General features: G+C 36.1%; 4 protein-coding genes, 1 non-coding gene and 3 pseudogenes across 8 annotated transcripts; 4 read left to right on the plus strand and 4 right to left on the minus strand.

Annotated features, from left to right (window-relative positions):
* Positions 1-13,153: 13,153 nt before the first annotated feature.
* On the plus strand, positions 13,154-130,573 carry RGS22 (regulator of G protein signaling 22). Its single transcript, XM_069465602.1, has 26 exons — positions 13,154-13,159; positions 23,847-23,909; positions 35,983-36,204; positions 41,458-41,543; positions 42,406-42,574; positions 45,676-45,805; positions 47,533-48,163; positions 49,646-49,807; positions 53,524-53,698; positions 56,814-56,947; positions 64,286-64,397; positions 65,801-65,926; positions 66,880-66,981; positions 89,247-89,441; positions 92,141-92,233; positions 94,567-94,739; positions 95,831-95,993; positions 98,660-98,818; positions 101,079-101,147; positions 111,736-111,897; positions 117,695-117,874; positions 121,387-121,545; positions 124,950-125,048; positions 127,016-127,109; positions 127,217-127,297; positions 130,455-130,573. Exons 1-26 carry the CDS (start codon positions 13,154-13,156, stop codon positions 130,571-130,573), a joined length of 3,864 nt encoding a protein of 1,287 aa, XP_069321703.1.
* Positions 94,021-94,084, minus strand: LOC138382287 (small nucleolar RNA SNORD77). The gene has a single exon (XR_011233376.1). It is a non-coding gene; the product is annotated as a small nucleolar RNA SNORD77 (small nucleolar RNA).
* Positions 130,574-154,016: 23,443 nt separating the features above from the next.
* On the plus strand, positions 154,017-154,115 carry LOC138382098 (U6 spliceosomal RNA; annotated as a pseudogene).
* A 6,649-nt stretch (positions 154,116-160,764) lies between these two features.
* COX6C (cytochrome c oxidase subunit 6C) lies at positions 160,765-175,154 on the plus strand. Of its 2 annotated transcripts, none has more exons than XM_069466178.1 (4): positions 160,765-160,821; positions 162,628-162,772; positions 168,209-168,338; positions 175,056-175,154. In XM_069466178.1, the coding sequence occupies exons 2-3, from the start codon at positions 162,659-162,661 to the stop codon at positions 168,320-168,322; spliced, it is 228 nt and encodes a 75-aa protein (XP_069322279.1). In that variant the 5' UTR covers positions 160,765-160,821; positions 162,628-162,658; the 3' UTR covers positions 168,323-168,338; positions 175,056-175,154. The 2 variants fall into 2 exon arrangements, with proteins under 2 accessions (XP_069322279.1, XP_069322280.1); XM_069466179.1 differs by lacking the exon at positions 160,765-160,821 and adding an exon at positions 161,016-161,133.
* A 1,155-nt stretch (positions 175,155-176,309) lies between these two features.
* VPS13B (vacuolar protein sorting 13 homolog B) lies at positions 176,310-930,580 on the minus strand. Its single transcript, XM_069465462.1, has 62 exons — positions 930,547-930,580; positions 929,948-930,122; positions 920,509-920,652; positions 890,828-890,948; positions 881,081-881,248; positions 877,257-877,438; positions 873,513-873,687; positions 867,451-867,719; positions 853,403-853,498; positions 852,820-852,942; positions 852,208-852,345; positions 851,175-851,262; positions 844,818-845,009; positions 837,447-837,616; positions 830,727-830,921; positions 817,161-817,285; positions 789,946-790,127; positions 713,763-713,897; positions 712,841-713,014; positions 618,309-618,418; positions 612,184-612,331; positions 585,030-585,157; positions 574,505-574,739; positions 539,942-540,162; positions 528,176-528,379; positions 512,868-513,039; positions 512,192-512,306; positions 508,050-508,116; positions 503,552-503,960; positions 496,223-496,334; positions 457,271-457,474; positions 445,767-445,893; positions 442,793-442,936; positions 389,962-390,649; positions 373,995-374,132; positions 349,408-349,815; positions 328,873-329,075; positions 326,257-326,464; positions 325,778-325,962; positions 290,350-290,546; positions 280,715-280,896; positions 279,260-279,609; positions 273,837-273,998; positions 245,494-245,649; positions 230,828-231,091; positions 230,074-230,157; positions 229,720-229,895; positions 229,039-229,209; positions 228,023-228,224; positions 226,419-226,607; positions 223,883-224,029; positions 219,620-219,903; positions 217,257-217,384; positions 216,840-217,039; positions 202,523-202,641; positions 197,986-198,791; positions 193,672-193,848; positions 191,439-191,609; positions 184,018-184,194; positions 182,021-182,123; positions 181,195-181,444; positions 176,310-177,538 (listed from the first exon to the last, which is right to left on the minus strand). Exons 2-62 carry the CDS (start codon positions 930,092-930,094, stop codon positions 177,293-177,295), a joined length of 11,991 nt encoding a protein of 3,996 aa, XP_069321563.1. The 5' UTR covers positions 930,095-930,122; positions 930,547-930,580; the 3' UTR covers positions 176,310-177,292.
* Positions 210,096-210,211, plus strand: LOC138382294 (U6atac minor spliceosomal RNA; annotated as a pseudogene).
* On the minus strand, positions 533,307-536,128 carry LOC138381884 (zinc finger CCHC domain-containing protein 9 pseudogene; annotated as a pseudogene).
* A 61,029-nt stretch (positions 930,581-991,609) lies between the features above and the next one.
* OSR2 (odd-skipped related transciption factor 2) lies at positions 991,610-999,276 on the minus strand. 3 transcript variants are annotated; one of them, XM_069466182.1, is made up of 4 exons: positions 998,895-999,276; positions 994,113-994,693; positions 992,962-993,061; positions 991,610-992,100 (listed from the first exon to the last, which is right to left on the minus strand). In XM_069466182.1, exons 2-4 carry the CDS (start codon positions 994,622-994,624, stop codon positions 992,026-992,028), a joined length of 687 nt encoding a protein of 228 aa, XP_069322283.1. In that variant the 5' UTR covers positions 994,625-994,693; positions 998,895-999,276; the 3' UTR covers positions 991,610-992,025. The 3 variants fall into 3 exon arrangements, with proteins under 3 accessions (XP_069322283.1, XP_069322282.1, XP_069322281.1); XM_069466181.1 differs by having other exon boundaries at positions 994,113-994,881; XM_069466180.1 differs by having other exon boundaries at positions 991,610-992,182; positions 994,113-994,881.
* Between the last annotated feature and the right edge of the window lie 113,981 nt (positions 999,277-1,113,257).

Here is a 1,113,257-nt window from a genome sequence, read left to right on the forward strand (position 1 = left end):
TTTCATACCCTTGATTTCTGCCTGAGCTAAAAGTCATTCCTGAAGTTGACTTTTCAGATCTTAAAAATCACAGATTCAATTCCTTGGTATGTTTTTAAAAAATGAAATGCAATGTTGTCTATTCTGTATAATTTTTAATGTTCATATTTCCCAATATCTTATGAATTTTTATTTTATTACAGAATAATGGGAAAGGAAATATAAGTGTTGTTTTGTTTGTTTTTACCGCTTTACACATGAAATTGCCAGTAGTGCAATTAAGGAATCTGGAATCCTATTTCTAGTCCATTATTAGGCAATCTGTTGTCTTGTATATTGCAGTCATACTGTTCTCTCAGTGTGAACACATTTGTCATCTTGTGGTTACCCAGCCTATTAGAATGTAATATTTTATTTCATTTTGTTGATGAAAGAGATTTTATCACATTTAATTTTAGAAAACAACAATAAGCGAGTGGTTCTCTCTACTACAGGTACTGTTAAAACAATGGAAGTTGAAGTTTTTTATATTTCTGGTTGTACTTGGGAATTTAAATATTACGATCAAGTGGATATGAATGAAATAGTGTAAAGACTTAATACCACATATTTTAATGATTTTATAATAAAACTTTCTGAAGAAAAAAGATCAGAGTAGGAATTCAAAAGGCAAGTTTCTTTTTGGTAGGTTTTTGTGATGCGGTCTAGAGGTAGGTAGGCTAACTGTAAGAAAATCATATGATATTTATGTACAACTTTATTAAACAGAGGCTCTAGCCAGGCATGTAATCCCAGCTACTTGGTGAGGCAGGAGGATCCCTTGATGCTAGGAGTTTGAGACCAGTTTGGTCAACATAGTGAGACCCTCTCTAAAAATATTAGCCAGGTGTGGTGGTGCCCACCTGTATTTGCAGATACTCAAGAGGTAGGAGGATCCCCTTGGGCCAAGGAGTTCGAGGTTGCAGTAAGCTATGATTGTACCACTGCACTCCAGCCTGAGTGACAGAGTGAGACCCTGTCTCTTAAAATAAATAAACAGAGGCTCCAGCTACTCAGAAAAAAAAATCAAATTACAAATTATTGTTATTGTCATAACTGACTGGAGTTACCCCAGCTGGGCACTTACATAGCATCTTGTACATCCTCTGTCATGGCACTTGATTCACTTTATTTAAATCACTTGTTAATTTTCTTTTCCTGTAAGCTCTGTGATATCCTAGACCATATCATATTTGATTTAAATACTATTGTGTCCCTAGCACCTAGTATAGTGCCAGGCAAATAAAAGGTGCTGATAAATATTTAATGAATGAGTAGATTATTTTAGTGCTATAATAACTTTCATCCAAGTAAGCCATTATAAAATAATAGCTAAACAATTTTATCCTAATAATTTGTTAATATTGTAATATTTTATTTCAGTGATTAATGTGTCAATACACAAAACAGTGGGGTCTAAATGATGTTTTAAATTCCATGTAAACATACAGTCATTAAATTTGTTTGGTCTACTCATTCTTTTGGCTGATTTTTCTTAGGGCCACATAGGGTGTAATGGAAGGAACACTCGGCTAAGAGTAAAAAAGCTTGGGCTGGTATCCTGAACTACTTACCAGTTATGCCTTATGCAAGTCACTTATTGATTCTAAGCCTATTTCCTTTATAAATGAGGGAAATTTGAAAGACATGCTGTATTGTGAAATCACTCTGGAAACTACTGTTATGCTAATTTGTGTTACTAAACATTTGGCTGAATGCTAACAGAATAAAATGAAATAGCATTTGTAGGAACAGAACATATAACTTGGGTATCATTAGCATCATGCTGAATGAAACTATAATGTCAACTTCTAACCTGCTTGCAAAAAATGGCCGAGAAAATTTTTAGCATACCATTAATTGACCATTTAGTATGTACAGGCACTGTTCTAAGCCCTTTATATGTGTTAACTCATTTGTTCCTCACAATGATTCTATAAGAAAGCTATTTGGAAATTGAGGATCAGGAAGGTTAAACAATTTGTTTAAGATCACACAGACAGAAAGTGGGGGCCAGGCTCTAGCAGAGGCAGACTACCATTAGTACATGGCAAAACTCTTTGCAGAGCTCCTGTTGGTAAACTCAATGCTTATAATTACAGTATCTTACTTGGAAAATTGTTTTGCTATTTTAAGGAAATCAGTTTTGAGTACCAAGGAAAAAAACAATTCTAATTGAGAATAATTCCGTTTTACTAGAGTAGTTCCTTAGCTCATGACCAACTTAATTTTATTACTTGAAAAACTAAATGAATTAAATATACTATTATCTGAGCTCAATTCAAGAGAAAGACAACTACTGTGGTCTCAAGGTCTTTATAATTTAAAAACATAGGGCATGAAAACAAGAATAAGTATTACAACATTCTAGTTATTCCTACATTCTTATCAGTTTTTGATTATTGGATAAGGAAAAATAATAATAAAAATTGCTTATTTACAGCATCAGTAAGTATTTGCATCCATCAGACATTTATTGATTAATGTACGCTGTGTTCCCAAGGCAGTTTCAAAACATGAGGAATAATTAAATTTGTTTTATATTTTGTTTTACTTCTTAATAAGGACATAAGGAAAAGTATGAATATTAATTCAGAATAAAACCAATAAATGCTTTACTTTCTACTGATTTCAGATAATAACCTCTCAGTCTTTTCCTCCTGTGGCCAGTTTCCTTGCCAGTTTTGCTAGCTAATGGGTAGGAATATTCTTTCTATTTGACTTCTACTTAGTTCCAGAAAGGACAGGTACTTCTTATTCCTGACCCCCTAATTTAGAAAAAAATGGCTAGAAACTTGTGGCAAATAATATAAAGAGAAACAACATTTTAAGAGCTACCTGATAATTTTGTATTAGCATTTCTATGGGTAGAAATATGGATGTTTAAATTTATTCTAGCTATTTAAAGACTGAAGTCTTATTATGGGCTTCTTAGCAATAATTAAAGGGTTGAATTGCTGTTTAGAAAACATTTTTTATACTTAGAACTGTGTAAAGCTAAGTTTTTCCATTACCTTTGCTTAGATTATGACACAAAGCAAAATTGCAATAAATTTATGACAAAAATTTACTGAACCATTTTAGCATTTAATCTGTTATGTTCCTGTTTGCACTAAGCCATTTATTATGGCTCTATTTTAAACTGTTTCTGTAAAAAATAGTGTAACATATATAGAAAATGCTTTAAGTGTTTTAGAAAATGGAAATAACCCATTATTTCTGTATGAAGGAGGGTAAATATGTCAAAGATTGCACTAAATTTTCCACAAGGGGGCACCAAAGACTCATTTATGATGATTTTGGCTTTTCTTCAAAAAAGTAAATGTAGCTTTTATATATTTGATGTTGATGTGCTGTGACGTTGCCAAATAGGGGAAATGTTCCTTGACTTAATTTTTAAAAGTGTATATAGAATAAATTTTGGTAATAGTTATTACTCAGAGTTAGTAATTAAAATATTTTAGTTGGCTTGCAAGAGTGTACTGTTTTCCCAAATGCCTTCTAACAGAACACCTTGTTGGCGGGCTCTGGTTTGTGCTTTGGCCATCTGTGTTTACTTGCCCAACAGCTCGGCACTCCTGGCTCCCTCAGTGTGGACTGTGGAGCCAGAGGAGTGGAAGGAGCAGTGGAAATGTGGCAGGTGAGTGGTGGTTATGAATGGTGGCGGTGTACTACCAAAGTTTTCCTTTGGCATTCTCATTCCTGCGGAAAGGTAGTGCTCAGTTCAGGTCCTAATCGCATCCTGCCTAGATTACTGGAAATAAATGCCTCCTAACACATCTCTGCTTCTACTTCCTCCCCATTTGAATCTCTCCTGAATGTTCATTGCCAGGTTATTTGTACTAAAAAGTGGCCCCAATCACTTTGTTTCCTATTAAAAATGTAGCAGAATGTAGGATCTCCTAACGGTCCTAACTTTCTAGCAATCTCTCCCACCATTCCACTCTGTACACTTTGTTCCAGACAAACTAGATTCCTTGTTTTCTCCCACTTCCTTCCTTTTTTGCCATATTAAATCCCATCAAAATCCAGCTAATCCTTAGTTTCTTTCCATGAATCATTTTGTGTTCTCTCCAACAAGATGAAATTTTTACCTTCTTTGAATTTTGTGATTATTTATACCTTTCGTATGGTATTTCTAGCATGTCTTATCTACGTGAAATTCTTTGTCTTCTACCATTGGCAAGTTCCTTACAGGTAAAACTGTTTTATCTTTCTTTCTCCGTTAGCATAGTGTCTTGTGCCTGACAAAATATGCAGCAAGTGTTAATTGAATTGCTGAAGTAATAATGACTGGTTGTCATGTGATATGAGAAATTTTATCCAGATCTCAATTTTCTTTACTTTTTCAGCTGGCATCAGAGGGAACTTCAAATATAGTTGTTTTTGAGAGAACTAAAATTGAGACACCACCCTCTTCACACTCCCTTTGCTGCAACACTCCAACTACTTGGAGTTGGCGCTATGTTCCATTTTCCCATTCCTCCTTGCCTTTGCCAATGCTATTTTTTCCCTTGGATTGTCATTCTCTCCCTTCCCCTTGTGCCTTGCTCCACTTGCCTTTTAAGACTTTGCTAAGGGGTCACTCAAGCTAATCACCTCCCTTCCACCCCCAGGCTGGTTGTAACACTCTCCTCAGCACAGCTGGAGCCCCTTTGCACAGTGTTATCACAGCATTTATCAGAACTTGAAGTTTTCCTCATTAGATAGTGAGTTCCTATGACTTGTGTCTGTGTTCTCAGCACTTGGTCTATATGCCTCAGCACTGAACAGAAATTGAGTGTTTTGCAAAAGCCTTCCCTGCCACCTCTTCTGTATATATCTAGGTGAGATATACACACAGTCCTATAGGGCAGAGAGAGGGAACTCCTAAGTCAATTCTGAAGAAATGAAGCAGTGTCAAGGCTGCTGACATGAAAGGCCTCTTCTTCTTTTCGGCTTCTCTGCTGCTAGGGATATGCATGCTGCTGCCTGCCTACTTATCTACTGATGCCAAGTATAATTTTCACTCATTTTCAAGTGACTTTGTAAGTGCTCTTGAATTATTTCATGCTACGTGTAACTATCCCAAGGGCAGGGGCTACTCTTTCCTTCCTCCCTCTAGTTTTCTAGTGTCCACTACAGGTACTACAGTCACACAGAGACACAACAAATGTTGAATAATGGGGCTGTGGAATTCTAAGACAATGACCCCAATTTAAAATATTTATACATCTTTATTTTTGGTGGCTAATTTTTAATTTGGCCTGGCAGTAAGCTATATGCTTCACAGACATTATCTCAGATTAAGAGCAATCCTATGAGGGCAGTGCCATTATCATCTGCAATTTTTTTCCTAGATAAGCAAACTAAGGATTAGAGGGGTTTAAAAATAATATTCATCCACATTAGTGAATTTGGAGCTGGGGTTTCCAAATATTTAGTCTTGGCTTCTGCCTGCTCATGCTCATCTGAATAGTACCCTTCTCCTGCATCAGCAGAGCCTTGGTTCTGCTTCCTACTTTACTAGAGAATCACTTACTGTTGGTTTGGCCTCAGGTAAAGAGAGCAGAAATTCAAGCTATCGGACTTTTTTCTTTCCTTTTCTTTTTTTCTGGCCATTCATACTTGGTTGGGGGATTAAAAACTGAGATCTTTTATTCTGAACAATCTAAAGTTATTTTATAACTTCTAATATCTTTTTTCTTCATTAATTATGGTCTCTTCATTTAACACATATTTATTGAGCATTTACTGCATCATGCCAGACTTTGTTTTAGGTGTTGGAGCTGTAGGAGAGACCAACACAGGTCAAAAAATCCCTTAAAGTTCAAATTCATTTTTAAAAAGGGGACTCTTGTGGGAGAAAGAAAAAAAGAAGGGGAAGGAGAATAGAAAAAGAAAAAAGAAAGTATTCTCTACTTGTAAATATTATAACATCTTAAAACAATATTAGAGTTTTCAAACTTTAACTAGGAAAGGATTAAAAATTGAATTATCTCATCAGTCTGTGCAACAAACAAAGTAATGTAATGGAATATATTGACAATTAGAATAAATCTAAACCAGCAGGTCCAGATGGTAGTTATCTTGGATAAGTTAAGAAATTGCCTAATGAATATATTAAACTGATTATGTTCCTTCTTCAAAAAGTTATGAACTGTTAAGTTAGGAAATGGGGAAAAAAGCCATTTTCCAGTTAAATGTAATACGGATGTGTAGGTAGTTATTACCCAATTGGACAAGATACATAATTTAACAAAAAGGAAAGATAAGGATTATCAAAAAGAGAGTGGAAATAAAACAATATATAAATTTTATAACCCATGTTTCTAAATCTCTTTGCCACACCTGCAGTTACTTTAGGGACTGTATCATACATCATAAGATGTTACATTGCTGGCCAACTCCTAGGAAAAACACTCAAAGGCACTGTACTGTCATTCTGATCCATTTATGTATAAAAATTAAAAATATAGTTTAGATATGTGGAAATAAATGAAGGCAACCCAAATGAAAACAAACAGAAGCTGTTTATTCAGAGCTTGCTATAGCAATGAAGTCAGCCCCCATCACTTGCATTTTGCAGACTCAGACAGGCAAGGAATGGGAAAGCTTTATAGTGAAAAAAGAGAAGGCTTCAGGTATACTGTCATTGGAGGTTGTTAGCATAGGAAGCTGGAAGTGAGTTAACTATAATAGAATCTAGTGGGCATCCTATGTGATTGGTTTGAGGAGCATATTTGACTTTCTGTGGTTGGTCCTGAGTTGGAAGTGGGGACAAAATTAGGGAAGCTGGTAATTACTGACCAAGTTCTGACCATTCTGAGCCTATTGCTGAAAAAGTTGTGGTTTGGCGTCCAAGGCTGGTTGCTGCAGAGGTTAAGAGTCAGAGTTTTATAGTCTGGCCATTGTCCATTTGTATATCCAGACTCTCAGCCATATAAAATATCCCCTTACCATCAAAAATTAAAATCATAGTGATAACTAATAGGAAGTTCATCTCTTAGTGCTATTCTTGTTTGCACTCCGAAAAAGGCTTAAGTTGGACCTTATCACACCAAACTCAAGAAAGGAATGGTACTTTTCTTTTAAATCATTAAACAAGTAGGATGCCTGAAAATAAGCTCTTGATTTTTGAAGGAGATATTTACACATAGACATATTAGCCAGTTTTTTCAGCAGTATTTGGGAGAATCATTAAGTAAATCTCTGCAGTTTTTCACCCTGAGCAGGCTACGTAAAATACACCTAATACAAATTAATCCTTGCAATTCTGAAGGTTAGCCCTTGTGGTGTTTGGTTTGGGGCTCATATTTGAAACCGTATCATTTTTCTTGCTAGCTGTTTAACTGTCCTAGTTCACAGTTACATTGGCTCCTCATATTATAGTTCTAGTTGTTTTGAGGGATGACTATCTGAGATGATCTCCAGGATTCCCCAAGTTGAATTCTAGGTGTACAAAAATTCTCTATGTAAGGCCATCCCAAACAAACCCTTCAAATTTGCTGACTATATGTCCAGAATGAGAAGAAAATAAACAGAAACTTAATTCCATTTATGTAGATATATTTCCTATTAGAGCCTTTGGTTTTTAATGGTCTTTGTTTCAACAATAAGGACTGGTTGTAGAAAAAAGGCCTTTTTGGAAAAACTGTTTAGGGTTTATCATTTGGGGGGCAAAGACAGAATACAGTATGCTAAAAGTAAATAGAATTTAGTCATCAGGGAAATGTAAATCAAAACCACAAGGAAATTCCACTTCACACCCAATAGAATACTATAATCAAAAAGTCAGATGATAATTGTTGGCTAGGATGTAGAGAAATCAGAACCCTCACCCACATCTGGTGGAAATGTAAAATGGTACAGCCAACTTGGAAAATAGGCTGTCAGTTCCTCAAAAAGTTGAACACAGAGTTCCCATTTGACCCAGCAATGCTGCTCCTACATACATACCTAAGAGAAATGAAAACATATTGTACACACAAAAGCTTGTACTTATTGTTCATAGCAGCATTACTGTTAATAGCCAAAAAGTGAAAACAACCTAAATTTCCATTAATAGATGAATGAACAAAATGTGATACAGCCATACAATGGAATACTATTCAGTTATAAAAAGGGACGAAGTACTGATACATGCCACAACATGGATGAACCTTGAAAACATTATGCCAAGTGAAAGAAGCCAGTCACAAAAGACTACATATGGAATAATTCTGTTTATGTGAAATGTCCAGAATAAGTAAATATATAGAGACAGAGAGTAGATGAGTGGTTGCTTAGGGATGGGGGATGAATGGGGACTGATACCTAGAGGGTAGGGGGTTTCTCTGAGGTGATGAAAATGTTCTAAATTTCATTGCGGTGATGGTTGCACAACACTGAACATAGTAAAACACTGAGTTGTGTATTTTAAATGGATGAATTTATGATTATGATATATGAATTATATCTCAACAAAGGTGTTACCAAAAAAAAATAACCAAAACATTAGAACAGTTTATAACCTAGGCATTTGAGTTCAAATTGCTGTCTTTGTGGTTCTCATGCTTTTTAATCTCGTGAGATTACTTTGAGAGAGAAAGGCTACATAACATAGTGGTCAAAGAGCAAGGGCTTTGAAATCAGACAGACCTGGATCAACTTGTGGCTTCAACACTTTGAAGCTATGTATCTTTGAGCAAATTATCTCACCTCTCTAAATTTCTTAAACTATAAATTGAGGAGAATAATAACAATCTCTTCAAGTTATTGTTAGGGCCCACAGTAAATATATCAGTCTGAGCTATCTAAAACAGGGATTAACAAATCTTGCCTGTGAGCAGAGCACCGAGCAAGATGATTGCAATGGAGAGGAACTCCAGAAGTTCATTTCAACAATTATCTGAGTGGTGGGCACTTGGTTGTGCATGTGGTGGGGAGAGGGGAGAGGTTAAAATAAGAGTTAGCTCCCTCCGCTCCCAGGAATTTACTGTCTGGTGGATGGCACTGGGGGTGAGGTGCACTTCTTTGTACTGAGGGTTTTAACATGAATACGGCCAGCCCAGGCAAGAGCAAGACCCATCTCTACAAAAATAGAAAAATGAGCTGGGTGTGGTGGTATGTACCTGTAGTCCCAGCTACTAGGGAAACTGAGGCAGGAAGATCACTTGAGCCCAGGAGTTCAAGGCTGCAGTGAGCTATGATCATGCCATTGCACTTTAGTCTGGGTGACAGAGCGAGACCACATCTTTAAAAAAAAAAAAAAAGAAAAGAAAACATAAGAGTTTGCACCAAGTATACGAGGGCAAGAGGAGAGGCCGTGATTATAGGAAGGTATACTGTAGGCAATCACACCCATGCTGAGTCTTGAAGAATGAGAAAATTTAGCCTGATAAAGAAAGGCCAGAAGGGTTTCTCCTGCTGGCAGTGGAGACAGCACAAGCAAACGTCTGAAAAACCCCTTTAAGTGCTGACTTTCAAATATTTATTTCCCAAATTCTGGGTTCCTATGTCAAATACAAGCTCAAAATCTTAATTTGTATGGCTAATAGACTAATAGACTTCTTTACACACTTCTTAACACAATGACTGCCATGTGAGTTGTATTTAACTCACACTAGTTTTGAGCCCAGGGCCTCATGAAGTGTGTGTGTAACTTACACGTCTCTTTACCTTGGGAGCTGCGTGAACTATTTTTCAAGTTGCATATAATTCACACACAGAAAACAATAAAAAATACCAAATTTCTCATTAAATTAAAATGGATCATTTTGTTTTTGAAGTTTTTATTCTATTTTTGTAATAAAACACCATGGCCCCAAGGAAAAATATTTTTTTCTAGTGTGGCAGTCAATGTGTTAAACTTCCCTCCTCAATGTGGTCCACTCAGCTTTCTCCATCTCTGTTGATGGCAACTCCACCCCTCTGCCTGTTCAGGCCAAATCCTTGAGTCATTCTCAACTATTTTGTTTCATTCCCACATTCAACTTGTCAGGAAATCCCCTTGGCTCTACCTTTAAAATGTGTGCAGAATCTGAGTCCCTCAAGCCTGTACTCCTCAGTCTGAGCCACCATCAGCTCTTGCCTGCTTCCCCTAGTGCTAACTAAGTTCTTTAGACAGCACCCAGAGTGATCCTTTTCAAATGAAAGTGAAATCACTATGTTTTCAGTTCAAACTCTGCTGTGGTTCGCATTTCAATCAGAATCAAAGCTGGAGTCCTTACAAGGGCCACCAAAGCCCTCTGTGATTTGTTCTCCCATGCCTCTCCTTACCTCTCTGTTCTCTTCTGCCACTCTCCCTTGACTTCATTTGGCCCTTTGAGTTTGTTTGGCTGACGTGGTGGTTTATTTTATTTTTGTCTTCTTCTATGTAATACTGAAAGGGCAATAAATACAACTAGCCAGGTGTTAGGCTTCCTTACAATACAAGCACCCACTATCTTACCCCTTGCTTGCTTAAGCATCCACATACCTGTGGGGCCCTGGCCAGCCTTGGAGTGTCTCCCACAATGTAGGAGGCAAATGTGGAGCCACTGAAGTCCAGATTTTTATTTAGATAGATGATTTTGCTTTCGGCAGGGAAAATGGATTTAAGGGGAATTCCACTAGAAGCAAAAACTGGGAAAGAGACAAGTTAGGAAGTTTTTGCAACAGTGCAGATGGGAGCCTGTACTCAGGCTGTGGCTGCTAGTGGGAACAGAGAGGAGATTTGATTTCAGATATACTTTAAAGTAGAATAGGCAGGACCCAGTCTTGACTGAATATGGGGTGTGGGGAAAAGTTTTAGGGAAACCTCCTAGGTGTCTGGCTTGAGTCACTTAGTAGATGAAGGTACCAGTAATGTTAGAAGATGAAGTCTGAACATAAGGGATGGGGAAGATGTGTGTTTCCTTTTGGACATTGGAGTTGGAAGCACCCAAGCAAGAGGCATCACTGAATACAGCAAGCAATTGGATTTGAGGTTCTTAGGCTCGGGGAGAGGCCTGGGCTGGAAATTTGAGTTACCCACCACTATTCTAAATATGTTACTTTTTTCTAATTAGAATTATCGTGGTTTTCAAATTTCACTTTTTGTACTTAAACTCATCATAACTTTTTCCTGAACACACCCTATAGGCAACCTCAATTTTTTTTATCACTTCTCCAACAGCCTCCTTGGGTAATTTTTAAAGCTTAGCAGTCCTTCAAATGCAGCAGTCCTAACAGATTGGAGCAAACGTGTGAGCAAAGATCTGGTTCCCAAAGGCCACGAATATTTAACTTTTCATACAACTGTGAAGGAATCAAAAGCTCAAGTGTGTTGAGCTCCTCTTCTGTAACAAGAAAACTCCCGGGGCGCTTCCCTTTCTTCCTCCTCTTCTCTGGGTCAGCCCGCCAGGCCTCCTCGCCCGCGCCCACGTGCCGGCCGGGCCCTTCTGACTGGAACACCAGATGCCCCCGGACAGTGCGGGCGGGATCTTGCGGAGCTGGAACACGCCTGAGCCGCGGTCACCACAGTAACGAGTCCCGGGCTAGTTCGGTCTTTCAGGGCCACAGGCGTCTCCAGGGTGCCCCTCCCGGGGTGGCTGCGCAGGGGTGCGGGCGCGAGTCCCTGCCCCGGGGAAAGAGGAACGCAGGGCTGGCGCGGGCTGGCGTGTCCCGGAGCCCCGAAAGGCATGTGACGGCCTGGCCTCCGGCCTCTGGCGGCCGCATTGTCTAAACTCCATAGCAACTCGGGCGAGGCGGGGGCCCCGCGCGCCGCCACCGCGTCGGCTCCCGGGAGAGACGGGCTCTGTCCGGCGCTGGGCCCGCGCGGACGGGGCCTTGACGGCCCGCGCGGTCGCCGGGCGCGGGCAACGGCGACGGCATGCCCGTGAAGCGGCTCACCGCCGGTAGGTGGGGCGGGCCCGGGCTGCGCGGGGCAGTCGCGCTTGCCGACAGGGTCCAAGCAAGGACAGTGCCCGTGGCTGCCCCTCTTCCAAACACTGGAAAAACTGGCTTCACTGCCCTCTCATTGCATTTTATTACGAATTTCATGTCGTCTCCGTTTACATTGGCACCGTGTTGTTTTATCTTGCCTAATTCTCCATTATTTTGTTGCTGGAATAATGGAGGCCTCCATCTCTTAAGGTTAACTCCAGGGTCACAGTGAATTAGTGACCACGCTGGATTCCAGAGGCCTTTCCTTCCCACTTCCACCTTGAATTCCAACTTAAAATTCAATCCATGTGCAGAGAGTGAATAGAGGGCCAAAAATTTACTGAGCTTTCCCAGGTATAATGTAGGGCTAGGTGCTGTCTCTAATTATTTTTTATTCTAAAAGGAAATCAGATTTGAGTGAGATAATGTAATATTTTATCGTTTCAGAGCCACCAGCTCTTACAGAAGAAGAATTTGTAAGTACGATTTAGGGGCTACTTGTTTTTTTCCTTGGCTTTTTTTTTTTTTTTTAATAGCAAATACTAGATCATGGAGAACTCTCTTTTCTTTCCTCCTTTTTGCCTTATTAGTACAGTAGAAGCTTTGGTTTAGTAACAGTGGTGATAACTGTGCTCAAGACCTCTTTATATTCTCTAACAGGTACCTTTTTAAGATGGAGACAATTGATTTGTATTAAATACATTGCGTGCTATTTATCGTTAAAGTTCTTTCACATAAATGACCTCATTTAATTCCTCTAAACTCTAAATGACTCCATGAGAGGTAGGTTTTGTCTCCATGGCTTTATTGTGTTGTGGCTGTGCACTTCCTGGTTGCAGTAAACATAAGTAGGTGGCATTGATTGATAATGAGTGGTCAATTTATATTTATAATTCTTTTAAAAATGTACTAAATATTGTTCTCAGTTCAGACTTCTGGAGAAATTGAGTAATAATAAGTACTTTGCCAAATATATCCTATAGTTGTCATTTAGATGAGTGCTATATTAAATATTTAGGGTGGGTTCTATTGTAGTTCCTATTGCATACTGTATTTAAGGAACTTGCCCAAGTTTACACACATGGGAAGTGGCAGAGTCTAATTCTTACTAAGATCTGAGTCTGATTTCAAGAGCTCTAACCAGATCTCTCTATTATTTACTTACATCCTCCGGCACTTATTTCTCTTGTTGGCTAAATTATCTTATTTGCTTTTGGCTTTTTATTCAACAAGCATGAGTGATTGTATATTCATAGTGCAGTCTGAAAGGATGACGGTAAGTCTCAAGAAGTTCAGTCCAGCAGGGGCTAAGAGATAAGAGAGGCCAAGGCTGGTGTGGTGGCCAAGGCTGGTGGCTGGTCAGCTTTCCAACCCTTTGGTCCACTGCTGAGAGAGAGAGAGAGAGAGAGAGAGAGACACACACACACACACACACACACAGTGAGGCTCGGAGCATGTCAGATATTCCTGCCATCTTCTGGCCATGTTGGCAGAGCTCTGCTTTTAGTGGGAGATTTCTTTAAGCTGTTCCAGGCCTTGCTGAACTGTTCTTTATTCCAGCAGGAGGTGAGCATTTCTGGAGCTAGCTAATCCTTTCCTGTAGTGCTGAAAAGCACTGAGCAACATACCACTTAACCTGTGAACAGTTTGCTAACCATTTCAGGTGCTTGGCCCCATCTGGGAACTCATAATAGCCTGAAGACTCTATTGGACACTTCCCTTCTCTTGGTTTCTTTGACACTACTATGTCCCAGTTTTCTCATGTCTCATTCTTATTTCCCCTTAATGACTCCTCTTTTTATTTTCTTATAAAAGTATTGACCTTCTTCAGAATTCTGTTCTACAGGCTTTCTCTGACTGAGCTCCTTTTCTCCTGTAGCTTCAGCCACCACTATTTCATGGGACTTGGGAATCTGCACACCTCCAGCCAGATACCACTTTTGATGCCAGCTCTGTATGTCCAGTTTATTGGGCATCTTCCTCATCTGGATGTCCCTGCATCACCTCAATAGTCTAAACTGAACTTATCCCCTCCCTTTTCCCATTCTGTTTTTCCTCCACCTTTTCTTATTTTGGTTAATGGTGCCACTGGCCATTCAGTCACTCAAACTGGAGCCTTTCTTCCCTCTTCTACATACCCTGCCAGCAATCATTTACCAAATTCCTTTAATAGCCAGATTTCCTTTTCTCCGTCCTTACAGCTACTCTCTTATTTTAGGCCCTCATCCCTGGGCCTGGACTTTGGCAGTAATCCTAACTGATATCACTGCCTCAAATACTCCCTCTGCCAACTCCAGTTTTTCTTTGTCTAAAGCATAAAATGCAAATTCCTGTGCATCAACTCTACTGGATTACTTCCTGTTGCTTTGTTCTCTGTGTCTACCTTTAGATTTTTATTTCTCCTATTACTCTCCCCCCTGGCTTATAAGATTGCTGTTAACTCTTTAAAACATTACCATGTTACTCACTTGCTCAGAGCTTTTATTAATAGCTAGTATTTATTGAATGCTGGCTACATGCTAGTATTATATTTAACCTCAAAACAACCCTATTAGGTAGTTACTATTATACACATTTCACAGGTGGGGAAGTTGAAGTTAATAGAGGTTAACTAACTGGACCTGAGGCCACGTGTGTAGCAACTGTTAAAGCCAAAATGTCAAACACTTTGCTTTAGCATTCAAAACCTTTTCTGTAACTTTTCAGCCTTCTTTAGCCTTATCTCCCAATACTTTTCTCTGTGATAAAGAGAACATTCTTAATGTTTTTGGTTTATAAAGTACTTCCACATGCCCTCTGCTGCAGCCAAACTATACCCTACTTGCCTTTGCTGTCAAGTTTTGTCTCAGCTGCCCTTCCCCATCTATTTCACAATCCTGCACATTCTCCAAGGCCCAGCTAATCTCTTCCATGAAACCTTTCCAACCTAACATCATCCAGACTGCCATTGAGCTCTGGGCAGCTTTCAGTTGAGACCAGTTTGTGACTAGATGCTCAAATTCATATGCTCAACCAAGCATTTGACTATAGATTAATGTATTGCCCCACTAGAAAAAAATTTTTCCTTGGGGCCACAGTGTTTTATTATGAAAATGGAATAAAAACTTTGAAAACTAAAGGACCCTTTCTAATTTAATGAAAAATATGTTATTTTTTATTGTTTTCTCTCATAAGCTATATGCAACTTGAAAAATAGTTCTTACGGCTCCCAAAGTGAAGAGACGTATGAGTTACATATGCTTCATGAGGCCCCGGGCTCAAACCTAGCGTGAGTTAAATACAACTCACATGGCAGTTACTGTGTTAAATAATTAACATGTATTGCACATGTATTTATCTCTGTTTTTCAAGTGTGAAAGTATTTTTCTCACTAATAAAGTACATATTCTTAGAAAAAATGTTTGTTAGAGACCTGAGGTTACCCAGAACTCCATTCTCTCCTTTCCATAATAGATACTAGATACATTGCTATCCATAATAAAGACTCTATTTTCTGGCCTCCCTTACAGCCAGATGTGGTCACTTAACCAAATTCTGGCCAGTAGGATGTAAGCAGAAGCGTTCTGTCCTCCTTCTAGAAAGCTGATGTTTACAGAGATGAAAATAACTGATTCCTAGGTCACACAGCTAGTAACTAGTTGAGCCACAATTACATGTTAAGGTATTTTGACTCTAATGTTCATATAAGTGTAGAGGGAGAGAACAAGCTCCTTTTCTTTTTTTCTGCTGGCTGTAAGGAGGATATGATCATCTTGGATCATGAGGTGGAAATGGCATCTTGGGGATGGCAGAGTCACAAGATCAAAGGGGCCTGCGCTCCTGATATTTGGGAAGCCACCATGCCAGCCTTGAGCTGCTTATCATTACATGAGAGAAATAAACTTCTATTTTATTTAAATAGTGTTTTTTTGGTTTTGGCGTTGACTAACTTTTTTGATATGTTTGCTCAATCAGTGGCTCTGAAGGTGCAATGCTATTATGGGTATCTGCAAAATATTTTAACTTTAACATGAAATCTTCATCCTTAAAGGATAGAAAACTCATTTAGAATAAATGATTTGTTTGTCAGAGACATACTACCTTGTGTTTATTTTAACTTTTTAATATGCAAATTTTATAATTTCTCTATCAAATTGTGAATTCCTATAGAGTTGGTACTATGTCTCAACACACATTAATATTCCCCATAGTGTGTAGCAATGTCCAGAATATGCCATTTGATGATTAATAAACTTTGGTTGATGGATATTTTTATATATAATAATCAGTGTTGTTTCACTTTTTCTTTTTTTGCAAAGTTTCATTTGATATGTATTCCACGTTTCTTAAGCACCTGTCTCCTGGTATTTTTCTACTTTAGCATCTTTATTAACTGTGCTTGATTGGTCTTTGATAATTTTCTTAGGGGAACCATATACAAAAATTTAACATATTCAGTTCTCTCATTAGTTTCTTTGGGGGATGTATTTTTAATTACAAAAGTAATATATGAATATATTCTTATAAATAATTCAAATAATATAAAGTGAATGCTTCATTAATTCTCACTGTCTCAGCCTCTCTAATTGCTTTCATATTACATAAAAACAAATATAAATCTACCACAGCAAAAAGGCTAGAGTTTAGATTGCTTTATGATACATTGGGATTTGATTATGTGTAAAGTACACACTGAAAAAAGTTTAAAGCAAGAGTGACTCCTAAAATTTTTTTAACATTACATTAACATTAAAGATTTGAGGTTTAATGACTTATAACTCCAAAATAATATCACTTTCTTGTGCCTTAAAAATAGTTCGTTTGTAGCTATGCAAGTAGATGTGTCATGCTTCAAAAAAAAGTCTTTATGGAATAAAAATGTTGTTGTGTAATGATCTATTTTGTTGAAGGCTTTCTAATATATAAAACCCACAGTTTCATTAACTTTAAAAGCAGATTTCAAGCTGTTTTAAAAAGAAAAAGTTAAAAAAAGATGATTCCTTTTAATCTTACCATCAAATTAAGAGGGACTTTAGTTTCAAGCAGTATTTACTATATTTTACTTGTTAAAAATGATATTGTTCCCTTTCAGCTAATCTTTTGTCTGCTCAAATTCATATTCTATTATTTTTATAGGTTGAATGAAATTATAATAAACACGGAGCATTTCCCAAACATTTGGATATTATCATTATTTTAACGTACAATAATATAGTCAGCTCTCTGCATCCACAAGTTGTGCATCTGTGAATTTAACCAACCTTGGATCAAAAATATTCAGGAAAAAAACCAATACAAATTTAAAAAATATAGTGTAACAACTACTTACATAGCATTTACATTGTATTATGTATTAAAAGTAATTCAGAGATGATTTAAAGTATATGGGAGGATGTGTGTAGGTTATATGCAAATATTTCATCATTTGTAGTAGAGACTTGACCATCTGCAAATTTTAGTATCCCTGGATGGGTCCTGGAACCAATCCCCCATGGATACAAGGGACAACTATATACAAAAAAGGCCCATCATTCCAGTCTTCATGAATGAGAATATTATTAAGTGACAATTAATGACCACTTGGTGTTTATTTTTTCAAATTAAACATGGTAGATTATGCATAAATTGGGTTGGATGAACTGTGAGAGCCTACTCAGGCTGACACACTAGGTGGCTTTTTATGGACGTGGTGGAAGGCAGGGGTAGGTAGCTGTAGATACCACTTCTGCTCTCTCCCTATTCCCTTTCTTTCCTTAAGAGGAGCTAGGAGCCAGAAGTGTTGTGAACAAGTCTTTTGGAAACTAAGATGGCTCCCAAGGGTCCTTTGGAAAGTGTTAGCCTATCGAGAATTCTTTTGTCTCTATGGAGTCATGTACTCTGGATAATCAAATTCTATGATGCTTTTTTGGAACTGCAGAAACTGTGTTATAGGTTCCATCGATAAGTTAGTCAATAAGTATAACATTAAATGACTACTTGCACTTACGGCTGCATTAGACACTTTGAGGACAAACATTGTCAGTCACTAGTCTCAAAGAGCATACCTTCTGATTGGAGAGATGACATTTAATATAAAAGAATAAGAGTATGAAAAGTTTATATTTAAGTGTTAAGTGTGAGGTTTGAACCACAAGTGCATTAGGATTTAGAGAAGCTTGCCACATCCTCTTTTTACCCACAGGTAAGGTGTATAATGGGAAAAAAGGTGATAAAAGGTGTGAGATACCCTCTCTTTTAAATTAGAATATAAGATAAAGGACAAGTCAGATATTAAACTGTTGAAAACAGGTAAGGACCTTTGTAAAGGGGAAAGCCTTAGGGTATTTGGACTAAAGGATTGACTGAAGCCTAGTAGGTATAATTGGAGAGTATGATTGGATAAAAGGGAGAGAGTGGAGAGCTTCTCTAGGTATTGGGGTGTTTGTTCCAGGATAGAGAGAGGAACAGAAACCCAATGGAAAAGTAATTCTGGGTAGATGCTGATGTAATATGTGATGATAACCCTTGGGAATAAAAGGAGAGTCCATTTGCACTTCATTGCATGAGCCACGTTTACTTTCTTCCTCTTTCATAGACTTCATTTATAAGAAAATATAATTTTGCAAACCAGTGGGTATCTGATAAATGGGCTTTTGGTTCTTAAACTTCAAAAATGCCTTTCAACAAGCCACTCTGTGGAGCTTGTTTCACCTTGCATTCTCTTTTTCTGATTGTTTCCTCTTTTGACCAACATCTATTTTATTAGTGTCTTTGTTAGCTTATCAGTCTTTTCTCTTCAGGTTTCATGTCCTCAGTGTCATCATTCAACAAAAATGTTGTAAGCATCTACTATCTAAAGGCATTGGGAATTTTAAAAAATGAATAAGAAATAGTCCTTTTCCTCCAAAAGTTCACAACCAGTGGGTGAGCCATGTAAACAATTATAGTATGAAGTGAAAAAGGTTTTTATAGGGGAAACACAAATGACTTCTACTGTAGACTTTTGGAGAAGAATAAGGATAGGTAGGTGAATAAAGGGAGAAAAAATTTTCTAGGCAGAATAATCAGCATGCACAAAGGTGCAGAACTATAAAAAAATTATAGGCCGGGCACGGTGGCTCACCCCTGTAATCCCAGAACTTTGGGAGGCTGGGGTAGAAGGATTGCTTGAGGCCAGGAGTTCAAGACCAGCTTGGACAACATAGTGAGACCCTGTCTCTACAAAAGAATAAGTTAAAAAAATTAGTGGTGCACGGTGGCACGCACTTGTAGTCCCAGCTACTTAGGAGGCTGAGGTGGGAGAATCACCTTAGCCCAGGTGTTTGAGGTTGCAGTGAGGTATTATGATGCCACTGCACTCTAGGTGGGTGACAGAGTGAGACCCTGTCTCTTAAAAAAAAAAAATTGGCATAACTAGAGCATGGTAGTATGAGACCAGGGCTGGAAAGGTGGGCAGGAGCCAAATTGCATTCATCATAAGCCCTTTTTATGATATAAAAGGATTGGAGATTGGAAGATGAATGGATCCCTTGTATTAAATGAGTTGTGGTTAGGGAGACTGACCCATAGGGTGGTATGGGTAAAAAGGGTAGGAAAGATGAGGTTTGGCATACTGTGGATAGGAGGGTGAACCAGAGGTCTCAGAGGTTTGACCCTTAGTGCATAGGATTTCAGGGTAGTGGTCAGAAGATGATCAGAAATTTATTCTAGCAACAATGATGGTGATTTGGGATCTATCATTTAGTACTCAGAAAGCTAAGAAGGTTGTGCATAGGTGCAGAGAAACTTGGTCTTGTTTCCTTGTACATGAGGCTCCTCTCCCAACATTTTATTACAAAAAAATTTAGACATATAAGAATTAAAATAATTGTATAGTGAACACTGATATACCCACCACTAATATTTCACAGTTATTATTTTCCTATTTTTGCTTTTTCTCATTTCTATCCTTCTGTCTAGCCCACCATCCATCAGTCCCTCTTTTTGTGCATTTCAAAGTAAGTTACAGACATCGATAAACTTCACCCTTAAACACTTCAGCATGAATATCATGAACTATTGTTTAATATTAGTTTATGGTTCTTTTGTTGATGTAAAATTTATACACGTGAAATGCAAATTTTTAAAAAGTGATAATTTGATAAATTTTGACAAGTGCATACACTTGTGTAATCCAAGCCCTAATTGATATATAGAACATTTTCTTAATCCTGGGAAGTTCTTTCAGGCTCCTTCCCAGTTGATTCTTGCCTCCATTCCCCAGAGACAGCTACTGTCCTCTGTTTTGCTTTCTGATCTCTCTGCTCATGCATTTCTCTCTGCATTCATATTTATGCTTCTAAATATAGAATTTGAAGTTATTTGAAATGCATTTCAAATGCCACTTTTCCCATTTGAGTCTTATGATTCTTCCTACTAGATAACATCTTTCTCTCCTTTGGAGGAAACAATTTATATTGTAATTCTCATATGGCGTGTGTTATATTCTTTCTTGGATTATGGTTTTTGTCAGTATTTATTTTATTTCCTCTTTCTTGTTCATAAGTTCTTTGTGGATTTTGTATCTTTTGGACTCGTGAAGAAATTGTGGTTCTTCTGATTTGAGGGTACAGCAAAATAATTTTAAGCAAAAAATTTTACCTACCATAATTAGCAAGTACACATAAACTATTTTACTTAACACTCTTTCAGTAAGAAATTGGAGAAGTTTGGGCTAAAAATGGAAAAGCTGACTTCACTTTCACAGATGGCACACCTGTAATACATGAAAAAACAGGTTTCAAGAGTATATTCAATTTTTAAGGAGTGTTCCTACTTTCCATTGCATCATTCACAGAGAATCTGTGTTACAAATTTTGCAGCCAGGTTTATGGAATGATGTAATGGAGGAATTGATTGTAGCTCAGTTTTCTTCCTGATTGTACCATTAACCATCACCAGTTTATTGATTACTTGGAAGATAGTAAAGCTGAGAATGGAGACTTTTTTTTTTTTTTGAGACAGGGTGTCATTCTGTCACCCAGGCTAGAGTGTGGTAGCATGATCATAGCTCACTGTAACCTAGAACTCCTGACCTCAAGCTATCCTCCTACCTCAGCCTCCTGAGTAGTTTGGACTATAGGCACACACCACCACGCCTGGCTAATTTTTAAATTTTTTGTAGAGACATTGTCTTGCTATGTTGCCCAGGCTGGTCTTGAACTCCTGGCTTGAAGTGATCCTTCCACCTTGGCCTCCCAAAGTTCTGGGATTATAGGCATGAGCCACTGAGCCTTGCCAAGTATGAAGACTTAGATCATTTTAATATGGCTAAGTAACTGGACTGTGGAATTTTATTGAGAGTAATGGAACTCCTAACAGCTCAAGGCCTTAAAAAAAAATTTTTTTTTTAATTAAAGAGTTTGGAGCCTAAAGGGTTTATAAGGTACTCATTGATTTACATGACTGTTTACTGATGTGACAAGATATTTGAACACATTGAACTAGAAACTGCAGTGGTAAAATATGCTCATTTATTTAGAGAAGTACAGGCCTTCCCCCTCAAGTGCCACACAAGGATTGAGCAGATGGCACTTGGAGGCTGCCCTTGTTTCCTTTTGTGGAGCTGCCTCATATCAACAGAATTGCTAATATTTAATACTGATAGAAATTCAGATACAATTTTAGAAAATAAATACAGATTTTGATGTATTTGAATAACACTTTAAGTATCCATGGTTGTCTGTAAGTGCATACCTGAGGATGTGACTGAATGGTGAGTCACCAAGGGCTTAGGGCAGTGCTACTGGTGCCATCTGAGAATGCTTATCAGTCCATAGTGAGATGAGCTTGGAAATTAAGAGTAAATGTTTAGAAACTTTCTGGCAATTCAAGAGTATGTTTATATCTATTGAATTTAATAAAAATATTGGGATTACAATGTATGTCTTTTGTTTCATTTTCTAGTAATTCATTCTTACTGCATTTGTTTTACAAAAGTTATCTGTTTAAAGTGGATTAAGGAAAAAACCAAAAACAAATCAGGTACCTCATCACACATAGTTCATTAAGTTAGAATCTCTTAGAAGTGTGAGGCATCTGGAAATGAATATATGGATCTGAAGATTATCTATTAATAGAAATTTCTGGCCACATGGCTGGTCAAATTCTAGATAGTGTTTAGGTCTGCTTGGCTCTATGAAATACATATTCTGTATTATGGCTAAATATTAAAAATAAAAGGTATATTTTAGAAAAGTCAAGGGATTGTACTGTATTACTCTTTTTTTTTTTTTTTTTTTGAGACAGAGTCTCACTTTGTTGCCCAGGCTAGAGTGAGTGCCGTGGCGTCAGCCTAGCTCACAGCAACCTCAGACTCCTGGGCTCAAGCGATCCTCCTGCCTCAGCCTCCCGAGTAGCTGGGACTACAGGCATGCGCCACTATGCCCGGCTAATTTTTCTATATATATTTTTAGTTGTCCGTATAATTTCTTTCTATTTTTAGTAGAGACGGGGTCTCACTCTTGCTCAGGCTGGTCTCGAACTCCTGACCTTGAGCGATCCACCCGCCTCGGCCTCCCAGAGTGCTAGGATTACAGGCGTGAGCCACCGCGCCCGGCCTGTATTACTCTTATTAATTAAAAATACATAACGTTCACATCCATGGATTTTTGCTCATATGATCCAGTACTGTAAAATTTGGCCACCCTGTTACAGCACAATACCTTCTACCTAGTAGATACTAAAAAATATTTGTTGAATCAGATGTTTTCTCTTAAGAGTTAGCAAAAACTAGGTAGTTCACTAAATACAGTCCATAAAATTGAAGTAACTTTGAAAGGTAAAGTCTGAAAAGTTAATAGCCTTATAGCTTCCCCCCAAATGATATCTGCCTTGTTCTGCTTTGTCAGACCTTTGCCGGTCAGAAATTTATTTGAGCATAATTATTAAGGTACCACTACTAAGGTTGTGCATTTATTAAATCCTTGTTTTTGTTGTTTTAATCAGTTGAGATTTTTAGTAAGTTCCTTGATATAAATTCTATAGGTGATAGCTTATAATTAATTCTCTTCTGACATTGCACTTACTTAAATTACCCTGAAAATCTATTTTCCAAAGTAGGTGTAAATATAGTATAGTGTCTTCCTTATAGCACTATACTTCAATAAAGTTTTTAAAATTGCCCAGTATGAGAAGAAAGTAATCAGCCATATGGAAATAATAGCATTGTGTCATATTGTCAACTTTCATGTTAGATTTGCAAAATTGAAATATAATTATGCATAACAAAATAAACACATGTACTATACAACAGTGTGCCATGATGTGCTTTTGATACAATGGAAACAATTACTAATAAAATAAGGTGTTTTATGATTTGGAAGAGAGATTTTGTTCTTGGCAGTGGCTTTTCAATTTTGCCAATTTGAAAAGTGGCTCTGTTGGTGGATGAGATAGTTATGGAAAAAATGTATACAATCTTTATGCTTAGAACACATGCATCGTCAAAGTTTACTCATGCACAAGTGAAGCAGGATCCAGATTAAGAAAACTATATCTCATTCTGAGGGGGAAGGCAGTAGAACATTTTCTTCACTTACCACTTCGTTGGGTAATTTAAGAAATTTACATTCTCAATTTCATTTTAAGCCCAGACACTGCTCTGTCCTTTTTGTCTCTGCCTTTATTTTTATGAAATATGTATAGTTTTAATAAATCTGTGGGAAATTCACCATGTGGGTATATGATTTTATATTCATTGATGTTGCATTTAAGTGTTCTGCTTTATTTTTCATGTGTTCTGTTTTCCAAATACAGTAGCAAGGTCTTTTAAGAGTATGCTCCATCCTGTTTTATTATTTCTTCCTTGCAAAGATTGTAGCATCGTTCTGTTTATAGTGAGGGTTCACTGTTGACAGACTAAAAAAGACTTAAAGATCTACACTATAATGAATTGATAGCAGAATTAAGGAATAACACAGGCAGGTTTTAAAACATCTTAATATTGTGTTTTTATGTTTTTGCAGGAAGATTCTTTGGCAACAGATAACTTCCTTGTGGACTACTTTAATGAATTTCTAAGCCTTCCAGTGAGTGTATTATTATGTTCTGTTGAATATATTATCAAAGAAAAATATTTATATCACTGGATTATGTTGTGAGACAAATTTATCAGGCATATTTTATTAAAATATTAAAGCATTTAGGTAAAGTTTATATTTTTTATAGATATAATCATTTGGATTTGAATCATATTTAGAAATTATCCTTATTGAAGAAAGCTGGAATCAAAAACCATCAAAAAGCATTCTTCAGCCTGAGCAAGAGCGAGACCCCATCTCTACTAAAAATAGAAAGAAATTAGCCAACTAAAAATATATAGAAAAAATTAGCCGGGCATGGTGGCGCATGCCTGTAGTCCCAGCTACTCGAGAGGCTGAGGGAGAAGGATTGCTTGAGCCCAGGAGTTTGAGGTTGCTGTGAGCTAGGCTGATGCCACGGCACTCTAGCCCGGGCAACAGAGCGAGACCCGGGCTAGACCCTCTGTCTCAAAAAAAAAAAGCATTCTGGAAAATATCTAATATTTGGCACCGTGTTAGGCTTTGAACAGAGGTGATAAGGACAAAATATCAAAAAAATCAAGAAACTAAATTTTATGCCTCTAAGCAATTCTTATCCTCTTGGATAGATATTAAATTGGAATTTATATTTAAGGCAACTAGAGTTTCATATCAATAGTAAATAAGACTTGGGACACGGTTGTTTTTGTAACATCAGTGGATATCAATTAATAGCATTTCAGCCTTAGTAGTGACTGATGGAGTAACTATTAAGGGGTGTCTTAGTCCATTTTGTGCTGCTATAACAGAATAGCTGAGATTGGGTAATTTATAAAAAACAGAAACTGATTTGGCTTATGGTTCTGGAAGTTGAGAAGTCTAAGGTGGAGCGGCTGAATCTGGGAAGGGCCTTCTTGCGGCATCATCCCATGGCAGAAGGGTAAAGAGAGAGGGCAAGAGAACAAGAGAGCCAGAGAGGCCTGAACTCATTTTTATAACAAGCCCACTCTCGAGATAACTAACCCACTCTTGCTTTATGGACATTAATCCATTCGTGAAGGCAGAGCCCTAATGCCCTAATCACCTCTTATTAGGCCCCACCCCCCAACATGGTTGCATTGGGGATTAAGTTTACAACACGTGAATTTTGGGGGACATATTCAAAAACCATAGCAAGAAATTTGGAGAAAGTAGAATGAGAGTTCATGAAAAGACTTATATTGTTATATGGAAATAAAGTTAATCAGGAATGGCAGTTAAAAGAAAGATAAGAAAAGGCCTTATTATTGCATTATGAAAACATGGAAACATTTTTTATTAAATTTTTTACCAGGGAAAATTTGAAATATAAAAAAAGTCACAAGTAATTTTAAAGGGAATGGACCATAAAATATGAAATCTCTTAAAATCTAACCACTGACAATATGTTTTGAAGGGTACTTTCTTGCCTAGATTAGTTTTGTATATAAGTATGTATCTATGCATGCATGCATGTTTGTTTTGTGATTTTTTTTTTTCTTAGAAAAATTTTGTACTCTATCCTCCATTTGGCAGAGCTGGATCTCTGGATCCATTATGGGAGTTAGACTGAGACACCACGCCACCCTCTCCCTTTCTAGGAATAGGCCTGAGTGACACTATGATACTCAGGAGATTCTTGTTTGGTCTGACCATTTAACTTTCATTGACCAGTTGTACATGATACAAAACCCAACAACATTACAAAATTGCCACAATTTTACTCTTCCAGATTATGTAGTCTTTCCCCTGGGCTCTGCAATCTCCATTCTTCCTCCAAAAAAGAGTACATTTTTGTAAAATTTCAAACAGAAAAATCTCTATATAGGTCTAATTTCAGTTTCTCAGCATTTAAATTTCAGTATAAGATTTCAGAATAAGATTTGTGCTTATCTTGACTTTTACTTGTTCTGGAAAATAAATAAATTCCCCTGCCTAACTTTCTTTTCCAGAAAATCTGTTTTAAAGTATAGAAATAATATGACAATGGTATAGAAAAATGTGAGAAAAATTCAGCCATCTTCTTGCTATCTGGTCAGAATAGACATTGCCATTTTTGTAGGTTTTCTTTCAGACTCCAGGTGAACTGACAGAGTGTGCTTTCTGTTGAGCTCTGTGTAGTCATGTTTTTTTAGCGCTCTCCAGCAGGTACCCTTCATATGTCCCATGCACCCACCTGGCCTGCCTCTTCCTTTTTTCCTCTCTCCAAATCCTTCTGTTTTTACTCCCTCTTTTTTTTTTTTTTTTTTAGTTCCTTTTGCATCTACATTTAGGATCACACAGTCTACCTATTGTCTATTCTGTACACCAAAAGCAAGAGAAGGGAAAATATTGTCACAGGTTTCCAAAAGAATTAGGGGGAAGGGAGGAGAAGGAATGATGTATTCTTAAACCAAGTACCTGGCAAAATTCTTGAGCAGATTAGTAATGTTTGGTTTATGAGCACCTAGCTAAGAATTAGAAACCAGCATGGGTTTACTGAGAATAAGTATGCCAAACTAACTCTCTCTTTTTGGATAGTTATGGACTGGTATTTTAGGGAACTATAAATTTAATGTATTATGATTTCAATAAGGTATTATAAAAAATAATAAGTTGAATCATGTTACATCCTGCTCTGCTCACAACCCTGTCTGGTGGCTTCTCATACACGAAGAATAAAATCCAGAATCCTGTATGATTTGGCCCTTTTTATCTCTCAATCTTTATTTCCTTCTCTTTTCCTCTTGTAAATTCTTTTCCAGTTTGACTGACCTTCATGTTTCTCAAACAGGAATATGCCAAGCATACTGAGGCTCTTTCAACCTGGAATGCTCTTCCCTGAAGTATCTGTATCACTTTCTCCCTGACTTCAGTCACCTCTGTTCAGAAAGCTTTCCCTACCAACCCTATCTAAAATAATATCCCCAATTCATGCTCCACTTACATTGCTTTATTTATTTCCAAAACCCTTTTCATTATCTGTGAAATTAGTTTTCAAATATTTGAACTGGTTCACTAACCATAACCAGTAGGGGTTGATTTTTAATAATCTACAGAACTCCAAATTCTTTACTACGGAATTCAAGACCCTTTGCAGTTTGGCCTCAATCTTTCTAGCTTCATCTCAGGCTTCACACTACTGGTGCCACCCTGCACACTCTCTTCTGCCTCCCCTAACCCACCAGCCCATCTTGACCACGCCTATTCTTCGAGGGAGACAGAACTGTGTTTGATTCCAGCTCTTCCACTCACTGCTAGTGTGATCTTAGAAACATTACTTACTTAATTCCTAGATTTCTTTCTCTGTGAAAACAACACAACTATCTTATAAGATTATTGCGAAATGAGGTAATGTATAGTAAGTGCCTGGCACAGAGTTAGTGCTTCTCTTTCTGTTTCCTTCAGTAACTAGACCATCTCATCTTTTCATTCCTGAAACATAACGGGCAATCACTCTTTAATTAGATTGGTGGATCATTGTCAATCACAGAAGAGGGTAATCTGCTGTGTCACACAAATCTGTCATTGGCTTTGCCTTTTTAAAATCATTTTTATCAGAGAGACTTGGAAGAAAAGTTGCAAGAGAACCAGTGTTTTTCCAGTTTAAGGTCACTCAGCTAGTAAGTGACAGGGAGGCTGAGAAATTTTGATTGTCCCAGGTCCACATGGCTCAAAAACTTTTGATTATCCCAGTACACTAAGATGTCTACAGAACTGGCAGCAGAGGAATAAACTGATCATTTGCATAACAAAATCTTTCTAATTTTTATCCTGATAATATGAAATGGACTAAAACAAACAAGGCTAATGTATTCTTAGGGTACATTAATAGAAGTATAGTCAAGATCAAGAAAAATATTAGTCTGGAGCATAGAAAGCACTCAATAAATGTTTTTTTGAATAGGGTTGAATTGTCAGACCACATTTGGAATATTGTGTTCCATTTTTGGTGCCATATGTTAAGAGTTGCTGTGCCAAACCAGACTCAGGGAGACTCAGCCAATGAACACTTTGGAAATCACGTCAGATGAGGAAGGGTTGAAAGAAGTGTGGGTGTTTAACCTGGCTTGGGAATGGGTGGTAGGCATGGAATGGAGCAGCCCTTTTCAAATATGTGAGGATCAGTTGAGGAAGAGGGGTTAACATATTCTGTGAAACTAGAGGGCAGAACCAGGGCCAGCATTTATAAGGGAAATTGATTTTGATTTTCACTCACAAGACAGAACTTTAAAGTTTCTTTTTTTCTTTTTTTTTTTTTTTTTGAGACAGGGTCTCTTCTCATTCTTTTGCCCAGGCTAGAGTGTAGTGGCATAATCATAGCTCACTGCAACCTCAAACTCCTGGCCTCAAGCTATCTACCTGCCTCAGCCTCCTAAGTAGCTGGCACTACTGGTGTGTGCCACCATGTCCAGCTAATTTTTAAAAATTTCTTTATTTTTTTGGACGAGATGAGGACTCCCCAGGCTGGTCTTGAACTCCTGGCCTCAAGTGATCCTCCTGACTTGGCCTCCCAAAGTGCAGGGCTTACAGGTGTGAGCCACCATGCCTAGCTTAAAGTTTGTTTCCTAACAACAAAATGAGCTAGTTTGTGAAGGAGTAAACGATGTATGATTGGCAGTATTCAGGTAGAGGTTAGGAAACCATCTTACGGGAATATTGTGTGCATATGTGTGTATATCTATATGGTGGGAGACTTGACTTTCCCAACCAAAGAAACTTTGATTAATTCCTTCTTCTCTGTTTATTTTATCTTAGGAGCTACATTGTAAATGTCCTAGGGGCAAAGATAGGTCTATTCGGTACCTCCCAAAGCTTCCTAAGGATGATTCTGTTTTTTATTTCCACATCTTCCATTGTAAGATCCTTGAAATAAACAAACACACCTTCTAACCTTTTCTTCTGCTTCCCTCCACCCAACCCTCCACCAAAAACAATATTCTAAGCCTGAGAATGTAGATAAAGATTATACGGCCCTTAAGTCATCTAGATTTCTGAGACTTTTCCCACATCTGTAGCAACATGCTCAAGGTCCCAGAACTGGATTGTGACAGAAATGGACCTAGAAATCAGGCTTTCTGGCTTCTACACTGATTCTTTCCATTACACCATTGCACCCTTGGGACACATTGTAAGATCCAGAAATTGATGGCTGGTAGCCTGCCCCCATGTTATTTTTTGATGAGGGGAATCCAGGACAGTTGCCGCTATTATAAATGATTATGGCACTTTCCAAATCTTAGCTTTCATAACTTCATTCTGTTTGTTCTTGTGCCAAGTTCACATTCAGATATTGTTTTCATTTGGTGTCTGGGAGGTTTTTTGCTGTCAACTCTTTATGGACAAGTGTTTGCTTATTAAGTTTTCTTCTGTGTTATAGTGTGAAAACATTTTTTTCCTTTTGATTTTGTTTTGTGTGTTTTATGCTCAGTGACTGTTGTGGGATTGAGTAGATGAGCCCACATAGATTTAGGTTGGTCCTGTGTGGGTGGTTTCAAATGTTTGTGACATTTATGGTTTGCAGAAGCTGAAGGGGTGGCCTGTTCTATACCCTCCTTGCAAGGATAGGTATGTCATATGTTTGCCAGACCATGCTTAGCTATGTGCTGTTGGAATTTTACCATAACTTCTTTTTTTGGACTGATTCTCTACACTTTTTTAAAAATCTGTAAACCATTATAATTTCTTACAGCTTTATGAAGGAGTTATATACTAGATGGATTGTTGTGTGGGGTATGGGGGTGGAAAGACAGAATATAGATTTGAGGAATGAGTGGGATGAAGGGGGATGAAGGGTTTTTGGGTCTTCCCTTGCCAAAATTTAAATACTCACAGACTGATTTTTAAAGGTGTTGATAGAGCTCTAGGTAACTGCTTAGTTCAGCGTTTATACCTATGGGTGTTTTGATAAGCTTTGTAGCTCAAACATAAAGCGCTCAAATTACCTAATGTAACTCATTTTATTAACTCAGGATATTTTCTATACATTTTATGTGGCACAAAATTCCTTCTATCCCATTGGTGAATATGGCTAGTAAACAGTTTATGGTTAAACATCTAAAATGACAATAAAATTTAGATTAAAAGAAGTTGTTATTTGTAACTGACTTGTTATACTCAAGTAGTCAGATGTTTTTCATTCATGGACTAGGGATGCATGTTTAAAATATAGCTTTGGAGCTCAATTAGTATAGACAGAGTTGGAGCAGAGATGAACATGTATTAAATTAACCTAGTCATTAGTTTTTAATTTAAATACTGTTCAGCTAAATAATTTGGCACTCGGTGAGTTTCATTGGTGCTGGACTGGCAGTTTAAGTACATCGCTAATTATTCGCAGGTTTTTTTTCCCTTCCCTTTTCAAAGAAATGTGGAACCAGCAATTTATTGTGGTAAAAATATTTTCATGCACTTGCTTTTTCTGTGAAAATATTTTTCGCACATGGATGACTAGTACTACAAAGTTAGCTTTCACCACCTTCACATCAACTCATTTTAGAACATTTGGAAAGTGATACCCTTGAAATGAGAAAATTAAGTAAGGAAAAGAGCAGTCTGTAACAACTTGTGGAGGATTGGGTTTGAGGCTCAAACTGAAGATTTTTCCTGTCATATGATTAAAAGCTGAGCATTCTTTAAATCAGCCAACTCAGCTTTTTGAGGAACAGACTTCCTCTATCACTCATTTCTATCTCCCCTTCCCTATGAGTCTTTTATTGTCACATACTAAACTAACTTTATGAATTTTGTAGATAAGCTTAGAAATGGTAAAAACAAAGGACTTGATGGGTGAGAGAGAGTCTTTTTAAGCAGACAACAGGAATTTGGGTAATATTGAAGGGCCAGGGCTCGCTCTTCTAGGTATGGCATATAGATGGTTGGCATCATCACATAGAGGAATACACATGAGAGTCAGCATGAAGTAATGGACACAGTGTGGGCTTTGAAGTTTGTGTGAACCTGGATCCGGCATCTCCTCTGTTAAAACTTCTTTACAACCCAAATGCCCATCAATTCATGAATGGATTAGCAAAATGTGGTATATGTATACCATGGAATATTACTCAATTATAAGAAATAATGGCAATATGGCATCCCTTTGGTTCTCCTGGAGAGAGTTGGAACCCATTCTAGTAAGTGAAGTATCCCAAGAATGGAAAAATAAGCACCACATGTACTCACCAGCAAACTGGTTTCCCTGATCATCACCTAAGTGCACATTTGGGAATAACACCAATTAGGTATCGGACAGAGGTGGGGGCTGGGGGGAAGGGATGGGTGTATACTTACTTGATGAGTGCGATGCGCACTGCCTGGGGAATGGACATGCTTGAAGTTCTGACTGGGGGGGATGGGGTGGGGGAAGGGGATGCGTGCATACCTACATGATGAGTGTGATGTGCACTGTCTAGGGAATGGACACGCTTGAAGCTCAGACTCGGGAGGATGGGGGGGCATGGGCAATATATGTAACCTGAACTTTTGTACCCCCATAATGAACTGGAAAAAAAAACTTCTTTAGTTGCTCCCCAGGATTCTAAAGCAAGAATGATCAGAGGGTTTGTTAAAACTTGGAATGCTGGCCCCCTCCCCCAGAGTTTCTGATTCTAGGGAGGAGCTTGAAAATTTGCATTTCTAACAGGTTCCTGGATGATGCTGATGTTTTCAGGGAACACACTCTGAGAACCACTGATTCTTGATTCGAGAGAATAAGTTGACAGTTATAGAGTATAATAGAAGGTCTATTCCTTTCTCCCCAGGCTATGTCCTGTTATTCTCCCCTCAAATATTAAACTTTAGCCATGTCTCATTGTTTGCAGTTCACCAAAAGTGCCCTTTTATTTTGTGCTCCTGTATCTGATGCATTGGCTATTTCTTTTGCTGACTTCCCAATTCCCTTCCTTGTCTACCTAATGAATGCCTGTTCATTCTTCAAGATCCAACTGTAGCATCCTACTTTCTCGATATATCTGCCTTAATTTCTGGAGATAGTTAATGAATCTTTCGGTACCATCACGATGCTTTGTATATACTTCTATTGTGCCTATTATGTGTTACAGTGAAGTTGCAATATATATGCATTATTATTCAAATTGAACTATTCATGTTCTGCAGAGAGAGTGAGAATGATTTAAAGAGTGGGGATTGATTTTGTTGTGCCAATCCATGAATATGTGCCCTGGAGAGGGTGTGAAACGGAAGATGAGAATCTGCCATTCCCTTGGTAGGTCTCATCCTTCCTGCCTCTTGTAGTGTGTAGTCATTTCCTTACACTAAGCTCGCTTTTTGTACAACGTGAGCTTTAAACACAAGCCCACCCCTTCATCTGATCCCTAACTGAAGAATCAGTGGCCCATTTCAATGCTGGAGGAAAAACTGTGGTCAACTTTTTGAGAACATTGTTATAGATAACATTGTACTTTATGGGTGCTTTCAAGGATTTCAAGGGATAATTTTGACTAAATATGATTTCATTTATGTGCTGACTTTTAGGGTCCATTCCCCTTGTAGGATGGGTTTTTATCATGTATGTATATTTACTTGTCTTTCTTTGTGTGCTAGATTATGCGTACTCTGAGGCAGGATTCGTGCCTTGTTCATTTCAGTTACGGCTTTATGGAGGATGCTCTGTGTTGGCACATTCCATACTTATGAATAAATGAATGAACTAATAAACAAAAAGTAGATCTGGGCAATCTTACTAGAGAGCAGAAGATGTAGATTCTTTTTTCCTGGAGAGACAATCATGGACTGATGGAGTATCAAACATGGAAGGCGGTTTGGGATTATCTAGTCAAAACCCCTTTTTACTGATAGGTCTCAGAAAGGCAGTGATTTGCCCAACATTTTTTCCATTTAATCATTCTGCTTATCCTTCCCTGGATAGTCACCAGTTTAGCCAAATCCCTTTTAAAGTATGATAACTAGATCAGACATAATATTCTGGTATTATTACCCTTGTCTCTGTGAACATATTTCCCGTTTGGCATTTGCATTTACACTAATTTTCATTTATTTTCAGTATTTTGTTGACTCTTTTCATCATAGAGAAAAATGAATGATTAGGTACTTGTTCCTTCAACAAGGGCAGAAACAATGTTTTATTCATCTTTGTCTCTTCTATGCTTGGGGCAATGATTGGCACTTGGGCATTTAAAAATTTTGCTATTGTTGAAATGAATTGACTGGGAGAAGCTTCAAATCAGTTATTTGGCCCCTTTTTAATCTTAGAATCACAGTGCTATTATGGACCTTTGGAAATCTAAGCTAACTCATGGCTTTTTAAGTAAGAAAACATTTATTTATCTTTGGCAAGATCTCTGTCCCATTTCAATTAGTTTCACAGAGAGAAATTCTACAGTTTAAAAATTACGAACATTTTAACATATCATACATTTACTTTTTTTATAAGTAGGAATATTTTGTATCATTTTATCATAAACACAAATAATTCTAATTTTCCTTTTGTTGTTCTTCCTATGCTTTTCTGTAAAGTACTTCTTTTTGACTGGGTCCTCTCTTCACTTTCATGAACTTACATCCTTCAGCTTTTCTTCCTCAGAATGGATACACTCTGTCCCTTTACCCATTAACTCCATTCAGAATTTAAGTATTTTTGTGAGTGCATATGAGTAGCAGAACCTAAATCACACATGAAGCTGTAGCTATAGGTAGTCTTGGAAATACAGTTTTTAGTTTTCCAGGCTTTGCATTTCAGGAGGTTGGAATGGATCCTGAGTGAGCCCGTCCACAGCATGTACAGCAAGCCTTAACTAATATTATGTGTCAATCCTAGGTTTAAAGCAGTTTCATAGTCATAAATCCCAGGGCTCTGTTGTAAGCTCATTAGGGGACTTGCTATAAAGCCATGAAGAGATCATTTAACCTTTCTTGGCTGCAGTTTTGCTTTGTAAGTTAACTATAAAAGTAATTTCTAACTGCCTGTCTTAAAACCTGCCCCGGTTCTTATGCATGATGGGGACAGTATCCCCTCCAGAAAGCTAATAATTACTACACTAAACCTGGTTGTGATAGCAACAGCTCTGAGATAACAGCCTCTCCAGAGTGTGGTGATGGTTCTGTTCGTGGGATGTGAACAGTCTGCCTCATCAGCTACCAAGAGACTCTTCCTAAAACACAAATTGGAAGTAACTATGTTATTCCCCTCCTTAGGATTTTTTTCATGCCTCCCTGTTTCCCAGAGGATTAAGATATAAACTATACTTTTTATGATGGCATGCAAAGCCTTCTGTGATCTGGTTCTCTCTACCTTATCTACTCTAAATCTTTCTTCTCTGTTCCTTAAACTATGCCAACTGTAGCTAGTCTAGTTCTAGTCCAATTGCATTAAACTGCTTCGAGTTACCCTCATACGACATGTTGCTTCTTGCCTCTTTGCCTTTACTAGTAAAACCAGAGTAAATAAGAGCATAGGCTTTGGGATCAAAACACCTTGGGTTTGAATTCTAGCTACCCTAACTTCATAGGGTTTTTACTTAGCAAAGTACTTGGCATAGAGAAAGTGGTCTAAGTACATGCTAGTTTTATTAAAGAAACTTAATACATAATTTACTGCTAATTATTCTCACTTTTCATTGAGCTCTACTTGTCATTTTGGGGAAAAATTTTAGCCCTGAGGCTTTTTGGACTGTGGGCTGATATTCATCTTGAACTCTATTGTCTACTTTAAATTCCTTAGAAGATGGTAATCCTAACACTCTGGGATGCCGAGGCGGGAGGATCGCTGGAGGTCAGGAGTTTAAGACCAGCCTGAACAAGAGTGAGACCCCATATCTACCAAAAAAATAGAAAGAAAGAAATTATATGGACAACTAAAAGTATATATAGAAAAAAATTTGCTGGGCATGGTGGTGCATGCCTGTAGTCCCAGCTACTCAGGAGGCTGAGACAGTAGGATCGCTTGAGCCCAGGAGTTTGAGGTTGCTGTGAGCTAGGTTGACGCCACAGCACTCTAGCCAGGGCAACAGAGTGAGACTCTGTCTCAAAAAAAAAAAAAAAAAAATCCTTAGAAGAGGAAACAGACACACTTTAGAGCTGTGATATTATATGACATTAAAATAAAAAATATATATCTATACATATAAACATATTTCTAGCTCCAATTTTACTATGAAATTCTGCCATTTATTAAATTATAACTGTAGTATATCTAGCAGTCCCTTAGTAGAACTTGAAAGAATTAATGTTGTACTTAGGACACTTACTGATCCAAGGGGAAGGGTTTAACGTCTTCTACCACCTGGCTAAATATGTATATATTAGTCTACATGAATAATCAGTTCACTGAAGGTACCTAAAATAAGTGAACATTCAGAAAAAGGGACTTGATTTTAGATTTGGAGGGCAAATGGGACAGGACATGGCCAGTCTACCATTTACTTCTTGTGGAGATAGAGGCTCCAAACATGTCCAGTGATTTACCTAGAATCACAGAGCTGCTTATTCACACGCTGACATTCAAACTCAAGACTCCTGACCTGTTGTATATTAACTGGCTGGCTTTAAATAAAGGTTGGCAGCATTTAGAATTACTGAGAAAAGCTCAGAAATGTTATTCTTTTTTACTCTTTTTTTTTTTTTTTGGTCACAGTGCGAGGAATGGTGTTGAAATAGTCTTAAATGAAGAACACATTGTACTTAGTTTTCTCCTTTTGGGCAAGGGAGATTGTTGGCTTTCATGGTTCCTTGGCATGAAAGATATACTGGGAGCATTATTTCTTCTTCCTTTACCCATTCTTCCCTAATAATCCACCCGCTTCTAAGAGGGTAACATTGCTTCATAGAGACCAGGTGTGTATCTCTTTCCAGTTTCAAATCATAGAGGTAAGGTGTTTATACAAAAGGAATTTCTCCATAGTGTACCCTGACACTTATTCATGGCATAAGTACTTTGGTAAGAAAGGGTTCAGTGGATTCCCTTACTTCTAGCCAAGGGGTTTCCTAGCTCCTAAAATGGAAGAGGGAATGATAAAAATGCAAATCTCTGTGAGGGGTATACATGTGCATATATAAATACAAAGTTGTCTTAGAGACAGTGAGTTTTGGGTTTAAAAAATGTTTTAATTTCTATACATTTATATTATAGACCTTTTCAGAGGCAATTAGATTTAATGGGGATTATGGAGTTTTTGAAGTAATTAACGATGCTCCACAACTTCTGGAAAAGCAACTGAAAAAAATTCTACAAAACCAGCAACCTCGAAATCCCATCTATGATGTTGTAAGGCAAGGAAAGTATGATGTTAAACCTGTTCAAATCAATGCCCCCCATGAAGATGAGACCATCAATGTCAACTACAATATTATGGTAAGAAAGTATAATTATGTGTATATCTTGTTAGATTGAGAAAGCATTTGGTGAAATTAACATGAGTTTCCTTAGGCTTCCTTTTTGAAATGTTGCTATATTTATTAAACTGTTTTGTACTTATGCATAGTATTTTGTTGTTGTTGTTATTGTTTTAATATATATATATTTCGGAGATAGAGTCTTGCTCTGTTGCCCAGGCTAGAGTGCAGTGGCATCATCATAGCTCACTACAACCTCAAACTCCTGGGCTCAAGTAATTCTCCTTCTTTAGCCTCCTGAGTAGCTGAGACTACAGGCTTATGCCACCACTGGCTAATTTTTTTAATTTTTTGTTGACGGGGTCTGGCTGTGTTGCCGGGGCTGGTCCCAAACCCCTGGCCTCCCACTTAGGCCTCCCAAAGTGCTAAGACTATGGGCATAAGCCACTGTGCCTGTCCTACACATAATATTTATTAAGCACTATATTGTATTTTCAAATCTAATGACTAGTTTAGTCTAGCAGTTTTGTTGATGTTCTGTTATCAATATGAGAAGAGTCACTTAATTTACCTCGAATATTTAGAATATTAGGTTAGTTTTGGGCTATATAAACATATGTATCTTTTATTTCATAGTTTAGATGCATTGTAGAAAATGTGGGTATACAGAGAATTTATTTCACTTGGGTTTTAAACCAACCCTATCAGGCAGTTGGGAATTGAGACTTCTGACCCTCAGGTTACACCATGGGGCTTTGACCTCCTTGGCCTTAAATTCTATTTTCAGCTTCTAGATTTTGTCTCTTTGGCATGAGGCTAGAACACCTGGGTTCTAATATTGGCTCTTCAGCTTACTGGCTCTGTGTTCTTGGATAAGTCACTTTGATAAATCTCATTTCTTCATCTGTCAAATGATGCCTTTACTACCTACTACTTAGGCTTGTTGTGTGGATCAAATGAAAATGATAATTCATTTTCCATTGATTTAAAATGTCTGATAGAAATAGGCTAAAATATGCCTAACACTTAAGACATAGATCTACTTCAGCCTCTTTAGTGCTTCAAATATATTAATATTTAATATCTTTCCTGTTAATTCCCATAAAATTAAATGGTAATAATGATAACTATGTTACAGCATTGTTTTGAAGCCAAAACAAGGAAAAATATTCTGAACTATATAGCATTATATAATTGTTAGTTAAAAACATTTTTACTGGGTGTGACCATGATATTTATTGGTTTATTCACTTCCTTCAGTGAATAGAAATCAAAAAGATCCACTGAGTAATCTTAAATAATACACTTCTAAATAACCCATAGTTCAAAGAGTAAGTCCCAAGGGAAATTAAAAATTATGTTGAATTGAATAAAAATTAAAGCATAATATGTCAAAATTTGGGGGATGCAACTAAATTAGTCCTTGGAGGGAAATTTATAGCATTATGTCCTTATAATAGAAAAGACTAAATATCTCAAATCTATGATCTGCTTTTCACTATAGTAAACTAGAAAATTAAAGTTAAATTAAACTAAACAGAATCTATGAAATTGAAAACATAAAACAAAAGAGAAACATCAATGAAAATAAAGGCTTGTTTTTCATTTTTTGCTATGAAAACATTAATAGAATTGGTAAGTTTTTAGCTGTACTAATGAAGAAAAAAAGAGAGAAGATATAAATGACCAATATCAGAGATGAAAGAGGGAATGTCATTACAGATCCTACAGATATTCAGTAAAAAATAAGGGAATTTTGTCTACAAACTCAATAAATTTAAATGAAGTAGACATATTCCTTGAAAGACACAAATTACCAATGCTTACTCAAGGGGATATAAATAATCTGAATAATCCTATACCTATTGAAGACATTGGATTTATAGTTTAAAGTCTTCCCACAAAGACAACTCCAGGCCCAGATGGCCTCACTGGTAAATTCTATCAAACAAGTGAAGTAATCCCAAATTTATGAAAACTTTTCCAAAAAACAAGAGGGATCAATTTCCAACTTACTTTATGAGGCTAGCATTATCCTAATGCTAACAATAAAGAAATTTCAAGGAAAAGAAAAACCTATAAATTAATATCCCTCATGACCACAGGTACAAAAATTTTCAAAAGTAAGCAAATTGAAACCAGCATTGCAAAAAAAATACATCATGTTTTAAAAGATAACAGGTATAATCTTCATAACCTTGAATTAGGCATTGTTTTTTAATTATAGATATGACACCAAAAGCACAAGCAAAAAAGGAAAAATATAGATAAATTAAAATGTAAAACTTTTATGCTTCAAAGGACAGTACCAAGAAAGTAAAAAGATACCCACAAAATGGAAAAAAATATTAATATTAGCAAATCATATATTTGATAAGGACTGATATCTAAACCATATAAAGAACTCTTACAACGCAATAATAGACAAATAACCCAATTAAAAATGTACAAAGGATCTGAATAGACATTTCTCCAAAGAAGATATATAAATGAGTATAATAAGCATATGAAAAGGTAGATGTTCAATATCTTTAATCATAAGGGAAGTGCAATCAAATGCAGAGCAACTGGAACTCTTACATTGTTGATGAGAATTCCATTTTGGAAAACAGTTCTTTCTAACTTAAACATATAATGCTACCCATCTGTCCTACTCCTGTGTATTACGTCAAAGCATGAAATTATATTCACACAGAAACCTGTATGTGAGGGTCTGTAGTTGCTTTATTCATAATCATAAATTCTGGAAGTTATCCAAATTCTACTAACTGGGGAATGGATAAACAAACTGTGATACATATCCATACAGTGGAATATTAATACTTGGCAATGAAGAGGAATGAACTAGTGATGCACAGAAGAACATAGATCAATCCCTAATGCTTTATGCCAAATGAAAGACACCAGAATCAAAGGCTGCATATTATATTGATTCCATTTATATGATATTCTGGAAAAGGCAAAACTGTAGAACAGATCAGTGGTTGCCAGAGCCTGAAGTTAGAGGGAATTGTTGACTACAGAGTGGCATGAGGAAAGTTGGGGGATGTTGGAATTATTCTATATCTTGACTGTATTCCTTGTTACATGATTATATGCATTTGTCAAAACTTGTAGACCTGTATACTAAGAAGGATGGATTTCACTGTATGTAATTTATATGTCAATAAATCCGACTAAACAAAAAGATCTGTTGGCTGATAATCATGCTTTATTTGGTTTCCTTGCACATCTAAATATAATTTTTGTCAATCTAATCCTATAGGTATTTTAGACAGTTTGTGTATGACTACTTGGAAATAGTTCTGGAATGATTTACCTAAAGCCAGTTTCCCCTAACTTTTTGATCATCTCTTTTTCTTTCTTAACCAACTTAAAAAAATATTTAAGGTTTAAATAATTTCATTTTAGGTAAATTATTGTTGTGTTTCTTATAAGTACTTATTAAGTTATTTTATGGTTGATCAGGATTGTTTGTAAGTTTTTGGTCTTTATTAATAGTTACTTTTTAAAAAACCTTGAAGGCTTGAAGGAATTTTTTTTTTTTTTTTTTTTTTTTGCAGTTTGGCTAAAGAATTTGTTCTATTTTTGATTTTATTCTTTTTAAAGTTTTCATTTTATTTCATTCTTAGGTCAAATAGGTGAAAAAACAGTTAAAAGAGGATGAATTGTAGGTAAACTTCATTAGGTAAATGCTAGGCAAATTGATTTTTGATGAACTAACTAGTAGTCTGACAACCTTGTAGAATTCCTCAAGGGTTTATACAGATCTTTATATATAATTTGATATAATTCTGTGATACATTGAATGTAGTGCTAATGAGAATTCAAGAGTCCTGCATGGTTGTCAGTATGTAGCATATGTGGAGTCTTTTAACTTCAAGATCCAAATGTCCTTCAGATCTCACCAAGAAGCATTAAGATGGTCAACAAGATGCTGCTGATTAGGCACTGGCTGTTTCCGTAGTTTTCTTTTTTCGTTACAAAAAGATAGTGTTTGGTAAAGGCAAATGGATGTTTTTTGAAGAGCAGGAGAAAACCATTGTGTGCCCATTTTTCCAATCCTGGGAGCCTAATGTCTTTGTGCCACATACCAGCAGTGTTCAGCACATGTGTGCTCTCACGACCATCAGCTGATCAGATGTTGGCAGCACCACTGTGGGGCATTCAGTTTCCCCGCGGGAGTTAGTCACGGTCTGTACATTGACTCTGATGCTAGTATCATACCAAAACTCTTGGTTTACCAGATAGTCTATGGAAGCCACGTAAATGCAGACACATCTACCTCACTAAGATATATATTTTATTGATTGTTTTATTCATTAGTAGCATTTGTTTTGTGTCCAAGGTACTGGTATTCTTTAGAATTCTGAAAAAAGTGAATATAAGAAAAAATATAATCAATAGTCAGTAAATATTTTAGGATGAGTAACGGTAATGCTTCAGTAATTTTGTATTGCTCTCACAACTTCAAGATAAAATCTGAACTCCTTAATGCTATTTAAAAGACTATTCACTATCAGGCCCCTGCCTCCTTCTCCAATTTTCCTCCCTCCATCCCTCAAATCTCATCCTGTGACCTAGTACTACTAAACTTACTGTTTGTGTCATCTCCTGCTCTCCTACTCAGCCTAGCTAGTCTTGTTTCAGGTCGATGAGTGAAGGCCATGTTTCCTAGGAAAACTTCCCTGGTTTAGTGCCCATGTGGGGTCCCATAGAAGCCTCTGTACCATGGCACTTGTAACACTGCGATAGTTGTTAATCTTGACATCTCCAGGAGAGTGCCTGAGGATGTTAAATATATAACCACAACAAAAAAATTTGCTAACTTGAGGAACCAGGGGCCTGCAATGACTTTGGTGGCCTTACTAAGTTTTCTTGGTTTTTTGTTTGTGATTTTTTGTTTGTTTTTTATGTGTGTTTGTGATTATTTTTAACCAATTTTTTGACTGTGAAAATACTGAGATCAATTGGCTTTTTTCTCATTCCTCCTCCTTCAGTAAGTTACTTTTCTGGATTCAATTTGCTAATCTGTAAAAATGGAGATAATAGTTGACACAGTTGTTAAGAGAATTAAAGAGGTACCAGAGGCAAGAAGTGACCTCACATTTGTGGCTCAAGGTTATTGATCTTTTTTGTGCAAATAAAAGGTGTAGGAGTAGGGCTTGTAGTGATAGCTAGATGCCATTATTGCTCCCATGCTTAGGGCTTAATTGTCTTAAAAGTGATTTTCTTTAACATTTTTTTTCTTCTTTTCACTTTCTTCCAATAGTGTCTCAGTCATGAACAAGGTATTAAATGGATCAAAAAAGAAAGACTCCCAGCATTTCTGGAAAGTGATTGCTATTTTGAATACAGGTATTACAGTCCCATCAATATACATATTTTTAAAATGTCTATTTTTTTCACCAAAACTCATTTTTCTGGGATATCTTAATAAAATTATATATATACCTTTTAACCCATCAGAGTTTGGATCTCATCTGCTATAGAATAAGAGTGATAGAACATTGGTAAAAAAATCACTTAACTTTTGTGAAGAGATTTTAGAGGAGATAGCATCTAATAATTGGTCTTCAGTTGTACTTCTCTGGTCATTATATGTTTTATTTTGTTTTATTTTATTTTTTAAAAACTTTTATTATTTTTATTTCAATAGATTTAGGGAGTACAAATGGTTTTTTGTTTCATGGATGAATTGTATAGTGGTGAAGTCTGGGCTTATAGTGTACGTTTCACCTGAATAGTGTCCATTGTACCCAATAGGTGATTTTTCATCCTTCACCTCCCTCTCACCCTCCCCTTTTTGAGTCTCCAGTGTCCATTATGTCACTTTTTATGGCTATTATATTTTTAAAATTATTTATTGGTGATAATGGTACTTATGTTCAGGGTATTTAAAAATGAATATTAGTATGACATGAAAAAGACAGTATTTGATAGTGCAGGGTCAAGATTTTCCTTTATGTTTCCTGACTTTTAAAGTGTGAGTACCTAAAATTTGGCCTTTCCTCAGAGTAACCATTTTTAAGTTAAAGTAAATTAAAACAGAATAATTATTAACTAATGAGTAGTGTTGTGAATAAGCCTAAGAGAATCATCCTGCAGAGTTAGGAAGGGAGATTGGCTTGAATTCATAAAATAAAATTTTAGTATTTTTTTTCCTGAATTCTACCATATTTGAAACTTATTTCAAAACCGTATGATTTCTAAAATACAGGTTAGCCAAATTGGTCTCACAAGTTCGATGGAGCAAGTCAGGTGTGAATTTCACACTAGGTACAAATTTTTCTCCCTGGATCCTGAACAAACCACCCAGTCCGCCACTGCCTGCCACTGAAGAAGATAATCTTATAATTATGAAAAAGTTCTACGTTTCTCTTGGCGAGGTAAAAGTATGAGGTTTGTTTTCATGACTTGGCACTTCAGTGAAACTTCTCATTTTAGGGGCACGAATTTCATTTGTACTTCATGATTTCAAATACTTCTAAAACAGATTTAGCAATAATTCTTGTGGATTTATGTCGATTCATTTGCTCTGCACATTTTCACCTGAAAGGTAATTAGAAATATTATCCTCATGTGTCTAAAGTAACAAAAGCAGGGAAGAATATGCTGTACCACCTGAGAATCAAGGGTAACTTGAATTATATCCATGGTTTCATTGTCCATTCCAAAATTTTTATTATTTGAATTCTGTTACTTTTGTACAAAAAGATGATAATTTGAGTCTTCTTCTTCCTATTGTCTAGATTATTCCTTAGTAGTAAAATGCATTACTATGTAACAGCTATCAAATAAATTTGTCCTCCATGATTGGAGAAATGTGGGGTTGTAGAAGTGCATTTGAAAAGATATAACCTAGAATCAAATGTCTTTTTGGAGAGTCACAGTGTAGTGAAAACTATTGTTTAATCTTTGGCCTCTAATTATCAAATCTTATCTCTGGAAACACACTTATATACAAAATCAAGAATGGCAAATATGTAGGCCGTGTGCTGTCACTCTTCTAGTCTCCCTCCATGACAGACATTGTTAATCAATTGTGGAAATTTTTCTGCTGAGCTAAGACTTGGCCCCAAATTTTTTTCAACACAGTATTCTGGGCAGGCACTTCCAATTGATCAGAGATGTCATACGAGAGGAATCCTCTTTGCCATTTGTGTTGGAATGGATGGACTTATCTTACGTTACTTGAACTTTTTTTTTTTTTTTTTTATGTGTGGCTCCTCTTAATTTTGTAGTATGGCATTTCTATCAGCAATATTTGTCAAAAATGTTTAAAATTATGCCAGTTCCATTATTTCCACTGAATAATGCTTAGTGATGTACTAAAGGGATGTTTTTCTTCTCTCTTATACTTATTTTTTTCTCCTAACTGTTTTATTTTTTTCTCCTAACTTAAATATTTTAGAAATGTCAGGAATGTCATAAAAATAAAAATAGGTACTGATAGTTGAGGCCACTAAACACACAAATGAAAGAATCAATCCAGGGGAATAAGTTTTGATTCCTTACATGTGAATTTAATGAAAGATAAGGGAGTAAAAATCTAAGCTAGTTTACTTTTGCTATTTTTCTGGGATGAAAGAACTGTTTCTGTTCACTTGATTAATTCTTTAACTATGTCATTTTTCAATAGCCTTTGAGCTTTGAGGATTCAAAGTTCTTTGGGTCCTTAAATTATTTAAGCCATGACTATAGATAGGGACTAATCTTTATGATAATTGGTAATATTTGTTTGAGTCTTCAGTTATACAATCTAAAAACAGTTGACCCATCTCTTAAAAGTATAAAGTGGAATAATTAACTACTTTTATGTTTGACTGTTGATTTCTTTCTCCCCTGTCCTCTCTCATCCTTTTTGTACAGTTGAAATAGCAAGGACACTTGTATATTGGTCTCTCTCAATTCCTTGAATGTTCTTTAATTATTTTGCCCTCCTGTCAGTGCTTAGGCTATTACTTGGAATAAAGTAGTCACTCAATAAATATATGTTGAATGAACATATAGTTAATAATAAATAACTTGATTTTAAAGGAAAGAGGAAACAAAAGTGAATTAGAGGCTGGGCGCGGTGGCTCACGCCTGTAATCCTAGCACTCTGGGAGGCCGAGGCGGGTGGATCGCTCGAGGTCAGGAGTTCGAGACCAGCCTGAGCAAGAATGAGACCCCCGTCTCTACTAAAAATAGAAAGAAATTATATGGACAACTAAAATATATATATACAAAAAATTAGCCAGGCATGGTGGCGCATGCCTGTAGTCCCAGCTACTCGGGAGGCTGAGGCAGTAGGATCGCTTAAGCCCAGGAGTTTGAGGTTGCTGTGAGCTAGACTGACGCCACGGCACTCACTCTAGCCCGGGCAACAGAGTGAGACTCTGTCTCAAAAAAAAAAAAAAAGTGAATTAGAGTCTTTCAAAGCTTTTATGGACCCAGGAAACTTTACCTCTAAGAGGGGAAGTAACTATTCAGATGCCACCTCTCATTTCTCTCTCTCACTTTGGTCTCATGTAGCCTGACTTGCTCTGTTAATTCTGCATAGTAGATAGGAAATAATATCTCTTCCATTTGGGCCTCCTCTTCTGCTAGTGTTCCTTAACCTAAGTGCCGACTAGCCAGCTGACTCAGTTGGAGAAAGGAGAAATGAAAAATGACAGGAATGCTGGACATTCTCTTTTCTGCTCCTGTTGAACAACTTGGATTCTCTGGGAAACACAGAAGAGGTTATCACTGAAAGGGGCAGGCAGAGGAATTTTCCCAGGAAGTCTGGGTTAGGAGCTTCTTAGGGATGGGGTCTAGACGCTAAGGATCAGCTTGGGAATTAGGTTGGCTGGTTCAGGGGTACACAAAGCAAAGGAAAAATGAAGGTAGCATCCAGGGGCAGATGGAGTTAAGAATCAGTTTGCAGGAAGTATCCAATCCAAGCAAAGTTGTGAAAACTAAATCTGAGACAAAGAGGTGGCTGAACTTGGAGAGTTTTCCAGTAGTGTTAAGAGTGGAGTCTCTGCCATAATGGGGGAGGAGTTGTTAAACACACTGATCCAGGTCAGATGGAAACGGGGACATGAATTAATTGGGTAAGTTGTAAATATGAGCAGCTAGCAAAAATGCTTCAAAGGATTGATGAGCTATGGTGACTGCCAAGTTGAAGTCATATGGCATGAATTTGTAGTGAATCTAGGAAGCAGGGTTTCATGCCTTTGGTCAGCAATAGCCTGAGAGTGAGAGTAGAGAATTTGATGAGTATTGGACTCATTTTTTTCCTTTGGTTGTCTACTATGAAAAATATCTGTAGAGAAATTTCCTTCCCATTATTCTCTTATCTAATGAGTTTTTCTGAGTACAATTTTCTTTTCTTTCATGGGATAATTTTTCCTTTACATATTGTACTACACAAATTGAATGTTATTATAGTTATTTGTCCAGGTTTGTGATTGGAGGAATACTACTAATCTTATGTTAAACAAATATGCTCTTTTCTTCCTAGGCCTCTTATACTCAAACAAAAGATTGGTTTACACTAGCAAAACAAAGTCAGCAAACAGTACCAACCTTTTCATTACTCACTCCTGTACCACACAGAAAAATCGAGTCACCAGTTATTTCATCTGTTTCTGGTAAGCAGGAAAGGACAAGAATGACTTCAGAACTCCTCTTTAAGTTTTTGTTTATTTCTTCTAGTCTTATAGTACAGCACTTGGTAGTTGGGGAGAAAAAAAATTATCCACATCCCCCGGGCCCCACTCGACTTCCTACTGGTTTTTTGAAAGGCCATTTGGTATAATGAAGAGGATGGGTTTAGAAGCCAACTCTGATACTTATTAGTTGTGTGACCTTTGATGAGTTATTTGCTCCTGGGAGTCTTGCTTTTCTTATCTGGAAGATTGGAATAATGAAACATACTAAATATATAGAAAATGCCTGGCCTAGTGCTTGGTACCTAATATGCAGTCAATAAATGTTTGTCTTATCATTGTTTCCTATCACAGTTTACAAATTTTTGTTAAGTTTTTGCAATAAAGTTTGTACAGCATTTCTCTGTCCTTGAGTTTCCCTTCTGTTCTTAAGTTCAGACTATTTTTCACCTTGAAAAGCAGATAAATTTCTACTCTGAGCTTTTGTGCATAATATAAACTCATAAAAATAGAATGAACCTTCCAGAAATGGGAGTCATTATGATATTGCTAGAGAAAAAAATCTAGGTGTGATTCAGGAGAGGAACTCAGGAATTCACTAACAGTACTTAACTGATCTCTTTGAAAGTATAAGCAACCTCTGGGGAAGATAAATCTGGATTTTCTAGAATTGAACTTATGTCTAGCTAAAGAGGAAAAGAATGTTTGTAATTGAACATAGCTGGATTTATAGGTTTCTTGCTGTTTCCCCAAAATATTAAAGTAGAAAATTAGAGAGTAAAGATAGTAAACAGGAAGAAGGATGGCAGGAGAGTGGGGAGCAGAAATGCCTGCCTCGCCCTTTGCCACAGCCTCCCTTCAATTGCGTGGGATTGAGTGTGTGCCCAGTATCCTTTCACAGGTTTACAAATCTAATCTCTCAATATCTGGAAAATTTGGTATATTTCAACTTGTTGTTTCCAGTTCATTGAGACTTGAAATCTGGTAACTGAGGAAATGGTCATTGACAGTGGGACACAGATTACAACAGTCACTTGATCTGTGGCAATTCAAGGGGTGGATTTACCATGTGAAATAAGCACTAACATCTGATATTTGAAAGAAAGAGAAAGAGAAGCTAAATACTATCTCTTTATAAAAAGCATAACAATAATTCATTATAAGCCTTCATAAATACCTTATGCCATTTTGTAACTTTAATGAAAGGCTATAAGTATGATAGAAATTGAATCTTTCTGATGAAACAGCGAATTTTTAAAAAATTGCTGATATTGAGTCCAGTTCTGGTGTGTTCATCTATGATCTCATCATTTATAGAAGATAATTTTCCTTTGTCATGCAACATGAAATATTAAAGCACATATTATTGTTTAATTCCTTAATAGATTTGGCCCTTATGTATTGACATTCTATATCAGTCTGAAATATCACATTTTAAAAGTATATAATAGTGTTTTTAAATATCCCCTGTGTTAGGAATGTCAAATATTTAGTCCGTCTGCTACCATTCTCCCTTTCTATGTCCAGGGAATACAAGATTGATCCCTGTTGGCAGTTTGTTTTTCTGGCTTCAGAATCCTTCTTAAGACACTGGCCCATGCAGTCAGTGGGATAAACTCATTTGTCATCCTGGCCCTATAGCATCTATTTAATAATTAAAAAATTTTGTATTCATATCTAATCTAATAACCTTTTATGATTTAATACAGAGAGTTTTATCTTTAATGATGGAGTTCACCCCAGGACAAAAAAGGACCCATCTAAAACTACTAAATTAATTTCTGAATTTGAAGAAGAAGAAGAAGAAGGTTCTGTATCTCTACAAGATACTCCTTCTCACGCTCTTCTGAGAATGTACCTTGAAAAGCAACAAGTTGATGAAAGCCAGACATTGCATTTCTCAACATGTGAAGAATTTTTAAACTCCTATGTGTACTTCATTTTGACATCAGCAATTCAGCAAATGATTGGAGAGCCATTTGCAGAAATCCCAGGCTATATAGACTTCAGCAGTATCACACAGGTGTCATTTGATGATCAGTTTGACGATCGGTTTGAATGTTTCTCTGGCATGAATTTTTTAAGAGAATCAATTCAAACCCCAAAGGAAAAGTCAGAAGAAATATTAGAACAAACAAGTTTAAGTTCGAAGAGTGAGAGCTCTGGACCAGAGAGCAGGGCTGACTGGCGTATTTCTCATAAAATGTATGACATTGGCAATAGAAAAGAGTTTGAAAGATTTAAGAAATTTGTAAAAGGTACCTTAGGAGAGAGATATTGGTGGCTATGGATGGATATTGAGAGGTTAAAAGTTCTTAAGGACCCTGGAAGACTTCAAAGGTATTTCTATTTTTTATTTTTAAATGGTTTTAAAAACAAATTATAGATTATTAGTTTGGGTTATTTAAGCACAGGGAGAAAGCCTAAAGTAAATGTAAAAATGTAATTATACTCTTTGTAAATATTTATGATAGTAAATATTGATTTTACTAGTTTTTTGATTTCATAGTTTTCAGATAATAATGATACCAATTATTTGGTTTGCATAATGTTTCTTCCCATAAATTCTAGAACTTCTCTCAAATTCATTCTGTTTTTGTTTTAACAACAGTCCAGTTGTATAGAATTTTTATAGAAAAAAATAATTTATAAGTTATACAACCACACTAGCCTATAAGAGCTTATGCTAGTGTGAGAGCCTGTTGTTCCTAGCAGCCTGCTCGGTTAACAAATTCCATGATCTTAGTTAGATGCCACACAGCTGGATATTTGGATGAGTCTCTCTGCTGGAGATCCTCTTGGAGGTCTGATGGGGCTCAGGTCTTCATTTGGTTAGCTCCATATGTTTTAGATTGCCGTAAGTTAAGAATCTTAAGAGGACCCTGTTTTAGGAAAGTCCTTAACTCGTCTGTAGTCTCCTGATCTGCGCTGAAGCAGGTCAACTATAGTAGATTGCAGTTGCCATTAAGGGTTTGACTGAGTGTGTGCTAGTGACTGGGTTATTCCAGTTATTTTAATGGCATTCAGATCATAGAGTTCATTGTTCTACATAGTTAGAAAAGCAGGGGTCACCGAATGGTTGATTATGAAGCATGACCTGATTGATCATGGGATGGAAGGTCCCATCACCACCTACCACTTTTCAAAACATATCAGAGAAGTTATATCTAAGTAACATACATAGGTTTTTCAGGATCAACACTGTAGTAGTTCCCATTGTTGCTGTAATAAATTACCACAAATGTAGTAGCATAAAATAACTAAGTTTTATTTATTCTTCTATAGTTCTGGAGGTCAGAAGGCTCTAGGGAGGAATCCATTTCTTGCCTTTTCCACCTTATGAAGGCTACCCACCATCCTTGGCTCATGGCCACTTCCCCCATCTTTAAAGCCAGTAGGATGGCATCTTCTCATCTTTCTGACCTCTGTTCTGTCCTCACATCTTTTCTCTATGACTCTGACCCTCCTGCCTCCCTCTTAGAAGGACCCTTGTGATTACATTGGTACCACCAGATAATCCAGGATGATCTCCTTAAAGTCCTCAACTGAATCACATTTGCAGAGTCCTTTTTATCATGTAAGGTAACATATTCACAAATTCTGGAGATTAGAATGTGAACAGCTTTGCAAGGCCATTATTCAGGCCATCACAAATACTCTTCCCATACCCCTAACTGTGAGAAATACTATCTCCACAAAAATGTTTGGTACTCCCAGACACTCAGTATTGGTTGTTTGTTTTACTTATTGTCTGAAACATTTTAGAGGTGAAAACATTTTGGTAGTTGAATATTCTGTGTGTGGATATGTGTTTTCTTTCAGACATCTTGAGAAGATGAAAAGATGCTATCTAGTGAGCAGTGGAGAATACTACCTTTCTGCAGAAATCTTATCAAAATTTAAACTGTTAGATGGATCTCAGTGGACTGAAGAGCATTTAAAAAATATTCAGTCTGAAGTTGTAAAACCTTTACTTCTTTATTGGTAAGAAAAAGAACATGAATCAAAGCTATGTACTTTCACTTTTCTCAGGCTAGTTATGAGTTATACTTTTTTTGTCTTATGGATATATAACTTATGAAAATCTAAAATGACAAGATTATTTTATCTTTAGCTTTCCTTAAGGTAGTCATCTTTTAGATAATCTGGATGTTTGGGTTACTGTAAATCCATAATAATGCTGGACAGTACTTCAGTTCCCTTTTAACTTTGACCTTTTTATGATATGTATCCCATAAAATTGGGGTGTGTGTGTGTGTGTGTGTGTGTGTGGATACACATAGCTAGAGTTACAGATTTATCATCTCGATAAGTATTTTTTGAACACCTGCTATAGGCCAAGTGCTGTGCTAAGGATACAAGGGTGAGACATGGCCAAGTCTAGCGGTCATAGTATAATGGGAAAAACATAACGTGAATATTTTAGTATATAATAAAAGAAAGTGTGGTAAATGCACAGGATTATAGAGAAGAGGTCATATTTCACCTGGAACTCTGGGGACTTGACACAAGGAAAAGAGAACGGGCATAGTGGAAGAAATGTGTGACGTTTGAAGATCAGTGAGTTGTCCATTGTGACTGGGATGGATCTGATTGTGTCACTTCTCTGCTTTAAATCTCTCACTGTTTACCCCAGAGCTTTCAGTGTAAAGCTCAGATTCCTTAAATTAGCAAATAAGGTGAGCATGATTTATTCCTTGCTCACTTCTCTGGCATCATCTTCCATCTAGGTATTCCAGATTTCTTATATGCTTTGTACTTTTCTATATGTAGGGAGAGTGCTGTTCTCTTTCTTTCTTTAAAGCATTTTATCCTTAAATATTTAAGACATAGAGAAAGGTATAAATTATACAATAGTGGGTACCTATGTACACACCCACCCAACTTAATAAAACATTAAGTTTAATAAAACATTACCAATACAGTGTTTCCTTTTTTAATTGAACTTTTTGTTTTGAGATAATTGTAGATTTATATGCAGTTGTAAGAAATAATACAAAGAGATACTGTGTACCTTTCATACAATTTCCCTCAGTGGTAACATGTTTCATAACTGTAACTATAGTACAATATGACAATGAGGAAATCAACATTGATACAATTTACTGATCTTTTCATATTTCACTAGTTTAACATACACTCATTTGTGTGTGCTTGTATATTTAGTTCTCTGTCGTTTTACCACCTTATAATTCAGGCATTTACCACCTCAGTCAAGATACAGAGCAGTTACATTACCACAAGTGTCCCTTGTACTGCCCTCTTACAACCACATCCACCTCCCTCTTTCCCACCCTGGCCCCTCCATCCTAACTACTGGAAACTGCTAATACATGAAATTATACAATATGTAATCTTTTGGCATTAGCTTTTTAAAATTCAGCATAATTTCCTTGAGATCCATCCAGGCTATTGTGTGTATCAATAGCTTGTTCCTTTTTATTGCTAAGTAGAATTCCATTGTATGGATGTGCTATATTCATTCACCCATTGAAGGACATTAAGGTTGTTTCCAGTTTTTGTCTATTACCATTGAATACACACATACACATACACACACACACACACACACACACACACGTATTGGATATAAGTCCTTGGTGGTTATGTGGCAAATATCTTCTCCTACTTGCTAGAGTTGAGAATTAAGATGTGTATAATCAGTGTACATGAGACATTGTATAATAGCATCAAAAATAATACAATGCCAATTTAAGATTCACTATGATATATTCCATAATATTTGATGAATTCATGTAGTGACTAATCAAATATGCTATCTGAATGAAATAAGAGTATAAAATTAAAATGGTAAGAGCATCAGGGACTTATGGAGTCATATGAATATACTCAAATGATGTAAATCAGAAAATTGAGGCACCTAGATATCCTGGCCATCACATGTTGTTTAATTTGATAAGGGTCCTTTTTTTTTCTTAAGAAATGAGGTCTCGGCCGGGCGCGGTGGCTCACGCCTGTAATCCTAGCACTCTGGGAGGCCGAGGTGGGCGGATCGTTTGAGCTCAGGAGTTCAAGACCAGCCTGAGCAAGAGCGAGACCCCATCTCTACTAAAAATAGAAAGAAATTATATGGACAGCTAAAAATATATATAGAAAAAATTAGCCGGGCATGGTGGTGCATGCCTGTAGTCCCAGCTACTCGGGAGGCTGAGACAGGAGGATCGCTTGAGCTCAGGAGTTTGAGGTTGCTGTGAGCTAGGCTGACGCCACGGCACTCACTCTAGCCTGGGCAACAGAGTGAGACTCTGTCTCAAAAAAAAAAAAAAAAAAAGAAATGAGGTCTCATTATGTTGCCCAGGCTGATGTCAAACTCCTAGCCTTAGGAGATCCTCCTGCTTCAGCCTCCCAAAGTGCTGGGATTATAGGCATGAGCCACTATGCCTGGCTGATAAGGGTCTTGTAGATATGCCCACTACATGCAAATAAGTAATTTTGGATATTTCCAAGTCTGCAAGTAAAGCTTCTGAAATATAGTATAGAATGACAATGGAGAGCTATACAGAATGCTTTCTGATCCTAAACTAATTATGGACTTTGGGTTCTCTTCTACTTCCATCTGTGTTCATATCAGGAAAGATATCTATCTTCTTCCTTATTTAAAGGGAAATTTTCTACCAGGCCTTGGAATATGGAATAGGAATTAGTCTTTGGTGTGTGGCATCAGGGAGAAAAACCTGGTCCAAGAAGCAATTAGTGGCAGGCCTTGACATCTGGAGTTAACCCCATATCCAATAAAGAGTTAGTCCATATACTGAATAATAGGATATCCATCCAATTAAGTGTGGCCTTGATATTGTGCCAGACATTCTTTTTTCCTAGTTTCTGGCAGTAGTATTGGTCTTTCACTTACATAAATTATTGTAAAATTCTTACCTTCAAATTTAAAGGCTTGAAAATAAATAATATGAATCATAACTTACTTTATTAGCATACTTAAGCATTATAAAAACATTTATATGTTAATTTCATTCTACCAATTTTTATTTGGTACTATATAGATAAATACTAAACTGCCTTAAAATTATCAAAAGTAAATTTGATGTTTATTTTACAAGAAACATGAGTTACTTTTAAAATTCATTCATTGATAGATATACAGGTTTTTCTTATCAAGCCGATTATAATTTGAACATAATGCTACTTAGGATTTTACCCTAATGTATGTTGCCTTTTTATATGAGTGAATTGGATTGCATGAAGTAACATATCATAGAAAAATATTTTTAAGGCTAGGCAGCAGAAAAAGAAGTAGACATCCAAAAAAGGGTATAGTGGCTGGGTGTGGTGGCTCATGCTTGTAATCCTAGCACTCTGAGAGGTGGAGGTTGAAGGATTGCTTGAGCTCAGGAGTTCGAGACAAGCCTGAGCAAGAGTGAGACCCTGTCTCTACAAAAAATAGAAAAATTAGCTGAGTGTCATGGTGCATGCCTGTAGACAGAGCTACTGGGGAGACTGAGGCAAGAGGATCACTGGAGCCCAGGAGTTTGAGGTTGCAATGAGCTACAATGACGCCACTGCACTCTACCCAGTTTGACAGAGCACGACTCTGTCTCAAAAAAGGGGGGGGGGGTAATAGCAAAATGGATAATTGCAAGCACAGCTATTATATATTTTATAGGCTTTTGATTTTTGAGGCTTATTGTCTAGTTCAGTCTTAAATTTATTTTTCCAATAAACAGGGCACCAAGATTCTGTGTTACTCATTCAGCCTCAACAAAACATGCTAGTGCTGAACTGAAATTCTGGCACCTCCGTCAAGAGAAACCAAGGAAGGATATTGACCCTTTTCCACAAATGGCAACCCTCTTGCCGCTAAGACCTAAATCTTGCATTCCACAGATATCTGAGATCCAGGTAGGGTACACATTGATGCTTTGATCTCTATTAAGTTTATAGTAAAATATCTATGCGTGAGTGTTTGGACACTGAATCTTAAGTTTCATCATAAGCTTTTTTGTTACTATTGTTGTTATTGCTAATGTAGCTGCTGCAACAATTAGGAAATAAGAAAACCTACAGACTGTTCTCAGTCATTTTTCAAAAGAAGATATACAAATGGCCAGAAAACATATGAAAAAATGCTTACCATCACTAATCATCAGAGAAATGCAAATTAAAACCACAATGAGATGCCATCTTACTCCAGTTAGAATGGCCATTATTAAAAAGTCAAAAAACACATATATTGGCATGGGTGCAGTGAAAAGGGAACGCTATAAGCTGTTGGTGGGAATGTAAATTAGTACAGCCTATATGGAGATACCAGTATGGAGATTTCTCAAAGCTCCTGCAATCCCACTACTAGGTGCCTACCCAAAGGAAAAGAAATCATTATATCAAAAAGATACCTGCACTTGTATGTATGTTTATCGCAGCACAGCTCACAATTGCAAAGGTATGGAATCAACCTAATGCTCATCACCTGATGAGTGGATAAAGAAAATGTGGTGTGTGTGTATATATATAAATATATATGTGTGTGTATATGTGTGTGTGTGTGCGTGTGTGTGTGTGTGTGTGTGTATATGCACACATACTGTGGAGTACTACACAACCATAAGAAAGAATTAAATAATGTCTTTTGCAGCGAATGGATGAAACTGGAGGCCATTATTCTAAGTGAAGTAACTCAGGAACAGAAAAATAGTTGCCACATGTTCTCACTTATAAGCGGGAGCTAAACTATGGCTATGCAAGGACACACAGAGTGGTATAATGGATGTTGGATACTCAAATGGGGGGAGGCTGGGAGGAAGTGAGGGGTGCAAAATTACCTGTGGGATATAGTGTACACTTCACCACTACACTATATATACATGTAATGGAATTCAACTTGTATGCCCTAAATCTATTAACATTAAAAAAAAAAAAAAAAAAAAAAGAAAACCTACAGTCAGTCTATTCTCTATCAAGCAGCCACAGTGATCCTTTAAAAATTTATGATCATGTCATTCATCTGCTCAAAATTCTCCTGTGGCCTCTGCTCTAACTCAGAACAAAATCCTAAGTCATTACACAGTTTGTGAAAGCCCCTGGTAACCTCCTGACCTCATTTCCCACCATTCTCTAACTTACTCCACTCCATGCACTCTGGTCTCTTTGCTCGTCTTTGAAGACACCAAGCATAACCCCCAGGTTTTTTGCTTCCTGTTTGCCTTGCTTGGAGCACTCTTCCTCCAGATGTCTACATGACTTGCCCCCTCACTTCCTTTAGGTGGTTCAGTAGTGTTAAGTATATTCACAATTTTGTGAAACAGATCTCCAGAACTTTTTCATGTTGCAGATCTGACTCTACACCTATTAAAAAACAACTCCCCTTTTCTCCTTCCCCCCAAGCCCCTGATAATCTCCATTGTACTTTTTCTTTCTTTGAATTTGATGACTTTTGTATGATATACCAAACCTCAGCCTCCTGTGCTAATTGTTATTTACTGAGTGGCATTTAATTCTTGCTGTGTTCTAAATTATTAAAACAGATGTGAGCCCTGATACCTGGGAAGTTATATGTAGAATACACTTAAGTTATTCATTTTGTTTATAGAATTCTTAAAAAATCTTAGTAGTTATTGGCTACATGGACTATATGTAAGATTTTATTGTTTGTTCTAGATAATAAAACATCATAAATATATTCCTTGCTTTCCAGCAACATATATTATATTCTAATGAAAGCTGACATATTAGAAAAGTTTTTTTATGTTTGTTTTTCAAATTACAAAAATAATAAAACTACTGTAAATTTGAAAACTGGAGAAAGAGACAAATCTTTTCTGATCTCACCTACTATTAGACAACTACTAACTTATTTTCTCTTAGGTTTCTTGTGAATTTTTTGTTTTCATGCACTTATAGTTTTATATTCTGATTATTTCTTTTATCATAAGTATTTTTCCATGTGTTGTCATGTTTATAACCACTATTTTTAAGTATTGTATAATTTTACATTTATGTATATCCTATACTCAGGTAATTGTTTCTTTCTCCTCCATTTGGACATTTAGTTGTTTATAGTTTTCTTGATTCGTGTGTGTAGATCTCATATTCTGGATTTAAATTAATTTTTACCATAAAGAAATTTTAAGAATGGCCCCATGGGGGGCAAGAAAGAATGGGAAAAAATAATCATGAAAATAAAATGTCCAAATATGGAAGGTAATAGTGCTGAGAAGATATAGATCCATCCCCTCTAATGGACAATGGATATCTTTGTTTCATTTCCCTGCTTTGTGACCCCCCTCACATACACACGTTAGCTGTATATGTTTATATCAGTTATAGAATAAAGAAAAGTTTTTGCAAAGTTCTTCCTCCAGGAAAGAGTCTTCTTTCACATCGGTAGAAGTATGGATATACAAGCCTTTAGCTCTTTTCTTATCGTCTAAATTGCTGTTGGATTTCACTTTGCTGGTTGCACAAAAGTGGTAGTTAGGCCGGGTGCGGTGGCTCACGCCTGTAATCCTAGCACTCTGGGAGGCCGAGGCGGGTGGATCGCTTGAGGTCAGGAGTTCGAGACCAGCCTGAGCAAGAGCGAGACCCCCATCTCTACTAAAAATAGAAAGAAATTATATGGACAACTAAAATATATATACAAAAAATTAGCCGGGCATGGTGGCACATGCCTGTAGTCCCAGCCACTCGGGAGGCTGAGGCAGTAGGATCGCTTAAGCCCAGGAGTTTGAGGTTGCTGTGAGCTGGGCTGACGCCACGGCACTCACTCTAGCCCAGGCAACAAAGCAAGACTCTGTCTAAAATAAATAAATAAATAAATAAAATAAAAAGTGGTAATTGGAGAAGGAGAAAATTTCTATTCTATTGGGAAGCATGGCAGGAGGTAGAGGGAGGGAAAAAGTCCTCCAGTGAGCTGAACAAATTTGAGGTATGTGTGCAGAGCTATATACTTTATTCTCTCTCCTTTTTTTCCCCCCTTTTGCTCATTTTTCATTTTGTTCATTATCTTACTACCTTTTAGAAAGAGGAATTCAGCGTATTACAACCTCCTAAATCTCCCAAGAAAACACCTAGAGTAAAAACAGCAACTCAAAAACCTGGGAAGAGTGAGTCTTTGTATCCAATTTCTTCTAAGAATGATGTGATTGAGAAAGGGTAGGTGCAGCTTTTTGTGTTATCAGTTGCTTTTCTGCAATGGTATGATTTTTGCATAGTTTAAAAACTAAATAGAAATTGAAGACTAGTACATTGATTTTTTACATGGTTTCTTATATTTAAATGTTATATATTAGAGGCTTATACTTTCCATGCATACTTTAAATTAGGAGTAGAATTCCAGATATTAGTAATTTTGGAGAGATGGTGCCTCTGCTTTCCAGCCTGTCATGAGCTGTACAATCAATAATTTTCTGGGAAGATTGCCTTCTAATTCTTATTTGGCTCTATTCAATAATTCAGTATTTCTCAAATTTGAGAACTCGTTTAAGACTGTCAACAATATTATCTTGTTTAATATGGTATATTATTTTATTCATTTAGATTTACTCACATATTTACCCTTTTCATTGTTCTTTATTTCCAATGGGATTATTTTCGTTTAGCCTGAAGAATACTCTTTGGTATTAACTTTGAATTATTTTATTATATGACCAGGGAATGAATAATTTTTATTTAATAATTTATTCTTTCATTTTCATTCTTTTTTTTATTGAGATAAAATTCACTTGACATAAAATTCACCATTTTAATCGTACTCAGGTGTAATCAATTATTTTTAGTATATTCCCAAAGTTGTGCAACCATTACTACTATATAATTCCAGAACATTTCATTATACCCAAAATAAGCCACATATCTATTAGCAGTGGTTCTGTATTCCTCCTCCCCCAGCCCCTGGCCGTTATTCTTCTATACCCATGGATTTGCCTATTCTGGACATTTCATATAAATGGAATGTATACATACACATGTGTGGCCTTTTGTGTGTGTCTTATTTAGCATAATGTCTTCAGGATTCATTATTGTGGTCACTTTCACTCTTAAATATTTTTTGTTGGGTTTAAAATTATAGATCGGTAGTTATTTTCTTTTAGCACGTTGAAGATCCTATATTGTTTTCTGGCTATCAGTGTTTCTGCTGAGATACTAGTTGTCAGGCTAATTGTTGATCTTTTGAAGATAATATATCTTTTTCTCCTTTAAAGATTAAAGGGTACGAAATGAAATGAAACAAAGATATCTGCTTTAGGAGTATCTTTGTTTGTTTGTTTTTTGTTTGTTTATTTTTGTTTTTTTGCAGTTTTACTCTGATGTGTTTAGGTGTAGGTTTCATTTTATGTAGCCAACCTGGAGTTATTAGATCTGTGGCTTTGATATATTTCATCAGTTTTAGAAAATTCTCAGTTGTTATCTCTTCTAATACTGCTTCTAACCCACTTTTCTCTCCTCTTACTCTAGAATTGTAATTACATGTAAGTTAGACCATCATGATTTATCCTCTAATATCCTGTCTTCTGTATTTCATCCTGTCAACTCATCATGCTTTATTACAGGTAATTTTGTTATCGTCCACTTCACTGTTTCTCTCTTTAACTATATCTCATCTGCCCTTAATTATATCTATTGAGTTTCTTTAACTGTAGTTATTGTATTTCTTATTTCTATAATTTCTTTGGTTCTTTTATAGATATGTCATGTTTTAGAGGTTCCAGTTCTCTGCTGAGATAAAGTTCTTCTGTTTTATCTCCTTGATCATAGTTGTTTAAAGTCTGTGTCTGATATTTTTAATATCTGGAGCTCCTGTGACTCCTTTCCATTGTTCTGTTTTTAGCTGTTTTTTGTTCTTGTTGTCTTGTCTGATCTTGTGTCTTGTTTTTGTTAATTTTATACTATACATTTTCTTTGAAAAATTGTGTGCAGAATTTATTTGAACCTTAGGTCTTACATTATATTTTTCTAGAAGGGATTTTTTTTTCTTTTGCCAGACAATTCAAGCACTAGTAACCTGTGATCATCTTAATCCAATTCCAGGGATTTTTCTGAGCCAACAAAACAACTCAAAATTATGCTGCAGTATATGCAAGGATTGGTTTACTTCTAGTATACTCTTACTACTAGGGTGCAGCCCTTGGAGTTCCCAACCAAAAGTATGAATGAAGAATTTATCGGTGCCTGTGACTCTGTTAAACATGCTACTAAGTTTACTAAGTGCCTTTCATTATTAGCAAACCCTCAGGATAAAGCAACCTCAAATGCTAAAGTCACCTCCATGGATTTGTATTCTTTGGGTTTTGACTCAATAATTCTTGACTACATTGTTAGCAGTTAGATGCCTTCAAGCAGATTTATTTTTATATTTTTTTCAGCTTACTTGTCTTCAATGTGAGGTTGATCCAAATCAACTTGCTTGCTATATCCAAATGTAGCAGATAATGAGCTTTTATGGTGTTGACACTTTATTTGCATTTTATCAGTTAATTCTTACTGCATCCCATGAAGAAGGCATGATCTTCAGTTTTCAGGTGATGAAACAAGTGAAAAGACATATAGGCATGAGTTGAGAGAAAAGTTAACTTTTGAAAACTGTACTATACATTGTTATGGCTAGAGTATAGAGTATTACAGTGAAAAAGCAGGAGATAGGCTAATGAGATAAATGAGGCTCAGAATGTGAAATTTCTTATCTGTCACATTAAGGAATTTGGAGATTATTTTCTATGCACTGGTGAAGAACTGGAGAGTTTTTTGTGTCATTTATTAAAATTAAATTATTTTACTTATAAAAATTGGATATGCATACATAGGTCAAAAATAGTGGCAAGCAACAAACATATGAAAAAAATGCTGAACATCTCTAATCATCAGGGAAATGCAAATCAAAACCACAATGAGATATCACTTATCTCCAGTGAGAATGGCCTTTATCAAAAAGTCTCAAAACAATAAATGTTGGCATGGATGTGGAGAGACAGGAACACTCATACACTGCTGGTGGGACTGCAAACTAGTACAACCTCTGTGGAAAGCAATATTGAGATACCTTAAACAGATACAAGTAGACTTACCATTTGATCCAGCAATCCCATTATTGGGCATCTACCCAAAAGAACAAAAGACATGCTATAAAAAAGACATCTGCACTCGAATGTTTATAGCAGCACAATTCACAATTGCAAAGATGTAGAAACAACCCAAGTGCCCATCAATACATGAGTGGATTAATAAAATGTGGTATACCATGGAGTATTACTCAGCTATAAGAAACAATGGTGATCTAGAACCCCTTGTATTATCCTGGATGGAGCTGGAGCCCATTATACTCAGTGAAGTATCACAAGAATGGAAAAATAAGCACCACGTGTACTCACCATCAAATTGGTTTCACTGATTGTTACCTAAGAGCACATTTGTGATGTTGGGCAGATGGGGGGGGGGGAGGGGACAGGTGTATACATACATAATGAGTGCGATGCGCACCGTCTAGGGGATGGACATGCTTGAAGCTCTGATTCGGGGCGGGGGCAGGGGGGAAAGGGCAATATACATAACCTAAACTTTTGTACATGCATAATATGCTGAAATAAAAAAATTATCTATGGCAAAAAAATAAATAAATAAAATAAAATAATAAAAAAATAGTAGCAAGCTATATACACTGATTCTGTGCCTTTTTGTTTTTTAATTTTTTATTAATGTATCTTGGAAGTGTTCTCCCAAGATATATTAGATATAATCTATTTTGATTCTTGTTCTCATTCTTGTCATTTTGTTTCCTCTTATGTCTGGTTCTTTCATTTTATACCAAACAATTTATTTGTACTGTATTGATGGACATGACATTGTTTCCTGTATTTTTTGCCATTACAAATAATGTTACAGTAGATATTGTTGTACATTTCTATGTTTCTCACAGACATACATATGTATATATGCGCATACATATCTATAGGATAAATTCTTAAAAGTAGAATTCTTGAGTCACAGTTCATGTGCTTTTTAAATTTTGCTAGATATTGATTGCCAAATTGTCTTTCATAGGAGTTGTAACAATTTATATAATACTCCCATCAACATGTGTGAAATTGCCTTTTTTTTTTTACTATACCATCACCAACACAGTATGTATTACTTTTGCTAACCAGAAAGGTTTTAAAATGGTATTTATTATTTTGACTGAAGTTGAACATTTTTTCATATGTTTAAGAACTATTTTACATTATTTCCTGTGAACCTGCTATCCTCAGAAGGAGGAAAAGTAGGATTGGAGGAGGCAGATGATGAGTTCAGTTTGGGGTGCTCCCTAGGTGAGTGCCCCAGCGTGTACTACAGTGTCTGGCACGTAGTATGTGTTCAACGAACATTTGTTGAATGAGTGAATGTAGAGCCCAAGGTACTCTTAAAGGCTGATATAAGACTACATTGGGTTCCAATTTCTCCACATCCTTGCTTACACAAATTTTTTTGTGTTGAAAATGTGAATTATGTCTCAGTAAAAAATTTAAAAGTCTATTAGGATATATTATACATTGGGATACACATGTCCAAAAGAGTTGAAATACAGCTCTGGAGCCCAGGAGAGAGATCAACTATATGTAAAAAAAAATTTGAGAAGCTTTACACTTTAGGGGATAGTTGAAGCCATGGGAATGGATGAGATGATCATGAGAGAGAGAGTAATGTATAATGAGAAGAACTAAGTTATCAAGCTTTACAGTAAAGGCAGAGAATAGGAGCCAGAAGAGAAGACCAAGAAGGAGTAATCTGAGAAATGGTAGATGCAGCTACAGGAAAGAGTGATGTCATGGAAGCCAAAAGAAGAAAGAATTTTAAGAGGATGTTAAATGTTGTAAAGTAGTCAAGATAATAGCAGTAAGTGTTCATTGTGTTTTATTAATGATGAAGTTATTGATAAGGTTACAAAGATAGCTTTCAAGAGTCAAAAGCCAGATGACAGTAGCTGGAAGAATATATTGAAAGTGAAGAGGAACTAATTGATATAGATCATTCTTCTTCTAACTTTTAATTATGAGATGATTTTAGATTTATATGTAGTTGTAAGAAATGATGTAGAAAGGTCCTGTATGCCCTTCATTCAGTGTCCCCAGTGGCAATAGCTTGCATAACTATAGTACAGTATCAGATCCAGGAAAGTGGCATTTATAAAAATCCATCTCCCTTATCATATTTTACCAGTTTTTTATGCACTTGTGTGTGTATGTTTAGTTTTATATAATTTGATCACAGGTGTGCTTTTGTGACTATTACCACAGTTGATATACCAAACAGTTTCATCATAAGGATCTCTTGTGCCACTGTTTTATGGCCACAGGTATTTATTTCCTTCCCTTCCTATTCCTCTAGTCACTGGCAACTACTAATCTGTTCCCCATCTCTATAATTATTTTTTTTTTTTTTGGTATTTTTTTGTAGAGATGGGGGGGCGTCTCACTATGTTGCTCAGTCTGGTCTCAAACTCCCGGCCTCATGCAATCCTCCCACCTCAGCCTTCCAAAGTGCTAGTATTACAGGTGTGACCCACCATGCCTGTCCTCCATCTCTATATTTTTGTCATTTCAAGAATGTTATATAAATGGAATCATGAAATATGCAACCTTTTGAGAGATTGTTTTTTTTTTACTCAACATAATTCCCTTGACATTTATCCAAGTTGTTGCATGTATCCATAGTTTGTTCCTTTTATTGCTAAATAGTATTAGACTACTCTTTTTTATAAATTGGATTTAAAAATTTGAAATGAGTGAGAATAAAAACTAAAAGTAACTGGATTTAGGGGAGAGCATTTTTGTTAAAGTTATTCCTAAGTATTTTGTTCTTTTTGAAGCTATCGTGAATGGAAATGTTTTCTTAATTTCATTGTTGGACTGTTCATTGCTAGTGCATAGAAATTCAGTTTTTTAAATGTTTATCTTGTACCTTGTGACCTTACTGAACTTATTTATTAGTTCTAGTTGTTTTTAAATAGAGTTCTTAGGATTTTCCATATACAAGAGCATATCATCTAAGAACAAAGACAGTTTTGAATTCTTTCTTCTTGATCGTAATGTCTTTTACTTCCTATTCCTGCCTAATTACCTCAGTCAGCACCTGCAGTACAATGCTGAATAGAAGTGGTAAGAGCAAACACCCTTGTTTTGTTCCAAGTTTTAGGGTGAATTCAACCTTTTGCCATTAAGTATGATGTTAGCTATTTTTCATAGATTCTCTATTATGTTAAGGAAGTTCTTTATTGAAGTTTTTAAATCATGAATGTGTGTTGGATTTTGTCAAATGCTTTTTCTGTATCTACTAAAATGATCATGTGGGTTTTGTTCTTTATTGATATGGTGTATTGCATTAATTGATTTTTAGATGTTAAACCAATTTTATATTTCTGAGATAAGCCGCACTGGTTCATGGTATATAATCCTTTTAGTATTTTTCTGGATTTAGTTTGCTAGTATTTTGTTGAGGATATTAGTTTCTATATGTATAAGGGATATTGGTCTGTAGGTTTTTTTTTTTTTTAAGATATTTTTGGCTTTAGTATAGGGCAATTCTGCTTTATAGAATACATTGGGAAGTATCCCATCCTTTTCTAATTTTGGAAGTATTTGGGAAGCACTGATGTTGGTTCTTCTTCAAGTATTTGATAGAATTTGTCAGTGAAGCCTTTTGGACCTAGGCTTTTCTTTGTAGGAAGATTTAGTTTAGTTCTTCTATTTCTAATATCTTAAGGGTGAAGGTTAGGTTATTGATTTGAGATCTTTTTCTTTTCTAATATAGGCCTTTACAGCTATAAAATTGGGGCATGGGAGAGGGAGTCAGATAGGAAAATGTAAAAATATAATGTCCAAAGTAATTAGTGTAATTCCAGAGCCTTCCATTATCTCACTCCAAACTGATCTATATAATTCCCTATGGATCTTAACCTGTATTGAGGATTAAATATTCTAATATGAATTATATCTAGCACAGTGTTTGGTATGTAGTATATAGTGTTCACTTAACTGTTAATGTCTTCTTGCCCTAAGGAAATTGTTTATCTTTGCTGCCTTTTAAACAAGGATTTCCCTACATTCCTTCATTTATTGCTCACTATTCTTCCTATCTAAAGAACCCCTCTAACACACATACACATACACACACACACTCAGGTATATACACAAAATATATTTCTACTAATTTTTAAGGAAAAATTTCATTTCTTTAATATAGGTTGAAGGAATTTCTCATTCTTACACTCCCGTATTCATTATCCATCCCAGTCATTTGGCATCTATAATATACTCTCTCAAATGGAGTCAACCAGAAGTTATTTTGAGAGTTGTCTTTCTATGCCTCATTTTCTCAACTCACTTCTTTAGGGTGGAACTGATGTTATGCTATTTTTCTGATTCTCTCACATTGTTCAGAAGCACTCCTAAGATTTGGTGCCATACATACCAAAAGTAATCAAAATTTGTTTATCAATTAGATCTCATCCCTATCATTTAGGTCAAGGCACATGTCAGAAAGCAAAATTATTCATTTAACGTCTTTTACTGACATTTCTGAATGTCTGAAGCCCCAGCTGGATCAAAAGTATACTTACACAGAAGAACCCAAGGTAAGTATTTTGAGGACTGAATAAACTGATTTCTCATTTAACTGATCAATGTTCCCTGATTTTAGAAAATTTTTATTGATTTATCATAGTATTTTTTTCTTTACTAAGAAAAACGGTTGATTTTTTTTTCCTTGCCAGAGAATTTTTACACAAAAATTTCCCGTGTTTCTTTTGTAGTACCAAGGTGCTATATTCTTCATTGATTACTATTTTCAAAAATGATTGTGTTCTGGTTTTCGTATGATGATACCTCAAACATAAAATAAGACCCTCTAGTATTTTTATTAACTTTTTAACACTTGATAAAAAATAGTATTTGATGTTATGTTTTGAAGGTCTAGAATTTTAAAATGCAGGGTATCTCCAGAATGCAGGTACTCTGATAACATGTATTAAAAGTACAGGTTTTAGATGAAAATTTCATATTCCCTAAGGATTATATGTTAGGTAGAAACCTTAGCAGTCCCAATACAGTCTAAATACTTCGCTATAATTTTGTGTGACTATTTATTTTATTCTAAGACAATAGTTTTCCTTTTCTTCTGATTGGAATTTTTTTCCTGCTGAACAATGATTTTTTAGTTTGGAATTCTGATAGTTAAACATCATAAAAACATTAAATTTTCACCTCAGAATTTCTTTAGCAGGCAGATAAAGAGGGAAGTAGATAGACAGTATGACAAAGAATAAGAACCTCACTTAACCCTAAATTATTCATACCACACTTGTATTATGATTACAAAGACAAAACAAATAGCAAAGAGTTAAAGTGAGTAGTAGATACCTTTTCATATTCTGGAGTCACTCTTGTGCTTGGAGAAATAGCCAGCTTTCTGTGTTTCAAAAATTGTATTAGGGTTGCCAGCATTATTGGCAGAGAAGCCCATAAACAGCAAAGTTTTATGAGAACTTACACTGCCATTTTCACTGTGCAGGCCATGACCTGTACAGGGCAAGACTGTCCAAAGAGGGAACCCCTAAGAACAGTTAATGAGCAGCACTGAGAGGCCTTGAAGATAGTTCTTTTTATAACTCTCTTGTAGCTATAATAGCAGCACCTCAAGGCTAAAATAACAGTAAATATGTAGGAAAGAGGCCACCAACAAAGATTTGGAAGACACCTAAAATTATGAAAATAATTGAGGTTGGGAAGTTGCTTCAACTTTATGTTTGAAATCAGATTGGTTAATAATAGAATGAATTCTGCTGCTATAGTTGGGCTCCGTAAATGAATCTTATATGACAGATGCAAACATACTGCATTAATTACAAATATGATACAAAAATAAAATAGTCTAGTGGGAAAATGACAGCCTGGCAGAATTTATGAAGCCCTCTTATGCAATGCCATAAAAAATCACAATGTATTTGGGTGGATAATGGACTTCTGTTTTGTTATCTAGGTTAAAACCATGTTAGATGTTGGAACTTTGGTAGGATTTGACATGGAAAACTTGTTGCAATCTTTGTATGTAGAAAGTAGAGCTGGATTCTTCTTTACTAAATTCTGTGAGCGTTCAGGGAACAAGGTAAAAAAATTATTTAAAATCTAATTTTATAATTTTACTTCACTTAAAAATAAGAGGTGTTGAAATAATTCAGTGCTCAAAAAATTATATTTGATGTTAAAATTCCCATCTCTGGCAAGAAAATTTATACTTAATATTTAGTAAAAATTTAAACATCTTAATTATAATTATCTTTGGTTCATTATCCTACTAAAATTACAAAGAAAAGTAAAATAGAGATAGACAAGGATTGACTTGCATGACTAACAATAGTTTATTTTCATATGATTGTATTTCAGTATAATATATTTTAGATTGAGTTGATTTCTATCAATCCTTTAATTTTTTAATAATTCTAATAATTACAAGTTACAACACATAATAGCAAAATTATTTTCTGTTTTTCAATTTTTTTTCTTTAAAGAAATGGAGTCTCACTCTGGCAGCCACACGGGCTGCTGGAGTGCAGTGATCGTAGTTCACTGTAACCTCGAACCCCTGGGCTCAAGTGATCCTCCCACCTCAGCCTCCTATCAAATATTCTTTTTTAATCACAAAAAGTCTTTATTTTGCTCAAATGTAAAGTATTTAAATGTAAAGTATTTAACATTATTAGAATAATGTTTGGTTCTGCTATGATACACATTTGCCTATGTATATCAAAATACCTTCAGATTTTGTTTTCATACCAAAAATATGTGGTTACTCTTTAACCATTAACTATTAATAGAATGCTTACTACTTTAATGGCCAATTATGTGAGGGGCATACATGCAAAAATATAATGTTCTAGCAACAATACCAATAAATATTTTGTATATTGCCAGTTTGTGGTAGAAGATTAAAACCGTCTTAAATTGAGCCTGATTTATGGTAACAGCAAAGAGCTAAACAGTTATTTGTATTTGACATTAGAAACTTGTAGAGCTTTAATAATTGGGTGGTAATAATTTATGTACTTTTTCCATCTGCAGTTGTGGAAGAACAGTGTGTACTTTTGGTTTGACCTACAAGCTTATCATCAGCTTTTCTATCAGGAAACACTTCAGCCTTTTAAAGTATGCAAGCAAGCACAAGTAAGTAGTAAATAATGTTGGTTCAGTGTGAAGCTCTGAGTACACAGAGAAATAAAAATTGTGTCTAGTCCCAAACAAGAGAAATCGGGGACTGCAGGCAAAAAGGCAGCAGTTAAATTGTTGCCATGGGATTACTTTATTTAAATGTCAACAGAATATTGTTTTATAATCTGATTTGTGGGTTTTCAGTTTTATCTGTTTTATTTGGTTTGCTTTATTTTCTCTTTGCTGCCAACTACTTGTTCTTCCAATAAAGAACATCTCATCTTTTTTTCTAATTTATGCCTTTTTGGTTTGGTTGTGAGTGATTTAAAAGAGAACCCTGAGAGTGGACTTGTAATGAATCATTGAAGTGATTGGGAGTGGAGACATTGACCAGTGTCTTCTCTGAGCTTCCTGCAGACATCCCCTGGTGAGCGTACTAGGCTGTTGGCCTGTTTAAAGAGCAGGAAAGGATGTTGACTGACTCTGTGGTGCTGGCCTCATGTTGTTGCCTGGGCTTCTGTGCTGCACACCACATAAGACAGACACTCAGTGGAGGAAAGAATATTTCAAGACCACTTTGAAGCAAAATAGAGGATCATGGAATAAAAAATAGAGAAGGAAGAACAGAGGATTCCTACAGGGAGAGGAGGGGAAGAGAGTAACCTCTTTTAGGGGGAGGAAGGAAAGAGTATAGAATTATGACTCAAACTGACTTTTCAGTTTTTTATTCTTAGGCTCTTCTGATGTTTTCTAGAGAGATCTCCAAGCTTAGAAAGCTGATAATCTATATCTGTTGCCACTTAAGTGATTTTATAATCCAGAATAACCCCATTCCAGAGGACCTCCCCCTGAACAATGCTAAGAAAACTAGCTTCATCATTTTATTTATTATCTTATAATCTTCTTCAGGATATCAGAGCACACTGGTGGATGTTTTTTATTACTTCCACCACCCTGATTCTGGCATTAATGACTATGCTTTGTAAATCAGCTGACAGAACTTTGTACTTTTTACTGTGAGAAATAAGGGCTTCAGCTCCTACATAGCCCAGATCTGTCTCCATGAAATCATGAAATTATATCTCTAATTTAACAGTGCTATTTTCTGAGACCACACAGTTGACTGTTCTGCTTATTAATCCTTTACCTGGAATTCTCTATTTATCCGTATTCTCCTAACCTATTGCCCCTGTCTGCTAAAAGTACCATCCATTATTTTTATTATGTTTTCACTACTACAAAGAGTACTCCTTCAGAAATCTTCAGCTGCTCAATTAAGTGGAGTTTTTTTGTTAATAATCACCATATTTCCATGTGCTTGTAAAAAAGGAAATTCTATTTGAGCTTGGTAGACTTTTAAATTCTTAGCAATAGTATCATTCAACTGGCAATAAATTGTTATAAAACAGGACACAGATTTGGTTATTCAGAGTTGGATTGCCCTGTTTTGGGATTATCAAGGCCTATAAACTTTTTATCCTTTTCTAGGTACTCTTTTGAGGAATCAAAGCAGGGTGAGAGAAGGAGAACAATGGAGACATTTGCTTTCAGGGATCAACAGGGAGAAATAAAAGGAGCAAATCCATGTGATTTTTTTTAGATGTATTTGCTTCTTACGTCTATGGTTACTTTGTTTTATTTTTTGGTTAGAGAAGCAATTGCCTGAATTGGTTTAGGTTTTAATTATTCAAGGTTTCTGTGACTTCAGATACAAGAATTGCCTGTAATACCATAATCCTATTGATTTATTTCAAAGTGTGAAATACCATTTATTTCTTTATAATAGAAATATTATATTGCTTTATTCAAGGGTGCATTTACAATATAGATCTTTGGATTGATAATGCCAAGGGCAGAATATAATCAACTGGCATTATGTTAAAGTTGCTATGAACTTGATTTTATATTGTTTTAATATATCCACCAAGTTGCATGCTAGGAGACTAAGAGTTGATTTCAGGGGACTGACATGATACTGTATACAAATACACTGAAGTTTTATTGCCCCATGAAATACTGTAGAAATATCTGTAGGCAGACTAGATGTAGGAGTAGGGATGTTAGTAACAGTGATTTTGTGTGACTAAGGAGTCCAAGAGTTTGAACTCCTATCTTGGGCACATCCTGAAGATTTCATTGCATGGCTTCAAGATAGAATAGTACACAGTTAGAAACCAATTTAAATGGTCTTGGCAAGGAGAAAGGGAATCACCACCATAGGGTAGAGACAAAATCTTTGACGTTAACATTAGCTTGCCAGGGGATCATATCCCCTTGCTAAGATTTGGAGGCTAGATTGTTACCAAAGATAGTTCTACAGCTTTTTTGACATTACATACTTGCTTCAGTGAGAGTACTACAATAGAATCAAACAGACCTGGGTACCACTGCCTGGTAACTTGTGGAATCTTTCAAAGAAACTGTATCCCAACAAAAGCTATGCATTTAGAATCTACCAGTCTGTATAGCACACATATTGAGAATTAAATTAAGTGAACATGTATAATACATAAATATAATTATATACACGTTTACAAATATATACATACAAAATTTAATAAAAAATGAGAAAGAGGAAGAGAGAAAAAATAGTAAAAATTAGAATCTAGGAGAAGAATTATATGGAAAAATGTAAGAATTAGTGAGTGAAGAGGTAGGTAAGAATGAAATGGAAATGAGAAGTAAGAGAATTGCTAGGTAAATTCACAGCACTTTTACCAGAAAGTACTGTGTAATATAATGACGTTCTTGCAGCTGTGTGAGATTTTTGCCTTATTGAATTGGACATCAGGGCAACACTATTATTTTAGTGTATCACCTAGATCAGAGGCTATATGACATAGAAGGAAAAAAAATCACAGAACTTGGGAGTTGAAAGACATGGATTTGTCACATTCTACTAGTTACTAGCTGGGTAAACTTTGTCATGTCAGTCAGTTTTAATAAGCCTTGGTTTCATGTTCTGTAAAATGTAGGTAGTGATAATGTTTTACATTTTATTTTCCTCTACTGATTTATAAATTATACATTCTATTTCTATTTTTACCCTTATAATTTTAACATGCATACTGAAATTAGTAAAGTCTAAAATTAATCATTATCTTTATCCTCCTACAAAACAATTCAAGGATCTTAGAACACTTTAATTTTACCATACTTTGCCCATTTTACATATAATTTTTGTATAGTATTTTTGTTAATTTTGTTTTGTACCCTCCAAGTAGCCATCTTTTTTTAAGTACTGTCAATATTCATTTCAATTTATTCACAAACAAATTTTTTGCTTACTGCTGCTTTTTGCATCTCCTTCCTTTGGGAAGAATATCCTTTAGTATTTTTTTCATTAGCGTCTACTAGTGGTAAAATGATCTCAGCTTTTATTTGTCTAAAAATGTCTATTATATTCTCTTATTGATGATTTAGCTGCATATAAAACTTTAGGTTGACAGTTTTCTCTCAGCACTTTGAAGATATTTTTTTTATTGTCTTCTGGCTTCTTTACTGTTACTGAAGAGTATGTTGTTGCTCCTTTGTGGGAAGATGCTTTTTCTCACTGTTTGTTTTTATAATCTTCTCTTTGATTTTGGTGTTCTGTATTTCACTTCAATGTGTCTACTACAATTATCTTTCTTGGGTTTAAGTTGCTTCTAGAATCTGAAGAATCATGCCTTTCATCAATTCTGGAAAATCCTCAGCTGTTATTTCTTTCAGTCTTTCTACTTCTCCATTTTCTGTATTCTATCATTCTGGATTCCCTGTCTGATCAACGTTGGTGCTTTTCAATATAGTTATATATTGCTTAATGACAGAAATACATTCTGAGAAATGTGTCATTAGGTGGCTTTGTCATTGTGTGAACATCATGGAGTGTACTTATGCAAAGGTAGATGGTCTAGCCTGCTACACACCTAGGTTATGTGGCATAACCTGTTGCTCCTGGCTATAAACCTGTACATCGTGTCACTGTGCTGAATACCATGGGCAGTCAGAACACAGTGGCAAATATTTGTATATCTAAACAGAGAAAAGATACAATAAAAAATATGGTATAAAAGATTAAAAATGATACATATTATAGGGCACTTGCCCTGAATGAAGCTTGCAAGACTGCAAGTTGCTCTGGGTAAGTCAGTCAACGAGTGATGACTGAATATGAAGGCCTAGGACACTACTGTACACTACTGTAGACTTTATAAATGCTATGTACTTATGCTACACTAAATTTATTAAAAATATTTTTCTTCAATAATTAACCTTAGCTTACTGTAACTTTTTTACTTTATAATTTTTTAAAACTTTTAAATTCTTTTGTAATAACCCTTAGCCTCTTCGCCTAAGCACAAACACATTATACAGCTGTACAAAAATATTTTTTCTTTATGTCTTTATTGTATAAGCTTTTTTATATTTAAAATTTTTTTTTACTTTTTAAACTTTTGTTGAAAACTAAGACACAAGCACACACATTAGCCTAGGCCTGCACAGGGTCAGGATCATCAGTATCACTGTCTTCCACCTCCACATCTCGACCCACCGGAAGGTTTTCAGGGGCAATAACATACATGAAGCTGTCATATCCTATGATAACAATATCGTCTTCTGGAATACCTCCTGAAGGACATTCTGAGGCTGTTTTACAGTTAACTTTTTTATATAAGTAAAAGGAGTATACTCTAAAATAACGATAAAAAGTATAGCATAGTAAATATATAAACCAGTAACATAGTTGCTTGTTATTTTTGGCATACTGTACATAATTGTATGTGCCACACTTCTATATGACTGACAGTACAGTAAGTTTGTTTGCACCAGTGTCACTACAAACATGTGAATAAAGTGTGCACTACAATGTTATGACAGCAACAGTGTCACTAGGCAATAGGGATTTTTCAGTTTCATTACAGTCTCATGGGACCACCATTGTTTATACAATCTGTCATTGAACAAAACATTTTTTTATGCAGCACATGACTATATACTACATCTCTCTAACCTTTCCAGCTTTTTCATCTTTTCATCTTTTAATTTCTGTCTTGTATGCTGTAAATTGAAATAAGTCAGTTTCCTTTGATCTGTTTTCTTCAGTTCATATATTATTTCTTCAGCATATTTTATTCTGCTATTTAACTCATCCATTCAGTTAAATCATTTTAGGAATTATGTTTTTTATAATTAAACATTATATTTGTGTTTTACGTATCTTCCTGGTGTTTTCCTTTTTGTATTTTTTTCTCATGTTTTTTATTTCCTCTTTTATGTCTTTAATTATTCTAAACATATAGTTTGTAGCTGTGTTATCTATTCTTGTATAACAGTATTATCACAAACTTTGTGGCTTAAAACAACACACATTTATTATCTAATAGTTTATATGAGTCAGGATTCTGGGCACAGGTTTGCTGGGTTCTTTGCAAGATGGCAGCCAGGGCTGATTTCTCATCTGGGGCTCATCTGGGGAAGGATATGATTCAGTGTTCACATGGTTGTTAGCAACATTCAGTTCCTGGCAAACTGCCAGACTGAGAGCCTCAGCTTTTTGCTGATTGTCAACTAGAGGCCACTCTCAGCCGTGTGCCAAGTGGCCCGATCCATATGTCAGCTCACATTGTGGCAGCTTGCTTCCCCAAGCCAGCAAAGGGAGAGTTTCTTAGCAAGATAGGCATTACCATCTTATGATTGCATGTAATCACATACATATCATCCCCACTGCTGTATTTCTTGGTTAGAAGCAAGCCATATGTTATGTCCACACCTGGGGGGAGATGATTATGAAAGGGCATGAATGCCAGGAGACCCTGTTTTCATGGGGGCCACCTAGAGTCTGGCTGTGATAATATTCAATAATTCTATGATTTATAGTTCTTGGAAGAACTAAGTCTGCTATTTATTAATTCTGCTGGCATAGTGAGTTCTTGTATGTTTTGTAATTTTGAATTATGAGCTCTTTAGTGGGGTTTTTATCCATGCCGCTTCTGCTAGGCACATTTCTCACCAAGATGAGAAATTAGCCAAGTGTAAACCTGAAAACCAAACCTGTATATGATAAACTAACTATATTGGATTCTCAGGAGATTTTTTTTTTCTTTTTCAAATAGTCCAGGCTAATAGCTATTTATTCCAGTGAGTGCTCTATACTATACTACAAAATACTTCCACCTACATTATGTGTGGGGGTGTGTGTGTGTGAGAGAGAGAGAGAGAGAGAGAAACAGGGTCTTACTCTGTTGCCTGGGCTAGAGTACAATATGGACATCACCATAGCTCACTGCCACCTCAAACTCCTAGGCTCAAGCAATCCTCCTGCCTCAGCAACCTGAGTAGCTGTGACTACAGGCAAGCACCATCATGCCAATTCTCAGCACCACCAGCTAATTTATTACAATTTTTTGTAGAGATGGGGTCTTGCTATGTTGCCCAGGCTGGTCTCAAACTCCTGGCCGCAAGCAATCCTCCTGTCTTGGCCTACCAAAGTGCTGAGATTACAGGTATGAGCCACCATATCTGGCCACCTGCATTATCTTGTGCAATCCTTATAACAATCCTATGTGGCGGACATGAGAACTTTCATATAGTAGAGAAGGCAGAGTATAGCACTGAAGTCAGGTTCTGCATCTTGAGATTGAGCTTAGTTTTGTCCCTAGCTATGTAACCTTGACAAGATTAATGTCTCAGAGATCTAGTTTCCTTTCATCTATAAAAAATTAGAATAAAATACCTCATATGCTTACTATGGGTTATATACAAAGTGAGATGTGGAGTGGAAAAAAAATATTTTATAAATTAAAATGCATATTATATTTTTTTTCTACTCCAAGTTTCACTTTGTGTACAACCCTTCACGGACCTTGGCACATGTGCGGGTCTTAGTGTAACTTTTTCACCTCATGAGGGTCCTGGGTCATGTATCCTGTACTCCATGGCCTTCATAACCCAAACCCTTGGTTTACCCCATGGCAGTCCCAGTGTCAGCTCATGCTTGTCATCCTGGCTTTCAGGATACTCCTTAACTTTGGTCCCTGGTGATTTCCCTTACTATCTCAGTCAGGCATTTAAAAGGATATTTGTTATATTTTATCCAGTATTCTTAAGTATTTTATAGAGGAAGGGTTTTCAAATAATCTAGACTGCCAAAATAACAAAAAAAGTATCTGCAAGAAGCAGTTACGTGTTTTCTTATTTAATACCCACAGGAAGCACCAGAAAAGCAAGCTTCTTTATACCTACCAAACGTGGGAGACAAAAAAAAAGAAAAAGACCAGAAGAAACCATATAGCCCTTTCCCCATAGAATTTGCATTGTCTTGACAACGTTTTCCAATGAAGTCTGAGATAACTTTATTTATTTATTTATTTATTTATTTATTTTTAACCAAAACCTTGGGTGTTACCACAGATTCCTTTGGAAAAACTTATTTTTCTTTTTTTTTAAATTAGAATATTATGAGGGTACAAACATTTTGGTTACATGTTATGACTTTGCCTCACCAGAGCCAGGATTAGAGACGTGCCCTTCCCCCATACAATGCTGACGGCATCCATTAGTTGTGAGTTTACGCACCACCAACCCCCGGTGAATATTACTACCATGTGAGCACCTTAGTGTTGATCAGTCAGTGCCAATTTGATGGCGAGTACAGGTGGTGCTTATTCTTCCGATCATGTGATACCTCACTTCAGAGGATGGGCTCAAGCTCTATCCAGGATAGTATAAGAGGTGCTAGGTCACCATTGTTTTTTGTAATTGAGTAGTATTCCATTGTGTACATATACCACATTTTATTAATCCACTCATGGATTGATGGGCACTTGGGTTGTTTCCACATCCTTGCAATAGTGAATTGTACTGCCATAAACATCCGAGTGCTGATGTCTTTATTATAGAATGTCTAAACTTTTTATGGCATAAGAGGGGCAATGTTGAAGATTTTTCTCTAATAATCAGCTTAGTTTTTCCTTTGCTCACTGTCATCCATTACCTTAATTGTTTAGCTTCTCTCTTGGCATTTATAGGACCTAAATACTTCAGGGTGGTCCTGACATTTTCATTAAAGTGCCATGATCTGCGTACTCCTTCTCTAGACTGATGGTGTATTTTCAGGTGCACTAGCAGAACTCGTTATTTCTTTACTCAGCAGCAGCATTAAGAATCAAGCTATGTCTCCTAAAAGATGAATGGGCATGGGTGAGGGGCAAGGTGGGTGGTGATTGAATGTGGAAAATCACATCCCTCCTTAAAGTTTTATAGTAAATTTTGGTGTCTTCGTAATTACGTTGTTTCTTAAGTGCTGCGCAATTACTATTAAGGCTTTGTTACATTATTTGTTTTTGTTACCAGAGAGATGGTGTCCCAAGTAGCAGTCAGGCTTGGATTCCTGAGCACTATGAATCATGAGCACAGATGAGAATCAGCAGGGTTCTCATCTTGCATCCCATTTTGTTGTGTTTGCTAGTGAAGTGGATTCGGGAAGAACGCATACAGCAGCCAGCTTGCTGGCTTACAGTTACCCGTTCATTTCTCCTATTCCTGGTGTTTTTACCAGTTACCCACACTCAGTCTTAAGATTTTTGAATACTGTAGGATTATGGACCAAAAAAGGATCTCCAAAGATCCTCTTTTAACTTTTCTTATTTATAGACAGGCCAATACCTGAACTTCTCTGAACCATAATTATCATTACACCTGACATGTATTTAATGTTTACTATCTGTTACATTCTGTGATAATAACTTTACATGGATAATTGTATTTAATTCTTGACAATCCTAAGAGGTAGATATTGTTATCCCTGTTCTAATAAATTTAGAGAAGATGAATACTTCCCTAAGGCCACTCATTTAACAATTGGTAAACTTGAAATTAGTACCAAGTGTTCTGACTCCAGACCCTATACTCTTTAACCTCTAAGCCATTGCTTTCTTATTATTGTCTCTAGAAAAAGGAGTATCTGTTTATCACCTAATTAAATCTTTCACTTTAATATCTTAAAATATCTTTATGAACATTAAATGTCAAATTTCACCCTTAATATTTTTTCCAACTAGACTGAAGACAGTTTACTTTATTTACCGTGTATGTTCAGGACGGGAGATGGCATATAAAAGCTGCTCTGATAGTTGTTGAATAAATGAACTAACTCATTGGCCTGCTTATATATTAAGCAACATATTATAAACCTAATTACAAATAGCCATTGATTATTTGGGTATGATTTCCAGCCAAGTATAGTTTTTTAAAATCTTTTATGTGAAAATAACTTAAAGAGCCACCCTATACCATCACCGAGCTTCAACAATTATCAGCATTCTGTCTTTCCAGTTTGTTCCAATTTGCTCTAAATAAAAAGCTTGTGGTAAATTGCGCTGGAGCAACAGTGAAATCTCCGTGTCCTCTCCTACTTCACCCAAAATACCTAAAAATACAGTTACTTGTTGAAGCTTAGATTATGAAATCAATGTGTAGTAATCTAAAACAGATATGAGCAGTTATCTAGAGACAGAAAGGCTTCACAGGCCTGAAAGATTTCTAATGAAGATATCAGCACATAAAGTACATATCTTGCTTTTTTCAGTTAAAGGTTTCTTTAAAAAAAAAAATCCAAAAATTGATAAAATTTTTATTTCTTCCTTAGGTTGCCTTAAACTGCTTAGTAATAACTCATTTTTGTATTTGCTTATTTTATTTCATCATGTACTTAATCAATTTTGCTTAAAATGTCTTAAGCAATGACCCAAATCCATCTTAAAAACCTAGTCTCTTTTGTCCCTTGAGTTTATGGTTTGTTTTTAGCTTTACTTAACATGTTCTGTTTTCCCCTTCTGATTTTTCATTCTGTCCAAAATGATTTAAGTTTGTTTTATTCTTTTATCCTATTGGCATTTTCTTAGGTTCTCTTTTGCTTTGAGTTCTTCTTAGTAGAGTCTGAGCAATTGCCAGAAATTCTTGGTTTGACTGTTATCATTACTGTTTTTTGTACAGCTCCATCTTATATTGATCTCTGCAGTAGTTTGCCTCTCAGTATCAGGATGTTGCGATCCCTAGATCTGATCTTTAAGATTCCTAATTGAAAAACCCAAGATCCTTCACATGAAACTCCATTTGTAGAAAGCCCCATCTGTAATTTATTCCCTCTCGGCATAACTCCTCAGTAATGTTTTTGACCTCCTAGTGGGATATGAGAGGTCATTAAAAATCATCATTTTTTCCTCCTTTTACAGGGGGAAAAAAAAGGTTGAATTGCTTGAACTTGCTTGTTATTTTCTTTTTCTGCCTCATATGAACTCATATAATAGTGTTCTATGCCCACTAGAGCTGTGAATGGTTATGAAAACAGACTTCTCTTTCTGCTGAAGTAAATATTTCATGACTTCTGAAGTATCCTGTATCAGGGCATTTATATTCCTTTTGTAAACACCTCCAGGGACCTTTTTTTTTTTTTTGCCTTTAGCTTTTTTGGAGCACAGTTCATCTCATTGTTTTATATAAATTCCAAGGGTAGAGTTATTGAGCCTAGTTGAGAAGATCCCATGTCACTTTGCCGTTTGCCTTCAAGTACAGCAATATGTTTTTCTGTTGTTGTTACAGTTTAGTGGACATCTGTTCTGTTGTGTTTAAGATTATCTGTGAAGTGATTTTAGTCTCTTTGGGATCCAGACACTGAATTAAGATCCATTAGTACCAATTTTATTTCTCATAATGCTTTAATGTTTCTTCTTCAAAGCTGCTTCCTTGTACTTTCTCATGAGGACAAGTTAACAAGTTTTCCCCTACTAAACTCTTTCTTCTGATTACTTTGTCATACTGAAGTTAAATTTGACATTTGAGCTTAGTTTTGCCCTTTTCTGAATAAAGAACTATTAAGAATATAAACAAACAATTTTAAAGAAAAGCTTATTGACCGTTTTCTTGTGGTTCAGCTTTATTCTAATTTAACTATTAGAAGGGACTTTTCTGTATCTATATTTTTAAGAATAGATGTCAGTTAAACAGAGTATGTAAGTAAACTGTGTTACAAATTGGTGTATTCTGGTGTGAACTGGTATACTTTGGTATTTGGCTTTGCCTCTAGCAAATATTTGAATTAGCTGGTGTCATTTGCTTTTTGCCTACTTTATTTCTCTTTTTTTAGTAATCATGATAGGAAAAAAGAAGTATATTTGCCTTATAATCAGTGGTGTGATGATAAATTTTTAACAACCAGCTCTCCAGGGGAAAAAAGCAGCCCTGATTTGTGGCATTTCTGATCTCTGGGTATAAATACACTCACTATGGATGATTTCAAGCTGCCAGCATGACATCACTGAATGCAGAGTTGGGAAGAGTTGTGCAGTAGCACACCACCACCATATAGTATTTCCACCGTACAGGAACAACAGAGGTAAATGACCTCAACAGCATGGATAATAGTAAAACAGTAAAATAATTAGGAAATAATGAGTTTTGAGTGGTTATTATCTTTGTTTTTAATAACATTTCTTCAATTGTAATTTCATGTAATTTAATTTTTAGTAATGACTAAATTTTTAATATGACTAAAATAATGTTGATTTTTTTTAACAACTGACTCACAGAATCCCTGTAAATTTATGAATTGGCTCTTGCAAGCTGGTATAACCTGGCCCCAGTATACCATTGCTTATAATGGAGGAAGAGAATGACAAGAGAATTATCACTCTGGTCCTCTGCATTTTAAGTTCCTCTAATGTTACAGCTGGATACCCTGACCCTTCACCTTTAAAATTTTCTCTCACCCTTGGGAGACTGCTTGTGAACCACTTGCTTACACCTACCAAAGAAAACGCATCACCTTTCCTCCAGAATCACCAGCTCTTGCACAGTTTACTATGGACTTAAAGAAGGAGCTCCTTATGAAAGCTTTGTATAAAGCCTTTTTTCCTGTAAGTTCCTTGTGAAAAAGCTTTGTATCTTTCAGTAGCCAAAAGTTTTTTCTTCTTTTTTCTTTAGAATATATGAAATAGTGTCATGGGTTTGTGGGATATCTCTTCTTCCCAGGGGCCTGGCTAGGTCTTCACTGATACCATCCTGTCAGTCCATCTGGCAGGACCCTAATGCTACCTGCCCATAAATAGAAGAGAATAGCAGCAGTAGACAGCTTTATATTTCCTATACTCTCTTGGTGGGAATCTTGGAAAATTATTAGAAGAATGTGAAATATACATATTAAAATGCCTTCTGCTGCCTTACTAATTAAGTGATTAGAATTCTGTCTTTTACTGTTGTAGTCGAGTAACGAGTTTAAGAAAAATGGACTTGTTAGTGATACCAAATGCTGAAGCATGAATGTTTTCTCCTAATCTCTGGAGTACTTTAATAAGTTATGTTGAAAAACTACTTTTTAAATTTTACTAACTTTAGTTAACCTGGTGATATATTCTGCAAGATGTCCTACAAGCTAGTATTAAGATCTCATAACATATAGTTTTTGACACATCTTATCCTTATTATACTGAGGGACTCATTTTAAATCAGACAGTTCCAAAATTTTACATTTCTCTTTCTCACTTCCAATCCTGGCCTGGTGGTGACAGCAGAACATCATGCAATCAGTGTTACCATGCAATCATAGAAAGATTCATACACATTAAAATAAATACATCAAAACAAAGTATGTGAAACTGTTCCATTAACATAACTTCCAGCTGAAATGTAACATAACAAATCAACACATGTGCTACAACATTTGGTATTATTCTTGACTTTGCTTTATAAGGCTACAGAGAAATTGTTCTTGTTTTCATTGGAACAAAGACGAGTGTCAAGCTGTAGCTCATCAAATGGCCCCTACTTATGGAAAAGATGCCTTCCCCAAAGATTGTGCTCACATTTGGCACACCAAGAATACTTTTCTAGGTGCTTCTACAGTATGATAATTGTAATCTAACCATAGCTCTCATCATTTAGTCTTTGGTATAAAGAGAAATCCAAATAGCACAGACGGTTGTGGAAAATATTTCATTTTTTTTGCTTTTGACATTGATAAAAACAAGAATAAGTTCAATAAGCCCATAATTCTCATTTCTCAGGTATTTTTAGGCTTTCGGATGCAATAAAAAAGCACTAATGTGGGAAAAAATAAGCCTGGAATGTATTGTGATACATTTGAAAGGAGATTGGAATCCACTTCTATCCAAGAATATGCTCATTAACATACACTTTCATGGAGCAGAACAGAAAATCCAAATATAAAACCATCCTTATATAGCCATCTAATCTTTGACAAAGCAGACAAAAACATACTCTGGGGAAAAGATTCCTTATTTAATAAATGGTGCTGGGAAAACTGGATAGGCACATGTAGAAGACTAAAACAGGATGCACAGCTTTCACCTCTCACAAAAATCAAATCACGGGGGATAACAGACTTAAACCTTAGGTGGGAAACTATTAGAATTCTAGAAGAAAATGTGGGAAAGACTCTTACAGACATTGGCCTAGGCAAAGAATTTATGAAGGAGACCCCTACGGCAATCACAGCAACAACAAAAATAAATAAATGGGACCTGATCAAATTAAAAAGCTTCTGCACAGCCAAAGAAACAGTCATGAGAGTAAACAGACCACCTATAGAATGGGAAAAAATTTTCGCATACTACACATCAGATAAAGGACTGATAACAAGAATCTATTTAGAACTCAGGAAAATCAGTAAGAAAAAATCGAACAACCCTATCAAAAAGTGGGAAAAGGACATGAATAGAAATTTTTCAAAAGAAGATGTAAAAATGGCTAACAAACATATGAAAAAACGTTCAACATCTCTAATCATCAGGGAAATGCAAATCAAAACCACAATGAGATATCACTTAACTCCAGTGAGAATGGCCTTTATCAAAAAGTCCCAAAACAATACATGTTGGCGTGGATGCGGAGAGAAAGGAACACTCATACACTGCTGGTGGGACTGCAACACTAGTGCAACCCCTGTGGAAAACAATATGGAGATACCTTAAACAGATTCAAGTCGACCTACCATTCGATCCAGCAATCCCATTATTGGGCATCTACCCAGAAGAACAAAAGTCATTCTATAAAAAAGACACCTGCACCCGAATGTTTATAGCAGCACAATTCACAATTGCAAAGATGTGGAAACAACCCAAATGCCCATCAATTCATGAATGGATTAGCAAAATGTGGTATATGTATACCATGGAATATTACTCAGCTATAAGAAATAATGGCGATATGGCATCTCTTTGGTTCTCCTGGAGAGAGTTAGAACCCATTCTATTAAGTGAAGTATCCCAAGAATGGAAAAATAAGCACCACATGTACTCACCAGCAAACTGGTTTCCCTTATCATTACCTAAATGCACATTTGGGAATAACACCTATTGGGTATCGGACAGAGGTGGGGGCTGGGGGGAAGGGATGGGTGTATACCTACTTGATGAGTGCGATGCGCACTATCTGGGGAATGGACACACTTGAAGTTCTGACTGGGGGGGATGGGGGTGGGGGGAGGGGATGGGTCCATACCTACGTGATGAGTGTGATGTGCACTGTCTAGGAAATGGACACGCTTGAAGCTCAGACTCGGGGGGGATGGGGGGGCGTGGGCAGTATATATAACCTGAACTTTTGTACCCCCATAATGAGCTGAAATACAAAAAAAAAACCATACACTTTCAAAATGTTTTTGAAAATTAATAAGTGGTGATGCTTAAATCTTGCATGAAAAATATCATCGGATTGGAAAAAATATAAATTGCAATAAGAAATGTCATATTTTTGTTTGAGCCATCTCCTATGTAGTACAATTTGGCTGTTGTGCACAGGCTATTGTCTCTAATTAATGAAGCAGCTCAGATTTCCTTGAAGAGCCAAACATAGAGATAGTTTTGTTCATTTTTCCCCCAATAATGCCAACAAACTAATATGTACTAAAATAATTTAAATGTCGTTGTTTATTTTTACATCCTATAGAAAGCAAAAAGTTTATCAAACTATTGATCCGCTTTTTGTGGGGGTCTCCATTTCTCCCAATTTTTTTCTCCATTCTTTTTTCTGCTCTCCAATCCAGCTCTTCCTCCTGTCTCCATAATATCTGATATCCATCATACGTCTTTTTCTCTTGCTAGTCTTGTTAACTCTCAGTCTCGAGAGTTTAGTTAAATAAGAAAATTAACTCCCAGAATTTCAAGACTGTAAAAGATGTTTTAGGGACAGACATTCCTTTTTTTTTTTTTTCCTCCTGTTTTATACAGACGCCAAGAAAGTGAGTCACAGGCACAGGTGTAGAGAGGTGCAGGGCAAGCTGCCCATTGTGCGTTTCCTGATTACATAACCTTTGAGTGTCTCCAGGAGAGATGGGATTTAGAGCCGTGTTGTGTGCAGTGCCAGGCAGTCTGATCACAGACAGGCAGTGCTTGTATTCCTTCCCAAAAACTTTCCTGCTGGGTTGTTAAAGCATCATAGGTTAATGTTTAAATTGGAATCATGTCGGCCACAGCTGTGTGTGAGTGAATCTCTGCTTGAATGTGAATCAGAGTAGCTGACTGGAATATGAAGGGAATGTTTTTTTCTCCACCATGAGCTACATTGCTATTTATTCTGTGGCTAGAAAGGAAGAGCTGGGTGGCCAATAAAAAGGCAAATGACCCAGGATATTTAAACAATGTTTCTAACCCATAATTGGACTATATATTATTTAGGTATCATATAGTACCATCTTTATATTTCATCTTAAAGTCATTTTATATCAACTTAAAAATGATTTTCATCATCTTTATAAAGATTTTAAGATTTTAAAGGTGTTGAGCTTTTTAATTTTGGTCTATGTATGTATGATTACATCTCTTGTGTTTGCTATATATAGTCAGTTGTCAGCTGTCTATTTATAGATTGCTCTGGATTGTTAGAAAGACATATTCAGATTTTAATGCCATACTTCAGTTTGAATTACTATAAACTTACTGTGCAGCCTAACAAAGGATTGACAACTGAATTCAGTTTTCTAATCCTTATTCCCTGAACAATCTTTGCCACTACCACCCTGGGAAGGTGAAGAGGAGCAGAGACAGCCTCAACAAAAAATAATGTGTATGATGTAGGTTTGGGATGCTACAGGTTAGATGACCTCTCAAGCGCCTTTCTAATGCTTTCAGTTCTTTGATTTTTTTAATAAGACTGGTAAAGAATCAGGGGAAAGAGGGAGTATACCACTTTTAAGGATTATGCAGATTATCATATTGGGGGTTGATACTTGAGCAAAAAATTTACTTAGGTGATAATGAACAATGTTCTGATAAACTGGCAGTGAGGAAGCAAAAAAAAAAAAAGTAGGAGGGCAAATGAATACCTATATTAGGTTTAATCATTTAGTGCATTTATTTTTAACAGGAAAGTCTGGGAAGCTTCAACCCAAATTCTAAATTAAATATTCCTGGTTTGAGATTTTGGCATTTGAGAAGAGATACTCAATTCATGTGACTGAAAATTACACAAATGTCTGTCTCTTAGCTAGGAACATACTCTGCCTTTCTTTCCTTTATTTTCATCTTTAAATAGGTGTCGAATATTTCTAAGAGTTCTGTTTTAGAGAAACTGCAGGATTTCATCTGATGGCAATTAAATATAGGGAAACCATATAATTTAGCATTTAAACCTATATGTTTTTGAGAGTGAAAATGGAACTATTAATAATTACACCAAGACGGTAGGCTTAGATCAGAATAGGGACATATGACTATCTCAAATTATAGCTCCTTAAGACTATAGATTATGCAGCTAAGAAATGTGCATGGACCCCTGTGGCTATATAGAGCAAACTAAGAGCATAGAGTCAGGAAGATAGTAGCCTGGGAAAGGTTTGGCCCAACTTAGTCAGAAAACTGAGTTTTATGATGTTTCTTGTTGGGTTGGAAGTGGTGCTGTTTATTTCCTCCTCATATTTTTATATTCTTGTAAATGTCTCTTTGTTTCACTGAAGAGATTAAATTCATGGGATTTGCATTTGAGAATGAAGGAGGAGAGGGTAAAAAGAGTCCAGAGATTGCGATGTGAATGGTATGTTATTAATAAAAACTAGAAACAGGAGGAAGGGAGAGGTTAGGAAAAGATAACTTGTTATTAATATTAGTCATTGAGGGTCTATAAGACATTCATATAGCCATAACAAGGAGGCAGCTAGAAGCAAAGGTTTTGAGTTCAGGAAAGAAATTGGGTCTAAAGCTATTAATATATGTGTATGTGTGTATATATATATGTATGTATATATGTATATATGCATTTGGGTTCCTTCCACATTAATTCACTGTTAAATCTTTGGGAATGGACAAAGTCTTTCATTCATTCATAGATCCATCCATTCATTCTAAATTTAGCATTGTGCTAGATGGTAGGGATACAGTAATAAAGTAGACCCAATCTCTGTCTTCACAGAGCTTATGGTCCAGTGGGAAAACATAAAAGTACAGGGCCCATGGGAGAACATAGGAAAGATACTGAAACCCTAGACTTCAGGAGTCAAGGAAGCTGAGTCCTGTAGGATGAATAGAAGCTCAGTGAACAGGGAAAAGAGAATGAAGGTAGATGGCATAGAGGGAATAGTACAAAAGTCATGAGAGAGTGCATAGCACATGTGAGACATTGTGGGAATGGGAACTGAGAAGAAAATATAGTTGAGCATGGAACTTTAATGAATGCCTTCTTTTAGGCTAGGGATAGAGGAAAAGGAGTCAACAAAGGAGCCTGAGAAGGAATGAAAATAGGCAGAGAATCAAGAGAACGTGTTGGAGAAGTCAGAGGAAAAGCGAGTCAAGGAGAGAGGAGATAATCAGCAGTATCAAAGCTGCATAAGGGATCATGTAGAATGAAGATTAAGGAGAGACGCTATTGATTTGGCAATCATGTGGTTGGTAGTGATCTTACAGATCGGTGTCATTGACATGGAAGCCAGATTGCAGTAGATTGAGGAGTGAGTGAGTATGAAGATTTTTAGAGAAAGGGAGGAGAGAGGTAGGGTAATGGTTTGAGAGCAAAATAGAGTTAGGAAAAATATTTTATAATGAGAGAGGCACATCACTTCAACAACTTTGTAGCATAAGGGAAGACATGGAATCAGTGAAGAGATAGATTAAGGAAACAAGGTACTAAGGAAATAATTGGTGCTGTGGCTTTGGAAGAATATAGTTGAGCACGTATGAATGTATAGACTTGCAAAGCATCTTTCTTTAAGACATCAGAGAAACAAAAAGAGTTAGAAGACAGCTCTTGAGGAGAAAGTTGAGGGCATTCATACCAGTGGTTTTTCCCAGTTAAGCGGGAAATAAAGTCTACTGAAAGTGAAGAAGTGTAAGGGTATATACAGTTGCAAGCTTTAAAGAGGATGGCTAAGTTTTAAAATGGGGAAATGGAGCTGATTAGAAATAAGCAAAAACTTAAGCTTTGCGATTACAGCTGAGGGTTTTTTTTTTAAAAAAAAGTATTTATAAACAACTATTAACAACTTTAGAAATTTTGAAATTTGCCCCAACTGCTAATTTTCCCTCTCCCAAACTTCATCAATGGTATCTAAAGACTTGTTAAGTATTCTTTATCTTCCTAAAAAATTTCAATGCATGACTTTGAAATTTCTCCCTACGTATTCTCCTTTATCATCTTGAAGCTTTCCAATATCTACCCTAATGATCCTTATAAAATATATGCTGCAATGTTTCTTAACTTACCCAACTCCAATGTCTTTTATCTCCATTTCTCCTCAGTTATCTACGGGGATGACCATATGTTAGAATCCATCATAATTTGGAACTACTTCAGCTTTAAATTCTTGAACTCTTAAATTTCCCTTTCAGATAACCTTTTTGCTTTAAGCCACTAATCTCCCATTTGTCCATTCCACAAATATTTATTGAATGCCTATTGTATGCTGAACTTTAGTGTTCCCTTTAACTACTCTGCATGCCCTTCTCCCTTATCTCCTCTAGTTCTCTGATATTCTACCCTGCGTGTACCCTGCATTACTACCCTGATTTTAACCTGATATTCTTTCTTACCTGTCATGGACCTCATAGTAGATCATTTCAATTGCACTTTAACCTGTACCTTCAGTTCTTTTCTTGCTTTAACTCCACTTAACCATATAACCACATATATATACATACACACACATACACACATATACATACACACACACACACCCCCCACACACATATATTTAGTATATTCTTAGCATTGTTTATTACTGTTTCTGTCTTTAACCTAACTCTTCCTTTGGCTTCTGCTGCGTTACTCTAACTTGGTTTACTTCCTATCTCTGACTTCTCTTTCTCAGACTCTTTTACTATTTCCTCTGACTTTATTCATTTTTATTATATTTTACAATCAATATTTATTAATATTTACCTGTATATTATGCTTTCCATTTTTTCCTACTCCACCCTGCTTTTGTCTAGGGCCTCCCTTTAATATTTCATTTAGTATAGGTCTGCTGGTGATGAATTCTGTTTTTGTCTGTTTATTTATGACATCTTTATTTTGTTTTCATTTTTGGAACAGTATTTTTACTGAACATAGAATTACAGATTGGCAGTTATTTTCTTTTGGCACTTTAAAGACTTAAGGCTGGAGTCTGTATCTAGACCATTCCTACTCTCGGTGTTTTGAGAGTCTAGCGTGTTTACAGGGGCTTCCCTACTGACAGGTCCTGAACTATAATCTTTGTCTCCTCAGCATTGGAAAACTTCCAAACACTTCATTTATAGCTAATTATAAGGACTTTGGCTTTTATTCTGTGTGAGAGGGGAAGTCACTGGAGAGTTTGAACAGAGGAGTGATGCACAAAAGGATTTATCTGTTGGCTGTGGTAAGAAGACTTCAAGAAAACAAAGAAACAGCTGGAAAGACCAGTTAAGAGGTGACTGTAAAAAAGCAAGAAGAGGGGAAAGTGGCATATAATTTCTTGTCTGGCTATTGAAATAATTTCCAAACTGCCTTGAATACTGGTATTACTCAAACTGTTTTTCCTTTCTGATACTGTAGAGATTTATTTCTAAAATTTATATTCAGTAATGTCACTCCTCAGTAAAACCCTTTAGAGATTCCCTATATCTTTAGGTAAAAATTCAAATTCCATAACAAAGGATAAAAGTTCATATCCATGCTCTGGTCCCTGATTCCCTTTATAGATTTTGTCTTATTCTACATCTTTTCTTTGGCCAGTGCTGTCTACTTGGAGCCCAGAATATGTCCATAGGTTATAAAACCCCCTTGGGCCTCCAGACATTGGTCTATGTTTTGCTTCTTCTTGGACCATCTATCTTATCAACTCTTCTTTCTTGTCTGATTGACTCCAACTCATCTTTAAAGATTCAGCTTAAAAATGATCTTCTCATCACTTCACAGCGCTTTGGCAAAGATCAAGTGTAAAAATTATCTTCTCTTAGCAAGACTCCATCTCTACAAAACTTTTTAAACATTAGCTGGGCGTGGTGGCATGCAGCTGTAGTCCTAGCTACTTGGGAGGCTGATGCAGGAGGATTGCTTGAGCCCAGGAGTTCGAAGTTGCAGTGAGCTATGATCAGTCACCACTCTAGCTTGAGTAACAGAGTGAGATCCTGTCTCTGGAAAAAAAAAAAAATTCCTTCCAAAGAGTTTCCAGAACCTTTCCCTTCCCCATTCCAATACCTGTATGAGTCTTTTCTGTGGATTCAGTACAATTCAATAAATAGCAGATATTCTCTACCAAGAACAATGTTATTTCATTTGTGGAATTGAGTTGTAAAATCTAAAAAAATAAATAAATAAAAAAAAAAAGAACAATGTTAGTAATTGGAGATTCATGGATGACTAAGTTACAGTCTTTGGCCTCAAGGATCTCAGTCTAGAAGAGAAGAGACACACATACATACATAATTGCATTAGAGTGTGATAGGTGTAGCAGCAGAAAGTATGATCATGGGAGGAGAGTGAGTGAAAGATTCCTAGAGAAGAAGAAATCCATGTTGGTTTTAAAAAAATAAATTAGAGTTTACCAAACAGAGAAGATGTGTGGAGTAAACATCCAAGATTGAAGGAGCAATGTGTGCGATGGTATGGAATGGCAAAACAGGAAGAGTTAGGGAAATTACAGAAAATTTGGTATTTGAGTATAAAATTTGAAAGGTGATTAATGAGAGATGAGCTTAAAAGAATGTACAGGCAATCCTTGACAATGTTATTTGTAATACATACCTTTATTATTGCACTTATACTGTAACCATTGGTTTTCATCTCCATGTGACCACCAAGTGGGCTCCTAAATGGGAGGCATTGGCTCTTGTTCATTAATCTTTGCATACATTGCACCTAGCCACGTGTCTGTGATGCAGTAGTCAGTAAATGGTTATGTTATTAATGTGGACCCTTTAAAACTTTTAAAAGGTTATTTAAAATAAGACTATAATTTGCTCTTTGGGATATATATGTCCAACTCAGAGTCTTCTGAGTTGAGTCTAGACATTGCCAGGCCCAAAATCTAAGTATATGAAATAAAACTGAAATAAAGTACAATTAATTAGAGATTCTTAGTAGAACTATATGTAAATCCAATGTTCAGGGTATGATATATCCAGCATGTAAAAAATTTTAAAATAAAATGTTATTAAATTGCTTCTCAGATATAAATAGCTATTATTAAGAGACAAGACAAGTGAGTAGAATGGAACAGATATTTGTGGTAGGTTTGCTGGAAGTTCTGTGTATATCTTTCCATTCACTCTTATTTTTTTCCTGTATTTATTCCACAGCCTTGGACACAAGATGGGGAGATTTTATGGCAGAAAGGAGAAATTAGCAACAGGCTTAAGAACTCTGTAACTCAGTTAGGTAGGGTAGGTAGTCTGTTTGGTCTCTGGACCAGAAGACTGATAGCCAGGTTGGCAGTCCAAGTGTATTCTTGCCTGTTGTTTCCAAAAGAGCATTTCAAACCACTTTGGAAAGTAACACAAATGTGTTAGAAATGTCATGAGCATAAGGAAAAAAGGAGGTATATAACCTCAAGTCAATTATAATTATACATAGTACATCCTCAGAATTTTTGTAATTTAAGAAAAATTGGCTAATTACTGATGAAGAAATAGAAAAAAGAAAAGGAAAAAGTCTTTTGAATAGATGCATTGCTTTGTCTTAGGTAGTTTTACCCATATTTTCAAATTTTCAAGAAAAATATCTCTGGGACTTGTTTGCTTTCTCTTAGTTTTTTAAAAATGCCTTTACTGAGGGGGCTGCTAACCGTTGTGATTTCTCCCGACATCCTCTCCCTGTTCCTCCCTCTTTTCCCTTAGTATCTTTTTGCTACGTACATTGCTCCTTCGGCCACTCTTGACATTGGACTCCAACAGGAAAAGAAAAGAGAAATTTATTTGAAAATACACCCACCATTTGAAGACCTTTTTGACACAGCAGAAGAATATATCCTTCTCCTCCTTCTTGAGCCGTGGACAAAGATGGTAAAATCAGACCAAGTTGCTTATAGAAAGGTATTGTGTTTTGATGTAAATGATTCAAAGTAAAAAAAGTAAAAAAAAAAAAAAAGAAAAGAAAAGAAAAGAAAAAAGAAAGAAAGGTATTGTGGCACTGATAAATTATACATGAATAATTCAGATTTACTATAAAACTGACGATAGGCAGAGTTATTAACTCACCAGACAAGAACTGAAAAAGGTCTCACATGGGCCAGGGATTTAGAGTTAAGATTTAGGCAGCCTCAAAATTTGGGCAGGGCAAGTGTTTATTAACTTTATTTTTTGCCAATTTTCCTATTGTCTCCTAAGAAAAACCTTAAATCTATGTCATTTTTCATTCTCTATACAAGTATGTCAGGAGAGAGAAATCTAAGTTTTGGTTTCCTATGAATGAATAAAATATGCCATGATAATATACTGGCTTTGTCCTTTCTTGTCATTTCTCAGCAGTAGCCTTAATTTTGAGTAATGGAAAAAGCCCATGTCATGTTGTGCTGGATGAATTACAATAAATATTACACCCATGGAAAATATAAACATTTCATATATGTTGTGAAAAGCACACCCTCTGACCCGAGTGCTTCTATTTTAAGGTACCCCCAGATGTTCATCAGGTCAGACTGCTGGATTGGATAAAAATTTCAACACATTTTTTCATTCTGAAAGAAGTCATTTTGAGCCTCAATGCTTGAATATTTTCACTATTCTTCTTGATGGGTAGAGGAAATTTTTTTAAAAAATTTATTTCCGGCCGGGCGCGGTGGCTCACGCCTGTAATCCTAGCACTCTGGGAGGCCGAGGCGGGTGGATCGCTCGAGGTCAGGAGTTCGAGACCAGCCTGAGCAAGAGTGAGACCCCCGTCTCTACTAAAAATAGAAAGAAATTATATGGACAACTAAAATATATATATACAAAAAATTAGCCGGGCATGGTGGTGCATGCCTGTAGTCCCAGCTACTCGGGAGGCTGAGGCAGGAGGATCGCTTAAGCCCAGGAGTTTGAGGTTGCTGTGAGCTAGGCTGAAGCCACGGCACTCACTCTAGCCCGGGCAACAGAGTGAGACTCTGTCTCAAAAAAAATAAAAATAAAAAAATAAATAAATAAAATTTATTTCCAACCACAAATTGAAACGATCCGTGGATATTTTTTACATTAAGTTAATACATGTAACCTGTACATGAGGTCATTTCAGGCAGAACTCTGCTATCTTAGTATTGCTATTCTGTGTTAATATCTCCTCAGCAACTTTTTAGATAGTCATGTCTTCTACCAGGAAGGATACATTAGGTGATTAAGATAAAATTAATAGCAAAACACCTTGGAGGGAGTTACCTTATTGGATTGTGACTGAAACAACTCTTATGGCTTATTAAATTTAATGACCAAAATAATTAAATTTTTATTCCTGATTTTTCTTTGTCCTGAAAATTAGCATAGCATCCTTTTTACTATAAAAATGCATGTATTACATTAGGAAAATTAGGACATCATATGAAATTTAAAAAATTTCTCTCCAGCCATTGTTTTAAACTAGCTTATGGCATACAGGAAACGATCTTGCAATAGTTAAAAAAAATTTGTATCATACCTAACTTCCCTAAACCAAAAGGTTTTGACCTTAGTAATGATTCTTATAAAATACATGGTACATGGGACTTTTTTTTTTTTTTTTTTGTATAGTATCTTGCTCTGTCACCCGGGCTAGGGTGCCATGGCATTAACCTAACTCACAGCAACCTCAAACTCCTGGGCTTAAGTGATCCTCCTGCCTCAGCCTCCTGAGTAACTGGGACTACAGGCACGTGTCACCACATCCCACTAATTTTTTCTATTTTTAGACAGAGTCTCACTTTTGCTCAGGCTGGTCTCTAACTCCTGAGCTTAAGTGATCCTCCTGCCTTGGCCTCCCAGAGTACTAGGATTACAGGCATGAGCCACTGCGCCCAGCTAGGACATATTTTTAATAAGAGGAAAAATAAATCTCTTTCTTTAGTTCTAGAAACTTGTTAATTTCAGCCCAGAGTACTCCTCTAAAAGCCCAGCTGACTATATTATGTAGACTTTTCCCCAAAAAGGACAACCAGGCAGACTACCAAAGCTAGCTATTAAATACAGAAAGTTATCAGGCAGCTAGTCAGCCCAACTGGTGTTTCCCTGGAATAGAGAAATAGAGAATGGTCTTGTTTTCCCAGTTACATAAAATAGTGCATTACACGCTGTGAAGAGTAAGACCTGCTGTGAGGTTTAATTTGGTGATTGACTGTCTTCTCTCTTACTACAGCTGGAAAGCCTTTGTTCACAGACTAGCAACACTTCAGAGTCTGGTCATTTCTTGTTGTATGAATTATTTGGTCCCTAAAGCTAGCAGTGTCTGCCTTTATAAGTATTATCTTGTTGTATTGAATAGCAACTGGGAATGTGACCAGCATATTTGCATTGTTTGTAAGTTTACATGCTGGGTTTAGATAGGAGGAGTGATCTTTGGTGGCACTACATCATTACATAGAAATGTATGCATTTTTTATCACATACATGTGAAGTGTGACCTTGCTATAGCAAATATTTTTGACTATGTTGGTCTTCCTGCTTTTGCCTTCAAAATACTTTGTTTTGTTGGCAACTGTATTTGTTTTTTAGGCCACTGTTATTGGCAAATTGTGCATTCTATTGATGTTACAAGCTTTATTATTATTATTATTATTTTTTTTTTTTAGGTGGAGCTAGTGGAAGAAACTCGACAGCTAGATTCCACATACTTCAGAAAGCTACAGGCTTTGCATAAAGAGACATTTTCTAAGAAAGCTGAGGTAAAACAACTTTTTACTTAGAAAAACAAACTTTTTATCCTGGAGAAGGTTACCTCTTTATATGTTGGAGGGGAGGAGATTGTATATTGAGGAGATGATGTATTGATAAACTAGAGAATAGGCTATTCCATTTTTCTGCTATTTCATTGCCTAGAATGCTGCATTTGACAAAGTGTTACATTTTACTGACACAGTTAACAACAGAACCAGAAAAACAAAGCAGATGAGATAGTATAGGTACTCAAGCCACTCATTTGCCTTAGCTAAGACCAGAAACTCAAGCCTTCAAGCCATATTATACTGAATGTTATCAGTTATTTTCTGTATGGCAGCTGCTCTTTCTATAATATTTGTTGTTAGGTCACAAAAGAGTTAAGATGCATTTTCTAAACAGAAAAGACACTTCTGTGACAGTAATAGGCAAAAACAATAAAGAAAAATATGGAAAGGAGTTGGTAAATTTATTAAAAAGATCATAAGATTGACTAGGACATTAAAGTGTTTTTTTGATTTATAAATTTGCATCTTTCGAATTGTCTAAACCATGATAGATCCAAAAACCCATAAGTTTAAATGTGTACATCTACATAAAAATGACAGTTAATTGACCCACAAATGTTTATGACATATTATTATATAAAAATGTATGGAACAAAAAGACTGGTGTGGGCCGGGCGTGGTGGCTCACGCCTGTAATCCTAGCACTCTGGGAGGCCGAGGCGGGTGGATCGCTCGAGGTCAGGAGTTCGAGACCAGCCTGAGCAAAAGCGAGACCCCGTCTCTACTAAAAATAGAAATTATATGGACAACTAAAATATATATACACAAAAAATTAGCCGGGCATGGTGGCGCATGCCTGTAGTCCCAGCTACTCGGGAGGCTGAGGCAGTAGGATCGCTTAAGCCCAGGAGTTTGAGGTTGCTGTGAGCTAGGCTGAAGCCACGGCACTCACTCTAGCCCGGGCAACAGAGTGAGACTCTGTCTCAAAAAAAAAAAAAAAAAAAAAAAAAAAAAAAAGACTGGTGTGATATCCTATTTATGTAAAATTAAATATGTATTTCTACATGTATCCATATATACAAAAAGAGATAATCTGGAAAGATATTCACCAAAATGTTAAAGATAGTTAGCTCTGAATGGTGAGGTTTCAGTTGATTTTTTTACTTTCTTCTTTGTACCTCTCTGAAATTGTTATTCTTATGTAATAAAGTTTTACAAAAACAGTATCTTTTAAAATGTAACTTTTATGATAGTTGCCTTATTAACACAGAAGTTCTCTATTTGAGACAGTACTAATTAATATCCTGGAAAAAATACATAAAAATTTATAGAGGTAGTACAAGATAAGGTTGTATTTTAACTTTATGAACTAAAATTTATAACACTCTCCATAGTCCTTCTACATAAGGAAAATTGGTTTTTAAAATATTGGCAGGTTATTGGCAGCTAACTGTAAGATAAGTTGTCAAAACAAAAACAAATAGGAAGATGAATGAATTATATAAGGAAGAGCCTTTCAAAGAATGAGCCTCTCTACCTCTTTGCTCTTTAGGGCTTGTACATTATTCACAAAACATCAGAGGTCTTAAAATTACTTAAAAATTAATGTTTATATGAAAGAAATTACATTTGAAGAATATATTATTAGATAAGTATCTTGTATCAGTCTATAACTTTTAAAAATTGTTATAGAAGAATATTTTATGTTTATGATATATTGTTAAGAAAAAGAAGCAGATTCCCAAAGCATATATACATGGGTACATAATCCTGTCTTCATTTTTTAAAAATTAAATCAGACATGGGGAATTTCTTCATGATTCAGTCTGCTGAACTATGCAACCATCCTATGTTCATTTTTAATAAACTACTTGTACATGTACAAAAAAGACTGAAAGGCTATATACAAAAATGTTAATGGTGATTATCTCTGGTAGTATTATGTATGATTTTTATTTTCTTCTTTTTTTATTACAAAAGACGTTACTTCTATACTAAGAAAAATAATAAAATTAATATTTTACAAAGAAGTGATTTATGTATAGTAAATGTTTACTAAATGTTCTTGAAAATGGAATGGAATGGGAAGGAACAGAACAGAATTTGATATAAGTTAGAATCTGAGCCACCTAGAGTCCTTATTCAGTTCTACCACTGAATTATTTTTTTTTTTTTTTTTTTTTTTTTTTTAATTCTTATTCCTTTTATTTATTTATTACCACTGAATTATTAAATGGCCTTGGCCTGATAATTTTTCTTTCAATTTCTCTATTTAAAATTGTACAGAATTTGTTGTATTTAAGAGATTTTTATAAAAAGTATCCTTTCACTAGGACACCACTGATGAAATTGGAACTAGTATTTTGTCACTCTCTAACGTCTCTAAACGAACAGAATATTGGAATAATGTTCCTGAAGAATACAAACATTTCACTTTTAACGATCTGCTTAACAACAAACTGGAGTTTGAACATTTCCGTCAGTTTCTTGAGGCTCATTCTTCAAGGTGAGAAATATAACCATTTTTAAGCATATTTCTCATTTAAAACAGAATTTTTCTAAGCTACTGGTTTTGATTCAACATTTTATAATAGTGATTTGGTGCTAGATTTTACTCATGTCAGAAAAAACTATTGAACATGATTACATGAAATCTGTATGGATAACTTTGTTTTGATGGGGTTTCACTATGTTGCCCAGGCTGATCTTGAACAGCTGGTCTCAAGCAATCTTCCCGCCTCAGCCTCCTAAGTATCTGGAATTACAGCACACCAACACACCTGGCTATAAGGTTAACTTTTTGTTGGAGTGCATTTTGATTGTTGCAACCTCCAAATTGTTATTTTAAGTGGTTACACAATATATGTTGATGTTTTTAGCATTGGCTAACTTAAAACACCAGTGTGCTTTACTTTTTTCTCCTTTTTGCTGTTTCTTTCTTTTACATTTCTCTAGACAGGTACTTTAATTACTATTTCTGGAAAGTGTCTTTTTTATTTCACTAAGATATTGAAATTATTGTAATATTGTATAATTTTTTATTAATGGATATGTAAATGAAACATTGTAGTTTTGCCCAGAATCTTGAACCTTATAACATATTTATCTAATATCAACTGATGTATTGATTATATATTTTTCATATTAATTTTCTACCAAGTTAACAGAAACGGGTTAGATGTAGGAGCCAAATTTCACTGCATATAGTTTCCCTTCATTGTGATGAACATTATCTTAAATTTGGCCTGTTGTCAAATGGACATGCCATATGTGTACATTTTCTCACATTTGAAATTGGTGATACTCGTTCATCATTAATGGAAGAACTCTGAGACCCCACCAATAATGATGAATAGATTATTTTCTGATCCCGATACTTCTTTGTCATTCATATATTTAGCCAGGATTAGGAGTATAATAGAGTCAACCTAACTGGCCTAGAAAAGGATCAGAGATACTTTATTGTTCTCATTAGTTCTGTGACCTAATCAGTTGTGCTAATTAGTCAAGATAGCCACTTTATAAGTCCTGTCAAAACAAACTGTTTGGTGTTTAGTAGAATTTAGAGAAATAAATAAGATTTTGTTTTCATTTTAGCATGGACCTTATGTGCTGGACAGACATTGAGCAGTTCCAAAGAATAATTTATAGAGATCGAAATCAAAGGGAGGCAAAATCTATATACATTAAAAACAAATACCTTAATAAAAAATATTTCTTTGGACCCAACAGTCCAGCTTCTGTACATCAGCAAGACCAGGTATTGACATGCACACCTATTTTTTATATTGATGTATGAAAAGCAATAATTTATTTCTGTATGCTAACAACTTGAAAATCTCTTTTTTCTTTTGCTTTTATGACTTATATGTTAGATACTTTTGATATTTATTTAGATATTCATAAGTATCTCTAAATTAAATGTCTTTAAAATCCCCTCTAGTATTGCATGGTATAAAAATGTGTTACTTTGAAAAGTAATTTATAGAATAAAATAACTTTTATTCATCCACAGATTCATTCGTTCAACAAATATGAGTTCCTATGATATGTCAGACACTGTTCCAGGTGCTCAGGATAATGTGAACAAGATGGACAAGGTCCCTGCACCTTTCAACAAGTAGAAAACAGCCATTATCAACTTTTAAACCTAATCTCTCTTTTCTGTTTTTCTCTTAACAGATATTACTCCAAACATAATCGATCTTTGAAAGTCCTGTTTACAATTGTATTGTCCCCCGAAACTATTTTCACTGGCTAGGAACATAGGTTTGGCCATTTTGTTGGGCTACAGTCCTATGGCCTTAATCACAGCTTATTAATAACTGCAGTGTCATTAGATTGGGATTCAGCAGTGGATTTGTGTTCATGTAAAACTTCTCATAAAATTTTATACTTTTGAAATATAAAGAAATATTATAATTTATTTGTTTAAAGTTTGTTAGTACTACATTAATACCTAAAGATCAAGTGTATAGTGTATGTTTTTGTTTGTTTGTTTGTTTTTGAGACAGAGTCTCACTCTGTCACCTGGGCTAGAGTACAGTGGCATGATCATAGCTCACTGCAACCTCAAACTCCTGGGCTCAAGTGATCTTTATGCCTCAGCCTCCCAAGTAGCTGGGACTACAGGGACATGCCACCAGACCTGGCTAATTTTTCTATTTTTTATAGAGACGGGGTCTCACTCTTGCCCAGGCTGGTCTAGAATTCCTGACCTCAAGTGATCCTCCCACCTCGGCCTCCCAAAGTGCTGGGATTACAGCTGTGAGCCACCATGCCTGGCCTAATTTTCTATTTTGGTAGTTTACAAGAATGCATATTCTAATGGCATACATTTATAAAATAAAAATTTCATATTAATGCTTAATTCAGTTAATTAAAGAAAAGTTCAGAGCGGTTTGCAAGCAGGACACACCAAATTAAAAAGCTAAATTTTTTGGTGCTGGGGCGGGGTGGGGGGTGGGTGGCGTGGGGGCAGATAGAATAATAAGCAAAAGCTTTTGGGAGTAAGAGGGAACAGAAATTCTAGAATTGAGCAACTTTAACAAAAATGCCTTGCCATTAGTTCCCTGTGATACAAATCTGGGACACATTAGCAAAATTGGTTGGGTATCTCAATAAGCACAAGTATGAAATAAACACATGGAAAGCATTTGTTTTCTATTTGGCTTGTGCTACATTGCGTGAGGTTTCATGGTATCTGATGCTACTGTGTGAACCCTCCATAGTACATACAACATGCTGAGAATTTAAGTCAGTGAAAAAAGTCACCCATTACTATCATTGCAAATGGATGTGCTTACAACTGACGCATTTTTCCTGTGATCCCTCTTCATCTTTGGCATTACTTTTTTACTTATTAATATTTTATACTTAAGGAGGTCTATATCACATTAAGTTTTATAAAGATCATGCTAGTCCTAATTTCAGTTGTGCAGCTAATTTGCTCTTTGATTAGCAAGGTAGTCGGTTTTTTTTCTTCTTTTTCTTTTTTTGTTTTTATGCAAAAACAATATTATCAAAAGAGAGCTAAGAACAGGATTTCTCTTTTATACAAAACAACATTATTAGTAGTGCTATTTTGTTAATATTATTAATTGAAAGAGAGCTAAGAGGAGAGCAGTTATGCCAGTCAGCAGTCCAGAAATTTTGGCAGTGTGTACACAGAAATAGGTAGAAAACAGAATGAGTTATAGCAGGAAATATCCACTAGTAGCTTGTTGATGTTAACAATTAAGCAGAAGGAAGATTTGGGCCACAAAGAAATTGTGTTTTATAAATGGTGCTACTGGTACAAATCAGTGACTTTTATCTATAAAACATGACCTTCGTCTGCTTTCTGCTGCCTCTGTTTTATTTTTAGAAGCTGTTGGAACAGCCCTTCATTGCTACCACTACCATCATCCTGCCATCTCCAAACCAACATTTGTTGGTAATACACATATTTACAATACCTAAGTCAAGATTGTCTCTTAACCAGTTAATCCTCATTTTCCTCATCCACAAAAGAAAATTCTTTCTCACATGGGTCAATTTGACTAGAATCACAGACTCATAGAATATTAGACCTAGAAGAGAGCTTAGAAAACGAATAGACTAATGTCCTCATTTTATGGTTGAAGATACTGAGTCCATGGAGGAAAAAAATGCCATTGCTTACGGTCACACAGAATAAAAATCCCACTTCTTTGTTCTTTTTAATGTATCACAAGTAAGCAAAATCATGCATCTAAAACAACCACTACATAAACTGCAATTGTCAGTACACAATATAGCCAGGAGATATTATACAGAAAATGAAAATTGTGACACCTATCAGGTGTGCAGCAAATAATTTTGGAGTGAATGAATGATTTAATGACTATTAGTGTTTCTTTAATAAAGCATAAGTTTGTAGTTTATGTTTCATTTTTATTTTCTTAGATAATGCATTTAAGTGGTGGCTGGGGGAAGATTCTCCATGAGCAGCTTGATGCATCTGTTCTAATTGAAGTTCAGAAGCTTGTGCTAAATAGGCTAGAAAAGGTATGGTTGCCATTGTTTCTTGCAAGTGAACAATTTGCAGCACGTCAAAAGATAAAGGTATGTAAATTAATATAATCTTTGGATAGCAATTGGCAGTACCTATCAAAACCTCAAATGTGCACACCTGTTGACCTAGCTATTGTACTTCTGTTGATAGCGATTAAAAGCATGGAGTCAGGTTTCCCAAGGTTGTGGGGGTTTAGTTTCTTTTTCCTCTTTTTATTAGAGACAGGGTTTCACTCTGTTGCCCAGGCTGGAGTGCAGTGGCATGATCATAGCTCACTGCAGCATCAAACTCCTGGGCTCAAGGCATCCTCCTGCCTCAGCCTCCCAACTAGCTGGAATTACAGGTGCACACCACCACACCTAGCTCAGACTCCAAGTTTTAATCTCAACACTGCCACGCATTAATCGTACCACTTTTAAGTTTCATAAATTAGTTTCACCATTTGAAAGATGGAGCTAATAATAGCTATTGCTTTGTAAGGTCATTGTGAAATGAAATGAAATTAATGTGTGTTTAGTTTCTTAGTATGGTCCTTGGCACATGGAAAACACTCAAATGTTATCTATTAATATGGTTGTTATTTTTAATATTATTAAGTCTTCACACAAATGGACAAGGATATGCAAGGACATTCACTGCAATAACATGTGGGGGAAGAATTGAGTGAATTATGATAATTCCATACTATGGAAACCTATGCAGATTCCCACATAAAATGAGATTATAAAAATGAGTTTAAAATATAAAAATGGGATTTCCACATGTGCTGATATGAAAGGTGCTATTTATTGAATGAAACAAACAAGATGCAGAACACTATATAGAAGATAATACCATTATATCTATTTACAGCGCTACATTTGTCTATCTGTGCATTTCTATTCATCCATCCATCCGTTTGTTTAACTATCAGTTGTTATGCTTTTGGAAAAAGATTTAAAAGGATTTCCCTCCTGGGAATGGGTTTGGGGAGTGAGAAGGATTTTTACTTTTTACTTTATAAAGTGGGTTTGTTTTTGCTTTGCTTTGTTTTTATTTTAAATGAAGTATTACTTTGATAATTTAAAATGTCATTAGCATACCTAAAAAAAGACAAACCTAGTTTTTACAAAAATAACACAAGCGTCAGAAAGCATGTCATTTTGGACTTTAGTATGCAAAGCCACATGCTATTAATACTGATCGGGAAGAACCTGAAAAAATTTTCCTCTATTCAGTTTCTCAAACACTTTCAGGCCTATTTATCTGGAATCATTCTTAGTCATTTGAGCAATGTATGTTATGGAAAACACAGTATAGCTGGGAACACAGAATTTTTAGTGTGGAGAAGAAGAGCTGACTTGTTTTAGGCAAAAAGTTCCTGGAAATGAGCTTTGGAAAAACTCAAATTTCCTCATTTCCTTTCTTCAGGCTAACTCCAATTCTCTATCCAACACCAAGTAAAAACACATTTGGCTTACTAATATTATTTACCACATTTTCTCATTTTGTTTACCACAGTAATTTTATTGTAACTCATAGTCATTCCTGACTTACCATTTTTTGGGTGGCCAGCAAAATAAACTGATTCTGGCAACCTTAAGCCAAAAACAAAAAGGAAGGGTGAGAATTTATTCTAAAATGGTGCTGGGCATCTCACACACTTAAGGGAAGAGTTAATGCCCAAGCTTTGGAAAAGATGTCAGCCATGATAGCCCTGGGAACCTAGAAAGAATTCTCAGATCTTTTCTCCTGGCCATGGCCATCAAAAAGACTCAGTCCCAGTGAATCCAGTCCTTGTCTCTCCAGATCAGTTTCTAGATTTATTCTGCTATGGACAGGGAGGGAGAGTCAATAGCGCAGATGTGGCAAGAGTGGTTCCCAAGAAAAGGGAAATATTATGAATAGGCAATAACTCCAAGAAGTTATCTACTGTATTTCCCTCTGTGTTGAGTAACTTTTGTACTCTAGTTGTGGAAGTATATGGTAGAAAATAGAACAAACATCTGAGAAGTCTTAATTGTCTCTCCAGCTTTTGTTCCCACTTGAGCCAAAGTGAAACTGTCACCTACATTTGAGACAGTACAGTTAGGTATTACTATCTGTATTTTGCAGATGAGGAAATTGTGTTCAGAGAATTTGAGTGATTCACCCAAGGACCTAGCTGCAGGGCTTCTATTTCTAAGTTTGATCTTCTTTCTCCTGAACTGCACTATCTCTTTTCAAGCTGACCTTTACCTCATTTTTTAATTTAGCTATTAAATTAGTAAATGATTTCAAAACTTTAGAGATTCTGAATAACTAGGATAAAATAATTGGTTTTGCGTTTAGGTGCAGATGAAAGATATAGCAGAAGAGCTCTTACTACAGAAGCATGAAAGGAAAATTGGGGTCTGGAAGGTAAGTAATGCTTGTTATATTCTTCCTCTTGTAAGTTTTGCTTTGTCAAAATATTGTTTTCCCTTCCTGTTCTGTTTAAAGACCCTTACTGTAGACACTGCTACATTTGGTCTAAACCACCAAATTATGGCTGATACAGTTGTTAATTGGTGAATGGAATTTGGAAGAAAGTGTGACTCTACCAGAGCTCTGTTCTTAGAGAGATCCTTGACCAGCGCAGCCTTAGAAGTGTTTGATTGCCTTTAAATGTGTATTTTCCTTTACTCTGCTTGTGATGGATTTATTGAGATAAGCTGTTCATTCTAGCGTATGGGAGTTTATTATTAAGAGTAGATTACATACAAAAAGAATGAATAATATGCAGTGGAATCAGCAGGTTAAATCAACTTACATTCCCCCTTTATTTAGAATTATAGTTTGGCTTTAAAAGAATTAAGATAACTATCATTTTGGTGATTATCAAAACCACTATAATATGATTCTATAAGGTGCTAGAAATTGCCTATTTTGCTTTGCAAAAGCATGATAAACATAGTCTTATTTTTGAACCTACAAGTTTATATGTATTTATCCTTCTGTAGGTCATGATAGAATGTCCAACTAGACCTAGGTGACCCTCTGCAAACTAACAAAGATAAAAATTTATCTGAATGTTAGAGAAATGTATGTATGTTAGTATGCTCTTTTCTGTGTTTTCCTCTTGAAAGGAAGTAAATTTTGTTTTCTGCTGTATTTTTGATTGAAAATCTAAGTAGAATGGGTTTACATTTTATATTTTTGTACATTATATAATATTTTCTGTTTAGTTAAATTGCAGGTTTTAGTTAGATTTCTAAGTTTTAGTATCTTAAGAAGCAGATCTTAAAACATTATTTGCTGAGTGGATTTTAAATAAACATCCCTGTCTAATACATAGTTGTTCCTATTTATGGGGCTGTAATTTTAATATGGACCATATGGTGAGGCTCTTAACTTTTTTGTTCAGAGAACATGACATGCACCTCACTAAAACAGTGATAGACATCTATTCACTTTGGGTTAACAGCACCACCATTCATCTAGACTGCCTGAAGTTGCCTTCACTTTTCAGTTTCCAACTCAGAGGTCATCCTCAAGGCCCTTCTCTGTAAAGGTTTTACTCCCTCAGATAGCATTAGTTACTCCTTTCTTTGTGTTCCCATAGCACTTTTTCACATAACTCTCTAAACAGTTATATTGATGGTCACATATAATTTGTGTCAAGGAATTTATTTTATGCATTGTCAGTAATGGCTATTTTTCATGTATTTTAATTAATATAATGCCTAAGTACATCTAAAACGTTGCCTTTGGAATGATGCTGCCTTGCATGGTTGTACACTAAAATCAGATTTGGGGAACTTCAGTAAAATTCAGATCTATTCAATAAATTCAATAAAATCTCTTTCTTATATTTTTGAATGTGAGAAACCAAAGGGGGTTGAATATGCAATTTTGAATGATCGAAATAAAAAAAAGTAGACATGTTAAAATTGCAAAGATATAAAGTAAATGTAGACAAAAATATCTTTATGACACCATTAGTGCTTCTGGATTTTATGTTATATAAAGTAAATCCTCAGGGGAATTTTATTATTAAAAATACTTTATTAGTAATTATCATTATTCTTAATTATTAGTGATAATTTATTATTAAAATAATATAAAGATATCTCACCTAAAAACATAATCTTTCCAGGATAAAATTATAGTGAGGCTCAGCAAGTTTTCTATTGAAATTATAGAATTAATTGATAATTTTTTTTTTTATCATTAATAACAATTTAATTTTACAGAATCAAAGAGTCTAACAGTATATCTTGTTAGATACAGTATGTCCTCATAATGTATGCATTATTTCTTGTACAATGATATGAAATAATATGGGAAATATTCATGATAAATTATTAAGTGAACAGTGCAAGTTAAAAACAACAGTTTCATATTTTTTTCCCCACCCCCCCTTTCCCAAGTCAGCACCTTCAAGTGTTACCACTCCCCAAACGGTGCGCAATGCACTCATTGTGTAGGCATACCCCCATCCCCTCCCCCACCCCCCACCTCAGTCTGATGTCCAATTGGTGTCGTTCCCAGATTTGTATTTAGGTGGTGATCAGGGAAACCAATTTTCTGGTGAATACATGTGATGCTTGTTTTTCCATTCTTGGGATACTTCACTTAATATAATGGGTTCCAACTCTCTCCAGGAGAACCATAGAGATGTCGTATCTTCATCATTCCTTATAGCTGAGTAATATTCCATGGTATACATATACCACAGTTTACTAATCCAATCATGTATTGATGGGCATTTGAGTTGTTTCCACTTCTTTGCTATTGTGAATTGTGCTGCTATAAACATTCGGGTACATGTGTCTTTGTTACAGAATGACCTTTTTTCCTTTGGGTATATGCCCAGTAATGGGATTGCTGGGTCAAACGGCAGGTATACTTGAATCTGTTTAAGATACCTCCATAATGCTTTCCACAGGGGTTGCACTAGTTTGCAGTCCCACCAGCAGTGTATGAGTGTTCCTGTCTCTCCACACCCACGCCAACATGTGTTGTTGTGGGTTTTTTTGATAAAGGCCATTCTCACTGGGGTTAAGTGATATCTCATTGTGGTTTTGATTTGCATTTCTCTGATGATTAGAGATGTTAAACACTTTTTCATATGTTTGTTAGCCATTTTTATATCTTCTTTTGAAAAATTTCTATTCATGTCCTTTGCCCACTTTTTGATAGGGTTGCTTGATTTTTTCTTGCTGATTTTCCTGAGTTCTAAATAGATTCTTGTTATCAGTCCTTTATCTGATGTGTAGTATGCAAAAATTTTTTCCCATTCTGTAGGTGGTCTGTTTATTCTCTGGACTGTTTCTTTGGCTGTGCAGAAGCTTTTTAATTTAATCATGTCCCATTCATTTATTTTTGTTGCTGCTGTGATTGCCTTGGGGGTCTTCTTCATAAATTCTTTGCCTAGGCCAATGTCTGTAAGAGTCTTTCCTACATTTTCTTCAAGAATTCTGATTGTATCACGCCTAAGGTTTAAGTCTGTTATCCACCGTGATTTGATTTTTGTGAGAGGTGAAAGCTGTGGGTCCTGTTTCAGTCTTCTACAAGTGGCTAACCAATTCTCCCAGCACCATTTATTGAATAGGGATTCTTGTCCCCAAAGTATATTCTTTCCCGCTTTGTCAAAAATTAGGTGACTATATGAGGATGGTTCTATATTTGGATTTTCTGTTATGTTCCACTGGTCTGTGTCCCTGCACTTGTGCCAATACCAGGCTGTTTTAAGAACCACGGCCTTGTAGTAGTGTTTGAGGTCTGGCAAATTAATACCTCCCATTTTGTTTTTGTTGCTTAAAATTGCTTTTGCTATACGGGGTCTTCTTTGATTCCATACAAAGTGTATAATTATTTTCTCTATGTCTGTAAAGAATGATGTTGGTAATTTAATAGGGATTGCATTGAATCTGTAGATCACTTTGGGTAGTATAGACATTTTAACAATGTTGATTCTTCCGATCCACGAGCATGGTATATTTTTCCATCTATTTGCAAGTTCTGCTATTTCTTTTCTCAGTGTTTCATAGTTTTCCTTATAGAGGTCCTGTACCTCTTTAGTTAGATATATACCTAGATATTTTATTTTCTTTGTTGCTATTTTGAAGGGTATTGAGTCTTTAATTTGGTTTTCCGATTGACTGTATTGGCATATATAAATGCCTCTGATTTGTGTATATTAATTTTGTAGCCTAAGACTTTGCTATATTCGTTAATCAATTCCAGAAGTCTCATGGTTGAATCCTGGGGGTTTTCCAGATATAACATCATATCATCAGCAAAAAGTGAGAGTTTGATCTCTTCCTTCCCTATTTGGACTCCCTTGATTTTCCTCTCTTGCCTGATAGCTCTCGCAAGGACTTCCAATACTATGTTGAAAAGTAATGGAGACAATGGGCAGCCCTGTCTGGTTCCAGTTCTAAGTGGGAGTGCTTTCAGTTTTTCCCCATTCAGTATGATGTTGGCTGTGGGTTTGTCATATATGGCTTGTATCATTTTTAGGTAGGTTCCATCAATGCCTATTTTGTTAAGCGTTTTTATCATAAAAGGGTGTTGAATTTTGTCAAATGCTTTTTCTGCATCTAATGAGAGTATCATATGGTTTTTGTTTTTGCTTCTATTTATGTGGTGAATTACATTTATAGATTTACGTATGTTGAACCACCCCTGCATCTCGGGGATGAAGCCCACTTGGTCGTGGTGGATTACTTTTTTGATAAGTACTTGGATTCGATTTGCTAGTATTTTATTGAAAATTTTTGCATCTATATTCATGAGGGAAATTGGTCTGTAGTTCTCTATTTTTGTTGTGTCCTTTCCAGGTTTTGGTATCAATGTTATATTGGCTTGGTAGAACGTGTTGGGGAGAATTCCATCCTTCTCAATATTGGAGAATAGTTTATGTAGGATGGGCACCAGTTCTTCTTTGTATGTATGGTAAAATTCAGGTGTGAACCCATCTGGACCAGGGCTTTTCTTTTTGGGAAGGTTTTTTATTGCTGTTTCGATTTCGGTTCTTGATATTGGTCTGTTCAGGTACTCTATTTCTTCCTGGTTGAGCCTGGGAAGACTATGTGTTTCTAAAAATTTGTCCATTTCCTCCACGTTCTCCAGTTTGTGTGCATAAAGATTTTTGTAGAATTCATAGATGATATCTTGTATCTCTGTAGCGTCGGTTGTGATTTCTCCTTTCATGTTCCTAATGGAGGTTATTAGAGATTTTAATTTTGTTCTCTTGGTTAGTCTAGCCAGGGGTGTGTCTATTTTGTTTATCTTTTCAAAGAACCAACTTTTTGTTTTATTAATTTCCCTTATAGTTTCTTTGTTGTCCTTTTCATTTAGTTCTGATTTGATCTTAGTAATTTCTCACCTTCTGCTGGGTTTGGGATCGTTCTGTTCTTCTTTCTCCAGCTCTTTGAGTCTATTCGTTAGGTTGTGTATTTGCATGTTTTCTGTCTTTTTGATATAGGCATTTATGGATATGAATTTTCCTCTCAGGACTGCTTTAGCTGCATCCCATAGATTTTGATAAGTTGTATCTCCATTGTCATTTAATTCAAAGAAATTTTTCATTTCCATCTTGATTTCTTCTTTTATAGAATAATTATTCAGGAGAAGGTTATTTAGCTTCCATGACTTTGAGTAAGAGTGAGGGTTTCTGTTTGTGATCATTGTTACTTTTATTCCGCTGTGATCTGAGAAGATGCATGGTATAATTTCTATTTTTTTGAATTTTTTTTTTTTTTTTTTTTTTTTTTTTTTTGAGACAGAGTCTCACTCTGTTGCCCAGGCTAGAGTGAGTGCCGTGGCGTTAGCCTAGCTCACAGCAACCTCAAACTCCTGAGCTCAAGCGATCCTCCTGTCTCAGCCTCCCGAGTAGCTGGGACTACAGGCATGCACCACCATGCCCGGCTAATTTTTTCTATATATATTTTTAGCTGTCCATATAATTTCTTTCTATTTTTAGTAGAGATGGGGTCTCGCTCTTGCTCAGGCTGGTCTCGAACTCCTGAGCTCAAACGATCCGCCCACCTCGGCCTCCCAGAGTGCTAGGATTACAGGCGTGAGCCACCGCGCCCGGCCTTATTTTTTTGAATTTTTTAAGACATGATTTATGTCCTAGGACATGGTCAATCTTAGAGAATGTCCCGTGAGCTGATGAGAAGAATGTATATTCTGTGGACCTTGGGTAGAATGTCCTATAGATGTCAGCCATGCCCATTTGTTCTAGCATTCTATTTAGGTCCATTATGTCTTTGTTTATTTTCTGTTTAGAGGATCTGTCCTGTACTGTCAGTGGGGTGTTAAAGTCTCCAGCTATTACAGTATTGTTATCTATCATTTGGTTCAGATCTACTAGGGTTTGCTTTATGAATCTAGGTGCACCTAGGTTGGGTGCATATATATTGAGTATAGTCATGGCTTCTTGATGAATTGTGCCTTTAATCAGTATGTAGTAGCCATCTTTGTCTTTTATTATTTTTGTTGGTTTGAAAGCTAAGTTATTGGAAATTAAGATTGCCACACCAGCTTTCTTTTGGTTACCATTTGCTTGAAATATCAATTTCCATCCTTTTATTTTCAGTCTAAATGCATCTTTGCAGGTTAGGTGAGTTTCTTGAAGACAGCAGATACTTGGATTGTGTTTTTTTAATCCATTGGGCCAGTCTATGTCTCTTGAGCGGGGAGTTCAAGCCATTCACATTTATTGAGAAAACTGATAAGTGAGACAGTTTTTTGTTCAGCTTGTTGGGTAGAACTTCATTGTGATGTTTTCTCTCCTGGGCCATTGTGGTATCTGGAATTTGATCTTTAGCTCTTGAGTAGTTTTACATTTGTGGATCTTTCTTGTGCTGATCCGTGTGTAATTCTCTTTTGAGTACTTCTTGGAGGGCTGGTCTTGTCTTGGTGAATTCCCTCAACCTTTGTTTATCTGAGAATGTCTTGATTTCTCCTTCATATAGAAAACTTAGCTTAGCTGGGTACAAGATTCTAGGCTGGGCATTATTCTGTTTCAGAAGCGTGAAAATGGGGCCCCAACCTCTTCTTGCTTGTAAGGTTTCAGCTGAGAAATCTGGCGTAATTCTGATGGGTTTTCCTTTGTAAGTTACTTGTTTCTTTCTCCTTACAGCTTGGAGAAGTGACTCTTTAGTGGATATTTTGGTCAGCCTGATGACTACGTGGCGTGGTGTTTTCCTATTTGCTATGAATCTCCCAGGGGTCCTTTGAGCTTCTTGAATCTGTATGTCTAGAGTATTGGCAAGGCCTGGAAAATTTTCCTCGATTATGTTTTCAAATAGCTTGTCCAACCCTTGCTTATTATCTTCTTCACCCTCAGGAATGCCAATAACTCTCAAGTTAGGTTTCTTCACATAATCCCACATTTCTTGAAGACTCAGATCATTTCTCTTACTTTTTCGATCTATCTCTGTGACTGACTTATTTAGTTGGAAGGAGTTATCTTCAATTTCTGAGATTCTTTCCTCTGTTTGATCTACCCTGCTCTTGAGACTTTCCACAGTGTTTTGTAGCTCTCTGAGTGAATTCTTCACTTCTAGGAGTTCAGTTTGGTTTTTCTTCAATATTTCAATTTCTTTAGTGAATTTTTCCTCCAAATCCTGCATTTTTTTTGTGTTTTCCTTGTGTTGTTTATCCATTGATTCTTGTATATTATTCAGCTTGTTTATAATCCATAATTGGAATTCTTCCTGTGACATGTTGGTGTTTTGAGTCTGGTTTGTGTCAAATGGTTGGGAGCTGGTATTTCTCTTTGGGGATGAGCTTTCCATTTGATTCTTTGTGCTCTCCGTGTTTTTTCGCTGGGCCCTTCCCATCTAGATTTATCGTTGGATCTTTACTTATAGATTTAGTCTGGTTAACAGGACTCTTTGTGCTCTATTCTTAGGCTGTGAAACAGTCTAGGTATGTTGCTTCTTTCGGCAAGAGGGGGAGACTGTTGTGTATTGTTTAGAGATTTTTCTGTTTCCGTTGGGGGACTGCTTCTGATGGGTCCAATCCTAGAGGATTGGAGTGATCCAAGACCGCTTTGGTGAGTTAGGACACTGTGTTGTGGTCTTTCAGAAGGCAGGCAGGGTCCACACTAATAGTAGACCGAAATTCTCTTTGTTTGTTTGTTTATTTGTTTCCCTTTGGTTCTTCCCCTATAGGGGAGGTTTCTGACTCTATCTCCAGGCAAGATACTAGCTATGGGGAGAGGACGGTGACCTCGCTTGCTCAGCGCCCCAGTTGCTGTAGCTCCCAAGGGCAAAAGTCTGTCTTGGCCCAATGTCCCCAGGGATCAGGTTCCACACTCTCGCTTCTGGAGAAGTATTCAGTGTTTACACTTGGGCGGGGACCCTATATAAGGTCCGTGGACCAGGGGAGAGGGCCGTCCAGGGAGCCTCTTGGTACCCTATTGCTCCGCAGTGACTTGGCTGTGGGCCCTAGAATGGCGATTGCGTGCCCGCAGATCGCCGGCCCTGGGGGTGACTGCTCAGGATCCGGTGTGTACCAGAGCCAGGGACCTGGCCCGTTCCGAAGCTCACCGTGGGTCCCCAGTTAGAAGGTGAAAAGAGAGGAGAAAGAAAAAAAAAAAAAAAAAAAGGAAAGAAAGAAAAGAAAGAGGAGAAAACGAAAGAGAAAAGAAAAAAAAAGAAGAAAAAGAAAGAAAGAAAAAAAGGAAAAAAAAAAAAAAGAAAAAAAAAGAAAAGAAACGCAAAAAGCCAAACCAAAAAACACCAAAAACGCCAACAAAAATGAACAAAAAGAAACTACATAGCACCTCACCACACCGCAAGGCAGTAAGATACACAAATCTGAAGTATATAATTCAGTGACTCAATATTTTTTGTTTGTTTGTTTGTTTTACGCCTTAGCACAGCTCCGCCCCTTCACTTCCGCTCGGCTGGGTCCGGAGCGGCCATTAGATGTTTTTGTTTTTACGCCTTAGCGCAGCTCCGCCCCTTCACGCCCGCCCGGCTGGGTCCCGGGCGGTTTCGCAGTGGATTTCAAGATGGCGTCTGCGCGCCCGCACAGCTCCGAGGGTGGTGGGGATCCAACCTCCGCGCTCAAAAAGGCGCGGCAGCCAGAGGCCCAGAGGGCAAAGGTGCCCACCAAGGCTGTCCGGCTCGTGAGCCGCCAGAAAAAAAAAAGAAAAAGAAAAGAAAAGAAAAAAAAAAAAAACAAAAAAAAAAACCAAAAAAAACCAAAAACAAACACAAACACAAACAAACAAAACCCAGAAGAAATTTACCAAGAATAAAATATACCGTTCGGGGAGCCTATTCTTCTTGTTTTGTTTTTGTTTGGTGTTTTGTTTTGTTTTGTTTTGTTTTTGCCTTAGCGCAGCTCTGCCCCTTCACCCCGAGCGCGGCCCCGGCATATCCCGCACTCCTGGCGTTGGTTCAGAGACCAGCGGAGGGCGCCGGGCACTTTATGGCTCCCGAGCGGTTTCACCCTTGCTTTCAAGATGGCGCCTGCAGAGCTCCGGGGCTGGAGGAGACCGGCTCCCCGGCAGGCAGAGATCGCCACTGCCCGGGGGCTGGCGAGCAAGGACGCGCACTGGGGGTCACCAGCTGGAGAACCGCCGAAAAAGGCAGCACGGGCAGAAAGAGCCGCTGGGCACTTTTTGGCTCCCGAGCGGTTTTGCCTTTGCTTTCAAGATGGCGCCTGCCGAGCTCCAGGGCTGGAGGGGACCGGCTCCCCGGCAGGCAGAGACCGCCACTGCCCGGGGGCTGGCGAGCAAGAACACGCACCGGGGGTGACCGGCTGGAGAACCGCCAAAAAAGGCAGCACGGGCAGAAAGAGCCGCTGGGCACTTTTTGGCTCCCGAGCTGTTTTGCCCTCGCTTTCAAGATGGCGCCTGCCGAGCTCCGGGGCTAGAGGGGACCGGCTCCCCGGCAGGCAGAGACCGCCACTGCCCAGGGGCTGGCCAGCAAGGACATGCACCGGGGGTGACCGGCTGGAGAACTGCCGAAAAAGGCAGCACGGGGTACAACGCTATTTGCTGTCCGGGAGTCTTTTGTGTTTTTCTGCCCTGGTGCAGATCCGTCCCTCCTCGCCAAGCGCTGTCTCAGCTGAGATCACCCAGGTTCTAAGGTAATTTCGCAAAAAAGCCTCCTGTCTGCAATGCGCCACGTATCCCTCAGTGATTCTGCGCTGGCCTGGGTCAGGGCTCTATTCAATTGGGAGCGGAGGACAAGCCGCTTTCCCGAGAGGCTGCACCCACCCCAGCTGGGGGCGGGTGTATCCGACCCGCGCTCCGCTGGCTAGTGTCTGTCCCGCGTTCCTAATATTCGTTCACCTCAGACCTCACTCGCTCTGTTTGTCCCACGCTGATTCTCCGTGGATTCACACCGCTGTTCCTGTGTGGGAGCGGTCTTCTAGCGTTGTGGCAGGTCCGGATCGATGCCTTCCTTCCCGGGAGCGCAGATTCAGGCCGTCACCACCACTCCGCCATCCTAGAACTTCTCCGATAATTTTTTCTTAAAAAATTATAAAAATCTTTTTTTATCCCAAATGTGATAATATGAAAAAAATATTAAATGTTCAACTGCTTTTTTGAAAAGTCAGGAGAATTATATATTAATATATAACATATATGTAATAATAAAATAAGTAATAATATTAATATATAATCATAACATTATGATTACTTTGTTCCGTTTAAGCATAGAACTCATACTATTCACTATAAAGTAGTTTTTCACCATAGTCTCAAACTGTAGTTAACTGTTAACGTTCTTAAACAATGTTCTAAATCATCCAGTAATGTTCTAAATTATCTAGTCATTTCTTTTTCGCTCTTCCTCTTAAAAAATGATGCCATAAAAATATGAGAGACAAAAGAGACAGGAACAGAGGGTAAAGAAAGTTGCCAAATTCTACTGTATCCATGCCACAAATTTCAACAGCCAAAATTAAAGGAAACAGAAGCTTGTAATTAATGACTTTATTATTACTTTTTACCACACAGCTAATTTTCTGTATCCTCTGTTTTGGACAGCCTGTGGAGAGTAAGTGGATATCTTCATCTTGTGAAATCATTGCTTTTCGTAAAGCTTTATTGAATCCAGTTACTGCAAGACAATTTCAACATTTTGTGGCTCTAAAAGGAGATTTATTGGAAAATGGGGTGCTTTTTTGGCAAGAAGTACAAAAATATAAGGTATTGTATTGGAAGCTGGTGAAGACTACCTCTTTTTGAGCAGGAAATGCATTAATATATTATATTTTTAACTGTAACTTTATTAATAGGTAAGATCTGTATAAGATATCCCAGTTTTGTCATCATCTTCTTACCAGAGTATAAATATTGAGGTGTTTATTGTAAACTCTAGATACATTTAGTATTATACAGTGAAGAGTAAGAGTGAGCCCTGGAATCACTCTTGGAACAAGTTGAGCATCTCAAATCCTAAAGTCTGAAACCTGAAGTGCTCCAAATCCAAAACTTTTTAAACACTGACATGGCACTCAAAGGAAATGCTTGTTGGAGTATTTCAGATTTCAGATTTTTGGATTTGGGATACTTACCTGGTAGCTATGATACAAATATTCCAAAATCCAAAAAAAAAAAAAAATCCAAAATCTGAAACACTTCTGGTCCCAAGCATTTTGGATAAGGTATATTCAACCTATATTTGGTTTTTCAAGGTGTTAACATATAGTATGATTTAATGAGAACCTTCCCAAAGAGAGTGTTAACTATATTTTTATATATCATTAATCCATAAGTGACTTACATATTTTTCCTGAAGATATCCATATTCGATATATCTATGTAACCAAGACTTTGTTATAAGAATTCTTCCCAACCATATTTATAACAATAGTAACGAAAGATGTTGGATTATAGATGAATAAACCAACAGTGATGAGAAGGACTCTTCTATTAGAAAGAATGACCAAATTCGTAACAAAATAAGAAAAAAACCCAAGTGGTTAGGTGCAAAGGCAGTTTATTTTCAGGTTAAGTGTTTAATGGAATCATATAGAATCTTTACATTGAAGGGGAGAAAGGGACTTTCTATGTTATGTTGTCTAGACTTGAATAAAGAAATATTGTCTAGAAATACCTAAGAGGTATCTAGTCTCTGCTTAAATGCCCCCAGAGGTAGCAGGCATATTTCCTTATAAGTAGCCTATTCTATCCCATTGCAAAAGTGGAAAATAAAAATAAAACCAAATATAAGAGTATAATGCTTTCAAATGACCTATAATCTAACTATCTTTTATGTAACACTAATGCGGTTGCTCAATATATAGTTACTCATTGCTCAATAAAATCTACTTCTAAGCTTTTTCAAATATACCATGAAACTGTTTTCTACTCTTTTCTGTTATCAACAGTTTTGGGACAATTCTCCGCTTAGGCGGTAACATAAAATTTTTTTTTTCCCTATCACATTTTTTTTATTTCAGCTCATTATGGGGGTACAAAAGTTCAGGATGGGGAGGCATGGACAAAAAAATTTTTTTGAGAGAAGTTTTTTTCACTACCTTTCACAAGAGTAATATTAAAATAATTTTTTTGGAAATTAGAAAGGAGGTAGAGTCTGTTTTCTACAGTAGGCAATTTTTTAATGAGATAAACTTTATAAAATAGGTACTTAAAAAAAAATACCTAGACTCACACATAGTCAACCCTTGGTTTTGTGACCTTCTCCTTCAAGGCTGCCCTTGGTCTCTATTTTAATATCTTTCCTACAGTATAGCATGAAGGACTTACCATAGTAAGTAGCCATTAAAAATCATGCTATAGGAGTAAATTTGTTCATCCAACAAACATTAAGTATCTACTGTGCCAGGCATTATGCTGGATTGTAGGAATAAAAAGGTGAATACCATATATTTCCCTCCCTCAGGGTGGAAGACGTCCATGAAAACAAATATGAGATAGTGTTGATTCTGATCCATGTTCTGACTAGTGTAATTTTAGCTCAGAGGAAGGAATGAGGGGGCTGAGGGGATGGTAGGTCAGGGAGGTCTCAGCAAAAGTGACAATACTTGAATTGGGTCTTGAGGGAGTTTGCCAGTTGGAAAGCATTCCACATGGCAAAGTCTTACTGAGATAACTCTCATATGGCTTAATCTTATTAAATGTTACTAGATACTAGATACTGTCTTAATGCTTTTTGTATAACAATGAATTTATTGTTATAGTATGGTAATAATGAATTTATTCTTCATAAGAATCCTATGAAGTCAAGGATGTTATTCTCACCATTTTACAGATGAAGCTAATGTTTGGAAAAGTTAAGACACTCTCAACATTATACAGCTAATTAAGTGTTAGAGCTAGAATTTAAGCAAGTCATTATATTGCCAAAGCCATGCCCTCAACCACTAAGTTATGCTGCCTCCCGGTAATGACTGTGGTAATATGCAAAGAGATAGCTAGAGTAGTTTTAATTGTTGTTCTGGATTGGGAAAAATTGGAAAGAACCCTGTTGTACAAGAAGACATTGATTACTTAATTATGGTATATCCATACAATAAAATACTCCGCTGCCATTAAAAACTGTGGTCTCCAACCTCCTTGGGCCACAGACTGGTACCAGTAGGTGGCCTGTTAGGACAGGAGCAGCACAGTGGGAGCCAAGCTGCTGGCAAGCAAGGGAAGCTCCATCTGTATTTACAGCCACTTCCCATGGCTTGCACTTCCATGTGAGCTCAGCTTCCTGTCAGATCAGCGCAGCATTACATTCTCATAGGAATGTGAACCCTACTGTAAACTGCACATGCGAGGGATCTAGATTGTGCACTGCTTATGAGAATCCAATGTCTGATGATCTGAGATGAAGCTGAGGCGGTGTTGCTAGCATGGAGGAGCAGCTTCAAATATAGATTATCGTTAGCAGAGAGGTTTGACTACACAATAAATGTAATGTACTTGAATCATCCTGAAACCATCTGCCTCCCAACCCCCTACCAGTCTGCGGAAAAATTGTCTTTTAGGAAACCAGTCCCTGGTGCCAAAAAGGTTGGGGACTGCTGGTTTAAAATGTTGTGGGAGCCAGGCACAGTGGCTCATGCCTGTAATCTTAGCACTTTGGAAGGCTGAGGTAGAATGATCGATCGCTTGAGACAAGGAGTTTGAGACCAGCCTGAACAACATAGCAAGACCTCGTCTCTACAAAAAATAAAAATTTAGCTGGGTGTGGTGGTGTGCACCTGTAGTCCCAGCTAGTCGGGAGGCTGAGGCACGAGGATTGCTTGAACCCGGGAGGTTGAGGTTTTACAGTGAGCTATGATGATGCCACTGCACTCTAGCCTGGACAACCGAGCAAGATCCTCCCTGTCTCAAAAAAAAAAGTTGTGGGAGAACAATCAATAATGGGAGAAGGTGTTCTTATGATTGATTTCTTTAAACTTAGCTACTAAAAAAAAGTATGATTTAATCTGAAGTGTGTGTGTGTGTGTGTGTAGAGAAAAAGAGTAGAAGGATCTGATTAAAATAACAATGACAACAACAATAATAAATGTTTAACCTGGAAAAAATTAAAAGATAAAAATAAATAAAAATAAAAATAAATAAATATTTATTGAGCACCTACCAAGGACCAGGCTAAATCCTGGATAGAACTGTGAATCAAAACAGTCTTCCTCTTAAAGTTTACAATGTCATGGGAGGGACAGGTGAGTGGTGGACAAAACAATTATAAGGGTGTGCTTAGTATAATACAATGATGGAGGAATCACAGTATGCTAGGGGAGTCCCCAAGATGGACATCTCTCCTGGACTGAGGGAGTCACAGAAAGCTAAATAGAGGAAAGTGTGCTTAAACTGAGACCTTAGCAATGGGTAAGAGTTAACTAGGCTAATGGCACAGTAGGGCAGAACAATGAGAAAAAAAATATCAGTTCTATAATGATTCTGTGTAAATTCTCTCCCTTTACTCAACATTAGAACTGTGTAACTTCACAAATTAATTTTTTTATTTTACAAGCCTTATATTAATATTCCAACATTATGAGGCTCACCAAATAATTATATATGATAATCCCAAAATTAACAAACAAACATATGTGGTATAAATAGGCTTTTTCTGAGGCGATACTAAATTGAGTAAGAAGTACTGTTGTTTCAATGTGACATTTATATTAAGCTTTTTTCACACATAACTTATGCCAAACTCTAATATATGTAAAGTTTTACGTGACAGGCACCAGAATTTTTCTTTCTTTCATAATGTCCGTAAGACAGCTGTTACAATGCCAAGTATGCACAGGGTACTTAATAAATGTTGGCTCATTTCTGGTCCAGAATTGTAAGTTTCCAAATTTGTTTGCTTTCTGTGATTTAGAAAATGATGTCTTTGACAGAGAAATGCCATAATTCAAGCAAAGCTACCTCTTTATTCTTTTAATTTTTTATTTCTTCATTTTTTAATCTCAAAGCTTTTTATTTTTTATTTTAAATTTTATATTAATGCATAACTCCTTTTTTTTTTTTTTTTTTTTGAGACAGAGTCTCACTTTGTTGCCCAGGCTAGAGTGAGTGCCGTGGTGTCAGCCTAGCTCACAGCAACCTCAAACTCCTGGGCTCAAGCGATCCTCCTGCCTCAGCTCCCGAGTAGCTGGGACTACAGGCATGCGCCACTATGCCCGGCTAATTTTTCTATATATATATTTTTAGTTGTCCATATAATTTCTTTATATTTTTAGTAGAGATGGGGTCTCGCTCTTGCTCAGGCTGGTCTCGAACTCCTGACCTTGAGCGATCCACCCGCCTCGGCCTCCCAGAGTGCTAGGATTACAGGCGTGAGCCACCGCGCCCGGCCTCATAACTCCTTTTTTATTTTAGCATATTATGGGGGTACAAATGTTTAGGTTACTTTATTTAAGAAAGAATGATAGCACTACTATCTGTGACTTTAAAACTGGGTCTTTTAAACATACAATCATTTTTTTTAGTTATTTATCTATAAAGAAGATAATGGATTTAGGCCTATGTCAGCCTAAATCACCTTGGTATAAAAGCAGGTCTGGATGGGGAAGCTTTCACATCCACCTGCAGGCTGAGTTAGGTGCCTTTTCTCGGTGCTCTCCTAGGACCCCGTGTGTACCTCTGTCATGACATTTATTAACTATACAAAATTGGAGTAATGTGTTTTCACACTTTTCCTCCTGTGGAGATTGAGCCCTTAAAGGGCAGGGACTATGTCTTGAGACTCAGCTCAATGTCTGACATATAGCAGGCTCTCAATATATAGTTGTTAAATGAGTCAAAGTAGACACAAAAGCTATTCCTTTGCCTAGGGAAACGAGTGATCAGGATTAAATGAAATCTGTGTTTAAAGGTCTATGCATCCACACCTAATGGGTGCGGTATGCACTGTCTGGGGATGGGCATGTTTGTAGCTATGACTCGAATGGTGCAAAAGCAATATATGTAATGTCAACATTTGTATCCGCATAATATTTTGAAATAAAAAAATAAAGGTATATGTATCAAATTCTTAAATTCCTCAAATCCAAGATAAAGAAAAGCTGTGGTTTTTTTAAGATAGCTTTGACATGTCTCAGTACTCTCTTTACCTAAAGTTAAAATGTATATATATCTAAAGTTAAAATATATGTAATTGGAACATATATTAACATGGTTCTACAAAGTGTTCTAGTAATGCATTAAATTTTTTTGTTTTTTAACAGAGGCTTGCTCTGTCACCCAGGCTAGAGTGCAGTGGTGCAATCATAGCTCACTGTAGCCTCGAAATCCTGGGCCCAAGCAATCCCCCTGCCTCAGCCTCCCATGTAGCTAAGACTACAGGAACATACCATCATGGCTGGCTAATTTTTTTTTTTTTTTTGGAGACAGGGTCTCACTATGTTGCCTGGGCTGGTATCAAACTCCTGGCCTCAAGCAGTCCTTCTGAAATGCTGGGATTATAGGCATGAGCCACCACACGTAGCTAATGCATTAGTTATATATTGTTTTATCTTTCCTCCTCCTTGTTCAGGACTTGTGCCATTCTCATTGTGATGCATCTGTCATCCAGAAGAAGATCACCACTATTATCAACTGCTTCATTAATTCCAGTATTCCACCAGCTTTACAAATTGACATTCCAGTAGAGCAAGCTCAGAAGATTATTGAACACAGAAAGGAGTTAGGACCGTATGTATTTAGAGAGGCACAGGTAAGAGATCAGGGCATGTGGCTAAGCATATTTTAAAATAGATTGACAATCTAGATATTCTTTTAAAGCTTTTGCATTATTCATATTTGGCAAGGTTCCAGTCCTCCCAATACTGGGGTTTATTCTATTTAAATAATCTTTGCATATGCCATGGCAATAGAAGAATCTAGTAACTTACATACTATTTTGTTGATGATAATATGCAGCAAATAAAATTAAATACTACACTTTGTCTTTCCATGGTTACCAATTTTGTTTCTAACTTACAAAACTCCAGCTAATTCCTCTTTCCTTTCCCACCATTCATATTTCCTTTTAAAACATCTGCTACCATAAAAATGTGTAAAATATGTGTGTCCCAAGATTTGTGTATTTTTAAAAATTGGAATAGTCACATAGCTCATAAAATAAGTGAGAGGAGATCTAAGTACCCTACCAACATAAAGTACACAAATTCATGAAAGGAAAGTCATGCCTGTTAACCTGCTCAAGTTACTTCTTTTTAAGATAAATAATAGAAAACAGTGACTTGGTGAACATAATTTATTTGCATTTTGAAAAGCCTTTTAGTGATGTTGTTCCTTAAAAAATGATTAAGAAAAATAAATTATAATAGGGGTAATAGGGAAGGCCATGTCATGAATTAAGTGATATAAAACAGATTTAGGGTATGACTGCCCATGAGCATGGAAAGAAGCCATTATTCCTTAACATTCATTTGTGAGCCAGCTGTGTCCTAAGTCCTAAGGAACTGAAAGTGGACTCCTATTCTAAATTATGCATCAAAATAGGCAGAAATATAGAGGAATGATTGAAGATGTGCTCGAGAGAAATAGAGAAAGCATAGTGTCAGAATTGTAGCAGCTGTTAATGAAAAGATCTTAGAGATAACTTAGCCTAGCCTAGATCTCCTGATAACCAGGACTTGCCCATCTATATCAGAGACCTTGAGTCTGATGGTAAATGTCTGAAGCTGCTGACATTGGTTCTGGCACACTCTTCAGGGGTTGCAGCCAAAGAATTTTACTGGTGTCCTCTAACCTATGACTTCTACCTGATTTCCTAAAATGGAGTCTTAGATATATCCTAAACATGGACTTTGGAGCATCTGAAAGTAGAGAATCTTTATTTAGGGGCCTCACCCCACAGAATCTGTTATTCTTCCTGTTTTCCTAAGGAAGCTCAGAGAATGGCGTCCCCTCCTACTGGTATATACAATCCAGAGATCTGGTGGTCATCTTCATGTCTTCCCTCTCCTTCGTTCCCTTATCCCCATTCTAATCAGGCCCTAAAACTCATTCGTCTCCTTGCTATCTGTCATTGCATCCACTTTTCTCCAACTCCACACCACTAGTTCACTTTGGATCTGCAACATATCTCATGTCCATTACCAGAACTCCCTGACTCTGGGCTCTCTCCAAACCGTTCAACTCACAGCAGACAGAAAAATCTTTTTCAAAATATATATCTGATCATGTCACTTCTCTGCTTCAAATATTTAAATTGCTTCCCACCGCCCTCAGAATGAAATCCATACTCCTACGTAACTCTCTAGCTACTTCTTTTTCCGCTCCCTGCCATCTCTGCCCTCATCTCAGTGAAATACATGTAGTTCCATAAATGACCCTTACTGTTTGCCCTCCTGAGCTTTTTGCAGTGTCGTTCTATCTCCCTTTTGTCCCTGTCATAACACTTACTGCGCTAAATTGAAAGTGACTGTTTTCATGTCTGACTTTCCCGTTAGATTGTAACCTCTTTGAAGGCAGGGAATGTTTCTTATTTTGTGGCCCAGATGCCTGGCATAGAGTAGGCCTTTTTTGGACACATGAATGAATGATGTGAGAAGAGATCTGTCATGACAGAAGGGAGCAAGATCAAATTGGAAATGAGAGCAAAGTTGAGCAAAAGGGCTGAATAGTAAATAAAAACCCGCTGATGGTTTCAGCATTGTTGTCAGTGTAGCCTCTGCCTACCCCCTACTCCCACTCCCAGCGGCCTGGAAATTTTCATCACTCAGCTGCGTTTTCACTGACCCCTTTCACCCATACTAAAGCCATGGATTGCTCACCTGCTGGCAGTGAGCAAAGTAGCTCTTTATTAAAATGTTTTCTTACAATTTGGTTATCTTTTAAGGTTCTGGAGGTACAGGGTAATTTTCATTAATGATAGATATTAACCTAAAATCTCAATTGCAACTTTTAAGAACAGAGCAGTGTTGTGCTTTTCATTGAAAAATTGTATCCTAATTGGGTGACTTTTAATGGAAAGCCTTCTAGATAGAAATATATATATTTGAGAGCTGGGAATGACTTAGGTTTTGAGAGATAACTGAGAAGTACAGTCAATAGTTAGTAAATAGAAAAGGAATGGTATTTAAGCCTAGGAAGTTTATAATAAAAACTACCATGATCCCTTAACATTGGAACAGGGTGTTACTTAATTAAATGAATGACCAGTAAATGTAAATGAAAATTTCTTAAAAGCTTGCATTTCACCAAATAAAGTATCTCTAGATTTTAGGTTTATACTCCCAACAACAGGCTATAGAATTAAATTTAAAACTATATTTTAAAAGCAGTGAATAATTTTAGAATTACTAATAACATTCATGTATGGAAAAGAGAAGTGATGAAATATGCCAATTCAGGACTGTTGATCACTGCAGCATTTACTTTTTAAAGATTACTCTTTTCCCCTAAGAGTTGGCTTGGAGCCTAATGGGATGGTTCATTTTTCTCCAGGACATTAGGTAAAGGCCGCTCCTGGCAGTGATGTTGGACTTGATCTGATGTGGCAAGTCCTACCTTCTTGGAAGTAATGTATGCCTCTGGAACTAATGGAAAAAGTTGGCATGAGAATTAGAGCGGCTATTCTTATCTCTATAAATATCACAATTAATCACTTAATGTAAAGTGTCTTCATAGAAAGCATTTGTTCAGGATGCCATTCTGCTTTTTAATGTTACTTTTCTTACTCTCACATAAAAGAGAGATTATATCATTTAAAATTTACTCAAGATTTATTCTTAGATCTGCAGCTTTGTTTAAGAGCTTTTCCAGAGGCAAAATGGTATTTCCTTTCTCTAAAAGAAAGAAAAAGGGGGCGGAGGGAGTTTTCCTTGAATATTTGGAATACTTGCATAAAACAGCAGAGTGTGTGGCAGATCAACTAGTATATGTTTTAAAAGAAAACATAAATTTCTTATTTTAAAAGACCTAATGGATTCTTTATTAATACAATCAATTGGTTAGGGAAACATAAAGAATAAAGTGACTTTTAAGTGTATTTAGTGTATTTTTTTTTAAAGAAAGACTTCTTATTGGTAATAAAAACCATTGATGATAAGCATGTGCTGAGCTAAACCATACCAAGATGTCTGGAGACAATAATTTGGAGGAAACATGGTGTATATTAAAGACAGAATAGTTAATCCATTATTATGGCGAATTATAGTTTAAATTGGTACATTTTTATAAAATTGTAATCTGATACATACTTTGTTTTTTATACAGATGACAATTTTTGGGGTTCTGTTTAAATTCTGGCCTCAGTTTTGTGAGTTTAGGAAGAACTTAACTGATGAAAGAATTATGAGTGTTTTAGAGAGAAGACAAGACTATCATAAGCAGAAAAAGAAATTGGCAATCACAGAAGATGAAAAATTTGGAAAGGTAAGACAAGACTCATTTTGGGTTTAATCAGACTTTTAAAAGGTATGTGATATGTGTGAACTGTAGAAGAATTTGTTCTGAGGCCATGTACAAAAAAGGTATAGAATACAGATATTAGTGGCTTTTTAACCTTTAGTCAGAGGTTTCAGACTTGTTTTTGAATTCCTCAAAATTCATCTTTAATGTCATCTCTTCTATGTGAAATCTTCCTTGACTCTCTTTGGCACTGCAAGCAGCTTGCACCCACTGCAGTAGTGTTTCCCTCTCATACAGCATGCTGTATATTGTCCTATGATGAAGCTTTTGTGTGTCATCTTCACTGGACTAAGGTCCTAAAAATTAGCATCTGCCTTATTCATCCGTGTTTCTTAAGCACTTATACTAGTGTCTAGCATATGCTCAATTATTAATCATTGTTTATTGAATAAATCAGGGAATGAATGAATGAATGAACAAGTATGTACTGGAGGGCAGAATTTTCAATATTAAAATTACAGAATGATACATTGACTGTGAAAGTGAGTTGCAAATTGGCCACCCTGCATATATGTCTGTTAGCCTGTCCATTCATTCATCCATTTGTCTCTTTCTCCTGACATTTATCTGTTTTCTTTTAATTGAGAAGGGGTAATCGCTCCCACGTAATGTATTTCATCTTATTTATAAGCATATGCTCTTCTATTTTTTTAAAGAAATGTAAAAGATACCAAAAGATACAAAAGTAACTAATGAATACTCATATTCGTAAAGGTCAAAATAGCATTTTGCCTCATTTGCTTCTTTTTCCCCTGTAAGAAATAAAATATCGCAAATAGAGTAAAATCTCTTACCTCCATTCCTGGAGTTATGTTATCCACCCCCTACCTAAGAACAATCATTAAGTTTGGGATTATGCTTCCAGCTCTTTTTAAAGATAGTGTGTTATGCATGTGTATGTATTCATAAACAATACAGAGCACTATTGTATATATATTTTAACTTACATAAATGATACCCTATTGTTTTGGTCTACTCAGGCTGCCATAACAAAATACCACATAGACTGGGTAGCTTAAACAATAGAAATTTATTTCCTCACAGTTCTGGAGTCTAAAAGTCCCAGCTAATTCAGTTCCCTGGGGTCACAGTGGCTCACGCCTATAATCCTAGCACTCTGGGAGGCCAAGGCGGGAGGATCACTTGAGGTCAGGAGTTCAAGACCAGCCTGAGCAAGAGTGAGAGCCCTGTCTTTACTAAAAATAGAAAAAATAGCCGGGTGTGTTGGCGCATGCCTATAGTCCCAGGTACTTGGGAGGCTAAGGTTGGAGGATCACTTGAGCACAGAAGTCTGAGGTTGCTGTGAGCTAGGCTGACGCCATGTCACTCTAGCCCTGGTGACAGAGTGAGACAATGTCTAAAAAAAACAAAACAAAAAAAAACAATTCAGTTCTTGGTAAGGGCTTTCTTCCTGGCTTGTGAACAGCTACCTTCTTGCTGTGTTCTCTCATGGCAAGGAGAGAGAAAGAGATCTCACTCTCTTCCTGTTCTTATAAGACCACAGTCCTATTGCATTAGGGTTCTGCTGTTATGGCCTCATATAACCTTACCATTTATTAATTCTGTTATCTTTGTCAAACCACGTCACATCCCAAAACCTCATTTTTTTTCAGTAAAATGGAGGTAGTAATGGAACCCACATCATGGGATAGAATTAAATAAGATATGTGAGTCGGATGCCTTGGTTAGCACCTGTAATCACAGCTACTCCAGAGGCTTGAGGTGGAAGGATCACTTGAGGCCAGGAGACCAAAATCAACCTAAGCAGTATAGTGAGACTCTATCTCTAAAAAAAAAAAAATTTAAAAAATTAGCCAGGCATGGTGGCACGTGACTGTAGTCCCAGCTACTCAGGAGGCTGAGGCAGGAGGATTGCTTGAATTCAGGAGTTTGAGGCTGCAGTGAGCTATGATCATGCTCTCTTAAAAAAAAAAAGATATATGAAGCATAATACATGTCAAAAAGTAAATTGTTAGTTATTAATAGTATAGCAGTAATCGTCCTTCTTTATAATAAAAATAACAGTATCAAATATACCATTTTTTATTCTAATTATATCAAGGAATCAAATGGAGCCAGGTAATCTGAAGAAAGTTATGATAGGAATATCTCATGAAAAAAGTTTCATCTAGTTTAATATCAGGTACTTAAAATGAACAGTGACAAATTCATTAACAAAAGATTAGTGATTTAAATAAAAAATTTAAACTTTTAAATCTCAAAAATATACAAGGTTAAAAGACAAATTGAGAAACATTATGCTGTAAGTTGTAAAAATAAATCAGATAAAGGATAAATACTCTTAACAGAAAATTGGACAAAGAACATGAACAGGCAATTCACAAAAGAAATACAAATTAGTAAAAGAATTAAAAGATGTACAACCTTGCTGGTAACCAAACACATGAAGACTGGAAAAGAAGAAAATATTGGAAATACCCAATGTTGGTTAAGAGTATGAGAAAAAGGCATACAAGCTCATACATTATTGGAGAAAATGTAAGATGGTGCTTTCTTTATGAAGGGTAGTTTGGCAATATATGTTGTTTATAATGTTCATTCTTTTTAATCAGAAAATACACTTCTAGACATTTATTCTAAAGAAGAAAATTGTAAAAATGCACAGATGTGTGTACACAGCATCGTTTATAACAGTAAAAAGTTGAAAATGATTTAAATTTCTAATAGGAAGCATTGATTAAATTGTCTATGGCACATCCCTTTACTAGAATATTACCTATTGAAAATGATATAGTTTATTCATTTTATCATTCAACAAATCTTTGAGTGCATAAGACCACTCATATATTGAAAATAGTGATTAATTTATTCATTTCATCATCCAACAAATATGTGAGTGCATTTTATACTTATACAGTAGATATACAATGGTAAATAATATGAAGACCCAGCTTACATTCCAGTTCTATATTTGTTCACATAGAAACATTTTCACAAATATTTTATATGAAAAAGATCTTAAAAGAGCACATATAGTTAAATTCCATTTGTATAAAATTCATATAATAAAATATTAAAATTATAGAGTTATGCATTTTCTCTAGGGAGAAATCTAGATGGATGTTCATGACAATGTTTATAGAGGTTTTTCTTGAATTCTAGAATTTGGGAGTGATTTTTATGTTCAACTTAGTAATTTCTCTCATTTAAGCATTTTTATATTTGTGTAAAATAAAATTAAAGGTCAAGACAGGAGATTCTGTCACATTAGTGATATTGACTTGATTCATCAAGTGGGCACTCACCATGAAATATTATGTCATATGATGTTATGACTCCTAAACTATGAGTTATATTAACATAGCATTATCCCTTTTTTGGAATAATTTAATTTAATATAATTACAGGATGGAATCAAACAATACTCAAGTACTTCAGGATCTGCTACCAAAACAACTGCTGTAGTCACTGATTCCTTCCTAGGCCTGCAAGCATACGGCCGACAGGTAAGCAGGCAAGATGATGCAGGTCTCTCTTCCTCTTTAGAGCATTGGATAATGGAATTTAGTAACTCAGTCATTGTACAGTACTAGAGATCTGTTTGTTTGAAAATAAGGCAAAAATTATAATACTAGGAGAGATTGGAAGGGGATCTCCTTGAGCCTTCAAGAACATTAAAATTTTAGCTAATCCTGGACAATATAATCAAGGAAAATAGCTTCTTGGTACACATGAAAAAGATTTAAATTGCAGAAGTTGAAATGACAATCTTATTGAAAAAGAAAATAAAGACAGATACAGTTTAATAGAACAAGATAGAATAGAGCTTGTCATATTCTTGGGTTAAGAGTTGACAGAAGAGTGTCAAATGCTTAGTCTCAGTTTTTTAAATTCTTTGTGCTTGTCGTAAAATTGACCATAGTGACCACCAACTAATACATTTACAGTTTCTATGTTTACATTTACATTTATAACTAGCACATTATCAGTTTTCTGAAATTTCATGAGTTTAATTTATATCTATCTTTGCTGACTTGTATTGAAAGCATTTGCATCTTAGGATAATACTAACTCAAGAAACAATCTTCTTGGCATTTAGGAATAACTGGTAGACTATGAAGCTATTATTGAGAGAAGAGAAATATCCAATTTTGTGGAACCATACACAAAAATTTTGTGGAAAGAGGTATCCAAAAGTGTATGATACCTAACAAATAATACCATTCGGAAATACATTCATTAGCAAACGACTAACATTACATTTCAGAAACAAAGTGTAAAAATAAAGGGGAGAAGGTAGAATTAGAGATACCAGCCTTCTAGTTTTTGCTCTGTCACAAGTCAGTATTACCTTGAACCCTGAAAATAACCACATAATTTCCTTTGAGACTGTTTCCTTACCTGTTAGAAAGAGACAAAGGAATTAGATGATGATGATGGTGATGTCCTGTCATATATCTCAAGATTTTTGTAAGAAACTGAAGAGCTTTTGGAAACCAAAGATATTTTATAAATGTAAATATAGATTATTATTATAGCTATTTAAAGTATACATGTTCAATTACTTTAGCAATTTATAAAATAGTAATACACTGCCGTTTTGCAAATGTGGATGCCCTGTACAGTCATCCTTCAGAATCCGCTCACTCCCTTCAGATACCAAAATCCAAGCATGTTCAAGTCCCTGATTTAAAATGGCATAGTATTTGCATATAACCTACACACATCCTCCCATATAACTTAAATTATCTCTAGATTACTTATAATACCTGATACAATGTAAATGCTTCATAAGTAGTTGTTTAATGTGTATTGTTTATTAATTTGTATTATTTTTTACTGTTGTATTGTTGGGTTTTTTTTTCCCCCACTATTTTTGATCCACAGTTGGTTGACTCTGCAGATGTGGAAACTGCAGATGCAGAGGGCCTACTGGATATGCATTTGTGTCAGATAGATTTTGTACATTGAAGAATTGTAATTAACCCAAATGCAAAATTACCTTCTTTGTAAAACTTGGATCTTTCCTAAGCATCTAAATTCATAATCAAATTGAACATCTGAAGGTGACTGATTATGAAGATATCTATAAAGCTCTTGTTGACCTCGATTCACAGAGAAATAGCATATCGCCACCCTCCTGTTTCCACCCCACCTCCTTCCCAATCAGGAAATTGAAAAGTTTTTTCAAGACTATGGAAAAGAATACCTTCAATTCCTCATAAATATTCTTATGAAAATGGACTAAGGTGGATCATTAATAATTTGTAGTACCCAGTTAAAAGATTCCATGGATAAGTTCATTTGTGAAAATTCATATCATTATAAACTTATGACACGTGCACTTTCCTTTACGTGTGTTATACTTTAATAAAAAGTTTAAATGAAGAGGCTGATAGAAACCATCTTACCTTCAGTTTGTTTCCTGAGGCAAAAATTTCCAGAATTAACTTTGGGAAAATTGCTTTTTTAGCCCACCTGGTGCTACTCGAAGTACATAGAAGCCTTAGAACAGGAGAGAATTCTTCTTAAAGTCCAAGAAGAACTGGAAAAAAAATTGATTACAGGTAATTTTTTTGTTTATAGGGTTACTTTGTTATCTTCTATCACAGATTAATTTTAGAGGAGTTTGCAAATGATTACTGTCTTTCTTATTTCTCTTATTTTTGTGCAGGTACAACATCTCTCACAGGTTTTAAGACTACTACTGCTTCAGTCATGTCTTTGAAAAGGAATATGGCTGTCCTAAGCCCAAGTGAGTTTCCACCAAGTCTGTGTTCAGTTCATGCTTATTGTTGGGGTTGTGCCTCTCACCTGGCCTAGAGTATATAGGGAGGAAGGGATGAGGACTGGCTCGCCCACACTGTTTTGAGCCCCAAATTAGGAGAATTTCTCTGTGTGTGTGTGTGTGTGTTTCCTGCCTCTCTGTCTCTGTCTTCTCTCGTCGACTGAGGAGAAAAGACTAAGATCTATACCTAAAACTTCATCTCTTTTCCAGAATGACAGCATTCATGTGAGTGTTTACATCTTGCCGCTGATAAATGCAAGGTAGGTCACAGTCTGAGAGTTGGTCAGTCCCACCCGTGTCCCTTTAACACACACACTCACGTACACTCACGCACATAAACCATATGCACATACATGCCCCACTAACAAATCGGTGGGTGGGAGAGCCTTGCCTCCCTTTTGAATGGCAGTCTCCTAAAAAGTAAGGCCTCTAAAGAGTGATCATTTATTGCTTCTATTTACCCCTTATCTACTTTTCTCTTCCGCAGAGAACATGTATGTAAGATATTTTCCCAAGTTTTCCTAAGTTGGGAAACTTATAAGAAGGAACTGAAAATTTAAAAAGTAACTAAAAATCGAGCCAGGGCCCTTCTCCTGTACAGATACTGATGTGATTATACAGTTTTGATTGGATATTAAATGTTAGAGTTTAACATGCCTTACAAAGTAGTCTAGAAGTATAATATAGTATATTTGTAACCCTTTGACCCAATGCTTGAAGAACCCAGTTAAAAGTCCCCTTTCTCTTATCTTTTGCCTTGCAGATTAGCTTTTAGGTTTCTCAGCGTCCTTAGTTTACTGGTTCTTGAGAGGGTTTGATGAGTAAGTAGGCCTTGATGCTCTTAGCGTCTTCATTCTTGTCTCTTCTGGTTTCCCCTTGCCCTGTACCCTTCTGCTAGTTCCTCCACCCCTCAGGTCAGCCTCATAGTGCCCCTAACATTTGAGGGTGTGCTGACACAGCTGTTCACTTTTTCATCATTAGGACAACTCTATGTACATTTTCATTGTTGTTGTTTTGGCTTTATATTTTCTGTAGATGCTTACATTTTCATCCATTTATTTTTCTTTTGCAGGAATTCTTTAACCCAAATTTAACTGACATGAGAAGCTCAAGTGATTTTTTTTTTTTTGATGGTCTGTATTACAGCAAGCCTAACATCTAAATAATGTTTGGCTTGTCTTACTCCTACAGTTTTCAAAGTACAGCTATCCTGTATACATGACATATAAGACTGTAAAACACTTTTAAACATTTGGAATAAAATCACTACTATCTAGGTTAGAAGAATCAAAATGTTTTGCTTATTACCATCCTTAAGGAAGTATAATGCTATGCTCCTCAAGTAATCTTTCAACAAATATTCCTTAAGCATTTACTATATTTTGTTAGCAGATATATTCAGCAGGTAATTAAAGGATAAATATTTCCAGCAATAAATTAACCCAAAACATAAAGGGAAGAGCCTTCCCCACCCCATCCCCAACTCTAAAAGAACTGTATATTAAAGTGATGGTTCCAATACTTTAGTGTGCTTAAGACTTACTTGTGACATTTGCTAGCAATGCAGGTTCCTGGGCCCACTCCCTGAGTGTCTGATTCAGTAGTTCTTGGGCAGGACCCAGGAATCTTCCTCTTTAACAGACACCCTAGGTGATTCTGATGCAGGTTTTCCACAAATGACTCTTTGAGATAAACTATTAGGGTAGAAGAGCCTCAAAAGCTAAAAGCCCTCTTATTAACTGGAGCTACACCTGTGGCAAAGAGAACCCAAACATACATCCTCCTATTCTTTCAGGAGAGAATGTGTAAGAAATGACCTGGCAGGATCATCTGTGGGCCTCATGATTTAGGAGCTTGACCTGGATTACCAGATTGGAAGCATTGGACTTCCAGTCTTATATTATACCAGAAAGTATTTTCAAAGTAGAAACTGCCATTCCAAATTCTCTAAAAAGATAGACATTTTAAATGGGGAAAGAGATCATCTTTCTTCTAAAGGAGTAGTTTTTGGATGCTTTTTTTAAAATCATTGGAGGCTTGTTGTTCCCTGTGCTCTCACAGTGTCCCATACCCTACAGTGGCCATGAAGTTTGTTAACCGCTTTCCATTCATTGCCCTTGGCCTTTCTTTTTTTGTCTTCCATTCTTGTTTTGCTTTCTATGGTTTTAATCGAGCATTTTATGTAATTCCATTTTCTCTCCTCTCTTAGCATATCATTTATACTTTTTAAAAGTATAAATGATAATTTTTCTCATTGATTGCCCTAGAGTTTGCAGCATACATTTACAACTTTCAACTTCATGGGTACTACAAGTACCTTATAATAGGATATTCCCAATGCCCCCTCCTGTCCCTTAGCACATTGCAGTCATTCATTTCACTTATCCATAAACCATGATCATTGAATATATTGTTGTTGTTATCATTTGGAACAAACTGTTAACTGTTAGATCAATTAATAAGAAAAATAAAATATACTAATTTACCTTTATTCCTTCTCTAATGCTTTTTCTTTCTTTATGTAGATTTGAGTTTCTGATCTATATAATTTTCATTCTCTCTAAAGAACTTTTCAACATTCCATGCAAGGCAGTTCTTCTGGAGATAGATTCTTTCAATTTTTGTTTGCTTTAGAAAGTCTTTATTTCTCCTTCACTTTCGAAGGATAATATCAGAGGATATAGAATTTTAGGTTAGTGATTTTGTTCTTTCAACACTTAAAATATTTTACTCCACTCTCTTCTTGCTTGCATGGTTTCTGAAGAAAGATGTCAGGATGTAATTCTCATCTTTATTCCTGTATAGGTAAGTTGTTCCTCCCCTACCCTCTGGCTTCTTTCAAGATTTTTTCTTTGTTTTCAGTTTTCTGCAGTTTGAATATGCTATGCCTAGGTTTAGATTTTTTTGGAATTTATCCTGCTTGGTATTCTCTGAACTTCCTGGATCTGTGGTTTGGTGTCTATCATTAATTTTATAAAATTCTCAGTCATGATTATTTCAAATATTTCTTCTGTTCCTTGCTTTTCCTTCTGGTATTCCCATTACACATATTTATATCTTTTTTCATTGTCCCACAGTTCTAGATATTCTGTACTTTTCATTCTTTTTTTTCTTTGCATTTCAGTTTTGGAAGTTTCTATTGATCTCTTCAAGGTCACTGATTCTTTCCTTAGCTGTTTCTGGTCTGTTGATGGGCCCATCAAGGGCATTCTTCATTTCTGTTACGGTGTTTTTAACTTCTAGCATTTGCTTTTCATATTTTTTTAATTTCCATCTCTATGCTTACACTGCTCATCCACTGCTTGTTCACTTTTTAATTAGCTCTCTTACCATGTTGATCATAGTCAATTTAAATTTCTGGTCCAAAAATTCCAACATGTCTGCTTTATCTGAGTCTGGTTCTGATGCTTTCTTTGTCTTTTCAGACTAGGTTTTTTGTCTTTTTGCATGACTTGTCATTTTTTGTTGAAAGCAAGACATATATCAGGTAAAAGAAACTGTAGTAGATAGTCCTTTAGTGTGAAGTCTTATGTTTATCTGGCTAGGAGTTAGGCTGTATTTACTGTTTGTTATTGCTGTGGTATTAGAGGCTGAAATTTTCTCTGTGCCCTAGTTTTTGTCTCCCCTGTTCTTGGGTTTTCGTAGAGACTCTTTAATAGTGCCTGAGGCATGAAGTTCTCTTAGCTTTAATCCCTGTTATTGTACAGGAAACCTATTGATATGGTGGTGGGCTATGGGGGGAGGAGAAGCATTTTATAATCCTATGATTAGGTCTCAGTATTTTATTGAGCCTGAGTTGGATATTTCCTTTTCTCAGGTTGTTTGGGCTTTAGTAAAACCCTCCTTTGTTAGGTTTTGGTAAGGGTTTCCCTTGAGGGCAGGCCTTGTTAAGAACAGAGAACTCTGGATGTATTTTAAAATGGTTACTTTTCCTCCCTATGCCAGAAACAGGAGGGGATTTTTCTCTGGTCTTCACAGGAGAAACTGGTAGTCCTCCTGGAGGTAAAGCTCAAGAAAGTTTGGGGGCTCCCTTAAGACTGGGCCCCTCGGAGTTTTAAACTCTCAAGCTTGTATACATTAAGCCTCCAGCAATTGGTCAAATACAAGTTTCAAGTGTTCCTACAGATAATGGCTCCAGCTACAGCCTTTTGCTCCCACTAAGGTATGATTTTCTGTATCTGCCTATCTGTCTCTCCAGTTTCAGTGGCTGCAGTTTCCTCTGTTACCACAGTTCTTTGATGGATCCAAGAAAAGTTGTTGATTTTCAGTTTGTTCAGCATTTTTCTTGTGATGAGAATGGTAGTGATGACTTCCACATTCTTTACATGTTGGACTGGGGCCCTGAAGTTTGGCACTTTTATTTTAAAGTATTCCGTAGTCAGTTTTCTTCTTAAGATAAAATTAAGAAAGTTTAATTTATTAAAGTTTTTATTGTGTTATATATATTAAATTGGTGATCATTTTTATTTTTATTTTTTGTATTTTTGTGACTCCCCAGTTTATTTTGAAAACAATTTTTTCTGACATATTCATATGAATTTGAGATTATCTCAAAGAACATAGAAATTACTTCTATTTGTGTAAAAATTTATTAAATACTGGTGAATGCTTATTGACATACCAATATTTAAGCATGCCAACATAAGAGAACTTTTTAAGCATTTTTTCCCACCTAAGCCAATTTGTATTTGACATTTGGATTACCTGTGCATAAAAAACAGATATATTCCTCAATTGACCCTAGATAAACCAGCATACAGGTATCCTTCTTTCTGGATATAATTAAGTTTTCAGAGACAGAGTGGTTCAGATGGGAGCAAATGAGCTGACTTTCTCATTGAAATAAACTAGACAAAAATCAAGAAGTATTAAAGGTGCTGGTGGGCACTGTGGCTCATGCCTATAATCCTAGCACTCTGGGAGGCCGAGGCAGGAGGATCACTCAAGGTCAGGAGTTCGAGACTTTGAGACCAGCCCGAGCAAGAGCAAGACCCAATCTCTACTAAAAATAAACAGAAATTAGCTGGACAACTAAAAATACATAGAAAATATTAGCCGGGCATGGTGGTGCATGTCTGTAGTCCTAGCTACTCAGGAGGCTGAGGCAGGAAGATTGCTTGAGCCCAAGAGTTTGAGGTTGCTGTGAGCTAGGCTGATGTCATGGCACTCACTCTAGCCTGGGCAACAAAGCAAGGCTCTGTCTCAAAAAACAAACAAACAAACAAACAAACAAACAAAAAAACTAATGTATATACTAATGTCTATTTCATAGGTAGATAAGACTATGTGACCAAGTACAGGCTAAGGGGATGTGACTAAAAGTGTACAATATCCATTCAGGTCTTTTAACAATGAAAATGTATGCCAGCTGTTTTCTCTCTTTCCCCTTCCTGTAAGCTGGATCACAGCTGTGGTGCTGGCATTCAAGCTTTCATCATGTAGATGGAATAGCTAAGAAATTATGGAGCCTGGGTCTCTGGATGACCTCATGAGGGAGAGCTGCCTTGCTTTGGACTGTTATGTGAGATAAAAACAAACTCCTATCCTGTCCGAGTCATTTTATTTTCATGCCTTTTTGTTACAGCAGCTTATCTTATACTTTAACTAATACAAAAATTGCTACCAGGAGTGGAGTACCACCATAACAAAAATCTGAAATATGTGGCATTAATTAAGCAATCAGTCAGCAGGCAGCAAGGAAACAGACAATTGCAGGCTAGAAAGCTGGCAACCTTTGTAATATCATGGCAGAATATTTGGTAAAACCATTATTTCTGATAACTTGGAAGGCAGACCATGTGTCTACTGTGCCCATAGCTTGTAAAAGGAAGCGGTAAAACAAGATAAGAATGTTGGTGTGTGTTTATGTGTTAGTTACTTATTGCTGCTTTTAGCAAGGTACCATTAAAGTTAGACCAGGCAAGAATTAACTAGTTTACAAGTATAAATGGAAGAGAACACTGCTTAACTAAAGGGATATGCACATTCGGGCTGTGGCTTGCAGTTAAAAATTGATGTAAAATCTAATAACTGGGAGCCTGAAAGTTGAGAAAGTCAATTACAACTATTCCCCATAAACTAGAGCTTTTGGTCACTTTCCTTTCCAAAGGTTTCTCAGTAAGACTTTTCATCTGGACAGTGGTAACCCTGTAACAAAGGTCAAAGTAAAGGTGTTGTCATCCTAATCTACCTATTATTTTAGATGATCTTAAAATAGCCACCATTAGAATAATAGAGAGGGAAATGAGCTAAGCATAAAAGCAAATAAATAAAATAAGAAAGTTGGCAGGAAGAACTATGACCAGAAGAGATTTAGACATGGAACTGACTGGTAGTAAATAGACTGAAAGCTTACTAAAATTTTAATGGAATTGTATTCTTAGAGCAAAACCATAAACCTGGCAAGAAAGTGCCTGTAATTTTTCAATCTCTAAAATAACCACTAGGCCCCCAAATTTGCATCACCAGAAAGCAGGCTGTGAAAATTGTACAGCCCCCAAAGAGGTCCACTTTCCAACATCAATTTCAGATGTGGCTTAAGGATAATAGAGAAAAATTTTCCCAGAGGCAAAGCCAAGGGCCCCAGAGGACTATGGACAAGGGAATTTTCCCCATGAAGTAGGTTCTGTATCTAACAAGATATCTTCACAATCCCTGCCTAGAAGATGAATTGTGACTACTATGCGTTGCCCATTCTTCCTTTTCTAAACCATTGTAATCATATTATTTCTGTTCTCTGCTCTGGTTTATGTAAATATCATCTGTCTTAGTCTGTTTTGTGTTTATATAACAGAATACCATGGACTGGGTAATTTATGATGACAGAAATGTATTTGGCTCACAATTCTGGAGGCCGGGAAGTACAAGGTCTAGGGACTGCATCTTGTGAGGGTTGTCCTGTTGCAATATAACATGACAGAAGGCATCATATGACAAGAGAACACACGTGTCAGAGAGAAAAAAGGGAGCCAAACTCATTATTTTATTAGGAACCCATTCTCACAATAACCCACTCCCACAATGACAGCACTGATCTATTCCTATGGACAGAGCCCTCATGACCTAATCACTTCTTAAAGGTCCCACCTCTCAGCATTGTTGCATTGGGGATTAAGTTTCCAACACATGAACTCTGTGAGGCATTTTGAAACCATAGCATCATCTCATCAGCTTTCTACTTTATAAGTATTGTCAAAATCTCTGCCCACTGATGATTTCCTCTCCCATCTTTAATAGTGTTATAAGTTCATTCTTTTTGTGTTTCTTTATTACCATGCCTGTGGGATGTTCAGAGGGAGGTGTTATAAGGAATATACTTAGTTTGAAATACCAAATTTGAAGTCTTTAGCAACTTTGAAAAGGTTGCTGAATTTCTAAATAGATTGGGACTACTAGAATGGCCAAGTGAGGACTTCAGCAAATCATCTCACCAAAAAGAAATAATGAAACTGGACAAAATTGTTAAAACAGCCACTTCAGAATTGTAGAAATTGAAAAAAGGCATACAACAAATTGAGAAGCCTTTATTCGAGAAAAACTACTGAACCTCAGGAGGAATATTTGGCAGTTTGTGGCATTTTGTTCTAAGTCTGCTTCCACTTCCCTCATCCCGCTCCAGGCTATGTTAGTTGTACCAAGATAAAGCAGGCCTGAGGCCCAGCAACATTGCTGCTAGAGGGGCTGATCTGATTTCTATTGGAATTTGGAAAAGCTCATGCTCAGGAGTTTTGTTAAAACACTGGGACAATCCAGGAACAATAGCAAACAATCCGTGAAGGCCAGTCTCACAGCTATGTCATGCCACTGGTTGGGCAAGCAACAGACTAGCAGACCAGCCAGAAATACAATAGAAATCTGGGATAAGACAGCCACAGTGGTCGTTGATAAACTTCCACATATCCAGTGGGCTTGCACAAGGTCACACACATGCTCAAGAGAGATCGGAGAGAGCCCTAACTATCCACTCATCTCTCCTTGAATATGAGGCCCATGTACTCAGAAAGTAAAAGTTGGAGCAAACTTAGAGACTGCATGAACTTTGAATGCATTTCCCAAACCACATGTTGATTCATCAGCAGAATAGAAACCTTACTAGCTCAAGGTGTTTGTTTATTACATTTTATTTTAAAGGATATAACTCAGGAACAACCAAATGGAAGAGATGCACAGGGCAAGGGCCATGGAGCTTCCATGCCTTTTCAGGCCATACCACCCTCCCAGCACCTCCATGTGTTCACCAACCCGGAGGCTTTTTGAACTCCACCATTCAGGGTTTTTATGGAGGTCTGCATTGTGTAGGCATGATGGGCTACTTTATTAGCCATTGGTGATTGAGCTCAACCTCCAGTCCCTCTCCCCTCCCCAGACGTCAGGGGGTGGGGCTAAAAGTTCCAACCCTCTGATCACTCTATTTCTCTGATAACCCCATCCTGAAGCTATCTAGGGGCTTTCAGCCACCAGTCAGCCACCAGTCATCTCATCAATATACAAAAATACACCCTTTTTAAAAAATTTCAAAATACTAAGAGGGTACAAATGTTTTTGTTACATGGCTTGATTCAGGGCTATAAATGTACCCATCACCCAAATAGTGTTCATTGTACCCATTACGTGGGTTTTTGCTGCTCTCCTCCACCCCTGACCCCCTTCTTGATTCCCAGTGACTTTTACTTCCCTCTGTGCACTTGTGTGCCCATTGGTTAGTTCTGATTTATTAGCAAGTACACACGGTGTTTGTTTTTCCATTCTTGAGATACTTTGCTTAGGATAATGGTCTCCAATTCCTTCCAAATTGCTGCAGAAGGTATCAATTCATCCTTTTTTATGGCTGAGTCGTACTCCATGGTACACATATACCATATTTTGTTAATCCATCCATGAATTGATGGGTACTTGGGTTGATTCCACATCTTTGCAATTGTGAATTGTGCTGCTATAAACATTAAAGTACAGGTGTCTTTTTGATAAAATGACTTCTTTTCCTTTGGGTGGATACCCAGTAGTGGGATTGCTGGATCGAATGGTAGGTCTACTTTTAGTTCTTTGAGGAATCTCCATACTGTTTTCTATAGAGGTTGTACTAACTTGCAGTCCCACCAACAGTGTATAAGCATTCTTTTCTCTCTGCATCAATGCCAGCATCTATTGTTTTTGGACTTTTTAATAAAAGCCATTCTAATATGAATAAGGTGATACCTCATTGTGGTTTTAATTTGCATTTCCCTGATGATTAGTGACATTGAGCATTTTTTCATGTTTTTTGGCCATTTGTCTATCACGAGAAGTTTCTGTTCATGTCTTTTGCCTACTTTTTAATGAGGCTTGTTTTTTTCTTGCAGGTTTGTTTGAGTTCTTTGTAGATTCTGCTTATTAGCCCTTTATCAGATGTGTAGATTGTGAATATTTTATGTCATTGTATTTCTCCCATTGGTTGTCTATTTGCTCAATTGATTATTTCCTTAGGTGTGCAGGGGCTTTTTAGTTTAATCAAGTTCCATTTTCCCATATGTTTTCTTCTTGGAATTTTTTTTAAGAGACAGGGTCTTGTTCTGTCACCCAGACTAGAGCATGGTGGCATGATTATGGCTCACTCTAACCTCAAACTCCTGGGTTGAAGCGATCCTCCCACCTTAGCCTACCAGGTAGCTGAGACTACAGGTGCTCACAACACTTGGCTAAGTTTTTCCATTTTTTTTAGAGATGGGGTCTCACTATGTTGCCCAAGCTAGTCTCAAACTCCTGGACTCAAGTGATCCTTCCATCTTGGACTCTCAAAGTGCTGGGATTACAGGTGTAAGCCACCATGCCCAGCCTCTTTTACGAATTTTACAGTTTCAGGTCTTATGTTTATGTCTTTAATCCACTTTGAGTTTGTTTTTGTATATGGTGTAAGATGGGGGTCTAATTTATTCTTCTGCATAAGGATATCGAGTTTTCCCAGCACCATTTATTGAAGAGACTGTTCTTTCCTCAGTTTGTATTCTTGGCACCATTGTTAAAGATCATATTGTTGACCATATATGTGTGTGTGTGTGTGTGTGTGTGTGTGTGTGTGTTTCTGGGCTCTCTAGTCTGATCCTTTGTTCGATATGTCTGTCTTTATGCCAGTAAGATACTGTTTTAATTTCTGTAGCTTTGTAATATATTTTGAAATCAAGAAGTGTGATGCCTCCAGCTTTGTTCTTCTCTCTCAAAATTGCTTTGCCTATTCTGGGTCTTTTGTGGTTTCACATGAATTTTAGGTGACATTACAACTGATGCCACAGAAATATAAATGATTATGAGAGACTACTATGAACAATTATACACCAACAAATTGGACAACCTAGCAGAAATGGATTAATTTCTAGAAATTTACAACCTAATAAGCCTGAATCATAACGATATAGAAAATCAGAACAGACCAATAACATGGAGATTGAATTAATAATCAAAACCTCCCTATAATAACAACAAAAAGCCCAAGACCTGATGGCTTCACTGGTGAATTCTACCAAAATTTTAAAGGAGAATTAGTGCCATCTCTTCTCAAACTCTTCCAAAAAACTGAAGAGGAGGAAACACTTCCAAATTCATTTTATGAGGCCAACATTACCCTGATACCAAAGACACCACAAGAAAATAAACCCACAGGCCAATATCCTTGATGAACATAGATGCAGAAATGCTCAAAAAAGACTAGCAAACCGGATTTAACAGCACACTAAAAGCATCATACCCCATGTTCAAGTGGAATGTGTTCCTGGGATGCAAGGATGGTTCAACATATGCAAATCAATAGATGTGATACATTAACTGAATGAAGGATAAAAATCATATGATCATCTCAACAGAAACAGAAAAAGCATTTGACAAAATTCAATGCCTTTGATGATTAAAAAAAAAAAACATTCAGCAAACTAGGTATGGAAGAATTGTACCTCAACAAAATAACATCATGTATGACAAGCCTACAGCTAACATTATGCTCTATGGTGAAAAACTGAAAGCTTTTCTTCAAAGATCTGGAACAAAGATACCCACTCTTGCCACTTCTGTTCAATGTAGTACTAGAAGATCTAGCCAGAACAATTAGGCCAGAAAAACAAATAAAAAGCATCCAAAAAGGAAAGGAAGAAATAAAATTATCTCTGTAGATGACATAATCTTACACATAGAAAACCCTAAAGATGCCACAAAAACATGGTTAGGGCTAAAAAATGAATTCAAGAAAGTTGCAGGATACAAAATCAACAGACAAAAATCAGTTGTGTCTCTATACAGTGACAACAAACTATCCACAAAGGAAATTAGGAAGACAATCCTATTTACAAAAGCATCAAAAATAACAAAATACATAGAAATAAACTTAACCAAGAAGGTTAAAGACCTGGACCCTGAAAATTACAAAACACTGATGAAAGGCATTAAAACAGACACAAATGGAAAGACATCCTGTGTTTATGGATTAGAAAAATTAACATTGTTAAAATGTCCATACTATCCCAAGTGATCTACAGATGCATGGTTATCCTCATCAAAATCCCAATGACTTTTCTTTCTTTTTGTTATTTATTCTTTTCCTCATTCTGGTGCCACTACCTTGATACATATAAAGGGTTCCAGCAGTTTTACACACCATTGCGTTAGCATCATCAGTACAAATGTCAACAGAGTGAAAAAGGCAAATAATATTTTAGTATTATTATGAAAATAGTTTTGGTCTCATTGACCCCCTGAAAAAGGGGTTCTACCACTACACACATGGTTCCTCTGCCTGGGAATTCCTTCCTTCTTCAACCTGCAGAACTCCTAAACATTTTCCAAAGGCCCGATTCAAAAATTCTTTCTCTTTTAAAGCTGTCCCTGACTCTTTCCTCCCCGCAACTAAATTTATCTTCTACTCCTTTGTCTCACCATGGTACATTACACATATCTCTGCTATTGTATTTAACAATAATGTTGCACTTTTTGTTTACATGTCTTATTTATAACCTCAGCACTTATTGGACACTCAATAATTTAATGAGGCTGAAATTTTATAATTATGTACCAGAAAATCATGGCAATAACTGTTTCTTGTTACTCCTGTGGGCTATTTTCTAGGGTTCAAACACAATAGTACAGCTACTGAGTCACTCGGCACTGTATGGTATTCTCTATTCCTATATAATTGTAGCTCTTAGTTGAATCCCCTACTTGTTAATTATTTACATATACATCCTATAAATATTAGCCCACTTATTCAATTCCTATCATAAGTATACTGAGATTATGTATAGTATTTTCAATCAAATCTGTTTTATCTTTTTTTATGTTTTCTTTTTCCCAATTAAATTAAATTAAATTTTTTATTTTTAGAGACAAGGTCTCACTCTGCTGCCCAGGCTGGAATGCAGTGGTGCAATCATAGCTCACAGCACCCTCTTAATTCCTACACTCAAGCAATTTTTTGCCTCAGCCTCCCAAATAGCTGGGACTACTGGTGTTCACCACCACATTCTTGTCTTATGTTTTATGTATCCTTATGTTTAAGTTAAAGTAATATTTATTCATTAAACTTTTTCATTTATCCTCAAAAGAAGAAAATAACTTAAATTTCTTTAAAAGAATAATTGGCCCATAAGAGAAATAACTTTATAACATAGTGGTAACACTTATTTCATCTGATGATTTTAATGGATTGTTACCAAAAAATGAGTATGCATTTTTTATTTTGTGTACTGTTCATTTTTAAGGCTTGTTGGCAGAAAAGGAAAATGCACTTAAAAGATTGTGATTTTAATTGAGAGTTTTTTTTGTCCATTAAGACTATTATGAGCATGGTCCTTATAAAGCCATATGTGTTTATAGTTCCCACCCTACCAGAAATGTAATTTTTTTCAAATCAAGAGAATTATCTCTTCTCAGAAAAATATTCTTGCACACAGAAAAGCAATCATCTCATTAACTAGAATGTGAAATGAGACAAATGACAGGACAAACAAGGAACAAACACATTGTCATACAGGAAGAATGTGCTAGCGTGCAAGAGCTTATGCATTACTGCTGTTAAGACAAATAATTTGATATATCAACAAATGTAATATACTGTGTAAAAACTTTTATAAGTGTGTGTGTGGAGGTATATGTGTTTGGAGAATGGCTATTCTTGTTGATAAGTCTTCGTTGTTATATTTCAGCCTAAGGAGAAAATGACTGTTTTAATTCAGATATAATTCAGCAAAGACCACTGTGTAATCATTATAGCCATCAACAAACTGATTCATCTGCAGTTGGTCCAAAAGTTACAAAAGCTGTTTCTGAGTTCTTGTTTGTACCCACCATTTTAAGATTACATCAGAATTAAAGCATGCAGGACTTGAACTGACTTCAAAGACTAGCTTTAGACTTCTAGCTAGTTTAGCTTTTTTCTTTTATTGGTTCATGTTTTCCATTTGGCTTCCATATCCTGTTCTAGCTTGATGCCCCTTCTAGAATTTCATTTACAAATCTTACAGCCCTGGTTGGTGAAACATACTAATTAATACTGTGGTGGAGGCTGAGGGTTTTAGCAATCTCATGCCTCCTGCTTGGAAAAATATCTGCCGTTTTTCCACCCATGTCTAGCACCATATTGAACATGGCAAAATGCATCTAAGTGAAACTTTAAATGCATTCAATCAAAATGCGTTTAGGGAGGACTGTTTACACTGTTATCTGTTGCCAATACTATTAATCATGAAGCTCAAACCTTTCAATGCAACAGAAATGTGAGATCTACTTTTTTCCTAATTAGATTTTTCTCAAGCAAAACAATAAAGTAAAAACAGGCCATTTTATGATGCTTAAAAGTCCCAAGTAATTGTTAAGCCAACAGCATTCCAGCTTTAAAAATAGGCAATTCCATGGGATTTGGAAATCCCTTATGACTACATTAAGCAATACTAATTTAGGGGACAAATTCCAGTACCATAGGTCTTTGGCCTGCCTGGGAACTCTATGCAGGCAACCAAGCTCAGATTTGCAGCTTGAATAAGTTGTGAACAACTTCTCAATAAATTTTGATAGTGCTGTGGTACATCCATTATAATTTAATGGGAATTGAATAAATCTAAAATTATTTGCATTATTTGCCTACCAAACTTGTAGCAGATCCAGAATGCACCATATATTTTTGATTGATTCTCAGGTTGCTATATCCTCATGCTGTCTTGTGATGATGTCGGTACACATCAATTCAGCATTTTTTGAGTAGTGTGTAGGGCCCAGCCTTTTAGTAGGTTTAAATCTTTGAAAAAATGGTTGGGTGGTTTTATAAGCACTGTACTTTTTAGATTATGACATTCTAGTTAAATCTTCAACTCTTGGATTTCTCCAATCCTAGCTAAGTGATGAAGAGGAAAGAAGGACCAACCACCCTTGCAATTCAAATTCATTGAGCCTGGAACTTCTAATACTCTTGTTTAGTAGGCCGGCTTGGCTCTATTAGTTGGATGTCCACAAAGCAAGGGAGATGGAAAGGATGCTTTGTGAATTTGTGCTGTAAATGAAGGAATCTACACTGCCAAGTTAAAAGCTCTACTTGCCAGGTTCTCTTATTGTCCAAATTCTCATGTATTTGAAAGGTTTATGTGTCCCTTGAGATCTTCTGATGAATGTGATTGCACCATACTTCCAAGAACCTGGAGATCTAGGATTAGCTAGTGAAAAGATAATTTATAATACATTTATCTTGAGCTCTGATTGGCAGTGTTTGTGTTAATATAGTCCCTGTGTTCTGTCTAATGTGTGTGTGCGCAAACACAAAGGAATGACAAGTTGGTTCCAAAACAACAATTTTTAAAAGTATGGGGGGAAAACCTGTATGTGGCTTACTTAAGGCTGTATTTCCTCATAATTTTAAACTACCTTTTGCAAGATGATATGCTCTAATTTTTCTAACATTTAATTGAAAGTTTCTTTTGAAACATAGAGAAATTTAATTCAGAAATGTATTCCCTTCCTCACTTGTATAGTGGTAACAAAAAAAAAAGGAAAAAAGAAAAGAAAAGAACAGAAAAAAATATACAGACATAGTCAGACTAGTCAGACTATAAAAAAAGTTTTAAATTTTAGAAAGAAGGGTGAGGGGGCAAGATGGCTGACTGGAGACCATCCCAAAAAGAAGAAAAGGTTTCAGGTGGAAAAGGACAGGCCCAGGTGAAATACTGAGGGAAAGGTACCAGAAGTTACCCTTACCAGAAATACCACAGGAACAAGTTGAGCAGAACAAGAAGGAACAAGATTTTGGCAGAGACCAACCCCTGAGGGATTGGGAGTCTGGAGGGAAGGGTAGGTGAGAGTGTTTACTTTTCCTCCCCTCACACCTGTGGCAGTCTTCCAGCTCTGGATCTGTCAGAGAGCCCTTCTACCCTGATGAATCCAGGCTCTGCTGCCATTGGCGAACTGAGAGCTTCTTAGGAGCATAGCACCAAGCTCTAGGCCTGCACAGAGTCACATCCTCTCACCACAGACCTCAGCTGAGACCTCAGGGTGCCAAATTGCCCACGCACATGCTAGGCACCTCTATCCAGGTGGAGAATTCACAGCCCCTTAGTCTCCCTGTCACTGGATCCCACATGAACATTCCCTAGCACCCACTTGGACTGAGCCAACCACTAAGGAACAGGGATACACAGGAAAGCAGCAGTATTTCTGGAGTTGTGACCCATAGGGCAGGCTGCCCCAAGGGGACTGGGAAGTGCTACAATGCTTTTCAGGACACAGGAGGGGGGAACGTGCACTTTTGTGCACCTGAGAGCTCCTGGCTCATGATCCAAAGTTGTCTGCACCCCTCCCAATGGAGATGGAATGCAGAAAGGGGTCCTTAGGGTAGGAGAGTGTCCCCATCCCTGAGCAGAAGCAGCACCAGAGCCTGGGGAGGGACATGAAGATGGGGACCTCCCATCCTCCAACCACACAACACTCTGGACTTAGGCACTTCTGCTCCCAAGCACAATCTTTTGAGTGTGAGTATGCTGTGTGATTGCCAGCTCTAAGCTTGCAGGGGGCGGGTACACCCCCAATAGTACTCTGCTCACCATGCCCAGGCTCTGCACAGAGGTTGCAGCTCATTTTCTTCCTGTCATGGACAGGCAGCATTTTTGCAGCTGTCCTGACCTGGAATCTCAGTCCCTAGGTCTCTACATCACTTGATCCACAGCCAACATTCCCCAGCACCCACTTGGACCACAGCAGTCTTGGGGAACTGTGGGTCTCCTGGAGCTTGGGCACTCAGGATGGGCTGCTTCCATCTGAGTGGTTTCTATTGGGACCAGAGAGGGTCCCACAGGATGATTAAGCCAGAGCACTTGGGAGCAGCTGCCCCACCTCTGATAGAGCACCTATCATACCCAGGGTTCCACGAAGCTTGAGCTCACTCCTTTCCCTCTAAAAAGCCATCGCAAGTGCTTTTATGTATCCCAAAGACAAAACCACCTCTACTGAGGGAGGGCAAGGCTAGCAGTCCTCTCTCCGAGCTGCCTTTTTCTTCTGGGAGGAGCCTACACTCCCTGGAGGCAAGTCCCTGGTGCAACCACACCTCCCCCACTGGAGCATGTCAGCCTCAGCACACAGCTGATCTGGTAGCCCTGCACACAAAGGGTTGAGCTGCCTCACCACCTCTGCTTCAGCTGGGTCAGGGTGGGAGCTGTGAATCTGGGCACTTTTGTGGCCCCACAGGACAGAGACCACTGTCATTGCCAAGAGAGAGGGAGGTGTGAGTGGCTTGTGTGCCCCACAGCTGCCTGCCTCTGCTAATATCATTAAAAGGGGCCCACCCCTCTGTCATAGGCTCACAGTGTATTTGCTCTTCTCTTGCTTAAGCATTCTTCTGGAGTAGGAGATCACCCCACCGCTCACTATCATAGCCAGCACCTGAACTCAGGGAGGCTTAAGGCAAGTTTGGCAACCTAGTCTGAGTCTCCTAGCCCCGCCTCTGCCCCCCGCTGCCCCTGCCCCCAGGACTCTAGCTTGCCATCCAGGGGCCTGGGATATGAGGATGAGGTAACCTATTATACCACTGCTAGCACCTGAACACTCCCTCAGGGGTCTGAGGTCCAACCCACCCAAATTGCCATCAACATCCCAGTAGGTAACTACCTTCACAAGCCAAAAGGCAGTGTATCTCTTCCTCTCTATACTGAGTAACAGAGTTCCTAGCAGAGGAGAACAGGTGAACAGCAAAGATATCTGTTTTAAACTGAGGGAAGAGTTTCCAGATGAGGTGGAACCAGTATAAGAATTCTGGAACTATCAAAAAACAGACTGCTTCAACAACTCTAAAGGGTCAAAGCTTTCCAGCAATGGACTCTAACCAAAAGGAAATTTTTGAAATGTCAGATATGGAATTCAAAATATAGATTGCACGTAAGCTCAATAGGATTGATGAGAAAGTTGAAAACCACCATAGAGAAAAAAAAAATAATTGAGGATGTGAATGAAAAATTCACTAAAGAGATAGATTTAAAAGAACAAAAAACAGAACTTCTGGAAATGGAAGAGTCATTTAGGGAATTTCAAAACACAGTGGAAAGTTTTAACAACAGACTAGACCAAGCAGAATAAAGAATTTCAGAGCTGAAGACTAGGCTCTTGAATTAACCCAGTCAGTCAAAAATAAAGGAAAAAGAACCAAGAGAAATGAACAAAGTCTCTAAAAAATATGAGATTATGTAAAATGGCTTAACATAAGGATCATAGGTGTCCCTGAGGGAAGAGAAGAAAAAAAAGCAAAAAGTATGGAAAACTTATCTGAGGGAATAATGGAGGAAAACTTCCCTGGTTTTGCTAAATATTTGATATCCAGATACAAGAAGGTCACTGAATTCCTGGAAGATTCATTGCAAATAGAACATCACCAAGGCACATAGTCATCAGTATGGCCAAAGTCCAAGTGAAGGAGAAAATCCCACAAGCTGCAAGGTGAAAGCATCAAGTAACTTACAAAGGGAAACCCATCAGACTAAGAGCAGTCTTCTCATTAGAAACTTTACAAGCCTGAGGACATTGGGGTTCCACCTATAGTATTCTTAAACAGAATAACTGTTAGCCAAGAATTTTGTATCCTGCAAAACTAAGTTTCATAAATGAAGGAAAAATAAAATCTTTCCCAAACAAACACTAAGGGAATTTGTCACCACTAGACCTGCACAACAAGAAATGCTCAATAGTATTCTAAGCTCCAAAAAGAATGGTTGATACCAGTGTAAAAACACTCAAAAGTAAAAACTCACAGCTCTTATACAACAGTAATACAAGGAAGAATCCAAAGTGACTAGGTAACAATAAACATGATGAGAGAAACAGTATCTCATATATCAATATTAACATTGTATCTAAATGATGTAGATGCCCCACTTAAAAGATATAGATTGACAGAATGGATAAAAAAACTAACCCAAATATCTGTTGTTTCTAAGAAACCCATTTAACTCCTAAATAATCTCATAGACTTAAAGTAAAGGGATGGAAAGGCATATTCCATGAAACCAAAAGCAAGAAGGAGTAGCTATTCTTAAATCAGATAAAAGACTTTAAATCAACAACAGGGGGGAAAAAAAGGACAAAGATGGCCATTATATAATGATAAAGGGATAAATTCAACAAGAAGATAAAGAATCCTAAATATGTATATACTTAACACTGAAGCTCCCAGATTCATAAAACAAATACTACTAGACCTAAGAATTGAAGAATAATAATAGTGGGGGACTTCAACACACACCACTAACAGAACTAGACAGATCATCAAGACAGAACATCAACAAAGAAACACTGCACTTACATGGGATGCTAGAATAAATGGACCTAGCAGAATTTACAGAATATTCTATTCAAAAACTGCACAATATACATTCTTCTCATCAGCACATGGAACATTTTCCAAGATAGACCATATATTAGACTACAAAACAAGTCTCAGCAAATTTTTAAAAACTGAAATCATACCATGTATTTTATCAGACCACAGTGGAATAAAACTAGAAATCAATTCCAAGAGGAACTCTCAAAGCTATACAAGTACATGGAAATTAAACAACCTGCTGTTGGCTGGGCATGGTGGCTCATGCCTGTAATCCTAGCACTCTGGGAGTCCAAGAGTGGGAAGATTGCTTGAGTTCAGGAGTTCGAGACCAGCCTGAGCAAGAGTGACACCCCATCTCTGCAAAAACATAGAAAAATTTGCCGGGCATGGTGGTGCACAATTGTAGGCCCAGGTACTCGGGAGGCTGAGACAAGAGAATGGTTTGAGCCCACGAGTTTGAGGTTGCCATGAGCTGTGATGACACCACTGCACCCTAGCAAGGGTGACAGAGCGATACTCTGTATATCTGCAATTTACTTTTAAATGGTTCAAAAATTATGTGTGTGTGGGGGGGGGCGGTGTATCTACATGTATTCACATATACAGAGAGACAGAACAATTAAGCAAATGTGGCAAAATGTTAACAAATGTTAGCAGTTAAAAAGGGTACTTAGGAGTTTTTGGTACTCTTCTTGCAGTTTTTATATCAGCTTAAAACTAATTCAAAGTAAAAAGTTTTAAAAACTAGAGAAATCATGGCCAATAAGAAACATATGAAAAAATGTTCAATATAGCTAATCATCAGGGAAATGCAAATCAAAACCACAATGAGATATCACTTAATTCCAGTGAGAATGGCTTTTATCAAAAAGTCCCAAAACAAAAAATGTTGGTGTGGATGCGGAGAGATAGGAATATTCATACGCTGCTGGTGGGACTGCAGACTAGTACAACCTCTATGGAAAGTAATATGGACATACCTCAAAGAACTAAAAGTAGAACTACCATGTGATCCAGCAATCCCACTACTGGGCATCTACCCGAAGGAAAAAAAGACATTCTATAATAAAGACATCTCCACTAGAATGTTTATAGCAGCACAATTCACAATTGCAAAGATGTGGAAACAACCCAAGTGCCATCAATACATGAGTGGATTAATAAAATGTGGTATATGTATACCATGGAGTTCTACTCAGCCACAAAAAACAATGGTGATCTAGCACCCCTTGTATTATCCTAGATGGAGCTGGAGCCCATTCTACTCAGTGAAGTGTCACAAGAATGGAGGAAAAAGCACCATATGTACTCAACATCAAATTGGCACCAATTGATCAACACTTATGTGCACATATGGAAGTAACATTCATCGGTTATCAGGCAGGTGGAAGGGGGCAGGAGGGGATGGGTAAATTCATACCTAATGAGTGCAGTTTGCATGGTCTGGGATGGGCATGCTTGTAGCTCCAACTCAGGCAGTGCAAATGCAATATATGTAACCTAAACGTTTGTACCCCCATAAAAATTTTGAAATATACATACTTATATACATACATACACAAATAAATGACAAAGAAAAGCTGTGGGAATGTTTCAGATCAAAAGAGAAATGATAAGAAAATGCAATACCTGACCCTAAACTGCATCCTGTACTGGAGGGAAAAAAATACCATCAAGGACATTATTGGGTCAACTGACAAAATTTGAACATGAATCATAAAGTGTTGTATCTCTGTTAAATCTAAAAAAAAAAAAAGAAAAAAAAAGGCCAAATATGGCCATTTTCAGACAAACAAAAGCTGAGAGAATTTGTTGGCACCAGGCCTATCCTGCAGAAAATACGAAGGAAGTTCCCAGGGTTGAATAGAAATGATCCCAGATGGGAGCCTGCATCTGCAGGAAGGAAGAAGAGCACTGGAAATGGTAAGATTTCTAAACTGCACTTTTAGATTTGTAATTCAATATGGTGGCTTAACCACATTTGTTTAGCTCCTTTCCCTCCCAACCCCTAAAAATTACTGTCAAAGCTAAAGTTACAAATTCACAAAAATAAAGAGGGCATCAGTTGGTCAGAGATTTCAACAAATTTCTAGAGACTGAAAGGGGGTGATGGAGTAAGTGTTGAATGAGGAAGCAGAGAGAAGGAAACTCACTTAAAAGAATGCCTGGTGGCCATTGTAGCTGAGGGAAATGTACAGCTACCCCTCAGAAGTCTAGAGAGGCTTAGGACTCAGAAATGCCAGGTCCTGCAGAGATGACAAAATATGGGGCTGAAAAAAGAGTAGTTACTGGAAAGCCTGTAGGCAGAATATTCAACCCATACACATCTCTGCAGAGAATGCCTCACTCTCCCCAACCTGAGAGAAAAAGAGAGAGCGAGACAGAGTGAGAGTGAGAAAGGGGGAGAGATTGATTGATCTATTGATTTAGTTTCAAAAGAAATGTCAAACAGTGTCTGGTGAGAGACCGGGCAGTAAGCTTGTGAGTTAGTGCCCTGGTCAGTGCACAGCCCTCCTCAATCTGTTTTATAAGGTCCCAAGACTAATGGCTGCTCCCTGTGTGCTCACCTGAAGTAACACCTGCCTAGTGACAAGCTCTGCCATGACACATAGCTGATGCTGAGCTTTTATATTGCCTCATTCTTAAATGTGGGTGGACAACTGAAAATCTGCACACAAAAAGTGTGCAATGTTAAATAAAAAGACATATATATGCAAACAAAAATTACTCCCTGGGAAACAGTTGATTCATGGAAAAAACAACTTTTAAAAATGTATAATTAGTGTCCTCATATCTATGAATATATATAGACAGATAGATAGGTAAAGATCTATACAGATATCCCAGAAAACAAAAACATAATGAGAAAAGACTTAGAAAAAGAAAGTGCATTTGAGAATTAAAAATAAGATTACCAAAATAAAGGATCCATTAGAAGAGTTGGAACATACTCCCCCACAAAGTAGAACAAGAAGAGACAGGTGAAAGACCAAGAGGATGTTTCCAGGAGGTCCAATATAAAATTAATAGGATTTCTAGAAAAGAACAGAGGTAATAGATAGGAAATGATTGAGGAAATAATGCAAGATAATGAGGGAAGTGAGACATCAAACTGAAAGAGTTCACTGAGTGTCCGTCACAGTAAATTTTAAAAAGATGCATTCTCAGATTCATCATTCTGAAATTTTAGAATAGCAAGAATACAGGTAAAATATAGAGGGGGGAAAAAGCAGGTAGGCAACAAAGGAATGAATTCTGAGGCGAATAGTAGACTGACTTCTCATCAGCAATAGATAAGAAGTATATGAAGAAATGTCTTCAGACTTCTGAAGGAAAGTGATTCAATGTAGAATTCTCTAGCCAGCTGATCTCTTAATCATTTGTGTAGGCAGAATAAAGATATTTTCAAACTTGGAAGAACTCAGATATTTACCTTCTAAGCACTGTGTTTCTTTAAAAAGTGTATCCAGGCCGGTCGCGGTGGCTCGCGCCTGTAATCCTAGCACTCTGGGAGGCCGAGGCCGGCGGATCATTTGAGCTCAGGAGTTCGAGACCAGCCTGAGCAAGAGCGAGACCCCATCTCCACTAAAAAATAGAAAGAAATTAGCTGGACAACTAAAAATATATAGAAAAAATTAGCCGGGCATCGTGGTGCATGCCTGTAGTCCCAGCTACTCAGGAGGCTGAGGCAGACAGATTGCTTGAGCCCAGGAGTTTGAGGTTGCTGTGAGTTAGGCTGACGCCATGGCACTCTAGCCCGGGCAACAGAGTAAGACTCTGTCTCAAAAAAAAAAAAAAGAATTGAAATCAGGAACTCACATAGATATTTGTACACTCGTATTTATAGCAGCACTATTCACAATATCCAAAAGGAGAGTGCAACCTTACTGTCCATTGACAAATAAACAAAAGCAAAATGTGATATATACACATTGCTGTGGTTTGGGTATGGTTTTTGCCTCCTCCAAAACTCATGTTGAAATTTGATCCCCAATGTAGCAGTGCTGGGAGGTGGGGCCTAATGGGAGGTGTTTGGGTGATGGGGTGAACCCCTCATGAATGGCTTGGTGCCATTCTCATAGTAGTTAATGGATTAGTTCTTGCTGGAATGGATTAGTTCCCACAAGAGTGGGTTATTATGAAGCCAGGACACCCTGGGGTTTTGCCTCTTCACTCATGTCTGCTTCCCCTTTGACCTGCTGCCATATTGTGACACGGCACCAGAAGATGAGCAGCTGCTGGTACTGTGCCCCTTGAACTTTCTGGCCTGCAGAACTGTGAACTAAATAAACCTCTTTTCTTTATAAATTACCCAGCCACAGGTATTCTTTTACAGAAAGACAATACAGACTAAGACACATACAAAGGAATATTATTCAGCCTTAAAAAGGAAGGCAATTCTGACATATGCTATTACATGGTTGACCTTGAAGACATTATGCTGAGTGAAGTAAGCCAATTACAAAAAGGCAAATACTGTACGATTCTACTTATGTGAAGTCCCTACAGTGGTCAATTGCATAGAGATGGAAAGTAGAATGGTGGTTGCCAGGGTCTGGGGGATGGGGTAATGAGGAGTTGTTTAATGGGTATAAAGTTTCAGTTTTGCATAAGTTCTGGAGATTGGTTGCGCAACAATGTGAACATACTTAATATTACTGAACTGTACACTTGAAAACAGCTAAGATAATATGTTATATTATGTGCATTTTACCACAATTTTAAAAAATAACTTTAGGCCGGGCTCGGTGGCTCACGCCTGTAATCCTAGCACTCTGGGAGGCCGAGGTGGGCAGATCGTTTGAGCTCAGGAGTTCGAGACCAGCCTGAGCAAGAGCGAGACCCCATCTCTACTAAAAATAGAAAGAAATCATATGGACAGCTAAAAATATATATATCGAAAAAATTAGCCGGGCATGGTGGTGCATGCCTGTAGTCTCAACTACTCGGGAGGCTGAGACAGGAGGATCCCTTGAGCTCAGGAGTTTGAGGTTGCTGTGAGCTAGGCTGACGCCACGGCACTCACTCTAGCCTGGGCAACAAAGTGAGACTCTGTCTCAAAAAAAAAAAAAAAAAAAAAAAAAAAACTTTAAAAGAGGACCCTTGGGCCGGGCGTGGTGGCTCACACCTGTAATCCTAGCACTCTGGGAGGCCGAGGTGGGCGGATCGTTTGAGCTCAGGAGTTCGAGACCAGCCTGAGCAAGAGCGAGACCCCATCTCTACTAAAAATAGAAAGAAATTATATGGACAGCTAAAAATATATATAGAAAAAATTAGCCGGGCATGGTGGTGCATGCCTGTAATTCCAGCTACTCGGGAGGCTGAGACAGGAGGATCCCTTGAGCTCAGGAGTTTGAGGTTGCTGTGAGCTAGGCTAACGCCACGGCACTCACTCTAGCCTGGGCAACAGAGTGAGACTCTGTCTCAAAAAAAAAAAAAAAAAGAGGACCCTTGAACCCAAAGTCCAGGCCTACCCCCCAAAAGACCCTGGTACCCCGGGGTAACCTCCACAGATGCAGGCCATGGGACTACCGCTGTGGTCCAGGCCAGCCCCCATGGGTTGGCACCAAGAAGCTATTGATGACCCTGATGTGGGGAGAAAATGGTCAGTTGTTCAGGGACGGTGAACAAGGAGTCACTGGTGAGCTCTCCCTCAGCCTGGGGCTGTTACCCTCTTGCTCTTGCTTCTTCCCAACCCTCCCTCCATTCTTCTTTTTCCTTTCTTTCCTTCAACAAATATTTATGAGTGCCCCTTATGTTCCAGGAACTTCAATTTGCTACTATAGACCAGAGGTCATACCTCAAGGTACCATACAATTTTCTCTGCAATATGACTTTGAGTGGTACATGGCCACTGCATTTTTTTTTAAATCACATAAATTGCAAGGGGGAAAAATGATATAGCGGGAGAACCTATAAATTAAAAGAGATGTAAAAGACATATCAACCAATGACAATGTGTGGGCTTTATTTGGGTCCTGATCTAAGCAGTTAAAAAATATATTTAGAAATTTGAACATTGGATATTTGATGATAGTGAGAGATTATTGTTTCAGGTATGATAATGATACTGTAATTATATTATAAAATAGACATTATCTTTTAGAGATATATAAGGAAATATTTACAGATGAAATTATATAATATCCAGGATGTGCTTCAAAGTAATCAGTGAGGGAAGGGGATGGGGGGTTGAGATGAAAAAACAGTGCCTTATGGTTTGACCATTGTCAGTGCAGAGTGACAGGGCCTTTCATTTCACTGTTCTGTCAACTTCATATGTGTTTGAAATTTTCCACACTTAAAGTTTTAAAAAATATTGAATGATACAGTGAGAAAGCTAATCCCTTTTTGTTACTCCTTCAATCCATCTGACTAACTAGGCTAAGTGGAAAGTCTCATCTTTTTCATAAGGTCAAGCTCAGAGTCTGCAACTACATATTCATAAAATTCTTAGGATTTTAAGTGATCCTGGCTTAAGTTCTGTCATGATAGAAAATTTATATAAAATTTGCATTTATTTTTAAATGTATATGTAGAATTTATTGTATATAATTTATGTATTATAAAATTGTCAAACAAAAGTTTTAGCAGGTATGAATTTTACATAGTGTGCTCTCATGGGCAAAAGCTGTAATTTTATTTTTCTATAACTAAACTCAAGTTAATTCTTGTGCCCTATTTCTTCCTCAGCAACAGAAAGTATGACTAAATTCAGTCAATCCCGATGTAAAATTCAGTCTTTTCTGGGGTCAGCTTAAAATTCTTCTTAGCATTATGCCCCTCCTCTTCTCTCCTCTCTGAAGTGACTTTTATCTGGTATCAGAGCAGAATGGGGTACCAGGACTGCTCTGCTCCTTCACGGGGTGCCAAATAATTTCCTGAGTCTTCCACACTGTGCCAAGGCACTGGCTCTTAAAGTCTACTTTTTGTCCTTCTCACCTGCTTTCTGGCACCTTGGGGTCCACAGCTCAATTGCTACTCAAAATATAGTTTGTGGGCCAGCAACATTAGCGTTACCGAGGAGCTTATTAGAAATGCAGACTCTCAGGCCCCACCTCAGGCCAAGTGGGTCAGAATCTGTATGACACGAGAGTTTAAGAAGCCCTGCTCTATAGCACCTGTTAGAATTCACCTGAACCTCATCTCTGCCACCAATGAAGCATCCAAGCTCCAGAAACCTTTTCCCTGATTCTTCTCCTCCCATCTAATTGTTTCCCTTTGAGTAGGAAATCATGTATATTTGGTTGTGTTTTTTTTGTTGTTGTTGTTTTGTTTTTGTTTTTGAGACAGGGTCTCACTCTGTCACCCAGACTAGAGTGCAGCGGCATCATCATAGCTCGCTGCAACCTCAGACTCCTGGGCTCAAGCAATCCTCCTGCCTCAGCCTCCTGAGGACTAGGACTACAGGCATGTGCCACCACACCAAGCTAATTAAAAAAAATTTTTTTTTTGCAGAGACAGGGTCTAACTATGTTGCTAAGGCTAGTCTCAAACTCCTGGGCTCAACCATCCTCCTGCCTCAGCCTTCCAAAGTGTTAAGATTATAGGCGTGAGCCACTGCACCCAACCAGGAATGAGGTCTATTTTGGACATATTGCTTATCCACTCTTTATAACCCTGCTTCCTAATGGACTTAATTGTTGATACTCTAAAATTTTCTCTTTCCGTAAAAAGATAAATCAAAAACTGTGGTTTGATGACTATTTGCCTACTATGAGATTTAAATCATTTCAACAAGTTGATCGCCCTTGAGGACAGTGTGTGTAGAAAGCTCTTCCTGCCAGGTGAATAGTGGAAGCATGGACAATGGGAAAGCCCAAGTTAGCATCTCGAAATATTAAGGGCTATATTGGTTTTTTAAAAATGAGTCAATCTATTGCTCTCTTAGGCAGCACTTATAATTGTACAAGACAGAAAAGGTTAGCCTGGCCCATGTGCAAGGATGACACACAAATTCATGAAGTGTTTCATAAAAAAAAAGAATCTAGAGAAAAATATTAAGTACATAAGAGTATAAGCGTGTGCAAATAATTGAAGCTTGGAAAACTCTAGGACTCTCTCTTCTGGGGCTGCACCTGTCTGTGCTCGTCCTGAGTCTATCTCTCTAGAAGGCACAGGGAAAAGCTCAAGTAATTGACGCATTGAGCTACAATAATGAGACTAGCTGGTGATATAAAAGAAATGGGAGGCTTGGAGGATGTGTTTTGGTGTTCAGATGGAAAACAGGGATCTGCAGGACTCTGGGAGCTCCCTAAGGTTTGGAACTAAAGCATGTTCATATCTGCTTCCACAGAAACTACCACAGTCTGGTGCACAACTGCCTCTGTAATATTTGTAGAATGTGTGCCTTAGACTGAGAGAAAACAAAATTTTATTTGTTAAATTATTTAGTTACTATGGCACTGTTTTTTTGGGTTTTGGGGTTTTTTTTTTTTTTTTTTGAGACAGAGTCTCTCTTTGTTGCCCGGGCTAGAGTGAGTGCTGTGGCGTCAACCTAGCTCACAGCAACCTCAAACTTCTGGGCTTAAGCGATCCTACTGCCTCAGCCTCCCCAGTAGCTGGGACTACAGGCAGGTGCCACCATGCCCGGCTAATTTTTTCTATATATATTTTAGTTGGCCAGATAATTTCTTTCTATTTTTAGTAGAGACGGGGGTCTCCCTTTTGCTCAGGCTGGTCTCGAACTTCTGACCTTGAGTGATCCACCCGCCTCGGCCTCCCAGAGTGCTAGGATTACAGGCGTGAGCCACCGGGCCCGGCCCTTTTTTTTTTTTTTTTTTTTTTTGGACAAAGTCTCACTCTGTTGCCTGGGCTAGAGTGCCGTGGCGTCAGCCTAGCTCACAGAAACCTCAAACTCCTGGGCTCAAGCGATCCTCCTGCCTCAGCCTCCCGAGTAGCTGGGACTACAGGCGTGTACCACCATGCCCAGCTAATTTTTCTATATATATATATTTTTAGCTGTCCATATAATTTCTTTCTCTTTTTAGTAGAGACGGGGTCTCACTCTTGCTCAGGGTGGTCTTGAACTCCTGAGCTCAAACAATCCGCCCACCTCAGCTTCCCAGAGTGCTAGGATTACAGGTGTGAGCCACCGTGCCTGGCCCTATGGCACTGATTTTTGAGGAAAAAAAAAAAAAAAAAAAAAGAATCATCATCCACCTAATTTTATTATAAGCCCTCATGCCACGAGGTGATGGTAATTTAACCAATCAGCTGGAATTCACTCCCCGGTCTGCTCACTCTGATAAAATAATCCTATTTCAAATCTCACCTTCTGAGGGAAGTCTGCAGGGCGAGGTCTGACCTGTTCCCATGCTTCCTTGGCACCAGTCTCATTAGCCTTTTTGCTGTTTCTGGAACACAGCAACCTCTTGCCACCCCACTTGCTGTTCCCTTTGTGGGGACACTTTTCTCTCAGATCTTTAGCGGGGTCACTTCCTCCTATCACCACCCTGCTTCATTTCTTCATAGAACTTAACCACTGTCAGAAGTTATAGGATGTATTTATTTGTTTACTTGTTTGTTCTATGCATCTCATATGAGAACACAGACTCCCTGAGGGCGATAACTTTATCTTTTTCACATATCTCTAGTGTATAGAACAATGCTTAGCATGTGGCTGGTGTTTGGTAAATATTCGTTGAATGGATGAATGATCTCACACTGCTCTCCCATCTTTTAAACCTTCTTCTGTATTATTTCCACCTCATTTGAGTCCTGAACTCTATTCTCTGATACTGGATTTCATGACTCATCTCCTTAACAAAATTACCAGCTTAGTAGAGCCCAGGCACTGGGTTTCACAATTCCTTACCCTCTCTCATAATGGCTGGCCACAGATCAGGGAACATAGTAAGTGCTCAGTAAATCCTTTTTGAATTATAGTGACAGAATTTGGTTTAGCTTATTCTTTAAAATGAAGTTTGAAACATCACATAGAGATTTGTTTTATCCTTCATATGCTACAATTTGTAATTCAGGCTGGGTGCAGTGGCTCACACCTGTAATCCCAGCATTTTGGGAGGCTGAGATGGGAGGATCACTTGAGCCCAGGAGTTGGAGGCTGCAGTGGGCAATGATTGTAGGATTGCACTCTAGCATCAGTGACACAGCAAGACCCTTCTCTAAATAAATAAATAATTAAAACAAAAAAATGTAATTCAGAGAAGGATAAAGGTAAATATGAAGAGGGAGGTTGTACAAAAGCGGCCCATTCTTCAAGTAGTAATGGGTGAAGCGGTCCTTTCTGAAAGGTTTGCTGAAGCCCTAGATTGAAATATGGCACAGTGTCAGAGTGACCATGCAGTCTTCTAATGACTGTATCCTGCTATCACATGATGACTATCTGCCCAGAAAAGCATCTGGAAGCTAAAGATTTCCATGTGTATTGGATTCGATTAGTTCACTACATCTATAAATTAAAATAAACATAAGTTCAAAGTGGGATTCTGAAGTAACTACTAAGACATTCTTTTTTTTCAAATCAATTAAAAAGTCATTATCAAGTATCTTATCTTAGAATGATAATTTATATCTTTTGGCTTCGTTGTATCCTCTTAGAAGTTAAAGCATGGTATTTCCCCCTCCTCTTGATTTTTTTTCCCCATCTAATAAACTTTGATTTTTTTTTCTCTCTCTCTGTATTCTTAATGCAGCTGAGTTTCACATGACTCTTTCATTTAACAGCTTCATTTCATAAAGGCTGTTATCAGGCCAGGTCATCTCTATACATAGCTTCTGTGATTGATATCAGCCCAGTTCTGGGAAAATTGTTTTAATTACTACTGGCTCTGAAATGCCCTGAGGAACACCAATATTTGGTACTTAGTTATTACGCAGACCTTCTCATCTGAATAAATAAGCTCTTAGATTTTCTAAGAAGGACTTAGGTGGATATATCAATTCAACTAAAAGAAATTGAAGGCTATGAAATAATCTACTGATTTGGGGAGTGTTCTCAGTGGCTGTTTGGGACTATCCTCTCGGCCATTAGGGGAACAACACAGAGCACAGTAGGTGCTCAGTGAATCATGAGAGGCTAAAGAATGGAGTCCATTTGTTTAGATAGATTTGTTTCTCTGGAGGTGTTCTCCACAGCCCTGGTGTAGGAAGAAATCCCTGGATACTCACACTCTAGATCCTATCCCAGTTCTGTTATTTTTATACCACTATGACCCTCAGTTTGTTTATCTAAAAACCAGGAATCCATGCTTATTTCATGGGATTATTGAGAGGACCAAATGAAAACATGTGAACATGTTTTACAAACTACTAGGTGCTACACAGGGATTACAAATACAGTGAGGCAGCAAATCAGCCCTTGGGGTGTCCAGCAAACATTGTCCCTGATCTACATGCAAGCTTCAGGGAGTCCAGGGTCCCCTAGAATACAGTACCCCATCAGAAGTCTCGAGGGGCTGATGCCTCAGGCACTCAACTCCTGAAAAGGGCCAAACATCCAGAGTTTCCCTAGCTCAGCAGCTGGAGGACTCTTAAGCAAAAGACAGGTTCTATTTCAAAACTCAGGGCCTCTTTGCAGCTTCTCTGGATGTCAGGGCTGGGCCCAGGGATACCCCTAACCTGGAAGAGTTGAACTCCACATTTCCACTTTGTTTTCACCTTAGAAGAAATTGCGATGATCAACACAGCTTATTTCCAGTGCCATCTTAATGTCCCCATTTCCTTTGAAGTCTCAGCATTCATGCATACACACCCCTAACTAAAACAGATACATTTTTCTTACCTCCTGTACCAGTCAGGATGAGCTAAATTTGTCTGTAGAGCCAAACAATCCCTGAATCTCAGTGGAGTAACACACCAGTATACCACTTACTTCTCATTCGCCATACCTGGCCAGCACAGGTTTAGTAGGAGCGCTCTGCTCCTTCTGGTCTCTCACAGACCCAGGTAACATAAGTTTCATCTCAATCAATACTTTCATCATAACAAAGGCAGGGCAAAGAGAACATGGCAAACCATATGCTGGCTTGTAAAGTTTCTGTCCTGAAGAGGCACATGCCACTTCTACTCATATTGCATTTACTAAAGCAAGTCAGGTGGTTGTTCCTAACTTTTTTCTTTTCTTTTCTTTTCTTTTTTTTTTTTTTTGAGACAGGGTCTTGCTCTGTCACCCAGGCTGGAGTGCAGTGCCCTCATCGTAACTCACTGCAGCCTCTGCTTTTCCTAACTTTAAAGGGAGCCGAGAAGTATAACTCTAATCTCTGTCTGAAAAGAGAATAGAAATATTTGCTTTTATTATTATTATTAGAGACAAGATCTCACTATATCACCCAGGCTGGTTTCAAACTCCAGGCCTCAAGCAATGCTGCCAGATAGCTGAGTGTACGAGTCCACATGAGCAGACCTCAGTTTGGTTCTGTAATGGGAGGAAACTGGAATACCTGGAGATGCAGACATGAAGAAAAGGTACAAACTACACAAGACTCTGGCCATGAAGTGATTTTTTTTCCTTATCAAAGTTACAACAAAGGACATTGAATGAAAGAATGTTATTAAAGGATATGCTATACTATAAGTGAAAAATGCATACCAGATTTTGAAGACTTAGTATAAAAAAAGAATGTAAAATATCTAATAATTTTTTATATTGATTACATGTTGAAAAAATACTTTGGCCAAATTGGGTTAAATATATTATTAAAATTAATTTCACTTGTCTCTTTTTACTTTTGTAATGTGGCTACTTGAAAATTTAACATTGTCCACATGGCTACCTTTATATTTATATTGGACATCACTGTTCTAACGCATAAGATTTTAAAAGCAAATGCTTGTTCAGAATAGCACAGCTGTTTTAATAACTTATTTGGAACTTTCACCATGTCTTTCTTACTTAGGGTGATGTGTGGGACCATCTTTGAGAAAAGAACGAGATTTCCTCAGAATTGTCCCTCTTGTTTGTCATAGCTGCAGTGAACTCCATTTAGATATGGGACACAGCTGCAGCTGCACAGCTAAGAACCTTCTTAAACCACACTGTGTCCTCCTGAGCCTCCCAAGCTCTGTGCCAGACAGCATCAGTGACATTGAAGGATCTCTCTGGTAGAAGCTGCCTTTCTGGGTATGTGCAGAGCCAGCAAGCCTCAAGTCACTTGGAACTATGTTGAATGTCGTCAGTCTCTAATGGCAGGAGATCGTTTTCAGATCATCACTCACAATATTTGCTTAGTCAATAACACGGTCACTGAGAAGAAACCACAGTATTGTTTTATCAGCCCCTAAGAGTTCCCTTGAATCCTTACCTATGTGTGTACAAGGCCAGGTTTAAAAAAGTACCCCAGACCCAAGGTTCATGATAGTCCATATTCTCAGCTGGATCCTTAGAATACAATTCTGGGGGAAAGACTATGCCTCCTTTTCCCTGTCCACTCCAAGGTCAGATGGCTCTTCCTGCTGAGCCTAGCTGGTGATTTATTTTTTGATCAGTGAGCATGCAGAGCAGGAAGTCTAGCTACTTTCTCTGGGGCTGCATCCCTGAAATCCTACGTTGTCTCGATAATGACAATGAAAAATCTCTCCTTCATCTCTTAACTCTATGATCTAACTCTGACTCAGCAATCTTTTATTATTTGTTAAATTTGGAAGTAGAAATAAATTATGTGGTCAGGTTTAAAAAAGTACCCCAGACCCAAGCTGGACAAATCCCATGTAAAGGTTTTCAGCTGGGTAAGACCCTTGCTAAGAGGCCTGAAAAACTGTTGCTGGAATGAAACCTACTTCTGAGCCTCAATTAGCACCTTTTGGTGTGGCTGAAAGGTTTCACTCCCTAGCATTTGTTAACAAGTTGAGGACAGACTCCCTGACAAGAATGCATCTCCTTGAAGATCTGTCCTCTTGTATAGCAGAGCCTGGCACATAGTAGGTGCTCAATCATATATGTTGAGTCAATATCATGTACTTTTTGTGTCTCAGCTATCTTCCACATTGCTTGCTGAGTTGACTTAAATAATGCCTTGCAAATCCAGGTTATTTCAATAAAAACTAAACCTGGCCATTAAGGCACAAGGTCCTTACCCTTCTACACCACTTTCCACGAACTTCCAGTTGCCTTCCTTCAAAATACTGTCTTTTCTTAAGAACCCCACACAAACACTACCCCTTCCATCAAAGCGTGCTCAGGTTTGCCAGGTGGGTGATTGCTTCTGCAGTTGCTGGGTCTGTGTGGTAGCGCCTACTGCAAGGGATCGGTATAAATCTGTTTATATTTGTCTCATCTGCTGGGCTCTGAGCTGTAGAAGTCAGCTTTTAGACTCTTTACCAAAACCAAGCAGTTATTCACGGGTAGTTATAATGAAAATGCCGGTTTGTGCACATCGTTTGGGGCTCAGGATGATTTGCACTGCATTTGTAGGGTAAAGTTTTTCTCACATTAAATATCTTTGAATTCTCCAATAAGTTCATAACAACTCTGTGTATGAGTAAGATTAATATCTTCAATTTACTAAGGAAACTCTCAGGAAGTAAAGTCTTATTTTCCAAGGTCACATAGGGAAGAAACTGACCACAAAAATGAACTTCAGCTGTGAACGGCTATGGGCGCGCCGGAGGCCTTTTGAACTCCTTCGGCTACCGTCGCCGCGTCTTCTGGGCGTACTCTTATTGCGCGCCTGCGCGCTGCTAGAGTGCAGTTCGTTTCTCCCTCAGGTAGGAAGGACGTGCTGAGGTGAGTGTGGGTCGTTTTGGCGTCTTCTGTTCGGTATCTCAGAAGTGCCCCTTCCTGCTGTCTGCCTCCGAGTTGAGTCGGACACCGCATTTCAGGCGTGGTGGAGCCTTGGGCCTCTCGCCCTCATCGACCTCCGCACGCCCCCGCTGTGGCCTTAGGAGCGCGGCGGGCGGGCCGCGGGGGCCGAGTGGGCTGCGGCGGCCCCACGGAAGCCGGGTTGGATGCGGGGGCCTGAAGGAGCCAGCGGACTTCGGCATCGGCCCGCTGGGGCCCGGTTCCCGCTGTGTTTTTTGGCTAGTCCGTGTGACCTTGGTGAGGTCATTTGATTTATCCGGCCCCTGTATTTCACCCGTAAAAAGGAGTAGTGGTTTTCTCAGCTGCTCGTGAGGCGTAAGGGTCAACGTAGGTGAAGCAGCCAGCAACGTGGCTCGCTGTGTGGCAGCGTTTGAGGTTAGAGTTAGGAAACTGGAGGAGGATCACCATGTTTGTCGCAGGAGGGAAGGGGTGGACTTCCTGCAGTCTTCCTCCATGCGCCCACAGTCCTACCCTAACCCCCTGAGCCAGGACGGTCCATGAGCGCTGGTCTCTAAGTCCCCAGGTGAGGCCAGGCAGAGTAGCTGTTCCGGAGCTTGGGCCTTGCAGGCAACTGCTGGGTTCCCGTCTACGTTTTAATCGTATGCCGTGTAACCACGGAAAACACGCATCTCACTGCTTGATACGGTTGTCGCGAAGTTAATGAGTTGATAGTAGATTTTTAGAAGAGTATGCGTTTGCACTTGTTTTTAGCAATGTAGAGCTAGCTAGTGTTTACTTTTCCTGTAGTTGGGAGAGATTTTTGTTTTCACTTTTTGCTCACTGGTTGCTGGGGTTGTCCTGCAGCTAATCGCGTTTATTTAGGGAAGTCATTCAGCAATGGGGGCAAGGGGAGATGAAGCCGGCTAAGCCACTAAACACCGTAGGCTTTTTTTTTTTTTTTGAGACAGAGTCTCACTCTTGCCCGAGCTAGAGTGCCCATCAGCCCAGCTCACAGCAACCTCAAGCTCCTGGGCTTAAGCGATCCTTCTGCCTCAGCCTCCCAAGCAGCTGGGCCTACAGGCATGTGCCACCATGTCCGGCTAATTTTTTATATATATATTTTTTAGTTGTCCAGCTAATTTTTTTTCTATTTTTTTTAGTAGAGATGGGATCTCCCTGTTGCTCAGGCTGGTCTTGAACTCAAGGATCTGCCCACCTCGGCCTCCCAGAGTGCTAGGATTACAGGCGTGAGCCACTACCCCTGTCTGCACCTTAGGCTTTGTGGCAGGAGTTCATCCACTTTCCTGTGCCTTTCTAGGTACTAAAATGCATTATGCGTAAGAAAGAGTTCCTTAGATCTTATTCTGTTTTAAGGATTTTTTAAAAATTATTTTACTTGAGAAAAATAACAGTCTGAGGTATGTGAACTATGCCAAATTTATCAGGCCCAGAGAGACAGGGGTGTGAAACTTCAGTCACACCCTCATACTCACCCATGCTGGGACAATTGCTACAGGCATATTGTCCCCAACTAGCTGCCTCACCCATGATCTTCTTGTTCCTGGATTTGTGATACAAATAACAATCAATAGCGTGTGTTATTTTAGTGTAAATTCTTGGAAAACAACTTAGGAACTGCCTCATTTTTCCCTAAAAGCCCACTTGTAACTGCTGCTAATCGGAGTGTATGTTCAGGGTAACTTGAGTCTGTGCTTCCTGGTGGCCATTCCCAGGCTTTGAGCTTGAATAAACTACATGCTGAATCATGTTTTCTGAATCTTGTTATTTAAGGTTGGCATACCCATCAAGGACAGTAACTACCATGGCGTCCAGCGCTTTGGCGAAACCTCAGATGCGTGGCCTCCTGGCCAGGCGTCTGCGCATTCATATTGTTGCAGCAGTCTTTGTATCCCTGGGGGCTGCAGCTTTGTATAAGGTACGTGTGTTTGTTTTTTACTTTATGCTTAAGGTCATAAACTGTTTTTCGTTTAAAAATGTATTTTATTTTTATAACTAGGTAAGAATCTTTCAAAGAAAATGCTCCTTTTAATGTGTTTACTGCGCCAACCCTTGCACTCATCTCAGTGTGACAGGAACTACTTCACAGTCCCCAAACAGCTTGTCCTCCATCTTTAAATGAAGCTATGTTAGTTTGCTAGGGCTACTATAATAGAGCCACAGAGTGGGTGGCTTAGTCTACAGAAATGTTCTTGAAGTTCTGTTGGCAGCATTATCTGTCTTTGGAGGCTTCTCTCCTTGGCTTCTAGATGGCTGCCTTCTGTCTTCACAAGGTGTACATGAGCTCGTATTTGTGGCCAAATTGTTTCTTACAAGGACATCATTCATTGGATTAGGATCTATGCTAAAGGCCTCATTTTAACTCAGTTACCTCTTTAAAAACAGTTATGTTCTGAGGTACTGGGAGTTAGAATTCAATACATGAATTTTGGAAGGACACAGTTCAGCCTCTAACAAGCTAAATATGCAGGGGGGTGGGGAAGGCAGTACAGTCACCTCTCGGTGTCTGAGGGGGATTAGTTTCAGGACCCCTGAGGTTCAAGTCCCTGATATAAAATGGTATAGTATTTGCATATAATCTACACTCATTCTCCCCTGTACTTTAAATCATCTCTAGATTACTTATAATATCTAATGTAATGTAAATGCTATGACATGAGTTACACTGTATTTTTTATTTGTATTATTTTTATTTATTTTTTTATTTTTCTAAATGTTTTCAATCTGAAGTTGGCTGAATCTGGATGCAGAACCCGCTGATGTGGAGGATCAGCTATACTTCCACTTGACACTTTGAAGAATTGTCACAGAACTACATTTTAATACTGCCTTCTGTGTATTTTAGTGTTATGCTCTTTGTTTTTAAGTGAAGGCTGCATATTATATTTACAACCTTTTTTCACAAAAAGGTTTATGATAATGTTTATCACTATGTTGACATAATAGGCCATGAGAGAATTCAGAGCTTTACTTTTATAACTCTCTGAACTTTTAATTTTTGTTTGATGTTTGTATTCTTCACTAGGCTGAGCCCTCATTAAGGCAGTTGCCATGTTTTCGCTTTACCATGACATCCCATTGTTGGGTGCCAGACAGACAAATAGGTGCTTAAAAGTAGCTGTAGAATAAGAGGGAGTGTCTAAATTTCAATATATTGTTAGGTAATGCATATTCCCAGGTGTTTTGGAGGTCACAAAAGGTGTATGAGTAAATCTCTGTCCATAAAAACTTAAGGCCAGGTGCAGTGGCTCACTCCTGTAATCCTAGCACTCTGGGAGGCTGAGGCGGGAGGATCGCTCAAGGTCAGGAGTTCGAGACCAGCCTGAGCAAGAGCGAGACCCCGTCTCTACTAAAAAATAGAAAGAAATTAACTGGACAACTAAAAATATATAGAAGAAATTAGCCGGGCATGGTGGCGCATGCCTGTAGTCCCAGCTACTCGGGAGGCTGAGGCAGAATGATTGCTTAAGCCCAGGAATTTGAGGTTGCTGTGAGCTAGGCTGATAACATGGCACTCTAGCCAGGGCAACAGAGTGAGACTCTGTCTCCAAAAAAAAAAAAAAAATCAAGTTGGGGAGGTGAAAAAAATTAGAAGATATTGCAAGATAGAACATAAAAGAAAGAATAGTTTTTTGTGGGGCATAGCTCTTTTGAGAGAGGAGGTAGTGTTTGAGCTTTCAAAGTTAGGGAGAACAAAGAGGAGGGGCAAAAGTACTAAGTGGGCCTGTGCTTTGGGACCCTTAGAAAGAGACAAGCACAAAAAAGTAAATCCTTTGCTTGGTCCTTTAGATTCCTGCTTCCTGGCACGTGGCAAGCACAAAATAAATGTGGAAGGGATGAAGGGATGAGTAAATGAAGTGGAAGTAAGGACAGCAATATGATGAACTCATTTCTTGACTCTGTCCTCATTGTCACTATCAAAGTTCAAGCTTTTGTAACATACATATTCTTGTTACTTCTAACTGGTAACTCCCAGAATAGATCTATGTATGTCATTGGGCTCCTCAGGGTCTAGTGTGCCGTGGGCTTTAAACTTTTTACTTACAGTAAAAAATACATTTTTGCATTGTGATTCGTATATTGATGTGTGTAGAGTTTGTAATATATGTACATACAACTGAAACAGTTTGATGCAATGAAATTGTGTGTGGTATGCTCTTAATATAATTTTTTATTTTTTTAAGTTCTGGCTGCAACCTTCTAAATTGGTTTCATGACCTACTAATGGATTGTGTGTGACTTGAAAAACACTCATTACAGGCTAATGCTAAACTTACTGTTGATTCTAAGACCTTTCTGATTTACCCTCCCTACCTTTCCATTGTCATCCTCACCACTCCTCCTCCCCCCCTCCCCCAGTTTTTCCTTTGCGCCTTCAGGAGTTTTGACACTCTATCACTCCTAATACACCCAACTCTACAGGCCCTCAGAACTATTTCCTGTTACCCAATTCTGCTTTCTCCCAGGCTATGTACATGTCAGGAATATCGCATCTCACTGTCTGGCAAATTCCGTTTTTCAAGGCTCACTCAAGTATTTTTTTCTGTGGAGCAGTACATAGCCTATTCCCCCAGTGGGTTGGTTGTACTCGCCTGGGTTTTCAGGCACTTTGTACCAGACTGTTGTATAGCATTAGGCACATTGTATTATTTTTATTTATTTATTTTTTTGAGACAGAATCTTACTCTGTTGCCCGGGCTAGAGTGAGTGCCGTGGCGTCAGCCTAGCTCATAGCTACCTCAAACTCCTGGGCTCAAGCCATCCTACTGCCTCAGCCTCCTGAGTAGCTGGGACTACAGGCATGCGCCACCATGCCCGGCTAATTTTTTTCTATATATATATTTTAGTTGGCCAGGTAATTTCTTTCTATTTTTAGTAGAGACGGGGTCTCGCTCTTGCTCAGGCTGATCTCGAACTCCTGCCCTCGAGCGATCCACCCGCCTTGGCTTCCCAGAGTGCTAGGATTACAGGCGTGAGCCACCGCGCCCGGCCACATTGTATTTTAAGTAACATTTTTATTAGTTTGATTGGAAGGAAGGTTCCTAAAATATTGAGGAACCCAGATTCTTATTAAAGAATAAGGCAGCAGTCAATTTTGGTTCTTAGTAGGTGCTTACCTCCTTCATTTCCCCTACCCACTTAGTGTTAAGTGCTTTTGAAAACTTGGCTTTCCCTTTTTTAAAAATTCCTGGTTTGGGCTTATTGTCATAATTTCAATCAAGTTCTGTGTTCCTTACCTGAAGGAGCAATCCAGTAGATCATTTTTGGTTAAGTTAGTCTGCTGTTAGCCTAAATTCACGAATATGGGTTAGGTTTTAAGAGGCAAATGAACAGTGCTTACACCAAATTGGGAATTTTTCCCTGGGTTCACTAATTACTATCATATGAGATGGGCTTGTTCTAAATCTTCAAGTGTAGAGTATTTTATGGCTTTCAAGTTACTGATGATCTGGAGGACCTGAGTAGAGAATTTATAAAATTTATAAATTTCTGATTTTCTTGCCAAAGTCCAAATTTTTCAGACTTTTAAAAACTCCCATGTAAAGTGTAACAGCTGGGTGCGGTGGCTCACGCCTGTAATCCTAGCACTCTGGGAGACTGAGGCAGATGGATCACTTGAGCTCAGGAGTTTGAGGTTGCTGTGAGTTAGGCTGATACCATGGCACTCTAGCCCAGGGAACAGAGTGAGACTCTGTCTCAGAAAAAAAAAATAAAAATAATAAAGTGTAACAGACAAAATACTTTAGATCAGTTTATAAAATCACTTTGGTTTTATTTTTTGGGTTCACTAAACTGAGCCTTTTACTGTAAAATAAAAAAATGTTTTTCTTTGTTCTAACAAAATGCATACAGTTGCTTTGTGTAGGGTTCTTCTGACTGGTAGAGGGAAGAGAGGGAGGAATTTGCTATCTGTAGGACGAGGAACCAGGAAAATTGCTGATGTAACTCTCAGTACTAATCCAAAGGCAGGAAGTGGGTGGGGGAGCAGATGGCACCACTGGGTATAGGTCTCAGAGTTATAAGGCTTAAAAACCAGGAGTTCTCTCATATCTGAGGACAAAAGAAGATGGATATCCCAGCTCAAGAAGAGAGAATTTGCCCTTCTGCCTTCAGAAACACCCTCAGACTCCTTCAGACACACCCAGAAATAATGTTTACCAACTGTCTGGGCATCCTTTAGTCCAGTCAGGTTGACACATAAAAGTAACTACCACATGTAGTGATGGGCCCCAGCAGACCTCAGTTCAAAGAGTGGCACTTGGGCTTCTGCTTCTTGGTCTATTACTGGAAGAAACTGGGACTTAGAGTAGGAAGTGAAATAGTAAAACTAGCCAGGTAGAGGGCTCTTACTGTGCGACTCCATCACGTAGCATGAATCCGTGTATTTCTGCAGCACCTTCACTGATGTGGATTGGCAGTTGAATTTTTACTAGTTTTTATGTGCAGGGTGAGATTTTAATTTGGATTATAATCCACATATTGAAATCCACCAAACAGTGTTTTATGGAGAGTAAAACCTTTGCCATATGACAGACATGGGTTTTAATCCTGCTTGAGCCACCTGCCAGCTAGTGCCTCTTCCTAGATCTTGATCAAGTCACTTAAACTATGTTCTCTTGAATCTTCATTTGTTCTTTCTCCATTGACTCCCTCCCATTTTGTGTGCAGAAACCTCAAACAAAACAAAAATGAACACTCCTCCCCCATTTGTTTCTTTGATGCTACAAATTTAGCAATTTCAAGACTTTATTTCTCTCAAGGTGATCAGTAGCCATCATCTTAGGTCCATTCCTTCATTTGTAAAATGGGCCAATGTCTATCTTAGGGCTTACTATATTAAATATGTTGAAGTGTAAATCACTCTGAACTGTTCTTGCCAGATGGTTTCCTGTGCCTTTCAGAGGTGGATGGTTACCAGATTAGTCCCATAATTCCATATTATGTCTTAAGTTGAATATTTTAGTATGTCTCAGCTGTGGGGATATTTAGACTTTTAGACTTTGTTGGAGAGAAGGTTGCTGTCTTCTCCCTAACACCTTTCAGCTTTTTGGGTATCATTCTCTAGCTCCTGCCAGTTTGCACCCACATACCACTAAAAACACACACACGCACACACATAGCTCACCCAGTAAAAGGTATAGTTTGTCCCTAGGCAAGGAGCATCCCCGCTTGTTACATAGTTTCTATGAGGCTACTTTCTCTTCCTTCTATCTGGCTCACCTCCTTCACCGCTTGTCTTAGGATATGTAGGTTTAAATTAAAGAGTGAACAAAAACATTCTGATTTACCTTGTGTTTAGATAATAAATTTCTAATCTCAAAAATAAACCCTAATGGGCTGTGTTACTTTTTAGTTTGGTGTGGCTGAACCAAGAAAGAAGGCATATGCAGATTTCTACAGAAATTATGATCCTATGAAAGATTTTGAGGAGATGAGGAAGGCTGGCATCTTTCAGAGTGCAAAGTGATTTTGGAACATAACAGGTAATAATAGTTACTTGAAGTTATTCTTAAAAAATTCTGATTGTAGTAAAATGCAAATATGGATGGTCCCTGTCTTAATGATGTTTGTACTTAGAATATTTTGACTTTATTGTGGTGCGAAAGTGATGCACATTCAGTAGAAACCGTACTTTGTATTTTGAATTTTGATCTTTCCCCAGAGTAGTGGTATGTGGCTTGATACTCTCATGATGTTAGGCAGTTGCAGCTCCCAATCAGCCATGCAATCTCAAGGGTAAACAATTGATACTGTACTCTATGGTGTGTTACATTCCATAAATTGCATGAGATAGTCAATGTTTTATTATAGGCGCTATGTTAGGTGATTTCACCCAACTAATGTAAGTGTTCCAAGCACATTTAAGGTAGGCTAGGCTAAGCTATGATGTTCAGTAGGTTATGCATATTAAATGCATTTTTAACTTATGATGGCTATATTGGGATGAAACCCCATTGTAAGTCAAGGAACATCTGTAACATAAAATTCATTATCTTAACTTTTTTTTTTTTTTTTTTAAAGAGACAAGGTCTTGCTCTGTCACCCAGGCTGGAGTGCAGCAGCGCAATTAGTAGCTCACTGAACCTTGAATTCCTGGGCTTGAGGAATCCTCTAACCTCAGCCTCCCGAGTAGCTGAGACACTCTAGGCATGCACCACCGCACCCGGCTATTTATTTCTTGTAGAGACGGGATCTTGCTCTTGCAAAGACTGGTCTTGAACTCCTAACCTCAAGCAATCCTCCCACCTCAGCCTCCCAGAGAACTAGGATCACATGTGTCAGCCACCATGCACAGCTTCAATTCTTTTGGGTATATACTCAAGTGGAATTGCTGGGTCATGTGATAGTTCTATTTTTAATTTTTTTAAGAAACTGCCATGCCATTTTCTGTGGTGCTGCTCCATTTTACACTCTCACCAACAGAGCACAAAGGTTCCAGTTTCTCCATATCCTCACCAACACTTGTTACTTTTTAAGTTTTTTTTAAAGTAGCCATCCTAATAGGTGTGAGGTGGTATCTTTTGGTTTTGATTTGAATTTCCCTAATGATTTATAATGCTGAGCATTTTTTTGAGGTGCTTATTGGCATTTGTATATCCTCTTTGGAGAAAATGTTTATTCAAGCCTGCCCATTTTTGAATTGGGTAGTTTTTTTTGGTTCAGTTGTAGGAGTTCTTTGTATTCTGGATATTAACTCCTTATCAGATGTGATTTGCAAATATTTTTCCCATTCTCATTCCATAGGTTGCCATTTTATCACTCTTGTGTTCTTTGATGTGCACAAATTTTAAATTTTGATGTCCAGTTTATTTTTACATTGATTGTATGTGTTTTTGGTGTCATATCCAAGAAGTCATTGCCAAATCCAATGTAATGAACCTTTTGTTATGTGTTCTAGGACTTTTATGGTTTTAGCTCTTATGTTGATCTTTGGTCCATTTTAATTTTTGTATATGGTTTAATGTAAAGACCTAACTTCACTCATTCTTTTGCATGTGGATATCTAGTTTTCCCCAAACCAATTGTTAAGATTGTCTTCTCCCCATTGAATGGTTTTGGCAATCTTGGTGAAATCATATGACTGCACATGCAAGTGTCTAGGCTTTCTATTCTATTCCATTGGTCTACTTAGTACTACACTGTTTTGATTACATTAGTCCCTCTACAGGGGATGTGTTTGAAGACCTCCAGTGGATGCCTGAAATGGTGGATAGTACTAAACCCTATACACACACACACACACACACACACACACAGATACACACAGTTTTTTCCTATACATAAATACCTATGATAAAGTTTAGTTTACAAATTAGGCACAATAAGAGATTAGTGACAGTAATAACAAAATAGAACAATTATAACAATATATGGTAGTAAAACATAGGTGAATGTGGTCTCTCTCAAAATATCTTGCTGTACCATATTCACTCATTTTTGGACTGCAGCTGAAACAACCAGAAAAGGGGAGACAACTTCGCTGTAGTTTTGTGGTAAGCTTTAAAATTGGGAAATGTGAGTCTAACTTTATTTTTTTAAGATCATTTTGGCTATTTGGGGTTCCTTGAGTCTGTATGAGTTTTGAGATAGATTTTTTTTATTTCTGTAAAAAATGCCATTGAAATTTTGATGGAGATTGCAATAAATCTGTAGATGGCTTAGGTAGTATGGATATCTCAACAATGATTATTATTCCAATACATGAGCACAAGATGTCTTTCCTTTTATTTGTATCTTTCTTTTAGGAATGTTTTGTAGTTTTTTATTTGTATCTTTAATTTCTTTTAGGAATATTTTGTAGTTTCCAGTGTATTAAGTCTTTAATGTTCTTTGTTAAGTATATTCCTAAGTTGTTTGTTTGTTTGTTTGTTTGTTTTTGAGACAGAGTCTCACTCTGTTGTCTGGGCTGAAGTGCCCTGGCGTCAGCCTAGCTCATAGCAACCTCAAACTCCTGGGCTCAAGCCATCCTACTGCCTTAGCCTCCCGAGTAGCTGGGACACAATGCCCAGCTAATTTTTTATGTATATATTTTTAGTTATCCATATAATTTCTTTCTATTCTTAGTAGAGACGGTGTCTTGCTCTTGCTGAGGCTGGTCTTGAACTTCACATTTATTGAGAGAATTGATAAATGGGGAAGATTTCTGTTCATCCTGTTGAGTTGGACTTTGTTGCTTTGTTTTCTTTCTTGAACTGTTGTGGTATCTGGCCTTTGACCTTTAGCTTTTTGATGATTTTACATTGGTGAGTGTTTACTGTGCTGATCTGTGTGTAATATGTAACACTGCTTTCAGTACTTCTTGGAGGGCAGGTCTTGTCTTGATGAATTCCCTCAGTCTTTGCTTGTCTGAGGTCTTTATTTCTTCTTCATATATGAAACTTAGTTTTGCAGGGTACAAGATTCTAGGCTGGGCATTATGATGTTTGAGAAGAGTGAGAATGAGGCCCCAGTCTCTTCTTGCTTGTAAGGTCTTAGTTGAGAAGCATGCTGTTATTCTGATGGGTTTTCTTTTGTAGGTTACCTGCTTCTTTCACCTTAGCTCGTAGGAGGGCCTCTTTGGTGTTTAGGTCAGTCGGATGACTGTGTGTTGTATCTTCCTGTTTGCTATGAATCTCCCAGGAGTCCTTTGAGCTTCTTGTACCTGGATATCTAGATTTTTACCAAGGCCTGGGAAATTTTCCTCTATTCTGTCCTCAAATAGCTTATCCAATCCTTGTGTATTTTCTTCCTCACCCTCAGGGATGCCTATGATTGTCAAGTTAGGCCTCTTCACATAATACCACATTTCTTGTATGCTTTGCTCTTTTATTTCTCTACTCTCTCTTCAACTGACTTATTTAATTGAAAGGTGTTATCTTCAATCCCTGAAATTCTTTGTGTTTGATCTACCCTGTTCTTGAGGCTTTTGACTGTCTTTTGTAATTCCTTGAATAAATCTTCATTTCCAGAAGTTCTGTTTGACTTTTATTTAATGTTTCAATTTTAGTAAAATTTTCTTCCAAGTCCTGGATATTTTTGTTTGTTTCTTTGTGTTGGTTATCCATTTTCTCATGCATAGCATTGAGTTTTCTTACAATCCATGTTTGAAATTCCTCTGTCATTTTAGTGTTCTGAATTTGGTTGATGTCCATTACTAGAGAGATGGTGTTTCCCTTTGGGGGTGTGCTTTCTGTTTGATTCTTCATACTTCTAGAGTTCTTTTGCTGATTCTGATTCCTTTCCATCTGGATCAGCTGTGGCTTCTTACCTTTAGATTTTTGTTTGGATTTTTTTTTTTGAGACAGGGTCTTGCTCTATTACTGAGGCTGAAGTGCAGTGGCCTCATCATAGCTCACTGCACCCTTGTACTCATGGGCTCAAGCGATCCTCCTGCCTCAGCCTCTTGAGTAGCTGGGACTATAGGCATGAACCACCATGCCCAGCTAATTTTTCTGTTTTGTGTAGGGGGGCATCTTACTTTTGCTTGGGTTGGTCTTGAGCGCCTGGCCTCAAGTGATCCTCCTGCCTCAGCCTCCTAAAGTGCCAGGATTACAGGCATGAGCCACTGTGCCTGGACAACTTCATTTTTTTTTTTTTTCCCCACTCTTCAGACATATTAACTTCAAATGACATGTCTTCAAACTTATTTGTTTTTCTGCCTGAGTCTGCTGTTAAACCCATCTAGTGATTTTTTTTTAAAAATCAGTTCAGCTCCAGAATATGTTTGGTTTTTTAAAATTTCTCTTTGTTGATATCCTTTTTTGTTTATACTATTTTCCTGATTTTATTTAGTTGTCCATGTTCTCCTTTAGCTTGTTGCACATATTTCAGACAATTGTTTTAAAGTTTTTATCAAGTTAAGTCAGAGGCCTGGTTCTTTAGGGTTGGTTTGTGGAGATTTATTTTGTTCCTTCGAATGGGCCATGTTTCCCTGTTTTGTGATCTTTTTTTGGAATTTGGGCGTTTTTGAGAAACAACCACCTTTCTGTCTTTGCAGACTGACTCTGTGCAGGAAAAGATATTTACTAATCAGCCCAGCATAAAGACTCAAATTTTTTCTAGGAATGCATCTTCCCTGAGTCTGTGCATGTGCTTTTCAGGTTTCCCCACATAGAGTTGCTTTAAGTTTTTCTCAATATTCCTAAGACTTTCACTCTTGAAGCTTAGCTGTTCTGTTGTATTCCTTTAATCTCTTGCCTACAGGTTCCTGCAGGTCTGTGTTCACCCTGCAGCTCTCATGGCATGGCACCCATCATTGCTTTCAGCTGTTTCTATTCTGATATGCAAACTGCCATCATTCCCATGAGCACTCTGAGTCAGGCAGTACAGAAACCAGGCCCTTGGGCAGCTGGTCCAAACAACCCAGAGCAAGTTACATTCTTTGTCTTCTGTCCTGAGGAGCAGTTTTCTCCTTATTACACTGCACTGTACTCAAGAGGGCATGGGGCAAGGGTAAGCAAAAATGCCACAAAGTTTCCTGCTTGAGTGTGGCATGTTAGTTTGTTGTAGCTGCTTAACTGGTTTCTAGAATTTTCACAAAGGTACTTTGATCCATGTTTATTCCTGGTTTCTGTGGGGGATTTAGGGGGTCTGGAGCTTTGTAGTCCACCATCTCTTTGACATACGAAGTTCGTTTTTATATTCAAAGTCATTTCTTATGCCATTATTGCTAGGTTGGCATTATGAAAATCATCCTTTTAGTAATGACTTTTAAAAAGTTTTGATACCATTTATAGTTAGGTGGGTGTCCAGAAGTGATTTGCTGGCTTTCCATAGATTTTGGTTTGGTCTGTCATATCCACAATGTCCTTACGCCTCATGGACAGTGTGAATTAAGGTTTTATGTCTAGAAAAGGAGTTTATAGATTGTGTATCCATCAATGAAAGGTCATCACCTAGATTGATCTGAAAGCATGTATCAAGTTCTTGATGAGACGTCATACTCTGGAATCTTATGCGAGTATTTAACTTTATTTAAACTTGACAAAACAAGAATAGTTTAAATAAAGTTTCTACCTGCCATTCTAGTTTGGATTTATGTTCTGTAAATGAGTTTACTGTGACACAGAGAATGATAATCTGATATTTTGTCAGGCAGACTGATCCTGATTAAGATTTCATTTGAACTAAAAAAAAATGTATGTATTAATATATCTTTCCCACGATCTGGCATGGGGGAAGACCTGTTGCACAGGACTTAGATCAGTTTTCCAAAAGACTCAACGGCAATGTAGACTAAGTGACTTTTGCCTAATACAAGATTTGATTCTACAACATTCTGTTTATAGTTTATCTTAAGGAAATACTTGAAATGCTGAGAGATGCATGGACTAAGTATCCATAGTATTATTTATAATAGTAGAACTTTATTTTCAGTGATTAGAAGATAAGGAAATTTATTGACAAAGTGACACGAAGAAATTGTGTAATAGAAATTTAGGCCAGGTGCAGTGGTTCCACAGCTATAATCCCAGCACTTAGAGAGGCTGAGGCTGGAGGATTGCTTGAGGCCAGGAGTTCAAGGTCAGTCTGGGCAATATAGACTCCCCCCATCTCTACAAAAAATTAAATTATGCAGATACTCCTCAAATTCCATCATATCTTGATTGTGAGTCAAGTGTATTAATATTATAACATTAAATGATAAGCCCCTTATAAAGTTGGAAAATTGTAAGTCATACCATCATAAGTTGGGGACCATTCGTATTAATGGAAAAAGACTTAAAGGAGAAAAGATTAAGAAGATACTAATGGTTGTGTTTATAATCTTAACAGCACTGTTTTTTTTTTTAACTTTGAAATTTTCCATAATCATGTATTTCATAATCAGGAGTTAACAAGCTAATTTCTATATAGATTTTATTTTTAATAAGTTGTGTTTATAAACCTGTAAGAAAGAAGAAAAACACATTTGGAGACAGGAATAGAAATATTGTTTGGAACAGATGAGCTTTTGTTAAAAACAGTATATTGGATGTGAGTGAGAATGGAATTTGCAAAATGAAAAGCAAGAAATGAGAGTAAGGTGTGGTATGCCCCAAATGGAAAAGCAGCTAGCCAGGGAGCTTGGATCTGGAGCCCAGGCAGCCTGAACTGTGCTTTTCCTGGGGCTAACTGTGAATGATCAGAATGTGGCATCCCCTAGTAGGAATAGATCTCTGTTGATATCAAGGATAGCATTAAGAATGTTTGTCATTAAATTTTGTGTTTCCTTTCCACAGAATTACATAGAAGTTTGTCACAACCTGTGTTCCTGAGCTATGAATATGTGGGCTGGAATAGTTTCTCTTGGTAAATAAACCATTAACAAATACTGTGAATAGTCTTTGCTCTGTTCTTCTTAATAATTCAGGGAACTTAAAAGCATCAGACTTGGTTGGGGGTTTTAATGGTATTAATGAACTTTATGATGATAACTTGATTTCTGTATGTCTTTAAAATGTTACTGTTTCAGTATATCTTTAATTATTTTGATAGTGTCCATTTCATTGAGATGCTCATAGGTGCAGTTGCTTGGACCTATACCATGGATTGAAGGGGTCTCCATGAGCCTGTATCTTACCCTTTTTAAGTTGTACAAAATTCTTGAGTCCCAGTGATGGGAGCTGTATTTAAACCCAGGTATCATTGAAAAACTGCATGGTAAAAAACCCTGGTAACCATAGACATCTATATGTGGTCAGCAATTCAAGGATACCTTTTATTTTAAACAATTTTATATAATAGTTCTTAGAAGCAGTATGCAAAATTACCATAAAAGATACAAGAATTAATACGTCTTTACATTCTTAAAAATAGTTACTCTTGTTGACAAAACTCACTTTCCTAAATAAGCATAACACAAACTAATAGAGGAGCCATTTTTCATACTGAGCTTGACAAATTGTCCATTATTGTCTTGCTTTCCAGTAACAGGTAGGGACTTCTCATACCCAAGAACATGTGAGTTAAGTCAAAGATCAGTGGGCATTTGAAATTGCATTCTCTTAGCATCTCACAATTGTAGGTAACCAGCTGTAGGCCCCCAAATTTGTATCTAATCAGTAAACATATGCTTTAATTTGACTATGAGATATTTACTGAATATTTTAAGATACCCGGGCCGGGCGCGGTGGCTCACGCCTGTAATCCTAGCACTCTGGGAGGCCGAGGCGGGTGGATCGCTCGAGGTCAGGAGTTCGAGACCAGCCTGAGCAAGAGTGAGACCCCGTCTCTACTAAAAATAGAAAGAAATTATATGGACAACTAAAATATATATATACAAAAAATTAGCCGATCATGGTGGTGCATGCCTGTAGTCCCAGCTACTCGGGAGGCTGAGGCAGGAGGATCGCTTGAGCCCAGGAGTTTGAGGTTGCTGTGAGCTAGGCTGACGCCACGGCACTCACTCTAGCCCGGGCAACAGAGTGAGACTCTGTCTCAAAAAAAAAAAAAAAAAAAAAGATATCTGGTGGCCTGGGATATTGATTCAAACCCATTCTGAGATGCTAAATATTATCACTCACTAGGAATATCTTCATGCTTTGTCAAGTCAATTCAGAATAAACTATCTATCTGGACTGTTGTCATCGTTAGCATCAGTGTTGGGGTTCTTGACTCTCCTCCAGGACATCTGGGGTTTCCCAGTATGGTTTTATGGTACTAAGGAAACCCACCTGAGCACTTTGGGACTGTTCTTCATTGGTGGAAGATTTACTGTAAGCTTGCCTAGTAAAACACAAACTGGAAAAAAAGACTTTTTTGAAATGCATCTGGACAGCAGTCAATCAGATTGTTTTGTAAATTTCAGTAAAATGCAGACTTCAGAGGGAATATACATAGCAGCTTTCACTGAAAGAACAGCACTGCAGTTAAGTAACAAATGTAACAAATTAAACCACAAAGTCTAAGCATTTCAACAATCAAAACCTTTGCAGACAAAGGGGGTATAAGGCAAAGGTGGTGTCTCAGCCCCTAAACAGATGCTACTGGGGATGAATTTAACTCTGGCTCTCCATTCTACATCCTGGCCACATTTTGTATTTGAGCAGACAGTTAATTTTTGCAACTGTCACAGAGCAAAAAGGAATGCATCTTCTATGTGTGGTAGGAATACAACATAGGATTCTGTTAATCATTGTCTCTACATGGGAAAGGAACAAATATTTTGTCACTCCACTCTAATCTTTGTTTTAGGGAGATGCTAAGAATCTGAATTTTAGAAGTGGCTAGAAATACTATAGGAAAGTGTTGGCCGTGTGTATGTTGGATGTTAAGTTAATTAGGTTTCTCTTTTTAAAAAATAAATTACAGCCTGGCATGGTGGTGTGTACCTGTAGTCTCTGAAGGCTAAGCCAGGAGGATTGCTTGAGGCCAGGACGGAGTTCAAGGCCAGCCTGGGCAACATAGAGAGGCCCTGTCTCAAAAAAAAAAAAAAAAAACAAATTGCACAAGCAGGAATTGACACCTCAGAGGGGTTTCAAGGGAACCCTTTCCTTAGGGCTTTATTTTTCACCATGGTAAATTTACTAATGAAGACCTGGGCAAAATGTGGATTGGCCACATAATGGTATGTTTTACCAGTGGAGGGGGGAGGTTCCACAGCCACCACAGGGCATGGTGTTTGTGTGGAAGAGCAGTTGGGTGCCAGGTGACAAGTCTTTGTGATGTAGTCCACAAGTCTGTTATACTGTTGTTCTGACAATCTCTCTCGGACTCCATCCACCTGGGATCCAAAAATAGAGATTCATTAGTTGCCAGGCCCTTATAATGGGATTTCCATAACAAAATTATTTCTTATATTTTGCCTTAATGTACATCATGCCATTTAGGCCAACTAATAAAGCTATTTAATCCAAAACCATGTGCTTCCTTTTATTTTTCATCTGAGCTGTGGCAATGATAACACTGCAATTTTAGTGATACAACCAGCTATATCCATGAGAATATTAAGACAACCTCCTTTGAATAAGCATTTGGTGTTGCATAAAATTCTCATGTTCGAAGTTGATGATTTGATAACATTTTACTCGTATTAAAACATTTGTCACTGCTTTTTACCACCTAGCCAAGGAAAAAAGGAGAAAAATGTTCTTCCTCTGTGCAAATCTAATCAACATTAAACTCGACACCCTGAAATAAAAGCTCTGTTAACCTGACTCCCAAACCCCTTCACACAGAACTTCAATTTGACAGAAAGAAAAGTGGAGAGCACCTCTTTCAAACCAGTGGCTTTGGACAAAGCATTAAAAAAATAAATACCTTTTGAACTGTAACATTTTCTGTTTTTACAAATACTAGGATTTAAAGCCAGAGAAAACAGAAAAACTGGGCAGAGGAAGGGGAAATTTTTATGGAAAAAAGGGAGGATGCAAAGTACATTTATGGTTCATAAAAGTCTGGCTCTTCTTCAGTGGAACTCAAATAGGAGAACTGAGATATACTACCTAAGTTCTTAAGTGAGAGTTTCTGAGAAAGCGCCCATCAAAGGCAGCTGGAGCTATAAATTCCTCCCACCCTGAAGCCCTGTAGCTGTCTAGCGTGTAGAGCGACTGGAGTGGGAACACTGCAGCTGTATGTAGGCCAGTGATCTGTGAGAATCAGGTAGCCACTGACCTCTCGGTGGTTTTTACCTACCAAATGTTGGCAAGACCACTCTGGAAGAATTAAAACCGTTTTTAGTGAGGGCTTTTTAGTTTCAGAATAGTGGTAGTGTACAAAATGTATATTTCTGTGTAGAGTTCAGAAGAAAGCCAGGTTGATGGTAAAAAGTAAAGGGGCCTGCCAGAGGAATACGTAGGGCATCCCTTACTTTGGGTCTCATGTTTTTAAACCTGTGGGGAGGGGGGAAAAGGCCCCCAAAGATTCACTAACAGATGAAAGCTCTGCACCACCAGGCAAAAACCAGAGCTCTGATGATATCATTGATGGGGCCAGAATTCAGCTGGAAAGCTTTGGATACACACGGTCTTAATTGCTCCTCCTGAACAGCAGCACAGGAAAACCTGTGTTGTGAAAGGAACCCAGCCAAGGAATAAATTGACCTTCTGACTCATTTTGAGCCTCTCATAAGGGATTTCAATAATGTGCCAGGCATATTAAGTAATTATTACCCCTAAAAATGGCTGCATTTAACTAAGAAAAGCAAATGCTGATTTTTAAAAATCAGACTCCTGCCATATTTGAATGTACTGAATGATGTCATGTACAAATTAATTCCTTCCAAAATTCAAAGGAGCTGTGTTTCCTAGCATCTATGGCAAAAGGCAAAAAACCAGAAAAGCCATTTTATACAAAGATCTTAAAATGCTGCTCTCAGTCTTTACTGCAAGTGTTCACAGCAGGTAGGTTTCCCTATGTCTGAATTACGCTGGGATGCTCAGGGTAGCAGAGCAAAGTTAGGATTGCAGCACCGAGTGAAGCAAAAATGCTCTGCAGCTGGGTTTTTTTTCAGGGTCAGTGGGGTAGGTTAGGGTTATGGACACAGGATTAAGGGGGTATTCTTATTTCTTAATGATTTGAGGGGAAAGGTAAAGTGAAATAGACACTGAGAAAGCAGCATGTGGAGGTGGAAGGCACCGACCTCCCACCATCTGTCCAGCACCAGGTGCTGCTGCGGGTACAGTGCTGCTCTCTCTTCCCGCCTCTGTGTCAGCCATCCTTAATCCCCAGCCTGCTTTGATCCCTGGACACCAATGGAAAGCCACTGTTGGGAATGGTGTCCAGAGCTTCAGTGCTTCTGCCTCTAACTGATTTCCATGGTCCCGAATAGCCTTGGCAACTTCTAGCTGGGGTCACCACCCCTATCATCTCAATAACCTCCAGAGAAACAGATCTGTTCCCCTCCAGCTACAACAGTTCCCCACAGTACTAGCCTCAAACAGAAAAGCAGAAGGATCACAACTGAAGACAGTAGAGACGGTTTAACAGTAAAAGACAACTCTCTTGTCTCAACAGTTTAAGCTTTGAAATATTTCCCAAGCAGCTAAGGAATAACGATGGTCACAAATGCTCCTTAGGGCCTTGGAGGTTTCTTGTTAAGGACCAAGGACTTCAAGATAATGATATTATCCCCTGCCAAATCCTGCTGCTTTATTGTCAACTGATCAGAAGATTTTGGCAGATCTAATAAAGTCAGGCTGGACATCTGACCTCTGTTTATTCCCAGAAAGTCATCAACTTGAAGCAGCAATGTAGTCCTGGTGCCAAGCCCCAGCTTAAAGCCTGACTGATTATGATCCAAGAAACTAGAGAAAGCTTAGAGTTGTTGTGGTTGGCTTGTTTCCATCTCCTCAGATAATTTTACCGAAACAATGGTGTGAGTGAGACACAGGCTCCCACACCAGGAAGAAAAATGAAATAAGGAGTCAGGACCTGCTGGAAGTAGGTTTGCTATCTTTTCCTGGAGCCTCCTAGTTCCCAGGTTAGGACCAGCAGGCTCCTGTTTGCCAATAACCCACCCCCATCTTGCTGTGTGGAAAAAGATGTCTGTTTCTTAGGTAAACAATTAGGGTCCCATGGATCAGGCCATCACCTGGGAAGGAGGGGCACAGAGCAGTTTTCCAGTGGGTGCACCTGCTTACCCTGGGCTGGACTGCAGGAAGCTGGGGTCATTCTGGTCAGGGTTCACCTCTGACCCCTGACCCCAATACCTGCCTGAGCACCCATCTACATCAACTTATGTGTGCCAACAGCCAGCACATCTCAGGAGCTGTGGGGCCGAAGAGCCTAAGCATCATTCCCAGGTTGCACCCTGTGGTACTTATGGGATGGCAAACTATCCTATGGGAAAGGAAACAGCCACAAAATACAAAGCAGTGGACAGGAGAGTGATATGTATTCACAACATTTTGACCCCTGGTTTCTAGGGTTGAGAGTGGGTGAGGGAGCAGAGGGAGTGTCTTATTTCATTCATGATGCCCCTTAACTGCTGTAGCTGTCCTCTCCTGTACCCACAAACCTGCTACGGTTATTCCCAGGCTGCGGGCAGCCTAGGACCTGCAATCAGACGTTCAGATCAGGGGCCCTCCTGGCATTGCTAATCTGACCCTGGCCCTTCTCTCAACCCACTGATTTTGGAATTCCATGGTCCTGTCCACTCTAGAGCCAGCCCCATGACAATCAAGCCAGATCAGCCTTGTTTAGTTCACCTGGGTGAACTCTGGCTACCTGCTGGGCTCTCCTGGACAGGGCTCGTGCACATGGTGGCAGCTTCCCAGTGCCCTTTTGCAGTGGCTCTCCCACCTCCACTCCCACCTCCTTCCTCTGTCCAGCAGCTCTCCTGCTCTACGGCAGCCACTCCAGAGGCTGCCTGGGTACCAGTCATTGGCTCCTCACCCTCCCTGGCGGCTAGCTTCAGTCACCCTGTTTTCTGAAATGTACCTCCACATCACAGGCCACTCTAGGCTGCTTGAGCTGCACGGTGAGCAGGTTGTTTTGCTTGCTGTCCTGGGCACAGTCAATCTCTGTGACGGGGAAGGCCTGCTGCTGTGTGTCCTCGCTGATGCTCACCACGAAGAGCACTTCTGATGTCAGCAGCAAGCACCCTTCATGCTCCTGGCCTGAGCCCCTCACCAGAACCACATCTAGGGCCATGTGGACTTCTGGTCTGCCCAGAGACTGAAGCATTTTCCTGTTTAAAGGGAGGAAAGTGAGGCTAGGAGTCAGCTCTGGAAAGGGTCACTTATCAGTGCTCATTATTTACCAAGGGTTGGCATGATCCCACCCAAAGCTCCCCAAGGGCAAAAGGCCCTCACCAATCCATTTATTAATTTTAACTTGAAATGTAATTGCCAGTTTATTCTCAAATTCATTCTGGTCAAGAGAACCTGGTTCCTCCTGGGGGAAAAGATTCCCCTTGGCCCGGCTTAGCTCCTTGTCTTCTCATTAGAAATGGCACCCTTAATCAGAACGCTGGTTCCACAGGGGATCTCAGGGCTTCTCACAGGCCTGGTCTCTGCGCACATGCATGTTCCTCCTTGGGTGGTAGGCGTGGAGCAGAGGAGTTGTGCAGCCAGCCCCAAACCTGGGAACAGCAGCCTTTTCCTGGCCCTCTCCTGTGCCCTTGTGCTGCCCCAGATGCCAGTGTCAAAAACGGCTGGTCCGCTCGGGCTCCCCTGCAAGCATGACTCTTCAGCTTGAGAGCAAGCCAGGGGCTGTTACTGTACAATGTGGATGTAAAGCTCAGCACGTGTCTCAATAATCTTACCAGACATATTTGACATGGCTATTTGGAGCCCGGTCAGCATGTAGATCACTTGGCTGATAGCGTTGTTTTGGAAGCTGAGAAAGTCCAGCTCCGTGTAAAATACCTGTGGCAAGAGAAGTAAGGGAGTTTTATTAGTTGTTTTCTGGAAAACAGTTCCATGCTACAGTGATGTCATCTGCTTAGAGCCATCCATAAAATGTTACAGATCCAAAATGATGTCACATCTTTGGAAGCAAGCGTATAGATAATCATTAAACATTACAATGCTCTTAACCCAGGTGATCTTGCATTAGTAACAAACTATGAGTGTGCTACAGTCCAAGCATAGACTAGCAATTAGAGGAAGCATAGTGCTCCTGAGAGTAACTGGTCATGAACAATGGCTTACACATCATTTACAATTTATGTGTTAAAAAAGTCTAAAGTGTTAGTTGACTTCCTTAATATAACAATACTTCTGTATCTGCACTATGGCAAGTCAAAGAATAAAAAAACAGCACATACATAGATACACACAAAGGCACACCCTTTGCCTAGATACAGTATTTAAATGTTAAGCGGCTTAATCCAGCTGTTAAGCACGAATCCATATACATTTATGAGCGCTCGTGGGGCCTCTGGTTTATTACCTGCTCTCCCTGGTGCCAGTACCAAATGAGGGCACCCAGCAGCGGCCACACAGGCCTCTAAAGAGACTCCAGAACCAAAGATGGTACAGCATGTGTGCTTTCTGAGGGCTTGTAAATGTTTATAAACGAGGCATAGTCATTAGACTAAGAGTTAGTGGTTTGTAAAACCTTCAGCTTGGTAATAAAACTTTTACAAGAGTGATGGAAACCAAAAAGGCCATGTGAAGCTCTGCTGTGAGATACTCTTACATAAGGAAGAGTTCCACAGCCCTGGGAAACACAGTGAGGGACAGTGGCATTTTCAAAACCAAAGGAATTTGTGAAGTATGAGTTGATTTTACCTCACTGAAGTCAAGAGCAAAAGGAATACCATTTTTATTAATGTATAAACATTTGCAAAGGGCGAGTTTAACTTTTTCCACCCATAAGTTGTAGCAGTTCTTATTGTCAGTTTCCCTGTGAGTGCAAATGTCATCCACAGAGAGAATGAGAGCAGGGAGGGAAAAGCGAGGAGGAACACATGCGTGCGTCTGTGTGGTCTCCTAAAGGATGCTTTCGGGTGGCTGCACCAAGTGTGGCCATTCATCTCCCACCCCCTTCCTTTCAGACGCTGCTTTTACTCTCAGGTCTGGCTGTCTCTTATCGAGACCGGCTGAGGTGCGGGGTGCCTGCAGTGAAGCGTCCCGCAGACTGGATGGCCAGACGCAGGCTGCTTATGTGTCTGACAAACGGAAGAATGCTCCTGTGGCTTGTGATACTAGCTGGACAGCCTGCTTGGTGACCAAAATGATGATGCTAATTTTAGGTTAGAAGGTAACAATTCTAGTCACATTATTTATGGAAAGTTATTTTAATGTGCTCTGCCAAGAATGCAGAAAATAAGCAAGGGAGGAGGTGCTTCCTTTCACACACACGCATTACTCGCGTGTGCACACTCGTGCGCGGGCAGGGGCCCTGGCTCGCCACCCTCCAAGTGCAAGCAGTGCCACAAGCCCAAGTCGGCCCCAGCTGTCTGCCAGGGGAAGGGCTTTCAGCTGCAGACCACGCGCCTCTGCTGCCGTTGGCCAGGAGACTCGGCCCGGCCCCAGGGAGCAGGATGGCGCCTGCAGGTAAGAAGGCCACCGCCAAGCCCCAAGAAATTACTAACCGATTTCCTGGTTCAACAATTTTATTATTTTTTATTAGTAGTACAATTCTACTCTGTTTAAGCATAAAGAGAAGAGAATGATAGCTACTTTTTTTTTTTTTTATAAGTTTTTAACGCCTTTGCCATGTGAAAGGTTAGATTATTTCAGGGAATCCTTGGTATAATAATGCAAATTAATCAGTAATGTCTCAGTTGGCCTGACCCACTTTCCACCGACTTACCGTAGCCAGTCTGTGACACGAGCTCCGCAGCTCCTCCGATGGGCTTCGTGAACACGCCCATGATTCCTTTCCCCACACCAGAGATAACACCTTTGGCCTTGTGTCCTGCTGAAGCCTGAGCCTCGGATGTTTTCTGGAAGTTCTGCATTGGCTGATCCACTATCCCAGCAATCGCACCTGAAACAACAAAAGCCCTCAGTAAGGACACATGCTTGAAATCCTCAGAAAATGAAAACCTCAATCTGGAACACAGTTTTATTTGGATTGGAAACGAATCCCCACCCTCATTATAAAGTTCTTTACTACACATTTATTTACCAATTATCTAAGTACATTGAGGGCTGTTTACGTTAGACATTTATTATCTTCATGAAAACACAATGTTCAGGCTAGGTTTGGTCCACACAGTCAGGATCTGTGAAGTTTATTTCAAGATTTAACAAACATGTCAGACTATTCAAAGTGTCACCCATATGCCTTTCCCCAGAAACCAGGCAACACAGTTTAGAGAGAAGAGCTAACAGTTACTCAGGAGGAGAGAAAGCCTGCTCAAACTAGCATATTTTCACTGAATCAGGAGGATGAAAAAACTGGAAGGAGCCAGCCCCTTTCTGAGTCCTCACTATTAACAGTAATCATTTAATAATAACTTAATATGCTAATTTAATAATTATTTAATAGGGGAAATTGCTGATATAGTAATTATTATTTCCATTATAGGTAATCTATACTGAGTGCTTCCTAGCTGCTGGGGACTGTGCTAAGAGCTTTATCTGTATGAGACCATTTAATCTTCATATTTCTAGGAGTCAGGCATTGTTTTATTTATTTTTTGTAGAGACAGGGTCTTGCTATTGCTCAGGCTGGTCTCGAACTCCTGGCCTCAAGTGATCTTGCCTCAGCCTCCCAGAGTGCTGGGATTACAGGTGTGAGCCACCACGCCCAGCCTTCAGACATTGTTTTTATCCAAATTTGAACACTGAGGCACAGAGAGGTTAAGGAGTTTTTCCCAAGGTCACAGTGCTGTTAAGTAGTTGAACCTGGGTTTGAATCCAGGGTGTGTGAGTCATAGCCCAGCTCTTTATGGCCAACCTATTTTTTTTTTTTTTTTTTTGAGACAGAGTCTCACTCTGTTGCCCAGGCTAGAGTGAGTGCCATGGCGTTAGCCTAGCTCACAGCAACCTCAGACTCCTGAGCTCAAGCGATCCTCCTGTCTCAGCCTCCCGAGTAGCTGGGACTACAGGCATGCGCCACCATGCCCGGCTAATTTTTTCTATATATATTTTTAGCTGTCCATATAATTTCTTTCTATTTTTAGTAGAGGTGGGGTCTCGCTCTTGCTCAGGCTGGTCTCGAACTCCTGAGCTCAAACGATCCGCCCACCTCGGCCTCCCAGAGTGCTAGGATTACAGGCGTGAGCCACCGCGCCCGGCCTTATGGCCAACCTATTGATACTCACTTATCCTGTTTATAAAATAGGCTCTTCCTCTGCGCCAATCTTGGAAAAACTTCCTTCTTTCTCACTTCAACTGAGGTTTGGCCACTTTACCTTCAGTTTAGAATAGCTACCAAAACCCAGCTTCACTACTCTGCTTTCAAGGCAACACTTTTCTACACTGAGCTTGATGGTGCTGACAAACGGAAGGAAGCCCTCACGCACTCTCCTCTTCTGAGGATGCATCCTCCTAGCTCCTCCCGAAGGAAAGGCCTCACCAGCCCTGATTTTTCTCATGATGGTGTACAGAGCATTCCCTAACTCAGAAAGAAGTGAAAATTTCTTTACAATTCTTGACAGAATGCTGTTTTCGACTCAAACCTACTAGGACTGATGAAAATGCACAGTCCAATCAGCCGGGCATGGTGGCGCATGCCTGTAGTCCCAGCTACTCAGGAGGCTGAGGCGGGAGGATCGCTTGAGCCCAGGAGTCTGAGGTTGCTGTGAGCTAGGCTGACGCCACGGCACTCTAGCCAGGGCAACAGAGTGAGACTCTGTCTCAAAAAAAAAAAAAAAAAACCAACAACAACAAACCAAACAGCACAGTCCTCCTGGTAGAAATTCTAGTACATGTCAAATCCCATTATTCCAAATGCCACTAATTCAAAGTCTCTTGGGTAAACAGAGATTTCCAGGTCTCAGTTAATGACCTGCTAATTTCAAGCAATATTCCATTGAACAAAATCCAGTAAAATAAAAGGCCAGTTCCTGCAGGTCAATTATAAAGGGAATGTTCTTCATGGATTCCATTCCTCTAGGTTTTGACAGAGACATTTAAATTTATGCACTGACAGATTAAGAATGACCTGAGGCGACAGGTCTGTTTCCCAGCCTAGAATAATACTGCCCAAACCTCCTAAAGAAATGACAGGTAGGCGGAGGAAGCTGCTCCCAGCCACCCAGGCCACTCTGGCTATCAGGGGCAGGGGGAGGGGGAGGTGTCCCTTTCTCAGTGCCCTAGATGGCCAGGCCTGGCACTTGGGCTGGGAGCTCTCCCCCATCCCCTTTTCTGGAATCTGAGACATCAGATGCTCTGCTCTCCATCTGTAAGATCAGCAGCCAGAGTGGTCACACAGGGAGAAGCAGGAACCCTGGGTATCCTCTTCAAATCACTGCGTAGCACATAGTGCAAAGTGAACAGCATCAAACCAAAGCACACAGCTTTTGTGATTCCATTATCTGATTTCTCTGAAAGGTCTCCATCTTAAGAGTAAAAAACTGGAGTAAATATGTATAAATTGACCAATAAATTAAATTATCACCTGTATTTCTGGTGGAAATGTCTTTTCTCAAGTGCAGCTTTCCATTATGATTATTACTTTTTTATTTTTTGTAGAGACACAGTCTTACTATGTTGCCCAGGCTGGTCTCGAACTCCTGACCTCAAGCCATCCTCCTCCTGCGTTGGCCTCCCAAAGTGCTGGGATTACAGGCATGAGCCACCACGTCCGGCCCATCATGACTGTTAACATTGGGCTGGGTGGCAGGTGGTTACTTCATTCAGAATCTCCCATTCTCTTTAATGTGGCAGCCCTAACCTCTCCAGGAACACAGAGCCGGGGCCAGCTGTGAGCACCCACACAGGTGCTGACGTCTGTCTGCTCACGCGCACACAGGTATCGCCGTGAGACTGCCCTTTGATCTTCGGTTTCTCCTGCCACTGGCCACAGTGCAGGCTCCAGTTACTGTGGCTTTGATAGATAGACTATCTGGGCATCCCCGAAAGCAGAAAGCCCGAGCCCCATGACAAGGTGTTACAGATTCTAAGAGTTAGAGAAGGAGCTGTCACATCACCCTCAGCTCAGCACCAGAACCCTTTACTGGTCTGTCACACACACCAGCACCTCACTGGTCACCAGGTGCTGCTGTCTCCCTCGCTGTGCTAACGAGCTGGAGAAGAGAGAGGCCGTGAGCGACTAGCAGCCGCTCCATGGTCTCTGCATCTGCTCCTTGAAAGAGGCAGCTTCTCTCAGGGCTTCAGAAGGCTCTCTTCTTAAGTATAATCCAGCTAAATCCCACAACTGGTAAATTATTTACTGTCATATACTCAAACTCCGCTCTAAGGCTTTAAGTGGTGGAAATTGATCCCAAGACTCGTCTGTTGGCATCAGGCCCACGGGGTGGGCGGCCACATGGAGACGGCTGTGATGTGACGAGAGTGCAAGGAAGGACAGGCCGGAGGGGGCTTCCGAGACTGCGAGGCCGCAGGGCACCGGGAGCTGTTGCCTTTTGTATCTCGGGCTGGAGGGGGAGGACTTTCTTTGTGGAACGAGGAAACAACTGGGGCCTTCCCTCACCTCTTCTGTGACTTGTTCCCCAGCCTCAGGCAAAAAACACTTGGTCACTGAGCCAAGACAGTTCTGGCCTATGTGGCTATTTTGATGCTGCCCCTTACCACATGGTGCAATTTTATTTCAGACACTTTTTTGTCACAGTAGCAGAAGCACAGGCCTAAGCTGGGACACCAGCTCACTGTTCCAGAGAGAAAGGAGACCCACAGAGTGTAGTGGACATTCTGCTGGTTTTGACCAGAATAGATTAGCAAACTGAGAAATTCCCAGCTAACTGCAGACCAGCCTGTGGTGCAGACTGTGGGATCCAGGGGCGACTTCTGGGGACGCACAGCTCCTCAGTCACTCACTCAGAAGGGAACCTTTCTGATTCACATGGTCATGGCCTATTTTGCTAGGATTCCAAATGGCATAGCCAAGAGTGCCCATGAAGACAGAGTGTGGCCTCTGGGGACCCGGCAATGCCACACAGACCAGGCAGCAGCCGGAAAGCAGCACGGGTCAGAGAAGCGATTTCCAGCACCTGCCTTTGTACTCCTGAGAAGGAATCAGGTCTGAAGGGCGTGAGCACAACCTTTCTCAGCGCAGGCTCCAGGGCATGGTAGAAAATGTGGGTATTTGGGGAACAGATCTGGTAAATGTGGGCAAGGCTGATGCCAATTCTGCAGGCTAAACTGTTTTTCCAAAAGCCATTGCTTCTGGAAAACTGCTGTGGAGCTCATCCAAAAGCCTTAGTGGCATCGCTCGGCCAGCAGACACTTACCCCTGCTGACCGGGGGCAAGGGCACGGCAGCTGAGACTTCCTGTGATTTTCAAGTGCCTCAAAACACTCCACAGTGTCCCTGCGAGGGCCAAGCAGAGCCGAGAAGGCCCCCCGAACCCATAAACATTTGGGGGAAATGTGTGTCTTTCCTATCCTGGAACTTTTAATGTTCAATCTCCCCCCAAGCTGGTATCTCCAGGCCTGGAGCCCTCCGGGGGTAGGTAAAAGGGCAGAAGGCCCAGGTTCTTGTCCTTGCTGCAGGTTTGACCTGGGCAAGTCCTTTACCCTCATCTATGCCTAGGGTTGTGACAATCAAGTAAGATGACACATAGAAAAGTACTTTGTCAACACTAAAATATTCTTTAAATGTGTTTTTATTAATCGGGTCCTTAATGTTTCTGTCTTATAAAGGAAGAAACTGAGCAACTAGAATTTCCATTTTACCAGCATGGGTTTCAAACTATTACGTGATAATGGCTCTAATGTCAATTAGGCACTGCATTGTATATTGCAATTTCCAACACCATTTCTGGGAATGGATTAAATGGTGACAAATCTATAATTTCCAAACTGAGGTGACTCGGCTGGTCCTATTCCCCCTCTCTTCTTCCTGCCACACATCTGGTAGTTCTAGGACCAGGCATTTTGAGACAACCCAGAGATTATAGGGGACACAGACAGACTCTTGAATTCTTAGAGGAAAGGAAACTGGTTTGGGCCAAGCTTGAGATCCTCACTGTGAACCCTGTGGAGTCCAGAAACAGACACACTGCTCGAGGTGTGTGCTGGGCTAGGCCTGGAGCTCCAGTGGGCCCGGCAGCAGGCCAGTGTTGGCAGATGCAGCCGGTATACAATACACGGAGGAGGGATTTATGTCACCCCCAGAACTTATAGGCTTCTGGAAATTACCAGAGATGCAGAAAGACTCCATGAGCCCACTGCAGTTTTCACAGACAAAAGGATTGCCTTGCACGGAGGAGGATAGACAGGATACAGTGATTATAGCAAAGATCAGAGCTTTATGGCTTCCTACCCTGTCCGCCATGCTCTAAAGGGTGACATCATCAGGGCAGATTCGTGACTCCTCACAGAGCTGATTTCTACCACCAGGCACAGTCTTATACAGTGGAACCTGAGTAGTGGCTGGGGCACCCTGGTTTCTCTGGAGCAGGACGAAAACAGAACCCTCAAGCAGGAAGGCAGTCAGGGAGTCAGGGTAGAGACAGCCACGTGCCAGACAGCTCAGGTCTCTCTGATCACCTGTAAGCTCCAAGAAAAGCTGGGATGGAGGGAAGGAAGCTCTCAAGATCAGAGCAGACGCACTTAAGCCTACAATTAGCATAAATAGGTCCCAAAGTCCCAAAACAATGACCTTGAGGCCCCCAATATAACTTCATTGTCAGTTCCTCTGGTTACAGCCACTTAATCTATTAGACTAAAGTGAAAATGCTCTTGTCATTGCTCAAATGCCTCTTTTTGCTGGGACATTCTTGGAAACCAGGCAACTCTTATAGTTCCCTTGCTACCATAATACAGTGACTCTAGGTGCTGTTTACCAAACATGAACTCGTGCCTGCCACTATTAATGCTGTTTCCAGCCCAATGAACAAAAGAGGAGCCCAGTTTCAGAAAAGGGAAGAACTTGCCTGAGATCACAAAGAAAGGACTTGGACACTCTAGCCTGGGGTCTGGGGCTCCTGAGGGATGTGTCCACCCACCACACCACCTTCCCGAAAGGTGACACCATTGCCTTCGGGTTGCCGAGGCAAGCCAGTGGGCTGCTCCTCTACCCACATGTTCACCCCGGGTCACTAGCGCCCCCGTTTCCAGGCACTATCGAATGACAGTGCCCCACCCCACTGAATGTTATTACTTAAATAATTTCTAGCAACTTAACCTGAACTTGTAACATTTTACTACTTCCTCCCAGAGCCTCAGCTGGCTGTGGTTGCAAGTTGAGGAGTTGTGTATAGAACTGAAGATTGGAGAGAGGACAAATCCTTTCAAGCTCATCTTTTCTATCCTTTGGTTTGAGCTGCTTTTGGTCACTTTGATCTCTGCGAGGCGCACACTCCCTCAGATGCACAGAAGGCATATTGCCAAGCAATACAGTTTTAAATTCCTTTGCAAACAAATAAACAAAAAATACCCTTGAAAATCCTGCTCTGCAAACTCTCAGCTCTGAAGCTTCCTTTTTATAGATTTTTCCAAAGCAACTTATTTTCAAACATTTGTAATATTTTGAAATATCCATAGTGATCTTCACCTCTAACTATACCATCTGGCTGCTCGACAAATAGTAATTGCTCTGAGGCAGGCAGACCTTAAAAAAATTAAAATTAAATAAAAGGAAAAAGTAGGCTCCTCACTGAAGTTTACATGACATTCGCACATTGCTCAAGTGCTTCTCAAACAAAGCCAGCACCGGCTTTGGGGGTGCGGGAGCTGGTGCTTCAGAAGGGTGGGCTATTACTCACTTCAAAGCAAACAGCTGAATGCCGCCGTCCTTGTGTGGACACCCCTATGCTCAGGGGCCTCTGATGGAATTATTATTTCCTATGAAGAACTGCACCGAGGCCCAAGAGACACCTCACACAGAGGCAAAGGCAGGCACAGCACGTGTGTGTGCAGGTGAGCCTCCCAGGCAACCGGGCAGGTTGTGGGATGGCCCCTGTCTGGGAGGTGGGGTCCTGTTCCAGTGTCTCACAGGTACATGGGAGGGACCAGGGCGAGTGCCTCATCCTCTGTGAGCACTTCACAGCCACCTCCAGGGAGAAGGTGAAGCTGCCAAGTCCTGGGAGACCCTGCACCGCAGGCCGCCTGCGGGAGTGCAGCCAGGTGGGAGTCCCCATGGCCTCTGCCAGATCCTTACCGAGCAGGCTGATGCCCAGCCGGGACAGGCCCTGGCGCAGCCCCTCACCCAGGCTTTCCGGGAGCTGCCGCCGCCACTCCTCCTGCCGGTTATAGTGCTCCTCGTCCAGTGAGAGCCGGTCCATGTTCCGGGCCAAGCTCGTGGCCAGGTTGGTGATGGATGTGAGGGTACCTGAGGGCACAAGAGCACAGGGTTGGCTTCCTCATTACAGACATGGGGGACCCCAGGGCAGTGGCCCCAGAGGGCTGGGGGCAGTGGGGAGAAGTGGCCGTAGGAGCATTTGTGGCCCCTCCAGGACATGCCTAGTGGTGGGTGACAGTGGCTCCCTCTTGGGCAACCTGAGCAAGAGCCTTAAGAAAATGAGCTGAAGATTAACATTTGCCCACAAGGGTGATGGTACTCCTCAAAAGGGTAAGGTAACAATCTAGGTTGCCAGAACCAGGCCTAGAGTTTTACATCAAACTATCCTTCATTATCATTTAATTGTCAAGGCTTGGTTAAAACTGCTAGTTTTTCTGCAGGCTTAGATCTGGGAAAAACAAACTAAGAAACCAATAAAAAAACCAGTTAGTTTTGACATCCTCATTGAGGCCCAATTTTGAAGGTTAAAATGTGCCTGCTCTGATTTTAAAGGGTAAGCTCATGTTGCTGAATTTTAGATTGTAAAGAAATGTTTCCACTTTAGGAATAAACATTATTTCCTCCATATTACTTCAGCCATAAAAAAGGGAGACACTAAATTTTATCATTTGACATTCTGAGGAAATAGTTATTATGCCATGGAGAATATGTGCAATTTTGATATTTAGGATCTTAACTGAAAAAAGCAATAAAGGGAGTGGATCACATGAAAGCCATGATTCGATCTGGTTTTCCTAAGAAAGGCTATTTCAGCATCTTGCTTAAAATAGTCATGGTCCCTTCTAGCAGGTCTGCATCTATCTCAGTGAGCAAAACTGAGTGAACATCCATGGACAGATCTGGACGCTAACCAACTAGCTCGTTTGTTACCGAACATCTAGTTTCAAGAAGAAATAGCAGTGTCATTTTCATGCTGCATCTTTACCATAATCTGAAAAGAAAATCCACACACAAGCACGCGTGCACACACACACGGATACCAACAAACCAAAGAGATTTTGCTAAGAGAAGGAGAGAACAAGTGTAAAAACATTCAGTGAGTCAGCATGCTAAAGAACCACTGAAGTTCAGTTTAGCAGGTGTTGGCTGTTTTATTTTAAAATGCAAACAACAGAACCACAAAGATTCCAGTGTCAAGAGTGAGAAATCTGCCAGTGACTCATCTGGTGAGTTTCTGCAGCTCAGCCCCAGTCTCCAGGATGACTTGGGGCCTGGGAGGGTGTCCTTTCCATTGTCCGTGGAATTTGTTTGTATTGTTCTCTTGCCAACCCCCCACCTATAGTATCCCACTCCCTCTATGGATCACAGATACTCATATTTCAAGCTTGAGTCTTCTTTTGAGGCCTTCTAGAGACTTCCACAACCTCCCCACTCATAACGGAGTTGCAGCACTGTCTATGGTAAAATGCCCTTCGTGGGGAAGAAGCCCTTTGCCCTGTTTTCCCTGTCTCCTGCTGAGAAGTCAAAGGGACTCAGATGGCCCTTGTTAGTTCCCGAGTCACTGCCAACCTGACCAAAATATCATCAAGCAAACACACAGAGATAAAACTAAAACATTCTCCTTGTGGGAAGCACTTGGGCCTCGGTGCCCGATGACTGTCTTGGCCACAAGATGGCACTGTTTACGTGTCATGCTGGAGAAAAGCTGGCGGCTTCACCTCCAAATCAGCTTCCATGTCAAAATGTATCCATATCCTTAAGAAAGTTATGACAACTGTATCTACATTCAAAAAAATATGATGAGGCAACACAGTGTAGGATTTCTGATGTTTAACAGAAATCCTGAACACCTTTACTATTTCTGTATTTATCACATGGAATAACAGTTGAGCCAGCGCTTGTTTTCCCAGTGGGAGGTTTAAAATTCTGAAACATTTTCACACACTACAGGCAAGGAGTGATCTGTTTAAAACATAAGACGTTATATATGAGCTTTGTTACAAATCCAAGCTTTCACTGCAAGCTAACAAGCCAAACAAAGCTACAGGCAATCTGAATGCATTTCAAACTTTAACACATTCTTTAAAAAATAAAGAACAAGACAGGGAAGGAATGAAATTAAGGCATGATTACAAGGAACTGAAATAGCTACCTTTGGAAATGTGCCTCACAAATGATGTCGTCCCTCTGGAGACTCCGCTCACGAAGGCTCCGGGGCCCCGGGTCAGCCCCTCGTACGGCAGCTTGAAGAAGTCAGCGATGCCGTTCCCGATGCTCCTCACCAGGCTCGCAGGGCTGCCGAGGATCTCCAGGGACCCAACCACCCAGCCTGCAGCGGGCCAAAGGGGAGCGGTTAGAGAAACCTTAAATGCAGCACTTTCAACATTTGTGACAAAGTGACCTATTTTCCCTGCAATCCATTTTGCACACTAGAATTGAGAATGTACTATGCATGCTTATTTGGAGCAAAATAAGGGAAATAACTCATTCACTGTGAATTCATAAATGGCAAACTTTCATACTTTATAAATCAAAGTGATCCTCTGGTGGCCCCACAAATGGCTTTAATATGACTTCCTTGCTGGAGCCCCCTGTACTCCTGCTAACTGGGATCCATGTGCAGGGGGTGCACCCCCACCCTAGCCCGAGGAAGGCGCTTTCTTGGGCTGCAGGTGTCTGCAGGCCAGGACTTCTCAAAAGCTCCCTGGGCAGTGGAGGCACGGGGATGAGGAGGAGATGCCTGGTTAGGGGAGGACGCCAGATGCTAAATGGGGTGTTGCAAAGGGGATGCAAACTTCTGACAAGGACGGAGGAGTTATTTTTAAGCATTCCCAATCCTACCAAGTTGAGTGCTTCCCTTTGGAGCAGAGCTAGAGCCAGACAAATGTCTCCCCTTCAACCCCAGCTTTGGTTGTGTAAACATCAGTGACAGGGACATACTGATTAGGTTAGCAAGAGGGGCGTGTTCCCTGTGAATGTCCCAGGAGGGTGGCCTGGATCTGGTTTTCTGTTCAAGCTCGGGCTTGCCAGGAGCTGGCCTGCTCTGTGGCCTGAGTGTCCCGTGGGAACATGGCTGTGGTGTGGGGTCCAGCAGAGGCGGCTGGTCGCCTGCCCCCTGGGGTGGGGATTTGGGGCTGTAGGCCTAGGAGACTGGAGGGGCAGGCAAGGGCCAGGGGCTAAGGAGAGGAGGAGTCCAAAAAGACAACTTCCTCCAGGAATCCACTGACCACCCCCAGCCTGGCGCTCAGAGCCCATAATGGCAAGGCTGTGGGGACAGGACTGTGCCAGAGCCATCCCTCCCTCACCAGCAGGCTCTTGGAGGACAGTCCTGTGACAGAGATCCTCAGTCCAGTCACCAGTCTCAGAGGATCAGGAAGGTGTGGGTGCAGGAGCCCAGCCTGTGTACAGAGGGACATTTTTAAATTCTGAGTTCCCTTCTCTTCTCTGGAAAATTAGGACGGTTAACACTAGGGTTTAGGTTAAAAGAGAGAATAATTTCCAGAAGATAATGATTACAAATGCCTATGGGTGCCAGGCATTCAACTCATTTAATTCTCACGCAATTGTGCAAGAGAATTATTATCATCACACTGCAAGTAAGTTCAGACTAGCTGATGACCAAGCTGTTCTGTGGGTCAAGAAAGGGACTAGGCACAGGAGGCAGAGAAAAATCCAACATGGTGTTACTTTGTTTCCACGGTCTCATAGTCAGACCAAAAGGAGGAAACCAAGGCTCAGAGATTAAGACAATTTCTCTCGGTCTCCCGGCTGATGACACACGTGGGCTGGGTTTCCGACCCAGGTTTACCTGATTCCAAAGCCCTCTCCACCCTTCCGTGAGCTGCAAAGAGCAGGCAGGGTACCATGGGAGGTTATGGAATATTATTCTCTGGAGGGCCCTTTCTGGAGGTAAAGGAACACCAGATCCCCTTTAGGCTAGAAAGGCCATAAATTTCCACCTAAGGCAGAAGATTGTTCTAGACACATCTCAATTCCCCTTCTCTCCAAAGATGCCACATATTAAGAAAGAGTAACTCCTGCTAAGCAAAGCCCACTCTACGACAGGCCTGTGCAGGTCAGTGCGGGGCTCATGGAGTGAGCAGGAACGCCCAGCCTCACCAGCCCGCTCCCACCCAGCCACTGGGGGCCTTCCCTTCTCCTCCGGGCCACGCAGAGGGTGGGGCTGCAATCCCCTGGGTCAGGACCACTGAAGACTGAAACCACTGCCTGACCGGAGAGCTAGATGTGGACCAGAGCTACATCTCAGCAGCATCTGAGCTGGCCCGAAAATATCCAAGGGTACTCCTTTATTTTCCTCCAAAAGTAAATATATCTTTTGCTTACTCGTTTGGAAATTTTGTTGAAAAAGGAAGTCTGCCTGGCTTCCCATCGAATTGAGACTTGGGGGTGAAGAGGGACCTCAGGAAGTTAGAAGCCCACATTCTTTCTTCAAATAGGGTCACTGATTTTAATTCCTTTTTCCTTATTCTTTAAAACCTCTTCCAGGTTGACTCCACAACTTCTCTAGAAATGAGGTCAGAGTCTTTTTGACCCCCGCAGGCAGGAAACTTCTACCCAAGTCCAATGGGTGAATGCTCACTCCCAGGCCGGCCCTCTCCCTTCCTCTACAAGGATGCTAGTCCACTCTCTCAGGGATCTCTCTCTGCCTGGGAGGTGGTAGCCTCTGGCCATCTCCCCATGTCCCACTCCTTCAATCACTGCTTTCCTTCAGATAATCTTCAGACTGTCCCCAAATTTTTAGTGACAGAAAAAAACTTGGCCCTCTGTATCAGAATTCCTTGTCTCAGTATACAGTGAGATGGGGGCAACAGCTTAGAGGATCTTTAGGTGAATTACCAAAAAAAAAAAAAAAAAAAAAAAAAAATCCAAATCGAATATTCTCGTGAAAGCTCATTAAAAATGTAAAACAAAACAGAGATCATCTGGAGCACATAGGCTGCAGCGACACGGTCACTTGGTGCCACAGGTAGAGCCAGCTCAGTACACAGATGAGCAGGCCCCACACCCCAGCAGGACGCAGAGACTGAACGGCAGCCTCGCTCCTTCCCGGGCCTCAGACTAGACCTGGTAACCTCTGCGCCCGCTGCTCATGATAAAAGCAAAAGCTGCCTGAAAGGAAAAGTTTCTGGAATTGTTTATAAGCATACTCGCCCATTAAATTTGAAATGTTAACTGCTTATTTTTAAATGATTTCTTAGCAAGAGGGAAACATTTCCTTCACTGTCGTGCAGGCTATCAAAACAACAGGTCTGGCAGGGCCCCCTCCCTGATCCTGTCAGAGAGCCCTGTTAACTCTATGAATTTCGTTATGGAGAAAATGCAATCTTACCATTATGGCAATAACACAGGTCATTTACTGCTACAATCTTAATCTCATATGGGAATGCATTCACCAAGTGCAATGTTACAAAGAGCGTAGAACAAAGGTTCTCTCCTTTGTCACTTTCAGAAAGTAAGATTTCCATGTTTTCTACTGGAAAGTGTTGACAAGGTCAACTCTGGATGCTGTTCCTTGCTTGAATTCTTGGGAGCCAGATTATTAAACTAAAACTGCTTTAGAGTGAGCTTAGCTCAGGAAAACATGCTTTGATGCTGATTACCATAAAGTATTCCAAGACCACACAGCCCCCAACACTCAGTCTTTATCATACAGTTTTTCCCATTCAAAATTTTATATGCAGATTCAAAGCACCCCTTGCAGACTCTTCCAGCCACACTGAAAATGGAAGCCTTACCTCTCGTGCTAAGCACCTTGGCCTGCAGGACGGCTATCTGCTTGGCGCTAGGGAGTGGCAGGGCCAGAGCAAGGGCCATGCTTTCTCTTTGGGCTCAGCTCTGTGGAGAGGCCGAGACACCAGCGGCCTTCTCTTTGTGGTCTGTCTGGACAGGAGTGCAGCACTGCCTATTAAGAGGACCCCTGATGCATCTTGTGAGCACAGAAATCCTCTGAAGTTCTCACGTACCGTTGTTTAGAAAACTCACACCCTAGAACTGGCTTTCTTATAGGACTGAGGCCTGGGCTAGTGTTTTTGGTTGCACTAGTGTGCTAAGAAAGGGCCTTGTGCCTGCAAGTGCTAAAAAAGTATTTTCTAAATTGAATTAAAATTGTAAGTTATATAACAGCTACTACTGCTTCAGTGTCTATTAAGTGCCAAGCAAAATGCTGGGTACCTTACACTTTCATCTGATCCTCTCAAAAATCTTAAAATTCGTTTTATAGATGAGGAAACTGAGACTCAGGGAGATTCAATAACTTGCCCAAGGTCTTATTAATATATCTAACAGTGGCAGAGTCTGGCTTTAGATCCAGTCCTGTTTCCCTGTGAAGCCGTGTGTCACCTCTCACCGACTGCTTCCTATCTATGTCTTCAGTGAGGCACTAACCCAAAGCGTGTCATTTTTGACCAGGCTCATCACACCCCCCCCACCCACCTTGTGTGCTCACCTGCTCTAAAAAGAGCCCCGGTGGCATAGTGCATCGCCAGGGCATGCACAAGCTGCCTCGCCGTGGTGAAGATGGGTCCTCTCTCAAACACGGAGAAGGAGAGCGGAGTGTGGTCGGAGGCTATGTACAGCTTGAGGGAAGCGTGGATGCTGACAAGCAAATTCACCGGCTGGATCACCAGTTTCCGTAACTTCACGGGGTTCACCAAGGCCCTGGCGTGCTGTCTGACCTGCATGGGCAGCACCTGTTTACCCCCAGAGAGGTGTGTAGAGTGACAAGCCAGCTTGCTGTTAGGAAGGTAAGTGTCAAACAAAGTTTTGATGTAGTATACAAATGTATCTTCCACATATAACCGGGCAGGTTTTAATTCAAAACTGAACTCATTGATATCAAATAAGAAGCTGTTGCCCTCAGATAAGGTGATGCAAACTTTGATAAAACAGTTTTCTTTGTATTCTTCCAAATCTTTGCTGGATACCAGGAGACTCTGCATTTTGGAACACTGAATGGGTTCTGTCTTTTCTTCCTGGCAGACCAAGACAGCGAAGTGGAAATTGGACTTGTTATAAAGCTGGTTGTCCAGCTGCAGGTCCCCACAGTAGATTTCCAGGTGGTAAAGCTCAAAGAGGGTGGCTGCAGGCTCTTCCCCAGAGAGGGGACCAGCCTCTGGGGCCACGTGGAGAAAAACATTGTCCAGTGTGAGTCTCAGGAGCTCAGCTGATGCTTTGTGGTGGGTGAGGTCATCAAACACTGCCAGGCTCAACTGAGTGATGAACAGTTTAAATGTAACAATCTTTTCCAGAGTTCTAGAGGAGAAAAGGAAGAGAACATTAGTCTCCCCACCCCCGGCTTTTCCTTCTTTCTTCTTTCTTATATAACAACCGAGCCTTATTTAACATCTCCTGATGGGACATCAGATTCTCATGAGAAACAAATAAGAATTCAACTTTTAGTACATCGTGTCTGGACAGAGCCAGTCACAGTATTGGGAAACGTCCCCGACAAGTTCCTGTCGTGTTTCTGCATGTGTTTCCCTTATCAACATCAGATTTTTACTCCCAAATTCCTCTAGTCTTTGTGCACTAATTCTCTATCCTGATGATCGCAAGGTAGAGGGATAATAAAATAACTGAGACTCCTTAAATCGAGAAAGTGAAGTGAGCAGAAGAAAACTTAGCAGGAACTCCTGCCACAACTGCCCACCTGTGGCACTTGAGTCTGTGCTCTGTTCTCCCCTGACCACGTTTCTAGGGCAACTCATCTCTTTCCTACACTATCTTTTTCTTCATTACTAGCAGCTTATGCACATGCAGTCATTTCTCTTATCTTCAACCTCCCCCAAGCCCGTAGCTCCACTTCCTCCTCTAGCTCCCTCTCGTTTTTCTGATCCCCTTTCTGTAGACTTCCTGTCCCTCTCCTTCCTACTCTCTGGAGCTTGTTCCAAATAGGCTTTTGTGCCCTCATGCCTGGTCTAAGAAAACAACTCTTGTCAAAGTCACCGGTGATTTCCATTTTCCCAAATCCAATGATGAATTTTCAGTTTTTTGTTTACTTGCTACCAATGGCATTTGGCATTGTTGGTAAGTCCCTCCTGGAAACACTTTCTGCACATGTCTTCTCTCAGCTCTTCTATCTCCCTGGTCTCCCATGCTCAGTTTCCCATGCAGAACCCTCCTTCTCTCCCGGGCCTCTTTATTTATTTATTTAAATTTTCTTCTTCCCAGCTCTTCCATGCAATCTCTCAGGCCTCTTAAACTCAAGGTGCCCAAGGCTCAGCCCCGGTCCTCTTCTCGTCCCCTCTGCACCGACCTCCTTGGGGATCACGCAGTCTCGGGACTCATAGTACCATCTGTATGCTGATGACTTTCCAAAGTATGTATTTAGCCTAAAACTCCCCCTGAACTCCAATCCTGTGTATCTAAGTGCCTAAACACACACTTAGGTGTCTAAATGACATTCAGTAAAATGTCTATCATCAAACTCTTGATCTTACCCCCTAAAGCTATAGTCTTTCCCATCTCGGTTAACGGCAACCACATCCTACTAGTTGTTCAGACCAAAAATTTTGGAGTTGTCCTTAATGCTTCTATTTTTAGCCGTTATCCAATGTACCAGGGAAATCCCATTGGCTTTTCCTTAGGAGCACACCCAGAACCTGTTTCTTACCTTTTCCACTGATACCACTGTCATCTAAGCCAACAGTGTCTCTAGCAATAACTGCAGTAATCTCCTAACTAGTCTCTCTGCCTGCTTCCACCCTTATTTCTCTATAGCTACTTCCACAAAGCAGGCACTGATCTTCTAGAAATTTAAATCACAGTGTGTCACTTTGTTCAAAATGCTCCAATGACTTTCTTGTTTCACTCAGAATTAAAGCTAAGCCCTTACAATGGCCCACAGTGCCCTAAACATCACATCTCCCTCCTTCTAGCCCTTACCTCCCTGACTCACGCACTGCTGCTTTCGCTTCCACCTGCCCCACCAACAACAGCTCCCCCGCTGCTCCTCCTGTACGCCAGGCACACTGCTTCAGACCTTTCCCTTGGCTGTGCCCTCTGTCTGGAAAGCTCTTCCCTCAGATAATCACGTTATACCACCTTGCTGCTTTCAAGTCCTTGCTCGAATGTCAATTTCTCAGTGAGGCTTATCTACAATGATTTGTTTAAAACTCTACTCTCTTGGTCTGTAGGACCTCGTGCCCCCTGGGCCCTCTCACCCCTCATATTTATTTGTATGTATAGATAAATACAGAAATTTATTAAATAATCACTTATAACCCCATATCCATTAACAATTGATTGTTTCTTTTCCTTTCAGTCTTATTTCTAGAAATGTTTTCTCTGTGTATATGCATATATATGTATTTATGTGTATATATGTACAGATAACATAACAAGGATCATATTTATATATTCAATATTACATTTTGCTTGCTTTATTTTAGATTATATCATGTGAATTTCTCTATTTCATTAAAATTCTTTAAGACCTGTTTTTTTTTTTATGGGTGTAACATTTATGGTACATTTATGTATCATCCATTTCCCTACTGATGGATATTTGTACTCTGAGTATTTTGCCATTATAATTAACAGTGTGATAAATATCTCTGTGTATGCTGGGCACGGTGGCTCACGCCGGTAATCCTAGCACTCTGGGAGGCCGAGGCGGGTGGATTGCTTGAGCTCAGGAGTTCAAGACCAGCCTGAGCAAGAGCGAGACCCCGTCTCTACTAAAAAAATAGAAAGGAATTATGTGGACAGCTAAAAATATATATAGAAAAAAATTAGCCGGGCATTGTGGCACATGCCTGTAGTCCTAGCTACTCAGGAGGCTGAGGCAGCAGGATTGCTTGAGCCCAGGAGTTTGAGGTTGCTGTGAGCTAGGCTGATGCCACGGCACTCTAGCCCAGGCAACAGAGTGAGACTCTGTCTCAAAATAAATAAATAAATAAATATCTCTGTGTATATCTTTGCCTACTTCTCTAATTATTTCCTTAGCTCTTAAACTGTTACAAGTAGAATTTCTAAGCCAAAGATATTTTAAAGCTCTTAATGAATATTGCTAAAGTGCTTTCCAGAAAATTATACCAATTTACACTTCCACCAGGACCATATATGATGAAACATCATTGTTAATTTCATAAATAATATCTTATTTGAGTGTGCATTTTTTTGATTACTTGTATTTCTTCTTTTGTTCATGCCTTTTGCCTTTATTTTTGCTTTTGGAAGGAGGGGATATCTTTATATTTTTCCTGTTGAATTATATGAGTTCTTTTAAATTTTAAGGATATTAATTCTTTGTCTGTTTTTTTTTTTTTTTTTCCCCTGAGACAGGGTCTCACTCTGTTGCCCAGGCTGGAGTGCAGTGGCGTGATCATAGCTCACTGCAGTCTCAAACTCCTGGGCTCAAGCAATCTTCCTGCCTCAGCTTCCTGAGTAGCTGGGACTACAGGTGCACACCACCTCACCTGGCTAATTTTTTTCTAGAGAAGAGGTCTCACTGTGTTGCCCAGGTTGGTCTTGAACTCCTGGCCTCAAGTGATCCTCCTGCCTCAGCCTCCCAAAGTGCTGGGATTACAGGCGTGAGCCACTGCACCCAGCCCTCATGTTTTCAAAATCTGATGGCAATGCTCAGGTCAAAGGGGGGAAATACGGCTCTAAGAGGTGTATGTATATTTGATGTAGCTCTAATTGCTAAATTTTATTACTAATTATTAGGTTGTGTGGATACAGAGGTATTACCTTGCATTTTATGCTAATAATAATAGTATAATTCTAAGATGCATAGTTTGTAAACCAGTTTGTCAAACTTATCGCAGAAGTTGAAGGGGTACCCAAGAAAGATGATATATTGCTATCTATTGTAGGTATGATTTAATGCTAATAACCAAATCCTTACTTATGGATTATACAATAACTAACCAAAAGCTTTGATACGTATATAGAAATGACAAAGAATGGTAAGTAGTAGCCTTATAACTTTATAATAGGAAAGCTTAATATATTTTTACTGGGAAAATAATTAAACCTACCTGTTGGTATTGGATAAAAGAGATCCTGCTTTTCCTTCTGGGGCCACAGTGATGAGGACTGTGCCACACTGATGGACAATGTCCACATACACATAGCCAAACCCAGTCAGAAATACAACCTGCAAAAAGAATATTCAAAATCTGATTAAAAAGAAATAAAAAACACTACTGAAGTGGCTCACTTCAAACGTCTCAAGTTCTGATTCCATACCACAAACAACTTCCTGGTTACATTTCGTTATAACCATGTGTACAGGCTATTCAGTTGACTTGAATTGAAAAAAAAAAAATCAAATCCAGATTTTTCAATATCCAGCTGTAAGGTTCATAGAAAAAAAATGATGGATGACGGGGCATGAGTGTCTTCATTCTCTGTGTCTTTGGAATTGGCAAGTAACTCTGTATGGGCTGGAGTCCAGCCATGGGGCCCGCTTTATGTGTGCATATGAATCTTGGTGGAAAAAAACCCCTAAAACTCAGGACTTGAAGTGCAGTGTGCAAAGAACTTTCTGGCTCTTGAGTATTGACTTACATACATGAGGAACCTTGGAGGGATTATAACATGTCTTCTTGGGGGGTTTGGGAGTATGTTTTTGTGTCTTTGGCATGGAAGGACATTCTGGGGGTGTCCTTCCATGCCGAAGACACAAAAACATACTCCCAAACCTCCCAAGAAGACATGTTATAATCCCTCCAAGGTTCCTCATGTATGTAACAAGAATGTTAGATAAGTTAATTTACTTGGTGTTGAAATTAATTTTTCTACCATGAGAAAGTGGATAAGCCCTAAAAAAAAATTCTATCTCAGAAGCCAGGTGCCAGGCCAGCAGAACAAATGTCCTTTCAACATTAAATACTGATGTTGCTTAAATGGATAAATATTTGAAAACAGAACTATTTGCAAAACAACTCCAAGAACATCATGTTCACAGCCAGGATTACCTGAGGGTAGGGGCAAGAACCTCTTATCCTTGGGAATGCTGATTCTCATGATTTGCAGTATCAATTCAGTCCAAGTCTGGGCCCTTTATTATTGTTAGGACAGCAAATAAAAGAAGACAGACCGGAAATTCCTGGATGAAAGAACAAACCTAGGTGCTCGCTTGACAAATAACGAATGTATTCTAACTGTGACTGCATGAAGAGGTACCAGACAGAGTATATACAGAACCATAGGAGAGACTGACAGACTCATAGCTGAAGCAACTTCAAGGTCACTGGACTTCTTTCTTGTGCAGTGGTTCCTCCTCCAGAATTTCTGACCACCCTCAGCATCCAGGGCACCTGGATGCCATCTCTGCCTCCTCCCTCTTCTCCTCCCCGGCAGCCCAGCTGTCATCAACTCTCCAGCTCTGCCCAGTTCCTCCACTGCTGCCATCTTTTTCATTCATTCTACAGCCGCTGTGCTAGCTTAGCCCCTTGTCTGCCACATTCTACTCCTTGTACCTAGAATATATTTTTCCCCCCACACAAGACTTTCTTTTTGTTTTGATAGTTAAACTTATTTATTTTTAATTTTTTTATTTCAGCATATTTTGAGGGTACAAATGTTTAGGTTACATATATTGCCTTTGCCCCACCTGAGTCAGAGCTTCATGCGTGTCCACCCAACAGACGGTGCATACCGCACCCATTAGGTGTGAATATATCCACACCCAGTGGGATATAGGTGCCCCTCCCACCTGCCTGACACCTGATGAATGTTACTACCATGTGTATACTTAAGTGTTGGTCAATTAAGTCAGTTAATACCAATTTGATGGTGAGTACATGTGGTGCTTGTTTTTCCATTCTTGGGATACTTCACTGAATAGAATGGGCTTCAGGTCTATCCAGGATAATACAAGAGGTGCTAGATCACCATTGTTTTTTGTAGCTGAGTAGAACTCCATGGTTTACATATACCACATATTATTAATCCACTCATGTATTTTTGGGCACTTGGGTTGTTTCCACATCTTTGCAATTGTGAATTGTGCTGCTATAAACATTCTAGTGCACGTGTCTTTTTTATAGAATGTCTTTTGTTCTTCTGGGTAGATACTCAGTAATGGGATTGCTGGATCAAATGGTAGTTCTACTTGTAGCTCTTTGAGGTCTCTCCATATTACTTTCCACAGAGGTTGTACTAGTTTGCAGTCCCAACAAGACTTTCAAAGTCCTGTGTATCTTTACACACGCAACTTAAAGGATATCTTATTCCATGAAGCTATTCTTTAATTTTTCTATTCCCTTCCAGCTCAACACCTATTCCTACATTCTAAAAGCATTTTAACCATTTTTTTCTATTTGACCACAAATTTTATTGTTTGTGTTGCAGTTACCTGTTTATACCTCTGACTCAATTACTAGATTGTAAACTTCTTGAGGGCAGGAATGGAGTCAATGTGTTATATGTATATTCTCTATGACGATGTTTTCCAAATGAATTATTTTGCAAAAGACTCTGTATTTTGAATTTGTCATATTTGTTCTAAGATAAGAATTGAACTTGACTATCATAAAATTTGAAATTAAAACTTAATTAATAGCTTAAAAAATGGCTGAGCTCATGAATCTAAAATCTGAGAAATATTACCATTTATAAGAGCCATCTCTTTGTATGATATACACGGTAAGTCAACTGCTTTTGTACTAGGCTGAGAGATATAGAATTATTCACTTGGTACAAACCTTTTTCAGGTCTTGTGCTCTCATCTTTATTTCCTTTTCTAAATGACTGTCCATAACTTAAGTGTACAACCCAAGACTGTATTAAAAGGATTTGTTCTGTAAAATTTGGATTCAGTCAAAAGGCAGCAATCAAGGATCCAGAAGGCCACAGGTTCCCCACCCCTGCCCCAGGTTTTTATCAGAGAGTACTAAAACCAGAACTTTCAAAGGAGGGAAGGAGGGGATGCAAATAGGGAAATGTTTATTTTTCTGCTCATTCCCTAAGTAATCTTCAGGCATTATGAAATGAGGATACTTGTATTCTCTAAGCTAATAAAGATAAGGTAAGCTGAAGGTTTCTGTTAACTGCCCAGAGGACTTTAGAAAGCAAGCAAATTAACCTTAACTTTCACAATACTTCTTCTGGCCAAAAACCTAGACTCCAGAAAGAAATTTTTGTTGGGTGTCCTTTTCATTCACCACTGAGAATGGAAAAGACATAGGCTTTAATCCTTTGAGCCTATCCTTGTCTCTTTTCACATTTAGAGAAACAACTCACAACTCTAAGCCTTTTGTATAGTGGTAGCTCTAAGGATTAGAGAGTTAGGTCCCTGAATGACACAGAAATTAGGCACCTATATGCAGGTTCCCCATAAGTTTACAGTAAATCCTTATCTTGGTCTGATGGCTTGAATATTCAATTATTCAACAAACACTTAGAGAGTACCTACAAAGAATTAGCCACTGTATCAGGTATAGGGAAAATATAATCCTACCCTCGTGTTGCTCATAGCGTAGTGGTGAAAAAGCCAAGTATACAAATAATGAGAGGATAACTAACAATTCCAGAGCAGAGGTGTATAAAATGCTTCTTCCTCTTAGTGCATTAACCATCATGGTCTCTGTGGAAGCTCCATGGGAACAATGGTTTTATGTCTGTTTTCTTCAGTACTTATAACCATTGCCTGGTACTCAAAAAAAGATAAGGCTGATGAGCTGAATGGACATCTTCTCAATGTGGCTCCTGCTGTACACACTTCTAGTGTCTATCCATGTCTAGCTCTTTTCTACTTCTGGGCACAGAGCAGGATTATACCCCATCTACTCCTGGAGTTAGGTGTGGCCCCGCGACTAGTTTTGGCCAATGGGCTAAAGGTAGAATTGACATGTGTTACTTATGAGCCAAAGCATAAAGAGCCAGCTTTCTTCTCCCACTGCAGAGACTGAATAAAAGCTTTATATTCCAGATCGGTGGTGGACCACATCCAGTCTACTGTCTATTATTGTGGATAAAGTTTTATTGGAACATGGGGCTGGGAGTAGTGGCTCACACCTGTATTCCTAGCACTTTGGGAGGCCGAGGCAGGAGGATCACTTGAGCCCAGGTGTTTGAGGTTGCAGTGAGCTATGATGATGCCTCTGCATTCCACCCAGAGCAACAGAGGGAGACTCTGTCTTAAAAACAAAACCAAAACCAAAAAGAGCTATGCTCACTTATTTACATATACATATTGTCTCTGTCTAATAGCAGAGTTGAAAAGTTGTGACACAGAATGCATGGCCTGTAGAGCCTAAAATATTTATAATCTAGACCTCAAAGACGTCTGATTCTTGCTTTAGACAGCTGTGGTAGATTGTTACACAACCAATGAACTGCACATCCCAGAATCCATGCCCTTGTGTAGTCCCTTCCCATACTGACATTGAGCTTGGCTATGTGACTATGAGAAGTCATTAATTACTGTTCTCTTAAACCACTAGGTTTTGGGATGGTTTGTTACAATGGGGTAGATACAAGATGATGGAGCCCTCATCAACCTGGGTCCCTGAGTGACCATGTAAAACAGAGCCCCTGATGATAAACACTTGGCACGTAGCATGAAGTAGTAAATTCTAGGATTATGGTAGGCAGTATAACCTAGCTTATACTAATACAGATATTGGTGATGGAAGTAGGGTTCTAGCAAAAACCAAACACCTAAAATATGAGACCCTGGCTGAATGGTCAGGCAGTAGAAATTGATATTGAAAGCTATAAGAATTGGCGTCCATGTTTGGAAGTGGCATGACATTTGGCAAAACTGTTGCCTGAGACTAACTGGGAGGTATATCATAAACTTAATAAATCTGTAGCTCTAGAGGATGAGGTTTGAAAACAAAACATCAGTAGTATGTGTTGGCTACCATTGCCTGTGTCTGGCACACTACTGATGTTTTGTATTATGAAAAAGGTGAGCTCAGGAAAGAGTTGAAGAATTAAAATTGAAGAATTAAAAACAAGAGAGAATAGAGATATTCTAGAAATTCAGAGCCTTACAAAGTTAGAAATATTTTAAGACCTGCTATGGTCTGAATGTTGTGCTCCCCCACAATGTTCTAACCCCTTAGGTGATGATATCAGGAGGTGGGGCCTTTGGCAAGTGATTAGTGCCCTTATAAAAGAGGCTTGAGAAGGCCCCTCATCCCTTCTGCCACGTGCAGTTACAGTGAGAAGATGACCATCTATGAACCTGGAAGGGGGCAAGAGCCTTTGAACATGAAGGAAGATTAATATTCAGCCTTAGGACTATAGGCATCACACTCACTGTTAAAACTTCTTAACTCTTAAAGTGACTTAGAAAAAAATTTAGATCAAGGGTGCAACTTTCCCACAGAAGCTCTCTTAAATCTAGAGAGAAGGAAGCAAGATAGCGAAGAAGTATGTCTTAAAAAGGACCATGGGTGTGGTTACTGGCACATGGAATTCTCTGGAATCAAATAGGTAAGAATTCTACTGAGTTTTCGAGAAATTACCACCACCTAATACACTCATGAACCTGGACTAAAAGAGATTGTGATGATTAGAGACTCAATATAAGCTTCAGGTGGCCAAGGTCACCTGTCAGAGGGTGGATCCAGGAACCTGAAGGAACACTGGTAAGAGAGCTCCTCTAAGAGCAGAAACAGCTCAGTCAGAGGCTATTTCTTGCTTCCAAGGTACAGACCCCACAATATGTGCCCAGAAAAATTTTGGAACTGCCATATGTCTCTCATTCTTCCCTTTCCAAATTGGAGGGGTTATTACTGTTACCTTGTCCTATAAAATGGTAGGGAGAAGGGGAGCAGATCTGTTCATAGGTCTTCAGAGCAAAGGGAGTCTTACCTAGACTAAGCTTCACTCAGAAGTGCTGGATTTCAAGTGTCATGTAGTCACTGGTTAGATGCTATCCAGTCTAACCTTGGGGGGAAGAGTTGTTTGTTCAGTATGTGGAAAAAAGAATGAATTAAACGATTGATGGCCAAGGGGATTTTTTTATTTTTTAGTTGTCTGTTTTCACAGAATAACGTGGCCAGTCCTGATCAATGCCATCATTTGGTTCTTTTTTACTTTCTTCACTTCACACTAGTAGTGCAGAGAGTATGTAGAAGGCCGCAGGCAACATATGGCAAGAGACTTGCTTTGCTGTTTTGCCATTTGAATCCGTGTTAGAACACTTTGATCAGTAAGACTGTGTCTTACATACTGTGGGTCTAAGAATACCTTTGACCCTAAGTCCTGCCTTCTACTTAGTACACAATTACAAATAAGAAGTACTTGAATATGATTTGTGCTTTTCTATGTACTCAGTTATCTTTATTAAAATGATTATTAATATCTAACAAACAATACTTTAAAAATTATACCAATTTAATTTTTCTTTCTTTCTTTTTTTTTTTTTTTGAGAGAGAGTCTCACTCCGTTGCCCGGGCTAGAGTGCCGTGGCGTCAGCCTAGCTCACAGCAACCTCAAACTCCTAGGCTTAAGCAATCCGTCTGCCTCAGCCTCCCAAGTAGCTGGGACTACAGGCATGTGCCACCATGCCTGGCTAATTTTTTTCTATATATATTTTTAGCTGTCCAGATCATTTCTTTCGATTTTTAGTAGAAACGAGGTCTCGCTCTTGCTCAGGCTGGTCTCGAACTCCTGACCTTGAGCAATCCTCCCACCTCGGCCTCCCAGAGTGCTAGGATTACAGGGGTGAGCCACTGCACCCGGCCCCAATTTAATTTTTCTAAGTAAATAAGTTACAAGGTAACATATAGGAAATAATGAAAAGTATTCCTAAAAGTCTCTCTCTCTCCTTTCCTCTTATTTCTACTTCTTTTTTCCCCCAATAGGCCATACATGAAGATCCAAGGATAATCAAGAGGGAGCTATAAAGTATACCAGTGCTGAGTCAAGTTAAACTTAAATAATAGCCCTGTTATTAAAAGTCCTTAAGCTGTCCCCTCCTTCAATTTTCATTGATTCCCTCTTCACATGGGCTCCAATTCCCATTATGGTACATCTTGCTGGGCTCCTCCCTCTCCTTCAGCTCTCTCTGTTCTACTTGATTCATTCTGCCCCACTTCAAATTTTCACTTCCTTTCTCAGGTGGAAAAGTCTAGAAAAGTCTAGCCATCACTTTTTCTCACTCCTAGCCTATCCTGGCTACTTTTCCATGACCAAAATTATTCATCCAACTGTTTTCCTGAAGATAATTTTCTTCCCTCAGAAGAATTCTATCTACTCTTAAAAATGATAGTTTTCTCTCCTACTTTGGAAGCTTTTTCAGAAAATTTATTTTCTTTTCTTTTAGAGATAGGGCCCAGGCTAGTCTCGAACTCCTGTCCTCAAGCAATCCTCCTGCCTCAGCCTCCCAAGCAGCTGGGATTATAGGCATGAGTCACTGTGTCCGGCCTACTTTTGAATCTTTAAGTTGAAGATATCTTGTCCTGAGAATTGATGTGATGTCTATATTGATTTGAAGATATATTAATTAGTCATTTTATTTGCTTAGCTGACTTCTGGCTAAAAGTCATTTTTCATAAAAAATTTCACCCCCTATTTTAGGAAGAAATACATTTAAAATTTACTACTTATATCTCTATATAAGTAGTTTGTAAAAGAGTATCTTAAGTAGTGTTGTATGAAAGGAAAGAAGGTTAGCACTACCCTTGACAAAGATGGAAGAGGCCCTTGGGCCTGACAACATGCATATGGATTAAAAAAAAAAAAAAGAGTATCTTAAGTATAAAAACCATGATATGGAAGAATTCTAGACTTAGACTTTGAAGGGAGGGAAGAAGGGAGTACGGGGAGTACTCTTGTACGCCCTGCCTAACCTGTACTGTGAGCACAGGAGTAAGATGTAGCCGGCTTGGTCTCAGCAGTGGACTGTTCTAAGTGGTCTGGTGGACTGGCTAGCTATCTCTGGCCTGGACTTTGTGCTTTAGTGATCATTTTGGTGGTAGCTGTGGAGACACCTGAGGATGGAGAGGCTGATAACAGAGAGACCGTTAAGGGGCTATCACTAAAATCTGGGAGAGAGATAGTAAACCAAAGCCCTGAAGTAGACCTGGGTCACAGAGACAATGGACAGGTTCCAGAGACATTTCTGAGGTACTTCTAACAGAAACTGGTAACTTACAAGTTGTGTGGGGGAACAGAGAGAAAAAGGAATACACTGGAATGCAGTTAAGTAGATAGGCTTAGAAGCCAGACAGGCCTGGATTTGAATCCCAGGACCATTTATCCTGAGCTTCAGGTAGCATCTACCTTTAAGGGATGTGATAGAGACTAACAACAATACCTTTGGAGTGCTTGAGATAAAACGGGCATTCGATACAAATTTACCTCAATATTATTTAAGGTTTTTGTATTGAGAAAATAGTGATGACATAACAGAAGCAGAGATTACAGAAGAAGCTGGTTTGGGGTAATGTAAAATGATCATCTTGGTTTCAGACATGTTGAATTTGAGGAACCTGTAAGATTTTCAGGTCAAGATGTCCAGTGGGTAACTGGAAACACACATGTGGAGATTGGAAGGATGTGGAGGCCAGAGATCAATATCTGGGTGTGATTGGATGACAGACAGTGGCTAAAGCTATAAGATGAATTAGATCTCCCAGAGAGAAAAGAAGGAAGATGAATTTCTAAGTTGATCAAGGTAAAAAAGGTTGGATAGGGATGAAAAGAAAATAGCAGCAATTCTGGACGTAATTTTTCCCTCTGTATACTTTTTGAAAAACATTTTAGGGGAATCCTTACTCCTGAGTATATTTGGAAACAGTTGTGACTCAGCCAGAACAAACTGTAAACACATAGGAGACTCTTGACCAGGACACTTGGCAGACATTCAAAAGTAGGTGCCAACTTGTTGATATCTATTCTGGCCCTGATCCGGGGTGTAGGGAAGGTGAGTGAAGTAAGCAAGAAGCAAAATACCTGCACTACACATTGTATAAAATCAGATACTCACTTGGATTGGCAACAATTTTTTCTATATAAAAAGTCCTGAATGGAGGCTAGAGATATCTCTGAAAATTACTAGCTGCTGCTTTAAGCATTAGTACTCAGGGTTACCTCCGTGTGATCTGCGCCAAATGGATTGATTACACATTTGAGTCCTGAGTTCATGGAGTCACTTAATGAAGCACCTCTTCATATTCTTGTAGGTGAGAACTATCTTATACAGTAGAGTTTAATAGTGCTTTCAGATGCATTTTCTTATTTAAGAAATGTGGGCTAGATGACAGTACGGTTTGGTGCGTTACTGGTTGACTGAACCCAAGCATTAGGAAAATGTCTAGTGATTCACTACAGTATGTAGACCATGGACTTGTCTTGTTCAACATATTTATTAATGTCTTGGACGAACATGTAGAATGCATGCTCACCACATCTATAGATGACATAAAGCTACCAGGGATATTTAATATGTTAGATGACAGCATCTGAATTTTCTTTAAAAAAGTGATTTCAACAAGCTGGACTAAGCCAATAGCAACAAGACTTAATTTATTGGGGATAAACGTAAAGTCTTATTATTGGGTTCAAAAAGTCAACTGTACAGCAAGTCATATGATAAAGACCTAGGGGATGTGGTTGACCACAAGTTCAATAATAACAAACAGTCTGAACTCATTAATAAAAAGCTAACTCAATCTTCTACTTTATTAATGGAAGCATAGGGAGGTAATAGATGGTTAGACCACATTTGGAATACTGTGTATAATTCCGGCTGCCAGATTTTTGAAATGGAACATAACACACTAGTGTGTTCAAACAAGGGTAACTGTGGTGATGGGTCTGGAAATTGCATTTACTGAAGGAATGATTCAAGGAACCAGAAATGTTTGGCCTGGACAAGGGAACACTTAGAGAAGATGTTGAAGCTGCCTTGAAATAATTCTAGTGTTGCTGTATTGAAGGGGAAGTAAATCTGTGATGTCTCAGAGGGCAAAACAAGGATGAATGAATGGATGCTACAGATGAACAGTTTTCAAGTTATATAAGAAGAAACTTTCTCATAGTCTCTGGAATAAGACATGACTGTTATACTAGGAGCTTCCTGAGATGACATGTCACGGAAGAGATTCTTGCATTAGGTAAAAGTCAGCAGTATTTGTAGCCAGAGCAGGATTTCAGAGGACAGACAATGACCTCAGCCTGGTGTAGGAAAAGCAAGACTGGGCCACATGTGAGCAGATCCAGGTTCCAGTCTGATCCTGCTTAGTTGTAAGTCACCGAGCTGATTACTCTTTAAGCCTCAAGCCTCTCATCTGTAAATAAACATAAAAATTATTGCCCTATCTTAGAATTTTTGTGGTGATCAAAGGCTCTATCTACACTTTACTGCATTTATTACTCAAGTCCTAGAAGGTAGGAATTATGCCTTATCTAGGGAAAACTGTTTGGCACCTGATAGGTCCTCAATAAAAGTCTGTTGAACAAACGAATGAAAGAATGGGGATTGTGTATGTGAAAGCACTTTGTAAATGGTCGAGAGCTGTGTAAACATGAGGGACTGTCATCCTCCTCTCTCCTCCAAAAAACCAAACAGTTTGGGAAGAGACAGTAGTGTCGCTGATCTCACCAAACACTGCAGCTGAGCATGAAAGATCATGAGAATTTACCGGATCTTTTTAGAAGGGAATTCACCCACAAAGGGCTCATTTTAATTCACTTTTTGAGGTACAAACTGCTAGTTCTTTTTTGCTATTTCAATGGCTCAGAAATTACTTTTCATAAGCAATTCAGTGACTTCCTATGACTCTTAAGATAAAACCCAAAATCCTTGATGGGACATACAGGATCTTGCCAGGTTTGGTCTCTAACTGCCTCACTAGCCTCCTCGCCCACCCCCTTTTCCTGCTTCTGGCACTACGACCACAATGGCCTTTAGTTCCCTGAAAGGACCACTGCCTCTCTGAGCACCAAACCTCCAAATATGTTGCTCTTTCTGCCTAGAAAAATCTCCTACTCTCTTGTTTAGTTAATGGCTGTTCATCTGTACAGGAATAGATGCAAGGTCTCTTGCAGACACACACTCAGGGGCCCCTCAAACTAGTCTGCTGTATACTCTTACAGCACAACTGTACCTTTCCTTCATAGCTCTTATCAGCATTTATAATAATACAACTATCTATGGGATTGCTTACTATCTACCTCCTCTACATGTAAACTCCTTGAGGGCGAGGGTTGTGTTCCATTTTTGTTCAGAATATTTTAGGTAGTCCTAGTACCAAGTTATAATGTCTGACACAATCAGAAACTCCATAAGTATTTGGTGATCGAATGAGTGAAGCAGGCATCATAATGTTGTTAGTTAAATGATAACTACCATGTTTTTATTTTGTCATTTTCAAAATAATGCTGCCTAACTCTGTCAAAAATAAGGTTTCTGGACGGGTGTGGTGGCTCACGCCTGTAATCCTGGCACTCTGGGAGGCCGAGGCGGGAGGATCGCTCGAGGTCAGGAGTTCGAGACCAGCCTGAGCAAGAGCGAGACCCCATCTCTACTAAAAATAGAAAGAAATTATATGGACGACTAAAAATATATACAGAAAAAATTAGCTGGGCATGGTGGCGCATGCCTGTAATCCCAGCTACTCGGGAGGCTGAGGCAGTAGGATTGCTTGAGCCCAGGAGTTTGAGGTTGCTGTGGGCTAGGCTGACACCATGGCACTCTAGCCTGGGCAACAGAGTGAGACTCTGTTTCAAAAATAAAATAAAATAAAATAAATAAGGTTTCTGAGTATCAGAAATTGAAATGTCAGACATTATGGCAGGAGTCTAAACTATTTCCCTGATAGGATCAAAATTATGACCCTAAATTACCAGTGTAAACTTATTTTTTCTGTCTTTATTTATTATTGAGAAACTAAAGATTTTTCTCCACCTAAAGTCAGCCTACCACCCACTCTCAAATTATGGATATGAGTGCCAGTCACCAGGTTCAGGCCTCTGGTTGCATAACCATGAGATGTCTGACCAGTTGTGAGCCAGGGACCAGTACCAGAAAACCCATGCCAACTTTACAATCAGAATGCTGTAGACTACATGCTATCAGGTCTTCTTGATAACTGTTGGTCCAAAGAATACTTTGTGAGATTATAAAACTATTTTGTGCATATTCCCTCACATAATCCATTTCAAAATCATACAACATGTGATTGCCCTATTTATAAAACTGAGGCAGGGGGTGTATCTGTGACAGATAAAAGCTAAAGGAGTTTTCTTCCTTCCAGCATGATGGGAATTTTATGGTGTTTTAATTTTGCTTGTTTAGGTCAGCTTTGAAATTTACATCCCATCCCTCAGCCCAGGTTCCTGGAAGACAAACTCCCTCCTACAGAAGGACACAGCTCCCTTTGCTTCCCAGTGATTTATATGCCCTGGAGTATTACTGAAGAGATTGTCAGTGAGGGTCTGAAACAAATCTCCCTCCAGAGTAGGAAGTAAACCACAGTCTGCAGGACATATGGCACACAGCTCCTAAAAGATTAATGGGAACATGAGACTTCTGGGTGCTCAGACCACGGATGGTAAGGGTGTTGGAAAGAGCACCTCCTTTTAGCTTTGAAGTATCCCCAACTACAAAGGTCTGAGGAAATTTAGAGTGAATGGGAATCCCCAAAATAAGGTTTGGCAGGCAGAATGCCTATTGTAAAGCATTCCCTGGTCATATATAAGCAAGATTTCAAAAATCTTCAAACTGATGCAGGGAAGTTCAGGGACTCTTGAGAAGCATGCAATATTTACTTTGTAAACTGAGGAGACTGGGAACGTCTCCTGAGGCTGCACAGATCCAGCGGTTTTCAATGTTCACTAAGTGAGCACTGCCGACGGAAAGCACACTCCTGGGTAGTGTGGGGCCACTAAAAATGTAGGCCTCCAGGGTGAGAGTGGCCCTCCAGGCTGCTCAGCCATTCTTTCACCTGTCCTTGGCCAGACCCTTCACCGTTTCCATAGCTACTACTTTTCTTCTTTCTCTTAGCAGATCATTCATTCCACACGTCACAGAAAAACTTCATAGGGGCTTTAACTAAATCTTGAGAGATGAGAAAGAAAGTGCCAGGAGGACTGGGAAAGAGGGGAGTCAAGAAATTCCAGGTAAGGGAGTAGCATGCATAGCATAGTGCTTCACAGCCCTGGCTTTGGAGCCAGGCTGACCTGGATAAAATCCCACACCCTTCTCTGGTAATAGACGCAAACTGGACCAAGGTACTTATGGAGGTCTCACTTTCCACCTCTGTAACATGAAGAGGATGGTCCCTAAATGGTGTGGCTGTTGAAAGGGTAGATGTGATTGAATGTAAAGTGCTGAAAACAACGCCTGGCATAGAGTAAGTGATTATTAAATGATAACCATTATTATTACTGTAAACATATTTATAACTTTAACATGTGTTTTGTAACCATTATAATAGAACCTACTTCGCAAGCTTGTTGTGAAGACCAAATGAACTAATAAATGTGAAAGAACTTTAAAAAAGTATAGCACAATATGATTCAGTCATAAAAAGGCATGAAGTTCTGATACATGCTATGACATGAACAAACCTTGAAAACACTATGCTAAGTGACACAAGCCAGACACAAAAGGACAAATACTTTATGATTCCACTTATCTGAGGTACTCAAAGTAGGCAAATTCACAGAGACAGAAAGTAGAATAGGGTTGGAGGAAGGGGAGAATGGGGAGTTACTGCTTAGTGGAACAGAGTTTTTGCTTGGAATGACAAGAAAGTTCTAGAAATAGACAGTAGTGATGGTTGCATAACAATGTAAGTACATTTAATACCACTGAACTGTACACTTACAAATGGTAAATTTTAAATCCAGCAAAAAGCAAATGCTATTTTCAACAAAAACAATACCACCAACATTCAGAGTAAGACAGAAACAAATGAGGACATTTTATCTGCTCTGCTTATTTAAACTGTAATTATATTTGCAGAACTTTATATATTAACAGGAGAAATATGTGTATTTTAAAATCAGTAAATTTTCAAAAGAGGGAATTAATCTTGGGTTGGTATTATGATTGTCCTAAAATCTGGAATTTGGACAGCTGGACTACTTTCTATAAAAAGAAGTCTAACAATTATATTTCATTTTTGACCTTAGATTAGATCCAAGATGGGTCTGCTTTTACCAAGTGTCCCTCTCAAGTAAATCATTGTCTACTTTGGAGAAACAGACTTGTGTTTGAGAACAATAACCCAATAAGCATGTAAAAATGGATACATAAGCTCCTTCACATAGAGACAAAAGTTCAGCATTTAGAAAATTATGTTTAAAAATAGACAACCAACAAAATCATAGAAGAGAGAATTTTTCTGTGGGCCTTGGCAGGAACACACGTGGCTCACTGACCTGTGTTCCTTGACTGTTGATGTCGATGGCATCACTCCACTCAGTTGTTATTTCATCCAGCAATTCTACTTTCAAAAAGAGGCTTGGAAGTAAGTCTTTGGTCTTGCAGTCTGGATAACTGGAAATCTGATGATACAGCTCATGATGAATTGAGCACTCAGAAGGAATTTTTCTGCAATAAACCTCAAACCTTGGAATATCTGAAATTTAACAGAAGGCATATGCAGACTTAGGTCTTGAAGACAAAGACTTACGGATATTGAACATAATGTGGCAAAACAAACTTCTCAAGGAGGGATGAATAATACTTTTATTTAAACATTATTCACATGATTACAGGTAATGACTAAATCAAAAAACCTTCAGAAAAAGTGTAAGTTTTCTATTATTTAAATTCAATAGTATAAAATATAATACCTTTAATATTTTCCTTTATAAGCATTGTTACTGGACATCTATTGTGGAAAATTACTCGAGGACTAGGGTCTTCTGAGAGGGTTAAATAAGTCACTCCAAAGTGTTCTTGATATGTCAGTGCTATAGCCCTGGAATAGAATCAGACCAAATGACAGAAATGGTTTTAAAAAAAAATTGAATGCTTTGTCTTCTGGAACATGTTTATTTAGATTTGCAATATTCAGAACTCTAAAACATCTTCTCTTTTATAACTCAGGGGGATATTTTCCATAAAAAGGAGTCCATCCTCTCATTTATTAACTGCCATACACTAATTTTAGACTTACTGATTTTTTTCTTGTACTTACAGTAACATATATGTATCATAAAATATTCAAAAAATGTGAAAGGAAAAAAACCCGTAAGTCTACTACCCAAAGACAACTATAGCTAATCTTGTGCTAACCTTTACTGTTGTTCTTTTTTCCCCCCTCTATGCATATGTGCCTTAAACTCTTTAGACAGGGTACCTTCCTCAAAGGTGCTTGGCAAATTTTGGTAAAAGGGGAGCTAACCTGCTTTTAGAAAGACTACTAGAGAATGTGGGTGCTTGCTCCTCTTATTCTAAAGATAGGCAGGCTCATAATGTTTGTTGTCAGTTTCTACAAGATCATCATACATTATAGGATCTACTGTTTTGACTGTTTTGACTACCAGGAATAAAGCTGTGTAATTTGGAATTAGAAAAACAGCTGTGTAAGCGTAAGTTGCCCTCTAAGATGAAGAGAGAGAAGTTTTCCTATTTAGATCTATAGACTACCAAACGGTTTTTCACATCAAAGCAGGAAAAAAAATTCACTCCCAAAGTCCACATTACATGGACTGATTGTCGAAATTAATCAAGGAAATCAGATAATTAGCCAAATGTGGCCCTTAGTTTATGCTGATTAAAAGGGGTTTATAATACACTAAAGAGTTTCCCATTTGCCATCTATCCCACTTGCCAGGGTGAGTCTTCCCAAAGACTGTATTCATCTGAAATGCCAAAGTGAATTGTCCATTAGCATTTGGTAAAAGTGCATTAATACACCATCAAATGTACACTGTTGGATTGAGGGAAGGAAAGAGATGAGAAAATGGGAGAGCAGGAAGTAAATTCATCTTCATAGGACGTTCTTGGATTAACAGCAAAGTTTTTTTTTCCCAGCCTAATTTTGAAAGAGCTGGTCAAGCCAACCTCAGAGAATTTCTTTTTTGACAGCCAAGAAAGCTGGAGGCCAGATCTGGAGTATAGTACTTTCTATCTAATATTTACCTTAGTATTTATAGGTAAGATTAAATTATACTATAACTCTCAAAATTTTAAACTTAATTTCCAAATAAAGTTTTATTTCAAATTTTGTTCCGTTTTAAAAATAGGTTTTGTTTTACAGATGTAAGTTCACATAGCTTTCAAAAAACTTCCTTAAACTTGCCACACTTAACCAGAATATAAGGAATAACTACTCCACAGCATTAGGGACGAAACATGTAAAATCAAGATGCTTATGAATATTGTGAAAGAAGGAGGGATGTGTGTAGAGAACAGAACCTTACGATTATGAATAACTCAAGTTAGGCTGCTATCTTTTAAAATATCACTATTAAAAAATCTCTGTATACATGAAAAAAGTTAGGATGGCTAAAATCTCAAATAGAGTTTATAAATTCACAACCATAAAAATAATGTACCTCTCATAAGGTCACAGTATGTTTTCTTTTGTAGTTGTTCTATATACTCTAAGTTATTCCCGACAGCTGCAGAAAGGACATATTGCATGCAAAACAACCACAAAATAGAAGTCCAGTATGAATAAACCCTTACATGTCTCTGGCTTGATTCTGTGGTTATTCTTTGCATAATTGGTAATCGGTAATTGGAGCAACTTGCGTGCAAGAACAACCACAGAAAATAGTCTTTTGTGACTTGTGTTTATCTAAGTTATCTCTCTTAATGGCTTTTTGAGGAAAATTCCATTCTGAAGTAAAAGTAAAATATGGAAAAATAAAAAGGTTTTCCAACGTGAATTTCTTATATTTTAACTCTTATGTCTCATTACTTTATGGAGGCTAATTCATAAAAGAAGACGATCTTTTCATTAATGACATATTGTTGCTATTTTATGGTACAAACACCATCATTTTTCCCCCAGTATCACTGGGAACCCCATATGTGATCATGACATTTGCCCACTTGTATACAATGTTTAGAAGTCATTAAAAATAAAAGTGAAGCCTAGTATTACATGTGAGGAGTACTGCAACGATTCTGTCTCACTTGGCATCTTGATGAACAGCCACACTGACAAACAACAGGGAAAGGCATTTACATATATGTAAAATACCTGGTACAGAATCCATTTTCCCTAAAATTCCCAAAGGGCACTGCCACACTCTGTCTGGGAAACTCTTGTGCAACTATAGCTGGCAGGCTCCAGCACTGTGAGCTGTCGGCACCTGCCGCAGGAAAAAAGCCCAGCAAGATCTGTTTCTGAAGCAAGGATGCATCCAACACTGACAGACTGATGTCAGGCATTAAGTCCCAGCAAGGAAGGGAACTGGATTTCATAGCAGGTTGCTCTCCACCTGGGCAAATGCTAAAAGTAGCACTGTCTGGAACATGAAAATACTGAAAAAAGAAAAGACAATGCAGAGAAAGCACATTAACTGCAGTAATACAGCAAAGTAAGCTTTTTAAAGCACATCTTCTAAGATACCATCCATAACCATGTATTCTCAGAAAGTGGCCGGGTTGGAGATATGGGAATATTAGGAATCCTGTTCCCACAAGAAAGCCCTAATGAGACTATTACAAGCAGTGAGAGCAGGGTCTGCTTTTCTGGGCATATGAAACATTACAGAGCTGGGGCAATTTAAAACGTGATGCAAAGTTCACATGATGCATTGTCCTCCAGGTATTGCAAAAATCCCAATGCCATAGAGGAAGAAATGCCAGGTGCTAGGAAGGACTCCTCTTGGATAGGATGGAGACGCTGAAAGAGTATGGCATGCTGGGGGCTACTGGGAGAGGATCTGAATGAGACAGAACAGTGAACTGGGAGCTCAGAAAACAAATTGACGTTAAGGCTCATCCTGAGGAAGGAGCACACTCTGATCCCAACCCTCAGGAGGAATCCCACATGGCTTCTGATACATTAGAGAGTCTCAGAATTTTATAATGAAAAAGGACATTTAGAGATAATCTATTTGAATCTCCTCTTTCACAGCTTAGGAAAACTGCTTTCCAGAAAGCTGATAACTAGTCCAATATCACCAAGCCAACAACTGGCATAGCCCAGGACGAGCCAAGTTTTCTTCTTCCAAGTCTGGTGTCTTCCCCACTGTCTCACAGTCTCCTTGAGTGGGTAGGGATTATCATGCCTTTTTTAAAAATCCCAAACCTGCCTGAAGCAGGGTCAAGGTTGAAAAGGGGGACAGTCCTCAGCTGCAGGGAAGAAATGAGGCCATTCCCTTTTCTGCAGTAAGCTGAGGCAATCAGGAGTTCTGTGTGATGTTGGTATTTCAGTTGCTGCTGGCTACTATCTTTTACTGAGTGCCTATCCCTTTTACTCATATTACCTCATTTAATCCTCACAAGAAATCTTGCAATGAATGCAAAATCATTCCTATTTTACAGATGAGAAAATGTCAGTATGGAAAAGCTTGACTCAATCAATGTCTCAGGAAACCCTGGTGACGGTGGGGAGAAGCAGGAAAATTATTAGGACACATGTGGATTCTCTTGCCACATCCTCACCTACAATGCAAATATCATTGACCTTTGTTTCCCAACTGGGTACTTCTGGTCACCTATTTATTCTATCAGTACTTCAATGAACCAGGATGAAATTCTACTGTTCGGACATATCTGTAAATACAGTTGTCCCTTGGTATCCGTGGAAGATTGGTTCCAGGACACCCCCCCAATACCAAAATCAAGGATGCTCAAGTCCCTGACATAAAATGGCATAATATTTGTATATAACCTATGTACATTCTCCAATATATATTTTTTACTCTTTTATTTTTAATTATTGTGGGTATATAATATTTGTTTGTATTAATATTTATAGGGTACACGTAACGTTTCCATACACGCATACAATGTGAATTAATCAAATCATGGTAATTGGGGTATCCATCACCTCAGGCATTTAAGATTTCTTTGTATTAGGAACATTACAATTCTACTCTTTTAGTTAAAGTATACACTAACTTATGGATTATAGTCACTCTGTTGTGCTATCAAATATTGTTCATTGTATATAACTAAATTTTTGTACTCATTAACCATCTCCACTTTATCCCCGAATCCTTGGTACCCTTCCTAGCCTCTGGTAACTGTCATTCTACTCTCTGTCTCCATAAGATTAATTGTTTTTAATTTAATTTAATTTATTTTATTTTTTTTATTTATTTATTTTTTTTTTTGAGACAGAGTCTCACTCTGTTGCCCAGGCTAGAGTGAGTGCCGTGGCGTCAGCTTAGCTCACAGCAACCTCAAACTCCTAGGCTCAAGGGATCCTCCTGTCTCAGCCTCCCAAGTAGCTGGGACTACAGGCATGCACCACCATGCCCGGCTAATTTTTTCTATATATATTTTTAGCTGTCCATATAATTTCTTTCTATTTTTAGTAGAGATGGGGTCTCGCTCTTGCTCAGGCTGGTCTCGAACTCCTGAGCTCAAACGATCCGCCCACCTCGGCCTCCCAGAGTGCTAGGATTACAGGCGTGAGCCACCGCGCCCGGCCTAATTGTTTTTAATATTTAGCTACCACATATGAGAACATACAAGATTTGTCTTTCTGTGTTTGGTGTATTTCACTTAACATAATGTTCTCCAGTTCCATCCCTGTTGTTGCAAATGGCAGCATTTCATTCTTTTTGTGGCTATCCAATATTCCATTGTGTATACGTACCACAATTTCTTTATCCATTCATCCATTGATGGACACTTAGGTTGATTCCAAATCTTGGCTATTGTGAATAGTGCTGCAATAAACATGAGAGTGCAGGTATCTTTTCCATATACTGAATTACCCTCCTTTGGATATATCTAGCAGTGGGATTGCTGGGTCATATGGTAGTTCTCTTTTTAGTTTCTTGAGGAACCTATACACTGTTCTCCATAGTGGCTGTCCTAATTTACATTCCCACCAACAGTGTACGAGGGTTCCCCTTTTCTCCACATCCTCGCCAGCATTTATGATTACCTGTCTTTTTGATTGAAGCCATTTTAACTGAGGTGAGATGTTATCTCATTGTAGCTTTGATTTGCATGTCTCTGATGACTAATGATACTGAACATTTTTTCATATACCTGTTAGCCATTTGTATGTCTTCTTTTGAGAAATGTCTATTCAGACACTTGGCCCATTTTTAATTGGATTACTTGATTTTTTCCTATTGAGTTGTTGGAGCTCCTTTAATATTGTAGGAATTAATCCCTTGTCAGATGGGTAGCTGGTAAATATTTTCTCTCATTCTATCGGTTGTCTCTTCACTTTGTTGATTGTTTCCTTTGCTGTGCAGAAGCTTTCTAGCTTGATGTGATCCCATTTGTCCAATTTTGCTCTGGTTGCCTGTGCTTTGCCTCCCATATACATTAACTCATCTCCAGATTACTTATAATACCTGACACAATGTAAATTCTATGTAAACAGTTGTTATATTGTATTGCTTTTTTATTGTATGATTTTTATTGTTATTTTTATTTTTTTTCCTGAATATTTTTGATTTGTGGTTGGTTGAATCCATGGATGTGGAACTCGAGGAAACAGAACACTGACTGCACCACTACACACTGTAAGCTTAGGAAGTACAAGATTTTCATCCTATTTGATTATTCTAATATAGTTTTTAGGAGCTGAAAGTAAGGAGTAATAATAAGTGCAGACAAAGGTAAAGAAAGATAATACTTTCCTATACAATAATTTCAATAGCATATTAATAAAACAATAACATACCATTTAGCCCATTCTGTTTTTAAGTTCTTTAAAAATCTCTCCTTACTCTCTTAAAACATAACTGTTCATTCCAATTGTACAAAGAACTGAATCAAAAATCCCATAGAACATTCTTGGATTTCTTTTCTGCATATTCTGCCACTGAGATATTAACATAAATGAGCTGGTATGTTTTCACATTTACTCTCCTCGTAGATACAGAGCTCATTTCTCCCAGATTTGTGGCCCAGTTTGGGTCCTAGTCTTCTGCCCATTTGGCTCCTCCACACACTGCAGCCTGTGAGGCAGATGTGCTTTTTCATGCCACCCGGGAGCAGGTCCTCGGGACTACTTCTCTGCTAGTAGGGGCTTAGCGAGCATGTTAGAGGACCGGGCCAGAGCCTCTGAGCAGATGGGGTGCAGGCAGGATTCATCCAGCAGTGTGTCAGGATCTGCTCCTTTGCAGGATTTCTGCTCATTAATTACCTTGAAAGCAGTGACCATGACATCCTGGTTTTAATTACAGATTAGTAAGTGAATTTCTCTTTACCTATGTTCAGTGTTAGCTTCTTATTTGCTCCATGTTAAAAAAAAAAAAGTCAATACTATTTATTGTTACTTTAGCAAAATGTAGACAAAACAATCATCTTATGAATTGCTTACCTCCTTTCCAGAATTGGGACTGGAGACAGATAACTGTGGTTTATAAAATATCTGATATGGTGTATTATTGATTATTGTAGTCTTGTCTTCAATCTGAATAATTTGTATACCTTGCTGTACCATGGAGGAAATGCAGAACTGACATAACTGCAAGATGATTGAGAAAAGAGCAATTTTGACAACATTATAAGGCATATAAAAATCTCTTGAGTCTTCCTAAAAGGTTACTTTATCTATTGGTCTGCCCAGGACAGTACCAATTTTACTTTTTTCCAGAGTATTTAATAGCAATCCCTTTTAGTCTCACAAATGTGCTGGTCCCTGTCGGTCTTTACACCATAGCCTACTTTAGCAAGCCAGTTACTTTTGCTGCTGTTGTGCAATGACAGGTAAGAAACTTGTTTTCAGGTTATTTCACAAATTACCCCATGAAATATGTACTTATAAAGCACTTATATGTAAACAAATGCCACTCATCTTACTAGACAGAATTCCGTCCAGCCTTCCTCCTCCTCCTCCTCATGCTTGTCATAGCAGCTATCTCACTGAGTGCCTTTTATGAACCACGGACAGTTCTGGGAACTTTAATAATGATGATGATGATGATGAAGAAAACAATGATTGACCTTCATATATTGCAATAATGTGTACCACCTGTTTTAAGTACTACTTCATGCTTATTAACTCACAATATCTACACAGGATAGTTACAATTATCTCCATTTTACAGAAGAGGAAAGTGAAGCAATAAAGAGGTTAAGTAACTTGCCCAAGGTCACAAAGATAGTCCATCTGGGGTTGGAACCCATGCAGTCTGGTTCTACGGTGTTGCTTTTAACCACTGCATGGATTGTCTCGTTACCCCACCACCTTATAGGAAGAACCGATGCTCAAAGATGCTACTTGCTTAAAGATATCCATCTCGTAAGTGGTAAGGTCAGAACATCGGTTCTCAAAGGGTGGTCTAAGGACTCATAGGAAGTCTCTGGGCATGGGGTTTCAAGGTCAAAACTATTTTAATAATAATGCTAAGATGCCATTTATCCTTTCCACTCCAATCTCTCATGAGTGTATAGTAGAGTTTTCCAGAGGCTATATGACATGTGATGTCATTACTCTGATGGCTAATGGAATATATGTTTATATATTCTTTTTTTCCCCTAATTCAAAATATATATTCTTATATTTTAAAAATTTCTGTTTTATTTCTAATTTGACAAATAGGGATATAATCCACAGAAACAAAAGGTCTTTGGGGGTCCTCAATACTTTTTAAGATTGTATAGGGGTCCTGAGACTAAAGAGTTACTAACAAAGAATAATGAGACATCAGTATATTTTCTGAGAGTTCATTCACTCATTCACAAACATTTATTCAGCACTTGCTGTGGCCACTTTGTGAAGTGCTAGAAGTATTGGGTGTTGACTGAATATTATAACATTTTTTCCAGGTTTTGATGGTAGTTCTCAACTTACAACTATTTGACTTTGGGTGATTCATGCTTACAGCCCTTTGCCATTTACACCCATGTTACAGTGCTTTGGCCAGCAGAGCATAAACATGTGTTGCCCAGACAACCGAGGAAATGGATACCAGCCTTGAATACTGAAGACCAACTTCTTTGTATCAGAGAAATTTATTTTTTAAAAAAGTCACCAAATGACCGTAACTTTCCTCAAAAGCCTCTTGAAAGATGCCTGTCAAAAATCTAACTTCTCTCCAGTAAAAGGCCATTCTGAATTCTACTACTCTGATGAAGTATCCCTTCTTTTTCTGATTTGGGACACCTAAAATGATGAAGATATATAAGTACAGAATGAAACTTTTACATGGTACACTATGATATTACACGTTCACACATATAACTTAATGTGTTTCGTTATTATATTATTTGGCTAATTGCTAATAATATAAACTAGCTAACAGCTAATTTTCATACGCCAGATTTATGCTGAAAAGCCCAAACCATTTATATTTAGTTAAATAATTAAGTATGTTTTTTGTATCTGTATTTCTAAAAACACAGGCACCAGCCCCCTGTTCAAGAATACAACTCCTTCTTATAACATTGCTTCCATGGGAAAGTCAGAATTGACCCCCATCATTTTGTTCAGGACGCCCCTTCAGCAATAGAACCTTGGCTACAGGAGCCTCTGTCCTTTCACTCCATGCTCAGAATGTTCAACTCTTCTTCCTGCTCTAAAAAAGGAGGCCAAGTATAATTTGTGGATATTTTGGAATACATGCATTCTCCACCCCCAGCCCCCAAATACTATAAGTCAAGTGACTACTGAGTGTGCCAAAATAGAACAATTATTGGATAAATTACGTGACACAGTTTTTATCACTGGTAAAGAAAAAAAAAAAACACTGTAAAACAGAGAGGTCTAAGAAGAAATCAAATGTTTCACTGTTATAAATTGTTTAGAACAAGTAATACCAAAAAGGGATTAAAAAGAAAAGGGCAGATTCATTTTAAACAGGTTGAGGGGGTGGCATGCCATCTCCTCCGAGCCACACAGACTTTGATCTTACCTTCTGATGTCCTGGGAAAGCACCAAGTCTTATTTCAGCATCTACAAACCCTTCTTCGTCCAAAGTCACAACTTCACCATTACCTCCATCTTTCCACCTTGGAGATGTCAGGTTGTGGACCAGTTTAATTGCTACTGACTTGTGCACAGTGTTTGTATTTGCCCAGTATATTCCAATTTGAAAAGCTTCCTGGAAAAATAATGCTTCAATTATAAAGTATTTTTCTTAACTTTGATTTTTTTTACTTCAATTCTCATGAATTTTTTTTAATATTATATAATAAGTCTACTAAGGCAGCCAAATATCCCTCCTTTTTTTTGTTTGAGACAGGGTCTTGCTCTACTGCCTGGGCTAGAGTGCAGTGGTGTTATCATAGCTCACTGTAACCTCAAACTCCTTGGCTCAAGCGATCTTCCTGCCTCAGCCTCCTGAGTAGGTAGCACTACAGGCATGAGCCACTGTGCCCAGCTAATTTTTATACTTTTTGTAGAGATGGGATAGTGCTGTGTTGCTCAGGTTGGTCTTGAACTGTCTTCTAAGCGATCCTCCTGCCTCTGTCTCCTGAAGTGCTAGGATTACAGGCATGAGCCACTGTGCCTGGCCCATTTTTTTTGGTAATGACAACATAAATTTTATTTTGGTTCCCAATATCCTTTTTGATTCACAATGGAATTCATATTTATGGAAGGGAGGAAAAACGAATCCAAACTGTGATTACCCTGTAAATACCAAAGGCCTAAAAACTGAAGGCTTCATCTCATTTGACAAGAGAATAATATGCAACATTAGGTCAATATAGGTTAACATTCCAATTCCATAAGGTAACATCATCTGATTACTTAAAAAAAGAAAGAAAAAAAATGCAATTGAATAAAGATGTTTATGGACTGGAGCTCAAAAAAGGACTCTGAAATTATTCTCTATCAGAAAAACATTTTATTTAAGAGTTCCTTTTACTCTATTTTCTTATATTATTAGATTTATGTGTCTTCTTGAAATAGACTAGCCTTATGAAGAAAGTTATTTTGTGACAGAATATAACATTTTCCTGTGATAGTTTGTTTTGCAATTAGGTTTTTCTCCCTGTGTCAAGAATGACTCTATGTTGTTATAATCAACAACTGGGGGGACATCTGTAATTATGCGCATCCAAATCCACTTACGAAGGAAAAGGGGCCCTGATAAAAATAGTTGCCCAGAAATCCTCAACACCTTACAGATCTCAGAGAATTTCCAGAAGAACAGCAAAGAAAATCTAGGGGTGGGTTAGCATATAATATGGCTTTATGTCCTTAACATATATTGGGTAGACCAACCCTAATGCTTGTCAAATATCCTGTACACAAGGAAAAGAGAATGTAACTAGTACAAGTTATCAAATTTAATGATAACTCAAGCATGAACAGTGCTGATGGTAAAAAAAAAAAAAAAAGACATCGGAAAAGTCTTTGAATATCAAAGAACATTCCACATCCTTTACATATGCATCTAAGAGGACAGTTTTCCACAACTGATTCATTCTGTTAAGATCATACACGAAACCTCAGAATAAAGTCTAGTTGTTGAGAGAAAAGAATTCATATTAGTTTAAAAAGCTATAATACCTGAAAATTAGGAGGAATAATAATTTTTCCAGCAGGAATCTGTAGAACAATCTTCTCTCCTTCAAATAGCCAGAGGTCCCATTTGGATTGATTGATAAGCAAGGCCCAGGGTAGAAGTTCTATCAACAAGGTTTTAACATATGGCTTCCAGATTGACAGCTTTACTCTCATTGGGCTATCCCACTGATTCAGCTGTTCATTCCTGTTCCAAATACCACATCCAAGAGACTCAATGAAATATGATGACTTCAGTATTCATGAACTATGTTTAAGGATTCCAGACACACAATGCTCCTGTATGATACCTCTTCACACTAGAATCATCCAATGCTGAATTTGAATGCAGGAGAAAGCAACTTTTCATGAAATTATGTTCTAAATTATAAGTAAAGAAATCTACAAAATGCACCAACTAGATAATAAAAAGTAAGAATCTGACAGATATATGCACATACCTTTACTTTTTCTTTTTTTCTTTTGAGACAGAGTCTCAGTCTGCTGCCCTGGGTAGAGTGCAGTGGCGTCATAATAGCTCACTGCAACTTCAAACTCCTTGACTCAAGCAACCCTCCTGCCTCAGCCTCCCAAGTAGCTGGGACTACAGGCACACAACACAACATCCAGCTAATTTTTTTTATTTTTAGTAGGGATGAGGTCTCACTCTTGCTCAGGTTGGTCTCCAACTCCTGAACTCAAGCAATCTTCCTGCCTCAGCCTCCTGGAGTGCTAGGATTACAGGTGTGAGCCACCGTGCCTGGCACGTATACCTGTCTTTACACCGCTTATGGTATCCGATATTTTTGTGAACATTTTTTTTTAATTTAAAAAATTTTTTTTAGATACAAGGTCTCACTCCAGCCCATGCTGGATTATAGTGGCAGGATCATAGCTCACTGTAACCTCAAACTCCTGGCCTCAAGCAATCCTCCTACCTCGGCTTCCCAAAGTGCTAGGATTATAGCCAATTTCTTAATGTTGAGAAATGTTCATAGAAAAAGATTGCAGAAGAGCGTTACCTGTCACAGTCCTTCTTATTATAGGGCCACATGGGTTGAAGGGACCTTTCTGGCCCATAGAATTCGTCTAGGATTTGATTAACTGTGCCTCCAGGGTGTAGCTTAGTGGCTATTTGCTTAATGAGGGATGTTGAGATGGGAACAGCACAATCTGAAGGATCATACTCTTCTCTAGGAAATACACACACAAAAGAAACAATAAATGTCAGATTTCTAAAGTGGTCTACAATTTACTGGGGAAAAAAATCTAACTAACAATGTATAATATTACAGGCCAATGCTTTTTTTGTGAGATTGAGTCCATTTTTTTGTCCATTTATGGCACAGTTTTTGGATGATCTGGGCCCTGGCTTTTCCTCTTTCTTCCCTCTACCCCTTAATTCTGGGTTGAGATCTCTAGTCATCTTTTCTTCTACTAGAGAAATGGTGTGTTAACAAAATCTAACTTAAATTTTCTGATGATCCCTCAGTCATTTCTAAGCTTAATAAGAAATGCTGAATTTTATCTAAAACTATAAAAGAGAATAAGAGAACACAAGGCATGGCAATTTTAAAAATAACATTCTCATAGGATAAGAAATCATACAAAAAACTTCATCCACGCTCCCCCTACCTCCCAACAGTATAAAGTTACTTTTCTACTGATTTTCTCTTAGGAAAATATAAGGATTTCTCTAGTACCTTGCTTGAAATGTTAGGTGATGTATAAGGTCAGGTTCTATGTTTTGCAGTGGTTTTTCCTGTCCTTTTCCTGGAATAATTTGTGTCTCGCTCAATCCCAGACTCCTTTTCTCCAAATGTATGATAATGGGGTCTGGAAGATGACTCCTCATGATAAAAAGAGGGCTGAACACAATCTATAAAAATAAAAGGACAGAACAACTTTCATATTTGCTTTGTTGCAGTATTCCAGCTGTTTGATGCTGAAACAAACTTGTAATAAATCTCTTCCCTGAGTCACTCTGACCTTAATTTATTTCAGAACAGGAAAGGTCGGAGTCATATACCATATTTTAGGATTGAGAAAACACTCACCATTCGCTGTTGCACTTGAGAGTTGGGTTCTAAAGTCAAAACTGTGCACCAGACATAAATAATAGAACTGTTTGAAGATGGCACCTGCACATGAGATAGAAAAGGGTCCTATTAAATACCAAATAGTTTACTAATTAATTGAAATAAGGCACGGCTATAATATCAGTTTGGAAGATAAAAAGGTTTAAAGTTATAGGAAAAAAGCCATTAAAAAAAGGAACAACTAAGCAAAAACAGACTTCATTATGGCATAAAGTGAATGTGCAGTGAGTTGACGGAGCTAATTCTTTCCACAAAGATGAAGGGATTTGTATAAGGAGAGACTGATATAAGACTGAGTGGCAGAATGGAAGAGAGAATTTGTCCTTCAGGGAATAAAAGTGATGATGGTGAAGATTGAGGAAGAGATAAAAAAGTAACGGACCATCATAAAGATCCTCAAGGGAGGACACCACCCCACAGCACCCCACCCACCCCCGATGCATCAGAGTATTTTTCAGGATATAACTCACTTCCATCTGGAAAGGACAGAGTCTTGGCTACAAGAACTATAAGGAACTAATACAAATGTGTTATGGGAAGGGGAGGAAACAGTTTGAGAAGTATCATTCAAGGCCTTTCTATATTATTTCACATCTCCTCCATTTTGTATGTATCACTTTTTAATAAATTAAGTGCTGTATCAAATAAAGAGCATACTGAGAAAATTTTGATTTTAAAGCTGCTCTCTTCTAGATTGTACCACTTCTCATACCTGAATGACAATGCTATACTCATGGGCTTTGGATTCTAGGCATACATCTCTTGACCAATCTTCATCTCCTTTGGCCTTCACACATAACTCTGTCAGTTCATTGTTTTCTAGTATGTATGAAGGCAATTTCTGTTTGGCTGTGAGGCAGTCAAAATGTTCTCGAACCACAGCTTGTCCATCTTGACCAATGTAATGCTGAACGACTTTTAGTTCTATGCTTTGAGATAAGTAACTACAGATGATCTGTCTTCCACAGATGATAATCTAAAAGACAATAAATAAATAAGGGTTCATCAATTCAGATTTCATTAATCAGAAATACATAATCATTCAGAGTAAACTATGTTGATGGTACTGGAAAGAAAACGAAGCTGTTATCTTAGATAGTACAAGAAGGAAACAAGACCCGAAGTAAAGAATAAATTTTGCTTTAGTCATGTTGAGTTTGTAGTATTCAAAGGACAGACATGTAAGCAGAATTCAGTGTCCAGCTAGAAATACCGGTCAGGTGCTTGACAGAGAGGGTGGAGCTGGAGATAAAGATTTAGGAAGGAAAAAGTATGCAGAGAGAAGATATGCAGAGAGAATGTGGTTTGCCTGCAAGAGAATGTGGAACCTCAAACCCAGAAATCGAACAATACTTTAGGGGCAAACTCAGGGTGAGAAGCCAGAGAAAGGGCCAGAGAGGGTAGATTTGCTAAAACCATGATAGAAATGACTGCCCAGGAGGTGGTGGTTAATCCTCTCAAATAATGTAGATGTTGAAAAGGTTGAGAATTGAAAACAGGTATTTAGCTCTAGTAACTGAGAGGGCAATTATGATCAATCTGTTCCTTGAAGCTCATTTCCAAGGGTTTATTGCACTCTTACCCAGTAAGAAATATCTGTATAAACTATTAATACAAATACTCTTTAACTCAGATACTTATTTATATTTTATTTTATTCAGGTTTTTCTACACTGTAAAGTTGTATCTTTATAAACACAGAGAATTATCCACTAAACCCATGGATCATTCAACTTCGAGCCCAGCTAATAGTATAGGTCATAGTAGCTAGCAAGAAATGTTTTCTAAGTCAGGCATGGTAGCCCATGCCTGTAATCCTAGCACTTTGAGAGGCTGAGGTGGGAGGAGTGCCTGAGGCCAGGAGTTCAAGACCAGCCTGAGCAAGAGCGAGACCCCATCTTTACAAAAAACAGAAAAATTAGCCAGGCATGGTGGTGTGTGCCTGTAGTCCCAGCTACTTGGAAGGCTGAGACAGGAGGATTGCCTAAGCCCAGGAGATCGAGGTTGCAGGTTATAGTGAGCTATGATGAGGCTACTGCACTCCAGCCTGGGTGACAGAGCAAGCCCCTGTCTCAAAAAAAAAAAAAAAAAAAGATTTTCTTCAATTGGTTAAAATTGAAAATGCAAAATTTACTCTTCTGTAATTAATACTTTTAGAAGGCAAATCTTTCTGTAATATGAATATTCACCATGATTGTGGAAAATAGGATTTTCACTTATTAGATTTCTTATTTCTAATGTTTTTCCAGATTATGAAATAATGACAATTTAATATACATATATAGTATTCTTCCAGGTCTAAGCATGTGATGGTTAATTTCAACGTGTCAACTTGACTGGGTCATGGTATGCCCAGACATTTAGTCAAACATTCTGAGTGTGTCTGTGAGAATGTTTCTTGTTAAGAATAACATTTGAATTGGTAGACTGAGTAAAGCAGATTGCCCTCCTCAAAGTGAGTAGGCATCATCCAGTCAAATCAAGACCAAATAGAACACAAAGGCTGAGTAAGAGGGAACTCATTCTGCCTGAATGCTCGAGCAGGGACATTGGTCTTTTCCGGCCTTTGGACTCAGACTGAAACATTGGCTCTACTTGGGTCTTGAACTTATATTTTTTAGATGGGAATTTATAAACTAATCCTGGCAATTCCATTTTCCTTTTGCCAATGATTACTTTAGGTAAACATGGGACTGTATTTGGCTAATAACATGAAAAGGGAAGACTGGCAGAAGTCTCTGGGAAAGAATTTTACTCCTTGATAATGAGGGAGACAATTTGAGAAGAGAAAGCCCTCTTTTTCTGCTACACAAGATGTTATGAGGTGATGTATGTAGCTTTTATTGCCATCTTGGGACCAGGAAGGCAAATCCAAGAGGTTGACAGAGAAGCAGATACAGCACTGGGTTTCTTAGTTAACCAACACTGAACCAGCCTTCCTCCTTCTTATTGTATGAGACAATAAATGTAAAATAGGAATAATAATATTATCTGCCTCATTAACTTGCTATGAATATTAAAAAGCATACTTTATAACTTCAGGCTGAAAGCCTCCTAATTGATACATTTTTCTGTCATTAAGAGTATTCTGTAACCACCACTTTTAATGACTATATTTATGCAGATAATTATGAATAACTATTTATGAATGATTATTTAACCAAAATAAATCTGCTAGACTGACAGACCAAAAATTAAATGTCATTGTTATTTTAACTTGCATTATTTGAATAGTGAGGTTTAGCATTTTCTTAAATTTTTATTTTCCACCTATTCATCTGAATTTTCTTTAGAAGGAGCACATCTATAAAACCAAGCTATGCTTAACTGTTATATTTCCTGTAGATACTCCAGCCATTGTAATCTTTTAAAACTATGCTTTCACAATAACAAACCATAAAAGTCAACTGAACTACAGTCCTAAATGAGCAAGCAAAGTTTTCTTTAGCATATGCTAGGGGTTACTAGACACTCATGATAAGTCTTATGATGCCATAGCATCGCCTAACTTTAAATAAACATTTGAAATCTTTGAAGCAGTATGCCCATCAATTCATGAATGGATTAGCAAAATGTGGTATATGTATACCATGGAATATTATTCAGCTATTAGAAATAATGGCGATATGGCATCTCTTTGGTTCTCCTGGAGAGAGCTGGAACCCATTCTATTAAGTGAAGTATCCGAAGAATGGAAAAATAAACACCACATGTACTCACCAGCAAACTGGTTTCCCTGAGTGCACACTTGGTAATAACACCAACTGGGTATCGGACAGAGGTGGGGGCTGGGGGGAAGGGATGGTTGTATACCTACTTGATGAGTACGATGCGCACTGCCTGGGGAATGGACACGCTTGAAACTCTGTTCTTATTCTTGATGTGCCCAGGACTGGAAATATATGCACATGGCTCTTGCTTCAGAACCTTTGGACCCCAGGAGATTTAGAAGAGAATTTTGCTGTCTTTCACAGAAACCACAGAATCTCGGCAACCATCTGGGACTCACTTTGTTTAAAGACAAAAATTCTCTTGGTGGGTTTTTATTGTTTCATTTTCAACTAAAAAGCCTGTTAAATAGGCTTTCAAATTTGATAAAAAGAAAATCCTTAAAAGTGGCCAGAAAGGAAAGGCTACTTAGATGAAGGAAAATCCACAATGGCCATCACTGGAGTGGTGTCTTTCACGGCTGCTCCAGTGCAGAGTTCAGGAGAGCTATGTCTGCTTTTCTTCAAAGTGGCAAAACTTACAAGGCCTTTATTTTGAAAATTATGGTTAGAATTTCAAGATTAATTTATCAGTTGAAGACAGCCACTTAATTTTTTTAAATGTGGGGTTTCTCTTTAATACACATTTCCAGGTTTCACACTAATTCCCCTCCTTCCCCAAAGCCACAAAGATGTGTATTGAAGATTTCCACATGTGATTTTACTTAGCAGGTTTCAGAACTCTTATTAGATCAGTGCCAAGAAGAATGGTGATATTAAAGAATAACTCCAGAGCACCAGATGCACTGGAAAATGATATCTTAACTATGATTAAAAGTGTATGTATAAAGATAGAAATATACATACATACATACATACATTTGAGTTTTTAGAGTCATAAAGGTTTCTTCAATGAAGGGATGGGAAACATGGAAGCAAATATGTGTACATAAGTAGCTATACAACGTGCAAAGTTCCTGAGAAATTTTATATGTGGTCAGTTTTCATTCAGTTGGGGAAATGAGAGGGGCACAGGAAAGGCAGAATGCAGATAATTCACCATCAACATTAAAAGGAATGTTGGCTGAAAAAGATAATATTGAAAGCATCTCAGTAACAAGGAGAAGTTTCAGATGAAACAGAAAAAAAGCAAACAGACAAACATAGATCAGGCATGGATCTGAAGGAAGGGTGCCAGAGCCTTCAGGAGACCGCACGGGAAGAAGTTGTGGTGCAGAACAAGAAGGAGCAAGGAATCAGCAAATATCAACTCCCCAGAGGCTTGCTAGTCAAGCAAGAAGGTAGCTGGAATAGTTTGTTTCTCCCTCCCTCACATCTCTGACAGTGGGTTCCTGAGCTGCTGGAGTGACCTTCTGTGCACATGATCCCAGGGGCTGCTGCCACCAGTGGGCTGGGAACTTCCTGTGGACAGGGCACCAGGCTTCCAGCCCCCCTGGGGCACTGCCCACCCCCACAGACCTGAGCTGAAACAGCAGGTGCCATATTGCTTCTCCACCCACTGTGCACCTTTGTCCTCCCCAGGGGGCCTCAACTCCTCAGGTCTCATCTTGCTTGTTCCCACACAGACATTTTCCTAACCTGGTCCAGACCGTAGGAGCCACAGTGGGTCCTGGGTGATCTGCGTGACTCCAGAGCCCAGACATTCTGGGCAGACTGCCTCCCAGAGGGTTGGAGATGACCAAAGTGCAAACCTTCCTCCAAAGACTCTTTTCCTCCCCTTCCCCTCCCCCACCCATGGCTGCCAAGAGAGACAACTGAGCCACCACATGGAGGCTTCCATGGAGAGTGGAGCTCAGGCCCTTCCTCTTAGCGTCCTACAGTGGACGGAGGGGTGCTCACACTGTGAGCTTCCTGTTCACACTGTGAGCTTCCTGTTCACACTGTGAGCTTCCTGTTCACACTGTGAGCTTCCTGATCACAGTGCCCCCCCCACCCCGGTGCTGCTTGTCTGGTAGCCCCACCAGAGCAGGACACCCCCTGGGGCAGAGGGCCGTCGATCCTGCTTGGGTACCCCGTGGGTGACTCGGGATTAATGTGCTTCTCCCTGGCACGGTCAGGGATTGATCTTGGTCTCAGGAGGCGAGGGAGCCTCTGTGGGCAAATCTTGGGTCCTAGCTGCAGAGTGCTTGCAGGGCACCCTTTCCCCCACAGGAGGGCTACACCCTCAGCTCAGGCCAGGATCCTGGGCAGGGAACCCACAGCACAGTCATGGGGGAGGCTTGGCTGGCTTGGGCTCCTGCTCGCTGGCAGATGCTGGGAACAGACTGCGGAACAGAGGAGGAGGGAGAAGAGTGAGGCCCACAGCAGACTACCAGTTTGGAAACTCAGACAGACCTGCCTTCACAAGCAGACTTTCTGGTTGGGCGGGGCCACTTCAGCCTCTCCCTGGTGGCTCTGCCCAGAAGCTGGGAGCAGACCTTTGACCCCTACCAATAAAGCTACCTTGCCAGCTCTTGTGGAGCCTGAGGGCAGGCTCACCCAACCCAGCCCTGCCCAGTTGCACTCCCCCAACCTGCCAGTGCTGTGGCAGAGAATAAGGACTGACTTGGAAGTTCCTGGGCCCCACCCACCACCTGGGGCATTTGAGTGCTTCTCCTGAGTGACTAGAGCTGGTCACAGCACCCAAAACCAACATCGCAGCTCGTTCCTTCTGGCAAGAACCAACTACTGACAGAGAGGTCAATTTGTACTCCCTTTACAGTATTTTCTGACTCAATTTTACAGGGTGTGTGTGGGTCCAAGGAGTAGCCATTTGGGGGAGCACCTACCCCTCCCCACATAAAAACTGCACTACTGGATAAGCACAGAAAGAACCCAGCCCGTGGCCTTAGCATACAAGCATTTAGGCCCCTTCCCAGTGAACAGCTCTCCAGCTTTGGAGAGCTTGTCCTGACACTCCTACCAGTGGCTCCCTCTAGTGCCCAGAAAAGCAACTTCTGTGCTCTGCCCAGGCTCCCACAACATAGCCACCAACTGCTCAGTGCTGGTAGAGATCAAGAAACCCCCTGGAAGTTACACGGTCCCTCCTAAAGCTTGGGACACTCAAGTACTCCACCTGAGGGACCAGAGTCTACCATGGACACAAAAGAACATCTCAGCAGCTGGCTCTGTCCCACAAACATCAACCAATGACAAGGAGTACAACGATACTGCTCATCATAGTGTTTTCCAACTCAAGCAAACAGGGTGTGGCTCATTAACACTCACAAGTACCACCCACTATCACCAAGAGTAAGTTGGGGGACTTAACTCACTACACACTGTTGGGAAGAGGTGAAGACAGAAGGCCAGAGGTAACCTGAGAGGTATGCTGAACCTGCTAGAACACTCCAAAGACAACTCAGGACCAGCACTCCTCTCCCTGGCATGCTCAGGGATTGATCTTTGGGGGATCCAGAAATAGGCCCATAAGCCAGGCCTAGCACCCCCGGGTCTAAGCAAGGGGCTAGATGAGAAGGAATCAGTGAAAGAACTCCAGAAACATGAAAAAATCAGAGTGAAAGGCCACCCCCAAAAGAAAACAATAACTCTTTATCAATGGATACCAACCAAAATGAAAAGATTGAAATGACAGAGAAGAATTCCAAATATGGATTGTAAGGAAGCTCAATGAGATACAAGATAAAATAGAAACACAACACAAAGAAACCATAAAAACATTGCAGGAAATGAATGAAGAATTTACTAAGGAAATTGAATTATTAAAAAAGAAAATGAAACAGAACTTTTGGAAATGGAAAAATTCATTCAGTGAAATACAAAACACAGTAGAAAGCCTAAAGAACAGGCTAGATCAGGCAGAAGAAAGAATCTCAGAGCTTGAAGACAACACCTTTGAGTTAAACAAGTCAGTCAAAGAGAAAGACGAATCAACAAAAGCTACAAGAAATAAGGGATTATGTAAAGAGGACTAACATAAGAATCATAGGCATCCCTAAGGGCGAAGAAGAAAATACACAAGGGTTGGAAAACCTATTTGAGGGAATAACTGACAAGAATTTCCCTGGCCTTGGTAGAAATCTAGATATCCAGGTATAAGAAGCTCAAAGGACCTCTGGGAAATTCATCATAAAGAGGCAATCACCAGGACATGTAGTCATCAGACAGGTCAAAGTAAACAGGAAAGAGGTGCTCCTATAAGTCATAAGGTGAAAGCAGCAAGTAACTTACAAAGGAGAACCCATCAGACTAATTGCAGACTTCTCAACTGAGACCTTACAAACCAGAAGGGATTAGGGGCCCATTCTCAGTCTTCTCAAACAGAATAATGGTCAGCCTAGAGTTTTGTATACTGAAAAACTAAGTTGCTTACATGAGGAAGAAATAAAGACTTTTTCAGACAGGCAAACACTGAGGGAATTTGTCAAGACCAGACTTGCTCTGTAGGAAGTACACAGACCTGCATTATACACAGATCAGCACAGTAGACACCTACCAGTGTAAAATCACCCAAAAGTTAAAGGTCAGAGCCCAGATACCACAATGGCTCAAGAGGTAAAGCAAAGCAATAAAGTTCTACTCAATAGGATGAACAAAAATCTACCCCACTTATCAATTCTTTCAATAAATGTGGATGGCTTAAACTCCCCACTGAAGAGACACAGGCTGGCTTAATAGGAAAAAAAATACAAACCAAGTATATGCTGTCTCCAGGAAACACATCTAACCCACAAGGACTCATTCAGACTCAAGGTAAAGTGATGGAAAACAATATTCCATGAAAATGGAGACCAAAAGAAAGCTGGGATGTAGCCATTCTCATATCAGATTACACAGACTTCAAATCAGCAAAAGTAAAGAAAGACAAAGATGGTCATTATATAATGGTGAAGGGAACAATTCAACAAGAAGACATGACAATCCTAAATATTTATGCACCCAACACAGGTGCACCTAGATTCATAAAGCAACCCCCACTTGATCTAAACAAAATAATAAACAGCAGCACCATAATAGCTGGGGACTTCCACACCCCACTGACAGAATGGGATGGATCCTCCAAGCAAAAAATAAGCAAAGAAACAATGGACTTAAACAGAAATCTAGAACAAATGGGTCTAACAGACATTTACAGAATATTCTACCCTAAAACCACTGAATATATGTTCTTCTCATCAGCTCATGGGACATTCTCTAAGACTGATCACATCCTAGGCCACAAAACATGTCTCAACAAATTAAAAAAAAATAGAAATTATTCTATGTATCTTCTCAGACCATAGTGGAATAAAATTAGAAATCAATTCCAACAGAAACACTCAACTCTACACAAAGTCATGGAAATTAAACAACCTACTGCTCAATGATTATTGGGTCAAGGAAGGAAATTAAGATGGAAATCAAAAGATTCTTTGAACTAAATGACGGGGGGCGGGGGACACAAGTTATCAAAATCTGTGGGATTCAGCAAAAGCAGTCCTAAGGGGAAAATTCATAGCCATAAATGCCTAGATCCAAAGGACAGATAGATCACAAATCAATCTAACGAATTGTCTCCAGGAACTGGAAAAAGAAGAGCACATCAATTCCAAACTCAGCAGAAAAGAAAAGAAATAACTAAGGTCAGAGCAGAACTAAATGATATAGATAATAAAGGAATTATAAAGAAGATTAATGAAACAAAAAGTTGGTTCTTTGAAAAGGTGAACAAAATTGACAGGATTCTTGTCAGGTTAACCAGAAACAGAAAAGAAAGGACCCTAATAAGCTCAATCAGATGTGAAAAAGGAGATATTTTAACTGATGGAAACACAAAATATCATCTCTGAATCCTATAAAAATCTCTATGTACATAAACTTGAAAATGTTGAGGAAATGGACAAATTCTTGGAAACACACAACCTCCCTGGGCTCAATCAGGAAGAAATAGAACTGCTGTACAGATCAATATCAAGTAACAAAATTGAAGCAGCAATAAAAAATCTGTCCCCAAAAAAGTCCCTGACCAGATGGTTTCACAGCTGAATTTTAGCAGACCTACAAAGAAGAACTGGTAGCTATACTACAGAAATTATTTCATAACAGAGAAAGAAGGATTCCTCCCCAACTCATTCTATGAAGCCAATATCACCTTGATACCAAGGCCAGGAAAGGACACAACAAAAAAAGAAATCTATAGACCAATATCCCTTATGAATACAGATGTAAGAATTCTCAATAAAATCCTAGTAAACTGAATTCAGCTGCACATCAAAAAAAAAATCCACCATGATCAAGTGGGTTTCATCCCAGAGATGTAAGGATGGTTCAACATATGCAAACCTGTAAATGTGATTCACCACATAAATAGAAGCAAAAACAAAGACCATATGATCCTCTCGATAGATGCAGAAAAAGCATTTGACAAAATTCAGCACATTTTTATGATAAGTACTCTTAACAAAATAGGTATAGATGGAACATACATCAATATTATAAAACTTATATATGACAAACTCATAGCCAACATCATACTAAACGGGGAACAACTGAAAGTATTACCACTTAGAAGTGGAACCAGACAACGTTGCTCACTGTGACCACTCCTGTTCAACATAGTGTTGGAAGTCCTAGCTGGAACAATCAGGCAGGAGAAGAAAATCAAGGGTATCCACATGGAGAAAGAAGAAATCAAACTATCACTCTTTGATGATAATATGATCCTTTATCTAGAAAACCCCAAAGATTCTGTGAAGAGACTCTTGGAATTGATAAATAAATTCAGCAAAGTTTCAGGTTATAAAATCAATGTGCACAAATCAGTAGCATTACTATACACCAACAGTCAAGCTGAGAATCAATCAAAGACTCAATATCTTTCACAATAGCAACAAAGAAAATAAAATACGTAGGAATATATTTAACCAAGGAGGGAAAAGACCTCTTCAAGGAATACTACAAAACACTGAGGAATAAAATCACAGAGGATATAAGCAAATGGAAAAACATATCATGCTCATGAATCAACATTCTTAAAATGTCTGTACTTCTCAAAGTGATTTACAGATTCAATGCAATCCCTATTAAAATATCAATGCCATTTTTTGCAGATCTAGAAAAAATAATTCTACGCTTCGTGTGAAACCAGAAAAGAACCCAAGTAGCCAAAGCAATCTTAAGCAAAAAGAACAAATCAGGAGGCATCACTTTACCAGACTTTAAGCTATATGACGCAAGGCTATAGTATAACCAAAACAGCATGGTATTGGCACAAGAACAGAGAGCTAGACCAATGGATCAGAACAGAGAACTCAGATATAAAACCATCCTCATATTACCATCTGATCTTTGACAAAGCAGACAAAAACATACAATGGGGAAAAGAATCCCTATACAATAAGTTGTGCTGGGAAAATTAGATAGCCACATGTAGAAGACTGAAACAGGATCTGCATCTCTCGCCACTCACAAAAATTAATTCATGATGGATAACAGACTTAAACCTAAGGCATGCAACTATAAGAATTCTAGAAGAAGAGATTGGAAAAACTCTTACAGATATCAGCCTAGGCAAAGAATTTATGAATAAGACCCCAAAGGCAATCACAGCAACAGCAAAAATTAATAAATCGGATTTGATTAAATTAAAAAGCTTCAGCACAGTTAAGGAAACACTCAATAGAGCAAACAGACAATCTACAGAATGGGAAAAAATATTTGTATGCTATACATCCGATAAAGGGCTAATAACCAGAATCTACAAAGAACTTAAGCGAATCAGCAAGAAAATATCAAACAACCCCATTAAAAAGTGGACAAAAGACATGAACAGAAGCTTTCAAAAGAAGATATACACTAATGGCCAATAAACATGAAAAAAATATTCAAATGTCTCTAATCATCAGGGAAATGCAAATCAAAACCACAGTGAGATATCATCTAACCCCAGTGAGAATGGCTTTTATCAAAAAGTCCCACAACAACAGATGCTGGCATGGATGCAGAGAAAAAGGAACCCTTATGCACTGTTGGTGGGTCTGGGAACTAGTTCAACCTCTATGGAAAGTAGTATGGAGATACCTCAAAGAATTAAAAGTAGACCTACCATTTGATCCAGCAATCCCACTACTGGGTATTTACCCAAAGGAAAAAAAGGCATTTTATTAAAAAGACACTGCACTTGAATGTTTATAGCAGCACAATTCACAATCACAAAGATATGGAAACAACCCAAGTGCCCATCAATATATGAGTGGATTAATAAAAATGTGGTATGTGTATACCACGGAGTATTACTCAGCCATAAAAAATGGTGAACTAATACCTTTTGTAACAACCTAGATGGAACTGGAGACCATCCTTCTAAGTGAAGTATCGCAAAAATGGAAAAAAATACCACATGTACTACTATTAAATGATCAACTCACTAAATGATCAACACTCATGTATACATATGGTAGTAAAATTCAACAGAAATCAAGCAGGTGGGATGGGGGAGGAGGGAATGGGTAAATTCACACCTAACTGCACACTATCTGGGTGATGGACATACTTATAACTTTGACTCAAAATGTACAAATGTGATTCATGTAACCAAAACGTTTGTATCCCCATAATATTCTGAAAAATTTTAAAAAGAGCGTTAGCCAATTCTCCATTATCCAGGGGCATATTAATATGGTTAGGGTACATCAGGGATCTGCATACACTCACCTCCCCGAATGGGCCTTGGTAATTAGGCAGCTGCACTTTATTGCAAACTTCCAGGCCCAGGTGGGGGTTAAGGAAAGAAGCCAAGATGTGAAGGAGGCAAGAACCCACGAAGCTCTTCTGAAGCTTGGTTCCTTTCCTCCTAACGTCGCCAAGTGAGGAAATCCTATGTCTCTGACGTACTTTAACTAGATCTAATCTGAATGCCAGTTAAACTACCCTGACAATAAATATTAAATCCAATTGAAAAAGACATTTAAAATTTGTGTGTGTCCGTGTGTCTGTCAGTGAATAGGGGATGGGGAGGGAGAAGGAGAGAAGGTAAAACTTTGTAGAATTTTTCAGAAATGTATTTTTCAAGTGAACAACTTTTTTGATGTTTGATATACTATTGTAATGTATAATCCCCGTGCAGGAACATTGTATGTATTAATTTATCCCTGAAATTTAACATCATTCTTTGAAAATACATAATATCTATGCAAGAATGGTGCATTATGGTAGTAACACAAAAAACTCCAACTAGTGTTACTCATGCCTGAGAATATTTTATTACAATAATTGTAACTGAAGTATATTGGTTTATGGCAGTGGAGCAGGCATGTTGTAAGCACTTTACGTACACACATTCATTCAGTCCTCACACTGACTTCCTGAGGAAGGTACTATTAGTATTTTTCTTTTACAGATATGGAAATTGATTCACAAAGAAGTTAAATAACTTCCTGAAAAATCACACAGCTAGCAAGGGGATCCAGCCAACTTGTCTATGATCTTGTCTTGTCTATGATAACCACCAGGACATATCATTACAACTATTTCTCCAAGGAGGGACCTTGCCATGTTACTAACTGGGAAATGTTCTAGCAACCACACACCAGAGTTGAGTGAACTGGGAAAGTTTAGACTGGAACTATAGTTGTCACAGTTGATACCTGGACAAACAGCATCAGCATCACCAGGGAACTTGTCAGAAATGCAAATTTTAGGCCACACCCAATCTGAAATTCCAGGGCTTGGGCCTAGCAATCTATGTTTTAACAAGCCCTCCAGGGGATACTGATGCACACTCAATGGTTTGAGAACCACTGGCCTAGAGAGAAGGAAGTTAACAGGAAACATCACAGCTCCCCTCATGTTTTTGAAGGGTTATCATATACAGGAGATATATGATATATGACTCGTGGAATCCTCACAAGTTGTTGTATGCTTGTTGTATATGTCTCACAGTTCTAAGAAATGGGAAAAGCTGGTGGAATGGTGAAAGATTTTGGTTCAAAATTAGGAAAAAACTTAGCTGGCAGTTAGTCAACAACAGAAAGGACTGCTGTGTGAAGGAATAAGCCTCTTGTCATCTGAACTATTCAAACAGAGGCTGCATGAGTATTTCTCAGATATGCTAGTGAATAGGAAGGTAGATAAGGAATTCTTGAAAGACCATGAGTGACAGAATCAAAAAAGCAGCATGTATTTATTACGTAGATATTCATTAAGACCAAATTCAAGTGAGAGAATTTTGAGGGTAGGTGGGAATCAGTGACACTTCTTGGTCTTATAGACTCTTGGTTCAAAGCTCACACTAGTAGGCTGGTCCCCTAATGAGTCCTTCATAAGGAGACTCAATAAGTCTCATTTGTCCCACAGTTGTCTCTTTGCTTACGCTATACTGTCTACTTGGAATGCACTCTCTTAATCCAATTCTTCATATTTTCCAAAGCCTTGCTCAAGTCATACCTTCTTAGTGAAACCTCTAAATTCCCTTCACACTTACTGTCAGTTGTGTACATTGTCGGGTTTGTACAAATTTACAATTTAAAAGCAAAGACTGTGTCGCATTCTTGGTGTCTTCCATTTTATCATGTCTCACTGCAGGCAACCAATAAATATTCTGAGGAATGATCAGTTAATTGGGAAGACTCTTCCATGCTTCTTTTCTAAGACTCCTCTGCTAGAGTTTTCATTTCTGTGGCCCACAATAATAATATCCAGTCTAGCTCCCTGATTAGGTGCAGACCAAGATGTGTGTATATGGTACGGGTACTACTGTTCGTCTCACCAGTTGCTTCCTGCTTACCCCTTGGCATACAGCAATAGAACAGCCTCTGTTGCTCACTGGGGGAGGCTCCCCTTTACCAGGAACTGAGCGCTGTTTCTGAGTGCTGTCCTCCGTTCACATAAGCTCTGGATAGACCGTTACAATCCAGATGCAGATGTATATGTTAAAACTCTTATGACAAATCCAGTTATTATGTGTGCAGTGAAGCCAGTTTTCAGATTTTAATACTTCCTTTTTTTCTTTCTACTCTTGTCATATGCTCCATGCTTGAAAAACATCTTTTAGAAACCACATTTTCACATCTTAAGAACACAAAAAAAGTGTCAGATACTTTTTTTCCCTTTGCAGTCTTAGAACTTCAAAAACAGCCAAAAGGAAGTTTTATAAAATACGTAAAAATATGTGCTGAGAGCTGAGGTTTTATATGCCAAGAGTTAGGCTGCAGTGAATTTTTACTGCAGTTAATATTAACTCCTAGGAAAAGAGAAGCCTGCTGGAGACCCAGGCCCACTTTGTCATGGGAGAGCCTCGCAACCCTTCCTCACAGATCATTCTCACAGGCCTGAGAACCAACTCCTGGTCATCCACTGGTGGATTATCCAGAGTCCCCACCAACCCTTGCTTCTTTTCCCTCTCAATAAAGGCCTTTTGGCTATTTCACAGCTCATTAGCACCTCCACCAGAAGGTAGGTGGTGACAGGGAGAAGAGGTGAAACTAAAATCAGTAAATTTTACTGCTCGTTAGCAGCTCTTGTAAAAGATGTGGGACAAAGGGTTTGAAGCCATCATCATCACCAGGATCATCAGCAAGTACTTATTAAGTGCTTGCATGCATGGTAGTAGTAGGTATAACTAGGCACAACCACTGTGACTTTTTATTATTAATTATTTTCATTTATTTTAAGTTTCATCTCTATTACATCAAATAATTAAGAGTTACCTAGGTCATGAACACAAAGAAACTTACCTGTTTTTGTACTCCATTGAGTTGCTGAACCTTGATGATGAGTGAAGCGGTTCGACCCTTGTACTGAATTGTTCTAATAAAAGTCCCGGCATGGTCCACACTGAAAGGCTCTGACCAACGCCAATTGCCCCAACCTTCAATACAGATGTGTAACAGCTGGAGAGAAAAACAATAATCGTCATAATGCCAAACGTGCCAACAAAAATCTAGTCCTAAAATGAAAGTCTCATTGCTGGAAAACCTTCCTATTTGTAATATTTAGCATCTGTTTTCTCTCTAACCTGCATTATTCATCCACTTCCAGCTTATTCCACCAGGCTAAGAATAGCAAATATGCCACATAGAGTCAATGTGGTTTTCCAGATCACATTTTAAACCTTCTTAAAAATAACTGTTCTATCAAATGGTAAAAGGCCTGCTAAACATTTGAGAAAAGACCATTTCATTCATCTGGAGGACAAGAAGGTTGAAATATGAGATCAAAGAACTTTGCTTTTGGCTGATAGTTTATTTCTTCTTAAGGCTAGACAGTAATTAAAGCTGAATTTGGTTTGCGGTATTATTTTTTACCCTAAATTGCCATTACTTAATTTTTTTTTTGATAAAGAACAAAACAACAATTTGAAGATGCATTTCATTTAATATGCTTTCTTTATGAGATCTCATATATCAAATTAGAAATACCTTCAACATTTTAAATGTAGGATAAAATGTCTTTGTTCTATTTTTTCATTGTGTATTTATTATAACTTTTACCAATTGAGTTTCCTGATACATATTTATATTTATTCTTACAGTATTGCCACTTGTGGCCCTATTTGGATTTGTTTTGTCGTCATTCAAATATTTCCTATTTCCATTCCTATCCACTTAAATGCAGCTAAGAAAATCAGTTTAACTACATGGGCATTCCAAGAAAACCACAATAATTAGTACTTCTTTAGGATGCAGGCTTAAATGAAAATATATAATATTATATGATCTATAAGTATAAGGAAAGAAAACTGACATTTTAAGAAAAATATTTATGATACACAAATATAATTTAAATTTTTCCTTCACAGCATATATAATTGTTTTAACAGAACCAACGGTGAATCTTGTGAAACAATCCCAATTAATGGATTGAATAAAGCTTTGAAAACAAATCATAATAGGCTCTTACAATAAATACACTAAGGATTTACATGGGAATTGCTATAATAATAAAAGTCTTAATGGAAATAGATTATTTTTTAGTTCCAGCCTCATGAGGAACCCTGATAACATGCTTAGGTTTAAAAATTTCCCAAGGTCATTGGTCATCACAGCATAAGTTTTGATGGATGATTAAGGTAGGCCTTTCTTTGTTTGTTTTTAAATATCGGAATAAAGTACTTTTAAAAATCTCCTAAATCATCTCCCTGCTTTTAATATGGCCCCACTCCAGTTCTTCCTCCATACAACTGCCAGTGATTCCTGCAGAATCAAAAGGCTACCCATCGGATGAGTTCTTAAAAAGAAGGCTAACAGCTAAGAAAAAAAAATCTTGGACAGCAAGTATGTTTAGGGAAAATATGGTCTTATATACACTCGACAGCATAAAAGTACCAGAATTATCTTTGATGTTTAAATATTAGTTACAGGAAAAAAAAACAATAGCAGTGTTTGGAACCATTTTAGTTTTTTATAGCAGCAATTGGGAATAAAGCTCAGGGCACACACAAAACTAAAAGAAACAAGAAAGTTGTTTTCTTTGGAGAGACTAGTAGCTGGAAGTGACAAAAAAATAATGAGGCAAGGTACGTAAGGTCAAGCCCAGCTATATTTTTCCTGAACGTTCCATAGACTTTAGAGAAAGTTTTAATATACACAATGTAATTTTAAGTGTGAAGTGTTCACATTTGCATATGAGCTCAGTTTTAGATAGCTGCTCGCTCTTGTGTACACAGCTTTTAATGACTGAATGTCACCAAGGGATACGCTGTTAGGTTTTGCTTGGCAGTTATTTGTTCTCAGAAAGTTGGCAAAGATATTTTCTTTGAATTATGAAAATTCAGACACATTTGGATTTAGTTCACACAGAAAAGTTAAGTGAGAGAAAAACATTTATAACACTTCTTCCCACATGTATCAGCAACTGAATATCTGTATTGGTCTACTGTTAAAAAACATCTAAATAACACTGGCAAGTAGATATATATAATGTATCAGGAAAGGAATTACATTCTTAAGAGAGAAATCCACAAGAAGGAATTCAGGAGGCCCTGCAGAACTGCAGTTCTCCTTCCTATGGTATAATCACCATTACCTGGGGAGCTATGGCACTGGATTTGGGCCCTGGACGGCAGTGCTCAGATACACACAGACACCAAGCCAGGGTGGGAGGTTTTGTTTTTGTTAGACCCACCAACTAAATTTCACTGCTACAGGTACTGAAAGTCCCCACTTAGTAACAAATATTTGTGTATCTATTTTTCTTTCTACACAGAAGGAAGGTTGTGAGATTTGTGTTAGACTACCTGATTCTAATGAGATTTCTTTCTATCACTCATCCAGTACATTTTCATTGCTCAGTTACTATAAGGAAGGCAATATGCTAGAGACACTATGGGGGAAATAAGGAGGAAGAGCTGTGTTCTTGGCCCCACAGGGAGCTTATGATCTTACTGGAAAAATAAGGTGAGAGCAAATAACTAATAAGAGGGAGAAGGAGAGGTTCAAAGTGCCACAGTAGTCCAGATAAGGAAGGGTCTGTTTCAGGCTGCCATGGTTAAGAAAACTTCATGAAACAGCTGCATCTCTGAGTTTGGGTAGCATTTCAATTGGTAAAGATGACAGTTCATTCCCCGTCCAAAGAGACAATTTGAGATGTTAAAAGAAGAAGGCACATCTGGGGCAAAGTTAGTCTCAATTGGCCAAGGAAAAAGGAATATGAAAAAAGGAGTGGGGATAAGGTCAGACAAGTAGATCTGATATTTATTCAGGAACTAGCAGGTTGTTAGTGGCGCCTTCTGCGTAGGTGAGCAGTGTGCTGATAAAAGATGGGGGTGGCGTGAAGAGGTAGGGAAACTGCAATAGTGGGGATGAGAGGCAACTTGGGCCAGAAATACGGGGCAAGGGAAAGCAATGGACTTTGTAAAAAATAGCCATCCCCTTTGCCTGGAGCTCAAGGTATTTTTATGTTCTCTTATCAATTTGGAAATTTTCGTTCACCTATTTTCTATTAAGAGTTTTCCTTACTGACTCACTTCCTCTACCATCTTTCCATCTATCCAGGCTTTTCGTTCTTTTTGGCCTACTTAACTAGTGTCTAATATTTTCCCTTGGGGGGAAAAAATCAAACAGGAACCACTTTTGTTGGACGTTTTCAATGACAACTGAAACTAAGCAATAAGGCAGTGGCCACACTCATTGGAAGGTCCCAAGGGGCTACATTTTCTTTTTTTTTCCGACAGACCCCCAGTGCTGTGCTGGCAGCCAGACTAAATTCATAGTTTTTCCACTGAAGACCTCAGATGGGAGCATATACAGCTTTCAACTCATTTTTTTCTATACAAAATAAAACAGAATTACTGATCAGGGAGTTGGGGATCAGCTCTGAGGACCACCCACAGTGATGTCCAAAGGGAGAATTCCTGAATTGATATATTTAGGCAGAAAGAAAAATAAGATGAAATCTAGGAAAATAGAGTACACCAAGGAAGAGGAAGAAAAAGGGGATGATTAAGTAAAAAATTTTAGATTACATCCTAAAACATAAATGATAGTACCAAATACTTTGTGAACTTATGTATTTCACCATTCATTTAAAAACTGTTATCAAGATTTTCTCCACCTCAATAATCACAAATTAAAAATTTGTCTTCAGACTCATTTATGTATTTTTTTTGCATTTTATAAAAATTTACCCTACAGTAATATATACTGTTCTAAAAAGAAACTGAAGATCTAAACAACTTCAAAAATTTTCCCAATCCCAAAAAATTAATATGTAATCTAAGTGAAATAAACTACTGAATATATATATTATAGAAATATATCTTTTTGTATTGTATTTGTATATTTTATATATATGAAAAATATATATATTAAAACAGGCACCATTTATTTTTTTAAACTTCTAAACTCATCACTATATTCCAAGAGCCTAGTCCATAGTAGGCATTCAATAAATATTTGTTGAATAATCAAAGATTAATTAAAAAAATAACCAAAAGTAAATATTCAAAAATTTTAGTGGAGTTATTTAAACATAAAATGATATCATAAAATGAATATTAAATCTAAGTATTTAGAAAAGCTTTCTGTTTTGAATGACACAGGAGATCTGTCTTACAGGGATAACAATATTAGACTAAGCTACAAATCAATGTAATCCTTCAGATCCATAATTCAGACACTGCAATACTGATATTAAAACATCAAGCAGCTCCAAAATGATATAATAGGTGAGCATCATGAATAAAAATTGAGTTAAATAGACCAAAATTCTGGTCTATCCAAAATAATATCTGGAAAGCAAATTAAACAGATCAAAGTTAAGTTGCATGTTTGAAATACATGACTGTAAGTGGAGCTGACAGAACATTTCACACTACTGAAGTAGCATACAAATGAAATGAGATATGGAGCTCATTATTGCTTTTTCAAGACAGTTGAATTTGAGGATGTTCCGAGATCTGAAATAATGATAAAAACCAAGTATTAATAGAAAACTGTCTAGATAACGGCTAATGCTTGGTGTCACCATGACTCAATACTGAAACTCTTAGGACTCTATACAACCGTTTACATTTATAGAGTACAGTCTCAAGCTAAGAGAATAATTAAGTAGAAATAAATAAAATTGAATTATTCTTAAACACTCTGATGTAGTTTATTTTGGTAGGGAAAAGAAAAAGAGAAATAAAGCTAAATTATGAAAGCCTTCCCAAACGAATCTTTCAGGAGGTGATATGATGGAGGTTCATTGCTATGATACAACTGTTTGGTAGTTTACTCTTCCACAAAATAGGGATGCTGTAGGTTTTCTCTCAAGATTGTTTGAACTCATTGAAGGCCACAAATACTGTGCAATTAGCATGAAACCACCTCTTACAAAAATGGGAAACCTGACATATTCACAAAATGTTGGCTGGAATAAAAATTGTAGCTGGAGGGTAATCCTTGTACCAAAAATCTTACTTTTAATACTTACTGACCTATCAATTCTATGGAAGAATTTATCCTAAGGTAATAATTATAGATGTGTGCAGGATTAATATAGATATATGTTTATTCCAGCACTGTTTTAATAATAAAAATTAGGCAGTACTAGGAAATTGGTTAAATAAAATATAGTAAAAATAATAACAGCTGTCCTTTATTAGACACTTACTATGTGCCATGCACTGGGCTAAGTGCATATGTTGTCTTATTTATTCCTTAAAACAATCTTGTAAGGTAGATACTTTTGCTCCTTTTTACAGACGAAAAAAGAAATGGCGGTATAGAGAGGTTGAGTGATTTCCTCAGAGCCACAGTGCTGGGGAGGAGAAGGTATACGATTTGAACTGAGGTGGTGCTTACTCAGAGCCTCTATTCCTAACCATACTTACACAGTAGGGTCCTTCCTCTCAAGCTACTGAAAACAATCATAACATGCAAAAATAACACCATCTCACAAAAGGTGGTCAGATAAAGTCAGTCTCACAGAGAAAAAAAAAAAAAGAGCACCTGCGACTTCTTTTATGCCACTTCTGCTACCACACTACTGAAGCAGAGGGGAAAAAAAGCCTTTTTTTACCCTTTAAAAACACCGTGCAACTTTCCTCAGCTACCTGGCACTATCCTCTACCTTTTCTTCAGTGCTGTGGCCTTTCTCTCCCTCTCCCTCTCTCTCTCTCTCTCTCTCTCTCTCCCCCCATCTCTTTCTTAGGAAAATAAATAAACTTTGTACTTCTTTCTAATCACTGTGTGAGAAATTCTCAGCCTGCCTATGAATTCCCCACCCTAACATTTGGTGGACTGTATGGGGAGGAGAAACTGAGTCACAGTTATTTCTCTACCTCTGTATGAAGAGCTCACTTTTCTGCCTCTGTCTGGAGACTGCTCCCTCCTCTGCAGTACGGCTCCCAGAATTCATTCTCAGTGCCCTCATTCAGAATTTGGTAAGTCTCCAGGGCTTTGGAAATGGTCATCTACTCGAAAGAGAGTCGGCAGCTATGTGGTTAAAATTCCAGTGTCAGTCTGCCACTCTCGCAAAGATGCCTGTGAAGGACAATTTCTAGCCACCTCTTCCTGGACTGCACCCAGACCCAGTGACACCTGGCTTTGGGGAAGCTCCTCTCTAGGTTTCAGGTCTGCACCAGGACGTGGGGGTGTCTGCCTTCTGCTCAGCACCTTATGCGGTGTTTCAGGTCTGACTCAGAACCTGGGCATGCCTGATGTCCGATAAGCACTTCAAAGGTCGTCTAGTGGGGGATGCCCCACTCAGGTTCTCAGTGTTGGTGTCTTGACGTATGACTATCCCTGAAGTCCTTCACCTTTTTCTTTCTATGGACAATATTTAGGAAATCTGGCCTGAGAATGGATCTCTTAATCACGATGCTATTCTGCCACTCAACCCTCTATTGCTGCTGCCATGGCATAGGGGTCTAAAGTTCCCTACACTCAGGCTTTCTTTAAACTTGCTATACATCCTGATTTTCACTTTGCCTGCTGCATGTTACTTCTTACTGCTGCATCTCTCTCTCTGTCTTCACTTTCCAGATAAAGTTTCTCTTCTGGCTCCCTCTTCTTCTTCTTATTTTCTGTCTCCACCACTCTCGCCCGGCCACACTCACCCAGGCTAGCCATTTCAAACTCCCTTCCCACCTGTACACCAGCTTCCTCTCTGGGAGGCTGCTAGGTCAAAAGGTATCATAAATTACTCAGAGCCAAGAGTAAAATCCAGTCTTTTTCCTTTCACAACTGTCTGAAGCCTTTCGCCCTTTTACTATTTAGATCCTGACACCAGGGAGGGACAATCCATCCTAGCAATGTACTTCATCTCCCAGTCAGTCTCAATATTTGGCATAAACTCCAAAAACTTAGGAAGAGGCCGCAGACTCCGTAAGTGGAACTTTACACATGGCCTTAAGGTCTTTGATAACTGAGGCGAGGAGAAGAGAGAGAAAAAAGAAAAAAAGAGACCAGCAACGGGTCTTAGAATAGAAGGAAGTTTTTCTTTTTTTTTTTTTTTTTTTTTTTTTTTTTTTTGAGACAGAGTCTCACTTTGTTGCCCGGGCTAGAGTGAGTGCCATGGCGTCAGTCTAGCTCACAGCAACCTCAAACTCCTGGGCTTAAGCGATCCTACTGCCTCAGCCTCCCGAGTAGCTGGGACTACAGGCATGCGCCACCATGCCCGGCTAATTTTTTCTATATATATATTTTAGTTGTCCATATAATTTCTTTCTATTTTTAGTAGAGACGGGGTCTCGATCTTGCTCAGGCTGGTCTCGAACTCCTGACCTCGAGCGATCCACCCGCCTCGGCCTCCCAGAGTGCTAGGATTACAGGCGTGAGCCACCACGCCCGGCCAAGAAGGAAGTTTTTCAAATAGTGGCTATCACTATAAGAGAAACTTTTCAGAGATAGAGTTACCCTGGAGGCTCTAACAATAAGACACCAGGACTGCACCCTGATCCGGGAACTACATCATTTTAACTGTCACCAATTGGGTCACTAGAGTAAGGAGTGCCCTAGGAAGTGGGATCCACTGGGACTGTACCCTCACTATAAACAGAAAGGGCACTGGAAGTGAGAAGGCCCTCTTCCTAAAGTGAGAAATCACACTCGTGTTCTAGGACCAGAGGAGCCCCCCTGAGCTGACATCGTCCATACCCATGGACCCCTTAGGACTACTTCAGTCTGATGGACAGACCCCAGCTTCGGAACAAGCTCAACTTCATCACATCAGGATAACTGAGCCTAGGCTAACTCTCTCTGTCACAAGTAAACAAACTGACTTAATTGACATCAGAGCTACTTACTCTGCTATCCCTGAATTTTTGAAACCTCTGTTTCCCTCTCCTATCTCTATCGTCGGAATGGAAAGTAAAATACAACCCTCCCCTGCCTCCCATGTACTCCACAGCCCCTTGGCTTGCTGGGAGGTCAAGTCTTTGCTCATTCCTTTTAGTACTTCCCCATTGCCCTACTCCCTACTGGGAAAGATCTTATGGTTAAATTAAACATGTAACTCCCTCAATATCACAGGCTTCCTTTCTCAGGCTCGTAGAAAAGACTTAACATTTTCACTAACTCTAAGTGTATGTATATATACACTGTAATGCTCTGTCTCTGCCATTTGGGCTTTTAGCCATTTGGACCTAGAACAGGTCATTTACAGTATTGGTTATTTTGAAATAAAATTCTTGAAAACTCTGATATAATGTCCCTAGACTTATGTTTGAAACCTTTTAAATTTCTTGTACATATGTTTAAACTAATAGACAAAGTACATCAAAAAAATTCAAAACTCAAAGGGTGAATCTGCCACCATAGAGTTAAAATATAGAATCAGTTAAACTCTCGAAGCTGCAGTTGCTAAGTTACTGGTGCTAAGATAAAGCTCTCTGTCTATGTTATCATAAATTCAAGGTTATCTGGAACAGCCAGTTCTGGCAGCAGTGTGAACATGAAAACTCATTTGAAACTGAAAGAATAAGGTAAAAAGATGGTTTTCCTCTAATGTGATTCCTGTCCTGCCTCTACTCTCACTTCTAAAACATCCGTTTTCAACCCCTCTCCCTTTGTGACTCTCAAGTAAACTCTCCCAGGTAGAAACGATGCTTTGGCCCTGTCTAGCAGGAAGCAACTCCAGAAGATGAGACCTTCACTTCAAACCCCCAATTTCCAAGTTCATTAAATGGAAATTTAAAATTTAACTGAAGGGGGGAATGAAAGGTGATCTTACTAATAACCTATCTAACAGAGGAAAATAAACTATCAAACAGAAAGTCAGAGACATAAACTCACACCACATAATTGCCCCTTTGAAAAGGAAACGCACAACTATTCCCTTTGTTTTGTTTTAAATAAAACACCTGTGGCCTAGCTTGTTATCTCTAGGAGTTCTTTCTCAGCCTTGAAGAGCCCTAAGTGGACAGCAGAGATACAAACTTCCCACTTCAGTTCTTGCCAGCACCAGATTCCAAGAACTCAGACAAAGTCAGCCTTACAGAGAAAAAAAATAAAGAGCACCTGCAACTGCTTTGCTGCCGCTTCTGTTATCAGTCTGCTGAAGCGGGGGGGGGGGGGGGGGGGGGGAGCCATTTTTACCCTTTAAAAGTACCGAGCAACTTTCCTTAGCTGCCTGGCTCTACCTTTTCTTCTGTGCCATGCCACTCCCCCTTTCTTTTTCTTTGTTTCTCAGGAAAATAAACTTTGTACATCTTTGTATCCTAATCATTGTGTGAAAAATCTTTTTCAGCCTGCATATGAATTCCCAACCCTAACATTGCAATTAATAGATAACTGGAAAAGCACATTCCAAAAAGGTATGTACAGTACATCTCATTTTTATAAGATATGAATTAAAAGTATATATGCCTATTCATAAGGAAGAAAAAGGCTGTAAATATGCCTGAATGCTCACAGTGGTTGTCTTGGGATTGGAGGATTATGCATTTTAAGTTTCCTTTTTACATGTGTTTTGTGTGCTTTTATGTAATTTCTAAATTTTATACTATAAAAGTCTTATTTTGGAATAAGACAAAAAGTAACATTATTAAAATTTAAAATGTCTAATGGAATACATACAGAGCCGGCATATCAGATAAGAAGAAATTAAACATTTCTATTTTAAAAACTCAGCCTCTTGCAGGATGTCTCCCCATATGTCCTAATCAAAGTCAACGCTTCTTTATTTGCACTCTTGGCACTCTGTAAAGGGGGTGACATGACCTTCCATTCAACCTTGTAGCCTCCATAGCTCCTAGCACAAAGTCTGGTTTGCTATACTGCTATATTACATATTCAATATAGCAAGCAGTTTCTTAGAGTAGTTTAATGTGATTATGTGAGGTTTTTTCCCCGAGGGCAATGTTTTTTTTTTTTTTTCAATTTAGCAAATATTTGTAAGGATCTATAGCTACCTAAATGTTTACCATAAGCCAACTAACTGTACTACATATGGTGGATATAGAAAAGAATGAGACACTTTACTTGGGCTGAAAATGCTTATAATATTGTGGGAGAAACAGATACTCAACAAGAATATTTATACTGCAAATTTTTCTTTATAGAGTAAGAAAAAAAATGTTACAGGACTCCAGAGGTGTTCTGTTTGGGGAAGTTAACAGTTTGACTAGAGGACATATTTTACACACCCAAAAAACATGAAAAAAGACACGTTGAAATAGAATAAAAGATGACAATATTGTCATGTCTGATAAACAAAAGCAGGCGAAAGCTTAACTTGTCCTGTGACAACCAGGGAGGGAGGTATAGAAAGGAAGGGTAAAGAGGCAGTGAACTCTTAGGTCAGTAACTGTTATTCCCCCCTGGAGTATCAATCATCAATAAACACCAAGGATTGGTGCACAAAAGACAACAAAACCAAGTAACTGATAAGAAAGTTGTTGTTTGGCTGTTGAAATAATGTTATTCATATATTATAGCTATATTCTTTTTTTTTTTTTGAGACAGAGTCTCACTCTGTTGCCCGGGCTAGAGTGCCGTGGCGTCAGCCTAGCTCACAGCAACCTCAAACTCCTGGGCTCAAGCAATCCTTCTCCCTCAGCCTCCCGAGTAGCTGGGACTACAGGCATGCGCCACCATGCCCGGCTAATTTTTTCTATATATATTTTTAGCTGTCCATATCATTTCTTTCTATTTTTAGTAGAGACGGGGTCTCGCTTTTTCTCAGGCTGGTCTCGAACTCCTGAGCTCAAACGATCTGGCCACCTCAGCCTCCCAGGGTGCTAGGATTACAGGCGTGAGCCATTGCGTCCGGCCTATATCTATATTCTTCATAGCCTTAAACAGTGCATGGATCTTTCATCATATACTTTATAATAGTCATTTGAATTTCCAGGTGTAAGTTAGGATATCAAATATTACACATTCCTAGCAAACATTATGGCTTAATCAATGTTTCAGCATATCTATAATCAAGCCATAGAATCTTAGTATTTTTCACAAATAACTATAAACAGAACTTTAAAGAGTTTATTTATGGTTTTATATTGTTCAGACATTTAGTCTCTGTTAATAACAGAGAAATATAACTTTAAAAAAAGAAGAGTAGGGTGAATAGTAGTGGCTCAGAATTGTGTGACAGTTTTTGAGACTTTACCCTTGGTACCACCACAAAGGGTTGAAAAGTGAAAATTCAAAGAACTGTGATATGTATGTGTATGTGTGTATATAGAAGAGGATGGTCTGTCTATAAAATATGAAATAATTAGAATTTTCTTTTTAAATAAATAAGTAAAATAATTAAGAAAATTTCTCTGATTGCTTAGTTGAATCATATGAACAGCCAGGAAATTTTATTTATTTTTATTATATTACTATTTTTGAGATGGGGTCTCATTCTGTCACCCTGGCTGGAGTGCAGTGGTGTGAACATAGCTCACTGTAACCTCAAACTCCTGGGCTTCAGTGATCCTCCTTCCTCAGCCTCCTGAGTAGCTAGGACTACAGGCACATGCCACCATGCCTGGCTGATTTTTTCAATTTTTTGTAGAGCCAGGGTCTCACTATGTTGCCCAGGCTGGTCTTGAACTCCTAGCCTCAAGCTATCCTCCTGCCTCAGCCTCTCAAAGTGCTGGGATTACAGATGTGAGCCACCATGACTGGCCCTTCCAGGAGATTTTAGTGCTGTGTAGACACACTGTCTTGACAGAATGATAGTCAATGGTCGTCATGCACTTGATTGGACCCAATTCTTTAGTGAAAGAGTTAGGAGTATGTTGGACAGAAGTAATAAAAAACAATTTAGGTGAGCTGAGAAATGGAAGCTAACAAGGGAAGAAACTGTAAAAAGACTATCTGATAGCCATTCAGATTTTCGATAAATACTCTGAGTTTGTGAAGCAAACTGTAGGTTTTGTTTATTGGTTTGAAAATCAATTTTGGCTAAATACAAACAATAGAGAAACTCACCTAAAGTTTGAATAAAAACTTTCTTTTACATTGTTCTGAAATGTAACATTCACCATTCAGCAAAATTTAGTTTAATATAAAACAGAAGACAGGCCAACATGTGTCCTAAGAAAAGATCAAGTAATTTTATGTGCTCTTTAATTTATTTTCGTCATCATAGCAATTTAGACAATTATAATTGTTATCTCTAATTTTTAATTAGAAAAAATAACAAATAAATATAAAAGAAATCCAAAATTTTTATACTTATTTATTTTCATTTAACTAAACTGCCTTGCCATACTAAGAAAACATTTTTGTAAAGGTTAAATAAAGTATTTCATGGCAACCGCTGCTTCTTAGTGCCTGTATAACAAGAAATATGAGCCAGCCAAAGTTGTGCAAGTTGGTTTTCTTTCCCAGTAAGGGAATGTGGTATCTAAGACCTTGTCCTAACTTATTTTATCCCCAAGTGTAAGTCAAGCAAGTCAAGTATGAACTAATGCCTGAAGGGAAGTCCCTGACTCCAAAAGTATGGATTATTTCACATTTATCTTAAAATCTGCTCTCAGAGTTCTTAAAATTCACTAACTTGGCAAGTCAGGAATTATCATGAGAAATGAAATAATTTCATAACTATGAAGTCATCCAGCATTCCATGCATCTGACACTCACTGGGCTTGGCCATGTCTTGGGCATTATTCTGACCTTTAATCAGCCCTTCAATATTCTGGAAGTAATTAAAAAGCATGGAAATAGTAAGTGCCACAATATAATAGATATGCCATTGTCTTTGAGTTAATGCTTTTGTTACACACACTCATGGTAATAGGTTATGATTAAAGACAACCACGTTATGTAAGCTGAAATCTTTATAACATGCTCAATCAGTATTTCCCATTACTTAAAAATGGCAAAATACCATGCTTTAATGGTCCAGCTGCATTCCCTTTCTCCAAGTACTCTGTATTAAAATTCACATTTAAAATTAGTTCAGTAAAGGACCTTTATGTTTAGACATCAAGAATTCACATTTGCAGAGCACTGGCTTGTGAAAAGGCTTTGAGTGTCTTGTAAAAAGCTTAAGGAATCTTCAGTATACTTTTCTCCAAAGCTATATTTCAATATCTAAAATTTATTGCCAGGGAAGGACAGAGAGACCATTAGCAGCAGTCATTCCTCTGGGCACTTCGAAGCTGAAGTAACCTCTGGTCATGCTTGTAGGAAACTCCAGAGATCAGCCCTGGGACTTGATAAAGTAACCTATCTCTGCCATTTCTTAGGAAAGACTTTAAAAGTCTTGAAATAGGTCATACTGTAAACTACTTTTACAAAGAAGCTTTGAAATATACAAGAAAATAAAAACTCAGTCTCAAACTTCTGCCTCTGATTTAAGTAGAATAAATGTATATCCCAACAGAAAATGAAGACATTCCTACTATGCTCTGTCCATTAAATACTTAATGACCCAAACTGCTACGGCCCCATTTACTTCTACTGGTGACTTCAAAGGGCACTGTAAGCTCCCTCAGAGAACGTAAGTTTCCTGGAATCTCCAATGAAACTAAAAATATTTTAAGAGAGAAAAGTGAAGAGACTGAGTCTACAGACTACTTTTTTGCTGTTTCAATTAGTGCTTAAAACTGAAATAAAAATGCAGTTCATGGCAACCGGACAGTAGTTCCTGGGTACTCAAATGGAGTCAGTGTTTACAGAACATTTTGGATTAAAATTCTTGCCAGATGGTCCCAAGAAGTGTTTACCTCACTGTTGATTTTAGCTATCTTAATGTCAGCAACAATAAAAAGAAGCTTGTTATTGCCACTGGGGACCAAAGACATAAAATCCTTCCTCCCCAAATGGAATTGCTAGTTGCACACAGCTGTGCCCTACACAATAAGGGTGATATTGTAGATTTCCGGGCAACTATTTCCACGATTAGAGAAAGAGACAATATGTGGCAAATTTAACTTGTAATGAAGCCTATTTTAAATACATAATATTTAATGATTACACTACTTTTTCTTTCTTTTAAGACAAGGTCTCGCTCTGCTGCCCAGGCTGGAGTGCAGTGATGCCATCATAGGTTACTGTGGCCTTGAACTCCTAGCCTCAGGCAATCCTCCTGCCTCAGCCTCCCAAAGTGCTGGGATTATAGGTATAGGTGTGAGCCACCATGCTTGGCCTATACTATATACATTTTTTTTTTTTTTTGGAGACAGAGTCTCACTCTGTCACTTGGGCTATAGAGTGCAGAGATATCATCATAGCTCACTGCAACCTCAAATTCCTGGGCTCAAGTGATCCTCCCACCTCAGCCTCCTAAGTGGCTGGGACTACAGGCACATGCCACCATGCTTGGCTAATTTTTCTATTTTTTGTAGAGATAGGGTCTTGCTCATGCTCAGGCTGGTCTCGAACTCCTGGTCTCAAGTGATCCTCCTGCCTTGACCTCCCAAGGTATTAGGATTACAGGTGTGAGCCTATACTATATACTTTTAATTTATGATAAACAATAAGAATGTTCATAGAATAAACACAAAGCGTTAAATAAAAGTGTGAAGAGTTGGGTATGCATGTGGGCCTAAAAGTTTGCTCCATCTGAAGTATATTGTTAATCCCCTCCTATAGCATTTTCCTATTTTATAAGTTTTCATTAGAGGCCATAGGGAGGACAAAAGGGTAGGGGTCAGGGACCAGGAGCTACTCTTAATTAAGAGTCCAATTGTACTCACAGCATACTGAGGCATACATGTTGTGTGTATAGTATACACAAAAGCATCCAACATGATGCAAAGAATAATGTTTCCAATTTTAATATTGCTAAAATAATTAAGATTTTAAATCTGTTCTTGAGAAATGTCAGTAAAATTATGAGAAATCCCAACATTTATTTATTCTGTGAATATTTATTGAATGTCTATTATAAGCAAGATATAGGATTAGATATTGTGGAAACAACACTTTAAGCAGTAGTCCCCAACCTTTTTGGCACCAAGGACCAGTTTCCTGGAAGACAATTTTTACATCGATCGGGGTGGGGTGGGGGAAATGGTTTTAGGATGATTCAAGAACATTACATTTATTGCGTACTTTATTTCCATTATTATTTATTACATTGTCACTTGCCACTCACTGATAGGGTTTTGATATGAGTCTGCAAGCAATTGATTTATTATGGTCTCTGTGCAGTCAAATCTCTCTGCTAACAATAATCTGTATTTGTAGCCACTCCCTAGCGCTAGCATCACCACCTCAGATCATCAGGCATTAGATTCTCATAAGCAGCACACAACCTAGATCTCTCACCTGCATAGTTTACAGTAAGGTTCATGTTCCTATGAGAATCTAATGCAGCTGCTGATCTGACAGGAGGCGGAGCTAAGGCAGGGATGCAAATGATGGGGAGGGGCTGTAAATACAGATGAAGCTTTGCTTGCTTGCTGCCCCTTACCTCCTGCTGTGTGTGCATCCTGGTTCCTAAAAGGCCACGGACTGGTACTGGTACCATGTCCATGGCCCAGGGATTGGGGACAACAGACTTAAAGCCTGGTAATCCTTTTTTTCCCCCTTTCATTCTCAGCAAACATTCACTACAAACTCATCTACATTCACACCCATCCTCATTCTCTCCCTCCTATCTCAGAGTAGCAGGACGATCTTGAGGTAAATTGTAAATGGCCACAAACTTTCCACAGCAACCCTCATCAAGATCTAGTTCCTTACCCTTGGATCTGGTCTAACCTTGTGACTTGCTCTGCCCAATAGAATGTGGCAGAGTAATGCTGCCTGAGTTCCAAGCCTAGGTTCAAGAAGCCTTGCTGTCTCTGTTCTTATTCTCCTGTGATACTGCTGCCATGTGAATAAGTGTGGCTAGCCTGCTAGTCAACTGACAGGGATGGAAACCAAAACACCTGGTCAAGAGCCTACTGACTACCAAATATGCAGGTGAGGCCATCCTAGACCACCTAGCTGCAGCTGACCTCCCAGTTGATGTCAACCTCCTAAGTGAGCCCAGGTAAGACCAGCAGAAGACTTTCCAAATGGAGTGCACCTAGATTTCTGACCAATAGATTCATTAGCTAATAAATGGTTTTTAAGCCACTAAGTTTTGGGATGGTTTATTAAACAGCAATAAATATCTGGTATAAACCTCTTCCCAACCAAGGTCAATCCTTCCCTGTGATCTGAATTCTGTCCTTTTCTCCCCTTCCGAAACCTTATGCCATTAATCATTTTTTTCTCTCTTCTGTATCATCAATCTGTCTGCTATTTCTTTCTTGTCCCATATCAACATGCCTAAATCTCTTCCATTTATAACCATCCCTTGACCCTGCAAGCTTTCTGTAGCTAATACCTAATTAAGATTTTAAAAACTTTTATGCTCATACTCACCACTTTCTCATTTCCCATTTATTTCTCAACCCACTGTACTCTGGCTTCTGTTCCTGTCTCTCTACTGAAAGTGCTTTCCTTGAGCTATCAATGATGTCCCCATTGCCAAATACAATGGTCTCCTCTTTTCGGTTCTTGCTTCACTCATTATCCTTAGGACAGATATCCGACAACACTGTTCCTCTAGATATTTCCCTTTCTTGGCTTTTAAAACATTATGTCCTGGTTTTCCTGTGACATCTTGGTTTTCCTTATACTATCATTTCCATTCAGTAGATCCCATTCCCCAGCCCAACCCTCAAATTCTGCTATTGGTATTAACACTTACGCAAGCTCACCTCCAAGGTAGCCCCAATGATCCCTGCTTCTTGTTGTCTGTGCTTTGTGGAGTCCTGCTCACATTGAATAGGGATGACCTGTGTAACCACTAGGATATTAAAAATATGACAATGAATGACTTCTGCGGCTAGGTCATAAAAGACACTGTGGCTTCTGCCTTGTTCAGTATTGACTCACTTGATCTGGAGGGCAGCAGCTACCATGTCATAAGACAGCTCAAGCAATTCTATGGAGAAGTCCTTGTAATGAGGAGCTGAGGCCAGGAGTCAAGAGCCATGTGAGTGAGCTATTTTGGAAACGAATCCTCCAGTCCAATCAGCCTTCAGACAACTGCAGGTCCAGCTGATGTCTTGACTACAACCTTATCAGAAATTCTGAGCTAGAATCACCCAGTTAAACCACTCCCAAAATACCTAACAGACTTTGAGGGTAAATGTTTGTTGTTTTAGCTACTCAAGTTTTGGGGTAGTTTGTTACACAGCAAATAGGCGATTAACATGGATTTTGGTATCTGTAAATAGGATGCTACGGTAACAAAAGCCTAAAATGTGGGAGGAGCTTTGGAGCTGGGGAGTGAGTAAAAACTGGAAGGACTTGAGGAGAGTGTGAATGAATATCTAAGGTACTTCAAAGAGATTATTAATAGAAATCTGATGGCCTTAGAGGAGGCTGCCAGTGAAGAATGAGAGAAATGTTATTGAAAACGGGTGGAAAGGGGATCCTTGCTATGTGGTGGCAGAAAGTTTTGCAACACTACCACCTGCAGTAACATGGAAAGTAGAAAATGTGCCTAATAAACTACATGAACTAGCTAAGGAGATTTCCAGGCAATGTTGAAGTGCCTCCTGGCTTCTATCTGCTGCTTTTATTAAAATCCTTGAGGGGACATATAAGCCTAAGGAAAGGCTGTTATATAAAAAGGAGCCAAGACCTGCTAGTTTTGAAAGTTCCTAGCTTTATCAGATGGCAAATGATGCTAAAATCAAGAAAAAGGCTTCCAGGCAAAGATCAAATTCCAAGACATGGCTGGGAAAGCGAGGTCTAAAGATGAATCAAAGGGTATGCCTGTAAAATCCTTTGTTAAGACCTTAGAAAGATCTAAATTAGTGCCTCAGAGAACTATTCAAACAAAAGGGATTCTAAGGCACTTAAGCCTGATGTACCTCAGCAGTGTCAGCAGAATTCTGCAGTAGAGAAGGGATTATCTAAAAGAGATACATGGGTGTGATTTTGTAGGATATAGCAGTGAAGCTAAATAAGATTAACAAAAGACTCACAAAGTTGCTTAAAGAATTTTATTGGCAGAAACTTGCCAACTTAGACTAACAGGGACAAAGACAGTACAAAATGAAAAGACGCCTTTGAACCTTCAAAATTTTACTAGCAGAAGACAGGCTGAGAAAACTGGAAGGTGTCAAAAAGGCTACTTTTCATGGAAAAGGAAGGATAATTTAGAGGCTGGAACCAAGAACCCAAAGCTATGAGCCATGGAGAATTATTCTCAAGTAGTAGTAGTACTGGGTACTAATTGAGAAACTTCCAACATTCATCTGATTGGATTTCAGAATTTCTATGGACCAGCTACTCCTATGTATCTCTTGTTTTCTCTTTTTTATGAATGGGAGTATCTTATCCTATGCCTGTACCACCACTGTACATTGTTCTGCAGCAACAGATAACTTACATAGCCCTCTTAGCACTCTTTCTCTGAGCGTTCTTACTTATTCCCACTGCTAGCTAGGCACTGATAACATGCCAAATTTATATCTCCAGGCCAGAACATTCTTTTGAACTTCAGACTCTTACATCCAATTTACTTACTCTTCATGTCCACCTGGATGTCTTGTTAGAAAAGGAAAAGGGGAAAAAAAGGAACCTTTGGTTATAGAGAGCTGGTTTCTTTACTAGGCACTTTATAATTTTTTTCATGGAATATTCACAATAATCTCTTAATTTTGCAGAAGAGGAAATTGAAGCTCCAAGAAATTAAGAAACCGTCCAATCTTACACACACAGCTACCAAAACTTAGGAGTATTTATGGCTTCAAATTTGTACTTTTACTAATGTATCATCCTTCCTGCCTTCCAAAGCAATCTAATACTCAATGTGTCCAAAGTGGATTTTAGGATTACTCTGGTGTGTTCTCACACCCTGCCCAATTCTCTGCTTCTAAAATATTGTCCTTCTCCTCAGTTTCCTGTCTTGGCCACTAGCAGCACTATCAAAATGTCACCTAAGTTTGAAACCTCAGAGTCAAATGAGATCCATCTCTTCTATGATCAATAACCAAATCCTGGTTGGTGATTTTAACCTCCCACGTATTTTCTAAACAGACCTCAACCAATGTAAACCCTCTCTCACACTTTAAAGATGTTGTTCGACTATCTTCTAGCCTCCAAGGTATCTGAAGAAAAGTCCACAGTAATTTGAATCATTGTTCCCCTATCGGTAATATATTGTTTTCCTCTGGCTGCTTTCAAGATGTTCTCTTTATCTTTGGTTTTAGGTTGTTTCATAATAATGTGCCTGGGTGTGAATTTCTTTGTATTTATCCTGTTTGGAGTTTTCCAAGTTTCTACCTTTCATAAAATTTGGAAACTTTTCTGAGATTATTTCTTCAATTTTTTTGACCCATTTTTCTCTCCTCTCACATTCTAGAATTGCAAATACTCCTATATTAGATCTTTTGAAATTTTCCGAGAGGTCCCCAAGGTTCTATTTATTTTGAATCTTTTTTCTCTTTCTTCTTCAGATTGGATGATTTCTACCAATCTATGTTTAAGTTTACTGATTTTTTTTTCTCTCATGTGGTATTATGTTTCTATTGCTGCATAACGAATTACCACAAATTTAGCAGCTTAAAACAACACACATTTACTCTCTCACAGTGTCAGTTGGTCAAATTTCATGCATACCTTAGCTGGGTCCTTTGTTCAGGGTCTAACAAGACTGCAAATGAGGTGTCAGCTGGCTGCATTCTTATCTGGAGGCTTGACTTGGGAAGAATCTACTCAAGCCTGCTTAAGCTGTTGGCAGAATTTATTTCCTGTGGCTTTATGATGAAGGCCTTAACTTCTTACTGCCTAGTGCTGGCAGCCACCTTCAGGTTCTAGAGGCTTCCCACAGCTCCCTGCCTCACGGCCCTCTTCATAGGCAGCCACAACATAACAGTTTGTGTCTTCAAGGCCAACAGGAGCGTATGTGTCTCTCTCTCCTCACAAAAGGGTCTGATCCCTCTTTTAGGGATTTTATCAGATTAAATCAGGGCTAGGCTCATCTAGGATTATCTCTCTTTTGTTAACCAAAAATCAGCTAAGTTAGGACTTTCATTACATCTGCAAAATTGCTTCACCTTTGACACAGATACTTTAGAGCTGTGGTCCCCAAGCCATGACTGGTACCTGTCTGTGGTCTGTTAGCAACCAAGCTGCACAGTAGGAGGTGAGTGGCAGGTAAGCCAGCAAAGCTTCACCTGTATTTATAGCTGCTCCCCATCGCTCACATCAGTGCCTGAACTCTCCCTCCTGCCAGATCAGCAGTGGCATTAGATTCTCATAGGAGTGTGAGCCTTACAGTAAACTGCACATGTGAGTGATCTAGGTGGCACACTCCTTATGAGAATCTAATGCCTGATGATCTGAGGTGGAGCTGAGATGGTGATGCTAGTGCTGGGGAGCAGCTGCAAATACAGATTATCATTAGCAGAGAGGTTTGACTGCACAATAAATGTAATGTGCTTGAATCATCCCAAAACTACCCCCCTTTCCCTGGTCCGTGGAAAAATTGTCTTCCATGAAACCAGTCCTTGCTGCTAAAAAGGTTGGGGAATGCTGCTTTAGAGTACATGTCTGATAATGCCAACATCTGGGTCATCTCTGGATTGGCATCTTTTAAGTGTCTTTCCCTTGAAATTGAGTAACTTTTTTTCTGACTCTTATCTGTCAAGTAATTTTGGGTTAAATTATGGACACTGTAAATGTTATGCTGTGGAGACTGGATTCTCCCATGACTACTCCAAAGAGTACTGGTGTTTTTATTTAACAAAGAATTAACTTTTTTAGACCCAAACTCCCAAACTGAACATTCTCACACCTGGATGAATGGAAGCTCAGATTAGTTTAGTTCTTTAAGCCTTGGGTATAAGCTGCACATTCAGTTTGCCCATGCATGTGTGTGATTCTGCAGTCAGCTGAACAGTTGGGCCAAATTTGAACATACTACGTTCCCATTTTGTGGCTCTTCCCTTCCAGGGTTTTCTCTTCACTCTCTAGCATCCCTGGTTGCCTGGGCTTTTCCCCCTGGAACGTTGGGCCAGAAAGATGATAGCCACCCCTGCACTGCCATGACTGCAGTAGCCCTCAAAGCAAAGCCACAAAAAATGGGAAAATCACTCTGCAGATTACTTGCTCAAAGTTTTGACTCCCCTCCCAAATCTGCCTGCTTTTGTTTAGTCTCCAGAGCCTTCAGGTAGGTTTTTTTTTTTTTTTTGGTAAGCTCTGTTCAGAATTTAGAGCTGTTATTCACAGAAATACCAATTTCTTAAGACATTCATACCAATTTATGCCCTCTATTTTGTCTTAGCTTAGTTACTATCATCTCTGTCACTCCTAGACTATGCAACAGTGCCCTTACTACTCTCTGCTTGTGTTCTCAATATTCTCTAGACTATCTTCTCAACTTCACTGGAAGAATCTTTTCAAAATGTAGCTGTGATTCTGGCATTCCTCTACTTAAAACCCTTCAGTAGCCACCAGCTGCCCACCACATATAGGTATACCTTCTTGAAATGGATTGCCAGGCTTTTCAGAATATAACTCTTCCAAATAGTAGTGTGCTGGAACTGGCTCAGACTTGCTTATAAAAAGCAATCATTAAATATTCAGAAATTTAGCAAACGATTGGTAGCTTGAAATCAGTTCTGGTGAAGTATTTACACCATTAAGATTTGCTGACACTACAAATCAGGGCTTCCCCATCATTACCACCCTCAGAGCCAGTGTACCAGCACACATCTCTCCAGCATGGCATGTAATTTTTATGCTTGAGTTATACTGAGCAAAACCTGAATTCCTATGTCCATGACCTGATTCCTGCTTATATTTAATACCTATCTTCCTGGTTCTGCTTCGTGTACTCTCTCCACTATTGTCCACTGGGCCAAGCTGTAGTCATCTTTCAAACCCAGCTTCTGTGGAAATCTAACTCTGACCTCTCTGGGTACATAGATTATCCTGCCTTCATGCTACTGCAGCCTCAAGGTAGCATTAAAACTTCTTAGTACAGAGCCAGGTACAGTGGCACATGCCTGTAATCTCAGCTACTCGGGGAGAGGGGGGCTGAGGCAGAACGATTGCTTGAAGCCAGGAGTTCAAGGCTGTAGTGTGCCACAGTCTTGCCTGTGAACAGCCACTGTACTCCAGCCTGGGCGGTGCTGCGAAACCCCATCTCTTAAAAAAAAAACCAAAAACAACAATAACCCAAAAAACCACAAATAAATAAACAAATAACCCCCCCCAAACTAAAAAACAAAACTGCTTAGCACAGTGAATAAAAACTCTTATGGCCTTCACCTATTTTTCTCTTTTACAGCTCTACACATGTACTCTACATTGTAGCCAAATTAGTCAAACTCCCAATCCATGCCATATTATTTCATGCCTCTATGGCTTTCACACATGTTGGTCCCTTTATCTGGAATGTCACCTCCACCCTCACATCATTGGCCTACCTAATTCTTATTTAAACATTACAATTTAATACAAATATCCCCTCTGCCAGGAAGCCTTGCCAGATTCCCATATCCTCATGTTGGATTTGGAAACATTTTCTTTGGGTTCCCATTAAGACCTTGTCCATATCCAGAGGCAATTGATATTGCTTCCTGATTTTCTGGTTTTTCTTCCCTAGGCCTAGTTTTTTCACTAGTCACCCCTCATTTCTCTCTGTCCTGAACTATTGCCATGCTATCCTGATAGATACCGGCTCCTTCAAAGACAGTAAGTTCCTTAGAAGAATGTACATAGTTACACACAGTAGGTCATAATAAACTAACACTTACTGATTAAGATATGAATGGGAGGGAGGAAATAAGTAGCTAGAGAGCAATAATGACAGACCAGAGGGCTTGTGGACTGAGTTAGACCCTGGATGCCAGAAAATTTGGATATTATTTGATAAATCATGGGGGAGCCTGGGAAGGTTTTTGGATAGGAAAGTGTAAGAATGAAAGTATTTAGGAAAATTACTTGAGCTGTAGTCTGTGAGATAGATTGGAGTGGGGCAAAACTTTAATTAAGAGAATAATTGAGAAAAACAACTGCAATACTTCATATGAGAAGTAATAAAGATAATTATTCTTTAATCTATCATCACATTTGCCACTGTTCCAGTTAGCATTTGAAATTCCTGTCTTCTGTATATGAATTTTTTTGGGGGCGGTTTACTTCTAATTTAATAATCTTTGTTCCTTATTAAAAAGTTTAAAAGTAGATAAAAATGTAATAAAATGGAAAAATATCACCTTAACTCACCATTCAGAGGCAACTACTGATAACATTTTGACATATCTCTTTCCAGTATTTTTCTGTGCATTTGCCCTCATGCTGTTAAGATAACATAGAATATATAGAATTTTATATTCCGCTTTTCTGTCTCACATAATGGTAGCACCTCCCCATTCTATATAAAAATTTAAAGGTTACATAATAGATAATATGCCAGATTTTTACTTAACTGTTTCTGTAAAGTGAACATTTTGGCATTTTAAATATTTTGCATTGTGATAAACACTTTTGTGTATAAATCTTTGTTTTAATTTGCATTCTTTCCTGAGGGCAGATTACTAATAGATTTCCTAGGTCAAATCTATGATCATTTGAATAGCTTTGAAGTTTCTTACCCAATTGCTTCTAGAAAGAAAATACCAATTCCATGTGCAACTTCAGTGTGTAAGAGTGTCTAGTCATTTGGCCTTCTAAATGAACTTTAATGTGCATACATGCATGGGAGAATATTGAAAAACTTACCAGTTTTGCCAACACAGAATATTTCCTTGTTCCCCAAGTCTGCTTTTTAAGTTTTTTTTTATTGTGATTATGGCAACAAGGAATGTGCTTTCTTTAGATGTATGTGTACACATGCATTATATAAGTGGATTTAGAAAGAACAGTAATTGAGTAAGAATTACCAATCTGGTTAATGAAATTGACAACAGGCTGGAATTACTATAAGACAAGCAGATACTCAAAATCTTTTCCTTTCCCTTTTAGACGAATGGAAAAATGATCAGATCTCATTTTAAAATAGTTTACATACAAAAAGAGAACTGGAGATCTTTCTGTTATACAGTGGCCTAGAACAAGTTACAATAAAAATATTGTACTGTTATTTGGTGAATATAGGTTGATTACATAAGAGTTAGATTTAAACTATTATCTGTCATTTCTCAATTTCTGAAACTTTGTACCAAGCTTTCAAGTGATAGGAATACCATTTAAGTCAGAGTGGAAACAATTTTAAACCAAACTTTTAGTTTATTGAATTTTATCAACTGAGAGACCTTAAAGGAAGGGTTGGCAAATGTGGGCTCATAGGCCAAATTTGGCAGGTTGCCTATTTTTTGATAGGCAACCTGTGAGCTAAGAATCGTTTTTACATTTTTAAATGGTTAAAAAAATCAAAGGAGTATTTCATGATGTGTGAAAATTATATGAAATTTAAATTTTTTTGCCCAAATACAGTTTTATTGGAACATAGCCACAATCATTCATTTCTGTATCACCTATGGCTGCTTTACACAGAGTTGAGTAGCTGTGACAGAGACTGTAAGATCCTGAAAGCTTAAAATATTTACTATCTGGCCCTTTACAGAAAAAGTTTGCCAACGTCTGTCTTGCAGTAATATGGGATTTATATTTTTGTCACTGTGTTTGTTTAGTATTTCCAAGATGCTCTGCTGCTCATCAAAATTAATTCTTACCTTATTACATTTTGAATTTTTAAATATCTGCCATTTTTATGAGCTTATGAAAACTTCTTTTATATTAATTTTGAAAAGAATATTTTATTATTTTCTATAGCTCTGTCTAGAGCCCATTTCCACCTGCTTGATGGTTTCATTACTAAAATTAAGTCATTGGTAATTGGAATTCTACAATTCTGAAGAAAAAAACCAGAATAATCCATAAATTGTGCATGTTTGAGGCTAAAAGCAGTGTAAATCCTTACATACAAGATAGAGGAATTGCTATCCCAACGGTGTTCACTATTAACCAGAAAAGGAAGCTAACTTGAAGAGTCTGTATACAAGTCCTACTAGATGGTGGAGATGTCACTATGTTTGGTTTGACTAAATTAAATAAAGCTTCCCTTGACTCCGAGCTGCACATACTGCCTATATTCTGGAGAAAGATTCCATAAACGCACATTTCTAGTCCTTAAATTCAACTTAGCATAATGTGAAGCACTTCTTTTGGAGCCAATCCCTTGTTGGTTATTGTTCTCATCTAGCCCGATCTGAAGTCTACTGATTTGGGATATTTAAAGGGTCCTTTGTGGTGGCATCTATGATTCTGTGCAGCTGAATATGCTCGATTATTCCCCAGGAAATAGTTTTGTTCTTCCTTTGTTTGTTTAGGCAAGAAATTATTGCGGGATATCCAGCATGTTAAGTGATTTTGCCCCAGAGCATGTGTTAGACACTATAAGGAGAGTTTATGACTTTCAATTCTAAAAGGTTTCTCAGTTTTGAATTTCTAGAATTGGTTATATCCATGTTTCTTCCCATCCTTTTGGGACTTACTGTTGTTAGCAACCTCCTGTGTGGTTCTAAGATATCTTGACCTCTTTGAAATCTTTCCAGGTGTCATTGCCACTTTCTTGATCTCTGCAATGTAAGCTACATTGTTCAGTGGAGTTAAGTTCCATGAACTTTAGAAATCCTCCCTGAGACTATGAATTGACTAACACCCAAGGTAGCATAAACATGCAGACACAAATGTTCCTAAAACCATGCTTGCTGGGCAATGCAGGATATGACTTGGGAGTCTGGGAAAAGGAACATTTTGCTCACTTGTGCTTCTATGACTAGCTCCAGGTGCAGTTTGAAACTAAGTGGCTAGTTTTTCTGATCCTCAGATGTAACCTCTCATTAGAACAGAGCAGAATTTGCAATTGTGAATGTAAGGAATTCCACAAAAACCCTCTGGGCCCATTAAGGCCTCTGGCTTCAGAGGGTCCTAAAACACACTTCAGCATGGAGAGATGTAGTAAAGAGACACTGGTTTTTACAAATTTCATCTAGGTTTTAGCCTAAAGAAGATTGTAATGATTGCAGTTCATCTTAAAATTTGCATCCAAAAGATACAGTTACAAATTTAAAAGAAAAAACAAAGTTATTATTTTTGGTGATACAGTTAAGACTTTGCAAGGGTTTGTACTTGAACTAAGAATCCCATGTTAGTCTAGCTTTAGATGTGACTTACTATACCAGTGATTTCTCAGCTCTTTTCTTAAAACCTGATAGCTTGGCTATTCTAACAGAGGAATCATGCTGCCAAAACCTATGGGAGTGAGACCAAGTTGTGGAAATAACACTACACCGAGAATCAAAAGATAAAGGATTCAGTCCCAACCCTATCACTACCTAATTAACAACTTCACTTGTCTCAATAGCTATAAAATATGCAAAACAAATTACACAAAAGATGCTGTGAAAACAAAACTAGTAATAAACACAAAAAGGCCTTGAAATAGTGCCAAAGAGTATAAATATGCTTGTCCATTCTTTCCTGTTTATCTCCTCCCCACCTAGAAACTGTCCATAACAAGATTGTTGTCCCTCACACTCCTGAGCCATCTGTTGTTAGGATCACCCCTTTCCACCCTGGCTCCAGTGTCCAGGGAATCCTGGAGGTGACTGAGGGCTATGCTAGCTATGCATCTTCAAATGACTGTGAGGAGAGTTAGGCTTCCTCTGCTTTGCTTTCTGTTGGATAAGGCCTGCGGCTTGCTGTGTGCACGTGGTGAAGTGGCTACAGGTATAGTGTACAGTTACACATTACTGCAGCTTCTCAGAGGCTTCTTTCCTGCCATTAATAGTTCATTCCTGGGAATGCAATTACCATGGAAACTTCTATAAGTTCTAAAAGGCTATACACCAAGTGTTAACACATATTATCTCTGAGTGGTTGGGACCATAGGTATTTTTATTTTGTTTTGTCAATACATCTGTATGTTCTCACTTTGGCAATCCGTAAGAAAAAATTTCAAAAAGAAACTTAATTATGAAACAAACAAAATGTCCTTTAACTTGTTATAAGGGGCAAACAACTTAAAAACTCTGAAATTTCTCAATAGGATAATCAGAAAATAAAGGTGTGTGATTCACCCTAAAAATATGAGAACAATATCACATCATGTGAGAAATTTTTGGAAGAACTTTTATGAAAAAAATTTATGTAGTTTTAATGTTCTGTCAGATTAATATGAACTAAATAAATATATTTAAATAAGAAATGCCACACTATACTACTTTCCCAAATTTTATACCGGTAGTGTGGCAATCTGATGAAAAAACAAGAAATCAGTATCTACCTATCCTCGGAGCCTGAAGGTATAATATATTCTGAAGCTGGTCTATAGACCAAAGGGGAAAACTTGTTTTCTAATCTAATGACTTTCTTTTAATCACAAGCAGACAGTAGTTTCCTTATTACCCAGAGTTTTAGAAATACATTATTCTTGAGAGTACTTCCTAGGATTTCTTTTACTCATTTAAGACCACATCTTTGTATTTAATTCATGCTCATATTATCCCTGCAGGGCACATCTCTCTAATTATTCCCATCTAAAGTGACAGGAAAACAGAATTATACTACTGGGAAAACAGACATCCTTTGGTATGTCTTTTTTCAGTGCTCCCTTGGGCATAGTTTGTCATTGTCTTCATTGTGTCACAGATTGTGAGCTGTCCTTGGAGGGTAAGAACCGTTACTTACCTGTCTTTGAATTCCCAGTGCCTAGCATGGGCCTGGTACAGAGTATGTATACAGAAAAAATCAGAATAAATGAACAATAATACCCAACACATAATGATTATAGTATATCAAGCAGCAGTCTAGTGCCTTATAAGTTTAATGCATTTAGTCCTCACAATCTCATGAAATAAGTACTATTTTTATCCCCATTTTACTTATGAGAAAACTGAAGACCAGAAAGTAAAGCAGTTTACACAGAGCCAGGATCCAAACGTGGCTCTACAGTCAACCTCTTAATCTGCACACCCTGCTGTCCCCCAGCACGGGTGCTAATCAGGAAAACGCCCCACTCCAAGAGAAGCATGGGTGCACTGGGCTGCCATCCCTAAACACCTCCTGGTTTCTGTCAGTTGTAGTTACCACTGTGTGGTTCCTTGGGAGACTTAAAAAGGGAAACAACTGGACACAGGCACACAAACGCAGAATAAACGAATCCCCAACGTTAACAATTGCTGTTTGTAAGGCTGTTCCTCAAGTACCTGTGGGGATTTGTGAGAGCGCCAGCTGTACTGGTGACTGTGGAGACTCGCCAGCAGGATATTTTCATCAGTGTCCACCTGGCCAAACCGCAGTGTCTCCTGTGTGTCATTACAGATCACAAAATGGCTGAAGACCAATTCTTCTACCTCAGGGCATTTGTTCTGAAAGAAAAAGAATACGAAAGCCAACGTGTATCAGATTAATTGCAAGATGTTTGGCAGCTGTCTGCCCGGTGGCCATTGTTACAACACAGAAACCCTAAAAGATCTGTTGTCATTAGCTCTGGTATACAAAGTATTCTATACTTCCAGGATAAGCACACAAAAAAAATACCTTAAAGAGGTCTTAAATGTTCCAAGAATGTGTTTTGATTTATACTCCTACAAAATAAATCATACTAACAGAAGAGTAAAAGAACAGTGAGATCCCTCAAACTTTTTAACATTTCTTAAAGTGAATTAACATGCTACAAAGAGTGCTGTATAGGGTAGTGCACGTTTTTGAACAGAGTACTGGAGGCTAGAATTACCATGTTCCCGGCCTTCTAAACTCAACAATCAAGACCAATTACCAAAGCCACAGTTTGTACCCTACAGAAAGTAAGGATCATTTAGGTAAAACATCCCCAGATCCCTTAAGGGGGAGGGAGGGAGGGAGAGAGAGAGGGAGTGTGTGTGTGTGTGTGTGTGTGTGTGTGTGTGTGTAAATCTGCTCAGGGAGAGATGTAAATAAAACCATAACTTTCCCTCTATTGTTAAGAGGCTGAACATACAAAACAGATCAACTCCAAACTCAGAGAAAGCCAAGTTTTCAAGAGAAATAATGTTAATTGAAAAACAGTTTTCAGTATCTGTTTCAGCTAATAGCCATCAATCAGCTAATATCCTTCATTAATCAGCTAAGGCTCAGCATATCAGAAATATGTTCTTGTGCTGATACGTCCTTTTTCAATTTAATGGTGTCTCCACTGATTGCTGTTACATCAAAATGCTGGCAAAGTGATAAAATATTTCTGTGCTTACTCTTTTATCACTCTGGTTAGGTTATGGCTTAAAAACAATAAACATAGTTCTGGTAAATAAAACAATAGCAAAATAAATATCTCGAGAATATAAGAAAAATCATAATTAGCTAATCAATTTGCAGATGATGGGCAATAATATGTAACTGATGCTTCTCCAGTTGGCTTCTATTACCTGGCTATGGATCTAAATAATGTCAAAATGCCACACTCCATCACTCACCACTTTACCGAGGGAAGGGAGAGTAGACAGGGATACCACTCAGAAGCACAGAGATTCAAGAGATTAGGAGGCAGGGAGACAGAGTCTACGGATAAAAGTACCTGGAATCCAGCTTGGACCAAAATCAGACCTAGAACTTTATCAGGCTACAGACTCTTCTTGGGAAACCGAACCCACTCCTAGTCATCCTGAATGCCCCGGGGGGAAGGTGGACAGTGCTCTATGCTGCAGGTGGTGCAATGGCCCTGACGTATCTCATTCTTCCAGAGGCCCTTGAGGACTTCTAAATCTCTATTATCCGTCTATTCTCACTGAACCGAACCTTGCTTGACAGCCTCACTCATCACCAAGAGTTTCTGGCTAAGTGAGACCAAAGCACTTATAACCAACAATTACCTGTTTTCTACCCTAATATTCCCTGCTGTGGCTTTTAATCACTAGCCATGATTTCAAAACTTGCCTGCTGCTGGGTTTTAGGTGTCCTGCCTTACCTGGCCCCTTCCCACAGCTCCAGCTACACCTCGAGCTACACTCCATTTGCTGATGACATTTGCTCATGCCACTCCAGCTCAACCAGCTCGACTTAGCCATTTTCAGCTCCTCCAACACTACACTGGCCTCCTTTCAATTCATTCAACATGTAGAACTACTTCCTGCCTCAGTGCCTTCCCTCTGCTTGGATTTTCCTCTTGCTTGACTAACTTGTTTCTATTCAGCTTTCAGCTGCCATTTTTAAAGTCACTTCAGAGTACCCTTTGGAGATCCTCCCCAGATCAAGTTAGGCTCCCCTATTTTAAGCTCACATAACACTCTGTTTTCATCTTCAGAGCACTTGTTAATTTGTACCATTATGGGTTTGGTATTGTCTCCATCATTAGACTCTATGCTACATAAAGGCAGCAACTAGGTCTGTATTATTTACAATTTTATTGCCAGTACCCAGCATAATGCCTGCTATGTAAGTACTCAATAAACACTTAGGAAACAAACAAAAGCTGGGTAGATTTAGTTTCTAAAATTATAATTGTAATATATGTTCACTGTACAAAAGCTAGAAAATACAGAAAGTATGGATTTAAAAAAATCTCTAATCTTATACTCAGTGATAACTGCTATTAACAGTTTGTTGCATTTTTTTTTCAAGCAATTTTTCTCTTCTGGATATCCTGCCTGTTACTATTCTAGTCTATTCTATCCAATCCTATCTTATATATTTATCTACAAACCTTTAATCAAACTGGAATCATAGTGTGTAATTAGTTTTGATGAGATTTTTCCATTTAGCATTATATAATCAACACAAACTGCTTTCCTTGTAAACACTTTTCTCTCCTTTCAGTCTAAGAGTACAGACATGAAGAAAGGGATATGATTCCAATCTCCCACTTAGTTACACATCCTGAGATTAAAACTCAGTTTTCATAATGAATTGGGATCAATCTGCTGGTAACACAGAGGTTAAGTTACCAGATGGGGCTTAAGTAGAAAAAAAAAAATCATATTGCTTTCCTCATATCTAAAAACTGACCTGTAATAAATGATGAGGGTTTTAGGAAAAAATGTAAATTAAAGAACACAAGGGGGTTGTTTACATTTTTCTAAAGAATACGCAAGTCCTCAGGGAACTGTTTCTCTACTGCTGCTTCATCTGTGGAGTTCATTATAACTGTAATAAGTTTAAGCATTTCTTGGAATGTTTTAAGTCCTGGTATAGTATAAAAAAGTTCCTATACATTTTACGTGACATCATATATGTTGAGCCGCAGAATGCTCACTTGGGTTTGTGATTAAAAGATGGCTAATTCACATTTAAGTTTCATGGAGTGTCACAATTAAATTTGCAATTAAACAGAGATACCATTTTGGTGTAAGAGAAGGTTATACGTGAGTATAGCCTTAATTAAACAAAACAAAACAAAAACCCTTTAAATGCTATTTTGTCCAAATCTGGGAAAGTGACATAGAAACATAAAGCAAACTGCAAGTGGCATTTTGGGTCCTTAATCTGTTTCACAAAACAGTCACCATTTATAAAAGAGAAAAAAAATCTACAGCCAGAGAAATCAGACACTGATGAAGGCTTCTGTTAATCTTGAACTCATGACCTAAAGGTGGAAGGCCAAATTGTTTCATGCTTCAACTGACTGGTCCATCCACACTGGATAAAAATGACTTGTCTCTGATATGGATCCAATAAAAGGTATGTAGAGAACTCAAATCACTTAGCCTGCTTATTACATTCAAATTTTTCACTGGCAATAATTATACTGTATGTGAGTATTATACACACAATAAAATCCAAGTCTGGGAAACTAAACTTCCTCTTCTAAAGGGGACAAACCACATTCAGAATATCTTCGAAACAAAGAACTTAATAAACCTCTATAAACCCATTTCAATGTCAAATGTCCCATAATTTCAAAGTAGTACACTTTTGTATTTACTTTAGAACACACAGGGTTAGGTGCCTACCACATTAAAACTTGGTGGCAAGTACCCTTGACATGGGAGGAAACAAGAAAATTACAGCAACAATTACAGAAGTATATCCTCTTGTGGCTCATGTTAACATTGCCAAATCCCTGTATAAATCAGAATCAACTATTCATAGAATGTACCTGTCAGCAATATGCTATGTGACATATGGCTCTACTTAATCAAATATACAATTCCATTTTTTAAAAAAACTCAGAATATTCCTTCAAGGCACTGTGTTAGCCAGTCAGTCATTCACACTCTGATGTGGTTTAAAACATTTAAATATTTATGCACCATATTTTATTTATATGTATAGCTCTAAGAGACTATTTTTACCCTAGCAGGAAACTGATATTTCTGAAGGCCATTTTGCAGTAGTTGCTGTACATGAGTCTTCTTATGATGTCTCTGATACCAAGACAAAAAAATCTGAGTTTAAATGCTCTATCAATGACTCTTTTATATTTTCTAGGTTTGTTTTTTATTAAATGCATTGTTCAAAATATGACAAAAAAACAGAAATTGGAGCCATGGAGGTTTTTTTCACATGGCTATTTGAACCAGCTGCAAAGATTTAGATCACACTAGCTCTTATTTTACGCATGTCCTTTGCAACAAGAAAACCATGGAATGCCCTTAAAAAAGATTTTTAAAATATAAAACAGATGTGTTATCTTCTTTCCCTTTGCTATTGTAGTGCCATGTTAGGTAATTAATTCCTTAGTCTTGTATAGGTCTTCATGCATATAAAGAAAACAGTTTATTCCCATAAAAATTCTTAAGTTAGAGAACAAAAGCCCCTCCCCACCTTAACTGCCCGTCCCCAAAAAAGGTCAGTGAGGGATGAAGGGCCATTTCTCTTGGCGAGCTGGCTTCACACAAATATACGTAACATATACAAAATGTGGGGAAATGTCTCAGCTTAAATAGTAACTCAAACTTGACGGAAACACAACACTGAAAATCAGTAATAGAAGCAGAAGAGATTTGTTCTTAAATGGCTAAATGTAGTAGCATTCAAACATTCTGTGACATTACTTTCATATTAGTAGGTATGTATAGGTTTCCCATTTTAAATATGACATTTATCATAGATTTATACTTCTCCTTTTTTTGATATGGCTAATTTCTGATAAGAGATAAAGTAAAAATTATTAAAGTAATCAAGAGTCTCTAATCTAAAAATCTATTATCTATGCTTTTAAGTGAATCAAAAAGGCAGAATGATCGTAAAGATTAAGACTATATTGTGCTCACATATTTCATCTCACTGCATTTTTTGTTTGAAAAGATGGAATGCTTATTATCAAAAAGGCTCACACAGGTTTTTCATTTCTGCAATGGACACTTAGACAATTTGATACATAGCTAAGTTGAAGGTTTGGCAAACTAAAGCCACAATACTTGGAAAAAATTTCTGGGAATATGTTACTTTCCACACAGATGTGGTACATTAGTCACAAAAATGTGGGCATGATCTCTGATGCATGTGTAGAGAACCCATATATTCCAAAGTTTTTCAAAAAGAACATGCATCACTTTGCCAAAACAGAGAAGGTTCAAATATTATGGTGTCCATCAAATTCTTCATTCTCTCACATTTTTGTTTGAATTTAACTTATTATTAGAAGTGATAACATACAGTACCTAATAAAAGATCCTATGTGGCCAAACTATAAACTGTTCTGGAATGTGCATACCTGTTGCCAAGCTTGTATTGCAGTGTTTAGAGAATGAACTACATGCTGTCCAAAGTTTACAAATACAGAGTCAACCATCATGGTGCAGTCAAGCAGCTTTTCTATGGCATCACTGGAAACTGCAATCTGTCCAGAGACACTGACGGGTTTCACCACGCTTTGCATAGTAACGTTTCTGCACTCCAGAAGTTTACAGTCTGCTTGAGCTGAGAACTGGATCTCCTGACAGACAGAACCATTATTCCACTGTCGAAGATAAATGTGTGGTTCTCTGAAGGAAACAATCATGTATTCTAGTTCAGATGGTACATTTTTATCAGAAATGAATGGCTGTAGGTACTGCGGTGGAGCTGTCAAGAAAACAAACAAGAAAAATACCAATTAAGATAAGCCAATCCTTTCTGAAAATAAAGAGCGAGATGACATTTAAATTATTCACAAAAAGATCACTCAATTTAGTATTTGGTGTTTAATAAATTCAAATATTCTCTTGAAGACATTATAATCTTTGAATTATCATCTGATATTTGCAAACAAAACTATCCAATCAGGTCTCTTAAGTATATACTGTCCAACGGTTACTTTCACTTTCATAGACAAAAAATTGATCACAGCAGACAACAAATAAAATGAAGAGGAGGTAACTATCTAAGGAGAGTTTTATAAAACCGCTCTGTATCTACTAACCAAATCTCAAAAACAAAAACATGACTCAAAGAGAGTTAGAAAAAGCGGATTAAACTACATTTTTGCTGAAAAGGCAAGATGCTTAACAGCAGCTATGTTTGGTTTTAATCTGATTCTCCCCCCTTTTCCATTACATGTAGGCTGAAAACCTAATACCTGAATCCAAATGTATTAACTAGAAAAGGTTTGGTACGGAATATAATGCATTAGAAATAATTATTCAAGTAACATGAGCAAATTTATAAAAGGCTACTTTTGGTGTGTGGTAAAATGTAAACTTCTTTCTTCTAAACTTGTAAAAATGAGACTCCTTTAAATTAATTGGAGAATGTGCCCATCTTTGGTAGAAGGTATTCATGCTTTTGAAATCAGGCAATATCAAGTACTTTTGGAAACTATTTGCTACCAATATAATGGCTCAGAATACAGAACAAAAGCAGATATACTTCTTTCAAAGACATCATAATTGGAATAATACTAAAATCTACAATTTCTGTCGCTTCTTTGAAAATTCTCATTAGGAAGTATGCAGAAACATGTCAGCTCAATACCAGTGGTAACTTATATAACAGGTCCATAAGCTGGTTCAAAAGTAAGGAGCACACCTGTTGTACCAAATCAACTTCAGAATAATTTTGCCACTGTTCACTTTATACTTCCTGAAAATAAATTACGTGAGTAAAAATTTATGATTTTTGTCTTGAGAACACTAAAGAAAAAACAGTTAGTAATAAGTGGATGTTTATTTGATGCTAAGGGAAAGAGTACCTGTGCCTAGTTGATCAAGGTGATGACAAAGGTGGAACTCCAGGTGAGCGAACTGGAAGGAAATGCAAAGAGAAGGCACAAACCATGGGGAAAAGCAGGAGTCGACTCTGGTACAGGCAGCAAGGGCTGTTGGAGTTACCAGTGGATCACAAGTGCTTTGAGAACCAGATTCACTTGCAGAGCTATGGGAAATAAGTAATAAAACAAGTTCAATAACTTAAATTTCCCAAGATCATGTAAGTCAAATGCCTTTCAGTAAGACTTTTTCAAGCTAATAGCCCAAATCCTAGTCAATATGTTATCAACTCTTTTGTATTTACTCACATAAACTAGCTATTTTTAAAAAGTAAGTTAAGTTCATGTCGATTATTCTCTATGAATTGTTGGCAGGAAACTTTCAAAGGATTCCTTGACCCCCAGGTCATGTTGATCTAACTCCAACTCAATTTTCTTCCATCCACATCTCACATAACTTATGTGCAATTTGTTCTCATACTAGTTTAAGACCAACACAGTTCAGAGTATAACTCTGCTGCTCAAAAAACCCAACACATTCAGTGTCACCATAAATGTTTCACTTTTGTTTTACTTTTCCAGATTGTCCATATCCATATTCCCTTCTGAGTCAGTCAATACTCTTATTGAACACCCCCTGAATACTGTACCAGGTGCCGTAAAAGTTATGACCATGTCCAGAAGAACTAGGGTCCCATGGACAATTACACTGTGTGGGTCCTCAAATTCATTTGCCCATCCTCTTAACATCATTTTATACAGTTAAATCTGATTGAAATGAATAGCAAAGGCATCCATAGGAAGGAAGATGTTTGTGCATGGTGGCTCCTGGTGTGCATGGGAAGCATGCTGCTTAGATTGCATTAGTGCTAATGAAAGCATGAGAGTTGGGAATTTGGGGGTTTTGGCGGGGGTGGGGAAGGAGAAAAAGGTGCATCCTATTATTTGCAGATCACTAAGTAGATGCTCCCCTTTTCCCCTCACCATCCTCCACCCTCTTCTCTCCAATCTGAAATTTGCTCTGCAGTTACAGTAGCCTGGCTCCCAAATCCATGAGGAGCCTGGACAACAAACACTGTGATTTACAGTATCCCAGGGAGAACTATGACAGAAAAAACTAAAGAAATAAGCCCCTGATTTTCAAAGAACTCACAGCCTAACTGGTGATACTCAATATGTAGACATTTACAAACATTACAAAACAGAACCACCACCCAGGAGTAGGAAAGTTGGAAATGCTGCCAGAGTGGAAACATAAGAGGAACTCAGAATGGTGTGGGGTGAATCATGTGGGATTCTCAGAGGTGTGAATCTTCAGCTGAGTTTTGAAAGAGGTTGTGAAACGGAATGGTGGAAATGAAAGCTAGGAGCATTCCAACATGTTTACTGAGTTGTTTAACCTCAAAGAGTTTACAGTAATGTGGTGGTATTTACTGCAATGCTAGTAAATCTCCACTGCATACCAAAAAAAAAAAAAAAAAAAAAAAAATCAAAAAAACCAGACTATGGGGCACTAGGTTATTCACTAAATGCTATGCACAAAATGCAGCTAAGTATATTCTAAAAACATCTATAAATGGGTACACTAATCCAAGCAACTTTCTAGGAATTTATCTGTGCAGTTACAAATAAAAGATTTCATCAGCAAAGTAAAATTAAAACTGGTATTTATTCAAAAAGAACAAAATATATCAGTTATATATGTGTTTTACACATTTGAACTCTTTTCCTTATTATACTACTTAAAGAAGTTGTTGGAAATAGGGTACAATGTTAAAATATTAAAAATCCAAGTGAGAGTTCTATGAGATCAATTTTAAAACAGTGCATGCACAATTGAGGTGTTTATCTGAAGCATTTTTCTTGCCAACTATAGTTTTTTTTTTTTTTTTTTTTTTTGAGATAGAGTCTTGCTCTGTCACCTGGGCTAGAGTGCCATGGCATCAGCCTAGCTCACAGCAACCTCAAACTCCTAGGTTCAAGCGATCCTCCTGCCTCAGCCTCCTGAGTAGCTGGTACTACAGGCACTTGCCACCATGCCTGGCTAATTTTTTCTATTTTTAGTAGAGACAGGGTCTCGCTCTTGCTCAGGCTGATCTCGAACTCCTGACCTCAAGCAATCCTCCCACCTTGGCCTCCCAGAGTGCTAGGATTACAAGCATGAGCCACCGCGCCTGGCCCCAACTATAGTTTTTGATACTCAGATTTTCCAAGATTTATTTTTCTGTCTCTTGAGAATGGCAGATATTATTACATAACATATTAGAAAAGGTTGCCAAAACATCATGAGAATCTGATACAATCTTTACTTATAACAAATTGATTAATTCCTCATTTTTCCTAAATTAAACACACAAATCAATGGTTAGAGATTTTTTTAGGTATATAGAAAAAAATCACAAAATCATACTCAGGTGGTCAGCAATACTCTTTCAATCTTGAAATCCTGACTAAAGTAATTACTAGGTTAATCTGGATTCAAACAATTATAGTTTTATTTATTAAAAATTTGAGTCATCAAAATCAAACATTTCTTAAATACAAAATATAATATAATCTGAATATATTTTATATTTTGAATCAGCACATTTATAGTTTTTTGATACTCAACTTGATCACCATTATCTACTATGAAAGTAGCATATATGTGCCTACCTTTTACATAAGGATTAAAAAGACCTAAGGGTTAAAAAGAACTAAATAGTCATAAATATGAGTGATGACCCTGATAGAGACTAAAGTAGCTATATTTGTATAATTTCCTTAATTAGATATAACAATGGACTTTGATCTGATTTAGATATCAAAAGGAAAAACATAATTTATGAGATGTATAATAGGTAGAAATAGAAAATTAAAAAAAAAAAACCCTACAATCTATAATATTTATATTTCAACACTTCCCTTTTTCCCAAAAGATTTTCAAAATAGGTTAAATTCATGGGCAATGACAGTGTATACAGATTTCTCTGGTGCTCTTCACTTCTAACATGCTGGAAAATGGCTCCTAGAAGCAAGACCTCTCAAATAGTAATAAGCAGAACTCAAGATTCAGTGTTTGTTCAAATTATCTGTAAGTTCAGGTATAAACTCAAATTTTTAGAATAGTGGAAATATTCTAAATAGTGGAAACTATGGCAGGAGCTTTACATATCTATACCTTCATTTTAGCCAAATGGTTACTTATCAACTGTCCTAGGTGACCTATAGAAGGGTATCAATTCTTTAAACAAGGAGTGTCCCCTATGTCTAGATGTAGATTGATTCTATCTTAATGGCACTGTAGGGACTCAGGTATAACACATCCCTAAAGATTCACCCATGAGTATCATTCTGGGGTAAACCCCTCCAGCACAGTGGTACCAAACAATGATTTGACTTGAATGATGAAGACTTGAGCTTCTGTCTGGATCCCTCTGTGGTAATAAGGGTTTTGTAATATAGGAAAATATAGTGTAGAGATTAAGCAGAGAATGACTGGGGTAGGAGAACCTAGATTAAAATGTGTACACTGCTATCATTTAGACTGTAATGTTGGACAAGTTATTTCATCTGGCTATATCTCAGTTTTCTCATTTATAAAATAAGTATGGCAAGTAGACTTACTTTTTGAGTACTACATGAGATACTGCATACGAACTACTTAGCACGATGTCTACCATTCAATAACAGGAAAAAAGCCATTCCTCATTTTCTTGTTGGCAAAACAAGGTATCATACTGGTTACTTAGCTTAACATTAAATATCTTTAGCTACCCAAGAGTGACCTCATGAAATCACATGGGCGTTCATCTCAATGTGGCACTGCCTCTCATTGGTTCACGTAAACCCTCTCCTGCCCACTGGACTAACACTGCTCTGTCCATCCTGACAGACGGCTGAACGGACCAGAGCGGACACAGGAAGATATATGTGCCTGCCACACCACATTCTCTCTACTCCTTAGAGCTGTCATTTTTCAAACGTCTTAACTAATCCCAAATAACAAATACACTTTTATTGTAACCCAATATACATATATAAATCAGGGGGAAAAAGGTTTCCTGAAAATATGATACACACTGATATTTTTTATTGTGATCAGATACAGATAACATAAAATTGATCATTTTAACCATTTTAAAGTGTACACTTTTTAAAATGACATTAATTAAGTACATTCACACTGTTGCGTAACCATTACCACCATTCATCTCCAGAACTTTTTTTTCCCCCAAACTGAAACTCCATACCCATTAAACACTAATTCCTCACTATCTCCTCCACCCAGGGTCTGGCAACCACTACTATACTTGCTGTCTCTATGAGTTTGACTACTCTTGTTATGTCATATAAATGGAATCACACAACAGTTTTCTTTTTCATACTGATATTTTCTGTTTTATTTTATTTAAAAAATTCCAGTTGCAACCTGCTAAGTTATTTCATGACCCAGCAATGGGCTGCAGTTTGTAGTGTGAATGAGGGCCTTAAATGAGCCCTCCAGTAAAGGACTCCTTTAACTCTAAGAAAAAAAGGGAAGACAGAGTCATTTCCCAAGATTCATAGAATAAGCAACATGACACACAGAGCTCGTCAGTACCATTGGCCTAGAACTTTAAGTGAGACCTGAAGAACACTTGAGTACTTTGGGGAATATATGTGGGAGAAGGGCTAGATGGCAAAAGATCTACTCCTTGGAGGGTTTCTTACATAGAGTTCAATCACCACCTAAAAGGAAACAGCAAAAGACCTCAAAAGCAGACTTGGGGAAAAAATGTAAGTATTCCTTCACCCAAGGAAGAGAAGGTAATGCTCAGGTTTAGCCGTAAGAAAAAAATAAGGAGAGAATTTTCTGGATAAGTCCTGGATTTTACGTGTGTGTGACTAAGGTGAAAAAGCAGTTCCAATGTCAAGATTTATGTCTGAATGGCTTATAAAACTAAAAAAAAAAAAAACCAGTTATCCAAAAAATCTAGGTATATCTAAAAATGCAGACCCAAGTAGCCAAATGGAGAGGAACAATATTAGTGCCGGGGGCGGTGGGGGAGGGGGGCACAGTTACCTTCTGGTAGGAGAGAGTTCAACCAGTAGAGGGAAAAGAAACTATTCAGTGACTTACCTACCAGCGTTCTTTCTCTGATTATTCCACTGTCTACATACGGAAGAATCGAGGCTTTGGGAAATGAAAAGCAGTTCCTCCCGTGTGTGTGTCTCTCTCTCTCTCTCTCTCTCTCTCTCTCTCGTGCGCGCGCGCGCACACACACACACACACACACACACACAGAGCTGTGGATCACTGTCTCAAAGATGACCAAATATGAGTGGACAGTGATTTCTTTTATGGGATCTCAGGGGAGTAGGAAGAAAAAAATACACGCACACACACACACCCTTGCACACATGGGGAGAGAGAAAGAGAGAGAGAGAAAGAGAAAACTTCAAAAAACTCATCAGAGGTTCAGTTTTCATCACATAAGGGAAGAGCCACACACCCTTAGGCCATTTCTCTTTCCAGGATGCCTCCCATCATGAATTGGCATTTTGGGGATGGGGATAAAAAGTTCTCGTAAGCAATCTGCTCTCACATGTTTTAATGTTAAGAAAGGACCATGCAATATGGACAAAAAAGCGCCAAAGACTTGGCACAGATCAACAGAGTTCAATGTTACCATCAAACAACTTAAAACAAAGTTAACTGGCGATATATATGAAGATCTACTGTTATTACTGTGTTATGATACATGCCTGTAATTTGTGTGATTTCACATAGCCAAAATGAGTACTTCTGGAATTACGCCTTTGGAGGTAAAGGTAAGAGGGGAAAATTAAAGCAAAAAGTTATTCTGGTCCATCAGAAGACATCTGATTGATATCAAACCCAGGGAATCTGGTAGGGTGGCCCATAGCCTGACAGAAGGGCCCTTGACTCCTTTTCTCTTTTGTTCCTCCCAGGGCCAGTCATTGGGTAAGAAACTGCAAATTACAAATAAGACTGTGTGCTTGCTGGATATTTTCTGTTTGCTCTCTAGATCCACCGTCTACCTTTCCCCACCTTCCTGGACTACATCAACAAGCTGCTTTGTCCTTTGGCTTGTCCTTGGGTTCAGTCAATGTGAGGTACCCACAGGAGATTAGAAGGCAGAAGGGGAATGAAGTAAGGGCATGTATTTTCCTTGCTCCTTCTCAGCCAGGTCTCTATATATCAGTGTGTCAAGCTATCAAAAACAGCTACAAATACTACTCTGAGTTAGAGTTGTGGCTCTCTTGCTTAGCTCCTTTATACCTAATAATGGGACAGTTTCCTAGGGTTCATAGCCACAGGGTACTGCACCATCTCTTAACCCTGCTCATTCTTTTTTTTTTTTTTTTTTTAAGAGACAGGGTATTGTTATATCGTCCAGGCCAGCCTTGAACTATAGGCATGAGCCACCACACTGGCTATCTTATCCATACTTTTGTAGTCCTTTCATTAAACTTACGTCAATCATTGTCTGAGTTGCCATCTGTTTCCTATCAGAATGTGACTGATAAAGGAGGTTTACTCAGGCTTTAACAATGGACAAATACATACTGATGGAACTAAAGATAAATAGCTGAAGCGGAGAGCCTGACCAAGGCTCCAGAGGCTGCATCTCTTGCCTCCCATCTAGTACACAGCAACTAGAAGGGGAAGGCTCCCAAAAGGTCAATACTACTATGAAAACTAAGTCTGAAGGTCAACATCTACTCTACTTCAAAAGCTCCCTACAAAAAATCATAATCATTACCACCCATATGAGCAAGCAAACCATTATTTAAAGATAGTAGGATGTGATTATTGACTCTTTTGTCTGCAGTCATTTGCACTAAAGGCTCCCTGCCATCCCTTGAACTGGTTAGCTCCTATTCATTCCTTAAAGGTTCAGTTTAGATATCAGTATCTCAAGGCCAAACAGCACTTGCTAATGGGGCCAGGACTTAAACCCAGGTCTTCTAACTTGAAATTCTCTATGAAATACTACCGCTGTTTTCATATGTACAGCGATGCCATTACACTGTAGCAACTTCGTCTCAATTGCAGGCAAGAGACTCTTCTTTTTTAAATACAAAACTTAACGAGACTTATTTTTGTGAACTTTCTTCCAGTAATGTCCAATAGTTTGATGTGTATTCTCAAACCACTGAAGACTATTACTTATGATAAGACAATCTCCAATCATAAAAGTGCCAGGTTTTTGTTCAGACTTAAATTATTCGTGTGACAGAATATACTGAAGCTAACTGTAAAAGCTTTCTGTCTGCATGAATTGTTGATATATTATCAAAGCATTGATGTTTTCTTTCTAGAAATTGGATGAAATTTATTTACTGTCCCTTTTGAAAAATATCTTAATAGTGTTATATTATGTTGACTTTTAAACCAACTCTTCTAATTTAATTTCATTAATATTAATTTCTACCTGAAAAATGATTAATCCCAAACAATTTAAAGTGAAGTAAGTTGCGAAACATTAGCTGAAAAATTCCTGGTGAGGACAAAAGATCTGTGATTACAATGTCAAAAACTTGGTGAAAATTGCCTGAATTTGATTGCCTACATAAATTTCTATTCCCTAAAGGCTCTGCATTTCTACAGTGTTAAGCCTATCACAAAAGTGATTTTTATAAACATTTCAAATTCATAGAAATTAGCCTTGTCTAAAATGCTCTTTCAATGATGAAAACACATTCTTTCATAATTAGAATCAAGAAATCACCAGCATACTATTAATAAAATTCGAAGTTTTAAAAATCAGTTTGATCATCCATAGCTCTATTTTCTGAGATTTCCTGGTATCTGACCAGGTAACCTAAACTTAGAAATGGCAGTCTTTCTATCTATCTGCTAATTCCACACAGGATGGGTGTCCTTTTGATTGCTGCATTATATGCAAGTAGAATCAAGACCTTACTTCTCTAATATATTTTCACTAATTCTATATTACTAACTAATATTCTAGGAACGTAACAACTTTTAAAGAGCCCAAATGACCTAGAAATAGAATATATGAAATATAAAACACATTATTATTATCAAGCATGCAAGGTCATCAGTGAAAAAAGACTGTGAGTCTACAAACCTAAATGTTAACAGAGGTTACCTCAGTGTGCCTCAGATTATGGGTGGTGTTATTTTATTTTCCAAATGTTCTTCAATGAACATATATTATTGTTGACAAATAATAAACACTTCCAAAGAAAAAGCATTCACAATTATTTGTAATATAAAGTAAAAATCAGGATACACAATGATATGGTATGATTATAACCTTGTAAAAGCATGTATATGTACGGGCAAAAATAAAGGTAATGTAGAAAAGGAGAAAGCTGTTGATTTGCAGGGTATTAGAATGGTGGATGTTTTTCTCTCTGTTAGTGTCAGAATGTTGTTGGTGGGTGGGGTTGAAGGAGGGATTATATGAAAGGAATAAGATGACACTAGAGCCAACCCTTCAGAACTGCAATGAAGGGCGTTGACAGCAATGAACAGCACAGCCTCACAGGACACATTATAGAATATAACCTGAGAGAACTGTTTCACTTATTGTGGTTTACTGTCTTTTTCTTGTCTTTTATGGGAGCATGTGCAAAAAGGCTTAGGGATGTGTAAGCTAGAAATGCTGAAGAACCGTTGCTGAAGCCATTTTTCTCTACCATAAGTCAATGAATATGTTATGCAGGCAAACACTGAGATGGGGATAATCTGGCCCTTTCTACCACTCACCACATATCCTGTAGGAGGTGTAGGACAGAAAGTTCTGGGGATATGATTTAGAACTGAAGTCCCCAATCCCCTGGCCACTGCCAGGTACTGTCCTAGGCCTGTTAGGAAAATAGAACCACGCCTGAGCTCTGCCTACCCACCTTTCCCTGCCCCCCAGGCTCCCCCTTTCCTCCCCTGCCCCGACTTTCCCCCTGTACCCCACCCCCATCCATGGAAAAATTGTCTTCCATGAAACCGGTCCCTGATGCTAAAAAGGTTGGGGACTGCTTATTTAGAATACCTGTTCTATAGCTCTAGAAATTCATTATGGCCAAAGAGATCTTATAGCTAGATAAAAAACTTCAGCTATCTGAAATCCTTTGAGTATAAATTTTTTTGGTTAGTAAGCCAAGTTTCCCTAATGTCTGGAGGCGTGTCTTTTAAAGTTTCCAAAAACCATTTAAGATAGAAATATTTCTAATATTTGCCTTTTAGAAGGCGACAATTCATTAATCGTTTTTTTAATGCCCCGGGTTTTTCATTACACATATTGATTACAGAGTCAATAAATGTCTATTGAGGGGTGTGTATGGCTCTTTTCTTCTATATTTTTGGGTTCAGGATAACTGGTGAGGATTTTTTCTTTTAGTTTTTTTTTTTGCATTTTTGTTTTATATAAGGAACAGGTTCTTAGTGAGGGCTCATAGAGTTGTCTTATTAAGTAAAACACGGGATTTTTAGTATACAGATTTTGAAACATCAGATTTTGTTTTCCCTCCTGGTTCTCATCTGTAGTTCAGACAGATGTAGCTGCTAGACAGCTGAGATACAGCTAAGTGAGGGTGTCACTAGATAAGAAATGACTTGATTATTCTTTCCTAGCATAATGTCACTATCTCATCTTTCACTGAATTACCTTTGGTCATCAGCTCCATTTTGACTGCTGTTCAAGACAATTCTCCAAAGATCTGAGGATACTAGTTTCTTCTGGTCATTCACAAGATTGATATCTGGCAATTGCAATTCACAAACTCTGCTTTCAGACAAACTAAATTCTCGAAATGCGACAAAAATCTTCTGGAGTTCATCCCAGTATTCCAAACTACAAGGAACCTATGTTAAAACAAAATAAAATAAATTAGAAGTTGCAAATAGGGATTATGCTTCTATATTTGCTGAAATTCAAACTAAACCTTCATAAAAGTTACAACATTAAGACTTTTAAAGGAAGACAAGGTTATAAAAGATAGTTCAGAATTTCTTTTCATAATTACTGTATATTCATATGGTTTATTTTAAAAGACTCACTCAAGAATAATATGTGAAAACAGCCACAGTTTTTTAAATAAAAAAGAAATAATGAGTAACAAATTCTACAAGTTGTCAAATGTATTGTAAACCAATAGTAATTAAAAGATAAGGTTGGAGTAATAACATACAGATAGATTAAAAGAACAGAATTAAAAACAGAAAAAGAGGTAAGTAGAGACTAAATTTTAGTATGTAATGAAGATTTCAAATAAGTAGGGGGAAGATAGAAAATGAGGTTTCAAGACCTGGCTAGTCATTTGGTAAAATCAAAGTGGGTTCCTATATCAATCTTTACACAAAAGTAAATTCCAAAAGGATCAAAATGTTAAAAGATAAAAAGTGAACGCATAAGAGAAAAAAAATTTGTTAATATTTTTAAAAATTTTATAATAGGGCAGCCTTTTTTATGTATGACATGGAATCTATGATAAAAATAAATTTTAAAAAGCAAACTAGGATAAGACAGGTAATAATGGCAGATCAAAGGATATTTGTTCTGATAGCAGAGAGCTCTAATAAATCAATGAGAAATGATATGTAAGCATATATCAGTACAAAAAAGCAGATTTGCTCTAAAATGGAAAGAGGTGGATTTAACAACTTTCATATTCCTCCGCTGTGCCAAATATCTACTGCAAGCAAAGCACCTCCCTGGGGACCTTTTGCATTGCCCTTGTGGGACTTAGGGGGAAGGAGAACCAATGCAAACATGATACTCATGCTGCTTGTTATGCCACATGCAATAAAGTTCTTTGTTTCTGACCCAAGAGTCTTACGTCTCTTGCCAGAATCCATGAAACACTAATAGGATACCTTGTTATCTTGCATAGGGTAAAATCCCAGAACCTGACAGCAATTAGTTCACAGAAGAAATATACTCAACCAGTAAACATGAAAAAATATTCAACTTTATTAATACTCAAAGAAATTCAAATTAAAGCAATAATGTAATATTTTTACTTTTTAATCTGGCAGTTTAAAAAGATTGACAGCTCTAATTTTTGTACAGATATGGGAAAAAAATTCTCACACAGTATTTTTGGAGGGTAATTTGGCAATATCTATTAAAAATGCTTATATTTTTTTACCTAGGAAATATACTTCTAAGAATTGGTTTTAAAGAGAATGCAAGAGTATGTGTGTGTGTACGTATGTGGGCATGCACATATATATGTATGTATACATATGTGTGTATTTACTTCAGTCCTGTGTGTACTGGTAAGAAAAGTGAAAACAACTCAAATATCTATCAATAGAAGATTGGTTAAATGTAACATGCAGATCTATAGAATAGATTCCTATACAACTATTAAAATAAATAAGGAATATCTACATATATTAACACAAAAGACATCCAGGATATATTACTGAATTAAAAATATTTAGTTTTAAAATAAGAACATGTGGGTTGGTCCTATTTGTCTAGACTGGGCTCAGATGTGTTTCCTCTTTTGGAAGCATTCCCTAATTACCATCCTCAGAGACAATCACTGCCTCTCTTGTGTCATCTCTAGACCTAGTACACTACTCCATCATAGAACTCATACTTTGCAATTATTTATTTACATGTTTGTCTCCTTTAATAGACTCTGAGATCCTTGAGGGCAGAAATGGCACTCAATTTTCAAAAATATTCTTAGCATCTAAAATTTTGGGGGACATAATAGGATCTCAAAAAAGCTCCTGGAATGAATAGATTTCTCCTGAACCTTTCTTTCCTAAATAAGTGATTCTTAACCTTTCAATAGTAATAAATGTTACCTCCACCTGTAACGAAGTTTCTTTTCTCTCCTTTAGTGACTTGAGCATCCATGTGTGGGGATATGTTGGATGAAAGAAAGGAGAACAAAATGGATATGAAGAAGAGGCTAAGTATAATGAAGCAGAGGCACCTGTTCTGGTCAGTGATAAGTAACATGTCCATGGCATTTCACTTTTAGCCACCACTTCTTGAAATTCTCTTCCTGCTTTCCATGACATAATTTTCTCTAACTTCCCTTCTCTGGGTCATTGTTCCTGTATTTTCTCTCAACCTGAAATACCTGTATGCTCCCTACTTTCTCCCTGTCTCATGTCTAAATCCTTCCCATCCATCAAGGACCAAATCAAATGCCACCTTTCTGTGAGCCTTTTCACCTCCCCACATGGAAAAATTCTTTCCCTTTTCTGAATACCAATAACTTTTTAAAATGGGAATCTGTTTCATAGCTCTTATCACGGTATACCTCATGTTGTAGTTATTTCTCTACATGATGTCTTCTCTGGTGGCAACATTCCTTGAGGGAATGATTTCCATTTGGTTAAGTTTTGGATTTTTACAGCACCTGGCATAGTGTATACAGCAAATGTTCAAAAAGAGTTGATGAATGAATGAATGAATATACACATACTGGGTGAGTCAGCCCATCCCTGACACATTAAAGATTCTCTCCAAAGAAGATGGAAAGAAGATGAAAGTATGAACCTTGGAGTCAGACCTATTGAGTCTGAGACAAAGCCTTTTATTTAATACAACATGGTAAGAGCTTATGAAATGTTAGGTATTTAATTATTTACCCTTCTCAAGCAGGATGTGGAAAGTGGGGTCTAAACCCCTAGAGAGACATAAAAATCTCAGTGGAAGAGGGCAAATGAATTTAGAAAAAGCATATTAATATACCTACTGTTTTTTGTAATACAAATAATGGAATGTAAAGTTCAACATAATTTTCTTGGTGAAGAGTTTATACAGAAAATAAGGTGAAAAAATTACTTGTTTCTGGCATTATCTCCAGAAGTTCTACATTAAAATTAATATATAATAGCTTATGAAAATTAGCTGTCACGCTGGAAAGCAGAGTAAGGCCTTAAGGAAAAAGTACTAATAAGTTTTGAAGTACAAGTCAAGAGTTGGAGCAGGTCCATAATTTAAGCTGTCCAATCTGGGAATCATTGTGGGAAGCCATTAGGCAGTTTAGGGACAATGAAAGTGGAATGTACCAACAGTAGGGCTTAGAGAAGGAGGAATTGTGGTAGTTCAAAATAAAAGATGTGGAAGAATGCCAAAGACAGACTTTATTTAATTCTCAACTTGTGTGAAGCTGGTTCTGTGGTTACATACTTCAATTAGAACATTCTCAGCTACTCTGAAAATTTAGAAAACAATAGAAAACTACTATAGAAATATATCCCAAAATAGGTCAGTGATGCGTTTGTCAGGATTTTCCTTTATATACCCTATTTTCTTCAGTTAATAAAAGGGTATTAATGAATTCACACCAAATAAAACCCCTTAAGAATAAAATTGTGTGCTTATAAACCCATTTACAAAAGTCACATACTTTTCCTTTTTTTCCCATCATAAGAATAAACAGTCATCCCTTGGTATACTTGGGGGATTGGTTTCAGGATCTCCTGTAGAGACCAAATCTGTGTATGCTCAAGTCTCTGATATAAAATGGCATCGTATTTTCATATAACCTATGCACATCCTCCTATAGCCTTTAAATCATCTCTAGATTACTCATACCTAATATGATGTAAATGCTATTTAAATAATTGTTATACTATATTGTTTAGGGAATAATGACAAGAAAAAGAAGTCTATACATGTTAAGTACAGATGCAATTTTTTTTCTTGAATATTTCAATCCATGGTTGGTTGAATCCACAGATGCAGAACCCACAGATATGAAAGGCCAACTGTATATGTCTTCAATACTTCAAAACAAAAGCTAATAACAACACTGAGTATAATTAGCATTTTAAAGGTAATTTTATTCAAATATATATTGAGCCATACATTTATAAAAGGAAAACTATATAGATATATAATCCTTATCTTATTTCTCCATCCTAAAAAAAAAGTCTCATTGATGTCATACTTGGAATAAAATCCTGGCCCTGCCATTTAAGTCACTACTCTATGACCTGGGGGAACTTATTTAATGATTCTGAGCTTCAGTTCCCTCATTTGTGAAGTGAGGATAATAAAACCTATATTGTTTTTAGGCCACGTTAGGGATTTTGGACTTTATCTTAATGTCAATGGAATATCTTTGAAGAGTTTTAAGCAAAGAAGTAATGTAATCAAATTTATTTTTTTCAAAGATTCTGGCTACTACAGAGAATAGATCGAAGCATGGATGCAATAAGACAAATTAGGAGGTGTAAGCTAGAAATGTTGGTATTAAGAGCTTAGGTATAGTTGGTGGCACTGGAGTGGTATGTGGGAGGTTCTTGGGACTTAACAACTAATAAGTCTTACTGATTGACTATATATGAGAAGTGAGAGGAGAGTGTCAAGGAGAACTCACAGGTTGCTGGCCTAAGCAATCAAGTGGAGACTGATGTCATTTCCTGGGACAGGTAAGAATGATTTGGGTATATGTGGGTATAGGAGAGGAGATCACAAGTTCATTTTCAGACAAGCCAACCTGGAGGCACCAATGAACCATGCCAGTGAACATACTGGCTATTCTGGAGAGTGGAAGAGGGTGCTAACGGTGCTGATGAGCTAGTTATGGGGTCATCCAGCATTAGCCTTTTGTCAGGAGCATATAACAGAAAGACAGAGGGCAGTGAAGTTCAGGGTATTTATTTACACAAGGGTCTTTTAAATGATGAACTAAGTATGTAAACTGGTTAAAAGAGGATATGATCCAGCTACTCAGGAGGCTGAGGCAAAAGGCTCACTTGAGGCTGGGTGTGAGACCAGCCTGGGCAATATGATGAGGTCCTTTTCTCTACCAAAAAAAAAAAAAAAAAAAAAAAAAATTAGCCAGGTACAGCGGCACATGCCTGTAGTCCCATACTTGTGAGGCTTGAGCCCAAGAGTTCAGGGGTGCAGTGAGCTATAATTGTGACACTGCACTCCAGCCTGGGCAACAGAGTGAGACCCCATCTCTACCTAAAAAAAAAAAAAAAAAAGAACATAAAAAGAGTGAGCTGATGGATAGGGAGAAATCAGAGAACTATAGGTTAACATATAGTTTAATGAGATCCCTAGTGAGACAAGATCATGAATGCTGATGACAGTGAAGAAAAAGGCTGGAAGCCATGGGCCAAGGACTTGTGAGAGAATAAGAGAGTGACCACAAAGTAGCTGGCAACAACAAAGAGGGGTGAGGATGATATAATTAGTTAGAGTTAGTCTTAAGGAAGACTGGCATTTTATATGAGGGTAGGAGAGTAAAGGCAGGTGACACTGGTGAGCAAGAACACTTCCCCTCCTGGCCTTGAGGTAAAAGGATGTGAGGGAATAAACAGCCTCCACTTCAGAGGGTTGCAGTGGTGAATAGCATCCCAGGAGACAGCAAGATTTCATTGAAGGCAATGGGGTAGAAGAAATGCTTGAAGAAGAGGCTGAGGTTTAGGGGATTTTACTAATCACAGAGCAGGTGTTCCAGAGGGCTCAGCGAAAGGGAGTGGGAGGTAGAGGAAGACAGAGGTTGGTACGAGTAGGAAAAAGAGATACAAATGAGTATCTAGATAGGAAAGGATAAATCTTACAGTTTGGGTAGTGACTAGAAAAGAGAGAAGTGAGGCATGTGTTGGAATAGAGTCCTGATCTAGGATGGACAGGGACAATGACTGTGGTTCTAGAAGTAGCCTACTGCTACTTTTTGAGGCCTGGCTTGCATGCCATGTGTTCTTGCACCAATAGTCTTAAAGAACTCTAGCTATTTCTCCAATAAACTCATAACACAGGGTCTAGTACATGGTATATGCTTAATAAGTAGTATGTAAATTAATGAATGAAGATGCTTGCTGAAAAGATAACAGTGTTACCTTCTATAACAGTCTTTTATTCTAGAAAGGTCTTGTTTTATGTACTGGTTCTTTCATTCAAATTATGTTCCTATCACACTCATTTTTTAACAAATTTTGCATTTACTCACTAATTTTCCTTTGTCTTTCAGTTAGAAGTTGACATTGCCCAACTAGTCTTCAGGTTAGTAGTGACATAATTAAACTAAAAATCTAATGTGGTCATATTGTGCTTATAGCTTCATATGGTAGCAATTAATTATTCTGAAGGAATAATTCTGGGCTCTATTTTGTATGATCTATTTAAAATAACTTTATTATATGCTTTTAGGTTTGAAAGAGATGACGTGAATGATCTTTAGTTACATATCTATAACTGAGGATTTATTATTAATGTTTGTACTGAATAACCTGAAGGAAAGATGACTATTCCAAGAAAGTTTGGTTGCCAAAAAATAGTTTAGAAAGCCTGAATATCTAGTACTGAGTCATGAGAAGTGGGAACAAGTAAATTGGTTTCACTGGAAAACATTCCACATGTAACACATGGTACATTTCAAATGACTGTCAAGATTATATATTTTTTTTATTACATTTTGTTTTCCTATCCATTATTTGACAGGACCTAAAAAATTAGCCAGCCATACATAATAAACTGTACTCTAAGCATATGTGGGCTTTGCATATGAATATATTTTAGGTTGTATATTTGCCAGTTGGTAAGAGCACATGTATTTTTGCATTTAAAATGTTATTCCACAATTTGTTTCCATTTGATGGCTAATTTGGGAAGATCTGCATGTGTGTTGGCCATTTAAAAATATTTTTGGTACAAAGAATATTTTGGCACTTAATTTGTTTTTATTACTTAATAGTACTGCCAAGACTATTAGCAAGGTTACAACTGCCCATCTGTCCTCCTGGATGAATAGCTCCGATTTCTTTGTGCAGGAGCTGCTGAAGCTAGGCCATTACCCCTTTGCCCATCAGTCCTACTAATCAAGCTAGGCAAAGGATACAGAGGCAGTGTCTTCTCTGTATGTATGTGCACAATATTAATAAACAGTGAAAGAGAGGGGAGGTCTAGTAACTGATGTATCCTATCAGTCTGCTTCAATTGTCCTTTCCTTTGTATTTTAACAAAATAGAGTCAGGGTAGCTGACTGTGTAGTGAATACTAAGCCACAGCTTCCATCCTGGAGTCAGTTATTAAAGCCTGGTTACAGTAGAGGACACTGTCTTCATCATTCCTCCCACTGCATTTCTAGATTTCCCAGGATGCCAAGTCACCAGGTGATCAAAGCACGGGAAAGAACAGCTGCTTCGCCATCATCTGTGTTTTTGGTAGTAGCAGTAATAGTAATAGTGATGTCAGCTTTGGTAGAAGAAACTGACTTTTGAACAGCCCTTTACAATTTACAGATTTACAGATTTTCATTATGCGTTATCTTAGTGAGGAAAATATTCCTATTTTACAGATAATTGTGACTTAGAGAAGTTACGCAACCTGCTCAAGTTACACATTTAGTAAGTGGCAGATCTTTGAGCTGTAAATCTTGCTCTTTAATTATCTTTAGATTAAAGAAGAAAAATAGACCTAATAATGTGTCATTTTATAATTTGCAGTTCCAGTTTCTTTACAATGGATTCTTAGGAAGCAATCTAAATGGAGAATATGTTTTAATTTTTGCCATTTATCCCAGTCATTTATAAGTTACTTTATTTGGCAGGTTTTTTCTCATTAGCAGTCTTTTTCCTTCAGTACTTTGAATACATCATCTCATTGCCTTCTGGCTTCTTGAATTTTGATAAGAAATCAGCTGTTAATCTTACTGAATATCCCTTATGTGTGACAAATTACTTCTCTCTTTTTGCTTTCAATACTTTATCTTTTGACAGTTTGTGTCTAGATATGGATATCTTTGAGTTTATTCTACTCAGAGTTCATTGAATTTCTCAGATGTATTGATTAATGTTTGTCAACAAATTTGGGACGTGGTCAATCATTATTTCTTCAAATAGTCTTTCTTCCCCTTTCTCCTCTCATTTTGGGATTCCCTTTATGCATATATTGGTAGGTATACCTGGAGTTATACCACATGTCTCTGAGGCTTTGTTCACTTTTCATCATTCTTTTTTCTTTCTATTCTTCAGAATTGATAATCTCAGTTGACCCATTTTAGGATTTTTTCTTCTGCCTGCTCAAATCCATTGTTGAGCCTCTCTAGTAAATTTTTCATTTCAGCTACTATACTTTTCAACTGTGGGATTTCTATTTGTTTTTTAAAATTATTTCTCTTTATTAATATTCTCTATTTGGTAAAACATTATTCTCATACTTCCCTTTAGTTCTTTAGACATGGCTTTCTTTAGTTCTTTGAATATATTTAAAATAGGTGACTTAAGCATGTTTATAAGTCCAACATCTGGGTTTTCTCAGGGACAATTTCTATTGATTGCTTTTTTCCTATACATAGGCCATGCATATCTTATAATTTTCTATTGACGACTTGACATTTTAAATGATATACAATTTTATATTAATACATAACATTAATTATATTATTATCAATAAACAATGGCAACTGTAAAAATAAGATTCTCTCCCTTCCACAGGGATTACTGGCATTGCCATATGTTTTAATTATTTGTTTAGTGATATTTATGAACTAATTTTGTAAAGTTTCTAATCTTTATTGTGTGCCCAATGAAGTCTCTACTTGGTTAGCTTAGTGGTCAATTAATGATTAGACAGAGATTACTTGAAAAATGTGGAACCAATAACAGGTGTGATGACTGGAAGAAAGTAAGTAGATAGTTAAAAAATGCAAAGTGATGTCTGAGCATAAAATAGACTGACTGAAAAAGACAGTGCATATGTAGAAATAGGGATGAATGGACAGCAATGTAAACATTAAAACCTTAATAAGCTAAAAAAAAAATAACCAGCTTTGACCCTACACAATAAGAGATTTCTTATGAATGTGTTAGAAGTTAACTATCTTTTTAAACATAAAGAACATTTCTTACAATCAGTTATTTACAATTTATAATAGGAGACACATTCATCACACAGAATAAATTCAAACTGAGTAGGGATACTTTTCAATAGTTAATAATTTAAAAAAATGTATTATGGTAATGGAATTTGGTTTTTATGTTTCTCTTCATTGTAAAAACTCCACCAATAATTAGATAAAAGACAAATATGCTTGCAAGCTCAAACGTTTTAGCCTATAATATAATATTATTTCTTTTTGTATGTGTCTGCTTTTTAGTTGATTTTGAAGAAGGAAAAGCAAAGCTTCTATACATCTTCAACTAATAGAAGTCATACAAAAAAATCCAAAACCCTTATAATATTGGAACCAGTTGAGAAACCACAAGTATTCAAATGCAGGAAATCATGATTTTATAACATTTTAATGTGATCTACTCTTGGGAAACAAAGTTAACCAAACCCTATTTCTGTACAGGAAATATTCCAGCATACAGTTGTAATACATTGCGGTGAAGGGGTACAGCTGCAGACTTTTCACCTGTAATGCCCCACTGGTATTGTGGCTTACTGCATTGCATCAAGACTGCCTTCCTGTCCGGAAAACCCTCTAAGTACAAACAAGACTCTAAGTCCAGATTTTATTTTCCCTTGGTATCAGAATATGGTAATTTAAGAGCCCTGAGAAATACTTTTTAGACTTAAAAAGGAAATGTGTAACATTCTTTTATTAGGATCTATGTTTGGGTTGGTTTTTCAAAAAACTTAACATATGACCCATTTATCTTATCAATTTATCAAGCTACCAAGTTTCAAGCAAATGCAGGTGTGTAATACATCTTTCAAGATAATATTTTTCCTTAAAGAGAAATAACAAAAATATATTAAGAACTTCTGAGTTAAAACTCAGAGCAGAGGCAGTTGTACAAATCTATGGTTTCTTTCAATAAAACTACAAACCCTAAACTCATACTGTGTTTTAGTCTCATCTCTGTTAGGTATTTTACACATTTGTATCAAACACAGTCAAGTACATAGTATACTATAAAGACAATAACTGGGTATCAGACAGAGCTTACTTCTAATCTAAATTTAGTTGTTAAATAGTTTTGTCACCTTGGGCTAAAGTCACCTAACCAATCTGAGCCTCAGTTTCCTCATCCATAAAAAATTTGAAAGATGGGATGAGATTACTCTAGCTCTTTCCAACTCTAAAAAGATACATAAATATAAGATTTACTTTCTAAAGCTTATATTTTAGAAAGAGAAATAATATTTTAAAGTGCCCACTATGTGTGAAGATTTACATTATTATATTCAATTTTAATGATAATTCTATAAATTTTAATCAGAGTAAAAATCCATTTTACAGATCAGGAAAATAAAGCTCAGGAGAGTTAAACAACTTGCCAAGGATATCAATGAGAGTAAATTGTAGAGCTGGGCCTCCTGGATTCTTGAACCCAGGAAGCGCTTTTTACCTCATTATAATGACTCTCATATTTTTGTAGGTTTTCAAAAATATGAAACCCAACAAATAAGCAATACTTACAATGTGATAACTTGTTATATGATTATTTTTAAAGCTAAAAAGTTAAAAATATGCTAATCATTGATAATAGCTTCTTAATAACCCTTGACAATGAGAGAACTATAGTATAGATAGGTAACCCTCACTAATTGGGAAGAAGTCAATAAGGATCAGAGAATAACTTTTAAAAATCTTAAAATATTTTAGAACAAAAACCAGGCTTAGCATATTTATAAAGCTTTGTCATAATGTCAAATGTTTAGACTAGATCAGTGGTCAGTAAACTTTTTCTGTAAAGGCCTATACAGCAAATACTTTAGACTTTATTTGTCATATGGTCTCTGTTGCAACTACTTCACTTTGACTATTGTAGCACATAAACAATATGTAAATGAGTGGGTCTATGTTTTAATAAAATTTTATTTACAAAAATAGGTGTTGGGCTGGATCTGGCCTGCAGCCTGGAGTTTATGGATCCCTTGATTAGATGAAGGGCATTGCTCTCACAGAGGCCTTTTAGAGCTTATGTCTATTAGGAGATAATTCTCCATGGGTCTATCATGTTTCCATATATCTTATAGGTAAAGTCATCAACTCTCTTTTTCCTAGACTATGTTTTCAAGGATATATGTATAGCACACAGCCATGGAAGACAGAGATTGTGTCTCCCTACAGAGAAAATGGCAGGCAGGCTTACTATCCATTACAAAAGATTCAAGTTCCCCAAATTCGGGGTTCCTCTCTTTTAATAAAACTGTGTGTGCAGGTGTCAACTGGTCTTGTTCATGTCACTCTAAGCAAATTAAGCCTTGGGGAACCGGCACATTTGCAGATGCTTTGTTGCAAGTAACAAACTGTTTTTCATTTCTGATTGAACACTCTCATATTTTCTAGCATCATCCATTAAACTGTGGCAGGCTAACTTGTTAACCTGCAAATAGGGTAAATTCAGACTTTTCACAATTCTTAACAATGTCTACACTTTATTGAATAGGTATTTTTATAGGTACCACATATCATATGTATTTATAAATGTATGTTCAAGGATGTGCTTTAATTAGTCTATCTGTAAGGCAGCCTTGCAAAAATAACAGGAAAATACCTAATCCCACCATTTCCCCAGTAACGGTTAAAGATCAATCCTATGAGTTCTCTCACTAACAGGTACCCTGCAGGGGTTCTGTTTTGCACAACTTCTGAAGAGAGCTGAATGGAGGGAAAAGAGATGTAAATCTCTGTCTTTCAAAATTGTTTTTGGGAATCTGCTTTTACAGAGTTCCTGAGTAAACAGCAGCAGAACCAGCTACAGCCTCAACCATGTCTCCAGGACAGAGTCACATCTTCTGTGATAATCCCTTCTCCAAGGAAAGGCAGGAAACCAAGTCTTGGACTTTGAGACCCTCATAGTTTTTGTTATCTACCTGCTGCTGCTTTTGTTATCAACTGACAGCCATCACTATTTTTCTTCTCTTCGTTCCCCTTAAAATCAGAGAGCCACTTGGCCTCCCTGCTGGCATCTCCCTTCTCTTTCTTTGGGATGCCACGCTGTCTCCCTGTTCACTCCCCCTTCTCTCTCTCTCTCTCTCTCATTCTCTCTGTCCTTCTAAAGGATAAAATAAATTTTACTTTTATATATCTTAATCTCTGTGTGAGAAATCTTTCTCCATCCATGCCGTGAGCACCTACTAGCCTTTCCACCCTAACACTATCAACTATACTTAATTTATTTACCAAGTATTTATTAAATATTTCTATGGTAAGAGCAAATTAGGGATACAATGGTCAGCAAGACAGACAGACATGTTTCCTGACTTCATGGAACATATAAACAAATAATAAATAGTCAAGTACCTGGGGAGTGCCACAAATGATTCAAAGTGTGTTTTAAAAATTTACATTTTCTTCACCAATATACTTACTCTTTACATACTTTTCTGCTAAATTTGATTCTGTCTTTATAAGCCAAATTACATTAATTAACTGTTTATCAGTGGAAGAGATGATCTTCTCATATAATAAGTCCATAGTTTCATACTGTCTTTTCACCAGATCTTCTATAGAGCTGCTGAAAAGTAGGCAAGAGAGACTCAAGTGATTTTGATTCTGATGGAGGTGCTGATGAAAAGAAAAATTATTTGTAGGCAGATAACAGGAAGGAGAAAAAAGAAAAAATATGAAAAACTAAACAATTAAGTCTGCATAATCAGCTCTTGAGTAAGGGGCAGAGTCTACAGTATAGTTTTGAAAATAGTAACCTTGGTTGACCTCTGGTATTCTGGCTAAGTGTCCTAGGGGAATAAAACTCAGTGTGGTCAAAACTGGATTGTGTGCAAATTCCATTAACATTCCTAAGGAATTAGGCCCAAATTCTAGACCCCACCTCTCTCCCCAGACTAATCTCCCACTTTTATACCACATAGACCTTTAGTTGTCATCAGTTTGTCTCCATCAGTTTCTTGAGATCTCATCCATCTTTCAAAACTACTCACTACACCTCCCACCAAAAAAGAAAAACAAAAACCAAAAAGCCCTTCCCAATCATCCAGATTAGAAATAATTTCTCTTCTGAACTCCCATACATGCATGGTTTAAACTTTTATGGCACTTAGTAACACTATCTTATGTTATCTGTGTATATCTGTGTATATGGAATTCCAAGCTTATGGACCTCTGTAACTTCCTGCCTCTCCTCAACAGTACCCTCCCAGTTGCTATGTCTTTGTTCGATCCTCTCACCAGAAATACTGCAAGGGTCTCCATGTCTTCAGCTTGCTCATTCAACAGGCTTTACAGATTCCCCAAAACAGATCATGACCACAGACTATAGTGAATATGCAGACAGGGCCTTACTTTGGCAATTACCTTTAGGAGACAGTCTCCATATATTAAGCCAATTTTATTCTATTTTGTTTTAAGATTTCACTCAGTCACAGTCAACACCTACTAAGTACTATGTTAAGGCACTGGAGATCAAAGATAAGTATCATATAAACTCCTCAAGAAGCCCAAAGTGGAGGATGGAATCGGTACTATAAATAGGCCCAGAGTAATGTAAGTGTTCTAAAGAGGGGCAACTTTCCCACCCTGGATGGAGAGAGAAGATACCAGGGAATGCTTTCTACAGGAAGGGTCAAGAAATAAACATATAAAAATAACAAATTCACACATGTACAAGATATGTTTGATATTTTCAGAGTTCAACGTAAGGCCTTTCCTACCTTAGACATATTTCATCATGAATAAATACAAAATATATACCATTAAACTAAATATGAGTTGTCACATTTCAAATACACAAATCTAATTGACAAGAAATGAAAATGGAATTGGTGTAAAACATTGTGGAGCATCTTTAAAAAATGGATAAGATATATTTGAATATAAACTTAAAAAGCAGGAAGTATTTGTCATTATATATATAAAAAATTTTGTTCAAATCTGATAAAGTAAACATGATTATATTGTACAGTTCCCTAAGATTTAAGATATTCTTAAATGACATTTAAGATATTCTTAAATGAGCACCTCAACACTGTATCCCCAAAGAGGAATGCAAAAAAAGTAGTCAGGCACATGTATGATGTATACTATTACAAGGAAATATGAATGTCTTGATAGTGATCATGATTCTTTTCCTATTGTCTGTCATGTCAAATGTGCCTCAAATAATGACTTAAAATAGTTTAGTGCCAATCACTCTTAACCTTATACATATCTGATTTACCACAGCACTGCCAGATGGTGTTAGAAAATATGTGTATTTACACATCAACCAAATATATCAAACCATAGCTCTGTTCACTTAGTTTGTTTTCAGGTTTCAGGTAGCTAAGGGAACAAAGAAGGCTCTCATAGGATCTATAATTTTCTAAGTCTTGCAAAATCATCCCTTAGAAAATCTTCAGAGAGGCAAATTTCTTGGGTTGGAATGACTGGCTCTTTATTCATGAATTTGCAGATAAAATTTCTGGCTGTACTGACCACTATTATTTGGTGGTGACCTATGTCCTGTTAAGCAAATCATCATGTAGAAAGAATGTAATGTGGAAAAGACGAGTTTTGGGAGTGCTTTTTAGACAATTTAGTTAAATTCATAACATATCGTAGGCTAGAATAAAAGCCACAGACACCTAATTTGCTGTTTAGGAGTACATTACAGGTTATGGGTGGCAAATTTTTCTCTTGAGATTCATGGAAAGGAAAAAAATAAAAATGTAAAATAGAAAACTAACACATAGCATAGACAGGTATAAAAAAAAATTTAAGAAACTGGTGGTGCCCATAGTCTAGTTCTTACATTCATACAGAATAATCAATCAGGAACCTTCTTGGTTGTTTCCCACTCTGATCCTCTTCTCCTGACTCTGCTGTTCAAGGGAAAAAAGTATTCTTGGAACAAGATACTCTCAAAAAAGTAAAAACAAAAAAATCCCACAAAGAACAAATTCTCCCTCATATAATCAATGCTTAAAAGTTTAGTATGCAATTAAAGTAAGTGACATTAATTTTAGAGACTTTTCCCTCATTAAAACAATGAACAACAAAACAATAAAAAAGAATGGCTTACATTTTGGGTTAAAAAAATAAAACCATTTTTGCCATATCTTACATAATTACACAATTTTAGGGGTTTTGAGGTCCATTTATAATTGATATGCAAAAATTGATAATTCCAAAGAGCATCAGAATGATTTTAGTCCTGAATGGAAAATATAGGATTATGGATTCTCTAAAAGGTACAACATGGCACAGGTCTGAAGAACTGAGAGCTGGTCTGCATTCACTTGAATGTAATGAACTATGATTTTTTTTCAACTATATATCCTCAACCACAGGACTTTATTTTACCTCAACTGTATGTTATAGCTTAATAGTTTGATCTGAGTAGTAAAAAAAATTCTTCTGGCTAAAAGCCAAATTCGAAACTTTTTTTTGGTACAATAACATATCTATTTCTAACTTTTGGCCTGCTTTCTCTTTGGATCCCATCCCCGACAGACATCTGTATTTTGTAACTTTTCCTACATTCTGGCTCTGAAGATACTCCAAGTTCTGGACCAATAATCCTTTTCTGTTTGAATTCATTACTGTGAGAACTGCAGGACTGAAAAGGACTTTGGGAGGTCATATAGACATCAACTTGCTGCTCTGGACAAGACTAACTACAAACCATCAAAACAAATGATGTTTAAAGACTTGTGGAAATCTCTGTGATACAGTTTTTCATCTTATAAAAATGTTATCTGGTGGATGTCATGGCTTTCTATAAAATGAACTACCACAGACCTTCATTTTTAGTTTATTAAAGAAATATTTAACACTGAAATAAATTATTTGCTGGGCTCCAGTGGTCCAGATTTGGGGCAAGGGTAATACTTAGCTCACATAACATTAGCACTACTTAGTGATAGTAATACAAATGCCATGAATGTTGTTGTTCTCATTCTGTTTTGGTCTTCAGTTTAATCTGTCTTATCTACTACATATGAATGAGAATTAATATTTTCTTGGTTAATTTTTCATAAAAACAACTCCCAAAACCTAAATAACTGGGTTCACTTACTAGCTACATGATCTTGAGCAAATTAATCCTTCCATTCATAGTTCCCTTTTCTATTAAACTGCAATGATGTATGGAACATACAAGATTTGGGGAAGAACAAAGCAAAGAATGTAGGTAAGCTGCTAAGCAGAACTTTTGGCACTTGGAAATTGCTCAATACATGTAGGATGCCTCTTCCCTCTTAGTGAAGAATATATCACTGAATTTAATTTCTGTGGGTTGAGAAAATTGCTAATAAGCTACAGTACACATCAATGGATGCTAAAACCATGTGTAAAAGGTGGATGGGTGAATTTACAGGTCAGACTAATACTACCTGATCAATTTTAACATTGCTAAAAGTGAAATAAGCAAACATCTCTTGCCACCTGTTGTGATGCAAGAGGAAGAACAGTGTGTCACCTGGGAAGTATTCTTTAAAAAAAAAAAAATCCAATTCAAATCTAATCAAGTTTCTATAATAACTACTAGAGGCCAGAAAATATGAGGAATAGAGGAACATGTTAGACAATATTATAAGGACACAGAGAGCCACAATCCAGAATGTGGGCAATTTTATAGGTCAAATGATCCAATTTCTTCAACAAATAAATGGCATAAGGAAAAAGAGAGAGGGAACTGTTATATATTAGGAAAGACTTAAACATATCAATGTGTGGACATCAGTGGGATCCTGATTCAAACAAGCTAACTCGAAAAACACACTTGTGAAATAATAGGGGATAATTAAATATAGAATGAGTATTATATGATATTAAGAAATTATTTTTAATTTTGTTGGCTCTGATAATATGGGTGAAATAATATCTTAGACTTCCTTTAAAATACTCCATAAAAATAACAAGATCAATAAAAAATTGTGAAGGGAACAGATGTAATAAGGGCAACAGGATATTGATAATTACTAAAGATGAGTGAGAGACACAGCGAGTTTATACACTGATCTCTCTGCTTTTGTATACAGTAGTACCCCCCTTATCCATGGAGGATACCTTTCAAGACTCCCAGTGGGTGCCTGAAACAGCAGATAGTACTCAACTCTATTAATCCTATATTTTTTCCTATACAGACATACCTATGATAACATAAATTAGGCATATTAAGAGATAAATAACATACAACATAATAAAATAGCACAATTATAACAAAATACTATAATAAAATTTATGTGAATATGGTCTCTCTCAAAATATCTTATATCTCTCAAAATATCAAAATATCTCTCTCTCAAAATAGGTACTGTATTCACCTATTTTTGGACCACAGGTAATTTAAACATGGAAAGTGAAACTGCAGATAAGGGGGGACTACTGTATTTGAAATTTTTCATGATAGAAACTTAAAAGTTTTTTTAAAGAGAAATCATCATAATTTTTTTCACCTAAAATTGATCACATGATAGAAGTCTTGGTTAGGAGTAATAAAACACATTTCAAGCAAGAAAATTTAAAAAAATTTCTGGAAGTTTCCTTCAAGATCAGTTTATGAATTGCTTTAGAAGGTGGAACGCACATAACAGAAATAATTTTGATGAAACCATACTGACATACCTTAGAAAAGGCCAAATTTGTATTGAATCCAAAAAACAGAGGACAAAAAGAGCCTAAAAGCTGGTACCATCCCTAATAGATACCATCAAATGATATGTTTTAATGTACTCAAAATAAATACTTGAAACTTGATACAGGTTCTTTAACTTACTACCAGATGATAGTGCTGACATTGGTAATTTGGTTATTTTATTGGTCTATGTTGATTATATTAATATGATGACACCTATGAAGATATATTTTGTACTCAATGGTAAAATAACTGGCGATAATTTTCAACATGGTATATAAATTTTAAAGAGATCAAGGTTTTGCTTAAAAAAAAAAAAAAAGTAAGGTTTGTGTATAGAAGAAGCCAAATCTATAATAGGATAAACTATGAAAAAGTTGATTCCTCAAAACCATTTTTTGTTTTGAATATATTATGATATACTACAAAAATCACTAAGAGTAGATTATGTCAAAATTTAGCTCTAAATATTTAAATTTTTTAAAATTGTATAGCTCCATCTACATCTAAATTTTCTTAATGTGTTCAAAAGAGTGCTTTAAATAAGAGAGAAATTTCAGTAATTTGAGTACTCTTCTTTTTAGATAATTTTTTAATGAAATAGGAAGGCACTCTGAAAACAGATATACCATAATTTAGCTAAAGAGAAAAAGATACTGGTCAATATTTGAAATTCAGGGTTGAAATGACTTTGCCTCATGGAAAATTAAAAAAGAAAAGATGTCATGATAAAGGGTAAAAAATATGGCTAAGATTAATGAAATCATTGTTTATGTTTGAGGAATGGTTTAAAGTTGACTTAGAAAATATTTCCACAAGATGAATATTTTTCAATCAGCAAATACAAAACTGTGAACATAGTTTATGTATGTTTCAAGATCACTATAATAAAATGAAGTTTGAGAGTGCTGTTAAGAGAGCTGGTTGTGGTACTAAGTCCTTTAAAACTTTTGGTTCAGCTTATATACAGTAAGATTCACAAAAGTTAAGAACAATCACAACAATTCTCTCTCTTCACTGAAAATGCCCTTTTCCTGAATATTTCCTTGAGATAGTTAAAAGAGGCTGTCTCCTATACTGTATGTTGGATAAGTAACCATTCCAGTCCAATATATCATATAAGAGAACAGTTAACAAGAAAACACACTTATCAAAATTCCTTCCAATAGTAGCCTAAAACCAGCACATGATTTAGCTGCTTTGGCAGCATTCTTTTCTCAGTGACTCACCACTATGTGGCTGATAAAGCAGTGAAAAAAATGGCTGCCATCTGTAGTTACTCATTATGTAAGCCTAGGCTTTCAAAACAGTGTGACACCAAGATAGAGAAAACTGTCTGATACATGCTTTTAGTTTAGATTAATTTTATAAAATGCAAGAGGATCTCTCCATTAACTAATAGTATAGGTAATGAGATAGAAATCAGAACTACTACAAATGCATTATAGAGTAGAATACAGAAGTTGGGTGGAAAAGAAGAGGTGATTTCAAAAAAATGTGTTTGGGGAAGGGAGGCTGCTGCTTTGGGACCCTATCTACAAACCGGCAAAATTTAAAAAAACACTGATCATATCCTTAAAGTGTATTTTAAGAAGGACATCTTCTTCAAATGATGCCCTGAAATACTTCAAATTCAATAGGGCAGTTTTTCATGAATTTACAAATACATATCTAAGAATGCAGGTTCTTAGAACGCATGACAGAATCCTGGCTTTGCTATTTATCAATGGTATGCCCTTGGGAAAGTTATTTAACCTCTATGAGACTTAGTTTCCTCATCTGTGAGATAAGAATGATAACAGTTTTTATAAAATAAGATGTTAAGTTTTTATATCATGAAGATTACATTAGATAATTCGAAAACAATAAAAAGAAGCAAAAAAAAAAAAAATAAGTAAAAATTACCTCTTCCAGTCCTGAAACCTTAGCGTCTTTTTCCAAGTTTGTTTTTTGTCCTTAGTATATTATCGCTTGTCAAGGTTTGTTCACTACAAAACAACTGCACATGGATACAGCCCAAACTCTCATTTAGCCCTTATCATCTCATGGCTTTTTCTCTTTTTTAAAACTGATATCTTACTTCTAATTTCTTCTCTCTCTAAAGAGAGAATCTTATCACTCAACTCTCTACTTATAAGCCATCCTACCAACAACTCGCTCTATGTCCTAGAATCAAATGTACAATTCATAACTTCTAGTTCCTAACTTCTTCCTTCCATCCTTCAATCCCTTCCACAAATACTGAGCAACTACTATATTCCAGTTTCTAGAAAATAAGGAAACATCAGTAAACAAGGGATACGGCCTCTATTCTCATGGAACTTATAGTCTATTGAGAATGTTAAAAAATTAAAGAAGCCCACCGTGACCCTGGCATAGAATACAAGGAGATGGGCTATTTTAAGAAAAAGGCTCTACCATTGGGCCCTGGAAACTAAAACTGTCCTCTTCAAGTCAACAGTGATCTCAAAGTTGTCGAATTCACAGCTTCCCCCCCCCCCAAGTCCACAATGAACTCTGTCTATATGTGATACTACTGAGTTTTCCAAACTTCCTGAAATTTTCACTATGTCTGGGCTTGCCTGACACTATAGTCTTCTAGGCCTTCTTCTCTGACCAGTCCTTTGTTCCATAACAAATTACCACACACTCAGTGGCTTAAAACAACAGAAATTTATTCTCTTGATGTTCTGGAGGCCAGAAGTCCATTAAGGTGTCATCATGCTCCCTCCGAAGGTGCTGGAGAAGAATCTTTCCTTGCCTCTTTCTAGTTTCTGGTGCTTCCCAGCAATCCTTGGTTTTCCTTGGCTTGCAGTGGTATCATTGCAATCTCTGCCTGTCTGCACATGGTCTTTTCCTCTGTGTGTCTGTGTCTCTGTCCAAATTTCCTTTGTCTTGTAAGGACACTAGTCATTTTGGCCCACTCTAATCCAGTATGACCTCATCATATCTTAATGACATCTGCAAAGATATTTCCAAGTAAAGCCACATTCTGAGGTTCCAGGCAGAAACGAACTGGGGGAGGAGGACACTATTCATTTCACCACAATTCCTCATCTACAATTTACTTACTAGTTGTAGTGAGCTTTCTCATGGTTCTGTCCTCAGTTCTCTCTCTTATCTTTGAACTCTTCACTTTCTCTGAGTGTGACTTCTCTTTATTTACTTTCATTGCTTCAATTTTTACTTCTATGAGAATGACTCCCAAAACCATTTCTTAAGTAACTCTGCTCTTGTCTGAATTGTCAGCCCACATTTTCAAGCTTGTGGTAGGCATTTTTACTGTAATTATTCCTCTAAAACCTTAAATTATAAGTGTTTGGTATAGAACTTATTATCTTGTCCACACTCTCCACTGCCCCATTTTCCTCTGACAGTTCCAGTCCCCATTAATGGTGTTCCATCCATTTAGTCACCTAGAATAGACCTACAGAGTCATCTTTAGTTTCCCCTTCTCATTACGGTCCATGTCCAGGCATCAAAACCTGCTTATTCTGCCTCCAGATCTCTCTATCTTACATTCATTTCCTCCTTCCCATTCCAACTGTCATTCTTATTATTTCTGAGTAATTGCAATGTGCTCCAAACAGTCTCCATGCATCCAATCTGTAGCATCCTCTAATTCATCGTTTCGTCTGTAATTGGCCATGGTCATTGCTGAGCTCAATAACCTTAATGATTACCCACACAGAATGAAGTGCTTATAGAATAAAGCCCAAATATCTCAGCATAGCATTTAAAACCCTCCACTAATGTGTTTTAAGCCTATTTTTCACACTCATCTCCTACTATATTAACTTCCTTCTCTGGACTTCAATTATAACACTTATTGTATTCTGCTTGGGAACTGTAGCTAATGTACTTGTTTCATGAAGCTTATATTGTAAGCTTTTTGAGATAATGTATGTAAGGGACACCCTGTAAATATTATTAATCATCGTTACCTTTTGGTCTTCTCAAGTTTGTAGGACAGAACAGAATCTAAGTAAAGTGGAAAAAGATTCAAAAAGTACAAATACCCAAATGTCCATCAACTGAAGAATGGATAAATGTGGTATATCCATAAAAAGAAATATTATTTGGCAACAAAAAAGAATGAAATACTGATACATGATACAACATAAACTGTGAAAATACTATACTAAATGACAGAAGCCAGTCATGAAAGACCACATTTATATAATTCTATTTATATGAAATGTTCAGAGTAGGCAGATATGTAGAGACAGATTAGTGGCTGCTTAGTGCTGGGGGACAGGGAGACTGGAGGGTGATAGCTAAGGGGGTCCTAGGTTTCTTTTGGAGGTGATAACAATGTTCTAAAATAGATTATGGTGATTACTGAACAACTCCATGAATATATTAAAAACCATTGAATTGCACCCTTTAAATGAGTGAATCGTATGGCAGGTGAATTGTATCTCAACAAGGCTACTAAAGAAAAAGTGCCAATAGCATAAGAGAACCAATATCCTTAATTTTGATGTTGCATTTGAAAATGCTGCTACAAAATGCGTAAGGTAATACGATTTGATTTTTTTTTTTTTTTTTTTTTTTTTTTTTTTTTTAAGAGATAGGGCCTTGCTATGTTGCCCAGGCTGGACTTGAACTCTTGGGCTCAAGCAATCCTCCCGTCTCAGTATCCCAAGTAGCTGGGATTACAGGTGCATACCACATTGGCTTGGTTTTTTTTTTTTTTTTTTTTTAAACTAGGAGTTAAATTAAAAAATTGAAAGGCATGAGTGTTTGAAAATACATGACACAAATGAATTTTCTTCAGGCCAATGTCTTTTTGAGAACAATAAAGAATTTGTAGTTTGCAATCAAAACTCAGTTTTCCTCCAACATTTAAAATCTAGGGCAGAACAAGAGGCAAATTGGCACCTGGAGATGGTAAGCCCTTAGCAAAATGTAATAATTGCTAAGACTTATCTAAGACTTATACAGGACTTACTATATGCTAGATACTGTTCCAAGTGCTTTTTATATCCAGCAATCATTTATTCCTCCCAACAACTGAAGTATGAGCTGCTATTATTCCCAATTTGTAGATGAGAAAGCTGAAGTACAGAAAAATTACATAACTTGCCGAAGGTTACCAGCTGACCCTGGATTTGAACTCAGAGACTTTAGCTCTAGAATCTGTGCTCTTAACAACCAGGCTATGTTGCCTTTCCTTCTGTTTATTGTTCTCTTCAACAATGTAGCTTCCAAGAAATAATCTATATTTAATAAATAATGGTTTTTATTGTGAATATTATAGGGAGAAATACTACTTGGCAGAGAGGGATTCATAAAAAAATGATCATAGATCATCAATTCATATTTACTACACTTTCATTTTTTTACACCCCAAACATTTTTAATACTGAGTAGTAAACATCAAACACACTCTAATTGCTAAGCATAGTTCTTCATTTCCAGAAAGAAATGTTCTCCTCCCTTTAAATGTGAGGATATTTAATAGGAAAAGAGAAATAGGCTAATAAAATTTCTACCACCAAATAAAGTGACAGGACAAAAATGACTTCAGTATTCTTCCAGTTTGCAAATGTTTTCCATTTACTTTAAAAGCACATCTTACTGACAGATTCCTTCCCCACCTCTTACTTTTGTGAAGGGCAAGGAATGCTAGCATTTCAAACTATTTATTATTTTTTCATTTCAAAAATCTTATTTGCTTAAGTGTTCTCTACAGATTCTGCCTCAGCAGACCTTTCATTAAGGAGCTAGAAAACGAGTTTTCTTACTACACCATAGGCTAACTGAATCTCACAGTTGGGCAAGAGGAAAAGCAGGTTACAGTGCTGGCGGGCACAACAGACTGTGGACATGGTTCCTCAGACTGCTGTTGTCTTCCAATATCTCTTCTTTCCTCCTTCCTCAGCAAATGAGCCCCAATTTCCCTTTTAAGTATGGTACAAGTCCCATGTGACACAATTCTGGACTCTGGGATGCTGGCAGAACAGCAGTGCAGGGTGTGGGTTCCAAGAAATACCAGTAAAGGGAGATGGTATGCTATTTTTTGGTTCTTTCCTCTTCCTATGGCTGCAGTAGGGACAAGATGCTTGAAGCCTTTGCAGCCTTCAGGAAAACCAAGTGCGGAGGACAGCAGAGAAGCAAGCAGCAGAAAGACGCCTGGGCCCTCATGACTATACAGAGATACTCATGGTCTCAGATCGCCAACCTTCAGACTGTTCCCACGTGTTAGAGGAAATAAACTTCTATGTTGCTTAAGCTACTGGTATTTTGTATTTTCTGTCTCTCATATCTGAACCTAATCCTAGTTGATATAGAGCTAAAAAGTCCCAGCACCTTCTTGTGTTCTTGTGATTCTTCATCAAAGACTCATACATAGCTTATAGGGGTCTACAAACTTCCTTCAGTTGTATGTTAAATGTCACGTGCATTCATGCACTTTTTCAGGCAGAAGAGTCCCATGGCAACTCATTTAACTTTTCAGATCCTCAGCTTCCTCATCTGTAATAGGATAACAACATCCCCTCTGCAGGGTTGATTTCAGGCTTAGAAAGAAGCTGTGTAAAGCATCTCACAAAGAGAATAGTGCCTAGCATAGTAGGCATTCCTCTTTATTTCCAAAACTGCATAAATACTTTCACCATACTTCCCATTCAGCTTAAATATTGTGGTCATCTTTGACTTTTCTTACTCTCTCATTAGATTACCATATTAGTTGTGAAGAACAGAGATTACTTCTCTACATCATCTCCTGCATTCTTTTTCTCTGTCCCCACTATTTCTATCAGGTTATGGCCATTGTGATCACTCTGAGACCCCTACCAGGTCTTCTCATTTCTGGTCTCTTCTTCCTCCATTTCACCTCTGCCAGACTACTAGATTAATTTACCCAAAGTCCTAGACTGCAATGGTTCTCCAACACCTATCGAATGAAATATAAACTTCATACTGTAAATGTAGTCAAGGTAGCATAACACAGAAGAAAGAATTATGGATTCATACACACCTAGATTTGTGTGCTAATTTTACCCCCTTACTTGCTTTATGGTCTTGGGAAATTTATTTAACTTCCTATAACCTGATTTACCTTAGCTCTAAAGTGGAGATAATAGTACATACCATAGAGGGTTATAGAGAAGACAGATGAGACCTGACATATGAAATGACAAGTTTGGTGCCTAGTACCTACTAGGTGCTCAATAATGTGTCAGCTTCTCCTTTCCCTTCATGGAATGGATATAGATTAAGCAGCCAAGTCTGCAGCTTATCACTCTTCCGCTAATCCCATACTTGTCTAACCTGTGCTAGTCAAACCAGATTATCTGTGACTTCCCAGAAATACTATGTTCTGCCTTCTCTATTCAATTCTAAAGTTTTGATCATACTGAGTTTTTCTTTATATACCCTTTTGTCCCATTTTATCTGTTTAAACCTACTCATCCTTCACACCTCAATAATCATCTCCTCCATGAAGCCTTGTCCTGATGTCTCCAGTCAGATGTAAACTTTCTTTGTTCAAAAAGGCACATTCTCTGTGCCTTTTCTATGGCACTTCACGGGGTCTGCCTTGCCTTGCTTTGTGTACTTGTCCCTCCTATAGAGAGCTAGAACCCTCTCCACTTTTGTATCTCTCTCAGCATCTAGCCCAGGTCCTTTTTATCTGTATTTACTGAGCTAACCTCAAAATTCTCAGGCGGGGCTCTTTTCAATCTAGTCCTAGATCCTTTTTTCATACTTTCACAACACAATGAAGACAGAATGATTAAAAGTGTATTTGGGGAATACTCTATTTTAGATTTTTCTTTGTCCAAAAAAGGAGGCAACAGCTTCTGGATGCAAAACACTTAGTAGTTCATCTAGCACTGTTACCCATCATTCAAAAACATTTATTATTGTGTCCATTGCATACACAGAACTTTTTGCTTTCCTTTATTTCCTAAGAATCTGGCTTAGCCTCTTACTTCCCCAAGGCCCTAAGAGTTTTTTTTTCTTTTCTGCATTTCAGCAACAATGAGTCTCATATCTGGCTTTGAGCACCCCTCCTAAAGATCATGGATAGGAGCAAAGCCTTCTGGGACACATTATTAGTACAGCTGCCAGTGGGCAGGAGGTGCTTATAAAATAAAAAGGCTCAGGATTCTGGGAACATATGTGCAGCTATAAGTGAACCACCCAACACAGCTTGAAAAGAAACACCCAAGAACACCTCCTTTTATTCTTTCTAAGCTGTGTGTGGAAGAGGCAAATCATATTAGATTGCAAATAACTCTCAGAAGGATTCTCTTTCGATAGTGTCACCATGTGCTCATATCATAACCTTTGCCTATTAGGTCCATGTGCTTTAGAATTACAGGAAGCTTGTAAAGTCAAGTTTAAAGCAGCAAAAGTCTAGTTTCTAATTTATTGGATAATATCAAGTATTATTATCTGACTTAGAACATTTTCCATGTAATTGTGAAAAAGAAAAAAAATCCCACACAACTATAAGATTTAATGAAGCTTTAGTTCAGTCTGTGGAAAAGTAGTTGATAAAATGTTATTAGAAAACTAAACACAATAAAATCACCACTAAGCTACAGACATTAAACATCACATTGTAAACTCAATTTGAAAAATAGAAAATTACTTTCTATGTAAAATTCTCAGACCTCATTAGAACTGGGAGAGTATTCATAGAATTTTTGAATTTGCCAATGTATTACATAGTCGTATCATTAAAAAGAAAGCACTGGCCAAGAAACGTATTGATTTTAGGCATACTGGGGACAAGAAACTATCTCATGTGTGTCTGTACGACAAAGGACTTTGCCTAACCTACATTTGGGGAGGATACTAAGGGAGGACAATGAGAGGATTTAAAAAGTGTATGAGGCTTTTCTCCAGATGCAGATAGCCTTTGATGTGCAGAGAGAAACAGCTTTGCCAGATATTTTCAAAGGGAAAAGCTGGAAAAACCATAACAAAAAGGAGTCAATTTTTTTTAGAGAGGCAGTCTTTCTAGACACCCTCTGCTAGTGGTGATTTTTTTCCTCAAAACCATAGACCATATTTGAAAGGCTTAATTCTGAGAAGAGCAGAAACAGCCATTGCAGACTGTTAGAGTCAGTCGGACCAGAAAAAAGCAGCTGACAGTGTGAGGCCAGTACTGACCTTGAGTTTGGCCAGGGTGGGAAACGAGAGCAGTAAGAGAGATGTGACATAGGATAGATCCTTTGGTGGGTTTCTGCAAAGCTCACAATGACCCCCAATTCACAGCTATGTTGCTAAAATGTTAGCCCACCTCATGGCCATATTTGATTGGGCCAACCTGATAGCAAACTGTGTCAATTAGGAATGTGGATCGGAACAGAGGCTGGACTTGTAAATGTGACCTTGGAAGCTCTCGGAGCTGTAGGGAAACTACCAGACAGCCTGAAAGTGGGGGGTAAAAAGTCTCTTGAAAGGGAAGAATAAAACAAATACAGAGAAAGAAGCAGAGAGAAGGGATAGTGAGCGAATACTCCCTGGGGTTCGTATCGTTCATTCCTGGCCCCAGTCCTACCAGAGGCGCAGCTGCATTTTGCCCTTGGCCTCCAGGACTTCTACCTCATCTTGATATTTAGCCCCTCTATTTTCTTGCTTAAGCTAGCTTCAGTGGGGTATCTGCTACCTGCAACCGAGAGAACTGTAGCAGGCATACTACTGCAGAGGCCACTGACTGTGTAGCTGTGGGAAAGGTAGTGTCTCTTGTAGCGGTTACTCTCAATGAAAGCATTCCATTCGCTAATCACATGCAGAGCCAACATTCCTAACAATTATTACAACATTAACAGACTATAAACACAAGAACATCCTTCTCAGAAAACAGGGATTTCCTGGCCTAACACAGTAGAATCTGGGGGCTTTGATCAGTTGTCAGGATGATGACGATGATGATGATAACAGCTACCATTTACTGAGTGTCATAATAATAATTTATTGAGTCTTTAACTATGTAAGGCATGATGCTAGATGCTTTACACACGTTATCCCTATTCCTCATACTTGGAGGTGGAAGTTTGAAAAGGTTTATGACATAATGAACAACAGAGATGTCATCTGGGAAAGGCCAGCCTGCTGTGCCTGCTGGGAAGGCAGGTAGACACAAGAGGGCATTTAATGTGATAGATTCACCATGATTCAAGATCTGGCTGTTGGTCCTGTAGTCTCAGAAAATTTCAGTGGTGTTCTAGCACTGACTAGACTTAGCAATGCTGACTCATGCTAACAGATTTCACTAGAGACTGATATATAAACCAGATGCCAAGTTACTAATTTACCATGAGATGTATAACTGCCAAGTAGCCTGGATACTGATGCTGGCTGGACCAGTGTATGATACTTTCTTTGTAGACAGACTACACTGGGAGCCAAACTATTAGAATGTTGTTTAGGTGGTTACATGATTTGAATGTTAGACACAGAGATTTGACAGCTGCTACATTCATCTCCATAAAGCGGATTTAGCTACCAGGTAAAGCAGACACTTGGGCACCATTTCTTTGGATGCTGCCAGGAAGGCCTCAGCCAACAAATGCTTCTGTGACCCTCCTAGATTCCAGAGCTGACTAGTCCTTCTTCTGAAGAAAACATTCTTTCTTTAGAAATCTTAATGCCCAATCCATCTTGTGTGTTTGGGAGTCCTTTTGTTGATTTAAAGTTACTTTGCATAATTTTAATCTGATTCATTATTTGATGATTTAACAGTTTAAAGTAAAAGGATAATTTTATTTTCCTTCTTTCCACATTTCTCAGTAGGGTGGCTATTATCCTAGTGTATCATCTACAATATTGTTCCCCTAATTTTTTACATATAGGAGAAACAACATAAGTTTTGGAGTAAGACCAGGGATTAAATTCTGGCACCCCCACTTTATAAGTTTCCTGATTAGAGACCAGTTAATTAACTTTTCTTGGCCTCAGTTTTGCCACTTGTAAAATGAGGATGATACCTACCTCACAAAATAAAGTGAAATTGAATGAGGTTATTCATGTCAAGTACCTGGCACAGTGCTGGGTGTAAAACACATAATCATAAATACACATTGGAGCAAAAATAATACAGATCTCTACCATTTAGGTTCTCCTTGTGTCTTAAGAATGTTTGTGCTATAACAAAATACCCCAGATTGGGTAATTTATAAATAACAGAATTTTATTTCTCACAATTCTGGAGCCTAGGAAGTCCAAATCAAGGCAGGTTCAATATCTTTGAACATTGAAGGTGAGGGTTGCTCTCTTCTTCCAAGACGATGCCTTGCTGCTGCATCGTCCAGAGCAGGGAGGGACACTGTGTCCTCACATGGTAGAAGGGATGGAAGGGAATAAACCCACTGCCTTGAGTCCCTTTAAAAGGGCCCTAATCTCATACATGAAGGCTATGCTTTCCTGACTAAATCACCTCCCAATGTCCCTACCTCTTTTTTTTTTTTTTTTTTAACTTTTTTTTTTTTTTTTGAGACAGAGTCTCACTCTGTTGCCCAGGCTAGAGTGAGTGCCGTGGCGTCAGCCTAGCTCACAGCAACCTCAAACTCCTGAGCTCAAGCGATCCTCCTGTCTCAGCCTCCCGAGTAGCTGGGACTACAGGCATGCGCCACCATGCCCGGCTAATTTTTTTCTATATATATTTTTAGCTGTCCATATAATTTTTTTCTATTTTTTTAGTAGAGATGGGGCCTCGCTCTTGCTCAGGCTGGACTCGAACTCCTGAGCTCAAACGATCCGCCCACCTCGGCCTCCCAGAGTGCTAGGATTACAGGCGTGAGCCACCGCGCCCGGCCCCTACCTCTTAAGATTATCACACTGGCAATTAAACACATGAATTTTAGGGAACATTCATGTCATAGAAACTTAATTTCTAAGTATGAAATTTTTTTATTCAATATTCTTCCAGTGTGGTTTCACTTTGATTTTTATAATCATATTAGCATTACTTTAAAAACTATTTTTCTCTGACTTTTGAATTGGATAAACAAAAGTGAACTGGGCACAAGCACACTGATTTCTCTGGCTTACTGTTCTCCTTCTCCACCAGAAATAAACAAATGACACAGCTTGCTTTTTTCTTTTCTCTTCCTGTTACCCTTGTGAAGATATCTTTTTAGGACTCTAGTCATGATTTTTTCATATAAGAATTTTGTACTAAATTCTGAAGCTTTTGTATAGGAGGAATCATGCACTTTGGGAAAATCTGACGTCTGAAGGATAAATTGAATTCATTGGAAAAAAAGAATAAATTTGTTACTAATGCTGCACAATTTCATAATACTTTCTCAATGAAAAAGGCATTTTCAACCTTCAGAATTTGCTCTTGTTCTGTCAGTACTGTATTCTTATTTTCATATTTATTTTCATTTATATGCTGCACTAAACTTTTAGATATCTTCATTTGGAATGTGACAATGGGCCAAACTAAATATCATTTTTCCTCAAGAGGAACAAGGACAAGCACCATGACAGATCTGTATGCGAGTTAAAAATATCCATTATCAGTTTTACTACAAAGAATGGATTAAATATTTACAAACTGGGATTATGGGTGTTTTCAAAATGGAATCCTCAATAGGCAGTGGATACCACAGGATTGGGAGAAAGGAAAACCCGGTATGCGCCATATACAGTGCCAGAAATTTCTTATATCCAGACTCACTTAAACTGCACAACACTCCTTCTAGGTTGGTGGCATTACTTTACCATTTAGATGCTAATTACCAAATTAGATGCTGCTTTTATTGACATGTAAATATACTATTAACACTTAAAATTTAACATGATAAAATTATAAACTAACTACAAAATTTTATTCAGAATCTATAGTTTGATTTAATATTATGGACATATTTTCTACATTTTTAATTATTAAAATTATAAAATACATTCCATAAGGTGATATGGAGAGTTTGTTTATGAATTTCATTAAGAATCATGAAATGATGGAATATAAACAAACAAATTTGAGGGTTCTGTATTAAACTCAACTCTATAAGGTCAATTTTTCTTATGAACTAAATGTTCCTGAAGGAGAAAGTCACCCAAACTTTAATTCTGTTTTTAGGACTAAAGCCAAGGAGATTAATCTATTTTTGTATTTAAGAACTAGCCTCTGTTTAAGCGGGCAAGTGGGCTTGGCACAATATTCAATGATCTCACCAAGAGCCTGAGTAACGTAATGACATTACATAGTGTGTTTACAGCAGATGATACCACTGAAGATTAACACAATGCATCCTGATATATAGTTCAGGGTGGAAAACCAAAACACATTCATTAGCCCCATAAAAGAGTGATAAATAATGTAATACTTTTGAATAATATGAAATAGGAACATGGAAATTCATGCATTCATTCATCCATTCAATACATTTATTGAGCACCTCTACTGCAATGGATATTGTAAGGGACATAATAATGAATTAGATGTGATCCCTTCCTTTAGAAACATACAATCTAGGAGGAAGACAAGATATGGGCACATATGTTCAAATGTGAGGACTAAGGTAAAAAGTAGCATAAAAGTGGCACCATGAAGTTCTATAGGATGTCAGGGGAGGATGATAGCATGTTTGAACACAGTTTCCAGGAAAAGCTTCATGGAATATATGGCATTGTAGCTGTTCTGGAAGTGTGGGTAGGACTTCAATTGGTATAGATGGCAGGGATTCAAACGAAGAAGTGGTGGGACATTACATGCTGGTTTGGGGAATGCCAAATAGACCAGTTTGACTAGAGCACAGATTGTGCCTAAGGGACTGCAAAGCAAAGCTGGGGAAGGGGTAGGTTATACAGAGTTCTCAAGGTCAGTTTAGCAGGGTGATTGAGATACTGAAGGTTTCCTTCAAGGAATTATTCAGTCTACCTGTTCTTTTAAGAACTTAGTAGGATCGGTTGGAAGGAAGAGAGATTGAAGGCTGGAATTCCATTTGGAAGTCACTTTTAGTGGTCCAGGCATTTGTATGTGGAGGAGTGAAAAGAAAGAAATAAATATTTATTAAGAGCTCATTATGTGTAAAGCATTCACTTAAGTGTATTACTTATAATATCCCATTTGATACAATATCCCACAATAATCATGACAGGTAAATAACATACATTAACTCCAATGTTCAACTGAGGAAATTGAAGCTCCAAGAGATCAGTAGTTTGCCTAAGGTCACTGAGTTAGTTAAAAAAGGGCCAAGAATTGAGACTTCAAAGCCCATATTATTTGCATTATACCAGGTTGATAAAGGGCCTTCCTTTTATAAGCTCCCTACAATTGAAGATCAGCTGTACAGTATTTTAGCTGTGCCTCTAACATAGAACTAGAGATAATTACATACAGTAGGAGAATGATTCTGACAATAGACAGATTCTCCTTGAAAGCCAAAATTAGGGAGAATCTTTTACCCTAAACAACCACAGAAACACCCCTGCTAGACTGAGCTTTTAATGAGTGGGAAGTATCTTACCTGGATCCCCAGGAGCAGGTCCAGGGTCTGGTACCATAGGTGCTCAAGGAAAAAGCTGTTTTATTGAATCAAAACTGTGGTTCACACTATGTGTTTTCTGTTCTTAACAGAAGCTCCAAGGAAACAAAATAATTTGCATGGTCATAAGATTACAATTCAGTGTTGTTCCCACAGGTAAGACCCACACCAAGTCCTGGGATAAATCCTGCTCCTAGTCAGGAGAATATGAGGAATGACCTAAGAGCTCAGCAGCATGGCAGCAGTCAGCCTTGCTGCCAGTCCTGCTCTGTTCCACCCCCCAAGCTGTAGATTTTGAGCATCCCTTCTCACCAGCAGGATTTACCTCTCCCTTTGAACTTCCAGTAAATGCAACCTTGTTGTGCTCCCTAGGCCTGCATCCCTGTCTTTGAACTTTGTCCACATTTAGGTTCCTTACTTCTTCAACAAAATATGAAACATGGCAAGACCTTTTTGATACCAACTATTTGCTGGCTGAAACTTTCCAGGCTTCCTTTATGCAGTGTTTTGCTTATGTGCCAAGCCCACTGCCTGGGTCCCTTGGACTGTCTCAGATCTCCTGGACTACTCCAGCTGGTCTGCAGAGTCATCTGTCAGAATCTGGCTCTCCTTGGTCTAGCCTGTGTGTATGCCTGATGAAAAGAGTTTTGACAATAATTGTCATTGTACAGGTTGAGTATTCCTTATCCAAAACGCTCTGAACCAGAAGTGTTCTGGATTTGGGATTTTTTTCAGATTTTGGAACATTTGCATACACATACCAGTTGAGTATCCCTAACAAAAAAAATCCAAAATCTGAACTGCTCTGATGAGCATTTCCTTTGAGTGTCACATTGGCACTCAGAAAGTCTTGGATTTTGGAGTATTTCAGATTTCAGATTTTTTGTATTAGGATGCTCAACCTGTAATATTGGCAATACCCATATTTACAAAACTCTTGCTATGTGCCCAGCACTCCTCTATGCATTTTACAAACATTAATTCTTATAATCATCACATTATTAGCAGTCTCATTTTTTGATTAGGAAAAAAAGCAAAACAAAAAGCCCTAGGCTAGGAGGTTAAGTTACTTGTCTAATGCGACATTGTTTGCAATGGCAGAGCAAGAATTTGAACTCATGCATTTTGGTTATAGTTCCTCTTCTTAACCACTATGCTCTCCTGTCCCTCTAACAGCAGTGAAAATATAGAGAACATGCTATTAGTGGATGTACTGACTACATCAGATGCCCTATTTAATACAGTTGACATAATAATACCACTAATAATTAGTTATTAGACTTATGTTAATAAATGTATTAATATTTAGCTATAAGACTGAACCCCAAAATCTGTTGGGAAGATTTCAGCCTTTACATGATGTTGAAACTTTAATATATATTTTCATTTTGATCAAAAATCTACAGATATTCTGTATTTAGGCAAGTCTAATAAGAAAGTATAATTTACAGATATTGCTATTTAGCATAAATAATCCAAGAATACTAACAGAGAACATAATCATGACTGTGACCTTGATAGGGAGAGAAAAAAAATCTGAGGATTTAAGAATCATCGTGGAAATTGCTGACATCTTGGTAATCTGGATCATTCTGTGTACTCTAGTTCACTTGACAAAATGATTTTGTGTTTCATTGTTACCAACCAAGTCATAAGATGAACGTCTGACTAAATACATCATAACCAGGAATTTAAATAACAAATAAGACTATAATAATACCTATATTAATATGTATCTTGGACTATGACTTGCATTACTACTCTAATTTGGTAAGAACAGAGCACTCATTAAAAAAATTTGGTGAGTGTCTCTATGTACTAGGGACTTGAAATATGCGATCAAGACATACAACAAGGAGCTTATTTTCTAACAATAGAGAGAAAAAGACAACAAGAAAGTAAACACATAAATGCATAAGATAATTGTGAATAGCAATATGAGCTATGGAGTAATGGTAGTAGGCTAGCCAGGATGACATTTGAGCTGGTACTTAATAGATGAAGACAGAGAGTGGTGATGTTCAAAGGTGAGGGAAGAGCAAGAGAAACGACTGGGGTGGTGTGCTCAAGGAGGAAAAGGAGGTCAGCGTGGCTGGAGCAGCGTGAGAAAGGGGGAGACTGACAGGAATTTCAACCAGAGGGAAACAGATCCCAGATCACAGGTCCTTGTAGTTCAGAGCAAGAGATTTGAGTTTTGTTCTAAGCGTTAGAGGAATTCACCACAGGGTTTTAGGTTAGGGAAGTGATATAATATGACTTAGATTTTAAGAACATCACTTTAGCTGCTGTTTGGAGAATGCATTACAAGTAATCAAGGATGGAAATATAGAGACCAATTAAGAAGCCATTGTAGTAGGGAACAGATGATAGTGGCTTAGACTCAAGTTGTACCAGTAGAAACAGAGAGAAGTAGATAGAACAGGGACATATACTGGAGGTAGAACTGACAGGCTTGTTGATGGGTTAGAGGTAGGGAGTTAGGGAAAAAGCAATCAGGAATGACTCCTAGGTTTTGAGTGGATGGTTGTGTGATCTAGTAAAAGGTGGAAGACTAAGGGAGAAATGGATTTTAGGAGAAACTCAGATCAGTAGAATATTAATAGGTACAATAATAACATGGTGATAGCCACAATGACATTTACATTAAACTCAAGGAAATGATAAGCAACAAACTTTCTCTAAACCATGAGGAATATGAACATTGTTTAGATAGAAAACCAGCCTACCTCAAGCCCCAAGATCAATTTCAGTTCTGAAAATGAAAATTACAGTCAGCCAGTTCTGGCCTTATATGGGCATATTTTATTTCACAGAGCAGTTCTTAGAAACTCTCAAGAGTGTGGGACACATGGTAGGCACTCGATAGAGGTGCAGTGAACTGAATGATACCTGTTTGTCCCATTATATTTAGAGGCCAAGTAACCTACCCACAAAAGAATGAGTAGAATTGGGAACTCTTGAAATTGCCACAAATCATGAATCTGAATTACGTTATTCCCTTATTTAAAAAATTTCTATCTGTGTATATATATATACATACATGTATACACACACACATATGTACTTCTCTGATACTATTAACGTAGAAAACAAGCATGCTCCATTTTTCCTAATACATGATCAGCACATTCCTACAATGTTTTTATTTTAAAATGAATAGTCATTACATACCTGTAGCACATCACCAAGGTCTGCTGTGCTAATATCTGGATCCTCTGTGGTGTTGAAAGGCACAGGAGTTATTCGTACAAGGGTGAGCACTCTAGGTTCTGGATATCTCCATAACATCATCCCTGGGCTATCTTCGGTTTCATTATAAAATAAGACTTCATAGATACCAGGCAGTTTCAAAGATTCTGTCAAATATAAGTATAATTAATTACATGGCTTTAAAGGGAAACACGTTGTTTATTAAAACAAGAAAAAAATATGAGAATAAAAGAACATAAAGAAGCTAGCTGATCATTTTTATATGGTTTGAGACAGAAAGAAATTAAGAATTTCCCCCAATAGAGACTGAATGGTAATGTACTATTTTTGTATTACAAGTATTAATGCACTTTCCAAGTGATCTTGATGTGTTATTAGTCAATGTGCATTTAAAACACACCACACTCACATATTCTCATACTGAAGCTGTTGCTACTTACCAGCATCTTGTATATACTGAAATTGACCTGTCCGTAAGTCATCTGAACTTTGTTCACTTTTAAATGTCTGATTCTTTTCCGTAGGAGATGGCATTTGAGGTACTGGTTCAGAAACTTGCACTTCAAAATTTCCCTCCTCATAAAGGTATCCACTGAGTAATTCATGTAGAAGAACTAAACAATTCAAATGTTCTTGACCCCAGAAGACCTTTAAAATCATATGAAAAATTCTAGTGGCTTTTAAATACAAACATTTCTTGAGAATAATTATGTATAATCATATCTGAATTAATATAAGTCTATAATTATGCTCAATTTAATTACCAATAACAAATTATAATTTCTAAGAAGTAACTGACCTACAGGATGAAATTCTATTACTTGAGTAAACATATAACAATAAGAAAATAAACCACATCATATATTATGTGAATAACAATAAATTTTAAATGCTAGATTAATGTAATTATGTTGATGTGAAATAATATTTATGAATTAATTTAGCTAAGAGGGAAAAGAACACCTATTATGGTCTGAGAGAAGGCAATAAAGATAACCTAGGCCAAAATTTTAATAAAATAATAAATTTGTGAAATAGCTTCCAACATTTTGTCATAAGATTAAATAAACAATCCTTATTATAGAGTTCCTTTCTTTGCACTTTTATTCTTCAGAGAAAAAGAGAGGCAACCTGCTCAACGAACCCGAACTTACAGGGCTCCCAACTTCTGTGTTTAGTGAGAATACTCCAACATATAGGATTCCATAACCCCTGAGAATCAACTGTACTTCTGGGAGCTACGGTAGAGTTTCAAAACAAAAGGACTTGGTGTTTCCTCTAATGGAGAAGATTTAAGTTTTCTATTTCTGCATGTGAATAATATTAATCTACAATAGAAGTATGATCAGTAGGTTATAATAATTAATGTCTGGGGATTGAAAATTTCAATAATTTCTCTCTATATATTGGATAAAGGCAATAAATACAACTATAAATTCTAAATAAAACCAGGTAACACAGAAAAGACAAAAGAATACACAGTGGTAGAAAAGAACAGCCCTAGACCTCGTGGGTAGGTTTTAAATCCTAGGCTTAGGTTCTGCTCTCTGGAATTAAGGCATCTCATAAATGAAAGTAAGAGATATAATACTAGGTCTACTTTTGTTCTCATCAATCTTATTTTTGTTCTCATCAATCTTATTTTTATTCGATGCTGAAAAATAGAGAAAGGTGAAAAGTCAAGCCGGGGAGTAGAACACTGTGTTCTACACTTTAAATTGTCAAAAGATAGTCAGTGACTATAATCTAGAGATGATACATTGTATTTTGGTTTTGTTCTTACTGTTCTTAACGTGAAGTTACTTTGCTGCCTTGGGAAAAAGCTGATATAATCAATATTCTCAATAAAGTAGAATAAAACCACATGCTTATTGCTAAATATGTGAAGATTTCTGATAGATGCTAAAAATCTCCAAAGCAACACACACACAAAAATAAGTTATTAGGATCTCCCCAAATCTTGCTGTGTCATTAAAAAAACTAGTGAAAAGTTAAGGCAATACAACAAAAATAAGAAATTTATGTTTAGTATGCCTCCATTACTGACAAACTAGTCATTACAATTTTCTATCATTGTGAATCTCTTGAGCTTTTTGGATTTGTTCCAAGTTTGGGGGTGTATCAAATCACATAAAGATTAGATTAAAATCTAACCAAATAAACGATTATCAAGAAATAAGTTGGATAGCCTCACACATTCCATACTTGGCTGTAAGACAAATGCATAAAAGGTCGCAATGTGACTTATATATGAAATGTTGGTAACCCAGACATCATAGTATGTAAGAAACTGCTATTAGGAAATGGTTCTTATATATTGCCAGTGACTCTGTGCTTGAGACAAGTTGACTACTTTAATTACAAAAGTCAACCATTATTAAAAAAAAAAAGTTTGACCCAGCAATTCTACTCCTAGTTATATGCCCTACAGAAATGAAAATATATGTCCACAGAAAAAACCTGTACACAAATCTTCATGGTGGCATTTTACATAATAGCCAAAAGTAGAAAGGACCCAAATGTCCACCAACTGATGAAAGGATAAATAAAATGTGGTATATATCAATATAACGGAATACTGACATCTGCTAAAACATGGAAGAACCTTGAAAGCATTATGCTAAGTTGAAGAAGTCAGTCACAAAAGACCACATATTATATGATAACATTTATATGAAATGTCCAGAATAGGCAAATCTGTAGAGGCAGAAAGTATATTAGCGGTTTCCTAGGCCTGGAAAGACGGTTAGAGAGTTACTGCTAATGGGCATGGTGTTTTTTAGGGGTGGTAATGAAAATGTTCTAAAATTAACTGTGGTTATGATTGCACAATTCTGTAAATATACTAAAAAACCACTGTCTCATACACTTTAATTGTATGAATTGTATGATATGTGAATTATATCTCAATAAAGCTGTTAAAAATTTAATAAGATAGCAATGTGACAATACCCCTTTTCTCACCACACATAGATTTAAAATTTAGTGAAACAGCTGAAAAATGAACAAAGGCCAGTTAAAAACTTATGGAAAAAATATGGCCAATCCCCACAGACCTGTAGCAGACCTCCTCTTAAATCAATGGATATTTTTGGTATGGACTGTTCTGGGCCTGGATTGCCACTGTGTTTACACCATTTAGCTTCCAGATTGGCAGTAGCACAACATGGTCCTATCAGAATCCGACTTCTTTCTTTGAGACTTGTTTTAAGCAGAAAATCATTTATGCTGAGTAGAAACGATGACCCAAGAATTATGCCTGGAAAAAGAAAAAGAAATGGAGAAGGTATATATTATAATTCTTCCTTGTCAAAATATGTTTGGGTAAGAACTATCTGTATTTTTAAAGAGTGTTAATTCACCACTTATCGGAGTCTTCTTTTTCAATTGGCTTTCCATCACAGCTTCATGCCATTTATATAGAATTCTAGTTATTAAGCAGGTATACCTCATTCACATTCCTAACAAAGTAATATTTGCCAAAACATTATGACTTTTTCCATGTGTGAGTATTTTAAGTTTTATGAGTAGAGACGTTTCATTAAATTGCGCAAGTTTTTCAAACAACTACATTAAGAATAAGAACAGCTGCTTCATTTGTCTATCATTAACATGATGGGAAAGGGGAATTTTCTGTGATTTCCTACAGTAACAGAGTACAGTATATTACTTTGCTAGACACTCAAGTGCTTGACTGGCCCATGTTAAAATTCAAAACAATCAAAATATATAACATGTGTTTTCTAAAAATTTTAGTTTAATCCAAACTTCACACATCATAACCACTTGAAGTTTACAAAGTCTTAAAAACAGATAGTGGCAGGTTAGATTTATGAGAAAAACTATATGCTATAGTTCAAAGTAAATATACCCAGAAAAGGAATACACTTTAAAATGTAGGTTTTCTTTTGAACTTAAACTAGGAGTGTAGATCAAAACCTTTTCATAAAACCAACGGCACACTTTAAGATATTTAGATGCAAAGTTAGAGTGGTGAGTTAACTTTTCTCCCAAGGAGCTCATATTCTAAATTGTCATTGTGAATATTGAATTTCACCAGACCACGTTTGTAATGCTCATGGCTTATTTTTCTAATGATATTTGATCCTAAAAAAAGATGAAAGATTAAAAAACACCTTAGGCCCACAGTATACACATGTTTCAAAGTACAGTACCCACACTGACTTTTCAATTCTGTAGAGACTTGAAAACTTCATGTATGTCTTATGTTCCTACTGCAGAAATAAGATATAAAACCTCTAATCCTCCACAGAAGGCATCACATCCACAAAAACGTTAGAGCTTAGACTTCTGTTAAAAAATTATCATGGTGAAAATAAATTTCTTACATTTTTTCATCAACTATATTGTGGCACTGAAACTTCCATTTCATTTAAAGGGAAAAAATAGAACAGAAAATTAAAAAATAGAAATGATCCCCAGAATACCTAAAAATCAAAAACCATCTTTATTAATGTTGTTTATAACTTCAGTCATAACTTCCTGACTTAACTGCATTATATTTTCTGAAATATTTGAAACTTCTCAACAGTAAATACCTGCTAAGTGAAACGCATCAATTCATCATCCAGAAATTTGCCAAAATGGGATTATAGAAGTATAGGCTTACTTTGGTACAATGATCTAGAAAATGAGCATTAAAGCAATGTCAGGATTACATTACCCTTCATTCTCAAACACACGTATCTTGGTACTACCCTACATTGACATACCTAATTATCCTGTGGTAAACTTAATGTGAATGTCCTATTGGTCCCTTGTACATAAAGTGCTTTAATACCAAAGGCCTCCTCAAGGTTGCTTATCTTATTTAATGGTTATCATGATCTCTTCTGGCACTCAGATTGAAAAATCCTGGGGTTTTATTTCCTTGGGTACATTTGCAAGACTTAACAATTTCTATCTCATTCTCTCCAACTCCATTACTGCATTTCAAAACATCAAGGGAAAGACACCTCAGTTATATAAGCAATTGAAAGGGAAGACCGCATCATCTTCGAGCTCTAGTATTAACAGAATGACCGACCATGCTGGAGGCAAGGACCATCTTATTCAGTGCAATATCGGGTACAACAAGACATATCCTATTCACGACATGTTCCACTGAACTGAACTGGCAATTTAGAATGTGATCCTATTTTCAGCTGCCTCAAAATGTTTCTTAACTGGCAGACAGGAAGTAAAAGTATCTTTGATATTCTTCATTTTGTATCACTGTTACATAAGGCTGGATGGAAGAAATCTTAGAAATCATTTACTCCCAGTCCCCTTCCTTCAAATAAACATAAAAAACTTTCTATTCTGAAATAACTCTGAAATAATTTTAGACCTACATAACAGTTGCAAAAACATACTGTACAAAGTTCCCATATACTCTTCACCCAACTATGTAACTATAGTACAAATACTGAAATCGGGAAATCCACATTGATATGATACAATTGATTTACAGATCTTATTTAAATTTTGCCATGTATTCCTATTAATTTCCTTTTTCTGGTCTAGTATTCAACCTAGGATCGTCACTGAAATTAGTTGTCAAGTTTCCTTATAGCCTTCTTTAATCTGTGACAGATCCTCTAGCTTTGTCTTTCATGACCCTGACACTTTTGAATAGTCCAGGACAATTATTTTGCAGAGTATCTGTCAGTTTGGGTTTATCTGATGTCTTCTTATGATAAGAATAGGTTATACATTTTTGGCAAGAATATCATAGAAGTGATACTCTTAGTGCATCATACGGGGGTATGTGATACTCATGTTTTATTACTTGTAATATGGTCTCTGATCACATGGCTAAAGTGGTGTCTGCCTGATTTTGCCACTGTAAAATGACCATTTTCCTCTTTGTAAATAATAAATAACCTTGAAGGGACATACTTGGAGATCATGCAAAAAGAGATATGCTCTTTTTCATCGAACTTTTACCCACTCCTGTGAGCACCCACCAATAGTTCTTACCTGCAAAGATTTTCTGCAGAGTGTGATAATGGTGGTTTCCCAGTTCCCCCATTTAGAGCTGTCCCTTCTAATGCTCTCTTCAGCAGCATGTATACGAGAGCTATCCCTTCTACTCCACTTACTAGTTCAATTATTTATTTATATCAGTACGGACTCACAAATATTCATTTTATTTTATGGGTTATAATAGTATTATTGTTTACTTTGTTGCTTCAATTGAACCAGCTTTGGCCATCGGGAGCCCCTTTAAGTTGGGTCCTATATCTCTATCATTTTTCAGAACTTCTTTACTTCCTGGCCACAAAATGTTTCAGGCTCATCTTGTATTTTCCCCATTCTATCTCTCCAAGGAGCCTTGGTTTCTTTTGTTGAAGAATGGTATCTAGAACCCAAAATCTGGGCGATACGTATGCTCATTGCTACTGGGGTGTCACTGCTTCTAGGCCCTTTCAGAAGACAGAGCTAAGAAGTATATGTATGTACACTAGCCACGTATACATGTATATCTTTGTCTCTGTATCGATCCATCTGTAAATATATTAAAAACCATGAATTCATACTGATACCTCTGGTTCTGATCCAACACCACAGAGTGGTTTCTAGCCTCTTCCCTCTCCTTATTTGTAACCTCTTTCTATGACAGTGAGAAACCTTCTGACTATCCCTTCTGATGTGTTTATTTCTAATCCACCCTAAAACATCACTTGGAGTGTCAAAATTAAAGCAGAATAACAAAGACAAACATATAGGATAACTTTATTGAAGTAAAGGTAATTATCTATTAAAGAAAAGTCAGAAAGGGCTGATATTTAAGAATGAGCTTGACTCTGTAGTTTTCTGGAGCACATTGATGAATGAGATTACTTTTCTCACTCTATAGTGGTTTTCTTTTATGCAAGAATATTTGTAAACATATAATAAAATCTTATATTTGTAGAGATAAATACATACAGAATTTGGATCTTCTTAGATATTTCTACTATGCAGGAACTACTTCAAAATACTGATATTGTACTAGTTTCTCAGATTTTATCTAAAAAAAACTAGTACTGAAATGTCTAAATTTGTATAATTATACCTTATATATATTACTCAGAAAGTTATATATCTCTTCTTAAAGAAGAACTTGAGTTGATGGAAGGTTCTTTTTAACCCCCAAGTTAAACAATTATAAGTATTTATTGACTGAGGTAAGTAGAGAAAAAAGATAAAGGTAGGCTCTGAAACCTCAGGAAAATGGCACAGAATTAGAAAGCCAAAGGTCAGGCAAATATTTGGGAGTCCAGAACAAGAAGAAGAAAGAAAGTGGGCCAGACTCAGATGAACACTGATAGGAGAGGAACAATGTGCCTGAAATACAGAGACCTTGCAAGTGAAGTAGGAACTTACCCAGCTATGGCTGTATTTCAGTGACAGCAGAATCCAATGACCAGTGTTCCAGGAAATAGTCTAGCAGGAAGGGGAACTTGCCACATTTTATAAAAATTTGTGTCTGATATTCTCTGGAGTTTGATTTGGTTGAGGGATGAGCATGAGATCTAGTGAAAACCAATGAGATGTAATAATACTTTTGGGAAAGTGACACTTCCTCTTGCTTTCTGGTCGGAAGTTAGGCAAATGAAGGCCCTGGAGCTCCAGGTGCCCATTATGTAAAGCCTGAGGCTGAAACTGTGTAATACAGAAGGAAGAAACCTAATGGTCTCAGCCATGCCTAAGAGCAGCACTGGTCTGGAGCTTTTCACCTATGGGATACCGCTTAAACCAGTTTAGGTTGGATTTTCTGCTACTTGCAACCCTAAGTGTTCCAGCTGATACATATCTCCTAACCAACAGGATTTTGAAGGGTAATCCTGTCTTCTGTTCTCCCTTGATCTGGTATTTCAGTAAATTGTGCTACTCTCATGGCTTCAATGATAATTTCTGTCCTTATGACAGAGTACCCATAACCAGGTCTAATTTCTTAAACAAGTGATATTCCCATTTTTCTATTAATTTAATAACAGTTTTCAGGGAAGTTGGATATCCTGGGTAACCTTCAATCTGATATTTATGCATGCATGTATCCACTGTTCAACCAACATTTATTGGTTATCTACCATATACAAGGTACACAAAGATAAAGTAAATAATTAGCAATTTTCTTTCACATTGGATTATCCTTTGGCAATTTGTTAGCCTCAAGTTCTAAGATCTCAGTATGTCACACGGGGGAAAAAGACATCTCACATTTACAATACTGACTCTGAACTGTTGAAGAGCCTGAATGCTTCCCCGCTATCATACAAACTTTATTATTTGTGGCTTTCTTTTTATTCACTTTACATGCTATCAATTTTTTCACTCATTGATTATTTGAGTGCCTATGTGTAAGGTGCTGTTCATTTTTTCTGTTCCTTTAACTCTTTTCCCCAATAACCCACCCTCACTGTATTCTTAGTTTTTCTAATCCTTTCACAGTTTGTATTTGCCTGTATGTTAGTCCTACCGGCATTGACCATGAGTTTGTTTAAACACACAAATGACACTGAGAATCTAAGAAGATGCTAATATTTGTATCAAGGACATAGGAACAGGCATTGCCTAAAGGCATTAACAAAATACATGATATATGGATATATTAATAAATGTGCCCTGCCTGGTCCCTTATGTCCCCTTTCTTTTGTTTCTTGCCATATACCTATAAGGAAATTAGGTGTGGTTCAATTTTGACATTTACACAACTAATTCAACTCATCCCTATGTGTCTTCATTGCCCCACTATACGTGCCAACCTGCTATGACTCTGCTCTTCCATGAGGTGACCCAGTTACCTGTGGCACCACAGAAAGGCTCACCCACAAGTATCAGCTTTTAAATTTAAAACAGAACCTTAGTTTTATTTGGAATATTTCCTGCTACATTTTTAAAAAGCTGCAACAGTGTTTTTTTTTTCAGCATATCATGGGGGTACAAATGTTTAGGTTACGTATATTGCCCTTCCTCCTTCCCCCCGGAGTCAGAGCTTCAAGCGGGTCCATCCCCCAGATGGTACGCATCGCACTCATTATATACCCATCCCCTACTCCCCCCTCCCATCTGCCTGACACCTGATTAATGTTATTCAAACCAATTTGATGGTGAGTACATATGGTGTTTATTTTTCCATTCTTGGGATACTTCACTTAGTAGTAGAATGGGTTCCAGCTCTATCCAGGAAAATACAAGAGGTGCTAGATGACCATTGTTTCTTGTAGTTGAATAGTATTCCATGGTATACATATACCACATTTTATTAATCCACTCATGTATTGATGGGCACTTGGGTTGTTTCCACATCTTTGCAGTTGTGAATTGTGCTGCTATAAACATCCGAGTGCAGATGTCTTTTTTATAGAATGTCTTTTGTTCTTGTGGGTAGATGCCCAGTAACAGGATTGCTGGATCAAATGGTAGATCTACTTGTATCTCTTTGAGGTATCTCCATATTGCTTTCCATAGAGGTTGCACTAGTTTGCAGTTCTGCCAGGAGTGTATGAGTGTTCCTATCTCTTGGCATCCACACCAACATTTATTGTGTTGGGACTTTTTGATAAAGGCCATTCTCACTGGAGATAAGTGATATCTCATTGTGGTTTTGATTTGCATTTCCCTGATGATTAGAGATGTTGAGCATTTTTTCATATGTTTGTTGGCCATTCTTCTGTTTTCTTTTGAAAAGTTTCTGTTCATGTCCTTTGCCCACTTTTTGATAGGGTTGTTTGATTTCTTCTTGCTGATTTTCCTGAGTTCTAAATAGATTCTAGTTATCAGCCCTTTATCGGATGTGTAGCATGCAAATATTTTCTCCCATTCTGTAGGTTGTCTGTTTGCTCTTGTGACAGTTTTTTTGGCTGTGCAGAAGCTTTTTAATTTGATCAGGTCCTATTTATTTATTTTTGTTGTTGCTGTGATTGAGTTCAAGTGGTTTTAATCTTGGTGTAAGTGACCAGTATTAAGAGACTGTGGTGATCACTTAATAATAAAAAAATGGTGATGAATTTCAAAAAGGGTCATTTATAGATGGTAAACCAAACTTAACATCTTTACCACAAATTATAAAAATAATCCCTGGGACTCAAGACAGAGTTATTAATTCTCCTTTTCCCTTTCTTTCCTGAGAAGCTAGCCTATGAGACATCATCCCTTCCTTTTCATTTTTTTCATCAGGAAACATACTAAGTATCTTCCTTGGGATAATATGAATCTTACTTTATACATCACCACACACATAAACCCAGGCCAGAGAGAATACTCAGAGGTCATGTAAATTGGATACTTACACATTCACAATCCGGTATAAATGGCAACAGAAAGTTAGTTAAGGCATGTGTTATACTTCTTCCTAGTGGACTAATGCACTGTTGGACAAAATGCCTACAGGTAAAAATTACAAAAAGCTATCTTCTTAACAATGGAACACTGGAAAAGGCTAGATAATTTTTCAAAGTTCTCTCTGCATGTTTATAGCAAATATGACAAAGTGTTTATATTTGTTCTAGCTAGTGAACACACAGGTGCTTGATGTGTTATCCTTTGTATTTTCAGTACTTTTAATTTTTTCCCCTAAATTTCCAAAAATAGGAAGGAGGGAAGAAAAGAAAGAAAAAAATTAAAGAAATATGCTGCTAAAGTTTAGAACTTAAAATTATCACTTAAACTTCGAAAGCATGAATATTATTAAAGTGACTTATCTAATTACTGATCAGGTCATTTTTTAAAACTTTAAATGCTGAAATAATTTTAGGCTTTCAGCAAAGTTGATATCCTTCACCTACCTTACCTTAATGCTAACAACTTACATAAAACCAGAATATGATTCTTAAAAACTGGTAAATGAACAGTGACACAATACTACTAATTTATAGACCTTCTTTGAATCTCACCAGTTTCTCCTCTAATGTCCTTTTTCTGTTCCGGATCCAACCCAGGATCCCATGTTGCATTTAGCAATTGTGTGATCAGGTCATTTTGACCAAGCATACAGTATAACTTCTTCCCTCTACCTTCTTTCCTTCAACAAAATGCTTTTCTGCTGAATTTTCCTGTTGATCTCTTTCAAAAATCTGTGTTTATCTTTTTAATTTCAGTCTTAGCAAACTAATGGCAGATATTTAATTAAACTAAATGAGGTGTAGCAACATAGAGAAGTAATTTCTGAAACGACTGGTATGATAAACAGAACTACACTTGCTTTGTTTGCATATTGACATACTTTTCATTGAGTATAAAAATTTAGTTCAAGGAACAAATAGTTTCATGACCTTTAAAGCACCTTTAAAGCAAACCATTTGTTTCGGAAAATGTTTACAAAATGCTGCCAGCCCTATATGGTCAGTATCAACCAGACCCTTAGTAAGGATCCTACTTTCCACATGCTGACTGAGCAAAATGCACTCTAAATCAAGCTTCTGTATATCATAAGAAAGAGTACTTGATGATGACATGTGCTAGCAAAGCACATCCAGGTAATTTTTTTTTTATCCAGCTGGAAGTAATCTAAGGCTACTAGAAAATCAGCAAGCATGTGTTAGATACATCCAGAAGCTGATTTGCATAACAGTGAAGCATTGGCATACATCAAAATGTGAAAAGGAAAAAATTTTTGTAAGTATGGTCCATAAAGACATAACTAAAGCCTCAAAAAAATAAAATCTTCCATTTCTAGTTTCTTCTGCTAATTATGTTAAAGCGCATGAAAAATGGCACTTGGCTGTTCTAACCATGAAAAAACTTTGCCTCTCCCTCCTTGATCAGAATATGTAAGTTGATCAGATCTTATTTAATTACATTCAACCTTGCAATAAACTTATATGTATTGTGTCTATTAATACAGTAAACTAAAATATAGAATAAAATTGATATATGATATATATAAAACATAACAAAACAGAATTACATGGACATTAATGTTTAAGCTGTAAGGGATGCCAGTGCTCCCTAACAATAAGGTTAGTCATCAAAATGAGAGCCCAAAGGGGTGGCCCACCTATTAACATACATGTATACCATTTCAAAGCACCTAAGAATTTCTCATAGACTGGATTTCCAGTCCCCAGGGACTCTCACCTGGTCCGCACTGGTGAGTAAAAGCTGGGACCCCTCATCTAATCTAAACCTCTTCTTTTGGACATAGGAAAATGGCAAAACAAGTAGCTGGAAGAGGAATTTTTTCTTTCACATAAAGAAAGGAAAAATTTCTTATGAAAGATGAAATGTCTACAGAGTTGGCTACTCACATGGCCACTTTTCAGGAAAGGTATTTTTTATGAAATGCTTTAAAACTCTAGGATCCTAGAAAAACTAAAACTTTTACCAAAGGATGATGGAGGATATGCTTTGCTTCTTTCTTCCCCTTCAATCTGCCACTATGCTCACTGTTTTTGCAGTTGTGTCAGTTTATTAGAAAAATAAAACTTGATTGGATCATGTGGCTATGGGTTTTTTTTTTTTTTTTTTTCCAGCAGACTGGCAGATCTGACTGCATATTGGAAAGTGTATGACACCCTTTTTACAGAGGAAAGAACAACAGTGAACACATGCTTGCAAAGTTTCTGGGATGAACATGGTACCTGGTTAATTGAATTATGTGAGGAAACTGCTGTTAAATTGATTTTTTTAAAAAAGTCAGTCACATGGATGGAAAAACTGGTATAAACTACTCAAGTAATGTTGAAAGCAAAATGACTTGCTAAGTAATTTACTGCAATGGCTTAGAAACTGGTCTTGATCTACATAATCAGGGTTTTTAAAGACTGCTGTAACAGAAAGGCCAAGAGCCAGGGGATGCATGTTACAGTCACCACTCTACCTCACAGTATGCCCGCGCAAATTGCTTAGCCTTTCCATTCTTTACTCAATGGGGAGTTAAGACTAGGCTGAGTGGGCTTTAACCCCAGGTTCCTTGACACTTAGTGGATCCCACAGAGTAACGGTGGTCCATGAGGTATTTTTAGTATTTCAAAGAGCTTAAAAGAAATCACGGATTTGTCTGAGAAAGGGTTGTGGAAGTGTACTGAAGTTTTTCTTTTTGGTTACAATTATATAAAATTGGTATAGGTAGCTATCTAATCCTAAATGCAGTGTGTTTGGACCATGAGGTCCATGGGAGAAAAAGATAAAAAAGATTATTAATAAAGAAAAGGATGAGCTTTAAAGTAATTTTCAGCTCTAAAATTTAATGATCTATGACCTCAGCATTCATGTGGTATGATTGAGTTGACAGGGGGAGAGGAGGATGATATAAAAAGACCAATATTTAATGAGCACTTAATTTGTGCTCACAATATGCAGGGTACTCTGCATACATTATGTTACCTGATCCTCTCAACAGCCCTGTGAATTAAATATTTTTGCCTGCATTTTGGAGACATGCTGTGAAGTAACTTGCCACAGTCAATTGGCCAGGGAGTATCAGGGCCAGGATGAAGATTCTGCCTGCCTCCTTCTAGGACCATGTTGCTTTATAAAAACTGAATGCTGTCACAAATTTAGTAGAATGGGGGATAGAGATTTACTTCTAACCTTTTGGAAACTTTCTTCTCCAATATCATTTTGCACAGTGAGAGATCTTCATGTTAATCGATGGCATTTTTGTTGTTTCATGGGCCCTTTTTTCTCCTTTTTAAAAAACATTGTTTTAATATGTGTATATGTTAAATTTGTATCAGCTGTTGTTTTTTCCCAAATGTATCTAAATCAAGAGAAATGATTCTTTATCATATCTTTGTTAAAACTAGGAGAACAATCTGAAAAAGAAATCAAGAAAGTAATCCCACTTATAATAGCTACAAATAAAATAATATACCTAGGAATAAACTTAACCAAAGAAGTGAAAGATCTCTATAATGAAAACTGTAAAAAATTGATGAAAGAAGTTAAAGAGGACACCAAAAAATGGAAAGATATTCCATGCTTATGGACTGGAAGAATCAACATTGTTAAAATGGCCAGACCACTCAAAGCAATCTACAGATTCAATGCAATCCCCATCAAAATACCAATGACATTCTTCACAGAAATAGAAAAAATAATCCTAAAATTTATATGGAACCGCAAAAGATCCAATTAGCATACCTGACTTCAAATTATACAACAGAGCTGTAGTAACCAAAACAGCATGGTACTGACATAAAAATAGACACATGGACCAATGGAACAGAAAAGAGAACCTAGAAATAAATCCACACGTATATAGTGAACTTATCTTCAATAAAAATGCCAAGAATGTACAGTGGGGAAAGGACAGTCTCTTCAATAAACGGTACTGGGAAAATTGGCTAACTATGTGCAGAAGAATGAAACTAGATTCTTATCTCTCACTAATAAAAAATCAAATAAAAATGGATTAAACACTTAAAGCTAAGTCCTGAAACTATGAAACTACTAAAAGGAAATATTGGGGAAATGTTTCAGGGGATTGGTCTTGGCAAGGATTTCTTGAGTGATACCCCCAAAGCACAGGCAACCAAAGCAAAATTGGACAAATGGGATCATTCGAGCTTAAAACCTTCTGCACAGCAAAGGAAACAATCAACAAACAGAAGAGACAACCCACAGAATGAGAGAAAATATTTGTAAACTATGACAAGGGATTAATAACTAGAATATATACGGAGTTTCAACAACTTGATAGGAAAATATCAAATAATCTGATTTAAAAAATGGGTAAGGGATCTGAATAGACATTTCTCAAAAGAAGACATACAAATGGTCAAGAAATATATGAAAAAATGCTCAACATCATTAGTCATCAGAGAAATGCAAATAAAAACTACAATGTGATATCATCTTACCCAAGTTAAAATGGCTTTAATCAAAAAGACAGGCAATCACGAATGCTGGTGAGGATATAAAGAAAGGCGAACCCTTGTACAGTGTTGTTGGGAATGTAAATTAGTGCAACCACTATAGAGAATAATATGGATGTTCCTCAAAATACTAAAAATAGAACTACCATATGATCCAGTAATCCCTTTGCTGGGTATATATCCAAAGGATGGGAATTCAGTATATGGAAAAGATACCTGCACTCCCATGTTTATTGTAGCACTATTCATAACAGCCAAGATATGGAATCAATCTAAGTGTCCAATGGTGGATGAATGGATAAAGAAATTGTGGTATATATACACAATGGAATATTATACAGCCACAAAAAAAGAATGGAATGCTGCCATTTGCATCAACATGGATGGAACTGGAGAACACTATGTTAAGTAAAATACGCCAAGCACAGAAAGACAAATCTTGCTTGTTCTCACTCAGATGTGGGAACTAAATATTAAAAACAATTGATCTCATGGAGATAGAGAGTAGAATGATGGTTACCAGAGGCTGGGAAGGGTAGTGAGGAGTGGGGGATAAAGTTGGGATGTTTAATGGGTACAAAAATATAGTTAGATAGTTAGAAAGAATGAACAATATTTGATAGCACAACAAAGTGATTATAATCAATAATAAGTTAGGGTATACTTTAGAATAACTAACAGAGTGGAATTGGAATGTTCCTAACACAAAGAAATATTAATATCAAAGGCCTGAGATGATGGGTACCCCAATTACTCTGATTTGATTAATTCACATTGTATGCCTATATCAAAACATCACATGTATCATATAAAGATATACAACTGTTATGTACTCATAATAATTAAAAATTTTAAAAAAATTAGAAGAAGAAACCAAAAGCATTTTTTTTTCTGTAGTATATAGGACACACAAGGTCCAATGTAATGGGATGCAATTCTGTAATATATACCCTGAGGCCAACAGCTTTCTAGCAAAGAGTCCAGATTAAGTTTGGAATTTAGTAACTAAAACTGATAGCAAGAAACAGACTAATTTAGCTAGAGACAAGATTTGAAGGTGGATTTATGTGGAAGACTATAATGACTGCACTGGATTTCTCATTAGAAGGGAGCTGAGTCTTATGAAGACTTCATATTCCCCAAGAGAACCGTATTTACACAATTAACAATTCTTTTGTTGGAAAAAAAGCTTTTCATTATTGCATGTGGACACATGTGGGCTGTGTAAAAATACAAGAGATGTGTAACACACGGTAAACAGAAAGTAATGATCTTAAACAGGCCAAATCCTTGAACTCGTCATTAATAAATGTCTCTCTTGCATTCAGCTACCCGGGCTGCTGGGAGCCTGTTTTCTTCAAGTACTTCAAACACTGAAATCCAGGAACATTTATTATTTTAATCCATTACAGGCAGTGCTTGATTTAACTTTATTGGTTGTGGTGGTGGTAGTGGTTATAAGTGGGGGTACAGCAATGTTCTTTTACACATCATTTCAAAAGGGCTTAATTATATTTTATAGTTTGGGCCAGGAATTCTGCTTGTTTTTTGTCTAACAAGGTTCAAACGGAGTTCAGGTCAGTGATGAATCAGAAGAAAAAGTCAGAGATGGTTATCTCTCTGAAATGAGCTCATCTCCCTCTACGAAAGGCTGGGCAGGTACATCATGTTCACTACACCACAGCACATGAGATCGCTCTGATAGCCTAAGTTTTCTGCTTATTAGATAGCTTTTATTTTTCATGCAGCCTTGAAATTAATACATCAGAAATTCAACCCAGTGGTTATCTTCTGTATCTCTGAAGTTATTATCCTATGTATTTTAAAGACTTCCTGTTAGAATCCAAAAACAGCTATAGTCATGAACACAGCAGCAAAACAAAAAAAGTACAAGAAGCACATTTTAAGAAATGCATAAGCTCTTTACCACAGGACAATGTCTGTGTGTATATGTGTGTGTGTGTGTACACATATCCCAAAATAGAAGATGTAGAATAGTATAATAACATAATTTGGTTAAACAATAAGTAACTAGATAAACATGGCTGAGCAGCATGTATCTACTAGTGTTTTTGTTGTTGTTACTGTTTTGAGAAAGGGTCTCACTATGTTGGCTGGTCTCAAGCTCCTGGGCTCAGTTGATCCTCCCACCTCTGCCTCCCATGTAGCTGGGATTACAGAATTAGTGTTCTTAATCGATCAACACTTATATGCACATATGGAAGTAAAACTCAACAGAAATCAAGCAGGTGGGAGCGGGGAGAAGGGGTTGGGTAAATTCACACCTAATAGGTACAATGCACACTATCTGGGTGATGGGCACATTTATAACACTGACTCAAACTGTACAAAAGCAATACTTGTAACCAAAATGTTTTTACTCCTGTAATATTTTGAAATAAATAAAGAAAAAAGAATACTAGTGTTCTTTTTTTTAAATGGCAAACAAACATCCATAATTCTTTGTCCTTTTTTTGGGAGTATGAAAAAGATCTTTTCTAAGGGAGTGCTATTAAAATTGCTTATTATTGCCCAAAAGTCTATCTAATCATATGGTATAAGAATTACAGCAAGAATAAAACTTGTATGTTGAGATTTCTTCTCCAGTACATATGATTTCTAAGAAGAGGAGAGGAGAATCACATTTATGGTTTTTATTTCCCACCATATTAGAGAAACAATATATTATTTTGAAAAAAGTTAAAATAATTTTACTTGTTCTATTTTTTTCCCATCCAATTTTTAGAAATTTCTATTTACTTTTTTTTTGAATGCCTCAATAGTTTATCAGAATGTACAGAAATATATAACTGTCAAAAAAAAATCAGCAATCTACAGGTAATTTAAGGGTAAAAAAAAGAGGTACATGCCAGTTCATCAGTAGCAACTTTGAACCTTGTTATAAAGTAATAGGAGGGAATCTGACCAGGATTAATAGTGGTACTCAGTTCTGGGATGAGGGGGTCTCATGTTTCACAGACTCTAGGCCATCTGTTCTGCCCGCCTACATTTTACTTCTGCAAAACTATAAATGCACCTCTACCTTAGGGACTATAGAAGGAATTAGAATTCTTCTGCTTTTCATTATCACAAGATTCAGTAACTCATTTCATTGTCAAGATAATCCCCTTTTACTCTTTCTTTTGTGCTTGCGGGGTATGCCAAAATGACAAATAAAATCCCAGATGTTACAGACCCAGTGAGGTCTCCACCTTTTCTTGAGTGTTGGGTTTAAGCTACTTGGAACATAGTGTCAAAAATGACAGGATTCTGATGCCCACACCCAATATTCATTAAGGTTTGTTAGTGATTTGTATGGCTGTCTACAAGCTATACTTCCACTTCAATTCTCAGTGGCTGCTTGAAGGTTAAGTTTGTCCTCTGGCTTTAACTGTCAAAGAATTCATTTCCTATTGTTCAGGCATTTGTAAGAGATGTTATTTCTTTCTAAAAGTAACCGAAGTCTTTGGGGTGTTGTAAATGGCTTGTTATTGCAACATATTATTTTAGGTAGTCATATCTAATTTAATGCTTTATTTCCCCTTAGGCTAACATATCTCTGCAGCATCCAAAAGCTATGACAATGCCTTATAAGATTTTCCTCAGGAGATCCAGATAACTATGGAATGAAAAGCTGGAGCTCCCCTTTGTATCAATTAATGACCTAGTTTTACTTTTCAATACATGTACAGGAACTTTAGGTCCTTTACATTTTATTGGTCCTGAATTTGGTGAACATGAGAAGAGATATTTTGTGTACGTGAAAAATAATGTGGCTACACTTTCTTTCTCTCTGCTTTTGTTTATTCACAAAGATAAGTACATCTGGATGGCAGAGGCTAGGGTAGTGAAAGTTATTTAAACCACAACTCTTTGACTACAAGGAGTTCAACTCTCTGCTTTCTGCATGGGTAAAAAGTCCCCAATGTCCCTATGGATAGGGGATCCTTCCAACTTTTTCCCAGTTATGACTAAAATGCCAGCCAAGATAGTCTCATTTAGGCACTTCCCCCAACCTTTTGTGCCATCTAACTTGCTTATATCCTAGTTTCCTTTTCCTTATCTACGTACATGGAAGTTGCCAATCTAAGTGCCCTTGAAAAAGAAGGCAGCAGCCTCAAGTACAGCTATTTCATAGCTCTGAATTGTGTAGTCTTCATTGCTGAAATCCAAGGAGTGCCGCCCTAATAGAGCCATAATTTACCCTGACAAGGGGGGCTAAAGTCTCAGCTCACTCCCCACCCTGCCTGTGGAAAGACTACACTGCCAGTTCAGAATTTATAGCTACTTACTTACGGTTTCTCCAAAACAACATACTCCAAATGGCAAAAAAGATTGTGTTGTGTGTGTATGTGGGGGGAAGGAATTGTTTTTTTAAAGAGCATACTATAGAATAGGATGGATTTACTCGATAGTAAAAGAAATATTATCTGCCTTGAAATATTTCAAAATATAAGATGTATTTTCAAAATGAAATTCATTTTGTTATTGGTAATATAATCATAGCATTTTCTGCAATATTCTATATCAACTTTAAAAATGCAAAATCTGAATACTAAAATCTGAACTTTAGGGCCATTTTACCAACGACACATGGGAGAACATAAGTATTCTAACAGAAATACGAGTTAGGTTATTATAAGTCACTTCTACACCAGCATCTGTAGAGTGAAATTTTTAAAAAAATCAAATCCCTTGAAATTCTCATAGTTTAGGGTCACAGAATAATACAGGAGGCTAAGAAGAAGCAGTAGACTTATTTTGTAAAGTAGAAAATATTTATCCATTTCATTTTGTTCTAAATGATGAAAATAGGAATCTCTTTAACCGCTTTAGTGAATAATTTATAAATACTTAGTTTTAAAAATGAGTAAATGAATATGAAAGCATTTCAGATTATTTAAATGTATTAACAATGTTTTGAAGAGAAAATTAAGTTTCCTCTTTCACTTTTATTATTCCCTTTTTAAATACAATTTCCATAAGTTTATGACAGTTTAGATGATAAAAATATATTAGGTGAACTCAAATACTTTTTATCCTTTTGACAAATGAGGAAAGATGCCTACAACATATTCCCAATGGTGTTTCTCTGAATATTACTTAGCACATAAGATTCCTGTAGGATTACAAATCTATTTCAGCTCCTAAATTAAAGCTCATCTGGAAAGGACCGTTTTACCCTGTTTATATAACATTGTCACATAAAGAGTGTTAAAAAAATATTTCACTAAAAATAGCTTGCGTAAGTTAGGGATTAGAGTAGTTTCTGCTGCTATAATTGTTCCTTTGTAGTTTTTTCCATGATGTTTTTGCACAGTGTTTTTGACTGTGTTTATTAAAGTCAGCACATCAAAAAGGATCAAAGAGAAAGTGAGTGAGAACCAAAGAAACCCCAAGTGTGTTGTCTCATTGGGGAGTTATGCAGATTCGCATAAACAAGTGCAAATTGTTGAGGTTTTAATGAAAATTTTCTACAATTATTTTATCTTAAGTCATTCTATACAATAACATCTGTACAGCAGATGGCTATACTGTACCAAGGCAATGCTCCTTTTTCTTTCTCTGTTTAATAGTACATCTGAGATGACTACTTTTGTCACTGTGCTCAATTTGGTTCAGCAAATAATTTGAAAAGTACAGCTGCTGCAGATGGTCACAATAGTTATATAAACTGTAAAATCAAAGACACAGTTAAGTATTTCTGTATTAGATTCAAACTATAAAAATCTGACATTAACCCCACTGAGCTCAAAGATATACTACAGTATAAAAATTTTTGATTGAATGTACAACGATGCCACTTGAAAAATACAAAAAGAAATATGACTACTGGTAGGAGGTTTTGTGCACATGTGTGTGTACATGTGTGTTTTGGTGGTAGATACTTTTTACCACTTATCAAAACTATACTTTTAATAGATGTTTGTATATATTTCATCCAAAATGCAAAGCATGAATTTTTAACATATTCAACTGTGCAATGAAATTACTGTTCAAAGCTTGTTATGTTTTATTTTTAAAAAATATAATAAAAATTAATTTTCTGAAAAAATATGTAGTAATCTCTCAATTGCCATTTTCCTAGAAATCGCTCTTTAACAATAACTAAAACTTAACAAAACCTTGTTTTACTTAGTTACAAGTTATTATTTTGCTGACCATGTTGTCATCTTAAATTGTTTGAAAAACTTTGTACTCCTTAATATTTTGAAATAATAAAAAAAAGAAAGGCAAGAAAGGCAAAAAAGCAAAACAAAACAACAACAAAAAAATAAACCTGTTTGAGCATGCTGTTATATAAAGCAGAAACATAGAAAAATATTTTGGTGTGTGTTACGGTCTCATAATAAAATTGTTCCTATTAAATGGCTAATTTTGATTTGATTTGACACTAAAATAACTATTTTAGAACATTTGATAGACACTACACATCATAGTAGTATAAAGTACGTCTTATAATTTCTATATTTGTCTAAGTAGATTTAAGAACACAATTGTAAAAGGAGTAAGGCATGTAGTTTTTCTAGCATAAAGGAGAAAAAACAAGATATAAAAGCAGAATGAGTCTACTAACTTGTATAGCTCAGTGAAAGAAGGATTTTAATTATATTTTAAAGATATTTTCCAAGAACAGATGCCATTAAAAGTAGATAAAAAACAAGTAGCAAATGAATAAAAAAAGCAATGAGGATGAAAAAAGAAAAGGACCTAGAGTTGAGTACAGTATGTTTAAATTCTTCCACTCTGTTCGGGTCCTATCCTTTCCCTGCTATGATTAAGGTACAACTGGAAAGGCGTGGGAACAGGACCAGTGTTGTCTGGATTGCAATTTATTTGTGGATAAATCAGACATTGTAGCCTCCAGTGTTTCATAGTCTTTCATGTCCCATGAATCTTACATTTTTCATTTCTAACTTTGAAGACAATATAAAAAAATACAGAGCTTTTAGCTGGCTTGGTCACAAATATTTCTAGTGAGAAAGAAATAAATCATCTATGTTTTGGCCCAAAATTCATACTTCTCAACTATAAAACTTTTTCTTTATCTCTTAAACTACTGTGCCCAAACTGGCCAGATGGAATTAAGTTAGGGTTAGTCTACTGCTGTCACTTACTTTTTGGTAAGCAACTAAGTTACATGGAGTTTAAGGATTTGCTCTTTATCCCTCGACCCTGCAGTCACCAACTCTTGGTTAGGAACTGGGCCGCACAGCAGGAGGTGAGTGGAGGGAAGCTTCATCTATATTTACAGCCACTCCCCATTGCTTGCATCACCACCTGAGTTCCAGCTCCTGTCACATCAGTCACTGGTCTCCCATCACCCCAAGATGGGACTGTCTAGTTGTGGGAAAACAAGCTCAGGGCTCCCACTGATTCTGCATTATGGTGAGTTGCATAATTATTTCATTATATATTACAATGTAATCATAATAGAAATAAAGTGCCCAATAAATGTAATGCACTTGAATCATCCTGAAACCATTCCCCTTCTCCCCGCCCCTGGCTTCCCATTGGGGACTAACTCCCCTTTTCCCCCTGCAAATTAAAATGGAAAGAAAGATGGTTCCCTTTTGCTATTTTTAGAGAAAAATTTCTGGCATTGTGCCCTGAACTTTTACAGTAGCAGTTTCTGTGATTGAAAACTGCTATTTCCCACCTGTGTCTTGCCTTGTCTCTTCCCCCCTCACATTCCTTCTGCCCACTCATTTTGATTCAGTGTGAAAAAGCACATAACAACTTAGTCATGGTAACAGAAAAGGAAAATGGAGATGTCACTGCTAGTTAATTTCTCACCTCTCCACCCATCAATGACATTCAGTTTGCAGGGTCCCTGCCTCTCTTTGCTAGGCTAGGCTAGGCACAGAAGCACAGCCTTTCCTTGCCAGGTGTTGCTGCCTGATAAAACACCTCAATGGCATTCTTGCAAAGTTGAATCTTGGCTTCTATTACACTTTGTGTAGCATGTCTGCCACCACAGCAATTTTTCCTTTTTAAATAAATTGTTACCAGTGACTTAATGCAGTGCATAAAAATCACCTGTAGGGCTTATTGAAGTACAGATTGCTGGGCTCCATGCCCAGAATTTCTGATTCAGTAGGTCAGAGGTGGGGTCTGAGAATTTGCATTTCTAACAAGTTCCAAGGTGATGCTGATGCTGCTAGTTCTGAGATCTCATGCTCTTTTTTTTTTTTGAAGACAGGGTCTCACTCTGTTGCCCAGGCAGTGCAGTGGCATCATCTTAGCTCACTGCAACCTCAAACTCCTGGGCTCAAGCAATCCAATCACCCAGCTAATTTTTAAACATAGATCTCACTATGTTGCTCAGGCTGGTCTCGAACTGCTGGCCTCAAGTGATTCTCCCACCTCAGACTCTCAACGTGCTAGGATTATAGGCGTGAGTCACCGTGCCTGGCCTGGAGATCACAATTTGAGAATCACTATTCTAATGGTTCACAAAAGTTGAACCACTATTGTTCCACTACAGCTATTTTAGGTAAAAAGAAATTTAGGAATTAACAATTGCAAAGACATCTGTAGGAACAAGCCTCAAGAAGTGGATAGAAGCAGTTCAGTTTAGACATTAAAGTACCGAGGCTCAAAGGATTTATTCTAAAATTATCACTAAAATAAGGTCACAAGCCAGAAATGTCCCCATCTCTAATGGCCTTTAAAACTTTTAACTTCTGCATAATATAAATCTTTAAAATGATGCATTTTCAGATGTCAACAAATTATATTCATTGCTCTCTCTCTCTCCCCCTCCCCTTTTCTGTGACTTACCGGGTACTTTTTGCGCTGCTTTCACACTCAGGCTTCCACTGAGGTTTGATAGAGATGCTAACAGGCATGGTTTGCTAGGATGGGGGACAGTTTCCATGGAGATCACAATCTGAGTAGTATGGACAGAAATTTTCTGAAAGCAGGAAACAGCTCTCCACATGTTTTCTTGAACTGAAATCTTTTGTACTCCATCAGCATGAACTTTAGGTTTAGACAACTTTCCACGGTAACATTTGGAGGCCAGAAGCTCATCCTTACTCAACATGGCTTCCAACAGGGCTGAAGTCTCTTTGCTATATGCCAAGCCATGTGCACTTTTTATCTTCTTTAAAAAATGGTTTATCTGATCCAGTTTGGTAAAACTCAGGTTTGCTTTTAAAGGCTTTGATATATCCAAATTGATGTCCGCTATAGAAGTGAAAAAGATAAGAAAATTATTAAAGTTCTCCTATTGAACTTCTCCATCAAACTCCTATTTAAGTGTCCTAAGACTTACATTATGAACTCATTAGGATGCCAGAACATTATATTTCTTTCAATCATCAGTGACTTTCCGTGACATTACATGAAAGAACACTCTCCCTGGACTACTTATATGCCTACATTCCTGGCCAGTCAATATGACTGTTCGTGACATAGCAAGGGCCACATGTGGATATCAAGGCCATCCATTTCCACTTCTGCCCTTACACTTAAAGGCAAAACGAAGCAGGCCTTCCAGTTTGTTAATTATTTGAAAACTGGCCTTCTTTCTTCCAAGCATAAAGGACTTCCCTTACTACCCAGAACCATGTTTGACACAAATACTGGTATTAATAAATATTTATCCAACTAACTGACTGAAGTAGCCTCCTCTACCATTCTCTAATCATGTTTATGTGGAAAACGTTTGTTTTCCCTTTGTGACTTGTTGCAAACCAGAAGAGTCCCTGCACCTTTCTCTACACTCTACATTAATAAAAGTTCAAATACCTTACCCAAACCTTACCCAATGTAACATAGTTAGACTGAGATCTCTTAAAATCTATCATCCATTTTATATGTTGTCCTTATTTGTCTCTTATTCACCTAACATAAAAACTAGCTTTATTATTTCTGTTTTTACCTTCTTTATTTCACCTTTCTATTTTTATTGTCAATAACACATAAGACTATAAGCATCACGAAGGCAGAGCATGTCATACATCTTTATGACCCAGTACCTGGCATGGTGTGTCTCACATATGTATGTGTTCAATAAATGTTTGAGCTTAACTAACCCTTACAAGTGTTTGTTTCATTGGAGCCTGAGAACGTAACTGAAGACAGGATCCCAAATGAAGCTAGGAATAACAGTTATTAAGTATATTATTATATTATGAAGCATATGGAACAGTCTATATCTGTCTTCCTAAGGAGGACCCCTTTCACCTTCAGCCATCAGCTCCTTTGGGTTTCCCCCTGGATATCCAGGCTCCCTCAGGGTACTAACGCTTCTAAGTGTGTCTTCCTTTGTGCTCGGTCGTTGTGTTTCCTTGTCAGGCCTAGGAAAACTCTGACAGTCTTGCTTCCAGCTAGTTGCCCATTGGAAAGGGTCAGACACCTGAGTTACCCTTATACAATATTAAAACATTCCCTGCTCCCCATATTTTTTGAATAGGAAAAAATACACCAACTTAAAGGAATTATTTTTTAAAACATCTTATTGATATATAACTCACAAACTACAAAATGTACCTATTAAAAGTATACAATTCAATGGTTTTTAGTATACATACAAGGTTGTGCAACCATCACCACTGTCTAATTCCAGAACATTATCATCACTACATGCACACAATCCCATATCACTCAGCAGTTACTCCTCACTTCTGCCCACCTCTAGCCCTAGGCAACCATGAATAACATGAAAACTTAAAACTAAGGGTCAAAAATGCTCATTCTATAGCCATAAAAACAGCTGAGTAACCAACTCAGGAAGGTGTCCAAATATCCACCAAAACAACTGTTGAACCTAAGGGATCTCTTTTCCCTGACTGTAGACTGGCAAAGCATCCGTGGCAATGTAAATACAACAGTTGCTGACTACTACCCTCATATCTCAGGTACCACTGTGGTCCCAGGAACACAGAAAAAAAGTGTTTATAACTCTGGCTACTTGCCTTTTTTCAAAAAAAGGAAGGAGAAAAAAAAAAAAAAAAAAGAGAGATGGGGTCAGGCTGGTCCTATACTCAAGTGATCCTCCTGCCTCAGTCTCCCAAGTAGCTGGGACTATAGGCATGCATCACCGCTCCCCGCTCTAACTTGTCTTTGGAGACTGAGCCTTTGAGTCACTTTTTCTAGGAAATCCTTCTTGACCTCTGTTGCTGAGAGAGGTCATCATGCTTTCAGAATATCCTGTGCATTTTGCCATCACCGGGCACCTATTTATATTACTTTTGCAGTTATCTGCTTAGGTACCTCTCATAGTTCAGTGAACTGTAAGCTCCTTGACTGTCCTACTTCTTTTTTTTTTTTTTTTTTTTTTTTTTTTTGAGACAGAGTCTCACTTTGTTGCCCAGGCTAGAGTGAGTGCCGTGGCGTCAGCCTAGCTCACAGCAACCTCAAACTCCTGAGCTCAAGGGATCCTCCTGTCTCAGCCTCCCGAGTAGTTGGGACTACAGGCATGCACCACCATGCCCGGCTAATTTTTTCGATATATATATTTTTAGCTGTCCATATGATTTCTTTCTATTTTTAGTAGAGGTGGGGTCTCGCTCTTGCTCAGGCTGGTCTCGAACTCCTGAGCTCAAACGATCCGCCCACCTCGGCCTCCCAGAGTGCTAGGATTACAGGCGTGAGCCACCGCGCCCGGCCCTACTTCTTAATATTCTAAGTACCTAAACTACTCTTTGGTCTACAGGAAGTACTAAATGAATGTTTAATGATATAATGAAGAAAAAAATGAATAAATACAAAAGGCTGTTACCCCTTTCTACTGAACTCCCACAGGCTCATCCAATCAATTCATCCAAAACAATCCATTAACTCCTCTCAAACATGCTATATTCCCTGCCTCACTTAATGGCTGCCAGTGGCTCAAGTCAGAAATCTGACCTTTTGATTCCTTATTTCACTCTCTTTCTCTGGTCCCAATCCAATAACTGATTACGTTCTGTCAATTTAATTCCCAAGCATTGGTTGAATCCAATCCCCTTCTCTCCAACATTCTAGTCACTCCCCATTTTCCTCTACCATGTCTTTGATAGTGTTCAGTTATTATAAAGCCTCCTAAATTGTTCCCCTGTCTAGACCAATTCCTTTTAATGCAGTCTCCACAGAGTAATTTCCAAATGATTTGTTTTAAATGCTATCCTGATTGGCTCACTCCTGCTTAAAACTCTTTACTAGTTCCTCCTTACCTACAAAATAAAAGACCAAACTCCTCAGAATGGAAAAAAAGATCTTGCCTTTTCTTATCTGTAGCTATTGCCTCCCTTATACTTTAAAGTTTCAGAAATATCGGAGTTTATAGAGCCCACATTCCCCAACCCCGAACCCATGCTATGTCATAACACTAGGTCTTTGCCTACATTGCTCCCTTTAATTTACCCTTTCTTTGCCTAACTTCTAATCTTCAAGATACTGCTCAGCATTTTCTCCAAGAAGTTGATGTACAAGACTAGGCCAAGTGGCCCTCCTGGAGATTCTATAGAACCCTGCACAAGTATCTTTATATGAGATTACATGTTCCACTGGCCAAGAAGATTCTTGAGTGCACATTTTCCATCCTTAATACTTAGCACTGGGCCTCAGACTCCGCAGAAGGTACATGTTTGGTAGCATCATGCTGGAGCACTCCAGAGAATTCAAACCTGACTCTGTGGTAAGCAGAATTCTAAGATGACCCTTCTCACCAAGATTTCTGCCCCGATTACTGAATCAAACACTAATCTAGGTACTGCTGTGCTGTGAAGGGATTTTGTGGTTGTGATTAAAGTCCCAGATCAATTTAATTTAAGATAAAGAGATTATCTAGTGGGCCTGATCTCATTTTATGAGTCCTTTAAAAGGCAAATAAGACCCTGTGTAGCAAAAGCAATTTTAAGCAATAAAAACAAAATGGGAGGTATTAATTTGCCAGACTTCAAACTATACTACAAGGCTGTGGTTCTTAAAACTGCTTGGTATTGGCACAAGTGCAGGGACACAGACCAGTGGAACAGAACAGAAAATCCAAATATAAAACCATCCTCGTATAGCCATCTAATCTTTGACAAAGCAGACAAAAACATACTCTGGGGACAAGAATCCTTATTCAATAAATGGTGCTGGGAAAACTGGATAGCCACATGCAGAAGACTGAAACAGGACCCACAGCTTTCACCTCTCACAACAATCAAACCACGGTGGATAACAGACTTAAACCTTAGGTGTGAAACGATTAGAATTCTAGAAAAGAATGTAGGAAAGACTCTTACAGACATTGGCCTAAGCAAAGAATTTATGAAGAAGACCCCTAAGGCAATCACAGCAACAACAAAAATAAATGAATGGGACCTGATTAAATTAAAAAGCTTCTGCACAGCCAAAGAAACAGTCACGAGAATAAACAGACCACCTACAGAATGGGAAAAAATTTTCACATACTACACATCTGATAAAGGACTGATAACAAGAATCTATTTAGAACTCAGGAAAATCAGTAAGAAAAAGTCAAACAACCCTATCAAAAAGTGGGCAAACGATATGAACAGAAATTTTTCAAAAGAAGATATAAGAATGGCTAACAAACGTATGAAAAGATGCTCAACATCCCTAATCATCAGGGAAATGCAAATCAAAACCACAATGAGATATCACTTAACTCCAGTGAGAATGGCCTTTGATCAAAAAGTCCCAAAACAACACATGTTGGCGTGGATGCGCAGAGACAGGAACATTCAGACACTGCTGGTGAGACTGCAAACTAGTGCAACCCCTGTGGAAAGCATTATGGAGATACCTTAAACAGATTCAAGTAGACCTACCATTCGATCCAGCAATCCCATTATTGGGCATCTACCCAAAGGAACAAAAATCATTCTATAAAAAAGACACTTGCACCTGAATGTTTATAGCAGCACAATTCACAATTGCAAAGATGTGGAAACAACTCAAATGCCCATCAATTCATGAATGGATTAGTAAATTGTGGTATATGTATACCATGGAGTATTACTCAGCTATAAGAAATAACGGTGATATAGAATCCCTTTTGTTCTCCTGGATAGAGTTGGCACCCATTCTATTAAGTGAAGTATCCCAAGAATGAAAAAACAAGCACCACATGTACTCACCAGCAAATTGGTTTCCCTGATCATCACCTAAGTGCACATTTGGGAATAACACCAATTGGGTATCGGACTGACGTGGGGGGTGGGGAGAGGGGATGGGTGTATACTTACCTGATCAGTGCGTTGCGCACTGACTGGGGAATGGACACACTTGAATGTTCCGGCTGGGGGGAGGGGATTGGGCTATAACTACACGATGAGTGCAATGCACACTGTCTGGGGAATGGACACGTTTGAAGTTCTGACTTGGGGGGATGGGCGGGACATGGGCAATATATATAACCTGAACTTTTGTACCCCCATAATAAGCTGAAATAAAAAAAAAAAAGGCAAATGAAGGAGGCAAAAGGGGAAGTCAGAGAGATTTGATGTATGAGAAGGGCTCTATTATATGTCATTGCTGCTTTGAGGACAGTGGGGGAGGGGTTAATGTGAGAAGGAATGGGTGGCCTCTAGAGCTGAGGGCAACCCCTGGATAACAGCTAACAAGGAATTGGGGACCTCAATCCTATGACCACAAGGAACTAGGTTATGGAAACAAATGGAATGAGTCTGGAAGTAGATTCTTTCCAGGAGCCTCCAGATTAAAGCCCAGCCCAACTGATACCTCGGTTTTGGCCTAGTGAGACCCTGAGCAGAGAACGAGCTGAACCCACCTGGACTTACGACCTATATGATTGTGAGGTAATAAATTTGTGTTGCTGTAAGCCACTAAATTTGTTGTTATTTGTTATGCATCAAGAGAAAACTAACACAAATTTCATGAGCACATTTACCCACACAACATTTCCAGTTTTTATTGCAAGCAAAATGAAGTCTGCTTGGAATATTTGCCTTGGTTTCTTTTATCTTTTCCCTCAGAGCAAAAATATCTAATGTCTTTAAAACATCTAATATATTCCTCACTTTGTTAGTTGCCTATGCTCTCTTTAAAAATTATTTCAGTCTGTACATCATAATGTGACCTGTGAATAAAGGCAGTTTTACCTCTTTCAAAAAAAAAAAAAATTATTTCAGGGTTCTAGAAAAGGTAGAACCCTGTCTCTTCCACTGAATGCAGCTATAAAATCTGGAGAGAATTCTGGTAGATTGGGGAACAAGACTAGAATTCAAAATACCACCAAAATGGTGGTGAGTTTCTCATTTTTCCTCCCTTAACCCCTAACCTGGACTAAGTGTAGCCCCAAACCTAGAAGTAGGTATCATGCACGTATAGAGGGAGTACAAGGAAAAGCCCTCTATTCTGGCTTCAAGGAGTGTGACGAGAACTCCTGATGCTCAGAGGGACTATGGAAGTTCCCTGTTTGTTTCCTCCTTCCTTTTCTTCATTCTCTTGTGTGCCAGAAAATAGGAGAGAATACTTCTCAATTCATTTTATGAGGCCATCATATTGGTACCAAAGCCAGACAAAGATAGTATAAAAGAGCTACATACCAATATCCCTCAGGCACAGACATAAAAATCCTCAAAAAAAAAAAAAAATCAGAAAATCAAGTTCATCAGCACATAAAACTAATAATGTACTGCAACAAAACAGGGATGGTCCTAGGACTACAAGGTTGGATCAATCAATGTAATGATATTAACAGTTTACAACAACAAAAAAGATAATATTAGTTGATGCAGAAAAAAATTTGAAAAATTCAGTATCCATTCATGATAAAAAATCTTAGCAAACAGAGTCCACAGAGGGGAACTTCCTTAACCTGATAAAAGCCATATATGAAAAACCTATAGGTAACATCATAATTATGAAGGATTGAGTGCTTTTCTCCTAAACAAGGAGACAAGGCAAGGATGTCCATTCTCACTACTCATACACAACATAGCACTGGAAATCATAGCCAGTACAATAAGGCAAGCAAAAGAAATAAAAGGCACACAGAAAAGAAAAGAAAAAAGAAAAGAAAAGAAAAAAATAAGAAATAAAACAATGCCTATATGCAGATGACATGATTGTCCATATATAAAACCCAATAGGAATCTATAGAGAAGCTCTTAGAATTAATAAATGAATTTGCCACAGTTTTAGAATACAAGATCACTACACAAAATCAACTGAATTTCTAGAATCGAACAATGTGTAGTTGGAATAAAAACCTTAAAACAAAAAAAATAGCATGTATAGCTCCAATAAAAGAAATATTTGGGTCTAAATCTAAGCAAATATATACAAGATCTATATGCCGGAAACTACAAAATGCTGATAATAAATTTTAAAAGACCTAACCAAATGGACAGACATATCATACACATACCATATATTCATGAGCTGGAAGACTCAATATAGTAAAGAAATCAATTCTCCCCAAATTGATCTATAGATTTAACATAATTCTAATAAAAATCTCAGAAGTATTTATTTTAGATAGAGAGAAGCTGATTCTAAAATTTACACAGTAAAGCAAAGAACTAGAATAGCTAAAACATTTTTGAGAAAGACGAATAACATTGGAGGACTCAAACTACATGATTTCAAGACTTGATATAAGCCACCATGATCAAGACAGTATAGTCCTGGAGAAGGAATATAAACATACATATCTGCGGAAGAGAACAGACAGTATAGAAATAGAAAGTCCAAATAAATACTGTCAAATGATTTTTGAAACAGGTGCAAAGACAATTCAGTGGAGAAAAGTAGTCTATGAATGATGTTGGACATCTATCTATATGTTAAAAAAAAAAAGTACCTTGAACTCAACTTCATATCTTATACAAAAATTAACTCAAAATGGATCATGGATTTAAATATATACAATTATAAAACTTTTTTTTAGAGGAAAACATAGGAGAAAAATCTTCAAGTTCTGGAGTCAGGCAGAGTTCTTATACATGATACCAAAAAAGTATAATTCATTTTTAAAAATTTGTAATTTGGACTTCATCAAAATTAAAAACTTTTGCCCTGCAAAAAGAAGTGTTAAGAGAATGAAAAAATAAGCTAAGCATTGGGAGAAAATATTTGCAAATCACGTATCTGATAAAAGACTTGTATCTAAAAAAAAAAAAAAAAAAAAAGGAGTCCTTAAAGCTCACCAATAAGAAAAGAACCTAATCTTAAAATTGGCAAAAGACTTAGACACTTAATCAGAAAGGATATATGAACAGTACATAAGCATAGACTGTACAAAGATGTTTAATATCATTAGTCATTAGAGAAGTACAAATTAAAATGACAATGAGATAAATATTAGAATGGTTAAAATAAAAAATACTAACAATACAAAGTGCCAGAGAGGATACAGAGCTACCAGGACTCTTACATGTCACTGTTGAGAGTGCGAAAAGATACAGCCACTCTGGAAAACATTTTAGCAGTTTCTTATGTGACTTATATGACTCAGCAATCCCACATCTAGTTATTTTACTTTAGAGGAGCAAAAACTTAAGTTCACACAACTTACATACAAATGTTTAAAGTAGTTCTATTCATAATCACCACAATTGGAAACAGCTTAGTTGTCCTTCAATGGATGAATTGTTAAAGGGTGGCATATCCACATAATGGAACACTACTCAGCAACAAAAGAAAAAAGGACTACTGATACATGCAACAACTTAGATAAATCTCAAAGGCAGCATGTGAGTGAAAAAACCCCCTCGCAAAAGGTTACTTGCTATATGATTCTATTTGTATGACATTCTCAACAAGGCAAAACAAACAAAAAAACCCTAAAGTGATAGAGAACAATGTTTATCAGGGGTCAGGGTTTGGGGGAGGGTGTGACTATGAAGGAGTAGAAGGAAGGAGGTTTTGGGATGATTGAACTGTTCTATATCCTTGCTGTGGTTTAGATATGGTTTGTCCCCACCAAATCTCACATTGAGATTTAATCCCCAGTGTGGCAGTATTGCAAGCTGGGGCCTAGTAGGGAGGTGTTCGGGTCATGGGGGCAGATCCCTCATGAATAGATTGATGCTCTCCCTCAGGGGTGAACTCTATTAGTTCCCAGGAGAGCTAACTGTTAAAAAGAGCTTGGCACCTCGCCCTTCTCATTTCCTCTCTCACCATATGATCTCTGCAAACACCAGCTTCCCTTTACCTTCTGCCATGAGTAGAAGGAACCTAAAGGCCTCAACAGATGCAAATGCCCAATCTTTAACTTTCCAGCCATCTGGAATTGTGAGCCAAATAAACCTTTTTTGCTTATAAATTACTCAGCCTCAGGAATTCCTCTGTAGCAACACGAGATGGACTAAGACAATTCTGACTGGAGTAGTGGTTATATGAACCTATACATGTGTTAAAATTCATGTAACTGTATACCAAAAGTTAATTTTATTGGATACGAATTAAAAAATTATTAATTTAAAAGATTAGTTTAACGACTTTGTCATATGGGTGACAGAATAATTTTTCCGACTCTATTTCATTATTTTTTTACCCATATATGTGTTTCTCAAAAAGCTAAAGGTCTTGAATGTGCCCATGGCTCTTATACGTAGGGGAAGCTCATAAGTTTTTGTTTACTTTCCACTCTCCACAGGCCCTCCAACAAAAAGTATAACATTTATACTGAGCCCTTTAACTGTGGGATCAGGGTGGCCCTTCTGCAGAAGGTGAGAAATAGGAATGCTCTTCCTAAATGTTAGGAAAGCCATAGACCAGTCCTGATCTTACTAATTTCAAAGCTTGTGCAGATGAAAATTAGGAACTTTAATCTAACACCTAGAGTCAGTGCCAGTAAAACTCAAAAGCACGGGTCAATTTGGCAGGATCCAAAGTAGTTTAATCAAGAGAATTAATATATTGTTATAAATAGCTTTGCTCATAATAATTTTTAAAAGAAAATTCCTTTTTATCATTAGAGTTCAAATTATGATAATACAGAAAAAAAATGCATACTAACCATCAACCATACTGGTGAATTTCAGCTGTGAATCTATTTGAATTACATTATTGACCTTATTCTAGCAAATATAACTTCTCTGACTCGTCTGAAATCAAAAAGATCCATTTCCCAAGGCAACATAAAAGGACAACTTACAATATTTATTCAATACAAAGATGATACCTCAAAATGGAGCTGGCAAATACATAATTACTACAGTTGCCTGTCTTGTTTTATTTTGTAAGAGTCATAAATCTCTATCAGATCACCAGTGCACAAGTAACAATTAATCCGGACTCAAAATACCTTGGGAACAAGAAAATCTGAAGCAATATCTTGGATCTCCATCTCTCATAGTTTGTCCTAAAAGTCTCAGTGTGGTTTTAAACTTTAATGAATGACTTCACCAGTATAAATGCCACAGAATGATTTAAAAATCATTTAAAAGTTTAATTATTTAAATTTCTTATACATTTGTTTTGTTTTGTGAGTTTAAGCAGTGAATTTTTAATGTTAACTTTTTGTGGTGCTGGTTACTAGATGACTCTTTCTCAGACCAGTGTTTTGGTAGAAGAGGGTTACTTATTCAGACACTCTGGACACTTGGTGTATTTTTCCTGTAAGGTCATGTCAAAACTGCTATTTATGTATCAAAACTTCATTCTTTAGATGGTCTTAAATTTAGGATTACCAATGCTCACTGAGCAGCAGCTGATGAAATTTTTTAGAAAGTTTGAAAATTGAGCAGAGCTATTTATAGTCCAAATGGATGCAATGTTAACTTTTAATGAGAAATAGTTATTTAAGACATTTAAATATTTCACTTTTCAAATTTTTTTTTGATATTTGTTTGCATACAGTGTAACTGCTGCACCAGGGCCGTTCAGTGGGCCACAGAGTCCCTCACTCCAGCCTCCTCTATAAAGAGAGAGTGCTGAGCCACATTCCTTGGAAAACACATTCTGTTCTATGTGTGAGGGAAGTCCCATTTGGACAAGTCAGACAGGACAAAAGGCCAAGAGCCAAAAAAGCAGAGTTTAAATGAGGCCATATTGTAATATTAGGTATTCCTTTCAAAAGTACCAGGGCCACCAAGAGACAAGAAGTACACACCAGAATGAGAAGCACCACAAATGAAATAGCTCCCTTTATTATATGCATAAAGTTCATCAGCATGTGTGTTGTGTCTCTAGACTTTCACTTCCTTGAACTAGCTAGATACTTTTTTGTGGTAGAACATTAGTGCTTTCATTGGAAATACTTTCAGTCTCATAATGACAGGAAGGTTATTTTTACAAATGGGAAAAATTATGCAACAAAATTAGCATTTTTAAACATAAAAAATAAAAAAAAAATTGAACAATCAACTTTTTCTGTTTTTTTTATACTTTTTAAAAATTGTTACAAATATTAACCTCATTAAGATAAAAACATTGAAGAAATGGACTAGAAAAGTTTTATTTAACAGAAACACAGCAGGAGCTATATAGAATAATGTGTTACAGGAACTGAAAATACAGCCTGATAAAGAACCAGGCAGAGATCGTTAATGTAAATTTCATTCTAATTATTATCAGATTCTTATGTATAAGAGATTAGAATTTTTTCATACTTCTCATTGAACTTTAATGGATTATTTTCAATGTTTTGATTTTAGGAATATGCAGCTATAGAGAATCTCTCAGCTGAGTCATCTACTTCTCTGCCAGATCTATTTTCTCACCATCCCCAGAACATATTTTGTATCTTTAAGTTACCAAGTAAACTCATGCCTGTCAATTATTAGATTCTAATTACCCTTCAAAACTTTCTGAACAGCTACCAGGAAACAGGATAACAGAATGACTATTGAGTTAAAAGATTTGACAAATACAAATAAATTACACTTATTTTATGCTCCTATCACCCTAGAAGATGACTTAATAGTTAAAGGAAAAGAATCATATTGTAATAATGAAATCATAGAGGGAATTCAAGTCCCAGAGGTGATTCCCCTAAGTTTATGTTAATGCACACCTAGTGGGGGACCAAACATCAACTGAAAAAGTTTCCTGAAAAGTGTTCCAGCTCTTTTCTCATTTAAAATGTTCCAACTTTACTTGACCCATTAGTCATCATATTACTTACATTTATGATGTATTATGAAATCTATTACAAAAACCCAATGGATTCAATATGGCTTGTTATATTCAAATCATAACATTTCTGAAAAAAAAAAACTTCTTTGTTAAGTGTTTCTTCCTTTGGAATTTTATTTGCAAAAGACAAAAATTTTTTTAGACAAGCAAGGCTTACTAGGAAAACATTCAGCATATACAGGGGATGGCTATGTACAGACACAGGAATGATGATGTTTTTATTCCACACCTTAGAGAGGTAAATGCAAAACACAAAACGAATACATCTATAATCAAGCTTGACTTTGTGGACTATCATAACTCGAGTAAGAAATATTTTTATTACTAGGTCATTGTAACTTTTTTTCCTCGTATTTAGCAATTCAAATTCACATTTTTGTTACAGTGTCCAAGTAAAGGTATTCATGATGACAGTGGACAGTGGAGATGAAGTATTCACAGGTATTAGAGCTAGAAAACCGGGAAAGCTGCCCATGACAATGAGATCGTGTTTTCACTCAAAATGTAAAGTGTAAAGACCTCAGTAGTGGCATACATGAGTGCTTTAATTAATGATGGTATACCAAGTAGAAGTGGGTATATGCTGTCTTATGTACTAAGAGCAGGCTCAGAGACTGACACAGGTCTTTGACCTAGGTAAACCAGCAGAAGTTCATGATCCTTATTATTGGGATCTGGGCATCATCACTACTGGCAAAATTACTCAGGCACATATTTTTATGATTAAGTATTGACTTGTTGACTTCTAATTATAGAGTAATTGTACCGGTTTTCTCTCAGCTAATGCCCCCACCATGGCAGCTGGCAGTACTCGTCAGTCAACAGCTAGTCTCCATGTAGTCTCAATCTCTCTTCTACATCTCTACTGGTAAATGACTCAGGCCAAGAAACATGTACTTCCCTATCTTCTAAACCCGATCCAAATGGTATGTAGCAGTCCAATGTGACAAGGAAAACAGGTCTTTATTAAATCTAGTAATTCCACATCTTCTTTTATTGACACAGAAAATGTTGAGAATCCCAAATTTGATTGGTTTGAAGAAGATGTGAAGGGTTTGACTAGATGATGAATGCCAATATTAAATCTTCTGGAATTTCATGTACAAGATGAAGAGAGGCAACATCCAAAATTAGTCAAGATATAACTTCCTTGAATGTGGCTTAAGAAATATGAATACTTAAAACTATCTTGAAAATAAGGATAGATTTTATCTCGTCTAGAAATAAAGGATGTGATGTAGAATAGAGATTCAGTTTTCATTTCATTCATTAATTCTATAAGGCCATAAAATAGGTAATATAAAAAGCTTTCATGATTCTATTTATATGTACATTATAAGGAACTTCCAGTTGTTAGTGTAAATCTTTAATGTATTGTTTTAGCAATACTAATTTAATTGCAATATACTCTAGATGAAGTTTTACGTTGTAAACTATCACTGTTCTCTTGGAAACTGAACTCTTTTTTTCTTTTTTTTTTTCCTTTGAGACTTATCCTTACAGAGTCAAATAGTAGGCATTTCCCAAAACCAATATTCATTCAACAGAGCACTAGGTTAATTTAGCTAAATTGATTCCAAAGAGCAGAATGGCACTGACCTGGATTAATTTCAAAGTGCCTTTTATTTCTGCATATGTTGAGTACTTTTTACAACTTAAAAAATGATCTGTTTTGAAGGTAAAATTACAAATCTTGAAATTAAAAAGGCAAAAATGTGAAGGAGCTAAAACTGTAAATCAAGATTGTGGAAAGTGAAGACTGGAAACTAACTTGCATTGAATCCACAAAGACTCTTATACTCTTTCCGTAAATACTTAAAAAAAAAAAAACCCCAAAACTATGGATCAGAATAGCCACATTTGGAACACTTTTTGTTACTAGTCAATATTTTTAGATAGTTAGAACCTGTTCCTAAGCCTAAAAGTGGGTTTGATTCTGCAATAAATCCTTTATAACTACCTCAACATACAGAAAACCCTGTAAAAATAGACACTCCCTGAAGTCTTTTGTTCACACAGTCACACACTGATGCTTTGATGTTCTAGTATCTAATATGGCCACAGTAGTTTTGATGACCAAAGTCAATTTTTCCCCATCTTAGAAACCTACACAGGAACAACCAAATCAAACAGGTATGAAACTACTGTGTGTGAATTCCCTTTTGCGTTATACCTGAATACCATACATCCATTTTGGATTATACTGTATTTCTGTATCTATGCTTTGACTCATAGTAACCTCTCAAATTATGGAATTAATTTGCATTGAACATAAACTGTAATTAAGAAGAAATAAATGGATGAAAAAAAAGAGCTGTTTGCATGCAGAAAGTTGGAAAGTTAGAATTAGACGAAGACTGATAATGTTCTTTTTCTCTTCAACTTTAGCCTATTCCATGTTCTTAGAAAGATATCCTCCAATTACTCTTATTCTCTTCTGTAGAGGAAAGAATCTCAACAAAATTAGACCACATAAAGAAATAAAAAAATCTAAATAGTCCAGGTGCTGTGGCTCACACTGCTAATCCCAGCACTTTGGAAGGCTGAGACAGGAGGAGTGCTTGAGGCTAGGAGTTTGAGATCTGTCTCAACATAGTGAGACCCCATCTCTACAAAAATAAAATAAAATTAGCTGGGCGTGGTGGTACATGCCTGTAGTCCCAGCTATTTGGGAAGCTGAGCTGGAAGGATCACTTGAGTTAAGGATCACAGGAGTTAAAAAGGTCGCAGTGGCCAGGCGCGGTGGCTCACGCCTGTAATCCTAGCACTCTGGGAGGCCCAGGCGGGTGGATCGCTCGAGGTCAGGAGTTCGAGACCAGCCTGAGCAAGAGCGAGACCCTGTCTCTACTAAAAATAGAAAGAAATTATATGTACAACTAAAAATCTATATAGAAAAAATTAGCCGGGCATAGTGGCACATGCCTGTAGTCCCAGCTACTCGGGAGGCTGAGGCAGTAGGATCGCTTAAGCCGAGGAGTCTGAGGTTGCTGTGAGCTAGGCTGACGCCACGGCACTCACTCCAGCCTGGGCAACAAAATGAGACTCTGTCTCAACAACAACAACAACAAAAAAAAGGTTGCAGTGAGCTATGATCATACCACTGCACGTCAGCCTGGGTGACAGAGCAAGACCTCATCTCTAAAATAAAATAAAATAAATTTTAAACATTTAAATAACTGCCACTCCACTAACTTCCCTTTGCAAGAGCTGGTACTGGTCCCGTATCACTTTGCCATCCCCACAACCAGTTTCTGTAACTCTTTGGGTCCTGTTACTTAGTCAAGTAGCTGAGAAGTGTAGTCCTCTGTAGGCACCACTGTCAGCTAGACCTTCAAAGATTTAAAGTCCCTTCATTCTACAGTGCTAGAAAGTAAATAATGTGGCTTATTGATTCTGTGGTGAAACATTGTATAATTAAAATCAGACTGTTATTTGAATAAAATAAAAAAGCTTATTAAAAAAATTAATTTGGGTCTGGGTATGGTGGCTCGCATCTGTAATCCTAGCACTTTTGGAGGCTAAGGCAGGAGGATTGCTTGAGGCCAGGAGTTCGAGATCAGCCTGAGCAACAGCAAGGCCCTACCTCTACAAAAAATAAAAAAATTAGCTGGGTGTGGTGGTATGTGCCTGTAGTCCCAGCTACTCAGGAGGCTGAGGCAGGAGGATTGCTTGAGCCAACCAGTTTGAGGTTGCAGTGAGCTATGATGATGCCACTGCACTCTAGCCTGGGCAACAGAGTGTGACTCTGTCTCATAAAACAAACAAACAAACAAACAAACAAACAAAGAATAGTCTGGCCTACCAAACACTTAAAAGAACTTATGCCAATGCTTCTCGAACTCTTCCAAAAACCTGAAGAGAACACTTGCAAACTCATTTTATGAGGCTAGCATTACCCTGATCCTCAAACCTGACAAAAATATAACAAAGAAAATGTCAGGTCAATATCCCTAAAGCAGATAAATACAAAATCCTCAACAAAATTCTAGCAAACCAAATTCAACAGTACATTAAAAAGATCACTCACCATGATCAAGTGGGATTCATCCCAGGCATGCAAGAATGGTTCAACATATGCAAATCAATAAACGTGACACATCATAACAGAATGAAGGACAAAAACCATATGATCATTTTGATAGATGAATGCAGAAAAAGCATTTGACAAAATTCAATAAGTCTTCATGATAAAAACTCTCAACAAATTAGGCATACAAGGAACGTACCTCAACATAATAAAGGCCATATATGACAAACCCACAGCTAATATCATATGGAGCAGAAAAAGTTGAAAGCTTTTCCTTTAAGATCTAGAAGAAGATAAGGATGTCCATTCTTACCACTCTTATTCAACATAGTACTATTGGAAGTCTTAGGCAGAGCAATTATGCAAGAGAAAGAAATAAAAGGCATCCATTGTCCCTGTTTGCAGAGGACATGATCTTGTATACAAAAAAACTTAAAAGCTTTACCAAAAGACCGTTAGAACTAATAAATGAATTCACTAAAGTCATAGGATTCAAATTCAACATATAAAAATCAGTAGTGTTTCTTTATACTAACAGTGAACTATCTGAAAAAGAAATCAAGAAAACAGTCTGGGTGCAGTGGCTCATGCCTGTAATCCCAGCTCTTTGGGAGGGTGAGGCAGGAGAATAACAAGACCCTGTTTCTACAAAAAGTAAGAAAAATTAGCCAGGTTGCTGGTGGTGGTGCATACTTGGAGTTCTAGCTACTACTCAGGAGGCTGAGGCATAAGGATTGCTTGAGAAGTTCAAGGCTGCATTGAGCTATAATTACATCACTGAACTCCAGCCTGGGTAACAGAGTGAGACCCTGTTGACAAAAAAAAAAAAAAAAAAAAAAAAAAAGAAAGAAAGAAAAGAAATACGAATAAACTTAGGAGTAAATGAATATATTTAACCAAAGAAGTGAAAGAGCTCTACACTGAAAACTATAAAACACTGATGAGAGAAATTAAAGAAATCATAAATAAATGGAAAGATATCCCATGTTCATGAATTAGAAGAGTATTATTAAAATGTCTGTACTAGCCAAATGTCCATGCTATTGATCTACAGATTCAATGCAATTCCTATCAAAATACCAAGGACATGCTTCACAGAAATAGAAAAAATAATTCTAAAATTCATATGGAACTATAAAAGATCTTGAATAGCCAAAGCAATCTTGAGCAAAAGGAACAAAGCTAGCAACATCACACTATCTGACTTCAAAATATACTACAAAGATATAATTACCAAAGCAGCATAGTACTGGCATAAAAACAGACATACAGACCAATAGTACAGAATAGACAGCACAGAAATAAATCCACATATTAATAGCCAATTGGTTTTCAACAAAGATGACAAGAACACACAATGGGGAAAAGACAATCTCTTCAATAAATACTGTTGGGAAAATTGGACAGCCAGCCACCTGCAGAAGAATGAAATTAGACCCTTATCTTTCACCATACAGAAAAATCAACTCAAAATGGATTGAAGACTTAAATGTAAGCCCCAAAACTATGAAACCACTAGAAGAAAACATAGGGAAAAAGCTTCATGACATTGGTCTAGGCAATAATTTTCTGGATGTGACATCAAAAGCACAAGCAACAAAAGCAAAAATTGACAAATGGTACTATAACAAGCTAACAAGCTTCTACTAGCAAAGGAAACAACAGAATGAAGGTTTATAGAATGGGAGAAACTATTTGCAAACTATACATCTGATAAGAGGTTACTATCTAAGATTTAGATACTATAGTATCTAAAATATGTAAGAAACTCAAACAACTCAATACCAAGAAAAGCACCCAATTAAAAAATGGCAAAAGACTTAAATAGACATTTTTCAAAAGAAGACATACAAATGGCCAACAGGTATATGAAGAAGTGCTCAGCATAACTAGTCATCAGGGAAACACAAATCAAAACCATGAAATATCACCGTATTTCTGTTAGAATGGCTACTATCAAAAAGTGAAAAGATAGTAAGTATTGGAAAAGGTGGAAAAAAGGGAACTCCTGCATACTGTTGGTAGGAATGTAAATTTGGATAGCCATTATGGAAGACAGTATGGACAGTCCTCAATAAATTAAAAGTAGAACTACCATATGATCCAGCAATCCCACTACTGGGTATAGATCCAAAGGAAATGAAATCAGTATGTCAAAGAGATAGATGGAACTCCATGTTTATTGCACTATAATTCACAATACCCAAGAGATAGAATCAACCTCAGTGTTCATCAACAGATGGATAAAGAAATGTGATATATGGCCGGGCGCGGTGGCTCATGCCTGTAATCCTAGCACTCTGGGAGGCCCAGGCGGGTGGATCTCTCGAGGTCAGGAATTCGAGACCAGCCTGAGCAAGAATGAGACCCTGTCTCTACTAAAAATAGAAAGAAATTATCTGGCCAACTAAAATATATATAGAAAAAATTAGCCGGGCATGGTGGTGCATGCCTGTAGTCCCAGCTACTTGGGAGGCTGAGGCAGTAGGATCGCTTAAGCCCAGGAGTTTGAGGTTGCTGTGAGCTAGGCTGATGCCACGGCACTCACTATAGCCAGGGCAACAAAGCGACACTCTGTCTCAAAAAAAAAAAAGAAATGTGATATATAAACACAATGGAATACTATTCAGCTTTAAAAAAAATGGAATTCCTTCCATCTTCAACAACATGGATGAACCTGGAAGACATTATTCTAAGTGAAATAAGCCAGACAAAAAAAAAAAAAAAAACAAATTAGCTGGGCATGGTGGCTCACACATGTAATCCCAGCACTTTGGGAAGCTGACAGGAGGACTGCTTGAGGCCTGGAGTTTGAGGCCAGCCTGACCAAGAATGAGATCCTGTCTCTACAAAAAAATAGAAAAATTAACCAGGAGTGGTTGTATGCACCTGTAGTCCTAGCTGTTTGGGAGGCTGAGGCAGGAAGATCACTCAAGCCCAGGAGTTTGAAGTTGCAGTGAGCTATGATAATGCTAATGCACTCTAGCCCCGGCAACAGAGTGAGACCATGTCTCAAAAAAAGAAAGAAAAAGACAAAAAATGATACTGTATGAGCTCATTTATATGAGGAATCTACAAAAGTCAAACTCATAAAAGCAGACATTAGAGTGGTGGTTGCCAAGGGCGGCGGGGTGGGAGAAATAGGAAGTCAGAGAGTACAAAGTTTCAGTTATTCAAAATGAATAAGCTCTAGCAATCTAATGTACAGCATTATGATTATAGTTAATAATACTGTATTATATACTTGAAATTTGCTAGAGTAGATCTTACGTGTTTTACTACAAATAAAAACCTGTAACTATGTGAGGTAATAGATATGTTAATTAGCTTGATTATGGTAATCATTTCACAATGATACATATATTAAAACATCACATTGTATACTTTAAATTTATATAATTTTTATTTGTCAATTATACCTCAATAAAGCTAGAAATAAATAAAAATCCATTTGAAATTTGCAATAGAAAAACATTTTTAACAAAAAAATCATAGTACTTATTTTTCATTTTCTACTCCAGAAAATGTCAGACTATTTGTTTCATCTTTTTCAGATATCTTACTCCCCCCGAATCAGTCACCTTCAAGATATGTCTGAATTAACCCCCACTGAATAATGAATTCAATAATAACAGAAACGTAGAGTTCACCAAGAAAGGTAGAAACATTTCAAAAATACTTATATTTTATACTTAAAAGTTCTACTTTATATTCATATAAATAAACCTATTTGAATGGTGTGTTATGGTACCTGAGAACTCTTTTAATATTTCACAGCACTGAAGTATACACTTTCATTCAAATCAAAGAGGTTTGTGGAAATGCAATAGTTTAGGATGTTTACTAATTATTTTAAAGTAAAAATGAAATCACTGTAATCTCTAAAACACTAATTAACCCATAAAATATAAGAAGAAACTACATTCAAAATAGGATTATAACTGCTTCAAGTCAAACAGAGTTTTTAAACAAAAATCAGAAAAACCAGAGATGAGACCAATCCAAAGCTAGAATGAAATCAGAAAAACTGAAAACTACATAGATAAATTAATGAATTTATTAATTTATTAACCTAAACAGGATGAGACTAAAGAAGTGATTTTGTTAGGAGAAAGACATCAGTAGCTATGTGTTTATACCATGTATATACTAAACTAAAAGAAATGTGAAATTGCATTCATAACTTTGTGTTTGATATAACCATGTTATTTAAATTATATGATGAACGTGGCATGCTAACCAATAATTTAAAATAAAATATAAATGAATTGGGAATGTTCTTCCAATTTGGTACTTCTGTTTTTTGTTGTCATTTAAATGTCATTTCATGGCTACAGTGACAGTGGTTCAAAAATTTGCCTAAAAAAGAAAAATGAAAAAAATACCAGGAAGCTCAAATGTTTTTGCAAATGACCCTGAGTTAATTAGAAAAATCTGCACCCTCACCAGTCCTTCTCACGTGTCAGCTCTCATTAAATTAAAAAAAAAAATCTCATTTCAAAGTTAAGAAATCTTATGGTTAACAAAACTTTTAAAATGGGATCAAGTGGGCACATTCCTACATTTCTGTATGATGTCATACCAAACACTTCACAGCTGAATTTGAATTGCAAGAAGTATGAATGATTTTTCAATATAAGAAGTATCTGATCTAATGCTAGTTTTTTCTCTATAGGCTAACTGTGCTGGGAACAGGTGGCCCTGCTTTCAATTATGGAGGGCTAGCATGCCAGTGTGAGGCCTGGATTAGTTCACCTTCTCACGAGGAATTTTCCTCGGTTGGGAATGGATTTATTATGGCTTCACACATGGAATAGAGCTCATGTCAGCTGAGGGCAGTGACACATCATATGATTCAAATTAACCTGCTGTGGACTGTTCCGCAGGGCTTAGATTGTGTATTAAAATGACGACATTTTAAAAACAGCTTGAAAGAAACCAGGATTGCTGAACTGCAATGGTTCCAATTTGTTCCAACTAATCTATCACCTGCTGGAGATATTATTCTAGTGGGTTTCTGGTAGCTGCTGTTTTCCAGGTTTCTCCAAGCCACTGACCTTGCTAATGGGTACAATTGCTGCCTCTGAAGGAAAAAGGTGGGGGTTGGAAAGCTTTGAAGGAGGTTTTTGATGTAGAAGTTGGGACCTACCATTTGCTCTAAGGTACTATTACGTGAACAGAGGGAATAAGGTAATACTCAAGAACTCTGAATTATTTTTCCAAAAAAAAATGTGAAAGAGCAACATTTGTATCACTTTGTTTAGTGAAAATAAAACCTGAAAAATAAATCTGAAAGGCTAAATTCAAAAGTTGTGATAACAAAATAACATTACATAAAAATTAGAAGTATTATTTTTAATACTTTTATTATTATTTTTAATGCTCATTTTTATTTTTCAAGAATGGGAATGGTAATGGGAAACATAAAGCTGAAATTTGTTTCCTCAGTCTCAGCATAAATGATATTCCTCTTAGCATCCTATTATTCAAAGTGTGGAAAAAATATAATTTTTTTGAGTTGCCAAAAATCTATAAAATAATACATTCATATGGCAAAAGATGTTTTAATGTGTCCTGTTATTCCCATTTAATTAGTGGTGTACAAGTCTTACTCTTTGCTATAGCTTTTTGATTTCTAAATTAATGTAACTTGGCAATCTCACTGTGTAGCGAGAGAATATACTCACTCTATAGAATAACATCTACTTATTTACTTAAATGACAACTGATCACAGTAAGAAAATTTTTTTCTAAGATAAATTCTGGAGCAGTTCCAGGCTGTTAGGTTATTGTTTAAACAGAAATTCCATACAGTTGATATCTTATTCAAACTAAACTTCCCTCAAATAAAAAGAAAAGAAAAGTACCTTTGGTTAAAAAGTTTTAGACTTTGAAGAACTTATTTATTGGATATTACATTTGATTTTTCATAATAAAAGCACCATTCTAAAAACCAGTCATCTTTCTTTGTTATCATTCCCTTCTCCTGTGTACCAAATATCTGCAGTTTGACCTTCAAAAACTGTGACTAAAGGCTTTCAAAAATTCATATATAAAACTATCATATATATAATTTTTAAAAGGAATTTTATTCAGAGTCATATAAAACTTACTACAAAAAGTATAGTACCTAGACAAAAAGCATCCACTTCTCCTGGGAAATTGTTAGACATGTAGACTTTCAAGCCCTACCTTCTAGAATTATTAAATCACTATTTGCATTTTAACAAACTCCCCAGAAAGTCTTCAAATGCAGACTCAAGTTTAAGAATCATTGCTATAAAATAACTATTTCATTTCATTTACTTTAAAGTTCAAATCTCCAAATGTATTATCACTATTATCATATGGACATAAAATCAAAAATAGTATGTGTCTAATTTCCAATTTTAAAAGAATCTTAAGAAATACAAAAGTACAACTATTTATATCATTTATAAATCATATTTCTACCACATAGTCACATTAAATGCTAGGATTAAAAATATCCAATTTCTCATTCATTGGCATTTCTCTTAAAATTCAATTTATTTAGTTGCCTTGAAAATATGGTACACAATTTACCATCAACTAGCAAATCCTATCCCTTTTACAAACAAATCAATCAAATGTAAACTATAAGAGAACTTTCTAGTCAAAGTGAGCGAAAGTGCCTAAAATCAAAAGAAACCTCAAACTAAAACTGAAAAATAAGAGGTAAATCCAAGTTTCCTTGTCATGCCTCCATGAATTAATCATATGTTCTTACCCTATTCTATCATGTTCAGACTTTCACAAATGAACAACTCTGCAATCAGGGAAGTGCCCTGCAACTGATGTAATAAGAAAACACTGTATCATACTGTAAATGGCAAATGTTTTTCTTTTTTCTTGGTGTACATAGAATGTTTTTTCTTACCATTGATGGTGGCTTGGATTTAATGAAAGATGGTACCTCACACTCACTAATGAAATGCTAGGACTCACACTTCTCTAATCCATCTATGAACTCACTCCAAAGGCTTCTTTCAACACTTGAGTGACTCCTATATTGTTCACCATCAGTTTCTTGCTTTCCTTCAAGTCTTTAAAACCATATCTAGATATTTGTCATGATTAGAAGTAGTTCTTCATACTTCTACACATTTATAATCCCAGCAATGGAGAAATACACTGAAGAAGAACTGAGTCCCAGTGAAAGTTAAAAGGCTCAGCTTACTCCAGACATGACTAGTCTTCTCCATCTGTAGTTATGGATCGTAAGTGCATTGGCATGCCACAACACACATACTCAACGAGGTCTACATATGGATATTTTTCCTTCATTAAAATTCATGCCTTGCAGAGTATTGCTAGAGATCCTAAAACAGTACAACATTGTTTTAAATTCTTAATGAAGAAACTAATATTTAATGACTAACATTATGAAGCACTGTAAGTATAAAACAAAAGGAAAACTGAAATGTATTAATAGTAATTTCTGTTAAATAATAGCTAAGACCACACTCAGGTGAGGAAAGAATAACATGAGATGAAGGAAGAAGAAAAATAGCAGGAAAAAGGAGGAGGAGGAGGAAGATAAGAAGAGAGGAAAAATCCTTAGTTGTGCTAAAAGTAGCATAGTACAGAAGTTAAGATCTAGTCTTTGAGATCATAAAGACCTAAGTTTGAATGGCTCCTATGTTACTAAGACCTCAGGCAATTCACTTTACTTTTCTAAGTCTTAGCTTCCTTATCCATAACATAAGGATAAGTACAGTGCCTACTCCTTGGGTTTATATTAGTATGTAAAGTGCTTAGTACCCGGGACATAGTAAGCACTCAATAGATTTTGATATATGCATCAATCTAAAACTGAATACTGTGTCTGAAGCACTTTCCTAAGCATTTAAGATAGGCCTACTTAACCACTGAACTGAATCTATTTTATGTATGTATAGCATGTGTCCTATCCTATCCATCCGTCCATTTTATTCTCTTCATATACAGGTAAGAAAACTAAGGTATAGAAGATTAGATCAAATCTCTAAGATCATACAATTAAAAGAAAAGATAGTAATAAAATATTGGGACTTTGCCTTCCAGTCAACTATTCTTTAATTGATAAGTTCTTTTGTCAGGCTAATGATAATTTTTAATGCATATTTATATTTGCCTTTTGATCTCTAGAAAGGGCAGCCTGAAAAAAGTATACTTCTGGTAAACAAATGAACTATTCATTTTTTGCAAGAAAGGTCAAGATTACTAACAGATACTACATACATGTTAATATATTCACATGAAAAAAATGTACACACACTTATGACTTTCTTACCTGGTCCATTAAGAAAGTCTTTAATTTGTAGTGTTACAAGGGAAGGTGGAATACCACTTTTGCTGTCTATTTCTCCAGGCACTGTCTGCAGCCAAACAGTGCAGTAATCCAGGACTTCAGGCAAAGTCTTCCCAGGATCTAAAGTGACAAAATTGGAATTAAAAACATCAATTACATCACAGACATGTCATTTTGGAGTATGAGTTTGAGTTGATAAATAAGAGGAAAAAATGGTTAATTATATGCAACCTTTATTGTTTCATTTGTACACATACACTACACATATACTTGTATCAAAAAAGATGAACTATCTCTGTACACGGTGAGATGACAAAACCATGTTTTCCACAATCAGGCCAAAGAGAAAAAAAAAATCTCAAATCTTAACTCATATCATCTTTGAGTGAAGGCAAAGTTTCTGAACTCTGAGCTACTGTTAACAGTTTAATGGCTGGATATTTTTTAAAATGTGATGTTGGAAACAAATTTTAAATAAAGACCAATCTTGCCATCTTAAAAAAAGGCACATACATGCTCAAAGATACAGTGGATTAGTACTACTTATGGCTATTTGATCTATTTCAGAGTTTTACTGATATTACAATCACTTTTTACTGCTAGGCCTTTGAAGTTAACTTCAGTAGCTTTCCTATAACTTTTAATGATAAAAATTGGTCAATCTTTTAATAGTCCCAATTATGACGAAAACTTGAGCTTTTTCTGTTTTGACTTTTTAATGTTTAATACTATGTTTTGTTTTTTTTTTTTACCTTTTATGGTTAATATTTGTATTTTTTAAAAAGTATTTTTGGCTATTGGTGATGGCAAACTGAATTTGCTTTTTAATGCTTAGAAATCCACTGTTTTTATTGAAATAGCTTTTTAAATAAAAACAACTGTTGTATCTTGGCATACAGTGTAGTAAGCTTTTTAAAAACTTCTAAATATTCAGTTTTTCTTTAGTTTCATGATTGTTTTACTCTGTTTTAATGGCCTCTGAATGTCAATTTTATAGGGATGTTCTTGCCATAGAGTCCATATATTCCATTTTCAGTCTATTTGAAATGTGTTATTAAAGTGTTATTTATTTTGGGTTTTATTGACTGGATGGCTTTCAAGAATAGCATTTACATATAGTGTATTATATTCAACATATGGTTATTTAGTATTACTGTCATATGTGAAGTGGGCATATAAATTCTGCCTTGGAATTTGTATTTCTTGACCTTATCATGTGATCCTTATGAAATTTGGCACATATGAACCTTATGTGATTTCAAAGAAAATACTGAAAGCAATTGATCATGACATTAGATCTACATGGTAAAGATCAAACATTAGGCTAGTTCATTCTTCTCTTTTTATATGATCAGTGAATTTAAAGCAGTGAGAATATGCATAGTAGATCCATTACATAGTAACATTATACTATTCTCTTTTAAATATAATGGTTAAGTCTGGTGAAAGGATGACAAAAGTCTGTTGCATCTGATAGGAGGTATAATCAGTTTGTAGAAGCCACGTAACCTGCCAGGATCTGAGTATCTATTTCTAGGGTCTCATCTAGGTAACCGTCATCAAAAGTAGTTATTATCAAGTAAGTGGTACTGTGCTAGATCTATATAAAGAGACATAATTCTTTATTTTGAAGAGAATACAATTGAAAGAGAGAACAATGATCTAACAGAAAACACAGATAAAAGCACTATTTATATTGCTTTAATTTGTCTCTGTTCATTACGTTATTTACAAAATAAGTAATGAACAGAGATGAATTGATGAATTAAATTGATGTAGAAATATTAACATGATGCATTAAAAAACTGGTAAGCAAAACAGGATAATATGTAAAACAAGTTAAAGGAACTGCATATTCAAACTTGTATGTGTTGGAAGAATTGTTATCCTTGTGGCACTTAAAATACACAATCTATTTTCCACATTTTTCTAGGGATAAGGATTCCAAGTAACAGAATAATGTATACTGAGGTAATATAAGTACATTAACTATCATATTGTACGTTAACAACAATAACAATAAAGCATCAAAACTAAAAAACATAATAAAAGACTGACATCTTTTATATGGTTATGTAACCATATAAAACTTTTGACAAAGAACATGATGAGTAAAAAGTCAAATAACAAAAAAGATGAAATTGCAACATATGTGACAGAGACAGAAAAAGGATACCATTAATACACAAAGAATTCACACAATCAACATAGATACCAATATAAAAATTAGTGAAGGACAGAATAAGCAATTAATAAATGAAGAAATAAAACAATTAACAAAAAATAAATGGCATATAAACATTTAATAATATGAGCATTAAAAGCTACTAAATCTTAGCAATAATCAAAGAAATAATTTTTTTTAAAATAAGGAAGAGTTTTTCACCTACCAGATAGGCTAAGACTAAAAAAAGATAATGCCTGTGTCTGTGGTTCTTGATGAGAGGTCCACTCTCATCTAACAGTGGCAGGCCTTTCTGGAGGGGAATTTTATAATACATAACAAACTTTAAATGTGTCATTTGGTCTAGCAAATTAACTTGTAAGAATTTAATCCAAAGAAGAAATCAGGTGAGTGTGAAACATACACACACTCACTGGAGAATTGTTTCTCATAGCAAAAAAAGAAAAAAAAGGAAAACAACCCAGATGTCCATTAACAGATTAATGTCCAAATAAATAAGGTAATCCATATAATTGTGTAAGAGAATCAATAAAATCTATATGTACTGACATAATAAGACAGCCATTTTATATTGTTAATAGGAAAAAAAAAAAAAAAAACCCCAAGCAGGTTAAGCATTTTCATTCATCAGCTATTGAGGATTCCTCTTATACCAAGTATTTATTTACATATTTTTCTATAGGGTTCTTTTTCTTACTGATTTGTAGGAGATCTTCATATATTCTGAGTATTAATGTTTTATTTGTCATATCTAGCAAATACTTTCTCATATTTTTAAAAAGAGGTTGTCTTTTAGTTGTATCCTGATGCTTTTTGCAAGCATCTTTTTTTTTTTCAGATGTGGTATAAAAATCTATTAACTTTTACTTTATGAATTTATTCCTACGTGATTATATATTTTTCTATAGTTTCTTAAAGTACTTTTAAGGTTTTGTTTTTAGTTTTAGCTGTTGAATCCTTCTGGAGAGCACTGCTTTATGAAAAATGGGAAAAATCTGCTCAGCTTCACTCTTAATCAGGGACATACAAATGAAAACAAGAAATACAATTTTTCATTCATCAGGTTATCATAAATTAAAAAGATTTATAATATCTTGTGTCGGGGAGAAGGAAAAGAAACGGATTCTCCCATGGATGGTGGATAAGAGTGTACATGCAGTATTTTTGCATTGGCAGGGGAGAAGGCTGACAGTGAGTGTCCATCTAAATTCCAAATGTCCATGTCCTTAGAATCAGAAAGGCATCTGTAGGACTTGATCTTAAAGAAATACTTAAGAATACACAGACGTCCAAATAAATTGACCATAGCATCATTTGAAATATTACAAATCTGAAGAAAATAAAACTAAATATCCATCTATAGAGAAATGGCAAAATAACTTATGAGTATACTATGAATACTGCATAGAATATTATGCTGCTGATAAAAACAGAGTCAATCTCATGTACCGATATAGAAGAGCTTCAAATGGTATTGTTCAGTGAATAAAACAAAGAAATAGGACACAGATTTAGTAAACTACAGTGTAAAAAACCTCTTTATACATACACACACACACACACACACACACACACATATATAGACTTTTTTTTAAATACTAGAGGTTGATCATCTCTAGGATGATCCTAAATATATGCTGACATATAGACCTTTAAGTTATTCACAACTGAAGACAAAATAGGACTATTTAACAAGCATTTATAAAAAATTAACATAAAGGGAAAAATAATAAGCATTTCAATGGATATTTGATGTCTTTCCCTCATCAAAGTATAAACTGGGGCAACAGTAAATCCTGTTAATGTAAATAACAGTTTTCCAGGTAAGTGAGGTAAGGTTTTGTGTAGGTGCCCCTTTTTTGAGTTGAAGTTAGAGGGCCTGGCCATCTGGCACCTAGCCTAGGAGCCTGCCCTGAAGCAATTACAGGGGGAGATGACTTAATGGGAGATAAAATAAACCAACTGGCAATAGTTGAAAGCAGAACAGAAATTAGAAATTAAAGCAACTGTAAAAGTCTAGGAAATATATCCAAGGAAGCCAAAATGGACTATTTCCCAACAAAGTATTAGTACACCTGGTTTTAAAAGTATGCTTAAATTTACAGGTTTAATAAAACAGAAAAACTGAAATTAGGAATATCCAGAAAAATACAGGTTGCATGGTTGATGAATATTGAATGCATGACAGGGCTGGTGGCTCCTCTCCCAGTTTGGCTAAAACCTCTACTTTGGATACGCCTGTAGTCATTGCGTTTAGATGAGGCAGCAGTAGCAGAGGAAGGGTATGTCAGAGTCACAGAGAAATGACTCAAGTTTGAAAAATCACCCTTTTTGGTCCCTTACACTCTAATGACTAATGAAGAGCGGCATGACTCTTATATTCTTCCTGTACGGTCTTCAATTTAACATCTCCTTAATTCCATCATCAGATCTAGAAAATATGATTCATATTATACCAATTCTAAATTGCTCTGGATGCAAGGTAAGTGCCACCATTTCCTTGTGGATATCCAGGCATTTATTCGTAAGCATTTCCCCCCCTGCTCTGCTATTCTGTACCTGCTCTGTACCTCATAAGATGTGATGGGAAGGACAAGAAGAAATGTCGTGGTTTGAAACCCAAGGCTGGCGGCCCACAGGAACAGGAAGAGGAAGGGATTAAAGTGATGTTTGATCATCAGTGTCCACTGGCTCTTACTTTTAGAACCAAGTCTTCCATACCTTGCTAGAAGGAAGTGTGTTCTTTCTACTTAATGATGTTAACCAACAGATAATATGTGAAATATCATTCAGTGAACTTTTAATTTATTTTCTGTGCTGTTCTATGGTGTTCTTGATCTCTTTCCCTTTTGGTTGTTGTCATGTTAAATTCTAATGTGAGTTTCAGATATTTTATTTTTATTTTTTCTGACACTTAGGAGTCACATGTCATGGATTCTTCACAGGACATTTGGTAAAAAAAAAACCATGTAGTCACACATCCAAGGAAGACCACCTCAATCCCATCTGTAAACCTCTTCTCTGCTCTAACCAAAGTCTGTGTCATGTAACATTAAAGCCAATCTAGTGCCTTTAAATGATTCCTCCATCCCCATTTTTCATTTGTTTTAAGTAAATGTTGATAATTAAAGTGGGTGTCACAAAGGCCAGGGCACTAATCTTTTCCTCATGCCCCAAAATGAAGGTCTATTGAAGCTCTCCCTTCACTGCTAATAATTATAGAAGTTCCAACTTATAGTTGAATAGTACTTCATATTTTCAAGGCATTTCATAAATATCTCATTTGAAGTTCAGATTAAACCATTAAAGTACTAACATCAGATATTATATTATATCTATTTTAGAGATAAGGAAACTAAAGCACCAAGAAATTCAGTTATTTGCCTCAAAGAGCTCTGGCATTAGAACCAAGATTAAAAGTCAAGTTTTCTGATTTCTATTCTAATACCTTTTCCAATATAATATTAATTCCCCCCACTGGCTGGGTCATTTCTTATTTACCCTTCTTACCAACTTTCTCCCTGAGTGAGGTACTACACTGCCTCTCATTTAAGAGATCTACCTACTTGCTGATTCCTGTAAAAGTAATAATTCCATTTCACATTACTGGCCAGCAAGACTAAATTTTCAGATAAATGCTCAAGTTGTGATCATTCTGACATTAAAGTCATAGGTTAATTCTAAGTCTTTCCAAGGACATTAATAAAACCTTTAATTCTAAAGAGACATGTAATTTAATCCTTTTCTTAAAGTCACAATAACTAAATGAAGTCAAGATATGATTTATGAGGTGTAAGAAGCTATTTTATGACTTTTCAACTGTTGGTTTATTCAAATGTCTTTGGCACATTTTCTGTAGTCCTATTCATGAGAGGGTAAAAAAGCCAATTACTATAACTAAAATTTTTCAAACTACATAATGGCCATAATTACACTGAAATGATGTGAATTTTTTGAGGGCCAATTACAACCACTATTTAAAAATAGAATTAAAGACATTAACAGTGTGATAAAAGAAACAACAATAATATTAACATTCATTGAGCATCGTGCCACACACTTAGCTAAGAACTTTACACATATTATTTAATCCTCATAGGCACCCTAGGAGGTTACTACCAGTATTATCTCCATATTATAAATAAGGAAACCAAGGTTTAGAGAGATTAAATAACTTGCCCAAGGTCATACAGCTGTAAGGAACAGAGCCGGGATTAGAACTCAGGACTAAAAAACTCTAAATCTAGAGCTCTCATTGGACTCTGTATTTCAAGTTTGACTCTTAATTGGACTTTAAGCTATACTTGCAGCATTTATAAAACTTCAAATTGCAGAGAGTGTCCCATATTAGTGATATCATTTCTTGGATGTTACACTGTCCTACACAGAAGTGTGTTAATAGCTGCTTTTTCAGTGTGATACACTCTAATAAACTTTAAGTTCTGTATTTTAGTCTAGCTGATGTCTGAAAAGTTATAATCAGGTAAATAAGTTGCAAGAGGGTAGAGGCAACTGTTTTCAATTGGTTTCTTTTTTAGTTCCTAGCACACATTTATGAGTAACAAGATACTGGACTAACTGTGTACTAAGGAAGTATGAGAGTTAGTTAAATTCCCTCAGAATGGTTCAACTCCTTCACAATTGACCAGATGGCACAGTCATTTCTTCAAAAACAAACAAAAAAGCCTGAAACAAACAAGAAGAAAAATGACTTTTTGAGGCTGCCTTGGGCCGCATAGTCAAGATATGAGGCAATTTCAAATCTGGACTCCATTACCTTAAACAAAACAAATACCAATTTTTAAATATTTATAAACACAACTAATACGATTATGTTAAAAACAACTACATACATCTTTATTTAAACGAGAACTGCCAATAATACAGCTGCTACATATAAAGGTGCTGGCAGAAGATCTCATTTCTCTTAGAGGTTGCTCCAGGTAGGAAGGGCATGGGAAAGCCCATTGCCACATTATTTTAATAAATTATAAAGAAACCTGTTAACTCACAGATGTATTATCTACTTGAACTAGATGAAAAATCATTTGAAGTAGATTATTAGTATTGACAGTCATGCAAGAAATTCAAGTAGATAATTTAGTCTTTAAATAGTCTTCCTAGTTTTATATCAAGGAAGTAAAACACAGCACTATATATAGCTTAAAGATATAGTTAACATAATTATTGCATAATTTAGTATTACTAAATTATGCAGATTGGGGATTATACTTCATCAATAATACTTTCAAAACCATAAGTAATTTCATCATTTTTACTCACTTTAGCTTTCTAAAATATATTATAGGTATAGATATAGATTCTATTTATCATCTATTCTGGGTAGCACCTCATATAGAATTTAGGATATATATATAAAAACGTATATATGTGTGTATATATACATTAGCCTCTTGGTATCTGTGGGGGATTGGTTCCAGGACCTCCCACAGATATCAAAATCCATGGATGCTCAAGTCCCTGATATAAAATGGCCTAGTATTTGCATTACAACCTATGTATATTCTCCTATATACTTTAAATCTGTGCTCCCCAACACCTGCCCACCCACCCGCAGCCCAGTACCAGTCTGTGGCCTGTATCCTGGCTGCATGGCAGGAGGTGATCAGTGGGCAGGCAAGCAAAGCTTCATCTGTTTTTACAGCTGCTCCCCACCCCTCACATCACTGCCTGAGCTCCACACAGTGCCCCTCCACCCCGCCGCCTGTCCATGGAAAAGTTTTCTTCCATGGAAAAATTGTCTTCCATGAAACTGGTCTCTGATGCCAAAAAGGTTGGGGACTGCTGCTTTAAATCATCTCCAGATGACTTATAATAACTAATACAATGTAAGTGCTAAGTCAATAGTTGTTATGTTGTATTGTTTAGGGAATAATAACAAGAAAAAAAATCTGTACATGTTCAGTATAGACACAATGTTTTAAAAAATATTTTTGATCCATAGTTGCTTGAATCCATGGATGTGGACTCCATGGATACTGAGGGCTGATTGTATACAATAAGCCTCCCTTATCTGCGGTTTCAGTTACCTGTGGTCAACTGTGGTACAAAAATATCATATTTTGAGAGAAAGAGAGAGAGAGAGAGAGAGACCACATTCACATAAATTTTATTGCAGTATCTTGTTATAATTGTTTTATTTTATTATTGTTGTTAATCTCTTACTGTGCCTAATTTATAAATTAAACTTTATCATAGGTATGTACGTACAGGAAAAAGCATAGTATATATAGGGTTCACTACTATCCACGGTTTCAGGCAACCAATGAGGGTCTTGGATATATACCCTAAGGATAAAGGGTATCATGCACATATATTTAACTATATAATTTTATATATACATCAGTCACATGTACTAGGAAAGGCAGGTTGACAAGGGGGAATTGAATTTCACAGCACTTTCTCTTCTAACTCGATTTTGTAATATATGAAAGCAGAGTCCTAAGGAAAACATGGAGAAAACACCATTGCTGCCCTTTGAGTATTTGCTTAATGGTGACACCAGAAGAATCAAGTTAATGCTGATGACTCCCTAGGAGCAGTAATTATTGATTATAATATTTTTAACTGATCTGTATTCAGAGAGGTAAAGATATAAAAGTATCACTTTTGGAGGAAATTCTGTATTAAGTCTCTTAGAAAGCCATTTTCTAATGGACTAGAAAATATTATTATTATTTTTAAATTGCAGGATTTCTGGTGGCAGCCCAAACTAGAATAAGCTCACTACAGCCTAACTCTCTTGCTGCTTAAAATTAAAATGCTTGTAAAAAATACAATAAGCAAATAAATACATGAGGATTCTGAAAAGTAAATAAAAACAATGCAGATAGGGAAGGGAAGTCCAATTTGTGGCTATGACCTATATGGTGGTAATTTCCCAGTTTGTTTTGTTTTTGTTTTATTGTTGTTGTTTTTGCTCTTTTCTCTTACAGCTTTGACTTGAGAATGAGTCCTACATTGTGGTCTACAGTATGGCAAGGACACAACGAAAACGGCAACAGACATACTGTCTGGGAATTAAGGACCCCGTGGCCTTTTTTTCTTTTTGGTGTCAACATTTTACTAGTTTTTTTTCTTTTTTAATTTTTTTCTTTATTTCAGCATATCACGGGGGTACAAACGTTTAGGTTACATATATTGCCCTTGCCCCACCTGAGTCAGAGTTTCAAGAGGCCCCTGTGGTTTTAAGAGTATGGGAGAAATCCTGTTGCTTTTTCTTTTTTACTCTTTCTCCTGGCTTTGCCCCAGGGGTTGGGGAGGGTTGGGGGGTGTGTGTGTGTGTAGGGGAGTGTGATGGTTGTGCAGTGGTGGTAGTGACACAGGCATTTAAGACTTTAAGCAGCTGTTACAACTATATTTCATGAGGTAAAAGTAAACACACCTGAAATGAATGGAAATATAGAAGTTCTCAACAGAGAAACAGAAACTACAAAAAAAATAGAAATTTTAGAACTGAAAAATTTAATAGAAATTACCCTATCTAAATAACAAAGAGGGGGAAAAAAGAAAAAAAAATGAGAGTCTCAGGAATTTATGGGACATTAAAAAGCTAAGCAGGAATCCCAGAAGGAGATTGGTGCAGAAAGACTATCTGAATAAATAATGGCCAAAAAGTTCTCAAATTTGGTAAACAAAACTAAACAAAACCCCATAAATTTAGAGAGTGGATAAGTTCAGAGAACCACAAACAGGATAAATTTAAAGAAACAATCCCAGATACATAATAATCAACCTATAGAAAACCTAAGATAAAGAAAAAAATCTTAAAAACAGCTAGACTATCTGGGGAACAGACACGTCTGGAGCTCTGACTTGGGGGGAAAGGCGGTACATGGGCAATGTATGTAACCTGCAATTCTGTATCCCCCATAACAATAAGATGAAATAAAAAAAAAAAACAGCTAGAGAAAAACAATACATTGCATATATGGAAACAATGATTGGAATGGACATGGATTCCTTATCAGAAACTACAGAGGACAGAAGACAGTGGAACAATAACTTTAAAATGCTGAAAGAAATGTCAACCGATAATCTTACAGCTAGCAAAAATATCCTTCATTTTTTTTTTTTCAATTCAGAAAAAAAGAGATACTCTCAGATGAAGGAGAACTAAGAGAATTCATTGCTAGCAGCTCTGCTCTAAAACAAATGCAAAAGGAAGTTTTTAAAACTGAAGGAAAATGTACCACAGGGAAATGTGGACGTTTGGGAATGGAGGAGAAACACTGGGCACGGTAAACACCTGGGATTATAAAAGAATACTTTTTTCCTCTTCAGTTTTTTAAAATATGTAAGATAACTGAAATGAAGATCAAAATCGTATCTGGTAAGTTTTTCAATAAATGTATATGTAATATATTTGATAATTATAGCACAAATGGAGACAGTAAAGGAACTATATGGTTGTAAGGCTCCTACATTTTCCTTGAAAGGATAAAATGTTACCTCTAAGTAGATAATCTGTGAAATATTAGGCATGTCTACAGGAAACCCCAGAGCAAACAATAAAATATATTACAAAGCAGTACAGCCAAAAAACAAGTAGATTAAATACGATATTAGAAAATAATTTGAATTGCAGCTAGAGCTGAATCTACTACAAATAAAAAAAACAAATTTCAAGAGTAGTTCTCTATATGCAAACAGTTTCCCTTAAACTATCCTATACAACTGATACTAGCTTTTCTAAATTGCTTCTCTGGAAGTATAAGTCATAGCTCTTTACTCATTTAGGTGTTTCATAACCCTCCATATCATGAAGATCTATATTCTGCTAAACTTTCATAATTAATCATAATAAGTATGGTTATTAAATAAAGAGAGGTGCTCGAAGGCAGAAACTGAGTCTTATTTATTATCAGTTTCTCATATCTTGCACATGTCTGATAAACAGCAGGTGTTCAAATTGAATGAATGAATGAACATTCCCAAAGATTGTCTGAATATTGAAATGAAAGCACAATAGGGGTAAGTGGTTCTTTGTAAAGTAATAAGTCAAGTTGACTATCTAAGATAGGAAGGAAGATGTGATTTTAAAAACCACATTAATTTAAAGTAATCACCTTAAGATATCACACCATATCTCAACAATGCTCAAAGGATTTTTAGTATTTGCTTTCAGGGTCTTCATTACATTTTCCAGTCTATGTCAAATGAAACCACATCTTCATAATTTAATAAAAATATTTCCATCTTTCTAGGATCACCCATGGCCATGCTTTAACAATGAATGTCAATGATCAGGTGGCTCTTATAATTTTTAGAACCCTTATGAATTCTAGAATCAAAATCTCTGAGATGTCCAGGGCCTTAGGGGTCTTCTGTGTATGAACTCTTTTGTAACATTCTTACAAATTAATGAGTAAAATGAATTACTCCTTAATTAACAAGTTAAATGAAAATTTTCACATATAATCATTTTATATTTATGCAAGAACTAAGATTTTACCTTTTTGAAAATTATTAAACCTTTTTAAAGGGTGAAACAAAATCCTTTGTATTCTTTTTGTTCCATATGATTTCCATATAAAGGAATACAAGCACATGTAATAATGGTTTATGACTTGCATAGAAAATAATAAACAATTACAAGCCACATTGTGCTAGAAACCAATATCTCCATAAAAATCTCAGGCATGTCTGAAATGTTGAAATGGGACAATCATTGAGATGCACATATATGCTAAAATTGCTGTTGGCTGGCGGCCACTTGAATTACCTTATAGAAAAGAATTAATATCCAGAGAGAAAGCACCAACACTGTATAAAGACATGTTACTTTTTTCATTTTTAACTTACGATGTCTTTAACTTTTCCTTGACCTTTCTTAGAACATTAGCTTTATGGTGATATACTCTTTTAACTCTCCAACTAAAAGATGCTACAATGACTCCTTCACTTTATAATTCAAAAGTGGAGCTGGCACCCCACCTTACTGCTTCCCTTCTTTCCCTCCTCATGAATGCTAACATTGTAGTCATTTACATTTTTCTCTTTTTTCTTATCCATGAGGTTACTGTGTCAGGGTTTCCAAAGAATACTGGACACTGGAACAGTGCTTTCTTCAGGAAACACCTCCACATGAAGTGTTTCTAGATAATTAAATTGGTAATAGGACTTAGACAATTAATTAGAGTGGCCCAATTTAAAACAAATTTCCAGAGCAGTTTTTTAAAAATAATTTCATTAACATTTAATAAAACTTATGTATTTGATTACATAAATATTCCAGCAATTAGGCATGTAAACAGGAAACCAAAGAGCGAACACTACAATGTATCATAAAGAAATATAGCCAAAAAAACAAGTAAATTAAATAGAATATTAAAAAATAAGCTGAAATGCAGCTAGAGCTGAATCTACTACTAATAAAAAAATATATTCCAGCTCCACTGGAATATCAAAGGAAATTTGTATCTTCAAAACAAGTCAAAATAAGTTTGCCTGATATAGTAGTGCCTTACAGACATCCAACTCCCTGAGGCCAAAGCAGTATAGTTGAAGTATTTTTGGAAAAGTAAGGGTGGGGAGATGAATTCCAAATTACAGAATGATAAAAACTTTAGAATTGGAATGGACTGTGTTGATATCTATTATAATCATCACATTTTACAGATAAGGAAACAGAAACCCAAAGAAGTGAAGGGCCTGGCTAAGATCACGTTGCTATTTAATAATTAATGGCAGGGCCAGTAATAAAATCCCCAGGTTTTCTGCTTCCTAGTTTTATAATCTTTCTACTACATAATAATAACAGCTAAAAGCAGTACCAACAAATATTTATGAGGGCATACTACTTGCTAAGGCTCAATGCTAAGTATTTTAGAATTATTCATGAATTATCTCTTTTCATTTTCACAATTGCCCTGTGAGATAGGTATACATCTTGTAAGTGGCAGAGTTAGAACCAGAATCCAGGTTTTTAATATTAGCAAAGACTGTACTGTATAGGCACATCATGGATACATTTAATATAATGTATCCATTATATTAAATATACTGGTGAATGTATTAATTCACCAGTTAAAACTTGGAGAGGAATCATTTGCACAGTCTGAAGTGGGACAACAGAGGCTGGCTGACAGAACTGTGGATTCACATCTTTCTCTCCAGGGATTCATAGAGGTTGAGAATTCAGACTCAGCAGTCCAACAAATCTTGGTTTTGAATTATAGCTCTGTTTATTGCTAGGTCTGTGACCTTGGGCAACTTACTGCTCTAAGCTTTAGTTTTTCTAGTTTCCTTATCTGTAAGATAGAATATAACATTTCCCATAGAGTTGTCAATGGGATGAAATGAGATAATGCAATTAAAGCAGTTAGTACAATGCCAGGCACACAGTGAATACTCAATAAATGCTAATTATATTTTACTTTTAGCCATTGTATTTTAATTATTTGCCTATTTGGCTTTCTGACAAATTTCCTCAGATGACTAAATTCATTTTTAAGAAACATGATCATGCATATTGATCATGCTTGATTGAGAGTTACTGTATTGGGATAACGTAAGTGTTCAAGTAGATGCGTTTTATGTAAGGAAAAGCATCCACAATAATATTATGCAGAAGATGCTCCTTAGAAGATATGTAAGCCTCTTCCTCCCACATGGATCCCCATATTAAATCTGCCCTATAATGTTCACTCTTGCTTCCTCTCCTGAAATTGAGTTCCATGTTGGTTTATATACAAGAGTTTTTCCCTTTAAACAAGAAGTACTTTTTTATTTCAACCTAAGAACTGATTATAATTCAAATGCATACCTTTGGTATGAGCCCTGACAACAACTTTGCTGAACACAGACTTAGATAAAAATATATAAATGTATGATTTGAGAGTACACAAATAAAATGGATTGAAGCAGACCTACTCTCATAATTTAGGAAAATGGAAACAAGCCCATCATTGGCAGTTTTCCTCTATTACTGTAGACCCTGGTTTGCCTTAGTTTAACAATCAGTTTCAAAGGGTGAGGGTAGATACAGAGTATATCCTTAGGGGTTGCACTTGAAGTAAGCAAAATGAGTCTTCTGTGATTTCTGCACATCGACAAATACAAATTTGAAAAGAGATAATGGCCCCTTGCCCCGTCCTACTTTCCTCTGCCTTTCCCAATATCTTTTAGTGGAGGTCACTGAAGCCACTCACCTATAAAACGACTGCAGCTGAGTGAACTGAAGGACGAGTGGAGAATTAAGAATTATTCTCCTAATTCTGCAACTAGTTTTGGCTAATTCTAAACAGACCCCCAAACAGGTATTAGATATGCAGGCATAGTTTTTGAATCAGCTAACGTGTTCCACTACCCCAGCGCTACCCCAATGTCCAGTGCCCCTGCAGTACACATTACATCACAGGCAGTCATTAAATGAGAACATGTTTGAGAAAGAGAGGCAGTGTTGCCGGTAAATGTTTAACAAATGGCTCTCAGAGTAAGAGAGCTGATTGATAGCATTTGCCAGTATCTATGGCATAAATACTCTCACCACAGCCAATTTAAGCTACCAGTGGTTTAACAACTGTCTTGCAAAGTTTCTGAAAGTCTAACAATCAGCTCTTTCAAGCCAGTATGAGCTAGCCAGCTCCAGCACACCACTGGAGAGAGGGCCAGTAAGCAGTCTAAGGGGTAACCCTCTTTAGCAACTGGTCAGTTACCCCTTTCTAAAGCAGGGGATTTGCACTAAACCTTGGCAAGAGCCTAGAGCTCCTCTGATTCCACTTTCTTGGGCTGAATCCTGATCCCTATACCTGCCATCTACTATTCAGGATCCTGCTCCATAAAATGGTTCTTCTTAATGCCAAGAATGAACCAGCCTGGCTTCCAGATTAGACGAATTCTCCAAATGCCTCATTGCTGGCTTCCACCTACTAGATGGGACCACCTGCTAGCAAAAAAATGTCTGAACCATACCTGACCTTGCTAGGGCCCTCTTCGAATACTGAGTCTTAGGTGACCCAGCTACCCTTTCTAGTCTTTTTGACCAAATCTTTAAATCTACAGTAACACAGGGAAAAGGTTTCTCATTATACCTTGCTTGACCTCATTGGCCCTTGTTACTTAACAGCTTGCATATCTTAAATATGAATCTCTGCTCATGTTCCTAGTCTCAACAGGCAATAAGCTTCAAAAGTTCTATATATTACTACAATATAGGACACTCTATTTATAAGGAAGATATGGATGAGGCAGCAAGAGCCAGTTAGCCAACACCATTAATACATGTTTTTGTTGTAGATATATAAAAATCTTTAAATCATCTTACTTTATTAATAAACATCAATTACATTTAACATCATGCTTGTTGTAGCAAAATGATTAGATCAAAAGAATACCAAAACAATGAACTTCATCTTCTAAAGCTTTTCTTTTTTATCTAAACAGCTGCATTAACATGGAAAGCATAACGATGGGCCATTAATATGAAAAAAATCTATGCTTCCCATACACTGGAAATTGTTAAGCACCTCTATAGTCAAGAAAGAGTCCCTGTTTCATTCACCTCCTTAAAAAACATTGAATATTCAGAGGCACAGTAAGAAAACTAAAGCTAAACCTCGAAACATTTCAAACATTTTTAAACATGACTCAGCTGTGGAACATGAACTTTACATATTCTGTAGAGAAAAGAAGGCTTGTCTGGTCTGCTAGCTGTTTACTATTTCATCAATCTTGAATCTATGGGAATAAAACTTACATAGTAGTAATTATTAGCACTCCAGTAAGTTTGAAGGTTCTTACCTGAACATTTGTAATCAGAGGCTACCCCTTTAAGCACAGCATCGAAAATGGATATTTCCACTCGCTGCTTTCTGTGGTGACAACTCAGAAGCAAGGAAGGCTGGGATACAATAAAGTACAGAAAAGGCTCTAGCTGTAAGTCACTGGTTCCTCTTCGACCAGGCTGCCGAACAATAGTTATACCCAGTGCTTGTCTAGCAGATGACCTTGTGGATGCATGAAGACTTTCAAGAGAGAGGACCCCTATTTTTTTCCCTGAAGGAAAAGAAATGCTGCTGCTTAACAGATCTTCTGCTGTCACCGTGGAAATACATGCCTGGTTGGGCTTAGCAACATCTGAATCAACTTCTGAGAGATTTAATGAACTCTTGCCTGTTTTTTCATTATCCTTCTGTTCTTGTGATGTCGATTTGGGTAAGGCCATACAGGAATAGGTCATTAGTGAGATTCTACTTGCAGTAATAAATATGTCAAAGGGAATAAAATTTAGATTTTTCACAATTGACGACTGGCGTGAGGGACGGGCAATGCGATGCTGACTGGCACCGCTATGTTGCTCTATTTGTACTATTCTGATTTTAACACTGTCACTGCCAATTCCACTATCCTGAGCACCACTGTACCGAGATGAAGTTTCAGCCATGCCTCCATCAAATGTATCCATTTTTTTCTGTTCTTGTTTAGAGATCTGTAAGGAAAAACAATAAAATATTCCAAACTAGTTATATGCCATGTGATATTATATAAACAATGTCACATAAACATGTTAAAAAGTAAATTTTGAAAATGGGTCTAGTATAACTTAAAACATAGAATAATAAAAACAGATTAGGTGCCCATTCCCTACCCCTGGAAAAACAAAAATCACCCTAAAATGCCAAGGAAATACTTGAGAAAAAGCATTTAATGTGCATTTCCATCATTAAAATATACTTGTGTCAGACTTTCTTTGGATTAATACAAAGCAGCATATATCTTTAAAAATGTCTCTTTGAGGAATTATTTTAATAAGTATTCTTTACAGTGATTTTTCCAAGTAATATAATAAACTTTCCAAATCATGATTACTGGTAATTGCAATTATATTTTATATAGGAGTAGGTTATATTATATTGTTTGCCCTTGTTATAAAATTGATTTATCTGTTTTTGGATAGTAGGAAAGAGAGGGAAAAATTAGTAGTCCTAAATTATGAAGGATAAAGAAAACTAAAATAAATGCGTGCCATTCTAAAAGATGATTATTTTCCTCTACTACAATAGAATCTGAAACAAGGGTAAGATAAGTAATCAAGTAAAATTGAGCCAGTAAGAAAGTAATTAAAGCCCTTGAAGGTGGATTTTTTTCTTTGTGCAATATGGGGCTACTAGTTTTCAAGATTTTCTACCAATGACTCCCTAGAGAACAAAGAACAACTTGGTGGCAGCAGTAGTTATAATCACCTTAGGAACACTACTCCAAGACCTTTAGTTCGCCTTTCTTAGATTACCCAACCATCAGTTTGCAACTTGCTATTTCACTTTCTTTTTCCACAGAATCAATTAAAGTAACCATAAAAAATCCTTTAGAAAGAAAAAAACTCCAAATCCTCCCCACCTCCATCTTAGCACCGAACAAAGCCAACAGTAATATTTTAGTGCACTTCCTTTCAGTCCTTTTTCCCTACCTATGCATATGTTCCCCCCACTGGCACTCCTTTTGTAACCAGCCCCCCACTGAACAAATTTCAATGATCCCTATATAATCCTCTCCGTTAACTAACTACTTGACCTTTTGAGCTGTCTCCCAGAAATGGTGGATATCCTGCAAGACAAAGGAGTTGAGATTCTGAAGCCTTCTGCCCCTGTGCAAGATTCCCGTGCCAAGAATCACCAAATCACCATCCCTGATGACCTGCCCCAAGGCACATGGCCCCTCCTTTAAAAGCCCATGATAGGCCGGGGCGTGGTGGCTCACACCTGTAACCCTAGCTCTCTGGGAGGCCAAGGCAGGTGGATAGTCTGAGCTCAGGAGTTCGAGACCGGATTGAGCAAGAGCAAGACCCCGTCTCTACTAAAAAAATAGAAAAAAACTAGCTGAACAATTAAAAATATATAGAAAAATTAGCTGGGCATTGGTGGCGCATGCCTGTAGTCCCAGCTACTTGGGAGGCTGAGGCAGGAGGATTGCTTGAGCCCAGAAGTTTGAGGTTGCTGTGAGCTAGGCTGACGCCATGGCACTCTAGCCCAAGCAACAGAGTGAGACTCCGCCCCCCCCAAAAACAAAAAAAGCCCATGATATCCCTTAGTTGGAAACTGATTTGAGGCCGCTTCTCCTGTTCTCCCAACAAGACATCTGTTGTATTAAAAATTCCTTTCTTCCTTGGCAAACCTTGCTGTCTTGATTATTGGAATTTTGTGCAACAAACAACTGGACCTAGACCAAAACCCCCTTGAGGTTTCGACAACACTTTGTGATTATAATCAAACTGTAGAGATGAACTGATAACCCAATTTTTTGACATGGTAATATATTTTTCATAAACATAATTTTTAAAAGCTGTATAATATTTCATTTAGTGTTCGGAACAATTTGTTCAACTATTCCCATATAACTGGATATTCAAGTTTTCAATTTTTACTGACAAACATCTAGTAGTATTTCCTTGGGACAGGATCCTAGAAGTGGAATTACTAGGTAAATGGTCCAAAAAAGTTTAAAGTTATTGAATATTGTCAAATATCTTTCCAAAAATGCTCCACTAATTTACATTACAATTAGCAATGGAAAAATGTTCCCCAAAGTACTGCGTAACTGGGTATTGGTTATTATTTTTTAGACTTTCCTTAATTTGGTAAAAAAAAAAAAGTATCATTTTGCCACATGCTACAAATTATTATAAGCTGCTTGTCATGGGTACATTGTGAAAATGTTAAAGAACTAATAAACAATACAAGAAAGTGATATAATAGTCTTTAAAAATTTTCAAATAATATTTCTTATTAATTGGTTTTATAGTTGCTGAGGAAGATATGTTAGAAAAATCTAGCATTAGTTATTTGAAATAAAAACAACTTGCCTGTGTCCTTTTAAGATACCATGTTCTTTTAAACCATTCAATCTGTAATATGCTCTTTCCCTGCCTGGAGCAGAGCTTGTGGTAGCTAACATACATTTAGTTATTCATCAAGACAAATGCCATTTGTCTGACAACTGATCTCTTACTCTTTTTCTTTTTGGTGATCTTAGTACTTCACTTATACTTCTATTATAGGGTACATTATATTCTACTAAAATGTTGTGTGGTGACAGTATCAGTCAGTGTTAAAACAATATGTAGCCTTTGGAGTCACACCGACATGGGCTCAAGTCCAGCACTAATTGCATGACTGAACAAATTACAAATCTCTCTAAGGCTACATAATCTTATCTATAAAATGAGGATAACAATTCCTACCCCAGGGAGTTACTATGAGGAGTCAATGAATTAGTGTATCCAGAGAGGTCAGCACAGTGCCTGGCATACAGTAAATACCCGATAATGAGCAGCTGTTGTATGTTTGTTTCTTTTACCAGGTGGAGGGAATGGACCAAATCATTCTGCTTCTGTGTATCACTAAGAAGCAGTGCAGTCCCTGGGACACTGAAGAGGATTCATAAATGTTTGATGGTATGTTTGTTTTTGATACAATATTATATGAAAAAAATTGCCCTGTGGACTAGAATTACATAATTTTTAAGATGTAAATATATGTTGAAGAAGACTTCTCAATACTGTACTCTTTAAGGACTTTCCCAGACATATTCATGGGGTCTTTCATGATCTGCATCCTCTACCTTGTGGGTTGATCACACTTCCAGCAATCTTCTTAGTCTCTGCTGTGTCCTTGTCCTCACATTAGGACATTAATACCCAATTCACAGGGTTGTTGCAGCATTAAATGAGTTAACACATTGAATATACATAGTAGAAACTCATTCAAAGGTAAATTTTAAAAAATTCACCTTTTTTGTGAAGACTTCCACAACCCTTCCAGGTGGTACTAGTCTTTCCCACTTCCATAATTTTGTAACAAACTAATATTATTATAGCACTTTCACACTATATTCTGTCTCAGAGTTGTGAGCAGCTGAAGATAAGAAAAAATACGATACCACTGAGCATGTTTATTATTTGCCAGGCATTGTTAGCACATTACATACATTTTCTTTACTAAGTATTATAACCTTTTGAAGAGGAGTACTATTATCCCAATTTTATAGCTGAGAAAAATGAGGCATAAAGATATTAATCAATAGTTCTAAGGTGAGACAGCTAACAGGCTTTGGGTAAGAGGAAATACCACATTAGTATTCCTAGAACATATCACACTGTTCATCACATAGCAAAGCTTAATAACTGCGTGCAAACTGAATAAATGAATGAGTAGATTTAACTTTAAAATTTAGTAAAATAAAAATAAAGGCAATTGTTATCAAAATAACAGTTTAATTTTAAAACTTTTAGTTATCCTTATTATGAAAATTTCAAATATATCTCCAAATCCATTATCAATTAGGAATTCTCAAATAACATGTGAAAAGTAGTAAAATCAAGTGCTTAGGTAGTCTAGATTTACTGTCCACATTTTGAGGCATTACAAACTAGATATCTGTATACAGTATAACTAAAAATCCTTTAGGTTGAGTTCTATGACAAACTCAAATCAATAACTCAAGCTTTATAAACTATTTTTATTCTCTCAGTCAGGAAAGTCAACCACAGTTAACCACATGAGACTATTGTTTCTACGCATAAAGCATTTTCTTCTGATTTACAGATTTCTATTTAAAATCTAGTCTCTCTTTCTTTAAAGTGAATTAAGTGTGAACATAAAAAAACAAACCACCTGTAGGGAAAGGTAAAGAAATTTAGTGTCCAGCAGTATTATGTGTTGAGACTGCCACATTAGACTCTAGTAAATGTCAAGTGTCATGACCTTGAGATACACCTAATCAGCAGGGGTGGGATGGCAGCTATCAGCTTGGGTCACACAGGTTACTGAACAGAAGTCAGATGGTAACTAATTCTAATCACTACTGAGCAGAATGGAATTTGAACCAATGACCCAGAGATGAAAGACTCTGACTCTTACTGGAGGAAAAAAAAGTACAACTTAACCAGTAACTAGAAAACTAAACTCTTAAATGGCGTCAAAAGCCAAGATTTCCTCCATTTTTCTAAACTTCCAAACTGTATGTAGCACTGAAATAAACAAGCTGATGATTTTGAGACATATTTAAAAATCCACTGGTTTGTCACCAGTCCACTGCAGATAAGTTTTATAATTAATTATGTGTGCTGGGCTCTAAACTTGGGCATCAATTTACTATTCCTTTGTGGAAAACAAAAAGTTCACAATGTAATAACTCTGAAAATAACTTTTGCTTTATTATTATCCAAGGGGACTAATAATTTTAAGTTGTCAAAAATAGCAGTATCTCCTTGCTGTCAGTATAGCAGAAACATGTACCTCTGCAGTGCTGTTACACTCTTTACCTAACTTATTTAAAATGAACAATAAAAGTTTTCTTTAATTAGCTACTGGTGTGCATTAACATGATCATGATTAAACCATAAAAACCAACTGTACATTACTCTGGTCCTCTGTTCCATATGTTTTGAATTATTCTGTTTGAAAATGTACTTTGCGTCCCTTTTAAAAGTTCGACCTTCTGCTTTCAGAGAATTAAATGCATATTACTGTAGTGAAGAAGATAATGTTTCAGACCTCCAGGCATATATTAAACACACTGGCAGCACTTGAGACAAAATGCTTTACTTATTAGATACTTCCTATTCTAAACAGTGTCATCAAAGGCTAAAAACAAAATCCATATAAAAGCTGCACAATGCTTCCACACAGAACCTGTGCCAAAATCCCTGTACTTTCCAACTAATGAGGAAAGGATGTGTACTCTTAACATATGAATGTAAGATTTTCCAAGCATTCACTTTAGGAAACCAGGCTATTGATTCCATATGGGTTGTGTTAAATGAAATTGTATTGGTAAAATAACCTTTAAGATATCTGGCATGATAATGATAATTAAACAATATTCCAAAGACTAAAACAAAAGGGAATTTAGTTCCACAATGACTAATTAAAATAAAATGAAAAAACACAGCATGCCATCTATCAAGATAAATTGTTATTGTTTAAGAACGATTTAAATACTGTTAAAATATACTTTTAGATAAAATCTGAAAGAGCTGGAAAAATATTTGTGGCTTAAAACTGGATAGTTTGGTGAAGAAAAAAGTATAGGACTCTGAAGTTTTATGTGGAGATAACAGCTTTAAAGCCTTGAGCACAACCAGATGGTACTTAAATCAGAGGAATTCTACAGTTTCACTATCAATGGGTTTCAATATGAGATAGTTTTCAATAGCTAGGAAAACACGTCAAGTTGATAGTTTACTTCTTAGATAATTTCAGCCCATTTTCCCATCTTTTCACAGCTATATATGGTACAGATATTAGCCACCACGAGGAAGGTGCTGAAAGCTGTACTAGTAGCTAGGGAACTGTAGCTAATTCTTCTTTTTAACATATTGAGATGGGTAAGTTTACTAGTATACCCTGCGGTCTGGTAAGAGCGATAGTATCCCAGGAGTAGTGGATAAAACCACAGTTGAGTAATGTGACAATACCAGACAATGCATTAAAATAACCTGAGATTACATTAATTAGATGCTCTTCAGTAGCATTTTGGAGTGGGGAAAAGATAAGCTCGACTGAAACTTCTTGTTCAGTCATATCAACATTTTTATGAGCACATTTAAAAGTTAGCCTCATTCATAAAAATACTGCAAATAAAAATGGATGTTTAAATTTTTAAAGAAAAATCCGTGGAAACCAACCTCTTGAGAATTAATAAGGACTAAAACAAATAAATTTTTGTTTTGATGGTTGACAAGAAAGAAAAATTCAGCATCTATTCCAGTATTTCAATTCATATTATTTCGTTTAATCTTTTTGTCATTTAAGGAAAACTTACTGTTTTGGTATGTACCAAACATAAGCATATCCACAAATATTTCCACCTTCTTATCATAATTATGGTTACATAACAGCAATGCTGAAGTAATATTTTCAACAGGCAACAGTCACACTTTAACCTTGATCAAAATATCTTTTGCCAATTACAAGGTCATTTTTCACAATTTATAAAAAAGTGTAAAACCACAGAATCAAAGTGACAATCACATCTGTATATAACAGTGACATTTATCCTAATTTGACTGCCCTTACTATAATGTAGTAGTGTTTTCAAAGAAGTAAACATCTTGTCTTACAAAATCAAATACAGTTAAAAAAATTGATTACAGTATTTTAATGCTTTCACATACTGAAATTTCAAAGAATTTTTACAAACTTGAAAAAATTATGTACTTGCTGTCTAAACATTTGTAAACATTCTTTTTCTAGCTGTATCATTTAGAAGTCTGTTTGTGGGATGTGGGGTGGCATGATTGGGAGATGTTATCGTATGCCTTCAACAGAGATAGTCTACACTGGAAGCTTCACAGAAATAGCAAATTGTATTGATTTACTCAAAGAAACAATAAGAGTATACTTCTAAGTTTCAAACTTTCAATGATGTCAGCACTACAGTTCATAAATCTAGCTGGGTATGGTGGCCTGTACCTACAGCCCCACCTCCTTGGGAAGCTGAGGCAGGAGGATTGGTTAAGCCCAGGAGTTCCAAGCTGCAGTGAGCTATGAACATGCCATTGCACTCCAGCCTATGTGACAGAGCGGGACTCTGTCTCTAAAAAATTTTTAAAACATCAAAAAAAATACAGTTCATAAACCTTTATGATTTTGTTAATGAATCTCAACTCAGTGATGTGCTAGGTGAAATTTATTCTGGCACATTAAATAAAAAAATATTAAAAAGAACAAATTGATTTCACTATGAAATGTCTTTTTCAGTGTCATCAATAATGTTATTTTTTATTTAAAAACCAAACTTGAACAAACACTACACATACTACAGACACTGAGTGCTAGAAAACAACGGCTTTTTTGTATTTTATTTTTCTAAAGTCAAATGTTATACAAGATCCCACAGAGTATAATTATTCCCAGTTGGATGGCAAAAAAAGTTTTCACAATACTACAGTAATTATGCAAAAGAGCAGAACTAATGATACCCATCACTGCTTAACAGATAGAATGGTAAAGAGTACTATAGTTTCAAATTTTCCCTTTCATGAAGTTACTTTTCCGGCTCTTTGAAGTAACAGTATGAGGCCACTACTGCCTGCTAAGTGCTAACTGCAATAAAAGCAGCATGGAGATGGTTGAATCAAGGCTGTGTTTTACTGCAGTCTGTGTTTGGTCTATTGTTCCAATTTAAGTTGTAAATTATGAAAAGGGACTAAGACTAGTACTACACTGACTGATCATTATCAGTGTCTGTTTCAATATGATAACCCTCCACCCCCACCAAAGTAAGTATTCACACCAATCTACCCATATGGGCATATAGGTAAATTCAAATCTTACCTACTGAGATTGCATCTGCAGTGTTACCTTTATATTTTTGTATCTGTCTATCCCTTTATACATATATCACAGCATAAGATTATTTTCATGAGCTTCTAAATTCACGAGAAAAAAATCAGTTCCAGGCAAAACTTTCTATACAGGGTTTTAACTCAGAAACAGTTTTCATTCTCTCTCCCTTTCTTTCTCTATGTTGCTCACATATATAATGAATAGGAATAGGTTGGTCATTTTGTTCAGGAGACTAGATCTAATTGATTTATACTAGGTTTTGTGTTTAAGTTTGACTTGTTTTGTTTTTGTAATGAATTCAGTTTTTAAAAAATAAAACTTGACACATTCTGGGAACTTGGACCTTGATTGAAACAGATGCTTCTACATCAGAAACAACAACCTGCTTTGAAATGGCCATGATGGTAATTCTTAAAAAGTGGCTACTGTGTGTATAAGGTAACAACTCTTCATACTGATGAAATCCAAGGTTCATTCCACTGATGTCAATGTGGAAACCATTTTGTCTCATGGCTGCTTAAAGATTTTCAATAGGATTAAATCAGCTGCAAGTCCTCATTATATCACGGTTTACAATTGTGTCTGAGTTGGAGTCTGTTTCTCATAGAAATTTACTCAGAGACTGACTTAGATTGGCTCCTTAGAGCTAGTCTGATTTTACTAGAAACAACTGTATCACATCAGCCACTCTCATAAACTTGCTTTAAGATTGAATCAGCCCTGACCCTGAAGGAGATGAAAGTTTACCAAGCCTATACGTTATGAGAGTCGCAGAAAAATTTGCATTTAGTTTCTGTAGCAATACAGAAATAGACTATGCTTATTAACTATTTCAGTGGGTCTCTGTCTTGCAACTATTCTGAACTTAATTTTCTGATAAGAAAACTATAGTTGGAGAAATTTCTAGTGATAAAATACATACAAATCCTTATTTGATTACTTTATCCCCTAAATCACACATATCCCTTTAAAGAAATTATGTAGGGTTTATGGAAATGAATCAAGAAAAGAACATGCTTTCAAAATTAATTTTTCCCCAATATTCAGTGCAAGTTGAAAAATGATTAAAATGGTCAAGCATATCCATAATTAACTTTATCTAGTAGCTGGTTTTCATTGCCAAATAGGATATAGTTATTTAACAAAAATATTGACCTGATTTTCATTATTATATATTTTACTACTAAACAAACCTGATTCAGTTAACTCTAGATTCTCTTCAAAGTAAACCCAAATCTCAGTATTCTCTATTAACTGATTTTATTGAAATCTATCAAGACATTACAGAATAGAGGGTGATGTGCAAACTTTTATTGGCCACCCTTTAACTTCATGGTAGCAGGTCAAACCAAACTGAACTAAAGGCACATATTGATTCTCTCTGTCACGTTATCAATATCTTAAAAAGTAATGATGCAAGAGGCTTGAAATGCAAAGTGGCCAAGATATTAGAAACGTTTGTTTATACCCTGCAGCCAATTCTTTTCCATTAGAAAAACTCTGCTCTTTTCTGCTACTCCATAAAAATCATCACTACACCAAAATGACCTTCCACACAAATGCTTTGATCATATCAACTCTTCCTTCAATCCTTGGAAATTTGAAGTATTCTCTAAATCAGGTAAAAATTCCTAATAGCTCTAGTCAGCTAGCCCCACAGCACCAGTAAATTTTCATATGCTAATATATCTCAAGTAATTGCTGCTGTTTTAAGAAAGCAACTTTCTGTATATGAATGAAGGTAATCTAACCTGTACCTTAAGCTTGGATATTTCTGGGCATACGGGAGATATTGCTTGAATAAAAGTTTAAAGTTAAAAAGAAGATGTAGATTTCCTCTTTCCAAATATCAAGCATCATCTTTACAAACATTACATTAGCAATGAAGTCTGGAAATTCCTAAGAAGACTTTATCAAAAAACTATGAATTAAAAATAAATTTTAATCATATCTGGTATACAATTACCAGCAGATCTTAACAGAATGCCTTTTGTTAGGCTAAATTTTAGAAGATCACATTCACAACAGTATTACCAAATCAGCACCATTAAATAGGACTGCTCTTAACCTTTAAAACTTGCTGACATTTCTTGAAACTACTTAAGAAATAAATAGTTTCTATTTTTTATTATATTATTTTAAGGGAATATTATTTGGCTAATAATATTACCAAATAATATTGGGTTATTTGTTCTGTAGCCATAATAATTTTCTGGGATAAAATATTTCCTGACCTTCTTGAAGATAGAGCCAATGTCAAAAGTAATAAGCAAAATGTGGAATGAAATTTAATTTCACATTATTCATTCATTCATGCAACAAATTGTTATTGAGCATCTCCTATGTTCTAGACACTGGCTGGAGAGACAGCAGAAGCAAAGCTCTTGCCTTCATGAAGTTTACAATCTAGGGTGAAGTCAGAAAATAAAATACATATATGTATTTATAACACACACACACACACACACACACACACACCCCATATTTGCTGATGGATTGGATGTTTGGTATTATGAAAGAAAGGAGTTAGGAACGATTTGAATTTTTTAGTCTGAGCAACTACAAGAATGGAAAAGATAATTTTCCAGGATATTGTAAGCAGCTTTATAACCTGTCTTTGTGTTATGCCAAGGCTTTTACAATCTGCCTCTCCAAACTTTGCCTGTTTTGCTAAGAATCACAAACGACCAGTGTTCTTCACATAGGTACATGACACTCACTATTGTATCCAATTTTAAAGGACTCTCTAGTTCAATTATGTCAACTTCCTAGTTCCTCCAACAAGCCAAATTCTTAATTAGCTAAGAACCATTCAAGAGAAGGTTGTGATTAGAGATAGTTTTCTAGGGTTGGGCCTAGGTTTCATTATAGAGAAACACTTGAAGATCAGAGAAAAGGGGCTATGACATGGAGTGATGTCACAATCCCCAGAAAAATCAATTGAATGAGACATAAAATATTTTGGGGGAAGAAATTTTGAACTTGCAACAGCAAGACAGACAAAATATTTTTCAGGTAAGTTGAAGAAGAAGAAAAGGAGAGTAGCCAGGGCTCTTATAAGACCTCCATATTTCTAATTGCTACTGAGCATTTCTACTTGGATGTCCCATTATCAGCACCACAACATATCTAAAAAAAATAATGATAACATTTTTAAATGTCTTTTCCCCAAAATACCGCCTCTTCATTTTAACTTTTTTTTTTCTGCTCAAAAGGATTAGCTATTAAATATATCTTTGTGGCCCCCATTAAGTAATGTTGGTCATTCTTTCATTTCATTAATTACTCTTGCTATTTCCTTTGTATTTTCTGTTCTCACTGGCCTTTCCCACTGTACAAAGGCCACTTGCAAGAGTTTCTTAACTAATTTCACTGGTCTCTCCTTTTCCTAATATATACCGAACAGCACTGCCAGATTACTCTTCCCAAAACACTTTCACTATCTACTTTCATTTGTCCATGAAAATAGTTTTGGAGTGTTTTTTCTTTCTCCAACGTTTTTACTAGCACCTAGAACAGTGCACTGGTACACAGTGGGCACTCAATAAATATTTAATGAATGAATTAAGGAAGGAACAAATGAACCAAATCATTTGTAAGGTGCTCAATTAGGTCCCTGGGTGGGGGAGTAGATATAAGGATCAGTTAAACTTGGAGCCTGCCTTCTAGGTTAGAGACATACTCATTTACTAAAGATGTTTTCTGGACATATCTGAGCCAAGGCAGAAAGAAGCCAGGATTTGGACTTGCAATGGCAGTAAGACAATGAGGCTGAGAGAAACACATAAAAAAAAAAGGGAGACAAAAGACAAAGAGCATCGGGAAGCATATGGAAAAGAAAATGTTCCATTTGGCTAAAAGTGTGTATTAATGGGAGTAGTGGAAGATAGGCAGGATAAAGCAAGATTCTACGTGGCAGGTTAAATGACTTTATCTCTTTGTTTTATGCCAGTCTTCCTCAAAACAATGCCCCTTGAGCACCTAAATCAGAATCACCCACGGAACTTGTTAAAACAGAGTTTCTCCAGCTCTGTGCCAGAAGCATCTGACCTGAAGGTAAGACCTAGTGATCTGCATTTATAACAAACTCCCAATAATTCTTATGCACACTAATGTTTGAGAAACACTTTTCTGTATAATGGAGACCTATAAGAACTTTCTAAGGAAATCAATAAAAAAACGGTGCTTGAGAAAAATTAACATGATAAAAATGTGCAGAGGGGAGTAGAAAGTTGGAGATTACAAGTAGCAGTTAGCACCACCAGTTAGAAAGTAATCAGCTAGATGACAATTATGGGAATCTGAAATAAGGCAATATGTGAAGTAGTAGGCCTCAGATGAATGAGAGAAATCTTATTTGACTACTCCAGCCCAGAATCTGGTCATGGCAGACCATTGCCTATTGAATAATTTAACTAGTATTCTAGGGCCTCCTCTTTAACCCACCCCTCACTCTTCCTCTATTTACATTCTTCATTCTGGAACTTCACATATACCTTCCTGCCTCCATATCTTCATTTATGCTGTTCTTCCAGCCTGGAAAGGCCTTCCACTTAAGGGTCCATTTTCCTTTGTGAAGCTTTCCCTTTATGAGCCCACAATAATTGCTGTCTTTCCTACAGTCCTGTAGGACACACTATCTCTATTGCTTATCTGGTACTTAGCATATGCTACCTTCTACTGTAATTTTTTTTTTTTTTTTTTTTTTTTTTGAGACAGAGTCTCGCTCTGTTGCCCAGGCTAGAGTGCCGTGGCGTCAGCCTGGCTCACAGCAACCTCAAAATCCTGGGCTCAAGCAATCCTTCTGCCTCAGCCTCCTGAGTAGCTGGACTACAGACATGCGCCACCATGCCTGGCTAATTTTTTCTATATAAAGTTGTCCAGCTAATTTCTTTCTATTTTTAGTAGAGACGGAGTCTCACTCTTGCTCAGCCTGGCCTCGAACTCCTGAGCTCAAACGATCTGCCTGCCTCAACCTCCCAGAGTGCTAGGATTACAGGCATGAGCCACCGCGCCGGGCCTGCAATTTTCTTTTAATCTTTCTCTTAACTAGAGTGTAGGCTTCTTGAGTCCAGGAAGATACTACATTCATTTTTGTAAATCTTGTGCACAAAGCATGTATATGTGGTAAGATAAGTATATGTAGATGGCAATGACAATGGTGATTAAGACAGTAATAATGCTAGTTTAACTAGTGGATTCTCTGATATTCTCTAAGCAACAACATAGCAACAATGCATAGATATCACATGCTTAGTGTATGCCAGGGACTTTTCCATGTGCACCACATATATCAACTCATTTAATCCTCAGAATGATTCTATAAAGTAAGTACTATTATTACTCCTATTTCATGCCTATAATCCTAGCACTTTGGGAGGCTGAGGCAGGAAAATTGCTTGAGGCCAGGAGTTCAAGACCAGCCTGAGCAAGAAGATCCTGTCTCTACAAAAAATGGAAAAATTAGCCAGGTATGGTGTGGCATGCACCTACAGTCCCAGCTACTCAGGGGGTTGAGATAGGAGGGTTGCTTGCGCCCAGGAAAAGAAAAGAAAAGAAAAGAAAAGAAAAGAAAAGAAAAGAAAAGAAAAGAAAAAAGAGAAGAGAAGCGAAGCGAAGCGAAACTAAGCGAAACGAAGGCCCAGATAAGTAACTTACTCAAAATCACATAGCTAGTGAATGGTGAAGCTAGGATTTGAACGTTGGCAATAGGACTCTAGAGTTCATATTTAAATCACATCCTATGTAGTCTGTCTTTCAGGACCTTATTTGCCTCTTGCATGGCTCCTAGCCAAACTAAAAAATCTTTAAACTTTTTGTTGTTGTTGTCAGTATATGTCTTTCTACTAGATGACATAATCCATAATTGTAGGGACTAATTAATCTTGTTCACTGCTATATACTTAGTGCTGGGCACATAGTAGATGCTCCATAAATATATGCTTTGTAAAACAAATGAATGAAAAAATAAGGAAAATGGATCAGGACAGAGTAGTAGAGAAGTGAAGCAACAGATACCATTATGAGTATTTAAAGAAGCTAGTGAATTTTCCCTTTTATTGCTGCAGATTTCAGACAGATGGCTTTCCAGGGAAAGCCTTCATCAATATATGAATGTATTTTGAAATGCTGAAAGGAAAAATGCATTTGTAAGGTGCTGGGACCAGGTGTCTTTATTTTAGGAAATTACTTAATTCAAGATGGGAAGGAGGGCTTGCAGATAGAGCACTGCACTAGGGAGCTGAAGACCTGACTGAGTTCATAGTTTCCACTAAGTCACACCTGTGTGCAGCTACGTGGGAACAAACTGACTTTGTTCACAGCTTTCCTTCCTTTTGTCAACATGTAGTTAAAATGGAGTCATCTAGGCCAAATTTAAATTTTCAGTTCAAGGCATCAAAAACATGACTTGTTAGAGCTGGAAGATGTTCTGGAGCTCATTGTTTCCAGAGATTTTTCAAATTACTTTTTTTGCCACAATATCCTTTCTTCAAAGAAAATCTTATGGGGTAATGGGTTAGTGGTTGACGGGTACAGGGGAGAGGGGATGCACAATATGTAAAATAGATAAAAGCGAAGTTGCCACAGGATGTTCGCATAATGCATATGTGTGCATGTGATTGAGGGCAACAAAGCCCATGCTACAGGTCAACTACTCCTTGATATAATGTTAAATTAATATTATTTTTGATTGACAAATCATAAGTATATACATTTATAGACTACAGCAGTGTGATGCTTTGATATATGTATACAATGTGACATGATACAATCAAACTAATTGACATATCCATCCCCTTGTTTACCCATCATTTTTAATGGTGAGATATTTGAAATGTATTTTGAAATATATAATACATTATTATTCACTATAGTCACCCTGCTGTGCAACAGATCTCAAAACTTATGCTCCTATCTGTCACTTTCTACCCTTTAATCAACAATTTCTCATTCCCTTTTTCCTCCTGCCTCCTACCTCCACCTATAGTAACCATCAACTCTCTACCTTCTAAGTTTTTTTAGATTTTACATAAAAGTGAGGTCATGCAGTATGTGTCTTTCTGTGTCTGGCTTCTTTCACTTAGCATAATGTCCTCCAAGTTCATCCATGTTGTCCCAAGACAGGATTTCCCCCCTTTTTAAGGCTGTACAGTATTCCACTGTGTGTATATACCACAATTTCTTTATCCATTCATCCACTGATAAACATTTGGGTTGATTCCATATCTTGGCTATTGTGAATAATGCTGCAATGAACATGGGAGCACAGATATCCCTTCCACATACTGATTTCAGTTCCTTTGGATATATATCCGAAAGTGGGATTACTGGATCATATGGTAGTTCATTTTTAGTTTCTTGAGGAACCTCCATATTGTTTTCCATAATGGCTATACTAATTTACATTCCCACCAACAGTGTACAACAGTCCTCTTTTCTCTGCATCCTCACCAACACTTGTTATCTTTAATTTTTTATATATATGCTTTATTGAGATAATTCACATAATAATTCCTCTATTTAAAGTGTACAAATGGTTTTTAGTATATTCTCAGAGTTTTGCAACCATCACGACAATCAATTTTAGAACATTTTTATCACTCTCTCAAAGAAATCTCATACCCATTAGCAGTCTCTTCCTCTACTACCCCATCTACCCACTCCCTGTGGCCCTAAGAAAACCAGAAATCTATTTTTTGTCTCTATGCCTTTGCTTATTCTAGACAATGCAAATAAATGGAATCATATAATATGTGGTCTTTCGACTGAATTCTTTCCTTTTGCACAACGTTTACAAGGTTCATCCACGTTATAATATGTACCTCATTCCTTTTTAATGGCTAAATAATATTTCATTTTATGGATGCACTTTTATTTATCCATTCATTAACTGATACACATAGTTGCTTCTACTTTTTAGCTATTATAAATAATGTTTCCATGAATATTGATGTACAAGTCATTGTGTGGACATATATTTTCATTTCTTAGGCTATATATCTAGGAGTGGAATGGCTGAGCTATATAGTAACTTTATATTTAACCTTTCAGGTAATGCCACACTGTTCTCCAAAACAGCTGTACCATTTACATTCCCATCAAGGGTATGAAAGTTCCAATTTCTCCACATCCTCATTAACATTTATCATCTATCTTTATAATCATAGCTATCCTAGTGGGTGCAAAATGGTATTTCATGGTGGTACTGATTTGCATTCCCTGATGGCTGATGATATTGACCTTTTTTCATGTGTTTATAAGTTATTTGTGTATCTTCTCTGGAGAAATGTTTATTCAGATCCTTTGTCCTTTATAAAAATTGGATTATCTTTTTATTATTGAGATGTTAGGATTCTTTATATATTCCGCACATAAGACCCTTACCAGATATGTGATTTGCAAATATTCTCATCCATTCTATAGGTTGTCTTTTCATCTTCTTAATTTTGATGAACTCTTTTTTTTTTTTTTTTTTTGAGACAGAGTCTCACTCTGTTGCCCGGGCTAGAGTGAGTGCCGTGGCTTCAGCCTAGCTCACAGCAACCTCAAACTCCTGGGCTCAAGCGATCCTCATGCCACAGCCTCCCGAGTAGCTGGGACTACAGGCATGCACCACCATGCCCGGCTAATTTTTTTTTTTTGTATATATATATTTTAGTTGTCCATATAATTTCTTTCTATTTTTAGTAGAGACGAGGTCTCACTCTTGCTCAGGCTGGTCTCGAACTCCTGACCTCGAGCGATCCACCCGCCTCGGCCTCCCAGAGTGCTAGGATTACAGGCGTGAGCCACCGCGCCCAGCCTGATGAACTCTTTTTTTTTTTTTTTTTTTTTTTTTGAGACAGAGTCTCACTCTGTTGCCCGGGCTAGAGTGAGTGCCGTGGCTTCAGCCTAGCTCACAGCAACCTCAAACTCCTGGGCTCAAGCGATCCTCATGCCACAGCCTCCCGAGTAGCTGGGACTACAGGCATGCACCACCATGCCCGGCTAATTTTTTTTTTTTGTATATATATATTTTAGTTGTCCATATAATTTCTTTCTATTTTTAGTAGAGACGAGGTCTCACTCTTGCTCAGGCTGGTCTCGAACTCCTGACCTCGAGCGATCCACCCGCCTCGGCCTCCCAGAGTGCTAGGATTACAGGCGTGAGCCACCGCGCCCGGCCTGATGAACTCTTTATTTATTTATTTATTTGGATGGCCTGTACTTTTGATGTCATATGTAAGAAATCACTGGCTAATTTAAGGTCACAAAAAATTTACTATGTTTTCGTCTAAGAATTTTACAATTTTAGCTCTTACATTTAGTCTTGATTCATTTTGTGTTAATTTTTATTTTTGGTATGCGATTTCTTTTAATTCTTTTTATTTTGCTAAAAAAATTTTATTAATTTGGTATTAATGTCCCCTCTTTCATCCAGATTTTGGTAACTTAAGTCTTCTTTTTCTTGATCAGTCTAGCAAAGGTTTGCCAATTTTGCTGATCTTTTTGAAGGATTAAGTTTGGGTTCTGTTCATTTTCTCTGTTTTTCTATTGCCCTTTGATATTTTAGAGTGGACTTAGAGAAAGTGAAGAGTTTGAGGCTGAGGCAATAGCAGCTTCCTACCATCTCACCATTGAAATGATCACATGTCTGGGATGGCCTAAGATAGTTCTGTTTCACGTGGATTGTCTTGACTTTTTTAGTAATAGCATCTACTTTTATTCTTAAATTTTTCCTGATAAGGCCAGGCATGGTGGCTCACGCCTGTAATCCTAGCACTCTGGGAGGCCGAGGCGGGAGGATCGTTTGAGCTCAGGAGTTTAAGACCAGCCTGAGCAAGAGTGAGACCCCGTCTCTACTAAAAAATAGAAAGAAATTAGCTGGACAACTACAAATATATATATAAATTAGCCAGGCATGGTGGTGCATGCCTGTAGTCCCAGCTACTCGGGAGGCTGAGGCAGAAGGATTGCTTGAGCCCAAGAGTTTGAGGTTGCTGTGAGCCAGGCTGATGCTACAGCACTCTATCCCAGGCAACAAAGTGAGACTCTGTCTCAAAAAAAAAAAAAAAAAAATTTCCTGATAAGTTATTATCTGGTCTAAAACTGCTGCTCTCCTGAGTGTCCTATCTAGCTTCTCCCCCACCCCTTCTGCCTGTGTGTTCTCAGGCTTGAGTTTTGGATACAGGCACAAAATAAAATAAAAATATAAAATAAAGACAACACAAATAATCAGTTCAAAGCACACTTGCAGTAAGAATACTGGAAAAGAAAGAGGTTTTTGAGAATGCTCATCAACCCATGAAAAAGTAAAGGGTTACTCTTCATTTCTCTCTCTCTCTCTCTCTCTCTCTGTACTTTTAATTCTTTTATATACAAGTGCCAACTATGGTTGAGGTTGAAGAACTGCTGTGGATGAAGCAGCTTGTGTTCACAGGTTACTGACTTTCCCTTGGGGCAAAGCCCTGTATTCTATTTTCCAACTGTGCCTATGTATATACTCTTCCTCAAAGAAGATGCCCCAGTAATATGCCACCTCTTTGAAGGAGGTATGCCCCACTTCCCTTGAAAGAGAGTGTATGGATCTAAAGGCTTCAGAAAACATAGGGATTACACTCATACCTTCTGCCATGTCCCAATCACTGTACCCAAATCTATCAGGGGCCAATAATTCACTTTCCATTCTGTCTGTTTGTTCCCCACTCTGCCCCAGGACCATATTCTCCAAGGAGCTGAAGAGAGTTCTGTGATTCTACCTTCAGCGCCTATCCTCCTAGCACAGGTGAAGGCATACTACAAGCAAACAACTACATTTTATCAGTTTGGGGGCTATATTTCACTCACAACAGGCGACAGGGAACTGCGCATTCAATATTTCTGTAAGTATCCTGCACTAATCAAGGAGAATTAAACATTTTAATACACTTTGTTTGAATCCTAAAATCTTTTGCATGCACTTTACTAATCTAGAAATCTGATCTGTTGTGTTGACCTGATTATTGCATATTACTCAAAAACTTTGTTTTATTTTGACCAAATAACGCTTATTTTTTTTTCATGCTATACTGGCCTTTAGACTTCATTTAAAAGAAAATATTGGCCGGGCGCGGTGGCTCACGCCTGTAATCCTAGCACTCTGGGAGGCCGAGGCGGGTGGATCGCTCAAGGTCAGGAGTTCGAGACCAGCCTGAGCAAGAGCGAGACCCCGTCTCTACTAAAAATAGAAAGAAATTATATGGACAACTAAAAATATATATATAGAAAAATTAGCTGGGCATAGTGGCGCATGCCTGTAGTCCCAGCTACTCGGGAGGCTGAGGCATGAGGATCGCTTGAGCCCAGGAGTTTGAGGTTGCTGTGAGCTAGGCTGACGCCACGGCACTCACTCTAGCCTGGGCAACAAAGTGAGACTCTGTCTCAAAAAAAAAAAAAAAAATATTTTAGAAGCTGAAGTTTTAAAACACTTTCAAGAACTTGTTTGTTTATAAGAATCTGTTTGATATCAAAGGTACGGGTATGTTCAAGATTTTCACTGGAACAAAAATGCTCATTAAAAGTGGAGGACCAATATTACCGCTGTTTTTGGCAATAAAACACAATGATGGAAAAAACTTCCTTAACAATGTTAAAGACAATGCAACAGTGATTCAAGGCACTGGCAGATATTTTATTTTGATACTTAATGTAGTTCACAGAATACCATTTGACTTTATTCTCAGGAACACATTTTATAAATGGCATTGATGGATTTTTTAGGCCTGACTACACCTACCAGGAAAATGACGCAACCATTATTCACCTCTTCCAACTATGGTTTTTACTGGCATCTCCTATGAGTTACACTTTGGCATTCTTCTAAAAATCATCAAGCCACAAGCTCAGTCTAAATCAAATATTTTTACAAACTAAACAATTCAGTGCTAAAAACTACCTAAGTTACAAAGACCTAATGCTATTTTCATTCCAAGGAATGGCCTATTTTTTAGGGAAAAATATTCTTACTACATTAAAAGAGAAATAATACTTTAAAACAAAAGAACTGGGCTGCTCAGAGCATTAGAAAAATCAGATCTGTACTAGCCACCAACTGGCAGACATAACCCATTAGTGACCTTCTCCAATTTCTGTATTTCATGTGCCCACATAATGAACTGCCTAGGCAAGTTACTTCATTTGACATAGGGTCAGTTAAGCTAGATTCACACAGAAAAAAAATTTCGTGTCATACACACGGTAGCCTGACTCTGGCTAACACTCCTGCAAATGTGACCCTCTATTCACATTATTATTGCAAAAGAACAAGAGCATGTCCTGCTGATGACAGGTGAGCAGTATTATCTCTGCATGTGGAAAGCATCTGGTTTTCAAAAAACTAAGGGAATGCATATAAGCAATGCTGAAAAACTAATCTCATAAACCAATGAAACATTCATTTTCTTACCTTAAATACAGATATAACAAAGTACACCCCTTCATAGCTGCTCCATGTATCTCCTACTTCTATCACCTCTATCTGTAGTCTTGACTACATAGGACTTTATACTGGTCAACTGCTGCCAGAACCAGTGTAGTATTAACTCCTCAATAAATCTGTAACTTCTTTGCTTAGAGACATTAATTAATTATATCCATCATTTATTCACTTAACAAATCAGTATTGAGCCCCTACCACATCCCCTGTAATTTAAGGCACTGGGGATATATCAGTGAAAAACAAAAAACCTCTCCTGTGGAGCCTGTATTAGAGAAGGTGGGAAGAAGTCATAAACATAATAAGTAATTATATAGTATGTTAGTAGATCATACGTGGTATGAGAAAGACAAGAACAGGTTAAAGGAGATCAGGAGTTCTAAGGAAGGAGTTTCATTTTAAATAGGATAATCATGGTAGGCCTCATTAAGAAGGAAACATTTGAGTAAAGACTTGAGCTGCTGACAGAGAGTCCTTGCAAAGGTCTGGTTGCAGGAATCATGTCAGGCATGTTCAAGGAATAGTAAAGAGGCTAGTGTAACTAGAGGAGAGTAAGCAACCGGGAATACAGCAGGAAAAGAGGTCAAATAGTGAAGGAGGGGCTAGATCTCATAGGGCCTTGAAAGCTATCATTGGAAAGACTGGCTTTTCTCTAAGAGAAACAGGATTTCCCTGAAGAAATCTTTTGAAAGGACAACAGAATCATTTGACTCAGGTTTTAAAAGAATCACCTGGCAGCTGTATTGAGAATAGGGTGGAAAAAGGAGATGAAGTGGGAGGCTACCATGGTAATCTAGGTGAGAGATGATGGTGGCTTAGACCAGGGCAAAACAGTGAAGGTAGTAAGAAGGAGTCAAATTCTGGATATATTTTGAAGGTAGAGTCAACAGGATTTTTTGACAGATTAGATGTGATGTATAAAAGAGAAAGAGGAGGTGAGTATGAGATCATAAATTTTGCCCTTAGCAATTAGAAAAATGGAGTTATCAATGACTGATATGAGAAAGACTATGGATGGAATATGTTTGGAGAAAGGAAAAGATCAGGAGTTCCATTTTGAACACGTTAACCTCATACAATGAAATGCCATAATCCTTACATTACAATTTTCAGTTCATTCTCTTCACCATAAAATTATTTATAGATTAAAAATAAATATTTGCCCTTTTTAAGCAAGGCATTCCAGCTAGACTTCTATTGGATATCTCACATAAAATAGCTTGTATCCATTAGAGGGTACTACTTTTCTCACCATGTTAGCTAGAAATTCTAGCCCACTAATTAAGAATTAAGGAAAGTTCCTGCTTGCCTTTCACGTACCAAAAATAAATGTGCTTAGAGCTTCTTGTCCCCTAGATTCAGGAATAACTTGGGCAGGATGAAATGGCTCTGTCCAAGAGGTTAAACCTTGGCTCTTACACTTACCTGTGATGGGAGCTCACTGGGTTTTTGGGTCTCACCGATGACAACATAAAATGGAGAAAATACCTACTTCACAGGGATGGTATGAGATTAAATTAAATGATGTAAGTGAAAATGTTTCATGGATTATAAAAAGTTATATCAATGTTAGCAGCTATTGAGTATAACCTTGCAAAAAAACTTGCACAGCTTTTTGTTTTTGCTCATTCATTCATATATCCCACCATCTGACAAAAAAGAATGAATAAGAGTCCCATGAGTAATCTCTTAAGAAACTGGTGGAAGACTTCTGATAAGCTTTTCTCAGGTTTCTTAAGTCTTTTCTGCTTTTCTAAGAGCTGCCTAGACAATGGGTGCAAAAATGACTTATCTTACATAGATCAGATTCCATTATAATGAATTCTGCAACAAGACAATCACTAAAATAAAAGGACAAAAAAGCCCCGGTAAAGTAATAGGAATCAGCATGGTAAAGCAATAAAACAATGAAGAGTGGGCCATGTTACATGTTACTAAAAGAGTCAACTGGAGTGATTCCAAAGTGTTGGGGTCAGAGCAGAGCAGAGATAACCTATGGGAGATGAGAAGATGATATATGGCAGGGAAGGGAAAAGAGAGGGCAACGGGGATTAATGTCAAGGTCTTGGCCCTAACTATTGTCAACTTACTTTGTAAAAACTTTGGCCTGGCTTTGATGGCTCTTAATTCTTATTTATGGAGGAGAGAAGGGTATGCAGGGAGCCTCTCTCAACCACATCTCCATATACAGAGACACTGGGGATTCCTGCTGAAAAAGGAAGGCAGGTACTCAGTTTTTGGAGGTGGAGTCTAGGTTTCTTGTCTAATCTTAGTGAGTTAGCAGCAGAATAGGCGCCTGTGTTCTTAAACAAACAACAAAACTCAGTCAGAAATAATGTCAAGCTTTAATGACTTCTTTCCTAACTCTAACTAAAGGAGTGTGGAAGACTTATGAAGATCCTCTATTTCTTTTTTTTTCTCCAGTATGTTCTCAGACACATGGCACTTCTTATAGAGTGCCACATTTACTGAAAGGGTATCTTCTGATCTAAGGTATGAGCTCTCTCAAGGATGGGAAGGTATTAACCTCAGACCCTGTGGCACATATATAAGAGAGACTCAATAAAGATTATTTCCCTGATTCCCCTTCTATGTCTAGCTTCCTCTCCTCCCCCTTTATTCCTGAGTGACTAACCCCAGACCTCTTTCAGTGAGATCTCATGTATATTTCATTATCCTTTTGTGCCACAGGCTGTTTACAAAAAATAGTCAATGCCAAGCAATTTCAAGGCAGGAAATTCAGGATTTTAGACCATGTATTTCCTCATAAACAAACAAAATGTTTGAGACATAAAAGGACAGTATCATCCCAGCAATTCACCTGAACTGTCATTTGGGTTAAACTTACTGCTGTCTTAAGAAGAATTTTGGCTTCTTGTTCTTTTGAGTCACCCTCAGTGGTTTTTATTGCAACACTTTCATTCTTGTAAACTCATTTTTTTCAATACATCACTTTGAAACTTTTAAAACACAAAAAGTTAAAGGAATTTTATAGTAAGTGTCTATATACCTACCACCTAGATTCTCTAATGAACATTTTCTTGTCCATTTGTTTTAATAATAACTATCTAGGATGGCATGGGCCTCAGCAGGAGAAAAAGGTACTTTCATGTATTATTTATGATTCCAAAAGTCAAGAAACCTTTTAATAACAACTATATTTACTGAGTACTTATGTGCAAAGTCCCTTACCTGTATCATTTTTAGTCCTTACAAAATTCTTGTGGAGAAACCAAGGCACAGAGGAAGAGTTAAGGAACCTGGCCAAATGCCAGAGCAGGTCTCTGAAAGCTAGTGTTACACCAAAACTTACACTCTTTTAATTATTCCATACTGATTCTAAAAGCAAGATGAGGAAAAACCAAAACAAGAAATTTGATACAGGCATTATTAATTATCTCCTTAACATAAATTCCCCCTTCATCCTAAGAGAAGTCTAATTTTTCACAACATCCTCCATCACAGCCCATGTGTCTCAGGGAAAGATAAACTCACCTTCAGGATCCAGGGATAGAACAGGTCTAAGGGTAATCTTCCTTTCCCGTGACTGGTTCAGAAACTCAGGCCTAAGCCAATCAGATACAGCACTGCTTAAATCATAGGGCTTGGTTCAGGAATGGGCTTGATAACAATTAGGTCTAATAATTCACGGGTAGAGGTGATCTCAGGGCTTGTAGGGAGGAAGCTTCTTCATCCCTTATCCAAGATACCTTTGGAAAACAACTCTGGATACCATGAAGTACAAACATGTAGCTAGGAACTATTATAGCCATGGTGCTACCATGAGGAAAGCAATCTAAGGATAAAAAGAACATATCGAGAAGAGCGTAGCAGAGAGTTCAGAGAAAAGATTCTGTGCTAGATTGAGATAACTCTAAAGTCTCTCCTAACTCTGAACTTCAAGTTATGAGAGCCAAGAGTTTTCATTACTGTATAATACTCCCTGGGTTTTCTGTTATTTGTAGCCATAGGTATCATAGCTGGTAAGAAAAACCAATCAAAAGATTAATACTTTAAAAAAATAGCTAAAAGAGATGTCAACGATTATATTCACGGAGCCATATGAAGGGTCCATTGAGTTGAGTAGGCTGCAGTGAATAGAAGATGTTCTGTGGAATTTAATTCCCAGAGTTGGGTTTAGCAGCACTAGCCGTTTTCTGAGGTTGCTCATGGACAAAACTGTTAGCCTTTTCCTTGAAGAACAGTTCTAACATTTCCATCAAAGATTATAAAGGAAAGAATTCTAGTCAGGCTTTAAAAAGTCTAGATGAGTTGTTGCCAATAGCCCCACATGCTATTGGCAAGACAACCACTTTCTTAGCCAATCCCAACAGTTTTCCTTGTGCTTTTGAGAATGCAATTAACTAGGAGTCAACAGACCTAGGTTCTAGTTCAGACTCTACCCAATTACCCTTGCCATTTCAACTTTCTGGGACTGTTTCCAAACCCAAACATCTCTAGGATTGCTCAGAGGAACAAGTGATAGAATGTTTGTGAAACATGAACATGAGGAATTATTGTTAAGGAAATATAGTATATTAGCTACTGCTCGTTGGTATAGAGCTTTTTATCAGTCACTATTATATAAGAAACGTGCTAAGAAAATTATCAAAATATCACACAGAGGAAAAAGTAGATAGATCATTTACCCTTTCTCTCTTGTCCTTCCCAGCATGGGGTTGATAGAGCAAATTACCATCTCCAATAGAGCTATAATGTTATTGTCAATATTTATCACATTAGAATGCAAAGTGCAGCTTACCAAGATGGGTATATTTTTCTGGGAATAGAGTATCAGAATAAAACAATGCAATAGCTGAGAAATCATGGGTCAGCTGCCAGGGCTGGGTATGAGGTTGATAACCAACAAAAGAAGGAGTGGGAGGGAATGGACAACACATTTCTTCTGTTTAACAATTTTACCTGAGTTGGGACTAGCACTATTTATTCACATTGTCTTCTTAAAACAACAAAGCCTAGCAAAAATTATGGTAGACACATTGTTTAGAAATCTTTCAGTGTGATGGATGTCTAAGTACAGGCTCATATAGGAGTTATACCTAACTCTCTTCAAAGTAAGTTATGTGTTTAAAAAAAATCTAGGTTTTACTATTTCAAAGCAATATTACCTGTATGTGTTTCATACAACCAACCCTCATTTTTAGGCTTAAAATAGATAAACAAATATGTGAGAAATTATTTTTGAGGTATAGAAGAGATGCAGTTTTTAACTCCCAAATTTTTCCAGCTAGGTTGTCAAATCTTATGATTTTTCAATTGCTCTGTGTGTGTGTATCTGGGTTGAAATTTTTTAAAATTTAATTTATAATCTGCCTTTAATAATATTATACCACTTTGCACATAGTCTAAGAACCTTAAACAGTATCCTTAAATTCCTCCTCTCTCAGCTTTTATACTATTGCCATACATTTTACTTTCATGTTATAAATCCCCAAATATATGGTTGTTATTTTAGCTTCACACACTCAATTGTGGTTTTTTGAATCTAGAACCTTTTTTTTTTAATTTTTAATTTTATTTCAGAATATTATGGGATACAAATGCTTTGGTTATATATATTGTCTTTGCACTGCCCAAGTCAGAACTACAAGTGTGCCAATCCCCAAGAAAGTGTACACTGCACCCTTTAGGTGTGAATTTACTCATACTCTCCTCCCCCATACACCTGCCCAACACCCAATGAATGTTACTTCCATATGTGCATATAAGTATTGATCAATTAATACCAATTTAATGGTGAATACATGTGGTGTTTGTTTTTCCATTCTTATGATATTTCACTTAGAAGAATGGGCTCCACCTCCATCCAGGATAATATAAGAGGTATTAGTTAACCATTTTTTTATGGCTGAACAGTACTCCATGGTACACAGATACTACATTTTATTAATCCACTCATGTATTAATGGGCACTTGGGTTGTTTCCACATCTTTGTGATTGTGAATTGTGCTGCTATAAACATTGGAGTGCAGATGTCTTTATTACAGAATGTCTTTTTTTCCTTTGGGTAGATGCCCAGTAGTGGGATTGATGGATCAAATGGTAGTTCTACTTTTAGTTCTTTGAGGTATCTCCATATTACTTTCCATAGAGGTTGTACTAGTTTGTAGAAATCCTGTATGTAAATAAATAAACCAGATAAAAATCTGCCTCTGTGTAAAAGAATGAAGAAAACTGAGGATAGTGACTGTAAAGGACGTTTTTACCCTTTGACTAGTTGCAAACTAGTCAACTGTCTTTTAAAAAGATTTAAAAAGTGAGGGTAAAAACATCCTTTACAGTCACCATCCCTAGTTTTCTTTACTCTTTTACTCAGAGGCAGATTTTTATCTGGTTTATTTATTTGCATACAGGATTTCTGGTTTTCCTTTAGTGTTAGGTTTGTGAGTTAGAGAAGAATGCTCCTTGGACTCAGAAGACCTAGACTTTGGATCTGCAACTTTCACACAGTGAAAATAATTTGTAATTTGTAATATCTCTGAATGTCAATTTCTTCACCTGTTAAACAGAGCATTCAATTAAATGATATCTAAGGGTTCTTCCAGTTCTAAGATTCTAAGAGTTTAAAGATAACAGTAACTATCAGGGTGAATTTTTTTCTTTTTCTTTTGAGTCAGTCTCACTCTGTCACTCAGGCTGGAGTGCAGTGGCACAATCATAGCTCACTGCAACCCTGACCACCCGAGCTCAAGTAATCCTCCTGGTTCAGTCTCCCAAGTAGCTAGGACTACAGGCGAGCGCCACCATGCCTGGCTAATTTTTTATTTTTTTATTTTTTTTTTTTTGAGACAGAGTCTCACTCTGTTGCCCAGGCTAGAGTGAGTGCCGTGGCATCAGCCTAGCTCACAGCAACCTCAAACTCCTGAGCTCAAGCGATCCTCCTGTCTCAGCCTCCCGAGTAGCTGGGACTACAGGCATGCGCCACCATGCCCGGCTAATTTTTTTTATATATATTTTTAGCTGTCCATATAATTTCTTTCTATTTTTAGTAGAGGTGAGGTCTCGCTCTTGCTCAGGCTGGTCTCGAACTCCTGAGCTCAAACGATCCGCCCACCTCGGCCTCCCAGAGTGCTAGGATTACAGGCGTGAGCCACCGCGCCCGGCCTGGCTAATTTTTAAAATTATTTTTTGTAGAGACCAGGTCTTGCTATGTTGCCCGGGCTGGTCTTGAACTTCTGGCCTCAGGTGAGCTTCCCACCCAGGCCTCCCAAAGTGCTGGGATTACAGGCATTAGCCACCATACCTGGCCCTGAGGGTGATTTTAATAATCAGTCTAAGAAATTTTCTCTGAAACAGATTGTGATCAATGATGCAGCAGTGATTATATGCAGCACTGGGCTCAAGAGCTTACATGTCTGTTTATGAAATATCACTTTTGACCAATCACTGGAGACATGCTAAATGGTATCCAGTCATTCAAACTAAAAAACCTGGTAAACTTTTTTGATTCATCTCTATCAATCCTCATGTATTTAAAATAGCATCAAATCCTTGAAAATTTCTTCTATTTTATTTTTATTTCTTCTCCTTTCTTATAAACTCTAGTCTAATCATGGACCTTACAATCTTAAATAAGTAATAGCAACAACAATAATAACTGTAGCACCTAACATTGATCAAATGCTTATAAGCAACATTTCCAGTACTTTAAATATATTATTTCATTTTATCCTCAACAAATCTAGGTGACAAATAATACAATTACATCCCAGGTTATAGATGAGAAAATTTAGAAATCTGCTAGTATGTGTTAGAACTGGAATTCAAGGCCAGGCAGCCTGATTCCAGTGGTTGGGCCCTTCTTAATAATACTGCTTTCTAGCAGAGACTATAGTTGCCTTCTAACTGGGCCCTGCTTGTAGCCACTCCCCAAATGTACTGTTTATGCCTGGACAGAGCAAACTTTAGAAAACATAAATTCCTATGTGCCTCTCCATTCCTTCCACCCACTGTCCTCAGAATGAAGTCCAGCCTTTTCAGCGTTATATTAACAGCTCTTCCCACTCCGATGGCTAACTTCCCTCCATCCTATCTCTCCTTTCCCATCTGCCATGCTACCTCAGAAACTCTGTTGCTCAAAGTTGTCCAGCTATATCTGGCATTCTTATACTTTCTGGTTCACATCAGTTCCCTCTCCTCTCATTTTCTTCTGGGGTAATGCCTATTTATCTTTCAAAGTTCACCCTAAATGTTACCTCCTTTTACATATTTTCCCTGACCTCTCCTCCACCCCTGCAGGCACAACTGATCCCGTCCTTCTCTGTGCTCCTCAGCCCTTTTTTCTTACTTCTATTACTCACTATTCTCTCTCTCTTTTTTTTAAATTCTCTAACTAGTTAGCAAATTCCTTTATTATCTGGCACTGTAAATGTACAGTCAATATTTGTTGAATGAAATAAATGTCCATAGACTGGATCTCGGCATTTCAAGATATAGACTCTTCCTCTCTCTCTCCTCTCCTTATGAGAGTAAGGAAGTCCAAATTAACTTTCAGAGAAAACACAGTAAAAGAATACAGAAGTTTTAAACTTTGTTGATGATCATAATCATCTGCGATGCTTATTAAACTATGAATTCCTGGGGCCTTCTCCAGCCCTACTAAATCAGAATCTCCAGAGGGGATCAACTTGTTTTAATGAACACTGCTGGTGATTATCATTGTCACCAAGGTTTAGAAAATACCCATTTATGTAATATATGCATATATATTACATATAACGTACATATATATTAGCCTCAAATAGCAGTTGAAAGTTAGACTTTTAGAATAAATTATCAGAATGATAATATTCTTCAATAATCACTGAATTCTAGAATTGGAAGAGACTTTAGGATTCATGTATCACAACTCTCCTTGCCTGCCAGAAAAAGGCCCAGAGAGGTAAAGTGATTTGATCAAGATTCTATCATTAGTGGCAAATCAAATTCTACAGCAAATTGTCTGATTCTTAGTTTAGATTTATTTCCATAATATGTTTCCATAATATGTGTTACAGTTCCAATTTAGTTTAGATTTATGGAAAATCTAAAGCAAATTTAGAAAATAATCCATTATAAACTGCCAAAACATATTTAAGTACACAGCTTTCCTTTTCAAAGGAATAAACATTTTTTAAAAACTTATAAATTAATCTCTGATAGCAAATTCCAGCAATGATAACTACCATAACTTTTAAGGGGTGTCTAATAAGTGTGAAGACAAGTGAAACATATAGTTTCATGTTTTTTTCAAAGCCAGTACTTTGTAGTACCAAGCTTTTCTGACCATAATATGCTTTTGTACTATATTGTATTATTTCTTTTAGAAGATAAATAACAAAATAATATTATACATAACAACAATGAGTAATTATTAATGCTACATTGAAACAAAGGCAAATTTTAATAGATCTGAAAACTTCCTGACATTGATTATGGTAAGCAAATTTTTAACATGAAACTTGGTAAAGCCATCTGCTTCTTTTCCTAAATTATCAACTTTAGTATGAGACAAAATAAAAGAAGTTTATATTTAATACAAATAATGAAAGCATAAAGTTCTGTTTTAAATAACCAAATAATGTAGAACTGTATTTAAATGATCTGGATCAAGCCTAGATACCCATACAACACTCGGTTAAAATCATCCCAGCCCATGAGACTTCCTTCTCACATTGAAACACTTTTCAAAGAATAATAATTTAAAAAAAGATAAAAGATTTTTTATAAAGCTACTTTTCTCTAGTGAAATCACATCAGCCTACATAGACTGCAAGTAATCTCGAAGCGTTAAGTTGACATTCTCCCTTGAATTTGTCATTCAATTTCTTCTTATTTGAGGAAAAGAAGTTAAGTATAGGCAGTCCTCAGGTTACAGATGATACATTCCTAAGAATGTCTTTAGGTCGGATATGTATATAACTTGGTTCCCTGAGGAACAGTGCATATATGGTAGTAATAATGATACTATAATGGCTCATACGTGGTAACAATAATACAGTGTAATACTGTTGTAATAATAATAATGGCTCTGTACTATAATAAGTTATAGAAACTATTGTGCTTTCTTTTAATTCAAACAAACACAACATAAAAACAAACTCATACTAAAAGTTTAGACAGGAGATAGGATAAATTTCAAAAAGAATGTTAAAGGTTAACACTCACCTAATGTTGCATCAATGCTAGGCTAATAGGAATGTTACGTTTATTTTGATCTAACCAAATCAATAGTACCTTTTTGTTTCAATAATCAGTTCACTATGCTGCTTAGTAATAATTGATGCTTTCATTGGAGCACTACCTTTCACATGTTCCACTATTCTCACTTTATCCTTTGTAATTGTTCCAATAGTCGAGCGACTAAAGCCTAATGCTTTCCCATTGAATGATGGGTGTCTGGCCTTTCTCCAAATGCTTAATTATTTCTACTCTCATTTCTGTTGTGATCACCTCTTTCTTTGCTGCAGGGTCACCTGGACTTGCAGTGGACTTTCACTCTGAAGGCAGGGTCACAAAATTGAATAAAAAAGTTAAGACAAAAGTGATGCTGTGCGTAAGTGACTGTATAAACAAGTTGCTTGTATATACACTAGAAATCAGCTGCGAGTGTAAAGATGCTGCACCAACAAACCGCTCACACAATGCGAGTTTGTTTACATGCAAGAAAGAAACTGGTTCCAGAATTATTAATTTAATTATTTAATTATAAATTATCCCTAAGGGGCACCTTGGGAGCCCATTTATAAGTAGGGAACACCATAAGTAGGGTTGTCTGTAACCTGGAGACTGCTCATACTAAGAAGATCCTATATACATCATAACAAAGCCAGTATTTTCTTGGGTCTTTTTTCTAGGATAAAAAATGGGTTTGTTCAGTGTACATATTTTTGATAGCATAACATGTTAAAATAATCTATACAGTTTTGCATTTACATAACCTATCATTAAGGTCCTGAGGTGCTTTGACATCTATGATACTTTACCACCAAATGATATGAAGACATGAAAACATTTTCACCTTTCTTTTATGCTCTGGGGTACTAACAAATCCATGCAACAAAACATATTGAGCACCTAGTATATAAAAGGAATCATGTTATTGTTCGATATAGTGAGTGAAGTAAAGATGCTGCTCCTGCCACCTCTTTCATGGCCTTTTGAATGAAGCAAGAATAGGTGAATGGATAGGCAAATAAGAATAAGTAAACAAACAAATAATAAATATTTCTTTAATTGCCCTAAAATAACTTTTAGTCTACTAAAAGGAATTGATTTAGAATACATGAATTTATCACTGATTATAGGCCTGGCACTTCACGAGGCACCTGCAGTGCTGAGATATTAATACATGATGCAGAGTATTTATGCCCACCAAATTTAAAATAGGGTCTCTACCCTCCAGAAATACCTGAAAGGTATAACACATATTTACATTTCCGGACGCACAAAGATGAATCAGACTTTGAGCCTGTTTTCCAAGAAAGTGTCAGGGTAGTAAATTATCTTCTTTGTGAAAAATAACTATAGACAGGTTTAAAGCATAAAGCTAAGAGGTAAACAACAACAAGAAAGTACAAAGGTGGTTCAGAAAGAAACTGGAGGGACCTGGAGATACAAGTGACAATGTAAGTTTTGCCTTGAAGACTAGATGACAACAGCCATAGATTTAGAAGGGAAGGTAGAAATATTCAGATAAATAGCAGGAATAAAAGAATGATAATAGGAAAATAGGGAGGATGTTCAGGAATTAGGAGGTAGAACAAGTTGACTACCCACATTTGGTCAAGACAATACATATGTGAGACTATCATGCTCAAGGAAGAACTTGGAGTTTCCCTGGCCCTAACCCTCTAAATGCTGGTTGTAGATCTTTAGTAATGCTGACAATCTAAAACATTTCCAAACAACTCTATCCCCACTTCAAATGAGAACTATGCAGGTTTCTGTGCAGGAAAGATAAAATAGGAAAGATATAGTTTTCTATCTTTCAAAGCTAATAAGTGGTAGTGCCAGGACTAGAACTCAACTTTTCTAACCATTCTATGCTTCTTGTATTACTTCATTTAGAAGATGACTAATAATGCTGCTCATAATAATAATATATGAGCAATTATTACATTGACACAAAGGCAAATTTCAATAGATTCTGGAAACTTCCTGATACTGATTTTTGCAAACAAATTTTTTCACATGAAAAATAAATTGGTGCCTTTAGTAGCAGGCTGAGTTCTTATTTAGCTCAGTAGGCAAAGGTAAAGCATTGAAGGTTTTTGAACAAAGGACTGATATGACCCTAAATAAACTTTAGGATATTACTCTGGCCGCTGTGTATATTGAACTGGCTTAAAATGAGATAGAAGGCAGAGAGTCAGTTAGGAGGATATTAGTATTGCTGCATAGTAGTAAGGGCCATGTGTCTGGATATGAGGCTCTCAATAAGAGAGAATTTATTTCATTATTATCACTGCCATAGACATTTCCATTTACTGAGCACTTCTGTGTACCAAGAATTGTGCTGAATATTGTACTTTGTTATTTATCCTCACAACAAGCCCCATAGGGATCTCCGATGCTCAAAATATTTAAAAAAAAAAAAAGGTAATAACTGCTACTTCTTATTCCCATTTTATAGATGAGGAGACTGAACATTAAAGAGTTTAAGAAAGTTGCACAAGGACATAGTCAGTAAGTGGTAAAAGCCAGGATTAGGAATCCAGGTTGCCAGTCCAATGGCAAAAGCACAGAAAGTACTTGAGACATATAATCTGAGTTTGAAATCATGGCTGCAGCATTTGCCAATTATATAGATTTGGGAAAATAACTTAAATCTCTCTACACCTCAGTTCCCCCTTTTGAAAAATGGGATTAAGAATAGTACCTATATTTTATGGGGTTATAGAGAGAACCAAGATAATCGCTCATATAGTACTCACCATACTTAGCTAATACTAAGTATATAATTGTCATTATCATCAATTTTATCATTTTGAGTCCTCATAATAGCAAAATTTTTAGACATCATATGTTATCCATCATCTATAGCTTTTATAGAAAAATTCAATCAAACCCATTCTATGAGAACACTATTTCTGGAAAGCAGAAAATGTTTTAAAACAGACAGAAAGACTATGAGACTTTCTTGTCTATTTTACTAGTGTTAAAAAAATTAAAGTTAGATTGTACTAAGAAACTGATATACAAAGTAAAAAACAAAACATACACTACAAAACAATCTCTGCCATCAAACAGAAGACCGCTTAGAAGGCAAAAAATGCTGTTTTAAGGTAGTGAACTTACTCCTATGACACATGAGTATGTCAGCAATCACCACACCCAAAGCTCTGAGTTTTTTTTTTTTTTTTTTTAATTTTTTGGTCTACTTGTTCTTAGTAAGATCAGTTCTTTCTAACATAGCTATTTGAGAATTAAATGAGAGTGCAGATAGTATTTGGCACATGGTAAACAGTCAATGAATTTTATCTATTGCTATCCTCCCTCTTCACACTATTGATAATATATGATTCTTGAGAATTTTAAGTTATATAAATATGTACTTTAAAAGTCTTCCCAATAGTATCATTCTTGCCAAAACTATATCACAAAGCACTGATAAAACTGAATTCAATTTCAACCAGCTAAATATCTACATATAATTTTATGTTTATATTTTCTATAGAAAGTTTACTTGCAAATATTTATATAACTAATTCATTTGACATATTGCAAAAGTCTTACATACACTGTAGCAATAAGAGATTTTAAAACCAAAGGCACATCTCATTCTTAAAATATTTCTTTAAGCTGCTCAAATGAATTCATTTCCCAGAGAACATTGCTTAGGGGAATTTAACTTGAAACTGTTAGAATGTCAGCATAATTCATATCCAATTTCTCAAACCTAACAGTTTTTCTATAATCATTTTTGAAGCCTAAAAGAAGATTATTTGAAGATTATTCAGTGTGACAGATAAGCCTATACTTTGGACTTCCTCTAAGTTATCATGGTATTTCACATAGATTTTCTAGTAAAGTAGCCTATAAAAGACTTGGTTTCCAATTTAGAATGGATAACAAATGTACTGCTCAACATTAGATAAACAAATTTTAATTTCCAGTGTTTCTTCATCTAAAAAATGAGGGTGGGGATTATTTATTTACTTTCTGCATTTCTTTAGATTATGAAACTATTAAAGGTACTTCAAATAGGTGGAATAAGATCAAAACTTGTATATTTCAAAATAACAAAAATATATTTGTTTCTACTCAAAGTGACAAATGACTTTTCATTAATCTTAACATTTCTGGAAAATATTATTTTTTGAGAAAGAGAAACAGGGACAGAAAGTTTAGTGTCCGAGAGTAGCATTTCTCAAAGCTCAGTATACAGGCTCCCTGAAGTCCCAGGGACCTTATCAAGGACTCCTTAAGACCAAAACTAATTTCATTATAATAATAAGACATTACTTGTCTCTTTCACTATGTTGACATCTGCACTGATGGGACAACAGCAATGGTGAGTGCCTTAGCAGTAGTACCAAAAGGAGCTATTTCTTGCTGTATCCCCTCCAAGCACACACTTGTAGCAAAAACCAAATCAAATAACAGTTTCATTTAAGAAGGTTCTTGATGAAATGGTAAAAACCATACATTTTATTAAATCCTGACCCTTGAATAAACATTTTTTTAATATTCAGCATGAAGAAATGTGAAGTATATATAAAACGCTTTTTGCTGCATACCAAAAACTGATAGCTGTCTTGAGGAAAAGCAGATGTGCAACCGAACTGCAAGCTGTACTAGCTCATTTCTTCATGGAAAACCGTTTTTATTTGAAAAAGTGACTAACAAAACTATGGGTCTTCTGAATTGGGTATTTCACAGTTTTCTCTGTAACAAACAAAGTAAGGCTGTTACTTCAAGGAAAACAATAGAGATACAGTATTTGTTGCCGATGATAAAATTGAAGATTTCAAGCAAAAATTAGCATTTTTGAAAACTTGTGTTTGTCACTGTGAACCTGATATAACTTCCCAATATTTAGACTTTTCTGATGAGATTCATATTAACAAATGTGAATTTTGATATTATGTTATAAAATATGTCAACTTTTAGAAGATATGCATAACTAAGTAAAACAAATATTTTCCAAATGAGCAATGTATGATGTTACAAAATCATGTATGGGTAAAAGATCCATTTAAAGTCAAGACAAACCAATGAACTGTAACACAATAGAATAAGAAAAGCCCACTGTCATGGTTTCAGATTCCATAATGCAACTAAGCTTTAAGAAACTACCATGGTTAAACATACAGTGACCATGTGATCCAGCAATTCCATTCCTAACTATATTCCCAAAACAAATGAAAACATGTTTCACATAGGAACATGCCCATGAATGTTCATAGCAGCACTATTAGTAATACTAAAAAAGGGGAAACAATTCAAAGGTCTCTCAACTGATGAATGGATGAAAACACTGAGGTATATATCTACACGATGAAATATTATTCAATAACAGAAATAAAATACTGATTCAGGCTAGAACAGGGGAATAATATAAATATTATGCTAAGTGAAAGAAACCGGCCCTAAAAGACCATATATTATATGATTCCATTTATAGGAAATGTCCACAATAGGCAAATAGATAGAGAAGCAAGGTATATTAGTGCTTGCCTTACCACTGGAGGGGTGGGAAATTGGGACGTGATGGCTATGGAGGGTGGGGTTTCTTTTTGGGGTGACAAAAATATCCTAAAATTGAGTGTGGTGATGAAAATATTCTAAAATTGCTTGTGGTGGTGTCTACATAACTTTGAATATAGTAGGAGCCACAGAATTATATTTTAAGTGTGTGAATTATATGTCAACAAAGCTGTTTAAAAAATATAGTCAATAAAGTAGATTAAAAGAGATACTACCACCAGGGCCTCCAGAAACACAGTCCTGCTGACACCCTGATTTTAGTCCAGCGAGACATCTGTGTCAGACTTCTGACTTAAAGAAATAAAAAATAATAAAACTTGTGTTGTTTTAAGGCACTAAGTTTGTAGTAATTTGTTACAGCAGTAATAGAACACTAATACAGTGGTAATGTTAGTTTTTACCTGAGACTGGCTGAGGAAGATTTACCAATAACATTAAAGAAGTTTTAGCTTCAAAGCCTCTTACTTGCACAGGCAATTTTTCAAGGCCCTGAATCTAATCTTTTATTTATAATTTGTATTCTTTTTAAAAAGGACCAACTTTAGACCCTCAATAACCTAGATCTACCCCCTAGAGAATGCTAAAAATGATATAAAAGAATTATCTTGAATAGGGATACACCCAAATTCTATAGGTTCACAAGTATCTTCTGAAATCATTGAGAGGGAAATCTCTTAGAATTTATGTGAATGTGGTTCCATGAGGAGAGAGGTGCCTGAGAAAAAAACTAAAAAGATGGGAAGTTAACTTAAGAAAATGTTTTAGAACAACTAAAATTATTGACTGCCAAAAACTCTACTAAAATATTGAAAGCAAATCACTTAAGCAGAAGAAACATTTATGAAATGATTATGTCCAGAACTACATTTATCTACAGATTGAAGAAGAGATTGGACTTAATTTTTCCCAAATGGCACAAATTTCAGAAAAGTAGAAGAAACAGACATTTTTAGGTTACTTCTAGAAGGAAAATTCTCTAGTCATATCCTAGAGAAGTTCAGACTTTTCATTAACTACCAGTAAATGATAAATAAATTAGAAACTATCTGTGACTGTTACTTTTTCTTAATTACATGGTTGCCCCAACTCATCTCAAGTCAACAAACAGGCATTTATTTATTGGAGCACAGCATGGATTGCCACTGGGCTTTTTCTCAGGTCATCAAAGTCACAAGCGGAAGACTAGTAGGGGAGGTGAAGGCCAACTAGCACAGTCCAAATCTCTCATTTTGCAGATGAAGATACTAAAGCTCTGAGAGATTTAGAAATGTCTGGCATAGAAGGAATTAACTACAGTTGCAATCTGTACTATTAACTGATTTTTCAAATTTTTGAGAATTAAAGACCGTTCTTTTAGAAAATATTTTATTTATAATATATATCTTAAATTAAGGAGAATAGACAAATCTGAACACAAAAATTCCACATGATTTATGTAGAATCCCTCAACATCAGATAAATCCAAATCCAAATCCCTTCTCTCTCAATATCAGATAAATCCAAATTAAAGGACGTTCTATAAAATATCTGAGCAGTACTACTCAAAACTGTCAAGATCATCAAAAACAAAGAAAGTATGAGGAATGCTCATAGTCTAGAGGAGCCTATGTAGACATAATTGAATGCAATGCGGTGTCCTGGATGGGATCCTGAAACAGAAGAAGGACATTAGTATAATGTTCTTAGCAAAAGCTGAGGAAATCTGAATAATGTATGGATGTTAGTTGACAATAATATATCAATATTGGTTCATTAGTTATGAAAATGTACCATACTAATAAGAGGGGAAACCAGCTGCAGGGTATAAGGGAACTTGCTACACTATGTTCACAACTTTTCTGTTAATCTCAAACCATTCTAAAATTTAAAAAATTATTTAAAAAGATATACATTCTAAAAATTCGTAAAACTTTTAAGCAATTTATTAGTGTCTGAATCTCTCTCTTCTTTGGGCTGCCAAAGAGTTTAGGGCCAAATCTGAGGCTAAGTCCTTGTGGCCACAATATATTTTGTGTTCTTATTCCTTTGGTCTTAAAATTTAGACATCTTTATATTTTACCATTATTTGTATAAATCTTTGTAGATTCTGATCTGTATTTACAAGGTAAAAAGTTAAAAAGTTTAAATAGAAAAGCAGGTTCCTCCCTCCCATCTCAAACCTGTAAGCCCTGATTACCATTCCTTAATAGATGACCTTACATCCTAGTTCACAGAGTTAAAAAAAGAAAAAAATCAAATGGGAATCTCCTCAACTTCCTATTAACCAAACTCATGAATCTACAGTAGTCCTCCGTTATCCGTGGTTTCACTTTCTGTAGTTTCAGTTACCTGAGGTCATTGCAGTTTGAAAATGGCAAATTCTAGAAATAAACAATTCATAAGTTTTAAATTGCATGCCATTCTATGTGATGAAATCTCTCACTTTCCCGCTCCATCCCACCCAGGGCATGAATTAGCCCTTTGTCCAGCATATCCACACTGCATAAACTACCTGCCCATTAGTCACTTAGTAGCCATCCTGATTTTCAGATCACCTGTTGCTGTACACCAGTGCTTATATTCAAGTAACTCTTATTTTAATAATGACCCTAAAGTGCAAGAGTAGTGATGCTGGCATATTATTGTAACTGTTCTATTTTATTATTAGTCTCATACTGTGCCTAATTTATAGATTGAACTTTATCATAGGTTTGTATGTACAGGGAAAAATAGTATATATAGGGTTCAGTACTATCTGCAGTTTCAGGCATCCACTGTGGGTCTTGGAACATATCCTCCACAGAGAAGGGGGTACTAAATGTTAACCCCTCTGATTTTGTGGGGGATACTATTTCTCTCACTAATTTAGGAAAGCCACACTATCAATTTTTCTTTCTCAATCCAATAGTTCAATCTCTCTTTCAAATGAATCCTTCCCATTGACATTTCAACATGCTTGTCTTTTCCATATTTATAAACAAAAATAACCAAATAAATAATAAACCTCTCTTGAAACTTTAAGAAGACAACAGTCCAGTCTAATATTCTTATTTTGGGACATAAAGGAAATACTGAGTTCAAGAAGAAGTGTGAACTACAGGAAGATGCCAATCAATTTGGGAACAGTTGATGCCTATAAGCAAACGTGTAAGCAGAAGAGTCATTACCCTTTGTCATCCAGTTTAGAACAGCTGGAGAAAGAATGCTCTCCAGCACTTCCTCTCCTTCAACACGTGCTGAGACATCTCCTCACCGGCAAATACAGAGTTACCCCATTACTGGTTTTTGTCCTCTCCTTCCCTAAATGAGTGTTTCAGTTCAGGCTCTTGTTACTGGATTACTACAGAAGCTTACAGTGTTGGATTTCCCTGCCTAACCCACCTGCCACTATTTCAAATGTGAATCTGATCATGTCATGCTCTTGTTTTTGACCCTTCAATGGCTTACCACTGCAATACAATAAAAGGCAAATTATACATAAGGACAATTAGGCCCTCTAAAACCTCATTTTTGCTTACTCCCCCTGTGAACACCCATATCCATACCAGTTAGGTCACTAAACTATAGTGCTTCTAACCAATATATTCTCAGTGGGGGGTGTGGGGAAGGGTGGTGTGTGTGTGTGCGTGTGTGTGTCAGAAAGAATGAGAGAGAGTGCGTGGATGTGAGTGTACCTGGCTTTGATACTTCTTATTAGCTATGCAAACTTGGGCAAGTTATGGGACTTTTTGGAGACTCAGTTTCCATGTCTGTTTAATCTGAAAAAGTAGCCCCAAACATAGAGAGTGATTGTGAAGATTAAAGGAGTTGAGCTAAATAAAATAGAGTATTGCTTCACACATGGTGAGTACCCAACAAATGTTAGTCGGTATTATAGATTCTGGGTAGTCACCTAAGTGATAGACACTCTTGACAAAAGCTGCACTGAGTGTTCTGACATTTTAAAAGCTAGGTTTATTAAAGTATATCTTGTAAATGATAAAATTCACCCTTAAAAATGTACAGTTGGATGGGCTTTGACAAATGTATACAGTTGGGTAACTACCACCATCATCAAATATTTACATCTCCCCCATGTGCTTTGTGTTTTTCAAAGGCCAATCTTTAAAAAGAATAGTGGGGGGCCACCTATGGCATATTTGCTGAAGTCCAGGAATCTTAAAAAACGTAGAAGAAGATTATTGGGTTTAGGCCACAGTGTTTATTTTATATATCTCTATATGCTGAGAGGATTTTAAGACATTTGCTGCAGAAAACCTTTGATGAAGAGCCAAAGTTCTAGAAATAAGCAATCGAACAATGTATGAAATCTTAGATGATAATTATATACATTCCCAAGGCTCTGATGTTAATATTTTTTTAACAGACATTTCTTTTATGCAGTAGTAACCAAAAGCCCAGAAGCTGCTTGTGAGAAAAGTACAAACTGTCAGAAAACCAAACAAAGCATGGACCCTTGATTATTCTGAACAGTCAGCTCAATTATTACATCTTTACTCAGAAAAGATAATAACAAATTAATTATAACCTATTTTCACAGGGCTTTCCTCCATCTACGCAAGTATTTTTAAGTCACAAAAACACAGTATTAAAAGAAGGTGAGGAAGGAGCAATTATTGAAGAGACAGAATTCACAGTCAGAGAGAAGACTTAGAATGCAGCACAAATGGCAAGAGATATAAACTACAGCATAACAGGGAGAGGCCTGGGGTGGGAGGAGGGCAGACAGTAGCCTTGAGAGGACATGGGCTGACTGGAGATGGAGATGTAGCTGAAGCAAAGGGGATTTGGCCTATTCTGACCAGCCTGACTATAATATTTTTTAAAAAATGTAACTTTATCATGCTTCAGAGACAGTTGAGTATAGCACTTTATTTAGTTCTTTATTCTTTATATAGTTGTAGAGAAGCCAAACACAATAAATAATAGCAAAAAGTCTGGGGAAATAGAAACCTTACTTTGGACAGAAATAACCATTACTTTAGAAATACTGAAGAAACATAGACTAGGTACTGTATATTTTATGATGGCTCAAGTAAATTTTTTTTGCAAATGAGATTTTACTTAAAAAACATAATTCTTAATTATCAAAGCGAGTATAAGAATAGGCACCAAGCATGCATGGGACAAGTTACCAAGAGAATAATCAGTACTGTAGACTCAAGGGAAGGGAAAGCCAAGGAAGTGCCTGAAACCAAGTGGTTAAGTGGAGGAGGAGGAGGAAGGAGAGAAGGCAAAGGAAGGAACGCTCAATTAGTGCTACAAGTGGCCTTCACTCTTCTCCAGGATATGTTGTGTGTGGATCAAAGAACTCCCACATCAGATCGCCAATGATGTGGTTCTAGTCTTTGCCCCTAGAAACATGTTTTATATTTTGCTACAAAAGTTTTATTTATTCTAAAACATTGATTTGAAAATGAGCATTGTTACTCTTTACATATACTACCTTCTGTAAGTAGGCTTAATAAGATGATTACTTGCTATTGAAGAATAAAAGAGTAATTATTGCAGCCAAATGAACATAACCCAGGGCAATCTCAGCTCTGCTAGTGTTCTACTTAGGTCAATTTTAAAAGTGTGTTCATTGTTTAAAAAATGAAACAACTGTAACTTCTTTTTTTTTTTTTTTTTTTTTTTTGAGACAGAGTCTCACTTTGTTGCCCGGGCTAGAGTGAGTGCCGTGGCGTCAGCCTAGCTCACAGCAACCTCAAACTCCTGGGCTCAAGCGATCCTACTGCCTCAGCCTCCCGAGTAGCTGGGACTACAGGCATGCACCACCATGCCCGGCTAATTTTTTCTCTATATATTTTTAGTTGTCCATATAATTTCTTTCTATTTTTAGTAGAGACGGGGTCTCGCTCTTGCTCAGGCTGGTCTCGAACTCCTGACCTCGAGCGATCCACCCGCCTCGGCCTCCCAGAGTGCTAGGATTACAGGCGTGAGCCACCGCGCCCGGCCTACAACTGTAACTTCTGAAAACAATGGGTGATATGACATAGTACAGATATTTCCTTACTGAAATAATTGGATAATATGTTCTCATTTTTATTACAATAGGGGAAACCATAACTATAATATTTATTTTTGAAGATACATATAGATAACTACTATAAATGTAAAACTGAGAAGTTCAGCCTAAAATGGATCTGAGCTTTGATACACACATGCTTAAGTCATTCTCTAGCTGAACAAACTTCAACTCTTCTCTATTGCCTACTGACTTAAACATATTTCAATCTAGTATTCAAAGCACTCCACAGTATGTACTCCATCTATCAGTCTCCATCAAACATACAGTTGATTATCAATTTCTTCTAATTTTTTGAAGTGTATGTTGTATACATCTTATCTTTTCTATTTCTAGGAACAGAAATAGGAATTCCTATAAATTAAGGAATCCAATGATTAATTCTTACAGCAAGTATTCATTCAGCATCAAATTCCACTGTGTGCTTAGTGCTTTCCCAGAGTTTTATCATCTCAGACTTAGAACACTGTAATGGTATCTGTATCAGTGAAGACTGTGTTTGGCTTTATGTAATAGTAAGCCAAATATTAGTGGCTTAATAATTTAGGTCTGTTTTTCTCACATAACCTAAAGCCAGGACTGGTGGAAAAGCTGAATGATGTCACTCATATCTCAGGACCATTTTATCTACCTACTTTGCTATCTTTAGGTGTGGCTTTTGTTCTCATGTTTGTTATATGGTCACAAGTGGCCAGTCACTTCCATTGTTGTTATTCCAAGGAGGAGAAGAAAGAAAATAAAGACATTCCCCAAAATCCGTAGAACATTTCTCTTTATACCTCACTGACCTGAACTGTGTCAAGGGAGTCAGATGTCATCAAGAATTTCTCCCTCAACTTTGCTCATTTCTGTGCATTTGCCTCCTTCTCTCTCTCACACACATAGACAGGTTTTCTTTGTATGACAGTGGTAAGTAAAGAAGGGTGGAGCATGGTCAATGAAAGTTTCAGTATTACAAGTGAACTTATTTATCCACAGGAAAGAGAGTTTATCTTTCTCATCATCGTCACATGAAACACTTCCCTTCCTTGAGTCTACATGTCTCAGCATCACTTGCAGCTGGGTGAGACCACATGGCTATGTGCTGACCAGTGGAATGCGAGCATAACTGATGTATACAATTTCAGGGTTTGTCCTTACAGGGAGAGGTGTGCTCCCTCCTTCCTCTTTCATTTCCCCCTTGCTCTGACCTGCTGCTTAGAACACAGACATGGTAAGCCATCTTGGACCAAGCAAGTGAAATAACTTAGAGATGATAAATTAACAGTAGGAGAGGAGACTGGGTCTCTGAATGACCTTAGGAAGTAGAGCCATCATCCTAGTCTTAGACCTAAGGGCTGTTACCTGAGAAATAAATGAACTTCTATCTATTTTTGACTTTCTGTGACATGCAGCTGAAACAGTCACTGAGTGAAAGGTTATAACCATTTTTGCCATAATAGACTTCTCTATTATCCATTGTCATCTTGTTTCCTAAGTGTATGTGTCTGTCCTTAATCAGAAGTACCACATCTTAGCTACTCTAGGCTCCAGTTAGAGAGTTACATAACCCAAAACATGACAGTTTGCTTTTGTTTTTGCTTTTTTCTTTTCTAAAGTACAGCAAAATTCTTTTCAGAGAAGATATCTTAGGGCAGCAGTTTAACTCTTATCTACTCAACCCTCAGAATTTTGCAAAGGTGTCCAAAGTGTCACTGTAGCAGTAGATTATATAGGTGAATATTCTGGTCCAGTGTAAGAAGGTTCTGATTCCTCCACATTCTAGCCAAAAATTACTATTATTTGACTTTTTATTATAGCCATACTAGTGGGTGTGGTATTTCCTTGTAGTTTTGATTTGCATTTCCTAGATGAGTAATGATATTGAGCAACTTTTTATGTGCTTATTGGTCTTTTTCTACATCATCTTCGGAGATATGTTTATTCAGTTTCTTTGAGCCCATTTTTTAATTGGGCTATCTTTTTATTATTGAGCTGTAGGCATTCTTTATATATTCTAGATAGTCCTTTATCAGATTTATGATTTGCAAATATTTTCTCCCATTCTGTGGTTATCTTTTCACTTTCTTGGTGCTGATGTTTGAGACACAAAACTTTTAAAGTTCTATAAAGTCCAATTTATTTATTTATTTTTTTTGGTTTCTTGTGATTTGATGTCATTTCTAAAACACCATTGCCTAATCAAAGATAATGAAGATTTATACCTATAGTTTCTTCAAAGAGTTTTTATAGTTTTAGCTCTTATACTTAGGTCTTTGATCTATTTTGAATTATACATGGTATGAGTTAGGCATCGTCTTTTACTCTTTTGCATGTGAATATGCAGTTGTTCGAGCATCGTTCCTTGAAAAGACTATTCTTTTCTCCATTGAATGATCTAAACTAACTTGTCAAAAATCAATTGACTATATGGGAAGGTCAGCAGCTGGACTCTCAGTTCTATTTCATTGATCTGTATGTCTACCCTTATGCCAGTACCACACTGTCTTGGTTACCGTTGCTTTTTCATAAGTTCTTACACCAAGACGTCTAAGGCCTCCAACTTTGTTCTTCTTTTTCAAAACTGTTCTGGCTATTTTGGGTCTTGTGCACTTCATTATGAATTTTAGAATCAGTATGTTAATTTATACAAAGAGGTCAGCTGGATTCTGTTGGTATTTGACTAAGTTTGTTATAAGGGAAAATGTATTTGTATAGGCAACAGGTTTCTTAGGCCAAGCTAAGATGACTGCCACAGTGTTTCTTCCAGCCTAGCCCCTTCTGGCTAGCTGGCCTTCCGGGAAGGCATGCATCAGCATACTTATGTTAACCAAGGTGTTATCTCCTATGTGAACCCATGTGATCAAACTTTCCCATGGCATGTTGCCACTATTGTTCGGAGCCATATATAAGCACTTGCTATGTTCTCGGCCATGCTTTTCACCGCTGCTGTATTCCCCTGACAATAAAGAGACTGTCTCACCTGCCTGCTGCGACTTGCCTTTTCTTCCAATTTCCAAAGCCTGCGCTGGAGTGCTTGCTAGCCACAGAGCATCCTCCTCACATTTGTAGATCAATTTTTGGGGTATTGCCATCCTGACAATATTAAGTCTTCTGACCCATGAATGTCTTTCCATTTATTTAGATCTTTTAAATTTTCTCTCAACAATGTTCTGTAGTTTTCAGAGTGTAAATTTTACACCTCATTTGTTAAATTGTATTCCTCAGTATTTTATCCTTTTGATGCTATTGTAAATGGAATTGTTAATTTCACTTATGAATTGTTCAAGTGTACACAAATACAACTGCTTTCTGTACATTCATCTTGTATCCTGCAACCCTGCTGAGCTCACTTATTAGTTCTAAAAGTTTTTTAGTGGATTCCTTTGGATTTTCTAAATATAAAGCCATGTTCTCTGCAAATATAGTTTTACTTCTTCTTTTCCAACTTGAATGTCTTTTAGTTCTTTTTCTTGCCTAACTGCTCTGGCTAGAACTTCCAGTACAATGTTAAACAGAAGTGATAAAAGCAGACATCCTGGTCTTGTTCTTGATTGTAGGGGCAAAGAATCCAGTCTTTTATCAGACTGTAGCCCATATATCTGGTATACAGTAACCTCTCTATGAAAACTGCTGAATAAGAGTGGGGTAGACAGTTTACTAGAGCCTTAAAACAATGTATTCACTGACTTCTGATCAAGAAATCTATGAGGGATAAACATCATTATGGCTGAAAATTTAAAAATTTTATTGTCTTCTTGATGTTTTGCACCTACCTTGATAAAACTATGGTGGATTTCTGTCTGGGCAGGAGCTTATTTATCAGGAGAAAATTGCTATTTGTAACATTTACAAGGCCTAACTAAAATCACAACAGGTGTGAGAATTCAATGTACCTAAGAAATACTTCCCCTGGAGAGGATGGGCAATAAAATACTTAATATCTTTTCCAGGTCTAGATTTTAAGAAATTCAGGGTATTCTGTCATAGCCCCTATTGTCCATTTAAGGCTCTGCTTGAATCCATATTTTATTGAAGCCTGTGTTTATTGCCTGGTTACAAGTAGTCTATCCATGTTCCTCTGAAAGAAAACAAAATACTCATAGCAACAGCAACAGGAGGTCACCACATGCACATCGTCCAAAAGTCCCATCTCCTTTCCTAAATACAGAAATATGTAACTTCTGATCTGGTCTTTTCCGTTGATGCCTACCTCAAGATAGATGAGAACATCAACATATTCAGTCCAGTCTCAGGTGCCCCTTTCAAACCCCATCTCTACCCACATATGTTCTCAGGGTATTCCTTTTCTCTACATTCCTCACCTCACATAAAATTCTACTCCAAAAAACATCTGTTACTATACCACTGCACACCAAAAGTCCTTTTCTCTCTTCCTTATCTTCAAGTTCTATTTCCAATTATTTCTAGCAATCCTTAGGTTTGTCAGGAATGTCCTGCAAGATTTTTTCACCTTTTACTAAAAAGTAACAATTTCCATTCCTAAAATGAAGCACAACTCCAAAGCAAATGATTGTAAGTTAAAACAGTAATAATATCACTAAAAACCACCTCTACTACCACTCCATATAGCATATACTCAATCACAGTTCATAGCAAAAAAAAAGCCCAATGAATTATATTCTATTTTATAACAAATTTAAAAAATATCCAAGTAAATTATATTAGCTGGACATAGCAAATCCTATTATAATATTTTTATACTATTATAATTTTTATCTAGTAATTCAAAATACTTAATATTTTAGAATGATAGAATAAAGATATTGGCCAATTTATTAATTTATATTCATAGAAGAACACTACCTTCTTGACACCCTATTTTTCTCTGATACTCTTTACATCAATCTCAAAAGTCATAAACTTTTCTCATCTGGCTCTTTTGTGCCAAGTGTACAGCAGGTCTAGAGAACTAATGGTCCAAAATGGAGAAGGCAGCAAAAGGACTTTAGGGAAAATGACACTGGGAGGAAAACAGAGGTGATGTTATTTTATAAGTTTCACAGTGTGAAAAATTAAACTGCTAGGCATTATGTAGAGCCTCTGGTGGGAATGGGGTGTGGGGTAGGAACGTAAGAAGACACAGAGATTATTTTTAACAAACTGAGCAAATAATAAATGTGGCAATTATTAACTCAAGAAAAAACAAAAAAGTATAAACACAGGAAATATAAATACACAAAATTACTTCACTAAGCAATGAACAATATTTACATAATCTTTATAATGAAAACAATTCTACTGACAAAAAATACGATATAAGAATACTGGGAAGATGAATGCATAGAAGGGAAGTACAAAAGAGATGAAACCCTTACTGACAACAAATAGCAAGTGAATAAAGTAATAGTGAATCCATAGATGGTAGTCTATTCCAGTTATTCAGATACATGGAGGTAAATACCAGATGAAACATCTCATAGAGTTGAAAGTGGCTGACTATGGGGCAGGATGAGATGAGGGTATAGGGGACTGATGCTATTTTGATTTATTTCATTAGCAATAGTTGATTGTTAAAATACATGTATTAATTTGATAAAAACACATTATAAAAATAAACTAATACCTATGTTTATATTATTGGGCTTTTATGGGACCAAGACCAGATTGTAAGAAGGTAAAGAATCTTCTGAAGGGTAAACCAATTGTGTCAATCACCACAGCCCTGCTAAACATTGGGAAAGAAATCAAGGCTGAGGAGTAGAGCTGTATTTGGGGAGAAAACTTTGAATTACACATTTGGCTTTCACTGTTAAGGTATCTAGGATGTTGATTCTCACCTATGTAAATGGAAGAGAACTAAGATGTAACAATCTCAAATGATGTACCTGTCGTATTAGTCCTAAAGAGCCACATGCTGTCATGGAGATATGAACTATAGAATGGGAAGGCAAACTATGGCATCAATATAGCGTCAGATTGTGGGCTTAGAACAGATGTGACATTTACTGGTAATTCATAAGGTCCCTTCTAGAGTCCTAATAAATGGAATTCTCATTAGTTATCCATCATTCTTATGAAATAGTAGTTATTTATAATGTCAGGATACATATTTTTAACACATATTCCTTCCTCTATTTCCCCAATAACTCAGCCAGGTTCAATTTCCCTATGTTGGTTAAATTAAAAAGCTTCTGCACAGCCAAGGGAATAATTAACAGAGCAAATAGACAACCTATACAATGGGAGAAAATATTTGCAAGCTGTACATCTGAAAAAGGACTAATAACCAGAATCTACAAAGAACTCAAGCAAATCAGCAAGAACAAAATCAAACAACCTCATTAAAAAGTGGGCAAAAGATATGAACAGAGGCTTCTTATAAGAAGATAGACAAATGGCCAATAAACATGTGAAAAAATGCTCAATGTCACTAATTATCAGAGAAATGCAAATCAAAACCACAATGAGATATCACCTTACCCCAGTTAGAACTGTCTTTATTAAAAAGTCCAAAAACAATAGATGCTGGTGTGGATGCAGAGAGAAAGGAACACTTATACACTGTTGGTGGGACTGCAAATTAGTATAACCCCTATGGAAAAAACAGTATAGAGAGTCCTCAAAGAACTAAAAAGTAGACCTACCATTTGATCTAGCAATCCCACTACTGAGTATTTACCCAAAGGAAAAGAAGTCATTTCATCAAACACACACCTGTACCCGAATGTTTATTGCAGCACAATTCACAATTGCAAAGATGTGGAATCAACCCAAATGCCCATAAATTCATGAATGGATTAACAAAATGTGGTGTATGTATACCATAGGATACTACTCAGCCATGAAGAAGGATGACTTAATGCCTTTTGCAACAATTGGGTAGAACTCGAGACCATTATCCTAAGTGAAGTATCCAAAGAATGGGCAAAAAAAAAAAAATACCACATGTACTCACTATTAAATTGGAACTAACTGATGAGCACACATATGCACAGAGGAAAGTATAACTCAATGGAAATCAACCGGGGGGCATGGCGGGGGGAAGAGGGGACAGGGAAAAACCTACCTAACAGGTACAATGAACACTATCTAAGTAACAGGCACGCTTATAAACATGACTCAAGCATAATAAAAGTGATCCATGTAACCAAAACTATTTGTACTCCAGTAATACTTTGAAATAAAAAAATAATTATATTAAAAAATGACATAAATTTGAGGAAGGATATTTAAAATTAAAATATACAATCCCAACAAAGACCACAAATATTCCTTGCTTTACCCTTGGGCAACCAAGAAACATTAAAGTCTATTTTATATCCCCCAAATAAAAAAGAGACATGCTGGAAATAAGAGTGCTCAGTGCTTACAACCCAAGTCAGTTTATACTCTTGTTAGATCAGTCCAAATTCTGAAGGCTACAAAAATTCACTTGTTAGAGCAAGGAAAAACGAAAATCCACTTCAGGACAAAGTTATTCAAGATGAAAGGAAGGTTTATTTTCAGTGAAAGAATTGCCTGCTGTCAGATGATTCCTTGCTAATGTTTTTAATTCTCAAAAAGAATTTTTAAAGAAATTGTGGTAATGTGCTTGTTAAGACCACACTAATCAATTACCCCTTTCAAAATAAAACCCAGCTTACTGCAGAGTATTCTATGTAACTAAAATGTCATTATATTCTTAGACTATCAGATGTGAGTTCTTCTAGTGCATTGAAGGTCTTTTCTAAAATACTGAAATTTTCAGATACATCACACCAGGGTTGGGGATAGGCCCGGACTATCCTCCCCATTATAGTCTGTATTTTTCTTTTAACTGTGGTAAATACACATAACATAAAATTTACGATTTTAGCCATTTTAAAATGTATATACAGTGTGTAGTGTTACTACGATCTCTTTTTTTGTTTTGAGACAGAGTCTCGCTCTGTTGCCCTGGCTAGAGTGCCATGGGGTCAGCCTAGCTCACAGCAACCTCAAACTCCTGGGCTTAAGCGATCCTTCTGTCTCAGCCTCCCAAGTAGCTGGGACTACAGGCATGCGCCACCATGCCCGGCTAATTTTTTTTCTATATATATTTTTAGCTGTCCAGATCATTTCTTTCTATTTTTGATAGAGATGGGGTCTCACTCTTGCTCAGGCTGGCCTCGAACTCCTGACCTCGAGCGATCCACCCGCCTCGGCCTCCCAGAGTGCAAGGATTACAGGCGTGAGCCATCGCACCCATCCCTGTTACTACAATCTCTAAGAAGAAACAAAGAGCCACAGATACGTTTTAAAACAGCAAAAATCCAAAGCCTAGCTAGTTTATGGAACTGTGAGTAATGACTCAACATTCAGGGAAGAGTTGTTGGTAATCTGAGTATTCTTCTATTTACTAAAATCTGATCCTACTGATAGGTATTAAAAGTATTTAGGTAAATAATTAACAACCAATGCTAAACTGTATGAATTCCTAAGACAATCAGGAATCTATGAGTTAGATTTCTTTAATATGAGAGATTCATAAAATAGGCACAAATAATACAGAAATGTAAAATACTCTTCCAACTGAAGTTGCTTCATGGACTTCATTGAAAATGCATGGGGAAATATTTTTTAATCTGCTTATTTTCATTTCATATAATTATATTTTCATGGATCACCTAAAGTATATCGGGAAAAAGTCAGTATTTTGAAGAATATACAGCTAAAGTCCTTTTAAAATATTAATAGATACTGAATAAACAGATATCATGGGTAGTAAACGACAATCAAGTTAGAACATCTCCATTTATAAAAGTTAAAAGCTTTATCATATTTAAATAATTTTTTAAAAATAAAGAAGATAGAATAATATGTTACATTACACAATCTCTGGCAAAATGGAAAGACCACTAACTTGAAAGACCTAAATTCAAATCTCAGATGCATCATTTTTTAGTTATGTGTGCATGATGATTTCAGGAAGGTAAATTACCCTCAAGCCCCAACATCCCCATCTGTGAAATGAACATAATGCCTATATCTACTTCACAGGGTTATAATAACATGCTTTAAGATATGTGAGTTAACTCATGTGAAAATGCCTGGCCACACTGCCTGGCATTAAGTGGCTCTCAGTGAATATCATTTTTTCTTTTTTGAGACAGAGTCTCGCTCTTTTGCCCTGGCTAGAGTGCTGTGGCATCAGCCTAGCTCACAGCAACCTCAAACTCCTGGGCTTAAGCAAGCCTTCTGCCTCAGCCTCCCGAGTAGCTGGGACTACAAGCATGTGCCACCATGCCCGGCTAATTTTTTTTTCTATATATATTTTTAGCTGTCCAAATCATTTCTTTCTATTTTTGGTAGAGACGGGGTCTCGCTCTTGCTCAGGCTGGCCTCGAACTCCTGACCTCAAGTGATCCTCCCGCCTCGGCCTCCCAGAGTGCTAGCATTACAGGTGTGAGCCACCACGTCCGGCCCGCTTCTTTATCTATTTTCTTAATAAATAGAACTTAGAGCCTTCTGTATAAATCATGGCAAAAACAAAACAACATCTTTTTCATACACAGTTTCTTCACCTGAATTTTTATAAAGGATTTATTCTAAGTACAGATATGATTAGAGATATGTGGAAACAAAAAGCAAAGAAAATATATCTTGAGAAGAATCTAACAAGCAGCTTTGTTTCATGCTGTGGTTACAATACAGGCTTTCCAATGAACACTGGATCAAAATTAAAATTCTAGGCAGGCATTTAACTTTTATGATTGTGTTCATTCTTCACTGAGCATGGGAAACAAATGCTTTACCAGTTATTTATTGAAGCTATTCCCATAGTACTATTACAAAGCTCACTTCCTAAAGAGGCCCTATCATTGTAATGTATCTGAGTAAATGAAAGCTATACCAGGATTCTCATATCATACTTTAGAAATTTCAGCACAATAATAAAATCAGGTTGTTAACAGAGGCTTTTCTGAGGTCAGTAAGCAATTTTGCAAAGGTGCATGATAAAAAAGAGGAACAGAGACCAAAAAAATTTCAAAAATAAAAAATATCAATCCAAAATGATTTGTGACCATAATTTCAATAAACTTAAACAGAGTAATTCACAGAAAGCATTTAGTTTAACTATAGTTTTCCTATTTGAGAATATAAAGTTGGCACAAATGCAGTATGCCTAATCAAAATCAGGTAATAGTTACCTCTGTGGCCTTGGTTGACGGTTCCAGTCCAGTCATATTTGCTACTATTAACTGATGTAAGAGTTGAACTTGAGCCACACTTAGGAAGAAGTCCAGGTTTGTGGTTATATTCACTTCCAAGGAATGGCCACACACTAAAATCTCCTGAAGGAAAAAATGGTTAACTATAGATAAAGAAACATAATAGCCTTCAGATGATAATTTATCATTCTTACTTATTTGACCTTTACTACTTTAAGTCTCCTGGGATTCAAGTTCATACATTAATGAGAATAGCAAAAATGGGCACTGCCAGTTGACATAGTTTAATGGATAAATTTAATAAATATTTATCAGTGTCTGCTATATGTAAGGCCTCATGGTAAACACAGGGCAACTAACTAATAAGAATTTTTTATCTTCTTATATCCATTTGATTTTTTCATACCTTAAACTATTACTGTTTTAATATGTAAGCAAAGATGTAATTCGGTAGCATAATCTTACTCATTAATTCAAACCAACAAATATTTACTGAACATCTTCTAAGTACCAGGCACTAAAGTAGAGTACTAAGAATATCACAAAGAATAAGGCTGGCCTTGAATTCAGGGCAACCTGCTCTTGAGGAGGTTATTATCTAGTGGGGCATTCAGATGTAAACAGGCAATTGTAGGCAGGCAATTATAATCACCAAGTACTACAGTATAAGTATTTTCCAAAGGATACACTCAAAATGATTTATAACAAAACACAGTGCTAAAGCCAAAGATAGCTAGACTAATTAATTTCACTTCTTCAAACTGCTAAAATCTTGGCAGCATTAGGTAGATGTCCACTACATAACTGGTGCTGTTCTGCATAACTGAGTCACTTGAACATTTATCATTCAAAAACCATTCAAAGGAAAACAAAACACAAAAAACCAATCCAGAAACTTCTCTTAATAAGTAGAAGTCCTGCCTCTTGTCATGAAGTTCATGTGGACAACGTTCAAATGCTTGGAAATGTTCAACAGACCTTCTCCTTATTAGTGTCATCCAGTGGAATGGATTTAAGGAGACTATGACTGGTCCAAATTCAAACTAGACAGCTTAAAGCAGCTTTTAATGAAGCCATCAAGAATATCATGTCTGAGTTGATTATCCTTTTTTTTGTTAAATAATTGTTTCCTTCCCAAGTTCCCTGTATCCATTCATTATAGTTCGAATTCTTATTTTGTTCTTCAAGTAATAATGAGAAAGAAAAAAAGTGTATCAGAAGTTTTTTTTTTTTTAAATGGTCACTATAACATTACCCAAGGGGATAAAAATTTGTACTAAAAATATCTTAGTTCTATTAGTGGCATATATCCTGTGAAAACTTGCAAATTAATGATCCTGTATTAGGTTAAATAGTATGAATTCAATTGGTAGAATCAAGCAGCATTGGCTGTATTAACTATAAAAATAAGCCGTATTAACTATAAAATAAGAACAATTTCAATTTTCACAGAATTTTAGTTTTTCAGATTCCTCTTATAATTGTTATCAATTTAAACCTTAAAACAATCTGGAGGGTAACTAGGGTACTCTATATGAAGCAACTAAGGTATGTATAAGGAAACTGATGGAACAAAGAATTTAAGTGAATGGCTTAAGATGACATCCTTTAGTACAAAGCAGAGCTTGGCCTTGAACTATGTTTTCTGATCTCCAGCTTCATGACTCTTTCTTTCACCTGAGATTGGGGAACTTTCTAATAATGCTTTCAAATTAGAAGATGAGTTAATTAAAAAAGGATAATATTTTATTAACACTTTAATATATTCTTACTTTTATTTCTGATTTTTATGATGATAAGTATTTGGGAATCCAAGTAAATAGTATTTCCAGAAAAAAAAAACCCTTAATAATTCAAATGATCATGCTATTCCATTTCTGTGAGCTAAATACACATAGGAAATAGAAGCAATTCTATTTGTAAGCCTTAATATTGTCATGGTATCATCAGTATGAAAAAAGGGTATCTTATAAGGAGTTTCATGTATTCTAAACCTATTGTATTACTAAGTAACTGTAAGATATTAGATTTACTTAACCTTTATATACCTTTTGTGGATATATAAGAAACTTCCCCTAACCTCACATTCCATAGATTATTATAAACATCAAATTAGATAATATATATAAAAATATTGCTTTTTAAAAATTCAGAGAAGGAATTAAGATTTTATGAGCTTGGATTAATATACTAATCTATACCTAATTTTTCTGAACTTTTCATATCAACTGGCTATAATTCTGTGAATGAACAAAAAGTTTATAATGCATTTAGTATAAAAAATTTCTATGAAGAATTTTTAAATCATGTTAAATCACATTATTACCACATTTCTATCCTAGGCATGGAGGCAGCACGCCATAGCGATCAGAATGGAAACGTGGATACACCAATTAACATGGTCAAGTTCCTTAACATCTTTTGATCCCAATTTCCTCATCTAATAAAATACGGATACTAACAGTATCTATCACATAAGGATATTGTGAAGACTACATAAGTTAATCTGTGTAGAACTCAGTCTGTATGGTAATCTATGTGAGAACTCTTTATTATCACAGTATGATTGTTATTTTCATTAGAGGTTGTAGAAATTAGGAATATAGAGGCTGGCCAACAGACCAGTTGGTTTTATACCCTGCTCTGCTACTTACTACTTGTGAAAATTTGGGTCATTTAGCCCAAATTAGCCCCTGTATGCCTCAGTTTCCTTATCTATAAAACGGGAATAGTAGGAGTAGCTAATAGGATTATTATTAAGATTAAAGAAGTTACTACACAGAAAGCAATAACTTAACAGTACTAGAAAGTGCTCAATAAATATTAGCTATGATAGTAAATATTGTTATTAATGAGCTAATCTGATGTCCTATGAAATCGTGAAAATCCCTAATATACAAGGAGGAGCTACTCCATTATGTAGACTAAAATGAAATCTAAATTATGTTCTAACCTCAGTATGCGTATTTTCTGGAGAAATTATTTTGGTGAAAATGATGGCAGGTGCTCCAGTTATTCGAACAGAAAAATCCGTCAAAATGGGAGTCAAAATTGCTCTCCTTTCTTGATGCCGTCTAATGCTAAAAGATAAAGTAAATAATTATTAGCCATTACACTTTTTTCAAGGATAATTTTCATTAAATTTGTGTAAGTCTTTGTACGATAAACATGTATGACAAAATTACACTATTTTGAGAGTGTCTATTTGTATATTTTATAGTCATAGTTTCATAACTTCAGTTGGTAAGATTTATAAAAGATAAAAAAAATCCTGAGAAATTCAGATATAATTAAGCAATTTCATATTAGTATCATTCTAGGACCTTTCAACATAATACCTTTTCTGTTTTTAATTTTTTTTGTTCTTTCAAACAGTTTTATATCTCTTTTGTTACCAGCAATAATCTTACTATTTTTGGAATAATTTTTAATTTCCTATTTTTAATATTTCTGACCTTCTATTTGACAATTACCATCTTTCCAATCTCATTAGGTTCACAAGTATATCCTCTAAATCTTTGAACTCTTTTTTTAAGGTCTGAGAACCATGTGAATTCATGAATTACTACTGCCTTTACGCTCTGTTAAATGGCTTTTGTGTCTGATACAAAATGCTTCCTCCAAACAACCCTGTGTGAGCAGTAAAGACCATTACTAGTCCCACATTACCAATAAGGAAATGAAGTTCAAGGACTGGGCAAGGCCATTCAATGGAAATGAAGATTCCAGAATTAGATCTGGAGGGCAAGTTGACACCAAAACACCTTTTCGCCTCAATTTTAATTCTTCTTTACACATTCTCACCTTTGATCAGTTATTTAGCACAATATTTTTACTTGACATTCAAAATTGCTAATAATTTCAAGGGAAGTACTGTATACATGGTAAAACATGAAACTGGAAAACATTATCGAGAAACCAAAGCTGTGCTGGTACAGATCTTCAAGTCTACTGTCTATATTCTTAGTTTTCATTTTACAAAATAATCCATTTATATGTTTTGCTAGCAAGCCAGACCTCAATTTTTCCTTCAAAACATTAACTTAATATTCCTTATAAAATATCCTTATTATTCCCATATATTATAAAATGATAAAGTTGAAATGAGAGAACTGGCATAAATTCTCTCATGAAAAAGCCTACTTAAAATTGAAGTCTTTCTACATCCTTTTTTTATCAGAGTAGTCTGGAGACTACTGTTATAATATCTTTTGTTAAACTTGTACCGGGCAGAGCTTTATATGGTGTCTGCCAAAAAAGCAAATTGGATCATCTGGTTCTATAATACATAAGTATTGAATTTCAAGAAAGTCAATTTTAAAGAATTAAGAGATCTGGTGAGTAGAGAGCAACAGGAAGAAGTATTAAAATCTGTGAATATAGAGGAAGGGTTGAGATCCTGAGAGACACCATAATTATAGCCTAATAGCTCAAATTCCATAAAAGGACCAATGCGAGAAACAATGTAACATCTGATGTGCTCTCACAGGGGAGTGTTAAAATATATGATGTATTAAAAATACCTTAAAATGGAAAAGATGGCAGGGAACCAAATAAAAGCAAACATTAAATAAGTACTGATGAGGCAAAAAAAGAGCTTATGTATATCATATATTTTTCCCCATTATGTGAAAATCTATAACTATAGAAGTTAAAAAAAAAAATTAAGTCAATAGTTCTACAAAACTATATTTTTCTGGTATACAGTACTAACTTTTCTTTTGTGATATCTCTGATAAATATCTGAGATAATGGTAAACATTTTTTTTTTAAAACATTAAAAGTTTTTATATTAACAGATTCAAATATTTTCAAGCATGAATTCAAAAGAAAGAAAGAAAACAAATACTGAAGAAATGACTACAATCAAGAATTAAATTCTGCCAATATTTTACTAGATAATAGTCTCTGGTTCAAAATTAAAAAGAGGGAACTAAAACCCAAAGTATTAACTGAGGTTGTTAATGACCTCAGGATCTTAGCACTTTAAATATATCGAGGAAATAGATTTTTAATAGCTATATTGAGACAAGGCAAGGATTTTTAAATGAGTTGCCTACCTAGATCTGGGGCCCCTGAAGGGCCAAAAAAGCCCATCAGAAACAGGGAAGAACAAGGAAGTTTACCTGTCTTGGAAAGAGAACTTACTGAAAAAAAAAAAAAAACAGAGATCTCCCTGGAAACTTAAAAATAATGGGAAATCTTCCATGTGTGTTAGGTGGCTCTAATTTATATTACCTATGTGAACCAGGAATACCCATTCTGAGTTATTTACATAAAAGTAACATCAGAACTTTGATAACCCTGGGGTATCTGTCAAAAACAGATACAAAACCTCTCTAGAAAAAAATGTCCTCAATGACAAAAAGAATTTCCAGGGACAAAGACTATTGAAGATAAACTCCTAATTATAGACTGTTTCATATACCCTCCCCCAACATTTTTTATTAGCTAGAAGAGAATTAGACCCCATTTTCAAATGTACTATCAAGAACTTTTGATAATGGAATTACCACATGTGAACAATAAAATACATTTGCCTAATATTATTAAAGACATATAGGGTGTAATAAAAAACATGAGAAAAAAAGCAAGGCACTATCAGAAAAGGCAAAACAGGCTTGAAGAACAACCAAATAGGCCCGGCACGGTGGCTCACATCTGTAGTCCTAGCACTCTAGGAGGCCGAGGAGGGTGGAGTGCTCGAGGTCAGGAGTTCGAGACCAGCCTGAGCAAGAGTGAGACCCCCCCCGTCTCTACTAAAAAATAGAAAGAAATGATCTGGACAGCTAAAAAAAATATACAGAAAAAATTAGCCGGGGATGGTGGTGCATGCCTGTAGTCCCAGCTGCTCGGGAGGCTGAGGCAGGAGGATTGCTTGAGGCCAGGAGTTTGAGGTTGCTGCGAGCTAGGCTGACGCCACAGCACTCTAGCCCGGGCAATAGAGTGAGACTCTGTCTCAAAAAACAAAAAAAATTAAAAAAAATAAAAATAAGAGGAATCTCTAGGAACAGATTTATATAATAATTTTCCAAATAGCATATTTTTTATAATGAATATTTGTGAATATTACTGTTTTCATACTCAGGAATAATCACTATAAGGGATTACCTCAGTTGATTACCACAAGTCTTAAGTGTCTTCTGCTCTATTATCTTCCATCTGAAGTTCAGCTGTAATACCATACCAAAAAAGTCTTTATGTTGTGTAAGACTTGGTCTGTGCATGCAGACTACGTAAAATTTTTTATTCTTTCTTTTTTGGTGGAATATTTTTGAAATTTTGGTACTACTTTTTCTACTTCTGGTCTTTTATAATATGCAGTTTTTGAAGTATGGTTCTTAAGCTCCTTTAATATTTCCCACAAAGGGATACCAAAATGTATGGCAGATGGGCAGGAAAACCTTAGCGTAAATATACTGAGCCCAAGAAAGATGACCACAGCCTTCCTGAACATGTGTTTTCTTGAGTGCATGTGGCATACACCTGTGCCTTCTTGCTTAATAACAATTTCAGAGAACCATACTTTTCTTTGTTTACAATCTGCTCCCCGCAAAGCTTAATAGAAGAGCTTTTGCTAACACATATGATCATTTTCCTGTTATTAGCCTAGAACTTTATGGTAGTCAATAGTTTGTTATTTTTAACAAGTATAGGTTTCTGTCCACATCAGCCTCTGTATTACATAAGTACAAATAATTGTACCACTTCTTTGTTTATATGGACAATGTAGAGATATATTAAATCATTGTTATATTAGAGTACATCAGAGAAATATTTCTTCCACAGCTCTCCTAACTCCATGTGCCTTAGCACACTATAGGTAATCTGTTTTCTATAGGTGAATTTAAAATCTTTTCTTCATCATGAGTGATCAGCTATTTCACAAAGATATGTCTAATTGTAGATTTTATTGTATTTATCTGGACCAGGACTCACTGTGCTTCCTGAATCTGTGGATTCCTATATTTCATCAGTTCTGGAAAAATTCTCAGCCATTATCTCTTTCATATTTTCCCTTTTCCTTTCTTTCTGTTTTCTCACTTTTAAATGTTAATTAAATATGTCAGACTCATTCCTCCATGTCTCTTAATTTTTCTTTAAAACTTTCGTTTTAAAATTTATTTTAGCATATTCTGAAATTTTCTCATCTATATTCTAGTTCACTATTTCTTTCTTAAACTATATCTAAAATGCTATTTATCTCTCCTGTTATGTATTTAATTTTAGTAACTATATTTTTAATTTCTGAAAATTCTATTTGGTTGTTTTTTTTTTTGTTCAGGTGCAATGAACACTATGCGGGTGACAGGCACACTAACAGCCCTGACTTAAGCATCATAAAAGCCATCTATGTAACAAAAACATTGGAACCCCCTTAATATTTTGAAATTAAAAAAAAAATGTGTCTTGAGGGTATAAATAGGAATCCACCAAGGGACAGAGAGAGTCAGGAGATTTGTTTCATTTTATTTTTTGGAATGTGTCTTTTGTGGAATTTTTTTCCTTCTTGGGTTATTTCATTTTTAAAGCTATAATAACATGTAAAGTCATGGTAAGGTTTTAGGAAATAATTATAAAATCATATAATTTAAGTAGGTTTAAATCACTTTCGGCATTAATCTACGAGGTATGAGAATTAGACCAACTTCCAAATTTTGCTTAGACATTAGCTTGACATCCTCTCAAATTAATAAGATAAAAGTGATGGCTTTCAGGTTGAAGATTTCAAACAAAGAAAACTACTTTCCTTCCACATTCCTATTTATGATTTCAGGTGCAATTCTGGAAAAAAAATCTCATGTTTGATTAATCACTAATCAAACTATGGAAGGGCTCCTTTGAAGTGTAAACATTTGGGTAACTATCTAAAAAATAAAAGAGATCTAAAGACACATGGAATAATCATAATCTCTCAGAAATAAAGACCAGTAATATATGGTTTAGAGATTTTAATGTCTACACGTAGCCATAGTTCCCCATATTCAATGTTATCAATACTGTGAAATATAAGACTAATCATTTTAGAAATTTGTCAAATTCAAATTCAGCTTGCTAAGCAAACATAGTAACAACAACCTTTGAAAATTCTATGTGTGCAAAAAAGGCCCACATAATATAGTATGTAATTTGATATGTGCATATTAAAATATTTAAACAAATAAGTATGCTGTAACTATTTCTCTGACAATGAAGTTTAAAAGATAATTTACCCGAGGAAATCAAACACAGATAGTTGGTGACAGGAACAAATAAACATAGTGTGATAGAAATCAAACTATTTATCTTTAAGTGTAGTTTTCAAAAGTTTATTCAAATTATATCTTTAAACATTATATACAAGAAAATTATATTAATATTAATTTGGAGAATTAAGGCATAGTGGTACATTCAGGAAATCATAAGACAAACTTTCCACACATATCCCACCCCCAAGCACTAATAACCATATAAAATAGCAACAGTGATTTGAATGTGCAACCTTGCACATGGCAGACATCAGTACAGGTACTTTAGTTCTTGGCACTTCATTTCCTCAGATTATAAAATAAACCCAGATGTAGCAAAAATGATTGCTAAGAGAAAAAGAAAAACAAATGACTAGCTAACAATGCACTTTAGCATAAGCCTGAGGGGTCACATCCTTAAATAGAAAAGTAACTGACTAAGAGTAAGAAAACCAAGGTTCTAGACTTAGCTCTATTGTCTAGTGACATTGGACAAGCCAAGGAACCTCCTCAAATTTAGTTTCCTGTAGTGGTTTTGTTTTACAATGACTTGCTAAGAATGGTTCAGTTTAGAGTTTGTCCAGAGAGAAACCTGCACAAGATTTGGAGGTATTAATAAATAGTAGCCAATAGTCTCTGAAAATTATCATGGTTTTAAATGCAGTGAAAGACCAATTGGAAAAGTGCTGGCAGATTCTAGCCTGTCCTCACTCTACATGGCTCTGTGACTACCTTTTCCTCCTGACCACTGGCACTGCTGACTGACCAACAGCAACTCCAGGCCACCCCAGATGCAGAGCTGACAACCTCTTGTGGTCCCACTCTAGCAGCTGTACATTCCTGGTTTCCCAGGTTTCTTTGAAAGCTCTGACATTTTCACCCAAGTCAAGAGCTTCAACAGGGTTGGTTGTGACTGATCCTCCAACTCTATCTTTCAGACTCTTACTTCTTAGCATCCTCTACAAGTGGGTTAAGATTTTATTCCTAAAATAAATCCCTTACTCTCTAATACTCAAAATGGTTCTGCTGGTCTTGATTGAACCATGATATATACCTTCAGCTGAAAAAAAAAAATCAAGATTTTGGAAGCAGAAGATCTGTAAGTTTTAAAATCTCATGATTCTCCATACTTAACTTCCCTAATCCCCTGCCCCCAACATACAAATACAAACACACCACAATTAAAGACAAAATTTGAGTAATGTACCTAGGAGGAATGAATGAAAATCACTACAAAGATTGTCATTCAGAAGACCTTGGAACCAATTCCACAAGTGGCATAATAAGAAGGCGAAAAGTGCTGCACTTATAATAGGCAACTTACGCAACTGAGACACAAGCACCAATGTCTAAAATCCACCTTAAGGAGTTGGGTCTGTTTAAAAGCCAGTTGTGGCACTGTGACTATTTAGAGCTGGGGACTAAAAAGCTTTTTCCAGCTGTTTGTCCAGATGTCATGAGACTATTTCATAGCAAACTCTCCCACCTATGGTACAGTGGGATGGTTAAACCTAAAAAGGCAAATTTGATCTTGGAAGATACATTATGTTTCTACTTCTCTATCTTTCTAGAAGACTGTTGGCTATCAGCATAGATATTTGTCAATAAAATGTACTTTCTCATTCTAAAAAAAAAAGATTGCCATTTATTATGATATTGGTCAGGAGAGGGAGCAAATTATTTCTTATTGTGTCTCTTTTTATATTTTTTGAATTGTATCTCAAATATCTATTCAAAAACAAAATGGAATTATTTTAAGGTCTTATTTATACTTCTGTTAGGATTAATCATCAGCTACATCAGATCTAAAATTTCCTGTCTTCATTTGAATCAACATCTCTCAGAAATATTCAAATTCATCACTTGATTTGTTAGCTCTACCAAATCATGTAATCATTCAATCTTTCATTAATTCACTCAACCCTTCATTAAGACCTACCATGTGCCAAGCACACTGTTACATGCTGGGTAATCAGAATCAAATAAAACATGTCACACTTTCATACTTCTAGCCCCTGCATCTACTGCTTCTTTAGTTCAGAATGCTCTCTCCATCTCCTGCTACTCATACTCTTTGGAAACAAATTCAAAAGCAATGTACTTGAAGCCTTCTCTGAAACCCCAACTCATAGAATTAATCATTTATTTATCTTTTTAAATTTTCTATTTTGTACCTATGTCAATTTTGCATTAATTTATTATTTTGTTTATGTCTGTGCCTGAGATCTCCTATGTGCATGGAATGTGTTTATCCTGATTTGGATATGGTTCTTCTGTAAGTCTAAGTATCCCATGTTTGTCTATTATAGCATTTTCCACATTGCACTCTAATGGTTAATTAACTATTCTGTCTCTCTGGTTGGATGCTAAACTCTTTAAAGGATAGGAACACATTAGAAATTATTTCATTTTGTTTCTCCAGTGTAAAAGATCTTCAATTGTATAGACTGGACATTTAAGAGTCTTTGTTAATTTCTGACAAGGGTAACAAGATCATCCAATGGGTAAAGAAAAGCCTCTTCGACAAATGATTCCAGGACAACTGGATATTCATATGTAAAAGAATCAAGTTGGACCTTTACTTCATACCATATACAAAAAAACTCCATTAAAAAAACCCAAAAAAAACTCAAAATGCATCAATGACCTAAATATAAGAGCTAAAACCACAAAACTCTTAGAATAAAAATTCAGGGTTAAATCTTTATGTCTTTGGATTTGGCAATGGATTCTTAGATATAAGAAACACCAAAAGCATGGGCAACCAAAGAAAAAATAGATCAATTAAACTTCATCAAAATTAAAAACTGGTGCATCAAAAGACATCAATAAAATGAAAAGATCATTTCTAAATCATACATCTGATAAGGGTACAGTATCCAGAATAAAGAACTCTTACAACTCATCAACAAAAGGACAAACAACCCAATTACAAAAGGGCCAAAAGACTTAAGTAAACATTTCACCAAAGCAAATGTACAAACAACCAACAAGTACATGAAAGCTGCTCAATATCATTTCTTACTATGGGAATGTAAATCAAAACCACAAAAAGGCACCATTTCATACACAGTAGGGTGGTGTTACTTTAAAAAAAGTAAAAAAGGAGAATAAGCATTGGCAAGAATGGGGAGAAACTAGAACCCTCAAACATTGCTGGTGGGGATATAAAATGGTTCGGTCACTGTGGAAAAGAGTTTGGCAGTTCCTCAAAAAGTTGAACATAAAATTATCATATGATCCTGTAATTCTACTCCTGGGTGTATATCCAAATACTTGAAAACAGGTACTTGAACAGGTACACCAATATCCACAGCAACATTATTCACAATACCAAAAGGTAAAAGCAGACCAAATGTCTATCAATAGATGAATAAATTGTGGCACAGAGATGCTCCTTGGCTTGCAATGGGATTATGTCCTGATAAACCCATCATAAGTTGAAAATATCGTAAGTCAAAAATGCATTTAATAAAACTAACCTTCCGAACATCAAAGCTTATCTAGTCTATCTTAAACGTGATCAGAACACTTATGTTAGCCTACGCTTGAGGAAAATTATTGAACACAAAGCCATTTTATAATAAAGTGTTGAATATCTCATGTGATTTACTGTATACTGTACTGAAAGCAAAAAGCTTTCACAACCACCATAATGTTGAAAAATATTAAGTTGAACCATCATAAGTAAGGGACCATCTATATACATACAGTGGAATGAGTATTGTTTGGCCATAAAAAAGAATGAAGTACTGATACATGCTACAACGTGGATGAACCTACAAAACATGCTAAGTGAAGGAAGTCAGATATAAAAGATCACATCTCGTATGATTCTATTTATATCAAATATCCATAATAGATAAATCCATAAAGACAGGATGCAGATTGGTCATTGCCTTGAGCTGGGAGGAGGGAGAATGATAGAGAAAAATTACTTAACAGATAAGAAGTTTTACTTTGAAGTGAAGATAGTGTTTTGGAACTAGATAGAGGTGGTAGTTGTGCAATAATGTGAATGTAATAAATGTTCATCTTAAATGGTATAACACAATTTTATGGTATGTGAATTTTATTTTAATCAATTATTAAAACACACACAATGTGTTTGTTAAACGAATGAAAGAATGAATACAACAGATATAATTAAGGCTAGGTGGCCATAAAGTTTCCTAGGAAAATAAGGGTCATCTTCTTTGAATACAGAATTTGTGATTATTTTTTAAAGACATGATAAGCTGAAAGTTTCATAAGCAAGCACCTCCTAGATCTGAAAACTGTGTGAAGAAGAGGAATGAGGGGACTTGATGCTGTCTGACGTAATATTTGGAGATTATGATTGGTGTAGCTGATGCTGTGGTTTTCCACCTAGATCCTCTTTCATGACAAAAATACTCACTCCCCAGCTGCCGGGCAAGTTACCTTGGCTGACTGTGCTGCTTCTTCACCCAAATTTATACCCCTCTTCAGGGGCACATTCGATTACTTTTCAGTGAAGGACTACAATAATATATTTTGTATTATGGTAGTGCTATGTCTGGGGATAAATCAATGAACAGGATGGTAAGGATCTCTGCCTCAGGACTCAGACAAGTATATAGATAATTAGAATAAAATAAGCTAAGTGACATGATAAGAACACACAATTGAGACCTAATTTGGTTTTGTGACAGGCTCAGGGAACTCTGAGACTTGATAAATGACAGGAATTAGGCAAGTGAAAAGGGTGGGTTAAGACAGTTCCAGGTAAAGAGAAGATCATATGCAAAGGCCTCTGAGGAAGAAGAGTCTTATAAGCCATGCTTAGTAGTACAAACTACGTTTTATTTGTTGGTTTTAGGTAAATTGTTTATCTTGTTTAGGTTTGTTTCTTCATGAATAATCAGGGAAAATAACAGTTCTTACTTAGTAGCATTACTGTGAAAGTTATGTCAAATAAGGAAGGTTAAGTGATAAACATTGTATAATCTATTATTAATGCTGACATTATTATTACTGTCAAGCCATGGACAAACACAGCATTGGTGGTAAAGGGGCAGAACCAAAGCTATCAGCATTACAGAAGACAGGCAATAAAGTCTGCACAAGATGTTTTCCAGAAATTCAATCAACAAACCACCATGGTGTGTTATAAGCAACAGATGTTACTGATTCAATCTTATAAGTAGAAAAGCAGATGAAAAATAATTAACACTGTCTCAAAATCATAAAGACCTCCAGTTTTCCAATATACAAAGTAGCTTTAATGCCTAGTACCTTGTTTCTATTAATGGCAAATAATTCTACCTCTCTCTCTGTTGAGAACCATGAATAGTCTGGCAGTGGCTCTCTATAAATCTTAACAGTTCACATTCAGGAGTAATTCCTCTAAAAATGCTCTCTGTAAACATAGGATGCTTTTAGATAAACTGGATGGAAAAAATTCCAGAGCCAGAAACTGGTTTTTCCTTGCACTCTAACTTAAATAAAACTTCACACAGTATTTGTTACTTTTCTCTTCTTATTATTAATAAGATAATAAGTTAAATAATAATAAGCTAAAGCTAAATAAGTAGGCCAGGCATGATGGCTCATGCCTGTAATACCAGCACTTTGGGAGACCCAGGCGGAAGGATCACTTGAGGCGAAGAGTATGAGACTAGCCTGGGAACATACAAGACCTTGTCTCCACAGAAAATTTAAAAATTTAGCTGGGTGTGGTGGTGCATGTCTGTAGTCCCAGCTACTGAGGGGGCTGAGGCAGGAGGATGGCTTGAGCCCAGGAGTTTGAGGCTGCAGTGAGCTATAATTGCGCCACTGAGCTCCAGCCTGAGCAACAGAGTAAGACCGACATTGTCTCAAAAAAAAAAAAAAAAAAAAAAAAAAAGAAAGAAAGAAAAAGAAAAGAAGAGAAAAGAAAAAGATAAATAAGTAAAATAATTGACCCCCAAAACAATAGATTTCAAGAGAAAATGTGAATGTATCCTGTAGCCTGAAGTGGATTCTTTCATCAAATAAGCAAGATGTTAAAAAAATGCTTACACAATCCTAAATTTGTAATAATTACAGTGTAACACCAGTAGGACTAGCAGGTTTCCAAACAAAATCATCAGCTACAATTACACAATATATTTTATGTTTGTAATGAAAAGCAGAAGTAATATCAAAACACTTAGGTTGGATATGCTAAAGATTATATCACCAACTATTCTTCTGGCAATGAAGTATTAGCAAATCAATCATTTCCTACCTGCTGGCCATATTCCACTCAAGGGCTGGATTTTGAGAATTCCTTTCACTTTCTGTTAGCACCCCTCCTGTGCCACTTTCCTTCTCTGGTTTTAGTTGACTCCATTGTGCAGTACCAATATTGATAGATTGTAGATCTATTTGGTATTGTCTATCTTCAATTTCTGATCCAGGATCTCGAAGAATTCCTAAGTTCAAGGCTCTTCTGTAAAGGCAGTGAAAGAAAGGAAACAGACGATATAAACATTCTATGTATTTTCTGTTCACTGATATAGTACCATAACCATTTTTTTTTTTTTTTTTGGACTACTGATGAATAAACTAGGTTAATCACATCTATGATACAGGTTTTAGAAAGCTACCATACATTATGATTTGAAAATTTATCAAAAACTTATCACTTATGGTAATCCACACTGCAATGATTTCTACATTATTCCTGGTACTGTACTCTTTTTCTAAGTAGTTTCACATACATGATTTCAGTCCCAGAGATGCTGTTAGGTTCTACTAATATTATTATGTCCCTTTTTACCAGAGAATACAATTCAGAGAGACTGAAAGATAGTCCAAGTTACAAAGCTAGTATGTGACAAAACTACAACTTAAATTCAGTTCCCCCCCCCCCAAAAAAAACTCTTTCTAATGTTCATCTATTAGCAGGCATCTATGGTTTTGGGACTTTTTGATAAAAGCCATTCTCACTAGGGTTAGGTGATATCTCATTGTTGTTTTGCTTTGCATTTCTCTGATAATTAGTGACATTAGTGAGCATTTTTTCATATGTTTATTGGCCATTAGTCTATCTTCTTTTGAAAAGCTTCTGCTCATGTCTTTTGCCCACTTTTTAATGGGGTGGTTTGATTTTTTTCTTGCTGATTTGCTTGAGTTCTTTGTAGATTCTGATTATCAGGTATATAGCATGGGAATATTTTCTCCCATCCTGTAGGTTGTGTATTTGCTTTGATTGTTTCCTTGGCTGTGCAGAAGCTTTTAATTTAATCAAGTCCCATTTATTATTTTTGTTGTTGCTATGATTACCCTTCGGGTCGTCCTCATCAATTCTTTGCGTAGGCCAATATCTAGAAGAGTTTTTCCAATATTTTCTTCTAGAATTCTTATGGTTTCATGTCTTAGATTTAAGTCTGTTATCCATCTTGAATTAATTTTTGTGAGTGGTGAGAGATATGGATCCTGTTTCAATCTTCTACATGTGGCCATTCAATTTTTCCAGCACCATTTACTGAATAGGGATTCTTTTCCCCAGTATATATTGCTGGCTACTTTGTCAAAGGTCAGAATGGCAATATGTGGATGGTTTTATACCTGGGCTCTTTGTTCTGTTCCATTGGTCTATGTCTCTATTTCTGTAGCAATACCATGCTGTTTTGGTACAATAGCCTTATAGTATAGCTTAAAGTCTGGTGAAGTGATGCCTCCAGATTTGTTCTCTTTGCTTAAGGTTGCTTTGGCTATTTGGGCTCTTTTCTGGTTCCAAACGAAGCATGGAATTATTTTTTCTAGATCTACAAAGAATGATGTTGGTATTTTGATAGGGATTGCATTTAATCCGTAAATCACTTTGGGTAGTATGTATATTTTAACAATGCTGATTCTGCTGATCCATGAGCATTATATGGATTTTTATTTTTCCATTTGTTTACATCATCTGCAATTTCCTTCCTCAGTGATTTGTAGTTCACCTTGTAGAGATTTTTTACCTCCTTGGTTAAATATATTCCTAGGTATTTTATTTTCTTTGTAGCTACTGTGAAAGGTATTGAGTTTTTGATTTGATTCTCAGCTTGACTTTTGTTGTACAGGAATGTTACTGATTTGTATACATTGGTTTTGTAGCCTGAGACTTTGCTGAATTTATTTATCAACTCCAAGACTCCTTGGCAAAATCTTTGGGGTTTTCTAGACATAAGATCACATCTTCAGCAAAGAGCAATAGTTTGACCTCCTCTTTCCCTATTTGGATACCCTTAATTTCCTTCTCTTGCCTCATTGCTTTGGCTAGGACTTCCAGCACTACGTTGAATAGAAGAAGTGACAGTGGCAACCTTGTTTTCTTCCGGTTCTGAGTGGGAATGCTTTCAACTTTTCCCCATTCATTATGCTGTTGGCTGTGGGTTTGTCATATATGGCTTTTATAATTTTAAGGTATGTTCTATCTATGCCTATTTTGTTAAGACTTTTTATCATAAAAAGGTGCTAAATTTTGTTGAATGCTTTTTCTGCATCTATTGAGATGATCATATGATCACTGTTTTTGCTCCTGTTTAATAATGTGGTGAATCACATTTATGGATTTACATATGTTGAACCATCCTTGCATCTCTGGGATGAAGCCCACCCACTTGGTCATAGTGGATTATTTTTTTTATGTGCTGCTGAGTTTGTTTTGCTAGAATTTTATTGAGGATTTTTATATCTATATTCATAAGGAATATTGGTTTATAGTTTTCTTTTTTGGTTGTGTCCTTCTGGCTTCTTAAGCACACAGGAATATTTATAAAAACTGACTATCTGCTAGGCAAAAAAGGTAGCCTCAACACATTTCAGTGAATTAATATCATATAGACTGTATCCTCTGAACAAATTACAATTCCATTAGATATTTTACTAAAGAAGAAAACTCAAAAAACTGCCTTTGGAAATTTAAAAACAAATTTCTAAATTAGTCACTTATTGGTCAAAAAAATTGTAATAAAAATTAAGAAATACTTAAAAGCAAAATGTTATGCATGAGGTTGTGGGATGTAGATAAAGTAGCACTTAGAGCAAAATTCATTGGCTAAAATGCTAGTTTTAGCAAAGAAAAAAGGCTGAAAATTAATAAGCTAAACATAAAAGGTAGAATAAACAACAACAACAACAACAAAAAAAAAAAAACAGAGGGAAGCATATAGAGCAGAAATTAATGAAATAAAAAAGAGAGATCAACAAAGCCAAACTTAGATAAACTTCCAGCATTCAAGAAAAAACAAAGATCAAAGGCCAAATAAACTATATTTACCATAAAAAAGGAAACATAACTATGATGTTGTAGAGATCAAACAGATCCACAGTAAAATCTTTATGAAGATTTTACAACTTACTATGAAAAAAATCTCTCCTAATCAGCACTGTCCATAGACAATATTTCTTATCCTTTCACCGTGGGACTAATATAAAGGTTGTCCTCTTATTTCTTCCACCAATATACCATTATTTCTCCTTATACAGTTCTTTTTTCTACATAAAAATGATGACTCTATTTTAAAACTATACCCTGACAGTATAAAGCTTCTGGTAATTTAACAAGTAGTGGAAAGCAACCAAGTTCTTCCTTATGACTAGCCTTAGTCAGGAAAGTCAAAACGATACCCTCTTCTCAAAGCAGTCCTTTCTCCAAACCTAACTTACATTCATTTGTTTAACAGATAAATATGGCACTGTATGCTAAGTCTTTTGATAGGCCCTAAAAATACTAGGTCCCTGCCCTCATACAGCTTACAGTCTAGTGGACGATTTAGAAGCAATTATGAAACAGCTAATGCTACAAAAGGTTAGGTATAGAATGCAACTGGAAGCACACAGAAGGGACACTTGACCTAGACTTGGGAAGCTGAAGCAAGAGAAGGCAATGTTTCAATGAGTTCAAAAAAACCCGGTCATCTTATTTTATACAATAAAGAACATATCTCAGACAAATGGAACAGCAGGATCAAAGGCCCAATGGTGTGAGAGAATAACACATCCAGAAATTTTGAAGAGGCTCTAAATGGTGGGCATGGAGAAAGGCAGGGAAGGAAGCAATGCCATAAGGCAATGGAGGCTTCAAGCCAAACGTAGAGTGTCCCCTACAAGGTCCAGCCTTTGGGAGTGAAGAGGCACAGACCACAGCTTGGGCTCACCTTCGCAAACTAGCATTTTCTCCGCTGCCAAATAGGTTACATAAATTATATAGTAGCACAGTAGTCAGGAGCAGAGAAAAACCTGGATTTGAGTCGTAATTATGAAAATTAAGTGAGATAATACATAAAGAGTCTGGCACAGAAGTCATCGTATCATAAACATTTCAGTGTGTTAGAAAAAATATCATCGTATTTTGAATCTTTCCTCAGCCTCTGTATAAAATGTTAAACAGAAGTAAAAATGACACCTGGCATGGCGGTTCATGCCTGTAATCCTAGCACTTTGGGAGGCTAAGCCAGGAGGATCACTTGAGGCTCAGGAGTTCGAGACCAGCCTGAGCAAGAGCGAGACCCTGTCTCTATAAAAAACAGAAAAATTAGCCAGGCGTGGTGGTGTGCTCTTGTAGTCCCAGCTACTCAGGAACCTGAGGCAGGAGGATCATTCAAGCCCAGAAACTTGAGGTTGCAGTGAGCCACTACTACACTCTAGCCTTGGAAACACAGCAAGACACAAAACAAACAAAAAAATACCACCAACAAAAAAACCCCAGAAGTAAAATGAATAGAAAGTGAGAGAAAGACAGACTTAGCTAAACAAAGCATATATTAGGGTTCTGAAAAAAAGCAAAAGCTTAGCAGAGAATACCACTGACCCTCAATTTACTAATAATAAATCAAACTCAATGAATTCTACTCACATTTTCTAATTTGATCTGTTTCATCAACCTAAAAACATTTTAATACGATGCTGGTTAATATGCAATAAACCGCTTCCTTTCTAAGCCAAGAAAAAGTTTACTGTGGAAAATTTAGGCCGATTAAAAATATACTTTCATCTTTAAAAAACACAGTTTGTTCAACAGTTTCTTAGCCTCCTGAGATTCCAAAACCAGGAAACATCAATGTATTTCTTATGTAGGCAGTTTCCCAAGTATAAAATTAAAGTTCGTATTATAAATTGTAAAGGTAGGCCATTTGCCTTATTAGTTTTGGTTAACATAACAATTATATTTTAAGGAATTAGCAAATATGCATAAACATTACAAGTTTTGTTTGATTTTTCTCTGATAAAAATAAATACAGGATAGTTTTTTTCAGACTTAGAAAACAAAAATCTAACTTTTCTTCCTTATCACATAATCCCCATGACTTATTTTCAATTCTTTATAGTTAGAGAAAAATGTGCTAGTATTATAATACAGCGACTTACTTTATTTTCTGAAAAATAGTTGAGGCTTTTTTTCCTCAAGTTGAAATAGTAGCTAATCTTTATTCTTTATTCTTTAAAAGTATATAAAATATGCTCCTATTTTGTTGTATACATACTCAAAACAAGTTGTCATTATTATAGAATATTTGAATCATTTTGCTTTGGTTATCAATACTAAATTAAGAAAACATTCAAAATGTTTTCAAATACCATACATTAACTTTTAAAAATTATTTTTGATTGACAAATCATAATTATATACATTTATAAGGTATATCAACTTTTATTAAGCACTATTAGAGCAAGATGTCTTCTGATATATTTCATATCTCATGGTACATTAGATTTTTTTAAAGATATAAATACATAAATAGTTATGGGCATAACATCCAAAAATAATTTATTTTTATTTTTTTAAAGGTTGGACATCATTTTACAATTTTAGAACTTTTAAAACACTATTTTCCCTAAGCAAAAAACTTTCTAACTTAAAAACAGAGTGGCAGGAGTGAAAAACAATCTGGTTACAATGCCAAAAACAAAAGTATATTTTATTCAAGAGAGCTTTGATTTAGTGCCTCAAGTTTTCACAGCACAAGAAACAACTGCAGGATAATTACAGCAAAGAATTCTAATAGAATGATACTTTACTGGGGAACTAACTCAGTGAGAACCAGAATACCTAATATTAACAATGCATGCCTCAAAAAAATACCATGTAAATACCTTATAATAAAAAAGTCTTATTGTTTCATTTCCTAATTATATTTTTCCTAGAAATGTTTGCTATCATAAATAGGAATTATATTTTCTTGTCTCAGATTCACATACTTCTATATATGCTCTATGAACTTTGTTCCCTCTCCTTATTGTAGCCTTTAAAACCTTTTAGCAATTCAAATCAGGAAAGGGGGTGAGTTAAGATGCCCATAACTTCCTTACCCTTAACACAAAAAGCTGCTTTATTGGCTAAAATGTAGGAGTTATAATTGTAATTGCTTTGCCCTTCCGAAACTCTTCTCCCATACCATTTGAACCATTCGGCAGGTGGTGTAGGAGGATAAACTAAAGTCTGCAATAGTTGGTCAATAATGTAATCATAGGAACCAAAGACGACTTTAAGTATATAACAGGAAACATAGCTTTAATGTTTTCCTTTTTAAATTGATTTAGTCTGGGTCAGGCCTTTTGTATGTTTACATAAGGAACAGTTCATGTTGAACCATTTACTACTCACTGCTGAATAGGCATATCTCGGGAATTCACTGTAAAGAAGTAAAATTCATTCACTTATAGCTCAACTGAGATCTACAAAATGTTAAATAAGCCAGAAAATAGGAATGTAAAAAGAAGTAAAACTTTATGTCTTGATTAAATTAAATGGCTACATATTTATCTGTAAGCGACAGTAATTTTCAGAGTAAAACAGGGAATATCACGGTTGACTGTCAGGCTGAAACCAATGCTGAGTTCCATGACTTAGGGCAGGGGTTCTCATCTTGAGGGTGGAAGAATCACCTAGGGAACTTGTTAAAAATGTTAAGTTCCCACCTCTAGAGATTATGAATCAGCAGGTTTGAACTGGGGTTGAGGAATATGCCCTTTCCCTTCTCTCTTTTTTTACCTAAACTAGCATCCCTATTGATTCCAAAAACCCCACTCTGATACTTGGAGCATCACATCTCTTTGACTTCAACATTACATCTCTGCTCTCAGAACTGACATGAGCAGGGAAAGGGACCAATAAATCTGCGGCTATTTCATTTATAAAACAGACAATATTTGCCCTGCCTCCTTCACTGAGCTATTCAGAGGAAACATCTCTTCTCTTCTTCAAGGCTAAGGTTTCTGTTAATTCACTCTTTGAAGGCTGGGACATGTCCTTTTTTCTCACCCTCATAGTACACAGCACTTAGAACAGGGTTTGGCACATGGTAGGCTTTTAATACATGAAAGTTGAATGAGTAACAAATATTCTTTTTTACTCCCTTTACTTCCCGTGGGGATTTTACTCAATTACTTTTTCCTTTTCTCTCTTGTACCTTTTACCCTTCTGGCTAAAAACATGCTCAAGTTATTCTCTTTGTAAAAGAGAAAGACAAACTCTCTCCCTGAGACTCTACATCCCCCCAGCTACTACCACTCTTTCTCTCACATTACCCTTTAGCCAGAAACTTATTTTTCTCTCAGTATTTCCATTTTCTCACCATTTATTTTCTCCTCTAACCAAGAACAATCAGATATCAGCCCTACCTTCCTATATTTCTCTGAAATTTTCCTGGAAGAGACCCCAACTGATTTTCTAATTACTGGATCCATGGGCAATTTTCAGTCATTAACTCAGCAGACTTTTCTGGACATGCGATAATTCAAAATGGCAGTGTAGCATACTGGTGAGGAGCATAAACTGAAAATTTAGCCTTCCTGTATCTATAATCCTAACTCTGCCACCTACCATGGATGGGCTGCCTTTGGACAAATTGAAGTTTCAGTGCTTCATTTTACTCATGTAAAAAGTAAAGTCACTGGAGGAGTTAAATGAGTTAACCCATGCAAGGCAGCATCTGACATAGAGTAAGCTAATAACGTATCAACTAAACTTCCTTAATCTCCTTTGCTAGATTCCTTTTTTCTGTTTGTCCCTTTTGATACTGGTGTTCTCTGGGGCTTCATCTTCGGTTTTATTTTATGCTTTGTATGCAATCATTTGTGGCACAATTCATTTACAAATGCCAGTACATGTACTTCCCAATTGTAATTACAATGACAACTTCTGGCCCAGTCAATTTTAGGATGAATAGCACACTTCTGTAAGACAGTTGGCTAATGTTAAGTTTCCATGGTCAAGGAGGGTACACTATAATACTGTATTAAAGGCAAAAATTTTAAAGTCACAATTACATTCAAATTCTGCTTCTACCACTTAACAAGCTATGTATCCTTGGGAAAGTCACCTAACCTCACTTAATATCAGTTTCTCCCAAAGGGGATAAGGATATCTACCCATATATATAGGTTTCTTCTGGGATTTAATGTGGTAACTTTAATTAATATCCTTAGTATCTAACAAATGACACCTAGTTATTGCTGTTACTACAGTGGGTAAGAAAGAAGCTGACTGGCCTGCATTGAGACTGAATCCGTATAATTGGTCTTACTCTGCACTACAAAATGCAAAAGAACATTGATTATACAGAGGCAGTTTAATAAACAAAACGACCCTTTAAATAATTTCTTAAGTTGAAACAGAACATTATATAAAAAAATGGTTTCCCTACATTTCTAGGCAACTTCACCACAGTATAAATATTCATCTCTTTCTACTTGAAGATTCTCAAAATATTCTTACTAGTTAAGCAAATAAACTAAATTTTCACAATTTATCTTCAAGAAAATATGAGCTTTGAATTTTTTTTCAATTAGTCACAAACTTGGGCTGATAAATTCTCATTTGCTCACTAATGTTATCAATGGGTTATATTGGCATGATGATTTAAGAAGCTATATGGTCAATGTGAAAAGTATACCAAACTAGACCAAACAACTTTCATCTTGTTATAGATGTATTCCAAGGAAATGCACTAACTGATCATGACTGCATGGAAAAATCTGTTGATGTTATTAAAGAACCTATATGTGATCTCAGAAATTACAGAGAAAGGAAGCTACTAGAATATATAGAAAAGGAAATGTTATTTTAATTTTATAAACAATTTAATTATGTTGATCTTCAACAAAATTGATTGTCTATCAGAAGGTTTTTGAGCACTTATAATAAAAAGTGTTCTATGTTAGTAGTTATGTAAGTTAACTAAGAACAAATTAAGCCAAATCAGACACATTTCTTTTTCGGTTGTATGACAAGGATAACAAATGGGAAAACAGCATCAGTGTTAAGAAACTTGATGTTATAAAGTGTGTAAGTGACTCTGTTAAGACACTTTTATTAACACAATAGAGAAATATGGACTTGAGGAAAACATAGCAAAATAAACTTAGAGCTGATTTAATACTACATCCAAACAATATCTACATGGAGTCAGGTCTCTAGTAACATGCCAGAGACCTTGGCTCAATTAAATGGTTTTTGTCATTAATTTTAATGAAATCATATAGATTGGTCATCAAATTTTCAGATGACAAAGGTGGGAAGTATAGCTAAGACAGTAAATGAGAGAATCCAGATTCTATATTATCTCAAAATACTGGAAACAGTGAATCAAAACTAATATGATGAAATTTAACAATAACAAATGCAAAATTCTGTATGTAGGTTTAAACTACTAACATATAGGATGTGGATAAGATGGCCTGAAACACTTCAAATTAAAAAAAATAACAATAAAAACAGCAAAGTAATGTCTAGGAAAGTTAAGGCTAGTTTATGAAAAAATAGTAAAAGCATTGTCACATGTGATTCTAGCCTTTTAATTTTTAAATAGTATATATAACACATATCACACTCCCACTATAAAGTTTCACAAGATTAAGCGATATCTTCCTTATTGTACTAATAAAAGAGTACAATTCCTAAATACTATTCTTTCATTAATATTCAAACAAATTTTAGAATGAGTGCATTTTATTTTCATAGTTTGAATTTAAGCAATAATATATAATAATTCATTATTACACCAGGAATCAAAGAGTTTTTTGAGAATGTTAGAATAATATATTACAGGTGTGTTTATATAAAATCCTCATAGATTTCTAAAACATGAAGTACTTGGCATAAAAGTTAACTTCATATATATTAAAGCCCAGAATGGTCTTTCTTAGCAGTGAAGTTTACTGCAATTCCCACATAGGTGACTTTGAAAGACTAACTGTAAATTTAGTAAAACCCCTACATTCTTTAGGTTTCTTTTCTGTAGGTTTCTAAAGATGGTAATAAAATAAGCACATCAAATTTATAATGTGTCCTTATTAGAGATAGTCAGACTTCCTACTTGCTTCTAATGTTTCTACAACATAACTCTGGCAACACTTCTGTTTTAGGACTCTCCTATAAAATCTGCCATGGCTGCAAGTCAACTTCTATTTTATAAACCTTGAATCACCCAGACTTTATTCCAACTGTATGTGCATCCTTTCTCATTCAGATATTTTCCTCCTATCTTTATCCAATTTTTTTCATTTCATTTACTCAAAATAAATGATTTGTCATTAACAGATTTCCTACTTCCAAATCCAATCTGAGTATACTATTTGAAAATTTCTATGAAATTCTATTGTTTGTAACATTCTCTCTTTCTCTACTAATCAATCATTACCCATCATCTCCTACACATAAAATTACATTAACATAGAAGACTTCTTTTCAAACATTATAATTTAAGTTAGGATTCATAATTGACTCCCTTTTATTCATAATATCAGCTAAAGATGGTCAGCAATAATAATGATATTTAAATTCACAGCTGACTCACTAAAAATAAAATTTTAAAATATCTAATGACAGAAATGTTCATAGTACATTATTTAAAAAGGAAGTCAGGTTCTTCTTAATTTTTTGAATAATTTCTATAAGAAAAAAATCCTATAAAAGTATTTATAAAAAGTAAATTGAAGATAAATTAGTTAGACTATATGTAAACCAGTCCTAATTTCAAATTGCTTGGAAAATCTCTGATAAAAATGTTAACAAAGATATCTCCCTTTATATCTCACCAAAATCATTTTTATTACTATGTTTCTATCATTTAAACTTTTTTCTTCAATTATATTCTTTCCACATCATTTAGATTCTACTACCAAACTATAAAGTGGTTTGTAATTCCAACTACATACATACACATAAATCACAGCAATAATACCAACAATATCACTGTACATTTGCTTACAGTTTTGGTTTGCAAAGGAGTTTCAATATATTGGTAAATCACCACTCACAGAGTGCTATAGGTAGATTGCATTTTACAGATGCTGATGTTTTAGGTAAGAAGGCTAAGAAATAGCATAGTCTAAATGGAAATTACACCTTCTGACTACAAGTTCAGTCCCCTCTTGTTGCCTACTTTGTATACATAACAATATGAGAACTGGCTTTCAAAATAAAACGTAAGATTATGCTTTATTAAAATGTATTTGCGGCCGAGCGCAGTGGCTCAACGCCTGTAATCCTAACACTCTGGGAGGCCGAAGTGGGTGGATCGCTCGAGATCAGGAGTTCGAGACCAGCCTGAGCAAGAGCGAGACCCCGTCTCTACTAAAAAAAATAGAAAGAAATTATATGGCCAACTAAAAATATATATAGAAAAAATTAGCCGGGCATGGTGGCATATGCCTGTAGCCCCAGCTACTCGGGAGGCTGAGGCAGGAGGATCCCTTAAGCCGAGGAGTTTGAGGTTGCTGGCTGATGCCACAGCACTCACTCTAGCCTGGGCAACAAAGCGAGACTCTGTCTCAAAAATAAATAAATAAATAAATAAATAAAAATAATAAAATAAAATGTATTTGCGTGATATGTAGTTGGGTGAAAAACTGTGACACTTCCAATTAAAGTTAATAATGCTAGTATTTCCAAGGCTACAGATTAGAACTGATTTAAAACAGGAAATATGGAGAGGAAAAAAACTCTTTAGATTTGGTATATAATAAACAAACTCCTTTAAAAAAAATCTTGCTACATAACTTTACATATAACTGATAATGTATGGAGTCATTTCAAACCCACAAATAATACAAAGTTGGTCAGGAATAGGTACCAGCAGTCAATGTTAGCAAACTTACATACAGTAAACATTAAGCAATTCTCTGTTTATTTGTAAAGAAAAATATTAGTTTTTTAAAAATGCAGCAATAGTTCAGAAAATCTCTTAATATATAATGTTGAAAATATGAATATCTTAATGTGCAAATTGATCAGAATAAATTTTTTTTAAAGGAAAAATACCAATCAAGAATCTTCTAGACAGCAACAAGTACTTTGTAGTCCAACATATGATTAGAAAATTTGACATATTTTCCCTAAGTTCCCTTCTATCACTATACATCAGAGGGCACATATCTATAGTAATCACAGTAGGGCATCATTCATTAAAGTATCACTTCCAGTTGACATTTCCCTAAATGTCATCCAGTAAACATCCAGTCCTAAGACAATCCTAAGTGTGTAGTGTATAGTGCAACAGTATTAACGCTAAGTGTTTGCCAGAATGTAGAGAGCAATGCACTCTTCCCAATACTCAGCTATTGGAATGTAAATCTGACACAACCACTTTAAAGAATAATTAGGTGATATGTAGCAGCACTGAAGCTATGCATAAACTATGACCTAATAATTAAACTTCTAGATACATAGGCTAGAGCTGTGCTCCCCGATAAAATAACCACTAGCTTTATGTGGCTATTTAAGTTAATTAAAATTAAATACAATTTTAAAATTTTAGCACAAGTCACAGGTTTAAGTTTTCAGTATCTACATGTACCTAAATGGTTACTGTATTGGACAGCACCAATATAGAAATTTCCACTATCGTGGGAAGTTCTATTAGAAAGTGCTGCCCTAGAGAAAGTAGTATTAATATAAACGTGTATAAGGAGAATAATGAAGAATATTCATTTTAATACCATATGTGATAAAGAAAAACTAAAAACTTAAATGTCCATCAATAGAAGGAATGACTAATAATAACCTGGTATACTCATGCAATAGAATATTATATGACAATAAAAAAATCTATGAATGAAATTGTAAATATTCAAGTGAAGAGTCTTATATGCACACAGCAAGTTGCAGAACAGAGGTAGGTGGTGGATATAGAAGACACATTTTCTTGTTCTTTGTATTGTTGTGATAGAGTTGTTTCAATAAAAAGGCCAAATGAAATTAATGGTGTAGTGGTTAACAGCACAAGCTAGCCATGTGATCGATCCTGGGCTTCATTTTCTCCACTGCAAATATGAATTATATTACTGAGCAGTACCTAAGGCTGTGGTGAAAACTAAAGGAGGTGATATACATGAAAGTACTCTGTGAACTGTGAAATGCTATCCAAATGCTAGCTATTAATATGACCTACTATTAGGTAGGGCTTGAAACTATAAGTTGAAAATTATCTGGGAATTTTTAACTGATATAAACCTCTTGTGTAGGTGGGATAAGGATACTTATAAGGTTTTTTTTTGTGGTACATACATAATTTCTTAGTTCATTAGTGATATTTTACTTTTGCATAAGCAAAAAGGGATAGAATCCTTTCCCCAATTCAATCAAAATACTACACTTAGGTTAAGCAATTGTTTAAAAAATATTCAACAATTATAATTATGAATAAATTATAAAATACAGAAAATATTTCTGAATATTTAATATGTACCAGACAAGGTGTAAATGTTTTACATGCATTAATTTATATAAAATTATAAGGATTACATAAATCTCATACTCAACTATTGGGAATGTAAATCTGACATAATCACTTTAAAGAACAATTAGGCGATATCTACCAAGTGACTACTTGTCTAGAGAATGGAAAGGCTGGAACTCAAATTTATTCAGTCACGTGTGAGAATTTGTGCTCTTTAAGCACCTATCATGTGCTTGGCACTGTATTTAATCCTCCAAAAATAGTGCAAACTTGATCAAAAATATTCAGGGGGTCCCCATGCACCTAGATAATGAAGTACGATTTCCTTAACCAGGAATTCAAAGCTTCCACAATCTGATCTCAATCACTTTCCCCCACCTCTGTCTCTCATTATACCACTATAACAAATCCTCTGATATAAAACAAGTCTGCTCACATCTCTAAATGCACCATGCTTTATTTCTGCTTCTATTCTTTGATGCCCTTCTTTTCCTCTATCTGGCATATGTGCTACAACTCAACATATTCTTCAAGATCCCAGCTAGCTCCAATTCTGCCACTGAGTTTTGCTCTGATATCTACAGCCCCAAAAAACTTCCTTCTGAGAAAATAACCCTTATTTAACATCTATAATCAAGATGTGATTAATTACACGGATATGAATTAGGACACTCTATGATTCTAAATGGCAATGATGTGACAAGGAAATTCTGTAAATGTACATACTGTCAAGGGATGTGCTTGCTGTTTTCCAAGGTTTGGCATTAGAATTTGTTTCTTCTGAAAACTTTTTCCTATAGAAACTTAATAGTTGAGGTACTACAGAAAAACCTCCATTATATATAGGATTAAATGCTATCTAGATATCCAGGAATAATTAAGTTTAAAATATTATATATTAATATTACTACAGAAAAGAACTCCAAGTACTATATTTTACTTGCACATTAAGGAACTAATGACGATGAAAACAGATCACTTAGGATGCGAAACACCATTCTGTCATTCCTAATATAAAGATATATTTTTTTCTTCAGGGAAAATCACAACGTAAAAAATCTTTTTCTCCATCTTATCCCCCAAAGTATGGAGATATATTTATTATTTGGGCATCAATGTTTTAACATGGCAGAGTTAAAAAATGTGGCAACAATAAATGTGATATGCTTATGCTTATATCGAAAGAGTTGATTTAGTAGTATATCAAAAGCTTTAGCCACATAATGTTGACTTTATTCAGCAAAATATGAACTATTTGACCAAAATATTTAAGCTACACTATCTATTCTGTCAATAAATCTTTATATAAGCTTTAATTGATACCAGAGAGCAATATTCTTTTATAAAAGTAAAATCAGGTAAGTAATACTAATATACAGTATAATTAAGAAATACATTACCCCTGGAGTTTTTCTAAGCCATAAACATAAAACAGAAAAGGCATATGGAGAATTAAGGCAATATATAAACAACATAATAATGTATATTTGGCAGTTTTTACAAAAATAATGACTACAAAAATATTTAGTATTTGTGCTTCTATACCATGACCCTACACATTTTAAGAAAATAACCCTGTAATAGAAAAGAAAACGTCAAGCAATAGCAAAGACAAACATTTAAAACATGAAAGTGCAGCTATTCGAAATAGGGACTCAAAACCACAGTAGAAATCCAGAGAACAATTATGTAGTTTTTAGATTTTGGTTACAAAAGAAATACAAAAACTTTTTGTTTTTGTATTTCTTAAAAGGAATACAAAAGAAACTGCCTTAGGTAAGATGGAATATTACCTATAAATTCTTGAAATTCAAAAATTTAGTTCTAAAAATGACATGGTTAAAAGTGGGGAAACAGCTAGGAAATATTCTACCAATAAAATTGAGACATTAAAGTGGTGAAAAAGGATATTTTTCACACCTTAGCATGTGTTTTGAGGCAAAAGCATTTAAAATAAAATTTATGAACTGAGAAACAATGAGGTCAAACAGCTGTTAAAGAGATGCTACAAAACTGACTCCCAATTTAGCTGGTGATGAATTTTAAATCTCTTTTCTTTTCAGTAACACTGTAAAATATTCCTTAAAAATATAATCATTTATAGAAGTAAATATGTCCTTTCTGTTTTAAGGTACTGAAAAAAGAAAAAGGAAAAGAATATACTTCAATAAGAGGAACCATTATCATACTTACTTCTAAACATATTTTCCATTACCAATTTCTTTAAATGCATTTATTCATTATATCATTTAAATTTTATTATACATCAATACTTTCTTCTCCAAATACTCAAAGTATCTGCAGTTCATATTTTATTTGCATTAATAAAATCACATTTATATTAAAATGCCATCATACATAACTGTCATTCAACAATAACATGCTTTTGAGATATACATGTTGTATATCTATATCTTAACATGCTGCAAAATAATGCAATAGAATGTGCAGAAAATTATTGAACCTATTTGTTAAAGGCCAATTAAATAATTGTTTACAAATTAATAATAAAATTTCTCATTTGTAAAAAAGAAATTTTTACCTTGTATTTCATTATGCTTACAATGCAATCATGACTATTAAGATCTTAAATATTAACATTATAAACCATGACATGAAAATGAGTTAAGCTACACTGACAATAGCTTAATTTACTTCTCATGAAATATCTTCTCATGGGATGAAATAAACGCAGATACTACATTAGTACACTCAGGATATAAAAAAATTCTGGTAATCCTAGCACTCTGGGAGGCCAAGGTGGGCAGATCGTTTGAACTCAGGAGTTCTAGACCAGCCTGAGCAAGAGAGAGATCCCGTCTCTACTAAAATAAATAAATAAATTAATTAATTCTGTGAGTTTTTTAAACGTACCATATATTTCTTTGCCTAGAGATAATGATGTTTAAAAAAATCAGTCAAATAATATACTTTAAGTATAATGATAAAGATGATTAAACTATGTTCCATGAAAGTAAAACTATGAATATTTTTATCACCAATGTAGCTTTACATCTTGCAAATAGCTGGCATAAGGTAGGCATTAACAAGTTATTTTAAAGAACTAAATAAACAACATAGCAAAACTGATTCACTATGAATGGAAGAATGACAACTTATTTCATTATAGAAAGAGCCTTTTTGGCATCTGGTGCTTGCCTGTAGTCTTGTTCACATTAATGTATTAATGATGTATCCAACACTAGCACTGAAAGAGAGACAAAAGATAAATACCAAAAATATCTGGATACTCATATAAGGAGAAAAGATGAAACTGGTTCCTCAAATAACTAACCTTCAAACACTCCCCTACCCCCCAGAATAGAGCACATATTCCATAGTCAGCTTGTCAAGTGCTGAATGACTACTGGGTAAGCAAATGATATTATACTAAAAGTAAAATTTAAAAGGATCCAAAACCAAATTTAAAGATCACAGAAAAGATGAATATGAAAGAATACAGGATCTGTTTTCATATACTTTAAACTGAATACAAATTAAAAAAAAACCTTAAAAATTTAAAATAAATACCTAAAGCCTCAAAGATCTAATGGTTATAAAACTGCCATTTTCTTTCTGCTTTTTAAAACTGAAATTACAGAATTCAAATTAGTCTAAAAAAACTAGGAAATATCCATAAAAACAACCAACTAACCCAACTTCTCATAGACCCATCATCACAGGCAACTACCTTTGACAATTTGGTGTGCAACCATACAGGCTATTTCACATTCACACATAAACATGTAAATGGATGAGATCATACTATACATGCAGTTTTAAAAATACTTTTGTTCACTTAACAAATACTTAAATACCATTTTATGCTAATAAAGAGGCATACATATCATTCTTTGTGATGGCTGCTTAGAATTTCATTGCATGGATAGTCCCTTATTAACCAATCCTCTACAGCTGAGCATTCACCTTATTATCAAATCTTTACCATTATATATAATCAGCCACTGTTGCTCATTTACATTGTTTAAAAAACAGCCTAAACCAATAGCAGTTTAGCACTTTACTGCTTTACAGTATGTGATCTTAGAATAATTAAGAACATCAGTGATAATCACACTTTGTTCCATTAATGGCATATAATATTGCTGAAAGCAATTTCGTCAATACTTATTTGCCCATAAGACTCACACACCAAGGAAAACTACACTGTAAAGGCAGTTTCCATCTTGAACTTTATATTCCAATAAGAGTTTGTGGAAAGAAAATGCTGATTTAAAAACCAGGTCTACAGGTAGAGCTAGCAAACCTAAAGAGCATCTGTCTACAGTAATGTTAGTACTGGCAGTCTTTAATGTTGAATCATCTCTTTCATGAGAATCACAGTTACTAGGATGATTATCCACTTATAAGAAATAAATATTTTAATGAAAATGAGAGGTGGTTATTTAAAAGAAAATAGTATCCTTAATTATAATAATGCTGCTGCTAGGTATAGTTAATGACCCTATATATTAAGGAAGGTTGAACTTTAATGACCTGGACCACACTATGGTCACAATTGGTAGCAGAACATTGATCATCATATAAAAGCCACCAAACACATGAAAAGAATTACAGTACATCACACATCAAACATTTTGGCCTGGTGCTTCCTTCCTCTAATTCTACTGGCAGGAAATGCTCTACATATCCTTTGAGGTGACCAGACACATTTAAAAGTAGTCCCTTGTTAAAAAAGCTCTTGGATACTGCAATTTTCTCCAAAGAGGAGAACAGCTTCTGCTCGGCACTGTTGCACTACATTTCCGTTTGCAGCACAGAAGTGGAGCTCCACTGATAAGGTATTGTAACTGCATAATGTAATTCTTCTTCGAAGGGTTAAAAAAGTATGGGTCATAAATCTGGAAAAATGTGTTTTCACATTGTGTATGATATGAGGCAAATTCACTCATAACTGTTATAGATTTAACTATTTTACTGTAGATAAGTGTAAATGAAGTTAAATATTATTATAAGTAAACATGTTTTAGACCTATATCACCTTATAAGTTAGCTTTTCATCTGAATATATTTATAGCACTGTAATAAACTTTTAAAAATATCTCTCAGACATGCCCATACTTTAACCTGAATAATGTACAAATGATTCTGGTATACTATTCCAAAAAAAAAAAAAAAAAAGCTGCCAAATATTTAAGAATGAACATTTTCAAATAAAATAAAGTTGGAAAAAGAATAGTGAGAGATTCAAACTGAAGGATTTCTGATATCTGTTGTGATATGAAGTAGGATTTAAAAAGATCAAAATGTATTTGATTTTATTGTTTTATTCTACGGTATAAATATATTTACAACATAACTTGACACTGTTTATCAGAATGACAGGCTATTAAATGATTACTTTTAATGTATGTTCTGTCATCAAACTGAACAAATGACACTACAACTCTGTAACTCTATGCATGTTATTTTTTTCTCTAGTTTTTGGAAAATTCTTGAAGTTTAGTGGTACTATACCTCAGTTTTATCAGGTGTTCTTTAAAAATCACCTGGAAATACTGAGGTTGTGTTTCACTAAACATAAGCTTCGTGACTTCTATTTAGAACTAAATGACTGGGAATGTGTTCAGTGCCAAAGGCATGCTGTCCACAGTGTGTTTGATAAGCTGACATGGGACAGGGATTCTTTTCACTGTTGTGTCAGTTTATCAAACCCATACCTGGACGACAGTCAATTCAGTTAAAGGACAAAGAAGTCCCAGAATACAAAGCACAATTTCCTTTAAAGAAGCTATGCAATTTATGATGTACAAATGCCACAAACATATGTATATGACAGTTTTCGCTAATTAGCTGTAGCAGTAAATGAAATTGATAGAAACTGGTTTAAAAGCTCATGTCATAATCATGGTTATTAATAACTATATTTAAAAATTTATTGAATGAAGATGTTTATAAATAAAAATGTTTAATCTTTATATATTGCGTTTTAATTTTTTCCTTATGGTTGCAGTCAGAGATTTACACAGAAAATGTCATAGTAGAAAAATATATTATTTGATATTAAGATATGACCAACTAAAGTTAAAAATTGTGCTTTAATTCTGATTAATATCATTTCTGTTTTCAATTGTATGATTTGAAATTGGCTCAGAAAATATGTCAAATAGATTAATTTATAGACGACAACTATTGTGAAATTTTTCACAACTGAAAACTTGACATAATATTTAGTTATGTCAAAGTAATCTACAGTTTTAGAGGTCGGAATGGTGGTTATCTTTGGAGTACAGGATCCTGGCTGGGATGTGAATAAGAAAGCTTTCTGAGGTGGATGGGTTGTGGTAATGTGAATACATACATATGTAAAACTTCATCAAATTGTATATAAATGAGTAATATACTTTCTTGTAAGTTGTAACTCAATAAAAAAGAAAAAAATATGAAAAAAGTATAAACCAGAAAAAATTATCTATGTACTAACTTAATTTGTACCTATTTTTACAATCATGTTTGTATTTTGTATTACTTTTGTCAATGTGGAATGCTTTTCAGATATCTGGTTTTTGCTCAATGTTCAATGTTAGAAATGATGCAAAAGAAAAGTGTTTCAGATTGAGGAACTCTCTGTCTTCGCCACAGAGGATGCCAGGTCTCCAACAGAGGATAAGTATTTCTAGTACAAAAACAGTCAGTCATAATTATAATGTTTACTTTAGTACAGTGACCTCAGTGGACATAGAATAAAATATAAAGTTAAGCATGTGTATTTAAGAGCTATTGTTTAAATTGGTGCTTGAGAAAATAATTGTTTACTTGTTTTCATGCAAAAATTACAGAGATTTTATGGTTTAGAAGCAGCATTTTTTTTTGCTTTTTAGAGACAAGGTCTCAATCTGTTGTCCAGGCTGGAGGGCTGTGGCACAATCAAAGCTCACCATAGCCTCAAACTCCTGGGCTCAAGCAATCCTCTTGCCTCAGCCTCCCAAGTGGCTAGGATTACAAGTACGAACCACCACACCCAGCTAATTTTTCTAATTTTTGTAGAGATGAGGTCTTGCTATGTTGCCTGGGCTGGTCTTAAACTCCTCTTAAGCAATCCTCCCAACATGGCCTCCCAAAGTGCTGGGATTACAGGCATGAGCCACCGCACCTGGCCGGTAGCAACATTTTTAACTTATCTATGGTTAGCAAGTGCTCTGGTAATTTATTATTAATCGTACATATTCAATGAATTTATAGATGCTTGCTTCCTGATTTTCTTTCTAATTAGCTTTTATTTTGGTGGAGGGGATAAAAGGGACTTGGCTCAAAATGGACACCAGTCAATAAAGGGTAAAATGGATCTTTCTCAAATTGTAACTACAAAGGCAAGAACATTTCACATTTACAAGTGTCTTAAACTTGATGTTGGTCAAAGATTTTTTAAAAAATCAATCTAGCTATTTATCAATCCATCCATCCTATTTAATCCTTTTCTGATTATGAACAGGTTACGCTATGTGAATAACAATACAAATAAACACGGAGGTTACTCTTCAGTTACAATATTTGATCTTTCTTATTAATGAAAAAAATCTAATTCTCCATTTACATCAAACACTTAGAAGGCAGCACAATGTTTTATTATTTTTTTTAAAAATTGTTTTGTATGACAGTGGTTATGGTGAACACCCACCATATTCCAGAAGCCCTGAAGATGTAAAGGTACACTATACATCATCTCACTTGCCTTTAAGCCCAGAGATGTTTAGATAGTAATTTCATGTGATAATGTTAGTGCCTCAATGAAAGTACATAATCAGGAATGGATATAAGATACTATATATCCAGTGTGCTTAATATAACCACAGGAATATTGTATTTCACAGGAATGTAAGACAAATTTTCCAAGTAAATTTCCATAATAAAAACTGTTTTGATGGGAACCCAAACATATTCTATAATTCTGTAGCTTTTTTCCAACATGAACACCTAGGAGAAAGTATAAAAAATATCAATAAAAAGGGTCAAATAGTTTTAAAAAATTTATGACAGTAGAACTCATAGTCATTTTCAACACTGTTATTGAGGTAGCTTTTGGCAGTAAATAGAAACATATTCATGGAAACCTATATCCTGCTACAGGAAGCCACAAAAGACGTAGCTACTTTGGTGAGGGCCAAATGTAAATCCAAAGCCTTCAACTAGATCAGCTGAAGAACACGACAGGGACTAAAACTCTGCCAATAATATTTTCAAACAAAGCTTTTAGGCAAGTTACTTTAAATACCTACTATCCCAATCTCTGACTTACTAAAAGGAGGTTACTTGAAACCAACCCTGAGCATTATAGGATTAGGGTGCTAACATCACGAGATATGAAATATATCTTGCCAAAACCCAACACAATGGTTGAGAACATTTTTACATAAAAAGAATTAGAAATTAAAGGTTGGGAAGAGGGAGGGTACATAGTTTTGTGGGGATTTGTAGAATTTAATCTTAACATTGCATCTGGAAACTATAGCTCAGTGTTAAAAGTTTATGATAAGTTAGGTTTTAGGAGAAACCATAAAAACATATAAAGGAGAAATGCCATACCTTGAGCTACATTCTCAGGAATAAAGAAGGGCTATTAACATTTCCAGAGAAAAGAATAATTTTTCTATTTTTAAATAAACATAATTTGTTGAAGCATACATGTATTTTTAAATTTTTTTTATTTCAGCATATTATGGGGGTACAAATGTTTACGTTACATATATTGCCTTTGCCCCACCCGAGTCAGAGCTTCAAGCATGCATACACGCATTTTTAATTTTTAATGATGTCAAGTTCATCTATGAAAGGATGTTAATCTCATCTATGAATTTCTATTGTTCATATGCTTCAATTCTCAATTGCTAAAGTACATATGTAAAACAATGTAAAAAAATTAATCTCAGGCCAGGCATGGTGGCTCACGAGTTTAAAACCAGCCTGAGCAATGTAGTGAACCACATCTCTACAAAAAACAAAAATATTAGCCAGCCATGGTGGCACATGCCTGTAGTCCCAGCTACTTAAGAGGTTTAGGCAGGAGGATCACTTGAGCCCAGGAGGTGAAGGCTGCAATGAGTTTTGACGATGCCACATTCTGTTGCCCGGGCAACAGAATGAGACTGTCTCAAAAAATAAATATTAATAAATAAGTAATTAAGTAAATCAATAAAAATTACGTTAATCTCAACCATTAATTTCACTGGTCACATCAATCTAACGGTACTTCATACTGGGAACTTAAACCCTTTGAAAAGTCAGGATGACCATTATAAAATTTGGAGAGTGTGTGTATGACAGGAGACATGAACTTAGAGGTTAAAATTTTTTTTAAAGATACTGTCAATATTTTAATGTATGAAACAATTGTTTTGCCTGCAAATGTCTAGACAGTGGAGCACCTAGTAGTTCATCAAGGTCAATTTATTTAAAACCTTGAGTGAGATACTTAATTCCTAATTTTAGTAAACTAAGATTTAAAAAAAAAAATCTCAGTAAACTGATTATACATCAAAAAATTAAAAGACATTTTATAGTAGCTTTAAAAAAATTTCTAAGTTTAGGCCAGGCGCGGTGGCTCACGCCTGTAATCCTAGCACTCTGGGAGGCCGAGGTGGGCGGATCGTTTGAGCTCAGGAGTTCGAGACCAGCTTGAGCAAGAGCGAGACCCCATCTCTACTAAAAATAGAAAGAAATTATATGGACAGCTAAAAATATATACAGAAAAAATTAGCTGGGCATGGTGGCGCATGCCTGTAGTCCCACCTACTCGGGAGGCTGAGACAGGAGAATTGCTTGAGCTCAGGAGTTTGAGGTTGCTGTGAGCTAGGCTGACGCCACGGCACTCACTCTAGCCTGGGCAACAGAGTGAGACTCTGTCTCAAAAAAAAAAAAAAAAAAAAAAAAAAAAAAAAAATTCTAAGTTTAATAATAAAGTTTCTATTGAGGAAATGTGTGTTTTTGTGTTGAACATTTATGTTACTGTAATATTAGTCATAAAGTGAATTTTTGTAATGAAAGTTAAATTTCTTCATTGACTATATAAGAATAAGACACATTTTTCTATTCTTCCTGTTACACAGGAAGAATGTGGTGTCACATGAGACTCACAGTGAGAAATAGAGAGCAACCACTTTTGCAAAAGTTGTCCATAAAAAAGCAATAAGCATATGGAAAACAAATTTTACATACATTCCTTAAAGAATTCTACTAAAGCAAATCCTCTAAGAGTGAAAAGTAAATCAGTTTCCCCATCTCTTATAATTCTTTAAAGGTAAAACTCCATAGATTAAACTGCCACAGAACAGGGTACACCTGTCAGAAGCCTCACATTAAAAGGATATCTTAAAAAAGTTTGCCAAAATTACCATGGATTTTCAGAAAATGCTTGTAGACATTTTTCTAAGGGAATGAAATTCTCTATGAAGAAAAACTGGAAACTCAATACCAGAATCAAATCTATTAAGTACTGAACGCACTAAAAAGGATTAGCGAATGTCTGTAAAAAAGAAATGGCTGAAAAATCTAACAGTTGACAAAGTTTTTAAAGAGCAATGGAATAAATTAGTCACAGATAAATTCCCAGAAGGGATGTCAGAAGACCCACAAATATTTATGGCATGAATGAAAAGCTGTATGGAGAAATTCACAAACATCAATGACAAGAAGGATATAGTTCTCTCAAGTAAAAGATGAAAGTTAAGAAACTTTCTAATTAAAAATACTACAAAAAAGTTCTGCCTTGAATATTTTAAAATTGTTTTAACAAATATTTTGAAAAAAATATGAGTTGAATTATGTTATAATCACAAGTTTATTTTAAAAATCAGAGTACGTATTAAAAGCTTTTGCTACCTTTTTATACAATTTAACAGAGCAATGATATAGGTAGTCAATATATAATCTTAAATGGCTTCTAAATATATATATAATTCTATAAGCCCTATTTTCAGATATGTAGCTTGAACATAGTATTTCTCAATTGTATAGATTATGGAGGAAAAAAATCCCAAGTTAATAGAAACTTTCAAAACATACTTATTCAACTTTAATATAATTTTGGTGTACAAAAAGTATATGTGAACAAATAGTATACAGCTGTTTTAAAATGCTAAAATCAATATTTTCTTCAACACAATTTATAAAATACTGACATGTAAGAATATTCAGGGACAAAGAAGAGAGAAATATAAAAAAAAGTTTTAAAACTTATCTCATTTTAATTCATAATTTTGAGACAGAACTAGACTAATATCTAAATTTTACTAAGGAAAAAGATTTATAAATCATGTTTTATGATGATTCAAAAATATCTCTTATGAAATAAGAATCACAAAATATATTGACCTTATTAATCACATAAATCTATGTTAATATTTATCTGGTTGCTACTCCTTTCAGAGCTCATAAGAGATGTGAGAAAAAACCTTGATGACAACCAAAATCATTAGCTTGGGAGCTATTTTTTGTAGATCAAATGCAGTATTAAGCACATTCTGATGAAAATTCTCTTAAAAAGGACAGTATGTTCAAGTACCTTCAAGGACAAAGAAATTCAAACACTTGGATTATAAGAGTTTTTACCATAAATTACTGCTTTAAGGCAATAATATTAAGTCTGTCCCAGCTCAGAATATTTTAAGCAACCCAAGAAAAATGTACTAAAAATGGCACCTAATGAGTTTTTTCATTATACTCACTATTCACAAGAATGTTGTTAGAAAGAAAACAAACTAATACTGAACAATAATAAAACATCATGAAATGTAAATGTGAAACTTCAAAAAAATTGTTTCAAATTTAATGCTATATATTGGTTATCTATAAGTTAGTTAAAATAAAGCCAGTCTGTCTTGAAAGAAACTCAGATATAGGCAGCAAGATGTAGTGGTAAAGAGCATGGGCCATAGAACTGACAATCCTGGTTCTGTCACTTATTTTATGTGTGGCCCAGGAGAAATTATTCAATGTTTATAGACTCTGTTATTTTCACTTTTGTTTTGAGACAGAGTCTTGCTCTGTCACCCAGGCTGGAGCACAGTGGGGTGATCATACCTCACTATAACTTCAAACTCCTGAGCTCAGGTGATCTTCTTGCCTGAGCCTCCTTAGTAGCTGGGGCTACAGGCATGCACCACCACGCCTGGTTGATTTTTTAAAATTGTTTTTAGAGATAAGGTCTCACTATGTTGTCCAGGCTGGTCTTGAATTCCTGGCCTCAAGCGATCCTCCTGCCTCAGTCTCTCATGATCCTCCTGCCTTGGCCTCCCAAAGTGCTGGGATTACAGTTGTGAGCCACCAAGCTACCACACCTGCCCTAGACTCAGTTCTTCATGTATAAAATACAGACAATCATAATACCTGACTCATGAGGTTACTGTGAGGATCAACTGAGATGTAAGCATTGCATCGAAAGCATTGAGCAGGATTTTTAACACAAAGGAAGTACTCAATAGAGTTGAAGAACAGTAAAAGTTAGCTATTACTGCTGCTTCTACTATTACTACTGTTATAACTGCACAAAAGTAGGTCAGCCCTTGCTATAGAAGGCCAAAGAAATGGGACATTATTTCTTAGTAAAATGATTATGAAAGATTTCAAAAGGGGGAAGGATGTAAGTGAGACATTAAAAGACAGATGTGATTCTTAAGAATTTTTAAAAATTAAAAATAGAGTTAAAGACCAAAAGAAATAAAATTAAAGCATTTATAACCTCATCAATGTTAAGTTCTTCATAACAAAAAATCTAAAAGTCTGAACTAGAAGCCAGCTGTATTTCAAGAAAGTTGAAAATGCATACATAAATAAGAGTCAGAAAGGAACATATTAAGCATTATTGGGGATAACAAAATATTTAACTTGAACAAGTGTCTTATGTAAGGAAGTAATTAGTAATAAGATTTAAAGTACAGGATGAGATCAGATCAGGGAGGAAGATGCATACTGGGTTAAAAGACAGGGATTTTATCATATAAAAAAATTGAGCATTATGACGGGTGTTGAGCAGAGAGTTGATATTGTCAAGCAATGTTTCAGAGTGGCATATTAAAGCCCACAGGCCTATGATATTTTAATTCACACAGTAGTGTTGAATGGTGAATTACTTGACCTTTGTGATTCAAATGGTAACAAAGAACACTCTAGCTCTAATAATTTAATATCCTATTTGTGCTTATATAATTGTTTTCCAGGGACTGCCTAGTAGCTATTTCACAGAAGGAAACAACTCATTTTTCTTTTTACATTTTATCATGTATAACAATGTTTTTAGGTCTGGGAAGTCTTGATCACAATACATTATACAAGAGTTTTTAAGTTTTAACAAAGCTTTTCAATAGTGGAGAGTATTTTGTTGATTTAAAACAAAAAGCAGTGTTTAGTTTTTTGATCTATGCTATCTAAACAGTTCAAAAACAGGCAAGTACTTCTGAATATGACACTGGAGGATCAACACAATATATTAATCAATTAAAATAAAAGCAAGTTGCAAAACACTATGTATTAACAGAATACAATCCCACTGTGTAAGATAGACAGACACACAACACAGAAAAATGTTTTAAAAGAATACTGATTAACAGTGGCCATAGAGTAAGGAAATGGCTACGATTCCGAATAAGGCAGGGTAAGGAGGGGAACTGCATTTTCTAGTGGATATACTTTGGTATTATTTAATTTTTTAAAAATAAGTGTGATTATCCTTTTATTTAGAAAATTTGAAAATATCTTAGTTATGTAGGTTTATTAATAGATTAAAATAAAGGTAGATTTACTTTAAAAAATATCATTCTACCAATTTATAAATTTTTAAAATGTTATTAACTTTTCTTAATTTGATAGAAGACTAAATAGGCTAAATTTTAAAAAATCATTTTTTAAAAAATTTTGGATATAAACAATATGAAAAAAAGACCATCAAATTGTACTGAAAAAGGGATATATTTACTTAAATATACTCATGAATAATTAATGCCAATGTTCCTATTCTCTACAATATTTCTAAAAAGAAAAAAATTGAATGGAATTTTAAGAACACTTTTCTCTATTCCTTTCTGTAAAAATTGCAAATCTAGATGGAACTTCTAGAATGATTCTTTCCGCTTATAATTTTCAGAAGATATAGGACAGAATGCTGTAAGGACACTTAAAAATGGGACCATGAAAAAAGTTTAAGGTGTAAGTTCATAACTTCTGATTTTGCTTACTTCATTAAACTAGGCATTGTGGGAAGTACTGTAGACAAAGCATGCAATATTATGATATGGAATCTATCAGAGCTTCACAATTTAATTTCATTGACTCAGAATGAGGTAGTTGAGGTTTTGAGTTCTACGAAGGGAGATAACCATATGTTCTAGTCAAAACTGTATGTACCATTAGTGCCTAGTAGTTCATCGTAAGCACTCAATAAATGCGTTGAATAACTAAAAGAATTGATCAGTATATATTAAATAAATGAATTAAAGTAATACTTGACTGAATACATGCATGAATGCAAAGGAATGGTATAAATGTCTCAAAAATTCCTAGTGTTTTAATAACTGATATAAGGCTATTTATTCTATAATATTTCCCATATTAAAAGCTATTTTTAGAATATCATTTAAAACAATGAAAATCAAGTCAAACTACCTACAGATAGTATTCAGGATCATAGACAATGAGTTTTCAGAAAATACATAGGAAGTAAAAATAATATAAATCCAGTGTATTTTTCCTATGGCAATTATAGCATAAAATGGCTCAAGGTTCTAAGACCCATTTCCATTATTTAATAGAAATAACCATAAACACTATAGCTAATGAACTACAGATGATATACCAGCACACTGTATAACAAAGTTTCTAAGAAATATTTAATCATTTATATAATAGAAATATAACCACATTTATTAAATTTATCTTGCTTGTTTGTAATCTCTAATCAGCAATTTCAGCATAGGTAATTTTTAAAAATCTGCCTTTATAACTTATCATTAACCGTTTCCCTGCTTCTCTTTTAGCTTGAGATAAGAACCTGAACAATATCTCAGGAAAAGGGGTTTGTAAGATAAAGAGAAAACTAACAGGTCAGACTGTGTTTCAGAACTACGGTATAAATCAGGGAAGTGGTTGAACACATCATAGAACAGAAGATTCTCAGAGTTTAAAGGAAACAGAGATCATCCTGTCCAGGAGTTGGCAGTTGTAAACCGGGTAGATTAGAAGGCAAGAAAGAGGCAAGCAAAGAAAGTAGAGGGTTAAGGGAGGAGTTGATGATAATACATTTCTGGGCTAAGCACTGCATGAAGACTGAATAAGTAATACATTATATATGTTATGGTGTTTTCTGGTAGATTAGATGATTTTGAAAGTTAAAAGTACAGATTCACATAAGGTATTAGCAAAGTTAATGAAATTGTTTTATTATCTTACATTTTATAAATCATATATTCCAAAAGTAACAACCAGTATCAACTGAAAATTTTGATATTAAAATAATCTACTGAGGGCTACCTTGTTAGGGAGTAGGAAAGCCTGGGAATGGAGGATACTCAATTTTTCCTCATAGAACCTTTCACAATGCTTGGATTTTTAGTATTAAAAATCATTGGCATTCATTAAAAGTGCATTTTTTAAAAATCTTCTGTTTCAAAGGTTTGGAAACCACTGATCTAATTGTTTGCCTCTTAAGGTATAGTCTCTGAAGCAGCGTAAGTGTATTACTCACTATCATACCCAAATCACCCAAGATCCTGTTAGAAATATAGAATTTCAGGCATCATTCCAGACCTCCTAAATCAAAATCTGCATTTTATCAAGATCCTCAGGTGATTTGTATACATATTAAATTTAAGAACAACTGTTTTAATTAAACATAAATCATAACCCTGCCTTCTACATGGCTGATCAGCCTCTGCTACATCAGTGATGGGGAGCTCAATACACCCTGATAGTCAACTTGTTCACAAATAATCTGATCATCACCTGCCCGACCCCCAAACCAAATCTTCCTGTAATTTTCCTTCTTCAGTTAATCTCATCCTACCAATTGTTTAGGCCATACAACTGAACTACTCTAGTCTCCAACTCCATGTGCAAATTTTCCTGGCTCTACCTCTAAAATATCTCCAGAAGCTGCCCATTTCTCACCACCTCCACAGCCACTACCTTGGGCCAAGCCTTCATCATCTTCTTCCAAGATTACTGCAATAGTACAAACCCTTGCTTTGCCCTGTCACAGTCTATTCCTCACATGTCAGCCTGAGTAATATGCTTAAATATAAATTGGATCATGGTACTTCTCTGCTAAAACCTTCCGAGGGCTTCCCATTTGATGAGGAAATCAATAATAATCAAATAATAAAAAAGACCTCAATAATCAAAAGGACTTCACATATTCAGTTAATTCAAATAGCAGAAAGTTCTTTTTTTTTTTTTTTATTTCAGCTTATTATGGGGGTACAAATGGTTAGGTTACGTATATTCCCCTTGCCCACACACCCCAGAATCAGAGCTTCAAGCATATCCATCCCCCAGACGGTGCACATCGCACTTATTATGTATGTATACACACATCACCTCCCCCCACACATCTGCCTGACACCTGATTAATGTTATTTCTAAATGTGCTCTTAGGTGATGATCAGTGAAACCAATTTGATGGTGAGTACATGTGGTGCTTGTTTTTCCATTCTTGGGATACTTCACTTAGTAGAATGGGTTCCAGCTCTATCCAGGAAAATACAAGAGGTGCTATATCAACATTGTTTCTCATAGCTGAGTAGTACTCCATGGTATACATATAACACATTTTATTAATCCACTCATGTATTGATGGGCACTTGGGTTGCTTCCACATCTTTGCAATTGTGAATTGTGTTGCTATAAACATTATAGTGCAGATGTCTTTTTTATAGAATGTCTGTTGTTATTGCGAGTAGATGCCCAATAATGGGATTGCTGGATCAAATGGTAGGTCTACTTGTATCTGTTTCAGGTATCTCCATATTGCTTTCCACAGAGGTTGCACTAGTTTGCAGTCCCACCAGCAGTGTATGAATGTTCCTGTCTCTCTGCATCCATGCTAACATTTATTGTTTTGGGACTTTTTGATAAAGGCCACAGAAATAGTTCTTAACATGACTCCTTTAGAGTTGAATGTCATATTCCATTTGTTCTTTGAACTGTGACTCCTTTGGTTTTTAAATGTATATTTAACCTCTTTTAAATGTATCTCTAGTTCCTGCTGGGTGATTCTCTCATTTCTTTCTGTAGGCAGATGTTCAGTAAACAACAAAAGCATTACAGATTTCAAAATCCAGCATGTGTGGATAATTTTTTCCCTCACAACCATGTCTCATACTAATAGCCAAAGTCCACACAATAGCCTATATGCCTCCATCCATAAGTCTCTCACCTCACAGCCTACTAAATTCCCCTGGCACACATTTCTTCAGCTACCACTGGCTTCTTTTATACACTCCTGCTTCAGGATCTTTGCACTTTTCTCAGTGAAGTGTCTTCTAACTAACCATGCTGTCCACCTTTAACTCCCCATTTCGTATTCCCTTTCTTGCTTTGTTGCCTCCATGGCACTCAATAATTCTAATATATCATACAATTTATTTATTAATTTGTAATTGTCTCTCTTTTAGAGTGTAAGTTCTATGAGAGCAGGAATTTTTCTTTGTCTTATTCACTGATGTACACGAAATATCTAGAACAGTGTCTGATGTATAGGAGGTTCCCAATGAATAATTATCAAATGAGTGAATAATGAATAAATAGTCCCATTTATGACTTTTCTAATTTCTAAGATCTTCAATCTATTGAGCTGCAATTAGTGTCTTTGTAATATCCACTGATTTAACTTGGGAAGGAATGAAACTACCCCCTATGACACATGATAGGTCAAGTATTCAAAGAACGGTGCCATGTCCCCTAGGAGTTTTCTCTTCTTCAAATTTAAGATCTTCAGTTATTATAGTCTTACTATTATACATTCAAAGCTAATAAGTTTCTTTTTTAATGGTTGCATCTCAGATTTTTCTCTTTTTTAAAATAGTAAAAATGTCAAAATTTACCAAAGATAAAAGCTTCCCTCTTCTAAGTACTGCCCTGGGTCTTGAATCCTGTGTTGGAATAGGCAGATGTGGTTGTATTCTCTCTCTTCCCTCAGCTCATCAGGGAGGAGTCTTTCTTTGACTTTCAGCAATTTGACCATGTTATGCTTGGATATAGTTTTCTTTGCATTTATTTTGCTTGGGTTGAGGATATGGTAATAGGTTTTTTTTTTTTTAAGTCCACTGAATAATCATTTTTGTTAATTTTGGAAAAGTCTCAAGAATTCTCTCTTTAATTATTCATTTTCTTCCATTTTTCTTCTACTTATTGTACTCTGATGACATATGTTAGACCTTCTGAGAGTACCCCACACTTTTCAGTTTGTTCTCTTTTCTTTTTTCCTTTTTCTCTCTGTGCTTCAGTTTGGGTAATTTCTATTCATGTACCTCAAAATTCACTAATCCTACCTTCTCTACTGTGTCCATCTGCAGTTAAGGCACTTCAATGAGTCCTTAATTTCAAATATTGTATTTTTCAGTTTCCAAAATTTTTAAAGAGTTTTATATGTCTGAAATCCTCAGTTTTTGACATTTTTCTTTATAATATGAGTAACAGTTATTTCAAACTCCTGTCTACTAACTCCACTATCTTAGTCATCTGTGGGTCTTTTTCTATTGGCTAATTTTTCTTCTGATAGTGGGTTGCATTTTCCTGTTTGTTTGATATCTTACAATTTCTGATTATATAACAAATATCATGTACAAAATGACTAAAGACACTAGAGCCAGTATTATTTCTCCCCAGAGAAAACCAATCTCAGATAAAGAGTGCATCAGCTTAATCCAATCAGGAATTGAGCTGGGTTGGGGTTGATTTGCAACTTTAGTAATACTCAACTTTTGGTTTCAAATGTCTCTAGGGTGAGACTTATCCTGTGTTTGTTCAGGCCTCTCCCTATAGTGTACCACTGTTCAATGGAAATACAATGCAAACTATATATGTGAGCCACTTATATAAATTAGAATTTCCAAATAATTATATAAAAATGTTTTTTAAAGTAGAAAATAGTTGTAATAATATATTGCTTAATTCAATATACCTACAATATTGTCACTGCAACATATAATTAATATAAAGAATATTAATAAGCAGATTACCACATGTAGCTAGTGGCTACTGCATTGGACGGTATATCTGTAGCATGGCTTTGTCTTTTAAAGAATGTGAAACTTCGAGAAACTCAATTTCTTCTTGCCAGCATTCCCTCCCAGAAAAAGTACTGTGTGGGACTCCTCCAGATTCCAATTTGTCACTAGAGCCTACATAACTGAGAAATGTCTTCTGCTTTCTCTTTCCCATAACAAAATCCCTCCACATCCAGACAAGGCAAATATGTCTGAAGTTGAAAAGAGCATCCAGCTTCCACTCACCTAGGAAGGGCATTTCCCTCTTTGGAATTTAATTCTCCTAGATCTCTTCGTGACATCAATCTCTGATATTTTTCTAAAATCAATTTATTGAGATTAAATTGATATCCCATAAAACTTACCTTTTTGAGGTGTATGAGTCAGTGTTTTTTTCCTGTATTGTCACTGTGTTCACTGTACATCACATCACTCACTGTAAAACTCATTTTACATGACTAATTCCAAAATATTTTCCTAACCTCCAAAAGAAATCCCATACCCATTAGGAGTCATTCTCCTCTCCCCTCCATCCCCTACCAAGCACTATTCTATTTTTTGTTTCTATGGTTTTGTCTATTCTGGATATTTCCTATAGATGAAATCATATAACACGTGTCCTTTTGAGTTTGGCTTCTTTTACTTTGCATAATGATTCCAAGGTTGATCCATGCTATAGCATATTTATCATTCCTTCTATGACAGAATAATATGCTATTATATGACTACACCACATTTTGTTTATCCATTCATCAGTTGATGGACCTTTGAGTTGTTTCCACTTTTTGGCCATTATGAATAGCACTGCTATGAACATTTGTGTGTATGCTTTTGTGTGGACATATGTTTTCAATTCTCTTGGGTATATGGTAACTCTATGTTTAACCTTATGAAAAACTGCCAGTTTTCCATAGCAGCTGCACCATTTTACATTCTCACCAGTAAAATATAAGGGTTTTTGTGATATTGCTAAATATATATTTGGTCTTCTTCCCAGTTTCCTGGCACACAGCTTCTAAAACCCTTGGAATCTCCAAAGAGATAAGAGTATCTACAGTATGCTAATGATATGACTGGTGGCTCTTAGACAGCTTCAGGATGACTGTGGTCACTGGAAAGAAAAAGGCATGCTCAAAGTTGGGACTTTCACCCCCACTCCTTGACCTCCGGGGGGGGAGAAGGGCTGAAGAATGAGATGATCACCAATGGCCAATGATCTAATCAATCATGTCTATACAATGAAGCCTCCATAAAGACCCAAAAGGACAGCATTTGGATGAGCTTCTGGATTGCTGAACACATGGAGGGGCCTGGAGGGTGGCATGTCCTTTTTTTACATACTTTGCCCTGTGTAGCTCTTCCATCTGGCTGTCCATCTGTATCTGTTGTCATATCTTTTATAATAAATGAATAAAGGTAAGTAAAGTGTTTCCCTGAGTCCTATGAGTGGCTCTAGCAAATTAACTGACCCTGAGGAGGGGGTTATAGGAATTCTGATTTATAGCCAATCAGAAGCACAGGTCACAACCTGGGGCTTGCAATTAAAATCTGAAGTGTGTGTGTAGGGGGGAAGTCTTGTGGAACTGAGCCCTTAATCTGTGGGATTTGATGCTATGTCCAGGTAGATGCTGTTAGAATTGAATGATATTATTAACACCCGGTTGGTGTCCACTTGGTGTGTAGGGGTCTGGTATCAAAAGTGTTGGGTTGGGTGTTGTATTGAATGTGTGAGAGTAGGAAAAAGATTTTGGGTTCTTCCTATATCCTCTATAGTTCCAATATCCACATCTGTTGTCCTTTTTTATTATAGCTTCCTAATGGGCGTGGGGTTTTTTTATGCTTTGTCTTATTTTCTTAAGAGCCAAGTCTCGCTCTGTTGCTTAGGCTGAAGTGTAGTGGCACGATTATAGCTCACTGCAGCCTCAAATTCCTGTGCACAAACAATCCTCCTGCCTCAGCCTCCCGAGTAGCTGCAAGTACAGGTGTGTACCTACCTAATAATGTGTGGTTTTGACTTACATTTCCAGAATGACTAATGACTAACAATGTTGAACATCTTTCCATGTGCTTATTGGCCATTTTTATATCTTGGATATGTATCTATTCAAATCCTTCACCCATTTTTAAATTGGGTTTTCTTTTTTATTATTGTTAGAGTTCTTTACATATTCTGGACAGAAGTCTATTATCAAATATATAAATATTTTCTCCCATTCTTTGCAATTTCACTTTCTTTATGGAGTCTTTTGCAGCACAAAAGTTTGTAATTTTGATAAAGTCCAATTTATCTAGTTTTTCTTTTGTCTCTTATGTTTTTGGTGTCATTTTTAAGAAACCGTTACCTAACCTAAGGTCAAGATTTACTCCTATTTATTTTATAAGTTTCAGGATTTTAGCTCTTACATGAAGATCTCTGATTCGTTTTGAGCTAGTTTTCGTGTATATGAGGTAGGGGTTGAACTTCATGAGGAATATTCACCAGTCTAAGCACCATTTGTTGAAAAGACCATTTACCATTGACTTATCTTGGCACCTTTATCAAATTGATAAACCAATTGATATGAAGGTTTATTTCTGAACTCTCAATTGTATTCATTAATCTATATTTTTATGCCAGTACCACACTGTCTTGATTCCTGTTGCTTTGTCACAAGTGTAAAATCAGAAAGTATGAGTCTTCCAACTTCATTCCTCTTTTTCAAGAATATTTTTGTCCATTATGGATTCTTTGAGTTTTCAAATGAATTTTAGAATCAGCTTGCCAATTTCTGCAAAGAAGAATGCTAGAATTTTGATAGGTATTATGTGAAATCTATAGATCAGTTAGGGGAATAGTAACTTCTAACAATACAAAGTCTTCTGATCTATGAACATGATATATATTTCCATGTATTTAGGTCTTTTAAAATTTCTTTCAACAATGTTTTGTACTTTTTTGATAAATTTATTCGTAAGTATTTTACTCTTTTTGGTGCTACTATAAATGGAACTGTTTTCTTAATTTTGTTCATTTGACATCATTAATGTTACTGATTTTTATATATTGATCTTGTATCCTGCAACTTGGTTAAACTGGTTTGTTTGCCCAATAGTTTTTCAATGGATTTATGATTTTCTAAGGATGTAAAAGATCATGTCATCTGCAGAAAGACATAATTTTATTTTTCCTTAAAACCTAGATGCCTTTTATTTCATTTTCTTGCCTAATTTCCCTTGCTAAAGCCTCTAGTATAATGCTGAATAGAAGTGTTGCGAGTAGACATCCTTTTCTAGCTTCTTTTTAGGAATTCACAGGTGTATATAGTCTTTTAAGAGCTCTGAAAAGCCACTGTAATAAAGTGTTTTCAACTTTGGATAATCAAGCATTTGCCAAACTTATTTGGATATGTATTAATATTCCACAAAGCTTCTATTTTGTGCAACACATTTTTGGAAACATTATTTGATGGACCACAAAAAGAGGGAAATTACCTTTCACAGAGAATAAAAATAAAGTTCATAAGGACTCAAAAAATATGAGAGAACACAAACTGCACACAAACTAAAGTCATTAAATTCCCTATTAAAAAAAAAAGATTTTGGAGATTAAGAATGCTAATCCATTTAAGTAGTCAAAAAGTCAAGTTATCACATAACTAGCTAAAACAATTCAGGCCTGGCTAACATTCTTCTCCATTGTGATCTTAAAAAATTGAGATATAAATCACATTACATAAAACTCAGTCTTTTGAAGTATAGTAGTACCCCCTTCTCTTATTGGAATACATTCCCAGACCCTGCAGTAGATGCCCAAAAGCTTGGATAGTACCAAACCCCATTTATGCTATTTTTTTCCTATACATATGGACCTACAATAATGCTTAATTTACAAATTAGACATGGTAAGAGATTAACAATAATAAAATAAAATAATTATAACAATATACGGTTATAAAAGTTATGTAAACATGGTCTCTTGCTTTCAAAATTATCTTACTGTACTGTGCTCACCTAATTTTGGACCACGGTTGACTGTGGGTAACTGAAACTGCAGAAAGCAAAAACTGCAGATAAGGGGGAACTGCTGTACATAACTCAGTAGTTTTTAATATATTCATACAGTTATGGAACCATCACCATTATCTAATTCCAGAACATTTTCATCACCCCAATATGAACCCCATCCTCATTAGCATCACTCTCATTTTCCCTCACCCCAGCCCCTGGCAACCACTAATACACCGTTCTCTATGAATTTGTCCATTCTGTACATTTCATATAAATGGAATCATGTAATAAGTGGCCTTTTGCATATGGATCATTGAGATTTTATGGTTAACATAATCACAGGAATTATAAAAGCAGGCCTAGGATGTAGGGTCTTTTGCTTTGTGTATACATTTTTATTCTAACTAGGCCACTCCCACTCTGATTACTTCATTCCAATGTGGTTTCTACTTCTGCTATTCTTCCTTTGATATTGACAATACAGAATTTTAATGAGATATTGAAATATCTGTGATAAATGCCTATGTAAATATCTTTTGTTAGTTTATTTTCTTAGCAATGACTTTGGAATGTGAGCTTTCAGGGAAAAACTATTAGGTTGAGCTTGCCATCCAGGATCCAGAATTTTAAGCTTGATATTCTAATATATATTACTGACTTTGGGCTAGAGGGGCACCACAAAAATATTATAAATGCTTGAAATTCAGGTTCTCCTGAGCTGAAACAGCAGACGGACTCACCCAAGAAGAGCTGGGTAAAAAGGAATAAAAGGAAGACCCTAACAAATATTAATATTAAAGAGATTGCTTAGGAGGAAGACCAGTAAATAAGACCAAAAAGAAGTTGCCAGAGAGATACAAGGAAAACCTAAAGGCACCTTCTCACAGAATACAAACTGGGTTCTAAGCAAGTAAAAATACAACTCATGTAAGAGCCAGAAAGTGGAAAGGGTAGGGGAGGAAAGGAAGTATTTCGGTGGTTCACTTTATTGATGTTGTTAGGATTTTTAATATAAAATAGATTTCTTCCACCAAAAGTAAAGTAGGACCCTACTTGAGGACTACTAACTTCTGAAGTAGAAAAGAAAATATACTTGAAAGAATTTCCAAAAGTTAGAAAATTAAAGTATTTTCATTCAGAATTTATGTACTGCAATTATTTCCCTAGATTCTAAGGGAATCAAAAGACATGAGTTGTAACCTTGGCTCTATCACTATTTGACTAGAGAAAACTATAATATTCTTTTGGGTCTTCAATTTCCTAATCTGTAAAATAAGGAAGTGTATTAGGTAATTCCTAAGGCCTCCTTCAATTCTGATTTCCTAAGATTTTATATAAGGTAGCTAAATAAAAACTTATTTAAAGGATGAATACTATAAGATATCAAAAAAATTAATACAAGGAAGAGAACTCGATAAGTCAAAGGAAAAAAATTATCAACTCAAATAAATAGAAATTAGAGAAATAAAATTCCTGTATCCATTTAAAGTAAAAATAACTGTAAGTCTCTAGTTGGTAAATGCATTATCAAAATTAGAATTTTTTCCTAGCATTAACATTTACAGGGGAATAGTAGGAATTTACTTTTTAGAAGAGTAGACTATAACATCTGAAAAACAGACCAACGGGAAGAATAAGACACTTGTTCATCTGTATTTTTGTGACTTTTCTCACTTGGTATTATTTGCAACTGTACTTTTATGTCTGGCAGCAGTGCCAACTTCAGTATGAATCATATATTATTTTTATCATGTTGATTACATATGTTCACCAGTTTAGTTGTCCATATATGCTTGGTGTGGTTTGCAAATATTCAGTGACAAAATCCAGAGCACAGCATTTTCACAGAAAGTGTTTACTGTGAAATTTCTCTTTAGAAGTTTGTTTTTCTTTACCGCTTTGATCCATATGACATCCACATTCCTACATTTCAAATAATGGCTTACACTTAAATTAATAAAATGCTTCACTTTGATACAACATGACTACAGTAGGATGTAGTGGGTCTAGAGAGGACCTCGTTTTCTTACGTGATTAGAGATTTGGTCAAATTTGAAGTCTGCTAAAATTTTCCAAACTATGCTTCTTCAGTTTTATGGTGACTTGGTGCTTACATTCTGTTATTCATCAACACTTCACAGAAATACTTGATTTGTCTGAATGAATTTAAAAACCCACAACTGAAGAAAATCAGAAAAGCTTGGTTTTAAATATCAAAAGAGCCTGAATGAAAAATATTTCTACAGGCCACACTAAGTAAGTTTTATTGATCACTGTATTTCTTTGCAGGATGAAATTGTTGCAAGATTGAATATAAGAAAATAAACCTACTGGTAAATATCTTTCCTGAGGACAGATCTGCCAAGCGGATTGTCAGCTTGGGGAGCCATGGCAACAGATCCAATCTTCAAAACCATAGTGTCTTCTGTTGCTGCCTGATTAACTGTAACAAAAGAGAGAGATTTATGAATACACTGTGGATCTGTGCATAACTTTAAGCATATGAAGAAATCTTTGAGGGGCTGTAATAGAGACATGTTAAGATAAGACCAATAAATGAGGAAAAGCAAAAGGAAAAAATATGTTTAAAATAAGAAGGTCTGATGCTTTTCTTAACTCTCTATTTCCTTCATATCCCATTAAGTGGTTTTCTGTTAAAACACAATTAAAACAACAATGAAAAACAATTATTCCACTCCCAACATTAAAACATATGATATTAAATCTATATAAGTAATACTGAAGCCATATGTTTATCTAATTTCACAATCTGTATCTTTCTCCCAAGTGATTTTCAGCCTTGGGTTTTTAATACTCCATTGTTATCTACAAATATATTTAAGGATATTATAGTAACAAATTCTGAAAGCCATTTAAATTTACACGATTAATAGTAATTAAACACACACACACACACACACACACACAAACACACAGTATACTTTAAGCCCTAAAATGTAAGAAAAATCCCAAAGACACATGATGGCCACAATGTTGAAGATGGAAAAGACCAACTATTTAATATGAGAGAACAAACCAACTTTTTATCCTAGGCACTTTTTAATTTTAATAATTTCTACTGTGAATTTCCTTAGAAATTCACACTTGTTTAAAAGCCTATCACTTTTTTTAATTTTTTTTTTATTTCAGCATATTACGGGGGTACAAATGTGTAGGTTACATATATTGCCTTTGCACCACCCAAGTCAGAGCTTCAAGCATGTCTATCCCCCAGACGGTGTACACTGCACCCATTAGGTGTGTATATACCCATCCCCTCCACTCCCCTCCCATCTGCCCGACCTCGTAATGAAGTATAAAATTAAGGTAAGTAATCACAGAAAACAAAAAAAGATAAAAAGATATATCAGTTCTAATTCTTTTCTTTGCATTGAATAAGACAATATTTAACCATATGTTCTCATCTTATGAAGTTCAACACTTTTTCTATAACTCACTGGCTAATTCAACATCTTTTCTAAGGACTATTTGGGATGGATAGACGTTCTTAATGACCCCATTCATTAAATTTTACTCTCTAGTTTCCAACAGATGATTCTACTATAAGAGCTGTGTAAATAGTGTTTAAAATTGTTTAAAAATTGTTAACAAGATACAACTTTCTGGGTTTTGAAGTAAACATATATTAAAACTCATAATTTCTCTCAAAGAACTATCATCTGCCACAAATAGAAGAGAAAAGGACTGGCTGCAAGTGTTCAGGAATATCCTGAACAGAACATGCCTACAAAGGCATACAATCCATATTTCCCAAACTGTGGTGCCCAAAGAATGCAAAAGCTATGAGATTATTTCCAGCTGCTTTAGCAGTACACTTGGTATGGTCTGATTTAGATTAGTCTAAAAAAGGAAAGTCAGAATTAAGAAAATCAGAAGTAAGAAGAAGATATTTAGTGAGGGAAAGAAGGAACCAGAATAAGATGACCATAAAGGGAGTGGAGGAAGACGAAATCGTAGAGAGGTAGGAGGAGGGAAGATAGCAAAGAGGGAAAAAAAGGAACTATTATCCTAAATATTAGCATGTAGATGCCACAGTGAAGACAATACTTTTAAATGTCCACAACAAAAAAGATCAAATAGAAAACTACTTCTTATGCAGCTGCTCTATTTTCAAATGACTAGAGGTCTGGCTTGATTATAGGTCCTTATACTATGAACATGTTTACATTTCACAGATCTTGCATTTTATGCCAAGCTTATCAAATAGTTCCATGTGGGTAAAACCTTTGATTAAGCAGCAGGCATCAATTAAATCAATAAATAGTAAGCCTGGAGAATAGACTATACCACAAAAGTGCAATTAGTGTACTTGCTAACTGTTCTTCCAGGCTACAGATACTACCCAGCATATGAAAGTCTGAAATGTAATAGAAGCACTGCAATAAATGAGGTACATATGGAAGAAAAATGACGTACTTGGTGTTATATACAAAGCCAGACCCAAGAACAGAATTCTGCTTCTGTTACAGCCAAAAGTGCTCTTGGTAGATTATACTACGAAGTTATAATTAAAAAAAGCACTTAATGTAGATCATTCATAAACTAGATTAAAACAATTAATTTTATTATAAAAAGTATTTAGTTTATCAAAATATATCATTGAGATGTAAGAAAAAGAATAAAAATATGTTCCTATACAAGAAAGTGCCTTGAGTCATTTCTTCAGTTACTTTATAGCTGGAAAAAAAAAAATCTTCCCTTTTTTGGTTTACTTCACCTGCATTTAATAGTTGGACCATATGAGGAAATGTTCCCTCTAGAAGCATTTTCAACATGAAAATGAATGCCTTCCTTCTTTGCCTTGACTCTATTTTTAAAAATTGAGCCTCATGAGGAACTACTCATTCTAGAAGACTTACACTAGATCCAAAAAACAGTCCTCTTTTCTGAAATAAAAAGCTTAAGCTGGAAGTCAAACACCTGTAGATTCAGAATCTTGATAATTGCACATAATGTAAACAATATTCAGATTGAAAATCAGACTTTTAATATTGCTTCCCCAAATAAAATATTAGAATGTTAAATATATTTTTTCTTATCATTAACTGAATTTTAGACATGATTAAAAAGTTTTACATTAATATAACATGAATTATAAGTCTGAAAGACTTTGTCTTTTCTTGGGGCAAGAGAGTGTGTATACGTGTGTATGCAGATGCACAAATGTGCATTTGTGTATGGCATATGAAAAGGCTATAAAACAACTCTGAAATCATGAGCTTGTATCCGTAACCAAAAGCTTAAATAAAGTGCAGAATTTTCATGCACCTGTCAAATAATGTAAGACTGTTGTTTACGATTACATTTTCTTAAGTCCAGCATATGAAATAAAAGTGTTTTGAAGACTTCAACTTCCTTTAATATTCTCAATATAAAGTCAATATAGTAAAACATCTAAAGTCTCAAGAGTATTTGAAATTGCTACTGTTTAATGTTATACTTTTATAAAAACAAAACTGTTGTGACAGCCCTACACAAAGCCATCAACAAAGGGTTTTAATTAGTTATTGCCATAATGGCACTTGAAGACAGAAAGAAGTTTCAATGAATGTGTACCCTAATGACCACTGTGCACATTAATACAAAGTTTAGTTGCATCTGGTTTATGAATTATCTTTAACACAGATTGCTCTGTGATAGGCATATATTGCTATAGGCATAGATTGCTCATTCAAGAGCAAATTTTGAATACAGATCAAATGCCCACTTTAAGAGGCAGCTATGTCTGATTCATGAAGATATACCAGTGTAAACACTATTTGATACCTATTTTAAAAGTCTTAGCCTGGCTGGCTTATGCTGAAAAATCAACATACTGATACCGCTTTATATTCTTGGTCAAGTTCTAAAACTTAACAAATGGGCAATTGAAGCATATACCTTGGTTATTTTTAAAATTTATATTCTTGACCAATATTGATTATTTTATGGTGTGAAATGGGTTTTAAAGAAGGAAACTCTAAATTAAAATAGTGTAGGGAATATTACAGGAAAAAGGACTCAGTTTAGGGTCATGAAACATGCAATTTTTATTTTGAAATCAATCAGGTCACAAAATTTGAGGATCATTTGTAAATCATGGACATTTCCCTATTACTACAAAGGTATCAAATTCAGATACATTGCTTTACTTCCTTTTCTGTCTCTGCAGCCTCTATTTTCTCAGCTTTTTTAATAAAACATTCTCCTTGTATATCTTTCCATCCCATCCCACCCTCTCACCTCTAATATCACTTTTTTCTTATATTTCAATGAAATATTGGCATTACCAATTATTTACATTAAACTGAAAATAAGACAATTAAGGAATGAAGAACATAAAATATATGCTGCAAGGAATTTTCAGGAAATCACAAAAGCTTACTAACATATCTTATTTTAAAATGAAATATAGGAACACACTCAAGGTAGGAAAATGAATGTTTTATACCAGATAGATATTTACGGAAAATAATATACTTAATCACTATAAAACCTATATTTAAATTTTTAATAATATAGATAGCATAAAACTTTCTTCTTGTTTTTATCTAGATACAAAATTTCTGTGACTATTTTTAATGAAAGATAGCTACAGATATCGCAAAATGATACCATATTAAAAATGTAAGGGACTGCCCCAGATTCTTTTCTTAAAATACCGAGGAGTTTTCTGTAATAAAGCCAAACTACTTCTGTTTCCATGGTGTTTTCCTCCTATTGTCAGTTGTAAAATAAAAAAGAGGATTTGATAATCTCAGTGGTGTTTTATGTCTATGCCTCTTCTATGGTTATAAGAAAATGTTATTATAACTCTTAACCTGTGGTCCTCAGAGATTTATCTTGTATAAATATGTAGATTTCTAAACAACACCATCAAAAAGTGGGCAAAAGACATGAACAGAAGTTTTTCAAAAGAAGATAGACAAATGGCCAAAAAAAAAAAAAAATATGAAAAAATGTTCCACAATACTAATCATCAGGGAAATGCAAATTAAAACCACAATGAGATACTATCTTACCCCTGCTCAAATGGCCATAATTGAAAAGTCAAAAAACAATAGATGCTGGCATGGATGCAGAAAAAAAGGAACATTTATGCAATGTTGGTGGGACTGCAAATTAGTACAATCTTTACAGAAAACAGTATGGAGATTCTTCAAAGAAATAAAAGTAGACTTACCATTTGATCCAGCAATCCAAGTACTGGGTATATGCCCAAAGCAAAAGAAGTCATTTTATCAAAAAGACACCTGCACTCAAATGTTTACTGCAGCTCAATTCACAATTGCAAAGATAGAGAATCAACCTAAGTGTCCATCAATTCATGAGTGGATAAAGAAAATGTAGCATGTGTGTATATAGGTATATACTATGTGTATATATACCCACACCCACACACCCATATACACACACACCAAGGAGTACTACTCAGCCATAAAAAGGAATGAAATAATGTCTTTTGTAGCAACTTGGATGGAGCTGGAGACCATTATCCTAAGTGAACTATCTCAGGAATGAAAAAACAAATACCACACGTACTGTCTAATAACTGGGAGCTAAACGATGGGCACACACAGGCACAAAGAGATGTAAAGGACATTGGAAACAAAGGAGTAAGGGTAGGAGGGGGGTAAGGGATAAAAACTTACCTATCGGGTACAATGAACACTATTCTGGCGACAGGTGTACTAAAAGACCTGACTTCAGCATTATACAATATTTTCATGTAACAAAAACATTTTATCCACTTAATTTTTTAAAAAATTATGTGAAATTTAAAAAAATGTAGGTTTCTCTGTTTACCTAAGTAACTTTAAGATACACTGTCTAAAAATTCATTAGATATTCATATATAGAAGATAATAAAAAGGATAAAGCATAATGGTCATTACCTTTGTAATGAATATGCAGCTTCTTATTTTTCTGGTTAGCGGCTTGTCTCTCATATCACTTGTAATTACTCAATAAACACTAATTCTTTTTTCTTTACCATTCATGTGTTTCTACAAACTATCTGAATACATGAAAACACTGTACACTACTGTCAGAATATAGCATATTCAGAGAATAATAACTTTACATCTCAAAGTAATCAATTTTAAGATGGTCTGTAGCAAAAATTAGACATAAAATGTAGGAACTGGTTTGTATTAAGAATCCATAAGTATAGTACATTGAATTTAGCAAAAGACACCTTGGTAATTAAGGACTATAGCGATCTACAAATATTTTTTATTACAAAAATGAAAAAAAAACCATTACTTTTAATAAACCTTAAATATTGATGTTAATATTAGGCAGACTACCTTCCTTAATTAAGATCATCTGCAGACAGAATAAGAAACAGAACTAGACGCTGAGATGAAAGAGAATGGAGCCAAGTGATTTTCCATTGTTATTTCTCATCACCGACCATTCAAGGTCTTCCTTCTCCACATAGTAACTATTAATAAAAGAAAAAGACCTTTGCTATTTCTGTTGGCACACTATTATCTATCCCTCAAATATCCATTTCTCTCTTCTCTCTCAAATTCAAAGGGCCCTATTATTCACTGGGCATATGCTATGGCTTGACTATCCTTCCACCAAGGTGAGAGTATTAAGAGGTGAGGTCTTTGTGAGGTGATTTGGCCATGAGGGCTTCCTGCTCATGGAGGGGATTAGTGCCCTTATAAAAGGGCTTGAAGGAGTGAGTTCGTCCCTTTTTGTCCTTTGGCCTTTCTGTCCTGTGAGGACAGAGCAACAAGGAGTCATCTTGCAAGCAGCAACCATCACCAGACACTGAATCTGATGGCACCTTGATCTGGAACTTCTAAGCCTCCAAAACTGTGGGAAATACATTTCTATTATTTATAAATTACCCAGTCTAAGGTATTCTGTTATAGTATCGGGAAGGGACTAAGATAGCATACTACCACGCCACCTAGGTAAAAGATTGTATCTCAGCCTTTATTGCAGCTGGGTATAGTCACATGATTAAGTTTTCGCCAATGAAGTATCAGCGGTAATGAAATGTGGAACATCTGGAATTCCACCATAAAAGAAAGGACACAACATTCTCAGGATAATACTCTCGTTTACTGAGAGTTTACTATGAGACTGGCACTATGCATAGTTTTGGGTCACTATTTGAAAGTAAGCTATCAATACAGCTTATTATCAAGTTAGGTACTACTATTACTATTTTACACATGAGGATCTTAGATTAACTTGCTCAAAATTTCATAGTTTATAACCAGTAAAGTTGGTATTTCAACTAAGGTCTGTGTAACTTCAAAGTCCATACCACTAACCATGGTGCCAGAATACCACCCAAAATGCTTAAAGTTCTCCATTCTTTTATAGCATGGGGGCAAGTAAAATTTTAAAAATCACTCTGTGAGTGGAGGCAGTGGAATTATCAATTCAATTCAGTTTAAGACATAGAATAATTTTACAAGGCACTGAGAAGCTTGGACAAGCCACAGGAACCTTGATGCATTGACTAATTTTTTTTGCTTACGCTTGGTCATCATGTGAATATTTAAATCATAGAATTTTTATATTTCATTATTATAAAACTTATTTTGTTTTTAAAAACAAACAAAACCCCAGAAAACTAAGGTCTCTACAATAAAATTATTTAAAATCAGACAAAAAAAAATCAGAAGACAATACCTTCAACTGTTGGCTGTATATCTTCTGTTTTGGGAACAAAAATTCTGATTACACTTGTGTTGATATAAATCAAAGGTAAATTGCGTGATGTGAGTGTATGGGTCCTCATGGGCTGACCGGGAGATTTTCTTTTCTCTTTTTCGGTTCTTGGTAGTTTTGCTTGAAATATACTTGCAATGGCATTAAGCAAAGGAAAACAAAGGACAATATCAAAGGCTTGTGCTGAAAGAAGAATTTCATGAAGAAAATGAGGGGAACCATCCGTTAAACCTTCAGATAATTTATGAAAACTTCTTCGCTCATTTCTTGATGTTAACTTGTGGCGGACATTTTTTGTTACAGCTTTTGTATATGTCAGAGAGAGAAATCCATGCTGCTGATGAGAGCCATCTAGAAGTTTTGTAGTTGTCTGTTCCAGGAAAAGGAAATCACAGTACACATATCATTAAAAAAAAAAAAGAAATATTATTTGAAAGAAGAAAATGACCTCAGTTAGTATTTTGACCTTTTTGTCTTATCTACCCTGTATCTCTTAATAAACAGATGACTGATCAATTCTACAGATAGGACAAAAGCTTCTAAGACAGTTAGAATAACTGAACTAAAACATAGGAATCCTCAGTTCCAGTTCTAGATAGTGAGAGAGATAATTAGCATCTTTGTGCTTACTTCCAAGATTTGTACATTTTCTGTAACACTGAGAATTTGAAAAAGACTGTCTCTTGATTCTGTGTTTTCATTTCTTAATACTTCATTCTGAGCACCAATAGGCTATCATCAAACAGGTCACAGAAGGATTATTTATTCAGGTGAAATTGAAATAACCATGTTATATACTTTTATGTGGATCAAACCTGAATAGGCCAGATGATTGCCTATACTAGATGGGACATAACATTTGTAAGAACAGTTTTTCCTTCAATAATTTGGCTAATTTATATGAAGACAGAGCCCATAAAAGATGCCTCATTGATACCATCATTCCATAACTGAACTAACCAGTTAGTTCGTCTTTAAAGGAATTAGTAATGTGACACAAAAATATAACATTTGTCTTTTAGAACTTGCCTATTTTCAGTAGTTATCACATTTTTTAAAAAACCTATCAGCTATTCTATAACTCATAATCTTTGTTATACTACTATGCTAGTAAACATATAACATTTGATTGAGATTATAAAATATACCATAACTGCAATATTTCTGATAAAACTAGCCCAATCAACTCTCATGTTCAAATTGCATACTGTGAACAAATTATAATAAAATAGCATACTTTAAAAGCGTGAAGTAAAATATATGCTTTTGTATTCCTCAACATACAAAAAGAACACCTACTGAAAAAAATTTTCTTGAATGAATATATATAAAATCCAGTTTTGCAAATTACTCCCCAAAACTGAAAGAGTTTTTAAGTTATTACAGCCCAAAGAGGGGATTGTTAAGAAGTGAAGTGAACACAGGAGGAAAAGAGAAGGAAATGTATTCACTTAAAGAGAAGAAAGTAAGAAACACGAAAGCAGTGGTGTGTCTGAGCCTCTGTCATCCCATCACTCCTAAACCTCTTTTACTTCCACTTTCCTCCTCTCTTGTTGTTGCCTAACATCCAGTGACATGGTAAGAGGGGAAAAAAAGTATGCAATTCAGCTATAACTGCTAATTTTGCTTTTAATCTGGATTTTATAATGAAGGATGGAAGGAAGGAAATTATCTTTGTACATGCTGTTTTTCCCAATTGATCATTTTTTAAAAACTTGGAAAGTAAGCATTAAATGGTTGTGCAATATAATCATTTTTCCCCCTAATTGTCTGCCCTCAAATCATTTTTTACTGTTCCTAACATTTTCACTGGTTCTCCTACCCGATTTCCCTTTCTTTTTTATTTCTATACTCAAAATAAAAGATGCATAGTAAATCAGAAAACTGCTACCAGTCTTGTCACCATGTTTCTAGACAGCAGACAATAACGGATGGAGTAGGGTAGCTGTGGTATAGCCCCAGTGGAAGAGGTCACAGCAACGCTGTCTGTTCTAGGTGTCTTAAATTGGGGAATGGGGTAGTACTGACCACTAATCTAAATACCCAACTCATAATAAATATTAATAGCAACATTTGAATAATGTAAATAGTATAAAAGGTATTTAATTGTATGAATGCTTTGATTTGGAAAAATATTTTTAACCATATTCAAATGTAAGCATTATTGAGAGGTAAGCTACAGGAAGTAAGAGGGTTTGTTTGTTTTTTAAACTGCTGCATTCCTAATTTCCTTAATGTAAGGAAAAAAATAAATACTAGTTAAAGTTCAGGTAATATAAATATCATTTTCATACAATAATATTTTATACTATTTAAAATGAAAAATGAGAAAACACTGATAAAGAAATTTTAATAAAAGGCATTGAATTTAAAAATTTTAGAAAAAATGATAAAGAAATTTTAAAAGCATATTAATAATAAATTTAGGGTTTTTCATCAATACGTGTTAAAATTATTAAGAATATTTCTCATAGACACTAATGAACATTCAAAGAGAGTAAAATAAATCTAAATAGAGGCCAGGTGCAGTAGCTCACATCTGTAATCCTGGTGCTTTGGGAGGCCAAGGTGGAAGGATCACTTGAACCCATTTGTTCGACACCAGCCTGAGCAATAGTGAGACCTTGTCTTTGCAAAAAATAAAAAAAAATTAGCCAGGCAGTGCCAGCTACTCGGTCGGGCTGAGGCTGGAGGATCGCTTGAGCCCAGGATTGGAGGCTACAGTGAGCTACGATGACGCCACTGCACTCTAGCCTAGGCAATAGAGCAAGACCCTGTCTCAGAAACAAAAACAAACAAAAACCCCCAAATAGAACTTCCACTGATATAAAAGCCACATTTTAGATACATCTTTTTCTAGCACTAAAGAGAGACTATGCTAGAAAAGTTCAACATCAAATTGGAAAATAGGATTTGCTGTGCAAATAATTAAACATTAAATTTAGAAATATATTATTTAAAATATTTTTGTAATGGTAAAGATATATGTCTTAAACCTCTTTTCACTTGCAAAAAGGGAAAAGAAATAGATAGTTTACATATGCTGAGAAAATTTCTAGTAATGTCTACAGTGATTTAATAAATTCTTCAAAGAATGGTTATTGCCATTGTGATAATTTGCTTTTAGTATTTAAAAATTACATGCATTTTTCATAACTTTAATAATATCACTTAAAAGAAGTTAGCTTAAGAACATACTAAGGTGTCTCGTACTATTTAGAAAAACAAGGTTCTAAACTTCTAAAAGTCACTGGTATATAGTCTAGTGTGCATCTTCTATCCAATCAATGAAAGAAGTACAATCTTATTCAGATTCAAGAGGGCACCAAATAATGTACTTCAAATTAGTTATGAGAAGACAAGGGCTTAATAATAGAAAAAAAAATAACAAAAAGCAATCTCAGTAAGAATCATAAACAGAATGACAAATGCAGCATTGGTCAACTCTTGATCATTCAATACATGCACAATTAAAAAAACATATTTAATGTCCTACTTCGATTTTCTTATATTGATGGTAAAATCAGTTTCTATTCACAAAACCAGAGTGACAATAGCATGTGCAAGTGATGCAGAAACAGATTATAGTGGAAAATCAGTCTATGATTTAAAATTGCATTATAGTTCATTTACAAAGTGGACGACAGAGGGGGAAATGAAAATCAAGAGTTGACTTTATGGCTAGTTCAGTTCCTTCTCTGTGTTCCTGTTAATGGGAGTTCTGTAGCATAAATTTAAAAATAATTTCTTACAGAAGGAAAGAAGCCAGAGCAATTACTGAAAGGGTCCTGCTTGCTGATGGGTCGAACCAACAAGGTGCGTCTGTTCAGCTTGTCAGTACAGGAAAGGAAGACACCTCCACATTGCCCCAAAGACCAACACTCTTCCCCAAGGCTTGAGGTGATGGACAGGAGCAAAGAAGGTGAAAAGACAAAAAAAGCAATAAAAGCCATAAGCAAAAAAAAAAGTCTGGATAGTTTTTAATTCTGCTCACGTTTGCATAGGTTTAGGTTTGAGCCACTGCTAGGCATGGCCTCTGCCTGGACCATCTTCTGCAAAAGCATTGTTAATGGAAGTAAACAAAAAGAATTACTTCTAGTGCAAAATTACTATGTTAGCTTATGGTAAAGAACAATCCAGCACGAACTCACTTATGAAATAGAAAAAATTTCCAAAAAGTCAACATAATGCACATTAAAGATAAAGTATACTAATAAAAGCAATCCTACCTTTGCCTTTTTGATAAATTTACTTGTTATGACAGGAAGATGGTTACAAAATATGAGCAGTTTAAAAGAACAGATAGTTTTAAATTTATAAGGTAATTTTGGAGGAATAGGTCTAAAAGAATTTACTCTGAGCTCTAATTCTTGTAACCATTAGTCCTATTGCATGAAAGAACAAAGATAAACAGTTTAAAATATATTTTCAAAAATCATAAAAACTAAATGAGTCTCACCAAAGGTTTTTCTTTGCACTGTAGAAACACTCCTTCAAAATGTCCTGACTGCCAACCTTCCCCTGGCCTGGAAAACATAAGTTCACCTTATCTGTTCTCTTTAAATTTTCTGAGTTAAAAAATAGAGTATACATAACTATTTCAAATAGTTCTAAAGTAAACAATACTGCACTGAACTAAATTGGATCTGACGATGCAATCAAAAGAACAATTGACGTAAGTGTCGCACTATGACAGTTCTGCACAGGAACATTTGTTCTAATGGTAAAATTGTACATCTCTTTGGTTGGATGTTAACTTCTATCTTATCCATGAGACTGTAAGGTCTGTAAGAGTAGGATCTATGTTTATTTTTGTTGAACACTACATCCCCAGTGCTTAGCATAGCACTTAGCACATAATACACAACTCAAACAACATTTGAGTTAAATGAATGAATTACCTAAATACTTAAAATTTATATCCATTTAACAGTAAAGTCAGGGATAAACTATAACATAGAATATTCACATCATTAAAAATTATTTCAGCTATGACATTATGTTGATGTATTGCTACAAACATCATTTTGATATAAATACATATTTCAAAGGAACTAAAGAGCTAAACATTCCCATATCAAAAGCTAATTAATGATTCACTGTTAATATGGTGAAAATAATTATCATATGATTGGTAAGATAATACTATTATAACAGTTCCTAATATATATCCAAAAATATTTTGTTATCCCATAATTATGACACACTTTTTTAGTTGTGACAGATTAGTTATTAACATAAACAATGATATATGAAATAATGGATAAAAATTAAAATACTTTTAATACAGAATTAGACACTTGATAAATTGAAAAAATGCTTTTTAGGGCAAGTAACACATCAACATATGTACAGAAACCACGTATGTGCTTCCGCAGGCACAAAATAAAATATTATTGAATGAATAAATGTTATGAATTCAGAAAGAAATAAATTTTAAGGCTGTTTCTAAGCCAAAAGCTATGAAATTGAAAATATGTTATTTAAAAAATATTTTAAAAAAGCATTTGTGAATTTTATGGTATGTGAATTATATGTCAATTAAAAAAATAAAATATTAGCGTACTACTATAAAGTCATAAAAAAAGAACTTGTTTTTTAATTTGGGAAAAATTATTGACAAAACTGCTATATAGCTTTGTGAAAATATCTAAAACCTAACTTTTTTTTTTACTATTATTTATTATTACAAACAAATCATATTTGCACATAATCATACTTTTGATTGAAATTTGTTAGGGAAGAAACAATGGTTCTAGGAACATCCATCACATCTATATTAAATCATCTGTGAGATAAGAAAAGAATCATCAAAGTGCTAAGGGACTTTCCATCTCAAAGTATAATTATATCGATATAGGCAGTAGATGGGAAGTATACAGCAAAAACTAGACCCATCAACTGTGTTCCAGGCATCTTAGCAAATACACAACATACAAAATAAATTGTGTTTGATTAGCAAAATTTATTTATTTCATTTAATAAGGCAATATGGATATTTATGAAAAGATTTATCATGCTATAAAACAAAATTTTATTATACTCCATATATAAATGAATACTAAGTAAAATTAACCAAGTTATTTGCTAAGAACCCTCTTCGAGAATAAGTACAGGCATACCTCGTTTTGTGGGCTTCGTTTTATTACACTTTGCTGATATTGAGTTTTCCCAATTGAAGGTTTATGATAACCCTGCATTGAGCAATTCTAGTGACACCATTTTTCCAGCAGCATGTGCTCAATTCATGTCTCTGTATCACATTTTCACAGTTTTTGCAATATTCCAAAGTTTTTCATTGTCATTATATCTGTTATGGTGATGTGTGATCAGTGGTCTTTGATGTTATTATTGTAATTGTTTGGAGCACCATGAACCATGCCAAGATAAGACGGCAAACTTAATTGACAAACGTGTGTGTTCTGACTGCTCCCTGTTTCTCATCTCTTTCCTTCTCCTGAAGCCTCCCTATTCCTGGAGATATAATTTTGAAATTTGGCCAATTATTTATATAATAATAACCCCCATAATGGCCTCTTAGTGTTCAAGTGAAAGGAAGAGTGGCAAATCTCTCACTTTAATTCCAAAGCTAGAAATGATTAAGCTTAGTGAGGAAGGTAGCCAAGGTGGAAAGCCAAGATAAACCAAAAGCTAGGCCTCTTGTACCAGTTAGCCAAGTTGTGAAGGCAAAAAAGTGTTCCTGAAAAAATTAAAAGTGCTACTCCAGTGAACACAGGAATGATCAGAAAGCAAAATAGCCTTACTGCTGGTATAGAGAAAGTTTTATTGGTCTGGATAGAAGATCAAACCAGCCACAACAATCCCTTAAGCAAAGCCCTAACTCTTCAATTCTATAAAGGCAGAGAGAGGTGAGGAAACTAAAGAAGAAAATTTGAAGCTAGAAGTTCATTCATGAGGTTTAAGGAAAGAAGCTGCCTCCATAATTTAAAAATGCAAGGTGAAGCAGCAAGTACTAATCTAGAAGCTGCTGTAAGTTATCCAAAAGATCTAGATAAGATCATTGCTGAAGGTGGCTACACCAAACAACAGATTTTCAATGTAGACGAAACTGTTTTCTATTGGAAGAAGATGCCATCTAGGACTATCATAGCTAGAGAGAAGAAGTTAATACCTGGCTTCAAAGCCTCAAAGGATAGGCTAAATCTCTTGTTAGGAACGAATGCAGCTGGTGACTGCTCATTTACCATTTTCAAAATCCTAGGGCTCTTAAGAAATATGTTAAATACACCCTGTTTGTGCTCTATGAACCAAAGAACAAACCCTGAATGACAATACATTTGTTTACAGCATGGTCTGCTGAATATTTTAAGCCTATTGTGGAGAGCTATTGCTCAGAAAAACTGATTCCTTTCAAAATATGAATGCTCTTCAACAATGCATCTGGGCACCCAAGAGCTCTGATGGAGATGTACAAGGAGATGAATGTTTTTTCATGCCTGCTAACACAAATTTAATTCTGTAGCCCATGGATCAAGGAGTAAGTTTGACTTTCAAGTCTTATTATTTAAGAAATACATTCCATAAGGCTATAGCTGCCATAGATAGTGATTCCTCTGATGGATCCTGGACAAAGTAAACTGAAAACTTTTTAAAAAGGATTCACTTTAGATGCCATTAAGAACATTCATGATTCATGGGAGGAAGTCAAAATATCAACATTAACAGAAATTTTGAAGAAGTTGATTCCAACCCTCACGGATGACTTCAAGAGGTTCAAGACACCAGTAGAGGAAGTAACTTCAGATATGGTGGAAACAGCAAGAGAACTAGAATTAGAAGTGGAGCATGAAGATACCAAGTAAGTAAATTGCTGCAATCTCCTAAGAAAACCTGAACCGATGAGGAGTTGATTCTTATGGATGAGCAAAAAGTGTAGTTTCTCAAGATGGAAACTAGTCCTGGGGAAGATGTTGGGAACATTGTTGAAATGACAACAAAAGATCTGGAATATTTCATAAATTCAGTTAATAAAGCAGTGGCACACTTTGAGAAGACTGACTTTCAATTTTGAAACAAGTTCTACCGGGTGTACAATGCTATCAAACAGAATCATATGGTACAGAGAAATCTTTCATGACAGGGAGAGTCAATCAATGTGGCAAAATTAATTGTTGTCTGATCTTAAGAAATTGCCACAGCTGCCCCAGCCTTCAACAACTACCACCACCCTGATCAGTCTGCAGCCATCAACATGGAGGCAAGACACTTCAACTGCAAAAAGAGTATGACTTGCTGAAGGTTCAGATAATCATTATCACTTTTTAGAAATAAAGCATTTTAAATTAAGGTATGCACACTGTTTATTTTTTTTTAGACATAATGCTATCATACACTTAATAGACTACAGTATAGTATAAACATAATTTTTATATGCAATGGGAAACCAAAAAATTTGCGTGACTTGATTTACTGCAATATTTGCTTCATTACAGTGGTCTGGAACCAAACCCACAATATGAACGAGGTATGTCTGTATAGTAATTTTTAAACATAACTAGCCAAATTAAAATAGAAAAATTCTTATAGTGACTTTGTTGAAAGAAAATATAGCTCTTCCTATATTCATTATTCATTATTTACCTGCTTCTATAGTGATCAATATTGAAACTCTCTATTTTACATTTCACTTTGGTATATACATCCTGGACATCTACGGAAGCACTGAGATCTTCTAGTTCACTGACCATACAAACTTCTGCAATAAGAAGCAAACATTAATATCAATACAGTCCTAAAAATCAGTATTAAAATTTTGTATTTTACATTTCACATTGGCATATACACCCTAGACATGTATAGAGGCACTGAGACCACACAAGCTTCTACAATAGTAAGCAAAATTAATAGGCCTTAAAATTAAGATAAGAAATCTATTTTAAGATAGGGGTAATCCCAGTTCAAGTCTGAAGTGTTATATCTAATACCAGTCAAGGATCTTTGCAATACTTTAGTGACAATGATATAATGTATCAATATGATCAATTTCAAAATTTTCTCATGGTCTTTGGGATGAATTTTAATATAAACAAGATAAAATTTAGTTATTACAAAGTCAAAGAGAATATGTACACATGAAGACATAAATTTTAAATATTGACAAAATTCAACATTTTAGCATTGCTAAAAGAAATCACTTGGATTAGAACTAATAATATTCATTTAATTATAAATGAAAATAAATAAAATTAAGTCTCATATTTCTTCTAAAAATAGTAGTTAATGTTTGATTTTTCACAGAAGAAAAGTAATGCTGTACCTGTGCCTTTATTTTCAGGATCTGGAGCAAAGAGCTTTATAGTAATTTTGGGGAGCACCCACTGCATCCATAGACTAATACGTCCACTCGAGCCACCAATATTACTTGTAGTTTGTTCCAAGGTAACGGAATCTGAGAATGGTGAGTCATCACCTGCTTGGATAGAATCTCCCTGGGGTAATGAGGAAAAAACACTTTGTTTTTTTGTGAAAAAACACAAAAAAATGATAACTAAATACAATTTATAGTTTAAAATCAGCAATTATTATTTGTAGCTTTTCCATATCGTATATGCTAATGATAATCACACAAATACTAATACATAATGTAATCATATAACCATATACCACTCAGTTTTTATAGTTAAAATGTACATGCCTATCATTCCAGTTTCCTCTAAAAGTCATATATGATCCAGAACAAGTCAGGATTATACCAATGAGTATTTCCTTGTAGAGTAGGGTCTGCAAGCTATAGTGACTGGCTTAAATCCAGTCACTGGCTTAAATCCTGTTTTGAGGAATAAAGTTTTACTATTATAGATCATAGCCACATCCATTTGTTTAACTACTGTTTATGGCTCCTTTTCAGTGGGGTTTAAATAGTTGCTACAGAGATGCTATGGTCCACAGAGTCTAAACGTATTTACTATCTAGGCCTTTACGGAAAAAAATTTGTCAACCCCTGCTATAGAGCATTTATAAATGAATCCAGAATAACCATAGCAAAGTGATTAGCACAGTTTAAGAAACAACAAAACTTTCATCATACCTCGCCTATGTTAATATAAGGAGACATTAAAAATTAGATTTGACAACAGGTTTTTAAAATGTTCTATATGGTTAAAAGTCTCTTAACGGAATAGAGCATGTGCTTATTCAATTCAACAAATACATACTGAACTCTAGATAGGTGTAAGGTCTTAAATTCAGTGCTACCAAAGGTTTGCTGTGAAAGGTTTGTTGGTTTGTTTTTGGTCTTTTCAGCAGCCTTTAGTAGCCCAGAGTAAAATAAACTCTTTTATTTGAAGGATTTGAATAGCTTTAGTCTCAAATGCCAAAGAGATGGTGCTAAAGATAGTAATCACCCATTGACATGTTCAGTTCTTTTAAGATTAGCTACTAAGTATTTGGGCTTTTAAAATCCCAAACTGCTGTCCATTTAAAACTTGCAAACAAAACTTCAGAGCCTAAACCCATATACTCTAAGAACTGATCAAATACAATATGACATGCTTATTTGTTTAAAAGATGTATTTAAATATTAGTTATATACTTAAGCTTAGTATGTATGGCAGGCAGTATGATGTATTAGGTTAAGGACTTCAGATGCCTGTCAGGTGATTTTAGGCAAGTAGTTTAACTTTTCAGAGTATGTTTGCCCCTCTGTAAAATGGTTACTATAATGATATTTATCTCTTAGAGTTGTTAAGATTAAATAAGAACATGAATGTGAATGAAGTATTTACACACACAGCAAACATTTCATAAATGGTAGGTATAATCATCACCATCAAGTTGAACCAATGTTTAAGAAATTCGTATTTTTCTAGAATTTGGTATCCCTCTTGCCTTTCTCATTTTGTCAACTTTCTTACTTCAGACACATTTTCATTTGCTGTACATCCTCAACCTCTAATACAAAGAAGGTTTGATTTGATTTGAAATGATCATTGAATCCATTGTTGATTTGAATGTCTCAAACGAAATGTTCATTTCCTATGCTAAGGAGACATGACCAGTAGTCAATAGACAAAAAAAAAAAAAAGTCCTTAAAATTTAAGTGAAGGCAATAGAACATGTCAATATGCCATTTTCCATGGGTAGTTTGTCAGAGCAGAAGCTACTAATCTCTCTCAAGCCATTAGCCTTACACTTAAAAGCAGGAAAGATAAGTAAAACCCCATACAAAATAAACCAAAACCCCTGCTCTCATTATCACAGACAGGCAATCTAGACAAAGGTATATTCAGTTCCCATATGAAGCTTTTACCTTGACTTCAGTGTTTTATCATCTTTCAATCAGAAGAAAATTCAATATTCCTGAAATCCCAGAAGGAGACCAAATGGGGAATATTTTCATAGAACAACAGGCAAGTGTTTATTATAGGAACACTTAGCCACCAAGCAGAGCAAAGCAAGTGTCCCAGGATTTACTGTGACAGAAAATTACAGAGTTAAATCTGAAGACAGTATAGTCACTCTTTGTCCCAATTACACCAAGCAAAGCAAACAGCTCACTGTTTGTGGATTTTCAGATAAATGCTTCTCCAAAATATGTAGTTCTAAATTTGCTACAATTGAAATTCCTAGAACTTGAGAAGCTATTTTAAAAAATCAGGTTTTTGGTTAGCTGTGTAACATAACACAACATCTAATGAAAAGGACGTTCCAGAAAAAGATGCTTTATACAAAGTCAAATTAAATAAAAGACAACATAATGTGGTCAGTATGCCTTTCTTTATGGATAGGTTTTTAGAGCAGAAATATGCTTAAATTAAATCTTTCTCCAATACTTAGAAGAACATCATATGCCAAGAATGGAAAACTTCAGAGAAAATAGCATCTCAAATCAATAAGACCTCAATTTTTAAACTACTGGGTAAGAATGCTACGGAAACTGTGGCTTCAAATTGAGTAAGCTTTGCTTTACCTTCCTCACGCAGTTTTAATTTTCATTTTGGATTCACAACATTTGTTGTGTATTGTTGTACACGTTTATGCATTAATTTTCTGCTCTGTTTCCAAATCTATAGTGAAAATCAGACCAGAAACGGAGATGCTGAACTATTTTCCCACACCTCTTTAAGACAAATTTTAAAATAAACAGTTCAATTCTTTTACCATTTTGTTGCAAATTGACCAAAATACTGAGTTTGTTTTCCTAGGTGAATTTATCTTTGTTCATCTGCAAGAGCAAACCCTTCAACTCTTAATCCTTGGCCTGCTTTAGAGCTTAGGGATGATCATAGTTTTGGCCACGTTGCTTTTTTCTCTTATCAAAATAACTCCAGCATTCTCGTTCAATCACAAAACTTCCCAAAGGGCTAAACACTTCCACCACTGTTTGTATTTAAGTCACCAGTAACAAGTGGCCTGCTGTGGTCTCCACTACCTTTGCTCTCAGTATTTCAATGCAAGGATGGAAAAAAATGATTAAGTGTTTTTAAGCTCAGTACTTAAGCATCGAACTCATATTTCCTACTCTACCATGACCCAGACTGAAATATACAGGAAGCTAGAGCTATATTTGCACAAAAGGACAGTGCTCCCTTTCAACATGTCAGCATGAAAAGAATTACTCATAGTTTAAAGTATAAATCATCTAAGGATCATATAAACAAATACTTCTATTTAATACTAACAATTGTTAGAATGTGATTTCTTAAACTAGATTCATTTATAGTAGTTTTCTATATTCAAAAGAGTTTTAAAATACTAGTTTTGACCCAACTAAACAAGAAAAATATTTTTAAAGAGTAAAATGTTTAAAAAATTTTATTAAGTTTATTTGAATACAAATTTTAATTAAAAACAATTAAAACTACAATTTCAAATTTGTTCCCAGATACATAATTCATATAAATAAGCACAACAAATATAAAGCAACCTCAGATTATTAGGTTATATTTATACAACAAATCTACCTGAATTAGAAAAACAAAATGGAGTAGCAAAGAATTGAGAGACATTTTCTGATATGATTATTTTGAAATATGAAAAACATTATATACAAAATATTTCATTGAATGGTATGTGTGGCTAAACAAGGACCTTCATTTTTCTAATCTGCTTTAATATATTATCTTTGTTTTTGTCCATAGCTATTCAAATAATAAGATGGTAATCTAAACACTATGATTTCCACATTTTGACTAAAGTATCTCTCTAAATGTTAAGGATAAAACCATTAAAGAAAATATTAAATGAAATAAACATTTTCAGGAGAAGCTTTAAAACAATTATGAGATTTTTAAAATAGCAATGGAATAAAATGTTCAAACTAAGTAACTAAAGGGTTGTTTGAATAATAATTTGAGATAGATTACTGCTTAGATTAATTATACTTGAATAATTGAAAAACTGACAACAGTGTAACTACAGTAGTTGATGCCAAACAACTTCTCAGTCCAATATTCATTTTTTATTTAACTGAAAATCAATGCATTTTTAAATAATTACTAGACACTGAAAAAAAGGAACCACTTCATGCTGAATTTTTTTTGAAAACTAGGATGATGATAAAGCCATTTTATTAATAATTATTGGATCAATAAACAATGCTGGTCAAGTTTTGCCATGAAACTAAGCTTCCAAACATTAGATGGTTGATACATCAATTTTTACTTTAGATGGAGCCATAAATCAATATTCTAGTATTCACTCAGCATTTTAGATTTTCCTAAAGTTTTGAAATTATTTCTTACACCACTGCTGTAAAGAAGGATGACATTATGAAAAACATTATACATACAAACAAAAAGCTAAAATGAAAAACACTAAACGGTTTGCCTAAAATCACAACTGAGTTGGAGGGATCTAATTTCATCAACACACGACATAACTGTCCATCATAACTATCCTTTTAAATCACCTTTATTGAACCTACTGAAAATCTAGAGGTTGAACTATCATTTTATGTAGTTACAACAGTTTCCAAAAGACCTATAGATTATGAATTCCTGTAAGGGAAGTATGTGAATGTGTATATATTTTTGTATATGGGCATATGTTTGTTCTGTTTACTTGTCTCGAAAAGTAATAATCAAAATGTTAGTGCTTTTAATACTAGTTTTTATTGTTGGGCTGCTCTGTAAGCAAATGGCATAAAAATTTTAATGAATTATATAATGGTCCACTTTCCTGACTATATACCTGAACACAAATTCATCTAGCTGAAGTACAGTGGAGTATGTCATTTGAGTGTTACCAGTAAAGCTTTAGTTAGTTATCTTTGGATCCATGAAACAGTTAGTGTGGCAGGAACAGCTGCCTACATAAGAAAATTTTTGCTTCCCCTTCCGTAATACAGAATTGTCTCTCAGAAGCAGTAATCCAGCTACAGGCTAAGTTTTCCAGCCACCTTTTTATTATATGTATACACATACCCATACCCCATTCCAAATATTATAAATTCCTCTAAGGATAAAGGACTATGTTTTAAATACTCACAGTTTTTTTTTTTTTAAGGCTGAATATTAATAACCTAAGTATCTAACCTAAATTCTTTTTTTTTCTTTTGAGACAGAGTCTCGCTCTTTTGCCCTGGCTAGAGTGCCGTGGCATCAGCCTCGCTCACAGCAACCTCAAACTCCTGGGCTTCAGCAATCTTTCTGCCTCAGCCTCCCGAGTAGCTGGGACTACAGGCATGTGCCACCATGCCTGGCTAATTTTTTTCTATATATATTTTTAGCTGTCCATATAATTTCTTTCTATTTTTAGTAGAGACAGGGTCTCGCTCTTGCTCAGGCTGGTCTCGAACTCCTGACCTCAAGAATCCTCCCACCTCGGCCTCCCAGAGTGCTAGGATTACAGGCGTGAGCCACCATGCCCAGCCTAACCTAAATTCTAAATCTAAAAAAACAGAAAAACAACAGAAAAAAACCCAAGAAAAAAGCAATATCTATCTCAGCCTACGTAGGGGAATAAAGTTACCCCTGAGAATTTTTAACAACTCTGGGGTACATGTAGGTTTAAGGGATTTTTTTATACTGCCCAAATGTTTCAAAAAATTTCTAGTTATGAAATTAATCATAAAGGAGTCCCAGACTAGTGATAGCCCCTAAAATTCCTTAGAGCAGTGGTTCCCAACCTTTTTGGCACCAAGGACCAGTTTCATGGAAGATAATTTTTCCATGGACTGGGGGGTGGGTGTGGCGGTGAGGGATGGTTTGGGGATGATTCAAGCACATTACATTTATTGTGCACTCAAACTTCTCTGCTAATGATAACGTGTATTTCCAGCTGCTAGCACTGTCATCACTGCCTCAGCTCCCCCTCAGATCATCAGGCATTAGATTCTCATAAAAGAGTATGCAACACAGATCCCTCACATGTGCAGTTTACTGCAGGGGTCTCGCTCCTATGAGAAACTGAACTGACAGAACTTATGTGGTGATGCGAGCCATAGGGAGTAGCTGTAAATAGAGATGAAGCTTTGCTAGCTCACCTCCTGCTGTGTGACCTGGTTCCTAACAGGCCATGAACCTGTATCCCTCCATGGCCTTGTGGTTGGGGACCACAGCCTTAGAGAAGAAAACACATAAAATCCCTTTTGGGGGACAGGCCCTCAACCACTATGTTAAAGCCACATAGATAAAGTCCCATTGATGAAGAACACCCAACACAAAACTACATTAATACACGAAGAAACAAATGACTATGAACAAGAATTAAGAAACAACAAATAGATTAAACTCTAAATTCAGATATCATATCTGACCAAAAAAAATTATGTTTAAAAAGATATAGAAAACCTGAAATTATAAACTCATATCATATATATAAATTTATTTTACATAAAAATATTTATAGTGATTTAATGAACATATGAATATCTATACCATGTACACCGAAGAATGAGATTTAAATTAATCATAATATAAGTTGATATCCCATAATCACTTAACATCCATATGCTGAAGAACAGTATGTTTAGAATCTATTCTGTACCAAGCTTAAAATAAACTGTGGTTATCTTTTGATAAAAAAGATAATGGGTGATGGATGGTAGTGGAGAGTTATTATTCCACATCTAGTATGGCATTGAAACAGTATAATCAATATTTGACACCTGTACTTCTGAGCCAATGGTAACTTCCCAATCTGAATCATCTTACTTATAATTTATCATGTTTCACTTAACACTTATTTCATATAAAAAAAGACAGCATAAAAAGTACAATTTGGAAATAGAAAAGACAACAAAGGGCCAATTTGTCCATCTGTCTTTTGTTGTTTGTACAGAATCTAATTAGGGCCAAAATAAAGTTAGAGATATCCCTTCACAATAAAGCAAATTATCAAAAAAGAAAATTACGTTAAACTTTAAAATATTGCCTAATATTTTAAAACTAAACTGGAAAATTTATTTAACATAGTGTTGGAAGTCCCAGCCAGAGCAATTAGGCAACAAAAGAAATAAAGGTATCCAAATTGGAAACGAAGAAGCAAAATTACCTCTTTTCACAGAAGACATCATCTTTTATGTAAAAAACTCTAAAGATTCCACCAAGAAAACTTTTAGTATAAATGGATTCAGCAAAGTTGCAGGATATAAAACCAACACACACAAATCAGTCAGTTGTGTTTCTATGCACTAACAGTCAACAATAAGAAAAGAAAATAAATAATTTCATTTACAATAGCATCTAAAAGAATATAATACTAAAAAATAACCCAAATCAAAGAAGTGAAAGACTTGTACAATGAAAACTACAAAACGTTGCTAAAAGAAATTAAAGATGACACAAATAATTGGAAAGACATCCAGTGTACATACATTGGAAGATTTACTATTAAGTTGGTGAGTTACTGTTTAATGGACACAGTTTCAGTTGAGGAAGATGAAAAAGTTCTGGAGACAGATGGTTGTGACAGCTGTGCAACAATGTAAACGTACTTAATGCTACAGAATTCTATACTTAAGATAAAAATGTTAACTGTCATATAAAATCATATCTGTACAGCAATAAAAATACATTACATGTGTTTAGCATCTATAAGAGATATGCTCATTAGTTTTATTTGACGTAAGTTGGGCCACTGGAGTGTATTCAATCTCTATTTTATGATTAAGTATTATTTTATCAGCAAGTAGTATAAAATTCAATTTCTAGAAATGTAGCAATATCAATATTGGAGCTGGGAGAAGGATTAAGATGCTTGCCTGTGTTCCCTTTATAACAATGAAATTAGTGTCCTTTGTCCATCTTGTTCTCATCATTTCATTCACCCTCTCTTCTGATAATCATCTAAGTTAAAAGTTCTTCTATATCCAAGTAACACCTAAACTAAGACCCTCCAATATAGATGAGATATATGTTATAGCCAAGTGCCTTTTAAATTAGGATTACTTTGTTAATCATCATGGGTATGTATAGTGATTATAGGAATTTTCACATGAAAAACATACTTTTCTAAAGAGTAGAACAAGAGAAACTACTTCCCAACTCATTTTACGAAGACAATACAATCTTGATATCAAAATATGAGAAGGCTACTTTAAGAAGGAAAAATTAAAGGCCAGTATCACTCATGACTACAGATACCAAAATCCTAAACAATTAGCAAACTCAATCTAGTGATATATTAATATAAAAAGGAAAATATGTCAGAACCAAGTTGGGTTTGTTGCAGAAATGCAAGGTCAGTTTAACATATGAAAATAAATCAATTTAATTAGTCACATTAACAGAATAAAGGAGATAAATCAAGTAAATAACAATCTCCATTGAATAAAAAATTTCCAATAGGAAATAAATCTATTAGAAAAGCAGCAAGTGGTGGGACTGTAAACTAGTGCAACCCCTGTGGAAAACAATATGGAGATACCTTAAACAGATTCAAGTTGACCTACCATTCGATCCAGCAATCCCATTATTGGGCATCTACGCAGAAGAACAATAGTCATTCTATAAAAAAGACACCTGCACCCAAATGTTTATAGCAGCACAATTCACAATCGCAAAGATGTGGAAACAACCCAAATGCCCATCAATTCATGAATGGATTAGCAAAATGTGGTATATGTATACCATGGAATATTACTCAGCTATTAGAAATAATGGCGATATGGCATCTCTTTGGTTCTCCTGGAGAGAGCTGGAACCCATTCTATTAAGTGAAGTATCCCAAGAATGGAAAAATAAGCACCACATGTACTCACCAGCAAACTGGTTTCCTTGAGTGCACATTTGGGAATAACACCAATTGGGTATCGGACAGAGGTCAGGGCTGGGTGGAAGGGATGGGTGTATACCTACGTGATGAGTGCGATGCGCACTGCCTGGGGAATGGACACGCTTGAAGTTCTGACTGGGGGGGGATGGGGTGGGGGGAGGGGATGGGTGCATACCTACATGATGAGTGCGATGTGCACTGTCTAGGGAATGGACACAACTGAAGCTCAGACTCGGGGGGATGGGGAGGCATGGGCAATATATGTAACCTGAACTTTTGTACCCCCATAATGAGCTGAAAAACAAAAAAATTTAAAAAAATTAAAAAAAAAAGAAAGAAAAGGAGCAAGACCTTTGCCAAGAAAATAAAAATCTTACTGAAATTAAAGAAGACAAAAGTAAATAGAGGGAAATATCACAGAGTTTTTGAACAAACTGTACATAAAGTCACTTAGTTAATGGTAGTGCTAACATGTTGAGATGGTTATTAATATTATCCCCATTTTAAAGATGATGAAGTTAAGGCATAGAGATTAAATAATATCATCATAAGTTACAGAGATAAAATTTCAAGTTGTCTGACTCTAAGGTCTCTTCCATAGATCCCATTACCTTAGAATCATGTTAATATGAGTTGGCCCAGTCCCTACCTTGTGTGACACTAATTTTAATTCACTGTGTTTCAATTTTATAGTACATAAAATGAAAATGCTGGTCTAAATGACCTTGTTGACAATCTCTCCAACAATACACCTATAAGTTGACAGAATTGAGAGAAAGATCTTTGCTTACTTGTCAAGCTCTGCAAAAGAAAACAGAGTCTACAGCAAAGAACAGGAAAGTAGCAGATACTTTAGCTAGTTTTTCCCAGGAGTAAAAAGAATATACCTTAGGGAAAACAAATTACTAACATTCTATTTTTTGTTTGAAAAGTTACTATAGAAACTAAACACACTACTTGAATTTTCCCTGTTTTTACTCTTTGATACCTACATTTTCTGCCAAAATTTTGAAATATGCTTGAACACATTCAGGGATCCTATCACTTGTTAATTAGCACTATTTGGAAACTAAGGCAAATTCTTGTTAATAAATGAAACTAAAAACTGCCCTAGATTCTATAACATAGGGCTCAGAGGAGTCCCATAGATAAATTAAGCTTTTGAAAATAAGCTCATACTAAAAAAGTATAAACCACATAAGAAAATGAATCATGCTAAGGGAGATTCAGCAGATTTAACTAACAAAAACATAGCATCCCCAATAAATGGAGTTAAGAAAATCTGAAAGGACTATAACTAAGCATCTTAAAAGGGAAAGAAATAAAAGAATGAATAAATATATCGGGACAGTGTGAAAAAAATAGAACAGGTAGTGTATCAGGAACCAAACAGTTAACAGAATTCAATGGATATGGTTCAAATGAAGAGACTTTAATATTAAACTAACTATTCACAAAGGTATGGGCAGGGTAAAAGGAATAGCTAGCGATGTGGAGGCATCCAGAGACTAGCAACATTAAGAAGCCAAAACCATCTTTAGGCCTTAATAGGCAAAAGGAGGACGCAGTATTACCTAAGTCTCATGAGAAGTAGAACCACAGAAGAGAGTTTCCCTGGCAGGACCTGTCCTCTTGGAAGGACCCAGTTGGTGCCACACAAACATGCACCAAAACAGGGAAGGAACAAGAACGAAAAACACCAACCTCTCTCTCTTCTTATTCTTCAATCTCCTGATCGTATCAACCACTGACTGAAACCAAATGGATTCGAATAGCTAAAAGAAGAATTAGTAAACTGGAAAAAAAGAGAGATTTGAGTAAACAATCTAGAAAGAAAAAAAAAAAGAGCTAACAAGACAGCAAAAAGAAGGGGGGAAAAGTTGAGACACATGGAGAAAGAAAATGAGAAGCTACATAAAGAGAGAAATATCTTTATGACCTTGAGCAAATCACTGAACCTCTGTAGGCACAAATTCTTCACTGTAAAATAGAAATATAATATTACCCACCTCATAATATTGGTTTGAGAACTTAAAGAGATAAAGCTTGTAAAGTGCTTAGTTCAGTGAGTACTCCAAAATGGAAAGCTAACGCAAATCTTCTTGATAAAATTTTTGCTATTAGGCCCTGAGTACAGGCAAATTGCTATATACAAATGGTGTAATTTAAACATTTTCAATTTAGTAGGCCTTCGTTTCATGTTCCTAGCTCTTGTAAAAAAAGAACAACACTGGGATTTACTCAGAAGAGAATAGACCAATAGTCAGTGACATGCTCCCTGTACTGTTAATAGGTTATTTCAAGCCTTAGGGTTTTAAAATAAAAATATTAGAGTTAAACAATTATGTCATTTCAATTTGACTTTTAATTTACTTCTTAGCCCTGGGTACAAGAAGATTCTGCCATACTAATAAATGGTGTATCATAGTAGCTCTATGCTGTTATTTGCTACAATATTATTTTAACAAAGGAGGAAGGAACTATAATTATAAAACAATTTTAATATAACAATTTTATTTACATTAATACTTAGTTAATTTGGCAATAATAAAAAGATTAAGAATGTATTTATCAAACAGGAACTATAATCCAGAGCTTGCTAACTAGTATGCTGAGACACATGGGATGTGTCACAGGTATGTTGAGACATGGATTCCCTTGGCCCTTAGCGTCTTTGCATGGGCCTTAGGGTAAATGGAGCTTTCACTGTCTTAGAGCTTTGTCTGCTTACTGCAGATATAAATATCATTTTCTATATATGCAATGACATGAAAAAGGTTGGGAAGTACTACTGCTATGACTAATCACAGCATATATACTGTATATTTAAATCTGTAAACAGACTCATTGCTTACATGATGGTGTTTCTAACAGAAAGTCTTCCTATAATCAAAACATTATTAGGGCCAGATGTGGTGGCTCACACTTGTAATCCTAGCACTTAGGGAGGCCAAGGCAGGAGGATAGTTTGAGGCCAGTAGTTTGAGACTAACCTGTGCAACATAGTGAGACCCTGTTTCTACATAAAATTAAAAAATTAGCCAGGTGTGGTGGCATGCGCCTGTAGTCCCAGCTACTCAGGAGGCTAAGGCAGGAGGATTGCTCGAACCTGGGAGTTTGAGGTTGCAGTGAGCTATGATGATGGCTCTGTACTCTAACATGGGGGAGAGAGCAAGACTCTGTCTTAAAAATCAAAACAAAAATAAATGAATAAATAAATAAAAAGATTATTAGAATAATGATTACCAAGAAGAGCAAAGAACTGCTAGAGCTTTCCAGAAATGCTATGTCCAAGGAAGTATAAAGTCTTTTGAATGAAATAAAAAAATATATATTTATATAATCTCTCCTTTTATAGGTTCTCTATAGTGTCATTCATTCAGTAGCTTTTTTAATGAGAGAGCAAGGTTTTATTTCCACTCAGCAGGTAATCCATTTAAATATACATGCAAATTCATCAAAATTACAAAAACAGCTTTTACATGGGAATTCAAAGGATCACAATAACATAATCTACCATGTTAGAACCCAAATAAAAGGAACAAAAATTACAAAAGTCATTAAGGACAGCTCTAGCAGCATTATACACAAAGGGAAATGAGAAATGAAAGCTTGGGCACAAATTTTGAATCCTAAATGAATTAAACAACTACAGGACAAGTTTTAGATAAACAAGGAACCATACACACTGGGGGATACAATGACTATATTTTCTGATGTCATCATTTACTGGCTATTTTTTTTTTTTTTTTTTTTTTTTTGAGATAGGGTCTCACTCTGTTGCTTAGGCTAAAGTACAGTGGTGTGATCCATCACAGATAGCTCACTGCAGCCTCAAACTCCTGGGCTCAAATGAGCCTCCCACCTCAGCCTCCCGAGTAGCTGGGACTACATGTGCATGTCACCATTGCCCAGCTAATTTCTTAAATTTTTTTATTTATTTTTTGAAGAGATGAGGTCTCACTATGCAGTCCAACCTGGTCTCAAACTCCTGATCTCAAGTTATCCTCCTGCCTTGGCCTACCAAAGTACTGGGGTTACAGGTGTGAGCCACTGCACCCAACCTACTGGCTAATTCTTAAAGAGGTAAATTTAAACTCAGATGCACATAGTTAATCTTGATTCCCATATAAATATTTTCTTGAGAGCAAGAAGAGAAATTAAATGTGAAATATTCAATAGACATATACCTCCTTCTAAGTTGTAAGGTAAAGTTAAATCAAAGCCTTAACACTGATCATATCATAACCGTCTTCATAAAAATCTTCCTGCTGTTTATGGAAAACAAATTAGCTAAATTATTTTAAGATACTTCTCACAGAACAAGCTTCCCTAGTGACTGTGGGTTTCTAATTGATATTGGACTAGTAGTAATTACCTATCTCTTTTCGTGACCACACTATATAAACAAGAGAAGAGGGCACATTTTGAAAAACTTGCCACATCTCCATCTATCCCCCATATACCCATTAACTTGTGTTACCTTCACTGTGAACTGATTTACCTGGTCTTTCTTAAATATTAATTTATGAATCTTTGCATTAACATTCTTTCATTTTCAGATTTTTGTCATACAGATCAAATCCATAGCTAGCACAAAACTAACAAATCTACCATAAGCATTTTCATTATTTACCTTTATAAGCCAGTGAGAAAAAAATCCTTAACTTTCTAATTTGAAGTAAATTGTAGTCATACAAAAAAATTATTAAAATCAGAATTTGTTTTTAAGTGATTGAGCAAAATCTCTCCCTTTCTTAGTCTCTCAATTTCCTCACTTTGACTAATGAAGATACCATTCTTTTATTCTATCATATTTATTATAAACCTACTAAAACAAAATTGCTACTCATGTCGTATTCATTTTTTAAGATCCATCTCAAATATTACTTCCTCCACAAAACATCCACAGATCTTTTAGAATAAATTATTAACAAATTTATTCTAACATTAATTATTAACACCTTCCTCTATAAACTGAAGGGCATGTTTCTATTTTATCTCTCACATCAGGGCCACTATGTCCTTCGTGTAGGTTGTATACTATACAATTCTAGAGTACACCATTAACACTATATCTTGTATGAATGACAGTCTCTAGATGTATGACCAATAGCTGTGACCATTTTATGTTAGCCCTGTCCTTCCTGCACTTATAATGTTTTTTAAATGTCTCTTTACAAAAAAACTCTTCCAAAATAGGATGTCATGTTCCTCTTGACATCACAGTGAATACAGTACACAACCTAGATCCCTTACATGTGCAGTTTACTCCACGGTTCTTGCTCCTATGAGAATCTAATGCTGCATTGATCTGACAGGAGGCAAAGCTTTGCTCCACCCCCCTCACCTCCTGCTTTGTAGCCTGGTTCCTAACAGACCTGTATCCTTCTGTGACCCAGAGGTTGGGGACTACAGTTGAAAAGGACAGTCCTGCAAAATGAAGATTGTCTAGCAGACATTCATGTAGGTGAAAATCCTGTTTACATAATCTGTTCTAAATCTAAACACAATGTTTTTTTATTTATGCATGATTTTAATATACACTAAGAGTTCTAGAAACACAACCACTATAATGGACGATTGAACTATATTTTGTTCAAAACTTTACCATGAATTTGTCACTATTTCAGAAAATCATGCCACCAACAGCAATATCATCTATGGTAATTAATACAGACCTGTACAATTCTATTTGTAGTCATCATATTCACAGTTATTACATATATCTGAGTACTCCATTATGTAATCAAGCCCAGGCATTTATATACTGGAATACATATCATTGTATTTTAACCTAATTTAATTTTATTTATCCTTTATATTTTGTTTATGGTATTATATATTTTTGAAATTACATGTATATGTAGGTTACATTCTTTTTCATTTTCATTTCAGGATGGTAAAGGAAGCAAATAAAATATTTGTTACATTAAAAGAGGCACTGGCATGCTGGGTGAGCTTAGGATATAAAAAATGAAAGTCTTTTGTGACTGGGGGGAAGAAGGAGAGGGCATTGGGTCTAGCAGGGTTGAAAACCACCAATCTAAAGATTATAATACACCCTGGTTGAAAAAAGAGGTAGAGGCATAGAAGTAGGGAGAGGGAAACATGAGTTTCTTTTTCACTTAGCTTCTAAGTTTCCATACTTCTGAGGAAACATGTCTTACTGTGTCTCAGTTTTTATTATTTCATAGATCATGTAGTTTCTTGAACTATCTCATAACCTACTGAAAGTGATAAAAACACTCAGACGTAAAAGAAATAGTAATACACGGTCATTGCTGCCACAGCTTCCCATGATTCTTTGGAATCTGTCAGGTTCCACAGTGGTAAGGTTATCATCATTCTTAACCATAGTACGGAACTCTGTGTTATTTCGTAACAGAATCTTTCAAATACACTTACCTCAGTAGTAGTTCCAATGTCGGCAGATGGGCTGCATGTGCTAGTATCTGGAGGAGCTGTGCCTACACTGCTTCTAACTGGAGAAGGAGGGACAGGCCCTGCCATGGTGTCTGTATAGGCTGAAGATGGACTGAGATTGCCTCTCTTCTGAATCTTATTCCAGACCTTATTCATGGTATCAGTTATCTCAAAGAAGAGCTGGACCTGAGCATAAGGAAAAAAAAAAAAAAAAGGGAAAACTAGTCTTTCAACTTCAAGTCACAATTCACTAAAATATTAAATATGAATAAATTAACCAGTCTGGAGAAACAAGAATCTGCAAAACAAAAGTCTACTAATGTATCACTGATCATGATTTATTCACACCTGAAATTTGCTTCGTACTCATACTGTGATATTTTATAATCTGGCATTTTCTGTGGATTAAAAACATAGTAATAAATTATTGAACAGATTTATTTTAACATATAGATAATTAATACAAATGCCTAAGCCTCTTAACCAGAGGACAGGATCAAAATCAGAAAACAAATACATGTTAGTAAATGTAATTATTTAGTGAAATATGAAATAACTACCATCTTTATTTTTAAATAATTTCCACATCTAAATTTCCTCTATTTTTCCTAAGAATAAATGTGAAACTAAATTTCTTGCCTAGCAAAATAAATTTTAAAAAAGAATGATATAATATAGAATAGTAAAAGAGAAATGTTACATATGAGACTTTTCCATAGATAAAGAACATATCCAACCTACTATTCCCATGGGATATGTCATTCCACTACTCAGAGAAAAAAAACTGTTTAACTTGCACATTGTTTGACTGAGTTCTAAGATATTTACACAAGATTTCATAAATAAGCATTAATCATGGAATTTTTATGACAACATATTGCCATATACTGTATAAAACAAGCCCAGGAAATAAATGCAAATATAATATATAAGCAAATCCACAGCTGGATACCATATTCTGCTTGCCATTTTTTCAAAAAAAGTATAATTCTCATATTTATAAAAAGTTTCAGCCCCAGGACAAATCCAGATGATGAAGCTGGCTTCTTATGTGGGCAGAACAGATGCATAAAAACACTGTTGTCAATCCTTATTTGATATAAAACAGCACTTGAGTGTGCAGTTTTCTCCTGCTTTTTGTGTAATAAAGTTTCAAATCTCGGGTTATAGCTATTTTGTTCAAAAATAATCTAATGACTAACGATATTACAAAAAGCTTCTTAGAAAAATGTCAGCTCAAATTCTTTTGTCCTTCATAATCATGAATAAGTTTCTAAAAAGAAACAATTTTGTTACAAACAAAATTTTTTAAAAGGATTCTTTTGCATTTTTCTAAACAATTAGAACTGACAAATGAGAGCATAAACCATAAAAGTCAGGTTCTAAATATTTCTAAGGGCATAGGCTTATTTATTTAAGACAAATGACGCTTTTATTGTTACTACTTCTGATTCCTTTTACTGTTACCACTTAAAAATTATGTATGAATGTCAACAAGTACATTGTGTATTTAAAGTGCCAAGCAAAGACATAAACTTTAAACATATTTTTATTTTCAAAGAAGAAAGCTGCTAACACAGAACTCAAAACTTCCCAAATTCAGAAGTTTAAAAAACAGGCAAAAAAATGGATAAATATTCAACTTTTATCCTTTAAGTCATACTGAAACACTATGCCAATTAAAGCCACAATGAACTATCACATGCCACCTATTAGAATGTCTAAAATTAAAAAGCCTAACCATACAAAGTATTAGTGAGGATGTATAGCAACTGAAACTCTTCATTTTCTGCTAGTGAAAACATAAAAACAGTTTGACGGATTTTGAAAAAGGCACACACTTACCATGTGGTCCAGCCATTCCGCTCCTAAGTATAATTAAAAGCCTATGTCCATACAAAGATGTGTACATAAATGTTCATAGCAGCATTATTTGTAATATCAAAAAATTGGAAAAAATGGCAAATGTTCATTAACAGGTAGTAAACAAACTGAAGTACATTCATGACAGAATAGTTTATTTCTTTTTATTGCTAAACAAATAATAAATAATTCATGTTGATGCAAGCAACATGAATTAACCTCAAGATAATTAAGCAGAACGAAAGAAGTGAGGCTCAAAAAGAATAAAACGGTAATTTCATTATACAGAATCCTAAAAAACAAAAATTAATTTATAGTGACAGGATCAGTGGTTGCCTGTGATAGAGGAGGAATGGGAGAGGAGATTCCAAAGCTGCATAAAGAAATTGAAGATGTTGGATTTATTCATTATCTTGATTGTGGGGATAATTTGATGTGTGTATGTAAGCCAAATCTTACCAAATTGGATAATATAAACATGCAGTTTATTGTATGTTAAGTATATATCAATAAAACTTTTAAAAAAAAAATCTCTAAAAAATGAGTACCACATGAGGAAGCTTTACATCAGTTATGTATGAAGGTGACTCAATATTGATAATATTGTGAGTATCAAATGTTGATTGAATAGAAAAAACATAACATTTATTTTTTAAAAATTATTTTCACATATATTTTCTCATTTAATATGGAGACTTTCAGAAAAGAGACTTAATTGGACCGGAGAGGCTGTGAAAAGCCTCAAGGAGATATTTTCCTGAAGGGGAGATAGGATTTAGGTGGGTACAAATTCATTCTAGTCAGAGGTAAAGAATGAGCACAAACCAAGTGTAGGGACGATCAAGACAAGATATAGGGGCAATGGAGAGTCCTATACGGTTAGAGAAGAAGGGCTTATCCTGCAGGGTATTAAGAGATAATAGAGTCAGATAAAATAGAATCATAAAGGTAGAGAGGAAGAAGAAAAACCATGGATATACAATGTGAATGGAAAACAAGGCAAAATGGAAATTCACCAAGCAATTTAGTGATTTGTGTTGAATAATGCAGAGAGCTGTGAGTGAATATAAATTTAGAAAAACTACTTCATTTGGCATATAGGTTGTTACCAACCATTAAAAATCAGTTTCAAAAAGAGTTTTTTTTTAAATACCCAACTTCTCATATAAAACATCATACTTAGTTTTGTTTACAAGATAAAAATCAGGAGGCTCAGAGAAATTAAAAATGAGTGAGTGGTACAAGGATATAAATCCAATTTTGTCTGAATTCAAAGTTTGTGTTCTTATACAATAATGCCAAATTCCATTGCCTTGGTAAAAATTGATCAACATAACTTACAGCAATAAAAACCATGAATAAAAGAATAGGAAAGGAACATAAAATCTGTTCTTTCTCTAATCCCATGCACTTAAAACCCCAAAATGCAAAGATAGTCTTGTATTCTTGAGAATGCCTAAATGAAGACAATATATCAAATTATTGGCCAAAGGAAAATTAAAGTTTTATTATGTTAAAGAAAGAATTCTATAGGCTCCTATACTTTTTCAATGAACACAATTTTAGGGTCTGTGAGATTAGTATATGAAGATATTAAGGCAAATTGGGTGATTTTGGTAAAACAGATAAGATGAAGCGAAGGGTGAGAAACCACTTGTAAAGACACAAAAGCACCAGGATAAATATGTGTAATGTCTAAGAACCCTGAATAGCAATGAGAGTTTCAGGACTAATATAGACAATAACAACTGACATGACAATGAATTTGCTCTGGGCCTACTTTACATATAAGAGCTTGAACTATTTTAAAAGTACATAAACTACATAAGGGCTCTATATCTGAGCAACAATGACACATGCAATAATGTACAAGGGTCATACTTCTAATGTCATCCTACTGGATAAACCAAAGAAAGGTATTTTAAGTAGGAATTATTTCAGTTACATGTAATCAATAAACTTACATATTGGCTATAATCAAAAGCCATATTTGCATATTCTGACAGCATATCCAAAATTTAGTGGGTCTATACATTGTTCTGAGAAAAAGCCTCAGTTTTTATCACATTCTCAAAGTAATCAACAAAATAAAAAGGGACAAGAAGTACTGATCTGCACCTCTTCCTTACAACATATATATTTTAAAAATAAAAAACAGAGGAATTAGTGAGCAAGCATTCACAAGAAACAGATTTATTTGGAGTTGTTAATTTTAAAAGAAGAAATAAAAATAGTTAAATTACAAGATCCTATGTGCATGTGTACATCTGTGTGTTTTTTATAGGTTCATGATACTCTTTTTATTAAGACAGGATACTCAGAAAATTAAAAAGAGAAATATAGATATATTTGACAATGAAAGATTAAGCATTTTTGGCAAAAGATGCCATAAAGTTTTTTTTTAATTTTTAAAAAATAGCAAATGTGGCCGGGCGTGGTGGCTCACGCCTGTAATCCTAGCACTCTGGGAGGCCGAGGTGGGCGGATCGTTTGAGCTCAGGAGTTCGAGACCAGCCTGAGCAAGAGCGAGACCCCATCTCTACTAAAAACAGAAAGAAATTATATGGACAGCTAAATATATATATAGAAAAAATTAGCCGGGCATGGTGGTGCATGCCTGTAGTCCCAGCTACTTGGGAGGCTGAGACAGGAGGATCGCTTGAGCTCAGGAGTTTGAGGTTGCTGTGAGCTAGGCTGACGCCACGGCACTCACTCTAGCCTGGGCAACAGAGTGAGACTCTGTCTCAAAAAAAAAAAAAAAAAATAGCAAATGTACTTTTATTCAATATTTTAAAAACGCAGACTTTGTGGCAACTCATAAATAAATTTCTACTATAATAATATATTGTACTTTGAACTAAGAAAACAATATAACCAAAAATTTATTTCCCAGTACAAAGCAGTACCCTTTGTTTCGGGGTAGTTAACATTTACGCATAATTTTGCTTTTAAAAAAGATGACTGTTACAATCAACTATACAACCACTTAATTATGTCTAAATTCTGTCTGTTAAAAATGTTATTTTAGAGAATACAATTTAATCATCTTATTCTTTTCTTCAATGATCTTTTTCTAAATAGTGGTAGAAGTACTCTTTGATGGATAGAATGCAGAAAATTGTTTTTGACCACATCCAGATCACACCAACATTTATAACAGAGGCTCGGCTCCAAGGGAGCCCAGCTCTAACTGCAGAAGTAGGCCCAATTTAGAAAGTAACAATGAGGTGGCAACTAACAATAGTAATACTCATAAAAAATTAACAATTTTAGATATCTTTGTTTGGAGTTTCTGTGGTTTAAGTGTACCCAAAATTTTTTCATGGTCTGCATTCATTCCCTTTGCCCAGAGACCAACTGTGACCGTTAGCTCTGAATTCTGACTTTCAGAGATACCTTTCTTTAAATGTTCCACAGAGCCACAAAGTTTGCATCCACCAACATCAGCACAGAGTCCTTTGGGATTATCAGGATAAGATCTAAACAAGTGCTCCATTTTCCCACAAACAAAACATTTTGTAAAAGGAAATTCACCAAGACCTAGGTCTGCTTTAGCCTTACACTTGGTTATTTTGTGCTCTGTGTGCTCACATAGGTAACATATTGCCAGTGCCCATGTCTCGATTTTCAAGGACAGCTGGGCATTCTGCAGTTCCATGACCAGGTTTTCTGCACTAGGAGCATACTCTTGCATATTTCTTTGCTGCTTGTCTTTATAATCATCTTCCTTCCCACTGACTGCCTTTCATTGAAGCAACTGCATTTCTTCCTTTACTTCCTGACTGACTGTTGCTATACCCTCCCCATTATGAAACCATCTGTGAGTTCTATCTTAGGTATCTAAGAATCCATTTGCATCACCATTTAATTACTATTTTCTTTTTGTTCCTTTTATGTTTTGCTTGGGGTGTATCATTTTTAAGGTATAGTCTATTGGTTTCAAGTTGTTTATGCTTCAGTAGGTTTTGGCTTATTCCTTTTCCTTCAAAGGACCCCTTCTTCAAGTCTTCCCATGGTGTTGTAGGCAAGGGTCTCTTGTTATGTGTGGTAGATAACTCATGTCCATCCAGTCATAGTTTTAACAGAAGCACCTTATCAATTGCACATGAATCCTCTAGAGCAGCTCAATTGGAGAGTGAGAGAAGCCTGCCAGATGCCATAAAGTTTAAAGGCAAATTAACTGCATTACAAAAAAAATGTTTGTATTTATAGAGTATAAAGGAAGCCCTTTCAAATTGCTAAGAAAGGAAAACTAATTTATTAGAAGACTGGGTAAATGATGTGAATTATCAATTCACAAAAAAGCAAATCCACTGGTCAATAAACATTAGAAAAAATGCTCAACTTTATAAATCAAGAAAATACAAATTAATGTAAACAATATAAATTGTCAATTCACAAAAGAGCCAACTCAACGGCCAATAAACATTTGAAGAAATGCTCAACCATCTGGTGTCATTTCCCTTCAGCATGAAGAATATTTTTTAGCACTTCATGTAGTACAGTTCTACTGGTGATAGATTCTTTTATCTGAAAATATCTTTCTTTAGTTTTCATGTATAAATGTTACTTGTGCTTGATTTAGACTTCTGGATGGAGCAGCTTTATTTTTTATTTTCATAATTTAAAGATGTTCTTCTGGCCTCCATGGTTTCTTATGAGAATTAAGCTGTTAATCAAATCTTGGTTCTCCTGTAATGTGTCATACATGCATTTTCTCATGATATTTTCAAGATTTGCTATTTATGGATTTCAACAGTTGGATTATGATGTATGTAGACATGGCCTTCTTCACGTGTTTGTCTTATTCACCTTTGTTTCCCTTATGTCTGCCTTACACGTAGGACTCAGTAAGTATTTGCTTAATTCATTTGGGGGACGGGGGAGAAGCAACCAAGCTGTCCTCTGGAATTTTGAAAGACTTCAGAGAGGGTCTAGAAGCATAAGTTAAAGCAACCACTCAAAAGAAAGAGGTCTATATGGAGTCTCAAGTTTTATCATTAAAATTCAGGTTAATCTGTCATGCTCTTTCTTCCTTTCTTTTTTTTTTTTTTTTTTTTTTTTTTTGAGACAGAGTCTCACTCTGTTGCCCAGGCTAGAGTGAGTGCCGTGGCGTCAGCCTAGCTCACAGCAACCTCAAACTCCTGAGCTCAAGCGATCCTCCTGTCTCAGCCTCCCGAGTAGCTGGGACTACAGGCATGAGCCACCATGCCCGGCTAATTTTTTTCTATATATATTTTTAGCTGTCCATATAATTTCTTTCTATTTTTAGTAGAGATGGGGTCTCGCTCTTGCTCAGGCTGGTCTCGAACTCCTGAGCTCAAACGATCCGCCCACCTCGGCCTCCCAGAGTGCTAGGATTACAGGCGTGAGCCACCACGCCCGGCCCTTTCTTCCTTTCTAATGTAATAGAGAGAATGGCCTGAAAAAAATGGTAAAAATGTTTTTGGTCTCTTTAAAACCTCCCCCATTCCTTATGGAGAACTAAAACCTGCATTGATGTGGGGGGGGGGAGGGGATGGGTATATACTACATAATGAGTGCGATGTGCACGGTCTAGGGGATGGACACACTTGAAGCTCTGACTCGGGGGCGGGGGCAAGGACAATATACGTAACCTAAACCTCTGTACCCCCACAATATGCTGAAATAAATTTAAAGTTATAAAAAAAAATAAATAAAATAAAACCTGCATCCCTGCCTCAGGCCAGTGGTCAGGAGGGGGAGGGGAGTGTCCTTTGTTCTTTGAGCTACAGGACCTTCAACGGAAGGTCCTGGGTAGAGGTCATGGAGTTGCCTTCCCTGGAGATGGGAGGATCAGAATCTTCAACTGTAGTTGAACAACAATAGCATAGAACTGAAAATCCTCCCTTTTAAAGCTCTGTATTTCTGCTTATGATTAGGAATTGGTACTTTATGATGGAAGTCTGACATTTTTCTCATTTGCTGTTAATAAATCTCTCTTTCGTTTTCCTCAACCACTTGTCCTCCTTCTTCTAATGCAGCCTCGGGGACAAGAGCTGAACTTTTGGTAACCTTTTTAAAGATAGGTTTCCCTCTAAACACTGCCATAAGCTATATCCACTTTTTTTTTTTCATTGTCATTCAATAAAAATATTTTCTAATTTCCCAAGTGATTTCCTTTTTATCCCATAAATTATTTAGAAACATGTTAAGGTCCAGATATTTGAAGCTTCTCTTAAAGATATTTTATTATTAATTTCTAATTTAATTTGACTGTGGCCAATATACTTTTGTATGATTTTAGTCCTCTTAAATATGAGACCATGTATTATATAACTGAAAAAAGGTGCATTCCACAGTTGTTGGATATACTGTTCGATAAATACCAATTAGATCAAGGCGAGTTCATAGTATTTTTCATCTCTTCTATATCTCCACTTATTTATCTATCTAGTTGTTTTATCCATTGCTTAGAGAGGTATTGTAAAAATTTCCTACCGTGGTTGTAGAATTATCTACTTTTCCTCTTTATTCTGTCAATTTTTGTTTCATGTCACTCTTTATCCAGGTAATACTATTTTATTTTATCTGACACTAAAATAAGTCCAGCCTTCTTATGCTATTTGTATGATATATCTTTTCCTGTGCATGTACTTATAATCTATTTCTTTATATTTCATGTGTTTCACTTTTAGGCAGTATATAGTAGAGTCTTGCTTCCCCCCCCCCCCCAAACTGTGTAAATCTTTGCCTTTTAATTGGAGTATTTAGACCAAGAGTTTGCAAACTTTGTCCCACCCCTAGGCTTTGTGAGGTACATTGTTCTGTTATTGCTCTCCAACTCCTGGCCTCAAGCAAGCTTCTTGCCTCAGCCTCCCAGAGGGCTAGGATTACTGTGTGAGCCACCATGCCCACCCCAAGTTCTGTTATTGCTACTCAATTCTGCAGCTGTACCATGATTACAACATGAAAAATATGAGTGTGGCCAAATTTGCCCGTAGGCATTTAATTTGCTGATGCCTAGTTGAGATCATTAACATTTAATATAATCATTGATATAGTTGGCTTAGCGCTACCATTTTGTTTTTTGTATTGTTTCTACCCCCACCTTTCGTTCCTCTGTTACTCTTTCCTGATTTCTTTTGGCTTATTTGAATATTTTTTAGTATTTAATTTTAATTCCTCTACCGGCTTTTTGGCTCTATCCCTTTACATTTTTGCATTTGCTTAGTGGGCTGTTCTAAAAGATTATAATATACATACCAAAATTTTCACAGTCTACTTAAGAGTTAATGCTATTACATGATATGTAAAAACTTGGCTCTTTTCCTCATCTTCCTTAATGTTACAGTTGCCTTGTATATCTTGTATGTCTTATATATTACATCTACATGCACTGAAACACCCAGTAGACAATGTCATGCTTTTTGCAATAGTCATACATATTTTTAATAGATTTTCCAAAAAATATTTTCCCAGCTATTTACCATTTCTGTTGGTTTTCTTTCATTCCCGAAGATCCAAGTTTTCATCTGGTATCATTTTCCTTCACGCTGAAGGACATCCTTTAGCATTTCTTGTAGAACAGGGCAGGTGGTGACAAATTTTTTGTTTCCTTTATCTAAAAATGTGTTTATTTCACTTTCATTTCTGTGGGGTATCTTCATTGGGTTAACAGTTCCTTCATGTTAGCACTTTAAAGATAGTGTTCTAATATCTTCTGTCTCCCTATGGCTTTTAATGAGAAATTTACACTCATTCAAATCACTGCTTACTTATATGCAAGATGTTTTTTCCTGTAACTGCTTTCAAGATTTAAAAAAATTATAATAGCTGCCTTAAAGTCTTTTTGCAATTTAATCATTTTAAAATATCATTTTAAAATCATTTACATGGCAGTTAATTGTTGGTTTTTACATTGTTCCCAGAGTATAAAGGAATAATCAATGGGAAAAGTAGGCTGAGGGGGCTTATGTTGACATGCTAGGAATAGATCTCCTATGCTTTCCTTTTTATCAGGTTCTGTAATAAAGGATCTAAAGAAGTTGAATCTGTTCCTCTATATTCTATTTGGTAGAGCTGCCATAACAAAGCACCATAAACTGAGTGGCTTAAAACAACAGAAATTTATCTTCTCATACTTCTAGTGGCTAGAGTCCAAAATCAAGGTATCAGCAGGGCCATGCACCTTCTGAGACTAAGACTGAGTAGAATTGTTCCTTGGCTTTCTTCCTAGCTTCTGGAGGTGGTCGGCAATCTTTGGTGTTCCTTAGCTTTCAGCTTCATTGCTTCAATCTCTACTTCCATGTTTACGTGGCACTTTCCCCGTATGTCTTCACATCATCTTTCTTCTATATATGTCTATATCTAAATTTCCCCATTTATAAGGATACCGGTCACACAGGATTGCGATTCACCCTAATTACCTAATTTTAACTTGATTTCTTCTGTAATAAACCTATTACTAAATAAGGTCATATTCTGAGATACAGGGGGTTATGACTTTAATATTATCTTTCTGCTAGAACACAATTCAACCCCTAACAGCTTCCCTTCCTCTTTGGAACATTTTTAAAGCAACCATTAGCAGCAGTATTCAAAGAGTAATCTCAGAGAGGGTAAGTCATTTCATAAATATTCTCTTCTATATCACTATTGGTTATAACAGAAAGGCCAATCGCCATTAAACTGGAATGTTTAGTATCATTCAAAAGCATTTATTACTGATTCAAAAAGAAATGACTTTTATAATGGAGGATGAGCTCTTACATTTTTATGACAGTGTTCTTTTAATATAACTGCCTTGTCATAATTGCAATTATATGCATTTTTATAAGGCTTTCATCAATATATTAGCAGATCTAATCTTTTCAATGTGTACAAATGTATTAAAAAAGTCATACCAATCTGTTTATGGTAGGTGAAGAGAGGCAGGGAGGAGAGAAGAAAGGAGGAGGATGGTATCAATAAGGTGCTCTATAAAATACAGAATGACACTTGAATCTATTTTATAAAAAAAACTTGAATCTAATTGTTTTTTAGGAGATAGTATCTCATTTTATTGCTCAGGCTAGAGTGCAGTGGCTATTCACAGGCATGATCATAGCATACTACAGTCCTAAATTCCCGTGCTCAAGTGATCTTCCTGCCTCAGCCTCCTGAGCAGCTGGGACTGAATCCAACTAACTTAATGTACTTTTAAAAAACATCCTTTAAAAACTGGCTTATAGTTAATGTTGGGATAAACATAGATTTCCTGATATTGATATATAAGATCCAATAATATTCTAAAAAGGATTATTTTAAAATATAACTTTAGATAATATTCAGTATACATAATATGTAGAAAATACAGTACAGTCTACTTGAGGTTAAAGAAACAAGTATAAATTATATGCAATTAATAATGTGTGCAAATCCTGTTTATTTGAATTCAAATGAAATTATAAAATTGCAAGATATAACATGGTTAGCCTATGACAACTGAAATCTTATGGGATTAATAAGATGCCTTTTTTAATAGCAAACAGTGCTATTCTTTTCTTTTTAAAAATATTGCATTATAAGCGAAGTTCTGAGTGAGAATCTGATTGAAAATCACATTTGATCCGTTCAACAGACTGATCCAGTCTAACAGTAAAGTAGTTCTTCAGTGTTTAAAAACATTACATCTGCAACTGATTTCATTCCATCAGCCAAAAAATGCATTTGTGCTACGACCATTACATTTTCAAAAGAGTTTAAATTACAAAACTTGAGAGAGCTTCAAAGCAATTCTTAATCTAACCACCCTGATCTTGATGGCCCAGTTAAAAATAATTTAGGATACTTAATAGAATAGAGACCCTTCAATAAAATGAATAACAATTGTTTTAAAATCACATTACTTTAAATTTCCGTTCATAAATCAAATGTACCAACCTGAGGATTAGAGCATTTTATCTCTAGTGACTCTAGGTCAACATGGAGACAGACAACAAATGAATGTCGCGTATCAGGTCCTGTAGCAAGTAGCTTCTGAGATGTGACAGCTAGAGTAGAGGTACAACCCATAGGTTCCACTAAGCAAAGTGTCACTTGTTTTCCAAGAAGTGTATATATGCTGAAATGATGTAAGCTGATAGTCCAAGGAAAAGCATCACCTGATAAAAGGGACAAAAGGGAGTATGGAAGCACACAAACAAATATACAGTTAATTGCCAGTGGATAGTAAATAGTGTATTGTGTACATACTTTCTTGAGTCGAGGGTCTCACTCTGTTGCCCAGGTGATCACAGCTCACTGCAGCTTCAAACTCCTAGGTTTAAGTGATCCTCCTGCCTTAGCCTCCCGGGTAGCTAGGACTACAGGCATCCATCACCACACCCAGCTAATTTTTTTCCGAGACAGAGTCTCACTCTCTTGCCCGGGCTAGAGTGCCGTGGCATCAGACTATCTCACAGCAACCTCAAACTCCTGGACTCAAGCAATCCTCCTGCCTCAGCCTCCTGAGCAGCTAGGACTATAGGCATGTGCCACCATGCCTGGCTAATTTTTAGTTGTCCAGCTAATTTCTTTCTTTTTTTTTTTTTTTTTTAATGGAGATGGGGTCTGGCTCTAGCTCAGGTTGGTCTCAAACTCCTGAGCTCAAACTATCCACCCGCCTCGGCCTCTCAGAGTGCTAGACCAGCTAATTTTTTATTTTTTTGTAGAGATGAGGTTTGGCTATGTTGCCCAGGCTGGTGTTGTACTCCTGGCCTCAGGTGATACTCCCGTCTTGGCTTCCCAAAGCGTTGCAATTACAGGGGTAAGCCACCATGCCCTGCCTGTTTATATTTGAAATGAAAAACATTTAACATTTAGGATTAATACTACATCATTAAAAAACACCACTTTAGTCTGGGCAACAGAGTGAGACCCTATAAAAAATAAATAAAAGAAAAAAGCAAACATAGTATCCCAAAGTAGCTAAACAATTTACAAGTTACTTAAAAGTTATCTTTTAAACATGTATTAATTATAACATATTATGTCAATAATTAAGTACATTATAAAACACATATGAATAGAAATTAAAGAAATGAGATAAAAATATAAATTGAACTTATAACTTCCTTTTCCCTTACCCTAGTGAATTGTATTGTGCAACTGTTGGGGATGTATGTACCATACCTTGGAGAATACAGAAAATGGATTAAATTAGGAAAGGGCAATAATTTTTCTATGGACTGAAAATGGCCATAGATCTGGCCATGGAATGAGGAAGGAAAAGAATAAACAATCTACTACGGCCTATCGAGCCACCTTGCATCAGAATCACGTGGGCTACTTATTTGAAACAGAGGTTCCTAGGTTCTACTTCAGACCTACTTGATCAGAATTGGTGGTGGTAAGACCCAGCATGCATTGGATATGTTTCCTGGATGACTTATGAGTTACTTTTAAATAAAATGTACTTGATAAAAAATTAGCATTCATAAATTTCAGGACTAAAAGCAAAATACCTTTTATACTTTTATCTTTTACTAACTTACCTCAGATGAGATTAATTTATTAGTATAAATTTCTGAGACAAAACCATCTTTTTATTACAGTTATGTGAAAGTATTTTTTGAAATAATTTTTAAAAGTCCACTCATTAGAATGTAAACATTTATTATGTTAGCAATTTGATGGACAATATGTTCCTATCACTTATATTTTGGACTTCACATTCTACTATACTGTCAGTACAGACAATATAGTACAGACTTCTTTTTAAGTAGCTCAGTTATTTTAAAACAAATTGAGAACATTTATTTATTTTTAAAATAGTACCTAGTACCTCACTACAGTCACTACAGATAATTTAGAAAGTATAATATATAAAGAAGAAAATATCAAAACCAGTCATAATTCACCTTTCACTCTGCCACCTCCAATAATACGTAATATTTTTTTTTTTTGAGACAGAGTCTCACTGTGTCACCCAGGCTGGAGTGCAGTGTTGTGATCATATATCTCACTGCATCCTCAAACTCCTGGCCTCAAACAATCCTCCCATCTTGGCTTCCTAAAGTGCTGGGATTACAGGTGTCAGCCATTGCACCCAACCTCTATTAACACTTAGTTATATTTCCTTCATATATATTTTTCCCCGATGGGTAATAGACATGCCCAGACAGAGTTAGGACCATGGATCACAATGTACTTATAATTTCACATTATTTTTTCATTAAAGGAAAAATAACAAGTGAATTATTAAGTGGATCATATTATAAATATGTTAGAAGAGTCTAAATATGCATTTGATATTCAGTAGGTACCACAAAGTAGATTCCTACAAGTTTGAACATTCAAAATGTCTTGACCAAATATAGTAAATAAAACTAAAAAAATCAGAAACTCTGAAATGGAGATTTGCATAATAGAATAAATCTAGCAACAGTAGTTCACAATAACTTGATTGGAAACAATGTTAAGTGCATAATAATATGTGGTCAGCACTGTGGTACTTTGTCTGTCTTAGGATTTAAAATATTTTACCCCCAAGAAAGAATTACAAACTCTAAATCATCTGTAACTAATTCTAAAATTATTTAAAAGCCTACATCAAATTCCATGCTATTTACAAAATAAAGGCTCTGCCAAATTTGTCTTAAAATATTTTGGAATGATTTCAGATTACATATTTTAAAACTGGTACTGAGTTATACATATTTTTTTCAAACCTTATTTTATCCAAGAAATGCTAAACGGTGGTCATGTTGGAAGAGCAGCACATTTAAATCTGTCAAATCTAAAAAAAGTCAGAAATGACATTGGTACTATCTCATATATATGTTTCTGTTTCTTCTTTGGAATTAGACCAATAAATTGAAATTGGGTATATCATACCCTAAATCATACAAAGAACCTTTTAAAGCAGTGGTCCCCAACCTTTTGGGCACCAGGGACCATTCTCATGGAAGACAATTTTTCCACAGACCAGGGAAGGTGAGATAGTTTCAGAATGATTCAAGCACATCACTTTTATTGTGCACTTTATTTCTATTATTTATTACATTGTAATATATAATTAAATAATTACAGAACTCACTTTAGGTTGGGGACTCCTGTTTAAAGGTACTACTACTTCATGTCTATTTAGCATGCAGATTGCCTGTTTTAAAAAGCATACTATACCTAAAATATGTTAACACGTAATGACAAAAATTCTATAATTAATCACTTTCACAAAAATCCACAAAACACATTATCTGCACACACACAAACATACTCCAAAATAAAAATGCCTTATCTACTTATAATACTGGCAAAACAGTGTTCTGGTTACTCCCTAGAGTATGTTCAGACATCCATGACAGGGCAGACCTGCTTCTATTCTGAGAACTTCATGTAGGTATCTATCAATCTGGGGTGACCTTCAAGATTAGGATTTTTATTTTACTTGGAAAGTTCTAATACTATAATCCGGGTCTCTTATTTTAGAAAAAAAAGTATTTCTGGCAGAAATCAGAAATTTTCAAACAAAATGCCTAAAGAACAAGGAAAAAAAAAAAAGCAGAAAGACTGAGAATCCCATTTGTGTGTGAATTTGTGACCCCTCCATGGTATCAACAGAGAAAGAATACAAACAAAACAATTCTCAAGAAAGTGATTACCAAACACTGATGTAATTCAGACAAAATAATGTGAAAGGAAGTGCATATGACAGAGGCTTTGGGAGAAAATGAATAAAGAAAGAACAATAGTGAGATTATGTACTACATGTGTCAACACCAAAGGGTGGAGCGCAGAGAAGGACCCTAAAGGAACATATTAACTTATAACTGAATGAAACTTAGACATTACTGTGGATTTCCTTACATTATATTACATGTTGCTGATTTTATACCACACTAAAATCAGAAGATTATGGTTTAGATGACACAAAAATAATTTTAATTATATATATATGAACATATATATACACACACATACACCCTTATCATAGACATCTAATTTATGAGCCTGAATCTTGTCAGTATAGAGATATACCCAACCAGATAATATTCTGGATAGAGAATCATTCTTTACATTTCAAAAGATACTCTATTATGCTACAGGAAAAAGTATGTACTTGGGGTCAATGTGAATCACCTTACAAACATCTACTTCACAAATGAGGAAAGAATGTTGGTCAATATTGGAGATCCTTTCCTCAGTTTTCTTTGCTTTCATAGCCTTAGTCATTGAATGATTAATTTGCCATTAGAAACAAAAAAAAGCCATCCTCTTTCCCAAATTTTTTTCCCTTATGTTCAACAAACCAGTATGACTCAGGCATATTTGTATATGAACCAGTGTAAACAGGAGTATGCTATCACATATTGTGAGGGTAACACTTTAGAGACAGATATACTGCAAATATAAATGAGCCAAAATTGCTGACATTGTTTCCCCAAACCAGTTAGCACTTAACTGATTTAAAGACAGTTAAGATAAAGTATTTTTTAATTCTAAGCAATATTAATTTAAGTTATTGGTTACTTTGAAGGAATCAAGGCATTAAAAATCATATAAAGTATAATCAATCCTCCTAGAAGAAAATAGCTAAAAAGCCTAGAAAAAAGGAAATAAAAATTAGCAATCTATAATTTTATTTCCTCTGTAAACAAAATTCTACATTTGGAATACTGTTTTATACCAGGAAATGTGAAATGTACTACATGTACAAAATATAATAATAATGATAATAACATTAAGAGATAATTGATTTCAAATTTGTGATTTTCTTCACATCTAGAAACCTAAGAAATCATTCCTGAAACTACTTATTTCTGGTTTAATCATGACTTAATCATCAAAATTTCATTATTCACAAACAAATTTAAAACTGCCTTTAAAGATTCTCTAAAACTTACGATTTCAACTATAAACAATGCAAAACTAGAATAATCATTGCTTTTAAAAGAAGAAGGGACTGAAAAGAATAGCATTGTCCTTTAGGCAATTAAGGTATTAGTAACTCTCTACAGTTTTGAAAGAAATGTGACTATTACAATAATGTGTGACTTACCTAGGGTCAATTTTTGGTAAGGAAGATTTCTACTACTCTCTAAGACCAGATTCTCTCACTAATATCAGGGTCATGGGATGAACAGCTGTCTTAGTCAGTTTAGACTGCTATAACAAATTACCACTGGCTTAAACAACAGACATTTATGTCTAATAGTTCTGGAGCTGGGAATTCTGAGATCAAGGTGGTAGCAGATTTGGTGCTTGGTGAGAGCCCTCTTTGAAGCTGGTTTGTACAGAGCTCCTTTCTTGCTGTGTTCTCACATGGCCAAGAGAGAAGCAGCTCTGGTGATTCTTCCTCTTCTTAAAAAAAACACCAATCCCATCACAGAGGCTCCAACCTCATGATGTCATATAAACCTAATTACCTCCTAAAGGCCCCACCTCCTAATACCATCACATTAGGGGTTGGGGTTAGGGGCTTCAACATATGAATTTTGGAGGAACACAAATATTCAGTCCATAACAGTAGTATAGGCAAAACTGAAACCTGGGCTTATATAAGAAAGGAACAAAGAAGCCAGAATCTAACAGATTTGTAAACCATCAGTTAAAAGATGATAGCTAAAGTGCAGGTATAGACAGCAATACCCAGGAAAGCTGTAAATATGAAAGACATTTATATTTAAGAGAAGGGCAAAGGAAAAGGGAAAAGAGCCCATGAAGAACATTCAAAAGGAGTGGCCAAGATCCATCAAAAACAAACCAAAAGAGAGTGGTTACCTAGAAGTTAGGAAAGAATTTGAAGAAGTAATCAACCAACATTGTCAAGAATAAAAAAGTTTCCATTAGATTGGGCAACCAAGAGGTTTGTTTTGTTGATTTAATAAAGTGAAAAGATATTTCAACATTGTTGTAGGCCAACATGAGGAAAATAAAGGGTTTATAATTGATGAAGCAAATTCTTTAAAAACACAGTACATAGCATACGGTACACAATAAATATTTGTTTTATGAAGGAGGGAGGGAAAGGAGGGAAGGAAAGAGGAAGGATTATAAATAAGTAAAAATGGCTGGATCCTAAGCATTGGCAGTAGTACAAGGACTGCTTCTAGTAAGGTAGATTCTTTTGTTGAACAAATATTATGAGTTAAAACTATGTGACAGGGACAGAGCAGCGAACAATATAAACTCTTTGTTGTCATGGAGCTTGCATTATAGTGGTAGAAGGAAAGAAAATCAACTGACTAATCAAATGACATGCAGTATAATAATGGTGATAAGTGAAGAAGTTCAGGAAATTTCATCATTGACTTCTTGGTATAAAGAGTATTTTGAATTAAAGGCCCTTCAGAGATCAACAGACATTGGAAGGGGCTTTCCCTCTTTCTTTATAAAAAATTGAGACCCATCAAAAAACAAACAAACAAACAAACAAACAAACAATTGACTTCACTTCCCTGCCCTGTTATCTCAGTATCTTGCAGGAAAAAAGATCGAGAACCAGACCTGGTCCAAATAATTTTAAATATAATACCTGTCTCTCAGGTTAATTTAATGGAATTAAATTAATGGAAACAGAGAATCATCTACAAGTTAATCAGTTTCTCTCCATCCATTCATTCTCCCAAGTAGCTGTTCGTCCTTCCTAGTAACCACTTACCGCCATTCAACAGAATTATCTATATTCCTCATCTCCCCTGCTCCTCTAAAATGAGAGTATATATAAACTTCTGGACCCTATTGGGATGTTGGGTAATCATTCTGTGATTCTCCTTGTGTGCACAGTAAATAAATCTCTTTCTCTTATTAATCTGCCTTTTTATGAATTGATCTTTCAGGAAACATTCCGGGGCAAAGGGGAAGTATTCCAAAGAACGTAAATATTCTGAAGAACAATTAGCAACATAATGGGACAGAAGCTAATGGAGGTGTCATTTTTAAGATAAGATAGTCTAGTAAGGCTTATATAATAAAGTGAAATTTTACAAAGTAAGGCTTTATACAATAAAGTGAAATTTTGCAGAGTCATCCATGGGGCAATCTGGAAGAAAACTATTCCAGTAGAAGTGAAAAGACCCTGCAGTGGGAATGTGTTTGGATGGGAAGTTGTCAATGCTTTGATTGACTTTTGTTAAAGTAACATGAAGATTATTTGTTGAGAAAGGAAAATAATTGAATAAACTTAAAGAAATTGGTAGAAATTTTATAGCAGATATTATAAGCAGTGGAAAGACATTAAAGGAGTTGGGAAAAGCTTAAAAAATTACAAATGAAGGCCAGAAGTAATTTTTTCCTAAATACTATCAGGAACTTAGAAAGAAAAAGTTAGACTTCATTCCATGAAAATCAGAATTCAAGAGAGTATATAACTACACATTTGTGCTACTTATTACACACAGCAATGTGTACTGGGCAGCAATTAAAACTGTCAGTGTCTACCACACTCACAGTCTTTTCCTATATAAAGCAGTCATGAGTAATTCTTTTTGCATAAGTCACAATACACCACATTGCCTGACTCTTAATGGAGCCAAGCTAACGGGATAATAAAATGAAACCACTTCCAGGCTATATGAAGTAGCTTGACAAAAGAAAAGGATTCAGGTGAGATTTGTAGCTATGGCCAAGTAAAGAGGTTGAAAAAATCTTCTTTCCCCCCCAAAACTGCAAAGCTTGACACAGTTGATGAAACGGGGGAGAAAATATAACCATTTCGGCAATCTAGGAATGAAAACATCTGAAAAGTATTTAAGCTTGAAAAATTGTTGAACTCTGTGTAAGAAGAGTGAGAGTCCATAATCTTCTTGCTTTAGGTCATTCCTATTTCTCCCACAGCTCACTCAATGTGGAGGTTCTGCTAGGTCAAGGCCGGCTATGAAGAATGGAGGTATTGCTACCATGATCAAAGAGAGGTCACCTGATTTGGAGTGGTGAACAACACTCACAGCATTGCTATCAGCAAAAGGGAAAAAAATTAAACTGTCAACCAAGAATTTTATATTCATCAAAACTGTTCTGCAAAAATGAAGGTTAAATAAAGATATTCTCAGATAAAAAAGGACTTAGAGAATTCATTGCTGGCAGACCCTCCTTCCAAAAAGTACCTTGTCCTTTAGTACTTCAAATGCAAAGGAAGAAACAAAGAGCAAGGAATATGAAAAATATGTGGGTTATGTGGAAGACTCTATAAATATATATATTTCTTTTTAAGAGAAGAAATGATAAATATATTAAATGTATTTATACTTTATTTAAATGATAAATAAATTCTTTAAAAGGCTATTGATTACACAGAGCAATAACTATAACACTGCATCATTGGGTAATATTACATGTAGATGTAATGTATGTGTGAACAGGGGGATTAAGAATAGATCTATATTAGAACAAATACTCCATAATTTAACAGAATTAAGTTAGGAATTTAATTGAGGTGGAATGTGATAAATTCAAATACATAATATAGTCCCCAGAGCTACCACTACAAAAATACACAGTAAAAAAATGAATAGAGAAAATGAAATGGTACACTAAAAATATAGATTTAAAATTAATAAAATATATACATACAAAAAATTAGCCAGGCATGGTGGCGCATGCCTGTAGTCCCAGCTACTCGGGAGGCTGAGGCAGTAGGATCACTTAAGCCCAGGAGTTTGAGGTTGCTGTGAGCTAGGCTGACGCCACGGCACTCACTCTAGCCCGGGCAACAGAGTGAGACTCTGTCTCAAAAAAAAAAAAAAAAAAAAAAAAACTTAAAAAGATAATAAAAGTGGAACAGAGGAACAAAAAAGAAACAGACAACAAATTGCAAATTAATAATTGAATTCAAATATGCATACACTAAGTAGAAATGTCCTTGACACCCAATTTAAAAATCAAAGATTGTCAGAATGTATAAATAAGCATTCTAAATAAATGTCATCTAAAATAAAAATACTTTCATTCAAAAATACAACTAGGGGGACTCAGCACAAGATGACATTAGATGCAGCTAGTAGGTACTTCCTCCTCAGACAGGAACCAGAATAGTAAGTAGATATTCACACTTTGGACAGATTGTGTAAGAGAGAATGCTGAGATTCAACAGAGAAGTGATGGGGAGCACCAAATACAAGTAAGAAAAGGAAGTGAGACAGCTTGCTCAGCCAGGGACCAGCTGGAAGCCAGGAGAAGCTCTTGTAGGTAGGGAAAGGGTAAGAGAAACAATCAGGGGCTCCACACTCCTGCCACAGATTTTTGCAGTCTTGGGTATGGGAGGACTTCTTAACCCATGTGGGCATGGGGCCTAACATAGGGAGCTTACCAGAGATTGCTCAGAGACATTGCCGCAGAAAGAGAACTCACATGAAGTTCCACAGGCATCTGAGTCCAGAGCAGCTTCAGGTTGGCACTATTCTGAGAGCCTAGCTATCTGGGGTCTGCATCTGGGCTGGGGCTAATTCTGTCACTGCCAGGCCAAGAAGGGAGAGAGGAAACTAATCACTCCCATGCACCCCTAGGACAATCCCTGCCACCTTGCTATGGGCTACTATGACACTGAGGCATAAGCAGACTGCACTCCCCACAGCTTCTTAACCATGCTGCTCCACCTGAGATGGGCACCCTCCCTGGTCATGGGCCCATAGTCAGGGCCATTTTGAGAGTTTAACTGCTAAGGGGTCTGTATTCCACCCTCAGGCCAGGCTTGGGCTGATGCTGCTGCAGCTGCTACCAGGCCAAGGAGAGAGAGGGGAGACTGGGCATGTCCACACATACCTAGAACAACTCCCAGTGCCCTGCTATGGACTGCTGTCGGGCGGGGGGAGAATGAACAGATTGCACTCTCAACAGCTTCTTACCTACATTGCTCCACCTAAGAGGGGCAAAGCCCTCTGTGGTATCAGCCCACAGCCAGCACCATTTTGAGAGTTTAGTGGCCCGGAGTATGCGCCCAGCCCTTGGCTCACAATTGGGCTGATGCTACACAGCCACTGCCAGGACACGAAAGGAGGGAGAGACTGGCATAAACATGTACTCCTATGACAAATCCTGCCACTCTGCCACAGTTTGCTGGGAGACCAAGGTACATGTAGGCTGCACTCTCCACAGCTACCTGACCATGCTGCCCCAACTGAGAGGGGCGCCACCCTCCCTGTCACAGTCACCAAAGACCACACCTGAGCATTCCACTGGTAGCCTGAGAACCACTCCAGCTCTGCCTGTCATAGTCAGTGCCTGAATGCACTAGCAAGGGGTTGCTGACACAGATCCATTCCTACAGTACTTAAGTACACCATCCAGGAGCCTGGAAACTGCTCATCCCAGTCCACCTCTGCCAGAGTCTGAGGTCAAGCTGACCCAACCTATCAATATCACCATAGCTAACATTCACCCACATGTGCTGCCAATGGACCAGGGACCTAGTGTGCCCAACCAATTGCAGGCACCACCAACACCAGCATGGACTGCTTGGGTTCCAGTGGGTTGCTCCACCATCAGTACTGCCAACACCTACATCACACCAGCCCCTTAGGGGCCTGAGAACCCACCCACACACTTGGTCCATTGCTGCCACTATAAGGAAGAATTGGCCCTCCAGGACCAATTAAAACAGGTATCAGTGTAAACCACTCTTTGGCTAGAGTAAGCCACTCTGGGGGCTAAATTTTCTTAACAGAAACATTACAGGCCAGAAGAGAATAGAATACCGTTTTCACAGTGCTAAAAGAAAAAACTACCAGCCAAGAATTCTATTATTAGAAAAATTAACCTTCATAAATGAAGGAGAAATAAAATCTTTCCCAGACAAGCAAGTACTGACGGAATTCATCACCACTAGACTGACCTTACAGGAAATGTTCAAGGGAGTCCTTAACATGGAAGTAAAAGGATGACATTCACCATCAAGAGAACACACAGAAGTATAAAACTCTCTTAAAGCAATCACACAAAGGAAGAAGAGAAAGGAATCAAATGGCAGCACCAGAGAGTTCCACTAAACCACAATGGCAAAGAGTCAGAGAAAAAGAAATAAATAAAGAATTTAGAAACAAAACTAGAAAACAATTAACAATCTAAGAGGAACAGAACATCATATATCAATATTAACCTTGAACATAAATGGGGCAAATGTTTCATTTAAGAGCTATAAATTGGCCAAATGAATTTAGAACAAGATCCAATTATATTCTGCTTACAAGAAACTCATCTCACCCATAAAGACACACACAGAAATTAAAGGGGTTGTCAAAAGATAGTCCATGCAAGTGGAAGTCAAAGCAAGCAGGGGTAGCTATACTTATATCAGATAAAACAGACTTTAAGATTCCTTATTCAATAAATGGTGCTGGGGAAACTGGATAGACACATGTAGAAGACTGAAACAAGATCCACACCTTTCACCTGTCACAAAAATCAATTCACAGTGGATAACAGACTTAAACCTAAGGTGTGAAACTATTAGAAATGTAGAAGAAAATGTGGAAAAAACTCTTATAGACATTGGCCTAGGCAAAGAATTTATGAAGAAGACCCCAAAGACAATCACAGCAACAACAAACATAAATAAATGGAACCTGATTAAATTAAAAAAGCTTCTGCACAAAGAAACTGTCATGAGAGCAAACAGACAACCTACAGAATGGGAAAAATATTTCACACGCTACATATCTGATAAAGGGCTGATAGCTAGAATCTATTTAGAACTCAGGAAAATCAGCAAGAAAAAAAATCAAACAACCCTATCAAAAAGTGGGCAAAAGACATAAATAGAAACTTTTCAAAAGAAGACAGAAAAATGGCTAACAAACATGAAAAAATGCTCAACATCTTAATCATCAGGGAAATGCAAATCAAAACCACAATGAGATATCATTTACCTCCAGTGAGAATGGCCTTTATCAAAAGGTCCCAAAACAATAAATGTTGGCATGGATACGGAGAGACAGGAACACTCATACACTGCTGGTGGGACTGCAAACTAGGGCAACCTCTGTGGAAAGCAATATGGAGATACCTTAAAGAGATACAAGTAGATCTACCATTTGATCCAGCAATCCCATTACTGGGCACCTACCCAAAAGAACAAAAGGCATTCTATAAAAAAAGACATCTGCACTCGAATGTTTATAGCAGCACAATTTACAATCGCAAAGATGTGGAAACAACCCAAGTGCCCATCAATCCATGAGTGGATTAATAAAATGTGGTATATGTATACCATGGAGTACTACTCAGCCATAAGAAACAATGTTGATATAGCACCTCTTGTATTTTCCTGGATAGAGCTGGAACCCATTCTACTAAGTGAAGTATCCCAAGAATGGAAAAACAAGCACCACATTTACTCACCATCAAATTGGTTTCACTGATCATCACCTAAGAGCACATTTAGGAATAACATTAATCGGGTTTCGGGCAGATGTGGGGGGGGAGGGGATGGGTGTATACATACATAATGAGTGCGATGTGCACCGTCTGGGGGATGGACACGCTTCAAGCTCTGATTGGGGAGGAGTGAGGGCAAGGGGAATACGTAACCTAAACTTTTATACCCCATAATATGCTGAAATAAAAATAAATAAGAAAGAACTTTACTATTAAAAAAACAGACTTTAAGGCAAAAAAGTTAAAAAAAAAAGACAAACAAGGTCATTATATAATGATAAAGGGATCAATTCAGCAAGAGGATATATCAATCTTAGATATATACAACACTGGACTGCTCAGATTAATAAATATTACTAAAACCTAAGGAAAGACAGAAAACAATACAATAATAGCAAAGGACTTCAACATCCCACTCATAGCATTAACCAGATCATCTAGACAGAAAATCAACAAAGAGATATTGTACATAAATTGGACTTTAGACCAAATGGACTAAATAGACATTTACGGAATATTCTGTCCACCATCCACAGAATATAATTCTTTTCATCAGTACATGGAACATTCTCCAAGACAGACAATATGTTAGGCCACAAAACAAGTCTCAACAATCTTTATAAAACCAAAATCATATCAAGAATCTTCTTAGAAGACAGTGGAATAAAACTAGAAATCAACAAGAAGAGGAACTCTGGAAACTATGCAAACACACATAAGTTAAACAACATGTTCCTGAAAGACCACTGGGTCAACGAAGAAATAAAGATGGAAATAAAAAATTTCTTGAAACAAATAGAAATGGAAACACAACATATCAAAACCTGTGAGAACCGGTGAGATGGGCCAAGCGTGACAGCTCACAGCTATAATCCTAGCACTTTGGGAGGTTGAGGCAGGAGGATTGCTTAGGGCCAGGAGTTTGAAGGCCAGCCTGAGCAAGAGCCAAACCCTGTCTCTACAAAAAATAAAAAAAAAATAACTGGGCATGGTGGCACATACCTATTTGGGAGGCTGAGGCAGAAGGATCCCTTGAACCCAGGAGTTTAAGGTTGTACTGAGCTACCATGATGCCACTGCACTCTAGCCTGGGGGACAGAGAAAGACCCTGTCTCAAAAAACAAACAAATAAATAAAAACAAACCAAAAAAAAAAAAAAAAAAAACCAACCCTGAGGATATAGCAAAAGCAGTGCTTATAGAGAAGATTATAGCATTAAATGCCTACATCAAAAAAGCAGAAAGATTACAAATTAACAATCTAATGCCACACCTCAAGGAACTAGAAAAGCAAGAACAAATCAAACCCAAAATTATCAGGAGGGGAAAAAAAAGATCAGAGCACAACTAAACGAAGTAGATACTTAAAAAACAACAGAAATGATCAATGAAACAAAAAATTTGGTTCTTGGAAAAGATGAACAAAATTGATAAACTGTTAGGTAGACTAAGAAAAGAAAAGACCCAAATAAACATAATCAGAAATGAAAAAGGAGACATTACTACTGATACTACAGAAACACAAAAGATCAGAGACTATTACAATTATACATTCACAAACTCAAAAACCTAGAGGAAATAGATAAATTTCTGAAAATGTACAACCTCCCAAGATTGAACCAGGAAGAGATATTACAGAAATCCTGAACAGATCAATAATGAGCAGTGAGACTGAATCAGTAATAAAAAAAAATCTCCCAATAAAGAAAAGCCCAGGACCAGAAGGATTCTAGGACAAATTCTACAAGACATACAAAGTAGAACTAGTACCAATCCTCCTGAAACTGTTCCAAAAAAAATTGAGGAGGAGGCAAGTTTCCCTACCCATTCTATGATGTCAGTATTACCCTGATACCAAAACCAGACAAGGACATAAGAAGAAAAGAAAATTATAGGCCAATATCCCCAATGAAGACAGACACAAAAAACCTCAGTGAAATACTAGCAATCTGAATCCAGCAGCACATCAAAAAGATAATACATTATGGTCAAGTGTATGCATTAGGGATGCAAAGATGGTTCTACATATGAAGATCAATCAACGTGACACATTATAATCAAGCACAGAAACTATATGATCTTCTCAATATATACAGAAAAAGCATTTGATAAAATTTGGCATCTTTTCATGATAAAAACCCTCAATAAGCTAATTATAGAACAAAAATGCTTCAAAGTAATAAAGACCATATATGAAAAACCCATAGCCAGTATCATACTGAAAGGGGAAAAGTTGAATGTATTTCCTTTAAGAATTCGAACAAGACAAGGATGCCCATTTCCACCATTCGTATTCAACATAGTACTGGAAAACCTAGCCAGAGCTATCAGGCAAGAGAAAGAAAAGGTATCCAAATTGGAAATGAAATAGTCAAATTATCCCTGTTTGTTGATGATATGAACTTACATTTAGGGAAAACCTAAAGACTCCACCAAAAAATTTGATTAGTGAATTTAGTAAAGTTGCAGGATACAAAATCAACATACAAAAATCAGTAGCATTTCTATACACCAATAACAGTCTAGCTGCAAAAGAAATCGAGAACACAATCTCATTTACAAAAGCCAAAAAAAAAAACCTAGAAATAAATTTAACCAATGAGGTGAAAGACCTCTACAAGGAAAACTACAAAACACTAATAAAAGAAATTGTTCATGATACAAAGAAATGGAAAAAACATCTCAGGCTCATGGATCGGAAGAATTAATATCATTAAAATGACCATATGGCCCAAAGCAGTCTACAGATGCAATGCAATTCCTATCATTAAATCAACATTTTTCACAGAATTAGAAAAAACAATCCTAAAATTCATAATTCATATGAACCAAAACAGAGCTGAAATATCCAAAGCAATCCTAAGCAAAAGGAACAAAGCTGAAAGCATCACATTATCTTACTTCAAATTATATTACAAGGCTATAGTAACCAAAACAGAATGATACCAGTATAAAAATCAACATATTAATCAATGGAACAGAAGAAAGAACCCAAAAATAAAGCCACATATTTATAGCCAACTTTGTCTTCTCCAAAGTTGACAAGAACATACAGTGGGTAAAGGACAATCTTTTCAATAAATGCTGTGGGAAAATTGGATCACCATATGCACAAGAATGAAACTCGACCCTTATTTCTTACCATATACAAAAATCAACTCAAGATGAATAAAAAGACTTAAATGCAAGACTTAATACTATAAAAATACTAGAAGACCTAGGGAAAACGCTACTGGAAATTGGTCTAGGCAAAGAGCACATATATGACTACGAAAAATGGGACTTACTTAAACTCAAAAGCTTCTGCAGAGGAAAATATTGAACCCAGTGAACAACCTGAGAGATGGGAAAAAATACTTGCAAACTATTCATCTGACAGGAGACTAATATCCAGAATATACAAGGAACTCAAACAACAACAACAACAAAAAATTCCATTAAAAGTTGGGCAAAGGACATGAATAGACATTTTTCAAAAGAAGACATACAATGGCAAGCAGGGATATGAAAAAATGTTCAATATGACTAATCATGAGAGAAAAGGAAATTAAAGCCACAATGAGATATCATCTCACTCTAGTTAGAATGGCTATTAATAAAAAGACAAACAAATGTCGGTGAGAATGAGGAGAAAAGGGAATGCGTATACACTGTTCGTGGGAATGTAAATTAGTAAAACTTCTATGGCAAACAGTATGGAAATTTCTCAAAGAATTAAAAATAAAACTACCATACAGTCCAGCAATCCCACTACTGGGTATCTACCCAAAGGAAAAGAATAAATATATCAAAAATATACCACCAGTCTTATGTTTATCGCAACACTCTTCATAACAAAGATATGGAATCAACATAACTGCCCATTAATGGATGAATGGATAAAGAAAATATGGTGTATATACAGAATGGAATACTTGTGAATCATAAAAAAAGAATAAAATCATGGTTTTTGCAGCAACATGTATAAAACTGGAGGTCATTATCTTAACTAAAACAAGCCAGGCCCAGAAAGGCAAATACCACATGTTCTTACTCATAAGTGGGTACTAAAAATGTGTACACGTGGACATAGAGAATGGAATGATAGAAAATGGAGACCCAGAAGGTTGAGGAGGTGGGAGAGGGATAGATAATGAGAAATTACTTAATGGGTATAATATACGTTATTCAAATGATGGATACCCCAAAATCCATTACTTTACCACTATACAATCTGTACATGTAACAAAATTGTACATGTAGCCTATAAATTTGTATAAATTTAAAAAGTAAATAAATATTAAAAAGATCCACCTGACTCCTAAGACTGAATGAATAGATAAATATTTCAGGCCTTGTATTGAACTAGAAAAATAAATAAAGAAAGTAGGTTTAAAGTAAAAAGACGAAAAAAGATAAATCATTAAAACTATAACCATACAAAAGCAGGAGTAACTATAATTAAAAACAGGTAAAAATTGATTTAAGACAAAATAAAAAGAGGGATGTTCCATAATGACAACAGGGTCAATATTTTAGGAAAACCTAACAATTATAGATGTATATGCATCTAACAGCAGAATCTCAAAATACAGTTATGTACCATATAGTGCTTTGCTCAATGACAGATAGCATATATGATGGTGATCCCATAATATAATACTGTATTTTTACTGTACCTTTTCTATTTTTAGATATATATGGATACACAAATACTTACCATTGTGTTACAACTTCCTACAGTATTCAGTATAGTAACATTCTGTACAGGTTTGTAGTCTAGGAGCAGTAGGCCACACCATAGATGGGGTATAGCCTAGATGTACAGTAAGCTATACCATCTAGGTTTATGTAAGCACACTCTGTGATGTTCACACAACAAAACTGCCTAATGATGAATTTCTCAGAATAAATCTCCATTGTTGATGTGTGACTATACACGAAGCATAAACTGACAGTATTTAAAGGAAAAAATAGATATCATTATCAACCAAGTCAATCTGACATATATAGACTACTGGACCTAAGAACTGCAGAATACACATTCAAGTACATATGCAACATTTCCCTAAAAAAGCTATATGCTAGACCATAAAATAAGTCTTAATAAACTTAAAAGAATTAAAACTATACTAAATAGGCTCTCTGACCACAATGGAATTAGATAAGAAATCAGCAACAAAAAGAATCTGTGAAATTCCAAAATACTTGGAAGTTAAACAGCACACTTTTTAGTAACCCAGGGTCCAAAGAAGAAAACATAAGGAAAATTATAAAATATTTTGAAGTAAATGAAAATGAAAACATGTCAAAATTTCTGAGATGCAGTTCAAGAAATCTCTCAAATCAATAACCTAAGTTTTCACCTTGAGGAACTAGAAAAAATAAGGCAAAGGTAAACAAAAAGCTAGTAGAAAAATGAAAATAAAAAGATTAGAAGTGAAATCAATGAAACAGAAAACAGAAGAATAAGTTTAAAAAAATCAATGAAACTAAAACTTGATTCCATGAATAGATTATCAAGCTGACAATCTTTTAGGGAGACTAACCTAGAAAAAAGGGGTAAGTCACAAATTACCAAAATAAGACATGAAAGATAAAAAAAAGAAGAAATCAAAGAGGTAATGTCACTATTAACTCTTCAGAAATTAAAAAAGATTAAAAGGGAATTTTAATAACAACTTTATGCCAACAAATTAGACAACTTAGATGAATGAACAACTTTCTAGAAAGATACAAATTACTACAAGTGACTAAAGGAGAAATAGACCTATAATAAATGAAGACATTAAATTATTAATTAAAAAACTTTCCACCAAAAACACCCCACCAACTCCATATGGCTTCACTGGTAAATTCTATCAAACATTTAAAGAAATAATGTCAATCCTTCATAAATTTTTCCAAAAGTAGAGGAGGAAGGACTTCCCAACTTATTCTTTGAGGCCAGCATTAACTTTATATAAAAACCAGAAAAAGTCATTACAAGAAAACTACGGACTAAAATCCCTTCAAGAATATAGATACAAAAATCCTTTAAAAATTTAACAAACCATATTTAGCGCTATATGAAGTAGATGACATACTATGACCAAATGGGGTATATTTCAAAATACAAGGTTGTCTTCATCAATTAAGAAATTAATTAAAATTTGTACCCCTGTAATATGATGAAATAAAAAATAAGAAATTAATTATGTAAAATTGGTTCATGTTATACACAATATAAGCAGCATAAAGGACAATAACTACATGATTATCTTAATAGATTCCAGAAAGTATTTGACAATATTCCAAAGCAATTCATAATAAAAAGTCTCAATAGACTAGAAAATAAATGGATCATTTCTCAATCCAATTACGAGCAACTGTGATAAATCCACAGATACCATCAGACTTAACAGTGAAAGACTGAATGCTTTCCCTCTAGGATTGGGAACAAGGCAAAGATAATGGCTCTCACTAGTTCTATGCAACATTGTACAAAAGATTCTAGCCAATGTTCTAAGGTATAAATCAAAACAAAATTAATGCCATCCAGATGGGAAAGAAAGAGTAAAACTGTCTTTATTCATATATGCTGTGATTCAGTATATAGAAAATCTCAGAGAATCCAAATAAAAACAAGTAGAACTAGTAAACAAGTTCAGCAAGGTCTCAGAATGAAAGAAAAATATACAAAATTCAACTGTATTTTTATAAACTAGGAATGAAGAATATAAAAATAAAAATAAGAATATAATTCTATTACAATAGCGTAAAATAAATAAAACACATAGGAATAAATTAAACAAAGGAATTATAAGATTGATACACTGAAATCTGCCAAGAATTTCTGAAGATCTAAATAAAAGAAGAAAATTCTGTATTCATAGATCCAAAGACTCCATATTTTCAAAATGGCAAATTTCCTCTATTGATCTATAAATCAAATGTAATTCCTACCAAAATTTCCACAGGCTATTTTTGTAGAAATTGATAAGTGGATGCTAAAATTTTTATAGAAATGCAAAAGACATGGAATAGATAAAATAATTTCAAAAAAGAAAGTTGGATGACTTATATGACCTAATTTCAAAACTTACTATGACACCTCTATAATCAAGACTGTGTGGTATAGACACAAGCATAGGCAAATAGACCAATGGATTAGAATTTACAGTCCAAAAAAAAAAATAATTACATTCATGGTCAACTGATATACAACAAAGATGCCAAGACAATTCAATGGAGAAAGAATAGTCTTTTGAACAAATAGTCATGTGACAACTGGATATCCACATGCAATAAAATGAACTTAGACCTTTACCTTACACCATATACAAAAAGTACCTCAGAATGGATCATAGATCTGAGTGTAAGAGCTAAAATGATGACATCAAAAGCACAATTTATAAAAGATAAGAAAATTAACAAAGTGGATTTCATAAAATTTTACACTTCTATGTTTCAAAAGTAGCCATTAACAAAATGAAAAGGCAAGCCACATCCTAGACAAAAACACTAGCAAATCATATCTGAAAAAAGATTTACATCTGGAATATACACATAAAAACACCTCTTAAAACTCAAAAATAAGATAGAAGATATAAGAATGGCTAACAAACATATGAAAAAATGCTCAACATTCCTAATCATCAGAGAAATGCAAATCAAAACCACAATGAGATATCACTTAACTCCAGTGAGAATGGCCTTTATCAAAAAGTCCCAAAACAACACATGTTGGCATGGATGCGGATAGACAGGAACACTCATACACTGCTGGTGGGACTGCAAACTAGGGCAACCCCTGTGGAAAGCATTATGGAGATACCTTAAACAGATTCAAATAGACCTACCATTTGATCCAGCAATCCCATTATTGGGCATCTACCCAAAGGAACAAAAGTCATTCTATGACAAAGACACCTGTACCCGAATGTTTATAGCAGCACAATTCACAATCGCAAAGATGTGGAAACAACCCAAATGCCCATCAATTCATGAATGGATTAGTAAATTGTGGTATATGTATATCATGGAGTATTACTCAGCTATAGGAAATAACGGTGATACGACATCTCTTTGGCTCTCCTGGAGAGAGTTGGAATCCATTATATTAAGTGAAGTATCCCAAGAATGGAAAAATAAGCATCACATGTACTCACCAGAAAATTGGTTTCCCTGATCATCACCGAAATGCACATTTGGGAATGATACCAATTGGATATCAGACTGAGGTGGGGGGTGGGGGAAGGGGATGGGTGTATGCCTACATCATGTTGATGAGTGCGTTGTGCACCATCTGGGGAATGGTCATGCTTGAAGGTGCTGACTCGGGGAGGGGGGGTGGGAGGAGGGGATGGGTGTATACCTACATGATCAGTGCAATGCGTACTGTCTGGGGAATGGGCACGCTTGGAGCTCTGACTCGGGGGAATAGGCGGTACATGGGCAACGTATGTAACCTGAACTTTTGTACCCCCATAATAAGCTGAAATAAAAAAAAAAAAGAAATGAAAAAATGATTTGAATAGACATTTCACTAAAGAAGATACATGAATGGGTATTAAACATAGGAAAAAATACTCTATCATTAGTCATTACAAAAATGCAAATTGATACCACAATGACATATCACACATATCTACTAGGATGGCTAAAATACCACATGTTGGCAAGGATATGTAGGAAGTAAAACCCTACCACACTGATAATGAGAACGTAAAATGGTATAACTACTTGGGAAGCATTTGGGCAGTTACGTTCAACATAAACCTACCATACAACCTAGTAATTCCACTCCAAAGACTCTATCCATGATAAATTATAATATTTGTCCATGCAAATACACGTGTCCAAATATACATAGCAGTATTATTCATAACAGACAAAAACTTTGAACGATTCAAGTTTATATCAATTGGTGAACTGATAAATAAGTATAGTATAACCATACAATGGAATACCCCTTAGCAATAAAAAGTAACAAACTACCAATACATGCTATATCATGGAAGACACAGGGACAGGAAGCAGATCAGTGGTTGCCTAGGGCTGGAAGTAGGAGCAGGAATTAATTGCAAATGGACACAAGGAAACTTTTGGGATGATGGAAATGTTCTATTATAGAATTGTATTGTGGTGATGGTTGCACATCTTTATAAATGTACTAAAAATCATACAGTTGTATATATATAATGTGCTAATATTATGATATGTAAATTAAACTTCAATAAAGTTGTTTTTTAAAAAAGTGACAGTAGTAGAGAAGAAAACAGCCAAGCACAGTTTCTGATTGTGTTAGAAGAACTACTATGACATCACCAGAGCTGCTGCCATGTTCTGACATGTATTCCACTCTGACTGGTACACTCTGGCCATGCAGACCACTTACAATGTTTTCCCGTTGACCCTCTAAGGTCACTGAACTCCCATTTTCTAAGATAATTTGACTATCTTGCTTCCTTCTAACCTGAGAAAACATGATTTACACAAGGGAAAAAGTTCACATTCACTAAACAATATGAAAGAATTAATGCAGATTTTTAGAAATCCCCTTTAAGATAGAACTAAATTTAAAAAATAAGTCCATATGAAATACTCATGATAAAACAGTAAAAGAAAAAAACAGCAGTGACAATTTTGTCAGACATTATAATTATATATGAGTATCATTTTATATAATGATTACATATGTATATGCATGTATATATTATATAATATTATAAAGACAAATAGTGGGAAGACATAAAAAACTAAAATGATAGTAATTATCATAAAGAGTGATTTTGATTTTCTTTTGTATATGTTCCTTGCTATCCAAATTTCCTGTAATGAGAATGTTACCCCGGTAATCGTTTAAAAAAAACATTTTTAAGGTCCTAAGGCAATACAAATTATAAGATTCATATTTTTAAAAACTGAATTTAAAAATTATTGAATGATCAGCTTATACTCTTCACAAAAATTACTCATAACAGATCACACCTAAGGTAAAATATAAAACCATAAAACTCCTAGCAGATTAACAGGAGGAAATTTAGAAAATTCTGGGTTTGATGCCTTTTTAGATATGACACCAAACATACGAACCATGAAAGAAAGAACTGATAAGCTGGATTTCACTAAAATTAAAAATTTCTAGGTCAGTGCAGTGGGTCATGCCTGTAATCCCAGCACTTTAGGAGGCTGAGGCAGGAGGACAACTTGAAGCCAGGAGTTTAAGACCAGCTGGGGCAACACAGCAAGACCTCATCTCTACAAAAATAAAATTAGCCAGGCGTAATGGTGCGTGCCTCCCAGCTACTTGGGAGGCTGAGGAAGCGGGATCATTTGAGTTCAGGACCTCAAGTTCCTGAGTGAGCTACGATCACACCACTGAGCTCCAGCCTGAGCAACAGAGTGAAACCCTGTCTCTTTTTTTTTTTTATTCTTATTTCAGCATATTGTGGGGGTACAAAAGTTTAGGTTACTTAAAAGAAAAAAGAAAAATGAAATTCTGCTCACAAAAGACAATATCAAGAGAATGAAAAGACAAGCCACAGACTGGGAGAAAATATTTGCAAAAGACACTTGATAAAGGACTGTTATCCAAAATAAAAATGAACACTAAGAGTGAGCCCTAAAGTAACCTATAGATTTTGGGTGATAATTAAGTGTTACTATAGTTTCATCAGTTGTAACAACTATACCATTCTGGTGGGGGATGTTTATAAGGGGGCAGACTGTGCATATGAAGCAGCAGGGGATATACAAGATATCTCTGTACCCTCCCTCTGAATTTTGCTGTGAACCTAAAACTGCTTTAAAAAAATAAAGTCTAAAAAAAAGTTATCAGGAAAAATATGACAGTGTATTAGATCTGCCATGTTGGTTTTTGTTTTTAAAATAAGTGTGGTAGGAAATTGGGAAATGCAAAATTGATTAGCAGGGAACAAATAAGACAAGGTCTCTTTTTCAGACTTTAACACAACCCATAGCTAAACAAATGATGGAGCAGGCTGGATGTGAGTTAGTAAAAGAATAATGTCTATAGCAGTTATATTAAGTACACTTTAGGTGTAGTTCAACAGCTTAATTTTACTTGTAATACATACATGATTGTTTCCAAGAGATTTATTTAAAAATCAACATCATCATCTAAAACAAATCTGAAGTTCGTTTCTGAGCTGCTTCCTCTCCCCAAGGAATCCTACTTACATACATGGTTTAAGAATTAAAATCAAATATACAGAGTGAAACTGGAAAGAAAATCATTGCAACAGTACATCAACATCTTTCAGAACAAGTGGAAATTATGGTTATAAAACTATGATTTAAAAATCCTGAAGTGGAACAATACATATAAACCACTAAGGTGAACAAAAATTACATGGAAAAACAGCCCTTGTGTTTTTCATAGATGCTGAATAATTTTCAAACCAGTTTCTGTTTAAAAATCACTAAATCCAACAACAGCAAAGTTTTAATTTATAAATGATCTCAATATTCCATTTCTGTCAAAATATTTTATTAAAGTCACAGGCAACTCATTCAAAGAAATAAAAACAAACCTCCTCTATTCATAGTGTAGAAACTCATCTGCTCAGAGGTGTTGGCTGGATGTAGCAAATTACATCTGCAAGGCTCACTGCAAGTGCTCCCTAATGAAACTCAAGATGTTGATTTTGACCCAAACACCCTACACACATTGGATCTGGCTATAGTAGAGAGATCATCTCTTCCTTTCCATGGCAATTGAAATCAGATGAGACATCTCAACAAATAGTTCCTCATTCTGAACTTTGTAAGTCTAAGTTCAGTATAGAAGGTGCCTCAAATCTGTACAGATAACTCTTCTTGTTCATCCTATTAATCATCTCTGTAATGCTTTTTTTCCCCTTTTCATTTTCTCATTTCTTAATGACCAGGAATTTTTTTCAATTGTTTATATTAATAGACCTTAAGACAAGTTAGAAGTTAACCTTTAAACTTTTTAAGTTTTTTCCTCCTTATAGTTACAAAAAACTATTTGTTGTGAATAGTTTGAAAACCTCATGTGCTCTTCAAGTACACAGTGAGCTCCTCTTCTGTGAATGTGTTGTGTTAAGTGATGGGAATAGAGCAGTGAACAAGACAGGTATGACTCCTGCTCTCTTCACCCTAGTAGGGGTGTCAGACCCTGAACAAAAATAATCAAAATTGGGATAAGAGTTGTGAAAGTAATGAGTAGGGTGCAGGAGAGCACAGAATCAGAGGACCTGATAAATGAAATACCCTGAAGTCTGATGGATGAAAAGGAGAAGGAAGTCTAGAGAAGAGATCAGGAAGGAGGAACCCATGTTTGTAGCATATACTAAGACACTGTGATAGGACAGTGCCATATTCATCAAAGAACACAGGAAGGCTACTGGGGCTGGAGCTGGGCACCAGTGAGCGGCAGGGAGAGCAGAAAGTAAGGCTAGAGATAGGAGCAGGGCCAACTCATACAGGGTCTTTCTGGTCATGTGAAAGATTCTGAAATTTACCCTATGATTGATAGGAAGCCATGAAAGGGATTTCAGGGAAAAATAACTAAATTACTCTGCCTGACAAAGGGAACAGAATTTGAAACTACTTTGGTGAAAAGATTAAAGAGGGAAAGAAAAGAGTCAGAGAAAGAAATCTCTTATGGCAGAGTTGCTAAGTAAGAATTCTAAAGTACAAAAATGTCTTAAGAGACTAAACGCCATTATAAAAATTGTCTGATACAGGGTGTACCAATACCATCTCTTCCCTTTAGGACATCTTCAGCAGACTCTGCTTTATTCTTTAATGTTTCTTTGTGAGTGGATTCTATAAGTGAATTAAAAGAAGAGCTATCTGTCTACTACAGAGACAGGGTTCCACACAGGGTTCTAGAAACATGGCAGCAGAAGAGAACAAGAAATGAAAATGTATCTGGGAAGCAAGAGAGATTAAAAACCAGGTCATGGAATTTGGAAATCTTACTTAGATATTAATAACCATAATGGTTTTTAGTGAGCCATGTGACAGATTTAGATACTGTTTAAAGCACTAATACATTGTCTTATTTAATCCCTAAAATCCTTTGAAGAAGATACCAAGTAGAGAGTGACAAACAGGGTTCAACCCAGAACTGTTGACTGCACTACTCCCCTCAATAGCTTATAAAATATCAGAGAGCAAGAACCACATTTTTCTTGTTCAAATCTGTATTCTCTGTGTCTGCCATACGGTAGGTGCTCAATACATCTTTGTTGAATGAATGGGACAGACATGAGGGCAGGTGGGAAGATAAAAAAATTAAAAAAAGAGGCTGGAGGAATGAGCAGGAGAGACAGGAGAGATGGTGGAAGAAAGTATAGCCGAGGCATTAGGGTGTTAAAAAAAAAAAAAAAAAGAAATAGATATCCTCAGAATGCTGTGTCAAGTATGAATAACTCCCTCATCTATAAAGATGTAGATTATGTTTCAAGGTTTACTTACTGGAATCAAATTTATGTCTCTTAGATGTCTGAGGATATTGAGAAAGCTTTAAGGCAGGAATAAAAAGGTCCCATTTTATTACATTTGTTCTAACTGCAGTCATAATGATAATCCTGACTACTTTTTAAAAATGATTAAAGTTTGTACCATACTTTCTGCTTAAGGAGTTAGGGAAAAATATACAATATACCAAAATATCTCCATCAAAAATAAAATGTTTGAACATACAATCTGAGTTACATAGGAATCTGTTATTTGTGGTCCATTCCATCATGAATCTAACTAACTGGTTTCAAAGAATTGTGAATATAATAGAAATTTAGAACCCAAGAATGATAACCAACCAATGCCAAAAATAAAGAGAAAAATAATTTCTCAGGAGTTTTAAGGACAAGCAACAAAAAGGAGGAAGAAAGAAAAGAAATTTATAATTTAACACATGGTCTTCATAACCACCAAAGTCAAAGGGTAGGATTAATATTGAAATTTTAACTAAAAGTTGTTTTCTAGAGTAGAATACAGACAATGAGTCATTAAGTTCCATTTTTGCTTAAGTTATCCTGACTTGGTTTCTGTTGATTGTAACCAAAGAATATCGAGTTATATATATATGTCTATCTAGATACCATTCTTTCTCTCCTGTCATTATCAAATAATTTTTTTAAAAAACTATTGATTTATTGTATCAATTCTTCAGTTTCCTTTCAGTCATCAAGCCACCATATTTGACTTACATTAATATCATTCCTCTGAAAGTATTGTGATAAAAGCAGCAATTATGTAAATTGTCAAATCCCACTAATAAACTTTTTAGTATCTTATTGGGCATGTCTGCTACATTTATAAATAATCTAATCCTTTGTCTTCCATAAGACTACTGCCTCATGATTTTTCCTCTACTTACTTTACCATTTATTTGTAGTTTCCATCATAAATTATTCCTTTCCTTCTCAGCCCACACAAAGGGGGTGTTCCCCCATTATATGCAGATCACACTTAATTTGTCACTATATAAGTGACTTTGGATAATTTCATCTTTCTGCATGTTTTACCAGTTATCATTTTGTATCTGTAACAATGATCTTCCTTCTGACATCTGGATCTATATATGCAGCTCATCAGATTCATTTATTTGAATGTCCTACGGGTACTTTACAATATGCCTCAAACTACATTCATCTATCCCATCTTGCACACAAAAACTGGCCCTATTCCTTTATTTCTAACCATAATATTTACTATATAAATGTGTACAGAGACATCCAAGCTAGGAACCAAGGATTTATTCTACATATTTTCCTCTTCCTCCCTATCCATAACTAATTCAGTCACTGATTTTGGACAGTTTTTTTTGTTAACCTCTTTTTTCCATTCTGTCCCAGAATCTCTATCCCTATTCACCATTGTCCTGGTTCTGACAGTCATGTTTCTTCTAGACAACTGTACTAGCTAATTGCAATATCTAACTAATCTCCTTGCCTCCAGTTTTTCTACTTTCTCCCATTTCCCCCCATCCACCCTCAAAAAAAAAACAGTTACTGAGCAAAAATAAGCTAACCATAAAACAATAATATCAAAGAAGCAGATTAGAAAGGTGTACAATAGGAGGGGGGTATGGATTTAGACATTCCATATCTGATTGAATATGAATAACTGAAAATATTTATCTACATTCAGAAACTAGTAAAAGGACAGTGAGGGTGGAAAAGCATTATAAATCAAAAAGGCCTATGAGAACGAGATGATATGACAACAGATTAAGACATCACAAATTTTTTTAAAGATTCAAAGTGCATAAATAAATAGCAAATGACTGAGACCAGAAGGGTAAGCTATAAAAAAGCAGTCTGATTCATGCCATCAGTCCCAACACTAAAGAATGTTTGAAAAAGAGAATGCAGGAATGGCAGTGAAACCAGAAAGGCTGTTTGAAAACTGGTAAAATGAGTAATTAGACCTCCAGATTCTTCCTTCATCTATGCAAATGTATGAAGAAGATAATGAGTAAACAACTCTTTACACAAATGCATCAAAAGATTATACCCAAATATTTTTATAAACACCCCTATAAATGAAGAAAAAAGATAAATTTATAATCATTCATAAGAAGTTAATATCTATAGTTTTTTTTAAGACCTAAAGAGGATTTAAATGCCGTGAAATAATCTCTTTTCCTCAGGGTAGGTTAGGCCAGTGAGAATAACCATATGGTTAAAAAATTGTTTCTACTTTAAGTTTCAATGTTGATTATACAGTCACTCTATATTCTCTTAGGGAGTATGAAAAATAGACTTTGGAAGTTTCTATTTTATTCAAGCTCTCTCCATCTGGTATGTGGGTTTTTAAAAAGTTCAAAATAAACTAAGTTGCTGTCTAACTCAGTTTGAAGGAAAAAAATTAGAAAATATAATAACATCTTACGCTTTAAAGATGGAGACTTCTGTAGTTCTTAAGTCATTCTTAATGTATTTGAAAAAACAAGATGAGAATGAAATAATTTATTATATGAAAAGGACACGCAGTAGAAGTTGGCAGGAGTTTTGTAGGAATAAGAGATTTTAAATGAGTATTGAAGACATGAAGAATGGTAGGCAGTATATATCAGTCCTTTTATAAAATCCATTAGAAAAAAGGGGGTATGATATTGTCACAACATCTTTAAAAAACATCACTGAGGGATTCTATTTACAGCAATATGGTAGACTTAATGCCTTCTGCTAAAACAAATGAAAATGATGAATATACTGTATTTATGAAATATTTATGACACATACTAGGCATAGAACTTATATATAGTATGTTTTACAAATATCTACATGCACACACACATAAATGATATTTTCTTTAACTCATTAATGAGTTTCCAAAAAGAGTAAGGATGATTAAAGCCAGAGACCGAGAAAGCCAGAAACTCAGAGGTAAGCAAAGTAAATGCTTTGAGTCACTTCAAAGCTGATAAAATTAAGCATCCATGTTCACAACTGAATTGAGGTCAACTTCAGGCTGAAGGAAGATAAAGCCCAAAGCAGCCCACCGGTAGTGCAGAAACTAACAGAAGACAAGGCTGGTATGCAAATGGCTATAATAATAATCTTAGGAAAACAAAATAAAATTGTCCTGCTCTTTCCTTCCTTACGTGACCCTCTCACAAATGCTACCAGAAAATGAAACCTTGAATAGAGGGGGAAAAAAATTCACAGCCCCAAGCCAGCCCTCATAAGAGGCTGTACCTTGAATTTTTATGATCTAAGTGGCATAAAAGCCTCTAATCAAGAATTTAGTTTCAAGTGGTCCTGAGCTGGTAATGCCAGCATGTCAGAAATAAATTTAAACCTACACAGGAGGAACCTCTTAGGCTAGTCTTCAAAAAATTTCTACAGAGAAATTTCTAAGGAAAATAGCCCAGAAAATAAAACAACAACTAAAGAATACACAAAGAATACTAGGCATAGTAGGCAAGAGTCTACAGGAATTAGACAATAACATAAAACGTTTTAAGTACTAAGAAATAAAAGGAAGCCTTGACAACATAAATAAGAAGAAGAATTTAAAAAGAATCAAGTTAAAAAGACTATCATAAGTAAAATTTTAAATTCAATAAATAAAATGCTATAAAATTAAAAAGAGGAAAACTAATGTATGGTTTTAGATGTTAAGATATATTTTGCCTCTAAAGAAATAGTGACTGGCAAGGGGCCAGAGAAGATCTTCTGGGTGCTGGAAATATTCCTGATCCTGACTCAGGTGCTGGTAACATGTATGGGTTTATTTGATAAAAATGTATCAAGGTGTACGTTAAGTATTGTGAGGTTTTCTATATGATACATTACACTTCCATAAAAGTTTACATAAAAAATTCAAGGAATTTTAACACAATATTAGACACAACTGAAAAGAAAATTAATGAACTGCGAAACCAAATTAAAGAAATTAACTGGAATGCAGGCCAGCAAGTCAAAGAGAAAAGAATATGAAAGGCAAAGAAGTGACAATATACAGTAAAAATGCAAAACAGTCTAATACATGTGTGGAAAGAATGAGGTAGAGATAACATCTCAATAGATAATGCCAGAAAACTTGCAGAGCTCATAAAAGACTCCGACACTAAAATTTTAAAACACGAAGACTAAGAAGATCCTTAAAAAGCCAGAAATAAAGGACAAACTGCCTCCAAAGAAAACACAAAACGACAATGTATTTCCAAAAAGACCAATGAAAAGCAACTTAGCACAACAGTATCTTTAAGGCACTGGAATAAAATAACTACATGCAAAGAATTGTATACCCAATTCTAAAAGAAAGGCAAAATAAAGATATTTTCAAACAAACAAAATTGAGAATTTACTAATATCAGACCATCACAAAAAGAGATGCTAAAGGATATACTTCAGGCAGAAGTTAAATAAACGATCTGAGATAGAAAAATAGACTGAGCTATGATAACGAATGACTACCTAAGGCATTAATTATCATATGGGTCAGCAAATGTGGCACATGACCAAATCCAGCCAACCACCAGATTTTATAAATAAAGTTTTGCTGGAACACGGTCATGTCAACTTATTGACACATTGTCTATGGCTGCTTCTGCATTACAAAGTACATTTAAGTACTTAAAACAGAAACCATGCAGCTGATAAAACCCACAATATTTTCCATCTGGTACTTTACTGACAAAGTTTTCCAAACCCTGTACTAGTTGTATACATTTCTCAATATAAACAATTATATTGTAAAATAATAATGATATCTTATGAAGTTTTTAAAAATAAAAGATATAATTAAAATATATGACAATAATAACCTGTTAATTTGAAGAAGAGGATTAAAGTGATAAAGAACTGTTTGTTCAGAACGAGGGCAAATAGATGGATTTACTACATAATTTAATAAATTAAATATGCATCTTAATACTTCTAGAATTGCAATTTACTTTGTGGAAGGAGTGTTAATTTCTAAGATAAAAAAATAGTGAAGGAATAATTTCCAATATAACAAGAGAAAAGTTTTAATGTTATTAATATTTATAATACATGTATATAATTATATAATATAGGTATACAGTATATATTTTATATAATTATGTAAAATAAAATTATATGTGTAATTATATGATAGTATATATCATATAATGTATGATATATATGATAATATAATAATATATTGTAAATATACATTTGTATTACAAAAATTTTATATTACAAAGAAAATCCACCAAGAAAGTAAAAAGACAATGCATAAAATGGGAGAAAACATTTACAAATCATTTATCTGGTAAGGGTCTAGCACCCAGAATGTACAAGGGATCTTAATAAAGTTCATGGAAAATGTGTATTATTAAAAAAACTACGCAAGGATTTCAAAATTTTTTGCACCTAAACAAGGGGTCTTAATAAAGTTCATGGAAAATGTGTATTACTAAAAAAATTATGCAAGGATTTCAAAAATTTTTTGCACCTAAATAAACTCATATTAACTTGTCATAATATGTCTGAACAGAATCTAGTTTGTGGCACTTAGAAGGATAAGACATCAGTTTGAAACGAGCCACTATCAGAGCAACATGAATTTTGCTAAGACTGAAGCAAGAACATACATCAAATTTACAGTGAAGTTTGGGTGGAAGAATGGTGAAATCACTGATGTGTTATGAAAAGTTTACAGGGACTGTCTCCTCCCCCCCCCAAAAAAAATTAACAGTTTACAAGTGGATAGCTTGTTTTAACAAGGGACCAGACAATGTTGAAGATTAAGCCCACAGTGACAGACTATCCACATCAATATGCAAGGAAAAAATTCATCGTGTTTGTGCCCTAACTGAAGAGGACTGACAGTTAACAGAACAGTAGGAAACATCATAGACGTCTCAATTGGTTCAGCTTACACAATTCTGACTAAAAAATTAAAGATGAGCAAACTTTCTACTTGATGGGTGCCAAAACCATTAAACCCAGATCAGCTGCAGGCAGGAGCAGAGGTTTCAATGGAAATTTTAAATAATTAGGATCAAGATCGTGAAACATTTCTTCAAAGAACTGTGTTGGAGATGAAACATGGCTTTCCCCGTATGATCCTGAAGACAAAGCACAATCAAAGTAATGGCTACCAAGAGATGGAAGTGGGGCAGTCAAAGCAAAAGCAGACTGGTAGAGAGCAAAGGTCATGACAATAGTTTTTTGGGATGTTCCAGGAATTTTGCTGGTTGACTTCCTGGAAGGCCAAAGAACAATAACATCTGCTTATTATGAGAGTGTTTTGAGAAAGTCAGCCAAAGCTTTAGCAGAAAAACACATAGGAAAGCTTCATCAGCGAGTCCTTCTCCCCCATGAGAAAGCTCCTGCTCATTCCTCTCATCAAACAAGGGAAATTTTGCAAGCATTTTGATGGTAAATCATTAGGCATTCACCTTTACAATCCTGATTTGGTGCCTTCTAATTTATTTTTTGTTTGTTTCTTAATCTTAAAAATCTGTAAAGGACACGCATTTATCTTCAGTTAATAATGTAAAAAAGACTGCATTGATATGGTTAAATTTCCATGACCCTCAGTTCTTTAAGGATAGACTAAATGGCTGATATCATCACCTACAAAAGTGGTGAGGCTTATGTTGAGAAATAAAGTTTATATTTTTTCTTTTAATTCCATTTTTCCAAAAAACTTTTGAATTCCCCTCATATAAAAAAATCCTACAACTGAAGTATAAGAATGTAAGTAACCCAACTAAAAAGTGGGCAAAAGACTTGAAGAAAATATTAAAGAAGATATACGACTGACCAATAGGTACATTTAAATATGCTCAACATCATTAAGGAAAACCACAAGGAGATACCACTTCACACCTATTAGGATGGCTAGAATCAAGAAAGAAAAGAAAAAAGAAAGAAGAAAGAAAATAAATAACAAATAATGACAAAGATGTGGAGAAATTAGAACCCTCATACACTGATGTAGAATTGCAAAATGGTGTAAGAAACTTTGGACAACTGTCTGCCAATTCCTCAAAAGCTTAAATATAAAGTTACCAGATGACTCAACAATTTCAATCCTAGGTATATACCTAACAGAAATTCAATCATGTCCACACAAAATCCCATGAAAGAATATCCATATCAGAATTATTCATAAAAGCCAGGAAGTAGAAATAACCACAGATGTCCATCAACTGAATGTACAAAGAAAATTTAATATATCCATGAAATGGAATATTATTCAGCCATAAAAAGGAACGAAGACTGCTACAATATAAATTGACCTGAAAATATTATGGTAAGTGAAAGAATCTAATCGTAAAAGACCATACACTGTATAGTTCCATTTGTATGAAGTATCTAAAATAGGCAAACTCATAGAGACAGAAAATACATTAGTGGTTGCTAGGGGCTGAGGAGAAGGGGAATGGGGAGTGAGTGCTAATGGTGTAGCATTTCTTTTTTGGGAGATGACACTGTTCTAAAATTCTAAAGCGGCAATGGTTGCACAAAACTGTGAACATACTAAAAATCAATAAATGGTATACTTTAAAAAGAAAAATTTTATGATATGTGTGGATTATATCTTAAAGTAGCTATTGTATAAATATTAGTGAATTTTAACAATCAAAGGACAAATTATTTTAATGTTACAAAAATTATTCCAGAGTTAAAAAAAAAGAGGAAGCATCTCACAACTCAGTTATGAGGTTAGCATACCCTTGATATGTATACAATAGCTGTAAGAATAATAAAGAATTCCTAATAACCAAAAGTGAATAACAAAGAATAAATATTCCTGATGACGATGCTAGAAAAAGGATCCTTGCATCAAGGCAAAGATTACACAAGAAGAACTCTAAAAATGTTCCCTCTAACCTTTAGAATTCTATGATTTTATAATAATGGTATTCATATTATTAAGGATCAAAAATGTCTGCCAGTAAAATCATGCTTACATCTGATAAACCTAAGAAAAGCAGATTTCAATGGAAATGTCAGTATAGAGAAAAGGAAAGAGACGTCAACATCAAAGTTGAAGTAAAAAATCACACAGGCTATGTCTCCTTTTCACTGACAGTATGTGCAGTAATCTGAATGATAACAGGATTCATACAGTTACATCCTAATAATATGAACAAGGTGTTGACCTGTTTAGCACTGTCAAAAATTTGAGCCTTGTTATTACAATATATATTCACATTATTTACTTTGTGACTCAAAACTTTTCCAGGTTCACGTATTGTTTGAAATGAATATGTCAAAGTTTAAAAGGGCATGAATTCACAACTGAAAACACAGAAGAAATCATGTATTGGAGAAAGAATCATGACTCTAGTCATCACATTATTATTTACTTTGTACAAAGAAATGAGCAATCTAGAAATATACTATGCTTCATGTAAATAATACATTCATTCATTTATGTATTCTCCTCATTATTCTTAGTTCAGTCTAATGAAAACATCCCAAAGCAACTTTCTTCCCAATTTTTGCTATGTTTACATTACAGTGATTATATTGATCTTTTGATCATATATAAATGATCTTTTACAGACAATTTACATTTATATATGAATATATAATTAAAAGGTATGGATTATAATAAATAGCGTCACTTAGTTCATTTACTTTGGTCATGAAAATCTTTCAATGAAAAGACTAATTTGTATATACACTGACATTTAAAAACACAACAAACCTAAAAAAAATTAGTATAAAATATTAACCATAATAAGAATTTTTAAAAAACATACCTTCTTCAAGGATGGGTCGTGGGATGGCAAATGGAATCTCCTGCAAAGGTTCCATATACTTGTGACCAGCACTAATAATTTTTATTTGAGGTAAACAGAAGACAATCGTTCCTGGCATGCTGTTTTGTCCATGGTACCAACTTCTTACTGTTCCAGGAATGTCACCAGATACAATTGTACTTGGGGAAGGCAGGCTATCATTTGGAATGAACACGCAACAAGACTGTACTTCAAGCTAGGAAAGAAAAGCAGAATTAAACTATTTGGATCAGACTAAACACGCCTTCAAAAACCTAACATCTTCTCTAGAATAAACCAAAAAAGAAAATGATCCATATTTCTTTCTTTATGAGTTACTTTTACTAAGGAACCACAAACAAACAAACAAACAAAAAACCTTGAAAAAGTATTGTTTTCTTGCTATAAACTTGATCAAAGTACCCAGTGACATGAGATGAAAATATATCTGCCCTTCCACAAGTTCTTTCCAAGAAAGGAGTTAGGAAATGTGTTGGCAAAAAAGGTGAGAAAATCCTTCTTCTTTTGCAGTTCATTAGATTTTGTTAACACCAGATAAGGCCTTAGAACTGACTAGCATTTTACTGCTTTTACTTTTTTAAAAAAAGGATATTTCTATATGAATTTGGCTTTTCCATTTTTACTTTACAGACTAAAATAAGAAAAAAAGGTTTAAAATGCTCAATTTATAGCACTAGATGACCATTAAAGAACATGTTTATATCACATATGTTTTATATGCATGTATATAATGATTCAAGTATACACACATATATCACATTTATTACATATAAAAAGATACCTGATAATATGAAAAATCAGAAGACTTAAAAATCAGAGCATTGCTTTTTTCATTCCTCAAATTACCTAAATTATGATTTCATATAAAATGTGTATGCTCCTCTATCCCCAGTATAGTTATTTAAGTTGCCAGGACCTTAGAGAGTTTAGATAAGACTAAGTACGCCCAACCAAAAATTAAATTTATCCTGAATTCTTAATTCAGAAGCAATATAGGTAAAAGTCTGTTAGTTTTACTTGTCTCTTACAAAGTAATGTTCTGTACCAGACTATTAAATTGCCCTAACAGCATAACATACTTGAATTATTTATTAAGAAAATATAAACTATGACTTGTTGATTTTCTATAAAATATCTGACATACTTGACATACACATGTGTTATCTGAAGGTGTGATAAAAATAATTTTTTTACTTCATAAATTCTTGGATATTCTAGGAAATTACATTAGCAAAAGGGCTATATTTTGTAAAAGATAACCAAGTATGCAGTGATATCACTTGTCTTGGGGCTAATATTTTCCTTAGTGAGAGCATAAGGATACATAACAGGTTTGGAATTCCTTGATACCATAAGTAATTTGCCAACCTATAAATAAACAAACCTGCTCATCTTTGCTTCACATTTCTGGGCATAGAAAAACTGATGAATTCAGTGAAGAAAAATAAAATTAAAATTAAAAAAATAAAATAAAATAAAATTTTGTAGAAATGAATGTGTTAGTTTATGAAGTATGAAGTGATATTTTTAGTTCTAGAATTTTATGCTGTAATTTAGATAATTTAAGTATGTGTTAAGTAGTTCATTTAAGTTCACAACATATTTTATTTATTCTGAAATAGAAGTCTATATTGTCTCAGATTTATACAATTATGTTTTCAAATATTTAACATAATTCAGTAGTGATGTTCAACAGCACAATTTAAAATGGCACAATAAGAGCATAGTCTTCCCTATAATTAATAATTCAGGTTAAAAGGTCAAACTATGAAGTATCAGTATTCAACACTTCATGTAGGTCTTGATGCTATGTTGAAAAATGCTTTCAATGATGTGAGGTAACTAGTTTAATACGCTACCATATACATATATACATATCCTAAGAAATAAATTAAAATTGTGCCAAAATTTCCAAAGTATAAAACATACCAAAATTTCACTACTTCAAAAATCACTTGTTTCATCAAATTTAGAAAACATGACCAATGCTCACAGAATCAATGGCATATTAACAAGATATATTAAATATACCTCTAAAAGATAAACTTTCTAAAATATAATACACAGTGAGAATTCCTTTAATGGTAAGAATCAAAACAGATAATCCAAATTGCTCAAAATCATTATGATGTTACACCTATTATATATACTAAAGCCATCACATAAATCTTTTTACACTTTTAAAATAACTGTTAAACTGTATGTCTAAAATTGTGGTTTTAATGTAAAATGTTGAGTGATTTATATTACTGAATATAAATCTGCAGCAGTAAATTTTGCATTAATGTAAGGATCTGACAATCCAAGGGAAAGAAAATGAAGTAATCTGCCAGTAAGAAGTCCTCAAGCCGGGGGTCAGATCATGTTCATGGAAACCATCTGGTTGGGACCCTCTGAGCCACACCAAACACAAATGATCTTTTAAAAAAATATCCTATTCATTAATGCATCACAGCTGCACTGAGTGTTACTTCATTTTTCCATGGCAACATCCGTTCTGTTTCAAGGATCTTGTTTCAGTTTTGGTAGCAACGTGTTCTTTTGCCAGTATTGAACACATTCATGTGTTAAAGTGAAGGGATTATTATAAATTCTTGAAGTAGAACCACCTCTATTTTGATTCTTATTAGGTCAAAGGCTACATATCTAAGTATCATATACTGAGGACAAACCAATAAAGTAAAAATTATTTGTTATTTTTATTTTAATAAATGAAATGAGTGCAATGTATTTTTTTCTGAAGTTCCAAGTTTATGCGCTATCTGAAAGATATATGCTATTGTGTGTCTGTATTCCTCTACATGAGGTTTGGAAAACTTAGATTTTTCTTATTTATGTGTTCTATCATTGTGATCACAATTCAGTTAAAGAGAAGAAACTAAGATAGGTTTCATTTCTTGATTAATCTGAAAGTCTTAATTAGCCACTGCATGTTATATAAAACTCTTTATATATAAAGACTTTGAAATGTTGTACCATATTTTCTGCCCTTTTAAATAATGTTACTATTTCCTATTCCCAAATAATATCTCTTTATTTAAAACTTGAAAATCTAGTGATAATTACATTTTGCAAAATTTCTACAGAATGAAATATTCTCTATATAAATGTATTTTATTTTTCAGAAAATAGTTTCAGATAAAAACAGAAATAAACATTATAAGTTATATTTCATTAGCTTTTTTTCTTCTTTTACTCACATATTCTTTAATATCTACCATGAACTGAGATGGAAGTCAGGAATACAAAGACAAAAGATATAGTCCTAGCCCTTAAAAAACTTAAAAAAAGAACATTTTTAAATAATATACTAATATCCTTACAGAATTCTAACTGGAATGTAACTCTATGAAGCCAAACATTTGCCTCTTTTGTACATTGTATAGTCTCAGTACATAGTGCCTACCTTGTACCAGGGACTCAATAAATAATTGTTAAAAAAAAGTGAACACAATTATTTTTATTAGCATCAATATCTGACGCTAATAAAAATAATTGTTTCATGCATGCTATTCATCATTTCATTTCCACAGAGGCAGCCTATTAGGATGATTAATCAAACAGACTTGTCAGCCAGATGAATACAACTCCAGCTGTGGGACCTTTGACTAGTTATTTAATCTTGCCATGATTTCAGTTTCCTCATCTGTACATAGGGGAAAATCATAGCACTGCTATAAAAATTTAATATAGTAAGTGCCACATAAACATTTGCTAAAGAAATAAAGTCAACAACAACACTGAGCATCTACTATATACCACATTATTAGCCTCCACAGATTTACAAAAGATATTCATAGTACATTTATTTAAAAATGCTGTTGTTTTTGGTTTCGCTACTTATACATATAGGGGCCACCAAAATAAGTAGTATCCTATTTGCACTATAAGAAATACATAAATTACCACCCAAATCACAGTTTTCCTATTTTATAAATTCTCAATGCATCATAAAAATATTTTGGATATCTTCACATGTAACAGAAATCTAAATATACCCAATTTGGGTGCTTAAGTTAAAAACCTAAAGGTGCACCTTGGCTGTCTTCCTTTCCAGAGTAAGCATTATAAATCTCCATACTTTTTCCATAAAAACTCGTCAAGGGAAGACATTAAGAATTACCTAGATTTGAATTCCAGACGTCCTCCTTCTAACAAACTACTGTGCAATGGCTATTGTTCAATAATAGAATGATAAGAATGTGGGTCTGTGTGCAAAATCTGTAAACATTGTATGTAAAAACTTACTTTTATAATTAATGTGATTGACAGTTGATCTGTCTGGTCTGAAATGTCTACTCCTATTTAATCCTGAAGATAAAAGCCAAGGAGTTTACTGGACATAAGGACATTAAGCAATATAATTATTTTATCACTAGTCATGTTCCAGATTTAACTTCCTAGGAGAGAATTCAACTGGCCTAGCTTAACTGGCTTATGGTGCCAGAGACACCTTGACTGACACTGTCATTAAAATCACACAGAGGCCGGGCACAGTGGCTCATGCCTGTAATCCTAGCACTCTGGGAGGCCGAGGCAGGTGGATTGTTTGAGCTCAGGAGTTCGAGACCAGCCTGAGCAAGAGCGAGACCCCGTCTCTACTAAAAATAGAAAGAAATTATATGGACAGCTAAAAAAATACATATAGAAAAATTAGCCAGGCATGGTGGCGCATGCCGGTAGTCCCAGCTACTCGGGAGGCTGAGGCAGGGAGATTGCTTGAGCCCAGGAGTTTGAAGTTGCTGTGAGCTAGGCTGATGCGATGGCACTCAAGCCCGGGCAAAAGAGTAAGACTCTGTCTCAAAAAATAAATAAACAAATAAATAAATAAATAAAATAAAATCACACAGAATGTGGGAAGTAGTTCCCTAAAGGAATAAAAGAGCATTATTAGGAAAAGAAAGAGACCAGGATGCTTGGTATGGAAATTAAAAAGTCCACTAGACTATATTGTCTGCTCAGAAGACTTCAGAGACTACAAAATTAAAAACAGAAAGAAAAAACTGAAAAGAAAAACAAACACCCAGGAAATAGCATAGGACAGCAAAATGAACTTCAGCGTAAATGACCAAAAAAGCTGAGTTTGCCAATAACCAGGGAAATGTTCTCCTTTCTTAGTGAATTCTATGCAAGAGCATTTCTATTTAATGAACTGCATGGTATTGACAATTATGTCTTCTGGAATAAAAATGTACCTTTTTGAAGTATAATATATAGGATCTTTGCTAAAGAGCTGACAGAGAAAAATTGCAAAGAACAAGCGAGTTTATGCTAATCTATTAGTAAAAGGCTCCCCAAAGTTTATATATTAGAGACTAAGACTACATATAGTATTATAAAATAATCCATCATAATTAAGTACAGAAGCTCCTTTTCCCCACTGAAAAATAGATAGGTTATAGCAAATAATGTTTTTATGTGATATAAGTTTTTTTATCCCAAATAAAAAAGAATGAGATTAGTAAATACCAACTTTGACTCCAAAATCAACTTTCCAGAAACTCTGATTCCAAATATATTTACTTGCTCAAACTTCCACTAAAAGAATATTTCTTTGATGCCTTTAAGTTATGATGCTCTGTTTTTATCTGATGACAACTTCAGGGCTTTCTGTTTTATATTCTGGTTCATAAAACATCTTAGAAAATGGACAATGCTTTTGGAAAAAAAAAAAAAAGACCCCAGAATCTTAGAGTGTAGATTTTAATTATTTAATCAGACTCTAATTTTATCTTTTAAAATGTTCACAATACATTAGCATCTGGAAATGTTTAAATATATAGTATATTTAATACAGGGCTAGGACTAGGGTGAGGCATGCAAAGTACCTAGGGTCATATTCAAGATAACCTATACAAAGATATATCATTTAGACTTCCTATAATTATGTTATCTTATACTCAATCAACTTAGCTTACTTGAAATAAGGAACCACAAAATAAACCCTACACTTAGAAATAGAGAAGATAAATTTTATGTTATCACACATAATTAAAAACAGAATCAACATCACTATCTACTTATAATTAATTCATAATGACACATACGATTGAGTTCATTTTTGGTGATGAAGCTAATAAAGGCACTGCATCATTATGAAATAAGCAAAAGAACCACAAGAATCCCACAAGAATGTTAGAATTGGAAGTAACCTTAAACATTATTTAATCTAACCATTTCATTCCACAGAGACACAAAGTAAAACCCATAGCTAACATCTAGATTTTTGACACTGCTGGCCACCAACTCCTTGAAATTCTACACACCCTTGGCTTTCATGAACCCTCTGACTTCCCATCCTACATTTCTGATCACTAACTTAGAGTTTCCTTCAAGTCCACTTTCTCTTCTACTGACTAGACCTGGTCCAGATAGCACTACCTTGAAGGAGGGCATGGATAAGTATTTATACAGGTATTAGGTGATATACAAGAGATCATAAAAAGAGAGTTTTATTATAGATGAAAGATTAACATTGAATACAAATGTTCAGCAACACCTTAGAATATTATGTATTTTCTGCTTCTACAATCATAGATACTGTAAATGAAACAAATGTTTCTTGCATTCATGTTGTCTTACCTGTCCTATCTGAAGTCACCACTGTATTGAAGGAAGAGGACAAGTGGGTCAACACAAGAGTTATCAGAATAATACTAATAGTAAAAGTATTCATCATGGCTGAAATTGGCGAGGTATAGCTTATATCTGTGAAACAGTGACATTCTTTCAAGCTAAGAGTTAAGACAATAATAAAAAAATGACAAGCCAGACTTTCTCTCTCCCATTCTTCTCTTAGCTGTCTTATAAGCAACATGTTCTCAGAAAAAGAGAGGATGTAAAGAATTTTCAAAATCTATGTTATGGCCTCTTGAATTAAATAATATTTCAAATAAACACATTCACTAAGTGATACTATGCAACTGAAGATGGTTTTAGATATATTTCTAAAAATTTTTGGTAGAAGTTTTTATTATAGTAACTAATCAGATTACACTATAGCTATGCATAAAGTGTCTATATGTGTCTGTATTCATTTTCCATGCTGTATAACAAATTACCACAAATGTAGCAGCTTAAAAAAGCTGCAATCAAGGCGTTGGCCACCTGTGTTTTCATCTAGAGGCTCACCTGAGGAAGAATACAATTCCAAGCTCACCCTGGTTGTTCGCAGATATAATTTCCTCACCTCTGTAGGATTAAGGGCTGGTCAAAGGATAGGACATAGTAGGGACTCCATAAATACCTTCTGAATAGATTACTGAAATTCCATTTAGCCACTGAATTTTGATCTTCATCAAGGACACATTTTAAATGTTAAATTTAATTGGAAAATAAAAGAAGCTAACAACCAAAGGACTAAAACACATTGATACTTTCTCTCTGAATACCATATATTTTCTTCAATAATCAGTTATTTTCCAATACATTTACACTTTTTGGTATACTTTATTACTTCCTGTAAAACCAATATTCTATCTGTTTAATTTCCTTTCAGCCTAAAGGATTTCTTTCAGCATATCTTGCAGTAAATTTCTATTGGAGAAAAGTACTGTCTTTACGTATTTATTGGCCAACATTTTTGATGGATATTTTGCTGGATATACAATCCTCTGTTAACAGTTTATTGTCCTCAGCATATAAAAGATGTCATTCCATTGTCCTCTGGCTTCCATTGTTTCTAATAAAATGTAAGCAGTTATTCTTACAATTGCTTATCTGTATATAACATGTCTTTACGCTCTTCTTCTTTTTCCTTTTTTTATATCAGAATATTATGGAGGTACAAATGTTTTGGTTACAGAAATTGCTTTTGTACCATTTGAGTCAAAGTTATAAGTGTACCCGTACCCCAGATACTGGGTACTGTACCCATTAGGTGTGAATTTACCCATCCCCTCTTCCCCTATTCCACCTGCTTGATTTCTGATCAATGTTATTTCCATATGTACACATAAGTGTTTATCAATTAGTTCAAATTTAATGGTGAGTACATGTGGTATTTGTTTTTCCATTCTTGCCATAACTTCACTTAGAAGAATGGTCTCCAGTTCCATCCAGGTTAATATAAGAAGTATTAGTTAACCTTTTTTTTTTTTTATGGGCCAGAAGTACTCTATGTTATACATATACCACATTTTATTAACCCACTTATGTATTGGTGGGCACTGGAGTTGTTTTCACATCTTTGCAGTTGTGAATTGTGCTGCGTAAACATTTGAGTGCAAGTGTCTTTTTTATAGACTGTCTTTTTTTCCTTTGGGTAAATACCCAGTAGTGGGATTGCTGGATCAAATGGTAGTTCTACTTTCAGTTCTTTGAGGTCTGTCCATACTATTTTCCATAGAGGTTGTACTAGTTTGCAGTCCCACCAAGAGTGTATGAGTGTTTCAATCTCTCCGAATTCATGCCAGCATTTGTCGTTTTGGGACTTTTTGATAACAGCTATTCTCTACATGCTTTTAAAATTTTCTCTTAAAGTGAACCCTTATACACTGTTGGTGGGAATATAAATTAGCACAACCTCTATGAAAAACAATACGGACATTCCTCAAAGAACTAAAAATATTTCTACCATTCAATTGAGCAATCCCACTACTGGGATTCCTACCCAAAGGAAAAGAAATGATGCTATCAAAAAGATATCTGCACTTATATGTTTATCACAGCATCATTCACAATAGCAAAGATAAGGAATCAATCTAAGTGTGTATCAACTGATGATTGAGTGAAGAAAATGTGGTGTGTGTGTGTGTGTGTGTGTATACACACACATATCTACACACATACAGACACACACACACACACACACACACAGCAGGGAATACTATTCAGCCATAAAAAAGAACAACTTGCAGCAACCTGATAGAACTGTAGGCCGTTATAATAAATGAAGTCAGGAACAGAAAATCAAATGCTGCTTGTTTTTACTTATAAGTGGGAGCTAAACTATAGGTATGCATAGTCATACAGAGTAGAATAATAGACACCAGAGCCTTCAAAGATGGGAGGGTGGGACCAGAGTGTGGGATGAAAAATTACCTAATGGGTACAATGTACATTATTTGGATGACGGGTACACTAAAAGCCGAAACTTCACCACTAAAAAATATATTCATGTAACAAAACTGCCCTCATACCCCACAAATATATAAAAAATACAATAAAATAGATTTTTGGCCTCCAAAACCATGAGAGAATAAATTTCTGTTATTTCAAGCCACCCAGTTTATGGTAATATGTTAATGGCAGCCCTAGGAAGTTAATATAACTACTTCCTTAGGAAACTTTCCTTTTAGGAAGGAGTGTCCAATTATGGCTACATATGAGGGTTTTAGCCTCAGGCAGATTTGCATGTGTAATTCATTTTATTAAAGAGTAACTGATTTTGGGCTAAATTACTAATCTAAGCTTCAGGTTTTTTCATCTGTTAGTAGGGGCAATAACGTTTACCTTATAAGATTATAATAATAATTAAATGAGACAATTGTAAAAATGGTCATATAAGAGCCCAATAAATGAATGATGATGGCATTATTTTTCTAAAAAAATTAATAAAATAAAATTTTCTCCTTATCTTAGCTTTTCAGTAGTTTGATTATGATGCACCTAGCTATGATTTTCTTTATATATCCTTCTTGGAGTTTTCTGAGATTCTTGGGTCTTTGGGCTGCTTCTCACTTTTTGGATTTTAGCACCATGGTCTATGGTAATGTCAATTAGGATCTCACCTCTCTGTGGGCTTAAAATTACTGTAATTTTGAAGATGACATAGCTTGCTCTCATAGTTAAGGTGGGAGTGACTTTTTCCTTCAACTTTTTACATGTTAAGTAGAAATGAAAGAACCTAGTACTTAAATATAACTGTCTGGTACATATAAAATTCTATAAAGATGTCTCTGATATGAAAATTTATAACTGTAAGCTGATCAGACAAGCATCTAATTATATATTTTCATCAGGTTAAACATGATCTGGAAGAAGGCTAATTCAATAAGATCAAACAATGTGCATCCAAAAGTGAAAAGAAATGAGAAGAAAATGTGATAATAAAAAAATAGTTATACTTATAATTTTCATATTTAATTTGTAATTAGAGAAAATAATTCAATGACACTTTTACGTTAATTTAATTCCAATTCAGATTTTATCTCAGTACTGAGATAAGTATGTGATCTATATTTTTACATTGAACATTTAAAATCTTATAAATAATACTAAAAAGAAACAAAAAATAGAATGAACTAAATTTTTTAAATTCAAGGAATACCTTGAAGTGTGTATGTTTTTATAACTATCAGGAATCGCATATGTATTTCATATGTTTATAATAAGCAAAGTACATCAATTGTTTTCAACTAAATTATGAAAATGAGATAGAATGCATGAGTATTATCTGTGAGAAAATTTTTACCAATATGAAAAATGCTGAAATTAAAAAGGGTTATAGAAATTACGGCCATAATATTTCTAACTTTTATTTTACCTGTAGCGTGAGACTCTTCACTGCATTCCATACTATTCCAATAAATTCTTTCATTCTTTCTTCAGGACTTCTGCAGCCTTCAGATATATTCAACATGGCTTTCACAGGAACTGACAATGGTCGGGATTCTAAGTAAAGAATAGCTAATTATTTAACAGAAACATGTCTTATAATTTCACAAAAATATACTGAAAGTATTTTCAAGACTGCTTCTTTTCTTGTTTAAAATTACAACTTCTACATGAGATTCCAAAATTAGATCATTTTACCTTGGGGAATTACTGGTTTTCTCTTGGATAAAAAAAATAAAAAAGAACTCCAACTATAAAGCACTTGATTCAGCCAAAATTGACAGGATATGAGATTTCCATATGTAAATTGTTTTGGTAACAAAAGATTACCAATAAAAATTTCTCAATTAAAAAAAAAGAGATTATGACGGTAACCAAAAGAAGTATGTGACTACATAAAAGCAAATTTCTTTTTTTCCTTTTCTTTTCTTTTTTCTCCTCCCTTCCTCCCTTTCAAGAGATGCGATCTCACCATGTCACCCAGGCTGAAGTGCAGTGGCATGATCACAGCTCATTGCAACCCCGCACTCCTGAACTCAAGCGAGCCTCCTGCCTCAGCCTCACAAGTGGCTAAAACTACAGGTGTGCACTATCATGCTCAGCAAATTTTTCTTATTTTTCATGGAAATAGGGTCTCACTATGTTACCCAGGCTGGTCTCTAACTCCTGGTCTCAAGGAATCCTCCCACCTTGGCCTTCCAAAGTGCTGGCATTATAGGTATGGGCCACCCCACACCAGGCCAGATTTATTTCTTTATAAAATTAAATGTGATACTCTACTCTCTATATTAACTTATTAAAAATTTAGTTCATACAAAGTAAAGAAATTAGGGAATTTCAGCAATTTTTATAATGTAAGATTTCAGGAATTATTTTAATTTAATAATTTATAATAAATATCTAAAAAGATTCACATATATTTATACAATATATCTTATGTTAATGCAAACACATAATTCATATGTACTATTTAATGTGCTTTTTAAGTAGTATAAAATAAATAGATCTGGATTTTCAAGACTTCTACTAAATTAAGTTTGAAGATCCTAGGATGCTCTCCAAAATAAGCAATACCGTATCACCACTATGAGAATGACTAGTTGCCATATATCACTCACACTTCCTCCCTCCTCACAACTTGGTTCGTATATGAGCATTTGTACAAGATTTAAAATACCTTAAGGGTACTGAACATGGACCTTTTTCTTTCTCATACTTATAACCCCACAGACGCTGATACTGTGAATATTATAAATGTTTAAAAGTTTGTTAAAGAAAATCAGTTTGGAAAAGACCCGCAGAGATATCTAGGGCAGAGCATTACAGGCAGATGAAACAAAAACATAAAAGCCTGAAGTTAGGTGTATGCTGGAGATTTTCAAACGAAGTATAGAAGCAAGAATGGTTTGAGCACAGTAATGGTGACAGAAGTAAGAGATGTGGTGAGAGCTATTAATATATAGAGAGACCAGATCTTACGGGGCTTATATAGACAGTAGTAAGGTGACAGTTTGTACTTGAGGGCACTAGAATATAGTAATGGATTCTTAATACAGTCATGGCATTATCAGACATACATTCTGAAAGAATTTCTGTGGCTGGCTATTGTGTAGAAAACTGACTACATGAATCAAGTGTTGAAAAAGGAAGACAGGTTGTACGAGATGGTGGCAGCAGTGGAGGTGGCAAGAACTGGTGAAATTCTGTATCCATTTCAAAATATGGCCAACAAGGTTTACTGATGGATTAGATGTATAACAAAGGAGAAAAAAGCAGCAAGGATGACGCCAAGGTTTTAGGTTTCAGCAACTGAATGAATGGAGCTATAGGAAGAGGAGATTTGAAAAGGAAAGAAACTTAGTATTGGACATGTTGAAATATCCATTAGACATCCAAATAAAGATATCACATGGCAAATGAATAAACAACTATAAAAAAATGGAAAAGAATATGAACAGATAATTCACAGAAATAAATGTGATTTGGCCAGCAAACTTATTTTTCAAATGCTCAACCATGCTAACATACAAAGAAATAAAAATTAAGGCAACAATATGATATCCTTTTCATCTGTTACATTGGCAAACATTTTAAAGAGTTAATTTGTACGCCTACATAATTTGTCATTGTTGAAGCCCCTTGTTCGAGAATGTTTCATATACTGGGATTATAAATAGGTATGGTCGACAGAGTGGAACTGCAAAAGAGGGCAATCTGTATCTTTAAAAAATTTAAACATGCAGGCCAGGCTTGGTGCAGTGGCTCACACCTGTAGGAGCACTCTGGGAGGCCGAGGCAGGAGGATCGGTTGAGGCAAGGAATTCAAGACCAGCCCGAGCAAGAGTGAGAGCTCATCTTTACTAAAAATAGAAAAAGTTAGCCAGGCAACTAAAAATAGACACACAAAAAATTGGCTGGGCATGGTGGCAGGCGCCTGTAGTCCCAGCTATTCGGGAGGCTGAGGCAGGAGGATTGCTTGAGCCCAGGAGTTCGAGGTTGCTGTGAGCTACGCTGATGCCACGGCACTCTAGCCCAGGCAACAGAGCGAGACGGTCTCAAAAAAATAACGTAACATAACATAACATAACAATGCATGGCCTTTTATAAAATAATCCCATTTCTAAGAATCTATCCTACAGAAATACTAAAACATGAGAAGAGTGTGTACACATAGTTTATAAAGGATGTTCAGCATCACCAGGACTATTTGTAATATCAAAAAAAGAAAGAAAGGGAGGCAGGAGAAAAGAAGAAAGCGAGAATGAGAAGAAGGGAGAAAATCCTAAACAGTTTATCTGTCCATCAAAACAAAAAGGTTAGATTAATTTTGGAGTACTCGCAATAAAGATTATAATCGAATCATTTAAAAATCCAGTACGGTTAAAGGTATGACAAAAAGCACAATTTTTGATATTTTATGAAGTGAAAAATCTCAAATATATGTGTGGTATAATCCAAATATGTTTTTAAATAAGTTTAAATATGTATTTGTCTTCCAATACATAGAAAAACTTATAAAAGAGGAAACAAGCAAGCCTTTGACAGAGGTCTCCAAGGAGAGTAAAATGGAAATTATGATGGGTAAAGGACAGGTGGGTATTTAACTCTTTATTATGTATATTTCAGAATCAATATTTTATAAAAATAAATTACCTGTTGTAATTTTTTAAACACACATTAATTTACTTTGGACTTATTTGGACTTCCTTTTCTTTTGTATATTACTAGTTATTATAAGGAAATGGTTACCTAAACTTACTGCAGAACTTTATCATCTTAAATAATTGGGGTAAATGCAGAATAAATTTTAAAATTCTTTGAAACAACAAATACTAAAGGTTTCCATGAAAGCCACCTATTATCAAATTTTTAAAACCTACTGATACAAAATATTAGTACTACATCAACACTGTTATTAGAATTTAAAAATAAATCCATCTAATAAGTGCTAAAATTACCAAGCAGCGTGGGTACCATTACACTAATGTGAAGTAATATTTCCAATCACCACTAATCAAAACAGCCAAATGTTTATTGTAAATGCTACATTCTCTGATACGATGATCCAAGAAAAAAAAATTAGGGGCCTTAAAATCTACATGTGGCTTAAAAGTGCTGTCCAAATAGCTATGAAAAACATAATTAGTTAAAATTTCTCATTAAATAACATAATCTGGTTATTCAAAGAGTAGAAGCACACTATTTTAGAAGTACCACTTTTCAATCCATCATATTTTCTGAAAGATAATAGAAAGACAAGTTTGTAAAAATAAAAGAAGGATATTTTCTGTAGTTTGGTATATTTTATAGGCAAGTTAGGTATATTTCATACAACTTTGCCAATATTGACACACATTTTATTTAATCAAAACCTCTACCACACTTACTACATTCCAGGCACTGCTGTAAGTGCTTTGCAAATACTAACTTACTTAAACCTTATAACAACTCCACAAGAAATGCCCTATTTTTCAGACTCTTATCATCACCATTTTCACATAAGGAAACTGATCCCAAAGAGGTTAAATATTTTACCCTAAGCCACCCAAATGGTAAGTGGCAAAACAAGAATGTGAATCTAGGCAGTCTGGTACCACAGTCCATCCTTTTCACTACTATGCCATGCTGCCTTTTCTATTATTCAATTCCTGCACAATGACTTCTAGTTCTATCAAACATATTATAAATGTGTGATATTTCTACCAAGTTTCATGGTATCACAAACAGTTTAGAAAAGATCAGATTTATTCACTCCCACTGGAGGTATATAAAAACTACATTTAGCATAGTAGTCAGTTTGCAAATATACCTATTACACTTTTAGTCTATAGCAATAAATAAACAAGGTAATTTTGAGACCCAAATTTTATTGGTTAAAATAACATCAACAATTATTTCCTGATGATGTACCACCCAACTTAGTACAATAATATTCCTTCATTTCTGTGCCATGGAAAAAGCACTATACTTGGAGTCAACTTCAGTTAGTGTTTTAGCTTTGCCACTTTCCACATGATTTGGGAAAAGCAATTTAATTTACGTGTCAGTTTTCTGATCATACAAAAAAAGCTAATAATATTTATATATAACATCAAGAATACTATTGGTTTAAATGTTGTAACATATACAAAAACAGTTTATGAATATACTATAAATATAAGAGATAAGTATTAAAATTAACTAATCATTAATTATGTAAAGAAAAGAACTGGAAGGTTACCATATCTTCAACACAACTGTACCCCTTTTCTATCAAAATCAACCTTTAGTTTTAGTTCTATCTTAAATGTCATTTCCTCTGAGAATGGTCACTGATTTCCCAAAATTTGATCTGGTCCTTCCTCTATAATCTGACATAATTCTGTATAACATATAATTCTTCATGGTATAATATTAAACATTTGGATGTTTGTCTCTCAAAAAGAGCAGTTGAGCACAGTAATATGGTATGGCAATATATGGTAATGGTTAATGGCTGGACTTTGAAGACACATTCTAGGTTATGGCCTCTGCGACACTTACTCTTCCAATGAGAAATAATCTTTATGTACATATTTATTAACATATCACCAATTAGATTAAATTGCCTAAAAAAGCATAAAGCTAGAAACTTCAGGCCATAGAATTAAATGACTGTATTTTTTTGCATCTAAATTTCAATCAATGATTTATATCAAAACATTCCTTTGCCTTCTTCAGCTTGAACTGGAAGGTGGTAACAATTACTCACAGCCAGTATGGCAAAATCTCTGTTCTTATTTTGAGGGTTTGAGTAATGATGTCAATGGTTAAATGGTAATTCTAAATATCCTGTAATATATGTAAATCAATGACACCAAATATTGACATTTGATATCATATAACTTATGTTCTTAAAGATTCTCGCAATAATGAAGTAACTTCTTGATATCAAAAAGTCAAAAAACATTTGTTTAGCTGCAATAATTCAGTTCTTAAAGTACTTCTTAGAATTAAGTGCTTTCTGTTCCAGATTTTAATCTTTTGCTATATAAAAGCCTTAAAGAAAGAGGTGCTATCACTAACGTAGGTTTAGTACTTGGTAAAGGAGGATGGCTTTTAATAGGATAAGTATAAAAACATTTCCCTATAGCAATTTTTCACTTAAACATAAAACTTCTAACCATCAATTTATGTTCATGGACTTCATTTAGGATAGTATTCACGTCGTATTCATTAACTGAAAGGACAATCCATGTTTCCTTTATCTTTTATATCAGGTAGCAGTTAGTACAATGCTTTGCTCAGTAAAGATTGGTTAATAAATCAATTGATGATCTTTTTAAAGAGAAAAACATCATATGTATACCTTCTTGAAATCTTTTCCTAATAGCATAATGTTTGACATTTTTGTCAAAATAACGTACTATCGTGTAAGTTACCTAGTTACGATTTATGATTTCATTTCATTTGAAATTTCGAATCATCATCAAGAAGAAAAGTTTGTCAACTTTTGTTTCTCCTTTATGTTCATGGGAAATCAAGCTGTTCAGCCATGTATTCATAACTAGGACAATATTATGCCGGGGGAAACTGCCTTAACCACAGTTCAATTAGCTACTATAAAAGGAAACTCAAAAGATAAAAATATAAAATCTCTAAAAAATAAATCTCACAAATTGAGATCGTAGATCATGCTGGAGAGGCAGCATACTTTAAAGAGTCACAAGCAAATAGAGAAGATGACTACCGAAAAGAACTCATAAGGCAATCAAGGCTCTCTAAGAGATAAAAAGGGAAAAATTGCAAGGCCATCGGGAAAGAGAGAAATGCTTCAGTAGCACCTGAAACAGGGCAGTGGAGCTATTTCATTATAAGGCTCAAGACTGAGTGGTGAACACTAGGCTATCAAGAAGGGTACACTTTCTAGATTTCTGGGCAAGAATTTGAAGAAAGAAGGATAAATCCCTCAGAAGAGAAACCAGATCTTGACACAAGAGTAATATGCATTATCGCCATTTCATTATCTTATCCACGAAATATCATGAAAAAGCAGGATAAAGTATTAATTATTCACATTTTTCAAGGTGTCTCTTGCTATATGGCCTATTTTTTTGAAATACTTTTATCAGAGAAGTAATATATGCTAATAGGAGAAAAATCAGAAAATGTAGCTAACTAAAAGAATAAGGAAGGAAGAAGGAAAAAAGAAGAGAGAAAAAAATTAAAATATCACATAATTTCAACATGCAAAAAAAACTTTCAAAAACTATTTATGGAGCACCACCTATTACTTTTTAGTGCTTAGGATAAGAACTGGGAATTCTGTGGTGAGTAAAACAGACATAGTCCCAGTCCTCACAGAGCTCATATATACATGTAGAAGGTTTTAGATTTAAAATAAAAACAAAAGATCCAAAAACTCCTTAGTGGTAGAATTTCAGACACCGGTGGGATTAATATATTTTAGTTTCCTCAAAGCATGGACTCCGGGGAATCAGAAAATCTAGTTCCCATTAATTTTATTCTACCACTTCAAAATGTGTGATCTCAAAATCACTTCAACTGGGCCAGGCACAATGGCTCATGCCTACAATCCCAGCAATTTGGGAGGCAGAGAAGGCAGGATTCCTTGAGGACAGGAGTTGGAGACCCACCTGGCAACACAGGGAGACTCCGCCTCTACAAAAAATAACAATATTAGCCAGGCATGGCATGGCATGCCTATAGTCCCAGCTACTTGGGAGACTTAGGCAGGAGGATTGCTTGAGTCCAGGAATTTGAGGCTGCAGTGAGCTATGATCATTCCGTTGCACTCCAGACAGGGTAAAGCAAGATGCTGTCTCTACAAAAAATTTAAAAATAAAATAAAATCACCTCAATTATTTAGGTTTCAGTTTTCTCTTCCATAATTTTCAAGAGATAAATAATAAAGGCTGCCTAAATCTCATTGGAAAACCATAGGGCAGCACAGGGATTATGATGTTTCTTAAGAAAAAAAAAAAGGAGACATTTAAAAAGGGGAGGGGAAGAAAAGGGAGGAAAGAAGGAAGAAGAGAATGAAAGTGAAAGAGAGCGCATATGCGAGTGAAGAGTGAATGCCTTAACACCATCTTGTTATAAATAATAAAGCAAAGATATGAATGTCTTTAGAATCTAACCTTCAAGTTATCCATTGAATATGAGACCAAGAGACCATTGAAATTCTTTCACCTTGGCCTCACTTCCAAAACAAATCAAACCAGACAAACAACAAAAATCTTAAACTTTAATAATTTTTATAGTGTGTATACACCACAACCAAAACTGCCACCACCAGAAATAACAGCATGGGTAGTAAATGAGTTAAAGCACTTCCAGATAGTATCATGCGATCTTGGAGAAGGAGTAAGAATTTTTAGCTTGAAAGAGGCAGTCTTTTTGCTTACAGCTGCAACAAGCTGGCAATATTTTCCAATATTTTACACTCAGATCTAAGGTTCATCAAAAAGACCAAATTATTCTAAGTGTGACTATAACACAATGCAGCTGATTTTTATGTAGAACTAAGAAACTGGTGTCAATATTTGATGCTCACGTTTCATAAGCACCCTTCATACTCTTTCACTTCCTGCAGTTAAGTCTTTACCTTAACTTTGGTTTTTATAGTTATATATAAGGGTTCAGAGAGAAGCTAAAGATAACCTAACTATAGGATTATAAAAATATAAATGAGAAAACTGTGGTTAATCAGATTGCTACTAGAATGTGAATGTTCACATCTATTTTTTTAGAGAGAGAAAGGAGAAAAAAGAAAAAAAAAATGGAGGGAAAGGTAGGTGGCAATGAATCTTGTTCATCATAAACTCAAAAATGTTATTCAGTGTCCATTTACTACACCCCAGGGCACTGCATTAAGGGCTAAAAAATATGACATAACCCCTGCCCTTTAAGCACTTACAACATAAAGGGAAGATATAAACATAATTAAATACTATGATTATCATACATTATGATAAATACTGTATTATAAAACATTCTGGGAACACAGAAAGACACACAGAATTGGACTGAAGGGAATTCTTAGAGAAAGAAGGAACTGCAGACAGAGAGAACATGAATAAAGACACAGATGCACAAGATGTGAGTGAAGTATACTGCACGGAAAATACAACTTGTATACTAGAGGTAGGGCTAGAAAGGTAAGATAAAGCCCAGTTGTAAAGGACCCTTAAATACCACGGTAAGTGAAAGGTGGCCTTACTAATAATCTATCTAAGAGAAATTAAGGGAAATAAACTCATAAGACAACTATGCTTTGTTTAATTAAAACACCTGTGGTCTAACTCGTTATCTCTAAGACAGTTTTCTCATCCTTGAAGAGCCCTAAGCAGACAGTAGGGCTGCAAGCTCCCTACTTCAGTTCTTGCCAGCATCAGATTTCAGGACTCAGATAACCCACCCTCACAGAGAAAAGAAAAATAAAAAAACACCTAAAAAGACTTCGCCATTGTTTCTATTATCAGTCTGCTAAAGCAGAGGGAAAAGAAAAGCCATCTTTACCCTTCAGAACACTAGCCACTTTTCCTCAACTGCCTGGCTTTTTCACTATCTGTGTGTGTCTTGGCCACTTCCCTCCTTCTCTCTCTCTCTCTCTCTCTCTCTCTCTCTCGGAAAAATAAATAAAGTTTGTACTTCTTTCCATCCTAGACTTTTTCTGAGAATTCTTTCTCACCTGTGCTATAAGCACCTAGTAAATTTCTACCCTTTCAGTAAGAAACATAAAGTTTATCCTGAAGGTACTAAGAAGACAGTGAAAAATTTTAAGCAAGGCAGTGTAATAAAATTTGAATTTTAGAAGTGAAAATTCTTATATTAATACAAAGGATATATAATTGGAAGAGGAGTAAAAACACAGAGCTGAATTAGGAGTTGTTTTGGTAATACTCCAAACTCTTCTCATTTTATTTGATTGCTGATACAGGAGTTTTAAGTTCAATCTATTATGATCTGAGTTCATAATCTGAATGTTAACTTAAATAAATTCATGAAATATGTTTATCTGATCTGCACTTAATTCTCCTTTAAGTGGAAAACAGGAAAAGTTAAGTTTTGATCCTTGATTACTTTGTGGGAGCCCAAAGAAAAACTCTAGGCCTAAAAAGTTCATTCTTTTGTTTCATGATTTGACATATATTATTGCAACCATTTTAAGTATCCACTAAGTATATAACTGTAAATATTTATTGACGGTATCATTTATCTTTTACTTCTTTAAACTTGTTTCAAATACTCAGAGAGAAAGTGAGATTGATTAACTGAGGTTCCCACTTCTAAAGATACCTCTAGCATTTCACTTTGCCTGAAAGAAGGGATGATGCCACAGAACCCAGACGAGAATCAAATTCTTTTCTCAATATTATCCCCCTGAAAATTAGACACAACTCTAGACACTGTGTTGACACTGTATTACCTTACTTCTTTAACTGAGTAAAACTGAGGATCAAAAATAAATTCTGGAACTCTACTACAGAAAATAATGTTACATTTTGCATACCTCATTAAGGCCTGAGAATTATGCCTAATACATATAGATATGGTACAAAAACAGTAATAATCCTATGTAACCTGAGTGATCCCAGAAAGAACACATCCCTCTGGCCCCCAATATTCACAGCCTTGCCACCTAATTCTGCCTTATAAACCCCAAGGTTAATCCCGTCATGCCCTTTATCTTTCATCTTACATCAGCCACCAGAAGAAGCCCAAAATTCTAAGACTAATCCCTATTACCCAAATTCTCATCACCAAACAGATCTGTACAACCCCATCTGACCCCATCTCTCCCTCCACAACACTAGAATCTCTTCCATTCTGCCCTTCAGCCCTCATGATACATCATTAGGAAACCTCCTGTATCTTCCTCAAACTCTTTTCTGAATCCAAGGCTCTAAGGATCACTAGAGTGGCTAAATTGAAGGTGCCTGGTTCACTGCTTGGAGGAGAGCTACCGAACTCTGAACCTAGCAACAGACTTTCCTTGAGCAAGAAATGGATTCTATCTACTGAGTTCAGTCGATGAAATTTTTGTGGCAGTTTTTTAGAGCCATTGGACAACACTGACTAATACGACCTGTAAGAGGAACTGAAACAGTTGATCACTTCTACCTTCTTAAAACACTTTTTTAAAAAAAACTTTTTTCTAAATACCACTGTCTCTATGTTTCCCTTCACCCTCACTGGTAACTCCTCAGTTTTCTTGCTAGTTCTTTATTTTCCAGACCTGTAAATGTTGAAATGTGCAAGGGTTCAGTCTTTGAGCCATTTCTCTTCTATACAAACTCTCTCTTCTTAGATGATCTCACTCAGTGTCATAGCTTTAAGTATCCTCTGCAAGGATTCTATTCCCAGGGAACAGTCTGGATCTCTCCTCTAAGCTTCAGACTATTTATCTAGCTTCTGACTCACATCTCCACTTGGATATTTAACAGGAATTTCAAATTTAATATAGCCAAAGCAAAACTCTTGAATCTCCCTCTGACCTATACTCTTCATCTTATATAGTCCTTCAAGTCTCAGTAAATAGCAAATCTACCTTTTTAGCTGCTCAGGAAAAAAAAAAAAAAAAAAAAAAAAAACCCTAACCCCTCTCTCTCGCACCACATATCCTAACAATTACCATAATCTTATTAACTCTGTCTCAGAATATATCCTGAATTTGACCTTGCATTCTCTAGTAATACAACCCTGGTCCAAGTAACCACGATTACAGGTATACACTATGACAACGGCCATATGGTAACTGGATTACCTGCTTCTATACTTTCTACCCTACAGCCTATTTTCAACACAGCACCCAGAGTGATACTGGTAAAATAGCCAGAAAAGGTCACATCACTCCTCTACTTAAAACCCTTCAATGACATCCCATCTTGCTCACTTTTATTAGTCAAAGTCCTTACACTGGTTTATAAGTCCCTACAAGAACTCTCTTCCTTGCTGTCTTTCTTACTTCCCCTTCCATCCCTCTTCCCAGTGCTCTCTCTCCTCCCGCCATGTAGTCCTCCTTGCAAGTCCTTGAAGGCAAGCATACTGACAAGAATACAGGGTTGAAGAATACAGATGAGAACCACACCCCCACCACCTTTCTAGCAATCCTCCATTTCCTAACATCCTTAGGAGATCTCAGAAGCATTTTAGAAATTTCATCACCACGGGAATAAAGGCAAACAGATGCCTACTTGTGAATCTTATTATATTAGTATTCTTCCATTCTGCTGATGTGGCTTGGAAAACATTTGAAAATGAGATAAAGGAAAATGCTAGCCTCTTCCAAGACTTTTGAGCTATGGAAAAGTTGCTTAGTTCAATTCAGTAAGCATTGCTGAGTGCCTACTTGTGCTAAGTCCTAAAGAAACAAAGAGGTATATAAGGCTAGAATAACACCTTTGAGAACCTTACATTCTAAAAAAGAGACATGGATAGGTAAATAGAGAAAATTTTATCATGATATAGAAAGAACAATAATTGTAAATGCATTGTCTTATGATGAACTCTCACTATGTTCTAAACCACATGTGTATATCTTTGGAAAAGAAGCTGTAACTCATCTACGACCCTAAAAATGATTTGATGATTTCTGGAAAGACATATAAATTTACATATACTTCTTGAAAAAGATAAGGAAAAAAAAGAGTTGATTTTTTGCTTTAAAAATAACCTAAATCTGTATTTTCTTCTTCATTTCCTTGGCTACCAATCTATTGAAAATCTTCATCACTACAAAGTATATTTACCCACTGTTCTGCAAAGGGTCTTTCTCCTTCAGTTCCACCCTACAGACTAGTCTCAACAGTATAATACTATTTACAAATGAAAGCATCTCAGAGAGCCAAAGTTCTCTATCTGGCTTTCATAGCCCCGTATAAGGTGGTCTTGGCTCTCTGAAACTGTTTAACTTCATTTTGTACTACTCTATTGAAGACCTACCTCAAGCTGTATCCCCTCAATGAAAACTTCTCTAATTCCTAGAGTCTACAGTAATGATTCCTTTCTCTAAATTTTCTTCATTTCTATAAAGTCTACTACATTGCCCATTACTTTTCTTTCTCTAGTTAGAACCTAAAGTTCATCAGAACAGAAGTCATGTCATACATGTCTTGTAATTTCCCAAAGCACTTAGCACAGAGTTAAGAACAATGCAGCAATTCAACATTATATTTACTGGTTTCAAGACTAGAAATAAAATTTTACTCCAATATCCTGGGTTGTACTTGTGACTACTCTTATCATAATTCAACATTTTAAAACACAACTAAATTTCTGATGTAGTGGGAATACTCTGAACAATTATGTATACCAACTGAAATTGGACTACAAGCTGCTAACTCCTTCTGAATACTTGATAAATATTTCTGAGAAATCTGGGAACAGATATGAAAAGTTATAGAATATCAATTTAAATCAATTAAAGGAAAAGGAGTGAAAAAGATTAAAGAATATGCATTTATCCTAAATATAAATAACAAGTGAGAAAAGCGTTTTATTCCTTCATGCCACAACTATTTACTCTATGTTTGCTCAGTGCTAGAAATGGTTGTTAGATTCTGGGAATAAAAAAGTGAACATGCCAGATACAGTCCTTGACATATATTCTAGAGAAGGGGGGTGGAGGAAACACGGTAAGTACTATGAGGACAGAAAAGAGGTGCTAAGGTAGGGAATCCTAGGACAGTAGCACAGACCTATTTTAGAAAGACTGAATAGGGAAGGTTTCTTTACTGAAAGGATAACATTTAAACTAAGACGTGGGGCATGAAAAATACATAGCTATGAGAAAAGCAATGGAAAAAGGAAAAATAGCAGATGCAAAAGATTCCAGGGCAAGAAAAATCATGAAGTGTATGAGAAATGAAAGAGGATCAGTATAAGAGAAAAATGATGAAAGATGGATGGAAGGACCCAATAGAGGTTAGATCAGATCAAACTTTGTAGGCCATGGTAAGGAGTCTGGGTTTTATCTTAAGTGCAATGAGAAGCAACTAACATGTTTTACAGGGAATGACATGATCCACTTTAGATTTTTAAGGCTTTTGCTACCACATGGACAATGGATTAGGGTAACTGAGATAAGATAATATGGAATGACACCAGTAAGACTAGTTAGAGTACCCTTGCATTATTCTATACAAGAATTGATGTGGCTCTGATTAGGGTTGCAGCATACAAACAAACAGATTCAAGACATAACTTGGAGGTAGAAGGGAGAGGAAAGGGACACATTAAGGATCAATCCTAGGTTCAGCCTTGAGCAACACGGTGAATGGAGGTGGGGGGAGAGGTACACAGTTGTAAAGATTGAGGAAGGCAAATGAAACAAGACATGTTAGTCTTGAGCACTGAACAGGCAATTGGATATGCCTTTTCACCTTTAAAAAAGAGAAAAATAAAAATAAGACTGATATAAAAAAAAAGCAGATCAGTTAGATAAATATCAAGGAGAAGGCAGATTGTCACTGTGAAATAAATTTTATTATGTAGGCATGAATTGATGTACTGTGTTTAAAGGGATCTTACAGATGATTAAATTCCAAAGGAGAAAAGAAAGACTAAAACTACACCATAAGGTAAGGGACTACTAGACAAAATAAGTTTCACCATGCTTGAAGTCTACAGTTTTCCTTTTAAAATTCAAGCATCAAAAATGTGATCTTTACCTTTTGAGTCTTGTTTTATTACTTTAAAGAACTTTCACATATCTTACTTTATTTGAGTCTTAGAACAACATTGTGAGGAATTGTTGCATACACTTATTATCATTTTATAAATGAAGAAAATAAGGCTATGTGATGTTAGCTTGACATGGGTTGAGGGTAGGATCAAAACCTTGGTGCTTTGGTCTCTAGTTTACTGGTTTATCGATCATACCTTCCTAATTCTTGATCTATATTTTACATTGATTATTATTTTTGGCAACTTTATTTGGCAAAATAAATTTAAATGACTTGAAGAGAAAGTGACCTTTTCATAGCAATACTATTTTTTAAATTTCTAAAGTTTAGGTAATATTTAAAGCTTTAAGCAACTTGCCATAGAACTGCGATAATGCCTGAGACTTTTCATCAAAATACAGACTACATTTGATACTATCACTCTTGAAAACCCTTTGGGAAATAATGGCTTTTGGATTCTGCAAGTCAGCGTGACATGGCATGCAAAATTGCATCTCATGCTGAGCCAACCAGGAAAATATATGTCATCACTATGTGACATTCAGAATTTCATCTGGAAACTATAATCTTGTTCTGACTGCTAAAAGGGGGTGAAAAGACTGCATAAAAAACAATTTGGTTGAATTTTTGCTGAATTCTTGCCAGTTTGTATAAAAACTAGAATAACTTACGCTTATTTCCAAAGATCTCTATATTTGGAAAACTTGTACTTATTAACATCACAATGTATTCTCAAAGAACTTTAAAATTAAGTGACATTGTAGTTCAAATCATGTTATGATTAATTTAATGGATCTCTTGGAAAAAATATTTACAATGAAACATAAAGTTGAAAAATTAATTGTGCAAAGAAGAACTGTATTGTTCAAAACTGTATACAACAAAAACACATCCTAATTCCCTTCCCCTAAATAAACCCTAGCTTAAAAACACAAACAGTAACCTGCCCCCCCAAAACCTTTGTAAAGTCTACAATCTGTCTGATGTATCTCATGTCCTTCTCTTCCACAACCTTTTCCCCTGCCCCCTAGTTCATATGTGTAATGCCTTCGGCATCCATTTACCTTTTTCCTATCAAAACAGAAATGTGTGAATGTGATTAAGTTCAAGTGTTATAAAATCAACAGTTTATATTTTAAACCTGTGTGACTAGTGGTAAAATGAAAAATTAGTAGACACAAACTGGAAAATCTCTCTCTCAGAAATTACCCTCCTGAGCCATGTTTCTGCTATTCCTACATTTCCTGGTATTATATCTCATGCCCCTGAACAGAAGGGTGAATACAAGATCCAAGCTGGGCTGATTCAGCACCAATCATAGTATCTAACCTCCCTGGCCATAGTGCCTGTCCAAAATGTGAGCACAGGATTCAAGACAGTCAAGGAAAATCCTTTTCAGATATGTTTTCAATAGACATTGGACAAGATCAGTTTCTTTCTGATTACAGAGAATTAAGTATGTGAGTTCAGAGGTACTACAGCCACGTAAAATGCTATGTCAAGAAACCTGTGTTCAGGAAGAGAAAGTTAAGCCAATATGAAAAGACAGAGGCCTGACAGCACAAAGTCTCTGGTTCTAAGTCATTCCAAGAAAAAGATCTGTGTTTGCCTTTCTTACCATGTTATGGGAATCAATAAATAGCCTCCTCCCTATTTTATTTTTTACTTGAAATCCTTTGAATATAGTTTCTGCATCTTGCAACCAGAGAGTCCTTTTTAATTTAGAAATGTTTATACTCTAGTAAAGGAATGACCTATCAATTAGGGGGAAAACCAGGCAATATGTCAGTAGACGCATATGCTCTGCCCTTAGCAACATCATTACCCAGCCTACATAGACTCCAAAATGCTTTAAGCATATCACAGAGATTATTTCCCCACTTTTCAGGCTTACTTCCTCAAGAACTATTCAACCTCATTGCCTTTCTAGCTCATCTGGTTCTCAGTCTTTCCATTATCATACTCACTGGTCATTATCTCACTGATTCTCTGCCTGAGCCTGCAAATTTGGAGACTCTATTGATTTTTTTCACTCCTCTGATAACCACACCAGAAGACTTCTTTTACTACCTCAGCCAATACCTTTCTTAATTTAACTGGCTCCTTGGAACCTAAAGGACAGTTCTCCAGGTGTCCTTGGACTGACTCAGTTCCCTTTTGCACTTATAGTTGTCAAGAATAACTGTACAATATGCTGAGAATGCAACACCCTGAGATAGGAAAGGACTGACCAGAAGAGCTTGGGCTCTGTTCCAGTGCCCCCGAGAAACAGGACACTTTAATGCTTTAAAGCCAGTAAGTCACATTGCCCACAGATAAAAAACCAAGGGAGGGATGCTTTCCAGGGTCCTTCAGGTACAGTGCAAACGGGGCATGTGCACAAGAGGTATCATTTGTCCTGAGAAGTTTTCCCGAGCCTGGGGGAACCAGCTTACATTAAATCCCAGGCTTCTGTTGTCTCTTTATGCCTATCTCTACATATAATAATAAGTCTAATTTCCTTCATGTAACTTATTGCATATGAATGTGTTCTGTTTCAGCAGACAAGTTGGTAACCAGTGCACAATGAAACTGCTTCACAAGATCTTCCTATCTGGGACTTATATGAGAGGCTTTCCCTAGGTAATGTTAAACTTCCACATAATAACAGTACAATACACCCATGTTCTTCAAAAATGTAGTACACAAAACTATAAGACTACTCATGGAAGTATTGGAAAAAAACTGAGAATATCTATTCATATTTACTTTTATCTTGAAATGAGAAAGACAGTTTATTAATATTTAATAAAGTAGACTGTCATTTGGGCCCTTCCCCGTGTCAGAAGGCAACCTGTGACACTATGTTAAGTATGCTGAAGAAGAAGGGACATTCAACAATAAGGATTGGCAGGGGCCCTTCAATCCTTCCTTTGTTTCAGTTAATTGTGGCACATTAAAATTTAGGCAGGTTTATGAATTTTATTATCTATTTTTAACTAAATTAATCCTCACAATTTGGATACACTCTTAAAAGATTCCTGTAAAAGACACTGAAACATATGGATTAAAGAGAAAACTAATTTATTTAAAAAGAAAAGGCAACAGCTTCTCATTAAATTGATATAATTATCTTATTTATATAAAGAAGATGAAAATTTACTAGTCTGATGTCAGCAAATCTTTGCAAAATGGATGGGACTGAAAAATAATTATCCTGAGTGCAGTCAATGAATGATGTTCTTTTTCCTTCTTGGATATTATGTATCTCAGTGAGGTGGCTTTTCAATTATGTCAGCCATATTCTAACTACTGGAATAAGCTGAATTAAAAACTAAACCTTTAAAAGTTATTATAATAAAGTATTAAACAATATTTAAAAATGCAATATTACCCTTACTGATATATAATTGATATTAAAATTCTATTAGAATTAGATTTAAATGTTCACAAAATTATAATTATCTTGCATACTTTATTACAGAATACAGTGATACACATATTTAATGCATAATTCAAAAATGCTATGGATACTTGCTCAAAAAAATTATAGGAATGAACTGAGAATAATATTTCAAGACTACTTTTCTAAAACTTTACTATTTTAAAATAGTTTCTGTTCCCTGTATTTGTTTTAATTTATTCCTTCTCAGTGTTTATTAATGCTTTTACCAAAATGTGAGCCTGTCTTAGCCGTGCTGAGGGAAACCAAGAAACAGTATTCTGGGGTTGGGGAAGGGCTGTTGGTTTTCTTCCTCCTTTTTGGTTTTGTTTTGATCCAGGCTTGGGCCAGAATGTTTAAAATGGGGAGGAATGAGATAGTGCCGACAGTAATTAAAGTAAAAGAACTCCAACAGGATGTAGAAGTAATTTCTCAACATTAAAATAATTTACCTTCTAAAGCTTTCTCCTCTGACAAAATTTAATGGAGTCTGTTTTCTACGTTCAAAGTAAAAATGAGAAGAAAAACTCGAACACATTAAAAGAAACCATACACAAATAAATCTTCTGCTTTACAGTCCCAGAGAAATAAAAAGTGAGCCAAAGAAGTAAGGAACAAGAGTTTTTTAAAATTAGTTACTAGTAGAACTCTTGAGAATAAAAGTTTCAAGAAGATAGGACATTATTTGCATGCTAAGCAAAGTATAATACATTTTAAAATAAAAACCAATAAACCTACATTGCTTAAAAAACTAAACACATTCTTGGAATTAACAAAACTATAAGATAATCTGTAGGATACACTTAAAGACACACTAAAAAATGTGTAATTATATCTCTATGAGCTGATGATTTACTTCAGGAGTTCTCATATAAACACTAGTAATGCAAGAAATTCAAGTATGTGGTAAATGCCAGGTAAGTATTGCAACTGATATATGGCTATAAAAGATTATCAAATGACCAAGGGATGCTTCATATTGAAGGTGATAGCTATCACCCTCACAAACATGAAACATAAAAAACAAAATCAAAAAGCTAAGGAACTCAGTCTATGGCTACAACCATCTACACTATGGCTGACATATCAAATGATCATTAGTATCTGCTGAATTCCTTTTCTTAGAAATATAGTCTAATTACAAAGTATCCTCATTACCTAGAACAGTGCAGAAGCAACTTATAATTTGAATTTTAACTACCATCTTAAGCTCTGCAGACTGCAAATACTTTTCCCCATGAATTTTTGTTTAGAAATAAAAATAACTTTTCTTACAATGTATAAAAGGGAAAAAATAACATAGAAAATCTGTATTTTCATTAAGTTCTTTGATGATTTTCTGAATGACATTTTCAAGTTATTTTATTTTAGATGTACTTCATTAGATATACTTCATTTTATTTTCAACCTTTTTCTGTTCTAAAAGGGTAAAATATTTTTTAAACCACATTTTATCCCGAGAGAATAAAATCAATTGCATATTATACATTAGTGTCTACCTTCATGCTTCAGTATTTTCCAAGGAAATTAAATATCTAAATCACAAAGGAATGGAATTTTAAGCTAAACTGAATGATTAAAGCAAACAACCTCTAATATACATAAACCCACAAAAATTGTATTTCTTCCATATTGATACTAATTCCACACTGTAATTAGGAACATACCTGCTTGACATTCAAGCTTAATCAACTTAAGGATGGCTTGATCATTTTTTAGATGAATAACTATATTGGTGTGACCCATTTTGCTTATAATCCACAGTTCTTACAAATTAGAAATTCAAAATTTATCAGTGCCTTCAGGAGCCACTGTTACTAGCAAAATTGAAAATCTCCCTACTTAAAACCATCCTACAAGATACACTGCCTATGGCTAAAATAATTTTTTTTAATTTAAAGGAATTTCAAAACTGGAATAATATATTAAACTGATAAAAAAAAAAAAGAAAGTGTAATGTCATGTTTTGTTTTCGTAGAAGGAATACATTTCCTGTACGTGAAAAATATGTGTCTTGCCTTGAAAATTTCCTGATCTCTTAAATTTTCTAAAACAGTATAAGAAAAACAATACTTATCCTGCATAAATACTTGTCTGTGGAGAAAAATAACTAAATTCATCTGTAATGGTACATATTTTTATCTTCTTATCCCCGTCTTAAAGGAAGAGGCGATTTTCTGGAATGTTAAGCCTTACATCTGTGCGTAGATTTTTATATCCTGCTTACCTAGAATCTCACTGTATAAATTATTCCTAGTCTTTGTAGCTCCAATTTTCCCTTCTCTCCTCTTTACTTCTCTATAGGTATAGACATGCCCTAGTGTCTGCATAGTCAAATCTCTTGGAAGAGTGGTATACATAGGCTGTCCCTACTTCCTCAGTTCTTATTCATTCCCTAACAGACAAATATCTTCTGACCAATTAATCTAAAACATACTAACAGCCAGTTTTTCAGTCTCCTTGTTCTTGATGACTCTACAGCAGATCATGCTGTTGGGGCTCAGAAAACAATACCCCCAAATGAAAACCTCAGAAGCAAAAGTTTTCCCCTGACCTTTTCCTGCCCTCCTGTCTCTCAGTGCCATTCTCCCCCAAGGCTAGCCACTGAAACTAGAATCCCTCTTCCACAAGGCAGGTCATAGAAACCAGAACTCCTTTTCCCCAAAGCCAGCCATGAAGCCTAAAAATATTACTCTAATTTTCCTCTGTCTTTCTGCGTGAAAACTGGTCATACAGAAATTATCTAATCTACTTTGTTTAACTATAAGTCATAAGACTCCCATTTCAGAGAGGATTTGCCCCATACACAGAAGAAAGGAATGCATGCTCAGAGAGACCAATAAGAATCTAGAGACAGACAGGCCTTATTGGGTTTCCCCAGTCTAGTAGCATTAGATCAAACTCTTTTTGTCCAATCATATTTCTACATGGCTGTCCATGCTTAGTTGAACCTAAGCATAAAAATGGACAATTTCCCCTGTAGCTTCGGGTCTTCATTCTGAAGGCTCCCATGTTTACACATTAACTAAATTTGTATGCCTTTTCTTCAATTAATCTGCCTTTTGTAAGTTTATTTTTCAGAGAATCTTCAGAGGGCCACCATGCATATCCATCCTCTCCCTGAAACTCTTTTCAATTGTGTCATACATATACACATTGCTTTGTTGCCTATTTCTCATAATGATGCTTCTAAACTGGCTCCTTTCCGTTACTCTCTAATGAAAGGGTTCATTTACATTTCATTTTAGGCTCTCTGGTCTTCCTGCTGTATACATAGTTTGACAGATTTCACTCATTCTGTGGCTTCCACTATGATCCATATGTTGGTGACTCCCAAACCTGTATCTTTTATCATGAAATATCTAAGCCATACTACAAACATTTTTTTTTTTTTACCAGTTTTGTCTTCTGATATCCCCACTAAAAGGAAAATATTTATATTTTTAAATTTTCTTCCGAAACTCAGCTTGTGACATTCATTATAAGTCATTGTGAAATGACTTCTAATATCCACTCTCCCTCTCTTTCTCAATCAGAACACAAAAGTTTTAGCCAGGCACATAGCCTTAAAGAGCACTGAATATATTCCTGAGACCACTTATGCAGCTAGATCTAATCATGAGCTTCTGGCCAATAATATATAAATAAAAGTGTGATGTGCAACTCTAGGTGGTTTTTAAAGAGATAGGGAATGCCCTTCTCTCTCCCTTTATTCATTTCTCCTCACGGAAATGCAAACTTGATTAACTGTTGAAGCAGCTATCTTGAATCATGAGGCAAACCGGGTAATGGAGGCCACCCCTACTGGAATAAGAAACTACCTGTTCAGCTTTAGGGTTCTTACTTAAGGTTTCAAATGAGAGACAAACAAAATTCAATCTTGTTTAAACCCCTGTTATTTAGGATTTTCTGCTATTATCAGCCAAACTTAATCCTAAATAATATAGCTATATTATTTAAACTCTTGCTTAGATTTAAAATACTGTATGTTGAAATGAGGTCAGAAAAAGATGTAACTAGAAATATTCTACCCAATAATCAAAGTTCATTCTCCAAAGAAAGATTCTTGAAAAAAAAAAAAGAAAGAAAAGGAAAAGGGTCTGAAACCGTTTACTGTTTGTAATACAAACAAAGTACTTTTTAAGATTTCAGGATTTTTCATATCTAATTCTATTTGAAGAACTAGGCATAAGAGATAGATTTTCCATATGCCTGATAAAAATTTGAAACATCTGAAGCATTATACATTTTTTATATTAATAGAAGGATCAACAACTCTGGAATATATTTAAAGATATATCAAGGAAGAAAAAAGTATAATAGCAGTGTTTCACTTTTGAGTTTCATCCGGGAACATAACTGTGCATCAGTGAGGTGATACCCAATTAAAGGCAGATGGAGCCATTCATGCTGTCATCATAGAAATTAAGTGTTATCCAGTAGTATCTATCTTGGTAACTCTGACACAAAATTCTTCACTGTCTTAGTGTTATGGGACTTGGCTGCAAATTTAGAATAATTCCTTGACCAAAAAAAAAAAAAAAAAAAGGCACTATGAAGTTGGCTGGTTATACATTAGGTATCAAAGATGAAACAGATGACTAAATTTGCAGAAACCTGATTTTCAGGATTGGCTATGACATTAAGGAAAGAAAGAAGGAAACCAATAATCATAGAATGACTATCATGCTCTGGTACTTTCAATTAAAAAAATTCTCATTAAATATCTTTTTAACTTTGGATAAGTTGCTTGACCTCTTTATGACTCAATCTCCATAATTATAAAGTGAGCGGTTACATTATATAATTTGTTCTTTTATATATATAGTGAGACAGAGTGGGGGGAATATATACATAGCTATATAAATATATATTCCTATATATATGTATACAATTCCAAATCATTTATACATAGATATCCACAAGTCTAATTTCCTCACCTGCTTCAAGTATCTGGTCAACATGAACTTGCAGGAAGGGCTACACTCACTACTATAATTACCATTCCACAGTTCCCTAAGGCTCTATACATTTTTCCTTTATTCTCTTTGTGCATAACTTTGACAAGTTTCTATCACTATGTCAAGTTCATTAATCTCTTCGTCTGCAATGTCTAATCTACTGCTAATTCCACTGAGTTTTTATTCCAGATATTGTATTTTTCACCTCTAGAGTTGCATTTGGTTCTTTTTATATTTCCCATTTCTCTCTTCAATGTGTTGAACTTTCTGTAAATACTTGAACATAGTTACAATACCTGTTTTAACATACAGATATTTAATATACCTGCTAATTCTATCATCTGTGTCATTTCTCAGTCTACTTGTATCAACTAGTTTTTCTCTTGGTCATAGTTTCCTGCTTCTTTGCATCTCTACTAGTCTTTGATTGAATGCTTAACACTGTTATCTTCGAATTGTTACATGTCTGGATTATACTGTATTATATTCCTTTCAATAATGTTGGGCTATGATAGTATTCTTATTGTATTCCTTTTTATAGTAACAGTTACTTGCCGTTTTGTTTCCTTCAGAGGCTTGTTTATAAGCTTGTTTAAGGTAGGTTTGGGTAGCCTTTACTCTATGAATAATTTAGCCCCACTACTGAGAAATAGCCCTTCTGAGGTCTCTACTGAATGGCCCAAAAGACCAATAAGAATTGTATGCTACAGGCAGTAGGAACTTGAATGCCTTCCAGCCCTGTGTGAGTCTGGGAATCATTGAAATCACAGCTCCTAGGTCATTCTTTGGCCAACTTTGTGGAGTTTCATTCAAGGTATGCATGTCTTACTATTCAGCAAACATTCAAAGAGAATTCTGCTGCTTTCTGGAGCTCTTTTTTTGCATAGCTTTCTCTCTCGCGCTCTGGAACTTTATCCCATAATTTCTAGTCATCTCTGCCTCCCTAATCTTCAATCCCTGTCTCCACAATTCAGAAAGATTGCTGAGCTCAGTTTGAGAAGTCCCACCCTGCTGTGTGTTCTGAAATGTGTCTTTAGCCAGAAAGCCAGGGAAATCCTAGGGCTCACATTTGTTTCCCTTCTATGAGGGATCACAGTTTTGTACTGCCTGTTGTCCAATGTCTATCAATATTAGTATTATTTGTATTATTTTTAATTAGCATTATTTTCCCCATACATTTTGTAAAGTTTGTTAGCTATTTATAGAAGGAACATAAATTTAAACCCTGTTATTCCATCATGGCCAGAAACTAAAGTTCCATACTTTCCATTTATAGCATTATCTACTAAAATCTACCACTATCATGTGTTGTCAAAGAGTCTTAAATTAAAAAGCCTTCCATAATTTTAACTCTGTACTTATGTTGCTTGACTTGAGAATAAATAAACATATAAGAAAAAATGGTTTGTATTTTTTTAAAGAGTTATCATTTATGGAGTACCTTGCTTTACAAAGTTTTCATCTCCCTTACAGACATTTTCATCAAAAATTTCAAATTAAACTTCATGACATTTCAAAACATAGGGTAAACACATGTCATAGCTTTTTAGAGGTTCTTTGTTTTAAAGGATATATAGGTTCTCTAGAAGATTATTGAAATTTTGTGATAATAGATTATCTTCATGTGGAACATGCATGTATTCTGGTTCGGTGTGCCCTATGTGACTATATCACTGAAACAGTGCTATTCTGCTGTCAACACATTCCCAGCTACCAAGCACATGTTCTCCCTGCAGCCAGCTACTTAACATTGGTTAATGGAGATTGGAAGAGGAAAAGGTCTGCTTTTTATTGAATAATTAATAAGCAAAATCAAACACAGTGCAGTATCAGTGGGCTTTGGTCTTCATGTGCCAAAAATACTATATGTGTTAGGGATGAACTTAAGAACAACATTGGACCATAAGTTAAGAATATGAAAAAAATAATAATTTTAAGAAGAATTCAGGCATAAAATTAACACTAATATTTCTCTACTGTAACATGCAGTTAAAAAATAAAAATGTGTGTACTTAATGCTACTGAATCATATACTTAAAATGGTTAAGATGATTTAAGAAAAACCCAACAACCAAGAAAAGGTGTGCAGATGTGCAAAAAACTATGACTACCTTAACTCATTATAATTTATGAAGCAACATAAATAATAATTAAACAATAACTACCTTTAGATACAGGTACAAATTCAAAGAAATCATAAAACATGTTTTTGATCTAAAAATAAGACTGTATATTTTAATTAAAAATAAAACAAACTTTTAACACTTAATTCTAAGTAAAAAAAAAAATGTTCAGTACAGAGCATTCTCAAGAAAGGAGAGAGTACTACTGCCAGGTTCCCCCTAGAAAAGTGAAAATAGTGGGTACCCAAGGGGGAGGATATATAATTCATAAAAAGCAAATGTTATACCCAGGGCTTTTTACCTTCTATAAATGCTTGTGGTCCCCAAACACAGAAAGCACAGGCATTAGCTTGATAGCTGTTAACTTTTATCTTAGCGTGAGTAAGAATCTATATTTCGTGAAATACCAATGTCCCTACCTGTAAGGAGAATACCTACAGAATATCTGAGGGATCTAAAGATGGGGGAACACTAAAGACAGAAAAGGAAATTATCCTCAACTCTAAAGCAAAGAACCGCAGTTCATATTTATAATTTGAAATAACTGTTGTTTGCTTATTTTTTCACATTCTATAAAGTAATGACTAATACTGGGAAATTATGTTTTCAGCTTTTATTATTTATTTTCCTCACTAAACATTAATACTAATTGCTTATAAAAACATAGGAAAGTATAATAAAAATAATTCTCAGATAATTGATATGTGATTTATATACAAACTTACATATAAACTTTTCCATGCATATACAGATGTATTTCAAAATTTATGATCACATTTTTATAGTTCTGTATCATATATTTTCATTTACATTATAAGCATTTTCCATCATCATTAATCATCCTTAACAATTATTTTAAATCAATTATCAAATGTGATTTTAAGAAAGGACTAAAAGATAAGGCAGGATGTCAGATTATGTGGATTATATGCATACGAGGTAACTTTATTTTTACCAATGGACATTTATTTATTAAGAGGTGATATTTATAAACCTTTATGTATATTACCAGTTCAAGAGATCTAAAGTCTGAAAAAACTTAAAGTGGTATCTAAAGGAAATAATATCTAATTTTATAATCAAAACTCAACACAAATCATAGATAATCTTTCTATGATACAGAACTAATCATAGTAGGTGGTATATGGGCAACGTATGTAACCTGAACTTGTGTATCCCCCATATTAAGCTGAAATAAAAAAAAAAAAAAAAAACTAATCATAGGCATTTTTGTCAATTGATAAAATCTCAAAGCAAAAGGCTGGTGGATATGGACAGGCGACAGTCTAATGATTCCACACAATAAACATAATGTCATATTTTAGGAAAAGCAATCAAACACAGAATAATAATACTTATGCATAAAATTCTACAAATATTTACCATTTTTGTTGTTGGTAAATTATAAAAAATAATACTAACTGTACCTCTTAAACCACAAATAAATATCCCTCCTTGTGTATACAATTATATTTTAAATTCCTTAAAGGTAGGGATCATGTCTTGTTAATATTTCTGCCCTCAATTTCACTTAGAACACAGTCTTGCCTATAACAGACATTTAATAAGTGGTTTTGACTTACTGAAAACATAAAATTTTTATCCATATGGTTGGGCTTATCTGAGTTATAAGAAATATAAGGCTGAACATCTAAGAATGTAAAATCCCCTGAAGAAAGATGGCCCATCACCATAAAAATTAGAGATTAAAGAGAAAAACATCACTTAAAATAAATTATATATAATAGTAATTTTTATTATATATTGACAAATTACAGTTTATTACACAAAAAGGAAATAACTATTCTTCTATAAATAGAAGAATAGTTATGCTTTATATTGCATAGATAATCCAACTGAGAATGAGAGAGAAAGGGGAGGAAAGAATATTGGGATGTAATGTGGTTTTCAAGAATTCACTTTAAGAAGAAACATACTATTGCAAGACAATTTTCCATGGATCGCTTGTGTTTCTGCATATCTTCAAGTAGAGACAGTAATGGTCTTTGTTCCCCACCGTATTTTCAAGAATATTTGTGTAGCAGACAGCCCCAGAAGACAAAGGTATCATCCTTATAGTTTGCTTACAACCTTACACAGAAGACACAGTGTCTCCCTCCGGAGAAAAGGGCAGGAATGATTTCTATCCATTATAAAAAGTTTAAGTTCCCTAAACTCAGGGCACCTCTCCTATAATCTGATCCACTAGAGATAAGTGTCAACCTGGCCACCCTGTGCTAACACTAGAAAATGCTCATACTCTGACTACTGCTAATGCTGTGGGCAACAAAGTCCTCTGCCTCTGGTACCAAGAGTCTCATGTCTTCAGGTGGCATCCATGAAATTGTGGCTTGCTAACTTGCTAGCTTGGAGGTAAAGTCACGGTCCCTTTACAGTTATTAACACATACCTGTTATCGTTTTTGTTTTTATCGGGCTACTGGCATACTCAGAGGCCTGATATGATTGCTGCTTTGCGAAGGGTGCACTTCCAACAGACACTTCATCCTCTTTCCTTCTACTAATTGGCATAACAAATGGAACAGCTACCACAGACTGCTAGAAAGAGCCAAAATGAAAAACTGAATTAGTCACATTTTTAAACACCGAAGTTTAAACATGGTATCATTGAGGATGGTCCTCACAAGGTGGGGTTGAGACTTTATTATTTTAAATCAGTCCATCTCTCCCTCCCTTCCTCCATCCCTGTATCTCTCCATCTCCCCTCATCTCTGTCTTTCTCTCTCACTCACACATATACACAAACACACACATGGATGCTTACCAATTTGAATTTTAAATTAAAATTCTATGTGAAAACCAAGAGAGCCTGAAAGTACTCAGTAAACATAAATTTTAGTAAGAAGTACAAAGATAATATGGAAAGGGCATGTCAAAACTGAAATTCACTGTGAAAATTATGATTTCAAGAAAATAGAAACTTATCATTGTAAAGTTATCCATATAAAATATTTTTAGAAACACACTTCTATAAACTGATTATTTACATGTAAATACAGACAGTCCAATTTTTTGAAAAATTCTGAAAATCTCTATCTTGCCTGACAAAGTGATATCCACAGCGTATTTATACAGCATAGAAAACTACCTATAGTTAGAGAAAGCTGGAATATATTATGATCCTATACTGAATGTATGAGTGCTGAGCTGGACAATAAAGCAGCTGTTTCATCTTTACTCATTGAAATAAAGTCTGACGTTACTGTTGATGATGCCCAATACAATTTTGTCATATTTTTGGCAAAAAAAAAGTTATTTTTAAGTTTGCTATAGGATCAAAGATCAATGCTGAACTGGGTGGAAAACAATCATCAAATGTTGGGTTTTAGCCACAATTTGAGAAGGAAATTGTAGCTTAGGAAACAACAGATGATAACTGCAATATAGTTGTATCAGCTGGTGAATTTGGTGGGGCTGGTCAGGCTGCAGTATAGTCTAATGTTATCCTCAACACTATAATAAGCAAAGTTTTACAGCTCCAACTTTAAGCCTCAGCCAACTTATATTACTTAATATTATTTATATTATGAGTAAGTACTGCAGTGAAAACACATGTATATTTTATAACTATATAATATAATCAATCAAGCTCTGAAACATAGGGAAAAGGCATATAATTTAACAAGTAGCTAGTCAGGATGAGTAAAAGGACAAGAAATCTGAAAATGAGAAAATATTAAATATATTGTGAGAAACATCACATGACAGAGTGCCTGCTTTCATATTGCATATTTAGTCAAACTGACAGAACATATACAAATCTAAATAGAAAATAATTTTCAAGACCTAGATGACCAATTCTCAGCATATTGTAAGTTTTGATTCATTTAAATTTCTTCATCTATAAAATAAGAGGAATAGATCTATTCACTGGAAAACTTCTTTATGTCCTAATATTTTGTGACTCCATAATTCCTTGAATTTCTGTTCATTGTTTATATACCTGGAATATAGTCGAGTACTCTAAGAAATTACACCCCAGTTCAGGATTAAAATTAATACACAGTTGGCCCTTGAGCAACACACGCTTGAACTGCATGAGTCCACTTACACACAGGTTTTCTCTTCCCTCTGCCACCTCTGAGACAGTAAGATGAACTCCTGTTCTTTCTCCTCCTTAGCCTACTCAGTGTGAAGATGATAAGCATGAAGACCTTTATGACGATCCACTGTCACTTAATGAATAGTAATACATTTTCTTTTCCTTATGATTTTCTTAATAACATTTCCTTTTCTCTAGCTTACTTTACCGTAAGAATACAATATATAATACATATAATATGCAATATATGTGTTAATCAACTGTTCATGTTATCAGTAAGGCTTCCGGTAAACAGTAGGCTATTAGTAGTTAAGTTTTTGGAGAGTCAAAAGTTATACATGATTTTTTAAGACTATGTGGGGAATTGGTTCCCCTAACTGCCACATTGTTCAAGGGTCAACTATATAATAAATAGAGAAAATTTATGTGCTGCACAGTGTGGATATTGATCCAAGCATAATATCTAAAGGATGAGATTAATAAAAGCCATGGTACTGGCAATACTCAACAACAACAAAAAAATCTCTCTTTAGGTGGCTGAAATCTGGGTGTATTTTCACATAGGCAAAAATATGTCAAAAGGCCAATCAAAAACCCTTGCTAACACAAGAGTAAGACTCTTGTATGTCTTGTACACAGCTGTATTCAAAATACCTAAATACCAAAATGGTGCCCAACAAACCCTCAATAATATTTATTGAATGATTGTTAATATAGGTGCTGCATGTTAAGCTAGAGACTGGATAGGGAGTAAGGTCAGTGATTTCTTCCACTGTTCTGAAAATATAGCTATCCAGGTCAAAAATATCAAAATAAGCAGTATTTATTTTTAACAATCTCCTATTGCTCTGCTTACTTTTTTTTCTTTCTAGTACTGGAAATTCCTCCAAATTTCAGATGTACTCTAGCCCCAGATCTGTTCTATTCTTAACCCAATAATGTCCCAGGATCCCAAAACACCTAAAGTCTTTCATATCTACATCCTGTAAAAAGTGTCCCTCTTTCATTTATTATTAAGTTAATAAGATAAAAATACAAGGAGATTATAAAGAATAAAATATATTCTCAGGCCAGGCATGGAGGCTCATGCCTGTAATCCTAGCACTTTGGGAGGCAGAGGTGGAAAGATCGCTTAAGGTCAGAAGTTCGAGACTAGTCTGAGCAAGAGCGAGACCCAGTCTCTAAAAAAATACAAAAATCAGCTGAACATGGTGGTGCACATCTGTAGTCCCAGCTACTTGGGAGGATGAGGCAGGAGGATCACTTGAGCCCTGAAGTTGGAGGCTGCAGTGAGCTATGATCACGCCACTGCACTCTAGCCTGGGTGACAGAGTGAAACTCTGTCTCAAAAGAACCCCCCAAAATATATTTGCATTATAACTAATAATTAATAGCTATTAACATTTAATCACATTTGTTTTTTTAAAAAATAAATGAAATATTACAAAGCTAAAAATCCCCTTTGACTGTCAACGTACTGCCCCTTCCTCTCAGCATCAACCATTATTACAATATTGTATTAGTACAAGTCTTTCAACTTAATTTTTACACTTAAATTTACTTACATACCTACACACTAAGGGTGGTCTTAGAAAAAAATATATATAAATGCTCTCACGTTGCATTTATCCTTGGGAAATTTCTTTTTGCATTAAATTTAATTTTGATTCATCCATACTAAGGTCTACCATATAATTTTTAATAAGTATGATACCATTTGAATATTCCATACTATATCCACTTGCTTACAGATGGCACTTAGATTATCTTCAATTTTACACTATCCTAATGACTATCTGGCTGGATTCCTTAGGCTTATATGAATACAAATGTCACATAAGAGCATACCTGAATCAAGAAGTAGAATTTTGAGGTTATAAGACCTGCTCATTTTCAATTCTATTAGATATTGCCAAATTTATCAATTTTCACTCATGACAGTAGTCATCATTCTCCACATTTTCACCAATACTGCACATTGGCATTTTTTCACTAAACAGATTTTCAAAATGAAGATGAGTGGTCATGAGTTGATAATAATTGAAGTGGGGTGATGGAGAGATATGGTTTAACTATACAATTCCCTCAATTTTCCATGAGTAAAAACTTTAAAGACTAAAATAGTAGATTAAGGACATTTTAAAAAGGATATTTTTGAGTATTACTGAACTATGGTAAAATAGTAATGTTATAGATTGCTGCTGAAAATGTAACCTATGTACCAATTCTGGAAGCAATTTGGCAATATAACAAAAACCTTAAAATATGTTTCAGAAATGCCAAATACATGCCTAAAGGTAATAATTACACTTTTAAAGATATATTCTAAGTTTATAAAGATAATTGCGAAGGTTTGCCTATGAAGATATTGACTCTAATATTATTTGTAACTCTGGGTAGAATTATGGATATTTGTTTACTTTTTAAATAAAGCTATTATTTTTGAACTTAGAAAAACATTTATAAGTCATCTGCTATATAAAAATGTTTTAATTAACAATGGACCACATATACAATGGGGGCCCATAAGATTATAATACCATACTTTTACTGTACTTTTTCCTGTTTGGATATGTTCAGATACACAAATACTTACCGTTGTGTTACAACTGCCTACAGTATTCAGTCAGTAACATGCTGTACAGGTTTGCAACGTATGAGGAATAGGCTATACTACATAGCAAAGGTGTATAGTGGGCTATACCATCTAGGTTTGTGTAAGTACACTCTATCATGTTTGCACAATGACAAAATCACCTGACACATTCCTCAGAACGTATTCCCACTATTAAGGAACATAAGACTATATATTCAATTTTAAAATAGATATAATAAAAGATAAAATTAAAATCCTTGAATGTACTTGATATCAATTAAATGAATGCTCAATTTACTTAAGCTGCTAGAACACTCTTATTTGACCTTCAGGGATATCTAATATATATTGGAAATAATTGTATTACTTAGAAAATCTCCAATTAAGGATTTACAATGAAAATTTTTCTCAGCTGGTTCCTGCCATTAGTCTTACTTTTGTATCACACATCGTATGTTCTGCTAGAATAAACATTCTAAAATCCAAATCCACTGACATTAATTTCCTATATTTCTTCTTTACCCTTCAAAATAAAGTTTCAAATACCTAGCATTAGAAATAAAATTTTATAGTAATTCGTTTCCAATTTCTATCATTCTCTATAAGAATATTTGACCCTATTGTGGAACCATCATGTTTTTGCATCTTCTTTGCCTTTGCTCAAACAGTTGAGTCTAGAACAACCTTCCCTGCCTCGTTTACACCTGTGATGCCCAGTTTAATTGTTAATTCCTCCTTTTCATACCCACTCCTGTTTGTGAGAACTACTCCTCTTTTTTGTTTTCACATAATCCTGGACATACATGAACACAGCAATTACTAACAACCACATTACTTAGTATTCTCAAATACACTAAGCACTCTTAGAGGAATAGACTTACCTATGATTTTTATTTCTGTGGCCCTGGGTCATACTGCCTTATATTCTATAACTACTTTTTAAAAGGAAAAATGGAACAGAGGCAGGGATAGCAAAAGTTTTGAATGAAATTGGACAAAGTGAAGAAAAACCTTTAAAAGATGCTCCTTAGATTGTACTTTAAAATTTTTTTTATTCTTACATAATGATAAAATTGTGAATTTTCTCCTATCAACTTGCTTTAAGTTACTTCAGAAAAAAGATACAAAGCTATTCCAAATAGAATATTGCAAAATTACAATTAAGGCAATGGGAAAATACAGTTCAATACAGCACAAACCTGGCCTCAAAAACTCAGTGTTGCCATTTACTAGCTATGTGATTATAGGTAAGCAAATCTCAATAATTATCAGTTTCTTTGTCTTTAAAAAGAGAATAATAAAACCAACTGTCAGAATTACATATAAATATCCTGACATATAGAAATTACATTTATGTATTCTAGAAACCATAATTACCCACTTTGGAATTTACACCCTTTTAAACAAACATATATCCCAACCTTTTTGCACCAACCATCCCAATCCCAGGATTAGGCATTCAATGCATGTTTGTTGAATAAATCTAAAGATAAAGAAGAAAGTAGAGATAAAAACAAAAAGCTAACATTAACTGAGTAATTCTTATGTATCAGTCACTGTGAGAATAGACATCTAGGCACTATGAGAGAACATAGGCTAGTAAAATAGGACTACTTAAATTAGTCTCTTATCTATCTTCTTCACAAACCATTGTACAGAAAGCCTTACATTAGTATTCAAAGAAACTCTAAGGTGAGATGCAATTTCTTGCACAGAAATTAATAAGTAGAATTGTTTAAAAGGGGTGGAATGGGGAACAGAGGAATTCTGGTACATTCATTTTTAAAAGAGTTTCAATAAAAAGATATATATAATCCTATTAAATAACTGAGATAAAGACTTATTCATTAAGATAAAAATTTATAAAAATCTCTTACCTGTTGCATATGCCTGCTTGTTCGTTTCTGAGGCTGATAGATGAGCCATGTATATAAGATTGGGTCAATATTAACTGCTAGTCCTTGTACACTGCAAAGAAATACAGCACCTAAAACATAAGATTTTTAAATTGTTATAATTCCTCATAAAAGTAATAAGCTTCATATCACTTTATACTGAGTGGGATAGCTATAATAAAAAAGACAAATACTAACAAGTGTTGGAAAGGATGTGGAGGAATTCAAACCCTCAAACATTGCTGTTAGGAATATAAAATGTACAGGAATGTAAAAAGGTGCAATCACTTTAGAAAACTGTATGACGTTTCCTCAAAAAATAAAACATATAGTCACAATGTGACCTAGTAATTCCATTCCTAGGTAAAAAGCCAAGAGAATAGAAAGCATATGCTCACAAAAACTCCTTATACTCAAGTTTTCATATCAGAGTAATTCATAGTAGCCAAAAAGTAAAAAGAATACAAATGTCCATGAATTGATGAATGAACAAACAAAATGTGGTATATCCATACAATGGAAAATTATCCATCCATGAAAAGGAATAAAGTGCTGATACATGCTACAACATGGATGAACCCTGAAAACATTATAATGTTCACTTAATAAGTAAAATAAGCCAGTCACGAAAAATCACATATTACATGACTGCACTTATGTGAAATGGCCAGAACAGTCAAAAGCATAGAGACAAAAAGTAGATCAGTGATTGCAAGGGCCTTGGCAGGGCAGGGTGAGTAGAAAAAACTGCAAATAGATACATGGTTTCCTTTGAGAGTGATGAAAATGTTCTGGAATTAGAAAATGGTGATGGCTGCCCAACCTTGTGAAGAGACTAAAAACCACTAAATTATATAATTTAAAAGAATTTTATGGAAAGTGAGTCATATCTCATTACAAGGGTATTAATCTTTTAAAAATAATATGCTTAACTTTGTAGGCAAAGAGCGATTTCTATATTGGCCATGAGAATGGAATATTACCTCCCCTTTTTATTTATATTATAAAACTAATTCATGATTTGAAAAGAAGCATTATTATAACCATTCAATAAATCATTGTAAATTACAACTTTTAATGTTTAAAAGCAGAGAGAGAGAGAGACAGAACTGCCTAGATGAAATGCAGGCTAACATTATGACATAAAATACCATGCTGAAGTGTAAGAAGTTGCAATTACATCCTACTAGCTAATATGTTTTTATCCTTCTCTGAGAAAAGTAGCTCACATGGAACTTAACCTAAAGCAGAATATCCCATTCTTAATTTATGTATAGGTTATATGTATCTGTAGTTCCACCAGAATGTATGGAACATAAGAGAAAGAGTATTTGGCAGTTTTGTTATAAACTGTACCCCCAGCATCTAGAAAAGTACTTGCCACATGGTAGGGGCTGAGAAAATGTCAAAATAAATGATAAATGAGTTCTCCAGTTGGGGTTAACCCAAATAAATGGGTTCTCATTTGTTCTATTATGTTACAGATTATTTAAACTCAGATAATTAGTATTATTACCGAGTCCTATGAAAAGTGATCCACACAGAGATGGAGATAAAAGGATGGAAGAGAGGAGGCAAGAGGAAAAGAAATCTCTCCTTTTTTTCAAAGCTTTGCACAGAATTTTCAAATAAGCAAAATCTGCCACATGTACTCCTGTTCCACTTTGTAGTGATACTTCTCCCAGAGGCCCAGAATAAGTATAGTTCCCTAGGCAGCTTGCTAAGACAAGATAAGCAATGCCCCCTTCCCATGGACAAAAACATGTGCTGCTGAGCAATGATTTACTTAAGTACATGACACATCAGAAAGAAAGGTAGGGAGAAACTAAATACAATATGATTGCAAAGTGGGATTTTTAATTGAAGTCAAATGGAAATCCAATTTAATATATTTAATATATTTTTTACTTTCATAGATTGCAAATTTCTCATAAGGACATAAATTTTTCTATTTCTCAAATATCACTTGTATACAGAATAAAGATATAAAAATGCTACATTACATTAAGAAAAATAAATAGGACTTTCCTAAAATGATATCCAATTTCCAAACAATTTAGCACCTCTATTAGAGACTATCATTTCCACAAACTAACCAAAATAAAATATTACAGTATATGCGGCAAGATTTTATTTATATTGTATTCATATTTTAAAACAACTAATCTCTCCAAAATGATGTTATCTGGGAAAGAGAATTTGCCTCCAAATGTGAAAACTCTTTATTAAGACCTTTTGATTTTAAAGCAATGAATTGAACCAGATTTAGAAAATTTAAAAGATTTAATAAAATTCAAGAATATATAATTCTAATCTTAAGGGTTAAAAGATCTTTCTAAAATATACAGAACTGAAATTACAGTGAGATTTGAATTATTTTCTGTCAAATAAGCCCACTATAATATAAATGTTTTATAACTGGTTATCACATAAATACCACACATAATATGTATTCTTGGCCAGGTGCAGTGGCTCACACCTATGATCCCAGCACTTTGGAAAGCTGAGGTAAGAGGATGGCTTGAGGTCAGAAGTTTGAGATCAGCCTGGGCAATACAATGAGACACTGACTCTAAAAAAATATTAAAAAATTAGCCAGACATGCTGGTGCGTGCCTGTAGTCCTATCTACTCAGTAGACTAAGGCAGGAGGATCATTTGAACCCACGAGTTTGAGGCTGCAGTGAGCTATGATAACGCCACTGCACTCCAGCCTGGGTGACAGAGCAAAAGCTACATTATGAAAGAAAACATTTGGATCTAGAAGACAAAGGATCCAACACAGGAGAAAAGTGATGGGAATCGCTAGAATTACAACAGCGAATTGGGGACAGGTACATGGAAAACTTAATAACAAACACAACTATGAAATACAGGGAAAACAAATGTTTTAAAGGAAAGGATACCTAATCATAGGATATAACATGACTTTGCCATGAATGTAATATAATGTAAATTGTGAAAAAAAAATAAATAAATCAAATTTATGATATAACAATATAGGAAATATGGGCATAGAAGAAGAATATGTGATAAAGGCTGGAGAGGGTGAAAGATGGCCAATCATCATTTTCCACACTAAAAACTCAATAAATAATGCTCTAAAATTAACAATTAAGAAATGCCAAGAAAAGCTATGTTATTTAAAAATATGGAAGGAAATACCAAAATAATTAAAGATTTGAAACTAGTTATCACTAGAAAAGCAAATATTAATAAAGGAGTTCTGTTGCCCTGAAGGAAAATGTAACTGCAATTCTGAAACTTGAGACAGCAGAAAAGACAAGTAGATGAGTCTTAGATTTTCTTGTGAGGATGAATCCTCTAGACACTAGCAAAAAGCAGAATAAAATTTTCTCCTTGAAAAAGTCTCCAATTCATTATCATGTAACAGCGACAAATTATGATTAGTCGATGTTTCCCACACACAAAAAAATCAGCAACTGCTACGGAAAACAAGTCACTGTGAGTGAGTCAGAAGTATTAACAAACAACTAATTTAGACCCTCAAGCACTGGAGGTATTAGAATACAGGATATAAAACAGCTATGTGTAAAATGTTTAAAAAACATGGAAACGTGAAGATGAATCAACAATAAGAAAGTATTAGCAAAGAGCAGATTTTAAAGAAAAATAAAAATTACAGAAGTGACAATTGTTGAAGTAAAAAATTCATTATACAGGTTAAAGAGAAGGTAAGATGCAATCGAAGAGAGAATTAGAGAAATGGCAGATATATAAGAAGATGATTTAAAATGCTACCCTGGATTAAAAAATGAATGAAAACTACTAAAATGAAGTTAATAGATATGGAGGTCCAAGAAAGAAGACCTAACATATATCCTACTGAATTCCAAAGGGAGATACTAGAGAATGGGGAAGAGGCAATATCATTATAAAGATAATGGCTAAAAATTTTACAGAAATGTTGAAAGATAACAAACCTAAAATCTCAGAGGTTCAGTGAACCTCCAACTGGAGAATTAAAATAAACATACACTAAAAAGAAAAAAAAAAAAGGAAGCTGTAAAACACTGAAGAAAATGAGAGGGTCAGAGAAGTATACACAAAATGAAAAGACAGATCACCTGATGAAATAACTTTAAAAGGCAAAATAAGTTGATGACCATCCTAGTAAATAGTCAATGGTATTCATTATGTGATTTTAGCTCAATACCTACATATATGTAACACATTCTTTTGTGTGTACCTAATGTTATATTTTGTGTCTACCTAATATTATATTTAAAAGATAATAAAGGAGGAAAAAAGATATTAAATTGATTTTTTTAAATAAATAAATCAGGATAAGTTTTGTTCTCTTTTATGTTATGTATCTAAGTACAGGCCACATACAAACTATAAGTTTTTTAATTATGATAAAAAATACCAAAAACCTCTACATAAACAAATAGTTTATAAATTTAAAAGTATGCAAACTGGAAAAGATAAAAATAAATTAAGAAATTAAAGACATCTTCCATGCTGTGCAAATTATTGTAAAAGTCTTTTTAGGTGTGTCAAAACTAAATGTGTTCAATGAATTTTCAAAAACATTCTTAATAAGTAATTGACACACTTTTTTTTTTTTTTTTTTTTTTTGAGACAGGGTCTCGCTGTGTCACCTGGGCTAGAGTGCAGTAGCATCATCATAGCTCACTGCAACCTCCAACTCCTTTGTCTCCAGCATTCCTCCTGCTTCAGCCTCCCGAGTAGATGGGACTACATGCACACACCACCACGCCTGGCTAAGTTTTCTATTTTTTGTAGAGACAGGGTCTCGCTCTTGCTCAGGCTGGTCTTGAACTCCTGGCCTCAAGCGATGCTGCTGTCTCAGCCTCCCAAAGTGCTAGGATTACAGGTGTGAGTCACTGTGCCCAGCCTGACACATCTTTCTAATTGGGATTTTTAGAGAGAAAAAAACATTTTCAAATGGACAATTAAACTTGAAGGTCTTATTTATTTTATAATTAAGAATTTTAAAAAATACTTCAATAACTACATGTTATATAATTACATTATACCAAAATGACTTCATAACTTGCAACCAGGCTTGAACTTTATGAATGTTAACTAGATGACAAGAGAATAACCCATTAATTTGCTATCAATTTAGTAGAAATATGATTTAGAGATAATGTTCTTTTAAACTTAAAGAGATTATTTTCATCCTATACTCAATTTACAAGACATAGCCTTTAAAAATAACACGTAAGTTCTGACATACAAGTGTGTGAGTAGTTTGATACTGAGTTGACACAAAACAGATCCACCATAAAGCACTAAAATTTGGCAATATATTATTCTGTTTAATTTTAGCCTGGGAGAACCACCATTAAAAAAAAGTGTGGTTATTTTTCTGCTTACTGCCAAAATGGTTCACTTATCCACATTCCACTCAGGTTTCACCAATTAGTTAAATCAGGGTACCACAATTACATCCAAAGCTGAAGAACTAAAGCTAAAGTAAGAGTTAGAGACTAAAGTTGTGCAGCATTAAACATACATGCTTCTTGTCAGCCACAGAACCTTATCAGCCAATGAGAGTGTCTTATAAAATATCAAGTTATATAAGGGAAAAAGTATTCTACGTTTTATTCTAAACTAATGAATGAGACCCAAAACACAAACATATTAATTTATGTCTAATTTAAATGGCTAAAACTATTGTTCTATTAAGCAGCTATAGTAAGGTAAGAACCTTTTAGACCTGTATAGCTCTTAAAAAATCATTTGCTACTCTTATTTTTAAGAGTAATTTCAATAATTTTCACTAAACCATTAAGTAAAAAACAACTAAAAAGGGAGAATCAATACTTCAAAGACAGAGGTAAGGAATAAAGACAAGAGAGCAATCCGAGGCTAGAAATGACAGAACAGAGACGAGCCACCAACTACTAGCAACTTTATCCAAAGGAATTGTGAAATTTTGTACAAATGAATCGTAAGATTTGTAGTTGTGTACATAGTAGCTCATGTTAATTAACAATTACTTCCCTTATAGGATGTAGAAAAATCACAAGATAATTCTATTCCATTGTAACAACAAGAACAAGCTACGTAAACCTATCAAAGCTTTTCAACACTCATCAAAGAGAAGAGTTCCCAGAGAAGCCCAACGAACAAAAATCATAAAAGTCAAAAGACCTCTCATAGGAGAGAAGGAATGAATAGTAGCTTTCATTCTTGGCAGAGTAGCATGAGGAGAAGAAAGCTGATAAAAAGGAAACTGCAGAGAGGTTGCAGGGTGGGATGGGGGTGGATAATGGGAGGTTGTGTGGTGGGCACAATATGTGTTGATCCAGTGATGGATGCACTGAAGGCCTTGACCTTATCACAATGCAATATATCAATATAGTAAAATTGTACTTGTACCCCATGAATATGTACAAAAAAATTAAAACTTTAAAAACAATTTTTAAAAAAGAAAACTGCACTTTAAACAAATGTTTAAAGACCCAGTTGGGGTTTGGCATGATAGTTCAAAATCACTGAGAACCCTAGACACAAGGAGATCCCATCCACCTGTCATCTGTTTTCCACAGGTGTCTACCAATTGTTTTTTACCACAGGCTCCATTATTCTTTTTGCACACAATGTTTGGCATTCAATAAAAAAACCACTATGAAATATAAAATAAGAAATTGTTCATTATAAAAAGAAGAAACAATACACTAGCCCCATAGGTGGCCCAGATTTTGGAATTATCAAACAGGGACTTTAAAACAACTCTAATAAATGTGTTAAAGAATGTAATGATAAAGGTAGATAACATGCATAAGCTGAAAGGGAATTTTACAGAGAGATAGAAACTATAAAAAAAGCTAAGTAGAAATATTAGAATTTTAAAAATACAGTATTAGAGGTGAAAAATTCTTTCCAACTGATGAATGATACTGAGATTTAAAAAGCTCAGTAAAGCCCAAGAAGAATAAATAAAAAGAAACTAGATCTACATACATCATGACCAAACTGCAAAAAACCAAAGAGAGAAAAAATTTTAAAATCATCCAGAGGAAAAAAGACACAATACATATAAAGGAATCAAGCTTCTAAATGATAAAAGATACCTTAAACAAAATTAAAGGCAAAAGTCAGATTAGAACAAAATATTTCAAAAATATATAACAAATATAATATTATTCATGATATATGAAGATCTCCTAAAAATTACTAAGAAAATAAGACATATAACAAAATAGACAAATAGGCAAAGAATATAAATAGACAAATATTAATAACAGAATAAGTATAATCAGGCTTCACTAATGCTCAATATCAGTAATAGCCAAAGAAATTCAAGGTGGAAAAATCATTTTTCTTCTGTCACTGGTAAAGCTATGAAGGATAAAGCACTCTCATGATGTGCTGAAAGAAATGAAAAACTGGCACTTTTTAAATGTATGTACTCACTGAACCAGCAATTTTAGTCTAGGAATCCTGCAAAAACATTTGTAGATACTCTCAAAGGCATATGCTCAAAGATATTCATATGTAGTAGTATTTACAATAAATAAAAATGTAAATAATATTAATTTCTATAGTCAACTTATGATTATGTAATGGAATACCACTCAGTCATTAAATTATGAGGTAAAGCTGTACATAACGACACAAAAATAAGTGCAGAATATAGTATATTAAGTGAAACAAGCAAAATGCAAACACAACTGTTTTACAAGGAAATTTCAGGTACTACATATATAAGTATGCTTAAGCATAAAACATGTTCATATATAGGTATATTTAAACATAAAGTAGTAATATGTCTGAGTATATGTCAGTGAATATACAAATGATATACTACAGAAAAAGATCTGCAAGTATAGGAGCCATGCTGTATACACACCAAGGGAAAACAACAAATGTATCACTTTATGATTTTAAAATAATACATTACTATCTTATTTATATTCTAAAACCAGGAAACAACATTAGTATTTTCCTCATCAATTCTGAATTTAAATGAAAACTTCAGTTAACATAAGAAACAAAAGGAAACTTGATTCCCCACAAGTAAAAACCATTTTAAAACTTATCAGTTCTCCTACAAGACTATTAATTTTTCAATTTGTCATTATTTTTTTTTTTTTTTTTTTTTTTTTGAGACAGAGTCTCACTCTGTTGCCCAGGCTAGAGTGAGTGCCGTGGCGTCAGCCTAGCTCACAGCAACCTCAAACTCCTGAGCTCAAGAGATCCTCCTGTCTCAGCCTCCCGAGTAGCTGGGACTACAGGCATGCGCCACCATGCCCGGCTAATTTTTTCTATATATATTTTTAGCTGTCCATATAATTTCTTTCTATTTTTAGTAGAGGTGGGGTCTCGCTCTTGCTCAGGCTGGTCTCGAACTCCTGAGCTCAAACGATCCGCCCACCTCGGCCTCCCAGAGTGCTAGGATTACAGGCGTGAGCCACCACGCCCGGCCAATTTGTCATTATTTTTCTCAGGATTTTCATTATTCAGTAACCCCATTCGACTGATCCTGTGCCAAACCAGTATAAATTAATATAGGATTCTATAACTAAAAAAAAATGATTTTTAAAACCAGTTCCTCAATTTAGACTTAATCCAGTTTTAGAAGAAAATACAATCAAAATATAGATTATAAATCAACATATAATCATTGTGAAATTTATTACCAATTAACTCATACTCCTCAGCAAAATCTTTTTTATTGTCCATTACTATGATAGTTTTATTAATTTCAAATATTTCTGCATCTATTTTATTAATAGGCCCAAAACTCCAACATACATCTTACTTGTATTGGCATATCTTAAATAATTCAAGACTGTGCGCATTGTAAAGACACTGTAAACATTATGAAAGTATTACCTCCTAAGTTAATAAGATTCTTAAAATATGAATTGGTATACAACAACTTAGATAGACCAGTATCTTAGTTTGATTCTAGTGTTTTAAAGTGAATATTGATATTCTCTGATCAAGCTTAATTCTAAATACTTAATTTATAACATACTGATTTAGCATTTTAATCTTGCTGACTACATGAAATTATGCACGTCTGACTTAAATTTTAAGCACACAAAGTGAAGATCATATGTGTGTATTTTTTTATAGATTCAACAGAAAACCTAATAAGCATTTTTTATTATAATTCTTAAAATTAACTGGAATAAGAATCTTCAGAGTCATCCACACTTGACGGTGTCCATAGCTTTTAAAATTTCATTTTATAAAAAAGACACCTGTACCTGTATGTTTATCACAGCACAATTAACAATTGCAAACATATGGAACCAATACCATGAAATACTACTCAGCCATCAAAAAGAATGAAATAATGTCTTTTGAAGCAACTTGGGTGGAATTGGAGTTTATTATTCCAAGTGAAGAAACCCAGAACAAAAAACCAAATACCACATGTTCTCACTTATAAGTGGGAATGAAGCAATGGCTATGCATGGTCATACAAAGTGACTTAATGGACATCGGAGACTAGGAAGGGGTAGGGCGGAAAAGGAGTGCAGGATGAAAAATTACCTATTGGGTACAATGTATACTACAGGTATATTAAAGCCTAGACTTCTTCATTATGCAATTCATCCATGTAACAAAAAAACCACTTGTATCACCCAAATATTTAAATTAAAAAAAAAAGTGATAATTAGTATACAGTTGGGTGTCTTTTTTCCCGTGGGAGAAAAATTCTTTAACAGCATGAAGTAGAGCAGAGTGTGTGTGGCCCTAACAAGGAGAAACGGAAGCTTGTGTAAGTGGCATTATTATGTCATCAGGGTAAGAGAAACTTACCCTGTTTGGGAGCCATACCGATGGTTAAGCTTTAGGCTTACATGAAATAAAATGAATGATAAAGAAAAGCCATGAGGGTTTCAAGTGGTTCTAGCAGTAAAAAACACAAATATTTAAGGTGATGGATATCCCAAGTACACAGATTTGAGCATTACAAATTATATGAATGTACTAAATTATCACACATAACTTGAAATTATGTACTTCTATTATGCATCAATAAAAGTTATAAAAAATAAAATAAAATTTCATGTACCACTAGAGGTTGGAAATGACTCTTTCAAAATCATTATAGTATTCAAAAGACTAGGAGATAAGGAGATATACATTATGGTTTAATTATGAAATCCTTCATACTAAAACTTTTGATTAATATTAAATCTTAACTTTGAAATTAAAAGCAATGCTTTTTTGACCAAGACCAGATAAGTATGTATTATCTGATACTTAGTATCATTACCTCTCATTTCATTTAAGATCCACTGGCATAAATCATAGGATGCATTTCTAGCATTCCTAAGTCCAGGACACTACACTCCATTTCATTAGTCATCCTTTTCCAGTCAAGTTATTTCTTTTAATCTCTCAGAAATTAAGGCTGCTTTTTAAATAAAGAACCTTAAGATCACTATATTGAAAACATAAACAAAAACATTATCAAAAATTGCTTTTCGGCATGCACCAAAACCAAACAAACAAAAATCCCAATATTTACCTTGATCAGAAAATAACCTGAAACTAAAATGATTTTTCTCCCTAATTTGGCTTGCCTTTGGGAGGATAAAATTGGTTGTTGATGGGAAAAAAAACCTGCATATTTAATTTAGCTACCTAATATTTTCCATAAATAGTTACTAGAACACTTGATGGTAATCTAGATTATTACTGTATTTACACCACACAGAACGCTGTATAGAACAGCAGGACTCTAAAACATATCCACACTTTTTTAATTCTACCTGACAATGGTTCCAAGTTTTTATATCTTCCCTCTGTAACACGGCCATAAAACACTAAAGACCCAACTAAATTTGAAGAGTAGGCAACAGTAAGTCTTACAGAAAGTTCTCAAGGTTACAAAGCTTAACGTGGGCGTGAGGATGACTTGCCAAAGTCAGAGGTTTTAAAATTCACAGAGTCTGGTTTCTGAACAGCATTCCAGTATTAAATTGAATTCCTGGTTGCAACCATTATAAGAGTTAAGAAGTCATCACCATTCCTGGAGTTTAAATTGGATTAATAGCTCCTGGAATATCAAAGACTAATTTGGAGCAAGTTTACAAAATATAGAATATAAGGAAAATCAATGAATTATTGCTATAGCTGTTAAAGCTAATCAAGACTAAAAAGCACATTAATTTCTTACTAACTCATTTTAAAAATTAACAATAGAGCTTTTGAGAGACGCATCATAAAAACTATTTTAAAGTTTGTCAAATTTATTTAATTCAACATGCTTAGACATATCATTTTTAAAGGTTAAATTCAAATACTGGCAAGGATGTGTTAAAATTGACAGTGTACTCAGGGTTCGGCCCACAGACCATGTACCAGCTACCTGTTTTTGTAAATAAAGTTTATTGGAACACAGCCACACCCATTTACTTACATATTGTCTATGGCTGCTTTTGCACTAAAACAGCAGAACTGAGTAGTTGCAAATATTATATAGCCCACGATTCTAATATTTACTGCCTGGCCCTTAAGAAAAAGTTTGCTGATCCCTAGCAACCCGTTGCTCGTAGGAGTTTAAATTAACGTAACAATTTTGGCTATGAATTTGGCAATAGCAAGTTAATACCTTTTGACTAATTCCATTTCCAGAAATCTATGCTAACAAAATATAGGAATTGCTTAATATTAAAAATGTCACAGAGTTATTTATAATAGAAAACATCTGAAAGAATCTAATTTGTCCAAAAATGAGGACTGGTTAAACAAACTGGGGTGTTAGCCAAGTGACAAAATAGTACATAGTCTTTAAAAGATAGTTGTGAAGACTATGTGATAATAAGAAAATTCTTAAGACAAAGATTTTAAATGTAATTTAATAGAACAAGGTAAAATAAGTATCAGCAGGAAAAAAAACCAAACCTAGAAGGACATGCATAAAAAGCCAATTTAAGTGGTCTCTGATTTGGAAGCTATTTTTCTTCGCTTTCTATATTTTTTAATTTTCCTAATTCTATTTACTAAGGATATTAATACTTTTATAATAAAAACTTACCAAAATATATGTAAACATCTCAGGATTTTATATGTTTAAGTGTAAATACATTTATTCCTCTGCATAAACATTACTTTGCCAATCCCCTTTAAATTAGATCTAAACTTCTTGCCATAACCTACAAAACTGCATACAATCTGACTCTCACTCCTCTGCAATCTCATCTCATAGCACTCTCTCCCTATTGACTATACTCCACCTACCCTTGAACATCTTAAATTCTTTGCTGTCCCTTCAGTTTAGATCATTTCTCTGTTATCTCCTCAGAGAGACCTGTCTCTTGCCACCCTATCAAATTAAGTTTTACCATTCTATTTTACATCACAGTGTCTTCTTTATTACTGAACATTTATAATTACGTAATTTTTTGCTTACTCACTATCTCCTCAGACGGAATGTAAGCTTATGACATCAGGAACCAGCCGTCTTTACTGTTCATATTACATCCAATGCCAAGCACAGTCTTAGGCAAATAGAAAATACTAAATTTGATGAATGAATGTAAGAATACATAATTACATCTACCTTTAATATTCTAAACACTTATTACAAAGCATAACTTTACTTCATCCAGAAGTAACTATTTGAAAATATTCTTCAAATCAAAGAATACTCCAAATACTACTCAATATAGACACACTTTTATTAGTAATAACAGATAAATCTGTTTCCTGGCCTGACTTCCAGTATTCAAAGGTAATACTGTTTCACGTATGCTGTTCATTTCAGTGTTTTATTTGATTGTCTAAGTAATGTAGAATCACTGTAGACATTTTAGAAGCAACAAAAAAGTGGAGAGAAGAAAACTTTCATAATCAACATTTTTCTACAAATGATACACCTATTATTTGAGAACTTAAAACTCTTCTTTCAACAGATATTTTTACATTGTAAACATATGAAGCTGGTATCCCCAATAAGTATGTTTTCTAAAAACAAAACTAACATCACATTCTACATACACTTTTGCTCTAATCTTTTATGATGAGCTTTTTCCTGCGTCATTTTAGTAGACAGCTACTGGTTTTTATTCTCTGGTGTTCCTTTTCCCTTGTTTCAAACACGCCTAATTCTCCATTGACCCTGAATTGTTTCTTATTCCAGTTCTATGTGGGTTTCTACCAACTTCATACAGGACAACCTAACACAACCTAGACTTGTGCCCACCTACCATGTGTCTCATTTCCAGACTTAGTGCTCCCCACTTGACTTCTGAGATGTGGAACAGTGCAGTCTCTCATGCAGTACCCACAAATACATGTACAAGCTGGAAAAGCAGCGAAGTTAATTCCTGAAGGAGTGGAAACTTGAACAATGGAATCTGGGAACCAGTGGACAAAAATCTTCTCAGAACTGTCCTGAGAAGTGGTAGCAGCCAAACTAGATGACACATCCTATATAACTTTCTCTTTTCTTGGTTTATACCTTTATTCTTGGGACTGTGCTCCCTAATAATAGCAGCACATAATCCCACCAAAATATATGTGATTGCAAGGCAAAAAACTGCTTGAGGAACCCAAGGCACTCTTTTCTTGCTTCTGGTAAAACCACTCCAGTTTTCCTTTGGGGAATTATCACACCGTTTCCCTCAAAATCACATACAGTTTATTGGGATTATCAATGAAGGTATTCTATATCCCCCTGCCCAAGAGAGATGCATGTGTCTGAAACCAACTATCATAAATTGATCTTAATTGCCTATTTAAATCTATGTCTACTTCATTTTACCTCATGCATATAATCTGGTAAACATAATCCTCTTCCTTCCCTCCCTCCTTTTCTTTCATTCTTTAACTACCATTTATAGACCTAAAATGTTCAAATTATTGTGCTAACTACTCAAGGTTCAAATATAAATAAAACAAAATGGCATTCTCAAGGAATCTTGTGGAGATGGGGAAGGTGGGAAAGAGGGAGAATAATAAACTAATAATTATAAAACAAGGGAAGAGGTACAGTTTTAGAACTGTGGAAGGGGTAGGAATACAAGACTCACAATGAGAAGAAAAGCTACACAGTACAAGTGATTTCTGAGTGGAGTCCTTAAGGAGGAGAAGGATTCTGACAACTGTACAAGAAACAGGAAAGGATGTTCCAGAAACAGAAACCAGTTTGTGCAAAAATATGGATATAAGGAAGAGTATAGTATGGTCAGAAACATATAAGTAGTTTAAAAAGGCTGGAGCTGAAAATTTGCATAGCATATGGCTATGTAAGGAATGCCCATTCTATAGAATTAACCTTTTTTTTCTAGAGGTGTTAAATACAACTGAAGACTTTCAAGCTGGAGAAAAATGAAATCTCAAATGTGCATTTCAGAAGAACAAAATGAATACAGCATGAATTATGGATTAGGGGTTGTGGGGCAAAATAGGTAAATAATACTATTTAGTTTCACTTCTTTTTAAAATAATGCAAGCATTCAGGACAAAAACCACAAAGTTCTAACCTGAGATACTAAAAGTCAGATTGAAAAAGAGTGGCAGTCAGATTTCTAGAATATTTTATTTGAGAGGTAGAAATCAGATTTTATAACTAAATAGATTTAAGAAATAGGAAAGAATAGTTTGAGCCACTGAGAGGATACAGTGGTACAATTATTTATGAAATGGACTAAAAAATTAATTTGAAGAGAAAAATGAAGATAGTAATTTGGGAAATGGAGGATTAGGGATGTTTATGGGACAACAAGATAAAGGTATTTAAAGCAGCCAAAATATATAAGCTAACATTTTTTTTGTGGGATTCCTGGAGCTAGAACTGCGATGCAACTACAGGGAAGAAAGAGGTTATGGTAATCAAATTCCAACCACAAGGTAAAGTAAAAATAGACAGAAACATAAAATGATATAATACTTTACAAGTATAGCTAAAACTGACCAAGGGAAAATATAACCAAAGGACCATGTTCATTGAGGAAATGAGATGGTTACAGGCAGAACAAATGAAAAGAGAAATTGAAAAGGAAATTGAGGAGTGATCAGAAGGCTAGAATAAAGATACAAAAGAATCAAGACATATCATATCTCTTTCTTCAGCATTTTCAAGAGAATGGTCCAAAGCACCAAATACTGATCAAATCAGGCGTTTAAAAATATTTGATTTTACAAACATAACAACAGTCTTCTTACTCAGGTTTTATTTCACTGGGTTCTTCTTGCTCTAATTGGCTTCATCGTTCTCAGGTAAACTCTTATAAAACAGTGGCAAATGGCTACAATAGGCTCAAGATTATAACCTACTCACTTAGAACAACCATGGTAGTTTCCCCTTTCCCAATAATGAACAAGAGTCTTGGAACTAAATCCCCTTGGGCTGGCATGGTTCATATGATCATCCCTTAACCAATCACTTCAAAAAAGGAATAAAATATGATTTCCAAGGCATGGGTCACACGTCCAATCCTAGAACTACCCTGTGAAGTCAATCCCATTTTAATCTTATGGTTTAGAGCTATTACCAGATAGGGAGGAAATGGATGCTGAACAGTCAAAAACTGTTCAGCCTTCCAAGTAGCTGGGACTACAGGCATGAGCCACCACACCCAGCTAATTTTTTGTTTCTATTTTTAGTTGTCCAGCTAATTTTTTTCTATTTTTTAGTAGAGACAGGGTCTCATTCTTGCTCAGACTGGTCTCGAACTCCTGAGCTCAAGCAATCCACGTGCCTCAGCCTCCCACTTTTTTTTTTTTTTTTTTAAAAGAAAAAACAGTCTGTACCACATATCACAAAGTCTGTTAACGTTCCTGGAAAGAAGAGATTTCCATTACAAATAACGAGAAAATACAATGTCACTAAGACAAAGTAAGTACTCCTCGGTCCATTTCTTTTAAAACATGTGATTTTCATTATTAAGAATTTTTCAGTTCTTGCCAGTAGCCATAAATGAGATTCAAATTTCATTTAGAAAGCTCCCTACTCCCAGCTGAATAATAATCAATGTCCACAACCCCTAACAAAGTAGACCAATTGATTATACCTCCTCCCACCCACCCACCTAGAGTCTGCCAAGTCCAACCAGTAGCAGGCCAAAGCACAAATATTTAACCTCCAAGATGGTGACGGTATGTGGAAAGATGAGATGAATTCTTCACAGGAATCTCAGCAAGGTTAATCTGAATTTGGCACACTCTGGGCTTCATTTTCTCCATTTTAAAAATGAAAGAGTTCCACATTGGGCCAAGACAGATTAACAGGAACATATTTACTCTCCCATGTGAAACAATCAAAATACTAGAAAATAACACACAAAACAAAGCTATGCAAGAACCTGGAGTCAGGCAACAAAAGACCGTGGACCCTCACATATGAAAAACAAAAAGAGGTAAGCCCTACAACTGTCTTGCCTACTTCCAGGATATGGTGCAGAGAGAGGAAACCACCTGAAGCCTGGTGGACTCCCCAAGTAGAGGAGACAGAGCTGAGAGTATAAGAAACTGAGAAGGCTAGAGTTCACAGGAAAGAGCACCAAAGAGGAGAGCCGTATAGAGACAGACAACTCCATAGATCTTCAAAGCATCTCCCTCAACAGAGGGAAGAAAGAGGAACAGATATACAAACAGCCAAAAAGCACATGAAAATCTGCTCAAAATAATTAGTCATTATGAAAACGCAAATGAAAACCTCAATGAGGTAACACTTCACACCCTTTAGGATGGCTACATTAACAAAAAAACAAAACATAAAATAACAAGTGTTGGTAAGGATATGGAAAAAGGAACCCATGTACATTGCTATTAGGAATACAAATGGTTCAGCTGTCGTAGAAAACAGTTTGCGGGTTCCTCAAAAAGTTAAACATAGTCTTATATGACCCAGAAATTCCATTCCTGGGTATATACTCAAAAGAACTGAAAACAGGTACTCACACAATTATATGTATACACATGTTTATAGTAGCACTATTCAAAAAAAAACAAAATTCACAAAAAACAAAAGGTAGGAACAGCTTAAATATCCATGATAGGCGAATGGATAAACAAATTGTGGTATATGCAATCAATGAAATATTATGTGGCCACAAAAATGAATGAAGTACTTACACATACCATAACAGGAATGAACTTTGATAACACTATGCTAAATGAAAGAATCCAGACAAGAAAAAGTCACGTAATGTACGATTCCATTTATATGAAATATTGAGAATAGGTGACTCCACAGAGAGAGAACACAGATTGGTGGCTATCAGGGACTGAGAGGATGGGAAGCAATTTCTTGATGGGTATGGGATTTCTTTTAGTGGTGAAGAAAATGTTTTAGAACTAGAGTTAACTATATAATATTTTGAATGTCCTAAATGCCACTAAATTGTTTAAATGTTAAAACAATTACCTTTACAAATCTATATATTTTTATATTATATCTATATAATATATCTCTGTATGTTTGGCTCAATGTTTTAAAGGGGTTTAAAAAATAGCATTTACAATAACGTCAAAAATACAAAATACTGAGGAATAAATCTGACTAAAGATGTGCAAGAGCTGTATACTGTAAATTAAAGAAGAGTTAGATATACTGTGTTCATGTGTCAGAAAAGTCAATATTGTTAATATGTGAATTCTCTAAAAATTGATCCACAGATAAAAAAAAATCCAATCAAAATCCCAGAAGGCTTTCTTCTTGTAGAAAATGACAAGCAGATTCTAAAATTCACATGGAAATACAAGACTGAGAATTAGCCAAAGCAACTTTAAAGAAGAACAAAGTTGGAGGACTAATGCTACCAATTTCAAACTTATTGTAAAACTATAACTATCAAGAGAGTGTGGTACTGACAAGAAGAAAAGGAGAAAGTGTTTTCCACAAAGGTGGAAACAAATTCAGTGAAGAAATAGTCCTTTTCACAAATGATGCTTAAACAATTAGAAATCCATATACTACACTTCATCTCATGCTACATGTAAAAGCTAACTTACAATGGGATTATAGACCTACATGTAAAACCTGAAACTATTAAACTTCAAGAATACATAGGAGAAAATCTTTATGACCTTAAATTAGACAAAGATTTCTCGGATATTACAATAGCATGATCAATAAAAGAAAAAAATTATAAATTAGACTTGGTAACTTAGATACTCTTAAGAGAATGAGAAGATAAACAGAAAACTAAGAGAAAATATCTACAAATCAAATATCAGATAAAGATATGTATCTAAAATACATAAAGAATTCTCAAAACTCAATAAGAAAACCAATAACTAAATTTTGAAAAGGGATTTGAGCAGACACTTATCAAGAAGATACAAGGATGGCAAATAGGCATAAGTGAAGATGCTCATTATCATTAGGATAATAAATCAAATCACAATGAGATATCACTACACACCTATAGAATGGCTAAAATTAAACAGATTAATCATGTCAAGTGTATGTGGAAGAGGTAGAAGTCCTATACACTGCTGGTGGAAATGTATTATGATAAATCACTTGCAAAATAGTTGGCAACTTCTTAAAAAACAGACAATATGATTCAACCATTCTATTCCTAGGTATTTACCCAAGAGAAATGAGGCACATGTCCATATGAAGCCGCTCATGCAAATGTTCACAATAGCTTTATTTGTAATAGCCACATTTTGGAAACCAAGCAAATGGTCATCAACAGATGAATGGATAAACAAATTGTGGTATCTCTATACAATATAATACTACACAGCAGTAAAAAGGAATAAACAATGTAAACATATTTCAAAACAGTATGTTGTACATGACAACTATATATATTTTATTTGTCAATTTGAAAGTACATATGTGTTGCATTATATTTCTATTGCACAGTGCTGCTTTGGACTCCTAAACCAGCACTTAGTAAGGATTATATTTTAATCCAAACAAAAAAAATTATGTCATGCAATATAAATTTTTAAGTTATATGTAGAATTAAAAGAAGGAACAAAGTAGGAATTACAAAGGGGCACAAGGAAACTACTAGGGCTGATGGATATGTTTGCTCTCTTGATTTGTGCTGATAGTTTCACAGATACATACCCTGCCACGGTTTGAATGTGTCCCCCCTCCCCCCAAAATTCACATTGAAACTCAATCACCATTGAAGTAGTGTTAAGAGGTGGGGCCTTTTGAAAAGTGATTAAGACATGAGAATTTCACCCTCATGAATGGATTAGTGCCTTTAAAGAAGGTTTGAGGTTTAAGGGAGCCCTCTTTTGCCTTCCACCATGTGAAGACATGTTCCTCCTCTCCAGAGGATTCAGCAACAATGAGCCATCTGGGGAGAAGAGAGCAGCCCTCATCAGACACCAATCCTGTTAGTGCCCTGATCTTGGATTTCTCAGCCTCCAGACTGTGAGAAACAAATTTCTGTCCTTCATAAATTACCCAGTCTTAGGTATTTTTATAGCAGCAAAAATGGACTAACTCATGTGTGCGTATGTATGTGTGTGTGTGTGTGTGTGTGTATATAAGTATATATATATAAATTTATCTAATCTTACACTTTAACATATGCAGTTAATTGAATGTCAGTTATACCTCAATAGAATCTTTTCTCTTAAAGGAAGTAAATAGTAAATACTTTTTAAAAAAGATGAAAGAGTTTCTTAGACTGAGTGCCGCACAGTAATATTATGCTGGCATCATGTTGCTCATCACCAGACATACAATCTAAACATGTCTGTGGCTGAGGTAAGAAGCTCATCTGGACTTTAAGAGGAATGCTAGAGAGTATAAAATGTGATGTTGGAGAGGTTATAGAACTAGTGATGGAGCTTATATGCTAAATATCAGAAATATAGTAAGAGACACTGAGAAGCAACCCTGAGTCAAGAAATGGATGGATGTTAATACGTGCTACTTCAGTACAGGGCTAAAGACAAATGAGTCTAAAAAAAAAAAAAATGGGTGAAAGTGATTTCTTTATTGTAGGATTTCTCAGTATTTTTAAAATATCAGTGTGCACTGCAATTGCTACAGATTGCAGCCCCTCCTAAATTTGTTGGACCCTCTAACTCTTATTTCAGGGAACATCTTGTTCTGTGATTATAAGAATCTGGGTTCATATTTCAAGGTAATTATTTACCAGATATGTTAAGTCTGAGTTTTCTCGGTAACAAAATAGGGATAAGTATACTTGTAAAATTCTTAAGAGTATTAGAGTTTATATATAATGCATCTAACAGAGAAGTGAAAAAATATCTGTGCTGATCATTAACAGAATGACAACACAATTACAAGTATTATATGACAATACTTGTATAGCAATACATAGTAATCAAAAGTTATGTATGTATATTTGCATATTAGCTTTCCACAACAATCCTTTGAGATACCTAGGAGGAGTACTATTTACTGCATTTTTCTTGTGATGAAACAAGTTTACAGGAATTGTGATTTGTCAAGAACACAGTATTATTAAATAGCTGAGTCAAGACCCCTACTCAAATATTCTGACTTAACTCCTATGCCTATTGATCAAATTCTTAGCTTGTATCTACTGTGAACCAAGCATGCCAGTATATGCTGGAAACATAGAGATAAATAAAACACTCCTATAAATAAGTACAGTAGAGGAGCAGAAAAATAGATTAATCATCAAAGGATCATATTTCTGTCTTCTAAAGAACAAAGAATAAACTTACCAGTCTTACCAACGTTTTCAAATACTCAGTTACTTCATTATATCTTCATTTTCTAATTACTCATGTACAGTACATTAGAACAAATGAAAACCACAGAATCAGTAAGAGAAAGGAAGAGATCGGTATTATAGTATGCCAAATGTATAGGGTATCAAATATGATGGAATAAGAGTATACCTTAGTACAGTAAAAATAAGAACAGTACTTACCATCTTTTGAGCGACTACAGGGAGTCATGCACTGTGGGATTCCCTTTAAAAATGTTACGGTGATGGTACAGAAATTGAAAGTCATTCTTGATATACCACAAAGGCAAAGTGATAGAATCTGGCAATCCATTTTATAAAGAGAGTAAAGAAAATATAATCATATTTATCCTGAGTTTTGACAACAAAAATACCAAAATAGTAATAAAATCAGGGAGTCAGGGAGATAGTCTACTATCACATAGATAGAAGCTAAGGAAAATAAAGTTGCTAAAAAATTAGATAATACAAATACAATTTAAAGGGACAAATTTTGCAAGTGGTTAATGTGACTTTGGCTGCTCTGATACCTTCAGCAATATTTTCTTACTTTCGGAGGGAGAGTAAATCCATTTATAAAATGACAATAATTTTAATAAAGGGAAAATATCCTAATAAAATGATGTAGGCAAGGATGATTAATGGATGGTATCATTTGTATAAGGTTGATGCTGAATTACATGTTCACATTATGTCCAAGTACTATAAGATTACGTGTAAATTTCAAGGCAAAAAAATAAAAAATGTAACATTATAATGTATCTTACCTCAGTAATCAATTGTAGTATCATGAATTAATGAACAACCAAACGTGTCTTGTGATATGTGCAATGCAGTATGAAGTAAACAACATACCCTTTAAAGTATTCTTATCGAAAAATTTAACTTAAATGTAATCCTGCCTTTAAATCTAACTTTCAGTTTATAGGAAATACAAGGGATAGGGGAACAAGTTAAATGATATCATGTGAATAAAATTATACATGTCCAAAAGGTGAGAGTATAGAAATTCTATAAACTTCTATTGTCTTATCTCTCTAACAAATCAATGCCATGGGGATAAATGGGGTAGGTAAAGTCTAGAGTACAAGAGGCTTACAAGAATTAACAATCAAATGAAAGGGATGAACCCTGATTCCGTAATTGGACCTTGATTTCAACAAATTGGCTATAAATGACATTTTGGCAACAACGGGACAAATTTAATTATGGAATAGGTATGAGATGATACAGGGAATCATTGTTAATTGTGTTAAGTGAAACAATAGAATTGTGTCTAATAAAAGGGAATTATGAGTTGGGAAATGTCATATTTTATACAATATGCATATTTTACACAATATGCATATTGCAGTATTTAGGGTTGAAATACCATGATGTATATAATTTTCTTTAAGACATCTAAGCAAAAATAAACTGATGAAACACATGGCAAAATATTAACTACTCAATCTAAGAGAAGGGTATATCGGTGTTCGTTGTACTAACCTATACTTTCTGTTTAAAATTTTTCTTAGTAAAGACTTTCTTTAAAAAGGAAGTCAACAAATACAATGATTGGATACAATATATAAAATTACTATCTTTCTAAGCTATGTCTAAAAGCACTGGAACCCGAGGCAGCGCTGTCTCTGATGTACCAGAGTTAAAAATGACTTCTTTTAGAGAGGTAGTTCATTCATGAATCTTAAACTTAAATTTCTCTACTCAAGCAAAGACAAAACAATTACATTTTATGGAAAAAAATGTTCCCTAAAGAAGAAGTGATTTAGATGAAATACTTAAGCCTAATCATTCTGACTCTGATATGGAAACATGGCAATCGTTTGAGGCAGACTAAATACATACTTATATTACTTCCTAATTAAATCACAGTTAGCTAATAATTAAATTTTAGATTTTAAGACTGTATCCCTTAGACTGGTAGAACTAAAAATTACTTGGAAAATAATTTTTTCACTAAACACATGCTACTGTGGTAAACCTGCCAAAAAGTATCTCCTAGAAACACAGAGTGATTACGCTGCGCCATATATATTATTGTAAAGACTCTGGCTTTTATCTAAGTGAAATGGGGAACTATTGGGTACTTGTGAACAAAGGACTAACATGAATATACATTTTTAAAGGATCACTATAACAACTACACTGAGAATGAACTGTAGGGAATGCAAGGATGGAAGGCAAGGAGCATTGTAGTTATGATAATTCAGGTGAAATGTGATGGTAGCACAGACCAGGATAGAAGGAGGGGTGTATGATCAGATTGGGATTATCTTTTGAAGAGCCATCAGGTTATTTCAAAACATTGGCCATGGGGTGTGAGAGAAAGGAGCCTAGGATGACTTCAAGATTTCTGGTTCAGGTTACTGGAAGGATGAAATTTTACTAAGTTGGGGAAGACTGATGGAGGGACTGATTTAGAGTGGAAAAAACAGGAGCTCATTATGGACGTGATAAATTTAAGATGTCTATTAAACATCCAAGTCAAGGTGTTAAGTTAGCTGAATAAGATTAGAGGTGAGGAGAGAGGTCTAGTCTAGATATATAAATATGAGAACAGCAGACATATAGATGGTATTTAAAACCATGAAACCCAATGAGATCACTAGGGCATAAGTAGGGGTTATTTGGGGAGAGGCAAAGATTACCAAGCATTGATCCAAGGGCTATTCCAACATTAAGAGGTCTGGGAAACGAAAAGGAACCAGACAATAAGACTGAGAAGCACCCAGAGAAGTAGAAGGAAAACCAAGAGAAAAAGCAAATGGAAGAAAGTGTTTCAAGGAAGAGAAAGTGGTAACTTTGTCAAATATTGCTACCAAGTTAGATAAATGAGGACAACTGCCAATTGAATATAACAATGTTTAGGTAACTTGAACAAGAGCAGTTTCAACAGAGTAGGTGGAGCAAGAAGTAATTAGAGTGGGTTCAGAAACAGGAGAAGAAATGGAGACAGTGGGTATAGACAATTCTTTTGAGAAGCTTTTACACAAAAAGGGAAAAGAAACGTGGCAGTAACTGGGGAGGAAAAAGTAGTATTCAAGGTTTTTTTTTAGAAAAAAAGTATGCCTATAAGCTGGAGGAAATGATTCAGCAGAGAGGGAAATATGTGCCAAGGATGGAGTGCAGTGGCATGATCACTGCTCACTGTAGCCTCAAACTCCTGGGCTCAAGCAATCCTCCTGCCTCAGCCTTCCGAGTAGCTAGGACTACAGGCATGCAACACCATGCCATGCTACTTTTTTAAAGTTTTTGTGGAGACAAGGTCTCACTATGTTACCTAGGCTGGCACAAATTCCTGGGCTCAAGCGATCCTCCTGCCTTAGCCTTCCAAGTAGCTAGGACTACAGGCATGTACCACCACACCTGACTAATTTATTTTACTTTATTTTTTTGTAGAGACAGGGTCTCACTTTGTTGCCCAGGCAAGTCTCAAACTCCTGGCTTCAAGTAATCCTCCCATTTCAGCCTCCCAAAGTGCTAGGATTATAGGCATGAGCCACCACACCTGACCAATATATGGTTTCTTAGCATAAATACTGAGAGGCACTGAATGCCTATCAGTTCCTCAATAATGTAGTTAAGTGTCTAATGAATTTTCCATCAAGACAGACCCTGGTAAGATCACTCTGATTCTCTTCTGGTGATAATACCAAGTAATAGACATTAGTTACTCAGTATTTATTACTATATGCCAGGTGTTATCTTCATTGTACAGATGAGGAAACTGAGGGTCATTGAGAGGTGTTAACTTGGTCAAGGTAACTATATGTATCAAGTCAATCCCAGTATTGTCTCTCTCTGCGCCTGTGAGTATAAACAGTATTGCCTGGTAAGAGAACAGGGAATAATGAATTGAGAGTAATATGGATAATGATGCAATGATCAATATTCTATTTATAGAAATCAAAACCAATATTCCTGAGAGGAAAGGATATATAATCTAACCAAGAAAACCTTTTGAAAGGGGCTGAGAACTTAAATTACATATCAACATTGGCTTCCACTGTTAAGCCCCTTGCTTCTGTCAGTGGTACCACAATTCCCAATTTTCCAAGTTATGTAATAGACTACCTACACCACTTTTAATTCTTGCCAGTAGATTATACTCAAGCTAGCATAAATCTTTGAAACAGTGTAAGACAACATAAAGTTACATAAATTAAGAAGTCAATATTTTCTTAGTTGTAATATCTTCAAGTTTACAACATAATGTTTTCAAAAGAAAAAACCTGTGGTTTCTCTGTGGAATCAAATACAAAAATACTAGTGCATGGTTTGGCTGTATACTGATTCATAATCTAGAGGGCATACGTTTCAATTAAAATAAACACATTATTTACCTTATAACTGCTATGTGGTTAACCCATGTATTGAATTAGACTAATTCTATTTAAGTCTACATTTAAATTTTTCTTTAGTTTTATTACAAATATTTCAAGTTGACCAATATGAAGTTTTATAAGTTTAGATTTCTTTCAAAGACACTTGTACATCTATTAATTACACGGAGGAATCTGTATTTCTGGGTATATACTTTCCCTTATTGTCTAAAATATAAAATGTCTTTCAATATTGATATTCACATTACTACTAGTGATTCTTACCCTTTATATTCATTTATCTTCACCAACATTGAAATATTTTTTAGAAATTACATGGAACCTACAAATCTGAATGTAACCGATATATTTTGCTTTCAAGCCTAATTAAAATCTAAAAATATTCTAATGGAGAGTAACATTAAGGAACCAATTGTTCAAAATATAAAAGCATAAAATAAAACCTTGGAAGAAAATTAATATTCTGACTTTTATGAAAATGTTCCTTTTAAAATCAATGTCATTTTACAACTATAAAATTCTGTTCAACAAATACTAAAAATGTATTTTAAGGTTACTGGCAAATAATCAGTTTTTATATGTTATAATGGCAATCGAGACAAAATTCAATAAATGCACTATACTTAAATTTCTGAAATAATTTTAAGATACAGGATATATTTTATAATCATCTTATATAATTTAAAATAAAGTAATATCTACTCAAGTAGTCTTAAAACATAATTCCTACACATTCAAAGCTATCTTGAAATATACACCTAAGAATTTGAAGCACTTAAATTATAATAGGAAAACCTTAAATTAAAAATATTATGGAAATGTTAAAGATTCAATAGTAAGAAGTGTCCAGTGATTAAAATTTGCATATGCTTTTGAAAGATAATTATTAAATTGAGGCCTTTCTTACTTTTCTTTCCCTAATTATTAAGATCTGCATAATAATGGCAAGGCACTAAAAGTAAATGGCAGGGTATAGCAGACACCACAAGGTGGTGCTAATATCCTCTCATAACTGGCTGGATAGACATTTGTTGCTATTCTTCAGGTGTGGCCTAAAGTGAGACTCTCCAACCCTCAGGCTGAATACCAACTGTAACATTCTCTAGATCAAGAGAAAAAGCAAAACATTAATAATATTTGAAAGTTTTGACGGTTGTAGAAAAATTTGAATTTATAATCCTGTAGAATATTTGATTTGCAGCAATATTCTCATATGGCTATGATAATGTTACCTGTAAAGGAGCTAACAATATAAGCAACTATCTTTATACTACTGTCAGATTAAATCACTAATTTACACTCAATGAATAAACTACCATTAAGAACAAATCTAGACTTTTTTTTAATCTATAGTGTTCCTATGTGGGACACTGGTACAAGTGATGATAAATAGTTCAGTAGTATAAAACCTATATTGATACTGCCAAAATCTGTTCCCCAAATAAAACTTTTATTCTGTTCTGTATACTTACTCATCTTGTGAATGTAATGGACCCTCAGAAAAACACATTAGGGTTTTCCCCAGTTCAGATTCTGAAGGCACTAAACCAACTGCTGAAGTCATAACTCCCTCAAGCTGCTTTTAGTCACCATCAGACAGACATGAGGAAGGGAGGGAAGTAGTGGTCTGGCTCCAGGAAAACAATAGCAATTCATAAGAAAATAGAGTTGCCACTGGGAACATATATTAAGTGATGTTTTGTGTGTGTATGTGTGTGTGTGTGTATGCACGCGTGTGTGTGTATTACATTTAATCCTCAAAATAAACAATCCCCATTTTACTAATGCAGAAACTGGGTTTTAGAAAGTAAAGAAAGTTTATCAAGGTCACACAAGCAGCCGGGTCCATCTGCCTTCAACACCTCCTTCTACTGTGTCATAAAATAATGCTGATAATGTGCATCACTAGTAATTAACCAAGTGATGACAATGTGCTAAGCAATTTACGTTTACTTTCTCATTTAATCTACACAACAACCCTAAATGTTATTATCATTTTCTCAATTATGGATAAGAAAACTGAGTCTCAGAGAGGTTGAATGACTTTCCCAAGATCCTATAATTATTAGTTGATAAAATCGTGATTCAAATCTAAGTAACGTGGTTACAGTAGGTATACAACTTTACACCTCACAATATTGCCACTCATAACACAACTATTTCCTTTTGGAGTAAAATAAATGGCTGTTTGATGGGAGTAAAAACAAAAACAAAAAACTGTAACTAAGCACATAAAATGAATAAAATGCTAGGACAGACATTATGAAATGAGACCTCAAAGAGCATGAATCTAGATGGAAACATAACAGTTTGTTAATTTGAAATATACAGTGACAGTTAGAAACCACAAAATAGTATTAATAGAAAAAATAAAATGATTAATTACCAATGGTAAAAGAAAACAAAATAAGATGTCAGAAAGGGTAAAATATGATTAATTACAAACAATAGCTAACACAGGATAAAAATAAGCAATTACTTCAGATATAGTAGGTTGGGAAAGTCATTAGAAAAAAGGTAAATTTTAACTGAATCTTTTTTGGAGATACCAGGTTTGAAAAGGTGAAATGAAGGTAGAAATGGTATTCTGATCAGTTTAATAACATATGAGTGAAAGTATGGCTGCAGAAAAGTACAAATTGTGTTTAGGAGTTCACAGGCTTGATTGAACATAGAGTGTTTTTACACAGAAAATATTAATATTAATTAGAAAAGTTGAATGAACTTTATTCTTTCATAGTCCTCAAAGCCTAGAGATGAATAAATATATCCATGTTTCTAGTAAATTAATTACATTTTCTATCATAAATATTTCAGAAAGCAAAAAAGAAACTAGATTTCAAATTACATAAAGAATAAATCAAGGCCGGGCGCGGTGGCTCACGTCTGTAATCCTAGCACTCTGGGAGGCCGAGGCAGGTGGATGGCTCGAGGTCAGGAGTTCGAGACCAGCCTGAGCAAGAGTGAGACCCCATCTCTACTAAAAATAGAAAGAAATTATCTGGACAACTAAAAATATATATAGAAAAAATTAGCTGGGCATGGTGGCTCATGCCTGTAGTCCCAGCTACTCGGGAGGCTGAGGCAGTAGGATCGCCTAAGTCCAGGAGTTTGAGGTTGCTGTGAGTGAGGCTGACGCCATGGCACTCTAGCCCAGGCAACAAAGCGAGACTCTGTCTCAAAAAAAAAAAAAGAAAGAAAGAATAAATCAAAAGCAACTTGGATAATTATGACATATGAAAGGAAGCAACAGGAATTGAAGAGTTACTGGGAAAAGATTGAGGAAATTGTTATGTCTAAAAGTTTGCAATTCGTAAAAGATTCCACAGCAATACTAGAGATTGTCCAAAGTATTTAATTTTTACTTACATCTCTGGATGGTACATGCATAAGATTATAACATAAAACTAAACCTCATCTTTTGAAATCACTTTATAACATGAGTAGCACCCCTAACCTAGAGCAGTGGTTCATTCATTCATCAAATATTTATTAGGAACCAACTATATAACTAACAATACAGTAGTTAGTAGAGAAATAAACAAAGAAGCAAGCACAAAAGAAAACACCAAATAGTGACAAGTATAATTCCATGAATTATAATACATTAACAGGAAACAAAATGACTGGGTGGCTCATTAATATCCGTGGTCACAAAGACCTATCTATGAAACTGACACATAAGCTGACACAGAGCCAACCAAGTGCAAAGCAATAAGACAACCATGCAAAACAGAAGGCACAGCTAGAACAACAGCCCTAAATAGAAACATATTCTGCATAAAGACAGTATAGCCAAAGTACAGTAGGAAAGGAAAAGAGTCGTAGATTAGTTCGCAGAGTTAGGTAGGAGATTTTTAAGTTAACAAAAGCAGCTGGGATTTTCACATTCACAATGTGAAAAGAAAGGGCTTTTGTAGGGAAATGACATAAGCCAATTTATATTAATAGTAAAGGGGAAAATATTAACCTGAAATAGAAAGAATATAGCAGAACAAGCTTGGAAGCAGAGACACCAATTAGAGCTTAAGTGGTATAGTTCTTAACCTTTTCCCCATCCTAAATACCCGAGGGAAATTACACTCTCCAACAAATAATAGCAATGGAGGTAAAAACTGCCTGCACCCTTTTAGAAGCTGTATTCTAAAAGTATTATAGGTAGCACTCTTCCACTGCTTACTCTCCAACTCCATTTCTTCCAGGCCTACATAGTTTTTTGTTCTTTTTGTTCTTTGTCCTTTATCTCTGCCTAGGCTAAAAAAGTTACTCAAGTAAGATTTGGGTTTCTGTCTCAAAAGACTACTGGCCTTGCCTGTATTAAACATTCTTGATACTTTAAGAACTTTTAATCCTGGATAGAGGCAACTAAAATGATATCTTCATAAATAAGCAGTACGTATTTCTGAATAATGTAATTTGCCAAAAAAGAAAATTTTCAAGATAATCTGAACCATTATAGGCAATTTTCATTTAAAAATCCAATTTTTACATGCTTTCTAAATGTAGGCAAATTTTTATGTAGCTTGAGAATAAAATTTAAAGATATTCAAATTCCTGGCATGTGAGCACACTAAAAACATCTATGGAAAATTAAAATCACTCTCAGGAATCTGAAGAAATAGCCAATTTTAGTTTAAATTTCATTTCTTTGTATCCTGGGATATTTCTTCTCTATTGTTTAGAAAGCACAGATCTTGAAATACAAAAGAAAAAAAGGCCTGGAGTATCAAGCTCATAATAATGATTTTCTCTAAAAGTTATAAATTTTTAATATTAAGAGCAAAAATCCTTTCTCAACTTAACCAAATGTTTCCTGATACTAACCAAGTCTCAGAAAACAAACTGTGCTACTTTTATTCCCCTAAACAAGTACATTGTGTATTTATGACATATTATGAAATCAAGAAATAAGAGTTTAAGTGACTTAAGTCAAATCTCATTTTCTCATAGAAATAAGGGTAATATAGCAGGTTATTAAGTTAATCATAGATCTGATAATTCTAGAAATCTATATAATCATAATTCATTATAAATGACATTTATATACTACAAAATAAAGCTTTATAGAATGGAAAAGACAATTACATAAAATCATAAATACTATTACACAATAACACAGGATATTCTTCAAAATTATTCTATTTTTCATAGTTGTTTTTACTGCTACAAATCAGTAAAGAGCCTTAATCAAGGATATGGAGTCCAGGACTTGTTTAGAAATATGTTCAGTTTTGGAAGGAAAAAAAGACTTTTGGGGAAACTTAGGGTCACATAAACAGAATGATGAGAAATAGATCCAGGAATGCCTCCAGGGCTATATTCACTTAATAAATGAGAACATGAGCAAAAAAGTGCCGCGGATTCTGGTTTTTTTTTTCTGTAAAGAAGTTTGCTCTACTAAGAATGTATCTCTTCAAATGAGCACTTCAATTTAAATCTAAGGTCTGCCATTAAAACTGATGAACAAATCTTTATTTCTCCTGAAATTATTAATCCTTTAATCCCTCACTATACACACTGCTTTACAATGTCAAAGAATTAAAATACTGAGGTTGTTTCTTCAAACTTCACACGGTTAAATGTTTTACACTATATAAGCTTCAGTTAAGGAATTTTCCTTAGAATATATAATCACTACAACTGCTTTTTCCTTTTGTCAATTATTTCTCAGGACTGATACGTGTGATTCCCAAGAACAGAAGTTTTCTGTTTGTTTGTTTGTTTGTTTTTGAGAGAGTATTGCTCTGTTGCATGGGCTAAGGTGCATTGGCATCATCTTAGCTCACTGAAACCTCAAACCCCTGGGCTCAAACGATTCTCCTGCCTTAGCCTCCCAAGTAGCAGGGACTACAGGCTTCTGCCACCGCGCCCAGCTAATTTTTCTTTTTTTTGTAGGGAAGAGATCTCACTCTTACTCAGGTTGGTCTTGCACTCCTGGCCTCAAGCAATCCTCCCGTCTTGGCCTCACAGAGTGCTAGGATTACAGGTATGAGCCACCAAGGCCCAACTTGTTTGTTTTTAAGCAAATTCATTAAAACTTAGAATCTGAAAGAAAAAACATTTAATCAAATTACGCTATTACTGCATAAGATTTTTAGAATTTGCCTTTTAGAATTTCTCAAAAGAAAAATCTCTTAATTTTTCATTTACATAAAATTATTCTTTTATTTGTTAGCCAAAGCTCAAGTTTTCTTAGTCATATACTTTCTTTCAGCTTTTTAAAATTTAGCTTCATTTTTACTAGTTCTCATTTCTTAGAATAAACTCTAAAGAGCTATTTATGAACTAAGAAATCCCCCTGCTGAGTAAGATGGCTGCAGAAACAAACTCAGGCTGGGAACAAGGTGATGGAACTGTTCAGAAAAGAAACTGGTTGAGGTCATTTCATTTGGGTAATGCCTGCCTGCTAATAGGAGTAATGGTCAAGGTCCATACATTTGAAATTATTGGAAACAAAATCACTTAAGGGAAGGACTGCCTACAATCTATTGGTATAATTTTGAAATCAGAAGTTTTAAATTATGAAACGGAGACCCATTTTGGTAGCTCCTACTCTATTTCTTCTATAAATGTTTGGGAATGCTACAATTCCACAGAAGGAGGGCAAGAAAAAAATAACCCATCTGATATAACACAAGCATAATGGATAATAGCCTATATTAAAGGAGGTTAACATCAGCTGAGCTCCTCCATGAAGATGAAAGACTATTCCCTTTTCCCTACTTCCCAGAGCACTTTTATTCCTTATAATACTACCACACTGATTTACAAAAAGATACATTCATGTCTCTTTTCCTTTCTGGATTTTAGGGTATTTGATGACTTATTCATCTGGTCATCTATTATCCATAGAAAGTAGCAAAACATCTCCATCACAACAGAACTCATAACATAAAGATTTACTGAACTATCATATGCCAGTTTGATTCAAAAACTCACCTTTAATGGGAATATTTAAACAAGTAATTAAAGTACTAAAGTACACATGATATTATTTAGTATAACTAAGATGTATATTTATTATTTATATAACATCTAATACTAATAATTTATTGTGTAGCATAATAAGATGTGGTATAAGTTGCTGTGCAAATTTATGGAAATTTGACAGTGGAAATTGCTGAGTCTCCCAGAGGGTGACCACATATTGGGACAGGTAATATTTGAGCCTAGAAAGTTCAGCCAGTATTTTCCAAACTAAAAATGGATTCCAGAAAGAAAAGTGAGCATGTTCAAAGATACTAAAATATATATTCACTCTCTTTCTGTCTCTAGCAAAGAATAAAAGAAATGAACATAAACTAATCAAGAAGGTGATAGTAAAGACTTAACTTTAAACTTAAATCGTGCAGTCAGTGGTGATCCATAAAAGGTTTTAAAGCAAAGGAATTACCTAATCAGAAACTGTGTAGGAAAAGATGGATAAGTGAAAGGGGCTGATTAACTGGAGACAGAGAAACCTGACAAAAGGCTACAAAAAAAAAAAAAGCGCATAAAGATTAGAATAAAGAGGAGCATGGATAAATTCAGGTACTTATCAGTTGGCAAATGGCCCTATTTTAGAATAGTATATTCAATTCAAAAATCTATTTTTCCAATAAAATAAATTATTAAAGATAGAGAAAAGCTGAGAAAGAAACTTCTAATTTTTATTTTATATTTACAATTACCATAGTTCTTTCTTATTCTAAGAATGTCAAAATAATTTCATAATTTCAAAAACTGATTTAAAATTCTATATATTTGAATATGAACAGTACTAAGTAAAATTTACTTTCAAGGCAATTGTTTAAAAAGGTTCATATCACAATCTCCTGATTCACCTACCTCTTACCACCATGTATAATTTCACTTAAGAACTCTCTCCAAATAGTTTTAGTTGCTAACCTATTGCTCTAGATTATTTACATTTTTAAATTAGCTTTAATATTTTTAATTGCATCTATTTATTGTGCAGATCAGAAACCTAGATGTTATTTTTAATACTTCTCACTTGGTGACTGTCACATATCAACATCATCACTAAATTCTGAAAATTTTATCTCCTAAATAATCCTAAAATTTATCTCCTCCACTCCATCTCCAACCTCCCTACCAAAATTGAACTCCTATTTCTCTCTTATAGGAACTACTACAACATCTTCTCTACTAGTCCACCAGAACCCACTCTCATGCATACAACCTTTCCATCATAGAAGTTCTCCATACTACAGCTAAAATGATCTTTTCAAAATACAATCTGATCCTGCCAATACTACCAGTATCATCCCTTTCAATTGCTTACCATTGCTTCAAGGATAAAAATCTGACTCCTTACGTGGAGCACAAGTCTACACAGGCGTGTGGCCCCTATCTTTTTCTCCAGCTATATCTTATACTACTCTCTCTAGAACTCTCTCACCTCCTTTAGTTCCTCCTACTCACCAAGTTACTTCTCACTCTTTATTCTGTTTGAAAGGTCATCCTCTTCACCTAGGTATTGCCTACACTAACTCTTCACATCTAATCTCAAACTTCACTTCTTCAAGAAAGCTTTCTGTGATCTTCCAAACCAAGTCAGATCCTCCTACTGTATAATCTCATAACACATATGAATCTTTCTTTTGTGACACTTAATTCAATTTTATATTTGTGATTACTTGTCTCTCCCACTCATAAGCTCTTACAATTATCAGACATTTTGATTTTTTTGCCATCTACTGTATGTTTACCTCTCCAACAAACATGTGTTAAACAAGTGACTTAAGTATAAAAAAAATGCATGTTGCAATAAATTAACACAATGTGGAGAGTACAGAGAAAGTATTTAGAATCTTTCTCCCACCCCTCTAAATACCAGAAACCACCACCATTGGTATTCTGCTGCATATTCTTGCAGATATTTTTCTAGAAATCTAGACTTATAGAAAACTATACACCTACAATTATTCTTTTAAATTGAATCATATTTAGGGTTGCCAGACTTAGCAAATAAAAATACAGGATGCCCAACATTTGAATTTCACATTAACGATGATTATTTTCTTAATGTCAGTATGTCCCAAATATTGTTGTTGTTTATCTAAACTCAAATTTAACAAGGCATCTTGTATTTATCTGGCAACTCTAATCATATAATGCATACTATTCTACAATTTAATTTTCTACATTACGGATTCTAGATTTTGTGTCAGATGTATTTGCAGGAAATACTTAGTTCTACTTCCAAGTAAGGCACTATCAGTCTGAGTGGTAACAGAAAGAAAAAAAGCATGCTATTTGCAAATATGAAAAACGTCATATACCTTCTAAAAGTAAAAATTCTGTTCTCCTTTTCATGAGGCAAAAAATAATCTATTTCAAGTATGAAAAACTGGCAACCTCAAAATGTTACCAAATTTCCTCAAAATAATAATCAGAGTCAGGCATTTGACAGAATGTTTTTATGCTAAGAAAAAACTCCTCTCATTTAACTTCATGTGCATTTCAAAAAGTTTATATCATAATTATATATTAACATGTTATTAAAATTAGGAGAGAATGTAAATAATTTATACTTAAGAACAAAACACTATAAATTACTGCAAAATAAAGACATTTGTTAGAAGGTTCCTCAATACAAGTAATGAATCATATGATTATACTTAATTATTCCATGAAGATAAAATGATATGGCCAACCTTACATCATTTAAAGCAAAATTTTAAAATGGTAATGCCAAGCCTAATTCTGTGATCAAAATCACCTTATTTGACTTTTAGAATGGAGAGTTGTTTTAAATGATTCCACAGGGGAAATAGCATCATCTAATTTATGTCCATGATGTTTAGCATAGCAGAGGTAAAACAAATAACTTTTGCATGTCATCTGAAAAGTTTATTTTCATGATTGCTTTATTTAGCAATCTTGACCTCATCTATAATCACGAATGCAATGTGCTAAAATAAACATGGGCTAGAAATAGTTTATTTTGTTAGCAACTTAAAAACATAAGGCCATAAAATTTATCTTTGTACAAATAGAGAAATCTTATGGCAGGCACATCCTCTTTGTAACTCTGCTGTAGAAAGCTCTTGGTGTATAGCAATACTATGTGGCATCAGTCCTGTGCCAGCTGGCCAAGGTGGCCTTGAGCCAATTGGAACCTAACAAGTACATCCACTATAACCTGCTAGAGGAGAACAGTAACATTGTTCACAAATTATTTTTTTAACAACTTATGACATGTAATGTTCACAAATGATTGAACCAGATTCTGACCTTCTTGGAGAAGACTGTGTACAGAGACCTAGATGACCCTAATCAACCAGAAAACTGAACGGAAAAAGGATGTAACTGCATAGCCATTCAAGATACCATGGCCATGGTGCAGTTCATCAGCAGGCAGGTGCCCAAAATGGCCATACTATCCACCATCCACTCCCCTGACAAAGCCCAGCCCAGGGGAGAGAAAGATCTGTGCCAGACCAAGGACATAAACCAGGAAGTGCATAATTTCCTGGCAACTGCAGATGTGAACTATGGTGTGGGCTTCTGGAGGCCTAGACCTGGAAACATTAACCAGATCATTCTTGAAAGCTACACATACCCTAGGATTCCTCTGACTGCACTAATCCCACACCCCAGTAGTGGTGGCCTGAGAGACATGTGTGTTGGAGTTGGTGAGGCTGGTGAAGTGGATGGCAAGGTTGGGATTAGCTGGGAGCTGAAATGCCACAAAGTGATTGGCGTGAAGCTGACAGGCACAATCTTAGGCTAGATCTGACCCACAGATGTGATCCTGAAGGTAGCGGGCATCTTCACAATGAAAGGTATTATTGTGGAGCACCATAAGTCTTGTGTAGAGTCCATCTCCCATGCTGGCATGACAACAATCTGCAACTTAGGCTCAAAAATTGGGGCCCTCTATGTTCTCTTACAACCACATAATGAAGAAATAACTGGGTAAGACAGGCCAAGGAGACATTGCCAATCTAAGAAATAAAATCAAGGATCACCTGGCACCTGACCTGTTATAAACAACAGATAGAAATTAACCTCAACAAGATGAAGCCACATGTCAATGGGCCCTTTACCCTGACTTGGCCCAAGCTGTGGCAGAAGTGAGTACTGTAACAGAGAAGGATGGATGGACTTTGGACATCAAAGTGGGTCCGATCAGCAGCTACACCAACTCAAGCTATAAGGACATGAGGTGCTCAACAGCTGTGGCCAAACAGGTGCTAGCTCATGGGCTCAAGAGGAAGTCTAAATTCACCAAAATACTGGTATCTAAGCAGATCTACATCAACACTGAGGAGAATGGCTATTCACAGATCCTACAGGATATGGCTGGCATTGTCCTGGCCAATACCTGTGGCTCCTGCATTGCCCAGCAGAACAGAAAGGACATAATGAAGGGGGAAAAGAAAGTAACCATCACCTCCTACAAGACACACTTCACAAACACCACAAAGTGAACCCCAAGGCCCATGCCTTCATCAATCCACAGATAGTGTCACAGCCCTGGCCATTTCTGGTACCATCAAGTTAAGCTCAGAGACTGACTTCCTGACAAGCAAGTATGGCAAGAAGTATGAACTGGGGACTGCAGATGCAGATGAACTTTCTTAATCAGAGTTGACCCCAGGCAAGACACCTACCAGTATCTCCACCCCAAGCATATCAGTGGGCAGTGGGTGGGTATGAGTTCCACCAACCAGAGCCTACAGTTCCCGGAGTCTTTTGACAAGTGTCATGGCAAAGAAATGGATACCTGCAGATCCTCATAAAAATCAAAGGGAAGTATACCACTTGCCACATTGCAAAAGCTGGCATCTAGCTCAAGTTATGGGAGCACCTGTACAACGTCTCCAGCAACCTGCTCATGGGTCCCATCAACATTGAAAACAACAATGCCAACTCCACGAGCAACGCTGTCACCCACTGCTCACTACTACAAGGGACATGGCATCAGATGGATGGTGATCAGAGATGAGAACCATGGCAAGGGTTCAAGTTGGGAGCATATAGCACAAGAAATCTGCCACCCTGGGGGACTGGCCATCACCACCAAGAGCTGCACCAGGATCTACAAAACTAATCTCAAGAAGCTAGCATGCTGCTGCTTGCTCTCAATGACCTGCCAAACTATAAGGGACACCCCACGTGCAAGGTGACCATCCAAGACCTGAAAGACTTTGCCCCTGGCAAGCCCCTGAAATGTATCATCAAACACTCCAACAGGATTCAAGAAACCAACCTCATGAACTACAACCTTCAAGACTCTGATTGAATGTTTCCATGCTGGCAGTGCTCTGAACAGAAAGAAGGAGCTGCAGTAGTGAGGTCCATGCTCATCCAATCACTGCTCTGCCTGCCCACCTGCCCGCCCACCCTGCTACCTGGACCCAGCTCTGTTGTCACTTAAAAATGTAGTAGTTCCACATGTGTCCTGAGAATCAAATCTGATCCCAGCCATGGCTTCCTACTCTAAGATGGCATGGCCAGACACTACCCCCTTTCTCCTTTCCTTCCTCAGCCTGCAGAATTACCCATGGTGGTGGGGGGTGGGGGAGTGGTTCTTAAAATAATTTTTGGCCACTTGCTTTCCTGTTTTTAATTTGGTTCAGATCTTGGGCAGCTCTGTGTAACTCTATTCATTTTTGATGACAGGACTACCATCTAAACAAGTTTTTATCCTGCCTGATCATTTCACTGGTGACTAAAGGATTTTAAATAACCTTTTGTTCTTGCAAGGAAAGCAGCACAATTTTTTTAAAAAGTGTACACATGAAATGGGGACAAAAAAATAACACAGATAATTTTTGAGTAAAGAGTAAAGGTCAACAAAGTTTGACCTACTGGCTGTTTTATATGACTCACAGACTAAGAATGGTTTTAAAATTTTAATTGATTGGGGAAACAAATCAAAAGAAAATAAATATATACATAGCATGTGTATGGATGTGACATGTGAAAATTATACAAACTTCAACCAAACTCATTCCTCTATGTAGCCCATGGTTGTTTTTGCACTACAATGGCAGAATTTGGTAGCCGCAGCAAAGACTAGTATGGCCTTCAAAGCCTAAAATATTTACCATCTGGTCCTTAAAGAAATACCCAACCCCTGATTTTAAAAAGAAGATTAAGGTGGACAGATTTGCTCTAGCAGATACCAAACAATGTAACACTTGAGTAAGTAAAACATTGGTATAAAAATAAGTAAATAGAAAAAGAAGCAGACTAAATGTCTCAGAAACAGAGTAATGCATACCTAGATATCTAATATATAGCAATGATGGCTTTGTAAGTTAATGAGAAAAGGCACATTACTCAAGATATGGCACATGGAGAACAGGTTATCCACGTGAAGAAAAAACAAATTCCTACCTAGCACCAAAAGGTGCAGTGGGGGAAACTCAACTTCTAAATGTAAAGAGAAAAATTTGAAAATATTTTGAAAAAAATATAGAAGAATATATTTAAAATGTCAAAGTAGTAAAAGATTTCTTAGGCAAGTCATAAAAAGCCCAAACCATAAAGAAAAGATGGATAAATCTTTTTTTAAGACAGTCTTACTCTGTTGCCCAGCCAAGATGAATAAATCTGAACACATTAAAATTGAAATTTTTCATGCATCAAACCTATTATATAAAAAATTAGAAAGCAAGCCACATATATAATCAGGAAGAATTAGAATCCACAAAAGAACTGTATAAACCAATGAGAAAAAAAATTCAGAAAAATATGAGATGAATATGAACGAATTCATCGAAGAGGAATACCTGACAACCTGGGGTGCGGGGAGCAAAATAAAACTGCAATGACTTAACATTCAGATTAGCAAAAATTTAGAAGTCTGGGCCAGGGTGTGGTGACTCACACCTGTAATCCTAGCACTCTGGGAGGCCAAGAAGGGAGGATCACTTGAGGTCAGGAGTTTGAGAACAGCCTGACCAAGAGTGAGACCCCGTCTCTACTTTTAGTAGAGACAGAAAACAGAAAAAATTAGCTGGGAGTGGTGTCGAGTGCCTGTAGTTCCAGCTACTCGGGAAGTTGAGGCAGGAGGATGGCTTAAGCCTGGGAGTTTGAGGTTGCTGTGAGCTAGGCTGACGCCATGGCACTCTAGCCCAGACAACAGAGCAAGACTCTGTCTCAAAAACACACAAAAAAATTTCAGAAGTCTGACAATGCCAAATATGGGTGAGGATGTGGTATGAAGCAACAAGAAATCCCATTGTATACTGCCATACTGCTACATCAGAGCAATTTGGCAACATCTAATGAAATAAAAGACCACCTACCCTACAAGTCAGCAATTTCAACCCAAGTATAGACCAAGAGAAATTCTAAAACACATAAAGAAAGAAATAGAGAATATACTTTGCCCAGACCAATGCTGTGGAGCTTTCCCCTGTGTTTTCTTCTAGTAGTTTCACATTTTATAATTTATTCTTTAACTTATTTTGAATTGATTTTTGTACATAGTATGAGATAAGGATCCAATTTCATTTTTCTGCATGTGGATAGCCAGTTTTTCCAACACCATTTTTTGAAGAGACTGTCCTTTCTCCATCGTCTATTCTTGGCACCTTTGTTGAAAATCAATTGTAAATGTGTGGTTTTATTTCAAGGGTTTTCTTATCCTGTTCCATTCATTGATATTATTTGTTTCTATGCCAATACCATGCTGTTTGATGACAATGACTTTATAATACATTTTGAAATAAGGGAGTGGGATACCATCAGCTTTGTTCTTTCTGCTCCAGATTGGTTTAGCTGTTTGGGGTCTTTTGTGAGTCCATACAAATTTAAGAATTGTTTTTTTCTATTTCCATGAAAAATGACATTAAAATTTTGATAGGGATTGTACTGAATCTGAAGATAACTTTGAGTAGTATGCATATTTTCCCAATATTAATTCTATAAATCGATAAGCACAGGATATCTTTCTATTCATTTGTTTTCTTCCATTTCTTTCATCAGTTCTATGGTTTTCAGAATGGTTTTACAACTATTAAATGATTGAAAAAAAAAACTTTCATTTCCTTAGTTAAATTTACACCAAAGTATTTTATTTTTTGCTAGTATTGTAAATGGAACTGTTTTCTTAATTTCGTTTTTGGAAGTTTGGTTTCAGTATATAGAAATTCTCCTGATTTTTGTATGTTGATTTTGTATCCTGCAACTGAAAATACAAGTAGCAACAAAAATAAAAATAGACAAATGGGATGGTATCAAATTAAAAAAGACAGCAAAGGAAATAATTAACAAAGTGAAGAGACAACCCACAAAAATGAGAAAAAGTATTTGCAAACCATATACCCGATAAAGGGTAAACATCTAAAATATACAGGGAACTAAAACAATTCAATAGTGAGAAAACAAATAACCCAATTAAAAATTGGCAAAGGACCTAAACAGATATTTCTCAAAAGAAGACATAAAAATGGCAAAAAAGTACATGAAAAAATGCTCCACGTGGCTAATCATTAGGGAAATACAAATTAAAACCACAACGAGATATCATCCCACATCTGTTAGAATGGCTTTTGTCAAAAAGATGAAAGATGAAAAGTATCAGTAAGGGTGCAGAAAAAAGGAAATTCTTGTACTTTGTTGGTGGGAATGTAAATTAGTACAGTCATTATAGAAAACAGTATGGAGGTTCCTCAAAACACTAAAAATAGAACTACTATATGATCCAGCAATCCCACTTCTGGGTATATATCCAAAGGAATTGAAATCACTATGCCAAAGGGATATCTGCACTCCCATGTTCATTGTAGCATTATTCACAATAGCCCAGATATGGAATCAAGTTAAGTGTCCATCAATAGATGAATGGATATAGAAAATGTGGTATATATGCACAATGAAATAATACTAGTCAGCCCTTTAAAAAAAGAAATCTTGTCATTTCACAACAACATGAATAAACCTGGAGGGCCTTACGCTAAGTGAAATAAACCAAGCACAAGAAGACAAATACCATGTAATCTCACTTGTATGTGAAATCAAAGGAAGCTGAACTCACAGAAACAGAGAGCAGAATGATGGTTACCAGAGGCTGAAGGCAGGGTAAAGGCAAGAGGCAATAGGAAATTGTTGATCAAAGGATACAAAGTTTTAGACAAATAGGAGGCATAAGTTTGAGGTCAACTGCATAACAAATTGACTATAGTCAATAATAATGTATTATATATTTTAAAAATAACTGAGTAAATTTCAAATGTCTCACCATAAAAAAACGATAGGTGAACAAGGCAATGGATATGTTATTCCACTTGATTTAATCATGCCACATTGTATACATATATCGAAACATACGTTGTACCCCATAAATGTATGAAATTATGATTTATCAATTAAAAATATCAATAAAAAGTGATAAACAGAATAAATATACTTTGCAAAATTGTTTTACCAAATACTAAAAATAACTAAATAATTAACAATAATAAAGAAACTGCAGTATATTCTATTCATAAAATTGGAATTATTGATTAGAGTTACAGGAATAAAAATTTAAAAATCTCACAAACTTAACATTGAATAAAAAAGCATGGCTGGGTGCAGTGCCTCACGCCTGTAATCCTAGCACTCTGGGAGGCCAAGGTAGGAGGATTCCTTGAGGCCAGGAGTTCGAGACCAGCCTGAGCAGGAGCGAGACTCCCTCTCTACAAAAAATAGAAAAATTTGCCAGGCATGGTAGCACATGCCTATATTCCCAGCTATTTGGAAGACTGAGGCAGGAAGATCACTTGAGCCCAGCAGTCTGAGGTTGCAGTGAGCTATGATGACACCACAGCACTCTAGCCCAGGCAACAGAGCAAGACCCTGTCTCAAAAAAAAAAGCAATTTTCAAAATAATACAAACAGTAAACAAACCAAAACACATAAAACGATGTGAAACAATATTTTTTAAATGATACATACATATATGCTGAAAGTATAAAAGTATACATAGACACAGGAATAATAATCACTAACTTCAGAATAGTGTCCAACTCTGATACAGTGGAGCAGGAGAACAACATAAGCAGGAAATTTAAAAATGGAGGCACAAATATATTACTTTTTAAGGTGGATATTCATTTTATTGTTATGTATTTCTATGTCTGACATACCTCATAATAGAAAGAAAAGGAATTAACATTGATCTACCACAGATAGAGTGGAATGATATAAGTCTTCTTGTCACAGATCTCATTATTAATCAAAGGTACTAAAATGGTATCATGTAACCACTATGGAGAGTAGTATGGAGGTTCCTCAAAAAACTAAAAATAGAACTACCACATGACCCAGCAATCCCACTGCTAGGTACAAATCCAAAAGAAAGAAAATCAGTATATCAACAAGATATCTGCGCTCCCATGTTTAGTGCAACACTACTGACAACAGCTAAGATAAGGAATCAACCTAAGTGTCCATCAAAGGATGAATGGATGAAGAAATTGTGGTACATAAGCACAATAGAATATTATATATCCACAAAAAAAAGAATGAAATCCTGCCATTTAAAACAACATGATGGAACTGGAGAATGTTATGTTTAGTAAAATAAGCCAAGAACAGAAAGATAAATCTCATGTGTTCTCATTCATATGTGGGAGCTAAATATTAAAACAACAGCTCTCAGGGAGACAGAGTAGATGATGCTTGACAGAGACTGTGTAGGGTAGAGGGGAAGTGGAGATAAAATGGGGATGGTTGATGTGTGCAAAAATATAGTTAGACAGAATGAACAATATTTGACAGCACAACAAAGTGACTATAAGTTATGTTATACTTTAAAATAACTAAAAGAATGGAATTGGAATATTCTTAATGTTAGAGTAGGATTAGGAGACAGAGCTAAGACAGGATGCAGGGGCTTGAAGATAGGGTGCAGGGGTTAAAGCAAACAACTCTTAAACGAAAGGGGTTGATAACTGTAGGCCATAACCAGCTTCAACCAGCTTGTTAGCTATCTCTGTCACCTTACATGAACTAATTAAAGTATCATTCACATTGAACTTCTAAAATTTCTCCACCCTTGATATCAGCATGACAGTTCCAAGACAACCATATAAAGTACAAAAATAAGAGGGAACACAATTCTAAGAATTACTATCTGAATTCTTAGTAAAAGCCAACCCGTTGGCCTTGAATATTCCTCCCCTTAATTAGTGAGACTACAAAAGATTTAAAACCCTTCTGCTCAGTGCAGCTGCTCTTTCAAGCCTTCTTTCTTACCTTCCTGAGAGTGTACTTTCACTTTCAATAAAAACCTTTCACTTGCTTGGCTTAAGTGATGTGTCTTAAAATTCTTTTCTGTGACAAACACCAGGAACCTGGAAAAAATCTCCACTTGGAGGCCAGTAACACTAACACAAAGAAATGATAAATGCTTGAGATGATGGATACCCCAATTAACCTGATTTGATTAATACACAGTGTACGCCTGTATCAAAACATCACATGTACCCTATAAATATACAGAACTATTATATACCAATAATAATTGAAAATTGAAAAATCTTTTTAAAGGAAAATTTTCATAGCTTGAAAGATCTACTAAATATGAAACGAATTAAAACACAAACTTAATGCCATAAATAGATGTACTTACTTAGCATTAATCTTCCTGAACTTCAGATTTTTTGCTGACTTGCCTAAAATATCTAATTTGATTTTATAAATTAAAGAAAATTGATAACAATTCATTTGTTGGTCAGAATTGCGTGAGAATCTAATTTTAAAGTGAAATAAGTGGAAATTCTAATGTACCTCATGAAAACAAATGTAAACAAGTTATTTAAACAATATCAAATAAAATGTTAATCACAGTAAAATAAATAAATATATAAAATGCTATCATGGTAACAGGCTCCGTCAATTATTACAAAATACAGGAATTGCCTGAGCTTCAAAACAATCACTACAATGAGACATTACATTTCAAAATAATCCTTTCATATGATACTATTATATAAACATCATAAGGTAACAAAACAGTACAACATATTATTTTCCTTAACTCGCTCTAAAGCTGAATTTATTTTTATATTCTAAGCAGAATAAAAGCTAAAATTAAACATAATGTGCATAGAATAGATATTCTTTATGTGGATCAGATACCTTTCAAGTTGTCAATTCTTATTACTAAAATCTTACTTTCGCACTAATTACATTAGATATAAATTTTGAAATACAAATATCTTAACAGAAAAATATACTGTAGGTGCTCTAACAGAATATAGAAAAGAATCATTAGGAGAGAAAGAAACTGGAATGTAGTAGGCAAGAAATAAGTTTAGAAAACCTACTGAGAAAAACTAAAGACCTAAGATACACCACATCCAGGTATTGAAAGAGTCAATATTATCAAGATGTCACTATTCCAAGTTTATCTACAAATTCAATGAAATCAAAATCCTAACAGGTGTTTTTAATAGAAACTGACAAGCTGATTCTAAATTTTATAGAAAACAAAAACTTAAAATAGCCTAAATAATCTTTGAAAAAGAAAGTTAGAAGATGCACACTACCTGATTTTAAGATTCAGTATACAGCCACAGCAAACAAGACCATGGAAACTAGCATAAATATAAACAAATACATTAATGAAACAGAATAGAGATTCCAGAAATAAAATTACACATATATTATCAATTGATTTTCGTGAAAGATGCCAGGTCATTGAAAGGGAAAAGGAAAATCTTTTCAACAAATACTACTCCAAAAATTGGATAAACAAATGGGGGGAAAAAATCCCCAAACTTGATCTCTACCACTATTTATAAAAATTGATTTAATATAAATCACAGCCTTAAAAGCAAAAGCTAAACTATAAAGCTTTTAGAGGAAAATATAGAAGAACATCTTACATTTCTTAGAGAAGGCACAAAAAGCACTAATCATTAAAAAATTAATAAATTTGACTTTACAAATTTTAATATTTTTAATTAAAATTTTAATATTTTGCTCTTTACAATATATTGCTATGAAAATGAAAAAACAAGGCACTAAGAAAAAAAATTATCCACACACATATCTAACTATATCCAGAATATATAAGGAACTCTTACAACTCAATAACGTTACTACTTATTATAAAATGGACAAAAGACTTGAATGGACACTTCACACAAGAAGGTATCTGAAATGCCTAAAAGCACATGAAAAGATGAACATTATTAGTCATCGGAGGGAAAAAAATATCAAAACCAGAAGGAGACATCATTTCATGCTTAGTAGGACAGACAAAATTTAAATGATTGACTATATAACATTGGCAAAGGTATGGATGGAACAACTGTAACTTTCATTGTAACACACATTGTCAGTGGGAATGTTAAATCATACAACCACTTTGGAAAAAGGTTTAGTAGTTTCTTCTAAAGTTAAACATACACCTACTGGATATTAACAATTCTACTACTGAAGATGTATGCAATAGAAATTAAAATATATGTCCACAAAAGACTTGTAAAAGAATGTGTTACAGCTTTAAACACAATAACTCCCATACAAAAACAACCCAAATGTCCCTCAATAGTAGAATGTAGAAACAAACTGTACCACATCAATACAATAGAATATTATTTGGCAATTAAAAACAATAAACTACTGATACAACACTAGTGATTTCAAAAACATCATGTTAAGGAAGACACTAGACATTGATACATACATATATATCTCCAGAGTATTCTGTTGAGTGAAAAAAGCCATTTCCCAGAAAGGTTACATACTATATATGACTCCATTTATATAACATTCTTGAAAGACAAAATTATAGAAATGGAGAGATTAGTAATTGCCAGTGGTTTAAGACACGGGATTAGAGTGGATCAGGAGGAGGGACCAGGAAAGAAGTAGGTATGGATATAAAAGAGCAATAAAAGTGATTCTTATGATAATGGAACTATTCTATATTTTAACTATGATAGTAGATACATGAATCTATGCATGTTATAAAACTACACAGAATTAAATACACACATGTGAGTAGAATTAAATTAGGGGAAATATGAACAAGATCTGTGGATTTTATCAATGCCAATATCCTGATTGGATATTATCATATTGTAAGATATTACTGGTGAAAACTAGTTAATGAGTATACAGAGTATCTCTGTGTTATTTCTTACAACTGCATGTGAATGCACATAATTATCTCAAAATAAAAATTTTTAATTAAAAGAAAGTTTTTAAAAAAATCACCATATACAAGGCCTCTACTTTCCTTTCACATCCAGGAAACAGATTCCTTGGGCATTTATTTTACATGTCCTTAATTCCCTTGAGAAGAAAATAATTTAAAGATAAAAGACTAAAGTTACGTTAATAGATGCCATATTCTTGTCTAAAATATGTAAACCAACAATTCAAACTCTCATTACTAAGATGCCACTAAACTAGTACTATTTAAGTGGACAAAGTACTATTATTTAAAGAGAATTCTGATATATCTGAAGAATTATGATTCCTTCATTGTAAGCATTAAAAGATAAACCGTTATCTAAAATCTAAACTCTTCTCTAAGTAGAATCATTTTTCTACTTTATCACTGAGAAAAATAAACAATACTATTATATTTGACCAACCTGCTATAAAAAACACATGAGCCAATCTTTTTTTCCTTTCTTATCAATCTGAGATTAATTCAATACCAATAGAATTTCAACATAAATCAATGGACAAAAAAGGGATTGTAATTAGAAGGCTGACATTTGAAATTTATAATTCATGTAGGAAATTTAGAGAAGAATCTTTACTAGGGAAAGACTAGAAAAAAATGGATAAAATCTCTTAATCTAAATCTTTATTCTTGTTTCCTGTACTGTTCATTTAAGGTTGTTTTGAAGGATAACCTATGACAATGTACATAAAGCACTGAAATTAAGGATATCGCTTAAGTATAACATTGACTTTGTACTTGTAAACATCATTTCCACACTGTGCCTCTTAGGACACTCAAAGAATTTACTGAAGGAACTCTTCAGAATGTATCAAAGAATATTTGATTTGACCTAAAACACTCGAACTGAGTGAACAAAAATATTAACTACTCCCTTACTTGCACAAAATGGCCATTTTATGAAAAAGATTAATGGTATAACTATAAATCTTAACTTTATTAAGTCTTGATTTTTTATTTTCCTTGCAAATACTTGGGACTTGTTAAAAAAATAATCATTTAATTCAATCATCCCAGGTTTAAAATTTAGCCACTGAAAGGTGGTCTAAGAACCTATCTAACAGAGGAAAATAAACTATTGAACAGAAAGAGAAATAAACTCATAGCACATAATTGCCCCTTTGAAGGGAAAACTCATGACACAACTACCCTTTGTTTAATTAAACCACCTGTGGCCTAACGCATTATCTCTAAAGTGTTGTTTTCTCTGCCTTGGAGATCCCTAAGTTGACAGGAGTGCAATCTCCCTGTTTCAGCTGTCTCAGTTCCTGACAGGAAAAAAAAAAAAAAAATAGATTTAAAGAACTCAGATAACCCAGCCACACAGAGAAAAGAAAAAATAAAGAACCCCTCAACAGATTTACTGCAGCTTCTGTCTTCAGTCTACTAAGCAGAGGTGGGGAAAAAGCCATGTTTACCCTTTAAAACTCCAAACAGCTTCTCCTAAGCTGTGGGGGACTACCCTCTACCTTTCCTTCAGTGCCATGGTATCCCTCTCTTTCTCTCTCTCAAGTAAAATAAACTTTCTTTCCTAAAACTATTCTACTCCTGGTATGAAAATTCTTTCTCCAACCTGCACCGTGAGCTCCTCGCGAGGTCCCCACCCTTTCAGCCATTTCCTCTGTGAATCAATCACAAGGCAAATACTGGAAAAAGGTAAGTCACAGTCTATTATTTAAATAATCCAATGAGTCTTTACACTGAGTTTAACTAATATAGTGTCAGATGTCAGAACGTGGGCCAAATTTCTTCTATTTGGTTTGTCAATACTGTTGTAAGAACCCCTATTAAATTCAGAATTTTCCTCAATAAGTAAGAAACAAAGCTCTAGTCTAATATAGGTGCTGGAGCTGTCTAAATACTGCTACAACAGTGCCCAAACTTCTGAAAAAAAGACTTTAAAATATTATAAATTAAAAAAATATTGCTTGACCAAAATGGAATTTAAACCATACTGTGTTAAGTATTCCTTTCCCTTAAATTATTAGTTATCCTTATGTAGTTGTAATGATGAGCTTAATAATTTCTTGTCAACCACCTATAAAATGTTATGAGATCACCCAGTGTATTCTGTCTCAGGTACACATGCGACACCTTTAAATGAAATTCCACTATTTCTGTAGCAGCTTTCAGATTTCATTTCTACCCTTAAATTTTACAATTTAATCTACACCAAATATCACCAAAGTCAAAATTATGAACTTTATTGTGCTGATTTGTACAAAATGCATAAATACAACCCAAATGTTTTATATGTTGGTAATAGAACCAACTGTCCCTTACAGATTACATTTCAATTTCTTTCTTAATTTTTTAGTAAAGTACCACATTTTTAGCAATTCAGATTTTTTAAATTTGTATTTCAATACAACTACTAGTGTCATTTATGCTAATGAGAACATAAATCTATTAGAATAAAGAAGTTCCTCATAAAGGAATCTTAGTTGTCCCAAAGTTGTAAACTGCAAGAGTCTAGAATTAGGCTATAAATAGTACTGCTACATAGTCTGACAGTTCTGTGGTCCTTTAGCTGTCACTGTAGTAGCTACTGACTAAATGACTAGCATGTACTGCAAGGATAAGAAACACTACTCAAAATAAACAAGGTTGATCCCTGAAGTAAGGTTTTCTAAGCACTTTTCAGAACCAATCCAAATAATGGGTTAACACATATTATAGAATAAAAACATATACTCTAAACAGTGGTTCTCAAAGAGGGGTGACATGTGGCACTGTCTGGAAACCATTTTGGTTGCACATCTTAAAGGGTGCCACAGACGTCTAGTGGGCAGAAGTCAGGGATGCTGGGAAATATGTAAAATGTATAAGACAGAATTATCTGGCCCAAAATGTCAATCGTGCCACTGTCAAAAAACTCTGCTCTAAAGGAACACTGAACATCATCATTTTTTTAACTACTTAATTTTATTTACTATTAGAATCACTGTGTTGCCATCTGTTATTAGAATCTGTCAAGATGATAAGACACTATTTAGTGAAATCCCAGAGGAAATACAGTCAAGGCACAGAACAGGAATATAAAGATCACTGAGAATGCTTAGTGGTTATGTTTAACACAATCCACTGCAGCTTATGGCTCAGAAGGAAATGAGTTGCTTCAAAAATGAAACTGGCAGTAACACTGCACAGATCAATTTTATTTATAATCTTGAACTAACAAGGTTTTTCCTTTCTTAAAAGCAGATGGATTTCCTTGAACTATCTAAAACAAACATTGGATGTCAAGGCAAAAAAAAAAAAATTATAGACACAAAATTTTGATCAGCATTCCCTAAGGCATTTTTGTCAAAACAAAATATATAGGCCGGGCGCGGTGGCTCACGCCTGTCATCCTAGCACTCTGGGAGGCCGAGGTGGGCGGATCGTTTGAGCTCAGGAGTTCGAGACCAGCCTGAGCAAGAGCGAGACCCCATCTCTACTAAAAATAGAAAGAAATTATATGGACAGCTAAAAATATATATAGAAAAAAAATTAGCCAGGCATGGTGGCGCATGCCTGTAGTCCCAGCTACTCGGGAGGCTGAGACAGGAGGATCGCTTGAGCTCAGGAGTTTGAGGTTGCTGTGAGCTAGGCTGACGCCACGGCACTCACTCTAGCCTGGGCAACAGAGTGAGACTCTGTCTCAAAAAAAAAAAAAAAAAAAAACAAAATATATAGACCACACTGCTCTTCCATAATACCTTAAAATATATCTTTTCAAAATTAATAGTCTTTCATTATACTAAACACATACTTGAAAATACCATTGATTTTAATACACAGTAGCTGATTTTTATTGAAATGAATCATTTTTTTTTCAGAATATGCCCCAAACTAAAATATAGGATTTATATCTCTCAAAACTATACCAAGAGAATTAAAATATCACTCAATATATTTCACATAAAAACTGGAAAGATAATATTTCACAAGTTTAAATACTTCAAATGTCTACAATCTAAGAATAGCCAAACTGGGTGGAAACTTAGAAATCATCATAAGCTAGATTTCTCAAAGAAGGGTAATTACATTCCTAGGTGTATACAGTGGTAAGCCAAGAAGTATTCAAATGAGAAAATAAGCACAGTAGGTCTTAATAAATGAGCAATTTAACCTAATAACCAAGGGAAACAGATGCTATATTAAAACAACACATTGTGGAATAGAATGCCAAAATTACATAAAATTTTAATCTAAAATAAGAGACATCAAATACATTTTCCTTTTGTGGCTGGTTGCTTTGGGCTAGAATTGTCAGATGTTTGAATTCACACACTGCGGGATATAGATGGACAAGTTGAGAACTCCTCAGAATATGTCAAAGAACATATGATTTTATCTAAAATACTTGAACTGATTGAAAAACAAATTAACTGTTCCCTTAGTTAAAATTTAGCATATTCTCTTATAAGACACCTATATCATCATCAGAGTTAGAAATAGTGAGGGTTCCGGTTCCACTAAACCTTGCAGGTTGCCGTTTGTCCTTGCTTCTCCTACTTCATGTCTGTTTTCCTATCTTGACTTCCTGCCTTGCTGACTTCAGGCAACAGCGCCAAGCACAGAAGAAATAACTTCACAGACTGTTTTATTAATAAAAGTTCCCACAATTGAGTATGGAAGAATCTTTATAATAATCCCTTATATGTATATCTCCTAGTGGTTTTACTTCTCTGATAAAATCTTGACTGATACAGAATTTCTATAAGGTATATTTCATGCACTGTTTGAGAATATTCTATTACATTATACATCAAGAAAAACAGGATAGGTAAGACTCATGAGAAATGTTAACCACAGATAGTAAGTAAACTAATATCTTATGAGATACAGGTAGAACTCATATAATGTCTTAGTAACCATAATAGCTTATGAAACGTAAGTAGAATTCATAAAATATGTTAAATATAGATAGTAAGTTATTCTTCTGTAAGTAAGGTTGGTGGGAAAGAGAGAAACAAAAATACATAAACATTCCATGCCACAGGATTCAGGAAGTGTGGTCTTTCCATCCCGCTTGTACGGTATCCTAACATGTGGTGACTGCCCTCTCTGTATCCTCTTGTTTCCACCTGATGTTCTGATTAACCCTGTGTGCTCTTTCCATTCTGCTTCTACAGTATCCTAAGTGTGTTGACTATCCTATCTCTATCTTCTTGCTTCTACCTTGTGTTCTGACTAATCTTGGCTGTGCCCTGATATGAATTTTTGTATTTATTTGACCTGCCACCTTTTTTATAGGGTTACTGATTTATTGAATATCTTGGAAGCAAATCCTTGACAAGAATTTTTATTTTAAGGTAAAATTGCTATATGATGATTTTGTTAACCTGAGATTTTGTGGAAAGGTTACATATAACACTATGACAGTACTTAAAACTGTTCAAACACTAAAAATACTGATAACTTTATCATATTAAGTAGAGAAAAACCTGAAAGAAACAGAGTTTTGACTTTTTCATTCCTCTCTATTTCTCTAGTGTTTCACTTCTATTACAGAACATATAAAATTTGTCAACCATCAAGAAATATTTTTATCAACTTCCTCTTAATTCACAATATGTGGAGCTCAACATATACAGTTGGGCCTCCATATCCATGGGTTCTGCATCCATGGATTCAACTAACTGCAGATCAAAAATATTCAGGGAAAAAAAACAGATGGTTGCATTTATGCTGAAAACATATGAATTTTTTTCTTCTTGTAATTATTCCCTAAACAATACAGTATAATTATTTCCATAGCATTTATACTGTATTTGGTACTATAAGAAATTTAGAGATGATTTTTTTATACAGGAGGATGTGCAGAGGTTATACGCAAATACTACAGCATTTTATACAAGGGACTTGAGCATCCTTGGATTTTGGTATCCGAGAGGGCTCCTGGAACCAACCCCTCATGGATACCAAGGGACCAATGTATTGGGACCAACAAAATCGAAGTAGAAAGGTTCAATAATGATATAATACCATACCAGTAGAAAATTTTAAAAAATTCATACCAACTAAGAGCTTTTAATGTTATCTGGAGGAAGTGATTTCTTCTAAGAAATGTAAGGACATGAAACTGAAAGGATTTATCAAACCCTACAGAGGATCCTGTTGGTTCCCCTCCAGCAGCCACTCTCCTCTTCTTCCTTCTCAGTAGAATCCCAATTTTATTCGGGAATCTAGAAGCTAGTGCCACCTTCACTAAAGGGTCCAAGCTATTTATGGCAATCCTATTCCCCTTGACTGGTTCAAGAACCAGAACGGAAGCCAATCAATGCATGACAATTCCATGGCAATTATTATTGGTTCAAAGGTAGGCATGTGGCCTAATTTGATCTGACTGCACTGAATCAAAGAAGAGCTTTTCATTCCATAGATAGAAGTCTGTTTCTGTCTATATGGCACACACAGAATCTAATTTACAGAAGTTTCTTATACTTAAGGTAATATTTCTTAAAACTGACAAATTAAGATTTTGTAAGAAAATTATTAAAGCTAGTAAAGAGAAATTAGTCTGGAAAGTATGAGCTATTTCAAATATTTCAGAAAATACTACTTTTTACAACTATGGACATAGTTAATATATTAAGTAAATACTGTACACTAGTGTGATAAATGATATATTTGTAAGAGACAAATAGATAAAATTTATTAATATGGAGGGAACCCATGGAATACTTCATTACTGTACCATTTAGTTTTAAATCTGGCTGATGATGAAATCAGTCTTACCAAACATTTTAATAAAATCAACCATTTTAAAATAGATGAATTTCTAATGTGTATCCATTGACTGTTCTTTTGAACTATCCTCACACTTTCACACATGGCCAGAAGTAGCTATTGCTTTTGTCCTATTTGTTCTTCCTTTTGTAACCATAGGATTCTAGCCAAGGAAGAAAGTAAATGCCTTAGGAATTTATGTACATACAATTTTAATTGTATTATGCTTTCTATATATTATAAATCAGAATTTGTTCCATATTAGAAATTTTTTTTTTTTTAAAGACTAGTCAAGTGCAGTAGTGAGAAGGGAGGAAAGTAGTAGAACAAGGAGTTCAATCTGTAACTGACTGTGAACAATCAAGTGAGATAACTCACTACCTTCGGACCAGCCCATATTAGAAAATTTTAATTTCTCAAGTTCCTTTTCAACACTTACAAGAATTATCTTAGATAAGCTGACAGTTTCCATTTTTGAGCAAAATTACTTTTACAAACTAATCTGCTTTCAACCAAATGGGTAGAAAGAAATTCTGCCTTATTTTTTTCATAAACTCTTTCCTTGCTCAGCAATTAGAAAAATTCACATGCCAAAAGATTTTGTTTTAGCTGTCCTGAGGCTTAGAATCTAGTTGAGAAACAAGATATACATCTTAGCCATAAAATGTAAATTACACAAATTTATTCACTCAATATACACTGAGAACCTTTTTCATACCCCCAGGATTGTGCAATCTTTTCTCAACCAGGGTTCCTCATTTCAACCACAAAGCATGGAAAATTATTTGAGTGACTATTTTCTCAATTCTCCCAAGTATGGTCATAATTATTATTCTATGTACAAGATAGAAGACAACCCCACAGAAAATGGCTACAAAGGAAAACTGAAGAGTAAGATATAATTTTAGCTTTCAATAAGCTAGTTCCTAACATACATACATACATAAATAAGGTACAATATGGAAGCATGGAGGAATGACCCCAAAAAACCATATCCTATGAGAAACAAATAAATAATTTGATGAGGGTAAAAACCCAAAGAAGGAAAAATTATTTTGGTTAAGATAGTAAGGACCTTGGACGGAATGCATGATTTAAATATCTGAAATGTAGATATTCAGGGATGAAATAAAAATATAATAAGAGTTGACAGGCATTCATATAAAGACACAACCAGGAAATTGGCCCATACTTGAAAGTTGATAAGATTTCCTCCCCAAAACAATCTGTTCTCTAAGAGGAACTAACAAAAACATCTTGACTAGGCCCTCGCTGATCATGGGAAATAATGTTAAGAGAACTGAATCATAATTCTCCCCTAGGTACCAGATTTATGTTGAGTAACTGTGGTCCCCAAACACCAGTCAGTCCACCACCTGTTAGGAACTGGGCTGCACAGCAAGAAGTGCCAGCAAAGCTTCATCTGTATTTACAGCCCCTCACCATCCCCATCACCAGAAACACAGCCTGAGCTCTGCCTTCTGTCAGTTCAGCAGTGGCATTAGATTCTCATAGGAGCATGAATCTTACTGTAAACTGCGCATAGGAGGGATGTAGGTTGTGCGCTCCTTATAAGAATCTAATGCCTGATGATCTGAGGTGGAGCTGAGGCAGTGATACTAGTGCTGAAGAGCAGCTGTAAATACAGGTTATCAGCAGAGGTTTGACTGCAGATAACATAATAAATCAACTGCTTGCAGACTCATATCAAAACTCTATCAGTGAGTGGCAAGTGACAATGTAATAATAATAGAAATAAAATGCACAATAAATGTAATACACTTGAATCATCCTGAAACCATCCCCTCCTGCCCCCAAGTCCATGGAAAAATTGTCTTCCATGAAACTGGCCCCTGGTGCCAAAAAAGTTGGAGACTGCTGTTGAATAAGATTTTAGCTTGAGGCCAGGTGTTGTGGCTCACGTCTATAATCCCAGCATTTTGGAAGGCAGAGGCAGGAGGATAGCTTGAGACCAGGAGTTTGAAACCAACGTGGGCAATATAGCAAGACCCTGTCCTTACAAAAAATTTTTTAAAAATTAGCTGAGCGTGGCGGTGCATACCTGTAGTCCTAGCTACTCCAGAGGCTGAGGAGGAAAGATCGCTTGCACCCTGGAGTTCAAAGTTGCAGTGAGCTGTGATCACATCACTGCACTTCCAACCTGTGAGACAGAGCGAGACACTGTCTCTAAAAAAAAAAAGATTTTAGCTTGAGCTATACATATACACAAATTAGAATTACTTTGCTAAGGTTGCTTTTAATAATGAATTTTACAAAATTGCTTTTAAGACATAGGTAGGTATCTTTGGGAGATAATATTCTAAAGAACAAATGAAGTAAAAAATGAAATTGGTTTGTTTCACTAAGTTATATATGAGCAGTTGCAGAGGTTGAAACATTTGAATTTCATCTGATAGTCGCTACAGGGTCTTAAATGATGAAATCAATCGGGCAATTTATAGAGAAAAATGAATGAAATAAGAATGTAAAATTAGCGAGAGAACATTCTGTGATTAATGTTGAGAATATAGTCTAAAGTAGGGTAAGTAGGAATAAAAAGCAAGGGATGAATTTAAGAGAATCTCAAAAAACATTTTAAGACCTGTTACCTAATTGCGTAAGTAGCAAAGGCAAGTATAGATTAAAACATGTCATTAGCCATTTGAGAATAACAATACTAGCTTATTCAGGACCTAAATGAAAACAAGAATGGCTAATAGAAGAGTTTTAGATTTTATTTAAAAGATATCTTTTTTTGTTTTCTTTTTCTTTTTTATTTTCTTTCTTTCTTTCTTTTTTTTTTAAATAAACAGTGTCTCACTCTGTTGTCCAGGCCGGAATGCAGTGGTGCAACCATAACTCACTGCAGCCTTTTAGTCCTAGCCTCAAGCGATCCTCCCACCTCAGCCTCCTGAGTAGCTGGGATTGCAGGCATGAGCCACTGTGCCTGGCTAAAATGTATTTTAATATGATTATATATTGGAGGGAGAAAGGAGAGCCTTTAACTAAAAGTAAAATATCAAAATATAACAAACAATTATTCTTAAAACCATGTATAATCTTTGCAACTAGATGTAATCCTACAAAACTGCTTACAATATAGTAACAAGTCTTAAAATTCCCCCCAATCTATAAACAATCAGTCCTATTCTTTAACAGTGGTCCTGAACCTTTTTGACACCAGGGACAGGTTTCATAGAAGACAATTTTTCCACAGTCGAGGAGTCTGGGGAAGGGTGGGGAAAAAGGAACTCAGGCAGTGATGCTAGCAGAGCGATGGAGAGCAGGGAGAGGCTGTAAATACACAGATGAAGCTTTGCTCCCTCACCCGCGGCTCACCTCCTACTGGGTGCCGCCGCTCCTGTTTCCTAAGTTTCATGGAAGACAATTTTTTCCACGGAGGAGTGGCGTAGGGGTGAGCAGGCACAGTAGAGCTCTGTGGCCCAGTCCCTAATTGGGGACTTCAGCTTTAGAATACGAGATACAAGATAATCTATACTCATGTGCTTTATCACTTGAAATACACAAAAACTTTGAAGATATATTTAAACTCAATACCCTTTAAATTAAATAGCTATGCATGTGGCTTTCAGATTTTCTTAGGCACAGAACACTTTCTTTTTTTTTTTCCAAACAAAATCTCACAGAGTAGCCCAGTAAATAAATCAGTGAAAAAAACAGAGCTGCTTTGATAGAACCTACATGTGAGTGCCCAGGGCCCCACCCCCATGGCAACTCATAGAAATCTTTGGGCTCTGAAAAGCAAAGTTTTAAAGTAAAACTAAATGGAAAAGAGAACATAGTATATTGCCTTGGTTCAGTGGAATGAAATCTACACAACACTAAAATTATACTAGTTATCTGATTGACAGATTAAAATATTTAAGTGTAGTAGGCAGTACTTTAAAGCTGAATAGAATAAGAAGCCTAATATTTGGTTAGAGGAAGTAGGTACTCAATAATTATTTCTTCAACAGTTTGAGAAAATGAAAATTATCAGGAGAGATTGCACTAGCTTAACTTTAATTACTTTCCCATGTTCATACCACTGCTGGCCTTCTAACCCTAAATTTCAGAAAGAGTTTGATCAACTGCTGAGTTAAAAAGATCTCCTACTGCTTTTATCTTTCAGTAAAGCTACTGTCTACAAATACCTCCCCCAAGAATCATGGAATATGAACTATAGGATTGCTTATGTCTGGATACCCCAGCCTGCATTCATTACTCCACCCCATTAACATTCCATGCTGGGAGTCCTTTGCCAGTTTTATGAGGCGAAACCACAAAATGTCAGGTTAACAAAATCCTCACACAGTAATTTCACCTTAAAATAGTGCCTGTCAAGGACTTGCTTCCAAGATATTCAATAAATCACTAACTCTATAAAGCAGATTGCAAGTCAAAGAAATGCAAAACTTAGCATCAGAGCACAATCAAGATTAATCAAAACACAAGCTGATTATTTAGAATAAAGAGTACAGCAGTATGATTTCAAGTGTACCTAGTAGCCCATCTCAGGTTTTATGTGCTTACAGTTATATTTAACCAAACTCTCTATTACTACCATTTCTAATCATTTAGATACTTGATTTGACACAGCATGATATAATAAAGAGTTTTGGGGACATAAACATACTGGTTCAATTCGTGGTTCTGCCACTTATTAGCTATGTGTCTTTGAGGTGGTTAATAAACTGTCTTGCAATATCTAAGCCTAAACCTGTTTCCTCAATGTAAAAATGAAGAAATTCTTTCTTCATTGGGCTATTCTCAGTTTTAAAAGATATAAGAAAAAAGCACTAAAAATAATGTGTGATAATACTAAATGTTTATTAATTGTCAGTTTCCCTCCATCTACCCTTTGTTGATACAGAAAATTGCCAACTTTAGTAAGAGTCACAGTTCAAACTCTCTGTGCTCTAAGGCAACTGTCCCCAACCTTTTTGGCACCAGGGACTGGTTTCATGGAAGATAATTTTTCCACAAACTGGAGGGTAGGGGGATAGTTTAGGGATGATTCAAGTCCATTACATTTATTGTGTACTTTATTTCTATTATTATTACGTTGTAATATATGATGAAATAATTATACAACTCACCATAATGTAGAATTTAATGCTGCCCTGATCTGACAGGAAGCGGAGCTCAGGCAGCAATGCAAGTGATGGGGAGCGGCTGTAAATACAGAGGAAGCTTCACTCACTTGCTCGCTGCTCACCTCCTGCTGTGTGGTCCAGTTCCTAACAGGCCTTGGAAGGTGGATCCTGTCTACCCCATCCTCTAGGCTGACGATCACGGTCATTACCAATATTTGGCTTTCTTGTGACAATTACTAAACCATGTACATTCTAAGCAATTATCTTTAAGTTTTAAATATATCTTTAGACTCTCTTGTTGACCATGCTACAGACCTTCTGACGAAGCTTCACAGTGGACTCAAACTACTCATGAACTGCCAAAATGGACAGAAATTAATCTCAGCAAATCCTGAAACCTACATTCTACTGCAAGCTGCAGAATTAGTTGCCTGAGAGCTCCCTCATTAAATAACACAGTAACTGTTTATTGAGTAACTAGTAAGTATCAGCCATTATGGCTTTCTCAGAACTGTCATCAGGATGTAAAAGGATGGCCACTTTTTCAGGCCTGAGACTTTCTCTACCAGAAAAATGGGTAGGAAATGTGAGGTCCCCAAACAAAATAATAGTCTAGGAAATTGACATGGGAGGTCAAATTCACACTGTCCAGCACTAGTTATCCAAAGGAAAGTAAGTCATACTCTGTTCTATACTTTTGTGATAAAAAAAATTATTTCTATAGGTCATTTTAATAAGCTTTGTGACTTAATATAGGAGGCAGGAGATAATATATATCAGATAAAACTATCAAGGAATTAAGACAAACATGTTTAAGAACTATTGTTATATGTTTTCCTTGTGTCCTTGTTTCAATCCTAATGATAATTATTCTTTTTCTTTGAATCCACTCTAATTTCTTGAAATTCCTTTGTAAGTGCAAAGAACAAAACAGAACAGGGTAAGAAACTAAAATAAGTTTCTTACAATATCTAAATCTTTGCTTGTTTATACTTCGCATTTCCAGTAAAAATTACACAAATCTTTGACACAGACATGTAGACTGTATTCATATTATATTCCCAGTTCAGCATTTAAAGAGTGTTCATGCTCTCAATCTTATAAGCAAAGCAATCCTAAAAGAAAAATGATTAATATTAAAAATTCAACTAAACAACTATAATTATTGTTCACATTAGACCAGAGACCATGACCAACCCTCAAATTAAAAATGTACTTTTATTTTCCTCTTCCATTCTTTTACTTGGGCAATTTTTTTTCATATGCAAAATTATACTGCTGCAGAGGAACACAAAGATCAGCAGCATATTTTTGGGTTCTCAAATGCCCCCAAAACAATCAGAATCTCTACTTAAGAAAAAACTGCTACCATTAATTAAGTGAAAATATTAGTGAGGTAGTAAAAGAGAAATCTAACAAATCAGTTTGATTTTACTAATTGAATACATTTTACTAGGATACCTATACATTTAGTGGTACAGGAGCACTCAAGCATCCCATAAAAAAGATAGCTATTTTGCTCTGTACTATATTAGTAAAAAAGCAGTCAATAACAAATGGCTCTAGGAAAAGAACAAAGTTACACAAATAAAGATAAAAATAAGGACACACCTGGGGGCTGCTCATCAGAATGATACAATTAAAGGAGCACACAGTCCTTAATCATGAGCAAATAGGTGTCTAATTTTATTGTGTTCTCTAACACCTGAGAGCAGCTCGTTTGGCTTCTTATAATAATTGTGACACAAAAGGCAAAAAGAGTCTTCCCCAGTATTTACACTTTGATACAGCAACTCAAAAAGCTTGAAAGGGTCACCTTTCCTGCATATACAACAGAAATCTAAGTTTTGAAATTTGAGTTGCAAAGAGATAGAAATGAGATTAAATACAACTATGTATTATGATTAAATCTTAATCTGCTCAATATCCCATATTACATTTCTCAAATAGCAAGAGTTAAATGGTCCATAAGCTTACTAAGAAAAATATTATTTGCAAGTAAAGTGAAATTACAAACACTATTCAAATGCAAATTTAGAATTCACCTTCTCAGCCCTGAAAATGAATAAAACATTTCTCTAAGTGTAAATAATAATTACGAGTACATAAAAATATTTTAATGTTTCACAGAAAAAAAAAAACCAAGTCCCTTATCTGTTATAATAGTCACCTATCTTAATTATTTAAGCATATTTATAAAATTGTACATAAAATAATTTTTGGCTTCTAAAACAACCTAAAATCATATGAATCAATCTGGTTTGTAACCTGATAAATTTTCAGTAATTTTACAGAATGTTCCAGAATTTGACTTTGCTAGTACAATCTGTAACTGTTAACAGACATTTTTCTTGTGGAAGTGACTAAATGTTCACTTAAGAAGACAACTGTTGCTTAAATCAGATGAATACTAAACATTTGTTAAGTTTTAAAGATTTCAGCACACACTGGCTCAAAATCAGACTTAAACTCTGAGTAACCAAAGGTCAAGGGCAAGCAGATTTGCAAAGTCAGCAATGCCTGACCCAAAGGTGACCCGGAGGAATAAAAGGAAGAGAAAGCAGTTAGAAAAGTTTAGCTTTTTACACTGTAAATATCAAAGCAAAGCAATTCCTTTAAAAACTTGATCACAATAATTATCATATATTTATGTGAATTAGAATTTTAATAAACATCTATTTGAGGAAAACCTCAATACTTGTAAGGTTCACTATTCTATAAAACATAGACCAGCACTTACAGATTAAATGCTTCCTTTTTAAAATAATTTTATAAAAGAAAACTAGGGTCCCTTCTAACATTTTGAAAGTAATAAGTCTCATTAAAATCACAAGAAGTAACTATTCCATCTTATATTAGTAAATGGTTTGAATTGACTAAGATGAAAATCAAACAACAGAACAAAAATAGCAAATATTTACTGAAGACATTTACAATATATAAACATTAGTTGGCCAAAATCACAGGAGAAGGAAAAAGAGAAATGAAAAAAAGGGAAGAAATTACCGATACTAGATTTGAAAAATCAGTTTAACAAAGATCATGATTCCCAAGGGAAGGGAGGTCCTTGAGCCTTTTACATAGCCCTCAGTATCAACGTGACATTAGCAAAACAATATGAAAAATATGAAATACATCAGGATTCTGGGAAACTAATGTGCTTATTAAGGTGGATCCTTACGCCACAGGTCCCTTTCAAACAGAAAGCAAACCATCTTATTTTCTAATTTAATAATCTCTTGCAAACTGGAGGCCATAATTCTAAAGAGCTGTCCATCATTCTCACCTAAAATTCACAAGTTCTAAAACAGGAGCGGAAAGACACAGATGCCTGGTGCCTCTTATAAGCAATCACTCCCTCACATGCTTTTAACACTGGAACATACTGTGACATTATAGGAGTTAAATAATGAGTAAGCAAGTATTTATTAAGTGCCCACTAGGGATGGAACATAAAGTGGTGAATAAAATTTTGAGACATAGTCTGACCTCACATGAAGCACATATCAGGTACCTAAAATATATTATTATTATTTTATCTACCACAAAACAACTCTGTGAGATATTATTTCCAAAAAGGAAACTGAAACTATAAGAGGTCAATTATCTTGCCCAACATCACAAAGTCAGTAAGAAGTGAGTTTAAATAGAAGAAATAAGAATCAAATCCAAGACTATGACTCTTGTCTATAGCCTTTCTCTTTGGTCTACAGCCAGTGAATTCTATATGAGGGTTGTACCATGACCTAGGGGCATTTTTAGAAATTAGTGTTTCTGGTTGTCACAATGATTAGGAGACAGTGAAATTTGGTGTCAACCAAGAATGGTAAAGTTGTTCAATACTCAAAATAGTCCCTTCACAACAAAAGAATGGTCCTATATCCTGAATGATTTTCAAATACTCTGCCATACTATCATGCAAGTGAAAAACCTATATATAATTACTTGAACCTAGACTTTAACTTTATTTTACATATAAACATAAAGTTGTTTTCACCGACATTTAATAAACCCTGAAAGTTACAGAAAATTTAACTTGGCAATACAGGAGAAAAATTATATATCATTTGGAATTTGACCAATACATGTTTACAATTTCAGAAAATCACATCACTCATGGCTATTCCATTTGAGGACTTGCATTGCCAATATGTGTGTGACACATGTGGACAGGCAAGATTTGTAACTGTCTCAATACAACACATGTGGCAGGCTGAATATCTCACCTGAGCACCTCATCATGTCCTGTAGTCTAGTTATACTCTAAATATTGAAATATATACTTCTATTATAATTATTTTCTTCTTATTTATCCCTTAATATGATTGTGGCATTATATTGATTTCTTCATAAATTAAAAGTTTATAAATGTACATTAATTATGAATTTTATTTCAAGATAGTCAAAGGACATTTTCTAAATACATGTTATGGAAAGAGGCATCAGATGCGATATGGTTGAGAACCACAACATTGCATCATTGTGTCCCTAATTTTGACAGTAACTAGACTATAACACAACTGAGCTATCCCAATTATAATACTCAATTCTACTCATAAAGATTTTCATGTTAGTTCTCAATGGCAGCACATTTCCTTATATTAAACTAAAGTTCCTTATTCTATAACTTATATTTGTTTATTCTTTTCTTTGCCTTAAAATGAGATGTACTGTATAGGACAGAAACAGCTAAACAGAAGGTACCATAGGCTATATTTTACCACTGGAACTTATTTATCAGTATTTCTTTAACTTACTGTAATTCCCAATAAGTATTCAATGAATATTCACTTATGGAATAACTGTACAGAATTATTATTCATTACCAGTATGCTCATGAACTGAATAAACTAACCCAAGGACTATTTTATGAATGCCTGCTACTCAAAATACTCTTTTGATTGATTATATAAACCTAAATATTACCCTCATCCAGTATGAAAATTAAAAGAATGCTTAATTTGCGTAAGTAGTAAGTTAGGCCAGGCATACAATGGCATAAGCTTAATATCTGAGTTTGAAAACTAAAATCAAGGTTTTAAATGTTAACTGAGAATTAAAGTTTTCCAAGGGCTCCCTTTCCTAGCCCAAAATATAATAGTTTGTAATATATGTGTGTATATGTATATGTGTGTGTATATTTGTGTGTGTATGTATTTTATAGTACCTTGGTGCATACAACTAAGTTCATAACAAAAGTTTTTAAAACAATGAGTTAAATAATTCTTACACAGTTACAATTTCTTACTAACAGTGAATAGGCCCTCCAGTACTTCTCACTTCAAAGACAACACTGGGGTGTTCGCTGGTTATATAACAACTGAATGGTTCATGTTCTCTAGACATCTTTTATTATTATTATTCACAGATGTTTTTATTGTACCAAGGTAAATCCAAATACACCTTCATATACTACACTGTAATATATTTTTAGAAGTTATCATTCCAAATGAAGGGAAGAGTAAGGATGATTACCCCAGAATATTTAAGTTAACATATATTAAAATTTATTTATAATAAAATGAGGAATTTTATGTCTACATACATACATACATATATCCACATAAATATATATGAAAACTTAAAAATGTGGAAATAACATCATTAAAATTATACAAATTCAGTAATTGTACAGTGGTGTTATTATAATTTCCTTGAAATTTCTTGCATGCATATTTCAAAGTAGCTAGAAAGGAGCACATTCAATGTCCCCAATGCAAAGAAATGACAAGTATTTGAGGTGATGGATATGCTAATTACTCCGATTTGATCATTATACAATGTATAACTGCACTGAAACACATTTACGGGGTACTGTGCCCCATAATTATGTACAATTAAAACAGTAGGCCTTTTTCTAAAGTTCAGGTCAAGGGCTGCTGAATAAATGGTTATGCCAGATACCACACTATGTTGGATTGCCAGATCTGGGATAATGTCAAAGAGATCCTGCTTATAAATATGGTGAACAATGTAGCAGATGAACTCATTATAACCTTTATCTGCAAAAGATCCTCCTCCAAAGGCCATTCTATGCCACCTGTGAGGTAGCACAAAGCTATGAACCATTTCCTCCAGCTAACGTGCGGTTCCTTTTTGGTTATATCATTGTCCCTTTCTTTCATAGTACCTAAGATACTATTAATTATAAGATTCAGTAGTATTTAATATATCACTAAAAGAGAAAAAAAAGTCTAAAAAGGGAATCTATTAGGAAAGTCTTGCATAAAGATGGCACAACAAAGCTGCTAGTATAACAGGAAATAAGAAATACAGTAACCAGAGAGGGGCTTCAAGATGGTAGATTGGAGGCATCTGATACTCACCTCCTCCATAAAGACAAACCAAAATAGCAATTAGATCACACTTCAAATAGGGCACTTAAGAGAGAACATTGGAATTCAACAGAGAAGTGAGAGGAAACACGGCAAAAAAGGAGAAGGAAGTGAGGCAACCTGTTCAGCTGGGATTGGCTAGGATACTGGAGAGGTTCCCCAATGATGGGAAAGGGTAAATGAAAGACACTCAGTGCTCCACATTCCCACAACAGACTTATAATATCCTAGTGACAGGCAAGCCCCTCAAGCCTCATGGCCTTGAGACTAACATAGGGAGCTATCAATCAGCAGAAGAATGGATAAAGAAAATGTGGTGTGTGTGTGTGTGTGCGTGTGTGCGTGTGTGTATGATGAAATACAATTTAGCAATTAAAAAAAGAATGAAATCCTGTCATTTGCAGCAACATGGATGAAACTGGAGGTCATTATTTTAAGTGAAATAAGTAAAGCATAGAAATACAAATAGTGCATGTTCCCACTCATATGTGGGACCTAAAAAAGTTGATCTTATGGAGGTAGAGAGTAGAATGACAGATATCAGAGGCTGAGAAGGATGTGTGGGTTGGGAGTAGAGGAGGAGGAAAAGAAATTGGTCAATGGTATTGTTGAGGCCAAGGGAAAACTTTCTCTTTGACCTCAGAAGGTTTGCTAAAAGATAAAATCACAATAAGGCAAATCAATAAGAGAAAGGGATTACAAATTTATTTAATGTGCACACAGGGAGAATGACAGTGATTGCCCAATAACCCAATGGGGTCTTGAAGCTTACATATCCTCATTTTACAGAGGAGAGGTGGGAGATGGGGAATATAGGTAATTCTGTTGAGGGGCAATAAATGATTACTAAGGAAGATGAATAGATATCTGGGAGAATGAATGGATAGGGGAGAAAGAGATTGACTTGTAAATGATTCTCTTTGGAAATTAAATTAACCTGAGACAGGCATTATTTTTAAAATGGGTTAGACCAGGTCTGGTTGCATTCTTGATCTTCTTTCCTGCAATAGATATTGAGATAACAGGGAGGGGAAGGAAAGATAATTGTTCTTCTTGATGGGTCCATCTGGTCTTCAGGGAGATCTAGGAAAAGCCCCTTCCAAGGCCTGTTGATCACTGAGGGCCTTTAATTCAAAATACTCTTTATACCAAGGAGTCACATTTTGAGGTGAAATTCCGTGAGCTCCTTCAATACAAGCATATAGTTAGCTCAACATCACTAATTACCAGGGACATGTAAATTAAAACCACAATGAGATACCACCTTAATTCTGTCAGAATGGCCATTATTAAAAAGTCAAAAAACGAGATGTTGGCATGGATGCATGAAAAGGGAATGCTTATACATTGTTGATGAGACTGTAAACTAGTACAGTTGCCATGGAAAGCAGTATGGAGATTCCTCAAAGAACTAAAGGTAGCCCTACCATTCTCCAGCAATCACACTACTGGGTATCTATCCAAAGGAAGAGATGTCATATTATAATAGAGACATCTGTACCTGAATGTTTATCACAGCACGATTCACAATTGCAAAGGTGTGGAACCAAGCTAAGTGCCTATCAACTGATAAGTGGATAAATAAAATGTGGTGTATTTATATATACCATGGAGTACTATTCAGCCATAAAAAGGAATAAAATGATGTCTTTTTTAGCAACTTGGATGGAACTGGAGAATATTATCCTAAATGAAGTATCTCAGGAATGCAAAAACAAACACCACATGTTCTCACTTATAAGTGGGAGTTAAACAAGGGATATATTTCGTCCTATAGGGGTATAATGAACATTGAAAACTAAGAAATAGGGGTAGGAAGGAGGTGAGGGATAAAAATCTACCTATCAGCTACAATGTACACTATTCTGGTGCTAGATACACTGAAAGCCCTGACTTCAGCAGGATGCAATTCATCCATGTAACAAAAAACACTTGTACTCCCTAAATTTTTTGAAATAAAATCCAAAAACAAAAATCATACAGTTAGATAGAAGAAATAAGTTTAAGGTTTGATAGTAGAATAGGGTAATTATAGTAACAACAATGTATATTTCAAAATAACTAATAGACAGGACTACAAATGTTCCCAAACAGAAATGATAAATACTCGAGATAACTAAATACCCTATCTTGATCATTACACATTCTATGCATGTAACAAACATCACATGTACCCCATAAATATGTACAAATATTATATATCAACAAAAAATTAAAAATTAGAAAAAAGGAAATAAAGCCACCAAGCAGAAGGGTAACTTGCATGACTTAAGCTTTATATTGGGTAAACAAGGAAAATCAAATCATGGGAATTTGAACCATAAGCTGATACTCATGCAGATTTACAGTCTGAATCCACACTACCAAAAGTCCAAAAAATTCTCAAAGCCAATAATTTAACTTAAGGTAGCCTCAAGTTGTAGTACCACCAGATGACCAGAAGAAGCAAACACATAGCCATCTCTGGCAAAACTTGACTTGAGGCCATCAGCAATTGTAAAGTATCATTTATTATACAAGGACTCCTAATTTCAGATATTTTAAAAGATCAAGAATTGCAAAACTAATAATCAATGAAATAGCATACAATGTAGTTGCTTTCAGAATTAACAAAAATAACCAAGTAAAATTATATTTAGGGAACAGACCAAAAGGGACTCAGTATCTCAACATTCAGGGGTTTTCAAAGGAAAAAAGAAAAGAAAACAAAGTTTTGGCTATGGAATTTAATTTTATTGTTCATAAATAGGAAGCACCTCTTTGTTAAGAAGCATTTAAAGATGGAAGGTTTTAAAAACCTTTCTTCGCTTTTACAATGGTCAGTAAAATTATGTAACTCTAAAGCCTGATGATGGCAATTTTTTAACAATTTTTAAAAGGGTCAAGCTAACTGAAAAGCTAACATTTTAAAATACATATTTAAAAAGTAATTTAAAGCTTAGTGCTATTTTCTCTGAAGTCAAATGAATATATACAAACATATACAGAGATAGACATATATTAAAAGATATAGAATACAAATATGGAACCCTAAATTATTGTCACTCTGTATCAAGAGATTAAAGACGACAGGTGAATTCTGGGGTGTCCTTTAAGGCTAACAGGCTTAGTTAGATTCACAATTTTATCAGTACTGAACCCATTACTACCTCTTTGAAAAATCCAAAAGAGAGTGTACTTTTACTCATGTACTAATACTTCTTTAATTGAGTTAATTAATTACAGCCTAACCAAAAAGCTCAAACAGACCTCACACAGCATTCAAAGTGTAGCTTAAAATCTAACCCTTCCTCCCTTTTCTTTAAACTGACCCTGGGGATGAAGTCAATAAACTGTCAATTAATAACATACTTGCTTTGATGACTCTTCTGTAATTTGCTATCATCCCACTTCATAAATTTTTTAGTAGAAGTTCTGGGATTTCAAGTGAGATACTCTTCCATGGGAAAACTCAGTTTAAGAGTTTTCTGCTGCCAATAAAACAATAAGACAAACTGGCTGATAATCCTCCCACACCATACTGTGTAGGTGTAAGCACTCAACCAATGAAAGTTTAATTTGTTCCGCCAATGGCACAGAAAACTACTCTAATTTATTCACTAAATAAATCTGAACATTAGTCTCCTGCATTTGATAAGACCTAGGCTGAACTAGGTTATTCACAGGCAAAAACAAACAATCTTGAACCTAGTGGTGTCAACATAATAAACATAACAAATATCCCGCCAGAGCCAATATGCTCCACTATGTATATATTCTATCAACTTCTAATGGGAACTCAATGCTACCCAAGGCCAGCTTCCTCCAAAGAGCATTCTCTTACCACTTAATAGTCAGACACCCCTAGACTATAAAGAAGACATATAATGTCTACCTCACTGGCCCAACTGGTTCTCTAGAAATCTCTTTTACCTACTCTCTACATATTCCTGATCTGTTTACTCAGATTCTCAGTCTCTTCCCCACGCTGAGGGAAAACTCCCTAATTGATATATTTATCCTGTCTACACAGTTCTCTGGCTTCTTATCTTATAAATGACAGAGCCCTGTCTTCATGCACTTAATTCACTTCAAGGACTAGTCCTCCTTACCAGTTTGCCAGATATGCTTAAATTAGCTCAATGAATCCACTTTACATTGATTACAATGAATGTGTCAAATATGGGGGGTGGGGTAGAGACTTTTATATTAATAGTCATCTGATAAAACAAAAATAAACAGCATTGACAGAATAAAAAATAAAGAATTAAAAGGAGAGCGATACCACACTAGCTTAAGTGAGAAACAGGCACTTTTTGACAGAGTTGGATTGTACTACCAAGAAAGCAGACAAGACTCAATCGTTAATGCCAAAGTGGTCAACAGATAAGCGGAAGAAACTAGCAGAGTGCTTAACGTCAAATGCTTAAAAGCTTGGAAGTCAGTCTATTTCCTTATTTTGGCCTCTCGAGAATAATTATTAGCAGTTAATTCCCATTATCTCCTATTAAAGACAGGTTTACCATGTAACCATTAGCAAAGATTTTTTATTCAAGACTATTTATTATTATAATTCAGCAAACTTTTATGGAATTCCAACCATGTGCCTACAAGTAAACATTAAGCACTCAGAGGAAATAAGAAATAGTCCCTGTATCTGAATTGTTCATAATTTAGTGGAAGACAGTGACAAAAATTAATCATCATAATATTTGCTAAGTGCATTAATAAAGACACATATAGCTGTCCCTCAGTATCCGTGGGGGATTGGTTCCAGAACACCCCCCTCTCCTTGCAGATACTAAAATCTGTCAATACTTAAGTCCCTTATATAAAATGGTATCATTTGCATATACCTATGCACATCCTCCTGTATACTTTAAATCATCTCTAGAGTATGCATAATACCTAATACAAAGTAAATGCTATGTAAATAGTTGATATACTGTATGTTTTTTATTTGTACTATTTTTAATTATTTAATTGATTTTTACTGTGTTTTTCCCCCTCCAAACATTTTCAGTCCACATTTGGTTGGACCTGCAATAAGGAACCCGCAGATGTAGAACCCCCAGATACAAAGGGCCAACTGTATTCATAAGAAGTTACAGAATGCAGAGGAGAAGCAAATACAAGGGGCACCTAACTGTCTTGGGAAGGGAATTCATGAATGAATTTTCAATGAAGGTAACTTGAGTTGAACAGAATGGAGAGGATAAAGAGAAGAAAATCAGTGAGCTTTCTATGCACTAAAAATTATATGCATACAAAAATGGTAAGAGAGAATGGCATGTTCATGATATTGCAAATAGTTCCACATAGTGAGAGGATACTATGTATATGAAAATATCGCATGATATGAGGATAGATTTGTCCTGCTAAGAAGTCTGAGTTTTATCCAGAAAACAATGAAGGAGCCATTAAAGTGTAATTTAGAAGGGAGTGACAAGATCAAATCTGTCTTACAGAAAAGTTTTGTAGAAAAGTCTTAGAATGGGTTGACTGACCAGGTAGGAAAGATGCGAAGTAGGGGAAGGAAAAGTTTAGGACAATACCTTGGTTTATGACTGGATTGACTGGTTTGATAATAGCACCATTCACTGTGTATAGAATACAGGTCAAGGTGTGGGCTTGGAGTAAAATGGTGAAATTAACTTGGAAGTGCTGATTATGCTTGTGAATTATCCAAGAGAATGTTGGGACTATGAGTGACAGGGGGATAGTACAAATTTAACATTTGTACTATCAGAACTGATTGGAATTACAGAACTGATTGGAATTATCCAAGGCTGAGTAAAATATCTATTCCTTTTAGCCATTGGATTCAATGCTTTATTCCATGAAAAAAACATGATTTTCTTTTAAAGAAATCACATTTACCAATAGAAAAATATGAACTTCATTAAAATTTTCCTTCTTTCCTTATCCCTCCCTGAATATCCTCTCATAGGAAAGTGCTTTCTGATAATCCAGAAAACAAAGACTGTTATTTCTGTTTTTTGGGTTCCAGTCACAAACTCTTGCCATTATAATAATGAATACTAACATTTTGAAGTTCCAAATCTTACTTGAAATGTTTTACTCATATGAATTCACTTAATCTTCACAACACTATGAGATAGACACTATCATTATTCTCATCCTACTAATAAGAAAAGAGTTAACAGAAGAGTCAGAAACTTGTCCACGATCACAGGGATAGTAGGCGGTGGAGCCAAAAATCAGTCTGATTATAAAGCCCTTATTTTTAACCACTATACTATACCATCTGTCATAAATATTACTCTAATAAATTAGAAATATGCAAACATCAAAATTTAATCAGAAGCTATGGAAAACTACAGATAGAAACAAATAAATAGATATGAGTGTAAATGGAAAAGTAAATCACCTTAGTGAGACATCTGTAGCATAAATGTTTTTCCAGGCACTGAGCCACCACCAACACTACATACTCACACGAAACATGCATTCTAAAGCTGCATTTTATGTTAGGCTATGCACAGAGTTTCTGCAGCTGCTTCAAAATCTTATTACTAGAATTTCACTCTTGGATTCATTGACCCTAGGATGCACCATTCTTTAAAATATTTCAAGCATTCTTCATTCTTAATGCCACCTTAATTCCTTTAATGGTGGTATCATTATAGAGAATATATGGCTAATTATAATGTTAAAGCACTGTATGAATCACAGGAATCTGCACCTTTGGAGAAAAGGGTGCCCATGTTCCCCAGCATCACTTTTGCAAAACAATGATGATTTTTATCTCTTCTCCTCCTCAACAAAGATAGATCTTTATATCATATTACTCAGATAAAATTGAGATGGACCCCAACTTATGATGGTTCAACTTAGGAACTTTCAGCTTTAGGATGGTGCAAAAGCAATAAGCATTCAGTAGAAATCATGCTTCAAGTACACATATGACCATTCTCCTTTTCACTTTCAGTACAATATTCAATAAATTACATGAGATATTAAACACTGCGTTATAAAATAGGCTTTGTGTTAGATGATTTTGCCTAATTGTAGGCTATGTCAGTGTTCCGATCACGTTTAGGGTAGGCTAAGCTAAGCTATGATGTTCAGTAGGTTAGGTGTATTAAATGCATTTTTCAACTTATGATATTTTCAACTTACAATAGATTTATCAGAACACAATCCCATTGTAAGTCAACGAGTAGTTGTAATTTTCACTAGTATTTAACATCAAAATACTAAAGTGTTCATCTGAAGCAAATCCTTGTAATCTAGAGCTGGAGAGTTGGGAGCTATAAGCTAGAGGAATCAAGTAATGGCCAGAAAATTCACTATCTTTAACCTCTGAGATCATGACTTGGTAACAGCTTGGTGCAGTAGAAAACATGTATGACCCTGCTTTCTTAGACTGAGTCCCCTTAGAGGTAGTTGAAGTGCGGAGCTACAGAGAAACAGAATTACAGTAAAGGCCCTCTTATTTGATACTATGAGTACTGGTTTAGTTGATGGGGAGGGGCGGGGGGGAGCAGGAAACAGAGTAAAAATCACAAGAAAGAATAATCTAGACTCTAAACATTTTATTTCAACATAAAACAAATGTATATTCATTTATTAATCTTTTGATGTAGGTAGAACCAAGGACTTTAAATTTAAGTTCTGTCTCATCTTACATAAACACCTTTAATTCGTCATCTACAATTTCTACTTTCAATATTTTTACAAAGTAGAGTAAGTTCCTGTTTCATAGAGTTATTGTGAGGATAAAATGAGAGAGTACCCTTAAAAACAGTGCCTGACACTAATGAGCACTCAATAAAAGTTAGTATTTTTATTATGTGCATAGAACTTGGTTTACAAAATAAAAAAAAAAAGATGCATATTAAATCATCAGATCTTTTCAACAACCCTATAAGGTAGGGTAGTATTTATTACTATTCCCATTTCTCAGGTGAGAATACTTGAGGTACACAGCACATAAGTGACAAATACTCAATAAATGATATAGCTGAGGCTTGAACCCAACTCTGTAAGAGTAATGCAGGCAATCCCTCTTGAATAGGTAACTGAAGAAAGAGGAGAACTGATAAGAGAATGCCAGAAGACCCATATTTCCTAGCTCTTTAAAAATTAACATCTAGGCTGAAAGGGACAATGCAGTATGGACCTGGAAACCTGCACTCTTAACCAAACACATATCAGAGTCGGTCACAAACTGATTTGGGATACAGCAAAAACTCTAACCTATTAGTTGTTGAGTTGAGAAAGGTCTATATAAAAGAAAACACATCCAACATACCAATGTTACTATGTTGCATACCACTGCAGTACTTACAACCGACACTTTACTGAGAAATATATTTTTAAAAAACTGACAAAATTTTTCCAAATGTTGACATAAAATTATTTCAAATAAGTCATCTCCTGTTTATCAAACAACAAATTAATGCTACATGTGCTATTTACATAGAAAGAGCCAGAGATAAAGTGACCCAGGGAGTATTTGAAAACTGGATACAAAAGAAGGATTCCCAAATGCATGCATATGAACCAATATTACACTGAAGAGTTGCAAAGTTCTCCCCCTGGTTTACACACACACACACACACACACACACACATACACACACACAAACAGGTTTGCTTGAAGGGATCTAAATAAGACAGCTATGGGCAAGGACATCAAAAGATAGGATTAGAAAGAGGTAGATTCAAAGATTTAGAAACATATTCAAGTCTGATCTTGTAAATAAAACTTCTGTGCGGCACACGCTCCTTCTAGACAATCAGGTAGTAGTTATACAATCATATCAAAATGCAGCAGAGCAGGATAACTTAGCTCATGTTAATTATAAATTTATTTTTTAAATGTGACCAGGCACAGTAGCTCATTCCTATAATCCTAGCACTCTGGGAGGCCAAGGCGAGAGGATTGCTTGAGGTCAGGAGTTCAAGACCAGCCTGAGCAAGAGCGAGACTTCATCTCAACTAAATATAGAAAAATTAGCCAGGCATTGTGGCACACACCTGTACTCCCAGATACTTGGGAGACTGAGCCAGGAGGATTGCTTGAGCCCAGGAGTTTAAGGTTACAGTGAGCTATGATGATGCCACTGCACTCTAGCTGGGGCAACAGAGCAAGACTCTGTCTCAAAAAAAAAGTAAGGAAAGACAGAAAAAGAAAAAAATCTGTTAGTATAGCATGATAGAAATATAAACAACTGAAATATAAATTCACATTAAATGTGGAATCATTGTGCTGGTAAAAATAGTAATACTAACAAAAGAAATAGTAACAAAATTATATTAATAGTAACAAAAGAAATATTTGCCCAAAAACTGCACTGAGTACTTCACATACATAATTTAACTTAAGCCTTACAAAAATTTAAGTGGCAATTTGTTTTTAAATGAAGAAAATGAAACTTAAGGTGGTGGAATAACTTGGCCAAGGTCACTCCTTTGGAACGTGGCAGGACTGGGATTCCAACTCATATCTAACTCCAAACACCATGTTCTTGACCATCACAACAAACTGCCTCTGCCAAGCACAGGTGCTGTTTTCTGAGCATCTGCCACTCACTCTTTGGCACTGTACTAGTTCTTTATTCACTACCATTAATCCTTAAACCCTTTAAGGGAGTGGATTTGTTTTATAAATTTTATAGATAAGAACATGAGACCTGGGAAGACCAAATTAACTCCCAAAGTCACAAAGACAGTTAAAGTAAACAGATATTTGAAAACAGGTTTGCTGGGTTCCAAAGTTAAACCTCTTTCACCTAAACAGTGCTGAGCTAATGAAACTGAAGAAATGATTTGTAAAATACTTGCAAGTGGAATTAAAGCATTAAGTCTTGCTAGGGAAAAAAACTTCATGTCAATGATGAACTATCTGTATGACATCTTGGGAATTTCCAAATAAAGAGAATCTATGAGACAAAATTATATTAATTATGTCCAAGAGGCATTCACTTTAAGTCTCTGATAAATTAGTCATTACATTATAAAATTTGTAAACTTACTTAGCAATAAATTGAAAAAGAAACTTTTGATAATGATTATCAAGTACAAAATAATGTACCAAAACATGTTTTAATAATTTACTTTGTTAAGCAAGTTTACAAAGATGAACGTAACAAAAATCTTCATATCAACCCTTTTTAATATTGGTGTAAAGTTAGAAAAACTAGAAAAATATCCTAGTATCTATCAATAACATATTATCCACCAAGACATTAATTATAGTAATTTCAATATAGTCAGACAACAGAATGCTACAATGTCATTGAAAATGAGGATGAAATGCTGTATTTATTAGCATAGAAAGATGACTTTAAAACACTGTTGAGTGAAAAAGCAGGTACAGAAGGGAATGTATGGCATGAAATTATTCATGTATGATTATATGTTTATTTACCTTTGCATAGAAAACTATCTAAAAGGATGTTTACCAAAATATTAACACTATCTATCCTCTAGCTCACAGTATTTCAGATGTTTGCTAATACTTCCTAATATTTTTTATTTCCACTGGAATTTCTGCATTAAGCATTTATCATAGAAAGAATAAAGGGCATTTTATAAAAAGAATAAGACTGAATCAGCATATGATTTTACATATTATTCAATATGAAGGTGAGTAATTATGTCTGTTACATAAACACTCAAACCTACTTGATCCATACAATTTTTTTAAAAACTTGTTATTTTAATAAGAAAACTAGCTGGAAAAGTTTCCTAATTTCACCAAAATATAATCTTAGAAACATGATTTCAAGGGTACTTTAGGCTATTAAGAGGCTGACATTAAAAAGAACAAAGGGCCAAGGCAGTGGCTCATGCCTATTATCAGCCGAGCACTTTGGGAGGCAGAGTCAGGAGGATCACTTGAGGCTGGGAGTTCAAGACCGGCCGGTGCAACAAAGCAAGATCCCATCTCTATAAAAAATAAGAAAAATAGCCCAGAGTTGTAGTGTGGTGCCTACAGTCCTATCTACTTGGGAGGCTGAGGCAGGAAGATTGCTTGTGCCCAGGAGTTTTGGAGGTTGCACTGAGCTATGGTCCTGCCACTGCATTCCAGACTGCATGATACATAGAGACTCTGCCTTAAAAAAAAAGAACAAAGTTCAAAGTTCCAACAGTTAATGGAAACCAGTGCAGAGTTCCTATGCACACTTCTGAAGGGCTTCCTGATTAGCCGAATATCAAATAAAATCTTTCTAAATTTGTTTTCAAAAAAGTAAAAAAATGGAAAAATCCAAACTAAGTCTCATCATCGGAATTTTAGGTCAATACACATAAGTATACCCTATAAAAACTTTACTTTGATTTTTAAATTTAGCATCTAAAGTCTCAAGCTTTCTGAATTTGTTTAGAAAAGTATTTCTCTTGATTACACGGAATGCCTTTAAGGATTCCCCCCATATAGACACATAAAAATTAATACCAAGAATGCTGTTTATCACTATTTTAGTCCATTTGTGCTGCTATAACAAAATACCTGAGACTGAGTAATTTATAAACAATAGAAATTTATTTCTCATAGTTCTGGAGGCTAGGGAGTATAAGATCAAGATGCATGCAGCCTGGTGTTCACTTCCAAGATGGCACTTTGAATACTGTGTCCTCACATGGCAGAAGGACAATAAATAAAGGGAAAAATGGAGCTCCATTCAACCTCTTTTATAAGGTCACTAATCTCATTCAGGAAGGCCTGCCCTCATGACTTAATCACCTCCTGAAGGTCCAGCCTCTTAATATTACCACACTGGCAATTAAGTTTCAACATACGAATTTTGGGAGGTATATTCAGATCATAGTAATCACCATCCTTGCATAAATATGTATCACTGTACACTGATAAAGTTTTGTTTTTAAGGCAAAAGAAAGATTTAACTATACTAGAAAGATTCATTCAAATTTATATTCAGCACAGGTTTTCATTTTATATACTAAAAAAATATATTAGTAGTAATACTAGAAATAAGAATCTAGGATATATCCTACATATATATGGTACGTCCAAGATGTTTTTCTATCATTAATTGCATAGATAGTATCCTAGTGTCTAGTGATAAAAAGTTTATTAAAAATGTATGGCCACTGGAATAATAGATGCTCTTCATATCCTTGCCCTGGTCTGGCACAGAAATGACACCTACACAGGTACATCTCATTTGGACACATAGTTAAGAGAGTCGCAAAACAGTCAAAGGAATGAACTTCAAACTCATTTTTAGTATCAATAAATATTTACATTATATATAGGTTGTCCCTGACTTACGATGGTTTGACATATGAGTTTTCAATTTTTTTGATAACAGTGTGAAAAACAGGCATTCAGTACAAACCATATTTAAAATTTTGAATTCTGTTCTTTGAATGCAGTATGATACTTTCTCACAAATCTAGGTGTTGGCAGCAACCTACTGCTCCCAGTCAGCCATGCTATCTCAAGGTAAATAATCAATACTCAGTAGCGTAGTGTGTTGCCAAATGATAGGATAATGTAAGTGTTCTGAGCACATTTAAGGTAGCTAGGCTAGGCTAAGCTATGATGTTCAGTAGGTCAGGAGTATTAAGTACATTTTCAACTTATTATATTTTCAGCTTATGGGTTTATCAGGATATAACTCCATTATCATAAGTTGAGGAACATCTGTACTTATATATCATATGTTCTGTAGCTTTAATGTGAACATGAGTTATGATACTCAGATTCTTCCTTGTTTTCAAATTTAGAACAGGTTCCTTCTGTTCATAAATTCATAAAATCCATTACTTAACCTTGTTCAAAATACAGTTCTTTCCTTGTCCCTTTTTCCACTTAGACTGTTCATAGGCATATCATTAATCTGTGCATAAAGTTTAAGTAAAAAACCATCATATGTATTAATGATATATTTAATATTAACTTTTTTGAAGTTTTAGGATATTTTTTATTACCTAGTACTAACAGAATTTTTTTTTGTATTAACTCCCTATATATCTCTGTAACTCTTTTCTACTGCTTAGTTATGTCTGTAAAATCTTCTTAGTATGTCATTAGAATAATACATCTTAATATATAATTGAATGTTTGTCAATGAAGATATTTTATATTTTTAATACCAAATATTCTTAATACATCAATGTTTTAAAAAGAATCCAGTCAAACATAGTATCATCAATGTCACAGCTACCACCAGCCACATGGTACCTTCCTCAATTTTACTTCTACCTGTAGAATATTGTCATAATATACCAATATGTGAGAATAGCAATTTCACTGTCATCTTCCTGAAAATCATTGTAAAAGAAAGCAATAATAATAAACAAATTTGCTTGGTTTATAACATAAATGGTGATCTTTTTAAAGAGATGCCTTTATGCAACGAACAACACAACAGTATTCTGGTACTGCAACTATTGAATAGATTAAGAAACAGTCAAAGTGAGATCAAGCGATTTACACAAAAGTTGGATTCCGGAGTTAGAATTAGAATTCCGGGGTAACAGGCTTTAAGTTAGGGACACATTTCTTCCTTCATATAACAGAGATCTTTTCTTTGCTATGCTCTATCATTCCATTATACTTTCTAAAAGTCTGCTTTGGACCAGCCATCGAAAAGACAGAGAAGAGAAAATAAACAAGAAGCACAGATAATGATTCAAAATAAACCACTGCCTGTATTTTAGAAAAATTACAAAAATTTGCTCACAAATGGATTTAAATACCCCAGAACTGCAATATATTGAGCATATTGTATAATCTTAGAAATAGACACATTTTAGACCCCATTTAAAGGGAACAAATAAATTTCTATGATCATATTTAAATTATTTGATATTTTTAGTGATCTGTGCATATGCGATTGACTTGAGCAAAGTAAAAACATGTAGGTCCCTGTGTTTAATTTTTGTGAATTTTAAATATACAATATCTAAAAATGATCTTTTAAGCTACAAACTTCAGAGGCTATAATGACTAAAGTAATGGACAAAGCTGGTCAGTAATTAAATTGATCGTATCCCCCTGAAGGCCAAAACCCTAGTACATGACAACAGAGTTCAACATTTTCCAGCTGCCAAGGAGTTAAGGCTTTCAACAATTGGATATATGCAGGCATCTTATTTTCCCAGGATTTCAAAGTCCACATGCAGGCTGCTGTTCAGCTATTATAAATGAGTAATTCAAGTAGGGCATGACTGCTTCTTGTATTAACTTAATAAAGATGTTTCACTCCAAATGCATCACCAGTTGTGTTAAGTCATCCCTTTCACAGGCTGACTGAGGCTTACTTATGCCATGCTTTGTTAACGATGAATTCAATACAGTACAAAAAATCCTTAGTTTTTCTAAGGCTAAAATTCAAGTTCTACTTAATAATTAACTCCAAGCTAAACCACATAAAATAAATATAATCTAATAATTCCAATATTTATTTTAATTTTAAAAATTTGTCTTAGGAAACAAAAGTAAATAACAAGTATTCCAAATATCTCATATTCTACAATCATTTTAAAATTAAAAAATTTTTAATACAATCCCCTAATATAGTATCTAAATATAGTGGAATACTTTAGAGGAAAAACTACTTTACCACAAATATGTACCAAACACCTGTTTTTTTGTTTTTTTTTTTTTTGAAGACAGGCTTTCACTCTGTTGTCAAGACTAGAGCGCAGTGGCATCATCATAACTCACTGCAACCTCAAACTCCTGGGCTCAAGCGATCTTCCTGCCTCAGCCTCCCAAGTAGCTGAGCTTACAGATTGTGCCATCATGCCCTGCTAATTTTTGTATTTTTTTGTACAGATGGGGGAGGTGTCCCTTTGTCTCTCTCACTGGTCTTGAACTCCTGGCCTTAAGAGTTCCCCTGCCTTGGCCTCCCTAAGTGCTAGGATTACAGGTGTGAGCCACTGCACCTGGCCCCAAACACATTTTAACAATTATACATTTCATATTTTGCGGGGAGTTAGCTACGCTCCCCGCAAAGAGGGTTTTTCTATTTCTTCTGATCAGGTCTCTAAGTTGACTACACCAGTTTGCGGGGAGTTAGCTACGCTCCCTGCAAAGAGGTTTTCTCTTTCCGGTCAGTTCTCTCAGGCAGGGGTCATCGCAAAGGATGAAAAAATAGTAGGAAACAGAAATAAAAATAAAACAATAATAATAATAATACACAGAGCCAAAGATATAACTTATAAAGTAAAGGTTTATGAAAATAGAAGAAAGGAGAGTGTCCGGATGGATGTATTTCTTCCCACAAAAATATATCAAAGACTGAAACTCCACACAGGTATTTTATAGGGTAGATACAGGCTCCTGTTGCCAAGGGCAATGGGATTTACATACCAACAGGCAGTTTGGTTTAGGCGCAAAGTCTTCTAAAAGGCTACTACATATCCTTTAACTAACTCTATCTAGGGGAACAATGAGTTACAAAATCTTCTTGGGGCAAACTTCTAAGTTTTATGATAAGGCTATTACTTTAGCAAAAAACAGAGCCATCTTGGCTCCGGTGATTGCGTTCTTGGAGACAGAGAGGATCTCAGAAGTCAACATGAGCTGTGCTTTGTGTTAATTACATTAGCATATCTATTTGATCAGCTCTCATCGCTGGGGTCTTTGTTGGTCAGCTCTGGCAACCTTTGGTGAGGCCTTCGAGGTGAGGCCTGTCTTGTCTTTCAAAACAGGTGAGAACCATAGGCCCAGTTTACAGCTGTCTCTTTGAAGTGCAGCTGTTATTGACCAATGAGACGCCCTCCTGAGGTGAGGCAGCTTTTGAACTAACATTTATTTTTTCTTTAAGGCAAGGCCTTATTTGACTTCTGAGATCAAATCTTGTCTCCAGAAATACAGGGGGCATTTCTATAACTCAGTATTCTTAGGCTCAACAATACTTTTACAAAAATATGGTCTTCAATTAGTGATAATTACCATTTAAAACAAAAAATACACCAATTGAAAGTATATGCAATGCTAAAATAAGAATTTTCAACTTGTGCAATCTTTTATCATTCAAGGCTTAAATATCAACCCTTCTTTCAGAGACCTTTCCCACTATTATTCAATCCTCCCTTCTTACATTCAAATTAATCTCTTCTCTCTATTTTCAGAGAGCAGCACTTTTCTCCCAATCCATTACAGCATTTGGTAAAGTCAAGTATGTTTTTAGAATTAGTTGTATGTATGTATTACTTGACGAGGGCCCTGTATTGAGTACTCTTCTATACCGGCCTATATCAGTATCTCACATGCAGCTAGCAGCCAATAAATAAATAGAATTCAATGAACTGAATAATCAATTATTGGGGATCTGAATTTCTTCATAGCCTGGGCTCTTTTGTGTAATGGTGACGAATATGAGTTCTAAAGTCAAACTGCCTGGGTTCTATATAAAATGCTTACAACAATACCTAGCATATAGGATGAACTAGGGGAAAAAAACAGTATTATTATATCAATTGCCTCTAAATAAAATTTACCCTAAATAAAATGTGGTTCTTGTTTCTTTGTTCCTCATTCCAGTGAAAGGCATTCTACTGTCTACTCAGCTCTTCAAACCCACACACTGGCGCTTTGTCTACTGTTCCCTTTCCCTTAGCCACCACATTCAATTAAACAATTCTTGTTGATTCCAATCCATTAACATCTCACAAATCTGTGTAATTCTCTCCATTGACAGACATTACCATTTTTTCACTGCAACGTACTTCTAACTTTTCTCATATGGCCTTATGTCTTCTACCTTCATCCATACTGTTGCCTAAGTTGTTTTCTAAAGCACTAATGTGATAAAGCCTTTCAATTATTCCTTTTGGCAATCAGTCCAAACCCTGTCAAATGACTTTCAAGGCCTTTCATTATCTGAGGGGGCCGGCTTATCTCATCATGCACAAACTATTATAATGGCTCCCATCCCATTCAAAGCTTCAGTTCCACAGAAATTATTTAGTTTCCCCAAACCTGACCCACTGTTACTTTTTCAGCTCATAATTAAGGACTCATCATGGACATGACTTATTCCAGGAATCCTTTCCCAAGTTGCAAACACTGGGTTAAAGGTTTCCTTCAATGTGAATTCATACTATCTTGTTTTATGGTAACATCTTTAACTACCTTTTAAATGTCTGCTTATCTGTATGTCTTCCTCAACAACGATAAACTCATTAAGAGGTAAAAGGCTCTTGTTTATCTCTATATCATAAGGTTCTAGCACCAAGAAAATATGTGTTGAGTGAAAGAAGATTAACGAACTGATCATCAGAAAATGGCCATTTAAATTAATACACGTAGTAAAAAGAACATTAAAAGAGTCAGTCTTACTTCCACCATTCACTAGATGCTTAATTCTAATAAAACTTGATGATCTGTAAAATATTTGCTTCATTCTTTTATTCTGGACTAGAAATGTTCTTGAAAGTCTCTGCTGCTCAATATATATGTATTCTTCTACACAGGATTAGTAATTATAACAAAATCTTATTTTAAGGGTAACTGGCAATCAATGGTTTAACAATATCAAACTGACTTTTTAAAAACTTACCCAATAACTTTCAGTTTAATATTGACGATTCTTCCTCCCCTCTTGCCTCTCCATTCAGTGGCTGCCTATCACCCTGATAGGCCTGTCACCTCCTTTTTCCCCTCAAGATTATTCACTAAGCTCTGCTTGCTTTTCATCAATTGTAACTCATTATTTCAGAAAATCTCGTGCCCACATATAGAAATGAATCCTTTTTAAACTCTCAACTTTTCCTGTTTCTCCATCAACTCTTAACCAGTTACTCCATTTAGGAAATGTTCTATTTCTCAACTTGAATCTAAAAGTAACCCTAATCATAGCTAATAATCATAAATAATGATCAAGACAAAAAGAGAGGAACTGATTGGAAATGAAGGTTAAAAAAAAAAAAAAAAGAGCAGCACTGTCATCAATCTCTAATTTCCTGAGAATGCCCATAAATACTTTTAAGTGTTTCTATACAAGTATCTTTTTACTATCCCATTCTTCTAACTAAATCTACTTTACCTGAAGTAGACAATTTTAGATATTATTCAAGGTTACTAACTGTTTTTTTAACTCTTCCTTTGAAGTTATTATTTCTAGAGTATTAGCTCCTACCAGTTTTCATTAACAGTTTAGAGTATTTCAACTTCATCATGGGTTTAATAAAAATAGAATTTTATGAGCTCGCCTTGGATTTTAACCATGAGAATCAGTATCTTTGTTCCTATGTAAAAATGCATTCAAATATTCAAAGAGCTATTTTTCCAGTGAACACTTAGATGGCAACTCATTGAAGGTTTTCATTTTTGTACTATCCCAGATAGTTGATTAATGATAAAATTCCAACTATACATCAAAAAGAAGACATTTTAATAACTAGAAAGAAATTATAAGAAAAATAAAGGCATCTTAAATATTTTAATCACTAGACTAAAACTATTGAAGGAAAAATGCAAATCGTGCTACCTTAAAGTCTAGTATTTTATTCAGGTATACCTATTGGATCTTAGGTCTCCCAAAACATCTATAAAAGTGAAATTGTATTTAAATATCAAAGGTTATATAAGAATTAGTGTGCAAGAATGCCTATTTGTGAGCAAAATAACCATAATGAGCTATAAATAAGTTAGTTGAAAAATATTTTGTAGAAGAAATATTTTTAAATGTTTATATTGCTTGCAGAAAATATGAAATACCACAGAAGAGTAGAAGCATGAATGAGGAGCTGACTTATTAGCCCATCAAGCACTGGTAATCACTGCTAAAAAGAGTAATTTTTCTATGAATATAATACATGAATATATATGCATTTATATATTGAAAAAATTTTTACAAAACTGGAATCTTATATGATTTGTATTTTTATTTTTTCACACAACCTTTTAATATGAACATTTTCCTATGACATCAAATATTTTCTATTGGCCAATTTCAAAGATGCCTTTCTACAGATATACTCTGACTTATTTGTCTACTATTAGTCAACAAAGATAATTTTTGGTTATTATAAATAAGCTGACATAAATACCCTTATATTTTAAAAAAAAGTCGTTTATGTGCATTTTGGATTATTCCCTTAGGATATGGTCTTAGAAGTAGGATTATGAAGGATAACCACTCTTAAATCCTTCATAAATTTTATTCAGTTGATTTCTGGAGACTTTGTGCCAATTCGTACTCCCATCAGACTTTTATGAAAGTACTCATCTCATTACAATTTCTCATATATATGTATATATAATTGCAGTTTTATCATTTATTAAATATTTATCAATTTTACAGGTTAAAAATTTGTTCCTTGTCAATATTCATTTCTTTTTACTATTTGTTAATTTTATTTTTTCATGTGTTTTTGATCATTTGTATTTCTTTGTCTCCTTTGGCCTTTTTCCTATAGTGTATTTGTATTTTTGTTATTTATCTATAGCTGAGTTTTATACAACTTTGTCTACTATAGTCCTGCAGATATTTTCACACAGTATTTCAGATTTTCATCTTTTAGTGGAAGAATAGACTGTAATTTCTACATTCAAAGGACCTCTGATAGTTTAGATAATATTTCATAAATTGTTTAATTTTCATAAGACAAATAGAATAAATTAACTACTAAAATAAAAATGTCATGCAACAGAATATTACTTTTGTGAGGCTTGGAAACTCTACCTCCGTGTGTGTACATATATCTACATCTATCAATCATAGGTCATATCATAAATCATCATGGATAGACAGATGTAGGTATCTATGCATATCTCCTTAATGCTTAAAGCAGCACCTAACATACAGTAGTATCAAATATTTGTGGTATAAATACTTTTCCTAAGAAAGCTTTTTAATAAGTTAGAGCACTTTATTTACTTAACTAAAACCAAATTAGAACATTTTATTTACTTACTTAATAAACAAAATCCAAAACAAAACAAAAAAAGCCTTAATCTGGAAAGTTTCAGGTATTGACAAAGCAACTGCCTGAAAGGAACTTAGTATGGCCAAGATTTCAAAAGTCAAACTCAAGGTCTATAGAAGTAGCCCAGAATTACTTAACAATCAATACCTCCTTTGGACATGAGGAAACTGTTACTTCATCACTGCCCTCTGCTGGTGGTATCATTTCCCTTTAATTTTCCTTACATGAACTGACCCTTTGCTTCACAAAATTACTTCTAATCGGCCTCTATATTTAAACCACACACAGCTAAAAATAGCCTAGCCATCTGGAATTTAGTAAGTCTTGTAGGAAATAAATTGTGTTTCAGTGTAGAACTCTGCATTGTCTAAAGCATACCCTTCCAGGTTATCAGAATCTGATTCTACATGACTGCACCTTTCACTGCTTTTGTGCTATTATACAACTAAGTAAATTGTAGGTAACTGATAGCAGAGCAAAATAACTGTTGACTATAGACAGGTAAATAAATTCTGTCACATAGAAGTTCAATTGACCTCCCTACCCTCACTGAGGAAGAAGTCAGTTTGTCCAAGTTTATTTTAGTATTACTGATCTATATGCCTGTTTTTTAAATTCTTCTTTGATCTGGTTGTAACATCTCCCTGTTTCCTTTATTAATAATGAGTTAAATAAAATCTTTAACACTTGTCCACTTTATACGAGAGTCATGATTACATTTTTTAAAAATTATTCTTTAACAGACTGAAGGCAGACTACATTTTTCCCCCACAGAGCTATTCAGAAATAAAATGACATGGGCCTGTAGACTATGCCCAAATAGCCGAAGTTGTTTTATTTGGACCATCTTGTATTTACTTAATACCTATCATGTACTAGTCGTGGTCCCTCCCCTTAAGAACGCCCAATCTCTTGGCAAAGGAATCCTATAAACAGTTATGACTGTTTGCAGCATTAATACAAGTCAAAGTGTTGTGGTAGTGCTTACAGGGAGTAATTAATTGAGATGGGAGGGGTGAGGAAACGTATGAGGAGGAGGAAAGGCAAGTCAGAGGGAGGTGAAAACAAATAAAACAAATAAAAATACCCTCAGTAAAGTACTTAAACTTGTCACACATTAATGGACAACAGACTCTCATTTATTTACAAAACAAACCAATGGTATGAGAATGATTCCTACATATACTGGAATGAATAAAAGGGATGCAAAAGCTGTCTGTAAAATCAAGTTTATTCTAGAGGGAAAAGAACATGTAGGAGAAGGAGCAGGTAGCAAAGACTGATGTGAATTTCACCACTGTTTTGTAAAGCAACTCCTGGTTTTTCACAAGGAGTTGTTTACTGGTTCCCTAGGCTTCTACTCCTCTCTTTCGGCCAATAGGAAAGCTACTATATAGCCAACTTCAAAATCTGCGTGAGATCACAAGATTAATGTCATTGGACCTTAAATACAAAAGCTATGAGTTGCAAAAGTAAAACCTCACGGAGATGATTTATATCATTTCTTAAAATACAAAATAAAGCAATAATGGCAGCTTTTTGATCCATATACTTTAAATAAATTACAATAAAACAGTACAGTTCTATAATGAAGTTCATTTGTAGTCCAGTACAACCTGAATACTTCTTGTATACTAATTTACTACTAACTACTTACTAATGAAGCTACTACTTATTTACTTTGAATACCGGTTTACTTTACTATATAAGCCGTAAAAATAAAATGCAAAAATTTTGACCTTGTGCTATAAATGAGGAAAATAACTGGTCACCCTTGAGGCTCAAGGGATTTCTCCCTCTGGTTTCCTTCCAGAGTCTGGGACCTTTCAAAGGAAGCAAGCAAAGTAATTTCCTGTTACTATTGCAACTGGTCCTGACTCCTAGTATCATAGCTTCCAGGAGACATTTCAAAGTAGAAGGAGGATTCCAGAACTAGGTAAAGGATTTACTTCTAGCTTCAGAACCACATACCTATAGGTTTAAAGAGTTAAATTTTTGAGGAAAAATTTAAACTGGATAGGGATAAACCAGAATGTTGAGATTAAGCAAGAAAAGAAAGGACTCAGAGAAAAACCTTAAGTGACTAATACAGGGTTCTGTTTCAAACAAAGTAGTTAATACTTAAAATCTACATTATATTTTACAGTGTACAATGCACTTCAGAAAATAGTATTTAATTTAATCTTCACAACAATCTTAGTAAGCAGATAAGAATATTTCCATTTTACAGATGAGAAACCAATACGCAGTAAGGTTGACTTGCTCAAAATAATATAGTTTACAATGGATGAAGATGAAACCAGAATATAAGCCTTTATATCATTCACTTGTTCATTCATTCAGCCCTGACTGTTTATATGCTTATCATCTCAATATATTAGACGTTGGTTTACAGTAGAGACTTTGGTGCATCCTATTTCTACACACAGAAAACTTGCAAAAAATAATTTTTGAATGAAATGAATAAATGAATGATTATACTAAAATAGTTGACCAATAAAAAATATAAGAATGGCAACGAAACACTGCAAAGTAGTCTTTTACTTTAACAAAAATAAATTTGAGAATCAATACAACACAAAGTAACCATCATGATTTGAAAAAGAAAAAAATATTTTAAACATATATCTGCTTTAATGTATGTGAAGATTTAAATACATACCTGTATTAAATCTGTAAATTCTCTTTAATTACTATTCTAGATAGAATTTAACATTTCTTACACTTGAAAATATTGTTCTGTTTTCATAATAAAATATTATTTAAAATTTCTGAAAAAACTATAAACAAAATGCATATGGCAAATATTTTATACCTTTTATCGTGTGTCTATGTGTGTCTCTAAATGGAAAAAAGATTTTTTTAAGTAATTAGTATGATAAAAAATTCTCTATGCTACAAATGCAACATTCTCAAAAGGCTATGTCCTGGAAATTATCATAATCCTTTAGAAATTGTTTATATTACAATTAAAAATCACTTTGTTCCAATGTTCCCACAACTAGCTCATATGGTAAAGAGATCAGTAAACTTACTTTTATGCGTAACATCTTTAACATTTGCTCCCCTTTCTGTGCTTGTGATTAAATGTAACATTTTGAAATCCCAAAGTTCTGAGAAAAACATAAATCCTTGTCTCACAGCTGCTGTTTGACTGTGGAAACACATGCATTTTCTTTTCAAGCATCTACCATCAAAACTCCCAAAGGGCTCGGACTGGAGAACACCTGCATCTCTTCATTTAGTTCCAATAACAGGGCCTAAACTCCAAAATTACAAAAATAGACGCTCTGTTCTGCTGTAGTTACATTTTGCCCCTAATTCCCGTGAACAAAAATGCTAGGAGCATGAAATCATTCAGGCAAGCTCTGTCATCAAGAGGATAAGATTTTTTGCACCAGAAGCCCAATGGGAACATGATAGAAAACTGGCAACAATTACAGATAAAGTACATAGGAAAGTCCTCAGGGAGGAAAGAGGAAATGTAATAAGATAGATGGGTATAATTTTTACACATTTATGCCCAAACCACAAATGTGAATTGTCTTTAATTGCTGCAATATATAAGCATTCTTACGCATGTGTTCTGTCAAAAATACTAAAAACATAACTTCAAGGCAATTCACTTATTACTATGAGAATTTTTTGACACAAAAAAGACATTCCCTTTAAATTAAAATTTAAAATGTAAAATACTGTTTCTATTAGTAAAACTCCTTAATAGTTCATATCCTAACCAACAAACTCTGAATAGTGAAATAAAAAAGTGTGTCTGTTTGCTGGTATGTTTTAATAAAGGAGAACTACCTCCTAATCTAACTATGAATTTCTATAGACCAGAATTATAATTCTGACTTTCATTTACAATAATGATGATCAAAAGTTTCCCATATTCAATGAGCAAAATATAAAATTATTTTTAATTTATGACAATCTAATAAAGTTAAAAATGTTATACTACTTATTTCTGCAACTAGTTACACTAGAGAATATGAGGATTGGCTTACATTTAAAGATACTTTAAGATGAACATTTGTTTGACATCTTTTAAAATAACATTATAATCACATAATTCTATTTTTCTCATCTTAGGAAAAAAGTTATTTTGAGTTCGATATATTAAAAGCAAAAACAGTATGTGCATCTGACTTGCACAAGTAACTACAGCTAGGCAGATACTCTAAAAGATGTCTTCCTTCATTAACAGTGGACTGAAATCAATTAGGTGAAATTTCAGAGAAATAAGTATAAAGCTCTACATGTAGGTTCATAAACTAATGTAGACACATAAAATGTGTAAAACTGTCTTAAGAGTAGCTCATGTGAAAAAGATCTATAGCGTCCAGTGGTACACAAGCTCAAGACAAATAGCAACTAAATACAAGTCACTATACAAATCTGAGAAGTATACATGCTATACTTTGTGCTATGTGGAGGATTGTGTCAAATTTTGGAGTACCATTTTAAAGGAGACATTTTCAAACATGAAGTGGAAGTAATCATTATGGCAATGAATCTGAAGACAAATCATATGGGAAATGATAGAAAGAAATTTACAATGTTTTAGGGCTAAGCTATTCAGCTAAAAAAAAAAAACAGCTTTCGGGGAACATCTACCTTATACAGGGAAGAAAGGAGGAGGAATTGAGCTAGTACAGAAATTGACAGCATTAAGAGGGAAATAGTATCATTAATAAAAAGAGTAGATGATGAAGTATGAAATAGGGAAGAAAAATTATATCAAGTTTAGTTTCGCTTTTTTAATTTTTTTTTTCAGCTCCTCCCCTTACCCTATCCAAGTTTAGTTTTAAATGTGTTAGGCACCATTAAAATATACACAGAAAAATGTTTAAGAGGTGGCTAAAATTTTGAGTCTGGATCTCTAAAGAAAATAAATAGAGAGACATAAAGTTATGGTTGCTTGCTGAAAACAGAAGCATTGATTAGATCCTTCACACAGGAAAGAAGATCAGTAATATCATCTTGGAAATGATGTATATTTAAGACACAAAAGAAACATGTTTGAGGAGGGGAACAAAGCAAAAAGAACCAAGAAACCACATTGTTCTGGTGTCAAGAATTGTAAACAGCCTAAAATTTTACCCTACCACAGTATCATGAATGCTGCAGAAGCCAAGGCTCCAGAGTCACAGACTAAGGACTTTATTACTCATGGCATAGGAAGCAGCATGATAACAACATATTTGCATGAGGTCCCTTTGCCCACTAGTCTCACAGGCAGATGTGTCCAGATGGATACCTGTACATGCAGTGAATTACATAATGGGAAATGAACCCTGAGTTAAGGAACCTAGTATTTTATAACAGGCAGTAAACATGCCTTCTGTTTGCTCCAGAGTGAGACACAATATTTACAAGGATGTTCACTATACAAACATCTTTGAAAACATAATCCAGGACAAAGGGCGGTTGGTGCCTCCATTCACAAGAAATGCAAAAAAACAAAAGATCTATAGAGACTTGTCTCTTAATACCTGAAGCCAAGAGAGACTAAGGTTTCAACAGAAAGGGTATGATCATAGCTGTAAATGCTAGAGACTAAAGAGGATGAATACTGAATGGGGAAAAAAAGATAAGATAGCAAGTATTGTCAGGTACATTTGAGGCTGATATATTATTTCATGTCACTTAAAAAGTAAAATCAGACCAAAAAATGGAAGTTACAGTCCAATGAACAAAGAATCTACTAGTAATTAGAACTGTCTTAACAGAGGAAAACATTGGTGGGTACTTTCTACAATGGTAGAGATATGCAGAAGTAAGAGAAGGAAGAAACATAGGGAGAGAAAGGGGAAGGGGGCTAACATGTATTAAGAGCTTATTATAATATTTATCTATCAAATACATTCATATCTTTGACCATCTGTCATAAATATTCATTCATTTATTCACTCATTCATTCAACAAATGACTTCTCGAGAATTTCTTATGTGTCAGGCAATCTTAGGCCCTGGAGATAAAATGATAAGCAACCAGTGGCTAACTCTGCCCTCATGCAACTCATAGTCAAGTGGCAAAGACAGACTATATAAATATACTCTTGTCATATGGGCTATGAAGAATGTAACAGAGGTACTTAATTAAATTGAGTGTGGAGGGAGGCAGGGGAGAGATAGACTCAGGGGAAGCTTCCTTGAAGAGGTAGTAATTGAGCTAAGATCTTAAGACTGAACTGGAATTAAACAAGTATAGAAAGGGCAAGGATGGTTGTGAGAATCCCAAACAAAAAAAAACAGCATATGTAAAAGCATAATCACCATTGAGAAACCAAAAAAAGGCCAGTAGAGCTGGAGCAAATAGACAGAAAGAGATGTGTAAAGAGGATTCCTAACACTGGCTTAGAAATTGAAATGATGGCCTAAGCTCTTTTGATACTAAATTGATAGTACTCTGCAATCATTTTCTATTCCTAAATAATAGACACTCCAAAATTTATTTAAACATTAATACCATGATTAACAAAGACTCAGAACTTTTTAGCAAGCAGAACCTACTATAACTCATTTGGAAAATATAGCATATAAAGGAGAGACAAGGCCTATATTTAAAAGGAAAGAAAAATATTTAGAACCCATCTTAAAATGTTACATACATCAATTATAGTCAACAGGTGCTTCTACCTCTGAAGGAGTCAGAGGAGCATCTATTTCTCTGTTTGACCTCTAATATCTATACAAATGTTAGTGTCATTAAATGATTTCCCTGAATAGTGACCATGAATACAGAAAGCATGCTGGCACACTATATTCTCACAAGAGCTTTCAGCTCCTTTACTGTTAATCAGCGTCAGTCAAGTGCAGAATGCAATCAAAGGCAGAAGAGGGAAAAGTACAAAGGGAGCTGCTGAGACTTCAAAGACAAAGCAATCCTGTGAGATCATGGCTGTTTTGACAGTGCTTAATATAAAGTAAAAAACAGAACTCCTGAAAGTTAAGAATTTTAAACTAAAGGATATGATGCTTAGCAATGTGTATCCTAAGGTAAGAAGACAAAATGGTAAACAGCCTTTGACAGTGGAAAAATGTTATAGTCAGAAGCCCCAGATTCTAGTTCGGAGTCTGAATTACTAGGTACTGGGGACAAGTCATTTAACTTCTGGGCCTCTATTTCCTCCTGTGAAACACACAAAAAATATTTGCTGTGCCTAAAACAGTCTTCATTTATAAGCAAATAAAACAATTTACATTAAAGTTAATTGCTAAATTGTAAAGTACTGTTTTTATAAGGAGATTTACTAACACCATTAATATTTCTCAGTCATATTAATTCCCAATTCCATTAATAAATCTGTTCACTCCCTCACATTCTGAAATCATAGTCTAAAGACTCTGCCTAACAAAGCTCCTCTCAAAATTCACTTTCTAATTGAATTCAATATCATATCCACAAAATTTGCTGGTCCCTAATTTTAAACAAATGGAAAGAGGGCATCAATTTGGGAGTATATGCACAATGGCAGCTGTCTTCCACACATCATGCCATGATCCTTAGAAGCCAGTTAGTATGATCATCATTCAAATTCTACAAACTGATGGGAAAAGTTCATTAACAACCTCAACTGGACATCTATCTATTTGTAAAAACACAAACAAGGATTATTCAAGCTTTTCTTTAATTGTTCATCTAGAAAGGTTTAACTATCGAGCATCTTTTCTTTCCTTAAAAATAAGGAAAGATTCCTGTTTAGTCTTATTTCCACTTGATGCTCCAACCTCAAAAACAAAAGTAAATGTGATTATCCCTTACTTGCTCATTCATTCATTAAATACTTATTATGAGCATACTATGTGCACGGTATTATTCTAGACACTGGGAATAGTGACCAAAAAAAGACAAAAATTCCTGCCCAAACGAAGCATAAAATTCTAATAGCAGAAAAAAAACCCAATAATATAAATCAGTAACATATAAAGCATGGTTGAGTCTGATAACCAATAAGAAAAACTAAAGAATACAGAAATAAGAAGTATAGTGTCAGTGTTTGTGTAAGAGAGAGAGAGAGAGAGAGAGAGAGAAAATTAGATACAGCAGCCAGGAAAGCACTTGCTGAAAGGGTGATAGTTCAATAAAGTCTTGAAGGACTGTTAATAAATTATTTCCTCCATTTACGATTTATTTATGATTTATCCATAACATCAGTCATACAGACACACCCAATTTAAATCTTGTTACACAAATATAAGATTAATCAAATATATCTTAAAACTAGCTTAAAAAATAGTATTTCTAAGTTCTCTAAACCATATCATAAATACCTAAGCCATGAATGTGGGTGGCAGTTCCAAAGTGGATGGAAAACTAAAATTTAAAAGTGCGCTAAATAAAGTATATAAGCGTAATTTAAATTAAAACACATTACATTTTAGGATTAAAACATACTCAAAGGAATATTTTCAAAATACTAAATATATGATCACACTAAAATTTTACACACAAATCCATAAACATATCACCAAACAACACGAATATTGAAGATTACGTAAATTTCCTTAACAAGAAAAAAATGTAAAACTTTACCCTTTAAATATGTGTCACAGATAATTTTTCTTATACCAGTTTACTTTTAGATCCATATAAAAAGTTAAAATGCAAATACAATTTTGGGACCCTAGAATTGTTTTTAAATTACAAATAATAATATAACTATTGTTAGGATGAAGATTAGATTATTATTTAAATAAGTTTTACTCATTGATTCATTCTAATTGTGGCAAAAAAAAAAAAAATTAGGAGTCCTTGTCCAACTCATGAATATGTGGGCAGATTCAAATAAGATTATCCCCTTCTTGGGTCTCAAAATTGTAACTGAACAGTCTGATCATTTTAATAACATCTTAATAAATCTGATGATTTGAAAACAAAAACTACTATCTAGATAATTATATAAAGGAATTTACTAAACAATATATTTAAGGAACATGATTAAATAGGCATTAACAAAGTCAAGATGTTTATTTAACCAACAATCCCTTCTTCCTAAAATAGTCCCACTTCCTGTTTTTATAAAGTTTTACTGAAACACAGTCATGGCCATTCATTTAAATATTGCCTGTGGCTATTTTAGTGCTACAACAGCAGAATCAAATACTTGAGACAGAGGTTATATGGTCCACAAAGCCTAGAAGATTAGCTATCTGGCTCTTTATTAAAATATTTACCAATCCCTGCCTTAAAAGATGGGTAAAATATCCATAGGCACAGCCCTAGTTTGGGTCTTGGAGTCATCCTCACATCATTCTTTCTTTATGGTTCCAGACCCATTGTCACCAGGCTGCTATCTTCTTTTTGATGAGCGTTGTCTTTAGAAGGATGCCAACAGGCATCCTCAGACTCATCTTTCAAATACTAATTTCCATTTCCTAATGTGGATGCTATTCAGCTGCAAACGATATTGCAATAAAACTCATCTTTTAAATGTTTTTGTGCCCCTGCATATGTGCAGCTGGGCACTGCTTTAAAATTCACCTCCATATAGTCTCTGTCTAGTTTGTTAATTACAAATCTTTTCATAGTTTCTACTTTGAACTTAGCAATGCTTAACATACTTTGTATAAGCTACAGTACTCACTGAATAATGTTAATACAGCTATATTCTTAGACAGCTATTTGAAACTATTCACTGACCAATTCATTCTAAAGAAAAAATTCAGACCCCCTACCTTTAAAACAATCTCTATATTACAATTTTATTGCCAGCCTCATTGACTGGCCACCTTGGCTTTACTAACCATATACTGGCAAAGTGAACTCACGGCTGATATTGGTCTCTACCCCTATCATACCTTTATTTTGCCCCCAGTCTTTATTGACTCTTCTGGTATTTCCTCTCAACATGAGAGACATGGCTCTGCTATCACAGTATTGTATAAAATGAAACAGATTCTAGGCAAAGTGCTACCGGAAAAAATAAAGCTCTAAGAAATAAGATCATGATTGCTGAGTTTTTTTCTCAGTTTCAACATCAAAATCTTTTCCTTTCTACAAAACTACAGAAGGCCCAAATAGCTAATTTAACATGACAAACTTTGGGTTACAAAGTGCTACCCAAGAAAATATGTATTATATGAGATATGCTATATTTTAAAACTCAGTTGTACTTTATAGATATGAATTTGAGGTTGAACACTATACATACAGCTAAATTCTCTCATATAAAATAAAATCATTGTTTATAAAAACATTTAAATTATCAAAAATGATTAAAAAATATTTCACTTGAATTTTGAAAAAGTACAACTGCAGGGAGTATCCCAATGATATACAAATCGCTAAAAAAGAAAAAAAAATGCTCACTTTTAAAAGCCTTTCTGGAGAAGAAAATGCAAAATAATGGAATAATGATATGTTTGTACTTACCAGAATTGTGGCAGTAGTCCATATATTGTGGAACTTGAATTGTGAAGGCTATTAAATCTGGAGCTAAGAGAGATTCTGGCTTTCTACTCTCATTGAGCCACTTGGTGCAGTGAAGGTCTTTAGTGTCAGAAGGACCCTGAAGCAAAGGAATCAACTTCTCTTTTCCACTGTCCACTGGATAAAAACATTCATAGACAACAAATCTTATTAAATACAATATAGGAGTAGCCTGAGGATGTTTGAGCTTAAAATATATTAACCCCACAATAAAACATTTCAATTATATTTGGTAATTTTACTTGTATATTTAGTTATAGGGAGTCTGATAAATTAAAAGCGTATTTAAACTTTTAAAATTGAATTTTAACATTTTGCCAAAGAATGTAAAAAAGTTTATAAAAGGAAACAACTTGAACACATTGTCTTCTAAAAATTCAGTGGAATCTGTACCTTTATAGGCTTATCTTGAAATTTAGTTGGTATTGGAAAAATTACAAATAGTTTAAGAAAAATATTATAAAATAAAATATTGGTAGGCAGGTGAAGTCAATTACAACCCTAAATTTAAAACAACAGGATTTTCTTTTTATTGCATTATGCTAACAACATTTTAATTATTGTGTCATACATATCTATACCACCTATCACGCTCCAAAAGGTATAAGAATAAATATTCCTTCAATTTTTCTCCCTTATAACCATTCTTAAAACTATGTAAAGTTTTTCTCCTTAAATAAAAATTAATTTATTAAAGTCAAGGAGTATCATCCTGGCACGATTAAAAATTTTTTAAGTAAAAATTTAAAACCTCTGATTCATAGGAACAATGAGTAAATTCTTGTTTCAGTAACGCTCCTTGTAAAACGCAAGGCCAATTCTCCTATACAGGCAATAAAGTTTTACACGGTCCAGCTGCACATACCTGGGGCTTTGGCACAAATTTTTATTGATCCCATGGTCCCAGAGGCACATTTGACCAATGATGTGCTGCAGTACTTCAATTCAACATTCTGGATTGAGCCCTCAAGAGTTGGCAGGGGATTCTTAGATTTCACACCTAATAAAAGAAAACTGCAAATGTACTAGCCGATTGAATTTAAATAATTTTTATATTCCTTCACCAAGGCATTTAAACTTAATTATACTTTAATTATCTACCTCAGATGTTCTTACAGTATTTGTGTTAGGTTTCATAGTTCAGTGTTTAGGAGGCGAAAGGACGCAATTTTAAAATAAATGGGCTGAACTCTTATAACCATACTTATGTAGTCAGCTCTTGACTAGTCAAGCTCTTCAAGCTAACAAAATAAAAGTAAATGCACAAATACTTGCTTAAAAAACAAGAGACAGTTTAAAAATCATATTTGGCTTTAGATTACAGACTAAGATTTTTCCTTTTGAAATAAATTCAAATTATAAATTAAGTTTCATTTAGGCAGAGGCATTTAAACAGAAAACTACCTGAGTAAACAAACTCCCCAAAATATCTTGATCAGGTAGAGTGAAGAGACAAAAACAAAATACAGGTTGAGTATCCCTTATCTAAAATGCTTGGGAAGAGAAGTGTTTTGAATTTGGGATTACATTGGATTTTGGAATATCTACATTACATACTTACCAGTGGAGCATCCCTAATCTGAAAATCCAAAATCTGAAAAGCTCCAATGAGTATTTCCTTGGGGCATCACGTTGGCACTCAAAAAGTTTCAGATTTTAGAAGATTTTGGATTTCAAATTTTCAGATTAGGGATACTCAACATATAGCTCAAAACAGCCCCTAAATTAAAATACAATACCTTATAAACAATCCTGATATGCTCTATGGAGATAAAGGTGAACAAAGAAATTTTTATCAATTAAGAAAAAAGTGAATATTAACAACTCTACTATGTACTACTTGTTGAAGGATATAAAATAATTAGCATAAATAAGTGGTTGGGAAAACTTCATTTAAAAGGGAGAACCTCATTTTGGTCATAAAGGGTAGGTAAGAATTATGTAAGCAGAGAAGCCTTAAGAACATTATACTGACAGTATTGACAATCACTGTGGTGGTGGTGGTGATGATGATGATGATGATGATAGAGAATAAAGAAGAAAGAAGAAGTACTACTCTAATAAATTAAAATTTACTGAAGACTCAGTATGTGTTATGCCTATTCCATTCAATCCTTACCACAGGCTTATTGTATAGATATTATAATTATTCTCACTTTACAGATGAGGATACAATAGATTAGCAGAGTTAAATCAATTTGTTCAAAGCACCTCAGTTACTGAGTGAAAGAGCTAAAGTGTTTAACACAATCTGATTCCATCACAGAAGACTTTACCCCTCATTTTGCCTATATTCATGAACATCCACCAACATAATTTCCTTTCTTTTTCTCATTCCACATTTTGGTTAAAATATATTTTATTGTTCATATTTGAAGCTTCTTTGACTCAGTATGAATAGTTAAGACCATAAACTTTCTATGATAGACGTAGTAAATATCATGCTAAAAATCTTTGGTTTTAAACTTTAGTGTGTTCAAGAAGTCCCACAACTTCTCCAAGAGATCATGACTGAGTCATCCTGAGCTGTGGCCCAGAAATCTGCAATTTAACTAACATATTAAATGTTTTACAAATGGTTAGAGGATGTCATCCTGAGAAACATAATATACCACACTAACCTTACTTCAGAGGGAGCTATTAATTTACTAATTTCAATTTTGTCTTTATATAATTTTACATTCATTGTTTGCTATTTTCCAATATTTGCCACCTGCATTGTTTCCCTTTGGAGTGGTATCCATTATACTCAGAGAAGGAATTCTGAACCTTGTGTCTATGGTAGACTTTAAGGAGTCTATGAAACCTATGAAATGGTATCTCAAATATATGCATTTATACATTTTTCTAAGACATATTTATCAGCTTCTCAAAATTCATGTCTCAATAAATTTTAGTATCTCAGAAAATTAAATGATGCCAACAATACTAATATAATCATCATGGAAATAGAAGTACAATTTATCATAGCAACATTCACTGAGCATTTCCAAGGTTCTATGCACTATGCCTAGCTTTTTTATTTATCACACCCCAAAAAACCTGAGGTAGCTGTTACTATTTCCATTCCACAAATGCTGAGCTCCCCTACCTATTTAATATCTTTTATGGCTGCAAGTAATTATAATCAGAGGATTACTTACCGTGATCTAATCACCGTGTTAAATGATGAAGACATACAACTTAGTAATACCCTCCCCTGACCCTCAAGCCCTCACTGGAAGACTCTCATTCTATACCAGTTTTTCAAAAAAACAAAAACATAGGAAACTTATATGGCTATCAACAAACAAGATCTACTAAAAGATTCAAGAGTTGCTGATGGGTTCAGAACCAAAAGAATTGAATTAGTTTCTGGTACACACAAAAGCAAAAGAATCTGAATAGGCCAAATGGTTTTGTTTTTAAGTAATTTTGTAATACTGCTTCTTTTACCATTTCAAGGTTAGTATTCTACCTTGAATGATAAATAATAGGTCTTTGTTAATATCTCATTTGTGTTATATGTAACTTAGAAGAAGAAGTTGTCTAAAATCTCCTCTAATAAGAATCTTTATACCTGTATAAAGCATATTGGTTTAGACTAATACTATCAAGAACTCAGTGCTGAATTTTTATAATCATTATATTTCTCACTTTTTTTTTTTTTCCTTGAGACAGGGTCTCACTCTGTCACCTGGGCTAAAGCCCAGTGGGGTCATCATAGCTCACTGCAACCTCAAACTCCCAGGCTCAAGCAATCCTCCTGCCTCAGCCTCCCAAGTAGGTGGGACTAAAGGCTTGTACAACCATGCATAGCTAATTTTTCTATTTTTTGTAGAGACAGGGCCTTGCTCCTGCTCAGGCTGGTCTCAAACTCCTGGCCTTAAGCAATCATCCCGCCTCAGCCTCCCTCTAGGATTATAGGTGTGAGCCACTGTGCCTGGCCATTGCTCAGATATTTTAAAACTTGTTTTAATAACTAAATCATTATGCTACCATTTCTCTTTAAGATAAGCTTTTTTATAATGTAATTTGTCTTCAGTGCCACAGCTCATATTTTAAAAAAGGAGAAGAAATTACATATAGACTTTGATAATGGAGAAAAGTTGCTAGTAAAAAATAATCTTACATTTCTTTCCACTCCACCATCAATCTAAAATTATAAAATGCCCCAAATGTAAGTAATAGAAAGGCAGAAGGAGCTAAGTCTTGGTATTATACAATTCAGGGCACCATTCAAATTGTGTTCTACAGGAATGCTGCTCTCTGAAATTGTGAAAGGAAATCTCCTATTAGAGAAGCAATATGGTAAAACAAAAAGAGCAAAGTCTCTGAAGGTAAATAAATGTGCTTTCAGATAGAGACAGCATTACCTACTTACCTTGCATGTAAGTGGCTTAGGGCAAGTCACTATGATTGTTACTCAAGGAGGAGAAAATAACTGTAATTACTGATCAAGGTATTTAACTGTGAAAACTCAGCTGAACTTTACACAGAACATTTAATTTAGGGATAGCGTACCGTATTTTGACGGAATGTATACATAGCCGACATGAGTTAAGAGGACAATCACAAAGACAGTGAAAATACCTTACATTTGAAAAAATGCCTTACAAAGTACTCTTATAAATGTTTACTCAAATACCGCTGCCATAGTCCACTAGAGGAAGGCAAGTGGAAAACCCTAAGGCACTGTAACTGAAATACAATTTTACATAGTATTACCAATAAAATTATCTAAAAATCGTTACAAATTTTTGGAATATAATTAAATATGAATTAATGTTATGCTATTTCTTCTCCTTTTAGTACTTTTCTCTAAAACATCAACCCCTAACCATATTTTTAATCCTATAATACACCATTAACCCTAATTCTTTTTCCACCAACTTTCTTGCCTGCCATAATTCTTATAGCCTCATTGAGACCTTTCCCTCAGTGTCAAATTTCTACTCTTCTGTAATCTACTTATGATCACTCCTATAATTATCATCTATAAATTAAAAGATGAACTAATGAGAATCATCTGTATATCTGTGTGTAAGTAAACGATTAAGAAGTCAAACCATGTTTACCTCTGTTCAACCCTTAACCTCCACAAAAAGACTAAGAAATATTTTCAGGGCCCTAAACTAACAAAGAAATTAAAATGAAAAGACAAGAGCTGAATGGAAAGATCTCAAAGAGACAAAAGCTGTCAACAAAATTTTGGAAGATGGATATTTGATGAACAAGTAGCAATGAGTAGACATAGAGCAACAGAGAAAAAGTGACTTTGGGTAATTAAACTAAGAAGCAAATTGATCTGCAACAAGCCCCCAAAATAACAAGAAATAAAGAGGTCAGGCAGTTCACAAGGCAGGGATGCAGATTAGGCTAAAAAAGATAAGGAAAGACTAAAAGTCTGTCTAATGACCACAGATCCATTCCCTTAATCAATGTAGCCAAACTACCTGACACTCATCCTGGCAGAAGACTGGAGGGTTTACTGTGGAAAGGTTAAACCAGAAAGACTCTGAACGAAGAAATAATGAGATACAACCAAAGAAAATGGTGCATGCTAAGAACGGGGAATTAATCTAAAAATCTATACACAGTATATATACTGGATAATGAGATCTCCCCTTCTTTTATTCTCTAAGAACTGAGTGCCAGACTTATAACCCTCAGGAAGGAGATGGAAGGATATCTCTCTGTGCAAAGTGGCAAGTCCAAGAAAAAGGAACTGATACTAATAATTCTCTCCCAACAAACAGAGTTGTGTCCAATTCCCCTACAATGACACCAGCCATTCAACAAGTTCCAACCTCACACAGAGGATCTAATTAGTTATTCTGTACTTTATTCTACAATATAAAGGGTCAACAAATATTAGATAAAAGTCACTAATGTAACAGGTGGAAATTTAAAAAAAAAAAACACAGAGGAAAGGAACTTGAAGTAAAGAGACAATGCCAGGAGCAGGAAAAAACTTCAAAAAATAATAAAAATAATTTCTATCCTCAAAGAGAGTACAGAATATATTCCAACAAGAACTGGACATTTAAAAATTTCAAAGAATAAAAAAGAGCTCTTAGAAATAAAAAACACGGGCCGGGCGCGGTGGCTCACGCCTGTAATCCTAGCACTCTGGGAGGCCGAGGTGGGCGGATCGTTTGAGCTCAGGAGTTCGAGACCAGCCTGAGCAAGAGCGAGACCCCATCTCTACTAAAAATAGAAAGAAATTATATGGACAGCTAAAAATATATATAGAAAAAAAATTAGCCGGGCGTGGTGGTGCATGCCTGTAGTCCCAGCTACTCGGGAGGCTGAGACAGAAGGATCGCTTGAGCTCAGGAGTTTGAGGTTGCTGTGAGCTAGGCTGACGCCACGGCACTCACTCTAGCCTGGGCAACAGAGTGAGACTCTGTCTCAAAAAAAAAAAAAAAAAAAGAAATAAAAACCACGATGTTAATTCTCCTTTAATTAGTAGAAAGCCTGTAAAATAAAGTTGAGGATATCTCCCATTAATTAAAACCAAAAAATCCATAGAGATTGAAAGTAAAAGAAAAATGACAATAAAACGATTGGCATAAGTAATCCAATATCTGAAAACCGAAAGTTCTAGAAAGAACTATCAAAAGAAAATAGAAAAAATAAACAAAGAAAAAATTCAAGAAAATTTTCCAAACTGAATAGGAATTCCAAATTAAAAGGGTCTACTATGTAGCACAACAAATAAAACACACACACACACACACACACACACACACACATAAACTCACATCACCTGAACATCAGGGCAAAACAGAAGCTCCTAAAAGTTTCTGAAATAAAACAAACACATACACATAAAAACAAAAATTGGTAACATAGAAAGGCTAAACAATTAGAATGTCAATTAAACTTTTCAACAGCAATGCCCAAAGCAAGAAAACAATAAAAAGCAATGCTTTTAAATTTCTGTAGGAAAATGACTCCCACCCTTAAAAAAACCTATACACAGCCAATCAACCCATCACATATAAAGGCAAAATAATGATTCATTAGGGCATGCCAGATCTGAAAAAAGTTTACTTTCTATGCTAGAAAGATAACTAGAGGATTGTGTTCACCAAAAAGAGGGAGTAAATGAGGAAACAGCAACATGTGGTCTAAGAAAGAGGGGACCCAACAGAGGAGAACAGGGAATCCTAGGACAATGGTAAAAGGAAATTTGAGGACATCTCTGCAGTAGGCCTAGGGAGCAAACAGAAATTGAAAACAGGAAGAAAGTGTACTAAAAGAATGATTCCAAAAATTAAAATTATCTCATGCATTTGAACATACTGAGAGAAGACTTGAGTCTCTGTTATAATTTTGGAGAATTAAAAAATAAGTACATAAAACACTAATCAAGCAATAACAACACAAAAAGCCAATTATTACTCCAAGAATAAAAGTTTTATACCAGAAAAAATATAATGGCAGCATATTACAATACATACATACATGGTCATGATATGTTCCTACTGAATACAGATTTAAGAAAAAATTGTTATAAAATTATATTCAAAGATTCAGAAGAAAAAAAGAATAGAGATAGAGACAGTGAGAGTTGGCCCTAAAAGATAAATACTCTGTGGTAGGGAGAATAATGGCCCATCAAAGATGTCCATATCCTAAACCCCAGGACCTGCGACTATGTCATATTACAAAGCAAAGGAAAATTAAGATTCCTAATCAGTTGACCTTGAAATAGGGAGATGCTCATAGATTATTCAGGTGAACTCAATGTAATCAGAAGAATCCTTACAAACAGAAGGAGGAGGCAGAAAGGAAGAGTCAGAGAAAGAGATGTGATGACAGAAGCACTATCATGGCGATGCAATGTTGCTGGGGATGGGAGCTATGGGCCAAGGACTGTAGGAGGCCTCTAAAGGCTGGAAAAGGCAAGGAAAGGGATTCTGTCCTAGAACATGACACCTTGATTTTAGTGTGAAACCCATTTCAGTCTTCTAAACTACAGAATTATGAGAAAATAAATTTGTGTTGTTTTAAGGCACCAAGATTGTAGTAATTTGTTGGAGCCATAAGAGAAACCTAACATATCCTAACATATCCAATGAGAAGTATATATACTCCCTACATACTTCTGCCTAACACAGAAGATTTAGCTTTAGGGCCACCACTCATTGTTTCTATGGTAAGACATGGAAGGTAAGACAATTGCAATAAAGTATACTATACAGAAATTTAGAGGTATTTATCTAGGAATGAGCTGAGAAATGATTGCCTCTAAAAAGCAGTGATGGTGATAGAGGGTAGTAGACTGCCCTTTTGTTACAAGTCTTGCAAAACTATACTTTAATAAAATAAAACAAAAGATCATCCACAACATTCAAGCAGCCAGGACCCATTCTAGGTACTAGAAAATAATAAAATCACAGTAGAGTGTACCAATAATAAAGGTTTCTGAAAGAGAAAAGAGATAAATTCCTTTAAAATATGCATTAAAGAGATGGCCATCTTAGCAGAGTTCTTGAGAAACACTACACAAAATAACAATAGCAAAGAGCTTCCAAGTGTTTTATATCATAGTAAAAAGTAAACATTATCCTTTCAGATGAAGAATAAAGGGAGAAAGTAAAATGAGAGGAACATTTATCACTTAAGAAGGAAGTATAAACAAGCCTAAACAAGAGTGGCTGGCTAGGCAAGAACAAATAAGATAGGTACACTGAGAAAGCTATTTAGTTCGAAGATTAAATAGGTGATGAAGCATGCAAATGGCTCCCTCTGAAAAGACAGACAAATGAGACGGCACACTTACAAGGAAGGAGTTTGTTTCATTATTGTTGTTGATGATAATGATTTTGTTTTTAACATCAAAAGACAGACATAGGCTGGGGCACAGTGGCTCACACACGTAATCTCAACACTTTGGGAGGTGGAGGCAGGAGGATCGCTTGAGACCAGAAGTCCAAGACTAGCATGGGCAACAAGCGAGACCCCCGTCTCTACAAAAAATAAAAAAAAAAAAAGGAATTAGCCAGGCATGGTGGCATACTCCTGTAGTCCTAGCTACTCAGGAGGCTGAGGCAGGAGGATAACTTGAGCCCAGGAGTTTGAGATTGCATTGAGCTATCATGCCACTACACTCCAGTGTGGGTGACAGAGCAAGACCCTGTCAAAAAAAAAAAAAAGCAGATGTAGTGACATTCTAGGGTTAAGCCAAAATATCCAAGTAAAAAATCACTCAATATTTTTGGCAGAACATAAAATATAACCATTGAACTATAACAAATTAAATAGCGTGAAATAAACAGTAATCTCAAAAGTGTAACTCGGTGATAATTAAATGCAACTCAGTGATAATTAAATGACAGAACTGAACTTTAAATAGGCACAAGGAACAAAACACAAAAGCTATTTTACAGCAAGAGATTACTTTTCATTGTTCCATTCTCCACCTGCATCTCAGAAATTCCTGTTCATATTGCTGTAATCACCAGCAAAAAGGGTCAACAAGCATTTAATGATCAATATTTATCTACAGACGGATCAGCTTCTCTGATTCTTTTTTTTTAACATTAGCAAATATTTGCCAAGTAAAGATTCAGCTTCACAGTAACAGATTTTTAAAATGCCTTGATTTAAACCAATACATTCTGCCACCTTGCTTATGACATATTCTTAATATAAAATAAAAACAAAATTAGCTTCTAACTCCAAAAGTATGTGAATCACAATCTCTCTCCTACATGTCTTCATCACACTAACAACGTAAATTCTTGGAAATTTTATTGCATTATTAATAAGAATTAACCTCACTGACAACATCAAATGCTGGTGAGGATATGGAGCAACAAGAACTGTCTCATTCACTGCTGGTGGGAATGCAAAATGGTAGAGCAACTTTGGAAGACAGTTCAACAGTTTCTCACAAAATTAAACATACGCTTATCATACAATTCAATAGCCATGCTCTTTGGTACTCACCCAAAGGAAGTGACAGTTATGTCCACAGATATTTACTTGCACATAGGTATTTACAGCAACTTTATTCATGATTGCCAAAACACAAAAGCAACTAAGATGTCCCTCAGCAGGTGAATGGATAAACTGTGGTACATCCAGACAATGGAATATTAGTGCTAAAAAGAAATGAGCTACAAAGACATGGAGGAAACTTTAAATACATATTACTGGTGAAAGAAGCCAATCTGAAAAGGTTACATACTGTATGATTCTAACTATATATCCTGGAAAGTCAAAACTACAGGAATAGTAAAAAGATCAGTGGTTGCCACGATTTGCAGGTTGGGAGACAGGATAAATAGGCAGAGCACAGAGGATTTTTAGGGCCGTGAAAACATTCTGTATGATACTATAATAATAGATACATATAATTACACATTTGTTCAAACCCATAGAAAGCACACCACCAGGAGTGATCCCTAAATTAAACTACGGACTTGGTAATTATGACCTGTCTGTGTTGGTTCATCAAGGTAACAAACGTTCCATTCTGATGGGACATGTTGAAAAAGGGGGATTGGACATGCATGTGTTGGAACACAGGGTATAAGGGGAAGTCTTTGCCCCTTCCTCTCAATTGTGAACCTAAAAATGCTCTTTAAAATTATCTTTTTAAAAAATTCTTTAAGTAACCTGTTCCATTTCAAGATTTGCTTACTCTACAATAATTCCAAGTGTGGGAATAAGAACATTTCTGGGTACAAGGAGACTGGAAAAATAAATCCTTTTATTTGGATAGGGGCAGAGCCTGGTTAGAATACTGAAGAATTTACTATTTCTACATATGCTCTGACAAGAAAATCCAATAACTCACTTTGGCTGGAAAAGGGAGAATCACTAGACTCTATGTGCTTAAAAGGGACTTCTAGATAACTTAAGACAGTGCCTAAAATATGTGTTCAAGAACAAAAAATTTCCTTCATCCTTGACATCTTCATTAGCAAGCATAGGAAACTAAAAACTAACATATATGTTGGCAGATCATGTCATTAATTTCTTTTCCCTCTAGTTGCCTTTAAAGTTTTACGCTCATCTTTAGCACATTGAAGTTTTACCACAATGTGTCTACTTAGAAGTTTAGGTTTATTTTTCCTGCTTGAGGGATTTATGATTCATAAGTCTGAAGATTCACATCTCATATCAACTTTGTTAAGAGAAAAAGTCTATAAGTACTGCTTCTCTCTCACTTTCTCACTCAGAGGGTCCATAGACATATAGAATCTTCTTGTTCGAGTGTCCAGATCTGTTGACCTATATTTCACATTTTCATCTGTATTTTCTGTGTTGCATTCTAGATAATTTCTTTATAACTACCTTCAAGTTCACTAATAGTTTCTTTGGCTGTGTCTAATCTGCTGTTTAATCCATTCAAGGACCGCTGACCTCTAAACATTTTATTTTTCTTTATAAAAATTCTCATTTTTATTCATATCTTATTCCTGTTATATTTTCAAATCCATCTTTTACTTCTTTAATCATTTTAAATGGTCATTTTATACTGTTTCCAATAATTCTATTATCTAACATTCTAGCAGTTTAATTTGACCATTGGAGGTTTCTGCTCACTCTTGCTCTTGGCAGATTATTCCTCACATTCTTTGTAATTTTGGATTCTGAGTTTACATTTCACAAGAGGTTCTTTCTCAAATACATTGCCAGATTTGAAGGTCTGTGCCACAGCAAATACCTGTACTTACTACAAGATACACAAGGATATAAACAGCCCATTCAGGATCACATTTTAACTTATTAGTTTCATGGTTCCTAGTTAAGGCAAAAACTAAAATCTCAATGAGGACAAAGTTATGGCTATAAATTCTCCAGGAAAGCGCCCTCCCTTTCCCAATCAAGGCCAACACAGGCCAGGCCTGTAATCCTAGCACTCTAGGAGGCCAAGGCAGAAGGAGCCTTTGAAGTCAGGAGTTTGAGGCCAGCCTGAGCAAAAGCCCAGTCTCTACTAAAAACAGAACAATTTGCTGGGCGTGGTGGCCGGCGCCTGTAATCACAGCTACTTGGGAGGCTGAGGCAGGAGAATCACTTGAGCCCAGGAGTTTGAGGTTGCTGTGAGCTAGGCTGACACCACGGCACTCTAGCCCAGGTGACAAAGCAAGACTCCATCTCAAAAACAACAACAACAACAAAAAAGGCCAACACAAAGAACCTTCTTTGTTAAACCGCAGTGAAACATTTCTTAAACAGTCTACCTTTTCACTAGTCCTTTGAAATTATGAGCTTAAAAAAGTGGAACATCACTTCCCGTTCCTCCCTTCTTGCCCTCACTCCCTTTTGGTAATCAAAAGCCAAGTCCATTGGTTACTAAGGTTGTCACAGCCCATTAGGACAGCCAAAGCGTTAGTGCCTGCTTCCCACTCTGGTTTTCATTTTTCTCATAGTTTTTTTGGATTTTTCTAGAAGTCATGCCACATGTTTCTTAAGTAAAAATAGCTTATAAATGAATTTTCTCCTCCCTAAGATTTCATCCATAATAGAAGAAAAAGAAACAAGTAATTATTGAGGTTAAACACTGCAGGGTAAGCAGAGAAATCAACACATGAACTCCAAAATTTATTTAACTACTCTGTTTCAGTTTTCTCATGTGTAAAATGGATATAAATCACTAGCTACTTTACACAGTAAACATGAGCACTGAGTGAAATAAATGGACAGTGCTCAACAGTGCATTTGGCATGTAAATGCTCAATGAATGTTAGTTACTATAGTGTCATTATTGCTACTACTACAACAAACACCACAAGCTTGGATTAAGGGAAGTTCAGTTCATATACATTACGGATTAAGAAGGGAGTTTAAAAAGATACACTAATCACTAGACCTTTATCCTAGTATAAACTCAGCTATCAAACAGCTGTATAATCTTGGATTTAAACCTTTGTGGACAACTTTCTTCATCTGAAAAAGGTGAGGGATTGAATTTGATTATGACTAAGATCACTTTTAGCTCTAAAAGCTATGAGTAACTGCAGTGGATGGAGGAGAATAAATACTACAGGATGGAATATGGAAAAGAAAAGCGGATTTTCAGGTAGTGATATTGTCGAATACCTTCAGCATTATTTTAAGGGCAAAGAAAATTTATATTATTTAATTAAATGAAGTAATTATTGTATTTTTGAATATAAGGCAGGAAAAAACATGGACTAGGTAAAGTCAGTAATGAAATATGAGGTAAAATTTTAAAAGAATAATTATAAATTTATCTATCAATTGAAATTGCAAGGAAAACTTTCCAAAACTTTGATATCTTCCCCTAGCTTCTAGAACTATAATGCCAGGTGAAGAATGATCATTATTGCTGCAGTACCAATAATTAGAGTGGTTTTTTCCATATATAAAAGTTCTTGGTTAGGATAATTAATAATACCCAATGACTATTAATAGTTATGATCATTTAGTATTATCCCCATATACAGAACTTAAAAAAAAAAAAGACTCATGGCATAAGATATGAAAATAAAAACCTCAGATTAGGTAATTCATAACACATGGGAAGAAAATATATGAAATTAAGTTCTCAGAAATAACCACTGGTGGAAATATCTAAAGAAGGACTGCTATGTAATAGCAGTATACGTATATGTATAATATGTACAATATGTAAAAGTCATATTATATTAAACTCCACATTCTGATAGCCAAAGTGGGGAGGAGAGAGAGAGGAAACCATCACATTTGGGCACTAAATTAAAAAACAAAAAACAAAAAACCAAACTATGTTGGGATTAGGGCAAAAAATTAAATGAGGCCATTTAAAAATACTACACAAGAAGACTAGAGTCTATCTGAAAAGACCTTATCATAAACACAATAGGGGAAATGTGGTAAAGATTTTTTTCTGATTTTTTAAAAATGGATAAAGATGCTAAATGACTACCTGAAAAAATAAATCACAATAAAGAGCTAAACGATCTTTTAAATTAAGGAAATATTATGTCTGTGTGTGTGTGTGTGTGTGTGTGTGTGCGTGTGTGTGTATGTCTTTGGAGGAAGCTGGTAAAGGTTATACCAGCATAAAAATAAATATGACATTTACTTACTCTGCATATGAGATCATTCTCCTTTCCTTAGTATAACTCACTTTCTGACAAAAGGCACTCTCAATAATGTCACAGTGTAAAACTGCCATCCCACAAGGATAATTACCTGATCACTAAGAAACCAGGACTCAAACAAGCTACTCTTTTACTAGAAATCTAACTGCATGTAACCAAGATTCAATCCTGCCACATCAATCACTGCCCTTCAATCCACAACAAAATTAAAGGCCTACTGCGCATAATTCTGGACTGTTTATCACTACGTAGGGCAATCAGGTGCTGCTACAGTTTATGTGTTTGTTCCCTCCAAAACTCACGTTGGAATTTAATCCCCAATGTGGCAGTACTGAGAGATAGGGCCTTTAAGAGCGATTGGTTGAACCCAATCCATTCATACATTAATGGATTATCATGGAAGTGGGACTTGTGGCTTTGTAAGAGGAGGAAGAGGAAGAGAGATCTGAATGACCATACTCAGCCCCTTCAACACATAATACCCTGCACTGACGAGACTCTTCAGGGAGTCCCCACCAACAAGAAAGTTGTCATCAGATGTGCCCCGTCAACCTTGGACTTCACAGCCTCTATAACTATAATAATTAAATTCCTTTTCTTTATAAATTCCCCAGGTTCAGGTATTCTGTTATAAGCAAAAGAAATTGGACTAAGACAAGTGCTTTGACCCAGTTAACCATCATAATGCCCTGTAGGATATCAGCTTCTAGATGAGAATTTGCTTCTAATACTAGACTTTCATCCTCACATAAGGATGCAAATTTTTGTCTCCATCTAAGCATAATCATCTACTCATGGATTCCATGCATAGCATTAACTTTGACTCATATATCTTTAGTTCATTCACTTACTCATGCACTCATAAATATTTACTATGAAACTACTATATACCAGACTAAGCATGTAGTTACAAGAGTAAATAAGACCAATTCAGACCCTTCTCTTAAGAAATTCACAATGGAGTGAGAGAAGCCGTCATTAAAACAATAATTATACAAATATATACCTATGTAGTGAAAAATTCCAAAAAGAAGTGCCATGAAAACACAAGGAGGGAAAGAACTGGAGAAAACACTTGGAAATCATTTGTCTAATGAGACATTGCTATCCACAATGCATAGAGAACTCCTAGACCTCCATAACAAAAAAACAACCTACTTCAAAAATGGGCAAAAGACTTAAATAGATATTTCTCCAAAGAAGACATGCAAATGGTCAATAAGTACATGAAAAGATGCTCAGCATCACTAATCATTAGGGAAATACAAATCAATGAAATACCACTTCACACCCATTAGGATGGCCAACTATTTAAAAAACAAAAAATAACAAGTGTTATTGAAGATGTAGAGTAATTGGAACCCTTGTACATTATTGCTGGGAATGTAAAATGGTACATCTGCTGGAAGTAAGGAAGCTCCTTAAAAAATTAAAAATAGAACTACCATATGATCCCATAATTGCATATACCCAAAATAATTGAAAGCAGAGTCTCAAAGAGATATCTGTACACCTGTGTCCATAGCAGCATTATTTACAATAGCTAAAACATGGAAGCAACCCAAGTGTCCACTGAAGGATGACTAGATAAGCAAAATGTGGTATATAAACACAATGGAATATTATTCAGCCTTAAAAAAGAAAAAAATTCTGACACATGCTATAACGTGCATAAACCTTGAAGACATCATGTTAAATGAAATAAGACAATCAGAAAAAGACAAATACTGTATGACTCCACTTATCTGAAGTATTTAAAGTGGTCAAAATTATAGGAAAAAAAATTTAGAATGGCAGTCTCCAGGGGATAAAAGGAGATGAACACAGGGAGTTATGGTTTAACAGGTATAGAGTTTCAGGTTCACAAGATGAAAAGAGTTCTACAGTGAATGGTGACGATGGTTGTACATCATAAGTGTATTTAATACAGTTATTGTAATTGGAAGTCAAATATGGCCTTAATTGAGAGTTTAATGTTTCAATTTTGACAATAAAAATAACTACTCACAGGGAGAAGCCAAAGAATTTACGAAAACTTTCAAAACTTCTTTGACAAATACACTAAAAGCTTAATGCATCACTTAATGAAGCACTTAGGTATTTGTTGAATGAATGAATCAGTCAATCAATGAATCAGTGAATAAGTGACTAAGAATACAAAAGCAAATTCACATAGAGGAAATATACACAGAAAAGACATGACAAAAAACCAATCTTACTGTAACTCAAGACAGTGAATTAAAAGAAAAGTGAAGCATCACTTGTATGTACAATCTATAATATTTAATGTTGTTGAGGCTTCATTAAAATAATCATTATCCTTCATCCCCAGTTGTAGCATATGTTCATGGAATGACTTGGGAGAACAATATTTACCATGTGTTATTTTTTAAAGGTGATTAATCCTTTACCAAGTTATTTCAGTTGCAGGAATTTATCCCAAAGAAATAACTAAAATGAAGGAAAAAAATGCTTATACTACCTCAGCAAAAATTGGAAAACACTTTAAATATAAAGGGAGAATGGTTAGGTGCATTATGAAATATCAATATCCATTATTAAAAACCTATGTTACTCAATATTTATGTAAAAGCATAGATTCTGTATTTACTAGGAAATGATAAATCAAATAGAACTTAGAATGGTATATATAATGTCATTACAACTATATGAAAACTATTCATAGAAAAAGTAGAAATTATATAGAAGTTATCATTACTGTAAAAAAAATAAAATTTTGTAAATCATGTATAATATAAAAAACTGTCTAAGGTTTGGATATTTTAAATAACATCATATGACAAAGCTTCACAGTATGGACTAAAGATAAACAATACTCTGTAATCACTGTGAGTAGAATCAGGAGGCAAAACAAAAACCTCCCACTAATTTTTATATATATATATATATATATATATATATCTCCAAACTTATAATAGAAAAGGAAGAGAATAAACAGAAGTCAGCATACAAATTTCCAGATAACATTAAGCTTTTCCAGTAAGTAACCAAATTACAAAAATAAAGTGGAAGAAGATCTCAGGGCTCTAATAAAATGTATTTAAAAAATATGTGCAAGGAGAGGAAGAATAGAATGGATAAATCCAATCTATACACAAATTATTCACAAATCACTAAAGGCCATATCCCTTATGAACAAATGTTGCTACAGCCATATTCAGAGCAGGATATCATGTCAGGTGTCTTAAGTATGGTTAAGAAATAATGGCATCAACAAATGGGAGGCCACTCAAAGTCATATATAAGCTTACTCTAACCAAAAAGAAACATAAATAATTAAGTTTTTAAAAAAAAAAGACAGCTTTTTCAAGTAGTTATAAAAATAAATAAACTAGTTCTACTTCTAGGAAGATAGGGTAAACATACTTCCCTATTTTTCATGCTAAGTACAACTAAAAAGCAAACATCAGATATAACAAAAAATAAGACAACTCTAAAAGAAGCAGAGAAGGCAGATCAGTTGGGGACCTCTAGACCCAAGGAATGACACAACGGTAAGGTTCATGGGTTTTGTTTTTGCCTCAAATATCCTAGACTTGAAGCTGAAGAAGCCACTAACCCAGAAAGGCCAATGGGTACAGACAAAAAGTCCCAACAAAAATAGTCTGTTCTCCCTAGCCAAAGAACCAGAAAGAGGTAACCTAGCAAAATAAAAAACTTTTAGAAAATAAATGGTCTATTCCAGCCAAACACCACTACAAAAACTGTGGCCATACCCCTACCAATGACAGCAAAGATCAAGTAGAAAGCCTAGACTTCTACCTTTAACATGTTTAACAAGAAACCCCAACACTTCTGCCTGGGTAGAATAAAAGAAGGCTAAAGAGAAAGCCTAGACTTCCAACTCAACCCCACTAGTAAGAAGGTGCCCCTTCCCATTCCAGCTGGGATGGTGTCAGGAGAGACCGAGTGGAGAGTCAGAAACTTCACCAAAACTTGGCAGTAACAAACCACCCAACTATTACCACAGTGTCAGTGGAAGCCTCATTGAGAGCAGTAATGAGGCAGTGCAAACACTTCAAGCCAAGGGAGGCCTAACTGAGAGCCAGAATTTCCACCCTTGGCCAGAAGTAACACGAGCTCCTGTCCTTAAAATAGTGATGTAGGCCGAGTGGAGAACTGGACTTCTATCCCCACCTAGCAGTAACAAGGGGGCACAACCCCTGAGGAATCACTAAAATCAAAGACAGAACAACAAAAATTACCCAATGTGACCTTTAGAAAAAATAGAAAAGAAAAAAAAGAAAGAATCCCAGGGACCTGTGAGACCATAATAAAAGATGTAACTTTCATGTCTTCATAGTCCAGTACGAGAGGAATAGAAAGTAGCAGAAAAAGTACTTCAAAAAACTGTGGCTAAAAATTTCCCATATTTGACTAAAGATATAAACCTAAATTAAGAAGCTGAGCTAAACCTAAACAGAGTAAACTCAAAGAAGTCAAAACTCATCATAGATAAACATTTGAAAACTAAAGAAAGGAAAAAAAATCTTGGAGCAAGAAAAAAATTGCACCTCATACACAGAGGGAAGAAAATCATCAAATGACAGCAGATATTTGATGACAAACCACAGAGCCTAGATGGTAGTGGCACAACATTTTTCAACTGCTAAAGAAAAAAAGTACCCAAAATCCTATATCCAGCAAAAATATACCTCAGGAATGAAAGAGAAAACCAGACATTCTCAGATGAAGGAAAACTAAGAAAATCTGTCACTAGAAGATCTACCCAAAAAGAACAGCTAAAGTAAGTTCTCCAAACAGAAAGTTAAGGTTAAAGTAAGGAACTTTGGAATATTAGGAAAGAAAAGGCAATACAGTAAGCAAAAATAGGGTAAATAGCCTTTCCTTCTTCTCTTGAGTTTTTTAAACTACGTTCCATATTGAGACAAAAATATCTCATGTGGTTATCAATCTACATACAGGAAATATTTCAGAGAATTGTATTATAAACAAGAAGGGTAACGGAACATAAGAGGAAGTATGGTTTCTAGACTTGAACTAGAATATCGATGACAGCAGTAAACTGTGATAAGTTAGAATTAGGAAACGTAATACCTAAAACAGTCCCGAAAAAAGCAAGCTTAACAAGATACACTCAAAATCACTAAACATAAAGCAAAATGGAATTCTAAATAATGTTTAAGTAACCCAAAAGAAGGCAGGAAAAAAAAAAAAATGAAAAACAGATCAAACAGACAGCAAAAAATAAAATGGCAAACGTAAGGCCTAAATATCAATAATTTCATTAAATATAAGTAGTCTAACTACACCAATTAAAAGATAAAATCAACACACTGGATCAAAAAACACAATCCAACCAAATTCAGTCTACAAGAAATGTAGCTGAGTTGAAAGTGAAAGGATAGGAAAAAGTAGGTCATACAAACATTAATCAACAGAAAGCAGAACACAGTGAGATTCCACTTCACACCAACTAAAATGGCTATAATAAAAAAAGAAAAACAATAAAAAGTGTTGGAGAGGAAGTGGAGAAATTGAAACCTTCATACACTGCTGCTGAGAAAGTAATATGGACCAGGTGCTTTGGGAAACAATTTGGCAGTTAATTAAAAAGTTACCATATGACCCAGCAATTCTTCTTCTATGTAAATACCCAAGAGAACTAAAAATGTACATTGACACAAAAGCTTGTTCATAAAAGCATTATTCTTAATAGCCAAAAAGTGGAAACAATTCAAATGTCCACCAACTAATGAAATGATAATAACTAAATGATAATAACTAATGAAAAACAAAATGCAGTATAGCCATACTATATGATATCATTCAGCCATAAGAGAAATGAAACACTGGAAGATATTACAACAAGGATGAACCTTAAAATATTATGCTAAATGAAAGAAGTCAGATAGAAAAGATCACATACTGCACAATTCCATTTGCAGAAAATATTCAGAAGAGGTAAATCCACAGAGAGAGAGAGAGAGAGAGAGAAAGCAGATTAGTGATTCCCAGGGGCTACAGGGAAACAGGAATGAGAAGTAGCTGTTAAATGGGTATGGAGTTTCTTTGGGGAAGATAAAAATGTTCTAAAATTGTACAGGAGTGATGGCTGAACAACTTTATTAATATACTAAAAACCCCTGAATTGCACACTTTAAAATGGCTAAATGGTAAAGATTGTGTTATATGAACTTCATCTCAATATTTAAAAAAAAGAATGGTTATTTTAATGTCAAATAAACTTAAGAGAAAAATAATTATAAGAGTCAATCCTCCAAAAGGACATAAATATGTATAAACCAAACAACGTGGCTGGAAAATATGTGAAGCAGAAAGCGATAAATGAAAAAAGAAACAAATCTGCAATTATAGTTGGAGACTTCAATACCCCCTGAACAATTGACAAAACAACTAGACAGATTATCAACAAAGATATAAATGATATCAAAAACACTACCAACTAATAAGCTGTTTTATATATTACAGAACAGCAGAATACATATTCAGGTGCCCACAGAACACATAACAAGGTAGACCATATTGTGCTAGGCCATAAATGAATCTTTACAAAATTAAAATAATGAAAGTTATACAGAGTTGGTTCTCTGACCACAATAGGTTCAAATCAGAAATCAATTTAAAAAAAGATAATAGGAAAATCTCCAAATACTTGGAAATTAAACAGATCTAAATAGCTCATGAGTCAAAGAGGAAGTCTCCAGGGAAATAAAAGAAACAAATTGAACTGATGAAAATACAATGTATCAAAATTTGTGGGCCACAACTAAAGCAATACAGAGAGGGAAATTTATAACACTAAATGTACAAATTAGAAAAAGTAACTCTCAAATAAATAATCTAGGCTCCCATCTGAAAAACCTAGAAAAAGAAAAGCAAAATAGAACCAAAGCAGCAGAGGAAAGAAATATTATAATAAAGGTAGCAGAAATCAATAAAATTTATGCTTAAAACTGGTTTTTTCAAATACCAATAAGACTGACAAAACTCTAGCAGGGCTAACAAAGAAAAAGAGAGAGAAGTCATAAATTATCAATATACAGAATGAAATGGAATATCATTATGGACCCTACAGATATCAAAAGGTATAAGGGAATATAACAATCAACTCTACACACAATATTTGAAAACTACGACTACATGGATCAATTCTTCAAAAGGAAGGAAAAAAAAAAGTAAATCTCCAGGTACAAATGGAGAACTCTACCAAATCTTTAAAGAATAATTAATTTCCCTTCTACACAATATATTTCAGGACACAGAAAAGAAGGAAACACTTTCCATTTCATTTTATGAAGCTAGAATCACACTGATACCAAACCAAACAAAGATATTGCCAAAAAAGAAAAATTATAGACAAATATTCCTTATCAACAAGACATGTGAATTTACCAAAATACTAGAAAATGGAATTCACCTATGTGTTAATGCATGTGTAAATATAAATACATATAATATACCATGGCCAACTAGGGTTCATTCCAAGAATGAACAGGTGGTTCAATATTGGAAAATCAATGCAATCCACCATATTAACAGGCTAAAGAAGAAAAATCCACATGAAGATATAAACCGATGCAGTAAAAAGCACGTGACAAAATTCAACACCCATTCATGACAAAAAAAAAAAAAAAAAAAAACCTTTCAGGGAAATAGGAATAGAGTGTTACTTCCTCAACATGAGAAAGAGCATCTACGAAAACACTTAAAATTACTTAATGGTAAAAGACTAAATGCTTTCTCACTATGACTGGAACAAAGCCAAGGATTTCAGCTCTCACTGCTATTATTCAACATAATGCTGGAAGTTCTAGCCAATGCAATAAGAAATAAATAAAAGGTATACAGATGGGAAAGGGAAACAAACAAACAACAACAAAAAAAAGAAAAAAAAATCCCTGCCCCTCTTTGCATTTAACATAACTATGGGTAAATCTCAAGGAATCTTAAAACACGCACATACTTCCTAGAAGTAATAGGTGAGTTTTATAAGGTCACAGAACACAAAAATAGAAAAAATTCTCATTGTATATATATGTTTACTGAAAACAAAAATATAATACCATTTGCAATCTTTAAAAATATACTTAAATGTAAAACTAACAAAATATGCATAGGACTTACATGCTGAAAACTAAAAAATGCTGATAAAAGAAATCAAAGAAGATTTATACAACTGGAGAGACACAGTATTCACTGTTGGAATACTCAACATACTGAAGATTTTTTTGTAGGTGTGTACAATATTATTCTAAAATACTTATGAAAAGGCAAAGGAAATAGAGCAGCTAAAAACAATTTCAAAAAAGAAGTGGAAGGAATCTGTCCACCCAATTTCAAGACTTATTATACAGCTACAGTAATCAAGACTGTGTGGTATTAGCGAAAGAACACACACAGAGATCAGTTGAACAGAATGGAAACCCAAACACAAACATACAAAAATAAGCCAAATAACTTTTGCCATAGTTGCAAATTCAATTCAATGAAAGACAGCTTTTTGAACAAATAGTGCTGGAACAGGTGCATATTCACAGACAAAAAAAAACTGAGCCTCAAACTAGGTCTAACACCTTAAAAAGATCAAGACTTAAGATCAGACTTAAAAAGTCTGAAAAAAACACAGGGAGAAATCTTTGGGAACAAAAGCTAGGCAAAAAGTTCTTAAACTTAACAACAAAAGTACAATCCATAGAGGGAAAAAAAATTGGCCTCATCAAAATTACAAATTTTTGCTTTGCAAAAGACCCTGTTAAGAGAAGGAAAGCTACCAACTAAAAAAAGATATTTGTAAATTATAGTCAACAAAGAACTAGTAACCATAATAGAATATATAAAGAACCCTCAAAACTCAACAGTAAAATGCAAACAATACAATTAGAAAATGAAGTAAAAACATAATCAGACATTTCACTGAGAGGAAACACAGCAAGTAAGCACATTAAAAGATACTCAACATCATTTGTATTCCTATAAGAGAAATGCAGTGATAACCACAATGAGATATCACTGCACACCTAATTAACAGCTAAAGTAAAACACAGCAACAAAATTGAATACTGGTGATTATGTAAAGAAACTGGTAAGTCATATATTCTCTGGCAGGAATGAAAAATGATGCAGCCACTCCCAAAAACAATTTGGCAGTTTCTTCAAAAATTAAACATAAAACTACCACATAGCCCAGCAACTGCACTCTTGGGCATTAAGCCCAGAGAAATGAAAACTTACGTTCACACAAAAACTTTTACATAAATGTTTATAGCAGCTTTATTTGTAATAGCCAAAAAGTGGAAACAATCCATATATCCTTCAATAGATAAATAAACAAAATGTGGTACATCCATACCATGGAATACTACACAACAATAAAACTGAATGAACTACTGATACACATAACAACTTCGATAGATCTCCAGAGAAGAACAAAAGGTCGCATATTATATGATAATGTTAATATTAAATGTCTAGACAAGGTAAATCTATAGAGATAGAAAGTAGATTAGAGGATGCCAGAGGATGAGGGATTGGGAGTAATTACTTAAAGGGTATGGGGTAATTTTAGGGAGTGATATAAAGGTTTTGAAACCAAAAAGAGCTGGTAGTTGTACAACATTGTAAATGTACTAAATACCACCAAATTGTACACTTTAAAATGTTTGATAGCATGTGAATTTCACCTAATTGGGGGAGAAGAAGCTCGAGGGAGGGAAAGGAGGAGGGACAGAAGGAAGAGGAAATCAATGAATGACAGGTTTAAAAACAAAAACCCACTGGTTCAAATATTTAAAACCTAAACAAATTTGAAAAATATCTACTTATTATCCTTTTAACTTCCCTTTTAGTTCATGTTTATGAAAATTCACTTGTGAAAGAATGTTCAGTATTTAAACTATAAGCAGGTGCTTGTTCTAAGAGTTGAAAATGTCAGAAAAGAGAAATATACGGGCTCATATATATAGGTGGGACCACTGCAAATCTTTATGGACTAATATATTTTTTAGTGCTTCATGGTGTTCATCAACCAACTGCAAAGCTATCCTAAAAAGAGTTATTGCACATTACAAAATTTATCCAATCTTAATACCTATAAAATGCTCTACAGTTCTTAAGAGAACAAAAGCTGAAAACTACTAAGAAATACTATTTAGGAAGTCCTTAAAAAATATTTTAAATACATATATGTATCTTGAAAAGAAATTCTGAAGAGTGACATTTCATTATCATTAACAAAGAAAACCTAGAAAATTTTTCATGTCCCTGAAAATAACCAAGTCACAGACAAATTTCACATGCTATACAATGTTACAGTGACAGGTTATTACACCAGAAAAATATTAACCATCAATCCTTGCATCTATTTTTTTTAAAAAAAATGTTTGCAAGAATACTGTTATCTTCTCTATCTGGTCAAAGCACTGGGAGCTAAGTGGTGTCTATACAAACCAATCATTTCACCAGCAGTTTTATATTTCTTTAAAGCCTCATATAAAAAGCACCTGCCTAAAGTGAGTAATGGAGTTTTATATTCATTGCACTTAGGAACAGTGTATGTAACCTATTCCGTTTTCCTCCCTTGTGGAATATATTTCAGCTTATATTGCACAACACATTACCAATGCATATAAAGACTCTCTGATCAGCCATTTGGACTGCCGTCAGCAACCTGCCTGAGTGCCTTATTTTTTTCCCTGCCCTACATAACATATTCACTCTATTTAACAACTCAAATGAAAAAAATATTTTAAGATGATGATCTTACTTTCTTAATAAATATATAATGTATGTGTAGTAACTATATTTGGAGTCCAAATGCTGAGACACAACCCTTGGACAAAATTTGTGCAGTTAATAGTTAAGAACTAGTTAAACACATCATTTCTAGGGAATAAAACAGAAGCCTATATGGAAAACATTTCGTGTCTGTTTTCTCTCGAGCAACCTACAACTAAAAAATTATTATAACCATACTAACAACAAAAGCTAAGCTAATTATGACACATTAAAGGCTAGAAATGGGGAAAATCTATTATTAAAATTGGATCAACTTATATGACAACCCCCTGAAATATTTCAAAGACACAAATAGCCCAGTCATTGCCAAACTCCCTAAAACAGGGATGAAGGCAAATTTTAAAGAGTAACAATGATGACATGTGGTATGCTGTCTTGTAGCTTAAATCTAAACATTAAGTACAACTGATAAGAGTCACAAAAATTAAAGGGATTAACAGAAATTTTTAAAAATTAGGAAATTTGCCATAACTATAAAATGATCATTTTGTAATATTCTAAAATACTATCTAAATTAATATATTATATTAATTATATTGGACTGTGTAAAAAAAAAAAAAAATCTGAAAATGTGCAAGGCAAAAGCTCCACACTGCCTCTTGCTGGTTCCCCACTGCAGAAACCTAAGGCCAATAGCTAGTGTCAATTAATGAACGTTAACTTGGACCCAACTATGAAAAATTAACTATATTAGGTGTTGAGGACTTCAAAGAGCTATAAAATATATTACCTACCCTCAAATCACAATCCATCAAGCAAGAAATAAAAAGATAAGCAAAATATCTGGCAAATTCACCATTAGATTACATCAAGTACTAACATGAAATCTAAGAATGTGCAAAGCTGTGAGAATCAGAGCTCATAATCTAAAATGGGTTGGTAAACATTTTTGTAAAGGGCTAAATAGTAAATATTTTAGGCTTAGCTTACATACACTCTCTATCCTGTTACAGCACAAAAGAATCATACATAATAACTAAACCACCCAAAAATGGTGGTTATTGCATCCCAGTCAAAAACAATTAATGGGTTGAACTGGGCGTATAGTCTGCACCTTGACAGTATCTGTTCTAGGGCAGTTGTTTTCAACCTTGACTCCACATTTGATTGACACAAAAAGATTTTATTAAAAGATCAACATCCAGGCCTTATCCCCTGAGATTTCAAAATAACAGGTCTGATGTAAGGTCTGTGCATCAATATGTTTTAGAAACTTTAAGTAGTGCTCTAAAAGTAAAGAGATTTTGATATGAGAAACCTAAAGTTAAGCCCTAAACTTGTGTTCTAAAACCCATAAATTTTCAGACTAAGAATGGAGAGGAACCATGGATGGCCAGTTTGGAGAACAAGAGACTTATACTTACACAATAAGCTGCCATTAAAAATCAGTGATAGTTGAGGCTGGGCAAGGTGGCTCATACCTGTAATCCTAGCATTCTAAGAGACCAAGGCGGGGGGATTGGTTGAACTCAGGAGTTCAAGACCAGCCTGAGCAAGAGTGAGGCCCTGTCTCTACAAAAAAAATAGAAAAATTAGCTGGGTGCACTGGTGCAAGCCCAGAGTCTCAGCTACTCAGGAGGCTAAGGCAATAGGATTGCTTGAGCCCAGGAGTTTGAGGCTGCAGTGAGCTATGATGATGCTATCACACTTTAGCTGGGGCAACAGAGTGAGACTCTGTCTAAAAAAAAAAATTTTTAAAAATCAATGATATTTGAAAAATAATTATAATCAAGAACAATTACTTAGTGTTAGGAAAACTGAAATAACTGAAATTAAAATACTCAGACCCCTTTGTATACACTCAAAAAATTAATCAGAATTGTTCTCATTTCTAAGGTCAAGGTATTGACAAGGAAGGATTGTTATTACTAAAGAAAATCAATGAAGTGAACTCTCTGAAATTTACAGAGCCAATTCAGATTAATTACAAGTTCTTATGAAGGTCAAATCAGAGTAACAAATGCCTAGGAAGCAGCAAGGAGCAAGACAAAAACATCCCCTTTTCCTCAGGGTGTTTAAATTATAGCAGAAAATGGAGAAAGTTCATTGAATCTTTAAATAAGTGCAAGGCACCAGGTTCAATACTTCGTATGTTTTTTCTTTAGGTACCACAAAAACAACGAGTTAGACAAACAGCCAACATCATCACTGAAAAACTGAGGACTTGATAGGTTAAGTATCTTGTCCAAAGTCTCACAATATGACCAAACAGGAACTTGAATCCACTTTGACAGTGAAGACTATATTCTTAAATACTATGTTAGAGAAACTCATTATCTATTAAAAACAATTACAACACTAAATCGTGAAACAAGAGAAAGCACAAGCGTGTCAGAAGCTAGAGAATAAATCAGTAACATTCACTTACAGTTGTTCTCTGTATCACAGACATGAGTTCTAGTAGATACCAACAAACAAGGACTATTCTTTTACTGCTCATGTGCCCTGCCCCCGACACGCATCTATGCACATGTGTGCATATATCTTAAATATCTAAACATGTGTGTGTGTGTGTGTGTGTGTGTGTATCCTCTTCAGTAGTCTTCCATTATGAGGTACTTATAAAGCTAATGTAACATAGTTCTTCCTATTTGTTTTAGTGGGTAAGCACTTACATGGACTCATACTGATGAGTAATATTCTGCTGATTCAGACTCTCATAGTTTATCAATTTTGAGATCTATGGAAAAAATTATGAATATCCCTCACGCTATTGTGGAACAATCTCTTAAAATGTCACTATTTTACATATAGATTCAGATATTTTTCAGTCATCTTCCAATAACTCCAAGGGAAAAAAATTTAGGATAACTTTCTTAAAAGCACAGGTCCTCAAAATATTTTTCTGCATGAGAATTTTTGTTCTGTAACCATGGTAGATTCTTATGTGCAGAAAAGTGTGATATGTTTGGCATATGCTACTTTTAAAATCTACTTTAATAAAGTTTCATGGAAAACACTAAATAATGCTTTTAAAAAAGCAAATTCCAACATCTACAAATTAACAAGTAACTCTTAAAACCAAAACATTTATTATAAAAACTATAATGTTCAGGTTTCATTGTTTTCTTAATATCAATAATTCTTACTGCAACTTGAAACATTTGTAATCTTATAAGATTCAAAGAATTATTTTATAACTTGGCTTAATTTGTGAGAAAATAGCTTATATGAATGCCAGTTGTACTTCTTTGGAAAGACAAATGTAAACCTATTTAGTGATCTGATTTTCTCTTTCATCTTGTCTCCAGTTTCTGTGTAGATTTATAATGTTCATTGTTTCCAATTTTAACAAATCACCTAATGGCAGAAAGGAAAATATGTTAACCTTGGAATTATTTGCAGTTGGAGAAATCCCTTTTGTCTGGCCCATACAGGGCCTGCAATCTGTTTTAAACACAGATTGTCTGTCTTTCGTCTGACAGCCACCAAGCTGCACAAATTACTTTCTGCCTGTTCACCTGTTTGCAGCTGCATCTGTAAGCTAAAGATTCTGTAGTTTGACTTGAGCAACCACTTCAGGATTGATGACATGTGCTGCTGATAAAGTGAGCAATTTGAAGAAATTACTGGCTATAGTTATTGAAAGACATCTGGGCATGAGCTAAGAACTAGAAGCCTTCAATCATGTGCTTGCAACCTGTAGTGGCGGCAGTAGTGTTTGAAGTGATACCCGACTAAAGGCAGTTGGCCCTGCCACAAAATAACCAAGCAATGTTTAGAACATAATCTCCCAAATAAGTAATAAAAGGTTCTTTTAGCAGTAAAAATCTGAGATTTGGTCCTTTCTTTTAAATATTCTGTGAGGAAAAAAAAATGTAAGGCATCAATTAAGCTTTCCTGTTTCCGTCCTTTTCTGAGTTAACTTTACATATATCTTCTATTTCCTACTATCTCAAATTGTTATTACTACTACTGCTATTTTTTAAAAAGAACAGTCAACATTTATTGAACACCTACAACATGCTTCCTTGACCATAAGAAGAGCTTTATTGTTCATTATCTTATTAATATTCACATCAATATTAAATCAGAATTACTATTCCTTTTCTCTGGTGGAAAAAGTAAACTAAAACTCCAGGAAACTAATATCACACAACTTGTCTGTCTCCTGATCAAGAGTTCATTCAACTACACCATACTGCTTTTCTGCTCTTTTTTGGAATTTTCTGGTTTCTGGATGCACTTTTGTTGCATGATTAATTGTACATTTTGTTCAGATACATCTTATCCCTCAGGTCAGTCATTAGATCTGATTTCTATTCTATCTTTCTGTCTTATTATATAAAACTTATTCCAAACCAAATTGTCTTCATAAATGGAAATGCCTGATTCAGTCAAAATCCATACTTTTATGTCTAAGAGACAATGCAAAAAGCTCAGGCCTTTCCCACATTTGCTAAAATCCAATGATCCAAAAAAAGGTCAAGTAAAATTATACCAGAAATCATAGCAAATAAGCATCCCATTTATAACCAAAAAATGACCCATGTCTACTAACGAAGAAAAAGAAATCATGCCTATAAAATGCTATTTAAATTTTTAAAGGTATTATAAAAATATTGGAAATTTTGATGTTATCAATAAAAATAATGAACAATTAGGAAGGCAAACAAAATGTTAGTAAAATATAATCACTAGGATAAAGGAGTTCTATAAGTACCAAGTCCAAATACAATTATAACTTGCATCAATATAAGAATCAATTAATATATTTATATAAGTGAAAGACAAATGTGTTTCAAAACTGGATAGATTATAGACCAACTTACTTTCATACTATCATTAAATTTTTCTAATAAGAAAATATCATTTTGAATAAGCATGCGAACTCCTTCCCTCCACTTGCAAATACTTAGAAATCTGTACAGAAAAAATAAAATGAGATAAAAAACTATAAAGAAATGATGGCTAAAGCCAAAACAAATACAACCATTCAGATAACCAGTTTTCATTGTGCAATGTCCAAAAATTCTTAATTTTCACACATATTAATATAAAACATACAGTAAAAGTCAAAACTTTTGAAAATGGTTCAGTTGAAATATACTAATATTAGAAAACAACTACATATTGAAAACATTATCATTAGCTGATAAGCTATGATAGTTCTTAGAGAAAATGAATGTATCAAACAATAACCAAAAAAGAGCTCCAACTCTAAAACTAAGTCTGCAGTTAATTAACAGATATGAGGTATCTAATTTGCAAATATAAATTTGAAAATCAAATTTCTAACTATCGTGTCATTATTCTAATTTAGGCCGGACACAGTAAATAAAACATATTCATTGAGTTAGAGGGGAGATGTTAAAACAATTTGGTTCTTTCAAGGTCCTTTTGAATAATTGGTTTTTCTACTATTTTTATGTTAGTTTTAAAATTTCCATAGACTTGGGAAATATTATCCCTGGTATTTCTTTCAGAACAAATTTAAATAGATTAGTAAAAATGCCCAAAATGTACTATCATTTAAACTTGTCGAAATTAAATGTACTTGAAAAAATAGAAAAGCCAAAGCCTTCATGTTAAGTAGCTATATAAATCTGTCTTTCACATTTCAGTATTCATAAATTGGATTCAACACAGACCTGACTGTCAACTCTGGCCACAAAAGAGTATCTATATCATTAACGATTATAATAAATCAAAACTTTATCTAATAATATTGCAATAACATTCTTACACACAAGGATAATAGTTAAGAAATACCATCTTTGTCACTATCCTATTTCCTAATCATGTCTTGAGTTCATACTTTTAATAGCAGCTTTTATGTTAAAAGACCTAAGTCATGAGAACATTCTTACATACCACTTCATAACTTTGACACAAAGTACGTATAAAAAGATTAGACTTTATTTGGTATAAAATCAGTTGGCAGTTTTACATCTGTGCATGCAACATAAATACACCAGCTGGCATCTGAAGCACACACACATGTGGACTTCAAAACAGAAACTTCCTTATTTGCAGCACTGCCAGGGTAATTTTGTATCCTCTGCATACTACAGCTATTTGTCAGGCCCCTGCAGGTGTGCGCTGCACATAAACACACAGCTGTAGTCCAGCTAGCCAAGTGTTCCATCAAACACATAAAGGGAGACCTCAGCAGTTGGATTAGTCATCCCTACAACAGGTCCAGGGAGAACAATATGGGTTAGTATTTTTGGAAAAAGCATGGATGGGAAATTTATGATGATGCTAGTCTTACCAAATAACTAGTGGATTGTGTCATTTTTAAAGTAATGCCTACTTATTAAGTTTTTGTTAGAATGGCTGGAGAAAAGTAAAAATTATTTTTTAGTTTTAAATATAAATAATAATGTGGTTTATATATAAATTAGCTTATTAAGATCAAAATGTGAAAAGGGTTTTCAAATCCTTTTTTAGTTTTTAGAAGTTGCTGCAAATGCATGGCTTTGACTATAATATTTATGAATCATAATTAGTATGTATATCTTAAAACATTTACCAGTTCTATAATACACTTTATTATATTTATAATTCTACTTTTCTATTCACATGTACTTTAGATGTGCTTGTCAATATAAGCTAATTAAGCCCCAAATTATGTATTAGATAACATTTCACTACCTAAAGTTGCATGTTATATTCGAATGTAAAAAAAAAAAATACTATTAAAATATTTAGTTCTCAAATATGACATAAAATGGCTAGGGAAATAGATGAAAATATAAAACATGATCACTTTACAATCATGTGAAATCTCACAACCAAATTAAATGTGACCTTTTTAATAGTCTTTTAAATACCTAGTAAGTACTTTAGGAGGTTGATAATTATGACTACTTTAACCACATTTCCCCTAAAATGTTCCGAGTCCACCTGGCAATTGACAAAACATGAAAGATAACTTAGAAAATGAGCTTGAATACATTACGCCTAATACACTAATCTTCAGCGAACTTGAGGTCAAACAGTTAGTACTCAAGAAAGAGCGGTCTCTGACATAAGGAGATTCATGTTTTCTCATATCTGTAATGTATAAAGGTACTTATAAATTACAATAGTCTGATAGAAATCCCACCCTTTCACATGAAGCCTAACTTTATGAAGTACAACTTTACTTTGAGTCATCAAAATACCATGTAACATAGGAAAGGAGAAAGTAAATGAGGGGATAAGAGTGAAAGGTTTATAATTAATTCATTAAATTTCTTTAAATTATCTCATATCTTCTTTTCTTGTTTTGTGTAATTATAAATAGGCAATACTTGAATTCATCCTGGAGCTCCATATTACTGATGGGTCCCTAAGGTATGATTCATGGCTCTGTAAAGCTTCCTAGCAGCCTTAAATGCTTCAGGTTGAATCTGGCTGAGTTTTGATTCTTAATTTCAGACTCTCTCTTTATGTGCATTTCTGTCTCAAATGTTTCATCAATATCCTTTGGCCCAAAATACTGTCATCTAGAAAAGAGTCAAACAGCAAAGATGAGTAGAATATCTTGGTTCTTAACTTCCATGATAAAACATTTAAAACAAATTTTAATTAACGGTATCTGTTCCAGTTATTTGTGGCTATGGAACTACTCTAAAACCTAGTGGCTAAAAACAAGAATCTACTTTTATCTCTTACAGTTCTGTGGATTTTCTGCACTTATTTGGGTGGTTCTTGTTTAGACCTAGCTCATGTAGCTGCAGTCAGATGGTGGCTGGGGCTGGAATCATCTGAAGTCTCAAAAGAGCTGGAGATCCAAGATAATTTTGTCATTCACTTGTCTGATACCTCAGCTGGTATGACAGGAACAGCTGGGGGCCAGAGAGGCATTTACCTTTCTTCTTCCTTACATTAGCCTCTCTATGTGGCTAGCTTAGGCTTCCTCACACACAACATGGCAGTCTCAGGTACACTGGACTTCATACATGTTGGCTGGCTTCTCCCAGAGCTCATATTGTAAGTGACCCAGGCAGAAACTGAGAGGCTTCTTCATAACCTATCCTCATAAGGCAAAGAGTATCACTTTTACTGCAATCTGTTGGTCAAAAGCAAGTCACAGGGCCAGCCTAAATTCAAAGGTAAGGGCCCACAAACGGACAAAAATACTAGAAAGCCCTATTCATGGCCATCTTTTGAGGCTGACTACTTCAATATAGTAATTGTATCATTTTTAAAAACCCCACTATTTTCTATTGTTTGCTAACAATCTATTAATGACTCAGTATTTTTTACAATTATTTTATTATTTACTAATGATATTAGTTTAATAATATTAGTTTACATGAATTTGATTATAAACTGTGATGATTAAGGAACAGCAAAGTATTTCATTTTTTTCAAGTTGGTTTCCCTGACTCCTTAGAAATTAAATCTACACCAAAAACTAATTCAATTGTATTTCTAAATTTCCCAATATTGAAGGTTTTCCTCAAACACCAAAAGGACCAATTTTTATTTGGGGAGTTTAAAATATTTACTCCCAAATATTGAAAAGTTTTTCCTTTACCTAAATGAATCATAGCTCAGTTACTTTAAAGTATTATACTTAGTAAATGATAACTAAGACTTTTAAAAGACCTCTTTAAAGGAAATGGGTTGGGAGTATGGAGAACAGGGTTAGTTTTAATAGATGGAAATAGCCAGCTACTAACAAACAAACACACCAACATACACACACACCCCAAAATGGGCATAATAGTCTTGTTTATGGACGTTAAGAGCAATTCTCATAATGTTAAGAGCTAAATTAAAGAATACATTTCCCCATACAATTAGAAAGAATTTTCATAAGGTAGAAGAATAAAATAAGAAACAGAACAGGGGGATAAAAACGAATTTTTAAAGCTTTTATTTATTTCGTGGGGGAATGTCTCCCCTTCCCCACATTTGAAAAACATAAAATATAAAAGGCAAAACTCTCCCATAATTACGTGGCTTCTAAAAAGTTTATAAAGAAGTAGGCCTCATGGTACTCCATTATCCATCTCACCCATGCCCTGTTTTCCTAAGAGGTAGTAACTCATACTTGTTTTACATGCACCCTTCTCAATTTTTCCAACAAAAACTCTCTCTCTACCTACTACCCACCTACCTAAACATCCAGCTATCAATAACATACATAAATACACAGATCCTTCTCTTAATAAAGAAAGGGAGAGTAGTGCTGTAAGTATTGGTCTACAACTCAGAACTCCTGAGCTCGAGCGATCCTTCCATCTAAGCCTCCTGAGTAGCAAAGACAACAGAAACCCACCACTAGGCCCAACTAATTTTTTTTATCGTTTTGTAGAGATGGGGTCTATGTTGCCCCAGCTGTTTTCAAACTCCTAGCCTCAAGCGATCCTACCACCTCTGCCTCCCAAGTAGCTGGGACTACAGGTGGGTGCCACTGTACCATGCTAATTTTTTTTTTTGTTAGAGACACAGTCTTACTATGTTGCTCAGGCTGGTCTTGGAGTTTGGCCTCAAGCAATCCTTTTGACTAAGCCTTCAAAAGCACTGGGATTACAGGTGTGAGCCACTGAGCCCAGCCTGCAACTTATTGTTTAGTTAGAACCTATCAATCTATCCTAATAGTTGACTAATACTATTTAGGTCATTAAATATGAAATGTCCGATTTTGAATCAAAAGTCTAGTTTATTATATCTCAAACAAGAGGCAGCACAATTAATCAAAGTATGTGCCTACACTACCGACACAGTTTTGGCATCTTAAGAGTAGCTTGCTTATGCCAGCAGCGAAGAAGGCTGGTGAGTGAGTGGTGATGAAATCATGAAAGGCATTTACCACAGCTTGTCGAGAATTGAATATTTTTCCTTGCAAGAAGTGGTCCAAAGCCTGGAAGAAGTGGTAGTCAGTTGGTGTGAGGTGTGGTGAATACGGTGGATGACAAATCGCTTCCAAGTCCAGCCTCTGTAGTTTGAGCAGCATTGTTTGTGCAACATCTGGTTGAGTGTTGTCTTGCAGGAATTGGCCTGCCTCTATTGACCAATCTCAGTTGCTTAATCACAAGCATCCTCATCATTTCATCCAACTGATTGCAGCAGACATCCACTGTAATTGACTGACCAGGTTTCATGAAGCTGTAGTGAATAATACCAGCAGTGGACCACCAAACCACACACCAATAGCTTTTTTTGATGAATATTCAGTTTTGAAATGTGTTTTGGCACTTCATCTTTATCCAACCGTTGTGCCCAATGCTTATAATTGTTATAAAGACTGTATTTTTCATCACATGTAACAATACAGTGTAGAAATGGTTCGTCTTTATGTCATGGCAGAAAAGAAAGGCAAGTTTCGAGGCGATTTCTCTTCTCACACTTGTTTAATTCATGCGGTACCCATCTATCCAGCTTCTTTACCTTACCCATTTGTTTCAAATGGCCTCTTGCTGCTACTAAACATGTAGGTTGAGATGGATTCACTTCCACTACAGCTTTCAGCTCATCATTATCCACCTTGGTCTCAGGTCACCCACGTGGCTCATTTTCAAGATTAAAATCACCAAAACAGAACTTTTTGGTGACAGAAATCAGAACAAGAACTGCCTATGGGGATGATGACCAGGACTGACTGCAAGAGAGTACAAAGAAACTTTCTGATAGAGAATCAGAAAAATTTTTAATAATTGTGAAAATTATTTCTGGTTCTAAGACATAGAATAAAACCATTTTACAACAGGCCACCTAATATCTTTGCTTCTTTTTCTTCAATCCAAAATAACGAGTTATGACTATCTGTATTTGGAAATATTAGAGGAAACTGAAGTTTAGAGAGGTCAAGTAACTTAAACAAAATCCCATGAATAATCAGGTAGAAGCCATGTCCAGAACTTAAGCTTTCACAGTCCTAATTCAGAGCTATTTTTCCATTCTCTTTTAATATTGTACTTCCTAGATTATCTTACAAATTTTATTAGAAGTTTTCAGCTGTTTTCTGTAAGCAAAAGAAGTAGAAACAACAAAGACAAATCTATACTTAAAACGTAAGGGCCTTAAAAGAATATTCATAAATTAGGAATTTGAAATTAATCTGCAAATCTTCCTTGTGAGGTAAAAATAAACCTTAGGAGCTTATAACATAATGATATAATGAATTATAAAGAAGTAGATAATGAAAAACAGTTGGAAAGGTAAGCTCCAATTTGATATGACACTGAATATGTTTTATTGGTGGATTTATAGATGCTTTTTATTTCATTCTATGTGTTTTCTAGTAATTCCCATATTCTGCAATCTACTTTTATTATAAAAAGGTATATAAAATGTTATATATTTCATGAAGGAAATTCATTAAGCTGAAATACACATTCTTTTTGATCCATAATACCACATTTTTAATCAAACTTATAGAAAGAAAATAAATACATAGATGATTTATATGCAAAGTTAACTGTTGGCACCATTATGAGGCAAAAAAGGGGGAAACATCTTACATGTTCATCAACAGGGGAATTACTAAACAAATAATGGTACTATTAATATAATATTATGGAATAGTACACATCTATTGAAAAGAATAAGTTATATTTGTACTATTGTGTCATAACAATAACCATAACATGGTATTATACAAAATAAGCAAGTTCTAAAATATGCATATGATTTCACTGAAATACATACACATACTCAACACAAACCCACGCATGTTTATGTCTGCATAAGTATAGAGAAAGTGAGGTGGGGAAGGGAGGGATATAGAACTTAAGAAAATTAACAAGAAAAAATCAAACAACCAGATTAAAAAGTGAAACAGAAACTTTTCAAAAGAAGACAGAATAATGGCCAGCAAACATTAAAAAGTGTTCAACATCTCTAATCATCAGGGAAATGCAATCAAAACCACAGTGACATATCACCTAACTCCAGTGAGAATGGCTTTTATCAAAAAGTTCCGAAACAACAAATGCTGGTATGGATGCGGAGAGACAGGAACACTGATACACTGCTGGTGGGACTGCAAATTAGTACAACCTCTGTGGAAAGCAATTTGGAGATAGCTCAAAGAACTAAAAATAGAAATACCATTTGATACAGCAATCCCACTGCTAGGCATCTACCAAAAGGAAAAATAGCCATTTTACAATAAAGACATCTGCACTTGAATGTTTATGACAGCACAATTCACAATTGCATAGATGTAGAAACAACCCAAATGCCCATTGATACATGAGTGGATTAATAAAATGCGTTACCATGGAATACTACTCAACTAGCACCTCTTATATTATCCTGGGTGGAACTAGATCCCATCCTTCAAAGTGAAGTATCACAAAAATGGAAAAACAAGCACCACATGTACTCACCATCAAATTGGTACTAAGTGAGCAACACTTAGGTGCTCACATGGAAGTAATTAATATTCACTGAGTGCTGGGCAGGTGGGAGGGGGGTTGTGGGGCTGGATAAACTCACAACAAATGGGGGTGGATAGCACTGTATGGGGGATGGGCACACTTGTAGCTCTGGCTTGGGAGAGGCAAAGGCATTATATGTAACCAAAATGTCTGTACCCCCATAATATTCTGAAATTTAAAAATAAACTTTTAAAAATATTTATTTGCATATCCATATACTGTTTTACATATACAAATGTATGTATTACTTTAATGTAATAAAAATCTTAGAAGGTAAGAAAACAAAGTACATATCTATGCTTTGTATCTTCTATAAGCAACAAGACCAAGGTGAAAAAGAAAGCTATTCCCTTACAAAGTCAGACACGGAAATATACTACTATATTTCAACTTTTTAAAAATTGACTATTCTTTAAAAACCAAATAGTTGACCACAGAGATTAACACATACTTAACTACAGAAAGGAGGTATTTGTGAAAAACCAGAAATCCCAAAGTAAACTGTACAAAAGTAAATGCTATTTATTAAAGATTATTATTCAAACTTTGGAGCATTTCAGACACTTTTAGTAATATTGTTCATGTTTATTTTTCCACAGACTATAATAAACAAAACCACTTATAACACAGTTTATTCTGCAAAGTTGGATACCCATGGGATAAGAATTTGATTTTATCAATTCTATGTGAAACTTCATACATTCAAGTAAGTAACATCACATTCAATGTACTCAAGAGTACTCAAAATTCGTGACAAAATGGATATAACTTGTCCAAAACGAATTTATATAGAATATGTTGGCCCTGCAAACACTTACTGGCCAGGAAAGTAAGGGTTAGTCACTAGCATCAAAATCACCTGGGATGCTTATTGAAATTCAGATGTAAGGGCCTTGTCTACAAAAATAGGACTGGCCTGAGAACGTGCCTTTTGGCATAGACCCTCACCACCACCCCACAAGTGATTCTTATGCAGATTAAATCTCAAGAAATTGTCTCACGTTGTTTGGCTAAGCCAAATAAATACCTTCCTCTCTGAGTCGAATTTTTTGGAGGGGAGAGAGATGTTTATAAGATTTTAAATACAAGTTTTAGCATAGAACAAATATATCTATCTAAAAAAAGATATACCTTTAGATCTATTACTAGAATGATAATCTAATCTTATTCACTACATTAAATAATTATAGAGTAACAAAATGCCAACATACGGCATATATTTTATATACAATGCCATTTATTTTTTAACATCCAGTCAATCTGTTAATGCTTAAAAATAATTGTTTTAGCTCTCTTACTATGAATTGAAATAAAATAAACTGGCCAATAACTGTCAGTATTAACATGAAGCATCTGAACATTTCAGACATTTTTATGAATTGTTAATGTTTTCCAATATAGATTTTATTATAATCTAACATTCAAGCAATCCTCCCACCTCAGCCTCCCAAAGTGATAGGAATACAGGCATGAGCCATAACTTCTTTTTTATTCTACCAAAACAATGCTAAAATATATAGACGGAAAAGTTTTTATCAAAATGTAATCTATTTTTACAAGCAACAAGGTCCAGATTAATTCATCCTGCAAAACTGAGGTCAGGTATCATTATCTTTCACCTAACCTTGCTTCATGGCCACTTGTTTTCCTCTAGCCCCATCAGCCTGGACTAAGAGGAAATATTCAAACATTTAATAAATGTTTCCTGAATTTAAAAACCGGCAAATACTAGAACCAGAATCTATTCGTTCAAAACCTATTTCTTTTGTGCTTACTAACCAAAGCCATTGTCTTTTCCCACAAAAACTACCTTATAATAACTTACAGAAGTGAACAATTAGATAAAACAATTAGATTTACAACTAAATGTGATAAGTACTAAGGTAGCAGAAGCATAGGGTACTTTGAAATTACAGAGAAAGGTTCCCCTATCCTGGTCTAGAGAACTGACACTAAAGGATAAAGAGAAGTAAACCAGAAAAAGGGATGAGGGTAGAGTAAATTAGTGTACTCTAGAGTCTAAGCAATGAAAAAGCATGACCCACAAACCTAAGGAAGCAACTAGGACTGTCTACAGTGGCTGCAGAAGCTCAGTGGCAGTAGAGCCTATGGGGAAGCTGGAGAAATGGATGCCATTAAAAATTTAGTAAGGAGTTTGGCCATTTTAAAGTTAAAAAACAAAAAATCACCCAGAACTGTACAATGTAGTCAGGTAATACAAATACTTCTTAAATTAATTACATACCCCAATGGTATAGCCTACTAAAAAGCATTCATGACTTTTTCTATTTTAGTCGTTACTTTTTATTAAATAGTTACTCACTTCTCATTTCTCACTGACAATACATTTTCATGGCCTATTTTTCTTTTTATTAAAAATATTTTCTTTGTCTCTGTAGTGTTATATCCTGGTCATTTGCTCCCATAATTTTCACAAAAGGCCTAAAATGTTACCCTAGCAAGCAATGGCAATATATTGAAAGATAATGGTGACAGAATGTTAAGAGTTATAGTCCTCTATTTTCTTAGTGATTTTGAAGTTTTTAATTAAGTAACCCAAAAAGCATTTGTAAAGGCAAGCATTAAACATTTTGGGGAAAAAATAACATTAGGTATCTCATTTACTCCAAAAGTTAAAATATGATTGTAGAACTGGAATTTTTGAAACTATTGTATGTCCAACACACCTGACATAGCATTATCAAATGGTAAGAGATTCCAGAACACTGTACACATAAGTGATGCCTTTGTTTTCTTCCATTCTCCACTTGCCTTCTTCCAAAAATACAGGCTATTTTATAGGGTGAATTTAATAGGGCATAGTGACCATTGTTGACTGTAGCTAGAAACATTTCCTAATTCATCTGCTTTTTGCTTCAGCAAACATCACTAAAAAGCTATGTGGTAAAACCATTAGTTTCATACTTAAAAGTCATTAAGAAAAGATTTTAGAACTTCTTCTGAATTGGTATCAACAAATGAACTATATGTTAGAACTATCATTAAAGGAAATTCCCTGAGAACTGTTTTCCAGACCTTAGATAATGCCTGTATATGACACATTCGGCCAATAAAAGCGGATGAAAAACAGTAGTGCTTTGAAGCATCAGCCAGTAAATGCCACCATGGTTTGCCACAAGTACGATGCACAACATATCAGGCCATAGTTAATTAAACCAGTTTTTGCACAGTTGATATATGTCCTGTATTACTTATTTACATACTATACAACTGCTTTTGAACGTTAAGATCTCCACCCTCACCTATAGTAAACACTATTCTGTTTCATCCATTGGTAATGAAATAAGTGGTTACCACTGTTTTCTACTGTAGGGAAAAAAAAAGCAAAATTCTGTTTTATTTCTATAACATCTCTATTTCACAATAAGTTGTTCTAATAACTCTATCTTATGAAAGAACTGAGAGTAAATATAGTGTACATGAACCTGAACCTGGGGGGAAACAATAACACAGAAAACATTTTATATGGTAGTACTTCTTTGTATATAAATTATGTTGAACGACACTTCAGTTTCTTTTTTAATATATGGATTTAATGTCATGCATTATTTAGTTAAGAAGAAAAATATCTGGCAATGTGTCTAACTGACCATGTTGAAACTTACAAGAAATTCTTCAAATTTTGTATATCATTATAATATAATATGCAGTATACTGAATTGTTAATTAAAATAGAAAGTAGCCTCTGAAATTTTTTAGGCTGAAAATGTAGGATTTTGTGTTTCTTCTAAACTTTCCTAATATTCTGTATAATTTGGGCAAATTAATAAATGTCAGGCACATAAAGGAAAAATATATACATTTTACTACTATCCGTATTTTCAAAATACAACATACTACTTGACTATAGCAAAAGCAAGATATCATCATTATAGAATGAATTTCTGGAATATAATAGTAAATATAGAATCTAATAAAAAAGTAATTTTCATTATAAAATTCTATTAGGCATCATAAGAAGTGATTTTTAATATGACAGAGTGCACAATTCCTTACCTGCTATCAGCTTCTACAGTATTTCTACACTCCCTAGTCTACACATTTGCAATACTAAAGTAGGTATTCAATTCAACTAAAAAAATTCCAACTAAACTACATGGGGGAGCAAGATGTTTTTTGGCTAGCACTGAAGACACTGATACATCTAGCAAAACATTATGTTTTCTTTCCTCCATAACAATTGGCTAATTAAAAACTTGCACAGAAATGATCATAAAGCATTCTTATAAAAGTCTGCTATTTTAAGATTGATTGGGAAAATAGGATATATTCTAGATATCTCATTTTTTCTAACTTTCTTTTCATATTCTTCGTATTTTTATTATATATGAGTATATATTATATGATACTTATATATGAGTAAAGGATTATTTTCTTGGATGTTATTAATCATTATGAGTTATCCCTCCTAAAACATTCTGATTTCTACCTTTAATTCAATCTTATGAGATGAGAAGAATTCCCAAACAGGGACTTATATTGAGAGACTTGTTGCTGAAATGAAATTAAATAACTAGAAAATGAATAAAGTGTTAAAGTTTTATTAATGCCTACACATTAAACAATTCTATAAATTATTAAAAGAATGAATATATAATGCAACCTCTATTAATGTCTTTTAAAAGTTTATGAACATTTTGACTTAGAAAAATTATAAAGACTTTCATAAAGTTATCTAAATAATGTACTAGATTAATATTTATGTTAACTGCCAATCTCTTTACCTAATCATTAAACTTCTGAAATAGTAACTATTGACAATTGTACCATTTTACTCTTATGGTAAATATTTATACTTTCACTGACAGAATTTTAACGCATAAAGCCTATAAGGAAAGTTCATTCTTTGTTACATTTAGAACACTTACCTGTAACTAAATGTAAAAATTGAGACATTAACAGTAAATCCAAGTGACATGCCTCATTTATAAAAGTGAGATTGTTAGGCTATTAGATATGACATTAAGGATTTTCACACAAATTCAGGAATGCCAAAACTGACACTGAAGTGACTATTGTGCTATTCAACCTGCCATAGGCCAAGGCCGAAGCTGAAACCAAAGAACAGATTTTAGATGAATATCCAAACTGAATCTGTACTGCTATTATTTTCTTATAAAGTAATAATCACATTAAAAGTCACAATAAAAACAGCAACAATTTCCATTTATATTACAGTCATGGTGTGCCAGACATTCTATATTTCATTTACGTCTCACTATAGGCCTATAAACCAGATACTACTGGTGTTTCCCATTCTACAGAGGAGGAAACTGAGTCTTAAAGGGGTAAAGAGATTTGCCTAAGTCACAAATGATGGACGAAGGTTAACAAATGGTGGACCACGGTTCAAATTTGGGCACTGAAAAGACACTTCTCAGAACTGAAACCTAATTTTCAGGAAACAAATCTTAAATAAGAGTCACCATAAGTAAAATCATTCTCAATTAGGCAAGTCAATATTTTGGTGAGGATAGAGTTCTCAAATTCCCTAGGGGAAGGGGGCAAACTTCTGACCCCAAGAAAAATAAAAGCAGTTCTGGAAGCCAGCACTGTGCAGGACCCTGCTATATGCAGGAAACCTGGGATCTTTAAATTGTGTCCTGTACTACACCAGAGAGTTGTATGGATCCAGTGAGGGACTAGTTAAATTTTTAAGACTCTCAACACATTCACATGAAGAGTTTAAAATGCCTAAATAAAATTTCTACACTGATGTTTACTTATTTTTTTCAGAGTTAAGAATAAGCAAAAAACCGCAAAGGATTAAGTTCTATATACTCAACCAAAAATTAAAATTAATATGGCTCTTGTAATAGAGCAATGAGTAGTTACTTAAAAGCAAAAGAACTGATTAGTGATTACTACAGAAACATGGGAAATGAGTAAAATAAATTCCGATAATGGTATTAACACCTGTGTGTGTGTTTTCTGCAGATGTTACACCATTGCCAGTCATATGAAAATTCTCCAAGTGACTACGTAATATGTCCTAAGTCAGAAGTCAACATATATTTGCATTATGACTATCAAATGTGGAAAATGGTAAGCAGGAGTAAACCTCCTAAATTATAAGTCAAACTGTCTCACTCCTTTAGTTAAAGCCCTCCAATGACCTCCCATTGCAATTAGAATAAAATCAAAAGTCCTTATGGTAGCTTGCAACGCTTTAGAATATGACTCCTGCCAAACTCTCTTATCTCATTTCCCTCCTCTTTTTTTTCCCCAGAACTCTCCAACAAAAGTGAACTTCTTTCTGTCTCTCCTTTATGCCAAGCTCTTGCCCATAACAGGTCCCTTATATTTGATTTTCCTTTTGTTTAGAATAGTCTTCCTCCATACCTTTACCCTACATGAGAACAGGGATGTATCTGTTTTATTCACATCACCCATGCCCAGCACTATCCCTAGGTGCACAATAAACGTCCAGAATATTTACTGACTGAATGAATGAATGAATCCATGAATGATTAATATCACCCCAAGGTCCACCTTGACCCTAGTTTCCATAGCAGACACATAGATGTGATACTTAGATCACCCTTCAACAAAGAACACACCACCCAACTGCAAGGAGTATAATTAGCTTACAGCCTCCAGCTGTTAGCTTCTATAGTTTGCCTCAGCTTTCCACCACTCCATACTCCTCTTGGAGAAGACCACAGCCGATACCTGAGTAACAGTGGTAGAAGGGCCTAGTCATTTCCATCCAATGCAGGACTCCTCCAATAGCCTTTGTTCCAAGGTCCCTGTTGGATTAGCAGAGTCTTTGGCACATCAACTTCACTCTTCCTTTCCAATCCTGCTCCCACCCTTTTCACAGGTGTTACTCCCCAGTAAACAGTTTGTAGTCCTAACTCCATCTCAGTGTCTGCTTTCTGCAGAACCTAACCAGCACTGTTTCTATCTCAAAAATCACTCCTTTTACCTACAAGTAAAAATGACCATTTTTAACAGTACACAGAGAATTCATTTTGTATGAAACATCTGATGAAAGAGCTACCCCTACTCTCAGCCCCCAATAACAGTTACATAAGCACAACACATCCCTAAAATGTCAACTCATGAAGCCTTCAAATACAATCATCTGATCTTTCCTTGTGGCTTCCTTTTGAACATCTAGCAGTACTTACCACACTATTATAGTTATGTGCTTATGTGTCTGTTTCCCTATTAATGATGGAGCTCCTTCAGTCTGTGCCTTCCTCACATTAATAACCTCAATGCCTTATAATGTACCTGGTAGAAGTGAGAATGTTCAATAAATTTCTTGATAAAGAAAGGAAATGACCTAAAATACGAGTGAATTTAAAAAGAAAACTTTAAAAGCCCATGATTTTTACATATAGTTTATGTAAACTTTATCTGTGAGGTTGAATAACCATTGGCCAGCATATTCTAGCTTCGAATTTTCACATGTTCTACAAATAAATTTATTCTTCTTAGTGAATAAAATGTATTTTGTTTTCAAGAGGCAGTCATTAATGTTAAAAATGAAAGCTACTAGGCAATTTAGAGGCCTACTCATTTTGAACTTTTTAGAATACTTCCTCACAAACAACATATTAGTTATCAAGGAAAAATGAAACACTGGTTTTTACAACTCATTAAATTTCTTTTCAACTTCATATAACTTGTCAGTTCTCAATTACACCCTCCTGGGACAAAAATCAGGCCAAACATTCCTAGTATATAAGCATAAAAGTAATCCATGAAAATCATATGCAAAAACATAAAGTGTCTGTGAGAAAAGCATTTTATGAATTACAAAGTTTTAATTTTGAGAATTAACAGTTACACCATATTAATTTTTTTAATTCAGTGCGCTAAAATGGGTAAACAGTATTACTCCTCCACCCAGTAATCACAGAATAGGTGAACAATTTAAAAATCCAAGTATTTTAAAGGAAGGCTAAGCCTCCCATAGGAAATAAAAGTGGAAATGAGTCCAAGGGAGAAAATGGCTTGGTTCCACACCCTTAAAATTGCCTACAGCAATGCATCAAAAAATAAAATAAGCCCCCTGAGCCTGGGTCAGCAGCATAGTGTTACAACTTAAGCATTGGGTCATCAATGGCAATGGTAGGTTGATTAATGGTTGAGGTAATATATTTACTTACTGTAGTAAGGAACTGTGTAACAGTACCACCAACAGTACAAAGAGTTCTTGTGTGGATATCATGTACAAATCTACTACTTATATTTTAATATTGAAATATGAAACATACCAGAACAGTTTAAGTAATGAAATAAACACAAATAAACTATAAATATTAATAGTTCACTTGTTAAAAAAAAAAAAAAAAACTTCATTTGGCTATCTACTAATTATATTTTCCAACCAAAAACACCTCATTTTTACTACTCATTATTAAAATCTGATCCTAATTGAAACAACCTCCCTCTAAAAGATAAAAGCAAAACTAAAATGTTAATTTGGAAAAGGCAATTTTTTCAAATAATTAGGCCACTCTTAGATATAAATAAAATCTTTTAAATTTATAGCATTAATAGGTTAAATATAACAATCTGTCTTTATATTTAACAGGCAGCTCCAATTAGTACAATAAACATGTATGAATTATGTGATACATATTACTACTCTGAGCTTTTGGGAAACCTATTTCGAAATTAACCAAGAAAACAAACAGAGAGGGGAAGAGTTTTCCTGTGTGTGTTTCCAGTGCCCGGCAGAGAGACTAATATACAACATGTCCATACATATTTACTGAATGCAAAAAATTAATGAATATTAGGTCAAGATCAGTTTCTTTTCTTAAGGATAAAAAAATCTCTTGTTCTCACTCATATATACTAGCTAAAAAAAAAACCTGACCTCATGGAGGTAGAGGGTAGAAGGACAGATACAAGGGGCTGTGAGGGAGTAGGGGGAATGAAAAGAGGTGGGTCAATGGGTACAAACATACAGTTAGAAGGTGTAAGTTCTAATGCTTGATAGCAGAATAGCATGACTATAGTTAGCAACAATGTATTGTATATGTCAAAGTAGCTAGAAGAGAGAACTTAAATGTTCCCAACACATAGAAATGATAAATACTCAAGGTGATGGATGTCCCAAATACCCTTGTGTAATGTCTTGATCATTACACATTCTATGCAGGCAACAAAACATCACATGTACCCCATAAAGATATAAAATATCAATCAATGTATCAATAAGAAAGTCATTTATCAGAGAAAATGTTATCAGTAGCAATAGTCTTGATTTCTGAAAATCATTATACCTATGACATATATTTCAGGCAAGATTGATACTAAGAATCATTACCCAAAAGACAATGCCCAAAAGTTATAAAAAGTGTCCCTACCTTTGACTCAATATTTCTACTCTTAGACATTTTTGCAGGAAAATAACTTCAAAAAATATCAACATGTATGAAGATGCAAAATGCTTTACCTAAAAATAAGCCACCTAAACTTAAAAGTGTTAATGATTTCCAAAAAAATTAACTCAGTGGAATAATATTAAATAATTCAATTAAAAAATTTTTAAGACATATACTATACACATCATGCTAGACAGCACACTCTGGGAACTTTAAAGGCGCACACCTAAATCAATCTGAAGGATATGAAGCTTTCAGCTACATCTTAATGGAAAAGAAGTTAAACAGACAAGAAAAAGAAATGGTTAGGAGGGTAGGAAAGATGTTCCAGGAAGATGCAATAGCATGTGCAACAACAAGGAGATACAAAAGACTATTTGTGTTTGGGCACAGTACAAGTAGTTCAGTGGTTCAAAATAGCTAATGAAAGGGGCTTGAGGAAGATGTTTCCCATGATAAGTCTGAGAGAAGGTCATAAACTGTCCATGTACTGACATGGAAAGAAGTTTCAATTTTATCTTAAGGACAAATGGGAAACCACTGAAGGGCGTAATCAGAATTCCATTTTAGAAAGATCACTGAGGCTGCAGTGGAGAGAATGAATTGCCAAAGAACAAGAAAGGACTGGGAGACCACTTGGAAAGGTATTACAACAGTCCCAGTTGGAAACAAAGGCACACTAACACAAGTAGAGAGGCTAGGAAGATTTAGGAGGAAGAAAGAACATAATGACCCACAAGATGTAGACAAGAGAGAATGGTATGTTAAAGATAATTCCTAAGTGGTTTGCATAAAACAATCAGTGAATAGTGATACCATTATCTATGATCAGAAAATAAGAGTTAAGTTTCATTTTGAATATAGTTTTAGATACCTTGGTATATCCAAATGAAATTAACAATTTCAGGAAGAAGTTCTGGGCTAGGGAATTAAATGAAGCAATTGCCAGTATATGGGTTGTAGCTGCAGCCACACAGAAGGAAGAGATTACTCAAAGTACTTCCTCAAGGTCAGGGATGAAAGACAAAGGAGAAGAGTCCACAAAGGAAGAATAGAGTTCTACACATGTCCTATATGGACTCAGGAAGATTAAAACTACAAAACATATACTGGATTCATCATCAAAGCTAACTAGAGAGTCAACATGTGTATCATTTTAAGACATTTCTCTGTGACAGAAAAGAGAAAGATAAAATGAGAGCTTGAGAGAGACTTAGAATCTTAAAAAAATTTTCTTTGTCTACTTTTCACAATGAGAGAGACAATGAGAGTGGTATGTGACCACCAAAAGAGAAATTTTAAAACATGTTATGAACAGAAAAGCATAACATAAAATGGTACATATATAATAAATAAAATCATGTAAAAATTTATTTTTAAAGACGGGTTGGAAGGGAACATGGAAAATTAAAAACAGTCAAGTTATACTTGTGTTTTTTCCTTTTATGATTTCCTTTAATGTTATACTACACTTTCATAATTTAAAAATGAGTAAAAAGAAAATAACCACTCTATACATCTCCTCCCCAATCCCATCATAATTTTAATATAATTAATTAGGTACAGATAGCCTTATGATTAATAATTTAATGAATATACTAGTAATTCAATCCCAACTTTCTAATAATCATTTAATCTAATTTTAAAATGTGCATTCCTGAAAGTGATCTGGTGGTTTCTAAACATCTCAGTATTATAAGACTTCCCATGTCTCACTAAACTTGGAAAATATGAGGTAAATGACATATTAACTTGAACAATCATAAAAATGCTTAGAAAGTAAAAGGCTCATTTAATGAAAAAAAACTTAGAAATGTTTCCATATGTTTCTATGAAGTATTCTTTTCCCACTAAATGAACACAGTCAAGATTTTATTTCTGGCTTTGTTTCAGAAAAAAACCCATCTGCATAGTACAGCACTTATAAGCACATCTCAGTCATGCAATAGTTATGTCACAGCTCATATATCAAATAAAAATCACATTCAAGCCCACACAACCTCACAGACCCAAAGTCTTCCTTTCTATTAAGAGTATTCCTGAGAGAGCCCTCATTGCACCTCGCTGCAGATGTCACATGACTTTTGTTAGGAAGTTAAATCCTAAAACTAAAATATCAAACAGTTTGGAACACAGTTGTGAATGACCTAAAAATCTAACTTTCACTAGTTATAAACTGTGAATATTTCCTTTTCACAGAAGCAGGTGCAGAAGTGGTGAAAAAACTGTTACCATACTTCAACACATTTTTTAAATAAAGTATTATTTTATCAAAAACAATATTCCATTTAATACTTAATCTTGATAGATTCTTTGAATGCATCTTTATTTAATTCCATTTACGTGTACATGGAAATGCATATGTGGAAAGGTGTACATGTTCATTATAAATTAGAAATATATTATCTAGAACAGTTTTTACAAACTTTGTGTCTTTGTGTATCAACTACCCTATCCATGCATCCTTCGTACTATTACTTACTTAATCAAGTAGCAGTTATCACATAGTGGCTAAGAAGTCGGACACATGGATTGATCCAGCTCTGCCACTTATTAGACCCATAACCAAGGGCAAGACTGTTCATCTCTCTGTGCTCCAGTGTCTCAGTTTCCCATTTGTACGATAGAGATAATAACAGTATGTTCTCAAAACTCTTGTAAGGACTACTCAGTAGATATTAAGCACTTAGAAGAGTGACTGGCACATGATAAGCACTCAATAATTAATATTATTACTAATATTTTTCTTTAAATTTATCCATAACTTTTAAATTTTTACTTGACAATAAATTCATTTTATGAGCAAACTTTTATTCCACCATTACTTTAAGCAATAATATCTGAAATCGTGTGTATAACGTGGGATATATTTTTACACTAAAATTTGTTTACACTAAATATTTTACACTAGTATATTTTTACACTAAAATAAGTGATTTTTAAACTTAAAAAGTTTCCCACATACTACTTAAAATCATCTCCAATACCAACAGTGATGTATATACTAATTATGAACACTCAATAATACATAAAGGCCATCTTTTATAATAGACATTAAAAACTATTTGCCTCATGAAAACAGTAAGATATATGAAAACAAAACACTCACACAGTACATTCAAACGAAATGGAGAAATTTAAATAACTGACAGCCTATGATAAGTATATTGCTAAGTATTATACACAATGCTTTCTGTGTGGAAAGGGTATTAGAAAACAAATAATGCAATGCCATGCAACAAATTATTGTCATCCTGTTCCATTCTAGTTTTTAAAATCCCACTGGTTTTTCTTTCCATCAAACTAAATTTCTTTTAGTTTTAATTCATTTCCTTCCTTTACAGAATTAGAAAACCCTGTTACCTTTCATAAAATCATGAAATAATCCAAGAGAGATTTGATTATTGCTGTTAATATAATTAGTAACAGTAGCCACCAATTACCAAGCCAGCCATGTGATGAATACAATTCATCACAATCCAACCATGAAAAATTTATTATTATCCATATTTTACAATGAAGAAACTATAAATTTCAAGAATCTAAGCAACATGCCCAATATACCACAAGTAGTAAAGCACAATAGTGGGGCTGGATTGGGGAGAAAGTTGCATGGAGCTTGAATTTAAACCATAAGGTTCTGACTATGCTAGTGAATTAGGAGACAGCCAAGAATGTGTTGTCCTTCAAAGTACTCATAAGCTAATGACATCAATGTTTCACTGATAAAAACACTTTTGGTATTTTTCATTCACAATTACATTTATGGCCTACAGCTCATTCTTCTGAATTGTCCCAATGACAGCAAATCCTAATCACTTGAGGCATCAGTCTGAATATTTGAAAGAAAGAAATACCATTCAGAGTGAAGAACAGTGGATAAGGTGACACTGGATTTAAAAAAAAAAATCTTTGTATTTTAACACAGGGTATGATTCTGGATACATACTTGAAATCACCCCTGCCTCTCAGTCTTTAGAAGAAAAGGAAATGTGTATAAAAAGCTAAGGTACCGATTTCCTCAAATGGCAGCAAAATTGGCTACAAAAACAATTTCAAAGAAGTTTTTAAAATCTGAGAACATGGCAGTGTCTACGGACTGGAAAGTATTAGCCAAAAGAATTACTTGGAAAAGCAACAGTCATTTAGATGAATAAATTTTGTTTCTGTGTACCAGAATAAGCTTCAAAGACATATACTTTTTTTTTTATTTTTCAACACCTATTTTATGATTTCATACAAAATCTTTTCTTTGTATAAATTTATGGAGTACAAGCGTAATTTTGTTACATGGATATACTGTAGAGTGGTAAAGTCAAGGCTTTTAGCGAATCCATCACCTGAATAATATACACTGTACCCATTAATTTCTCATCATCCATCCCTCTTCTCACCTTTCCACCCTTTCAAGTCTCCACTGTCTATCATTCCATGCTGTATGGCCATGTGTACACATAATTAGCTTCCACTTGTAAGTGGCAACATGCAATATTTGTCTTTCTGTGACTGAGTTGTTTTCACTTAAGATAATGGCCTCCAGTTCCATCCATGTTGCTGCAAAAGACATGATTCCATTCCTTTTTATGGCCGAATAATATTCCGTTGTATGTGTATACACATACACACACGCACACATATACATACATACCACATTTATCCAATCATCTGCGGATGGACACTTAAGTTGATTCGATATTTTTGCTACATGCTGCTTGATAAACATATCAGTGCGGGTATCTTTTTGATACAATGATTTCTTTTCCTTTGGGTAGATAACCCAGTAGTGGTGTGCTGGATCAAATGGTAGTTCTATTTTTGGTTCTCTAAGAAATCTCTATACTATTTTCCATAGAGGTTGGACCGATTTACATTCCCACCAGTGTGTAAGCGTTCCCTTTCTCTACAACCTCACCAACATCTGTTACTTTTTTACTTTTTAATAACAGTCATTCTTACTAGTGTAAGGTGGTATCTCATTGTGGTTTTAATTTTCATTTCTCTGATGATTAGTGATGTTGAACATTTTTTCATATGCTGGTCGTTTCTATGTCTTCATTTGAAAAGTCTATTCATGTCCTTTGTCTACTTTTTAATGGGATTATTTGGGAGTTTTTTTGTTACTGAGTTCCTTGTAAATTCTGGATAGTAGTCCCCTATCACTTGCATAGTTTACAAACCTTTTCTCCCATTCTGCAGGTTGTCTATTCACTCTGTTGATTATTTTTTTCACTGTGCAGAAGCTTTTTAGTTTAATTAAATCCAATTTGTCTATTTTTGTTGCCGGAGCTTTTGAGGTCTTAGTCACGAATTCTTTGCTTATACCAATGTCCGGAAGAGTTTTCCCTATGTTTTCTTCTAGTATTTTTATAGTTTCAGGTCTTACATTTAAGTCTTTAATCCATCTTGAGTTAATTTTCTTATCTGGTGAGAAATAGGGATCCAGTTTCATTCTTCTGCATATGGCAATCCAATTTTCCCAGCACCATTTATTGCAATGGGTGTCCTTTCCCCAGTGTATGTTTGTGTAGAAAGACATATTCTTTAGAAAATAATTATTAAAGCCTCTCTGACTTTAAAAAAAAAAAAAGTAACTTTTTTCTTTTGAGATGAGGTCTCACTCTGTCACCCAGGTTGAGAAGGCTGGAATGTAGTTGGCATGATCACAGCTCACTGCAACCTCAAACACCAGCATTCAAGTGATCCTCCCTCCTCAAGCCTCTAGAGAAGCTTTGACTACAGGCACATGCCACCATGCCCAGCTAATTTTTCTTATTTTTTCATAGAGATGGAATCTCACTATGTTGTCAGACTGGTCTCCAGTTCCTAGCCTCAAGGGATCCTTCTGCCTTGGCCTCCCAAAGTACTGGGATTACAGGCATGAGCCACTGCACCCAGCCGATATTTCTCAATTAAAATTTTTTTTCATTTTTCTTCCTCTTCAATCAGCTTATCTAAAACCTGTTCAGTATTTTATCATCCTTTTCAATGTGTAGTCAGCAATACTGCTCAAAATTCTGATTAGTAATGAATAACATTAAAAAGAATTTATCAGATCTTCCTGGTGAATCCTCTGATGTAGAATCAATCCAAAATCATGTTAGCTCTTTCACCAATGTACAAACTTATATTCAAAGTATAGATTCATATTCCCTAGGTGTCAAGTATAAGCCATAACTTTTTTGCTTCTGACAATCAAATATTTGCTTCTAATTTTCATTTTAACCTTTTATTCATCTTTCTTGTCTTAGAGAATCACTTCACATGAATAACAACTCTACCAATTTAACCTACTTTGATGTGTATATTTTTTTCATTCCTTCATATCAATACAAATAAAGACAAATAAGTCTATGTGAAATATCAATTAATATATCTCAAATAAAGATGAGAAATTATCAGTTATTTTACTTTGCATAAGAAAGTGATGTGTTATTTGTGAGGACTCATATTTTGGTCAGTGCCAGAAAGCAAATTTAAACTGGCTGGTATTTATTGGTTAATAGAATACAGAGGGTTAAAGAACCCAGTGAAAGTAAGACAAAGAACAGGCCTCAGAAACAACTGGAACTAAAGTCTTAAATGACTCCAGAACCTTGTTTCTTTCTCTCTTTAGATCACTTTAAATTCTCTGTAGATCTGATTTCTCACCATGCCAGGAAATATAAACAATCACAACTTTCGATTCTTCCATTTTATATCTTCTGCCATTAAAAATAATCTTCATCTGGTTCTAAGTTCAAAACTCCCAGAAAGGGATTGTGACTTGCCCAACTTCAACTTTGTGGACTTGTAACTTACAGGTAGGCACCACAACTGACTCCACTTGGGTAAGGTGCCTGTTCCTAGTTAAACGGAAATAGCATACATAAGAGCATACCAGGCTTGGCACCTAGGAGCTTTTTGAATTTACATGAAAAAGTGGCAGCCATCCTGCTACAGTTTGTCCCCATTCAAAACTCATGTTGAAATTTAATTGCCACTGTGACAATGCTGGGAGGTGGGACCTTTAAGATGTGTTTAGGTCATGGGGACTCTACCCTCATGCACGGACTAATGCTTTTATAGCAGGAGTGGGTTTGTTATTGCAGGAGTGGGTCTGTTATCATGGGGGTGGGTTCATTATCAAATGAGTGGGTTGGCCCCCTCTCACTTGTGCGTGTACCCACACGCTCGCTCCCTTTGCCCTTCTGCCATGTGATGTCTTTTGCCACTGATGATGTAGCAAGAAGGCCCTCGTCAGGTGCCGGTACCTTGATGTTTAACATACCAGCCTCCAGAACTCTGAGCCAATAAATTTCCATTCATTACAAATTATTCAGTCTGTGGTATTCTGTTATAGAAGCACGAAATGGACTAACGCACACTCCTTGGGGAGAAACTTTAACCCCTACTCTACCACTTGAAGCCAAGCTGCAGGCTTAATGGGGACTCTCATACACAGAGATGTCCCAAAACGCTAGGGTCTGATTCACTGATGGTTCAATTAAACTGAAACCCAATGGTGTCCACTCTGCTACTGCTGCTATTCAACTTCAGATCCAGCTATTTAGTGAGCATAATGCATTGGCCTGAATTCAAAACCATTCTCATAATTCTGGAAAATACTCCCCTTGATGAATCTTGTTATAAATGACTGACCCTTGGGTTGTTGCAAATAGCCTGTTTGTTTTACCACTTACAAAACCAGAAAGCGCCAGATCTAAGGACTAAAGATTAGGGGCCATGAACTATAGAAAACAAATTATAGGTGATCAAACCATCTGGGTTACTTATGCTATTGCTCATAGTAGAAACAAATTCTCTGATGGGACCAACTGAATCAAGCTGCTGGTCAAACCTGCACCACTCAGATTGTCACCACTGCCGCCTGGATCCATCACTGTATCACGCATAGCAACACATCCACCATCAGACTGGGCAAAAAGTAAAGGACTATGTTTATGATGCAGAGGTTACCATTTTATGGCAGACTTATGATTACCAAGTCAATCAGTTTATAGCGTGGTGAGAAAGGCCACATTGCGTGAGGTATTACCATCCAATCCCTGTCTAGCCTACTTTTGGCAAACTGATTACGTCAGGCCTCTAATTCCTATGCTCCCATTGGTCCTCCATTCATTCTGATCAGCTAACTCTCGCCATACCATTGAGGCCATCAAAATTAAGCTGTTACATCTTTTTGGCTTTCAAAACTATTTTACCAGATGACAGTGGTATACCTTTTATCATAAGAAGCACACAAAAACAGCTCAACAATGGCAATATCTGATGGACATTCCATGCTCCCTATCTAATCCACAGGCATCAAATAATATCATGCACTGGAGTTTCTTCCTGATAAATCAACTCAAAAAATTTCTGATTCTATTCCTTCATGTTCTCTTGGTCCACATCACACAGTAAAGTAGTATGGTCAATGAATGCAGCTGTCCTCACAAAGGGTTCATCTCCTTTCAACTACCACCAAGGTAATGATCAGGAAGAAAATGGTGGAGATTATGCAGACAAGGGGTCAGCGAACTGTTTCTATGAAGGACCAGATAGTAAATAGTTTAGGCCTTGTCGGGGGCATAAGGTCTCTGTCACATTCTTCTTCTTTTTTCAATCCTTTAAAAGTTGAAAAAACATTTTTAGCTTGTAGGCTATACAAGAACAGGCCAGAGCCTGCAAGCTTCAGTTTGCCAACCCCTGGTATACACCTATTATAAAACGTCCTGGATCCCATCCTGACCATTCTTGGGTATGATGCCATCCTACTTTCCCCAAGAGCAATCTCAAGCCAGCCTAATCGATATACCTTCCAGGTAGCAGCCCAGATAAAGAAAACTTAGGAGATTCAAATTTAATTGTGGTCTAGCACCTAGATTCTTATTGGATATGGTCATGAATCAGGAATTGGAAACATTTTATGTAAAGAGCTAGATAGCAAATGTTTTAAGTTTTGTGAGTCATGGGATCTTTATGGAGACTACTCAATACTGCCATTGTGCAAAAGCAGCAATAGACAGTAAGTAAACAAATAGGCATAACCAGATTTGGCCCAAAGCAAGCCTAGCCAGTAGCAAGAGCAGCAGCTTTCTTTTTCTATCCTTTTTTTGTAATAGTAACAGCTCTATTTTCATCCTGAAAAGATTTGCACAGAAAAGGAGTTAACTCATGTATTTTTTATAATGAGGCTTAGTTAGTGAGGTTCATATGATTCATATAAGCAAAGGTCTTTTGTATTCGGAGCTTTAACACTATGTTACCAAGAATAAAATATACAAAAACATCCACATATAATATAGCTCAAAAATATAAACTAAAAACTACATATTCTCAGTTTGCTTCAAATCAAAAAATACCTTCTGAATGCTTAGTATGTAGTAAGTCGCATGGTAAGAGATCTGAAAGTATATTATCTCTGAATCACATTTAATACTCTAATACACGTTCTTAGGTACTATCATTAACAGATAAGGAAATTAAGATTCAAATGCATTATACCCTTGAACATGTTACTTCACGTATCTGTGCCCTGGTTTCCTCATCTATTAAAGGGGAATAACAGTAGTATCTAACAACAGGGCTATTCTAGGGATTAAATGAGTTAATATATATAAAGCATTTAGAACAGTGCTAGGAACACAGTAATAATCTCTTATGTATAAGCAAGTACTGGTATTATCCTATATGTTATTAGAGAGGAAAAATATGGACTACTATACCTGCCAAGTGATCTCTTAGTTATTTTAATCATTTACTTAAATAATGAAAAAAAAGTAAATAGTAAATTTTGTGTCAATTTTGTCCCCACACTAGTTCCAATACAATAAGAAAGAAAAGCTAACATGCCATTTTTTAACCTTAGGCAGGGAGCAGTTTCATAAGAGCAGCTCTTTATTGTAGAATAAAACAGGTCTTTCTCCACAAGTGCAGAGACAGACCAGCTCACTCACTCACTGACCCACTCACTCTTTCCTGACTTCTCGGATTGTTTCCTTTTATTAGCCCTGTCTGGAGGAGGGTTTTGGGGAGGTGTAAGATGTTATCAATCACCAACAGGTATCCTCAAAATTCTATCTGCGTGTGTGTGTGTGTGTGTGTGTGTGTTGTGTGTGTGTGTGTGTATGCTCCCTCTAAGAAAGCCACGTTGGTGGGGCAGTGAACCACAATGCAGATTCAAGGTAACGGCATATTAATTACCCTTAGATTATTCTAGGTCACTTTCTAAATCTTATTATGCCTTGGCTGAGGAATTCCTAGATTGATAAGGCATTCCCTCCTTCCCCAGCTTTAGTATTTGCTTTAGACAGGATTACGGGCAGGGCAGCACCAAATGGCATGCCCGCCCTTATCCTTCTTCCCAGGTGGAGCAACTGCTTGAAACAGCACCAAAACAGGGAACCCCTGTCCAGAGAAAAGCCGGAGATCCTATCTACCTAACACTGTCTAACAGAAATATAATGAAAGCCGTGTATCATTTAAAATCTTATACTAACCACATTTTAAAAGTAAAAAATGAAATCAATATTAACAACATTTTTACTTGTCAATATATCTAAAATACTATAATTTAATGATAAAAATATATAGAAAATATTTTATATTTTTTTTATAAAAAGTATTTGAACCCAGTAAGGATTTCACACTTATTTCTCAATTCAGACTAGCCACATGTAAGTACCCAATAACCACATGTGACTAGTGGCTAGTGATACTGGACAGCACAATTCTGAGAAATTAAACACATCATTCTCAAACATGTTATATAAATTTTAATCTCTCTTTCCCTCCTTTTCCTTTAGCACTCCCCTTTCCTCCCCAGCCCAAACTTTGAATTCATTCATTCATTCATTCATTCATATGACATGCTAGGATTAAAATATGTTCCTCTGGAAAAGGAACAAGACAAGTAAATAATCGTAACAATTGAAAAGTGATCTTGGGAGTAGTAAACTTAAGAGACATGGGGGCAGGGAAAGCAGTGAGGTATGACAGATGAAGTCTAAACTGAGACTTGAAAAATAAGTAGGGATAAGCCAAAACAAAGGAAAGACATGACAGGCAAAGTGAACAACACAGTAAAAGTCCCAAAACAGAAGAAAGTTTGGTGTATTTGAAGAACAGAAAACAAATCAATATGGCTTAAGAATAGTAAGTGGCTTAAGCAAGAGTAAGTGTGGCACATGATTTGCCCCATCAGACATTCAAACTTTCCCTAAGGAAGACTGAAAAAAATCTTAAAATAATAGGATGGGTGACTGACTACCTAATACTCATTTCCCTTTCTCATTTACTAACAGAACATCAGTTTCATTCAGGATAAAAATGTATCCATCTAAAAATACTCATCTTTCTAACTAGAATAAAAAGCAAATAACAGTACTATACTGACAGAACAAAAGAAAAATGGATGCTAGAGACCTAACCAATAACATCTATTACAGAAAGCATAAAGAATTTTTAGCAAGAAAGTGATTTCATTTTGTGTTTTAGATGACTGAAATCAGTGTAGTGAAAGAGCTGTAAGGAAGTAAAACTAAGGCTGGGAGGTCAGTTGAAAATATACAACACAACAAGCTAGGAATAGAAAGGAAGTTCTTCAACCTGATAGAGGACATTTACAGAAAACCCACAACTAACATCACACTTAATAGTGAAAGGCTGAATATTTCCCTCAAGATCAGGAACAAAATAAGGATGTCCACATTCACCACTTTTATTCAAAATTGTACTGCAGGTTCTTACCAGGACATCTAGTCAAGAAAAAGAATCAAAAGGCACCAATACAAAATATTTAGTTTAAATAAGCTCATATGCCCCCGCTCCACTAATCTGTCTACCCAGACAATTAAATCTCCCTACTAAAATTATAACATAGGAAATACTGAGTACTTTACAAAATGACAATGGTGACTGTGTAACTTTAATTAATGAAACAAGGAGCAAAAACCAGTAACATGCAAAATAACATATAGAGCTGGACCACCGAAGTTTGCTTTTTATTATTCTGGTTCTCCAAATAATGTTGGGTTAACTTTCTATTGATGGTTAATTGCTGATATTACGTCAATAATCACTATAACATGACATATTGACAGAGAAGGCCCACAGCCGTCATGCAATCTGAACACAAAGATATCTCTAAAATTATCTTTTAAGTAGAAAAGTTATTCCTTTTTGTATCTGTGTCTAATGGTGGTCACCTAAATACCTCTGTTGCAATGGCTGCCAGCCTCTGCTCCTGCGTAAAGGAAACACAAAGACTAAAGAGTGTTAACAATATACAGAGGTGCTGTAACAGGCTCTATGGAGAGCAAAAGCTTCTCCCACCTTGCTGCCAGCCAAGCCACAGCTACACCTAACTCTCCTCTCCAGAAATCTAGCTTGTCTAAATCTAGCAAAGAATGATCCTTGAAAACCCTGAACTGCCAAGGGCCTGGAGTTTGCTAACCTAAAAGGAGACTGCTATTCAGGGCAGATAGCAAACTAAGCCCTCTCCCCTTCCTCCACTTTTGTTGCTATTCTCACTACTACCACGTGGAAGACTGGAAGAAGACAGGCAGACAGTGGGCAAGAATGCAGCCCAGTGTGTATGTGTGAGTTAAAATAAGTAAAAAGCAGAAAGCTTCAAGCTTGTCAGATATAAGTGAGTAGAGTGCCTGCCAGTAGTCCCCTTTGTCTTCCCCCTCATGCCAAAATAAAAGACGCGTTTTGCCCACTCCTCCTCTAAGCATCTCTTTACTACAGGAAGAGTTCACATTTAGGGACTGCCCCATCGTACAATCAAGGCAACAAAAATGAAAGGAAAGAATCAATGGGTTTGTGGCAAGTGGAGATGTCTGGCTGGTAGGCTCCCACAACCAAGTATTACCTCCTGTGCCTTAGTCATTGGACACCTGAGATAGTTCAGGGAAATTATACCCTAATTTCCTAGCCCCCCAAATGACTACCTCCAGGAAAAATAGTTAAGCATTAAGTGTTATTTTTAAGACCCTATGACATGTAAACTTACCGTTCAACTTCTAGACATTCAACTTTCAAATACGGTTTCAGGAATGTTCTACATCTAACACGATGGTACCAAATGTGAGTATATAAATGTATATACTGTAACATGACCTGATATCTCACCCGTGGAATCCAATGGTGGCCATGATGGAAAGACACTAAGAATACCATAGAATGCTACAGAAGTACACCCCAAGAGAATGTAGCTCGATGGGAAGTAAGTCTGAGAATACTGGAGTCAATAAAAATATCTGTGCCAGAAGGAGTAGAAATGAGGTACAGAGAATTACTACTGTAAACATAGCTACTGTGCCTTGGAAAATTATTCATAAGGCAGGGAAAGCTGATTCCCAGAGCATATATGTACAAGTGAGGCTAAATAAAGAAAACAGGATTCTGGTAGAGTGCTCACCTGCTCTCTTTTCCTTACTCAAAAATAGAACTAACCCAGATAATTTATTACTTAGAATTGTGCTCACCTTTAGAAAATATTTAGCACAGTCATAATTCTGTAAACTATAATCAAAGAAAAATAAATTATATATGTAGTTATACATTTTTAATTGCTTATTATAAGCACTATATATAGTGACATATGTGCATATTAAGACCTACAGAATCTACATCTCTTGCCTTTAAACAAAAAATTTTGAGCCCTAAATCTAATATTAACATTTTATATACATTATAAGGTTTGAGTTCTATAATTGAAGCATTTGAAAACTTTACAGAATAAACTACTTCCAATGTAATTTTTCTTTGAGCCTCTCTTGCATAAAGAATACTTAATGTAATTGTGAACTATTTTAATTGCACAATTATGACTACATGAAATTATAAAATAATCTAAAACAATAGTGAAAAATGTAAATCACTCTACTGCAAAGAAGCTGTACCCTTACCTATTAAAACAGAGCAAGCATAATTAATATTTACAGATTTGTTCTTACCTATATTATGATCAGTGGGAAAGTTTTCAAGGATTGAAATTACTAAATCCATCAAAAGTCAAATATAAATTATATTCTCACATTCCATTTGCCATAATGAGTAATAATTTGGAATTTTAATTGTATAGTATGTTATAGCATTATTTAAAAAATAAATAAATATAAGCAGTTCCCTGAAATCCAGAGTCCCAACTTCTGCTCCTGTTATTTCTTACTATGATATAGCTTTCTAAGAATACCTTTAACGGCATTTCAACCTATAAAAATACAGTTCATATTTTCTACTTCAATAAATGTACTAGAGATTAATAAAACTATGAACTACAACTTTTTAGAACTTTTTAAAATATTTTGCTATTGTTACTTGGCTTTTCTGTGGAATTAAAGCACTATTTTAAAGTTAGGAATTAAGAAGTTAGTATAGGAGTCCACTTGCTCAAGGCTTCTTGGGCATGTCTCCAGGTAAAATAAAAAAAAAAAAAAAGTCAATGTATTATAATGAGACTTTTATCATAATCGTATTTGCTGCAATCATATTTGTTTCATAAGCTCCATGAATAATTAATTAAAATTATTCTCTTTATGCTAAATAATTATATTTATAATCAATCTCTCTGTGGTAAAAAGCAAGCAAAACAGCAAAATCAACATAGTATTTAATCTTACAATATAAAGATGTTTATCATAATGAGGAATATATTTTATTTAGAAAGTGACCATAAAAATATCTAATAGAATAAGGAAACCTGGGATTAATGGAATTTTGCAACCAATATTTCATTTTAAATAAATTTTAATGACAGATAATACTAGTTTTCTTATGTTTCAATGTAAACAACTATTTTCATTTATGATACTTTAATTTTTAGTTGATCCAAAATTTAAATCTATTATGTAGATGTTAGCATATATTTGGAGATAAACATGGCAGGTATTATTAAACCAGAAATTTAAAAATCAGCAGTATATTCTAAAACGGAAGTTCTTTAGCACATACCAACTCATACTCTACTCAAGGTGACTTAACAGACAAATCTAGTTTTCACTTGCCAAAAAACAAAATGCTTCCAGTGTAGATGTATACTTCCGATAGATGCTCCACTATATATCAAAACGTATACAGCTATACATTTTGGGTGTTTAAAAAACCTATTTATAAAAGTATAATGATTTATTTCCATATTTTCTAAATTAATCTTATTCATTCTATCTTTATATAAATTTGTGTCAGCATATTCTCAAATCTTCATCATAACTCTTAAATTATGCTAATCTAACTAGGTGAGTTTTTTTTTAATGCTGGTGGAGGCATTTTTTTAATGTTGGTGGGTTGAATTACATCTCCCCCAAAAATATGTTGAAGTTCTAACCTCCAGTATATCAAAATGTGACCTTATTTGGAAACAGGGTAATTGCAGATGTAATGAGTTAAGGTGAAGTCAAACTGGAGGAGAATGGGCCTCTAATCAAACATTAACTGCTGTCCTTATAAGAATAAGAGAGGCAGACACACAAGGAAGAACACCACGTGATGACAGAGGCAGAGACTGTAGACATAGCTGCAAGCCAAAGAGAACCAAGGAATGATGGACACCAAAAGGAGGTAGGAAGAGGCAAGAAAGGATTCTCCTCTACTGAATTCAGAGAGAAAATGGACTGCCCGACACCTATTCTCAGATTTCTAGCCTCCAGAACTGTGAGACAGTAAATTTCTAATGTGCTAAACCACCTAGTTTGTGGTACTTTGTTAGCAGCCCTGGGAAACTAATAGAGTTTCTTTCTTCACTGAATGTAATTAAATCTTGTCCATTTTTAAAGCCGTATCTGATATTCTAATAGCTGACACAGAAGATTCTATATCCATGTCTACAATCATATGTATTTTTTGTTAGCTATCTGCTCCAAGAACTGAATAGACTGCACAGTACATATTTTTAAAATGTTTAGCAAGTAGGCCGGGTGCGGTGGCTCATGCCTGTAATCCTAGCACTCTGGGAGGCCGAGGCGGGTGGATCACTCGAGGTCAGGAGTTGGAGACCAGCCTGAGCAAGAGCGAGACCCCATCTCTACTAAAAATAGAAAGAAATTATCTGGCCAACTAAAATATATATATACAAAAAATTAGCCGGGCATGGTGGCGCATGCCTGTAGTCCCAGCTACTCGGGAGGCTGAGGCAGTAGGATCGCTTAAGCCCAGGAGTTTGAGGTTGCTGTGAGCTAGGCTGACGCCACGGCACTCACTGTAGCCTGGGCAACAAAGCGAGACTCTGTCTCAAAAAAAAAAAAAAAAACGTTTAGCAAGTAAATACAAGTGAAAGAAATACATTTTAGGTTATGAACCAACAGAATACATTAAAATCAGCTTCAAAGGTGAATTTTTTAAAAGGTGTCTTCTCTACACAAAGCTAACTCATTCCTCTATTAATATCACACTATTATCAACATTAACTTATTTTTTTCCAAGAATCACCAGGTTTTTTATTTAGTTCAGATCTTCTGTTCCATGTATATATGCCAAGTCTAGGTTCACAAAATGCCAAGCATCTGAATTCAGGATAATTGTGCAGTCAGATACTACTATGTAGTGTTCAACCCAAGGGCAGAGATATTTAGCTGTTCACCAAAAATTCATGTTCTCCCTTCACGGTATAGGGTTATTTCTAGTGGACAGCTGTACAGCCACAGACATTTTCAGAAGACTTTGTATTTAAGTGTGGCCATGTGACTAGTTCTTACCAACAGCATGAGAGTAAAAGTGATGGTTGTCACTTCCTGCCTGAGGCTTTAAGAAGCAGGATTCTCCACTTTTTCTTCCCTTTTCTATCAGCTATCTGAAAAGAACTTTAAGGCTCAAGATCATGGCAGACCACAGGGTAGAAAGAGTCTGTGAATTCCAGGTCATTCAACAGGAAAGCCACCAGCCAATCAGGAATATCTACATTGGCTTATTCTGTGTTATGTTACTGGAATATTAGTTTATTTGTCTTAAGAGTTTTAATACAAACCATATCTGAGCATGATATGGACCAAACTTTTAGATCATTAGACTTGTGGTTTAATTTTTTTTAAATGTACAGATGTGTTGGTATTACATAAGTGTAGGTTATAACACTTATTTGATGTAAATCTGAGATAATGTGGTCCATCTCCCATTTACTAATTTAAAGTTTAGTGAGACTATTTGAATATAACAAATGTTGTTAAGCACTAAATTAACTAAGCAATTAACTGAATTCAGAAAGCAAATTAAGACTGTCTAGTAAATAAAATACAACTCTTTCCCTAGATGATTAAACCTTAAAGATCCACCAATTACTATTTTCCTTGTGGGTTACATTAAGATATCTTAACATTAACTTATTAAAACATATTTTATGATGTTGCTTATAAAACATTTTCTATAGGACTGAAAAAATCATATTAAAGACACATACTGCTTAATTTTCAAAAAACCAATGACATATACTTAATCATAACTTAAGGCATTGTGTTTCTCTCACCTACTCCGTACACTCAGATTTTATACAGGGTATTTTCTGCTATTTAGAATTATTTTTAATTCAATCACTGATCCATTCTCTTTTACTAAATGATACCTAAAACATCCATTCCTGTGCCAAGAAGTATCATCAGTAAAAAAAAATCTACAAACATTATCAAAAGTCTAAGACAAAATACAGGAACAAAATTACATCAAGCATATTTTAACATTCTAAATGAGTTTTTAAACTTTATAGAAATTATTCATGTCTTTTTCTTCTTTTTTATGAGACAGGGTCTCACTCTGTTGCCCAGGCTGGAGTGCAGTGGTGCAATCATAGCTCACTACTATCACTAACTCCTGGGCTCAAGGGATCCTCTCACCTCAGTCTCCTGAGTAGCTGGGACAACAGGTGCACTACCATGCTAATTTTTTAATTTTATTTTTTGTAGAGACTGGGTCTTGCTATTGCCCAGGCTATTCTCAAACTCCTGGCCTCAAGTGATCCTCCTGCCTCAGCCTCTCAAAATGTGGTGTTACGGGCTTGAGCCACCACACCCAGGAAAATTATTCATTTCTTAATAATGATCACATACACTATCAATGAGCTCTTAACACTTGAAAACGAATTCTAGTGAAATGGAATCTTTAAATTCAACAAATCTTCATATTATCAAAAGTTCATATGAATACTTTAAAACTCACAAGACTCATAAAAAGTAATGTCTTTAAATATCAGTAAGTCTTATTTATAGTTCTTAATGCAAATCTAACTCAATTCATTTTTATTTTGGGGAAAGGATAAATTTATTGCAAATGCCTCTATCTAGCAAGAAAATTTAATAACACCCCAAAAGTATATATATCTTACAACATAGAAGGGATGTTTTTCAGACATTTGGGGAAAAAGGTAGTTTGAAAACAGGAATAGAAAAAGCATATCACTATACCTTGATCTTTTTCCTAAGTGGTTAAAGAACTATTCAACAACTCCAAAATCCTTTTTATATGCACACCTGGGAAGAATACCGAATCTGTAACTTTGTTCAGGGTTACACTGATGTGGTTTTAGACCAGATGTTTAAATGTTACAGTATGTACATTTTCTTCCCCTCTTCTAAGTCAAAAGTAAAGTAAGAGGAATATTTGACTTCACTACACAAGAGACCTATTTAATAGTTTGGCGGTTATGTAAGTAAAGGTAGCTTGGCTAAGTCAATGTTGACGACATACAGAACGACATGATCCTAATGAGTTGGAAAATATTGGCTCTCATGAGAATAGACCAGATGCTACTGACCTGAGAAAGCTACTGTATTATTGAATTTCATTTTTATGAGGTAAAATTTATTATTCAACCATTAAGGTATCCCACATGAAATCTTGCATAAAATACTTTAACAGTTACTTTCTGGGAAGTAGATTTTTATTTTTACATTAAGACATCACTTAAATGAAGGATTCAAATGTCCATTTGATCACATTTAGCACAGATTTTAAAGTCTGTAAGTTATTTCCCTGCAAATACTGGATTAATTGAACTAGACTGTCAACAAAATAATGAACTTTTGAATAAGGAAAAAGTGTAGCAAGTCCTTGTTTTCCAGAGCAAACCAAAGCCATGTGTGACTTTGTATTTTATCTTCAGGCAAAATGACAGGGTTAGATTTTCTATGATTTGAGTACCATCAGAAACATGAACAAAATTATAATAATACAATAATCCCAATTAATAATACATACTTAGCTCAAACTTTAATATCTCTGCTTTATACTTTATAATTATTTTGATTAGATTTCTAATATTTGCTATACTTTCATTAATATTTTCTAATGGCGTCGCAAACTTTAATTATCTACTCTATTCCTGATCTTATTTACCAGAAGTTATTTTAGTATAGCAGAAATAATAGTAACAGAAAGGTCCAAAGGCCTGACTTCAAAAATTGACTCAGTCAGTAAATAGCTGTGGGATGATATTTAAGAAAAACACTAAATTATTCTAAGCATAAATTTTTCTATCTGTAAAAAAGGATATATGACACGCCAACAACAACATTACTGGTAAGAAGCCAAAGAAATTAGTACATGAGAAATATCAACCTAAAATCAGTGAGCCAATTCAGACTATTCAAGTAAGTTTTATGGTATCCAGTTCTCACATTATGCCGCTCACTAGCAGAAAAATGCTTAGCAGACAGCTGTAAAGTACATGAAAAGTAGATGAAAGGATAAGGTTTCATATTTCTATTATCCCATTGCATTGTCACATCCATTTATAGGTCTATTGACACACTCCCTTTGGGAATCCCTAGGAGAAGTGAGAATATATGGTTCATCACAGGTTTCTGTGAGCATAGTGTGACCTCTTATAATCAAGTCATATTAAAGAGGCACCAATGTATGCATTCTTCACTAAATTCAAACAACCAGACCTAAACTATGTCTTGAATTTTATTCTTCTCTCATCAACATCACTATTCATTGTCCTATTTGCTTTCTTGGCTTACTCTTTGAATTTACCTTTGCCTTATCATGCTCACAACTTAAACACCGGATCACCTAGACTCCAATTCTGACTGGGGTTATCTCAGTATCCAGGAACTTTCTACCCGAGAACCACTTTCATAAGTAATATCCTCATATGGATGAATGCAACGAGATCTATCCAGGACAAGAAAAACAGATCAACTCCACAAACAATACTACGCTTGGCACTCACAAGAAAACTCTATGAGCAGCTATAAAGATATTGTCACCATTGTACAAATGAGAAAATTAACTGAAACTCAATGGGAAAAAAACCAATCTTCATTTAGTCATATAGAGAAAATCTTCATAGTCCAATTTCCCACGTATCAATAGTTGAAAAGTGAAAATATTCTTATTACTTGAGAGAGCTGGTAAAACTTTGACTAAACGAATATTTTTATGTAACATACAGATTAATAAAAATATGCATCTAACAAGCATTAGTATAGGACTTTTTAAATTTTTATATACTTTTATTTTGATTTTTGCAAGAGCTAAGGAAGAAGGATTCATCGTAGATTTATAAAACATTATCATTCAATAGTCACTCAGATTTTTTTTTTTTTTGGAGCTCTGTCACCCTGGCTAGAGGGCAAGGGGCATTAATGTAGCTTACTGCAACACAAACTTCAAGTATGCTTTTAAAGCCTCTTAGATAAACTCATTCACAAAAAATAAACTGATTAAGTCAATGAACAAAAATTACCTCGTTTTTGTGACATATTATATTAATAATTTATGAAAGGAAAAAAAACTTTTCTTCCTGAAGGCATTTCATACTTTTGATGCTTGAGATTAAATTTGGTATGGCATTTCTGTAGCAAATTAGTCCAACACTTAAAATGAGAAGACTGAATCGGAAAGTTGTTGTATATTCTATAGTAAGACCCAATGAAATCCAACAATCTAATATTACTTTGTTTTTATATATATACAGCTGTTTAACAGCTTCAGTTATTAATAGGAAAAAAACAAGTTGAATAAATATTTTAAAAAGTAGAAACTAATCATGTTAATAAAATAGTAAAATAATTTTATGCCTGTAAAATCAACAATGAAAGATTATCTTTCTGTGCTTAATTTTCTATATATAAAAAGCATAAATAGGACACATATAAAACTTAACTCTCAAACTGATTTATTTCCTTTGAGTCATTGATAAAATGATTTATATTATTTCACAACTTAATACGGGTCACTCTTCAAGTATCTTGTGTTTTAATAATCAGGGAATCAATAACCATGTTTTCTTGAACATCAAGAATTGATGGTGAACATATTTCACATTTAAAATTTTTAAGTATAGGAGCGTCTTACACTGTTCATGCACATGTATTTTAGCAATGACCCCATGTCTTCACCCTGCCACATCTTCTAAAAGGACACAAAACTCAATCTGCATCTTTTAGCTGAAGAATTTTAGAATTTGAAAAGCACATCACTATTTATTAGCAAATTCTGTCAGTTCTCTTTCTTTTAAATACTAGATTTTAACTTTTTTGTTATTCAGACAATTTTCATGTCTCCTCAGTTTACAAAACTCAAATATTTAAGAAACAGGCCGGGTGCGGTGGCTCATGCCTGTAATCCTAGCACTTTGGGAGGCCGAGGCGGGAGGCCAAGGCGGGTGGATCGCTCGAGGTCAGGAGTTCGAGACCAGCCTGAGCAAGAGCGAGACCCCGTCTCTACTACAATATAGAAAGAAATTATCTGGCCAACTAAAAAAATACATATAGAAAAAATTAGCTGGGCATGGTGGCGCATGCCTATAGTCCCAGCTACTCGGGAGGCTGAGACAGAAGGATTGCTTAAGCCCAGGAGTTTGAGGTTGCTGTGAGCTAGGCTGATGTCTCAAAAAAATAAAAAAATAAAAAAAAGAAACAATTGTACAGGATTTTATTTCTATTCTTACCAAAAAAAATGAGCAATAATTGTATTAATAATGTACACCTTTTACATTTATAAACATAAGATAATACCGTCCCTTACTATTTTATGTGAGTTCTATTTAATTCAATTCTATTCTTTTCAAACTCTTAGTAGCAACTAATGAAGCTGATTTCAAAACTGTTTTAATAAGTCAAAACTTACGATTAATGAAATGGTAAAATAGGAACTGAATTATAAATGAATTTTTGTAAAAAATTAAAAAATCAGTAACAGTTTAGTTTGGGTAACATAGTGTTATTTTTGGTGGTTGTAAAAGTAACACATACACACCAGTAGGAAAACGTCCCTGTTTGATTACAGCAGGTTCTACAGCAAAGAGCCCACACCCGTGAGCCACAGCAACCAGGTGGGGCTCATTCAGATGCTCAGCCTGAACAGGAGCAGTGGCCCCTCCCCCACACATAACTGGAAGAGCAGTTTGTGGTTAGAATTTGGCAAGTAGCTCCCTCTCTCCAGCAGGTGTGTACTCCATGCTGAGGTATCCACAGAGAATGGGGCCCACATGTCTTCTACTGAGGACTTGTAGTGGCCCAGGTTACCAAATTTGGGAGTTCCCTGCCCACCAAGGCTTCAGAGACACATGCTAGCAGGGCAGACACGCAGGCCAAGTGGAAATATGAGAGATGGACAATCAGATTGTCGGTCTCAGATGGTCCATCTCCACAGACTTTCTAGCTGGGTGGGGCCGCTTCAGCTCCTCCCTCATAGCTTTCCCCAAAAGCTGGGAGCAGACCATTGAACCCTGTCAAAAGAGAGACCTTACCAGTGTTGTGGGGCCTGAGGGAAAACCCACCCGACCCAGCCCTACTCAGCCTCACTCCCCCACTTGCCTCCATTGTGGCAGAGAATAAGGACTAACCTGGAAGTTTCAGGGCTCCACCCAAAACAGGGGGCATTCAAGTATTCCTCCTGGGGGACTAGAGCCAGTCACAAAAATAATACTGTAGCAATTTGCACAGCCCTTTACAGCATTTACTGACTAAATCATACAGGGTCAGGTTATTTCTCATGCACAAGCACCACCTAGTGTCTCAGTGATTAAACTGGGCATGACATTACAATTCACACTGCTAAGAGGGCAACAGGGCTGGGTCTTCTTAGCCGTGTGAATAGCATCCTTCCTAGAGAAAATATTTCAAAGGCCACCAACCTCTCTCATGAAAGAGAGATAGGGAATCTGCCGACACACATACCTCACCATTGCTAGAGCACACAAACAACTACCAACTAAGAAAACCATCATACTAAGGATATCCTTAATCAAGCCATCTATCCAGAACCCAGATTGCCATCAAAGCACCCATAAACCAAGCCAAAGGTTCATACCAAACATATGCTCCAAAAAGCCCAATCGAAACCCAAAAAAAAAAGAGAGAACTACTAAACAATGAGGCAAGAAATGGCAGATGATACAAACAAGAAGAAAAAGATATTATGCTCATGGATTGGTAGAATCAACATTGTTAAAATGTCCATAGTACCCAAAGTGATTTACAGATTCAATGCAATCCTCATCAAAATACCAATCGCATATTTCACAGATCCAGAAAAAATAATTCTATGCTTCATGTGGAACCAGAAAACAGCCCAAATAGCCAAAGTAATCTTAAGCAAAAGAAACAAATTGGGAGACATCACATGACCAGACTTCAAACTACAAGGGAATAGTAACTAAAACAGCATGGTATTGGCACAAAAATGGAGACATACACCAATGGACCAGAACAGAAAACCCAGATATAAAACCATCCACAGGCCGGGCACAAAGGCTCACGCCTGTAATCCTAGCACTCTGGGAGGCCGAGGCGGGCAGATCGTTTGAGCTCAGGAGTTCGAGACCAGCCTGAGCATGAGCGACCCCGTCTCTACTAAAAATAGAAAGAAATTATACGGACAGCTAAAAATATATATAGAAAAATTAGCCAGGCATGGTGGCACATGCCTGTAGTCCCAGCTACTCAGGAGGCTGAGGCAGGAGGATTGCTTGAGCCCAGGAGTTTGAGGTTGCTGTGAGCGAGGCTGACACCATGGCACTCTAGCCCAGGCAACAGAGTGACACTCTGTCTCAAAAAAAAAAAAAAAAAAAAAAAAACCACATCCACACACACCAAACTCATTTTTGACAAAGCAGACAACAACATACACTGGAGAAAGGAATCCCTATTCAATAAATGGTGCTGGGAAAACTGTATAGCCACACACAGAAGAATGAAACAGAATCCATATCTCTCACCACTTACAAAAATTAATTCAAGGGGGACAACAGACTTAAACATAAGGCATGAAACCATAAGAATTCTAGAAGAAAATGTTGGAGAAACTCTTCTGGATATTGGCCTAGGCATAGAATTTATAAAGAAGACCCTAATGCAGTAACAGCAACAACAAAAATAAATACATGAGATTAGATTAAATTAAAAAGCTTCTGCACAGCCAAGGAAATAATTAACAGAGCAAATAGACAAACCTACAGAATGTGAGAAAATGTCACAAGCTATATATCAAATAAAGGACTAATAACCTGAATCTACAAAGAACTGAAGCAAATGAGCAAGAAAAACACCAAACAACCCCATTTAAAACTGGGCAAATGACATGAACAGAAGCTTTTCAAAAGAAAATACACAAATGACCAATAAACATTACGGAAAAAAAGCTCAACGTCACTAATCATCAGGGAAATGCAAATTAAAATCACAATGAGGTATCATTTTATCCCAGTCAGAATGGCCTTTATTAAAAAGTCTAAAAACAATAGATGCTGGCATGGATGCAAAGAGAAAGGAATGCTTATACACTGTTGGTGGGACTGCAAATTAGTACAGCCTCTATGGAAAATAGTATGGAGATTCCTCAAAGAAGTATAAATAGACCTATCATTTGATCCAGCAATGCCACTACTGGGTATTTACCCCAAGTAAAAGAAGTCACTTTATCAAAAAGACAACTGCACTCGAATGTTTACTGCAGCACAATTCACAGTAGCAAAGATGTAGAATCAATCCAAATGCCCATCAATTTATGAGTAGATTAACAAAATGTGTATGTACAACATGGAATACTACTCAGCCATAAAGAAGGATGACTTAATGCCTTTTGGAACAATTCAGATGGAAGTGGAAACCATGATCCTAAGTGAAGTGTCTAAAGAATGGAACAACAAATACCACGTGTACTCACAATTAAATTGTAACTAACCCATGAGCACACATGAGCATAGAGGGAAGTAAAACTCAATGGAAATCAACTGGGGGAGGGGAAAAGAGGGTACAGGCGAAAACATACCTAACGGATACAATGAACAATATCTGGGGGACAGGTATTCTTATAACTGTGACTCAAGCATTATAAAAGTGATCCATGTAACCAAAAATATTTGTACCCCATAATATACTGAAATAAAAAATAAAATAAAATAAAATAAAAAACATAAAACAAACAACACCCAACTATATGCTGCCTACAAGAGATTCACTATAGTAGTAAGGATGCACATAGACTAAAATTGAACAAATTGAAAAAGACAGTCCATATAAACCAAAAAAGAGCAGGGGTCATGATACTTGTACCAGAAAAATAGACTTGGAGAGAAAAACAAAACAAAACAAAACAAAACCAAAACAAAACAAAAAAACAGAAAATGTCATTATAATATTAAGGTCAATTCATCAAGTTAAAAAAATTAGAAATATATATGCTCCCAGCATTAGAGCACCTAAATATATAAAGCAAATATTAAATAATCTGAAGGAGGAGATAGACTGCAATACAATAATAATTGGCAACTTCAATACCCAACTTTCAACAATCGATCATCTCATCTAGACAGAAAATCAATAAGGAAACATTGGACATAAATTACGCTTGGGACCCAATCTACCTAACAGACATATAAATAACATTTCATCCAACACTGACAGAATATACTTTCTTCTCAGGTGCACACAGAGCATTCTGCAGGATAGATCTTAAGTTAGGCCACAAAACAAGTCTTAACAAATATAAGAAATTGAAATCACATCAAATATCTTAACCAAACACAAGGAAATCAGAAATATATAACAGGAGAAATACTACAAATTCACAAATATGTGAAAATTAAACATGTTCCTGAACAACCAATGGGTAAAAGATGAAATCAAAAGGGAAATGTAAAAAAATCTCGACACAAATGAAAATGGAAAGACAACCTGCCAAAACCTAAGAAATGCAACTAAAGCAGTTCTAAGAGGGAATAGCAATAAACATCCACATCAAAAATGAAGAAAGATCTCAAATAAACAACCTAACATTATACCCAAGGAATTAGAAAAGGAAGAACAAACTAAACCCAGAGTAAGAAGAAGGAATGAAATAACAAAGACCAGAGCTGAAACAAATAAAACAGAGACTGGGTAAACAGATTTTTAAATAAATGAAACTCCCAGGCATGGTGGCTCGTGCTTGTAATCCCAGTTACTTGGGAGGCTAAGGTAGAAGGATTGCTTGAGGCCAGGAATTTGAGAGCAGTCTAGGCAACAAAGCAAGACCCAATCATTCATTCATTCATTCATAAATAAATAAAAAAATAATAAATTAGCTGGGCATAGTGGTGCATATCTGTAGTCCCAGCTATTCAGGAGGCTGCGGTGAGAGGATTGCTAGAGCCCAGGAGTTCGAGGCTGGCTACAGTCAACTATCAATACGATCACACCACTGCACTCCAGCCTAGAAAACAGAGGAAGACCCTGTCTCTAGAAGAGTAAATAAACAGAGATAGATAGACAGATAGAAACAGAACTAAGAGCTGGTTTTTTGAAAAGATAAACAAAATCAACAAACCCTTCACTAAACTAAGAAAAAAACAGAACATACTCAAATAAACAAAACCAGAAATGAAAGAGTAGACATTACAACTGATACCACAGAAATACAAAATATAATTGACTACTATGAACAATTATACGCCAACAGATTGGATAACCTAAAAGAAATGGATAAATTCATAGACATATACAACCTATCAAGATTCAATCATGAAGAAATATACAATATGAATAAACCAAAAATGAGTGCAAAGATTAAATCAGTAATAAAAAGTCTCTCATCAAAGAAACGTTCAGCACTGGATAGTTTCACAGATCAATTCTACTAAACAAAAGAACTAATACCATTATTTCTCAAATTCTTCCAAAAAACTGAATAAGAAATACTTCTAAACACATTTTACAAGGCCAGCAATCCCCTAATTTCAAAGACAGAAAAGGACACTACAAGAAAGGAAATTTACAGATCAATATCCTTGATGAACACAAATGCAAAAATCCTCAACAAAATACTAGGAAACCAAATTCAACACCACATTAAAAGAATCTTCCACCATACGGAGTGGGATTTATCCCTGTAATACAAGAATGGTTCAACAAACACAAATCAATAAATATGTTACACCATATTAACAGAATGAAAGACAAAAACCATATGATCATCTCAATGATGCAGAAAAAGCATTTGACAAAATTTAACATAATTTCATGACCAAACCTTCAACAGATTAGGTATAGAAGGAATGTACCTCAACTCAATAAAGACTATATAGGACAAGCCCATAGTTAACATCATACTCAACAATGAAAAGCTAAAATATTTTCCTCTAAGATCAAGAACGCCCTATCTCACCACTTCTTTTCAACATAGTACTAGAAGTCCTAGTCAGAACAATTAGGCAAGAGAAAGAAATAAAAGGTACCCTAATAGGAAATGAAGAAGTAAAATCGTCTCTGGTTGCTGATGAAATGATACTATATGTAGAAAACCCTAGAGACTCCACCAAAAACTATTAGAATTCGTAAACAAATTCAGTTACATTGCAAGACACAAAAATCAACATATAAAAATCAGTACTGTTTCTATACATTAACAATAAATTATCCAAAAAAAATAAGAAAACAATCCCATTTATAATGGCAACAAATAGTAAAATAAAATACTTAGGTATAAATTTAAAAAAGGAGATGAAATATCTGTATACTGAAAATTATAAAATGATGAAATTAACTGAAGAAAACACAAATAAATGGCGAGATATTCTGTAATAATGGACTAGAAGTATTAATGTTGTTAAAAATGTCCACGCTATCCAAAGTAATCTACAGATTCCATGGAATCCCTATCAAAATTCCAATGTCACTTTCACAAAAACAGTAAAAAAAAAAAATCCTTAAAATCATATGGAACTATGAAAGACCTCAAAGAGCAAAAGCAATCTTTAGCAAAAAGAACAAAACTGGAGACATCACACTACCTGATTTTAAAATATACTACAAGCTGTTTTCCAAGACAGCATCGGTTTTGTTTGGGGTGTTTGTTTGAGACAAGGTCTCTCTCTGTAGCCTGGGCTAGGGTGCAAGGGTGTCATTACAGCTCACTGCAACCTCAAATTCCTGGGCTCAAGTGATTCTCCTGCCTCAGCCTCCCAAGCAGCTGGGACTATAGTCACGCAGTACCACTCCTGGTTAACTTTTTTATTTTTTATAGCGTCAAGGTCTCCCTCTTGTTCAGGCTGGTCTTGAACTTGTGGCCCCAAGCAATCCTCTTGCCTCAGACTCCCAAAGTGCTAGGATTACAGGTGTAAGCCACCACACCCAGCCCAGCATCAGTTATTTTTGATGTTAATAATTCCATAGGAATATATAAATTCAAAACAGGTAGGAGGAGAAAATGGAGTAAGAAATAATAGCAATTTTTTTTTAAAGTAGCACAAAAAGGAAACAGCACAAAAGGAAACAAAACAGTAAGATGAAGAAACACGGAAAACAAAACAACAATCACACTAATATGGTAGTCCCTCCATATATGCGGGGGAATCGGTTCCAGGACCCTGGCTATACCCAAATCCATGCATACTCAAGTCCCACAGTAAGCCCTGTGAAACCCACATATATGAAAAGCCAGCCCTCAGTATACACAGGTCTTGTATCCCATGAATACTGAATTTTTGAGCAGTGTTTGGTTGAAAAAGATCCACATATAAGTAGACTCACACAGTTCAAACGTCAACCGTATAAATGGATTAAATTTACAAGGTATAGGGCACATTATCAAACTTGATTTAAAATATCTAGTTATATGCTATTTTTAAGACATATAACTAAAGCACAAAGACAGATAGGATATAAATAAAAGAACAGAAGAGAAAGTGTGGGCAAATGCCAACCAAAAGAAAGCTAATCATAACTATGTTAACATAAAAAAAAGATAAGTGTCAAAAGACTGTCTGAGGGACTCACTACATTTAATAAAAGAATCAATTCAAAAAGAGAATGTAAATATGTATACTGTATATTGGCATGTGTACGCTTATACACACTAAAATTTGCGTACTACTTCAGGTGATTCAGAGAATTCAAAGCCCTTTCAAAAGCCCCAAGTGAGGAACCTCTAACCTAATGTAATATTTGTCTTGTCATTTTTTTATATTAATATAATCCTAAAACCCGGCAGTAAAACAACCTCCAATTGAGCATCCCTAATCTGAAAACTCAAAATCTGAAATGCTCCAAAATTTGAAACTTTTTGAGTGTTGACATAATGCCACTAGAATATTCCACACCTGACCTTATATGATGAGTCACACAAAATTATTAACAATATTGTATAAAATTACTTTCAGGCTATGTTTACAAGGTGTATATGTTTAGCCTTGAGTCCCATTCCCAAGATATCTCATCATGTATATGAACATATTACAAAATCTGAAAAAATCTGAAATCTGAAAACATTTCTGGTATGAGGCATTTCAGATAAGGGATACTGTACCTGTATAAAATTTTGTGTTAGTCACTGGCTAGACCACATAAGAAAATTCGAATTATAAGGTAAGGTCTGAAATTAAAACCTTCAAAAGCATCCTAAGAGAACATTAAATATTTTATTTAAAATATTTAACAGATAAATAAAAGATAAAAAATATTATTTTAATTGTAATTACACCTGAAAAAAATATTCTTCCTTAAAAACTACTTTTGCGTTACTGACAAATACAACATTATTATTTTGAACTGAAACAAACAAAAAAAAAAAAAGCAAGTTTTTTGTTTGCATGCAAACTGAGCAACAAGTTGAAGACAATATCTCTTATGGCATCAAAGCAGAAATTTTTATTTTTAGTAGTTAATTAACTGATTCAGAGTGTAAGATTAATGTTTTTCCACACAAAAAGAAAAAAGAAAATCTGCTTACCAACTCTTACCAAATATGACGGGCAAGAATTTTATTTCACTTTATCAGCATAATCAAACATATTTATATTTGATTTGGTTATCAATCCAAACACATACATTGATCCCCTCCAAAAGTTATACATATAAGGCCAAGGGTAAATTATACAAGGAGCTGGTAAAAAAATAATTTCTTACAACTATGAAACATATACAAACATTGGTGCCAGGGAACAAAACTAGATGTCTTAACAACCTAGATTTTAAATATAAGCTACAAATATCCACTGTCACAGAAATATATTTTAAGTTGAACATGCTAGACAGATGGATTTGCATCATAAAATATTAGCCACCTCCAATACAAATCTTCCATATTCTTGTCAAGAATCATGCTCTTACCGGTAGTATGGAAGACTTCATTCATCAAAGCTTCATTCACTGCTGAAGTGTTGACATTTCCAATATGAGACCAACTTTGATATATTGCTTGCAACAGAAGTGTCTGTGCTCTTGTAGCTTGAATTGTGAGATTCGGAAGTTCAAATATACCTTCACTTATAGCAATCTGAGATCTTTTGGTCCTGCATAAGAAAATAGAAAGAATAACAATACAGCAAATAGTATTCACAAACAACATACTAAGTGGACTAGGTTGCAAGGGAAGAAAGGGTATACATTCAAAATATTTTAAAACTCAAATAATATAGGTAAAAAATTCTGCTAACTTTACATCTATTTCAGAAAATCTCACAATAATAATGAAATATAAAAACACAAACTAAGATAATGTTCATATATACATACGTACACACATATATTCTGCTCAGGCAATTATAATTTTTCCATCAAGTCAATCATCAAAAATAACAATCAAAATAATACCAGTTAACACTTACAGAGGTTTTACTAGCAGATCTGCATTGTTGTAAATGTCTTATATCTATTAACTCATTTAATTTTATCATGATTGACATAAGGAAGGTACTATCTTTACACTCATTTTGTGGATGGGAAAACTAAGACACAGATAAATTACAGTATCAATATCATACTACTAACATGTAAAAAAAAATGGAATTTAAATCCAGGTGATCTGATTCAGAGCCCTCTATCCTATACTTTTCTCACAAGTATTTACAAAGTATTTATACTATACCCAGGTCTCTACTTGACAGTAACATGGAAAATTATTTTCAAAATTCCTGCCCTGGAATATCTAATTCATTTATGCCTTATTCATCTGGTTTTGCCTATAAATAAAGCGTTTCACATACTTAAATTTTCCAAATAACAAAGCCTCAAAGTAAGGAAATATTTAAGTATGTCTATGAGCAACAAGTTGATACATAGGAGATAAAATAAAAGAACAAAAAACCAAAAGATATGAAAACACATATTTGGATGTTACTACAATAGACTCAATCACCCTGCTCTTTCCTAAACCCGAGAAACCTCCACTATTTATCATTTTCCCAATCATAACCACACATGAAGAGTATTACACATCTCTTGTATATCACTGCAAAAGCTTCTCAATCCACCTCTTATTCTAGCCACTGCTATGGAGACCAATTTGATACAGGCTTTCACTGGCATTGCCTAGGGCTACCCTGCAGTGTGAGACACCAGTGGAAACTACTTCACATTCGCATATGCAGAAGATGGAAATGTTGGGATAAATGCTTCCCCTGGCTGACAATTCTGAGATGCATTTTTTAAGTCTCTTAGGAGGTCCCCGAAATCAAGGACCAAGAAGGAAAATGTAGAAATAATTGAACAAACCTCAATGAGCTGTGGAACCGTATCAGGCAATTTCAAATAGGTGTACTTGGAGTCCCAGAAGAGAAAAGAGAAGTGGAAGAAGGGGACAAAATAAAATTAAGCAAATTGTTATAAATTTGAAGGAAACTATAAATCCAAAGATCTAAGAAGTTCAACAAACCCCAAGTAGAATAGATTTAAAAACATACCAAAGCATATTACAAATTTCTGAAAACTAGTGTTAAAAAGAAAAATCTTAAAAGCAGGCAAAGGGTAGAAAAACACATAACATATAAAGAAACAAAGATGGAAATGAAAGGAGACTTCCCATCAGAAACAATGCATAACAGAAGACAAAAGAATAACATTATTGAAATGTTGAAACAAAAAAGAAAAACTATCAACCTAGAATTCAAAACTCATAGAAAATGTTTTTCAAAAATGGAGGCAACAGAACCTTTTTATGACTAAAAGCTGGGAAGAATTCCTCACCAGCATACCTGCACTGCAAAAAATGTTAAAGAAAAAATTTCAGGCTAAATGAATATATCATCAGATGGAAATCTTTGTGGCTCTATACAAAGAAGTCTGAAGAGTGCTAGGAATGGTAAATACATGGGTGAATTTTTTTAAAAAGGAAGAAAAAAGAAATACTATTTCTCATTATCTTCTAAAGAGATTAAAGGATTAACTGTTTAAAGCAAAAATCATAACAGCACATTTCAGCGTTTATAACATATGTAAAAATACAATGTATAACACCAAAAGACCAAAGAACAGGAGGAGGGAAACTGAAGTATAGTTCAATGAAGTTTCTATGCAATGTGTGACACAATAAAATATTATTTGAAGGTAGGTGTGATAAGGAAAACATACAAACTCTAAACTTTATAACAACTAAAGCCACAAAACAAAAAGATAGAGCTAATAAAGGCAATAGTGGAGACTGAACAGAATGGAATAGTGGAGACGAAATAGAATCAATCCAAATGAAGTTGAGGGGGGAAAGGAAGAAACAAACAGCAGATGGAACAATTAGAAAACAACTAGGAAGATGTCAGACTTAAATCAAAAATATAAATAATATTGTTAAATGTGAAGGATCTAAGCATTCCAACTAAAGGCAGAGAGGTGATCAGATTGCATTTACAAAACCAAAACTAAACTATATCCCATCAATAAGAAACCCACTTTAAGTAAAAGAAGATAGGTTAGAAGAGGATGGGGTGGGAGTGAGTAAAGGGATGGGGGGAAAAGAAACACCCTGTACATCTAATCAAAAGAAAATTATATATTAATATCAGACAAAGTAGACTTTGGAACGAAGAATATTATTAGAGATACAGAGGGACTTTTCGTAATGATAAAAGAGCTACTTAGGTTTGTATGCACCACAGACCTTCAAAGTATATAAATTTTTAAAAAGACAACTGAAAAGAGAAATAGACAAATCCAAAAACTGGACGTTTCAACTGTCCTCTCTCAGTAATTGATAGGACAAATAGAAAATCAGTAAAGATTTAAAAAAAAAAAGAAGAACACCATTAATCAACTTGGCCTAAGTGATATCAGAACACCCCTCCCAATACAGCAAAATACATATCCATCAAGGCACATTATATTCTGGGCCACAAAAACAAATTAATAAAATTAAAAGGACTGAAATCACATAAAGTATACAGGCTGACCACAGAAAAGATTTAAACTAATAACATAAAAGAATCTATAAGGTCCCCAAATATTTGGAAATTACATAAAAAACATAACTCAAAATAGAGTCATTAAAACAGTAAATTCAGAAATTCACACAAAATAAAATTTTTGAAAAATTATAAAATGATTTTAGAAAAAGATACTGATATAGATGACAAAAAAGGGCAATCTAAAATATATATAATTAGTGTAACTAAAGAAAAGAAGAAAACGAACAGTATACAGAAATGTCTAAAAACAAATCTTGCCTAAAAGTCTTAAACTACAAAGTGTACAGTATGTCATAGAAAATATTGATTCATAATGATCATTATCTTAATAAAGTTACTGAACTCCAAGAAAGATGAAAAAATTCTATGGACATTAAAGTAAAGCAATGTGAAGGTACAAGGACTTTTGAAGAATTTCCCCAACCTTCCCTAACCTGTCCACTACAGTCTAGTATACATAGTCAATTTATGTGCACAACTCACCTTTAAAATAATGTAAGGGGATTTCAAACTACAGCCCAATATAGTTGATATGCTAATACAGTGTCAGGTTAATGGGTTACCTTTGCAACTTCAAGATACGCTTTAATTTCAGTCATCTTTCAAGTCAATGGCCTCCTTACCTAGCCACTGCTCTGACAGCAAAGGTCCACATTGTTAACAAACCTAATATCCTTCAAAGACAAGACTGGGTTTTTACTTTGCAGTAACTAGGTCCATAAAGAAATGAGCCGTAATGTCCTTGCTGCTATTTTAACCATTTAGATCTCAGATTAAGCCTAGTTGTTTTCAAACTCCATGTTGAAGCCATTCTCTAAAACACCTGTAAATTCGGTAAATATTTATTAATAGCCTACTCTGTAGGAGTCATATTCTAGCCTATTTAGAAAATATCTCAACCATTTTAAGATCTTAACAAAACAAAACATTAAAATCCCTGCCCTCAAGGAGTTTACATTCTAGTGGGGAGAGAGGAAGATAAAAAATCAATAAACATAATAAATAAGTTATACGACAAATAGAAAAAGTAGATCATGATAAGTGGAATGACACTGCTGCACACTAAGCAATTTCATATGTAGTAGGCAGACTTTATTATAAGGATATATCTTATTAAATTGAAACTTGAACAATCTTGAAGGAGGTAGGAGACAGCTATGTGGGTATCTCTGCAAAGTGTTTCAGAGAGATGGAATAGTTTGTGAAAAGGCCCTGAGGCAGAACTCTCAGCAAGTCCAAGCAATGACCAGGAGGCTAGTGTGTCTGCAGCAGTTTGATAATAACCTAATTCAGAGATTCAGTTGGTTTTCTATGGCTTGTATCCATAAGAAATATTTAAATAGGCTTTACACAGTCATTCAATTCAGATTCCACATAAGTCTGATACCACAGGGTATGATTTCCCATATTTATTAATATTTTTAAGTTTCTTATCTCTAACTCTACTTTCACAGTTTTTCATTTAAAGTACAAGATGTATGATACAAAATTTTAAAAATCTAAGTTTTAATTCTGGCTTAATCATCTGTTTTATGATTTTGAGGAAAAAATTACATAACTTTTCTAAGCTTCACTTTCCTATCTAAAAAGTAGATATAATAATTCCTGCCCAATCTCCCACAGAAGACTTTAGTGAAAAATCAATTGTAGTTAATACTTAAAGCTTAAAAGACACAACATCCTTTCTTGCACCTGAGGATACAGGAAATGTCTTTATAGTCAAACAATTCAGAGTCTAGTAGTGAGAAAAGCAAGTAAACCAATAATTACAAGTCACCATAATTAGTGCTAAAACAAAGTTATGCAGAAGCACCTGTGAGATACATTGGGGAGAGGGTTGGGGAAAAAACTGTAGGTGTTATATTTCATTTGAATCCTGAAGAACGAATATGAATCATTCCAGAAAAAAAAATTCATAAATTCTTTAAAGAAAAAAAAGGTATCCAGGCTGGGCACGGTGGCTCACATCTATAATCCCAGCACTTTGCGAAGCCAAAGTGGGAGGATTGCTTGAACTCCTATCAAGACTAACCTGGACAATGTAGCAAGACCCCATCTCTACAAAAAATTCTTTTAAAAATGAGCCAGATGTAGTGGCTAACGCCTGTAATCCCAGCTACTCAGGAGGCTGAGCCAGGAGGATCACTTGAGCCCAGAAGTTCAAGGATGCAGTGAGCTAGGACGACAACACTGCACTCTAGCCCAGGCACAGAGCAAGACCCTGTCTCAAAACAAAAACAAACACAAACAACAAACAAACAAAAAAATAAAAACAAAGAAAGAAAGAAATCTCTCAATAAAGGAAAGCCCAAGACAAGAAAGCTTCACTGGTGAATTCTACCAAACATTTAAAGAATGAATACCAAACTTTTGCAAAAAATAGGAAAGCAAGGAACCCTTTTTGAATTCTTTTTTGATGCCAGTATTACCCTAATACCAAAGCCAAAGACAACAGAAGAAAACTACAGACCAATATTCCTTATAAACATAGATGCAAAAATCCTCAATAAAACACTAGCAAATCAAACTCAGCACAATATTCAAAAGATTATACACTATAACAACTAGAATTTATCCTAAAAATAAAAGGGAATGAAAGGGGATTCAACATAAGAAAAGCAATCAATGTAATATATCACATTAATAAAATAAAGAATTTTTTAAACATTCATCTCAACTGATGCAGAAAAAGCACTTGACAAAATCTAATGACTTTACATGATAAAAACACTCAGCAAACTAAGAATACAAGGGATCTTCATCAACACAATACAAAGTGATTACAAAAAACATACAACTAACATCATATTAAATAGTAAGATTGAAAGCTTTCCTCTCAAGGTAAGGAACAAGACAAGGATGTCTGCTTCTACCATTCTATTCAATATTGTGGTAGAAGTTCCGGCCAATAAATTCAGCAAGAAAAATAAATAAAAGGCATTCAGACTATAAAGGAAGAAGTAAAACTATCACTACTCACAGAGTACATAATCTTATACACAGAAAACCCTAAAGAAAACACATACACACACACACACACACACACACACACACACAATTAGAATGAATAAACGAGGTCAACAAAGTTACAAGATATAAGGTAATTACACAAAAATCAGTTTCATATCTATATACTTGCAATGAACAACCTAAAAATGAAATTAAGAAAACAATTCCACTTACATTAGCAACAAAAATAATAAAATACTTAGGAATAAATTTAACAAATAAGTGCAAAATGTGTACACTAAAAACTATAAGATATTGTTGGAAGAAATTAAAGAAGACAAATAAATGGAAAGACACCGCATGTTTATGGATTGGAAATTTTAAATACTTTTAAGATGGCAGTATTCCCCAAATTGATCAATAGATTCTATACAATCCCCATAAAAATACCAGCTGACTTTTTTGAAGAAATGAATAAGCTAATCCTAAAATTCACACCGAATTGCAATAGACCCTGGATAGCCAAAACAATCTTGAAAATGAAGAACAAAGTTAGCAGACTTACAAATCCCAATTTCAAAACTTACTACAAAGGTACAATAATCAAAACAGTGTAATACTGGCATAAGGATAGACATATAGATCAATGCACTAAAACTCAGAGTAAAAATAAACCCCTACATCTTTGGTCAATTGACTTTTGATAAGGGTGTTAAGACCAATCAATGAGGAAAGAACAGTTTCTTACACAAATGGGTATGTACATAGAAAAGAATTAATTTGCACTAATACTTCAAACCACATACAACAGTTAATTCCAAACAGTTCAAAGAGCTAAAATTATAAAGCTCTTATAAGTAAACAGAGGTATAAATCTTCATGATCTTGGATTAGACAAAAGTTTCTTAAATATGACACCAAAAACAAAAGCAACAAAAGAAATGGATAAATCAGACTTCATCAGAATTGAAAACTTTTGTGTATGAAGAGATATTATCAAGAAAGTGAAAAGGCAACATATAGAGTGGAAGAAAATATTTGCAAATCATATATCATAAGGGCCTAGTTTCCAGAATATGAAAAAAAAAACCTCCTATAATTCAAAAACAAAAAGATACACAGCTCAATTTTTAAAATGAACATAGAACTTAGACATTTGGTCAAAGAAGATACACAAATAGCCAATAATCTCATGAATAGCTGCTCAATATCATTAGTCATTAGGGAAATGAAAATCAAAACCACAAGGTATCACTGCACACCCACAAGAATGGTTGTAATTAAAAAAAAAAAGTGTTGACAAGAATGGGGAGAAATTGGAACATCATACACAGTTGTGCAAACTGTGTAAAACACAATTTGGCAGTTCATCAAAAAGGTAAACACTGAGTTACCATATGATCCACCAATTACATTTATAGGTATATACCCAAGAAAACTGAAAACATGTTCATACAAAAAAATTGTATATGAACGAATGTTCACAGCCATTATTCCTGATAGTCAAAAAGTGGAAACAACCCAAATCCACACCAACTGATGAATAAACAAAATGTAGTATATCCATATAAAAAATATTATTCAGGCATGAAAAGGAATGAAATACAGATACATGCTATAACATGAATGAACTTTTAAAATATTATGTTAACTAAAAGAAGCCAGACAGAAAATGCCACATATTGTATGATTCTGTTAATATAAAATGTCTAGAATCAGAGAAATAGAATTTCTTTTTTTTTTTTTTTTTTTTGAGACAGAGTCTCGCTCTGTTGCCTGGGCTAGAGTGCCATGGCATCAGCCTAGCTCACAACCACCTCAAACTCCTGGGCTCAAGCAATACTTCTGCCTCAGCCTCCAGAGTAGCTGGGACTACAGGTATGCACCACCATGACCGGCTAATTTTTTCTATATATTTTTAGTTGTCCAGCTAATTTCTTTATATTTTTTAGTAGAGACGGGGGTCTCATTCTTGCTCAGGCTGGTTTCGAACTCCTGACCTCAAGCGATCCTCCCACCTCGGCCTTCCAGAGTGGTAGGATTACAGGCGTGAGCCACCACGCCCGGCCCAGAATTTCTTTTTTGAAGTTTTGAAAATGTTCTGGAATTAGACAGTGGTGATGACTGGACAATACTGTGAACATAATAAAAACCACTGAATTTTACATTTTAAAATGGTGAACTATATGTTATGTGAGCTCAATTAAAATAAACTCGCTAAAGTATTTAGAACTCTGTACCTAGCAACAACTGATTCAAGTACCATTGCTTTTCCTCAGTCAAAAAAATTAAAACCACCACAAAAACAAAAATGAGGGTCACCCATCCCTCTTAATTAGCATGTCAGGTAACTCAAATATACAGTTGCACATTAAAACAGCCACCATCTTATCCAAACAACTTCCAAACATTTAATAGTAACATGTGACTCTACCTAAATTTATCCTTCAACCTACAATTCCTGATCACATTTTGCCATAAAAGCCAAAGGACTGGAATGAATGGACCAGGGGAAAAAATATGCATTGAATAAAAGATTCTTTATGCCAAACAGACAAAATAGTAGAGATCAAGAGATAGGAGGATAAACAAATATGACCCAATTCACAAATCTGTATTAATATTTAATCATCTGTATTGTTTCCTTTTGCTTTTCCAACATTTGGGCCATTTTTTAAATCATTTTCTTTCCTCATTTTCCTTTTTCTTTTATAAGGGATTAAAAACTGGTCCTCTCTACTGGTGTTCTGAGAGAACTGATCAACTGGTGTTCTCAAATTTCTGTTCAAACTCTTGACCTAAAAAGAGCTATTTTATTAGTAGTGAAACAAAGTAAATAGACATTTGCAACACCTCCTACAATATCAAAACATACAAATAAACTAGGTACTCTATCTTCAGCCAGATACTCTGTGTTAATTAGGAGGTCCCGTAGTGTAGCAAAGAGCCATGTTCTTATAACTATAGCAATAATTATTTACCAGGTAAAAATTATAGATGGGATTCTTTTCACAAGCAGGTCTTTACTATTTCATAATAAATTGAGCTACTGTATACCATACTCTTTTCAAGCCATTATATGTCACAAAAAATGTTTCCCAAATGGATAATAGACTTGAATAAAAACCTAAACATATGCAAATTCAAAACAATTAATTTGTTCTACATCTTAATTATGCCCAAGGGCAGGGAGTAATTCTCTTCTTCAGATTCATTTTAATATCAAAGGAAACAGCTCACTTTGTACAAAAGTCAGAAATCAACAACAAGCTAATCATATCACACATGCATGATATGATTTTGTGGTTTATGTTTCAGCTGTAACCAACCACAAATAAAAGTTAATTTTATTATACTTCTGTTAAATAATTCAGCAGTAGGTAAACTGAAATAAATAAATTTTAAATTATTTGGTAATAGATGGTAGCTTACGAACTGTATTAGTGTAACAATATCGATGAAGACGGATTTTTCTCTTTTGCTTTTTTCTATTTTGAAATATCTAATAGGTTAATGAGTATAGAAAATAACAAACGTCCAATGTATCTGTAACCTAATTCATCAAGCAATAACATTAATCCATATTTGCTTCAAAATTTTTTTAAAAGATCAATAGCTTTTACAACTTTAAACTATTTGAGGGACTCATTAAAATGTCAATGAAAATGCACAATAAAAAGTATAATTTTCCTTTTGATTTATACCACTGCACATTTATTAAACTTTATTTCAAATAAATCAGCTCAATATAAATTCATATTAAAAATATCTAACAACTCTGGACTTAACTAATGTTTTTTGAAATATCACTAAACTTCCATTTTAACAGTTAGGTTGTTAAATATAAAATAATTTATTTAACAAAAGCCTATCTCTCATATCCAGAAGTCTTAGCCTCAACATATGTTCATTTTACAGAATAGGTTTAAAAACTATCAATTCAAACATTACTCTCTAGGGAAAAATAAATCCTAGTGTAACTAGTGGGATAAACAACTCATTAAAACTGAACTTGGACAAATTCCAGGATAAATTGAAGGAAATAGAAACAAGTCAGTCTTGATTGTATAGTAGCAAAGACTGAAAATGAATACGCCCTAATTAACAAAAACTTTAAAAGACTCTGCTTGTACCATTTGCTGACAAATTATAATACACAGCTTATGAAATTTCTGGACCAAACTGGCATTTCTACCAAGAAAATTCATTCTTCTAAATTTTAAATAAAAAATATGAAAGTGTGGTTCTTACTACTCAATGCAAAGAAATTAACTTAAACAATCCATTCAAGTTCATAGGAATACCATTAAATTTTTGCCATATGTACATTTGAGGAACAGCCATCCATTCTTTTAAAATCAACACACTGCAAAGCAACTGAAAGAATATTCTCAGCAACAGCTGGATCTAAAGATTTATATAGAGTCCCCAAATGCAAAGTTTGAAATTACAAATTGGTTCCAAAAATGTATTTTTGTTATTACTCACATCCTGTACAGTAAAATAAGATTAGTTCACTTTTTCCAAAATAAAATGAGTACAAATCTTTACTAACTCAACTTACAAATGAAAACAGTTTAAAAAGCTAAGAAATGTATATTTCTTTATACAATGACAACTTACACATCAATACTCAATGAAAAGAAAAAAGTTTTAAAAGTTTTAAAAATTAAATAATAGATAAAATAAATAGTTAAAGCTACTCTTTACTCCCACTATACTCCTCCCTATAGATAACCAAATTTTAGGAATTTGCCATTAATACCTAATGACCTCTGTATATTGATTTTATGCATTCAAATATGTATCTATAGTTTTAATGAGAATACATATGAATGTATATGTCTACAGCCTGTTTTTATGACTAAAGAATGTATCTTAGAGATCACTGAGATCTTTCCACATGAATACAAATGCACGCGTCATATTACACTGAATTTTCGCATTCATCAGCAGTGTACCAAAGTATTTCTTTTTCAACATCCTCACCAGTATTGGCCATTATATTCTTAATAGCAATGATTTTAGCATTTGCAAGTAAAATAGGAATGTCTTGTTATGTTGATATATGAAAATATTTTACCATTTCAAATTTCTGAAGTATTATCATTTGAATTTAAATGTTAGATAACAGATGGTAAGAGAAAGTAAGAAGTGAAAGTTGTCTATCACTAAAAGTGTAATGAATGTCTTGATTATAATTCACAAAAGCCAAAATCTTACAATGATATAAGTCAACAAAAATGAATTCTTATAAACTACCAAGAGTTTACTATATAACCAAACAATTCCACTCTAGGTATTCTACCCAAGAAAAATGAAACCGTAAGTTCACACAAGAGTTTGTATATAAATGTTCATGAGAGCATTATTTATAATAGCCATAAAAGTGTAAACAACCCAAATGTCCATCACTGGTGAATGGATAAATAAAACATGTCTATCCATACAATGAAGTACTATTAATATTTAGCAATAAAAAGAAATTAAATACTGAATCACATTAGAAGATGGATGAACCTTGAAAGAAAAGACCACGTGGTGCAGATTCCAGTGAAGAAAGTATCTAGAAAAGGCCCATCTATAGATATAGAAAGTAAATCTGCGGCTCTGTGAAGCTGAGTTGGGAACAAGCATTAACTGTAACACAGAGATCTAATTGGTGTGATGGAATGATGGTGATGAATGCCTAATCTGGTAAATTAACTAAGAATGATTGAACTGTATGCTTAAAACAGATGAATTTTATAGTATGTAAATTATACCTCAAAGTTGTTTTTAAAAAATGAATACTTATAAATGTATTTAAGGATTATATTAGTTACTTCAATGGTAAGCTGTCATGAAAAAAATATATATTAGTTACTAAAATTTTTAACACTCTGAAACACTATGATCCAAAAGGAAGAATATCCAATTAAAGTCCACATTTATTAGGCAAGTAGTAAGCATTAGATACTATCAGATGCTGCACAATACAGAGTGGTTAAAAAGCCACTCTGTGCTCATTGAGAGCTTAACATCTAACATACGAAAAAATATATACACATATTGTTCATTCAAACATTTGTTTTGCAGAAACCAAATGAAAGATACTGAGCTGCATATCACCCGAACTGCATCTGAGCATTTCCACTTTGACCTTTTTACATATTATGCTTTGGAGAAAAATTCCATTTAAAGAAAGAATTCTTAAACAAAACAAACAAAAAACTCTACTAATGTATACAAATTTCAATATACCATCAACAAAGAACGTCCATTAATGTTAGAAATCCCAGTGCTAAGAGGAGCAGCCGTGGAACATAATGGTGCTAAGTAGTGTCTACTCTAAATTCAACAAGGTACTGATGTTAAAGAAGAGTAAAATGGCTACGATATGAACAAAAAGGTGTAGATGTGACATATATCTCTACGTTAAAACCTCGTGGGGTTTAATTTATCTGTTTTAAGTATACAAAATCCATCTGTTTTAAGCTTACAATTCAATGATTGTTAGTTAATTTACCAAGTTCTATTCCATTGTATGGATAGACATGTTTTATTTATCCATTCACCAGTGATGGACATTTGGGTTGTTTATACTTTTATGGCTATTATCAATAATTTTAATTTATATTCATTCTGGTATCTCCAATTCCAATACGGTACCAAAGGAAATTATAATTAGTCTTCCTCTTTAATTTATTTGTAACTCCTTCTTCACAGGTGAGTTACCATTATCCTAAATAAGTCTAATTTAGTCTAGCTTAAAAAACACAAAGTCCTTTAAGAATTGCTAAGTCATCACTAACTGCTAACTCATTCCACTGCAAAAAAGTAAACTAGATTTTAATTGTTTAAATTCCTTTTTTTCTTTAGGTAGAATTTAGAAACAGTAAAATGTAAAACTCTTAACTGTATAATTTGATGAGTTTTGACAAATACCTGTTTTATAACTTACACTCCATCAAGATATAGAAATTGCCATCTCCTCAGAAAATTCCCTTGTGTTTCTCCCAATCAATCCTTCCTCCTCTATCCTCCCACAAGCAATCATTTCTTAGATTGTTTTCACCATAGATTAGTTTTGCCTGTTCTAGAAATTCATATAAATGGAATAATACAGTATGTTTCCTTTGTGTCTAGCTTCTTTCACACAGAAGACACAACTGTGTATATCAGTATCTCATTATTTTTTATTGATGAGTTGTATGAATTGATTCTATTGAATGAATATAACACAATTTATTTATCTAATCTCCAGGGTTATTTCCAGTTTTGGATTATTGTGAAAAAAAAACTGTTAACGATCATTCTAAATGTGGTTTTAACATGCACTTCCCTAATGACTAGATGTTATTTTCTTTTTCATGCGTTTAGTGGTATCTTCCTTTGTGAAATGTCTGTTCAAGTCTTTTGCCCATGTTTTAATTGGTTGCTCTTTTTTTATGAAGCTATAGGAGTTCTTTATACATTCTGGATACAAGAATTCTGTTAAATATATGTTTTGTGAATATTTTCACCAAGTCTGTTGCTTATTTAACTATTTTCTAGAAGTTTATAAGTTTATTTTTATACTTGATTATATCTACTCTTAATATTTTAATACATGTGATTAAAAACACACTCTTCCTTTTGTTAGCCTGTCAAAATTTTATACACTCTGAGAAAAGTAACCTATTAATTTTATAATTTTCACTAAAAAAAAATCAAAAAAATCAAATACGTCATAATAACAACTAATATGCAAAGAGATCTTATGTGCCAGGCACTGTTCAAAGCAGCTTATATTTATTAACCCATTTAATCCTCAAAATAATCCTATGGTAGCAGTTATGAATTGCCCACATTTTACAAAGTAGGAAACTGAAGCATAGAGAGATAAAGTAATTTTCCCAAGCCCACAGGCTAATAAGTGGTGGCGACTAGATTTGAATGCAAGAAATCTAGTTCTGAAGTATATGCTCTTAATCATTCCACTACATAAATTATGTGTTATCCACCACCCACATAAAACCATCACAAACAATTTAGCAATAGCTCTGGGCTTTTTATCTAAGCAAGCATATTTTTTGTTAACATTAATAATTTTGTATACTCTGTTCTGTAACTTTTTTTCATTCAATATATATCATGAAAACCTTTCTATATCAATAAATATACTTCTATAACATAATTTTTAATGCCTAGTCTACATATTACTAACTGGAATGGGTATAACTTATTCAACTTGTTATTCATTGTTGAATATTTATATTTTTATATTTTTCACTGTAAATTAACAAATGTACAGAATATCATAACTAAATTATTTTTCATTCTCTTAATTACAAGTAAGGACAAATTCTTAGAAATGGACATACTGAGTAAAAAGATACTCATTATTAAAGATGTTGATATAGTCAAATTGCCCTACAGAAAGGTTGTATCATATTAAACTTCCACAACTGGTGTCACAACCCTTACCTTGTGAATATTATATTCTTTTAACACTATAATATTATATACAAAAGATGATTAATTCTATACTGCTTAAATTTTTATTTCTCTACTAGATAAGGCTGAACATTTTTCAGGTTACACCCACTTATATTTCTTTTATTTGTGAATAGACTATCTCTCCAATTTAAACTCATATCTATGTCACCGTCCTATGCTGCAGCCATACTTTTGTTTTGTTTTGTTTTGTTTTGAGACAGAGTCTCACTGGGGAGAGTGCAGTGGTGTCATCATAGCTCACTGCAACCTCAAGCTCTTGGGCTCAAGCAATTCTCCTGCCTCAGCCTCCCAAGTAGCTGGGACTACAGGCACACACCATGACACCCGGATAATTTTTCTATTTTTAGTAGAGATGGGGTCTCACCTTTGCTCAGGCTGTTCTCTAACTCCTGAGCTCAAGCAATCCTCCCACCTCAGCCTCCCGGAGTGCTAGGATTACAGGCATTAGCCACTGCACCCGGCCTTGACATCTATCTATTCTTCAAACAAATCATATACATTTCCACCTCAAGATGCTGAATCTGCTATTCCTAATGCCTACAATACAACTTCTCAAAATCTTTGCATGGCTACCATATCCTGGTCATTCAGTCCCCAGTCAAAATCATACCCACTTGAGAGGCCTCCCCTGACCATGTTAAACAAAGAAACTCTCTACACCTACTCACTGTCTATCCCATTGCCCATAATTTTTCTTACCACTCACCATTATCTGAAATTCATTTATTTTCTTCATGAAGTTCTGTCTCTACATCTTCTCCAGAAAAACAGCTCCATGAAAATAGAGACTGGGTCTATTCTGTCCACCACTTTATTCCCAGCACCCACAATGAAGGACTCAATAAATATTTATTAAGTGAGTCATAACTCTCTTGAGGAAAAGGCCTATACATTATACTTGCTCTGTATGAGCAAGGTGGTATAGTACTAGGGAACACAGAGTAACTTAACTAATAACAACAGGAGCAAGATGTCTTTACATTAATTTCATCATCTCCTACACAGTTATTTAAAATAAATAATTAATTCATCTACTTAAGAATGTTTAGGCCGGGCGCAGTGGCTCACGCCTGCAATCTTAGCACTCTGGGAGGCCAAGGCAGGTGGATTGTTTGAGCTCAGGAGTTTGAGACCAGCCTGAGCAAAAACAAGACCCCGTCTCTACTAAAAATAGAAAGAAATTAGCCGGACAACTAAAAAAAAAAAATTTATATATATATATATATATATATGTGTGTGTGTGTATATATATATGTATATATATATAGCCGGGCATGGTGGCACATGCCTGTAGTCCCAGCTACTCAGGAAGCTGAGGCAGTAGGATTGCTTGAGCCCAGGAGTTTGAGATTGCTGTGAGCTAGGCTGATGCCACAGCACTCTAGCCCAGGCAACAGAGTGAGACTCTGTCTCCAAAAAATAAATAAATAAATAAAAATAATGTTTAACTGCTCAGGAAAAAAGAATAATAAAATGTGTTTATGCAATATATTTTACACAACCTAAATGTATTAACAACCTTAAGAATTCTGATTAGAAAAAGTCTCTAAAATTTTAGTTTAAATTCAGCAATTAAAGTTACTGATTTTTGCTTTGGCCAAGGGAACATTTTTTTCTATAAAAATGTAAGCTAATAGAAGGCAGAAATTGATTGTCAAAAATGTATACAATCTAAAACCTCATAAATGAGACAATAACAAAAAACTCCACTGAAATTGCTAAATAACATGCGCTACATGCCAATAAAGATTTACTCATGTCTACCATAGATACAAGGTATTGAAGACCTATAGAAAAAGAGAAGGTCCTTATGGAGACTAAAATAAAACCAGTAGGAAAGGCTATTAAATAATCTCATAAGACAGTGTAAAATCACCTCTATGAAAAGTACACTGAAAAACAAGAACATTATCTCATGAAGGCACATATTAAGAGGTTGTGGCCTAGTCAGAAAAAGTATCAACTGGGCCAGTATCTAAGGAGTAACAGTTACGCTATGGACTAGTGAAATAACATGGTCAAAGACTGGCTAAAAGGAGAGAAATTTAAAAAAGAAGAGTATGTTGCAGATGAGTCTAAACAGCCAAGCAGAGGCCAGACCCATAAGGGTATCAAAGAATATTTTAAAGGTTTTAACTTTTACCATATAAGCTGTTAGAAACAAAGTATTTTAGTAAATGAAAGGATATAATTAGAACTATCTTCCAAAAACAAGCCAAACAAATCTGGCTGCAGATGTATGAGTTAGCCAGTATTTAAGAACATCTGTCTAAATTCTTAAAGCATCAAGAAATAAAAAGCAAAGACCATATATTATGATACTGACACTCAAGGCCTGCAACGCAACAGTTTTCACATGATATGAACCAAAAAATTATTTTTAAAATAAATAAATGACTCATTAGTTAGCTGAAATTTGAAATATGCTATGTATTAGTAGATTCTTCTAGGAAACTGGCAATAGTTTTTTAAGTTATAAATCATAAAGAAGAATACAAAGTTATTGAGAACCCACTAATAGTTACCACCATACTATTATTAATATTAATGACTATTAATTACCATCACCAACTAATTAAAAGATGTCTAAAATGACTTTATCTCTTGTCTACCACATCCCCTTCCCTAATCCCCCATTTCCACATCTATAAAATAGAGATGATAATAATAATACCTTACCTGTTTATTCTAAAGGTTGGTTGTGAAATTCAAAAAAAAATCCCCATGTGCAGTGAAACTTAGTTAAGTATAAAATGCTGTACAAGGGTATTATGTTGCTACTGTTAGAAATTTTCTTGTTACTACATAGGCACTATCTAATCTTTTGAATATGGGAACCTCCAATGATACTTGTTCCTAAATTTCAAGTTAATATATTAAAAAGAGATTACATCATCAAAACACAGTTAAGAAAGAAATTTAAAGGCAGTAATAAAAAAACTTATGCTAAATTTAGTAATTACTAACCAAGACGCTTTCCTTTTAATAAATATAGCAACAACTTAGAATTATTTTCAATATACTATTAACTTCCAATCCCCCTCACAAAAATAATAAAACACAGATATATTAAAAGATTCTGTCACTAGACTAGAATGTTGTCACAGGATATTCTCCCACTGCTGTACACAGACAAAATCAAATACTGAGAAAAAGTCAATATAATTCGTCTCCTAGGAAAAGAGATAAGATATGTAATGATATTCTCCAATATCCAAAAATCAAGTTTAAAGGCAATAATCTAAGAATGAGTTATAAATGCTCATTTGGGCACCACTAAACTATTTTATTAAGTTTAAAACTTTAAACGAGGAAACTAGAAATGGATATTTTCCTATACAACTCCACACCCAACTGATCATAAAACTGCATGTGGAAAATATCAAATTTTCCACAAATCAAAGGAAACTTTCTATTTTCACAGATCAACACCCTCTCGCTTGTTAACATATGTCAAATGTTCTTTGTACCCTTAATTAAAAAAAATTAAAGGGAAAAATCTGATACCAAGACAGATGTTATTTACCTCTAGTTGTTTTTCATATTATTTTAATTCCATACATGTACACACTCTTTTAAAAACTATAAAAGTATGTATTTTTCAACTAGTTAGTTATTTAAACATACTATCAAATCAGAACCTAAACATGATGAAAAACAAAAATTGATAGGACTATTAACATATACAAATATTGATCAGTCTTTCCAGGAAATTTTTTCAAGCAATAATGCACTAATAGTCTAAATAATCACTATACTTTGTTAGTAAAATTAAAAGCATTAGTTATACAAATGAATATTTATAATCTCATAACTGAATATTTTTACCTACAATGTGGCAAAGTGTTGAAAGTAACCAATGTAAGTCTCAAACCAACATAAGTAGTGACTTTAAAAGTTAGTACTAAGATATTTGAAGTACTACCTTGAGTATATTAAAAAAACAATAATTTTAAAATTTTTAAAAAGTACTAAGAAAGAGACAAAACATCTGAGCAAAACATGTTTGAAATCAATTATGTTATTTATTAAATTTAAGATTCTGGACTATTATTCATATAAAGATTAATTTCAAGATATTATTTCTACAAAATTCTAAAATATTAAGTGTTAACTAAAAATCATTTAATCAAGACAAATTCAGAAAAAAAATGAGTGACATATTCTGAGGAAGAACATCCTAAACCAAAATAAAGCCTAAATTCATTTCTCTTCCCAACCCTCCCCCCAAGAAATGTACATATGAAAAATAAACTATTCTTTCTGCTTATGAACAAACTTTTATTTCAGACATCAACTAAAATTTAGGTAAAATTTTCACCTTTATACAAATTCAAGACTATGAATAAGTTCATTAAATATTATAAAAATAATAAATACAACAGTAGTAAAATAGGTTTTTTAAATATTTTAATCTTATTTAAGAATTTAACTACTATGGTTGTTGTCACAAAATATATTAGAGTCCCATGGTATCTCACATGTCAAAATTATGTTCTAGTTTCCTATTTGTATTACTCTTTCTAAACTACCTTTTAAAAAAATCATCTGAGCAAAAGATGTTCAATGAAATGAAATGAAAGTATATAAATGTGTATAAAAAGCTAATTACAAAATTCTTTATTATGCAATTGAAAATGCTATGTGCCTCAGTCTCCAGCATCCTTGTGAGCCAGAGAAACTCAGAAGTCCCAGTGAAGACAATCAGTTGCTTGCTGGGTTTGGGTAAAAGATGGAGAACAAAACTAGGGGCAGTGAACTGCTAGCTAAACAGCAGCCAGCCAGTTATCCACGGCATTGTCAGTAATCCACTACAACCTGGGGAATCAAGGAAAGCATTACCCTTTGCCACAGCCAAGTGTCATCAGCAGAAGATGAGATCCTGCAAGAGGAGAGGGAGGGGCAGGAGAAAACTTTGGCGGGTGATGGAAATGTTCCATATCTTGATTTTGGTAGTAGTTACATAACTGTGTTTCTGCCAAAAACCACTGAAATATATACACTTAAAACTGTTGGCTCTGCTTTATTTAAATTATATACTAACTTAAAAATTAAAACAATGTTACTGAAAACACTGACATAATTCATACAATAAACCATTACAGAGAACCTAATAAACCACATTCTACACAACTCTAGGATACTGTGAAAGCTTGCTGAAGTTATATATATTTTCAGGTGTAGTCAGGCCTTTTGTAATTTTTAAAATTACTCTATGGATTTTATGAGAATAAAATAAGAATACTTCAAGAAATAAATTAAGTATAAAAAAGTGTTCACCTTAAAATATTATTCCTCCCCAAAAAACAGTTAAAACAAAGAACATCAAGAGACAAAAACCAAACATCTAAAAATAAAAACTCCAACAGCGTTCAAATATCTCAATATTTGCATTTATTAGAATGAACAAAACAGAAGATATTCAGATGCCAGAATCTAAAAGAATATTTGCTTTAGAATACTAAAGCTTTGGTTATTAAAAAAAATTAAAGGTGAACAAAAAAGAAATTCTTCATTAAACAGGAATTTGATTGACTATACCAGTTCTTTTTTAGTTCTTTTTTCTAACATCTTGAAAATATAAGTTAGCTGATCTAAAAATTTTTATTTAATTAATCAAATTCCAGTTCAAGCCAGGTACTGTGGTGAGTAATCCTAGCTACTTGGGAGGCTGAGAAAGGAGGATCACTTCAGACCACGAGTTCAAGGTGTAGAGTGTGCTATGATCATGCCTATGAATAGCAACTGCATTCCAGCCTAGGCAACACAGAAAGACCTCATCTCAAAAAAAAAAAAATCCTGTCCAATTCATATTAATTAACACTGATTGAAAATCAACTATACGCTAGATCCTGAAGCATAAATGCAAATACGAAAAATAAAACTAGTCAAGATGCAAAAATGCTACCCAGATTACGGTACTTTATTATAGCAGACTGAATAGACTAAGAAACAAGCTGCAGGTCATTTCATTTAACTGGTTATTTGCTTTAATTTTGATTCTATTTAGCAATATTAAACTTGTCTATATTCTAAGACTATCAAGTCTATATAATCAAGCATGATGTCTAACTATTGAAGAGTTTAACAGATATATAGCTTTAAAACATGTTTAAAAATAAAGGAAAATTAAGTAGAAAAAGTTCTTTCCAAATTGTAAAAAATTATAAATTTTTCTGCAGAAAAACAATCTGTCAGCCATCCTTGTAAATGGTAAGAGAAAAGATACTATGAAGATAAACATGTAAACAACCCAAATAATTCTAGCAAATTCATGTTTTTCACTTCCTCTCCAAATTAAATAGAACAATCCCAAATATACACTTCACTACTTTTTCCCTGGTCAATTTTTCAGAAAAAACTAAGTCAAATTTAAAGGATAACTATTTCAAACAAAAAGCAAAATATATTAAATGAGGTAAAATTAGTTTCTGGCCATGCAGTTAGATTAAGATAGAGTCTAAACATGAAACACAATGTAGTCTCACAGAATGGGAGAAAATACTTGGAAATTACATATCTGATAAGGGATTAATTTATAGAACATATAAAGAACTTCTACGACTTTAAAAAAAAAAAACTAATTTAGAAATGGGCAAAGGACTTGAATATACATTTTCCCAAAGATATACAAATGGTCAATGAGCACACGAAAAGAGGGTCAACATCCCTAATCATTAGGGAAATGAAAATTAAAACCACAGTGAGATATCAACTCTTATTCATTAGGATGGCTATTACCAAAAAACAGAAGATAATATGTGTTGACAAGGATATGGAGAAATTAGAATCATTTTGCACTGCTGGTAGAGATATAAAATATAGTCAACTACTGAAATCAGTATGGCAGTCCTCAAAAAACTAAACAGAATTACCATGGCCCTGCAATTCCACTTCTAGGCATATTACTCAAAAGAACTGAAAGCAGAGACTCGAATAGATTATTTGTAAATTTTTGTTTGTAGTGGCATCATTCACAAGAGCTAAAAGGTAGGAGGTATCCATCAACAGATGATTAGATAAACAAAAGGCAGTATATACATAAAATGGATACATAAAATTCAGCCTTCCAAATGAATAAATAGATAAGGAATGAAATCATGATACATGCTACAACATGGAATAATCCTGAAAACATTATGCTAAATGAAATAAGCCAGATACAAAGGACAAATATTGAGTGATTCCACTTACAAGAAACCTAGAATAGTCAAATTCATAGAAATAAAAAGTAGAATAGTAGTTTCCAAAGGTTGGGAGAAGGGGGTAACCGGGTGTTACTGTTTTAATAAATATAGAATATAAAAGTTGCAGAGGTGAACGATGGTGCTAATTGCACAACATTGTGAATGTACTTAATGCCACTAAATTTTACACTTAGAAATGGTTAAAATGGTAAGTGTTATGTATATTTTACCACAATAAAAATATTAGTAGTAATAATTTTTAAAGCAAAATGGTACACTTGAATGACCCTTGAATCAAGAGAGGATCAAATTGAGGCACTGATAGTAATTAACTGTGTGCTCTTAAGCAAGTAATTTGACCTGAGATTTAGTTTTCTCGTCTTTGAATGAGAAGATTATAATAGATGATGTCAATGTTTCTTTTCAGTTCAATACATTCCATAAAAGCCCATCTTAGATAACAGAAGAAACAATGCTGAAAATCAGTCTAATACCACTCAGATGGAGATAAGAGAATTAATATCCCAGTTTAGTCTTAGTAGTTTTAAGGCATTCAATTAAAGAGAATATTCCTCAAAAAACAGACAGATGAAAATAAACACAGTTACAGAAACAAAGGGATAAAAGATCTATCTTCAGATCCTTTAAAAACACCCAATTATAGGTTCTCAAGGCCTCAAATTATGGTATTATTAAGAGAACAGGGCAATTGAGCAAACATCATTTAAGCCCTAAGGGGCTACTTATTCTCTATGTTACAAATAATTATTATTGGTATTTTTTAGATTTGAAGGTCCCAACTTCCATTAAAGCTGAAAGAATTCACCCTTGTATCATTCTGAGCAGTGGCAGAAAATAATTGCTTCAGTTTCAGTTCCAGGGAGGCAAAAGGACCAGTATCTGCTTTATCTGTTCTTCAGATACCACATCAGTATCATCAGCCTACCAGTACACCAAGTACTGTGTCTTTCAATTAAAACAAAACTCAAAGATATTCCACAGAACCATTTTCCCCCTACAAATGAACTGTTCAATAACTTCACTATTTAAAACCAAGCTATTTGGCACTGTGCTAAGTAAGGAACAGGTGACTTAAAGGCTTTGATTCCTGAATCTGGAAAAGAAATACGGGTTTTCACACATTCCTCTGAGAATGAAAATGGCTCAAGATATACATAGGCAACAATTGTAAGAGAGAAGAAACATTATTCTTAGGCAGAAACCCATGTATGAACTTCATATAAAAGCAGATTTTGATTCAATAAAAGAAATTTAGAGCTGTTCAATAATGTGTCACAAAGTAGCTAACATCCTTTGAATAAAATGTTCATGCAGTAGATACATAGAGGACTAAAAATCAAAAGTGTGTCATAAAGGCTCAGTAATTGAGATAATGTCTAAGATTATACCCGATGCTAATATTCACAATTATATAAGATCAGCACTACAATAATATCTTTATATTATTAACTGATACTAGCAAAGTTCAGATTTATTATCTGTACTATCATAACTAGCCTGTCAATCTTTGGAAATCCATTTTTGCTGTATGTAAGCAAGAAGCATATTGGGTCTTCAAAGCTGATTAACAAAAGTTAATGTACATCTTCACTCCTTAAAGTAAAAAAGAGATCAAAGACTTTGGAATCAGATAATCCTCCATGAAAATCCTTCACTGGCCACTTTATGACTTTGGACAACTTATTTAACCTCTCTGAATTTTAGTTTATAAGATGGAATATCATCTGACCTCACAGGGTTGTTATGAAAATTTTATAAAACTAGGTACCTAGGACTGTATAAAAAAAATACAGTATTCTCTTTCAGATTCTACCTATTCTTCAATAACCTGCTTAAAAATTCATGTTCTCCATGACTTTATAAGCCAAGGTACTCTTTTTATACTCTGAACTTCCAAAATGTATTACATATCTCCCTCTATAAATAAAATTACATTTCTGAACCCTCAATTACAGGAGAAAGTAAATCTGAGACTATATTATGGTTGGAGTTTAACAAATCTGATCAGGCAGAAATAGGACTAATGAATATTTGATTAACTGGTTTATCTGGTTTTTTTCTTTTCCTTTTTTTGATCCACTGCTAAGCTTAGACATCCTTATTCATGTATAAGTCTAAGCTCAAAGTAACTTTCCAAATTCCTCCTCATTGTATCCAGTGACACATGGTCATGTGATTTGGCCATTAAAGCCCATTCCTAACAGGACCTCTTCTTGTAAGCTATCCCTGATGTTCCAGGGAAATTTTCTGCTTTCTTTAAACTTAAAGGACATACTGCTTAAGAGTTAGTTTTGGAATTTAAAGACAACTGTTATTCATATGTGTCTTTCCCACTAGACTAAGTTTTTCACGGTCAGGGAAGGAAGGATATCTTTTACACTCTTTGTATTCTATTGTATTCTTTCCCCAACCCCAACACACAGCAAAGTGTATCATAATATAGGTAGCTGAAAAATATTTAATGAATGACACCTAATCTCCCCTAATACAATTAAAGCTTGTTAAGAAAAATGGAAAATGGCAAAGGAATAAAAAAGAAGTTGATACAACCTTCAGGAACTTATTTTTAAATTAAAATTACAGATCAAGAATGTGTAAATCATCAATGTTCAGTAATAGAATATTGTAAAGTGACAAAAGTAAACGATCTAAAAACTACATTTTACAGTTTGGATGAATGTCACAAATGTTATTTTGAGTGAGAAAACCCAGTCAAAAAGAAACATATATCTTATGATTCCATTTATATTGAGTCCGAAAACAGGTAAAACTAATTTATGTTTTCAGAAATCAGGACAGTAATTAACCTTGAAAGAGGGAGAATAAGTCAGGCTTTTGGGATACTGATAATGTTCTGTTTCTTAATCTTTGAGCTGATTACCAAAGGCTCAGTTCAGTTATGAAATATCTCAAGCTGTACATCCATTATATATGTACTTTTCTCTAGATATTATTTCAATCAAAATTTTAAAAATAAAGTTGAAAATTTGTTACTGTTGCTCTGTTGAAAAAAAAAGAAGTCCAAGAAAGTTATATGGAAACACAAATGCACTACCACTGTAGAAATGTTTAAAATTACTACGTATGGGAGGCTAAGGCTTAATTCTACTACTGGCAACAAGGTTATGATACTTACTGACCATAGCCAACTCTTTAGTGACCTTTAAATGCCTTCATGTTTGAAAAAGGGGTAAATGCAAATTAAATTAATTGCCCAAGATTTCTGTCATTAAATATTATTGGTCACTGTGTCTTTTCCACCATATCCTACACATTTCAGTCTTCTTCTAAGAGACTAACAGAACAAAATGTTAACTTGACATTTAACCCATCAGCAAAAAAATTTTTTGAAAAGTTTATTTTTATATGCTTAGAAACTATGTAGAATCAAAGATATAAAATAATCAAAACTTTTTAAAAAATAAGTTCTAAAAAATTTTACTAATAGTTTGCTCATTGGAGCTAAATATATTAATAAAAAATTTTAAATGGGAGAAAAATAATTTATTTTCTATCTTAAACCACATATTTTTAAAAAAATAGCAAACGTGATTAAAATAAACTTCATTAGTTTGAAATGTCATAGTAGTTCAACTTAGAAATAATTTTAAATAAAAAGTATAAACTATTTTGCTAATTTACATAAACTCTAGATTTTCATTACTAGCTCAAAAGCTACCAAAAATTTTTTACAATGGGCTATATAAATGTCTTTCAGTCTTCAAGCTGATTTTGATTTAATTCAATCACCATGTGAAGCATTTTATCTAGTACTTCATTGACTTCAAACTGCATTTAACTAAGCTGTATCTCAATGTATAGAGTTTTATCTTTATTATTTTCAAATTAGAGTTGCTAAGAATATATGAATTACATTAAAGATAATTTATTTTCTATTTATCAAGAAACATGATTTCAAGAAGCTATTTCAAATCAATGTACTTCTGTAAGACTTAGCAAAAATATCACTGGAATAATGCAAAAGCACTCTTACCTATAAAAAAGCAAAACACATCCAAATACATATTAGCATTCTATGACCTCACGCTTTTAGTGTTTAATTGGAATATCTTCTTCCAGATGTCTACAGACATATTTTAAATCACATTTGACAATACTCAGAGTAAGCCCTACATATCCTTAAAATAAACCTTACTTATTCAAATATTTGATTCATTTCATATAAAGCCTAGTATTCATTTTGAAAATTTTGGCTTTTATTAAAGAAATTAAGAATTTTCTGTAGTAAATAGCACTGTTTATAATAAAATTATTTTGATCTTATGAACAATAAATTAATCAGCATATAACTGAGAAAGATAATAGTTTTCACAAATACCTACTAAAATTAATATAGGACATATCAACTGTGACATAGTGACATAACCCATGGTAATTCTATTCTTAACACATTAGAATATAAAACTTGGTTCAAATGCAACATGCCATATATATACAAATAAAAAGTTACACCCATCTCCATTGTTTCATTTTATAGAGGAACTGTTTCCAAGATGTTAGTATAACTTTTTTTTTTTTAATTTTCTGGATCAATATGCAAATTTCCTTAGAAATGTGAACATTTACTTTACTAATTTCATTTTAAAAGTACATGGTATTGAAGGAAGAAATTTTCAGCAACTGAAATATTTTAGACAAAGAAATCAGTATCTATTTTCTGAAAGTTATATCACTTTAAATAACAAAGTAATGGAAAATATATCCTGTAAAAATAAGCTTACTAAGTAGGATAAGAATACAAAAGGCATATTCCAAATAATTCAAATTGTAAACTATAGAAGTATTTCATTAAAAATTATTTCACATATTTAAATACTATTTTATACATTTATATAATTATTTCTTTAATATAGTAAAAGCATTTCTTTCAACTAAAAATGTATGATTAGTAACCATAGGCTTTTTTTCTATGAATCTCTCTGAATTTAAGAAAATGTGACCTCCAAATAAAGCAACCCGATCCTAAATTAAAATAAGGACTAAAATCAATTTCTTGCAAAATGTAGCTACTAGACATGTCAAATATAGTCTATGTAATCAATATACTTTTGTCAGTGGCTAGGAATACATATGAAATTATTATTTAATAGATAAATACCTTGGCCTTGATATTATCAACTATTTTTAATCTTTATATCCTCTCTCATAAATAAATAGATAAATAGATAAATAAATAAATAAAAACTTGCCCTTATAATTCCTATTACAGTCTGGGGCAGCAATGTTTTATTATACCTCCAATGTGAATTAACAATTATTATCCCCAAAATAGCTATTACTATCACAAAAGATAGTATGAACTAGCTAGAATATTTCAGCCATTTAAAGGAGATTTTTAGTGTCTCAGTAAAAGATAGCACAACTTCAGAGATTCTTGTAAGGTTTTATATAAAACTAATATATGGGCATAAGCCATACATTTGGGTCTTTTCTCTCCTATGTTAAATAAATGAAAATTAACATAAACCACATTTGAACACGTAAGACTTACCAGCAAGTAGGGAGTTTCAGAAGTTTACCATAAAGAGCAGTGCTGAAGGAGGGAATAATCGGTACAGGTAAGCAGTAAGATCTGCTACAATCCAAAGACGTAAGTCCTGCCTGGAAACCAAATACCTGAAACAAAAAGAAAAGATCCAAATGTTCACAGAGACAAAGTTTTAATAAGCACAGAATGAAATACGTCAGTTCCAATTTGCTGTCCAACAGCTGCACACTAAATATAATATGTTCCAAAGTCTTCTTCCACTTCCCAAACGATCAACATTTTCATTTATTCAATTTCACATTAAGTCAAAATTAAGAGATTTAAATATGCAGTATTTACTTCACATGCCTGAAAGATCATTGCTTTTTTGAACAATTTTTTAAGCTTCACATTCTATGTCTATACATAATCCTCTTGTAGTGGCTTATTGTCTGCCATATGTACATATTTTTCCATAAATATAAACAACTGACTGTATTGTTTACTTTGTAAATATTAATCTAATAAATTGTTAATTTTTAATTTAATTAAAAATTAATTTAATGAATTTAATTTAATAATTTAATAAATTTGATATTCTATGAATAAAAGGACATTAACTATAAGAACAATCTTAAAAATATATTTTGCCTTTAACTTTCATTATGCACACACAAAAAGGATATCCAAAAATACCCTAAAATGTTACTTCCTTTCTTTTGTGAAAATAATTGTAGGGTTGAGCTTTTATACCCCAGGAAATTTGGTATATGGCATAAACTATTCTTCATGTGCTTAACACTTTAAATGAACAGTTCATACTAAAATATTTTTATAAGCAATCTCCGAAATTCCTGAACACTGTATTTCTCTTAATAGAAAGAAACAACATAATATCACATTTTACATAAAACATTATAGAGAACTGATATTTCTGCTCTAATTGCTTCTAATACGATAAAAGATAAACATCTCACACTGAAAACCCTGACACACAGGGATACAAAATGAAGAGTTATTGTTTACCAGTAACATGCAAAGGCAGTTTAACCCCAACAATTTATCTTTAGTTATTATTTTTCATTCCTTGAGTTTATAAAATTGACTTCCTTATCTCTAGGATTAATAAATATTAACTGTTAAGTTCTACACTGAAATGTTTAAAATTTCTTCATAACTAATTTTCAAACCAAAATACTATTAAATGAACATAAAATAATGATCAATTTCTTGGAAAGTATTAAGCTACTCCCAAATGGTTTCAAAAAGCTATTATGCTGCCAACATTCATCAAACTGACAATGTCAAATTCTTTCTTCTAAAATCAGTTTTCAGTGAACAAAATAATGTTTTGGAAATAAGACATTATTGAGAATTACATTTTCAGAGAAAACTGCATTTTAAAGGCCCTATCTACCTAATTACTATGAAGGAAAATAAAAATGATGCACCCATTAATGCCTACAGGTCCTGCTATTAACCAATCAGCAAGAGGTACAGAATTGAGAAGAAAAAGGCATTTTTCTAACACTGAAATAATTACTTAAAATCATAACTTAAAAATTAAGGTATTTTACATTCATTCTTTTTGAAGACCTGTTCTGAGCAACAATGTATGCAAAGAACTGTGCTGGGCACTACACAATTTCAGTATTTCATATTTTCTCATAAAGGCCTATGAAAGGGTTCTGAAATTCAAAGGGTTCTGAAATTTACAAGTATAACAAGACAATTGAAAACATCATTATTAAAACAACGCCTAACCTCCAACTATGTCTAGAGTTATGAATAAGGGTAATATTTTATCACATCATATTAGGTATGTTCAACTAAGAACTCTTTCAAAGTCACTTTCTAATTTTCCATTAAATGCCCCAACATTATAATCCCAGACACTATCATTAACTATACTCAGAAGGAAATTGGGTGGAGAGAAGATCCCCTGCTGGTTATCTGTAGAATTGCAAAGGCCTTTAAGTAAACTGCATACTATTCTATAAAATTATAAAGTTTTTGTTATAGTTTCACATTGTACAGAGATGTTTCTAAGGAAATATTCAAGTAGGTAACAATTACAATGAAAGAGGGCCTACTGGACAAAGAAATATATTGCCAAATTATTACATTTAAAGAGTCATATTATCCAATCATCTACCAAATCAAAAACAACTATTTCAAAATAAATTTTAAAGTCTTTCTTCTAAATTATAGCAATTAGATACACAGATTTACAATACCTATATAACCTAATAATTTGTCAACATCTCTTGACCAAGACTATAAATACTTAATCTAGGAAAAGGAGAACCAGCACTGTGTGAATTGAAATTGCTTTCACAACGGATAGTTCACATACTCAGAAATGGAATAAAAGTGCTGAATACTGCAAACTAATAGCCTGAAGCAGTAAAAATGTATGAAGCAGTAATTGTAACTACCAACAGAAGTTTTAGCTGAAGAAAACTGTAAACTTGAATGAGAGGACTTACACATCTCATTAGGTGAAATATTAAACATGTATTTCTACCTTTTAAAAAGAACCCAATTAGCAAATGATAAAAAAAAAAAAACATCAATATTTTAAAACTTTACAACAAATGTTCCTGAATTAACATCTCAAATAGAAAAAACTGTAATGGATTCAGAAATATTATAAAACAACTTATTTCTGTAAGTTTTCAGCAAAAATTAGTATAAGTTGGGATTTGCAATTTTAAAAAGACAAAAATATAGAAAGCATACACTAACTGTAAATGACAATAAAAACACATAAGTGTGATATAAAACAAATCATTTCTATGTTGCTGCCATTATCAGATATAGTGTGTAACACTATAACCAGCATCCTAAAGATTTGTCTCTCACTAAAGGGACAGATAATAAAGCACTACCTTTATGTCAAAAGTTGATCTGTACACAAAAACTGAAGTAATTATAACTAGAATTGCTCTGCACAATAATGAACATGTTATTTTTTTTAAAAAGCCTTTAGGGGAAAAGGATGGAATCAAAACTAACCACTGAATTTTAGAAATAAAAATGCTTATAGCTTATTTAACTCAATCATCTCATTTTACATATGGGAAAAATGAAATCCAACAAGGATTAGGGATGTCTTCAAAATTACATATTGCTGGACAGCGGTATAATGTTTCATTGATTTAGCTCATCTATTAGCCCACTATTTCACCTGGCCTTCCTTTCTCCTTCCATGTCCTCCTTCCCCTCTCCTAAAAACGAACGGTTGATTCTCCACTTAGGCTTAAAGAAATACAAACAGTCTCATCACCATCTCCCCCCAGTTCAAACATCAATAAAATTACATTTCTCTCCTTTCAACAGCAAATATCTTGAACGAGAAGCCTAGAGTTTGCTACAATTTTTTCATTACCTACTCACTTCTTAAATCCCCTCAATCTAGTTTCTGTTCATATATCCCCCGAAACAAAAGAAAACTCTGGGCTGAAACTGATACTGTACTTATGTTCTTCTCCTATAGAAAAAAATTAAGAAATATTTTCTATTGATTTTTTTCCACTAACAATTTGAAAGAGTAAAAATATAAATAATTATCAGTGATTTTTCCACCTAGAATTTTAAAAGTACAACTACTGTCATGCTGCTATCTACATTGTTCAAGACATAAATACAGCCAGGTGCAGTGGCTCACACCTGTAATCCTAGCACTCTGGGAGGCCAAGATAGGAGGATCGCTTAAGATCAGGAGTTCAAGACCAGCCTGAGCAAGAGCGACACTCCATCTCGACCAAAAATAGAAAAAATTAGCCAGGCGTGGTGGTGCGCGCCTGCAGTCCCAGCTATTTGAGAGGCTGAAGCATGAGGATTGTGTGAGCCCAGAAGTTTGAGGTTGCTGTGAGCTAGGCTGACACCACAGCACTCTAGCCTGAGCAACAGAGCAAGACTGTCTCAAAAAAAAAAAAAAAGGAAAAGAAATCCTTCAGAATATATAAAAAGTGCTTACAACTTAAGAATAAAAAGACAACTCAATTTTAAAATGGGCAAAAGAATTGAACAGAAATTTATCCAAAGAAGATATACAAATGACCATGAACACATGAAAAAAAATGCTCAATATCATTAGTCATTATGGAAATACAAATCAAAACCACAGTGAGATACCACTTCACAACAATTAAGGTTGCTAAAATCAAAAAGACAATAACAAGTGTTAGTGAGGATGTAGAGAAATAAGAACCCACAAAACAGTACAATCATTTTAACGTAAAAAATTTGGCAATTCCTAAAAATAGAGTTAACATATGGCCAGGCAATTCCACACTTAAGTGTATATACCCAAAAGAAATGAAAACCTGTCTTCACATAAAGACTTAGGCAAGAATATTCATAGCTTTATTATTCAAAATAGCCAAAAAGTGGAAACAATTCAAATGTCCATCAACAGATGAATGGATAAATAAAATGTAGCTCATCCATGCAATAGATTATTATAATTCAGACATAAAAAGAACTGAAATACTTTTTTTACATCTTACATTTAGCTCTCTGATCCATTTGAGTTAATTTTTGTATATGGTGTTAAGTAAGGGTCCAGTTTCATTCTTTTGCATGTGGACATCCAGTTTTCCCAGCACCATTTGTTAGAAAGACTGTCCTTTCCCAGTGAATGGTCTTGAAACTCTTGTCAAAAATAATTTGGCCATATAGATGAGGGCTTATTTCTGGGCTCTCTATTCTAGTCCATTGGTCTTTATGTCTGTTTTTATACCAGTACTACATTGTTTTGATTACTGTACATTGGTAGTAAGTTTTGAAATCAAGAAGTGTGAGTCTTCCAGGTTTGTTCTTCTTTTTCCAGATTGTTTTGGCTATTCAGGGTCCCTTGAGATTCCATACGAATTTTAGGGTGAGTCTGTCTATCTCTGCAAAAAAAATCATTGGGATTTTGATAGGGATTGCACTGAATATGTAGATTGCTTTGGATAGTATAGCCATTTTGACAATGTTAAGTCTATCAATCTATGAATATGAGATGTGTTTCCATTTATTTATGTCTTAATTTCTTTCAGCGAAGTTTTGTAGTTCTTATTATATAAGTCTTTCACCTCCTTGTTTAAGTTAATTCCTAAACAACAAACCTTTCAGAAGAAAACATAAGACAAAAGAAAACTACTGTCCACAGGCCAAATCCCACAAGCTTCCTAGTTTGGAATAGCCTACAAGCTAACAATAATTTTACAGATGAACATTTATAATCAATGTGATGATGGAAACACTAAGTTGGAACCTCAATGAGGTGAAATGTTATCCGAAAAAAAGAATTCCATTCTTCTCATTAGTAAAAGCATTTTACCAAAAAAATGTACTCAATCACTATAATAAATACATTTCTGAATATTGCAAACTCAGAATTTGTAGAAATTTTTTCGCTCTTATTATTTAAGTACCTACATAATGTCCTCAATTTTGCCACTTGGCCCACAAAGCCTAAAACATTTCTATTTGACCCTTTAGACAAAAGTCTGCTGATGCCTGCTGTACTGTATATATACTAAGAACTGGAAAAAATGGGTGGCAAGGTAGATACACTTTCAAATTTATTACATCTTGCTAAAATTCCTTCCAAAATCAATATACCAACTTATATAACCACCGGACATGTATGAAAACAACATTTCCTCCAAATCCCCTGGTATCTTCTTGAGGTCAAAAATTAGGAGATTCAAAGAATACAAAGTGTTTTGATCATACTATAACCTTCTTTATCTCTCTGAAGCATGCACTGTAGCTGATCCTTAAGAGTAACCAGGCCTTAACATTATACACTATTCTACAATTTATAGAGTACATTCATATTACCTTATATTCTATATATGTTTCATATATCAGATTCCTTGGAATATATTAGATACTCAATGCCATACATATTCAAAGGATGTGTCTGCCAGACAATAAAGAGGTAAGTCATAAGAAAGTTTTATCTCTCAGGGTTAGGAGGTTGAGGAGATGTTGGGCAAAGGATACAAAATTTGAGTTAAATAGGAAGAATAAATTCAAAAGATCTATTGTACAGCACGATCACTACAGTAAATAACAATGTACTGTATTTTGGGAATCAATAAGAGAACAGATTTTAAGTGTTCTCTCCACAAAAAAATGGTAAGTTACTGAGGTAATATATATGTTAATTAGCTAGACTGAGCCATTCCATGACATATATTTCAAAACATCATGTTGTACACAATATATACAAATTTTAATGTCAATTAAAAATAAAAAAATTTTCACCTGCATACTTTCTATACACACCCATGCCAACTCTCCCAATTGTTAGATTTCATTACATAAAGTAAGAGTCATAAACCATTTTGTTAGCCAATACAGAGTTAAGTACACAAAACAAAAACTCAGGCATTTGAGTATTTAATTAAAAATTACTTAAGTTCTAAAATGCCAAACACATGAAATATTTAAATCCTCTACTGTAATACTGTAATGCCAAATGCAAAACTTTGAAAACTACTGCTCTAAATTCTATAGCAAATTGGTAATTTGAGTAAATCCATAATACCCATATAAACAAAAACTCTCTACCAAATCCTGAAAGTATTAATATATACTAAGCCACAGAAGAAGTATCAAAAAATGAAACAAAATATTCAATACAAGGCTCAAGGCTTTATTTTAAAAGGTATTCAGTATTCTTAATACCAATGAATGGTTTTCCTATACATATTATACCTATATTCCTACACATATTATTCCTACTCTGCCCAACACCTTACTTCCTGGCACATTAAGCTTATCCATTATAACTGTAGTCAAACTAACCAAAATATAAAAGACAACTAGGCAAAATGTTTGGCAAAAGCCTTTTCCCAAAAATATAACTATATCCAGAACACAGTATAACTAACTTTTATATTACACTGGAAATTTAAGTGAGCTTTAGCATACTGACAAATAGAAATGGTAAACAACTATTCCAGTAACTCTTACGTCAGTATGGATGGTGACCATATTGATGACAAATGGCTTTGGTGACCATTTTCCTTGAGGACAAAGACATACCTTATTTATCTATCTTGTTTATGTATTGCTGAATGTCTGCTATATGGAAAGTACTTAATATTTGCCAAATGACTAAATCCTACATAAGCAAAATATCTTGAAAAGATTCATGAGATGTCTAAAATTAGATCTACTTCCAAAAAACAAGGCAATGTCTAAACAAATGTATAGCAAAAAATTAAGAATTTTCCTCAGTAGCTATGATTTCTACATATTAGTGTGATTAGCTTTGAGTATGACCTACATTCTCATGTTCAAATACAAATTTAATCATAAATCACTGTGAAGAATAGAAGAATATTTAATAATTGAAGGACAATATTTTCCTAAAAGCAAAAGAATGAGGAAAAGCAACACAGGATCTTTTTGGAAGGTTATCTGAAGTAGGAATTAAGTATTCTGACCCAAAACAATGACAGTCTTAATACTGAAAGTTCTACAATAAGGAACAAAATAATTTCTGGGATTTTGAGATCAAATTGGATCTAGGCAAATTAGGGGAAGGCATTTGCAGACCTTCTCTTTTAGACCTATTGGAAGGAGTGCTTAGGAATAAGACAGTGAACAAAACAAATGGAAGAAAATACCCCAAAAATTAAGTTTTAAGGATAATTTTTGCTAAATGACACCTAAGCAGAAAAAGGAAGATGACTGATATGTATTAGGAACAAAACCAACTCTGGTGAATTTTAAAGATTTAATTAGTCAGAGTATTCATTTCTTCATTCATTTGATTAATAAAGTTTAACTTTTTGTTTTGTTTTTGTTTTTAGAGACAAGGTCCCACTCTATTGCCCAAGGTGGAGTACAGTGGCATGATCACAGCTAACTTCAGCCTCAAACTCTTGAGCTCAGGCAATCCTCCCCCACCTCAGCCTCCCAAATAGCTGGGACTACAGGCATGCACAGCCATGCCTGGCTAATTTATTTATTTATTTATTTTTTGTAGATATGGGGTCTGTGTTTCCCAAGGTGGCTTTGAACTCCTGGCCTCAAGCAATCCTCTTGCCTTGGACTCCTAAACTGTTGAGATTACAGGCGTCAGCCATCGCACCTAGCTGAAGGTTTTACTTTAACATACATGAGTATGTGAGTATGGGTGTGTGTGTTTCTGAAGTTATGACACAGTATCCTGCTGAAAGTCTAGATGTACACTGTCTAATACACTATCATTTGAAATGTGACTAGTCAGAACTGAAATGTGCTGTAAGAAAATACGTAATAGACTTGGAAGACTTGGTGTAAAAAGAGAATGTAAAATATCAATGTTTTATACTGATTACATGTTAAATGATAATATTTTAGATACACATTAAATAAGCTATTAAAATGAAAAAGACAAGGCAAATATTCTTAACACTGTAATCCAATACTCATGTTGTACCAATATTTTTAAAAAATCATATGCTTCTGTGTATTAATTGTGACATCAGATTAGAAAGCACAAGTATAAAATATTCTCTATATATCCAAATTCAAAAATACCTTCTGCTACTCTCTGCATGACATATAATATTGTGGTACATTATTATACTAATAGCCCCAATGAGTCACACTTCCCTGTGTCCACATCCTTTTAGAATGTAATACTGCTTCTCTTCCACCAAAGGAACCATCTTCTTGAAAGGGGCTTTGCAACAACATCTACGAAACATGTTCTTCTATTCTCCATGGTTTGAAAAGAGTCAGATTTTAATGTCTTAAATATACATGCAGGTGATATAAAACTGGTCTCTTTAAATTGCTTTCTCTTTACTTCACAAATACATAAGACTTTCAAAACACCAAACTATAAAGTCACGACTCTATTTGTGGAGTCCTCTAATCTTTTAATACTGTGGTCCCCAAGCACCTGTCCATGGCCTGTAATTGTCTTCCATGAAAGTTAGTAACAGCAGGAGGCGAACTGGCGAAGCTTCATCTGTATTTACAGCCACTGCTCTCCCCATCGCTTGCATCAGCGCCTGAGCTCTGCCTCCCATGCCTCCACTCCTGGATGGGTGGAAAAATTGCCTTCCATAAAACCAGTCCCTGGTGCCAAAATGGCTGGGAACCCCTGTTTTAACACACTGACTGCCACGCTAAAAAAAAAAAAAAAAAAAAAAAAAAACTTTCCTTGGGGCCACAGTGTTTTATTTAAAAAATAGAACAAAAACTTCAAAAACAAAATGATCCTTTCTAATTTAATGAAAAATTTGGGTTTTTATTGTTTTGTGTTTTTTAATAAAAAAGTAAAATAAAAATTTGAAAATGAGTAATGTAAAAGGTAATGTGAAACTTGAAAAATATTTATAAGGATAAAGTGTTTCTCTTGACTTGTCAGGCTTAAGTGTAATTTAAAGGTAAATATAAATAGAAAAACAAAATTTATTGACTTCTATTTGTTTAATCCACATTTCTTAACTAAATTGCAAATACTAATTGTAACAATAAGAGTATCAACAAGTAAGATTTTCACGCACCAACTGCAGAGTTTTGCCCAGGTTTTGCTTTATGAGGTCCCGGGCTCAAAACTAGCAAGAGTTAAAAAACAACTCACATGGCAGTTAATGTGTTAATACATTACATGAAATTCTTGATTTCAACTTTTTATGGCTTTCTTCTGTTCACAAAACAGAACTTGATTGGGTATGTTCTGTCTCTACTTAAACCCCCATCTGTATTTGCTTAGCAAAAACATTTATTACTCAACATTTGCATTTATTGTTTGCATATTCCTGTACTAGGATGCAAAAATAAATGGAAGAGCTGAACAAAGCTTCCAGTAATTCTCATTGCATAACCATACAAGCATGCACGGGAGATAATGCAGGTTCAGTTCAAGACCACTGCAATAAAACAAGTATCACAATAAAGTGAGTTGCACATAATTTTTGGTTTCCCAATGCATATAAAAGTTATGTTGAAACTATCCTGTAGTCTGTTAATTATACAATAACATTATGTCTTTAAAAAATATATATACCTTAATTTAAAAGTACTTTATTGCTGGCCTGGCGCGGTGGCTCACGCCTATAATCCCAGCACTTTGGGAAGCCGAGGCAGGAGGATGGCTCGAGGTCAGGGAGTTCGAGATCAGCCTGAGCAAGAGCAAGACCCCCTCTCTACTAAAAATAGAAAGAAATTAACCGGACAACTAAAAATATATAGAAAAAATTAGCCGGGCATGGTGGCGCAAGCCTGTAGTCCCAGCTACTCGGGAGGCTGACGCAGGAGGATCACTTGAGCCCAAGAGTTTGAGGTTGCTGTGAGCTAGGCTGACGCCACGGCACTCTAGCCCTGGGCAACAGAGCGAGACTCTGTCTCAAAAAAAAAAAAAAAAAAAAGTACTTTATTGCTGAAACATGCTAACGATCATCTGAACCTTCAACTATTCATAATCTTTTTGCTGGTGGAGGGTCTTCTCTTGTTGACGTTGAAGGCTGATGAATGATCAGGATGCTGGATGCCGAAGGCTGGCGTAGCTGTGGCAATCTCTTAAAATAAGACAACAACAAAGTTTGCCACATAAATTGTCTCTTCTTTTCACAAAAGATTTCTCTATAGCATGAAATGCTATTTGATAGCATTTTACCTAGTAGAACTTCTATCAAAATTGGAGTCAATCCTCTCAAACCCTACTGCTGCTTTATCAACTAAGTGTATGGAATATTCTAAATCCTTTGTTGCCCTATCAACAGTGTTCATTGCATCTTCACCATAAGTAGACTACATCTCAAGAAACCGCTTTTGTTAGAGTAGGAGAAAGGGCTGAGAATGGCTGCACGTGCCTGAAGATTGGGTGCCACCACTGAAAAAAAAAAAAACAACACTTAAGCAGAAGCTAACTAGAGGGGCTGATAACTGCAGGCAAGAACTAGCTTCAATGGCTTGTCAGCTATCTTTGCCACGTTAAATGAATTTTGGCTAATTACAATATCATTTACATTGAACTTTTAAAATTTCTCCACCCTTGAAATCATCATGACCATTCCCAAACAACTACATAAAGTACAAAAATGGGAGGGAACCCAATTCTAAGTAGTACCCAAATTCTTAGTAAAAGCCAACACCTTGCCTTTGAATAATCCTCCCATCATTTAGTAAAACTACAAAAGATCTAAAACCACTTCATCCCAGTGTAGCTGCTCTTTCAAGTCTTCCCACTTTCTTTCCTGAGAGTGTATTTTTGCTTTCAATAAAAGCTGTGACTTACATGGTGCATCCTGAAATTCTTTTCCTGACCATCACCAAGAACTTGGATAAACCTCCACTCAGAGGCCAATTACACCTTCTTTGATCATCCATAAGAAGCAACACCTCATCCATTCAAGTCACATCCTCAGGCTCTACTTCTAATTTTAGTTCTATGCTATTTCCTTTATATCTACAGTTGCTTCCTCCGCTGAAGTCTTGATCCCCTCAAAGTCATCCATAAGCGTTGGAATCACCTCCTTCGAAATTGCCGTTAATGTGGATATTTTTACCTCCTCCCATGAAGCACACATTTTTAAATGGCCTCTAGAATGGTGAATCCTTTCCAGAAGGTTTTCAATTTGCTTTGCCCAGATCCATCAGAGAAATCACTATGATAGCTATAGCCTTACAAAATGTATTTATTTAGAATAATAGACTTGAAAGTCAAAGTTATTCCTTGATCCATGGGCTGCAGAATGAATGTTGTGTTAGCAGGCATGGAAATAATATTCATCTTGTACATCTCCATCAGAGCTCTTGAGTGCCAAGGTGCATTTTCAATGAGCACTAATATTTTGAAAGGAATCGTCTTCTCTGACCAGTAGGGCTCCACAGTGGGCTCACAGTGGGCTTAAAATATTCAGTAAATCATGCTGTAAATAGACGTGCTGTCATCAGACTTTGTTGTTCCTATTTCTAGGGCAAAGGCAAAGTAGATTTAGCATAACTCTTAAGGTCCTTAGGATTTTTCAGAATGGTAAATGAGCACTGACTTCAACTTAAAAGTCACCAGCTGCACTAGCTCCTAACAAGAGAGTCAGCCTTTGAGGCTAAGCACAGACTTTTCCTTCTTACCTATGAAAATCCTCAGTGGCATCCTTTTCTAATAGAATGCTCTTTGTTCTACATTGAAAACCTGGTGTTTAGTGTAGCCTTCTTAATCAATGATATTGGTGGGATCTAAATAATGCTGCAGCTTTTCCATCAGCACTTGCTGCTTTACCTTGTATTTTTATGATACAGAGACACCTTCTTCCTTAAACCTCATGAACCAACTTCTGCTAGCCTCAATCTTTTCTTCTGCAGCTTTCTCACCTGTCAGCCTTTATAGAATTGAAGAGAGTTAGGGCCTAGCTCTGGATTTAATGGAATGTTGTGGCTGATTTGACCTTCTATCTATAGCAATAAAACTTTCTTTATACTAGCAATAAGGCTGTTTTGCTTTCTTATTCCTGTGTTTACTAGAGTAGCACTTTTAATTTCCTTCAGGAGCTTTTCCTTTGCATTCACAACTTGGCCAGCTCTTTGGCACAAGAGGTCTTGCTTTTTGGCCTATCTCGGCTTTTGACATGCCTTTCTCAGTAAACTTAATTATTTCTAGTTTTTTATTTAAAGCAAGAGATGTGCAACTCTTCCTTTCACTTGAATACTTAGAGACCATTGTAGGGTTATTAATTGGCCTAATTTCAATATTGTTGAGCCTCAAGGAATAAGGTGGTCCAAGGGAAAGGAAGAGAGACAGGGCAGCAGCCAGTTGGTGGAATAGTCAGAACATACATATTTATTAAGTTCAATGTCTTATATGGGTGTAGTTCATGGCACCTCAAAATACTTACAATACTCTCATCAGTGATCGCTGATCACAGATCACCACAACAGATAAAATAATAATTTAAAAGTTTGAAATTTTACAATTACCAAAATGTGACATAGAGACCCAAAGTGAACACCATTTAAAAAATGACACCCATAGCTTTGCTGGACACACGGTTGCCACAAACCTTCAATTTTTTAAAACAACAATTAAAAAAAAAAAAAAACAATATCTGTGAAGGGCAATAAAGTAAAGCATAATAAAATGATGTATGCATGTATTTAGAATAAAAGAGATTTTCCCTTTGCATCAAGAAATGAACATGTTGCCAGAAAAATGGATGGCAATAAGAAAAGAAATTAAAATGGATTCAATAAGGTAAAAGTGACTAAAAAACAAATGTGTTAAATCCTCTTTATACAGTGTGCCTCACATAAATGTTCCCTTCAAAGAAATTATGAGTCATTTAAAGCATCCATATTAAACGAAGTGCTCTTTTTCACACTGCTGATAAAAATCATCAATGACATATCTTCAAAGTTGTAACTACCATTCACTTAAAAACATCAAGCCACTAATCTCAAATAACTGAAGAAAAATCTTTAAAATAAGTATACCTTTATTAAATTAGAATGAACAAATCTGTATTTTATTTAAATCTTCTCTTATGAAGTACTACTGTGAAATTACAACTCCAAGAAAAAGAAACTTATTTGATTATCCCAAAGCCAAATAGATACGAATAAAAAAAAAAAATTCCCTTTTCATACCTTAAGGTAGCAGTGTACATAGCAATAATGAAGCAGATTATCAGAAGGATGAGTAAGGCTGCTGACCACACGCACCAACTGTTCAGCATACATCGGCACAGAATGTTCCAGATTAATTTTATCCACCAGTATCTGAATGGATGGCAAAGGCCGAAGAGACTGGAAGTTTGTAGTATTCATGAACGTACTTGAGTTCTAGAAAATAATAGTTTCACTTTATATTTTAAGAGTAGTGAATAGTTGCAATTTCCTCTACATAAGATTTAGACCTGCACATTTTGCAGTGATATCAAATCAATCTAGAAGTGATGTCTTTCCACAGAACTCTCTTTTTTTAAGTATGTCCCAGATTTCAAAGAATGCATATTTGCTGCAAAATTATCATTGCTTTTTCAGCTGAAGCTTTTTACTTTTTCAATCAACTACATGCCTCACTATGATGAAAGTATTTCCTCAAGTTCAATCGTTCCATAAAATGGTCTGGATATCCAAGAGTCAGCCATCTTTTATTTTCTTTTCCTTCACTCATAGTTAGATGGCTAAGAACTAAATGGACTACACCACACAGTATCAAAAATACAATAAGAAACATTTGCAGGAAGGAAAAATTTCTGATCCATATCATATCTACTAACAATACACGTTAAAGGCTCATAAAATCCTCAAAATCTTGAGAAGGGCTTGGTATTTTCAGTTACAGAATCTGAGCTTCCAAATAAATACAGGTAATTTCAAGATTTCTGGAGTATGTACCCTTATTGGCAAGTAACCCTTTCCTGTCCAAGAACTCCCTTACTCCCTTAACCTGCCTTACCTGTGGTTCTCAGTGAAGAACATCATGACTTTCTCTCCAGAGGAATGTAAAAATATGTGAGAAGAGCAGTTTCATTGTTTTGTCCTTCACTGTTACAATACTACTGGCCTTTACCCAGGCATTAGCCAAAGATGTTAAATGCTACATAATACTTCTCCAAACCAAAAGACCAATAGTACCATTACCAAGAAATACTGTGCCAACAATTGACTAAGTTTTACATACAATCCTGATTTTTGACCATTATTAATAATTTTAAAACCACAATTTATTCAGCAACTTCTTTGCTTTTTTAAGTGATTTTATTTTGGATTATTAAGAAGGACAGAGTAAAGCACACAAATCTGAAACGTAGAGCTCAGCGAATTTTTACATCTTTAACCACCACCCAGCTGAAGCACTCCAGAAGACTGTCCCATGTCCCATTGGAGACACTATCAAATTCCCAGCAGAGGTAGCCAATATTCTCACTTCAGTCACCATAATTTAGTTTTTACTCTTGAACTTCATATAAATGATACCATACAGTATATACTCTTTCACTCGATACAGCATCTGTGAGAATTACCTATGTTGTTCATTCTTTTGAGTTCACATTTTTATCACTATGAAGTGGCTCTTTTTATCTCTAATCATACTTATTACCTTAAAATCTACTTTTTCTGGTATTAAAATAACCATACTATCTTTCTTTTGATTAGCATTTAAATGGTATATTTTTTTCTATCCTTTTACTTCTATCTAACCTATATCCCTATAAATTCCAGTTTCACAATTTATAACTTGGTTCTTTTTTTATGGATTGAGGTCTCTTTTGAAATACTCTGCCTCTTTGTCATTTTCCTTGAACTTATCAGAGTTAAAGTCCACATATAATAACTCCTATATCTTAATCACATCTATGTCTACTTATATTATTAATTTTTTCATTATATTTAATTCAATTGGTTCTGTTTTCTAGTATACCTCATAATTTTCTATTAGGCAGCTGACATCATGGATAAAAAATTATAGAGGCTCTTGCTAATATTATCTGCCTCTGAAATAAGTTAACTATTCTTTGGCAAGTGAACAGAATACAAGCATAGCATCATGGTCCTATGCAGGATTGCAATTAGGCTTTCATAGAAGTAATCTATTTCGACTTGTACTTATTCCTATGGTATGGCTCTTAGAAATTTCAAAGTAGAGCCCCAGGTGCTAAAATGGTAGGGCCTAAATTTTAACTATTGATACTCGGCACCATGCAGATAGTGAAATTTCTACTTTGCCATTTAGCCTGTGTTTTCTGCTGTGTGTCCTGAAGTCTTGCATTGTACATGAGCAGCTAAAGAGTTAGCTAACAGTATAAAGGAAATTTTATCCAGATTCGGGGGCTGCTTTCTCAATGAGGCTTCCTTACTAGCATTTTTCTCTATGATGGGCATACTGGAAGACTAAATATGCCTGAAGAAAGAGTCTCTGACCTAGAGGGTATCTAAATAAAAACTGCCAATATTGAAAAGCAAACCAAAAAAACAAAATATTCAAGAACTCTGGGACAACTACAAAAGACATTAACATACACATGACAGAATTCCAGCAGGAGAAGAAAAAGAGAAAGGAACATAAGAAACACCTGAAGCAATAATAACTAAGAGTTTCCCCAAATTAATGTCAGAGACCAAACCACAGATCCAGGAAGCACAAAGAACACCAAGAAGGATAAATGTAAAAAGAAAAAAACAAAAAACAAACAAAAAAACCTACACAGGCGAATCATTTTTCAAACTACAGAAAATCAAAGATAAATTCCTGAAAAAAAGCCAGAGGAAAAATACATCTTACCTAAAGAAACAATAACTGAATTATATTTGACCTCTACTCAAAAAACATGCAAGCAAGAAGAGAGTAAAATGAAGTACTTTAATTGTTGAGAAGAAAAAAATCCACCAACCTAGAATTCTGTATCCATGAAATTACATTTCAAAAGTAAAGGAGAAAAAAAAGACTTGCTCAAACAAAAATTGAGGAAATTTGTTGCCAGCAGACATGTGTTACAAGAAATGGTAAAAGAAATTCTTTAGAGAGAAGGAAAATGATAAAAGTCAGAATATCTCGCATCTACATAAAGAAACAAAGAACATAGGGAAGGAATTAGTAAAGGTAAAATAAAAACCTTTTTCTTATTCTTAATTGATCCAACACATAAGTTTATTGAAAATAATAGCAACAATGCATTCAATTATGTATCATGTATGTATACATATTGTTAATATATAGGTTTATTCAAGAAAAATGAGTCACAGCAATGATCCAAAGAATAGGAAGGCCAAATTAGATTTGTTTGTTTTTTATAAAGAACTCCTACTACCTGTAAAGTGATATGGGGTTATTTGAAAGTGGATTTGAATTAGTTGTAACATATAATGCAAACCGTAGGGCAAATACTAAAAAGAGTAAAAAAAAAAAAAAAAAAAAAAAAAAAAGAGAGAGGTATAGTAGATATGCTAGCCAAGGAAAGAAAATAAAAAATAGAATCACATATGCTCAATTAAAACCACAAAAAGGCAAAAAAAAAGAGTGGAAGACAAAAACAGGAACAAAGAACACGGGCAACAAACAGAAACTAATAATATATATGGTTGATATAAATCCAATTATATCAATAACCACCCACCTCACATCAATAATCTTAATGAACCAATTAAAAGAGAGAGAGTAGATCAAGAAAAAGACCCAAAAATATGTTGCCTACAAGAAACCCACTTTAAATATAAAGACACATATAGATTAAATAGAGAAATATATATCATACTAACACTAATCAAAAGAAAGTGGGAGTGGCTACGTTAATTTCAGACAAAAGAGATATCAGACTTAGGAAAGTTATTCAGCATAAAGAGGATTAAGTAAGGATAAAGAAGTCAAATATGCAAGATGACGTAACAATCTTTAATATGCATATGCCTAAAGACATACATGCCTAAAGACAGTGTCAAAATACATGAAGCAAAAACTGATAGAACTTAAAGGACAAAATACATGAATCCACTATTTTAGTTGGAGACTTCAACATCCTTCTATCATAAATAAACAGATCCAACACACAGAAAATTGATAAGGACATAATTGAACTTAACACTATCTGTCACCTGGATACAATGGACATCAATGGATGGTTTCATCTAGCAAGAGCAAAACTCTTTTAAAGCTTGCATGGAACATTCACCAAGATAGACCACATTCTAGGCCATAAAACTCATCAAAACAAGTTTAACAGATTAGAAATCATCTAATGTTTGCTCTCAGATTACAATGGAATTAAACCAGAAATCAATAATAGAACTCTAACTGAAAAAAATCTCAAAGCACTTGGAGATTACGCAACTTTTCAATAGCACCTGGGTCAAAGAAAAAAATCTCAAGAGAAATTAAAAATACTTTGAATTAAGTGAAAAATGAAAATACAGCTTATCAAAATGTGTGGGATGCAGTGAAAGCAGTAGAGGGAAGTTTATAGCATTGAATACATATATTAACATAAGAAAAGAGGAAAATCTAAAATCAATCATCTAACCTTAGGAAACTAGAAAAAGAGCAAATTAAACCCAAAATAAGCATAAGAAATGATTAAAATTATTACAAAAATTAAGCATTAAACAAAAATTGAAACAAATCAATGAGATTGAAAACAGGAAATCAACAGAGAAAAATCAACAAAACCAAAAGCTATTTCTTTGAAAAAAATCAACAAAAATAACTAAGCCTCTAGCTAGGCTACCTAAGAAAAAATGAAAGAACACACAAATTATCAATATCAGAAATGAAAGAGGAATATCACTACAAATTCCATGGATACTAACAGGATAACAGACAAATACTGTTTCTTTTCTTGCCTCAATTTTAAAAAAAAGAAATACTATAAACAATTCAATGCCCACAAATTTGATAACTTACATGAAATAAACCAATTTCTTAAAAGATACAAGGTGATGACTTTTAGATACAATATCAAAGGCACAATCCATAAAAGAAAGAACTGATATGCTGTACTTCATTAAAATTTCAAAATTCTGCTCTGCAAACTACACTATCGAGAGAATGAGAAGACAAGCCACAGACTGGGGGGAAATATTTGCAAAAGACCTATCTGATAAAGGACTACTACCCAAAATCTATAAGAAACACTTAAAACTCAACATTAAGAAAACAAACAACCCTATTAAAAATGGGCAACAGATCTGAAGACACACCTCACCAAAAAAGGTGTACCGATGGCAAATAAGCATATGAAAAAAATGTTTCACCTCATATGTCATCAGGGAAATGAAAATTAAAACAAGATACCACTACACATCTATTAGAATGGCAAAAAACCAACATACAGCCAATTCAGAAGACAGTTTGGTAGTTTCTTAGAAAACTAAATATACTGATAGCATACAACCCAGCAATCGCACTCCATATTTACCCAAAGGAGTTGAAAACATGCTCACACAAAAACCTGCACATGGATGTTCATAGCTGCTTTGTTCCTAACTATCAAAACATGGAAGCAACCATGATGTCCTTCAGTAGGTGAATGGATAAATAAACTGTGGTACATTCCAATGTAACATTAGTCACTGCTAACAAGAAATGAACTATCAAGCCACAGAGTAACTATCAAAGACATGGAGGAACCTTAAATGCATATTACTAAGTGAAAGAAGCCAATGTCAAAAGGCTACATATTGTATGATTCCAACTACGTGACATTCTAGAAAAGGCAAAACTATGGAGACAGTAAAAAGATTCGTGGTTAGTGGTTGCCAGGGGTTGGGGGAGGGAGGTATGAATAGGCAGAGCACAGAGGATTTTTAGGGCACTGAAACTACTCTGTGTAATACAGTCACAACAGATACATGTCATCATACATTTGTCAAAAACCCACAGAACATAAAACACCAAGAGTGAACCCTAATGTAAACTATGGACTTTGAATGGTAATAATATGTCAATGTAGGTTCATCAATTATAACAAATATACCACTTTACCGAGGTATGATGATAATGGAGGAAGGTATGCATGTGTGGAGGGGAGAGAGCATATGGGAAATCTCTGTACCTTTTGTTCAATTTTGATGTGAACCTTCAAAATAATCCTAGGAGCTAGGTACTATACGGGAACTAGTCTATGCCAGCACCCTCATAATGTTACACAAATCTATGCCATGAAGGCAAAGTTCAACCACAGTAGACCTAAGCCTTGGTAGAATATCTTATAATGCTCTAAAGAACAGGGAAAGATAGGTGGTCTCATGAGGAGCTACTGAAAGACCATTTGTCATTTACCTTCCCATCTTGAGGGAGGCGGCCATGAAACAGTTTCTCATCAGCATCCCTCATACAAGTGAGATATTATCAGTAACAGGCTGTACAACTGCTTAGCTGCAGTGTGAAATTGAATCCTTGCCAATAGAGTACCCTACCACGCATGTTAGAAGGTATTTGGCCTGTTAGTTGCAGTGTCGTCCTATAGAACAAGGGACAGTAGGGGCTGACACCATTATTGATTTTGCTTTTGCCATCTATGTGAGTAATAAACTGTCTGAATCTACCTAGTATTATTGCTTCTTTGTTGGCTAAATATGTCACAGCATGCTTGAAAAAATATAATTTTCTTTGTTTTTGAGAAAAAGAAAACAAATCTGACAGATATAAAGCAACTGCCTAACATCTAACACCTAGACTCATGCTCTTCAACATTTCTTTATATTAATATATCCTTAGCTTAAGTTTATTTTATTAAAATATATAAATTACTTTTTAACAATTAACAATTTTACTTCATTGTGGATAACTATATGAGCAAATATTCTTTTATTAAATGATAAAAAAAATACATGCATAAAATGAAAAAAGTAGTGAATCACAAAATATACCTTTTCTCCCATAATGACAGGCAGCAAATGGTCCAGCAAGTTGAATTCAGCCATGAAAATTGTGCAGGTACATTTGAGGAGAGTAACACTTGTATGTCGAGTAGGAATATACTCCTCCAGAGAAGCTACTTCTTCAGGATTCAGTATTGTTTCACTATCATGCTTAATATCTAAAATGAAAATGAGAGAACTTAATGAGGAATATTTTTAAACAGTTAATGTTCTTAAACAACTGAAAAATGAATTAATTAGTTCCCCAAATGTTAAGGTCAAATTCTGTTTTTCTTTTCAACAATGAAGTAGTTATAAAATAATTAAGTTACCACTAACAGATATAAATTACACTGCTCTAGAATGTAAATGTCTTTCCTATACAAAAATTTACCAGTTTTTTATTTTAAAATATCTTTAATAAATTCCCAATTTCTTTCTTTAAAAGAATAAAAAAGTATCTAGTCATCCAAATACCACTAAGATATATAAAGGCAAGACACAGACAGGGAGAAAATATTTCTTAGAGAGATAGAGAGAGAGAAAGAGTGAGCACACATGAGAGAGAGAGAGATATCTCCAAAATATTATATCCACAGCATATTTTTTAAAAACATTAAAAATCTCCTAAAAATCATTAAAATATAGACAAATATTCAATAGATAAATGGGCAAAAAAGACTTGAATAAGCAAAAGATGATATAGCCAATTGCCAAAAATTATATCAAAAGCTGGTCAACATCATTAGGCATTAGGTAACTGCAAATAAAGTCACAATGTGAAGGTACTACATACCCACTGAAATGGCTAAAATGAAAAAGACTGAGAATGCTAAGTATGGAACAAGCATAGAAAACAAAGGTCAACAACCTTTTTCTATAAAAAGCCATATAGGAACTATTTTAGGCTTTCAGGGCCATTGTAGCACAAAAACAACCACGGACAATACATAATCAAATGAGCATGTCTATGTTCCAATAAAACTTTACTCATAGAAACTCAAAATGAAATTTCAGATAATTTTCATGTGTCACAAAATACAATTCTTATTTTTATTTTTTTCCAACCATTTAAAATATAAAAACCATTCTCTGCTCAAGAGCTGTACTAAAACTGGCAGCAGGCCATAATTTAATCATAAGCAACTGAAACTCTGCTACAGCACTCATAGGAGTGTAAAATGGTTCAATCAGTCAGGAATACAGTTTAGAATTATCTACTAAAGGTGAACATATACAATCCTTTGACCTCGTGATTCCACTCTTGGCCAACAGAAATACATACATATATTCACCAAAGACACGTACTACAAAATAGCAAAAAGCTAAAAACTAACCAAACACTCATAAACAGTAAATGAATAAATAAGTTATGTTATATTCACAAAATGAGAATATATACATCAATGAGAATAAATCTCATAAACATAATGTGAGCTAAGGCCAGAGACAAAAGAGCACATATTGTGTGAGTCCACTTACATGAATCAAAAATAAGAAAAACTAAATCTATGACATTAGAAGTAAGGTTAGTGGTTACCCTTAAGGTCAGAAAAGTAATCAGAAGAAGGCATAATGGGGATTTCTGAAGTGCTGGTAAGTTTCCATTTCTTGAATAGTTGCATAGATGTGGTTAAGTTTGCAAAATTCACAGAACTATGCCCTTAGGTTTTGTATACTTTCCTGTATGTACATATACATCACAATAAAAAGCAAAAACAAAAAAAAAGCAGAACTGCTAACACCTTAAGATTTAATACACATGCACACTTTTATTTATATATATATAGACACACACATATGTATATGTATATATATATGGTACTCTGTATCCCTCCCTGGGTTCCACATCCATAGATTCAACCAACTGTGGATCAAAAATAAACCCCCCCTGCCAAAAATGGATAGTTCTATCTGTACTGAACTTGTCATTATTCCCTAAACAATACAATGTAACAACTATTTACACTGTTTAGGTATTATAAGTAATCGAGAGATGATTTGCAGAAGCAATTCCCCATAGGTACGGAGGGACAATTGCATATGTATGTTCAGCCAGCCATCACTTTGCACGGTGCTGATATGCAAGAATTTTAGTTACCACAGCTTCATTTAAAAATACCAGTTCTCATTCTTGACATACTTCACTTAGGAGAATGGTCTCCAGTTCCATCCGAATTGTTGCAAAAGGCATTATCATTCTCCAGGATGGGTAAAATGAACACTACCTGGGTGATGGGCACACTTTTAACCTTGACTCAAGCATTACAAAAGCAATCCATTTAACCAATAACATTTGTACCCCCATAATACTTTGAAATTAAAAAAAAAAAAAGAAGAAGGAAAGAAAAAGCGAAGAAAAAAAACAAAACGCCAGTTCCCAAACAACATAGTTCAAATATCAGTTACCACGGTATATTAACTGTTAGTAATTGTATAAATTACAAACAGCTAGTTCTCAGTCCACAAATAATTATCTAAATAAAAGATGCACATGATGATCAATGACCAATCACATCACTTCTTTCAAATTCTGTCAGGTTCGGAGACCGGTTATTGCTGTTATTTAGGCTCATGCATAGACAGAAAAACACATAGTGTTGCCTCCTTATTTACCACTGATAATCCCACATGACACTTTACAAAAATGAATAATCTAAACAGATAAGTGATGATTGATCAAAGAGAAAATTACAGCAAAGAAACAAAAAGTGATAACACTGGAAGTCAAGTGAAATTCTTCTTTTTCTTTTGAGATGGGGGATCTCGCTCTGTTACCCTGGCTGGAATACAGTGGCACAATCATAGTTCACTGAAACCTTGAACTCCTGGACTCAAGTGATCCTCCCGCCTCAGCCTCCCCAGTAGCTGGGATTATAGGCTCATGCCACTGAGTCTGGCTTTTATATATGTGTGTGTGTGTGTGTGTGTGTGTGTGTGTATATGTACGTGTATAAAATATGTATTTTTTTTTTTTTGTAGAGACAGGTTTCAGGCTGGTCTCAAACTCCTGGCCTCAAATGATCCTCTTGCCTCAGCCTCTCAAAAGCTGTAATTACAGGCATGAGCTACCATGCCCAGCCTGGAAATGAAATTCCAATCAAACATAAGCAGAATGATAGAAGAAATAGATGACTGTGGTACTACTGACACTGCACCTAATCAAACAAAAGTGCAGTGATTGAAGAAATAGCTAACTATGGTACTAGCGACACTGTATCTTTCAAAAGACTCTAGATATGCAGCTAAAGAGGAACGTGATAAAGGCATTGACCAACCAGATGAGAAAAGTGGTTGTGATGAAAAGAATGAAGAGCTCCCAGAAGAAATGATGCAAGCAAAATACTTCCTATTAAAGCAACTCTCAAGAGGTTTTCATGACATTGAAGTATATAGGATAAAATAGTAGAATCTTATCAAAACTTGGAAAGGAATATGACAATTTGCTAAGGCATAGGAAAGACACTCCATATTGTAAGTTATACAAAAATGAGACAAAAATTGTTCAAACAACTCTTAAGTGTTTTCAAAGAAATAAAATTCTGTCATAATTTTACTATTCCTTTTACTATTTTTTTTTCATTTCTCTAAATATTTATAACCAACAGTGAGAGTATTTAATGCTTTGACCAAAATTTCTAATTTCTAGTTAGAACAATTCTACTTCTTCCCCTGATTTGGATCACCTTGCAAGGTCATTTTTGTAGCCTCATATCACCACGCAAAGTGAGGACTGCATGTATATTAAACCTAAAGTCAGCCAGCAGTTTCTTTATATACATCACATTTTTGAAATGATACATTGCTTCCAATCTTTAAATAAGCCAATATATATACACAAATGACGTACTTTCACTGTGACAGAGATTTGTCTCCTTCTTTCATTTAGCAATAAAACTCTGAATTTAAGTCATATATACAGACTCCTAGAGATTCTATTATAGTTAGGTAAGGGAACATGTCACCAGTTGAGCCAACGGGATGACAGAGCCAAGTCTTTAAAAATGAGATTACAATACCTACCATTATTCTTGTTTCCCCCTTTTTCCTTATTAAATTTACACCCTGTAATGGTGAGCTAACACTGACCATATAGATAAATTGTATCTCAGGGGGATGGCACAACAACAAAATTATAGTAATCTGGGTTTAAGACAACCTCACAAAACAGAGTTGCCCAGGAATGCTGACCATCTTGGACTTTTGCAAGAGAAAAACAAAGTATGCCAATAGGTCTATATTAAAACAGCCAAGCCAATGACCCATTAGAGATACAAGCTAATGAAACTTATAAAAAGGTTTTTTCTAACCTCTGCAAATACTCCCCCACAATCAAAAGGAATAATTTCCCCATCCAGTATAAAGGTTTATCATAGAGCTATAGTAATCAAGTCAGTATGGTATTGACAGAGCAAAAGATCATAGGTCTACTAATGGAACACAGACTACAGGACCCAGAAACAGACCCACACAAATATGCTGAATTGATTTTTGACAAAGGTACAAAACCAATTCAATAGAGGACGGATAGCCTTTTCAACAAATAGTGCTACAGCAATTAGAAATCCTAGGGCAAATAAATAAACCTCTACCCTAAACCTCACCCCTTATATTAAAAAATGAACTCAAAATGGATGACAGAGTTAGGTATAAAATAAAAAATAAAATTTTTAGGAAAAAATCCAGTTAAAAAAATGGGCAAAGACATGAACAGACATTTTACTGAAGAAATAACAGATGGCAAATAAGCACAGGAAAAGATGTTCAACATCATTAGCCAATAAGGAAATGCTAATTAAAACTACGAGATTGTTGCTAGCTAATGAAAATTACACATCTATCAGAATGGCTAAAATAAAACACAGTGACAACAACAAATGTTGGGGGAATGTAAAGAAATTCGATGACTCATTCAATGCTGATGGGAATATAAAATGATACAGCCACTCTTGAAAACTGGTTGGCAGTTTCTTTATAAAAATTAAACATACAACTACTGTATGACCCAGCAATTGCACAACTAGGCATTTATCCCAAAGAAATGAAAAAGTTCACATAAAAACAAGTACCCAAGTGTTTGGGGCAGATTTATTTGTAATAGTCCAACATTGGACTCATCACAAATGTCCTTCCACAAGTGAGAGGTCTAACAAACTATAGTACATACCTACAATGGAACACTACTCAGCAATAAAAAGAAACAAACTATTGATACATGCAATGACTTAGAAGAATCTCCAGAGAACTCTGGTTAAGACAATCCCTAAAATCTTATACATTATATAATCCCACTTATGTAAAAATGACAAAATTTTAGAAACGGAAGAAATAGTTTCCAGGGGTTAAGAACAAGAGAAGAGAGAGGGACATGGTAGGTAGGTGGGTATATAAAAGCACAACATGAGGGATCCCTGCGATATTGGAACTGTTCATTTTCTTGACTGCAGTAGTGAATACACAAACCTACATAGGTGATAAAACTGTATAAAACTTAATACACACACACACACACACACACACACAAAATGAGTACAAGTGAAACTAGGAAAATCCAAAATTTTAAAAAATGAACAACATATGCCAACTCTACTATTTTCTATTAAAATAAGTTAATACCTTCCTACTCAAAACTTGCCAATGATTTCTCATTACATTTAGAATGAAATCTTGATTCCTTGGTCCCCATGGCCTAACAGAGTGATTTATGCCTACCTCTCTGACTTACCAACATTTATTGTGCTGCAGCTATACTAGCGTCCTTTTATCTCTGTAAACTGCCAAAATCATTCCTACCTCAAGGTTCTAGCACTTGTCTACATAAAACTCTTTTCACACATACTGCATGACTCACTCCCTTATATCATTCACAAGTTAGCTCATATATAAACCCTCCACAGATGACTTTCCTAACCTCCCTACTAAAACAGCTCTCCTCTCCTTTCTCTAGCACTCTTCCCTACACTTGCTTTTATTTTTTTCTCATAAAACATTTATTAATGACTGAAATAATATTTTTACTTGTTTACTATTCATCTACCCCACGAAGATATAAGTTCCATGAGGGCAGAGACTCTGTATATCTTGTTTGCCATACTATCCTAGCACTTGGAAGAGTGTGTGGCATTACAAGCAGGATGCAAGGAATGAATGCATGAACATGCCAAGCACTTCCTATGCACCAACATTGGGTTAAGTGCTTTTATACGCATTACCTCACTTAGTACTCACAATCACCTTTGGAAGTAGGTCCTATTAGTGTATCATTTAAGATAACAGTAAAGTTGCTGTGACAAAAGTAAAATAATAGAAACTTCAACAAAAGCTGAAGTTTATTTCTCTTTCACACAACAATCTGAGTCTAAAGGATCCAGGGCTGACATGGTGCTTCCACAGTACTGAGGACCTAGGTTCTTACCTTGCTGCTCTGTCATCCTCAGCATGCAACTAAAATCTCACGGTCTAAGATGACAGCTCCAGCCCCTGTCATTATATTTACTTTCCAGTCGGAAGGAAGGGGAGAAGGAAAACAAGAAGGCATGCTTTTTCCCTTTCAGAGTCATGGCCCAAAACTTCACATAAAATTCTGCTTCCATTCCTATAGCCTGAACCTAGTCATGACTACATCTGGAATGTATAGTCTTTATTTCTAAGATTAAATTTCTATTGCTACAAAAAAGAGAAGAATGGCTATTGGAGAAACAATTAGCCATCTCTGTCACAATAACTCATTATACAAATAGAGAAATGGAAGATCAAAGATGTTAACTAAATTTCCTAAGGATAATAAGAAGTAGGGGGTCAGATTCCAAACCACAGTCTGATTCCACAGGCTGAGTTCTTAACTAATATCCTATACCCCTCATTATGCTATTATGTTCTACTCAACTCAAGAATTGCTTTATTGCATTCAAATGGAATTTGTATTTTATGAAACTCTGATAGCCATATATTCATATCATGAGAAAACATTAGTTGTACAGCAAATTCTTTTTTACCAGCAGTACCTAACTTTTCCTGAGTGTTAAATTCATAGGTTTAAAACCCAGCTTAATAAATATCTGGCTCCTTAGAATCCATGAATGTGAAAAAATGGTCATAATTTACAAGCATACACAAGAAAGAGTACCAAAAAGTTGTGACAACAAAATACTGACAATTACTGGAAAATAAAGTACACATAAAAATAATTTCCAAATTTTGACCTCTCCTACTACAACCTCCACACACAAGTTTATTCTTTAAATTAACAAGTGAATATATAAAAGTCTTTGCAGACAGGCAAAATACACTAAAAAAGGAAAGTTAGCAAAACAGGACAAACTGAATTATATAATCATTTAAATCAACGGGCGACAGATTCAGAATTAATCCAAAACAAACCTGGTTTTAGCTTGCTATATGGTTCATATTCATGTTCCAAGGCACAAACAATCATTTTCAAAATCCTATGTACCGCACTGCTATCCAAGCGAAAATCAAGAGGACCTATAACAAGGCTTTTAGTAGACTTTTCCTGGACTGTTCCCAGATCTTCACTTTTCCCTGTGGAGAAGTCTTGTTGATTTGTAGAACCTATAAGAAATAAAATTTTATATTAACATTTTAAGCATCAATTAGATATACCAAATATATATTTTAATATTACTCTTCCCTCATCTTTTTAGCTTGTAGCTTAAGGCTTTAAAACAGCTAGATACAGAGAACTATGCTATGTTTTACTCTATGCAGATGATAAGATATTATTGACAAAAGCAATTGATTCAAAAACAATTATTCTTATCTATTTAATATTATAGCAGGTGATATAAAACGAAACCATCATTTTTTTTTTTTGACAGAGTCTTGCTCTGTTGCCCTGGCTGAAGTCCAGTGGTGTCATCATAGCTTACTATAACCTCAAACTTCTGGGCTCCAGCAACCCTCCTGCCTAAGCCTCCCAAGTAGCTGGCACTATAGGGTGCAGACCAGCTACTTGGCTAATTTTTTCTATTTTTAGTAGAGACGGGGTCTCACTCTTGCTCAGGCTGCTCTCAAACTTCTGAGTTCAAGGGATCCTCCCACCTAAGCCACTCAGAGTGCCCAGCCCCAAACCATCATTCATAGAAAACTATTCTGTAAAACCTAATTGACTTATATCCAATAATTCTATAAACAATATTATTACATTGACTGGGAAGGAGGACTTTGGAGAAAGTTGCATTTTATTGCTAATTTATCTTAGAAGTTTCATTTAAAATTAAAAAAATAACATGTTCCAACACAGGGTGCTTTGAGAATTTTATAATGACCAAAAAATGAACCACAGGTAGTACCTGCTTTGAGCTTTTTCAAGAATAAAATTATTATACCTATGCTCCATGGGACAGAATCCTAGTTCCTAGATCCCTCCTCGTCTGCTCATATACCGAAGAGGCACCAAGACTGTTTTCTAAAGAAAATTTTGACTCTACCTACAGGTATTTCTCATTATCTAATATGTATACTTCTTAGAGATTTGGTTTTAATACATAAATCTATTATAATAACAGTAATTTTAAATTCTTAATCCATTTTGTTTATTCAAACAAAAAGAAGGTAAGACTTTCTAGCATTTAATTATCTTTAGAACCTAGAAAGGCCTAATTAAACAAAAAAATTCTGTACACCTTTAATAAACTTTTACAAACATACTTTTCCATCATTTCGCACAAAGTAGTAGTACTATTTGCTCTTTAGTCTCACTAGATAAAAAAATTAATTATTCACATATTTTTAAACAGATGATGCAGTAGGCAGAATGTTTTACCATGTAATACAAGAAAAATCTAAAAATCAAATCACGGTGGTTAACAGACTTAAACCTTAAGAATAGTTTCTTAAGAAACTATTAGAATTCTAGAAGAAAACGTAGGAAAGACTCTTACAGACATTGGCCTAGGCAAAGAATTTATGAAGAAGACCCCTAAGGCAATCACAGCAGCAACAAAAATAAATAAATGGGACCTGATCAAATTAAAAAGCTTCTGCACAGCCAAAGAAACAGTCACGAGAGTAAATAGACAACCTACAGAATGGGAAAAAATTTTCGCATACTACACATCAGATAAAGGACTGATAACAAGAATCTATTTAGAACTCAGGAAAATCAGTAAGAAAAAATCGAACAACCCTATCAAAAGGTGGGCAAAGAACATGAATAGAAATTTTTCAAAAGAAGATATAAAAACAGCTAACAAACATATGAAAAAGTGTTCAACATCTCTAATCATCAGAGAAATGCAAATCAAAACCACAATGAGATATCACTTAACTCCAGTGAGAATGGCCTTTATCAAAAAGTCCCAAAACTAGACATGTTGGCGTGGGTGTGGAGAGATAGGTACACTCATACACTGCTGGTGGGACTGTAAACTAGTGCAGCCCCTATGGAAAGCAATGTGGAGATACCTTAAACAGATTCAAGTAGACCTACCATTCGATCCAGCAATCCCATTACTGGGCATCTACCCAGAAGAACAAAAGTCATTCTATAAAAAAGACACCTGCACCTGAATGTTTATAGCAGCACAATTCACAATTGCAAAGATGTGGAAACAACCCAAATGCCCATCAATTCATGAATGGATTAGCAAAATGTGGTATATGTATACCATGGAATATTACTCAGCTATTAGAAATAATGGCGATATGGCATCTCTTTGGTTCTCCTGGAGAGAGCTGGAACCCATTCTATTAAGTGAAGTATCCCAAGAATGGAAAAACAAGCACCACATGAACTCACCAGCAAACTGGTTTCCCTGAGTGTACATTTGGGATTCACACCAATTGGGTATCGGACAGGGGTCGGGGCTGGGTGGAAGGGATGGGTGTATACCTACCTGATGAGTGCGATGCGCACTGCCTGGGGAATGGACACGATTGAAGTTCTGACAGGGGGGGATGGGGTGGGAGGAGTGCACACCTACATGATGAGTGTGATGTGCACTGTCTAGGGAATGGACACAACTGAAGCTCAGACTCGGGGGCATGGGGAGGCATGGGCAATGTATATAGCCTGATCTTTTGTACCCCCTTAATGAGCTGAAAAACAAACAAAAAAGAAAAAAAAAAAAATCTATAAGCACCCACACAGACCTAAATGTCACATCAAATAAAACATACAAAGTTATTCTTATATATATTTTATGATATGTATACTTAACATTGACTCACATTAGAACTTAGGTATAAATAACATACCATTCACCTCAAAGCCCATTACCTTTCATAGCTAAAACCATTCCATTTCTAAGGTTATGTATTACACAGAACGCAGTAACTTGAAGATAATCAGAAGAACTTTGGTTACAAATCAAAATACTCAAAAAGCAGGAAAAATCCCCTGATATGGATCCTTAAGGGGCTATTAGGCTTCCTAAACAAATGTCACTTTATAAAAAAGACACTTCTTTTAGACATCAAATTGTCTCTAAAATAAGAGAAGCCAATAGGCTACATATAAGCCCCCCCAATAATGGAAATTAAATATAATACAGTTTAAATTTAGATGCTAGTTTGAAATGTAAAAGTGTAACTGGCATTTAGCTATATATTTTTAGCAAGATATATTTACTTGTGCTCACCTTCAATGTGTTTGGTCACTCCAGCCCCTAAAATGTTTGGCTATTTTTATTAAGAGTCAAGACACTATCCAGGTAGCCAAATAAAAAGGAAGGACTTGTGAGTTGCTACAAGACAGCCAGGGGCTACACTGCCCCCAACCATCTGTATTTTTGTACCTCTCAATAGAAAAGTCATCTTCCTCCTATTTGAAGAGGAAGAACTTAGTTTTCTTGAGAATCTGCTAGCTACAAAAATAACTCTAACAACCATTTGTGCTGACAGTGTGCATGGAACCCTATTTTCATTGATAAAAAGTTATATATCTTTAGTTGTTCTCTTTCACTAGAGATTTACCTTCTTTCTTTCTCTACTGGTTCTCATTAAAGATTGCCTGTATTTAACTTATACCTTATGAATCTCAGTCTCAGTATAAGACCCTTACTTTTAAAGAAGAAAGAGCCTGTCTTAGCTCCATGCCTGGAACTAGAAAATTAATCCTTAAATAGAATAATATAGGAATCAAGAATCCTTCTATCTCAACGATCCCTTGGATTAACACCAACACCTGTCCAAGTCATCCAGATTCAAAATATCAATGAATTATGATGCTTCTCATACTTGCCCTTCAAAACATAATTGTTTTAATTTTATCTCTCACTATGTCTTTAAAGTTGATTATCTCTAAAACCTTCCTGTTCTGGATTACAATTTCAGCTATCTACGTGAGGTCCATAACATTTCTAATAACCCCCTAAGTAGAAAAGACCAGAAAGGTAGCAGTTACAGCAGTAACGAATATTTAAACAGTAATATTAATAGGAAATACTTCAATTTAGTTTTTAAAACACTGTTTGCTTTCAAGCAGTGTAACAAAAACAAAATAATTGCCAGAAGATGCGTATCATCAATATCAAACAGCAGCACAGGAAACTTATTGACTCAATTTTTATGTACATACCAACTTTTAATGTGCAAAAAGTACTACTACATCATTTATTGCAACAAAAACAATAACATAAGCTCTTTTTACTATATTTAATAGTTTCTTACATTAATTAGAATATCATGAACTTACTGAAAACATACAAAATCAAATCTACTCTCAAATTTTCTAAATTCACTACAAACTTTGTGAAATTATTGATTCAGTATGTGTTTACACATTTATATAGATAAAATTTAAGACTTTTTTTATAATGTAGACCTGCGGTACCCAACCCCCAGGGTAGCACTCCGCAGCCTGTTAGGAATCCCCACCCCACCCCCCACACCCCCCGCAGCAGCGGGTGAGTGGCAGGCAAGAGAGCAAAGCTTCATCTGTATTTACAGCCCTTTCCTATTGCTCACATCACCACCTGAGCTCCACCTCCTGTCAGATCAGAGGCAGCATTAGATTCTCATAGGACCAGAACCCTACTGTAAACTGCACATGAAAGGGATCTAAGCTGTGCACTCCTTATGAGAATCTAATGCCTGATGATTTCAGGTGTAGCAGGGACAGTGATGCTAGTGCTGGGGAGCAGCTACAAATACAGATTATCATTACCAGAGAGGTTTGACTGCATAATAAATCTAATGTGCTTGAATCATCCCAAAAACATCCCGCCCCCCCCAAACCCTGGTCTTCCATGAAACCAGTCCCTAGTGCCAAAAAGGTTGGGGACCATTGATGTAGACTATAGAAATAAATAAATGTCAAGTCACAACAAAGCAAGAATTTTAGATAAAATATTTTTTTAAGTATTTAAAGTTATCCTCCTAAAACCTTAAATAGAAGATGGCCGACTAAAGACATCACTTGTGGGACCATCAGGGCTGGAAGGTAGAATATGCACTGAGGAGGGCAGAGAAGAGTTGTAGCTCAAGTGAGGATCAGAGAGAGAGACAACTGAGACATATGGGGACCACACAGAGAAAACCTGCAAACCTGAGAAAGAAGAAGATAGAGAGGAGAAAATAGTGGCACAGATCGAAACCAAACAGGATCGAAGTCCAGTGAAAGGGTAAGTGGGGTTTCCCTCCCCACCTAGGTGCCTACAGTGAACAGCGGGACACAAAGTATACTGAAGATGCTTTCACTATCCACAAGCCCAGGCACAGTGCTAAAGAGGGAGACTGGGGTGAACCAGCAAACCCCAGGTGTTTGGGTGTCCATAACGGACACCCCATGGGAAAATGCCACGAGAGACTGGAGTGCCAGCTTTCTTACATCTAGACACTTCCTCCTCTGCAACCCCCTATTCACAGCATCAGAGAAAGTACTTTGAGCTCAGGTGACTGTAGCTGCAGCCCCTCCCCCACCCATTGCAACCTCCAGAGTACTCTGAATGGAGAAGCTCACAAACAGCTGCTTCTCTATGGCCGGTGTGCACTTCCTACAGCCAGTGTACACTCTCAACTGAACTCGCCATGGAGAGCAGGGTTGCCACAATTTCAGAGTTTCCTCCCTGCCAGGCTTTCGTGGGATCGTGCCCTGGCAGCTGAGATAGGCGAGCCAGTCCCAGAGCCCCCCAAATAGAAAACTCAGTACCAGCACTTCTTCCCCTGGCACACTTAGAGATCAATCTTCGGGAACCCAGAAACAGGCCTGCAAGTCAGGCCTTAGCACCCGCAGGGTGCACATTGATATGCATATAAAACATCAAATGGTGAAATTGTTTAAAATATCATTTACTTTCTAACAAAATAAAATAGAAAATATAATAATAAAGTACATAATAAAATAATAAAGCCTATATATCTATAGTCTCTGGAGGATTTTTTTCTACTTTTCTACTTGATACAACAAACTCTTTAAGAAAAAGATATATATAACATTCAAAATGTATTTAATACAGAAAAGGAATGTTTACTCTTTTTGACAACTTAATGTAACATGAAATGTGATATATCAAAATTTAAATATTTTTCTACATATAAGAACTAATTATATTTGGTTATGCAAAATATCTTCAATCAGTTGTATAAAGAAAGGATTAAAAATGGCAAAAATCTAAAAATCCTAACATGACATTAAAATTAAACCATTCCCCAAAGTATCAGAAGGTAAATAATATTATATAACAGAGTACAGCCAACCAAAGATCAACTGATTCTGAAGAAGCCTTTGTTTCAACTGCTCAAGGAAGAGCAAACATAAAGCAAAGAAGCCAATACCTTTGCCACTGGTGTTCTCCATTGTATAGAGATAATCCATGTAAAAAGCCCCAAACCTTTGCATTCCAGCAATCTCAGTGTATGTCTCCTGCCAACAAAGCAATGCAAACAGAACAAACATTGCATAAAAGAAACATCCAAGTTAAAACCTGATAGGTCAGACACATATCCTTACATACAATGTATACCAACAGAAAGGATTACCAAAACAAAAGAACAGAGGTTATCCAAAGAATTTACTTCTAAGAAATGTAATGTTACCTCTCCCATAGACCACACAAAAAGACATCCATAATTCTACTAGACACTTTGACCACTTTACCAATAATGTCTAGTTAATAAATACCTATAATGTAGGAGATAATACACTCCTGACCTTTATCGCTATCACAAAACTGTCCAATGATGTAAACTCTCAAATAGAGTTAATCCTTAAATACTTCAGTACATTTATATGAAATAGTTCAAATGCTAAAAATGTTTTATAAATACAGGTTTTTATAAATTTAATGCAGGTCAACATTAAATTCTTCTAACTATGAAAGTAAAAATGAAAATGGTTAAAATGTAAATTATTCTATTGCACTGATCTTCAGGTAACTTTTTTGAATTTAACTTATTTCATAAATATATTAATATCCCATAAATACATTAATATAATCTTACATGAGAAATTCAAACAATACTAAAAAGTATACACAATAAAAAGCTAATTCCTCATTTCTTCCCATATATCCCACACTCTAAGACTAAAAAAAAATTAACAGAGCTAATTTGACATGTTTCCATGACTATTTTAAAAGTAGGGCATGGAAAAACAAAATATGGTTACATACTACATAAAAGTAAAGACCTCTATGCATTCCTCAAACTTTTCTAGATGTACACGCTATACAAAAATATTCTAAATGTTTCAATAAACAATTAACATTCAGAAGACATCATTTGAGAAGAAAGAGGTAATCATAAGTATTCACACCATGTGTCCACTGAAACACACCCCAGAATTTGGCTCAAATATATGTTCTCTGACCTTATGATGAGCTGCATCCAGGATAAATTCTGCACGAGTACCATTATTTTCTGGGCTTCGGTAATCAAACAATGAATTTGTAAGGTACGTCAAACCTTTTGTACTCAAATTTTCACCACAGATGAAGAAACAGGCTTCCTGAAAACAAAAGCCAAAATTTATGAACAGCAGGAAAAACCATTAGACTGTTAAAGAAAATAAAACCTTGATTTTATAACACCCCTTCACTAGTCAATAGAAATCACTAAAACTTGAGGTCTTATAAAAAGATAAGGAATGCTGTCTCCATTTTCATTGCCTGTTTTGGCAAAGAACATTTTAACAAACCAAAAAGGAACTCCAACTAGCTCCCATAAACAAAAAAGAAGAAACATTCATGAATTAGAAAGTAGCTGGAACTACTTTCCAGGTGTTAAGTGCTACCAACTTTCTAAATTCCCCTGAGCTCTATAATTTCTTGCAGGGGAAATGCAGGAGGAAATAGTAAAGCTTCTCCTTGAACCCAGAGATATATGTAGTCTAACAAATTTTACATAGTTAAACACTTCAATAAGCACTTCATTATCCCTGCATCCTATCCAAAAACAGGGAAAATGGGAGATTTTGACTTACAGCTTCACTTCTATTCATATTCTCTTCAAAATCTTTAACACCCATAATTCCTTTAAGGCATATAGCTCTGCAACCTACAAATCCAATCTGGCAATCAAAGAAAGGCTCTCCCATCATAAGGGCCTAAAAGAGGAAAAGAAACATTAGAACTAAGAACTTGAATAAAAATGTTAGAGGCTTTCCTTATATAATTTCTAAATTAGTCAAACATCTTCAGGGTTATGGCTTTTCCAAATTTATTCTCCGTAAAGCAAAAACTCTATTAAAATAAGAAACATGTTACTTGTCTCTCTATCCTCAAATCTACATTTCATAAACATTAATGTACACATACGTATCCACACATACACATAAGCACATACAAGTTAAATGAAAAAATGAAAGAATTAATGTTGCACATTACAGTAAAATCTTTCCTTAAGGAATAATTATTTTAAGCACTACCACTGAATATTGGGATAGAAATCTAAAACTATAAACATAAATATTTTTAAATATACTACTTATGATAAAAAGACTGTATTTATAAAATATTAACTTAACCAAAGACTTTAAAAATATATGTTCAATGTTGAAAGATTACCTCCACTGTAGTTCCTTCTTGTTCCCAACACAATATTTCTTTAGATTTTACTTTTTGTGGGCTATAATAACTACTCTCAGCTTGCATTTCTGTGAGCTAAGAAAAATAAAAATATTAAGTAAATCAAAATCAGTATTAAATGGCAATAAACCAACATTATTATGACGAATTGATGAAAACAAGCCAATTTTAGGATTCAGGAAATTTAATTATTAAGTAGGAAAACAGGTGCAACAAAAACAGCTGTAACACATTATCCATGGTACAAAAGTTCAATATGCTAGTCTAAACTTATAGAGAAAATGTAAAATATCACTTTTTTAACTCCCTCTTAATATTGCTTTAAAAAGTAAAAAGTGCAATAACAGTCCTATAACTCATAAACTGTTCATATAGTCTGCCAAAAATTTGCATCTTATAACCTCAATTCATTTCATATTCACTAATATATTCAATACGTTTCATTTCAATCATTTCCAAGACTTCTCACTATTCCTAATAAAAAAGAAAGTTATGAAGAAATGCAAATAGATTGAACAAAACTCTAGTTCCTGTAAGAAAGGTATAATCACCAATATTTATTTTCAAAGTATTTCTCCTACTCTTATACCTTAATTCAGTCATGCAACAAATACTTACTGACTGGCAGCTAGATAACATACCTCATTTTATTCCACTTAAGTGCAGTTTGCAGATCTTGCTTTTTGTTATTTTTTTTTTATTTTATTTTTTTTTTTTTTTACAAAGTGAAGGTCTGTGGCAACCCTGCATTAATCTACCTGCACCATTTGCCTAACACAACACAGGCTCGTTTCATGTCTCTGTGTCACATTTTAGTAATTCTCATAATATCTCAAAATTTTTCATTACTATTATATCTGTTATGGTGACCTGTGAACAGTGACCTTTGATGTTACTATTGAAATTATTTTGAGGCACCATGGACCAAACCTATATAAGATAGCGAACTTAACTGATAAAGGTGTATTCTGAATGCTCAAACATTTACGGCCATTCCCATCTCTCTGCCTTCTCCTGTGACCTCCCTATTCCCTGAGACACAAGAATATTGAAATTAGGTCAATTAATAAAGCCACATGGGGTTATTAATGGTCTCTAAATCACATGATTTCTAAGTATTCAAGTGAAACGAAGAGTTGCACATCTCTCACTTTAAATCAAAAGCTAAAAATAATTAAGCTTAGTGAGAAAGGCATGTAAAAAGTTGAGATACACCAAAAGCTAGGCCTCTTGTGCCAAACAGCCAGCCAGGTCGTGAATGCAAAGGAAAAGCTCTTGAAGGAAATTAAAAGTGCTATACTACTAAAAACAGGAATGATAAGAAAGCAAAACAGCCTTATTGCTAGTATAAAGTTTTACTGGTCTGGATAGAAGATCAAATCAGCCACAACATTCCATTAAATCCAGAGCAAGGCCCTAACTCTCTTCAATTCTATAAAGGCTGACAGAGGTGAGAAATCTGGAGAAGACAAGACTGAAGCTAACAGAGAGGTTGGTTCGTGAGGTTTAAGAGAAGATGCTGTCGCCATAACATAAAAGTACAAAATGAGGCAGCAAATGCTGATGTAGAATCTGCAGCAAGTTATCCAGATCTATCTAGCTAAGATCACTGATGAAGATGGCTACACTAAACAGATTTTCAATGTAGAACAAATAACCTTCCATTGTAAAAAGATGCCATCCAGCTCTTTCATAGCTAGAAAGGAGAAGTCAAAGCCTGGCTGGCTTCAAAGCTTCAAAGGACAGGATGACTCTCTTGTTTAGGGTAAATGCAGCTGGTGACTTTAAGTGGAAGCCAAAGCTCATTTACCATTCTGAAAATCCTAGGGCCCTTAAGAATTATGCTAAATCTACTCTGCCTGTGCTCTAGAAATGGGAACAACAAAGCTTGGATGACAGCACATCTGTTTATAGCATGATTTAGCGAATACTTTAAGCTCACTGTGGAGACCTACTGCTCAGAAAAGTAGATTCCATTCAAAATATCAATGCTCATTGACAATGCACCTGGACACCCAAGAGCTCTGATGGAGATATACAAGGAAATGAGTGTTATTTTCATGCCTGCTAACACAACACTCAGACTGCAGCCCATGGATCAAGGAATAATTTTGACTTTCAAGTCTTACTATTCTAAATAAATACATTTCATAAGGCTATAGCTATCATAGTGATTCCCCTGATGGATCTGGGCAAAGTAAACTGAAAACCTTCTCCAAAGGATTCACCATTCTAGAGGCCATTTAAAAACGTATGCTTCATGGGAGGAGGTAAATATATCCACATTAACAGCAATTTGGAAGAAGTTGATTCTAACCCTCATAAATGACTTTGAGGGGATCAAGTAACTGCAGATGTAAAAGAAATAGCATAGAACTAAAATTAGAAGTAGAGTCTGAGGATGTGACTGAATTGCTGCAAACTTTGTGTTAAAACTTGAACAGATGAGGAATTACTTCTTGTGGAGGAGCAAGGAAGTTTCTTAAGATGGATTCTAGTCCTGGTGAAGATACTATGAACATTGTTGAAAGGATGATAAAGGATTTAGAATATTCCATAAACTTAGTTGATAAAGCAGCAGTAGGGTTTGAGAAGACTGAAATCAATTTTGATTGAAGTTCTACTGGGTAAAATGCTGTCAAATAGCATTTCATGCTATAGAGAAATCTTTTGTAAAAAAAAAAAAAAAAAAAAAAAAAAAAAAGAGGCAATTGATGAGACAAACTTCACTGTTGTCTTATTTTAAGAGATTACCACAGCTACCCCAGCCTTCAGTAACCACCACCCTGATCAGTCATGAGCCATCTACATTGACAAGGCCAGACCCTCCACCAGCAAAAAGATTATGACTTGCTGAAGGTTCAGATGATCTTTAGCATTTTTTAGCAATAAAGTACTTTTTAATTAAGGTATATACATTTTTTAGACATGTTATTGTACACTTAACAGACTACAAGATAGTCTGTTATATAATTTTTATATCTACTGGGAAACCAAAAATGTGCATGACTCACTTTATTGTAATATTTGTTTTACTACAGTGGCCTGGAAACGAACCCACAATATCTCCGAGATGTGCCTGTACTGATCTAGATACTGACACAAGAAAAAAAATTCTTGCTCTCCTGAAGCTTATATTATTTATATGTATCAAACATTAAATAATATAAATTATTTTAAAAGGCATTATCCTAAATGCAATGTGGTATCCTAGTTTGGATTGTGGTACAGAAAAAAGATATAAGAAAATTCAATTACAGTTTAAAATTTAATACTAATGCATTAATGTAGGCTTCTAAGTTTTGGCAAATATACTAGGATAACATAATATAAGAACAGGGAAAACTGTGTAAGGATTATAAGTGAACTCTGTACTATCTTTTCTATAGTTCTAAATATATTACAAAATAAAAAGGTTATTTTTTTAAAAGGTCTGTGTTTTCCTGTGATTTATTTACCCTTATTCTTGTGCAATGAATATGTTCTTCAAATTTAAATGCAAAGTCAAAGTGTATATTTGTAAAACAACCACTGTTTAACTTAGGCCAAATAAGTGAACTGAAAACTTACAATTGTAAGCACAATAACTCGTTTATATTAACTAGCAACAAATTATTTACATTTTTTATGTTTTTTATGTATTATATTTTTCATGTATTATAGGCCCCTATTTCTTGGATGCTTCTAGTTCTAATATTCAATGTAGCTGTTTAAAACAATAATTCTGAAATCTAAAGTGCTTAAGTAAAACTGAATTTTTTAAACTTGATCAGCCTTCAGCTGTCTACAACTACTGTAAAGAAAAAGGAATTACTTGATTAAAAGGATTCAAACATTACAAGAACAATTTTAAACATTATTAGAAAAATGCTAGATTTCATTTGGCATGATTTTGCTAGACTGATATCAAGTGTTCAAAATGCTAATGTAGAAACATGACCTTATTTTCTGACCAAAATGTGAATCACAAATTAATTCCATACATTCTTCAAATCCAAGCTGAACAAGGAATTCTAATGTTTCCTAAATATCAACATAATTCCCTTAGTGAAAACTTTGAGAACCATATATGTTCCAGAATTCTAAAAACATATAGTGACTAATGACAAATACTGCTGAAAAAGTATATAAAATTTTGTATGTAAATGCCTATTCTGATGGACTCAGTTGAATACAATTCATCAACAATTAAGTGAGGAGAAATGTACCAAAATAATTTGAAGTTTAAAAGTAAACAAGCAAAAATCACCAGATAGTACCCAGTAATTAAAACTTAAAATACGTAAGTTCCCTCACAAACTTGTATTAAAAAAAAATAACTGTTTTATGATAATCACCTTAAATTGATAATATATCTAACATTAGTTGGCAACCGTTGTCTTTTTATATTTGTTAAAGATTTTATTATTCAATCATATTTTAATTTTAAAGACTGATCCACATTCCTTTAACTTAAAGCTAAATCAAAGAATTCAACTACAAAACGATTTCAAAGAATTCACAAATAATAAATCTTGGTGTTAAAATAGCACAATAAGTGATGGTGTTAAAAATATATGCATTTTTATCATTTTTGCCCAAACTTTCAAAAAAAATTTAAATCAATCAAGCCATGACATAAAGTTTTGTTGAAACTTATTCTCATTGTTTTTTTTTTCTGTAGCTTTTCTCATATTAGAAAATACTAAATGATTTTAATTAGAAAAGTCTTTAGCCAGGCAGGGTGGCTCACACCGATAATCCTAGCACTTTGGGAGTCTGAGACCAGCCTGAGAAAGAGCAAGACCTCCTCTCTACAAAAAATAGAAAAATAAGTCAGGTGTGGTGGCATGAACCTGTAGTCCCAGCTACTTAGAAGGCTGAGGCAGGAGGATTACTTAAACCCAGGAGGCTGAGGTAGCAGTGATCTATGATTACACCACTGCACTCTAGCCAGGGCAACAAAGTGAGAAACTCTCTCAGAAACAACAACAACAAAACAGCAAAATCAGCGTATTTGCCACCTGCTGTATTTACAAATCGTACAGCTTTACCACTGATAAGCATTTAAACAATCCAAGCTAAATTAAAAACCATGAGAGTAGAAACTGAATTTTTTTTTACTGCTGTATCTCCACAATCTAACATGTTGCCTGGAATAATACTTGTAATACTACTTCACAGGTTTTGCTCCTTATTTCACATGGGTTTATATTCCTCACAAAATCTAGACCCAAAAGAATAAACCAGTAAGGACAAACTTGGAGGAAAAACAAAACCTGAAAGAGGAGTCTTTATAAATTTTTAGAAAACAGAAAGCAAATGAAGCGACACATGGAAAACGAATGTGCGGGTACATGGATGAATGGATGGATGAATATATTTATTCAACAAGTAAATATTTGTTGAAAACACACCAGGCAATTTCCAAGTGCTGAGGATAGAAAGAACCTTTTGAAAATAACCACTTAATGAGTTTTAGTATAGTATCAAAAAAGAATATGCACAATTTCTGCAAAGGCTATTAAAATACTCCTCTTTTTACAGCTAAATATCTAAGTGAGTCCAAATATTGTTCACACAGAGCAATCAAAACATTTCCTAACAGGCTGAATACAAAAGCAGATATGAGGAGCCAGCTGTTTTCACCTAAGCCAAACGTTAAAGATAGTTACTAAAACACAAAACAATGTCATATCACTCTTTAAATTTTATAAATATAGCTATTTTACTATAAAAATATTTATTTAATACATAATGAAATTATTTTAGAATACATAATTAATATTTTTAAATTTCAGAGTATTATAGGAGTACAAATGCTTTGATTACATATATTGCCTTTGTATCACCTGACAAGCGTTCCCATCCCCCAGAGAGCATGAAGGACATCTATTAGGTGTGGATTTACCCATGAACCCTCCCCACTACAACCTGTCCAAAACCCTATAAATGTTACTTCCCACGTGTGCACATTAGTGTTAATCAATTAGTGCCAATTTCATGGTGAGTAAACATGGTGTTTGTTTTTCCATTCTTGTGATATTTTACTTAGAAAAATGGGCTCCAGCTCCATCCGGGATAATACAATAGGTAGCTCTTCATTTTTTTTTTTATGGCTGAGTAGTACTCCATGGTATAGCTATACCACATTTGCTAATCCAATCCTGTATTGATGGCCATTTGCGTTGTTTCCACATCTTTGCAATTGTGAATTGTGTTGCTATACACAATCTAATGCAAGTGTCTTTTTTAAAGAATGTCTTTTTTTTCCTTTGGGTAGATACCCAGTAGTGGGATTGCTGGATCGAATGATAGTTCTAGTTTTAGTTCTTTGAGATCTCTCCATACAATTTTCTATAGAGGTTGTACCAGTTTGCAGTCCCACCAGCAGTATATGAGTATTCCTATCTCTCCGCATCCACCCCACCATTTGTTGTTTTGGGACTTTTTGATAAAAGCCATTCTCACTGGAGTTAAGTGATATCTCATTGTGGTTTTGATTTGCATTTCCCTGATGATTAGAGATGTTGAGTATTTTTTCATATGTTTGTGGGTCATTAGTCTAACTTCTTTTGAAAAGTTTCTGTTCATGTCCTTTGCCCATTTTTTGATAGGGTTGTTTGATTTTTTTCTTGCTGATTTTCCTAGGTTCTATATAGATTCTAGTTATCAACTCTTTATTTGATGTGTAACATTTGAATATTTTCTCCCATTTTGTAGGTTGTTGGTTTGCTCTCGTAATAGTTTCCTTGGCTGTGTAGAAGCTTTTTAATTTGATCAGGTCCCATTTATTTATTTTTATTGATGCTGTGATTGCGATTGCTCTTGGGAACTTCTTCATAAATTCTTTACCTAGGCCAATGTCTATAAGAGCTTTTCCAACATTTTCTTCTACAACTCTTATGGTTTCGTGCCTTAGGTTTATGTCTGTTGTCCATCTTGAGTTGATTTTTGTGAGAGATGAGAAGGGCGGATCCTGTTTCAGTCTTCTACATGTGGCTATCAAATTTTCCCACCACCATTTATTGAATAGGGATTCTTTTCCCCAGTGTATGTTTTTGTCTGCTTTGTCAAAGTTTAGATGGCTATATGAGGATGGTTTTATATCTCAGTTCTCAGTCCTCTTCCATTGGCCTATGTCTCTGTTCTCATGCCAGTACCATGTTGTTTTGGTTACCACACACTTGTGGTATAGCTTGAAGTCTGGTAATTCAGGCATCCCAATTTATTCTTTTTGCTTATGGTTGCTTTGGCTGTACAGGGTCTTCTCTGGTTCCATATGAAGTGTAGGATTATTTTTTCTGTATCTGTGAAAAATGATGTTGGTATTTTAATAGGGATCACACTGAATCCATAGATCACTTTGGATAGTATAGACATTTTAACAATGTTGATTTTGCCGATCCATGAGCATGGTATGGTTTTCCATCTGTTTACATCCTCTACTATTTCCTTCCTCAATGTTTTATAGTTCTTCCTGTAGAGGTCCTTCACCTCCTTAGTTAAGTATATTCCTAGGAATTTTACCTTCTTTGTTGCTATTGTGAAAGGTGTTGAGTCTTTGATTTGGTTCTAAGTTTGACTGTTGTTGGAATACATGAATGCTACTAATTTGTGTACATTGATTTTCTACCCTGAGATTTTGCTGAACTTATTTATAAATTTGAGTAGTCTCTTGGCAGAATCTTTGGGGTTTTCTAGATATAAATTAATATCATCAGCAAAGAGTGACAGTTTGACCTCTTCTGCCCACATTTAGTTGCCCTTGATTTCCGTCTCTTGTCTAACTGCTCTGGCTAAAACTTCAACCACTATGTTGAATTGAAGTGGTGATAGAGGGCAACCTTGTCTGATTCCAGTTCTAAGCAGTAACGCTTTCAATGTTTCCCCATTCATCATGATGCTGGCTATCAGTTATGTCACAAGCTGCTTTTATCATTTTGAGGTAAGTCCCGTCTATGCCTATTTTCTTAAGCGTTATTATCATAAAAGGGTGCTGAATTTTGTTGAATGCTTTTTGTGCATCTATTGAGAGGATCATATGGTCTTTGCTTTTACTTTTATTTATGTGGTGAATTACATTTACAGATTTGCATATGTTGAACCATCCCTGCCTCTCTGTGACTGAAGCCCACCGGTCGTGGTTGCTTATTTTTTTGATGAGCAGCTAAATTCGATTTCCTATCATTTTATTGAGAATTTTTTCATCGACTTTTTTTTTTTTTTTTTTTTTTTTTTTTGAGACGGAGTCTCACTCTGTTGCCCAGGCTAGACTAACATGGCGTCAGCCTAGCTCACAGCAACCTCAAACTCCTGGGCTTAAGCAATCCTCCTGCTTCAGCCTCCTGAGCAGCTGGGACTACAGGCATGCGCCACCATGCCCAGCTAAATTTTTTTCTGTATATATTTTTAGTTGTCCATATAATTTTTTTCTATTTTTAGTAGAGACGGGGTCTCGCTCTTGCTGAGGCTGGTCTTGAACTCCTGAGCTCAAATGATCCACCTGCCTCGGCCTCCCAGAGTGCTAGAATTACAGGCATGAGCCACTGCACCCGGCCTCATCTACATTCTTAAGGGATGTTGGTCTGTAGTTTTCTTTTTTTTGTTGAGTCCTTTCCGGGCTTTGGTACCAAGGTGACGTTGGCTTCATAAAATGTGTTCGGGAGGATTCTTTCCTTCTTGATGTTGTGGAATAATATCTGCAGGATTGGCATCAGTTCTTCTTTGTAGGTCTGCTAGAACTCGGGTGTGAAACCATCTGGTCCGGGCCTTTTTTTTTTAGGAATGTTTTTTATTAGTGTATCAATTTTGTTACAAGATATTGGTCTCTTCAGGAATTCTGTTTCTTCCTCATTGAGCCTAGGGAGGCTGTGTGTTTCTAAGAGTTTGTCCATTTCCTCCACATTTTCAAAGTTTATGTGTATGGAGATTTTTATAGTATTCAGAGATAATACTTTGTATTTCCGTGGTATCGGTTGTAATTTCTCCTTTTTATTTCCTGATTGAGTTTATTAGAGTTCTTTCTTTTCTGCTTCTGGTTAATCTAGTAATAGGCCTACCAATTTTGTTTATCTATTCAAAGAACAAATTTTTTGTTTCACTAATCTTCTGTATAGTTCTTTTGTTGTTAATTTCATTTAGTTCTTCTCTGATCTTGGTTATTTCTTCTCCTGGGTTTAGAATTGGTTTGCTCTTTCTTTTTCAGTTCTTAGAGTTGATTGATTAGATTGTTGATTTGTTATGTTTCTGGCTTTTAGAGGTACGAATTTATGGCAATGAGTTTTCTTCTCAGGACTGCTTTAGCTGTGTCCCACAGATTTTGATAACTTGTGTCCCCTTTGTCATTTAGTTCAAGAATCTTCTGATTTGCACCTTAATTTCCTCTTTCACATTAAGTATCATTCAGCAGTAGGTTGTTCAGTTCCCATGACTTTGTGTTGAGATGAATGTTTCTGTTGGAGTTGATTTCTAATTTTATTCCACTGTGTCTCAGAAGATGCATGGTATAATTTCTATTTTTTTTTTAATTTGTTGAGACATGTTTTATGGCCTAGGATGTGATCAAGCTTAGAGAGTGTACCATGAGCTAATGAGAAGAACATATATTCAGTGGTTTAGGGGTAGAATGTTCTATAAATGTCTGTCAGGCCCATTTGTTCTAGATTTCTGTTTAAGTCCATTGTATCTTTATGTATTTTCTGTTTGGAGTATCTGTCCTATTCCGTCAAAGGAGTGTTGAATTCCCCAGCTATTACAGTGCTAATGTTTATCATTTTGGTTAGATCAAGTAGGATTTGCTTTAGGAATCTGGGCGTAACTGTGTTGGGCACATAAATACTTAGAATTGTTAGGTCTTCTTGTTGAATAATGTTCCCTTTACCATTATATAATGACCATCTTTGTCTTTCATTACTTTTGTTGAGTTTAAGACTGAATTACCTGATATGATAACTGCTATACCAGCTTCCTTTTGGTTTCCATTTGCATGGAATATTGTTTTCCATCCCTTCACCTTGAGTCTTAATGAGTCCTTGTGGATTAGATGTGTTTCCAGAAGACAGCAGATACTTGGCTTGTGTATATTTACCCATTCTGCCAGCCTATTCTCGAGTGGGCAGTTCAAATCATTCACATTTATTGAAAGAATTCATAAGTGGGGTGGATTTTTGTTCATCCTGTTGAGAAGTTTGTTGCTTTATCTCTTGAGCCATTGTAGTATCTGGCCTTTGACCTTTAGCTTTTGGTGATTTTACAATGATGAGAGTCTATTGTGCTAATTCGTGTATAATGCTGTTCTGAGTGCTTCCTGCAGGACAGGTCTGGTCTTGACAAATATCCTCAGTGTTTGCTTGTTGGAGAAAGACATTTTCCCCTCATATATGAAACTTAGTTTTGCAGGATACAATTCTAAGCTGGGCCCCAGTCCCTTCTGACTTGTAAGGTCTCAGTTGAGAAGTTTGCAGTTAGTCTGATGAGTTTTCCTTTGTAAGTTACCAGCTGCTTTCACTTTACGACTTGTAGGAGGGCCTCTTTCATGTTTATTTTGCCCAGTCTGATGACTTAGTGTTGTGGTGTTTGCCTCTGTGCAATGAATTTTCCAGGAGTCCTCTGAGCTTCTTGTACCTGAATATCTAGATTTCTAGCAAGGCCAGGGAAATTTTCCTCAATTATTTCCTCAAATAAATTATCCATCCCTTGTGTATTTTCTTCTTCACCCTTAGGGATGCCTACGATTCTTATGTTAGGCTTCTTCATATAATCCCCTATTTCTTGTAGGCTTTGCTCATTTCTCTTATTTCTCTGCTCTATCTCTGTGACTGACTTGTTTAACTGAAGGGAATTGTCTTCATGCTCTGAGATTCTTTTTTCTGCTCAGTCTAATCTATTTTTAAGGCTTTCCACTATGTTTTGTAATTCCTTGAATGAAGTTTTCATTTCCAGCTATTCTGTTTGATTTTTCTTTAATATTTCAATTTCTTTAGTGAATTTTTCATTCATCTCCTGCATTGTTTTTGTGAGGTTTTTTTTGTGTTGGGTTTCCATTTTATTTTGCATTTCATTGAGCTTCTTTACAATCCATGTTCGAAAATCTTCATCTGTCATTTCAGTGTTCTCATTTTTGTTGGTATCCATTGTTAGAGAGCTGGTGTTCCTTTTGGGGGGTGTCCTTTCACTTTAATTCTTCATACTTCCGGAGTTCTTTCACTGATTCTTTCTCATCTGGAGCAGCTGTTGCTCCCTTGGATTTTCTTTTGTTTAGATGAATACATATTCTTAAGATGTGTTTTAATTTCTAACATAATAAATATGAGCAGATGTAATTTGAAAAAACAAAAACTCCTCTGAATTTTCAATAATTTTAAAGAATGCAAAGGCATCCTGCAGTCTTGATCAAAAAGTTTAAGAACTCTCGCTCTACAGGTAGCAGTAAAGTTGATGAGAAGTGACTATATCTTATAGGTATAGCTGGCAGAACATGCTGATTAGATGTGGTAGGAGTAAGATATTCATAAATAGTAAGCTTAAGGAAATGAGTAGATAATGTTGCAATTTAATGAATAGTAAGACAGTAGGGGAGATGCATGATTGCAGAGCAAAATCAAGAGTTCTATTTTTGTATGTGTTAAATACCTATTAGATATGCAAGTGGAGACAAATAGGTAAATTCTAGAGCTCACAGTAAAGTGATCAGTGGAAACACAAATTTGATACTCTATCAGCATCTGTATTATCATCAAATTATATTACCTTCAGAGAGTACAGACAGAAAAGATCATAGGGCCACAGACCAAGCCCCATACGCCAACATTTAAAGGTTAGGCAAAAGAAAAGGAACAGCAAAGAAAACTACAAAAAGGCACCCATGAATCCAAACGAAAGTCTGATCTTTTTGTAAAACCGCCAAACTGTATTACACAGCAGATGCACCATTTTACATTCCCACCAGTCCTCCTGTTTGCTTTTAACCAATTCCAACAAAGATATTATCAGTGTCATATTACTGTTGTGGTCAAGATCACCAATAATTTCAACACTGTCAAATCCAAGGATCCATTCCCAAAAATAAACCACTCCCTCCTCTTTAAAACACTTATGGAACTTAGCTTCCAAATACTCTCTTAGTTTTCTGCTTACATCATTGATCACTTATCCTCTGCTTCCCTTGCTATTTCTTCCTCATCTTTCCAATGTCTTAACATGACACTTCCCCAGAACTTGGTTCTAGAACTTCTCCTTTTTTTCTTACCTACACTGACTGCAGTCTTAATACAGCCATGACTCTCAAATTTATAAAGCCAGACCAAATTTCTAATATGATTTCCATTTTTATATATCCAATTACCTACTGGATAGCTCTACTTAAATATACAGTGGGCATCTTAAAAGTTGTCCAAAACTAAACTCCTAATCTTCATCTTAAACTTTACCTTCTCCCAATTTCAGGTATCTCAAAAAATCAGAACTCAACTCTTTCAGTTGTTCAAGATCCATCCCTGGATCCTCTTTATTTCATTCATGGCTCATAAAAAATCTATCAGGAAATCCTGCCTCTTTGACCTTCAAAACAGATCTAAAATCCAATCACTTTTCACTGCCTCCACTTGCTACAACCCTACTCCTAGTCATCATCTCTTGCTTGAAAATTGGAATCCTGTCTGTCTGATTTCCTTACTTCTGTTTTTGCTCTCCTGCAATCTATTTCCAACACAGCAAATAGAGTGATCCAGTTTAAAATATAACTCAGGTCATCATGTAATTCTATGAAAAATTGTCCCAAAACTTTCTCACTCAGAATCAATGACAAAGTCCCAAAAATGATCTATAGAGTTTTATGACTTATGCACTGCTCCAAGCCTTATTACCTCTCTGATCTCATTTTTTACTACTTTCATATTAGCTCACTTTACCCCAGCCGCACTGGCCTCTTTGCTGTTCCTGAAACCTTTAGGACCTTTACATTTGCTATTAGAATAATGCTAATCCCTACATATCTAATAGATTTCCTCTTTCACAGGACTTTGCTTAAATATCCCCTTCACAGTAAGGCCTTCCATGATCATACAATTTTAAATTGCATAATTTCCCCTCTATTTCCCACTCACTATGCCTCTTCCCATTTTTTCTGTATAACCCTTATCCTCAATGGACATACTATACATCTTATGTTTATAATATCAATTTAAATTCTAAGAGGCAGGGATTTATATCTGTTTACTTTGGTATCTCCAGAGACAAAACAGTGCCCGGACCACAGCCAGTATCAAAAATATTTGTTCAAGGAATTAAGATACTGTTCAGGATTATTGCATGTATGGTGACAGTATTATAAAAAGCCAGGTAACTACTCAAAATTCAGGTTGGGCTATATTTGAGAGAAAGAGAAGATACAATATAATCAAAGAAGAACACATAAGGGGCATTAAAAGTACTAATAATTTTATATTTCTTTAAGGAAAAAGATGTTCACTTTACCTGAACATACATATTATATACTCTCTTTTATGCAAAAGAGTATATATTTTACAGGCATTATTTTAACATATGAAGTACTCAAAGTATGTTAAATACTGCTGCAAAATAGTTAGAAAAGGATTTAGACAAAGATTTAGACTGTCTTGAGCAAGAGAGAGACGTGTATGTAAATAATGCTTTAAAGAAATTTTTTATGAAGGAGAGCACAGAAATAAAACAGAAGCTGTAGGAGTACATAAAGGGGAGATTTTTGATGTGCTTTTCTTTTTTAATGAAAATATTAAGGCATGTTTGTATGCCAACTCAATGATTCAGTAGGAAGAAAAAAAAAACTGTCTATGAAACCAATATAAAAAGAAGATAGGAAGGGATCGAAATTCAATTATTTCAGATGGAAGAGACATATAATTTTATAAGGTAAGGATTTTATCAGATAGAAGGGACATATAATTTTATAAGGTAACATCTATTGAGTGCAAAAGAAATTTTAGTTAAAATAGAATCTTACTAACAATCAAAATTTAAGCATTAAAGTTGATAGAAATATGAACAGCAAAAGAAAGAAAACCTACTTTGAACGTCACAGTTGCCTTTGTGCAGTAAAATCCTATAGAAACAATAGGATCCTTCAAAGTCTGTGCTTTCTGCTGATGCGTGATTGATGTAGGATCATTCCCAAGGTAGTCTTCCTCACTATCATCATAACTCACAATTGCAGGCACAAATGACCAGGCCCATGACACCCAGCCCTGTGGCTGTTCATCATCTTGCTGTGAATACAACTCTTGGCCTTTATACTGAGCAGGATACTGCATATCTATTCTTGTTTCATCTTCAGCACCTATCAATCAAAATAAAGTCATTTTAAATAAATCAAGAGGATTTAACCAAGAGAAAAAAATAAGAATGGACAGGCTTTAAATTTTTCTTCCCACATCTTTCTTTCTAGTATAAGGTATAAATAAATCATACATTGGTTATTATTATTTGAAACCAAAAATCTAGCATTATCGCTAATGTTTCTGTATGCTGTACTATGAAATCTCATTTATTAGGTTAAGGATAATGTTATGTGGAGAGTAGTTTATTAATTGCATATAGTTTTAAATGTATTTAATAAATACAAAGAATAAATTAAATCTGTAACATTTCATTCATTAATTTTTTTTAAACAAACAAATCTACCTCTCAAAAATGAGGGTCATGTGTTGAAAAAGTGACTTTTCTCTGAAACATAATACGAGAAAGATACAAGAAACATTCTTGATTTCCTGATGCGCCCAGTGGAGAAAGAAAACAGCAAGTGCTTCCAGAAAAAATGCCCCCCCCCACCAAAACAAGAATTATCCCAAAGGATGAACGTAAATGTTACAATGGATTGACTTTTTACATGTAGTTAAGAAAAATAATAGTGTTGGGCCTCTTTCTTATTAGTGGGTGAGCTATGTTAGTTCCTGTTCTACAGATGAAAAAAATTTATAGCAAAGAAACGGTATATGATCAAAAACTGGCAGACAAAAGATTTAGATTCCAACCACTCTTTATTTCACCTTTGTAAAGTCGAACTCCATCAAAGTCACTTAAAATTATTCTAGCAATTCAAACAAAAGAGGCATATCATCATGGAATTTAGATAGAAAGAAAAAAATTACTTTTTAAAAAACTCATGAGATAAGCAGTCTCCAGCAGATTCAAGCATATCTACTCTTCACTGATAAATCTATAAATACACACACTCCTTTAAATCTTTAAATACCCTCCTTCCATATTTTCTGGTCAGAAAAAGTTTATAACATTTTTAACTCTTATGACAGGAGACCTTTGGAACAACTCTGACACTTACAGGTTATCACCATTTACCTTCCTTCATCTGGGAAGGAAAAGGTTTTACAAGCAATAGCTAGAGTAACTAGAACATACGATCAAGAGACCTTAGATATACTTCAAAATAAATTATAAAAGTTACAAATCCAGACAATGTTTGGCATAATCTTTAAATCTTTCTGTTCAACCATAAATACTATGTAAGTTTCTACTGAGAAATAAATAAAGCCTGTTATAAATCATCCCTATAAAGATGTCAAAATGAACATCATCACTGAATATCATCTGTTATAAACCAAGAAATAAAGTCATCTCAACTCAAGAAAAAATTACAAGTTTGAATCCACAGAGTTGGACTCTAGACCTCTCTTGTCTAATCCATTATAACAAAAGTGGTATCCACTGCTTGAGCTTTATAAGCAAAAGCAAGAAACCACGAAGAGTTCTGAGAAACCAGCCACCATAATTTTTACTCAATATTATCTTGAGTAAAAAATAGGAAGGATTTTGATGAAAGATCTGAAAATTCAGTTCTGAATCTTTGCTCTCTGCCTTATAAAAAGAACAAATTAGGGCATAGAAAAGAAAAGCATCTCCTTGATATCTCATCAGAATTTCCTAAAATGCTCTTTTTCTTTGGAATAGTGCATCTTAATCTGGGATCTGTTGATACAATTCAAGAATTGCATGAATTTCAATAAGAAAATATATATGCAGTATTAAATAAAATATAGCGTTTTTAAAAATGAATTCCGGTAACAAACCACAGTTGTGTTAACAGTACCTGTGACTCTAATACAGATAAAATCATGCGCTGCATAACAAAGTTTCACTAAATGACAAACCACATATACGACAGCACTCCCATAAAATTATAATGAAGCTGACAAATGCCTTCCACCTAGCGACATCACAATTATCATAATGTCATAGTGCAACACATTTACTTACGTTTGTGGTGATGCTGGTGTAAACAAACCTATTGCACTTCCAGTCACATAAAAGTATAGTACATATAAGTATGTATAATATATAATACTTGAAAATCATAATAAATGACTGTTACTTGTCTATGTATTTACTATAGTATACTTTTTATCATTATATTAGAGTGTACTCCTTTTCTACTTTAAAAAAACAGTTAACTATAATATAAGATAGCTACAGGCAGATTGTTTAGGAGGTGTTCAAAAAAAAGGCATTGTTACTGTAGGATATAACAGTTTCTTGAATGTTATTGCCCCTGAAAGCCTTCCGGTGGGATAAGATGCAAAGGTGGAAAACAGTCATATTGATGATCCTGACTCTGTGTAGGCCTAGACTAACGTGTGGGTTTGTGTCTTAGTGTTCAACAAAAAAGTTCAAAAAACATGTAAAATAGAAAAAACCTTATAGAATAAGAATATAAAGAAAAAGTATTTTTGTATAGCTATACAATGTATTTGTGTTTTAAGCTAAGTGTTACAATAAAATAAAAGTCAAAAAGTTAAATATAAAAGTTTATAAAGTAAAAAAGTTACAGTAAGCTAAAGTTAATTTATTATTGAAGAGAGAAAAATGTTTTTATAAATTTAGTGTAGCCTAAGTGTACAGTGTTTATAAAGTCCACAGTTGTGTACAGTAATGTCCTAGGCCTTCACATTCACTCACCACTCACTCACTAACTCACCCAGTGCAACTTCCACTCCTTTAAGCTCCATTCATGGCAAATGCCCTATGTAGGTGTACCATTTATCTTTTAATAAATTATATTTTTATTGTACCTTTTCTATGCTTAGATATGTTTAGATACACAAATACTTACCATTGTGGTACAGTGGTCTACAGTATTCAGTACAATAACATGGTGTACAGGTTTGTAGCCTAGGAGCAATATGCTATACCATACAGCCTAGGTGTGTTCTAGGCTATACCGTCCAGGTTTGTGTAAGTATACTCTATGATGTTTGCGCAACAATGAAATCACCTAATGATGCATTTCTGAGAACATAAACCCATCGTTAAGTGACACATAATTGTATATCAACAGTTGTGGAACTATCTCAAAATATCATTCACACTCATTACTACTTTGAAAGTATGATAGGTATTAGACCTCCTGCTATATATATCTTGATATTTAATGTGTTTAACAGAGAAGCACATAATATTACTATATTATCATTTCTTTTCAAATACTGGGAATCAGGAAAGGTCAGTGACTCTTGATAGATGGGAAACAACAAAAATGAGCTCTGCAATTGCCCCAACTTATTGCCTGCAATGAGTTTCTAAGCCATAGCCAGCAAAAGGGAAATCCAAGCTGAGCAACAGTCTTCCTTAAATGAGAAGGCAACATAGAAAGTCCAGGGAGACTAAGAGAGCTAGAGCTTGTAAGGTAGCAGAGCACCAAACCAGAAAACTTCTCAGAGAGCCCCTGAGATCAGCAGAGGGTTCTCTTCCAGTATTCATTCAGCTGAGTATTAAGCACCATATGTGTGTAAGAAAACTACCTAAGGATATGAAAAAAACCACCAGAAAGGAGCAAAGAGAACAATCCCCCAGGCTCATATAGAATTAGGAATAACTTTTGCTTCCACCAGACAGAAAACAAAAACATTTTAGTTCACAGGGCATCAGGCAGAGTACTCCAAAGAGTAATTGTCTAAGCGGACAAAATTGGGTCTAATGGGTACTCTGATCTCATCTAACAAACCTTAAAAGCAAGGCTCAAATGAATTAAATTGTTTCTAAGTAACTTAAATGCTTTTTGGAACACCAAAATATCCAGCACCCAACAAGATAAAATGGACAGTGTCTAGCATCCAGTTAAGAATTATCAGATATGCAAAGAAGCAAAAAAATATAGCCCATGAGGGAAAAAGTCAATCAATAAAAATAGATCCAGAAATGACACAGATCATAGCATTAGCAAACAAGAACATTAAAACAGCTATATAAAATGTTCAAGAAAGCATAAGGAGGTTAAGACATTAAGTATATAAGACCCAAATTCAACTTCTAGAAATGACAAATACAGTATCTGAGATGAAATTTACACTAGATGGTATTAATAACAGACAGACAAAGCAGAAGATCAGTTAACTTAAACAGAATAGAAGCTACACAAAACGAAACTCAGAAAAAAAGGGGAAAAAAATTAATGGAGCATCAGAGAGCTCTGTCAATCACCATGCAATGCAGCCTAAATACAGTCCCCAAAGAAGGAAACTGAAAAATATGTTTGAAGCAACAATGGCCAAAATTTTTTCACATATAGATGAAAACTGTAAACCACAGATCTAAAAACTTCAATGAACTCCAAGCACAAGTAACATGAAGAAATTATACCAAAGCACATCATAATCAAGTTACTCAAAGCCGAAAAGGTCAAGCACAGAGGCTCACATCTGTAATCCCAGAACTTTGGGAGGCCGAGGCAGGAGGATCACTTGAGGCCAGGAGTTGGAGACCACCCTAGACAACTTAGCAAGATCACGTCTTTACAAAAAAATTAAAAAATAAAAAAATAACCAGGTGTGGTGGCACAGCACTGTAGTACTAGCTACTCGAGAGACTGAAGTAGGTAGATCACTTGAGCCCAGGAATTGAAGGCTGCACTAAGCTATTACGGTACCACTGCACTCCAGCCTAGGTGACAGAGTGAGACCCTGTCTCTAAAAAAATTAAAATAAAATAAAACAAAATATAACAAAATACACCTGAGAAGAGGTTCATAGGTTTGGGCAGAGTGTCAAAAGAATCCATGGCACACACTAAAAAAAGGTTAGGGATCCTTGCTTTAAACAGATGAGAAAATTAATTCAGATGCCTCTGGAAGCAAATAGCCAAACTGCTTTTTCCCTCTCTTAACATATAAGAAAAACCTAGTCACCTTCTTATACAGAAAGCAACAGTTATAAAAGAAGAATCTAAAAGTTATATTTCAATCAAAATGTAAAACTTCTGCTCAAAAGAAACCTACCAAAACATGAATAGCTATCTATTCTAAGTACGCGCTTAAAAAAAAAAGGAATAGGCGAGTCACACACTGGCAAAAAGAAAAATTCCCCAAACATATATATGACAAAGGACTTGAACTCAGAATATAAAAAGAAGTCCTCGAAATCAATATTGAAACACAGAAAATGTTTTTAAATGGACATTTAACATAGACTTCACAAAGGTAGACATATTAAAGGTCAATAACCACATAAAAATGTTCAAAATAATTACTCATCAGAAAAACGCAAATTAAGATGAGATACCACAACACACTCATCAGTATGGCAAAAAACTAAGAAAATACTGACAACACCAAATGTTGGCAAGGATATAAAGAAACTGGAACTCACATACATTGTTGATGAAAATATAAAATGGTACACTTTTCAGAAAAGGTCTTGTTTCTTTAATAAGTAAACATATAATTTCACTCTTAAATATCTACCCAAGAAAGAACCCAAAAACAAGTCAAAATCAATAATTCCTTTCATTTTTCTATGTCAGATCACTCACATCTCTATTTATCAAACATTCTACCATTCTGCCATACACCATAACTAAACTGTTCACGTGTCTCCCCCATTTTACCTTAAGATTTTATTTCCCTGTATTTTCCCATGTCACATATCCTTCAATGAAGCATACATTTCCTTAATTAATAGTACTGAAATAATTCAATTAATTAAATAACACTTGGTGAGCCTTGGCAGAAAAATTGCCAATGATATTAAAACACTGTAAAACTCAATCTGTTTTTTCAAGTTTCCCAGTGGTCAAACTACTTTCTAAAAACAATAATTATAAAATACAGGTTTGTTATACTTACCTGTAACGTTTCCTAACGTATCTTTATTGTGACAGGTAGAGTCTTCCATTTCTCCATCTTTAAAATTGCCTATTTCTCCATAGTAAAGAGCAATCCCAAGTTGCATTATACGAATAAACATAGGCAGTTGTTGATCTGTGATAGAAAGTTTCAAGCTCTCTACTAAAGTATGAATCTGTATTTTGAAAATCAAAAACATCAAAGAAAGCATATTTAAATGGAATACGTTTTAAGATGAGCAGTGAAATTTTAAGTCTTAAAATGAAATATCCCAAACATTTCTAATATTTAAGTCAAAATATTTACTCTAAAATAATAGGAATTAAATAAATGTTGCTATGATGATCAATAAACTTTAGATAGAAACTATAGTAAGCCAAATGATATAGGTACAAATAGAACTAATAATGAGAAGATATATTCACATTAGATCTCCAGATAATTATTCCAGAAGGAAAATAAGTTATATAACCAAATACCTACTCTATAACATTAAGAGTATGATAGTATTCTCCCCTCAAAAAAAGAAAGACCTCTGTGAACCAAAAATAATAAAAATTTGACGTCAGTTTAGTAAAACTTTCATTGTTCTTTCCAGCTTGACTAACCAAAAAGACTACATACACATCCTAAAACCATATGTTAAGTGGAGAAAAGACTAATATTATAACTATGCAAGTATAGAAATAATAAAATTTTCATTGTCAAATATGGAAAACCAAATGAACTATGCATTCAAAAAAGTTTTTCAAATAAATTTTAAATAAGATTTAAACAACATAAAATTCATAACATTAATCAATTATAAGAAACAAAGAAAATTAATTACTAGCAAATACGATATATAGCAATCAAAGTTTTCCACAGAGAAAGAGACATCAGTGGAATATAAACACAGCTTCAGTATAATGATTTCCTGCTGTTATATAAACATGGAGTAAAACTAATTAAGCTATAAAGTCTCTTAAAAGGTTTATTTTGACTAACATATTTGAGTGTCTATGAAACATGAAAAAGAAGTAATGGTAATCATATTTTTAGAGGTCCAAGAACAAAAATAAATGTATTTAAAAGGGGAGAAAGTTATATAGGGGGGAGTGATGTTAAATACCATATTTCAAATATAAGCACAAGTTTCTTAAAACTGACCTGAAGATCATACACTGACTAAACCATAAAGAGGTAAGAAAATGGGGGATAGAGTTTGGGGATGGGCAGAAAAGGAGTATGCAGCCCTACCAAGGTTTTCTTAATTTGAGATTGCTTTGTCACATCCTTTTAAATATTGCATTGCACCAATAGCATCAGTGTTAAGCAGTAAGTAAAACCAGTAAGAAAGAACCTATCAAACGTATATACAAACACACACACACACACACACACATACACAAACCTATGTATGTTTTAAAAAAATTTTTTAAATCAATAAGAAAAGAATAATCCTCAGTAAAATGGATAAAGAATAGGCATAGATAATTCAAGGAACAAGAAAATGGCCAGTGAACATATTTTCAAAACTCTAACTTCACTAATAAATCAATATTAAATTATACATTATTTGTTGTTCAGTAAGTTGGCAATTTTTAAAATATGATCACACTTAAGGATAGCAAGAGTAGAATACAAGCACTCCCCTTAATGTTTAAAGGAGGTAAACCTTTCTGGAAACAATTTGGTAATACAGATTACAGGCCTTAAAAAAGTTTAAACCCATTAATAAGATATTTGCAATTATAGAAATCTTTCATAATGAAGTAATCAGAGATGCGGTCAAAGATTTTGTGTAGAATTTCATTTCATTCCTCTGAAAAACTGCAAAGTGACTTTCCAAAAATAGAAATGTTAAATGAATTATGTACCCATATGACCTATATCTCATAACTGTCATAATTTCTAGGACAAATTTGTTTCACACAAAAAAATTAAAAATAATAAAAAGCCTACCAAAAATATAAATAAATTCAAGAGCCACTTAAACAAACATGTGAAAGGTTTAAAAAAATAATTAGGGTATCTGGAACATATTGGGAAGCCTCCTGTCTTTGAAGTGATCAATGAAGTAAATCACATCTATTTATTAATAACACAAATTTCCTAAGACTAGGAGTTGGAAGAATGATGGGTCTAAACCAAAACAGCAAATCTTACAATATAAGTATTAATAGAAAACTCAAAAATTGATATCATTTGAGCAAAAGAGAATGGTATCTCATATATGGTGATTAACAGAGTAAAAAACCACATATTAACAAACTTATTTATGTTAAAGAACTCTTTACAATGAAATGTCATGGCAATTCAATTTTGAGAACAAAAATTTACTTATATGTCAACACTAAATTTTTCTTCAAGTTCATTTATTTTTACTTTCCTCTAATTTAGCCACACCTTAGAATGGACAATTAAATTTGCACTAATGATGAATAAAATTATTTTATACAGTAAAGTTCCTATACAGCCATTATTTGATTTCAATATATCTTGAATTTACCTTCACATTCCCCAACTTTACTAGTCCATCCAAGGCTAAAGAAAGTAAATCCTTTTCCCTGAGACAGAGACATTAATACTATTGAGTTAATTGTTTTCCATTCTTATCTTTGCCAAAGAAGCTAACTCAAAAATAGAAGGAAAAAGTAACAGAATTTAAACAAACCAACTTGCATTACACATTGTGGGGGGGAAAAGTAAAACACAGATGACTGAGCACTACTAAGGGAATAAATAGGTAGATTTCATGTATAAATATAATCTAAGTATGGTAAGGCTACAGAAAATACAAAGTGTTATATGCTTCAATAAAACATAATGTAACATAAACAAAACTAATTTTTATACAGTCATACTCATATAGACACGATAGTCAATACCAGTTCAGATTCCTAAGTCTAGCTTTTCTATCATAGAACTTTGGTAGTCAGAGATAGGTAATTCAATAACAAAAATTTATTCCACAATAAAACTTAGTTTAACAGGATCACAAATCACTGTGGTAATCCCTTTTCCAAGACATTGATAGACAACATTCAGAAAACCATTAAGTAACAAAAGACAACAGGATTTACGTTTAGATACTAACTATACACATTGAAAATATATACGCTACCTTGGAGAACAAATTTTACATGTATCAAAAGACATGTACTGAATAATTCCCACATTCTGAACTTTGATTACATTTCAAAACCATAGATCAAAGGTAAAACTTGTTGAACCAATAAACTTAAATTATTAGGTTAGCATATCAAGCCTTACAAAATTGCCTAAGAAAGAGAAGAGAAAATAACTGCAGTTATTAGTTCACACTGTGTATAAGGATAGAAATACAGATTATTAATATTTAGTCCACTGTGGGTATAAATATTTTTATATGATTTCCTCTGCCTACTTGAAGAAAGAAACACTAATAAACAGCTGGATAAACTAAAAAGGAAATTAGTTACAGAAAAAAAAGTTGTCCCCAAAATATCTCTACTAGAACATAGTATAAAAAAGTAATAAATATAAATAATGTAAGATAAAAATCATAAATATAAATAAAACTTTGTATGAAAACAAATGGCATGTATATTTATGAGGTTAATTTTTCTTTTTTCTTTTTTTGTTTTATTCTATTTTATACTTTGTTCCTAGCTAAATATGAGGTTAATTTCTTCATGGTTTCTTAATAACAATTAGCATGCACAAGAGCCAATAAACAAAACAGAGATATCCAACTTAACTACAAGAAAAAGAGACACCTACTTTAATAACAGATGGCATCTTGGAATTTAGGTTATCATATGTAAAATGAAGACGAGTTCTGAAGGAACATTTGTACAATAAAGGATCCTGATAAAATTCTATTTTACCACTGGCATTCCGTTTATCAAGACAAACTGTGCAGTCGGAAAAATTGATGACCTTTCTCAGTACCAGATCAGTTGCTAAAAAAAAAAAAAACAAAGAAAATCATTTTAAGTAAAAAGGAAAAACTTTTTACTTAAAGGGTGGGGAGGAGGCAACTATTATTTATTAGTACAGATAGTAATAAAAGTAATCAGCAAATAAGATTCATGGAGCATTTATATGATGCCAGACTCTATGAAAAGAACTTTTCATTTATTACATCAATTAAATCTTCCAACAACCTTATGAAGTAGCACAATTACCCCCATTTTATGAATGAAGAATTAGAGGCCTAAGTAGCTTGTTCCCAATTTGCATAGCACATAACAACAAATTTAAGACAAAATTTATGAAAAATTTCACTACAGTTCTTTTGTGTAATGAGATAATAAAATGTAATTCTTAAGAATCTATATTTAAAACAACTTTTTGAATAATAATTCATTTAACATTTATTTTACATGAAAAAATTCACTGCTACTCTGCACTAATATGGTAGCCACCGGCCATATGTCGCTAGTTAAATTTATATTTAAACTAATTAAAATAATATTACAACAAAAATCAGGGCCTTGGTTGCACTAAGTATATTTCAGCTGCTCAACAGCCACATGTGCATAGTGGCTACAGTGCTGGACAGTGAAGATGTAAAACATTTCCATCATCACCAAGCATTCTAATAAACAACATGGTTATAACAATAAAATAATGAATACATTACCAATAACAGTCTACAGTTTATTTTCAAAGAAATAAAAATAAAGCAGTGGCAACATATAAAACTATCAAATAAAACCTTTAACAAATGAGTAATTTTATTCCTAACTGATAAGTAATTCCCAGGTATATATTAGGCCCACTCTACTCAACCAATGATTTTAAGTTAGCAGCTACTCACAAGCTACTGACATGGGATCTACAAAACAATAAAATATGCTTTAGACTACTCAATGATAATACTATTTCTGAATATATCTTGGCAATTACTAATTAATTCAACCTTTTCTTTTTTATTTGAATTTAAGAAGTAAAAACCAAAGAATATGCATATGTATCTAAATAGTAAAGTTTTATTATCAGATAAATTTCAAATTTGTCTGTTAGTTGAAAAAAGTATAAATTTACCATAATAAAAAAATAAAAATACCTAATCCGTTAACCATCCACTGATTTACTTTCTGTCTATACAGATTTGCCTATTCTGAATGATTCATATAAATGAAATCTATCACACATATGTGGCCTTCTGTATCTGGCTTCTTTCACTTAGCATAATGTTTTCAAGACCATCATGTTACAGTACTTCATTCCTTTTCATAGTAGAACTTTTAAGGAAGAGGATGATAAAATTTAAGATTAGTTAACTCTAGGAGGAAGCAAGGGGATGGGATAGGGGAAAGCACATTGGTCAGGGTAAACTACCGTTAATGTTCTAGTTACTCAAACAGAAGTTGCTCATTATACTATTTTATAAAAAACATATGTCACATAAATTCCTTTGTAAATATCAAATGTTGCATTAAAAATAAAAGGGAAAATAATGGTTTCTACCTCAGAGGATTAAAGGATTAAACAAGATAATACAAAAGATGTAACAGAAGACGTGGCAGTTAATAAGCACTTGATAAATAGAAGATAATATTTTTACACAATCTTTATCACCATCATCATCATAGGCTTTCATATGGTATCATATTATCACAAATATATTGGCATGTTAGCAGTGGTGATTCAAATTTTACACATAATTCACATTTACAAACAACTCATCCAAGGTTGCACTATTGGTTAGTGATGGAGGGAAAATTCAAACTAAGATCCTCCAAATCCCAGTACATGACTCTAACTCACTATAAACAATTTTGCAGGTTAATATTTGTATTATTTATATATTAAAACTAAAAATAAAATTTCTTCACCTAAAATGTCAATTCATTTATTGAATACTGCATTATCCAGTTCTGTTTCTTTTCCATTTCCCATAGCTTATTCTTCTGGCCTTTTTATTGAATATTCCTTTCCACAGAGGATGAGAAGGAGGCGTTAATAATGTATAAGAAGTAACGTTTGGGCCTTTGTATATACTCTTATTTATGTCTCACAAAGCTGTGAGATCAGGATTATTCTCCTTTATTAAAATGTGAAGACTGAAGGTAGGAAAACACATAAAACTGTATTCTAATTCTGCTAGTTCCTAGCCGTATACCTTAACTAGGCAAGTTAAGTACTGTTCAGTCTCAATTTCAGTTTGCCTTGATCCTTTAATTAGGATTTATGATGAATAAATGAATATATAACTAAAATGAATGAGAAATAAAGATATTATTTTATGGAGTTATGAGAATTAAAAAAAAATAGATGTAAATAATAGCAGCAGCTCATTTTTTAAGCACTATGTACAGGACACTTTTATAAGTCCTTTCAGTACATTAACTTATTTAATAATAATTCTATAAGGAAGATCCTATTTTATCCCTATTTTACAAATGAGGAAACTAAGAAAAAGAAGTACCATAACTCACCTAAGGTCATACACCTACTAAGTAGGACACCCAGGATTCAAACTTAGGGCCAGCACTTTTAACAAATACATGACAAGTCACAAATTAAAGGTACTCACAGTAGTTCCTTTACTATTTTGTCCGAAAATACCCGCTCCTTACCCTACCAGAACATGTACCAATATGATTTATTTAATTAATCTCTCCTGACAAACTTTAAGAGGCAGCATCTATCTCCTTCACAGCTGTAATTTCAATGCTTAGCACGACGCCTATCACACAGAACATAGTAAGCAAAATAGTAATAAATAAACGGTATTTATTAAAATTTTATTACTTAAAAGCTCTTTTACAATAAGCAGAAGAATGTAGTAAGTAATAGTTAAAAGGCAGCTTCAGGATAATAAAAATATTCCAAATGTGCTCTTGAATACTCAGGCCTAAAACATAAATCAGTCAGATATATTGTTTTGCTTGGTGATGACCCAGCTATGTAAAAGCAACATGCTCCCTTTCCCCTTTCAAAAACATTAAAAATTCAAACATAATACCATTTAATTTTTATTGCTACAGCCCATGACATTGTCATGCAGCACAAAAACAATGCTTCAGTGATGGACTGCATATATGATGGCTGCCCAATAAGATTATAATACTGTATTTTTACCATACCATTTCTATGCTTAGATATGTTTAGATACATCAATACTTACCACTGTGGTGCAACTGCCTACAGTATTTGGTATAGTAACATGTTGTATAGGTTTGTAGCCTAGGAGCAATAGGCTATACAATATAGCCTACGTGTGTAACAGGGTGTTTACACTGCATGATGTTCATATTTATACAATGACAAAATCACCTAGTGACACATTTCTCAGAACATAACCTCATTGTTAAGTAATGCATGACCATATTCCACATCACATTTGATACAAGCATGTGATGGGTAAGAAAGAATAAAAATAATAGAAAACAAGTATGTAGTTTCTTAATTTAAGAGGTATATTAACCTTAGATTATTAAATTTTCTTTATGTGAATTTTTTTCCAGGCTGGGGCATATAGATTTCATTAGATTTAACAAAGAGCTACTTGGCCTTAAAAAAAAGAAACGTTAGGAATCAAGGCAATTGTTTCAATTATAGAAAAATATACACTATTCTTGACATTTACTCACCAGAAATATCCATGAATGCACGATCCCATAATTCACCTACTGTATAGCATTCTGCAGAAGTGATATTGACTGAAAGGACAATATCGTCTTCAACATATTTTAGTATGAGATTATTTATAACAATGTTTACATTATTTACAACTCGTCTGATCAGACTCTGTACATAACCTATAAAATAGAAAAAAGAATTAATTAGCCACAAATATATCAATAAATATTTCTTAAAATGTTATTAAACTTAATATATGTGAAAGGTGGGTATTATTTAGCATATTTCTCAAAGAGAAAACTAAAGTTCAGATGGGTGAAAAGCTTGCCAAAGTGATACAGGTAATAAGTAGCAGATCCAGTCCAACAATATCATTACCAAGAAGTTCTATGATAAAGTGTTCATGTACTAAGAGAAACCACAGAGATCACATCTTTTTAATAACAAAACACTAGATCCTATACAAAGATTATCCTATACTACAAGTAATTTGTCCGACTTCTGCTTATTTTATAAACATTTTCCAAAATGAAGCAACGTTACTATATGCTGATTGTACAGTATATTAGAAGATGAGCTTCTTTAAGCCGTTTTTTGAACCAGCTACCATCATCTCTTCCTACTTTAGCCATTAAAATATTCAAAAGTTATGCCTGTGGGAAGAAAGAGAGGAGAAACATGACCATCACAATGAATTCAACTGTACTAACTAATATATAATACTGAAACAGACTGGGGAGAGAATATTAATGAAGAAGAAAATGTAGAAAGAAAGTGTTAAAAAAAGATTTTAAAATAATGAAATGAAGAATATAGGGAAAAAAACATATGGAAGGAAAGAAATTAAATAAAAGCAGAATGAGAACACAGGGAAATAAAAAACAGAAATAATATTTTTAAAAACCGAAAATTTTAACAGTAGCAAACATTCCATTTCTCTCCATGGCTTACTTAGAATCTCTAAAAAAAATTTGGTTTAATTTCATACTATTGTGGAATGCTCCATAATCTCACTTATGTTTCTCACATAAATGTGTATGTACATGAATATATTATTGAGGAATTTAATTGAAAATATAAATAAAACTAAATATAAAAAGCATTTTAAAAGGCAGGAGAATAAGAAAATAAATCTTTTCCACTATAAAAAGCTATTTAAAATGTAATGTATTTCCACTATTAAAAAATACTATTTAAAGGGTAATTAAAATTTTATCTATTTCATGAAACAACCATATGCTTGTAGTCTTTAAACCAGAACTTTACAGGACAAAACAGAATCAACTTTTGTCAGCAATTGACATTGTTAACATCTACACTAAAGTCCGCTGGGAGAAAGTTTATTTAAACCTATTCAACCATAACCTGTTTGCAAAACTCCTTCATGTACTCCCAATGATGCAAATAGAAAAGAAATGTAATACAACTTAGATTCAAGGTTTTCTCCTATATGGAAACTATTAGCAGTTTTTACAGTACCAATTATCATATGCTATAAAATTAGCATGCAAAATATTAATAGATTTAAAGTAACAAATACTCTTTAGTAAGAGTATATACTAAAATATTTCTTAACAAATTAGACTTCCAAAAGAAATTTTAAGTATTAAAATTTTCAACCTTTGTACATTACCCCGTATTATTACTCAACACAGATGTTAAAAATACATGTTCCTAAGAAGCATGACTAATATTGGTTTCCATATTTCTCAAAAACCTGTCACCAATAGGGAACTCATAAAACCACTTAAGAGTTCAGTTTTTATTATCTTCAAAACAAGATTAAAGATAGCACTAGAGAAAATATGTAATGCAAAGCAATAGAAAAATAATATAATATGTATTTTAATGACAGAACACTACGGATGGATTTTTCATCCATTTTTTAACACTTTCTCTTACATTCACATTATAAAACTAACATACAAATTGAGATGAATAAGTCAATTCACCACAGTAAAGGAATCAAATTCCTAAAGAATTACTTCTATAGAAGACTATTTATGTTTCCTTATTAAAAATGCAATGTCTAAGTAACAGGAATTTATCAATGGAATAAATGATACACTATCTCTATCACCCCTCTTCACTTGGTTCTAAGCAAACTACGAGACAGTGTCAGACAAATCTAATAACGCTCATCATTCCATAATTAGAGACTCTCTAAGAGTATATCTGTTCAAACAACATAATAAAAATCCATGTCTACTACATAAACATATGAAAATGGAAGGTCATCCTGGGGATAAGAACCTACAAGATGTAATATTTGTATGGCCCTAAAATAGCCTGTTACTAGTCAACCTTTCCAGAAATTCTTATTATTTACTCTCCCTCACCCACAAAACCCCCTTTTCCAAATACATACTTCTACACCCACAGGATCAAGTGAAAACACTATGAATTTTCACTAACTTTGCTCATTTTCTTCCTCCCATTTACAATATTTTCTGTCCATTCTCTCTTCTTGTTCAGGCCCAGGATAACTGTCTCCTCCTCTATATCCTCTTCTCCAATGTCCCCCACCCTACACATCAACATTAAGGAGAACTACCTCTACCACTTTTCTTGGGCTTATGTTACTACTCATCCTTTGTTTATGTACATGTATACTTATCCTTATGAAATCCTACAGGGAAAAGACTGTGTCTTACTTCTCTGATATTTTTAAATGGCATATATCAAATAATTTTAGTTACAAAGAGACACCATCTGCAATTGATTCATCCTGATGTGGTCACTGGGAAGCCAAAGTTGCTCTTAATCAGAAATTCCATGGTTGATGACTTGGTTACAGTACATAAACACATCTTGGTCAAGTTTTTGGTATAAAATAACTCATTGAGTTGCTATGCAGCATCATATAGGCAATTTATGCTGAGTTCTTTATAATTTTCTTGCCTTTCTTGAAAGGCTGAAATTATTTCAAAATAAAAACTTGTTTAAAAAGGCTAAGAATAACGAATATTTATTGTAAATGCCCTATACAGGTCCAATAAAACATGAATCAAAAGCATTCATCAGATTCTAACAATTAGATAATAATTTAGAGCAATTAATGTAGGAGTTAAGGAAAATAGCTGTGAGTTGAGAATACTATCAGTATTATTATTTAAGATGGTCACAGAAGTTCTAGACAACTAAATAAAGGGAAAAAAGAAATAAGGATTCATAGTGTTTGTCAATATCTGCAGATATTAAATGTGTGCATTAAAACAATGTATCCTACTTCATGTGCTTAGTGAGCAGTTTTACATGTATCTACTAGAACAATTATAGTAATTTTGACATTCTAAAACCCAATTTGAAGCTTTTTCTCATCCTTGACCTACCACATTTCAAGGTTGTTAAGTACAGAAAACATCATTGTATATTCTCTGGAGAACTGTACCTTTTATTATTTAGCATCTGTATTATATATCTCCATTAATGCTTTTGCTTTTAATTCCCTTTTGCCTCATTTTTATACTAAAAATACAGATTATTTTTGGATAGTATTTGGCTATGATGTCATTTTCAATCTGTCTTGCCTCTGGGTTGGTTTTTTTTTTTTTTTCTGAGACAGGGACTCTGTTGCCCAGGCTAGAGTGGTGTCATCATAGCTCACTGCAACCTCAAATTCCTGGGCTCAAGCGATCCTCACACCTCAGCCTCCATAGTAGCTGGGACTACAGGTACACCACCATGCCCGACTAATTTTTCTATTTTTTGTAGAGATGGGGCTCACTATGTTACCCAGGCTGGTCTCAAACTCCTGGCCTCAAATGATCCTCCTGTCTCGGCCTCCAAAAGTGTTAGGATTACAGGCGTGAGCCACCACACCCAGCCTTGCCTCTGTTTTATATGGGTGCTTCAGAAACCACACACATACCCGGACATAACCACCCCTTCCTTTTAGTGCTCAAAAGCTATTTCTTTTGCTTCATTAGAGCTTTTCTTCCTTTCGTTTTGCACTGTGTAGTGTACAAAATCTCTTATACTGAACAGTTAACTCTTTGAGGACAAAGATACCCTTCAATGAACTGCTTTAGCATATTCTCATTCACATAGCCAATACAGATTAAGGAAACTGAACAACTGCCTCTATTAAGCAATATTTTATTTTTATTATTTCAGCATATTGTGGGGGTACAAAAGTTTAGGTTACATATGTTGCCCTTACTCCCCCACCCCACCCGAGTCAGAGCTTCAAACGTGTCCATTCCCTAGAGAGTGTGCATCACACTTATTATGTATTTGAAATTTAACATAATTAGAATGAAATAAAGGCTCTCCAATTACCATCTTTTCTGTAATAAACAAAATATAAACAGATTTCTTGAAGGTTATTATCAAAATAATAGTTTGAAGCATAATCTATTTAAAAATGGATTGATACATTAATGAGAAAGAACACCTATATGGCAGAGATGGCTAGCTATCCATCAATAAATTGTGTTCCCAATTCCAGAATGTGGAATTGTTATCAAGATATAACTTCCAACTCATACATTATGTCCATCCTCAGTGAAATTTAAGCAAAAGAGTATGCATCACTTCCAGCTGGGGGTATTAAGAAGGATCTAGGTCTTCTCCAAACTCTTGGCTATTAGAAAGGCTGAAAACACCAGAATCCAAATCTGGCCTAGAGGATACCAGAGCCTGAAGATAAAAGTAACCTGGAGTCCAGGTAGAACACTGTCTTTGAACTGGTACATGAAAAATAATAACACTTCCATTGTGTTAAGCCACTAAAATTTAGAGGTTAATTTGTCCACCAGTTAACATTATCCTAACTTATACAAGTTATCACTGTTGCTTAAATTTTAAAAAAATTTCTACCAGAAAACTTCAATGGATGATATTAGAGCAATAAAAGCAGTATAATGTTAAGACATAAAAAGATATGAAATAAGTTCTAAGTTCTGCATTCTTTAATCATTTGCAACAGGGTCTTTCCCTACTCTTAGATGTTCCAGAAAGAAACAGCTTTAAATTCTTATACCCCACAGCCAAATACAAAGAAAATGTTTGTGCTATCTTCTATAACAATTTACTGATATTTTTGAGTCAGGTTCTTGAATAGTTGATATATTACAATATTCTTAAATTATCTGACATATCCTCCAACTACTATTAAACTTTCTTCAAGAAATTTTTCAGAAAACCAAGCCCTAAATGCCCACTATGGCAAGCATTTCAGCACATACACACATACATTGTCCTCTATTCCATATTCAACATTTTCTGGAGAAAACAGAAAAAGCTGAGTAAATAGCTGCTAATTTAATAACGTCTCCCCATGTATACCAAAATATCTGAGTTTCCATTTTCTCATTCTCAAAATGTAGGCTAGATCAGGGGCTTAAGCTGAGCCTATGGATGGACTTCCAGGTATATGAATATCCTAAAAATATAAACAAATTTTGAATCTGCATATGTGCGTCTACTAGTTTTTCAACAGATTTTCAAGGGTCCACAACCTAAAAGAGACTGACTGCTAGACCAGAAAATCTGAGATAGCTTCTTATTCCAAATCTCAGTGACTCTATGAATTGGATTATCTAAGCCTGAGGAAAATATGTGATTTTATATATTTCAGTAAGCATGTACGCTCATTATGAACCAGACATTGTAGTAGATCAGGGGCCAACAATATAAGGCCTGTGACATCTGGTTTGATAAAGTTTTATTAGAACACAGCCATATTCATTAGTCTATTAATCATCAGTGGCTGGTTTCATGCTACATCAGAAGAGATAGCTATGACAGAAAACACGTGGTTTGCAAATCCTAAAATATTTACTAACGGGTCCTTTACAGAAAAATGTTTGCTAGCTCTTGTGCTGGATAGTAAAGATCAAAGATGACTAAATCACATCTTCTGACCCAGTGGGCAACACGGTTTTTGTTTAACCATACTCTAAATATTTCCACTGAAGTGTGTGTGTGTGTGTGTGTGTGTGTGTGAGAGAGAGAGAGAGAGAGAATACATACATATACACAAATCCTAAGTAAAAGGGTAAGGAGAAGAAAAGGAGAGAGATAATGGCAATACCAAGAAAGAGGAAGCTATACAATGAAACACAAAATTTGTCTCTGAGCTTCCTAGCAGACAAGAAAGGTAGAAATTTTTTTTGAAAGAGACAGGGTTTCTGTCTGTTGCCCAGGCTGGAGTGCAGTGGCATGATCATAGACCACTGCAGCCTCAAATTCTTGGGCTCAAGAGGTCCTTCTGCCTTAGCCTCCTGAATAGCTGGGATTACAGGCTTGAGCCACCACTCCCCACTAGGGAGTATTTTTTAAAATAAGTAAGAGGAAAAACACATACAATTTAAGAGATACTGAAAAATGAAAGGACAATGCCTTTTAAAGCCATTTTATAGAAATGCAGAGGATGCCCACAAATCACTGTTTCTTATAATGTATTAATACTTCAATAAAAGCCAAAGACTATATAATTCAGAGAGTACAGAACTGAATAATCCAGGTATCTACCTTGGAAGTAGTCTCACTTTACATTAAGATACGGTGCAGAGAATACTGAGGAAACATGAATGATAAATAAATGAAACATCCTTAAACTCTCTAATTGTCACCATATCTTATAGGATATGCTAAGCCCAGAATTCAAAACTGTTATTATTAGCAATAATTGAAAGTTTTATATCATTTACAGAAAGAATATGTGTTCTCTTCATATCAATCAGATTCAAACTCTTCTGACCTTCCTCCAATAAGAAATATTATATCGGCCGGGCGTGGTGGCTCATGCCTGTAATCTGAGCACTCTGGGAGGCCGAGGCGGGTGGATCATTTGAGCTCAGGAGTTCGAGACCAGCCTGAGCAAGAGCAAGACCCCATCTCTACTAAAAATAGAAAGAAATTATATGGACAACTAAAAATATATATAGAAAAAATTAGCCAGGCATGGTGGCGCATGTCTGTAGTCCCAGCTACTTGGGAGGCTGAGTCAGAAGAATTGCCTAGCCCAGGTGTTAGAGGTTGCTGTGAGCTAGGCTAACACCACCGGCACTCTAGCCTGGGCAACAAAGTGAGACTCTGTCTCAAAAAAAAAGAAAAAGAAGTAATTTAAAAAAGAAATATTAGGCCGGGCGCGGTGGCTCACGCCTGTAATCCTAGCACTCTGGGAGGCCGAGGCGGGTGGATTGCTCAAGGTCAGGAGTTCGAGACCAGCCTGAGCGAGACCCCGTCTCTACTAAAAATAGAAAGACATTATATGGACACCTAAAAATCTATATAGAAAAAATTAGCCGGGCATAGTGGCGCATGCCTGTAGTCCCAGCTACTCGGGAGGCTGAGGCAGGAGGATCGCTTAAGCCCAGGAGTTTGAGGTTGCTGTGAGCTAAGCTGACGCCACGGCACTCACTCTAGCCTGGGCAACAAAGTGAGACTCTGTCTCAACAAAAAAAAAATAAAAAAGAAAAAAGAAAAAAAAGAAAAAAGAAATATTATATCATATCCTAGTACAAACACATTCATATATACAAATTTCTTGAAATATTACTAACATTTACTGTATGTTAATATGCTACGTGGTTTTCTATTCTATGCCATAATTTTTTTTTTTATTTCAGCTCATTATGGGGGTACAAAAGTTCAGGTTATATATATTGCCCATGCCTCCCCATCCTCTCGAGTCTGAGCTTCAAGTATGTCCATTCCTTAGACAGAGCTAAATGCTTGCCGTGACCCACTAAATTGTTTTAACAATGCACTAAGTAGCCAGGATCCATAGTCTGAAAAAGCCTCCTCTAGACCCCAAGAATAGAGATCACAAAGAGGATGTTAGATAATGATTTGTATTCTTTTCCTATTAGAGAGCCACCTATTCTTTAAAGGAGTAAAACAAATGACTGCCTATTGGCAACACCAAAACTTTGCTCAAAAATTATCTCTGGCTCTACACAAATGCTCAAACTCCAAATTTTAACCACAGATCCTAGAAGAAATAACTGTGCCCCAGAAAATTTTGAAAGCAGGAATTTATTTCTACCATGAAAGAACTTTAATATGATCCCCAGGCAGATGAAGGTTGCCAGAAATGAATCCTCCAATAACCATATGAGTTGACTTTTAAACAAAATGATTTACCATTATCCAACTGGATTCTCAAATTATCCCTTTTTTATCCCTTTGGCAAAATTAAGTTTAGCTGCTCTGCCTCCCACTAATTGGCCAGAAGCTTTACTTACTTGTTAAAGCAATGCCTTCACTGTGATTTATGTCAGCATGAAGGAGGATATGAGCCCTCCTGTTAGGTAAGGTAGAAAAGCACATGCTAATCCAAAAGCTACCTCACTCAAGTAGTTCAGGTAGAACACAATGCTGATATACGCTACTAAAAATAGGATGTTTTATGTTATGTTTATGTTTTTATGTTTTGCGCCAATAAAAATGGGCTAACTCTCCTGATTCTGAATATCAGTCTAAATTCTATTAATAATACAGACTTTTAAGAATCATTAAAACTCTGGGATCTGTTTTGAGTACATGCAGGTTAGCCCACAGAAGGTTTCTATCCATGAAATTAACAATTGACAATGGCTTTAAATTTTTCTTAAACAAGTTCTTTCTTAGGAAGAACAAAATATGCAACAGGAGTCAACGATTAAACTTAAAACTGATTATTCTTTGCCGAGAGAGACAGCAAAAGAGACTGACCAATGCTTCTATATCATACTGGTATAGGAAGTTTTGAGAGCATATGCAGTCAGAAATCTGGAGGGGTAAAAGGGTTGCCTAATTAATAAAAACAAGCTACAGTTTAACTTACAGTTTAATTTAATTCCCCAGGATTTTTCCCAAGGAGTTAAATAATAAGAAAAAGTTTAGAAAGTTCTGGATCCATTACACTACTCAACACAGAATTGGAAACATTTAGAAGTAAAATTTCTTCTGACACCTTTGGCAGCTTGCGGTAAATAATCTATCCAAAAGCCAGAGGGATTACCAAGCTTGTTAGGTAGAGTTCTAAAGAATACTAAGCATCACCACAGCACTAGTTAACTATGTTAAAGTCAAATATAACTTCAGACATATATGGAGGTGGGCATGAAATTGCATACCTAATTCCAGCCTCTTACAAGTAGATAGTGCCAAAAGACTAGCAACAAGTAAGTAGGTTAGCAGAAAGCTTACAAACCTTTCACACAGAAAACAAATATATAACAACGTGTAATATAACTCATAAAAAAGGAATGACTGATAAATATAATCAAAAGAGAAGTAACTGATAAACAACTCCTAACTGTAAAAAAAGCAGCAATGCACTTTGGCCACAGAGCTGACATGTAATGATCTTTTTTCCTTCATTAAATATTTACCAAGCAACTGTTTTTTGCAAGCCACTACTGTCTCATGTAAATAAAAACTTTAAGAAATAAAAGGAATGTATTTAAGGCCTGGTTCCATTTCCAAAATTCTGTGATTCCATTAGTGATGAGCTTCCAGAAACTCAGAACAATCTAGTCTTTTGTCTGTTTATCAAGACACAAAGAGAACAAGGAGACCATGAGTCTTTGCTTAGAGAGGCTATAAGAAACTCACAGAACAACCTGTTGCAAAAGAAGATAGAAATTTGAATGAAAGCTATTTGTGAGGGCTTTGAACCCAACCTGTTCTGAAGTCATACAGCAAGTGCATATGCACATATAACATAAAAATTTTATGACACCAAAAATGTATATTCTACAAAGAACTAACACAATAATCAGTAATGCCTAAAATTTGGCTTTATCAATCCCATGATAAGTTACCTGGTGGTAAGTCAGGATCTGTAGGAGCAGCCTGCTGAATTCTCCGGGGTTTTATTGATGATTTTGTGTTCTCAGTAGTACTACGGTTGGTAGAGTTAGAACCACAGCTTTCATGGTCATCCTATTTTTATTTTAAAGAAAGAAAAAGAAGAGCATCAATCATACTTAAGAATTGGGAAAAATTTTGTTGAATATATGCAGTTTATGGTTACACTAAGGAATATTTCTAATTTTAACTCAAAAAAAAATATAACCAACTTTCACACTTTGCATTCTCAACCAGCATTTAAGAAATAACTAGTTTAAAACTATAAATTTTTCCTTTCTTTAGCTGAGTATCAAAACAAACTAATTGACAATGTGTTCAAAGAATTCTTATTTTATGGCATTAGAAAAAGAAATGACTATTTAATGGGAAGCTTTTAAACAATGTCCAACTCTAAGTGCAAAATAAATAAAAAGGGTATTAATTTTTCCCTTATTTGTTGCTGACATGTTAAAATCCTCACTATTTTGAATCCAAGCTCTCTTCTTAGCCATCTTTAATGATTAATTTTAATTATCCTTGAGTCTTTTGCATCCTATTTAACACTGTTCACTGAATTATTATTCATGTTAGATATAAGGTTTAAATGGTTTCAATATGAATAACATAGAAACAAATTAAACAAATTTTAGAAATTTATTTTATTTGTAAAATACAAATGAATACTCTTTTCCTGTTCTGATTCAACATTTACGTAATGCTCTTAACACACCAATTGCTGGATTTACAAAGATAAATTAGATATAATGCTTCTTATCAAGGATTTCAGAATCTATCAAACACATATATAACTAATTCTACCAAAGTAACACTTTCTTTCTTTGTTTTTAAGTAATAAGAGCACAAAGAAAGTCATTCTATTGGAAGACCTAGAAAGGTCAAGCCCTTAAAAACTGAATGCAAGAATGTTTTAGGTTATGATTAGAGGCTAAATATTAGGGGGAAAAACCATAAGCAAAAGCAAAACAGTAGAAATGTATGAGGCACGTATAAGGAATGATGATTAGTGAAATAAGGCCAGAGTATACATTGTTTAAGATGGAAAAACAATACCAGAAGCTAAAAGCATGGAATCGTTCAATAAAAAAATGGGATAATGTTAAGAACTATAGAGATATTCTCAGTCCTCATTCCAATTGATCTATTTCAAGATTTGGTAAATAGGAGACGACTACCAGCAACCTATAAGAAAGGAGATTTAGTAGTTCCATTAGAGAGACACAAGTGGGAGCAATAAATGAATATGCAAAGAATAAATGAGAAATGAAAATGGAGTCAATAAGAACAAACTGCTCTTTCAAGAAAATGGGCATTATTTACAAGGAGAAAAGAAATGAGGTAGTAATATGAGGTAAAAATCATCTGGAAACTTCTCATTCCTTTTTTAAGGATAAAAGAGCACATTTTTGCTCGGAGGAAAGATACATATGAGGAGTGAGAGATCAAAGATACCAACACAAAGGGTAACTGATGGTGCACTGTGTACCATCAATTAATTAATCAATAACACTATTTTATAATATTTACAAAAATGTAACAAATTTAGTTTTTCTATTTTACATATTTGAAGAGAAAATTTCAAGAGCAAATAAAAATAATCATTATTAATGTACCAAATAGGGTACAAAAGGCAAATAAGAACAATAAGACCTTCTATAGAAAACAAAAATTCTTATTCAATACCACACTAAGTATACAATAAAAAATGAATCTTTTACAAGAGAGCATGGCTTCAGATGCTAGTGATGCATTAGAAAAAAATTTTAAACTAAATACAAGCAAAAAGTAAAAGATTCACTATCATAAAGAAAATGTTCTCATGAACTTATGTTCATTTTAAGTTAATGCAAAACAAACATCACAGATTTCATTCCACAAAACAACTTCACTATTCAATCTTTATAATGACATCTTCTGTTATTTTGGGGGATGTGATAGTCTTTAAATACTAAAAGACAACTACCTTGAATAAGTTACAGTAATTACTTTTAGTTCAACTTACATCCTTAAAAATGTCCATAGTCATATACTTCTGCACAATGTTAACATTAAAAGCACACCATTAATTTTTTAAACATGTGGTTGTCTCAAAAGCCCAGAAGTAAAACATATTCATTAAAGAGATGTGAAAAAGTTCCAAGTGAACTGCCAAAACTAGCATAATTATGAAAATATTTAACACTGAAACCGTCTGAAATCACATACTGTATATAGATTACAGTGATGTCATAAAAAATATTCCAGCCAAAATGCACTAAAACTACTGCAGTCCAATAAATCTGGCATACACGAGATGACAAACATTTTAAAGCAAAAGAAAGAACAAGTTATTTTTATTTTTAAAAAATTATTAACAGCAAAATAAGGCAGACTAAGAGTTTTCAAATAGTTAAAAAAACAGTGAATAAAGCTTCCCTACAGACTACATGTTTATCATTCAAAAGAAAAACTAAATAATTTTATTTGCTTAAAATTTATAATAAACCTGAAATTTTAGTGTTTAAAAAAATGAGCATTAATCATGGTACTCCTCATAGGAACATGCTATGAAACAAACATTATCACATGTGTAAACACTTCTTTCTTAATTATGGTTTGGAAATTATGATTATATATTATAAATAAAAAACAATCCTTTTGATAATCTTAGCTTATTTTCATTTCAATTACATTTTAATTATATCATCCAGAAGTAAGCTTCCATTCAAATCCTGCCCAAATTAAACAAAGCAAAACAAGAATAATTATAATATTTACTATTAACACTAGAATTATTTCCATCATTAGTTTTGAGCTCATCATCTGCTGTTAATCAGGAGGCATGACTTTGGACTATTAAACATTTTTGCTTCATTAAAAACCCCCAAATACTAATAAAAGAAACTCTGTTCTCAAAAATACTAGCTAAAATATTTTGAGATAATTTTTAACCCCCACATTATAGTTATATCTTTCTTATTTAGGCTGCAATTTTTCCAAAATGTCTGGTAAGTGTATTTCATGGCAAAAGAATGTTTTCTCTTGGGGACCACATAGCTATTTCTGAAAATACTGCCCTTTGCTCCTCATGAAACAAGCAAGAATTTCATTTCCTTACAAAAGTTCCTGACAGAGAAAATGTGGCAAACACTGTAGGTAAATAGATCCATTGCTTTCATACTGACAGATCATGGGTTCATGGTGCATACTTTTCCCCTTACCCCTTATAGGGTTAGTCAATTAAAACTTGAAAACCATCAACTCCCAGATTCACAATGGTGTGAATAAGACTGAAAACAAAACTAAAAACAAGTGCCTAAATCATTCTAAGTCCTTGTCTAAAAAACAAAGTAAGAGGTTAAGACACAAGAACAAAACTGAAGGAGGACTGAAACTGAACAGAACTAAAAAGTGATGTGCTTTATAGCTCTTCAGCCTTGTGGCACCAAACTTGGCAAGCAGAAAAGGACTAAGACTCACTTGGCAGTTCTGGTCACCAAAGACCCCTAAAACAGTAAATGGGGCTTAGAAATAAACAGGAACATTCATTTCTATCCTCTCCAGTAGCAAACACAATGGCAACTGCCAGATGCAATATAGAATACCTAAGAGTAACACTGCACTTCACAGAGTCAGTGTTAACAGAACAGCAAAGTCATCTACTCAGAGGTACACTTAAAGAACACAACAGAGAGCCAGGGAAGACACATTCACTAACTTTCATGGTAAAAATGGGAATCTCAGGCCCAAATCTACCTTGAGAGCAATATTAATAAACCTTAGGCTAGGCAAGAAGGGAAAAGAGTTGACCCTCCCCTGGATTCTTTTTTATGTGATCACCTCAAAAGAAGGAATAACTAACCTGACTGGCCAAAGTTAAACATTGAGCCACATTTTACCAATAAAAGAGATCACTATACTCACTGTAAACACTTTTGTGTGGTACGGTCTCTCTTCTGAGATTGATGCTAATCAATACCAGGACCGGAGTCACATTCCCCAGATGACTTAACCATTAGCCAACTCCCCTCTGCCCCCTTTTCACCCCATAGCCACCTGACCCAGGACACTGCACCAGCCACAGATCAAAATATCAAATGTTAGGAAAAACTTGATCTTTACTGCTGTCTATGACATCCCTTTCCTTCACATTGGTGGATGTCTATCAGATTGCCACTTCCTTCTCCCCCTTTTTTTAAACCCCTGAATTGAAGTTGTGAGATTTAGAAAGTAAAATAGGTAGAAAATCATGGAAGAAAAAACAAAAGTATATATAGAAGCATTCTGGCCTAAACCACATTCTATCAACTAATTTTTACCAGAATGCAATGGGGGTAATTGGGTTCTTGAATACATTAATACAAATGCACTTTACTTTCTTATATATAACCTCCCTCAGCAAAAAAATGCCTGAGCAAAGAAAAGTATGTGTTAGGTACGTAGTATAATAAGTAGTATAATAGATGGTACCCTTCCCATGTATTTTACTTATCTACTTGAGAAATAATATCTATATATACATTAAAAAGTTAACAATTTAAGAGTTATCGAATGACTATATATGCCACAAAGAAAAAGCAGTTACCTTTACTGAGCAGTACATGTGCCAGGCAGCAAATATTTCAAGGAAAAAGATACTAGGGTTTCTCTTAAGGAAAGTAGGGAGAAAGGGAAGGAAGGAAGAAGACAGGGATGGAAGAAAGAGACAAATAGAAAAAATTTTGTATTTATAATACTTCTGACATGCTACATACTGCTTAAGACGTTACGTTCATACCTCTCTAATCCTCCTAATAAACCCTATGACTTCAAGAATATCCCCATTTTATAGATGAGGAAACTAAGGCCTAAAGAGATTGAATAATAGTTCACAATCAGCCAGGCCGGGTGGCTCACACCTGTAATCCTAGCACTCTCCAAGGCTGAGGTGGGAGGACCGCTTGAGGTCAGGAGTTGGAGACCAGCCTAAAAAAGAGCAAGACCCCGTTTCTACTCAAAATAGAAAAATTAGCCAGACGTTGTGGTATGTACCTGTAGTCCCAGCTACTCAGGAGGTTGAGGGAGGAGGATTGCTTGACTCCAGGAGTTTAAGGTTGCAGTGGGCTACGATGACACCACTGCACTCTACCTGGGGCGACAGAACAAGACTGTCTCCAAAAACAGAAAAAAAAGAATACACAAAAAACTCAAACAACTCAACACAAAAAAAAATAATTCCATGAAAAAGTTGTCAAAGGATCTGAATAGACATTTCTCAAAAGAAGACATACTAAGGGTCAACAGGTATATGAAAAAAGGCTCACCATCACTATCATCAGGAAAATGCAAATCAAACCCACAATGAGATATCATCTCACCCAGTAAGAATGGCTACTATCTAAAAGACAACAAATAACAAATACTGGCAAGGAGGCAGAGAAAGGGAATTTTCCTACACTGTTGGTAGGAATGTTAATTAGTTCAGTCATTATGCAACACAGTATGGAGGCTTCTGAAAAACCTAAAAATAGAACTACCATATGATCCAGCAACCCCATTACTGGGTATCTACCCAAAGGAAAAGAAATGAACATATCACAAGAATACCTGCACCTCCACGTTTATTGCAGTACTATTCACAATAGCCAAGATATGGAATCAACCTAAGTATCAGTCAATGAATGAAAGGATGAAGAAAATGGGGCACATATAATACCATGCAGCCATTAAAAAGAAAGAAATCATGTCATTTGCAGCAATATGGATGGAACTGGAGGTCATTATGTTAAGTAAAATAAGCCAGGAACAGAAAGACAAATATCAAATGTTCTCACTCAAATGTCAGAGCTACAAAAGTTGATCACATGGACGTAGAGAACAGAATGATAGTACCAGAGACCAGGACAGGTTGTTTGGGGGAGGGTGAGGGTATGGGTGGGGGTTGGATGAAGAGAGGTTGGTTAATGTGTACAAATATGCACTTAGATAGAAGAAATAAGTTCTAGCGTTCAACAGCACAGCACAGTGACAATAGTTAATAATGTATTATATATTTCAATATAGCTAGAAGAGATTTGAAATGTTCCCAATGTTAAGAAGTGTTTGAGGTGATGGATATCCTAAATATCCTGATTTGATCAATATACATTGTATACATGTATCAAAATATCACGTTACCTATAAATACATATGATTATGTATCAGTAAAAAAACAGATAAGCCTTAAAATCAAAATACTGAGTGAAGAAAGCATGTTATAGAATAATACATAGATTATTCCATTAAAGTTTAGGAAGATGCAAAAATAATATATATTCCCATGGCTATATTTTAAAAGTATAAAAACATGCAAAGGAACGATATATACCAAACATGGAACAGCAATTACCTCTGGAGAAGAAGTAAAGGGGATGGGAAACTTTAACAAAGAACGTCAAGTGTATTAGTAAAATTTTATTTCTCTGGGGGCAAAAAGGCCTGAGATAAATATTGCAAAACATTAAGATTTATTAAAACTATGTGAGAAGCATAGAGGTATTCATGTTATTTTCCAAAATTTTCTGTAGGTACAAAATATTCCATTATAAAACTATTATTTTAACAAATACACATAATTAAAAGTAGTCAGAAGTTGAATTGACCCTTTAGCCATGAGTGGTGGCACACACCTGTAGTCTCATCTACTTGAGAAGCTGAGGCAGATACTGCATAAATACTAGCCAATAACATAGACAACAGTATGAATAAAGAATATGGGATGCAGAAGGAAAAAATTAAGAAATGGAAGTAATTAAAGAAAAGAAGGTAATGTAGACAGCCAGGGGAAAGGAAAACTCTAGATAATGTATGTCTCTGAGGTGGAGTATGAGAAAAATGGAAAACAAAAAAAATAATAACTTTTACTACTTATTTTACTTACTTCTGTACCATCTGAATTATTTTGCAAGCAAACACTACTTCCATGACAAAAAACCATAAGCAGTCAAATATTTAGTCTCATACAGTTATAATTAATTTCAGTAAGTATTAAATTGGGACTGTTCTTGAAAACTCATATTACCAAACTATATGCTATAATACAAAAAAAGAATTAAAGTTTTCACAGAAAAAAAATCTATGCAACCATTCCACAAAACTTCAAAATATTTAACTGACTGGACGGAAAATTTCTTAGTAATTTAGGACGTTAATTACCTACTAACAGATACAATAACTCACATATTTTAAGATAATTAAAGGACTAAAAAAAGTCATGAAAAAAATAGCAAGAGAATTTTTTTTAAATGCATTAATCATCTTTTTTAAAGTAAACTATATGTGCTCTAAAAGTTTTCTAATCCAATACTAATCCAATTTCCTTCTTAAGTTTAACACACTAAATATAACCACCTCTCTTGGGCAACTTTATATATAATTTCCAAGAACCATAACCCTACATGGTAGTGATAATTTATTCAGTAATAGATCATTCTGTCATTCTCGAAATCAACCTATTGTGAAGTCTAGATACACACACACACAAATTAAAATATATGTATATATATTAAATACATCCTCTATTAATTTATTAAACATGTATATACTTTAATAATTTAATTTTAATACTTCATTATTAACTTGCTTTTCATGTCCCTAAATAATAAAAATAACTATTAATATTTATTTAAAGGCCGGGCGCGGTGGCTCACGCCTGTAATCCTAGCACTCTGGGAGGCCGAGGTGGGCGGATCGTTTGAGCTCAGGAGTTCGAGACCAGCCTGAGCAAGAGCGAGACCCCATCTCTACTAAAAATAGAAAGAAATTATATGGACAGCTAAAAATATATATAGAAAAAAATTAGCCGGGCATGGTGGCGCCTGCCTGTAGTCCCAGCTACTCGGGAGGCTGAGACAGGAGGATCGCTTGAGCTCAGGAGTTTGAGGTTGCTGTGAGCTAGGCTGACGCCACGGCACTCACTCTAGCCTGGGCAACAGAGTGAGACTCTGTGTCAAAAAAAAAAAAAAAAAAAAAAAATATTTATTTAAGGACTCAAATTATGCCAGTAATAATTTGTTAAGATAACTGTTAATTTAAAACCATTAATAGTTTTCTAAACGGTCTGCTTCTACATAAAACTAAATTTACACAGTAAGGATACTGTCCACATTGAAAATGTCAACATCTTAACAAATAAGTCATTAAATATGAAATGTCCAATTTTGAGCCAAAAGTTTAGTTTATTATATCTCAAACAAAAAGCAGTAAAATTAATCGAAGTATGAGCCTAAACTATCAACACAGTTTTACCATCTTAACGGTAGCTTGCTTATGCAGCAGCGAAGAAACCTGGAGAGTGAGTAGTGATGAAATCACAAAAGGCGTTTTCCACAGCTTGTTGAGAATTGAATATATTTCCTTGAAGAAGTGGTCCAGAGCCTGGAAGAGGTAGTAGTCAGTTGGTGCAAGGTCTGGTGAATATGGTGGATGATGGCGTGTTTCCAAGTCCAGATGCTGTCCTTTGAGCAGCATTGTTTTTTGCGACATGTCTCGCAAGAGAATTAGCCTGTCTTACTGACCTATCTCAGCTGCTTAATCACAAGCATCCTCATCATTTTGTCCACCTGGTTGCAGTACACATCCACAGTAATAGATTGAACAGGTTTCATGAAGCTGTAGTAGATAATACCAGTGCTAAACCACCAAACACACACCATTAGCTTTTTTGATGCATATTCAGTTTTGAACTATGTTTTGGCACTTCATCTTTAACCAACCATTGTGTCAAATACTTGCAATTGTCAAAAAGAATCATCTTTCATCACATGTAACAATATGGTGTAGAAATGGTTCACCTTTATGTCATGACAGCAAAGAAAGGCAAACTTCAAGACGATTTCTCTTCTGATGCTCATTTATTTCATGCAGTACCCATCTACCCGGCTTCTTTATCTTGCCCATTTTTTCCAAATAATCCAATGCTGTTGGAATAGTAACGTCAAACCTTGCTGCTAATTCATGTATAACTTGAGATGAATTTGCTTCCACTACAGTTTTCAGCTCATCCTTATTCACCTTAGTCTCAGGTCACTCACGTGGCTCATTTTCAAGATTAGAATCATCAGAATGGAACCTCTCAAACCATCAACGTTCATCAGCCACATCCTTCCCAAACACTTTGTTGATATTTCAAGCTATCTGCACTGCATTGGTTCCACAACAAAACTCATATTCAAAAATAACACGAATTTTTGACTTATCCAACATTTCACAAAAATTGCTCTTAAAAAAATTTGAAAGATAATCACAAGCCAAAATATGCTATTGAAAGAATGAGGATTACTTCATAATAAAAAAATAAATAAATAAGAAGTGTCAAAGTGAAATGTCAGAGACATCAACTGTCAAACTTAGTACTTAAGGAAATTGGACATTCCATACTTAAAAACCTAATAAATGTCTGCAAGCTTCCTAAATTTTCAGTAATCACCAACATACAAATTCTTATAATAATCAATTTAGAAAAAACTATGTGATATTTAATTTTAATGAAATTAAATGTCACTTTAAAAATGACCAGATACTTTAAAACAGGAGTAGGCAAACTTTTTTTGTAAAGGCCAAACAATATTTTAGGCTTGCAAGCCATATAAGTTTTGTTGCAGCTACTCAATTCTGCCATTAAAGCATAAAAGCAGCCATAGACAGTATGTAAATAAGTTTCAAAAAACCTTTATTTACAAAAACAGGCAGTGGGACCATGAGCCATAGTTTGATGATCTCTGCTCTAAACTATCTTCATAAAATATACAGAATAAACAATTACTTAACCTGAAATTTCTTTGTAACCTAGTGATTCCATTACATAAGGCAAAAAATTCAGACCACAAATATATCTAAATTATGAGGGAATCTATAATATAAAACACCTAGGAGAGAAAAAGCACAAAATTTATGCTCTGACAAAAGTACTGCCAAGAAAACAAGGTATTTCTTTTGTTATTCCTTAACTTTTATTAAGAGAAAGAAAAGGAAAGGAAGTGTCAGTAATGAAATAGGCTTAAGAAGATTCTAAAGGCCCAAAGGGAAAAGAAAAATATAAGTAAGAACATAAAATAAGAACATTTCTGAAAAGAAATAATATATGTAACTGCTGCATAATATCAAACGGCATATTCCAAACATATACAAAAGTAAAAGTTAAAATCTGGCCAACATGATAAAGATCTAAAGTAACATGGGAAAAAGGAGTGTGGGGGGAAAAAATGGGAAACATATTCTAATCATAACTCCAAAAACAGACAAATTCTAGGAGTATTCATTGTATAAGGAGAAAAGAATGCACTGCAGATAAATTTTCAGTGAAGCACAGAATTTTCTCAATATTACTACTGATGCCAATTGAGTTTAAAGATTTTAAATAATTGAAAAGTTAAAAGTGTTAAATTATACACTATAATAATATTAGCAAGTATGAAATTTATAGATTCTTAAGTATTCAGATTACAATTCATTTCACTTTGGCTATGAAAAGGATTTGGCTCCTAAAGAAGAGCTATAGTATGAGTGTCCTGCTTTAATTTTTTTTTAAAAAGGGGAAAAAAGAGCCCCGATTTTTACTATATTCATGTCTAACTTAAATAAGAAATACTTGCTTATTGTGTAGTTACAATCCTCTGATGCCTATTCTATACTCAAGTGTCCATCTATACTCACAAATACTTTAAGTAATGATTAAGAATCTAAATATTTTTAACTATTATAAGAAAATAATGTATTCTTACACATTAAAGAATTAAAAATTAAATATATAATCAAGTTATTTTTCAGGGCCCATACTCTTCAATAGTTTAAAGTTTGTCCATGTGAATATAAGAAAAGAATAATGATAATTTATTGTGTTTTCTTAAAGGTGTATCTAATCTCTTATCATTTTTATTTTTATGCATATGAAAATTCTCTGTTAATATGAACTACTACATATAGAAAACCCTAAATAAAAAGAGTTTTCCCTTTTGTGGCATTGGCATTTGTATTGTAAATGTTAGAATAATTTTCTTTACGGGGAACAATGTCATTTCCTATCTTCCATATAAAACAAATGTGATTCGGAGGTAAATAATGGTTTTACTGAATAAGATACCGAAGCTGAGAATGGGATCTAATGTGGGGGGGATAGTTGCACTTAAACAATTAGAGGCAAACAAAAAGACATGCCACGAAAGCTAAATAGTACATTGTTGGAGACATGAGCTTAGACTTGAGGAGTTTAACAACTCAGGTGGACCATCACCAGCACCTCTATGTAGACAGAAACACAAAGTAATGAACAACACCAAACAAGATTCATTCCTTAAAACAATTTCACCTTCTGACAATGGAGACAAGTTTAATTCTTCACAAAAAAAGACAGCAAATATGAATAATATTTATAATCATGTCAAGCTAGAAAACCAAAAATTAAGATTTATTATGAATACTAATATCACTACAGAAGTTTGAAAGAGTAGTTCTAATGGTGAAGGAAGAAGCCATATTACAGTGGGTTAAAGAATAAGTGGATGCTGAGTAAGCTGAGAAAAAAAAGACTCCATTAAGTCTAGACATTTAAAAAGGGCCTGAAGATAATAAAATAGAATGAAGGTGGTAAAGGGTCAAGGAAACCATCTACTATATAAATAGGGTACTCTGTACAACGCAGTGTGGGAGATAAAAGTTGATAGGGCAAAAAGAGTCCTTGACTTAAGAACATTTATTATTTATACAGAAATGTTTTTAAAATGAGTTCTCTATTCTGTTCCATTGATCTATGTGTCTACCTTTGTACCAGTTGATGCTGTTTTGGTTACCAGATTCTTGTAGTATTATTTGAAGTCTAGTAATGTGATGCTTCCAGATTTATCCTTTTTGCTTAACATTGCTTTCTGTATTCAGGCTCTTTTTTAATTCCATATTAAATTTAGGTTTTTTTCTAGTTCGGTGAAAAGTGACATTGGTATTTTTATGGAAATTACATTGGATCTGTAAATCACTTTGGGCAGAACAAACATTTTAACAATATTTATTCTTCCAGTCCATGAGCATAGGACATTTTTCCATTTGTTTGGGTCATCTATGATTTCTTTCGTCAGCATTTTATAGTTCTTCTTGTAGAGATCTTTCACCTTCTTGGTTACGTATATTCCAAAGAATTAATATTTTATTTTCTTTGCAGCTATTGTAAATGGTATTTGGTTCTTGATCTCTCAGCTTATTAGTACATAGAAATGCTACTGATCTGTACATATTAATTTCGTAATGTGAGATTTTGCTAATTTATCAATCCTAGGAGTTTTTTAACGAAGTCATTAGTATTTTCTAGATATAAAATCATATCATCAGCAAACAGGGAGAATTTGACCTCCTCTTTTCTGATTTGGATTTCCTTCTCTTGCCTGACTGTTCTGGCTAGAGCTTCCAGCACTAAGTTGAACAGAAATGGTAAAAGTGGGCATCCTTGTCTTGTAGCAGCTCCTTTACAGGCTTTCAACTTTACCCCATTTTCAGCATGATATCACTGTGGATTTCTCATATGTAGCTTTCATTATTTCAAGGTACGTTCCTTCCATGCCTACTTTGTTGAGAGTTTTTATCATAAAGGGGTGCTGGGTTTACTCAAATGCTTTTTCTGCACATATTGAGATGATCATATGGTTGTTGTCTAATTTTGTTTATGTGATGAATCACATTTATTGATTTGCATATGTTGAATCATCCTTGCATCCTTGGGATGAAATCCACTTAATCATGGTGAATTATCTTTTTAATGTGCTGTTGGATTCAGTTTGCTAATATTTTGTTGAGAAATTCTGCATCTATGTTCATGTGGGATATTGGTCTATAGTTTTCTTTTTGTGTTGTGTCCTTTCCTGGTGTTGGTATTAGGGTGATACTGGCTTTGTAGAATGAGTCAGGGAGGATTCTCTCCTTCACAGTGTTATGAAACAGTTTCAGTAGGTTGGTGCCAGTTCTGCTTTGAAGATCTGGTAGAATTTGGCTGTGAATCCATCTGGTCTAGGGTTTTTGTTGGGAGATTTTTTATTACTGTTTCAATCTGCTGACTTGTTATTAGTCTGTTCAGGACTTCTTCCTGATTCATGTTTGGGAGGTTGTATGTTTCCAAAAATTTACCCCTTTTCTCTGGATTTTAGTTTTTGTGTGTAGAGGTTTTCATAATAGTCTCAGATAATATTATGTACTATTCTACAGTATCAGGTGTAATGTCTCTTTTTTCATTTCTGATTGAGCTTATTTGACTCCCTTCTCTTGCATTCCTGGTTAATTTAGCTAGTGGTCTATCAATTTTGTTTAACTTTTCACAGAACTTTTTGTTTTATTGATCCTTTCCTTTTTTTTTTTTTTTTGGTTTCAATTTCGTTCAGTTCTGCTCAGATCTTTGTTATTTCTTTTTTCCTGCTAGCTTTGGGCTTGTTCTTTTTCTGTTTTCCTGAGGTGTGACGTTAGTTTGTTAGTTTGTGATCTTTCTGTCTTTCTGATGTAGGTATTTAGTGCCATGAACTTCCCTCTAAGCACTGCATTTCTTGTATTCCAGAGATTTTCATAGCTTGTCACTTTTGTCATCCAATTCAAAATTTTTTTATTTCCATCTTGATTTTGTCATTGGCCCAAGGACCGTTCAGTAGCAGATTGCTTAATTTCCATGTATTTGTGTAATTTTGAGAGTTCCTCTTTGAATTGATTTCTAATTTTATTCTACAGTGTTCCAAGATGGTACGTAGGATGATTTCAATTTTTTTTAATTTGTTGAAAATTATTGTGTGGCCTAGCATACGATCCTGGAAAAAGTTCCATGTGCAGTTTTGGGGTAGGATGTTCTGTAAATATCCGTTAGGTCCATTCGTTCTATAGGCTCATTTAATCCAGTGTTTCTTTGTTGATTTTCAGCCTTGATGATCTGTCTAGTTTTGTCAGAGGAATATTGATGTTCACCTCTATTATTATGTTGCTGTTTATTTCATTTCTTAAGTCTAGTAGTATTTGCTTTATGGATCTGGGAGCTCCTGTGTTAGGCACATATATATTTAGGATTGCTGTATCTTCTTGTTGAATTGATCCCTTTATCATTATATGAATGACCATCTTTGTCTTTTACTGTTGTTAATTTAAAATCTATTTTATCTAATATGAGAATAGATATTCCTGCTTGCTTTTGGTTTTATTTGTGTGGAATATTTTTTTCCACCCATTTACCTTGAGTCCATGAGAATTTTTATCAGTTGAATAGGTTTCTTGGAGACAGCATATATCTTTTAAGTGGGGCATTTAGATCATTTCCATTTAATGTTAATATTGATATGTGAGATACTGTGACAGCCATCATGATGACTGTTACCTAGTTGCTTTGTTTTCTCCCTTGTGTTACTGTTTTATAGAGCTGTGAGTTTTTACTTTCAGTCGTTTTACAACAGTGGGTATCAATTGCTCTGTTCAATGTGCAAAGAAAGCACTTTTAAGGATTTCTTGCAGGGCGTGTTTAGTAGTGCCAAATTCCCTTAGCGTTTGGTTGTCTGGGAAGACTTTATTTTTCCTTCATTTATGCAACTAGGTTTTGCAGGATACAAAATAGTTGGCTGACAGTTATTTTGTTTAAAAAGACTAAAGATAGGCCTCCCTTCCCTTCTGGCTTGTGAGGTTTCCACTGACAAGTCTGTTGTTAATCTAATGGATTTCCCTTTGTAAGTTACTTGATGCTTTCATCTCACAGCTTTTAGTATTTTCTCCTTCACTTTGATTTTGGCCAGTTTGATGACTATGTGCCTGCAGATGTCCTGTTCGCAATGAATTTTCCAGGAGTTCAATGACCTTCTTATATCTAGATATCAAAATCTCTAGCAAGATCAGAGAAGTTTTTCTCCATTATTCCCTCAAGCAGATCTTCCATGCTTTTTGTTTTTTCTTCCATTTTCTTTCAGGGATACCTATAATTCTTATGTTCAGTCAGTTTACATAGACCCATAATTCTCAAAGACTTTGATTATTCTTCTTGATACTTTTTCCTTCATTTTTGACTGACTGGGTTAATATAAAAGCCTTGCCTTCAAGGTCTAAAATACTTTCTTCTGCTTGGTCTAGTCTGTTGTTAAAACCTTCCACTGTATTTTGTACTTGCCTAAATGATTCATTCATTTCCAGAAGTTCTGTTATGCTTTTTTTAAATTACCTATCTCTTTAGTGAATTTTTCATGTATGGCCTGAATTATTTTTTTGGTTTCTTTATGTTGGTTTTCAACTTTCTTATCAATCCCATTGAGCTTACTTGAGATCTGTATTCTGAATTCCATATATGACATTTCAAAAATTTCCATTTGGTTGGAGTCCATCGCTAGAGCGCTAGTGTGATCCTTTGTGGGTGTTGAAACAGCTGCTTTTTCATATTGCAAGAGTTCTTATACTAGTTCCTTCTCATCTGGATCCTCTTCCCTTGGCTCATAATAGATAGTTTTGTGGTTCACCTGTTCTCCCCTTCCAGGAACTCTGCTGCTCAGTTTAGAGAGTGAGAGGTACACTGTCTTTTGGCTAGTGCAAGTAAGTCCCCACCATGGTGCTGCTGGCAACTTGGGGCGGTTGGATCTCCAACCCCTGGTAGAATGTTCAGGTCCTAGCAGTGGTTAGGTAATCCCTGGTTCCCGGGCCCCTGTATGGCATGCATGAGTTCTGGGTAGACCAGACTGAGAGGGCAAACTTGCTTTCAAACCTCCCTGAGTTCAAGTGCTGGCTTTGATAGTGAGGGGTGGAGTGTTCTCCTGCTCTAGAACAATGTTCAGGCAGGAGAAGGACCGATGGATGCATTGTGAGCCTCAGACAAGAGGGGCTGGCCCCTCTTAATAAGATTAACAGTGGCGAGCAGCTGTGTGACACAGAAACTGTTCGCACCTCCTCTTCTCAGCAATGACAGTAGTCTCTGTCCTTTGGAGGCACAAAAGTGGCCAGATTCCCAGCTCCTACCCTCAGCTGCCACTCCGGCCCAGTTTCAGAAGAGGTGTTAAAGGCAGCTCAACCCACCGTGTGCAGGGCTACCACAATGGCCATAGATTGTCGCTGAAATGCTCTAGCAGGGGAGGTATATAGCTGTACCACGGGCTTCCTTCCAGAGAGTGTAGGCTGCTCCTCAGCTCACAGAGAGGATTGCTAGCCCTGCCCTTCCTCAGGGGAGACAACAGTTTTGACCTTGGGACACACAAAAGCACACACTGCTTCTTTTTAGTGGGAAAGGAGTAAGCTCCAAGTTTCATGGAAGCCCGGGTGAGACAGGCACTCTGTAAGAGGCGAGGCAGCCATTCCCGAGTATCCTGGCTTAATCATGCCCTGTAGAACACTCACCAGTCACAAGATGAAACATCCAGCCCAATATGATAGGCACTCTGTCAGACGAAGGGCAGCCACTCCCTGGTGCCCTGGCTTCATGGTCCCCTGTTGGACACTCCCCAGTCCCAAGTGGAAACAGCCAGCATGGGTGTGATAGACGTTTGGTCAGAGGCAGGGCAGCCACTCCCAGGTGCCCTGGCTTAATGTTCTCCTGTGGAACACTTGCCAGTACTGAGTAGAAACAGCCTTATAGCCACAGCTGCCTTTATGGCAGTGGGCGGGGAGAAAAGGAGGAGAAGGCCCCAAATGGTGGCATGCGTCTCCACTGGGAGGGGCACAGACAACTTTGGATCATGAGCCAGGGGCTCTCTGGTGCAGGAGAGTGTGCAGTCCCCCTCCCTCTGTCATAAGAGGTGTTGGCAGCACTGCCCAGTCTCCTTGGGGCAGCCCACTCCACGGGTCAGAATTCCAGGAATAGCATGAACACTGCTACTGTCCTGTGTCTCCTTATTCCTTTGTGGTTGTCACAATCTAAGCAGGTGCTGGGGAATGTTCATGTGGGTCCAGTGACAGAGAGGCTTTGACTTCCCCAGTTGGACAGAGGCACCCAGTGTGTGCGTGGACAAAATGGTACCTGCCATCTCAGCTCAGGTCCATGGTGAAGAAAAACAACTCTACACAGGCCTACAGACCAGTGCTCTATTCTCAAGAAGGTCTCAGTTCACCAATGGTAGCAGTGCCTGGATTTGTCAGGACAGAAGGGTTCTCCAACAGATCAAGAGTTGGCAGACCACCAAAGGTATGAGAGGAGGAGAAGTAATCACTCCCACCTACACTTTCTGCCAGGCTCCAAATCCCCCCGAGGTCAGTCTCCACCAAAATTTTGTTACTTCTTATTCTGCTCTGTCACTTCTTCCTGCAGGATCTCCAGTAAGAGTAGGTTTTGGGTCTTTTCCTCAGTATTTCACCAGGGCTATACTTTCTCACCTGAAATTTCTTCCTTTATTTTGGATGATCTCGTGACTGATATCTAGTCAGCCATCTTGCCCCCTCCATATTCTGAAACTGAATAATATTCTTAATAGCCTTTTCTAACACAACTACATTAAATCTGTAATAATAATCACTTAAAATTCCAATGAATATATGTAAAATTTCTATAAGTAAATCCACCAAATCCCAGACAGTGAATAGAGCATTAGTGGTCTACAGTTCAAATGGCCACCAAGTTAATAAAAAATCCTGTATAAATGTACACAAAGGAAAAACTTTATCCTGTAAAAGTATACAAATTCTATGGATCCCAGAAAAGTGCTGGTACATGAAGTAGGTGGGTGCTGTTGTAAAAATCAAAGAAACCTTCCTCTACAGTTGAAAAAATAATTCTGAAGCCCTTCATCATAATCAGACATTCAAATTAAAACTCTTACCTTTAATTTTGATTTGACACAGGCTTTTTAGAAAAACAAAGATAAGCTATAAGATGAAACTATAAAATAGTTGTCAGAACACTACATAAAATGCCACAGTCAAGAGTAATTACATATTACTTCTTGATCAGGTCACCTAAATCTATAGGCTGTCAGGGTCACTTGAAATCAATACTTAAAATCAAATCAATCCTGGCTGTGTTCAACACTTGGCCCCAAGGATTAAATGAAATCAAAGTTCCAACCTATACAAATGCAAATATGGAACAGAAAAGTAAAAGCAAACATACTGCATAGGACTTTTCCAAACTTACAAAAGAGAATTTTTTCAATAAGACCACAGATGGCAGTTGAGGAAAACAGTTTTCATCACACACTTAATGACTGCTGAATATCTGAGAAAAATATCAGAGGAAATTAATTTGATGCTAAAAGGACTTAGAAAGTAATGTAACCATATGTGATGGAAAATTAGACAAATTAATATAGTGTAGAACAAACTGGGAACCCTAAACCAAAAACTATGAACGAACCAAAGTTTGATTAGAAATAAACTAGTTTACTGGTTTCTAACTTAAAAATGTTTAAGTATGTTGATTTTGTGACCTGAGACTTTGCTGAATTTATTTATCAATTCGAGTAGTTTCTTGGCAGAATCTTTGGAGTTTTCTAGATATAAGATCATGTCATCAGCAAAGAGCAATAGTTTGACCTTTTCTGCCTGCATTTGTATATGCTTGATTTCCTTCTCTTGTCTGATTGCTCTGGCTAGGACTTCCAGCACATTGTTGAATAGAAGTGGCGATAGTGGCACCCTTGTCTGGTTCCAGTTCTAAATGGGAATGCTTTCGGTTTTTCCCCATTCAGTATGATGCTGGCTGTGGGTTTGTCATACATGGCGTTAAGCATTTTGAGGTAATTCCCATCTATGCCTATTTTATTAAGCATTGTTTTCATAAAAGGGTGCTGAATTTTGTCAAATGCTTTTTCTGCATCTATTGAGAGGATCATATGGTCTTTGTTTTTACTTCTGTTTATGTGGTGAATTACATTTACAGATTTGCATACGTTGAACCACCCCTGCATCTCTAGGGATGAAGCCCACTTGGTCATGATGGATTATGTTTTTCATGAGCAGCTGAATTTAGTTTGCTATGATTTTATTGAGAATTTCTGCATCTATATTCACAAGGAATATTGGTCTGTAGTTTTCTTTTTTTGTTGAATCTTTTCCTGGCTTTGTTTTCAAGGTGATGTTGACTTCATAAAACATGTGAGGGGGATTCCTTCCTTCTCCATGTTATGGAATAATTTTTGCATGATAGGGACCATTTCTTCTCTATAGGTCTGGTAAAATTGGGGTGTATAAAACCATGTGGTCTGAGACTTTTTCTTGTTGGAAGACTTTTTATTGCTGCTGCAATTTCTTCACCTGATATTGGTCTGTTCAGGAATTCTACTTTTTCCTAATTGAGCCTCAGGAGGCTGTATGTTTCTAAGAATCTGTCCATTTCCTCCATGTTTTCAAGTTTATGGTGTTTAGGGATTTTTTGAGTATACAGAGATGATATTTTGTATTTCCATGGTATCAGTTGTAATTTCCCCTTTTCATTCCTGATGGAGCTTATTAGAGTCCTTTCATTTCTGCTCCTGGTATTGAGCAAGATGCCTGTCAATTTTGTTTATCTTTTCAAAGAACCAACTTTTTGTTTCATTAATCTTCCTATAGTTCTTTTGTTATCAATTTCATTTCATTCTGCTCTGATCTTCATTATTTCTTTTCTTCTGCTGGGTTTGGGGTTGGTTTGCTCATCCTTTTCTAGTTCCCTGAGACAACTCATTAGATTGTTCATTTGTGATCTGCCTTTTGGATGTAGACATTTATGGCTATAATTTTCCTCTCAGGACTGCTTTAGCTGTATCCCACAGATTGTGATAACTTTCGTTCCCTTTACCATTTAGTTCAAAGAATCTTCTGATTTCCATCTTAATTTTCTCCTTGACCTGACTACTGTTCAGCAGTAGGTTGTAGGCAAAATAGTAACTTTCATACACGCCAACAACAGTCAAACTGAGAATCAAATCAAAGACTCAACACCTTTCATAACAGCAACAAAGAAGATAAAATACCTAGGAATATATTTAACCAAGGAGGGGAAAGACCTCTACAGGGGGAACTATGAAACACTGAGGAAGGAAACAGCAAAGGACATAAACAGATGTAAAACAATACCACGCTCAGGGATTGGCAGAATCAACATTGTTAAAATGTCTATACTATCCAAAGTGATCTACAGATTCAATGTAATCCCTATTAAAACACCAACATCATTTTTCACAGATCAGGAAAAAAATAATTCTATGCTTTGTATGGAACCAGAGAAGACCCTCTATAACCAAAGCAACCTTAAGCAAAAAGAACAAACTGGGATGCATCAATTTACCAGACTTCAAGCTATAAGTCAAGGCTAAAGAAACCAAAACAACATGGTACTAGCATAAGAACAGAGACATAGACCAATGGATCAGAACAGAGAACCCAAATATATAACCATCCTCATATAGCCATATGATCTTTTACAAAGCAGACAAAAATATACACTGGGGAAAAGAATCCCTATTCAATAACTCATGCTGGGAAACTGGGATAGCAACATGTAGAAGACTGAAACAGGATTCACATCTTTCACCACTCACAAAGACCAACTCACAATGGATAACAGACTTAAGGCATGAAACCATAAGAATTGCAGAAGAAAATGTTGGAAAAACTCTTATGGACATTGGCCTAGGCAAAGAATTTATGAAGAAGACCCCAAAGGCAATCACAGCAACAACAAAAATAAATAAATGGGACCTGATCAAACTAAAAAGCTTCCACACAGCCAAGGAAACTATTACGAGAGCAAACAGACAACCTGTAGAATGAGAGAAAATATTCACATGCTACACATTCAATGAAGGGCTGATAACTAGAACCTATATAGAACTCAGGAAAATCAGCAAGAAAAAATCAAACAACCCTATCAAAAAGTGGACAAAGGACATGAACAGAAACTTTTCAAAAGAAGATAGACTAATGGCCAAAAAACATGAAAAAATACTCAACATCTCTAATCATCAGGGAAATGCAAATCAAAACCACAATGACATATCACAACTCCAATGAGAATGGATTTTAACAAAAAGTTCCAAACAACAAATGTTGGCATCGATGCTGAGAGACAGAATATTCATACACTGCTAGTGGGACTGGCAAACCTCTTTGGAAAGTAGTATGGAGATACCTCAAATTACTAAAAGTAGAACTACCATTTGATCCAGCAATCCCACCACTGGGTATCTACCCAAAGGGGAAAAAGACATTCTATAAAAAAGACACCTGCACTAGAGTGTTTACAGCAGCACAATTGACAATTGCAAAGATGTGGAAACAACCCAGGTACCCATTAATACATAAGTGGATTAACAAAATGTGATATTTGTATACGATGGGGTACTACTCAGCCATTAAAAAATGGTGAACTAATACCTCTTGTATTAACGTGGATAGAACTAGAGCCCATTCTTCTAAGTGAAGTATCACAAGAATGGAAAAACAAACACCACATGTACTCACCATTAAATTGATACTAATCAATCAACACTTATATGCACATATGGAAATAACATTCATTGGAAATCAAGCAGATGGAGGAGGAGGACAAGATGGGTAAATTCACACCTAACAGGTACAGTGCACACTATCTGGGAGACAGGCACACTTGTAACTTTGACTCAAATGGTACAAATGCAATTTATGTGACAAAAACATTGTACCCTCTTAATATTCTGAAATTTTAAAAAAATTAAAATTAAAAAGTTTAAAAAGCAGTTTGTCTGTATGGGAAACAAAAAACTAATTTTGAATTAAAATACCACATGTGCAAATATTTTCACGTCTTTGGCTTAAATTCTAGTTGAACCTGTAGGGAAGTAAGAGAAAAGCAGCTCAGGTTTTCAAAAAACTAGACAGAAGATTCTATAATCTTAAAGGACCATACTAACAATTAGGAAGAGTTATGACAGTAAAGAAATAGAATTAAACTTGCAGAAATGATTTTAAAAGAAATTAAGCTAAATAGGAGAAAAATGATAAGAATATATAGGTAAGTAAGTTTCACTCATAATGAAACTCAAAAGTATCTATTTCTATTAAAACATCTCAATATAGATTTAGACGATAATTTCATACTTTTCTCTAAGTTAAATAACTTAGAATAGTCAAGATACACAGTAACAGAATTGAGCTCTGAATCACCTTAATGTTTGCTGCACCTGAGTAACATGAATACGTCATTTATTAGAAGAATTTGGCACATACCCAACTAAGTGCAAGTAAACTCAGGATTAGATTTATCTATTTATTTAAAACTTCTTCATCAAAATAGATTTATTCCTCTCTCAGTTGAGGATATAAAGGGATATTTACACCCACTACCATCCCTCCTCTATTACTATGTTACTTGGTTTTGATATTGTACAACTCCTACATTCTTCATTCTTCTCTCTAGTGCAACACCAGGGCAGAATCCTCACCACTGCCAGTGACTTCTGACTCCACCTTTTTTCAATTCTCTATCTACATTGCTTGCACAAAAGGTCCAAAGCTCCACTTGCCAACCTTCCTTCATCATTCCAGATACAACATCAGAAACAAGAACTCAAACCCAAGGCCTTAATTTTACATGGAGCAGATATGGCCAATGGATGGAAATTACTTAGCTACACACTCTACCTAAGACATTCTTCCAACCAGATCATAATGATATGAAATTATTATAAAGCTTATTAACAATAATGTAGATTTTTGAGCTCTTACACAGGTAAAGGTACCAGACTACTCATTCCCTTCAAACATACAGGAATTCCTCAGCAGGAGTAGAGACACTAGCCATAATTTATAAGACGTTCTTATTTCTCAGTTTTAATGTAAGGAAGCTATAGAAAAAATCTGGATTATGTTTTCTACTATTATCATTGCCATCACTATTAACCTACAGCAGTGGAAATGATAGAACCAATAAAAGTACAATAACCAGGTGTAGTGGCTCACATCTGTAATCCCAGCTACCCAACAGGCTGAGGTGGGAAGATCGTTTGAGCCCAGGAGTTCAACACCAGCTTGGGCAACGTAGCAAGACATTGTCTCTAAAAAAAAAAATTTTTAAATTAGCCAGGCATGGTGGTGCATGCCTGTCATCCAAGCGACTTGGGAGGCTGAGGCTGGAGGATCAATCAGCCCAGGAGTTCAAACCTACAGGGAGTTCAAAGCTACAGGGAGCTATGATTGTGCCACTGCACTACAGCCTGGGCAACAGAGCAAGATCCCATCTCTAAAAAAATAAAATGAAATAAAATAATAAATAAATAAAAGTACAATAAATTACAGAGCCTAAATCAGCAATTCAGAGCCCCATCTGAATTTCTGAAAAGGTAGATATAGTCAATCAGATTAATCTGGCCTTCTTTAAGGAGCTTAAAGTGCTTTAAGGAAAAAAAAAAAAAAAGGTCATGGAAATATTGTAAATAGCCCTACCAATACTTCCTCTAGCATTGTAGTACTCAGGCTTCAAGGACAGAATGATGCTTCTCTCTTCTTTATGAGACTACCTAAGCCAATAAAGGATTTTCAAAGCACCTAAAGATGCATGGAAAGAAGACAGGCAAAAGTGTCCTGTAACTCCAAGCACTAACCAAGTCCTAAAAGTACATACATTAACAAAAAGCTTAGTTCTTTAACTCAAGTGGGTTTTCTGGGTTTTTTGGTTTTTGGGGTTTTTTGAGACAGAGTCTCACTCTGTCGCGCAGGGTATGGTGCAGTGGTGTCATCACAGATCACTACAGCATCAAACTTCTGGGCTGGGCTCAAACACTCCACCTGCCTCAGCCTCCCAAGTAGCTGGGACTACAGGTACATGCCACCACACCCAGCTTATTTTTTTATTTTTTATAGAGATGGGGGTCTTGCTGTGTTGCTCAGGCTGGTCTTAAACTCCTGGCCTCAAGCAATCGTCCCACCTCAGCTTTCCAAAGTGCTGGGACTACAGGTGTCAGCCACCTTACTTTTCTTTTTCGTTTAAGAAATGGAGTCTCACTACGTTACCCAGGCTGTCTCCTAGGCTCAAGGGATCCTCCTGCCTCAGTCTCCCAAGTAGCTGGTACTACAGTTATGCCCCTGCCCCGCTTCTTTAACTCAAGTATTTAATGGTATTCTAAAGTTTTAGTTCAGGTTCAAAAGATTTTTTAACTTCTTTTTAATGAAAAATAAGTATTACTGCTATAAACAGCCTTAGAAATGTTAGAACTAATGAGATTAAAAGATTTTAAATGTTTACTTTCTAGGTGGCTCAAAAACCAGAGTAAATATTGTAAGTACTTTAAAAACAAATTTACTACTCTCTTTAGGTTGAAGATATATTTTTATAAGACTTAATTCAATGACCAAGGAAAGCACTTCAATCACAGAAGGAAAAAAAAAAACATGCAGCAAGTCCTGCTCTATTTTGCAAATGAGGGACCCACAGAGGCTAAACAAGCAAGAATATGAAAAAGGAGGGAGTACATAGTTAAATCTAAGTTATTCATAATGTTTTAACTCTTGAGCTATATGCTGGGTCCACAAATATTTATTAGATTACACTAGAGTGGCCATAATGTGTCATGAATCAAATTGTGTATCTGAAGTCAAAAACAGAAAAAGCTCACAGGTAAAAAGTCCATAAGATTTAAAAGTGGGGACCATGACTGAAATAGATTTCTCTCTCTCAGAATAAACAGCAAATGGTTAACAAATATTTCATGAGTGAAATTTCAATATATTAAAAATAATTCAAAATAAATAATGCTTAATTTTACAACTTTGATACAGCAATGTCATACACTGTTTCAACACACTAAACTCCTCATGCTAGATAGTCTACGGGAAGACGAAATTTTGTCATGCATTTTCTTTTCCCCTAGTTAGTGCTATCAAACACCTCATCCTCCAGCGCACTGCCTCAGGTGGCTTTACCCTCTCTGTTTCATAGCAATAGGTCGTGCGCTGGCATGCAAACTCTAAAAACGGTCCCCCCAACAAAAACCACTCAGACTTCTACACAAAAGGGTTTTTCAGCTTTTCTGCTCCCAAACCTGGAGTGGCTAAGAAAGTAAGTTTCATGTGGCCTTGGAAAATACACACTTGCTAACAGTGTCATGCTGAAAACTGCTCTAAAACATCAGGTGGTTCTGTCCTGGTGGCCATCATGAAGCATTATGGGATGCCATAACCACTGGAGTCCTAAATGGGAAAAATAGGCCTCCGTTTTAAAAGTCCATTCAGAAAAAGGTGTCACAGAACAAGTGCAAAAGACTCTGAAACCCACAACATATGTACAAAAGTAGACAAAATGGGAAAGTAATGAGAATGGCATATAACGTTGCCCCCCATGTGATTCAAGGGAGGAGGTGTACTGTTTTTGAACAAAAGCTGGATGAAGAAAAACATGAAAGAGGGCCTTTTGTCAATATCTATTTGATCAAAATTCTTTATATGGTATATTATTTCTAGTTATTCCTTTTTTTGAAGGAGGAATGTAATGTGTCTAATAAAATAATATGTCTTATTTAAAAAAATCTCTTCCAGGAGCCTAGAGGAAATCCTATTTTTTATGCATTTTTAAACTTTTTGTCATTTTGCATATTTTTTTTGTAAAAACCTGATCACATAGAGAATATCAGTGGCTTGTGCTTGTGCTTCAATCGAACCAGCTTCTTGACCCACCCTCCTTGGTACGCAGTGTTAACGCTCAGGGTTGAAACTAGTACACTCCAATGTCTCTTTTGCAAGAGTTTTTCACAGAGGATTACATTCGTTCAAAAGACTAATAAAATTGCGTGATCAATCTTCACTTGTGGTTTTTACGTGACTTTTTTCCAGTTTTGCATTTGATAACTATTGTTTAATTCCTAAAGTATTATCTCAAAACTGATATTATGGACAGGCTTGAAAAGTCCTGGTGTCTCAGCACCCCATGTGGCCCTCAGCCTAGGCAGGAGTGGGCCCGGGGGAGTGAATGCTCTGGGCAGGTTTGAGACCTGCTGACTATTGGAATAAGCATGGTGATCACGTCTTAGTGTGTTAAACTGGCTGGTAGAGTGAATAAAACCATAGACAAAGTACAGAGGGTAGATCAACATGTTTTGTCAGAAATGTGTGCAGTAGAAAATGAAGGGAAACTATCAGGAGCTGTTGCTGCTATTGAATTCAGTGCCAGCAAACTCCGTTCCTCTGTGTCTTTTTTTTCTATAAACAATTTACAGGCTGGGCGTGGTGGCTCACGCCTGTAATCCTAGCACTCTGGGAGGCCGAGGTGGGCGGATCGTTTGAGCTCAGGAGTTCGACACCAGCCTGAGCAAGAGCGAGACCCCATCTCTACTAAAAATAGAAAGAAATTATATGGACAGCTAAAAAATATATATAGAAAAAATTAGCCAGGCATGGTGGTGCATGCCTGTAGTCCCAGCTACTCGGGAGGCTGAGACAGGAGGATCGCTTGAGCTCAGGAGTTTGAGGTTGCTGTGAGCTAGGCTGACGCCACGGCACTCACTCTAGCCTGGGCAACAGAGTGAGACTCTGTCTCAAAAAAAAAAAAAAAAAAAAAAAAAAAAAACAATTTACAGTGTAAATGTATTTTGACATAGAAATCATTCTGTATTGAGATTCTTGATATAAAATATTTTTATGAAAGCCTGTAAGTGATCCTTGGAATTATTATCAGATTTTTAAAAAGATGTGTTTATATGGTGCGTGTTTGTTGTATATTAAATTTGGTTTTGTAGAAACAAAAAAATAATAATAATAATAATTCAAAATAAACATCAAGGAGAACTTTATTTTACCTAACACAACAACTGGGCACCCTCTAATCCTAAAAATCTTTATAATTAAAACTAATTATAAAGACATGTTAAAGTGGTATATTATAACCATGATCACTAGAGTCACACTCGAGCATTATAAATATCTGTTTCTAAGTATCTTTTGCTGAGATTATATAAACATTTTAACAATGCTTTTCAGTGCACTGCAGAGTAGACAATCAATATTAGAACTGACTTTTACAAACAAGATATGTCTTCTTATCAAGGTATTTAACAATAATTGCATTTTTTTTTTTTTTTTTTTTTTTTGAGACAGAGTCTCACTCTGTTGCCCAGGCTAGAGTGAGTGCCGTGGCGTTAGCCTAGCTCACAGCAACCTCAAACTCCTGAGCTCAAGCGATCCTCCTGTCTCAGCCTCCCGAGTAGCTGGGACTACAGGCATGCACCACCATGCCCGGCTAATTTTTTTTTTCTATATATATTTTTAGCTGTCCATATAATTTCTTTCTATTTTTAGTAGAGATGGGGTCTCGCTCTTGCTCAGGCTGGTCTCGAACTTCTGAGCTCAAACGATCCGCCCACCTCGGCCTCCCAGAGTGCTAGGATTACAGGCGTGAGCCACCGCGCCCGGCCATTAATAATTGCATTTTTTAAATGATCTTATCTGAATTAAGCCTCATTTCTTTTAATTTTAATACATTCTCATATGTTAATAGTATTACTTTTTTTTTTCAAGATTCATATCTTTGGGTACCTGTAACTCTAAAGTTACCTTCACTTAACCTACCATCCAAACCCCAATTTTATTTAAAAAATAAGTCATTTTAATTCTACAACACAATAAGGTGAAATAATTTAAATATGAACTTATTCATATTTTAGTTTTACTAGCATATGCATAATTTAACTTAATTACATAATATACTAATCAAAGCTTAAAATAGGAAAATGAGCTATTTTAAAATGTGCTTCATCTATAATGTTTTTATTCAAAATTTAATCCTAATCACTAGCATAAACCCAACAAGTATCACTCTCCAGGGGTGTACACTGCTAAATAATTTGTCCAAATGTCAACTATAATTTTCAAAAATCCTTTCTACTCCAAAATTTTGAACATCTGTAAAAAATACTTGTTTAGTGAGTGGTTTACATTCATGACATTTGACCTTTTGCTGTACACACCACAAAATTCTAGTCTCAAATACCATGCAAGCAGGAAATCTGATCATTCCTGCAGTAGCCATCTGCATGGTTGAATATCAAATATTAGTTCTAGGTTGCGCTAAGTCATGTGTTACAAATCTTTTTCTGCAGCCTCTATAATTAGTTGTAATTTGTCTCTTTTCAAATGTGTTTCTTATGAGACATCTGGCCTTTAAACTTCCACCTTCCCATTGAAAAAATACTTAGTGTCTGGATTTTTTTTTTCTTTTAATATGAAGCACTACATGGGTGGTATAACCAACTCCAGACTTTTTTTAAAAAATTAAATTCCAAGAACAAACAAAGACTAAGGACCATTTAAGTATTGCCAAATATAAATGTAAAATGAAACTGTGTTGGAATATATCTACGGATTTCTAAATTATTCTCTCAAATATTGAATGTTCACAAAACAAATTTTCATGGGAATATAACATTGGTCCATTTACTTCCAGGTACATTAGTTAACATAAATTGTACAATACAGCCCTGGAATCAAAGATTTCATAAATTAAAAGAATGATCTGAGCCCAGCAGGTTGATATGACACAGTATCTACTTAAAATAGGATATAATTTTAACAGTTCATTGAAAAGCCCTAATTTCACAGACTAAATATTTAGAAAACATTAAAATTCCCTAAATGTTCTTAGGAAAATAGTCATTTTAATAATGCTTATCAATTCACTTGATTCTAGACAAGCTTCCTTAACACATTGACTGTCACACTAAAAAAAAAATTTTTTTCCTTGTGGCCATGGTGTTTTACTACGAAAATAGAATAAAAACTTCAAAAACAAAATGAGCCTTTCTAATTTAATGAAAAATTTCTTATTTTTTGTTTTCTGTGCATGAGTTATATGCAACTTGAAAAATACTTCTCGCAGCTCCCAAGGTGAAGAGACGTGTTACATATGCTTCATAAGGCCTCAAGCTCAAAACTAGCATGAGTTAAATACAACTCACATGGCAGTTAATGTGTTAAAACTGAAAGTTAAATGTTAAATGTGTGCTAAAGAAAAAATAACAAAAATGAATGACAGACACACTACTTTTCTGTAAGATGAAAGTAGAAATATTCTTCACAACATGCTGCAGTCCTAACCCATTTGCTTCCTGGATTAGAAAAGTTTTGGTAGAAACTCCTTAAAACCAATATTACACCTTTGCAAAAAACACTAGCAAGAAATGTTAAGATGAGTCTGAGAAGAAATAAATAAGTCTGAAAAAAAAACAGCTTCCAATACGAAAACTTCAAAAACAATAATGAAATTTGGTATAAAGTTAAATGTGTTTTCATTTTCCCAAAAATAACCTGAAAATTTTTCTTCAGGTTTAGGAATATCATGGAAATAAAAATTCATACAGGTCCTTTGCAAAAATTCAAAAATGTTAACCTAAAAATTGGATACAATCAGGCTCCGCTTATATTTTTGGATATAGGTAATAAGCAATATACATGATCCCTAGTAGGGCCCATGATCAATTATATAAAATCTGTATGAAAACATCCTTTAGATGTTTGCAAAAGGGTGTTCTTAAATTTGGAGAAAATATCCTTTAGAAAACATCTAAGATATTTTCTAGAAATGTTTTCAGAAAACATTTAGATGTTTTCTAAAGGATGTTTTCTTCAAATTTAAGAATACCCTTTTACAAATAGTTATGTTATTTTAGTAGGCATGTAAAAACTAAGATTTGTTTATGTAACAGCTGACATATTCCAAAAGTTAAAGAAATGTCAAATACTAATAACTACTAGTTAACATAAACAAATAGGTTCAATAATTTCTTACCTGTATTCCATCTTTAAGTTTCAAAATGCATTCCATTGTATTGATGGTAATTACCACTGGTTCTGAACCCAGTTTTGTCCATGGTACATGAATCCTCAATTCATGAATATGTCCACTTAAAAAGGTGAATGGTAATTTCAGTTCCTGAAAACATAAAACATTAAATAAAATTAAGTGCTTAATATTTTTCATTCTAATATGCAAATTCCTTTCTTAAAAGAGAAATATTTCCAACAATGTTTATCAAAAAGTAGCATAAAACAACTTGTTAAACCATACTTAATAACAAACAACAAAAAAATTATTATGCAAGTTATATTTAAGAAGTTACTTCAGCACTCTAGGCCTCAGTTTCCTACTCTGCTAAATGGAAATACTAGACAATCCCCGGTATATGTTAAAGACTCATATATGGTAGTGATGGTAGTAGTCACAGCAGTAGACAACAGTAGTAACTGAGATAACTACAATGACATATTTCACTATCTAAAAATATGTCCTTAAAATATGTTTTAAACTAACAGAATAGGACTGCAAAGCAAGTTGAAAGGGGAGCTCAATTGTAAATAGGAAAATGACCTGAAAAAATAAAAACTGATCAACCTAAAAAAAAATGTATTGCACTTCCATTAATTTGTACCTGTATACTATTTGGTCATAAATTTTAAATGTTTTCTGACTGCTTTCCATTATTATTAGACAAAATGTTAGAAATGAAAACAAATTTTACCTCAATTACTTTACGCTAATTTGTTTCACTGCCAGATAAAATGTTTGTTACAAATCAACAAAGGAAGAAAAAAAAAGAAATCGTATTTCCATCACATTTTTATAGTTATTGTAAGTCCATTTGTGAAAGTTAATATAAATATTAAGCTTATTCATTTATATTTTAGCCAACCTACTTGGTTTAGCAACATAGTAGCAATATAGATAAATAAAGGCAGCAAAGCAAAGTGGTTAAACCAATAACTCTGGAGGCAGCACACATAGATTTAAATCCTATTTATACCACTTACTAGCTAAATGACCCTGGGCAAGTTATTTACTGTATCTGGGCTGCAGTTTCATTATTTGTAACAGTTTAGATAATAATAGTGTCCTTTGAGAATTAAATCAATTAATTTATATAAAGTACTTAGAACACTATCTTCCTCCTAGAGAAGTCATTATAAAGATGCTAATTATTGTTATTATAAAAGTGTGAGCTTAATTTATGTCTCAACTAGAGTTTTTTTTAAAGCTCAGACTACTAGAAATCTATTGTTGCTACTCTATACTAATAGAATGTCACAATTTTTAAATATTTGTCATATTACATTATTTTAATGATACAGTAATCACTTCAAGCATTATTCAGATGGCATAAGATTATATAACATAATGCTAAGTGCCTGTAATAAAGATAATATTTACTAAGCACTTATTATATGTACCAGGCACTACTCTAAGCACCTTACTTGCATACAAATACAAACATTTAATCATCATGAGAATCACAAAAGGTAAATACTATCATCCCCATTTTAAAATGAAGAATCTGAGGCATGAGGGTCAAGTAATATCCTAAAATAAAGCATCTAGGAGAGTCAGGACTCACAAGTGAGAAATATGAAGCCAGAGCCATTGCTCTTAACCACTATAATACTGTCTCTATGCTTCCATTATCAGCATTGAATACGTTTCCACCACCTATGCATCTACTTGGACAATGAGTGGATTATAATTCCACCTCTAATACCCCATGACTTGTGCAAAAATGATATATTTGCAAAATGGCTATGAAAGTTGCAATATAGGGGCACATATCAGATTTTCTCAGAAGTTAAAAGACATCTGAATCAAACTCAAGAACTTAGTATCATCAGAATGCTACGAATCCACTTAGCATTAACCTAACATTAACACAAGAGATGGCTTTCTACATTAGAACAAGGAATTTTGAGCCATATGGTCCACGTTGGATGTACAAGTAAAGGCAAACACTTATTAATCATTTAACTATAAGCAAGATAATTTCTTTTTCCTGATCACAGAGTTCTCATAATAAACAACACATATATACCTTGTAAAAGGCAAAACACATATGTTCATTTTTATAACAAATGGATCTTCCTTGAGGCAATCAAAATCAAGTAATCTTCTTTTCATTCTTTTCCCTTCTCAAAATATATTTCTATAATTTAAAAACACTTTATTTGCTTCTAACTTTTCAGAAATTTATTGTGTAAAATACATCCCTAAAATCAGAAAATCTATGACTGTGCAAGGGATATTAGTAGCAAAGAATTTCAGAAGTGGGTTGAATAGATCTCAAAAATATAATTCTAGGTAAGCTGTCACAAAGTATCCTAAAACAGAAAAGGGATACTTTAAAAATGAATATAACAGGCAGTAAAAGCAAAAATAGACAAATGGGACTACATAACTTCTGCACAGCAAAGGTAACAATAAACAGAGTGCAAAGGCAACCTATGAAATGGAAGAAAATATTTGCAAACCACATATCTGACAAATTAAGGTATTAATACCTAGCATATATAAAGAATTCCTATAACTCAACAAAAATAAAAAAAAATCCTATTAAATAACAGACAAAGGAATTGAACAGACATTCCTCCAAAGAAGATATACAAACGGCCAAGAAGTATATGACAAGATGCTCAACATCACTAATCATCAGGGAAATGCAAATCAAAACCACAATGAGATATCATCCTCACCTGCACAGATAGCTACGATCAAAAAAGTAACAGTAAGTGTTGGCAAGGATATGGTGAAACTGGAATCCTTATATACTATTAGTTGGAATGTAAAAAATTGCAACTGCTATGGAAAACAGTATGGAGGTTCCTCAAAAAATTAAAAATAGAATGATGATGATCCAGCAATCCCATTTCTGGGTATATATTCAAAAGAATTAAAAACAGCATCTTGAGGAGATAGTCTCGCACACTCATGTTCACAGCAGCATTATTCGAAATAGCTACAATGTGGAAGCATCCCCAGTGTCTACCAATGGATGAACGGATAAACAAAATATGGAATATATAAACAATGGAATATTATTCAGCCATAATAAAGAAGGAACTCCTGTCACATATTACAACACGGATGAACCTGGAGGACATTATGCTAAGTGAAATAAGCCAGTCACAAACAGAAAAATACTGTATATTTCCACTTATACAAGATACTAGAGTTCTCAAACTCTGAGAAACAGAAAGATTAGTAGTTGTCAAGGGCTCATGGGAGAGGGAAAAAGAGAGTTGTTCAATAGAAAGTTTCAGTTTTGCAAAAAAAAAAAAAAAGTCTAGAGATATGTTGCACAGCAATGTGCATATAGTTAACACTAATATACATTTAAAAGTGGTTAAGATGTTAAATATTATATTATGTGGTTTCTTACCACATATATGTATATATGAATGAATGACAGGACTCAAGAATGCTAAGTGAGGAACTTGGCATCCTCTCCTCAAAAAGCAATGACAAAGTTGTCAAAAACAACAGACTTCAGAGGCAATAAGGGAAGACTAACCTGAGGTCACAGCACCATCTATGTAGGGCAAGCAACCAAACAGAAGAGCAGCCCAAAAGGAGATATCTGTCACAGCTTCTGTGGCTGTCTTTAGAAAGAGAAAGAGAGATCTGGAGAATGAGATAGCTGAACAGGGCCTTCCTAGAATCTCACATAATAGCCCCGGTAGTTTGGAAAGTTGTGTGAATGTGCAAGGCTGTGCTTATTCAGAACATAACGGAGAGGGCCCTAGCAAGCTGCTCACTCCAGGTTAACCACGAGGCCTTGTGAACACAGAAAGTTAAAAAAATATATACATCAAACTTGTAATTCCCTCACTTTGAAAGCATTATCCAGTATATGTATATATCAAATGCCAAAGAGTAGAAGCTTACTAGCTCGAAGGTTTAAACAACCTCCAACCAATCACTGGCTAAATGACTACGCTAAGACCCACAGAAATCCCTATGGGGCATAAAAATAGATAGAAGGCAGTTTGAGGCATTATGATCTTGCCTGTGAATAGCCACTGTGCCCCAGCCTGGGTAACACAGTGAGATCCCCATCTCTTAAACAAAAAAGAATTTTTTAAATGAAAATAAAAGTAGTCAATAAAAACTCTCAAAAAAGAAACTATCTCTAAAACTACTAAGTTAATGTAAGACTTAGTATACAAAGACGTCAAAGCATCTATTCTAAATATGTTCACAGAAATAAGTGAAACAATATTTAAACAATCAAAGAACATATGATAATAGTGATTCATCAAATAGAAAATATCAATAAAAAGATGGAAATTATTATACAAAAAAGAACCAAATGGGAATTCTGCAGTTGAAAAGTACAATAAATGAAATTAAAAATTCACTATATTGGTTCAATACAAGATTTGAGTTGGGCAAAGAATGAATCAGTGAACGCACACCCATACACATCATAGTGAAAACGTGAAAGCCAGGGACAAAAAGAAAAATCTTGAAACCAGAAAAACAATTTGTCAGGTATAAGGAAACTCTAAGTAGGTTAACAGCTAACTTCACATTATAAAAAATATCGGCAAGAAAGCAGTAAGATGACATAGTGAACTAATCAAAGAAAATATCTACCAAGAATTTTACATCCAGCAAAGCTAACATTCAACAATGAGGGCAAATTAAAGATATACTCAAATAAACAAAGAATAAGATAATCTATTCCTAGTAGAAATATTTTAAAAAGTTCATCAGGCCGGGCGCGGTGGCTCACGCCTGTAATCCTAGCACTCTGGGAGGCCGAGGTGGGCGGATTGTTTGAGCTCAGGAGTTCGAGACCAGCCTGAGCAAGAGCGAGACCCCATCTCTACTAAAAATAGAAAGAAATTATATGGACAGCTAAAAATATATAGAAAAAATTAGCTGGGCATGGTGGTGCATGCCTGTAGTCCCAGCTACTCGGGAGGCTGAGACAGGAGGATCGCTTGAGCCCAGGAGTTTGAGGTTGCTGTGAGCTAGGCTGACGCCACGGCACTCACTCTAGCCTGGGCAACAGAGTGAGACTCTGTCTCAAAAAAAAAAAAAAAAAAAAAGTTCATCAGACTGAAAGTAACACCAGATGATAAAACAAATCCACACAAAGAAACAAAGAGCGTAATAAAGGTAGTTATGTAGGTAATTATTAAAGGACAATATAAATGCTTTTTTGTTCTCATTTAATAGGATATTGCATAAAACATTAATGATAAAATTATACTATTGTGCTTATAACATATAAAGACACAATATATGTGACAATAATAGCACAAAGAGGGAAAGAAAATGGAGCTGTATTAGGGAAAGTTTCCCTATTTTAATAGAATAAAGTTAACTTAATATCAAGAAGTTTGTAGTAAATCAGACACATACTGCAATCCTTTGAGTAATCACTAATAACTCAAAACTAATTTTAAGATCAACAATGAAATTAAAATAGAACACCAGAAAATATCTACTTAAAACAAAAGAAGGAAAGAAAGGAGACTCAGAGGAATGAAAAAGACATGAGGCACATGGGAAATAACAGCAAAATTATAGATGTAAATCCAGCCATATGAATAAAAACATTAGATGTGAACAGATTAAACACTTCGATCAAAAGGCAAAGATAGGTCATCAAGATAGGTGGCAAAAAGTACCCTGCAGTCAACTCCACAAATGACCAAAACAACAAATATGCTGCACTTTGAGTGGAGGGCCCAAGGGAGGATAATGGAATTCAGCAGAAAGTGAGGAAGAACTTCTGAGGCTTGAAAACTTGAATACTATTCAGCCTTAAAAAAAAAAAAAGGACATTCTGTCACATGCTACAATATGGATGAACTTTGAAGAATTTATGCTAAGTGAAATAAGCCTGTCACAAAAAGACAATATTGATTCCACTTATATGAGGTACCTAGAGTAGTCAAATTCAGAGTCATAAAGTACAATTGTGGTTACGAGGGGCTGGGAGAAGGGGAGAAAAGGGAGTTAGTGCTTAACAGGTACAGAATTTCAGTTTGGGAAGCCAAAAAAATTCTGGAGATAGATGACAGTGATGATTGCACAACCATGTGAATGTAATTAATGCCACAAAACTGTACATTTAAAAATGGTTAAGATGGTAAATTTTATGTTATATGTATTCTACCACCAAAAAAAGAAAGAAACTAATAATACCAATCTTACATAAACTTGTCCACAGATTATCAAAAGACGGAATACGTCCCAAATAATTTAATGAAGCCAACATATCTATGACATTCAAAACTGGCATAAGGACATTACAAGAAAGGAAAGTCACAGGCCAGTATCACTTATAAGCATAGATGCAACAAAATTAAACAAAATGTAACAAATCAAATCCAACAATACATAAAAACAAAAAAAACATAACCAACTGGGATTTATTCCAGGAATGCACGGTTAGTTTAACATTTGAGAAGTCAACTGATGTAATTCACCACATTAACAAAATAAGAGAAAAATCAGGTATCAAATCATTCAATGTAATATTTTATAAAATTCAACATCCATTCATGATTTCAAAAACTTGCTAGAAAACGAGGAATAGGAGAGAATTTCCTTAACGCAATAAAAGGTATTTATAGCTAACAACACACTTGATGATAAAATATTGAACATTTTCCTACTGAAATTGGAAAAGAATGCCTATTCCCATGAGTCTACTCCACATTTTATTAATATAAAAGCCAGTGCAATAATAAAAGAAAAAGAAATAAAAGATACAAGCATTGAATAGAAAGATGTAAAACCGTCATTATTTGCAAATGACATGATTGTACATAGGCAATCTAAAAGAACCAACGAAAAAGTTTTAGACAAGTTAGAAGGGCCAATGGATACAAAGTCAATATACTAAAATCAATTGTATTTCTAACTACTGGTAACAAATTAGAAAATAGATTTTTCTTTAAAAATAATGCTATTTATAACATCAATAAAGAGAGATAAAATTTAATGAAATATATGTGAAATCTCTCTGCAAATTTCAGAACATTGCTGAGAGAAATTAAAGACCTAAAAATACAGAAAGCAATTGCCCAGCACATGAATTGAAAAATTCAATACTGTGTAAACTCAATATTTTAATATGTTATTTCCTCCCAAATTAATCTATGGATTCCACGTAATCCCAATAGCTTTCTTTTTTTAGAAATTAATTTTAAAAATTATAAACTGATATTAAAATGTAGAAATACAAAGGACCTAAAATAGTTATGACAATCTCAAAGGAAAAAAGAACTAAGTTGTAGGAATTACACTATATCAACTTATTATAAAAGCTATAATAAAAGATAGTATCAAGTGACACAAGAATAGACAAATAGATTACAGCATAAAGAGCTCAGAAACAAATTCACATGCATATGGCAACCTGATTTATAGCAAAGACTTACTGCAATTACGTAGGAAAAGAATAGTTCAACAGTGTAGATCAAATGAATATCGATGGAAAAAAATGAATCTTGACCTCTACCATACATACAGAAAAACTGAGATGAGTCAGAAAATACAATAAAACTCCTAAAAGAAAACATAAAAATATCTTCATGACCTTAGAGTGAGCAAAGATTTCTTCAACAAGACAAGAAAAGCCCTAACCATAAAGGAAAAGAGTGATAAATTGATAAAGATTAATAAATAAAATTATTAACTTCTGTTCATCAGGACACCTTTAAGAATAAAAAGACAAGCCACAAACTGAGAGAAGATATTGCAAAACATATCTGGCAAAGGACTCATTTCCAATATACATAAATAACTCATACATATCAATAAGACAGAAACCCAATTTTTTAAAAACACAAAAAACTTATAGACTTTACAAAAGAGGATATCTAAATGGCCAATAAGCATATAAAAAAGTGCTCAACTCCATTAGTCATTAGGGAATGCAAATTAAAATTACAATGAGATATCAATACACATCCACCAAAAAGGCTAAAATTAAAATAACAAACATACGAAATAATATCAAAAATGTGAAATAAGTGGAACTCTCATACATTGTTGGTGAGACTATAATTGATATAACCACTTTGGAAAACTATTTGGCAGTATCTATTAAAGCTAAACATATGCCTACCTCCTAGGTAGACACCTAAGAGAAATTAATACTTATGCCCACCAAAATACATTTACAAGAATGTTCACAGTTTTCTTCATAACAGCCAAAAGTATGAACAACCAAAATGTCCATCAATAGGAGAACAGATAAGTAAATTGTGGAATTTTTATATAGTGGACTAATACAGGCAATACAAAAAACAAACTACTGCTCATCCAACGACATGAGTTAATCTTAGCCATGATGTTGGAAAAAAGAAATCAAGCAATTCCAATTTACTTAAGGTTCAAGAACAGGTGAAACTTGTCTATGTTGATAGAAGTTGGACTAGTACTTATCTCTTTCAGGAGTGAGGAGTACTGATTAAAAGGGGAACAGGTGAGCTTTTGGCATGCTGAAAATACTCTATTTCTTGATCTGAATGGTAGTTGCACAGGTGTATACATATTTAAAAACTGAGCCGTTATACTTAGGATTTGTGCTCATTAAAAAAAATAAAATTAAAATATTAAGACACTCAACTAACCTTAGAGAAGGGGGAAGGAGCCAAGAATTATTTCTTAGTGTTAACTCTAGATTATTTAGTAATAAAAGAAGCAGCGGAATATAACTAAAAATTATTGATGATAACTACCACCAACAGATTAGTCTTCCCTTATCTCCTAAAAAGCCGTTAGTCTCTTACTCTTCTGAGCTTTCTCAAGCCTAACAGAACTGCTTGGCATAAATGTACTAAGTGAATTAATGAATATGTAAACTTTGAAGTTACAGTTCATTTGCATCAGACCATTCTCATGTTAAAAGAAATAAAACTTAAACGATTAATAAAGAAGTTTCCAATTTTACTGCCATTCTCAATCTGTCTACTCAATAATCTGAAGATGCCCTGGATAATGTCACCTTTATTAATGAGAGAAACAGAACTTTCCTTATGATCTGAACTTGCTGTCTTTCAGACCCTTCCATTGCCTAAAAAGTAAAACGGGAATGTAATATTACCCACCTTCTTACAGAATTTTGACAATATAAATTAGCATATGTGTAATGCTTGAGAATTGAGTAAATACGCTGAGTAATTCTGACAAGAACAATGAAATTGTTTTCCAGTCAGTCAAAGCAACTTTGGGGAATCATATTCTAATAAATCATCACTAGCAACAAACCATTAAAAAAAAATTTCTGTAAAATAAAGTCCCTACTTTCAAGGTAGTCCAAAATACATTAGCAGAAAAAATATGTTTTTATGTTTCAAGTCTACACTTGTAGCATAAACGCAAAAAACAACGGATTACACCTAAACAACCTGAAAATGTTTTCAATGACAGCTATAAATCTTACCTGTTCCAGCACATCCAACTTTAACTCAAGCTTGCTGAGAACCACGTCTCCACCCCATAGTGAAAGCTGTAGATCCGATGGTTTTAAATTCTTGATGTAGCGATTCACATAGCTCATTAAAATTGGAGTTACATATGACTCCAGCATCTTTTAGGTGAGGAGTCAAAGTCAGAAGCTGAAATGGGTAAAGGAGGAAACGTTAGAACTACTTGAGTCGACGGTGCAGCGAAGGCAAAAGTTATTTCTCAGGCCGAAAAGCAGCAGACCATACCAAAGCGGCAGCTTGCCTCCATAAGCAGAGAAAACTCAAGCGGACTACCCGCTCCAGCTGCGACTTTCTCACTTGTACAACTCCCCTCACCTCCCCTGACGAGGGGTGGGAGGAAGAGGTAGTGTCCAGCCGAGAGCTGGTCTCCAGGAGGGGTAGAATGAAGTGAAGCCGGATCCCCTTTGGCGGCTGCAGCCCTTCACCAGCCCAGCCACCCCGCGAGGCCTTCGCCTCCCGGAACCCAGCCGGATCTGCCACCACAGAACCAGAGCTAGAATCAGAACTAAAGTCAGACCCCCCTCCCCCTCGCGCTCCCTCCGCTGACACTCACGCCAAACAGTACCGTGGCGCCCACTCCACCTCCCGGTCCGTGGCACCCGCCCCCGGCGGCGACGCAGCTGCAGAACAGCTCCACTTCCGGGAGCGCCCCAGTCGGTGCTCAAAGTAAACTGTCCCTCCACCCTCGTCACTCGCCTCAGCTGCTGGACCGGATTACTCAGGCTGGAGAAGCTACTCAGTGGGTCCTCTTGAAGTAGGACTCTTGAGTTTGGCTAGCCTACGTCCCCGCTCTGACCCCTCTAGTCAAAGCTTTTGGAAATGTCTGGGGGAGAGGGGCGGACCGGTAAAGTGGAGACACCGGAGATCCGGAAGTGGCGCTTCAGGGAGAGTGTTGCTGCAGGTGACGGGGCCGCAACGCCCGCGGCGTCCGAGGTGGAGGTCCGGCCTGGGTGGGGAAGTACGAAGGATCACAGGTCCGAAGCAGAGGAAAAAACGGGACCTAGTACTTAAAGCCCTGAAAAAAGAGAAGTTATTGTTTCTCTTGGGAAATGGATGGACTGGGAAGAGGAACTTGGGTTCAGTGGGGAGAGCAGAAGCAATAGGCCGCAGGTAGCGAGGAGAAAGGTAGGGAGACAGATTTAAATTTAGTCGAGGTTTATTTGCTAAAGGTGGGGTGGATGCTAGAAGAGAATTGAAGAGATAGGATGTAGAACTTTCAAAGATGGGTTTTAACCAAACATGTAGACAAGCTCTCGCGTTACTTCCACAAAGCAATGGTAAAGAATTCCCTAGTTTGCTGATGCGGGGCGGGGAGGAATGATCAAAGTGAAGATTGTGGGGAACTGTTTGATTGCCGTCTGATGTGGGACTTCAGAAAAGCTGCGGGAATGTCAAAATGAAGACGTTAATGAGAGTCCTGAAGACGAAGTGAAAATAGCTGAGAAGGAATGCATTTAGAGTTTTAAGTGTCACTGTAGGCTTTATTAAGCTGTATAAAATACTACCTTTCCTTGTAATATCTTGTAAGCTAACAAAGTCAAGAAACGCAAGCATCTAATTCAGAAAATATACACTGGGCTTAAAGGGCTAGCATAGAATATGCTGCCTAATTTTTGACCACCTTCTCTTATTTTTGGTAGCCTCTGAAGAAAACCTACCACTGCATTTTGAAAGTAGACTTTCCTAATATATTTATTAAATTCCCACTCATACCTAAAGCTCATCACTGGAATTCAAAATTACTATTTTTTTTAAAGAACTCTAGTAACTGCAGTAGAAAAGAGGTATAAGTTTGGATGCCACGGTGTTTAGATTTACTATTAGTGAAAATAATGAACTAAGCGTCACACAAAACAGCTAATTGCTAATTCAGAGCAGCCTTGATGAATAAACAAAAAGCCTTGATGAGTAACTCAAATAATCTGGGCGCTAAGGAAACCTGCCAAATTAGCCAAGTAAGTGATTTTTTTTTAGTTATCTGCATTTGAAATACAAACAGGTTAAAGTCATGACTTAGATGTTTTAATATAAAGAAACTGGTTCCACTAATTGCATAGAAGCTCTCAGTGGTCTACAACAGGAGCTACAGGTCTTGTCATTTTTCTAGAGAAAGAAAAAACTCCTAGTTTTATTGCGGGGTGATCTAATAAATAAGAACAATGTATTAGGATAAATTGGCCAAATATAGGAGTAGTATGTGAATAAGATGTTTAAGCAAAATAATAATGCATGGAATACTACACATTCTTTGTTCCAGTATGCCATTTTTCTCTTGGAGCCAAAAAATAATAACCTAATTCCAGGCTTGTGAAAATTATCTGGGCACTGTTTTTCAGTTTGTTTTTAAGTATCAGAAATTAGTAGTTTTCAACCTGTGTTCTACAGGTTCTACAGTCTGGATAAATTTAATTCCTTTTCACTAATATATTTCATTACTCACATTTCTTTAAATGTCAAATGGGCAGCCTTTCCCAAATCTCCTACTATTATATGTCTTTTTATTGTAAGGTTTTTACCCCCACACACACAAATATTGTTTAAGTTTCTCAAGAAGACTTTAAGGCAAGTTGCTTATATAGACAATAGTTCTAGGCCGGGCACGGTGGCTCATGCCTATAATCCTAGCACTCTGGGAGGCCAAGGCGGGTGGATTGTTTAAGCTCAGGAGTTCGAGACCAGCCTGAACAATGAGCGAGACCCCCGTCTCTACTAAAAATAGAAAGAAATTATATGGACAGCTAAAAATATATATATAGAAAAAAATAGCTGGGCATGGTGGCACATGCCTGTAGTCCCAGCTACTCAGGAGGCTGAGGCAGGAGAATTGCTTAAGCCCAGGAGTTTGAGGTTGCTGTGAGCTAGGCTGATGCCACGGCACTCACTCTATCCCAGGCAACAGAGTGAGACTCTGTCTCAAAAAAAAACAAAAAAACAAAAAAAAAAAATAGTTCTGCAGAGGTAGGCCTTGTTCTTAGCGGGAAACCTTCAAGTTGTCACTACAATGTGTTTGTCACTGTTATGTATGTTGTTAGTTATAGGTTTTGGGGGGATATTCTTTAGCAAAGTTGAGGAAGTTCTCCTCTCTTGCTAGCTTGCTGAGAGTTTTTTTATGAATGGGTGTTAGATTTTGTCAAATGCTTTTTCTGTATCTATTGATATCATGTGATTTTTATTTAGCCTGTTATGACAGATTACATTAATTGATTTTTGAATGTTGAACCAGTCTTGCATATGTGGGTTAAATACTACTTGGTTGTGGTTTATCATTCTTTTTATACATTGTTGGATTTGATTTGCTAATATATTTCTAGAGGATTTTTGCTCTATGTTCATGAGTGATACTGGTCTGTAGTTTTCTTGTAATGTCTTTATCTGATTTTAGTATTACAATAACGCTGGCCTCAGAGAATAAGTTAGGAAGTATTCCTTCTGCTTCTATCTCCTGAAAGATTGTAGAGGATTGGTATAATATTTTCTAATATCGTCCATAAATGTTTGGTATTATTCACCAGTGAATCCATCTAGGCATAGTGTTTTCTGTTTTAGAAGGTTATTAACTATTCAGTTTCTTCATTTCTGTTAATGGTTGTTTTTGATCTTTAGCATTTCTTTTTGATTCTTTATTTCCATCTTTCTGCTTACATTATCCTGCTGTTCTTGCATGTTGTCTACCTTTTCCATTAAAGTCCTTAGCATATTAATCAGTTTTTTAAAATTCCTGGTCTGATAATTCCAACATTCCTGGCACATCTGACTCTGGTTTTGATGCTTGTTTAGCTTCCTCAAACTGTATGTGTTGCCTTTTAGTATGCCTTGTAATTTTTTGTTGAACGGTGCACTTGATGTACTAGGTAAAATGAGCTGTAGTAAATAGGCCTTTAGTAATGTGGCGGTAAGGTGTGAGGGCAGGCGAAGCATTCTATAGCTCTATGATTAGGTCTTGGTCTTTTGATGAGCCTGTACCTCTGGACTGTGAATTTCACCAGTGCTTCTTGTTTTTTTCCCCCTGACTTAGGTCAACAGGATAGCTAGAATGGGCTAGAGTTGGGTATTTCCATTCCCTCAGGTCAGTTGGGCTCTGATTTAAAATTTAAAAAACACACACACATACACACACACACACAGCAGGTTAGGCTCTGGTGATATAGTTTCTCCTGAGGGCAGACCTTGTTAAAAAAAAATTGAATGCTATGGTGTATTTCAAAATGGTTCCTCTTCCTCTTCCCTTGCCAGAAGCACATGAGGGATTTTTCTCCCATATTCACTGAAAGGACTTGGTAGAGGTCCTCTGTTGCCCAGGTTGGAGTGCAGTGACTATTCACAGGTGTGATTATAGTGCACTACAACCTCAAACTCCTAGTGTCAAACGATCCTCCTGGAGTTTTTAACTGTCAGACTGGTCAATACTGAGCCTCAAGCAGTTTGTGGATTACAGTTTAGGTTTTCCTAGAACTGGTTCCAGGGGAGGTTTCTGCTCTAGTAAGTTGTGATTCTCTGTACTCTCTAGTCTGTCTCTCCAATTTTGGGAACAGTGGTTTGCCCTGTGACCTCACTTCTCTAACAGATCTAAGAAGAGTTGTTGATTTTTCGGTTTGTTCAGCTTGCTACTTGTTAGGATAGAGAGGCATCTACTAAGCTCCTATGTGCCAGACTGGAAACTGAAAGTCTCAGGTGAAGTTTTTAGATACTTGAGTGTTGTTTAAAAGATTGAGAAAGGTAGAGAAGGACTCCTTTTTTTTAATTTAGTTTTCTATTATGTGTAGTGTATGTATGGGATCTTCAAATACAGGGACTTGTATCCCCAGTGCCTCACATATTATGTGGTACTTAATAGGTTATGACAGTAATTGACTGTAACAATTATTCAGGAAATCTGCTTCCCTTTTCCTCATATACACATGGCTAGATTATTATTCAGGCTGTCAAGTCTTGTCAAGTAATGAGTTCTGACCACCTGAAATGCATACAGAAATGATATAGGCACAGGCCTGGCTCCTAAAAGCCTTCTACATGATAGCTTTAGTCTTCTTCCCCAGCTCAATAAATAGGATGCAGAGGACTTCAAGGGCAAAAACTAGGAGGCCTAGTAAAATGCAAACTGCTAATTAGTAACATCTACTAGGATTTTACATGATTGGGAAATAAACTACTCTTAAAGTTACTGAGATTTGGGGGTTTATCTGTCACAGCTAGCAGCATTATTTTAAATAATTCATAGGTAGATAAATAGACAGGAGCTAAACTTAATTCAACTTTCTTCAGAAACATTAAAATTGTAACTTGATTTACTCATGAAATGATCATTGTTTAATTAAGTTTTAAAATACACTTATCTAGACAATCACTGAGTTACTCATTAAATATACTTTACATGTTATATCAGGTTACATCTGTAACAAACCATATGGCAAGATGAGGAAGCCCAGACATAAAAAGGTTAAGTGAACTTCCTATGGTCATAGCCAATCAACCCAAGCCTTCTGACTTCATTTCTCCCTTTTTGAGACAGAAAAAAAGAAACAGAAAGGGAAAACCATTAAATACTGCAATCAATAGAGCAACTAAGTTTTCCAGATTCATACCCATCAAGTTGACATTTTTAATGTCTATTGTCAATGAATAAAATTATAGGAACTAGTGTATTGTTAGTAAGAATGCCACAGTAGAGAGGAATTTAGTAATATCTAGCAGAGTTGAAGATACATATCCCCTGTGACCCAACAAGTCCACATATAAGTATATAAAAACTCTTGCATATGTGCACAAGGAGACATATTTACCAGTATTTCGTAGCATTGTTTGTAAAGGCTGAGTATCTGTATTCAAATTGCTTGGGACCAGAGGTATTTCAAATGTCAGGTTTTTTCAGATTTTGGAATATTTGTATTATTCTTACCACTTAAGCATCCCTAATCTGCAAATCCAAAATCCTCCAGTGAACATTTCCTTTGAACATCATGTTGGTGCTCAAAAAGCTTCAGATTTTGGAGCATTTTGGATTTTCAGATTAGGAATACTCAGCCTGTGTTAGTAAAATAGTGAAAACAATTGAAATGTCAACAGGAAAATGGTTAACTAAACTGTGGCATATTCAGACCAGGTACAGTAGCTCATGCCTGTAATCCTAGCACTTTAGGAGACCAAGGCAGGAGGATTGCCTGAGGCCAGGAGTTTCAGACTAGCTTGAGCAAGAGTGAGACCTCATCTCCACTAAAAAACAAAACTTAGCTGTCTCTGGTGGCACGAATCTGTAGTCTCAGCTACTAGGGAGGCTGAGGCAGGAGGATCGCTTGAGTCCAAGAGTTCAAGGCTGCAATGAGCTATGATGATGCCACTGCTCTCCAGCCTGGGTGACAAAATGGGACCCTGTCTCTACAAAAATTTATTTTAAAAACACAATTTTTTTTTTAGAGACAGGGTCTTGCTATATTGCCCAGTCTGGTCTCCAACTCCTGGGTTCAAACAATCCTTGCACATCAGCCTCCCAAAGTGCTACAATTACGAGTGTGAGCCACCCTGCCTGGCCTGTGTTTTTATATATGTACAAAATACTTGATAAAAAATTAATCAACTAGGCAGGGTACAGTGACTCATGCCTCTAATCCTAGCATTTTGTGAGGCTGAGGTGGGAGGATCACTTGAGCCCAGGAATTTAAGGTTGCAGTAAGCTATGATGACACTGCTGCACTCTACCCTGGACAACAGAGCAAGACCCTGTCTAAAAAAAAAAATTAACTACATCAATATTTATCAACTTTACATCACACTTTGAAAAATTGTAAGTTCCACTTTTTCCAAGAAGACATTTATAGGCATTTGATTATCTTAATTATTTACAGTAACTTTTAAGAAACAAAAGTTATAGTCATAAGAGTAGGGGCTATCTTAAGGATCTTTTTATTCTCCTATTTCGCCAGTCTAATGAATAGATACAAGGTACAGTGGGCTGACTGGTGGCCCCCAAAAAGACATGGCCACATCCTAATCCCCAGAACCTATGAATATTGCCTTATATGGTAAAAGACTGAATATTACTTTATAGGGCAAAGTATGTGATCCACCACACCCAGCCTGTGATTAAGAATTTTAAGAGGAGCATTATCCTGAATTTTCCTGGTGGGTCCTAAATCTAAAGACAAGTGTCCTTATAAGAGCAAGGCAAAGGAAGATAACACAGGAGGAGGTGACACAACCATGAAGGAGTAATACAGCTAAAAGTCAAGGAATGCCAAGATCCACCAGAAGCTGGACGAAACAAAAACATATTCTCCCCTAGATCTTCCAGAGGGAATAAGGCCCTGCTGACACTTTGATTTTGGACGTAGGACCTTCAGAACTGTGAAAGAATAAACTTCTATTGTTTAAGCCACCCAGTTTGTAATAATTTGTTGTAGCAGCCATAGGAAACAAATACAATAGGTCAGATTGGCAGGAGAAATATTCTTCATGTAACAGGAAGATTAAGACTAAGCTAGCAGAATAACATGAGTTAAGATTCTTATCTTGATTGACCAAAACACTTAAGGTAAAAGCCCAATGGATTTTTGGGAACCCAGTGGCTTCCTTTTACAGGGAAAATCTGGAGAGATCTCCATGATGTCAGAATTTTATGAAAAATCGTTGAATTATTTCTTTACCTGGGATGAACTCAGTATTTTAGGAAGAAAATGGGGGAAATAGCTTTGGTGTGATGAAAGGTTAAGGGAAATCTAGATCCAACTGCCTGGTTAGGGAGACAAAGGCTGAATACTTCTTTCCTAAGTCAGCAACATCAGAAACATCTTTAAAATCTCTGCATGAGTTTCCTGGTTGGTGGCTGTGTTTTTAAAATATATCCACAAATTCTTTGATAATGTCTCTTTCAAAAGGTGGAGCCTAATTCTCCTCCCTTTAGGTATGGGTGGTTGTGGTGACTTACTTCAAACAAATACAATGTGGCAGAAGTGACAATATTGTAACTTCTGAAATTAAGACATAAAAGGCTTTGTGACTTCCTCCTTGTTCTTTCACTTGGATTATTCACTCTGGGAGAAGCCAGCTGCCATGTTATAAGAATACTCATGCTGCACTATGAAAAGCCACATGGGCCAGGCGTGGTGGCTCATGCCTGTAATCCTACCATTCTGGGAGGCTGAAGTGGGAGGATTGCTTGAGCCCAGGGGTTCGAGACCAGCCTGAGCAAGAGCGAGACCCCCATCTCTACAAAAAATAGAAAAATTAGCCAGGTGTGGTGGTGTGAGCCTGTAGTCCCAGCTACTTGGGAGCCTGAGGCAGGAGCCTGAGCTATGACAATGCCATTGCACTCCAGCTGGGGCAGCAGAGCAAGACCCTGTGCCCCTCCGCCCCCAAAAATGAAAAGCTATATGGTGAGAAACCGAGGCCTCCCACTAACAGCAAGCCCAACAACTTGAGCTTTCTCTCCACAGTCAGTCTTTTACATTGACTGCAGTTCTGGCTGACATAGTGACTGCAACCTCGTGAGAGACCCTGAGCCAGGTAAGCTGCTCCTAAATTCCTGAACCCCAACAGAAATTATGAGATAATAAATATCTATTATTTTAATCTGCTTGATTTGGGGTCATTTCTTACATAATTAGATAACTAATACACTGATGCACCTTCCAAATAAAGTACCATTTTTGTTCAGGAGACCTTAGCATAACAGATATCCCAGTCATCCTATGAATCACTAAAAGTTATCATGTAATAAATGATTCTTGACATCAATATTAGTTATAATAGTGAGCTTAGGAATAATAACATTTAGTACTTAATATGTACTATTAGTGTTACCAGCGTGAAAACTTAGCCTTAGAGTATTATGCCTAATATACAGCTATTGAGCAGAGTAGTCAGGATTTTAATCCATAGCTCTCTAAATACAAGTCCTATGCTCTTTATTCTTCTATTACTCTGGAAGGCCTTCAAATTTGTGAAACCTTTTATCTCCATTTAGTCCTTTTATTTCTAGACCATACCATGTTCCTTCAGTTTTTCCTAATCTACTTCCTCTGAATGCATTTAAGTTTGACAATATTCCATTTGACATCTAGCCCCACAATTAAAAATAATTCTATAAATTTACTATAAAAGTATGACTTCTCATTATCTTTAAAATGAAGCCTGAGTTTATTAGCAGCATCACACCCTTACCTCATATTAAGACCCTGGTCAACTAAAACTCCCAAGTCTTTCATGTGAACTGTGGCCATATGAAGGTTTCCTTTTTTTTCCTACATGTAGGCCTTTAATTTAATAAAGATACTGCTACGAAAATGAAAAGGCAAGCCACAAACTGAAATATTTCTAAACATATATCCAACAAAAGACTTACATATATCTAGAATATATTGAGAACTCATCTCTCAGTCTCAGTAATACTGAGAAAAAAATCTGATGGGCAAGAGATTTGAACATACATTTCACCAGCAAAGATACATGGCTGGAAAATCACATAAAAAGATAGTCAACATCACTAGTCATTACTAAAATTAATAGAAAACCACACTGAGATACCAGTACACACCCACTAGGATGGCTAAAATTAAAAAGACTAACCATACCAAGTATTGGTGAGGATGTACAGCAGCTGCAACTCTCATACACTGCCAGTAGGAATGTAAAATGATACAAGAGTTTGGCTATGGTTGGAATGGCCATTGTCTTTCATTGTTGGAAGCAGTTTGGTAGTTAGCAAGATAGTTAAACATACACATACTATACAATTCAGCCATTTCACTCCCTTGTATTTACCAAAAAAAAAAAAAAAATGAAGGCATAAATACTAAATACATAAAAATATGTGTACAAAATGTTCAAACAGGATCATTTGTAAAAGCCAAAAAGGTATAAACAACCCAAATGGACATTCAACAGGTGAATGAGTAAGTCAGGGGTGGGGAACATGTGGCCTTAAGGCCCTTAGGTGCAGCCTTTTGACTGAATCCAAATTTTACAGAATGAATCCTTTTATTTTTATTAATACATTTTTGTTTGTTCCTTTATTTTTTATTTGATATCTAAAATGGATATACTTAAAATACCAAAGAATAAAATAAGTTTCAATGAAATAATCCTCCCAGATTGACCAGCACAATTAGAACATTAGTAAGTAATAAGGACTAAACTGACAGCTGCTACACTCAGGATTTAGTTCTAACTTCCCCTGCCTGACTGGCACCGCTACCATACGAGGCTGGTTGGTGAGAGTTTATGGGAGTTGAGTATGCCAGTCTGTTATCAGCTTTTGACAACGGTGCACTGTTTTGTGTTTGAAGTGGAATTTGTGAATAGTTGCACAGCCTGACAATATTTTTTAATTCTGTCTGCTTAATAGCCCATCATGTCAAAGAAAACAAAGAGAATGCTAAAAAAAAAAAAAAAATTTTAATAAGGATTGGGAATTGCAATATTATCTTGTTTCTGCTAAAGATAAGATGATTTTCTTGCTTTGTGATACTGCAATATCAACATTAAAGAAATTCAATACTCATCAGCATTATAACACTCATAAGGACCACAGATATTTTAAATTGGAGGGAGAGACATGAAAGGTTGTATTGCAGAAATTAGAAGATGAAAAGCAAAGACAATTCTTTCAAGCAGCAATAGGACCTGGAAATAATGCCACTGAAGCAATTTATAAAGTAGCCTATATACTCGGGAAACAGGGAAGCCATTCAGTGATGTAGAAATTGTGAAAGAATGCATTGTTGAAGTGGTAGGATGCTTAGACCCTGATAATATTTCAAAGTACAAACAACTGCTTCTTTCAAGGAGAACCGTAACTGATCAGCAGCATGAATTCACCATCAACAGAACAACTCCATGCAATACTTCAAAAGGAAAATATATATTATTCAATCACTTTAGATTAATCAATTGATACTACTGACTTGGTGCAGGTTTTATACTTCATTTGGCTCATAACAGGAGATTTCTTTGCTACAAAGAGTTACTCACTTTGGGCACTCTTGGGAGCAGAACACAGAGAATAGATATCTTCAACAACTTTCAAAGTAAGTGTTGTAAAGTTAGACTAAATTTGGTAAATTTAGTGAGTGTATGTACAGACAGTGCACCTTCAATGATAAGAAAACATGACAAGAAATCATTTCAGGCCGGGCACGGTGGCTCACGCCTGTAATCCTAGCACTCTGGGAGGCCGAGGTGGGCGGATCGTTTGAGCTCAGGAGTTCGAGACCAGCCTGAGCAAGAGCGAGACCCCATCTCTACTAAAAACAGAAAGAAATTATATACACAGCTAAATATAGGTAGAAAAAACTAGCCGGGCATGGTGGCGCATGCCTGTAGTCCCAGCTACTCTGGAGGCTGAGGCAGTAGGATCGCTTGAGCCCAGGAGTTTGAGGTTGCTGTGAGCTAGGCTGACGCCACGGCACTCACTCTAGCCTGGGCAACAGAGTGAGACTCTGTCTCAAAAAAAAAAAAAAAAGAAATCATTTCATTGTACCTTGCGTGAGCAAAATCTCTATGCTAAAGCTACTACTTTAAGTGACACTTTGCAACAAGTTGTAAGTATTGTTAACTATACTTGTGCATATGTAACACAGCATCATCAGTTTCGTAACATGCTAAAGTTGAATGATGAGATATTCAGTGTGGATTTGCCATATCATTTAAAAGTGCATTGGCTATTGCAGGGACAGGAGTTAACCAAAATTTTATCTCTGTGAGAACAGATAGTTAAATTTTATGAAGACTAGAATCAGCATTATGAATTACTGAAAGAAGATTTCTATAGGAATGCAGCATTTCTGTGTGATATCATGTCAAATCAAAACAACTTGAATATTTCTTTGCAAGGTAAAACTAAGTCTCTATATGATATGTGGCAAGAAATCCAACCATTTCAAAAAAAGCTATCTTTTTTCAAAACACTGCTTCAAAAGGAAATTTCAGATTAACATTTTCCCCAGTTAGCAAAGGTCATTCATGAGCAGGATCATATATGCAAATTGGGGGCTACAATAAAAGGTTCACTGACTTTGAGAATCATGACATCACATTCAAATTAGCATTTCAGCCTCACCTAGTTGATATCACTAAGGCACCTAAAGAACTACAGATGGAATTGATTGAGCTCTCAGTAGATGGCATTTTAAAGTCATCGATGCTAAGAAAGATCCAATTGAAGTACGGAAAAATGCAGTAGAATACCCATGCCTTCAGCAACATGCCCAAAAAATGCTTTCTTGCTTTTCAACCACTTATTGCTGTGAATCTACATTCTCCTACCTCACTCAAATCAAGATGCCCTTAAGATCACAAATGACCGATACCCATCTAGAGGATCAGCTGAAACTGTGGACCTCCATGCTGCAACCAAATATTCAAATGCTTTCCAACAAAAAGCAGACCCAACAAACTCATTAAAAGGTTAGTTAAAATTAACAAATAGGTTTTGTTTTTGAAATTGAGTACATAGTAGTTAGATTTTTATAAAATAATGTACATTTTTAAGTATATCTAATTAAAGTTTCTTGAATGTGGCCTTATTTGATTACAGCTAAATTAATGCAGCCTTCCAACACAAAAAGTTTCTCCACTCCTGGGGTATATTGTTGTATAGACATGCAATGGAATAGTACTCAGGAATAAAGGAAGGAACTATTGAAATATACAACATGGAATAAAATCAAAATAATTGTGCTGAGTCAAAGAAACCTGACAAAAAGAGCAATATTGTGTTATTCCACTAATATAAAATACTATAAAATGCAAATTAATGTTTAGTGACAGAAAACAGATCAGTAGATGCAGGCAGACAGAGTTGTAGGGTTCCATGGGATTACAAAAGAGGCATTAGAAAATTTTGAAGGTGATGAAAATGTTAATAGTGATGGTTTCACAGATTTACATTTTCAAAATTCAAATTATAAATTTAAAATATGTACAATTCATGATACATCAATTATATCTCAATAAATATGTTTTTAAAATAGGAGTGAATTAGATACACACACACACACACACACACACACTCACACTAGAAAGAGTCCACAATATCACAACAGCATTTTTCATAAGAACTAAAAAGTGGAAACAATCCAAATGTCTATTGGCCAATGAATGGATAAATAAAATTAGGTTTATCCGTATAATGGAATACTAGCAATTGAAAGTAATGAAATACTGATACATGCAACATGTATGCCCAAGGCTCAGAAAAAAACAGAAGGGACCCTAAGCTTGTACCTCTGGTCATTCTTTAGGGTCTATGCAAACAGGAAGTGATGGCTAAGGCAGAATTTTAGGTGGCCTGTCTAAGCATTGAAGGAGTGCCTCAGCTCAGAGTCAATCTGCAAAAAGAAGGAGAGTATGTATTTTTCATTTTTGGCTCCAAGCATTTAAGCAGGTCTCTGTCAGCTCACTGGCTGACCACTGAGATAATACAACAGTCTTAAGTGACCACACAAGGAATGCAGTCTTTGCAAAAATAATGTGGAAAAGTCACTAGACAAACATATGACTACAGTCCTCAAAAAGCAAGAACAGGCTGGGTGCAGTGGCTCATGCCTATAATCCAAGCACTCTGGAAGTCTGAGGCAGGAGGATTTCTTGAGGCCAGAAGTTACAGACCAGCCTGAGCAAGAGTAAGACCCCTACAAAAAAAATAGAAAAGTTAGCTGGGCATGGTGGCATGCACCTGTACTCCCAGCAATTCTGGAGGCTGAGGCAGGAGGATCACTTGAGCCCAGGAGTTTGAGGTTCCAGTGAGCTATGATGATGCCACTGCACTCTAGCCTAGGCGACAGAGTGAGACTCTGTCTCAAAACAAACGAACAAACAGTTAAACCTTAGAGAGGAGAATCATATATCCAGAGTTACATTATAATATTCAGAATGTCCAGTTTTTTACCAAAAAAAATCACAAGTCATACAAAAAACAGACATATGCAGCCAATTTATGGTAAAAAAAGGAACAACCTCTCTGAGGAAGCCCAGGAATTGGACTTACTAAGCAAAAACTTGAAGTCAGTTGTTTTAAATACACCCAGCTAAAGGAAACCACGGACAAAGAATTTTTAAAAAGCAGGAGAACAATATATGAACAAACAGAGAATATCAATAGAGACAGAAATTATAAAAAGTAAACAAATTCTGGAGCTGAAAAGTACAATTGCTGAAATAAATTTACTACAGGGAACAGCAGATTAGGAGCAGACAGAAGAAAGATCAGCAGATTTGAAAATAGGACAATTGAAATTATCCAGTATGAGGAACAGAAAAAAAAACATAATAAAAAATACTGATGTTAATAAATGATTGAATAAATTAATGAGGGAGAAGAGACAAGTCTCCTGTGCAAAACTCCAAATAATTTATGTATATATTCCATCCTCAAGGAGTTGGAGCTACTCTTCAGTTCACTACTCCTCACACCTTAAGTGTGTGCTGTGCATAGTAACTTCCTTCCAAAGACCGTGGTATGAAAAGGTGAAAGGGGAATGAGTGGAAAAACCTGACAAACACTACCAGGGGATCAAGGTCAACATCAACAGTGATAAGTCATGTTGATAGTATGTACCCCTGATATGATGTGATAAAAATGGCATTTTACCTCTGTGGTCTTCTTCCCGAAATCCATTAGCAGTCTAATCATGAGAAAAACATCAGACAAGTCCCAGATGATGGAAATTCTACAAAACATTTGAACAGTACTCAAAACTGTCAAGGTCATTGAAAATAAGGAAACCACAGAAACTGTCACAGCCAAGAATAAAAGGAGACATGACAACTAAATGTAATATGGTATCTTGGATGGGCTCGTTGTACAGAAAAAGGACAAGAAAGTAAAAAGTAAGGAAATGTAAATAAACCATGAACTTTAGCTAATAATGGATCAACATTGGTTCATTGATCATTACAAATGTGCCATACTCATGTACAGTGTTCATAATAGGGGAACTAGGTAGATTCCAACTTCTACCCAAATGAAAAAAAAAAAAAAAAAGTGCATTTTTTCCACTGACCTGGGCCTTTCAAGCAAAATCAGTAAACCCATTTGTAATTCTCACTAAAATAAATGGATGCTACTACAACTGGAATGACCTAATTTAAGACCCTATTGGAGGGCAGAAACAGTCCTAGAAACCTCTAATACATCAACATAAATTGAGGGATAGACAAATATACCAGCTGGACTGAATAATGAGCTCAGAAAGAAACCTCCTCATATATGGCATCTTTTATATATGACAGAAATAGCATTACAAATCAATGGAAAAAGGTTTGCCTATTTGAATAATGAGTACTGGCACAATTACTACCTATGTGGAAAAAGATTAAAATTAGAACAATATTTAATGCAGATGGGAAGCATACTGGATTTACAAGTCTGAGTCCCAAGCTTAACTTAACCCATGATTTGCTTCATGATTTCAGCAAGTCACTTAAAATCTCTAGATAATTTGTTTACTCACCTTAAATTTCTTAGACTGAGAGACTTAAAGTCTCTGTAAACTCTAAAGTTCTATAAATCCATGATTCTATTTCTGCACTAATCCAGTTATATCTGAAAAAAGCATATGAGAGAATAAAAAAGTGTTCAAATTTATTGATTCTTAATAAAACTTCAAGTTCACTAAAATGAGAATAATTTTTTAAAACACCTCTTAATTATGATAAATAACTACAAAGTAAAGGCAGAACTCAATAACTACAGACCATGAAAACTTCTTAAAAATATCTCACATGCAACAGAATTGCTTTTATTTAAACTTATATCATCCCCCATTGATATAGCATTATTGTACATAGAAGGTATATAATTTTTCCTTATTATTTTGAGGACCTATAATATAGAGTTAATCTCCTGATGTCAGAATTATTTGAGGCCTCTACATTAATAGTGCTGTTCATTAAATGGTCCTGATTTTTCTAAAAAAAAAAAAATCAAAACTTCTTTAAAGCTTAGCATTTCACCAAAACTATTTAATACACTAATCTTGTAAAGTTTATGTGAGAGCAACAATAATTTTAGGATTATTTTGTGTAAGAGCATCTTCCATAGTCATTATATATTTGTAAGCATAAAATAAACATCTGAAAATTTTAAGGGGAAAATATTTTGCCTATGCCAAATTAAATTTAATATTTTTATAATAACAACTAAATAATATATAGAAGTTCATTCTCAGGCCAGATATCCGTGATAAGTTTGACCTTATGAGATACTCGTAGGGTATACACTAGATTAAAATGTTTAATTTCTTTTTTACTTTGACAGTAATATAATCTAAAACAAGACTCTGAGGCTTACTTTGACCCGAAAGGTCAGGGTTATAATAACCGTATAATCTTCAGAGTACAATAATATTTACCAGGTATTTTTTTAACTTTTTTGTCAAAAGTAAGCACAAAATGTCTTTCTCATATTTGAAATTGCCATATCTAATAAAGGAAAATAACAAAGTAACCAAGGTTAACTACAAGCCTTATACACAATTATAATAACTTCTATTACTAAAAATGTTTAGCATTAGAAAAAGCATCATAAATAACACTGTATCAAATACCTGTGGGAAAAAAAGAAACATCATATTCTATTATTTAGCACATGACCAAAAAAGTTTCTTCAACAGCCAATAAAATAAAGTCCAAATCTCAAAGCACCTCTCACTCTAATAAAACTTTAAAAGTTATTGTATCTTTTCAGGTTAAAAGTTCTCAGTAGGCAGGAAATGCATTGTGGTTTTTCTATACACTTCTGCATTTAAAATATTATTGTTTTACTAGATTTTTAACCGGAGAAACTAATTTCATTCAGCATCTTCCAAAGTGTGAACAATTTTATTTTAAAGTTTTCTTATATTTTCATGGTAACATCAAAGTTTAAGGAAATCTTTTCATCATCGAAAAGGAATTCTAGTAACACTTGTTTGGTTTGCAAACTTCTCTTCATATTATTTGCTCTTATATCTTCTACCTGCTATTTCCTTTGGTTTTAGTGTGTTTTAAATTTTTTCAGAATGGTAAAATAAAGAAATGTGTTTATGCATTATCCATTTATGCATTATCCAAAAGTATCCATTTCCTTAATTTACTAAGGTGAACTTTTGTCAAGGCATTTTATCTTAATAGGATATTACACAGAAAAAAATAGTAGGAGAACAATAATATCTGACACCCTTCAAATGCACTTTGAACTTCGTTGGTTTAGTGTCAGTTATTGACTGCTTGAATTGGAGAACCGCCTGCTCATATCAGTAACAGCCAGTCAAAATTATATAGTACCTTTAACATCAAAAACACATCCCAGGAATCACTGTCATCAGGTATTGATAGGAAGGGAGATTGCACAGTGAGATGTTGTCTTCATTAGAAGGATGTGTTTGGTGAAAAGAAAACAAAAATAGTAAATGTAAGTCAATAGTAAATCCAAAAGCCATTGCTTTCAAGGGAAGTTTAAAACTACATTTAAAAGGCAGTACATGGGCAACGTATGTAACCTGCAATTCTATATCCCCCATAACAACAAGATGAAATAAAAAAAAAAAACTACATTTGTTACTTTCAGGATCCTTTCATCATTACAAGAGTTATTCTTTTCTGGTTCAAAAACCTTTTTTACCTCCTTTTTAAAGTTATTCTTTAAAACATTAGGCTAGATGAGCTAATTTCAAGTGGCTTATTTACCTGCTCATGGATTTATATGCCACCTGCTTTTGCTTTTTCTACAGATGCAGAATCAACCTCTGGGGCAAAATTCCACCTTTCTCCTTCTGCCACACAAGTGGTAAATAACATGACCCAATAAATTTTAGCATTTCCCCAAATGTGTAGGATACAAAAAATGTATTCATTCGTGTGAGATATAAAAATGTACACTCACACTTCTGAAATCAACAGCCAGCCATTTCACACTTGGGCCAAAGGCAAACAAACATAATTCTCACTGGCAGCTGGACAACATTCCAAGCTGCCACCACATTAATTAACTCACCTCAATCAGATTCCACTTCTACTTGCACAGCTTGCTGCCAAGACGCCTAGCAATAAATTGTTAGGTTAAATACTGAACAAGGTAGGGAAATACCATATGGTATGTTGTTATAGAGAGTGGGATATTCTTGTTTAACACTAGTAGCAGGGTTTTCCATTTACTTTTTATTGTTGTCTCTTGGTGATGTGAGGAAAAAAATGAGTATATTTTCTTGTTGATAAATGAACTTGCATGTCTTATTGCAAAGGGGAATAGGAGGGTAACAAGATAACAAAATATCTTTGTCCTCAAGCTTCTGTAGTTGATATTTCCTAAATTTGAAGGCAACAACTGACTTAGCAAATACTGAGGATCCATTAATGATAAATTATTGGTATTAAATATTTGGGGAATGTCAAGAAACAAAGAACTCAAATTCCCTTTTCATTGAGGTCTATGGGAAATTTACAAATAAATACAAACTACTTACAGTTGAAAAAATTCTAGTCTGGGAGTCAAGATTTGAATCTGGTCTAGTTTCTTCCTCTGACTGGCTGAGCCACTTTGGCCAAATCACTTGACTTCTCTCATATCATATCCTTACCTGTCATATGAGGGAGTCTGATTAGATGAGTAGTTCCGAAACCTTAAGGCACATATCAACTTAAGGAGCTTGTTTAAAAAGCAGATTCTTGGCCGGGCGCGGTGGCTCACGCCTGTAATCCTAGCACTCTGGGAGGCCGAGGTGGGCGGATCGTTTGAGCTCAGGAGTTCGACACCAGCCTGAGCAAGAGCGAGACCCCATCTCTACTAAAAATAGAAAGAAATTATATGGACAGCTAAATATATATATAGAAAAAATTAGCCGGGCATGGTGGCACATGCCTGTAGTCCCAACTACTCGGGAGGCTGAGACAGCAGGATCCCTTGAGCTCAGGAGTTTGAGGTTGCTGTGAGCTAGGCTGATGCCACGGCACTCACTCTAGCCTGGGCAACAAAGTGAGACTCTGTCTCAAAAAAAAAAAAAATAAAAAAAAAATAAATAAATAAAAAGCAGATTCTTGGATTCCACCCTTAGAGATTGCAATAGTTTTGATGTGGAGGCCAGTAGTCTGAATTTGTAATGAGGAAGGAATTCTTTTGCAGATATAGGACCCACATGTCTAGAAATACTGGACTACATGATATAAAAGACCCCTATACCTCTGAGAATTTGTTATTCTAATTACCAGTCCATATCATTGCTTTTATACCTTTTGAGTCCATATTATTGTTTTTATACCTTTTGGTGTGATTTTGGAAAATAATATAATTGGAAGTGTTGACTCAAGCCTTAATCTGCATTAGGCAGTTCAAAAGCCTAGCAGAAAAGATGGAGAACAACAGAATGTAACTACCCAAATTCATGTGAGCATTTTCCTGGAGTTCTGGGATGGGTGATAGCTGACTGGCCACTCTCCCTAAAAATCTTGACTGTATATATAGGAAGATTCTAAATCCAGACAAAGAAAAACATTGAAAGCCATTCTGCAGATCAATCTTATTCATATTCTTGATCACTCACCCAGCAGAAATCTGCCTTTGTTTTGAGAGTGTTTTGAATGCTCATTTCCTTTCTTTTGTTTCTTTTGTATCTGGTACATTCTGCTTCTTTGTTAAATTCTAGAAATTAAGAAAATATTTTATACTTGTTTGCAAGACTATATACAATGCTAGGAATGTTCGGAAACCTCATTCTTCTTAGCTTTTAGGACATGATTTGATAAGGAAAGAAAAAGCCTCTTACTAGTATACACTTTATTCAAATAGGTGCTTATGGAATTATACTAATACATGTATCTTCTTCCATCTGACCCCCCTTATAGGCAGAGAGCCATCTCGTGAGACAGTCATCTGGGGACAGCCTTAAACTAGGAAAAAAGCAACCTTAAAATGGTATGCAACACAGACTTTTCTCATCATGTTACAAACTGAACAGATTTAAAGTTTCTAAAACAAACATTATTTGTTCACTCTATAAAACGGTGAAATCACCTTTGTTCTCAGTTTCTATCAGTGGAGGCTACAAAAAGACAACATAGTAGTTGCTTTACTATTCAATCTGCAAAAAAAGAAGCCTGATTCTCTTACATTTAATCAGTTCTTTCCAAGCTACTCTAATCATCACAAACATCCCCAAGCTCTAATAATGTTCCTTAGAGTATGAGTGGATGGCCTTTTATTGGTCTTTGCATCTCCTCATCTACTAAAATCGGGCTCTTTACTCAGTTGATGCTCAATAAAGGAATGTTGGATTGAAAATATTCTGGCAGAAAAGAAAGTGTTGAATCCTGTTGCAGACTTCCTCATCCCCTGCAGGTGGTGCTGGGAGATAGGTTCTCTATTTATTTACTTATTTAATCATAATTAGTTGGGCTAGTAAAGGTGTTCCCCAGTGCTTGTTTTAAAACTCTTGTAATTATCTAAATTTCTTCCTCCTCTTCATTCTAGTTACTGAGTCATAAAGGAGAACAAAAAAACTGAAAAAAGTGATCCAAGTGAAGAAAATAGAGACGTTAAGATAACTAATGGTGTTTCCTAGGCCCAGCAGTAGAAAGATCCCGCAGGGCTTTAAGGGAAAGAGACTTTGTACATTTGTACTTTCAAAAGAGAACGTATATTCAGGAAATTTTTCTTTAGTACTATATGACCATCTCCCCATATCTACTGTATGAACTCTAGAACTGTATCTGTCATCCTTTATACTTCTAGTATTTCTCACTATGTTCAATTTTTTGGTTGTTGGTATTTGGGACTTCAAACTTTAAGGACTTCCTGTCCAATCCACAAATTCCACCACACCACCCAGGCAAGATTAGCAGCCCTCTCCCCTGTGTTCTGGCAGATTAATTAATGTATTTCTTATGTTTTCAATATCTGAATCTCCACTCATTTGGGGGTTCCTATAAGGTACTGATTGTGTCCTTATCACCTTTGTATCACTAACTCTTAACTTGCCTCTTGGAATGCAGTAAACACTAAATAAATTGAATGAAGAAAGCAATCAACAAATCAGTAAGAATGGTGCCAGCCGTATATCGTTAGAATTTCCTGAGATCAAATACGAATCTCTCTTGTATCACACCTGCCCTGAAGTTTTCTGATGTCAAAGTAAAGGTCAGTGAAGATGCTCATAGATAAGGAGGCTAGTGTTTTTTTAAGTGACATAATATGACCTTCCAACCTATGTTTCTAGCCATATCACTTCTACCTCCCCCATCTGAATCTTTGACAACTACCAGATTCTCTGTTCACTCTATCTCTGATATGCCTTGTGCTTTCCCGCCTCTGAGATTATACCATCCCTCTATTTTGCCCTCAGTCTCTTTGGTTTGTTTGTTTGTTTGTTTTCTCAGTCTCTCTTAAGTAGTGGTTCTCAAAGCAGTTCTCAGGGGGCTCACAATGTCAATGCCATCTATCTTCATAATACTTCTAAGATGCTATTTGCCTTTTCATTCTCATTCTCTTAAAAACATACAGTGCACTTTTCCAGAGGATACATGATGTGTGATATCACAACAGAAGCAAATATGAGAATATAGCTCTCTTCTTTTAAAATGCAAAATGTGAAACTACACCACTTTCCTAACTAAATGTTTCTGTTTGGGGAACTATAGTTATTTTCACAAAAATATTTATGTTAACATGTAATTTATTTTAAAATATATTAATAAATATTTTTTAATTCTCTCAGTTTCAATTTTTAATATGGTAAATACAGATAGATATAACCCATGTAACCAAAAGTTCTTTGGGGTCTTCAATAATTTTGAAGAGTGTTATAAAGGAGTCCTAAGGCCAAAGGATTTGACAATGCTAATCTAAATCTTCTGTATCCTTTAAAGTCCAAATCAAAGCCTTCCTCCTAGAGAAGCTCTTTGACCACTGCAACTAGAGAGGATTTCCCTTCTCTGTCTACTCTGAATAGTAGGGCACTTAATACACTTATGGTTCTTTTGTACCATTCCCCTAGTACAGAGCTGGTGCCAAAAAGGAATTAATATTATATGGATTAAGAATGATAATTAAAGACCTGTGGTTTGATGGTGAATCATAAACAATCCTTTTACTTTCCAGTCTCTGATTATAGTCTTCCCAGCCTGAAGGAGAAAAACAAAAAAGATTTTTCCTGACTTTTCAACCTATCCTTTTTCTAAGAAAAGTAATAATAAAATTTAATAAAGAAATATGTCTACACAAAATTTGTTATGTATTCTTTATCTTAAACCTGATAAATGTTCATTGAAAAAGAATGAAACAAAAAACTAGAAATTAGAAAAATTGAATTCATCCACAATGCCATCATCTTGAGGTAAAAACTGCTAACATCTTAGTGTATATATTTCTAATCTTCTCTTATACATATATTTTTTCACTACATTTAAGTTATATTGAATATGCTATTATCTTTTTTAAACACTATTTTTGAAGATACTTTTTAGTTTCTTTCACTTACTGTCATATGGTGTCACATGGTATTTAAAGAAACAGGTAATGTTCTAACTTTATAATAAGTGAGTTCAAAATAAATGAATTTTTAAATAATATATGATGAACATTTTTCTGTCATTAAGTATTCATTATCTTACTTAACTCTGTAATAGTCCATTATATTACATATATATATATATATATATACACACACACACTAAGATTTATTTAACCTGTGTTTAACCTACCATTAGGCATTACAATTATTCTAAACTTCAATACTATAATACATGGTGCTTGGATTTTCTTCCTTGTATGTACATTTTGCAGATATCTCTGATAATTTCTTCAGAATAAATTCTTAGAAGGGGAATTGGGAGGCTAGGATATATAAACAACTTTGAGACATTTAATCTAAACATGCAATCATCTTTTGATGCCATTTCATCTTTCTCAATAGAGGAAAAACTAAACTGTGATTTAGGAGAAAAGGAAAAGAGTTCGAGAAGCAATGAGGGAAAGCCGAGAAAGCATGTGGAAGAAAGAAAACTCAGCAAAATTGCTCCCAAAGAAGAGAGAAGGTGGGGGTCGGGGGGAGAGCAGGAAGCATGAATAGAGCTGAAGAATACCTAGAAAGGGATAAAACAAGGCAAACTTGAAGAGAGGTTTTAGAGTCAGGCAGATGTGGACTTAAAACACAAGGCATCGATTAATTATCTGTGTGATCTTAAGCAAGTTACGTAACTTCTCTCCTCATTAAACTGTTTTTAAAATTGGAAACAGAGCAAATCAGCTTCAATACTCATTATTTTGACTGACCTTGAACCCTGAAGCTTACACTTTATATCTGTGCTCCTGCATGCACGCACACACGCACACACTTTATCTTTCTCATCTATCAAGCAAAGAGGCAGGTAGCAACACCCTTTTACCACTCAGCTATCTGTTACTTAACCTCTGGTCTTTGGTTTCTCTTCCACAAACTAAGGATAATAACAGGAGTTAAGAACTTCCTATTTCTTGAATTTCCTAGCTGGACTAGAAACCTTGAGAAAACAGGTTGTCTTTTTCTTATGAAATTTTTGGGCATTTCATGCTTCTAACTGTTCCAAGAATGTCTTGAGACATTTCATTCGGCTTTCCACTTGAAAAACCTATTAATAAATAGAAACTTTCTCCCCAGAGGTGCAAGCACATCACCAAAAATTTAATATGACTGAAAGAGAAAATTAATCAAATCTCAAATGGGTTGTATTTAAATTAATGATAAAGACCAGTTTTTATTACTCTGAAATAATGCATTCCTACTGTTTTTAATGGCTAACTTAATTCCATATTGGTGGAAATATCTCTATGAGTATTGGAAAATTCACTGTAATTGCTTTCCTTATTTGACCCCTCATTATCCTTTTGGAGGCTGCTATAGATAAGGGTGATAGTGGCTTTTCACAAGGCAAAAGTTTTCTAGGCACCCACTAAGAAACATTAAAACGTCACACAGCAAACATTTCACATACTTTAGTTGAGGACAGCAGTCTACAAAGACAACAAAGAACCAGCTGAAATAAAGATGGGGGACAAAGGTGATTTTAATTTCAGTCTAACAGAAGCACTAAGTGGGGTTAGACCAGACCACACTTCTGCTTTATTCTGGACTGTTCAGGCTATTCATTAATCTTATCTCCTCCCACTCACCAACAATATCTTCCAGGTAGTTTTTCCTTGCCTTCTCCTCATTTTCCTTTTTTTTTCCTTGAGACGGAGTCTCGCTCTGTCACCTGGACTACAGTGCGGTGGTGTCAGCTCAGCTCACCGTAACCTTGAACTCCTGGGCTTAAGCGATCCTCCTGCCTCAGCCTGCCAAGTGGCACGTGCAACCATGCCTGGCTAATTTATTTTTTGTAGGACAATCTCCCTATGTTGTCCAGGCTTGTCTAAAACTCCTGATCTCAGGTGATTCTATTGCCTTGGCCTCTCAAAGTGCTGGGATTACAGGCATGAGCCACGGTGCTCGGCCTCACAATTGTTTTAGAAATTTTATCGATGGTACTGTAAAGCCTAGATCTGCACTTTCCACATATGGTTATTTAGATTTAAATTTTCATTAATTAAAATGAAATAAAATTATAAATTTGATTCCTCAGTCACACTAGCTACATTCAAATTCTTAATAGCCACATATAGCTATTAGCTATCCTGTTAGCTAGCATAGAAAGTTTTATTGGATAGTAGTCATCTAGATGATTTAAATATAGTATCTGATAATATCAGTATAATCATTAGCCAGTCATAAGTAAAATTTAACTATATCTCAAAAGGTGGTTGTTTCTCTACCTTTTATAATAAAGTGACAAGATGACTTTCATATGCTCCTAATGAAGTAGCTGAAAAAAGCATTTATTGAACAATTTAGCAAAAATGCAATGGAGAACTGTTCTAACTCATATAAACCATATGTATAACATTTCTTTCACCCTTCTTATAAATAAATTTACAAGTACATATATACTCTTAAAAATGTATACAAGCCACATTAATGTTTTAAAATACTTACTCCCCATGAATTCTAGGGAAATTCTCCCAGAAATATATGCGGAATGAGTCAAGTTCTATGAGCATGGGTGGAAACAGACATTAGCATTAATAGGCTTCCTTAAATGTGGTAAAATTCTGTTATCTTTTAAAGATTCTTTGAGAGGTTAAACTTCACATACTGTAGAAATGTAGAAAACTGGCTGGATGAAAGCAGCTTGCTCCTACTGCCGTCTTTCCAAGAATGTGGACAGTCAGAGTATTCCAATAGATCTCCTGCCAAGGCTTTGGAGAAAGGCTCCAGACTGAGGTTGTTCGGGAGCTGGAATCAGTTAACTGTATTTTTCTTTCTGTTGTCAGCATACACTAGGAAATACACCTGCTACACAAAGTATATCGTTTCTAAAATGATCTAAGAGTTTGTTAGTCATGCCAAAAACTGTCTAAGTCAGGCAGTCCCACAAAAGAAACAAATTTCCCTTAATCCAGAATTTTCAGACTGTAATGCTATGGCTCACTTCCTCATCATAAATGGATTCAGAATAGGAAACAGTTAAAAGTTGAGGTTATTAGATCAGTTGTTTTCTATTATTAAAGCTGTCAGAAACCCATGATGTGCTTTTGTGTTTAGCATAGTTTTTCCCTTTTATGATCAGCACCCTTCACAGCACATACAACTCTTTTCACATAGATCTGACAAAAGTTCAGTTCGACAGATTTTTTTTTACAATACTTTCTGTCACAAAGCCAACTACAATTTGGCCCCTGCCATAGATAAACAGATAAGTGCTATGATAGGGTTAGGCAAAGCCTACCACAGAAAATCAAAGGAGACAGGGTCACATGACCAGCCAGTAAGATTTCCTGAAAGTAATGGTATCTAAGCAGAATCTCAGAAGATGAACAGTAGTTAGCCAGGTAAGGAAGGGGTGAGAAAGGGATAAGATTTTACACAAGAAAGAACATGAGCCAAGGCACAGAGATGTGAAAATAGCATAGTAAATTCTGGGAATTATAGGTAGTCCCATATTGCCAAAATAAATGTCAGGGAGGAAGGAAGGAGCTAGATCATTGATTAATTTTTTTCTGTAGATGATGGAAAGTTATTAAATTGTTTTTTAAGGAGGAGTGATCTGTTCACATTTATATTTTAGATGAATCATTTTGTTAGATTCTAGAAATCATACTGATACTGATATGGAGGGGGCAAATTTGAGAAATGTTAGGAATAAAGACAGCATGACCTAGTCGAATTTAAAGAGAAAAGTTAAGGTGATTCCAACATTGTTGGCTTACTGGATACGTGCTACGCAACTGAGATGTAGAATACAGGAGAAAGAATAGGTTTGGGAGAAAATTAATTTGGTTTTGGTTTTGGTTTTCTAAAAATGAGGTGGTTTTGTGCCATCTAAATGGATATGTCCAGCGGGCAACCTGATATATATAAGTCTTGACTTAGAGGAAATGCTGGGACCAGAGATACCTAAAGGTGATGCCTAAGGATATGAAAGGGGAAAAGATCTATTTGGCAAGAATGGGAATGAGAGCATGCAGGGTGGAAAAGAGAATGAAGGACAGAAGCCCGGGAATTCTAACCTCTAAGGAAAATTACAGTGGACTTGGATCCAGTGAAAATACTGAGAAGAAATGATAGTGAAGGCCGGGCGCGGTGGCTCACGCCTGTAATCCTAGCACTCTGGGAGGCCTAGGCGGGTGGATTGTTTGAGCTCAGGAGTTCAAGACCAGCCTGAGCAAGAGCGAGACCCCGTCTCTACTAAAAATAGAAAGAAATTATATGGACAACTAAAAATATATACAGAAAAAATTAGCCGGGCATGGTGGCGCATGCCGGTAGTCCCAGCTACTTGGGAGGCTGAGGCAGGAGGATCGCTTGAGCCCAGGAGTTTGAGGTTGCTGTGAGCGGGGCTGATGCCATGGCACTCTAGCCCGGGCAACAGAGTGAGACGCTGTCAAAAAAAAAAAAAAATGATAGTGAAGTAGAAAGGGGATCCGTAACAAAATGGAAGAAAGTCCATTCTGATGTTCTGTTCTTAGGAAAACAAAATCTTTGGAGGAATTCAAAGAGCAAAGGAGTGTAACAACAAAACTACCCTAACCCAACCTTCTTCATATAGCCCCATGCCAGACAGCCTTCCTGGGATGCTTAGTCCAGAACGCCACAGCCTCTTCAACAATGGCCTTGGAATTCCTTTCCTCCACGTCAATGAGGCCAACATTAATTTATGCTGCAAGGCTCCCACAGAGAAGGAAAAATTGGATTCAAATGTTCATATATACGGTGTGTGACTTGTTTACTTGTGAAAAACTAAAAATTGTAGAGAAAAGCAGTGTATAATCAGGTTAATGAATCACCAAAAAACTGGAAGAGGACTGGTCAACCATGCCAACCAAGTAACGGTGCCCCAAAGAGAATTTTATTTTTATCTGTATTACCTCACTTGGATGCCAAGGCAGTTTTGATTCATTGGATAACTTCACATCTCCATTTCATTTTGGATCTTTACCAACTCTCTAGCAAAGGTTTTTTGAAGATGAGATGGTAAGTAAAATTTCTAGAGGAAGAAACTACCAGCATCCAAGTAATTTTTGAAAGGAGTAGTAATTGAAGTATAAAGTAAAAAGGAAACTAAATATGAAGAGTCAAGATTTCAGGAAGGCAGGCAGGGTTTGTTTGGCTTGGTATGGTTGATTGGTTGGTTTTTATTAGAACCTCTATGAAAGATAAAGTAACTATAGAACAGAAATAGGAAAACAGAATACAAAAATTTTCGGAAAGAAATGATCACACAAAAATAAATAAAACACTGATAGTACAGTGAGAAAAATCCTGATTATGAATCTGAGCAAACCAAAAGTCAAGTAGTAACTTGTACCAAGGAAACCCAACACACAGTTAAAGATCTTCATTAATGATACAGAACTGAGGGGCAGACAGCAATACTCCTGGTTAAGGAGATGATGTAATTATACTGAAGGAAACAGAAAAACAGATGAAAAATTAACACATTTTTAAGAAATCAGCAATTAGGTAGGTGAAAACATAAATTAACTCCAAATTAAGCCCTAGATTTCTAGGTCTCCAAGAGCTGTGGTATTCAAACCTCAATATACTAGAAAACTATTTTTTTCCTGTAAACGGATGCCATAAAATCTCTGCCAGTCAAGTACCTTAAAGAGTAGGGAAAAAAATTTATTTGACTTAAAAATCAATAGGATTTCTTAAAATAGGATTGTATGGTTTCCTGCCTTCAAAACATTCATACACCATCTGCATCTTGAGGGTTTGGACAAGCATTTTTATTACTTTTGTAGATGCTCCAACAAAACATCACATACACACACACACACATACACAAAAACCTTTTCAAAACTGTTTTAATTACTTAGCCTTTCAAAGTGAACAGATTAATGACCAAAAGAATGAAAGTAAAGTGGTGCTGAATAGGAAATCCAACCAACCAATAAAAAAATAAATGTGCAGGAATTGGAAGCAAAACCTTTTTTTGCTCATGTGAAAATACAGCCAAAAAAACTTAAGCTGATGTTGGATTATTGTGCATAAACAGTTCCTGACTCGTTCACCAAGTGAAACAAAAGTTGCAAATGTTTTTCTATCCCTCTTCTGACATTTTGGGAAAGGTTCCTGGAAGGAAAAGAAAGAATAATAATTTTATTAAATCACACATGCTCACACACGCACATACACACACACTTTTTTTTTCTTCTTTAGGAAAAATTAAACTATTTGAATAATAACTTCCATTTATATAATTTTAAATTGCAAATGCATGAATTATCATTGATATTTTAAGTAAGAAGTCTGTAATCATTATAATGGAATCACTTTTTTGGTAGGAAGACAAAAAAAATTACAGTTTGAGAAAAAATATGAAGGAAGCCCTAGCAATATCATAAATAAGTAAAATATAATTACCTATATTTGTCTTAAATTGTTAAATTTCTTTGTACTTTTTTTAAATGTTCGACTAAAATTTCCCCCTGTGGGTAAACTATTTGTTGCTTATAAAAAATAATGAATACAAATTTTATTTATCTGATATAAGATAAAATATAGTCAAAATTGTATAATTCAAAGCAGCTGCTGTTACTCAAACAACTACATATCCTCTTATTACATGATTGAATATTGAATAATCCAAATTATCACAATTCAAAATAGGGAATTCAAAATATTCAACACTATAGAATAACTGTCAAATTAAATATCACTTTGAAGTTTTTATTTATTTTCAATTACCCAATTATAAATTTTAACAATTTTACATGCTAAAATTTATAAAATGGCAAATAGGCGTAAGAAATAAAAAAAATAGACCAGATGTGCAGGGAAGGGGTGTCCAGTTAAGGGAGCCACAGAAAATGAGAAGAATTTAAAATAGATTTACAAAAAATTAATGTTATTAAACTCTTTATTAAATTAAAAATATGAAATATAAAATGATTATAATTTATAAATAGATATGCAAGTTAAATAATATTAACAGCAGCCACCATTATTAAGTGCTGACTCTGTGTCAAGCACTGGGCTAGGCAATTTATAGATACATAATCTCATTAATTACTACAACCAGGCATGAAACGCCTCACTGAACATTTATATATGTAGAGTGCTTTTGAATTTTCAGAGAACATTCTTATAATTATCTTATATTATCTTCACATTATCGGCAAATAGACAAAACAAAAGCAAATATTAGCCCTGTGTAAGTTACAGACAAGAAAATGGAAGGACATAGAGATTAAAATCACTGAGTTAGCAAAAAGATTTTTGAAAAACAGAATTACAGACTTGGTTTTCTAATTTCTAACCTCAATTCATTACCCATTAGATAACATTAAAATCAGGGTGGCTTAGTGATTCTAAATTTTAAAGGAAATAGCTTAAAGTCAATCAGCAAGCATTCAATGAATTTCTTTATTGTGTGAAGCACAGAAGTATTTGTGTGATACAAAAGGAAATAAAGGGGAAAAAAAGAAAGAAAAAATTGGAAACAGGAAGGAAGGAAGAGAAGATTCCATTGAAGAACTTAACATCTGGCTGAGAAGAAAACATTAATTTTTAGAATAATTATAAAATATTGTATCATCAAGTGCAAAGTAACACTTCTGAAAATTTAACCTTACTCAACTTTGATGGTAATAAATTATGTATCTTTTATTTATTTGAATTAATCAATCCCAGAAAATTTTTTTGAACTAACCTAATTCTTTGGCTAAACAGAAACCCTATTATAGAAATAACTGCTACAAAGAAAAAGGTCAACAGCTGGACATTAATGGGCAATTGTTCCGGAAATTTTTGTTCTAATAGTATTGGTTATAATAGAATTTTATTGGAGTTTAATATATAAGGTGCAAAAGTATTTATCAAAATCCCCCAAAAAACTATTAATAAGTATGGATGAAAAGTTTAAATTAATTACCATACTTAACATATATGTTAAGCAAACATTACTATGGGAGAAAAAAAACCTTGTAGTATTAGAAGTCAAAAAAGAAAAAAATATATGATTTATGCACAAATAGCATTTGGCTCAGAGTATTATTTAAAGAATGGTAATAAAGAAAAAGTTTAAAGTTGAGAAGATGTAGTTATTATGTCTTAGAATATCTAACACCTAATCAAAATGAAGCTTCGTACAGACATATACACACACACACAGGCACACACATTTATTTACATTAAAAAAGCAGTCAGCCATTGTTCTAAGTGAAGTAACTTAGGAATGAAAAATCAAATACTGCATGTTCTTACTTATAAGTCAGAGCTAAGTTTTGGCTGTGCATGGTCACACAGAGTTTTATAATAGACATTAAGGATGAAAAATTACCTCTTGGGTACAATGATCACTATTTGGTGACGGGTACACTAAAAGCCCAGACCTCACCACTATACAATATATCCATGTAACAAAATTCCACTTGTACCCCCAAATCCAAATATATTGAAATAAAATAAAATTTAATTTAATTTTTTAAAAGGGGAAAAAGCAGTTAAAGTCACTATATGGTTGTGAGGTGATAGTTTCAAGATAAAATTATTAGAATAAATTTATTGTTAAATCAATAATCCTTATTTTAAAATAATGGCCTCCAAAAAAGATACAAGTTAGCATTATGATTCTATAACTTCTTATAGAGAACTAACACATTGTTATTGCGTAATTTTTAAGTGTATGGGGACTATTATTTCTCATAAATATTTTACCTTCATCTTCTAACTACTGACAATTTTCTTCCAGTCTCTTTGAACAGCTTCATACAGCCTCTATAGATAAACCTCATTGATACAGTAACATTTCTGAAAATAGATCAAAGACAATTAAAGCATTCAACAAACATTATTTGAATACCACCTTTGTACTGAGCATGGACCTAGGCACTGGGGAATAAAAGGTAAATAATAGACAGTAATTGCCTCAGAAAAGAGTTTAGCTCAGGCTTTTCAAATGGCAGATTATGACCGTTTAGAGAATTATGAATCAGTGTAGTGAATTTCTGACCAATGATTTTGAAAGAATAAAATAAATTAGAACAACATTTTAAAACTCTTGGGTATAACACATAGTAAGGTAAGTATTGTTTCATGGAGGTTTTGTTTCATGGAGGTTTTGTTTCAGTTACCTGTATATGCATATGTGGATCACAATGCAAAATTTATTTCATACTGTGAGTCACAGTCAAAAGTGTGAAAAAAAATCTTTAAGAAAGCTCCTACAAAGAAATTTTCACAAAATGGTTCATTCTGTAAAGATTGTCACAAATTGGTAACTTCAAATGTTCTAATTTAAATTGAGTGACAAGACTGAATAAATATCTTACAGAACAGGTAGTCAAGCACCAGCAATGTCTTTCTTTTGAAAAATGTTATCCTTATTTAGATCTCCTTTATTAAAATGTTCACTAGTCAATCACAATGCTATGCAGTTCCAACCAAATATTTTTACCATTAGTTAATACAACATAAAATGAACTGAATATGACATTCCTCTAACATGCTTGAGACTCAGACGAGGGGCATTGGGAACATAGTTCTATTAGCCCTGACGATATTCAATTAGAAACATTATACTCTTGAGTTGATTGCAAGGGTTACATGTTTTTCTCAATGATGTTTAACCGCTTTCATATTAATCAAGGAGTGCATAGTATCAAAATATTTACATTATGAAATGCTAAGTAATTTAAACAGTCACAATGAAAGGTTGAATAGCCAGTCATACCACACTTTTAGAGGCTGATTCATTCCAGCTAAACATATCTGAGCTCCATAGAGCTTGTTATGTTTACTTACTTTTTTAACTATTTAAAATAAACTCTTACTAAATCCTAAACAACTTGAAAGCAGAGAACATAACTTATTCAATGTTCTACATACACATAATGAATGTTAAATGAATATTATTGCCTGTATTGCTAGTATTAATTTATTTTGTATTTTCATTTTACCAAAATATATGAATCTATATTCCAAATATGTTCAGATATTTCTACAGAGAGAGATATATTCCCTGGAAAATCTAAATCCATATGACCCATGTAATCCTTAAACAAATAAAACCAGTGAGTGTTAGTAGCAATTATTTTGTCCTAGCAAATACACAAATCTAAATCATAGAATAAGAGAGTTTAAAGGTCACCTGACCCTATCCTCTCTAAAGCTAAAAATTGGATTCCAGAGAGGTTCAGCGATTTGCTCAAGGCTGTCCAACGTAATCTGTGCAGGGCTAGAACTAGGACCCAGGTCTTAGGATTTCCGATGGTATTCTTTCCAGTACAACACACACTTACTTTTGGTTTACCTCCACTTCAACTTTTTTTTTTCATTCTAGACAATGTGCAAAACACTGCTTAGGTAATCTGGGGATTACAAAATTAAAACTGTCCTTGTTAGATCCTGAGCTAAACATAGGGAATTAAAAAAAAAAATGACTGTCCTTGGCATCAACGTATTTAAAAATGGGAAAATATACACAAAAATACATTCAGAGATTTATGGGGAATTAAAGTTTTCCAAATTACTATAGTTATCAATTTAAATCTTATATTCTCTGAAAAGTCATTCCTGACCACTCCAAATAGCAATACTCTCTCACTATTGTACAATAGCAGAAAGAGCCCTAGATAGGCAACATGAAAGCTAGATTGGTGTTGTGGCTTAACCACTAACTAGATGTTGAAAAACTAATAACTGAACTTCAAGTTACTCATTTTTAAAATAAGGAGGAGGTGTAAGGGTAAATGATCTTTAAAGGCTCCTTCTAGATCTAAGGTCCTAGCACCAATGTCTGTCCCAGTCTATTCCAACTCTACACTTTACATCAGCCTATCTACTTGTGCACCAGAGGTTGCAGATCTATTATCCTTGCTTGTGGCAACTGTCCAGAACTCTCATCTTACATTTAATTCCTCTTTCTTTTCCAGTGTCCCCTTAGTTCCTTTTTCAAGCCATCTCTTACCCCTTGATAACTGAACTCAGTTTCCTTGATTTTGACTCTTAGCACTCTCTAAAGGACTTAGTTTGCACAGACATTCTGGCTCTTCTATGCCTGGACACATCAGGAAAATAGTTCCATTTCATCTGCCTCTGGGCCCTGGGATCTAAGACTATATACCCGCCTATTTGCAGGGATACCAAACAGATACCCTGATCCAAATATTGGCAATTTTTCAAGTACTGATTTCAGATATTTCTACTATTACTATATTGGTTGTGATTCAAATATTTTATCATTTAACTTATTGTATATTATACAGATCCACAATTCCCAAAACTTTTGAGGTCAGATGTATTTTGGAATTCAGAAATTTTTGGATTTCAAAAGGTAGTATAGCACATATATCATTTATAATATAATGACATTATAATCAAAAGCATTAATATTTCTGCAGGTAAGCATATGAATACCCTTCTTACATGGAATAAATGAAGACTATAAAGAGCTTCATATCAATTAGTCAAGTTTTTCTGCCAAATGAGTTAGTCTTGTGTTAGATTTTACTGCCAAATACATTATCCAAGATAAATAAATTTTCTGGGATTTTTTTTTACTTCAGAATTACACAAAAGGATTGTGGATCTAATAAATGATGTGGATCTTAGTATGATTGTCTTCCAGCTAGACAGCACATATCGGGGCAGAGACCATGTATTTTAATCCTTCATATCTCTAGAAAAAAGTGCCTTGCACAACACTTAACAAAAAAAGTTGATGTTTATTTGAAGAATTCTTCACTGAGTGAGTATCACATGCCAAAACTATACTAAGGAGTTGTGAGGCAATAAAAAATCTTATAATATATAGAACCTGACCTCAGGGGCATTACAGTCTCAAGAGGAACAAAACATAAAACAAATGTTAAAATGCAAGTCTGTGATTAAGTGCCAAAATTAGTGATTCAGGCAATAAGGATGTCAGAATTGGGAGTAGTAAGTTTAAATGTGAAAACTGTAATTTAGTTTAACAGTCAGAAGCTGCCAATATCTCACAGATGTCAAAGTTGACATAATGATTTATAGTCTGGAGAGAAAGTAGTATGCAATCTGGTAAGAGAATTCTATTAGTTTTAAAAGGTTATCCTGAAAATTCCTACAACTTTTGCTTTGGACATGTGGTTTTTCAGGCAGCATTTCATTCACGTTGATTCTAGAAATGGACACTCACAGGAATGACTCTGCAGACTTAAAAATGAAGGAGGGTAAGACCATGGAGAATCAGAGCTGTTCTACAACACAAAACTGCCTAGATGAAACCATCCAATTCTATGCAAAGAGAAAATTGTTTGTGACAAAATGAAGTTTCAGTTCGACTTGTTTTTTATCAACTGGACCTACTTTGAAAGGAGTGGTAGATTCTGATAAAAGTTAGTACCTTCTTGGGCCAAGAACAAATCAGAGAGGAATGAGACACATTTGTTCAGATCACACATTATTTGTAAATCACTAAGCAACTTTAAAGATACAAGTAATCTAATGATTTGTTGTAATATATTAAATTTATTTTGTGATAGAATTTACCTATCATCTCTTAAATCAAAATGTTAAATATTCAACAAAGGTGATAAATATGATTATGTCTGTTTTATAAATGAAAACCTTGAACGTGGTAATATTGAATGGCTAAAGGTCAATTAGGTTATCATTACATTATAATAGGTTTTGAATATGAATCTTAACTTCACTGAATTGACTACTAACTACCGGCAACCAAACCTAAACAAAGTAATTTGAAAATTCAGTGACCTGACTTTTTCCCCAATAAATATGTATAACTTAAGTAGTCAATGAAGTCAAAATAATCTCATTGATTTGGCCACAAAAACACTTCCTAAGCCTTACTTGTCAAATCTTTACATTTCTGGAACATAAAGAAGAACCAGTAACAAGCAAGTTATCAGACAAGGGGTAAAGGCCATTCTGTTGTTTCTTGTAATATTCTCTACATAGTCTTAAAGCAGTAACATTCCAGTATTAATTTATGAGCCAAATAATGATCATTTGTCTTATATAAGACTGTTGATTATAACAAAGAAAAGTTATCTTTGCATTACGATCCTCTTAAGGAAGCTACTATGGTTTGGATGTTTATCCCCTCCAAAACTCATGTTGAAATTTAATTGCCAATGCAAAACAGTATTGGGAGGTGGGGCCTTTAAGAGGTAATTAGGCCACGAGCACTCTGCCCTCATGGGTGGGTTTAATGCTTTTTAAAAAAGGGCTTTCATGAGGAGGTTCTCTCTTGCTCTCTAACACTCTCTTGTCCTTCACCTCCTGTATGGAATGATGCAGCACAAAGGCCCCTCACCAGATGTGGGACCCTTGACATTGGACTTTCCAGACTGCAGAGGTGTAAGAAATAAATGTCTTTTCTTTTTAAATTACGCAGCCTGTAGTATTCCGTTATAGCAACACAAAACAGAATAAGACAGAAAATTGGTACCAAGAAGTGGGGCTGTTGTTATAACTAATACCTGAAAATGTGGAAGCAGCTCTGGAACTGGGTAATAAGTAAATGCTGGAAAAATTTGGAGAGACAGGCTAGAAAAAGGCTAGATTGCCATGGATGCAGCATTAAGGGTGATTCTGGTGAGGGCTCAGAAGGGGTGAAGAGCTGTAGGGAAAATTTGGAACTTCTCAGAGATTGCTTGAATGGTCATGATCAGAATGTTGGTAGAAATATGGACAGGAAAGGTTATTCTGATGAGGTCTCAGTTGGAAATGAGGAACAAGGTATGGGAAACTGGAGTAAAGGCCATCTTTGTTATACAGTTGCAAAGAACTTGGCTGAATTTTGTCCATTCCCAAGGGCTTTATGGAAGGTAGAATTTAAGAGCAATGAACTAGGATATCTAGCAAGAGAAATATCTAAGCAGCAAAGCATTCAGGCTGCTGTATGACTACTTTTTTTTTTTTAGACAAGGTCTTCCTCAGGTTGGAGTGCAGTGGTATACTCATATGTCACTGCAGCCTGGAACTCCTGGGCTCAAGCAATCCTCCCAAGTAGCTGGTACTACAGGTGCACCAACATGCCCTGCTAATTTTTTTTTTTTTTTTAGAGACAGGGTCTTGCTCTGTTGTCCAGGCTGATCTCAAACTCCTGAGCTCAAATGATCCTCCTATCTTGGCCTCCCAAACTGCTGGAATTACAGGTGTGAGCCACTGTGCCTGGCCTGTGTGTCTACTTTTAAACACATTTCAGTAAGATGCAAGAAGCAAGAAAGGATTTAAGAATGGAATTTATGATTAAAAGGAAATTGGGGAAAAGATTTGGAAAATTCACAGCCTGGCCATATAAAGAATAAAAAAGAATGCTTTTGAGAAAATATGAAGGGTGTGGCCAAGCAACTGTTTGCTAAAGAGCTTAGTATGGATAGAAGAAAGCCAGGTGCTAGGTGCTATTCATCAAGACAATGGGAGAAAGATCTTTAAGGCATTTCAAAGATCTTTAAGACTGCCCCTCCCATCACAGGCCCAGAGATCTAGGACAGCAGGATGGTTTCAGACGGGCCCAGGGATCACTGCCCAGGGCCACTTTGGGACTCTGCTCCCTGCATTACAGTGCAGTGCCCCTCGGCCACCCCAGCTTTGGCTCAAGCGAACCAGGCATGGCTCGGGCCACCACTCCAGAGGATACAAGCAGTAAGCCTTGGCAGCATCCATGTGGTGTTAAATCTGCAGGCTGGCAGAATGCAAGTGCTATGGAGACATGGCTACCTCCAACTACATTTCAAAGTCACAGACAGCCAGAAGTCCCAGGCAGAAACTTGTCACAGGGGTGGATCTACCGGAGAGAGTCCGCACTAGGGCAATGCTTAGTGGAGCCATGGGAGTAGGGCAGCCACTGAGACCATACAACTGTAGGGCCCTACTCCAGCCTGAGAAAGCTGAAGGCATGAGACTGCAATCTGGGAGAACTTCTGGGTGGACTGAGCCCAGCAAAGCCATCAGGGAAGGGCTGCCTGTGGTCTTGGGGGCCTAATCCCCACCTAAGTGTCCCCAGGATACAGGACATGGAGTCAAAGGAGATTATTCTCCAGCCTTAAGATTTAATGTTGTTTTCCCTGTTAGGACTTACATGGGACCAGTTATCCCTTTCTTCTTGCCTAGTCCTCCCTTTTGGAATGGGAATATCTATCCTATGCCTGTCCCAACATTGCGTTTTGGAAGTAGACAACTTGTTTTGATTTCACAAGCTCATAACTAATGGAAATTTGCCTCAGGATGAGTCATGCCTTGAGTTTCACCCATTTAGATGAGATCTTGGACTTTTGAGTTGGTACTGGAACACGTTAAGAGTTTTGGGGCTATTGAGATTCAGTGAATGTATTTTGCATATAAGAAGGTATGAGTTTGGGGCGGATAAAGGCAAAATGCTATGGTTTGAATGTTTGCTCCCTACAAAACTCATGTTGAAATTTAATCGCCAATGTAACAGCATTGGTAAATGGTCCTTTAAGAAGTGATAAGGCCACGAGGGCTCTACTCTTAAGGGAGGGTTTAAAACCTTTAACAAAAGGACTTTTGGGAGCAGGTTCTCTTTTGCTCTCTTGCACTCTCTTGCCCTTCTGCCTTCTATTATGGGATGACATAGCACAAAGGCCCTCACCAGATGCAGACCCCTCAACCTTGGATTTCCCAGCTCCAGAGCTGTAAGAAATAAGTCTCTTTTCTTTATATATTACCCAGCCTATGGTATTCTGTTATAGCAACACACAATGGACTAAGACAGAATCTAAATTCATTATCTGATATCAAGTGAATTATGAAGTATTTTTAGAAGAATTTTTTTCTATCAATTGCAAAAAGAAAGGGAAACATTCTAGCTGTCTAAATGAAAAGAAAAACCTGGCAAAGACTATTACTGGTAAAAATGAAAGGAAGCCTATAAGTGATATCAGATGACATCATCCATGGCCTTATTTTAGTGGGGATATCATCTGACATCTTCTATAGGGTTATTTGGGGTGAGTGTGACATTTTCTTAATGAGAAGATTAGGAAGTTGCCCTAAAAGAGCCTTATATAATGTATAAGGCCAAGGAACATATGGATAAAGTGTAGCTGGAGAAGTGTAAATATGACTCTTGAAGTAGTAAATGAAGGTTAAACACAAACAGCTGGTCCGGGGGAAAATGAGGGGAAAAAAGTAAGCTGTCTGTTTCAGACTGGTTTTTCACTAACCAGTAAGTCATCTTTATCTGTTTTCTATTTCAAGTCACCCAGCCAAAATATACTGCCTTTTGAAGTTTAAGGAAATAAACTTTTAAAAGTTGCTTTAATTTAGTCGACTAAACCAAAAAGGACATTCTAGGGTTGTGACTTTAAATTTCGAGTTGTATAAGTTTGTTTTTTAAGAAAGTTGAAATATTTTAGCTATAAACCTATCATACTATGGATTTTTAAAGATACACAATTTGTACTTTTATATATTAAATCTTAGACTAGAAATACTATCTCTTCCATGCAGTTTCCATTTCAAAATTATTATCATAACTTTGCTTCTGCATTCCTAGCCCAAATCCTTTTATTTGGTTCAGAGGCACCAAGTCTTCTATGCAATTTGAAAATCAAGATATCACTGGTTGCTGGTTAGAGTTGCACAGCAGTTATTTGAATTAAATGTAAGAATCAAATGTCCCAACAAACTTACCACTAAATATTATTCCAAAGAGCCCACATGTAGCAGTTATTCTGCAAGGGGATAGAATAAATAAATCTAATAATCTAGATTGAATAATTTGAAAGAAATTGTGATAAGGAAGTTTAAAAACACACGTTTAACATATACCACTTAAAAGGTAAATATGTTAGCAGGGCAGGGTGGCACACATCTATAGTCCCAGCTACTCGGGAGGCTGAAAGGAGGATCACTTGAGCCCAGGAGTTCAAGGCTGCAGTGAGCTATGATGACGCCACTGCACTCCAGCCTGGGTGACAGAGCAAGACCTTGTCTTGAAAAAAAAAAAAAAAAGATAAATATATAAAAGAAGAAATTTCCACCCATATCTGGGGTTTGAATCCTAGCTCTATCACAAACTAGCTACACAAACTTGAGGCCAGCACTGTGAGCCTCAGTTTCCCCACCTATGAAACAAACATAAGTATATCTGCTTCAGAAGGTTTATTGTGAGAATTCAATGAGATAAATGCATAATGCTACATAAATGTAAGGTAATGTGACTATTATATATTTGACTTCCCATGTAATTTTACTCAATAAAACAAGCAATCTAAACTACCTATCTATCTAATTCAATCCTTACCGAATAAATAGAACTATTCCATTTAATCAGATTTATTTTATAGGTACTTTGAAGGTAATCTGTTCAAAGAGGTAGAATCTTACTATTAGAAACTTGAACATCAGGTTGAAGCATTGCATTTCATCAAAACTGGGAAGGAATGCCTAGGCAGATAATAATTAGCATCTGCTTAGATCATAACTGTTCACTTCCCCAAAAATTCATGAAGAGTTTAAGTTTAATGTCCTGAGGTCCCGAATTAGTTACTTGTTAACTAGACTAGCATCACTTCCAAATCAGACTACCATAAGACAAATGGAAATCTTTTCTGAAATAGAAGCTTTGTTTGGAAATTAGTTCTTTCATATACATTAGACTAAATATTAACAGAGTGCAAAATGTCTCTTTAGATTCCATGCATTTTTGTCATTTATAATCACTGCTGAATAATTTTCCAAAATGACATAAATCACTTTTGAATACCAAAGTCTGGAGTGCCAAATGCTACCATGAGGCCCATCTCTCTGAGGCTGAGACCACAAAAGATTGAGGCAGCTCCATTTAACCCCTTCATAGCCCCACCATTTACACAGAATTCAAGAGTCTAAATTGGCCACGTGTACAGTGGGTTCAAGGATTTCCTTTAATTTCTGACTGGATTTTCAGATTACTCCCTGCTATGATTTGGTCCTACACTTAAGCATAACAATAAATTAAATAATACATAACAATAAATTAACAAATACATTTCAATTTTGCATAACTGCTCTAATTCAAGTGGATTCATTAATGAGTCACAGACCACTATGGATTCACAAATCATAGAATTTTTATAGTTTGATAAAGGCCATCATAAATACAGTATTATTATATTATAAATACATTGGGATTTCCATTATATTTGGAAGTACAAGTACTTCTCTTTGTCTTGTTACTCATCTTTCAGATAGTCATTAACAAATAGTCTTATATAAACCTATATTCCAACAAAAGTATTAGAACCAAACTTTATGAATGAGTCTGTCTCATAAAAAAGTGTTTATAAAGCCTCCGGATCTTTAACAAATTGGCATTAATAGGCGAGCCCTTCATAGGTAGTCAAGAATTCGAATTTCTGCCTTACACCTTCTTTTTAAAACGCTAGGTCTGCAAATCTAAAATTTTAAATTTCTGCTTTTCAATGTCTTTGGCTGACATTTCATCCTACTATTCCAACACACACACACACACACACACACGTATGCACACACACTTTAAAGAGGGGAAGGAGGAAGTGAAGAAGACGACATCTATGACACGAAGTCTGAATCGGGCCACTCAACTAAAAGTGTAGTGGTCCAATGGCAAGATGCGAAAACACCTCCCCTGAAACCTTTTTCTTCAATTCGTCCGCGCAGCGCCTCCTGCCGGTCCCGAAGGCGACCGCTCGCGCCGAGTCTCCGGGGAGCCGGGAAAGGCTGACGCCCGGGACTCCGCCGCCCACCGCCACGCTGCCCTCCACTCAGCCCGCAGGGCAGCTGGGCGCGTGCGGGCCCCGGGGCTGTGCACGGAAGGCGGGAAAACGCGAGCGGCCTCGGCGCCGGCCACCCAGTGCTGCGAGCAAGCGCCCGATCTGGGGCCCCGCGGCTCGGCTCCCACTTGGAGACGAAGTAGAGGCCCTACACTACCCTCCGGCCCCCAGCCCTCCCGGCTGGCCTCGGCTCCCTCTCAGGCGAGGATCCAGGATGGAACGGCCTTGGAGCGGCCTCAGCTGGGCCCCCCAACATCCGGCCCGCGGCCCAGGGCCGCTCCTACCCAATTCACAGCAGATGCCTCACACCAGGGGCGCTCCGCGGTCTGCCCGCTCGTGCTGGCCGTCCGCGGCATCCCTGCCCTCGGCCGCGCGCCGCGCCTTCCCTCTGCGCCCACGGCCTGGGCGTGCTGTGCGGGCCGAGCCGGGCGCGCAGCTCCCGCCCTCGAGCCTCCAAGCGCCACTGCCCGCTTCCCGCGAGGACCGCCGCGGGCACTCCTTATTTCCGACCCAGTCTTATCTCCTTTAACGAAACTTCCCCGGGGACGCTGCAGGTGGCCTTGCCTTTTGGATCCCCCAGGGCTGTTATCAACGAGTAAACCAAGAGAAGTAGCTCAAATAAGTGTTAACTGAGGAGAAACCTGCTCGCGGGCCCTCTATCCCGCCGGGCAACTGCGCTAGGTTGGTGCGTCTCTCCAAGATCTGGAGTCTGCGCCTTCGGTCGCCTAAGGAGCTTCCTTTGCACGCGGAGCCGGCGGCCGGGGCCACGGACCCCACTGCGTTGGACCCGCCGTCTTCGCTCTGGGCATCCGCGCTTAGGAGGCCGTCGAGGAAGGCCGACTGCGTTAGGTCCTGGCTGGCGGGCCGTGGGGGCTCCAGTTTGGGCGAGGGCTGGGCAGCGGGAAGTGAGCGCGCCGCGGGGTCTCCAGGCCTCCGGGAGAGGGGTGGTCACGGTGCGGCGGGCGAGGCCGGGAGGGTTTCGGGGTCCTATTTGAGGGCTTGTGAATCTTTTCCGATGGAAGCGGGCCACAAGGAGAGGCCTCCTGGACGCAACCTAGGCCTCTCCCGCCCCTTCTCTATCACCGCCTACTGTCCCCACCCGTCTCTTCTCTTTGTCCTTCCCCCGCCGCCCCCATTCCCGCCAAGTTCTCTGTTTTCCATCTCCCTCCTCTTTCCCAATCCTTTCCCCCCATATCTCCTCGCTCTCCTCTTCCATCTAACCTCCAACCCTCTCCCCCCAACCCCCTCCTCTTCGGTCCTCTCCCGCTTTCTCCGTGGTCTCTCTCACTCCCCTCTGCCTGCGGGCCCCCAGGCATTCTCCACTGAGGTCTGTTCCCGCGCTCACCATCTTCTCTGACCTAATTGTTTCTTATTTTATGTAGAAATAAACTGGCCCCAGATATAAGGCTGATTTCATCGTTTTTATCCACGGTACAAAACACAGTTTCTGATCCACAAGGGGTGCTGCATAAATATCGAATAAACACTCAAAAGGAAATCGATGTCCACCTGAAGTTTTCCTCCGTTGGTCAAGTCGAAGATCCACATTCGCCATTGGAGAAACAGGAGAGATTTCTATATTAGTTGTAAGATAAGACCATCCAATAGCCTGGAGGTTCAAAGGGCCGGGGCTGCGTCTTAGAAGATGCGCTCAGGGATGTAAGCACCTCGGGCCAGCGGTCGAGGCTCTCATAAAATGCCCCACGACAAGTAGGTCGCACAGGCGGCAGGCTCGGCCAGTCTGTCTGTCCGCCTCGGCCAGGGCTGCGGGATGCAGGCAAACGCCCGGGCCCGCCTGCCACACGCCCACACCTGCGGGTGCCTCAAATTTGTGGCCCCAAAGCTGTGAGCTAGCACCTAAAAGTGAGGCCAGCCCAGCTCTCTGCAGACTACGCCGTCTAACCAGTCCCTGGACGTTGTCTCGTACCAGGCACCGGAGAAGGGCTCACTTGCAGTTGCTCAGGCTGTCTGCTGCCGCCGCAGACGCACCCCTGGCTTTCCCTCTAGGTCCCAGAGAAACAGTGGCTCTGTCCAGCCCCAGGCCTGGGATCCCTTGGCAACCTTTCTTACTCACCCAGGGGCAAAATATAGAGCCACTTCTGAGACCTGACCGTCGACCACGTGGCCTTTTTCTGCTCTTGTTAATGTTAACCTTATATGGTTTTAAAATATATATATAATATACATTAGATATAATAAATATACTTTTACTGGTTACCTAGGCTTGCACAGACAGACTGTATTAGCTGTGGGCACAAGTAGAGAGTCTCCAAAGAAAAAGAGATTTCAAAGACTGGAAATTGGGGGATTTACAATACAACTCTTGCTGTCAGCTGGTTAAGTGTTTTGGGCAAGTCACTAACCCCCTCTTTCCCTTCATTTCATCATTTACTAAATAAAGTTGTTGGGTAAGCTATTAGCCTTCGAATTAGTTGGTTTTGCTTTTCTTCTTTTTAACCCTTTTGACCTGTATTACATTCAGAAAAAGAGAGGTGGGAAGCAACTTGAAAAGGAGAAAACATTCAGAGAAGTCTCAAAAAAAAAAAAAAAGAAAAAAAAGAAAGTGAGGAAGAGATCAACTAATGTCATAAAAATGTGTCCAGCTTCCCTAGTGAAAATAAAACCAAAGAGCCCTTTAGAGCACAGCCTCTGGTTCAAGTTCATACAGAAACGCCGAACCTAAAGTTTGTAGAGGGCAGGTAGGTCCCAATCAGACTCTCTTATCTCCCTCCACTGCCAAATGGAATACTCTGTGTCTTAATTGTTGTCCCATAGAATATGTCTAAAACCTGTAGTGTCTTAATGTTCCTAGGGTGAGTGGTAGAACAACCTGGCCATAAGTAAAATGGAGAAGAAAGGACTCTGGAAGAGAGAAATGAGGTTTAAGGAGTCTTCAGTAATTGTGCCACCTTAACTCACAGCCCTGCCTTACCCTTAGCTTCTTAGGTTTACAAATAACATAGCCAAGTGCTAAAAACTCACTCCTTCATTAACCAGCAGTCTGCATCTGTTCTGAACTAGGCATGAGGGGTTAGGTGCTGGGATAATATATGGAATAAGCTTTGGGTTCCAGTTTACAAGCTTGTGAGAGAGATGGACAGTATGAAAAGTCCTGTTGCATAGCAATGCATGGGTGTCATGGGAGCATTAAAGAGAAACACCAGAGTCAGGATCAAGGAAAAGCTCTCCAGAAGAATGCCCTTGAGCTGAACTTGAAGAAAATAGTTGAGAGAGGTCAGTCGAGGGGGATGGGTGGGCACCCACGGACATGCCTGAAGACCCAAGGATAGAAATAGCTTCCTTTGGAGAAGTTCAAGTAATCCTTTAAAGCAGCAACAAATGGTACAAATGAAGAAACGGAAAGGTAGTGAAAAATACAGTTAAAGAAGCAGGAATGGGCTATATCTTGTAGGGCCTGCTGGGTATGCTGAATTTCCTGAAAGCTATGGGAAAATCTTGAAAGATTTTAAGTGGTAAATGCATCATGTGATTTGCTTCTTATCCTCTGTCCTCAATAATACTGAGGACAGATAGGAGGGTTGGGTAGATTGTAAGGAAACCAGTTGGGAGACTATTGCACTAATGCTTGATAAAAGTGACAAGAGTCTGAATTTAAGCAGTGATAGTGGCTGTGGAAATGAAATTGAGGGTAGAGAGGGAGGGACTGATACAAAAGATAATAAGAAGGGAGACTTGAGAGAACCTGATGACTAATTGAGTGTGGGGGATGAGTGAGAATGAGGAGTAGAGGACTTCCAGGCTTCTAGCTTAGGAAATTTGATGATGCCACTTACTGAGAAAGGCCATGGGCAAAACAGAAAGATGATGTGTTCAGTTTGGGACATACTGAGTTTGATGTGTCTGTGAGACATCCAAGTGGAGATGTCAGGTGAATGGATAGCTGGGTGTGGAGCTCAGCAGTGATCTGGGCTGAAAGTTCAGATTTAGAAGTCACCAGCATACAAAGAGTAGCTGAAGCCCTGGGCTTAGATGAAGTCACTCAAGGAGTGTGTTTAAAGAACAAACTTAGGAGACACCAATGGAATAGACCATCAGAGAAAAGGGAACCTTTGAAGGATGTTAAGAAGGAATGACTAAAAAGGCAGAAGGAAAACATAAGGATAAGCATTAGTTGGGGGATATCTATTATCTTCTAGTCAATGGCCCAGGGTCTTTATATATTATACATTATTTTACTGAATCCTTACAGTAACCCTACAAGGTAGATGTTTTAAAATAGAAAAACTTAAGTTCTGAGAAGTTAAGTAGCTTGACTAGAGTATGTTCAGTCCCTGGAGTAGATGAAACCGAAGTTCAAATCCCACCTCCAGTAGTACTGGGTTGTATGCAAATACTTAATTTCTCTGAGTCTCACTTTCCTAATCCACCAAATGGGACTGATAAAACCTACCTCTGAGGATTGTTGTGAAGATTAGATGAGATATTATAGCAAAATACCTGGCACAGAGTACATACAGATGGTATTATCCTTAGTAATAACTATAACCACATATCAATATGTTAATTTGAGTGCTGTTGTCTCTTTGTTAGCCATTTGGCCCAAACATGGACTCCAAGTTCTCATCTATGGTTCTTAGTGCACAACTGAGACCTAAGCCAGGCTAAAGTATGATGACAAACCGTTACTAAAAGTTTGGGCATAGCCACATGAGAATGAACACATAGAGAAGCATAAAGCTAGATAATCTGAAAGTTTATCATGTCAGTTAAGAATCCTCTACAGGGATATTGCCTTCCTGACTAGCCCCTAGAGGAAGCCATCCTTCTTATATCAGGGAACATCCTCAAAGAATCTGTCTACCTGAAAGTCCAGCAAGAGCATGATCCCACAGGGAGTCAGGAGTTCTCACTTAAGTCCAAGGCCCATCTTCCAAGATCCTATTACCTGACTGAAGACCTACCCCTTCCAGACAAGTGATATGAGGAATTTGTACTTTCTTCAGAGAGGGTCATGTCTATCTCTAAGAGTGTGGCCTAACACTATGGCCTTGACAAGAAAGCCTTACTATTATAGAACACAAAATAAGCCCAACATTTGTATAAGCATTATACACTTTTCATTATTCCTAGAAAAGATAAGACTGAATGCTTTTTAATCTTTCATGACACTTAGGTCTTCTTTTACTCAAAAAGTCATTGTGAAAAGTAGGTTTGGATAAAGCCAGAAACTGACTATAGTCCAAGAACAACAATAGGATATTATAGCAAAAGGAACCTACCAGATTGGAAGTAAGAGAAAGATTTTTGTCAGTATAATCGAGGAAAAAAACCCACACTGTTTGTGTTACCAAAATTAAAAAGTCTAAGAATATATGGAAATTAATAAGTTATTGGTGAGTGTTCACTCATGTGTTTTTAATCCTCTAATATGATTAGGTATTTCAAAGTATAGAGACTTTTGATCATGACTTTAGTACAATTCATAATGGCAGTTCTTTAATTTTTTTCTTCACACTTGTTTCAAGGAATGTAAACACATATTCTGCCCTAGGGCTTCACTCTGTTCACCTCTAAGGTAATGAGGATCCTATGCAGATTTTTTGAGAGCTTAGCACAGAGATGTAGTAAGCAAGAAACTCCAAGTTATGGCCTATTTTGCCCATTCTAAAATCTATCTCCATTAACCATTTTTTTTTTTTAGTTATTTGTGAAACACGGAAAAGCTAAAGTGTGTTGTTAAGAGTTTATTTCATTGATCCACAGCACTTTTCATGGGGAATTATCCTCTTTAGGTTAAAAATTTAAGTGGCATCTATCAGGATAGTGATAGGTTTCACCCACCTCCCCCAACAAAAAAAGAAGAGGGTTATGGTCAGGGCAATATGGGAAATCCTGAGTTATATTTTATTAATCAAGTTTCTTTACTACCAGACCTCTTTGAGACATTAGTTGTTAATGTACATTGTGAAGTTTCAGATATATTTGACTACAAAATCCTTTTTACTCAGAGTGTCTAAAGAGACTTCTGTGTCATAGATCATGCTTTAAAGAAAACTGCTGTTTACTATTACTAGCTGATCATTCCCAGGATAACATACTTCCACTGGAGAAATGCTCTCTCACCGTTAAAATCACATTCACCACCTCCAGTAAATTCTCCTTATCCCCTCCCTTCTCCCTCACTGACAGGGAACCTTCTACATACTTCCACAGAAGTCTGCACATACCTGGATCATAGCATATTTATTTATTTATGTTTTTTTCTTTATTTGCCTCTTATACTAAATTAATACAGTGCCTAACACATGGAGACACCCAAATATTTGTTGAATAGCTATCAAATGATGAGTATTGGAAAAACATACAAATTCAATCAAAGAAACTTCCTAAAGAGATGCCCTAGAATTCCTGATAGGACACCAAATTTTATCTTTCTACCAAGTTGTAGAAAGATAAAAAGGACATCCCCACCTACCTCACCACCACTGTTGACACACCCACTAGGCAAACACCTATTCTATATTCTTTTGTCCGGGCAACCTTAATCATTACCAAGAGCTCCTGTGAGTGGAACCATAGCTGTATAATTCCATTGGATTGTTTCCATAAGGTTTTAGCTCAAGAGAGAAAACATGACTAGGGAAAAGGAATCCTTAATTATACCTTAAAAATATGATCAAAAGCAACATTTAAGAAAAGTGTTTCCAGGGAAGAGCTGAGGATGACACCCGGTTTACAATAATTCATTTTCCCAAACCTCAGAGCATGTGATCAAAGCTGATATACATTATCTCAGTCTTGCTACCAGAGTGACTTATTTTTTTTTCTTACTTTTTTTGAAGTTATTATTTGGATGAATAAATAGATAAAAATGTGCTAAACCAGGGCCAGCCAGGTGTAGACACTAGGAGTCCTGCAGCAGGATCTGTATTCAACCCTATTTTTTTTTTTTTTTTTTTAATAAAGAAGCTGTGGCCTTTGGCAGCTTGAAATACTATCATGCAATTCAGGCCCTTTTGAATCAAGATGAGAACATAGCATGTTAGAACTTGCAAGAGAGGAACAATGGAACCTCCTCATTAGAGGTGGAGGAGGTTGTGATAGATTAGTTATTAGGCAAATCTGTGATACAAGTACTCTTGACAACCCGTGTGCTCAATGCTGGGATCATTCAGTTAATCTGGGACAGGGATTTAAGAGATTCATACCCAGTAAGTCTTCAGCTCAAACCAGTTAATCCTCCTTCCTACCACACCACCAGAGGAGGAAATAAAACTATGAAGCTTCTAATTCCTTCTCTCTCCTCTCATAAGGTGTGCTAATGTAGATTTGTTGGTGATTACTGGTAGCTCTCCCAGGAAGACTGAAAATTTGCTAAATTCACTTGCACATTGGGATAAGAGAGACGAAAAGGTTCTAGTCTAGAATCTAAATAAAGAAGGAAGAAGCAGTGTATTTTTCTGAGGACCTGATGATGTGGTGACATAATTCCCTAACAATTCTAAACTTTTTACAAAGTTCAGCTCAAACATCTTCTCATCTGTTTATATAAGAGGAATTCTACTCCCTCTCCCCCAAGTTTATGGCTTAGAGAAAGTAGAGGACAGGATTGGGACCAATGATTGGAAGGTCCAACGAGGTGGATTTTTGACTGAGCATAAGACTTTTCCAGCATTCAGAATTATCTAACAATGGTACCTACGGTTTCACAAAATAGTAAGTGCTCCTACCATTAGTAATACTGTCTGAGAGACAAAGGCATTTCTAAAGTTCTTTCCAATCCAAAGACATTGCTATTCTTGAAGCATAATAAAGTTCAAAAGTTTGAAAATTTTGCTACCTGTCCTGACTGGCAAACCAGCGATCCATCAGCTCTGTACCTCACCTTCTTGAATAAGTAATGTTTTCTTCTTCATTGGTTCCAAGGACCTGGGAGTGAGGTGGAGTTGAATTGTATAAAAAACAAAACATTTCTTGAGCAATGAAAACATCTTGAACTACATATTTATTATTTCATAACTTTAACAGAAAATTTAGGAGTTGCTCTCTGTTTCCAAAAGGAAAAACCATGTTGGGATAAATATTCTTTGGTTACCAGAATTGTGAGATCCCCATGATAAATAGAAAGCTGAATGGAAATCATCATATTCCTCCATAAAACCAACTTTCAACTTATGTCTGATAATAGTCCTCTAAGAAGGGCCTAAGAAGTGAATTTTTAATCTGATGTTTTCCAACCCTGTTACTTGTGTAATAGCATATGTTATTTCTAATATAAAAGAGTAAGGATTTTTTTAAACTTTAATTTTTTTCCTGACAATTTTAGGCATAGGCTAAATCCTTTTAGTCTTTAAAACCTATACTAATATATTTGACTTGACTCCATAAATTGTTACTTTAACTTTTTTGTTTTTCAACATCTATTGGACATCCATTATATACCAGCATTGTGCTAGAAGCTTTTGCATAATTTGTATTTGGATAAATAGTTCTAGGACAGTGAATTAGCAGAGGAGATTAAATTATTAGTGTGAAGGAAGGCTTCAGAGAATTTGTAAAGCTAAACAGTGCATGTAATAGTAATTATAATAATGATAACTAGCTAGGGTCCATATTGCAATTTCTATCTTTCAAAATGCTTTTATGTAAATTCCTTTACTTTATTCTTTTTTTGATTCATGGTTTTCTGGTTTTTTAATAATAGCTTTATTAAGGTGTGGTTCATATGCCATAACCTTTACTGATTCTTAACCTTATTTAAATAGTAAGACATAAACTTGATGTTAAAGAACAAAAAAGCCTTAACTATATAAAACAAATTAACAATCCTAAGAGCCCATGTTTCACTAATATTTAAACTTAAGTATGTTTTTAAAAACAAATTGAAAAGAAGAAAGTATTCTGAGGGAAAGTTAGAGAGAAAGACATAGTTTGAGGAAAAAATATAGGCATCTGAAAAAGAATGTAAGGAAAGAAAAGATGATGACATACAGTATGTATATCAAGGAGGTGGGGAGTGTGAAGCCTGGAAACTAAGTTTGGTTTTGCAAATATGGAGAGGGTAGATCAGGGCTTTTGAGAGAGGATGGGAAAACAGACTAGCCAAGTTAATTTGGAAACAAGCCAGGTTCACATATAATAAGCTAAAGAACTGTTGAGAGGATAGGTAATTTAAGAAGGTGGCCAAGGAAGCCTTGCTGCAAAAGGAACAAAGATAAAACAAAGTAGACTGATGTCTGAAGTTTAGCTAAACGGAAAAAATAACCTGTGTGTGTTCCTGTGATATAAAACAAAGACAAGTGGCAGATAGCCTATTGATCAAAGATTCAGATTGTATTTCTACATTCTGTGTTTTGATTCCATTCTAAAGTGGATGATTCAAATGTCATTAGTTCAATGTATACTAAATAATCTATTTTTAAAACCAAATGTAATTATAGTATCCAATTAAACAATACTTTTTAAAAATCACATGCAGAGAAGAAACAACATACTATAGTTTAATTTAAAATATGACCTCTTAAATTTTACCAAATGTTCCAAGTATAAATGGAACTAGAATTAGTGTAATGATGATCAGATTATTTGGTATTCACTTAAAATGTTACAAAACTTAAAAATGGCCAGTGGCTTTTTCACATCAGAATTTATTTCACTTAGTGTTCTTTACAAAATGAAATTGCTGTTTTTACTCAGAGTGGATTTGAGTCACAATATAAATTAATTCATGCCCACTTTACTACAACTAGAGCATAATTAATTAACTAAACAAATAGAAAAATTATTATTACTAAGTGTAATAGAAAATTTTCAAGCTGCTTTGTTTTTTTACCACTTTGTACCACCAACACAGCATATTTTCACTTTTCAACCAAATTGTCCTTTCTTTGTTATTTATTGCAAATAACCAGTCAGGTTATTTTTGTTAAACCTGGTTAGATCAGAGTATGTATATAGGTAAGTTTAGTCACAATTGAGATTTCACAAATTACCAAAATTCTGGTCATTTGTTAATATTTAAAAATTAGTATATCTTACTAGCATTTTAAAATTCATGTACATTTATATACGTAATGTACTCTTAATAAAAAGAGAAATTTAAAACTCTGTTTATTCAGATACTTAACAAATTTTAAGATAGCTAAGTAAGTAAGAAAATAAACCAACATTTTAAAATCTTTTTTGAATCACAGATGTTCCTGAAAATCTGATGAAAGCTATAGCTTCCTCTCCCCAGAAAAAAAAAATACACATGTGTATATGCACATAAAATTTTGCTTACAATTTCACAGAGTTTATGGACTCTCTGGAGTCTACCTATGGACCCACTAAAGGTCCATGAACTTTGGGTTAAGAACCTCTGCAATAAACCCACACTTTGTTTTGGCAAGATGGAAAACTCACTATTACAAAATATGACTGTTTAAGCTTTCATTCTTCAGAGGCATATATCTGAAAGGAACAATTTTTTAAAAATCTGCTACTCCCTAAAAAACTTTGACTCAGTTACCCCTCCTGTTTAGCTTTAAAATGAGGACCAATTTCCTTCGGGTCAAACCCCAAACTCTTAGTGTCTTGACTTTCTAAATGCTTGACAACTATAGACACTTTAATGAAATCCAAATGGGTGAAATTCAACACTTCATTCTGATGCTCTTTACAGATGTTCTTAATAAGGACATTGAGGAAGTCCTTAGAAGCATAGCTTCACACATCAGCCAAGGAAAGAAAGAATTCATTGGAAAATGAAGATAATAAGTAATTCCGGAGTGTTCCTGTACCGGTCAATATTGAGCACTTACAACATAAACCTATAATCAGCTTTGTAGGGAAGTATGTGGTGCACAGGGGTAAAGTCTGCTGATGGACTCCTGGGTAACACTAGTGTTAGACCATAGTGCCTTCTGACATTGGATATTTAAATTCTGCTCAGAATAATTTTTCCCCATGAAGACTTCATTTCTAAAAGTGATCATTTCTTTTTTAATAAACTCAGGAAGAAGAATCTGAAACAATCACCTTTGGCTATCATAATATAATATTAAAACAATTATTTTAATATACAGAAATGAAGGCAATTACTTTAATAGAAACTATGAATGCTAGAATTTTGTAAGTAGAACAGATATCATAACACCATCTAGGTAGATTAGGTCACCATAATCATTTCGTTCTTCTACTTCCTTTACTTTCCAACAGTGGATAAAAGCTTACCTGATACTTGTCTTTAAAGCTCTGAATAGAACAGTTACAGTCTGTAAAATGATTGCCCTAACCATTCTTTGAGAGCATCTGGACAGAAGAGTTTGCACACTTAGATGGACACAAAAGTTTACATGAAATGTTTTTTACCAGTGATTTTGCAGCTTGAAAAAATTCTCAATTTATCTGACAAGATATTAGTGCTAAGGACCCTTTTCTGACAATTTTCTAAAGAGTAGTGCTTGCTTTACAGGAATATGTGGAAGTGAGGCACATTAACCTGAAAGGGAAGATCAGAAATAAAGGTGCTCAAGATTTTGCATTAGATCAGTCAGAGTCCTGAATTCTGATCCAGAACTTGTCATTCTTACTTCCTGCAGAGCCTTAGGCAATTTTCTTCACCCCACTGCTACTCCCCCATTCATCTCTTTCTTCACCCATGAAAAGAAGATAATGCTGACCTACCTAATAAGAAGGTTGTGTAAATTTAATGTCATATTCAAAATATTCCAATAACTTTAAGGTTATTTTAGTTAAGTTTTAGCATTTGATAAATTTGTACCTATGCCTTATATCTTAGAGATGGCTACAAAACAAATGAGACACTATCAATGTGTTTGTGCCAAACAGTATCAATAATTAGAATAACATTAAGTTAGAGAGTGACCAGGGGAAACAGAAATATGTGGAAAGACAGAGAGGGAAGGCAAGGTTCTAGAACTGGCTTGTAACTTGGGAAAATCACTTAACTTTTCTGCACCTCAATTTCCTCATCCTCAACTGAAGTGAAATCCTCGGTGGAATCCTTATTAATATTCTGTTTATTTTTAAAATTGGTCTCTTTCTTGTAGAATGTAAGCTCCAAGGGTGTAAAGACCTTGTCTCTCTGGTGCACCAGAGTATCCGTAACATCAGAGAGTAGCTGCTCATTGAAAATCCAATATTAGATTTTTCCTAAAGTCCCTTTCAGCTCTAATATCTGATTCTTTTGGGGGGGGGGGGGAAAGTTAATTAAGAAAATTTCCAAGCATATGGAAAAGTATAGAGACTAAAATAATAAATAACCCCATATCCATCACTCAGTTTTGTCAAGTCTTAATTCTATATTTTCTTCATATTTGTTTAGAAAATAAAATATTGGCCAAGCATGGTAGCTCATGTCTGTAATCCTAGCACTTTGGGAGGCTGAGGTGGGAGGATCCCTTGACAGCAGGAGTTCAAAGATCAGCCTGGTAAAGTATGATAGCAAGACCTCATCTCTACAAAAAATAAAAAAAAATAGCCAGGCCTGGTGGTGTATGCCTATAGTCCTAGCTGCTTGGGAGGCTGGGGGAGGAAGATTGCTTGACCCCAGGAGTTTGAGCCTGCAGTGAGCAATAATTATGCCACCGTACTTCAGCTCAGGCAACAGGGCAAGACCCTGTCTCAGCAAAAAAAGTAAGAAAGAAAAAAGAACTAAAATATCATAAATACAATTGAAATCCCCCCTCAATGTGTACTAGTCCCTAATTTCTTTCTTCTTTCTCCCCAAAGGTAACCACTATCCAGACTTTGGTGTTTATATTATTTCTAAGAACATTTTATACTTTCACTATATAAACCACATATCATGTCTTCAAGTTTTACATGAATAGTAGGTACTTACCATTCTGCAACTTGCTTTTGTTCTGTACCACATTACATCGTGTGCCTGGGATTAATCCATGCTGATACATGTGGTGCTAATCTGGTCATTTTAACTACCATATGGTATTCCATTATATGAATATTCATGATTTATTTATCAGTCTTGTATTAGTGGACATTTATGTTTCTTTGAGTTTTTCTCTATTACAAACAATATTTCAGAGAATATTCTTGTCCGTGTCTCTTTCTGCAGATGTGCTTGAGTTCCTATAGTGGAATTGCTGGGTTAAAGGGATATATATTTTTAACTTCACTCATCTAGGCCACAATATTTGATTCAATTGCCTAGATTCTTATTGAGATGGTTGGTTATTTCTTTTCTTTTTTTTTTCTTTTGGCCTGAGCAGGAAATGAAGTATTAATCAAATTGACAAGAGCAACATCTTTCCATTTCTAACTTTTTCTATCTCTAAACAGATAAAAATGGAGCAGAATCCTTGTAGAAGTGAAGAAGACTAACATAAAATAAGGAGCTTTCCGGGGGATCTAGATGAGAACGACATAAAAACGTGGCCGTGTCCTGTCATCACATTAGGATATTTACAACACAGCACTGTCAATATGTAATGTTGCAAAAACACAGTGCCACATGGTAAATATTGCAGAGGTCTGTGAATAAGTCCCTCTGAAAGTCTTATGACTCTTTATGACCCAGTTCACAAATGAAAAAATTTTAGGATAGAGAAGCACTGACTTTTACACTACAATAATGGGAAATGTTAAATTCTGACCCATAATACTAATTGAACTACTGTTTAATGCTGTCCTTACATAGGCAAAATGTCTATTAGTTTAACTTGGCATTCCAAATGCAGGACCTTGTGCAATTCGTTTAGCCTTGTATTTCAGATGATCTATTTGGAAAGGTAGGTTACAGGGAAAGCTTGTCAGTCTCAGTCTCTGCAATTAACATCTACTGTTTCCTCATTCAATAAATATTAAAATATAATAAAGAATATGAGAGCATTTGTGTTATCTACTTAATGTAGTTTCTTTTACCTACATTAATTTTCTTATTTAGATAAAAATGTGGGGCATGAAAAGTACAGTTTCACTGGGAAGTTTACCTTGGTAAAAAGACAGGAGCTATTACATTCTACCTTGTCAATGATCCATGTATAATGGGTCACCAGGGGATTTAAGAACTGTATCTTTCAGTTCTTGCCAGGGAGATATATCAATGTGCACTGATGTGAACCATAATATGACACACCTTGCAGAATCCTCAAAACCCTTCGGGCACTCTCTCAGCTGCCTTTATGAAGATAGGAGACTAAAGGTTGTCAGTTAAGGATGGCGTTTTGTAAATAATTTCAGTAACAGAATTATTTTCCTATTTCCCCATGTTAAATTCTAATGAATAAGAATAGTTCTCAGGCTTAAAATCCTTAGTTTTGTTTTGTTTTTTTCCACTACATCAGGGGCAGATCTATTTATACTGATAGGGTAAAATAGACCCTATATATATATATGTATATGTATATATTTTTATTGTTAAGTTGGGAGGAAAAAGCAAGTTGCAATATAGTATTACAGTATGATTCTGTTGTGTGTGTTTTTAAATACACACTTACATCTGTATACCCATGTAAAATAGCAAAAAAGATATACCAAAAATTTTAATAGTGGCTACCTCTGGGGAGTGGAATTAAGAGAATTCATTAGTTGGGGGTGGAGGGAGTAATAACTTTATACACTTTTTACTGTTTGAATTTTTTACAATAAACATGACAGTTTTTATCTTTTGAAAAAAGGAATACATCTACTTTTTGCTGAAAAAACATTACTTTCAACTAACAATCTTCTGTAGAGTCTTGAAAACTTTGTTTTAAGGAAACAAATGATATAATTTCAAGTAGATTATATTTATTTTTATTGAGTTAAAAAAACTTTTATGGGACAGAGTGATGTGATTTCTTGATATTTTCTAGCTTTTGTGACGTCAACAATACTTTTCTAAAAATGCACTTATGTATTCTTCAATGAGAACCATAAATCTTACAAGCTAGAGAGGACCTTGTAAATTGTGTAGTGCAAATTCTCATTTTACAGATGAGAAACTGAGTCTCAGAGAGGTGAAATGTCTTATCCATAAACAGTTCCAGAGCTTTAAAAAAATTAAATCCATCTTCTGACTTCATGTTCATGGCTTTCTACCACAAAATGGCCTCCTGCTCTGAAATTTTAGTGTGATGAGAATATAAAGAATCTAAAGGCAATTTAGTTTAACTCTGATCTTAAAACCAGCATGCACCCCATACCTCAATACATAAAGCATTACTGTAGCAAATTTATGTCCTTTGTACAGAAGTTGAAGTAAGAAGTCAGTGGGTGACAACATTTCAATTAACAACTGAAAAGAAAATTATGTTTACTCTTGGTGACTTTCTCATTGTAATCAGTTATTATAATCTTTGTCTTCTTTGCCTCTTGAAATTAGTGAGCAAATTAAGAGAACAAAGAAGAATAGAGAAATAAAATATCAAAGCCAAAAATGTCTATTAATATAAAAAGGAAAAATTTAAATTTGAGACAGCAACAATAGAAAAGAAAAGTATGTGGGAGGGACCATGGAAGAGCAGTAAGCATCAAAGCAGAGGAAAATTTGACAACTTCAAGGACAGTGAGTAAATAAGTAAAGTGGGTTGAGATTCCTTTTATGTTTATTATGGTAGGCACACAGTAATTGGCTGATGGATAAGATAAAGGAACTCATGGTGTCAAAGGCTAAGGCAGAAGTTCTCAGTCTCTAGTACACATAAGAACTACCTAAAGTGTTTGTTTAAAATACAGAGTACTTAGTCTTTATCACCAGAAATTCCAATTCACCCCCTGGATTACGGAGTGCGCAGAAATAAGTACCTTGGGTAATTCTAATGCTCAGACCTTGAAGAACACTCGGCTAGAATTATTGAAGCTCTAAAAAGGGAGAAAATACAGAACCAGAATAAAGAAACCTAGAAAAGAGAACAGATAGGAAAAGGAGATCTGAATGGAAATCAAGGAGGAAAGAAAGGAAAACTAGAAAGTAAAGATGTAACTAAATTAGAGGAATGGTTTAGAAGAAGCATGAGGGTTTATATGGGTGTGTGTGAAAAGAAACAAGTGAAGACTGGTCAGAGGTAATAAATCAAGATGAAAATTTAAAATATTCAGAGAATTAAGGCTGTATCTTAGATTTTAAAATGATGTTTATTACCTTTTTCCTTTGCAAAAGTAATGTACTCATTGTGGAAGAGTTGGAAAATTAAAAAACAGAAAAATATACTTTCTCAGTCATGAATAGCTGCTATTAACATTTTAGTACATTTTCTGCTAATCCTTTTTTTGTTTTGTTTTGTTTTTGGAAGGTTTTTTTGTTTTATATAGTTCAGATAATAATGTATATGACTTTAAATATCCTACATCTAACATCAGTGTCTCCTAACATAAGGTTACTAATGGAAACTTCATTTTTAACTTCTGCCTAATATTAACAATAACCAGTTTTTCTTTCTTTTAGGCTCACAGAACTCAGGTTTGTTCAGGCGGTCAAGGGCTTCAGGGAACCCTGACTCCATTTCCATGCATAGAAGGTGATTTTTATTTAGCCTAAGGCAATCTTGGTATAATTCTATGCCCCATGTCAGTGATTGGCTGAGAAAGGGGCAAGTGACATATTTCTGGCCAAAATAAAAGGTCAAGTCTACAGGTTAGATTTGTGGGAAAGATTCTTATTTCTTAAAAAGTGATACAAGGAAGAAATAATCCCTTTTTCTGCCTATGGAATGTGTGTGAGGAGGAAGGAGTGAAGCTGGTGCTTGGAGCTGTTGCAGCCATCTTTTGGCCAAGAAGGGAGCCCAGTTGACACACTAAAGATGTAAGAACAGAAAAATGGGAAGAACTGGACCCTAGATGATCCTGTTACTCTGATTAATTATGCATCCCTGGACCCTACCTTGAGATTTCTTGTTATGTCAGAAAACAAATCTTCTATTGTTCAAGACCCTTTTAGGTGGGTTTTCTGTTTTGTAAAATAGAAAGCATCCTAACAGAGCATTATAATTTACTTAACAATTTTCCTCTTGTGGGCTATTTAGGTTATACAGTTTTGCCCTATCAGTTCTGCCTTGGAAAGTTTCAAGAAAAAAATTTACATAGCTTAGATAATAAAGTAATTTGTGTTGGGGGAAAAAAGCCAACAAGCAATAAGAAAAAAAAAAAAAGAAACAAGAATGAACTTGAAATATCTCAAGTCATCAAAGCAGAATCATTCTGAATCTTCACGCCCTTTATTGCTCATTGCTGTCAGCAGAGGTGGTTATTAGTGGCAAGTTACATTGGAGAAGGAAAAATTGGGAAATATAGTCTCGATATAACACACTAATAAAGGTGAACACAAACCTCTAAAATACAAAAGTCATTCCTATTTGCAATAGTTATATGGTTTCATCAATTTTTTTCTCTTTCTTTATTATAATAATATTAAAGTTACTTTGGTAAAAAGAAAGGCAACCCATTATGTCAATACTCTTCTTATGTTAAAATTTGGGGTGGATTCTACAGTGTTTAATCATATGCATCTAGTCTGTCATGTTGACAATGTTCAAGAACTAATGTTTCCAAAGTGCCTTCCAGGCTGCCCCTCCAAAATTAAAGTTGGGGCAAGAGTATCTGATTGACATTGTTTAAGTGAAGAGGTCCAAATGTTTATGCTAATATCTCACAAATGAACAGAAGAAATTCCCAGTAACTGCCTCTGATTTTATCTCCAGTGGTAGTTGGGCCTATTTATAATTTGGGATTTTAGATTTGCTGACTTTTTAAATATTTAATTGTCCTAGAGTCAAAGGCCTCCTTATGTACAAGAGGATGTGCCTGTGCAAACTAGCAAATTTAATTGCTACAATTATAAAGCAGTAGTCCTATCAATGACCTACATTTCAAGATTAGCATCAGTGAGAGCACCTAACACACAATCATAATTTTATATTAACTATCAATTACAATGTGATTCATTTTTAGAAATTATTTTTAAAATATCACACATAGGTTACAAAATAAGATTACAGTCACAGCTCAAGAGCAATACTTAACTATTGTTTATAAAGGTCTTCGGCATTGTGGTTATGACTCGTGATGTTTCCCACTTCTGGTCTCTTGCCAGGAGTATTGGTTCATAAGTTGAGTATGGTAGAGGGAGTAAGGAAAACACAGGCTAATCTAAAACTCAAATAATGACTCTTCTCTGAACCAAAAACCCTAGCAGGTCTATTTCCTAAGATACAATATTTTTTCCATGTGATGTCTCATAAATTTGTGTCACATAAGATTCATTTCCTATGTACTTGGACAATCTAAAGAAGAAAACAAAACCCAGAATTTGGAGAGGAACCCACTGTTCAAAGTTCACCTGAGATCACAAATAGTGTGTGGGAAGAGTTTACTCTGACAAAAGCTGGATCCTTTCTGAACCTAGGTGGACACTGGATATAAGAGTCTAGACTGAGGGACAAATTAAATTAAACCCTATCGTAGGTTTTTACATTGTCTAAGTAGTCAAGAGTCCAAAAATGTGTCACTAGACATAGAAAGGCAGAAACTGATCATGAAAATCAGTGCAACCTAGCACAGAGCTTGGCACATGAACAGCATATAAAAAGCTTTTATTAAATTAATGAATAAATTAATTATAAATAAATTCTAATTTTTGAAACAGTATGTATATGGAAAAGAATGGCTTTCTCCACTTTCTCCTCTTTTCTTCTTTCCCTTCTGACTCCCATTTTTTTCAACTAAAATAAATGTAGAGGAACAGTATTCTGGTTGCACCTATCCATGTGTCTCTCTGCCAGGGACATGCCTTCACCTTGATAGCGAACAAGGGTCATTCTTTGATAATTCGACTGAACCCTGTGTGATGGAGCTGTGACACTTGTAGTTGGTAGAGGAGGGGTGGGGCTGTGAGACTATGTGGAAAAAGCCTGCAGGATTAGGGGGCTCTAGGGACAGTCAATGTGTAACCCTGCCCTAAAGTATTCAAATCTCCTATGCCAAGGCGTGAGCAGGATCTTGAGAGAGGAGGGGTAGGGAGGTCACTGAGTTAATTCTGTACAAACAAAAGAAAGCAAACAACTGTTTCATTCCTCTGACTGCCACACATACATGCACTCCATACTCCACCCCTGCCCCTTCTCCTCAGGAAGGCTTTGGGCTTATCCCATGCTGGGGGATGCATTTGTGTGAGCATTAGACACATAGGCTGGCAAGTGGACACTTTGTTGGAGAGAATTGATTTCTTTTGAGAAGCAAAAGTGACATTTAGCCAACTCCCCTGAGAACAGGGTAATCAGTGAGTTGGGAACACTTTCTGAAATCTCTTATTAAGTTGTATCGAACAAGGCACTGGTAAGAAATTCAGATCTAGTCCTCAAATCCCTACCTACCCTTCTGGAGGATTCTAAGGTACAAACAGAGGACATATTGCCCTGAAGGTGAAACATGCCCTCCTCACACAAATATACTAATTTTTAAAATTCCGAGAATGCCTTATTTATCCTGTTGTTCAATATTAAATGATAGAATCTACTGGTCTGCTGGGCCACAAGTTCCTCGGATCTTCCCCCTTTTAGTTCAATCATTTTCCTTTTAGTCTCTCCATAACACTACTGTTTAATCTCCATCATATCCTACACTATACGTCAGGATTATTATCATACTAGTGTCATATTCCCCAGGACACATTTGGGAAAGGTTGAAATGCCTCAGAAGGTGATTACATATTTGCCATGAGCTCTATACATGGAGTAAACTGGACTTCTGGCATTTTCCCAGGGACAAAAGGCTAACCAGTGATGGAAACCTTGCAAGTAACCTAACACACTTTGCTTTGCAGAGAAATCCTAACCTTCTAGAAGAAACGATCTCCACCCTTGGAAAGAAATATTTTGTGCAAACATAGCTAAGTAGTTTCCCACTTTTGCCCTTGGTCACATCTTCTCGAAGGTTGTACCTTCCTGCACGAAGATTTTAGACTTTTCTCCTGAAGGCAGGATAAAGTCTCTGTCTATAGTGATAAATCATAGTGTTCAAAGTCTAATGGTAAGAGAAGTTGGCTGTCATAAACTGTGACAACAGGCCAAGGACTATTAAAACATGAAGTGGTGAGCTCCCTCCTCTGCTTTACACGGCTTCTCACCCTGTGCTTTCTGGTAGGGCAACCACTGAAGTTGCATGTTATTAATAATGATTAATAGATTGCTTTTATCTCAAGGAATAATACACAAGGAATTGGAATAAACAAAAGGGGATAAAACCTCAGGGCTATCAATTTTTGTATGTTTGAAAAATCAAGAGATTTGTCCAATTGCAAAATGGCACAGTGCAAAAAGGGAAGGGCTGAAGTTTCAGGAAGAGGATTCTGAAAACTTCTATTTTTAAAACCTAGGAATAAAGAATACCCTTTAGTATTGAATTTTTTAGGGGCAGCCTACTCTTCTACAATCTAGAGAAAAACAGAAGTTAAATAGCAAGACACTTTGCAGAAGTGTTGAAACAAACAAGAAAACGTTTTATTTTGAAAATACAGTCTTTAAAGATAAATTTGGCTTCCATTTTCCATATCTAGGTGCATCCAACAAGATATAAAAACAAACAAAACAAAACAAAGACCCACGACATTATGTACAGAGCTCTAAAATGAGCTGTGAATATCTACAGGAAACTAGCATATGCTCTTTGTGAAGGGATGTAGTGTGTGCCTTTCTATAGTTCTCAGTCCTGGAGAAGAAGAGTTAACTCCCTGGAGCTACAGGTGCGGCTGCAGCAAGGGAAGAGCTGGGGTCAGTGAAGGGTTGGGGGTGGGACCCCCATAGAAGGAGACGTGGAGAGGTGTCTGGGGAGGGGAGCAGCGGCGGCACGGGACAGATCCTGGGCTTCTCTAGAAGTCCTGCCGCGGGGTGTGAGTCAGGCTGTGCCGCCGCAGATCACAGTTTCGCCTGAACACTTTGCCGCACTGCTCGCAGCTGTAGGGCTTGATGTCTGTATGGGTGAGAAGGTGAGTTTTCAGATTACTTCTCTGATTAAAGGTTCTTCCACATGTGGGACATTTGTGTGGAGATTCCTGTTCAGATGTGAAGCAAGCAAAGGATTAATCCTTCACACCACAACTACACCCTTCTCAATAGTTTCTGTCTTATCGGTATCACAAGCGTTAACATAACACTCCATGACAACAAAAGAGGGGACTTGCAGGAACAAATCTGTGCTCCTAATCCTCCAATCACGAAAACACACATGCAGGCACACACAGAGGCCCGATTACACTGATAAGGGAGGAGGCAGACCCGCGGCCACCACGGGGGGCTTTGTGATTTCCAGCTCTTTACATTTCATCACCATGTCATAGGCAGGAAAAGAGGGAAGGAAAAACTCTAATCCTCTCTTAAGGAACGACATTCTCCCGGGCAATAAGGCTCCTCTTTGCTGGAAAATTAAACTATTCCTCAATGTTATGAAAGCTACAAATTATGAGGCCCCTGGGAAAGACAGCATATGGGATTTCACCATGCCTCCATTATCAAAATTACCTTTATTTCCTCCCAAACACGAAAGCTTTAAATGCAGGGCAGATTGGATGAAAAAAAAAATATTTCTAAAATTAGGAGTTACGATAAACCAAGTGGCCTGTTCGTTAAGAAAAATATATAAATGCATTTATGTTAAATAAGATTTTTATGTATTAAAAAATTAAGAGTGCTGCTTTTCCCCACCTAGAGAACTAATCTAAGTAGACCCTTTTAAGAGAAACACCTTGTCATTGAACACCTTTTGTTAAGGAATAATGATAAAATGAACTAGTCAATTTTTAAACAAAAATAAAATAAAATAAAATAAACTTACCTGCATATGTAAAGTTTTGTGAACTGCTAGAGTTCTAGACTGACAAAATCCTTTCCCACATTCCTGACATTTGAAGGGTTTTTCTTTGGAATGGATATACCTGAAAATCAATATAAGGTTTCACTGAAATGGCTTTACCCTGACAGTGAAGAGTTTCTTTTGACAATTACTCAAAACGAAATTGTGGAAGAACAAAAGAAATATGATTTCCATTATTTATGTTTTTAGATTTTTTTTTCTGTGTAATTCTATTTATGGTTAACCTCAACTAACAAATTCTTCAAAACATTCACCGGCCGGCGGGCTTTATCGCCCTCTCTGGCGTATTCTGGAGCTCGAAATCGTGCCGAAAGAGCCCTTCTTGGCCTCTACGGTTTTCTCTAGGATTTAAACTGGCCAAGTCAGGATTCCAGGCAAGGCTGAGTTTAGGGGGATTGATTTTAGCGAATCCCTTAACAGCCGCGGAGAATGGGCACAGAAGTCCCATCTCAGAGACCAGTAGGTAGAGTTCGCAAAGATAACTCCCCCCAACTCCTGGGAAGTTTTTACCAGATGAAAACACTTACGTTACAGTATTCCTTCGACTGTCATTTATTAAGGCAGAGTTTAAGATTGTGGAGGGGAGGTGGGAGCTGTTTCTAAATTCAGTGACCTGAAGACTCCCACAAATACAGCTTAAAAGAAGGGTCCCCGAGGCAGGATCTGGGGTGCACGGAGCGGGGCAGGGCAACCAAGTAGAGGTAGACCAAGCAGATTTCCAAAGTGGTCCAACAGTAGCCAGGACTGGCAGCCAGGACCGACATTCATCATGTGAAGGACTCCAGGGTCTCTCGGTTTTTCCTGTCCCCCACCCCCACCTTTCCTACCAGGAGGAAACAGGAAAACCGATCCCAGGACTGAGGGCAACCCACCAGATTTTTCCTGCCCAAGGTTGGGGAAAGGCCCTCCCTCATCCTGAACAAGAGCGCAGCAGGGGCCTGCTGGGAGAAAAAGGTATATCTTGGGGGTAGCTGAAGCGGGCTGGGGGGGCGTCTTTGGGGGTATTTTCTAGATCAGAGGTGATTTTAGTGACATTTGGAATGTCTATTAGGACTCGGTATCCATGACAAATTCGCTTTCCCTCTCTCAGCCCATCTCTTTCCCCACCTCACCTGTGATCCCGCAGGTGATCTTGCCTCCGGAAGGCCTTGTGGCAGATGTCACACGTGTACGGCCTCTCGTCCGTGTGGGTCCTCTCATGGATGAGCAAATTGTAAGATTTGGTAAAGTGTCTGCCGCAAAACTTGCAGATAAACTCTTTTTTCGTTTTGGAGGGCAACCTCCCTCGGGAGGGTTTTCTGTCCGGAGTCAATTTACTGAGGCCTGAGATGGGGCTACCCAACCCCGGGCTTAGCTTGGTCAGGTCTCCTATCTTAGGGGGATCCTCTTGCGTGGCGGCCACTGCCAAGTTGGCAAAGTCAAAACGGGGCCGGTCCTTGTGCAGGGCTGGGAGCACGTGGGCAATGGCTCCCTGCTTGGGGTGGAATAGGTGGGTGGTAAAGGGCAGAGCTGGAAAGGGGAAGCGCGCGTCCACGAGGCCCTGCGCCGCCGCCATCTCGGTGATGGTGGAGCGGGTGATCTCGTGCACGTTGGGATACCCCAGCGTCCAGTGGTTCATGTGCATGGTCTGCACAGCGCTGAGACCGTACAGGCCCTGCAGGTGGTCCACCGCGGCAGGGAAGGTGTTCACGGCCTGCAGGAAGGAGTAATTGGTGAGCTGCAGCGATGGGTGGAGCGGGATGGGCGCTGGCAGGGCTTTGCTCCCCATTTTCTGGGATGCTGGGAGGCGGAGGGGGCCGCCCCTTTCTTCCAGGACTCAGAGGCGAGAGGGCGTGGGGCTCCGGCAAAAACCCAGTGACACAACAGCACGTAGAGAAAGCCCTAAAAATGGCAGGGGGAGAGAGGGAGAGACGGTGACTATTATCCAAGCCGACTCCATCTGCTTTTGGTGCCCGCGCAAGTAACCACATCTTCCTTCTAAGTCTCTCTCCCTACCCTACTCTGAGACCCCCCAAGAGAGGTCAAGAGGGGATGGCGTAGCACCTGCCCAGTGAGTTCCCACAGAGATCTGGGCAGGAAGTGGCACCCTGGCGAGCGGGGCGCTGGGGCAGCCTTTCTGGACACCCACAGTAAGGTCGGATTCTGGGTACGCTTGAAGCGGAAGACTCAGGTCTCAGAGAAAGACGGGAGTGTGAGGGGGCCCAGCGGGGGCAGCACTCAGCCTAGCCGCCCCTCCCCCCCGCCCCCAAACACACACCCTGTCAGGCGAAGCTCAGTGAACCGCAATGGCCCGTGGCGCCTTAGAACTCCCGAGAGGAAGGACGGATTGTGGGTCCGGCTGGGCCCTGTGAAGCGGTTACTCTAGCTGGGTGCCGCGCTGGTCGCCCTGCCTGGCGGTCGCCTTTCCCGCGCTTATCCGCTTATCCCGGCCGCACTGGCGTTCGGGAATGCAGCTGGGACGCGCTTCATCCTCCCGGGCCAGAGGGCCCTCTGAGGGGCCTGCCTCGCCCCGCGCTGACCTCGGAGGTTTTATTTTTCCTTCCTCTGCCTCAGTCCCATTTATCAGCGGTGGCGGGCCGCAGGAAAGAAAAGTGACACCTTAGGGGCTGGATTCGGCCTAGAATCGCCCCCTCCTCCTTCCCAGGGGCCGCTCCCCCTCTCACCCCCCACCAAGATCCCTTCCAGATGGTTCGGGCTCTCAGGAGGTGGAATGGGGGCAGAGAACGTCCCTGAGGCCTGAACCCACTTTCCTAGACTGAGCGCCAAGCTCTCGGGAGACCCGAGTTGCTTCCTGGCCTGGCACGAGGAGCGGCCTCTACACCCAGGAGGCCCCTGGAGACAGCAGAGGAGAGGGAAGCGCTCCCTAGGTAGGGAAAGGGTAGGAGCTGCTAGGGAGCCACAGCGGCCGAGTACAGTGCGGCTCTGAGAGCCTGCAGGTATCTTGTTTACCGGCCTTGAAGTGTGTGCCTCTGCGCTCCCGCCGCCACTGGGAAGCCCCGCCTGGGGTCTGCGGCCTGGGCCTAAGCAGGGAGCTCCCCTCTCCCTGCACCCCCAATGGCAATGAAGAGGCACAGAGGTCTGATTTCAGACCCGAGTTCCTGGGAGCACCTCGCCTGCATTCGCGGTGGGCCCGCCTTCTCCCGCTGCCAGCCCCTTTGCAGAAGTGGGTTCTGCCAGCTTGGCGGCCAAGGGCCTTCCCTCGGAGGGCAGCTCCCCAGTTGCGGGACTCAAAGCTCAATGCTCTTCCCGGACAGGAGCAGCCTGGCTAGTCTGCGCCGCCGCCAACCACCACGCCTAGCGTTTGGCCCTAGCTGGAAGGTAGGAAAGTCTGTCCAGCCTTTGCTCCCCACCCACCCCTTCTGCGCCTGAATTTTCTTCTCCAGAACGTTGTGAAGTATTGCCTGTGGCTGTGTCTGGAGGCAGAGTTAGGGGGCTTCGCTAATGACCGAGCACTCTGACAAGGCAGAATCTGGCTGCCTCCGTGGGGCCCGCACCTTCCTCCTCTGTTTGGAACGGCTCAGAGACAGAGATTTATAAATGAACCGCTTCTGCTTAGTGGTGTGCGGTCTGGGAGTTCAGGGTGGGAGTTAATGAGAGGTGTGTAACAGTCAGAGGGGCTCAGTCAGACCATTCAACCGAAACTGTAAACTCCCATTAGTAACAAACTTTCCCACCACAAATCACGATTCATTTTTTGTTCAGCGGCAACCCTCAAGACCTCTCCCAAGGGAGACAGGAAAAAAGGATTCTACTAACATCCCTGGTAATCTATCTTATTATTTCCCCTTCAATTAAAAATAATAAATTACACCTTTATTTCCTTCTCTTTGGCTAATGAAGATTTTCCAGAGATTCAAAATACTATTTTCCCCCTAGTGTTGAAAAGCGGCCTCTCCCCCATAAAGAGGAAACCAAAATCATTATTTGGGTGTATTCCCGGACTAGATTTCTTAGAAATAAATACGGCAGGCAAAGCACAACTCCCACCACGGGTGGGGGGGGGGCTGTCAGCTGATGGACTATCACGACCTGTGATTTCGATTCCAAATGCACAAAGTGAACTCTGCCATAAAGGTTACACGTTAATTCTGCCCCAGAAAGTTGAATACCAACTTTCTTTCCTTTTCTCCAAATGGCTCATAACACAGAAATTAATGACTCTATTATAACTCAGGTTCATGTTGGCACAAAAGGGCTATTCTGTAGTATGTGTTTGTTTTAATTTGCAGGACAGATAATTTCTTTACAAAGGAAGAGCAAACTACTGGTCCTTTTGAAACCCTTTTACAAACAGAACAACCCTAAATATCTGCCAAACGCTTTTGCCATAAATAATTAGGACATTTAGATTTCCACACTCCCTTTGAGTTGCTGGAAGTGTGTGTCAAAAAAATATTTTAAGTCAATGCAGACATCTAACGTACTTTCGTTTTGTGTAGAACTGACCCATGCAGTTCCCACACTCCCTTTCAGGCAGTAACAGTGATCACCGTCTCCTGTCATTTCTCCACCATCCCGTTTCAGACCATTGGTTACTTTTAATTTTGCAAGGAAAGAAACTTAAACCAATCAAAAGGCATAAATATCTCAGTGGAGCTGAGGTTACTTTTCTTTCATCAGTCTTCTTCACAGGAATTTCCAGGCATGTACAGAAGTTTTGTAAAATTAGTTTACTGGCTGTTAACAAGGGAGATGTGTACATACTTATTTCAGTTCACTGAAGCTTTCAAAACATCGGAGAGAAAAAAGTACACGGTAATTTGATAAGGAGTCTCGCTCTTTGGTAATGGTGTTACTACACTGAATTATCTAAAAATAATATAGTCAGGATTCATCTGCTAAAACTTGTGCATTGGTATCTGAGAGAAATGGCTGATGGATCCGTAGGCTCACTGAATTTCAGTCCAAACCACAATAGAATTTTACAGAAAACAGAGAGCTATGGTCTAAGCGGATCTAAAGAGATCATAAAAAAAAAAAAAGCCAGACTGTATCAGGTGAATAGAGAAAAACGGCCGCAAAGTTCCTGTCCCTTCGCAGCGCCTCTGCCTTCCCAAGGAGTTAATTAAATTAAGATGCCTTCCGCATAATCTGGGTTCTGTTTCTGCTCCCTCGCTCCCCCTGCGCGAGTAATTTTCTTGTTCTACTCAGGACTGCAGTGTGTTTAGCAGAGAAAGATCTGTCTGCGCCGTTTCGCTCCGGGAAACGCCAGCCTCTTTTGTTCTCTGCTAGCAGGTAGGGAGACAGATCCAGAGCTCCCCCAACAAACACCTTTACCCACCCTCCCCTTTATACGACCGCAACTCCTTCCTCAGTTGCTATTTCTCCCGAATCCAAGCGTTTAAGCCCCCGGGGAGTTGGCTTTCTGCCCCCTCTGCCAGGACTGGAGAGTGAGAGGAAAAGCAAAAGGCCAGCATAAGGTTGGAGAATTATCTAGGACTGAACTATTTCCTTCTTGAAACGCGGCTTCAGCGTTGCAGGTTGGGCAGGCACTGTGTGTCCGGGCCCGTCTGCGGTGCGCTGGCGCGGCTGCTCCGGGACAGGTCGACCCGGGCTTTCTGGGGCAAGGGCAGAAACACGATGGGGTTGTGAGGTTTGATCTCAGAGTACGTCGATCAGCTTTTATAAGAAGTCTTGCTGAATATTTAGATTAAACATCCCAAAACTAATAAATAGTACATACTATTAGTGTGTGTGGTTGGGTGTTAGCTGCGAGTCGCGTGCCGGGGGATCCAAGGAAGAGAGAAACACAATGCCCGGGGATTGCATCCACAGGATTTCTTTTCATAATATCTTAACTGTGGCACGGCAGACTGAGAATCTGAGCGCCCTTTGCACCCCAAACCCTTCCTTCTTTAGGGCGGCTACAGCCCCTTCCCAGAGCGGACACTCACCTCCGGCAGAGAGGTCTGCCTGGGCAGCGCCGCTCAGACCCGGTCCAGGCAGCGAGGCGCGCAGCTTGGAAAGGTCATTGGGTCCACGCCAGGCAAACTTCTTTTTCCGCGCGGAGTCGCGGGAGTCGCGGACATGATCTGGAGGACTGAAAGCAGCGAAAGCGAGAACAGATCCTCGTTTTCGTCAGCGTCTATGGACGCGGAATGTGTAAAGACCCGTGGTGCTTGGGGACGGCGCTCAGCGCTCGCCCAGAACCACGCGCCTCGGCGAGCCTCTAGCCGCCGACTCCGAGTAAGGTCGGAGCCAGCAACCTCGCAGGGCCATCACCCTCCGGCAGCAAGCGCGCGGAGCTCAGTGCCCGCCCGCGTCCCTCCCCAGGCTGCCCGAGGCCCAGAGTCGTGGGCTTTAGTAGCGGCCCCGCCTCCCCTTCGGGCGGGCGTCTTGCTGCAGCGCGGGGCCCTAGGCGCCCTGGCTCCGCCTCCGCGCCCGGCGCCTGCTAATGGTCCACTCTGTTTACTTGTGTTTGGATAGCAACTGAGTCTTAAAGGCACAGGTTTGCTTGAGGTTTCCCTGTTACAGACAGAGCCGAAGGTGACTCAGTCCAAAACTCACGCACAAACACAACCCCTACTCCCTTCCTTCTCCGTATCACTTTTCCTTATCCTGTTAGAAAATCGACTGGTTCTCTACTTCTCAAAGACCCCACAGAGAAACCCAAAGAGCATTTGTAGTTTTACTCGGTGCGCTCGCCGGCTTAACACGTTTGCTACAACCATCTTCGTATGATAAAATCAATCAGTTCTAGATTACATTCTCCAGCATATATCAATCTTCCCTCAATTTTAAATAGTTTTGTGCATACTTGTGGTTAATTATGTCTATCAGTGTAGTCTGCTTTCGCCTGTTTTAAAAACAAAGTTTGTTTACAGAGGTGACAATTGACTAATTTCGTAATTACTGCAAGGACGCGTGGAATGTCCCAGTAGAAATTTCTTCCAATATATAAGCTTTAATCAGCCAATGTACATTTAATAGGCAGTTAACCAACTTGGTTAAAAGGGTGGGCATCTGCAACCCATTGCCAAACAATAAAGAATCCATCTGAAATGGGTGAAGACCATTTAAAAATTTTAGGAAAATACTATTTTAGCTTCTCAAAAACATGTACACCTTCATTCCCAGCAAAAATTGAATTCATTGTTCAGTCGCCAGGAAAGTTAATCGAATTTGAAGTGCAGTGATACATTTTTCAGGTTCTTCTAATGGTTTGGTCTTGTGTGAGTGTAACTGCAGAACGCGCTTCAGCCACTCTGGGGAATAGGGTGACCGACCAAGTGACAGAAAGGGAATAACACATATCCATTTTAAGCAGCTTGTTTTCAGATGAGATCTGCGTGAGCAACACTAAGCAAAACGCCCTTCGTCCCAAACGAGTCGCCAGAGGGGATTTGCGTTAGCCCACGGCAAGCCCGCGCTTTGAAGAGCGTAGACTTTCCAGCCAAGAGGCTGTACAATTCAAGTGTTCCGTCAAAGGATGGTTTTGAATGAGACTCCTTAAAGGACAATTAAAATAATCTCAATCGTGCGGGGAAGTGGACAAATAAAAGCAGAAGGCTAAAAACCGTCAAATGGTTAGTGATTGGGGAGCCAGGCAGAAGCTACAAGCTATTACTTTATTAACATAAAACTTTTTCTGTTTCATTTATGTTGAGGTGAGTAGAATTTTTTGTTCCTTTGGTAAGACAGTTAAAGAGTAGATCTTTTTTCCTTCTTTCCACTTTTAAGTTCGCAAAGATTAAAAAGTGAGCTTGGAATGGAGAGCCGAGTGTTTGATAGCCTAAAGTACTTAACTGCTTCAAAGTAGATTTGACAAATAGCATGGAAGTAGAATGCCTAAGAGTTCAGAGTTTCTTAAAAAACGTTTTCCCTAGTGGGCTCCCTTGGGGTGCTTTCATTTTAGCGCTCAATCCTGAGCTTCAGCTGCGGGATGCCTGCGGTCCCCTTTCTCCAACCGCCTCATTCCTTCCGCAGCTTTTCTCAATTTGGGAGATCTGGAGGGAACTTTCTCTTCTTTCATAACTCCCAGGACTCACACTCTCCGGGTGGCGACCTGAAGAGTGTTCCTAAGCTTCGTATTTCCTTTTCACCAAACTTGAGGCAAATCCCCAGCAGCGGGCTTCACACCTTCCTGCCCTAAGTGTGTGTACGCTGGGTGCGGAACCGCCTGCTTTTCCCGTGGGGTAGACAGAATTTCCAACCACCCATGAGCTGCGCCCTCTTTCCGCAAACCTCCTCAGCCCGGGCTTTTCCATAAACGTGTTTACTTCGTCCACCCCAGCCTCCGAAGTTCCAAAATGGAGTCTGGCCCACGCTGGCACGAACACTGCGGTCGCTTCAAAGGTAGGAAGAGTCGGCGAGCTCCGGCTTTGGGGGATGCCGCGTGGCCCGGCAGCACATCGGCAGCCTCTTGCCGCCTTGATGGGCAGGTGCGCTCTAGGCGCGGGGAGCGAGCCCGAGGCTGAGCGCGGCGCGGCACTGCGCGCGGGCTCCCCTAGGCCACCTCCGCGCGGCGCTCAGACCCGGCAAGCCCCGTGTCCAGGCCGGCGTCTAGGGCGCATGCATTGCGGGGGCCCACCCACGATCAGCTCACCCGTCAGAGTTCCCCCACAACAGCGCCCGGCGCAGAAGATAGGCCCCAGGCCCACGGGCGAGCTGTGGGGTTCGGGTGTGCGGAGAGAGAAGTCCTGGAGTCTGCAGCGGCCCAGCTGTGCTCTAGGGGCTTAGTCTTCGCGGAGCCGTTAGGCCTCCCGCCCCCCCTCCCCCCTCCCGCAGCCTCTGGGAGCTGCACTGCGGATTCACTCTGAAATTTCCGCCGACCCGGTCGTCTGCTGTCCTCGCAGTTATTGGCTTTCGACACCAAGGACGCTTCCAGGGAAATGGCTAACAGACTGAAGAGGGGCGCGCAAGCAGTTGCCGCCTGAACCCAACCACTGCAAGTTTACGCCCCCGGAGGCAAGGATGAAGGCCCGGAGAGGAAACGCGGAGGAGGTGGGGGTGGGGGCACGCCGCGCAGGCCCCTTCCCCCTGGCCCACCCAGGAGGCTCTGCTAGTTAAGCAGCGAGCAGGTGTCAGACACAGACTTCCCTGGAGTTGATTCCGAGCCTCTCCCACGCTGACCGCGCGCTATGGACATCCTAAAAACTTTTAACCTCTAAAACACAAATTATGGAAACCTTATCTTTTTTCCAGGGATCCCAGCCACTACCTCTGGGGACTCGCCTCCCTCCTCCTCAGCCTTCCACGGCCCCTGCGGGGCGGGGACCTTTTGCATTTGAACTTCCCGCAGTTTTCTGTTTTTCGCCTGAGCCCGAAGGAGTCGGAAGTCCAGCTCTGCTCAGGGTGCATGCACGCCAGTCCCGGAGCAGTTGAGGACGCCCGAGGAGCACAGAATTGCGTGCGCTAGGCTCAGAGTTCAGGGTGCGGAGGAAGGAGCCAAAAGACTAAGAATTTTCTTTTTAAAAAGCGCGTGGGAGCCTGCGCTCCAAACAGAAGTGTGGTCGGGAAACCGCAGCCGCAGGCTCTAACTCAGCAGCCCGCGGGAAGGGCCGCAGCGCCCCCTGGAGGCACAGGCTGAGCACTGCGTGGCGCGGGCTAAGGGGCGGCCACTCAGGCGTTAGGCTCCCGGGTGTGAGTACATGGCCACCAACTACCCGGTCCGCCGCTCGGTTCCCTTCACCTGGACCCCTTTGCTGCAGAAGAAGAGTCATGTGTGAGGCACGGGCGCTGGGGAGAGGGCTTGGGCCTGTTATTTGGGCCAGTAAGCCACTCTGCCCCCACCGTTGGCGCTTTTGTGGGGGCCTTACGCGGTGGCCCCCAAGCGACTTCTCTCCTGGCAGATTTACAGCATGGATGTTCAGGCTCACGATGCCGCTCCGGGCTGCCCTGACTACCCCAGGGTAGGGGAAAAACACTAGTTCTGACCTAGCGTAGGAGTTCTCAAGCGGTCTGGTGCTGGGCCGCAGATTCCAAGGCCCGGGACCTTGGCCCCGCGGGAGATACAAGAGGGGTTTCTCAGGGTATCTCATTCGGAAAGGCCGTCCCACTCCCCGAGACTTATTCCTAACCCCACCCCAGCATTTGAATCCTTGTCGGGAATGCACCCGGGGTGGGCCGTGCTCTCCCGAAGCCAGAGAGCGGGGAGAGGCGCGTCGCTAGGCAGGCGGATCGCGCGGGGGTCTTCGTGCGTCTGGGAATTTGAGGACCGCTCCCCACTCCGGACGCCCAGCCTACCCGAGTCGGGCCAGGCCGCCTGGCCCCAGGCACTCGACGAGGAGTCTTGCCTTATCGACTCTTGCCCTCAGGGAGAGGGTGAGGAGGGCGTTGGGGACCCAAGGGAGCTGTCCGTGTGCCTGCGCCCTCTGTCGCCTTCATTCCGCGGGAGACGTGGCGGGCGCCCTTCGGGCCACCAGCCCGCGAGGCGCTGAGTCGCCAGGAGTGGGGAGACCGAACACCGAGTCTCAGGGAAAATGCGTGGCCATAGCTGGGGTGGGCAAGCCTGGGGGCAGAACCTTACTTGAACCTCGCTCTAGTCCGGGTGTAGATTTTCCAGGTAAGGGCCTGGGCTGCTGTAGCAGCAAAGCCCGGAGCCCACTCAAGGCCACCTTAGCGACCCGTCGGCCCCTTTCGAGTCTCGAAATGCCTCTACTTTGGAGGGCGAGCAAGGCCTTCACACCGCTCAGAGTTCCGAGAGGTCTGGGGGCAGGAGCCCGGGGAGAGGCAGGCTGGCTCTCGCACGTGCTGGGCGCGAGTCCCGCTGGGCGGTCTCCAGGCCCGCGCGGCGCTCTGAGGGTGTAGGCACCGGCTCCCTGGGTGCCGAGGGACAGGGCGTGCTCTCGCCTCCTGGTGACTGCGGGGCAGAGGATTTCCTGCAGTTTGCCTCGCCAGAGAGAGCCAGGTCAACACCTATACTCCCACATCGAAGGACAGCTTCGAATTCAGGGTGTCAGTGTCGGTTTGCAGAAGAAATCCGCAGCGGATGGCAAGACCCGGGAGCATCCCAGGAGAAAGCTCTGCGGAGGGTGCCCCACCTGCCCAGTGTGGATCTGGCCTGGCTGTCGCGCTCATCTTAGATAGATGACAAAAAAGATCATCCTCAGAAAAGACTAGGGCATAGAGCATAGTCTACAAGTCTGTATTTTTATTAGGCTTTCACTGTGTGTGTAAACGTAGCTGTCAACATTGGGAAAATTCAAAAGGAAATCTTGATTTCCAGTGAGCTCCATTCTTATGCAGCAGTGAGTTGGCTGGAGTCTGCTCTTATGTCTATGAGGTCTGTTTTTTAAAATGCCTGATCGAAGATTGTCTTGGAGTTTACAATTCCCTCTGCAGAGTTCCTTTCTCTGGGACGCTGGGATGGGTCCAGAGTTACCTTGTAGAGCAGCGCTTCTCAAAGTGTGGTCCAACAGCAACAGCATCATCTGGAACTTGTTAGAAATGCAAATTTTCTGGCCCCACCTACTGAGTCAGAAACTGGAAGTGGAGCCTGGCAACCTTGAACAAGCCCTCCAGGTGGTTCTAATGCACAATAAAGTTTGAGAACCACTGACCTAGATCAAATTGACATTTGGGGGCAATCACTGGCGTTCAGCATTTATCTTTCAGGTTCTCTCCCTCCCGATTCCCATGGGAAGACTCCACCATAAACATCTGGCTTAGGGCAGTTTATTCATTCATTCACCTATTTATTCATTCACTCATTCTCTCATTCATCTGACTTTCTAGAGGCGTCTCCCAAATCCTAGGAAACTTGCTGAGGGGACCCAGGGGAACCAGGTGCAGGCTCCGCCCCTGAAAGGAGTTGGGAACAGATGTGTAGGGGAAGAGCAAGGGAGAGAAAGTGGTGTGGGTGCCTTCGCATTTGATGGCTAGTTGTTTATCATTATAATCTAATACTAGATTTAATTTGATTTCAGGAAATGTTGCACCCCATTTTACAGTTCCTAACCTTTTGGGACCCTGGCTTCCCCACCTCATCCATGCTGGTGTCATCCTCTCATTTTCATTACATCATAGGTATTCTGTGTGTCTGCTGCACACACTTCCACATGCACCTTGACACACACTGCCCAAACCCTGCCTATCCTCTCTGCATTGGGTCAGAGTGTGTGGCACCAGGGATGAGAGGGTGTCAAACCAGCAGGGATTTTGTGAACCAAGGCTTGAAGATTTCGTCCCCTGGGTTATCCTGAGGCTGCTCAGAATGTTCTGAGAACAGCTGGAACTGACTCACATGTTCCCTTCACCCACTCTGTGTGCACTGGCTCCCACCCACTCCCATTCTGCATTCTGTTACCCCAAACTGCCTCCCTCTCCACAGTGGTCAGGTGTATCTTGGAGTTAAAGTCCGGATCCTCAACCTGTTGATTTGTCAGCTTAAGACTGGATCAAGTCCCTTCACCTTTCTCTAGGAGGTACAAAATAGTCTCTTCCTCCCCACCCCCAGTAACTAAAAACCCAAATGAAGCTCACACTTTGTAGTCTTCTTATGCCAAATAAACCTACCTTAAGATTTCACTTTTCACTTTCTCTCTAGGACCTTGTCTGGAACTTCTGTCCTCAGCCAGCCAAAGAGCCACCTCCACTGGACCATTTGCTTCCCTCTGAGATTTTTCTGGTTGTAAGCAATGAGAACTGTAGAAGGCATTTTGCCTACCAGACAATGTGAAGTCCCTCAAAAATCCGGTCTAACTAGAAGCCTCTTGTCATCATCTATTTTCAGATTAAAAAAAAAAAAGCTTTTTTTCAGTGAGTCAGTGCAGAGAAGCCACTTAAAACGCAAACAAACAAGAATGAATTTTCATACTGACCATAGTCATAAATTGTACAGAAGTACTCAGCTCCACTTTGACAGAGTTGCTATTTTAAAAAGCCTTTTTCTTGTAGGGATTTTCAAAATATAAAATGTATAATGGTCAGGAACATGATAATCTCTTTACAACCCATGATCATATTTCTTAACAGGATTTTGCTTCTCAGTGCAGATAGTTTGACGTAGTAACTTTCAAGCAGCCAGCACTTAGGAAATGCCAAGGCCAATATTTGAATGCAGATACAAGTTTTAACAAAGGAAAATGTAGTATATCCTTGTAGCTGTTTGCCTGTGAATATTCCCCAGAGAATCAATACAGTATTCTTCAATCCAAGTGAGCAAACCCCAAAAAGTCTGTGAGGTACCAACTCATACAGCACATACATTTTGTTTTCAACACATACTTTTGAGTGTCTGCTATGTGCCAGGTACTAGGCAATTATGTTGCTGTTTGCAACTCTGATCTTTCATCCTGTTGGGGGTGGGGGTGAGGGCAAGGAACATGAAGTTTTAAAAGTTGGTTCCCCTTGGTTTTGTTAAATTGTTACTTAATGGCAATCTTTAAAACATGTATTGAACTCTCTCTTACATTTTTAGTCATTTTTATAAGTCAAGGAGAGAAAGTTAGTGTTCAAGCCAGCTCATTTATTAGAAAGTGAATGCCAGTACAGGCTTAACTTTTGGCTTTCCAACTGGAAGACAACATTTTACAATAATGTTATTTCAAATCATTCCAGGTGATAATTTAGCTGTAGATTCCTTGTGATTGGTGACCATAGTTCACTCAAACCTGTTCTTACCTCCTAACTCTGTAAGGAGCAACAGAGAGAGAACAAATCCTTATTTTCTGGCACCTTTGCTGGACGGAAGAATAAAGGAAATGACAGATGGCTAGATTGGCCCCATCCTCCTAGTTCCTTGGGAGAACTGGGAGTGGGACTAGCTCAGGTTGAAGCTTCAGAGACTCCAGGTCTCACAAGAAGTGATGAACTCTGTTACTTTTGCCTCTGAGCCCAAAATGCAGACAACTTCAGTGGATCTGGAGACATACCCGTATGAGAGGCTGAGAGGCCCCACTCCAATCTTAACTCAGGTTACTGAGTCACAATGCCTTGTCACACTGCATGTCTTAGCCTTTTTATGGAGTATGACTGCATGTCATACTCCATTTTATAGTCACCTAACCCTTCTTCACATGTCCTTTACTCCTATACCCTCCCTGGCCCATGCTTGACAAGTGGGCTTGCCTCCAGGAATCAGACTGGGTGGATGCTATGATGTCAGGACACCAGGCAGCAGTGTTTCTAACATGTTTAGACCATGGTTGCCTTTTCCTTTCCCTGGAAAAGTACACACAGTGCAAGTTGTCTCCCAGGCTATGAGGCACACGTCCAAATGCCCTACATGGTGGGCCCGCCCAGGCCCAGGAGAGTGTGGAGGAGAACATGAGTGTGTCATATGGGTGTGTTTACTAGTCCTTCCCCCCTCTGTCTCATCCTTGACTACATTCTCTTGACAGGCCATATGGCCTGGGAGTGACCTTCACTATATTAAGAGCATTAGATTGTAGAACTCTTACAGAGCAAGGGGGCAACAACAGAGTGGGATTTTAGACTTGTTAATTCATCATGGATTTATTGAGGATGTTCGATATGATAGGCTCCATGGTAGGTAGTGGGGATACAACAGTGAATAAGAAGCTATGGTCTACTGGGGAGATGGACAAGTAACTAGGCAATTATACAGTATGCATCAGAAAACCTGGATCCAAAGTCTCTAGTTAATAGCTCCATTATGTTGGGCAATTCATGTTGCTTATTGAACCCCTAGTTTCTGAAACTGCAAATTAAGGATATTCTGAGGGTTAAATGATATGTATGCACATCAATGCTCTTGGTAGTTATGATTTTTTTTTTAACTCGTTAACATGAACTAACCTTGTCAGCACAAAATTGTTCCTCTTATCCGTGTAAGGACTTTGAGAGGAGACCAAGGGGAAAGACATTTGACTCAGTGCCTATTATCTAGTTATCAAGAGTATATAAATGAAATCATTGCAACAAGTGTTAGACAAAAAGTCATCTGCTATGACAGTAAGACTTTTATCAAGAGAAAATGTCTATATTTAAATTGTTTACTGAAAAGTAGGAATACTGTATTATGTATTATATTTTATTATTGTCTTGTTTTTATTGCAACTAGGGAATATATAGAGTGAATCTATAATGAATAGATATTTTTAGACTTCTAAGCCACAATTTTGGATGCTACTCTCTAGTGAAACAATAATGAAATAAATTTTGGGATGTTATTGACATATGAGGCTTTAAAGAAGGAAATTGTATTAGAATACAATTGAGCTGTGTATCAGAAAATCCAAAATAACATAGGTTCAAACAACAGAATAGTTGACTTCACTGACATAAATATAGACAAGCCAGAGTCAATATGGTCAATAGCTCCTTGATTATCATGTACTTGGACTCTTTCTGTCATGTTGTTTCACCAACTGCAAGATATGACTTTTACTTTATAGTCTAAGATAGCTCCATTCTGGCCAGCAAGAAGGAAGGTATGAAGAAGGGCAAGCCCCCTCTTTTTAAGGAGAATCCACAGAAACAAGAACCTAGTCACTAGGCAGATCCAGCTGCAAGAGACACTGGGAAGGGAAGTCTTTACTCTGAGTAACCATGTACCCAGCTAAAATTCAGACTTCTATTACTAAAAAAGAAGGGGAGAATAGATACTGGGGGACAACCAGCAGCCATAAGATGTCTAGGCCTTGTGCTTTGTTCTTTATATAATATATGTTATATGTGTTGGCATATCATTGTCATTGGTTCTGGATATCTCCTTTGCTGCTTTTATGAGTTTTAAGCATTATATATGCATTGGCAGGATTCTATTTTGGAATTCCTGCGCATATTGTCACTACTTGCCCCTTTCTTGTTCAGTCTTAGTTGTGGCTGCTGGTATGCAACTCTCTGCTTAGAATGGGGAGGTGTGAAAAAAGAAGGTGGGTGAAATTTGGAAAGAAGCTTGGCTGGGGAAGTTCTCATGGATTGTTGGGGAAGGCCACTTGTACCAAATGTTCCTTTTGTTAGGTACATCCTGAGTGTCAGGTGGGCCGAGTGATTGGCTCTTCTGCAAAAGCCCTTCATTTTTGCCTTGGGAGATGGGATGAGAAATGAGACAAAACAGTACATAATAATGGGAAAAGTCCTTACATTGAAGCCCAGGATTCTTCCTTTCCCTGTTGCCATGTAAAGCAGACTTGGGGGGGAATTGCAAAAGCCAGGAATGGCCTTTTTACAGCCTCTGTAGCCAGAGGCTGCAGGGAAAATATGCAGCTCAGTTTCCCCAGAGGAGCAGAGTCAAAACTATAAGCAGACCCCACACACAGCAGGGAGGGCCCTGCTCAGTTAGAGCCCAAGGACAATCTCCAAAGATAAGTGTGGAGAGACTTAATTACCATTTAAAGTTGTCCTGGCCTGACCTCTCTGCCTGGTAAGTTAACTTTGCTTCTGAGCCTCGTCCTGTGTTAATACTTATAGGCTCTATTCTACCCTCCAAGCCTAGAAGGATATTTAGTAACATGATCTTCCAGGTATAGAGGGAGGGTGGCGGGAAAGGCCTATGGCTCCCCAGTCTCACCCGGTGTCACCCTTCAGGATGCAGCTTGGCTTGGGACAAGTCTGAGTATGGAGGTTACATGTAGAGTATTGATGCCAATGTGTGTGGAAAGAGATTCTTTCTCTGCAGAAACATCTGGAGTGACAATGAGGACAAACTTATACACATTTACATGAGCCCCAGGGGATTCCCATGCCTGAGAGAACTGGCTAGATAGTTCCTATTATACATTTATTTCCTTAAAGGAACTATTTTATATTCTCTATAACTCAATTCTTTTGGCTCCCCACTCTGTTAAGAAGGAAAAGAACATGGAGCCCAAACAATTTTTAAAAGCAAGTTTTTTCCTTCTCCAAATAGTAAATATGCACAATTTGTGCAGATTTACACACATCTGTAAGCTATGACTTGTTTATAGCAGCCCTTACAATATTTTAAAAATAAAGTACAATGTTTTCAGTCTGTATACAATAACATTTTCTTTTATCAACCCCCCACATACAAATGTATTTACCCCTTTTAGGGTGTAATTACATGTCTAAATAGTAATGTACACAATTAATATACAGGAAGGACATGTATGTTTTACGGCAAACATACCAAAGGATGTAAAATGTTCATACTGACTCTTTAAAATACACTTCCTAATAACCTGCAGAGTTAGAAAAGGCCACCTAAGTTGGTTTGACACTATTCTATTTTGTTGGGGTTAGAGGATTTAGGATCATGGAATTAAAAGTATTTTAGAGACAATATAATCCAGTTGTCTCATTTTACTGATGTGGCCACAGAGGCTCAGGAGGAAAGTAATTTTCTCAAGCTAGCTGACTTTTCCACAGCACACACCTGGGATTCCTTTTTTTTTTTCTTTTGAGACAGAGTCTTGCTTAGTTGCCTGGGCTAGAGTGAGTGCCGTGGCATCAGCCTAGCTCACAGCAACCTCAAACTCCTGGGCTTAAGCGATCCTACTGCCTCAGCCTCCCGGGTAGCTGGGACTACAGGCATGCGCCATCATGCCCGGCTAATTTTTTCTATATATTTTAGTTGGCCCACACCTGGGATTCCTGATTTCAGGTGAGGACTCTTTCTGTGATGGCTCACAATTCCATCTAAATTGAAGGTAGAATTTGGCTCCAGAAAAAGATGTCAACTTGATCATAGCAGAGTATTATGCCATATCAAAAGACTCTGAGTACCAGAACTCCAGCCTCAGCCGTCCTCCAGGGCTTAGCTTTGCAAAGTATGGTTGGAGGACCAGCAGCACTGGTCTCACCTGGGGCTGGTTAGAAATGCAGCCAGACCTACCTAATGAGAATCTGCATTTCAACCAGATAGCTCTCTAGGTGATTTGCCTAAATTTGGGAAGAACTACTCAAGCTACTATGCCTCTACTGCCAGATTATTTCCTTAAAAACCTTTTAAATCATTTTCCTCTGATGCATTAAAAGCCTACAGTGGCTTCTCATTGCTTATCTGTTCCTATCCAAACCTTTTGAAAGTCCAGTCTCAATCTATCTACTCAGCCTGGGGAGTACCGTTTCCCTGGCCATGTATTAGACTTGCTCTGGGGCTGGATCTGGGAATCTAGCTATTTGTAGACATCTTCAGATGACTAGTCTTCATAGGTCCTTAAATTGGCTCTTTGAGAACTATTGATCCAAAATATTGCTTAAGAATAACTAAGAATATAGAAGAAAATGTAGGAAAGATTCTTACAGACATTGGCCTAGGCAAAGAATTTATGAAGAAGGCCCCTAAGGCAATCACAGCAACAACAAAAATAAATGAACGGGACATGATTAAATTAAAAAGCTTCTGCACAGCCAAAGAAACAGTCACGAGAATAAACAGACCACCTACAGAATGGGAAAAAATTTTCGCATACTACACATCAGATAAAGGACTGATAATAAGAATCTATTTAGAACTCAGGAAAATCAGCAAGAAAAAAATCAAACAACCCTATCAAAAAGTGGGCAAATGACGTGAATAGAAATTTCTCAAAAGAAGATATAAGAGTGGCTAACAAACATATGAAAAAATGCTCAACATCCCTAATCATCAAGGAAATGCAAATCAAAACCACAATGAGATATCACTTAACCCCAGTGAGAATGGCCTTTATCAAAAAATCCCAAAACAACACATGTTGGCGTGGATGTGGAGAGACAGGAACACTCATACACTGCTGGTGGGACTGCAAACTAGTGCAACCCCTGTGGAAAACATTATGGAGGTATCTTAAACAGATTCAAGTAGACCTGCCATTTGATCCAGCAATCCCATTATTGGGCATATACCCAAAGGAAAAAAGGTCATTCTATAACAAAGACACATGTACCCGAATGTTTATAGCAGCACAATTCACAATAGCAAAGATGTGGAAACAATCCAAATGCCCATCAATACATGATTGGATTAGTAAGCTGTGGTATATGTATACCATGGAATATTACTCAGCTATAAGGAATGATGAAGATACGACATCTCTATGGTTCTCCTGGAGAGAGTTGGAACCCATTATATTAAGTGAAGTATCCCAAGAATGGAAAAACAAGCATCACATGTACTCACCAGAAAATTGGTTTCCCTGATCATCACCTAAATACACATCTGGGAACCATACCAATCAGATATCAGACTGAGGTAGGGGTGGGGGGAGGGGATGGGTGTATGCCTACACAATGAGTGCATTGCGCACCGTTTGGGGAATGGTCACTCTTGAAGCTGCTGACTCGGGAAGTGGGGGTGGGGAGGGGAGGGATATATACCTACATGATGGGTGCAACGCACACTGTCTGGGGAACGGACACGCCTGGAGCTTTGACTTGGGTGGACAGGCGGTACATGGGCAACGTATGTAACCTGAAATTCTGTATCCCCCATAATAATAATATGAATTAAAAAAAAAAGAATAACTAAGAATAGGTAAATCTTAGAAAATAGCAAGCACTATACCTGACTACTTGTTTTTCTCAGATGCCAAATCATAAAAGCTGTTTTCCTGCTGATTATGTTTTCTCTCATTTTTTTCCCCCTTTCATTGGCTTCTTACTTGTTTCCAATTTGAGAAGATAAACTCATCATGATTCCCAAATTACCTCTTCCACTCACCCTGTTAAATATTATTACTATCAGGAGTAAATTACCCTGGAGTCCTATTTAGATCAATTGGGGATCCATGCATCGGGTTGATCTGGCTTCGATATCTGATGTCCAGGATTGATTTGACTAATCTGGTTTGCTAAGTACCAGTCTTCACTTACCTATTCATTCCATTAATGTCTCTACCAAAATTGTGCTTTGGTCAAAGGGAGCAACATTCACAGAGAGGGACCATTCATTAGTCAAGGATAACTCAATTGATGAGCTCCATTTTTTCTTGTAAAAGAAAGTGTACTTAGCCACAGTTCTCAGCTCTTAACTTGTGCTAACAGATCCAGGAGAGGAGATTGTTGTGTATCCCAGAGAGTAATCTAGTTCAGCATGATTGTTTTTGTTCTGACACGGCTCTTCTCTTATAAGGCAATGATTTGGGGTGGGGCCAGTTAGCAAAGTTTTTGTACGTGTGAAAAAGGCTGTTACCAAAAGCCAGTGCCTCTCCTGGCTGTTTACTGTTACCTCATTACAACAGTGATGTTATCTGCTGAGTATCTGGGTTTACCCCTGACCGCAGCAGAGGCCTGGACGTTATTTGCTCAAATGATATTCTTCTCCTCCTTTTTTTTTTTTTGTTTTTAAAGTATGTGCAAGACGGATCGGGCTGGAGTGGGCAGGGTGGGAAAGGGGGTAGTTATTGCACTGAGTACAATGTGTACTTTTCCAGTATTATACTACTTCCATAAAGTAGATTTTATGAGCTGTATGCTTGCATTTTTGTTTTCTGACTTATTGTTCTCTATCCTACAATTGTTCTATTAATTTGATAGTATATGGTTTCAGCCAAACATTTGTTCCAAATTCTGCCAGATTAAGGGGAAGTTTCCAGACAAAACCTTGCCCAGGGGCCTTCCTAAACAAGCAGAACTTCTTCAATTCATCCCCTGGCCACTGCACTATCTCCTTAAGGGTCTTCCGGGAGCTGAATGGGGGCAATAGTTGGACCTGAGCTCAACTTATTTCAAGGATACCTCATCTCTCCATGGCAAGGCATATCCACAGGCAATTCTGGGACCAGCTCAGTGGCAGAAACAGGGGTCAGACAGAAGCAGCGGGTTAGGAACCTGATCTGAGTGTTGAGAAATGAGGTACAGAAGCTTGTGGGGTCAGCTCCACCTTTCTTGGGCTCACCATTTTCCTTCGGGCACTGTGCAGGCCTCTTCACTCCAGAATGACATTCACATTGCACTCAAGTAGTCTGTTTTGTAATTCCCTGGGGATTTTCATGAGTACAGAGGTCACTGTCTCTGACAATTAAGCTTTAAAGTTAATTCCCAAGATAAATAGAGCAAATTGACACCACTTTCGTTGTAATTTTTCTTGCTTCAAATTCTAGAAGACAACAGTGAACCAGCTGCCACACTCGGTTCCTGGAAATTCAAGACACATAAGCATTTTATTTTTTACCTTTCTAACTGAGGCAATTTAAGGCCGTCAGAAACAACAAAATCCATGTAAACGTCTTAATTCTACAAGTTTGCTTGCATTTCTGAGAGGACAGAGAATCATTGTTTCCACTTTTTAAAAAGCTACATAAGTAGTGGTTTCTTTTAGAACTGGAATGATAGAGGGTTGTAATCTTTTAAATTCAGACCTTGCAGCAGAAAAGCTGGGTTTACTTGTGAATTGTATTATTCAGTAACACACTCTGCATGGAACAGGGAAAGTAAATAACTGAACACATACTTTATAATTACACGCGGGGGGGGATTCAAAGCTGCAGTACAGGGAATGGAGTTTGGGGGCCTGGGGCGGCAGCTGCAGTTTCTGGCTTGTCCCTCACATGCTGAGGGCATGAGAGAGAACAGGAACCTGGAGGTCCCAGCAGGCTCCCTTCCCCTGCCCAGGGTGGTGAGGGAATTGAGGTGAAGGATTTTTCACTCTAGGTCTCAGCTAGCAGGAACATAATTAGGATTTACAGAATACAATGTGGGCTTAGGCAGGGACTCTAGAGATCTACTACACCATTTCCTAGACAGTGTTCAGGACACCTCAAGTTTTAATAATTTTGCTGAGGAAAAAAGATTCCATTGTCAAGTATGTTTGAGAAAGGTTGTAGAATAGATTCGATATTGGAAAATCAAAGCATGAGTTAGCACAACAAAGGCTCTGAGAAGTCCTACAGTAAAGACGGGTGTTTAACCCAGTCTTCTGCACTCCAATTTGATTTCTAAAGTTCCTTTCAGCTACAAAGTTCTGAAGGTTCTTGCTGACCAAGCACCTTCTGCTTTTTCAAGCTAGTTCATTTGACGACAGAGAAAACTGTGATAATTAATTCAGATATTAAAAATAGGATTATAACAAACTTAAAAAAATAGGATTTAGTTATTCTCACTGTCAATGCCAACCAAGAGGCTGGCACAATTTAATTGTACTAATCTGATCTTTTAATTGTAACACCATTACTCATCAGTGGTGTGACCCTTGCCATTCACTTGCCTCAATTTCTCGAGTTTTGACCTTTGAATTAAAAATCTTTTCCAGCTGTAACTCTTGTCCATGTGTGGGAATATTGATTGAAGATTCTTCTTCCAGTAGTGCATATAATCTTTAAGCCCCTCCTCATTCATTTTCACCACAGAGTCTGTTACTAGGTTTAGGAATTCCCTTCCGGTCCATCAAGCCAGTTTTATGGGGAAGTATATCCTAGTAAAGAATTTGTGCTTCCTCTTAGAAGAGTCATCAATTCATTATATATATATATATATATATATATATATATATTTTAATGGAAAAGTACTACCAGTATTTCAGAATGTTTGGAAAGCCAAGAAGAGAAGAATGGTGTTCGATTAATGAGCACTTACTATGTGCCAGACACTGTTTTAAGAGCTTCACTTGTATTAACCCCAAGGCTAAGCCACACAAAGGCACACTGCTCTGCAGCCCAGGAACCTAGAAATGTCACTTTAAACTAGTCAGAGATGGAACAAATATTAAATCTATCTAGCTCTTCTAACTAACCAATCACCCAATCCCCCATCCTTTTAAAGGAGGTGTGTAGGTATATTTCAAAACACAAGCTTTGCAATTATCTTGCTTTTCACAGTTTCACAGGTGCGGCCTTTTTGTGTTCAACCAGCATTCTGCAAGTTATTTGCAGTGTGCTATAAACCCAAGCATTGATAAGGCAGATCAAACATTTTCTTTTGGTGAGGTGATAGCACTGTATTGCTTTAACTTCAGACTTCTCTCCAGGGGCCAGTGGACTGTGTCTGTGGAGGGACAGTTTGTTTACAGACCATCAACTGAAACAGGGCACAGTGGTAATGTAAGGACAACTGGAGCTGTGGAATGCCACAACTGTATACATGTCATAGGATGCCAACCTGTTTTTAACACATCCTGACTTATTTCTGTGGTTCTCATCTTCCCCAGTCCCCTCAGTGCATACTGAATTACCCCGCAGACAAGCCTGTATTAGTCAGGACTCTTCTGTTTGTAAGTGACAAGAACTCACCTCTAACTAGTTTAAGCAATAAAGAGAATTTACTGGTCCATGTCACTGAAAAGTCCATGGGTTGATAGCTTTAGGCACGCCTAGATCCAGGAACTCAAACCGTACCATGAATGTCTCTTTTTCTCCCCTTTTCATAACATATGGCCTCATTGTCCTCTACCGCAGACAACTCCCACTGTGTGGCCTGGGAAGATGGCCACTTACATCTCCAGTTTATATATTATCCTTACACAATCCCAGAGCAGGGAAGTGTGTCTTTCCTTGCATGTTAATAGCACAGGCTCTGGGACGAGGCTGCCCAGTTATGCAGTCTGTCACTACCATCTAGTTGTGTGGTTTTAGACAAGTTACTCTATCTTTGTTTAAAGTTCCACTGTATATCAAGGGGAGATGATAGTAGCATTACCTTATCAAATTATTTGGGAATTAAATGAGATAATGCATCTGAAGCATTTAGAGCAGTTCCCAACACATGGTAACCGCTCAGTAAATGCCAGTAGTAGGAGAAGACTTCAATAGAAGAGCTGGCTCAGCTTGTACCATAAGCCTACCTCTGCATATGGGAGGGGAATGAAGTAATCTAATTAGCCAGATCTGAGTCACATTCCCACCCTGTTGCATTGAGAGGACAATACCCAAACCACACTGAATCACAGGGAAATTATTCCCAAAGGAAGGACTGTTGGGCAGACAACACTACAGGGCCAATACCTAGTTCAATCCCAACCATGACAGCAGAGAGACAGCCGCAGCCCTGCCTTCGGCGTGATCTGGAATAAGGTTGGATTGCCAGCATGACCTCACATTCAGAGGCTGATCCATGGGCCTAACGCAGCCCTAAAGTGGAAGCATCACTACCCTCATTCTTTCAGGACTGGGCTCATCTAGGTGTATTGATTCAAGCTTGATACCTGTGTGGTTACCCAGCCTAGATCTCCTGGCTCTACATATAGCCAGGACGCACCATAAGCTTCATTTTGCTTGGCTGTGGCCCTTACTCAGCCTCCTCTGGATTCTGGTCCCATGACCCTGCAGTTCTGACTGACGCCCACACTATCACCCACCACTGCTGACTGGAACCTCTCAGCAACTTGCCTTGCCTGCTGGTTTGGACCAGCTGGTACTGCACCACACCTAAGCTTGCTGTGTCCTGACATACCAGGCCTTGGATATCCTGCGGTCCATTTCCTCATGGTTTCACCTCTGCCTTGCACTAACTTCCTCCTTTCTTGCCCCAAATCCCATGTGTTGGCCCCATTTTAACAAGATTAGGCTATGCCTTATTTCCCAATGGCCTTACTTTTACAACTTTATTTGCATACTGTCTTTTCTCTGCTGGTCATTCTTTTAGGGCTTTGGTTCTTACTCAAAAGCCTCTTCCCATTTTCCCATCCATATTAATGGGGGGGTGTGTGTGTGTATGTATGTGTGTGTGTGTGTGTATGTATATATTTTAACTTTCTCTGAAAGAGAGTATTATTTTCAGTGTCTTAGCCCAGGGCACTAATATAGGAGCATCATGGGGTGTGATAAATGAGTCTCCAAAAAGGGCATCTTGGGTAGGGTGGAAAGATCCGGATTCCATATATATGCATTAATAAGCAACCAGTTCTGTAGATAGCTAATAAATTACATTTCCAGGTCAGTGAGTAGGTTTTTATTTTACAATGAATGATTCCCCAAATACAAGAACTTCTAAAGAGCAGATAAAAGCAGCTGCAAATGTGATCTAGGAATAAGTATGAAGAAAGGAAACCCAAGCAGGCTGCAGAGTTCCAGCTGCTCTCCCCTCAGCGCTTATCAGTGTTCTAATGGTCAGGCACATTTTGAAGCTGGAAGGCACATTTCCAACAGCTCTTGTCCTTATATGTGGTTCTTGAAATATTGCAGACATTCTGGCTCCTATCAAAATAGTAGTCACTGTCACCAAAATTATTCACTTCCTTCTCATCCTCTTGCTCTCCCTCTGGCCCCTCTCTGGTATCTGCATCTTCCATCCTGATGCTCAAGATGACAAATCTTGATTATGGGGAGGTTCTGACACTACATACTTTAATATGAGCTGAGCGGAGCCAAAGTTGGCCTGTGATTTATGTGATCATACTACTCACTGGGGCAAGCAAGGCTCTCTTAATCCCATACCTTTAATCCTTGCCTCCTCCAAACCACATTTCCTTCTTATTGTTGCAGCTGCAGCGAGTTCCTTTAAACTGCAGTTTTTCAGGGACAGTAATTCCATCTTCCTGAGCTGATTCAAAGATTAAACAGAGTGCTTTAGAGATTGCATTCTCAGCAAGCAGCAAGAGCAATCAAAAAGTGGTGTTGGGGCCAACAACAATACAAATTTCAGATGGCAAGAGGGGCTGCAAAAAACCTTTAAAATTAGAGGCATTTGAATGAGTTTTCATTCTTGACATTGAAGACTATGGGGCTGCCTTCTATACCATAAAGTGCTAAGGATTTTGTATCACTGTTACCTCAAAACCTGGGTCCCTCAGATAAACAAGTAAGTGAGGCATACAGTACAGAAAACAGTTCCTCTCAAGTTTTACCACCAATCTGCTCCACGAACTTGGGAGAGTTAATGAACATTTTGCAGAATATTCATGTATCTCTCTTTAGATTTTCAACAACTGTCTTTTCCTGCCTTGTGATGCTCAAGTCTGGATGCCTTATTTTGTAGTACAAAATTGAGAGGTAAACATCCACTATCAGTAAATTAGGCAAAAGAAAAAAAAATCTTATGGATTGTGAGGAGAGCTATGGCAGCACAGTACAGAGACAGAAGTGACAATTAGAGTCTGATGCATGACTTTGGGAGCAGATGGGTCCCAGAGCACCCATTCTGTTGGGTCAATCTGACCTTCTTGTTGCTATCCTGAAGAAGGTTTGGACTTTGACAACATCATTCTCATCAAAGGATAACATTTCAGAGGAAATCTAGCTTTGAATAATTGATGTGTGTAGTTTCCTTTGTCCCTCACCATTTCAAAATCAAAGGATTTTGTCCGTTTCTTTCCGATGGGTACCATACCGTGTCACACACCAACAACAATCCTGAGGCACTTTATGGGCACAGTGCCCAGACTCCACTCCCCTATGGAAAGAGAAAGCTGGGTTCACCCTCCATTCCTCTGCACTCTCATAGCCTACTGCTTTCTGCAGACCTAGCTTCTAATACTGACTTTCCTTCTTTTTAGTTGTTTGACTTTGAGCCAGTAAACTAAACTGTTCTTCAGTTTTGTTCCTCACTTCTGGCTTTTTACAAGGACTGTTGCCATTCCCAAATACAAACCCATCTCCATACCCAAAATTCAGTCTATAGTGATTAATTCCTTGATCTATGCCCTTTCTCATGGTGTTTTTTGTTTGTTTGTTTTTTTTTCAAATAGTCCCAGGAAGAAATCCATTGGTCCCTTAATGGGTTGATGCAAGATGAAAATAGTGGCTTCATGAGCCATCTGGGCCTTTGAAAGAAGTATGCATAAAGAAGCAAGGATCCCCTAGAAATAAACTGTACTGACTTCACAGCTCTACTCGGGGCTGCCTGCTTACACAACCTTGTCATTTCTTTTTCCTTTGTACATAAAGCCTTTATATAACCAGGTGGGGTAAGCAGAAACTCAATTTAGCAGAGAAACAGAAGCAGATAATGTTTGTTTATTGACAGGAGAAGCAATCAGCCTTTGTTCACAAACTTATTAAACAGACAAGGGTTCTCCCTGCTGTCCAAACTGCAATCTGAAGAAAAAAGAGAGTGGAGGCCTGCCACGGCGGGAGAACAGTCACCACAAAGTTTTCGTGGGCAAAAATGAGATCCTTATCTTCATGATTTTCTGCTTTCGTGACATGAACTCTTTGAGCTTGCAAACCTCAATGAGCCCCTTAAGAAGGCCTGACAACTCTTTCAGGGCACCATGGATAGTTTTAGTGCTAGGATTTCTCTTTTTTATTATATCATGAATTTAAACAACTTCCACAGGAAAAAATAAATAAAAAGAATTGGCTGGCTCAACATAAAACGATTGACATGCTTCCAAATTCTCTCCCTTCACTGTCTACACACACACACACACACACACACACATCTTTGCAAAGCTGTAATCTGTGTATACACACAGTTTTATGTTTTGCTTTTTTCACTTTTTCTTCATGTACACATTTTCATGACTTGGCCAGTACCCCAGAGTTCAAAATTTTTAATGGCTATAGAATATTCCATCTTGTTCCTAGATCTCCAGCTGCGTGACCATTCACCCTCCTGCTCTGGGTCTGGAGGCTGTTCCAGCCCAGGGAGAATCCATCTATCTGTGCTCAAGGTAGTGTCCCTGGAGTTTCTCGGGCCATTTTTACAAGCAGTGCTAGATTTTAGATTTGTTTGTTTGTTTGTTTTTATGATTTCTTCTGTCACAGTTCTCATTTTAAACATAAAATGAGAGGAGGATGTTATTTCTGGATCTGGTTGTTTAAAAAAAAAACAACCACATTTATCTTCGCCAGCTATCAGTGCATTTGTTCTGAAATGCAATCAAGGCCCACTCTAAAGAGCAAACAATACAAGTGTTGCCACCTGTTGATGGAAAATTTATTACCCTTGTTTCACTTGGGCCCTGATGAAGAACAGCATGAAAGGAAAAGAGAAATTTGATTATAATTCCCACAAACTCAATCCCCAAACTTATTAACATAATATTTGCATTATTGCTATTCTTTTTGTTATTTCAGACTTTCTTCTAACATGGGTCATTGACTGTAAGCTAGTATAAATTTTGCTTCATTACAATTTGCATTAGATGTATTTAAAATCTTTCCATTTGATCAAGGCCCCACATTTTTTCAAATTTAAAAGTTCCAAACATCAAACATTTTGAAAACTCATGGATAGTAGTACATATCCTAGTGCTCTAAATGAAATGATGTCAGCAAACAGCCAGAGTTTCACAATTCTCAGTGGAACAATTTTAGCTAATTTCAAAGAAGAAAAATAGTTTCCATATTTCATAGAAGGGGTTCTGCTAATAAACATAATAGAGGAATGGTTACTTTTTTTCAGGCTTCAAGAATAAGTATGTGTACATTAAGAAAATAAGCAAACAGTATGCACTTTGATAAACCATAATTTATATAAATCAAAGAGCAAGAACAAAGAATTATAATAGTTTGTACCCAATGCCTTATAAATACTAGTTCTAAAATATTCAACTAAATAATAAATTCTAAGAAGAGCCCTCACTCAGCAACTAGCAGTGGCTTGTATATAATAGAAGCTCAATAGATAAACTTCTGAATCCCTTGTTATTTGCTTCCTGATTTGTTTGTTCACTCGTTTAATAATATTTGAGCTCTATGTACCAGGTTCTGAGCTAGGTGCTTGGTAATAACAAATTGAATAAAACACAGTCTCTGTCCTATGTATCTAATGTGAAAGTATGAAAAGTACTAGTTATGAAGTATTTGAATGCAGGTAATAGAAAATAGAATGAGACTAATTGTGGCTCAAACATTACAGATGTTTACATTATCTCACTTAACAAGAAGGCTAGAGGTAGGTGGTTCCAGGGATGATGCACTGACTCAGGGAAGCCCAAGGACCCAGGTTATTTTTATATTTCTGCTTGGCAATCCTTAGACATTGCATTTTCCTCCTTATGCTTGTCACTATTGGTTGTGAGATGACTATCACAGTGTCTGGCTTTACAGTCCATATTCACAGCAACAAGAAAGAAGAAAGGGCAACACCAGAAATTTCTCTTTTGTCTAATTTTTTTTAAAATTAGGAAACAAAATATCTTTCCTAGAAATACTGCAGCAGACTCCCTCTTATGCCTTATTGGCCAGAACTGGCTACCCCTAGCTGCAAGGGAGCTTTCCAGAGGGCTTTCTCTGGGCCAGACCCTGAAGACAGAGCAGTGAATAAGAAACTCACAACTCTTGCCCTTGAAGAACTTAAAGTCTAGAAGAGAAAATGGACAGTAAACAAATAATTACACTGAAATATGATAAGCTTATCAACCTCATTAGGATTTGACCCCAAGTCCAGTTGCACCAGGCTGCTTTGCAGCTTAGAAACCCAGAAAAGACCTTATCAACTAGATATAGGCACTCTTTTAACTTGAAACACCCACTGATCCACTTAACCAACCAACCTACCTATTTCAATGGTGTATATCAAACACAGGTATCGCAATTAGGCTGTTTTGCAGTTTCACAAGTATGCTTGTGCTAGGTGATCTTTGGGTTTGTCTGCCAGCTCCCTGCTATTTGCACTGCGTTAGGAACCTACACACTGACAGGGCAGATCAAACAGTTTCTTAGGGAGAGCTCGTAACCCTCTGCTGTTCTAACTTCAGCCACTTGCCCTGCCTCTCCAGGGGCTGGAGGATGTGGCCAGGCAGTGAGCATGGCCGCAGGCCAGCACAGGAGCCTGGGGAGCTTGCTCACTGTACACGGGTAACGTTTGAACAAACTGGAGCTTCTGGAAAATTCAGAGAGCAAAGCCCCAGCACTGAGAAAAACCTACAATGGACTCCGCCAGGCCCAAACAACGGCTGGGCCACTTGTGGCAACATAAAAGGCCAACATCCCGGCCATGAGTAATGTGCTCTTGGCAGCTGTTAAAAGGGGCCTAAAACCCCACTGGCTCCCAGACCCAGCCGGACGGGCCAGGTGCAGGCTGACAGGAGAGCTGTGTTGACTCTAAAGGCCAGAGATGTTATTTTGAGGTTTGACTGTTTATGTCTCATTACTGCTAATTTCCATGAGTTTGCAGGCCTCCTTCTGTCAGCCCCATCCCCTGGTGGAGAAATCTATCTACACATGAAGGCTATTCACTAACCTACTCCCACCCCCAATTTTTTGTTTGATGAGAATCACTTCTGGGAATACAACAATTTTCATGTGGAAGTTTCTTAAGCAATTTTAGTTTGAGTTTGTGGGTCCCTCTGCTCTGAAGTCTCTTACTTGGTATGAGCAGGGCTGGCCCAGGACATATTTAAACAGAGTTTTTACCTTTTAATTCCTCTCCCCTTAGAATGCTTGTAACTATGAAGACAGCGGTCGGTGCAAATACATAAAACTATTAGCTTTTCTTTACACAGAAAACTAAGTGGAAAAAGATCCAATTCATAAGAAAAAAGAATATGTAACATGTAGAATTAAGTTTGACAAGAAATGCACAAGAGACAAAGGGCTCTCCTTCCCCGGCATGTTAGTCTACTCCCCATGCAGCCCTTCGTGTGGGCCCTCATCCTACACAGCCACGTCCTGGTCCCTAATGCTACCTTCCTTTGCTCCTACCAAAAGACTTTTCTTCACTTTTTATGATAGAAAATTCTAAATATATACAAAGTAAATCAAATAATATAATGAACTCTCATGTACCTATCACGTTCTGCCATTTTAATATTATCTATACCTCCACTCTCCCTCCTTCTCCATTATTATTTTCTTATAGTTTTTTAAGGTAAAATTTACATACATTGAAATGCACAGTTCTTAGCTGTACAAGTCTGAGAAATGGATACATCATCCATAGAGCTTACACCCCATCGCAATATAGAACTCCCCTGTCCCCTGAAAGTTCCCTCATGTACCTTCCTAGTCGATGCCTCCAGGCAACCAGTGTTCTGATTTTTTTTTTAATGTCAGATTTTTTTTTTTTTTTGCCTGTTTTAGAACTGGGGAAGACTTTTATGATCTGTGTCCTATCTCTGAACTCTACTCTCAGTTTCCTAACACAAAAGCTGGCTTATCTGCTGAGACAATATACCTTCATCTAGTAGATGCTAATGGATAGATAGGGTACCCCCTCAAGTCAAATTTTGGCATTTCACAGAGGTCTTTGGAGACAATGTACATTAGAATCAAAGGGTCCCTCTTCCAAGGTCAGGTCTTGTGGCAGGCTGGGGTAAGGGAGACATCTGAGGGGCTTCTCAACTCTTATCCCCTGGGGCCTGTTGTATATGGAACGAGACGGGGAGAAGGTAATAGCTTTTGTACACTGATACACAGGCAGATCTTGCTTGAGAAATCTTGGCTTATGAACACTCTCTACTTCCTTGCCTCATTACCAGGGCTTAGTCTCACTGTTTTGGGCCATCTGCCTGAGCCAGCTCCCTGAACCCTTTCTTCTGCTTGGCTGTGATGCCGCTACTGCCTCTTGCTCTGAGGCCAGTCCTGATGTGGCTGACAGAGGCGCCAGGCCTCCTCCTCATGTTCTGATTGTTAATCTCCCTGTTGAGGCATGGGTTTGAACATTAGAAAATGCCACCTTAAACAAAGATCTAGAGTTTATTTTCTACAGTTAATATTAAGTTGTCTTCTCTGAGGTAGGACAGCTACCTTTTAATGAAGCTCCAGGTCTCAGCAAAGAGGAAGATTTATTTTTTGAGCATCTATTATGTGCTATGCTCTTAATCAGTCTCTAGAATAAGTTAGCTGCAAAATGTACCCCAAATAGCTGGCTTCTATAAGTCACTCATCAGGGCTTAGACCCTTCAGATAAACTAGGCCTTGGCTTCACTCGGAGAGACTTGATAACATCATCATCATTATGGCCATAATATGCTGGGCACCCACAATGGAGCAGGCGCTTTATTTATACATTAGCTCTCTCAGTGCTTTTCAAGGCAGCCATTTTAGTCTTCAGAGAAAAAGGGAGAGGAAATAAACATTCACTGTGTATCAATTTACAACCTAAATCCCAGCTTATGAAGTAGGCACTATTATTATCCTGTCTTAAAGATTAAATGACTTAATACATGGAAGGTCTTTAGAACAGTGCCTGGCCCATAGAAAGCACTACATAAAATTTACTTTTATTATTATTAGTTAATTTACTTGTTCAAGGTTGCAAAGCTAGTAAGGAGCAGAGAGTGTGGGCCTTGAGCTGAGGGTCTTTCCCCTGCCACACTCCTCTGGGAATGCTTTCTGAGCCCCAGACCCAGAAGACATGGCACCAACTTTGGGCTTAGTTGCTGGTGTTTGGCAGGGGGTTGGTGGAGTCTGGAATCTACAACAGGATAGGAGAGATTTCTGCTAAGATGAATGATGTCTTAGTCCATTTTGGCTGCTATAACAGAATGCCATTTACTAGATAGCTTATGACAACAGAAATTAATTTTCTCATAGTTCTGGAGGCTGGAATTTTCAAGAATAAGGGGCCAGCAGATTCAGTGTCTGATTAGAGTCCCCCGTCCTGGTTCTCGCAGTGTCCTCACGTGGCAGAAGGGTTGAAGGAACTTGCTGAGTTCTCTTTTAAAAGTGTACTAATCCCATTCATAAGGGCTCCATCCTCATAACCTAATCACCTCCCAAAGGTCCCATCTCCAAATACCAGTACATTGAGGATTAGGATTTCAAGATATGAATTTGGGGGGACACAAACATTCAATCCATAACAGATGAGAAGCCCACCTCTGGAGTCTGCTCCCTGGAATGCAATCTGCATTGCTGTCCTCTTTAAAAAAGCTGTGCTGGTATATCTGCTAGTTGCTCAGAGGCCTGGTCAATTAGATGGCTGTTAGATTACAGATTTATCCAAGGTATTATGCCTGTAAGAAATCAATGAATCTAAATATTTATTAAGTGCCTATTGTGTGTTGAGGCAATTAAATAGGAGCATGCACATTTCAGCAGATCTCTCAATAATCCTTACTATCGACCTACCTAGATGCCCGGGATTCCATCTATTTTCTGACTTCATCTTCTGTCCTCTCCCCTTTGCTGACTGTGCTCCAGCCACACTGGCCGGCTTCCTCGTCCACTGACACATCAAACTCATGCCAGGCCCCTCTCAGGACTTGCATGGAGAAGTACAGATGCTCTTCTCAGCCCAGAATGGACCTTCCCCAGCTCTGTTCATGGTTGGCTCTTTCCCATTGCTCGTGTATCAGCTGCCAAACACCCATCCTCAGAGAGGCCTACCTAACTTCCATCTCTACTTTGTTTTTTGTTTGTTTGTAATTACAAACAAAATGTTTACTTTCCACCTAGTACTAATCTCAAACTAAAATTATCTTATAGTTACTTAGGTAGCTACATGAGGAGCAGAGATCTTTGTCTGATTATTTAATGCTATTTTCCTAGAGCCTAGAACAGTGATCTGAATATTTGTTGAATGCATGATGGCTAACAATAAATAATAATATTTGGATAGTCCTTTGCTGCCACTCATGGTCGTGTGGTTCTCCCAATAACCAGGGGAGGCAGGGAAGGTGATTATACCTATACTGCAGGAAAAGAAACTGAGTTTCAGTTGTAAAGACTGAGTCTAGACACAATGCTTCTTCCCTATTTTCCTTTTTAAGTTTTTTGTATCCTTCACTGCAAGTCCAGCACTATGCTGGAAGCTGGGAGTTTTAAGATTCCCTTTATGTGAGAAAGCTTGCCCTCTTGAGCTTTGTAGACTTACGCCACAGTGGGGGGAAAAAGTGCATTTGAAAATTAGATAGCTACATGCAGAAGATTGAAACTGGATCCCCACCTCTCACCCCTTACAAAAATCAATTCTAGATGGATAACAAACTTAAACCTAAGGCATGAAATCTTAAGAATCCTAAAAGAAATTGTAGGGAAGACTCTTTCAGACATTGGCCTAGGCAAAGAATTTATGAAGAAGACCCCCAAAGCAATCACAGCAGCCACAGAAATAAATAAATGGGACCTGATCAAATTAAAAAGTTTTTGTACAGCCAAGGAAACTATCATTAGAGTGAATAGACAACCTACAGAATGGGAGAAAATATTTGCTCTCTACACATCTGATAAAGGGCTGATAACAAGAATCCATCTAGAACTCAAAAAAATCAACAAGAAAAAAATCAAACAACCCCATCAATAAATGGAGCAAGGACATGAACAGAAACTTTTCAAAAGAAGATAGAATAATGGCTAGCAAACATATAAAAAAAAGCTCAACATTTCTAATCATTAGGGAAATGCAAATCAAAACCACAATGATATATCACCTAACTCCAATAAGATTGGCCTGTATCAAAAAATCCCAAAGCAACAAATGCTGGCAAGGATGTGGAGAGATAGGAACATTCTTACACTGTTGGTGGGACTGCAAATTAGTGCAACCTCTGTGGAAAAGAATCTGTAGATACCTCAAAGAGCTACAAGTAGAACTACCATTTGATCCAGCAATACCACTATTAGGCATCTACCCAAAGGAACAAAAGACATTCTGTAATAAAGATATCTGCATTCCAGTGTTTATAGCAGCACAATTCACTATTGCAAGGATGTGGAAACAACCAAAGTGCCTGTCAATCCATGAGTGGATTAATAAAATATAGTATATGTATACAATGGAATATTGCTCAATTATAAGAAACGATGGTGATCTAGCACCTCTTATATTTTCCTGGATAGAACCTGAGCCCATCCTCCAAAGTGAGGTATCACAAGAATGGAAGAATAGGGACCACATGTACTCGCCATCAAAGTGGCACTGACTGATCAACACTAAGGTGCTCACACAGTAGTAATATTCCTTGGGGGCAGGAGGTTTGGGGGTGGGTAAACTCACAACTAATGGACACGGTGAGCATTGTAGGGGGGGAAAGGGCACATCTCAAATCATGGTTGGGATGTAGCAAAGTCATAACATGTAACCAAAATGTTTGTACCCCTATAATTTCTTGAAATTAAAAAAATTAAAAAAAAAAAGAAAGAAACAGTGAATAAAGGCTCTCTGCAGGGCCTCTGGCAGGAGGTGGTGAATCTGCTGCTGCTTTGTAGGTCTTTGAAACAGGAAGAATTTTCTTTTACCTTTCGTGGTTTCTGCAAAAGCTATCCTAAAGTAAAAGGATGAATAAAATGACCCTTTAATCATTGATATCTGTCACTAGAAAAGGAAGTATGAGACAACCATGTTGGCATGGAAGAGGAGGGGGACCTGCTTCTTGGATAAGAACTGCATGTGTGAGGCGGGGGTCAGGTGGGGTGGACGTTTCCTCGCAGAGTGGTGGGCGTCCTGTGTGATGGAATGGTGGATATATCCCACCTGATGAATATGTCCCACCTGAGGATAGTTTTTACAGGACTCAGTTTTTAAAATGATTCACACACAATCAGTGTTGATTATTATTTGCATTTCAAAAAGATTCTTCAAATGATAAAATAATTATTTTAATATCCGAATAACTTTTGAGTATATCAGGTACTACTGTCGGGCACAGTTGCTTATTCAGTCCTTACAACTACCCTTTCCTTTGTTTTGTGAGACAGAGTCTCCCTCTGTGGCCCCAACTAGAGTGCAGTGGTGTGATCCTAGCTCACAGCATCCTCGGACTCCTGGGCTCAAGTGCTCCTTCTGCTTCAGCCTCCTGAGGATCTGGGTCTATAGGTTTGCACCTCAAGCGATCCTCCTACCTTGGCCTCCCAGAGTGCTAGGATTACAGGTGTGAGCCACAGCGCCTGGCCCACCCTTTCCTTTGAGGTGGATGTTTTCTCCACACTTTTCAGAGGGTAAACTAAAGCTCAAAGAGAGGGTTAAAGGACCCTGCTCAAAGTTGCACAGTAAGTTGCAGAAATAAATTTGGACCTACATCTAGTGTTCTTTTAAAAATGTAGTCCTAAATAGGGAATAGTCCTACAACACATAAAATATGATTCTGTTTAATGAAAGATTTGTTTGTCTTCATTTTTTCAGGAATTTTTCCTTCAATCAACCACTTGTGTCATATCCATCTGTCAGGCACACACTCAGCGTATCAGTACATTTCGCTCTTACATGCCCCCAAGCATGTGGCTCTGGCTCCACCACTGTGTTTTGAGGACCCATATTTAGAAATCCATTCTGCTTAAAGAGAGATGAGGACAGTTTGAAAGGAAAAACAACCTGGTACAATTAACATGTCAATAGCAGCAACATGAAACCCAAAGTTGAGCAATTTGGGCCTGTGTGAACAAACAATTGAAACAATTTCAAGCCCCTTGTGTGTGTGTGTGTGTGTGTGTGTGTGTGTATGTGCAGAAGTGTGCTTGCACACAAGCCTAATTTACGGAATTTTTTTTTTTTGCATTGGCTTTAAAGGAGTAACCAATCATGGAAATAATTTTCACCTTAATTTGTTGGATTACCATAAGAATGTTTGGATAGAGAGAAAACTGAAGAATCATAGGATTTCGAAGCAGCTCCAGCCTAATAAGTCCAGCTTCTGTATTTTTGAGATAAAGAAACAGAGGCTGAAAGAAGCCCAGGGGCTCAAGGTCTCTGGGTAAAGAGAGGCCCCGGGTATCTTAGGGGTAATTGCTTTGGAGAACTCAGTTCCCACTCCTGGACTTCTGTTTTCTCCTAAACAGAGAGATTCATTTGTGCCTGATGTGGAAGATTCTTTTCCTCAGGTTTGGTCACATTGCGGGGTGGAAAGGGATTTAGTTTAATGCCTGAGTGGGCAAATGTGGTGCAAGAGGTTTATCCACTGAAATACCTATGTGAAAATATCCTTACCTGGCATCTCCTTGGCGGCAGTCAGGCGCATGTGGACACCTTGTCCCAAGGAGGCTGGATGGAGGCCAAGAGTCTTGCACAGCAAGTGTGGGTGTTGAATCAACATTTCTGGTTATGACTCTCCAGGGACTCTTCTTTGAAGATTATGAAACTCCAGCTAAGAGGATGGGCTTTCCTTACCAGCTTTACACACTGGATTAACTTTTTAAAAACAAACAAAGCTTCTCTGCTCTCTTTTAGAAGTTTTTATTTCTCTGTTTCTGGCTAAGTAGTGTTTAGGGAAGAGAGAGAGAGAATTAGACGTGACAATGTTTTTCTACTTTTTGATTTAGTTTGCAAGACATTTTTCATTTGTGGAATATGAAAGAAGCCTAAATCCAATGAATATATTATTGCACATTTTAAAAAGAAAGCTCTTATTTGTTTTTCAAAATACAAGAGATTCCTCTAATGATTATTTTTTGGCGTTGACTTGACACTAACATTTTTTAAAAATCAATTTAGTTTCAAAAATAGTCAAAACTATTTCTTAGGATCACATAGCCCTGGTTATCTGACTGAAGTTTTTACCATTTATTATTGTTTCAGGTGGGTTGGGATTCTTCTTTTTCCCTGGTCTCATAGTTTGCCCAGAAGATTTTCCTTAAAGTAACATTCCTAGTCTCTCTCTCCCCCTGTACCTCTGATTTGCGTTTGGACATATGAACGGAGCATAGGTGGCTCAGTCTTTTGGACTCCACTTGCCTGTTGGCTCAGCTGCCTGCAGAGAGCATGTTCTCTGGTCTGCTCTCCATGTAGTTTTGTTAGCAGGCCATGTTTTATCCCAGTGAGGAAAGCCTTTGGTTTTTCAGCTCTTCCTGTGACTAGGCAAGTAAGTTTAATTTGGGGGCAAAATGTTAGTCACAGATGTAAAGCCACATTCTCCAATCCAGCCTTACCAGAAATCAAGATAAAGTTTTGATTTTCAACTTTCTGACTTGCGTCTATCTCTCAGTTGATCTTAAACTCGGTAGGGGAAAGCAGGGTTTAGTTCTCTAAAACCTCAACACCTAGGATGTTTGTCTAGGCAAATTCTTAGTTAATGGTTTTCTTTCCTTTTTTTTTTTTTTTTAACATATGAAATGCTGTCCTGCAACTTTATGTCTCAAAGATAGAAGCTGCCTCTACTCCAGCGCCTCCCCCCAAGTCCCCCAAAACAATTTCTGTGCCAAGGTGAAGAGGAGGCCCCAGGCCGTGGTGGCTCCTGGCCACGGGGGGAGGGGCTGCCTGAGCAGTGCCAGGGTGCAGGGTGGGCGCAACACAGCAGAGGTCCTGGCAGCACCGCCCAGTTCCCTGGCATCTCCTCCCACAGGTTGTGCTTACGTACTCAGGGAGAGCCACTAAGTGGCATCATTTTTTGCTCTCCTCTCCTCTTTCTTCCTGGCAGCTTCCTCCTGCTGTTTCCAGATGACCATCAGCTTGGCAAGTTCAGCCTTGGCTTGCTCTGTCTTCACAGCTAAAAAGCATTTTCATATAATGCTCTTTTGCTTTCTGCTTCTCAATTTCATTTGTTCTCTCCTTGAAAGCCCCTTTGGCCCATCCAGATCTAGTTGTGTGACCTTTGTCGTTGTCTGTGCCATCCATTTGGGGTTCTCATGTTGATGAGCTCCTCCAGCCTTTGTGCTTTTCCTAGTAGTCATCTTCTTCATCCTCACTCTCATCTGAGTCCAGAGATTTCGTCTCTGTTTTAGGGTCACCTGCAGCCATCTCCACCTTCCTCTCCTCATTCCTCTTCTTCCCTGCCCGCTTGCTTTTCAGCCTGAGCTGTGCATTTATCTCCTTAGGGCTCGTGTACTGCCTCGAGGCCTTTGCAGCTCCCTTTCTCCCTTTGGGCATTGCAGTGCCGGTGGCTGCAGTGGCCTAATTCTTAGTTAATGTTTTTCTGTAGCCCATCTTTTTGGACTGGAAATAATCTTTTTTTGGTCAATATCTCAAGGATGGAAAGCACTACTATAAACTGCAAAAAAATCTGAATCATTTAGGATTAAACTCTGTTCTTTTTTAAAATTTTACTAGTTTTCATTTAAAAATACATACCCATTAAGTACAATTTGAAAAATAGAAAAAAAAATAGATAAATACTCTTATAAGATCACTACTCAAAATATCACTGTTTTGGTATATTTCCTTTAAGAACATTTTCTATGAGTAACACATCTTTGTAACTGCCTTCATAATTTTGGAGGGGAGGCTGTGGATGTATTATTGATCACTTTAAGAACAGAATCTTGACTTATCGATTAATTGTGGTCCACCTAATTTATCTAAACCTAGAGAGCTTTTTCAACTTAGAACTTCAGAAAGACCATAAGCTATTTTGTTAAGAATGACCAAACCCATTCTTTGTAAAAAGAAGTAGGTTTACTTATAAGATTATATGCAACAAACTACAAAAAATGAACAGTAACATCTAACTCCAGTCCCTTGTTCTTCCTCACAAAGAACTAGTGATAACCTTTTCAGCAATCCAAAAAAATTACTGGCTGCCTGCTGCCACTTCGGCTCTGTTTCCCTTGCTGAGTGCAATGGCTGACCACTAGGCTCCCTCCAGGGGGCTATTCGTTTGTATACTCCTTGGAGCTGCAATCTCTCTGCCCAGTTGGTTTTCTCTTGGGCACTGTAAGCATGGAAGGTACATCTTCAATACCTTTCTGTGGAAAGATTCATTGCTTCTGGAGTCTAGGTTGAAGAAGGACATTCTCACAGGCTGGGTTAAACACTTCCTGTGTGATGTCACTTAACATTGGAATCTCCAACAATGTAGCAGCAACTCAGAGAGACTAATGCTGGTTAATCATCCAATAACGTGGGCTACATGGGTATAGGACTTTATTTTAAAACACGGTAGTAAATTATGTAATATACTACATTTATCCAATAAAAGACAGGGTTTTCCTAAAAGTATTCCTCAGAAAAGAGTCACCGTATGTTCAAGTCTGTACAAAGTCTATCATAGTATAGAAGGCTCTTTCTCAATTATTTTGTTTTTAAAAACAACATATTGTTTAGGGAAGACATGTAAGCTTGAAAAAAACTTCAGTCAGTGCTAGCTTTTCATGTTTATTGAGGTCATCTGCTGGAACCTTTAGAAGTTAGTAAAAGAAAAATTAATATGGAGTTAATTCATTCCTGAGGTTATGACTACACTATACTTATAAAGTTTTTAAAAGATTACTTTAAAAAGCATAAGTGGTTATATTAATGAATATTCCAAGACATACCCACATGGTAGATTTGAAAAATCATCTATCCTATAACTCAATAACAAAAAGACCCAATTAAAAATGAGCAAAGGATCTCAACAGAAGACATACAAATGACAAATAAACACATGATCAGCATCATCAGTCAGAGAAGTACAAATCAAAACTACAATGAGATACTACTCCATACCCACTAGGGCAGCTAGAATCAAAAAATCAGATAACAACAACTGTTGGTGATGGTGTGAAGAAGTCAGAATTCTCATATACTGCTAATGGGAATGTAAAATGGTGCTTTGGAAAAAAGTCTGGCAGTTCCTCAAATGATTAAACCTAGTAATTACCATATAACCCACAATTCTATTCCAGGTATATGACCAAGCAAAATGAAAACTTATGTCCACATAGAAACTTGTACATGAATGTTTATAGCAGCTTTATTCATAATAGCCAAAAGATGTAAACAACCTTGTTCCATTCATAACAAATGTCCTGATGAATGGATAAATAAGATATTGTATATTCATACAGTGAAATGTTATTTGGCTGTAGAAAGAAATGAAGTACTGATACATGCTACAGCATGGATGAACCTTGAAAATGTCATGCTAAGTTCAAGAAGCCAATCACAAAGGACCACATAACATTTGATTTCATTTGTATGAAAATCCCAAACAGGGAACTCTACAGAACAGAAAGCAGAGTAGTGGTTGCTTAGAGCTGGAAGAGAAGGTGGGGAGATGAGGAGATGACAATTAAAAGGTATGGGGGTTTCTTTTTGAGATTATGAAGATGTTTTAAGATTGATTGTGGTGATGGTTGTATAAAAATATACTAAAAACCATTGGATTGCATACTTTAAATTGTTGAATTGCATGATATGTGAATTCTATCTCAAAAATTCAACATCTATTAATAAAATATGATTATCTATGGAAAAAAAGGTCAACTATCCTAATATTTTACAATCAGTTGTTTGTAGCTTGCAATAAAAATTCCAGGGCCAGGAACCTATATAAAATCAAAAACTAGTATGTCACAAATAAGAGAAAACAAATAACTAAGTAACACATACACATTAGGTCCTTGTTGATGTTAGGGAACCAACTCATTATTCTGAAAACTAATAAATAAAGACAAGGAATCAAGCATTTATACTGCCTTACCTGAAGATACCACCTTAGGGTAGTCAAAAGTTGACGAGATAAAGTTTCTCCTTAGAAGTATTCCAGCTAATAAATGATGAAGGACGGATAGAATATCATCATTTTGTACCCTTCTGAAATAGCAAATCTAGGTAATGATGACCAGTGGTTATAATCACACAAAAAGAAAAACAACCAAGCATTACCTGCTTCCTGATAAAAATACTAAATGCCACCTATGAAATATTCTTGCCAATGAACAAATAGAAAGTAAATGTGATAAAGTCTCTAGAGCTAACTACTAGTTCACAGGAGATAAAGGGAACCAGAGGGATATATTAAGTGACACCACAGGGATGCAATAAGCAAAATTCTGGATGGGGGGAAACTCAAAGGGCCAATCAATGAAGCCCAAAAAGCGAGACACCTAGAGATTAAAAGAGAATTAAAAAACATATCAACTAAATACAAGGTATGGACCTAGTCTGGATCCTAATTTAAACAATTTTATGAGACAGTTGGGGAAATTTGAACACTTACGAAACGATGATGTGAAGGAATTAATAATTTTTTAGGTGCCATAAAGGTATTGTGTTGTTTTCTTTTTTTAAAAAGGACCTTTTCTTAGTGTTACATATTGAAATATTTTGGGATGAAAGGATATGTCTTAGGTTTGTTTAAAACATTTCAGGAAGGAGGGCATGAAGATTATAAACAAAACATTGGCCATGAATTGATAATTGTTGATATTTCTTATTTCTTTTCCTTTTTTCCTTTTTTCTTTTCTTTTTTTTTTTTAGAGACAGGATCTCATGCTATCGCCCAGGTTGGAGTACAGTGGTGTCATCATAGCTCATTGCAACCTCCAACTCCTGGCCTCAAACGATCCTCCTGCCTAGGCCCCCCCAAAGTTCTGGGATTACAGGCATGGCCACTACACCTGGCTAAGATTTCTATATACCTCCGTTTATGTTTGAGATTTTCTGTAATGAAAAATGTTTTAAGGGTAAAGTACTATGCTGCAAATAATTTGGATAGGAGTAAAGATGAGGTGGTCTGGAAAATTGGTAGATAACATTAAATTAGAGATGATGGAAGACACTGATGTCAAACATATCTGTGAAGAGTTCGAAGAAAACTTTTCCATGAAATGTGAGAGTGGAAAAAAGAAGTTTTTAAAAATAGCTTAGTTTTTATACATGTGATTTTTGTATATTCATTTTAAACTAAATATTATAGGAAGATAATTAAATATTTCACCCTTGGGTCAGTTGTTGGCCAAAGCAAGTGACTCCTGAGGAGCACAGCCTCAGGCACCATGTTCCTGACTGCCCTGCTCCCCTGCAATCACATTCCTGGCGGGCAGTGGATCTGGAATCACCCGAGCCGCCACCCCTGCAAAGAACCAGTACAGGCAGAGCATGCCCTTCCTGACTGCCTTCGAGGCCACAAAGGCAGACAATGCTTCCAAGTTACGCCCCCACAGATTTACTGTAGACCAGCTCAACCACCTCATTGTCACCAAGAAATAATCCTAACCTTGAGCCATCACCCTTCAATTTTATAGATGATGGTGCTGCTCTGTCTTTACCTAGTCCTGGAACTGAAAAAACTATAGCTTCTATAAAAATGTGAACCTTTGGAGCAGAGTCTTATTAAAATAAACATGAGCATAGTGATGTGCATATAGAATATCTAGGGTCTAAACTCCCTAATACTTAAAAGTATAATCATCATTCTATTGTGTTTCTTATTCTTTAGCCTGATAGGAAGACATCAGGGCTTTCCTGGGTCACAGATGATATAAATCATATTTTTAATGAAAGCTACAATAAAGCTACAAACTATGATTTGGGGTCTTTGCTTAAGTACATGAGGCTTTTATCATGCAACATTAGTTTGCATACCTTCTTGCATATCGTCAAGAATGATTGCCTAAACTTAAACGGAAATATGAGTTTTTCAGTTAAACACACTCCTAAAAATCTTGGAGTTGACTACTAAAAGTAGACGTTTAAATGAAATAAAAGGTATTTATCAGAAAAAAAGTTCATCTTCATTGTTAAGAGTTCATATGTTCCTGTTTTCCATCATCTGCCCATAAAAACCCAATTGTTTTAAAGCTTTCATTAGGAGAATCTGAGATTACATAATAATCAAGCTTGCCTCATCTTCAGGCCTATACAATATAAGCAATTATGCATTTCATTTAATGCATTCAATGTCATACCCTGGCCATTTCCCCATGCTGTCATGAAGTTGTGGTAAACATAATTGTAATCACCACATAATACAATGATTATACTAGAGTTTTTTAAAGATGTTGGACCATATTTATTGGAACAGAAATATATACATAAGGCCCAAAAGTCAACTGTGACAATACTGAATATTTGAAATGTAATTGTTCTTAATTCATCTACTTAATTTATATTCATGACTTATGAAATGTTCCATATTTTAATGCTGTAACTTTGTCCTATGTGTTGAACCAAGCAGAAAAGTTTTTAGCTTTGAGCACAAAGTGATTTTCTCTAAATGTTTTTGGGACTAAAAGTTTATTTGCTCAGGCCCAATCCCATGCTCAGGATAAATTGGAGCTCTAGTAATGCCCAGATTTATCAGAGAACAGATACTCAGGAAGTCTTGATCATCGTTAATTGAACCTGCAGGAGCAGAAAATGCGTGCAGTGGCTCTGAAGCAGAAACTTTAGTGCATGTAAAGAGGTGGGATCCATTGCTAATGGTATAAAAGGAAATGATTCCAATATCTATATCCAGGAAAATGCCTAACCGGGCCATCACCCAAAGGGTAGTTAAAGGCGTGGTGAGGGCTGAGAGGAGCTCTTCATTTCTCAAACCCACAGTCCAGAAGCCAAGCTCTGAACACAGTAGAATTGACTTTTATCAATTAACACATTCTTTGCAAACACTCCGGTACCATTCTTTGCTTGTCCCCACATGCACCTCCCAGTAATGGCATCCAGGTGTGAATTGAGGGGAGCCCAAGACACAGATTACGTGTTTGAATAACTCAGCACACTCTCTGCCATTCTGTTTGAGATATCCACAACAGACGCACTTCAGGTCATCAGGTATGATCAGGTGATTGTCGGCTGTGTCAACATCCAAAGTCATATCCACTTGGAACTTCAGCATTCTTGAGTCCTAGTGTAGAATTGCTCTCAGCTGGGGCTCTAGTTCCTTGATTTTGGAAACCATCTTCCTCAGTGGGTAATTGGGCCTGATGTCATTCTTCTGAGTGATCACAGAACAGTAGGGGAATAATAAGCCATTGGGTTCCTTCAGAAGTGAACTGATGCATTGGAGACAGCAGACATATCCACAGTTTAGGTACATGGGATTTTCAAGATAAGATAAGCAGATGAGACATCTCTTTGCTTCTTTATATTGTTCAGCCATAGCCACTGTCTCTCCTCCACTAGGTTCTCCAACTGCTTCCACTACTAGCTCAGTTGTGGAGTGTGCTCCACTTATAAGGGGTTTTTATATAGAGGGTCCCTCCTCCTACCTTATTCAACTTCTGCTTATCTCTCTTAATTTAATCAGAAATGGATTTGATTATTCCATAAATTAAATTTTTACTGAGATCGTAAAGAGAATGCCACAAAGGAGATGATTTTAATGTAAAGGTTTTTAAAACTAATGTGGACAAATATTGCCATATTATCACTCTAAATTAAGTCTTGTATATTATGGGCATTGATGGTAAGATTTGGGATTAGGACTGAAATTGTTAAAACAAAATATTTAGTATCAAAATCTTTATGAATGGAGCTAGTTCAAATAGTTTTTGATCATGAAAATAAAATCTGGTTATATTTTGATCAAGGAAATTAGACTTACTCAGCAATCTTTCCTAAAATCACACTCATTTAGACCAGTCATTTATTCAAAAGGATTTTTTTCTCCAAGATTGTGAAGATTCATGTTTAGAAGTTTGGTTTAAAGAACTCTAAAATTTCGGCCGGGCGCGGTGGCTCACGCCTGTAATCCTAGCACTCTGGGAGGCCGAGGTGGGCGGATCGTTTGAGCTCAGGAGTTCGAGACCAGCCTGAGCAAGAGCGAGACCCCATCTCTACTAAAAATAGAAAGAAATTATATGGACAGCTAAAAATATATATAGAAAAAAATTAGCCGGGCATGGTGGTGCATGCCTGTAGTCCCAGCTACTCGGGAGGCTGAGGTAGGAGGATCGCTTGAGCCCAGGAGTTTGAGGTTGCTGTGAGCTAGGCTGACGCCACGGCACTCACTCTAGCCTGGGCAACAGAGTGAGACTCTGTCTCAAAAAAAAAAAAAAAAAAAAAAGAACTCTAAAATTTCCAGGTGTGTGCCTGTAGTCCCAGATGAAGGAGGCTGAGATGGGAGGATTCCTTCAGCCCAGGAGTTTGAGATCAGCCTGGGCAACATAGCAAGATCCCTTCCTCTATTCTTCTACCCACCTCCTGAAAGTGGCTCGATTTTCTAGAGATTATTGTTAGACATTTGATTGCACCTAGTTTTTCACTATTATAAATAATGCTGAGATAAAATTTTTATATACAAGCAATTTCTGTTTTAAGTTTGTTTTCTTACAATAGCATTCCTAAAGTAGAACTATAGGATAAAAAAAAAACAAGTATTTTAAGATTCTTGATACTTGTCAAATTGTTTGTTGATACAGTTTTCTTTTTTTTTAACCAATTAACACTTTCGCTGTCAAAACATAATAGACCTAGCACTCTGGGAGGCCGAGGTGGGTGGATTGTTTGAGCTCAGGAGTTCAAGACCAGCCTGAACAAGAGCGAGACCCCGTCTCTACTAAAAATAGAAAGAAATTATATGGACAGCTAAAAAATATATAGAGAGAAAAATTAGCCGGGCATGGTGGCGCATGCCTGTAGTCCCAGCTACTCGGGAGGCTGAGGCAGGAGAATTGCTGGAGCCCAGGAGTTTGAGGTTACTGTGAACTAGGCTGACGCCACGGCACTCTAGCCCGGGTAACAGAGCAAGACTCTGTCTCAAAAAAAAAAACACATAATAGAGCCAATTTCGCCATCTGCATTAGGAAGTGTTTTTTTTTTTTTTTTCATTTTGGCTATTAAAATAAGCAATAAAGTATATCTCTTTATTTTTTCCAGTTTATCTGACTACTCAATAAGGTAGAAAATCCCCCCATTTATTTATTTGTTTTATTCCAATTTTGCTAATTGTCTTTGGGTATCATTTACCTATTTATCTAGTGAAGAATGTAGTATTTTTCTTATTGATGTGTATTAACTACTTATCATATAAAGATAGATATATTTATTTAAGTAAAGTTAATTAAGCATCTACTACTATGCTTAGCTCAGGGGATACAGTGATGAATAAAATAATCATGATCTCTACTCTCATAAGCAATGGAGATGATGAAAGAGGTGATACTGCAGAGGTGGGCAGAGGCCAGGGCCTTTGGGGCTATGTTAAGGAGTTTGGATTTCGTCTTTTTATTTGTTTATCTATTTTTTATTTTGGCATATTACAGGCATACAGATGTTTAGGTTACATATATTGCCTTTGCTCCACCCGAGTCAGAGCTTCAAGCTTGTCCATCCCCCAGACTGTGTGCATTGCACCCATTAGGTGTGAATATACCCATCCCCTTCTCCCGAATTTCATCTTAAGTGAAAGGCAGGATAGCAGTGATTGAAAAGACTTGGGTTTTGGAGTTAGACTGACTGAGTTCAACTCTATGTCATTGTAGTTCTGTTGTTTTGGGCAAATTACTTAATGTCTCCAAGTGTTAGTTTCCTTATTTATAAAATAGGGTGATAATCACAGCGTTGTGAGGATTAATTGAGATTATGCTTGTAGGGTTCTTTACACGGTGTCTGACACATTGGCTATTATTAAGTGCAATGGGAAGCCATTGAAGTGTTTTTGTGTAGGATAGTGACATGAACTGAACCCATTTATTATGTCTTTAAATGATCCCCGGTTTCCATGTGGAGGGTTCAGGGCTATTAGCTAGCTCGCTGTCAGAAGAGAAGTTTGGACCAGCATGGTGACAGTAAGTGGAAAAATGCAAGAAATATTGTAGCGAAGGAATTGAGAGGAATTTGTGATAAATTGGGTGGGGGTGGTGAGGGAAGAGGAAGAGTCAAAGATGACTTCTAGGTCTCAGGTATGTGTGAACTACTAAGCAGATGGGAATTATTGAGATTTACTGAGAGAGGAGCACTGGATGAAGGGACAATTTGGGAAAGTATATATAGGGGTGTTAAGCTCAGGAGTTTTGGACATGTTAAGTTGCAGAAGATTTCAGAGACATCCAAGTGGAGAGGTGTATATTCATGGTATTGAATAAATAGGTCTGGAGCTCAGAAAAGTCTGAGCTGGAGATAATTTAGGAGTGAATGAGATTTCAAATCATGGAAATCGATGAGGTCACCTAGGGAGAGGGAAAGTTCAAAAAGAGGACAGGGTTTGGACCCATGCCCTAAGGAACTCTGGCATTTAGAGGTCAAGTAGAGGAGAAATGTCAGACAAAGGAAGGTGAGATGAAACATCCAGAGAAGGAGAAGAAAGCTCAGGAGAGGATGGTGTCACGGAAGGCAAGAGAATAGAGTGTTTCAAGAACCAGGGGGCGCTTAACTGTGTGGAATGTTTCTGGAGCCTTCCTGGGACAGTAAAAATCATCTGTGGTTGCAGGCGAATAGCGTAAAGGAAGTAGAGAGCACATGTGAAGTCAATCCTTTTGAGAAGGGGTAGGTTTGACCCTTTGTCTTCTTTACTGCCCATTCTTTCCCAGCTCGCCTATTAATGATTTATTTGACTCACAGCAGTTTCACATTTCTGTGTAGGGATCAGCCCTACTTTGAAGGCTGAGGATTTCAGACAACTGAGAAGCTCTCACAGAACACAGAAATCTGCCCTGACCTCCCCAGCTGCCTCCATCCCTGGCCGCAGCGGCTTCGGTCACCCCGAGGGAGCCAGTGTGGAATGAGGCTGCCGAGGGAACAGGTGGGCACAGCCCACACATCCCAGCAGTGACCAGATCTGCCCTGTGAGCTACCTGGGAATGGAATTTCAGCCCGGGATTCCCTGCTGCTCCTGCAGTTGCAAGAGTTGCAAGAGAAGAGCTGAGGCAAGCAGTGGGAGAGCCCAGCAGGGCTTCCCAGCTCCCAGGCTTTCTCCTCTCTCTCTGTCTGTCCCCCTTCTCCTCTCCCTCTCCTTCTCTCTCTCCCAGTGTAATCTCTAAGCATATTTCTGTAAAGCCATTGGCTAACTGAAAATGTGAAGTCATGTTTGGATGGGGAAGGAGAAGTAGCTTGCAGTTAAGAATAGCTGTAAAAGCTTATAGTGAATAATAAAAGCATAGGGGCTTTCTATGTATTATTTCACTTTATCTTCACAATAATCCTATGATGTAGGAATCATTATCCCCATTTTACAAATAAATAGACAGGGGCTTAGAGAGTTAAGAACTTTCCTACAGTCACATGGTGATAATTCTAGGTTTCTCTCACACGGGGTTCAAACTTTTCATCACCGTGGTTGAGAAAAAAATATTCCAGGATGGTTCATCTATTTGAAATTAAAGATGATAATTATAAACAGTGTGTCACATTATGACATATTATGACACGTTCATAATATTTATGACAATGTTAATTGAAAAATGCAGAATATAAAAGTATGACAATATAGGCCGGGTGCGGTGGCTCACGCCTGTAATCCTAGCACTCTGGGAGGCCGAGGCAGGTGGGTTGCTCGAGGTCAGGAGTTCAAGACCAGCCTGAGCAAGAGCGAGACCCTGTCTCTGCTAAAAAAATAGACAGAAATTAACTGGACAACTAAAAATACATATAGAAAAAAATTAGCTGGGCATGGTGGCGCATGCCTGTAGTCCCAGCTACTTGGGAGGCTGAGGCAGTAGGATCGGTTAAGCCCAGGAGTTTGAGGTTGCTGTGAGCTAGGCTGATGCCACGGCACTCACTCTAGCCCGGGCAACAAAGCGAGACTCTGTCTCAAAAAAAAAAAGAAAAAAAAGTATGACAATATAAAAAAATGGGAAAACAGCAGAAGAAAACATCCCAAAAAACTATGTGTAATATATACATACATATATCAATATAGATGGTAAATATATATAATTTTCATTTGTCACTTATACTTCAGTAAAGCTGGGGGAGCACTATGTATATGTGATGAGATTGGGGGTGATTTTATATTCTACATTTTGCATTTGTGGTAATGTTAGGTTTGACATTTTAAAAAAAATGCAAAAAAAGCACACAGCAGACTAGAAATCAAGGAAACCTGTTTTGGGCCAGTAGGTCCTCTTGTGACCTAGCTCTCTGGACTTCAGTTTTTCACATGTAAATTTATAAGCAACTACCATGTTCCAAGCACGTTTACAAATGAAACAAAATTTAAATCTCCCTCCAGTTCTCTAAGGGAGGTTTATTATAGCCACTCTACAGATAAGGAAATGAAGGCTTGGAGAGGATGAATAGGAAAAGCAGTAGAGAGCTTCAGTCCTGGCTTTGAATCTGGGCTTCCCCCTTACAAGTTAATTGGCTGTGGTGTTACAGTAAGTGTTGCAGCGAGTGGTCCCGAGGACAAACCGAGCAGCACACGGAGAGTCGGAGAATTAAGGTTTATTTGCGGTGGGTTTAGAGGAGTCTCGCCACTAAATTTTGAGCCCCGTCTACCCAATTTTTTCCACTTTTATTAAGTTGAGGTGATCCAAGGGGTGGGGTCTCTGGTGACTAATGCCTTCCAGGTAATAGGGTGGTTGATGTGTCAGGTAATAGGTTAGTATTATGTTGATGCACCAGGTAATAGGGTAGTTGTTGCACCAGGTAATAGGGTTAGTGTTATGCTGACGTGTCAGGTAATAGATTAGTTGATGGACCAGGTGTTAGGTTAGTATTATGTTGATGTGGGTCTTCTGTGAGGGGTGGGGGTCTCAGGTGGCTGTTGTGTTAAGTAATAGATGGGGGTTTTTCTTATCATTCCCACCTTTGATGTCCTTATATGTTTATTACAGGGCATCATTTCCCAGTGGGTGATAGTCTCCTAAGGCCATTATGTGAGTTGTTGTTTTCCAGGTTATAGTTGTTTTTATAAATTTTATAACTGTGTTGAGTATGTAGAGGCCTATAGTGACAAGGAGAAGAATAGTTATTAGTGGCCCAGCCAGAGGTAGTAGTCATGAATTTTATTGTCCCAAGTCAAATTCACAGGTTTGTTTTAATTTTGGGGGGGTTTTTTGGACTTTTTTTTTTTTTTAGTTTTCTGACTTTTGTGGTTATTACTCCTGTCTGGTTTATATAGTAGTAGCATTTTTTCCCCTAGGAATATATAGGTCCCCCCCCTTTTTAGCAGTGAGTAGGTCTAAGACCCGTCTGTTCTGTAAGGTTACTGCTGTTAGTGAGTTTAATTGACTCTGGAGGGACAGTAGGGAATTTGTTATTTGTTTTATGTCTTTACTTAGTTTTTGGGATAACTTGTGGTAGATGTTTAGGGATGTTTTTATGTCTCCTACTCCTGTTCTTATTTTAGTAGTAATTCCTCCCGCTATGAGGACTGATGTTAGTAAGGCTCGCCTTTTCCGGGTGTTTGGGTGGGGGCTTAGTGTAGTTTACAGTTGTTGTGTTTTAAAGATAGAAATATCTGGGGTGAGGAAGACCTGGGTGTATGTCCCAGTCTAGTTTCCTGGGAGGCAAAAGTAAGTAGGTAATGTCTCTACAAAGAAAGAATATGTTATCCCGGGAGTAGCTGGTTGTGGCATTACTGGGTAAGTTTTGGTTATTTCTGTAGAGTTTACCCGGTATGAATTTTAATATTTTATTTTTTCCTGTGTTAGTAATGTAAGTGATATGTATGTGGGAAGTTATGGCTAAACGGACGTTGTATGTTATTGGGCCTACCAGGGATGTTTTGTTTGGGCCTGGGTTTAACATATTGGAGTTTTAGTCTGGAGGCATAGGGACCCCAATATAGACTTGTTTTTGGAGGGGTAAATAGACCCAATATGAAGTATGGTTGGGTAGGGCCTGGAGGGTCATATTGAGGAACCGGGCTATTAGGGGAGAGGTTTTTAGGGGTTTAGTGATTTTTTTGTATGTCAGTAAGATGTGGCCTTTTATAAGTTGACTCTGTTATTGAGGCTATTTTAATTAGTTGAGCCCTGGTGTCTTTGATCTGTTGTATTTTAGTTTGGTCTTAGAGTCTTTTCCCATTAGATATCCCCCAGTAGGTGTAGTAAGTCTAATAAGTTGGTTTGTCCCTTGGGGCTATATAGGTTTGAATATTATCTGTAATGGTGTTAGTCTAATATTTTTTTTCCCAATTGTGGTATGTCTGAGTCTCATTATAATATGTCTTTGGCATTTAGGTGTTGACTGTAAAATTTTCCGTGGTTTAGAAGTTTTTTTTTTTTTTTTTTTTTTTTTTTTTTGAGACAGAGTCTCACTCTGTTGCCCAGGCTAGAGTGAGTGCCGTGGCATTAGCCTAGCTCACAGCAACCTCAAACTCCTGAGCTCAAGCGATCCTCCTGTCTCAGCCTCCCGAGTAGCTGGGACTACAGGCATGCACCACCATGCCCGGCTAATTTTTTTTTTTTATATATATATTTTTAGCTGTCCATATAATTTCTTTCTATTTTTAGTAGAGATGGGGTCTCGCTCTTGCTCAGGCTGGTCTCGAACTTCTGAGCTCAAACGATCCGCCCACCTCGGCCTCCCAGAGTGCTAGGATTACAGGCGTGAGCCACCGCGCCCGGCCCTAAAGTTTTGAGTAATCCTGTTAGTGGAGGGAATTTAAGTCTTAGTATAATAAGTTTTAGGGTAGGGTTTTTCTGTCATAGTTGTTAGGGTGAGTGTCTCAACCAGGAGGAGGGTAGGGACTGAAGTAGGGTAGACATTTTATAATGAGTTAAAATATTATAGTTAGAGATGTCCTCTGTAATATAGTCTAATTTTTCGGAGTTACCAAGAAGAGTCTAATTCCCAGTAAAGTTATTATAACCCCAATGAGGGCCAGGGCCAGTGGTCTTATTTATTTCTGTTCAGTCCTGGGTGTGGCTGTCTTCATTGGCAGATGGTTAAGTTGGATTTTTAGTGGGTTCTGCTGGTCCTGATTTATAGTCCAGAGATTAGTTTCGTTGTCTGGTTTGGTCTTTTTTACCCGGGAGTGGTGGATTTACGGAGTGATACCTGTAACTTTAACAGCAGTGGGAGTAACTAGTATCACAATATGGGGACCCTTTCAGGTGGGTTTTAGGGGTATTTTTTTTAGTCCTTTACCCATATTAGATCCCCAGGTTGGTGGGGGTGGACAGGGAGACCCAGGGCAATAGGGGTTTTTTTTAGGACGGTGTGGGGGATATGGCATATAGTTTTGGCTAAGGCTTGGAGGTGTGTGTTTATATTTAATTTCTCTAGTTGTCTGATGTCTCCCCTTAATTGCTTAATGAGTGGGGGAGGTCTATTGAATAGAATTTTAAAGGGTGAATATCTTGTGGGCCCTGGTGTGTACCTGACTCTGAACAGGGCTAGGCTTAGTATGTCTATCCAGGGTAATTGTGTTTTCTGACATAGTTTTGTTAGAGTGGTCTTGAGGGTCCAGTTTATGTGTTTTATTTTCCCTGAGCTCTGTGGCCTGTAGGGTGTATGTAGTTTTTATTTGACTTTTAGTGTCTTAGTGAGGGTTTGTATGACCTCCGCAGTGAAGTTTGGTCCGTTGTCACTGCCAAATGAGAGTGGTAGACCATACCAGGGGATGATATTTTTCAATAGAAATTTTGTCATTTTTTTAGTCTTTTTGGTCCAGGTAGGGACTGTCTCGACCCAGCCTGAGAAGGTGTATATTATTATTAGTAGGTATTTATAGTCCTGACATGGCTTTATTTCTGTGAAATTTACTTTTACATCTTCGAACAGAGAGGTTCCGGTGTATTGAATTTCTGGGGTGGGTCTCAGCCTGACCGTTGTATTGTTTTTAGCGTAGGTCTGGCAGCGGGCACTGACTGTTGTCGCAATGGATGGAAGTTTGGCGATGTAGTGGTACCAGGCGAGTAGCTGTGTGAGGGCTGTTTTCCCCAAGTGAGTTAGGTTGTGATGTTGGGAGACAACAGAGTATGTTAATTTACTGGGGATAAAGATGTTATGGTTTTGTAGGTGTCACCACCCGTCTGTGTCTTTTTTGGCCTTTTCCTGCTCTGCCCATTGGCTTTTTTTTGGAGTATATTTTGTTTTTTTAGGCCACTCGGGTGTCAACAAGATTTGGCATTGCGTTGTAGTGTTGTCCTCTGAACATTCTTGGGTGGCTGTATTTTTGGCTGTTTGGTCGGCCAGACGATTGCCGGTGGCAACTGGATTTGTGTCTTTTTGGTGTCTTTGACAGCGGATGACTGCAATTTTTTTTGGCTCTCAAACTGTCTCCAGCAGTTGGAGGATTTTATTTCTATTTTTGATTTTTTTTCCACCTGTAGTCAGTAGTCCTCTCTCCCTGTATATTGTCCCATGGATATGTATTGTGGCAAAGGTATATTTAGAGTCTGTGTATATGTTTGTCTTTTTACCCCGGGCATGTCTGAGGGCTTGGATGAGGGTCTATAGCTCTGTCCTTTGTGTTCACCACCGTTGGGGCAAAGGGGCTGACATGATAACTTCATTGACTGTGGTGACAGTGAAGTTTGTCAGTTGTTTTTCATTTTGGATAAAACTATTATCATCCATGTAGAGGTTTAAGTATGGTGTCGGTAGGGGACTATTTTTTAGATCTGGCCGGCTGGCATAGACCTCCTCTACCACCTCGGTGTAGAAATGGTCCGGGGGCCCTGGCTCAGTGGGTAGGAGGGTGGTGGGATTTAGGGTCTGCACAGTCTCCAGGCTGACTTGTGGATTTTCGCACAGTTGTTTTTGATACTGTGCTAACCGGTTGTCTGAGAGCCACCAGTGCCCTGAGGTGTTCATTAGAGATGTGACTGTATGAGGGACTCGCACACGGAGGTTTTTTCCCAGTGTGAGTTTGCCTGCTTCCTTGACTAGTAGGATGGTGGCCGCTAGTGCGCGAAGGCAAGGTGGCCATCCTGCCGCTACCAGATTTAATTGTTTTGACAAGTAAGTCACTGGTCTCTGTCACGGGCCCACAGTTTGAGTCAAAATCTCCAGAGTCACTTGTATTTTCTCGTGTACAAATAGGTTAAAGTCTTTGGTGAGATCCGGTAGTCCTAGTGTGGGGGCTCTTTTTAAGTAAGTCTTTTATTTTTTGAAAGTCCTTTCCTGACTCTTGGCCCATTTTAGTTTTTTGTTTTTAGGCCCATGTAGGGCCTTGTATAGAGGCTTGGTCTTTAGGGAGAAACCTGGGATCCAGATGTGGCAGAATCCGGCTGCGCCGAGGAATTCCCTGAGTTGTCTCCAACTGGTCAGCCTGGGAATTGTACAGATGGTATGTTCACGTTTATGTCCCAGTGTCTGGTGTCCCTGAGTGATATGGAAACTGAGGTACTTTGCCTGTTGTCTATAGATCTGTGTCTTTTTTTAGGAGACTTTGTATCCTTTGTCAGTGAGTAGTTGGAGCAGGCAACAGGTTCCCCATTGACAGTCTTCTCTGGTTGGGCTTGTTAGAAGGAGGTCATTGACGTACTGTAGAAGTGTGTAGTGGGTTTTCTCTCACGGAAAAGAGATGAGGTCAGTGGCTAGAGCCTCCCTGAACAGAGTTGGTAAATTTTTAAATCCCTGTGGTAGTCGAGTGTAGGTGAGCTGGGTTTTCTTTCTAGTCTGAGGATCCTCCCACTCAAAGGTGAATAGGGGCTGGCTCTTCGGAGTGAGCCACACATAGAAGAAAGTATCCTTTCTTTTGTCCATACCAACGAAAAATTTTGCCAGAAGTCAGGCGGGTTCTGTTTCTCTTTGGCCTCATCGTATAGCTTTCACTCCATTTTTGAGGCAGGGTGACCGCCATTTTGAGAGTCTCTGGAGCACTGAGTGTGAGGCTTGTGGTCCTTTCCAGGTGGAAGGTGATCTGGGCTTCCAGTTTGTTCAGAAGATTTTGACCTAGGAGGGGCACGGGGCAGTCTGGTATGTATAGGAATTTATCTCTTAATTGGTGGCCTCCCATCTGGCATATTCGGGATTGGCAGAAGGGTCGAGTTACTCGAGTTTTAGTGGCTCCCACTATGGTGGTTTCCCGCTTTGTAAGTGGAGTCACAAGGGTTGTTATTACCAAATGTTCTGCCCTAGTGTCCACCATGAACGTTATTCTTCGGCCCTCCACTTCCATTATGACCATAGATTTTTGGGGGGCCAAGAATCAGGGAACCCGGTCGGTCCTATTTTGAGTTGACCCCAGTGAGACTGATGAGGTCCTGGGTCTCTGGCTCCTGTTAGAAGCCCCTGGGCAGGTTCCTGTTTGGTGGTGGGTGGTTTCTTTTGTTGGTATATTTATGTTTCCAGTGACCAAACTCCTTATAATAGGTGCTCTGGTCAGGCTTCAGGGTACCTCGTCTCTTGGGTTATCCTTCCCGTGCCGGGCCAGGCCTCTTGGCTGGGTCAGGTCTTCTGAGGGCAGCGGCCAGGAGAGCGGCTTTCTGTTTTATGTTTTAGTCCTCCTCCCTCTGGGTGGTCCGATCTTGATTAACATAGACCTTCTGGGCCACTTCTATTAGTTGTGTGATGTTCATTCCTGTAATCCCATCAAGTTTTTGGAGTTTCCGTCGGACGTCAGTATAGGACTGTCTAACAAATGTAGCATTTACCATCCACTGATTTTTGGCCGTCTCTAGGTCGAAGGGTGTATAGACTCGGGTAGGCCTCACAAAGGTGCTCGTAGAATTTGTTTGGTGATTCCTACCGCTTCTGGGTGATCAGAACGACTTTGTTCATGTTGGGTTGGTTTTCTGGCTCCCTCCCAGACCCCATGGAGGAGAGCTTCCCGATTATCTTTTGAGTGCCTCTTGTCCACTCGGGGAGTTGAAATCCGAATCCGGGTTGGTCTCAGGTGTTGTTTTCTGTGTCCACTGCTCCACGTCCAAGGTCCCTGTTGGAGCCTGGTCCTGGAGTTACCTCCGGGTCCCACCTATAATCGGCATCGTTCTTCTGTGTTAAAAAGGGTCAGACGGAGCTGGCGGCAGTCTTCGCAAGTGAGATGGTGGTCTGAAAGATGGATTCTAGGAGGTCAATGAGGGCCTGAGGTTTTTTGGAGTAAGGTGGGGTGTGGTGCTTCCAGTTTAGAAGCTCAGTGGTGGAGAAAGGCTGGTAGTACAGGACTGGCTGCCCTGGCTGAACGGACCCATTGTCTGTAACCTGTATCGGACCTTGCACCTCACACAGGGGCATCTGGAAGGCTGAAGTTGGGGCCTGAGCTGACTGTAGCTGGTGGGTGATGGGAGATGGGAGTGTCGGCACCTGCTTGGTCTGGAACTGGTGACGAGGAGACTGACAGTGGCGGGGTGTCTAGTTGATTCAGGGGTACTTTAGGAGGTATCAAGGTAGGGTTGCAGGGTGGTGGTCGTGGCTCCTCTTCAGGAGTTTCCTGATGGATGGGTTTGGACAGTTTGGAGTCTCTGGTCCTTTGGGCCACAAAAATCCTGCTCTGTCCCTTATTAGTATAGAACCGGACTCAAGGGGGCATGGTCTGAGTAATTTTTAGCCATAAATCTATGTAAGGGAATTGGTCGGGGTGGCTGGGAGTCCTGGTCACAATTTTTCAAACTGCTCACGTGGTTGGGAGGTCTGAGGTTCCTGTTGTAGGTTAGTCAACCCCAAATGTGGGCCATTCGTGTTCACAGAGGGCCCTAAGTCTGCTGGGACTCAGTGTGATGTCGTAATCTCTCATGAGACCCTTCTTAAAGTTTTTTAACATGTATTTAAGGACTGTAGACTTAGATTTTATGTTACCCATCCTAGACCCTTGAACGGTGTCGCAGCTTAACAGACAAGGGGGGAGGGTTCTCTCAGGTGTCCAGCTGGCTGCGTCCCTCGCGGGAACTTAGGCGCGTCTTGGCTAAGGTGTGCCCGTATAAACCCCGGGTCTGGTCGCTCCTTTTAGGGGAGTGAATCACCGTTATGCCCTACGCCACCACCACAGAACCGCAGGTGAGGACCCACTCAGGTTCTGTAGCTGTAGCCGTGGAACCACCAACAGTCACTCTTCACTCACTCACTCAGACAGGCAGAGGTTACACATTCCCGCCCTGGGAATTCCCTGCACTCAGGAGGTGACCAAGCTCCTCTTCCGTCGTCTGACAGGCCTGACTCGGACGGGTCCCGGGACCTTACCTGGTTCAATGTCTCCAGACCTGATTTGACTTGTCCTTCTCTCCGGCGTGTCCGGGGGAGTTCGGGATCCCGCCGCTGGCGGGAGTTCCTGAGGAGCGAAGATATTCCGCAAAATGGCGGTTGGCGCCGGTTTGTTTCGGATGCTGAGGTCCCGCTGTTGCTGTGCCCCTCCCGTGGTGGCTTCAAGGGGCCAGCGTGGTCGGTTTTCCCGGTCAGGAAACCAAAATGTTACAGTAAGTGTTACAGCGAGTGGTCCCGAGGACAAACTGAGCGGCACATGGAGAGTCCGAGAATTAAGGTTTATCTGCGGTGGGTTTAGAGTCTCGCCACTAAATTTTGAGCCCCGTTTACCCAATTTTTTCCACTTTTATTAAGTTGGGGTGATCCAAGGGGTGGGGTCTCGGGTGACTAATGCCTGTCAGGTAATAGGTTAGTTGATGTGTCAGGTAATAGGTTAGTATTATGTTAATACACCAGGTAACAGGGTAGTTGTTACACCAGGTAATAGGTTTAGTATTATGTTGATGTGTCAGGTAATAGATTTAGTGTTATGTTGATGTGTCGGGTAATAGATTAGTTGATGGGCCAGGTGTTAATATTATGTTGATGTGGGTCTTCCATGAGGAGTGGGGGTCTGAGGTGGCTGTTATATTAAATAATAAATAAGGGTTTTTCTTATCAGTGGGAAAGTTACTATCTCAGAGTCTCAATAATGTCTACCTTCTAGGGTTGTTATGAATAATAAATGTGATTATGTGTCTCATGCCCTTAACACAGACTATATTAATAGTATAGTCATCCCTCGGTATCCATGGGGGATTAGTTCCAGGATTCCCTGCAGATACCAAATTCTGAGGATGCTCAGGTCCCTGCTATAAAATGATATAGTATTAATATTTGCATTTAACCTATTCATATCCTCCCATATACTTTAAATCATCTCTAGATTACTTACAATACCTAATACAAGGTAAACACTATGTAATAGTTGTTATACTGTATCGTTTAGGGAATAATGACAAGAAAAAAGTCTGTACATGTTCAGTACAGATGCAATTTTTTTTCCTGAGTATTTTTAATCTGAAGTTCATTGAATCCACAGGTACCAAAACCTCAGATACAGAGGGCCAACTGCACTTGATGAATGGTAACTACCGTTAATATTATGCACCTTACAAAAGGTTTTGCAAACTGGGACAAGGCAGAATAGGAATTTCATCCTAGGGCTGTATGAGAGCAAAGTCTAGGCTCCTTTCCTCGAAGGTGCTGCGTGGATGACCCTACCGTCCAGGTCTTACTGTTGATGATCCTAACACTTTCAGCTCTGCTTTTGAAATGATAGCCGAAAAACAAAGTCACATGTTTTGTTTCTTTATTCATATTTATAAAAAAGTGTGCATTGCCGAAGGCCTTGGACTCAAGGGCCAGCCCCTCATTTCTCTGTTAAGAGAGATGTGTGGGTAAGCAGCCTTGTGTGGGACCAGGCCACAGCCTGGAGATTTTGTTACTGCATGTGGCTGAGCACATCCCAGGCACGCTGTGTTTTAATTGGCTACATGTCAGAAGGTTACAAAACACTTATACCTTCTGTGTACTCTTAAAAAGACTTTTTTTCTTTTTTGATAGTAAAGGAATACTGTATTACGTTTAAGGCCTTTGGATCCCAGGAGGTCTTTAAGGGAGTTGCTTTTATGCGTTTGTACAGTTTGTCTCTTCTCTAGGTCTACTTCCCGTATGCTTTTCTACTGTGCAGAAAGATTAAGTTACTGCTAAGTGAATAATGTAATCTTGCATTCACGATGCATATTTCTTAATGCTTTTTATGATGATTGGCAGTATTTGGTTAAATCACATAAAACATTTTAGAAAGGGAGAGAGAAGAGTTTATGGAGTGCTAGGTTCGTACCACACCTGTGGCCCAAACCAGTTCTTTCCTACATAAAGCTGCTCAAGTATTCCCTGAGTGAAACAGACCCTGTATCTTGGCCACAGCTGATTAGAACAGGATTGGTGTCCAGGCCAAAGACAGTCACGTGGGAGCCGGGTATGCAGGAAGTTAGCAGCCTCTGACAGAGCTTGTTGTGAAACTCTGCCTGGCCAGCAGCGTCTGTTGGATGGGGACAAACTGACAATGAGTTCACACAGAGAAAGGCAGTGTCGCTCTGTGTCAGGAGCTGTTGTGACAGTTTCCCACGAGGCTCCGCATACGGCCCCAGCTTGGAAGTCCCGGAACCCAGAGTGCAGCTAGGGACAAGGAGGACGCACTCCACTCCCACAGCCAGACTGGTACTCTGAGTGCTGCTTCTCCCAGCAAACTTGAAGTGTCTCCCTAATATTGACCCTCAGAAATCATTTAAGCAAGTCCCTCTTACAGATGAGGAAAACTGAGGCCCAGAAGATAAAATGGCCACATGGTTAATTAGTAGCTCTCTTGGGGAAAGGAGCTCAGATTTCTTGATTCTTAAAGTCACGCTTCCAGCTACAGTGCTATCTTGTGTTTTGATGTGCTGTGGTGACATGTAAGCATACTTTAGAAGACACAGATTAATATTTTTCTTAGTATCCATTCATCCTGCATGTGTTTATTTAATGCCTGCTGAATGGCTAGAACTGAGCGAAGGATTAAGGGGAAAGAAGGAGAAAATGTAGGCATTACCTTCCAGTCATTTATGATCTAACTGAGGAACAACATCCATCAAACTATTTTATAATGAAATGATAATGTGAGTCAATAGAATGATGGAATGAGGGCTGTACTTAATGAAGGGGATAAAAAGACATTTCTTTTGAGTATCAGATAATTGGATTGATAATGGCTGACTGATGTGATGCATGCAAAACGACTGTGGAGCTACCAGATTCAGAGGGGAAGAAACCCAGTGGGTCGGGACCAACAGGTAATGGTGGCTCTGTGGGTGCGGGGAGCATGTGCACTGTGTCGTTGTCAGGTTTCTAGCACAGGTAGACCAGTTTTGTGTAGACACAGAGGCGGATACACAGTATTCCTGATGCAAGAACTAGCCTGAGCAAAGACTTCAGAATGAGTGTATGTGTTTGTAGGACAGTGGGGAGACTAACCTGGCTGAATCGAGAATGGGAGCAGATAATAAAGGCAGGTAATAGAATGACAAGTGGAAGTGTTTGCTTTTACCCTATGACAAGGCCAGTGTTTGTAAACTATGCGAAATGAAGGCACCAGTTGAACTTCACCTTTCCTCAGGGGTGGGCTGTGTTGGGGGGTGAAGCAGGGGTGGGGTGGGGGTAGGGCAGATGAGACTCTGGCCTCCCCTCACCCCCGTACTCTGACTTTGTGTAAGAACACTTTTTGCCTTTAGAGAAACAGTTTCTTGCTTTAATAAAACAAGCTTGAAAATCACTGCTCTAAGCAAGGGAAGGTCTCTGGAGATTTTTATCTCATGAATTTGGTGCTTTAGAAAGATTGATGAGGTACTAGTTTGTAGGCTGGATCCAAGAGGGGCATTAGGGTACTGTTGCAATTTTCAAGTGTGAGGAGACAGAGCTCCGATACAGGATTAAGGCAGTTGTCCTGGGGCCAAGATGATTAATAAGAACCACTTCAAGGGCAGAGGCAGGAAGGGAGGAAAACTGAGGCCCAGAAGATAAAATGGCCACAGGGTTAATTAGCAGCTCTCCTGGGGAAAGGAGCTCAGACTCTTGATTCCTAACGTCATTCGCATCCAGGGAAATAAATAATAAATAAAATGAAATTTTGTTCATTTCAAAAAATTGTACTCTATCAAATTACCCTTTGAGACTATAAATTTTATGAGGGTAGGGAATTATGTCTGTCTTGTTTATCTGGTGCCTGGGACATAGTTGCAGTCAATAAATATTTGCTCCCTACAAACAATCAAACAAACGTCTTATGTAACTATTAGGATGATTTCTGCTGTGATTAAGAGAAGTCTTGACCTCAAATTGGCTTAAACAACAGGACATTTATTATTTTAGGTACCTGAAAGATCAGCGGTAGAGTAGGTTCCAGGCTCAGGACCATTAGCTGCTGAGTGATGTCATGGAGCACCCAGGTTCTCTCGCTCTCTCCACTACTCGGTGCCCTTGGCATTGGCAAGGCTTCACATCGAGACTGATGCTTCTCATGCAGCATGATGGCTGTCTGTAGTGATTAAGCCACGTGCTCCCTTGTTTAAGGACAACAGAAGGGAAAGAGAAACCTTTCCCCTAAATCTAGACCACAAATCCTTAGTTCCCATTCTCATTCTCACCCAGTAATCAGCCAAAAGAAAGCCTTGTGCTGATTGGCCTTGAGCTCCAATCCAGTGTAACTCTTCCTCTGGATATTGGGCGGGGGGTGGAGGGCGGCGGGGAGGGTTAGATACATGAACAAAATTGAAATCTAGTAAAAAGAAATAAAGGAGAATGGCATGAATTCTTAGGGCACACCTCAGGCCCAGCAAATCAGAGCAAGATTCCCCAGGCAGTTCGTATGCTAGCAACACTTGGGAAGCATCGCTCCATGCTATCTGCTTTAATCCCTCTGATGCCCTTTGCTTGGCGAGTAGAGCAGATGAACATCTATGTCGTCGCCCAGGCCCAGGAGTGAAGAATTAACTTCAGTTGCATTGTTCCTGAGCTCCCATGGCATTTTGTTTCTATTTCTATCATGTATCTTCATCCAATGTATTACATTTTGTTGTTTAAATTAACTTAGAACTCCCAACACCTAGCTAAGTAGTTGGTACTAAAAGTTACTCAATGAGTTCCTATCCATTCATTCATTTACTCAACAGATTTTTATTGAATGCCTATGATACCTGGTACCATTCTAGATTCTGGGGACACAGCAGTGAACAAAGCAGACAAAGTCCTCTACTCCATGGAGCTTACATACTAGTTAGGAGAATAAGGTATTTTAAATTACATTATTTGTTATATATACTTCTGGAGTGAACGAATTAATTTAACCAATATTTATGGAGCACCTACCATATGTCAGGCACTGTTCTAGGCACTGAGATGACATCAGTGAACAGAAGCAGACAATTCGCTGTCTTCAGTGCTGATAGATACTGATAGATAATTAAATAGATAGATTTATGAGACTGATAGATAACTAAATAGATAAGTAAATTATGTAGTATAAGTGATAAATGCTGTGGAACAAACAGCAGTTTAAGGAGGAGTCAAGAATGCTGTGGAGTTGCAATTTTAAATGGGGTAATCCAGGCGGGCTTCATTGAGGAGGTGACAGTTTATATTCTAGCAGGAGGAGTGAAATTCTCTTTGGTTTTTGTTTTTGTTTTTTTGAGACAGGATCTCTGTTGCCCTAGGCTGGAGTGCAGTGGCATCATCATAGCTCACTGTAACCTAGAAATCCTGGGCTCAAGCAATCCTCCTGCCTCAGCCTCCGAAGTAGCTGGGATGACAGGCATGCACCACCATGCCTAGCTAATTTTTTTCCCCCATTTTTTGTAGAGTGAGGGTCTTGCCATGTTGCCCAGGCTGGTCTTGAACTCCTGGCTTTAAGTGATTCTCCTGCCTCAGCCTCCAGAAGTGCTAGGATTATAGGCGTGAGCCAACTCGCCTGGCCTGGAGTGAAGTTTTCTCACATGACTAAGAGAATGATGGTGCAAAAGTCAGGATGTTGCAGCTATAGTTTCTTAGTTTCTTTTTCTTCTTCTTCTTTTTTTTTTTTTTTGTTTTTGAAGGGAGGCAAGATTATGAGTTAGGTTGGGCTTGTTGAGTTGGAGCTCTTGGTGAGATATCCAAAGGAAAATGTCTTATAGACATTGAAAAATGTGGGCCTGGAGTCTGCTTATGAGGTCAGGGTAGATATATTGTGAATACAATGCCTAAATCTAAAAAAGTGAGAGCCATGATATAGAACTGGAGGAAAGAATCCAGAGGACAAAAATCAGGGGCTCACGTCTGAGCCATGAAGAATACCCCTAATCATGTGGTGGAAAGAAGATAGTTTTGCCTTGCCCAGAAACATCACTGAGTGATTGATTGAGGTCAATAGTAAAACAAACAAACAAACACATTTTACATATCATCCTTTCTCTGTACTGATGATAGATAAAAGAGTACACTTGGGGAGGGGAATATATGAAGTATGGGCTGCTGAAATTTTAATACTTTTCTGAAAGGCTGTGATAAGCAAAAAATTAGTCATAGGCATCTGTGTCTAGACAAGTTCAGTCAAATTGGCCAGGATAAAACAGTCTGTCCTTGCCCTTGACGCTTCTCCATGGCATAGTCCTGGGAAGGGGGCACAGCCATCAGGCCAGCCCCGGGGGAAGCTACCGTGCCAGTCGCAGTAGCTCACTCTTCAACCCATGCAGTGGAACCAACTTTTCATTGATGGCAGCCTCAGGGATGAAACTCAAGTTTTGGTTGCAATTTTCTTTTTACTCATGAATGACCCTTCTGACCTCTCGCAATAATACCTGCTCTTTTCTCCCTTCCCAGTGCCTTTCTCTCTTGCCTAACCATTACCTTTATACTGTCTCCTGGTTTTCTAGAGCCAATTCTGCCTTTATTTCATTAACCCTCTCAAATGTATCCTCAGAGAGCTGTAGTAAGAGAAATTACTAACATTGGTATGTTAACGAAAGATAAGACATTTACTAGAATCCACTTAGTCATCTTTTCAACAAATATTTATTGAGTGACTATTATGCGACAAACATTGTGCTAGGTCCTGGAAATACAGTAGTGAATAAATGACAGTTCTGGCATTCATGAAATTCATAGTTTAACTGGAGAAATAATTAGTCAAATGGATAAGGATTACATAGTAGGAAAATGCTAAAAGAGGGACAAATTTAGGGTTAGATAGTCTTTGGGGACAAGAGTAGAAAAGGGAAAGAGTGTTCCAAGCAGAAGGGACAATGTGTACCAAGGGTTGGAAGCAAGAATGAGGGACTAAGAAAAAGTGAGTGCACTGGGGACAGGCAGTGGCAAGAGAGGAGCCTGCAGAGATCAGCAATGGCCAGACCAGAAGGGCCCTGTAAACTCTGGGAAGGAATCTGGACTTCATTCTGAGGGCCGTGAGGAGCCAGCTAATGGTTTTAAGATGGGGATTGTCATAATCAGATCTGCATCTCAGAGAGATCACTTTCGTTGCAGTTGTAGTGTGGAGAACAGACTGAGGCACAGACACCTGGAGGTCACTACAGTCGTCCTGGCAGGAGTCAACGGTGACCTGAACTGTCCTACTGTCAGAGGGAATGAAGATAAAGGACAGAGTCAAGAGCTGTGAAGGAGGAATTTGTGAGTGATTGAATGGGGTCAGAGAAGGAGAGAGAGGAGTCAAGGATGATTCTGAAGTCTCTGACTGGGATGGAAATACTCCCTAATGGTAGAATTGCAGGCATCCGTGACCTGGGTCTGTAGCATAGATTTTTTTTTTTTTTGGGTGGAGTGCGTGCTTGTCACACTTAAAATCACATTATGCAAACAGCTGCCTACCCCAAATATTTACCTTTAAGGATGGCTCTGGCACTCATTTTTACTTACTGGCATAGGGAGGTCTTTTGTCATGCTAGGACTGGGAGTGTTCTTGGCCTGAGGACTTTCAAAGTCTAGTGAAGGACCACAGAGTGTTTCCTAGAATTATTCAGGTTATTGGCAATTTTCACCTCAGTGATGATTTGAGTCCTTTATGCAATCTCTTTTCCCTCTGCATCCAGTTCTTCCCACCTCCTGTTTACAGTGGAAGCAGTTGACAGCTGGGAGTCTTAACAGTGTGACATACTGAATTGAATCAGCTTTCTTTTACTACTGTTTATATCTGAGCACTGTGTATTACACGCAACACACATACACCACACACACACACACACACACACACACACACACAAGGCCTTATATGAAAATAAAGTATGCATGGCTTACAAAATTTTTTAACAGAATTCCGGCAACCTAAATGCAATCCCTGCTAATTATATATGTTGATAGCGCTATACCATAGATATTTAGATGTTATACATCTCAAGGAATCTACCTAGAAATTTGAATTATCATTAAATATGTTTTATTAATATAAGTTCTCATTATAATTTATAATGCAAGAAAGGACAGTTAATGTTGCACAAAAAGAGTATTAGAGCCATAAATGAGAATACTTGACAAAGCAATGAGCTCTAAAAAGAAAATAAATACACCTGGTCTGCCTTAAATGCTTTTTAAAAGACTCTTTCAGGAAAGTTACTGTAAGTGAATTGAGTCTCTGTTTCCCCCTGGGGGATGCCAGCACTTTCTTTGGCCAATACAACAGCTGCACCATGTGGTGCTGAGCTGCAAAAGGCACAGCACATGGCTGTGGTTGCTGCCCCAGCCCTGGCAGACTGACCTGTAGAGGTTCTCAGCTGGCACCTCTAAGAATGGTTAGGAAGTCAGATTTTTCACTTGTGCAACAGTGTATGAACTCATTTGCTTTCTGAAGTCCCTGTTAACTGAATAAGGGCCATTTGTAAGTCAGACAGCGTGGCCATCTTTTAAATTTGGCCTCTCAGTTACTGGCATTGATAACCGTGTTCAAGGCTAAGACAATAAAATGGGATAGTTCTTCAATTCAAAGGCAAACACAGTGCTGAACTGAGTGATGTTTTAGAGAATGTCTCTTTACTAAAATAATGGTTTATCTGTATATCTACATTTTCAGATAATGGATTGTTCTGAACCCTGGCCTAAACTTCTAAAAGGTTTCATGTCTTTGGAATTAGAAAAAGACTAGTTTTATAGGTGTTTTCTTTTCTTCTTCAAGGGAGTCCAGTTGCTGAATTATGTGTTAAACCAAGGCCTGTGGTGGAAGAGGGTAGGTTTGTGAATTAGGAAGGTCCAGTGAAAACTTCTATTTATGTGACCCCTGGTGGCTGGTGGGAGTGATTGATATGCCTAAATAAGTTTTCTTAAAGACTAATTTCCTTCTAATAACAGAGTAGCAGATTGATGCATAGGGTATGGTTGGTGTTTCCTAAGATTCATCCGTGCCTGCTGTCACATAGATAAGGTAGATAGAAAAGTAAATAAATGAGTCTATATTCACTAATTTATTCCCCTAATATTGCAATTAAAGGCTGCTATGGCTATTTGGCTGCCCAATTTTGACTGCCTGTCTTAGGCTACAAAGGCACTAAAAAAAGGGAGGGGAGAAATTTCTGGGTTGGGGGTCTGGGCAAAGGAATAATTATACCTTTGCCAATGCAGAGAAAATGATAAGGTAGGAGCCAGTGGAGAAATCAGTATGAATCAGAATATGTTGGCTTCTCTGTTCCTTGCTAAGCTCATGTGTCCCATTTTACTCCAGTGGTGGCAAGAGCACTGGAGTGGGAACCATGACATCTGGGTACTTTGTCTCAGTACAACCATAGACTCACTGGGAGACTGCACAAATTGATTCTCTCTAAGTTTAAATTTCCTCACTGGAATGATCAAAGTATTGGACCAGACAGTGCCAGTTTCTGGAACTAGTTGCTTGGCCTTTTACCCTTCCCAGCACTGCTAGAGAAGGTTAGGATCTCCTTTCTACAGACACTGCTAGTTCAAAGCTTGTAGAAATCAGTAACTGTGTGCCTGATTCCCCTACAGATTTGAAATCAGCTATGTAGATAATCTCCATCGGTGGCTCTTAAAGTATGATCCAGAGCCAGGGGAACTTGTTAGAAATGCATATTCTTGGGACCTCCTCCAGACCTGCTGAATCAGAGATTGTGGAGGTGGGGGCCCAGCAATCTGTGTTTTGACAAGCCCTTCAGGTGATTCCGATGCATGCTAATATTCGAGAACCACTGGTCTAAATGGAGTGCAATGCATACATTGTGAGTAAAATACGTTGGACTCGTTCTATAATGCTTTGCTGATCCTGGCATAGTGTAGCAGTTTGGTATTTTTATCTTTAAAAACATGCCCAAGGGCACTGGTGACAAGATGAAATTTGAAATGAGCTGAGTCAACTCTGTATGTCAAAAGGTTGTCACATTTAAACATTTCTGTTTTCTGGGTGGGACAATTACAGAGTGATTTAAAATATAGCTCCAGGCCTGAGCAAAGAGAATTCTGGGAAATGTAGTTTATTTATTTATTATAGAAGTGCTTTGTAATGAGGAAGGGGGTTTCTGGGAACTGTCTCCCTGGAGAGGTATGAAGTTTTCCAGGGCACCCCAGACTTGGCTGAAAGAGAGCCATTTCTGCTGTTGCTGGCAGCAGCTCTTGGGTAAAAGCCCACTGCATTTTATCTTTGCGTGTTTGTTTGTTCTGCTTGTTGAACACTGGCTTTCATACCATCTTGTTCTGTAATTCAAAACTGACTTTTTAATTAGGTCTGAAAAGGAATGGTTCCCAGGCAATTCCTTTATGAAACTGGTAAAGACAGTTGTGTTCGCTTTGACTTGTTTTGATGTAATTTGTCTGAGAGGGCTGCAGGGTCTCTCTGTTTTAAGTTATATTGGGCTGGCCTCTCCCCTGTGTGTTTGTAGTGGGAGGGCTGAATTCTGCTCTTGGGAGCTCTGTGTGGATGAGCAGAAGATGCTGGCAGACTCTTCTCTTTCATCTTTGGACACTAAACTCTGAATTGGTTTGTGTACTTAAGCCCACCTGGCTCAAGTTTAGCTGTTTGGCTGGAGGAAAAGGTGTAACCAGCTAAATTATAGGGGCCACGGGGACTGCGCCAAGAGCAGATTGAAAATGATCACTGGTGTGCTAATTCAAAGTTTCCCTTTTCAGATTCCATCTAACAGAGGTCTGAGACATTCTAGCTAATTTGCATACTTAAAAATTGGGGTTTAAACCTAACATCTCAATTGAGAAAATTATTCCTGCGGTTTTAAATTCGTTTTTGCTTCAACATCTGGATGTGGGACCACCAGGACCATCACAACAGCGACGGGCTGCCTGGGAGTCGGGATGCAGGCCCATCCTGGCAGGACCTTAAATCTCCACCTCTGGCTGCTACCAGAGCAACTCTACTTTGTTCTGGTTGTTTACACGTGCACTTAAGACATCATTTGGAGAAAATGTTCCACTGCTTTAAAAAGTTTGAAAACCAGGGATTTAGACTAGGGGTGTCCAGCCCAACCTTTTCCCCCTAAATCAGGTTAGTCTCCCTGCATGTCCACAAAGCAAGGCTCAGACACTGAAGGCACTGAGGACTACCCTTCTTCAGCCCTTGTGCTCGCCACTCACTTCTGCCCAGTAGCTCAGGCTTTAAATCCATCTCTAGCCCCAGATTCAGCCATCACTCCGATTTTCCTCCAGCATGTGGATAATGAGTTTTCCTGCCCTGTTAAAGGCTTCACCTGCCCCACCTTACTCTGGTCTCCAACTGTCTGGCATCTAGTCCTACTGTCAAGCTCCTGCCTCAAAGACAGAAATGGCAGCGGGCACCTCTTGAGCTCTATGTTCTCTGTAGCTGCTTGGCTTTGTGGTAATTTGTCCAGGCCTATGTAATATGGCCTTCCTCTCAGTGCCCTTGTCTAGAATGGAGTCATTCCTGCCAACTGCTCTTTGCCCTGGAGTCATTCTACTACTACAGTTTCAGAAAAGCCAACTATAAATAATTCTTTCTTAACATCTGTTTTCCAGTTTCCAAATTTTTATTGTCATCTTTTGATTTCTGTGATCTCTTATATTGGAGTATGTGTGTGTGCTTTTATGCTCATAACTTTTTTGTTCCTTTGCTCCATTTGGTGGGAGTTCAGAAGGAAGTAAAGGTAAACATGTATGCTGAATCTGTTGTCTTACTAGAAGTCATTTGTATTGCTTTTTTAAAAACTTTTCATTTTGAAATCATTATACATAGGTTCCCTGGAAGTTGCAAAGATACAGGTTGAATATCTCCTATCCAAAATGCTTAGGACCAGAAGTCTTTTTGATTTAGGATTTTATTTTTGTTTTGGATTTTGGAATATTTCATTATACGTAGTGGCTGAACATACCTAATCTGAAAATCTCAAATCCAAAATGCTCCAATGAATATCATGTTGGCACTTAAAAAGTTTCGGATTTTGGAGCATTTTGGATTTTGCATTTTTGGATTAGGGATACTCAACCTATAGTAAAGAGGTTTCATGTATACTCCACGCAGCTGCCCCCAGTGATTAAATCTCACCCATCAAACTATAGTACAATATCAAAATTAGGAAATTGACATTGGTACAATCCACAGACCTTATTCAGATTTCACCAATTTTACATGTAGTAGTGCATGTGTATGTGAGCACAGTTCTGTGCAATGTTACCATGTGTAGATTCGTGTCAACACCACCACAATCAAGATACAGAACTGTTCTACCATGCAGATCCTTCATGCTACCGCCGTATAGTCATGCCACCCCCCCTCCTCCTTCCCACCTTCTAGAAATCACAAATCGATTCTCAATTTTGGTAATCTTGTCATTTTGAGAATGTTATATAAATGAAATCATGTAGTATGCAAACTTTTGATATTGGCCTTTTTTCTCACTCATCATAATTCCCTTGAGATGCATCTGAGTTGTTGTGCACATCAGTAACTTGTTCTTTTTACCATTTGCCCAACTGAGGGACGTTTGAATCGTTTCCAATTTTTGGTTGTTACAAATAAATACATTGTTTTTCTAATAAAAACATAAAATTTAAAGAAGTGTCATGAATGTTGATGGTAATACCATCTTTACTCTTTTCAAAGAGAAGGAAAAGTTTGGCTTCAGCATGACTAGTCACTGGTAAGTTCTTGATCTGAAGCCTCCTTTACTTACCATTAAACATGAACTGTGCCCTCCTGAAATCAGTGCACATCTGTGCTGGCGCAAGGAGCCAGGCCTGGTCTTGGTTTAGTTATTAATAATTACCCAGTGATTTTGTACCCTTGGTAAGACCAGGCTCTGATATGTTATGAGAAATTTGTTCAAGTCCCTAAAGCCATTCTCCATAATGATATGGCCAGTTACAGTGAATTACAGGTGATGGGTGCAGCCTTCTGATTTTAAGACTGCTCTTTTTTAAGCACCAAAGGAGGCAAGAAAAGCTTCATCTTTCTCTGCTGCACCCCTTTTTAATAAAAAGGGTTTGTTATGTAAAATTTAGATTCAGTCAAAAGGTCCCACTTAAGGACCTGGAAGGCCACATGTTTCCTTAAGGGCTGCAGGTTCCCCCACTGAAGGCCCTACTGCCTCATGCCATCACCGTGGGGGCTAGGATTTCAACATATACATTTTGAGGGGACATAAGCATTCAGTCCATTGCAATCGAGAGAATGCCACGAACAGTGGCATTACCGTCTTCTCTGTTAAGAACCAAGCAGTCCTCTGTCTTGAAGGAGTGAAGAATGAAACAGACAGCAGGAAGAAAGCAGAAGCAAGACAGCTAAAGAAATGCCTGGCTGCAGCCCCTTCTCAGACCAGCATTCCTGGCATTGGGTTTTTTTTTTTTAGGTATTTTAGTGCCATTGAAGTAAATTCCCCTTTTTCTTTATTGATGTGTTACTTGGAACCAAAGGACTTCAGTAACATAGAAGAGTGTTAGGATTTCCTTGCAGATGTCTTAGCCCAAGAAAGTGATTTAGATAGTTTACATGCCATTCTGTAATATGCTGTACTTTTATTCCGAAGGACAAGCCTAAGCCACAGGCAATGTGATGGGTGGTAGAGACTGACCTCATCAAGCCCCAATGAATGTGCATTGTTTGGCGGTTTCCAAACTGAAAGTTTAATCATCAGAATCATGTAGAGGCACTTTTGAAAAATATGGATTCTGGGTTCCCCTCACACTCCTAGCTATTTAAGGACAATGGTTGGAGGGGAGAGGGGAGAGAAATTAGTTTCCTGTGAGAGTGCCTGGATAGTTTTGAGAGATTCTATTTCAGATATTCAACTTTTTTGTAATCTTTCCTCTAAAAAGACTGCTGGATGACCTGCTTGTGTTCACCATGTCCCTTCTCTCCTTTTACAAAGAAAGATAAACCTACCAGCCATCCTAAATCATGCAGGCCTTGGGTATGAAAACCCCAAGGACACCAACAAGAAGGTTCCCACAATGATGATTCCTACATAAGGCTCTAGAAACTCTATTTCTGAGAGTAAAACCAGCATTAGAAATAGGTATTTTGGTATTGAGATGGTTGAGTGTGATGGTAAGAGTAACAGTGATTTTTAACAGCTTTCCTCTTTAATCTGAGCATTCCCTGTCCTAATGGTTCCTCCAGATAAGGCTGCTGTTACAGAATGCATTAGCTGGTGAGTAAAAACAGAAGACATTGGTGTGAAATAGTAAGTGCCTATATATTTAAATGTCAATTATTTTTTACCTCTTTAATTACTTATTCCTAAAATGTGTCATGGATTAAAAAGGAAAGCAACTATAAACAGCCATAGCAGTATAAGTGAATGTTTCTGATTATTTTAAATTTTTTTCATGACTACCTAATCTTTCAGGAAGATTCCATAGATAATCTTTATTTGCTGTATATTATTAAATAAATTATCATAGTGAAAATTGATTATCAAATCATATCATGAAATATTTATTTCAAGTATGGTCAATTCTCATCTCTATTAAATGCTCCATATTTTCTTCTTCTAATTAATAAGAAATAATATGCTAGCTTCTGGATTCATGAGTTTTTAGCAATGCATACATTTTTCTTTCATTAATTCATAAAGAAATTTTGATCATGTATTTAAACAAAATGGTTTGATATTTTTAAAATTAACAGACTTTATCTTTTAGAGCAGTTTTAGGTTTATAGCAAAATTGAGTGAAAAGTACAGAGAGTTCCCATATATCCCCTTGTAACCTACACCCCACAGATTCCCTGATTATTAATATCTTGCATTAGTATGGTGCATTCGTTATAATTGTTGACCTAATATTGATACATTATTAACTAAAGTCCATAGTTTACATTAGGGTTAATTCTTTGTATTGTATATTCTATGGGTTTTGACAAATGTATAATGATGTGTATCTACCATAGAGCAGTACCATACAGAATAGTTGTACTGCTCTAAAAATCTGTTCTCCACCTACTCACCTATTCGTCTCCCAGGACTCCAGGCAACAACTGGTATTTTACTGTCTCCATAGTTTTGTCTTTTCCAGAATGTTATTTGGTTGAAATCATATAGTATGTAGCCTTTTTGGATTGGCTTCTCTCACTTAGCAATATGCTCTGTCTTTTCATGGCTTCATAACTCACTTCTTTTTAGTGCTGAATCATATTCCATTGTCTGGATGTACCACAGTTAGTTTATCCATTCACCTGTTGAAGGACATCTTAGTTTCATTCAAGTTTTGGCAATTATGAATGAAGCTGCTATGTTTATTATTAACTAAATAATATGCTATGTTATTGGTATAAATAATGTTACGTATTTGTTAACTAAGCATTCATATGCAAATTTTTGTGTAGACATAAGTTTGGTTGAATACCAAGGAGAAAAACTGCTGGATCTTGTGGTTAAGAGTATGTTTAATTTTGTAAGAAACTGCCTAACTGACTTCTAAACTGGCTGTACCATTTGCATCCCCACCAGCAATGAATGGAAGTTTTTGATGTTCCACATCCACACCAGCATTTTGTGTTGTCAGTGTTTTGTATTTTAGCCATTCTAATAGGTGTGTAGTATTACCTCATTGTTAAATTTGCAACTCCCTAATAACATATGATGTCGAATATATTTGCATATACTTATTTTTCATGTGTATACCTTCTCTGGTGAGGTGAGATTTTTTTCAGATTTTTTGCTTATTTTTGAATTGGGTTGTTTGTTTTCTTATTATTGAGTTTTAGAGTTCTTTGTATATTGTGAATACCAGTCCTTTTTCGAATATATATTTTGCAAATATTGTCTCTCAGTCGGTGGCTCATCTTTTTATTCTCTTAATGGAGTTTGATTTTTATCCTTGATTCTAAATAAGAATAACTTTTCCCAAGAAAATGAACCCCAGAGTTTGATAAAAACAAATTCACCAGAGGAATACTATGGTATTTTATGATACTTTTATGATACTACTCACTTCACAAATAACCTAAAAATTTAGTCACACATTATATTACATATTCACAAATTAAGTAATGAGAAACAGGAAATTGATTTGTCATCTTACTTATCATGTCTGGATGACATGTTATAAAATGGATACATTTATTAAATTACATTGTTTTCATAATCTTATATGGTAATTCCCTGAAGATATTTCTCAGTGTTTTTTGATAATATTTTTGAAATATAAATTAATATGTTAATGTGAATTGAAAAACAAAGTCAGGCTTTTTATGAAAGTAAGAACAAACTTATTGGATTGACAAAGAGAACCAGCTCTTTAGGTTATTTGGCAGGTATTTTCCATAACTTGAATATGCTGTATCTTCAGCTCCCAGTTTTGACAAAAATATATTTAAAGCATATATTACTAACAGTTTACTGAAAGAAAATGAATTTGCAAAAGCTTAATAAAGATTGATATGGTTTTCCTAATGCTATCTAAATCCAAAGGATAAAACATGATGCCTTTAAGTGAAACAGTAACAAATATTAATACAATCACCCTCCATATCTGTGGGTTCAGCATCTGTGGATTCAACCAACCAAGGAGTTGGCAGTTTACTCAAGGGCATTTCTAACTTTGCAAAATGCACATTTATAAGCACATAGCCCACATGTATTTCTCTCTTTTGATCTGTAAAACAGTTTTCGGCAACAGACAGGGGTGAGGCTGTTAGTCACATTTTAGAGAGACAGAGAGAGACTGAGGCTTTCGCGCATTCACACAGCTTCTTAGAGGCAATTAAGCAACAACACTTTACTGAGTCCTCCTGGGATCAAGTGATTGTCCCAGGCCTGGAAGTCATACATCCTTGCCTCAAGAGACTTTCCTCTAGCCCCAGGCAGGAGAACAAAGCTTTGTGTGGAGCCACGGTGTGGTGAGAGTGTTCCTGTGGTCCTTCCCAACATAATGGGGCTCTGTCTTGCTTGTCTGTGCCTTTGCTCTGTTGTTGACATTCCTGGGCACTACTTGACAGCTTTGCTAATGGCAGCCAGCGATCAGTGATTTCTGACTCTGGTACAGGCTCCGAAGTCTGGATTTTAGGGGCATTTCTCCTGTAAATAATGATGAGGTAACTAGATCCATTGAGAGATTAATTTCTGTTATGCTTTTTATGGTAAGAAAACATAAAAAACAATGAATGGAATTTCCCCCTCTTGGTCCTTGACCCACACCTCCAGGCAGCCAACGGAGCCCCGGTGGTGTCCTGCTTTTGTTCCCTGCTGGAATTCAAAGCCTTTTTCTTACCAGACCCTGCAAACCCTAGGCTCCTAGAGGTTCTGGGTTGTCCAAGTGGCAGAGGGGCCCCAAAGTGGACCTAAGTGGACTAGCTTTTCTCGTGCTGTGCCCTAGAGGGGATTGGACTTTTGATGGGGATGAGGAGCAGTGGTGCTGGGGGACCAGACTGAACGCCAAGAACCATCGCCTTTGGTGCCACGGTGGTTGTTCCCTATGACTCTGCTCAGCACTGAGGGTAACGGAGGAAATAGGGTCCTTGCCTTTGAACAAACCCTGCGGGATTGGTCAATGAGCACTTGCCTGAGGAGTAAAGGCTCTTCTACCATTTTCTGGGTGCATTATCCTGCCCCTATCACTACTCTTGGACTATCCACAGAAGGACAAGCAAATTTATGCCCATCCTATCAATGATGATATCTACCATCCATAGGGATTTACTATATGCCTGGCACAGTGCTTACTTTGCAAGACAACTTATGAAAAATTTCATGTGGCAGAATAAGTTGATTACAAAATTAACTGTATCTTGTGTTCAAGGCTGTAGGCTCATCAGCAAAGAATGATAGGAATTTTTCCATGTATCTTCCAACAAAGGAGCCCAGGCATTGTGTACTAAAGCTTAGATTTCTTTTAACCTCTGGGAAGAATGAAATGGCCTTTATTCATAAAGGTCTAAATCACAAGTGGAAACCTAAAGGTCTGAGTGCTTCTTTGTTTTATTTGGCCTGAAAAATGGGTTAAGAGAATTTGAATTGTAAGCTTACATTTAAAAAACAGGAGTTTTCACTAAAAAGCCAAAATTTCCAGTGTCTCTTTAAAAATCAGATTTGTTAACGTTCAGCTGGACTTCCTTGTGATAACAAACAGTTGGGGCTGAGTTGGAGCTCCAATTTGAGACAAGGGTGCTCTTCCCAGTTTGCCAGCGGTCCGGAATGTCTCCTGCAGTACCTCCTTCTTTGCAGAATATTTCTGCCTGGCTTCCATAGGCATTTGAGGGTTTGATCTATGGTCTGGGTCTATTGATGGGAAAAGAACTATTTCTACATCATTGAGGGAAATTGGCCCAGTCCCAGAAGTGATGTCCTCAAATCTGGACAAGAGGATAGGATCTGGGGCCTATCCATTGGTGCATGTATGAGTTTAAACCTTAATTCTTTATTCAGAAAAATATGTAGAGCAAATGCTCACTGGGCAATGGATAGTTGTCATGTACTGATTTAAAATAAAAGTTGGATTGTATTGTTTATAACTTCTATTTTTTATTTATTGAATATATTAAAAATCATAAATATAGGAAACAATGGAGCAAGACTATACATTTGAGTAGGCCAATCTTGGTGTATTAGTTTTCTGTGGCTGCTGTAACAAATTACCACAAGTTTGGTGGCTTAAAACAACAGAAGTTTCTTCTTCTTTTTTTTTTTTTTTTTTTTTTAGAGATGGGGGTCTCCGTCTGTGACCCAGGCTAGAGTGCAGTGGTGTGATCATAGCTCACTACAGCCTCTAACTCCTGGACTCAAGCGATCATCCTACCTTAGCTTCTGGAATTGCTAGGACTGCAGGTGCATAACACCATGCCTAGTTTTTTTTTTGTTTGTTTTGTTTTGTTTTTTTTTGGTAGAGACAGGGTCTTACTATGTTGCACCCAGGCTGGTCACAATCTCACTAGTTTATTCTTTTATAGTTCTGGAGGCCAGAAGTCTAAAATGAAGATGTCAACAGGACTGTGCTCACTTCGAGGGCTCTGCAGGAAAATCATCTCTTGCCTCTTCTAGTTGCTGGTGGCTCTAGGCATCCTTAGCTGTGGCTGTGTAAGTCCAATCTCTACCTGTCTTCACATGGCCTTCTCTGTGTGTCTCAAATCTCCTTCTGCGATTTTCTTATAAGGACACCTGTCATTGAATTTCAGCCCCACCCAGATTATTCAAGATGATCTCATCTTGAGTGAGATCCTTAATTTAGTTACATCAGAAAAGATTTTCCAAATAAGGTCACGTTTGCAGATTACAGATGGACGTATCTTTTCGGAGGCTACCATTTAACCTACTACACTTGGTTAAATAATTTTCGTCTTAAAAATTAGTTTTTTAAAAGTTGATTTAAATTTCTGTGTCCTTGTTTCTTTTAGCTACATGGTAGGCACAACTGAGCCTTGGCAGAACTCACTTTGAATCACTGAGTGGCTCTAGCGGGGGTGAGGGGGAGCATATAGTAACAAAATACTGGCCACACACCTAAGAGACACACACTGAGGGTTTGTTTAGCTCCCCTAGCTTTGCTGTCCAGAAGAAGTGGTGGAGACATTGCAGCAATAAGGTTAAAGATCTTTCTCCTTGGCTGTGGGATTTGGATTACAAAACTCAACTGAGGCTTCTTTGGGACTTGAATAGCTTCCACGCACGGACTGTCCAGATTTCTAATAAGCTGACTTCAGTAAAAGGTATTTTGTTTGGAAGACAATGAAGAGCCATTTTAACAGTTCTCTTTTATTTATTCTGCCTCCAGAAGCATTGAAGGTTTAGGTGCTGTTCACACTTAGTTCCCTTTCAGATTTCTGGAGTTACCCCGACCATCTAAAAGCTGGATTCTTAAAACATCAAGGTCTATGGAGCATGTAGAGCCTTTATGGGTGACGAGGCCATGTATGGTTGCTCCAGGACAGGTATCATTCTTTGGAAAAGGCTGGCAAGTCTCAGCAGAGCCCAGTTACACAGGCCAGGCACAGTGGTGCACATCTGTGCTCCCAGCTACTAGGGCAGCTAAGGCCAGAGGATCACTTGAGCCCAGGAGTTCGAGGCTGCAGTGAGCTATGACCACACCACTGCAGTCCAGCCTGGATGACAGAGCAAGACCCTGTCTCTACCAAAAAAAAAAAAAGTTACCACAAATGGGAATGTTATAATAGTAGCTAATATTTACCAGGGGCTGCTTATAGGCCTGGCACAGTGCTAGGCTCTACCATGTGCTGCATTTATTCTTTCATTTAAACTTTATAATAACCTTCTGAGGCATATACAATTATTGTCTCCATTTCACAAATGAGGAAATTGAGACACGAGAGGTTAAATTCTTGCCCAAGGTTGGTAAACAGGGAAACTGAGATTCAAACCAGTTAGGGCAGCTCCAGAGACTGTGCTCTTAACCCTACTTTATTATCTACATCTCCTAATCCGTTTCTGACAAAACTGTGAAGTGGGTGCGTTTGTCTCCAGCGTTCCTCCATCCCCTCCCTCCTCTGCTGCTTCCTTTCTGAGGAAGGGTGGTGTCCTACTAAGAAAGCACATGAATTTGTTAGTCAGTCTGCCTGGCTATGTGAGCTAGACAGGTTACATAACCTCCCTGAGCCTCAGTTTCCTCATTTTTAAATGGTGATGATAACTACTTCATAGGATTGTTGTGGGATTAGATAATACAATGTGGTGGATGCCGTAGTGTGCTGCCCAGACCACCCTGTCAGGACCAAGGCACTCTTCCTCTCCCTCCCCTGCTTCCAGGAGCATTGGCTATTGACAGCTCACAGTTGAGCCTCTTCCAGAAATTGTCCCGGTTGGTTGTAGTGGCTCATGCCTATAATCCTAACACTTTGGGAGGCTGAAGCAGGAGGATCGCTTGAGGCCAGGAGTTCAAGATCAACCTGGGCAATAGTGAGACCCCGTCTCTACAAAACATAAAAAAATTAGCCAAGTGTGGTGCACACCTATAATCCCAGCTACTTGGTGAGGCTAAGGTAGGAGGATTGCTTGAGCCCAGGAGTTTAAGGCTGTAGTAAGCTATGATTGTGCCACTGCACTCCAATCTAGGTGACAGAGCAAGACCCTGTCTCAAAAAAAAAAAAAAAAAAATCTGGTTAGCTATGGGTCAATTAATGTTCCTATTCACCTGGGTGTGGGCTCATCACCCCCTAGACTACATTAAGTGGTCACAGGGTGAGAGCCTGATTGTAAATGAGACTCAGTAGCACCACGGAGGCAGCTGCCCATAGCCCCAGACATAACAGGCTTTCAGTGAAGGTTTGTTGTTGATGATGTAAGGACACTACTGACCCTGAAAAAATGAATGCTCAGTTTTTAAATTCCAAACAGGTGGAATTCAAATACTAGACACAGATACTCTCTCAACAGTAAGTGCTTTGAGAACTTCACAAAATTTGGAATTTCTGCACCATCAGCAACATGTCCGAGAAATCTGAGCACCATGGTCTAAAATCTACAGGGTATAGATGGAGCAGGGAGCAGCAGCCGCAGTGCACAGGCAGCAACACATAGCAAGTAGCATATTGTCCTACAGCCTGGGAATGTTGCTTGCAGAGCCTTTGTCCACTCCAGGCTAGGGGACTGTGTGGCCAGGAAGGAGAAACAGTCAGGGGAAAGCCTGTGCATTGTCCTGCAGGCAGGCTTCAGGCCTTGCAGAAAAGCTAGAAGGCTATTCCATATGATGGATACTCCACTCTATTGCAAGGTCATATGACGATGGTCTTTGGCGTCCAAAATGATAGTCTATAGCCAATGGCATTGGCCTGCTGCTATTTTAAAGACATCGTGGTATAACTTTATTAAGGCATATCCCTGAGAAATGACCTCTGCTTTAAAAGTAGCAAACTAATATGGCATGGAAAGGTGATTTTGGATTGTCTATGGTGGGAGGCTGAGAGATATGGGAGAAGAAACACAAGCTTTGGTGCAAGATTGACCTGGTTTCAAATTGGGTCCACTTACCAGCTTTATAAACTTGAGCAAGTTATTAACCTCATAGACCTATTCCCTCATTTGTGAAAATAATTTTTCTTCACAGTATTTGTTGTAAGGATTAAATGAGAACATTCATTTTAAAGCTCTTTGATGTGAAATGCTACCCCAATGAAAGGTATTTGTATATTGCATGGAAATAGTGATATTTAAACATTCACTGGTCAACAATTTTTGGATTCCCAGGAAATCTTCCTTATATATCGTACTGGACATCTGTTGTTTTTGCCTGTTCTTTGGGTAACAGAGCCCCTCTTTCCTCTGGGAAATTCACTTCGTGTGATTTCTTTGGCAATGCCCTTATCTCCTCTAGCCACAAGGGGTGAGAACATAATTGTCCTTCTCCCTAGCTGTATCAGTTGGTTTAGGAATGAACATATGACCCGACCTAGGTCAGTCACAGCCTTCTCTAGACTTCTCTGCCAGAGTTGTTGGGAAAGACTGTCTCTTTTTGCTAGATTCCTGGCTTGGTAGGATATAAAGCTGGGGATGCTAAAGAACATCTTGCTTGCCAGCCCTACCCAAGAGATGGGGAGACAGAACCTTAAAAGAACCTGAGAGGGCTGAGTGTGGTGGCTCATGCCTGTCATCTCACCACTTTGGGAGGCTGAGGCTGGAGGGTCACTGGAGCCCTGGAGTTCGAGGGTGTAGTAAGCTGTGATTGTGCCAGTGCACTCCAGCATCGGTGACAGAGCCAGACTCTGTCTCTAAAAAAAGAAAAAAGAACCTGAGACCCTGGATCCAGCCATGCTGGAAACTAGCTACAACCAAGAGAGTCCTGAATAATACAGAACTTGTAATAATAAGTTAGGAGACTGGCATCAATAATACCCATCTATTTCCAAGGAGTCTAATATGTGTTGGAGTTTCTATTTCCTTGCCTGTAAATGAAGAGAATAACATCTACTTATCAAAGCTCTTGTGAAGATGAAATAAGATAACATATGTAAAATTCTTTCACTGTAGTTCAAGAAATGTTAGTTACCCTGCATTGGATGCATTGATAGTAACCTTCTACTGGATTTATATGGCTATTCCACTTCATACAGACGTTTCCTATTTTAAAGAAAATATCTACTGTCATCTTTAATTCCTGGTTAGCCACTGAAGCAAATGTGCTTAGCAAATATCTTCCTCAGTACTGTTGAGTAAATTGGCTTCAGTTCTGCTGTGTACAGGACCAACCTCATCCCAAGGTGAGACAGCAACCTCCTAAATATTTTTCTAATTGATGTTCCTCTAATCTTTCTTTATCTAATGGCTGATTCTTGGAATCAGAGCTTCTCCTATTTATATTTTTTTAAAACTTAATGAAATATTATATATATACATAAATGCAAACATATCATAAATACATGGTTCAATGAATTTCCACAAACTAAACACACCATGTGGTCCTCACCCAAATTAAGAAACAGGAAATTACTAGCATCTCAAAGGACTCCCTCGTCTCTCACTCCCAGTCATTATCCCTCCAACAGTAACCACTATCCAGTTTTTTAACAGCATAGATATTTTGCCTGTTTTTTGTTCTTTATATAAAGGGATCACACAGGCTATACTCATTATTGTCTGACTTCTGCTGCTCAACGTTATATTTGTGAAATTCATCCTCGTTGTCGAGTTAGTTATAGTTTGTCCATTGTCATTGCCACATAGTATTCCATCCCACTATTATCTGTTCTACTGTTAATGGGCATTCAGGTAATTTTTATTTGAGGGATATTATAAATCGTGTTGCTGTGAACATGACTTTTAGCTGAACATACTCACGCATTTCTGTTGTATATATGCCTAAAAGAGGGATTGCTGGTTATAAGGTATGCATTTATTCAGTTTAAATAGATACTACTTAACATTTTCCAAGATGTTTCACATCTTTTAGTATAAGAGTTTTTTGCTCTTAGAAGTTATGAGAGGAAGCAGGATGGCATTGCAAGCTAGAGATAACTGAGCAATGCTTCCAAAGTCTGAGGGAAAATTATTTTCAATCTAGATTTTAATACCAGGAAAACTACCACTCAAATGTGAATATACAGTATGTACATTTTCAGACAAGTAAAGTATGTCAAAGATTATCCTCCCAGGAATCCTTCTCTTCTTCTATAGTAATATATGCTGTATAGTTTCTATACGTCACCCTGTCAAAGACTTGTTTCTCATCCTTCCTGGCAGCTGGGTGTGACCATGGACTTGGTTCTGGCAAATGACATGAGAACTCAACTGATATATGAAACTTCTGGGTCATGCCCTAAAGAGAAAGGAGCTTGCTTTTCCTTCCTCTTCTTTCCTTCCTTCTGATTGAAATGTAGCTGATTGAAATGAAGCAGCCAACATGGACCACAAAAAGTTACTTGCTGAGGATGGAAGTAATAAGAGAATAAGCCAGAGTTCACATCATCATCCTTGGACTGCTTGTGCTCAGAGTGTTATGTGACAGACATAAACTTCTATCCTATTTAAGCTACTATTATTGTGACTTTTTATGTAGTAGCTAAACCAGTATTTTACCTAAAATCCAAAAATCTCAGAAAGTTTACCTATTATGTACTTTTCTCATGAAGTTACCTATGATATCTTCCACCAACAGAAAAGAATCAACCAAGAAAGAGGAAACCATGAGATTCAGGAAAAAGAAGATTCAATATAAGGTAGAGACAATGGAAATACTCAGGAATTTTGTTTAGCTACATGAAATAGAAATTCTAAATAGCTAATGGCTTCAACAAGAAGGATTTTTCTCTTACCAGATGAGAGGTCCAGAAGACAGCAGTTCATGGCTGATGTGACTATTCTATAATGTCTTCAGAGACCCCCGTTTTTTTCTAGTTTCTTATTCCGCCATCCCTATGGTGTGCTTTTTATCCTCAGGTTTACAAGATGATTGCTGGAACTTCAGCCATCATGCCCATGTTTTAGACAGCAGGAAAGAGGAAGGATTGATGACAAAATGATACCATTTTGTAATTAATTTACAATTAAGTAAAATTGAGCTGATCCAGCCTCCTTTTTAAGAAAGTCCCCAGAAGCCCAACCCAAGAACTTCCATTTTCATCTCATTGGCCATAAATCAGTCACATGACCAATCTTATTGGCAAAGAAGACTGGGAAATATAGTTTGTTACCCACAACAAAATCAGAGTGTGGTTAATAAGAAAGAAAGAAAGAAAGAAAGAAAGAAAAAAAGAAAGAAAGAAAGAAAGAAAGGAAGGAAGGATAAATATTGTGTAGGCAAATGATTGTTTCTACCACTAGTACCTTGTAGTTGTTTTCATTTGAAAATTTTTTGTATACTGGTTGTTTTATAACAAGTGTATTTTTGTTCCAATTACCCACACTATCAATTCCTCAAAGTAAAATCTATGAGGTAGGTCCTACTGTTATCTTCATTATATGTGGAGAAACTGAGGCACTTGCCTAATGTCACCCATTTTGCAAATGGGAGAGACCGTGTTCAAACCCAGGGAATCTAGCTGAGAGATTGCCCTTCACCCCGATGTAGTACTGCCTCTCCTAAAAGGAAATTAAATAAAGAGAATGAAACAAGAAAGCAAATGCTGTTAATATCAATGACAATACCATTCTCACTATTTTCACAAAGACAAGAGCTGCAACTCTAGCACCCTTCATATTATCTTGATGTTTTCTGTGTCAGGTGAGTTCCTTGGCTGGGGGCCTCCTGCACACCCACAAAAAAGGAACCATATCCTCCTGTAATTAACTGTGTCCCCACCCAGAGGGCAGTAGGCTTGGGCTCTGCTCACTTTAAACTACATTTGACATCCTTGGCAGCCCTGGCCATCATCAGCGCCACTTAACATATTTCCAAGGAGTCTGGTATGTTTGGGAGTGCCTCCTCGCCTCAGACTAAATTGGCCAGTCCACAGAGTGAGTGCCTGCTTCTCTGCTAGGCTGGTTGGAACCTGTTTTGTATACATAAGAATGAAAAATATTAGACATCTGTCACTTCATTCAATTAAGTCCTATGTTTAGTTTATTAATAGAACCAAGATCCTAACTCCTGACTCCTTCAGTAGATGTCATTTCATTGGATTTTGTGGTGCTTCTGATGCCACTATCCTCATTTCTGCCTTCTCATTTCTTTAAATGATTGCATTAACTAAAATCGCATGAGCTTGAAATTGCATTGACTGTGACTGGTGACATTTGAGAGTTCCAATGCCTCCAAAAGCCCTGTGGAGTCTGGCACTGAGCCATCTCCAAATGAAAAACCCATTTTCCTGGCAACAAACAATTGGTGTGAACCTCGACTAACATGGTATTAAAGAGGCCTGTGAATTTACATAGCTAAAGATTATTTGCTGGAATCTCAGGTCAGGCAGTGTAAAAAATGTTTTCCTTCATTGGATGTACTGTGGATTCATTTGGGCTTAACTTGGTTTAAATTCTGGCAAGTGGGGCTGGTGGTTCTTATGTTTGGATTTTGTTATCACAATCCTGGCAATAAATGATTTTAGCCTTATTATATTTTAACATCCTTGAAATCAATGTCTGTGTTAGCTACCTGCATTAGGAAGGGAGAAGATGTGTCACTCTAGGAGTTCCATAGTTTCTCTATTCACAATCCTTTTTGGCATGAAGCTAAATTTTCATTTTTCACACACCTTTCCACCATTCATTGCCAGTATGTACTAGCTTCTCCTAGTGACCTCACCTTCTTTTTGCCCTTTCTCCTCAGGATCTATGGACTCCCCATTCCCCACCCAGACTGGGCCTCCAAGAACACCTAGCCATGCCTTCTAAATTTGGGCCACAGGCTTGAGTGGGGGAAAAAAAAGACCACTGAACATTTACTGAGTCTGGTAGGCACTTTCATTTAAATTATCCAATTGAATCTCTGCAACATATCTCTTGGGCTGACATTCTTTCAGGTGAGGAAACTGGGACTTCAAATAATTAAGTAATTTTCTCTAGGTCCCACAGTGAAGCAAGTCCAAGAACGTTGTACTTGGCTCATTAGGCCTTCTCTGCTGCCTCCGTAAAACCATCTCTTTACTCTGTTCTGATTCAAACGATACAAGTGTCTTATTACTGTCTGCTGCCTTGTTATAAAGATGGAAGAGCTATAATCAAATATGCAAATTGATACCAAGATTCTGCCATTCTCCCTTAACAGAGAGCTCTTGAAGGTTAAATATCCAAAGAAATGAATCGCTAATAATACCCTGTGAGGTAATGACATGTAAAGTGTTTCTCCTCGCCAGAGTGAGTCCTGAGAGGTTTCCAGTGGAAAAGGAGTGGGGTTGATTGACCTTTTGGGGGTCATTCAAGCCTTCAGCGTGAGGAGCTCAGCCTCCCAGCCCCCATCCCAGCCCTGGACAGTACTTTAGTGGCCCACTTTTCTGCTGTGTCTGCTCCCACAGTAAGGCTTGTTCTTGGCCTGGCGTCCAGACTTTGTGTGTTTGTAGTACCCTTGTCCGTAGTCCCTCTTCCTCAGCTTGATGTTCCTAGCTCTTTCTCATAACCTATCATCTTTCACTCCTATTTCACATTTAAAATAAAATTTCTCTCTCTCATGTATCTGTGCAATTCCCACATTGTCATGTGATCGCTTACATCTTCTCTTTCTTCTGTTGGGGTGTGAGGGATCCACGAAGGGAAGAATCACGTCTTCCTCCAGTCTTGTCTACCTCACTGCTCCAGGCTCGCGGAGGTGTGGCTCGTTTCTCGTTCCGCTGCTCACACACACCAAGCTCCTTCCCACCTCAGGGCCTTTGGACTTGCTATTCCCTCTGCCTAGAAAGCTCTTCGGTCTTCCTGCAGCCGACTCCTCCTCATCAACAAGTGTCAGGTCAGATGCCACCTTTCTGAGAGGCTTTTTCTGATCCCATATAAAGAAGCCATCAACGTCTAGCCACTCCTTCACATGCATTTGTTTTGTTTTCTTTCTAGCACTTACCTATCTGATGTTATCAGGTTTATTTTGGTCCCTTAAAAAAAAATCTATCTTAACTGCATGAGAACAGGGACTTTGTCTTGTTCGCTGCTACATCCCAGCACCTAGAACAGTGGCTGGCAAATAGTAAGCGGTAAATATTGATGTAATATGTGAGTGAATATTAGTACTCGATAAATGTTAGTTGACTGAGTGAATAAATGAATGACAGAGTTTGGTTTTCCCCTTCCTCTTAACACCAATGACCACACCTCTCATATAGCATAATTGCCATCTCCCCCATATTACAATTGTCTTATTTCTCCGAGTACACTTGGAGCTCAAGTAGGCAGGGAAGGTGTCTTACTTATCTGCATATCCTCCCTAAACCTGGTAGAGTGCCTTTCACATTGTAGCTTCTCAATAGATGTCTGAGTCATTCCTTCCATTTCTTGCTGTCTAACAAGGCCCAAGAAATGTCATTTGGGTTCTTACCAATGATGCATCCAACCCATATTCTGTATTTCTGGATAAGAATGTTCACACTGTGTGATATGATTCATAGGGTAGAAAAGCTCGCCCTGCACGGCCAGCTCCTTGTGTTCACACTTCTGAGTCTCAGAAGCAAATGTGCTGAGAGCAGTCATGACAGCAATGTTGTTCATGGACAGAAAAATCAACACTGTCAGTTGTCTTATTTCCAATAGCCTTGTGCTGACTTTTTGAACTTCAATAGCACATCAGGATCTCTTTAAAAAAAAAAAAAAAAAAACAGCTGCAGTGACACCTACATCCCTGTGTCCCATTGTGACTGAGCAATCAAATCCCTGTATAACTCAAGCTTGGATGATTTCCCCATTAATGTGTTTGTTCACCTATACTTGGGCCAAAATTCTTCTGCTATTTTTGCTTTGCATAGTTTATCCCTGTCCTTATAAAAATTTAGTATCATTTTCAAATTTAGAGATTATACTGTACATTTTCTTTTCCAAAACATAATAAACCATTAAATCAGATTGACCTAGAATTGATTCCTCAGGAAATGCTACCGTTTACACCTCTCCATTTAATAATGTCCCTGCCCTACTGCCTTGACGTTAAGTCTTTATTCATAATAAAAATGCTCTGCCTGATCCTGGGCCAATTCAATTAAGAAATAGTTATTGGTGTGAAAATTTTTCAAAGATTTTTTCCAAGAATAAAATACATTCATGATTTCCTCTCACTCTGCAAATTTATTTTCCTTCCAAAAGAAGAGTCAAGCATGATTCTTTCTTATAGAAACTGAGTTGGCTTTCTTCTGCCAACTTGACAAGTATTCAGCCATCTTTCTTTTCATTCATATTTCCACTAATGGGCAGCTATCTCACTTTCAGAGATTTGATACCTTCCCACTATACCTTCAGACTAGGCATATAAATGATTAAGTCTAGAACCTCAATTTTCAACCTTTCTTTGCTGAACATAGGGAACAGGTACAAGAGGGCACTTAAAAAGCATCACCAGGTCCACTTTATTATTTTTTAAAATTATTTTATTACATGATAAAAATTGTTGTCCATTTGTACATCCAGCCATTGGTAAACATGTGAAAAAAATTAGAAAAAATGATCTGATCAAAATCATCAAATTTTTTAACACTTAGTTAAATATTTCTTATATGATTTTCCTTTTCTCCTTTCTCCAGTTTTGCCTCCTAATAGAAAATCAACGTCAGCTGTCTTGTTTCCAATAACCTTGTGCTGACTTTTTGAACTTCAGTAGCATATCAGGATATCTTTAAAAAATAGCCTTACTTAACTGTTATCCTCCAATCTAGATATTGTTACAGCTCCTTCCTCAGGATTTGTATTTTCTTTTCTTTTTATCCCTAACTCAATAACTCTGTATTTAATTTCATTGCTGATAGCCAGTAGTTGGTCTAGTAATTAATTTTAACTTGAAATACTCATTCAGCTTCTACTTTATGGTCGTTGATGTTGCTCTTAGAAGTTTTAAATGAACTTAAATGCATTATTCCTTTTTTAAGCACTTGAAATTCTAGTAACTCTTAAGGAAGTTTAAACCTATTACTCACTAGCATACTTCTCTAAACAATGAGCAAATAAACCATTTAATCTTTTTTCTTTATTCTGCTTTTTTGATAGAAACTTAGTTCTCTTGATTTGTTAATAAGGCAAATAAGTTCTCCTTTGAAAGATGTGACAGATGCTGTTCTTGTGCTTAGAGTCATAACTAGAAATTTTAAGCTCCTAAGTAACTATTTTCGAGAATGATCCTTTAACCTTCATTAATTGCAAAATAAACAGATCCAAGAAGCTAAACCTTCAGGAATCTGTACTAGATGTTAAAAGCTTTTTAATGTTTTGAGAAGTCATCAAATACAATCCTTGGGTGGATTTGGTCATTGTTTGTCTGTTTATAATAGCTTTATTGAGATATAATTCACGTACCATACAATTTACCCTTTAAAGTGTAAAATTGAATGGTTTTTAGTACATTCACAAATACATGCAACCATTACCACAGTCAATTTTGGGACATTTTCATCATCTCAGGAAGCAGCCCCCTGTGCTTTAGCGGTCCCCTTTCTCACTCTCTACCCCTTCTTCCCCCTGCCCTAAGCAGCCACTAATCTACTTTTTTCTATATAGATTTCTCTATTTTGGACTTTTTAATATAAGTGGAATCATATAGTATGTGGTCTTTTGTGACTGGTTTCTTTCACTTACTATGATGTTTTCAAAGTTCATCTATGTTGCAGTAATGTATCAGTAAGTTACTTTGTTACTCTTTATGGCCCAATAGTATATTCTATTACATGAATATACATTTTGTTTATCCATTTGTTAGTTGATGGACATTTGGGTTGCTTCCACCTTCTGGCTCTTATAATAATGCTGCTATAAACATTTGGGTACAAGTGCCTGTGTGGACATATATTTTCATTTCTCTTGGGCATGTACTTAGGAGTGGAATTGCTAGGTCTTGTGGTAATCTTATGTTTAATAGTTTTAAACTCTCAGACTGTTTTCCTAAGCGGCTGTGCCATTTTAAATTCCCACTAGCAGAGTTCGAGCGTTCTAATTTTTCCCACCTCTTCAACACTTGTTATCTGACTTTTTTATTCTAGCCATCCTGGTGGGTATGAAGTGGTATCTCACTGTGACTTTGTTTTTTCTACTTTTCTTTTTCCTTGATAAATGAAAGAGAGCAATCACTTTGGCTTTGATTTTCATCTCCCTAGTGACTAATGACATCAAGCATCTTTTCATGTGCTTATTTGTCATTTGTATCTTTTCCTTGGATAAATATCTATTTAGTCATTGGTCCATTATTTTATTTTATTTTTTGAGAAAAAGTCTTGTTCTGTTGCCCAGGCTAGAGTGCAGTGGTGTCATCATAGCTGACTGCAACCTCAAACTCCTGGGCTCAATCAATTGTCCCACCTTAGTTAGCCTCCTGAGTAGCTGGTACCACAGGCACATTACACTGTGGTCGACTATTTTTTTTTAAATTTTTGGCTAATTTAAAATTTTTAGTAGAGACAGGGTCTTGTTTTAAAAACTATCAGTTGACCGTAGATGTATAGCTTTATTTCTATACTCTCAATTTTATTCTGTTGATCAAAATGCTATATGTCTATCCTTGTGCCAGTACCACACTGTCCCTTTTTTTTTTTTTTAGAGACAGGATCTCACTTTGTCATCTAGGCTAAACTTCTGGGCTATGGGCTACCATGCCTGCCTAATTTTTTTAATTTTTGATATTGTAGAGACAGGGTGTTGCTATGTTGCCCAGGCTGGTCTCGAACACCTGGCCTCAAGGGATCCTCCCCTCTCGGCCTCCCAAAGTGCCAAGATTACAGGTGTGAGCCACTGTACCCAGCCACCACATTGTCTTGATTACCTTTGCTTTTAAGTAAGTTTTCAAACTGAGAAGGGTGAGTCCTCCTACTTTATTCTTCTTTTTCAAAATTATTTTGGCTACTCTGGGTCCCTTGCAATTCCATATGAATTTTAGAATCAGTTTGTCAGTTTTTATAAAAAATTCATCTGAAATAACATTGGAATTGGACTGAATCTATAGATCAGTTTAGAGAATACAAACATCTTAACAATGTTAAGTATTTTGATCCATAAACATAGGATGTTTTTCTATTTATTTAGATGTTTAATTTCTTTACAGAATATTTTTAATTTTCAGAGTGTAAGATTTACACTTGTTTTGTTAAAATTATTCTTAAGGTTTTTTGGATGCTATTATAAATAGTTTATTTTCTTAATTTTGTTTTTGGATGGATTGGTCATTGCAAGTGTATAGAAATACAGTTAATTTTTGTATGTTGATCTTGTGTCCTGCAGCCTTGCTGAATTCATTTATTAATTTGAATTTTTTAATGGATTCTTAAGGATTTTCTATATACAAGATTATGTCATCTTTGAAAATAGTTTTACTTCTTCCTTTCCAATCTTGATGCCTTTTATTTCTTTCTCTTGCCTAGTTGCATCCATATTCATAGGATATGTTGGTCTATAGTTTACTTTTCTTATGATATGTTTGTGTGGTTTTGGTATCTAGGTAATACTGACCTCATAAAATGATTTGGAATGTGTTCCCCCCCTCTTCTATTTTTGGAAGAGTTTGTGAAGCATTGTTATTAATTCTTCATTGAATGTTCAGTAAAATTCAGTTGTGATGATACCTGGGCCTGGGTTTCTCTTTGTGAGAATTCAAAAAAAAAACCAAAAACAAAAAACCGAACTACTAATTCAATCTCCTTACTTGTTACAGTTCTATTCAGATTCTCTATTTCTTCTTCTTTTTTTTTTTTTTTGAGACAGAGTCTCACTTTGTTGCCCGGGCTAGAGTGAGTGCCGTGGCGTCAGCCTAGCTCACAGCAACCTCAAACTCCTGGGCTTAAGCAATCCTACTGCCTCAGTCTCCCGAGTGGCTGGGACTACAGACATGCACCACCATGCCCGGCTAATTTTTTCTCTATATATTTTTAGTTGGCCATATAATTTCTTTCTAATTTTAGTAGAGACGGGGGTCTCGCTCTTGCTCAGGCTGGTCTCGAACTCCTGACCTCGAGCGATCCACCCGCCTCGGCCTCCCAGAGTGCTAGGATTACAGGCGTGAGCCACTGCGCCCGGCCTTCTATTTCTTCTTGAGTCAGTTTCAGTAGTTTGTGTCTTTCTTCTTGGTTTCTGATCCTCTGTCTGAGCTTCTCCACTTGATTATCGCTAAGTGTTGGTAACAGATGTGATGAATCAGCACCAGGATTGTGGACCACAAATGACAGTGACTGAATGCAAGACTTGGAAGGATTAAAAAGCAGCCAGGGGTCAGCAACCTGTGGAACAAAAGAAGCCAGAATGTGCATTAACAGAGAAGTCAGCACTAGCTATGAAATAGAGCCAGTGGAAGGCCAGTCCCCAGAGGGAAGATAAGAACCAGGAGGCGTGCAAATCTGGGAAGGGAAAACAGAAATGGAAGAAAAAGCAAACAAGGCTTAGGCAGAAAGACCAGAAACCAGCGGTAGGAACAGAGCTTGCTGCCTGGTACTGAACCAACCTCTGCCTCAACCCAGGACCTTTTCTGAAGCTTATGAACCACTCCCTGAGCTTAGAGCTGTGGGATTCAAAGATAAAGACATGCAGGACTATCTGACGACATAAGGGAGTGAGAGAGAGTTGAAATAATGTGAAAATCCTAATAGAATCTATATAACCTGCTCAAGACATACCCTAAACTGAACTCTTTAAATGTGACAGAGATATCCCAAGAAAAATTAATTTAATATTAGCATACATAATTTAAATCCATTCTTGATTTTGATCTGAACTACACATGACTATACCAAACAATGCACAATTAGACTGACATTTTATATGTCCCAGAAACAAGATATTATTTTCTCAAATTTTAGAATATAAAAGCTGAGCTTTTATTCCAAATTAATATTCTCTTCCAAAAAGAATGGGTAACATGAATCCATTAAATAAATAAAAGAAGTAAAATGGAAAATATTTTTGATCACATATTTGATTAAAATATTTAGTATTATGCATATCTGGAAAAAGATGGTCCCTTGAGGAATACAAATGGGCTTTATTTTAAAGGGAGAAAGCCACAGCTATGCTAATAATCCCTTTTAAGATTCTGTGGATAACATGAGACCCACAGTAGTGTCTAACATAAACATGTAAGGAAGTTTAGAGAAACACAACAAAAATAAACTGTGAGAATCACCCCTGCAAAGTTTCTTCAACCCTCTAGCTTTTTTAAAATCTCAAGGAAAGGACTAAAGCAGAAAAGACAAAGGAAAGAAATCAGAATGTGAATTTGTGAACCATGTCCTTAAAGAGCATATTAATAGCTAGATTGTGGGGATAACTTGATTATTAGATTTTTTATTAACTGGGTCAGGACTTTTTCAGTTGAAAGTTTCTCAAACCAACATAAATTAGTTTAGCTCCAAGGGTAACTTGTTGGTTCATATAATTGCAGAGTCTAAGACATGAGATGTAGCTGGATGCTGCCGGTTATTCTCTTGTCTTTCCAACTCTTAGCTCTGATTTCTTCTTCTTCCTTCTTTTCTTCTTTTCTTTCTTCTACTTTCCTATCCTTCTCTGTCTTCCCCTCCCCCTCTTATTCTTTTCTTTTATGTTGCTTCATTCTATAAAAGGATTTTTCCATGTAACTGGAAAATGTAGCCTCTGACAAAAATGGGATTTTATACTCCTTAGAGCTAATTATTTGTTTATTAAAGAACTAATGAACACTCTCAGGCCAGTAGAGCTGTAATAACACGGAAGGCAAAATAAGGGGCCCAGAAAATGGCCATCCCTAAAGATCCCTCTGACTCTGAGACCTCTGTCCTTTCAACCAGGACCCACCACAAGAGCCTTTCTCCCCACTGGCCTAGGCTTGAGGGGTTTCTACACATTGCCTAAAGATGAGAATGGCTTTAGTTCATTCAACATTTATCCACTACGCACGTGTTCTTAAGCTCCTACTATGTGCGGGTTCTGGAATACAGAAGTCAATAAGCTAGATGAGTCCTTGTCCTCATGGAAATTACATTTGAGTAGGTATGCTAGGGGTGTCGCTTCCTTAGATAAGTTGGTCACGGAGCCACTACCTTAAAAATGAGGGAGGAGACTTTAGCCATATGAAGATTACTTTCTAGGTGGGTAAAGAAAGTGTCTGAAGAGGTGCCAGCTGAACTTCTGCCTTAATCACAAGAAGGAGCTGGACATATGGAGGTCACATACCTGCCACAGTTACATAATCGAGGCCCTCACCATCCTTTACCATTGTGACTGCAGTAACCTCTTGAACCATTTTCTTGCATTCTGAAGGGCCCTCTCTCTACTACCACCGAAGTTACCTTTTGAAAATGCAACTCTGATCATTACAGTCTCCTGTTTAAACCCTTCCATTGACCCAGGTTAAAATCCAACCCCCCAGGCACACCGCTGCTGTGTAATTTATGAGCTGGCCCCTATGTATGTCACCAGCCTCATTACTGCTGCTCACCATGCACTGCATGTAGTGGGCACACTGAACTGATTGCTGTTCCTCTTTCATGGTTTCCTCTTTCCATTTTCATAACATGCCCTTTTACATCTTCATGCTGCTCTGTGACCTGAAACTCCCTTCCTTCTTTGGTCCCCATTCCCTGTGTAATATATACTCATTCTTGAAAAATGCCACCTTCAAAAAACCTCTGAATCTTCCCAGACTGGGTTGGATGCCTGGGCTGTGCACTTCTAAGCACCATGAGCTTAACTTAATCATGTCACTTTATTGTAATTTTCTGTTAATTTGCTTCCTCCTCTATTAGATAGTAATCTCTCTGAAGATAGGGTTCTTATCCTAGCATAATATCCAGGGCAGAATAGATCCATGGTGCACACTTAAACATACAAATGAAAGCCGGGTGTGTTGGTGCATGCCTGATGTGCCAACTACTTAGGAGGCTGAGGTGAGAAGATCACTTGAGCCCAGGAGTTTGAGGTTGTAGTGTGCTATAATTTACCTGTGAATAGATGCTGGACTCCACTTGGGCAACAAGTGAGACCCTGTCTCTAAAATAAATAAATAAATAAATACAAATTTAAAAATACACAAGTCATATTTTAAAACCTACATAGAAATCAAAGTGCAGGGGGCAAATTATAGACTTAACCTTTCAAAAACCAGAATAAACAATGTACAGGGAAAATTTGAGAAACATTTCTTAGGAAATGGAGAAAAGTGATAAAGAGATAAAAATGAAAATGATGAGATTGAATATAATAGATATGGAAAGTATTGGCCAGTTGATTCTTTTTTGTTTTGCAGGCATATTTTCCCTTTCAGTAACCTCACATCCCATACCTAGTGTGGATATCAATCATTCGACTCCACCGTCCCTGCTACAGGAATGGCCATTTAACGCGAGCTTACCCCTCTATTCCCTTGGACCTGTACATTGAACCAGGGGTAAGAACAATCCCCCCTAGCAGGGCCAATTAGCATTTTATGAAGGGCCTAATATGGATCTCTTTTGGTATCTTGAGTCATGATCTTCTAAGGGCACTTTTGTTGTGTGGAGCAAGCCTGCCTGAGAATTAAGCCAAAGCAGAGAAAGAATTGCTGAATAGTAGAGAGTCGGCATCTGTCTCTGCTCAGTGTTTGAACCCTTGCATCCTGCTGTGTCTGAAGTCAGATCTCACAGTTATGTGAGACCTAACTTCTTTGTCCACCTGTAATCATAAGATGAATATTGGTAACTGAAAGTAGAATATAGCAAATGTCAGGCCCTAGCGTGCAGAATTGGTGGAGTTGAGGTATGGTAAGTAGTAATGAGGATTCTTCTGTCCCCATCTGAGAACTGAAGGCCTGAGTTATCTAGTAACTACAAGTTAGACTGTCACACGTTGTATTTTAGAAATCTAATTATGTGCCTTCTATGATTAGTGCTTTAGTGACTTGTAGAAAATGTCAACATATTGGAATAAATTGGTTACTTTTTGATGCTTTTAATAATGTCAGGAAGAATACAGGCTTCATCAAGCTGTTAAATACAGAGTTAGCAAATGGTCTGGCAATTCTACTCCTAGACACTCCAAAAGAAATGAAAACATATGTCCATATAAAAATTTGTGCATGACTATTTATAGCAACATTACTTACAATAGCCAAGAGTAGGAAACAACCAAATGTCCATCAGCTGATGCGTGGATAAAGAAAATGTACTATATCTATACAATGGAATATTACTGAGCAATAAAATGAGATGAAGTTCTGATATATGCTACAACATAAATGAACCTTGAAAACATTATGCTAAGTGAAAGAACCTAGTTACAAAGGACCACATATTATATGATTCCATGTATATTAAATGTCAAGAAGAGGGAAATCTATAGAAACAGAGAATAGATTAGTAGTTGCCAGGGGCTGAGAGGGATGGGGGAGGGGAATGGCAGGTGAGTGCTAAGGAGCAAGGTTTCTTTGGAGTAATGAAAATATTCTGAAATTGACCATAATGATGAATGCAGAACTATGAGAATATACTAAAAAGTCATTGAACTGTGTACTTTAAATGGGTAAATTTAGGTATGGGAATTATATCTCAATAAAACTGTTTTTTAAAAAATAAGTCTTTAGCCTAAACAGCAAGCAGAAAGGGAATGGCATACAGCTTTGCTGAGAGGCCCTTTCTGCCTGTAACTAGCACAGTACCTGAGATACCTATAAGATACCTGAGAGTCAGCTAATCATGTGCATTTGGAGAAGTCTAAGAATGGTGTCTTGGTCTGTTTTGTGTTGCTATAAAGGAAATGAGAAATTTTTAAAGAAAAGAGGTTTATTTAGCTTGTAGTTCTGCAGGCTGTACAAGAGGCATGGTGCCAGCATCTGCTTCTGGTGAGGGCCTCAGGTTGTTTCCACTCTTGGTGGAAGGGGAAGGGGAGCCAGGCTGTGCAGAGATCACATGGTGAGAGAGGAAGCAAGAAGAAAAGAGAGGGGCAATGCCAGGCTCTTTTTGACAACCAGCTCTGGTGAAAACTAATAGAGTTAAAACTCACTCACTGACTGACCTCAAAGGGGGGCATTTATCTGTTCATGAGGAATCTGGCTCCACAACCAAATACCTCCCAGTGGGCCCTACTTACAACATTGGGGATCAAATTTCAACATGAAGTTGGTAGGAGACAAACATCTAAACCACAGCAAATGGTATTCTCCACTTGAACCTGAAGCGGAGTTTAGTGAGAGTAAAGGCAGGGAGGTGGAAAAGCAGAAGATAAGACTGGCAGGGGCAGAAGCTTAACCCCTGGGCCTCACTCACACACCTCCTGGTGTTACTTCTCTGCTGGACCAAAGGAAGAATAATTCTGCCACTAAACACAACACTGGGATATGGTCCAAAGAAAGATTATTGGGATTTGCAGGGTTTGGGTCACATTTATGGGCAGAGTCTGGGAGGAGTTAAACCAAGGTATGGGGGTGGGCAGAACATCAAGTTCTGTGGCAAAGAGAAAAAGCCATGGGGTAGTGAGTTTGGGTTCAAAACGCAGGACCTGCTAGTTCTCTGGCCTTGGTTACTAGCTCATGGAACTGACAATGTAAAAGAACTCACTCTGCTGCCAGGGCAGGCACCTTGCTCTTTCTTGCAGCAGCACAGGTATATACTGTAGAGTGCTGTCCACTGGAAGCTGACCTCCAGTTTTTCAAATAAGAGTTTCTGTTGTGATTTCCTGTTTTACTTCAGGTACTACAATATCGAATATGTCTGGGATAGTAATATTTCTTATTTATCCATAGGTTGTTAGATGCTGAAGAGTCATATATATTTGGAACCCTGGCTTTTATAGCATATGGTGACTTGGTGGGTTTTGGGATTTCTTCTTTTGGGGAGAAAGTGTGTTTTCATTTGTAGAAGAGGAATTTGCATTGTCATGGGGTGAATACATTTTAAAATGAATGTATGGAAATGTGTGCATGTATATTTGTGGGTAGGATCCTGGGAAGTTTAAGAACAGAATATAATGGACATCAACTCTGTTGTTTCAGCACCTTTTCTATTTGGGAACAGCCTCTCCAACATCTGGTGGACATATGGCACATCCCCCTCAATACTCTGATTGGTCTTGGGTGCATCGCATAATAAAACCAATTGGAATTTTTTTATTGTGTGGAATTTATATGGATTCTGGGGGAGGAAAGCCCTTTTTCCTTGTGATATTTCAAGTAGCAAGTAGCCTATAAGCTTCAGCTCCTGGGAGCTATTTTTGCTGCCATTTTCAGAGTGCATGCCAGAGGACAAAGCTAATGCAGAGGAAAGTAAGCACCAAGGAGCCAAATATTTAGGGGCGTCTTGTCCATTATGCCATCCTAGCACTTAGAAAAGTGTCTGGAACATAGTAGGTGCTTAATAAACATTAGTCAAATGAATAAAATCAGAACTGAAAAATAGGAAGAAAGCAAGCTGGTTTGAACTTCTGATTCCAGGCATGTCTAGAGCCAGCTCTACTCTTTGAAATTCCCAGATTCATGAGTTAATACATTTCCTTTATTCTTCTAATTAGTGTGGCAGATGTGGCTCACTCGACACCACTCCGACCCCATAGTAATGTGAGTTTGTGTGCACCAAAGGCTGGAAAGCTGACGTCTGCATTACCAGTGTGCCATTTCCGTGAGGATTTCTGCATATGATGTAGCATCCACCAAATAGATGCATCTGAATGAGATCGCAGCACAGTGGCCAGAGGCATTTAGGTACTTTATTGCAGCAGCTCTGTCAGAAGCCGTGACGTCTAGTCAGTTCCCAGCTCTGTGTGACCAGCAGTGATGGCAGCAACTTCCTACTCTGGTGACTTTCTTGACTGTGGCATGAAGGCAGCGTGTCTTTAAGTCAGTAGTGGTGCAGCAGCAGCAGCAACTTTGCTGAGACAGATTTAGACATAGCTCCAGGAGTTATTACTGGAAGTCCAGCCCCCTACTCCCCGTTCCAATCATCTGTAGCAAGTTCATACACTTTAGTAGGTATCACTCTGTTTAAACTGGCTTGAGGGAATTCTTTTATCTACAACTGAACTCTGACCAGTATAATTTAAGTTGATGTTCTGTCAATAGCAACTGCAAGAGTCCAGGCTAACTTTGTAGAACTTCAGAAGGTAAAAACAAGTGAAGCAGAAACACTAACAAAACATATGAGAAAATTTCCAAGTATATGAACAAAGAAAAATGGTTATTTTCAGCGGAAAAATATCAGACTGGCCTCAGCCATCTGTGCAACAAGAAATACCATAAAACCATAAAGAAATATCCATAGAAACTTGAGGGTAGGAATGATGTAATTATGTGTGATGTCAAAAGAATGGCATTCTCAGATAGAAAAGGTCTCAGAATTAGACCATCTGAAAAATTTCTTAAAGATCAGTTTTATTACATTGAGAGATCTGTCAAAATTACAAAATTAAAGAATTACAAATTAAAGAATTGGGAAGTTGTGGTGGAAAAGAACTGCTGATATGAAACAAAATCAAATGAGCACATAAAAATATAACTCATAAATATATTATAAAACTGAATGCAAAACAAAAAACATGTGAAAGAAATATGTGGGTTATTTTTTAATAGGAAGAGATTATCTGTTAGAGTTCGTCCAAGCAACAGAAATGAATTCGAAATAACTAGAGCAAAAAAAGAAATTTATGAGAGAGTGATGGGATAGCCACAAAATCAAAACAAAAACCATAGAATCAAGTCTCAGAGAGGACAGGAATCAGGGCAAGTCCAGGGATCCGGAAGAAACTAATTGTCAATTTCATTTCCCCTGGGATGCTCTGTTCCAATCATTGTTGGTTTTTGTCAGGTGAAAGCAAAGTGCTTCTGGTGTACTCTGTTTATTAGAAAGTAGAAAAGGATATTCCCTAGCTCCATAGTTGTATACTAGCTGGGTGAGGCTGCGGTATTTTGCTCCAATACATATCTAGAATAGCAGCTGCAATTAGAACCACAATCTGATCATGCTAGCAATAATTCATTGTCATTCTTTAAGACTGTGTTGGGATACTTTCAGCCCCCCGGCAAGCTTTCTCTTATCACATTGGCCAGAAAGATTTCATATTCCCATACCTGTACCAATTAATGCAAGAAGAATGGGAGTCTTTCGATTTGGGCTTAGTCTGATTAAGATTTACTCCCCTGTACTGGAAAGGAGTTCAGTCTCCTTGAAGCCTGTGGTTGTTTTCTAACTTAAAATAAAAAAGGCATTTTGTTTAACAAGTAAAAACATCTGTTGGGTAGGCCACAAACTGTGGCATTAATATCTGAAATTCTCCCAGGGATATAGCATTGCCTTTGATTTACTAATTTTAATAGGGAAGAGGGAACTCCAGGATCTTTCATTTCATTCTTCCTAGCACAGTAGTTCTTCATAGGCAGGGAAAAATATCTGGGGATTTTTGCCAGTTGTTGAGAATGTTTTATCCAACACAAACTGAAAAAAAAAAATCCACAGAATGAATGAATTTAAAGTTTGACACTGGCAAAGTGACCCAGATATGTCCTCATTCTGATAGGTGGGTCTTGGTGAGTTTCTGTGTACCAAAAATTGCTATTAATATTAGCTCACAGCAAGTATCTAAGAGTTTCCAAAAAGCCTTATTACTTCTCTCATCCTAGGACACAGTTATCTTATTAAATTGCCTTTAGGAATATCTAGGAGTAACAGTCAAAGAATGAACCTTTGCCATTATACCATGGTACCTAGTCTTCTGTTCAAGCAAGATGCTGTGAATTTGTGAATTCAGCTCTGGAAATTGAATAAAAAGTCTTAAGTCTCTATTGTCTTGCCTCAGGACACACATAGGTTATTTTGGTTGTAGAAATAAAGTAAGACTTTAGTAGGAGCCCTGTGTTCAAATAGACATAGTCAGAGACCTCTGAAGGTGAGATCATTTTGATTACCAAGCTGATCTTCCAGCCTATTGTTGTAATCATGCACACTTGCCTCGGATTGCAGAGAAAGGCTATCTCACCTTTACAACCTCAAGATTCTCCCTTCCAAATTAAAACTAGGCAGCACATTTCAATTGTAGCATTTCCCACCAGCAATTTCCGAATTCAGAAAATAGGTAATGCAGCTTTTTTTTCCCTTAAAGATGCTGGAATTTCCCTCAACAGTGCAGGTTTCGAGGCCTCAGGGAAGGGATAGTCATTCCAGTACTTCTTGGGGCAACAATTATGAGTGTGCAAGCGGGACACTCACAATGGATCTATTCCAGCATTCCTGTCTCAAGGAGTCTTTAATTTCTTTCCCGTAGATATGCCAATGGATTTTTGGCATCCCCACTTCCTTTAATGAGGGCCAGTGTTGGAGCCTGATTTGTCTTATGCATGCAGTTAGACACCCAACTGCTCGAGCCAGCACTTTGGGTGCAGCGCATCTGGTAAGTGCATCCATACTGACAAAATCAGCTCAATCTAAAATTAAGTTTCACTCTTCTTGGTTGAGTGCTTTCAAAATATATTCCCACAAAAATCCCACCAATAGTTTGTTTATTTAAAGTAGCAAATCCTTGCAACCCTTGCAGTGTCAAAACCTTCTCTTAGAAAAGGACAGTTCTGACCAAATATCCCAGGCAGACGTAATTGCCTATTCTTGTCCTTTATGTTCTTGCTGCAGCATGGCGAATTGGAGGACTTACTGTGTATTTAAAAGTGCCAGGAATTGTGTGGGCAAAATCTGACAAGAGCATTCCCCCCCAAACCGTTTTCCAGTTGTTCTCAAAAGGGTTGAGAATGGAAAGTATCAATATCACTTGAGGGTCCTTTGCAAATTATACATACCTGCCCCTAGCTGCAGAGACATATCACAACGGTGGCAGAGATCAGGGTAGCGAGGTCATGCATGTTGGGAAAGCTCTCTAGATTTTCTGATGGGCACTCTCCCATACTCACAACTTATTACCCTCAGAACCTCTACTACACAGCCATCTTGATCATGAATACAGTATAGGAGAGGGGATAAAGTTGCTGCTACAATCAATTATAAGGAGGGTGACTCTTCTTACATTGTAATGAGTTAGGTTAATGTTTCCAGCTATCCTTGTCTCTCTGAAAGGATAAATGAAGTTTACTTTCCCACCTCATATGGGATAGCCATGTAACTTGGGTCAGTGGAAGATGAAAGGAAGTGACAATGTGTCAGTTCTAAGCAGAAGCTTTAAGAGGCATCGTGTGTTTCTGTCCAATCCTTGCTTTTCCTTCTACCATGAGAATAGCATGTTCCTAACAACCCGGTTCCCAGAACGAGAAGACACATAGAACAGAGTTGCAGCCACTGACAAGTCCCCTGAGCAAGAAATAAATACTCTAGAGCAGCGGTCCCCAACCATTTTGACACCTGGGACCGGTTTTATGTAAAACAGTTTTTCCACGGTTGAGGGTGGGGTGGGTGTCCCCTCTTCGGCTCCACCTCAGGTCATCAGGCGTTGGATTCTCATGTGGAGCGCACAACCTGGTTTCCTCGCATGTGCCGTTTGCAGTGGGGTTCGCGCTCCTTTGAGGGTCTGATGCCCCCGCTGATCTCACGGGGGTGGGGCGGGAAGTAGGGGTGATGCCAGCTACGGGGAGCGGCTGTGGGTGCGGGTGGTGCTTCACTTGCTGGCCCGCTGCTCACCCTCTGCCGTGCGACCCAGGGGTTGGGGATCGCAGTTCTGGAGCTATAGAGATATTTTTCTGGAAGGTATAGAGATTTTGAGTTATTTTGGAAGCTATAAAGTTTTTGAGTTGTTACTGCAGCAAATCTGACTAATGTATATAAAATGATTCTGTAGTTTTTTTGCTGAGCACCTTGATGGGTTTGAGTAGATACATGAAGTGAGATCAAAGCTTGAATTTAGTGGTGTGAACTAAAGAGAGCTAAATTTCTTTGTATAAGAAAGTGGTAAAGCTTTGTTTTATCTGGTAGAAGGCAAATTGGCCAGAGAAATAAAATATAGAAAGCAGAAATCTAAGCAATGAAGCAGTAGACTAGCGATGCAAAAATTATTAAAGGACTTTTTAGGCCAGGTATTTTTTAACTTGGAATTTTATATTGTGTCCATTTTAGCTAAGTATACTATATATATACATGCCGTATATAAGTGTGTTTTTGATGGAAATCCACGTCTGGATTAACTGTACAGAAAAGAAACAGCGAACAACAGCATGAAAATTTCATCCCTCAGCTGCTGCAATTGAGCAAAAGCAGGAACTTGGCGTTTGAGGAAACCATGGGAATGTAAACCTCCCTGGGAATTTGTAAAAATTATAAGGAGGGTTTTACTTCCATAAACCATGTAGTGAGCATTCAAAACAATCTTTCCTGGCTTTTTAAAGCCTTGGAATATACCAATTGATATCTAGGTTATATAAATTTGGAAATTCTACATAAATGTTAGTAGACCAATTCTAACTATACAGTAAAATAATAATCCATGTTGACCAAGTAGTATTTGTCCCAGAAATTTAAGAGTGTTTTAATACTAAGACAGTTATTAGGATGTCTTAAAGATAATAAGAAAAAATCACTTAATGATTATTGAATGACATCTGATAAATTAAATACTAATGTACTTAAGGAAAAAAAATCTCTTTAAAAAATATAAAAGAAGATAGTTTACTGTGATTAAAAAAATATCTTTTAAACCATCATCATAATACATTTTGGTGAGAAAACTTCCAAAAACTTTCCATTGGCAATTTTATCCAACAAAAAAAGGCAGAAGAAAAAAGAAATAAGAATTGTAAATGTTAGAAAGTGACGACTTTCTAGATTATCAATTATTAATTATTAGACTATTATTATTAATATTTATAGGCAAAATGATTGAATACCTAGGATACCCAAAAAGATTATGAATAATATTAGCAAGATAGGCCTATATAAATCAAACTGATAGTGATAGACACACCATGCTCCTTTCAGAGCAAGCAAACCATTTTAAAGATGTCAGCACTTCTCAAATTAATTTATAAGCTTACTTTTGGTTTGTTTTCTTGTTATTAGTTTGTTTTCATACTTCTTTGATTTCTGGGAATTTGACAAAATGATTCTAAAATTCATCTGCAATAATAAACACACTATAATAGGAAAAAAAAGATTTAGAAAGTTGTGTAATGAGGGATAATTTATTCTACAAGAATTAAACAGAATAAAAATACAAAAGTGCATAGTTGTGAGATTAAAAAAACATAGGCTTTGGATTCAATAGACTTAGGTTTCAATTCCTGGCTCTGACATATAGTAGCTGTGTACTCTGAGACAATTAACTTACTATATTTAAGTAAAGTGTGTGTTATAGACCCTAATTGTCCTACTCCTCTACCCTACCGCCATTCGCATCCTTGCCATGGCCTCACCATCGGGATACTCCCCTGCCTCTTGGCTCTGGGCTTGGCCATGCGACTTGGTTAGGTCAGCAGCGCGTATGCCAAAGTAACTGTGTTTCAGTTCCAAGCCTAGGCCTTAAGATGCCTCCATGGTCCTGTTTGCCCTCCTGTCCCTCTGCTGTGGCCATGAGAAGAGCTTCCTCTAGTGTGCTGCTGCCCCTTCAGCCGGGGAACCAGAGTGAAAACATGTGGAGCACAGCTGCCCCAGCTACCCCACAGATCCATGAGAATAAGTAATTGCCATTTTGACGATTAAGAATTAGTCAATAAAATGTACCAGCTGTTTCTTAAGGAAGATTCCCAGGATTGCCACAGATACTTATGTTTACACCTCAATTGACCAGAATTTAGTCACATGGTCAATTCTAGTTGCAAGGGAGACTGGGAAATGTAGCCAGCTAAAATGGGGTATTCCATTACTGTGGAGAAAGGTGAAAATGGATTTGGTAGGACAGCTAGCAGTCTCAGCTACAGGTGTGTAATCTCTATGGATTTTTATTTTTATTTTTTTATTTTATTTATTTATTTTTTTGAGACAGAGTCTCGCTCTGTTGCCTAGGCTAGAGTGCTGTGGCGTCAGCCTAGCTCACAGCAACCTCAAACTCCTGGGCTCAAGTGATCCTTTTGCCTCAGCGTCTGAGTAGCTGGGAATACAGGCATGCGCCACCATGCCCGGCTAATTTTTTCTAGATATATTTTTAGTTGTTCAGCTAATTTATTTCTATTTTTAGTAGAGACGGGGTCTTGCTCTTGCTCAGGCTGGTCTTGAACTCCTGACCTTGAGCGATCCTCCCACCTCAGCCTCCCAGAGTGCTAGAATTACAGGTGTGAGCCAGATTTTTAAATGTTTCTTAAAACATATATAATTACTTATTTTTAATAAATGAAGTCATCCTATATGATTGTTCATCTATTATCTTTTTTCTCCATTTACCTCTCTAAGAGATATTTCCATATCAATAAGAGCTGCTTCATTCTTTTTTTTTTTTTTGTATTTCAAGTGTATATTTTGTGATTTTTTAAAAAATTTCCATAGATATAGGGGGTGCATGTGGTTTTTTGATACATAGATGGATTGCATAGTGGTGAAGTCAGGGCTTTTAGTGTACCCATCACCTGAATAGTATACATTGTACCAGATAGGTAATTTTTGGACCCTCCCCCTTTCTGAGTCTCCAAAGTCTATTATACCACTCTGCATGACCACGTATATCCATAGCTTAGCTCCCGCTTATGAGTACATTTGGTATTTGTTTTTCTATTCCTGAGATACTTCAGTTAGGATAATAGTTTCCAGTTCCACCCAAGTTGCTGCAAAAGACACTATATATGTATACCACATTTTCTTTATCCACTCATAGGTTGATGGGCATTTAAGTTGATTCCATATATTTGCAATTGTCAATTGTGCTGCGATAAACATATGAGTGTATACCTTTTAGATATAATGACTTCTTTTCCTTTAGATAGATATCCAGTAGAGGGATTGCTGGATTTAATGAATGGTAGGCCTACTTGTAGTCCTTTGAGGAATCTCCATATTGTTTTCCATAGAGGTTGTACTAATTTACATTCCCAACAGCATATAAGCATCCTCTTTTCACTGCATCCTCACCAACATCTATTGTTTTTTTATTTTTTAATAATGGCCATTCTGACAGGGATAATGTGCTACCTCATTGTGGTTTTAATATTTAATATTTTCTCACATTCTTCAGGTTGTTTATTTACTCTGTTGATTATTTCTTTTGCTGTGCAGAAACTTTTTAGCTTAATTAAGTCCCATTTATTTATTTTTCTTCAGTTGTATTTGCTTTTAGAGTCTTATTCATAAATTCTTTGCCTAGGCTAATGTCCAGAAGAGTTTTTCTTAAGTTTTCTTCTAGAATTTTTATGGTATCAGTTCTTACATTTAAGTCTTTAATCCATCTCAAGTTAATTTTTGTGTATGGTGAGAGATAGGGATCCAGATTCATTCTTCTTCATGTAGCTCTCCAAGTTTCCTGGCACTATTTATTGAAGAGGACATCCTTTCCCCAGTGTATGTTGTCTGCTTTGTCAAAGATCAGTTGCTTGCAGCTATATGGTTTTATTTCTGGGTTCTCTATTTTGTTCCATTGATCTATGTGTCTACTTTTATACCAGTACCATGCTGTTTTGATGACTATACACTTGTAGTATAATTTGATTACTATATACTTGTAGTATAATCTGGTGATGTGGTAACATTTTTTGTTTTTTGTTTTTGTTTTTTTGCTTGGGATTACTTTGGCTACTCAGATTCTTTTTTGATTCCATGTGAAATCTAGAGTTGTTTTTTCTAAATATGTGAAAAATGATATTGACATTTTGATGGGAATTGCATTGAATCTGTAAATCACTTTGGGTAGAATGGACATTTTAACAATATTGATTCTTCCAATCCATGAGCATGGGCTGTTTTTTCCATTTGTTTGTGTCATCAATGATTTCTTTCATCAGTATTTTGCAGTTCTCTTTGTAGAGATCTTCCACCTCCTTGGTTAAGTATATTCTAGATATTTTACGTTTTTTGCAGCTATTGTAAATGGTATTGCATTCTTGATTTGATTCTCAGCTTGGCTGTTATTAGTATATGGAAATGCTACTGATTTGGGTACATTGATTTTATAACTGAGACTTTACTGAATTTATTTGTGAATTCTAGGAGTCTTTTGGAGGAGTCTTTAGGGTTTTCCAGAGACAAAATCATATGATCAGCAAACAGGGATAGTTAGACCTCCTCTTTTCCAATTTGGATATCCTTTATTTCTTTCTCTTGCCTGATTGCTCTGTCTAGGACTTCCAGTACTGTGTTGAATAGAAGTGGTGAAAGTGGGCATCCTTATCTTGTTCCAGTTTTTAGGTGAAATGTTTTCAACTTATCCCATTCAGTATGATGCTGGCTATGGGTTTGTCACATATGGCTCTTATTAATATTATATTGAGGTATGTTCATTTTGTACCTAGTTTGTTAAGGACTTTTATCATGAAAGAATACCGGATTTTATCAATGCATTTTCTGCATCTATTGAGATGATCATATAATTTTGTTTTTAATTCTATTTATTGATTTGTATATGTTGAACCATCCTTGAATCCCTGAGATGAAACTCACTCTATCATGGTAAATTATTTTTTCAATGTGCTGTTGGATTCTATTTGCTAATATTTTGTTGAGGATTTTTGCAGACCAATATCCTTTATGAACAATGTCACACATTAGGGAACTAGAAAAACAAGAAAAAACAAAACACAAAGCTAGAAAAACACAAGAAGTAACAAAAATTAGAACAGAACTAAATAAAATTCAAATAAAAAAATACAAAGGATCAATGAAACAAAAAGCAGTTTCTTTCAAAAGATAAACAAAATCGATAGACCACTGGCTAGATTAACCATGAAAAGAAGAGAGAGAATTCTCTCTCTTATTCGCGAACGATATTGGTCTGAAATTTTCTTTTTTTCTTTTCCTGGTTTTGGTATCAGAGTGATACAGATTTCATAGAATGAATTAGGGAGGATTCTCTCCTTCTCAATGTTATGGAACAGTTTCAGTAAGATAGGTATCTGTTCTTCTTTGCAGGTCTGGTAGAATTTGGCCATGATCTGTCTGGTCCTGGGCTTTTCTTGTTGGGAGTTTTTTAAAAAAGTACTGATTCAATCTTGCTACTCATTACTGGTCTCTTCAGGATTTCTATTTCTTCCTGATTTAAGTTTAGGAGGTTGTGTGTTACAAAAATTTATGTATTTCCTCTAGATTTTCTAGTTTGTGTGCATAGAGGTATTAGTAGTAGTCTCAGATGATCTGTTATATTAATATTTCTGTAGTATCAGTTGTAATGTCTCCTATTTCATTTCTGATTCAGCTTATTTGAATCTGTGTCTTTTTTTTTTTTTTTTTTTTTGGTTAGTCTACAGTCTCTTCAATAAATGGTGCTGGGAAAACTGGATATCCATATGCAGAAGAATGAAATTATTAGACTCTTTTGCCATATACAAAAATCAAATCAAAATGAATTAAAGACTTAAATCTAAGGCCTGAAACTATGAAACTATTAAAAGAAAACATTGGGGAAATGCTTCAGGGCATTGGGCTGGACAAGGATTTCTTGAGTAATCGCTCCATAGCACAGGCAACCAAAGCAAAATTACACAAATGAGATCACATCATGCTAAAAACCTTCTGCACAGCAAAGGAGACAATGAACAAAGTGAAGAGATAACCGCAGAATGGGAGAAAATGTTTGCAAACTACCCATCTGACACAAGATTAATAACTAGAATATATAAGGAGCTTCAACAACTCAGTAGGAAGAAATCAAATAATCTGATTTTTAAAATGGGCAAAGAATCTGAATAGACATTTCTCAAAAAAAGACATACAAGTGGCCAACAGGTAAATATATGGGAAATGTCAATGATGATAATGATGATGGTGATGATGATAAGGATTATGATACTGACCATAGAGAAGAAGTCTTCAAGATTAGAATGGGGATTTGTGGGGAAAAGTGGTTATTCTCCATTATGACAATTCCAAAATATTTAGAGTAAATATGCCTGGAATTTTCTTCTCCCTAAAGAAAAAAACTCATGATGAATCCATAATCTATGATAATACTAGAGATAACTATAATGATAAAAATACTTACATCCTTCTTAAATTTGTTTATAGTTTCAACCTATATGATACATGGACTAGTAATTTCTACTATAAAACATCAATACTTTCTATTAGTAATTTTAATATTGCCTCTTTGAAACTCGAAGGGATATCATCTTCTGCTAGTGTTCTTATATTGATGAAGTAGATTTAAATTAACCCTGTCTGTATATGATACTTGTCATGACTTTATAACTTATAAACATATGAAGCTATTTATTTCCTCCTAGGCACCATGCCTAGAATGTGGTGCTCGCAGGTAAATGGTTGAACTTGGACATGACTGCACGCCAAAGGCAAGGCTTCTTTCAACTAAGGCATACAGCCTAAACTTTTCCACAACTGTATTTTGTTCTATAAAAATAACCACTTCCCAAAGCTAGCCACTTCCCATTAGCTAGCCACTAATTACTAATTAATTAATACTAATTAATTTTTAAGGAAAGATAAATTTAATACCAGTTTAAAAATATGCCTAGACATAAGGCCATTTAGTGTCTCCTTGAATATACTTCAATGGCATGACAGTCAAATCTAATTGTGTTTGTATTTCTTCACTAAATCTCTTCCTAGAATCCAAAAACTTTGGGAACTTACACTGTATATATTTATAATTCTGACTCCAGTTCTCTTTGTTTACATATTGCCTCATTATAAAGCAAGCCTTTGGGTATCACATTCTGAATCAAAGTAGCTTATCAAAATATTTTCCTTAAAAAGGATAGCAATAGTTTTTATTCTACCTCACTAAGTTCTGTATTAAGCTTCGTAGCACAGTTTACAACTTGTCTTTCTTAGGCTTCCTGAAGTCTTGAAAGAGGTATAGAATTTTTAATCTTACATTTTTCAAAGTTGCTCCTAATGTCAATTATATACTCCCTCTACTGCCATTTTTTTCTCTCCTCCCCACCTCTCCCCTCTGCATCATAACTTAAAAACATTGTTTGTTGTTGCTTTCATTTGAGCAACATTTCATTTGAGCAACATTTCATTTTTCTGATTATTGGTGAGATTGAGCACCTTTTCATGTTTACTAATTATTTGCATTTCCTCTGTAAATTTGTCAGTTTCTTCAGTTTAAATTCTTTGAATATTTGTCTAAGTTTCTTCAGTTTAAATTCTTTGAATATTTGTCTATTTAGATTGTCTTTTCCTAATTAGTTTTTAAAATCTTTTTATGTATCCTAGATATGAATTCTTCATCTACTATTTATGTTGCAAATATTTTTATTTCATTCTGTTGGATATTTGTTAATTTTGGTTATTGTCTTTCCTCTTATGGAAGTTTTCAATTCTTATGTAGTCAATTTTTTTCAATTTTTCCTTTCTGCTTTCTGAGCTATAGTTTTTTTTTTTTTTTTGAGACAGGTTCTCACTCTGTCACCTAGGCTGGAGTGCAGTGGAACCGTCATAGTTCACTGAGGACTCCAACTCCTGTGCTCAGGAGTAGCTTCAGACTCCTAAATAGCTATAACTACAGGTGGGCACCACACATAACTATTTTTTTTAGTTTTTGTGGAGATGAGAGTCTCACTTTGTTGCCCAGGCTGGTCTTGAATGCCAAGCCTCCAGTGATCCTCCTGCCTCGGCCTCCCAAAGTGCTGGGATTACAGGCATGAGCCACGAAGCCCTGCCTAAGTTTTACTTTTTGCCTATCAGGTCTTCTATTTCATGGTTGTAAAAATGTTCTGCTATACTGTCTCCTAAAACTTTTACATTTGGAAGTGTTTAATTTGTTTAAAATCTTTTGAAATAAATTTTAATTTTAGAATAGTTTTAGGTTTATGAAAAGTTGTGAAGATAGTACAGAGAGTTCCCATAATATCCCAAACCCAGTATCCCTTATTATTAACATCTTATATTAGCATGGTGCATTTGTCACAATTAATGAACCAATACTGACATTATTATTAACTGAACATACTTTATTCAGATTTCTTTAGTTAATGTCCTTTTTCTGTTCCAGGACTCCTAATACATTTGGGATGCCCCATTACATTTAGTTTTCATGTCCCCTTACCCTCCTCTGGTCTGTGACAGTTTCTTGGACTTTTCTTGTTTTTGATAATTATCTTGACAGTTTTCAGGAGTACTGGTCAGATATTTTGTAGAATGTCCTTCAACTGGGATTTGTCTGATGTTTTTCTCATAATGAGACTGGAGTTCCGTGTTTATGAGAGGAAGAGCACAGAGGTAGGTGGGCACAGAGGTGCCCTTCCCCTTACATCATATTAAAGGCATATGCTATCAATATGACTTATCAGCGTTGATGTTACCCTTGATCTCCTGACTGAAGTAGTGTTTATTGTAAAGTTACTCTTTTCCCCCCATTTTCATATTGTACTCTTTAGAAGGAAGGCACTATGTGCAGCCTACATTTAAGGAGTGAAGAGTTGAGCTCTACTTTCTTGAGGGTGAAGTATCCTGTTTCTCTGTTTTTAACATTTTCAGATGTTTAATGAATCTGGAATTTATTCTGATATGTTGTCATAGTGGACATTGGGACTGTTTCTTCCTCCCCTCTTTTGTACAATAGATATTTCTTTCATTTGGGGTAGTCATAGTGGAAATTGACAACATCCTTACCTTGAAGGGAAAGCCCTACTGTTTTAGATCAATAGAATGCCTATCTCTCTTTCCACACTGATTTATTCAGATAAGCCAACCACTGGTTCAGGCGTAAACCAAATCCTTGCATGCTGGGGAATGGTCAAGGTGACAGTTTGAGCCAATGACAAGAAGGGAGGTGTGTAAGCATTCTGGGAGAGGAGATTTCTCCTTTTAAGCACTACCAAAAGATAATGTTTTTCTCCTTTGGAGCAGTTTGGTGTACAAATTTGAAGTTTGGAACTTTGGCAGCCATTTAGCCTCAGGATGAAGTCAGAACAAAGAGGCAGAAAAAGAAACCAAAAAGCAAATGAATAAACAAAAACCCCAATGTCTTTCACCTCAGTATTGAGCTACTAACTCAAAGCAAAGCTAAAGCTGCCTGCTCTATTTCTGGATCTTCCAGTTAAAGGAGCCTTTGTCGGGTAAGGCAGTTTGGCCTGGATCTTCAATTGGTTGCAGCATAAAGAAGCCTAACTGATGCAGTGGTATAAAAACCGAGATCTAACTTTATTTTCTTTCATTTTTTCTAAATAGATAGTTGTCCCATCACAATTTAATGAGTGATCCATTCTTTCCTTTGTTATGTAGAATACCAGTTTATCATAAACAACATTTCCATATTAAAAATGGTTCTGTTCTAGGCTCATTATTCATTACATATATTAATTTATCTACTTCTAAATCAATACCATACTGTTTTAATTTTCATAGTTTTATTCAGTGTTTTGCCGCCTGCCAGGACAAGTCTCTCCTCATTATTCTTTTTTTCAAAACCTCATTGGCTCTTTTTATGTATTTTCTTTTCTATTTGGACCTAAGAATTAACTGGTTAAACTCCATAAAAATCCTTTAAGATTTTTAAAAATGGGAATTACACAACATTAATAGATTAATTCAAGGAGAATTAAAGAATTTAAAATATTCAATCTTCTCACTTAGGAACATGGTATATCTTTTATTCAGAGATGTAATTTCTAGTTGATTATTTTTGATGGACTAGAACAGTGATTCCCAAAGTATGGTCCCAGAGCCACTGCACCAGAAAGATACTTTGTCTTTCCTTATGTTGAACTCCTATCTTTCTTATATTTTCCAGTAGACAATTTTGTATTTTTTTTTTTAGAATTCTTAAGGTGAAATGGCAAAATTATAGAAATAGTTCATGCTTTAAAGAACCTCAATTTTGCACACAGAATAACATTTTATTTTTGAAACAGCTTTAATGAGATATAATTGACATATAAGCTGCCATATTTAAATTGCGCCAGAAGTTTTGACATATATATGCACTTGTGAAACTGCCACCACAATAAAGACAGTGAACATATCCATCATCCCCAAATGTTATCTCCTGTTACTCAAGCCCTGTGTAATCATCTCCTTGAGTGTGGACTGAAACTAGTGATTTGCTTCTGATAGAACACAGGAAAAAAATGATAGGATGCCACTTCTGTGGTATTAGGTTACAAAAGACTATGACTTCCATCTTGCTTGCTTTCTTGCCTTCTCTCACTTGTTCACTTTGATGAAGCCAGTCTCCATGCTGTGAGTTGTTCTCTGGAGAGGGCCACATGGCAAGAACATGAGGGGTCTCTGGCCAACTGCTAATAAGGAACAGAGATCCTGAGTCCAGCAGCCCATGAGAAACTGAATTTTGCCAACAACCACTGAGTGAATTTGGAAGTGGCTTCTGTCTCAGTTAAATCTTGAGGTGACTGTGGCCCTGGGCAACACCTTGGCTACAGTCTTGTGAGAGACCCAGGGCTGATGCCTTGATTGAAGCCTTTCTTTCTTTATTTGTTTTGAGACAGAGTCTTGCTCTGTTGCCTGGGCTAGAGTACAATGAGGTCATCATAGCTCACTGCAACCTCAAACTCCTGGGCTCCAGTGATCCTCCTGCCTCAGTGTTGCTTGGCTAGTTTTTTCTATTTCTAGTAGAGATGGGATTTTGCTGTTGCTCAGACTGGTCTTGAGCTCCTGACCTCAAGCGATCCTCCTGCCTCAGCCTCCCAGATTGTTAGGATTACAGGTGTGAGCCACTATGCCCGGCTGATTGCAACCTTTTGAGAGACCCTGAGCTGGAGGAAGGGTCCTGCTAAGTTGTACCCAGATTCTTGACTTATAGAACCTGGGAGATGATAAATGTGTGTTGTTTTAAGTCATAAGTTTTGGGGTAAGTTGTTATGCAGTGATAGATAACCAATAGACAGGAATTAATAAGTTATGTTTATGTTTTCATTGCTCTTACTCCTGATTTACATTTTTTTTCAAAATCATTTCAGTTTACTAAACATAAATCTGTGGTGTTCAGAAACCTCTCTATTACTCTTCCACCCCCCCTTCATTTGTGGTTGAATATTAATATAAAGAGATAATCCAACAGTCATTGGTCAATGACATTTTATAACAACTGATTATATGTCAGACCAATCCATTTTTTCACTTTTGAGTTATTCGAACCTTTGGATGATGATTTATTAGCAAAGTGGCCTTAAGAGAACTTTTTCTAATACTTTTGACTATTTGTTTCAAAGGAAAGTTTAGAAACCACAGTCATCTTACTCTCTTGCTCAGTAAAGACTGAAATTGAAATCATATTAATAGTTTAAATGCTTGAGGGAAATTAACCATGTAAAGGTGATTCCATGGGTAATTTTTGTAAAATAATCACTTCATTAAGCAAAAAAAAAATTACCTTAATTTTTGAAAACGGAATCGCTTCCTTTGGAAAGGAATTCAAAAGAAGGAGCAAGGGGAAACTTGTAATGGGAAAATCCCTTAGTTTCAGAGTAGGGACTGACTATACTTCATTGTCTGTGTCTGGCAACTTCATAAATATTGATTGAAAAGATGTTTGATAGGGACAAAAATATTACAGTTTGAATATTCAGTCTTTTTCCCTTCTGCTTCTTCTGCCTACTTAAGAAAGGATCCTTTATTTCTTGTCTGTCCACGTAGGCAATGTTAATGAAGAGTAAAGCAGAAAAGCCACAGAATTGAAGGGAGGGAGGTTATATTATTCTCTTTGGTGAAAAGGCTTGAAGTAATAGCCAAGGGAGTTAAACTGCAGGAAAGAGGGAGCGAGTGGAAGGGCAAATGTGAGAAAAGAGAAGCACCTTAAGAGTTAGGTGAGAAAGGGAGAAGCCATTTGGGCAGCTCTCATGAAAACTTTAGGGAGAAAGGCCAGTAAAAGGGATTTTTAAGAAAGTTTTGCTGGGCTAATATGCTAATAATTCCTTTTCTTCCTTCCTCAGCATTTCCACGAGACCATTAGTAAAAATCTACATCTTTCCACGCTCTTTGAAGTTGGATTTGAATGTGTCACAGGCTAAGACTGGTGTAAGGGTGGTTCAGTTTTATTCCAGCTTCTCTCTGTCTGCTAAATGTCCACCTTCCCCCTGTTTTGCCTCCTGCCCTCAGTCTCATTGTTCTGTTTTCCAGCAGTGTTAACTGCTGCCACCACCGCATATATATCTAGAGATATTCTATTTCCCTAGTTTTCCTGGCCAAGAAGTATTAATAAATATATCTTTCTGTTTAGTTTGGTCAAGACAAATTAGAAATTACTCCTAGAGTTCATAGGCTGGAATAAAAGGAAGTTGGAAAACCGAAAATAGACAAAGAGAAATTAGGAAAGTATAGAACAGATAAATTTATAGAGTTTAGGTTCCTTATAGTTATGTAACTAAAGACCAGCCATGAAAGGGCTTCCCGTCATGGAGTTTTTCAGGTTCTTAATATTGGTTCCGTTCTTCTTAACTCTGTCCCTGTGTTTAGTGTCTTAACCAATCATTGCTGTGTTTTGAGAGATCTTCACCTTCCGAAATTTACGTTTGTATATAACAGAAACTTTTTTTCTCCTTATAGCTGATGTATAAGGAGGGTGGATTTTAAAAAATGGAAGGCATTTTTCTTTTACCAAGCTCCAGCCTGTATCAGTCTGAACCATAACACTTTTCTGAATCAGAGAATTTATTGATAGTTTATTTTATTTTTTTTTTTTTTCCTGAGCTTTATTTTATTTTATTGTAATTTCATTAGAGATGGTGGGTTTCATTGTTTTTGTGCACAATAAGAGATGACACTACAAAATGATGATTTTTTTGATTTTCAGACAGCTCATGAAGCACCCACTTACTGAGCTTTTTCACCTTTGCAATTTGTTTCAAATGCCAAATGACCACAGAATGAATGCTCAACATTCAGTTCTTCGGCAACTTCTCCTGTATTTGTAAGAGGATCAGCTTCAATCATTGCTCTTAATTGGTTGTTGTCACCTTCTGATGGTCAGCCACTGTGCTCCTCTTCTTCAGGGCTCTGGTCTCCTTGCAAAACTTCTTAAACCACCACTGCACTGTACATTCCTTAGCAGTTTCTGGGACAAATGCGTTGTTGATGTTGCGAGTTGTCTCCACTGCTTTATGACCCATTGTGATCCTGCAATGGTGATGGCAACAAAGACAGCCATGGCAAGAATCAGAAGCACAACTCTGAAAGGCTGATGCCTCCTCTGTACTCTTGGACCAATTCCCTTTTGTCTCATCAGAGGCTTTCATTGATCATGTCCCTTCTTCCTCTTGATAGCATCCTTCCCTTTCTAGACCGGCCAGTGAGTTTCAACTTTCGTCGTTTGAGGTTTTTTCTTTCTTTCTTTTTTTTTTTTAAACGAGACGGCCGCTCTCTGTCAGGCCACCATCCCGTCCATGCGAGCCCCCCTCTATTGATAGTTTATTACATACCGGATTGAATTAGTATCTTACTCTTTCATGAATATATATTCTATATTTAATTTATTTATTTATTTATTTATAGATGGGGTCTCACTCTGTTGCCTGGGCTAGAGTACTGTGGTGCCATGAGAGCTCACTGCAACCTCAAACTTCTGGGCTCAAGTGAGCCTCCTACCTCCGTGTCCCGAGGGGCTGGGAATACAGGTGCATACCACAATGCCCAGCTAATTTTTTCATTTTTGTAGAGACACGGTCTCACTATGTTGCTCAGGCTAGGCTGGTCCTGAACTCCTAACCTCAAGCAATCTTCCTGCCTTGGCCTCCCAAAGTGCTAGAATTACAGGAGTAAGCCACCAGGCCTGGCCTATATTTTCAACTAAACAGTTCTTAGAGAGCAAAGACCATATTTTCTGTATTCCCCCCCCATAGGTCTTAGTTATTGTGTTTATATAATGTTAGTGTAGATTAATGATTCTCAAAATGTGATCCAGGTACCTCTGAAGGTACCTTAGACCCTTTCAGGGGGTCCACGAGGTCAAAAGTACTTTAAAAACAATGCTAAGATATGATTTGCCTTTTTTACTCTCATTCTCTCATGAGTGTATGACGGAATTTTCCAGATGCTACGTGATATGTGATGATATCATTGCTTTGATGGCTAATGAAATGTGTAGTTGTATATTTTGGGTTTTAAAATTTTCTTAGTTTTAATTTCCTAATTTTGATAAATATAACCCACACAAACAAAAGATCTTTAAGCTTCTTCATAGTTTTTAGGAGTGTAAAGTGGTACTGAGACCAAAAAGTTTGAGAACTGCTAGTGTAGATAATTATGTATTGAACTGAAAGTGGTCTGGTCTGAGTTTTTAGTAGGGGCTGGGATTCTTTATTTTCCGCATCAGCCAAGGTCCAATCTGATACAGAAACCCCAAGAGACAGAGGCCACACAGTTATTTGAACAGGGAAAGTTTAAAGAATCATTAACTTTAACTGAGGATTGGAGTATAAAGTGGATTGGCTAGGAAGAAGCAGAGAGAACTCTAAAGAATATAGGTGCCAATTCACAATTGCAAAGGTATGGAATCAACCTAAGTGTCCATCAACCGAGGAGTGCATAAAGAAAATGTGGTATATGTACCATGGAATAATACTCAGCCATTACAAAGAATGAAATAATGTCTTTTGCAGCAACTTTGGTGGAACTGGAAGACATTATCCTAAGTTAAGCAACACAGGAATGGAAAACCAAATGCCACATGTCCTCACTTATAAGTGGGAGTGAAGCTATGGGTATGTACGGGCGTACAGAGTGGAACAATGGACATTGGAGATGAAGAAGGGGAGAGGTTGGGGGGGAGGGAAGAAAAAATACTTAGGTACAATGTACACTATTCAGGTTATGGGTACACTAAAAATCCAGACATCACAACTATACAATTCATCCATGTAACCAAAAACCACTGTACCCCTAAATCTATGGAAGTATAAAGAAAGAAAGAAAGAACAGAAAAGACAAAAAAAAAAAAAAAAAAAGAATATAAGTGCTATGGTCTGAATGTTTGTGTCCCCTTTCCCCAATTCATATGTTGAAATCCTAACCCCTAAGGTGATGGTATTTGGAGGCTGGGCCTTGGGAAGTGACATGAGGGCTATATCCTCATGAATGGGATTAGTACCCTTAAAAAAGAGGTTTGAGGAAGCTGTTCACCTTTCCCACCATCTGAGGCACAGGGAAAAAATGGCTATCTGTGAATCAGGAAATGGGCCCTCACCAAATATTGAATCTGCCAGTGCCTTGATCTTGGACTTCCCAGCCTCCAGAAATGTGAGAAATAGAATTCTGTTGTTTATGGTATTTTGTTGTAGCAGTCTGAATGGACTAAGTCAGTAAGGAATAGCAGATATTAGGAGCAGTACTCACCATGGGCTGAGATAAAGCACCCAAGGAAGAGGCCCCCCAGGATTGAGATCCAGACTTTGCCGGAGAGGGCGCAGCTGTGCCTCATTGAACGGCAGAGCTGTTGCTATGGTGCAATGCTGGCAGAACTTGCTGGAAATCTGCCATTTGGAACTTTCCAGAAATCCTCCCCTTACATTGCTGGGGAAAGCTGTTCATGGTGAGTGTCTCACTAGAGGTACCCTGCAGCAAAACTGCCCGGGGGAGGGGTGTGGTGTGGTAGGAGAGAAACCGCTGGCCCCTGTGTGCTGTTGCCGCTCTGCACTGTAGGAGCCACGTGCTGGAGAAGCTGCACGTTGCAGGAACTGGACACTGTTGAAGCTGCTCATGCTGCAGGGTCCAGAGAAGCACCCCTGGGTGCAGGAGCCAGTGGAGGGAACATCCTCCTCTTTTACAGGGAGGGAAAAAGGGAAATCCTTTTCTTGTGCAATGTCTTTCCAGTGCTTTCTATTGACAGTTTAACATCAAGCCATCTGGTAAAGAAAAATATTTAAAGGGCACTCCATTTTAACAGAGCAGACAATGAAGGACGAATTTGGAGCTGAGAAGAAATAAAATCACAAATGGCACACTCACTTTCCCTTACTATGTAGTTTATGAATTACTGTATCTTAAAATTCTTTGTTTTCTTTGTGTGGAAATCCATTCATTCATTCAACAAACATTTACTGAGAGCTTGTAATGTTCTAGGTACTTATGTGTAGCAGACATTCTAGACTGTTGCCTAATAATAATTCCCTCATTTTTTCTTAATAATAGAATCCCAATTTTGTTCTACTCTGTATGCTTCTCCTTGCCATAAGCTTTCGGGAAGTCTGGTCCCAGTCTCGGCTCCAAGCCCAGCGCCATGGAGCGAATCACAATTGGTCTAAATGGGTTTTGGTGACCCCCTTTTCTTTGCCGTCAATGGGTCTTTGACACATTTCTGGCCAATAGGATATGAGAGGGAGTCTGCAGAGGGGCTCCTAGAATAGTTATTTCCACTATCTTAATAAATGGTATTCAGAAAGAAATAATTCTCTTCTGTTGCTGGACATCGTCATGCTTCTATGTAAAGTCTGGAACATTGGTGGCCATCTTGGGCCTTTGAAGGGAGGGAGATAGTAATAGTTTGAGGAGATTCTGCTAGCAGAGCCGGAAATGGAAGTAAATGGAGGAATTATCCAAACCTAGGAACACCTACTGCTGGGCTTCTTGTTTTAAAAATCATTTTGAATTGTTACTTGTAGTTAACAGATATGCTAGACTCTTGAGATGACAAGTAGGAATAAGATACTATTTTTATTTTCAAGAGGCTCACAGTCTGGTCAGAGAAACAAATAAGTGAAATAAAAGTTTAAGATTGCTGTGATAAAGGAGGATAGTGGTTGAATTCAAATGCAACATGCTAGTTTCAGGCTAATTATAAAGATGAGTTAGAAAAGAGAAACCTATCAAGAGAAAATATTTTGTAAAGTTGCCTTTTGAAATGAAACATTTCCAAATTTCCCTGCAAATAAAAAACTACACAATATAATATACTTAATCAGAGATTTCTCTTTTCCCCAAACTCTTCCTGGTAACAGTAGAAAAGATTAATTAACATTTGCTAATATTATTTTTCAAACAAATATAAAAATGAGAAGAAAGAGAAATACAAACTTGTAGTTACAATGAATAGCAGCAACTAGTATAACAAGGAAAAACGTTTTTATCTTAATAGTTTTCTACCTATAAAACATGGTACCATATGCATCCAGTTACAAAGAATGTGCTGAATTATTTAAAAGAACTGGGTCCCAAATTGCAGATTTCTCTCACATTTCTCTTATTCAATTGAGAATTGTAATCAGCTGTTTGCTCGTATAATTAAAGTGCATACTCAAGCTTGATTCCAAGTGGAACAGTTGGAAACCGAAACAGATTACCTTACTTTCACAGTTAAGTGAAGCTGAGTGACCCTTATCTGTATTTCAAATTTCCCTACAGCTTTCATTTGTTCATGACTGCTGCTGCCTCTTATTTGCAGGTTGAATGATGATTTCTATGCTTTCCTTCTTGGAATCTTCAGGCTGGCTTTCCACAGGCAAATAAAAACAGAAGCTTAAGGCTTTTTTTTTAGTAATTCAGGAAGAAAACAACTTCTTTTATTCATTAACACATGACACGCCAGGCACACTTCTGCCTCTGGGCCTTAGTTAGCACTTCTTCCCTTGGCCTCACATTTTCTTCATATAGTTATCTGCATGACTCTCTCCTCCACTTCCTTAGTCACCCTCTAATTAAGGCCTTCCTTGGCTACCCTATCTAAATTTCATCGCTTCCCCTCTACTTTATTTTGTTTCATTTTTTTATTTTTAATTTTTGTAGAGATGAGGTCTTGCTATGTTGCCCAGTCTGGTCTCAAACTCCTGGTCTCAAGCAATCTTCCTGCCTTGATCTCTGAAAATGCTAGATTACAGGCATGAACCACTGTTCGTGGCCCCCCTCCACTTCATATTCTTCTTCCTCATTTATTTTTTCTTCCTTACCAGTTTTCAATGTCTAACATTATCAATTAGGTACTTATTTATCTTATTATGTTTCCGCAACAAGATTGTAAACCCCCTGAGGGAAAAATCTTTGTCTATTTGTCTCTTTTCTATACTGATGAATCCTTAGCATCTAGAACAGTGCCTGGCATACTTCAGTGCTTAATAAATATTTGTTGACTGACTTACAGTGGAATGAGGCCTAGGCTAGAGTCATAAAGTCCTGGATTACAGACATTCTCTTTGCCCTAGGGTAACTCCCTTCACCCTTCTGAACCTCAGTTATCTCATCTATAAAGTGGAAATAATAACTACTTCACAAGGTAGTTTTAAGGGTTTAATGAGAAAATGGAGGCCAAGTATCTGATCCTATTGAAGTCATATGATAATTATTAGCCCTCTCCATTTTAAAATTGAGGAAAGACCTCAGAGATTTATTTTCTGATATTATTCCTTCTCCTTCCACAATCCTTCTTTATGGGTGTATCAGTCAGGGTCCCAGTATGAAAACCTTTTGAAGGTACACTCAAATTAGGATCAACTGAAGAGGGTTTAATTTACAAAGCATCATTTGAGGAGGATTGAGGTAGAGGGGAGCATAGGAGATAGAGAAGGAACCCAGGGAATAGCAGAGCAGTCATAAGACCTAGGCCCAAAGGGTCAAAGGGAAGGAGGAACAGTTGAGTAGGGCAGTTTGTCTTCCAAGGAGCAATGACTCTCTAGAACACAGGTAGTCCTAGGTGACCTCACAGGAAGGGAACCAGGGGAACTGTCTGACCTCATACTTCTTTCTCCCTCAGATGATCTCCTGCTGAGTCTACTATCATCAGACCAACCAGAAGCCAGAGGGCTTATGATGTCAGCCGTAGAGGTTAACCCCAGGGCAGAGAGTAGACGGAGAAGGGTGGAGAGTGAACCTACAGGACCAAAAGGAAGTGATGCTGCCCAGAGACCTTACTATCTGTCAGGCACTTGCTATGCAAGGGATAGAGAATAAAGATATGGTCCAACTCAACTGACTCACAGTTGGGTTGGGATGACAGTTCAATAAACAGAACTTCAATACAGTGTAGTAAGTGTCATACAAAAGGCAGCACAGGGTGCTATGGGCACATACAAGACAGGTATCTCTTTCACAGCTTAAATGTAGGAGGCAGTGGGTGATGGTGCTGGTGGTTTGCCTGGGAAAGGCTCCCTGGAGAGTAAGGTTGGCAGGACAATTCAGAGCCCATTTAAAAGTAGGACAATTTGAGCTCATTTTAAAGTATGTTAATTTTTTAAAAAGATGAAATTAACTTCCT

The sequence above is a fragment of the Eulemur rufifrons genome, chromosome 3 (genome assembly GCF_041146395.1).
Source record: "Eulemur rufifrons isolate Redbay chromosome 3, OSU_ERuf_1, whole genome shotgun sequence".
In the NCBI taxonomy this organism is placed as follows: Eukaryota; Metazoa; Chordata; class Mammalia; order Primates; family Lemuridae; genus Eulemur; species Eulemur rufifrons.

Bases quoted from the DNA above. Each gene is read 5' to 3' on its own strand.
- COX6C (XM_069466178.1), top strand. From the start codon at position 162,659: ATGGCGTCCAGCGCTTTGGCGAAACCTCAGATGCGTGGCCTCCTGGCC. The intron at 162,773-168,208 runs GTACGTGTGTTT...GTTACTTTTTAG, and splicing joins GGGCTGCAGCTTTGTATAAG to TTTGGTGTGGCTGAACCAAG.
- OSR2 (XM_069466180.1), bottom strand. From the start codon at position 994,768: ATGGGGAGCAAAGCCCTGCCAGCGCCCATCCCGCTCCACCCATCGCTG. The intron at 993,062-994,112 runs GTGAGGTGGGGA...ATTGATTTTCAG, and splicing joins GATCACCTGCGGGATCACAG to GTATATCCATTCCAAAGAAA. The intron at 992,183-992,961 runs GTAAGTTTATTT...ACATCTGAACAG, and splicing joins ACAAAACTTTACATATGCAG to GAATCTCCACACAAATGTCC.
- RGS22 (XM_069465602.1), top strand. The intron at 66,982-89,246 runs GTAAGTAGTAAA...CTTTTCCCTTAG, and splicing joins AAGTATGCAAGCAAGCACAA to TATCTTTTTGCTACGTACAT. The intron at 127,298-130,454 runs GTGAGTTTCCAC...TTTGCATTTCAG, and splicing joins TATGGCTGTCCTAAGCCCAA to TTTTGGAAGTTTCTATTGAT.
- VPS13B (XM_069465462.1), bottom strand. From the start codon at position 930,094: ATGCTGGAGTCATATGTAACTCCAATTTTAATGAGCTATGTGAATCGC. The intron at 231,092-245,493 runs GTAAGTTTCTTT...ATTGTCTTTTAG, and splicing joins TCAATGGAGTACAAAAACAG to ATTATCATCTGTGGAAGACA. The intron at 226,608-228,022 runs GTATTATAGCTT...TTATTTTTCCAG, and splicing joins TTATTCCTCCTAATTTTCAG to GAAGCTTTTCAAATTGGAAT.